Source organism: Corvus moneduloides, chromosome 20, assembly GCF_009650955.1.
Source record: "Corvus moneduloides isolate bCorMon1 chromosome 20, bCorMon1.pri, whole genome shotgun sequence".
Lineage (NCBI taxonomy): Eukaryota > Metazoa > Chordata > Aves > Passeriformes > Corvidae > Corvus > Corvus moneduloides.
Window position 1 is genome coordinate 3,499,197 of NC_045495.1, and position 887,542 is coordinate 4,386,738.

Below are 887,542 nucleotides of genomic sequence, written 5' to 3' on the forward strand. Positions count from 1 at the left end.
AGAAGAGGAACATTAAGGGGCTGGAGCGTGTCCAGAGAAGGGAGCAGAGCTGGGGAAGGGGCTGGAGCACCTGGAGCACCAGGCAGGGCTGAGCCTGGAGAAAACGGAGCTCAGGGGGGACCTTGTCCCTCTCTACAACTCCCCGACAGGAGGTTGTGGCGAGCTGGGATCAGTCCCTTCCCCAGGTAGCAATGAAGGATGGACGAAACGGCTTCAAGCTGCGCCAGGGGAGGTTTAGGTTGGATATCAGGGAAAGATTTCTTCACAGCCTGTTCCCTGCAGTGTCCCCCCGGCCCCTCCCGTGTCCCGTGTCCCGTGTCCCGTGTCCCGTGTCCCGTGTCCCGTGTCCCGTGTCCCGTCCCGCCGCTGCCGCCGTTCCGCCCCCGGGCCGTGCGCGTCGCGGGGGCGCCCCCCGGCGGCGGCGGAGGCGCGCATGAGGCGCGGCGCGGCGGGCGGCGCGCGGCGCTCCCGGCGGGGCAGCGCGGCCGCGGGCGGGACGCGCCGGGCCCGGGGCAGGAATGCGGGGGGAGCCCCGGCCGGGGCCAAGGCGGGGTCCCCCGGGCCCGGCGCCATCGATCTGGGGGCGCAGAGCGGGCGCTGGGCCGCCTTCCAGGAGCGGCACCGGCTGAGCTGCGAGGAGGCGGCGCGGCTGCTGCTGGACGCGTAGTGAGTAACGGGGCCGGGGCGGCTGCTCCGCGCTCCTGCCCGAGGCCCGCTGATGGCATCGTTCTCTGGGCGGCATCTGCACCGCGGGTCCCGGGAGCTGCCGAGAAGGGGGGCCGGCGGTGGGATGGGGAGGGGAGGACGCACGCACCACGGAAAAAAGTGGGTTTCTGTGCTAAGGCTGCCCGTGTTTTAAGGCTATCCCATCAAAAATGCCCTTGGGGAGCTCCGCGAGGCGCAGCTTCTAAATCTCCACCCATTTCCTGTGCTCGCTCTGTGCAGAGCACGGCACATTAGAACTGTCCGTGGGAGGCAAAATCTGGAAGGAAAATGTTTTTCCTTTGCATTTTGCGATTGACCCGCACGGTGACTGCCCAGCTGCTGTGGGGGAGGCTTGGGGAGAGGGAGCAGCACAGGCTCAGAAATTCCTTGGTCAAAGTTCCTCTGCAATTACAACTCGAAATAAAAGACATTTCAAATATTATGTAGAATCCACTTATCTCTGCTTTCTCCAGCTTTTAAATGGAGGAATATTAGTGGTGTTGGAGGAACTATGGGGAAAATTGTGGGGAAATTCAGTTCTCAGTTCCAAGCAATTTGTTTTGAGGTGATAGCCCTGGCTTCTGTGTAGGGTTGTGTACGGACGCAGCTGTAGGGTCAGTACTTTGACCCGGACTGCGGTGGGGAGCTGTGTTGTACAGCGCGAAGTGTCCTCACACTGGTGCTCTTCTTTCCTTTTCACCATTTTAATTAAACCCCAAAAGTAATTGCTGCAGAGGACAAAAGCCAACCTCTACGTCATTCCGACACGTTATTAAATACATTTGAGTGGATACATTTCTTGGTGTTCTGCAACAGCTCAAGACAGAACCGAATAATGTCATATATAGCCTTCCTGTTCTCTTGGCCAAAAAACGAGAGAGGATGATCCCAAAAGCTCTGTTGTCTCTCTCTCCAGTGAATACAGGGGCTTGGTGAAGCACACAGGAGGCTGTCACTGTGGAGCTGTCCGCTTTGAGGTCTGGGCTTCTGCAGATCTGCACGTGTTTAACTGCAAGTGAGTTGGTTTGTTCCCTGTTCCCAGAGATGAATGTCAGCTCTCTGCTTTTCCAGCCTTAGAGCTAAAGATGAGACTGCTGCAGAACACCCTCTGAGCTGTTTCCATACGGTTTACTCCTAATTATTTCCTGATCTGCTGTGAGATCAGTGTTGGTGATTTCAGGTGCTGCTTTGGGCAGGACTTCATGTCTCACAGCCAGGCTCACACAGAAAAGTGTCAGGAGAGATCTAATGAGTCCAGGTGCTCAGCCATCTGCTTTCTGTTTCCTCTGATGCAGTGGGCTCAAAGCACATTGGTCTTTTTTTAACTTGTTCTTCTCAAGTGACATTACAGCTCTGACCACATGCCTCAAGCTAAGATACTCTCTGGTTTCAGTAGTGATCCCTCTTTGCCTGCAACTCATTTGCTTCTAGCTCAAGGGTGAACTTCTGAACTTTACTTTGTTTGCAAGGTAATGAATGTTGGCAAAATTGGCCAAGCGTGCTCTGAGCGATTAAGTGGATTTCTCAGGGCTAGAGTTTGTCCTCAAGAGTTGTGTGTGAGAATATCTTATTGGGGTACCTGTGTAGGGTCAGTCTGTTCCATGGGTGTGCTCAGCCAAACACTACTGACACCACAAATCCACTTTTTCCGCTTACCTCTGAGCCATTCTAGCTGTCAGTGGAATTTCTGTTGTCAAGAGGTCCAATTGCTGCACTACAACCTGTCCACTTCTTCTAGAAAGGTCTGCCTTTTCTTTTACAGTTGCAGCATTTGCACAAAGAAACAGAACAGACACTTCATTGTGCCAGCGTCGCGTTTCAAGCTGCTGAAGGTAGAGTAAGAACACAGTAAGAGCATGGCCATGAACACGAGCAGTGTTATCCTCAAAGAGCCAAGAACAACCAGTTTTCTGCCCTAAGTTTGGCTGGTTGGGGGAAATGGCTGCATTTAAAGCTGTCTGGTTGGATGTGTTAGTGCATCTGGTTTAGAGCTCTTGCAGTTCCCAGGCCCGACTGTTACGGACACGTGTGCATACAAAGCACAGGGGTTCAGAAAAGGAGCAGGAATGCACAGCTCTGCACCTCAAGTAAAGACAGGAAGGTGGCATTTTAAATTGTTCATTTCTTAGCTACAGGCCCAAAGCAATTAATCCATCTATTTCCATGGAAAACTTACACTGCTTTTCCTCTGCTTAGGGTGCTGACAATTTGACAACATACACCTTCAACACACACCGTGCCCAGCACACGTTCTGCAAGACCTGTGGTGTTCAGAGCTTTTATACTCCTCGTTCTAACCCTGATGGTTATGGTAGGTACAAAGTAAGCTGTGCTAACCAGTTAACCACCAGGCAAACCTTGGATAAAGACTCCACTGGATGCTGATATGACAGCAGTGAGCAGCATCTGTCCTAAGAGTTTGTTCCTAAAGTGTTAATAAACATATGGAACTGCAGGCTGAACCTGTAGCTCCTCCATAAGAAAGAGTCTTACCTATAATGTCTGGGCTTCTTCCTATGAAAGATTCTCATCCCGGCTCCTCAGCCTTACAGCAATAGCATTTACAATTCCCTGAGATGCCCCATCCATGGAATGGAGCAGGCATCTCCCACATTTTATGAAAAGCAGGTTTCTGTGTACTGTTTTTCTTCAGGAATAGCTCCCCACTGTCTGGATGATGGCACCGTGCAGACCATTATCACAGAGGATATCAATGGCAAGGAATGGGAGAAAGCAGTGAGGGAACACAAGACCATCAGAGACATGTCAAAACCCTGACACATCCTTCCAGCAGCCCTTGGAGCACTGCCATGGAACTGCAGTCTGGGGTTTCCTGGGTGATGGTTGGTGAAATCAATCTTTACATTACTGTTACCTGTTCTCTGTTTCTTAAATAAATCTTTCTATGCTGATTGTCTCATTCCTTTGTGATGTTCAGTTTTCCAACTGCCTCTGCTCTGTAAACCACTCCAGGGTTGCTAGTTTGGCACTTTGCCTTTAGCTGTGCTAAAGTTTAAATCACAATACAAAAGACCTCATTACAGTCACTTGCACCTCATTCCTGTGTCCTGCTGACACTCTTGTGAGTTGATCTTGAGCCCTGTGTTCTGAGCAAGAGGAAATGCTTATATTTCATGAGGGACACTGTGAAGGTGGAGCCTGCAACACAGTGTGTATAAAAGAAGCAGCAGCAAAGATCAGTGCGATTAGAAAAAATTGCATGATTTCTGATGTTTTATTCAAAAGCTTTGGCTTTTTAAAGTTCTCAATAACAAAGGTGCTGTGGTTGTGGTATCTGTGGAGATAGCATGATCTTTGAAAAGTTACTCCTGATACCTGGATATTACAAAGGCACCGAGAGATAGTTGCCAAGCAGTCCTTGCAGCTGTATCTTCTTGGGGAAAGAGTTTGTGCCGTATCTTCTCCAATGCAGAATCCTCCTGGGCTTGACTCCCAATTAAAGTTAATCCGAATTTCTCACTTTATTTAAGCTTCTATGGTGAGAAAATAGAGTAGCTGTTAACCTTGTTCTCAATGTATCAGGCAACAAGGTATTCGGGAGGAAGTTCACCCAGCCTCGGCTTTGTAGTGTGAAGAATGCCACACAAAGAGTACCCTGTCCTCTTGAGCACCTAACATAGGAGTTTTCTGGAGTCCTGGGCCTGGCACAGTCTTTTTTTGCTCATTCTTTTACTCCTGGAGCTGTGAGTGATGTCCTGTCAGAGCAGGCGCAGTGAATTGACCACCAGGTAACGAGAGAAGAGCAGGTAGAGCTGGCGGAACCAGAGGAGTTGGCTGCGATGGCACCGCATGGCTCTCTAGGAGGAAAAACAGTGCAGAGAGCATTAAAAGAACCTTCCAGAGCTGATGTGAGGGCAGTTTTCCTGCTCCTGCTGTGAGCGTCAGTGCCCATTCATAGGACAGCCTGTTTTCAGTGAGCAGGGAGAAGCAGAGGAGGTGGAAGGCTGCCTAAGCTCTGGGCCAGGAGGGCAGGAGAGGCCTGTCTGCCCCCAAGTCTGGTGGTGTGCTGCCTGATGTTCAGAGGGTCCTGCTAGAAAGGAGACTTTATATGTCACTTCTAACTCCTCCTCCCCAAGTGATCCCTGGCCTCAGTGTTCACATGCTGGGAAGCAGGACCCCGATAGGTGTCTCTGGGAACACCTCTGCTCCTTCTGACCACACACTGCCAGCTGCAACTGAGTCTATTTATAGTGCACCAGCCTAGAAAGGTCAGATTTCAGGAACAAAAATACATGGGGATAATGAACACCACCTTTATCCAAGCTTTTCTGTAAGTAAATCTATCTTTTAGCAGCCTCAGAAGCAGGAAAAGTCTTAATTTGTGAATTAGCAGCACTGTTTGCTGGGTAAATATTTTCATGCTATGGAAGGCAAGCTAATCAGACTCTGATATAGGGAACTGTGGAGTAAATGTGTGAGAATCCTATGCAGCAAAATAGCTTAAAAATGTACAGTAAAGGAAACTTGTGAAGAGCTTTGGACCACAAGTTCACCGGCTGTCTCCATCTTTAGTTAGAGCTGTGATCCAAGGATGCTCTTCCTGCCATGCAGTCATGCCAGTCTTTAACAGGCCACTCACACGTTCAGAGTATTATGTTGGATCCAGTTTCCTTTGAAATGCATCCTTGGAAATGCACCCTACATCCTGGAGACAGTATAAAACTCAGTGCCCTGTGGCTCCTGGAGATCTCTGAGCTGCAGATCTGCTCAGCCCCATCCTGTCACGCAGCACATGAGGTAACCTGGCTTGTCCCTGTTTTAAAAATCACTGCAGACATTCCTTAGTGACATTTATAACTCATGGATACAACTATTTCTGGCATTCCCTGGGAATGTGACACTTGTGACTAAAGTGCTCACAATGATGATGAGCCACTCAAACAGGTCAAGCAGGTGCCACACATCTCACCTTGGCTTGTTCAGTCTCCTCCTCTGTGAGGATGAAGAGTGCATCCCTGGGCAGGAGGCAGGAAATGAGGACATCCAGGAAGGAAATGTACTTCCTGAAGAGATTCACTGATTCCAGCACGAGCACACGGCACCCTACACAGAGAAAGAGGAGAAATATTTCAAAACAGCAGCATTCTTGTAAGGTGCCCTTTTCTCCAGGCTCAGCAGGTCTTTGCAGCTTCCCTGTGCTGCTGGCCTTGGGAATCTTTTTTGTGTCAAAGGGGAGCAACTTCTGATGCTTTCATCAGGATTTCTGTGTGCCCAGTGCACATCTATGACCATTTGTATTGGCTCTTATTCTGTATATGACCCTTTGTACTGGTTCTTGTTCTGTAATAGCCTGTGGAAAGCAAAGCTAGCTTTGAATACCCCAAAAACTGTGTGGTTTTTTTGCTTATAATTTAAATTATTCCTACATAATTAAGCTCAAAGAAAAAGGTGCAGATGATTCTCTGAATGCTGGCACTGTATCATGTAATGGAATTTTAAAACAGTAGTTTCTGGTTCAGCTACCAAAATGAAATTTCATCTTTCTACTCCAATTCTTAGCTACAGAATAAATATTTACAAGCCTCAGGAATCAAATATTAACTCAGGCAGGCAGTTACACTTTAACAGAGCTCCTGAATTCATTGTTCAGATATTTGTGATGAAGCAGACGAAAGTAACATGTTTAAAGATTCTGCTGATGTTGTAGGGGTTTTTTTCGGTTTTAAAGATCCCTTTGAACTCAAAAGTTAATTGCTGCTTTTTTTACCATGGCTAAATTGTCTTCACTGATGAGTTCAGAGCTACTGATGGTCCCCTTAAGAGCCTGTAGATCTCAAGGGAGCTGCTTTGGGATTTCCTTGGCTTGGAAGCTGCTGTGATTATGTTCCACACTTCCCACATTGTATTAAAGTTTGACAGAAGAGGCCAAAGTCACAGTTTACACAGGTGGTCAGAGATGCAATTCGATTTGCAATGAGATTTCCTTCAGTGAGCCCTGAAACAGTGAAATTACACAGAAGAGACAGAACAAAGCTCTCATGGACTCCCTCTGGCACATCTCCAGGATCTTTCAATTCCTTTCTTTCTTGTCTTTTCTCCAAGGGTGTTGTTCCAACTTTTTAATAGCCTCTCCCACTCTCCAAAGCAAGACTGGTTAACTCTTCATTTTAGTATCACAGAGGGCTCCAGGGCCATGCTTCCCTTCCATTGAAGGGGACACGGGATACTGGGACCTGACTCCCCAGCAGGTCGCACAGAGCATTCACAGGAGAGATTTTCTCCTCCTGTGAGCAACAATGGGCAGGGGCAGAGCCCTTAAGGGCAGTCACCGGCGCTTCCATGCGGACAGGCGCTGACGAGCCCGTGCTGTGCCGGGCAGCGGCGGAAAATCCCCGCTGGAAGCGGCGGGCGGTGCTCGGGAGCGGCCGGGAGGTGGCGGCGTCCGCCGGCCGCGGGACGGGAGCCGGGACAGCGGGGCCCGCATCCCTTCGGCACCGCTGCCAGCAGCACCTCCTGTCCCACCCGTGCCACCGCCGTGTCCCCACCGCCGTCCTGCCGCAGCCCCGGCCCCGGCCCCGCAAGGTCACGGCGCGTCCCGGAGCGGCAGCTGGGCAATGCCGAGCGCCCGGCAGGGCCCCGGGACGTGCGGGAATGCGGGGGCTGTGGGACCAGCACGGCCGGGACACTTCCTGACCCCGAACCTGAGCCCCTCTCCCGCTCACAGCCCGCAGGGACAAGGGACAGGCAGAGCTGTTCGGCTGCCATCCGCTCCAGTTGCTCTCCCAAGGGATGCTCTGCAGGCACAAGTGCTGCAGTTGCTTACAGAGTGCCCTGACACTTCTTTCACTCCCACTGGAGACGTTTCTTGTTTCCAAATAGCAAACTTGTGATGTGCCGTGAGTGGGGGAACCACTCTTCCCCTTTCTCCGTAGAGATCCTCTGGGCTGCTGCTGTGGTAGTTTCAGAGGAGTGAATTAGTACAGTGCTGCTCCTGTCAGCATTCCCACTGGCACCTGTTTGCTTTTCAAACACGGGACAATGGGTCTTTCCTTCCCTGGATGGTTTTAATGGACTCTGGCAATGCCACATCAATTCCTACTCACAGTGATGAGAAGAGAGGCCTGGCACAGGGTTTTACCCAGCATCAATCTCTGAAGGAGGCTGCTCTGTTAACCAAATGTGCTCTCCCTTTCCTCAATCTCTTTCCCTGAGAAATATTAATTCATGGAACAATTACACCCTTTTGTTCCCCAAAGCTAAGCAATAAGGGCTCAAAACCATGGCAAGTGATTTTAGTGTGGATGGGTCAACCTGCTGGGCCCTCCTCGGTCAGATCAGGCTAAGTGGTGGAATTCGGCTCCCCAAAAAGAAGGGCAGTGTAAGAGCCCTCTGTGTCAGTGATCTGACCAGGATTTCCATGTGCTGACAGCAAAGCCTGCTCTGCATGGCAATGTGAGATGACATGAAGCAGGGAAGGAATGTACAGTCCACGGAGAGATGGAAAAGTGTTCAGAGAAACATGCGCGGGGTGAGAGCAGTGCTGCCATTGAGGAATCTGCTCCTGTGACACCAGCAGGTGAAGCTTGTCAGAGCCTGCTGTGCCTGTGACCTGGGCAGGATGGGATTAGCAGTGTAATGCAACCTCTCCAGGTTGGCAGAAAGGGCAGGATCAATATAGCTCATGGATTAGGCCGAGAATAGAAGTGTGTGAAGCCTGCAGCCTGCTCAGCTTGGCTTTCTGCTTCCAAATCACTCAGGCAGCAAGGATGCCTAGAATGAGGAGTGCCTGAGTGAGCACTGTGTATGCTGCAGGCCTGCACTGCTCCTGAAGGAAGGAGGCACAGGTTCTTCTGGAAGAGCACTGGTTATAGCTGGAAGGGGTCAGTGGCAGGGGTGGGAGCACATCCAGCAGTTGTCTTGGCTTCTTGAAACAAGTGCTTGTGCCTGGGCTGGAGAACTTCATTACAGATTATAAAAAGCCTGTTGTGTTTGTGCTGGCGAAAGGCATTAGAAAGCAAAGCAGGATATTTAGGGTGCTCGTTTGCATATCACTGAGGCAATGCAAGGCTTAGCTGGCTTTTGCATTTGCAGGGAGATTTTCTGTGGATTCCCTGATCACATGGGCTTACACAGGCTCACCCACAAACAGTTCCCTCTTACCAAGAGCAGCGCAGCACTTTTCCATGGCCTGAACATGCCTTTCTGTTCCATCCAGCCAGCCTCAATCCCAGCATCACTCGTTTCATTAAGCCCCTCTGATGCACAGCCCTGCACGCCTGCCAGATCAAATTATAAATACTGGGAATTTCAATGAGACTGGAACTATATTTGGAAAGGCTTAGCGTAAGCAGCAGCATGGGAGCTCCCCGTTCCTTTGGTGTTTGTAGGTCATGTCAGATGTGATGTAATCAGAACAGCAAGGCTTGCACAGAGCTCCAGCAGTCTCTTGATGCTGCTGGAGAAATGGAAATGTTCTCTATATGTGGGTCTGTTTCAAACCTGAATGGATTTGAGGCACAGCCCATATTCAGGACCAGAGTGAATCTCACAAACCTGCATGAGCAGCACATGAAAGTGGCTCGGTGTAGATGGGGCCTGACAGCCAGCAGTGACATCAACCACTGCAGGTCCTTGTCCTTTGTGCTGCACACAGCACACAGAGCTCTGCTGCATCCCAAGGCTGAACAAAGAAAAGGTCCTAGGAAAGAAGCTGGCACTAATACTCCTCTTTCATAAACTGGGGAACTGAAGGGACCAGAGTCAGAGCTCAGCTTAAGGGCATTCTGCCATCTTGGCTCATGCTGTCTCATTAGGCCTGCAACTTCCTGCTAGCAGAGAATTAAAACTGATTTGCTGTGACTCATTCAAATCCTACAATGATTTGGGAATTAGCATTAAAGGAACACAGCCTGGATGGCTGCTGAGGGAGCAGGAGGTTCACTGGGTGGGCCTGGCTGAGCCACCTTCCTATGCTCTGTCCAAACAGCTGAGTGGCAGCTTTGTGCTTAAACGAGGTCCATACATTTGTCCCTGGGCAGGCACTGTTTGCTAGAGATAAGGGCTGCAGCTCTACTCTACCAAAGGGCTCAGTAACAACCTCCTTCTGTACTTTGTTTCTTTCCTTTCCCTACTGGTACAGAGAATTTCTCAGAGATTCTTGCTCACAGGTGGAAGAAGCCACTACAGTTTGTTGTGCCACTGCAGATTTCAGATTCCTTTCCTGAGCACATTTTGGTGGAGGCTTAACTTGCTACATGCAAACATTTTTGGCTAAGGTGGTAATTGTTTCTGAGGCTTTTGTCATAAAAAGGAAAAAGGCTTGTAAGCAAGACGTGACCAAAACCTCTGTAACTAAGCTGAGAGACCTGGAAAGAGCACTCAAATTCACCCAAGAGGCACAGGCCAGACACTGCATCACACCACTGAGGCAGGACAACCCCAAGGGACTGAAAAGTGACTGTAGAGAAGCCTGAGCTGGTAAAAAATTGCAGGCAGATAAATGTTCAGCTGTGGGTTTCATTTGCAGTGCAGGGGTGAGTTGGGCAGCTGGAACCCTGGACACAACAGTGATGTAAAGGACTGCAGGGTGGGGATGTGAGGTTGGGATGGGAGGTGATGGACTCCTACCTTCAGGTAACTTCCCCTCTGAATGCAGGTACCTGTGAAAGAAGAGATACAAGGTGGTCAACACTCAGTGGAGTTACTCAAACCCTGATTTTACAGGTATAAACTCTGCACACTAAACCAACCCTTGTCATTTAACACACACACACACAGACAATGGCCAGTCTTGTGAGAAGCTTCAGGAGCCCATACTGGATGCACCTCAGGCAAGGATAAGCCTCATTCCCCACACTATTCTGCCATTCCTTTCCTCATTCTGGCTGCTGGGACACGTCACAAATAAGCTCCATAAATCAAATTCACTCTCAGACTTCTCAAGGGAAACGCAAGAGGCTACCAAAGGCTGTTCACCCCTGAGAGCACCTCTGGCTGTTTAAAGCCCAGGCTCTGCTGGCCAGGGGCATTGTCTCAGTGGCTGCTCCTCTTGGGGCACCAGCTCTTTTTTTCCTAACCCAGGCTGGCACTGGGACATCTGAGAAGATGCTCTGGCTTTTTGCTCACCAAGACTTTGATCCCTTCATGACTTTGTCCTGGGGAGTCTCTGTAGCAAAACAGAACGACAGGAGCACTATGGGGGATGGGAATGGCGCTGGCACTTCCATCAAGAAGCGTAAGCAAATGACCCTGAGAGGGTGAGGAAATCAGAGAGTGTTAACTTCCATTCCTTTTTAATTCTCTTGTTTTTTCTGCTCATGACTTCGGAGCACTTGTGCTGACATTCCCGTATGCATTGCCTGGATTTGGCCCACGGCAGGGCTGGGAAGCAGCAGGTCTCCAGCAGATGGCACTCAGGTCTGTCCCACACCCAGTCCTGCTCTTCCAGGAGAAAAAGAAATCCAAACAATGGAACATTTGCCAAAAGGAGAAAGGAAATAATAATAAAAAAAAGTTATTTAACCCTGTGTAATATTTAAAGAGATTGTTATCACGTTACAGTGGTGTATTTAACAAAGGACAATGTCCCAGTTCATGTGTAAATCAGCCAGGATAAAACATGCATTATATGTAAACTGCTGTGTTTCTCCAGTCACTTTCAAACTAGGATTATCTCTGGCTATTGGTTAAGTTCAAGGAAAAGGATTAGCTACACAGGCCTAGACAAAATAGGAAGCACGGAGTGATGAATACCCAGTGCAATACAAAGCAAAAGTCAAGCCAGAAATGCAGGTCATGACAGAACTCAAACAGCAATCAGAAAACATATTTAAACAGACTCTCCTGCCAGTGGTGTCCTCTGCTCCAGAGCCAGAGCAATGCCATCTCCTACTAAACAATGGCCTTGGAATACTGACTTGACCACCTTCTACCCCACCACTCAAGTCTTACTGCTCTTTAAAGATTGTTAAATGTTGCCTTGTAATTTAAATATCTCCATTAATATCTGCTCTGCTCTTCTGCCAGAGGTTTCTTCCCCCACAAGTGGAATCTGGCCACCCAAAGAAATGATTCAGCACTTGGTACAGTTAGCAGGGTGGGAATCTTTTAGAATAAGCTTGGAGATAAAGCAGTGAGTGGTTGTGAAATTTGGCAAGCTCTCTAAAGGGCCAGTGTCTGTTCTGGGTGTGCTGCTCCGCCATGAAGGCACCGTCAAAGCACTGAGCTGCTCCAAGAGGGAACTAATAATAACCATTCCTGTCACTAGAAACAGGAGTGAGAGATCCAGCTCATAGGGAAATGTTTCAGCAGGAGCAGGGAGCATCTTCAGCAGGGAAGAAGAGCTTGATTCAGCAGCAAATTAAGGAGTTTGTGCTTGTGTAAAGGTTCAGGGAGACACAAACTGTGTTTGGTTACTGAAAGGTCCTCAAAGCTGCTACCAGCAGACCTGTCACTCATCTGGAAGACAGGCATGAAGAAACTGCATCTCTCCTCATCCTTTTTGTCCCAATCCAAATGCTTCAGTTCTCAGCAAGGCTCAGTGCAGAGCCCTGGGAACGGGCTCCACCCAGCTCTATGTGCAGAGGAATTGCAGCCTTGCTCATTTATATTTCTCTGTGGTTGCAGAGAGAGAGAGAAACACGAAGCTCTACCTCCGGCACACGTTCACAAAATGAGCCAATCCTCTCCCAAATCCATCTTCTCGCTCCCATCTCCACCCTGCTGGAGCGTCTCCGTGGGACACTTCCAAGTAGGGGAGAGGTTGCAGCTCTCAGTTGTTGCCATTTTGGGAATGTTGTTTTACAGATTGGACTTGCTGTGGTTTGGGCGAAATGAAAGAGTTTGGCATAAAAAAATCTCAAAAAGTAAAACACAAACAGGCTCTTTTTCAGGAGATTTTTCCATATGGGTGTTTTCTTTTTTTTCCCCAGAGAGACTTTTTATAATCCTTTTTAAACATGAAGTGACCTAAGGTGGCTTGTTCCCACCCACTGCCCAAGTGCCAGAGGCTGGTGATTACAGGACACCTCTCCCTGCACCCTCTCTGTTATGCCTGTGGTAGGTTCAGATCCACATGTGAGACCCTCTGCAGTGAAGAAGTTGCAAAGGCTGTGAGACATCCAAAGGCTCCAACTATTTCTGCCCTGCAAGAACTCAGCCCCAGCTCCTCCCTCAAGGCCCAGCTGCTTTGAAGGCTGTTGCTGCCTGCAGCCATCAGCTCCATCTGCTCAACAGAAACACTGAAATGCAAACTGCAGGACGGAGCTCGCTCCCAAATTCCCTGTCTTCACTCAGGCATCCTCAAGGAAAGGTGTGAGTGGGTCAGCTCCTATGTGGCACTGACCAGTGAAACCTCCCAACCTGTTCCAAGGGGAACAAGTCAAGATGGAGCTGAAACCTCGGTCCTGGGGAGCACAGAACTCCTCTGGGGCTCATGCCCACGTGGGTGTGTTAAGGTTTGGGTGATGTTCTGTTTGATGAGAAGTTGTTCATTTAATTCAACGACTTCACTCTCCAGTTTCCCAAGCCAGAGGCAAAACCCTTCACTGAACTGACTGCTGGCTGCTGTGGAGCACTGGGGAAATACAGTTTTGAAGAGCATGGCAAAGAATGGATGTCTTAAAGCTGCGTTGGGGCTCCATTTAGGATTCCAGCCTCTAATCTGCCCGATTAATCTGATGAAACAGATGTGAAGGAGGAAGAACAGGCATTCTCCTAGGAATCACAGAGACATTAGAAGGATATACTTGCCAGATGTTGGATGTTTGCTCTCTGGAATGCCTCCTCCCTCCCTAACTGGACTTTCTGGCTCCATTTCCATGCACCCTGAACTACACCATGGAGCAACAGTTTGTACAACTCTGTACTCACACATGGGACAGGGGCAAAAGATGGTTCTGCCAGTGGCAATTCAGAGATCTTCCAGCTGACAGAGCTGTCCCTGGCTCTGTGCTTTGGGCCCCTGCACTGTCTGGGAGAAGAATGTGCAGTGTCACTGCTCCACTTGCTGCTAGCAGCCCAGTGATACTGGGAAGGACACCCCAGCTTTAATCTTAATGGCTCTTGACAATGCCATGGAAGGGCACTGGGATGGATGAACCTGGCTAAATTAAGGAATGAGGGAAAGGAATAAAGGAATGAGATAAAATGTAGAAAACTATGGGATGTATGCCAGTGCAGAGAGCTTTGAGGGGAAGTCTCAAGGATAGACAGCAGAGGACAATTCTGTCTCAGCCTTATGGGGACAGTCTGGCTGCAACCACAGCCATCACTCACATAAGCTCCCCCAGGACATTGAAGATCAGTAAAACAAGTGAGAAATGCATGGGCTGCAGCTGCTGAAAGGAGGGAGAGATCTTCCAGCAACACACTGTAAGAAGGCACCAAATAAAAATGGTAAATGGGATATTATCCACCATTATCAAGCTAATCATCCAAACCCGGCTTCCTCTCTGTCCTTTAAGACCTGGCCTTGGAAACTCAACACAAGAATTGTGCTTTGTTGGGGTGGGATGCACTTGGTAGCCTCTGAGAATGGCTCCCACCAAGTGGCATTGGCTGCACACTGCTCTGCTCATTGTTTCCACACACGGATTTGCAGCTGGCATTTAACCAACCCTCCTCTTCCAGGGAGCCTCAGTGCAGCCCTTCTGCACAATGTCCAAGGCATTCAGGGATGGGGCATTCAGTGACCAGGCTGGGACATGGAAGTGCAACAAGGCATTGGTGGCACTCAGGCTGCATCCTAATCAACTGCTGAGTGATAAAGCTCCCAAATATTGTCTCTGCACAGCCTCATTTACAACCTGCCACAGAGCTGGTGAATGTTAAAAAGCATCCTGAAGGACTGAGAGGTGTTTTTCCAAATGGAATTGACGAGAATAGGCTCAGCTAATGATTCCTTGATGTAGCTTTTTATATGGCATCATTGATAGAAGTTTTATGGATGCAGTTGCTATAACAACATAATGCACAGTGGTTAAATATAGCAGCTCCTATTTTCCACTCAGTTTGCTCTGCCCTAAGCAGACAAGACTATTCTTTTCTGTTCTAGCTAGGATGAAATGGATTTAATAGCTCACTAAAGAAAACAAGTGGTACAGTCCTTCCTCCTCCTCACAAAGATGATTCCTCTCCATCCTAAGCAAGCAAACAACAAACCAAACAGCCCCCATTTGCCAGGCTCCTGGGCAAGAGGGCTTGTTTAAAATCAAAATGCACAGTGACTCATGCAAAACTAAACCACCTTGATATTACATGTGATCTCAGTGCAGGCACTGTCATTTCAGAGTGCAGGAAAGAGAGGCTCTCCAATATTCCTGTCACACAGTATTTACCAAGCTCATTACCACAGTGCCTAGTGACTGGCCAAATGCTGAGGGGGGATAAAGTGACCTGGTTGTCACTCAAAACCTGCTCTTCCTTGTGGATGAGCGTAACGGATCCAACCTCCCATGGCCACAGGAAAAGCTCCTGTTTTGAGGGATAAGAGAGAATCATGTTGCCAAATCAAGCTACAGGAGATTGCTTCCAGTTCTTCCTGCTTTGCTGCAGTGGGTTTTTCTTGGGTTTGGGCTGGTTTTTTTTCCGTCTGGGAGCCAGAACTGAAATACTCCCAGGAGAGACTGAAATCAAATAGCAATTTGTGTTCCTCTCCCACCCTGTTTTTTCTTATTTTTCCCTTGCAGAAGAACAAATCCACCCTTGAACCTTGGTGTTTCCCAGTTCCTCCCAGATCTGAAGGCCAGGCAGGCACACAGCAGCAGCTGGACTCCTGCAAGCTGTCAGGAGGAAGGTTGCTGCAAGGGAAAGAACTCATTTCTTCTGAGTAGTTCCTGCTCCTTTGAACATAAGTTCTGTTCCAGACACTGGAAAGAATATTTATGCTCTTAGCAGACAATACTGAGCATCTGCTCAGCTACGACCATTTCCTGAACTGTTTTATTCCTTGAAGCTGTTCAGTAATTTGCACCTCCTGAAGCGAAGAGCTGTGAGAGGAGTCAGCCTGTTATACCCCTGTTCTTGCAGAAAGTAATGTCATGGAAGTGAGCACCAGCCTGTCTCCCAGAGACTGGGAGCATCCAGAAGAGCTGAGGATCACTGCACCAGCCCTCTGCTGCATCCTTTCCTCCACTTTTCACAGTGGAGGCAGAACCCTGCAGGACTTGTTTAGAGATGGTTAATAAATACATTGCAGTTGATACCTAGAGGGGAGAGGTCGTTTGCCTTTCTCTTGCCATGTAGCACTGGGGCCCCAGGGGCAGCCACTGCTGCTCTGCAGAGCTCTGCTGGCACAGGGGGACAGGAGAAGCCTCAGTTTATGCTCCCAGTGCTGCCTGTACTGGCCAACATGTGAGAACTCATCAGGGCACCGAGAGTCAGGAGTGATACAGTCACGCTCTACTTCCTCCATAACACAAACTGAAAAATAATGAGGGCAAGCAAGCCACTAAAAATAAACTTAACCTTTCAGCAGCCACAGTGTCACTCCTGCCACATGCAGATGATGGGGCTACCATGATTAATTCTGCTGATTCAGGACTGGAAGGGAGACAAGACATAAACCAGCCCTTAGTTAATGAGAACTGCTCATGCTCTGGTGTCCCTATCAGCACAGATCTCATCAGCTCAGACAATGTTCTGCTCTAGCTGAGGACCAATGCAAAGCTCTGAGTTCAAGGGAATTGTAGACAATGAGCATTTCCTGGTAACATGCTCTGAGACAAGTAGAGGGTTAAATCCCCACTGCACACACAGGAAACCTAAAGCATGAAGGTGGGAAAGTGATTTCTGCACAGCCACAAAGTAAGACATGGGTAGAACTGGGATCAAAATCAAGAGTTTTCCTTAAATTTCTCATATATAACTCAGCTGCTAGCTTGTTTTCCCATGATCTCTTCAGGGTGGAGGACACCTAACAGCCTGCCCTCCATTCCTCTTTGTAGGTCATACAGCAGTTGACTGAGCAAACAGGCAGCTGGAAGCTCTTTAGTCCCTCTGTGCCAATGGTGTGAACATTGGTCATCAACCTCTGCTCCTCAGTCATCAACCTCTGCTCAACCTCTGCCCCTCGGTCATCAGCCTCTGCTCAACCTCTGCTCACTCCTCAAACAACTGTGCCTGAAACCATCTCCACATTCAGCCCAAACAAAGACACTGTTTGCTTTAACTCCACCCCCTCTCCTCTGTTAGGCTATTTCAGAAGTTGCTGGGAAAAGCCATGATCCCCCTCTAACACTTGAGTTCCAGCCATCAAAGCTCTCAGCATCTTCCCAGAGGAGCTGAAGGTCCCAGTATGGGTTCTGTGGCACTGCAGCTTTCTCTAGGCAAGTGAGAAAGGCAAATCACTGTGATGTTGTCAGCAAGGAGAGCCAGAAGAATTTGTTTACTTGAATTGCACAGATGATTCAGAAAACAAATGGGTGCTATAAATACAAGCTATACTTGCAAAGAGTTCTTCTCATGCCTGGGAAAGGCAGGGGCAGCTCTGGAGGAGATCTCTCTAGGACACAGTAAGGTCTGAATGAGCAGAGGGTTAAAGTAAAATACAGTGGCTGTCTTGCCAGCAAAATTTGAGTGATTTTAAAACAGGGATTTTTGTCTGTCAACCTCACCACATCACACATCACCACGGCACGGAGACAGAGGGTCCCATAATGTAAGGAATAAAATGGTGAAGGAACTAATGGACCAATGGACTCTTCCTAAAAGTGGTAAATAGGGACAGCTCCAGCGAAAGAGCAATGTCCTTGGGTCAGAGAGGGAAATTCAGGTACCTGGGCAAGACGGCAACATCCTCTGGAACAGTGGTGCGGAACTTTCCAAAACCCAAGTGCCACCAGCTCAGGCATCAGCTATTCACATACTCTCCTCAAAGCAGAAGGGCAAAGTGATCTGTGGCATATTTTAGTGGGATCAAGGACAGGAAGAGCAAAGAGGGCCCAGTGAAAGTGAGACTGGCAAGGTCCCAGCTGATGGAACACTGGAAGATGCTGTAGGTTATTCCCAGAGCTGTGGCAGTTTCTCCAGACAGTGTTGTGTCCCACAGCCTGGCACTCAGTTGGAGCAGTGAAGTCAACACTGCCTTTGGTTCTGCTTCCACACCAGCACCACGTTGACCCTGCAGCCCGCAGGGAGGCACCCAGAGAAGTGTGCAGACACTGTACCTCACAGCAGTGTGAAGAGAGATGTGGTTGGCATGGCCACTCACTCCTCCCGCATCAAATGTCACCACCTGCAATAAAACCACAGAACAAGAAGCATTTAGGAGTGAGAGGAGGAGCCTGTGCAGCTCCCAAATTTGATATCCAACACAGCCCTGTCCCAGCCCGTTGTGTCTAACGAGTTGTTTATGTGTTGCACAATGAGGCCTTGTGTGTGAACTCCTCATGCCACAGAAACACAACTAAACAAACAAGCCACTCTGGAGCTAGATGACTACACAGCCTAACAGCTTGAACAACAGAAAGATGACAAAGACCGTGTCCCCATTGGCAGGATGCACTTGTTACTTATTACCAGGGCAAAAGGTCACTTTCAAAGTGATCTGTTGCAAATGTGTTCCTGACCCGAAAGGTCCAGCGCTATGAATCACTCTCTCCTGGATGTGAGAACATCCTCCAGTGCCTGTGGATGACAGGGTGAAGCTGCAGTTTGCTGTGCTGTGAATCAGGACATTGCTGCAACAAGAGCCACATAAGCGTGTCTGACTGGCCTGGTTCTAACGAGGCTTCACCAGAGAATTAAACAGTGATAAAATAATCCGATAGGAGAAGAAGCCTTTTTAAACCATCTGACTGCACTTTTGTACAAAAATTGATTCTCTGCAGGGAGAAATGGGAACTCCAAAATGCTGAAGTGTGTGAGCACAGCAGTGACCAGTCACTGTCCAGAGCCACTGGGGACTCACTCCCTCTGTGGGGCTGTGCACTGGGTACTTAAAGGCTCCAATGCCCAACCAAGAAGCCAGACTGGCAGCACAGAGTGTAGAGCAGACAGGGAATGTGTGCCCATCCTCTTTCCAGGGGGTGAAAGTGACAGTCCCTGGACAGTGCAAAGCTCAGTGCTTGCTCTGGGAGAAGCCCAGCAGCAGAGCTCTCCACAGCTCCCTTCTCTGGGACCAGGAAGAATTCATCAACTCCCACATTTCAGGCAATGTTTGCTTCCTTGCAAGCTTGTTCTCTCTTCAGGGAAGGAAATGCTACAGCCTTGCTCACTCACTGCACCTCCCTTCTCAAAATCTATTTTATATGCAGGGCCTGGAGCACTGGGTTAGAGATCAAGGGAAGATCAAAAGCCACCGTGCCCATCCTGCAACTTGCTCCTCCACCCTCCAGCAGGAGAGGCCCTCTCAGACATGGGATATTGAGTCAAGAGGGAGAGGAAACACAAAGGCAGTGATAAATACTTCAAAACCCACAAACTTCAGACAAGCCTGCTTATAAACCCACCCACCCAGGACAAGCTCACAGTTAGACTTTCCACTTTGCCCAGTGGCTGCCAGCAAGCACCAGGTTGCTCTTTGCTGGCAGGAACTGGTAGGACCAAAATTGGTTTCATTCAAGAAGCATTTTCTGGTTAACCCCTATTTTATAAAGAGAAAAAGGATGTGTTTAACCTTGGCTGCTGCACATCAGCACTGCCAGAGAGCTCTGCAGGGCCTGCCATGGTGCTGAGCCCTCCCTACGGATATCAGCTTTTGGAGGAGCTCATCAGGGAAAGACATGAAATTCAGCACAGCTCAGGGAATGAACGCAGCACCCTGTACTTTGCAGATAAGAAAAAAACACACTCTGAAGTCACTCCTACCTAGAGTGGCACTTTCCTAAGATGACAACATACCCCACTCAATGCAGGCAGAATAAATTCCTGTTCAGGTGAGTAACAGTGTTAGTCTGATATGGGCTGGACTTGCACTAAACCCTTTTAGTCAACGGAGACAGAGAGAGGGTTTGTCTCTTCTGCCTGGTCCCTGATTTTCATGTAACCTGTACAAACAGAACGTTTTTAAGAGTAGTACCCTTCTGTCAAAAGTGGCTGAAATTAGCCAATGGGCTCTAAAGTCTTCTGAAACATGCATGTGCACATACATATAAATACAATTGCATTATTTCTGCTTCCTTAGGAAATCAAGCTAAAAACCCCAGGCAAGCCAAAACACACACTTTTCCTTCTGCGGAGGTTACAAGAGAACAAACCAGAAGACTGAGATAAGAGACTACAGTGAGCAGACTAAATAAACTAATCATTGTTTTTACAAAACTGGCTCGGGCCAACTGTGGGAGCACAAGGCTGGGTTAGGAAATATTCTTGACATGGGAATTATCTGTTCAGAAACACCTTTGGAGGCTTTTCTTCTTCACATCTGTTTTGAAATGGAAGCTACTGAGCTTATGTAACATCTGAACCAGCTGAAGAGACTACACAGAGCTCATTTTCAATTACTGTTGTCCAATTTACTGTTAGGACATTTACACTTGAATTGCCTGTCTCTTCCAATAAACGAATTTTTAAGTACAATTCCCAAGGTATCTGCACAGTGACTTGGCCACGGTGGCATTCCCTTTGTCTGATCCCTCTCAGCACACACCTGGCTCTGGGACAGCAGGGATGTCCCACCCTAAGTATATATCATCTGAATATCTATATATGTCATCTAACAGGGCTCTGATTCCACAGCACCACTGTACTGTTCATGACTTAAAGCAGGCAGTAATCACATGTAAATCAACCCCTCTGGCTTCAGGGATTCATTTCATTGATAAGGAATTTGAATTTCTTTCTCACATGCTGAAGATATTTTCACACGGGAGCATTTGCTCCTTCCACACAGCGCAGCTCCTGCTGCGCTGGCTTTTAACTCCTAACCTGAACCAGGCTGATGATGAAATCAAGCAAACAATCAGGACAGGATGAGAAAACCTGAACATCTTGAAAGTGTCTGGGTTAAAAACAGGCTTAGCCAGTTCTGGGAGCGAAAGGCTGGGACAATAAATATACTTCATGTGGAAATTATTGCTCAATGAAATCTTTAGGGCAAGAGGGAGCTCCCTCCCCACACCTGTTCTGAAATGGGAGCTGCTGCTGTTGCTAGTTTTTCTTCTGGGTGACCTTGGTATTCAGGAAATGGAGCTTTCACTAGTGGAAGCCAGAGCAGCAGCCAAGACAAACAGGTCCAGAAATCCCTTCCGGAGAGGGGAGAGCACAGAGGAAATTACTCAATTACCAGCAGAAGAGAAAACTCCTGAGAGGTCTGGAGTCCATGATCCCTCCCCACACCTCAAAGCTGAGGGTCTCCCTCCTCTCTCTGGTGTCATGCAGTGCTCCAAACACAGCACACATCTGCTGTGGGCACACAAAGGTCTCTGCTTTTTAGCAAGGGCCATCCCTTAAAATGCCACAGCAAGCAACTCCATTTCTCATGGCCTTCCCCCAAGCATCACTCCTTACACTCAGAAGCCATTGAGTCTGAGTTTGGAGATGTCTTTTGAGTCTGATTTAGGAGCAACAAGAGCCTGCCTGGAGCTCACACAATACTATGTAACTTCTTTTTTTACACACCAAACACTTTCTAATCTGGATCAAGACAGTGTAGCCTTGGCTGCCTCTCCCTGCAACACTGGCTTTTGCTTGTAAATCCAGCAGGCAGGAAATAATTTCCAAAGTCTATAAATTAGTTTTGGCTTTGAGTACACCAACCATTAATTTCTGTGTCTGCACTATTTAATGTAGAGCTTGGATGAAATATGTCCCAAAAAGATTGAGCTACTCCTGGATTTGAGCAAATGAGTAACCATGTAATGGAAGGAAACTACACAGAATATGGTGGGACTCCTTGCCTTGCAATCTTCCTTTCAGACATGCTGGAATTGCAGCCCCTGCTCCACTGCCAGATGGCACACAACACGTTCTGTAAATAAAGATACCACTGTCGATGCTGTGACTACTGGGAGAACTGGGGAAAGTTTTCCCACTGGGATAGCTACAACAATACACATCTTCCAGTCATGTTGACTCCACTGAGTTGGTCTGAAACTGTTAGTTTTTGTTTTTTTCAAGGCTCTTTTAACATGTTCGGCCAATTCTATCAATTTCAACATTAGTGAAAAATGGACTCAGTTTACCTTTCAAGGCACAGCTGTTGGTTTAGGACAGCAGAGACATCACAGATAGCAAACTCTGAAGTCTTAAATTGCAGGATGTTTAACAAAAGTAATTAGGTGCTTCTCTTGCTGTTGTCGGCAAATTGAGTCTGCTCCTAAATGAATGGTATTACAGCAAACACCTGAGACCTGTGTGATTGCTTGGGACACTTCAAATAATGAACATTTCCGGAGCAGTTCATTACCAGCAGCCCTGAGAAGCTGCTCCAGCTGCCCTTGGTGCTGCTGATGTGTCCTGCTGCAGTGATTTGTCCTCGGTGCTGCTCAGGGAAGAGCTGATGGGAATGCAGGGGGCAGGGACAGCCCAGCAGGGCCAGCACCATGCCCGGGAATGTTTCCTGCTCTGCAAACCCCACATTTCCCTGCTCAGCTCTGCTCTGGTAGTGGCAGACTCCAGCCTCCCCCAGCACAGCTAGAGTTTAATTTTCCCCGAGGCAAAGATGTAATCCTTCCTAACCATCCAGAGGAGTTCTGGTGTTTTCAGAATTTCTTCTGGGGTTTTGGTGCACTTGTCCCTGTGCCCCTGAGAGTCACAAACATGCAATACAAATCCTCCTGTGTTTGGAGCTTTCAGATTAGATTAAAACCTATCTATTCAGGGGGCCAAATGGCACAAAAGGAGTCCAGGAAAACTGCATTTGTCTCCGTGCACAGCAATGAATTTCATGGAAAATTAGCCTCAGAATCAATACAAAGTTGGATGCATGATGCTGGTTTTGTGCTCATGGGGCTTTCATGCTACAGGAGATGTGGTTTCTTGTTTTGTGAAGTGCTGAAAGGCTTTGAGAGTTTCGTGATTTTGCTGCTAATCAGTGTGTGACAGTGCCATGCCTGATCAAAGCAGGGTTCAACAGAGAGGAACACAACACAACCCTTTCCATGCTTAGGCCCTTATTCCTGTTCTGTGGGAAAAAGCCCCCAAACTATACCAGTGCCAGGAAATCTCCCCAGTTTAATATTCTTCAATCCTGACCTATAACCCTGCTAATCAAGCTCTCTAACACACATCTGCCAATGGGCTTCAAATCTAAGCCTAAATCTAAGTCTAAACCCCAGATGGGCTCTCTCCATCACAACATGGTTACTTTAAAACACAGAAACCGTTTGAAGAGTTAGAAAAGAGAAATTCCTCCACTGTTCATTTCTCACTGGGAAGCAAAGAAAGCTCTCCCGAGAGAGAAGATACATCCTAACCTTAGAGGCTCCACAGAAAGCTTCCAGAGGGAAAAGGAAAGCCCAGAACACTCAGAAGTAATGTGGCAATGTGCTGCAGAAAGTGTCACATTACCAGGTTGATGTTCTTGGCTGCTATGTGCTTCAGGACAAGGGTGGCGAGGAGCTGTGTGTCCCACTCCACAGCAGGACTATCCGGAAGATCCCTGAAAATGAGAAGGACAATCAGTCACTTCACTGCTGAGAACTTTGTAAGGACCACACTGGACAAGAGAGATCCTCTTAAGCACAGAATTAAATCAAGATAAATTTATTTACCATATAAAACCACTGAACCTTACTTAAAAGCCTTACAGGCTGGGATACTAGAGGGTTGGAAGGGAAAGAGCAGTTCCTACACCCTCCTCATGGATCTGCCAAGGTCTCCCTTTCCTCTTACCATTAAGGCAGACTTTGTGACTGCTTTACTTCAAGCAACATCTATTTTGTAAATTCTTTTTCTTGATTTATCCCAGTCAAATTTAAAACCCCTTTAAAAACACATTTTTCTGAAAGACTTCCCAATCTTAATCTACTGGTGAATTACATTGGGAAAGCACCAAGCAAACTCCTGCTCTCATTTATTCAGGAATAACCCATTAACCACAACCAGAGGACAGCAGAGTTATAATTATATGGCTTGGATTTGATAGTAGTTGTTCATGTGTTTATTTTGTGCTTTGCATACCCAGCTGGTATGCAGAGCATACTGTGACTGAACTCCCTGCCTGGGTATTTTGTACTGCAGGATTCGAGGGGCAGGGAGCATGAGCCAAATGCAAAATAGCACCAGACAGCCAAGAGAACATTCCATATTTACACAACTGAGAACTGAATGTGACCCCCCAGTCATTATGCTTGAATGATGCCAAGAAAACATTGCTCACAACGTTGCAAAGGTTATTAGTAACAATAGGATAACACACAGCTGCTAAAGCCCAATAATGACACGTTAAACTGGTCTTTTTCTCAGACCTTTTCCCTCCTCTGGAAGTCTGATAATCGCTGTGAGGTGGTTCAGCAGCAAAATGACTACACAGCATTCTCCCACAGACACAGGGGCCTGGAACTGAACTGATCCAGTTGTTTGCAGCAGAGAGCAGGAGCTACATCCCAACACTGCTCAGGCCTTGCTCACTCCCCAGACTGCAGGGACGGCAACATCTGCAACAGAACAACAGGGAAATGTCTCCTTGGCACATTCCAAAATAAAGCTCAGCCTGAGTCTTCAGGAGAGGTCTTCTGGCCACAGATCTTCCCACTGCTGTTAACAGTAGTTGGAGTGGAAGGAAGAGCTTTATGTCCAAACTGACCATTAGATTTTCCCTGTTGTGTTACGTGTTCCTGTTCAGCTCCGGCCCAAATAATGTGAATTAGAAACCCCAGCACAAGAGGAGGAGTTCCTACACCAGGCTACACATTCCAGCTCTGGTCCCTGTAGCAGTACTACAGCAACAGAAAAGTTTTGTGTTGTTGGCAATTCCCTCTGGCACAGACAGCATATCTGCCTGATGTACACCAGACACCTGAATTTCACCACTGGAAAGATGCCCTGCAACATCTGGTGGCTGTCTCATCAGCTTAACAAACCTGCACCTCATCTGCTCACACACAAACTTTCCCATCTCTTGTTTGAGGAGGAAGTGGCCCTGGTGACCCCGAAGGTATGACAAGTCCCAGCATGTCACAAGCCTTAAACTTGCACATTTAAAAATATGGTTCACCTAAAATATCACCAAGAAACAACCACACTGAGCAGAGTCCAAGTGCAAGTCTGACAGTGCTTCAGTTGTTTGAATGATACCTCTGAGGTCTGTCAAGGCTTTAATCTGATAATATTAAAGCAGCAAATCAGTGTAACAGGGATTCTTACACTGATCACTTACAGTGCAAATATCATGCCCCTTTTTGGACAGGGGTTAAATGGAGGAAGTGAAGAGTCCCATTAAAACAGGAAGGGTGCTCCAACAGTGAGAGGTCAGGAAAAAAAAAGTAGGGCTTGGAATTTATGATGTCCAGGAGGCTTTGGTGTCATAGCCACCGCACTCAGCTTTATTGGGCTGTCTCCAAAAAGGCTGCTGGGTAGTGGAGCAGGTTTTAACTAGTTTAGACAGATAAAGATCATCCTCGTCAATGGAAATGAACAGCTGGAGGCAACGGTTTAGAATCCCTGGAAACAAAACAATCTGAAGGCATGAGCAAATTAACTCCATCAACACTGAACTGATTAAGCAGGAATATTCCACCCAAAATTCTGCTTCTACCCAATTACTGCTGGTCAGAGAGAGACCACTTACTCCCAGTAAGGAAGTCTTTTTCTTGCATCGTATTTATCAGGTACAGAAGAGAAGCTGATCTTGCCAAACAAGAGACACACGCACAGAAGCACATTCCTAACTCATTAATAGCCACGATGGCCCATGGAAGTACTCCCAGCTCATTCTGCAAACACAAAAACTTACACACAGCTAAATGACAAACCCAGAGTCACCCAGAGAAGTCAGCAGCAGAACTGGCAATAAATACATTCATCGAGACTGCTCCAGGAAGTGACTTTTATAGTAAGAGTTTGTATAATACTTTATAAAGTTGGAAATGTGTTACCGTGATAGTAAGGGCTCACATGAGAGCAGTACTTTTCTGCCTGTGCTCTGGATATCAGTAACTGGGTATAATAAGGATGCAAAGGTGATGAAGAAAAGCGAGTTCATACACAGCGTGCAGCCATGCACACAGGATGGGCTTACAGGAGGTCTCCACATGCCCAGGGAATTCTGTAGGGACATCAAACTTTGAAAACTGCTCACAGAACCATATATAAAAAAATATTTTTCTTAATATCGTAAATAGGTTCTCACCAAACCTGAACAGTCCCCTGATGTGCTGCACTACTGAAATGAGCTGCATTCATTGCTTTCACCTACAGGATTTTGTATGAGAAACATCCAGCATTTCAGTGGTTAACTGCACGCTGCCTTTCTGGCTAAGGCTGATAATGCCTCTGAGCTCAAGGTTGAAGGGCTGAGATAAAGGACTATAAAGGAGTGAAAATTAGCACATTCCCTGGAGCAGACTGGAGCTCGTCCCAGGAGACACCGTTCCCCACCCACCCTCCCTGTCCCCTGCCCCAGAGAGCTCCTTGTTGCTGCTGTCAGTCACTGCCACAAGTCAAGACATAAATCCTGCACCAGAGGCCTCCCAGGTCATGCTGCTGGAGGGGGCTGTGGGAAGGGCAGAGGGGTTTGGGCACTTGGCCATATTTCCATCAAACTATTTTGGTCTGGAAGGGATGTTTATGGGATTCCACGTGTCTGATACTGAATGCAGGTGGCTGCTTGGATGCAGGGAAAAAATGGGGAGATGCATAGGAGAAAAAAAAAATTGGAATAAGGCTCCAGAAGAGTTGTCTTCCCAAGAATTTTCAGTGAAAGCCATGCTGTGCACTGTACAGGGAATTTACAGCTGTGCCAGGGGATCTGCAGCCTCAAGAGGGAAATAGAGAATTATGGTGCTGCAGTTGCTACAGTGTGGAGAAGGGTCTGTCTCTGCTCACTGATTTCAGCAGTCACAGGAAACATCATGTTCAGAAAGCAAAATCCTGCACCTGCCTATGCATCCATCCACTGGCAGCAAGAACCAGACAGGACCCCTGGTTTTCTCCATCTCACTCCTTTGCTTTTCTCCCTGCCAAGCTGAGCAGAGCACACACCGGCATCTGCAGTTCCTCTTCCCAAGGTTTGCCCAGGAAGGATGCAGCAGATGTCCTGGATCTTCTGGTCCTTGTGGAGAGCTACAAGGGCTCACAGCAAATCACATCAGCACAGTAAGGCACCACTCCACCTTGTGCAGGTTTTGCCCAGCAGCCTTACAGCTGAGAATGAGAGATGTCAAAAATCACTGCCTGGTGCCAGTTCCTTTCCAGGCCTCCTCCTCTGCCTGCCCTGGGCTGGAGCTCCTCTCCCACCTCAGCCTGGCCATTAGAACATGGTCCACTTTGCCAGCAGCACAGTTTTGTAGGGTCGTCTTTCTAGGAACATTTGGGCTCAAGATGACCAGATTCCTGTCATTTGGGAGGTCACTTTTGGCCAAGGTAGAGATTTAAAAACCTTCACAGATATGTACTGCCAAGTTATACCCTTCTCACATGATACACTTCTCAATCCCTGTCCAATTTTCCACTGCTCATCTCCCCCATCTTTCAGCAGCAGCCAGTGCATTCAGATGGACAATCCTCTCTCGAAGCCTTCCGTGTAATTTATTCTGCTCATGAACTAAGCTCTCATGACTGCTCTCAAGGTTAAGTTAAACCCAACAGCTGGTCTGTGTGATGTCCACGTGGCTCCACAAACAGCAAATGGGCTATGGGATAACCTTGAGATCCGACCCTCTGGAAATCTGTGAGCTGGGAAATCCCCAGGCCCTGGGGGCCTCTGGTTACCTGAGAGTCACCCCATGGGGACCAGCAGGGACCTCTCTGCCCTGACATGAAACCTTTGTGGGAGAGGGCAATAGAGTGACTTCTTGGAGGTGTTTAGGTGTCCATTTACACATTCCAAGGCACCAGTGCAAAACTTCCAAGGCGCCCATGTGATTTTCCATCCCACTACACACCAAAAGGGTCAGGATGAAAGAGCTTTCCCATTTCTTATTGCCTTTTTATCCTGCAGCACAACCTTAATTAGTCCAAGGCTAGGGACCAGGAAACATTTTGGCATAACTTCTCCTCCTTATCCCCAGTGACTGATTTTACATTAAATCAGCCCAAAGGTCGGTGGCTTGATGGTGGAAGCAGGTGAGCTGCTGTGCACGAGGTTCCCAGCTGGGAACAACGAGCACAATGTGTTTGTTGGAACAGAGGATGCCCTTTGTATAAAGTTATAACTGTATGAAATGAACATGTGGGCAATGAAACTGGATCAAGAAGCAAAAGATCCCACAGAACAAAATGACGTGAGTGCACAATTAGTGAAAAAGCCATGTGATGACTAGAGGCAATCAGTGACCTTTATATCACAGCATCAAAGTAATTGAAAAAACTGTGTAAACAGAAATTATTTCATGCTCTCCAAAGTAGAGCAGAGAATTTTTATTTTTGAGATGATGCTAAGATAAGCTAAGACTGGCTAGCCCTAGCTCTTGAAGCACAGCCTCTAAATCCTGACTTTTATAACTATTTATAAATTTCTCTTCCTATAATGGGCAATTACAGACAGGAGGGAATTATTGCTGTTAGGCTGCATGTACATCTCTGATTCAATTGAAAATAGCCCACTCAGACAAATGATCAGCATCTTGCAACATCATGTTCTACAGAGAACAGATGCTGTGTGCTTATTGGAATGTAACAACCCACAATTTGGGAGAGAAATGGACTCGAGCAGGATGCCAACTGTCAAATGAAAAGCCACCTACGACAGGGAAGCTCAAGAAATTTTTACGCCAGCAGCATCCTCCCTCTCCTCATAGTAAAGAAACACAAATTATTCTGAGAGTTGTATTTTAAGATTGGAAATAATCATCTTAGGGTTTGGTGTAGGTAGAGGGTAAAGGAAGTGGGGAAGATGTTAATGACTGGAATATTAACAGTAAAATACTTTGGAAGAGCTCTGCATGTTCCCCACTGAGCCATGGACAAACCAGCACAACTCTGACGGGTGACACTCCAGCTTCCTCCATACCTCCCCAAAGAGAAATGGTAATTAGGCCGTGAGGGAACACATCTTTTTGACTTGGGCATGATCAGGTGTTTCTCTTCAAGAAACAAGCATCCTTTGGGTTTAAATTCATAGCAATTATGACAGAACACAGGACTGGTTGTTTGCAAAGACCTATCCAAATGGCCCTGTACTCATTTATTTTTTAAAATGAATAATTGATGATTTCTCAGCAGAGACTGATGTCTATTCACAGAGATGACACAATTGCTTATCATAATTTGAAATCTGGTATTCATTTGACGTCTGTGCCTCAGCGCCCTGTTGATAAATTACAGCACAAAGCTCTGTAGGAACAAGTTCATATTCAATGTCTTCAAACAAAAACAATTGATGGTTCCTTTCAAGACCAGAAATACATAGAAGCTATCATGGCTAAAGCTAATTTTAAAAAGTAACTTTAAAAAACTAGTTTGGAGAGGGTATCAGGCCCTGCTGTGTAAGACAGGAAACAAAATTCCACTCAATTATTTCTAAATTGATATTTAGTCACAGCATTCGAATCTTCTGCTATTCATGCCTGTGAAATGGAAATAATTGTATGTTTACCCCTATGTAAAGAAGTTTGGGATCCTTTTAAGAAAAGTGTTCTGTCTGTTCTCTGATTTCTGGATGGAAATCGATGTGTCTCAGCAATCCTGGGTACTGGGAACCCCACAAACCTATCCTTTATTCCTTGTACTGTCTTCCCATGGGGTATTGAATCAAGTTCAACATCTTGGTACTAATTTGAAGGTCTAGCCCAAAATATACAAAATACTGCATAAAACTCCAAAATTATGAGTATGGTGCACAGTTCTGTCCATTTGGAGCTGAGGAACTCTGCAACAAGGGTAACATCTCAAGCAGTCAGGACTTCCTTAGAGGCTGGTGCCAAACACTGAATGGGTTCCCAAATCAAGTAATCACAAACTGCTTTGATTTCTACTGCAAATGCCAAGAATACTCCTTGGAACCTGTCCTTTTCAGCAAAAAACAGCAATATTTAGTTTAAAATTCCCCAGGCTCTCCAGAGCACATAAGAAAGCTGAGACATCTGGGCCAAATGTCATCCCAACAATGGAGACCCCATTTGCCAAAGCATGTGACAGGGGCTGGGTGTGTCACCTACGGGGCACCTTGTTTTGGTCACGTAGGTGTCACCACTCGGTGCTGCAGCTGAGGAACATGATTTCCAGGAGGGACACACCACTGGAGAACAATATTCCTGGCAGATGTCTACAACTCCTTATCCAACCCTCAGTCTCACAGCAAACCACACTCAAGGCTGACAAGCCTTTGGGAAGCAGCACTGCTTTTTGCACAGACACTACACCCCAAGCCAGGCCAGTGACAGCCCTGTCTCCCTGACAGCCATTCTGGGACCAGACTGTATTTTGTGCCTGTTGACTGAGTGGGGCCCACAGATCCCACGTCAGTGACACATTTCCAGCCACCATGCAGCCTGTTCCTAGCACAGCCAGCACTTTTCAGCCCTAAGGGACTGCCAGCAGTGATCTGCCTAGTGCTGGGCAAGAGGCCTCCCTTTCATTCTATAGCAGCTGGATTTGTGTGTGATCTGTTGGGGCCATTTGCAGAGGTCACTGAAAGCACCAGTCAGAGCCCAAACAGCATTTTCAGGAGATTTGGGGCTGCCATGAATTATGGGCCAGCAGTTCCTCCTCTGGCCCACTGCAATGTGGTTTGGGCAGCAGACAACAGGGCAGTGTGACATGAAGACAATTCCTCTCCCACCTTGGACAGGTAGCCAGGAAAGGAGAGCACTGAAGTCCCTACCTAGTTCAGCAAAACAAGAATACACCAACATTTGTCTGAGGACCTGTTGACAAAGTGCATTTCTGGTACTTGCTGAAATGTAACAGATCTATTGGCAACAGCTGGCAATTTCATCTGTAGATCTCTAATAAGAGAAACATCTTCAAACATGCAGCTGTCTGGGACCAAGGAGCACAGTTGCTGGGCAAAGGGATACATGCAGCAGCTTTTCAGTTCAGCACCTTCCTAAGGCCAGGAAGGTGAATGGAAACGCTCAGTGGAAAGCTTGAACAGCAAACATGGACCACAGCAGCTGGTGGCCTTTGGGAATTTTGGACCACGCTCCTAGAACCATCTGCTCTTGTCTGTGTCAGCTCCCACGGGAGGGACAGACTGACCTGATCCCAAAAAAAGGTGGACTGATCTCTACTAACACCCTGGGCTCCATTAGGTACCACTTTGGGATGCCTCTGGCCACTCTGATATTTTGCACAGTAACAGGGGAAGAACACAGCCCATATTTCTCCCAAAGCACCATCTGCACTGTAAGGAATGAGATCACTAGGCCCATATTAAGTGATCAGGCAGATCCCAGAATAGCTCCCAGCCATGTTCACTTCCTCATTATTATTGTTGGCTTTGCCATAGTGCCTTGGAATTCATCTGGGCCCTGACAGTCTAAGTTGTCCTGACTGAGAACAAAAAGCCCAGCAATCCCACAGTCACAACTGATGTTTTAAAACTGAAATACAAATCACCAGCAAAACCAGGACTCTCTGAGGAGCAGACCACAGGACTTCACTCTTCCCTTACTTAATTTTGTTTTGTAAAATGCTTTGAAGAAAAGAAGAGCTCAGCAGGACAGGGCTTGGGACAGGGTGTGTTAAGCCATTCACCAAGAAGCCATGTCCAGCTCACACAAGTCCTGGCACCACTGGCTCAAGGACAGACTTCCAGTTTCAAACTGGGGCAGGAGGTCTCACTCTCCTGGAAGAAGAGCTGTAAGAGCACAGGTAGAAGGCAATATCCTGTTGTTCTTAGCTAGGTTTGCACTGCAGTTCTGCCACACAAAAGGTCACACACATGCATCCTAACATGCCCAGGACCTCACAGTGGAAAGGGTACAAACCCAAGGGGAAGGAACAAAAAGTCTCTCACAGCAGCCAGCAAAATCTTTCAGAGCCAAATGACTGAAATACCACAACCTTCATATGCCAAATAAACCTGGTGACCCTTCATCACAAGCTTAATATTAAATCTGTTTGCTCTCGTAACGATAAATACACCACACTGTATAGGCAAAACTGCAGTTCTGGTTCTGGCCCAGGAAAGTCAAACAGGACTTTGCCACTGACTCAATGGCCAGACCCTTAAAAAGCAGGAGAGCCAAAAGCATAATCACTCCAGCCAAAGAGATAGACCTTGGTCTATTCCACATAACAAAAATACTACAGTCAGAAACCTCAGGAGACAGCTTGTAGCCAAATCAATCCCTCAGCCACTTTAATTAATCATCTAGAAAGGGAAAGCACAGAATAGTCACTTCATGGACATGGGTTTTGCAGGCCAAAACTTATGCAAATGCAGATGCAACTTCAGCAGAGATCTCCAGAGGATGATGGCCTGATTCCAAATGCAGCTTCCCATGCTGCAGCGTTCCAGCTTTCCTCTACCAATTCCATCCAAAAAGTTTCCTGACTTCTCAGCCTCCCACAAACTCCCATCTTCTGCAATCCATTTGATCTATGCAATGATATGGGAGCATTAATTCTTGCAGTCATGCTGTACCCACATAATGCTGATGTTCTGATGCCCTGAGCTCTCTAGCAGGGTGCAAATTTAGTACTACATCAAATCACTTCCTTTTAGAAGACAATGTATCAGGAAGTTAAACATCTATCTTACTCCCACAAACTTTACCGGCATGCAAAGTTTCTGCTCATGCAAACAACCCTCCTGCAGGCACTGCCTTGCAAAGCGAAAGCCCCAGTTACAGGGTTCCATGAGCAAGCTCCTCTCTCCCTGCTCCCAGTGCAACCTCCCACAGCAGCCCAGCCAGGAACTACGCCTGGAACGCCATTTGCGACAGCAAAGTGGGCCTCGGCAACAATGAACAAACCGAGCAGAAGGAACGCGGGGCCCTTCGTGGCCGGGGCCGCTGCCAGCGTTATGCAATGCTCGCTATGGCAACCCCGCGGCGCTCGGCAGTAACCCCGCCGCAGCCACTGAACTCTGCCCCACTGGCGAGCGCCGAGCCGCCCACTCGCCCGGCCGGGCTGTTTACACTGCTCACATGACAGCCCGAGGGAGGCTCCTGGCAGCCGCTCCAGCAGCCAGCCGGATTTCTAGGACCGGCCAGCATTGCCAAAGGCTGGCAGCGATTAACTCTTGCGAGCGGGGGCCGCCCGCAGCGCCCCGGAGATGGGAAGGGCACCGGAGCTGCGAGCGGGGCTTCGTCCTCCCGACATCAACCCATTAAGGCATCCAGCGAGGGGACAGGGAAATCAGGAAGCTTTAAAGAAGGGAACTGTATTGTTGAAAAATGTGGAATATGTAAAACTTCCTTTGTTTGCTAAAATGTATGCTAAAAAGTCCTGATGGTTGATATGTGGAATTCCACCTGGCACGCAGCCTTGGCAACTCTCAAATAAATAATCAATGTCTGTCTCGAGTGTGCCATTATTGGCTTGTTGCACACCGGGTAACACATCCGATTTTTGCAGACAACAGTATCTTTTTTTCCCCTTAATGAGTGGCAGATGAGTGAAGATAATGAACTGGAGCTGGGCACATAACACTCGTCAAGAGCTGCGTGCTATGAGCTGCACGTACCTGGGTTACACGAGGTTGCACAGAGCTCCCAGAGTGGCACAGAACTGTCCCAGCCAGGGGCTCGGGAGCACTTTTAAGTACCAGGGCACAGAGGGGGATTTGGAGACAGGGATGCTGTGCCCCACAGGTGCCTTGCTAAAATGGTGATTTAGTCTTACAGCACAATCTCGTAGGAAAAAGCTGCAGATTCCCAAGCCGCTGTGCGAGCGCTGCTACTGCTCTGGCACTCTCACAGCATTTATTTCCACACATTAACAGATGTTCATTAACTCACACCCCTGTGAGGCTGGTATGGGGAAGTGAGCAAGTAATAACCTCCACATTTTCTAATGAGAGAATTAAGAGCTCAGGTAACTCTCCCTAGAGAGCCCGAGGCACCAGAGCTGAGTCAGGGGCAGAGCCTAGAACGGAGCCCTGAGCTCCCGGCTCAGCGCTGCAGCACCCACACACACACTCCAGGAATATGTTTCACTGCCTGGGGCAAACAACAATCCAATTTTCTACAGGCCTCTTACTGGTGCTCTGCAGAGCCTCCTGTATTCCTGGGCATTTGGACTGTGCAGAAAACACATTTACAGTTGCAAATGATCCACCACTACCACCACCATCAAAGGAACTGCTTAAACGTACCCCCCAAAACTTGCCAGGGGCCAAAGTGTGACGTTGGCATCACCTGATTGTGCTCTGCTATGACACAGTCCTGGATGACTCTTTGTGTCAATACTCTTGTCTGCTCTTCCTTTCGAGAAAAAATCATGTCTTGCCCTAAAATATTGTACTCTCCAGTAAAACCTTGTTATTCTCAGTAAGAGGTTGTGTGGATTTCTCTTCTTTGCCATGATGACAAGTTCATTGGCACAAGAATGGACACTGCAGATACAGCAGGGAAAAGCAGTGCCCTGACATCAGAACCGCCTTCCACATGTTCATCCAGTTATCCCTACATCCAAACATAAAAGTTGCATTAAAAAAAGTAGAAAGGAAACTTGTTAGGTCTGGTTAAAAATCTTAACACAAATTTCAGTCTAAATCAGTGGCTCAGTCTCATTTCTGCAGGAACAGGCTCACTGCAGTTCTCTGACCCTCACTGGTGAGAGCAGCTGTGGGAGCTCTTCAAGCCTCAGTCTCTTGGCACCAATCCTGCAAACCCCTCACCTCTCTCCCCCACGGGTCAAACCTCTGCCTGCAAATGTTTTATCCTGAAATATTATAAAATGCCTTTCCCAAGGCAAATGATAAACCAGCCTTGGCAGCCCATCGTGTGGCTACTTACAACAAGAGGAGAAATGCTGAGTATTTGGCTTATGAAACAGAAATACAGGAAGAAAATATTTATAACAATGCTACTGTTTAAATAAGGGAGACCATAATTTATTACAGATGTGACCCTTCTTCAAAATGAAGGGTTTATATCTTGCTGATGCAATTTAATGACAAGAAGTAGAATGGACTTAATGAAGAATTCAACCAACTTCAATTCTGAATTGCCCCCTTCTATCGCCTGCCATTTTGTACCCCAAAATAGGAACAAAATTTGCTTCTTTCAAGCACTGTTTGTCAGACTTTTCAATGCTCAGATTAAAAACTGATTGATAGGAAAACATCCATCCTTCATCCTAAGAGAGACTGAGCACTTCTACATTTAACAAAATTTGGTTAATTATTAACAGTTAAAGAAGAGAAAATAGCATGAAACGTAGACAAGATTGGTTATGCTTCAGTCACATAAAAAGAACGTAGAATGTATGTGCAGGGAGGGGAGGCTATGCAATGAATTATTTCAGTGCAAATGGCAATTGCAGAGAAACAGACTGCAACACTGAAATGAAAAACCCTGAAATTACTGTACAAGGAGTCGGCAGGTACAATGAGACAGAGTTAATACGTGACTGGTTAGAAGAGGGGGCATGACTTGGCATGGAACTGTAATCAAATGTTTTCATTTAATGCTTCACTTGGCACAGAAGGATCAGATAACAAAATATTCACCCCAAATCCTACTTCAGTTTCTAAAAAGGTATTTCAGTTTCCTGCACTGCAGTAAAAATACTGTTTTTCATTTTAACCAAAGTGGATTGAAGAACGTACAAGAGGCAAAAGATGCTCAATGATGTCCAGCAAAGAGTTCATTTTCCTTCTTCCTGATGCAATAAAACTGAAATTATAAAACAGCACCCACATTTGCTGAACTAGTGCACATTAGGAGAAAGGTGAATATGTGACAAATTAAAACATTCACTTCCTATTTGCTTCATCAAGTTCTCTTTTCTCCTTTTTCAAAAGCTGGTGTTGCATCATCTGAACAGCATTTCCTTCAGAACAAATTATCTAAAGTCCTCAAAATTGGCTTCAGTATCTTCACCAAGAGCAACAGTAAAACTCCATGAGCAAACTAGTAAAATTGATCCGACTTCTTGGAGATACTGAGCATCTTTTACACTGTTTTACTCCTGATATGAAAATACCTAAATATGTGTTTAACAATTTGCCAGCATCACTTACCTGCATACAGAACATCTAGTTCTATTCACAGTTGCTGTATGTTGGGAACTCTGCATTGCGGGCACTCTTTGTTGGTGGGCTGGGTTCTCTTAAACAAAATTCCTGCTTGGTAGTGGGGTTATATTAAATGTACTCCCAACCTAGCAAGTGTCCTTTAAGGAATTGATTCTTTTTCATAGTTAGCTCTAATCTGAAGTACCACACCCACCATCTTCTAATTCAAGTTTACACTGGAACAAAAAACTTTGTAATTTCATGTACACTGATTGAACTAGGGCCAAGGGGAATAAAACCATTAAGGTTTCACGTGAACTCAGAGAAGAAAGACTTCTTTGGTAATATAATTACAGAGCACAGATCTCGTAAGAGGAAATGAACTACAGGGATTTATTTGATTAGACTTTTTTTCCTTTTCCTTTTTAATGATAGCAAGGGCTCTCCTTCCCCCAGCGCTTCCAGTCTAACAGTAGATATTAACCAAATTCTTAGCAGGCAGGAACTGGGACTGTTACAGAGATGTTTCAATGGACACTGTTATGGGATGGAGTGTGTCCAGTTCAGTTTTGAGTACCTTGTCCATCTTGGTTGTTGCTGCTGAGGAGCCCTGAACAACACTCCAGCTGTATGAAGAGTTTGTTTGTACAAGCAGCCGAGGTTGTGTCCCACCACATCACCTTTCCAGCATCAGGACAAAGCTGGAGCAGGGATCTGTGAGCCACTTCACGGGCTGTGCAACACTCAAGGGCAGTGACCAGTTTACTTCGTTGTCTTGGTAACATTGTGGCTGACCTGGGCTGACCAGATCAGTGTGACTTAATCATCCTAAGAAGGAAACAACTGCAATAAGTGGCAGAGCTAATTACTGTAGGTTCCCTCCCAGAATGGACTTCCTCAAGCTCGTGTCTCACGTTCACAACCTTTGGCCTGCCTAAGCATTCAAACAATTCTGATTGTGCACCTCCCTGGGACAACCAAGTCACCTACGGCACTCACTGTGCACTCTGAACCGTGGATCTGTACATATTCAGTACCCACACACTCCCTGGGATCTCAGGAAGCGGCAGGTTATAAACTCCTATTTACACTGTGTCAATATCGAGGATTTTACTGACAGTCTGTTAGTTACAATGTAAAGTGCACGTTTTAACCTACGCAGTGTGTTTAAACCCTGTTTTTCTCTCTCTGTACAGTAATGCAGCTGTGAGATCATCTGAGAGACTAAAACAAATGGTGCCCTGATATAATCATAACAGAGCTGGAGGAAAGGCAATTTCAGCAAAAATCTTGACAGCAGAATCTGCTTCTGTTTAAGTCTGACCTGCTCTCCTTGCAGAAGCAGCATGACAGAATGTTTTGCAAAAGATTTGTATTTATATGCTTGGCTGTCAGCTCTAGATGTTGCTCCTTGTCTGTATAATAATTACATGGAAAGCTCAGTGGAGATGTTCTCTAAATTGAAATAAACAGAATCAATACAGACTTGAGTTAACTGCCCTGTCATAACCACATGAATAAAACACGCTGATGGATTCTCCTGGCCAGTGTTCAACAGGGATTTGGTCATTGCTATTGCTATGCAAAGTGCATTTTAAATGGTGTGCCAGCAGTTGAAAATGCCATTTCTGTCTAACTTCTACCTACTATTGTTACAGTAACTCCTAGGATTCCTCAAATAGAAAGAGTTGCATATTTATCTCTGTCACACAGCACAAAGGAAGAAAAAGAAACATTTCAGAAAAGAGCTATGTGCAATGGATAACAGTGGGTAGGGATCTAGGGGACAGATATTATATAAAAAGTGACTCAACATAATTTTACAAGTTAACTTCAAATCCTCTGCCTTTCTTGTATGTATTTCTCCAACATCAAACCATCCTTTTTTTCATGCTGCCTGATGAACTGCTACAGTAAAACTGACTCCTGAACCTTCACTTGGTTTTGCAGTTTATGTGTCCTTTAGAGGGTCTCACAAAACGACTGCCAAGCCCCTGAACATGGTCACTTCCTTCATCATCCCAACCAGACAAAGGTTGTTTCAGTTCACTGGAAGGCGCTGAAGCATGTACAGGTCTCATCTAATTACGGAGAGCCTATAATGCCCCGAGGCCACTGAGACTGTCAACACAGCTGTCCCTGTGTGCTGAGACAAATGTCCTGCTGGGCAATCCCTGAGTCAAAATGGAAACACAGCTTCTGAAATGGATTAGGGTTAAGGACAAGGACTGTAAATAGACCAGGAAACCAGGGAAGTTTATTAGATATTACTAAAGGACATTCTAGTGAGATGTTAGAAAGTACCTTGACTCTGGTGCTATTCTGCAAATCTGAGTATTCTGAAGTATTTTACTTCTCTGGTCACCTGTTGCTAACATAACATGTAAATGAACATTTTTTGAGCATGTCTCAGACACACAAAACCACACAGAATATGCATAAAGCTCACAAAGAAAGGAGGTGCAGAGATCTGCACTCTAATGGCATAATTAGCTCTTGTGAGAAAAGCAGTCTTGCTGCATCAGCACTGAGCAGCTCCCACCCTCATCCATCCCACGCCCTCATCCATCCCACACCTTCACCCATCCCACACCTCATCGTCCCCACACCCTCAGGAAAATCCTGGCAGAGCTGCAGTCAATGGCAGAAATTCTGTTTCCTGACACAAACTCTGCAGCAGAAGCAAACTGGAGCAATCCAGTCACTGAAACCACTGAACAATCTCCTGAATGTACATCCTGGGGGTTAAACACCCCCAAATAAATTACTGTTAATGCAGATCACTTTATGGGCAAATGAGTTTGGGCAACATTGTTTAAACATTAAGTTCTGCATGTTTATTTTTCTAATATATCTTCATATTCTTTCTTTTTAATTAATTTTCTGGTCATCTGTGGCTTAGAAAATGATTGATTCAGTAGGTACCTGCTCCCACATCTGGGCTTTCTTTAAACAAAGTCACAAAAATAATGAATCTTCTCCTACATAATACTTTATTGCTTTCTACGTTCATGCTTTTGGTGTTTTAATCATAACTAGAGGCTCACAGACTCCCATCTCAGCAAGTACAGTATGCTGGGTAAGCCAAAAAACCATTTTCAGTTGAAGGCTTGCCGAGATATTTGATATCTTATCATAAAAATCTGAAATTTTCTTTTGCTCTGAGTCACTGATAAAAAATTTACTTCATGGAACATTTCAAACAGGAAAAAAATAAAGGAAAACAGCCCTGTAAAACAGAACTCAAAGCACTGGCAGGAGCATTCCCAACCTTGGGCCTTGTCCCTCTCAGTTCAGCTGCTCCAAGGGCCAGAGGATGTTTGTGACACCACAAAAGTGATGGTGCCACACAGAAAACTCAAACCAGGCTGTGGTGAGGGCCAAGCCAGCAAAATTCCTACCTACCTCTTTCTGCAGCCCAGGACAGGTGGTTTTCAACCCATTCATTTTAAATAAGTGATTTAGTTCTTTCTAAAACAACCCTCTATCTAAGGATAAAATTTAATTTCCCCAGTTTGTTGTATTAACAGGCATGGAGTGATGCATTTCTCCTCACTAAATGAACTTTTAGTCATGGTTTGTGCAATTTTGAGTTGAGATGGAAGCTGGAGCTCCAAGTCATAACAGTGTTTTATAATTGTTTCCTAACAACTGGGTAAATTATATCAGAATTTCTAGAAGTAATGGAAAAGCTTATCAAAACACAGTATTAAAAACTAACACATGCAGTAAACAAAGATAATATTAACTTTAGTTAAGGAGATAAAACAGTTGGTTTTGGATCACACATGCTGTTCAGGCATCTAAAAAATTAGTAGAACAGACTTTCACATCTATTTTTATTCACAGACCACAAGATGAAAAAGGATTTCCTCCTTCAGTCTTGAATGAGCTTCTCAACTCTGAATTACTGGGTGTATGATAAGACAACTCAAAAGAAGCCTCTCACTCTAAATAGTCTAGTGCTAAGTGAGAGGACTCCATCCATTCTATCGTTTTACTTTCTCTTAAACAGTGGAAGGAAAAAGCACAGTGCCTGCCTCTTTAATTTCATGTAAGTTATCGTGTTAAGACTATATGGAGTTTAGTTCTTAGTACAGATGGTCATAAATGCATATTAAATCACAATGGTTTATTTTAAACCATTTAATTTAACATAATAAAATATTAATAATTGCAATAAATTTTGATCCATGCTGCTCCAGTGCCTTTTGGTTTTACAGGGAAAAATCAGGCTTGTCTGATCAGCTAATTAATTCTTGTGACTGACTGTAGTTATTATCAGTGTCACAGACTTTTACAGCCAGCAGGACCACTGTGTTCATTATTCTCATACAAAATGTGTGTAACACTTCAACAAACCCCACCCATCAAATCTCTTCCCCGTGTTGGTCCCCCTGTGTGACCATCAAGTCATCTCATGGATAAAGCAAATAGCTCAAGCATTTTTCACATCCACTACTAGGCCTGTTTTCCACTTCTTTCATCATTCTGGTAGCAGTTTCCCAAGTATTTTACACCAAGATATTGAACTAGAAAAAGAGACTCCTAAACAACACCTGAAGGGGCAGTAACAGCTCCTTACTCCTGTCTGACACTCAAAAACTGGGAAATACATACGTATGGATGAAGAGATTTGGTCCAAGTGACACAGTGCACCATTCCTTGAGCTGGGCTTGGCTTAAAACAAAGGAATCTTGGCTCTCATTTGCACGTTCAGATTCCTGAATACACTGCCTCAAGCAAATGAGTTTGTGATAATTCTGTGTAAGGATCGCTTCAAGCCATTCATCTGTTCACAGGCAGAGGGAGAAGAGGAAAGGGCACAAAGGTGCAGCATCAGCAAACTGGGCTGGTCCTACTGCTGGTCATTTAATGGTACAGTAAAGAACTGAGACCCCTGTGCTTGTCCCCAGGTTCTGCTGAGAGGGCAAAAAGAGCCTCGGGTCATCTACTTCCCACGCCTGAGCTGAGCACAGGGACTCACTCGTACGGGTTCAGTGTTTGCCCTTGAACTGGTGTGGGCTGCATTTGGCACTCTGCTTTTAGATCAATATATAACCCAGGAGTAATCTTATCTGGCAGGAACAGGGGTATTGGGGGGAGGAACACAGCCTCAGAGGTGAGGAGAGCAACTCTTCTAAATGTTAATGGGTTAAGAATAGAAAGGTCAAATGCCTGCCTTATCAGAAGGCCCCATGTGCAAACAGGCACCAAGCTCAGCAATCAGAGCACCAGCTGGGTATAAATGTCAGAAGTTAGTTACTGTAGCTGTAAACACCAAAAGCAGGATGGTGCAACTGGGAAACCTCCCAAGACACTTCTGGTTTATACAGATCACTGGGAAAGTCCAACTGCCAAGCCTGGCTGGAAATTACTTCAGTCTTAGAGCTGCCATGGAAGCAGACAGCACCTGTGAGCTGTGTGGTGGCCCCAGAGTGAGCCACTGTAAGAGGGGGTGTTGAGCATGTCCTGGATCAAACATCCTGTGTTGGCTCCAGATTGCTCTTGCCAGAACTCAACACATTCTCCTGGAATGAGGATGGACGAGGATGGAGACAAAAAGTCTTTCCTTACCTCCCTGTAGGTACAGAGGGCACTAAACAGCAGAAGCTGCATGAGGACTCTGAGCACAACATGTAATGGATTGGGGTGGAATAAGAGATGAGGCAGCACAGTAAAAATATATCTCCCTTAAATACGAATACATTTTTAGCCCTGTTCTAATTAATCTTCTTATTGGCATCCAAGGAAAGAGGCCAGAAGTTGTATTACACTGGGCAGTAATCTTCTTACAGATACAAGCAATCAGCTTGCAGGAATGATGAAGAGCACAAACACGCACTGGTGTGAGAGTTACTGAGAGGGGCCTGTGCCAGTCACCACTGCTTCCAGCCTGGCACCTTTTGCCTGCAATAAGTTGTCAATAAAATTAATCAGCTGATTCCCATTCTCTGCAAAAGACTGGCAGTGAGCAGCCATGTTAAGAATACTGCTGTTCCCTGTCTCCTGGTACTGGGATTGCCCCAGGAGAAGGTTAGCCGAGTTTGGGAAACAGATACAGGATACCTGGCACAGCTCCCTGCTTTCTGCAGAACAAAGAGCACCATTCTTGTCAGCCTGTTCCCAGCTGTAAACAACTATCAAAGGAGAGGGTTAATTACCACGTAAAACACGAAGAAGGAATAATAACTACAAATCCAGCAAAGGCTAAATATATTTTATCCCACAAAAGGGATAAACAGGATCTGTGCTCATAGCTCAGAGATCATATTCTAACCATTGCATAGTTACTTTAATTGGTAAAGATAGGGTTACACTGGAAAACAAAAAAGGAATGCACTCATATGAAGCCACTGCTCTCTGAAAGATGATTTTTTGATGTTTGTACCACAAAGTGACACTCTGCAGTTAACTGGCCAGGCCTCCAGTCCCAGCCATAGGGGAGAACATCATAACCTACTTAAATCTGCAGGCTGCATCCTCTCTGCAGCAGAGCTCCCAAACAGGCACAAATGGCTCATTCCGTGCACCAGCCTTACTCGGCATCTGTTTATCCCCCGGTCTCCTGCCAGCATCTGCTCCTTTGCTGACACACACGAGCTGCTCCTCTGCATTACCACCCTCGTTTGCAGTCTGGGAACTCGAGTTCATCCATTTGAAAGAGCACAAATATTCAGCAGCACACGTTTCACACACATGGCACCACTGAGCTCTATTAACAGTTCTGTTCAACCCTGAAGCTACTGGATTTTCAGTGACAGCTCCAGCATGTTAACGACTTGGGATGTTTTCTGAATTCATGTAGAGAAGAAAAAGCTCTTATAAAAATACAAGATTTTACCTTTTTCTATTCACAGCAAGAATGACCAAACTTATTTATCCTATGAGTCACATCCTGAAAGCTCCGCATGGCTGACAGCCTCAAGAGATATAATATACATTCTGGAGAGCCACTGCAGGAGAGAGAGAGTCTTTTCATCTCTCATTTCTTGAGCTGAGAGCTCAACTGAACTTAATTCAATTTAGGAATAGGAAACACAACCCAAGTCTTCCAGCAGCACAATGACATTTCCCGAGTTGCTGCGAATTTGAATGAAATAATTTGCCAACTCTGAATGAAGCTGTGGAGATTCTGCCACAATTCCTCTGTTTCATTATGCAGGAGGCAATTTTGAGAATGCTGCCTCAGCTCTGCTGTTTATTGTGTGGACGTGTCTGCCTGCCTCAAGTCCTGTCACTGCCTCTCATTCTGACACACGCTGGCGTTTTCTTGGCTCTCAGTCACAGCAGGGGAAGAGCGCAAGGATATTGCAGAAACACCTCCTTTCTTCATCCCTCTTTAACATGTTCACATTTCATAAGATCACTCTGTGAGCACATTTCTTGCAGCTGAAACTGTTTTATAGAGATTCAGAACTGGACAATTAAAATGTATAGCTGACCACAGCATTAAATGCAATCCAGGAGAGACCACATGCAATTTTCTGACCTGTGTTATTTCTGTGCTGTCATCATTCTGAGGCATTTGATATGCTGCTCTTTGGTTTAAACCCAAGAATGGCATTTGAATTTTTACCATAATAAACTTTCTCAACAGACTTTGCATTCTCATTATTGTATCCATGCAAGCCACAAGGATTTTTTTCCTCCTTAAATGTCCAATCTGCAGGCAATGGTTGTGAAACTCCATTATTTCCAGGAACTGCTGGCAACCTACTGCTGTCTGCTCTTCTCAGTACTGCCTGTATTTTCCTTGTTCAGCCTTAAAAGCCAAACTTGGTTTGCAAAAATGTCTGGGTTTCTTGATGCCAGAACTGAATAAAGAGTAGAACGGGACAGAATTAGATGGTTTTATTATACTGAAAAACCATTAACTCACATTAAAGTCTGTAAAACAACAAGAGCATAAAACTAGAAATAGATGCTCAGCCTTAAATCCCATTACTCAGAAATTTTCCTAGGCATTACCAATCTTTTTGGTAATGTCTTTTTAAGATCCACCTTAAATCTTTTTAAGCTCCACCACCCTCATCTGATCCTTACAATCAAAACAATGTAGGATATTTGTTAAAGTTATAACTACTTGGATTTTCATCATTCAGTAAAATCAAAATAATCTGTAAAGGAAAGCAGCCTGAATTGTCCAATATAGATGATATCTGCCACAATTTTATCTTCAACAGGCAGAGGTAGAACAGGCAGGCATTCTCAGTTGCCTGGGAAGAGAATACACAACAGGAAATACAGCCAAGGAAGCTGGAAGATGTGACAAGGATTCTGGATTATTCAAATCTTTCATCAGTCAGGATGATCTAAAAGTTGTAATGGAAAACTCCCCACCTAAAGGTTATCTGCAGGACCACACAGTGATCTCAGCCACCCACAGCAGCATCTTCACAGAAAGAAAGGGAATTATTCCAAATTTACATTGGCAGGACCAAGATCAGAATCTGACCAGATCCAAACAAAAACCAAACAATGCCACAGGCTGTAAGAACAATCATCAGTCCATGGGGTGTAAAAGCAATGGAGACCGCTGAAATTCCGATGCACTTCAGTGACTGAAAATATTCCAGCCCTATTGTTCTTCCTCTCCAAAACATCTTGGACCTCATTCTGTGTTCCTGAGCCCTCCTGACTGACAGCTCTAGAAAGATAACTGACAAACTCACGATGGCCTGAGCTTCTTCAGCTGAGTATTCCCTTGCATTCCATTTGGGAAAGCCAAAATGTATGGAGCGCTGTCTGAGGCTGCGTCCTGGGAAGGGGAAACCGACCATCCACGATGTCAGCCGAGTTCATTCCTAAATGCAAACCACATTGGGCTGTCGAGCACAATAATAAAAACCTGCTGACCTAGTTTCCTGCAGAACAAAATCCTCTGTCTTCCCTCCTCCTGTGCCAAATCTAAATCAGATCTCAAAATTAACCCTTTGACTACCAAGGAAAACTCTAGTAACGATCCTCAACACTCATACAGCGTCTCAAACCATGAGAATAGCACGAAAACAGCAACTGGTCCATCCCCACAGCTCTGCAAAAAGGGAGGGTTATTGCAGAATGAAAGTAAGACACAGAGAAAGTCAGAGACCTTAGCAGAGTTCAGCAGAGAACTTAAAATTTCTCTTCCTTCCAAAGGATTTTGAAGCTCTGGGCTCCAACTGCTTTGCTTGGTAACATTTCTCCTATGCAAATATAAAACCTTCATTCATGATGTGGCAAAAAAACAACAGCACAGCTTGGCTTTTTTAAAAACTGCATCAAACCACTCAAGAAAGGATCATTGTTCTTCCCAAATTTTCCAATGTCAACTTGCAAGTCCATTTCTGGAAGATGAGAGCTGATTGTGTTTGCTCCAAGTGTCTGGCGAAAGTGTTCACTTGTAATGGCTTCACTTCCTCAGTGATGCAATGTTTCATTTGAAGGGATGCCTGGGGGAGCTTCAGAATGGACCCAGAATGCAAAAATAACAGGGCATGTCACAACAAACTCAGCCAAGAAAATACAAATGGGAATTCTTTGGCTGTAGGATGCTTCCAAAGGCAGCTCTGGATCATGCTTCTGCTGCAGAGCAGAACCCACTGCAATCAGGTAGGAGCACTTGGGGAGCCTCAGATTTCAGACTGCTGAGAGCACCTTTGCTGGCTCACACTGACACTGTCAATTGGAGAAGTTTTCAGTCATGTGTCAAAGAGGGTTTTATTAACAGAAGAGTGGAGATTAACAACTGCTATAGAGCTTTACAAATGGGTTTTTTAGAATGAGGCAACCGATGTGCAACCTGCAAGTGGAATTGCTGACTGCAGCCAGAACTTGCAGTTGCTGTAAGAAAGACCCTGCACTGAATAATTTAATCACTTGTTGCTCCTGTATGAACTGAGAGAGCTTTGCCTACATCCAGACAGTACCCAGGACCTGGAATGACTCCAGAGTTTCCTACAACAGCGTTTGAGAAAAGAAGGAAACAGGAAAGTGACAACTACAAGGCATGTCAGCAATGCCACTTCACCTGAGAAGACGTTCCTGTCTGTGTCACTTTGTCAGTCTGCAGGGAAGCAAGCTGTTAAGGCTTACAGAGCAAAGACAGCACTTAATACACTGTACCCTCCAGGGAGTTTGAAGTGAAGAACAAAAAACCTGGATGAGGGAACACTGCAAAGGTTGTTGTAACTATATCTGTTCTCTGGATGCTGCACCTTCACAGGTAAAACTCCACAAAAGCTTCTGCTCCACCTTGGAAATGAGGAAGACAAAAGTTTGAGTTCCCATAGACTTACCACTAACATTGGTCAGGCTTAGAAACGTGATGATGGAAAAAGAACATCTTATTCATCATATCTGGTCCCTGAGGGGTTAGGAGTTGTATATGCTTTTTTTATTGACACAAACAAGCTTTAACTTCTATTGTCTTGAAGAGGAAGAGAAGGCTGAACTCAGTTCTGGCTCACACATCATCTGCAATTCCAGCCAAATCCCAGCCACACAACTTTTATTACTGGGAGGATGTCAGAGGCAAAAGACACAGCTGGATACTCAGATCCCAGACTGAACGTTACTGGCAGGGAGACAAACCAGCTTTTGATTTGTATGTAAACAGAGCCAATCTGAACTGGAAGGTCATTAAGAGAAAACACATTTTACACAACACCCATTGTACAGTTCCCTTTCCAACTTTCCCCATACCAACTTTTTTTTTTTTAAACAAGACTTTGTCTTCTCCTGTTGACTGTTTCAGTGATGATTCCTGGGTGTGCTGAAGTCAATGGCCAACCCCCACTGGAACTGATGTAACTGAAATTCTTTAGATTGGATCCCAAAGAGGAGTTTGCCAAACAGAGAATGCAAATCCCCTCCTCTGCTTTCCAGTAGAGTAATTACCTGCAAAAAATGCAAGTCCACTGCAGATGCAAAGGGTGATGCTTCCAAAGCATGTCACAGCCTCAGATCTCACAGCTTTACTTTAACTGAGGCACTCACATTTTCTACTGTAGCTACAATTAAAATAAGATCATGAGAATCCACAAAGAAACCACACAGTTATGATCAAGGCGTTAACGCCCGATCCATTATTGTGAGAAGGCTATTAAGAGCATTCTCAGCAGAAATAGGAATATATTCTCCCTGAGTAAGCTTGGAGGAATGCAGAGATTCAAAAGCTTAAGCAGAATTCCTGCTAGATTTTTTTCTGTTTGTTCCTCCTTTTTGATTAACTTGCTGTGATTATTTGATATAATTGTTACTCTTTAAGGGTAAGAGCGAAGCATTTCTCTGAAAGAAGACTTGGGTCTGCCTATAATTAACAGCTGCAGGTTCAAATGAGGGACTAACAGAGATGTTGCTGGGCTATCAAAGCAGGGAACCCTCAGGAGCAAAGGGAAAACGCCTGTCATTCTCCATTAGTTCCTCAGGGTCAGCGATGGCAAAATACACTGAATTGTTCCATGTGTAACCACCAAAATAAAGAGGTTGTTGTAGTTTGCTGTGTTTAAAAGGGTACTCCTGGGTATAACTGCTGAAAATAGCTTTAATCTAAAAACTGTATCTTTCTATAGCTTCCTGAAACCATGAAGAAAGTCCACTCAAAATGTTTTAACAGGAAACCAGCAAACCCAAAGACACTTCCTTCTGCTTGGACACAAGTGTACTAGTGACAGAATGGCTCCCAGCCAGGAAATCTCTGTCCCCAGGAGACAGCAAGCTGGGACAAGAACCATCTGCAAATCCAGGATGGCTCCTTGGAGCTTTCTTTGCTCTGAAGACGATGCCTGTCTTTAATGTAGATGGAGGACTTTCAAAAATCATTCATGAAAGAATAGTAAAAGGCAGTTCTGAATGAACTAAGAAAGAACAAAAGAAAAAAAATACTTGTAATGGATTTTCCTGTTCTCCTGCATGCCCCTATCTTCAGCCCCAGACTCCTGAAATGCAGCCACTATGCACAGCTTTATTTCTTTTCTTACCATAAGCTTAGCAATGTTGATGGTTTTTAAGTCAAATCAAACTTTCATCAGCTTCAGGGGATGGCTGGAATCCCTATTCTCATCTTTCATGTTTTGAGATCAGTATTTCATAGTTTTTATCCTGCTAAAATCATCTTGAGCATTAAAAGTATAAATCTCAATGCAGAGTATTTTGAGTTGATTTCCATAAACCATTTTTTCCTCTAGCTGTACTCCTTCATTTCCCCCTGCATTTATTCTGAGCCCTTGGCTTCTATGGCCAGGCTCTTTCCCTCAATCAGTGCCTGCTGTGACTTCACAGATGTGCTGTGAGAGGTCTCTGTTGACATCTGAGGGAGAATCCTTGAGTGTTTTCAAAGGTACCACTGCTCATTGCCCTGCAGCAGGAATCCAGGGGACGTGGCCCTCTGGCACTGAAAGATCTTTTTCCCTTTCACCACAGACCCTTCCCCTTGGTGGACAGCAAGGAAGTTCATTTTGCTGGAAAGCTGAGGAAGGACCTGGCTCATGGCAGCCCCAGGGAAGCAAAAGGGCAGATTTCCTTACTGACAAAAATATCTAACTTAGGACAAAATAGCTAAACCTAACTTAGTGCAATACAAGGCTTTGTTTCAGAAAGCAGCTTTCCTGGAGGGCTGTGAGACAGCTCAAACCCCAGAAGAATTTCCTCTTAAATTATTGCATAGAGCAACACTTATAAAAGCAGATGCCTGAAGGCAGACTTTGATATAATCCTTTTTATAAAATGTTTGAGGTCCTAAAATGTCAGCAGGAGCTGCCATGTGGGAAAGCATTTTGAAAAAGTTATCTATTTAGAAATGTAAATAAAAATAGGTGGCCAAATATTTTATTGTCTTCTCAGAAGGAAAACAATTTACATTTCCAGAATTATACTAAACAGAAATGAAATTTGGCTACAGATTGATAAATATCAAGATCCCCACCTGACTGACAAAGTGCCTTCTTGTCATGGTGCAGCTTGTTAGTGTTCAGGATGATTTTGAGTGTGTTTGGCTGATTCAAGGGATGTAGGTTTGATTTCCCTGCAATACACACTGAGCATGTGATCAATTTACATGTAAGATTTCTGGTCCCACAAATGTTGTTCTTAATTAAAGAAAATTCTGCAAAAAAATAAAGGCCTTTACAGCATTGCTGGGATAAGGAAGATTAAGAAAATACCATCACTCACTCCTGAAATATGCAGCTCTTCCAGAATAAAGCATGGCAGCAATTTTAATCAGCACATAGATCAGCTTTTTAGAATTAGCAATAAAATAAAATGTCAAACTGTGATACCACAGGAAACTTAGGAAGACAAAATGTAACTCATTACCACAATTACTTCAGCAGAATTAAAACTATTAAATACTGATCCCAAAATATGAAATATGAGAACAGGAAAGAAGAAATATTAGGGAATAATATCACCTTTGTAATAGAAACACATAATAAGTAAGATAAATATGTTTTTTAAGAATCCCACAGCTCTGTGCACTCAGCACCCACATTCCCATCAATAAACCCAAGGACAGCAAATCCAAACTGGATCAATGGGATGTACTTAATGACTGTGTTTCTGAATTCTAATAAAAAGGCTCAGACTTCCAGTGATATATTTCATTCTCTGAAGGGCCTGAGTGTTTTTGTATCTTTGTGATCATCACAACCAGACAAACACACTATTTACTTAAGGATATATATTTCCCATGACCTTACAGACTCATTTCTCTGCCATGGAGAGGTCATGGAAGGAAGTTTGTTAGAAGTTAAATATGAGGAAGTACAATAAAGCCTATTTATCTTATAGGAGGAAAAAAGGAGTCAAACAGCACAGAATTATTACATAAAAGTGTAAAAAAAAAAAAGGTTTTGAGCCTCTCTGCAGCCTCATAAAAATAGCCTGTGATTGTGCATGGGCAGATGTCCTCTCTCCTGTGCAGTGTGTGATCAGAGCCCTTTTGGACTACAGTGAAATAATAATAACAAAAAAGCAAAGGGAGTGCAATTTCCATGGAAACTTGGAAAGAGATGTAACATTGTTTGCCGTAAGCGTCGGACTGTGAATGGAAAATTTTCCAGTTTACACAGATCTCAGCTATTATTTTCTTTGCAGTGCAAACTTGGGCCAAATATTTTCTGTCATATTAAAGATGCAAATAGTCAGTTTTACTTTCTGTCCAGAACAACTGTGCACAAAAGCTTCAGAATCTGCAGTAAAACATCTGATATTTATCTTTCCATGAACCCAAAACACACATTAGAAAAAAAGAATAATTTGGGCTTTCTTTTATCTGCTTCTCCTCAGAAAGTGAAAGCAGCTCAGAAATCATCTCCTGTTTATGTGCAATGTTTCAGAATAATAGATAGCCAGAGCATTGGCAGATGTGCCCACTGTAAATGGGAGCTTAACTTACAAGAAAATCTACTGTTGAAGCACATAAATGATAAAAATATACCAAAAGTCCAGAGTTTACATTAACATTTATATAACTAATGAAGTGACTTCTATCTTACAGGAGTTTCAGAACTCGCTCTCTTGCTACTCCTCCTTTACCCAGCAGCAGGAATAATTGTGACAGGCCAGAAACTAACTTTGAACAATACAAGCCCAAGTTCTGAGCTGGGCTGCTCCGAGTGTTAAGCCTTGTGTGGGAATGGTAACAAACGTGGATTGTGAAACTTTTCTCCCCTAAAACCCAGCTGGTTGGTGTAGTGTGGGAGCTATGGTAATGACACGGCAGCTCAGGGGACACCTCTGCAAATCTGGTGCCTGATCTGTACTAGTCACAAGTTGGAAGAGTCCAGAGCTCAAATCTAAACTACTCTGGAACACGTCTGCATGCCCAGACATTCCTGCCCTTCCCACTCCTGGACATGTCCCATACAGCAAAGAACTTTTCTGCAGAGATTTGTGGGCACATCAGATCTCTAGGGCTGAAGTGTGGGTACAGTTTGGGGCCATATTTGTGCACATTTGAGTTGTCTTTAACTGAGATAATAAACAAAATGGCAACATCAAACACAGCTCCTGAAGGATCAGGGCAAAGCAGTTGTGTGATAGAGACTGAACTGGTCTTGCTGGGAATCCTGGATATACTTGAGAGAGTCATTGTTTAAGGCAAGGCACTGCTTAATAAGCCTTTGGTGTTTAGCTCAGATTTCATCATAGGCTGACTGAAGCTTTCTCTTCACAAGTTCACACACAATTCCAAATGTCATGTTGATTTTATACCTGCCTGCCCAGTGAGATGACAGAGCAAGTCAATCACCTGGATTTGCAAATCTATTTCCCCTTTTACATCTTGAAAATACTACTCACTCACTTGTAGATCACACAAAGAAAGAGGAAGCAGCATGACTCAGCTCCACACTACAATGGCTGGAGCAGATCCAGATCTTGCAATCCTTTGGGCTTTCCTTACCAAAACACAAAGCTGCAGCTTGGCTAATGTAAAGCATGTAGTGTTTGTGTAAGCAATGGTAGATGGGCAGCAGGCCAGCAGCTCTCCCAGAGCAATGTGCTCCTTCTTTACATTGATGGCAAATTATCTTCTGAAGAGTTCAGCAAGGAACTAAAGAGCCAAAGGGCTCTGATCTTAAACAGTGCCTACAGAAGACAAAATGCTAAGGAGGAACAGCCTCCTGAGCTGTATTCTGTAGGCATGAATGTACATTGAAATCTAGTGGTAAATAACGTTTCACTTTAGCAAGTTCCACATAATGCCATACCAGCAAATATTTTTGTATAATCTGTAAGTTACATAAGTCTTAAGAGACACAGGAAAACTACTGACCTTAGGGAATCCAAGAACTTTGAGTCCTATTGATTTGTTGAAACCACTGGGAAACCATATCTAAAAATTAGCTACACTAAAAATTCAGTGTGGTCTAGAAATTAATCCTGATCCTCTACCAGCTTGCTAACACCTGATCCACAGATGTCTCTCATAAAGAGCATCCCACATGGTGAGTTATGGCACAGTAAATAATGCACTGTAAACACACAACTTCGCTGTGTAAACAAGCTCAGAGCAAAATTCATCAAGAACTTCATTTACTCCCCAAATGCACAACAAAGTTGAAGGATTTGATGGTTATCTCATAGCAATCTCACTCAGTGATAAAGACCTCAAATCTAAACCTGTTTCTTGGAACAGTGATGTACATTCCAGCCCACCTCTGGGCAATGGGATGGATCTGTCATTTCAGGCACTGCCTTCACAGGGGGACATCACAGATCAGTACAGAAATGTGTGCAATAGTAATAAGGTAAGAAAGAGACATCATCCAAGAGGTTTCTCTGAAATGGCCCTCACCTTCCTACCACAGCAAACCAAAGATTTACTTGCAAAAAGCAGCTCTCTGGGCTCTGTGTGCGTGGGGTGACTGAGCAGTATCAAAACTTGTATCACTCACTAACCAACCTCACACTGCTTTAGAGGATAAAAGGCCAAGTGGCTTCTGGGCTCTGTTAACTTCAAAAGATGGTTCATTGAGCAGACTTTATGCTTCGCAAAGCTTAGCAGCTTTTTCCTTATTCCTCCCCAGAATGTTCTGGGCATTGTCATATGCTTGTACTACAAAACTTGCAGTTATCCAAAGCCAGTTCATGAGAAGTGAACGGAAACATCTCTTTTCATTCCAGAGGAAAAACAACTCCTATGCTGTTTTCCTCAGCAAGCTGAAAACTTGGAGAGAAACCTAAAGCTAAAAAAAGCAAAGAACTCAAAAAGATTCATATTCTGGACTGTGGTTTCTGTTGCCTTAGCTCAAGGGAAAATATGTTCATGGGAAAAGGGCCTGCCTGGAGCCAGATTTTTTTTTCAACTCTAACTCTTCTAGCTGGAGTGGCTTTAAATCAATATGTTGCTATTATTTCTTCATAAACAGAAATATTTTTTATGGGCTGTGTGATAGCTGTTTACAAGTGAAACAACCACTTGTATCATGTTTCCTAGCAATCAGTGTCTCATTCAGATCTTATACACAGACAGTGATTGGGCAATTTGAGAGGCCTTTACAACACTAGTTCCAAGTTTCACTGATTCAAAGTGTTAAATCACCCTCCCAGAAGAGAGTTCCTGCACAGAGAAGTGTCAGCTCTGTCACCTACCTCTGCAGCTACACACAGCTAAAGAAAACAACACCACACCTTAGAAAAACAAATCCTGCATGGCTCAGTTTTCAAGAATCTTACTGTCATGTTATTGTGGACTGCCTTTAGTACTGCAATTCACTTTTGTCTTTAGCCAGTACTAAAGCAGATTATAAATATAATAGAATTCCACACTAACCCTGCAAAGTGCAAAGACCACCTACAGACAAACTGGCCCCAGGCAATTCAGAGAATTCGTAGCTGCCTGTCTAACACTGCAACAAGTTGTTATACAATAAAATGTGATCATGGTGCCCAGACACACAGCACCAGATCCCAGTAAGTGTGGTTATTATTATTCTAAATGCTGTATGAACAGAGCTTCACCTAGGAATTGGGATCCCCATAATGCAAAACAATTGTCTTTTGCATTAATTCGATTTATGAGAAGAATTAACAAAAATATCTAATATTATTTTTCTTGATATTCCTCAAGGCTTTTTAGAACAACACAGTCGGCTCTCCTGAAAGTTAAAGTGAACTTCACCCCCATCTAAAACTGCAATGGAATTGTGTTGGAACTGAAAACCAGTTACCTGTGATCAATGACTGTGACATCAGAAGCAGGAATCCCCAGGACACAACAACTCTGTTCCAGCTCTTTCTTACGAATCTCTCCTTGATTGTAATAATTTCCTGAAAATAGCAAACACAGCAACACCATCTAACTTAGTTTGGGTTCAGATCAAGGGGTCCAAACAGTCCAGTATCCTCTTCCTCGTTCCATTCAGAGAGGAAATTCAAGCAAAACTGATATGGCAAGATTGCAAAAACTTACAGAACCAAAAGACAGAAAAGGTAATCAAGATAAAGGCAGTTGGGAAAAGTTCTAACAGAGATCAACAACTAACAGGGAAATGGATTCATTATCTTAAAACATTGCCTCCCTCTTCACTGAATTATTTTCTTCTCATCTTGCCCTGACATTCCCTTATTTTTTCTTGGCATCAGCCATGCAAAGTCCCTGCCAGAGCTGTGATGCCCCTTCCAGAATGTTGCTCTATGCAGGGCAATACTTGCAACTCAATTTTAACTTTGAAGCAATAAAATGAAAAAAATACAGTTGAGTATTAATGTGTGATTCAAGTCCGTAGTCAGCTGTCTTGAATTACACTAGAACTTTTTATTGTTGTGGGTGTGAGTCATCTAAGTCTAGAATTTCTCTGGAGCAGTGTTGCAATCTGAGCCATCACTAGCAAGCTTTGTAAAATTTTCGAAGAGGGTAAGAGTAACTAGAAAAAAAAACTCTCTTCCCACAGCCTGTGAGTGAATGACTCTGGGAGATTGACAGCGACTGACTGTGGGACGAACCTTGGATTGCATGTTCCAGCTCCAGCAGAATTAACTGAAGTGTGCACCTTGTCTGGAATGACTGAATGAGTACAAGAGGGCTCATTTCAGACTGATTTTTACACTGTGTTGTAAGGTAACAGCTTTTGCTGCAATGCAGTGTCACAGCTGACTGCAGGTGATGCTTTATCCAAACAGTACCACTGCTCTCAAAATACCAGCCTTCTGCTGAAGTCACGGGAACAGTTCCACAGCTGCAGAATTGTGTCAGGACATCAGGAATATGTAAATGCTTACAAGAAAAAATGGGCAGCTACTGAGAGCAAAACCAGCTGAATAGCTGATGCTGCTGGACCTCATCCATGAGCACTCACAATAGAGTCAGCTACTACAGAGAGCAGAGCACATTTAGACTGAGTTATTAATTCAATCTAAGATTATTCAGTGTGTCAAAGACTGATTTCTTTTTCCCAGTGCTGTAATTCTAACTCATTTCTAAGTCAAATTGATTGATAACTGAAAACTGCAAGTAGAATGGTTTTTAAGTAATGGTTTTGTCTCAGTGTTAACAATTTGCAGTGTCTTTGATCAACTCACTTGTCATCATCAATCACTCAAACAATGAGAGGATGAACCATCTGAATCACCCACAAGACTAGTAAGAGGCTTTTAAAATAAAAATCTCTTAGCTCATAAAGGTGCTCTCCCCTACATGGGCTGCTCATTTCCTTACAAGTGAGAGAGTACCTAGAAGGAAACATCAAACACACGGAATGTGTCATGTCACTGAATCAGGAGTAAAGAGAAAAGAAAATTCAACAAAATAAACAGAAACACAACACTTCTTTGGACAATTATCTACCAGCAGCAGTGTATTAGTCCCCAAAACTGAAATGTCAGAGCTGCACTTCAGTAATCTCCCCCTAGCTGTGAAAAAGCCAAAGGGGATGCACAGACCTCTCTCCCTCAGCAGAGACAATGAAAGCTCTGCACTGAATCTTGAATGGGAAGTGTGCAGAGCCATCAGTGAACCACCACACCGTGGGACTTCAGCAATAGTTTAATCCCTGTCTCCTCACCTAGATGGTCTGACAGGACAGAAAGCTTTGGAAATGACAGTGAACTGGCAGTGAACTGGCTGGAGCTGCCAAAGGCACAAAAGGCTCTTTCCCAAAGGCAAGCAACTCTCAGTGTAAGAATTCTGGTACAGCTATATGGTCTGAAAGATCAATTCAAATGAGGTTGTTTCTTATGCACAAAAAACCTGAACAATGGAATAACTGATCAGGTGTCAGATGGTTCTGTAGAACAATCTGTAGCTTTAGCAGATCATGAGAACAACACGAAAGTGTCATGTGCTGTGAGAAGTTCTTGTTCTGGGCAAACAGTGGAGCCTGTAAGAATCTTTCCACTCTATTCAGCCCGAGCAAGGCCTCAGCAGGAGTGCCGCTTCCAGTTTGTGATCACTGCCCTTCAAAAAATGACATGAACCAAAGGAAGAGTCCAAAGGAGAGTGCTGAGAATGATTAGAGGTTTAGAAAACATGATCTGTGAGGGAAGATCGCTAGCAACCAGGTTGTTTAGTCTGGAGAAGAGAAGACAGAAGAGGCAGATAACAGTCCTAAAATATGTAAGAGGCCGTTACAAAGGGATACTCTGATTTCCATGTTCCTGTCAGGCACGAAAAAAATAAACAAACAAGCTTAAATTACACCAGTGACTCAGGAAAAAGTGATTTGAGGGAGAGCTAAAGCAGCACTGACACAGACCCCACAGGCTGAGGCACCTCCCCGGACATTCTGGAGAACAAACATTCGTCTGCAGCAAATGAAGACACATCAATGCTGCCACCAGATCAACTGATGGACAGCACGGCCTCGCATTCCCTTCCGGGCTATTGTTCCATGATCGGATTGTAATGCAGCCGCTATTTTTAGATGTGTTACAGTGAATGTATCGCGACATTAAACCTGGATCATCCAAACAAGTCTTCTGCAAGACGACATTTTTACAAGGAGATGCCAAAAGGCTGTGCTAAACAGCACCTTTTACAGCCCACTGAAAACTGCCACACAGTCTGAAAGCGCCTCAGCGTTGCAACTTTCAATTTGAATACATTCATTTCTGTTCCGTCACGACATGCTCTTGTAAAGGAGAGGGGAGGCGAGGGACGGGGAAGGGCGGGCGACGGCCGCACCGTGCCTCAGTTTCCCCACAGCCGGGGACCTTCCACGCCGCGTCACAGCGCGAGGCCACACGCGCGGGGAGCCATCGCGGCGGCCTCCCCGTGCCCCGGCGGTGTGTGGGTGTGTGGGTGGTCCCCGCTCACCTGCGGAGCAGCAGAGCACGGCGGGGGCGGCCCCGGCGCTGCGCAGGCCGAGCAGGGCGGGGGCGAAGAACATCGCCTCGTCATCGGGGTGCGCCGTCACCACCAGCGCGCGCCCGCCCCGCGCGCCCACGCGGGTCCCGGCGCGCGCGCGCCCCCGGCGCAGGCGGCGCGCGCCCCCGAGCAGCAGCAGCAGCAGCAGCAGCAGCAGCGGCGGCAGCGCGAGCGCCACCGGCGTCCCCCAGCACCACGGGCCCGCTGCCATGGCGACCGCCCCGCGCCACCGCCGCGCCGGCAGGAAACGCGAGCCGCGGAAGGAAGGTTCCGGAGGACGAAAGGGTTCCCCCCCCCCCCCCCCCACGGCCCTCCCCTCCCGTCCCCGCCTCGGGGCGGGGCCGCTCGGCCGCTGCCGCGGAAACGGGGCCCGGACTGTGCCGCTCCCGGGGAGATCGGGCTATGCTGTGCCGCTCTGGGGTTCCCGGGAAACGTGTCCCGGTACTGCTGCCGCAGAGGGCCGCCCTGGCAGGGTCCCGCCCGAGAGCGGGGCCCGAGGGTGTGCATTGAACACGGGCTGTTCTCCTGGGGCGGCCGGCGGCGAAAGCCGTATCGCCCTGACCCTGCTGGTACCTCAATAATGATTAATAGTGACAAAAGTTGAGCTTTTCAGCGTGTGGTACCTTTTATCCGTGCTGCGCTGCTGTGGAGGAGCTGTTGTGGGTTAAGGGGAAGCTCAAAAGCAGGGCAGGAGGAGCTTATCTTCAGACACGTTCTGTGGGCTATCCCGAGTGTGGCTGCAAGGGGAGAAACTTTTGGATATGTTTTAGAAGTGAAGTCAGCCACTGGAGAAAACTGCAGAGGAGAAGGAGACGGGAAGTGTTACAATAAACATAAAACAGTCAATCAGATGCACGATGGCTTGGATACTCCGCTTTATCCACACAAACAGGCAATATGGAAGACAAGTGTACAGAGCAATGGTGGAGTGTGGGAGTTAGGTGGGTTACAGTGTAAATAAATGGTGAAAACAGTTTAGGAGAGTTCAGAGGAGCAGCTCAGACCTCACCAGGTGAATGCCTGACTGGTCTTCCCTGGCTCTTCTTTGGACACCTTTAACTTGCAAGTGATTCCAAGTGAGAGTCATTGGCTTGTGTTGGGATTAGAGACTGCAAACACAGGAGATGTGCTGTGTCACCTTAGCGTGGCACTTTTAACTACTGTAATAACACAACCCTTAGCACAACATGTGTTTTCTGAATGATCCTGTTTACCACAGGGTGAGCCCCAGCTTTTTTAGTCTGAACCAGTAATTGTGTGGGCACCCATTCTGCAAATGTAGGCACGACTTCTCCATTTAATGGAAATTGTGACAATGAGGTAATTTAATCTTGCCTAATGGTATATCTTTCCCATAGTAAACCTGATTAGAGATTAATCTGTGATTTTAGCAGATCCTGAATTACGCATTTGCACGCACAACGCCCTGCAGATTTCAAACTCCTGAGAATGCAGGGAGCAAGTTACACACTCCTCATTCCGTGGGAGGAATGAACAGACACTTAACGAAATTTAAACCTCTCTCACAATTTCGGAAGTCATTCGTCGCCAGGCCACGGGCCCGACCTCAGGGACAGCGCGGGAAGCACGGCGGACGGGGCGGGAAGCGCCCTGCGGGACCTGACGGGCTCCGGGCGATACTCCCGTGAGGGGCTCTCGAGGCCGCGTTCACCGGCACGACCGCAGCCCGGACCCACTATGGGTTATTATCAATTTACAGCAGTCCGGCGAGGGCCACCGAGGCGCTGTGGCTCCCCCGCGCTCTCAGCCCGCGGCCAGCCCACGGCAGCCCCAGGAGCCCCTCACGGGCCGGGCCCCGCTCGCCTCATGGCGGCCGCGCCCCCCCCCAGCCCTCAGCGGGAGGGGGAAGGAGCCCCTCCCCACCGCACCGGCCAGCGGTCCTGGAAGGGGCATAGCACCCCGCCCTCTCACCGCCAGGCTCTCCGGTGGCTTCTCTCGGGATATTGCTGCCTGTGCATCACCAGACATGGCACAGCGCGAGGAAGGGGAGAGCCACCGTGGCCGGTGAAAGGTACCGAGCCGCGGCGCCGCGGCTTGTTCGGTATCTGGCAGGACCTGGCGGGAGGGGGCGGAGCGCGCGGGGCCGGGGGAGGGGAGGCAAGATGGCGGCGGCGGCGGCGCTGAGGGTGAGGTGAGACGCCGCGCCCGCTCAGCCCCGCCGGGACCCGCCGGTACCCGCCGCCCGGGCCGCCCCCGCGCCGCGCCTCGGTAAGCGCGAGGAGCCCGGTGGGGCGGCGCGGGGGCAGCGGGTTGAGCGCCTCCGCTGTGAGGAGGAGGAGGAGGAGGGGGAGGAGGGGGAAGAGGCGGGGGCCCGGCCATCCCGTCCTCCTCCCTCCTCACGGGGACGGAGCCCTGTGGTCTCCGGGGGGAGGGCGCTGGAGCGGGGGGGGGCCCGTGGGGCAGCCGCCGGGGGCGCGGGGGGTGGGCGGATCAGGGGCGGGGGGTGCCCGGTGCCCGCGGGGCTTTCCCCCCATTGACGCTGTGGATGCGCGGGGGGATGGTGGGGCACGGAGAGGTGGCCCTCGCTGGGAAGTTTCTGCAGAAATCCCAGAGCATCTCTGTGCTGGGTGTTCATCCTTGCGCTGTGGGCAGGAGAAGTGCAAGTTTAAAAAAAAAAAAAAAAATTAAAAAAGGGTCAGTTCTTCAAAATGGTCCTCTTGGAGGCTCGGCCAGGAGCGCGGTAGTTCCTGAGGATGTGCTGCGGCCACAGCTCCGTGTCGGGGGAGCATCGCGGCCGCTGTCAGTGCCGGGGAGTTGTTGCTGATGCTGACGCTGAATTATTCATATGGGACCTGTAAACATCCCCGGCTTCTGTCATCTCCGGGCTGCTGCAGGGCACAATGGAAGTGGCTTTTGCTAGAATTATTCTGACTTGATGGTAAAGAACTTCGCGCTTGCTGATTTTTCTGTACTTAGAAAACGTGTGTTTATAAAGTCGGCTGCAGTTAGGCAAGATTCGAGGTGGATGCATGAATTGTCAGTGTTAGACAGGCTCAAGTAAGCAAGTAGATATTGTGAACAATCTGTTGTCCAAAACCTGCTTCTTCGTGTTCTGCAGATATGGTCTTAACAAGTCTGTTACCTTTTCATGACTGTAAATACTGGTGGAAACTAAGACAACTTATTACAGCGGGAATGTGTAGTCTTGAAGACTTGATTTTTGTGGCAGTATTCTTTTATTAATTTTTGGTATGGCACTATAGTTATGAACTCTTTGAGCTCAGATAGGGATTTTTATCCTAGGCACTATGATTTGAGAGATAGGAAACAGGGCAATTATAACAAAAACTGTGGTGGTAAGTGGGATGGCACAGTGTAAGTGCCTGAAGAAGTGGACACAGTTATGTCACTGCACACGAGGACCGTGCAGCTCTGTTGTAGTTTTGCACTGGAATTTTATTCCTCAAAATGTTGTTATTCCTGATTAACTAAACAACCTCGACATTTGGAAAGGAAGTCTGTAATATTTGAAGTGGATTTCTAGTTAGCTGTAATGTGGTGTCTTGTGCTGGGGGATGAAAGACCTTCGTGCTTAGCCCAGGGATTCAAAAGTTCAGGGGAAAGAAGCCAACTGCAGTGACCCTTTTTTGCGAAAGTGTGGTTAATTTTTTCTTTACGTCGCTTTTCTTTGTGATATGGTATGGGCTGCTGAGGAAAAAGAGTTCTTTTGTCATTTATGTGCAGGGTAATTTGTCTGTTTGAAATACACTGTTCGATGTTGGTCACTAAAATACCTAAACTCGTTGCTGAAATGTGGGAAAGAGCAGCATTTTGGAATCTTCTTTCTAAGAGTTGTAACGTGTGTTTTTGAACGTGTGGAGAGGATGTTACAAGTGCTTGCTTCCACAAGTTGCTTCTCTCTAGCTTGTTAATCATTGCACCCATCAATTAAAAGTAACTCTCCAGGTTGAAATTACATGCACAGAATCTGAATATATTCATTTTGCTCCATTGTACTGCTGCTGTTTTGTGTTGAATACACTTTGTCTCCTATAGCCACTCATTTTAGTTGCTCTTTTGGGGCAGACATGTTTTCCATTGTGATCTAAAAGAATCTACAAAACTCTCTTAAAAACTGTGGTAGAAATAGGGACAGACCCTAAAGTGCCTTTCTGATTCCCCCCTCAAGTCCCTTTCCACAGTTCTTGTGCTCCTCTGACTGCGTCTTCTGAGTTATTTCATTTCTCAGTTGTAGCATGAATGAAAGATGCTTGCAGGGAAGGGAAGCTGCCTCTGCTTCAGCTGGTGTTAAATGCATGAAAGCAACTGAAAAAAATCTTCTGTAGTAGAGAACAATATTTCTTATAAATAAGAAATTTATACTCTTTCAAAGCTCTCAGCCAAGGTTTTGGTGAAATGTTTTATTCCTCTATATGGCCTTTTGCCTACAAAACGATTTTAATGAAGATTTTCTTGCCCAATTGAAAATACTATTTAGAGTTCTGGTGTAGTGATTTACATGTAAGATTTTAAGAATTGTTGAAGCTGGAAGGGGTCTTTTCCTTGTGCAGGTGCAGTGTGACACAGAGCAACCTTAAGAACAGACTTGTAACCAGACAGTGGTTTCATAATGCAAGCAACGTTTCCTGGATGCCAGGCTTGAACTCTTCAAGTCATTTATGTTCTTTAGTCAAATCTGAATCAGTGTTTCAATGTTGGGCTATTAACTGAACATGGTACCTTCCCTCCCTACTGTAACTGGTCCAGGTAAAAATTCTGACCTATGCAGGACTGCTGTCTGTAAATATTTACTTTGTGATACTTCTAAATTAGCCAGGACAGTGCTGAATGTATCTTCCATTTCGGTGTCTCTCTCCTTCAGTGATTATCCAACTAGTAATGGACTTCTGTGAGGTTCCCTTTCCCTTCCTTGCTCCTTCAGTGCTCTCCCACCATCTGTTAAATCACAGCCTGGGCCTGCTGGGGCTCAGCTCTGAGTTGTGTGAGACAGAGGGCTCAGTCTTACCTTGGAGCTGTGTTTCTTCCCAGTATCCTAAGAGAGACTCCCATGTCCTTGCCCAGCTCCACATCTAAACCACTTGTAATGTTGCCCCTCCCAGACTGATTTGATAGATCTTCTTTTTTTCTTCAGGCTCAAGGAAGGTGTTCGTCTATGTGGTTTTGAAGTCAGCAACTTCACCTGCTTATGATTGCAAAAGTTATTGCAAAATTAACAGATATTCTCTTAAGATGCACGAAGATGTAAAAAGATGCATCAGCCATCTCTGAAAGATCCTATTGTTCATAACTTACAGCAGTACAAAATGATTTTTTTTTATGCAGACAAATTACCTGGACAAATTGTTGGCCGAGACTTAAAAATTCTGTGCATGTTGAGTGACTGCTCTTGGGTAAAACTGAAAATGAAAATACAGCCACAGAGATGTTGAGGAAAAGGACACCTATAAATGAAAAGGGATGATGTTAAGTGTAAAACATGCTTAAACTAACAGGGTGTTTCTTTTAGTACTCCTCTGGTGTCATGCACTTGCTTGTGCCTTGTGCTGCAGGGAAAGGGCATCTGGGTAATTCTCCTTTATGTCCTCACGATGTCAGAGGGCTCTTGTGCCGTCCGAGCTGCAAACAGCCCAGAGCATTCCCTGGCTGTGGGACACAGAGCACACACTCCACGTGAAACCTCTGCTGGTCTTCCTGGGCAGAGCCCGGGGCTGCCTGGAAAAGCAAATGCTCTCCTGAAGGGATTAAAATGTGTTCACGTTTCAGGGAACACGTCTAACAAATGTGAATATAAATCAGGTGCAAAACCGACTGATTCCTGTCCTGTTTGTCAGTGTTAGAGAGTTAACAGAGAAGTTCATGACAAGTTCAAGTGCTGTTCAGCAAACGAGGCAGGTATATGATTTCAGATCAGCTGCACTCTTCCCCGTGTTAATACTATTTTGGGGAAAAAAAGATGAATTACTTTAAATCCAAAAATTGTATTTACCCTATAGAGTTTTGTCTCACCAGGTTCATATTTTTCAACTCTTGTTCTAATTCTATCTGAAATGTTGGATTTGCAGAGGAGGGGTGTTTGAAAAGTGGGAATTCTCCCATATAATCATTGTAACTTCATGGTTTAGCTTTCTTGGAATATTATTGCCAGAACCTGTCATAATAAATGTCACTTGCCTGTTCCATTATAGCCATTATTTGTATAGGTGCTGGTGTTTCACTATGGTCTCAAAGATCAGGCTTAAACATATATAGAACCTTGAAGTTCTGGGTTGTTTGTTTTTTTTTTTTTTTTTACTCCAGATCCAAAAGATTATTTGTACCATTCATAGTCCAAGATCTCTTCCATTCTCTGCATTTTTCTGTGACTTGGAGGCTGTTTTAAGACTCCCAGTTGGAGTTACATCTTTATATATTGTTGCATTTCCTGTGAAATAGAGTACCTTAAATGTAATCATAAATGTAATAACAATAAACTTTGTTTCCAGAAGGCCCTGGTGCATTTCCTGTGGAGCATCGGTATGGACCAAGGCATTGCTGTTAGATACAGTTAAAAAAAATGTTATTTTAGGCTTTTTGTATTTTCTAGTTAAAATCTAGACTTGATTTTATCTGAACTCAGTCAGCTGAGGGGAATTATGAGGCTGATACTTGGTTTTCCTGACCCTTTCTTTATAAGTGTTTTCTCTTACAATCCATCATAGTTTGTGGGTTTAGTCAGTATGGATTAGTCAAGTTATATTTCCTTTTCCAAACCAAAGCTGTTTTTAAAAGCTGTCACTACAGATCCACTTTTGATAATCAATGATCTACAAGAAGATGCTGGAAACTTAAAACTGTGACCACATAATTTCTTGGATGTTAGGTGATGTCAAAAACCAGTTTTACCTGCAGATGGATTAACAGTGGAGGAATAAATTCATGTGCAGGAGCTGTTCTTGAACTGTGTACACTTTCAGTCCAAAAAAGGAGAAGAAAAATTGTTTTGAGAGAGTATTTTATGCATAGTGTGTGATGCATATGAAGTTTGAGGTATGGTTATTCCTAAGTCCTAGATGAAATGTGAGAAAAAAGGTGAATTGGAGCAAACCTCAGTGAATTGTTGAACTCTCATGAGTGAGGATGAGTTGCTGAGGAAGGTTTTTTGCAGTTCTTATCACTGTCGTTTGTGTAGCATCTTTTGAGTCTCTTGCCTGCTGCACACGGGTGCACTGGAGGATGCCTGGGCTGGTTTCTGTTTCACATTACAGTTTTCAGGGTGAAGTTTGAATGCTCCAGTTGATATTTCAAAACCAGTTGAATTACCCCTGTAGCAGGGGTAGGGCCCTTCAAAAGGCTGAGGGAGATGTTTGGGATTTGGGAAGTGCTGGAGTCACCTCAGAAAAAAGCTGTCTTCCCTTGGGAATGAGAGTCCTTACATGTGCAGTGTTTGGGCTTTGTAGGGTTTGCTTTGGACATTCAGTTCTGGAGATTTGGGTTCTTTGGCTCATGAAATTTTTTTTTGTGGTGTGCATTAACTGTGTGCTATTTGCCATATTGGGACAACCAGGAATCTGGTGTTCCTTGGAAAATGTCTTTAGGAAATAAGCTATCTTTGTTTCTGTGACATACTTTTAACACCAGAAAACCCTGATGTTTGTACCCTTCTCAGTTTGAAGTCATCGCTCTGTGGTATTTTTAGTCAAGGAAATGTCTACATCCTTAATTTCCATTTCTGAAGGGAGGACTTCCTCCTACCTCTTTTGGCTGATTTTGGTGTTATTGTGACCCTCCTTGGCAGAAGAGAGCTGGATAAGCTCCATGGCAGGGTGTAAGAGCTGTTCCTCTATGAAAATCCATGAGGATTTTCCTCCCTCAGAGATTCTCTGTATCCCAGGGTGTTATGTGGTAACTGGTGAGTGAATGCTGGAAATATGGACTCATTGGAAGTGGATGTGCTCAGCATCCTTCTATTTTTATTTTTTTTGTGAGGCAAGTGGGTAATTGATCAGAAGCTTCCAAAGATGTTAATGTGATCTTAGTTTTTCCCATTATGTTCCCCCATATAAGGCAGCAAAGTTGTATATGCCCTGGGTCCTGAGATCATGTATTAGCAACTTTTCTGTAAGATCATAAATTACAGGAGGGATTAAAATAGAATTTCCAGGAGAAGAGTATCTTGTCAGCTGAATTTGATCAACCCCATTTTGGTAGAGCACAAATTCTATTTGTATTTGTAGCAGGAGAGAGAGAGAGAGAAACTGTTATTTAAAGATGAAGCATAACAATGTGATCCTGAGATTTGGCAAGAGTTTGGATGTAAATGACACATGTAAGGATGCAACCAATTTTCACCTTTGGAATGGCAACAAAAATTGCTTTGAATGACTCTTTAATACTTAATATTTAGTGTTTCAAAAACTATTACTTGAAGTACCTTAAGTAGCTGGTAACCTGTGAATAGGGAATCTTTTCCTATTAAAATATGAAGTATAAAAACCTATTTTAATTTTTTGGCTCCCTTGATGGAGATGGAAAAGTATTCCTAGGATAGAGTCAATGTGACATCTTGAATTGACAGCTGTAATGCTCCTTAACTTGTGTCACGTCTGTAATTGGCTAAATTAAAGTTTGCCATGTGTCATGGAGAATATGTCAGGCACTGTACAGCATTGTGAGTTACTGCTTTGGATGTTCAGAAATAAGATTATATTGTACATTAATGGAAATTTCAGGGTGTGAAAAGGGTTGAATTCAGATGTTTGGGCTTTTCTTAGCATCTATTTTTCAAATACTCACATTTCTTGATTTATTAATTATTGTATTAATAATTAATGGAGAGAATGTTGTTCAGTATTGATAGTAATGTAACTTTTGTACTGTATTTCTAGCAAGGACAGAAATAGTGATTTTTCCATCAATAACTTTGTGAGTAAAGGGAATGCAACTGTGTGAGATTAAAGTTCTTGGGAATTTATGGTGTATTTGGGATTTTATGGTTCTGTCTGTCACAGAAGAAGAAAAGGCATCTGCACATGTGGAATTGTCATGGAAAATTCAGTAGTTAGTTGTCCTCAACTTGGAGAAAATACATTCATTGTTTCTATTCATTCCAATAGCATATGTCCGTGTGCTTTGACTACAAGTTTCTGAGTATTCTGCAGCATAAAACTGAGTGAAAAAAGAGTGAAAAGAAGATTAGAGAAAGTGTGGGAGAGGCCCTGAGCTTTGAGGGTGATGCCTGTGTCCTGCAGAAATGGGAAGCACAGTACTCTGGCACATATTTAAATGACCATTACTCAAGTTGTCTTTAATTTTAGTGTTGACCTTTTAACATTTTTTTTTTGCTTGTAGCATGCAAAGAATTTTTCATCTTTTGGAGGGGATGCCCAGCAGATTTTCATACATCTGTCTATAAGCTTGGATATTGTAGCTGGAATACATGTCCTTCAGTTTTAAAGCACAGAATTATCTTAAATCTGCTCAGGCATCAACCTTCTGGTAGGTTCTTGAATGAAAACCTTCTATCTTTTAGGATTGTCCTATATATTGATATAGTAGCTCACTTACCACCCCATCCCACAATACTTCGCAGAATTTTGTGGTCAGGCTTCAGGGTTGACACAGATCAGTTTGAACCCCAACTTCTTTTCTTCATCACTGAATTTTGCCATCTGAATAGCTGCCATATGACTGCTGATAAGTGAATGTTGAGGAGTGACTGAAGGACTAATGACTGCTCTGGAAGTGTTTGGTGCTTTTTTACTGAAGACTTTCTACACTGCTAAGTCAGTGTGAGCCTGCAGCCCTACTGTTAATGCTCTGAGCACTGGGATTTCAGGTGGGAGATGATACTCAGCCTTGTGCTGTGTCCAGTAGTTTGAATAAATAATTTTTTATATGGAAGTTGGACCCATTAAGCTATCTTTAGCAATCTGTCAGGAATGGATGTGTTAGTATTTTCTGGTGTATGGCATATCCCCAGGATGCAAAGTTGGTGTTTTTGTTTGTGTTTGAACAGGTTAATGATTATCTGGTAAAACAAAATGCTACTGGGAAGATTTGTTTTGCAAAGCTAGCAATACACTGAAGGGTTTTACTTCTGTGACTCTTGACCTGTAGTTTTGATTTGTTTTATGTGAGTTGAAGCATTGTGTCTTGAAGGGTCTGTAATTCATGAAATCTGGTCAGTGTGGTTTAATAGGTTAGTTCATAAATACAGCCTGATTTTGGTTTTTTCCATGAGGTAGTTTCATTACCTTATTATGAAGTGAAATCACAGAAATAATTATTCACAAGTATTGTTATCATGCCTTGGATAAGGCCTTTCGAACCAACTGCTGAAACACTCCCTTCACTCTTCATTTTTTTTGCCAGAGTAAACTTTGAATAAATATCCCTGAATTAATCTTGTGATTCATTGTAGAACCCCTGTGCAAGGCAGAGCCTCCCTTGCTCTGCCGTGGGTTAGTTACATCAGAGCTCAATTTACTAAAGCTGCCGATTTAAAAACAAAATCTCCCAACTCGGGTTAGACTAAAATCTCATTCTTTGCTCTCTTTATATCACACTTAGTTTGCTCAAAAACAAGATGAGGAAAATTCCCAAAAGGATGTGAAATTTAATTAGCAAATGTTGGTTAAGCACTTCAAGATGGCACAAAAATTACTCTAAATGCAGAAATGTCAGCTTGTTTTGGATAGCTGAAGGAAAACTGAGTCTACCCATGAGACTGGTCTTTTATCCCTGAAGGTAAGAGATGGAGACAGGATATTCCAGCAAGTGGCTCCATGGACATGGAGCAGGTGACTGCCCTGCCCTGGGACAGCTGTGTCAGGTCTGTGTGGCCGTGTGGTGAAGGGGTTTGGGGAACTGCTCTGCTAAAAATAGTCCCAGTTTTTAACCTACTGTGTTTTTCCAAGTGAAGAACTGCTTTACTCAGGCAGCGCCTTTAAAGTGCTGCAAGAATCGAGTCTTATTTCTGATTCAGACTTTGTCTATTTCCTGGGGAGTCTTTGATAGATTTTTTAACCTTTCTGTGACTCATTTTCCCACATGTCTGCTGAAGATAGTTTGTACTTCTGCTTCTGAAGCATTTTGAGTTCTGGAGATCAAGCTGAAATTACACCGTGATTGTTGCCATTATAATATTGATTTCCAAATTATTTCTAACTTACTCAAAATTCCCTGCATATGGTGAATGTAAGTGTGAACAGTAGCTTTTAAGAGAATACTGAATTGGATCTGATCAGTAGTTTGAGCTGGCCAAAGACAAAAATATCGTCATACCTTTAGAAATAAACATTGTTAAATCATTTCCTTGTCCGAGAAGATCAAATTAACACAAGGCCAACTATCTCTTCAGTTCCTGAATCCATTACTCTTATCATTGCTTTTTCTCCCCTGGCTATCTTCACTTAACTGCTTCTTTTTTGATTGTTTGCTCCTGTGTGTCCTGTAATTTTTATTTTTTTAATATTATCCATTTGATGCTACTTGATTTCCCCATCTGTTTTGCCATAGAGTCTGGGAATGTCAGTGAAATGGGACATTATAACACAATTTCTGGCTTCTGAATTGCAAAACAAAGAAATATTTCTTTCTGCCCCTTCTAATTGTCAGTATTTGGTGAGACAAGACAATTTGCCAGCCTGGTTGGCAGCTGTATGAAAGTATTCATGACCTAACTTTATCTTTGTGAGACACGAGGCAGAATTCCAAAGTCTGTAACAGCTCTTTTAAATGTGTATATATTTAACCTCTGCAATTTGCAGGATAATATGAAAAGGTAAAAAATGCTTGTCTGAAAAATAGAATCTTGCTGTCATTGACTGAGCAGAGTTGGAAGCTGATTTCTGGTGTTGTAGTTTATCAGGGATGCTGAAAATGAAGATGAGCAGCCTCTGTTCTGGCAGAGGAGGGGGAAGCAGTGCAAGGATCAGAGAGAGTTAATAAACAGTGAGGAACTTTACAGGAGGATTCTGGTTGGCTTTGGGTAGAGCAAGAGGAGGTTTGTCATGATTAGTGAAAGGATACAGCAGGGAGGAAAGCCCGGATGAGGTTGTTTACAGTCTGCACACACAGTTACAGTTTTATGCAAAAGGATGGCTGTATTTAAACATAATCTGGACGTATGGAAATTGGAGAGGTTACAGCAGGAAGCTGGCACTGCCCTCACTGGCCAGGAACTAGATTGATGAAGAGGAATCTGTGTCTGCTGCAAACATGTGAGCAGATGCTGAAGGGAGAGAGGCAGATGCTTTTGGCTGACAGGTCGTAAGGTTGCCTGCAGAGAAATAGGAGTTCAAGTCAAGCACTTACATCCACAATTCCAGAATTAAGGTAGTAAGACAGGGAGAGATGAGCAGAATATTGGTGGTAATTCTACTGGCAAAAATGTGGAAAAAATCTCTCCCTCCCCTTGCAGAGAGGATAAACAAGCTCATGCTGTAGGAGCCTGGGAGATAAGGGGGGGTCTGAAGGGCACGTAGAGGGGTCAAATCAGGAGAGTGTGCAGGCATGTGGATGTGTCTGTAACAGGAAAAGGAGGCTTAGAGGGAGGGACTATTGTACTTCAGTGTCATTTTACGTGTTGTACTCCAGGGTTGATTTTATCTTGAAAGAAATGAGATCCCATGCAGGATCCCCATCCTTTAGTTCCCTCCACACCTTGTAATTGCCAATATGTGACCATGTGTTCTCCTCTACTGTTACCCCCTTATCTCTGCTGCTGTTTTGCCAGTTCCCTCAGGGAGGAGGAAGAATGGTCCCCCACCACTGATAACTTCATGTTTTCTTTTTTTTCCTCTCTGTGCTTCTCACCTCTCATATTGACCATGAATAGGCTCCTTGTTGCCTTCCTCTGCTGGCAACTTTCATTTGTTTCCCTTTTAAAACAATTTCCATTATGAACATGATCACACTTGCAGCTTTCAGTAGGAAAGTCATCAGATTCAGTGTTTTCCTATCTATTATGTAAAACTTGTGGGTTATGAGGGGGTTTAGGTTGACATTTTTGGATGGATGCAGGATGTTCATTCTTGTACTCCACGCCCTCTCTCTCATCTTTCCATGTCCAGTGCAGAATCTGGAGAGATGGTCAGATGCTCTCACTGCAGTTGGTTGTGAAAGATTTCAAGATGAGCACAAACCTAACACTCTGTCCACTGCAGTTCTTGTGAATGGAGAAAATAGCTTTTATAGCATCACAGAAAGTGAGCATGGCTTGAACTTTCAGCACCTGGGTTAATGATCAACTTGTGGGTTTGACTGAATATTGAGAAAATAAGGAGCAGATGTAACTTGACAGAGAGAACGAGAAAGGACCTTGAATCATGCAGAAGTTGACCTATATTTGTGTGTGATTTTCAAGTGGTTGCTCTCCTGATCCCCTCTGCATTCCCAGATTCTTCAGATCTCTGCACATGAAGCTGCTGAGGGAGCCTAGGTTGGGGCATCAGCAATTCATCAAACTAAGATTTGTACTTTCATAACCTTTAAAGTGTTTGAGCATCTTTATACCATGGAGCCAGTTCATTTAATGATGAATGTGCACCAGCCTGTGACAGGAGTAGTTATCACATCAGTAAACATTGGATTGAGCTGACAGCTGTGTGCCATAGCTTTAATTCCTGTGAAAGTCCATGTAAGAAAGGAAAATTAGAGGTTTTCTTTTGGCTGTGGCTGGGGTTTAGGGGTACATTGGGGTGCTCAGGGGTAGCTCTCTGCTCTCACAACGTGTGCAGCTGAACTTGCTGGCTTTCTGACACTGTGCCTTGATTAAATGGAAATCATATGACTCAGACCCATTAGACCATCACATAGTAGGTAAAGCTGTACTCTAATGAATGCAGTGTGAATGATGAAGTATAATAAATGTTAATGGTGAAGCATTCTGTTAGAGCTTGTCAGTTGGGTTTGAATTATAGGTACTATAATAGATCTATAGGTACAATAAAGCACACTACCAGTGATCTGTAGTATTGCTTTGAAAGATAAACTGTTGTTTTTTCCTTTGATTTTTCATAGCTGAAAATCAGCTTTAAGAGGTAAGTGTAAATTTGCCTCATTATTCTGGGAGTCCAACACATAAAGCTTTGTTTGATGGAGAGTTAAGGAGGAAAAATCCCCTGACCAGAACAGGAATGATAAAATATGCCAGATATACTTCAAGATCTGCTGAGCTGATTTTGTCTATTGACTGATAATGGAAAATGCAGTTCAGAAGTATAACTTTATAGGTGATGTTTGTGAAAGGATGTGGATTAATGTGCTTTGAAATGTAGCCATTGAGGCAGGGATCAACAGTTACTTCATTTGAAGGTCTGATATGTCTGCTGGTCTCTGGGCAACAGGTTGAGAATGTGTTCCACATCTGATAGAATTCTGGATTTAATATGTAGGCTCCAAGGATTACATCTTTTGAGCTATCAGAGAAAACTATTTTCTGTTAAAAATCTATTTATGTCCCAATTTTTTGCTTAGAGCCATAATTCACCTGCTCAAAACACTGATGGGGAAGGAGGGTTTAATCAGTTTATTTGGATCTTCAGCAGCTGGAACCATACCCAGCCTCAGGCATGCTCAGACTTTGATAGGGAACTTGTCTGGATTTCTTCAGTATTTTAAATCTTCCCCCAGTCAGTTTGCAGTTCAGTGTTTGCTCTCCATCTGCAGCTAGAGAATGCAAAGTAGTCATTGATTGTCAACTAAGCAGGATTGTTTTAGGGCTTTGTAGTATATTCAGTTTCTGGCATCCTGTAGGAGCCAAACTATGCTGGCATTTGAAGCTGAGCTGGTTTTCTGCTTTGTGAGTGCCTTTTTTACTGACTACTTGAGTTAAGCTGCTGTTGGATGGTGATGGCATTCAGGGCCTGACTAATGCACTGGGATTTAATGAACTGTAGGTGACACTGAGTGCAGCCCTAAGACTACCTGAATCTGAAAGTCAGCAACAGTTCATGGAATCCAAAACCTTTGTAGAAGAAATGGAAGTGAACTTCATGTTGTGCTAAGAAAATTTACTGTAAATGCAGAGTCCAGCTATAGACTATTATAACCTCTTTAACATTTATTTAAAGTGACCTACTTTTCTTGTCAAATTCTCCTAACCCAACTGGTAACTGGTAAAAGGATGTATTCCAACAATATAATCCTCAAATCTTTGTGTAGACAATGCTGACACGTCTCATTTTGAGCCCATTTAAGACCCGTTAGCATGTTTCAGACTGAAGTAACCTATTAAATAAATACATCAGGAAAAAGCTTTTACTGGTAATGGTTGTTTTGCTTAGGTGACTATGGCTGTAATGTATTGTGAGTACATCTGGTACTTCAGTGCTTATCAGCGATCTTTTTCCCTTTAGGCGGTTTCCTAGAAACATGATTGCTTGCTGGTCTTGATCTCACAGCTTTGTGGAGACTCCTTCCCTGATAATGTCAAGTTCAGGCTACCCTCCGAACCAAGGAGCTTTCAGCACGGAGCAGAGCCGGTACCCGCCCCACTCTGTGCAGTACACCTTCCCCAGCACCCGCCACCAGCAGGTAAGGGGGACACCCGAGAGCCTCAGCCTTAGCCAGGCTGAAGTTCAGGTGTTTGCTGTGCCAAAAAGGGATTGTTTCTGGTTTTTGAACGAGGGTAACACCAGTCATTCGTGTTTGGAAACACATCCATGTGCCCCCGCTGGGGAGAGCTGCTGCCAGTCTGCTTAAATAAATACTTGTGGGGGGGCTTCTTCTGTTTTGTTTTGCCCTCCTTGCCCTTTATTAATATAAACGTCCTCGTTTTATCATTGGTTTCTGATGGTTTGAATAAATTCAGTAGGGGTTCTGTTCCTAAACTTCTGTTGCAGTATTGGGCTAGAATCTCTCTAAGATACTTGTCAAAATTCTGTGCAAGGTGGAGAATGTGTAAAAACTTGTGTTACACTGATTTTTTTTTTTCTGAAGCAGCCATACCAGTGCTGCCAGCTGAGTTCTGCTGGCCAGAAAGGGAGTAAAGGATTTCTAAGGGTATCGTACTTGCTCATTTCTGCCAAGCATTTATTCTGCCATCCTGTGCTCTGTGGTGTGGTGGGCTGTGGAGGACAAACTGTTGGCTTTACAACAGTTCAGGTTTCCCTCATTTTAATGAAATTCTCCTCCTGCAGCAGATACTTTGGATGTTTTCCTCTACTTCCATGTTAGCAAAAGGAAATTCAAAAATTGAAGCTTTTTGGCTTGCTCTGTGTTTATTTTTAGATAATTTATGGAAACGAAATCTCATGGGTAATGATCTATTACATGTCTTGTAGAGCTTTTCTTCGGTTTAGTGCCAGCTGCATATAATTTTTAAAAGCGAGTGGTTGATGACACAGATATACAAATAAATAGTCTTGTACCTCACTTTGATTGTAAATTGTATCAATTGGAAGATGCATCTTGTGTGACTCTTAGTCCTGATTTATAGTGTCTGATATAAAAATGTCTTGAGGTGATAACAAAAGAAATTGCCTCGAGGTTGCTCTCGTTTTACCATGTTGCAGTTGGATGTGCAAGACTGATTTTAAAGGATATTTTTGAAAGGCTATTCATCTGCTGCTGACTCATTTGTGTTTTGTTAGCAGTTGTTAATAAATTAGGTGGAATTCCTAGTATAAATATTTAGTCTCTTTCAAGTTTATTGAAATCTCGGAAGTGCCATTTGCAAACGTTATTTTTTGAGCTGGAATAAGGCTTCATTGATCCGGTGTTACTCTGTATTTAGTAGCTTTGGAAATGATTACGATCACCGAATGCTTTTGGTCCTGTCTCTACCCTTGTTCCTATTAACACAAGAAACGTTTCCCTCAGGAATTTGCTGTTCCCGACTATCGCTCGTCTCACCTGGAAGTCAGTCAGGCAACGCAGCTCCTGCAGCAGCAGCAGCAACAGCAGCAGCAGCTCCGGCGCAGGCCCTCCCTGCTCTCCGAGTTCCACCCAGGCTCTGACAGGTGAGGAGGCTGAGCTGGAGGAGTGCAAACACCGATCTTGTGCATGCAGCTGCTCTGGGGTTACCTGAGGACACGGAGAGTGGACAGCAGCAGTGAATCAGATGATGGAGTTTGCTTCCAGTTTGCCAGTGTCTTCCTTCCCAGTAAAGGGGTCACTGCATGGGGGATGTTGAGGGATGGTCAATGTGCATCGTCACTGCTGGTACAAGAAAGTTTTCACACGGTGTCAGGCGTTTATTTGAAGAACATTGAATGTTCTCTGAACATCAAATCTGGAGATTAAAATCCCACTACAGATCAGAATAATATTAACTGGATTGTAGTAAATTAGCAGGAACATGCTTCTGTTTAGGGGAGAGATTAAAATATGGTTTGTGCACTCAATTCTATAGTGTATTAGTCTGCTGGTATACAGTCATAAGCAAGTGTTAATGCCTGTAACAACCTCTTCTTTTCTTGCACTCACTGCTTGTAAAAACCCTTTTTGCCTTGGACTCTTAGTGAATATATCTGCTAGGAGCAACTTTATATGCAGGATTACTGCTGGAGGTTTATTTTGGCTATAACTGACCAATCTGGTTCTGAACAAATACCCATGATGAATGTTATGTAAATACTGGTTTGGCTTAAAATCTCATTAGGATATTCCCAGAAATAACTTGATGATAGTGAAATCTGGGGCTTCCATATTGCCTTCCTCTTGTGTCAGCAAAATGTCAGTAAGGCTCTGTTTTAATGCTGAGAATCACAGCAGCTTTTAGAGTTCTCAAAATTGAGTTTATAGCAGTAGTAAATCACACCCCTCCCCACACTGTAAATTTGTAGAAGCTTATTTGGTAGTTCTGGCAAACTGCAGGAAACTGCTGCTGTCATCTCTTCAGTAGCACTTCATAGGAAGATGTTGAAGCACATGAGGGTCTTTTATGGACATCCTGTGCACTGCAGTGTGAAGCAGCAAGTGATAACTGTTAAGCATTTTTCTGAGAAGGAGGAGTCTTTAAATGACTCATGGATTGAATCAATGACTGCTTCTGTCATAGAGTAGAATTTTAGTAGAGATCAAATTCCAAACAGACTCGTGGCTCATCTCAAGCGTTCTGTGTATATTTAAAAATTATTTGGCTACAAAATCTAAATAATGGAGCTGTTGTGGCCATCTTCAGTGGAATATAGTACTGTCTTTTTCTCATGGATTTTTGGTGTGTTTATAATTTGAATCAGAGCTTTGATTTGAACAATATCCTTGTAGCACTGCTGAATTTCTTTAAGGTTGTGTAATGATAGGAGTGCCTTTGAGATTCAAGTTCACTTTCTCTTTTCCAATGGATTTTAACTGTTGTGTTTTTAAAGATCATACTTAAACGTATTTATCTGCTTTACTGTTTAGAAGGAGCTTCACCAAATTGCATCTTCTTTAAAATTGAAAAGTGTCAAGGATTTTTCTTGTATCAAAAATGTGTATTTTAATAGTTTATCTCTTCTGTATAGGCCTCAGGAAAGGAGAACTGGATATGAACAGCAGTTTCATCCAGGTCCATCTCAGACAGATCATGATTCACTGGAATCTAAGCGACCACGTCTTGAACAAGTGTCTGATTCTCATTTCCAGCGTGTCAGTGCAGCCACTGTCTTGCCTTTAGTACATCCTCTGCAGGAAGGGCTGAGATCTGCAGATATTAAGAAGGTAAAGCCATTTTCTGTTACAGTGCTGAAGGTCTAACTTTCTATGTTGCAGTGAGCTAATCAATTTTTTTCCCTTAGGTAATTTTTTTGTTTGTTTGGGTTCTTTCTTTAATCCCAAAGATTTACTTTTACACATTATCAGAAGCTGTGATCATGAGTCAGTGTTACTCTCTTACACAGTCTGACTCAAACCCAGTAAATAGACTGGAATTCTGAGTTGCCACTACTCTCTTACATCACTGAAACCTCAGTTGTAAAATGATTATAGCATAGTGCATGAAATATTTCTGCTTTTCAATTGAAAGTTGCTGGCAAATGCATGCAAGTCCATTTTTTCCTGTAATTAACATTGGTACTGAATAGTCAAAGTACTTCCTTCCACCCCCTATTCCCTTTTAAGCATTTGAAATGAATCTGCTTATTTACATAACACTAATTATACTTGTCACTGTCCCATTTTGACTAAATCTAGGACAATCTAGTTTAGGGTGGGTATTTTCTATTGTAAATATTGAATATTAGAGCTAAATTCAAGAGAACTTGACGTTTATAACCACAGCTAACTCCTGATGTGCTTTATCAAGCCAGTCATGATTATATTTGAGAATATCCTCCTCAGTATAGGTGCAGAGTATTGAGGAGTGGCTGTCAAGTAACCCTTCCTTTAAAAATAAAAGTTACTGTTTACATTTATGAAGATGTATTTTTAAGAGGGAGGCATTTTGGTCTTACTTTGCTTTCAAGGTAAATATTGCAGTGTGGTGGTTTTTTAAAAGGTGGACTTTGAAATTACAGGATCATAAATAGGCTATCAGTTAATTCTAAAAGATTTAGAGCATTATTAAAACTTTAACTGACTTCTCAACAGAGCTATAGATAAATGGAAATTGTTTTTAATTCCTGGCTGTTTGGTTTCTGAGCACTCATTCCTGTGTTATGACTGATTTCTCTCTATCCCCCCCCTAATCTCCTGTCCCCATGGAAGGACCCAGCTTTTGGAGGAAAGCATGAGGGACCATCTTCTCCAATTTCTGGTCAGCCTTGTGGGGAGGACCAAAATGCTTCACCTTCCAAGCTGTCAAAGGAAGAATTGATCCAGAGCATGGACCGCGTAGATCGCGAAATTGCGAAAGTGGAACAGCAAATCCTGAAACTGAAGAAAAAGCAAGTAAGCATTGCAGACACTGCTCTTGTCTTCTGCCAGTGAAAGAGGTGTGGAAAAATTTCTTTTGGTGGTGGTGAATTTTTTGGTTATATGAACCAGATGAAGAAGTTAAAAAGGAAAGGTTATGTGTACGATTTTATTTTAAATAAGTTGGACATCACATAGTTTTAAGCATTTTTGAAAGTAGGAGAAAGCCACATAGGAACAGCAGCAGCAGATGGGTTTATATTTGAAACTGCTGTGAAACAAGGGCACTGTGACTGTAATTTCAGCTTCAGAGCTGCCTGCTGGCTGAGGGGAGGATCATCTTTCTTCTTTTGCAGTCTGTGCAAGGGGAGAATCCCTTGCATGCATCTCCAAAACCAGAGCTTGTACAAAAGTCCCTGGATCATCTGCTTTCCCAAGGGCAAGAGATCCTAATATCTGGAGCTAAGGTTAGCCTTGTGGGAAAGTGCAGTAGGAGGGATGTGAATAAACACAGAGAGCAGAGAAATAAAGGAGGAAATATCTTTTTTTTTTTTTTTTGTATGGTCGTGGCTATGCTTTGCATCAGAGAACTGCACTTCAGCCACTGGAAGCAAAGGAAATGTTTGCTGGCAGAAGTTGTTACTTTCCCTGTAGCTGTTGTGGCCAAGTAAACCCACCCTTCAGTTGAGGCATCTGTTAGTCATTGACAAAAACAAAGTCCTTGTTTCCTTTTCCTTTTCTGACTTTCAAAGATCCAGATAGAAAAAGTGCCAACTTTACTTTTTTTTAGTTTAAACTCTGGAGGAAATGAGAGTTACACTGTAGGATTTGTTAACTTGTAAGTCCAGGATAACAAACGGACAACTCTCAGGAGCTGTGTGTTTTTATGGTCTGGAAACATTTAATTACGTCTGAATTTTAATGACCTGTAAAGTGACCTCCAGCAGAAAACCAAAAGAGGATGTCACTGAGTACCTGTTTGTGTGTTAATGATGCTTATCTCTCTGTGCACCTTTCCACAAAATCAGCAAGTACTGTGCATCTCATCTATGAAGGGTCATTTGTGCACATTTGTGTGTGATTTGACTTAAAAAAACCTACAAAGTTGCTCTTGAAATAACTGAGCTCATGTCTTAGGGTATTCTGCTAAAATTTTAGGGAATTCTTGCACAGCAATGTAGCACATTCTAGCCAGGACTGCAAGGCAGGATGGATCCCTGGTGTCACAAGTTCTTTGCTGTATGTTTGTGGCAGGCATGGGTGAAGGATATTTGAAAAATGAAGATGTCACTGAACCAGATTTATTTGATGTGAAAGTAAATCACAGCAGTGTAGTAGCTAGGAAAGGATTACAGGGTGGGTTTTTTTTGGTTTTGGTATTTTCTTTTTTTTGCCTGTTTGGTATTGTAACAGTCTTGGAACTTTAATGCATGTGGAGTGGTTTATTTTTGCTGTGAAGTACCTTTAGAATGATGTTCTCTGTGGAGTGCTGGAAGGACTTTTGTACCTTTTGAAACCATAAGGCAGCAGTAATGGTGACACTTGAACATCTACAGTACAGGAAGGCAGCTCTGGTTTATTTCCACTGTGAGAAGGCAGCTCTGATGTAACTGTTCTCCTAAGTTGATACTTTTGTTTAAAGTTAAATAATGATAAATTACAAAGTGACCGTGGCTCTGTCAAACTGAAATAAGTCTGATTCAAGGCAGGTGAGTCTTGTAAACAGGTAATTTGGATTACCAGTAGTACAAAAAATAGTCTTGTTATTGTTCCTGTGGGCACTAAAACCATTTCATTCATTCCTTGTCAGTGCAAAGCGAAATAAGAGGCAGTGCTGACTGATCAGCTGCGTATTTTATCTCTGGTGACTAATTACTGGTGGGGGGAACATGGATGGCTGATTTTCTTTCTTTGGTCTCTTAGCAACAACTTGAAGAAGAAGCTGCTAAGCCTCCCGAGCCTGAGAGGCCTGTGTCCCCTCCTCCCGTGGAGCAGAAGCACCGCAGCATTGTCCAGATCATTTACGATGAGAATCGGGTGAGTGTCCTCTGCACCTCACCGGGGGGGCTCTCACTGACCCACAGTGCTGACATTCTTTAGGTCTTCGTTTACTTCCATGGGGCAAATTTTACTTCTGTTTTACTGATTTGCCCACCCCTCTTTTACTGTTTGTTTGCTTCTCTAAATGAAAGACATTTTTATGACCTTTTTATTCTCGATCACAGGAATCTTCCTTGTATCTTGTAAGCAGTCTGAGCTGTGGGTCTTATCCTTAGAGCCTTGTGCTGAGATACATGAATTATATATAAACACACACATACATATCCTTTCAAGTGTGTGATATGAAAAATGCCTCAGAAGTTCATCTTGAGTTCCCTATTCCTCACATGAGCTGACAAACTTGGCTGAAGACTCTACTTTTAAATGAGCTGAAGGGAAAAAAAACTGCGTATGTTGTAGAATTTTGTGCCTTCTTTATAAACTCTGACTTCTGGCACTTAAGATTTGGATAAATGAACAGATATTAAGAAGTAATATATTGGTAAATTATGAGCTTGTGTTGTTTAAGTGGTGAGAAAAGTCCAGGAGCTCAGTGATATTGCCAACAGTAATAGCAAAAATGCTTCCTGCCTTTTTTTCCCCATGGTAGTTTGAGATAAGGGAGTCAGATATCTGGGGATTTTGAAAGTATTGTGATCTTCTGTGAGAGTGGTATGTGTTTGTTTAATTTCCCAATTTTATTCTGTAGTTTAGAGGAACAGCTAATTTCTATGACAACAGACTATTTTTTTTTTTAATTTGAGGAGGTAAAACCCCCCTGGAAAACAATACTAGATTTTGTACAGCAGAGCTGCGTCCCAAGCATTCCATGGAAGGAAGGGCCAGGATTATTTTGTGGTCTTCACTTAGTGTGAATGAAGGACCTTTGACAGACTTTGTGTGTTTATGTACACATGGATTCGCACTCCCAGATTTGGCAATTGGAAAATTTTAGTTCCTTTATTCCATTCTTCAAAGCTAATTATACTTCATTTTATTGGACACCTTTCTTCCTCCTTGTAATTATTTGCAGTATTACTTATTACATTTTGGTTTTGAACTGCAGAGGTCAGTTTCTGCTTTTATGCTCTATCAGCTTCCAGACTTGGAGATCAGAGTCGTAACTGCACAATTCAAGTACAGGTTTCTTTATTTGCTGAGGCAACATTGCAGAAGTAGGTTAAGAAGGATCTCACATGGTCAGGCAGGGGTTTAGCAGAGAACACAGAGTTCAGATTTGACATGAACTTCAGAGGATTTATTCAGACTATATGAAAAAAAATCTTATTTGCAGAAAAAAGCAGAAGAAGCTCACAAGATTTTTGAAGGTCTTGGTCCTAAAGTTGAATTGGTAAGTTGTGGAATTCTGCTTTTTTTCTTTTGTTCTATTTCCTGTGTTGCCAGTTGCTCTAATTCTGTTGTGCTGATCAGCTGCAGTTCTGTGATGATGTATAGAAGAAATGTGTGTTTAAATGCACTGGTGAGTTGGGGCTTGATTGAGTTCATTGGCCACATAAAGTGTGATTTTTGAAAAGATTTGAATCTGTTTGAGAGAACAGGTTGGAGTATGAAGAAATGAAGTACTGTTATATACATAAGTAGTTACAATCTAATTTTAAGTAGTGAAATCTATGCTTTGTGCAGAATATCTTCTAGTCCCTTCAGCTCTGCTGCATCTCAGATTAAGTGCACTGTTGCCAGAATACTAAAATATTGTTAAATGTGTTGCATACACTTTTAGAGTTCCATGCATTGCAAAGTGCTAAGTGTTCCTTTCTCATCCAAAATTGCAGCCACTTTACAACCAACCATCAGACACCAAGGTCTACCATGAAAACATCAAAACGTGAGTGCTTTAATACCCTGTCATTGTCCCATTCAGGGCATCTGGATTTAAACATTCCCTCACATTTTTCATTGCTGTTATTTCCAAGTAGGATGTGTGAGTTCTAACCATAATTAAAAGCTTCCTGTCCATGTAACTTTCTGATTTCTTTGTTGTAAAATAGCTCTGCAAGATGTGCATTATATGTGCTGAAGGCAGAGGGAAGCCCTGGCTTTCCATCTTCATTTAAAGATAAAAATAAATAATAAAACTTAAGCTGGCTGTCCTTTAAAAGCTTCTCTTAAAAAAAGTAATTCTTGCTCCACTCCATCAAATAGATTCATATAGAAGTTCCAAAGTACTTATTTCTTGAACAATATATTGGAAAACTTAACTTTAGGGCTGAATTGCCAAGACTTTTCCCCCCTAAAAGCATAATAGCTTAAACCAAATGTTCTCATTTTAGCATATTATCCCTCCTGTGGTAATGGAGAGCACCTGCCTTGAAATGGGAACCTTTTGTGTCTCAATTGCTTATTTCAGCCAGCTTCAAGAATCTCCTCTCTGAAAAAATACAATATTAGGTGATTTAGCTATCTGGACTTCATTGGGAATTTACCCTATTTTTTATCCTGAAACTGTTACTCATAATGAAACTCTGGCCTCTAGGATTGAGATGAGTTTTGAGTAGTTTTGAAGCGCCTGATTCTTATATAGTTCACTTTTTTCCCCTAATTCTGTTTCCCAGAAACCAGGTGATGAGGAAAAAGCTGATCCTATTCTTTAAAAGAAGGAACCATGCAAGAAAACAACGGGTAAGAGCACCATGATTTTCTAAAAGCAGCATGTGGCTGGTTTCCTGTCTGGACCCTTGTCTTGCATTCCCAAATGTAGTGATTAGAAAAATAAGACCTCAGGCTAACACAAGTGTGGTACTAGAAGGTGGGATAGTTCTAGAAAGCAGTAATGACAATTACCAAATACCACTGGGATGTGTAAAGCAAAAAAATAGTGTATAATATTCAAAATCTACATTTTTATATCCACTTCCTCACTTCCTCTGTGCTGAAAATTTGGTATAAGTTATCTTCATAATGGAAGGGACTAGAGCAGGAAAAATCTGTGCATTCCAGGAGTCTGCCCATGTGACATGTTCTGATCACTTGGTGTATTTTGCTTAGTTCAAGGTTTGCTTTTGGAATTTAACAGGAACAGAAAATCTGTCAACGTTATGATCAGCTGATGGAGGCATGGGAGAAGAAAGTAGACAGGATAGAAAATAATCCACGCAGGAAAGCCAAGGAGAGCAAAACACGGGAGTACTATGAGAAACAATTCCCAGAAATCCGGAAGCAGAGAGAACAGCAGGAAAGATTCCAAAGGTATTACTGGAGATTTGAAATATTCCTGCAAAATATCTCTTCAGTTTTAAGTTTTAAAATTATTTATTATAAAATTGGTTAATTTTAGTGATTAAGTTTTATGCTCATCACCTTCTTGCTTTAAAAAGAATTTTACTGTGTCATGAAGTGAAATGTTCTTCCATTTGTTCTCTGTGTTTCCATGGCACTGAGCTCATGTTTCACTTCCCATCCTAAGGATCTCCATGACTTTATCTATCCATTGTCATATGTCCCCTTTCCTGTCCCTCCCCTCCAGCTGTGCCAGTCTCATCCCTTGGTGTCCTCTCAGGCCGCTGTGGTGATGTCCCCGTGGTTCCTTTCCTATCTCCCTTTTCAGATCTGCCATCAAACCCCATATTTCCCAAAAGGAACACAGGAAAAGGGCCAATTAGCAAAGGCTGCTTAGGTTGTGGTGTCAGTGAGCCAAGGAGAGTTAAGTTGCTCAGTAAGGTGTTTGTGGAGTTCTGAAGACAATTGGAGCATCAGCTTCACATGAGCCTGTTCATTTTGGGCACACACTCTAATTTATTCTGGTATTTTTCTGTCACTGGGTGTCTGTGTTACTCCTGTGTTTCATGATCCCTGTATTCATTAGCCCCCACACTCCAAAACCATTTGTCTTCTTAATTAACAATTTGACTGATCTTTTGTTGTACTTGCCAGGTAATTTTATTCCAGACATTTTTGCATTTTAAAATATTCAAGGTGCAACAATTAAGGCCCTATTATTTAATCTATCAGACATTTGTTAGATGGAAACTACAAGGAGTCTTAAAAGGAATGAAGTGCAATTCATTTAAGAGTTCACCTTGCAGTACTGTAGGTAGATAGATAAGATTCAAATTAGAATTAGGTCAAGTTTGATTTAGTGTTGAAATCTGTTTATCTGATGTTCAAAATAATTTCAATACACCTTTGAGAGTTCAAGCCCCATAAAGATTTAATCTCATCTCTTATAACCATCTGCCTACATCACCTTTCTTCATAAAACATGGGGAAAGCAGAGAGTTTGCAATACATTGTGAAGGCTGCAAGATTTTGTGGAATCAGGAAAAGAAGAAAGTAAACTGTTAGAAGGAGAACAGCACTCACACATAAGAAGCTTTCCCTTGAAGAATCTATCATATCTTTGTAATTGCAAACTGCTGGGGACAGGGTCATCTATGTTATATTTACATTCTCTAATGTAATGGCCTCTTTGTCTATAGCTGTGCTGTAATACTATTGCTATGTAAATACTAAAGGTTTTTTCCTCAGATTTTGTGCAAATGGATTAATTCAGTAAAATCTTTGAGGTATTTTGTCTCTCCATTTAGTAGTGATTTTTACCTCTGAAATGCTTTTTGACCCACATGCTGTGGTATATTGTTATGATGTTCCTGAGGGTGAAGATCACAAGCTGAAAAATTCTTCCAAATTACAGCTCTCCCAATCAATTCAAAAGTGGAAAAATTTCTTTTGTAAAAGTTTCAGTGCTGTATTAGTAACTTGACCAAATTGATAAAAGGCAAATTTAGTGTGGTTTTCTTAAAAAAATAAAAGGCTCTTTCAAGGTGTATCAGTTGTACTAATTAAGGTGATAATTTCTGTGCCACTGATGAACATTTCTCATGCTCAGCAGAAGCAAATTCATTTATCTGAAGCACCTACTTTGCAGTGGAATTGGTGGTAACACCTTTTTCTGTGCCCTTTCTGCTGAGCTTTGCAAATTCACTGTAAAACCAAGCAGGACATGACAAAGTTTGTGCTCTGACTCTCCTTAAGAACGACTGGTCCTAACTGATTTGAGAGACTGGCAACAACATTGTAAGGAATTTTGAAGGTTGTTGTGGTGTGCAAAACCTGCAGATAGAGCTAATTCCCACTTTATCCATTTTCCCCTCTGTGTTCTCCTCATCCCAGAGTTGGCCAAAGAGGGGCTGGCCTTTCAGCAACGATTGCTAGAAGTGAACATGAGATTTCAGAAATCATCGATGGACTCTCTGAGCAGGAGGTGAGGCTGGTGCCTGTACTTCACTGTAGAAGCACAGCCAATAAATATCCTTTCATTGGCAGTGAAAGGTCTCTTGCAGAGGGTTTGTTTCTGTGATAAGAGAAAGCTCTTCTCTCTTGGAAAGAATCTGTGTGAAGTGTGGCTTGAAGCAAGTCTTACCAAATACTTTTCTTTTGAGGGTTTTGCTTTCTAATTGTATCTGCCCTAGATTTTTCTCATGTGGCTATTCATTGCAGGCTTGCTGCAACCTAGTTTTTTACAGCTGTAACAAACATGTGAAAACTCTCCTTTTCTCAAGCCCTCCATCATTTTGGTTTTTCAGCAGTTGTGGCGCTGTTTCCTTTAGCTGACTGTAAATGTTCACTGGGATAGTGACAACTTCTGCAAGAGTTAAGACATGTACAAAAACAAGTCCCAAGCTGACTGTGAATGTGGAGCTTTAAGAGTTGTGTAATTCAAGAGCTGTTAACATCAGCAGCAACACTTTGTGTGTTCTTTACTTTTCCTTTTGTTGTGTAGAATAACGAGAAGCAAATGCGGCAGCTCTCTGTCATCCCTCCCATGATGTTCGATGCAGAACAGAGACGGGTGAAGTTCATTAACATGAACGGGCTGATGGAGGATCCCATGAAAGTTTATAAAGACAGGCAGTTCATGAACGTCTGGACAGACCACGAGAAAGAGATTTTTAAGGAGAAGTAATGGCCTTTCTTTTCTTTTAATTACATTGAAATGACAGTTAATTTCCCAATCATGTAAAGCTAAATCAGGAATGCTGAAGCTTTTGCGCAGTAATGTTTGATAATGTTCTTAGTTGGCTGTAATAAATATTGCAAAAGTTTTAGACTTATTTTTCAACTGAGTATGCTCACATGCATTTAGTCCTTAAATACAAAGTTCTCACAGAAGTACCTTAGTTCCTTTAGTTACTTCAGTATAATGAGAAAAGTAGAGATATGATCTCATTTTATCAGATCATAAATTTATCAGTTAATTTTGAGTGCTTAGTTCTAAATTTGCACAGTGTGAAAACTGGGCTTTTTAGACTAATTTCACTCGTGTAAATGAAGGGCTTGCTGATGGAACAGATTGTGTGCAGGATTATTTTGCTTGTTTGATCATGGATAATGTTGTTAAACTGAAATAATTTCTGATTTGTGAAAGGTTTGTCCAGCATCCCAAGAACTTTGGTCTAATTGCTTCCTACTTGGAACGAAAGGTAAGACATTTTTTAATGTAAATAGAGCCTAGGGTGGGATCCCTAACTTTCCAAATGTAAGTCACTTGCCCCAGCATCATTTTGTCTTCCTGAAAAAAAAAAAATCAAGTCCAAAAAAGTAATCACTGTAACAGAATTTTATAATACTTGATCAGTAACACAATCAGTGTGTGCCAACAGAAATTATTGCAATGACACAATTGGTAAGGATTAAAGACAATGGCACCTCATTTAGTTTGAATGTTTGCTTGTTGAAGCAGGTAAGCTTTAACTATAATAACTATAACCATAGATAAGAACAGCCTTGGCTCTGCTGAGCTGCTGTGCTGACCCAGAGAAACCTTCCAAGTCAGGGAGAGCCTACTGCCAGCTCAGTCTTTGGGATTAATTTTAGTCTTTAGAATTTGATTTGGCAGAATTGATGTAAGAATTAATGGAGAATTAGGATTTGTTAAGACACACAACAGAACCTTGAATGTGTACACTTACTGTAATAAATGGAAGCTTTTTTATTTTAGTCTGGGGGGCTTGAATCGTTTTAAGTGTTCAGAGAAATTAAAAACTCAAATCTTATATTTTCAATAGGAGTAAAGCCTACTTTTTCCTGCTTTTTTCACTTTAGAATGTTCCTGACTGTGTATTATATTATTATTTGACCAAGAAAAATGAAAATTATAAAGCCCTTGTGCGAAGGAATTATGGTAAACGTAGAGGAAGAAACCAGGTATGTTGAATTTATTCATCACTTGGGTACTGTTATTTTGTTGCTTCATGCTTACAACTGTTTCATCATCTGAGATAGCAACATGTTACAGGCATAAAGGGGAAAGAATTATTTTTCCTTTGTTGCATACTTGCCCTTTTAAAATTTAAGTGATCTGATCTCAAGGGTGTTGTTGGTTAGTTTGGTTTTAATTCTGTGTAATATCTTCTCCCTTTGCACATTTATTACTTGTTTTAATATGACAATTCTTTTTTTTTGAGGACCCACCACAGACATTGAGACTGAATCCATCATTAAATCCTATGTTGGAGCCAAGAGAAATTAGGTTTAGCATGTGACTTGCAGTGGAAAATGTATAATCTGTTCATAATGTCAGTGTTTGTCAAAAAGCAGAAATTAATAGTGGTCTTTATTTGGTGGTCAGGCTCGAAGTCAAACTGGAACTTCAGAGCGAGAAGAAAGAGACCAATTTAATGCATGTGAATAGAAAATTCTGCTGATTCAGGAAGTGTTCCTTTGGAAGTCTTTGGAAAGGAAAAGAACAGCATTTTATGTACCAAAAGCTTATAAATACATGTGCTGGGCTACCAGGATTAATGTGGGTATTGGAAAACAAAATAACCCTGGAACTTTGGGGCTGCACAAATCTGCTCTGCAAAACAGTAAATGCAGTAAATATAAATAAATGCACTGAAATACACAAATACTGAAAGTTTTCTAGGAGACCCAGTAAGTGTATTTTTTTAATATAAAATTGCTGCAAATGGATTCAACTGTTGAGTGGATCCTGTTCAGTAGAAACAGACATCAGGTTGTGCTTCCGTGGTGCTGTTGTACTTAAACCTTTTGAATTATGGGCTGGTGTTCTACAAGAAGAGTCCTGTCATGGGAGGGTACCTTGTCTGTACCCCACAAATGATGGATTGCTTAGGATAAGGTCATTGTCACTGTGCACAGGATTTCATAGAACTTCTGCTCTGATGGGAGAAATTACTGGAAATAACCTGTATTTTGCCAGGATTTCTGTTAGAATTTCTAAGCCTAATAATGCTTCTTAATAGGAAAGGTTATTGTTGTTGGAGTAGTGATTGGGGAAGGATTGCAATTGAAGTCTGGATGTGTGACAAATGAAAAGAAGGTGGAAATAAACAGGATTGTCCAAATGTGGACAATCACTGTGGACACTGAACAGAGGTAGTGCTGCCATTTGGAGTGACTCTGTTTCTTGTGCCATTATAAAATGAGGTTGGTGTGATCACAGGAAGTGTCCCATGTTGAGGGGTATCTTTGCTAGGTGCTGTTCTAAGGGGTGAGGAGACAGAACTGGCTTAGCTGTAGTGCAGTGGAACTGGAGATTCTAAGATACTTAGGAAGTCATTACTGTATATTTAAATGTCTTTTCCACGTTGTTAAACTTTGGAATATTGGAAGTGGTAGAATTCAAAACTTGGATGGACTTTTCTGTCCATAAATGGTCGCTTTCCTTGGATAATGTATATAGACCAGAAAGGTTTTCATTCCAGCCTTAGACACACAGGGGCATGGATTTGCTTGGTGAATTCAGCTCAAGGTGCTCTGCCTGACTTTGTGACTGCTCCTGTGAGTGCTGATTTATATGTGAGTAACTGAATACATCAGTTGGAACACTGAAGGTTTGTCCAGCTCAGATTACTTGCTCTTGGAATTGTAGCAGAGTTTTGTACTTCGTAATTGCTGGTTCTTGATCCACATGAAGTGCTACAGCAGATCCCTAAACTTTGGGCAACTGCTGTCCAGGCTTAATGTGTGCTCTGTTAAGGATGCAAGTAAGTGCCAGGTTTTACGCTCTGGAGAGGGTTGAGCTGGACTTGCCAGCTCAAGGAAATACTCTCAGCACTCTGAAAGGGAAATTTTACCACTTCTGGAAGTTTAAATTCAGAAGTATTGCAGTTAGCATGTTAATAGTAAGGAACTATATGGTGCCAAAAATCATATTTGTATTTATAATTTTATTCATGATTAATTAGCAACATCTATAACAGCTAGTAAAAAAAGAACTTGAAAGGGTTGAACTGCCTGGCTTGCCAGAGCTTTTATCTTACAGTTGCAGAAAGCAGCTCACCCCTTCCCCCTCCTGTACCCCAGCTTTGTTTGAAGCTGATATTTTTCATATCTCTCAGTAGCAACTTGAAACTTTCTTGCTGATTGGCAAACACGAGTCATGTAAGATTTATGAGGTGCTCCAGGATGGGCTTAGGCCAATAACAGGTGCTTCAGCTTAAACTCTTAATAGTTCATATATTTTTGTAAATTAGAAGGCAAGCAAGTGGAATATTGCAGCAGAGGAGATATTAATCATGGTAACGACGTTGAAGTCCTTCAGAGAATGCAGTGAGCACAACTTGGCTCATGTTTCAGTGTGGGGGCTTTCACTTGAGAGAAGCTGAGTGCTGGATCAAGGATGTGAAGCGGAGAGATGCAAGGCTAATAAAATTCTGATATGTGTTTGTCCTCAAAAAGGTCTAGAAAGAGCTTTTTATAAAATGCTGCCTAAACTGTTCCAGACTGTCCAGACAGAGGCAACTGAACAAGTGTGTCTTAAACCAAAGCTTGTCAAATGTAGAGCAAGTTTTTAACATAGAATTGAGAGAAAGCCATGGCTGTACGATGCTTTCACTTCCCTATCCCTGGAAAGTGTTCAGGACAGGGCTTGGAGCAACCTGTCTGGTGGGAGGTGTCCCTGCCCATGGCAGGGGATTTGGAATTAGATGATCTTTAAGGTCCCTTCAAACCCAAACCATCCTGTGATTCTATGATTCCAGAGAATTCCTTAAATAACTCGTTGACAGAAGGTTTCTTTAAGCAAGGCTTTAAATGAATTTGGTAGCCAGGCAGTGGTGGGTGCTGGCTGTGTCCCTGCAGTGTGTGTGGCTGGCTGGAGCCTGTGGCCGGGCAGCAGGTGGGAGGCCAGTGATGTGAGCAGACAGAAATTCGCCGCGTGTGTGTGACGGGGATCACCTCTGGTGACTCTGGGGAGATTAGAAGGTGCTGTGTGAGAGGGGCAGCACTGCTGCAGGCAGCTTAAGTGGCAGAATGACACCATTTCCTGGAATAAACACGTTGCTGGGTCAGGCAGCCTCTGCTAAAGAGTTGTGTGATGTCGCTGCTGGGGTGGGTTTTGTCCTTTTGAGCCGTGCCCTGAGCTCAAGCCCATCCCCTTGTGTGGACAGTAAAAGTTTTAATCAGCACATGAATGTGCAGGAACGTCGCTGACCGAGGCTTCGACTCCTTTAAGGTTTGTGTTTATGCATTGATTATGCAGCTTAAACAGAGAACCAAGTGATGTTGAGTTGGCCAGGTAAGAACAGGATTTTCAACAACTGTTTTCTAAATAGATTAGATATAAAATAATTTTCTTTAAATTATGGGGGTTTTAAAATGCAGTTTTAACTCCTTGCTTTTCAGGTCAATCTATCTAGCAAGGTGGAAATAAATTATATTAGCATGTCTGTGACATCTTGCTTGAAGGAAGTCTGCATAATCAATAATCAGCACTTTAATTGCTAATAATTTGCAGTCAGATGATAGTGGTTAGTGTTTAGGGTTTCTGCTCCAGTTTACAGTATTAAAATGTCAAAACCAAGTCAGTTTGGTGACTATCTCCAGCCTCAGTTTTGTTAGTGAAACAGTGACACCTGCTGCTGCACTCATAGGGAGGTTCCTTCCTCTGTGAAGAAGAAAAGCCTGTTTTTGAGGAATTTTTCAGTAGATTGTAAAATCCGAGTTCATGAAGTGCTAGAACAGCAATCTTATCATTCTCTGTCTTTGTCTTGTAGTTCTCTGTCCTTGTGTTTCCATGAATTGCCAAGTGTACTCTGGGTATCTGTTTGAGACAAGCACAGTGTTTACTGTGCTTGTAAAACTGTCATTTCAGTAGAGAAAAGAGTTGGTTTTTTAATAATTCTTTCTGTAAACCCACTGGAAATTCCAAACCAAATTTTTTTAAGTTATATTTCTTAAATACTAATGGAAGTTTTGAGAAAGTGACTTGGAGTTGGTTGTAACTTTCATGCTACAAGACCTTCTGCTCCCCAGTTGTAAGATCATGTTTCACTATAAAATGCACAAAGTTAAAAAATAGAATTTGAGAGGAGCAACACCCTCGCTACGCAGGGCAGGTCTCGCTCAGCACTTTTAAAACATAGCTGCTCATTTTTAGTGGGGCACACAGCAGCCAATGTGGGATTGTACACAATCCACGCTCATGCTGCAGAAACCTCCTATACTTCCATGGAATTTATAAGGCAGAGATATTCTGTTCTTATGCTGACCACTGTGCAGTGCCTGTAACTTAAAATGTTATCAAGTGGGAAGTAAGGCAGCATCAGTTTTTGTGCTGCTCTGAGGACAAGATGCTGCACCTTTGTGTGATCAAGTTATCATCTAAATCCCATTTCATTTCAGCAACAAATTGCTCGTCCTTCTCAAGAAGAAAAGGTAGAAGAAAAGGTAGAAGAGGAAAAATCAGACAAATCAGAGAAAAAAGAGGAGGAAAAGAAAGATGAGGAGGAGAAGGATGAGAAGGAGGAATCTAAGTAAGTGTATACATACTGAAATGCATTAATTCACCCTAGATTGCAGGTTTTGGCAAAGATCAGAACAGGATTTGCATTAGCCTGCCAGTGAAATCTGGACTGAAAACTATTTCTTTTGTGTATTAAACAATTGTTTTGGACATACAAATTTCTCTGTCTTGCTGAGCTAATCAGACCAGTGGAAAAAGCAGTGGGGTTATTTTTTACACATGTAATGATTTCCATATCTTGTTAGTTTGGGCTTTTCTCATATGTTCTAGCACAGTATTCATATTTTCTTTGAAGTTGACAATATCATGTATCTGTGTTACTCTCTAGCAACTGGAAGTTGTGGGCAATAAGTGAATTCTGTTTCACTAAAGGCATCTTTTGGGTTCATGGAGTTTTGTTTGTGGGGCTTAGGGTTAGGTTGTACATTGATTTTTCAGGGGTATCTGCTCACAATGGCTCTCTGAATGTGACTGAATTACATTTTACCTACTCCCAGAGAGAATACCAAAGAAAAGGACAAAACTGAAGTTGCACCAGAAGAAACAGAGGAAAGGGAGCAGGCGGCTCCTCGGGGCCGAAAAACCGCCAACAGCCAAGGTCGGCGTAAGGGCAGAATCACAAGATCAATGACAAATGAAGCTGCTCAAGCAAATGCTGCTGCAGCTGCAGCCACTGAAGAACCACCACCGCCTCTGCCACCCCCACCAGAACCTTGTGAGTAGCATTTACAGGACTCCCAGGGCCCCAGCTGCTCGTAGGCTCCTCACTGACACGGAGCCGTTGCCGGGCATGCAGTGCACTTCTGTTTTCCTGTTTAATATTCCAGCTTTATTGTTTATAATTTTGTGACAGTGTGGAACTGTTAAACTTCACAAGTGTAACTTCATGAATAGTGCACGTGCAATCAGCTGACTGTTAGAATGATGTGAGGGGAGAAAAGGCAGTTCAGCCCTTCTGTGATAACACCTTGTCTCCCTGACCTCTCTGCAGGGTCTGCAGAGATCCAGATGCCTGTGACACAGATTGACTTACAGGCTGCAGCTCACGAAGGATGTTGTTAAATAATTGGCCTGGTATTTGAGTACTTCAGGGAGCTTCATAAGCTGAAATAGATCTTAGCAAGTTGTTGTTGTTTCTGCATTAGATGGCAAGAGGCATTTTTAAAATAAAATGTTACTTTCTTGGCTGGTTTGGTTAAAAAAGACGATGCAGTCTCTGAGTGTATTTTGGAAAAGGCTGACCTAATTTGTGGTGGTGCAGAAATACCAGAATATCTTGTGGCTGGTAAATAATTATCCAGGATGGCAGGGCAGGTTGTTTTTTTTCTTGCAGTGCTCTGCTGTGGCAAAATTTGTTGCTGCTTGTGCTTCAGCTGGGTAGTTACAGGCAGCTGCTATTCTAGAACTTGTTACAACTCTTTTGTTACTCAGATGTTCTGACTATAAAGGACAGAGTAAGTGGGAACATCAGTTCTTGTGTAACTTAAAACAGCAGAGATTCTGAGAAGCATTCTTGCTCCATTGATACCGTGGGGTTTTTTAAGCAGTTGGTTTTTTAAGGCTGAAGCAATAGTGGGTTCTGCTTTTGTTTTCTTGCGTTTTATTTTTAAACCATTTTTGCAGGGTTTTCTAGAAAATCCGAAATAGCTTTTCAGTGGATCAGATACTTTATAGTGTCCTACTTTTATGGTTTGTTAATGGAAGCTGTTGCAGGGTCTTTGTTACATGCTGTGTGTAATGGCAGATTTTATGGAAAGGAAATGGAGGCTGGTGCAGCTCAGCGCTGTTCAGAAATTTAAACAGGATGATACAAAATCCAGAGGAGTGAATGAAAAGCACTTTGCACTGAATCATACTTAGTTTCCTGCTTGCTTTCACTTACTGGGTTTTTTTTGTTTTCTTTTCTTTTTGTCCATTTATCCAGTTGGAGACTCAGTTAATGCAGGAACAGTAGATTTCTTGACACCACTAACAGCACTGAACTAGCTTATCACATGTTGGATTGCTGCTTTTAGTAGCTGATGGTAATTACTGACATTTAAAATAAAATTTTAGTGATTAATAAACCAAACTTACTTACAAATGTTCCTTGACAGACAGTTAATCACAGTTTTGTAGGCAGAATAGTTTTGAACAGTTTTCTCTACTGAGATTGTGGTGGTTCCTTCTTTATCTCTGACTTGGTTTAATGGAGATTGACTGCTTCCCTCTGACAAGAGAGCTTTCCCCAGTGACCTGAGCCAGCCAAAATGTAAATAGATTTCTTGACTATGGGATGCATAATTGGTGCCATGATAATGAGTCCTGGTCTTTCCTCTGCTCAGTGTCTTTGTTTCTCTTGCAGCTTCTACCGAGCCTGTGGAGACATCCCGCTGGACAGAAGAAGAAATGGAAGTTGCTAAGAAAGGTAAACCTTGTAAAGCCTTTGACTTCCTTCTGGATACTTGCATTTACAAAACTTCAAGGATTTACTGAATCACTGAATACATTTGCTGTGACTTTCACCAACACTATGCTGAATAATTTGCAAATTGCTGTTGGTTTTTTAATGAAAAAAGAGAAAAAGCAAACATCTTTAAGAGACAAAATGATTTTTGAGACTCATGTTGACTCTTTTCCTATGGGTTACTTAGAACTGTTTGGACAGCAGTACTTCCTATCTTACCCTCCCATAGGCATTGTTGTTCCATTTGCTGGGGTTTGGATAGCTGAGTTACTCTTCCTAGTAAATACTGGTTCTTTTATGTTTGACCAGGTCTAGTGGAACATGGGCGAAACTGGGCAGCAATTGCCAAAATGGTTGGGACAAAAAGTGAAGCTCAGTGTAAGAACTTCTACTTCAACTACAAGAGGAGGCACAACCTGGACAGTCTCCTCCAACAGCACAAACAGAAGGTGAGTGCTGTGGACATTGAATATTTTGCAGGGGAAAACTCGTATCTTTCTGAAGTCATCCATCACACTTCACTAAGGCTGTTTTGCAATCTCCACTTGTTTCCTTTTCTACCTGTTTTTTTGTTGTGACATAAATCTCCTAGAAAGGGTGGCTGGTACTCACTGACCTGTGACAGTAGCCACTCCTTGCTTTGAAATGCAACAGAAAGCTTTGTACCAGGTAAAACACTCGAGCCTGAAGAGTTCTTCAGCGCTCTGAAAGCCACGTTCCTCACCAGTGCATGAGCAGCTGTAGATGTACAGCAGCTCCTTGAAACACAGCAAGCACTGACCTTACCAAACAGAGCAGGAGAGGTGGTGGAAGTCCTGGAAGTGAAGGTTTGGGGGCATTTAAAGTAGAACTCTGTGTGTTGAAATCCTCTAAGCTGCAGTGCTATCCTGGTCTTTTTGCTGCAGTTGTTCTGTAGTCCCCCAAACATGCCGTGGTTTGTTCCCAAACTTGTTTTTGGTCAGGAGCAGCAAAAGTTGGCCTGAAGTTGAAAGAGTGTCCCCTTGTTGACTGTGCTAAACAGAGATTCTCTGTCCTTCATTTCAACCTCAGACTGGTAAATGGGAATGCAGTAAAAGGCAGTAACAGCTGTGAATTCTCACTACATTGTCAATGCTGTGTCTCTCAGTCTTCACGAAGGCCCCGAGAGGAGCGAGATGTGTCACAGTGTGAGAGTGTTGCTTCAACTGTGTCAGCTCAGGAGGATGAAGATATTGAAGCATCCAATGAAGAAGAGAACCCAGAAGACAGTGAAGGTAACTTTTCTGGGAAGGAAACTTGTGTGTGCACAGAAAGGAGTCTATGTTTGTGCTAGTTGTCTGCTCAGAAAGCTGTGTTCCACTTCATGATGTTGTTGTTCAAATGCTCTTTCAGTTGGATTTCAGCAATTTGAACTCACTTGAGGGGATGAAGCATTTTTAGAATTTAGCAGCCTAAAGATGTTGCTGCTTAATACTTTGAGATGCTTTGATTATGCTGTCATCTGGAGTGTTGAAACAAGTTGAGTCAAATACGTGTAACCTTTGGTAGCTGATAGTCTCAGAAAAGCTTCAGACAAGCAAATTCAAGTGGTGTTTTTTTTGTTGTTTCTTTTATATATATTTGTTGGTTGCAACTGCTAATTTATAGACACTCAATGTCAGTCAGTCTTGGCTGGCCTTTTGTGGAGCAAAAGGCAATAGAATTCACGAATGATGAATGAGAGAAGATGACTAAGTGTTGGGTTTTCAGTAGTTGGTATTTTTTAGTTGCAGTGTTTGTGTAATTCAGCCAATTGTTCATTTCTATAAGTCAAAATTAATTGTTTTGCAGATGGGTTGGTTCAAGTTGATGGATCCTTTTTGCACCCAATTTGTCAGATTTCATTAATGTTAAACCTTAATAACAAAATATTTTTTCCCCAGGTGCTGAAAATAGTTCTGATACAGAAAGTGCTCCATCTCCAACTCCAGCAGAACCTGCTAAACCAACTGAAGAAACTCCATCTGAGACTGCTGCTCCAAAAGTAACCACTGAGGCCCCAGCAGAGCAGGAATCTGCCATTAAACCTGCAACCAGCACATCTCCCTCCTTAACAGCTCAAAGTGTATCAACAGCTGAAACTCAGAACCCCGAGCCACAGGTCAAGGAAGAAATAAACACTGAGGCGGAAGAGCCTATGGAGGTGGACAGTAGAAGCCATCCAGCTGAAGCTAAACCTGTGATTACTCTTCCAGTTCATACCAAAGTAGAACCTGTAGAGACTGAAATGAGGCTACCAGAGAATATTCAAGTGAAAATAGAGAGTGATACCAAAGAGAGAGAGATGGACAAGCCCAAGGAAAAGTCAGAACCGGAGGAAATGGACTATAGCCTGTCCCAGCAAGTTACTACAGCCAGACAAGAATCCCATTCAGATAATGATTCCAGTGCCACCTGTAGTGCTGATGAGGAAGTTGATGGAGAACCTGACAGACAGGGGTGAGTAGGGCTTTGAAAGGACAACCTTTGGAGCTTTTTCTCTTTTGGGAATGGCTGACACCACTGAGGGTATTTGAAATCTTTTCAGCATTGTGTTGGTGCAGTTCCTGTGTCACCCCAGCATGGCACTGGAGCCAATGCCCCCCTCCCTCTCAGTGGTTTAATATACACACAGTGCCAGGGATAGATGTTTAAATGTCAAAAGTATCCAGTGTCATGGAGTGCATGTGGGCTTTGGAAGAGTGCAGGTGGTGGTGTTTCTGCACTCTCTTGCCTCTTCAAACATCATCTTTCCACAAATGTCTTAGCCCTCCATGTGAAATTGTTCTGTTGTAGACTCTGTTTATTTTCTGTGGACTAAATACACGTAATCCTTCCTACCCACTGTGCTTTTCCAAAGCACTCTCTGTAAAGAAGGTTGCATTGTTGGAGTACTGCATACATAAATTTCTGATGTGGGAGATTCTGAGCTCATATTTTGGTATTTCTGTGCGTTATGAAAATGTAGCAGCATCTGTTGCCTCTTCTACTACATGTGCTGTGGGACAAAACACAACGTGGTTCTGACTCTTTAACTCTTTGTCCAATCTGATAAATGTGTTGGTTTTTTGAATTTAAGAGTTTTGCCTGTAAATTTTTAAAGATGTGTAATGTTGGTCCTTTTGGTGATATTTTTCCCTTCTGTCTCTTTTTCCAGTATCTTCAGCAGAGAGTCAAAGCCCTCACTGTTAAATCCCACTGGGTCAATACTGGTATCATCCACGATAAAGCAAGGGCAGATGGACCTGCAACAGCTTCACCACCGAGCTGCTGTCATCCCACCTATGGTATGGGGGATTTTCAGTGCTGTTTCAAGGAGTGTTTGTTACCCTTAGACCTAGTCACAACACTAAAGCAGGAAAAAATCATTAAACAAATGAAGAAAAATATGATTTATTTATTATCATATTTTTCAGGGGGAAAGGAGGTTAAGTACAACCAAGTATAAACCCAGTAGCTTAAAACCAGGTGTGGACCTTTTGAAACACCCAGACTGCAGGGGGAAGTTGAACTCCAGAGTTGCTCCAGGAAGTGCCTGTGAGGGTGTCCCTGACATTGTCCCCTCGCTGTCCCCAGGTTTCCTGCAGCCCCTGCTCTGTCCCCATGGGCACCCCTGTGAGTGGTTACGCACTCTACCAGCGGCACATCAAGGCCATGCACGAGTCAGCCCTGATGGAGGAGCAGCGCCAGCGCCAGGAGCAGCTGGACATGGAATATCGGAGCGCTGTGAGCCCCTGTGGCACCTCCAAGAGCCCCAGCGTGGAGTGGGAAGGTTGGTGTTCCCACACCTGGGCTGGGATAAGCCCGTGGTTTGTGTCAGTGTGTTACACTGCTGCCTCATGGGAGAGCGACAGTTTAGTGTGATAAGGAACTGATAACGAACTGCTCCTTGCTGGAAGGAACCTGCCCACTCTGCTGCACTTACTGTTGAAGGGCTACCTTGTAGCCCCTTTATATAAAGGCAGAAAACTGGTTCCATTTGGGTCAAGCCCAAAAATGAGTTGTTCCTACAGAGGAAGATGCAATGTGTGGGTAAGAGGAGCAGATGATTCTGGTCTAGGGGAGCCCTTTCAGAAGCTTAAGGTGAAGGTGGGAGTATGAGCAGAGTTAAAAGGAATATTTTACTGCATGGAGTGCATGCATGGACACTGAGCACTGAAATAGGGCACAAAAGGTTGGTGGAACACAAGTTTAATTTTAATTAAACTTTAAGTTTAATTAAAAAGTTTAATACTTCTTTTTAATTGCACCGTTTGTACCTGATGGGTGTGTCTGGCATTGGAATAGGCCCTTTGTTAAAACTGTGCTGTAAGTTGGACCTTTTGAGTCCAATTTCTAACTCATGATTCTTCTCTTTCTGATACCGTCAACCTTCCCAGGAAAACCAGTGGCCTATATGCCTTATGCTGAGGTCAAGAGAATAGAACAGGAAGCACAAGTGCAAAATCCAGCCACAAGGTCAGCATCACCCTACAGGTTATCACCAAGAGAAGTCAATAAAGCCTCTCCCCAGCCTGAGATGAATGCAGCTCGCTACAGTGTCCCTCCAGGTAAAGATTTGGAGGATCAAATTATTCTCTAAACAATTTGTGAATTAATAGAAGAATAATAATTTTCTCTGTGTGTGTGTGAAGAGGTGCTCAGTGTTTTTCTAGCCCAGTGAGGCTGTTTTTGTTCTTCATTGTTGCATCCACTGCATAACATGTATTTTAATAAGCAAATAGAATGGTCTGAAAAGTATCAGAACAGCAAAGAGGCAGTCATCAAGAGATTTTCATTTTCATACAAGCACTGTCCTATTCATGGGTGGCCTTTCTTATGAAGGGAGCAGTTGAGGAAAAGGGAAAGCAGCTGCTATCCCTGGCATTAGTTTCTGACTGTAATCACTCTGTATTAAAGTCTGAATGTCTTATAAAACAGTGAAGTAACTGACAAATCTTACTTCTGAAACTTGGATTGAAGCTTTTCCCTTCAGATTATAATGTCATGCTAAGACAAGACTAATCAGGGAAACTTAGATTATGCTTGACTCAGTTGCATTCCATGTAGAGAATAAGAACTTTTTAAAAACAGGAAAATAACTAAATATTGGACATAGTGAATTGCAGAGCTGTAAATACAGCTAAAGTAGCTTTTGGATATTGTGAAGCAATTCCCATTAGAAGTTGTCAGCTGAACTGTGCTATTTCTGTTCACACTGCAATGTTTACTGTACAATTTTTCCCCTCAAGTTCTCCAGCCAGCCCCTCACCAGGTGATAACCAATATTCCCGAAGGAGTTCGCCTGCCCACAACCAGACCCACGAGACCACCACCACCACTCATTCCATCCTCCAAAACCAGTGTGCCATCAGAAAAACCTTCCTTCATCATGGGAGGCTCAATCTCACAAGTAAGAGAATTATTATTTGAAAATCTGTTTTACATCTTTTCTTTTTTCCCCCCTTTCTCCGATCTTCAACTTCTTGTACTCAGTTATGGAGTCACAGCATTAACCCTTAAGAACTACCTGTACATGTCATTCTAAAAGTCTGGGAATTACAGGAGCTTTAGAAATGGAACATTTACTCACATTTAAGGGCATGGATATCCAGTTTAGGTGACCTGCATCTCCAAACTACCAGTGATACTCCACTCCTGCTGCTCTGTGCTTTGGGACATGGCAGTGGGGTACTGTAGCATTTCCAGATGCGATCATAGTAGTTTTAGCATTCTCCTGTAAAGAGAGATGTGAATCTTCATTCCAGAAACAAGAATTAACATCTATTTGTTGTTTCAGGGAACACCTGGCACTTACTTAACATCCCATAGTCAAGCTTCCTATGCCCAAGAAACTGCAAAGCCATCAGTGGGTTCTATATCTTTGGGGCTGCCAAGGCAGCAAGAGTCAGCTAAATCTGGTAAGGAAAGGAAAGCTGACATGTTTTATACAGACTATTTAATGATCCACAATTAAAGAAAATTTAAAAACCTCAAACTTTTTCTTTTTCTTCTCCTCAATAGCTTCCCTGCCCTATATCAAACAAGAAGAATTCTCACCCAGAAGCCAGAATTCCCAACCTGAGGGACTCCTGGTCAGGGCACAACATGAAAGTGTGGTGCGAGGTAAAGAAAGTCACACAGATTAAGAAACTCTTGTCAGAGCCTGAGAAAACCAAGAGAATTAGCTGCTGAAGTGTTATTTCAAAGTATTCTATGATTATATAAGTATCATAAGATTATAGGGTTAATCTCTTCTCTGTTTTCCAAGGCATGTGTATTTGTAGCTGGCTCCTTCTGTCTGCAGGGCTCACTTAAAAATATTTATTACGAGACATGCCATTTTGAAAATAAAGTTGCTCACTAGAGCAAATACATCAAAAGAAAATAACTGCCATGAATTAATGCTGTAAAATACTTAAAGTCTGTAAAAGACTATATTAAAAAGGAAATAGCCTAACTGCCTCAAATGCCTACTGTTAAATTGAAATTTCCCCTGTATTTTAATGTAAATGAACAGTTCTCACTAGAATTTTTAATTATTTCAAATGGAGTGGATTTTTTTTCATTCTCTTATTTATCAGGATGTCTTATTATTTCAAATCAGGTACCACAACGATACAGGAGGGAAGTATAACACGAGGAACTCCAACCAATAAAGTTTCAGTTGAGACCATTCCTTCTTTGAGAGGCTCCATAACTCAGGTATTTTACCTTTTGCTGGGAAGGCTGTGGCAAAACAGCGTCTTCAGACTATCACTGTGAATGTGTTTGCATGTCTGAAAAAGTAAATTAATATCATGGGGTAGGAACTGCCTTGAAACAAGAACTTTCAATCCAATCAGATGTTCAAACCCCACTATTGCTGAAGTCAGCATTACCACAATTTCATCTTCATATATATGAGTTTTCAAACCTTCTCAATACTACCAGAGCTTTTGGTAAACCTGAGGGCAACTTTCATGAAAATTGCATTATACCTGAGTTTAAATATTCAAACCAAGTGTAACCAGTCTTGTGCAGATGCTATTTGAATCCAAGAAGGGAAATTCAGGCCTTTTGTCATTTTAAATGCTGCTGTTCTGGTTGGTTTGGGGTCCCAGAATACAGAAAGCAATTGCCTCAATTCTGCTTGAGATGAGAAGGGGAGCTTTCATTGCTTTGGACAGAAATAAAACCTAATGGCACCATTAAGTATGTGGTATATGTTATCTTCCCTGCAAATGGTATTTATAGGGTAAATGTTCCAGGCTGTGAAATGCACTGGTAACCTTGTCCTTCCCATTCTTCTCTCTGTTATATGTGTTATGTTAATATTTTTTAACAACGTAGCAGAAATAACCTTACTCATTAGGTTAAGTGTCCATAATAGAGGCAGAAGTTTAAGCCATACTTGATAAATTAGTTGGTTTTATAGACCTAAAAAGTTTCTTTGGTTTTGTTGCATTTTCCCTTCACTGCTGCCTATTCTCTATTGACTCAGACCATGTGAATTTATTGATGTGCTGGGTTTGAACACAGGGTACCCCAGCTCTGTCCCAGTCTGGCATCGCCGCCGACGCGCTGCTGAAGGGAACCATCACCCGGCTGGCTACGGAGGACAGCAGCCCAGAGAAGTGCAGAGAGGAGGCTTCAGCCAAGGGCCATGTCATTTATGAAGGCAAAAGTGGGCATATTCTATCTTATGATGGTGAGTATTTGTATATTCTGCTTGATCCAAGTCAGGTTCTGTTTTGGTAATCCATAGCTGAAGTGTTTCTGCTTCCAAGTGGATGCATGTGTTTAAAATACAGTTAAACTAATCCTTTGCCATTTATTTCCTATTTGTCATGGAATGTTTTTTTTGTGAAAGGTTAAATAACCAGGCTTAAAATGACCTGTATTAAAATTAAAATAAGTGTATCATGTAACTTTAAACTTCAGTTGAAATACTGATGAGTAACTGAACAAGTAACTTTTTGACAAACTATAAAGGATCTTTTTAAGATTGATATTTAATGTTACAATATTATATTGAAGTTGTGTTAAGTATTAATGACCTGTGGTCTCATTAATGTGATATTCATGTGTCTTTTTTTTATTGTCCACATTTCCTGACCACACTCTTGTACATTTTGCCAGCTATTAAAAATGTCCGTGAAGGAACAAGGAGTCCGAGAACTGCTCATGAAATTGGTTTAAAGAGAACATATGATACAATGGAAGGAAATATAAAGCAAGGGATGTCACTGAGGGAATCTCCAGGGTCTGCACCACTGGAAGGTAAAAACAGCCACTTCCAAGATGTTTTATCTTTTGTCCATCGATGTAAGAGTATTTAGAGTTATCTTAGGGTGCAGACTAACAGAGAAGTTAGATTTAAATCACCTTACTGACCATATCCATGCAACAACACTGCAGTTAAGAGTGTGCTGGAAAAAGGACTGAAGTAGATCCCAGTTTTCTTTTCTGTTTTACCACAACTGCAGCTTCTTCAGGTGGCACTTCCTGCTCTCAGCACATCTGACACATGTCCCTGGCTCTCCACAGTCCCAGTGGTGCTGTGGAGCTCAAACGCTGGGTCACACCAGCACAGCCTCTGCCGCACCCTTTAGTTAAATATTGGTACCACACTGCCCTGACCTTTTGCATTCCTGCAAGAAACCTCTTTGAACTGCAGGATCCTGCTGCAGGGCATCCCTAGTGCTGTTGTGTTTTAATAAACTGTAATCAAACAAAGCCTGCAGAGGCCAAGGCAGGTCATTATATAACTTTTCTGATTGCTATGTAAAAATACAAATGCAAGAAAATGTTTTCTGCTTCAACCATGGAGTCTTGCTCCTTAAAAGCATTTTGTCCCATCTTCAGGTAGCCCTTAGAGGCTGTTTTGGGGACATGTTCATCAGGTGGCACGATGTGAGTGTGAGGTTTGTAGGCTGTACACAGAAATTCAGCATTATCTCTAAGTTGCTGATGCATTTGGCTCATCTTTGGGCTCTTTTGGCATCTGAGAAGCTGCTCTGGTACTTTTATGCTGTGTCTCATCACTGACACATTTTCTGGCCTCAAACTGTAAAATTATGAGTGTTTTGAGGGCTTGGTTTAGATTCTTACTATAGGCACAGTAAATTCATCTCTTCTCCAATGATTCACTCTGAACTTTGATAATTTGGAGGATGCTGAGGTATATTTTGGAGTGTTTTTTTCTTTTTGTTTCACTTCCCACCATGAACACCTTTCTTTCTAGGCAAGGAAAGTGGAGTGTGAGAAAAGCAGTGACTGCTTTTGAAACAAAGGTTAAGCTTAATTATAAAAAACACCTCCTGTTTTCTAAATATGTTAAAACTTGCAACTGTGCAATAGCACAAATACTTGAACTGTTTTATAACATGTTGCTGCAATGCCTGGCATACTGAGGCTTGGCCCTCTGGGCACTGCCAGGATACAGATACCATCTCTAATGTGTGAGAAGGAGGGGGTTTGTTGGTTTGGAGGTTGGGGGTTTTTAACACTTGTTCAATTCTCTAAATTACCTTCATTTTAATTTTAGGTTTAATCTGCCGAGCGCTGCCTCGGGGTAGCCCACATGCTGAACTAAAGGAGAGAACAGTCTTGTCTGGCTCTATAATGCAAGGTGAGGTATTGCAGGTCTAGAAAGGGGAGCATTAATTAATCCTCAAAAGTCTGGATTTCTGAACCTTAAACTGTGGGAGCTGTGTTAAAGGTGGAGCTTATTTTATGAAATGTTTTCAGAGCATAAATCAGCAGCTTTCTGATATGCTGTGTTCAAAGCTAGTCTGTAAACACAGATTTTATTTCTTGTTGGAAAATAAACCTTTTAATGTGAATACTTGGTAATTAGCACTTTTTTTTTAATGAACACTAACAACTCTGCAGATGCGTTTATTTCTTTTATTTCAGCATCTGAAATAACATGGGAGGTTTTCAGTAATATACTGAGTATTTGTTCAGTATTATTTTTGTGATGATTTTTTTAGACTTCAGAGCATCTTAGCATAGACTACAGCAAACCAAAGTTCCACTGTTACGATATGTAGTTGTCACTCTGCTTATGAAAACAGAGACTTAGCAGTTATTAATACCATTCTTTCTGTAAAAGGCACCCCAAGAGCAACAGCTGAAAGTTTTGAAGAAGGTTTGAAGTACCCCAAACAGATCAAGAGAGAGTCACCTCCCATCAGGACGTTTGAAGGAGCCATCACCAAGGGGAAACCATATGATGGGGTCACCACCATAAAGGAAATGGGTCGGTCCATCCATGAGATCCCAAGGCAGGACCTGTTAAGCCAAGAGAGTCGCAAGACTCCTGAAATGGTGCAGACAACCAGGCCAATCATAGAAGGCTCCATATCTCAGGTAAATCCAGAAAGGACTGTTACACTCACACAGATTCAGGAGTGAATCAGGTCAGGCTGTGGGAGCTTTTTACCACAACGTGACCTTAACCTGAACTTTTTCTCTTCTTCAGGGCACACCCATAAAATATGAAAGCAACTCTGGCCAGTCTGCCATCAAACACAATGTAAAATCTTTAATCACTGGACCAAGCAAGCTGCCCCGGGGAATGCCTCAGCTGGAAATGGTGCCAGAAAACGTGAAGGTGGTGGAGCGAGGAAAATACGAAGATGTGAAGACCGGGGATGCCGTGCGGTCCCGTCACACGTCCGTAGTCAGCTCTGGTCCCTCTGTTCTCAGGTCAACTCTTCATGAAACTCCCAAATCACAGCTGAGCCCTGGGATTTATGATGATACAAATGCTCGGAGGACACCTGTGAACTATCAGAGTCCAATGTCCAGGAGTTCACCAATGATGAATAGAGTTAGTGAGGGTATGTCATTCCTATCCACAGTAAGACAAAAAGTTTTATTATTTTAATTTTTATGTACTCCATTCTTCTTTATTTTATTCTAGTGGCTTTTCTCGATTTGGAAGTTGACTAGAATGAATTTTAGAAGGCTGTAAGGTGTTAATTCAAATAAGAAAATGAAAATCTGCCATAATAGAAGGGGAGAGTGGGAAGGCAGTTCAGTCTCAATTTGCATTTGATTATGGATCACACTGAAAGTGGTACTTACAAGGATAACATTTTAAGAGCAGAAGCTATTCCTGAGTTAGAGGTGTCTAGATGAGGAAGATGATATAGTGAAGTATAAGCAATCTTAGTTTTAAAGTACAGTTCTTTCAGCAGAAGTGTTTTGTGATATAAAATGTTCTCTGCTTTGTTGTATCAGGTTGCAGTCATCAAGAATGTTCCTTGGGAACCAGTGTATTTTTACAGTTAAATTTTCAATAGAAAAATAGGCATTTTGTTAATTTGGGGTTTTCATTGCTTTTAGCTGGAATATCTTCTGGGAAGCCAGCAAATCATGAAAGGAAGAACACACTCACTCCAACACAGAGGGAGAGTGTGCCAGCAAAATCTCCAGTCCCAGGGGTTGACCCTGTAGTGGCTCACAGTCCTTTTGACCCTCACCACAGAGGAGCAACTCCTGAAGTCTACAGGGGTCACCTCCCTCCTCATTTAGATCCTGCTATGCCATTTCACAGAGCTCTGGATCCTGGTAAATACATTTGTGTTGGCTTTTTTTAGTTTTAGAAATACTGTGAGCTTTGTTGCACAGAAAGGATACCTATATAAGGCAATTATCAATGGCCAAATATAATGTATAAGGTTATAAATATTTATTGTTGTGGTTTGATTTCAGTTTAGTGGGAGTTTAATATTGAAGCAGGAAACTTAGTAAAATAGTATTGTATAATGCTGTAACTTCCCTTCAGAGCTGCCAGCTTGCTTCTGTTTTGTTAAAAAGTTCAGACAGTATTTTTAGATAAGTATTTGTGGAATGTATTAAAAGCTTTCAGGAAAGCTATGCAAAGAAGGATGTGGAAGAGGCTAGAGAGTTAAAGTATAATTCTATATAATTATATATAGACTTATGTATTCTTTATAAGTCTTCTGTTCAGGACTGTGATTATTCTCACTGAGGGATTATCAGGTTATCCCTGGTGATACTAAATACAGTAGACTGTATATTTAATAATCCTTTTAACCCTCTGTTTACTTCTGTGAGGTATTTTCTACCTTCTTTAGATATTTCAGCCTTTTACATTTTCAGAATTTCAGGATTTATGTTTTTATTAAAGTATCTCTCCAATCTGGTTTGTTTAGCACTCTCAGTGTGCATGCAGTGCAGAAATTCAATAAAACATCAGTATTAAAATGCTATTTTCACTCATTTGGCACTGGCTAGAGAGACTTGATAGCGCCTCTCATTGAAGCTTTACAAACACATGGAAGTTTGATTTGATCCAGAATCATCCTGCTTCCTAAATGCATCCTTTTGCCTTCTCTCACCCTCAGCTGCTGCTGCTTACCTGTTCCAAAGGCAGCTGTCCCCCACGCCAGGGTACCCCAGCCAGTACCAGTTGTACGCCATGGAGAACACGCGCCAGACCATCCTCAACGACTACATCACCTCCCAGCAGATGCAAGTGAACCTCCGGCCTGATGTCACCAGGGGACTGTCCCCCAGGGAGCAAACTTTAGCTCTCCCTTATGCAGGAGCACGAGGTGGGCCTGGCTCTCTTTCTGTAATGCTCTTAAAAGTGTGTTTTGGCAGTGCCAGCTGTTGTTTGAATGCACACATACATAGCTGTGTTGATCCTCTAGTGATCACGGATGTCTGACAACTCACTTGCAAACTGCCTTTTGTGGAAAGGAAAACCACCTCTATAATCAATATTTTTAAGGAGAAGGCTCTGAGAGTTACTAGTGTTCGAGAGCCAGGTTGTTTTCTGCTTGTTTAAACTGATGGTCAGAACCACGTTTAGCTCATCGTCAAATTTCAGAAAAGAGAATTATATTGAAATGATAACTTCTTCAAAAAGAATATAAAAGCAACGTCTAAAAGCATAATGTTGGTGAAAACCATGCTGATTGTTTTATTTTTTTGGGTAATACCCCAAATTGCTAAAAGATGGGATTATTGAGTAGAGGTGAAGTGCATTTTTCCAAAGGGCAATTAAAGGGAGTGATACAAATGCAAATTCTATCTTAGTATGTTCCTAAATTGCTGATTGCCAGATCTAAGAGACTAGAACCAGCTGGAATATAATTCTACACTTGCTTTATTCTTATATTTCCACTAAACATTCGTTGCTGACTGTTACCAGTGAACAGAACATAAAATGTGTAGACCATGTCCTGGAGTGGCCATTCTCACGTGTGTCATTCCTGACAGGAATTATTGACCTGAACAATATGGCTCCCACTATCTTAGTGCCTCATCCTGGAGGAACGAGCACCCCACCCATGGAGAGAATCACATATATCCCTGGCACCCAGCTTACCTTCCCTCCCAGGCCTTACAATCCTGCTTCTCTGTCACCAGGTAAGAGCTCTCATGGCTTGGTGACATTTCTAATTGTCTGACATGCTGAGATAATTGACCATCTTTATTCAGCTTTCATTAATACCATGTTTTGATGTTTTCTCAGGAGATGCTTTCTGCATGCATCTCGCACTTGGATAGCAAAGGGTTTTTGATGATATCCTGTGTAGTTACAGTAGAAGTGCTGTCAAATTCTGAATTTGCCTCATTCTGTTCACTAACCCCAGTTTACATGTGTTGAAGGGTGGAATTGGGGTCTATAAGCTGTGTAGTTTCTAACTGTATAGAAACCAGTTCAGTAAAAGGCTTTTGAGCCTTCCACTGTCACTGTATGTTAAACTTTTGTCTTCCTAGATAAGTGGAATTAAAATGTATTTGGGAGATTTTGCTGTAAGTCTATGGCAAAATATATTGGCAAGTGTTTACATCATCATGCTTCACTTAAGTATCTCTTTTTTTGCTCCTTCATTTTACCTTGTGGACCTTCCAGGACATCCCACACACCTGGCAGCCTCTGCAGCTGCAAATGCTGAAAGGGAACGGGAAAGGGAAAGGGAGAAGGAACGGGAAAGGGAGAGGGAACGTGAACGAGAGCGGGAAAGAGAACGAGAACGGGAGAGGGAGAGAATCACCTCAGTCCCTGCTGAACTTTATCTCCGACCAGGTGAGGGCACATGGACACACTTGGATCAGTTGTATTGTAGACTGTAACTGTTCATTTTATGCAGTCACTGTTAGCAAATACCATTTACAGTTTGCATTTACTCTGCACTTCAGGCAGGTTCCTGTTGCCGAGCAGTTCTGGTCATAATTTCAACATCTGCAACTTCTCGAACTTTCTCTCAAAGCAATGCAGCACCTAAAGGGGAGTGAATCCCAACTGTCACTGGCACAGCTTGCATGTCATTTAGAGCATTGTAAATACATTTAAATCTTTATACCTACCATCACATCCAGAGTGGTGGAGACAACTGGGAAGGGATGTGGAGGAGACAGCATTGATTTACAGTGCTGCACTGTTGTAAGAATAATCATTTATTTTGTTTGTTCCCCTCCACTCTGTGTCCTGCAGGTGCAGAGCAGCCTGGCAGACCCGGCAGTCACGGATATGTCCGGTCTCCATCCCCCTCTGTCAGAAGCCAGGAAAACATTCTGCAGCAAAGGCCAAGTATTTTCCAAGGAACCAATGGGACAAGTGTAATCACACCTTTGGATCCTGCTGCTCAGCTACGTATCATGTATGTTTTAGAAGTTACTGGTGTAGGGATATCTGTTCTAATATGTGAGCTTATTAAAAGGTGCATTTAGGGTTAAGGATATTTCACTATATGAGTGCTCTTGGATTTATCAGAGCATTTTCACCAGTGCATTTTGGATAGAAATCAATGTCAGAAAAGCTTTGCCTTTTTGTCTGTGTGGCTGTAGTTCTTTTTCCATGTGATGTAATTGAGGCTATTCAATGTTTGCCCACAGGCAGCTCACCCCCGGAGCTCCCTCTATCACTCAAGGCTTGCCAGCTTCCCGTTACAACACTGCTGCTGATGCCCTGGCAGCACTCGTGGATGCTGCAGCCTCTGCTCCTCAGATGGAAGTTGCCAAAGCAAAGGAGAACAAGCACGAAGGAGCCAGGATAGAAGAGAACATGGGACGCCGGTCAGCTGTGGTGACTGACCAGCAGCAGATGGAGCAGAAGACGCTGGAGGTAGAAAAGAGGCCTGTGCAGTGCCCCTATACATCTGCAAATTACTCTGGTGGCAAGTCCCAGGGACAGACTTCATCAGTAGTCTATTCAGAGGCTGGTAAAGAGAAAGGACCTCCTCCTAAATCCAGGTACGAGGAAGAGCTGAGAACTCGAGGAAAGACCACAATTACTGCTGCTAACTTCATAGATGTGATCATCACTCGCCAGATTGCTTCAGACAAGGATGCTCGAGATAGGGGCTCTCAAAGTTCAGATTCTTCCAGTAGTTGTACGTATCTTAGTAACTCTCTACTTCTTTGCTGTCTGTCTTAGCCTTTTAGGGAAATGATAAGATGTGAAATGATTCAGATGTTTAATGATAAAATATTCAGCTCTGCACAGCAGAAACACTTGATAGACAAATACAGTTTTTGCATATAGTGACTCTTGAAAAATCAGAGCTGCTTGCTTTATTCAGATGCCATGCTACAGCATGAAATGCAGGATTGTAAGAGTAATCTTATCAGAAGTCAGGAAACTGAAAATTACTTGGTTTATGTTGGAACAGTGTTTCATGGACATATTTGTATCACCATGGTTATCATGAGAAGGCAGCAGTGTTTTGACTTTCATTCACTGGTGCCATTTTAATGGAAGCACCCGTGTTGCTAAGTATAGGCAACAAAACTTTTCTGTCATATTTATGTCTTATTCCACAACCTTTGCTTGATATTCAGTGTCCTCACACCGGTATGAAGCTCCTGGAGATGCCATTGAGGTGATCAGCCCTGCAAATTCACCTGTACCTGCTCAAGAAAAGCTACAGCCCTATCAACAAGAGACCCCCAAACCAAGCCAGGCAGAGAGTAAGTTTATCTCCATATGCAACATATTCTCACTGTCATCTTTTTTAAATTTGTAAGCACAGAAATTTCAAACCTTGAAGCTTAACAGAGTGACCTTTTCTTTTTCAACCAGCTGACCCCAACAGGCCGTACGAGGGCCCCATTCACCGCTACAGGACACAACAGGAGCCCCCCTCACCCCAACCACCTCCACCTCCCTCTTCCCAGGCAGAGGGGATGGCACATGTGCCCAGGACCCATCGGCTCATCACCCTTGCTGATCACATCTGTGTAGGTTTTATAATTATGGGTTTTATTTGAGAGTATTATAAAATATTGTATCTGAATTTATAATCTCATTTGTTGCCATCAGTCTCGTCCAGTTCACAAATACCTACACTGTGGCCAATGTCTAACCAAGATCTCTTTTCTACTTTTTTTTGGTCACATCCAGCAAATTATCACACAAGACTTTGCTAGAAACCAAGCAGCTTCTCAGGCCTCTTTGCAGCCTCCCACCACTACATTCCAGAATTCCACCCCTGCTCCAACGCCTGTTTCTGGCCGGGCAAAGACCTCGAACCGCTACAGCCCCGAGTCGCAGTCGCAGCCTGTGCACCACCAGCGCCCAGGGGCCAGAGTGTCCCCTGAGAACCTCTCTGACAAGGCCAGGGGAAGGTAATGCATGGATTCAGTCTAACTGCAAGTTTAACTGATGCCCAGATATGATATTGATATAAAATAGTGCAGTAATCTTGGTGCAGATTGGAAGTAAAGGCACCTTTTGGTCTTATTTTTAGGCAGAGTCTGTCTCCTATTGTTTTGCCAATTGCTTGGCTCCATAACATAACTGCTTTCCCTTTGCTACTTCTGATTATTTCCAGTCTTTAGAGGGCTGAAGACGTTTAATTACTTAAAACCTAGCAGAGTTGTTATGGATAATTCAGAGTCATCTTTTTAAGATTACCAGGCTTACTAAAGCATGTAACATATAACTACACATAAGCAGTTATGTAATTCTCCAGTTGCTACATGAGTTAACTACTGCTATACATGCATTGAGAGTAATTATCTGTCTCTGAATTGTGGATGTAGGCCTGGAAAATCTCCAGAGAGGAGTCATGTCCCTTCAGAGCCCTACGAGCCAATCTCACCACCTCAGGTCCCGGTTGTACATGAGAAACAGGAAAATGTTCTTTTGCTTTCCCAAAGAACTGAGCCTAGTGAACAGAGGTAGGTGTAAAACTGACTTGGGCTAGGATACCTAGATTGTTTTTTACTTTATTTTTAGATTATTTTTTAATTTATGTATGAGTTGTTTGGTTTTTTAATTCAAGCTTATTTGTCAGAGTGCTGCTGCTTAAGCAAACTCAGTTATTATGGAGCCCCACGGTGTTCATATGACTGTTGTGGTTTCTGCCTGACTGCTTTTGGGAAGATTTAAATGTGCACCTTACAAGTTCTGTCTCTTTGACACGTGTTGGTCTTGGCAGGACTGACTCTCGCTCTCCAGGCAGTATCAGTTACCTGCCTTCGTTTTTCACCAAACTTGAGAACACTTCACCAATGGTAAAATCCAAGAAACAGGAGATATTTCGAAAGCTGAACTCATCTGGTGGAGGTGACTCTGACATGGGTATGCAGGTCTTGCCTTTTCACTCAATTTTTTCAGCTTAAGCTTTATGTGACTTCCACCTGCAGATATCCTGACCTAAATATGTTCAAATAATACAAATTAATATAAATCTATGACTATAAAACACATATAATAATTTATGGCCACAGAACTGGAAGATTGTTAGATTTTTTTTTTTAATGCTGTTTTATGTAGGACTGTCACATTTAATCTTTTTAACAATTTGAGAAATGAAAACCACATAATTAATGAGAGAGTTGTTAAAACCTGACATTATTCTAACTAACTGTGTGTTTGTAGTTTGCTTTGTATCAACTTTAAGTAATGCACATTTTCCTTTTTGGAAAGATGTGTTGAAACTAAATGGTTTGTGTTTTTTTAGACCTTATGATTGTCTGTTAAATGACATTTTAATATAGTTCCAGTAATGAACACTGACATGGTGGAATATGATACTAGAACTATATTTTTGCTTTTTTCTTGTGCAGTAGGGCTACTGGTGCTCACTTAGTGATCATCAGTACTGAAAAACTCAGTGAAATGTTGTGTTTTATTTGCAGCAACTGCTCAGCCAGGGACTGAAATATTCAATTTGCCAGCAGTCACTACCTCAGGTAAGTTCTTCAATAAAAGAAACAACATGTGTTTCAGAAAAATGTAGTATCTTTAAATATCTTAAGTTTTTATTCTCTGGGGAGTCCAGTAAAAGAGGAAAATGGTGAAAATTTAAACACTAATATCCTACAAGAAAACTTGTTTGCTGCACCATAAGGAAAAGCAAAATGACCAAATCTTTCCCCACACCCCTTTTTAATTTCTCTGAGATGCGTTTTTTGCCTCCCTTCCCACCTTTCCCTGTGTTTTCTCTTCTCTCCCAGGTGCAGTCAGTTCTAGGGGTCACTCCTTTGCAGATCCTGCCAGTAATCTGGGTCTGGAAGACATTATTAGGAAAGCACTGATGGGAAACTTTGATGACAAGAGTGAGGAGCACGGGGTCGTAATGTCCCAACCCCTTGCAGTGGCTCCGGGCAGCTCCAGCGCCGCGGTACCAGCGAGTAACGAGACACGGAGGGAAGAAGCCAATCCATCTCCAAATTCAGGTATTGCAACTCCCAAACATCCCAGGGCCTTAAAGAAAATAAATAAATCAAGGGTTTGAATAACCTGGTGTCACTGAAAATCACTTTTTTTCCTCTGGAAGTGATAGAGGTGGTGTTTGCGTTATCATCCTGGATTTTCCAGGATCCTGTGACAGCACTGATGGAACAGGAAAAGGAGAACCAGGTGTATTGGATACCTGAAGCTTCTCAGTGCTGCCTGATAATTTATAGAAACAAACAAAGGCTAAAATGTGGTTGGTGAAATCTGTCCCTTCTGTTGCCAGGTGGGGCAGTCAGCAAGCAGAAACTCATTGGCAAGTCAAACAGTAGGAAGTCAAAGTCTCCAATTCCTGGGCAGGGATATTTGGGAACTGAAAGACCTTCTTCTGTCTCATCTGTACATTCAGAAGGGGACTACCACAGACAGACTCCAGTGTGGGCCTGGGAAGACAGGCCTTCATCAACAGGTGAGGAATGGGCTTCTTTCAGAGAGCTCAGATGTTGTACTGTAACGCTGGATAATTGGCCAGATGTTTCCAACATGTGGGGGTTTTCTCAAATGGATTTTCTGCTAATTGTCACAACCCAAGCCAACACAGATCTCTCAGAACAGCTCGTGTTTTTGCCTTTTGGTGCAGGTTCCACCCAGTTTCCGTACAACCCTCTGACCATGAGGATGCTGAGCAGCACCCCCCCAACCTCCATCGCCTGTGCCCCCCCGTCCATGAGCCAAGCAACCACTCACCCACAGAACAGGATCTGGGAGCGAGAGCCTGCACCACTGCTTTCAGCACAATATGAGACTCTGTCTGACAGTGATGACTGAACTATGCAGATTATTATTTTTTTTTTAATTTGCGGGTCAAAAAAAGAAATCTATTTTTGACTTGTGCCCACAGAGACTTTCCGAGAGAGCAAGGGCCACACAATGAAGAATTGATGGAGAGTCCGTGAAATGCCTTCTGCACAGGCTGTGTGTTGGAGGATTGTGGTCGAGAAGGTTGACTTACTAAAGATAAATATGTAAAGAGTTTTTAAAAATGTGGACTATTCCTGCTCTACATCTATTTGTAAAGAAAACCATAATGTCTTTTAAATCATTCTTCTGTAAATAGAGAGTACTTTTTGCAGTGTTTTTTTCCCTTGCTATAGTATCTGGTGTACTTATGTTCAAATCATTGCCTAAACTTTGGGGGTCATTTTGTAATTTTTTTTAAGCATTTTCTCCAGTGTAGAATACTCTTCATAACCCTAGCCTCCCTCTCAGCCTAGCCTAACCAGAACCCCAGCCTCCCAACCATCATTGCCCATTTAATGCCGTGCCACTTCCTGCAGGCATTGTGCTTTTATATAATTTTTTTTTCCCTAGACACACTTTCTCAGTGGTGTTCAAGCTCTTGTGAAAATGTTGATTTTTAAGACTGACCCCTTAGTGACTTCTGTACATTAACATACTCCGGTTCGCTGGAATAAGATGATATATTTCTTTGGAATTTTAAATTCTGCCACATTGTAAATTTTTGGTGCAGTTGGTTTTATTTAGCAACACTGCAGAAATATTATTGCATGGGTATGTTATGGTTCATTTTTAAAAGGTTAAAGAAACAAAAAAAGAACAGCTTCTGGAGGCATACCTCACTGTTATGCACACTGGGAATTTTAACTGTGCCCTAAAGCCTATTCTTAGTGTTCTCTGTTTCTGCATTGTATGCAGTCAAAACAGGCTACTAAATTTTACTGTCATATTTAACCACAGCAAATGGCTTTTCTGAACAGAGGCTCTGGGTGGGTTGATAAATCCTTTAAGAAGAAAAACCTCCACATCCCAAGTTTAAATAAAACAAAGTGCTTTTATAGAATAATTGAGCAACACACGAGTCAACTACGTGGCTTCTGTTACAACCAGTTCGAAATAGGTACTGTGATTTTTTTGCCTTCCTCCAATCTGATTTTAAAATCTTTATGTAATAATTATTTTGAAGTCTGCGTCCCGGTCCCTGTCCCTCTAAGCAAGCTTTTGGTGGAAGTCCTTACAAATGCTTGGCTTAACTCCTGAAGTGTGCAATACTTGTTAGGGTGATTTTTATTTTTAGATTGTATATGGTACTAGGAGAGTCTCCTTAATCATTCATCTATCAATGCTTGCTATGGTATGCTTGTAGCTCATGTACACATCCGTCTGGGTAACGATGTCACAGGGTGTCCTGACATCCATCTCCAAAAGCATCTTCATTTTATGCTGCACTGACCTCAGGAAGTGAATTCAAATCTTCCAGGGTAGAAGGACTGATTCACAGATAGCACTGAGAGGGGGGGTGGCGTGGTCTGTCAGATTCCAAACTGCTTTTGCATCTCATTGATCAACAGGGTCTTTGCCTTCGAGTTATTTTCCGTGAAAAGTATTTTGGGGTTTGCCGCTGTATTTGTGATGCGTTGTATGGAAGGTGTAACGCAGTGTGTAACCTTGAGTCGTGTGGCTCTGCATCCCTTCAGGGACTGTGGTGATCCACTTACAAACAGGAAGAAGCACAGAACTATTTATCAATAGCAAATTTATTTTCAGTCCTTTATGGAAAGCCTTTTTGCCCCAAGTGTGGGAAGCAAAATTCCAAAGGAACTCATTTGGAAACTTGACACTGTTGAAAATACAGAACTATTTTGCTACTTTTTTTAAAACACTGCATCAGAGTAGACCCGTTGGCAGTCTTAAATCTTCTTGCAGTCTTTCTCTGAGAAAGATTTCTCTCATCCTCCCATCCTTTACCCTTCTGGCTTGAAGCAGTGAAGTTTTCATCCTGTTTGTAGACCTGTGCTCTTATTTTAACTTTCTTTTTGTTCCCAACAGCAACATATACTGGAAAACGAGTTGATCTGCCCTTTTTGTAGATTTATATTTGGAGTGGAAAGTTAAGTTCCATTCTTAAACTCACTCGTTCTCACTTTCTTAGTGTAACAAATACAATGTGAAAGAGGCATGTACAGACAAATGTCTTTGCTACCTGTACAGTAAGTATAGCATGTTCATTGCAAAGCTTCATGTTACTGCTGCAGCAGCAGCAAGATATCCAAAGTAGGATAGTCACTATCTCCTAAGATACAGCTTGAGTGGCATTTGCACATAAAATGTTGCTGCTTTTTTTGTTTGTTATCCAAGTTTTAACTTCTCCAGTGTAAAAACCTCTCCAGAGCCTAAGTTAGGGTTTACCACAATTCCAGTAATCTTCAAGTATGGAATTACATCTGCCCTGTTTCAAACAGGAAGGTGTTTGTAAGTCATGTTTACAAAGTGTAGTTTACTACAAATTTTTACCTGATTTCTGATCAGCGCTTTCACAATGCTTTCATCTTGATATGGTTCGTGATTCTGATATGAAATCATTTAAGACTTGAAAAACCCATGCATCATAATTTCCACACAATGTCTTCACTAGACAGTGACTTCTGGATTCAGACCAATCAATAAAGGGGATCAGTTCTCCACTTGCTTTTCCTGTGTCTCCCTCTTGTTTTGCAGCATCAGGCAAGACCCTGCTCCCAGGGGTGCTGCAGGGTTCCCAGGTAACACTGCTGTCCTCCAGGCTCTGCCACTTCAAACCCCAAACCCAGCACTCTAGGGAGGGTTGGCTCTAATGTGCCAGAGCCTTTCTCTCAGTACAGCCATATTTTTACTTCCTAGCTTGCTGAGAACAAAGCTGTGTATGTGACTGAAGTTCTCCAGCTTCAATGAACTTCTGCTCTAGAAAACCTGTGTGCCTCCTCCTCTTAGCTCAAAGTTCAGCAGAGATGAACCTGCTACTGTAAGTAAATTAACAGTGATGTAATTACACTGAGGGTTGTACCAACTAGCTGCAGTTCTGACAACTGAGAGGTTAAACTTGTGCATGGTTAGTGACAAAATTAGTTCTACTATCATAAGTATGGATTTGCTAATTTCTGGTTTAATTCTCTTTCTTTAACATCAGGCTTCCTGGCAGGGCAGAACTGAGAAATTCTGTTGTCTAAAGCAGCTGCTCATACTTGATTCCCATGAAGGCACGTAGCTGACAAAGCTGGGTTTGTACACACCATCTTTTCCAACAGGAAGCCTCAGCATTCTAGCACTGACCTATCCAAGAGAGGAGGACAGCTTTGGCACTCTGTGTGCTCTCCACTGGAGCCAAGAGTTTTATTTCTGACAACAGCTCTGCATGGTAACAGTCTCAGCCCTCCTCTGAGAGGACAAGTTCTATCTTTGGATGCTAAATGAAGAAATACACTTGATCTTCAGGTAACCTGTTGGACCAGGACAGGGAGCTACAGCTCTGTTGCAGTGCAGGTACAGCCTGGGAAATGCTCTGCTGAAGTTCAAACACACTGAACTGCAGCACTGATAAAAGTGTAGCCCCTGTTGTGCTGTTCAACGTGTAAAGAATGAGACAATTCCTGCCTGTTCCTCTTCAAGACTTGCTCTAGGACAGCTATGTTTTGAACCTGAGCATTTCTGTGAGCAGGCAGGAGTAGCAAACTGCTACTCCTTGATTTTAACACAGGTTTTAATACCAGGCCAGACTTGCACTTAGGCAGCCAAAATTAAATCACTTAGCACAGTAGGTCAGTCAAACCACAAACTACACCACACATTCACACCCTTAAGATTTCACACCTTTATTTTGGGCTGTTAGGCAGTGGCAGCCCCTCCTCTTAAGCAGTCCTGAAACTCCTCATTGCTGTTTCTCTGGAGAATTGCACCGAGCTGGTCCCAGGCTGCCTGTGCTGACCAACCCTTGCTGCCTTCACTCACCTCAAGGTTGGACTCTGTGGCCAAACTTACTTGGAGCCCTTTCTCCTCTTGGCCAGCTCAGCTAGTTCCTCCTGGATATGCTGGACAGAAGCAGCATCTCCCTTCTGCTTTGCCTGCTTGAGAGCTTCTTTGTACACTTGTTTTGCTTGCAGGAAATCTTCTGTAGCAAGAGGGAAAAGAGGCCTGGCTACCCAGTTCCATCACCCATTATCACGGCCCCCTCCTGAAGCTGATCACATGCAAAGGACAAGGACTACCTGGAACACATCAAGACCTAGGGAGGTTCAGAAAACATCCTGACAGGTTGCCAACTCTGAGAGCTGGAGAGCAGCAGTGATGATGGGACATGGTGCTGCTTCAGCATTAAAATCTTGTAGAAACAAATGTCATGCATGCCTTGTGTCCTTTTGGAAAAGTTACTGAATGCATGGGAAACAAGATCTCCTGGCAACCTTTTGGGTCAGGCTAAATTCAGTTTGTGAAAGCAATTCAAAGTCTGACCTACTGCTTAAACTAAAACTAATAACCCCAAACCAGCACTATAGCTCAGCCCTACAATACAGATCCAGATCTCTGCAGTCAGCACAAGCTCAGTGACAGGCTGGGCATTCATTCACTGACCTTTGTGCATCAGGATTGCTGCCAGGTTATTGAGCACCATGTGCTCCTCGGGGTGCTGAGTGTCCCTTGCCAGCTCTGCTGCCCTCCTGACGTAGGTGAGCGCCTCCTCGTAGTGTCCCTGAGCATCCAGCACCGTGGCCAGGTCATTCATCAGCACCACACTCTGCACCAGGAGGGAAAAGGGAAGCTTGTGGAGCAGTCTGGGGCAGCAGAAGCACCACATTCATTCCCTGTCCCACTAGGAAAAGCAGCATTTGCCAGAGAAGCTTTCAGTAAGAAAGTGTGCTGTATTTCTGTATTTGCATGCTCGTCCTTCCTGGCAGGAAACCAGCCTCAGGTAGTGCTGGCCATGTCTGAGGTCACCAGAGCTGCTCCAGGGCTACCTCATTCCCTACAGATCAGCCTTTCCTTCCGTAGTGTCCAGCTACTGCTGTACAAATCACCTGTGGGTGAGTCTCTCCCTGAACATCATTTGATATCTGCAGAGCCTTCTCATACATTTTTTGTGCTGCTGGGAGCTCACTGATGTTCAGGAGGTAGCGGGCATAGGAGTCCAGGCTCATCCCAAGCAGGAGCCGTGTGTTGGCCTTTTCTTCAGCTGCAAACAGAGAGGAGTGAAGTGATCACTGCCACAGGATCCAGCATGAGCCTCTATCCTACCACAGCAAGAAACTCAGGCAGTGTGAAGACAATGGATTGACATGAGGATGGTGCTTAGGCAATACAGAAACAACATCAAGGACAGGCAAATGGAGAAAAGATGAGAAGCCTTTGGCAGGCCAGGCTGCCCACCTGATAAGACATCCTCAGGCAAGTCCTTTTCCTTGGCAATCTTCTCCTCTAGTGTCAGGATGCAGAACTGGTAGCCAGCTACAGCTAATTTGTGCCTGCAAAGTGCAAAGCAAAGCTCCTTCCATCCCTGAAGGATCCCTCATTAAAGAGCCTCTGCTTGGCCACCCCACCACCACTGCAAAGCTGAGATGAAAGCAGGTTCTTGCTGGGAACTCACTGGTTTTGAGCAGCGTAGATACTGGCCAGCTTGAGGGACATCTCAAGGATGGCGTTGTCATCCTGCCAGGAGGACATGCAATGCAACTGTTAACACTTCTTGTATTTCCCCAAAAGAAACACCATTTTCTCAGAGAGTTTAGACCCTAAAAATCCCCATCTTTTTGACTCCAGAGCTGCCATCCATTACAGTATTGCCAATCTCCAGTAAGAGGCATTGCAGCACAAGAAATAAGGTAAAGAGTAGGGCACCACTGGCAGCCTCTCAGAAGAACATACCTCCTTTGTGTCCCCTGCAAGCATATAGCTCATAGTTGCTTTGTAGAGCTTTTCTGCCTGAAATGAGAATTTTGAAGAGCATTTTAAAACAAAGCAGAAGCAGACTACGGGGAGGGGCATTTTTTTTGTGGCATTGACACTACATCAAGACCAGAAGGGCTGACCAAAGCCCAGTGGTACTGAACCAGTGGGTTCTTTCAGTTTCTTCTTGAGCACTGCTGCAGCAGCCAGACTTTTACCCTGTCTGTGTGAGCTCCTTGGAGCAGCCATCTCCCTGCTCAGCTGCAGCATTTCACAGTAAGAAGTACTCCTTCCCTTGCACACCGTGTTGGAGCTCAAACCTTAACCGTGAGAGCATCTTTCTTAACGTGATGTGCTCATGGGACTGCAGTCCTGAGGGGGATCATTCTGCTTTGCACTGGGTGATCTCTGCTCTCAGTCTGCAGCTTGTGCCAGCACCCCACACCTTCGAGACCACGCACAAGATGTCAACCTCTAAAAATCCAGAGGGAAAAACCAGAGTTACTCACATTGTCCAGCTGTCCCTGCATATAGGCCACGTTCCCCATCTGGAAGAGACAGACACTGCTGAAGCTCCACCAAGGCAATGGCGACGAGCCTCAGCCGCTTCTCCTTCTCCCTCCAGCTGCACCCCGAGCTGGGCCCAAGCCCCGCTGCTCACCATGCTGTAGGTGTAGATGACGGCCTGCCTGTTCTCCTCCTGCTGCGCCCGCCGCAGGGCCTGGTGCAGGAGCTGCTCGGCCTGGGCCAGCTCCCCCTTCACGGCGCTGAGCTGCGGGGGGACGAGCGCCGGTCAGCGCCGGGCCCCGCGCAGGGACCGCCCGCGGGCCCCGCACCTCACCTTGGCTCTCTTCAGCAGCAGGATGATGGCGTCCTCGCCGTCCTCCTCTTCGTGCCGCGGGAAGAGGGAGAACCCTGCGGGGACAGGGTGCTGGGTGCCCGGTGCTGGGTGCCCGGTGCTGGGTGCGCGCTGCCCGGTGGCCGCCGCCCCTCTCACCTCCCAGGAAGGCCAGCGCAGCGCCGGCCGGCCGTGCCCAGCGCGGCCGCGCCAGCCCCGCGGTGCCGGTGTCCCCGCGGTGTCCCCGGTGTCCCCCTGTCCAGACGGGCCGGGGCAGCGGGGCGGGGCAGCGCCGGGGGCACAGCCGGGACAGGGCCCGCGGCAGCGCTGCCGCCGCCGCCATTCCGAGCGGGCCCTTTAAGGGCGCGCGCGCGCCGTGCGTGACGTCACCGCGGGCACGGGGCGCTGCCGTGACGTCACGGCCGGAGCGGTACCGGGAGCGGGAGCTGCTCCCGTCGGGAAGAGCACCGGGAGCGGGGCAGGGAGCGGGGCCCGCCCCTCTGCCCGGCCTGGTGAGGAGCGGCCTGTCCTCTGCCGGGCTCCTCAGCACGCGAGGGACGCGGAGCGGGGCGGACAAAGATGAGCGAGGGGCTGGAGCATCACCCAGGAAAGGCTGAGGGAGCAGGGGCTGCAGAAAGGGGATCATGTGTGTAAATCCCTAAAGAGGGGTGACAGGAGGCTGGACCAAGCTCTGCTTGTCCGGCAGTGGCACCAGAGAAACGGGCAGAAGTGATGCCCAGGAGGTGCCACCTGGACATGAGGCGGAACATCTTCTTCCCTGGGCAGCGACCGGTCCCTTGCACCGGACCTGTGTTTATGTGGGGGCATCTCAGAGACACCCGTGTGTTTGTGGGGAACCGTGTAAAAAACACGTTTTAAAAGTTGCCGAGGGTGCCGTTCCTTGGCCTGGTTGCTGGGTTGGGATAGAGTGCCCAGATAAACCCTCCCGATGCGCAGTGGCCGTGGTGACCCCAATGATTTCCCACTGTCTCCTGTCTCGTTCCCAGGGATGAGTCCGGCGCCAGTGGGATGGACAGTAGTACCTTGCCAGCAGTAGCAGAAGAGCTCTTGAGAGAGATCAAAAAGGCTTTTCAGGAGAGCTCACACGGTACGTGAAGGATCTCTGCAGGCAGTGGCCAGGAACGGGGCCTCTCACACCCCCACGGAGTGATCGGGCCATTGGCCTCCCCTTTCTTACCAGACCCTCTTGTCTCAGGGGTGGCCTTTCTGTCCCTGTTTGTGACAACAGACAGGTGTGAAGCACAGATAATGAGGAGCAGCCCCTTCTCGAAGTCAAATTCAAAAACCACACCAGTTTGCACACTTTTTTTTTTGAATGTGAGACATAGGGGTAATTCTGCTTCTTAGAGCTCCTGGTGCACGTGGTCACACTTGAGGGATGATAAATTAGTGCCTGTGGCAGGAATTTTGCTGTGCCCTCTGCACTGCTGGTTCTATAGACTTCACCAATCCCAAAACTTAAGAGTTGGGAAGGGAAATTTCCGAAACCCGTTGCCTGTCTGACCGGCAGAGGGGGTGTGCTGGTGATCCCAGGGCAAGGAACAACTTCCCAGTGCTTCAATGAAACGAGCACAAGCCAGCAGTGACATCCTGGCCAATTCCAGCAGCTAGTTAAGAACAATTACCTTCACTGCTCTGTGACCTGTGCTAAGAGAATATTAATGTTTGTGTTTACTGGATGAGTTGCACAGAATGGCTCTTCCTAAGGAAAGTGTCTGCTGAAGGAATATTTTTAACTGCACAAAACCCATACAAATAAGAATTCAGATAAATCTGTCTGAGCACTACATGGGAGTGAGGGATGGGCAGAAACTTCATGTCTCAACTGTCAGAGTGACAGCTTTTTGGCAGCCTTGCACTGTGGCTCCTGTCAATTTAGAGTAGATCCAAAATCTACATGTGACTTTTAAAAGAGCTTTATAAATCCTGTTCTGAAGTATGCAAAAAAAAAAAAAAAAAGTGGTACTAAAGCAGAGTGGTACTAAAGCACACTGAGACAGAGCTGTGGAGACAAAATGATCGATCCCTTTGCAGAATTAAATTCAAATAAAGCTGGAAAATTCAAACCGACAGTGCAAGTCATAGAGAGTATTTTGAATTGTTGGAAGAAAAAGATTTTAAAGTCAAAAATCCAGATCTTCCAGTGGGATATGGAGACAGAATACACTGTGTCCCCTGGGTGATAACAGAAAGATCAGACTGGACAAGCAGAGCCTGAGCTGTCAGCTACAACAAACACACTGCTTTGCTTGAGTGTAACTTTCCATCTTAACGAGAAGTTCCAATAAACGAAGACACAGCGTTTCAGTGGGCTGTATTAAAGGCCATAAACCAGTGGCGCCCTGCAGGACTCTGCTGGGAAAAGAACAACATTTTTAAAGTTGTGATGCCAGAGCTCTCAATTCATGCCAAGAGAGTTTCAGGGAAAATAATATATAAATGTATTTTTAACCAGATTCTTAAAGTGACAGAGTAAGACGCTGAGGCCTCCTGCCTTTTATTGTGTGCTTTTAAAAAGTAGGATGTCATAAAAGAAAGTACATTTGGGCTTCTGCATTTCTTCTTAAAACGAATCTCTGCAGTTGTGATTGCTGTACTTGATAAGTGCCTTAGCACTGCCATCATGGATCATTTTGCTGCTCCTTGTTGCTTTTTTGGTGGCTAGAGAGGATGGTGAGAGCCCTGCAGTTCTGTGTGTCCTCTGGGGATACCCTGGGGGGACAATGATCCTCCTGTGATGTGAAATTCTGCAAAATCACGTTTCCTTTTCTTTCTGTTGCAGTCCCTGATGACCTGCTGCTGGGGTGAGTGTCTTCTGCTTCAGTTCCTGCCCCAAGGCCCTGCTGAAGGGCACTTGGTGGTCAGCTCTCATCTTGGGGCTGCTGGTTTTCTCCTGTGTTTGACCAAGTGCTGCTGAAACACAAAAATGCTGCATGGTTTTGGTGGTGGTGCAAATGAAGGTTCTGAAGGGTTTTTTTCCAGAGATTCATGAAATTAAGTCTGTATCACTGAATTTCCTGTGATGACTTGCTCTAATTTAAACCTGAGCTCTGAGTCCACTCTCAGATCTGGAAGGAGTTAGCTGTGAGAGTGGACTGTTCCAGGGTGATTCATCCCTCTGCCTTCCTATCACTGTGAGCACCCTGAGGTCACTCCTGCTGTTTGAGTCATGGGCATGTGTGATAGAGAGGCAGAAGTGTTCTTATCATCACCCTGCACCAGGGAATTGTTAACGTGGAGATTGAGAGTTTTCTTCTGTTGAGGAGCAGTCTCAGGTCAGGTTTGTCACCCTTGTGAATACTTCAGTCATTCCCCATCGGTGATCCAAGTTTCACAACTTCAGCCCTCACCAGTTGGTGTTGAAGGCAGAGAACAGGCATTGTCACAGTGAAAGAGACTTTTCAGATTCATCTTTAACCTTGTGCTCCTGCCTGCCAGGGGATGAGATCACCGGGAACCCTCCAGGCCTTAATGCCTTTGCCTTAAAGTTATCTGACACTTGTGAAAGGTGTGCTGCCTCCCTCTCCTGGGACCACAGTGGCCTTTGAAAGGTGGGATTAGATTTGACCAGCCTCGTGAAAGCTTTTGTTTCCTTCTCCTCAGAAGAGAAAAGAGAAAAGAAATTCCTTTGTTAAGTTTAATAATGGTTGGGTGGTAACTCTTGGCAGCCAAATTTCCATCAATTCCCTGCAACCGGTAGCTCAGAAGTATTCTGATTTAATTTCCCAAACTCTTCCAAATCTCCAAAGTCCTTGAATTTTCTGTGGGCATTTCCTGTTGAACTGATATACGCAAGAAAAGAATTCCCTAAATTTGAAAAGAGTTCCTGAAACTCACTGAGCTCAGCCCCCTTCTAGTCCCAAACCTAATCATCAAGGAATGTCTTATGTGGAGCATTCCCCCACCCACCTCCCCGCAGCCCTCAGAGGGAGCCAGCCGTTTTTGCCTTGAGTTTGTGCAAGTTTTGGTCTTCCTGGAATCTGTCTGTCTGCTTGGCTGCTTATCAATGAGCTTGACTCAGCCGTGCTGGGGCTCTGCCTTGCTGTGTCCTCCCTGGACTTGGAAACTTTCCCCTTTCTCTTGGTCTCCTGCTCGTGTTTGGTGCTATCTTTTCATCACTGCTGATTTCCTTGTTGTTTACCCTTGGAACCAATCTAGACTACACAGAGTTTTCTCAGCAGATGAAAGGTCTGTAAAGTTAACTGAGTTGCCCCTGAGCTCTTTGGAAACACTCAGAGCAGCTGGATTTATTGGTCTAAAATAACTTTGAAGCCTGTGAGCTGCCTGGACAATAGGCTGAAGGTGCAATGTCCATATTTAACACACACCTTATCATATACCCCTGCACAGCACCAGCAGGAGATAAAATCCCCCTTGCAGGGATGTGCAGTGGTGCCCATCCCAGGCACTCCTTCATCCATAAATGCTGTGCATCCCTGCACGTGTCCTGCCTGAAAGGGAAAGGGTTTTTAGGGAGAGTGGAGGGACATAAGGCACGTGCTGCCCCTGGGTGTTTATCTGGAATAGCTTGGCTGTCCCGAGCCCTGCTCGTAGCTGGGTCACAAATGCAAAACTGATGCTAACTGGTGTCTCCATGTGCAGTGGAGTGTCTTAAGTAATTCCCTGATGCTCTCCAGCTTCCTCCTGATGCAGTTTGGTGGGTAGGGAAAGGATAATTTATCCCTCAGTTGTGACTGTGATGGAGGAGATGTGATCACTACAAAATGACTCACTTGTTCCCCAGGGTTTGAACTGATTTCCAAGAGATGAGGAAGGAGCCCTAGTTCCTATTGCTCCAGGAACTATGGATCATCCTTGCTCTCTCCTTTCTCCAAGGAGATACGTGGTCCATGCCTGGAGCTGGGATTTAAGACCACCTGATCAATCCTCTGATCCAGGGCAGCGCATTCAGGACAGCCTGGAATTGCAGTTAAGGTGTCCCAGAGCACGAGCCCCTTTTCCCCTGAGCACTGCCAAGTCTGGCTCCATGTGATCCCCTAAAATCCCTGTTTGTGCCTTTTGTGCCCATGGGACATTTTCACAGTTACTGCAACAAGGAAAAATGTCTTTCTTTTTGCAATGGGCACCTTCTGGGCTCCACTGTGCACTGGGGCTGAGCCAGGTGGTCTCCTTTGTGCTGTGACCTAACTAGAGACACATTCTCTTCCAGGTTGAAGTTCATTTTTGGCCCATCTGCAGTCCCAGCTCTGGACTTGGTGGATCAGCGTTCTGTCACCCGAGTCATTGCCCCCAGTGGAAGGACTCTGTACCAGGTACATGCTCCTCTTTGCTCTTGCTTTCTGGTGGTTTCCAGCTGGCATTTGAGCCAGTGTTTTCCTGACTTGCAGAGCATGGATAAACACAGAGAGAACACCAATGTTTTACAAGCTCCTGAAGTGACACTGGAGAGCAGCAGCCACAGGCTAGAATTAAAGCAGCACGGTTCAGTACCATTTTCTTTGTGACTCCCAGCCAGCCAGAGACAATTTATGTGTTTGTGGGCATCACAGTCAGGAGGAAGTTTTCCAGGGACTGCTAATTTTGCTTTATTACCCTCATCCTACCCAGCAAAGGAAGCTCTTCCTCTTGACCAGCTGTACACAGCTCAGTGTTATCTGCCATCACTGCATTTCTTTCCCCTCTTGACCTCTGCTTGGCAGGGCATCTTTGCTGCCTGGGAGGAAGCAATGCAGGCCAAACCCGTGGGTTTCATTCTGGTTCAGTGTAGCCAAGTCTGTGAATCACAGAAACATCTCCATGAAATGGCATTTTGGGGAGAAGAGCTCACCTCAGCCCTAAGATCAATTACAGCACAGGAGTGAGGAACAAGTAGAACATTTCCAAGTATCCCTTCTGCAAAGGACCTTCTCTCCTCCCCTGGAGGTGCTCTGGGGTCGTGTAGGGTGAGAGCAGAGCTGTGAAGTCAGGCCTGGCTAAGGGCACAAACCCTTCTCACGTGTTCAGAGCTTGCACATGGAGCCTTTATCACTTCTGGGGCCATGGAGAGGACATGGGCCCCTCCAGAGCGACATGAATCATAACCAGGGCTTGAGAACACAGCCTTGGATTCCAGTTGAGGGCTTGCCTGTGGATGTTTGGTAAAGCCTAGGAAGCTTCCAGCACTCTTAGACAGCAGCTGCCTTGCTGATTAATTGAATGCTCAAAGGCTTTCCCTTTTTTACTGTTGCTTGTCTGAAAATGCCACTGGGCAGAGAATGGTCACACTCTCCTTGCAGAGCTTTGTCAGGCCCTGCAGGCTGAGGCAGAGCTTTACTGGGCATCAATTAATATCTACTGATGTTAATAATGGGCTCCACTGGTGCACACTGAAAAGGAACAAGTGTCAGAACTGCTCTCCTGCCTCTGCAGAGAAAGGGAGCCTCTGGTTTCCATGTGGAAAAAGAACCCCTGGACAGGAGGGTCAGGGAGTTGATGCAGGACAAACCTAGAGGAAGCAGGTTCCTGTGTGCCTCCAGCTGCATTCCTCTTCAGTGGAGCTTGATTGCTGATTAAGGCCACGCTGATGAGTTCATTAACAGAGGAATCTGAAGAGATATTTTATCCGGGGGTGTGAGGTTGGTGCCATTGTGAAATTCTTCCTCATCACAGCTGTCTCAGATGCAGAAACAAAGAGCAGAATCTCCCCTGAGGCTGCTGGCTGGAGCAGTGACAGGAACACGATCTGGGCTCCTAGAAGCCGAACCCCTGGGTGGGACACTGCACTGGAGTCCTGGCTCTTCATTCCTGTGTGGTGTAGGAATGTGTGGAGATGTCCCCCAGCTGAGTGCTCCTGGGGAGAGGGGCATCCATGGCTGCCTGGACACTGCAGAATCATCCCTGTTAATTATCCCCCACAAAGTCAGCCCTGCCATTTGCACCCAGATGTGGTTGAGCTGGAATGTGAGGTGGTGCTTCCACTTGCAGCTGGGTCTGGAGAACTCTTTGAGGCCGTGAGGTTGGTTCTGTTGTGAAACTCCTTTGGGTCATTACAGCCAAATCTGAGCTGTTGATAATTCCCTATCACCCAGCACATCTTAGGTCCTGCTCCAGGGGAGGAAGGCTCTGCTCAGACAGGCCCTGTAGTGTAGGCAGCTCTTGCCCTCAGGAGCTGAAATGGGAGAAGAAAGCCCTCAGCAGTCAAATGAAAGCTGTGATTTGTCTCTTAATGCCTGGGCATTAATGCCCTTGCTGTTTAACAGAGGAGCAGCACGGATGGAGTGTCCAAGGGCTGGATGCCTCAGAGCTGAAATCATCCCAAGAGAGCTTGGACAATACCTGCCTTGCTGAGGTCAGGGATGCTACCTGCTGCAGGGACAGTGCAGGGATGGTGGATCTGGCTGATGGGGGAGCTGTGCTGCATGTGGCAGAAGGATTTGGGGCACCCTTTAGTTGTGCCCAAGTGGCAGAACTGCTGAGCTGTGGGAGTGAAGCAGGGCAGAGGCAGTGCTTTAGCCCTGCCAGCTGGCACTGCTCACATCCTGCACTTTTACTGGGATCTTCTTTTTTATTATGTCTTTTTTCATTCATTTCCTAGAACTGTGTGGCAGATGCCCCACGGTGAAAGGTTTGAGCAGCAGGCCCTGGCACAGGCTGTGGTGCTGCCTGCCTGTCTGTCTGTCCATGTGCTGGTGCCTCAGCTGACCCTCCTGTGCTCCCATACCCTGGCAGGGACACCTCCAGGGGGATTTCTCCTCACTGAGCAGCCAGCAAGTGCCCAGGGATGAGGACAGCAGAAGGAAATCTCACCTCAGGGCCAGGAGAGCACCCCAGTGCCTGGCTGGGCTGCAGCTGGCCAGGAACAGAGGCACCTTTTTCTTTCACTCTTTGGATTTTAGATTTTGCCTTATTAGGCAGAGGCTGTGTTCTTGCCATCTGGGTCAGGATAGGGGAACGCTGAGCTCAGCCCAAATCTGGCAGTGTCTGTCTGTGGCTTCCCCCCCTCCTCAAAGGAAAACACTTCTGAAGGAAAGGCACCATCGGAATACTTCATCTTGGAAAAAACAATCAAAGGGGCTAGAGGAAAACAAACTTATCACAAGTGAAACAAACTCAGCCTGCAGTGAAAAGAGGACCCAGGGGAAAGGCCAGACTGAAAAAAAAGTGGTTTACCCTGAAATGGGAATGTGAGGTTTGTGTCCTGGATCTGCTGAGAGTGAGGGGGACTTTGAGGCATTGGCACTTCTGTGGGAGAGCCTGAACTTCTGGATGTTCCCTGTTGGGCAAAAGGTGCAGGGAGAGCTACAGGGGACAGGGGAGGGCTCCCCTTGGAAGTGCAGCTCTGGACCATGAGGGACAATGTTCCTCTGGAGGGGTTTGGAATGCCAGGGATGTCCTGGAGGGGAGCAGCATTCTGCAGAGCTCCACTTCCTTTTCACTTCCTGTGTTTATCTTTGGATTTAGGTGTGTGTGTGCCACAAACCCAGCCAGAGTCTAAAGCCTGGGGTGGGAGAGGGCTGTGATGTGCCCTCAGAGCCCTGGGGCCTGGGCAAGTGTTCTGCTCCTGCAGACCCTTCCCTTGCCGTGGATTGGGATCTTAAAGGAGTTTCCCAAAAGCTGTTTTCCAGTCTTGAAGAAACCAAAAGAGAAATAACAATCCATAGGTTGGCTTTCCTGTATCCTGCAGTCAGCTCCAGCAGTGCACAGATTGCCCCACGCTGGAAACAAAAGCTTCCCTCACCTGTTTGCAGCCCCCCACACCCCTGGTGCAGCCTCAGCACCAGCCTTGCAGGGAGCAGCATGTGGGAAAAGCAGGCAGTGCTGTTCCCAAAGCAGAGATGGAGCAGGGAGGCTTCTCTGGAGACTTCAGCTTTGTTTATTCAGGCAGATCTGGATTCCAGTAGCTGCAGCTGGTTTTGGGAGCAGAACAGCCTTCAGTGGTTGGGAAAGGAGAGGCCTCCCTGCAAGTGCTCAGGGAGACCTGAGGAGCTTCGAGTTTAGGTGGGTCACTGCAGTGTTTGGGGACACTTCTGTACTGTGACACCTCCCCCTCACTGCTGGGTCAGTGCAGACCCAGCCTGAGTCAGAGAAATTAAAGTGAATCCTGCCTCTTGACTCCTCATCTGCCTCTGTTTCAGGTCCTTGGGAGCTCAGGGAAACTCTACACCTGCTACAGCTCCTGCCACTTCTGCACGTGCCCTGCCTTTGGGTTTTCTGTGTTGCAGAAGAGCGAGAGCCTCCTGGTGAGTTCTCTGCCTCATCCCCTGGGGCAGGGATGGGGAGAGGGGACAAAGCTCTGCCCTGCTCCCTGAACCTGAAATTTCCAAATAAACACAACGTGTGGAGTTGGCCATGCAGGCTGAGCACGACCCACTGTGCCACTGGCCTCAGAGCCCCAAGTTTTGGATGCAGCCAGGGCTGGGGAGGGCTTTTGGGGGTCTGCAGTGGTGGGGAGGGTGTCAGGAGCCAGGATCTGTGTGCCAGATCTCTGGATTGCATTGTCCTGGTGGCAGAACTGGGGACACTGAGCACCACCTGTGCCAGGGCTTGGCGTGCCAGGAGGGAACCCCGTCCCTGGGAGGGCTGAGCACTTCATTAAACACATTTTGGGCTGGATGGATTCCTGGTCCAGACAGAGCCTGACATTCCTGTGTTGCTCCTGCTGTTAACTTTGCAGTGCAAACACATCCTGGCTGTCTACCTGAGCCAGGCCATGGGAGCCTGCCAGGAACTGTCTGTGTCTGAGGAGCAGCTCACAAACATCCTCCTGGCTGAGGAAGAGGATGAAGGATGAAGGATTTGGATCACTCTGGGCTGTGTAGCTGGCATTTTTACTATCTACAAGGCTGTCAAATGCTCGTTGTGGCTGGTAGGTTTCTTCCTGTGCTGCAGCCAAGCGTGACATTAATTAGCAGCCTGGCACTGATAAATTAATTAATTAAGCCTGTGTTGACTTCAGTTTCATTTATTTATTCTGTTCTTGGGATTTCTGAAGATGTTTGAACTGATCTGTAATAATTGTGATGTGGAGATGCAGACAGTCCTGCAGTGATCCAGAGATTAAAGAGCTGCTGTGGCTCTTTGCAGGTGGCAGCTCAGAGCAATTCCTGATCCATCAGTGTCAGCACCCTGAGGTGCTGGCAGCTCTGTGCTTCCACTGGAACAGGATCTTTGGAAGCATCATCCTGGTTGCTGTGCTTTAAATTGACCATTTTCAGGCACACTGACCACCTCAAGGCTGCTTCCCTGTCCACACAGCAGCCCTGAGCTGGGAACCAGCTCCTTCCAGCTGGGATTCCCTGTTCTCCCTAAATGCAGTGTGGTCTCTCATGCTGCACCATGGGAACACATAACCACGAGAAATAACGGGGCACAGGCTGAGCCAGGTGGTGTGGGGGTAAATGAAGCATTCTGTATGTAAATAGCAGTTACTGCAAACACAAAATCTGAGCAACACCAGGAGAACCCATCCACCCATGTCCATCAGAGCAGTGAGCAGTGACAGCTGAATGGCCACAGCTGCACTCACTGCACAAAGTTCCTCTGCCCTTTTTGCTTCACATTTTTATAGAAACCTTCAGAGCTTTTCATTGAGGGGGGCAAGGGAGGTGTCCTGGTTTTATTTTGCCTTGAAATGTCTTTGGCTCAGATCCACAAAGGCACTTCCTTGCCAGTGACTGGGACCTGGGCCAGAGTTAGTGCCTGACATCCCCATGGCACGGCTGGACTGAGGATGCACCACATCCATCTGCAGGAATTCTGGCTCATGAAAGGTGTGGGAAGGGAGCAGTGGTGGGTGCTGAGCTGCACTGGAAGCTCTCACATGTGGACAAGTGTTCTGGGACCTTCTCTCTTGGTGTTAGAGCACTGAGAGTTTCCCTCTATTGCTGCTGTGAGAGTTTGGGTCGTTTTCAGCCAGCCAAAGGGAGAGATTACATCCTTTGTTGTGAAGATAAATGTGGCTTGCGACCACTTGGCAACACTGCCAGAGCTGCAGGTGAAACCCTGCTCGTTTCCAGCCGTGATTAACAGGAGGAACACGGCCAAAGATAACACAGAAGGGACGGAATGAACGGAGGAGAGAGTCAGGCCCTGCCCCAATGGCAGGAGGTGGCTCCCTGTGTCAGCTGGAGCCCGACCAAGGCAGATGCAGCAAAGCTGAATGAGGCTGTTAAAGGAGAAGCACTTGGGACAGTGACTGGAACTGCTCAGACTCGTGCTGGAAATGCCCATCTCTGAGCCACTGAGCTGTAGCTAAATTTGGACATTGCATAAACATGTACAAACCCATTCAGAGCTCACTGGTGATTCCACCCAGGTCTGGGGCTGAGTGCTACAATGAAATCCAGCACTCCCAGGGAACCATTCCCTGTGCATGGTGGGCCCAGAGTCATTCCTGCAGCTCTTGCCAGCTGGCAGAGGAGATGCTGCAGGAACAAGATATCTTCAGCTTCTCAACTGATTTTACACCGTATTTGTCATTATATATGCCAGAGAAATGAAACTCTTGGGGTCTTGTATTCCCCCCCTTGTAGTGCAACACAGTTTAAAAAAATATAAAGTTGATTTCTGTGTGATTCAAGTACAATTTTTCAGGGATAAAAATATAAAAACTACTATTAGGGGGAAAAAAAAGCGCATTCACAGCTTCTGGGAGTTACAGGGCTGCAGGGGAGCCCCAGCCAGACCAAGCTTTAGGAATCAGGTGAGCTGCAGCATCCAGGTCTCACAGCTAAAACCTGCACTTCTGGAAGCTCTGCAAGGCTGGCAGCAGAAACCTGGGAGCAAAAACCTAATTGTAGAGCTCGTGTCGCCAAGGCAGAGTGACACTGGCCTCGGTGGCTCTGGTTCAGACGAGCCAAGACCACTGGGGCACCTCTGCCTCCTGCATGTGGATAGCTGGGAACAGATCTGGAAGCAAACCTGAAGCACTGGACTGCACAATCCTGTGGACTAAAGTGATTGAAAGGCAGTAAAACCTCTGCTCTAAACCTTGGTCAAGTCTTTTCTCAAATCTTGCAGTGAATGGGGTTCCCATGCTGGGCTGGCCAGTTCTGACCTGGTTTTCCCATCCACACAGTCCCTCCCCTCAGTGCCTGGAACACAGATTCAGTTTCACACCAGCAACTGGGCTAAGTAAGACTTTTTCCCATCGGAGAATACAAGCTGCATCAAACAATTGATGGAATAATTAGGGTATTACCAAAGTGCTGTCAAGTATGGATTTAGAGAGCAACTCAAAAATCCGACACAAAATTATTACTCCTAAATGAATCAAAATATTAAAAAAAAATAATAATAATTAAAATAAAGATCCTATGACTTGACATGAGCAGCACAATAGGGGAAACACCCCCCCAGCAGGTGAGTCTTCCCCAGTCAGTGTCCAACCTGGAAAGGAAACACCTGGAAAGGAAACACGACAGGATCCCAGCTCTCACACCCCCTGGGGCAACGGAGGAGGGCGAGCTGCACTCAGTGTCCCCGCTCAGGTCACTCCTCTACGGAGGCACGACGTTAATTACAAAAATAAAAATAAAAACACAGCTGCACAACTGCAGAGTGGTCATCTCTGAGCGCTCCTGGGAGCTCGCTGGGACTGCTCACAGGGGGAAGGGCAGCGCCAGGGACGGGCTGGACATCCAGGGGCAGGAGGGGCAGGGTCATACGGTCACCGAGGCCGCGGGGGAGCTGATGTTGATGGCAGTCAGGTGCTGGTTGTTGTCAGAGGGACACTTGGGGAAGTCGTCGGCCTTGCAGAGGATCTTGGAGAGGATCTTGCGGAAGGTGTAGCGGAAATCCCGGATCCTGTAGGCGTAGATGATGGGGTTGATGACAGAGTTGGCGTGGGAGAGGATGATGGCCATGTACATCACCCACTCGGGCTTGGATCTGGAGAAGTCCTCGTGGAAGTGCGTGATGCAGTTCAAGATGTGCAGGGGCAGCCAGCAGAAGGCAAAAAGCCCCACGATGATGGCCAGAGACTTGGCTGCGTGGACCTCCTTCTGCAGGGTGGTCCTGGAGTTGCCCATCAGCTCGATCTGGTGCAGCTGCTTGCAGGCCACCATGAATATCTTGATGTAGATCCCCAGCATGATGACGAGTGGGAGCAGCACGCAGCCGAAGAAGTTGAAGTAGACCATGTAGCTCATGGTGACCACGTTCTCAAAGAGGCACGAGATGAAGCAGCCGTCGTGCTCTGTCCCAGGCTCGGTCCCTGTCTCGTTGGTGCCGTTGGGACAGCCACTCATGGCTTTATTCCAGCCCATCAGTGGGGTCAGTCCAATCGCAAAGGACAGGAGCCACAGCACAGCAATGAGGCCCCTCGCCCGCTTGCCGGTCACCAGGCTGTTGTACCTGCAGTCCCCGGGACAAAAGCACAATAAATGTTATATAAATGAGCACTGCTGACTTCCCTGCAGTTAAAGCCATCAGTGTTTTGGTGGTTAAGGAGACAAAAGCCACACCCACACCCACGCGGGGGCCTCACCTCTGTGATCACCCGAGGGGGAAAACTCTCACCTGTGCTCTCCACCCACACAACGTGATTTGGGGAGGTGACTCATTTACTGTTCCAGAGAGGCGCCAGGCACTGCCCCAGCCCGCAAACCCCCTGCAAGGGGAGGGAAAGGACTTGGAGGCTTAAAAAAAGCTCCATCATTGCGTGATCCTAAACCACCAACTGCTGGGAGGGCACGGACAGGGAGGCTCCCTCTGACTGATGCTCTCTGGCTCTGAGCAGCCACTGCTGGGCACGCTGGGGCAGCTGCTGGGCCAGTTCCTGGGCTGACCCCGTCCAGCTGGGGCAATGCTGGTGCTCAGTTCTACGTTGCAGTCCCACATGGGTTATGAAGAAGCTCTGCTGTGGCCCAGGGACAAGTTGGTGCAGTGCTGAGCCTGGTGCTGCCCCACACCTTCCTCACCCTGTGGACTGAGTCCCTTCATGTCCCCTCCAGCCCTCAGATGCTCAGAGACACAACCAGAGCTGGAACCTAAAGCAGCAAAAGTCAGAAGTCTGGTTTGGGTGCAACTCAAATCAAAGCATCAGTCGGATCCCTGTCTGGAGATAGGAAGAACCAGCGAGTGCCAGAAGACAACATGAGAAACCCATTCCTGTCCTCTGCACAGCCAGTCAGAGTCTGCTGGCTGACACACGTCCCCTCCTTCCCACACCCTCTCTCCGTGCTTGTTTACTCTGGCTTGGCTGCCCTGCTCCTCCTGTCCTAAGAACGTTTGTTCTGATTTTCTTCCGGCCCGTGAGGCAGGGGAGGGTTTTATTCCCACAGAACTGCAGCTGTGCCTGTGAATCACTGCGTGAGCTGAGCCTCCTGCTCCTCCTGCAAGGACAGGAGGGGACAGTGGGGGTCTGCCAGCACCAACTGGGGGCTGGGGGAGCCCTCGGCTCCTTCTTCAGGCATGAGCTGGGCTGGCTGGGAGGCTGCAGGAGCAGCAGCCACATTTAGGCACTGCTGAACTTTGGGCACAGTCCATGGGTTGGTGTCTGAAGGGTAGATCCAGCCACTGAAGGGCTCCTCCTGCATTTTTCTCTCATTACTGCTAAGTTTCAATACTTCAGAAGATGAGAAGTTCTCAAACAGGGCATCAGTGAGGCCAAGCCTGTTGGGTTTGAGACCCTGCATTAAGTTTTCAGTAGCTGGAGCTGGTCTGGGGTTGTGGGACCTGAAATCATTGAGATTTGAGCAAGTAGACAGAAATCCAATCTCTTGGCAAAGTCTGAGTCTTGAGCTACAGCACTGGCCAAGCTCAGTCAGTGCTGCAGAGGCACCAGGAGCTGCTGCTGCCCCTCAGCTCTGCACGTGGAAAGGGAAAACTGTAGCTCCGTGGCTCCTGCTTGCCCTGCTTAGAGAATCTCTCCAGGTGCTCCATCCCAAAAAGTACCATGGTGAGACTGGAAAATGCCAAAGAGCCCATTGTTCAGAAACAGAAACTGAAAGAGTGGAGGGTTCTGTGTGCTCAGGAGCAGGAGGAGCTGCTGTGGCCATGCTGAGGTCCCAGGCTGGTGACATTCAGTGCTGCCTCTTGCTGAAAACATTTGACCCTGAATGTCTTCTTCCATCTGCTCTTCTCCTGAACTCTTCTGCAAAGATAAGGCTTGGCTTGAAGGTTTATAAGACCAGTCAAGAAGCCACTCCTAATGTTCCAGTGGCTGTACTGGTGGCCTGTTTATTTTAGAGCTGCTCGCTCTTCCCAGCGCTCCCAGTGGAGCTGCAGCTGGGATCGTGGCACGTGCGTTTTTACAGCGTCTGAGAGAAGATGTAAAAACATTCTGGGCTCTCAGTCTGCAAGAGCCAGAGCTGAGCCATGGGGAGGGCTGGAGAGGGTTGTTCACCAAGTGCCCTGCTCAGATCAGCTCTTTATTTCCCCAGGATTTGCATTGCAAATCCCTCCCACCCTCTCTTCATTCAGCTGGTGGCCGATGCTGATGGATGGTCATTGCTGTGGCCAGCCAGAAGAGCCCAGGGTGAAATTTGGAATAGCCTGATGTCCTAGAAGTGTTCATTAATTACCTTGTTATTACCTTAAAACACTTATTTGGTGGGACTGTCTGTATTGCCCTTAAGTGAACACAGGTTAAGCACATGCTTAAAAAAAGAAATGAATGACAGTGACCAGATCCAGGTATGAAAGTCTCACAAGCTCTTCCCTAAGCTCTGTAAAACAGGGTCAGACAGTGAGGAACCGGCAGATTTTCACAGCTCAGAATTCTGCAGCAAAACCCTCCTTCATTCTCTTTTAGGTTTAATATTATTAGGCAAAAAAAAAACCCTATTAAAGTAAATTTACTCACCTAAGTCTGCTCAACTAATGTATAACAAATATTGAATCACCTCTACGCTTCTGCCCGGAGGCATCAAATGTTGCTTTAATGTAAATAACGGCTGACTATTTTAAAATTATTTATTTGGATTAAATAACCTGGCGATGCATTAGTTCCTCTTACACCACCGGTCAAGGTCTCTTTACTGGTGCAATCACCATGAAGGCTTTAATTACCCCAGCTCCCACCCTGTGGACACATGGGAGCCCCGATGCCACCACGGGGCGAGTCAGGTTCCTGTCCTGATGGATGGAGCTGTGCCTTGGCCACCGATGTCATGGGCACTGCAGGAGGACAGGGGCTTTAAGGAGCTCTTGCAGCGTCACCATGGGCAGCTGGGGCTGTCCCTGCTGTGCCCTCACCCAAACGGGCCACAAAGGCTCCAGCCAGGGCTCCACTGGGGCTGGACCAGGTGTCCCCTGTTCCTGGTGGCCTTCCCACAGCAGGCATCCCCCTCCAAACCCCAGTGTTGTCCTGGGAGAGCATCCCAGCAAACACCAGAAGAGCGAGCTCTGTTGGGGAGGCTCGCTGTGCTCTCCAGGAGCTGGCAGGAGGGCACTTGGGGTTTGGGCTTTCTGCATTTCTGCTGCCATTTCCTGGGGCTGGGAAGCAGCCAAGTGGCCCAGGCTGGTGCTGAGCACAGCTGGCACAGAGCAGAGCCCGGCCTCTCCCGGGCAGGAGTTTGGCTCCCAAAGGCAGGAACTGAGTCATGTCCTGCATGTCCCTGGCATCTGCCACCAGCCCCTGCTGGACCCCGGGGAGGCCACCCCAGCCCTGCTGCCCCTGAGCTCTGGAGAACAAGGAAAGCACAGCAGGAGAAATTCAGCGTTTGGGGTGATGGACTTGGGGCAGAAACAGCAGCAGCCTGGAGGAAACACTCTGGAATGGGGCTGTTATTCCCACATTATTTATTTCAGAGAGCAGGGATGGAGGAGAATCCTGCTTGTCCCCAGGCAGCCCTGAAAGATGGGCAGATCAAAGCCATGAGGTGCCACACAGCCCCTCGCCTGTCCATCATGTCCCTGTGCCACAGCAGAGGCTGCCCAAGGACTTTGGGTTCTCCCACTGCCTCCAGAGCAGGATCAGTCTCTGATGAAAAATTTCGGAGCTTAAACTCCAAATTCACACATGGCTTGTGCTGAGGGAGCCGGGAACCAGTGCTCCCCAGCTCCCTCCCCACTCTGCCCCGTGCCCAGGCTGCTGGATGCAGGGAGAGGAGCAGATGGAGTTTGCAGAACTCAGATCAGGCAGATGCTCTGCTACAAACAAGCAGTGACATTTTATGTATTTCTATTTTAAGTGTGAAGGGAAATACACAGACACCTCCATTCACAAGGGGTGAGAGCAGCTCTGCTGCCAAGCATTGTGTTCTTGACACCTCCTCACAGCTGTACTTTGCATCTTGCTCTTTTTTTAAAATGTTTTTTTTAGCTATAACAAAATAAAGCACCGTTGCTGCCTCTGAGCTCCGTGCACAGCCACGGAATGGAGATCACACACCAGCTGAAATATCCTGGCAGGACATTTTAAATGAATCATAAATTGCACCTTAGGGAGGAGTGGGGAAAAAAAAAAAAAAAGAAATAAAAAGAAAAAGCTGCACTGTTTAACCAGGAAGGAGTTGGCGGCCGGAGATCTGATCAGTGGTAACGCTATCAGCTGGGGAAGGGGACATCTGCGAGTGTCCCTGTCCCGGGCAGACAAATCACTTCCTCCCGCATCTGTCCCTATTGTGCAGGGGACAGCGGCAGCGCTCCCGGCCTTCCGCTGGGCGGGCACTGTCCCTCTGTCCCTCTGTCACCCCGCCAGCCCCGGCTCAGGTGAGCTCACGGGTCAGGAGGCAGGAAAAACACACAAAACCCGCCTGGGCTTCACGCCCAGCCCTGGGGATGCCTCTCGGGTGGAGGGGAGCGTCCCCACCCCTGGGACCCCGTGTCCCCAGCCACGCCAGGTCCACAAGCCGGGACTAGTTTAAAACCGTGTCTGAGATGTTCTCACCCATGTGCTGACCCCTGCTGTGAGCCCTCCTTCCCCGGGATGGGGACAGAGCCGGGACAGGGGCAGCCCCCGGCTCCTGCCTCAGCCCGGTTCATCCCCGCAGCCCCCGCACAGGCGGCCCCTCTGCCCTGCCCCTGCCCTGCCCTGCCCCTGCCCCTGCTGTCCCCACACCGTCTGCGGACAGGGGACAGCCACGGGCCATCGGGTGTGTGGGAAGGAGGAACACAGGGGAGGTATAAAACCTACAAATGGCACACGGCTGGGTAATCTGGGGGATTAATAGGGGGACCTGCAGCTGAGGATGCTGCGAGGGGCTCGCAGCCCTGGTGTTGGTGAACGCTGACAGGGCTGGCGAGGTGTGGGTGCCTCTCTCACGCCTCTCACAGCAGCCCCGAGGGATTTGCGTTTGAGATCTCGGTGTCTGTCGGCGTTCGCTCGCTCGGCAGGGTGAGAAAAAGTGGCTGAAAGCTGAGCTCAGACACCGGGGGCGTGAGCGGGGCGGGCTGGGCCACCCCGGGCTGGGGCAAACAGAGGCCAACAGAGCCCCGGAGCACAGGAAGGAAATGAGCTCAGCCCCCTCTCCCTGCACGCTGCTCTCACACTCCAGCATCCCCTGACATCCTAACAGCAGCAGCTGCCCCAAGACGTCCCTGTGTCGGCAGGAGGATGCGATACTGGTGTGATACTGGTGTGGAATCAGTGTGATACTGGTGCTTTGTGCTCCACGATGTGTTTCTGAGTCCTAGAACTCAACCCCCCAGATCTCCACTCTCTAAGACCTGAGCCCCTCCTCAGCAGCCTCCCCCGGGGCTCTGCAGCCCCGCGTTATCAGCCTGCTGGGGCCTGGGGCTGGGAATTTTTGCCATTCCGAACCTCCCCGAGGGTCAGGCCTCGCTGAGTTAAAGGTGCCTGGCAGAGGTGAGATAGGGACTGGGATTCAGAGCCAGCTGTGCGGGTGTGATCCCAAACAGTGCTGACCGCTGCCCCTCCCAGTGCCCTGCTCACTCCGATAACAGATAAGGGCGGGAGATGGCAGATCTCTGCTGGATCCCTCTTTCTGCAATGAAAGGGGTGCTAAATCCCTTCCCAAAGCTTCCAGACCGCTGCCTTCCCACCCCCCAGCCCCACCCAGCTGCTGCTCACCTGCCCTCACTGCAGAGCCCTGACCAACCTCCCCAGGGGCTGGGCGATCTGCCAGGGTCAGCACCGAGCCCATCGGAGCCTCATCCCAGCCTATTCCAGCAGCTCCAGGAGCCCATCCCGTCCTCTCCTCCCTGCCTGGGCACTGCCAGGCTGCATGGAGCTCCCAGGCCTGTGCCAGCTGTGCCACTGCAGCACAAGGGGCACATCCATGGAAGGTTTGAGCAGTGGGAAGGGGGGATGTGGCCAAGAGCTGCTCCTGCAGGGACTGTGCTCTGTCCCTTGTCCCCAGTGGGTCCAGCAGCTCTGGTCACAGTGACACCAGTGCCCACATGGCCCTGAAGGGACACACACACAGGGACACATCCCCACTGATGCCCTCCCAGGTTATTTGTGGCTCATACCCAGACCTGATGTCATCCATTGGATTAGGAGTTAATCCTCCCTTTGGATTGCACAGATTCCCTAAACCCTGTCCCTTCTCCAAGCCTGAGAGCTAGTGGGGCGGGGACAGGACTGACACATCTGTAGGCACAGCTGGAGTCACTAATTCCTGGCATCTTGCAGATCAAGTACAGTAAGAGGAGTCCCCAAACCCCCACGTGGTCACTGCCTGGGGCAGCCCAGGGCCGGGGCAGAACACTCCTCAAAGACTCAGTTTTGTGGTCTGGTCTCACTGTTCTGACAAACAGCAAATTCATAAAAATCCCAAGCAGCAGCTCGATAATTAACAAAGCAAAAACTTGCAACTTTAAAACAGTTCCTGCCAAAACATTTCGGTTTCGTGTATTTTTTGCTGGGAGAGGTCAAAAGATCTTCTGGAGCAAAATCCTGCTGGATTTCAAAAGCTGCTTTTTTTTTTTTTTTTTTTACATCTTAAAATTAACCTGTACTTTTACAGATTGAGCTGGCCAAAATGGAAAAAACCTCCTAAATCCGATCTAGGTCTGGGTTCTGGCTCAGCCTGGAGAACAGTGCCCTCAGCCAACAGCCTGGAACCAACCCTGACATCCCTGATGCTCTCTGGCATCTCTGCTGCCCCCCAGCTCTGCAGGAGGGCAGAGCTCCCAAAGACAATTCCTTTTCCTGTCAGGACTTTGGTTTTTTTGGGAGGGAAGTGGCCTTGGGGGTGCAGGAAAGATGTAACAATCTGGGACATGCATTTTAAGGAAACCAGGCTGCTCACAGCTAAAAGTAGCTGCGATTTCCCCTCTCTACTTTATTGCCACGAGGGCACAAGTGATTATTCCCGATTTTGTTGTTGTGTTTTGGCTGCATCCGAAGGCTGGAGCGAGTGGCAGCCCTGAGAGATCCTCCCACGTCCCCTGAGCCCAGCTTGGCTGACACAAACTTCCCTAAAGATGTGACAGCTCCATTGCTCAAGCCAACACCCCGGCCCTCCTGCCCTTGCTGGGTTTCTGACATTTTAAGTTAATAACTCAGTGATAACCAAGGCCAGGCACAGCCTCCTGAGGGATGGAGAGGCTCTGGAAGCAGGAATCAGGAATCAGGATGCCTCCTGTGCTGCTCAGGGAGTGGGCACAGCACGAGAGCCACACGGGAGCAGCAGAACACGCCCGGGCAGTGCAAGGACTAAAGGAAATGAGGCAAGGGCAGGGGAGGAAGAGCAGCTGCTGGTGGCACACACAGAGTGCCAGGTGAACACCAAGAGGATTTGTCCTGCTCCCCAGTGGCTCCAGCCCTCCCACTTGGCATCAAACCCCACCAGTTTGCTTTGCTGAATGACAAGCTGGGAGCTGAAAGGGATCTGGGAACAAATCTGTGCTGGGGCACACAGAGGGAGCCCCTCCTCTGCCGCAGAGGGCAGGCAGAGCCTCAGCATCAGCCAAGCCACCTCTGGAAAGGACGAGGGAAAAGCAGCAACAACCCAAATTTAATCTGTCCCACGAGGACTGCAGGAAGGAGCTGCACTGTTGCCTTCCTCATGTCCCAGCTAAGGGGGGCAGCAGCAGCTCCTGTGGGAGCCTGGCAGGAGCAGAGGCAGATTAGGGCAGCACCATTAACAGATCCCGATCCCATTAACTGGCTGTGAATCCATACGAGGATCCTCTGGCTGCAGGAGGGGCAGCAAGGGCTCGAAGATGTGCAAAAAGGGAGGGGATGTGGCTGGTACTCTGCTCCAGTTCATGGCAAAGCTTCCCTGGAACATCAGTCCTGCACTTCTGCTCGGGGTAAAGTTGAAGATGGGGGAGAACTAAACCCAAGGCAAGCAGCAGATCAGCTCAACTCCCAGGGAACTGGGGATGATTTTCCCTCGGCAAGTGCCAGCTGGGATGTTTGCCAGGCAGCAGCAGCACATTCACTGTCCTGCAGGAGCTACCAGTGGACAGGGGCACACACAGCGTGGGGTTACTCCGTGTTTCACTCTCCCTTTGCTCTCTAAATCCCGATCCTCTTCTCCCTCCCTAATCCCTGACACGTTTGTTCCAGGCATCCATCCGTACCTACAATTTTTCACCATGCCAAAGGATTTGGGTTAATGCAAATAAAAGGAAACTGTTTTATTCCACCTACAAATCTTATTTGGCTCCCAGTTACAGGACTGTGAGGTGAAATCCAGCCCCGGAGGAAGCCAGAGAGCAAAAACCTCTGTGCCAAGTGCTCTCTGCAGGATGGATTTGCTGCTGCTGCTGCTGAGAGATGCTTGATTCTCTGGCTTGGATATTCTGCTTAGAGAAAGTGCTGTGGGGGTTCAGGCTGGCAGAGGAGAGCTGGGATGGAGCTGTGTCCCTGGGCACAGGGATGGGCACACTGGGGTGGCAGTGTCCAGGAGGGCGTGGGAAACGCGGCAGGGATGGAGTGTCCGAGGACAAAGAGCTGCATCCTGGTGGGGGCCAAGGGAGAAGGGACCCAGGGAAGGGCTCAGAGCTGCAGCTGCACAGAATGGGCAGCGTGGGTGGGGGCTTCTCCACAAACAGTAAATTCATCAAAAGCAAACAAGAAAAAATACGAGTTTTGAGGGACAGAAAGAATTCATGGCTTAGGGTCAAATTCAGCAAATATTTTTAGCCAGAAGAGGAAGGGTTCGAAACCACCATTTTTAAAATGAGATTTTTGTTCTGCAATTCTCCAGATGAGAAGTTGTCAGTTCCTTCCCCAGCAAGGAGGTCTTGGCCTCCAAGAGCAGCACAGCCACATCGGAAGGGTTGGGCAACTCAACCCAAAATCTGCCAGGTTGGTCAGGATCACTTTGCTTCACTGAAACCTCCCAACATCGCTGTTCCAGTTTCACTAAAACAATTTTCCCCATGGGATTTTTCAGTTCAGCCACAGTGCTGAAAAATCCATTATTAGCCTGGCTGTAATGCAAAGTTCTGCTGTGCACCCCAGCCCACAGGCCTGCCCAGCCTCTCAAACAGCTCTGAAAGGGTATGAAATAATGTGGCACAGCCAGTCCTTAATGTCCCTGCTGAGCTTTCCTCAGGGAGCTGATGGAGCACTGGATGTGACAGGGACACTCATCTGCTCTGCAACAACCTCGTTATTTCTTGTAATTGCTGGACAGGGCTGGGCACAAATCATTTTCTTAAACATCTAATACTCCATGGTTTGGTATCAGCCTCTGCATTGGCCTCCAGAATAAGTGTTTAAATGAGGAAAGCATTTCCTACAGTCTCCATTCCTAGAAACTGATGACCTGCTTCCAGAAACGGCACGTGCTCCTGCCCAGACAGGGTGGTGGGAGAAGTTTCTCTCCTTTCCCTGCCAGCAGCACTGTGGAGCCCAGGAATAATGATGCTGATGAGAAAACTCTCCCCAAGCCTTGCTGGGAAAACCCCGGTGCAGCAGAGAAGTGTTTTACCCGTGTACATTTATAATCTCCTCTACCCCCTCTTCATCTTGGCTGTACAACTAAAAAAAGCCTTTCAGTGTCAGTCCCTAAACCTCCTGTCACCGGGGCAGTGGCCTGTCCATTGTCCTGCTCTCCTCACAGGGGCAACCCCCTCCTTTGAAAGGAGTTTTTTACTTGCTGGTCCCTTCTTGAGAGCAGTGGAATGGGCCTCAATGCCAAGATGGAGTTTAATCCAAATTTCGCACTTCAGCCGGCCTAGGATGGGACTCCTTGGTCTCCATTTGTGTCCAGCTTGAAAGCACTCATAGGAATAAAGACGTTTGTGCAAATGGAATAAAAGCTTTGGCGTGAGATGGGGTGAGGAAAGCGACGCTGGGAAAGAATCCCAAAGCAAGGCAAAACTGCCCTGGGATGAACTGCCCTGACAGAGAGTCGAGCAAACCTGCTCAAGACCAGGATTGGGCAAAAAAAGAATGGAGGAAATACTGGCTGTTTTGTCAGTTGGCAAAGCCACTTCCCTTCTGCAAGCACAGGAACGATCCCTCGGAGCATTTCTGATCCTCTGCTTCCCCCCAGATCTCAGCAGAGCAGAAACCCCTCACAACAGTTTCCTCAGCTGCAGAAAGTGTTTGTGGTACAGAAATAGAGTTATTGCCTGACAGCTTGTGGCCAGGGGTGTGATTAAACTGAAACTTATAAATCTGACCTGCTTCTGTAGCTGCTGCTGTGCCGCTTCCCCATCCCGAGAAAGCTGCAAGTGAAAGGATGGAAGAGGCATCAAAGCATTTTCCAGAGCCAGGGTGGCTCTGTGAGCCCGGCTGGGTGGCTGGGAGGGTCAGAAACAAGGTCAGGGATGCTGGAAACCACCTATCCCTGCCCCTATCCCTGCCCATGCCCCTGTTCCTGCCCCGCTCTGCTGCAGGTCTGCTCCCGCTTGCGCGACGTCCCCCGGAATTTCCACGCGCCGAGCTCCGGTGACACACAGCCACGCTTTTCCACCTCTGCCCCATGACTAACTCATATTTGCTCAACCTATGGGAGGCCCCCGATGCAAGGTGCCAGAACAGAGTGAAAGGGGTTTTTTTTTTAAGTCATTTTAGGGTGACTTCATTGCTCGTGCAATGAAGGGAGATGCCGGGGACGAGCAGAACCCAGGAAAGCTGCGGCTTTCCGGAGTTCAGCTGAGGTCCCTGCGTCGCATCTGCCCTGCTTCCCCACAGCCTCTGCTCCTGGCAGTCCCTGGAGCTGTCCCAGACTCCTGAGAGGGCTCCATCAGTGTCTTATTCTCAGGGAAGGACAACTGAGATACAGAGGAGACTGAGATGAACAAACTCAGGTCGTTCATAATGCAAAGCCGGGGTTTGGTGCACTCCAGCTTAAGGAAGCTGCTGCACCAGCTCATTAGTGATGAGCCTGTATCTTACACCCATACAGTTTTCCCCTTTTTAATTCAACTCCCATGAATTAGAAGGAAATCAATTCATGTCTTGGATGCTGCACTTGGATGAGACTCTGAGCTGTACATCTCTAAAATCTGACGTGAAGTTTTTCTGCTTCCCTCTTCTCCTTTTGCAGGAGGAATTAGGAAAGAGTGGCTGCTCCTGTATTTAACTACCTGGGAGATGCCTGGACACCACAATAAAGGGGCTGTATAAATACCTACACAGATGAGCCACAACCATCCCAAACACAGCATTACATCACGGCACGGCCCCCCCGAGAAGCCACTGACCCTCCCAAGGCAAACATCCTCAAGAAAGTGCAAGAGGTGGGATACTGACCCCAGTCCTGCAGGGAGTGAATGCAAAACCTCTGTTATTTCCATCACCTGTGAGCAGCAAAACTTTTGGGGCAGCGCAAGAGATTAGAAGAAGTTCCTGCACGCTAAGAGCAGGAAGATCAGAGCCCGGGCTGTCAGGGAATGTGGATGCTCATTCCCACTCCAATCTCTTACCTCAGTGGGATCTTAATAGCCAGGTACCTGTCGATGGCCACCGCCAGCAAGCTGAAAATGGAGCTTTGTGTCAGCACCAGCACGAAGCAGGCGAAGAAGAGGCAGCTGTGAAAATCCACCTGGAACCCGATGCTGATGGTGATGGCGAAAGGAATGGCCAACAACCCCACGGCGATATCCGCCACGGCCAGCGACACCAGGAAATAGTTGGTGGCGTTCTTCAAGGTGCTGTTGATGGCCACAGCCCAGCAGACCAGCACGTTGCCAGCGATGGAGAGCACGGCGATGATGAGCTCCAGCACGATGTAGGTGGTTTTCATAGTGTCCATGGCGAGAGCCCAGCGCCAGGAGCAGGCGCTGCTCATGGGAAGAAGGGACTTTCCACCGGGCGCCCTCCCGCAGGTACCAACACGCCACGGGTCAGCCGAACGCCCATGTCCGGGCTCCCCGCGGCCCTGGGGGGCCGGAGGGGCGCGGCGAGCCCCGGGTCGCGGCCCCCCGCTGCCCGCACCGCCCGGCCCCGGCCCGGCATCCGCGGGTCCCGCTCAGCGCCCGCCCGCCGCCGCCGCCGCCGCCCGCGGGGCCATCGGGGCCGGCCCGGCCCGGGGCTGCTCCGCCCGGGATGCTCCGCCCGGAATGCTCCGCCCGGGGATGCTCCGCCGCTGCCGCCCGCTCCCCGCGGAAAAGCCGCTGCCGCTGCCGGCGGGGCTATTTCTGCACATGGGGCGAGCGGGGCGGGGAGTGCGCGGCGCGGAGCCATTGGCCGGGACCCGGCGGCACCGGCACCGCGCCCCCGCAGCGCCCGGCCCCGCTCCCGCACCCCCGGCCCCGCTCCCGCACCCCCGGCCCCGCTCCCGCACCCCCGGCCCGGCGTGTGCGGCTCCCCGGAGGTTTTGGGCACCGCTTTGCTCAATTCTGAGTAAAAAGCTGCCCTCGCTGTCGCCAAACTCGAGGGCTCCGGATGCTGCCGCTGCTGCTGCTCTGGGACACCGGAGTTGCCGCACCAAAAAAAAAAAAAAAAAAATACGCCACCAGCAGAGTGCTGACCCAAAGGAAGAGATTTCACAAAATCCTGGCAGCGCTCCGTCTGTGGATGGTTATGGCACAGCGGGGCATTTCCTGATGTAAGAAATGGCAAAATACCACGGATTAGCAAATGCTGTTACTCACAGGGCTGAAGTGGTTGAGTTTCGGTCTAAGGAGCTTAAAAAAAAATTGTACCTGATGCAATCACCGAAGAAAGGGGTTGTCTGCTCTGGTGGATCTTAAACCAGCAGGTTAAAGAATGTGAAGGAATGTGAAGATAAATATAATTTAATAACTGGTTACCTTTATCATCGCAGGTTTCATGCTTTATATCGTGTTCACCATCAAAACACAGAGCAGAGATTGAACTTCACACCGCTGCTGAAGCATCCAGCAGCACTGAAAAATCCAGGGTAGAAAGTGGGAAAAATTCCAAACAGTTAAAGAAAGTAAACCTTCCTGCAGCAAACAGAAAGTAAAAGAAATTGCCATTGATTTACTTTTTCTTTTCAAACCAAGATGGAAACTAAATCCTGTGAAAGAGAATGCTTTCTAAGGATCCAGAGTTAAATCGGAGCAAAAAATACATGGCAAAAATATGATTGAAATTATTCCTGTGGGTGTAGTGCAAATGGAAACACTCCTGTTCATCAGCAATGCTTTGGGTCAGACAGATACAAAGGGGGACTCTTACTCTGTATTGAACAAAGTCATTTTTATCAAGTTGGACATCTCAGGAGCAGGATGCTTAAGGCTGACCAGGATGCTGAAGGAAAGCTATGGAAATTCGATGGGGACAGAGAAAGAGCTGCACGTAGGAGCATCGCTGCCCTTTGCACTTTGGATTCCAGGCACTCTGCAGTCACAGGGAAGGACCAATTCCACGATGGCATTAACTGGGAAACCCATAACTCCCGTGATTCAAGCCTCAGTGTTTGCCTGGAAGTGCCCTGAAAGGAGCAGCAGAGTTTGAGGTGAGCTCAAGGCTCACAGCCCCAGGTCTGGCTGCTCCATCAGCCCTGGCTGGATCCTGAACTTGCCCACACTGGTTTGGTTTATTTATTGTTTTGGGATGAGTGCAGCTTCCCCCGTGCAGAGCCTGTTACAATCATGTAAACTATCACAGAAAAGCACTTCTTCCCCCAAAGCAATGGATTTACATCAGGGTTTTTGTTTTTACACACACTGTTCTCCTAGTGCAGGAACATGTGCCAACAGCCACTTTCTGCTGCTTTACAGCACCTCAGCAAAACCAGAATTAACTTTCTGCAGTGGATACATTTTATTACAGAAAGATCTGCTTTTGTGATCATGGAAGCACTTATTACAGGCTGAGCCCAAGGAAATTGTGGTTTATCACGCCAGACACAGACAGAGAAACCATTATTTCAGGTTCTGATGGGTAGGTTGCTTGGACTAGGTCTCTGTGAGACAGGTTGTGAGGCACTGAATATTGTGGATTTCGCATTACACGGAGATTCATGGCTCTCCAAAGCAGCAGAACCTGTGCCAAGGTCCAGTGGTTTATTCTGGCAGTAACTGGTGCAACTGAACTTACTCCCAACACAACTGCTGCAAGGGGAGCCACGGACAAGTGTGCTCAGCTCTGTTGTACCAAACATGGTTAAATCCTGCTGGCAGGAAGAACAGGATGAGCCCATTCCCAGATCCTGCCCTCCAGCTGTGCTCTTTGAGCCCTCTTAAAATATCTGGCATCACACGCCCTACCATAAAACAGCAGCTGAATGTGCTGCCTTGTGGAGCAACGACCTGAGCACTGTGAAACCCTGCAGCTCCCGGGGCTCAGGGGATCCACAGGTAAGAGGGTGCGAATTTATGTTCTGGAATCCATAGAGGAGCAAGGAAATCATAGAACCATCGAGGTAAGCACAGCCCAGAGCCGGCAGCCCGATGGATGATGAAGAATTCAAGAACTGGAGTGCAACAGTACCATGGCAGCACCAGAGCACTGCTGGATGCTCAGGTGTCAGAGGCACATGAATCACCACTACTATTATTTTCCTGGATTCCACTTCCCTCCAGGGATTCGCCTCCCAGCACTCACGTAGGGAACAGCAGCAGCAGCCCCAATCTGCTGCTTTCAAGTGCAAGAACTGCCCCGGCTCCTTTGTTCCGAGGGAAACCGATTGAAACGGATCCCGCGTTGCGAACGGCGCTGCTGCGCTGGGAGACGGGAGCGGCACCCTGGAGCGGCCACAGCCGCTGTCCCCGCGGCTTGGCAGGAGCCCTCCGGCCTCGTACGTGCTGTTCCTTCTGTCGCTGCCGTCCCGGGGGAGCGGAGGGGCCGCCTCGGAGGCCGAGCTCTTCCTGCAGCCCCTGTGATCTCTCCTGAGCGCGGCCACCGCGCAGGCTCCGGCCGCACCGAGGACTTCCCGAGCAACCTCTGCCTTCACACCTCCAGTGCTCCTGGCCCGGCCACAAAGAGCTGGAGAGGAGCCCCACTAACACATCCCTGCACACACACCCAGCGAGGGGCCCGGCCGGCCCACGGGGGCAAGGCTCTGAGCACAAAGAAAAGCTCCCGAGCCACTGAGAGCTGGGATGTTCTCGCTGGTCCCACAGCCAAATTTGCCAGCTCAGACACTCCTCGGCAACCCCAACAACAATTTTTCCTCTCTAAGCCCACAGAGTTAAAGAACAAGCACTGAAGTGGGAGAGCCTCTGCTGCAAAGGAACACAGACATCTTCTGGCTATCAAAAATAAAGGTGGATGCCACACAAAAAGTTCACCTGTCTTGCTGCTCCAGGCACATTTCGTGTGAGTGTCACACACGTGAGCGCTGCAGAAGTGGGCAGAAGTGGCTCAGCCCAGCACCGGTGGCTTTGCAAGCAGAGCAGCTGCCATCCATCCCTTCTCCCTCTCTCCCCAAAACTGCCCACGACACGGGAGGATAGAAAATCAGGAGACAGAGGCCCTGCCACCAGCCTGGCAGAGCTGGCACTGCCTCCTGAGCCCCATCCCTGTTCCCACTCAAGTCTCCACTGGTACTTCTGAGCTGTTTTGCAGGACAAGACAGAGCCTGTCCTGAGCCTGACTCCAAGAAAGGATTCCCAAGACACAACACAACCCCTAAACCACACAGCAGGTACAAAAACCACCTTCAAAATGGTGCTGCCAGCGACAGGCTGAACTGCTCGCTCTGCCCAAGCCAGGTGGAAGGAATGGATGGCTTTGGATAACTTGGTTATGCAGGCAGTGACACCTCTGCTTGTTTATTGCCCACATTGTGCTGAGCATTAGCACGTCAAAGGCTCCTGAGGAGCTCTGAATTAAATGATGAGGAGAGGAATGGCCCAAGGTGAGGTTTGTAGCTGTAGGGCTGCAGGCGTTTTGCTGGAAGAGATGGAAAGTAAAGAGTGAAATTCCAGGGAAAGCTATTTCCATGCCGGAGATTTCAATCATTCGGTAAAACCCTTGGAAAATCAAACAGAAAAACGACGTTAAGATCATAAACTGCGGATGAACAAACTTGAATTTTCCTAGTCCCCAGGGTCATTGCCAGATAATTTTTGTGTATTATCCTGGAATCTCAAACCGGTGCTTTAAATTATCTCCAAGAACTCATCTCGCAACAGTGCAGGTGTGTGAATTCTTTAGAAGTTGTTTCATTAGAAAACAAAGAAGTCACCACAAGACTGAAAACAAATAAACCATAAACGGCTCCACCAAAGCGGTTGAATTAAAAAGGACAGATTTTGGCTGAGCAGAGGCCAAGGTATGAGAACATCATTTTGAAGAAACTTTTCACTTTTCTCTATGTTTGGTTTTGTGTACTAACCAGCTTCTGGGGTGGAAAGCCAAGTGCCTCTTCCAGCAGGACTTGTGAAGCAAAGCTGCTGCTCAAGCCCCACAGCGCTGAGCCCTGCACGGGGCTCCCAGTGGGTACTGGGCCTGGCGTCTCCTTTATGCTGGTGGAGCTGGTACAGCCAATTTCCCCGAGAAATCGGGAAGCGTTGTGTTTCCAGGCCAACATCAGCCCCGGTGTGGCTGGACGGGCACTGATGCCCTTTGCAATTCAAACAACCTGTGATTGCTTCATTCAAAGCTGAGCTGCTTCCTGAGCTTGCTGAGTGTTCTCTTCACTCCCAATCAACACTTCACGGCAAAAGGAGAAGTGGTTCTGCTCCCTGCCAAGCCCTGACATCAGGGAAATGAGTCCTCACCCCGAGCCTTCAAAGCTATTCAGGTTCATGTACAGATGTGACATTTGGAGCTCCAAATGAATGCAGTGAAAGGACTTGAATGGGTGCAACACAACTGCTCTGAATGTGGAGTTATGCTCAAATACAAGAGAAAAGCAAGATTTAATTCAAATCCCTCAGCCGGGTTTCTCTGTGCAAGATGAGCTCATGATTTATAAACATCTGTTATTACTATTATTGTCTGTGGCTGTCAGAGGACTTAGAAACCTGTGGTGTTCTAGGTCCCAGCCAGAGCTCTGAAAACCACTTGTGATCCCCGAAAATCAGGCTCCTTTCACAGGCAGGGCCAGGCAGGTCACTCAGGGGTTGAAGAGCAGCTTAGCTGTGGTGAAGGGAAACTGCAGAATACACACAAAAATTCAAATGAGCAAATGCAGAGGCAGGACCAACCTTCCTGTGCACAGGCAGCTGCCAGCAGATACTGAATGTGCACTCCAAACCTGTCTGAACCCCAGCATCGTTATTACACAGCCCCTGTTGGATTGCTCCACCAGAGATGAGGATTTTGTTTTGTCCAGGCTCCATAACCGCTGGCAAAAGGAAATCCAGGGCTGTTAAAGCCCAAGAACTTGGATGGTATGGTTTCCATCCTTGCAAAACAGAAACCCTCTGAAAGCAATGTCTAATCACAGCTGAAGGGAAGAACTGGCCTGCACTATCCCCTGGCATATTATTTATTATTAGTATTATTAACCCCTCTGCAAGCCTCAGACAGAACTCTCCCTTCCCAGAAGTGCTCTCCAGGGCCTTGGCAGTGCAATTGCTCTCCAGGACTGAGCTGTGCAGAGATTATTATTTATTAATAAATTATTTTTATTCAGACATATTCGGGTTGCCTGGACCGAACACTCTCACTCATGGTTTGCACTGGACCTGCCCTGGCTGTAGTTTAAATTTGGGTAAGGAAAATGACAAATGTTTTATAACTGAAAAACCCCAAGCAAAGCCATAGTTGCAGCCTCACTTCCCAGGAGTTTGAGCCTGTTGGGAGAATGTTGGGAATGTCCTGACGAATCGCTCACCTGGGGAGTTCCTTTGTCTCCATGATTAGAGCCAGGGAGTGGCTTCCTGTGAGAGAAAGGATGAGCTGCCCGAGGAGCCAAAAGTTACAGCACATCAAGGTGGAACAAGGGTTTGAACTGCTATAAAGTCTTTTTTTTTAAACCGATAGAAGTGACAACACGGAGTTTTGCACAGCAGGTGTGCAGCTGTCTGCGTGGAGCAGGTTAAGAAAGGCATTTACTCCCACGCTAATTCTCTCAATCCTGTTACTTTCTCTTTAACCAGCTTAAACTCTTGCTGAGGGGGTGAGGATGAAGCCTCGGTCATTGCTGTGTACTTAAGAGGGGACAGCAGTTCAGTTTCTGGAGATGTGAATGATGTTTACCCACGCTGGCATTTTACGGCTTCATTTTCTTCCTGTTATGCTCAATAAAACCAGTGACTGCCCCATCATCTGCCCCTCCTGGGTGACATTTACTCCAGGGTCCCACTCCATTCCAGTATCAAACTCTGAATAATTCTGTGAGGCTTCAGCCACCTGGTTCTGACCTTTGCAGCCCATCTGGAAGACTCTTTTATTTTACTCACATTGCTTATGCTCCTCTTCCATCTGTTCTGGCTTCCATCTTTCACCAGTCAGGAAGGGAATTACTCTTTCCACGCCAATCCATGTTCTCCAAGCATCAGGAGTCACAAAAGCACACTGAGCCACAAAGCAGCCCTGATCTTGTAATCTCACCCCACCTACAACCACCCACGAATCACCCTGGGAAAATACTGGCCTCGGCTTTTGTGTTCAGTCTCTCTTGCTGAACCAAACCTATCCATGGATATCACTCACAGATAATCTCCACAGACAATCCATCTTTCCCAACAAATGAATCAAAGCACCAGGAGCGTATTCTGAAAAGAGACAGCAGAGCCTGGGAGCATCATTTAATGCCCAGCACTAAAAAATCTCACCTTCCACTAGACCAGATTGCTCAGGGCCCCATCCAAACTGGCCTTGAACACTTCCAGGGATAGGAGATACCTACATACAATACAAAATCCAAAGTAACAGAAACATTTCAACAAACCTCAGAAACAGAAAAAGATTTATTAGAAATATTACACAGATTTTTGCATCATACATTTTAATAATGTTAATATTTAAATATTAGCATGTCCAAATCTGCAATGCTTAGTATGTACATTCTAATGTGCTCTTTGTATAAATTAGGTTACGATGTAACATCTGTACCCAACAGGGAAAGCTAAAACTGTCAGAGGTGATCATCCCATATGACAAACTCAAGCCTGGACCAACAGTCAATAAAAACATTGTGTCCAGCACTGACCAATGGGACTTGGCACACGTGCAAGTCAAAAATGGAGAGATCATCAGCTGAGAAAAAAAAGTTACTTGCAGTTCAGTGAGAAGCTGGTTCTGCACCGTGTCGGTGAGCGAGCGTCGATGGCACTGGGGTTGGTACAAACCAACACAGCTGAGCATAGTAAAACTTATTGCTGGGTTTAAAAATGTCTTAATGCTCCATGCCCTGAGTCTTTTTAGGCAAAAGCCCTCTTGTGACAGGAAAATGCATAATCTCATCCCATACAGACCCTGCCTGTGATCAGATGCACAAGGCTCAGCTTTGCCAAGAGCTGGCCTAGTCAGATCCTTGCTGCTGGTACCCCCAGCACAGCAGGACGAGGGAGGTACGGACAAACCAACAAGCCCAGGCTTGTGTGGTCATTGCCAAGGAAGGGGGAACGTCAGGGAAGCAAAAAGGTGGATTTTTGAAGAGTTCCAGGTCAGGAATCAAACTGGGAAGAACCAGTCATTCTGCCTGCATGTGCTTGGTTCAGACAGAAAGCTTGCACAGAACTCACTGCACGTACAAAACAAGAGAGAAAACCTGAAAAAACCGACTTCGAATAACAAAAAGAAAACTGCCAAAACTCAAAGGGACCCTGCATAAGCCCAAAATCCCTCTGCTCAGCATGGCTGCCTTGCTGCAGTGCAGGAAGAACCAGGAAGTCTTTGTCCCCTTTGCACTGCCACAGCTGCCACTGGCACAGGAAGGGGAGCCTGGCAAAGGCAGCAAACTCCGTGCTGTGTCCCCTCCTCAGCTTCTGAGACCCCCCCCAGGCTGCACTCGTAGGAGGAATGCCCCTCAAGCTGACAATCCACAAGGACTCTCTGATGTCCTTTGTCTGTCCCCTGTCCCTCTCCTCACACACTGGGCTCTCCCTCAGTCTCACCAGGAACTTTCTGAAACAGCTCCTCAGCCCTTCTAGAAAACCTTCCCACAGGGCTGACTCCGGGCTTGCTCCTCACACCTCTGTACCTTCCCAAGCCATGAAACCATTTGTACCTTCTCTGTCTCACCTGAAATTCCAGGAGCCAGATTGTACCTCCCACACTTGAATTTCCTTTCCTCTCTGACACTACAGTACAACAGTCACACGCTGCCATATCCCTCCATGGAATGTCACTGAAACCCCCTTCCTAACCATTCTTCTCACGTGCTCATCCCAAATCAGCTGTTTGGTTCCCACAGACTCCCCAGGTACACCCAGAGGCAGGTGCAGGTGGTGCCTAGGAGTGACAATTCAGGGAGCAAGGGAAGAGATTTATCTGCCTGCACACCAGGGAAAGATCCATTAATCCTAAGAGGCAAAGTCAGAAAGGATTTAGGCAGTTTAGGCAAACCTACTGCTCAACACCATCCTTGTCATATCATCACATCCAGGACATTTCCAGAGAATTCTCAGAACTTCTATAAAGACTATCCATACACCTTCTTGCTTAACTTAATTGAATTCCCTAGCTTTAAAGGCAGCTTGAACTTTAATTTTGCAGCTCCTATCTGAGATGTTTTACAAGGGCCTGTAGAGTCTCTGAAAACCAGGCCAGTCTGCAGCATTGAGTAGGATAAATTTAAATTCATTTTGAAATTTTAAGGCAGCATGAAAAAAACAATAATGACCTGTGAAAATCCAGGTCTAGAAATGTAACTGTGCAAGGTTTAAAAGGAAGAACCCCCCCCCCCCAATATTGTAACAGTTAAATGAACAAATAAACAATATCCTTAATTTAAAAAAATAATCTGGAAAACCATCTCTCAAAGTATCAGCTTTTTAAAAATGATACATTTTGCAGGTTTGAGGACTGAAAACTAACATTGAAGAAAAGGTAAAACCAAGTATCTTCTTCCCTACTACACCTCTGTGTTCTAACTCCTAGCTAAGTAAAAAATTTAGGAATACACCACTAGAATTGGATAGAATTAGTGTTTGGTCTATGCTTCTGGGGGGCATGGGAGAGCAAGCTGCAAAGAGATGACAGAAACATTGCTTTGCACAAATCATTTGGAAAAAACCCCAACTGCTGGAGCCCACAGAGCAGAGGATGCTGACCCAGGAAGTAACACACAGCCAGTGGACACTGAGCCACACTGGACACCCTTCCAGTGACCACAGGGTTAAGATTCCCTTGTTTTACATCATTCACTCTGACTTTGAGGTGTTTACCAGACCCTGGGAATTAAAAGTGTTTTTCTCATCCCTGCAAGTGCCCGATTCAAAGCTCACTGAGGAATATGGAATTTTCTGTGCTGACTTCACTACAGCTTTGAACTACAGCTCGTTGGGGAGAACTGGGATCCCTGCCAAGGGACACCTCCAGGGAAAAAGAGCTGCTGCATCCATGAGGCAGTGGAGCTCTGCAGTGTAAGTGCCTCAAGGAACTCTGCTCAGCAGAATTCTCCTCTTCCATCTTATCCAGTATTTGAGAACATGGAGAGCAACTCATTCTGGGTTCTCTATGGAGAGCAGAGTGTGCTGAGAAATCCTGGAGAGTGAATCCCATCTAGAAAGGACTCCCCTGCCTGTGGCAGCATTCACAGCTGCTTTCTCACAGTACAGGATGATACCCAGTGTGCAGGGGCACTGTCAGTGCACTCCCCTGTCCATTTTTATCACACAGCCTCTCCAAAGATTGGAACTGGACTTTCCCAGAGGCAATGGAATAGAATATACTTCAGATTAAAACCAAGAGCAAGTGATGATTTTGTCCTCCTCCAGAACAGGCACACACTGCCTTCCTCCAGCATCCTCTCTGTTCAGTGCACTCGCTGGCCGTGGGCTCTACCATCTATTCCTGAATCCTGTATTTTGCTGTGAGAAAGCCAAAGTCTGAAATATGTTGTTTATTAATGAAAGAGCATTACAAAGTAAAATCAAATCAAACAACAAAGCACTATGGGGCGGACAGAGCCTGAATCAGCCACCTGCAAAGCCCCTGAAAGCCTGAAACCAATCTTGTTCTGTGAAAATCTCTTGTTTCCATTTCATGAACCTTTTTCCAGGAGGTAGGAGCAGTGAGCACTAGTATTTTCTGTAAGAGAGAAATGATCCCTAGCTCCCTAGGCCTAATGTCCACAAAGCATCAGGGTTAAACACAGTAACTAAATAGCAACCTTCTTCTACCAGCATGCCCCAAAGAAGCCAGGCAGCCTTTACACGCTCTCCCAGCCCTGCTCCTAGAACAAATCCAGCAGCCTGTTGGATCCTGCCATCCTTGGAGACAAACACAAAAATTAACTTCATCAGGTGAAATAAGAGAAACAGATAATGGACATTTAGCAGTGTCTATCAGACATTTTCCTAAGAGTATTACTGAGGTGGGAAGCCACTCTCTGGCGCCTGATTACAGAGACACAGAGACGGGTTCCAGTTATGCTGTTTGTAATTTGTGGAGTGAAGTTGCAACTTCCATTGGTACTGATATATGACTGTGTTTCTCTGCAGGATAACATCATTTCCAAGCATGTAGCAGTGCCCTACGGATTGTATTTCATGGCCCAGGGCACAGGCTGTCTCTGGATTCCTGCCTCTAGGCACCAATGACATAGCTGTGCTGACTAGACAGGAGCAATACAGAAGGAAGAAGTTACTCCACTCACTCCACAAAAAATATGAGATGTCACTGTACTGCTCACCTGATTACTGGCACCTTCCAAACTAAAGCTATTAAATTGCATTTGCAATGTTCCTGTGATAACTGTGCCTGCACAGTCAGCCGGGAAACTGAGCTCTAGCTTCCCAGAGTAATCAAGTAATGAAGTTGGAGTAATAAACCTATTTTTCCTCATAGAGATTACTTCTGTTTGAGCTGAAATGAAGTCCCAGCACCTAACAGGATCTTTCAGAGTTATTTCACTAACTAGTGATGAACAGAGGGTGGTTTCTGAGTTACAAATGATCCTGTTACCATCCTGCTGGTTATGCTACGAGTAAATTAGTGCAGTTATTGGGTGAGATGTGTGAGAATAACTCAGGCTAAGGTTCTACAACTTAAGTGCATCTGTCAAGGTGTTTTATAAAATATATGGAGGCAAGAAAACAACATGTACTTGGGATGAGTTAAGCATGTTTTGGCAAGAAGAGCATTTTTGTGAACATTTGTATTAATATGAATCTCCCAGCCTCCCTTGAGTGCCAGCATAGTCCACATTGACTTAGAACTTCATTGTGTTGTAGGTCTCCTGTCGAGGCAAACGTTGTTAGCCCAAGGGATCCTCTTCAGAAATATCCCATGTGTGCTTGAAAACGCTTTGCAATTTCCATGTGGGAGTAAACTTACCAATGGATTTGGTTTGCAAAGATGGACAACAGGGAGTTATTTGGTTGCAGTCCCAGATGGAATCAAAACTACGGAAGAGCTTCCTTTCACACTAAGAGCTTGGGCTGGTTGTGGAAGAGGAGCAAGCGGGTTTTTAAAGTGATCGAGTGCATCTGTAGCATTCTTTGTTCTCTTCCCCACTTCTGTCCAGCTCTTGCTCTGCAGCTCAGGTCTCGAAGTACTTGTAAATCTGGGCCACGTACTGCATCACGCTCTGCCAGTCGGGCCGGTCCGTGTACATCATCTCGCTGAGCTCCTGCACAGACACAGCACCACGCTCAGGCAACCCCATCACGGCTCCTCTGAGAGCAGCTGAGCCCACTGAACTCTTCTGTTTCTACTCCAGAGCCCTCTAAAGCCATGTACTTAAAGGGCCATTGGAATGATCCACTGGTCAAGTGCAATTCTGGAATTTGTTAATGCATTCTACAATCTAAAAGACTTCTGCCCTCTGCAAAGATCACTTCTCTATGTAACTTCATTTAAGTTGCTGCTTCTTTGCTTTTGTATCTAGCTCATGAACCCCATAAGAGTTTTCCCTTCATATTAAACTTCTCTCTCCCTTGTCATACAGTTAATTTTGGAAAAGGTTTTTTTGAACAGTTCAACAAACAAATTATCTTTCTGTTTCTTAAAGCACTAAAACAAGAGAAGGACATAATCCATATCCTCATTTTAATACTGGATGACCTTCAGCAGTTCCTTCCAATTATATTAATTCCGTGATTCTACAAACTCTTTCTGGAAGTTCTCCTAACACTGTGAACTTTCTGATGGTGGTGCAGCCTTCCCCAGCACTGTGTGACACTTTGAGGGTAAGGTCACTGATTGGCCACATGGCAGCAAGGAAAGGTGTGGGAATGGTGCATGCAGTAAATGCTCCCTTGCTAAAAGGTTACTCACCAGACTGGGTTTGATGCCCACACTTTCAGCAGCTTGAAATGCCAACAGCAGATTTCTCTTCTGTAGAAATAAAAGTCCAAAAGGATTAATATCAAAGCACTATTCCTGAATCTTTCCTTGCATCTGGTTAATCAGTAAGTTTAAATGAGCAGGGATATTTGAAAACTAAACTACTGGATTCCATACTTGCACACAGACTCTTTTTTGGATTAGTCAGGCACACTCACAAGTTCTTTGTCTTTGAATAGCTCATCTTCTTCTGCCTGGATGACACCCTCTGTTTGTCTTTGACAAAGAGGTTGTTGTGAATCTGATTACAACTGGGAAAAAAACCCACTGAAGTTCTGTCTTTACTATGAGCAAAAGGTTTCTGCAGAGGTGTTAACTAATACAAGGCATTCCTGTACATCATATAATTCTTAATGTAACAGATACTGTCTTTGTGTTTATCTGCAGCAGTCGCTGGACTCAGGCAACTTGTCACTGACTTTTCACCCTGCATTTCTCTCTGGGAGTTCACTGTTGGTTTCCTTCCCCTTTCCATCCACCCTGTTCACTGTGAACTCTGCAAGTGTACAACACAACTCACTTTGTCCTGGCTGTTGAGCTCCTGGTAAGGAATATGTGCAGGCAAATACGTGTGCAGGAGAGCACAGAAGGCCAGCCCGTCACTCCAGCTGCTGCTGAAGTTGGTAATATCAATATTCTGTAAGAGAAAACATGAGCCACCCTTGAACAGCGCTACACAACAAAAAAAAAAATTCTCCAAACAATAGTTTTTATGCAGCCATGGAAAAAAACCCCCGAGCTGAGCTAGAAACATCTGTGGTGACCACCACTGCCAGCTCCAAAAGGAAGGAGGTGAAGAAGAAAAATTTGGAAAGAAATAGTCTGTTAGAGTTGGGAGTTTATATGGACAAAAAATACATTCCTCCCCTTCTTTCTAGACACTTGGATTGTTCTTTGCCAGTCACATCTCTTACTACAAAGCTGCACTCAGGTGCACAGAGCAAGCCCAGTTTCCCTGCCCGTGACAGCTGAGGTCCAGAACCATGGGGGTTACAGTGACTACAGAAACAGAAAACGCTATTTTAAAGTCAGCCCATCTGCAGAGAACTCCTTTAAAACACAAGATATTTCTGGGGGTACAGACTGCACTCGGGGTTCTTCCCTGGGATGCTCTCATGGGGCACAGCTGCAGTTAAAACAGGCCCGTGGCCCAGTCCTGCTCCTGTGAACAAGGTGACCTTTCTGATGCTCCTGTTTGCCCTGACTGGCCACACCAGCACACTAAGGAATTCCCATGGCCCAGTCTCACTGCTGGAGTAGCAGCTTTAGTTCCAAATGCCAGCTAAAAATGAAACAGTGAACTGACACAGCTCAGAAGAGCAAGAGCTGCTGGAGCAGGGAGGCTCCGGGACACGATGGAGCTGCACCATCTCCCACACTACAGCAGGTGTGCAGTCACCTCCAACCCTTCTCAGCAGCCACATCCTCCTGTCTGCTCAGCTTCCGTTCACACCCCCTGCCCCTCCATTTTCTTTATGTAGCTATTTCCTGGTTTCTTTCAAGACTCCTCCAAAGACAAGGCTTTTACTGCATCTCCCATACAACAGCTGATGCAGACACACTGAAGCCCAGACAGGAATTATTTCAGCATGTGCTCCTCGCTTCTAATGCCTCCCTGATTAATTGTCCAACCTGGACTTGATCCAGTCAGACAGGATTTCAAATTAGTAATAAATGTCCAAAACCAAACATGACTCAAATTGAAGCAGTACAGAATATTTCAGGTTACAATACTCTGGCTGTAATAAACGTACAACTCTAATGGGCTCAGAAAGCTGCTGACATCCCCACACTGCACCAGCCACCATGCTGTACTGGGCTCTGTTAACATCTGTCAGTGGAGATAATACAAAAATGAGGCACTGGCTTGAACACCATCACAAGAAAAAAAAAAAATTTGCTCTGAAGCTGCTTTGGCACTGCCTGTTCCATAAAGCTGCACCATGGAAGCCCATCTTTGTTGTGTATGGAATTGGCTGAAGCTGGATTATTCTGCTTTCTTGAAGTTTCAGACAAACAAGTTCCTTTCTATTTATCAATCTGCAGTTAGTGGGAAAGGATTGACTGCCAAGTTACAGAAGTGTTTTTACTGAGGCCAGTATGTTTTATCAGCAAATAGCCTATCATCAAATGCCAGTATTCTCATTTTATATTGTAGGATAGAAATGGAAAATGGAGGTTGTTCCTCCCCTCTGCCAAAGGCCATGGAAACAGGAACAAACAGAGACTTAGTTAAGCAACAGGACTAGACAAAAAGGCAAGGCTTGTTTGTGCGGGAACGTTTTATCTATCCTCATTTTCACGATGCTATTAGGGGACATGTGAGATACAAAACTGCTCCTTCACACAGCGTTTCACTATCCCAGCATCAGTTTAATAATTTTACTTACCTTTGTAATTTTAAATCCACCTGAAACTCTTCTCCTCTTCCCAAATCACAGTATCTACAAAGTGTTAATGTCTACGAAAGTCAGAACTAGGTCCAAAAATCCTCACCTCCCCAACAGCATTGTACAGACAGTCATCCTCAGAAACTTTTGTAGCTAAGTCTTACAAACAAGCAAAAGTTCAAGGATGGAGTTCTGCAGACCATATCTGAACCACAGATGAAATCTGCTGCAAAGTGGTTTGCCATAATCAACAGCCAAAACGAACTCAAATCTGAATTTTTGTCCTAAATGCAAACCCAAAACAAACGTTCAAAGGTTCAGCTCAACTGTTCAGTTCACAGTACAACAAAAAATACCTAGGCATACTCAAGCCCTCTTAGTTCCATTTTTACATCTAGCAAGAATCAATGAATTTTGTTTTTTGGGTTTTTTTTTCTCTAAACAAAGGCATTTTCATTTCATACACAGTATAAACCCCTCTCCCTGGCACTTCACCTTGGCTTCTTAGATACTTTTTGGTTTGGGATATAAGGACATGGTAAATGCAAAGTGATCTGCGTTTTGCTACACTGCAGCTTTATTTGTAATACCTCCCCACTCCACCACACCAAGAGGAATTAAGTCAAAATAGAGCCAACTCTGATTTCTCGGAAGATCTCTGGCTCCCCTGAAGCCATTAAAAAAAAAAAGGAAAACAATTTAGGGAATGAACACCTCGGAAACTATTCCCTTCTCTTGATTACTTTGGCAGTGGAACTCGTCTCAGTCCTGCTGCCACACCTCTCTCCCTATTCCTCAACACAGTCCCAGAATATATGGGAGCTATTTGTGTCCACGCTGGTTGTTAATGCACAAGCCCAAGCTGCAGGAGGGTGATTTCTGTGTCCCAGTGTGCTCACAGCAGAACCCCTACTCCAAGCTCTGAAAAACGACACGTGGCTTCCCATGAGACACCCAGAAAGGATGGCACCACTCAGGAGGAAGATGCACCATCAGAACGAGTGCAGGGAGAAATGGGAAAATGGAGTAGGGATTCAGATCAAACTGAGTTGCAGCATTCACCAGGAAGGGGAGAAAAATTTGCTGTCATATGGCTACAGTACATCCTGTGGTCACTGGTACCCCAGGGTCTGTCCTCAGCACACCTGCAGTGTCACCAATCAGTGAAAACACTTGATTCTCTTCAAGCTCACAAGTGAACTCCTCTACATGCACTGGGAATGTTCAGAGACTGGAATCTGGAAGCACGGCTCCAAAGTGCCCAGTACGGTTTGTTTCTAGGAACATAAACTAAATTTAAAAAAGAATATCCAGGCAATGTTGTTTAGACAACAAATGTACAATCTAGGATATTAGTGTCAGGTCAAGCCTAAAAGACACAAAACACCTGGAAGTGATTGACCTTAGCCCCCCATCCCGGGAACAGGACCTTTGCCTGCAGATAACAGAGCCCTCAGAGAGCCATGGTAAAGATACCCAGGGAAATCTGTGTGACCTGTTCTCATTAAAAACAATTCCTTGTTTGTCTGAGAAAAAAAACCACCACCCCATTAGATTTCACTCGATCTTTGACTCCAAGCAAAAAGCAACAGTGACATCATGCACTCCTCATTACAGTCTGAGTACGTTACAATCCTGACACAAGATATTCCCACTATGCACATGTTACTGTGCCCACAGCAATGGCTCTCTGAGTCATAATTTTCTCCCTGAGACTCAAAATTATCAATTACAGACATGAATCAGCTTGAAGCTGGCCTGGAACTCTGTGGAAGAAAGCCTCCAATAAATATGACTTGAGCATCATTATTCCCACCCTCCCCTCAGCATCCACCATCCCCTCCTGCCTCTCCCAAGTCACTGGTATGGAATAGCACACCAGGAACCCGCCAGGGTGGCTGATCATGGACGTTCAGCCCATGCAGAATATAAACTTAAATACTTTAAAATAAGTATGTTGAATAAATAAAAGGGCATTGCCTTGTTTTTAATAGCAGCTCTCCCTCAAGTGGCTCAGCTTCCTGCTGTCCCTCCAGCTCATCAAAACCCAGACCCCACAACTCCTCTTGAACAGCTCAGTATTTTTAAGTGGATATATTTAAACACGTCTGAACAGGAGCCACAGCTCTGCACATCTGACCTCTCTAATGCAAAATGGATCAAGGTACCTTGAAAGGCAACTTCCAAAGAGGACCCAAACCTACCCATCTTTAACAACAGCTGCACGAAACTGCAGATCTGATTTATTACACCCTAACTGGCTGGGGCCATGTTAATAGGGCTCAGCCAAAGAGGTTCTATTCATAGGAATCTTCAGGCTCTGAGTAGAAAAGTTCTCAACACTTCCTGAGAAACAACATGAGGGAAGGATGGCTCCTTTTAGCATGACCGAGCCTTCTGAACAAACAAAACACTCTTGTTCATCAGAAATGCTTCAGCAAAGATACGAAACATCTGGGCAATCTACTGGAAATATGGGTGAATGAGAAGTGTGGTCAGGTCTGGTTAACAGGGAGGAAAGGCATGAATGCCTGAAATTAAAGGCTGCCTGGATTCTTGTGTAATTGCAGGCTGCACCCAGATGACAATTGCACACAGCTCTTCTCAATGGGGAGCTGCAAGTCTGAAGTGATTTGCATATCACACTGAGTCCATCTAATGCCAGGAACCTTTCTGAATTCTCTTACCAATCTTTTTCTTTGAAATGGAATACAGGATAAAGTAATGCCTTTTGATTAAAAGAAATCAAAACAGCAGTGCTGTGTTTTGTATGGAGATTAAGTGGGTAGCCAAGACTGGGAAGGAAGCCAGGTGACCTCCTATCCTCCAGCCTGTATTAATATCCCTGGCTCAAATGGTTCAGGCAACTGCAGTCTCCATAAGAATTGCTCTAAATTTCTTTGAAACTTTGTGTTTCTATCCCATAATCCATATTTCTAATGCTTCTCCCAGCATGTCAGTAAGCCATGCATCTTATTGCTGATTACATAGGCATGGAACAACCGAGCTCAGATCACAAAATGCTCTCTGAAAATGCAGTTAAATCACATAATAACAGTACTATGAACTGAAAAGGAACTGATGCCAGCTCTTTAAAAGTCATGCCATTTACTACATTTCTTTTTATAAAGAATCCCTGCTTCCCATCACATTCTAGGCTCTGTTTGCTCCTTCCTCCACTGCTGCCACAGGTGCTGCTTTGGGTTTACCACTCATCATTTGCTTCAGTAAGAGTGAATTAATGAGCCCTTTAGCAAAGACAAGATATTAGAGGATTTATGGCTGTATTTTTTTTTTTTTTTTTTGCAAAAGCATCAAACATCCATTTGCTACAGAATTCACATAGAGCAGAGACACTTAAATAGAGGAAATTTTAAAAGGATATTATGCATCCTACACAAATATGTTTCAGCTCCCAACTATTTCAGTCTCAAAAGCCAGAGAAGATACCAAAAAAGTCAGGCAGATCCAATTTTCTTACATCAACTTTCCTACTTGAGGCAGACTGGCAAGAATAGGTGGAATGATGCTCTCTAAAATTCTGTGTTTAGAACGAGGTTATCTGGACAGGAATTGTCCTACAGACACGATTCAGAGTGAATTGTAAAATGATCTGTGCACTCTTCAAACTCAACTCCTTCTTCCTGTGGTTCAGGACCTCTCCAAGGCAGCTTAGTTCTGGTTATTGTGGTTACAAAAGAGAGGTGGTGCTGAAATAGCTGAAATTTTCATGAGAATAAAAAGTGAAAGTAGTAGCAAACGGGAGACAGTTAAGGTAATAGTGATAAAGTAATTCTGGAACCTCCCATTTCCTTTGCTTGCAAGGCAAGATCCTGCTGACACTGAAACCATCCCTGCAACCATGCAGTGAATAACCAAACAGCTCTATTTGTGCCTTCAGGTCTATTGCTCCTTTTTATTTGCATTTTTATATATAAAGACTGACTTTTTATAATGAAAACAAGTTCTAGTGAACAAGGACTGAGAGTAGCTGCTGGCACAGCATATAACACACAGTGGGTGAATTTGGACCTTTCCTAGCAAATAATGTGAGTTGTTTTGAATGTAAATAACCCCGTGACAACATCCTCATTACTAGAAGACACCTACTTCAAAGGTCTCACTAAAGGTTAGTAAAGTTACAGGGGTTTGTACATATTCCTCAGTTTGGGTCTCAATTTATTGCTTTGCACAAGAGAGAGAGAGAAAAAACGTATAAAACTGATTTACAGGGAGCTGGTTGGTTGTTGCACAAACATACAGGACCAAATGAGAGCTGGTCTAAGCAGAAGCGATTTTATGGATGTGTCTGGGTCATTTCAGAGATGAGGTAATGGTGACAAAAGATATTTATCAAGTGTGACTGGTATTTCTGTAATTTCCACCACTCACATTCCGTGAAAAGGCAGAGCAAGAGTCAGTTCTGTCTGGAGAGGCAGAGGTGGATTACACAGCAAGACCAGGGGCTAAAGAGCTCTCCCTCTTGCAATAATCCCATTAGATATTGATGAGCTCTAGGTTTTGCTCTGCGTGTCTCTCGTGCTCTTCAGCCTAAATGACCCTTGTGATGCTGAAAGGCAACTCCCTGCTTGCCACACAACTGCCACTTCCATCAGTTTTCTCACCAGCTCCTATAAATGACACCGCTGCTGAATGCCACGGAGAAGAAACAGGCTGGGCTGAGCCCCTTCATTCCCAAGGCTGCAGCAGTGAAGATGCAGCAGCACAGCTCCAAGGACCACACAGATACTCTGGGGAGGAGGGGAGGGAGGAATTAGCTCCACTCTGTGTCCAAGACAGCAACACAGCTACTTCCTGCCTGGAGCCCTGGTGCAGAATTGCTAATGACCACACTGGCTGCTCCCACAGCCCTTTCTAATTATCTGTATTGAGAATTCCGAGATTAGGCATGTCCTGGAATTCCTGGGCCAAGGGGCAGGCTGCAGACTGTAGCAGGCTGAGGGTAGAGGATGGAAACAAGGTGGGGAGAGGTCCCACCAGCAAAGGTTACTGGTGGACCAGCAGCAGGGCCCAGCTGTCTGCCAGCTGAATTCCCAGTTTGGAGCTGTTCCAGCTGGTGACCAATCAGTTCAGTGTTTTCACTGATTGTCCGTGCATCCAGGCAACACAAGGGAAGAGTCTTGGACTTTGGGATGGACAGAATGTAAATGCTATTTTTAAAATCACCCAGCAGGACAGAAAGTTATGCATGAGAGAGCTGCATTTATTTTATCCCTCCAATCAAGAGCCTTCATTTACAGGATAAAGCCCTCTGTGTGAAAAAAAGTAGAGCTTGGCTCAAGTTATTTGGCTACCCTAGGGAAGCACGTTTGTGCACTGGCATCACTGAGAAGGGGGTTTGCACATTGGTCATCAGCCTGGTTATTCCCAACATGCCAAGATTTGGCTGCTGCATTTTAATTCCAGACACCAACCCTGGGTCCAGCTGGGACATACAGATAAACTGCATGTACACATCCAGCCATAAGTATTTTTATTTAGGAAAAGAACACTTTTTTTTGCTTGCTCAGCAGGCTCTGGCCAGCAGCCTCTGATTCTGGAAAAAAAATGGGACTATCTTGATATTTTCAGCCTGTATTTTCATGAATTAAAATCTTTCAAGATTGCCCTCTCTATCAGAGAGCATCTTTCCAAATATTACTGCAGTTTACATCCAGTTATACGGTTCTATGACCTATATTTTAACTGCTAGGAAGATCAAGGCAATGCTATAATATAAGAATACCAAGGTCACAAAGATGGTCCATAGGAGACTTGGGAGCAGAATTCCTCACCAATGTATTGTCAATTTTTATTTAAACACAGGAAAATCTCTCCTATCTCAAGAGCTATTAGCAAAACTCCTTTCAACTTTTGTACGGATAGGAAAAGTCAACATCCTCCTCTTCATCAAAGATCAGAGAAACACAGAGAGAGCCAGAAACTTCATCCACTTCTCAGAAGCTCCCAGAATATACTAGTAACTTCCTGGGAAAAACCCATTGCTCGCATATCCTGCTTCTAAATGTTAAAATGTGACAAGTGCTGTGGACAAGTGCTGTGGACACAGAGCTCTGGAAGCTTGTGCAGCCTCTCAGAACAGAAGGGCTGGCACTGGGACTTTAGGGGACGTGTCACTGTGCACCAAACAAGGCTGTGTCACTGGTGTGACTCAATGCTTTTTCCTGCTGGCTCAGCAGGCTCTAATCTCAGGCACACAGGTTGGTGTGGTACAAGGGGAATCTCTCCAGCCCTGCCCAGAACAGAGACTCTGCCATGAACTGAATGAATGAATGGATGGCTGCCATGCCAGTCTGGAGGGGGGTTCTGTGCAGGTGCTTTTCTTCACCCACATCACACAGCCCAGGAGTTATTTGTTTTGCTGTTAATCTTCACAAGACCACAGTACTGTGGGAATTCCAGCCTTTCCAGGCTGCACATAAACTGTGCAGAACAGCAGATGGGATTTAGCTCCTTGCTTAGAAAAGTGAACCTGTTCATGTGTTCCTCAGTGTTGCTGCTAAATTTAGATAGAAACCTGTTTAGTTTAGACAGAAACCTGAGAGAGAGGTTGATACAATTTGGAAATGCACTGAAACAGTTTTAGGCTACTTGTTGACAGGAATACAAAATGTAATGCAGAACGTGCACGTCTGGTGATTAAGAAACCACTGAGTTCTCTTCTATATTTCCTTAGGACAGGGCACAGCTGTGCTGGGATTCTCAAGGCTTTAAAACTAAGCTCCATTATACTGGTGTCAAAGGAAGTGTTTGTGCGAGCCAAGTCCCAGGAATTACATTCTGACCAGGTTCAGAGGGTTGATCCTGGGTTTTGTCTCACTCAGCTCTAATTCTGGTGAAGAATCAACTCTGCTGGAACCACCAGCCTGATCACCAACCCTGAGCATTGTGGTAGCATTTATATATATTTTTATATATACACACATATATATATATATTTACATTATTTACACAGCTCTGTTCACTCTCTGCAGCCCAAGATGATGCCTGTGAGGCAGAATGCTCAGCTGACAGTTAGGAAAGATTAATGCCCAAGTACACAGAGAATGTCAACTCCTCACACTAATGACGTACAAAGAAGTAACAGACTTCTTGTTTCTAAACATAACCCTTATTTTCCAGAATAAAGAAGAAATCTTCAAACATGGATGTGTTGAAGTACAACTGGCCATGAAGGAGGATCTTTTGAGATCAGCTGGGATCGCCTATAAAGCAGGTCCTCACAAAGTGCAGCCCCAGGAATGCACCTGCAGTCCAAAAATTCCCATCCTGGCTGTGTGACCCAGCAGAGTCCATCTCCCAAAGGAGAATGGTCCCATGACCACCTGACCAGAGGGAATATGTTATGTCCATCTTTGTGCATCTTTGGGTCACACTTAATCCGTGCTGGATCTCATCCAGGCAGCAAACAAGGAAAAAAAGCATCAGAAAAAGCAGGGGCTAACAACATGGAATAGGGCTTGAGAACAAGGAGGCTTTGGAGGAAATACTGCCTAGCATAAAAAGAAAAGGAATGTGAATTCCTGTGAGAAAAAGCAAGCCACAAATTCGTAAACAAAAAGCTGGTATTAGTCTTAGTTTAAACCGAACACAAAAGGATAAAGAGCTTTATATTACACCCACTGCCAAACCACCAGTCGAGCAGTCTCTTGCTATAGTTGCTTGACAAACAGCAAATACTGCAACAGCTTTATTTTCCTTCCTAAGCTTTTGTATCTCTGCTCCATGAAGAGCTGCCTTGATCCACAGCTGGGGCACTGACACTGCCATAGGGAGGTGATACAGTGCAATGGCTTGAAAGCACAGCTCAAGAATACATGAAACACAAACACCTTCAGAGCTACAGTTGGCACTTCCCTTTATCAGTTCTAGGACATTCCTTGTCTGCTCCTATTTATCATTCTTCTACCTGAAACAACCACAGAGCTTTACTGCAAGAGATGGCGGATCTTCAACCAGTGGTGGATCCCAACTAGGTCCTGTTAAACCAAACGTAACTTGGAACAAAAGAATAACCACGAAAATGCATGGGAGGGAAGAGCCAGTCTCAGATCCTCTTTTCCTCTGTGCCACAGGAAGGGTGTGTAGTGGTCGGAAAGAGCATGAAAATAGTTCTTTTAAGCAAACCATATTCATTAACATGGTAGCAATTCCTTCCCCTCTGGAGAGAGTGTGTGTGGCAGAAACAATAATCCTCAATTCTAATGATCACGGGTTAAGTGCCTCTTAAAGTTCTGTGTTTTCGCAATACATCTGTGAATAGCAATAGACTTTAATCTAGAGAGGTTTGGCCCCTTGACAGATGGTCTCCACAGAGAGAATCAGGGCACTTAAATGACACCACAGTCACTAATGACATGATTATGGAAGGTGATAATGCAACAAGAATGACTCTCAGCAGCTTCCAGGAGTTCCAGCTCACAGGAACTGAGCCTGTTAGAAAAGAGGCACCCAATTCCTACCTCACACTGCTGCTGGGATGTATCATCTTTTTAAACAGATGGAAAAAAACCCACAAGACAACAGAGAAAAAGCTATTTTAACACAAATAGCATACTCTCAGCAGGCTTTGTGGTTTAAAGGACTTGTGGTAAATGACTTTCAGAGCCACAAAAGCATTTCTCAAGCTTGGTCACCTCATGACCCTACATTACACACCATGATGTCAACAAACTCAGAGAGGCAGAAGGAACAGCCTGTGTATGGCTGGCAAAAGAGAGCCTGTGCCAGCGCACAATTCTTATAGGGAACCATAGGTTAGATTAGTTCCTTAAGGTGGAGATTTTCCACCAGAAGTTTTGCACAAAGACACTGAGCCCAAAGCCTGATTTCACCACAATTCTTGCTACTACTGAGACTTTTTTAGCACCTCCCCCGCATAGTTACTCAGAATCAGTGGCCAAAATGCCAGATAATATTCATCTGGGCACCAAAACATGACAATTGAAACAACATGATGGATCATACCCCAGTTTATGCAATCCCACTTTCATATTCTTTTCTCCCAGTCATTAAATTGAATTTCCACTTTATTTTCACTCTAGTGATTCTGTTTTCATTTTTCCAATACTCTTTCTCCTTAGTATGCATACATTTTTGATATCAAATCCCTGTTTAAACAGGGATCTTAGAATTGACATAGCCAGTTACAGAAACATAGATGCTTTCAATGTTTCCCTTCAGTTACTGTAAACTCATGCAATTTCTTTTTTTTAAAAAGCAAACAAAACCCTCCAGGCCACTGCTAATTTGTGTTGCACTTCTCCCAACTCACCCCAGTGTCCCTGGTTTGTTTTACAAGATTGCCTCCTGGGGAACACGCTGAAGTTCAAAGCCAGGGAATGTTCCCACTGTAGTCCATGCAAGGACACTTTATGGCTGGACTCAATCTTAAACTACATTAAACTAAATGATTCTATGTTTGCCAGGAGCAGGATGACAATTTCTATCTACAGCATAAGTTTTGTGTGAATTAAAGCGTTTAAAAAGTGTGCTGGTCCCTAGGTCTCATCCCCAGATACCTTCCTAGGTCCCTAATTCAGCTTTCCTCAGGGAATCTGGGACATGGGGAATGAGAGTATCAGTTATTCTAATCCATTTTGCTCATACTGCTTAATGAAATCGTAATTTAAACAGAAAGGAATCCCCCCTCTTCCCCCTCAGCTCAGATGAGGAACTGCTATCACACATTTTGCCACTGAAAACAGAAGTTAGGCAGCCAAGCAGAAAGCTTTTTATGCTCTCATTCTACTGTGCCACAGGGATGAATAGAGTTTGCATCCAAACTTCTCCCTGGTTCTGGGCTTCATGTGAGGAATTACATGACAGATTATCCTGGAATTTGCACAGATGATGCCTCACAGACAGGGGTGTTATCTCTGGGAAAGAAGTCATGCACGTCATCGGGGTTCTGCTCTGTGCAGCTCATTACCTCATTCCACCCTTGCAGTGGCTGAGGCAGGAAGGAGGATGACGTTCTTTACTCCACTTCTTGTACACAAGGATGATAAAAACTCCCTGTGGAGCTTAACATCAGCCTTATCATGGGAGGGCAAGGGTCTGGGAAAAGCAAGTTCATGACAAGTTAGTGAATGCACAGCAAGGAGTGCAATGGCAATGAGAAGCTGAGGAAGAATGTCCAAGAGAGAATCCCTCTAAACAAAGCAGTGAAGGTAGAGAGGCAAAATTCTCACCATAAATCAATACTGTGATTGGGCCTTGGTTCTTCTGACTTTAATATCTACCCTGAGATGTCACATGGGCCTCTATATTTGCAAAGCCACATCATTATTTCTAAAGTCAATTATTTCTAATTGACTAAATTCATTTAGTCGAACTTGGGTGTAAAGCAGAGAAAGAAACCTACAGGCTGATGCTCAGAGAACATTTCTAACAGCGAACTCATCAGAGTTAGATTGTTTTAAGAGAGTGGAAGCAGCTCACCACGGGTGCCATTTCAAACAAAAAAGGGCAACACTGCCAGGAGAAAGTGTTATTTGAGAGAAGGGTTTGCTGGCTTAAGAGAAATTAGACTTGGAAAAGTTGTATTTCATTAATTGTTTTCTGAGGACTGCATGGGAATGTTCCCACATACTTTCAAATCCAAGCCCAGGAGAATTTTAGTAGAGGAGACAGAAAATAAATCATCACAGCGTAGAACACTCAATCAGCACTGCAGCCTTTGAGGCAGTATCACAGAACTGGAGGCTAAACTCTCACCCTGGCCTTATTCTTTCCAAGCTGGGTCTAAAGTCAAGAGCTTTCTCCAGTACCTGTCCTTCTGGGGAACTGCTGCAAGCCAGATGAACCCACCAGTGCTAAGAAACAACTGAAAGGAAAGCTACTGTCTTCTCTTCCAAACTCCTGCACCCTGCAGCTAATGCCTCACAAAGAGCTGGCTGGGAAGAAAAAAAATATTTTATTATTGACTTTAAAAGATGGAGTCTGCTTTTATTAGAGACTTGCTCCAGGGTGCACATCATGTGGTGATAACTGCTTTTGCCTTCTGCTCCAAGTAACAAACAATATTATTCTTCAGGAAAAAACCTCCCAACATTATACCAAACCAAGACTTCCCTGCACACCCAGCACCTACCACAGGATGGAATATTGTCTGTAATTGCCTTCCTTGCAGAACCAAAGGCTTAACTCAACTGCACACCAACACGAGCCAGGCAAGCACAGCAATGGCCACGCAAGACCTGGACAAACCATTATTGCTGCTGAACAGTGAAAATCACTCTGCAAAGAAATGAGACAGCCTCAGGCAGTCTTCGTAAAATCAAGGTGCAAACTTCATTTGGTCAAGGCCACACAATGAAATATTTCTTTGGCTTTGCAGACAGGACTAAAGAACAAACTCACACAATAATGTATTGCCCACAGAAACCTATAGAAAAAATATATAAGGATGTACTTTCAAAAACTGATGCCAAATTGAGGCTGCTGCACATACACACTCTGCTTCTCACCATCAGCAACCTTTGGTGCAGTAAATATTTTGGTGGCTGTACACAAATTACTTATGACAAGGCAGTTTTGGGGACTGCAGTGTTAAAGAAATCTGAAGGAAGAGGATGGAAACACCCCATGGAACTAAACATGCAAAAACCAACACACAGTAATATTCATATTTCTTTGAAGTGACATTGCTTACTGCACACCTGTAGGAAAGTGATTTAAGTAGAAAGGTACCTATTCCCTTACCTGGTAACCTTCAGTCTTCTTTTGGCACCATTTCAACAAAGCATTCCTCTTGGAACCCCCATACTCCCGAGCCAGGGCTGCCAAAGGGTCCTTCCTCTCCACACTAAACCAGGGAAGAAGGGAGAAAACAATAAATACATTTGAAATCTCTTAATTTTTACCAGTGAGTAAATAATATCTGTATGACAAAGCAGAATGGCAGCACAGAACATGAACATAAACCAGACTGAATTAGCTTTTGGAGCTTGCATTTAGTATTTTCCTTTACACAAGGCAAATTCAGGTGATGTCACTGCACACAAAGAGCTGAAAAAACAGAACCTGTGGATATCCAGTGGTGTGTGTTAACCAAACATTTCTGCTCTTATTTTCATCAGCTTTACTTATACAATTTTCAAGTAATCTCTTTATTTTATATATTGAAAACTAGGATTTAGGGTGTAAAATTGAAAGAAACTGCCTAAAGAATCTGTAACAGCAAGGTCACACCCAATAGAGCTGCTGCAGAACAAGTTCTTGAAGAAAATGAAAAATGTGAAAGCTGAGGACAGTTGAAGGCCAACAATCAAAACACCCACAATTGTCTCCACTCTACAGCTTCTACTGGTGGAAATAATGGTGGAGATCACGAGGAAAATGTATGTTTTTTCTCAGGAGAGACGAAAATTATGTGTCCAATTTCCTCCAGCCCTCAGGGCCTTTGGATTTTAGCTCACCACAACATGAAAAATGACAGTAAGATAATGAGGGCTGACCACACGTACACGATGGAATTCCTGTGTACAACTCAGTAGCTCCTGAAAGCTTGCTATCCTCATTTCCTCATTTCTCATCTTACAGATAACTGTGATCATTACAATCTGAATTTTGCTATCTGGATCTGACAGAACCTGGTAATTCCCAAAAACCAGCCAGCAGAGTCTGCTCTGGAGACAGGATCCTCCAGATTAAAATATTTATCTTGGTGACAAGGTAATGCTGTTGGTCTTTGCTGTTTTTCCCAGGAAACTGGGCTGGTACCTGAGTTTGCTTTGGGGTTTCAAGCAGCTGGGGGTAGAGGAAAGCATCCTGCTGCTGAAGGCCATCGGGGGTTTGCTCAGGGATTCCAGGGAGGGGCTTTTGCGGAGGTAATGGTCTGGTTTCAGCTCTTCATTTCTCCCCTTCAGAAGGTCTGTGGGAATTAAAAAAAAAAGCTGTCAGTTTGCAGCCTGAGGAATTTGATTAATCACTGTGCTGCCACCCCAGCACACAGTATGTAGTCTGTTGTTTTGATTCTAAACAAATGTACTCATTTGTTCATTAAACACACATGGGGCTAGGAAACCTTGAGCAGATTAGAGGTGACCACAACAAGGAATGGCTTTGATGACTTCAACAGTACAGGCTGCCTGGTTTCCTGTGATTGATACTCCTGCTGGGGGGTAGGGGCCTCAGGTGAATGAAGGGAAATACCAAAATCTACAGTCCTCAAGGTTCAAAAGCTGAGCACCAGATATCTTCACCAGATGACTGAACAGCCCTAGCACAATGATTTCTTTTCTGCCATTAGCAGACTTGTAACAAGAAAGCCTCTTGTCTCCTGAATACAACCCAGGGAAAGGCACTTATTCCACATGGTGTCTGGCATCCACTCTGACAAAACTTTGGGAAGGCTCAATATATTCCCAGCAGATGCATCTGTATTTTTCTTACACACATTATGTATATTTACAGAAAGTAGTTATGATATATATTGTAATACAGTCAAAAGGAAATCATTGCCCATCAATACATGAGGTGATGTAAGAAGCCAGGACTGCACATCATGTTGTCAGAAATTAACTGAATATGGGACACCACTTCTTCTTCTCTTTTTCAGTCACCTCCCTATAATAATTATCAATTAATGCCATATCACCAAGGTGTGAATTCCCTCTTAGCTTCAGCTCCCTTTGACTTCTGGGTGCTAGAAATTCCAGATGGAGCCAGTAAACCTCTGACTCTCAAAGATCACAGCCAAAGACCAGCTCTGGGTGAAGTAATCCATGCTCCTCTCCAACTATGTAACATTTGGGTCATATTAGGGACATCACAGAACCCTGCTGTGACACTGGTCAGATGGAATCAGCCAGAAGATTTTTATTATGGAGACTACTTCACTCTGAATTTCCTTGGGGATAATTTTTGATTCAGTGTTGTTTGCATAGGGCTTGGATCAACTGCCTTCTATGATTATTTAGATTGGAACCAGAGCTATTATAGCTTTACAGTGAGTAAGCCTTTGCTATGGATTATTGGAACTAAATTAAATCCAGGTAGAAAGAGAAGCTGTAAATACAGGAACTTGTTAGATAAGCAACCATAAGTTTTTACCATACAATGGCTTATAAAATATATGTTGATTTTAACAGATTTTCACAGAACAACTGTCTATGGGTAATAACAGAAATTATCCATGGCCCAGAGTGGGATATTTATTGTCAAGGACTGGCATTATATTACACAGCTGATAAATTATTTCACTCTACAGTAAACTGGTAGAGATTAAAAAGGTCTTATGTTGTGTTTGGGATCTATACACTCATGCAAGACTTCCTGGAAACCAACTGATACAAGTAAATAAACCCTGTCCATTCCCCTAGACAGAAGCAGACACTTCTGCTTGCTTAGCATTTGCTCCTGCAGGAGAAGCCAGTAACACATACAAGATGTTACTTGTTTATGCTGCCATCTACCCTATAATCTGTTTTGCTGTTCTCCATCTCTGAGTGATGGAAGTGGAGCCTTGGCAGAACATCTGAAGAGTCTAAAAATGAAGCCAGGTTCTAATTTCTCCCCTGTATTAGCAAACAATTGCAGAAAATCCGGGCTACCAATCAAGAAGTTGTGACTGATTTTTTTTTTTGTCCATCCCTGCAGTTTCACGACAGGAATATAATATTTCATCTGTCCTTAAAAGTTCAAGAACCTGGTGTTGCTAGCTTTGATTCCAATGCAACAACTACATTCAGGACCAGATAATCAAAATAAAGGGCCCTGGAGAAAATGGGAAACAAACACTGGTAGAAAAGAATATTAAATGACAAGAGAACAAAAGCAAAGTGTGAAATGAAAACAAACTCATCTCTTGAGAACTCTTAAAACAAATTATTTCCAGCCCAAATATGACTGCTCCTAAAAGACTCACATCGGTATCTGAAATGTTTGATGTATTTCAAATGAAGCTCAATTTAAAAACAAATAAACCCTCAGAAGACAGTGCTTTGGGCTTGTTCCAGAGACATACATGTTGAACAAAATCCAACCCTCTCCAGTTCCACAGTGTGGATTAGAGAGGTGCCGTGGATACTTTGGAAGAAAGAACGCGAGTTTGTGTTGGCAAACCACAATAAATCAGCTATTTTTTAGTTATGATCAAGATGGGAACAGAAGCACAACAAAATTAATAAGGTCTGTAAAACAAAGACACTTTCCAGGTTTCCTTTGACCATGTAAGAAGAGGAAAAATGGCTCAGGCAGAGGCCAACAGTTAATAACAAGTTTAATTAACAAAAAGAGGCAGTATCTGTATATTTATCACAACTTACCTGCCAGAGGGAGGTCTGACAGATCTGCGTGTCTGGCAATGCCCTTGCTGGCTGGCTTGGCATTGCTATAGACAGAATGTCTCTGTGAAACAAAGGTACAAAAGGTAATTAAAGAAGTACTGGCCATCATGCTGAAATAGGTGAGCAGAAAGAAGTTTCTGCTATCTCAAGATCACGAAGCACGTGGAGAGACATGAAAACCTTTCAGCAGGGTATCAGCTAGACCTAGAGCTGGGTAAATAATCGTGAAAAGTAAAAGGACAAAGGGACAATATTTTACCTGGTACTACATTTGCTCCTGAACCATTTCACACTTCTATTTGTATGATTTTTTCTCTTGTCAAACACAATTTAGTGTCACAAACCAAAAGTAAGGATGCCTGTGCTCAACCCTGACTCTGTTCCCTACACCTTGAGTTGTATGTCAGGAGGATTCTTGTCTCTGCGGCCCCAGCACCAGTTTTCACATTAATGTCCCATCATCAGGCATTAATACAAAGTTCCCAGATCTTACTGGATAATTGGGAACACACATCTTGGAACTTCAATCCCATGTCTCCCAACTCACATGCCAGCTCCTTTCTTCACTGTGACATTTCTCAAATCTCACTCCCAATAACTGAAACCTCTTTTCTGGTCCATGGTGATAAAAGGTCAGAACTGTATTCCACAGAGTTCACATCCATCCACTGAGACCTCTAAGCTGAAGTCAGGACAAACTCACTTTGATCCTCTTTGTTAGGACCACAGCATTTGATGTTCCACAGCAAACAAACAGATGAGTTTCCCCTTCCCCCTGTCAGCAGATGCTGGAGACAGCACTGTGTCCACCTCTTTTGATTCGACAAGGACAGAAAGAGCTCCTTGTACCTGCATTGGGGAAACAGCAGCTGCTGGGGCTGTCCTCACTGGAATTCCACTGAGAGGGCTCCTGGGCACCTTGTGAACAGGGATATTTTGTCCACTGCTACCTGCAAAGAAATAACATGGAAACATCTGGATTTCAGACCAAACTCTTGTCAGAACAGGGAACCACTGTGTAGTGATACTCCACAGGTATTTATGTACCAAGCACTGACAGAAAACACCCATTCAGAAGCAACAAGCAGAGCCTGCTCGCTGCTAGAAAACTTTTTATGACAAACTACAATGTTCAAATACCTGAGCATCCCAAGTCAAATGACTTTATCAGTGACTTCACAGTGGCTGCAGATTCTGGGGGCGTGGGGGATGCTCTGCTGAGGCAGACCCCTTGCCAGCGGTTGGCTGTGTCTGACTCCAGAGAATCCACCTCTTCAGCTGCCAGCCTGCAAAGCACAAACCACAGCAAAGTCAGGGCCAACAGGAAGTGCAAGCAGAGATTAAATGTCTTCACAGGTAGTGAGGCAAATCCAACAATGTGCAGGTTTTTCTGCAATGCCCAAAACAGGGACCACTCACTCTTAGAATATTCAGGTTCTTTTCTTGCAGTGCCTGGCAAACACTAAATCACCAAGTCTAACAAACTTTTCTGCACTGTTAAACATTTCATCCCCATTCCCAATCCTCACACAGGAAGGAGGATTTTCATAGGGAAAAAAAAGCAAAGCAGTTTACTGATGATTACTCAAAAGTCTCATCAATCACCTGAAGATGGGCTTTCCATACAGCACAGGTGCCAAGAGGCTACTGTGGCTCTCAGTTTATATTGAAGAAAGCAACCAAAAAGCAAATACACTTCAGAGTAAAAACTCAACACTTACACCTTATCAACAGAGACATCTGCTGAATAAATGAACCCTCAATCACAATCCATAAGGCCTTACAAGGGAATTAAACTGTTATGTGCTTCACCATAGCAGACACAAGAATGCCAAAATCCAATGGCTGGAAGGAAGACAGACAAACCAAACAGAAAGGGTTTCATATTTTAACAGGACAGATAATTAAGTTACTCCTTTGAAAAGAAATTCTGAAGTCAAGGTCAGGTGCTGGACTTACAGGAAAGCCCAGAGCTGTGTTAAACATCAATACAATCATACAGTTATGTACATACTGTTACTTCTGGTCAAGTATTTGATATTTTTTAGACACTTATCTGTATTTCTCAGGTAGATCTGGAGTGCAACTACCTAGCTTTACTTTAGGAAAGCTGCAAGCAAATAAACTCTAGTCATGTAAAAAGAGATTATTTGTACCTCTCCCACCTGCTCAGAACCTGCACAGGAGCTGCTGATATTTACAATGTCTGATACACACCAAGAGTTACATGAACACAAAACCAGAAATTATTTCATAAGGTGGCTGAAGGACTCCATCCAGAAAGTGCCTATGGGGTTGAACAACTTCTGTGAGCTAAAAATAGAAGTCAGAGCCTTTTCCTTTCCCTTCAGCCATTAGAAAATGAAAGAGGCTAAAGCGTGTCAGTGAGTGAGAGAATAAGAGTGACTCAAGTTTCTATTTCTGGCAGAGCTTAAGGAGGTGCTTTCTTTAAGCAGACTTTTGCTATTTCTTTGCTAATTCATGGAAGCTCCATGTGTGCCAGGGGAGCCAGAGGCAGATGGCTGGAGAAAAAGCCATTTCAGTTCCGTTCTTATTTAATCCAATAAGGACGAAAGGCAGATTGGATAAGATTCACTGAGCTCTGAGCAAGCCAGTGTTTTGCTAGCTTTAAGTTCCAGCCTTGACTTTTCGTTCTGTGGTTCATAAACAACAAAGGATTAGGTGACAGCATCTGCACCTGAGTTACACAAACCACAAAAGCTAAAGGAGTCCTGCTTCTAGCAAAGTACAGAGGAAGGATAAATTTCTACCTCAAGATCCCAAACCACCCAGTGCAAACTATTACACTTTCAGTCTAGCCTTTGACTGCAAAAGGATGCAAACATGTTAAACAGAGTAACTAGACCAGTCCCTGTGCCACAGAAGAGTCCACTGAGAATCAGGTGCCATTATTCTGTCTTTATGGAGATTCAAGTGCTGGAGCTACAACCAGTTTCAATTTTTTTTAGGATGCTTCCTGTAATCTTCCATCTGTATGTTTGTAACAGGCAGCCTGAAACAACCTCCTTGATTAAAGACAATCCCAACAGAAAACCGAGGCCTCCCATGCTGCAAACCTTGGCATAAAAGGGAAGAATAATAGTCCAGAGAGCCACCTGCTTCAACTAAAACAACGTGTGCCAGCCAACAAGCAATGGAGAGATGAAACTGGTGAGCACTTTCCAACCTTAAAAAGAACAATCTGTATGATAGAGGGATGCACATGTGTGTACAGAGATGGGCTTCTTAACAGAGAAGCAGAAGAGCAAGAGCTTAACTTGCAGTAGCTAATTCAGGAGGAAAGTACAGAGCACAAATTAGAAAGATTAATGACAAGCCATAACTCCAAACCCAAAATGACTCCTCCTTATGCACAGAATTTCTTCAGCTCAGCGCAGCTTAGGCCATCCAAGAGACTACACAAGCTCTGCTACAAAAATGAGGGATTTGAACAAAATGTCACCAACTGCTGTATGCTTTCCTGGAAACAAGAATGAATGGTTCACACAGATAAATGCTGCACGTGCAGCTGGGCTGAAGTGGAGCAGCTCCAGGAGGAAGCAGAGCACTGGAGCCACAAAGGAATTAAATTGTGCAGTCCCTTTCACAAAACCACCAAGTTTCATTCATGCACTGGTGAGAGAAGTAGATGCAGTGAGCTCTTCTCTAAGAGCAAGAGTGAGTCTTCTTGTTTTCTAGGTTTGAAATATGTGGACAACTGACTGACAACAGGGTGCACGTCTTCCTGTGCCTAATGTTTAGATTTTTGGCAAACTCAGCCTTCTCATGCTTGTAACATTTCTAAACTGCTCTGATGACTGTTACAGGAGGCCTAAGGCCACAGGACCACATTTTCAGAAATAATGACTCCCCAGTCTCGTTTCTCCCAGTTCCTGTCATTGTGACTCCTCCTGAACTCCGAGGCACACAAAGTAGAAACACACAGCTACAAATGCACAGAACAGAAGAGAGGCCAAGGGCAGGCAGCAGACAATTCCAAACACTTAAACATTTATTTGGCACTTCAATGTATATTTCTTAAACATAAAAAACAACATTCAGCAGCTGTCAGCACAGCAAAGAAAGGCAACACAAGTGTGCATATAGGCAAACACTCCAGTAGCACGGCACAAAGGTGGGGGCCATGCCAAAGCCAGGACATCCTGTGGAATTCTCCACTAGCTCAGCCTGCTCCCACACCAGGCCCTTGCTAGGTCTTCACATCCCGAAGAAAAGCACAGAAATCCCACAGCCAAAACACAGAATTCCAGTCCTGGACCAGATGGTGGGAATCTCCTGGTAGAGATGGTGATCTCTGAGTTTTTCCTCAGCATCCATGGAAAGCTCTCTCCAGGCGTCTCCGGCTGCAGAGCTGAACTTCAAGTTCTCCCTGATCATCATATACTTCACCTGAGTTAAAGGCATGAGAACGACTCCTTTCTGAGAGGGGGTTTACTAAGGGCTTGATATGTTCGTTTCTTTTCCTTCTGTTCTCTCCATCTGCAGTTCTTACAGGAGGAGAAACCTCGCAGGGAACTTTCTCCGGGAAGGTCACAGCAGGACACGCTCCGTGGTTGTCCCTTCCCAACACCACCGGGTCGGCCGTGCCACCCAGTGGCGAGCGCCTCGTCAGTGCAGGAGTGAAAATCTGAAACCAGCAGGGCAGCTGAGAATGAGGCAGGAAATCCGTGTTTCTACTCAGTTTTGCTGGTGGATTTCAGTGACCTATCACCAAGTTCGTGTGTCTGTACAAACCATCTGTTCTCTTACACGTATTTAGACACACAGAGATAGATCATAAAATATAATACTGTACGGAGAATTCATGTATATGCCATTAAATTTTACAAATCAGACATACACACTCAGTTTTGTTCTTGTTTAAGCTTAAAGTAGCATGTTTGAATGGTTGTTTTGAGGCAAATAGCCCCATCCCTCAAAAAAAGAAAAAAGCTCTCAGTTATTTCAGATCCCCAAATCTCTGATTACTTCTTATGGCTTAGCTGGCTTTAGAATAATTCAGAACTTCTTCTGCCTCCTGGTGTCTTCTGAAGAGAAAAGCCTTCTGAAACAAAGAGAGAAGCTCTTGCCCATGGGGAAGAGGTGGACCTGAGCATTCACACTTTGCAATACACTTGAATTTTGCAGGATAATAAAAAAACCCGAGATGCTTTCTTGAATTGAAACTTCCCTTTTTCAGCTGGGAGTTGAAGGCAAGTCCTGCAGTGTCTCACAGGCCTGGCTGTGCCTCCTTTCAGGGCTGTGTTAGCTGGCAGAGATCAGGCACCTGTGGAGAGACAGACAGCAGTCGGGGAGGTTATGAAAAGCCACACAATGCCCACCCTGAGGTACAGCTCTCTCTTTTACATCAACCCATCATCTCTAAATTAAGGGGAAAATGCCAGTGGTGTGGCTAGAACAGTTAAAGGAGTGCCTTAACACTCCACTAATTTGGTTTTGAGACGTGATGAGCAACAACAGTACAAAATACAAAATTAAAAAAAAAAAAAAATCTATGTTGCTCAGATCGGAAGAAAGTAATTATTTAAAGCCAGGGAATCAATGTAGGGGACAGGGATGGTAGTATTCCTGCTTTCCTCTCCTCTGGTCATTTCAGACTATTCATTCCAAAGGAGTACATAAACCCATCCAGGCAGCTGAGTTGCTCTACCTCAGCCAGAGTTTCAGGGTCCTTGCACTAAAGGGGATGGAATAACCTCACCCAGTGTAAAAAAAAACCCACCAAAAACTCCCTAACAAACCCAAACCCCCACACCAAACAACTCTGAGGAGCAAACTGAGCCAACAAACCCTGCTTTGAGGGCCCTGCTCTGCCATCTTCCTTTGCTTGCTGTGAGAGCAGGGTGAACTATGAAACCTCTGTGCGACAGAACAGCTGCAAACACAGGCACAAATGAGCAGCACATCAGCACATACAGACTGACAGCGGGGTTGAATACACAGAGTACAAGCTCATTTCCAGGAGAAAAGCATGTGACACTGCCATGCCGTGGCATTTGAGACTTTAGGAGGAAGAACAGAAGCAAATTAGTGGAATGCATCACAATGTTCAGTTTAGGCTTCCGTTTGAAGAGCTGGTTAATTTTTTTATTATTCTAAGAAGTCGCTCATTTAATTACAGGTTTAATTTCTCTGAGTACTACTCCTGGCCCAACTGTCTTCCCTCCATGTTCTTGGTCCAAGGCACATAATGTTTTAGTGCCAAAATAATTTTGAAAATTTGAAGCCAAAGAGTCAAAGCAAGACCTTGAAACTTTTACTCAGGATCTTATCCTGTCTGGTCTTGAAAACCTCCAAGGATGGAGACTATTTAACTTCAACTTCCACTACCTGTGAGGATACAGTTGGACTGTAAGCTTCTGCATTTTACTGCAGAGAAATAACATTAATTAGGATGTAAAATACCATAGAAGACTGCCTGAAGCATGGGTTAATCAATTTGTAGCTTCAACCAGTCCTAACTTGGGACAAGTTAACTCCTTTTTCCCTTACTCCATTTGGTTGATGCTTGTCTAACCTCCTCCCCAACATTCTTAGTCATAGAACTAGACATTTAATCCGTGTTAAAGATGCCTTTGGGAGGCTCTTACCTTCATTCAGTTGAACTCTGATGACCTCATCAGGATTTTTTCTGCAAGTTCTTTGGCTGTTCCTAAACCAAAAATGACTTTTTGTCTGATTAGAAGAACGTAACGGTGAAATCAAACTTGGATGCAGGAACTCAGGCAGCCACAGGCAAACATTAAAATGGCAGGATGTTGCAGGAGATAAATTGGCTTCAAGATGAATTTATGAGGTGGAGCCTAATGACCCTCAAGAGATGGCTGAGATTTTGCCAAAAACCTTTGAGTAGCAAGCTCTTTGGAAGGTACATTTTCCAATAAGAGCTTAAAAATCAGACAGGAAGCTTTCACTAGGGACTGTCAGACATTCAGCTGAGCATGCAGCTGCTCAGCATTAGCGAACATGAGGAATACTTTATAGATTCTGCTAAGGTATCATGCTACAGACTGCTTCCACCGGTGCTGAGCACACATCAAAATCACCACAGGTACCAGAACCTACTGCTGATTCTGAGCAGTGGCAGTTGTGAAAGCTGACAAAGTGACAATGAGAATACCCCCAGCATTTCCTGGGTGAAAGAAGCTGAGGTGGTGGGGAAGACAGAGACCTCAGGAATGCAAAAATATCTGGGAGTGTAGAACTGCCTCTCAGCAGGAGCTTTGGCGACTTCAGGAATTTGTTTCATAGGTCAGCAGAGTTTTAGAATTCCAGTGTTTAGCTGCTGATCACTGGTTTGTTTAGACAGTGACTTCAACAAGCTTCATTATGTTCCCCATACCACTCAGTACAGACATTTTGCACACTCTGAGAGTCAAATTAATTATCCTGACAGATGCAAAATTTGGTTTCATTACCTGCCTTTGAAAGAGAATCAATATTGCCCACTGCAGACAGCGTATCTGGCTCCATGACCAAGGCAATACTCAAAGCAAGCCACACAGAGAGTCAACGTGACAGAGACAGACAAATCCGTGTGTGTGTGTGACAGAGGGAGACACAAATGCCAAAACTGACTTCATTAAACACACATCTGAACACCTCGTCCTGGAACTACAGCTGTATGGATTCTGGGGTTCCAATTTAAAAAGGACTATTTGCAGCTCAGGCTTCTTATAGCAGAGAGCTGATAACGCTCCTTCTAGATGGAAGATAAATATTCCTGTTTGCAAATTAGCAGGTCATCTTCTATTCAAGTACTATCAAACATATCTTAAAAGCCAAAATAATACAGAGGGGAAACTATAAGAATATGATTCCCCACCCTCATATAGGAACCCTGCTTTCAACAAGAGAAATTTCATTAAGAACAAATTAGGAATGGAAACAGAGCCCAGAACTTAAATACTGTCTGGTAATCATTTTGTCTGAGTACATAGTCTGTAATAGCTTTTCTGTGCGTCCACTTGGGACTCTTCTAAGGAAACTACAGCCTAAAAACATTCCTTTATTTTCTCAAGTTTTTCTGTTTGCTCAATCCAGGAATTCTGATCCATGCACCTCCACAAAAAAGCTCTCCCATGTTTTTAGTCCCATCTACTGTACAGCTGCTGTGGAAACTCCTCAATGGAAAACAGTGAGCAAATAAGTGCAATGTAGAGCCAGACTGCTACTTCACCTGAAAGAAATGACAGGATTCACGCTTTTCCTGTGGCCATTCTGCCAATGGCCATGGATTTACCAGGAGAGAGATTAAATGGCAAAATCCAAGGGAGCAAAATTAATTTGACATGCATTTCTGATGAAAAGATGACTGCTTGTGTTACTTTGGCTTTCTTCGTTGACTCTCCTCAGAAGTTCTCTTCTGGATGTCCCATGGAATACCTGTACCCAACCAACCTGTCCACAGATGGTTTAATACAGCTGCACAGAGTTATGAAGGCATCACCATATTGAGAGCAAAGCTATCAGAGGATATTGGCAATTGTTACTACTTAATATTTGCTGATTAAAACCTTCATGGCTTAGTTGACAGAACTAGATTGCCAAAAAGAAAAAGAACAGAAACCTCTCAGAATAAGAGACAACAAAATCTGCCAGAAGAGTTACAAACAGACAAGATGCACATCCAAGGCAGTGAACAGTTACTGACAAAGCACTGTTTGCATGCGTGTTAGCAGGCACACAGATCGACTCCTGGCCTTGGTAAATGATGAACAACCAACCTGTTGCTGCCCTTCACTTCATCCAGCTCCTTCTGCAGTCTGGCACTCTTCTCTTCCTCCTCCTGCAGCTTCCTCTTCACCACACGGAGCTCCTGCTGAGCTTCACACTTAATGTCATTGGCCACAACCACTGCAGTCTGCAGGTCAGCCTGGAAACGCCTCCACTCCTCTGTGTCCTCCTGGAAGGGAGCAATTACAACCCCAAACAGCTGTAAAAATGCACCCACTCGAGCTGAGCACTTAGTTATTGGTCTCTATTGCAGAAATCACAAGCAACCAAGATTTCCCCACAATTTTAAGGTGGTGCTGGGGTCAAACTAAACACTTGCCTCTTTATAGTACCAAAAACACTGCCAAAGAAACTTATGCTAAGCTTTCCACTCCAGTACTGCCAAGAAGTCCAAAGTGAAGAGAATGAAGACTTAAGGGGTGCAGAAAGAATTTCCACATTTGTTCTAGGAAAACACAATGCCTCTCTCAAACCCAGTATTGCAATAAAAGATCAGCTTAGCTTTGTCTTGGACCTTAAACCTTACCTTCATCTGCTTAGTCAGAGCCTTCAGCTGCCTCTCTGTATCTTGTTTTTGTTCTTCCAGCTTCATTGCTTTACCTAGGAATGATAAAAAATGTGAAAAGACTATTAAACACATGAGGGCGACAGTGAAAGTGAAAATGGGAGGGCAGAGCAGCTGATTTGGTTTTGCTTCTGGTAACGCCACTAAAACAGACTAAACAGAAATTTAGCAAAGCCATTAATATAGACTAAACTGAATGATCAGGAATGGAACCAACAGCAGAACTCAAACATCTCCAAAATACATCCTGTTATTTTCAGGTATTAAACCAGACTGAAATTTAGAGAATCCCACGTGGATTCACTTACTCAGCACACACATCCCGAGGGATCACTGATGTGCAGAACAGCCACTGGTTCCACCAGGTGGCAGCTCCCCATCCACAGCAACCTCGGCTTCACTGCTCTTCCCAGTGCTTTGCCCTAAAAGCTCTTTAAAAAAAGAGCAATGATTCCAGTTTCTAGAACGGGCAATACTTCCTTCACTGAAGAATGAGGCTTGGAGACTGGCTCCAATATTCCATCTCTAGCACTATCTGTGTAAGTAGCACTTCTGTGCATGAACAGAAGGGAATATCCCAAACTGGAATATTTGTAAAGGGCAGGCCTCCTCCCTGTTGCAGCCATACTGAGCCCTCCAAATAAGTTCACTAAAATCCCTTTTTCCAGCTCCACCTACTTTCTAGGTCACTGATGAGCTGGTTATTGTGGAGTTTTATAGCACGATGTTGTTCCACCTGGTCTTCCAACTCGAAAATGGTCTCTTTCAGGTTTTTGATATCTGCTTCATTCTCTGATGTTTTCTCCTGCAGCTTCTGGCTGGTTCTGCTCAGTTGCTCGGCCTGTCGGTCACACACCTCCTTCAGCTGACCATACTCGTTCTCAGCCTGGGAGGGAGGAAAGAAAGCTGCAAGTTTGTCCTTATTTCTTAGGAGATCTCACTCATTAGAGGTTTCACTGGGCACCTCATGGATTTAAGAGCTGAACCTGTGTTCTAAGCATTGTGTACACCCAGTTTCAATGCCAATGAGAGTCTCAGGAAGCAGAGATGAGCTATGAATGTCAGTTTTCTTTCCTGGCAATAAAGATAATACATGATGCTGCAAAGGAAATGAAATTTTCTATATGATGACCACAATTCCAAACCAATCTCTGCAGTTAATGAAGGGAGAAGAATTATATACCCAGAAAGCTCCACATCTATTTCTGATTCACATTATGAAAGTGATATCACTGCCTTAGGGCCAGGATGATGATCAGCTCATCCACATTAACATTTTGCTGCTTTTACCATGTGCATTTTCAATGGACTGTGAAAACACACACAACAGAGCCAGCTACTGCAGATAAGTGTATTTCTGGATATGGGACATCTGGAATTACTGAAGGGGGAATCTGCTGCACTTCAGTTTGTTGGCTCAGCCCACTGATCAATGCTTCCAGGTTTGGGGGGAGCTCTCTGAGTATGAACAAGTTATGGAAAAGGTGCAGGCTGCCAACTCAGTGAGCAGCACTGGCACAGCCTCACCAAAGGGCAGCCTTACAGAAGCCTGTGGTCTTGTTTGGGTGTCACAAATAGCCAGTGATTCAAAACAGCTTAATTCAAGGGAAGGGAAGAGTAAAAAGACGGAAATCTGTGGTTTCCAAACCAAGCAATAAAAAGTTTGGTTCAGAGTCAGCAGTTTTTCATTTATTCTTCATGAACTGCAGCTCCAGAAAGCACTTGGGAGCTTCCCCTACTAACTCCATTTGCTGTGGTCACCTATTTTAGCTGAAAGGACATCTGGATTTTCTAAATCACTCAAACCATGGAGGTGCTTTTTGGCAATGCTCTCTTCCTCTGCAGCCAATTTTATCATTCTTCTCATGCTCCCTTCCCCATACAGGAAAGGCTGCACACTCTCACTCCTTCTGCAGCCCTGGGACATTATCACTGCTTGTGCTTTATTAACACTTGTTGCATGATGCCTCACACTGCAGTTCCTCTGAATATCCAGGATCACACAGAAAATAGGGACAGTAACTTGCTTAAGCTTGTTGGGAGCAAAGCTATGAACTCAAAAATGAGGTAAATTGTTCTAAAACATTTTTTTTCCCATTACTTTACCTATCCTAAAACAGAGTATTTCTCTTTTTTGTAAAAGTATTTGTTTTATGAGAATTATCTCATCTGAAGCTTGACCGTTCATCATTAGCCATGTTGCTGGCAACTATCAGCTTCTCTGAGCATTAACTCATGTCCTTGTGGTCTCAGGACCAATGACACCTATAATTCACTGCTAATTAATTCTGATTAATTATTCAGAATTTAATATTCACAGCTAACTATTCATGCCCTTCTCTCCATCTGATTAGCAAGTGATTTACACTATTTGTTCACGTAATATCAAAGTAATTTTTTATTGATCTGCTCTTTGCTCCAATTGATAGATACAACTCTATTGATTAAAAGAGTAATTTTCTACAGAAGGTATTGGGACAAAATAGTTATGAATTTATAAACACAGCTATGCTAATAGTTATTTCTGAGAAAATACGGATATAGCAGCAGAAACTGAGACAATATAACCATATAACCCCAGCTTCTATTCAAACCTAATCATACAACTTAAATCCTGAAACTTATAATCAATGGCTCAACAACAATGTAAAGACCAACCTATTTATGGAAGGACAGAAACAACCACTTTATTTTAGAGCTGTTACTGCTTTACCTTAGAGAGCAGCCCCTGAATGTGCTTCAGTTCACTGTTTGCCTTCAGCAGCTCTTGTTTCAGCTCAGTGCAAGAGGCTTCTAACTGAGCCTTTTCTGCATGGGCTACTTTGAGCATCTCCTGCACCTCAGAGTTGTCAGAGGTGCAGCCCATCACGTTGATTTCTGCAGCCTTTTGTTTCTCATTCTCCAGCTGAGTTTTGAGAGAGCCATTCTCGATTTTCAGACCTTCCAAGGCAATTTTACAGTCCTCCAGACTTTTTGTCGCTGTGCTGTTGCTCTGCTGTTCCACTTCTAGAAGTTTAAGCAGCTTCTCATTTTCTTCTCTCAGGCTTTTAATCACCTGCTGGGCATCCTGATGCTCCCTTTCTAAGCTTCGCAGGCTGCTGGTTAACTGTTGTTGAATGTTGAGCAGTTTCTCTCTTTCAAATTGTGCTTTTTCAAGAACTTCTGCACATTTCTGTTCCAGCTCGAGGACCTTCCCCTCTTGAACTTCATTCTTGGATCTCTCTTGGAGGAGAGTCATGAGCTTCTCATTTTCCTGGCTCAGATGCTCAGCTCTATCTCTGTGCTGACGGAAGGAAGTCTCCAGGAGAGCTTTCTCTTCCACCAGCTTCTCATTTTCTGTTGTCAGCTCCTGCACCATTTGCTGCTGATCCGACAGCTCCTGCAAAGTGGCCTGCAGCTCTTCTGCCGTGCTGTGGTGATTCTCCTCCATCTTTTGTATTCTTTCTGTAAGAGATGCAACAGAGAGGTCGCTGATGTTGTTTGGAGAGCTTCCTGCAGTGGAGCACTTGGAGCCTTTGAAGTGGTTGCTGCTGGCAGATGTTGGCCTGGAAGGTACATCTGCTATGTGTTCAAAGTCGGATGCATCGGGGGACAGGGAGGCTTTGGTGACATCGCTGCTGGAAGAACCGGAATTGCGCAGGGCACCCCCGTTCACGTGCTGCCTGTGCTCCTCCACTTCACCCCTCGACACATTCTTGGATGGGCTTCCAAAACTGGACTCTTGGGTAGTTGGGGTTGGGAGGCTGCTGTCGCCCCCGCTGCTTGTGGTTGTGTCTGAGAGAGGAGAGTTCTCCAGATAAAGCAATTTCTCTTTCAAAGCACGGTTTTCTTCTCCCAGGCTAGCAAGCTCTTTTTGGAAAGTCCTGTTTTTTTCCTGAAGGGTCCTTATTAACGGATCTATGTCAGCAGGTGATACTGATTCTAAATTTTGGTTGGAAGCACCCATTCCTTCAGCATTCAGTGACCCTTTCTCTTTGCATTTCTTCAACTCACAACGAAGTTTGGTAATTTCCGAATCTTTCGTCTTTGCTTCTGCCAGGAGTTCTTTAACCTGAGATTCCAGAACAGCCTTGTCACCAGTTTCATTCTCTTGCTTGGACTTGCTGGTGGGGCGCACGTGTTTGGTAGGAGTTGGTGCACCAGAAGAGGTGGGGCTGGGCTGTGTTTTCCTGGTGTTGGCTTGACCACGCAGCACAGCTCTCTCCCTGGACACGGAGGAGGACAATTCCCGGGGTGCTGGGATCCCTGTGCGCTTCGCAGCCGAAACTGTTCCTTCAAAAACGAGGGATGAAGTGAATTTGAGTTAGTGCATGAAGAAAACTAGTCTCACAACAACAATGCTGGAGCCTAGAGCAGTCCTGGAAAAAAACACCTGAGTGTTTGAATAGGTTTAGTCATGACTGAGTGTGTGGATTCATGTTTCAAAGGCTTGTATTATTCTGCATTTCTTCCTTTCCCACCCCCTGCAAAGGAACACAGCCTGGTGAACTTTTTCCCAGTGTAATAATGTAATACGTAAATGCTGCAATACATGAACTGCAACCCCCTATTAATTAAATTGATGTAAAGATATAAGGTTATTAATTATTTGAAAGTAAAAGTTCCTCACACTACTTTGTGAAATACTGGATCTAATTCTAATGATTTCTGGGGGAAAGTTCAGTAACTTAAGAAAAGACACTGTCTTTGAAAAAAATGTATTTTTATCACACACAAAACTATTTGCATTATTCTCTATTTAGGCAGACCATCACAAAAGGAGGACTGAAACATTTATGCTGAGCACAGATTCAGTGAAATATAAAACTCTTCTGGCACTTCCAACACTAAGACAATTGTGTTGCTGCAGCTTCTTGCAGAGATGGATGAGAGATTTTCCATGTTATAAATTCCCATCCTCTTACGGAAGGAGAGCAAAAAGAGCTTAGAGAGTTGATGCTGTTCTGTTTGGTCATTGGTTGGGTTTTTTCCCCACCAAACAACAATGCAAAGCATTATGTGATTACAAGGGAAATGAAGTTTATGAGTTGCTGATTTTCATCTTTCAAAGTTCTCTTGAAATACAGGACCCCAGGCATTGAAGAAACAATAAGAGACATCTGAACCATGGAAGCTGTAACAAGCTGGTTAAAGAGAAGAAGCTGGTTCAAAAGGAAGGTATGACATGCCACTGCAAGTGACAACACTGTGAATTTAAGAAAATCCTGCTTTCAGGACCTTATTCAAAAGGAAAAGCCCTGAAGTACAGGAATAAAGTGTGGGGATATGGCACAATGAGGAGATGTTGTCCAATGTAGCCACATAAACAGGATGCAAGAACGAGTTATGCAAACAGAAAGGGCTTGTGAGCCAGTGTTTGCAATAAAAACAAGTTCCAGAAGGACTCTGGGGGGAAATCCTAGAATGAATTCCATCTCCCCACATTCGGGAGGCTCTTTGCCAACACACATGTGCAGTGCTCACGGAAAATCAAACGGCATTAAGAGCAAAGGGGGAGCAGACCCCCCACCTTACACAGCAACCTCATCACCCTCCCACAGCCTTCTCCGCGACGCAGGGCACGGAAGGGTTAACGTTAACACCACCCCGTTTGCTCAGCATCTCTTTTGAAGAATGCACTGGGTTTATAAAGCCCACACAAACAGGAGCCCCTCCTCCTCCCCCCCAAACACACACTCTCTGCAGCAGCACAATAAACACCCCGAGACAAAGAGCAGCTGAAGAAAAGCCCCCTGAACCCAGCGCAGCGCTGGCAGGAGAGCACAGAGAGCCTCTGTCACGGCAGGGGCACGGTGAGGCCAGAGACAAAGGCTCCAGTGTTTTTGGGAAGAGCTACAGGGACAGCCAGGCCCACGCAGCTTCATTCAGTCACCTACAGCTGGAGGGGACAGCACAGCTCCGGGATCTCCGGTGGAAAGCACCACGCGAGCGGAGATGGGAATTCTCCCGCTTGTCAGAGCCGGAGGCCCCAGCTCATGGATCATCCCCTTCCCAAGCCAGGATCTGGCACCCGTAAAAGGTACTCAGAGTGAGCTCAGCACACAAGCAAAACTCCTGGTGCTCATGCAGCCAACGCTGTGAGATGAAGGACATGCAGAACACTGAAAGGACCACGATGTGATGTGACTTCCAGCAGAGAAATCCCAGCTCAGGCACAGGCAGGTGTCCAGGTGGGAGAGCACTTGAATGCATCTTGACCATGGAGTAGGATGAGTGTCCAGTGTACAGAAGCAGTTTTCACACAAGCTGTAACCCTACTACAGTTTTAAGATGTAAAATCCACATTACAAATGGTCAGAGATGCTCTTCAATGGAGTCTAAGGGGTGATTTAAAGCCTTCTCTATGTCCTGGGCTTTTATTTGATCTGAGAGGCTTTTCTACCCTTCACACAAAATTTTATGACAAACGAAGTGCTCTAAAAACTTTTTTAATGCCCAAGCCAGTTCAATAACATGACTGTGAACTGGTCAGTACATGACTACGCAGTATTCTATATACAGTGGGTGGTATTCTGTACATTACAAGAAACAGTGAGGCAATCACACATTAGTACAAATTGCTTGGCACGAAGGAAGCCACCTTTTCCTAGGAGATATGCAGCACTTGTAGAGATGTCAGCGTGTTTCTAATCATCACCAGATGACAACTGCAACATGATCCTGAGCAATGGAAGGCATATACATAAGGATAACAATTAATGATATTTAACTGGGATTATCTGTACTCCACCAGTTTGCCAACCACTGCAGGCTTTGCGCTTACTCAATGTGCCTCGTGTTTTGCAAGACTCCATGCTCTGCTGACTTGCTCTGTCATAAATCACAGAGCCTCTGCTATCCACCAATAACCATTAACCAACCTGGTTTTTTCATGATGTAGAAAGACTTACACATTTTCCTCACTCCACTCTCCACAAGCACCACACAGTACTAAAAAGCCACAAGGAGCCCAGAAAAAACCCCAGTTCTAAGTGCGTATGTTGATCACAAAACACCAAATCAAGTACAAACACTACTTTAAAGTCTATTTTATGGGCAACCCCCCCTCTGAATGACCGTGGAATTGAGCAGTGTAGCAGTTGCCAATGACTGCCAACCCCACAGCCCGAGGCTCCATAGGCACGAACTGCATTTAGGGCGGTGCAAGTCCCCCTGGTGACCTGATTAACTGGCCCCCAGTCTGGTGATGGGCTGTGGGAGACTCCAGACGGACTCGTGCCCCCCAGGCCGCTGAATCCAATACAGCCCTGCTTTATGCTGCTGCTTTAGGTGGCTGGAATCATGCAGAACTTCACTGCTGCTTTTGAGCAGGGCAGAGAAAAACAACCAGCCCTGAATCTCAGTGGAGGTCACCTCATCACCATGTTCCTCACCTGGGTGCCCAGTAAGAGCTTCTCCATTTTCAGCTGTACTTTTCAGGTGTGAGGCATTAAACCATAACAATAGATAGAGCTTATAATTTTCCAAGTGCTTTAAAATTAACAGCTATTTAACTCAAATCCTCTGAAACACATAATTAAGTTTAGGTTGCGGGACAGGGAAGCAGAGAGAAATGAAACACCTCACCCAAGGGCACACTAAATCAGGATTAGGACCAGGGCTCATGCCCTGCTGTGCAGCTTTCCATGCATCACTTGCTGCCAGGGAGTACTCCTGACTTCCCACTGGCGTCAAAAGCCAAAGTATCACTTTAATGAGATAAAAGTTGACCCCTAGAGATGATCTTTCGACATTTTAATCCCATTTTCAACACAACTACGATGGTTCTCACAGAAAGATCAGGATTACTCTTCAGTTTTTACACATTATGATGTATTTTTGATCTGAGCTCTTAGCTGCTTCCATATGGACATCCATAACCAGGAGAAAATGGACTGTGGAATAGAGGGAAACATTTCCCAATCCTCCAAGGTGAAACACACAGGATTCTTGACCAGAAGTAACATCCAGGCAGTAGAGCCAATGTAATTACAGTGATAGCAGGGTAAGGGGGAGTAGGAGGCAAACATTTTACCAGTCACAGGGGGACACGTGTGACACCTTGGAATGAAGATTCAATTAATTCGTCTGCCTTTACATTCCATGTGCTCTGAGATAGCACATATCATTGCAGTAAAGCACCAGCCTTGAATTTACATTTATTTTACTTGACCCTTAATTATACTAACAGCTCAAACACCTGCTTCCTCAGTCCCAGAGCAGAGGAAGAATCTCACTTGGGAAGTGACAACATTTGACTACATAAACATCTTTGAAAATGTTCTAATTTCTGCCTTGAATCTATTTTTTAGAACTGGAGTCAATACAAAATTATTTGCCTCTGGCCTTTGTCCCATTTGTATCCCACAACCTGCCCTTTTCTTAATCCTTCCCTCCATCAACATATTAATAACCCAAAGGTTAATGCCATGGCCTTCTGCTGTTCCACAGTGGAGTTAACAGGGAATGTTCCATTTAGTACCTTATTCCTCAACTTTAATCCTGTCATCTCTTAAGCAAACAACAATAAAAACACATTTTTTCCTTCAACATGATCAAAATTCCACGTCAGTAATTCATTGTTCCATAGTTTAAGCAGGTACTAAGCCTCCTGCATGCAGAGCCCATCTAGGTAATTTAAGCACTGATCACGGAGTCATCTCACAAAGCATTTCAGTCATGTAAGACTAAAGCATGGAGACAGATGCAGCTGTGGTGTGATGTTTTTAAACAATGGATACCTTATTTGAATTGCAAGGGCAGGACAACTAACAAGAAATAAAAGAAAGCTATTCATAGCACTCTGCAATGTTCATACATTTCAGAAAGGCAAACTGTTGCCGGCAGACAAGTTTGGCCTCTCATGAGGGATGTTACAGCTTTGTCATTCCAGCTCCTGCTCTTGTAACAGATCAGCAATTTCACTGTCCCGTGTCTGTCATCCCTAAATCCACCTCAGAAAAGACAGTGCAGCAAGAGATTGCAACAAGAAATTAAGGACTAACTCACAGCCTCCCTGGCAACAGAAGACTGGGGTGGCTCTGTCATTCTGGAATTCTCTTCTCACACGCCACGATGTTTTAATAAAATTTCCCATCTGAACAGAACTCCTGAGCCTCAGATAGAGAAGGGGTTCCTTGAGGAAAAGGTCAGTCTGAATCAAGTGGGCTGGAAGCACTTAGCATCATGGCTAAGTAAATGGAATATTAACAGCCCACGCTTGTACAGCAAATAAAAAGAATTATTTAACCACCCCACACACTTTTACTGTGCTCTAGCACTTGTGGTTTAGCTGAAATATGTCCTTCTTATCAATTCTGGTTTTCAGCTCATCCTCTGGCTGTGACTCCAGTAGATCCTGGACTCGGCATGAGAGCACTTCCTCAGGCTTTGCCAGGATGTGCTGAGAATCCAGAGCAGCACCAGGAACACACAGCGACAGCCCTGCAAGGCAGGCGGGTACCCTGTGCTCAGCTTTGCCTGGGAAAGGTCCTGTCACTGCTTTTAGTTTCTCAGTAAAACAAACCAGAGTCACAGGAGCATCTTAATTCCACCTGGTTTATGACACTTGGTCTAGGACACCAAAATACAGCTGTCTAGTGCCATTTCAGATGACCTTTAGGTATATTTAAAATACTTTCACTGCACTGAAAGATTTGACGGCACCTGAGGGAGATCTGTCCCCTGCTCCAGAGGCAGACAGAGCAACTGGGATGTCTGAAGATACCTTAGGTGCCACCAGACATCGAACTGAACACTCAGACTTTCACAACAGATTTACAAACTGGTGTTAGAAGGCAGACAACAGCAGCTTTTTTTGTGCTATATTCAGAATTCCTCCAGTACCCAAGTACTCTTTAGCTGATTTCCAGCCACACAAGGAACCATTTAACACAATGGATTAATATGGGATTCATGACATCATCGATCTGAATGGAGTCACAGCCAAGTCACAAAAGCTGGCATTAGTCTGGAGTCACCACACTCTCTGTTGACTCCCTATGATAAAGCAGCACATGTTACAGGGAGCCTGGACATGTTTTCTGACTTCTTTTGTCAACTCAGAGTAAAGTTTTCAAGAACCTAATTAACTTGGTGTTTAAAATCCATTTTTCAAAAGCGGATAAGCCACTAAGACCTCGAAGCTTAACTGAAAGCCCAGGGGACTTGGCAGATCCCTTTCACTCTGCTCCAGCATTGATCCTGAGATTGACACTGAGACTGATTAAGAGTCAGCTAGGGATGTCCTTTGGGAAATGGTGACTGTAAAGCACAGAGGAAGGATTGTTGTACACTGGACTTCTTTAAAGTACTTTTTCATTAAAAGGTTTCAGCACACATCTCTTTCATTGCAACACCCTATTATCTACTGCCTTTTTTAAAACTTTGTTTAAAGCAAATGAAACAGTTAAAAAACAACTTCCCTGCTGACCAGAGATGACACATTTCACGGTGGCATGAGGAAAAGCAAACATTGAGAAGTAGGGCAGATATAACAGCAGCCCTTACCTGCAGTGCTGGGCTACTTCATAGCAAACCTACAGAGACAAAATCCCTGCACACATTCTGCCACCCTGCTTAATGCTCCTATCCTTAAACCTCTGGGAATGGTAAGACAGCTTGGTAACAAACACTTCAGGGATGCACACAACTAAACCAAGCCATGAGGAAGCTCTGAATCAGTCCTGAGAGCTTCCTGGGGGCTGAAATGTGAGTGGGACTGGATGCAAAAGGCTGGATTTGCAAAGAGACACCAACCAGCACCTACTAATATTTTCAAAACTGCTTAAGCTGTTTAGAACTTCATATTCGAGAGTGAAATGGCTGAAACTTCTGCTCCACCATCGGCTCAGGCAAAGGCAGGATAAAGAATGACACTATTGTACTGTGGCAAACTATCACGGCTTGATCTGCTTGAAACACAAAGGGAACGAGCTGAACGGGATCGATGTCAGCATTCTTCCACAACAACAGCACTGGATACTCCTTCAGATAAACCTCAAAAACTCAGAAGAGCACACCGTTTTCCATCTCTTTTAGGGCTGTCCTACAGAAAGACAGTGCTCTCTGCAGCAAACAAAGCAAACCAAGGCTTGGCCAGTCATGGTGGTTCCGAACTAATCAGTGTTTGCAGAATGTTAGTCACAGAGGCAACACCTTCACAGGTCAGCAACTCCTTGGGAAGGTTCACTTGTACTCCACCTAGCTTTAAAAAAAGACAAGGAGATGGCTCCAGAACAACAAATGTGGTTTTGATAATCCAGCACTAATTATATATAGAAGCTTCTGCTCAAATAGGGCCTTTTACTCACTTAGCAACACAGACTAAGAGTAATTAAAACATTAACTTTTTTTCTGGATTATTTTAATGGCTTGTTGGACTGTCTGGCCTCCCTGATTGCACTGTCTGTGGAACAGGCACAATATGCAACAGGAGGAAAGAGCTAAAAGGCTTAATGCAAAGATTTTGATCTATGTAATCATTGTGGAGAGTGTAGGAAAGCAATTCAGGTACTGAGATTTGAGATGGAGGAAAAGAATAAGAGACTGAAACGAAATAAAAATTATATTACAAAGTATTAGGGAACAACAGATGACTGTACTGAAAAAGCTACACTAGCAAAGAAAAAGAAAAAGCAGCAATGAGCATCTTGATTTGAGTAATTCCTAATTTAAGACTTACAGAGACCCCTGACATTTGAGCTGAACACTTGGTAAAGGTTGGATGATTTTTTTAGTTAGAAATATGAGTCTAGAAATCTGGAGTGCAAAAAACACACAAGAAAAGGCACTTTTGGTAACTTAAAGACTAAGTCATGATCAAACTACTTGTCAATGGTTTAAATCTGCAGATGAACTATTGGTAGGACATTCTTTTCAAGGGTGGCCACCACAAGAGACTCTCCCATGGCAGGAATGTAACCCAATAGTAGAGATGACCTTATAGTTGAAGCATCTTCATTTAGTTCAAATTTTAGCATCTAAACAAGTACTCAAGAATCCAGAAAAGCCCCCAGGAAGTTTCATATTGGTTTTAGAAGAGAAAAATGTCTGCTCACAATTAAGGAATGATCACACATGTTTTATTTTCAGCTTGTTGGATTCACCTGATCAATAACTCTGTCATCTTATCCTTGCACAGAAAGTCACATTTAACTCTTCCAGAAAAGTGTTAAAATGAAAATAGAAAGAGGCCAGCTCTACTCAGTATCTGGTAGTTCCAAGCTCAGCACAGCCACAACAACTGAATTTCAAGTTCACTTTACCACAGCTCAATTCTGTTACAGTGGAAACAAGGTCGCATTCAGAAGGTAAATGAGACGAGATCTGATCAAAACCCTGTTCACAAAGTCTCATTGTGAATTTCAGCTGACTTTCTCTGCTCTTTATGGGCCTGTTCACATACAATTCTTCTCTGAATAACAGCACGAGTAGTTAAAATCTCTTTACCCTGAGAGACTTGCCAGTGTCCACACAAAAGAGTCCCTCTGACCATTTCTGATGCTATTTACTTGAGTTTCCTGCAAGTTTTTAAAGTCTCAAATGAAAACTCAAGCCTGGATATCTCTGCTTGGAATAAAACTTTAAACCCAGAAGTACAAAAGCAGTGCAGGCTCTACTGTAAAAGAGGGAACTTTAGCTCCCAAATCCAAAGATACATCTGGAAAGTGCATTGGCTGAGCTAAGAGACAAGAACTGCTCAGTGCATGCCCAACCTTTGCTCTCCCAAGTACAAACCTCCCTTTCCAATCTGCTCAAGAGTCAAGGAGCATCCAAGGAGCTCCAGGGCTCCACAAGGCTCTGGCACCAAGGGAATCATGAGGGTGCTGCTGTGTTCACCCCCAAAGTGAGGGATACAAACCCACATTGCCAACACGGGCGCAGGTCCCAAGTGGGATGGAATCTACCCCTGAGCTGCTTTGGATTTCTGGAGTACCCAGCAACCTGGCATAACAAACACTGAGCCACCCAAAGCAAATGTTCAGGGAAACTCTATATCCCACACTTGCTGGAATATCCCTATGGTAAACTCAACACTACTTTTTTTGGAACTGTTAATACCACTGGGCCTGCCAAAAACTTTAGTCATCTACAAGTTATACCCCTTGTCTACCCCCACAAAAGAATGACTGAAACTTTCAATATGTAGCATTATCTCCAAATTTATCTGGTGAAAGTTACAGAAATAGAGAATTTTCCCTTTTTAAAATGAAGTACTCTTACTTGCTGGTTTTAATGCAAATTTGTAATTTCCACAACCATCATAGCTCATTATTTAAAAAATACATAATTTTTATATTCCTTAGGGGGCCTTGACTCTATATACTTGTGACATTAGCACACCAAAATTATTGGGATTTCTGTGTACTATGACACTTCCTGATTTTGTTTGTTCTGGAACATTTCCTGCCTATGCACCTGTAAAAACAAGATAGAATCAGGTAGAATCATCTCATACCTACAGCAAAATCAATTTTAAGCCAGACTCTATTCTGGTGGTTTTTTAGACAACAATTGTTTAAAAATCTTGAGAAAAATATTGACAAATGTGAACTTTTCTGTGAAGAGGGACAAAATCACTGCTGTTTCACTGCAATGAGGGATTTTCTGTTTGATCTGGTTGGTTAGTTTGGCGTTTCCTTTGTTTTCCTACCTGTTAGCTCTGAGGCTTCAGCTGTCCAGAAGGTGTTTAGCAACGACTGCGGGGAACATCCTTGGAGTTACTAACAGAACGTGCTGTTCAGAAAAAGCAGGGATTTGCTCCAAGATAAAGCAGAGAACTAATTTGTCAACTCTTATGGCTGTACTAGGAATATTTCTGAGATAAATGACCACTAGCTAGAGTAAGAATCCCAGGATTTTCCTTGATTCTAGCTTGCAGACAAGGAGCTAATTCTCCTCAGTGCACACAGCAGCTTCCCAGCTAATCTAGCCCAGAAGTTCTTCATTCAGCCATTGCTGGGTTAACAGTGGTGATAAAACATCTGCACTTCCATTTCTGGAAAATACAACTATAAGGGATAAAATACTAGTGTTGAGTATTTCGAGAAGTACAGGAAATTAAAAAGCAAACAAAACTAACCAGTCCTAAATCTAACCTTACCAACTCACTTGACAGTGGCCATCAGTAGATGTGTTTCTCCATGTACAGTGGTTTTTACAGTGGTTCAAGTGGTTCAAGTTAATGAAGGAGTTGCCTAAAACCTCCCACTCCAAGAATCCAAATGGAAGGAACAATGAGAACCCTGCTCCTTCCAGACAAGCCAGGTGCTGTGGATCACTCCTCTAACCATCAAAATACACCTGACAACTCTCCACAAGCACAAAGGATAACCAAAAGTAGATTTTAATAGGGGAAATGCTTAATATCAGTACTTTCACAATTAGAAGGGTCATTTACTCAACCTTTAACTGTTCAGGAGCCCATGCTATGGACTGAATCACAGAACTGATAGAAATACCTGCATGGGGCTTTATCACCCTTTTGCTTACTTTGTTAAAGGTGGATCCTGCTCTAATTCATTGTCCTTCCCACTGAGGGAGCAGAGCCATCAGTGAGGAAAAGAAGCTGAAAATGCCTCTCCAAGCACTGCTGTGGAATGCTTTGTGTCAGGAATCCATGATCCCAACCTTCAGTTCGGGAATGCTGCCCCACACTCGGCCAAAAGGCCAGCGCTGACCGAGCCAAAATAACTTCTTTCCTCATGAATTCCCAAACCCTGCTAATCCAGAAAGACTGGAGGGGAAAGGGATCAAAAATGGAAACATGAAAAGAGGTTCCTCCTCCTTCCCTAAAAGGGCAGAACTTAAAAGCTACAAACTTTTTCTTTTTAAATTGTTTGCTTAATGCTTAATAACCAGTTTGCATTGCCTCGGTGTTACAACTGCCTTTTGTTTACTGAAATGTGATGACCACATCATAAACCCAGTTTTATTGTCACTTCCAGCCTGCTTCTGTGAGGGGGTGGGGAGAGGACTCTGATTTAGTCTCCACAGCTCATCCAGAGCTTCAGCTCAGCCCAGCACAGCGCCAAGGGAGCTGGAACAGCCAATACTGGGAACTGGGCTGAAATCATTAGAACTATCAACACAGGATGAGACACATCAGGAAAAGAAATGAGACAGAAGGGGAGAGGAGAAAGCTCATAACATAATGAGATGTTTATCTATAAAACATTGCCCACTTCAAAGCAGGAAGAGCTTCAACTCCTTGGTTAAAAAAAAAAGAGCTTTTAATTAAAAGATCAGTCAAAGATTTTCCACAGTCAAGCAGCCTCGAAGAAACTATGTGTGGAGGAGGCTGAGAGTCATTTTTAACACGATTAGTCCATTCTTCAAACTCAACAAGGTTTTATAAAAGCATTTCTCAAGATCTAGAAGATAAGGATTGTGGAAATATCCCCAGCCCCTCAAAAAGGGGCTCTTCCCCTCTGACACCTCCATCTTCATCAGCTTTCACACTGGAAAAGCCTGGAAATAAACTATGAGAGCTCTTTGCCTCCCACCTCGTGGCAAGATAGATTGTAATCCTAGGACCCATGGCTTTGGGTTAAGCAAAGTTATTGCCATGGACTTCAGCAGGCCTGGAAACTTGACTTGAAATATTTCTGAACAACGTAACTTGAAATATTTCTGTACACTGCTCTAGTCAGCTGAAAACAGGCTGTACTGAGCACACAGCCTTCCACTAGACAAAGGCTGAAAAGCCTTTGAAGGTTTAAATGAATTGCACCACTTTTCTGGAACACTCTTTCCATTCAAGGAATGTTTCCAGACAGGGATGGACATGACACCACCACCTTATCCCCTCCCAGCATTACTGCTGGGCACTACATGCTCTGGGGAACAAGACTGTGAACCACTTCCCTTTGGTCACAGAATTTTTTAATGTTTTTTCTTTTCTGAAAAAAAAAAAATCTCCAGGATTTAGAAAAAATCCAGGATTTAGCCTTAAATAAGTAAAATGCAACATGTTCTCTACAGGCTGCACTTTAGCAACTATTTCACTTTACTGCAGATAGACAACACCAGGGCTACTGCGCTCTGGAGAAGCTTTCCAAGCAGAGAATACCAGTCCCTGGAATGACTCCTATTCATGGAAACTCAGTCATCCTCACTTACCAGCTGTTAATTATGACTAATGAACCTTCTGCTGAGTTGGTTCTGCTCTGCACGAGCACAGGGAATTACCTCTGTTTTATTTCAAGAATCACAACCATTTTTGTCTATGAGAGTAAGTATTCAGTGATACTTTCAAAGGACTTTCCCGTATTGCAGAGAACTCAGTTCCTGCCAACAAATGTATCATTATCCACACCTTTGTGGAAACAACCCCTATAAAAGTGATTATATGAGCATAATTATTTGCTATCACAAGGATTTCTACATCTCTGCAATGGCAAAATGAAGAAGACCTTTGGGATGTGAAAAATACAAAAGAATATCCTCCAGATGCAGGGAAGAAGCCACCTTTGTATTCTACATTGTTCAGACTAATTAAAACAGCTTTCTATCCTTAGTACAGGATGGGATTCCTTAATTCAGTTGGGGAAGAAAGAAAAGTCATCCAACGTAAGTAAAATGTGTCAAAGGATTAACTGCACCCCGTCCCTAGAGCCATTTTCATCCCATACATTAATAAATATGATTCCATTGGAGTTACTGGTAAAATTCTTCCTTGCCGGAGTAGCAATGATTTTTAACACTTAGCACCAAAGCATCCATCAGGACAGGAATGTGAGAGGAACGTAACTCTGCTCATGGGATATGGACACGTTTGCCTTGCTCCTCATAGCTTTCCTAAGCAACTGAACAAATTCCAGTCAAGATACAAAACCTACAGAGCTGGTAACAAATGGAAAATATACATCCCTGTTTCAGCCAACACATCCCCTACACATGCTCAGAACTGAACCCTGCAAACTCCTGTTAGCCCTGTGCTTTCCCAAGAGTGCATTTTTCCAGTGATGAATACCAAATTTGCCTGTAAGAACTTCAAATGTAAATTTTGCTGTTGAGAAAAACATAGAGCTTGTTAGCTGTGTGCTACAGAGCCTGATGAAAAGGGCAGAAAGCTGCAGCTCTGATGTAATTTATAGCCTGAGAGAATCGACCGATGATCACACAGCACACGAGGACAGAGTGCTCTGCCCCAGAACATGCAATCCATATCTATTGATGCTTGTGGAAAAACATTGCATGAAATATAATAGATGGAACATTCCAAAGAGACCTGTGAACACACGCCTACTTTGGATTACAGGAAGAAAAAAGTTGATGCATGGAAAATCTAACAGTGTCTATTACCATCATCAGAGATAGTAGTTTTAGATCACCTTCAATCACCATGCTCAAACTGTTTGGAGATACAGAATGGGAAAGTATCAGAAAATAATGAAAATATCAAGTATTTGTCAATCTTCTAGTGTCAGTCTGCGACAATCGCAGAAAAGTTAAATTAAGTTCTCCTCAAGCAGTGCAGTACAAATGAAAACAGAGAAGTACTCTGCCTCAGTTGTACAGCCTCATGGTGTGCTGAAAACTACACTCCCTGTGGAAATCAGATTTTATGAAGAGTAAATTAGTAAAATTGGGGAAGAATTGAAAAGAGAAAAAAATAAGATCGATTACTTTGCTGAAATACTGGTAGAAGGTCCAGAACACAGGACTGCTTCTGAATAAACTCCTCAGTACCTCCAGAGCTCTGGCAGGTTTCAGCAGGAAGACCAAGGGACAATACTTGCTCAAATTTCTTTGGCCAGCTCTACAACTGTAAGATCTTGAGGAGCCAAATACAGCCCAAATAAAAAGAAGCAAGCTTCTCTTTTTCTCCAAAAAGCATTATTCCCTTCTCCTTTCACCCTTTCCCCTCTTTCAAGTAATTTAATACTGTGTCAGAACCAACACAATCACAACTATCCCCTGGCTGTTTCCTTGTCACTCTGCAGCTGTCAAGCACATTAACTAAACTAATGAAACAATCATCAAGAAAATTAGCTTTTACATTTACTATCATGTTAGATCTACCACTGGTAGGTCCTAAAACACCATCAGCACTGGGGCAAAAGCACAGTCCACAGCTCTGGACTCACAGGACAAGTTCTTGCTGACCAGCTCATTCAGCAGAATTCCCAGAATCTCTCTGCCTTCATCCAAAAATGGCCCTGTTTTGCTGATGGAAATTAATCTCTCACAAAATGCATAAACCACATCCTGCTGCCTGCCATGCCCTAAAAGTTCTTCTTGTAAAAGCTGTTGTCCTGCCCATGGAGAAAGTACTCCCACTCAGCACATCCTCCCAGCCAATGCAGAAAACTGCTGGGAAGGCCCTGTAGCATAGCAGAACTTATTGATTATCTTTTCCATTAATTTAGCATTCATTAGCCTTTCAACTTGGAATCAGGGGACCTCAGATTATCACTTAACGCTGCCTCAGATAATTTCAGAGGTAAATTATTCACACTCATGACTAAATTCTTCTAAGAGGCCAGTCCAGACTGTGACAGTGTCTGGCTGTTCCTGTTTCGCTGGCCTGGGAGCAGAGGAGACTCTGCCCCTGACTGAGGTGTTTGTCAGTCCTTCTGAAATTATTTAATCATGTCAGTCCTGTCAAGTCACCTCACAAGACCAATCAACAGAGCCAGCCCTCACTGGCCTTGGAAAAAAAGCTTAAGTCAAGTAAAAATTACCCTCCAGGGGAAAATAAACTTCTTCAATACCAGTTTAATCAGCAGTGTATTACTACTCTGAAAAATGAGAGCATCTGTAAACCCCCCCATGCAAGAATGACTTGTGGGAGGAAGAGGTGACTAAGGAATTAAACTATCCAGTGGAGAGCAAATTGTGGTTTGCTGGCTCCACTGGGAACAAAAGGTCTATGGCTCACTGCCCGAGCTCCAAGAGGACATGACTTGCTGTCGGTATTTCCATGAAAGCTGTTACGTGATTCATTAGCTTTGCTGGCCCCTCTCTCCTCCCTCCCTTCCCCCCAACACCATCATTAAACTCATCTGGTCTCTCGAGCTCTTGCTTGGCAGAAATGGTGTTCTGACATCCAACAGAGTTAAAATGAACGGCTCCCATGTTTGAGAGAAAGGGAGGGAGGCAGATGAGGGAGACTAAAGAGAGCACCCAGAAAAGATCTGACTACACACCCTGAAAACAAGGAACAGAAAGGACAAGAACATGTATTTCTACAATAGCATTTATCTTGAAATTCTTCTATGTTCTACACTGAAAAATCCCTTCCTCAAACGAAGCCACCCCTGGGCCAGGACGAAACAGACATAAGAAAACAGATCAATACTGACTCAGTGCATGCACTGACACTTGATATTCTCATCCAAGCCATGTAAGCATGTTTTACAAATAAACACAATTCCAAAAAAAGCCTAACCCTTGGATAACCCCACCCATCACCTTGTTCCAACAAGAGAAGTTAACATTTCCCATTCAAACGATTCTTTCACCCAAGTTTTTGTGGGTATTGAGTCATTTTTTTTCCACCTCTTCCCAAAGATATTAATCATCCATCACCTGCAGATGTTTAGAGGATAAACACCCCCCATCACCGTGTCAACCAGTGTCAAAGAATGTCAGTGCTCCTGTTCAGAAATAACAGGAGGCCTCCCTGTTTCCAAGGCAAACTATGTTTGAAAGGCTTTCTCCCAATAAATACAGTGCACTGGATAATGCTGGATTCTTCCGTACAGCTCCCAGGAACTGTTCCAGCTATTCCACAGGTGCTCTGGCCTGTGTTTGTATACACTAATACTTCCTCTAGCTTGGGCAGCCAGCTTCAAAAGCAGAAAACTAATTCTGCTGACAAACTGCTGCAATATTCACTCTTGTTTCACGTCATTTTCTACGCTACTTTATAAGTGTTTTCATTCTAAAACCTCCACTGGTTTTAAAAATAAGAATATTCAGAGCACTGGGGTATAGCAGGAACACCAATCACTTGCAAGAAGCAGAGTTTTGGCAAACAAGTGATGCAAACTTGGGTCACACCCCACAAAGTTCTCACAAATGATTGTAAGAGCTGTTTAAAATAAGTTTTAAATTAGAAGCCAGGAAAAGCCTATAGAATATAATATTATTACAAGCAATTGTCTCAAATCCTTGTTAGACACTCTTTCACTCTTAGGAAGACAGAGATTAATTTGAGATGATACTGGGCTGTTAGAGTCTTGTCTTCTGTTCAAAACATTCCCATCGGACACCAGCAGTGGATTTCTTTCCTCTGTCTTCCCTTTTCCACAGTCCCTTGTCCAGGCAGTCCCATTTCTTTGTATTAATGTGTTACTTTCAACTGCTCAGTTTGGAGGCAACAACTTCCTTCCTGTTCCTGGACAGCACTGACCAGCCCACCCAGAATTTACACTTAATAGGAAAACCCATTAAAGTACATAATACTCTCATAAATAAGTGAAAGTAAGTATTTTACTTTAAATTATAACCTGTATCGTAACAGGATCAGATTTTTAAAGACTTCCGTGCCCACTGACACCAAGAGGAGGAACAAAGCTGTCACCAGTACCCCAAGATGGTAAGTTTGGGGTAAAAGAGAGGAGCCATAAGATGTCCATAAAGTTTCCTAAGAGGGCAGATAAACAAGATGAATATCGAGCTCAGGGAAACAGGTCAATTTGGTTGTCTGTCGCTAAAGCTGGCTCATGAGCTAGATCAACAAAGCAACCCATTCCTGGGGTTTAGCCTTGTTATTCCAAAACACGAGCTTAGGAGTACCACAGTTGTTCAAAATGTTGGTGCTCCTGAATGAGAGCTGAATTAAGTTCACTCAAGCAGAAACAAAACTCAGAGATACTACGACGTATCACATTCTGGTGTGAGAAGCAGGTTTTCGTATCCTAGCTGTCAAAAACCAACACAAACTCTGAGTTCCAAAGCCAGAGCTCTCACACACAATAAGGAATATGTTGTCAGAATTTTTTTTTGTCAGCAGCAAAGTTCCTGACACTTTTTCATGGTTAAACATCAGAGTTTTGAACATGTAGTTCAATACAAAACACTGCTCTTCAGTCGTGTTCATATCTTGTGAACATTGAGGATGTTAACACAGGACTTAGTGCAGCCTACACTTAAAAACAGAATAGTTTAAAAACTGCTTAGGTGCAGCAGAAGTATAACTCTTTCCTCTTCAATAAAAAAATAAATCAAGAAAAAACAAAGGATGAAAGAGATTTTTCAAACCCACAGGGGGTCTGCACACTCATTTATCATCCGTGTTAACAGCAATAAGCTGACCAAATGGCCCTGTGAAATCAGAGGCTGTTTGCTCCAACTGATCAGAAGTTAGCAGTGTATCTCCCGGGCTATTTATCCAGCTCTCCCTTAGTTTATTATCAGTACTACCCCTCCTAAATGACATTAACACGTTTAGCTCCAGCAAAACTTCGCTAGCTGGCAGTGGCCAGCGGATTTCGGGGGCTGGGGATGTAGGCAGCCATACTTTCCAGCCTAAAGTTTAACTTTCCCTTAGGGCAGCATTTCTTCTGGTGACTGGATACTGGCAGCTTTTGTGTTCTTCATTAGTGCGGTGATTAACATAGTGCTAGAGAGTTCTCACTACACCTCACTGCTGTTCCAGCACTTGCTGGCAGATCTATTGTGAGAGATCCCTGAGCAGCAATGCAGCCCTAGCTAACAATACCAGAGATCAGGTACATTTGTATTTACTCTTAATACCTACATATCTACCCGAAGTCATAGAAACCCCTGACCAAGCAATAACAACTTTAATGGGATTTTGTGAATGAAATTCCCATGGCAACAGCAAGAAACAGAGTGCCAGGAAATACAACCGATTGCGGTTTTATGTGTGTTAGAGGGTTCTAAATTCGGAAAGAAACTAAGAAATAAGCAGCAGAAATCAGTGGACCCACGGGGTTTCCCCTCTCATTCAGCATTTGAGAAACAAGCAAAATAAACCAGAAGGCAACCAAAGCAGCACTACGGCATCAGGAACAAATTAGCAGCCGTGCTGGGGTACGAAGCAGACATTTGGCACACGGGGAATGCGATCTACCTGATACCAGCTCTCAGCTTTCTATGAAATCTGCTCCTGATTAACATGCAGAACACTACACTTCTGAAAGGACAATGGTGGGAGACCTTCCACAAAGCCATCATTTTAAATTCTAAGGCCTGGAAAATTTCAGGCCTCAGGCCACGAACAATGGTGAAGGCTAACACAGCCAAGCTGCAGATCCTGACAAGTTCTGTGTATATCACTACATCGGCTTTGGACTTTTTAGCTGCATCGTGCAGACTATGCAAAAAAAAATCTGACAGCGAACAGGGTCCCTCCCTTGCAGGCGTTCTGTTCCAAAGGACTCCTTTCAGAAAAGCTTCCCTACGGACGGTGCTGTGATCTCAGGTACGGAACGGCAATAAAGCGCATTTACAAGGCAAACAGCAGCAGGGTCCCCAGCAGGCTGGAAGCCACCAGCGTTCGCTGTGACAACAGCCCTGTGCCGGCTCAGCGGGCGTCGGGCTCAGCCCCCGAGAACAAAACGCCATCCCCGCGGCTGCCGCCGCCCCCCGCCGCTCGCACACACCTTGCTCGTGCTCCTCCGCTCTGCCCGGCTGGTTGCCCATCTCCGGTGGCCGCCGGGCTCCTCCCGAGCTCCTTCAGGCCCCCGGCGCCCCGCTCATGCCCGGTACCAGCGCGGACCTGCCTTCTCCCTCTGCCCCTGCTCCAGCCAACTCCAGCGGGGCGCGGCAGGCAGCGCCTCGCTAGGAGCTGGCGGCAGAGCCGCGCTGCGGCCCCCGCCGAGGCAGCTGCGCCTCCGCCTCCTCCCTCATTCCAACCTCGCGCTCGGCGGGCCGGGCTGGGCAGGGAGCGGGCGGAGCGGGGCAGCGCCGGCCGACACCCAGCGGCCGCCGCGGGAACTGCAGCGCTCCGGCCGGGGCGCGGGGGTCGCGCAGCGCCGCTGCAGCCGCGGTCCCCGGGCTCCGAGCCGGGAGCGACGCTCCGGCACCGGATTGAGCGGAGCTTGCCTGCCCTGGAGCAGCCGTGGCGGACGGGGGGGGATCGCACAGAGCCCGTTCCGGGCGATACAGAAGGATATTTCTAAGCAAAACGCTGAAATGCGGCTGGGAGTGAAGGAGGGCAGAGGGACCCTCGGCAGAGACCTGAGCGGCCAAATGCCTCCAAAGCAAAACCAACATTAATTTTCCACAATTCCACCACCCGAAGCATGCTTACGATGGAGCAAACAGACCCTGCCCACAGATCTAACTACACTGCTGAGCACAGCACTGACATGTCTGGGCAAGGGCAGCTCTTAACCGTCACAAAAATGAGGGGACCCAGTTTCAGAAATGCTCAGCATCTTGTGAAAACATAGGTACCCAAAGGATGCTGAAATGAAGACTGGACTCCTCTGAAAACCTGACCGTGATTGCGAGCATGAGCCCTTTCTGACAAGTCCCATCTATCAGATCTGCTCTGGTATCCTCTGGGGCTATGCCTGGGTCAGCCCAGCACTCTCAGCTGCTCTCAGCCTCCACTGGTGCTGAGAACAGCACAGCAGGTTCACATCTCTATTATATTAAACAATATACAGGATACACTGGATACTACTAAACCCTATTGCTCTTCATTGAAGTAATTTCCGAATTTCCCTTCATACTAGTAAGCAAGCACTTCTTGCTTACTTGCTTCATACAAGCACTAATAAAACAACAATCAAACCTGACAGCCACTACTACATCTAGACCTGCAGCCACAAGAGGAGCAGATTTCATATCATATCTCTATCATCAATATTTTTGCCTATGACTGGCACTGCAAGAGCAGCTGCACAGGACAAGCCCACCCAGAGCCTGGACAACAGCCCATCTTTCAAAAAAATCAGGGTGCTCCACACTCATGGAGCCCTGATGTACATGGGGAACAAGGATACTGAATGACTCTAGTGATCAGTTTCCACTATGTGGATAATTAACAGAAACATCTTGAGGCTTGTTGAAAAACAAGAGGGTTAAAAACAAATTCAGAAGTAATAAACTAATGTGTCTCCCAGACTCAAAACATCCTGAAAATAAAACATGGAGAATTAATCTAGTTGTGAATCCATCACTTCAAATAAAATATCTGGGGACCTTTCAATATGATAGAAGCAGAATTTTGCTAATATTTCAGTGCAATAGGATGAGCTCATTGTCAGTCTTAAGCTTTCCATTGTTCTTCTTCTGACACTTTACGGATGAAGTGAAAAGTTTTCATACAGCTGTCTATATTTGGATGACATTAAACAATTCCTGTCTGCTGCTGTCTTATGACATGTCAAACACAAAATGCTTTGTTTAATGAATAAGCCATCAAAGTTCTAGGAAAAGGAAACAGTGATACTTCATTCTTTCTCTAAAAGTCGTCTTATGATCTCCTAAGTCTTATATCTTACTGTGGTGGGTACTGAGTCTGCCCTTTCCAAGGTACAGATGCAAACATCCTCCAACTGCTGTTGAAAGTATCTCCCACAGAGATTTTCTTCCATTATAGACTTCTGCTTTTCTTCAACAGGACTCACCTGAGAGGCTGCATTAGCTGAGAGAGTCTGTTGGGCTGATAAATCCTGAAGCTGAGCATTTATTACTTCATCACCTGCTTTCTATTTCTGTAATCACAAAAGGGAATAGTCTAACAAGGTCCCCGTGCAGCACTGGTGCAAGCCTGGAGTAATTATAAAATGTAATCACTGAGTCAGAGCAAACACACCTGAAATCTGAGCACTGTAGAAGAGTCAGGACTGCAAGAACCAATCTGTTACTTTTGACAGTGGCACGAAACGTAAGTCAGAACATTCTAACATCATGATAGGGAGAATGATGTCAGGCCAAAGACTTCTAGCCCAGGTCCATAATGAAAGGTAAAGCACAAATTTTTAAATACAGGTACAGCATGAGCAGAAGGCATGGATAAGAGATTACTGCTTAGGGAACTTGCAGCTCAAGCTGAGGAAAAAGAAAAAGGAGGAACAGCAAGCATGGCATGGGGACTAGGTAATCAATTACAAGAGATGCATGGCTAAATCTTTAGGCAACTATTTGTTACCTGAACATTTTTCATTACTTTCCCTTCCTCTTCAGTAATAAAGGTATAAAAATGAATGAATGAATGAATTTCATCCCTATAATGCAGATTAGCTGGTCTCTTCCTAGGCGTGAAGCTTGACTCATCCCTTTGCACTTTGTTGAACTGCCAATAAAACTTCACGAACACTCCTTTCCTATATAGTGAGAATAGGAATGAATTACTGAAGGTGTGACATACATAATTCTTTCATCTCTCTAGTCAAATGACAGGACTTACTTACCAGGCATAACCTCTCTTTGCATCCTACTCACAACACAGCAAATGAATGAGTGTAACTTCTGTTCAAACTGTAATCCATGCTCACAAGAACAAGTGTGAATATGCCACCAAATCTCAGATTTGGAGTGGCCAGGTAGCTGACAGTCTCTCCAGAAGGCTGAGGTCTAAACAAGTTACAGATAATGATGCTGGAGTAAACAGAATGGGCCCTAAGCATGGGCATCATGAACACCAAAGTTCACACTATCACACTCTCCTTCTTCCACTGATGCTAAAGATTTTACGAGCACCAAGTACTTAAGTAGCAGGGAAAATAAATCTACAGAATTTGTGTATCATTCCCAGTAGTGGACCCCAAAAGATTAGGAATATAACATCTAGAGCTGAATCCCAGATGAGCAATAGCTTTTTTTAACCATGCTAGAAACAAATTTTTTGTAGTGAAGATATTTGGTGAGGTCACAGTTCATGGCACAGACCAACAGCCTTCTAGAAACCCATCTGAGATGGAGCTGTCAATCCCTCTCCTCTTGCTTTACAGTATTAAAATCTAATGTAAGCCAAAAGCTGCTGAAAAGAAAACAGTGGGAAAAAAAAAAATACTACAAGGAATGCCAAGCCCTCCCCAATCTGCATACTTGTCAGACCAGGCCAGCTTTGCACTCCTTTCCTTCTCTCTCCCATTCTTTAAGTGCAAACACAATGGCTCTCTGCCAAGGCATTCTGGCTGCAATACATTCAGGCCCAGAGAATTTGTGTTAAGGATCATTTCTCTTCAAACCAGCTGAAGGAAAGCTGATAATTAACCTAGGGCAGGTAGTCAGAGCAAGGTTGTGTTGACTTTGCTGAACAACTTCAGTAAGAAGCCTGAAAAGAAATGAAAACAAGCTGAGAGAGCCTGGATTTGTGCTATTCCTGGAGCATCCAGGCATGCTCCCCTCTCTGTTTAGGTGTCCCTAACAAGGCTTTTGGGATCACCACAGTTCCCTTACAGCTGTAATGGATCCTCCCTATACATGTTGGCTTGAGCCAATTAACTGTCAACAATTTAATGACTTAAGTCATTACAGCCTTCAAGATTTAGCATTTCAGTATCCCTACCACACACTGAATCCTCTTAACTGGCTCAGGTCCCAGAGGGGCCCACGTGTGCCAACAAAGTCATTCTCAGGGGAATACACAGAGGAAAGTGTCTCTGTCACAGGTGGTTTTAACAAGAAGCTGACTGCAGAATCTTGGAATGTGTTAATAAAGATTCAGCACAGGAAATGTAAATTCTGCAGTAGATTAGGACAGCAAGAAAACTGAAAAAGGTACATTCTGCAGACAGTGTTGTCAGCAGAAGTTAATTCCTACTTGTTTAATAATGCAAGATGACTGCAGCCAGGCTGTGAATGCCTCTCAAAAAGCCTGTTATCCATAACAGGATCAGGTATCAGAAATCCTACCAGACAGCCTCTAAAATGCACTGGTCTCACTACATTCCCAGTTATCAAAGAGGAAAAAGATGCCTGAAGAACAGTCATGTGAAACAGCCCCACTCCCAGCCATTCTGGGATGCAGAACTATCCATGGCTTAGGGAAGGAAAGAGCAAAGCTTCAAAGAACATGAAAAACAAAAACATACAGGAACATTTTCAGCAAAGGCATCAGCAATCAACAACTGTATTTGCAGGCTATGGCAAGAAAAAAAATCCTTGTGAGAAGAACTAAGAGAAACTTGACAAGTAGCAGCCATAACCTAAATCTGGAATGCCAAATTTGATATACCTCAAATCTTGAGCTTTCCCTTTGGAGGATAGTGAGTGAAATTTTCTAAACTGGTGCTGAAACTCAGTCTGACTACTTGACACCTGGGGAATCACACAGAGAGGAAACATTTTGCTAAGGAATGTCAGGGAGGTTCAGGTTCATGTTTGTAGCAATATGCTAAACATCCTTGCAGATATTGAGAGGTGTGTGTAGATGTCAATATGCATATCCAGCTGCATGTACAGCTGTGGATGTAAATGCAGACACATTTCCATTGCTTTGCCTGTTCAATTCCTGAAGCACTTCTTGCCAATTTGAATGCCAGCCTGACAAAGCAATATTTTGAGTCTTCCTTTCCTTTTTATACAACTTTTGGAGCTAGAATCTCTTTGTAAGAAAGAATAATTATGCAAGATCTGTGTCTTGTACCTGGAAGGGGGGGCAAAATGCAAATGGCTTTCCAGATGAGGTTTTGAAGCATATTTACAGCTCCTGGGAAAGCCCAGATGAGCTCAGCCATTTGGTTGCAGTGAAGCCTGGTGGAACAGAACATACCGATCTCATTAACGTCCCTCACACTTGGCACTATCGTTCACAAGAAAAATGAGACAGTAACGAGCCTCAATGCAAAGTGCAGCAACCTCTCCCAAACCTATAGCAGTGCTTTGATGTGACAGATCACAAAAAGCAGGCGCTGTCAAAAGCTGATGTATGGCAGAGTAAAAAGGCCCCAAGGTCAGAGAGCTGTCCTTCAAAAGCAATCACTTTCCTTTTTCCTGTCCTAATTGGGGTGCATTAGCATCTTAGGAACTACTAAATTGTGAGTTAGATTTTTTTTCCTCGGATTTTTTTTTTTTTTTTTAAAGAAAGCTTTTATTTAAAAGATAATTTCTTGCATTTTCTGGCTGCAGAGGGACAGCTTCTGGTCTGGATTAGCTTCAAATTAATCTGAATTTTTACCCTACATCAGAAAGTGGCACACACTCACCAAGCAGGGAAGTTAGCTGAAAGAAGACAGTAAATGTGATGAAGTCCATATATTACTATCAAATAGCAAGCTGAAAATGACAATTCTATGAACGTGCATGAAGCTCTGAAACCTGCAGTGAGCCACATTTTCAATTTTGCTGGGAAAGAAGCATATCTAATGAGCTGTGTGCAATAAAACATACACCAGTCTCCCCTCTGGAATCAGCCACAGGTGAACAAGTCTCACCAGTGATATTCAAGCTTTCCCAGCACTGACAGCAGTGCTGGCAGGGGCCAGTTGGCCTCATTTAGTTAAAGCCTTTCTTTTCTGAATATCAGCACTATCTACACAGAAAAGCTGCAAGCAGCTGTTTTAGAGGGAAATCAAGACTTTTCACATAAACTACATGAAAAGCAAACAATGATGGACAAATGGAGTCATGGTATGTGCTCTACTAGCACTAGGAAGGAATTGAAAATACACAGGTATCACATTTAGTCACTGGGACATTAACTCTGATTCTTGGGCAGGAATGTGGATGACAAATCACAGAAAAACTCATCAAAACTGAGCCCCTCCTTATTGCAGCTGAAGATTGTTCAACCCAATATAACCTTCAGGCCCTTCTATAGCTTTCACTGATTATGCCACATTTCTCGATACTTTTGTTTCCCTGTTTAATTTGATGGGTTTATTACAAGAGCCTGTGTTGCACAGCAGCTTCATTTCCAATGCTGGCAATGTTCCTTTCTGGGATTAGCAGCTTTTGTCCAGGTAACCTGCAGGGTTCAGAGCCTTGACATGAGATGCTGAGGAGATAATTGAAACTCTCAATATCTTTGAGCTCCCCTCCCCTCTATGCTCCTGGATTGGCACCATCTCCAGCCTTGGATGTGGATCAACTCAGCAGGAACACACAGAAAGCAACAGGCTTTTGTTATTTTGGCTGAAAACTCAGGCCAAGTATTGATTTTTCCCATTTTATGCATTAAAATAAATGGTAATTTCTGATGAAGCAGAGGGTGACACAGCAGGCCACCCCTCACAGTCCTGCTGGCATCTTTGCTTCTCCCAGCCTCCAAAGATGTAACACATCCCACTGTCACTGTGGGAAGGTGTGGCACCTGTCTCCTGGTCTGGGCTTTAGAGAGAACCTGAGCTTGTCAGCAAAACAACCAGAATTTCTGAAAACACTGAGGTAGGTGATAATAGCATTGTTATTGACAGTTTCCTATTGTTTCTGAGGCAAAAATCAAGCTGTCTATAGAGATTTAGCCTTTATTTAGCTTTAAAAAATAAGCTGATGAAGCAGCCTGAGAAAACAAAGTACAGCTATCTCTTAATTACATTTCAAGGATAACTGATACCTCATATTGGAGCTGGCAGCACTTGATATAAAAATCAATATATTTCTGAGAAATGAGAATGGCTGAAATATTCTCAATGCTTTTTGATGATGTGTGACTGGACTGTGTCATGCCCATATCCTGGCTCTCTCTCTTTTCTGATGTCCAGCATAAGACTCCTTTTGGTTCCTGTCCAACCTGACAGATAATAGCAGCTGTCACTGAAATCACATCAAAGCAGCACAGGAACATGATTAAACCAGACAGCCTCCAGGGAAGTTTTCAGAAAGTGCTTGAACTGGGAGTTTGTAGGGACTGAATGACAGAGCAAGGATTTGGAATGACTTCCAGGCTCCATTGAGAAAGTAATTTCACCTGCCTGAACCTCAAATTTTCCATTTGCATACCAGTCCTGCCATGCAGTGCTCTTCCTGAGAGGTATATGATCACATAAGAAGCTTTGAAATTCTCTGTGAAATTGCATTTTTTAAGGTTATTTGGCTTGCAGACCTCAAAGGAGCAGAATCTGAAGTCATTGATTTCCTACAACCCTGAACCTTAGGAGAAGAGAGTCTGAGTTTCTCATGAAAATACAAACTTCTCTATTTATACATTTCACAATCATTTCTTTACTATACAGCTTCATAGCCTGGATGGCTTTACAAGTGCATGCATTAAAATCAATATTCTCCAAGATCAGTGAACTCTTCCTCCTGTTTCATAATTTTCACAGCTCTTTTTCATCTACTGAGACACTAAAAACAATGCCAGAGCTCTGTAAGCTTGGTTTTAACAAACCCAAATGGCTACTTCAGGACAGCACATGGGAAGACATTACACTGAGGATAAGGAAGCTGAATACAAGACATTTATTTCTCCCTGTGTGTCATTTCCCACTGCCTGGGATTTCAAAACTGCCAAGGAGTTACAAAACCAAACATCACAGCACAGAACTTCCAGCCAGAATCAGTCTCCAGCTCCATTTGCTCAACTCCACTCACCAAGGATGGATACGTGGGCTTGGCCTCATCCCCCTTTAAGTTGTTTATGATTTACTGTGTTACCTCCCAACAGGACAGACAGGGGTAATTCCATCAATAAAAGGCTGGAATAAATAACTAAAACTCCACCAAGGGCAGCGTAGAAACAGCTCTATTTAAACAACCACTCTTGAGGTCAATTATTTATTATCTGCAGCATTTGGCACATGTGTTATTGCTCAAGGTCAACACAGAAATGGTGGACAGCCACAGCTAAAGAAGAAAGAAACCTAAGCTTTTTTATTTCCATACCTTTTTCCCTTTAATTTCTCTCACACAAGACTATAATACCAATTGAGTACCACCAGAGTATCAGTATTCTATTCGTTCCAGAGTGGCTGGAACGAACAGAATATCATTTCAGCAAAATAATCAATTCACTCACTTGAGTAACAGACAAAGAGAGCCCAACCTAAAGCACAAACAAGGGGGAGAAATAATGCCTGCAGCCAGGACATGAAATGAAAACACAGAACAGATGAAGGCCATCAAAGAAACCAAAGAAAGTGGTTTCAGAATAAATTTCTAGATTTACACATTTGGCTACATACACAAACATCTGCATTTCCCAGCTACTGGAACATTCTCACTTGGATTAGCTCTACAGTCAGCATTGCATCTTGATCACAATCAGACTATTTGGGATGCCATTGCAATAAAATATAGCAGCTGAAAATGTTCTCTCCTTTCCTCCTTCTGTTCCCTGGAACACGCTGTGCCCTCTGTCATACTCACTGTTAGTTCTCTTAGCAACAATACACCATTTTAGTGGGACTATTGGTATTTTTTTCAGTGTGACAAAGTATTTAGCTTGTAACCTTGCTTACTAAGATCAAGCACCTTCCAGTGGCCCTGACAGTGACATGTTCTCAGAATACAGCTGGATTTCCAAGCACTCTTTTAAACTATGGAACCACTGTAAAAACAGACATGTAAGGCACCGTACACCCACTTATAATAATCCCCATAAGAGCTGGGACAGTTCTAAGTTAAAAAAAATTTTAGAGGGGTAGCACATACATTCTTAAGTGTTTATCTACACACTTGTACTCTTTTCATTCTGCATTAATATTCCCATTCATACTTCTAGAAATGCTGATGCCAAGCAATAGATGATGTTATATCCAATGATGCAATTTAAAGTGGCAAAGCAATACCCAGATGTAACTTGACCTCCATAAACCATTTCAGGCTTTGTATTTAAAGTAGTCGTCATCATAAATCTCCCTCCTCCAATCCCAGTTATTATAGCTGCATGCAGAAGAGGGCTCTCTATTCCAGTGCTTGTGTTTTGGTATCTGACATACATATTCCATTCTGGAATCCCTGCAGTGCTGTTTCCCTGGCTGCATTCCCAGGATCCTGTGCTGCATCATCTGTACAGGTTTCCTTCTCCCTGCGTGGCTCCTCCCAAGCATCATGCCTCTTTATTGGCTTGTGAATCCCAAATTCCTTTGGATACAGCTAGTCTTTAAACTGGAGGATTTACACACTGATCAACAGCAGAATGGGGTCTGTCCTTGGGTTATTATGAAACATTTGTGCTGTTACAAGACACATCATTTTCTTCCAGGGGTATATAAAGGTTTTTCTACTTTCTTTTCTTAAAGAAATCTCTGAGAGTAACATTGTTCTGTCACACAGCCAAAACCTGCAGAGGCTGTGACAAATAGGGAGGTCATGGTCAAATTTAATAAGAGCTCACATTCCCTTGGAAATGCCACCAGGGAGCAGACAAAAGCAAGCATTTGCTGAGCTCCTGGGGGACAGCAGAGCGTTTGCACTGAAGCCCTTGGTATGCAGATGGTGTCACTGCCTCTCGAAACAGGCTTAGGTCTGAAACCTATGGGAATTAGCTGATGAGGCTGAGGCTGCTGGGGAGAGCGTGCCCCGGGGTAGCTCGGGCTGCACATGAGGATGCCCAGGGCTGGCTCTTTGCTCTCACGCCGTGTCCCAGGAGCAGCGAGCGGGGAACCAGCTCTGCTCACTCAGTAGAGGGAGAAGAGAGAATGCTGTTGATAAATGGGGAAAACTTCAGAGAGCAAGCTCTCCTCCATTGCACTACTGCTCTGGAGACAGGGGGCTGGGCTGGGTCCACCCCGCCCCGGCCAGCCCGGACCCACAGCCGGGACGAGCGCGGGCCACCGGCGCCACCGCCTGGCTACTGGGGCTGCCCAGACTCCTAAAACCATCCAGCGCCTCCCTTTGAAGCTCATTTCGCTGGCTCGTGGGGTGTAGGGTGCAAGGCACAGCGTCCTGTGGCTGCGACAGAGGGAAAGGCACGGCTGTGCTGCACAGGGGATAGGGAACACTGCAGGGACCTCGGCACACCAAGTGACACTCAGAGCACGGGTCTGTCCTCCAGAGCCTTTGTGCCTACCTGGGCTGGGCTTCAGCCGACTCTCAGCAAGCTCAGAAATGGCTCCAGTTGTGATGGTCTTCTTCAGCCTGGAGACTCCCGAAGCTGCTGCTGCCCCAGGTTTTGTGAGCGTGTCCTCACTGCTCGCCCGCTTCAGCTGCAACACAGAGGGTGGAACAGGTCAGGACCCTGAATAGTCCCATTAGTTAGTTCAAAATGCAAGATTCCTTGGAAAAAAATTAACATTTCCATAACGTAACCCCATGGGAATATTGCCTTGATAACTGGACTACATAATTTTTGTATTTGCTTTGCATTCCAGGTTTTTGTGAAGTGGGTTAAGAGATAAAACACTGTTCCAACGATGAAGAATGAAAATAGGAAAGACTGTTCAAAAATGCAAATAATTAGAAAGCAAGGAGAAAATAGTTTACAGGAGTAGTCTACTGGCAACTGGCAACTTTTTGGGAAGGAATCTCTGGTGACACAAGTCTGCTCTAAGTGCCTACTCAGGAAACTCATGGAACACAAGTACAAGGTAAGATTCAAGGAGAAACACTGAAATTATCTTGCTTCAGCAAGCAGAAGTTGTAGTTTATCTCAGAACTTTGGTCAGCTGATTTCCCATTTGTGTGCCTCTAGTAACAGCCTCTAATTAATTTCAGGAAAAATACTTAAAGTATTTTAAAACCAAAGCTTTGTAGAGTATCCCTAGAGCAGTAGTTTTTCTATACCTTTGAGTTTGTGGACACCTGAAGTGTTTTCTCAAATGAAAATTCACTTTCTTTGAAGCTGTCCAGTGACACCCGGGGGTCCCTGAACCACAGGCTGAAAACCACTGCTGGGTTAAGAGAAAAGAGAGCACACAACAAGCACTGTTCCTATTTAGTGGTTCCTGAATGTGAAACATTTAAGCAAAATGAAATCTTTCAACTCTAATTCCTTCTCCTTTTCATCTCCTCCTCTGACTCAGAGTCTGTGGTTTCCTGGACCCTGTGAGCCCATAAGTTTCAATAGCTGAAGTGTTGATGTGCTCCAGGATACCAAACAATGAACGTTTTGCCTTCTGGCAGAGGTTTTGTCAGCTCACTCTGAGGAGGAGAATGGAACAACCTGACTTTCTGACCTTTAGAGAATTCTGCAGTCTCTCTGAAGTAATTTCTTCAATGTGTTCTTTCCTATAGCAGCAACTATGGTGTCTTTTCTACTCCCTTTCTTCAAGGAAGCCACTTTGATGATTTTGAATTTGCAGCTGGACGACAATTTGAAGGTATTAGCTGTCATTAGGAAGAAATCTCTCCACAATTAACACTAAATTTAACAAATCAATCGTATCAGATTTCCTGATTAGTCTCCTCAGCAGCATTCCTTCAGAAATGCTGCCTCAACCACACTGCACAACCTGCCTGGAGCACCAGATTGAAACCCCCTATTAATGAGTGCATCTGGGAGTCTACACAGCAAGTTAAATAAATTCATCCTTTCCTTGAAAAACTGTGACAATTAATGAAGATTTAATCAAGAGGAGATCTAAGTGCTGTACCCTGCTATGTGCTGTTCACTAAACTTTGTTACTAGGAACGGTTACAACCTTGGTCTGGATTTGGATGACCAGGTTATTTCTGTTTGCTGGCTGCAAGGGTGCAGATGCAGCAGCACTTCAGGTGTATTACTCCATTTCCTTAAAAACATTACTTGGACAGAAGTTTCTGCTATTTTTAAAATATATCTGTATAGAAAAATAGGATTCATAAAATGCATTTGTTACATTGCAATATCTGCTGTTAATATGTTTTTTACCTTGAAGGGAGAGGCACAGGTTTTTAGGAATGCTGGAAATTCATTAATAAATCTCTTTGAATTTCTTTACATGTGTAACTATCAGCTGAACTAAGAATTTGCCATTTGTTTTTCTCCATCTTCAAAGTGTAGGCAGTTCCCTCCCCCGCAGAGTGTACAGAAGCAGTGTCTCCCCCAGTACATGCAAAACACTTTCAGAAATGTGTATTAATCTAACATATAACAAAATTTAGGTCTCTCTACACTTAATACAGTGGATGTAGTAGTCTGAGGACTAAACCAAATCTTTGACCTGCAACAAGACTGGAATGCTTGAACAGTCTCCATGGATTAGTACCTTGCTGAGCCGGGATTCAAAGGCAAGGGAAGTGGAGGACTTGGATGTCTTCATTCCTGTGGAGGTGGTGGAAAGAGGTTTTACTCTGTCAACCCCATGGCTCCCTTGCTTTGCTATTGTGCTCCAAGGCCTGGCACTACTCTTCATTTTCTTCTCAAGTAACTCCGTCTACAGACTCTAAAAAAAAAAAAAAAAAAAAAAATTATATGTATTTATACACTCTCACAAAAATATAAGTTGTCTTTATGTGACCTGAAAGGGCAACAGAGATATCTGGCACAAGTTTGAAGGGCTGAAAAGGCTGTGCTAAACTTGATTCCCCCTCTCAGACACATTAGAACTCAGCCCAGAGAAACCTTCAGAGCAGGCTACAGCCACTTTTATTTTTCGTACCAACAGAACACCACCGAAGGAACATTAACTTTTTTCTTTTTTGGGGACTGTTTAAGTCCAAAAACCTCTCTCAGGCACAGCAGAACACCTGTGAATGCTGAAGCACAATGAAAGAGGAACTGAGAACACTGAAGTCCACAGCAATTTCAAGCAACCTTGGGATAAAGAGAAAATTACTTATTTTACTGTTAGATCCAGCACCTTCAACCAAAATAACACTCACTTTTAGAAAGTCACATGAGAAGCAAGTTTCCTCAGATGGATGGAAAATATATCTTTAACTTATCAGAGTCTTCTAGAGGAGCAGCAGTTGATGTTGCCACAGTGATAAAAAGATGTTTCACAACACCGAGATTCACAAAACCTAGAAAAAAAATATCAACTTCCTTGCAAACAAAGATCCAGATCCACTATTCCTCAGAGATAAGCTTATGCAAGAGAGAAATCCTGCCAGGAATCAGCAAATAGACGTGATTTCCTTTTTTTGGACGTAGCTGAACACATTTCAGCTGCCAGCAGGAACAACTAGCCTGTTTCTCTCAGTAGGCTGACAGCTGCCAATTAAACAACTCCCTCAACTCCTGGAGATTTAAACCCATTTATTTTCACCAGCCATTGCCCAATCCAAACCATGAGCAGAATAAAGGAATTATTTGGATATTTTTTCAAAGTCTCATCAGCCTGCTGGGCTGGGAATGTGAGGGAGGGGAGGTGGCCTGATATCTCCTGTCCTCCTCCACTTCGTATGAGCAACACTTTTCTTCACTTTCCAAAATAGACACAGGATGTAGCTGTGGCTCAGCCTTGTGCAGGCAGAGGGTAACTTGCTCCTTGTCTGTTAAACAGGTAACCAGAATATCCACAGGGATCAGCCCAGTGCCTCAGCAATGTGCTCACAGAGGAAGAGTGAACTTGGACAACATCACTTTGACAGAGACACCGAAGCAATTTATTCCTGGCTGAGTCAGGAGTGGCTCTGGTCACATTTTACATCTCATAATTTGCTTTGTACCTGATTTCACATTCATAAGTAAGAACATTCACTGAACTCCCAGGACACAGATCTGTCTGGGGCCAAGGTGGATTTGACAGTGACAGCAGCCTCCAGGTGCCACCACGGTCTGTTCAGGGAATGTTTCTGCACAGAGGCAAAGGCGATGTCAAGTGCTCTGCTGCTGTTCTGGAGAGAACAAAGCCAGCGAGTGACATTGCCTCTGTTCGTCCTTGGTGCCTCTTGCAGGGAGGGCTGTTTACTCTCTCCACAGCAGCAACCTAGCAGCTCCTAAATAAAGGAATAAAAAAGTTACTAGTTGTTGCTAAGTATAGTCGTTACTCCATTAAAATTCTTAACGCATCCAGTGAGGAGCCATCCACTGATCTCATTAAGAATCTTTGGTGATGATTATGCTGATCACTGTTTTAAAGCCCTGACAGATATGTAAACTATATTACAAGAGATAATATTATTTAGCATTCCCACAGCTCATGATCCACCTTAGCAAGCTTTGGTGCTTTACAGTATTTAAAAACCTATTTTTTAACAGGCTCTTAATCCCTTTAACAGGCTTTTGACAATCACTGTATTTATATGGGTGAACAGGCAACTACACATGCAAACTCTCTTGCTGATTAGATCTCCAAATTATGCAGATTTTGGTTTTTTGCAGATCCAGTGGTTGCACATACATTGCCTTATTATACCCTCCGGTTTTCTTCGTAACTGTACCTCATTTTCCTGCCTTAAGCTGTACAGATGCTGTCTTGATATCCAAAGGAATTTAATTTTGAGTCATCCATGACATTTTAAAGTTGCAGTGGAGTGATAGGCTCATTAGAACATGATGTTAGGGGTAAAAGGAAGAGGTACTTTAAAAAAAAACAAACCCAAACCACAGCTCAAGAAATCCAGCCAGTAGCCTGAGGCAAACTGGCTTTTTCATGTAAAGAGAGCTGAATTATTCGCCATGCGGATTCAATAACATTTTACTGCACCAAGCAGATGAAACTAAAATTGAGAAGAAATACCTGGATTTATTAGTGTTTATTATTAGTTTTCCATGTATTTATAGGAGAACTGGCATTTGTAAAAGATGGAGTTAAGACTTCTCAGGTATTTGGCTAACCTGAATTTGCCTTGTAGATAAAGATTTCTATCTCTGAAGTGGGATTCCAAGACTTTCCACAAGCCTTATATGGACTTCAAAGGATCAAGCCAGGTTGCACACATCCTAAGCTGCTTTCATTCCTAAGTAGGTGACACATATTTGAGTTATTAGAAGTACTGCTTCAGGAATAGTGCAAAATAAAACTATTTTAAAAAAAGAAAAAAAGAAGAAAAAAGTGAAATAAAAAAGTCCTGCTGTTCTTTGATGAGAGCAGAAAATCCATTCTCAGAGTCAACATCAGCTTTCCCCCTTCCCCAAATGCAATTTATTGCATTACAGTGAAACAAACAAAACAAAAAACGCTCCATGGAAGTGGTGAGCAGTGGGGACAACAGAAAACTCTGCAGTTCAGCATCATAAAATTGCTCATGGAAGGAGCTCATGGCAGCAGGAAACAAAAACTATTAACTTAGCTATCCCAAATGTCCGCAGCAATCAGGACAGCAAACACTGGCAAGGAGGTTTCTCTAATGCTGGTGTAGAAACAGCACATTTATAAAAAACATCAGATCCAGCTCTTATCTACTTGTCTTAGAAGTAACTCTACTGTATTTTCAGTAAGTATCAGCCTTTCCTTCCACAAGGACCCCAGAGAGATTGATTTGATCTCTAGGCTACCCACACAAGGAGACTTGAAAGAGAAGCAGCTTTCCACAAGAGACACAACCAAGCTGTTTCTGCACACACAGTGACACAAATCACTTGTTTTACACCCATTCTGTTTCAGCAGTTTCAGATGAGAGCTGCTTCTGTCCACTCTCATGGGAAAATGACTCGCTTTAAGCAATGCCTGGAGCTCTGTGGTTTTATTTTTCATTTTTTCACATCTCACAGGGAATTTTCCTTCAGAAGCAAACAGAATTAGTGCCATCCTGAGATTCAAAGTCTTTCTTTGGCATCAGGCAGAGCAGGGCACTCAGCTGGACAAACTAAATCCCTGTAGCATGCCCTGCTTGGAGCTGTACTCTGAAAACATGAGGAAGCAACCCCATGCTGAAATAAATGAGGACTCAGCAAGATGGAACATCAGAGCAGCAAAAGTGGTTCTATTGCCAGGCACTTCCAGACTGCAGGGGTTTGGGGTTGGTTTTTAAAAAACCTTTTACACCCAAAAGTGGTGTCTGAATACACCTCTACCCTGAAACAGGTGCTGCAAATGATAACCAGAAAGTTTACCAAAAATGTAAAGCTGGTCCTGACAGAGCTTTTTCTCTCAGTAATCCTCAGAATTCCCTGCAGGCATCAGCCTTTAAAAATTCAGGCCATGCTATATAGTTCATCCTTTCTTACTGGTATTTTTAAAGGGTATTTGGAATATTTTGATGAGGACTATTTTGGCAGTTGGCAGAAGTTCTGCAGACCATTTTACTTGAAATTTTACTGTTTTATTAAAGGCTGAGAATCCAGACATTTCTTTATTAGTCAGTCCACATGCATTTATTAATAAAAGTCTTTAGAACCAGCCTAGAATGATTCCCATTTTACAGCTAGAAAAACTGGATTAAGAATTTATCCTAACTCACAGGCAGTCAGCATCAGCAGAAACAACACCAGGGCTCCGGGATCTTCAGACTTGGCTGTGGATCAAAGGAGGAATTCACCAGTTCTCTGGAATAAACTTCTAGGATACAAATTCTGCTGACTATTAAAGGCTATTTTATTCTGAATAACTAAAAATAATAGATAGGTTGGTTTGAGTGATGATGAGCAATATTATTTCACACTCAAGAAACCTAGGAGTTATACTGTTAAATAAATAAAAATTATCAGCATATCTGCAGAAATGAAATTACACAGGAAAATCCCTGATGGGGGATGGAAATGATCTGTGCCCCACATACTTTACACGATGTAGGTTTTGGTGCCCCTGTCTGTGTGTCAGGACTAAGCAGGAGACTCAAACTAAAGCAGAGTCATGCAACAAAGATGCTTTGGGAAAAGGAGTGAAATAAAGAATTATGAAAACTCATTACTGAATCTGGGCAGGAATGTGCCAGATGGTAGCTTCATCAGGACTTGGGAATGCCCAGCAGTTCTGAAGAATGAGGCCAAAGTCCCAACTCTGCAGCTTAAGGCTCTCAAAAGGACACAAGTGGGACTTTGGTGGGTTAAACCGCACAGTCCCCAGTGCCATTTCCCTGTAATTCAGTTACTTTTCATTACATCCAAAGGTCAGACTATTCCAGAAGCTTTATTACACACACTCATGAATTCAAAGCACTAATTTCTTTTATTTTTTTTTAAATTTTTTTTGGTTAAATCTGCATCATGCTTCTACTATTTTCCTTCTAATCAGCTTCTGCTATTTTCAGACAAACTATCAACTGGAACACAGAAATATCTAACAAGTTCAGTAAACTGTAAAGCATTTTCTAGTGGCACGTAGGAAGCTCTATGGCAGGATAGACAGCTGGGCTGAAATAGAATTCTTTTCTGCCTTTCACATCAATTAACTTTAAACAACAATTTTTAGGCTTGACAGATGCTTCCATATGACTCATCTTGATTTCTTAACTGATATTAGGAATCAAACCAGGGAAGCTGATAGTCCAAATACAGGAATTGGTAACTTGGAGATAGATAGCATGAACAAAAATCCATTTGGAAATAAGATCAGGCTAACAAATAAAAACAAACTCCTTACTCTTTTGGTCACCTCTAGCAGCTTTCCTCAGGCATCTGCTCCTTTTCTCTCAGTAGTATTTCTGTGACTATTCATTCTCTCTTTGCTTTAATTTCTATTACCTTGGTTTTGGTGTATTTGAGGCTCTCAGTGCAACCTTCCTCCATCACTCCTCCAAGCAGACACTTGCTGGATTCTTGCTAGTACAAAGCTCATCTTTAATTAGAATTGGATGAAAAAGCCCACAAAAAACCCCCGAGCCAGAACACCCGCTTCCACCCTAACACAACTCAGACAAAAAAACCACCCATTTCCCAAAACCTCATCTCTAAGGCTCCTCTTGCTTTTGCTGCCCAAAAAGAATCCATTATAAACCTGACCCCAGACACTTCACTGTTTCCTCTGGTCTACCTCAGCAGACTCACTTTCCAGTCTCATTTGCAGCTGAATTTTCGCGGTTTGCTGGTAGAGGACCCGGAGACAAGACATCACTTGGAAATTTTCATGTCCAGACAGCAGGGCAGATTCTGCTGGTTTTATTCATGACTCAAGCAAAGGTGGTTTTAGTGTTACTATTATTTTTCAGCTTTCAAGAGTGAAGAAAAATGTACTACAATAAAACAGCTAGGCAGCTGTAGGATACAAGTGATTTTGCAAGAAGTTAAAAATGCTGTTAAGCTTTAGATACAGAACTACACAGAAATTAAGACACAGACATTCCCAAGGTCATTCATCCAGTCACTCTTTCGTGTTGTAGTTTGCTTTGCATTTTGTTTTAATGATTCTTCTGTAGAACTCCTAAACATCGAAAGAGCACTTCCACTGTGGCATCAGATGAGAATTTTCTTTCCAGGGGATATGGCTCTACCTCTCCTCTATAATCAATTATTGCAGAGTCAGTTCCTTTCCTTCCCCCCATGGTGTCAGATGGAAACAGATAATGGAAACTCCCTTGAACTTCCCATAGACAAAGTTTATCTGTGGTTACAGTGGTAAGTGATCAGCTCACATTTTTGTGTTAAGGCTTTTCTTGCTTATTTCCTTAGTGTGTTTTCAATAATTCTCTACAATTGGTATTTATTAAGTAGTACATAAATGTACTAAAAGGTTCCAAGGATGTCTAAAGTACATCAGACATGGCCTAGGCAAGGACAGGTCCAGGCAGCCACACGTGACAGCCATCAACTCAGCCTCCAAAACCATCCCAACAAGGCTGCCAGAGGCCAGCTCAGCAACTGCAAAACTCCATGTCTCAACATCATTCAAAATAAAATCCTCTTCCCACAGCAACCATTAGAGTCATTGATGACTTTTCCAGGCGTGGAGAGCACTGCAAAAACCTTCTGCCCACCCTCCTCCACAGAAGCTCTCCGTGGAGTTTTGGATTTGTCAGTCTTTCACTCATCGTTAGATCACATGAGAAAAATGCAGAAATCACAACAAAATCCTCATGTGTGCACATGGACAAGGAATTCGTTGGGCTGCATTTCCCTTGTCCTTGTTCCATGCTACTGGCCATTAATGAGGCAGGAAAATACAGATATCTTTACTGTCATCCAGCACAGTGACTGATGCTGGAAAACCGAGCCAAAGCTGTACTTGGAGATGTCTGGGAACATGCTCATCCCGTAGTTTGAATTACACTGTTTGTACACGGATTCTCCATCTCCTCCTCCTCCTCCTTCCTCACATTGATTATCTAACCAGTCACCATCACACAGCTCAGAAGAGAAACTCTGCTACCTCCTTATGACCCCTGATCTTATAAACGTGAGGATAAAGAAACAAAAATCCCAACCCAGCTGTAATTTTCTACCCATTAGCAATGATGTGGCAATTCTGAATCACAAACATCATGTTACTGAAGGATGCACAGGAAGATTCGGGAAGGCTAAAAATGATGCATTGATTCCAAACTCCCTTTTTGAAGTTACAACCATGTTATAATCATGAAGAATTAGGTCACCCTGGCCTTTACCCAATATGACTCTGTCCCAAATAGATGGGTTTAATTCATGTTCAGTATATTGCAGGTGGAGAACAAAAACATTTTAGAGCCATTTCAAGGCAGCTATTGCTCATTAATCCAGGTTCTTTGAACTACTGTCCCAGTGAATACAGCACAAAGCAAGTGACACATACGGTCACTTCATGTTTTGCCAACCCACAAGAAGGAAGAAAAGGAGGCTTCATTTCAGATACAGAAAGAGCTATATAATTGCTGAAGAAATTAAGAGTAATTACAAGTGGTTTGCCTGATAATTACCTGTCATTATGTTTTTCTGTAGCATAGAGGGTAGATACAACTACAAGAAGGAAAAGGAATGATGATGTTTTTTGGAAAAGCAGAGATGCACTGCATGTGGATACAGGGTGGTCCTGTCTAGTGCAGAGACTGGCAGCTTCCCTGTCCCCTCAGAGCATGGAGGGATGATACCACAGGCAACACATTCCATGGAATTCCACCTGATTCCATCCTCAGCTTCAGCACAGAGTCATCACACCCCCTCAGCCATGCAATCTTCCTATGCCTTAGTTTTTCCATTTGTAAAAATGGGATAATAATTGCTTGCTAAATAGATATTTATGAAGATGGACTCATTCGTTTGCCTTGCACAGGAACCCCACAGAAAAGAAAGCAAAAATTAGATAAATCAACATCTGTCACGCAGCACGCAAGCGAGCAGCCTCACAGATTGCCACATGCTGGGATGTTTCCCTGACTCCCGTTTTCCATCCATCACAGTGCAGAGAAATAATTGAGATTTGGAAGCTATCCCTTAAGGAGATATTTATCTCCCATTAAAGTGCAGAATAGCTCACTTGAAGTTAATAAACTGGGAACTTCTGAGCGTTTATGAGTGACAGTGTGAACTTCTGACAGAAAGGGCTCTTTGCAAAGATGAGGCCATAACTCCAAAGCTGCAGGAGAAACCAGAGGACTTCTGCATTTTAAAAATATTCATAACGAACAGGAACAGAACAGATCTAAGCAACAGTGCCAACAGTTTGCAGTTGTGACTTTGGGGGCCACTGATGGACTGAATGACCCACCTTGGTGGGCTACATAATGAAATTAAATTGGTTTAGAACTGCACAAGAAAGGGAAGGGGTAGCACATACCCACGTGCACGTTAGGATGAGGAATTTCTGTGGTAGTTACCTGTCAAATTGTGCAAACAACACTGTTTCAGCAAATCAAGTATCCTCTCTGCTACTGAGGTTACAGGGGCTAAGAACACTTCAATTTAGAATGAAATATGCAAACCAGAAAGGATTAGTAGGGGATATCTAGAACTGTACACAAGAGAAAAGGTAGAGAATCCCTGTTTTCAAACCAGTTCTACCACTAATCCTTTACTGCTACACACACAGGGCTTAATTAACATCTCTACAACTTTGCCATATTACCCACTCCATAAATGCTGGTATTATTACAATTGTTATTATGACCAATCTTCATCCACAATACAACTTTAAGGACAACAGTCGAGGTGCTATAATGAAAGGGTCCTGCTGAGAACCTGACCAGCTCTGTGCTGTGGGGCTGTAAGAGGTACCTGCTCGAGTGCCCCAACGCTTTCCCTGATTCCCACAGACAGGAGCTGCCAAAGCTCTTGGCTTAGCAGCCCATTCCCTTCTGCCCTTCCTTGACTGGACTGTGCACATGCAGTAGCAGAGGAAACTCTGCTTGTGCTCCTGCTTCGTTTCACTGTCGGGGAACAACCGTAAATTGCCAGAGGAGAAAGCAGGAACAGAAACAGCTTCACCCCTTCTGTCACTAAATGTATGTAGCTGAGCAGAAAATACAGTAGCCAGCTCTCCCGGGGGGGGGGGGGATTTCTTTCTGTGGTTGCAATGGCTTTTAGACCACCCCCAGCCCATTTTCAGCTAACACAGACCTGTTTACACTATACTTTTTATTAATTCAATTTAGTTTTACATTGAGATACTATGAAAAAAGTGTTGCTGAGCAAAGCAGGTTCATTCGTTTAGTGAATACACTACTGACCCAAGAATCCTTCTAGAGATAACACAGTTCCCACATTAAAAAAAAATAAATAAAATAATAAAATACTTACAGTAAAAGCTTGTTCTCTTTTCTGCGTTAAAAAGAAAAGTGTCTCCCACTAGCTTCTGACAGCATGCGCAAGCCAGACTGAAAATTCAGGGCTTGAGTGCTTCCCTGAGAGGAAAACCACATTGCAGAGAGACACAGAGCTGCTTGAGAAATGATTCACACACGGAAGCGAGCTGGCTCCACCGGCGCCTCGGCATTCAGCACACACACAGGCACTCGCTTACTCAGGGGAATGACAAATATTATATTTTCATCAAAGCAAGGAGGATTTATGCAAGAAAGCAATTTGTAGCCTACGTCCAAAACACTGAGATGCTTCAATCCTTAAAGCAGAGGAAGAGCTTCTTTCAGGGTCCCATCATCCCCAAGAGCAGAACTGGACACTGGGCAGAGCAAAAAACCCCAGATTGGTCTGGGTGATCCAATCAAGCAAAAACATGCAGCACAGACCATGGAGAAAGGGCAAGGAGGTGGCATAGAAAAAAGGCATTTTCAGAGGAAAACACAGAAGCAGCTTTCAGAAGCTTTTATATTCCACAATAACACATCCCCCAGAGTGCCAGCAATCACAGCCAGGACACCTTATGACATTTCTCTTGCCTCCATCATTGCTTCAACAAAGTGGAAAAGTGGGTGTAGGGAAGGAATATGCACTAAGACAGAAGCTTTTACAAAACACCAGAATCAGTCCTGAGTGACTCGAGCTGCCCAAGAAGGGTCAATCTGTTCTTTATTTAGAAGAGAGCAAATAAAGGACAAGAGTGAACAAATGCTTGAGAACATCCCTCTTTAAGATTTTTGAAAAGAATTTCGTGTTTGAAAACAGGAAGAAAAAGGCCAGAGGTCTTAACAGAGTTAAAGCAAGCAAAGATAGTATCAAGTTGAGGGAGACAGAGGGGATGCAAAGACATGAAATCCAAATTTCAAACAGAAAACGAACATGTTTAAAACAGGGGGTTTTGTCCAATTCTGTCTAGAAAGGGTCTGATCACCTCTGGTGTCTTTGACCAAAGACATTCAGACTGTGACTACAGATCAGGAATTCTCCCTCCCAACAGCAGAAACCTGATATATAAGTCATGTTGATACTACAGGAGAAGTTTCTAGTAGAGAAATAGGGAAGATTTTTAATATTTGAAATGTGTTGCTGGATCTGAATAGTCCAACATTATTGCACCCTCCTTACTCCAGGTGCCAAAGGGGCCTGAAGGAAGCTGATGTTATGCCAAGAGTAAATTTATGTTTCAGTTCAGTGTTGGCACCACTACTGTTATCATAAGAGTAACCAAACCTTAAAAACAGATTGCGTGCAAGCCAAATTGCCTCTGAAGATTATAGATTTGGGATCCAACTTTATGATATTCTTGAGAGTAACAAACTCTTGCCTTATCTTAAAATGCCAGAACAAGACAAAAGAGCACACCATGACTTATTTAGCACATGACAAAGCTCTGTGTTTGGCAGGTCTCAAGCAGACATTATTGAAGTCCCTAAACCTTCAGTCAGGTGCAATTCCAACTTTGCCAGCATCCACAATGTACCAATCCTTCTGTCCAGCCCACTTTGACAGTTTCTTCAATACCCAAGGACAGGCTGTGTGCCCACTGGTAGAACTCACCCATTCTGTATTTTTCCACATTTAGAGTTCTTGAGATTATTCACAGCTCAGATAAGGAGGAAGTTCCTGTAGATACTTGATCTGAATGCAGTGTTCCTCCTCCCTGAGGAAATGACCCCACACATGATGCATGCATAGGCAATAAAGTCACTTAGGTAGCCAGGGGAAGGACTGCAACTCACTCCTTCTGCTCTGAGTATGGACCATCTTCAAAACCAAACAGACGCAGCACAAAAATACCAGCTCAGGGCAAACAGCTGCAGGTTCCTGGACCCTGAGCTCACAAATGAAGGGGACATGAGGTGCAGACACCTTGCTGAGAAAGCTTCTTTGTCTGAAGAAACCAAACCCTTTTTGGACTGCAGCGTGCTGCCCCTCTGCCATTGCTGGTGAGTTTGTTTGGGCTCAGAGGGACAGCAGTGTTGGCAGCTTGATAGGTTTTCCTGTCCTTCAGCCAAGAGAAATAAAGAACTGAAATGAGGGAGTAGGGAGGCAAGATGAGCTACTGTATTGCACTCTCAAATATCCTTGGGATACGTTTGATAAATATAACTTGACCGAAGCCTAAAAATGAAATGCTTGGCTGTAAGGAGACAGTCACAACATTTACATACTTCAGCTTGGGTAGACAGCCTGGAATAGTGGTGGAGAACTTCCCCAAACCCAAAAAGACCAGACAGTATATTTGTTTATTTAGAGGTTTTCTGGTAGCACTTATGGCTATAATTATCTGATCTCTTTAGTTAGACCAAAGAATTATTCAGCATAAAACCTTCTGAATTGATAAATTGCCTTTCTGTTTAATGAAAAAACAGCTCAGAAACAAACAGCTAAAATGAGTTGGCCAGGCTCAAAGAAAGCCAGGGCCTTAACCATAATTACTTTCACACAGCCAGGGTGAGAAAACAATTCCAAGTAGCAATATAAACTTTTTTCGAGTATCTGCCAGGTTCTCACCCAGCTGGTAAAATTGGTTGACAGACAAAATAACAGTGAACATATTGCCTGCATTCTGCTCCATGCACTTGCTCCCACAACTTCCCAACAAGGTATGAGAGAATAAGATCAAACCTCACCATTAATACACCTTCAAAATACTGCATTTGAGGAATTTAAAGGCTTTATGTTGCAAACTGCATTAATGGTACAATTCCACAAGAACAAATATGGATGAGAACTTAATGAAATGGGCAAAGGGCAGAATTTTGAGTGGCACAGCTCGTTTGAGAAGCAAATGCATAATGTGGAAAAAAGGCTCACACAAGGAACAAGGCTTAAAATATCTTTGCATTTACAGATATTTATGCCATATTTAACTGCTTTTGTGCATGAAACAATCTTAATTACAAAGGAGAGAAATTCCATAAACAAGGCTATTATGTCAATAACAATGTCTTTTTAAAGCAAGTCTCTAACTGAGCTATAAGGCTTGGAACATTGCTGTCTGGAGTTATAAAACCAAAAGTAATTACAAAGGCAAGCCTGCATCAGACAGTGGGTATTAGTGGAGTCACGCCATGGCTTTGGGACAGCATTTACTCTGTGCTGTCTTCCCTTTTGGACATAACTGGTACAAACTTCTTTATTTTCTCAGTTGCAGTGCAGATGTCAGGAAGTTCACTCCGCTGGTGGACGTTTGCAGAGTGAATCACGGGGCACCACTTTCCATTTTGACAAAAACAACTGCTGCTCAAGTCAACGAGCTGCTACTGATCGAATGGGTGGATGGAACTCCTGCAACTGCTGCCAAAAAGCCTCCACCAGCACAAGCAAGCTGTGTGTGCTGGCTTGGAGAACTGGGATTTATTTTTTCTTCCCTGTTCTTAAGAGAATACTCACGGTTTCATGTTCTTACTCAACACCTGAGGGGCTCAGCCTGTGGCTACCAGCTTTGACCTGCAACTGGAGAAAATGCTTGTTGCTGGAAGAGACTAGAATAATTAAACTGGGGGGAGAAGGGGGAAGACAGATAATGTTCTATGGAACATGGAGTGCTATAGGAGACAAGAAAAACAGCTTCCTCTGGTGCCTATTGCCAAAATTTCAGAAGACCAGACAACAACTTGAGAATTTCCAAGGGAACAGCCACTGAGTCAGTCAAAAATAGAATTAGGAAACTGACTGTTTCAAAAGTAAGAGTCTGTCAGATGTGCCAGCATTTTTCAGTATTTCTGTCATTTCCGAGAAGAACACTCAAGAGTTAACACACATTTATCTACCAAAAATAAAAGCCAACCCACAGAAAAAGGCAAAATGAGAAAGGAAATCTATGTACCAAAGGAACACTCATCATATTTCATACACTTAAATGAAAATCACTGATCACTTTTGCACACATTTATGTGAAGTTTATTATTCTTTGCAGTTTTCAAATGTCTCTACTTCCTTAGGCATCATCAACAAACCAAGGACAGCTTTCCTGCAGTCACTCTGCTATTCAAAATGTGGATAAATCGAAACGTGCAAGAAAGGCAATACTCAGTGCTCTTCTCTGAAAGAGGAAGATAACACACTGTTCTTTTTTACTAACTGATTTTTTTTTATTTCACTGATTAAAAGAAAGAAAGACTTAAGGGAAAGGGAGCAACTTTCTATTTTATTATTCCTCGCTGTTAGTTTTCTGATATATAGGTTATAATGTGGCACTCATTAACAATTCATAGAGAATTACCATATTCAAGTAGCACAGCAAGTTTTTACTACCTACCCAGGCAAAATACTGCACAACCCTACTTGCTCCCTTTACTTATTGTCCCAGAGGGATCTCATGCTGGAAAAGCTGGCATTTTATCACCTAACGGGAAAGGAATCCCAAAAGGTTCGACACTCCAAGGAACCCTGAACAGAAAAACATTCCATGAAATCACTGACAATGCAGAGCTGCACACCAAAATTAAGCACTGGAGAGGATGTGTGCTGGAGGCTGCCTTGGAATTAAAAACCCCAACGGGATTCTGGAGCAATGTCCCACTGCTTTGAACTTCTTGGTGCGTTTCAGGGGGATGCAAACGAGAGACCTGAGGTATCGGCTTTGTTTCCGAGGGATTCACGCTGGAAGTGCCGACAGCCGGAGCGGGAGAGGAGCTGTGGGATCTGCCCAGACCCACACGGAGCATCACGGGGAGCCCAGCAGCAACCAAACCAGGACAAATTCACAGGGGGCACTCAGGAAGCACGAGGAGTTCAAGTCCCAGGAGAGGAACAAGCCCTCTAACGCAGATCAGGATTTAAAAAAGAAGGCTCTTGGCAAGGTTTGATTCCCCACACACCGATGCCTTGGAGTTCCCATCTCGTGTTTCCTCTCGGCGTCTTTTACAGACACTTGATCATTGCAGTGGCTTAATAACTCATCTATTTTACAGGTCAGCAAATGAAAACACCTAAATTACTGACCAAATATCACAAATTAGCAAGGGTCTACAGTGCCCATTGATTTTAACTCCCATATAAATCAGCAGTTTTGACAGACATGCACATTGTGATACAGAGGCACCCAGAAACTCAGCATAGAAATTTGGCTTTGATGATGTAATCAAATCCAGAAAAAAGGGAGAATCTAAATTAAAGTTCAACAATTCCTTTCTTCTAGACAGCTTGTATGAACAAACATGTCTGCTACCCCTTAAACTTTTAAATCAGCTTAGCAGACCTGAGAAATTGAACCATGCAGCTGAAATTTGAAGTGCCCAAACACGGAGATCCTCCCAGCGTTAACCACAATGCTACAGAAGAACCATTAAGAAACAAGTAGTGGTATAATGCAGGCAAATTCCATTCTGAGACCCAGGTTCTGCTTTCAAGACTTCTTAGGAAATTATTTCCTTGGATCTCTTGGTTGGTTAGCCTAATCACTTCAGATTTTAAACCCTCAGTGCAAATCTGGCATTCAATAAACCTTATAACTAAAATGAACTATAAGCATCTTTAAGCTCAGCAAAATAAATCCTGGTATGTGGCTCACATTGCCTACGAGGCAGGTAAGGACAAATATCAACACCACCAGCATGAGCTCATCCTGCAGGCACAATCTTCCCATCAAACGTGCTCAGTGCCACTCGTGCTGGCTCTGCTGTGCCAGTTGTCCCCACACACACAGAAAGTGGATGCAAATTGCTCCTCTCCTCAAGGTCTCACTTCCTCGTGCAGCACAGCCACACCAAACAGCTCATTACCAGAGCAGAAGCCCTCCCTCGCCAAAAGGCCTAAATGCCAGAAGCAGGAGGCACAGGCAATGAAGTGGGAAAGCAGCAGGAATAGGTGCTCAGCTTTCCATGTTTCTATAAAAGCAAGCGATAATTTAAAATCTCCAGCAGATATTGAAGTAGGAGGGCAATGAAGCAAGAGAACAGATTGCATGAAAAGGAAGAAGTGCCCTATGGAGTTTATGACCTGTTTACCATAAGTAAATAAATAAATGAAAGCAAAACAACCCCCTGAGGTGACAGAGTTTACATGAGGGACATCAATGACTCTGTCACGTGGAAGCCGATAAAACAACTGTCATTGCAGAGCAAAGGATTGATTGGCCACACAACAGGAACTTGGGAAAGAAAGCAGATGTGAAAGAAGGGAAGAGGAAGATTTGGAAATCAGGACAGCAGGGAAGTCACTCTGAATATCTAACACCACTGCCCTGGTACACAGCAGCTGAAGGCCGAGAGGAAAAAGAAGGAGCAGTTTGAGAAAACCAAGAAAGAAGAAAACACACAAGTCAGTTCAGTTCTTTCTACTTCACATTGAATCACTCAGCAACTCTGCTGGCAGGTGGAATATCACAATTTTGCATCCTTCATTAGGCTTAATTAGTTCTCTTGGTGACAGTATTGAAAGAAAGGCCAAGTGTTGGCTCAGTCAGAGGGAGTGACATCTTCCCACTCCTGCAGGAGCCTGCTGTCCAAGGAAAGCCTGGGCTGTCCCTGCCTGTGTAACTGTCCTCTATTCCCTGGTCTGAGGACAGGCTCCAAACCAATCTTATTCCTTTCAGTTCCACTAATATGCACTGCTATTAAAATCAGAAATATGTTATTTTGTCCTCTTTGATCTCATCCAAACCGTGAAAACAACAGCCTAAGCATTTTGCCCTGCTGTATCTTGGGGAGCTGGAAACCTTTTACCAGCAAGAAACTCTTACAGCAGTTACCATGGTGACACTGGTAATAGATATTTAAAGGCAACTCACTCATAATCACATCTATTAGATATCAGGAGGCTTTAGTAAGAGAGGCACAAAAAGCTTGAAACCAGGGAGCCAACCAGGCTTGGTGATGGTATAAGAAATTTATGGGGAGGGATCTGCTTATCCCATCATTTAGCTGGACACAAAGGGCTGCTGTTCAAATCTGGAATGGCACTAAAGCTTGCAGAATAAACTATTTTTAGTTGGTCATTTAAGAAATGGTTCTGAAAGCCTCATTTCAATAGTGGTACTTCAATAAATCCTTTCAGAGTGGTCATTGCCAGAAATATAATAAATAGCTGTACCACAGTTCCATCCCCTATTAGAACCAGGCTGCTGGGAATCTCCTGGTCTGCCATCACTCGATGGAAACTCGAATCTGGATAAAGCTCTCTGAGTTGAAGAGGTATGTTTGGTCATATAAATGTTAATTTCTTTAGGTTCTAGTCCACAGCTTTCCAATCCACTGGAGCACAACTAAGAGAATCTGCAGAATCAGATCTCCAGATAGGGAGCCACTTCACCAGGTTGCCTAAGCCTGTGTAAGAGTCATCAAATCAAGATCTCCTTCCTCTTTTTACTGCATATTTCCATGACAACTTTCCTGCAGTATCAACTTCTTTATACTGGAAAGGTCTCTCAAAGAGAATTTAGGCTTCTATAGCAACAGCAGAAAGCCCTGGGAGATGATGATGCCTGAAACTTTACCCGGATCTTTTTTTAGACCACACAAGTGTGTTTCAAATTCTATAGGTGAAAACAAAAGTATGTGTAATATTGGGCAAACTGTGAAGAGGAGAAGGAGTACCTTGCTGAAGTGGAACAAACACAACGAAACCACCTTACTTTCAAAAGGGGTGCAGACTTTGAGATCTAAAACATTAAGGAGAGCAGACAGGATCAAACACTCATCTTGAAAAGCCACATCCTGTTCCTTTTCTCTGAGTTACAGAGCACAGTCACAAGGAACAAGTCTGCTGATCCTAACAGGGGATTTTAGCCAAAGATCTCTCTCTGCAATCTATTTTATATTGGCCTAAAGCAGAAAAAACCCCCAAAAAAACCATGAGAAATCAGTGAGTCAGGATGTCTTTTGAGTTTTAACTCCAATATACCTGCCACCTACCTATGATCGAACCTTTTTTTTTAGTACTTTAGCTGTTTGCCATGGTAGTGACAGTATTCTCCAACACTGAAAGCTACCTTAGAAGAAAAAAAACCCAACTGCACTCTCAAACAAATAAGTTTGTTAAACTCAAAAGCCAAGAAAAGTATAGAAGCTGAAGCAGCTTTCCTTCACCGATTTTAGATCTATTTCACAAAGCACTTCTCCAGTGTGCTTTCAAACCTAAAGTCTTTAAAGAAAAAAAGACAAAGCACTACATTCACAAGCTCAGAGTGAAGTAGGAAAGGATCACATTTAATGTATAGATGAAAATACCATAGGGTGGAAACAAAGCTCAGCAGGTCCCAGCACCTTTCCTTTTGCAGCCACTGGAAACCTCTTTGTACACAACAGGTGAGATCAGCAGGGTGACCACCTGCAAAGCAGCCACACGTTCTTCTGCTTGCGGTAATTGAAAGCTTTTCCTTTTGTCATTAAAATATCCACTAATTTATCTCCTCTTCTTCTCATTCACCCCTACATTATGACAGTTCTGATAAGGAAAAAAAGGTGGGAATGAGTGAAAAAGAATGGACTCTATTTAATTCTTGTTGACTTCCACCTTCAGCCACTTCCTGCCTTTCAGAAAAGACTCTGGAACTGGCAGTTTGACAAAATAAAGTTAAGGACTGTGAAAACTTATTTTTTTAATAGCACTGCTAGAGTGTCTTCAAAACCTGGGAACTCTAAAACTGAGACAATATGCAAAACCAGGATTTCTGACAAACCCCGCATTATTTCCAAGATTTACCCTGTCTGGAGAATACTGAAGTGTGGGAGTCACTGAGTCACTGTAAAGGTCAAGTGAAACGCAATTATTCAGTGTCGCCATGTGCTGCCCTCTGCTGAAAACAGACACCGAGCTCCTTGGAGCAGCACAAAAGCTCGGGATCATCTGCACCCCCTGCTGCCGTCACACTCAGCCGAATTCAAAATGTTTCATTTCATGGGGCTAGGCAGGGTTAAAAATAACCTAAGCTCTTGCACTGGACTGAACAGCTCCAGGAGAAAAAAGAGCGGCTTCAGGGACAGCAGCCAGGGACTGGAGAAGGAAGAGGATCGGACGCATGGGCTGCACACTCTGCGGTCATGAAGGTTCACAGGCTTGTGAAAAAGAAACAGCTGAAAGTTTCCTTTGAACAACTTGTTTATCAAAGATGTGTTGAACTCTCATATTTCCTCTCAAATCCTTAATCCTCCATCTGATTTCACCCACACGAAAAATCTGTTCAGGCAGATGAGATTGTTCAAATACTCAGGCACAAGAATTTGTTCGTATGTAGAACACGGAACAGCGTGAATGGGAAAAGGAGGAAACTATTAAATATCTAAGGGGGGGGGAATAACACATAATTCCATACTAACATCTATAAATAAGTATATTTTATATAATCATATTTACAAAATATTTATTAAAATATTTTATTTACAAACAAATAGTAACCCAGTATTTTCTCCAAAACTCAGGAAAAAGGGAAAGAAAGTCAAAGCAATATTTCAACTATACATATAAACTCTCACTGCTGAAATTGCCAATCCAGCATATATGGTTTTTTCCCCTTAGGCCTTCGGAAATTAGGCTTTGCTGTGTGACTTCGAGATCAGCCCAGCAAGGTTATTTTGGATCAAGGAGAAGATTGAAATCTTAAGTTCAGGGTTCCTTAGGGAGATCATCCTGCCAGCAACCTCCCCTACCTTGTAAAGATCCTGCGGTAGTAGATTTAAATGAAGTGCTTTTTCACGGGTTTTGACCTTAAAAAAAAAAAAAAAAGTGTGTGTGGGGGAGGAACACCCCTAAACAATCAATTTAAAAAACCCCAAGGACATAAAAAAAGAGGGAATAGCAGCGGGCAGGTGGGCCCTGCTGGTGCAGCCAGTAGAGGGCAGTGGGATTTAGAGGAAAGTTGTTGAACTTCGTCTAGTGAAGTATTTGAAGTGATAAAACCATCCATTTAAATCTTTACTTGAACCTACCTACACTAAGACATAAGCAGGACAGAGAGCAAAGGACAAGAGTAAGAAAGAAAATGTATTACTTTGGGATCTCTAAAAAGCTGTGTTTCAGGATATCAGGAAAATTTCGTACCAACGCATCACGTATTCAAATTTTTAAGCAATTTTCAATTATTGAAATACAACAATTCCACGCATCCTATTGAAACCAACACGGCTGTTTCTCACGGGTTTAAAAACCTATGGGAACTTAAAAATAAAATAGAAAAACATCAAATAAGAAGAGAGGTATTTTTAAGGCAGACCTATCGTCACTTGTGAAGATGAAAACTGGTTCTAGTCCACAAGAACAAGAAAGTAAAGCAGGTGAAGAAAAAAGCAACACAAGCAAGGAATGTAGATTTTTAATGCGCACTGTGCCTTGGTTACCAAAGGGAAAAGCAACATTTCTCACCTTATCACCAAACACTACAAGCTTTCCAGAGCCAAGGCTCCTGCACGATTTGACACGAGCCAAGTTTGCCTTTTGCGACGGAAAACCCGATTGTGGATATTGTCAGAGCCCTTTTGAGCTACGCACGTCCTGAAGGAACACCGCTGCTCTACGCCAGAGGAGAGCGAGCTCTCCCCAGGGAGGCAGCCGGGGATGAGCCGCTGCTCCGCTGTGTCCGCCCGGCCCGTGGCACAGCGGGGACACCTGCGCCAGCCTCGGGTGCCCTGGGCTGTCCGGAGCTGCGGGCACGACCCGCCCGTCCTCCCGCTGCCCTCAGAGCCCCGCGGGGGCTGCGCCTGCCGGGCTCGGCTCCGGCGGGACACTGCGGGCACAGGCAGCGCCCGTGCGGGACCTGTTGCCCTCAGACACCGGCGCGGGGCCGGAGTCAGCCGTGGGGAGGCTGCGGGGACACGGCGGCGACACCGCGACACATCAGAGCTTCCCGCTCCCTCCTCGCACCTCAGCCAGGGCACAGGGACTCGGTCCCGCACTGCGGCACCTCGGCGCTCCCCCAGCACGGGGCTGGCCCGCGCGAGGCTGCCGGTTCTCCCCAGCCCAGCCGGTCCCCCCGCGCTGCCCCTCGCCTCCCGGCGCTCACCTGCAGCCGCCGCTGCCGCCGCGCTCGGGGATGCTGCGCAGCCGGAGCTCTCACCTCACCTGCACCGGCCGCACCGGCCGCCAGGGGGCTGGCGCACGGCACGCCGGGCAATGTAGTCCCCGGGCAGCTCGGGATGGCCAATCCACGCTACCCGCCGCGGAGCATGCCGGGAGCGGTAGTTCTCCCCGACGCCGCCGCCGCGAGGCATTCTAGGAGATGTAGTCACAGCGCGGCGGTGCGCGGCCGGCGCCTCGCCGCCGCGGAACTACAACTCCCGTGCCCTCCCGCCGCGGCACCTGGAGCGGGCCCGGACGCGGCGCCGAGCGGCTGTGGGTGTGCGAGCCCGGCATGGCGGCCCCACCGCCTTCAGCCCCGGGAGAGCCGGCGCCGCCGCCGCCGCCGCTGCAGTACAGCCTCCTGCTGCAGCACCTCGTGGGCGACAAGCGGCAGCCCCGCGTCTGGGACTCCGCCGCCCTCGGCGGCATCCCCTGCCCGCCCAAGAGCGAGGAGCAGAAGATGGTGGAGCGGGTCATGGAGAGTTGCCCCTTCAAGGCGGCGCTGGCTTGCGTGGGAGGTGCGGCGGCTGGAAGGACGGGGCAGGCAGCTGTGGGGTGGTTCGGGGGTCCCTCTGGAGTCGGGAAAGGGGCGGATGGAGGAGAGGCTGCAGCCCCCGTGTTTGATTTTCCTTCTAAGCCTCGTCCGGTGCCTGTGACGTGTCCCAGGGAGCGATCTCTGTCTGCCTTCCTTGGAGAGGCACAGGTGCTCATGGCCTTTCCTCAGCACAGCACAGGCTGTCACAAGTGTCCATAGTACCAAGCGATTCCTGCCCCTGTCACGGTGCAGCGCTCACAGGCAGCGGGACAGGAGCAGAGCCGCTTCATTGCCTTCGGGGAATGTGCTGCTCCAATCCAGCCATGTTCATTTCATATTGTTTATCTTTTGCAGGATTTGTTCTGGGAGGTGCATTTGGTATCTTCACAGCTGGTATTGACACCAACGTGGGGTTTGATCCCAAGGATCCCTATCGCACTCCCACGGCTAAAGAGGTGCTCAAGGACATGGGGCAGCGAGGCATCTCCTACGCCAAGAACTTTGCCATCGTGGGTGCCATGTTCTCCTGCACAGAATGCGTGGTAGAGTCGGTGAGTGGAAACCTCTCAACCATTAAGAAATGTTTTCTTGTATGTACTCTTTAAAAATCTTTTACTAGATGCAAGTAAGTACGTATATCCCCTTTGCAATAGGGCAGTGGAATAGGCTACTTTGTTCTTTTTTGGCCAGCAAAGCTTTTCAGCTTTGGGATCTGTCTTCAGAGCTGCTGTTCTCTGACAGAATGAAGATCTCTTTTGCAATAGCAAAGTCCTTTTCACTTTAAGTCCTGAATGTACTGGCAAGCAGAGGCATTACTTTTTAAAACCCTAGCTACAAGTGCTTGTGTAAAACGTCAAACTGTGAGTTGCAACATGGCAAAAGTTCCACATGCAGAAAGGGATCGTTTGATGAAAGTTCTTGAGTAACAGGCCAGTTTTCATCTGTCCCCTACAGCCAGAAATGACCTTGTGCAGCTCAGTGGTAAATCTATCATCTGCTTTTTTAAAATAGGAAAATTACGCTGTTATGAATTTGAGTCCTGCCTTTTAATTGAAAGTCACAATTACTTCTTAACTCATCTAGAAGAAAAGTGCATCTGCTTGCACAATGGAGCAGAACAAAGAGATCTCTGCACTGGTGAAAATCCAGTGTGTCCTGGCTATGGAAATAGTCCATCTTTGTCAGCAGGTGCTGTGACTCTCACCTGGGCCAAGGACCAGCTGCATGGCCGGGCTCAGGGCTGCTCTCATGTAGTTATTGCCCTTTTAAACTCAGGGCTGTGTTCTGGGGGCTGTGCTGGCTCACCTGAGGATCCTTCCCACAGCACTGCATTGCACCATATGGTTTTGTCTTACCTCTCCCACTTACCTGCTCCTTCCTCTCCTCCTGGCCCTGCAAGTTTGGGAGTGCAGGGCCATCTGCTGAGAGCAGAGGGAAGAACATCCTCAGCTGAGAAGGGGATAGAAGGTCGTTGCTGTTAGCACAGATACTGAGTGGTTATTCCGTGTTTACTTGTTGACTCTGATTTCCAATTCCACAGTATCGTGGGAAGTCAGACTGGAAGAACAGCGTTATCAGTGGCTGCATCACGGGAGGAGCCATCGGCTTCAGAGGTTGGTGGTGCCTGCTGGGAACTGTTTCTGTGGTAACTGTGACAAACCTTGAATTTGGTTATGCAGCACACAATGTTCTTAGAGGAACACACACTGCAAACCTCTTTGCATGGGGTTGTGGTGAATGTGAGAGCCCGCTTCAGACTGGCAGAACTGCACCCTCGCTTTCCTGTCAGCTCCAAGGATGAGTGTGGATAAGGAAGGGTTGGTCATACAAGACAGTGAGATTGGAGGAAAATCAGCAAAATTCACTTGAAAGAAAAATCAGATGGTGGTGGCTGTCCAGACTCTTCTGTGGTGTCATGGGAGAGAGCCAAAAATACAGAGCAACTGAGAAGCTCTTGTGTTAGCAGAGGTCTACTTAGCTCTACCGTTTCACTGTCTCTGCTACTCTCCTTTGAAATTAGGACTAAAGAACTCTACTTTCTTCTTTTGTACCATGTGTAAAATGCTTTTCTCCTTTCTCATGTATCAGTTCAAACAGACAATTCTACTTACATGTGAAAGAGAAGGAGCACGGGGGTTTTGGTCCAGCAGCACTAGTGGGGACTTTCCTTTAGTGATAACAGCATCTGGGAAAATCCCCAAGTAGGAGAGAGCTGCTCTGCTCATCAGAAATATCAAATTTCTCTCACCTCTCCTTAAGAAAAAACCTTGTCCATGGAGCATAAAAGAAAAGAAAGCTCTTGCAAGTGCATCTAATTGAGCTTGTTAAGTTGTGTCTGTCCTCGACCTAATCCTCTTAGAGTTGTCAGAGCAGTGGCTGCTCTTCCTATCCCTCCCTAGTCCCACCAAGCCACTTGTAGGGCTCAGATCAGAGCACACTGAAATCAGCAGTGGCCACTGGAGGGTTCTCTTCTGTCCCGTGGGTGAGGCTGAGGACACAGCACCCAGAGAGCAAATCCTGCCGGCCCTGCCGAGGGTTGTACATCAGGCAGTGGCAGTGCCAGAGTTCCCTGGGAGGGCACTGCCAGGTTCCTGCTGGTGTGAGCTCTTTGAGCCAGCACAAGTTAGTGGGAAAAAGAATTAATTTCCTACTTTGTCTCATTGTTTCCCACCCTTGCCTTGCAGCTGGGTTGAAGGCCGGGGTGATCGGCTGCGGAGGGTTCGCCGCTTTCTCCGCTGCGGTCGATTACTACCTCCGGTAACAGCCGGATCCCTCGGGAGCAACATTCCCTGCTGCTGCTGAGAGCCTGCATCACGGCACAACCATCAGGCTTACCTTTCCACTGCCTCTGGAGTCCTGGTCAGTGCGAGCGGAGCGGCGCTGGCCGCTTTCTGAATGACTAACAGCAATCTGGCTCCGAGCCCTGGCAAGCTGCTCCAGGCAGGCTTGTGGGAGCACGGGAGGATGGAGCCAGGCACAGAGCAGCATCTCCAGGACGGATCAGCTGACTGTCAGTTTCCAGGAAACACGCCTGGACTCTGAGCTCTTTCGATCCTTTGGGGCTGATTTTGATTAAGTCTGTTGCTGGCATCAAAAGAAGGCAGGAGGACAATCTTCAAAGAGAAATGCACCGATTTAGGTTACCACATATTTGAAGGTGCTGCAAGTGTTCTAACAGTCACCAGTTTGCAGCTTGCTACTTTGTTGGGGAGAGGTAAGATCCTGTGGAGAAATAAGTTTGTTCCAGGCTTTTCTTAAAATACCATCTGAAGACAAACCACCATCTGTACAACTTGTCTTATTTCAAGTACAGAGATGAGCGCCAGATTTCTTTACCATGTTTTAAAGGGAAAAGCAGAAAGGAATCCTTAGCCTTAGAGCTGTGTGGTTACTGGCAGATGAACAAAACAGTTTTAAGGGAGAAAGAGGTTGTTGCTGAAGTATAATTCTCTGTAGCCACTTGGCTAGCCTGATGTAACCTCACTGTGGGAGTACAAAAAATCTTGCTACTGCTTTAACTGCCCCAGGCTCACCCCATTAGTTCCAGCAGTTTGATATGAGACTTAGAAAGCAGAGTTGTGAAAATAAACCAGTGTTTGACAGATAACTGGGCATTCACTCAGCACACAGCCTGCTTCCCATCATGTCCCTGTGCCACCACAGTGCCCCAGCGTTACACAGGGGCAAGTGAAGTGTTATTTCTGCACTACATTGGTGCTGAAATCAACACATCTGTTTGTTAGCTCAAGGAGCTGCTGCATCTTCGATCGCTGTTCCTATCTGCCCTCCTGCTCTTCTAACCAAGCTCTGTTCTCAGACCTCAGAGGCTCATTTTTAACCTTCATTGAACCATTCTATAAAGGCAAGCACTCCCTCTCATCTCTTTGAGGCAGTGGGATTTCAGATGCAGTGCACACACCCAATAGGGGTTCTCCCACCCACCTCCCCTCCTTTGCGTTCCCAGTTTGACATCCCAGAACAGTGACAGCCCTTGTTTACCTGGAAGAGCAGTACTAGCAGTGTGTTTTGGCTGATAGGGTGGTCAGTGGTCAGTTTGGAGGCACGCTGGCTCCCATTCCCACGTGGAAAAAAGTGGGGAGACAGCACCATGTGATCTATCAGATGAGGTTTCCAGATCTCCTGATGTCCCTTGCTGTGCCTGTTCAGTATCCTCAGGCCAGAAGCTGTGCAAGTCAGCTGAATTTTAAGCTTGAGTAATTCTAGGCTGATTAAACAGGCTGGCTCCAGACAGTCCAGGTTTTTTTCCTCCAAAATGCAAGGATGTAGCCCAAACCATAAGAAGTCTTTTCAAAGATTGCCTGGCACAACGCCTGTGCTTATACCACTGGCTTGAAGTGCAACTAGCAAGAATTCCACGACAGAAAGAGAGGAAGCTGTTCTGCCAAGGTGATCAGTTAGTGCAAACAGCAACACCACAGGGCTTCTTTTGTGCAAATATCGGGGCTTTGCATTTTTATTAACATTTTTTTTTCTCCTCACGAGGTTTTACAGCCATTTAAAGTTTATAATCTACAGAAATTGAAACAGAACACAAACAAAAATATATCCTTAACAACTTTTGAAAGTCAAATATTAATTAACAGTTCTATTCTACCTGTAGCTGCAAGAGTCCACCCCCCTCTTTTCCTTCCTGTAGGGACAAGCAGAAGCCAGTCATGGGGTCAGCCACAGCCTGTTGTGCTGGGCTGTGGGGACCGGGCCTCCAGCCACCGTCGTGGGGGGAGATTTGGCTGTACAGAGTCTCCATCTGGAATGACAGTGTCGTGGACAGAGACTTGGACACATGTAACAAATCAGACACACACAGGGGTCTGTTGTGCAGTCAGATCTAAAGCTCGGCCTCCTTACTGGGTCCAGGGCCAAGACAGACGCCTGGTTATTTCTGCAATGCTGTTTCCCTTCTGTTTAGCTGGTAGTCAAGAGGAGCAGGGTCTGGAGTGTGAGCCCTTTGGAGGGGGACTGAGACCGCCCCTCCTTGGTTGCTTTGCTGGTGCAGGGCTGGCAGGTGCTGCCTTCCCCAGGGAGGTGGCTGAGGACATACCTGGTGCATCGGTGGCCGGGCTCTACCTGGAACAGTCCATAGTTGGGAAGGTAAAGGCAACGCTGCTGTGAGGGACACACTTGGTCACTTCTCATCCATCTCTGTTTGGCACAGGAGAGTGCAGGGCCAACGCAGTTCGGGAGGTGGGGGGCTGTTCCCACAAGAACACGGACTCCGCTCACAGAGCGAAAGGTTTCGTGTCCCAACAGGTACCAACACCTACGTGGGAGTGTGGGGGATGCCTGGGGAACCGGGGACTCGGGCAGCCTGTCCTGCCTTGGGACATGGCGTGGTAACTCCAGCCATCAGCTTGGGAGGGGTCAAGGACTGGAGCCACTAAGAAACAGACCTGAGCTGGCCGGGCACGGCTAATCCAGCAGCAACCGCTTTGGGAGAAAGACAGAACGAAGCATTTCTGCCTTCAATCATGAGGGCCATGAAGGCTTTCCTCCTCCCATCCTTCTGTGCTGGTTCCCAGGCTGGGTGACCATCCAGCTGCTGCAGAGCACTTGCCTCTGGCAGACAGGCTGCCACCGAGGCAGGGCCATGTGCTGCTATGTGCCCAGTGCAGCAGAGAAGGCCAAGGAGGGACAAAACCCCTCCTTGTCCCCATGGCCATGGCAGGAATGCTGGTGCCCTGGCAGGCTCTGCCACGGGGTGCATGGCAGTGCTGGGCTGGCAGGGGTGTGAGTACCTCACCATGGCAGAGAGAACTGTACAGCAGGGACCTCCCCACCAAATTTCCAAACCGGGGAAATTTGGGACCCCATCAGTGCCAGAGTAGATGTGGGGTCAGCCCATGGTGATGGAAGCAGACCTGCCTGGCTGGCTATCCCTTCAGCCTGCTGTGGATCAGGACCAGCACAGCACCTCTGGGTCCAGCCTTGTGTGAGGGGTTACCCCAAAACGCTACTCGGAGGCGAAATCCAGCAAGGGGAGGAACCGCCATGCCACACACACACAGGCAAAGCACAGGGCTGGGGCTGGAGAGGGGACTGGCCTGAAAACACCCAGAAGAGCCGTAGCAGGGAGGAAGCAGCTCCTCTGCTCTCGTGGACGTGGGTTTGCTCGGGCCAGAGCAGGATCCAGGCACAGGGTCCAATGTTTGCACAGGCAGCGAAGCCAAAGCAGAGCTGGTCGTCACCGTCACCGGGGAGGGAAGCCCACGAGCTGCCGGCCTTGGAGCGAGCCGGTGCTGCACATGCAGGCGTGGGCAGGGGAGCTGGGCAGCAAACAGGCACTCATGGGGCACTGCAGGCTTCAGGCGAGGGGTGCCTGGTAGGAGTGAGTGGGTGGAAAGGAGTCCAGGAGAAAACTAGCCAAGGGGGAAGCCTGTGTCCACAGCCCTTGTCAGTCACTACCTCTTCCGTTGAGCAAATATACATAAAAACAATTCTTGAACACAAGAAGGGACATAAGACACGACTACTTTACAGAGAGGGCCTGGCACCTGGTGGGACCGGGCCACTGGAACGCGATTGTACAGGAGCTGCAGGCGGTACCGTCCTGGGTCTGGGCTGGTCTCCCTGGGGGGCTGTGATCCAGTCCGTGTCCCCCAGCAGGGAGCTGGAGTGTTTGCAGCTGGTGCCTTCTGCCTGCAGGCTACACGTCCGTGGAGAAGTAAAGTGTGTTGCGTTTCAGCTCGGTGAAGGAGATGGGAGGATGCTGCAGGTAGTAGAGAAGGACCTGGACCTGTAGAAGGGAAATGGGGGGTGTTACTCCAGAAAGGGAAAGAAAGAGCTTTCCCTTTCTGGAGTAACAGCTTGTAAAGCCACCTCCCAGCTTGTCCCATCCAGCAAAGAGTAACAAATCTACCCAGACAGACAGGTGAACCCCTCCATTACCCAGCTCTTACCTGAGCCATCACATCGTGGGACCAGATGTCAGAGGCCAAGGTGAGGTGTGCCTTGCTCTCCCCCTCTGAGGGTCTCAGCAGTGTTGGCCCAAAGACCGTGGCCAGATTGTGGAGAGACATTTTGTTGATAGGCTCCTTTTCAGCCACCCTGTGGGGTACAGGGAGAAAGGCAGTGTCAGCCCCTAACGCTGTTCAGGAGCGGGGCAGCAATGGGGTGAAGTGGGGGGCAAGGGCTGCTCTCCCTTCTCCCAGCAGCAGCACGGCACCTCCAGCTTTCCACTGCCCTTTGCAGCCCTCAGAAAACCCAGGTGCAGGGCAGGGAGCTCTGCCCCCTTCACGGCCTCCGCTGGAGCCGCCGGGCCTGGCCGGGAGCCCTGGGTGTGATGTGGCAGCAACCAAGCCCTCGCTCACTTCTGAGCTGCAGGGCCTCCACCCTTCCCGAGCCTGCAGGGTACGGGGAGCTCTGCACCAGCCCGTGCCCCCTGCACCCACTCCCCTCGAGGCTCCCTGCCCCGACAACCCTGTGGGAGCCCTGCCAGCACCGAGGGAACCAGGACCACAACATTGCCATGTTAGGAGGCAGCTGTGCTCCCCAGCACAGGCTGCTCGCTTGAGCCCCGGCCAGGGGAGCAGATGTGGGAACTGGCTGTGCCCAGTTCTCAGGATGGAAATGGATTTTTCCTTCTCCATCCCCCAGCATCAATCACTTTTTCTGTTTGGTTTTAGCCAAACCAGAGGAACAAAAAAAAAAGTTTCATGATGCAAGTAACATGAGCTGTGAGCCCCAGTCCCAAGCTCTGGCCAGGCTCTGTGTGCTGCTCTGCTGCCCTCCCACAGCCCTGTGCCTTCCACGGGTTTTGGGCCCCCCAGAGAGCCCCAGTCCATGAGTCCCCAGGTTCAGATGTGCCTCATGTGGGCCAAGACAAAGCCTGTCAAACCACACACTGCTGCACTCACTCTGGGACAGGTGACACGGGGTGTCACCTGCAGCTCTGGGACACGTCCACAGAGCTGACTATCCTTGGTTCTTGGCCACCCGCTGCTGACAAGTGACAGGCATTGTTGCACCTTGTTTTGCAAGGGCTACTGCTGGACTGGTGGGGAGGGACACAGAGCTGTTTTCCTGCTAAGGGGGACACTGCACAGCTCCCAGTTGATTCCCATCCTGTGCCGAGGCCAGCTGCTCCCTGCAGAGCTCATCCAACCAGCTGCACGCAGGCTGCAGCAGCCAAGAGTTCCATGTTTCCAGAGGTCGTGTGCTCCCTGCAGAGCTGACCCGGATCACTGGCCAGGCACGGCACAGACCCTCCTGGTACCATGGCCAGTGGTCCTGGGACACCAGGGGCTACTCTGGAAGGGCAGAATGGCTCCAGGATCCCCCCAGCATCCCACAGGGCCCAAGGAGAGGAGATGTGGAAAGCCAATATCAACATCAGTTGAAGGGTCTGAACAAGCTGCAGCCTGGCAGGACCCTGGGGAATGTGCCAGAGCCCAGGGAGACAGGGCAAGTGGGACACACCTGGAGCTGTACCCTCTTGGAATGCCTGGGAAAGGACCCCTCTGTGCTGCCCAACACCGAGCTGCTGTTGCTGGCCCTGGCTGCTGCCCACAGCCCTGCTCTGCACCAGCACAGCACCATCTGCCTCCAGTCTGGGATCAGCCTGCAGCTGTGCAGGCACCACAGGAATCAAACAGCAGCTCTAACTCCATTCATGTCCCATCCCCACAGCAAAGCAGTGAGACAGACCCATCCTGCACCTCCCAACCACCCCAGGCAGCCCCTGAGCCATTACCTTTTCAAGTGCTCCAGCAGGAAGAGGAAGGTGATGAGGTTGGGGTCAGGCAGCGAGCGGAGAAGGTGCATCATGCAGTTCTCCTTGGCAGCAGGATCCGAGAGGGCTGGAGGCAAGGAGAGAGAGGGCTCAGGGCAGGATCTGGTGCAGCAGCAGGACCCACCATGGCCAGATATCTCCTGGCAGCCAGTGTGTGAGCACTGGGGAGCAGCACCATGAGCTCTGAGCTGGCCTGGAGCTGGCAAGAACAGCCAGGACCGAGTGGGCTGAGCTGGGAAGGACCCTTGGGAGTCTCCCATCCCAGAGCAGGCGATGCCAAACAAAGTTTGTGCATCAACGCCTTCCCCATCCCCAAGTCCTTACCTATTCCCTCCATGAAGGCGGGGTAGAGTCTGTCAGTGAGGAGGGGCTCGGGCAGCTCACGGAAGTACAGCTTCAACGTGCCAGCGATGGCATTGATGTCCATGTCACTCAGCATCACCAGGATGTCCTTGTTATCTGTCCAGAGAGCACCCACATGTGAAGCCTCCTGCCCTCCTTCCCCTCTGGGTCTCTACCCTCTGTGTCACTGCAGCTATCCAGACAGGCTGCCAGCTGGAGGGCAGGGACAGCACTGCTGGGATCACAGCCCCATTAGCCAGGCTGAGGCTGGGAAAAGCCGAGTGGTTCCCGCCTGGCTGGGCAACAGGATGTGGAACGATTTGCAAATGCATTTGCAACGTTTCCCTGACTCAGTGTCTCCCAGGAGCCAGCCAGGAGCGGCGGCAGCTCAGAGGCATCGAGGCACAAACAGGGCTGGGATCTCTGGGTGTTTCTGTCCCTCCTCACCCCCAGCCCCTCCCTGGACACAGCAGCTCATCTGTGCAGTGCAATAACCAAACCCTGGCCTTGCAGAGGGCTGGGGGGTCTCGGTGCCTGTGAACCCTCCCATGGGAACATCAAGCTCCCCCAGGACACTCACTCGCATCAAAGACAGCTTTCAACGCCTGGATGTCAGTGGCGACTCCAGAGATCCTGTAGATGCCGACCTCCTCGATGCCCCTCTTCTCCACCTCCTCAATGCACTGCCGCACGATGTAAGGCACCTTGGAGCGCTCGCGCCTGGCTCGGGGAGAGGAGCCCTCAGCAAAGATTCCCAGGGGAACCCGCGGCAGCCAGCCCAGCCCTGCAAACCCCGGGCCAGCAGCAGGATGGGCATGCAGGTGGGAAGGATGGGGATGGTGAAGGGAACGGGCAGGTCCCCAGCAAAGGCCAAGCTCCCCGGTGTTGGCGGGAGCAAGGGGACTCAGTGCAACCCCACACCCACAGAGCACATCAGCCCCCACAGCCCTGCGCTTACTTTGTCACAATGCTGATCTTGACCCCGAAGACACCAGTCTGCTTTTTGGATGGGGTCCTCTTCAGGCTCATGTCCCTGCTTGTGAACTTCATGGAGAACTCCACCTTGATCTGTGGGAGACAGGGGGTGAGTCCTGGCTGGCCTGAAGGCAAGAAGGGGCTGCCTTCACAGCGAGGGGCTGTGGGGTCCCCCGGCCCTGCTTACCCCATTCATCTCAATCACGTCCATGTGCCAGTTTTTTGTCTGCACGGCCTGTGGGTCCAGCTGTGGGGAGAGATGGTCTGTGATTTCTGTGGGGACACAGCCCCATGCCAGCCCCGCTGTCATCCCAACCTGGTGGCCCCCAAAGCCCCTGATCTGCAGATGGTGTAGGGCACAGGACATGCTTTTCCTGGGCAATGTGCTGCTCATGACCCGAGGATGGAGAGGTTCGTTCCCCTTTGGGGTCTGGGGTCACTCTGGCTGTGCCCTGAAGCCAGATGGGCTCAGCCTCCCTGTCCTGCCCTCTCCCCAGAGCCCCTGCAAGGCAGTGCTTTAACCCACACCCGAGAAGCAAGAAACTTCCAAGAAATTAGGACTATTTCTGGCAGCAGATTGATGAAACAGAACTAGGGCAGCGTTTTCCATGCAGAAAAACAACATCTCCCCATAGCCAAGGCTATTTATAACCCCTGGGAATGACAGGCTCTGCTATTTCTGGCTTTGGGGCTAGCGGGGGACTCGGTGACGCTGCCCCGGCGCCCGGGTGCCGCGGTGAGGTGCTGGCATTCCCAAGGCCCCGGCACGTGCCGTGGTGGGTTCCGGGCTCCAGGGCTGGGCAGAGGCGGGTGCAGTTGCCTTTTGGGGCTTTTTGGTCCCCAGCTGGTGGTATCGATCCGGCCCCATTGATCCGTGTAATGCACGGGGCGGGCAGCCAGGCACTAATGTCCCCTTGGGGAAGGGGAGGGGATATGGGAGCTGGTGGGGGCTCCCAGGGCTGGGGACATGCAGCTGCCAGGCCACACTTGCGCCAGGCACGCGGGGTCACTCCGCAAGGACACGGGAGTTTCCTGCAGCTGCTGGGTCAGGAGATGCTCTGGGCGAGTGTAAAGATGTCCAGAGCTGCTGCTCCAGCCACGGAGCTGCTGTTCCCCTGCCCATAAAGTCACTGCATGTCATGATGGGGGGCACTCTGGGGTCCCTCATGTCCCTTCTTGCACACCAAGACCCCACAGTCCCACGGACAGGCTCGAGCTGCCCTGGCTCTTGGCACAGACCCAGCACGGTGGCATTGCCACATGCCCAGCCCTGTGTCACAGTGAGCCCGAGCAGCTCCTCAGCCATGGGAAAATTGTAGTCCCCAGCAAGACAGAAATGCTGCTGTCTCCAGCACAGCGCAGGAATGGCTCCTGACATGGAGCCCTCCCTGATGCTCCAGCCCAGCCCATGCAAGAGCCCGGAGAGTGCCACGCTGCTTCCTCCGTGCCAGCCCTGCGGCTGCTGGAGAGCAGGAAAAGGAAGGCTGCAGCTGCCCTGGGCTCCCATGGGACCGTGCAGCAGGTCTGGACACTGAGATCACAAGACTGCAGCCAGACCACAGCCAACCCTGGTCCTGCTGCTCCAGCTCCTCTGTGTTCCCCCCCAGCACCGCATCCCCCACGGTGCTGCCATGCAGCCACCACGGCCAATGCCACCTGTCCCAGGGACTTTCATCCATCCCTGTCCCACTCACTGCAGTGAAGCCCCTGTGTCCCCCAGCCAGCTCAGGAGCCTCCCTGCTCCGCAATGCGATTTAAACTGCAGCCACCACATCCTTCCCTTTTCCCATCCCCATCCCTTGGGTCCCTCCAGCTCTGATGGCCCTGGCAGCTCACATCTGGAAGGGCTTTAGCAGAGCTCTGAAGAAAGCTTTAATGAAAGCCAGGTTGGCTGCCGCCAGTGCCGCAGACCTTACCCTGAGCACGTCACTTCCCCACAGCCCCTTCCCCCTGCATGGGCAGAACCATCCCACAGCAGCCAGCAGGGCCCGAATTTGGGCTAGTTCTGCTGGCACCATGGGCCTGAGCCCCCTTGCAGCTGGGGCAGGTCCCTGTGCCCCTCTGGGGCACTGACTGTGGCCTGGCCCTGGTGTTCTCTAACCCTCCTGGCCAGCACCCCGTGCAGCAGCAGCAGCAGCACACAACGCTGCCACTCCCCAGTTTAAGCAAAGCCGCGTCTCCAGGTGTGGGAGGATGGATGGGAGCATCCACCCACAGAGCCAGAGGCAGCTCCTGCCCACACAGTGCTGGCAAACACCCTGTCCCAGCTCCCAGCACCATCTCCTTCTCCTCCGAAGGGAGCTGCCTTGCTCCAGCAGGACGCAGGGACATCCCAGGTCAACGGGGAACTCCTGGGCTGGGAGCCCTGGGGAACAGCCCCCGAGGCAGCACTGTGCAGGATGAGCTGTCAGCTCCTCTTTGGAAGGTCAGATGGCTTCAAACACCAGCCTGTGCCTGGGGAAACATCTCAGCCAGGTCACGCCTCCAGGCTGCTCCCTCCTGTGTCTCAGCCATGGTGGTATCCATGCCCGCTGCGGTGCCACGCTCATTCATGGCGAGGTGAAACACCCTCTGTTTGTTGCCACAGGGAAGTGCCATCATCCTGGTTTCCCAAATTATCTTAAGGTGTTTACTTGTAGGACAAGGCCCTGGGATGTGGAGGAACAGACGATGAACATCCTGGCAGTCCTGCAGCACTTTGTGTGTCTTGGGGAGATCCGGCTGGTGCTGACCCCCTCTCCTACTGCTTGTCTTGTCCACGGGACAGCTCCGGACTTAAGGTGATGAGGCCATATCCTGGAATTTTGTCCTCAAGACACCTCCAGGTCTTGGCACTGTGACAGACCCAGGCAGAGGTCCAAGGTGAGGAGCTGAAAGGGCTCGAAATCTTTATGGTGGCTCCCCAGGGCCCCAAACACTGGGATGCTGTGGTGGGGCAGGGGCTGCCAGGCTGGGCACATCCCTTCCTCATATCTCAGACCCATGAGGTCAGCCAACCATCAGCCTGGGTGAAGCCATCAGGAGCACACTGGTGACTCAATCAGCGAGGTCATCTCTGCCAGGGCCCTGGGGAGCGGGATCCCGGAGGAGCTGCTACAGCCAGCATTGCTTCCCATCAGTGTGGCACCCACAGACTCCCCAGCCTGGCCTCCCGTGGCTGCCCAGGCAAGCAGATCCCTCACCAGACCTCCATGCCAGCAGCTCCCTCCCCAGGGAACAGCCAGTCCCCGAGCCCCTGGCGCCATGGGACAGAGCAGCCCCCACACCACCAAATGCTGCCAGTAGCAAAGCACAGCCCCCCAAAAAAGCAGTAATTCACAGACCCGACTGAGAGCGACCCGAGGAGCAGCAGCAGCACCCACAGCCCACCAGGACCCCGCACAGACCAGCCGAGGCCACATCCTGCCCTGCAGCCCCAGGGCTCCCGGGCAGCAGTGGGCAGGGAAGCCAGCGGCCACAATGGGCACGGGAGATGAAACCCCTTCATGTTTTGACCCAGCAACAGCCGCCGGGCAGCCTCCCCACAGAGGCCTGGCTGCCCCTTAATCCCCTGTGCGGAGCGGTGGCACAGAATCGAGGTTAATGCCACTGCGTCACACGCGGCCCCGCCGCTGCCAAACCGAACCCCCACGGGCCCAGGCAGCTCCTGCCCGCGGCCACAGCTGAGCCCCGAGCCAGCAGCTCCCTGCGCAGGGGGACGCCACCGAGGGAAACCCCCAGAGTCCCCCATAGGGCTTTTGGGACAGCCTGCAAGGGCGCTGTCCCCCTCCTTTGTCACCTCTGTCACACATCCCTGCACTCTGTGCTCCCACGGAGACGGGCAGCACTGGCTGATGTGGCTGCGACATAGCTGTGGGCTGGGGAAAGCCTGGATCGACCCGGGTTGCAGGAGGAGGGACACAGGCACTGGGTGCTCTGGCACCGCAGGAACCTGGCCCCAGCCAGCCCAGAAGCATCACTGCCCCCTGGGCAAGCTCCAGGGCTGGGCAGGGGCTTCCCTGCCCTGCCTGTGCAGGACCCGCCGGTGCAAACAGCTCAGCCTCCCCGATCCTGTCTGCACACAGAGGGAGAGGGAAGGAGGAAAACGAACACCTCACAGGCTGCCAACTGCATCGAAGAGCTCCTGAAGCACCCAAACAGCCTCCCTGCTCCGTGCACAGACCCCAGAGCACTCACTCTCCACACAAACAACACAGCCGCCCCTATCAGAGCCCCCCCACCAAAAAGCCACGGCCAGCACAGCAGAGCCCGGCGGAGCCATCCCAGAGCCCAGCACCGTCCCCTGCAGCCACCCCCCGTACCCGGAGCACCTTCTGCCGGAGCAGTTTGCTGCGCACCCTGCCCCAGAGCCGGGCGCCCGTGTTCGGGGGCCGCTTCCCCTCGGGCTCCTCCACGCCGCGCTCCGGCTGCTGCTCGCCCCCGGGGCCGGGGCTGCCCTCCGGCTGCACCAACACCTCCGTCATCGCCACGATCGCTTCGGCTCCGGGCAGGCGACACGAGGCTGGCCGGGAGCGTCCCCGCGGCTGGGTCAGCACAGCACCCGCATCCCTTCTGCCGGCGGGGAGAGGTCAGCGGGGGCCGGCCAGGGGAGCCCTGCTGGGGCGGCGGGGCGGCGAGCGGGCAGGGCTCATCTTCAGGGTGTGAGCCAGGCTGGCGAGGCGGCGAGGCAGCCCCAAAAACCTCCCTCCCCCTGCGAGGAAGTGACTCAAAGGCAGCCCCCCCCCGCCGGCGGCCCCCACGCGTTTAACTCTCGCCCTGCCGCCCGCCGCCGCTCGGGAGCGCTGGGGGGGTGCCCGGGCTCCCCGCCGCCGTTATCCGCCGCTATCCGCCGCTATCCCTCTGCCGTTATCCGCCGCTATCCGCCGCTATCCCTCTGCCGTTATCCGCCGTTATCCGCCGCTATCCCTCTGCCCTTATCCGCCTCGCCGCGCCAGCGGCAGCCGCGGCCCCGAGGCACCGCCGCTGGCGGCTGCAGCGTTCCTGGCTCGGCGCAGGAGCCAGGCTGGCTCTCCTGCTCTCAGCAAGGGGCACGGGGATGAGGCTTTTGGGGTCTGTTGTCATGCCTAGGGACAGCTGGGGACCCCCATGTCCCCTCTGTGCACCCTGGCCCTTGTCAGCCCCGCTGCCAGGGGGTGATGTGGGCAGGGAAGCCCTGGAAGGGTCCCCGCCTGCTGCTTCTCCTGACAGGCAGGGACATGGTGAGGCGCAGGCTTGGGGGGACTTGCACTGCCCCCCAGTCCATCCCTCAGCAGCCCCTGGAGTCCACATGGGTCACTATGACTCCCTGCAGCTCTGGGGTGCCCCAACATGACAAATCCCCCCATCCAGAGTCTCTGCCAGCCCAGGGAAGCGGACAGACAGACAGGCAGCTATTACCTGAGGGTACAGCAGGCACCATGCCCATGACAACACAGGCTCTGCTCCAACAGCCACAGCCCTCCTGTGCATCAATGAGCTGAGGAAGGGGCTCCTGAGACCCCCTTCATGCACCCACTGCCTGTCTTCTCACATGCCCCAGGGCATGGGGGCCAGATCCATCCTCTGTCCTCTGCAATGTGGGCACAAGCACTCACAGCCTGCTTTGCCCACCACAACATCTGCCTGCCGTCCTGGCACAGCACCACGCACCCCTGCCAGCACCCAGCAGACATGGCCCAGCTGCTGGGAGCAACTGGGACAGCTCAGAGCTGAGCCCTGCAGCGCAGGGGACACAAGACCCTCATGGGGACACAAGCCAAACGTGGCAGCCCTGTCCACAGCATGTTCCAGCTTTAAAAACTGCAGACAAAATGGGGTTAACAACAACAAAGCAGGGTTAATGCCAACCAGGAGTCACACCTTTCCACTGAGAAGCCAGTGCTGCTATGTGGAACCAGCAGCAGCTCATGATGAGCCCAGAGACCAGCTGGGGTGAGGAACATCCAAGGCAGCATCTCTGCCTAAACAGATCAGGGACAAGAAAGGGGGCAGCTCTGGGGCTTGACTACAATCCACTGCCCATCCTGTCCTGCCCTGTCACCCAGCCCACCCCTGGGGCAAAGGCCAAGCTGTGGCTCTGGGCAACAGCAGGACAGCCCCAACTCTGACACTCTTCCATCCATCCAGATCCTCCTTGGGATAAGCAGCCCCAGGGCCCTCTCCTCTCCCTTTCTTCCCCCACAACTTTTGCACAGCGGGTACGAGCTGTGCTGTCCCTGTCCCGACCCCTGCATCTCCCAGCATGACTCATGTTTGTTGATCCAGGCTATTTCCGAGAGTGCAGCTGGACTGATCCCCGCGGGACACCGAGCCCCTTCCCTGCCCTGGCCTTCCCACTTGGCTCAATGCCACCCCCACGCCACTGTTTCCTGGGGGAGACAGCAACAGACGGGTGATTCCAGGTATGAACAAGCCACTGGTGAAGCTGAGCCCCCACCTCCCTCCCTGTGCCCCCCTCCAGTGCTGTTTCCCCACAGCATCCCCTTCCCAGCAGCATTTCCATGCTGCTCTCTGCTCCCCTGGGACCTGCCCTCAGTTGCTTTCCCACGGAGCAGGCAGCCATGATGGGCCCTTTGAAGTGGCCCTGGGTCGAGGGCTGTGTCCCAGGCATGCCCCATCCCCAGTAGTGCCAGGAGGGCAGCCAGGCTGTGGTGCCCACCAGGAAAACACAGGGACACCCCCATCCCGAACTGCGTCCCCCTGCCCTAGGCTTCCCTGCAGCCTGGCCAAGGTGGGTGCAGAGGGACTGTGGGGTCTGGGGGCTGCCTGCCCCCTGCTCCATCCTCCTGGTCCTGCTCACCTGAGAGCATCTCAGGGCAGCCCAGGCCTCCATCCTCCCTGCCTGGCAACCGCCAATCAGAGGCGGCTCAGCTGTTGCCCTGGAAACCCCTGTTGCCATAACAGCAGCGGATGGAGGCACAGGGAAGGCAGATGGTGGCAGAGGGGGACACAGGAGGGACGGGGGGCTGCACATGCAGAGCCCTCCCTGGGGCAGCTGCCAACCCCTCCCTGCAGCCCCCTGGGGCCACGGCACGGAGAGCAGCGGAACGGAAACACTTCCAGCCCAGCTGGGGCTGGATGCACCTCTGCGGGGTAGGTCTGGCTCTGCCATCTCCACAAGGCCCCTCTCACTTTGTCCCACCTTCTCCTGCAGCCACTGGACCCCAGGACCATCCTCCCCATGCCTGATGCCCACCCACCTCACTGCCTTCAACCCCACAATTGCTGTACCCCGCTCCCAAAACCAGAGCTCTCTATCCCAGGCATCACTCCAGGAAAACCCTCCCAGCCCAGCTGCCAGGCCCTAAGGGGTCCACCTTCAGGTGAGAAGATGCCCAAAAGTCCCAGTGCATACCTGGATCTGCCCCTTGCCCATGATCTTGTCCACAATTTCATTGTTGTCCTTGTTGAGTTTGGTCTTGTCGTAGCACTTCTCGTAGCAAAGGATGCGCAGGGACTGGGAGCCCTCCAGCTCGATCTCAAACTCCTGGGGTGTGGAGGGAGGGTGTCTCAACCCCAGCACCCCAGAGCAGCTCCAGAACAAGGGTTGAAGGGAAATGGGGAGCACAGCCCCCTCCCCGCATCCCACCTTCCCTCACCTCATTCCACTGCGGCTCCGTGGTGTCCCGGAACACCCTGGTCTTGGCTTTGCTGACGAAGTAGCCAAAGGAGTCCACCTCCAGCGTGCAGTAGAGGTCTGGGGGAGCAGACATTGCTCAGCACCCCAGGAACATCCCCACCATCTCCCAGGGGATCACTGTGGCCAGAGTGGGGTCACGTGCTGGACCCCAACTCTTCTGAGCCCACTCCAAGCAGGGTGGGCACCCACACTTACTGGCTGACTGCTTGAAGCCCTTGGCAGAGTGGACGATGACGTGCAGGAACCCATAAAGCCCTGGGGACTCGTCATCTGTGGCAGGAGAGCAGAGGCTGTGTCAGGGCCTGGGGCTGGCCACCCCCGAGGCCACCTTTGCCACAGCAAGCACGGTGCCTGCAGTGGTACCCAAATGCCCCCAACCCCCTGGAGGGACATCCCTAAATTCTGTATCCCCCACTGACAGATATCCCAAGCTCTCCTGCTGCTGGACAGTCCTGGGGGAGGTTCCCAGTGGGGCTGGCTGGGTCTCACCCTGGGGACACTGGTCCTGCCCAGCCCATGGGGGTGCCAGAGAGAGCCCAAAAGCAGCCCCGTGCTGCAGCCGGGATTGTGCTGTCTGGGAGCCCGACGCTGCTCCAGCAGTGCCACCTGGTGGGAAGCTGTCCCCTGCACAGCAGGGTCCCCGCTCCAGCCCAGGGACCCCACAGCTCCTGCCCAGCATCATCCTGAGCAAAGCAGGACCCACCAGCCCAGTGGTCACTCACCGTCCTTGTTGCTGGTGACCGGGATGTTGTGGACAGTGCGTAGCTTGAAGCAGGACCCCGTGAGCACCTGCAGCTCCACTGAGCTCAGGACAAAGGCCTGGAGGTCTGGGAGAGGACAGAAACTTCAGAGGAACACAGCCAGTGCTGGTCATGGAGACTGGAGAGCACCAGGCTGGGATCCTACAGGACCTCCCTGTGGCCTCTGGGAGGGCCAGGAGCCCCAAGGGGGCCTCGGCAGCCCCAAACTCACCCTTTTTCTGCAGTCTCTGGATGGCCTCCCTCCACTCAGACCGCTCGTAGTCGGAGGAGAGCAGGAAGAGGTAGCTCTGTAAGAGAGAGGGGGATGTGGCAGGCTGTGTGCAGGCAGGGCTGAGCCCAGCCCCAGCCCACCCTCCTCACCTTCCCGTTGCGGTTGTGGATGCGGAAGGGAATGGCAGGTGAGTTGAGGAGCAGCCAGAATTCGTTCTCAAACATCTTCTTCTTGAGGCGCTCGATGGCCCGGCTCTGCCCCTTGTTGGCTTTCTGCAGACGGGGAGCAGAGAGGACCTTCCACAGGTGCCCCTGTCCCCCATGTCCCATCCCTGATCCCAAGCAAGGCACCCACCCCGACAGCAAGTCCCACACCCTTCTCTCACCTCCTTCTGCACCTCGCTCTTGATGGCTGAGATCTTCATCTTCATGTCCTCCAGCTCATGGTCAGGGATGACGTGGACCTGCGGGCAGTGCTCCGACTCCTCCGGCGAGGGGAACACCAGGTCGGCCAGGGGCACGTACCACTTGCAGTCGTACTGCTGGTGCTTCCTGCAGGCAGGGCACGGATGCTGACTGATGCCTGACACCCTCCCTGGCACAGCCCCTGGCCCACTGAGGGCCCAGCACCCTCCTTACCCCACCGCTGTCTTTTTCAGCTTGGCACAGAGCAGCACGTCGGTGAAGAGGAAGACGTGCCGCAGCTTCCGTGAGCCCTCCGACAGCTCCACCAGGAAGCCATCCTTGACAAGCTGCCGGGTCTGTGAGGCAGAGGGGCTGCTGTGAGAGCAGGCAGGGAGCAAAGGCCAGCAATCCATGGGGAAAGGCCAACAATCCTGTCCCTGTCTGTGGCTCAGCCACCAGGAGCATGGAAAGGTCCATGTCCTCTATGCTTAATAAGGTACCAGCAAGCAGCAAGGACTGGGTAGAGCCCTAATCTTGTACCTAGAACTGTATCTGGAGGAACCCCTCCAAGTCCTACCCAGGCACCATGGAGCTCTTCAGGATGGAGACACCAGCCAGGGGCTGGCAGAGAGCTCAGCCCTCACCCTGTGCCCAGCCACTGCCCACCCTGCGGGCTCACCTCGCCCTTGGGGGTGGTGACCGCTGTCCTCCGGGGATCAATGTCCTCATTGATGCTGGAGAGGAAGTTCTGGGAGATGCGGAGGGCATCCTGGAGCAGCGGGTAGTCAGGGTGGTCAGCTGGGGTGTGCTTGAGGAGGTCCTGGAAGGAGACAGGCACAGGTGAGCAGCTCGAAAGCACCCACCCTAGAGACCCCCTCATCAACTGCAGATCCCCAGGAGCAACAGAGACAGAGCTCACCACCATCCCCCAAGGACTGGCATCACACTCACATGCAGGACGAGGGTGCTCCGTGTCACCCGGTCGATGGGTTTGTACAGCAGCGCTGAGGGGAGAGAGAAGGTGTCAGCAGCCACCTGTGGCTGGAGCCCTGGTCCCTCTCCCACCTGTCACAGGCAGCACAGGGGCAAGGAGGGGAGCCCAGATGCCCAGAGAGCCCCCCTGGTCTGCACAGAGCCCTGGGCGAGCATCTGGGATCAACAGTCATGGTAGTGCCAGGAGCAGTGGGGAGCCACCAGTGCCAGAGCCCCGTGTCCTGCTGTGCTGGAGGCACGAGGAACCACAGCCAGGCTGGTGTGTGGTTGTGGGTGGTGAGCACCACTGGCACTGCAGGAGGAGGGCCGGGCCTCTGTGGGAGGGGTGAACCCACGCTTGCTGTGCGGTGGTTGAGGAGCGGAAGAGCCTCTCATCACCCTCAGCAGCTTTTTCAGTTTCCCTTTTGGCTCAGCGCTGGGTCCTGTCCCTCACCGTGCTCTGCCACCCCACGGGACACCTTGTACCCACCTCTGTGCACCACCCCAGCCAGCCTTGGGTGCAAAGGGGAGCCAGGCTGCTCCAGCAGCAGCAAAACTCCCACCTACAGAAAACACGGGGGCCAAGGCATCATCCCAACACCGTGTCCCTCCCCACAGCCCCCCATGACTGCACATGAGGCCCCACTCTGGCCAGGGGAGCAGAGTTGCCTCACACACAGGGTACAGACAAGCCCTTTCTCCTGCCATGCACCTTCCCAGCAGGAAACAGCCCCAGAGGCTCTTCAGAGGCACATTTCAGTGGAAGCAGACAGACCCTTCTCCTCCTCCCCAGCTCTTTGGGCAGGAAAAGGCACGGAGCCCACTCACAGTGCTGCTCCCTGTGCCTGGCCACATTCATGTCTTCCCAGGCTGCTTCCAGCCAGGCTGATACCTCTGTGTTTTCCCTTCACTTTGGAGCACTTCCCCAAACTGCCAGGGCCGAGAGGAGCCAGGTTTCAGACCATGGGAGAGAAGGGAAACATGCTGCTACCTCCTCATCCTGGGCTGAGTCGTGGGGAGCTCCCATCCCCTTTATCCCAGAGGGTGCTGCCTCACAGCACCCGGTTCTGAGACAGGGTGAGCAAGGGGTCTCTGCCAGGAGGTGAGGATGCCAGCCTGAACCCTAACCAGAGGCTGCACCCCCACAACTCCATGCCAGAGGGTAAAACAAGAGCCCTGCTCCCTGTGACAGCCAGCAAGAACCCTGCTCTGGGATAAAGCGGGGCAGCCAGGGTATCCCCCCCTTTTCCACCACCCTAGACCCACAGGAAGGATGGACTCTCCTGCTGCCAACACCACAGGCACACACAAAGCTCCGGGGAGCCCCGGGAGGGGTTGTCCCAGCACAAGCGAGGAGCAACGGGCTCCTTGTGCACACAGTCGCACCAGCCTGGGACCCACGGGCAGCAGCAGGCAGGGATGTCTGCTGCCTCTCCTCCCAGCCATGGAGAGATGGACATTCCAGCCCCCACGATGCTGGGGCAAATAGGGACCCCTCCCCATCACCACCCACACGGCACAGCGCGGGCAGAGGGGGTCCCCCAGCCCAGGATCCCCCTGCCCACCCCAGCTCCTTCTGTCCCATCGCCGGCACGAGCCCCTGCCCGGCGGGGACGGCAGGCGCGTGGCTGCGTGTGCCGGAGCCAAGATGATTCAATCGAGCCTGGAACAAAGACGCTCCCAACTTCAGCCTGCAGAGCACGACGCAGCCTCCACCCCCCCGGCAAAGACCCCGCGGCATCACTCCCCACCGGCACCCCAAAGCGGAGCCGCCCCCCTCGCCTCACCATAGGTGCAGTTACAGCAGAGCCGGACAATGACGAGGATTTCCATGGCAGCCCCGTGTCCGCGCAGCCATCGCTGCCGCCCCGCAGCAGCTCAGCCCGGCTGCGGCACAGCTCCGGCCCCTCCGCACGGCTCCCGGCACGGCCGCGGGCGGGGAGGAGCGGTGGGCAGGGGCTGGGGGGCTGCCGCACGCCCCCAGCATCCTAAAGAGCCGCGACCCTCCCTCCCCGCCGGCTCCGGGCACAAAAAGGGCTCAGCAATTCACCCACGCCGATGCCGTGCACACAAAAGGCTGCGTCCCCTTCCCCACGCCCGCCGTACCCTCCATGGTGACGGACGTGTGGCTCTCCTTCGAGTCCTTGGGGCCCTTCACCTTCAGCTCCTAGGAAGGGAAAGGGCCATCAGCGCAGCCCGCAGGGGGCTGGGGAGGGGGGGAAGGTCATGGCTCAAGGTCATGGGGTCCCCCCCAGCCTTCCTGCACCCTGCTATCTCCCCCCGGGCCCAGCCTGGCCGTGCTGGAGGCCACACACGGGTGCTGGGTGGAGGAGTGGGGGATGCTGCCTGGCTGGGAGCAGCTCTGGCTGTGCCCAGCAGCTGGGGCATGGTGGTGATGCCACCAAGCTGAACAGGACAAGGGGGGGCAGGTTGTAGCCACGGAGGTCCCCATTTCTGTAGGGGATCCAGGCATGGAGATGCAGGCAGCAGGAGATGAGCCACAGGTGCCCAGCACCCACCAACACTGGATGGGGTGGTGACAGCACGGGACGAGCCCAACCTGAGCTTGCACAAGGTGGGGACAAACTTGTGCAATGCCCAAAGACCATGGCCCTCCAGCAGAGCCCCCTGTGGCCCAGCCCTTGGGGACAGTCCCTGCGAGTCCCCAGGGCAAGGAGAGCATCTCTGCGGGGCAGACGTGGTCAGCTCAGCCACGAGGACAGTGTTCTCTGCTCTGTGTGGCACAGCCCAGGCACAGCCCTGTCCCACTGGCACAGCCACATCCCAGCTTACCTCCGAGATCTTCTGGAACTGGTAGTTGCTCTGGCTGCACTTCTCTGCAGTCTCCAGGGCGATTTTGTAGTTATCCACAAAGGCCTTGTAGACCCCCAGCTGGCTGGCCTGTGGGGAGTGGGGGGTTAGCTGGGCACCAGCAGGGTGCTGAAGCCCCCCACTGCACCCAAGGGCTCAGGCAGCCCTCGAGGTGACACTGCCCAGAGCTGTCCACTCCTGGCAGGACACTCAGCCAGCTGGGGGTCACATGCTTGGCTCCTGCTCAGGGCAGGATGGTGGAGCTCCTGCCCAGCCCTGTGCCTCCATAAACCTCCGAAATCCAGCAGAGAGATAACAAGTGCCTGGACAGCAGAAGCTGAAGCTACAGCACTTCAACCTGGTCTCTCCTTCTCCTCTCCCCAGCATGGCATGGCATCCATGGGCACAGCCCCTGCTGGCACTGCAACTCCAAACTCATCACAACTCCAGCCCTTCTCCTCTTCCAAGTGGAGCAAGACCTGGGGAAGGTGCGTACCAGCTTCTGGAAGAGGTGGCCCATGGTGACGTTGCTGTCCCACTGCTGCACCTTCGGGCACAGGCTGTCGTAGAACTCCTTGTGGATCTCATAGATATCCTGGATCTTGTAGAAAATCGTCTCGATCTGCTGGAGGGTGAGGACAGGCTGCGACGTGGTGGCCGTGGCCTTCAGTGGCTTCATGGGCTGCCAAAGAAGGGAGAGTTTGAGATGAAGGCTAAGAGAGGAAGGCTGGGGATGAGGAGGATCTGAGGCTGGGACAGATGGACCAAGGGGCACTCCGGGCTCGTGCATCCCCAGACTTCCCCGCGGCGGTGGTGACCCTGTGTTGTGCAACAGCGTCTCGCCATGAAGGTCAACTAGTCCACAAGAGGAAGCAGGGCTATAAATATGTCCCCAGCAGGGACAGGGACATGGGCAGCAGGGGAGGTGAGATGGGGGTAGCCAGGACAGAGCAAAGCTGGCTGTGCTGTGGCTTCTGGAGCTTTGCTCCCACCCAGGCTGATGTGGCTGGGAGAAGCTGTCCGGGAAGAAATTACTCCATCCATCCATCCATCCATCCATCCATCCATCCATCCATCCCTGCTGGGGGTGTCCAGTCTAGGGGCTGTGCTCACCAATAAGAGGGCCTCCAGCTGGTTGATGTAGATCTCTTCACTGGCCAGGAAACCAGAGAGCACCAACTTCCTCATCTCCAGGCCTTTGCCAGCATCCCGCTCGCCCTGTGGAACACAGCAAGGAGCCTGGCTGAGCCAGCAAATGGCACAGGAGGAGACCCCTCATCCCACCAACCCGTTCCTGGCATCCCCACATGGCCACATCTCCCTGCCAGTGCCAGGGAAGCTCCATGGCATGTGCCCGATGGGCAGCAGAGCCCATCAGGAGCCAGCTGGGAAAGCAACGAGCTGCGCTGGCTTCTCTCCCCTCCCTGCTCCAGGCTGGCCACGAGCCCGGCGCTGCTGGCAGCGCTCCAGGATGGCGCACGGCATGGCAGGACTCTCCCAGGGCAGAGTCCAGAGACGCCCAGTGAAATCATGCTTGGCGCTGGATGGTGCTGCCACGTGATGCAGCGCCACCCTTTCCCTCGGCTGAGGTTTCCCTTGGAAAGTGCCACCCCAGTGGCACCGGGGCAGGTCCCAGTGCCCAGGTCTGCTGCAGCGCTGGTGCTCCGGCGGCATGACCCTCATGGCAGGGGGATGGCTGGGCTGGGGGGCTCTGGGACCCGCGGCGAGGATCTGCCAGTGCCCAGGCACGGACACCCCAGCCCCTGGACCATCCTTGGTCACGCCTTGGCCCCTCCCCTTAAAAATCACACTTGAGGACCAGGCTTTGCCACCCAGACAGGGACCAAGCAGAGCCATGAGAGCACCACTCTGGGCCATTCAGGATGGTTTAGGGGGGGACATTGGTCCTGTCTCACCTCTGCCCATGATAGCCCCGGCTGTTGTGCCAGGGGAGGTGGCAGCTGCAAACACCTGGGGGGGCACAGCCCCAGAGTGGGCATGGCTGAGGATCAGCATCTCCCCACCCCACTCTAGTGTCCATCAGCCGGCCCTGGGCACTGCTGTGACAACCAGGGTGTCCACGCTGCCGCGCTGCCCCATTAAGGCTGGGCCATGGTGACCAGCGCAGCAGGAGGGTGCGCGGGGGGGCCACTTTTATTCACTGGGAGCTCGTGGGCTCTTTGCCACAGATTAGTCACGGGCTCTTCCTGCTTCCCCCAGCCTGGGCCCTGTACAGGGGCTCAGAAGATAAGGGGCCCACCCACGCCCGGGGCCCGCACACCCCACGGGGACGATGTCAACTGGACCCCCGTGACCCAGAGCAGTGACTCTTACTCAGGGCTCTGTGTCTGCCCCGTGCAGGAGACCCCAGGAAGAGCAGGGCCGGAGCCCTTTTCCAGCACCGTGGCAGGGTAGGCATGAGAAGGATGCTGAGCTACACCTGGCAGCACAGGGGTCTCTCCAGGTCCACTCCCCAGCTCTGTTTTGGGACTGTTGAGGAGTTTCTGGTGGCCGAGCAGTGGGGCAGAGTGTGAAACCAGCCCCTTCCTGAGCATCCGGTGCCAGCTCTGCTGAGCCACGCAGCCCCCACCAGCAGCACGTGTGGCCCTACTCCCCCCTGGGAGGACAGCTGGGTGGTCACCCCACTCCGAACCCTTCACACCTGGAGCCTGGAACAGCCCTGCCCTGTGCCCCTGGCCACACTCCTGGGGGAGTGGTGGGGCCGCAGTGATGCTCCCGTTGCCCCCAGCTCTGCCCCTCGCCAGCACCCACCGCATCGCCCCAGGAGCTGCCCCAACACCTGGGCATCACCTGCACCAGCAGGATGCCCCTTGTCCCACTGCCCAGCACGGGAGCAGGGTCCCCCCGCTGCCCACCTTCTCGCCGGCCGAAAACGGAGACACGGGGCTGGTGGGAGTTCCTGGCTCAGAGTCATCTTCGTCCTCCAGCACTTTATCCAGGTACCCTATGGCCTCCTCTTCCTCCTCCATGGCCGGCCGGGCAGCGGGGCGCAGAGGGGACCCCACAAGGCTCCAGGCAAGGGGCTCACGCGGCTGAGCTGTCCCAGCCTGACTCAGCTCTGGACGCCGGCCACCAGCGCGGGATGAAAGGAGCCATTATGGGATCCCCGGTGCTCCAGCCTGACCCAGCTCCGGCCTCCCAGTCCCCGGCGGCCCGGGCGCTCCCGGCGCGGCTGCGGGGCCGCCTGCGAGCGGCGGCGGCGGCGGCTCCGGGCTCGGCAGCGCCGCAAGCACGGGGCCAGCCCCGCTCCCGGCCGGCTCCGCTCGGCCCCGGGGCCGCGGGCGGTGCAGGGGCCGCTGCCCGCGCCCTGCGCCCCAGCCGGCCCCGCCGCTCCGCCCTGCGCGCTGCTACAGGAAATGCTCCTCGGCGATGGAGGTGGGGCTGCTCCGCCGCCGCAGCCCGGCTGTGGTCAAGGCTGGGGCGAGCGGCAGCCGCCTTCCCCAGCCGGCTTTCCCGACGTGTGTCCAGCAAGAGCCGCGGGGAGGGGTCCCCTGCCAGGCCCCCCGCGCTCTCACCCGGCACTGGGAGAGCATCCCGTCTGTTGTAGCCCTCTGGAGCCCCGTGTCCCGAGGGAAGGCGGAGTCAGACCATGGGGATTGCCACCAGCGAGAAGTGACCTTGGAGGGCAGCAGCATCACCAGGTCCCACATGGGGACCTGGCTCTGCACCCCCAGAAGGTATCAGACCTCTCCCCGCCCCAGAGGGGACTTGGGGCAGTGTCACACAGCTGAGCCGTGTGTGTTCACGCATATCTGCCGCACATCCACCGCTGCCCCAGCCTGACCAAACCCGGGGCAGCCAGGACATGGGGACACCAGCAGTGGGCATGGGGACACTGTGGGCCTTGGCAAACGGGGCAAGAGCAGGCTGGAGGAGGGGACACCAACGCAAGAGCTGTTTCAGCAGTTTCCCCCAGGCTCCTCAGAAGCAAAAAGGGAACCAGCAGCTGCATGTGCTCTGCCCACAGGAGCCATCTCTTCTCCCTGCACCCATCTGAGCCTGCAACAAACTCCTGCTGTGAGATGTGGGCAGGGAGACAGACACAGGGACTTTCCAGAGCCCGTGTCCAGCCATGTGTCCATGTCACAGCTCAGCTTTTTCCCTGCCAGGGCACCACAACCCTGCCCAACCCCAGAGTGGGGAATGGTCCCTGTCCAGGGGAACGCTACCCACAGTGCCAAACCCAGCAGCACCCAAGCAGGGGCTGGGACACCATTCCACAGCATGACCCACGTTTCCCAAGTGGGAGAGGGAGGGTTAAGATGTGTCTGCACCCAGCAGTCACAGGCCCCAGACATGGTTCCAGCTGCCCCAGGAGCTTGCAAGATGAGATGCCCCACCAGAAACTTCCTCCAGCCCTCTCAAAGGCAGTGACACCAGTCCTGCCTCACTGGAGGAGAGCAGTGGGGTGAACCTGGCACCCTGTGCCACCAGCCACACAAGCACAAGCCTGTGCCCCTCGCAGGGCTTGACACACAGTGCTTGTATCCGAGGCGGCTCTGCCAAGCCCCAGCACAAGCAGCTCCAGATAAAGAGATGGAAGCAGAGCTGGCACTGGGCTCCAACACTTCCCAATCCTGTCAGCGACAACCAAGCCAACGTCCCTGCCTGTGCCCAGATCCAGCGGGCCCCACCACCCCTCAGGGCCACCCCTCTGCCAGCATCTCTCCCCAGCCCTGCTCCTCAGAGCCACCCTCTGCTGTCCCTGCTGGCCTCGGGGTCAGAGCCCAGCGCCCACAGCCCCGGCACCGGAGTGTCAGGGCTGGGGCTCGAAGGGCTGGGCTGGGGCACAAGGAGCCCTGGGCCCGAGTGGTTTAGAGCCAGCTCCGGGAGAGCAGCATCCTCCTCGCCCTCCCCAGGGGCGCTGGGTGCCGGGACGACGATGCTGCGCAGGGCGACCCTGGGGAGGAAGCCACACCTCTCCCTCTTCTGCCTCAGCATCCGGGTCAGGAGCTTAACTCTTTCCACGACAAAAATAAAACTTCACTTTCCCCAGCCCGGGCAGCGGCAGCGCCAGGGGATCCCCCAGCTCGGGGCTGTGCGGCTGCTCCCCGCACCAACCCCAAGGGGCCGAGGTGCCTGCCTGGACCCCACCGCTCCCGGGCTTTATTTCATTCCGGAGAAAAAACCACTTTTTTCCCTTTGGATCCCGCCCCGCAGCTCTCCGGGCACCCCTCCTGCTTTGGAAAACCGAAGGGCTTCCCAAGGATGCGCTGGGAACAGCAGGGGTTACATCTAACTTGTCCAGAGCGAGGGGGGCACCGCGTGTCCCCACCCCTGCTGGTGACCGGTCCCCGAGTGCCACTAGATGGAGCCGGCAGCCCGGCGGAGCCGCTGCGCCCTGTCCCCAAGGGCTCCCGGAGCTGGGGACCCGGCAACTCCCCGCTTCCAGCACGCCCGGCCGTGCTCCCAACCCGGGACCCCGCTCTCCGGCCAGCCCATCCCCTGCGGGCTCTGCATGGCACGGCGGGGCAGGGGCACGGCGGGGCAGGGGCACGGCGGGACAGGGACACGGCGTGTCCCACGGGCATGGCACGCCCCGAACTGCTGCTCCCCGGCGCCCAGAGTGCCACGGCCAGGGGAAATTGAGCTGCCGGACACAGTGCCCCAGGTCAGAGCAGCACCAGAGCATCACAAACACCGCTGACACCCGAGCTGAACACCCAGAGCCCCGAAGCCCCCCGCCCCCGGTGCAGAGCCCCGCGCCGCCAGCACCTACCCCTGTGCCGAGGCCATCGGTGGGCGTGGGCGAGACCCCGTCCCCGCTCTCCTGGCCGCGGGCGCTGAGCTGGGGGGACATGGTGGGCGACTCATCGATGTAGGGCATGGTTTCCGAGCCCTCCGGCAGCGCCTTGGGCTCCTCGTTGCCCTCGGCGTCGTACTCGTCCGCACCATAGTTGAAGTCTGCCGGGGTAAGAGAGGGTGGCCGTGAGCATCCGGGCACGGCTCAAGGTCACCGTGTGGCACCACGGCCACCCAGCCCAGCCTGTGGTTACCCGAGGGCAGCTGACCCCACGTCCCAGGGCCACTCACGGCCACACGTGCCCGCACAGCCCAGCCCAGCCTCGCTGCCTGCTCAGCCAAGCAGGCAAGAAGACATCAGACAGCACACCGAGCATCCCCGGCCCCGCAGGCACCCTCTGCTCGACACACTTCCCTATATTTGAATAATTAACGGAACCGAGAGGCCGCCGGCCTCGTCTGCGCAGGGACAGCTGCTCTGCCAGACGCTCCAGCCCCATGCAAGTGGCTGTGCCCTGCCTGCCCGCCGGCCACCATCCCTGTGCCATCCCCGCGGAGAGATGAGCTGGGCTGGCAGCCACAGCCGCCGTCCTCCCCGCTTGCCCATGCCCACACACTCCTTGGAGAGTGGGAATGAGCGCCAGGCCGCCTGGATCCACAGCACGGAGGGCAGTGCCACCCCCCTGGCACAAGGGCTCCGTTGCCTCCCTGATGGGGGTCAGAAGGGGGCTGCATTCCCAGCGCAGGATGAGGCTCCCGCCCCCCCAGAACAGCACCTATTTTTGGGTGCCTCATGCTGACCCACAACCCCCCATCACCCATGGCCCAGGGGAAGCCATTTCAGGGAGCCAGAGCCCCAAGTGGGAGGGGAGGGGGGGGCTCCAGGGTCTGCAGTGGGTCCCTGGGACGCAGCGGGGGACGGGGGTACATCCTAACCTGTTACCATGGGAACGGCAGCGGCTCGGTGGCGGCGGGAAGAGGTGGCTGCAGCAGCCCCGAGATGCTGACAAAGGGGAGGGGGAAGGGAGCCCGGCTGCGGCAGGGGCGGCCGTGGGGTGCAGCCAGCACCCCCCCACCATGCCTGCGGCCAGGGCCCCCTCGGCAGCTCCCAAAGAGGCGGGGGGCCCACCCAACACGGCCCCGATCCCACGCCAGCCCCTCGCTCCCCTCCCATCCGACAGCCCCGTGGATCCCTGGAAGCCACATCCCCACAGGCTTCCTGGGCACAGACACTGGGGAGACCCCAGCTAAGACCCCAGCTGATAACCTGGCCAAAACGGGGTGCACTGGGGTCGGAGCAGCCATCCCAGACCAAACCCCACACCGCTGCCACTTCATGTCCCCACGGCCCTGCCATCCTGGACAAGGACTCCCCTGGCTCCCACCGACACCGCTCAGCACATTAATATTACATCCTGCTTCCTAGGGAAAGTGGATAAATCTTTAAATCAAAGAGCGCTGCAAAGCAGGCTCAGGCCAGGAGCCCTGCCAGTGCTAGTGGGGACGGATGGGGTGCTCCCTCCTGCAGCTGAGGGGGGTTGGAGGAGAGCTGTGACATGGGCCAGATGCACCACATCTCTGCCAGGACACTACAGCCCCTCTCAGGCCTTACTTCTTTAGCAATTAGCTAGTAACAATCCCTCAGAGGCTGTGAGGACACCCTCAGTGGTCCATCACAGCCCACCTTCAATCCAGGAGCTGACTGGATGGGCAGAGAAGGGGGTGCCCATAAGACCCCCTGGTCCTCAGGAAAACAGGATCCCTGGCTTTAACCTGTCCTGCCTCCTCACGGTGGGATGTCCATCACCTCTCCTGTCTTGGACGGGTCCCAGCTGTGATGCTTCCAGCACCCTCCAGGAGCATGGCAGCATAAGGCTCAATAGCACTGCTGTCCCCCATGATGGCCACTCCTCAGGACACCCACCCCACACAGCTCCCCCGAGCCCCCTCAACCAGGGACTGTCCCCAGGCTGGGAATTCCCCAGAGCAACCCAAACCCAAGCACCTTTCCCCATCAGGTGGGGTCTAAGGGGGAGCCAAGGCAGCAGAGAGAGGCCAAAGCTGATGGTCCCCACCAGCTTGGAGGCCACCAGGTGCCTTCCCTCCACCATGGCAAGGTCTGCAGCTCCAGGCTGAACCACAGGGACACCCAGAGTGGCACTACCACTGTGGCAGTCCTGGCAACCCAGGTGGGGTGGCTCAGCAGCCAGGAAACGAGGAACACAGCGTTAATGAGGCACCTGGGGACCCTGGGAGGTGACACCTGCAGCAGTGCAGGGAAGAAGGTGGCATGGAGAGGGAAGGGACTGGCCTTCAGGGGTGCAGGAATGACCTGGCTCCTGTTGCTACCAGTTGGAGCAGATCCACATCCCAGTCCCAGACCAGAGCTGGGGATGAGATCTACAGGCAGTGCCCCAACAGGCACCCAAGGAGAGGGACCCTGCGCTGCCCACGGGAGGAAGGACAGAGCCATGTCCCCATGGCTCCAGCTGTGCCACCCATGGCTGTGCAGCATTTGAGGGGCCTCACCTGGGGAGGCAGAGGAACCTCCCCAGCACGCCCAGAAGCTGCTACAGGAAGGGAACCGAGCACCACCAAGCAGCCAGGAAGGGCAAGGGAGCCACTGATGGGTGAGGGGACACAGAAAGGTTGTCCCCTGCATCTCCCTGCCTGTGGGGTGTTAGTGCCACCCAGGCAGCCCAAACCCAGTGCCTCCCTCCCTCCTCCCCCACAGCTGCATTGCCCCTGCAGCCTGTTCTGTGCCTGTGCCAAAACCCAGTGCTATTTTTGCTCCTGATTTTTAGCAGCAGTGGAAATCCTCCTGCTGCACCCCAGGCATGGAGACCGAGGGGAGGGAGGAAGCCTGGCCCAGGGGAGCCACTCTGGGGGGCAAGGACACCCCGACCTGAAACAGCCTTGTGGCCCAAACCCCACACACAGCCCCGGGGCCCTGAGCTGGATCCAAGCCCACACTGCACTGAGGGATGCTGACACCCATGAGATGCTGACACTCATCAAGACAGAGGCCCTGTGGGCCGCCACATGGACCCAGCAGGGTGACAGAGCCAGGAACACATCCCCGTGAGGGATTATTTTCCCCAGGAAAATGTTTCTGCTTTGCCACATCTTCCCAGGCAGACCCAGGCTCATGCCAGCACGATGGTCCCCACGAGGGAGCTCCGCCAAGGGCAGCAGCTGGCTCCTGCCCAGCCTGGACACAGGCAGCACAGTCACAGCAGCTCAGGGTGGCATTTCCAGCTGGACACGTGCTATTCCCCGACACCCTGTCAGTGTGTTGGCACACCCCAATGCTCAGCCATTCTATCCCACTTCCAAGAAAAGCCCAACATTCACACAGAGCCTGTGAGATTTTGGGGAAACGCCATGGTTTCCCTGTGCCTGGGTGAAAATTCACCATGACAACACAGATGTGTGAGCTGGCCTCGGACCTGCCTCCGTGGGCCTCTGCTGAAGGGTGGCTCAACATGAACGGCATCTCCTCCACACCATCACTGCCTTGCCCAGTGTGATGAGGGCTGGACTCTGCCCTGCATCCCCCCAAACACAGGCATGCCAAGCAGCCTCCCCCCATCCCTCAGGGAGGGCAGCTGGAGCAGGATTTGGGATGGCAGAGCCATGGCTTTGCAGAGATGCCGTGGCCGGGAAGGAGGGTGCAGAGGCTGGGGCTGGATGTGGCCCCTGGGCTTCAGCCCAAACGCCTGCACAGCCACCCCAGACCCCGGGACTGCCACTGCTGGATGCGGCCTCTGCCTGTGGACGTCAGAGGCTTCAGGCTGGAAAACTTGGGGAGGGGGCTCAGCCCTACACAACGTGCCCCTTGGCAGCCCCTGCTCCCTCTAGGGCATGACAGATGCCAGATCCACGCATGGAGCATGCTCTGGAGCATCCCACCTTCCTACGCACCCGTGCCAAACCTCGCTGCCCCACCAGCACCAGGCTCCGAGCTCATCAATGCACCCCAAACCCCACCCGGGGTGCCCACGCAGCTCGACGCTCCCCCAGAATAACAACGGGGACCCTGTGACCGAGCCCCCTCATCCCCCGGCCACATCCCTGGTGCCGTAGCCGCCGCTGAGACAGCTGCCATGGGAGCAGGGCCGGGCTCCGGGCTTCACTCCTCCCTGCTGCCCGTCCGTGGGATCGGGAGGATTCGCACCCCCAGGATGCTGCAGGACGCCCCCGGCCCCGCCGGCTGCCAGCCCCCGGTACCGACACCGCGTCGACACAGCACCCTCGGCCCAGCGCCGGGAGCTCGCTGAGAAAATCACGGCTGAGGGAGGGAGGGAGAGGCGCCTTCCCACCGCCACGCGGGGACGGGAGTGGGACCCGGCGCAAAAAAGCATCCCCATGCCCAAAGCGCCCTGCGGGCAGTGCCAGCTGCTCCAGCCTCAGCGAGCCCTGCCGCGCTGGGGCCACCGCCACTGTCACCCATCCTGCTCATGCAGCGGGTCCCCAGAGCCTGGGGGATGCCGGACCGATTCCGGCCGGCGCCGTCCTGCCAGCGGGGCATGCGGGATGCCCACAGAGGGGAGCACAACCCCCTGCCAGCATCGCCAGCCCCCTGCCCGGGCTCGGCTCCGCCTGGACCCCCAGCCCAGGCTCCCCGGCGCAGCATCCCTGCCCAGCGCGACGCAGCGTTACACAACAGGTAGGGGGGACCCGGCCCCTCGTCCCTCTCGCCCGCCCGCCAGCCCAGGGCACGTACTGCTGTAGAGGGTGTCGATCCAGGAGAGGCGAGGCAGGCCGCGGTGGCTCAGCGGCTCCATGCTCGGAGGGCTGTGCCGGCGCTCAGCCCGCTCTCATCTCACAACAAAGGCGGCGGGCGCGGGCGGGAGGCGGGGGCCGCGGGCCCAGGCGGGGGCTGGATGGCAGAGCCGGACACAGCCGCCTGCCCGGGCGCACGGCCGCGCTTCTGCCAAGGGTGCCCAGGGAAGGAGGTGCCGCCTGGCAATGGCAGCGCGTCCCGCCTCCCGCCCCTGCCTCGCCGGGGGGAGCCGAGCTCAGCGTCCCCCCGCACGCAGCCACGCCGACCCTCCGCAGGGGTCTGGGGACCGGCGAGGAGGAGGAGGAGGACAAGGAGGCGATGGTGGTGGCACAGCAGCATGTGCGGCTGCCCCCCCAGGCCACCCCAAGGAGAGCGGCGGGAAAGGCCCCATCACCTCTTCCACCACAGTCTTATCTCCTTGCTGTGACCTGGGGATGCTGTGCCCACTCCACAGCAAAACCTCTGCAGCCCCTCAAGCCGCTGCGGCTGAAGGACACAGGCTCTTCCCGGCCCTGCTCACCCTGGTTTTGGGAACCAGGGCCTCCAGGAGCCGGGAGCAGCCCTGCCCCACACAACTGGGGCTGGCAGAGCGGGACGCGGGCAGGCAGGGGTTAAACCGCCCTCCCCAGCTGCATGTAGCCAAAGGAAATACGAAGTGCCAGAGTCATCAACCCCAATATGTCAGGGCGCCAGCCAAGCGTTCAAGTGCAGAGACTGCCCTGGTTCAGCCTGTGCCGGCACCGCTGCCCCGTCCGGGCAGTGCGGGCAGCATTCCCTGCCAGCGCCCCCGGCCGCATCCTGCCCGCGGGGCCAGGGTGCGGGGAAGGACCTGGACCGGGCACCGGGGCCAGATGGGAGCCGGGCAGGAGGGATAATGCTCTAGCGGGCACACGGGGAAGGTAGAGCCATTGGAGCGTGAAGTGCCAGGACACGGGTGGGAGACCTGAGGGGACCCTGCCGGGGCACTGCCACCACCTGATTCCCGCTCCCAGGGATGTCCATGAGAGGCTCGGACGCAGCATTTTGGAGGAGCCCAGCAATGCCAAAGCTGTGGTTCAGCATGGCTGGAGCACAGGGAGCCGTTGGCACTTGGCATCCAGGATGAGGAGCCACCGCTGCCCCCGGCTCAGCCCTGCCTGCCTGGGGGCTGTATCCAGCCCCGGTGTGGCAAGGACACCCAGAGCTCCCTGCACCCACGGGCTGTGAGTCACCCGTGCTGAGCCAGGGGCACAGGGTGCAGCCCTACAGCTGCCATTGCCCACCCTCCCCCTGCCCTGCTCCCAGCTGCTTCGGGGAGCCAACACTCCCCTTGTCCCCAAGACATCGGCACAGGCAGCGCCAGCCCAGCCCACGGGTGGCCACAATGTCTTTGCTGCTGTCCATCCCGCACCAACTCCCCCATTCACTCCTGCTTTGGCTCAAGCTGAGCACGTCCTCGCTTTGTCCCTTAAAGGTTCTGATGGAGAGTTTCCTCCATACTCCACAGCAAACCCTGCACCCCCCAGCCCCTCAGAGCCCGAGGCCCTGCCAGGAAGGTGACAGAGGTTTAGCTGAGAGCATCAGCCTTGATCATGGCAGGAAACCACACTCCGTTCATGCCTTGGGGAGCCCTGCAGCAGCACCAGCACCAGCACAAGATGCAGCTGCTCCCCCTCGGCGCCGCGGCTGCAGAGCCACGGGGGCAGCAGGCAGCTGGTTTTCCATGCACAGCTCCCTGCATACAGGCAGGGGCTTTTTCCACATGCTTCCCCCAGCCGGATACACTTCCTGGCCACTCCCACCCACGGCACCAGCTTCTCCATGCCCCCATGCCCCCCTCTGCACATCTGCCTCTTTATCCAACACAGGGCATGAGCTGAGCACTTGCGTGAGCTGCCAGACCCCCTGGAGCCCTCCCCAGGCTGGTCACCCCCAGCCTGGCACCACACAGCAGGTCCTGGCAGTGCCATGGCCAGGAGGACCAGGCGGACAAGTGCCCCACAGCTGGGTGAGTGTCCTGGGAAGGCCAAATCAGGACCACCTTGTGCTGCACAACCAACCCAGGCAGAGGCCCATGCACAGCCCACACCAAACAGCCCCACCAAACCGCTGGGCTGTATTTTTAGTTTGGTTTTCGTGTTCTTTTCACCTTTGCTAAAACAACAACAACAAAACCTCAAAACCTGCCGAGCAGCTGAACCTTCCTCCTCTCCCCCATGGCTGGGGGGAGCACCCACCCACACCCTGGCACCCATCAGCCCTCGGTGACAGAGACCAGTCCTGTGTGAGGAGATGCTGCCAACCATGTTCTCAACCCCCGCCAACCACCCCCAGCTCCAGCTGGGAGCGTCCCTGCGGCAAGAACCGAGAGCTGAGCTCCATGGTTCCTCCCCACCACCAGCCAGCCCTGCACAGCCTGCCTGGTGTCTGGCTGTCTGCCTGGCATCTGCCCAGCCCCTGCCCGCCAGCCCACGCATCGCTATTTCTGGGCTCTTGTGCAAGAGTCCTCCAGTCGCAGCCACAGGAGCTGCAGGAGCCCCAGTGCTCGCCCAGGGCTGGGCAGGAGCTGGTGGTGGGCACCCAGGGCTGGTGGTGGGCACCCAGGGCTGGCAGCAACCAGAGAGCAGCTCCAGAGCCACCTGCACCTCCCAACACTGGGGGTGTTTTCCCACAGGGAGAGAGGAATTGGGAGAGTGAGGTTGGGGAGCATTATGCAAGTGGCTAAAGAAGCTAAGGACTAAAAGAGCAGCCAGAGCGCTTTGGTTTGGCAGAGGGGAAGCCTCTGTGTCCTGGAGCCATGGCAGGAACACAACCAGGGCTGCAGAGTCTGGGGCTGAGGTGGGAGATGCCAGAGGAGAGCCTGGCTTCCCCAGCTCCTCCAGTGCCTTCCCCAGCCTCCTCCAGGGCTCTCAGGAGGTCCAGGCTCTCCCTTGCTGGTGCAGAGCAGCAGCTCTCCCCTTGCCAGAGGTGGCAGAGAGGGAGGAGAGGAATAAATGAAAATGTTTCCAGCCTCCCTGCCAAGGACCACAGAAGGTCCTTCCTGCTGGGTGTCCTAAACATGCTGCTCCTCAGTCCAGCACTAAACTTCCAGTATCACTTCCCTGTGGAATTGAAACCCTGAGGTCTGTGCTGCATCGGCCCCAAGCTGCACTCGCTGGGGCACAGCTGAGAGGTGCCTGGAGCACAGGGCGGTCACTTGGAGCATCCTGCTGTGACAGGCAGGATGCCAGAGCCCAGCAAGTGTGGGGAGGAGGGCAGAGACCCAACCACAGCAGCACTGCCCCCGGCCTCTCTAAATACCAGATGGAGAAGGAATGAAAGGTGGTGGCTGGTCAGAAAAAGCTTTTAACTTCAGCTGAAGGCCTGGGCCAGCTATTGCATCGTGGTTCTCTTCTGAGAGGGAGGCAGCCGTGCCTGTATCTGCCACAGCCCCCAGCTGCTCCTCTCCCCCCAGCCCTGGTGCTGAGGCTGGGCCAGGTTTGCTTCCCAGCACAGGAGCTGCAGAGTAGGAGGAGGAGGTGTTGGTTCGAAGCCTCCGAACAAAAACCGCCCACGGAACAAAACCCCTCCATGGCAGAAAGCCCCGTCCCAGCACAAAGCTCTCCCTATCTGCCAGATCTTCAAACAATCCCTGAACTTTACAGCTGGGACTTATCTGGAGGCAGATCTGCAGGAGTCCTCTGGGATTCTGCTTAGGCTGGCCAGGCTCCGCTCTGGCTGCAGCCAAGGGAGCCAAGAAGTGCTGCTGCTACTGATCTACACATGCCAATTATCCTGCTTAGCAAACACTGATAAAGTAATTTCGGGTGGGAAAGCCAAGCCTGCTCAAAGATGTCTCTTGGGGATGGGGTGAGTTCTGCGTGTTCCCTCGGGCTGGCTCCCGGCCCCTGCTCCAGGTGACCTCAGTGGGAGGAAAACCCCAGCAATGCCATGAACCAAGGGGGCATAGGTGCCACTTTTCTGGGGTGGAGGGACACTTGGTGAGCTGCCCTGGCTAACCCAGGCTCTCCTCTCTAACCAAAGGGAATATGAATTCCCTGCCAGCACAGAGGAAAGCTTCTCCCTGTGATCACTGCTGCAGGGTTGGCCACAGCAGACAGCATCCAGCAGAAGACAGAGCAGAGCCATCCACTGGGATCCCAACTGGCAGCACGGCTGGGCAGGAGGGGAGGAGGAACCCGAGGAACAAAGAGCCCCTCTGCACAGAAGTGTCTTTCCAGGGAAATAGAAAGAAAACAAACCCCAACCCGATTTCAATAGACTTACAATGCAAATGAATTCAGGCCCCGCAGGGCACTTCTGGCTCTATCCAGACACCTAATGAGGGTTTCTTGCCTGCCCTGCTGCTGCCGTTGCTTCTACCTGAGGCTACTGATCACCCACAACCAGCCTGGGGGCCACCTCCGTGCTGAAGTGCTCGCCCCCATGGTGGGCACAGCCCGTGGCACTGCTGACACCGAAAGGCAAACTCCATCCCCTCCTTCCCTTCCGAAGGGAAGGTGCAGCCCAGCACCACCACCCAGCCCTGAACGCTGCTGAGCTGGGGGAGCTCAGCATCGGCTCTGCCCCAAACTCTGGGGGCCAAAACCCAGCCAGTGGGACCGTGCCCAGCTGACAGAACACAGGGGTGCACAGGGATGCTGCATCCAGACCCACCTCCTCCAGGAGGGATGTTGGCATGTCTGTGCCAACGAGAGCAGGCACTGCTGCCGTGCCAGGGGAGTGCCCCTGCCCAGTGAGACAGACAGACATCCCCAGCCCTCTGTGCACCCATCCAGCCCTTTGGAAGGGCTGTTCCCCCACCCAGGAGATGCAGCTGCTGCCATGGTGGTGCCTGCAGGCAGAGCTGGTCACAGGTTTCCCCTTTGCTCTTGCAGCTCCTTTACAAGCCAAATCACAGGGCAAACTCCAGCAAGCAGCACTTACTGCTCTCACCTAAAGCTTTAAACATCAACTCTTCTACTCAAAGGCTTTTCAGCCTCATAAACTTCGCATTTATTTATGATCTTCTTCAGTGACAACCTGTCCCAGAGTTAACCCTGGAGTCCCCATCTCAGGCAACACCACTCTCCAAGGAAGCAGCCTCTCGTCACTCAGAGGCTGCTGTCACAATGCCATCGGGGGGTTTGTGGAGAGACATCACCTCCCCAAATGCTGTCGGGCCCCAGAGCAGATGGAGACAGTTCAAAGGTCCCCAGCAGGCGCACGCACACACACACGCTGCGGTTTTGTCCTTGCCTGAGCAGTTAAAATTAAACACTGACACTCTGCCTGGCCTGGCCTGGCCAGAGGAGGAACTTCCAGCCTCCTCAGAGCCAAACAAGCACTTTCTAACAATAGGGAAATACGACCAAGTAAAAATTTAAAAACGAAATATGAGGACACAGAGGTGGTAGAGGGGCTCTTGGGGAGACACAACTGCCCCCACTGCACCTCCCTGCTTTGGCACCAAGATCCCATCCTCACGCTAAAGGAGGGGACATGGATGCACAGACCATGTAACATTTCACCTTCCTGGGGCTGTGGAATCACCAATTTTTACCTCCTGCCCATCGTGATCTACCACAGGTGGAAAGAGATGTACCAGGACAAACTCTGGACTTTGCTCACTATTTTCCATTCTCCTTCTGCTGAGGTTTTAGGGAATATCCCAAGAAAGGGACGAGGAACCAGCAGGGTTTAAACATGGCTTGAGACAGCAGGACAGAGCTGCCCCATCACCTCCATAGCTGCAGGGAGTTTTTCTGGGACAGACAGAGGTGCCATTTTTGCAGCAGCAGCAGCACAAGCTGAAAGCAGGGATGGAGTAGCAATTTGCCTTTACACAAATCATGTCAGGAGCCCGCAGCATGGCACCCATGCCAATCCAGCCCCCACCTGGGCATGCAGGGATGAGGTGGCCAATGCCCCAGGAACTCCAGATGCCCCAGGGCCCCTTCCCCATCTCAGCGCTCTGCTGCACACCCTGACACTGCTGCCTTTCCGTGCTCGCCGCCCTCCATGGCAGGATCCCACTGCTGCCGGCAGCTCCCTTCCCATTTCCCAAGGTACCAGGGAAGGCAGTGCAGCGGAGCGAGGAGAAGAGCCCACGTGACTCCAGAATCTTTCCTTGAGAGAAACTGTAATTCCAGCTAAACAGAGGGCTTGGAATTCACTTACAGCACATCTCACAGCCGCAGCATCCTGCCGTAACCAGATCCACCAGCCCACGCCACCACGGACTATTCCAGCTATGCCAGCGCTCCCCACCCCACAGCTCACATTTCTGGGGTGTAGGGTGCTGCACAGGGCAGGTCAGGCACTCCCAAACCCCACAGCCTTCCAGAGGAGCTTCAGCTCCATGGCAAAGCCAGCTTCTTTCTCCACTTCCCAAGGACAAAGCGAGGAAACCCAGCACCGAGTTGGTTCCACCTCCGCGCTACCTGGCTGCCGGGCACAAAGCATCTCCGCCGAGCATCACCGCGTCCTCCTCTCGGCCACCAGCACCATCTCCTGCTCAGCTCACCCTCTCCTGGCTGGCACCAACCCACAGCCCTTCATCCCTTCCGTGGCAAACGGGAGGAGATGGAAGCAGCATCCAGCCCCGGCACAGCCCGGCACCGCGCATACTCAGCTGCGAGGCCAGCTGCGTGTTTAACCACAGGGACAGGTGACGGCCAAGATGAGGGGAATTTCAGTCCTTTCCACGCTTTGTTTTTAGCCATCTGCTTGCTGACGCTCAGATTTTGTTGGTCCCGGGTGAGCTGGCACAGGCGTTATCTCAGATGCCAGGATCGTGTATCTGGCTGTCACACGCGCCGCTCTCATGCGATAGCCGCAGACAGGGGCATCTTGCAGATTTCCTCGCTTTAAATCAGATTAATCGCAAGCTACTTAAAGGAAAACACTGTATTTCCCTGGTAATTCCCATAAAGATGATATTCAACACTCCTTCACTTACTGTCCAGAGGGTGCTTCCACAGGCTGATACAGCTGGGGACTGGCTGCGCTCAGCCACAGCCACAGCACCACTAAGCTCCAAAATTCACATTTAAATTCTGAGGGACCCAGGCAGAGCAGTACTAACCAGGTCACACACCGCCAGAGTGCTGGCAGGAAAAGCAAACAGCACCACAATCAGGAATTTTCAATTACATCTGAAACATAGAGAAGTGAGAAGAAAACAACAGGAGCACCAGGTTAACCAACTGTCCTTGAAAGGGGGATCCAGGCAATGACCGCACACCTCTTACTGCACTCTCAAACTCTGCTCTTAAATGTCAGCGCAGTCAGTGCACACAGGGGCCCTTATAACACCCAACAAAGAAAATGCTGATGCCTGGGAAAGGCTCAGGACAGGCTCGGGGCAAGGCTGGGGAGGGCAGAGCCCAGCCATGTCACAGGGCAAGGAGACAGGCAGAGGGGACGCTTCCTCCTCTGATGAGTGCTGGAGCTGCTGACCCTGAGGAAGATCCATTTAGGGGAGGAGAAAAAGGAGGAGGAGGAAGAGGCCACATTTAACCACAGCAGATGCAAACTTGGACTTCAAAGTCTTGCCAAAAGACTTACCCCCACCAGCTGCAAAGGTCTCAAAGGGTGGTGCAGGGCTGGACCTCTCCACATTACAAAGCCAGGACCCTCAGGGGTTTATGCTGTGCCTCAGGGAAGCCCCTTTAACAACACTCACCAGCCTGAGAGCAACCTTGCACCATCCTGGGTTTGGAAACATCCAGGAGCATAATACAGATATAAACAAAACACAGGTCCGAGTGTAAATCAGAAGGATTTGTGCTTGGTCGCTCTGATGCACTCGAGCCACTTCAGCCACGGAGCAGCTCTCCAAGAACCACAGCCCGTGCTTGTGATGGGAGCTGGAGAGGGGCTTGGAGCAGGCCTTTGAAGGCAGCATTCCCAATGTCCTTGGTCCTGGCTGCAGGGCTGGGCACAGGCTCCCACAGTCAACTGGGGAGCGGGACAAACACTCACACGTGCAGCCCAGCACAGCACGGTGACAACACTGAGAGCAGCCACGTAGTTCGGACATTTCACCTCCAGGCAGCCCAGAAAGGTGAAGTGGAAACTTCCTCCAGCACTGCAGACTAATGCAATAAATATAAATGAACTATATATTAAGCATAATTTGACATCAGAGTACTTGCTCTCCAGGCAATCTTAAACCAGCACGATACAGCCTTGGGGGAAAACCATCACCCCCAAACAATCGAACAAGAACAAAATTAACTCAAGTCAGCTGCAGAATTAGCAGCATTAAAAGTGACATTCCCTAGCTGCCAGGACTGTTTGAGCCGGGTTTAATGCTGATGCAATAACAACTTCCAGGCCGCTGGAAGTAGGACAGTGTGACGGCTGACAGTGCTAGCTGGCTGTGCCTTCAGTGCCACCACACAGCCAGGCACTTGTGAAATAACATTGTCCTCAATCCACCTAGAAAAACGCCCCGGGACATGTCACCACCCCGGCATGCTTCTGACTTCCCCACAGGAGGTCACAGGGTGTCACCTGAGCAGAGGTGTTCCCATGAGCCAGGTCACGCCGGGAGGAAGTGACTCCTCTGCAGCGTCCCAGCCCCAGAGGTGGCTCGTGGGCACTGGCACATCACCAAGAGCCAGCCACCCTCCCTCCTCGCACACTCAAGGATAGGGCCTTGGCATGGGATGTCCTTGGGAGTGGGACAGGGAGCAGACAGGGGCTTGGGGTGACTTTAGTGGTGGCACAGAGACAGCACAAGGGCTGGTACGGCATTAGCTGCTTGACGGGGATGGCAAAAGGAGTTGGGGCATCCTTTACTATGTGACAACATGGGGTGCTCCTGGCTGCGTGACGGGGACACCTGGGGGTTCCCTGCCGAGTCACAGCAGGGGCTGCACCAACTGTGTAGCAGGGATGGCACAGGGGCTCGGGATTGCCTTTACCCGTGGCACGGCACGGGGCCGTGGGCACGGCGCGCCACGGGCACGGCAGCGCAGGACAGGCAGCGCCAGGGCTGGGGATGCCCTCGGCCGTGCGGCGGCACATTCGCCCTTGACCGTGCGGCGGGGACGGCGCAGGGGCTGGGGACACCCTCGTCCCCTGGGGCGCGGGGTGGGGACGGCTCCCCCTCACCCACCTGCCGAGGAAGCGTCCTCCGCGTCGGAGCTGCCGGCGCTGCCGCCCTCCGGGGAGCTGCCGGCGGGGCGGGGGGCGGCGGGCGGCGGCGGCGGCGGGGGGGCCCGGGCCAGCGCCGCCTCCAGGTAGCCCACCTTGAAGCGCTCCTCGGCCAGCGCCCGCTGCAGGCGGCGCAGGTGGCGACGGCAGCGCTCCAGCTCCCGCTCCATGGCCCGCACCGAGCCCAGCTCCATGCGGGGCGCCGGCTCCCCCGGGAACTGCTCCTGCCAGTGCCGCGCGAAGTCCGCCCGGGCCGCCTCGCCCGCCGCCATCCCCCGCCCCAAAGCCGAGCTTCCCCCCACCCCCCGGCACCGGCACCGCCGCCTTCCGCCCCCCGCCGCCGCCGCGGGGCCTGACGTCGGTACCCGCCCCCGGCCCGCCCCGCCTCGGCTCGGCACGGCACGGCACGGCCCCGCCGGGGCGGGGGCAGCGCTGCCACCGCCCCCCGGCTCGGCCCCGGCTGCGGCCCGCGGCGGGAGCGGGCGGGGACCGGCGGAGGGAGCTGCCGGGGGCGCCGGCAGATGTGGGATGGGATGAGATGGGGACACCAGCGGGGCGCGGGTGCTGCGCTCCTGCAGCTCAGACCTTCGGTCCCACCGCCCCTCTCCGGGTCTCCCCGAGGAGCTGCGGGCCGGGGGATGCGGCGAGGGAGCGCCTGGTGCTGGCAGCTCGGGGAAGTAAAAACATGATAACTCATGCCCGAATCCATTCCGCGCGCTGCGGGAGATCCCCGAGCCAGGAACAACGGAGCCTTGAAGGCTCCTGTACCATGGGGTGGCTCCTGTGCCTTCCCCAGCTGCCATGTGCCCTGGCCTTCACTGCGGAGCTCTGTCTGTCCCATCCTCATCCTCTGGCCTATGAAACTCTGCCAGCCCTGTTGGTCTCAGGATGGGTGAGCCATTCCTGGCAGATGGAGCAGCAGGCACAGGCTCCTGTGGAGGGAAATGAAGGCCTACAAGTCCCTGAAAGGACCGTGTAACCCGGTGGGGGGTTTGTCTCTGCTCCCAAGGAACAAGGGCCAGGATAAGAGGAAATGGCCTCAAAGCTTAAACTGAATTTTAGGCAAAATGTTTTCAGTGAAAGGGTGGTCAGATATTGGAACTGGCTACCCAGGAAAGTGATGGAAATGTTAAAAAAAACGTGTGGATGTGGCACTCGGTGGTTTAGTGGTAACAAGGCAGTGCTGGGTTAACACTGGGATTCTGTTAGAGGGCTTTTCCAACCGGGACGACTTTGCGGTTCTGTGAAGGCCCAGGTAAGCCTTTTGCCCACTCCCTGCCACACGTGCCGTGTTTAAGCATGTGCCCATGGCTCACTCTCACTCCACAGGATGTGGCTTTTCCGACCTGTGCCCTGAGCAGGGCTGTTCCCTTGTGTTGTGCAAGGTGCTGGAGCACGGGACCTCCTCACCCGCAGGCGCCTGCAGGCAGCACGGCCTCCCAGTGCCCTTCCCTGCCTCCTCCCGTGCCCTGCGGGATGGCTGCCTGGGGATGGATGACTCACCACCCCGTGTCCCTCGTGCCACCTGGTCGTGCCCCAGCAGGAACAAAGCGCCCTATTTATTTACCCGCGGGGCCCCGGCAGTGTCGCAACAGCCGCCTCCTCCTTCCCTTCGTCGCCAGGAATGGGCATCTCCCCGCATGCCAGTTCCCGGCTCTCATCCTTCCCTGCCGCAGGCTTCCTTGCTTTGCTCTGGCACATCCATGCCTTCCCAAGGAGGATGGGTGGTGCTTCGACACTGCCAGGCGCTGGGCAGCCCCCCAGGCTGTGTCATCTGCCTCTTCACTCCATCACGGTTCCACCTCCAGTGAGGGCCGTGCTCCCAGATGGCTCCAGCAGATCTCACCTGGAAGCATCGGCAGCTTGGGGGTGCTAGATGGATGTGGCAGCCAGTCCAAGGCTGAGGCTCAGCAGCAGTGTTACACACCCAAAACACAGCTTTGGGCTATGGGACCCCTGAGAGCTGTGGCAGTGCTGTCCAGCAAGGGCAGGTACCCAGCACTCAGCAGTGCTCCAGTCCAGAGTGACACGGGCTGGGAGGTGGGGAGTCCCTGAGGGCCAAACCCCATCTTGGAGGCTGGGGAGTGCCATGAATGGCCTGATATATGTGTGGCGACAGATAATTACGGCTCTTTCATCATCTGTCAGGCCCAGCAGAGCCTCACAACACGTTTCTGGTTCCCCATCTCAGCCCATAAATCTCTCCAGCACACGGTGATAAATCAGCAGGGACCGGGGGAGCAGGGCCTGGGTGGGCGTTCCTGCTGACCTCCCAACCTGTAATGGGCACCTAGGTCGGAAGCGCCCAGGACGAGGTGGGGGTGGCCCAGTGGGATGTGCTAATTACAGGTGGCAGGTGGCATCAGATGCCCCATGATTTATGGTCTGGCCTTGCCCGCTTCCGAGAGCTGGGGCTGGATCCCTGCAGCCAGGGCTGCCCAGAGCTGAGGTGCTGAGAACCCCGGCAATGCTTCCCAAGGAGCTCCTGGGGGCTGTGGGTGGGATGGGAGCAGCTTTGGGACTGCTGCCGCTGCCCAGGCCCCACCCAGCTGGGACTGGCTTTGTGCCCAGCTCAGTCACCTCCGTGTCTGCTCTGGACTGCACCTCCTGACCTCCAACACCAGCAAAAACATCCCCGTGGCAGGGATCTGTCCTGCCTAGCTGGGTTTTAGACAGGCACATCTCTAAGTGGGTCTGACATCTGCCGGCATTCAAGCATTCCAAAGATCCCCTGGCTCCCGAGCTGAGCTCGCTGGGTAAGTCAGTGGTCGGGGAGGCTCCATTCCCAGCAGAGCAGGACTGGGAGGTGAGAAGGATGCTGGGGAGAACAAGAGGGTCATAGTGAGCACAGGTGAGTGCTCAAAAATATTTGCAAGCTTCACCTCCCTTTGAAGTCCTGCTGCCTTGTTCTCCCATGTCCCCGAGGCCCTGGCTCCTGATTTATTGGGTTCCTGGAGCAGAGGCACCTAAATTAGCTGCAGCTTCAAAGAGCCAGGAGAGGAGAAGGGCAATAGACAAATAACCCCCCACTAATTGTGGCTATTGATCTGGGATGATCAGATAGGAAGGGATGGATCAAGGGGGGGCACATTCTCCCAGGGCTCTGCTTTTGCACCAGACACCCCAACAATTTGTCAGACCCACTCCTGGGCCATTTTTCAAAGCGTTACCCCTCGCACAGGAAGTCATTTAGCACCTGCTCGCTAATGAGATGATGGGCAAACACACGTGGCTGTCCCCCACTGCTCAGAGGTTGGGGACCTGGCCCTGCCCATGGCCTCCGGACCTGCTGCACCTGGCAAGTCCCTCATCCCACCAGCTCGGGGATGCAGGAAACAAGGAGCTGCTTTCAGCATCGTCTTCCCCAAGTTAAGTGCCGGGCAGGCCCGGGAGCGCCAGCCCAGACAGCTCTGCCCCCAGGCTGCTGGGAAGGGACAGGAAGGCTCTGGAGGCAGGTAGCACTTTAGCTCTTTTATCACCTGCCCCAATCCCCCCCCACATTCCTGCTTCCTGCTCCGCAGGGCAGAGGCCTGCCAAGCCCTGCACATTCCTGCACCGACTCCCGGGGTCTGCCCCTGCTCAGGCACCCACCCACCCCTGTGCCCAGGGATGCTCCCAGCTCACTGGGACAGGAGTAACTGTGTCTTCTGTACCCAAGCACAAGACTTGCTGCTTTTCTCAGCAATGGCATAATTCTGTGCCTCAGTTTCCCTTAGCTGAGAAATAACAGAGGCGCTTCAGGACCCATGAGCAGGGGGAAGGGAGAGCCAGGGTGGTGATGCCCCATAGGGCTCTGCCTCATGGCACCATATAAAACCCAGGGATGACCTGTCCCAGGCTGAGCCACCAGCCTGCCCAGCAGAGGAGAGGGCAGAGCAGCACAGGGGAACTCCTGCAGTGCCCAAATTCTTAGCAGACACTAAAGCAACCACTGAAACGTGTGCTTGGTGGAGGTGCTTCCCCCGGGGGCCTGCAAGCATCCCACCACGAGCTCTGGGCACCCCCCAGCACTGGTCCCTCACGCTCAGAGCAGGGATCAGGCAGGGCTCTCCCTGTGCCTCACCTGCGGCAGGTGAGGAGGGTCAGGGCAGCCACGTGACGAGCCCTGCTGAAGGTTTTTAGAGGCGGCTGCCTGTCCCTGGAGGAGTGTCACCCACACCTCCCAGGAGGCAGGATCGCAGCAGCTCCTCTCCCGCTCCCCCTCGCCGCTGCCATGCCCGGAGCAGCCACGGGGAAAGGCACGGGGCCAGAGCCCGACAGCTCGGAGGAGGACTTGGAAGCGGGGGACGCGCCCCAGGCCTGCTACAGGCAGGGTTTGTGGGTCTCCCAGGGCAGGGAAGCAGACGCCAGCCCGGGGGACACGGAAGGGATGAAGGTGAGGAAGAGGAGCAGGCCGGTGCGCTCCAAGGCCAGGAGAATGGCTGCCAACGTCAGAGAGCGTAAGAGGATTCTAGACTACAACCAAGCCTTCAACGCCCTGCGGCTGGCCCTCAAGCACGACCTCGGTGGCAAAAGGCTTTCTAAAATCGCAACCCTCCGGCGAGCCATCCACAGGATCACGGCTCTGTCGCTGTCCCTGCACGGCGCCGGATGCTGCTGGCCCTGTGCCCACTCAGAGTGCCGCGCCCAGGCCGGGGTCCCTGCGCAGGAGCCGGGGGTGAAGGGCAGCCGCCCACAGCTGCCCTGGGAGCCCGGTTCTGCAGGTACACGGTGCCCTCCGTCCCCTCTGTGCGCTGGGTTTTCCCCTCAGAGGCAGCTCCATCACTACGAGAGCCCGAAGGAGACTCGCTCCGTGCCCAGCCCCGCCTGTTGCTCCAGCGCGATCCCGCTCCGCGGCGCCGGCCAGCAGCGATTCACGGGCAGCCTGCAAGAACCGCTGGCCGGGGCCGTCCCCTGGCAGCTGGGCTATTGCCAGGGCTGGGGACACCAGCAGTGCCTCCCCATCCACTGACCTGCAGGGCTGGGGTGGCAGCACGGTGACGGGAAGGTGACGGATCCGTGGGACAAATGGGGGGAGCGGGAAGGGACTGTTGGGTGAGGGAGAGAAGCGCTGCAGGATGTAGAGCTCAGCTGCGATGCTGGCGAGCTCAGTGAGCCCCCGACACGCTGTACAGGACCCTGCTGCGGGTCTCCCCTCCGCGGGAAAACTGCAGGAGGTGGGAAGTCCTCTGGAAGTCCCGGCTCTGTGTTTCTCGTCGCGAGGGCTCACTGCTGCTGATCGCCGCTGTCATTTATTCTCTCTTGCTTGCTCTGCGAGAAAACACGACTTCCAAACCCAGCAGCAGGGCACTGGCTGTTAATATGTGTGAGATGGACAGATGGGCCTTGGGGATCACGCTAAAGCCCCTGGCTGGCGGGTGGCTCTGGCTCCCGCCGGTGAAGGAGGGGAACAGGAGCAGGCAAAGGTTACTGCCCTGGGACTTTTGACACTAAGCTCATTGGTACAGACGTTTGTGCCTGGCAGATTTGCGAGGCCGGGAGGGGAGACAGATGTCAGCTTTCATAAAGCCCACCCATCCGATTGCGGTTTCCTTCTGATCCCAGTGAAGTGGCTCTGTTGGGACAGGCCAACAGCACGCTCCCGGCCAACTCCTGTGGAGGGGAGAAAGGGGGAATTTTACTGGAAAGGTCCCTTTTGTCCCTTCCCTCTGGCTTAGAGAGCTTGGACCAGCTGTGAGGGCTCTGTCTTGCCCAAGGCTCAGCAAACTGGAATTGCTGCAGGAATCAGGCAGGGATTTACAGCCACACACACCACAGCTGGCAGATTTTTGGACAGGACAAATTGCACTGTGTGATTCCCGCAGTGCTGAGCTCTGCAGAGCTCCTCCAGCCCTGCTGCTCCCACCCCAGTGCTATCAACATACCAGGGGCGGTCTGAGTTCTCTCCCTGCCAGGGGGCACGTGCTGGAACAACCATCCCAACCTTCTGCTGTTCTGGACTGGAATCTCCTCCGCCTTCCTTAAACCCTGGTGGGACAAGAGAGCTGGGATGGGAGCAGAGGAAAACTGGTGGCAGCCAGGAGAGAGAGCTCTTTGCTTGGTGTTGTGCTGGTCCTGGCTTCAGCCTCTGACATGTGTTCCCCCCACGAGAAGGCCTGCAGCCACATCCACTGAAGGAATCCTGCTTCTCCCTACAGCATCCCTACTCTGGGTGGCTCTCCCTGGAGCAGTGCATGGCCCTGCTCTGCCCTGTCAGCAGCCATCACACGGGGAGTGAGAGCCCAGCAACACCAGTACTGAAAGAAGGTTTAAGCGACACCCTAATTCAGGCAGGAACCCTCCCTCCTCCCAAATTTTCCTCTCCATGTTTTTCCCACACCAGCTTTGGTGGTCAGCCAAAGTGAGCCAGATGGAAACAGATGGTCACAGAGGCAGGAATGGAAGGGAGGCAAAACCCCCTGAGACTCCCCCGAGCAGGGTCACCCCACTGCTCTCAGATCCACATTCACAAAACGCGGGTCCTAATTCTGTCTGGAGGCTGCAGGACGGGATGAGGCTCCAGGCAGGGCTGGGCAGCAGGTCCTGGCTGGCAGAAGGCTCTTCGGGCACCTCTCAGGGAGGCAGAAGGTGCTGGGTATGCCCCGTAGATGGCACTCACTGCCAGGGAAACCCCTGGCAAATTTGGAACTGAAGCATAATACAGAAGGGGTGGAAAACATCCATCTTTTCCAGGCATCAGAGGGTTTTTTTAGCCTTCCCTCCTGCCCCTCACAGCATCCCTGCTCCCAAGGATGGAGAGGATGTAACTCACGCTGCACCAGCACCCTTTCTGCTTTGCAGGTCCTATGTAGGGATGCAGTATGACACTGATCTGGTGTCCCTGTCCCCAGCTGTGGTGTCGCCACGGTCACCCACGCGCAGCGAGGGCAGGGTGAGAGCCCGGCACAGGGTGCCCAGAGCCCCCCCCCCCCCCCCCCCCCCCCCAGCCCCGTGCCCCGGGGACGACGCTTTCCCAGAGCGGCTGGAGCCAAGGTGCCACCGGGCACCCACACAATTGCCCAGACCCCGTCACCCTCCGGGCAGCCCTGCCCAGACCCAGGGCACCTCCAGCCCCTCTCCGCAGCAATGAGGGGCTCGTGGGTCTGCTCCGTGTCGCATGTCCCCCACCCGCCTGGGGACAGGCTGCCAGCCAGCGGGGACAGCAGGGCTGTGTGTGCCCCGCACGGCGCTACCCTCGGCATCCCCCGCACCTCCGGGGCTGGAGGCGGCCCCGAGCCCCGTCGGCACGGGCGGAGCCCGGTTGGGCTGGGCTCTCACGTACCGCTGCAGCGGAGCGGAGCCCGTGGGAGCCCCGGCAAGAGCGGGGGGTCGGTGGGGCGGGACAGAGCCTTGGGCTGGGCCGGGCTGAAGGAGGCGAGGACTCCCCGGCTCTCCCACCGCTCCGCTCCGCCCCGCCGCATCCCCGCCAGCATCCCCGGGGGCCGCGGCGCCGCACGCACCGGGTCGGGCGGAGGCCGAGCGCGGTAAGGGGGTGAGGAAAGGGGGACCGGGGACACCCCGGGGGCGGTCCGCGGCCCCGATCCTGCCCCGGGGGCCGAGCCGGGCTGGCCCCTCCTCCGGCTCGGCCTCCCGCGGGGCGGCGGGCCCCGAGCGCAGAGCGGCGGCGGCGGGGCGCTGCCGGAGCCCGCTCCGCCGGGCCATGGCCAGCACCGGCTCCGCGCCCGGGGGCGCGGGCCCGGGCTCGGGCACGGCGCTGCCCACCCGCTTCCAGGAGACAGAGAAGCTGCTGTCGGCGACAGAGGGCCGGGAGGAGAAGGGCCTCCGCGGCTCCAAATCCTTCACGGCAGCCTTGCCCGGCGAGACGGAGCGCAACGGGCACGGGCTCGGCTACAAGTCGGTGTCGGTCGGGCACCTGGAGGCGCCGCCGCTGTCGCCGTCCCGGCTGAGCCTGGGCAGAGCCTCCTCCACGGCCACCAGCACGGCGGCACCGGAGCAGGGCCGCCCGCGGGACTACCTGGTGCTCGCCATCTTCTCCTGCTTCTGCCCCGTCTGGCCCCTCAACATCGTGGCCCTCGTCTTCTCCATCATGGTGAGTGCGGGACCTGCCGGCCGCACGGACCCGCCCGGTTCGCCCCCGGCTCCCCCTCCCGCCGCCGCCGCCCCGACGGCCGCCCCGGAGCTGTCCGCGGTGCTGCACCGCCGGCACCGGCACCGGGGCGCGGCGGGGCGGGAGGAGCCCGCTCGGCTCCCGCAGCGCTCGGCCGGGCTGTGCCGCCCTGCTCGGCTCCCGCGGCGCGCTCCGGTGCGGGTCCGGGGAGCGCGGGCGGGCGGAGGCGGGCGGGGAGCGGCGCCGAGCCCGGGGCAGCGAGCGGGGAGGCGGCGAGATGGAGATGGAGATGGAAAAGGAGGCGGCGGGATGGAGATGGAGATACGGGGATGGGGTTCCAGGGCAAGGCTCCGGGAAGCCCGGTGGCTCCGGGAAGCGCGGTGGCTCCGGGAAGCGCGGTCCCTGCCGCCAGGCAGCGGTCCAGAACGACTCGCCGGGCTTCCCCGGGAAGGAGCTGCGAGGTGAAGCACTGACAAGGGATCTCCCTCCGCCCCTCCTCGCCCAGCCCTGCAACACCGGGGAGACCCTGGCTGGAGGCTGGTGCCTGGCCTCAGGCACTTCAAAGGGACCGGCTGCACCTGCAGCTCTTTAGTTGCCCCGGAGAAGCAATTTTTCTCCATTAAACATCCCCCCCACCTCAGCAAATACACCGAGAGCCGAGCAGGGGAGAATGAAGCCAGCCGGCCTCCCACCCATCTCGGGTACAGGTGGCTCAGTCAGCACAGCCCTACAAGCAATGCCACCCCCTTTTCCATCACACGCTGCTCTCTTGTACACACCCAGCACCTTCAATGCCTTTGATTTGCAACACAGGCAAATCTTTTCTTTGAAAATCAGCTCAGTTACCTGCTTACCACACAGAAATACACTGAGGGGCACCTGCAGCCAGCACTTCCCCCCAAAACCACCAACGACTTGAAGGCAGGCACGGGCGCTTGCCACAAAAAGCCCTCTAGAGAGACCAATTTCCATTTTGAGGAGGAATCATCGTTTCTGCCAGTGCCAGCTGTCATCTGCGTAGTACAGTTGTGTGGCAGAGCCTGTTTAGGCAGCACACAGGGAAGGCAGCCAGCCTTGTTTGGCTTTGCACTGCAAGGAGAGGGAAAGCAGCTGGGTATTGCATATCCATGGTAATAAACAAGGTCTCTCATGGGGATTTTCCAGCCACATTAGCCTTCATGCAAAATAGATCCTCACACTGTCCCTTGCGGGCATCAGAGTCTCCAGGGTGGTGGGGATGTGCCTTGGGCCACACGAGCCCTGTGGAGGAGAAGAGTGGAAAAAGAGCAGGAGTTGGTTAATCCTGCCAGGCAGAGAGGGACCGGGGTGCGGTGACTGTCACACCCAAGGGGAGGCAGGACCAGCAAGGCAGTAAGATTATTTGTTTGCCCTCTGCTTCCAAGGCCACTGGCAGCACTGACCAGGGCACATCCAGAGCTGGGGAAGGCGAGGCAGAAGGTGCATTCAGCTGGGCTTGTTCTCCAGGACAAGGTTTACGGCACATTAATAGCCAGTGCCCATCCTCTGGCCCCTGCACAGTCACCCCTGCACTCCCTGTCCTGTGGTTTAATTAATTTATTACAGCCCTTTCTAGTCCCAGCCCTGCCTGCACCATCACCCCCTCCACACACCCACCTGCCAGCCAGGGACCTCCACACAGCACCAGCAGAGCAGGATGAGGAGTGATCCATACTTCCTCGCTCCCTGGGGAACCAGGAAACATCTGGCTGGGCCCTCCTGCCACCAGGAACAGCTCTCAGGGCATGGGTTGATGTTTCTCCTGCTTACAGCAGGGAGGAATTGAGCTCCGGGTGACCCCCAAGGCCCCCCCAGGCTTAGATCTTCTCACAGAGTAAGGCCCAAGTGTGCCTGATTGTGCACAAATCTGAGCAGGAACCAGGTTTTTGTGATTCCCATCACCTGGGGAAAGAGGAGGACCTTTCCACAATGTGCTGACATTCCTTTAGCTCTGCAATTGTGCTTTTCTTTCCTGAGTCAAAGCTTTTGCACATGAAAGCTTTTTTTTTTTTCTTTTCTTTTTCTGGGTAATAAGCAGTGTCCAGAGAGGAAAGTAAATGAATGCTTTTGAGCTTAGTGTCTCATAAATCATTTTTCAAAAGCTGCTCTCAGATCTCAGCAGGGCCTATGGCCAGAGGTGGAAAAAAACCCTGCTCTACCCCCCCCAGCCTGTTCCTGCTAATGATGGTTCCATGGAAATGAGTTACCTGGAGGCTTCTCCATGGACTCTTGGATGTGTTTTCCTCACCGAGTGATGATCTGGCTGCTCTAAGGGGTTCAGGTCACTCCCCAAGACAGAGAGTGGGACTGGTGGACACAAGGATGGTGGGTCCATCCTGTGGGATCCATCTCACAGTGCAGGGCAGGGCTGGGTACCACGCACCCCGCTGCATTCCAGCTGTGAATCCTTTCCCCTTCCCACCAAAGTGCAGCCACACTGGGGGAGGAAGCAGAGGAGCCACGTACCAGGGTACAAAACTCCAAACAAATGCAGGGAAGTGAAAAAAATCTAGCCAGAACCACCACATAGTAACATCAAGGGCAGTTCTGCACAGCACTTGGTATCCAAAATAAGTTCTGTCATTCCCAAAATATGCAGGAGAAGTCAGGTTATCCTCACCCATTTTAAGTGCCACAGTCATCTGGCTCACTCTGGAGTTGACTTATACTTCTCTTGGAATGTTTCCTTCAACACAAACACCAAGTGTCGAGGATTAATGATTTATTCTGAGTAACTGGTGGAAGGCAGCAGAGAGCATCCAAAGCCAGTTCATAAATCGGGAAAGATTGCAGGACAGAGGATGTGATGATTTGTCTTCTCCATCCCTGGGACTAGCCCAGGAAAGTAATTGCCTTCATTTGCAACAAGGCCACTTAGGGAAAAAGCCCATTTTGAGCAGTAAGTGGAACAGATAGCAGTGGGAAACAGGTAAGATTAATAACTCCTGAGTCACCCAGACTTACCTGGCCCACGGGTGCTGCAGAACAGCACCCACTCCCCAGGTCCTGCAGATTTTCCAGCTCGGGGCTGTACCAGGGAGTCCCTTGGCACTCACACAGTGACTCACTCCCCGTCAAGCCTTTCGGAGATGTTCTGCCTTGGTGAGCCTCGATTAATAAACAAGATGTTAATGTTTTTATGTGGAAAGCAAAACACGGGATTAGTGATACCAGAGAGCTATAATCAACCCGTTCCACACCGATGAATAATATATGTACAGTACCAAAGGCTTGCTAAACACCCCATGCCAGCGCTGATATGCTTCTCATAATTGTTCAGGAAAAATGAGCAATAAACACTTCCAGAAGCTGGAGTGATAAATATACTGGATCCCTTAGCCTATATATTTTTCCTATTTCACTGCAATCTAACCCACACCCTGCCAAAATATTACACTGGTTACAAAAAGCAGAGGCTGAAAAACCATCTCCCCAGAGCTGGAGCTGTCAGCGAGCAGGGCCGGGATCCTGTCGATCCCTGGGCTCCTGCATCCTCTCCATCTCTCACCACCAACCCATGAGGCTTCATTTTGTCACCTCCTGTTCTGGGATGAAAATAGCTCTTGGCTGCATCCCATCGCTTTCAGAGCGGGTCTGGCAAACCTGCTGGTGAGACCAGGAGGAACAAGGTCCTGAGCTCTGCTGGTGTCACTGGTGGGGACAGCGATGCCCAGGGTGGTTCGTGAGCAGAGCAGGACATTGGCAGGGGTGCAGTGGGAGCAGCCACCCGCCCTTTTGGGGCTCTGCTGTGTTATTTACGTGGTGACACAAACTAAAACGAGTACATGGGAACCTCCAAAGCTGTGTTTTTCCTATGGAGCAGCTGCCCATGCCCAGCCTAGGCTGGGGATGTTTTGGTCACGGTGCTGCCAAGAGGCAGTGGAATTAAAGCAGGACGAATGGGAAATGGGGCAGTAACATCAAGTATTTGTTCAGATTTTCAGCGATGTTTCATGGTTAATGCTGGAGCTGGATGAAGTCTCCCTGCTCTTAATTTTTAAATTTTTTTTTTCAACATGTGGCAGGGGATCCTTTCCAGCACAGCTATTTCTGAGATACACATTTTTTGAAAGGAAACTGGGATTGCTTTAATCCTCTCCCACCTTTAACTGTTTTTAACTAGTACGCTTGGGTTTTTTTAACTGAGAATTTCCCCAGTTTTAGCAGGGAGGAGCTGCCACACAGCACAGGGCTCTGGGAGCTGCTGGCCCCACAGCCTACCCCACATCCCTCTCTTCTCCTCCAAGGCAGCATGGCTGGAGATGGATAGGGCAGGGCAAGAAGCCCTTAACCCATATTAAAGTGTTAAATACTTCAAAGCAGCCCTAAAGGAGGAATATCTGCTTCAAAGCAGTTAAATCATCAATAAAACCCCATTCCCAGTGAAGTTTAGGGGAGCTTTGCCTGACTTCTCCACTGGATCAAGGCTGCTGGTCTCCCTTCTCCCCCTATCCTACCTTGCTTCTCTTGTCCCTCACTCCAAGCCTTCCCAACCAGGTGAAAACGTCACCAATGGGCCTTAAAACCCCTTACCCACTTTCCCTCCCTCCAAACCCGCTTCCCAATGGGTTTTGTGGGTGGCAGAAGGGCGCTGCACGAATCTGGGGAGGCTTTTTGGTCCGGAGAGCCGGGCTGGTGGCACTTGTGCCGCACAGGCAGCAAATGCTGATGCACGGTGAGTAATTCCGCCACAACTCCTCGCACAGCTGCCCTTCTGCTAAGTGCTGGGTGCTCCCTCAGCCAAGGGCAGGATGCCCAGTGCTCCCTTCCCAGCAGGATCAGGAGGCCCTGCTCTCAGCAGTGGTGCTTCTCCCTCACCAGGAATCCTTCCTTCCAGTATTTTCCGCTCGGGAACGAAGTGATTGCCAACTGGAGGAGCAGGAAAGAAAACGGGTCTCAGTTTGGGGCTCCACAGCCAGGGAGTCACCCCAGAGGTGCTGTCACTCTCAAGGGGCTCTTTCTGTGTCTCTCCAGTCGAGGAACAGTGGCCAGCAAGGGGACACGGACGGAGCCCGGCGGCTCGGACGCATGGCCAGGCTGCTCAGCATCGTCTCCATCGTGCTGGGGACCATCATCATCGTGCTCTACATTTCACTCAGCGTCAGAGGTAACGCTTCCTTCTCCTTCCCCCAGCCCAGCTCCAGCAGGAACCTCAGCTGGCTGCCAGCTCCAGCCCAGGGGATAGGATAGACCTGCCCCCAATCCACCCCCACCCCATTCCCAGCCTAAGTGCTGCAGGAGGGCACTGACTCCAGGCCGGTTTGGCCATCACCAGCTGCACACACACAGAAAAAACACCTCAGAGAACGGGCTCCTTCCAGTAGAAACACACATTGCCCAAGTGACTGGCATGGAAAGCCCTCCCTGTGCTGTCCAAAGTGCCCTGGTGACCGTACAAGGTCTCCCTGGTGAAAGGTCCTGCCCTGGCAAAGCCCGTGGTGGGTTTAGAAGAGTGAAGTGCTGTAAAAACAGGAGGGTTTCAGGACACAAATCAGCCTGCCCAGAAACACAATCCCAAAATGTCTTGCACAGCTCAGGCAAACAGGGACCTCAGAAACACCCAAAGGGCCAGCCAGGAGCATAAGGGGAGCGTCTGCTGACTGCTGGAAGCTGCCCTGAGCCTCTCTTTCTTTTACAGGTTCCTAGAAGACGTTTCAGCATGCAAATACCTTGAAGAGGAGGAAGACAACTTTCCTTTTGGGGTTTTTACTTTCAGCCTTGCAACAAAACAAAAAATTGTCACAGTGTAGGTGGGCAGCCCTAGCCAGCCTGCTCCAGAGCGCCGTCGGAAGGAACGCATGCTTCAGTTCACCGCCTCTTGGGAATGAGCCTGTACAAGGGATGGGATAAAAATCACCCTGAGAAGGAATGGGAGAGGCCACGTGGAGAGGAGAAGGGGGAAATCCACTACCTCATTCCCCTCCAGCAGAACTCATGGAGTGGGGAGACAACTAAAGTGCAAGAGGAGGAGAGAGTCTCCAGAATGAAGCTGGATTTGGAAGAAAAATACAAGGCGAGAACGGGACGTTTTGAGGAGACCTCCTGAGAATTTTGGCACAAGTCACTGGATTTTTGGGGGGGTTGTTGGTTTTTAAATCGTCAAATTCTCTGTCTCTACAAAAAAAAAAAACCAGACAAGCAACAAAACAAAACAAAGCTCAAACTGCCATCAGGAGCTGAGAGCTGTTCCACGGAGGAGGAGGGAGAGCAGAGCTGCAGCAGGACCACGGCTCTGCTCCGAACGAAACGCAGCCGCCAGAGCTGGAGGATGTGGTGGGTGCTTTTGTATTTTTGATGAAAAAAAAAAAAAGAGACAATGACCATTTGCATGCCTTTGGGAATGTTCTCCATGTCTGTTCCTACGAGCTCTTTTATCACTTAGGGCAGATCTCAGAGCTGGCAGAGCGGGATGTTGCTGCATGAGAACCCCAGGCTCCTCTTCACTCCCATCCCATGGTGGGCTTTTTAATGGAAGGCAAAATAAGGCATTCCCTGTGAACCCACACATCTCTCTGTGCACCCCAAGGGAGGTGAACACCCCTGGCACCGAGACAAGAGCCTGGTTAGTGCCCAGCAGCAGCACCAAGGCACGGAGAGCCCGTTCCACCCACTCCCACCCCGATGTCACGGCACGTCCATCACGCAGAGGCTTCAGCGTGATCCGGCCCCCACCACTGCCAGTGCTCATCTCCCCAGCCTTCTGGGGCTTCAGCTTAGGGCCCTCCAGGAGGTTTGCAGGGGCATGGAGGAGTTTTAGACCCCTGCTCCTCTCCTTGCACCCCTCACACAGCTCTCCTGCAGCTCTGAAAATCTCCGGCGTCCCCGGAGCTGCCTGGGGTCAGTTCAGAGTTGTTGTGTTATTTTTTAATGTTTTGTATTTAACAGGAAAACAGACTTTGCTCCCCCCACTCTGTCTGTAGGTAGCATGGGCCCTGTCACGTCTTCCACACCACCCGGCTCCCTCGGCCCATTCCCGTGGGATCCAATCCCCACACGCTCCCTCGAGGCTCCATCCAGCCCCAGCCCTTCTCCTCCCTGCTCACCCCATCCTTGCTGTGGGGAGTTCCTGGGGTCAGCCCTCTACCCACCCACCCAGACTATGCAAAGCTCCATTGCCTGTTGTTTTAGTCAGGCTTGGTGACTTCTGGCCATGTCCACTGGCTCCCTGTTTCCTGAATCCCTCTGATCCAAACTTTGGGGACACGCAACCAAGAGCTGCACTCCCCAGCCTTTCTGTTGTCTCCCACTGACAACCTGCGACCTAAAACCACGGACTGACTGAGAAATGTGGTCCTTCAGGGCACTTCTGCTCCCTAACACCAATCTCCTGTAAAACACCCCAAATTTAGACCAAATTCAATGCTTCCCAGGGCTTGTCTACATGGAGAATCCACCACACACCTTAAGAAACTTCACAGCATGGTAACTGCTTGGCACTGACTCCTTCCCTGGGCTCTGAGTGGGCACATGGGGTTAGCACAGGGTAGGGGTGAAGTGCAAATGCACGCTGTAGTTGATCTGTAGTAACTCATGTGCAAAACCACAGGCATGGCTGTGAAAATTCTCCTGTCACCTTTTCGATTGCTCCTCTTTCAAGTGTTTCTTTCCTCTAGATGTTATTTGAATGCAGGGGGTGAGGAAGCCAAATCCCCCAGACACGCTGTCAACATTTTTCTCTCCACCAAAAGGGATTCCAGGGACTCACAGCAATAGCACATCACTACAGCACTTTTTCAGGCTCCATTCCCATCCACCCCTTTGCCAGCACTCCATCACAAACTACTGGCATCTCAAATGGACCAAATCTGCAATTTTTCTTTTGCAATTTATCTTTTGTGAGTTCAGCAAACAGGGACTGCTGAATGCTGCTGGGTGGGAGCTCCCTCCTCCCTCCTCTGTCCAGGCACTGCATCTTTTCCTCCTGAGCCCTTCAGAAACCCTCCCTTGGATGTCCAAACTTTCATCTTATGGCTGTTGAAATCCCATCAAATTCCCCAAACGTTTCCTTCTTTAACTCTTGGACCCAAAAGCTGCTTGCTGGGGAACACGTGGGGGTTTTTTTTTTGGAACTACATAAGGGCAGTGCTGCCTGTCCCTGCATCTCCTGCTCCTTGCCCATGGAGCTGCTGGAATTTGGCTGATGGGAAGAGCCCAGGAAGCTCCTCCTCTGGCAGGAAGAGACGTTTTTCAGGGAAAAGTGCTGGAGGGAGTTATAGGACTTGAGAGAGCCAAGCGTTTATTAAGTAAGAATTTAAATGCTCTTTTATCATTGTACAAAGCCTTTCATCTAAAGTGCTTCCCTGCATCCAAAGGATCAAACCCTGCCACCCCCCACGAGGTGGGTTCACATTACTGCTCTAATTGCAGGGATGGCAAATGCTCAGGCACCAAGCAGCTCCCAAATCAACCCCTTTTCCTCCTCCTCCTTAACAGAACCATGTATGAGCACAGATTTCCTTGGAATCTGTTTTTTATTCAGTGGGATCTAGACAAATTATACCCTGTGGTTCCAAATGGGATCCCTGCAGCTGGAGGAAGGAGGGTGCTCTGTGAAGCAGCTGCAGTGGTCCTTGCCAGGGGCAGTCCCAGGCCAGGGCAGCTCAGGGCAGTGGAGGTACCAGGATTCCTCTGGAGCTGGGAGAAGGCAGAAGATTTCCCCCAAAACCCCATGGTGATGATTTGTTTGTGCCTCCTGTCTCACTGGACAGCTCAGGTGATGCTTCTCACCTCACCAGTAAGTGTAACAAAAAAGAAGAACTGAGGCACTTAAATCCCTTTCATTCTAAAATCTTCCTGAATAGATACCACTGTACTGCACCCTTGAACTCAGCTTTTTTCCTTATCCTGCATTTAAATCCAGAGGAAGGCCTCGGCAGTTATCCCTGACAAAGGATTTGCTCTGCTTGTAACCTGCCTCTCCAGTGCTGGAGGAATAAAATCTCGAGGGACATCCAGAAAGCCCCTTCTCCCTGCTCCCCCATCAACTTCTCCACACATTTTGCTAAGTTTTTGCCACTTTGCTCTCCCCATCCCCCACGGTTTTATCCCAGCTCAGCTGCCTCTTTGGCCCTTTTTGGATGGGATTTGCTCATATTTGTGAAGGAGGAGGTTGCAGAGCCCCCAGCCCTCGGCACACACCTCACCTGTGCTGTGTTACAGGGAGGTTGATGATGGCTGAGCTTCACCCTGAGGCCACCAGGCTCAGTCACTCCTTTGACTGCATCCACCAGGGAACTCTCCTTAACTCAGCTTGTAGCACACAGGGGGGCAATCACAAAAACTGGGTCGTGAGACCTTTCCTCTCCATCCCCACCAAGCAGCCCTGTTTCTTATCCCCCAGCTCTTTGCCAACTGCTGCAGCCTCCTCTGAGCACACACGTCAGAGTTCTCCGTGTTTGCCACTAAAACAGTCCCGAAATCCTCGGGGTCTGGCCAACTTCTCCCCCCTGGTGAAGGAAAGGTGAGGGCACAGTGACAATCCAGCCCTACCTGCCAGGGAAGATGAGCTGGTAGGAGGAGAGCTCGCTGAAGGGATGGAGAAGGTGGGAAATGTCTCTAAATGTAAGCTGGAGTAGGAGTTACGATCGACAAGTGCGAGGTCCTGGTGGGATATAAATACATGGGAAGGAGCCTCTGAGCAGAGCACAGGGCTGGTGGCACCTCTCTGCCACTGCTGTCCCTGGGCTGCTTTCCCAGGATTTGGGGCAGAGCTGAGCTCTGTGGGGTGGCACAGAAGGGCTGCTGGCTGCATCAAGGCTGGATTGAAGCTTTAAGCTGCACCAGCAACAAACTTGGCTTGGTTTTGTACCAGCTCCTGGTAGGATGCAGTGAGCAAGGGTCAGGAAAGGTGTGGCACGAGTCACTGGGTCACTGCTCCACGCTGGGGCCACCTGCAGAGACCAAAGGGATCTGAGCACAGCCAGAGGAGAGAAAGCCACCCAAGGGTTTCAAAGCTTGCCGTGTTAAGGATGGGTTTGCTATTTCTGGTTGGCATTTCACCCCGTTCCAGTTTACCCCTCTCTCCCTGCTCTTCGCCAGTTTTGCCATGCTGTCCCCTCAGCATTCCTCCCCCCGGAACATTCCTGAGTCCCACGGCTCGTTCCTCCCACCCTCTGCCTCTCCTTCAACCCAGACAGGTCTTGCTGCAATGAGATCTCATCTCTGGGCTCTGTTGGAAGGGGTTAGAGAGGGCAGGGAACCTCTGCCCCGGCTCCCTGCAGGCTCCAGCACGCGGTACCCGACCTTCCCCTCACAGATTTCTCCATGTAGACAAGGGGAGCAGATCCTGCCTTTTATATAAAATGAAATCTCCATTTCCATTCATCCTGAGCCCAGGGAGAGGCTGCAGAAAGGCACCCACTGGGCTGGCCCCACCCTTGCCCTGTCGCCTTGGTATTTGTCACAGAACCACGGCCAGGGTTGCACTGTCAAGCTGAAATAATTCAGATTTAAGCTCGTTTTTCTTTCAGTATACAGCCTTTAATTTTGGCAAAAACCAGTTAGGTTTGGACTGAAAAACTCCCCTGCTTGGGCACAAGCCAAGGGGGTGTGGGGAGGGGGGAAAGCAGCCTTTTCAAAGTGGGAATATTTGTAAAGCATTTGCTGACACCAGTAGGTAGCAAAATTCCAACCTATAAATACCCATCCAGGATAAGAAACATCAGAAAGGGAACGTGTGCAGGATTCACCAAGGCAACCCTGAGACCAGCTGGGAGCCCAGGTTGGAAGGTGCCAGGACTTGATCCTTGGCATGGCAGTGCAGGGTCCATCCCCCCACTGGGAGAGCCACAGCTCACACACAGCATGCACACACCAGGAATTGCAGCTGGGTGCTTCTCTTTGCTGACAAATGTTTCTTTTTCTGCAGGATGGTATGGTATATCTTATATACTTTCTTTGTATTTCTTGGCATGAGAAAAAAAAAAATTAAAATGTAACATGCATGGTCAAAGCTGAGCTGGTTTCTTCTGTCTAAATGAGGGGGAAAAAAATTATCCAAGCTACTCATTCAGCGATTGCTTCACACTCTGAGAGCAACTGGTTGGTATTTTGGGTGCAGTGGGTTGCAAATAATATGTACAGGCAAAGAGTAAAGGAAACAGCGCAAGTCAGAGCAGGGAGAGGTGCAGACAGAGCAGCCTCGTGCTGGTTTTTACCCAAAACACTGGCTGTAGCCTTCCCAGGAGTTTTTCCAACCAGACTGGCAGGCTGCTGACCCTGTCACACCCACCAGGGTTTATCTGTGTGTGGTTGATCAGTCAAGGCTACTGATCCTCACTGAAGCTGAGGTGCACAACCACTTCGTTCAGCTGAATCCTCTCACTGCCCATCCCTGGCATCCTCTGGGAATGAGTGGCAGCACAGCTGCCAACCCAGCCCAGCCTGGAGAGAAGACCTGCCAAGCCTGCAGGATGAATTGGTTGTCCCACACAGCAAACTCTGAGTCTGGCCAGGCTCCAGTGCAGGGTAGGACTTGCAGGAGGTGGCACAGTCCCACAGCTTCCCCAGGACAGCTCCTTCCCTCTCCCAGCAAAGGAGGCAGTGCCACCACCACCAGCAAGGCTCAAAACTGAGCCTTCCAGGCCCCTGGTATCAGACACAGCACTTCCATCCCCGTGTGTGATGGAAGAAGACAGAGGTAAATTCTGCAGTGTCATTCAGCAACAAATGGACTTCATGGCCCTGCCTGGAGCACATCCTGCTGGGATTCCCTCCCAGGCAGGGCCAGGTCCTTCCCACCAGAGCAGCCACAGGGACCTTGGAGGGCTGAGCCACCAGCACGAGGGGTCTGGACTCTCCTCCCTGACAGAAACACCAAATAACTCATCAGCAAACGCTGCAGTGGAGCAGATCCAGCTGCTGGCCTTGCTGTGGGCACTTTTAGGAAGCGGTCACAGGCAGAGGGTGAGCAGCCCCACCCCTGGGATCCAACCCCAAGCTCCTCTGCTGGGACCATCTTTGGCCTGCCTGTTATTTTCACTCTGACAAACGCCTCTTGCCCTTTCTTAAGGATGCAAGCTGTAGGGTTTTAGGGCATTGAAAATTGAATAATCAGCAAAAGCCTCACAGGTACTCAAAGCCAGAGAGGATGGAGATTAAATGTTTGTGAGCTCAGGAAAAACAGAATTGTTATCCTCACAAGCATCTCAGAAACTGATCAAAGGACCAGGAATTAGTTCTTCTAGATCAGCTGCTGCCTACAACACAAAGACCAGCTCTTAAAAGCCAGGCTCAACATTGGATCTGTCCCTCAGGCTTCCTGTGGATCAGGCACCAACCATTCCCCAGGGAGACAGAGCTGCTCCACAGCCTCCCACACACCAGCATCGTGCTCAGCCTTCCTGTTCACCCCACAGCCCTTCTCTGGCACTGCATTATTCCCCTTCCCAGCTCTGCAGCTCACTCGGGCATTTTTAACAAATTAAGCCCATTTCATTGGTGCATCCATTCCCCGTTGCTTTGAGAATTGCAAGTCTAATTAGATCTGCTGGTTCTTCCTCCTAAACACCCTCCCCTTGTAATGCCACCTAAATCAGTGCTCTTGATGTTCAGCTTCACATCCCAGGGCTCAGAAAGCAGCTGCTCAAACCTCTATGAGCCATCAGCCAGGGTTAATTACTCACAGCAATGCAGGTCCAAGCTGACACCACACTACAGCTACTCCCATTTTACACCAAGGCTGGGGTCACACAAAGCCTCTGCTGCTCAGCCACAGCATCTCCCCACTGCCTCTGCTCACCCAGCAGAGTCAGAGGCATCACTGTCTGCACTTTTGGCAGCACAGCTGGGATTACAGGGCGGGTCTGAAGAGCTGCATTTATTTGTCCTGATGGGAGACACAAAATGCAGGTGTTTAGAAGGTCCAGTGTAACTCACTCCCCATGATTCAGCACAGCAAAGAGGGTTGGGGCTGGTGGTACCTGTGTGCAACAAAAAGCATGGAGGCATCTTGGAGGGGAGAACTTGGAAGGAACAGATGCCATTTGCATCCCAGCACAGGATGTCTGAGGCTGCTTTAAACCATCTTCAGCCTTCTTCCTGCATTGCCTAAAGAATTCAGCAAGCCAGAAGACTGAGCCGAAAAAAAAGCAACGGCTTTGTCCTGGAGGCAAAGGAGGAGGAGGAGGAGGAGGATTTGAATCACATAAAAACCCCCACGCCGTGGAGAGATTCCCCTTCATGGCGAGATTCCCCCTGGAGCATCCTGACCATGTCACCCTGCAGCCGGGCAGATGCAATCCCAGGCTTCAAAGGCCGCCGCCGCCAGCCCGGGCTCTGATGTTTCACTGAAGGCGAGGCAGTGCCAAGTGCTTCAGCTCCTGTTTTATTAATACCCTGCTCTGATGGGCTCATGTATAATAGATTCACACAGGAACAGCAAGAGGTTTACATCCAATTTCCACATTGCATACGTTCCCTGCTCAGCGTTATGGGCTCTCCCTTCATCTCCCAGTGTTTGTCTTCACCGATGAATTTGCATGAGTTTGGGGTTCAGGCAAAGGATAAAAAGTTGGCCACCAGTTCCTCTACTGGTTTCCATGACTTTGCTCCAGTCAGGAGCTAGGAATTAAAAGCGCAGGGAGAACGTTTCCATTTTCTCTCTGGCTCCTAATGCTGGCTGCTGTTGAGAGTGAGCAGCTCAGGGATTCCTTGGTCTCTCTCAAAGCCTCTCAGGAAGTCATTTGGGAGGTGATGGAGCTGGAGCCCTGGGCTCAGCAGCCACAGCAGGAGAGCTCAGGGCTGCAGAGGTGCAGAGAGACCTTGTGATGAGCAGCACATGAACATCCTGGCTCTGGTGTGCAGAGTTGCAGCCCCCAGCATTAGGCCAAAAAAGAACAGATTGCACCCCAAATTCTCCCTGCTCACAGAACGGGGATCTGTGGGTTGGCAATGCACAAATTCTTAGCTGCAGAGATTCAAAAAAGGTGAAATTTGGGTGCATCGTGGACATCTTCAAAATCTGAAGCAGCTCACCAAACACACTCCTGGTACACAACAGTAAAACAGCAGAGAAAAAATGAATTTGTCTTTGTGAGGGTGCTGAAAGGCTCCATCTTCCTATTTTCCTACCCAGATCCAGCCTCCCCTCTTTGCAGACAGGAGCTGTTCTGCAGCTCTGCACCTTGCATCCAGCTCAAAGCTGTCGCTGCTCCCCTGCAAACGCAGCAGGAGTGACACGGCCACGGCTCCCACATCCCCACAGAGACCTTGGATCAGGAGTACAGCTCATCATGGAATCAGCGAGGCTGGAAAATGCCCCCAAGATCATCCAAGCCAGCACTGCCATGCTCACCGCTAAAGCATGCCCCCAGGTGCCACATCCATGTGCCTTTGAATGCTCCCAGGGATGGGGATTCCACATGATCCCACATGGTGGATGTTTCTATCACGTCTCAAGAGTGATTTTTCAGTCAGGCAAGACATGTTTGATAGACTTGGCACAAGCTTGGGTTAGGTGGTGAGGATTTAGGATTTATGTGTTGGAGGAGAGCCTGGTGTGCCCAGGTAAGTGGGAATTGCACCAGCAGATCTGCTTTAAATGAGGACTTTTGCTTTATGGTGGTTATTGGTGGGTTCTTCAGAAGATGAAACATCTTAGAACACCTGAAATAGAGAAATGGGGATTTCTCCATGAGCTCAGCTACCTCGTTTACGGGCTAAAAAAACCCAACCAACTGACGACTGCTGGCCCTCATTGTTTCCAGCTTAGCTGTGATGTGAGATGCTATTCTTGGTCAAGAGCTGCCAATGCTTCTGAAGCTTGTGAAGTTGTTTGCTTTAATAGCACACAGCGTGAAACAAAGCAAAGGCTTCCCAGCAAAATGCCTCCTTCTGCTGAGCTCTCTGCACCTCGCTGCCTCCTGGAAATGTTTAATTACAGGCTGCAGATTCCAAAGCGTTTTCTTCCAATTATTTGATCTCAGGTATAATTTCATAAAACCCATGTTTTAGCCTCCTTCCCAGCAAGGATCAATGCAGATGGATCATTTCATCAGCTCCAGATGGGGAGAAAAACAACCCAGTCCCTCACACCCTGCAGTGTCATTCCTCACTGGTCTGAAGCAGCCGGCGCAGGTACACAGCAAACGGCGATCAAACAAAAGGAGCTCCTGCCTTTAAAGCAATGCTCTGCTTTTACCTTGATGTTTGACTGCAAAACAGAGTGGGTATAAGCTGAATTGTCCCAAAAAATGAGTTAACAGTTCTTCCTCCCCTGCCCAGAACCCCCAGACCACGGTGACCCCAGCCCTCACCTCCCAGAGGCACCACAACTGCAGAAGGAACTTGGCTGCGGAGTTGAGGAACAGCATTTCCCGAGGAAGAGTGGGAGAGGCTCGTTCCCCTGGGATGTGGTTGTGGTTAGAGTGGAGGATGCTGGTGGCAGTGCAGGATGGCCAACACGTGCCTGCCTGCCATGGCAAAGCTGACTCCAGGAACTCAGGTTTTCCAAGACCAAACAGACACAAGCACCAGAGTGAATGAAAAGGATCCGAATACCAAAACCCCCACGGTAGAATCCCTCCTCTCCCTCATTTGCTCTCCCAGAGTGGCACAACTCAATCTGAAGTCACCCTGAACTATTACAAGAATTGATCACTCCCCATTATTTGTTGGTTTTTATTTTAAAACATTTTTGTCTAAGCCACAGTGTAGGCTTGGAAATTATTTACATTTCCTGAAATGTTTGGAAACACAGGAAGAGCTGGCCAGCAGATCCTGCTCTAAGGAACACACAACCTGAAGGTGCAATTGTTGCCCAGTACAAAGACCTATTTATGTAGAGAGGGCAGACACACACCAGGAATGGTCCCTGCTGGAGCCCGAGCCCCCTCCTGCCTCTTTCCAAACTTATTTCTTTACATAAGCAGTGCATGCTTTTATAGACCTGAGTCACAAACCTCCCCACCTCAGTAATATTTTGAAGTAAATTTAGCACTGGTGATACATGCCTGACCTAGAGGGAACTGCATTTATAGCACAGCAGGGAAATATCCACATATTCCCCCCTCCTGCACTTGGGTGTTGTCCCACATCAAGGCTGAGCAAGCCTCAGGATGATTCCAGCCTCCCCTGACACTGAAAGTGGGGGACACTCACAGGACCCCACCAGGTTCCCACCAGTCTCCAGTGGGGACAAGGTCCTTGCACGGTCCAGTTGCTTTTTAATGTAATAAATTGTGGTTTGTGTGTTAAAGCTGGGCCTGACAGCACCACCTGATCAGCACTTTCCCAGCTACTCACGATTTCCTTTTACACCTGCAACGTTCCTGAGCGTCCTGCAGAGTCTTTAGAAAAGGCTCCCTTAAAAATCTGACGTTTCAGCAGCATTTCACCCTGGAAGAAGCCAGCTCAGCACAGGTCTGGAGCCGGAGGGCTCTGTAGCAGATGACATGCCCAGGCACAGGTAGCAGCAAACATCTTGGGGAAGTTTCCACTGTACAGCTGGCAGCTCAATGGGGCTCTGCAACCTGCAGAGAGGAGCTTCTATTTTCAGTGCAGCTTTAGAAAGGCAAAAGATGAAGAATACTGTCCCCACTTCCAAGAACTCTGCATCAGACGGATGGGTATGGGCAAGGGAGATAAGAAAAGAAACAAACCATCGAAACCCTCCCTGTTTACAGCATTTGTGGGAGAGCCCCACACTGTGCTCGTGCACCTGAAAGGTTATCAGTGAATTTCCTTCAGGTTTGGCTTTGATTGACAAGCTTCAAGTCACCCTGGACAACCCTTCTGGACTTCAAAGGATGGATTTTTTAAAAACAAACGAAAATTATGAAAGCAAAAATAAATTCACGTGTCTGAAATGTGTACGTGAAGCCAAACACCCAGGAAGGAAGGGAGGAGAATTGGATGGGCAGTGCAGTGAGCAGACAAAGCAACACAAGATGTAAGATCTGAACAGCCACGATTGCAGGAGACCTCTCAAAATCACACCACTGGCTGGCAGAGGGACCACAGGGTGCCAAAATCAAGACAAGCAGAGAACAACCCACAATGAGAGAATGGCAAATGCTGTTCCAGGGGTGCAGAGGCTCTGATTTACAGCCAGGCTCCTCCTGCCTTACTCGCAGTGCTCTGGAATCTGGGTTAGCAAAGCCTGCGGGTCCCATTAGGAACAAAGAACACGGGAAGGGCTGCGACAGGCGAGGATGGAGAGAGGGAAGAGCTGCAGCACACGCTCCAGCGGCCCCAGCAGCTTGGGAAGAAGAAGGTGACAGCAGGCTCCGAGTGCTTAATGAGCACAGCCCAGCTGCCAAGGCACGGGCGCTGGCAGCACAGCTTTTCTACCTGGAGACGGTGGCTAAAAGGCTGGCATTCAGGAAACGGGAATAATACCAACTGTAAACATTGAGGTTTTCTATTAAAACACTCAAAAATCAAGTTCACGGCGCTGTACACCGCCCACGTTCAGCGAAAGGGAGGAAACAAAGACACTCCTGTCTCTCTGTGTGAATTTCTAATGGAGAGCTCAGCTCCCTTTCAGCAGGAAATCTGCTCGTGGAATGGCACCGGGGCTGAGGGAGCAGAGCACGGCTCATCCATAATGCAGGAACACCCACTGCGCCGGAGCCTGTCAGGAAGGACAGCACTTCTCAATATGAACAACAGTACTCTGGGAGGCGGATGGTTAAAAATATATACCCTATGCCTGTGCCACTATAAATTATTGACTGTACAGGGAGCTGGAAAAAAGGATTCAGTGCCATTAATAATTTATTTTCTAATCCAAACGAAGATGGAATTTTATGCACCACTTATTACCAGTGCCACAACTGGAAAAACTCACTGCACTTCCCACTATCTGAAACCAGAACTGCCTTTCCATTTTCAAAAGTTTTTTTGAAGTTTCTCCTTTAGCTTGGGATATACAGTCAAAGCCTTCCCTTGAGAGAGCATCTGGTCACTCCTGAATATTTAGTAGGCATTAAGGATACAGAGATGTATCTCTGCTTTAAAGCAGAGTTTCCAGGCACAGCACGACAGCTCTGTGAGGAGGAATCCCTCTCTTCCCTCCCAGCCTCATGCACACAGACATGTATCACACTGCCAGGCAGCTCTGCCGGTTTGAGAATACAAATTTGGAGTGGCATTGAAAGATTTAGCATCAACTGCAAAGTACCAGGTACAGGTGGATCCTTCAGGCACGACACTGCCTGGCTGGAACACCTGAGGGAGGTGGACCAGACCACAGTGGTGCTGGAAAGCTACAGGGTAACAGAGCCCTGTCTGTCCTGAAGACAGAAATTCAGAGAAAGATTCTCCTTTTTAACACTTACCTCTAAAGAAAACCAGCCTTGTTCCACCTGGTGAAGAACAGCAGGAAAAAAAAGACCACAATTTAATCAGCCCCCTCCCAGACAGGAGATGAGTCCAGGACTGCACACACAGGCAGGAGGAACACATTCCATCAAACCATTTTAGGTCAGGAAATGCTCCATCACACCTGATATTTGATATAAAATGAGAATACACTGATCTGTGTGTTCAGGGACAATTCCAAAGTGATGAAATGAATCCTCTCTGCATATTCCCTGAAGTTTAGGTAAGCAATGATTGTCAAGGGGAGAAAGAACCAAGCACCTTGCTTAGAATTCTAATTTATTATTAAATTACATATCAAAGCCTTTTTATTTTTTAATACATACAGAGAATGCACAATAGGTGAGAACAAAAATAATTACAGTTACAATAGAAGTTTCAAGAATGTATATGAAAAGAAAAAAAAAATCAGAAAGTGCAATCAGAAACTCATTTACAAGGTCTGGGATGTTTTGTGAGAAAGGGCTTTGTTTTGGGTGTAGCGTGTTTATTTAACTGCTTTCCTCACTCAGCTGCTTCTGTACTCAGAACTAAAACATCACCACTGGTTCAAATGTGCAGTGACAGGAGAGGTGCAGGGCACAGAGGGGACTCACAGATATCACCTAGGACATGGCTCAGTTTGTATCTCAGTGCAGTTTCCTGTCCTGCACATTTCATAATCCAATTTTGTTATAAGGAGTTTCAGAATCACTTCCTCCTTCAGCACTGACAGCTGTTACCTCTCCTTCCTGTCTCAAATGAAAGCTTTGGGACAAAACCAGTAAAAATAGGAAAAGGTTGTGCCTCAAGTGATCTTGGGAAACAAGCTGCTACATTTAGAGAGTTAAAACTCTCATTTAGTCATGACTAAATGAGCTGCACCATCAGGAGTGGTGGAGCAGCCTCGGCTCTCTGTGCAGCAGTTTTGGGAAAGCAGCACCTCAGGGGACACAGCCCTGGAGAACAAGCTGTGAACAATTCATCTGACACTTTCATATCTCCTAAAAATCTACTTTTGCTCTTTCATTTTCAACATCCAGCAAGGAACTGACTCTTTGCACACTAACCTTAACTCAACGAAAGGACTTCTAAAGTACAAATGAAAATTCTAGTTGATTACTCAGTATCATGAATCCAGCAGGAATTTATACCTCACTTTGATATGCAAAACTCCTGATATCAATACTGGTTAAGAAAAAAATGTTGCCCAGGAAGGGCAAACTCATCTTTCCAGCAGCAGAACAGTGCCTGGTCAAGGTCCTGGCACTGTCCTCGGGAGAAGCCACAGCTGTGGACACAGTTCTGGGTGTTGCCCACATGCCATTGCTCTGCTGCAGCAACCAGAGAATGAAGATCAGATAAACAGGTAAAAAATAGTCTAAAGAACAGGGATAAAAATATTCCCACCCGTGTGAAGTGTGGCATCAACGTTACCAACAGGATCCTTTGTGTTCCAGTGCCTGGCCAGGTTTGAAGAAGCTGCTTATCTGGTAGGAAGAATGAAGCAGAAGTTTGAAAAGTGTCTTTGTGTGTGTGTGAAATGTGCCCTGCAGAAGTATCATGGGTTTTCCCCCTTCATTTCAGTGCTCAGCAATGATTTTCTTAGCACAGTTCTGTTTGGCTGAGTTAGGAAACTGCCACTTTGGCAGGAATTGCAGGAATGAGAATTCTTTAACCACATCTTTTTTCCTCAGTGCAGGAAGAACCACACAGAATGAAAAACTCAGAGAACACATTTAGCAACAGGAGACACACAAACCTGTATTTTGGGATTTGAGGCAGAATACTACAATCCATTGTGTTCATTTTCCAGTCCATTGTTCTGACCACAGCTCCAGGTTGTTGGAGATGAGTTATGAGGCCAATTCTCCTGATTTTGGAAGCCTTTCCCTGGGCCAGATGCAAGCACACCCCTCCAGGGAGCACAGCACAACACTCACCCTGCCAAATGATGATGAAGGGAAAACTACAAAGATTATTAACTGTATTTTTCAACACAAAACTGACTCAAAACCAGCACAAACAAAAACCATGGAGGGGCTGCCAACACCGAAACCATTTCCAGTAAAGCTTTATCAGAGATAATTCAGCATATTTCCATTATTTTATACTAAAATAGATCAGTTCCTCCATAACATTTTCATAACATGAAAAATCAATTATGTTTACATATTTATTATAATCTATATTTTTTCCATAGCAGCTTTTTCACAATAAGATTAAATATATGCACCAAATAATCAGTTAAGTCCAATAAAAAGACTTGTTATAAGATTAAATAAATGAATTTATTTATGGTACTGTAGATCTTATATTGCCAACTATAGAGCAACCAAATCCTACAAATCCTAAACAGATGCACAAGTGCTGATCAGGGTCCCTTAGGGTGGAGGAGGAATCAAAGAAAAGGCAACAGGGAGAAGAAGTTTGATCTCCCAACACACAGATCCATTAATAACCCTCCTTTATCCATCAAGCTTTTTCATAAGCCCCCTTAATAAACACTTCATCTCCAAATGGGAACGTTCCCAAATCAACCAAATAATCACCCTTTATTTAAAATACAAGCCCCACAGTTTTACATGTATTAATTCCAAATGCTTCCAAATCCCAATGGCAGGATGGCTGATTAGAAGCCTTTGTCGACTTTTTAACACAGGGTTATTAAGTCTGCATTCTTGCCTTTAAATCCAGACATTTGGGTGTAACAGTGTGGGTTTGCACACTACACAGGCACAAGTCTCTACTCCCTCCAACTCATAGACACTATAAAATGAAGTAAAAACTTGTGCCCGTCCCACTGGACTCTGTTCCAGAGGAGAACCTGGGGACTGTGTGACCTTTGTGGGTGATGGAATACATGGAATCTGTTAGGAGCACTGAAAGGGGATTGTGAAAAGAGTTAATCAAGTTCTTAGAAAGGTATTTCAGTGCCAAGGCTTGAATTTATTGGGTTATGATATGACAGATGGAAAAGTGCTGTTGAAAGAGCAGAAAATCCGTAATCTGGGAAGCTGCAGTATCAAAGCCACTGCAGATGTCAGCTTTATTTAGAGACAAACATAACAGTGTTCTTTTTGCTTGTCTGGACCAAAAAAAGGTGTTTTTTTCCCCCCAGATAATGGTAAATAATACTTGTTTCACTATTCATACATTCAGCTCTTTGCTAGGAGGAGTTATGTCCAAAACCTTTGCTCACAGACACCTTTGCCTCAGCTATAACCATCATCATTTTCATTTCTAATGGACAGTTTAGATCATATCCTTCTTACTGCACTATCAGAATAACTTTACCTAAACTACAGTATAGACTCTGTAAACTGCTTATCGTGTCTTTATAAAGATCTTTATGATGCCAGGCAAAATCAAAGTATTTGCACCCAAAAGATTCCTTTAGGTGAACTCATGTTTGGTCACTTTTCAGACGACTGAACACTTGAGTAAACAGCTGCTGGGACACCGTGCTCCCTTTTTACACAGAGGGACTTTTGTCAGTCCCTTTAAAGCCACAAGAAATCTTATGATCTCCCTCAGAGGGTACTTTATTCATATTCTGTGCAAAAAGTGAACAGAAAACCCCCCCCTTTTTTTTTTTCTGTTAACTTCGAGGACTTTGTGTGAAGCACGGTTTTCACAGCACAAATTATGCAGAAATAACTAGAATCTCAACCAGGAGTTAAAAAGAATTACAGAACATGTATTTAGTAGTAAAGCAACCTGAAGGCTTAAAGCTGCAATATTCATCTCTCAGGGTGAAACTCAGTACTGGGCTGGGATTAGAGGGAAAAGCCTTCCTACTGAGCTTCCACCCAAGCCAAACTTAATCCTTTCCCACTCCCCAGCACTCCTGAGCACTGGAACTGTTCCCCCAGTTCTGGTTAAACATCCCATGGGCACTCACCTTGCAGTGAGAAAGGGAATTAAAGACAAACAAATCCCACCAAATTTAACCCAAAGGAAGGTGAACGGCAGGGGAGGAGAAACACTGCAGCTTCAGCCCAAGCCCAGTGCCACAGTCTACCATCAGAAGCTCCAGACATCATGCTGACAGCCCCAGCCACGAGCAGGCTGTGGAAGTCTGACGCTTCCCCCACTCACTTTTCCTTGGCTGGGAGGAGGGAAGGTGGTGATGAGTTTTAGCAGAGTCCAGGGGGGGAAACATCCATCAATGGAAAGCGTACAGCAGCAGTAGGATGGTGCAGACGCCAATCACGCCGCCCAGAATGAGGGAATCCCGTCGTTTCCGGAGGTTGATCCTTTGGATCAGGCTGTTCACTGCTGGAAAACGGTCTTGGAGGGGTCTGAGTCAAGGTCATAGCAGCAAACAGGAATTCACTAAGCAGCCCCAAAGCCTGGATGGGGAAATGCCAACACTGCAACTACTCCCAAGCTGGGGAAGGCAGGAGCAGTAAAACCTGATGGATAGGGAGCAGGATTACAACTGCACTTCACTGCTTACAGACCAGCAGAGAAAAGGGAACAGCCCAGAGCTCACATTTACACAGAATTCACCACCTGATCACCCCAATTACCAGCATTTTAATCTCCAGTATGTGAGGCTTAGTTACTTTTACTAATTGTGTTTAAATGAGAATGAAAAAAAAATAAAAATGGGGCGGTTATATAAAACATCTGTGGAATTTCTTCAGTGGGATCCTGTTCCTGGTGAAGGAAAATGCCAACCAAAGGCATTTGAGTGAGAAAATCCTGCAGGTTGCATGACCCACACGCTGTGCAAGCTCTGTAAAATCATGACGGTGTAAATCTATCTTTTAATGTACAAAATACAACTGCCAACAAGACCATCCGCTTCAGAGCTTCATGTCTTTGGAATCAGGAATCTTTTCAAGGCCAAAGCTTATTGAATTTTTTTGGTTGCTCTTGCCAATTGGTAAGAACTGTAATGAAATTTCTGGGTTACCAAGATGCATCTTTCCAGATGTCACGTGTCTGATCAAACAGTGCTGACGTTGTCCATTGACAGAAGGGAAGGAATAAGTGGGAAAACCACAAACCTGCCTGACTTGACAACGTGGCACAATCTTTAGCCCTGAGACAGAAAATGCACGGCAACCAACTAGCCAAAATCTTAATTAACATCTACAAGAGGACAAACAAGAGGACACTCAGGCCCTGAATACTCTTAGCTGCAAACCACAGCAAGCACTGATGAACACCAAGCTTCAGCTTTTTTGAGAGCAAAAAGCAGGACCTGAAATGAAATTATACTCTACAAACACATACAGCAGGGAAGGCCATAAAATGCTGCTGCAGATCTCTACCTGAAAATCAAATTCCGTTCATTTTTATGCAGTGCCCAAATTTGACCAAAACCAGCTTATTCCCCATATTTCCCATTAAGATGCTTCAGTCAGCTTACCAGGTGAGACTGATAAAAACCTGGCCTGTTTGTCACTGATGACAGGACAGGTTCTACAGCCACTGACACTGCTGATCTCCCAAATGAGAGAGTGAAAAATTGTACCATAACTCTTCTTCTGCACCAGCAGCACCAATTTTTAGGAAAAAGGATACTTGCCAAGGTATTCATCTTGCTATGTATTGACTTCAACATCCCTCTCTGCGAAGTCATATTTTCTTTCGTTGCCATGGCAATGCTGGGGAAAGAAAGAGGATCAAGTTGTTGGTGCTAAGAATAATCCACAGCTCACACAAGAGGAGAACAAGCAGGCAACGCTTCTTCAGAGGACAATGAATGGGGTGAAGCAACATGAATGAAACCACAATTTTTCCATTAATCTCTATCCTTCGCAGTTAAACGATTTCAGTTTTATGTAAGCTGTTAACAGTGGGAAACGCTGAGATTTCTTGAAACAGGCAGGGTTTGACTTTGCTCCTCCAGCCCCAATGAAAACTGGTATCACCCTATAAGCAACATAAGAATTATGCTCTTGTGGCTTAAGCTTTAAATTTAGAAGTTTGTTTCATCCCAAATGATGCTTCCATCACAGCACAGATAAAATCAGTTTCTGAGACCTGGTCCTAATTAAGAATATCCCCCATGGTATATAAGTTTTCATTTTCTTTGTTTCTTTGGACTAATGCATGTCCAAGCTGTATTTTTTTATACAAATATAAAGAATACAATACAGGCGAACATAAAACAGAATTTCCCACTTCAAATTCAGTATGTTTTGGAGGTCAGGAAAAAAGCAACTCTGCTCTTGAAAACAAAATATTAAATGGAGATTACAAAGAATTGCTCAGTTGACAAGTTTGGGCTCTGAAGACACAGTGCCTGAGAAAGAAAAGTATGGCAAATGCTGCTCTCCTTGCTGGCATGTGTTTCAAAAACACATAAAGCAGGACATAAATACAACAAGGCTGCATAATAACTCAGAAAAGTCACCTCTGCTGCTGTTGACTTCATCTACAGGAATAACAATGATTAAAACAAGTTCTTGGACAAGTTTGTGAGCCTTAAATATGGAGGGGAAATGTTCTGGAGGAGTAAAAGTTAAGTGGAACCATACAACAGATAAATACAAGAAAAGGAAACTAAAGCTGTCATTTCAGAGATAGGATAATGTGAAATGCTGCTTTTAAGTGATACAAACATACAATTTTTCAATACAGGTATTTTAATCCTCTAAAGTAAAAGGCAACAAACTCACAAAACCACTACAAGTTTGCTGTTAAGAAGAGAACTCAGGGAATTTTGAATTACTAAGAATCAAGTTAGAAAAAAAAAATTATTTTCTATCTGCACACAGAAAGGTTCAGTAACCTGCAGATTCCAATCTCCCTCCCCCACACTGACTTATGTCCAGATGAGGTTTTAATAGAGTGTCTCTCAAAGCACTCCTGAATTAAGCCCCATACTTCTATAAGATGCATCCAATGACTCATTAAAACATCCATTCATTTACAGAAGTGAAAACACAAGATGAGTGCCAATATATAAAGTGCTCCTGAGCCACCTCCAAAATGCCTCTAGAAATAATTATTCACAGAACACAAGGTTCCTGCTTTAACATCTGGGGAGTGAAACTGCCCATTTCATATAAAAAGGCAGGATGTAAAGGGTTAAGAGATTGAAACCACCTTCATTTCCTTTATCCAGTATTTTCAAGAATTTAGCTTGAAGGGCTGGGTTTTACTGGAGAACTCTGAAGGAAAAAAACTGGGTTAATTACCATTTTTAATATGATACGGTCTAGTAATGAAATGTAATTGTGATATTCATGAACAAGAGTTTAACTGGATTCCAGCTACTATTAAAAAATCAAAATTCAAGCAAAAAGCAATGTTGTTCATGTATAATTTGATTATTCAAACCTTGAGCTGGTTTAGATCTGTAAAGGAGATTATTAAATTTAAGAAGCAGAAGAAAACAGAGTTCCTGGGGACCAGTCCAGCACTTGATCTTGTATCTTGAGCACTGCAGCTTCCTCATATCCTTCATCAGATGGTTTTGGTTTCATTCCCATCCCTGACATATGTTCATTGACTTGCTGTTGCCATTGCCTCACTGACAAATGCATATTTTAAAAAATTAATCACATTCTTCCCATTCACAATATTGGCCCCATTTAGTCACTCCCCACCACAACCTCCCCACATCACCACGACCTGGTTCTGATGTCCTGGAACTCGTGCATGACGTTTACGATAAAAAGATGAAACGTTTCTTACTGGAATCGAGATGACCCCGATTTAACATTTCACTTGGAAACCAGCAGGAACTATGCTCAGTGCTGCACTGGCTGGAACTACCAGAGCTGGGTGTAAACCAAGTTTCTAAAACCAGATGGTATCTGGCCTGCTCTCTATATTTAATATTAAAGCCCTGCTCAAGTACAACGCTCAGCATTGCTGCACTACTGGAGAGATCTCTCCTAGCTAAGTCCAAGGTCACAGCCATAAAACACCCACGTATCTCTTCCCCAGATCAGCAGGAGTATCTCAAACTCCTGTGCTTGGAGTCGTATTTCCCTCAAAATTTCTCCCACATTCCAAGTTTGCCCTTGATTGTTCAGCAGTGCCGTGGGTATGGGAGCGGCCAAATTTCCCTCCAAAGCAAACCTAACTGCTATTTGTACTTAGTTTGCTGTTTTCACTGGCATAAAAACCTCAGGGTAATAAATACTTCCAGGCATTATCCCAGTTGGACAAGTCTAACAGCAGAGATACGCTTTTGAATGCTGCCTGACTTGGAAGCAAAGAGTTTTGACTGAAATGAATGTTTAAGCTGTTGCTATTTCACCCCGCACTGCAGCCACATCCATCCAATGTCACCGAGGGAAATGTACCAAAAAATCAGCTCCTGGCTTCACCCATTGAGACACATCAGTCAAATCTACACTGCTGGAGAACTAAAACAAAACTCTAAAGAAAGAAATTGTTTTATTAAAAATCAAATAATTCACGTATTAGTGGAACTTCTGCTTCATTTTGCATGCCATGAATCATACTTGCTCATTGAAATTCATTACAAGGTCTATGATTAAGGGAATGGACTCTGTGACTGTGCATAGAAATGAAAGCTCTAGGTTTAAATTGGTAAAAATTCTGATTACATCACTCATTCTTTGTTTGGAGATACACTTCTATATTTGTATCTCTAAATATACACATATGTGCGTGTACCAATGTATACCTACACACAGAACCCTGCAAATTACTTTAAAGAGTATTGTTTCTTTTGATAAAGCCTTGGATGAAAACAGAAGAAACATTTCCCCAGAACTGCAAGTGATTTTGCCTGGACACTCTGGCAGGGTGTTGTGAAATGAGAGAACTCTCAAAACGTAGCTCATGCCTTTCCATTCTGAAAAATCAACATTTAATGCAGCTGAGTTTTTCCCTTTTATTAAATCCTAATTGCTACCTAAAGAAATAGCCCGAATACATAAGGAGATGATTTTTTAAAAATTAAATCTATGGCTTTGGTCTGGCTTCAGTCCAATCTGTCAATACACAAACACTGACAGATCAGGCCTCAGAAACAGAGCTACAATAAAATCCTAAGAAACTTGTCACACAGTACAGGCAAAACTATAAAAAATATTCCAACTGAGCCAACATAAAAACACACGTTGTTGGAAAACAAGAAATAAATGGTTTGCTATTTTGGAGAAGTGATAATGTCTGAAAATGAAAACCTGAGAACTCCAAACATATTAAGCAAAATCTCTGCTTATATTTAAATCTGGCCAAGAGAAGTGAACGCTGTTCCAAAAGAACTGCAGTACAAAGTATCACATCCCACTCGCTTCTGGAGAGAAATATGCTGCAGTAAGAGCCCATGGCACGTAATTCATTTAAAAATTGATTAAAAGTTTAGTAATAACGACACATCTGGAGTGACAGCCCTGCTCACTGCTTTAGTTACTTAATCATTTCAGCTTAGGTGCCCATTTATTCCCTGGCACGGATGTTTGCTCCGTGGAGGACCATGCAGAGGAAGAGTCAGACTCCTCAGTTCTCTTCCTGACAGAAAATCAGAGCAAGGGGCTCACAATTAGTGGCTGTAGCTCGTTAACAAAAGCCTCTGCATGCACAAAAATATGCTTTCCAGTGTTTAGAATCATTACAAAGTAACAACCCCTAAGGAAATAAAAGTGTGAAGTGTGAAGGAAATAAAACGTGATTTCCTGACTTGCTTAATTAAAAAATGAGTAATGAACTGCAGCAGATGTAAACCTGGAAGACAGAGCAGTAGCCAGAATAAGCTAATTACATCTCAAGGAATCTGTCCTCAAACAGCTTCTCCTGCACAATTCCCTCTTTCATTTGGGTTACAATAGATAAAGCAATTGATCAGCTGGGTACACTTCCATCTGGTAAGTTCACTTTGAAGGCAGCAGGATTTACCATCAATTAATGTCACACCCAAACACTCACCATTACCGGGGACCACAAGAAAAAAGAGTTCAAGAAAAAATTCATCCTGGTTTCAACTGAGGCAGAATTTGACTCAGATAAAGATGGAATTATATTTCATACTCCATGTAGTTACTAAACCAGCCCTTTTTGTACCAAAAAACAGTAGAACATTTTTGGCAACAACTCAAGCAAGAATTTACTACAGATAACAAATGGTGCAAGGTTTGAGCTCTGAGCTCCTCTGATGACACAGAATCAAGAAGGCAGGCCAATGACATAATTACAAGTAATTACAAGTAATTTTGCAGGATATTAAGAGTAATAAATCACCATATGCTGTTTAATGCTCTCCTTACTTGGAATGGCAGCCAAGAAGAAATTTACCAAACACTGAGCATTTCTGAGATGGAAAAATAGGGCTACAAGCATGTAGGCAATAAAGGAGAGGTTTTCAGTGAGGAAAGGACTAGAACCCCTGGGCTAAGTCTGACAAATATTTCTGCTGTGGTGAAACTGTAGCCACATTTTCAGGTATTATTGCACTGACCACTTCTGGTTCATCACTGCACATTGATGTGGTTTAACATATTCTTGCTCCATGTTAATTATCCTGAGCCCACTTGTGTGTACTTAAGCCAGCCAGCACTAATGGACACAGCCTTGCTGCAACTCTAATTACCCTTCGTGCACTGTCTGAAAGCATATCTTGCTTTCTTTCTTTCTTCCTTTTTGTTTTAGTTTAGTTTTGTTTTAAAGCAATAATCTAAAATTTAAAACCATTAAATCAGGCATTATTATAATTTGAGTTACTGGTTTGCAAAAGGTTGGCTTGGGAAGGGCACAGATAATAAAAGTAATTTATGATGCTGTGGTTCTAAAATGCCTAAATTAGTAAGAGAAGGTACCACTCAAGTATTCAAACAATATAAAAACCCCAAAAGATAAATAAATATACAACAGCAATAACCTCTCAAGCAGTTGTGGTAAAAGCCCTTAGCTATATCAGCTGCACACTGGGTGCTGAATATTCTGAATACATTGAAAGATCATAGAAAATCAGGTTTTAGATGAGTGTCACTGTGAGAAGAAACATCTTGACTAGTGGAATAGCCCTCAACAGCTCAGCCTGAGATTCACCCTGCTCCAAAGGTGATTCATCTTTGAAGAGAAACCCAAATTTTTTAAGCTAGGGTGAATATAATATTTAAACAACATTTTATGTCAATATTGAACAGAAAAAAACCAAATCAAACCCACCAGCAATTCACAGTACTACTGCCAAGGAGCTGGAAACAATACAGTTATTGTATAAATATAGTGACTGATAGATTTAGACACAATTTAATGGAAAGGCTGATTGTGTGGAAAATAATGAAAATTTTTACATTCATCCCTACCTTATTGTTTCTTCTATCAGTCGATCTGAGCTGAAAGCCAAAAGAAAAAAAACCAAGTTAAAAACAGTAACAAGCACTAAGTACTACTTTAGATCACTAATCAATGATCCCCATCATCATATTAATAAATTTGCCCTTAGAATGGTTTATTTCTGGATGTTGTCACATTTTGCTACTACATAGGTTTGGTTTATATAGACTTTGGAGAAGATGCACTGGAGTATCCTCTGGAGCAGCATTTCCTAAGTGTAGCAGCTGCTCAGGAGAACACATAAAGCACTGAGAAGACAGAAAAGGGGAATTGGCACTGTGATTTATGGAGGACTGTTTGGAAAGGAGTATTGGAGAAAGGAGTACCTAATTTTACTGCTTTTTAATCCTGCCCACCCCTTCAAAAAAGTCATTAATGATTAAAAAGCTGAGACTTGGGTCCACCTCAGAACCATGCTCAGGGTTAGCTCCCCAAACCATGGTTTATGCTGGCAAATTCCTTCTGTGGCAACACCAGCTGGATGAGAACTGAACTTAGGAGAACACAACACACACCACGTGTCAGAGAAAGCCCTGGCTGACATGTGCCCCCTGCCCTCCCTGCCACACATCGATCCAGTTTCTGTGCAGCATCCCTGGGAAAAGGGCAGCCTAAAGCACAGCACCGGAGAGGACATTTCATTTAAAAACCGGACACGCACCATTAAGGGGAGTAACAAGATCCTCACAATACTGCAGCTACTTCTCCTTTTCTGTACTCAACTTTCACACAGGGTTTTAATCACTGCTTTGCAGCCAGCTGTGAAATGCCAGGAAAACATCTCTTGTTACAGCAATCAATATCTCCAACGTAACCCTGACATGGAACAGGTCACTTCAGCATTCCCACTTCCCATAGTGCGGCTGCATCCCTACAACTGCTCTGTTCACCCCCACAGATTCATACAAATTCTTGGAGAATAACTGCAAAAAAATGGAGTTTGCAGTTTGAGGAGGAAATCAACCTGACAGAAGAGTAGTTTTATGTTGTACTGGCTACTGCTTCCAGTATTAAATCAGAATTTATTGCTTCCACCGAACGGGCACGGCCATCTCCATCTTCCGCCCTCCTCATTCCAAGTGTTTTTGCCACTTGGGAAGGGAAGGTACCACCAGCCCCCGGCGCAGCACAGCTCTGCCTCTGACTCAGCCAGAGCTGCCTGATTTGGAACTTTTCTTCTTCCCACAGGAATTCTGGAGATCCCCCCACACCTCCAGCGGGAGGTGTGGCGAAGGAGCGCGCTGGGCAGCGAGCGCACGCGTGCGTAACCTGCTTGGGGAGGGGGAGAGGCAAACAGAATGACTTTATTTGCCTGTGAAGAGGAGTGAAAACACGAAGGTTGCTATTTCCTGGCTTGAAATATAGACACAGAACAGAGCACTAAAAATATTATGCTCAATTTTAAGCTGCCAGGGACTCAAGTGGGGCAGCAAACGGAGATACGCTCTTCAAGATTCACATCAGTTGTGAGCACCTTGGTTTAAGCAAATAGAACCAGTTTTATTCACTGTGTGGTGTTTATTACACTGGCACAGAAGAGGAAAACACCGTAGCTGTGTACACTGAATGATGTGAGCAGTCTCACAGCATCTCCCAATGTCCCCAAGGCAGGCAGAACAGAAAAGCAATGCATTGAAGATTTCTGTAATCACTGAGTCTCCAAGATACACAATCCAGCTGAGAATGTGCCTTTCATAGATAGTCTCTAACAGACAAGTGTGTTATGTGGGCAGGGCATAATAAGAATAAACTGCAAAACCATTAGAAAACAGCCTGAAAAGCAAGAGCAGTGCACAAGAATGAATCATTTTAGAAAAGGTTCAATTTTTTTTTTAAATTTGTATCAATGAAAAAGTATTAAAAACCCTGCTGGAAACAGGTTACACTTCAAAAAATTCTGTGGAAGGAAGCATTACTGGAACAGCCCTATTGAAAAACCTACCTTAAAAAAATCATTACCAGCTCTTTGTCCATTTAACTGATGAAATTATAGAATTTTTATGTTGATGAACTGAAGATGACAGAGAAGCTGAACACTTTTACAGACCTCAAATGAACTAGGATGTCCTCCAAGGCTTTTAGAGCACCAAAATTAGGCTTGCCAGTTTGCAGCAGAGATACTCACTGCTTTTTATGTTAGAGAAAGCTGTAGTTGGGCAGTTTTATTACTTAGTCATAAACACGAAAAGTTATTTAAAATCTTCAGATTACATTACACTGCATTATTTTTATATGTGTATGTATGTTTATACACACACAAAAATAAACTCTGGAGATGTGGCCACCTGTACAATGATGACAGAAGGTAATAAAAATATATAAACCAGTAATAACCAGTTCTGAGCACCAACACACACAGGCATGAGCTGCAAATGCCAACACAAGGCATCGATGTTTCTCAACTTATGTGGAGTCACCCCAAATATTTAAAAGGACGAGATGCAGGGGAATTTTCTTCAGAATGAAGATGTGTAGGTAAGGGCAGACTAAAGGAAGCACAGATTTATTAACACAACTTCCAGTGTGTTCTTCCCACCCCAAGAAGAACCAGCTCTTGAGAGGATTTGCAAACTCATCTCTCCTTGCAAGGTGAACAAACTCCACAGGAAAGGCCCATGACTTTCATTCCCTGACATTCTGATCAAGGCAGTCGGTGTGAGCAGGAACATTTCAGCGATTCTGATGTGCAGATTTGGATTGCTTGGCAAATACAGATTGTGAAGTTCACTCACAGTGACACCCAAACAGAAGCATCTGTTTCATTCATTTTACAGCTCATAATCATAAAAATAAGTCAGATTTAAGGAAGATCAAGAACACAAAGTACAACAGGGCCCAGAGACGCAAGGGAAGTTTGCAGATCTCTGACTATTAATAACCTGTTCTCCACAAATAGAAGCTGTTCTCACAATTAAAAATAATGTTCGTTTCAATCGTTTGCCAGAATAAAAAAGTAACATTGAACGAGGCAATTGTGCTTAACTTACACATTCAGAACACTACAAAAAGAGGCTCTTAAATCAAAATCTATTGACTTTGTTCTTCTGCTGTCCAAGCACAGACAACAGATCCAGTGGACATTTCCTCATGAATATCCAAGCAAAAGATGGTTCTGGGCATTATTAATCTGACTTGCCATCTGTTTCAATAAGCTCTGCATTTTCACCTGTCCAGACAGACAAAACCATTTAAAAATACTACAGGAAAGAAAGGCTGGAAGATGCTGAGGCAATCACCTCCTGCAAGGAATGGCACAAACCCAACAGCAGCAGCAGCCATGCATATGAAATAACCAGGCCCCCGTGCAACTGCTGTCTGCAGAAGATGCCACAGCTTGTCTTTTAAATATGCAGACAGGTAAATTAATCTGAAGGAGAAATTAAGTGAAATATGCCTCTAAGATAGAAAAGAGTCCTGCCCATCACATAAGGCTTTCACAACTAAAAGAAAGCGTTTTATGTTGTTTTTAAGGTAAATCTCTGTGTCTGTATTTAAACAAAATTCATTAATATAGATGAATACTTGGCTGAGGACTGGGTTTCTCCCATATCCACAGATTTTGCTGCTGATACCCAAACCAAGCACTCATCAGAGGAACAAGGCAGAACAGTAAAACTCATCTGCACACAACTCATCTCACAACACGCTTTAAAGCCTTCAGATGAAATTAAGGGCAATATTATCACCTAGAATAATTTAAAAGGAATAGGGACAGCCCTGTAGAATAAACTAATATAGCACCTGATATATTTTCTTCCTTTCGTAAAGAATAACTACAGAAATAATAATTTTTACTTTGTTCTTTCTCTAACTGCAAGATAAATCACTAAGTCTCTGCTCTCTCAAACTGCCTCCAATAAATCTTTCATATTTTCACAGTCTTGGATCACCAATGTGGTGATTGAAGCTCAGTGTGGAGCTTCCAGGAATGCAAATCCTGCAAAATATACTCTAATACAAATATACAGGTTATGATGAGGCAAATCTGACTTACACACTCAGTTATTTCCATCATTGTAATAACAGAATAATAATGAAAAAACCACTGTGCACAAAAAAACGCAGCTCCAACTCATTTTTTCTGCTTGCCATCAACATTCCTTATAATATTAAAAATTCATAAGATCATTAAGCTCTTTAAAAACTTAAGTAGAAGAATTTAAAGCAGAACACTTTTTCTTTTTGCCCTGTGATAACAACATATTCCAGATTTTATAAGGCTTGTCCCAAGTTTGATTCAATTTAGTTCCAAAGTGGCTAAAAAAGACAAAAACTGGTGTAGAAGTCTGTTCATTGACTAAGACCAATATATTTGACTATGAAGCACACATCTTCCACTTCCAGCATGAGAAAAGCTGGCTGGCCAAAAACAAAGACATGAGGCAGAATAGGCATTTTCAGGGATGAACAGTTTCCCCACAGAAACCACTCTGAAGGCAAAGAAAGGCTCAAATGCTGACCCAAACTGCTGCTCTCTTTTGTGGGTTTTCTTTGAGTGTTAATTCAAGCACAAATCTGGATGCTAAGGAAATGCAATTTTGTCACACTGTCTGTTGCAGAAGGCACCAATCAAACACAAAACCCAGCACAAACATGAGCATTCATCAATGTATACATTTGCTCAACATCATCACACCTACAAACTCTGAACACCTAAGTAAGCTTATTTCTGCAGATTACTGTATAGGGGAGTCTGATCTCAGAAACCACTTTCAATAAGAATGAGGAATAGTTGCAAAATTGGAGAAGAAAAAAGCACAATACCATGTTGCTTTTAATCAATGCAAGCAAGTTGTTAAATCTAGAATGAAAGGCAGTGGAACAGAATCCATTGCTCTAGGCAAGAGTAAACCAACACTGTCTGGTGCTGAATTTCTTTCCAGATGGAAAGAAACCGTACATGAGGAAAAGAAAATACACAGAAGGCATCCCTTTCACTGCAGGGAAGAATCTACCAAAGGATTTCCAGTAAAATAATCTGGTGAAACCTACTCCCTCCAACTGCAATCCTGGAACAAAATTCAGCTATAAATTCGACCTCTAGCTACATCATTAAGTAATACCTCAACAGCTCATCAATTCCAGCAACTTGGATTTTAGATACACTAAGAAAAGCACTTTGTTTGCAGCCAACACCTGTAAACACAACTACATGTGCAACATAACCAATAAAAAGATTAGTAGTTCTAACTCAGTTTAAAGGAGACAAACAAGTACCAAGGGATTTTCTCCCTTTGCAGGGAGATCTCTGAGAGCAGGGATCCACCTTCACAGGTCTGAGAACACCAACAGCTGTTTCTCCTGGATTTCCAAAGGGTATAGCCTGCACCTCCACTGAACTGCACAGAGTTGTCTGGGAATTATCAACAGAGTGGAAGAGGAGCTGGCCAAGAAAGCTCTTTGGCATGCAGACGACTGGGAAAGTGCCTGAGAGCCCCAGGAGGGTGAGCAGCAGCAATACTTCTTCCTTTAAAGCAAATCTATAAGGGAATAAGAGCCTTCTCAATAAGCTGCAGCATTCAGTTTACCCAAAGAACGAAGGTAAAAACTTAAAAAATGAGAACAGCTCCTACTGTCTACATGAAGTGCAGCAGCTGGTTGAGCACAAACCCAGTGCCAGGATGGCACCACATAATGAGGCCTCGATTAATGCTTGGGAAAGTTCCTGGAGAGATTGACCCTCCCATATAATTGCTCCATCTCACCCATAGGAACGAAGTGAAATGAACTGAGGAGGGCAGGCCTTACTGTAAGTCATTATCAGCAACCACAACTGTCAGAACAATTCCAGTAACTTCCTAATGGACTCTATCGGCATTTCCTCAAATTTTACATCTGCACGCACTGCCAGCAGTCAGTGGCACGGCTGCCTGAGTTATTCCCACTGGTTTAAAACGTGGAATTTAGGTGGGACCTTTTCCTAAAGGGAAAAACCCTCAAAACCAAGCAGCACAAGGCTCTGGTATCTGACACTGACCTGACTAAAACCGAGCTCTCCCAGGATAACCTGTCACGGCTGATTTGTTGGGCGCGCACAGACGTGAGATGCTCAGCTTACAACAAACACAAGCTGTTTGTAATCTGTGCTGTAACAAAATAGATTGTATCACTTTTCTAGCTCAGTGTTTTTTGACTACAGCTGGCAAAGCTAAAGAACTATTTCACTACTCACACACTCCTAAGTAACCGGGAGAACACAAGGGGGAATGTTTTCTAGAAGAGCCTGATAACATAAACAACTTCATAATTAATATCTTTTTAATTTCCAGTCGAGCTAACACAGAAATGAAGTGAGAAGCATCCCTAGGATGACAACCCCACTTTAATATAGTATGAAAACCTAAAACCCACACTGACAGACACGTGCTCTGCTCCCTAACTGCATTTTCACCTGCTGTGGTTTTGAGGGTTTTTTGGGAGAAGCTCTGTGGCTTTCATCAAGGATTTGGCCGAGGTACTTGATTTACAACTCTCTACCTGCCTGTTAATTAAGTTTCAGAAAATTATTCTTAAAGCTCCATAGTTAACTCTGCAACATAACAAACACTTGTGGTTCAAAATGTAAAGTGCACACTACATTTAAACCATGCACAAGCCAAATTCAGGATGCAATTCATTAATGGGTAAAGATCGCAGCATTCTTCTTCTGACCCAATTTCCCAGCGTTCTTAGGGCTTTTTATCTGGGACTGAACAAGATGCATTCTTCCAGAAGTGCAACCATACTTGATGTAAACAACTCTCTCAAGTGAGAGGAAAACACTCTGCATCCTTCAAATCACAACAGAACTAAGGTCCTTGAAAAGTTCTAAACAGAACTCTATTATTAGGCTAAAATAAGGATGCTTTAAGGGGAATTTGGATCTAGTTCTGCTTAGGATCGTGGATTTGATAGAACACGAAGATATCTGCACAGCAACCATTCAGCAGCCAAGAATGAGGAGAACCTAATTCTGATGCATTAGGAGAGGCAGAAATTAAATAAAACTCAAGAATGACATTTATGCAGTAGTGTGGTAACTTTCCAGAGATACACTCTGTATATGAGAAAATGGAAATAATCACTATTTAACATACCCATGCACATCAAATTGAGTTCAACAGCTTGTTTTTACTGGAGGATCCAATAGCAAATAATGAGCAAGCACTTCTGGCCCTAAAGAATAATGAAGTGCACAGCCACACTGACAAAAAAACGACATACTGCATTAGAATAATAAAAGTGATCCTCAGATTGCACAAAAGGAATTCTATAAAACTCCACAATTGTTGACTCTGTTGAAAAGCTGCACCTGCTTTTCAAAACCAACCCATGCAGGATGGATTTCAGCACTCATGAAAGCCCTAATTTCAATACAGACCTTGGAGGGGGGAAGCTGTCCTAGTTAAGAAACAGTGTTGAAAGGAAAGCTAAAAACAAATAAAACATGCATCACCGACTTGTTTATTTCTGAAAGGAGCAAGAAACTTCAGAAGAAACCACAGAGCCCTGAAGTTTGAAGTGTGGCTTTATATCCTTCCCGTCCCCCAATAAGAACAAAGTGCTGTTTCTAAGGGGAAGCCCAGAATCGAGAACCAGAGCAGACTTATTTCCCATGATACATTCAGGTAATCTTTCACTCTGTGAGGGTTTGCTCTTCAGCTTCTGCAGACATTCATAAAGACCTACAAGAGTTTCCATAGACACTTTCCCTGGGGTACATGGAATTCCATCCATAAACCTTCACTTTTTATAAAGGTGAAAAGCAAACAATGAGCTTGAAGCTCTTAATGCTCAATGTGTGGCTGCATCCTTTGTCACCCAGATAATTCAGTTTTGTACTGGAAGTTACAAAGGAAATTCCCAAATTAAGTTTTGTGCTGTCTGTGGTGGGTTTGATGCTTTTTTTTTCATTTGGTGTCCCCATCACTTTAGACATATTGAGGTATAAAAATGTCACAACAGTCATCAGTGTCAGGCAAATTATTGATTACAGTAGTGTTAAAGCAATCCAACTATCAGCAAAGCATGCAAATAAATAATATAATAAATAAAATTGAAACATAGAATCTTTGGTTTAGTGGTTTGGGGTAGGGTTTTTTTAAGTCCTAAACAGGAAGATTAAAAGAAATAGTTGATTTTACCTTAATGAAACTCCAGCTATTTTTAGAGGAAAAAACCTCTTAAATCCTGAATTGCTTGGCTGATTTTCATGATCTTTTATTAAGTTATTTATAAATAATAATAATAATAATACCCAAGAGAGCATCTTCCCTCATTGCCTGGAAGCTTTGAACCTCCCCAAATTCTCATTAAACTACTTCAATAACTTGCTCATACAGTCATATAATTATACACAGTGAAGCTCCTCCTTTTCCAGGAGACAGGAACGGTCTCCCTCTCTGAACAGTATTTACTATTAAAATAAGAAAACAGCAAATTATTCTCAGCCTGGTGCTGCAGTTGAGTATATGATGTGCCCAAGTGTCATATTCAGTCTGGGACTGTTACAGGAGAAGCTGATCCAGCCACTTCCAGAGTGGCCTTGCATCCCTCTGCCACGAGTCTTCAGGAGACAGAGGTTCTGCCAGCAGCCTTGGCAACCCCAGGCAGAGATAAGGCTAAAGGAAAGAATCACTGATGCAATCAAAAAAATTCTGCAGCAATAGGAGACAGAGCAGAAAGACAGACTAGAATTGTATTTTGAAACAGGATTACAGGAGAAGCTGTTGTGCATCCTTAAGTGAGCCTTTGCAACACCAAAAATCCTCCTTTGCTCAAATCCCTTCTTTGAAAACCATTTTCTTTGTGCTGCTGCTCAGACAGAGCACACAGCCCTGCCCCAGAAGTCTGAGTTGCTCAGTGGTTAAGGCAGTAAGGTGATTACCACAGCCACCTTGGCACTGGCACACACTTTTAATGCAGCATTTCTCAAACTTCCTTATTCCAGAAACAAAGAAAACAAGCCAGTGGTGTTTGGGAAAACAGTGGCACACCGTTGCCAGAGCTCTTGCAATTAATGGCCAGCAGAGAGACCCAGATTCCCCAATCCCTCCTCGCACTGTAACTTCCACTTCAATGGGCTAAGTGCTGCAGCCCTTCGCCAGCACTGCACAGAAGGTCTGCACCCAAAGAGCACCAGAACCAGTGCAAACCCTCCAAACCAGGCCCATGGAGGGCTCCTCTGTCCTCCCAGGGCAGAGCTGTTTGGGTTTTTTTCATAACTGCTACAGAGCAAAGAAGATTATTCATTCCCAAGTGCTGCTTCAGTTAAAATCTGCATTCAAATTAAGAGAATGGAACCACAAGAACGCCGCATTCTGCTCTGACGTGAACAAAAAATAAGTTTAATTAAGAGGTAAGTTTGGTAATTAAAAAAATTTAAAAAAAAAAAAGCCCTTACGGGGCCTGACTAAAGTGGAGCTCAGCAGTTCTGAAGCTGCAGAGCAGGCAGGCCAGCAGGAACCCAGGGAAGAGGCTCATCACATTCCTCCCTCTCTGCTGCTTCCCCAGCCACCTTGGGATGGAAAAAGGAATTGGTGAATTAGCTGTTTTTTCCTGCATCCTCTGTTTCCAAGAGAAGATGAAGAAGATGTAGTGGTGAATTGTGTGTCAGCTGGAGCAGTTGCTGCCCAGGCATCTGTGGGTCCTCCCCTGCAACTGGAGGTGATGGGAAGGGAGGCAACAACAGTTCTCTGGTCTTAATCCAACACTGAAGTTCCACTGAAATCCACAGGAACCTGAGCAGCAACAGCACAGTGAGTGGAAATCAGGGCATGCAGAATAGAGAACAGGAACAACAAAAGAAAAAAGAAGTTCTATTAAGGTAGAAAACTGGCAGCTTTTTCCCAAAAGATCAAGTCACCTATAATCAAAAACCCTGCAAGGCGTCTCTGCATATTGTTGAGCTGATTTCTCTCTGCAAATCAGTGCTGAAGTGAAAATTTGTAAGGAAAGACAAAATTTAGAGGAAAACCAGTCCGTAAGTCACTCCCTCTGTTAAGATCTTCCCCATATCACCAACAAAGTTTGGAAGCAGTTTTCCTGGCGATTATTCTCGACTGAATGTGCCCCTTTCTGCCCAAACAACAGCAGGAAATCTGAAATAGTTCTGCTGATAACAAAATGCCATAACGAAAGTAATGAAAGTATTTAGTACTCCAGAGTACTTCACATACGTGAAGTACTGCACAAACATTAGTTTCTCCTCATCATCTCAGGTATGTATTATTAATTAGCACCATTACACAACTGCTGCAGGTTCCCATTATTTCTTTTGCTCACTTCTCTGATTCCTCTTTTCTCTTTCCCATGCAGCACACGTCCCTCTGATTTGTTTGCTCTCCTCTTTTTCCTCCTTCCAAAAAAGTTTCTTACCCACCTACTCTGGCACCCTGACCCTCTCTGTGCCAGTTTGAAACACTTTAAGACACACAGGGGTGTCTGAACACCTGCAGCAGGTTCATCTCATCTACCTGCATCACTCACACACGAGACTTCAACTAAGAGGACCTTTTTTTTTTTAAATTTTTACTGGATAGATTCACAGGCTGCATAGCAACACTCAGCAGAAACATGCAGTCACCTGACAATTAAAAACACAGCTAATGATATCTGCACCATACAGGCACCTGCTTCACCACCAGCCACTTCTTTTAGAAAGGGAAAAATGACTAATTTTTGAGTGCTGGAACTGAGTAATAAAGTAATAATCACAATGACAGAATTGGTGTGTTTTCACCTAGTTTTACAAGGAATTCATCATAAGTAATAACATCTTTCACTGCAATCTAAACTTCTGAAGACTTCACCAATTTTTACACGAACTCATCAGTATCACCTGGTATCACTCACCTACAACACAAGGGAAATTTTTACTCACATGCACACACAATATTGCAAATTTAATCAAGCACATTAGTTCCTTCTTTGCTGACTTAGACTATAACTCATCAATAACTGCAGAATTTCTCAGGGCAGACTCTAAGTTGACAGAATCGTTTCCTCTGAGGCAGCACTTTTCAGAGCAGTTTTTAAAATGCTAGGCTAGATCTATTCATCAAAATTGTTTTCTTTAGATGGAAAACAGCATTAGAAGAAAAAGGATGACTTGTCTGGACCCCTGGCCAAAAGCACACAGAGAAGATGAAATACCTTTAGGGAATGGCACAGACCCAAGAAAACAAGATTTCAAAAATGAACAGCAAACATGACCACTCTAGATTCGGTGTTTCTATCTGCATCTGACATGCCAAAAAATCTGAGGTATTAGGTAAAAATATTAACAGGCCATCAGTAATCAACAAGATCAACCCGCCAACCTTATTTTAATTAACAGGGGTTAATATTTTCTTTAAAAAAATTTATTTCTCCAGCGGTTGGTAAAGCTGTTTTTGAATTCCCTGGGTAGAACTTCAACAGGAAACTGAGTGACTTGGAAACTTCTATCCACAGCCAGAAGAACTTCTAGACAAATCTCCTTTCCCAACAATGAGCTGATTTATAAAATGGACTGAGCAGCAGTGAAGCTTTCAAAGGTAGAAGAACACGACGTGTTTTGTCTCACCCTCCCCGGTGTGGGCTGCGGCGGCGCGGGGCCCCCTGTGCCCCCTGTGCCCCCTGCCCAAAGGCTGCCCCGGCTCCATCGGGATCCCAAGGTGGAAATCCCTGCTCCTGCCAGCAGCACTGACACAGCAGCCAGCCCCACCCTGGGAAAGAGAGGCCAAATGGATCCAGGATCCTCATGGCTTAATGGAAAGCCAGGCATAGCCAGGGTTTGCACAGCGCTTTTCGTCATTCGCTGCGTGCCTAATGTGTGTTGGAACCTTTTATTCATCAGCATCTTGTACTCACAGATTTTTCATTTCTTCTCCTCTTTTAGGATTACCTACATATATAACATTAAGAGGATCTTCTCTGTGGTGTTCACAATGTGACACAAAAATGAAAGAGGCAGATTTAGGCAAAAAAGCAGAGGAGCTTCCTGTCTCTCCTCTTCCTCCCCAGTGAGATACCCCACAAACAATCCGACCCTGCAGTTTTTTGAAGGGCATTCATGGGAAACACAGCCCAGAGAAAACCCCAGGTTGTGTTTATCCTGTCTCACGTGGCTGTGCATAAAGGAAAAGGCTGACAGAAGAGCCTGGCACTCTGCAGTGGGGCAGCAGTTCACACATTCTGTTATCAGATCATGCAATAAATATGTAATAGGTCAGAGTACTTAATATCAGAAATTAAACAGGGTCAAGACCAAGTGAATGCTCCAATATCAGGTATGAATACATAATTCCTGTGGTGTTATTACACTGCTTTGTAGAACGTAATAATACACTGTAAACTTTATGTTCCTGTGCCTGTTTTTCAAGCTCTCTTCATAGACTTCACTCCACTGAAAACATTTGGATTTTTACTCCCGTGTCTTTGTGTAAATATATTCATCATCTACTTCTGTCAATTAGTCTGGCACCAGGATTTATTGCACAACAAATATTCAGCATCATGACTCACACAAAGCTTGTCAGTTTATCCTAGGAGCATGTTTGGTGTAATTTGCCAGCTCCTGGTGATTTCTTGGGACCTTTTCTTAGCTTTTACGGCTTTTTGGCATGAATAGCTCATTAACTGCTTTCTCTGAAGACAAATATGTTGAAACTCTCTAATAATTTCCCTTGCCAGTATCTTTTTCTGAGCTTACTGATCCTCAATTCAAGAGTTTTGCAAGCTTTGATTTCTTGCCAATGTTGTCTTCTCCTTTACACTGGATTTCTTCACAGTCCTTACAGTTATCTCCACCTTGCAGAGCAGTCTATGATTGGTTTTGGCCCTGTTTACTAAAGATCCCCAACTCACACTTATTTATTGTTTTCCTCAGTGTTGCGGTGGGTTTATTTCAAGTCTTAGCAGTTTCAAATAATCACTCAGATGGTTTTAAACTATTTCTAAAACTGCCTTACTTTTATTTTTCATGCATTTTAATCCTATAAATATACTGCAGACTTTAGCATATTTAGAAGACCAAATAATCAATGCCTCAGTAAAGGTTGGGCTCAAATTCTGAAGACATCTGCCAGACAATGTTTACAAAATGCTGTAAGTTTTCCACTCTTAATTTCTGCAAACGTTTCAAAATAATGCACTCAGGGTAATATCAGTTTCTTAGAAGGGTATTTTACAATTCCAGAAACATTTGACCATTTTATTTTGAGATTATGCTTAACAGCAGTCATAATTAAAGCTTTAAATCAGCTAATTTCTAAGTTGTAAGATATTAAAGAAAACTGAGGATGAAGCAGTAGTAAGCCACACCTGAAAAAAAAAGAAGTTTTAATGTCCTGTAAAAGCTTTTTGTGCAGTTCTGGGTATAAGTTTAAATATAAGAAAGCCACAGGTAATTTTTTATTTGCTTGTTTTTTTAAATGCAAGCCTGCCCTCTCGTGTGAGCCTGAGGTTTAGCACAATTACAGGCACAGAGAGAGGCAGGAAGATCAGAGCTGCCTCCTGACTCTCTAAAAACCACAAACCCTTCAGATCTTTGCCCTCACCTGCGCTGTTTTTGCAGAACAAGGGCACACAAAGCAGCTACTCACAACTTAATGCCCTCTCTGCGACAGGAATAAGAACAAGGTGCCTTCTATTTTGCTTGTTATCTGGTAAACTAGAGTCAACTTGTAAATATTTAACTGCATAGGTAATTGTGGAATTAATCTCTTCCATTGCCTTTTGTCCACATTCAGTAGAGACAAAAGGAAAAAAGATTTTTCTTTGTCTGACTGGCAAAACAAAAAAGGAGAGGGAAACCCAGCCAAATCATGGGCGTTTCTGTTTCATTTCTTAAACTTTATCCCAGTCAGTGTGAAAGGCATCTATCTACTCCCTTGGGAAGAGGAGGAGGTCTGAGTCACAAGTGACTTGCAAAAGCTCCTGAAGACAACACAGAACTGTCACTGACAAGATCCTAAAGCCCAAATCATTGACACCACCATGACTATTATCTACCCCACACAGTTTGTGCTCAGCACAAGCCATAAATGTTTATCCAGCTGTATGAAATCCAGAATGTTTCACCTCCCAGAAAAGTCAGGCACCTCCAACACAAGTAAATAGGAAACAACACCTACTTCCGAAGGTGTTCGTGCTCCTTCAGGAACAGTTCTGTTCTTCTGTTGTTCACACCAGACCCGCTTTTATATGATCTAAAATCCAACAGAACAGAACCTTAATGAGAATTGTGAATCCAAGGAACTTCTTTTGCTTTATTCAGAGCACAGACACGTGAGCTATGCCAAGCATTCTCTCCCTCTGAGGACAGTCCCACACCTTTGCTGGGGCAAACACAACTTACTCGATATCTTTCCGTACTGATCCCAACAGATTCTCCCTTTCTCGTATTGCCAAGAAGTTTGCTTTGGTTTTGTGGAATTCATGTGTGTAATCCTGTAATAATAAACAGGTATCCCAAAATTAGGGTACTGAGGTTAACTGAACAACGTAATACACCCACAGGAGATGCAGCCACCTTTAAAATTGACAACTGCTCTCTAATACAAAGTGCAAGCTTACAAATTTAACAGCAAAAATGCTGGAAGTTAATGCAAAATATTCTTAAAACTCACTGCTCTTAGGGCATTTGCTAAATCTGATGGTTGCAGCTACAGCTGTAGAGGGAAATCCACTGTATTTCTTTCTTCCAGTTTCAGATATCCTCACCTTTCTGATGAATTAGTTTGTGTTGGAATTTCCCATCAGAAGCCCTAACAAAACCTACTTCTTTGGTGTGGTGAAGATGTTCTTGAGTTTATTCTGTTGTTACACCAGATTAAAATAAAGTCTTTTCTGAGCAGCGAAGATGACTTTTAAGTTGCAATTTTAAATTTTAAACCATTTCAGGCAACTGGTATTTCTCAAAACTCAATTTAATTGGCAGCTGGCATGCACCAAAACCATTGTAACCATTCATACAAATGCTATTGCTTTTCACACTGTGTATTGATTGCACAGATACCAGTCAGAAATCAGACTGTACATGACCAGCCAAACAAAATATGCATTTTAACATCACCATGTTATGACACGTAAACATCACCAGTCTGAAACATGGTTAATTTATAGCACTGACTGGTAGCTTTAACCATCACATTTCCTTCATCTCCCCTGAGAAGCTTAGAAGGTTTTACAATCGTGTTTTCTGAAGTGTGATGCTCCCTTGCATGTTGTTACGTGACAAACCACACAGATAAGGTAATTCATTACAGCCCTTTCCCCTCTTGCTATCTAAAATCCACCCACATAAGGCAGCACCCTTTCCTGTTCTTTCTTAGCTAAATTCTAGTCACCAATAAAACATAAAAAGCACAACTCAGAGTTCAGTGGGTGCCTGGAGAGAAGGAAAGCAAGATGGAATCAGTGGCATTCACACCTCCTGGTGAGACACTCCAGCAAGCTGTGATATCAGCATAGATAATAATAATTATTTTAACCAAAGAAAGAACATAAAGGCAGGGGGGAGGCCCGTTTGTTACCTGCAGGATGTCCCTGTGGCGCTGCAGCGTGTGCATCAGCGCCGCGTTCAGCGACGGCACGCCCGCACTGTTGGTGTACTCTGCCATCTTGTCATTTATCCCAGTCAGCTACAGCAAGGAAAAACACCCCAGAAAACGTGAAATGGCTTCTTCTTGCAAGAAAATGACAATGCACAAGCTAAAGGAGCCAGCTAGACATGCACACCTTGTCTAACACCCACACTCAGATTTCCTAATATCCATCACAGAAACCCGGACTGTGACATTGCCTAAATGCTGAAATAAACCCAAAGTAACTCGAGTTACCCTTCCCAGAAGTTGCTCAATCTCCACAGCCATGGTCTCAAACATTCTGTCCTGGCTTGATCCATTTAGTAGAGGAGTTGTGTCAGAGCTAAGGAGAAGAAGAGGAGCAGTCACTGAAAAGTTGCATCATTTCATGAATGCCAGAAATGAGGAAGCACCAATGACAGGGGTTGGAAAGCTCCACTATACCCAGGTTTGCTAGAGATGAAAAAAGCGCTGAAAAATTACATTTTCTTATTCTGTGTGCCTTTAACTCTTATCTAAATGCATGACACAGTATCACCTGCAGGAAATACAACCTTCTCCTTGGAAGAAATGCCTGCCACCACACACGTCTGGTACCAGCATCCTCCTCCCCCCAACTTTTAAGCTTGATTTATTTATTTACTGGCAGGAGGGAGCACTGCACTGTTAGCATGTTACTCCAGCAACATAATTACACCTCAGTAACACCGTGTTAGGACAACCCCCATGCCTATTAAGCAATCAGTGTCCCACAGAGCAACACAAACCACACCATTTACCACAATTAGTTTCACACACCTTCCCTATTTGCTAGTAAAGATAAACTGAAACCACAAGGAAAAGTCACATCTCAGACCAGCCTGCAGAACTGTGGCAGCTAACAGCCCTCAGAGACTACTCATGGCTCTGGTAATCTGCCTTGAGTAAGAGAAGTAAGTTTGGCACAGGACAGCAAAAATAACGAAAACAATTCGATTACATGGCAACTAGCAGCACAGAGGCAGACACAAAAGTGAAACTAGAGCTCTGATTCAAGTTCTGCTGAGGTGCTCTCAGGCTTCCAGAACTAGAGATTGAGGGAGGGGTTCAAAATTCAGTCATTAAATTAAATAAAAAAGAAAAGTATCAACACACATACCTACAGCAGCAACATTCACAACTGATACAGTTAACAAGCAAAGAAAAAGGTTGCAAATGGACAAAGAGTTTGGTAATTCCTGCTGTGGAACTGCAGGGAAGAGCTCACCTCTGGCTCACAAGATAGACTTGAAGAGTTTTAGCACATTAATTCTTCAGTCAAACATAAATGTGACCAAAGCAAACAGAAACTACCCATGTATATACACACAGACCATGTATATATACACACATCTAACAACACATGTGCAGCTCTCATTATTCTCATTGACATCGTCCCTGTCCATGGCCGAGGGATTGGAACGAGAAGATCTTTAAGGTCCCTTCCAACCCAAACCATTCTATGGTTCTGTGATTATTACTCACCTCAGGAGAAAGACAGGAAGAAAGAGCCACTCGTTTTGAAGAGGGCTTGTTCCTTGCACAGCTGCTCAGTGCTCCAGTTCCCTTAAAACTGGGATTACAAATAGCACACCAGCCCACCTGGGAGCTGTAACGCTAAATTCCCCTAATACCAAGTACCTGAAAACCTCCTGTTAGTTTAATAGAAGAAAAACTGGGAATTAAGCCCATGTAACGAGCATTAAAAAGCTCACTGATCCCACACAGAATGAAGTTTAAATCCAGTTTTCCCCAGTGACCTGTCACCCACAGCCCTCCGTGACTCACACACCAACATCACATCAAGAGCAACACCAGCAGCTGCAAGGAGCTTCCCAAGAAGCCAAGCGTTAAGAGCCACAGGTGGGACCAGCATTCAGCAAACGATAAAACCGCACCAAGCACCACAGGCAGCGTTTAAAACATAAAAGAAACGGGTTAGTACCTATACCTGTCGCGCCTTCCGTCTCGGGTGCTGCTGTAGCTGGTGCAGAGTTTGCTGAAGGAGACCAGCTTCAGGTCCAGCTCGTTCTCCAGCTGCCTCGCCTGCTTCCTGAGATCTGCACGGGGCAGGGGACAGTCACGGACCCGCACGGGGACCCCGCGCCTCCGGGGGTCCCGTTCTCACAGGAAGACAAACCCACAGGGAGGGGGGACCCTCACGGCTGGGGGAGCGCCCCACGCCCACAGGAGGGCGCGGCTGGACACCCGCAGCCCCGGGAGGGTCCGGCGGGGCCGCCCCGCCGCGGAGCTCAGCAGGCACCGGCGCCTCATGGCTGACGGGCCGGCACCACCCGCGCCCGCGGCCCCTCGGGAGAGAGCAGAGGAGCCCCAGCGGCGGTCCCGCCCTGCCGTGCCCGGGCCGTGCCCCGGGGGGACCCCGCGCCCGCCGCCCCCCGCCCCACTCGCCTTCCCAGTAGTTGCTGCTCCCCGCCGCCATCTTTGTTGTCCAACGTCAGCGCGGGCCGGGCGGGGCGGAGCGGCCGCGGGGAGCGGGGCAGGCCGGGACGGGCGGGCCTCCCGCGCCAGCGCCGCGCAGCGGCCGGGCGGGGAAGCGCCGGTGCCAGCCCCGAGCCCGGTCCCCATCCCAATCCCAATCCCGCTCCTCCAGCCCCGACCCCCATCCCCATCCCAATCCCGCTCCTCCAGCCCCGACCCCCATCCCAATCCCAATCCCGCTCCTCCAGCCCCGAGCCCCATCCCCATCCCAATCCCGCTCCTCCAGCCCCGAGCCCCATCCCCATCCCGCTCCCGCTCCTCCAGCCCCGACCCCCATCCCCATCCCAATCCCGCTCCTCCAGCGCCGATCCCCATCCCCATCCCGCTCCTCCAGCCCCGACCTCCATCCCCATCCTGCTCCCGCTCCTCCAGCCCCGATCCCCATCCCGCTCCCGCTCCTCCAGCCCCGACCCCCATCCCCATCCTGCTCCCGCTCCTCCAACCCCGACCCCCATCCCCATCCCCATCCCGCTCCTCCAGCCCCGACCCCCATCCCCATCCCCATCCCGCTCCTCCAGCCCCGACCCCCATCCCGCTCCTCCAGCCCCGACCCCCATCCCCATCCCGCTCCTCCAACCCCGACCCCCATCCCCATCCCGCTCCCGCTCCTCCAGCCCCGACCTCCATCCCGCTCCCGCTCCTCCAGCCCCGACCCCCATCCCCATCCCGCTCCTCCAACCCCGACCCCCATCCCCATCCCGCTCCCGCTCCTCCAGCCCCGACCCCCATCCCCATCCCCATCCCGCTCTTCCAGCCCCGACCCCCATCCCCATCCCGCTCTTCCAACCCCGACCCCCATCCCCATCCCCATCCCGCTCCCGCTCCTCCAGCCCCGACCCCCATCCCCATCCCAATCCCGCTCCTCCAGCCCCGACCCCCATCCCCATCCCGACCCCGGCTCTGACTCCGCTAATCCGTGTCCCGCTCCCCCCATCCTGCCCGCCCAGGGCCCTCGAGCTTCCCCCGCCCCGTTGTAAGGAAGAACGAGAGGACGCACGTGGACGTCAAAATAGTTTTATACAGATATTTGATCTCGGTATACAGGTAAAAAACAGGCGGCGGCGGCTGAGGGCAGAGCCCGGCCCAGCCCCGCGCCGCCCCCTCCCCTCCCGCTGCCAGGAAAGGGCGATTCAAGTCCCTTTGAAAATGTACATTTGAAGGCACAAGTGCACGGAGCGACAGCGACAGGGACGGGGCCCGCGGGGACCGGCTCCTCGGCCCGGGGCGCGGATGGACGGACAGACGGACGCACCGAGGGCACGGGGAGCCGCTCCTGCCTTCCCGAAGTGCCCAGGAACAGCCCCAGCGCTGGCGGAGCTCCGAGCACGGATCTGGAGCCAGAGCCAGGCACCGCCCTTGGTCCTGCTGTGTAGAAAAGTCTCACACGTTTGCAAAACATCTCAAATCCACGCACCTTAAATATACACACCTACTCCCGGCTAATTCCGAAATGCGCTCTGGGGAAAAGGGCCAGTTCCTAACAGGACTTATTGCTACAGGGACAAAGCAGGGCCAGCTCTGTCCATTACCTGCTGCCAGAGCAAGCAAAGCCCAAACAGAGCCCTAAGAGCCATTTGCAAACTCGACTTTAAATAAAACCTACTGTGTCTGTTGTTAAAGGAGGAACAGTTCAGAGATGAGGCAGGATTAATGCTACTTTGTGCTGGTGTCCTACAGCCTGTTACACGTGGAAAAGGGACAAAAAGGGACCAAACCCCATCCCCTGCTCAGCACAATGAGCTGGGAACAGGCACAGAGATGTTCATGGCTCCTGCACAAGGCAACCAGAGCAGTTCTTTCCCAGCAGATGTGGGACAGGAGCTTAGGGAATGCCCAGGCTCCTCTCCCTGTTCCCAGCACACCTCCCCAGCCACACCTTGTGTTTCTTGCAATAGAACGTCCTGTGGAACAGGGAAGGAGGTACACTGGTGTCTGAGGGTTCTCTCTGTCCCTGCACAGAACCAGCTGAGATGATGACCATGGCACCACAGCCACAGGCACGTGGTTCTGGAAGGGCATTTCCACAGGTAGAGGTGAAGAACAGCTTCTTCCCCAGGTGACATGGCCCAAGAGCCTTCAGTGGGGCTGTTCCCCCAGAGGAGACCAGGTCAGAGCCCTGCAGAGCAGACCCCGTAAGATTTTTGGGCGCAACCCACCCCCCCCCCCACCATAGATACCACATGCAGATTTCACCAGTGAACATCCCCAGGCCTCTGGAGGACAGAGCAGCTCAGGGCAAACTCGAGGCCTAAGGCTTCTGCAGCCCAGAAATCAGGTCAGTGGGGCAAGAATTAGAAAATGAGCAGCAAGAAAATAAGTGCCTATTCTAATCCCAGCCTTCTGCTTCTGCAGAAAGCACAGAACATCAGAGTTACATAAAGGCTTTGGAAATCAAGCGTTTCAACCATTCTTTCCTTCTGGACATCCCTTCTATTCCCCACAAATCCCATGTGCCTTGGGGATGTGTGCTGCAGCTCCTCTTTCCAACCTCCTGCCAAGCGCTACCACAACAGAATTTGGCTGCTTTTCCCTTCTCCCTCAGCACAGTTCAGCCCTCCCTCACTCCTTGCATCACAGCTGCAGCCACACATACAGGTGGAGCTCCTGCTCCACACTCCAGGGATGCTGCAGGAGCAGAACAGAGCCAAGCCAGCAGGAAATTTGCTGCCTGCCATCACCAGAGCTCAGTGATTAAATGGTACTAAGTGGACAGTGGCAAATGGTGCAAGTTTTCTTCAGAATTTAGCACCAAAGTTGGGCCATGGATACTCCCATGACCTCTCCCTGCTGCTCCATTAAGCTTAAATATAAAGCAGTGGTCAGATTCCACTGTTTCCTCCTGAACAGTGGTGGATTTGAGCAAAACTGATAAAAGTTTTCTACAGATTAGTGAATCCATTTGCTTAGAACAACCTTCCAGCTGCTCTTTCAGACACTGAACTATTGGAACATGAACATGAGACCCCAAAGCCAAGCCTATGACACAAACAAAATACAACCAGGGTGATGGGGATAAAGTTTCTTTGCTCCCCAGAAGTCAGGAGCAGCAGCATGGCAGAGCTGGCAGGCACTGGAGCTCTGTCAGAGTTCACTGAAGCTCTGACTTTCTCCAGCTCACATCAACAGTGATGTCATCTCCCCCAGCCTTCAGGATGCCAAGTCATTCCCTGAAACTAGTGACACGTTAGAGGTGCTCCACAACCATGAGAGGTGCAGATCACAGCAGGCCAAAGCAACCCACGGTGGGAAAAGCTCCAAGGGAACAGCTGAGAATCAAAGGGGGTTTTTTGGGGGTTTTTTTGGGGCTTTTTCTGAGGGCTGCTCTGCAGAATGTGGAGCCACTTGAAGGATTTGGCTTCCCCCAAGCATGTAGTGGAAAACATGAAATCAAAACAGGTTTCTCACCCTTTTCTGGAGTGTTGTGACCACGACTCCATGCAGGTCCTGGAGCACTTCCCCACCATCTGCTCCCTGTGCTGAGATGCTGGGGAAATGCTAAGAGCTCTGCTGGCCACCCTGTTAAAGCTGCCTTTCAAACCACATCATATAAACCTCCAGATCTTGACCCAAAAATGTAACAAACCATGTCCTTATCTCAGAAACAGCCTCCAGCACCCACTAAGTGCCTGTACACAGGAACAGAGCAAACAGAGGGAAGTTGGGAGCTGCCACCCACCCCTCTGGAGGACACATCCTGAAGCTAACATTTCAAAACTGAACCACAGGGATCGCCCCCCACCACCAGGTCTGGTCCATGGGAACCTCCTTTCCTGCCCTGGAGGTGTCAGTGTTTGCTGGAGTACAGTGTTTCTTCCTCAGTGTCTGTTTCATCCTGGAATTCGTGGCTCAGGAGGGATTTCTTGGAGCCAGTGGACATCATGCGGATTTCGTCCTCGTAGTCGTCGTGGTGCTGCCGGAGGCGGTGGAAGCCATCCTTGTGTCTGTTGGACTTGATGGAACACACACACCAGATGATACAGGCAGTGAGCACCAGGGCAGACATGCTTGCACCTGCCAGAGAGAGGACACCAAAGGTAATGCCATGTTCCCCCATGCCAGAGGTTCCCAGGCTTGCCAGCATCCCTCCTCCCTCCTACAGTCACAACCACTTCCTTCACTTCATTGTGATCCTGCTCCTTTCTCCTAGGCCATGGAGGAAAGGAGAACTGCTCCCAGAACAGGACACACTCCATTTTCTGTGCCTGAAATCTAGGAGATTATCACTAAGCTGCACTACAGACCACTGGGTCTAAACTCCCACACGCCCCTCCTCAGCAGCTGCCACCTTGACAAAATAAAATAATCTCTTTATGCTTACCTGGTGTCACACCACCCAAAAAAGCCTTGAAGAAGCAAGATCTAGCTCCCAGCTATGCACACAAGCTTTCCCCATTCCAAACATCTCAAAGTACATTTTGGGCCCTCCAAATCCCTGCAAAACACTCTGCTTCCTCCCTTCCTCCTACCAAGCAGAACCAAGGGCTGTTGGACCAGTTTGCAAGGACAAGAGTGTGTTCAGAAGGGAAAGCAGGAGATGGCTTAAGCCTGCAGGCTGCTTTCCCAGTTCAGTGGAGCATCTCTGTCAGCATGAACTGGTACAGAAAGCAAAGCTCAAAGCTTTGATAAAAAGCATCACTGTACCTGCAACAGTTATAACCAGCTCCCTTGGCAGTCCAAAAATCCTGTTTTCTGTGTCAAATATTATGAACACAGAGCTGGGTGCATCATCACGTACAAAGACCTGCAGAAAGACACGAGAGGTTAGATCATCTCAGAGCTTGGGGATCCAGACAAGAGAGACACTTGTCATCTGCCTGGTCCTGCCCTGGTCGAAGAAAAGTGCCATGGAAAGAAAAGGTACTCTGAAAACAACCCTGCTGTGCTGGGAAGTTGTTCTCCATCCATTCTGTCAAGGCAGAAAACAGCTCCTGATGGCACATAATCAGCAGCTAAACACAGGCACAACCAGGCAGAGCCCAAACAGGGAAGTTTTTATGTGACAGGGAAAGGGGGAATAACTCCAACACGGGCATTCACGTACCTTGACATGTTTCTGCTGGTACCCACTGGCTATTGCATCAATGCTGTGAAAACCTGGAGCCAGGAGCACGTGGAAATAGCCACCTTCTTTAGTGTAGACCCTCAAGCCTTCATTTAGAACAATGGCAGCTTTAGAAATTGCCCTGCCACTCTTGTCTTGGACAATGCCGTGCACTCCCTTATGGACCTGAAATAAAGCATTTCAAGCACTTTACGTTCAGATCCAAGCTTATGGTGCCTCTGTAACTAAAATGGGACCTATTTTCCCTCTAAAACACAGCTCACTCTCCATCCCTGACCCTCACAATAAATAACAGAGCAAGGCAACACAGCACAGATGTTTAACTCTTGTGTCAACACTTGCCGTGGTCACTTGCTGCCTCTGCTCAATCCATTCCTCATACAGCCTAAATCATGAACATCTGTAATTACACAGCACCAACAAAACCACAAAGACTCTCCATGCTGTTTCTCTTCCTCTCCCCCTCCCCACCACTTTATTCCCCGCCAGAATTTCCTCCCTCAGACTGCAGCTCACCTCCACAAGCATGCTAAGGAGAGATTTCCTGTGGTCTGCCCACAGGCCAGGAAGCTGTCCAGCACTGGGGAAGTAGCAGCAGCCTGTATAAACAGTGATCTCAGGACAATGACCAAATGTCACGCTGAAATCCTGCAAAGAACAAAACCACAGTTACAAGAAAAGCGGTATTAAAGAAATCTTTGCAAAGTGCAGCTGGAGGTGGGGAAGTTTTGCTCAGACATCAGGACAAATACGCTTTTTATTGGTTGTTTAGCAGAGATGAAAAGCCCTGTGCCATGCAGCAGTACCTTCATACTTCCCAGGTGAGTGTGCCATTCTGAGCCACGGATCACTCCACCAGGAATATTCTCATCTGTGAGAGCAAAAACACAGCTGTCAGCCAGAGCTGGCCCAGCAGAGTCTGCCACGAGCTGACAGAGGGTTAAAGGATTCAACCCAACATACCTGACTTATTTGGACAGCCTGGCTGGCCCAAATGCATCACTGGGTGGTTGTTTGCATACAGAGATGCCAAATGCTTTAGTGTTTCTTTGTTCTCCACTGCAATGAGAAAAGTGAGACTTTGAGCATGCAACTCTCATTCCCTGCAGGGGCAGATTCCCATTTTAACCCCATGATCCTGTACTAAATGGTGACTCACATTGTTTCAGGAGCATTCCTATTTCCTCTAACAATGAGGGGCAGTATCAAAAGCAGACTTTATACTGGCTCTGGCAGAGGAAAGGTTGAAATACTGTTGTAGGCATAGAAATGGTATATGTTCTGATCCCTAGCTGAACCCTGTGAGGTTTTATAGCTTTACTTACAGACTGTCAACTCCACACACAAAGGGCTGAACACAAAGGAGGCTACAGAACACCATGAGCACAAAAAGCTCTTACAGCACGTGGTCACATGAACCTCTGCAGAGACAGCCCAAGGGGAACCAGGCAATTGGTCACACCTGACTGTGTTGGCTTGTCATAGGGGTAAGTGACAAGCAGAGATCCTCCATCCAGAGCAACAGAGAGGCTGAAATCCTGCTTCAGTATCAAGTTCTCCATGATGGCTTTGGTCTCAGGTTCTCGTGCTGCTGAGTACCGGGTGTAATTGCCTATAAATCAGAACAACAAACAGAAAAGGGAACTAAGAATAGTTTAAGAGGTGTTTGAGAGGTCAGATGTACATCCTTTATGTCTGAAATTAGGTCTGCTGTATGTATTAAAAGGCATCTGTTTCATCTCAGCAGATGCACCTGACTGATAAGTAAAGCATAAAGCACCCAGTCCAGACTATCTATGGGGGGAATTCACCTGCAAAGCTAAATGCAGCTTCCCCAAGCTATTTCCTTTTGTGTTCCAGAGGCTATTTTGTGTGTTTGCTCACAACAATGTCACAGAATTGACATTTTCTTAAGGAAGGAGTTGGGATGATCCCAGCCAAACTTGGGCAGAGAACATTTCCTTCTCAGGAAGGGTGGGCTGATACAGTGCTATGGATACAGTTACATGGAAACCAGAAAAGCATGAAAAAAGGAGACTGTTTCTGGGGAGCATGAACAGAGGGCATTTTTTCCAGAGATGAAAGAAATCCATTAAGAGTAAAAACACGTCAGGTATTATCTGACCTCTCCGATTCCTAAATAACTCTGCTTTGTTTCTTGCACATAAGAGACTGCAAATTGCTGTCTGTAAAGAGGATCCAAGCTTTGGAAGCTTCCCAGCAGCTGTGCTGCCTGGAGCAGTGCCTTCTTTACAGGCAGACCCTGCAACCCAACGACTCCACCCAACCATGGGGCAGCTGCTTTACTTGTGAAATCTGTGTCCAGATCTCTGCCATGAGCATTGGTCTGGCCTATCATCGAGGTGCAGCCTCTCTCCTGCGCGATCTCGCGTCCGTCTGGGTTCAGGGAAGGCACAATCACAATCCGTGTCCGGTCTATCAGCTGAGCAAAAGGAGAAACAGCACAAAGTGCAATTAGTAGGGTTCATTTGCCTGGATCTGAACCTAAGAACTGCAGTTCGAGGTTCCCACTCGTCCCATGGATCACACACAGAATTACACATTCCATTACACGGAATCACCGCAAGCCCCCAAGGCAGTTTTGGCAAAAGGAGTCTCTCCCAGTGAGCACTGTCGTCTCAGGATACAGCTGGAAGGCTCCAAGGAGGTCTTTTGATTGGCCTCTCACCTTTGTAACAGCAGCATTCTTCTTGTAGTTCATGCAAAGGAATTCTGCCAGTGTCAGGAGCAGCTCTGTCCCAACAGGAGCATTTCCATGAATACCGGCAACAAAGCGGATCTTGGGCTCCTCAGGCTCGGACTCGTTGGGCTTGTTGGAGATTTCAAGGGACCAGATCTGACGGAACTCAACGCTCTGACCCAAACTGCCAAGAGATGGGAAATGGGAGTGTCAGCTCAGCAACAGAGCTGCAACTCCAGCCTGACCTCCTGGAGAAATCCCGGTGTGGAAAGGAACTGCTGCCAGCCTCCAGCGGAAGGCTGCAAAGGCAAGAGAAACACAACCACATCAGGGGGGTAGATTTGCAGCAGCACTGAACAGAATCCACTCTGAACATCAGTTTGAACACCAGCATCGGGGTAAGGGTGTGTCCAGGTCCAGATGCACAGAATATCCAATATTCCATACATCTCCATACAGCCTATGAGATGACAATAAGTGTGGAACTGCTGGATCCTCTGTGCTGCCAGTGGTGGGTTTTGTTTTTTCCTTCAGAGCAGGATACATCTGGACATCAAACTAATTTATAGAGCAGGACAAAAGAGGCCTGTTACCAGTAATGCAGGAGCTGTTGCTACAGCCATGCTGTTAAGTTGGCAAACTGAGTGCAGGGAAAGCAGGGAACAGGCTCAGGGCTGATGCAACTGCAGGGACAATAGAGGCTACAGATCAGCAAAGCAGCCTTGGCACCAGCAGGGACAGCACATGAGCACATTGTGCCTGGTTACAACAAGCAAATGAGGCCCTGGGACAAAGGGATTTGTGCTTTCTAAAGCTGACAGAGGGTAAGTGCTACAGGTCACAAAGGAGAGCAGAGGACGGCAGCAGCTGGTCTTCTGCAGCAGGGCACAGACCTTGGCCGAGGGCAAGCTCACACAAAAGTGTCTTGGCCCTACCGAAATAAAATCTGGAGGCAGACAGTGAAAAAAGGCCATCTGAGATGTGTAAGTCAAATCTGGTCATTTTTGCTGGGGACTCTTCAGTAGGGTGTCAGAAAGGATTTAAAAAGTAGACAACACAGTATGGAGCAGAGAGATGTGCAGAAGTCTGGGATATCAGTGCTGGGAATACTGCCAGTCCCAAGCATCCCAAGGGAACTAAGTCAGGAAAAAGCACATGGATGCATGTGTGAGGCCCTGCAGCCATTGCCGTGCCATCATGTCCTTACACGTGGTGCTCCCTCCATCTCAGGGAGCACAGGGAAGGGAGGGATGAGCTCCCCATCTCTGCACTGTGTTCATGGCTAACAACTTCACAACATCCCTAGCCCAGGCTGCTGCTTTGTTTTCACCTGGTGAGATTTGTGATGTGTGGGTAGTTCAGGTAGAGGCCTCGGAGGAACTCGGAGAGGTCCTTGTAGGGCCGGTATCTGTACGGAGCCACATCCCTGGAGGAGGTGAGCAGGAGCCGCTCCAGACCATTCTCAGCAGAGAGATCTTTAATCAGGGTCTCAAACTCCTTCTCGTTGGGGTTGCTGGTGTCTGGGGTGTTCAAGACCAGCACCTTCCCCTCCTCCACTTTGCTGTCTGTCCGTGAAAGAGTGAAGTTGACCTGCACCCCACCTTTGCTGTCAACTTCCACCACCTTAGTGACTGGATCATACCTGCCCAGGGAAAAGAAGGTACAAGAAAACATCAGGCATGTGAAACCTTGGACAACAAGCCAGCCCTGTTCCTGACTACACACCCACATGGGAGTGCTACTGCTCCCCTGCCCACAGTGAGAAGCACAGAAATGAGGAGCAACAACAGCTCAAAAGGACATGGGAATGGCAGGAGGACAGGGAACAGCTCAGGGCCCAACATGGCGTTGAGCTCCTTTTGGCTCAGGTGTTGCAGGGCATGACTGGCAACACAAGAGGTCAGGCTGCTTTAACGCAGAATTTTGGCAGTATTGAAGTGATCAAGTCACTTCTGTGGGCAGCTGCCTGGAAAAGAATTTCCCCTAGAGACACCAAGTTATCCACTCCTAACAGGGGAAGACTGGGATTGTACACCAGTGCCAGGGGAGCAGTCTGACACCACAGTAGCCTCCCGCTGCTATCTCTGCACAGGCCAGACGGCAGGAGAAACGCCCATGCCTACGTGTGCTGTGGGCAGGCAGAGGTGATGGAATATTCCTGAGTGGGAAGTCAGTCATGCAGCTGTTTGCTCCTCGTGCTGGGGCTTGCTCACCCTCGGGCAGACGCTGTGATTTTGTACATCCCTGGGACCAGGAGGCGCCAGAAGTCTCCATCCTTGTAGGTGGTCACTGGGTGGTTGATGTCGGCCACGCTGATGGTGGCATTGAGGATGCCCCTCTTGTCCACAGCATCCAGCACAAAGCCCCAGACACCCTGGTGAACCTGCACAAAGGAGCTCTGCTGAGTGCCAGCCCTCACTCTGCCTCCCACCCCTCACATTTTCAGCATTCCCAGAGGAGCAAGATGATCCAAAAGGGTTCAGGTTAGACTGGCCAGCAGCTGGCGTGGACAAAGATCACCTGATGAGTACAATGAGCAATTGTTTGGCTCAGGGTGTCAGCATGGCGCTCTCTGCTCCACACCTTTGTTTGCACGCCCCAGGTGTGCAGCACCAGCCCCACTCAGACAGAACAGAATATAAAAGACATTCCAGCCTCAGGAAACCCAAGGTAGTGGTACATAAAAAGCCCCCACCTGCATCCTCTGGATGCTATTTCCATATAGATTTTTGGTATATTCAGAAGAGAGAGTAGTTGAGACAGGTTCTGATAGGGGTGATTTCTGTAGAGCAGGTACCCAGTTTGGCCAGGAAGCAGCATTTGCAGATCACCCTGTTCATTCTGGTTTGTCTAAAGCAAACCCCAGAAGGAGCTGAGGTCAGAGCACCTCACCTGTTTCATGAACTGCAGCAGTGACCGCCGGTTCTGTGCCCAGTACTTGGGCAGCTCCTCAGCTTTTGGGTATTTCACACAGCCCAGCTCAATGGTCACTTCAAAGCAGTTTGTATGTAAGTAATTCCAGTCTTGCATCCCACCTAAAACAAGAATGTAAAACAAGTTTTGACTTCTGAAGTACCATGGCTCAAAAAAAAAAAAAAAAAAAAAATCAGATAGTAGAGAAAGATGAAGTACAAACTTGAAGGGAAAAGCTTTTACACAGGGCAGGATTCAAGCTTCAAAGGGATGCCAAAGGGGCAGACAAGTAACCTTCCTTCTTGTAAATACCTTTCATGCTAATAAAGTGCTGTAAAATTCTATGAAACAGTTTTACTAATAGCCAGAGAAACTACACTATAAATTCCTTCCCCCAGGAATAACTTCATCAGGGTACATTATTTAAGAGGTTATAAAAGAAACCTGAGTCCCATTAATCTGAGCTGACCGATGCAGAGTTCCTGACTGATCAGACTAAATCATTTAAGCTGCACATGCATTAACTTGAAGACAAACAGCACAGGAGATTTAAGGTGTCCTTTACCTGGAACGTTGTACCACTGAGCCCCGTTAGTGATGCCATGTGGGAAGTACTCAGTGGGGTACATATCCTTACAAGGGCTTCCCTGATACATCTTTGCATTTTCCTGTAAAACAAGATGCAACATATGAAGGTGAGCCTGCACTCCACAGCCACAGGCACTCTTGTTCTCCCCTTAGTCACACATTCAGGGCTACCAACCACAGACGTGTGTCTGTATCGCTGCAGCACCGACTGCTCCCACACCCAACCCCAGTCCAGAGATATCCTTGCTCTCCTCCCAGCCCATGAACAGCATTTTCCACCACCCTTAAAAGTGCCTGCACAGAGCCCTCCCCCCTCACTGCCTGCAGACAGAGCATGCTGGGCATCACTCATGGAATGGGACCCTCCAGTAGGACCCTTCTGCTGCCCCTGCAACAGCAGGGGCTCACCCACAGAGCCTGCAACCACCTCTACCAGCTGCTCAGGAGGTTCCCTGGAAGCTGAAGAGGAGTTTCCCAGGAGTCAACCCAGCAGGATGTACCCATTTTTCTGTTAGAGCTTTACCTTGGAGTAGGCAAGTGCCAGCTTCTGGAACACAGCATCATCTGGGGATTTACTGTATATGGCTATTCCTTGTTCATCGTCATCGAAGGGGTAATTAACCACCAGAGAACCTGCAGGCAAAATAAGCTGTGGCTCATACTTGTGTGCTTTCCCAGTCATCCCTCAGCATAACAGGGGAAATTTTTCCCCAGCAAGTGCCAAGTCTTCTGTTTCTCAAGACTTGGCATTAAACAAAGCATTAAGCTCAGTGGATAGCAGACACAGAAGCACAGGAAGAGATAACACCACACCTCGTTGGGAAGGAGAACCAAAGCCACAACAACATCAAAGCTTTGGCTCTTACATGAAGGAGGGCTGAGCACAACCTCATAATAATTGCTTTCACAGAGAAGAGGAAGCAAGGGGAGGAATTTCCTAGAATATGCATGGTGCTTTTGACACAAATGATGCAGTCTTTCAGCCTTCTGGAGTTTACTGCTGAAGGTTTCCCCAAGGAAGCTGTACTAATAGCACCGTGAAACCCCAGACACCACTGCAGCTGGAGACCTGCCAGCCCCCTCACACCCACACACCAGACTTCTGCACTACAAACCAAACATGCTGGCAACAAAGCATCCACCTGCAAGTTACCACAGCTACAAGCCAGCAGACAAACTGTCTAGGGAGTAAGCTGTAATACACAGAGACTTAATTTAGAACACTCCAAAAGGAGAATTAAATTACTGCAAATTTCTTAGTTCTGCCATGCCACTCAAGGCAGGGAACCCTCAGGATTGCATTCACTCTATAAATGCTGTGAAGCCTTTAACAGCCACAGCTCTGTATCCCATTCCCAGACCATCTGCTGACAAGGGAGTCCATCCCCATCTCCCAGATGCTCCCCTTCAGAGAACTGGTTGGGATCTTCCCAGCAGCCGCCTCAACTCCCTACAAACACATTTGGGGACACGGTTTTCACCCTCTGTTTCCAGTTTCTGCTCCATCTTGCAGCACGAGAGCTCCTCAGTGCACACCTAGGACACTGTGGAGACATCCCTGCAAACTCCCATCTCACAAAGCCCAGCACAGAGGAAGGAGCTTGGTTTGGATGTGGTACCTCCGTGCAGGTTTGCTGAGAGCACAAACGGGTAAGACTTTAGCCAGGCCATGACAGCACGAGTTTCTGGCTGTGGAGGGTCTGTTACATGGACAAACTGATCTGGGAAGTTCCTGTTCAGGTCATAGTTGTTGCTGTTGTTTCTGCCAACAGTACCTCCTTCGTCTCCTGAAAATGAAACACAAGTTCAAGCTCACGCCCTGTGAAGAGGTTTCAACCTTTTATTACAGAGTTTACAAAAGTATCAGTTAGTGAAGAGAGCAGAGAGCACAGCAGTGCTGGTTCCCTGCACCCAGAAAGGGGCACCCAGGCCCTCCCCCGAGAGTGGCCTGCTCTGTGCAGCAGTGCCTGGGGGCCCGTCCCGTGGGTGCTTGCTCAGGCTCTCAGGGCAGTCAGATGAGCAAAGGCACTGAACCATGAACAATCTCTGCAGCCGGATGTCACGACCACAGAAACCTCAGAGCTCACCTTCTCAAACCAGCCAGACAAGTTCTTTGTTAAACCCAAGCAGAGCTCTGCTTCCAGAAAGGGATTCTGGACAGTCTCTGTTCTGCCAATCTGCAAGAGCCACGTAGTTCTAAGACTTCCCTGAAGGATGTTTTTGCCAGTTTTAACCTCATGATAAAAGTCTATGTTATCCTTGGACAAGTGCTCTGCAGACAGCCTGGCTCCCACACTGCACTTACTGACAGAGTGGACCAAAGCACAGCAAGCAAGAGCTGTGTCAAATACATGTCTTTTTTTAAAATAAGCCCTGGATTAGCCACAGACCATAAGGGGACCCAAACAGGGGCAGCTCACAGCACTGCTGAAGTATAAGAGCTCTCCCCAACAGCTTCCAGCATCCACCAATCAAGGTCCACCCACTCATCCCACAGCACACACCAAGTCCCTTCCCAGCCTCCCTGTGTGGAGAGCACTCCTGCTCCCACAAGGCTTCCAGATTTCCCAGGGATTCCATGAACCCAAAGGCTTGTCCTGAGAGCTAGAAACCCCACAGATATTGGCACAAACAGCAGTACCTTCCTGGGATTTCTCATAGCCATCAGGGTTCATAGATGGCATAATGTGGATCCGTGTGCTCTGGACCAAGTCAGTCACTTCAGGATCTGTGCCGAAGTTCTTGCAGAGGTACTCTATGAGGTTCAGGAGAAGCTCTCGCCCCACAACTTCATTCCCGTGCATGTTACCGATGTACTTGAACTCTGGCTCGCCTGCAGACACAGGGTCACACCACAGAGACAAATTATAACCACTATGTTACAGCCTGGAGACACCTCACCACCCCCTGAGCATTGCCCTTCCAGGCTTTGCTGGAGGGCATTTACCTAAAACTCACACTTCTGCTCCCACAACTCCAAAAACAACAATGTCTCAAAGAACTTTCTTGGCCCTTCTTCCCTAGAGCTCCATGACCAGCACAGATGTCCCCAGCAATGCTCTTTAACACAGTGCCACCCACTGCACTTGCACTTTCTATAAAAGATACAAGGAGCAGCTCAGTCTCTCAAGAGAGGAGCAAGCTCTACACTCCTTTTTGCTCTGCCTCTCCCAGTGTAAAGGGTCTGTCAGCTGCATTTGTGCCTCACTAAAATGGATTTCCCACATCACCTGCTTCGTGGACACCAGGGTTGTCAGAGATCTCCATGACGTAGAGCTCCCGCAGCTCCACAGACTTGCCCACGGAGTAGAGGCGGGTGATGTTGGGATACTCGTTAGCGTAGCGCCGCAGGAAGATCTCCATGTCCGAGAAGTGGTGGTGGCGGAAGTCCATGGGTTGGATGGGTTGATGGACAGAGGTTGGATTTGGGGCCTCAGCCTGCACAGAGGTGGGGGTGATGGCAGTGACAGGGGAAGGCGCTGCCGTGAGCTGTGTGACATTAGGAGTTGGTGGCATCACAGTCGGCTGCAAGGAGAAGTTCACTTCTGTTGCATCTCCCTCCTTCACCTCGATGTTCTCCTTGGTCACTGGTGTGTAACTATGGAAAAAACAACTGGCTTCAGCAAGAAGGCTCTGCAGAACAGAAGACAAAATTCCCTGCAGTCCCTCCATCACTCCAGACTACTCCCCCCAGCCCGAACGCACTGGGACATTAATGACTGAGATTCACAGGGACCGAGCTGATGGGACTCATCCCACTGCCACCAAACCCAGCTCCACTGCTGTCCTTGCATGGCTCAGCAGGGAAGAAGCCTCAGGTGTATCACAGAACTGGCCATGGGGTAAGTCACACATTCACACGCAGGCTTGGGACAACACAAACTCCTGTTGGGGTGACCCTATTCCACTTCCTTCCTTTGCACAAAGGATGCAATTTGATACAAGCAGTCAAACAGCAGTTGACAGAAATTCTGTGCACTCAACAGCACCCTGAGGGGTGCAAATACAGCTGCAGCTCTGACTGGAACCATTTACTGCTGCAGCTTCTAGCCAAGCCCCTTAAATACACAAGGTGTTTTCAACGGGGGGGAATCAAGAGAAGGAACAGGAGCAGTTGGCAGTGTGAGCACAAGCTGCCACAGAGACATTACCCCATCACAAAAGCTGTCACGTTGTAGGTCCCAGGCACCAGCAGCCGGTGGAAATCACCAAATTTCCCTGCTGTGATGTTATGAGCGATACCAGCAACGGCAATGGTCGCATTGTCCAGGCCAGCTCCTGTGATTGCATCCCTCACAAAGCCCTTCACGCCAATGTGGACCTGAGGGAAAAAAAGCAAGGGCCTGGCTGAAGGCAGGCAACATCAGGGGAACTGTATCCTCAGGCAGCAATGTCTCTGCATGACTTAGGCAGATCTGCACCAATCAGTCCCTCTAACACTGCACCCCACAAGGCTCCTCTCAGCAGAGCTCTGTCACGGGGCATGTGGGAGCTGTGGCAGAACCACAGAGAAACACAGCAGCTTTGTAGCCACCCACCTCCAAACAGCAGCTGCAGCATCTGTGTTACCTTACACAGCAAACAAAGCCAGGAGGGCACCTGAACACGGTGCTCCCAGCCCACCATGGACACACATAGGTTTCACAGCTGCCACACCCACACCCAGCCCAGCCCTCACTACCTTCTCAATGAAAGCCAGGAGAGATTCCCGGTTGTTCTCCCACTCCTTTGGAAGCTCAGAAGTTGGTGGGTATTTACAGCAGGACAGCTCCAATGTGATCTCAAAGCAGTTGGCCCACACGTAGTTGTAATCCTGCATCCCACCTGAGAAAAGGAGGCAAAGACGTTCCAAGAGCAATGCACACACATCCCACCACGGGATGCTATTTCTCCTTGTCCTTCAGCCCCACATGGCATCTCCCCAGGATGCTGCCCCAGCTCCAGAGTGAGCAGCCTAAGGAGAAAAGTCAGGTCAGATTATGATGACAGCCTATGCTGTAATTGGAACATTGGGCCATTCAGATCAGTCACAGCCAGCTCAAAGTAACAGTCCCTTTGTCTCACAGCTCCATCAGCTGAACTCTCTCAGCACAGCTCTTGGGAATTCATACAGGTTCATTTTACATTGCAGACACAACAAACCCAGTGTGCCAGGGCAGGTACACCAGACTCTGAACATTCCAGCAGCCAACTCCTTCCCTGTGCATTCCGAGCTACCTCAGATTTGTGAGGTCTGCCTGCAAGAGAGGTTACTTCACTCAAAATGACTTTGCGGCCTTTGATCCAAAAGAACACCAGACTATCAACTTGGGAGTTGGCAGCTCAAATCTGCACACCGGAATCAGTTTCAAGGAACACACAATTGTTCTCCCAAAAGCCTCTTAGCAAAACTCTGGACAGGATGAGAACAATGCTTCCCCTTCTCTACTTCCTCAGCTGCTCTTTTCTTCCAACTCCTTATCCAAAGGTCTATACCTGAGAAAGGTCCACCTGGGAAAGTCTGAGAAACTTGTTCTTGGCCAAGTCACCAGCCTCCTCCCATGCTTCCTCTGTAAGGCAGCAGTTTCAAATCAATTTAAGGATGTTGCAACACCTGGAGAGTTTGTTAGCTTAGTGCTAAACCAGCCCAACCTCGGTGAGCACCAGGAAACAGGAGTGCACAGAGCTGTTTCCCAGTATTAAGTTCATTTTACTGTTTTTGCCCTTCAGAGAAACCACAGGCACTGCTATGAATCAAAAAGGTCCCCTTGTCCCAGCAAGTGTCCTGACCCCATTCACTGAAGTTTATATCCAACGCTCAGCAAGCAAAGCTGTTCCTCAAACAGGACTGAATCCTGCAGGACTTGATTACTGCAGGTATCAACACTCATGATCTGGAGCCCAGACTTGAGCGTGCTGACGAAGACTGCAAATGCTCAGCCCTCTAAACACTACTGGGAACTTTCAAGAGTAAAAAGGACATTCCAAAACACCCACGTCTGTGAAAGAGGTTTCAGAATCACCCTGCTAAACCCCACATGACAATAGCCAGATGACCACATGAAAGGATTGCTCCCACCACCCAATCAGGCAGTTGTGTCAGTAATGAAGACACACCACGCTATGTTTTTTGTGTGCTGACAATGTCTTCTGGCTCCCACAACCTTATTTAGTTATAACACAGGCAGACTTGTGTGTCACAGCCTTGGCCACCACTTCCTAGACAGCTCCATCCCAACCTGTACAGCAGCGCCTGCAACAAGAGCCCTGAGACCTCCACACCAACAGAACGACTCCCACCAGGGTCACCTGGATGCAGGGGCCCAGAATTTCCTCTGGATGAGCTGAGGGAGTTGAACTGACTCTCAGAAGTCCATCTCTCAGAGAACAGCAATGCATTTTCTCCACAGGAGGCAGATGCCAAGTCCAAGACAAGAAAAGCAGAGAGCTGTGGCAGATATCACGGCACCAGACTGCAAAGCCCCAGCAAAACGGTCTGTAAGAAATGCAAATTTTGTGCACCCATCCTTTGCTTGGCCCACTGAAGTGCTGCATTAGTGCTGTGCCAATAGAGCTCATTTAACTTGAGCGGTTTCCTAATCATTCACAAGCCCCTTGAAGTCAGGGACCCTCTGTGGCAGTGGCCAATTAACCAGCCAGAATGGATCAATACCCTGATGCAAACGCACTCCCTGGCATTGGCAGGGGCTGTGTTAATGCATGGTCAGCAACAGGGGGAAAACAGCAGCACTTGACTAAGCAGAGGAGGCTTCTAACAGAGGTGGTGGCCCAAAAGGTCAGGGACCACTGCCCTGAATTCAACAGCCCCACTGCAGCTGGGTAAAGCAGGGATGGACTGACAGCATAAAGTAGGATTTAGAACTGGCCCCTGGGAAGATGTGAGGGATGGTATCACAACAAAGATGTCCCAGTTCCTCTCAGGTCTCCTGGGAGTGTGCTGCTAAGGGAACACGGAGCTTCCACTGAAACAAATCAAATGTCACTTGCAGCCAGAAGGAGAGCACTGCAGCCTGTGCACAGGCTGACATCAAAACAGGAAAGAGACTTTTCTGTCCAGCAAAAGGGGGCCACAAAGTGTTGGAGGACTTTCCAACTCTCAAACTCCGTTCAGGGGGTTAGAGAAACAAGGCCTGTGAGTCTGATCCACCCCCAGCTTCATTCAGCTCCTGTTACCAGGCTCAGAACAGGCATGCACAGCAGGCTGCTCTCTCGCCAGTAAACACCACGCCGAGCGAAACGATCTGCCAGCCCATAACCATCTGCTCCTAGCAGGACATTAATGCATTTGAAAACATCCATACGTAAACCAGGGCCATTATGAAACATATTTAGTGCTTCATCTGCCATTCAAGCAAATTTAGGACAGATGCTCACCCATAATAGAGCAGCAACAGACTAAATTAGAGCTTGCTACACCAATTCTGGTAAAACTGTCTCTTGGAGAAAGTAGTCCACTGCATTCTTGAAAATTTGGATTGTATCCACTGCACATATTTGGCCTTCACATGGCTCTTTTGCAGAGCAGGACAGTTATTTTTACAGCCTGTGGAGCTACATATTTTCCCACATACCATCTGCACAGCCTCCCGTGGCTGTGCAGAGACCCAGAGGGTAAAGAGAGACCTGTACTCAGCCTGCCATTAGCAGGGCGCTACAGTCATGGAGCAGAGGAGAAAATACATACCTGAGGTAGAAAACTGCCAGACTACAGTGCTTCCACTCTGTTTGGGTAATATCTGGGATAACCTGTTGGATTTACTTCAGCATTTTAATCATGGGGTGTCGTTAGCCTGCACTGTGAAAAGCTTCAGCCCCCCCATGAGGCACCATTCCCCTTTTTGTCAGTGAGCAGCTTAGTGTCACTGCAAGTCAGCCCCTGACTGGCAGTAGGTCACAAAAGTGCTCAGAACAAACCTCTCTCCTGCTCTGACCCCACTCCCTGAGCATCAGGACTGCACTTCAGGCAGGGATACCAGACCTCCTGCAGCACAAACACTGCAGAGCTCACACTGACAGAGGGGCCTCTGCTCCCTGCCAAGCTCAAACCAGGAGAATGCAGCTCTCCAGAGTCAAGCCTGAGGATCCAGATACCATAAATACTCCACGTGCCAGGAGAAGCCTGCCAGGCCAGCCAAGAAGGACTCTATTTTCAAACTGCACTATGCAGCAAACTAATTCCAGCTCTCACTGGAGCAGACATCAGCAGATAAGGAACCTGCAGCTAAGTTAAAGCAGAAAAACGGTCACGTCTGCTCTGCAGAGGGAGCAGATGGCACCAAGCAAGCTGGAGACATGACTCAATACACAGCTCAAGTTGCTGACTCTGCTCAGAACTGATTGTCTCATAGCACGGGACTGAGTGAGCACCAGCAGCAGCACCAAGCAAGCAGAGGAATGTTCTGGTCCATTAGTCTGAAACCATTAAACTCAGAGGAGGTGAGGTTTGGGCCTCCAACTGTAGCAGCTGCATGGCCCAGAGTAGCCCAGCCTTCTCTTCAAAGAGAAGGGCAGAGCCCTCCCAAAGGCTGCACCAGCACAGCACTGCCAAGCAGTTCATGATAGATGTGAAAAGAGGCCTTAGACACTCAAACCACCAAGCCAATACTGCTCTCAAGAAGAAAAAGAACTGCAGCAAGACTTTTATGAAAATACAAGCACATAAGTGCAGCAAATTGTGCATATCCCCAGAAAGACATGGCTGAGAGCTTCTACGAGAGCTCACTCTGTGGAAGTGCCTTCTGCCATGCCCAGGAAAGAAGCCACCACAGTGATGCCACACTGTTCTCAGCACTCATTTTAACTGCTCTGAGCTGGATGCCACTAAGAGCTGGTTGGAAGCTCAGTGTGGCTGGTAACCACAGCCAAAACAACCCAGTAAGCACAAAGGTAACCTAAATCCACTTTCAACCTGAGAAGTGCCTCCCAGTAGACACCAGAAACATCTCAAACACTTGGACATCAGAGAGTCAAGCTAGCAAGAAAATAACTTTTAGGAAGGGACTGCATGTAAAACAAATTTTCCAAGGCTGCCCACAAAACATGCTCATGCTGAATTTAGTTTTTGATCTAGAGGATCTTAACAACACAAAGTCAAAGCACATCCTGCCCACAGATAAGACGAGAGCGGTTTCTCAACTGCTCTCTGTACCCCAGCCCAGCTTTGCATGTACTCCCTTGATCTGAACCAGCCACTTGGTAGTTAAAACCCCCAAAGGCTAAAAAGGAAGAGAAAGAGCATGCACACCAGAGATAGCCTCTAAAAAGCATCCCAGTCACCAACATGCTTATCTACAGCAGCTGGAATGCAGGAGCCAAATTCAGCTGTCTGGCAGAGATCCATCTTTGTGCACACTTGACCTTAGCAATTACTCTCATGGTTTGTACTTGCCACCTCAATCTGACACATGTAAGAGGCTGTTTGCAAACTCAAATGGAAGCTAATGGAGTCTGGCACCAGCATAAAATTGAACTGGTAACTCCAGGACAACGAATCCCGTGGCAGTTTGCTCTCCAGCATGTTTGATTTCACATGATAAAATGTGGCAGGAAAATTTCCACCTGTTGAAACACTATGTTCTCATTTCTTTGTTTTTACTGGCTTTAGTTCACTTGGAGCCTGCGGGAGTCTCTGCTGGCACAGCCTGATCTGGAGGCCTCGAGCACGTGCCCCGCACCGCTCACAGAACCGTGAGCTCTGGTTATCTACCTCTAGAGCTCAGCTCAGGGACTGGGATTTCCCCAGCCTCATTTCACCACACATTTCAATTCTGCAATCACTGGGAAAGGCCTCCTGATCCAAGCACGAGCCTCCGCAGTCCCTGGCACAGAGCTGAGCAACTCGGATGACTCAAAACAGCCTCTCCGATGGTTTTGCTGCTTCTGTCACACCACTTACAACTGACTCCCCTCTGCCTGCTGTTCATCCACTACTAAAAATAAATGTTAAAAGCTGCAACCCCGAAGGGGTGAATCAACACAACATCAAACTACACGTGTGGTACTGGTCAGTTCACCTGTGATCATTTTACACAAATTCCCTGGCTCTGGGGGAGCTGCTCCAAAGGCTGCCGTCACCCTCAGCAATGCTCCACTCTAGGAGTCCACATCAGTGCATCCTCCCTGCAATCTCTGCCCCTGAGTTGCCTACAGCCATCCGTGCTGAGCCCGAGATTGTGGCCTGTCACAGAGAAAGGGTTCATTTCTGCAGAGACTGGGTGCTGGAGGCTATTGGATAAACACAAACCACAGTGATGGCAGCACAGAGCAATCTGGTCTGCAGTTCACACCTTTTATTTCCTCTGAAAGGAAAATGCTGCCATTTCTTTGTCCTGCTGGTAGAGCAAAGGCAGCCTGGAAGGTTCACACACCAGTGCCACAGCCACCAACCAGGAGGATGAAAAAGTCATCCCTGCAGTGTAAAATGCTGCTCTCTGGGGTCAGGAGAGCACAGACCCAAAGCTCTGGAATAACTTTCCCCTCAGATCACACCCAACCCACTTCATTACAAGGACAGAAGACCTTAGAGCTGCAGTTAAACCTCCCAACTGAAGTGTTGGCCGATAACAACAGCCACCACAACAAGGCAGCACAGATCATCCAGGATATCCTGTTCCCTCACAAGCCAAGTCACCAGATTACACAAACTTTCCTCCTGCAGGACATCTCACAGCAGCAGAATGAACCTTGAGCCAGCAAACACGAGGGCTGGTGTGCTCAGCAACAGCTGGTAGAGAAAGAGATCAAACCGCATCTTATTTGAGCACAACACCTTATTTGCCCAGTGAAATCCAGGGGAATGATTCAGACACAGCTAAAAACCCAGCCTTCCTCTTCCAGCTCAGAGATGATGTGTTCAGGCCCTATAATGGACCCCTCTCCAGCCTTCCCAAGCAAGCTGGATGCAGGATTAACACAGGACTCTGCTGCAAAGCCCACGTTGCAGAAAGACACTGTCTTACTAGAAATTGTTAAGCTGTAAGCTCTGAAGGATAAACAACATTGGCTGTCACTGCTTGCTCAGCACTTCTGCCATCATCCCTCAGCCACAGCGCAAGGGAAGGCAGAGCAGCGAAGCAACACAACTTCTTGAGACCATTTCTGCAACTTTTTTGTTGTGTTCTCACCACAGAAGTTCCTGCCCTGTCTGGTGAGGCCGTGGCCGTACAACATCTGCCAAGGGGGCACAGCAATGGGATAACTTGGGAGCTCTCTTTTCCATGAGAGCTTCTCATCACATAAATTATTATTTAAATTTTCAACCAAACCAACACACACAGAGCAACCCACTGAGTGGCTGAGCCAGGCTAGTAACCTCCACCTGCACAGGTAGAGTGGTGGCACCAGGAGGTAATCTGCTCCTTTTCAGCTCACTTCTATATGCAGCTGCCTAATGGAGGGGTCAGGAGCTGTCCTAGAGGCTCCAGCAGGCCAAAATTCAGATGCCTTCTAGATCTCCCACACTGGTGGATGAGAACAGGTCATGCAGGCTGTCACCCTCCACACAGGTCTAAGAGTAGAGTAGTCCATGGAAAAGCTGCCAACCCCACTTCCAGCAAGAACTCCTTGGTTAGCTCAGACCACGTATCTAAATTTCACATACTTTTACAGCAGGCTATTCTATAATCACAAAACTACAAATTCAGAGGTTAAAAGACTTCTCACAGAACACTGGCATTGGTTTAATACCTTTAACAATAATTTCCTCTTTCCTGTATCAAAATTTAGCCACCATCAAGAGACCTACAAGAGTTCATTTGGCAAATGAAGCCTCCCACGTGCAGGACAATTCTCCACCACGTAAGGGGGTCAGGAAGAATCCTCCATTTTGCTGGGATCTCTTCCCTACAAACATCTCCCAAGCTGTTACTCATCAGCTGGTGTTCCCATGATGTTCTCTCTTCATTTCAAGCTGCTAGAAGACATTCAAAGCTAAAAATATCACTTAACCCACAGCCCTTTCCTCTATGACAAACACCACCAGTCTCAGGTGAGCACAGCTTACCTTCTACATCGTACCACTGGGCACCATTCGTGATGCCATCTGGGAAGGTCTCTCCCTCCTCTCCAGGGCAGTTGGGTTTGCCAGTTCTCATGATGGGGTGATGTGACGCATAAGCTTTTGCCAAATATCTGAAGACCTCATCATCAGCTGATTTACTGTAGACTCCTGTGGGCCTGTGCGTGGGAGAGTCATCGTAGGGGTAGCTTGCCACCACGGAGCCACCATGGAGATTGCCAGAGAGCAGAAACCTGGGGTTGGGAAGGAAAGGGAGAAAAAGTCATACTGGAAACATTTCAACAGGAAGTTTGCTACAGCAACCCAACCAGTTATTCTGCTGCTTTCCCACCCAAACCACGCTCTCAGGAGCCTCCAAACTCTATTTGGGATTAATGAGGCAAAATGCACACACTGGACGTGGAATCAACTGGACCCTGCTCCATCAGCCCTGTGCAGGGAGCACACCTGGAGCTGCAGCTACACCAAGGCTAAGTTAACAGACACACACCTGTCTGACACTGAGTCAGCTACTGCTGGACATGAAACCCTATCGTGGGAGATGTGTTCCAGCCTCCAACACAGCCAGCAGCATTGTCACAGGGACTGAACAGCGTCCAAGTGGGAGCACAGTGGGGAAATCTGCAGATTTTTGCAATAACCCAACTCTCAGTGCTGGCTGAGTAGCTCCCCAAACTGACATCTGGCATTTCTGGAGATGGAACAAGTTTTTTGCTGCAGTCTAAGAGCAACCCCCAAACCTAGTGACACACAAGCAGTGCACAGCTCTTCATCGAGATGAGTACACCTGGCACGTGCAACAGAATCAACTCACAAATAAAATCTGGATGTGAGACAGAGCTGTTAAAATCCCAAGGCAGAAAATACAGCAGGGCATGCCCCATATCCCCTTTCAGTTTGATCACAGGCAGCACAAGCACTTAAACGAATCCCAAAGGTAATTGTCTCTGTTCTTCCTCTTCCCACCAAACACAGCACTGAGGGGGGAAAAGAGCTCTCCTGTGCATTTGCTCAAATGGGATTTGGTTTCCAAGCAGAGGTAATGTGACCAATACCTTTACCTTGCTTAAAATAGCGCACGTAAATTGCATTACACCCACTATCTCCCTTTTTAATCAAACAGTTCTGTTTACCCATTCATTTTTCTATCAGCAGTTATGTTAGTCTAACAATTACACCAGTATTAACTGGTGCTGCCAGGCAGAGGGACGCACAAAGCACCACGTTCTTCCTGTTTCACCCTGGCTGATAGCAAATCCCACCTCAGGTACTAAGAGAAAAAGATAAAATAAAAAGCTCAAGGTGTTTTCAAAATTATATAAAGAAAGCACATGAGTTTCCCTCGTAACTAATTTTGAGCTGAACCAACTCTGGAGGGATTTTAGTGCAAAGTGCTGCACCAGAGCTGTCCTAAAGGATTGTTAAGACAAGCAGTTACTGGTGAAGTTCCTGAAATTCCTCTGGAGCACCATCCCCATGGGCACTGCCATCCACCAAGTTTTAATAACGATCATTTGCTCATGTAAATTTTGTTTCCTAAACATGAGCAAACATTATACGATGCTGAAGGTTGTGTGCATTGGTTGGAGTCAACCAACAGGCCTGGAGTGCACTGTGGCCATCAGTAACCTCCTCTCCATCTCTTCCTATCCCTGTTCTGGGAAGAGGGCCACAGTTTGCTGCAGTGCATTGCTGCTTTCTCTGCAGTTTCCCACGGTTGGTTGCACTGACCTTTGTGGTCTGGACCTTACACAGTTCTCTGAAGAACACGTGGTAAATGAAGAATCAATGCCGAGCCTGGCCACTGCACTTTCTGGGGCTGCCCCTGACCCCCACATCAGAGCTGGGCTTTGAAGGCACCATCTCCCCTCCCGGACTTCCCCCACTCCAGGCACAGCAGCTTCCCACTGTGCTACCGCTTAGGATGGGGAGAGCCCGACAGGTCAGCATGGATGCTCGAGGCTCAGTCCCACGTGCTTCAACTGATCAGACGGGAAAGGTGGCTGTAGAAACAGGGCCTGTCTTTGGAAATGCTGCTGCATAGAGCATTATTTCTAAATCCAGGGAATTTTCCATGGAACAAAAAGATGAGGGGAAGGCCTATCCAACACAGTTTTATTCACGTGGTCGTACACAGACCAGCTGCATACTTAACCCCAAATATTTCCAGCATCCCACAGCTTGTGGAGAAAGCATTACTGGCCCTAAGAGCAAGACCCACGGACAAGTTCACAGTGAAGCAGGAGAGAAGTTTCCAGCCACAAGCTCGGGGAGATGGGACACATGCAGACGGCCATGGAGGCCAGAACATGTGGGCGTGTACAGGGCACAAGCTGTGCCCTGCGGGGCTAGTGCAGCTCCTCGGCAGGTGCACAAAACCTGCGGCCGCCGAATGCTCTCCCCAGCGCAGGATGGTCCCGGCTGCGATGAAGGGCCGACGCAGGGAGGCAGGCTGGGGATAAACAGGTGGGGAAATTACTTCTCCTTTCCCCCAGGCCCTGCCGGGAAACACCGGGAAGGGTTGGAAGCTGGCTGACACCCCCGGGGAGAGAAGCCAAGGGTCTCCGCTCCCCGGAGCGGCGCGCCGGGCAGGGGGGACCGGGCAGTACTCACCTGTTGCGGCGCATCCAGTCGATGAGCGCTTGCACCTCGGGCACGGGCTCCAGGTTGGGCTCGGCGTCTCCGAACTGGTCGGGAAAGCTGCGGTTGAGGTCGCGGCCGTGGCTGTTCTCCCGGCCGCCCTCGGCGCCGCCGCCGCAGTTGCCTTCTTGGGCGCGCTCGAAGCCGTCGGGGTTGAGGCTGGGCAGCAGGTACAGGTCGGTGGTGTTGAGCAGGCGGACGATGCGCTCGTCGCCGCCGGCCCAGCCCCGCACCAGCTCCCAGGCCAGGCGGAGCAGCAGCGGCCGTGCCAGCGGCTCGTCCCCGTGCATGTTCCCCACCAGCTTCACCTGCGGCCGCCCGGGCAGGGCAGCGCCGCCGGGAGGCTCGTCGGGGCGCTCGGGGCCCAGCCCGGCCGTGAGCCGCAGCACCCACAGCGGCCGATTCTCCACTGACTGCCCGATGCTGAAGAGCCGCACCAGGCCCGGGGGGGCCGCGGCCGCCAGCGCCCGCAGCGCCTCACCCAGCTCGGCCGAGTGCAGGTACCGCAGCGCCTCGCCGGGCGCCGCCGCCGCCGCCTCCGCTTTCTTGATGTGGGGGCTGCGGGCCGGGCTCTGCAGCGAGGGCAGCGGCGGCAGCAGCAGCGCGCAGAGGAGCGGCAGCAGTCCCGGCATCAGCCGGAGCCCCCGAGCCGCGCTCGCCATAGCCCCACGCACGCCCCGGTCCCGCCGCGCCGCGCCGGGTCCCGGCGGAGGGGGCGGTGGCGCTGCCCCGGGGGGCGGGACCTGCCCCGCACCCGCCAATCAGCGGCGGCCGCAGGGGAGGAGCCGTCCGGGCGGGGCGGTGAGAGACCAATGAGAGGCGGCGGGGGCGTTACGTCACCAGGGGTGAGTGTCACCGTGCGCCGCGGCGCCCCCTGCCGGCCCCGGCGCTGCTCCGGGCCCGGCTCCGCCGTGCGGCTCAGCGGGAGCGGAGCGGAGCCGCTCGCGTTCCCCGCGGAGGGGGCTCCGAGGGCACGGGGGCTTCCGTCCTCCCTCGGGACAACGCGGCCTTTGGCTCTCCGCACTCGCTGTTTGCCCTCACGAACGCCTCCGCGTGAGCTGTTCCACGGCGCGCACCGCTGCGCGAGAGGTGAATAACCCAACAGGGATTACTTGCGCACAGGGGGACAAACAGCAGCACCGGGCGATGCGCCGGTACCTCGGAGGGGTCACGACAGATCCCTCGTCTCTAAGGAGGTCTTCCAAGCCGGAACACCAACCAGGACCTGGGGAGGAAGGACGGAGTGGCCTTTGCCTGGGCACGGTGACAAGCGGTGGGTCACGGGACACGAGGTATTGCTCCTGGTGCCTCCGTCTTCCTGGCGGGAAGCGCATGTGGCCAGCCCTGAGCGAGCTGCCTGCTCAGGTCAGACCTCTGGGGATTAAAGTAATTCTAACAGCGTGATGTTGCATTGCATGTGGCTGTGACTGCAGAGCCATGAGCCTCAGAAGAGATATAAACAGTACTTTGGGGTTTCCTCCATCTAATTCTCTTTGTGAGGCAGGTGAGATGATAAGGACTAAAGGCAAGACACCTTACTCTGCAAAAATCACCTTGCAATCCATAAAACAATGAAAGTCTCCATTTCCGACAGCAGATTCCTGTCAATTGTGTTTAACTTTTCGGTAGTATCTCATGTACACATCTGCTTCCCAGCTCTGGCATTTCCTGTTGGAGACACAAGCCCCACGTCTAGCACATAAGACTGATTTTCAGGGGAACCATCTGAAAGTATGACTCCTTCATCTCACGGCGTGGCGTTCCGGGATCCTTTGCGCAAGAGATCAGATGATGCAAACTCGTGTGTGAGCCAAGCATGGTACAGCATCAGAAGAGCCCCGAGGAAAGGGAGAGAAAATTGGCTTCTCTTTATTGGGGCTCATCTGTGCTGCACAATCTTTAGGAGAGGAAGAAGCAGGAAACAGGGGTTATGCATCAAAAGGATGCCCCAGATCAAATGAAACTGGAAAAGCCAAAAGACCTCAGTCATCAGGATGTTCTTAAACCAAAAGGGAGAAGGAATGTCATGAGGGAATTTAGCTATCTTGGAAGTGATCATCACTATATAGCTTTAAGTCCTCAGTCTGCAAATGAATTGCTCTGGATTTACCCAGAGTAACTGAGCTCATTTCCCTTTTTAGCCGATAAAAGCCCAGTTGTCTGGAACTCCAACGGGCCAATTGTAAAAGCAGCATGTGGCAAAGGCTGATGAGTCACCAGCTCATTTGCTCAGCAGCCAGTAACAACAAACCCTTCACATTTCCTTACGCCAGCCGAGGAGAGCTCTGACTTCCCCATCCCTGGGAGAGCAAATACGCAGGTTGGGGACTGATCTGCCTCCTCCTTCTCTTCCTCCTCCCTTTCCTCTTCCTCTCCCACCTCCTCATCTCTGCTTTGTGCCAGTGCTGCGGCACTCCAAAAGGTGGTTACTCAGGAGCTGGGGCTTTTGCCTCACCACACTCCACAGTGCTTCCAACCATGGAGCAGGACTGTGATTTGCTCCTGAAGACCGGCAGCAAATGGTTCCCCATGAACTGGAAAGATGGAGTAGCTCAGTCTTTGCAGATTCCTCGCAGAGGGAGCGAGGGGTGACCCCACAGCAGGGAAGTTAAAACTGCTAATGCTGTTTGGCAGCACTTCACAAGATCAAATCAGCACTTGGTTTTACAGCAGAGCACTTCCAAGAAATCCCACTGGTGATGAAAGTTTCAAGGTAGACAAAAATATCTGTGGCTGTAGAGCAGCCACAGCAGAATAGAGTCTTGAAAGAGAAGCAGCTCTGGGAATTCTGCTGGGGAATGTCCTGTACTGGCCACCAGCATCAAACAGGCACCAAGTTTAGCATCCTCCCCAGTCATGAGTGTGGCTTCAGCCTTCTACAGGATTTACTGCCTCTGAGCTTCTGCCAAGGTGATCACAGCGATCTCATCCGGATTCCAGCGCTCCCAAGTGACTTTGCTCCCCGCCAGCTTCCGTGGGTGGGTACCCAGCAGGTGGCATCCATGTCCAACACTTGTGCTGGAGCCTCACCTTCCTGAAGGCTTCTTCGCTTTTATGATCCCAGAATCTGTTTCTTCATTAATGTCTATTTTTCATTTGAATTTATTTTAAAATTTCAAAATATTCCCTGGTTTAGTGCTTCTTTAACTATTCCTTTTCCTTCCCAGGGATAAAGTTCACTCATCATCCCTCTGTGTTCAGTGGCAGAGCATGTGACCTTTATATAAGGATCATCAGAAAATAGATTTGTTAACAAATTTACAAAAAAATACTTGAGATCTCTCCATCTCACCAGTGAGAAATATGTTGGGTCTAGGCTGGGAGAAATCAGGGCACATCACATCTCCATAATCTTCATACTTGGGAAAAATAGGTTTTGTGGGAGGGAACAGGAGTGCTGAGTAAGTTCAAGCAGCATTCCCTGACAGCCTCGCTTTCCAGCCCAGTTATTTGGCAAGGAGAGGCACTGGATTTGGGTGTTACAGTCATCCTCCAACAATGGAAGTGTTGCAAAATATGTAGCACCACATATTAAGAAGGGATTAGAAGTGGGGAACCACAAGGAGTAGGAAAAGAGGAGCAGCCTTAGAGCAGAGCCTCAGGCACTATTGCAGAAACATGTTTTCTGGAGCAGGATTACAGCCGTGTTACAGCCTTTGTTTGCTTGACAAAACCATAGATACAATCCCGGGTTTCCACACGTCTGTGCAGATCCTGCCATGTCCCTGACTCCAGGAGCAACCATCAGCCCTCACAACTCTGCTGAGTATAAATCAAGATCTCATCTGCCAGTGAGAGTGTGGGGGATTAGGAATTGCTCTCCTTGCTCCCAGAGGCACTGAGGAGATCCACGCAGAACCCAAACTGCTGGGAAGTTTTGAGCTGGAGGTTAAGAAACCCAGTGGAAAAGAAAAACTTCTGCTCAATCTCTATCACGTTTTAAATCTTCTCTTCTCAAGTTTCTAAGGCTTGGATTACACCCAGGAATAGACTGCTGCTTATTAATTAATTCCTTTGAGGCTGTTCAGAGTCATATTTAACAGTAGTCTTATTCTGGGTTTGTTGGTCCAGTGTTGCCATAAGGATGACAAGCAGGAACCGGTGTGGTGGATTACTGACTCTAGCCCATGGTCTGTCTAATCCAGCCTTGGCAGTGCAGATCCAAGTACCTCAAATGTGAGGGTTGGATCCTTTGCTCTGGAGAGTTACGGAGTACTTGCCTCCCTGAAGAGGTTCCTCCCAGTCTGAGTCATTAGTGGCTGCTTTACATTCTGGAACATGAGGTTTACGTCCCTCCAAAACGTAATGGAAAGGTGGAGAACACAACCCACAGAACTCTAGACCTCAGTAATTAGACACCCACCAGATTAATTACACCCTGTATAAAAAGAAAAGTGTAAAAAGCCGTTACGAAAGTAATTCTTCCCAGGTCTAAACAACTGCCTTTCAGTGTCTCTGGCCAGGTGACACCTTGATTTTCTAGTCCCTCTTCCTTCAGCAGATCCCGAAGCCCACTGCAAAACAGGACACTGCCATTGCTCCAGAAGAACCCCAGCTCACCTCACTGCTTGCCATGGACCAGTTGATGCTGGGCATCACATCATAACAAACCCCCCACAGAACAGCTGTTGTCTGACAATCTTTTCCCTTACTCTCATTTCTACATTAAAAGAAATACTCCCAAACTCCACTCTTTCCTTCTTTACATCCTCACTTACTCCCAACACCTCCTTCTTCTCCAGAGTGTCAGTCGGTGCAGTGCAGTGACCAGAGGGAGCACGGACTTCCCTGCACTCTCCTGCCTTTGGCTCACATTGTGGAGGGAGCACATGAGCCATTTCCCAGCCCATTCCTTTGAAACCCTCTCTGTTTCAACTCAGCTTAATTCCAAACCACAAAGATCACTTTACTCCTAGGAAGAGCATTTGGATTGAAGTTTGTACTGAACCATAAACCAACATTTAGTTGAATACTACAAGGACAGGACAGTTTTTAGAAGGGAGAGTGAGAACTCTCTCTTTAAGGGACTTTTGTACACATATACTTTTTTAACTGAGAGTGATTCCCTGTTGGTTTTAAGGGTAAACTCATATACACAGAGTTATATTAACACTCAAAGGTGACCCTTGTTTGCAACAGCCCCACAAATAACCAGTGCTCTGTGCTCCTGTGCTGTGTGTGCAGGCAGCAGCCCCAGAGCAGGAGCCCTCCCTGCCCACCTCTGTGCCACTGAGTTGGGACATGGCGTCCACAGATAAAGAAAACACCAAGGACACATCCCAGGCTCCTCCTGCTCATGAAATGTACTTTATGGCTCTGCTGAGCCCATTCCTGATGACCGATGTGCCTGCAGGGACACTGGCAGCAGTGACAGCACGTTTGAAGGCTGCGAGGACCCCGTGCTTTGTGACCACGTCACCATCACCCTGTCGAGGTACAAGCAGCACTTCCAGACAGATTTCCACATAGCCAAGTGCTTCAGTTCTGCTCTGGGCACACACAGCCCAGGCACAGCTGTCCCAGCAGAGGGAACAGCGGGGACAGATCCCCTGGCTCTATGCTGGGAGGTGCCCAGGGCTGAGCTAAGCACAGGAGCAGCCTGGGGGTACACGCTGGTGAGCAGGACAGTGTCTGCTCTCTCCTCTGCCAACATGCAGTTCAAAGTCTGAATCAGTGAATTTTCTCATTTTCCACTCAAAAGAGGACATGGCAACAGAGCTTTGGGAAGAAAGGGACAAATCGGAGTCTACTCCTGCTCTAGGATAATCTAGGATAAAATCCCTGCGGCTTAAAACAGTGCTGTGAATACCCAGAAAGCTGGGGAAAAAAGGTATTATTTTTGGCTGAAAGTCTTTATGGCTGATGCAGGAACTCTCTCATTAGTTACTCATTGCCTCAGCAAGTCTCATAAAACAGCCAGCAGAGCCCAGCAAATACTTTTCTTCAGTGTTCAAGGAGCTCAGAAATACAGGAATTGAACGAGGCCTTGAACCCATTTTATGGACTCACTTCTTACGAACTACCATAAAATATTAAAATTCAGACCCTATAAATAAGGAGGGGAAAGAACTGTGCATTTCCCAGCAGAAGCAGCCTCTCCAGAGAGTCTTCTCAAGGTAAGTCCAGTGCTACCCGATCCAGAGACAGGTTCTCCCGGCTGACGGGTGATTGGAGACAACAAACTCATGTAATGGAGATTAGAGACATAAAACCCCACTTGGAATCTGCTCTGAACTGGAAAATGCCCTGCAACAATCGACTCAGTTTATTCCCTGGTGACCCTGTCCCTGCTGTGAGGGCTCTCCCCAGGGTGTCTGATGGCAGCAGGGATTAACCCCTGCAAGCCCTGACGGAGGCAGCAGTGCTGTGACCCTCTCTCCAACAGAGCCAGCTGGGCCCCTCTGAGATGGTGCAGAAACGCAGCCTCGCCGTCCCCTATGGAGTGCCCGTCCTTGCCATTTCCTTCTTGGCATGTGTGGCCACAGGTAAGGAATGGAAAAAAACCCATCCTGGCTTTGTCCAAGCCCCATCACACCAACTATTGAAACTGCCCAGGGCTGGGTGATGTGCCACAGCAGCATCCCAGCTTTTGAGTGTTCTGGAGGTGATCCCCAGAGGACTGCCTGAAAACTGGCCTCTGATTTGAGAATAGCAGAGAATGGAATGGGGAAACTTCAGTGTTTTCTGACATTATTGCAGCAGGGATGATGAGGCCACAGTTTCCAAACCTGCTCTAAGCAGTGAGAAGTGTGATAGCTTTGGCCACGTGGGAACACCTTCAGACAGGGACCTTCAGACTTCTTTATATTCACAGGGCTTTAGTACCTTTCTATTCTGAGCTATATTTTTTATTCATTATTCTATGGCCCAGGCTGCAGTAGCGAGTTTCATCCCATTACAGTAATTTATTTCCCATACTGGTTGTTCATTTAGTATGTCCTGAGGTTTGTACCTTTGACAAACTGCAGCTCTGCAAGAGCCAGGATACAGCTGATTAACTAATTTATACTCCCAAGGGCATCCAGCTTCAACTGAAAAACAGAATATCAAACAGTGAGCACAGTGGTGCTGCAGCACTGATGGGCAGCAGGAGGGTGATGGGATGGGAATGACCTTTTGCTGGGTGTCACATGGTCATTCCTGGTTTCAGACATTTTGTTGTCACAGCTCAGGCCTTGGTGTTCTGCAAAAGCCTGATTTTTATTTTAAATAACTGTGGAGCTTTGAGATGAAGACAGCTTCTTGTCTCAAAAACTAACATTCCACCTGAAAACAGCAAACCTGGTAGATTGAAACCTGAAAGTCTCATCCCTCCTCCAAGGTCAAGGCCTGGAGAAGTGAGCAGGGCAGCTTTTGTGGGAAGAATATGGCTTAGGATACTTAAATGTCCTTGTCCTTCTTCTTCTGCAGGTTTGGAACTGTCTGTAAATAACCATGCTGCTGACTTCACCCTGTCTACAGAGCTTGGCCCTCCCATCTCCCTCTCGTGCCTTGTACACAACAGCAGCCAGGCTGAGGAGCTGCTCTGGTACCGGGGAGATGGGCAGGTGGGTCTGAAAGATGGGAATAAAGTGAACATCAGTAACATCTGCATATCCCCGGTCAACGAGTCTGACAACGGAGTCACCTTCACGTGCAAGCTGGCGCGGGACAAGTCTGTGCAGGTGTCTGTGATCCTGGATGTGCACTGTGAGTCGCCGTGGTGGATTTCCGTGGGGAATGGCTGGGGTGGGATGGAGTCATGGGCCGAGCAGCTCTGTCTGGGCGGTGTTTTGCCTCCTTGTATGCTGTCTTCACCAGGAAAAAATGCGTTTAGGAGGAGATAACTCACATGCTAAGACACTCCCTTCCCACAGTGGTGCTTATGGCCTGATCTAAGGCCTCTTTTATAGGAGCGGGTGGGCCCTTAAAGAAAGATATTCTATGTCCCTGCCTCCACCTAGATTATTTCCCAAGGATACAAGTCAGGGCAGAGGAAATACTGGAGTGACAGTCTCTGCCACTGATTGCTCTCCTCATTCCCGGGGATCAGGAAAGGCTGCACTACTGTGATGTGTTAGACCACTGGACAAGGGATGTGTGAAGGGAACTTACTTTGTGTTAAATGGTAGGCATTCTACAAGCTCCTGAAAGGAGGTTGGAGCAAGGTGGGGTCAGTTTCTTCTCCCAAGTAACAAGTGATAAGAGGAAATAGCCTCAAGTTGTGCCAGAGGAGGCTTAGATTGGGTATTAGGGAAAATTCCTTTACTGAAAGGATCATTGAGTCCTGGCACAGGCTGCCCAGGGCAGTGGTGGAGCCACCATCCCTGCAGGGATTTAAAAGATGTGTAGATGTGGCACACGGGGACATGGTTTCGTGGTGGCCCTGGCAGTGCTGGGTTAATGGGCAATTTGAGAAGGCTTTTCCAACCTAAATGGGCCTGTGATTCTATGGGCAGCATTATTAATGACCCGTTGAATTGCATTTCTGTGAACAGTTCCTCCCCGGCTGAGTGGAGAGGAGACCCTCCATGTGGAAGAAGGCAAAGATGTTACTCTGACCTGCAACTCCAAGTCCAACCCTCAAGCCCAAACCACTTGGTACAAGGACAACCACAGCCTGACCCTGCAGCAAAATCATCATGAGCTGCACCAGACCAGTGAGGTCTTTCAGCTCTCCATCAAGAAAGTGCAGAAGTCTGACAATGGGACCTACACCTGCGTGGTGGAATCACCCTTGGGAAATGGGACAAGGGATTTCCACCTCATAGTTGAAGGTAACAAGGCTGCTGCCAAACATTAAGCTTTACAAATAACTCTCTGTTGTCTTTTATAATGACAGCAATCCATTTATATTAAGAAGCATAAGTGGAGTGTGGTAAATTCCCTGCATGGACTTCTGAGGGCACAGCAACAGCCAAGGAGCTCTCCCTGCACCTGTGCCTGGGACCACAGCACCAGGAAGGGCCTCTCCTGCTCTGCCTGTTATTCAAAAGCATTTGGCAAGTGTGACCCGGGGAGGGCTCATCCCACTGTTGCTCTTCCTACACTGACAGTGTGGTTTAAAGCACCTCAGGTCTTACTTGAAGCATCTTACTCTGACCACAGTATTCTGTCATGCCCAAAGAGCTCCTTAAGGCAAGAGAAGTTGTGCTCCAGAAGTGACTACAGGGGCTGGGTGTTCAGGGCTCAGACAGGTGACTCTAAACGAGATGACCCACCAGGCACTTATGTCCCACCTCTGCCCAGATTCCATTCATTTCTACCCTCCTGGCACAGCGAGGGAAGCAACGTTACCTGTGGCAGTGGTACCTCTGGACAGCCTTATTTCTGAGCATAACAGTGCCTGGGGGATCTTCTTCAGTTCACTAAGATACAGGCTCAGCCCCCTTCTTTCCAGGGGACTAACACACAGAGTCAGTCTGCAGACAGCAGAGAGAGCAACAGTTAACTCAGCGGTGACAGCTGTGGGAAGAGAAATATGTCTTTCCACAGTCCTGTGAGATGTTCTGGGTTATGTGGCTGCACTAATCTCTCACATATCCAACCTCTTCTTTCCTGACAGATAAAAAACCTGTTTTTCCCAAGGAGGCCGTTATTGCTGCTGTCGTGGTGGTTACAATCACAATATTTTTTGGAATTGTGGCTCGAAAAGACATAATTTTTAAGGTATGGAAAGCTCTAGTCTCATAGGAAAAAAATATTATTTGCTGCAGTGCCCTGGTTTTTTCTACCTTTTCTGTTCTATGTCATAATGTTTCTTTTCACTGTTAGAAAACTGCTACAAACTACCTTCTGCTTTAGAATTACCAGTAGATAAATCAAGTATTAGATATTTCATGTGGAAGGCATTATGTACTTGCAATATTTGTAACAATATCCCCATGGCCAGGAAACGTGAAAGATAACAGGACCGTTTCTTTCTTTTCAGTGCTTCAAGAAACCAAAAGAAACAACTCTGTAAGTATTTGACTGCTTGTTCACACTTATTCGAGATTAATTCCTTCTTAAAAATTGGCAAAAGCTGGAGAAGTGCACTCAGCATGATAACCTGACCCAGTTCTTACTCTGGCTGGTGAACATCAACCCCTCCTGTCCCAGCAGAGAGGGGTCCCTGGGAACATGACAGGGGACACACAAATCCTGCCCTTCCCTGGCCATCCCAGGGCTCTGGCTATCCCTGTGTATAAGGGAAAAAACCCTGATGTCATATCCTCAGCCTGCTGACAGCTTTCTGGAGCTGAACACAGCCCAGATGAATTCAACTTACTTGTGGTTCTTTTTTTTCTAGGAGGTGATTTTTCGTTTCTTCTGTTCATTTTGCTGCAGGTAAAGAACACCCAGAAAACATCATTTCTAGTGGTCAACCAAAGGCATTGTGTGAGAGGATGAGATAAAGCACTGAAACAAGTTTTTTTTGGGTCAAGTTTATATGTTTTTTCAAAATATAAGTGGTTCTTTGCATCTGTTGATTCTAACCTGCTGCTTAGAGTGTCAGAATTGTTAGAACTGGTCACTGGGAACCTTTCCTTAGAGCACCATTGAGGTGGGTGGGCTGCATGAGATGGTGCCAGCTCTTGCTCTCCATGCTTATTCCAACAAGGAATGCATGTGCAGTCAGGCACGTGGGTTGTGGATTCCTACAGAGGAATCTCTGCTGGACTGTGATGCTGATGCACACAAATGAAGTGAGGTGTTGGGCTGACAGCTGCTTTCTCTCCTGCAGTGCCATTGCACAGGGTGCTGGGGTGGTGGCCACCCAACTTCCTGCCCCTTCCCAATGATCCTATGGGCACATCAGCTTCTCTTGTCAGGGCAAAAGCTGCCTGGCACTCAGCACTGCTGCTGCACCTCCTGTCTCTGTGGCTGAGACAGACCCCAGGGCTTGGGGCAGCCCCAAGTGAAGTTCCAGTGTGATTGCTCCAGCGCCACAATGGGTGGAAAACCTCTCCATGCGTCCCTTCCCTCAACAAATGTGCCACTCAAGCACTTTTCTCAAGGTCCTGGCAAGCTGTTGAAGCCTCATCATGCCTTGGAACAGTCCATTACTAACACTGTCAATAAACACTGCGTGCTGTAAATCAATTTGAGACTCTGATGTACCAGCGCTCTTCTCAGCGGAGCAGGGCAGTTCCTCAAGAGGAAGATTCCGCAGCCTCATCTGGAGTGAGATCTAGAGCGTGTCCTTGACTCACCAGTGCTCAGGGAGGTCCCTCAAGGTGCCATAGCGGTGCCACCTCATGCTCCTGGGTACTCGGCCTAAATAACACCACCAGCTGTGGAGACGTGTCCCAAACCCTCCCGTTAATCCGTGACACCGTGCGGATAGAGCCGGGGACAGCGGCACGGCGGTGCTCCGGATGGGTGACACCAGCCCTGAAGGGCCGAGCCTGTACCACACACAGCCCCTGACAGGCACTGACACCAGCTTGTGCCACCAACAGCCCCAAGCACTGGCGCTCCTCGGGGCGGGGAGGCACGCACTCCAGGCAGTGTGGAATGTTTTGGATCCGGGGTTGTGTGGGTGTGAGGGGCCGGTGTGACCGATCTGTGTGAGGGGTCCATGTGAGGGGTCGCTGTGAGAGGGGTCCGTGAGAGGGCTTTGTGTGAGGGGCCGGTATGACCGACTGTGTGAGGGGCCCGTGTGAGGGGCCGGTGAGAGGGGTGGGTGAGAGGGCTTTGTGTGAGGGGCCAGTGGGAGGGGTCTCTGTGAGGGGCCGCCCCACCGGCTCCCCCTCACTAAACGTGTCCCTCGCCTCTCGCCGTCCGCCCTCCCCTCGCCGTTCGCCCCCCCTCGCCCCCGGCCGCGGCCCCGGGCCCCTCTTCCGGCTTCCGGTGCCGGCGCTATAAGAGCCGCTTCCGCCTCAGGCCCGCGCCGGGATCGTGCTGCCGGTGCCGCCATGAACGCCCGCGGTGAGGGGGGGGCTGGGGGGCGCCTGTCCGTGAGGGGTGGAGAGGGGCACAGCGGTACTTCAGCGATGGGGGGCGGTGTACCGGGGAACGGAGATCGGGAGGGGGGGGATGTTGTCGATGGAGGTGGGGGGGGGGGGGGTGTCATCGTTACCTCAGCAGTGGGTCGGGGGAAGGAAATTACCGGGGTAGGGAGGGAGTTACCGGCCTTCACCGGGGCTACGGGTGGGATATGTAGTCTGGGGGTGGGAGACTCATGGTTACCTCAGCAACGGGTCGGGCGGGGAGGGAATTACCGGGGGGAGCGGGGCGTTACCGGGACCTTACCGGAGCTACGGACAGGGATAAGGTGCCCATTGTACGGAGGGGGCGGGAGCCTCACCATTACCTCGGCGGTGGATGGGAGGGGGTGTGTGTGTTGCCGGGGGTGCGGGGCCGGTGGTGACCCTGTCCCGGTGTCCCTGTCCCGGTGTCCCGCAGGGCTGAGCACGGAGAAGGCCGTCGCCTTCAGCCGGCGGCTGCGGGCCGAGCCGCAGTTCCTGCTGGCCCAGAACGTGGCCACATGCAACGACCCGCTGGAGGTGTGCCTGCAGCGGCAGGTGGTGCAGGACACCGTGCAGGTGTTCCAGCACGCCGTGCCCGCCGAGGGCAAGCCCGTCACCAACCAAAAGAACTCCGGTAAGGGCGGCCGGGGCCGGCGTTTGGGGGCTGCCTCGTAACATTGATTGGTGTCCTGGGAGCGGCCGCTGCTCCGGAGCCCTTTGTCCGGGCTTTGGAGCAAGGTCGAATTCCTGCAGCATCTTCCTAAGTTAATAACACACTTGAGACTTGCAGCGTTTGCCTCTTTTCCCTTCTGCATAGCGTAATGGAGATTTGTGCTTGCAGTGAAAGATTTCAGAACTCCTTCAGAGCTTTTTGGTGTTGTAGAAGCCCAGCCAAAGGCTCGAGGCAGAACTGTGTCATGAATCTCGTGGTAAAAGAAATTGTTGTGCAGCTCTTGAGCACAGGCATTCCAGTTTAATTCGTGTTCCTTTGATCTCTCAGGGAGATGCTGGATTTTTTCCTGCCTCAACGCAATGCGTCTTCCTTTCATGAAGAAATACAACATTGAAGAGTTTGAGTTCAGCCAGTCCTATCTCTTTTTCTGGGATAAGGTACAGTCGTACAGGTTGTTGTAGGATTGCTTATGCAATCAGGTGTTAGTGTTGGGACAGAACTTCTTTTAGGCTGGATTGTTTTAACATGTATGAGAAGAAATTTCAAAAGTTCTTTAGAAACGTGTTCTAAATGCAGGTGGTTGAGCAAAGGGGGACTTTCAGCTTGAGAAGAAAGTTGCCAAGATGTTGATGTTTTGGAATAGTAAAAGTCTTTTTTCTTTTTTTTTAAGAGTTCTGTATATTTCAGAAGTTACTTGTTGGAGGTTCAGGGGAAACATGACTGTAGCTGTGAGGTTTCAGTTGTGCTTGTGAACTGATGGGTGAGCTGTGCCTGCTTTTCCCCATAAGGGAAATCAAGCAAATCTAGTACTAGTTTGGGCCAGGCTTCATTGCATAACTTCTCTTTCACATTTCCTGTTCCCCTACCCTCAAGCTGTGTGCTAACTCACTCCTAAGTATTTGGTCTGTAACAAAGAATTTTATAGGGTAGCCCGTGGAATGCTAGAGGGGAAAATGAGGACTTCACTGGATAAGCAGAAAAGTGGCCTCATCTATTCTGTACTTGCAAAGAACTCAATACTCAGCAATTCATTAATGCATCAGACTTAAAAGGGTTTTTTTTAATCTGTGTGTTTCAGGTTGAGCGTTGTTACTACTTTTTAAATGCCTTTGTGGAAACAGCTCAGAAAAAGGAGCCAGTGGAAGGAAGACTGGTGCAGTTCCTGCTCTCCAACCCCACGAATGATGGTGGACAGTGGGATATGTTGGTTAACATTATTGGTGAGAGAACTCGTCATGAGGAACCCTTCTTAAAATTGCAGCCTGGTTTGAGAAATAGGGAATGGAATAGAATAAGAAATGGAGTTTGACACCTGGGATTTGGCTAAGGCACATGATGCCATTAACCCCCGTATTTTTTTTTAAATCAAAGACTTTTTTTTGGGCCATATTATAAATATTGGGCCTAAATCTTGTCAGGTATCACTTTTTCATATTCCTGCTGATGATAAAAGCTCAGAAGATCAACAAATAATTAGATACCCTGATTTCCCATTTAATAAAAGGGTTCAATCCCCTTTTTCTCCAGTCATCAACTCAATCTCATTTATTTATATCCATGTACACCATCTTTAGGGTGCATGGTAAGGAAAAAGCCACTGCTTGACCTGGGTGTGTCTGCAAAGCTGAAGCAAAACTACTTGGAACTGCAGCCTGAAGTTGGTATAAAGATCAGTGAGAGGGAATTGATGTGGAATGTGGCAGTGCTGGTCTTACAAAGCTCCAGCAGAAACGGGATCCTACAGCTGCTGGAGATACTTAATTACACCAGCACCTGCTTTCATTTGTGTTGTGAAACAATGTGACACCTTTGTAAATCAACAAGGCAATAATACAAATTTAGAATCACAAAAGGAGTTTGTTTCTTTGAAGCCTGGAGGTTCCTTTTTTCCTTATCCTATTGCTATAAATACTTAATCAGGGCAGAGATTCTGGCTGCTGCTGTTACATCCAGAGCCTTGCATGGTGAGATCTGTGAGTGGTACTGTAATGTAGGAAACCACTGAGCTGCTGCTGGTGTTTTATAAATGTTGAGGAGGAAAGGAGACTGGGAAGTCAGTTTTAACCTTAGATAAACTACATGGAATGATTCATAGGAGGCCCAGTTCTTCAGAATGTATTTCAGGAGATTAATTTTATAGTAATCAAGTTTTTTTTTCCTGGTGAACAGGACTTCCTGAAGCGCTAATTAATTCAGAACTTTTAAGTGTTGTGTTAAATGATACTGAGCAGTTCAGGGATTCCACGTTCTGGGATCCCTGTGGAATGCAGATCAGAGGTCAAGATTCAGTCACAAATTAAAATGTAAACTTTGGGTACTTGTAACCTTTAAATAAGAGCTTTTCCCATATAATATCTGCACAAACTCAAACTCTTTATCTTTCACATGGATATGAGCAGAAGTAGAAGTATCTATTTTGTGAAAAAGCCAATTGTTAACCTTTAGTTTTATTTATTTTAGAGAAGTATGGTGTTGTCCCCAAGAAATATTTCCCAGAGTCTCATACCACAGAGGCTACTAGAAGGATGAACGAGATCTTGAATCATAAGGTAAAATTCATTTAGATGATACAACTTAGGGGAGGGGATGGGAATGAAACTGCTCCAAATGTTCCTAACCACCTTATCCTTATTGACCAAAGTGTTAAGTGCATCTCAGCAACTGAAATTTATTTACAAGCAGCCTAAAGTCTCAGCAAAGCCTGATGTTAATCTTGAAACGTGGAGCAGGAAGGTGAGATCATAGACGATGTCCATTGTCAGGCTTCAGTAGCTTGAAAGTTCCTCTTGTGGTTTTAGTAGCAGTCATTCCTAATCCTCAGATTTCCAAGGAAGTTAATTCTTGACATGTGGCTGCTTAAATCTGTTTCTGCAAAACCAGCACATGGTGTCTAGGTGTCTTTTTCCACCCTTTCAGTATCTCATCTCCCTGTGTGCCAAGGTTTTTAGAGATGACTGCCAAATTTGGTGAAAAAGATGGAGGAAAAAGAAGTATTTTAAAAACACTGCAAGTTAAAAATCAGCTTTCAGTATAGAAGTGCACAGCTTTGTCTGAAGGAAGGTGTTAACTCACTGCCTGAACTGCAGAAGTGAATTAGCCTGGGGAGGTGCTGCTGTAGGTAGCGAGATGAAAAAGGCAATTAAAACATTTTTTACCATTTGCTATATTTTTTCCAGTTCATATGCTGCATGCTCAGGAAAAACTGCCTGCTGAAATCCACATAAAAAATGCAAAATATGTGGTGGAATGAGCTTGGACATATTAAATATTGTTAATGTTGTTCTAATCCTGAGCATGGCAAAGCAGCTGGTCCTGAGGGAGCCCCATCACCGTTCCTGGCCTTATGGATGGTGACACTAATGGGAAGCTGTGCATACAGTGGGGAAATGCCCCTTTCTTTTCATCAGCCAAGAGATCAATTATGCATTAGAATTGCAAAATGAATGTGACAGGATGAAGAAAGTGTGTTCTGTGAAAGTCAGAGGTGCTGGTATGTGTGGATGTTGTGGCGTCACTTATGGGACTGAGAGAAATCAAACCTTAAGAGCTTAATGGCTGCAAGCCTCACATCAGTGGTTGAAAATGGTAATTGAATTGTGACTATTTGTTAATTTTTTGTGATATTTTACTTTAGCAGCATTGAATTATCTTGTTATTTTTTAATGAATCAATCTTTAATGAAGCTTCTGAAAGGTATTTTTATTTTGAAAACATGGTATGAAGAGTTAAACAGGTGTTTGAAACAACCAGATAGGAAGTCCTGAAACTGATCAGGTGACACCTTTCATACCCTTTATAACAAAGTGACTTTCTCTTTAAACAGATGAGAGAATACTGTTTGAGGCTAAGAAATATGGTGGAAAGTGGAGGAAGCAAGGGAGAACTTTGTGCTGCCATGGACATGATGATAGAAGAGGTAAGTAAACTGGTGTGACTTGAATCTTGGAACACAGGGCTGGAGTGGATGAGATTTTTTTATTTTTGTTCTGTAGTACTGGATCAGCCAAAACAAGTGTCTCTTGTTGCTTAAGAAAGTGTGCTTGGAGCTGTTCAAGTGGATTTGTTTTGCAGTGGTTTGTTGCTTACATCATTCTGAGTTTTTCTAATCCTTCCAGACAAATATTTTGCATCCATAGATTTTGGAATGATGATATTTTACAGACATCTGCCCCTTGCTCTAGGAAAAGCAGCATTTTGTCTCTTGAGAGATCAAAACAGTGGCCTGTCAGGCTCTTACAAAAAACAGGAAAGGTTGAAATTTGCATCCTGATGGCTTTGAAGGCAAATCTTGCAGCACAAGTGTTGTGCAAGGATTCCCCACAAGAGAGCAGAAAAGAACCACAAAAGGGAGGTGTCTGCACAAGGCTGAGTCCAGCTGAGGTGTGATCCTGGAGGGCAGCAGAGGAATGAATTGCAGCATGGTTTGGGCTGTGAATTGACTCCCTCACTGTCAGTGTGTCTGTACTGCCTGAACCTTCTCCTGCTCACACAGACCCACATCATTTTTCTCATTCAGTGCTGCTCATACTTGATTCTTAAACTGCCAAAAATAACTTAACCTTGAGGCTGTTTTAGTGTGACCAAGTGCATGCACTTTAAACAAAAATGTATTTAATTTATTTCTCAAACATACAATGCCAAGTGACCCAGTGGCTAAATGTATGTTTTTAGGTGAGTCAAGAAATCAAATGTTTTGCTGGTGTGTGTTAGTTTTTTTTGCAATACAGTGGACATCACTGTTAGGCAGAACCTACCTTGGGCTATCTCTGTAAAGTTTTAGGCAGTTCCATATTGATTAGTGTGTTGGTTTTGGAAATTCATCTTTGCACTTCCTGTAAAATTCTGTAGCTTCTTTTTGTCTAATTTTAAGGTTAAGTTAAAAGAAGAAAACTGATTTGTGTTCCTTGGGTTTCATCAAAACTGTTGTGAAATTTCATGCCTTAAGAATGCTGTGCTTTGATTTGAGCCTACCCCAGAAAGTTGCCAATCAGCACTTAGTTCAAAGGTGAATTAGTGTAACTTAACATGCAGTGTGTGTCCAAAAGCCCTTGGGGGATTCTACAGCAGACATCAAAAGCTTCCTAGAGATGGTCATTCTTAGGGCAGTGACACACAGTTCACTGCTAAATGTTTCTTCATTTATGTAGATAGAGCCTCTTGCCCTCTGACAAAGAGATCCTGGAACTGACATGAAAGGTTCTTAACTGATTGCAGTTTGTTCTGTAAAAGGTTGTGCTTAACTCTCTGATGTTAACACAGCATTTTCTCCTGCAGCAGTGAAGGTGGTTTGCATGGGTTCAGATATGTACAAGTGGTCTTGCCTCTGTGTTTTTGTGGCAAAGCAGAGCTTGGTTTTGTTCTGGGAGGTTCTATTTGCATAGCAAATCTTGGTTTGCTCCTGCTGGGAGCAGCACTCGAGCTGAAACGGGGTGGTTGTCTTGGAACACAGGATTAAATATTCACTCCAGAACTGCATAAACATTCTTATCAAACCAGTGCACAGCAGGTCAGAAGTTGCAATCAGTGCAGTTCATGCAATAGAATTTTTCTTCCTTTGCTGTTCTCCTTTGTGGACTCTTCCTTATCAGGAGTGTCCTCCTTTTCCCCTCCTCATTCATTTTGGGGTTTATTACAAGCCACTATATCTTTGCTTTATCTTGGTTCTAGCTGTTTCTAGGGCAATGTAAGTCACCTTTTAGTTTAAATATGCTTATTTTATTTATTGATAGAGGAAGCTTGTGAGATATGAAGAGGGTGCCTATGTTGGGTGTGGTAGCAAAACAATTGAGGGAGGCCATTCTAGGCTCCAGTGCCTCTGTTCACTGGAGACTTCTGTCTCCATCATTTTCCTTCCTCTGGCTGGAGCCCATTTGGTTGCTGCTCTCCTTTTAGGCATTTTTCTTGCTTATTTTGTGTTCTTGGCCTCATCTCTCAGCGCTTGCAGTTATCTGAGGTAATGTGGGTGTAGCCACAGCAAATGGTACCTTTTGTGCAGTCTGTGCAAAATTAAATATTTATAGTAGTTCAGGGGTTTACATTTGCTCTTTACCATATTTATTGAGAAATATGAGTTTCTGCAGTAGAAGCCTTATGCCCACACCCTTGTTTCAACCTGTAATTAATCTTTTCAATTGTTTTCTTAAATTGCTTGGAGCAAGAACACCTTTATTTAGCAAGAGCATTGCACTCCTTTTGCTGTCAGCACAAAGAGCACATTAACATAAAGCCAGCTCTTATGGAACCTTAGGGTCAGCTCCACAGAAAGAGTTAAATCAGCTTTGGGAGAGGTATTGTGTCTACTCTGCTATGTAAGTGTGAAGACTGCCAGGCTGGGAAAGCTGGCACAGCCCACAGGAGCTGGATCCCAGTGCAGAAGGTGCAGCTGAGATTTGACTCCTTCTCCTCTTATTTTCAATAACCTGATAGTTCCTTGCAAGGAAGAGACTCGTCTTGTGCTCAGGACATGGACAGAGCTGAAGATCAGTGTCAGCTGAAATAAAACAGATTCAAACCTGTTTGACTGTGATTAAATTCCCTGTCCCCAGAGTACCTGTGGCAGGTCCTGCTCAGTATCTCTAAAGACACTCATCTGGTTACACTGCCAGTGTTGGCACATTTTCTCATAAGCCCTGTGAGAAAGTACAGTAGTGGTTCTGAAGTGCAGTTTTATATTCTGATTTACAGGGAGGATGATGACTTGAAATCTGGTCAACTTTTTGTGCTAAAAATCCAAAGATAGCTGCCAGCTGCAAAAGATGTCACAGGCAGCAGGCAGGGAGCTGGAATTAAATTGTGTAACCTGCCAGCTCAGCCCTAAACAGAGATACTGTTAAATGCATTAAAACAGATGAGGAGATTATTCTGGGCTTTTGAAAAGAAGCAAAGGCCCATCTTTGAAATCCAAATGAACATTACAGTAAAAAATGAATTAGTACAGGGGAAACACCGGGATAAAATGCCCATGTTAAAAGGTCTGGTTTGTCTCTGCATGGGGCAAACCACCTGGTGGAACAGGTGATGCTGAATGCTTTTGAGAATCACTTTGATAAAGTTTCTCTTGCAGTGTTGGAGGAGCTTCAGAATTACTTATGAAATGTTGTAATGAGGCTGGGAAGTTTCCTGGTTTTTGCTTTGGGCTGCTGCATTCTTAGGATAACCTGGAATTTGTAAGCTTCTCTTTTGCCTGGCAGTTTACCTGAGAACATGGAGTGTGAAAGTGGGGAGGGAAGCTCTGTTGATTTTCCTGAGGCCTTTCAGACTGGTTTTGAACTGCTGAAACACCCAGATTTCAAGAGCTGAATGCAGATAATTGCTGTGTGTGTTGATTCGTGTGTTCAAAGGTGCCCGTTAAGGTCCCGTTTCTCCAGCTGATTCTCACGTGGAGAAATCCATTGTCCAGTGGCATTGCTGTGGTAGGAGAGGCACACCTGCATGTTCCAGCAGGCTCACAGCTGTTTGCTTCTCCGGGCAGGTATTCAGAATAGTGAGCACTTGCCTGGGCAGCCCTCCAGAGACTTTCTGTTGGGAGTTCCGGGATAAGGAGAAGAACTACCACAAATACGGCCCCATGACCCCGGTGCAGTTCTACAACGAGCATGTGAAGCCTTACTTCAACATGGAGGACAAGGTTGGGGATGCTGAAAGCTTTCCAAGGCCTTTTTTTTGCTGCTAAACCACTTATTTTCCACCGTTGTCAGTGTCTGTCCCCCCTGTAGCTGCAGCACATGGGATGGGCACTGCTTGCCCAAGTCAGAGATGGCACTGTGTTTATTCTCCCTGTTGTGCTGTTTGTGCTCTACCCTTCAGTTATCTGGGATCTTGTGTTGCAGTCCCCAAAGGTTTTGTAATGATAAAATTTGCAATGATCTAATCAGTTGTAATATGTCATAAGGCAGACATTTGAGAAGGAATAACATGCAGAGCTGCTCTGCCACAGTTACGAGGTGAACTTGTGAAACAAAACAAAAAAACCCCAACAAACACAACCTTAAAAAACCTCTTAATTCAGCCAAGTAGCTTGTTGGCTAATGGGGCAGACAGCTGGCTGGGACAAAATCCATTCCCTGAAATCCTTCTAGATTCACTCCTCAAAAATTTCCATTATGTTGCACCTTACTCTATGGCATCTTGGTTTTTGGCAGATTTGTCTAGTGAATGATCCTCGACCCCAGAATCCCTACAACAGGCTCTACACAGTGGAGTACCTGGGCAACATGGCTGGAGGGAGGAAAACTCTCTACAACAACCAGCCTGTGGAGGTCTTGAAGAAATTGGCTGCAGCATCTATTAAGGATGGCGAGGTGGGTTTGGCTTCTCTTTGTGGATGGCACAGTGCAGCTCATGCCGTGTGAAATTCCTGGGATTTGGCCCAGACATGACCCTTCCTTCTCTTTGCAGGCTGTGTGGTTTGGCTGTGATGTGGCAAAGCACTTCTATGGCAAGTTGGGAATCAATGACCTGAATATGTGAGTAGAGAATCAAACCAGAATGTCATTTGGTATGCTCAGTGAGGACATGAACAGTCCTTTAGCTGCTCAAGGAACTGATTTGTACATACTTTGGATTATATACCCCAAAAGAGTATATTTAAGTAATTCAGCAGCAGCAGAATTTCTATTTTGCTTGTTAGTTTAACGTGAATCCTTTAAAGATGCACTATGAGTAGTTGTTAAATATTCTTCCTTATTTAAATGTCTAATATATGGTGAGAGAAACTCCTAAAGGGATCAGTTTTTGCATTTATTCTGACATTAAAATTGGCTGAACTCGTATGCCAGTGCACTGTCCTGGCACAGGGCAGTCTCCTGATTCCCTGACTTAGTCAGAACTCCCCCTGCATCCTTTCTCATGTGGCTCATTTGTCTTTCTGCTAGATTTAATCATGAGCTGGTGTTTGGTGTCTCCATCAAGAACATGAACAAAGCAGAACGATTGATCTTTGGAGAATCCCTGATGACCCATGCCATGGTCCTGACAGCTGTCACTGAGAAGGTAGAGTCTCCCTCCTGGAGTTCTTATGCTGGCAGGGATGTGTTGGAATATCCTGGCAGCTTCTTTGTGTCCTGGGTTCACTCACACTTTGCCCCAACCCCCTGGTGCACAAGGCCTGGTTGTTTATTCCCTTTGTGTTGTTTGTGTCTGAGTGTTCAGAACTATAAATACTTAACAAGGAGGGAAGACTTTTAGATGTGTCAAAGGACTTCTTTCCTTTTACCCACAAACTTTTATTGGACAACCACTGCATGGTTAGTCCAGTCTGGTTTAGAGCCTGCAGCTCCTGTTGAAATGCTGGTAGGAGGCACTTTGCAGCAGGGTTAACCTCCTGCAGCTCCCTGGCACGTGATCTCTCTGACCTCTAATTAGGGAAGGGAAATGGTGTCCAACATAGCTCTGTGGCAAACAGCAGGCTGAGATGAATCCACAGCTAGATCTGCTCCTGGCACCATAACAAAGCACATAATAAAGTAAAATGAACCATGTTAAAACTTACAACTCGGGGTTATCTGCAAAGCTGATGTTTCCATTTCTTTCCAGAAGTCGTCAATATTAAAGTTTCTTTGAAGTGATCTCTTCCTGTCCAGCTTGACCTTGGCTTGAGAAATAACAGCTTGCACAGCACTGAGCGAGTTTGCTTGAGCTATGGTGTTTTGAGTCTTGAGATGAAACTGCTGGGTCATAAGAATGTTCCAAGTTACTTTTTACAACTCAATATAATTTTTTCCTGTTTTCTGCATTCTGAGCTCTTAACACCTCCATTGTGTATCAGATGGCACAAACACTTCTCTAAATATCTCACTGCAAAAACAAGGAAAACTTCGTAGTTGGTACTTCTTAAAAACCTTAATCTGAAGGGGCTTTGAGAAACTGAGTTGCAAAATGTAATATTTTGGATTTACTTACTTTTTTATAAAAAGGCTTTGAAGATTTAAAAAAATCCTATTACAATTTTACAGCATCCTATTACAAATTTACAGAAATTGATGTGGATTAAATGCACCTTTTGGTTAAAAAGTTATTGTACATGAATGTGTTCTTCCCAATTTCTCTCTGAGAGCATCCAGAGTTCACATCTTTGGTCTGAGAGTTCTCAAGTGTCTCATCATAAAGACTGTTCTCTCTTTTCAAGGGAGAATAGAAGCATTACAATATTCCATTGAATATTAAAAATAGATTTATGGGGTGTTTTTCAGGTTAGTTTTTTGTATTAAAATATTTTAATTGCACAGCACCAGATGTGGAGCTGTGGCCTTTAGCTAGATTCTTCAAGAGTTTGCACTTGCTCTTACTAATGCTGTTCTGAATTCTGAGAGCTCCTTGTTCCTTTCCTCTTATTTTCAGTTCAGGCAAGTTGTGCATCCTGTATTTAATTTCCCCTGTGCCCTGATGGGGGATAGGGACAGCAGCTTAAATTCTGTGAGTCAGTTAAGTCCAAACTAGAATTTAACTAAATTTCAGTTTCCTGATAAAATAAATCTTGATTGCAGGCTCTCTTCTTGACCACATTTCCTCATATTTTATCTAAGTAAGTAGATGAGTATTTTAGAAAATGGCCTTTCTCCAGCCATTAACAAGAAACCATTGGGATTCTCAGGAGTGGAGCTCTGTGTTTTCCTGGTGCTGGATTTGGGTGTGGAAGGGGTTGGCTGCTCAGGTGTGGCCTCTCCTTCAGTGCTGAATGTCATGGGCTTGTTTTGTAACAGGATGGGCAAGAAGATGCATTTGAAAAATGGAGAGTGGAAAACTCGTGGGGTGAAGACCGTGGCAATAAAGGTAATTTATAGTCATGGGAACAGAAAGCTGAATGTTTGGAAATAAGGATGTGGAAGGGACAATCCAATACCCAGACTGGTTTGACTACAGAAGGCATGGGAAGATACCAACAGACTTTATCAAAAGCTCGTATTTTATCAAAGTTTAATTCCTTCATTATCAATTTTTGTTAAGGTTGTTCAGTTTATTACAGGGAAGTTGCTGATACTCTTAAGCCTTGATATCAGTTTGCTGTTGATCCCAAGTAAATTCCCAGCCATTATCCCTGCCAAAAACCCCAGCAGCTGCAGGAGTTTGCAGCTGCTGTGACAGGCAGGGACACAAAATCCAGTCCTTACTGTGCTTCTGCTTGTGCTGGGGCTTCTCCATGAACTTGTTTTCCTGTAGCTGCTGCCCTGTTGGGACACTTTGGGAAGGCTCTGGGGGCTGTGCCAGGGCCCTGTGCCAGCCTGGTGTGGCACCTGGCAGGAGTGGGACACAACCCTGAGTCACAGCTCAGAGCTGGTTTAGGAAATTGCTTCCTGTTGCTTCCCTGCTCATGGAAACTGGGAATGACCACAGGGTGTTTCTCTGCTGGTCTGAGGGGCAGCTCTGAGCTCCCCAGCCCTTGGTGAGTGGGGCTGGTGGTGTCAGAGCATCCCTGCTTTGCCCTGCCAAGGTCAGGCAGCTTTTCCTACATGGAGTGGAGGGGAACTCCAGGATTTTTGTCATCTCCTGAGTGAGACAGGCAGGATGTGGGCTCAGCTGTGGCACACCCTCAGTGGTGAGTGTGCCAGTTCAGACTCTGTGTCCCAGGGAATAACAGTCATTGCTGGCCACATTTTTCTGCTGCACATTAATCCCAAATGTTGTGCTTGTAAGATTTGGTGTGGCAGAACTTTCCCAGGATGTCTTGGTTTTCTTCTGGGAATAGACTATTTTTGGAGAACTCTGTTTTAGGATGTGGTCTTATTTAAAAGCTGTTTGATAGCATGAACAACTCAGAGGAAAACAGAATATTCTTGGAAAAGTGTCTTAATTTATGTTGCGGCCTCTTGGTCATGCAGTAGTTTCTGTTCTGAGTTAACTGTATCCATTTGCAGCAAAGTATTCCAATAAAAATCTTCAGTCTTGACAAAACAATGAAACTGTTGATGCTCAGCCTTCGGCTCAGCAATATGACAGTAGTAAAATGTTCTTTGGACTGTTGGATTAAGTAAAGAAGCCAAATCAATGCTGAGGTAACATCAAAAGCACAGGGCAGCAGCTGAACCCTGACACTGCTGCAAGTGATGCTTGTTGGGCTGGGACTGAGCTGTGGCACTTCTGTGCTGCAGCACCCACATGCACACTCACTTTTCAAGAATGAGTTCTAGAGCCATGTGAGAGGAGCTGGTTGTTCCTTTGAAAAATAAAGGGACCCCAGAGTGACTTGAATAACCCTGCCCTACCTTGTCCCCATGCCATCTGTGTGGACTTTGCAGGGTGAGTCACTGTCCCTTATCTGCTTTGTACCAGGGGACATCACACTCTCTGGGAACTCTTGCTCCCTGACTATACTTGTTTTGCTCAGGGAGTTCCCTGGAAAAGTGCCTTGACAGAAAATCCCATCAGAAGTAGGAAGCTTGACTCTATTTCAGACTGCTATTTTTTTAGGGAGGTGAATCCCTGAATGATTTTCTTGTGTATGACCAAACAAGCTGCTCTGGAGCAAAAGGCAAATTGGACATGTCCTCCAGAGCTCCTTCCAACCACTAGAAGAGGTAGCTGAGAGTCACAGAATCATTTAGGTTGGAAAAGCCCTTTTAAGGTCCCAAAGAGTCCAGCTGTTCACCCAGCACTGCCAAGTCCCCACTGAACCATGTCCCCAAATGTCACATCTACACATCATTTAAATCTCTTCAGGGACTGTGACTCAGCTTGATGGGGTTTCTTCTCCTTCCTGCCCTGATTTTTCACTCTTCAGTAGTAGCTGGTGTAGGAGGGTGAGGACTCAGTTTGTGTGAGCTGTCTTGCTGTGCCAATGAGGCTGTGTCTCACTGTGATAAGAGTTAAGCTTTTTATCTTATCTGCCTTGTTAAGGAATTGAGAAGCTGTGCTTGGGCAAGTCCAGCACAAGAAACCAGAGTCCACATCAGTGAGGAGTCAGCCAAGAATGATGCTAAACTTGGCACATCCCAGCTGAGGCCCAGTTGGGTGTGGAGGATACGAATAAGCCCCAACTCCCAGGATTTCTTGGACAGGGTGATCAAGGGTCCAGCCTGCAACAAAACACCAGGGACTGGTCTTGAGTCTTCAAAAAATGAGCAAACAAGTGACTTTTTTGGGGTGGAAAGAACTGAGTGTTTTCATGTGGGGTTCCCTGTTGTTCCAAGTACAGTCCAAGGTGCCAGGTGCCACCTGTTTCCCCTGACTGGAATGGTGCAAGACTGGAAAGACTGGCACTCCTGGTGTGGGAATTATGGGCTGGAATCAGTTATATGTTCACACTGCAGAGTAGGCTGAACTGAAATCTTGTGGTAGTGCTTGTCCTGGAGAAAGGGAACCCCTATGAACCAGCCCAGCTTTGTCTCGCCTAAATATTTAGTAATTACTTTTATATCTGTTGTATGAATGTTTCTGGAACCCACCCTGTGTGTTTTTGCTTGAGGAATGAACACAGCTGCTGACAAACATTGCTTGTTTTCTGAGGTAAAAAAGTTACTTCCTAGTCAAATATTTCCTTTCTGTTTTATTGGCACTTTTTCAGCCCCACAGGCAAGTTTAATTATTCTGAGTACTCTTTTGTTCTGGAAACACACAGGACATTACTACCTAACTTTGAACCCAGCTTATCCCATCAGGTATCTTTTTTTAAAAGCAAGGAAGAGGGAAATACTAAATCACACTGTGGAGAGGGGTCCATCTGCTTGTTTTGGCATGAAAAGAGCTTTTTTAGGATACATCTCCAGCTAGAAGTCAGCTCCCTTTGGGCTTTTCATCTCTTGTATTGGCTGTTCCTGTCCTGCAGGAAGGCATTTCAAGGATTTAACTGTAGGCACCCAGAGTCTGTGTGTGCATCTCTCATCCCAAAAGTGCCCTGTGACAGAGGCACTGTTCATTTGCTCTCCCCAGGAGTTACAGCACAAGCACAGTGTGCCTTCTCCAAGGCCCTTTGGGGACGTTCAGGGGCGTCTCAGGTGTCTGTAGGATGTGTTTGTGTGGGTCTGCACTGCCCAGGCCTCCCCAAAGAGTGACCTGAGCTATTTGCATGTTCTGGAGTCGTGCTCGGAGCTTCCTCCTCGCTCAGACGCTGCGATCCCAATCGGCTCCGAGGGACAGGATGTCAGAGGCAGAGTTCATTAATCCTCTCAGGGTGCAATTACTTGTTGGCTCTTGGGACTGGGAGGTTTTTGTGTGTCCCAAGAACTCATATCCTGAAGAGAGGATAATCAAGGCAGCTCCCTTTGGCAGCGTTTCCAACATGGCTTCTAGCTCAGGTTACAGTTGATAGGGGTTTTAATTTATGGGATTATCTGATCTCTTGCTTTAGAAACAAGATGGTGGAGATAGATGCATTTATTGTCCATACTCTGGACATTTTCTTGTTTCATTTGATTGTGTGATGATACTGTATAAGGAAGGACACGAGGAACTTTATTACATTAAGGCTTCTCATCTGTCTGCTAAATGCTTCCTTTCTCCCAGCGACTCTTCTTCCCAGTTCACCTGGAATAGCTTGCTTCCAATGGCAGCTCTCTGCTAAAACCTCTAAAGTGATTTCCCTCACTCCCAGTTCAAAGGGTGTTCGCTGTCATTTTCATATTCAGAGAGAAAATTAAGATTTGATTCAGCCAAAGTGTGATTTAAATGGCTTTGAGGAAAGCAGTGGCTGCCTCTTACTGCAAAAACTAAACCAAGAAAGTTTTCTTAGAACAGGTTGATATTCACCTGGAAAATTCTAAAGCCTCAAATAGATTCAAATAATTTTACATTCTGCCTTAGAAGCCTGGAAGGCTTTGTAATTCCCTTGAGTATTGTCAGTGCCCATTTTAACAGAGCAAACATAAATTATGATATTGTTTTTCCTGGTGGGCTTCTTGCTTGACCTTTCACTGCACACAAAGTACATCCTGTATGTCAACTTCCTCCAGATATTTTTTGTGTGTTTTGAGAGATAACCAGCATGACCAGGCCCTGTTTAATGCATCATTCATAGGTGAGACTTGTCTGTGGCTGTTTCCCTGCAGTGGCTCAGTGCTGTGATGCTCTGTGTCCCCCCAGGTTACCTGATCATGACGGATGACTGGTTCTCCGAGTACGTGTACGAGGTGGTGGTGGACAAGAAGCACGTGCCCGAGGAGATCCTGGCCGTGATGCAGCAGGAGCCGATTGTTCTGCCAGCCTGGGACCCCATGGGGGCTTTGGCCAAGTGAAGCACAGAGCATTTGCCTCCTCGTGGCCATCAGAAGTAGCTGCAATAGAGAATTCCAGTGGTCGGAAGCCATAGCCAAACGATAACGTGACCGAGCCCTCGGCCTGGTCCCTATTCCTGAAATGTAAGTTAAGGATCCTTGGGAAATAGCGCTGTACTGATCCAAGCTCCCAGACAGGCTGCTCCAAAACTCAAAAGGGAAAAGGAGAAAAAAAAAACCTCAGAATGAAAGCAGATGATAAGTGCTGTCAATGGCAGTTTGATTTTACCTTAAATTTTTAATGCGAATCAGCGTAGTAATGTAGTAAAATTATTTTGAACAGTGTTTTCCCTAGAAAAAAATGGGCATTAAAGGCCCTTTAGAATTAATAGCTAGGTGATTGTTAGAGTAAACATATTGAGATAATTAACCAATTATGGTCTGACTTGTCCTATAAAAGAACTCCCCAAAAATACTTTATATATTCACATTTTTAGTTTTGCTGAAATTTGGAGGGGACATATTAATTGAAACTCCTAAAAATTACTTTTAGAAAATTTTAACTTCCAGCAGAATTGGGGAAGGGGAACTGTTTCCCTGAGGTATCCAGTTTCACTTGGTTTTATTCTTCCATTATTGAGCTGGGACTGGATAACCCCGCCAAGAGCCAGTGCTATGTCTGTGTGCACAGGAGCGCTATTTTTCAGTTATTTTAGCAAGAACAACCATAAATATGTTCACAGGTGGAGTTAGTGTCATGCTCAACAGAAAAACCAACGTTTTAATTGCTGCATTTTATTTGGTTGTTTTAAAAAACAAGATGGTGCTATGAAGCTTTTGAATAAACACTTTCTAAAGTGACTGGGACAGTTCTGGTTTCCTTTTCTAAAGAGGTGCATGGAGCTGACGGGATGGGAAGATGTTGGTGACCTGCAATGAGGGTGCACAGACCTTTAACAACAAGTTACAGAAATGTCAGAAAGGGCTCTGCTGGAGCTGATCCTCCTTTGGGCAGGGGGATGGACCAGCTCATCCTTCAGGGACCCTTTTGAGGTCTCATGCACAGTCTCCACTTCATGCTGTCACTTGAATGAAGGCAAGCAAACAGTTCTTGTACTCCCTGGTGGCTCTGACATGGAGCCAGATCTCTTGGAAAGTTGTGCTATGCACAATATTTTCTTTATGACTAATGCATGTGTTGTTTGGGGGCTTTTTCCTCTTCCAAAAGGTCAGTAGTTTTAGTCCTTCAGGATCTTTCTACTTAAAACTTCAACATCAGGTCTTCTGTTTCCTCTGTGCTATCTATGAATGTGATAGCAGCCAAGGAGAATTGACTTTTTCTCTTGAGTTTTTTTGACATTTTTCTTGCTGGTGGTGGTGCTGATGAGGATTGAGTTTGATAAAACTGATTCCAAGCCAGTTTTTGTTAGTTTCAGTATGTTAAAGCATTGTCCAGTCCGTGCTTATCTCCCCAGTTCTTGCCCAGATATTCCCCTGTGCACTTTTATACAACAGTACTGTGTTTTTTCCTTTCCTTCAAATAAGCACAGAAAATCCATGTGGCTGAAACACATTATGGGGAATGAAGCCAATCTGGCAGCAACACTTCTGCCTTTATGCCCTGCAATTTTATAAGTTCTTTCCAAGGTGGAATTGGGAAGGGGAGGTGGAATGCAGATTTCAAGGTGGGAGCTGTGGTTTTTCCACTGTGAGGACTCTGGGGGCAGTTGAACAAAGTGTTCTGAGGTTTGTGCTGGTGCCATGAAGTTGAGGATATTCCTCTGCCTGTGGGAGAACAGCCATGGAAACATTGGTAAGGATTGGTTGTTATCCATAAACCAGACCCTCACATCTTCCAGGTAGGTGGGGTTGTTTTTAACCTGCACTTTGAAATGTGGGTAAAATCGGTGGATAAAAGGATTCCCCATGAACAGCTCCTGCTGATGTGACTTTTACTGGGTCACTCTGCCCTTTTGTCCTGAGGGAAAACTCACTGATGAGATCAGCAGCCCTCAAATAAGGCTGGAGACAGCTGAGGGATGATTGAGCTGCCATGTGCTTCCTCCAGAGCCTGAGGAAGTTCTCAGGGTCCTGTGCAGCACAAGAAGATCCAAGAAGAGCCTCAGTCTCTTCCCAGGTGTGTGGGAGACGCTTAACAGCCAGGGATTGTTCCCAATGAATTGTTCCAGCACTTCTGCACAGTGTGTGATGGAGGAACAGGCCACTTAACCCCTGTCAGTGTGCAGGAAATGGTTCAGAGATGATAAAAAAACTCTTTCCAAGGGATGGAGTGGAAATAATGTGGGAATAAGCCTGGCTTGCTGCAGGTTGTCACTCAGCAAAGAAAGCTCCATGTCTTATGAACTGTAAATCCAGACTGTAAAATCATTAACATACAACTGCTAAAAAGATGCTTTGGTTAGAATAAAAAACCAATTCGTGCCCACTGTATTTCAATGTTGCTTTCTCCCTTACTTTATATCTATATCTATATATATAGATATATATCCTTTGCAAAGCCTTAACCTTTAGATTGCTGAGGAACCAGCTGACTCATAGTTTCCTTTTCCAGTTTGTCAACAAAACTGTAGCTTTCATGTGAGAATTCAAAGCCAGTTCCCCTGACAGGTGCTAAATATTGACAGATAATGTTAGGAAAGTCAACTCTCTCCGATTCAATCAAATGGCAGAAAATAAAAACAATTCCTAGTGAAGAAACTGAGGAGAGGTTACGTGTACTGGTGGTTTGTGGGTTCTAGGAATCAGATTTCTCCACTGGAATGTGCTCTTAAAACAGTTGTAGTGGAAATAACAAAACCTCTCCAAAACTCATCGAACTTCCAGATGTGCATCCCAGCACTGTGGGTGTGGAAAATAGCAGGGAATGGCAATCAGAAATTCTTTTATCCCAAAACCAAATGTAATAGCTTCTAAATGCAGTCTGATTGCTAACTAAGATGAGAACAAACAAATACTGCAGGATTTGTTTGGTTTGTGTTACTTAGAAAATTGTTCCAGTTCTTTTATTGGCAGTGAATCAGAGATGCTTGCAGAGCTGTTACTGATCTCACAGTACAGTTGGTACTACTGTTATGAGGTCATTTGAGTGATGATTCCCATCCTTGTGTTGGAATCTGCAGCTGCTTTATCTGTGTGTCTTGTGTAAAGTCCATTTTCTTTCTCTTTTTCTCATACTTTCCTTAAATCATCAGAATTTTGCCCACCAATGCCTAGAAGATGTCATGAGATTCTGGAGCTGGCTCAGTACAGCCCCCGAAAGTTTTTCACTTATGAGATAAATAAAGTGTCATAAAGTTGAGGGTTTTGCCTGAAATCTCCAGTCTGTTATTTCTATTATGCCCCAAAGGTTCCAGGCTGTTTGGCAAGAAATTAAACCCAAAAAAACCCAACAAAACAAACCCAACAACTGCTGCAGAAGAAAAAATGCATTAATGAAAAAACACCTGAACAAAAAGACCAGGATAAGAAACTAAAGAACCTCCTCTAAGCAGAGACTGAGATGGAGAAAAACTTCAAAGGTCACGATCCCTCTAAAATTTTTTAAAACCCGAGATATAATTATGTAAAGAGCAGAGGGGCTCTCAGTAGAGAGAGTTTCTTTCTTGTAAGAGCGTAGAAAAAGTGAGTTTAGAAAATCCCTGCCACTTTCCCAGCAGTAGTGAGCTGGAAATCTCTATGGAAAGGGGGAAGGTGCAGATTCCTTGTGCCATCCATCCTCCCAGGAAAGAAAAAAATCCTGCTCTCCAGAGCCCAGGGTCTGACCCACAGCTGGATATTTACACACTAAAACACTGTGCTTTGACCTCCAGAAAGGTTTTGTGAGTGAGGCATGGCAGAACCTGTCCCTGCAAACCTTCTGGAATAGGATGAAACAGAGGGAAGGTTGTGGAGGAATATTACATGCAAGGACACAAACTGGTGGGGGTTTTCCTGTCGGCAGTGAAGTGGAGGTTGGCATAGCCAATCCTGATTATTTTGGAAAGCAGGACACAGGAGGGAAATCCAGCACTGCAGACAGGAGGCAGATATTGCTATTTGCACTAAAAGATCCATGGATTCCTAAAGCAAGTGAAGGAAAAAGCTCCGTTTGACAAAACAGCCTTAACGCCGTGCCCAGGGGAGTTAATGGCAAACAAACCTGATTTTCGTACGTGTCCCTCGCGTGTGTAACTGCAATGCCTGAGCTCTCCTTGAGATGGTGCAGGTGCCTCGCCCTGCCCAGCTGTGGCTCTGTCAGGGACCAGGGACAGCAAAGGAAAGTGCAAATTACGGCTCTTCGGTTTTCAGTTTATTTTCTTTGCAATTATTTGGAAGAAGTCTCTGTAAACTGGCAACTGCTTCCAGCAAAGCTGCTGCTGCTCGAACAATCAGCTACTCTTACTTGCCCCTATTCTGCTTTTCCATCTTTTTTCCCCCTAAATCTGCCACCTAAACTACAGCATTGACCTGTGATTTATGACTTTTTATAAAATCGTGAAGTGCAGGAATGAAGAAACCCTGGATGAAAAACACTGGAGAAAAAAACGTGTCAGAAGTGGAGTGAGGTATTTGGAGTAGTGGTAGGAAGAAAGGAAATTACTTGTTGAGCTTATTGAGGAAGCAAAACACTTGTAAAGAATTTGTGCTTCAAGCTTTAAAACAAAACTAAACCTTATTTCTTTATTAAAATAATGCAACTATTCAACATTATTGAAAAGAAATCACTGTTTTCAAGCCCTTTTATTGTGATAATATCCCAGTCCTTCCTATCCTCCTGTAATCTGCAGACCTATAAATGTGTAATTCACTGACTCCCTCAAAACTTTGTTGTGTCCATCCTCATCCCCATCCTGTTATTTAGAGCTGTAACAACACCCAGCAAAGCTGTCCCTTACCAGGAAAGCTTCCCTTCCTCCTGCCTCTGCCTTCATTGGATCCTGCTCGCCCGATCAGAGCAGGCAAATGTAGCCACCCACCTCTAGGAGGAAAACTGAGCTGCAGCCCTGGTGAAACATAAAGTTTATTTGACTAAAGTGACGCAAAAATTCTTAAAGAGCTCTTTGGCAGCAGATTATCTGGAAATCAGACCATGTGAGGGGGACTGGTGTACAAAAACCTCCCCAGGATGCTGAGTTGCCCACAGGCTGAGCTGCCCAGGCTGAAGTAAATGTGGGTGAAGGGGACTCGAGCTTGGATCTCTCCAAGGGCAGCGCTTCGGACCGACCCCAAACACAGGTACTTTATAATTTTGTCCTTACACAGCGATGTCTGAAGTACTTCTATGAAATTCAGACAGACTCAGAGACAGCTGCTCCTCAGAGCTGACCCCCTGCAGCAGCAGACACTGGAGTTTCATTAACTTTCCCTCCTCGTTGTCTCTTTCCACTTCGGTTATAAAATCTGAAATACTAATGACAGGCTAAAATCTGTACTCTAGGTTTTGTTTGTTTTTAAATCAGCTTTAAGGTCTTTGACAATTTTTAAAACATTGTGCATCTAACAACTTTGGGGGCAAAGAAGATACCCTGATTTTAGTTTTAGTTTTCCTTGGGTTTTTAAAACTTTTAGTGTCTTTTATTTCTTTTCTGTTGCTACATGCTCTACTCTGTCATGGCACTTGTCCAGCAGTTATGAATGTTGGGAGTCAAATGCCTGTAGCAGAACATGTTCTGACAATCCAAACTTAAGAGTTTTGGCAGTCCACATAACTGCATTACCGATGTAAAGTTATCTGAAGCTTACAAAAAAGCATTAAACTACAAGGCAAAATGAAGGAAAGCAGCAGAATCCAAAGGAAAAAAGAAGAAAAAATAGGCAATTTAAGCTGTTATTTATTTTGAAAGGGTGTAGTGAGCTTTATTAACCATATTAATTTATATTTTAAAAGGTAAATGGTTCCAGCACAGTAAATTATTGAACTCAATGGGACAGATTTATTGCAAGTAATAAATCTGAAGAGCATGTCCTATGTATTTATAGTCAATCACGTTTACTGAAACCAACCGGTTTGCTGGGTTAGTTTGCTAAGAAATATGGAGTTTAATTAAGGAATGCAATGCAACTAAATATATAAATAGGCAAGGAAAACATGTTTTGATATGTTAAGAAAGCCTGGGGGAAAAGGGATCAGGCATTTAATGGATTTGGATTCTTGAAAATGTTGTGGTATTTTTTTAATGTGGGTTGTCAGACATTTACCAGGGAAGGGCTCAAACACTTGGGCTGCATCTTCTGGTGATTTTGATGGTGAATTAACCATAATTTTTTGGGATAATACTTTGCAAACTTCTCACATAGCAAGTGACTGTTGTGACCATTTTCTAATTGGACAGAGTGTGATGAATTTCAGATGGTTAAATTAAGAAAAACTGTCCCCAAACTGGAATTTAATAACCCCCCTAATTTATTCCCACGCATGGAAATGTGCACTGTGTTTAAGTTCTTTCCTGCTTTCCTCCATGGAAATACAAACTGATGACTTTTCATTAGTAGCAAAGCCTAAAGAAATATTAATTCTGCGTCCTGATCTCCTTCCTGATGCTCATGTTTGAACTCTTTTCCCAACCTGTGTGTTTGCAGCTCTGTATCTTATAGAACTGAGAGAACCCAATGAACCCTGCCTGTGGGATAAATGTTTCGTAAAGAATTTGAGTAGAACTTGGAGCCCAAATTAAGAGCTGTAATTTGGAGATAGCCATTAACGAATCTCCTTCAGAGAAACATCATCTGTTACTAAGGGATGGATTTATTTAGTGATGTTTGCTGTGTTATGACTCTTCCTTCAAGTTTATGTAAATAATTTGAGGAAGAATACAAAAGCAGTATCATTCCCTCCAAGCTTATCTGTTTCCTTGCACTACACACAGACACTCTCGAGCCAAAAAAATGCAGTTCCCCTCCTCCCTGTTCTTTAAATGACTGACACCAGTTTGGCAGCATTCCCACTACAGTACAGTGTCTGTCTTCTCAACAGAATTTTAAAGGTAAGACTCTCTCTTTCCTGAGGACTTTTTAATTTCAGACTGAAACAGGGACAAGATTGTGACATAAAACTCCCAGTGCAGGTTTGTATTTCCCCAAATCTGCTGCTGTCAGAAGCACTCTGTTCCCATCTTACCTACGTTTAGCCTTATCTGGGAATACAGGAGTTAACCTCTCCTTGTGCCACTCTTTGGGAAGCAGCTCTTTACTCTCCCAGGGCCATTGTCTCACCAGCACAACTTGCTGAGTTCACTCTGCTTTAGCAGGAATGTGAGGGAGCCCTTGGAGCCCTGCAGATATTCTCATAAAGGGTCCATTTTGTCACCTTCATGCTGCAAGTTTCCTCTAAAATACTCCCAGGTTACAGCACTGTGCCAAAGTACCCAACTGAGTAACATCTAAAATCACTGGCACTGGGATCAAACCTGTTACAATTCACTGGACCATTAATTTCAGTGGGTTTTGTTCACTCTTTATCAAAATTCAATTTTGATTCTCTTCAACTAGAAAAGAATTTCTAAAAAAATTCCCCAAATAAATCAATTTTATGTTGTGGAGGGATGGTCTGGATATCAGCTTAGATCTGCTTTACACCTAATGCCCCAATTCTGTGGCTCCCAAGTATTTATGAATATCAGGTTTTGAAATCTGAAATACAAACTGTCACACTTGCTAATGAGCTAATAGGAAAGGACATCCTAGGTAATCATTTTTTAATGAAATCAATAAAAGTGAACACATTCAACATCAAAAAGCACTATTTTTTTTTGCATTAGGAAACTAAATATGACTCGTGTATGACACACAGCAGGTAAAATTCATCATAATTGAGAGCAATGCAATTTAATTGGCTGAAAAGTTTATTTTTTAACAAGATCTCACAGTATGGGGACATCTATTCTGTAATACTTTGATTTAAGTGTTGCTCCTGAACTGTGCAAACTCAGGAAAAACACGAAGCCTCTCTGGCTCATTTGTGGCTCAGAGGTGAGAACAGGTCCAAGCAAACAGCACAGCCCTCTCCTGCCTGGGGTGAATGATTCCTATCTTGTCATACAAGCTTCTTGCTTGATATTTGAGATAAAAGTAACATCCTTGGACTCCTTCCATTTACGCACAACTGCCTGTGTGAGCTGCAGGGTGTCATGTGAGTCAGGCAGCTGTAACCTTAACCATCTTAAATTCTTTGTGATAAACGTGAGATTTAGGTCAAGTTAACAGGAATCATCCCAGTGTTTGGTTCTGTTTGCCAACACCCTGGGCTGACTCTTTGTCTTGAGGTTCAAAGTGTTTCAATTCCCTGTGAGTGTCTGCATGTGAAGGGACGGAAGCAGGAGGATGGAGGAATAGTGGGAGGGAAGGTGGGACCTGAGTTTTCCTGCAGGAATGCAGCTGCGGCCCAGCGAGTGCTGCTTCTCCGCTTTCATAAAATTAGCACGAGAAATAAGAACACCATTTGTGTGAAGTGAAATATATAGAAATTAACAACATTTGCGACTGAGAGAGTTAAAATGGGAGGCACAGGGGGTGGGCGAGTGTTGGGGAAGGCACCGCGGCCCCACCTCAAACACAGCAACCTCCCGGTGACTCGAGATTTGCCTCGCTTGAAGCATCTGCTCTTTGCTGCACCTCAACCCGATTGCTTTACTCTCCCAGACACATTAAAAGTCAATTCTTCCTTTTAAAAGTGCCGAGAGCAGGAAAATCACTTTGTTGAGGTGCTGGAAAGACTTGTTTGCTCTGTGGCAGAGCATGAAAGGGGAGGGATTCCCGCACTGCCACGAGAGGTCACTGCGAGCCTCCAGAAATAAACTGGGGATGCTCCCTCAGCTGAGCAGGAGGAACAGGGCCCAAGGCCAGGGATGCTCCTCGAGGATTGCTCCTGTAGACGTGAAAGAGCCGGATTTATGCATCAAGGAATATGCAGGGATTTTACATCCACAGTGTTGGTTCAAGTTCAGCTCAGTGTGGGAGATAAATAAATATAATTTAATTAATGTTTGGCCGATGTGAACTGCGTTGGTGGCTGCAGCCCAGCGTGTGGAAACACATGTCCTCAATTATGCATCCCAGTGTTTCCAACAAAGCTGGAATAGCTGTGGAGGACATGCTGCGTGCCCCAGGGTCACTCCTCTTTAGTCACCCTTTGCACAGGGAGGGTGACATTCCCAGGGCTGGCACCTTCCACGTGCTCCTGGACGGAGCTGCCCTGCAGAACAACCTCTGCCCGGGGCTGCTGCAGAGGCACCAGGGCCTCCCAGGGGAGCAAAGTCACGTCTACCAAACACAGATCAAAAGGAAACGAAAGCACAGAGCTCTGTCTTCTTCCCTTTTCTATCTCCTCTTTTTTTCCTGCAGCTAATTAGGGGGTGATAAGGAGCCAAGGTGCAGTTATGTAACAGCAACCTTTGTGGCAGCTCAGATTGAAAACAGGTAATAAACTCTTATTTCTGGAATCATTGCTGTCATCATTCAAGCACCTGAATTAGGGATCTGTGCAGAGAAGAAGGGGAAGCTGAGGTGGGCAAAATCTTTCACTCTTGGGGTCATTATCCCCTGGATGTCTTCCCTGGTGTCTGAGCATATTTCCCAACCCCAAGAGCTCTCTCTGCAGCTCTTTACACTCTTTGTAGTGGTCACAGTGCCTTCAAGTATTTTTTTTTCTCCTTGATTTGTAGCAAAGCAAAGAAAAAAGTACATTCTCCCACAATTTTTTACAGTGTAATGAGATTATCTGAAACTGTTCTGTTTTCATGTGCCAACTATGCCCCTGTGAACTCCACTGGGTAGCCGTGAACTCCATCACTCCAGAGATTTCCCAGGACAGCTGATGAGCTGTAATTCCTTTTTCAGAAAGAAATTGTTCAACTTTCAGCTGAAGCCCCTGAAAATTCACATGTAATTTTGCATATATGAGGCTTGAACTACTGAAAATTCTACAGAAGTAGTTCAAATAACGTGGTATTTTTTTTCCCTGTAGTCTCCAGGAGAAGGAGCTTAGGTCTGGATGGACAACAATCCTGGTTGTCACAGATCTTGGAAATTAACAAAAATCGTTGACCTCCCCTCAGTAAAGAAAGCACTGAAAAATGTGCAGAATTAAAGTGTTTTACAAACACAGTGAGAGTTTAAGCCTCAGGTATGGAAAAGTCAGTCCCATGAGATAATGCAGTTAAATCAACATCCTTTACTGTGTTCCCATTTATGAGTGAGAGGAGTAAAGTCCAGAAGGGCTCAGGTTACTTTTCCATACTCCCACCTGGTATTTACCATACAAGGGGAGGATTGGCTGTGGCCTTTCCTTGGATTTCTATGTGGCCACCAGGGCTGTTTCCATCTCCATAACCTCCTTTGGGACATTTGGAAGGTTTTGGACTCCAAAGACGTTCAGATTTTATAGTCCTGCAGGTAAAACAGAACCTCCTGTTCTTTGCCCTGGTGTTTTTCTCTGGAGCTCTGAAGATGTTTCAGTCTTTGTGGATTAATTAACGGCAGCAAAGCACCTGCTCTTGTAAGAATTCACATTAAGGATGCACTGCTTGCTGTATGATGGAAAGGAGATTCTTTGGGTAGAGACAGAATGTAAGCCTGGAGAACTAAAGGTTTCTGAAGGTTATAAATAACATCTTCGAGTGACTTTTATCTCAAGACCATCCTCCTGTTCACTCTGCAGCTAAATAATTTTCCTTCTCTTTCTGCTTGCACTGAGAAATGTTAAGAGGAGGTTTAACAAACTATCCTTGCAAAAGGTGGAAAGCTGGGAAAAACTTGAGTTTTAATAGCTCTGATAATCAGCAAATTCTAGAAATAAACAAATAATCTTCCTTCCCTGCTTTAGTTTTTCCTGCAGTTAAAAGTGAAATAATGCTTATTTTTTCTGCTAGGATGTGACAATGACAGTTATACTGTGATAAAATGTTTTGAAAAGGAAAAATTAGATGTAATTGAAATAATTTAATCTGTGGTGGCACGGTGTAGATTGTGTGACTCTTTGCTAGCAATAAAGCAGGGTTACTGCCCTGGGGAATTTATAGCACAGGGGATCAGCTCCTGTTCCAAGGTTTTGTTGGGTAAAGGCAGCTGGGTGTTTACATTATGTGAACAAATCAGCAGAAATCAAAACATAACCTGCTCACAGAATCACAACTCTCTCTCTTTGTTCTGCAGGAAAAGTTAATTGTGTTATACTTTATTTCAGGATGGTTTATTCCCTTGGATTCTGTTTTTAGCACACATGAAGAGGGCAGAGAAGCCAGGGATCCTCCCAGTGCCTGGTTTTTTTGCTGGCAGTGGGTAGGAGCACAAGAGTAGTGCCCACCACCCTTCCCAGGGCTGGAACCACAGTGTCAGCAGATCCAAACAGAATGGAAGATGCTTTTATTTGCCCAGGGAGTCAGACGAGTTTTGTCCTCTAGACTCACATATTAGCTCTTAATCAAAAGAATCAAACTGAACTTTATGATCTCTTCTTCTTGTTATTAGTGTTGACTGAGCCTCAACAGTTAGCTGATGCAAAACCACTGAGATTTAAATACTTTTCTGAAGTTTCATTTAAGCCTTCTACATCTGCTGCTAAACAGAGCAGACACTGTGAGATTTCTGAAGAAAGGTGGTCATGAAATGTAATTTTTACACCCATGGTTGTCTCCTATTTGTTTAATGAATTCTTTTCCCTTCATACCGGGTCAATCTAGAAATTGCCACACGATGAGTGGATGAGTCACAGGATGAACTTAGGAAAATGAAAATAAAAGTCACACTAAACTCTGCTTCAGTTTGCAAACTGGGAGTCCAACAGTGTTCAGAGGGAGAAGGTGACACCAGAAGACAGCAGGACTGTGACTGTGTGTGAGGTGTCCAGCAATGCACAAAGCCCAGCAGATCCTCCTGAGACGATGTAATCAAGGTACACCAGGTTCTGCTGTCAAAGAGGATGATTTCTTCCTGCCTTTCTCTGGACAAAATCCCAGATTATCTGCTCCATGATTCACATTGCATGCTGTGATGGTTAATTACCTCTGTATTTTAATCTCAGAATCTGCTGACTGTAACTTGAAAGTTACCAGCACCAGTAAAGTCTGTAATGGATTTTCAACTCTTTTTCATTTCTTAGATGGTGCTTGTGCCTTCAATCTGATGGATTTAAGTATGGAAGAGGAATTCTAAAAGTGCTGGGAATAGAGGTGTGGGAAGACAAACCACGAGGGGACCCTGTGGTGCTGCCTGTCTGCAAGTGACCAGAACAAATCTCAGCAAAAATGGAAAAAAAGGCCACAAGGAATGAGACAGAGCCCCTGACTTCCAAGAAAGATTTCTCAGACTGTAGCAAAGGAGATGATTGTAAAGAGAATGGACTTGTGGTCAGGAACCCTAAATCTGCCCTACGGCTGGTGGAGGATGGCAACAAAGTCCACCCCAGCCAGGGGGATAAGGGGGAGGCAGCTCAGATCTCAAATGGTTATTCAGGGGTTCAGAGCTCCGTTCCCTGCAATGGAGAGATGGAGGATGCCCAGGGCACGGCCCCAGCAGCCACCACCACCACCACAACCACCACATCCACCACCTGCGGGGCCGAAGCTCAGCAGCAGCTGATGGAGCTGGAGGACAGAGAGACCTGGAGTAAAAAAATTGACTTTCTTCTCTCTGTCATTGGATATGCAGTGGATCTGGGAAATGTGTGGAGATTTCCTTATATCTGTTATCAAAATGGAGGAGGTCAGTGCTCAGTCCTGTTCATTGTTCCTTAATGCTGAATTTCTTGGTTTATAAATGGATGATTTAGTGGCTTTTAAAATATCATGTATAACACATGACCAGGGAGAAATTATTTACTGAAAAACCTAAATATTGGGATAAGATAATGACAGAAAAGTTATTTAGGAAGATTTAAAAATCTCAGCACAACCAGAAGCAGAGAGCCAAGTAGGTGCAGACCCACACTCCAACACAAACGACTCAATCCCTTTCTCAAGGAGTGTTTTAAAATCTGATAAACCAACATGTCTAAACTGACTTCTGAGGAAGGCTAGCCCTTTGACTTACTGACATAAGGGCCAAAGTATAAATCTAAAATCTAATCAAGGAGATCTTGGAAAGGACTTTTGTCTCTCTGATGTAACAAAGGCATTTTACTGGAGAAATTAATTATTTTACCTGTAGCCCATCTCACAGCTGTACCTACTGCAGCCAGTGGAGTCTTGGTGAATCCTGTGTCACAGAAATGTGAGAAGTTTGGCCTGAGTGTTGCTTCTTGTTCTCACTGATAAGTAGTTACTCTTATGAGAAATCCCACAATAATTCAGTGGTTTGTTGGCTAGGGAGGGGATATGCATTTTCCCTGTGGGATAGAAGGAACTCTTGTTTATGGACTGCTGTTGGAAGCGAAGTCTATGAAGAGTTACAATCATCTGCTTTCTCTCTTGCAGGAGCATTCCTCATTCCTTACACAATCATGGCCATCTTTGGAGGGATTCCTCTCTTCTATATGGAATTAGCACTAGGACAGTACCACAGGAATGGGTGTATTTCCATTTGGAGAAAAATATGTCCTATATTCAAAGGTAACAAAGGGAAATGGAATTTTCTGAATAACTGGAAAATATTCCTATAAAGGTGACATTTCGTGGGGAAAAAAGAAAATCTCATAAAGCCAAGTAAGGCTTGTTCTACACAAGATTTTGGCTTTATGAAGAAAGCTTTCCTAAAACTCCATCTACACCTGCACGTGTGTGTGTACTCTTGTATACACATACAGGATGCAACTCAAATGGATTAGATAGAAGCTGACCAAGTCTAAAAACAAAGAATAAAAGGAACTGTTCTATATCCCAGTGTTGTACAAGTATCTCTTGTTCCCAGTGTTATAGCTCTGGTCTTGTGTTTTTATTTACTGAGACTGCAAGGTGACTATTTCTAGATGGCAGAAATTTAGGAACACAGGGAAAAGCCCCCTTTATAACCATGTTACGTTTTGATTAAGGATGCTTTGCTGGAATCAGAGTATTTCTGAAGCCACAAGAAATGCCAGTGTTGTAAACACTTGGGAGGGTGTGCGTTCCTCCTGCAGAGCTGCCTTAGACAGTTACTAATGGTACTTGATGTGATAACCAATTCCTTTTGTTTTTTGGCCTAAAACTTACACTGTCTGAATGCAATTATTTCCTGCCTCTCCAGGAATTGGCTTTGCCATCTGTATCATAGATCTTTACGTAGCGTCCTACTACAACACCATCATGGCTTGGGCTTTTTACTACCTCATCTCCTCCTTCACGGTGGAGCTGCCCTGGACCAGCTGCACAAATCCCTGGAACACAGGAAACTGCACCAACTACTTCAGCAAGGACAACGTCAGCTGGTCCCTGCACTCCATCTCTCCTGCAGAAGAATTTTATACGTAAGTGCATGTAAGTGAGGATGATGGTGTTAGCCAGACTGCTGGAACACCAGCAAGCTTTTCTTCAGAGGGCAGCAGGGCTGATTGTTGATGGTACCCTCTTCAAATCACTGAGTTCTTGTAGGGGGTATGAGCTTAGTGTGTATGGGGGCTGCTCTGCATTTTGGGAGCTTTCCAGTCACTGTCTGCTGTCACTTACCATCACTGGTATGCTGTTAATATCAAACTTTTAATTAAAATAGAATGAATCCAAAATGTCATGACTTTGAAGGCTGCTGATCAAGGCCTCAGGATTCCTTGTAATGCTCAGACCACAGTATGGGACAGTTAAATGCACATTTAATGTAAGCATTTGTTAAAAAATTCTCTCTACTGCGTTCTTCTTTCCTCTTGCAGCCGCCAGGTTCTGCAGGTGCACAGGTCTGATGGACTGGATGACCTGGGGGGCATTAGCTGGCAACTGACCCTCTGCTTGCTGTTAATCTTCACCATTGTGTACTTCAGCATCTGGAAAGGGGTCAAAACATCAGGCAAGGTGATGTAAAAGCAAGACACATCATCTTGGTACAGTGCAGTCTAGAGGCAGTTCTACCTGAGCCAATTAAATGTCAGGGGATTATCTCAGGTTGTTTTCATGACAGGGATTATGGGCTGATGTATTTGTTGTACAGTGATTGCTACTCTTATCCAAGCAATAAAAGACAAAAATAAGTGACACCACTGTTCTCTGGGCAGGAGCAACCCTGCCAAGGAAAAGGGACAAATATGCAAACTGCCTGTTCAGAGACCTGCAGAGAAGCTCACGTGAAGATGCTATAAATGCTAAGAGATATAATATGATTAACTAATTCTTATTATCCTTGTTAACTTTCTACCCACGGTAAATGCTCTCTCACCATGTTCCCTCACAGGTGGTTTGGGTGACTGCCACGTTCCCTTACATCATCCTCTTCATCCTGCTAGTGAGAGGTGCAACTTTGCCTGGGGCTTGGAGAGGTGTCCTCTACTACTTGAAACCTGACTGGCAGAAACTCCTGGCCACTGAGGTAAAAAACTTTATAGAAGAGTAGAGATTTGCTTTCAGCCTATCCATGTGTGTATCTGCACAGGTACATAGAGCATGACTGAACAGATGTCTTAGCATGGACTTAAAAGCCTGACTCCATGCTCTTTCCATGATTATAAAGAATTTTAAAGATTAGAGTCCACCCTCAATTTAGCTTGAACTAAAGGCAGACTTCCCATTCAGTGGTTGAACAGAATGAGTGATATGATTAGAAGAAAACAAGCAACCAAACACTCTTCCACCAGGAAAACGGTGACCAGGCTGGCACTGAGTGAGAAGCTTTGAGCGCTCCTACACTGCAATGAAGTGAGTCACACTGAGCAAACTGAATTTATTAAACCCTAACAAGTAGTGGAGCTGCAGTTTTTTGCCTTAAGGGAACCAGTACAGACCTACAGTGTCCACAGCTGCCCCTATTTAAATAGTGCAGGTTACTGGAGCAGAAACTTCTATCTCCATCCTGTAACAAGCTTTGGCAGATGAGACCATGGACACCAACTAAACCCTGACTCAGTAACTCATGTAAGTGCCTGTGGAGGAGGAATAAATCAGTCAGGCCTGCATACACCACCAAAATTTGAAAGGAAAGGAGGAATGAGGACAAACTGACCTAACCAACAAACCCTAGGCCCTCCAGTATCTGATCCAGCCTTGAACTCTCTGGGTGACAAGCAATCCATCAGGCTCAAGGCTGTGCTCACTTCAGTGCCTGTGAAAGTGTCTGGTGAGGAGGGTGATGGAAAAACCCCAAAGCAATAAATACTACAAACACAAAGATTAAAAAATTCCAATGTTTGCAAGTCTGCTGCTGCCCAGCTGATATGGAGAGTTTTGAATGAAGAGGAAATGAAAAGACACCAGTCTGATAAAGCAGCATCTCCAATAAGGAACCACATCTTCTGCAAAAGCAATAAAGGGCATTGATATTGTATTGGATGTATCTGGAGTGAGGACAGCAGATTGCAATCTGTGTGCTGGGTGATGACAGAGCTCTGTCTGGATGATACAGGATGGCCTCACACGATGGGAGAGAATATTAGAAATGAGTTGTAATGAACTCCATGTTTCAATCAGAAGAGAAAAAATGAATGAGGACTTTCACCTTCAGAAAGAGAGCTGATATTGTACTTTAGAACATTACTCATTAGGGCTGTGCCACTTTTCAAGTACAACACGCTTTTCATAACAAGATCATCACACTTGCATCTGTCACAGCTACAACAAAGCTGAATTGAGCCCCAAGAACCAGAACTGCATCCACACTGTCAAATGTATTTCCATAAATCTAGAAAAAGTCGACACAGCCTGGAGGACACATTGCCAAACACAGGACTATTCCACAGCACACAGAGTTTGGAAGAAGACTTGGAAGGCTGTAAAATCATGGATAGAAAGTTCTCTATACACTGCAAAACTTGTGTTGAACTGATTACAGGCAATTCACTGACTTAATCTAAGATGCTGTCAGAAGTGCAACAGCCACAACAGATCTACAATAAACATTCATATTTCAACATCTCTCTTAACAGAGTGTCTGTTAGAGCAGGACTGGGACATAGGCAGAGCAGTGAAACACCCCTTTGTAAACCTAAGTGATATTCTGAATATGCCAAACTCATTCAATCAGTTTCACGTCATTTTTTCTTGGCCTTCAATATTTTTCAGGTTTGGGTGGATGCAGCAGCTCAGATTTTTTTCTCCCTGGGACCAGGTTTTGGGGTCCTGTTGGCTTATGCCAGCTACAACAAATTCCACAACAACTGCTACCAGTGAGTTCTACCTTATTCTATAAGTAAAATCGAGTTGAAAAATGCAACTGTGGGTATTTATGAAAAAGAAACAGGGTACTGTACTGATGAAGGGCACTGAATTATCAAACCTGTGTACATAGAAATCAGACAGAAGTGTAACAGAACAGAAATCCTTGCTGCAAGAACCTGCAATCTAAAGCATTTCTCCTTGGTTCCCTACCTTAAAGTAAGGTAATTTTTACCAAGTATAGCAAGAGGTCTAAGGTGTAGAAACCTGCTAAAACAAAATGGACTAAATCCCTGCCAAACCATCACATTGTAATTCTTTAATCTCAGTAGTCACTTGGGAAATGATTTCATAGTCTTGAGCAGAAAGGCAATTTATAGTTGCTTCCTTGTTACCTTAAAAAAATTACATTTCTAACTTGTAAATGAAATTCTCAATTCTTTAATATTCATGTAGTAATTCCTATTCTTTTAAAACACCAGGATACAGCCAGCATTCAATCCAGTGTCAGACTGATGTTACAGCATCTGTATGGATTTGTGAAGAAAAAGTAGTCACGGGTTGTTGGGTTTTTCCCTCTTTCTTTCAAATCTGCTGCTTGTTTTTTTCCTGTATTCTCCTAGTTTTTCTAGGAGTCTGTCCAGACTGTAGACCAAGAGGCTGTAAATCCTCTCTAGCAGATGTAGATTCCCTGATGTGAGTTAGGTCTTCTGTTGCAGAGATGCTTTGGTCACCAGCACTGTGAACTGCTTGACCAGCTTTGTGTCTGGATTTGTGATCTTCACCGTGCTGGGATACATGGCTGAGATGAGGAACGAGGATGTGTCAGAGGTTGCCAAAGACACTGGTAGGTTAACGTTTTATGCACATCTCAAACTGCTTCTAAGGTAGAATATATTTGTATATTAACTTCTAGATTGAGAGCAGCTCAAATTATGAGACATATTTAGTATATTATTCAGGATACTGACTTTATAAGGGCACTGTTATACAGTACAACTAAAAAATCAGTGCATAAATACCATGTACAAAAGTCAGATTGCAGCTTCACAAATGTGGTGGTAACTGCTCATGGCAAAACAGCCTGGGGGAAGAAGTTTTCCCCTGGGAGACACCGTGCACCAGCCTGTCCTTCCCTCAGCAGTACTGGCTAACAATGACCCCAACTCTCTGATGCAGGACCCAGCCTGCTCTTCATCACGTATGCAGAGGCCATTGCAAACATGCCTGCTTCCACCTTCTTTGCCATCATCTTCTTCCTGATGCTGCTCACGCTGGGGTTAGACAGCACGGTGAGTAGCCAGCATGGGGGATCCTCAGGGTACAGCCTGAACCCCTCAGACACCACAGAAACAGAATTACAAACACTGCACTGGCACTGAGGGGTTTGCAGCAGCTCCAGGTGCCTTCTGTAAGACAGCAACTGTTGCTCCAAGTTTTATCTAAACAGGTTTAAATACAATCAAATGATTTGTCACTGTCATACTGTGACAATAAGACCCTGAAATACAAGCAAAGCACTTGATTCACACACTCCTGGTTGAATGCAGCCTTCCAGGCTCCTTTCTTGCTTGTAAACTTATAAAGCAATTATGAAAATCTGGAGTTTTTTCACACAAATTGGATTTAAAAGGTGGGAACTGGAGATATACTAAAATACTGCCATGTGAGTCTGATTTTACAGGTGGAGAATCAGCTCCTTCCATCAGGGCTGAACTCAGCTGATTCCACAGTCTTAGTCCTACTGAACCTCCTCCCATTTCTCCACATTCTGGTGCCTGTAGCACAGGACTCTCTTTGGATGACAGTGCATTCCCACAAATACTTGAACACTAAATGCCTAAAGGGTTTTAAAAAGTTATGAGGAAAGACTTGTCTAAAAAACCCCACACCAAACTCTACAGCAGAACAAAGCACCAGTGTTTCAATGCTGTAATGCTGAAACATAATTTTAAGCAGGTAACCTCTATTTGCCAGTGATTTTTCCACGCTTTTCAGTTTGCAGGACTAGAGGGAGTGATTACTGGAGTCCTGGATGAATTTCCGCATGTCTGGGGCAAACGCAGGGAATTGTTTGTCCTTGGTCTGACCATCGTTTGCTTTTTGGGGTCACTGGCAACCCTGACATTTGTGAGTATTTCACCCACCCTCAGCCTCCCTCACTGGCAGTTTCCTGCCAATGACACCTTGGAGGGCAGAAATTTTTGAAGAGAGTTTCAAGAAACCAGACTGAATCTCCAGCCTGTTTTCTTTATGTATTAGATACCTATTACTTGGAATAAATGTGAAGAGTATCTTACTAGGAAACATGCTGCAAAATGATCCTACTGCAACTCATGATGTGCTACACATCACAAATGATGCTGCTCATCAGTCAGCAGACAACCAGCCACATTTCTTATGTGATTTACTTCTTGTTCCAAAAAGCTCCATGTTTAAAAATAACATGGATAATTATTATAATCTTCACAATGTTTAAAATGTTTTTGAATTTAAAAAAAAAAATTCTAGTAATGGATTTCCTGGATCTTCCTCATTGTTTCAAGGCAGAAATCATCATTAGTCACACCAAATAGTTCCTGTGGGGCTGGTGGATTTCATTCTCATGACAAACAATTTTTGAATCAGTGTTCATAATGGAAAAGGAAAGAAATATTTGGCTTTCCTGCCATGTTTTGCTCCACTTGTTCATTTATGTGTAATTTCCTTCTCATGTGAAGTGTTTGCTGTACAAGGATGCTGAGTTCCTCTGCAAGAGGTCTCCTCCTTCATGGTTCTAGATCCCAAATAGAAAGAAAGCAAAGTAACACTTTATTTCCTGTTCGGTAGCTATGATTCCTGTTGAAGAAAGAAGAGGGCATGCAAAAAGCCATCATGTAAAATCCCATTTGTTCACTAAAATCCAGCCAGAAGTGCCAGCAGATTTTAGCTTCTCTGCATGGCAGCTCCCCAGGTGAGCGATGTCCACACAGAGTGAGCAGCTCACCAGGATTTCCCTGGCAGAAACAGAGTGACAGAACTGGGTGAATTTCCCACTTGTGAATGCTCTGCTCCAGCCAAAGGCAGTACCAACCAGCAGAAGGGCAGGATTCCCATCACTGGATCCTTGGGACACTTGACAGTTTGATCTCTTTTCCAGGGAGGAGCGTATGTGGTGAAGCTGTTTGAAGAATACGCCACTGGTCCAGCTGTCCTGACCGTCGTGTTCCTGGAGGCAGTGGCTGTGTCCTGGTTCTATGGTACATCCAAACACCCCTGACCCAAACTCCTGAGCTCCTGCAGCTCTGCACTGCCTCAGTTTCTGCAGACAAGATCACCCATGTCTCCAGAAAAAAGTTTACAAAAGCTTTTTACAAATTCACTGATAACTAAACCAGTGAGATTTAGTATTAATTGCTCTCTGATAGAAGTACACAGACATCTAAAAGTAACAGGAGGTACAATTCAGAATAATTAAGGATTTAATAAAATTAAGAGTTACAGGAACAAAATGGTCTTCTGTGATAGATTCTGAATTTACTTGCTCTAGTGTTGAGCATCTACTTAAGAAAAACTTAGATCTGCTGTCATCCCTCTCCTCCCACTTGTCTCCACAGGCATCACCCAGTTTTGCAATGATGTGAAAGAAATGCTGGGCTCTGCCCCAGGCTGGTACTGGCGAGTTTGCTGGGTTGCAATTAGTCCCCTCTTCCTTCTGGTGAGTTTTCTTTAGAGCTTTTTCTTTCCAGCACAAGAAAATAACCACTGAACAATGCAGCTCCTTAGACTTCTAAAAGCTTAATTCCAGAATTCCCTTGTGAAGTACTTTAGCAACAATTTTTGTTAAACCAAAAAGGCTCAATTAGTGAAAAACCCAATACAATGCTGCAAGATCTTGTTACTAAATCACAGTTTTAAGAATTTTTGTAGAGTTAGCCGAATAAGTCTGGGTTCTGAATAACTCTCCCCCACCCTCTGCTAAACAAATTTACTTTGTTTTGTTGCTTTATGTTTACCTCAGCAAAATGAAGCAATAAAAGCTGATGAAACGTACTGTCAGAGGAGGAAAACCAAGATAAGGAAATATACTGCCTCAGCAACTGCTGACAGACAATTTTAGAATATTCTACTTAAAATTTACAGCAGTTAATTACAACCATTATAAATCTATAATTCAGATTTGGAAATATGTCCCAATGTTTGGCTTAGCAGTGTTATTAATACCATTTGAACATAAAGTGTTCATTTCCTGATTCAAAACGAGTTCACGCTACCTTTTATTCTGATTGGCCTTAGTGGGAGCAGAGCAGGTCAAGATGGAGTTTATGAAGCACAGAATGTAGATTTAAGACCTACAGAGTGAATTCAAAGCACTTGTAACGATCAAGGCATAATCAACAGACTTTCATTTTATTACCTTAGAAAGAGAAGCCTATAAATAAAAATGTCACAGCACAGTAATTTTTATACTTCTGTCCTCTTTGTGATCCTAAACCAGCAAAATAAACAGAGAGGCACACAGCTCTGGGGATGTGGTTACCAGGCAGAGCTATTTGTATTCCCTGTGAAAACTAACCTAAAATAAGGGAAGCTCAGGATGTAGGATGTCATTTCTGTACGGAACTTTTGCTGGTAATCCTGAGCTTCTGACGATACTCTGGAAAAAAGTCAGAAATCCTTCCAAGGACAGTCACAAATATTTTTCCTGTAATATTCAACTGAAAGTATTTGTTGCTTCCTAAGAAATTTCTCAGCCATGAATGATATGCTCAGGAAAATGATCCAACAGCAGTAACCAAGATGACATTTTTTCCTTTTCCTGTTCTGACAGAGAGCAGTGCAGTGTGCAGAATATCGAAGCATCCTTTTGGTCTTTGTTTTCTGATTTGTTGTTGATTTTTTGTTTTAAAGCTACGCTAATGTAATTTGGGATTTTTTCAGTGTCAACATATTTTTAATCTTGAGTCCTACTCGTTTTCTACTTATTTCAATGCTACACTGGAAAACAGAGCTCCCCAAAGTGTGTGCCATCAAAATCCATGTATTCACACTTTCCCCTTTTTCTCTTTCAGTTCGTCACGTGCAGCTTTCTGTCCAACCCTCCTGAGCTGAGGCTTTTTGATTATGATTATCCCTACTGGACCACAGTCGTGGGTTACTGCATAGGAACCTCCTCCATCATCTTCATTCCCATCTACATGGTCTATCGGTTGGTCATCACCCCAGGGACACTTAAGGAGGTATCCTTGATGCTCTGTTGCTTCTGTTTGACTGTTAGGAAGGAGGTGATTCCTAAAAATATTATGAGTAGATTTTTTTCCTGGGACTTGGCTGTTCTGGCTTGCTGAATTGTCTTCTACCCATTCTCACAAATCTCCCCAGTTCTTACTGAGGCCGCTGACAAATTCTTATAAAATGTTATATCAAGTAATTTTTTAAGCTCTGCTGAACTTGAGAGTCTTCCTAAAATTCACCCCAGACACTCAAAATCCCCCAGTCAAGCAAACGAGGCAGTGGAAGGCTGGTTTCCTGGGGTGTATCTGTAAGAAAAGCTTGTTTTTCTCTCCCACATTTAATAAGATTTCTCTGCCATAAATCTGTAACGACAATACTGGGATTTCTTTTAAGTTCAAATAAATACCAGTTCATAAATAATACGTTTAGTTGGCTTAGGGTATCCAAGTAAACTGCAAAGTCCTAAAGCATTAATATGACATCTGCCAAGCTTTGATTCCAATTATGCTACAAATAATTTTTAAAAACCTCCTGTGTACTTCTATAGCACTTCACATCTTCATAGTGCTAACACAGGCCTGAAACATTCTTAAGTAGTTCAAGAGGTGCAAGTCAAAGTCAAGTCATATTTTATTATAAATCTCTTTCTAAATGGCTGTCATGTTATGTACTACCTCTAAAATGAATCAATTTCTAATAATTATTTCTTTCCAACAGCGTATTCTGAAAAGCATTACTCCAGAAACAGCTACAGAAATTCCCTTTGGAGATATCCGCATGAACACAGTATAAGCTAACCTGTTCTGGGGGGAGGGAAGAGGAGCACAAAATGCCACTCTCCCCACCCTCTCCCCGCAAAGAATCACCTTCCCAGCTGAGACAACAAACGGAGTTTTCCACAGAGGCTGCACCACTGACAACACTCAGAAAGGTGATGCCTCCAAGCAATTTATTCAAGCAATTCAATGAAATCTACTGTGCACTTCCAAGCAGGTTGAACTGAGCACTCACTCTGGAACACGAGGGAACATCCCTGCTCCAGGAGTGGCACCGAGTGCCTGCAGCAGCCCCTCCAGGACGAGCAAGGCACGGCAGGATTAGGTGTAGACCCCCAGTGTGTGGCAGTGCTCCCGTATCTCCCTCCGTGTGATCGTTCGTACCGGGCAATGTCGTATTCGCTTCTAAGGTTCTCTAATTGCTTCAACTACATGGGAAAATGCACAAATATTTCTGATAGCCATACCTTACTCGAGTAACGCAGGGGTTTATAAACTAGGAAAACAAAAGTAGAAAGTTCCCTAGGTTTGTGGTGGAGTAGACAGAGGGAGAGGAAAAATGCTAAGCAGCACAGCTCTGCACACACCAGCACACACAGCTGGTAGCATTGGCCCTCTTTTCATTTCCTCTGTTTTGTAAGTGGTAACAATTTCTACTGTTTGTTGCATTAAAAATACTGCAAAAGCATTTTTTGTGATGTTTTAGGCTTCACTTTCCTTTAGATCCACTCGAGCCACAAAAACTCATCATGAGTTAACTTGACAAGCACTCAAGTTGCCAGCACTTACTGAACTGTTTCCATAACCAATCATTGTCCTGGCAGACCTAAAGAAACTACAGACCAACAACGAATCTTTTTGAGTTCTCATGCCAAAAAGTGGAATCTTAAAGTTCTGTTTCTCTGCTTCACTTCACTTTTTTTTTTTTACAGTTAATTTCACACCTAAAATTTGCTGGAGCCTGTGGGTTTTTCCTCCTCATATTATAATGTGACTGCATTGGGTTTTCAAGCTGAAGAAGAAAAGGAGAGGAATTTTTTTTCTTAGGAAGAAGTTGAGCAGAATTCAGCAGGACTGATTCTCATCAGAACAATTTATATTAAATTTCAAGGCACTGGCACACCAATTAACTCCATACTAAGCTCTTCACACGTGCTCCCCAAATGCAGCTGCCCTTCAGCCTGGCTGCACCTGCCCTGTCCCTTGGAGGACACAAGTTCTGCTGCACTGGAAGTGCAGATAAACCCAAGCAGGCATCATTCATGCACAAACCTGCGTTGTATTTTTATTCCGACACACAGATTATGATGAAAGTAAAATAAAATAGAGGATAAAAGTCTCTTTTGTATCCCTTTGCTAAACTTGCCAAGGTTCCCTGTGCACCCAAAGCAGGGGGCATTAAGGAACCCATTGGAGTTTACCTGGGTATGAAGAACTTGCCAGGTGAGAGGAGAGCAGGGATGCTGTGTTTGCCTTCTGAAAATATTTTCATCACCTCTGCCAAAGTTTTCCCCTTATGTGTACCTGGAGAAAGGTCTCTTCCACTTCCTCTTCCACTCTGGCTAATGACTTTTGAGTTTAAGTTTCAAGCCCAACTTCCAGTAAGGAAATAACTTAAGAGGGACAAGGAGTGTTCTTTGAGAACTACAGACTCCTGAACTATATTTAGAAAGGGAATATGTTCTTTAATTGCCACTAGAAAAACATAATAAACCTGTCTTACTGGACGGTTCCTCATGAGAAATAGTTTTGTAGCTCATGCCTCAAGTGTATTTGAAAACTACTTCTAAAAATTAAATGTTCTGAGTTCATTAACTGAAAAAATACACATGAAATGTCAATGTAAGATAAATGAGGTATTTGCTGTTTCCAACAGCGAAGTGTGGGAAATAAAGGAGAAAACCCTACCCAATTTCTTCCCTCTTCAGACAGGTGTTCAGCTAACAAAAAAAATTTGTCATTTTTAAGACACTGACACAGGACAGATATTGCCTCTCTGGGAGGTTTCAGAGAGACTTCTCAAGAAATGTCACATTTTCTAGTGAATTAAATCAGCCAGGAAGCCCTGATACAAACAAGCCCTGCAATAGCTGGAACATGATGACAACATGCTTTGAATCTCAAGATACTGAGAGAGGATGAAAATTCTTAGAATTATTTGCAGATACAAAAAGCAATGTAGATTTAAAAGGCTTTTCTTTTCCTGAATAACACAAAGATAAAATACATCCATGTTTTCATTCTGTAAGTGCTGAACTTTAAAGGCAGTTTAGTCCTCATTACATTTTTGTTACATGGTGTACTGGTTTGAGTATCTTATTATGCTACACTCATTTTTTAGTATTTCTATTTAGCTGAGTGGTTGAAATAGTGAGAAACTGACTTAATTTATTTATACAATTATTTTTTTTTTCCTTTTACATACCCATGTGAAAACATGTAAAGTAACCAATATTTATCAGGTAGCTCAGCAAGTAGCCATACTTTAAACACTGGTTTTGTATAAAAACTACTTATATTGATACCAAATGAGCTGCACTGCAGTTACAAAGTGTTTTGAGGCAAAAAAATTCCTTCCATTCACCTCACCTTTCACTCATCTATCACAAGGATCTCCTACCCTCTGTTCTGCACAGTGAAAAGGAAGTAATGAAACTGGTAAATTAGGACCATCTTTGCCTTTTAAAGAGAATTAAACTGGAGTTTTAGCTGTACAGAACAAAGCATTCCCTCCAACTTGTACATGATGCACCCGTATTAATTTATGCAGCTGTTTAGTTACAAGTGTTGCAAGCTGATTGTAAGTCATCAGTATGTGCCTTGTACTGTAAACTGTTATTGTAATAAATTTAATATTCATAAACCATATGCAGATGTCTCTTGTGCCTCTCTCTTCTGGGAAGAGCAAAGATCAAAATCTCAATTCTAAGGAAAAGCAGAATATCTAGTCCAGTTTATGATGTCAACAAGGCCTCTGACAAAAAGCAGAGGATTTCCTTCAGTGTTTGAACCCTGGCCCACTGCTAAACACTCACTCATTCCATTCCAACAGAAGAACCAGAGCTCATTACACTTGTTTACACAGAACAGCAAAACCAAACTGCTCCACACTGAAGTATGTGCTTAACTACTTGATTAGCTGACATATAAAACTCATTCCAAGCCTTTGTAAAGTGGCAGCATTTGCATTTAATTTTACTCACATTTTGTAAGTCTGCTGAACAAATAATTAGGGAAACACCAATCTCAAAACATTTTTTTTTGATATGTAAGTTCACCTTACTCTAGCATAAAAGTGATAAACTTAACACAAAACAAAGTCAAAGAAACAATTTTAAAAGTGCTGAAAATGTATTCTAAAAGCTATGACCACTGTCAGACATCCTACTTACCTAGTTTGAAGGTAATTTTTATTCTTGAATATGAACCTTTGAACAGAAGACTGACAAATCTAAAATATCACTTAACAAGCAGATACAACTGTGATACATGTAAACACTCATCTGCCTTATTCCATGCAAAAAAGATGCAGTAAAATAACCTACACATTAAAAATGACCCACACATTAGATCCAATATGTATCTTACACTTTATTAACTGTTTCTGTACATTTCCCAGACCAAAACCCACACATAATACAAAATTTGTATCTCAACATGCATATAGCTTACAAAACTCCACACTACATACAGAAATCTCCCAAATCATTATTCAGGCTGTTTTTCTTGCTTTTTCACCCACTTTTACAGGTTTGATTCCCATTTTTGAGAGCAGCAGTGGGTAGCAATGACTTCTCCTAAGAGCTGAGAACACCTGTTTCAGCAGAGCTCACTGTTTTGGCTCCCCCTCCTCAGGGGATGTATTCTCACCCTAAATTGTTTAACACCCCCAGGTCTGTCCAAAATCTTCAAATACCAAGGACATGGTACTGAAGGGCGGGGTGGACAGTCAGCCACATTTAATATTTCAACTGTACAAACACACTAAGGGTGTGTGTCAAGAGACCTCTTAATCCATTCCGAAAGTTGTTCTCTTAAGGGACACACAACTTCTCAAAGGAAAGCCAGGAATAAATAGCTAGGATAACCTTTTCTGTCCAAGAATCTGCACAGCAGTGGCCTTTCCTCTTGGTTGACAGCCCAGGGACATCAATCCTCCTCCTTCTCGATGTAAGGCTTGGTGCTGACTCGGGCCATCTGCCGGGCCAGGTACCGGTCCCGTGCTGACATCACTGTCTCCTCATTGCTCCTTTTGGCAAATTTGCTCATGCTCTCAGGTGCTTTCTGTGCTTGTTCTTTCTCCTCTTTCTCCCCTTCTTCTCCAGCTTTACGTTTCTGCTCAGAAAAAATTCCAGAGCTGGAGCTTCCCTTCTCATCCACCTCTCTGTCTTTTCCCTTTCTCTCTTTTCCCAGATCAGTCTCTCCATCTTTTTCTAAAGATGTAGGAGTACTTCCCCTCCTCTCTCTGTACTTCTTTTCATCACTGCCGTATTTCTCTCTTCTCTCCTTTGCATGATCTTCCCTTTCTCTGTATTTCTCTCCTCTCTCCTTCTCTCTGTCATTGTATCTGTCTTTATCATTTCTTGTTCTTTCTTTCTCTCGTTCCTTCTCTGAGCCCTTCTCCTCTCTCTCCTTTGCCCTCCTCCATTCTCTGCCATGTCCCTCCCTCTCTTTTCTTTCCTTCCCCCTCTGTTTATCATCTTGATCTTCCCTTCTTTCCTTCCCCCTCTGTTTATCATCTTGATCTTCCCTCCTTCTGTAGTGATCTCTATTAGTGTGATCCCCGTGCCTGTGTCGCTCTTCCCTTTCCCTCTGGTAATCCTTTTCATGGGTCCTACTTCTCTCATAATCCTTCTCCCTGTACTGTTCATCATTTCCCCTTCTGCCTGGCCTGCTCTCTCCCCTCTGATGACTTGTTTGGGCTTTGGTGCGTGGCTCTTCCTCCACACTGGATGAGCTTGGTGACCTGGAATGCCTCTGGCTTTTGTGATGTTTAACCTCCTCTTCACTGCTCACAGAGCTCTCCCGCCTTTTCTTCTTCTTCAAATTTACTTTACTATGTTTGTGTCTCTTGTCATCATCACTACTATCAGTTCCTAAGTCGGTATCAGCATCTGGATTGTTCTCTTTCTTAGAGGGCTTCACTCTCTGTCTTTCCGATGGGCATTTGTTCCTTTCACTGGGTTCATCCTGACTGTCAGGTTTTTCTTCCTTTGTCCTACATTTTTTACGTTAGAAAAGAAAAACAACATTAAAAAGCCTGAAATCTTGGACGTTTCTACAAAGTGACTTCTGGTCAGGACTTAGGCAAAAGATGCTGCTTTTTGAAAAGTCTAAGAAAGCAAATCTGTCTGTGGCTCAGGTTCCAGGAATCCAGCACAAAGTATCCATTTCTGGTTCTCTGATGAACATGAGCTGAGGAATTTATCTAAAAGAGTGAGGTTAAGTATGTGCAGCCTCCATCTAAGGAAAACAACATTGATTTGTGTTCCTGTGTAAGCCTGCTGGCAGGTTATAAGTTTTCTTATGTATTTAGTCCTCTATTCACATCAAATAATTATCCAGAGAAGAAGCAGGTTGTGTGTTTTGTTGACAGAGGCAGGAACATGGTTTTTTTGATCTCACATGTGTTCAGACAAAAATTAGTAACTTTCAACAGCTCAAATATTCTTAAATGCAAAATGCTGACCCATGGAGGGGGTCACGCTTTGTCATTCTCTTCTGGCTGATGAGGAAATACATGTTCAGTTGCATGAGCCACACCTCTTCCACTTAATCACACAGCTCCAGTAACAGCCTGTGGGACACTCTCATGAGTCAGCACACCACCAGTTACATTCTATGTCTGCTGAATGCTTGAAGGCACGGACAGCCTATAAACAATGGCTAAAAATTGCACGGAAAAGTTTCGTAATTTACTTAGTAATCCAATTAATTAAAACAACAAAGGTGGATCACTTTAGGGACAATTCTGAGATCTAAACATGAAGCTGTTTTCTCTCTGTATCCTGTTGTACCGCCACGAGAAAGAATAAAATTAAAATATACACCTGAGTTTATTTGAAAGCCTTGCTGGGAACACCATCTACAGGATTATTTGTTTCCCCTGAACTAATTTTATGTGCTAAAGGAAATTCCCTTAATTTGCAAGATTAAAAAAACATCATTTCAAATGGTCTCTACACAGTACAAAATCACATCATCCTGAACACTTCATGGAGAACTCCCCTGTTTCAGATAGCTGAGTAACTTCAGTGATCACTTTCTTCATTTAGGCTAAGAATTTACTTTCTAACAATCCAATCTCAGATCTGGAAGATCTCTTGATGAAAGCTGCATTTTCTTTGGGATGGCAAGCACTTAGCTAGTGACATCCATGCTCAAAACCTCTATCAAATGAGGTTTAACCTGAGTTAATTGTCTCAATGATCAACTACTGCACACAAGAAACATCCCCTTCATCACATTTATCCACAGGGCAGAATGTTACCATTTTAAATAGCTAAATAATTCAGTCTCATCTCAATACTTTGTTTTGGAATGTTCACGTATTAAGATTTCAAAATATTCCCACTGGATTTCCTACATATATCATTCATTTCCTTTTACCACAGCATCAACACTCAATTTAGTTTTTATGCAACTAAATGTGGAGTAAGCACAAAGTTAAGAGACTCACATTCTTTACAGGAAATTCATAGTATATTCATTTCCTATGACTTACTGCTATGCTCATTATTTTACCTCTTGTCTTCCTCATGATTCAAAATGTGTAACTTAATACAGATTGCTAAATATTATATAAACCAAAGAAAATGTAGGTTAGAATAATACCAAGCAGGATTACAAGCATAACTGTCCTCTTGATACCTTTTAGACAGCATCCCTGTCCTGCTTGTTTCATTTGTGTCACTAATGATCATTAGTTATTTACCAAATTATTCAATTAATCAGCTGTTTGAAATTACCAGTTTACGTTACCACTGTTTTGGTGCTCTCTGTCTAATCCTCCAGTGAGTATGGAATCACAGCCAGATGCTGGTTTTTATACCTGAAACCCTTTTGGAATCACATCCTACCTGGCTTCACGGAAGCTGCATTTAGGCATCTCTTCTTCCCCCACTCTCTGGTTTAAAAGATGTCTGTAAAACCCACTGAGATCCCTCTGTTTGGTCACATCCAGGTATGCTGAGAGAAAGAAAAGACAGTTGGATTTACTGTGCCACAAATACTCACCACACACAACTCACAACTGGTAGACACCACCACAACTGCAATCTCCATCTGGGAAGTTTTCAAACCCAAAGAGATAAAAGCTCAGTTACCTGACCTGACCTCACAGCAGACCATGCTTGGAGTAGAAGGCTGGAACAGGTGACCTTCAGAGGTCCACTCCAACCCAATTAATCTTATGATCCTACATCCTGTGCTTTACATCTACTCCTGATACTGATCAGAATGTCTGAGGTGAGAACTGGAAACATCACTGTACCCCAGGCTTAGGAGTCTTCCTTCAACAACTGACCCTCCCTGAAAAATTTAAGTACCAACCCAAACAGTACTGACGCACAAACAGAGGAGCTTCCTCTGTTCCATTTGTAAGACGTGCAAAGGAAAATAGCAGACCAAGGTGGATCTGATTCAGGATCTGTGAACCTGGTCCCCTTTGACTTTAATTATCTTAAGCCTCACAGAGAGACCACCAGATGAATATGTTGTAAATCATGTACAAGGCCCTACTTCTTTTTCAGGACTATTATTTCACTGTGAATCTCACCCTCAAGAGCTGATTCTCTTCTTTCTCTCTCCTCCTCCTCAGCTCTTTCTTGCAGCTTCTTCTTATAGGCTGAAGTCACAAAAGCCTCTTTGTGTGCAAACTCTCCTCCTTCCATTTCACGCTCTTTCTGAATTTTTCTTTCCATTCGTCTTTCCTGTTCCTTCTTTCTAATCTCAGCTGCTTTGAGGATATTGTGGATGTACTTGGGCTGAGGTAGAAGGGAAAAAAGTTACCATGCTGAGAGATAATTGAGGTGGCTGAGAGAACACAAATTGGGATTGATGGAGATGTTGAATTAAGTTGGTAATGGAAGAAAATTGTCAGGAGTTACTCTAATGTGTTCTTCCCCTGATCGATAGCTATCCAAAATAAACTGCCACTCCCTTTCACATCCCTAACATGGCACATTTTCCAGTACCAAGAGAGGTTGCTGTATTCAATCAAAACAGTCATCCCATCTTTGACTAGGAGGATTTTTACTCTAAATGAAAAGAAATGGTTTTTTTGATTTTTTCATCCCTCTGTCTTCCATAACTGTAACAGCCTTGCCCTTCTTTTAAGGAGTGGGAGGCTTCCTTTCATACAGAGAACCTGACAAGAGCCTTCAAATTAAATAGAATAAATAACAATGAAATTATCATTTGTCACTATAATTCAGCAATGCTTTGAAGTCTACAAGTTAACCAGTCATGACTACCCCAAGCAGAGAGAGTTGGACAGACAGGATACATTCTCATGTATTGACCTTTTTGTCATCGTTTCCAGCTAACAGTTTGGCACTGCTTTCTTTCTTCTTCTGCTGCATTTCATCGTAAATACTGTCATATTCATACACCGTAGCATCTTCTTCTAAAGCCTTCTGAATCTCCAGTTTAGTCTAAAACAAAAAAAGGGAGAAGAGATCCAAATAACAACAATGAAATCTTTACTATTTCCAAATATTTCATTCCTATATTGGAATTTAAGCAGATTTATAGTATAAACTGACCCATCAGAACATTGAGAGCAAATTAAAAATAGTCCCTTACCTGTTTCATTGCTTGCTTTTTCAATGCTTCTTTTTGAAGACTTTCCCCAACAGTTGGCTGAAGGAAGCATTGCAGAAACAAAATTAATTACATTGATAATAGTCTTTTTCTACCATTCTAACAAACAACTATATAGTAGTCCAATTACAGGCAGGTGTGATTCAGAAAATACTGGAAGTTTTCCTGCATGTCCATCAGAGATGCAGCAGTCACAAGCAGAGATACTGACAATCACATGAAAAAAGAAAAACTATTCATAGTTAAATACAAAAGTCTGAAAGGATTTGGTGTTTACTTCAAGTCTGATCTGTATCATTAATTGTGTATTTTCAGAAATAAGAACAAACCTAAACAGCATGTACTTCAAATGTTACTGTTTAATTTCTCAGGATTAACATGCTAGCAAGTAACAATACTGATCTTTCCTAAGAAGAAACAGATCCCTATTTAAAATACGTTTTCTAATCATACTTTTACAAAAAAGCTTTGCATTTTATTTACTTTTTTCTTTTAATTAGTTTTGACCTAAACTACATATCTATCTTTTCTCAACCAGTAGGTAATAGTGTTAATTAAACAGATCCACTATAATGGCAGGACTTGTATCCTTGTTTAGGCAATTAAACATCTCAATCCTAAAAAGCAGAAATAGGAAGGGAAAATCCTTTTGCATTTTGGCAGCTTTCCAAGTTTTGCAACTTTGACTAATACATGCTCTGCGTCACATTTTAAAAAGGCAAAGATATTCTGTAATTTGTTCGTAATAAAATTAAAAAATGAAAACCAAGTAGCAGGGAGCTTGGCAGCAGGGACTAAGATCTTCTGAAATCAAACAGAATTAGCACCATCTAAATTCAAACAGATCCCTTGAACACGAAGGCTTTTAAATTCATTTGATGTTTAAAATAAAATAATAACATGTCGTGACCCCTCTTTCTTATCCTATTAAAACTTTAACAGATGTGTCAACAAGGGAAAACACCAAGTGCTTTTCCACAATTTTCTCCAGGACAGACTGTAAACAGTGCAAATCTTTTTTTTTCACTGGTTAATTTCACAAACAGGGAACGAGCTGTGCAGGGATGGAGTTTCATTATACGTGACTCTGTGCACTCTGTCTCTCCCCTCTCCCCTCCCCAGAGGTGCCTGCTTGACTTGGCAAGAGGGCAGTGCTGTGTGAGCAGACACTGGCCCTGTGCTGAGTACCCAGTTCCTCCTCGGCACTGGGAAAGACTAAAATCACAAGTTCTCATCCATTTCTGTCCCTTTACCCAGCTGGCATTTTCACAAAGACCACAGGAACACCTGATATCTTTGGGGGCTCTGTCACCCACCCAGGATGGGAGTAATGAACAGGTACAGACAGTGTTAACCTCTAAAGGACTTTTTTTCTGCTACGGAAACCATAAATAATAAAAGTACTTGCAAACTTCTCTGTGGCTTTTATTTTTTTTAAATGCCAGAAAGATAGTATCTCAGAGGAGTACCAAGTAATTCTAGACTCAGCAAGAGAAGGTGCTACGGTAACACTGTCATTATTTGGAGAAGTACATTTGGTATCATACAACAGAATCACCTGATCTAGAGATATTCTAGACCTTTGCTCACCTCCCACAAACACATGACCTTCATAAATAATACTACAATCAAAACCCCCTGAAACACAGAACATTGAAAATATTCCTTCCTAGCTCCCTCAAAGCAAAGGACTCACAGACAAGGAAAAAGGGGAACTCAAAAGGGCACATATTTCCACTTTTTCTGGTGCTATAATTGGTAAACTTAGATTAAATCCATCTCTGCTTTCCAAATGTTAAACCTTGTGGCTAACAAAGGGAAAATGCGATGTGCACTTTATGGAAGAAAAACCCTGCACTGATTCTGTGCTCATCACTGGAGAGCAGATGCTTGCTATTACCCAGGTGCAGACAACCAGGTAAGGAAGCAGCCCAGGCTTCGGGCTTTAGGAAGCTGAGCTTGGCAGACATGAGCAACGCACAGAGCTGACTGTGGTATCGGGGGCTACACCCTGTCTGCTGCAGCTTGCTGATTATTTGGACTAGAATTGGATATAGTCTTTAATTTATTTATGTAGCTGGTTGGTTGGCTGGTTGACTGGGGGAAGCAGATAGCAGATTATTTAGTTTAAAACCTACAAGAACCCTGGCTTCATTCATCTCATGTTTACCTCTGCTTTCAGTACTGAAACTTAAGTTCTGAAGAATTTATGTTCATTAGTAGTTTACGACCCTGTACTTAATTTTATGACATATACCCTCTTTTGAAAAGGCTATAAATGAGTCAGTATAAACCATAAACAGCCATTTAAAATTACCATAGAACACACATCAGCATTACACAGAAGACCTCAATTTCCTCCTGGTTCTTGGGAAAGAAGATGGTCCTTTGTTTGATGTATTGAGGGTCATCACTGAAGGTTTCCTCTATGGGAAACTCTTACACTGGTTTAACAGAAAGGTACTTCAACAGTGAAGAACCTCCCCTGCACTGTTCCAGAAAGCAGGAGCTCAGTGAAAGACAAAACAGATTGTGCAGTTACAATTACAGAATAAGCTTTATTCCACCAAAATATTTGAAACACTGCTTAGAATGTTTTCCTTGTCTGCCTACATGGAATAAACGCATTTATCTGCAAAGATTATGTAAACACTAAAGTAATACATAATCCTTATTATTGGACATATGATGGTAAAGAAGTCCATCTGCCATTTCTCCAGAGTGGCAGTAAGTTTACAGAAAACAAACACCTTCCCCAATGGTTTATGGCTGACAATTTCCTGTTGTGTTGTGAGCTCTGACAGATGAGAACTTCCTGTCCTTTTGTATTGTTTTACTTATCAACTTCCCATTTATTAAAGGCCCTATAAGCTCAGCAATCTGTCTCATACTTTTTCCCTCCCTCTAGTCAAGCTATTCTTCTGAAGCACAAAGCTTATAGTTCAATATTTTCTGGAAGGAGAAAACATTTTAACCGTATACTGTGAAAGGACACAGAATCCATGCAAATCAAGGAACTCTTGAGAAATGAGACTCTCCAGTCTACCACTGCTACCAGACCATGGAAGAGAGTTTGTACACAACTGAAAAGGTTATTAAAAAAAAAAAAAAAAGCAATAAATTACCCCAATCTGTTAACATTTCTCATGGTTCTCTCAATTTCTTACCTCCTTCTCACTTTAAAATGAGCTACTTACACCCCCATGTACATGGATTTAGAAGTGAATCCTTAAGGCCTGCCCTCATAGAGACCTGTACAATCCAACTACAACCTGCACATGAGACTCCAGTCTTCATGGAAAAGAAAAATAAAAATCACATCAGGCAGAAGATTCCTCTCAATTCACATATGATATGAGTCATGGCTACTAGCAGAAGATCAAGAGAATGAACATGAAAAACAAGTCATGTACACAGAATCAGCTTTCCTCGGCACTCCATCCTAGTTTCCAGAAACCAGATCAAGGACTTCCTGAACTGGAGGATGCACCTGAACCATTGTTTGACATCAAGAGCATCCCTTAATTTGACGAATGCATTTCTGAATCTGTTTATATTTTTCACCATGCCACAGTATCCTGTGGCAAGGAGTTCCACACCTTAACTAAACAACTTCCTTTTGTTTAGACTAAACCAGTTACTTGGTAATTCCATAATATAACTTGCTGCTCATATTATGAGAAATGGCAACATCTCCTTACTTCCTGAATTATTCTTGATCTTACACACATCCTCGAGTTACTCCTTTCCACTTCTCAGAAAACTCTTTTCTAGGAGCCCCTTTACTCTACTTAGTCTTACTTTGCATGGAAACTGTTGCAAAAACTCTGGTCAGCACCAACATCAGTTACTCAGCAAATACTTTTTATTCAGGCTCTTCCTTTGCAAAGTTGTAAATGGTAATGAGTGTTTCGGACCAAACCACTACAAAGGATCTGTAAGTAAAAACCAAAACTCTGAGCCTATGACAGGATATAGTTTTCTGCTTATTTTCAGCTTCTTCCTGCTTAAACATTCCATTTATCTTTAGGTGGTCACTAAAAAACCCACCAAATCCAGCTGATACATTCACAGAAAGTATCACACTGGCTCCACAATCTCTCTCCTGAATTGAGCACCTACTGAGGTCTATGTACAGTTATTTTTTTCATCCTGTCTTAACAAATCAGTTTTGAAAGACTGGTACAGTACAGGAACATATACTGGGTAATTCTGGTGCAATCAAGAAACAGAAATTTTATCTGCTGTACGACAGAGATAATTTCAACTAAACTCCAAAGGTAAAACAGAACAATGAACAGCACACAGGGAATACTGACAAGGCACCTTTTCCCAGTCAACACTGTATTTCAAGAAAATTTCCATCCCAGATGCTCTGTTTCTTATGAACTAACACAAAGACCATCTTCAGCAACTAACATCCATTAATGTACTTAACCACAGCGGAAAAAAATAATCTAAATTCCTTCAGCAAGGACAGCGGCAGAATCTGAGTGAAAAATGCATAGTAATGTTAAAAAAAAGAAGGGAGCAGAAGTTTGGTATCTAATATATAATCACAGACCAAGTCAGGTGTGCAGATTTCCCAGCACAAACTTTATTAGAGTTCAGTTAAAAATACATAATCTCCAGACATTTGAGATGTAGTTCTGACTGATAAAGTAGCAGACAGGAAATGAAACCCCTCCCAAATGCTGCTCCTTATCTTGAAAAGCTCTGAAATTATTACTGAACTAATAAAGTAATTCTGATTTTTAAAAAAAACCAATCTTCTCCGATAAAGGCAGTTATGAGATTATTACTTTTTGCTGGGTATGTACCATACTGATGAGCACAACAACTTCTAAGAGCTTTTATAACAGACTCTGACAGTGAATCTGTCAGCTTTTCTGAAAGGGAGGACACTTGAGCTGTTAAGCTAAAAGTTGGCAGACAGCATCATATATTATTTTTACTAGAATTATTAGCATTCATTCTTTCATTTCAATGTTTCGCTATTAAGAGAAAATGAAGAAGGGAAAAAATACAAGACAGCCCCCAGGAAGGTTCGCAGACCTACCACATGATGTTTAACAACAACAGATTAAATGAGGTTTATTCCTGGGATCTGGAAAATGTGGGGTCAGATCCTTAATGCAGAGAAAGACACCAAATCCCATCTAACAGGGAAAGTGCTCCATTACCATCTCCAGGAGCTGTATCTAAAGGAAAGCCTCTCTCCATAGCCACAGTGGAGGTAAGCATCTCTGAGGACCACAGCTTAGTGAGGAAAAAGATGGGATTTAAAACATTCCTGTCCTGTTTCCTGTAAGCTGCACTGAGATGTTTCATGTTGAGTGGATAACACTAGGAAGGTCCTCAGCCCTTTCACGCCCTGTAAAACGGGAGCTCAGACACCTTCAACAGCAACACTCTGGATTCTGCAATGGAACCAGGTACACAGGGGCTGTGAATTGCTAAATTCAGGCTTTCTGTGACATAAAATTAACAACTGTTAGTTCATTAAAATAAAAATAGATTTTAAATATAAATATTTCAGTGAGTCAGAAACTGACCAAAATTATTTGATGCTTTATTAGCATTGTTTTTCTCAACCACACAAAAGAACAAGCATGGAGAGAAGCTCCAGGGAAGAAAGAACATTTTTGTAGCACAGGTTTCTGTAAGGGCCCCAGCCCAGCCCATATCCCAGCCTGTTCCTGGATACTTCCCGTGCTTCCAGCAGCACATCCAGGTGGGATTTACACAGCGCACAGTGCCCTCTACTGGGGCAGGTACAGAACGAGTAGAGTATTTTGAATGTAATACTTTAAAAGAAATTAAAAATTGAAGAGTACAGAAAAGAACACTGTCACGCAAATTTCATGCATCTTCTTTTGCTTTAGAACTTTTGGGTTGTACAACTTTGCTTTTGTTCACAATATGGACACCATAAAATCAATTACATCAAATTTGGGTGGAATGAACTAAAGGATTAAACACACTTATCCACCACACTTTAAAGTTAGCATCTGAGTGAGATCTGTTGATTACTACTGGGCTTTCTATTTGCAGTCATTCACCAGTGACAGTCAACAAATCTCTTTACAAGCTACAGTTAACTCTAGCAAACAGGTTGTCACATGTGCTGAACTTCTGGAAGAGTTGACAGAAAGTAACAAGAAAATCATCACTTTCATGTAATGTGTACTAAAGAAAATACAGATCATATTTCACACCCAAATCCAAAATGATGACACATATCCTAATGACATTGCCAAAATCTCAAAATCTGATGCAGCCATTAAGGGTTGGACACAAAGAAATTTGCAGAATATGGGGCAAATTACAGAAGAAAATTGTTGAACTGACCTCTTCATCTGACTCATCTGCGAACACTGACAGCTTCTTTGAAACAAGATTTTTCTGTGGCAACTTTTTGGGCATAATAAGCCCATATCTAGAGGAAAAAAAATTAAAAGTCACCTTTAGAATCACTTACAACACAGCACGCTCCAAAACAAAACATCTACAATTTACATTTACAATTTGAAAAGTAAAAGATCAGCATCAACATAATGTATCAAAGTTATATGTGAGCAGCCTTTGCAGCAGAGCACACCTGCCAGCTTCTCCCAGAGCTCCTGCAGTCTTTTGCCATGCAAAGTTTCTGGATGCAATGATTGTCCTAAATCAAGACACAAATCCCTCTTGTCCAGAGCTCTCCAAATTATTTACTTTTCTCTCTCAGAGAAGTAAGAAATTATTGTTTAATCTGAAGGGATTTAGCCTTTGTGTACACCAGGCACTATTCCATGGCTACATTTGCAGTGCAGTAATTTCATGTTTTGCTGGTGATGTAAACCACAGCTACAGCTATGGCAAAGGACAAGATTTACAGTCAGATTATATCGCGCTGAGATTGATTAACCACACACAAACAACTCTTCTACTGACAAAGTCCATCTCTGTGCTAAACCCACTTCCCTTTGGTGCTGAGCAACCTCTAAATCGGAGATTTCTTGCCCACCTGCCTTTCCCTGAATCCATCACTGAGCCAATATTTCGCCACAGCGTGTATGGCTGAACTGACTGGAACACCCCATCATTCTGGGGGTATCACACCATCCCTGTGACCGCTGTTCGCTTCCGTGAGCCCTGAACCCGCCCCTCAGCTCCGTCTGACCCGGCTGCGGAGGCCGAGCGGGAGCCGCTGGCCCGGCCGCTGCCGGTGCTCGAGGGTGGGAGGTATGAGGGAACACTGAGGAGATTCTCCTCCCTAAGAGTGAAAAATAACGCCGGGCAATACCGCCACACCCTCAAGGGCCCGCCCGCTGTTTTGAGTTTTGTTTGTTTTTAATAAACACAGTTTTAAAGTCAGGCCAACACAGCGAGGCCGAGCGGCGGACACCTGGGATAAGCGAGTCCCTGGGCAAGGGTCTTCCAGCGCCCGCCCTCAGCGCCAGCCCCAAATCCCCCCCCCGACCGCTGCCCCGCGGCCCCAGCGGGGCCCGGCCGCCCTGGCCCTGCCGGCACTCACTGCTTGCCCAGCGCCGCCATCTTGTCCGGCCGCCTCCCCCGCGCTGCCGCTGCTGTTCCGCGGCCGCAGATTCCTCGCGGCCGAGTCCTCCCCACGCACTTTCCCCGCCCGCCCCGGAGCCCCCCACGGCACCGCGCCGCAGTCCCGCTCCGGGAGGGAAGCGGAGAGCGGGAGGAGCGGGCTAGAGGCGGCGGGGGATTTTTTTTTTTTAACCGCTCGGTGTCGAGGGGAGAAAGTGCTGATAGGGGAAGGGCGATGGCGGGCGCTTCTGAGGGGAGCGGCGGGGGAAGGCGAGCGCGCCTCAGGGCAGTGGCGGGAACGGTCCCTGAGGAGGGGAAAGCCCCTGAGGGGGAACGGCCCCGAGACGCTCCCGGGGCCACCGGTGGTCGTCGGTCCCCGGGCCGGGGCTGAGGAGCCGCATTGTCGTCGTCGTCCCCCCCCATCCATCACCGACTTGTCACTTGTTTCCCGCTAAAGGCTGAAAGAGGAGTTTAATTTCCCAAAATGTTATTAAAAAAGTGATTCTGCCAAAAGGGACGTTATTGGAAAGATGAAATCTCGCTGCAGACAGTGCAGTTGCTGTAATCTCAAGCTTTATCCCAATAAGAAAGCTTTTTGTGTTATAATAATAGTGCTGGGCTTTTCTGCAACGTGTTCAGAAGAACGTTACAAAATGCTGATTAACAACCTTTATTTAAAATTATTCCTAAAAAGTCATTTAAGGAGACCGAGCCTTGAAAATTTTTGCTGTATCATTTATGAGCATCGTAACTTGGGAACCATAAAGATGTCCCTTCCTCTCTTTTTCCCATCAGAATCAATTAAAAAAACCCCTAAAACTTTGATTAAGCCTTTAAAATTTAGTAGCTATACTGGCAAAATTTTTTTCTTTAATGTTTCTATTGCTTTTTCTTCATAATCCTTAACAGACTCCCTCTCATCTTGACTAATAATCCCTAATAGACTTCAGCCATTCTTACAACAAATACTAGTGGCTGTGCATAAAAATCAACAGTTAATTTAATAAAAGATGTGAAACACCAGAATCACGAGGGTTAGATTAGAAATTAAGAAATTTAATTGGAGGCACACAAGAACTGGTTGCCAAAAGGGGCTGAGGTTGGTTTTTTTCGGTGTGTTAGCTCTTTGTGATCTCCGCGAGCGCCCGGCAGGTGTGAAGCCACTGGTACAGGTACTCGGCTGGAGCAAAGCCCTGCTGCCACATTGCTTCTTGAGGGACACCTGGGACAAAAAACCAGCTGTAAATACAACAGGGAAAGTCAAAACTGTGAGCAGTGTTGCCACAAGAACAGAAGATCTTTCCCTCAGCAGAGTTTACCCTGAGTCCAGTAATGCCAGGAATGGTGATGCTTTGAAAAGCACACAGCTGTATTGTGACAGTGACCTGTCAAGTACTGGCTTTCTACTATAATTTATCTGGTTTTGTGGTGGGTGCCCTGTTGTACAAAGTGCTCTGCTATATTTTAATGCTAAACCAGCACATATATATGGAACATATGGACATTACCTGATGTTCATTTTAAAGGATTTCCCATAATTATGACTTATACCTGCATTCACACCCCTGATCTGACACTGCTCTCTCAGAATAGGTTCCATCCTGGGAAACCAACCTTTCCTAGCACACCAGCAGTTTCCAAAGCTACATTCTCTAAGCTAATTAAACCTACATCCCTAACTGTAGGAAAACTGGATGCTCTAGGCCTGTTTTGTTCTTTCCAGCGAATTAGTTTAATATATATAAGGAGAACACATGAAAAGAAGCTGTGACTGCCACAAGTGTTTACTCTTTATCAGCAGGCAGGGTACTGTTGATAAATATCCCCAGCTAAAGTAATAACTCTTGTCCACGTTTGGGTTTTAACAGACCTCTCAGACTGGTATTAGATCATGAAGAGAGAGGTCTCAATGAGAACAAGTAATTTCTCTTGCAGAGATATTGCAAATAATAGTAACAGCCTCTTGACTGTTCTGGCACCAAAAAAAGCTCACGTTTATTAAAGGAGAGAACGACAGACTGAAAAGCAGCTCCTGTCTATGGCCCGTGAGTACATTAAGCACTTGGCAGATGGTGTTTATGAGGAGGACAGCTCACACTGTGTGTTCCTGTTTGGAGTTGGGTCAGTCCCTAGGGCAGGGCATGGAGGTCTGAAGCAGATTTGCTTGCCAAAAGAACCATCATTCTTCATGTCTTTACATATTATTTGCCAAAAGAACCCTCATTCTTCATACTTATCGGGAGGTTTACAATGAGATCACTTGTTCTGGAAGGTTTCAAAGCTAATCTGCTCTCCTTTCCTGAAGGCAGTGAATTTTGAGTCTAAATTTAACAGGTTGATTTCTATTGACCAAAAACATTGCAGATATTTAGGGCCCTTTATCTGTTGTTCAATCTATTGTGAAATCAAAGTTAATTTCTGAAGTAAGGCCCTTAAAAGCACTCAGCCGAACGTTGCCATTGACACGGTTTCATTGTTGAACCGTGCCTGGTAACCTCACACTGAGTTTATGATATTTACCAGTGATGAGGTCCAGCAGCAGCTCTGCTTGAACTTGCACAGATGAAGCAGTTGGATCAAAGCAATAAATCTCCTGAATCAAATTGTCATCGAGTTTCTGCAATGCAGAGAACAAAAAGATTAGGGTGTTTGTGAAAAGCTTTGTGAAAGACAGAATGAAAGGTAGATGAGAAACATATAGGAAATCTATAGGTAATGAATTATTTCACTGCCATTTCCCCCTTGGCAAATTCCACTGTATCTTCTTGGAGGAGGAAGAATAAATAACAAACACTCAACAATTTGAATTCTCACCAGTTTACACTGATTCCAGCTCTCAGTCTCCTCTGAGCCCTTCCAGTCTGAATGCAAAAGCAACAGCACAGCCTTAACTACATCATGTACCAGAGCTGGGGGTTCTGCACAGCTCTTTATTCCAGCAAAGCTCTCAGCATCAAGTTTCCGGACACACTCACGCAGCTCCTGCAGCATGAACCGGTGGAACAGAATCCCCGCATGCCTCACGTTTGCCACACGTTCTGCCTCTGCAATCAAAAACAAACCTCTCAAGAAGCTGCTCAGAAACATCTGCTACTCAAGACATACATTATAGAGACAGTCTACGTGCTAGATCCCTGAGGGCAACAATGCCTGCTTCACACCTTTCATTTCAGGACAAGTACCCTGTGAGCCAGAGTTAAAATCTGCCCATTCTGTTTAACTCTACTCTGCTAAGCACCAAGACTTGCTCAGGAGTAGTTTATCTATACCAAGGATTTGTATTTGTCTTTCCATACTTGTAGGAATGATACTTTTAATACAGTTTTGCTGAGATTCCTAATTTCACCCCAAAAAACTATCTCACATCTGTATGCACAATACCCAGCACGTGTGTTGGTTCTGCTTCCTCTAGACACCTCTGCAGGATCTCCGAGCAGGCAGCTTGGGCCATCTTTAGCATTTTCTGCAGGTCTTTCTGTTCCTCAGGTGGTAATTTCTTGTGCTGTCCGATGCTGATATCGAATATGCCGAGAGTTTGTCTTGATAGGTCATGGAGAGGTACTGCAATGTGGTATTCTCCATGGATAGAAGTGAGAGTGACCTCTGAACTTTCTGTGCTCTTGAACAGGTAATCTCTGAAATGAAATGTGCTAGGCTTTACCATACTGGTTTGTTTTGGTGATTTACTTAGCATATTTAAGTAAGATGCCATTCATCTCTTGTTGTTAAAATAAAGGTATTACATTACTAAATCATAGTTTGTTTCCTTGAACTGAAATTTGCACAGCTCTAAGTATCATTCAAGGCATATACACAAAGGAAAAATAGCATTGGGAACACAATGTTGCTTAGCCAAGGTGATTGCTGAAAATCACGAGACTTTAACTAATGTTGCTTTAAAAGCAGTTTGCTGTTTCTAACTGCACTGACGTTTGTTCTACAGAGTTTTATAAAAAGTAAAAACAGCTGCTGGAACAGCAAATGGCTGTTCAAGCAACTTTGACAACAAGGATGATATGCTTAAAAGACAAGTCTGTGAGGATTTTGGCAGTGGAAGGAAACAGAGAATTGAAGGAAATGAGACTAATATGTCCAGGAAAAAATACAGATTATTCTAAAGAGCAAAATGGTTCTGTGCAGGCTGTAACCCTGCAAACCTTGGCAGCTCAGCTGGTAAGCATTAAGTCAGAAGTTAAGTTTTTGCAGCCTAAAGTCAAAGAGAAAATACTCCTCAGCCCTTCACAGTTCAGTGCCATGTGCGTACGCACCAGCAGCCTTGATAGTGAGAGAGCTGCAGCCAGACACTCTCTCAGGGCTGCACTGCCAGGGGCTTCATGCAATGTAGGTCAGCCTGATGCAGACTGAGTCAAGGAGCAAAGGGGACCAGTCCCATTGCAGGTGCTGCAGCCTACCTGAGGAGGTTTTCCTCTCTGAGGAGAACAACAGGAGAGCTATGGATTTCCTTTTGTCCTGTGTTATCTGTAGTGATCATCTTGCACAGAGCATAGTTCTGATAAAGAGAAAAGAGAGGTTTAGCTGCATCCAAGAAAGCAACAGATATTTTGAAGCTTGGAGAGGGACGAAATGGTTTCTTTCTCACAGGAAACTCCTATGTCCATTCAAGAGCAATGGGATGGTTTAGAGACATCTCCCAACAATGCTTAGTTTTATTCCCAGACATACATGAAGAATGTGCCCTGGACCTCCCTCAGCCAGACTATTTAATCCACCCCAGGCTCCACACTGAGGAACACCCACAGGCCTAGAGATCTCCATTCTTTTTCCCATCCTCTTGCAGTCCTTTCTCATGTCATGTTTGTGTCAGTGTGGTTGACACATGAAAAGCACAGAGGGGAGCGAGTGACCTGGCTATCAGGCAGCTAACAAGGGAACAGTGCCTAGCCTGGAATGACAACAGAATGCTGCCAACATAAACCATGCTTATCAGAGGAAGCAGCTGAATTATGGCTGCAGCAGATGTCATACAGACTTTAGGATGACACGGGATCAGTCCTAAATATTGCATAAACTTTTCATCTTCTTAACTCACTGGTACATGAAGCGACAAACTTCCCAGGGCCCAAGTGCCTGCTGTAGAACTGGAATCTGACCTGCACGGAGCGGGGCTGCCTTTACAAGCTGGCTAATTGGGAACCAGTCACTTCCTGAGCTGTATTTATGTCTTGGCTGCTGACATAAGTTCAGAACAAAGAGCTAATACATTAGCTGGAACATTCTCTTGTCCCTATAAAATACCGTAATTTTGACATGCAGAGAATCTCCAAAGAGAAGCATTTCCCTTTGTGGAAGTCCCAGACAGCAAAGCTGTGGATGGATGGATGGGTGGGTGGGGGGTTCTGCTCTATTGGTTGCTATGCAGCAGTTAGCACTGAAGTAGGAGAATATTCCCCTTTCCTATGGAGAAAGGGTTATACTAGCAGTGCTCTTGAATTCTTTTACATGGGTGGATGAAAAGAATGAAGAGGGATCTCCCTTACAGAGGGAATCTTCCCTCTCTACCTTTGTAGACCTTTTGTTGCACAGGCAGGCACAAGAATCTTGTGCAGACTTCAGCTTTAATGATAAAACCACTGGGAAAACACAGGCAGCTGGAGATGGCACGTCCTCTCTAAAGCAGCCTTTCAGCCCCTGATGATTACAGACCTTTTCTCTGCAGTACCTTGTCTTTGCCAGGTGCCACCAGATAGGTTGTGACAGTGTGGATGCTGGGTGTCCTGGGATACAACCAGTCCAGAGCAGTGACAGCCACTTGTAGGACATTTTCCCTCATGCAGATGTGGTGGTAGGCTTTGCTGAATGCATGGCAAACTCCCTGTGAAAGCAGAATTCCACCAAGTGAGCCAGACAATTCCGCATGATTTGGGGAGAAAAAAGCTGAGGAAATGTTCACGTTGTAACAAATTGCTTTAATCAGAATTTGTAAAGCGGAAAAGTGGCTGTGAAATGTCCCTTATCAAATAATGCTCTGAAGTACTGAGTACCCGGTCACGGCCAAGTCCTTCACAAGACAGAGCTGATTTTCAGTGGAAATAGCCAAATGGACTGGTAAGGTTGGCTTGCTGCGCTCCCTGCTGCCCAGATGATGCAACCACAGTAAGGCTGATCCCAAAGACCATCCGGACGGCTGTCGCTTACAATTATTCCACCACGTAAAAAGTAAGGTTTCATATCATTTTATAGAAATAAACACAAATATGAGATTGAGAGCTTGAGGAAATAAAAGCTGCTATCTTTGGACTTTGCACAAAAGGTCAACTAACTTCCTAGTCAGGAGAAGATTAAATAAATTATTGATGAAGTGATACCTCAATAAATTTCAGATCAGATGCTAATCAGCAGGATACTGCTAAGGTGCTCTTCTAACACCACTTTCACCATATACTGCAGAACAAACGTAAAATTCACAAGTTTTTTGCAGGTTGGAGTAACAAACTGCTTTCTGATGGTGCCCACCTCGTAGAAGGTGATCTCATGGGTCAGGAAGATGGATTTCTCACACTGGTCCTGAAGAGTGTCAAGTCCTAGAATGCCAAAAACTCTCCAATGAGCATCGTGCAGGGGCAGCACCAGGAGTGAACCTTTCCTCTCCTCCACAGGGCGGTCAGAGTTCCAGAAGTGAACATTTCCATGAAGCTGAACTCTTGGAACATAGACTGGCTGTCCCTGGTCAATGGCTGCAAAGCTGAAATATAAGTTTATGAGGAGGTTTGTCAGGAGGAGCAGAAAACCTTTAGTGAACCAGTAAGTACTGCAGCTTTGATCTCTCCCTGTTTTTTGGCATCAGAGAAGGAAGGTGTGAGCTCCATACCCTGACCACACTCAGCAATACCACATTTACCACTTGCATCCCAAAGGCAGTGGTAATAAATAGGCACATTTCATCCTTAGGACATTTTAAAAACATCAGTTAATAAATGGAATGAAGAGGAATACAGAAGCAAGCAGCAGTTACATTTAATAGGTTAGAGGCAGCAATGTTTGAAGAGACAAATATGTCTGGCTTTTGGAAATGACAAGTGAAGAAGCATGAAAGCTGTTTATACCATAAACCCTAGGGAAGGAAAGGCATTGTTCTCAAAAATATCCTGTGGATATAAACTGGCGTAAGGGAATTAATTTTTAAAGAAGAAAATGTAGGCCCAGTGCCACAAACATTTGCTAAAGGATGAGATTTATTAGACTGTGAGCTAATCTCCCCAAGGAAAGGAGTGAAATCCCAGACAGAGCAGTTCTAAGCAGACCATGCGGAGTATAGGATAGGAGTATAGTGTATAGGATATTGGCTCATTCCACAACGGTCTCTTGGGGAGATTTCCTCTCTGGAGTACTCCATCAACCTCAGTTTCCAGTGCATCCCAGACACTGCCCTGTACCTTCCGAACAGTTTTGAGGAAAAGGAGCAGTTATTTGCAGTTTTTCTTACCTTACTCCTTTCATGTCTCTGTGCAGTACCTGGTTTAGGACGTAGGGAGCATCGTCTGCGGTACAGGCCACATAATGCAGGAGAACCTGTCCCTGCTCTGGGGAGAGCTGGTTCTCCTCCAGAAGGGCAATATATGCACTGATCCTCTTGTTATCCCCGTGGGCTTCCATGTCCTAGCAACCAAACATTTCCCATTACAGTCTGTACATTAGCCACTGACACTTATTACATGGACTTAGCACTTGTTTAATTTTTGCTGTGATGCTGCTCTGGGTCACTGAGTTTGTGTCACCACCCCCATGACGTGGCTGTGTCTCTGCTGTGGCCGTGTCTGCCCAGTGCACTCAGTGACAAGCACAAACACTCAGTATTTTGATTGGCAAGGAAAACTGATTTCCTTTTCCCTGTTGCTAATGGGGAGGAGTAAATAGAAAAATAATGCCTAACTATAACCTGTGCCTGAGCAAAATCCTATGGATTTCTCCTCCAATAGGAGATTCCTTTAAGAATAAAACAAGTGACATAATTGCCACATTTACAAACCTAGACAATACTGCAAAAACACTTCAGCTACTGAGAGAAGTTTGGCTGTAAGGAGGGCTTTAATGGCAAGGACAAACAGCTAAAATTGCAGCTGTAAATTAAAAATGAAACTATTTCCACTACAAATTAACCATCTTTGTCCCAAACTGACTCTGGTGTGTTTCATTTTAGAAGCTCCAAAACTACAGCTGTGGATTTCCAGGTCTGATCTGAGTCAGCTCTTCTGTAAGTGAGGCAAAATTGTTCATGAGATTCCCTCTGTACTGGCAGAGCAAGGATGCCTACCTGGGACAGGGCTTTAAACACTGCTTTGTACACTGGTTCCATGCTTGTTCCGCTGGTCTCAGCCGCTTGCTGGATATCTTGCAGCCATTTCCTCCTGGTTGAGCTTTGCAAGCTCTTGGTGTGACTTTTCCCCACCCTCGTGGTCAGGAATCTCACCAAGTGATCAATAGTTTCATCCTCATTGCCGGTGAACTCGGAAGCAATTAACTCAAGGAAAGTCTGGAATGCCTTTGGGGATAGCTTCCCCACTCTGCTGAGCTGTGGGTATCGGGAGCAAAGCTGCTCCTTTGCTAGTAGCAAAAAACCAGAAAATAAGATAGGGAAAATCTAATTGATTAATCAGTTTTGCAAAATACGAATCAAGACTTAAATTGGCTTTGGGTGGAGTCCATCCAGTCCATCATTCTAGGTTTCTTTCAGCTATCTCCTACATGGAAGTGGTCCCAATGGCAGGTAACCTCCAGTTTCCAGACTGGACACAGCCTTTTCTCTAGATGCCTGCTTTTCCTCCTGAAAAGAAGGGAAGAACCCCGCACAGCCCTGGTTTCTCTCCAGGGGCTGGTTAACTCCTCAGGCAGTCTGTCAGAGCTGTCCCAGCGCGGCGCGGGCTCTGCCCAGCCCCGGCTCTGGGCTCACGGGGGTGCTCTTGCACAGCCGGAGAAACGAGCAGGCGCTGCCTGGCTCCAAGAGCCCGGGGGTCTCTGTGACTGATGCTTCCATCATCTCTTCTGCATCCTGATTTCAAATCCTGTTGGACCCGAATATGTCCCTGCTCATGGCAGGGTGTTGGACTAGATGATCTTTATAGGTGCCTTCCAATCCAAACCATTTTATCATCATTAGCACTGATTTTAGCTGTAGAAGTAGCAAGTACTTGGCTCCAGTCATGGTGGAGCTGACTGTTAATGCTGCCTTATCCAGCCCATCATCTACGGAACATTCAGTATTCTAATTTAATTTCTGGTTTTCTGACAGAACTAGGATGGAGAATTTTTTGATCATATAAAATGTTTGGATTTTCACTTCCACTTTCTCCTCACTTTGAAGAAAGGGATGAAGAAAGAGAATACGCATGAAGTTGAATGTGCTATGATCACTTCCTTCACTACTGAGCCATAGCATAATGAATTATTTTCCCCATTATATCTAATGCTACACTTTAGGACAATCAAGTAATTCTACTCACTTTTTACTCTGTGTTTCCATCCAGGAGAAGTGAAATGTCTGTGAACCCTTCCCCCAAACCTGCTTGTTCCACATCCTTGAGAGATTAGGTTGAGGCTGCTAGAAATAGTTTATGTTGCTGGTAGGTGGTATTGATTTTGCTATGCTCCCTTTCTATTTATTTGTCCTTTATTTTATGAGCTCTTCATGGAAGGGACTGTGTCCTTCCATATTTCTGTGGTATGTTCTGGCATGCTTTGAATACAAGGGAGCAGTAAACTGCCAGTTTCTCCCGGCTGGACAGCCTGGAGATGATTAACTGTGACATGCTGGTGTGCTCCCCACCCCACCAGCTGCCTCCAGTGAGCTAAAGGATAAAGAGATTTTGGTGGTTGCCAAAGTGAGCCATTTTTAGTGATTTGCAGCAGAACAAGCAGCATGAAGATGAGCATGGAGATGAAAAAAACAGTCCTCTCCATCCAAGCACACATGCAGACATGTTCACAATTGCTATTACAGTGTTTCAGAGCACCTTATGCCCACATGTTAATATGCATGAGGCTGCCAGACCGGTTCAGGCGAACCTGCAGCATTTCTGCTGGACCCAAGTCTTTTCTATCAAGGACCAAATTTGCTAAGTTTATGCAGTGAAATAAACCAACAGAGAAATGAGACTCGAAGCTGCTCTGTAATTCATGAGAGCTGTGTGACAGTGTGGATAACTACGGGCTATTTGAGACCCATAAGGAAAGCTGTTCTCTGCTGTAAGGTACATTCCTGCAGGAAGCACAGTAAAATGTATCTATCAAAAATAGCTGGATAACACAGATGGACTGGACTAAAAGTGCAAACATGTCCTCAGGCTTTATGTGTGTTTTTTCACTGCCGTATCACATGTATACACATTGCATGTTACAGCTGAAATAATTTTTCAACACATCCCACTGTCATGAAAACATCGGGCTACTCTGCCTGGGAATCTTGCACAGGAGGAGGGGATGGAGCAATGCATTAACAAATAGGTCTAGGTAACTGTTACTTTCCATTTTACACCTCATACTGTGTATGCTTATGACTGCTTACAAAACCAAAGTGGTGCTTGCAACAATGTCATTAGCCCTGTCACTGAATGGTTGAAGGCCTCCTGTGTTCTCACAGAGCAGAGATTTTCCTTACCCTTTATCAAGGCCACTTTTCCCATGCCTCCCTCGAATCTGCTCAGAACAGCAACCACCTCTTTCAGGTCCAGAGACCCACATGCATTGCTGTCCCACTTTTCAAAAAGTGCCTCCAAAAGCTGCTTCCTTTGGGCCATGTGAGACATGTGGTGAACCTGCAACAGAGGAACAGTTTGGTAACTCCTGGACACTGATGCTGCTTTGGTAACTCCTGGACAATGATGCTGGACACCACACAAGTGTGGACACTCTGCCAATCACATCATTCCTATGGGCCAGGCTGAATCTGTACACACACGGCTCAGACCTAGAGCTGAATCATCAAACCTGGGAGATACTTAGAAACACTAAACACAGGTGACAGTTCAGTTTACCAGGCAGAACTAGCACTGCAGAGTTATTTCACAGTGAACAAATGAAGCCTGTGCTGGATTTAAGGTGAGGTCAGCTCAGGTAAGTGCAAGTCTCCCAGAACACAAATGTCTTCCCAGCAAGAACTAACAACAGCCTTGTCAGTGACACCCCAAGATGTGACAGTTCATCTTTCTGTACACTGTTATTTTGCTGGTGCTGCCCTGAAGTGTGTGGGCTCCAAGCAAATATATGTTACCATTTGTCCTCTAAACCCAGCATAGAGGGATAACTGGCTGCAGTGGAATTCTCTCAAAGGCCAAAATACTGGCAGTGTGTGCTGTGTTCAGTGAGGACTATGGAGCCGTCAGATCCAATATCTCATCCAAATTAGGTCAGCAGCACAGAGGGAAACCAGAAAGAGATCTGAGGAAAACACAGCTAGAGAAATGCACCACAAAACAGACCTGAAGTAATATGAGGTACCCTGATGCTGGGCATGAGGAAGGGGAATTTTTTTTTTCAACACATGGCAAGAGCACCTTGTAACTTAAAGAAGCCTGTGCACACATCCAGCCATGCACATAGCAAACCCAAACACACTTGTTTTAAAATCCTCCCCAAATATCCACAATCTTCTGTGTACATGCCAGTGCAGTAGGTCAGAGATCAGGTTCTTGGCTATTATAAAGGTGAATAAACAGAATGGAATGTTTTGGGCTCTTTCACAATTAACTATCAACTGTTGTCTCACTGAGTCCAACTCTAGGACAGACAGAAAACCTTTTACAGGATGAGTCTGTCATCACTTCCAGAGCTGAGGGCTAGGGAGGGAGCATCTATATGGAAACAAAGGGGTAAAAGGTCTCCTGAAGAAACAGAGGATGCAAGGCTGCAAATGGAGAGCTCTGCCAGCATGAGATTAACAGTTGACTTTGCTAAGTGTCTGTAGGCATTTGCTTGGTTTTTGTTTGGACATGGGATCAGCAAAACTTATCAATATTTACTTTTTCTAGTTGTTTCATTTTTTCCTCTTTTGTCTGTTTGTATTCTCCTTTGATAAATGCAGTAAGCCTCTTCACAGTAGGCAGAGAAACGTCTTCACCAACAAAATTGTCCATGAGTTGTACAAACTGTGGCAGGGTGAGGCAGCTTGCAGCAAAGGAACTCTCAGTACAAGAATCCTGATGGTTCTGAATCTCTGCCACGCTGGGACCTGAGTCTGAAAGGCAGAAAACACCGTGTGTCACAGGAAGCCAAATGCTGCCCTAAAGCCAACCACTTGGCAGCTATCAACACAGTCCTCAATCCTGCACTTCCTATCCAGGGAAATTACAGCTGAATACAGACTGATTCCATGCTGAGTAAAGGCCTTAATCTGCTTATCCTGTTCTAATAGTAGCTCTGCAGATCCAGTCTGGCATGGATGCCATTGCACAGCCAGGTCAAACCCTGACTACAGGTGAGCTGGAATTGCTGTTACTCAGCAGGGGGCTGTCTGAGACAAAGACCTCATTGAAGGACTGCGTGTCCCAAACAAACAGGATGCACATCCAGGGACTGACTGAATAACAGGGTAGTGCTGTGCACTGGAAGTTACCACAGAAAGCTGTAGGTACCAGGGGGCTGTACCATCAGCTTTACAACCCTTTGCATAATGAATCTGTCACTGGATTGCTCAGACAATGTAGACCCAGTTCTTGCAGTGCTCTAAACTGTGAGACACAAGAGTGTTCACAGAGTGCTAGCAAGGAGGTTGGCCCTTCTAGGATGTTTAAGAAAATACCTCTTTGAAACACGCAGTTGTCTGATCACAGCCTTCCTAGAACAAGGGCCTTTGTAGACAATGAAGTATGATCATTCTTTGGAAACACAGTGAGAGATTAAAATAAAAGGTTCCTGCTAGATGATCTCATAGCACATCTCCCTACAGGTAGTCACAGTCTAAAAATTATTTAAGTAATTTCTAGATTTAATGTGCTCAGGTTCCTGTCCTGCTATAGTAAAATTACAGAGTGAAACAGAACATAAAGTTTCTCCTTATTATAAAAATGCTGCTGCTTCACAAAGTCCCTACTTGAATTAAAATGTCTGCTCAGCACCTTGAATACAGATCACCAGCAAAGTGACTCACCTGCCATCCTGTGAGGGTAAAAAGCTCTGAAACCTTGGCAGAAAACACCATGCTGAGAAGATAGCAAAGCTTATGATCTTCTCTACTCAGAAATCACTCTTGGGGTTTTGAAATGGATTTAAAACACCCTATAGCTAAACCAGTCCAAATACAGACATTAAAAATGGTTGAGGTGTGTCAGAAAAAAGGAAAACACTTTACCCAGGTCATGCAGAAGGTCCTCATCCTGCAGTCTTGTCTCTGAGCTTGTCTGTTGGTCAGACTGGTTCTTGCTGCTTGCAGGGGTTTCTTCCACAGCCTCTGCAGCCGGAAAATCCTGTTGGGAATCAGTGACATCCGTGTCTGTCACAGCTCTGTCTCCTGAGGCCGTGGTTGGAGCTTCAGGTGTTGTCTCTGCAGTTCCATTGTCCTCTTGGCTAACTTGCCCTTCTGATCCAGGTTCTCTGTCTGAGGTATGATCTCCTTCCATTTTTGTTTCTGTCTCAGGCTCTCTACCCAGGCTGGATTCCTCTTCTTCCTCTGGTTTTCCAGATCCAGGTTCTCCATCTGTACTGAGACTGTTTGCATCAGAGGCTGATCCTGGCAGAGCTTCATCCTGTCTGTCTGCAGTTCCAGGCTCAGCTTCCCTCTCACTTTTGGTGTCTTCAAGGGAGCTGGATTTCTCACTGTGTATGGTATCTCCATCCAAATCAGTAGCTTCAAGGCCAGTGCTTTCCACTGCTGACACAGCATCCTCATCTCCGTTGCTCAGCTCAGCACCACTTGGCTCTTCTGCTTCACTTTCCTCCTTGGAAATACCTCCAGTCTCAGCTTCACTCATGCCCATTTCTTCATCAACTCCTTCTGTAACACTGGTGCTCATTCTGTCAGTCCCTTGCCCATCATCATCTACAGTTTCATTTCCTAAAATCTCTCTCTCAGAAATTTCTGTTTGAGACAAGAACAAATTTTCACTGAGTTCCTCACAAACTTCCTGGTCACCAAGGCCTCCCCAGAAATCCATAAGATCAATATCTTGCAGCTTAATTATTGGCCCTAAAATAGAAAAAATATGGGTGAGCTGATAGTTTGCATTGGTTTTATGTTCTCTAGTATTGCATAAGAAAATTTAAAGAAAAAAGGTATTGCCAAGTAAATACAAACTACCAGAAAGTATCTTCTGCAAGGACACATCTCAGGAACACAAAGCTTCAGAATAATGTCTTTGCCTGCAGAGATCTGCACTTCTGGCTATGTATTACACCACTTTTCTTTTGAAAGAAATGTTTCCTCATTCTCTACACTAAGAAGGAGGGATGTAATTCATCTTGCATTTGATCTGAGCAATTAATGAATGTCCAATATCTTTAAAATATTTTACTTTCATGCAGATGATTCCCTGCATTTTTTCTTTATCTTTCTGTGTGCCTGGAGGTGTTTTAGTGCAAACACAAAATTAACTTCTAATATTGCCCAGTAAGAAAGAAAAACTGTTTCAGAAAGAGTCTTTCTTTAATTCTATTTCCCAAAAAGAACTTCAGAATTGTGTAGCAAGGAAAACTTTTGGATGCTGAAGCATTTCTGAACATTGCATCACAGTTTACAAAACGTGTTTGCAAATTCTGGTGTCTAGATCACAGCACTCCTTTGAGTCCTTTTTTGGGCTCTGTTCATTTCTGATAACACTTATAAAATATATCTGAACTATCCAACCTTGTGTGGGCTCACAGTGTTTTACCCACAACTGAAACATCCCACGTGCTCACACTGTCTGGGGTTCCAGAATTCCCACTTGTCAGCCATGGGGCTTCTGTCATAGAAGTGTCTCAGCAGGGCCAGTATTTTTTGTCTATCCAAGACACCAACCTAGGCAAAAAGATTGCAATTATTGGGTTTTTCCTGTGATTCTGGCGACTTACATCAACATTTGCAGCACTACAAAAGCACCATTAGCCAAGAATTACCTGTGACTGATAATTATCCATTACCAGAACATCACTACCAATTTCAAAGAAGTTAATTTATTTCACAGAGGCAAAAATTTCTTCTGGGCTGAGCTGGAAGTCCCCACACATATTACTTTGCAGGCTCTTCCTCTTCCATGTCCTTGACAAATTACAGTGAGATAATTGTAACTGCTCTGCCAAAGGAGTTCTTCGTGTAAAGATCAAAGCTTCAACATTTCATACTCTCGGGACCGATATTGATTGCCTGACAGTACCATGGAAGAATTTTCGTGTATTATGGGCTGTGCTGTATTACCTTAGTGACTGCACATTGTAGTTTGGGTTTGTGCCCCATCACCTCCTTTGAAGTGTGATGTATTAGCCTGGAAACATAATTAGTCCAAAAATCTGAGCTGTTATGACAACCTCCCTAATTTCCTTTTAAAATTCATAGATGTTTGACCACAGAGGTGAGAGAGGTATCAGCAGTTCCAGTGCAGAGGAAGGTGCAGAGTTTATTAAATCCTTGTTGCTCAGGGTGAGTGTACACAGATGACAAACCCAGGAAAAGGCAATGAAATGGGTCATTTCCAATCAGGAAATTGTGGGGTTTAAAAAGTAAAGCAAACCTAAATGATTGCAAGTTTTCCATTTTATGATGTGTTCCTGTTGTCATTATTTAAGTCCTGCCACCTTTGTAATCTCCCTCCCATTAGTGAAATAAAGTAGTTAATTAGGAAACAGATTTACTTAAGTTCATTATTTGTAGCGAGTAGCTTTCCATCTGAATTATTGATTTCCTTTTCACATTTTGTTCTTAGATTAAAAACTGCAAAATGTAAAATTCACCAGGCTTTTAAATCCTTGTGAACTTTTCCTGTCCTTAGACTAAAGAAATAAAGGAAGAACTTTGCTGTTCTTTTCTGGAAATTATTTCAAAATGACGGCATTGTTTATAACCTGAAACTGTAATTAATGGCACCAATAGTTAGAGGATTTGGAAACAGCTCAGAGATACACATTGCACCTACTGGTGAAGTTAATGCTGGAACTAAGTGAACGCATCACATTTGCTGGTACTGCAGCACCTTCCTCTACAGGGAACTGAAAGTTCCTGAAGAAAGGACCAGAACTAAAATGTAAGAAGCCATCTGGTCCAATTTTAGTGTTTCAGACTCTGGTAATTTAATTCCTGCTGGTAAAAAAATGCTGAAAATCAGGGTTGAATTTCAGCCACGGGTGGGTTTGGAACAACAAATATAATCACAGAATTCTGCCCCTAAACTTACAACATGTAGGTCCTGATTCCCAGTATCTTCTGACATTAACATAACCTTGCACACCCCTTTGCAAACATTTCTTCTTGCCTGTTTGTCTTTCAGTTGAATATATCAGATCGGGTGCTGATCCGTTTAGGAGATGCACAAACACTCAACGTTTTTGAAGACGTTACCAGATCACTGTGGAATATTTGGATTCTCCATTCAGCATTTCCATTACACACACCTAATTTTTCATTCAAATTTCCTCAGCTGTTACTTGTCACAATCATCTGCTGGTTGCCCTGAACTTTGCAGTACTAATGCATAATCTTACTTTATTAAAAAGGGAATAGATGAATAAAGTATTATTCAAAAGAAAATAAGGATGTTATTTTGGGATTTAGTTGCCTTTTTGGCATACTAAAATAATATAACTGGAGGATTTAGATGACTCAAATTCTTGAAGAGTTTTTTGTTATTTGGATCCAATAATTTTATTTTTATATAAAATATATAAATATATAAAAATAGATAAAATAGCTGAAATTGTCAAATATTAATAGGGGTTTATTTACTTATTTAAACATTTCCAATTTACACAGACTTGCCATTTTAGCAGGGCTCCCTGTTATTTCAGGACACTTTTCCTTACAACTTGCTCTGGGAAGAACATGTCACAGTACAGCCCTCTATAGAAGAGAGGAGCACTACAACAAGAAACCATTTCCAACTCCTCTCCCCAGCTGTGCTATTTTCCCCAGTTCCTAAATTTAGTAGAAAAGGCGACTTTTCCTTGCACTTGGTGTGTGACTAAGGAGGCTGATGACAGATTCCTGCCCACCTGCCCTTCATGCTGCACCTTGCGAGCAGGACAGGTACAACCTCCCCTCTCCACAACAGAAAACCATCTGTGTTTGTACAGCCGCCCAAAACTCGGGGCAGCTTTAGTGCCCACGGAGTTGAAATACATTGACCTATTTTTTTTTGTCACCTAGATATTGGCAGGTGATGATTCTCAGCTGTTTTCACCAACGTTCTGTGACCTATGAGTAATTCCTTTGGCAACACAGACTAAACCAGACTTGCCATTTAATCAGGGAGAGGTCAGTGTTTAACCACTTGATTGTTTTTCTGGAAATGTGATGTGCGTATCCTGAACCCTACAATGAGCTTGTTAGTGAGCAAGAAAGAAGAACGGGCACTCAGAAAAGGTCATGAGAAAGCAGACTTCGTTGTTGCTGTACTTCAAGAAAGATAGTCAGGAGTGTCTCAAACTTCAGTAGCTTGAAAACTAATCTCTGACTAAATTCAATTTCATTTAAAAATCCCGGGTTTAAAACATCTCTGGAAATTAATGCATAGTTATAAAAGAAAGCGATAGAAGTGAGCACAGAGACAACAAGCTTAAAATTCACAGATCCATTGCCTTTTGGGGTATTATAGCAGTGTTCCAACTGTGTTCTGGGATTGTCTTGGGAAGTTGCTGCTGCAGTGTATGGTCCAGGCTGTCCTTGCTGAGCTGCCATCCTTCTGGATGCATGCATTCGAAATCATGATAATGATCATGTGGATACCTTCTAATTTGACTGTCATTTAAACACTGCTTTCTCAGCTCCCTGGCCCTAATTGCAGCTCATTGAGGCAGCCAGCCACACTCACCATGCAGACTGGAATAACTGCCTGCCACCAAACAAATGGAAATTAGGAACTGAAACAACTGCTTTGCTGTGCTTTGCAGAATGGGCTCTACAGGTAATGGATCGCATTCAAGTGGTAGAAGTCCTTGGGTTACTTTGCATTTTTATCTCCCCTGTGGGTACAGTAGAACTTCACAAAAGAAACCAGGTCAGGTTTAAAAGAGCTGCGTGGCCCACACGACACTTCAGTGAACTCAATTTGCAGGGCAGGGCTACCTCGGAGCCTGGAAACCACAACTCTGTGCTCTGATCAGTTTTTTTTCGGCGGCAGTGGCGTCATTGCTGATAGCTGCTCACTCCTGTTGTGTTAGTATTTTTGGCTCTTTGCCTCTGAGATTCCACTGGGATTAGTAGCATGGAGATGGTGATCACTGCCACAGAAATAATAGGAAGAAAGTCACTTTAAAACATAAAAGGAAAGAAGGGATCTTTTGGAAATCTTTGGCAAAGACAGGACTCAGGTTTATACATCCCTGTAGCCAGGAGGATCCATCATAGCCCTTCTTGACAGAGTTGTAGGAAAGTGAAATGTCTCCTAGCTGGGAAGCAGACACATTTCTTCCCTCATCCCTGAAAACAGCAGCTTGCCTGCCATTCTCTAAAACACATTATTGGTGTTGAAACGAGCCCTGTAATTCCTTTCTTTTGGCGGTAATGACATTATTAGCATGACATTGTAGAGCACAGTTCACTCTGGGTAGGCGCTGCAAGCATCACTGGAGGAGTGCTGGGTGGAATATATAATTTATGTAGGAGAGAGAACTAAGGTTAGGGCAACTGCTTGCTCTGTAGTAGCCAGCAACTGGCAAACTGAGGCTACTCATAACGAGTACCACACTTTTTGGATGAAGCCCAAATTTTTGGCAATAATTTATGCCATTGATTCTTCAGTTCCCACTCTTTACTGATTTTCTAATAAGTCTAGCACTTTTTTTGTTTGCTTTTTAATGGGGATGCAGGTGTACTGAGAGGATGATAGATAGAGCTTAGAGCTGCTGAAAACCAAATTATGGCTTTTGAGTTTCATTTCCAGCTCTGTAACTGACTTACTGTATTTTAATTTCCTGTCCATAAACTGAAGTTCACAGTACTGTTCTCAGAGAGGCTGTAAAGGTGGATTATTTTGCATTTTAAATTTTAACTATGAGATTTATCGATAGAAGCCCTTAAGATCTATAAAGTAATGCAACATAATTAATGCAATATATGTAATTATTGAAGTAATGTGCACATTTGTTAAAGTCAATCTACATCAGATTATCTTTGCTGAAATGTGGCTGAATAGATAAACGAGCACTCAAATATTCTGAATGTGCTGTGGAAGCAGGTAATTTTTACAATTAAAGGCCATGGTTAATTTCTTCTCCAGAATCATCAAACTTCAGTCCCAAGTCATCAGTTTAGGTAATTCAGTTTCTAATTAGCCATCAGTTAATAGGCTATTGGATGTTTCTGTGTGTAAGAACTATGAATTTGACAACAGTGCGGCAGCTATTGTTCCCTAAAATACTGCTGAGTCAGCACAAAGAGAGGATCTAGAGTTGAGACAAAGAAAAAGCAAGCAGTGACCCAGAGAAACACCAAACTGGGAGCATGGCCATGTTGAAATTAGGCTGAGAGCTGCTTTGCCTACCTTTCCATAATCACAATATTGGAAGAGCGCAACAAAAATTTGCCTCTGCGTATCATGTTTTGTTGCTTCTTGGAAGTCCTCAGCACACTTATGGAGATATTCCATGATTTCTTGGAACTCATCATTTGAAACCTGTTCAGTGTAGGAAAGGACAAGCTATGGAGAGAAAGCAGCAGTGGACATGGTTAGCTTTCTTCAAGCATTTTCACCTTTATTTGAACTCCTAAAAATCTACTGCATGCAATGAAATATTTAGGAAATCGTAATTTAATCTGCCAACATAACAGACTTGGTGCCTGCTTGGTTCTCCCTTCAGAAGAAACAATATTCTCCAAGCAAGCCCGGGACACTGCAGAAATGTACCCTGAACAGTTCCTTTCCTGGTCCAGAGGTCACTTATCAAGCTCAGTGGTTCAGAGATGTTGGATCAGATCTGTCCTATGAAATGTTGTGGCTTAAGCTCAATTTTCTTGTGGAGGATTTAAGTTCTCCATGGTTTTCTGCAGCATTTAGTATTCCTGACTTTATTCCCAAGGAGGCATTTTGAGCCATTACATTGTGCAGAGCTGACAGTCACTCAACTCTCAAATGCCACAAAATGAGCATTGCCTACAATTTCAATGTTTAGAGGACCAGTTGGATACAATAAAAAAAAATGAAAGATCCTTTTGAAAATGAGCCTGCTGTCACCCAAGTCCTCTGACACTGGGAATACTACTGACTTCAAATTGATTTTACATTCCAGCCTTGGAGACACTTTAATGCTTTGGATTTATAGCCATGTGGCTTTTATGAGCAAAAGCAATATGGTTCTAAAAATGTGGTGTGCATGACATAAATAATAATGGCCATCAGAATAAACCACAATCCCAGAGCCTGGGCTGAATTATTACAGCAGGTTTCTGGAGCCAGCTACACTAACAGGGAGCCCATACAGTTAAAAGGAGGAATTTCTAAAGCACGGAACATTTCCCATTATCCCATTTTGAGAGTATGAATACCTGACATAAGTGCTAAAACATCTCGGACTTGTTGAAATGCCACACAGGCATTAACCAGCTGAAATATTAATATATGTTATTATTATTCATGTCTATATTGCATAATTTCCAAATATATGGGACAAGTGTAAAAGAGAGGAAGAGCAGGAAAAAAGCAATGGCCTGAGGGGTGGCTGGTAGGAAAGCAGAGCTCCTAATGCAATGTGGGTTTTTTCTTCATTTCAGTATAAAAAGAGGATGTAGGTTGGAGAGAAGGTGGCACATCTGGGGCTACGAGTATCCACCAGCTCCTTGGGGTTATTAGATCCCACCCTGTGACAGAGGAACCTTAAAGGAGAGGCTGTTGGGATAAAGCAGGTTGGACAAGCAGCTTGTTATTTTGGATGTCACCTTGATGACACGTCCAAAGGCTCCTTCACTAATACTCTGTCTAACAGCTTCACAGGACACTGTTTTCAAGCACCATGTGGGCAGGAGGCACCATCAGAGTCTTAAGCTTTTCTTAGCTGATGTGTCAATTACTGTACACATAATTAACATACATTTATTTGTTATTAACTGAGAGATTTTGACACCTCTCCAAAGAAAGTTGGCACACCTCTTCTTGCTACCCAGAGACCCTGGTGTAGTTTGTGAATACATTATCATCAAAAACAATGGATCTGTTCTTCTTGTCCCTACTGATCTCACTAGAAATCAAGAAAGCCGCATGCAATCATGGAAAATAATCTCACCTTTAGAGCCTGATTCTGACCCTACAAAGGCAATGTGAGCATTTCCCTTGGTGCTAATAGCTTTGTGCCAGACTGCTGGGGGTTCTGTGTGTTAGAGCACAAAGCCTGTGAAATAAACTGTTAAGGTCTGGTCTCTGGGATTTAAATATAAAAGACCCCACGAGGTTGTTACGAAGGATGTAAAAATACAACAGCCACTGTTCTGCATTTCTGAAAAAAAAAAAAAAACCAAACCCCAAAAACAATGATGTGTGAGGTCTCTCTACTGAGTTTCTAAGAGCCTTTAAGTAACTCAAAGCTGCACTGAATTCAAAGAAGAAAAAAAAGTGCTATTTAATTTTAAGGTCCATTAAAAGCAATGCTTTCCACATGGGAGAGGGCCGTGAGCAGCATGGAGGAAGATTATTCCTTTTTGGGTTTGGTGGATGATGGAAAGGGGTGAACAAAGGTAAATTGCAGCTGAGGATTAGAAGCAGCCCTGTCCTGATGATGGAACAGTTCCCAAGGGAGGTGATGAAAGCATCATCATTTGATTCAATTAAAACCACACTGGAAGAAGAATCAGAGAATATGTTCTGAGAGAACATTCCTGGCAAATCAGACTGCCTGACAATCCATGTCTTTTGTGCTTCTGGTCTCTGTTGTCATATCTTTAATTGAGTTAAAATACAGAGTACACAAAGTATATTTTAAACAGTTTTTTAATGCTAATGGAGCATGAATTCATTCAGTGATTATATATATGTACCATAGGGGTTATGGACTGATGCTTCATTGCAGTGACAAAAGCAATTCTCTGGGCTCTCATTATCCACAATAGTCTTCTTAATTAGACGCAATAATTCTGGGGTTAAATTCAAAAATATCTCATTTCATGCTCAAAAAAACCTTCAACAAGTTACCATAAAAATGCATCTCTGTGCAAAATACCAAACATGTGAGTCTCCTGAGAGGGAAGAAGGCACAAAAAATCACACATGGTTGCTTGGAATTAGTCTCTGCACAGCTGCTTTATACTCTGGTTTTAATTATTATAACAGCACCCACTAGAACTGCTGCAACGAGGGTCTGCCATTATTCCTATTCTAAACACCCCTTTTCACAGGTTTAATTACCCAGCCATAAAATCCTGCTCTGTCACAGGTAGAAATTGCTGGCAAAGCCTTGGCCTGGACAGCCTTCAATAAATATAGTTTGAACCAATTTGGTTGTTTTCAGCTTGAGGAACAGCAGAGTAATGGGGTGAAACTTCCAACTACATTTATGATTTTGATGAGTTAAATCCACACTTCTGAGGTTTCCCAATGACAGCTTTTGAGTTTAAAACTACTTGGTTGTGCTTCATGAATATTTATGAGACTTGTTGCAGTTTGTTTATGGTTCAGACCAGTGATAGTTCAGGATGAAAGTTTCTCATCCCAGGTCCTCATGGTTTGGTTCTTCTCTGGTTAATGGAACTTAGTCAGAAATAACAATACTGTGAGGATGTTACTAATTACCTCAGGCTAATGGTTGCAGGGGGACACCAAACCTCCTGTGAGCAGCCAAGCAAAGTCTAAATTCACAAGTGATTCAGGGCTTTGACATTCTAGAAAGGGACGGGGAGGGGTGTCCTGAAAACCTCTGGTCCCAGAGTAACTTCCCAAAGAGCAGCACAGGCTGCAGCTCTGAGGAAAGCAACACACTTCTCTCCTGCTGGCCTGAATGGAAGTGTTGAGAGAGAAGAGGATGGAGATGCAATGTGGAATGTCCAGATACAACCAGTGACCTGGGGTGCTGGAGAAAGGAAGCCCTTCCCTACTCCCCAGGGAAACGCTGATACTTTGTGACAAACACCACATTCTGAACCAGATGCTCTTATTTCATTTCTCACCTTTGTGTACTCTTCTAGGATTACTGTTTTTTCCAACGTGTTTAACATTTTCAGCTTCCTGTCATGGGTTGCTGGTAAAAAAAATGAAGGGATATTGGTTTAGAAAGCAACAGTTGTGATTGTGCATATTGCACACATATTTCTGCACATTGTGCTGTTACATTAACTTTCTTCTCATGTTGGATGACATTTATTTGAGGTTATCCAACAGTAGCTGAAGCATCTGACTGTACAGAGACCATCTAAATCTGCTTGCCTTTCTCTTGCTGAGAATCTGCATTTAGCTATTCAGAATTCTAGAGTCATATTTATTCTTGACAGAAGTTGGTGCAAATTGCGATGATTTTAACAGTACTTACAACTAATTATGTGAGGGAGGAAATGATTTTTGGTTTAACAAACAGATAAAACTGCCTTACAACTCTAGAGACATGGATTCTGCTTTGCAAGAGTGGAATCTGAAAATCATAGTAATTTTCTCAAGAATATGGGAATATTTTTACTGATGATGATATTCAAAAGTATGTTTTGGTCAGCTTCTGGGCTGCTATAATGGAACTGAGAAGAGACATCAAACATCTACATAGGTTTCTGAATGAGTTCTTTGAGCACAGACATGCTATTTCTGTTGGCATTATTTTTCTGGGTTTTTTTCTAAATATATCAGGAGTAATGAGAAAATTCGTCATAGAATGCATTTATCTCTTGTTGGTTAAGATGTTCCTAAACTGTACATTATCTTTATTAAACTACAAAACACAGTGTAATGTTCTGTTAATGTATATTGAATGCTATTAAATGAAATAAATTAAGAAATGGAGCCCACTGGTGAAACAGTACGAAGAGCACCCCCAGCATCTGGAGAGCAAATATCTGGGCAGGAAATTCCTTCACAACCTCATGTCCCAGGGTCTGTTTGCACTGAGGAGCCACAGCTCCACAGCAGGAACACAGGGACTGTGTTTGGCAGTCACACCATGTCCTACCAGTATTGGATGATTACTCAGAGGAACAATTCTGTAATACACAAAAGGGCTGAGCAAGGGTGAGCTCCAGGCAGAGGTGACTCCAGTAGCAACAGGAGCACTCTCTGGAGTGCTCTGTTTATCATCCCAAATCAGCAAAGGCACATTTGTTATCACTGATGATCATTACAGGCTCTCCATGTAAAGGGCTGGTAGCAGGCTTGTGTTGCCACTTCAGTGTTCCTGGCTCTATTCAATTATCATCATCTGGGGAGGTCAAGTGTGAGCTATATAAAGGGGACAGGAATTATGGAAATCTTTCAGAGCTGAGTGCTCTGGTAGAGAGGCTCTGGGCTGTGTGTCACTGCATGCCTGGGACTGGGCAAGGGAATGGCTTGATGAGGTGGGCTATTGGGAGTGGAGCATTAGGTAAACCTCAGCATTTCCCCTGAAACCATTAAAGGTTACAACACTGTCAGACTTTAATTTTGTTGATCCCACCTTTGTTCCACACTTGGAAACATGCCAGCGTTTCCAAGACCTCCCATGAGACAAACACTGTCTGATAGGGCACGTGAAAGAGAAGGCTGGCACAGTGATTCTTAAAAACAGCAGTCAGAACACGGCAATGTCTGGCTAATAAGAGATAAGTGGAAAGGGCCGAAATCTGGTCCTTCTATCTCTCTGAAAGATTTTTTAAGCTTTTTTCTATACTTTTTATGATCATATTGATGTTACATGGTGGTTCAGTCTCTTTCCAATCTATCTGAAGATTTGTGGTGTAACTACCCTTAGAGATTCTTCCTCTGTTATCAAATCCATTCGCTATTTGCTCACAGGTCACATCAGAATTCAGTTCACAGCAGCAAAGCTAAGGAAGACACATTGAAAACTTGCCTTTTCTCATATCTTCAGGAATAGAACCAGTGACATCTGGAAAAGACCTCAGAGCACTCTGAACCTAAAAATCAAGGTCATAGTCAGAGGCTTGTGTCGTGCAGACAACAGTAGACAATTACAAAAATAAATCACCTGGAATAATCAGACATATGGGCCATACACAAAGGTAAGATTTGTGGACAACACCCTGTCCCCTGATCCTGTGGTGGCAGAGCCATCGCCCATCCTTGTGCCCCACGCTGCCATGACAGGGCACATGCCACCAGCACAAATGCCCTTTTCCTCCTGTCTGGAACAACCACAGAAGGATCTCCCCTAGTTACCAGTGCTGCTGGGATTCTGTGACTGCCATCCACTGTCCACTCCTTGAACAGAGCTGCCAGTGCCTCCTTTCTCCTCGCTGTCTCCTCAGCCTTCTTTCTTTCCATCTCCTCCCTTGCCTCACGTTTGTTCTTTACCTCAGCCTTCATCTTGACCAGCCTGTAGGACATGGGAACATGGATTACAAAGATTCCATCATAAGCATACTTAAGATTGATTAAGCCTACCCTAAAGAACAAAACAAAAGGAAGTAACTTTTTGCTGAAATTCCTGTCTATGTGGAAGACATTTAATGGAAAAGCATCTGTGCAGCTCTCCTAGTTTTGTGCAATTTCAACAGTGGTACATTTTACCTTCACATTTATAATGACATTCATCATTTATTGTGTAGATGTCCTTCAATTTCCTTTCAATTCTAGCAGGGAGACAGGTGCATAATTTTGCTACAGTTGATTTACCAACAAAATTGCATCAGTCTTCATTGTCTCCAAACCCAAGTACCTTTTCACATAAGCACTTCACTGCCAAAGAACAATGTTCAATGAAATTTCTGAAGCAGCCTCGCACAATAGAGCCCTCAATGTCTTAGGACAGGGATAATACCTCAGCCTCTCCCTCATTTTGAACACATAGAGTTTGCAGGTTTGGACTGTAGCTCCCTTTCTTCCTCCTTTTGTTTTCTTTGCTCCTCTAATCACCCAGCCATGTTTTTCCCAATCCTCCATTTCACACAACAAAAGAACTGAATAAAATTGATCCCGAACTCATCTGCTTTGATTTTTGACTTTGTTAATTTATGAAACGGGGAAAAAAAACCTTTTGGAAGGTCAAAATGCTTAAAGCCAAACGAACAGTTCATATGGAGACAACAGCTCCTATTCATGGAGGCTGCTAGAATCTTTCTGCACTGAGGTAGCTGCTCATCTTCGTGGCCTTCACACCCTCTGTAGCTACTCAGAGAAAGGGGAATTGCTCCTCTTTTGTACCTGAGAACTCCAAAAACTGTATTTTAACTAACGTTTCCTGCTTCCCTTCTTCCCCCTGTGTTTCACATGCTGTGAAATGGGTTGATCCCACCCCTGCTCTCTTTTGTTCTTCTGGGGTCATCCTACAAATTATAACCCATCAATATTTTCTTTAATGAACAGAAAGACCTGTTTTACATGTCACAGCAATACACTTTGATCACAGTCAGTTTTATCACAAGGTCCTTGTTCTTCATAGCCATTTGTCACAGAGGTTCCTTAATGAATCATTTGGTTCCTTAATCAATGATGGGCATTGCACAAGTGCTGCTGAGACAGCTCAGCCTCAGGCACTTTGATAGCAGGGGAAGGGTAAAATATTTTCCCATCTTCTGACTCCTTCCCAGAGCCAGAGGAGAGAAGGAATGCAGCAGGTACCAACCTAAGTGGACAAACAGATTTTTCTCCAATATATGATGCAGGCAGAAAGAGAAAACCAGACCATTTGTAGAGGTAGCTCCTCCTCTGGAGCTGTTTGCAAGCTGGGAGCAGAGCCTGGGCTGTGCTGGAGCTGCCAAGGTGCTTTGGTGATTAATTTGGGCAGTGTCCAGCACAAGTTACATTCTGTGCTGCACCTGCACTGAGCTGCAGTTTTGCAGTCATTTCTAGGGTCCTAAAACTGGGCAGCTGCATCTTCTGCCTGGTGTCCCTGGGGTGGGACAAAACTTTTCCCCCTCAGACAATAAGGGCAAAACAAGGATAACAGCACCAGGTACTCATTGCAAAGTGAGCTCGTTTCTGATCAGACTTTCCCAGAGAAGATGAGATGGCAGCGAGGTGACTTCTCCCTGCAGAACCAAACATGTTTCCTCAGGAAGAGAGCTGCCTGCCTCCCACACAGGGATGGGTGACTCAGCCTGAAGGACTCCCATCCCTGGACAAAGGCTCAGTTTCAGGTGTCAGTCCATGCGCATAAGGAGTTTCTCCCATCTGTTCTCCTTCCTGCCTTGACTCCCAGTCAGGTGGCAGTTAAGGAGAAACTGGAGGAAGTCCAAGAGAACTCCCTGAGGATGGGTAAGTGTTAGATGGGGACCTGTGGTGAATCCTGCCTTTCCTGAAGGTACTGTCAAGGCTTCCAGGACCTTCATTTGGGCCCAAGTTTCATTCCTCACCTTTCTGGTGCTTATGTGAGAGATGTTGAGCACAGACAGGCATTGCTCTTGTAGCACTTCTTTCCTGCTTGAAATCCAGTGATTCACATGAGTCTTTCTGCTGTGTGGTGCTGGTAAAATCCTGTGTTACTGTGATTTAAGAACCCCATGCAAATCCCACAATACAGCCATCACAAATATGTAAATCCTAAGCTGCTGTGAATGCAAATCCCATGATACCACTGGATATGCAAAACCTGCTACAGCCCTGGTTACAGAAACCCCCTGGCAATGCTGTCTATGGAGACATTTATTTCTGTAAGTCTTGATAAGTCACTTCCTTTCCATCAGCTCTGAGAGCTACAAATTGAGAACCTGTCTCCAAACATAAAGATGGGCTTATAGCCAAGGTCAAGATAACAGGTCATGGGTAGCCAACACTTTGCATCCAACAGGAAAATCTGTCCTGTCCAGAAATAAGGTCTGATTCACAATGAAACCCAAGAGTATTTTAGGAGGGGAAAATAAACCCATAAAACAGAACCAAACAAAAGCCCAATCAAAAACCCCAGGAATTTTTATGTATTTCAATTCAATTTCTTTTTCAAAACAAAACTGAGATATGGTCCTGTGTCCAGGTGTCTCTCTGTGAAGCAACATGAATGGCAAAACCGTTCCCAAAGCAAAGGTGTGGCAAGGCTGATATCCTAACCATCCCCCTCAAACAGCCTGTGCTTGAGTAAAAACTCACTGAAAGACATATTTCCCCAGCTCATTTGTTTCAGTGGACCAACATTTAAAAAACAGAAAATAAAACTGAAATTCTTTTACCCGTGACTGTATGAAATTCACTTCACACACTGCTTTGTTGTATTCACACCAGGCATGTTCCTACAAACTGCAGCAGTATATTTAATGAAAATGTGGAGACAGAAGCTCAGATAGAGAGATTTAACATATCCTTTTAAGCATTATAATACTGGGAACTTCAATTATCTTCATTTAGGGTTTATGCATAAGACATGTCAACATTTTACTTCCCTAATTCCTGACAGACACTGAAACCAATTTTCAAGCTGTATGCACTATTTATGTAAATAAAGAGACAGTCATTCAAACAGAAGTCATTATTCTACAGACAGAGATACAGCGTAAAGTGCCTTAGTTGTGAATGAGTAATTTTGAAATCAATCACAATCACCTCTGGATCATCTATGAACTGAAAATTCACATCTGTATTTTCCTGAATAATGAAAATAAAGCATTATTGTTCACCTAATGCTGTCATATTCTAACCTTAGCATTTTGTAAGGTTCCATGGCACCCCCTTCCAATATTTGTTAAGTATTATACTAAAGCAAACAGCCTAGAAGTAAGCAACAGAACAAAATACAAACCAGTTTCTATTTTAAAAGGAAAATAGAATATAAAAGGAAAGCCTAAATAAAAAATCCCAGGAGAGGGAGTTTCTACAATGTGCCAGGACAATGTTGTTGGCTTGGTCAAGAGAAATCATCCTGAAGGAGGAAAAAAGGTTATATTTTTATTAAGTTTAGAAGACTAGAGAAGAAATGATCTGAAGAATCTCTAGACCGTTGATACTAACACCTGTCCCAAAGAGCTGCTGTCACTAAGCTAGACCGGTTTGGAAGCAGTTTACATTGCACATGTGTAATTAAGATAGACTCTAAGGAGGAATTACATCCTTGTGAAGGGCAGAATATTGCCTTAAACAGGAATAACTAGTGTTTCATTTTGTGTGACATGTTCTGGCATTTGTCCTGCTTCTCAAGTTTTTACTAGACAAATACCATCCCTGGCACTGCCCTCTACAAGGTGTGTTTTGCTCAAGATTCTGCCAGCCAGGCTGCAGTGACCCCATTCCTTTTGTGAAACAGAGACCAAGACACCAGCTCTGGCCTTGTGACCAGCCACACTGTCAGTGCTCTCACCTCTGTGATGTTGTACCTTGCCTCAAAGATTTGAGCTCCTCCGAGACCACCTTCATTTCTCTCAGGTACAGGCCTGGTTTTGTAGGAACATTATACTGAGGGTTATGTCTCATCAGGTATTCTCCAAGATAATTAATGGGGTTAAATCTGGTTGGTTCTTGGTCTGATACAAGCACATGCTTCCTTTCCACTTCCATTATCAGATTTTCTACTCCTGGGACTAATGTAGGGAGGAGATTGTCAAGCAAATAGATGCGAGTGTCTTGTGTCTCCTTCTCCTCATTGCACCACTCTCTGGCCAGCCAGTCCCCGGGTTCTCTCCTCCTCACCTGTGCTTCTTCTGCTTTTTGTGCTTGAACCATCCTCACCTTTGTCTCCTGCAGACTCAGACACCTTTGTTGTACCTTCTCATGAAAACACTCTTTCCACGAAGTGTAATTACTAAGACATGGCAGTTCATCATCCCCCTGATTGTTTTCCATCTCTGTTGCAGCCCTATCCTTATGTCCAAGTTCAGGATCTTGTAGATTTGCAGATTGGGCTGATCCTGTTGGCTGAGCAGTCAATCACTGTGACATAGAAAAAAAAGCTGCTGTTATATAATGCCAAAAGATGCAGCACTGCCCTAACAGGTGACACAGGAATAGAATCTATTGTTAGGCATTAACTAATATTTTTCTATATTCCTTTTTTATTCTGTTATTGCTGCTTTGTACTCTTAAGTAAATACAGACACTTTACTTCAAAGGTCAGTAAATTATTTATAAAGATTAATTATGTATCACAACAGCCCTTGGAGACAAAACAACTAAATTAGTGTGTTCCTTTCTTAGGGCAGAAGAAACTGAGACACAAAAGGGGAATGATTAATTCCAGGTCACTTAGAGACTCAAAAATCAAGTGGTGAACAGTGCTTGGAACTTGTCCCCCAGTTCCAACCAGTGAAATCCTCTTACCCCCAGTACATTATTTCTGTTTAAGTCCATTCCCTGCCTCCAGGAAATCCAGTGGATATGAGACAAAGGAAGCAAGTAATGGAAAATGCCAGATACCCAGGAGCAAGATTCCTCTACATGCTTCCTCTGCTTCAGCTTTTCTGAGGCTGTGAAGAACAGTGAGGAAGCTTGTCCCACAAACTACTTAACTTCAACTTTGGCAGCTGTTTTTTCCTCTGGACATTTTGTCAAGGTAACAAGGACACAGGTGCATGGGTCAGCAGAGCTTCTATAGAAAGGGGAAATCTATACCATGAACTCTGTAATAAGTTTTTCACAAGCACTTTATATTGTAGGTTATTCTATAAAAGAATAATCCCCTTACAATTTCAAGAACTTCACTGCTGAAAATGCTCATTCTGGGAAATATCAGGAGAAGCTGAGCTGCTCACAAGGCACAATTTGAAAAATGTTCCTGTATGTCTCCATGCATAACTGTCTGTACCTGGAATGGGATTTACACATGCAGAATGGAACAGAAGACTGGCTACTACTTGATTCAAAGCACAAAAAATCACCAGCACACCACAAATCCCCCAGCTCAGTGTTAAACAACAGCAAGGGAAGAGTGATATTAAAAAATAATCTAACACCTTTCCAAATTAGAGACAAAACTCCACTCTGAACTTGTTGCCACACTACCCTTTTCAAGTTTTTATTTAAAAGTGTTTTTCACTGAGGCCTTTCAGTATCCATAGCAATAGCACTGCTTTTGATATGTATTGCTCTTCCTGTTTAAGCATTTGTAGCTGTTCTGAAGCGAGTTCAGCCTCCAGGAAATGCATAAATGTGATCTACAGCCCTCCTGGCACAGAAATGTAATTATGAATATGTTGACCTTCTGGTTCATTACCACTGTTGGAGTACAAATACTGCCTGGGTAGGTGGGATGCTTCACAGCATTAAATTTGTAGGTTTGTTTTCTCAATGGGCTTGTTGGTATCTTCTAGTAATTTTTTTCCAAAGGTGATTGCCTGCTGGGAATGGGATGGATTTCTGGCTCAAGCTGCCTACCTGACCCACACAGAGGCTTTTAGGTTGGTAGTTGGTTTTGCCACCAAAGGATATGACCTGGAAAGGAGTCTGGATTTATAATGGTAGAAAGGGAAAACTGTCCACCCTGTCGAATTGTTCCTTGCTTAGGTGAGTTCCTTTCAATAAGCTGTAAAACCAGAATCCTTGGTTCAAAGCAGCGTGTTAACCATGCTCTGGTCACATTCCAAATCAGCTGTTTTTGTTGTGCCAAAATAAACTGTTCTTGTAGTTTCAAATACTTATATTATTTTTAAAACATCCTTCATGAATCCCTCTGCAGTTGCTGTGCAATGTTGAAGTGACAACTGCGCTCTGCTTTATGAGGTGGCTGATTCTGAAAGATGATGAATATATTTTCTACACTGCTCTCAACCTTTTATTAGGATGGTTTTGAGGATTAGTAAATGTTTATAAAGGATCTCGGAACAAAACAAAACATTAAACAACCAGCATGACTGTTCAGTCTCAATTCCATGGCATCCACATAACTCCAGGAATGGAAGCAGAGCATGGAGAACAGTGCTTTAATGCAGTACAGATGATGAAGACTAAGAGGGCATGGAAGAACATACAAAAAAATAAACAACAAAGGAATGCTAAAATCAGGACATGAAACTTGGAATTTGTTGAGGATTACAGAGACACAGCTTCAGTTCGGATAAGACCCTGTTGGCTCAGAACCTTCATTGCTGATTTACATTAGTTGAGAATTTGGCCCATAAGGAAGAATTTCTCCACTGAAAGGGTGGTCAGGCATTGGAAGGGGTGGAGTCACCGTCCCTGGAAATGTTCAGGAAACAACTGGACGTGACACTCAGTGCTCTGGTCAGGTTGACAATGGGGTGTTTGGTCAAAGGATGGACTCGATGATCTTGGAGGTCTTTTCCAAACTTAATGATTCTATGAGTCTGTGATTTTACAATAATATAGAGAGCCCTCAGGGCCTATGGCATTCCCAAATGGAGCCCAAATAACAGTAAGCATGGAGCACAGAGGCAAGCTCTAGAAACACCCAGGAAATTTGAAGTGTGATATAAAGTTTCCTGTAAGCCTTTGTTCAAGCTGAAGACAAGATAAGCTTTCCATTATTTAGTAGGATGCCACTTCCCTGGCTCCTTTTCTGTGAGAAAAATATTCTTGCTGGAATCCCTGCAGGTACATAAATATTCTCTCTGTGTTTTCTGTACAAAACCCAAATCTGCTCATAAATAATATTCTTATGGTTTCATTGTTATTCTGTTAAGAGAATTTTAATAGGTGGGATAAAGTCAGGAAGGACTAAAGTTTGTTTAGATAAATATTTTGGAGATGTTGCCTTATAAAAGTTCTTTCAAAAAACAAAGTCCATTCTCTTTGACATTCCATTGCTCAGAAATAATTTTGCCTTTCCCTAACACGTTTCATAGAGCATATTTATCTCATCAATCACAAAGAGACCAATACCCTCTTCATACATGATCTTTTCAATACAATTTAAATTTTAAAACATTTTCCCCTTTGCTTTCTGAAGCTTTGAAGAACTGTTTTTCTTACCTTTGGAGCAGGTATCAAAATAGATATTATTCCTCCTGCATTCAAAGTGGCTTTGCAAATCAACAGGGGTTTAATATATGCCCATCTGTTCTCAACCATTAAAAATCTTGAAGTGAATTAGGGATTTCTCAGACCTGCTGTGGAGCTGGGCTGTGAGTTTTACTCCTCTGTGTGTTTGCAGTTGCTAAGCAATAATCCCAAAGGTTGCTATGTCTTTCCACGATCAGAATTGCTGTAGGTTGTCTTTTGGCTTTGGCACAGCCCAACAGACTCTTCTGTACTGAACTTAGAACACTGCATCACATGACTGAAAATAAAATAAAACCAAAAAAGGACTATGAATAGCAACAGAGAACATTAAGGGCACAAATAGAGAGAGAATCCACAGGTGCCAGTGACAGGTTACCTTCAGATTCAAGGTTCACAAAGTCCAGAACTGTCTCAAGTCCATTACCAGCTGAAGAGAGGACTATGTTAACCAGATGTGAGGATCTGAGCCATAAAAAGAAATTAATTACAAACTCAATTTAAACATTTTCAGGCTTTCTTTCTTGTGTTGCTTCGAAGCAGCCTTGCAGGAAAGGCACACAAAGCACTAACGAGGGGGGAGTGCACACTGCCATTTTGTCAGACTGCTTTTAAACCTGAATCTAAAGGAATTTGATGAATCCCCTTTCATAATTTCTCCTATATTCTTTGAAGAATAATATGATGGGGGAAGGAGAAGGCAAAAGACCAACACATCTACAACAGACATTCTGCACTCATTTACACAAATGTAAATCAGGTGCCTGTTCAGCGATTCCCTAAGGTTAGGCAGGACTTCCAGCTGAGAAACTTATGGCAAATTCTGCCAGGAAATGAGGTTTATCTAATGCTGTTTCTTTCTTTGTGTTTTGTACTGGAAGTGGCATAGTCTTTGGATTGCCTACCTGCAGGAAAACTGAACTGTGACTTTATCTATGGTATTTGTCACTGGAACAGCTGCAAGGTACCCTGCCCTCTATTAGTCTCCATTTCATGGGACAGCCTGTAAGAAACCTTGAAATAGAGGGGTCAGCTTTCATGTGAAAAATACACTGTAATAAATTATCATTTCTTTGCTGTTTATTTGGAGAAACATATCAGAAGGAAATATGCTCAATGCTGTGCATTTCTAAGATGTGTTGAAGTCTAGCATCAATTATGTTAACAAAATGAAGCAGAAAATTAGTGCACAGGAGTAATTTAAAATGAGGCTTTAAACTGGATTGTGCACTTTTTCCTCAAAGCAGTTTGCACATGATTAATTCCTGTTATCTCTTCTCCCAGGTGGGCTTGGTTTTTCCCCTTTGCAATGCAGAATTCTGTTGCCATTATGATTAACTTACAAAACTTTCTGAGAATGAAACATAAATTTAAAAAAAAAAGTGATTTTTTTTTCGACCCCCAAACAAGAACATACAACTAGAACTTAGAAGGAGGGATCAAAACAGCTCTATTTTTATTTTTCTGGAAGTGGAATCCCGTGGGTTAAGCAAACCTTTAATTGTACCCTATCTATCTTGGCTGTTACCCCTTAATGTTTTTGCTAAGCAAAGTGTATCCTTTTATTATGCCACCAAATACTTGCACTGTTGACAAAATAATGGGCTGAATATATCATCACAGATGTTTTGCTGGAATTGCCTCTCCTATCTTTTTTTTTTGTTCCATTTTTTCTGTGTAAGATACATTTTGGGAGCACTCTGTTGTCTTTTGCAGATGATGCCAAGATTATGCAATAAAAGCCCTAACATGTAGTAATAATAAGTTGTGTTAGCCAGGGAAATGTTTGCAGTGTATTAAATAGTCAGTTTTGGAAACGCGTACAAAACCAGCTCATGTACAGCTCCATTTCTTTTAAATGCTACTCTGGGCTGAAGCAGCAGGTGCTGACCACAGTGCTGCCAGCACAGGAAAGAATAAGGCCACAGGCTTCCAGTCTGTTTTTTGTACCAACCCTGATGCTGTGACCACAGCCTGCCCTCTAATTGCTCTTTTCAATCCCAATACATCTGCCTTATAGCTTCCTCCTCTACATTTAAATACTGCTGCTAAAAAAACACTGCACATGCAAATTGCACCTTTCTAGAGGCTGGAGAACTATCACAATCTGTGGTTGTTGTAGCTAATAACTGATATGTCGGACTTTTAGTGAACTGTAGATAGCAACTCCATTGTTTACTTGCAGTAAATGTTTTTAAAAAGTGTTTGCTGTTCAAATACCTAGAAGACCTACAGGGTATATAAAAATTACACAAAAGTCTACTTTGGAACTTGGTTTAAATAATCACTTCTTGATAGTAATCCCTGCATGACTTGATCAAAATCCAGAATGAAACACCAGTCTCAGGTGAGGGAACTGCTACAACACTTTGGGAGCTTTAGCCTTCTATCAATCCTCTCTATCAATGCAGGCATATCTGAACATGAGCTAGGAGCCTTGAAGCAGCCCTATATTTGCATGTTCAGGACCCTGGCTTGCTGTGCAGCCCACTCTGTAAACTCGGTTTAGTCCAGTTTAGGGAGCTTGTCCTCCATCCCTGTCCTCCATCCTCGCCTGTCCACCAGGAGGCGAAATGTCCCATTCGAGAGCCTGACTTCTCCATTGCAGCCAAGCCCAGCTACAGGAACCTCCCTGATCATTATTTTAACTGGAGAATAACCTAAAGAGCGACCATGTGGCTTCTCCAGTGCTTAAATTTAAAGGGATAAAGTGCTGCCTGCCTGAGGAGCAGATCACAGCAGTATCAGCCATGTGCTTCAATGGAATCGATGGGTTGACACACACTCCTGACAAAGAGTTTGCTCTGTTTAACATTTAGAACAGCTTCTGGTTATCATATGTAATGTTGTCATTCGATACCCAAGACAATTCTTGATCCCAGTTACCTTCTTCCCACGAATTTTGTAGATTCTTGATCCAAATTACCTCCTTCCCATGAATTTGGTACCATCAGGCTGAAACTGCAAAGCAAACGAAGTTTAATAGCACTTGACCCTTTGTTTCAGACCCTCAAACACTTCTGCATCTGGGAATGTTTGAATGCTTAAGATGCACTCATTAGACTCGGTTTTTGGTGTTTGGGCATGTGCGTTCACGTATGAAGAGGTGTTATATGCTGCTTTCATTATGGAGTTACTATTGCTGCCGAATCCAAGGAAAAGCTGTGTTATGTGACCATTAATGCCAACTTTCACCAGGGGTTGCCATACCCACTGTCACAGCTCCCAGCGGGATGGGATTCCACAAACCATCACCAGCCAAGAGGCACCCTGAGGGTGCCCTGCTGACATCCACTAATAAAAGCCACCTACGAGGCTGAGGGACATGGGGGCGATGCCGAAACCCCTTCAGTGATCGGGGGGAAAATGCCAGGGCACCCCAGACCCCTCAGGGGCCGGGGTGAAGATATCGGGACCCTCCTGCCCATCGCGGCCCCCTCAGGGAGCGGGACTGGGGGTGCGGGGACCCCTCAAGAGCCGCCGGCGCCGCGGGGGTTAACGCGGGGCGGCCGCCAGGGGGCGGCGCCGCGCGCGCGCTGACAGCCGGCGCGTGCGCGCTGGCGCCTCATTGTGCCCGGCCGGCCCGGCCCCGCCGCGCCTCAGTCGGCGAGAGGCCGCGGGCGCGCGCGGAGCTGCAGCCGCTGCCGCCCCGTGCGGCCGCCGCCGCGCCACCTCCGCTCCGCTCCCCTGTCCCCGCCATGGAGTGAGGCCCCCGCCGGACGGCCGGACGGGGGGGCCCCGCCGCGCCTCGATGGCTCTGGTCACGGTGCAGCGCTCGCCTACCCCCAGCGCCACCTCCAGCCCCTGCGCCTCGGTGAGTCCCGGCGGGCGCTGGGGGCAGCGCGGTGCTCGGCGGCCGTTGGGGTCCGGCGCGCGGCGCTGCGCATGCGCCGCACCCCTCCGCTTCACCCCCCCCTCGGTGCCGCCGGTGTCCGGGCCCCGGGCCGGGGGCGATGCGGGCCCGCGGTGCCCGGGAACGGGACTCACACACCCCTGTGCTATGGCCTGGTGACAAGCGAGGGGACGGGCAGGGGTCCCGGTGCCCCTCAGCAGGCCCGGGCTGGGGCTGGGCAGCTCCCTCCCGGCCCCGAGAGTATCGCAGGGTCCCAGTCATACCCAGCCCCTCTGTGAAGGATGGGGCGGCGCGGGGCTGTCTCCATAAATCCGCCCGGTTTATTCTGTGTTCATTGTATGTGGTGGGAGATGTGGGAAGCGTGTGTGCAAGCGATCTGACATGGTTGGGGCTCCGGCCGTGCTCAGCTGATCTCATCTGACAGCACCCTCTGGGTATCTCCAGTGCCGGGCTCTGCCTTTGCGCACAGCTAAGGTGGTTTTCTCCCCCTTTTTTTTCGAACGGTGCACATAATCTTCACAGCGCTGTGTCAAGCCCAGGAGAGACACAGAACGGCCAGATTCCAAATGCCCGAGTGAGATGTGCAGCAGGACAGATGTTCCCATCGCTGCCTGGGTTGGGCAGGCGGCTCTGAAGGCTTCTGCCTTTCTATGCTCTTCAAACTTGGGACAGGCTGTTGTTTTGTTTGTACTTCTTTATTATAAACCCCTGCATGTTAACTCCTTAAGCTGCTACCTACCCTCATGTGCTGTTTCCAAGGATGAGAATGAAAATAGCATAGCTTTGCTTTCATTTCTGTACGCTTAGTTCTAAGTTAGCATTTATCCTTAAAAAACCTCATGCATTATCATACTGCTGCTATGCCTGGTTTGCCAATGTTTGGAGGAAGAGAATAGTTGAAATCCCAGTTGCTTCCATTCTCAGTAGGGGGGGGAGAGAAAAAGCTAACTACTCTGAAAATACTTCTTGTTGTGTTAGGTAACCTCTTCTGAAACTAGATCAGCTACTTGACAGGTCCTGCCTGCCCTGACAGCATTTTAGCTGTCAGAACACTTACCTCTTTTTTTTTTCCCCCCTCTTTCATTCCCATGTCTCTCCTAAAGTATGTTTACTTAGCAACACAGATTAATTTCACCTATACTTACCTGCTATAAATATTAATGTGCTGCATTATTTCAGAGATTTCTTCTCCCTCTGATTTCTTTACCCTTTCCACTATTCCTTTTCCCATATATTTGCAGCAGTGAATACATCTAGTGAGAATAGATAGGTCTCTCTTGGCATCTTCCTTCTTTCTCCCATTGGGATGCATCTTCCTTCTTTCTCCCACTTGGATGCACAGACCCTCCTTTTGTTAAATATTTTATATATATATGAACAATTAGTTGTGTTCTCTAAAGCTTTTCCATCTGGAACAGCCAGGCTGTTTCCCAACCAATTAAATTAAATTGAAATCGTGCTGATATTTGGATACTACTTATTTTTTAAATATAAAAATAACTCCCTGTGGAACCTGATAGGATGCAGCCTTAGGTTTATGTATCTATATTCTCTTTCTCCCATGCCATGATATGGAGGTGTACTCTGTACCAGTGGTGGTTTTACAGCCTTGGTGCCCTACTCAGAAATAAGTGTGTGACAAATTCCTGGCCTGGTTTTGGTCTTCATAATTACTTCCACTTTCTCAGACTTCTCTTGCAGTATAAAGTGAACTTGATTTTCATCACAATCTTAACTGCTATTTTGAACACTTCTGCATTTCCTGTTGCAACTTCCTAGCCACACTTCAGGATCTGGCTGCCCTTTTAGCCTTTTAGATATCTGGGGTGGGTCGTTTCTCCCTCCTTCCATTAGAGCTCGTGTGTGTTCCTCCTCTGCCACAAACTTCTTGTTTCTTAATCAAAACTTTGGTATCATTTCAGATGATTCTCCCTCCTCGGCTGCTGAGGGTTTGTGAGCAGGGCAGACGCATTTTTAGTCCTTAGGAAGGCTTCGGTCCTGTGAGCCTGCCACGCTTGCCATTCTCGTGGACCCCTGTCAACTGCAGCAGGAGGACTTGATTCTTTTAAGTCCAATTGTGTCAACCAATCTGTTGTAAACTGACGGTAACTTCCTTCTGTACAGACTGGTGACTATCTCCAAGTTACCTCTTTACATGACAGCTCATCTCTCTGAATAATTTTATGAGTAGAATAAGGGTGTCCTTGCTGTTTCTGAGCAAAGATTATCTGGTAACTGCTGGAACTTTGCTGCTTCAACTTGTGGGCAAGGGAGAAGCGTGTCAGTGTGCAAGCATATGGCTAAGTCTAATTCTGTTTCCAGGGCACTAAGAATTTTGAGGACAGAAATGGATTCTCTTTTTAAATTGCTGCATGTCTTTTTGCTTCAGAGATAAACTTATCAGACAAGGAGAAAGGGTGAAATTGGTGTCCTCAAACTGGATTTTTCACATTAAGTGTGCCCTATAAACTGTTATAATTGGCTCTTACGGATTCAGGGGAATAGCTGATCTGAATCACTGAAATTGGATGGCTTTTATTTATAGGTTTTTATCTTGTTCTCATTGCCACAGAGCATCTCATGAGCATTCATTTCAGGGTAGTTCATGCAAAGTGTTGATTATACATTTACAGCCCTCTGGTTGCTTGATGACTTGTAAAATTCCTTTAATTGTCTGTCCAGACTTTTGCTGTTTGTTTTGGCCTTTGGTTATGCAGTCACTCTTGAGAAATAAGACTGCAGTCTTCAATTCTTACAGCAGAACAGTTGTCTTCTGATGTGCCATGTTCACAGAAAGTGGTGGCAGACAGGACCATGCTACAGTAAAATACAAAGATGCCATGAGCTCCTTGGTGCTAATGCTGATGTGTTGTTGTTCAAGGCAGTTCTTGGCTGATAATTACCTGCATTGGGAAATAATCTATTGAAACTTGGCCTTTTAAAGTATTTTTATGCTGTTACCAAAATTGTATCTAATTTCTGGAAAGTGTTGTTTTCCTTTTGTTTATTATATCTCTTTCCTGAGAAGTGAAGAAGCTGGGCAGGCAATCTGGCCCTGGCTGCTCTCACAGTTCACTTATCTTCCCCACCCTCAGGGAGACAATATGCTTTTATTGGAAGGGACCGACTGACCCAAAAAGAGAGGATATGCTGTTTATATATTGTTCTAAAATGCGCAGTTTGGGAAAAAAAATATGCTAAAGCAAGTTAAAACTTAAACCATTGGACTTCCCCTCCTTAATCCTAGGAGAACAGCTTGAGCAGGAAGTAGAGTCCTGGAAATGTGTTTGGGAGTGTCTGTGATGTTGTGCTTGGAAGCTCCTTGCTGGTAGAACATACAGGAAATATTTTCCCCACTTCTTTATGGGGAAGCTAAATACAACATTTCTCTACCTCTAGTCCTGTAATTGCTGTTAAACAATGTGGTAATTTTTAGTTTACTTCATCATTGATAAGTCCAGTCTATCTCACGTAGAACTTGGTTTTCTATTTTCCTTTTTTTTTTTTTTTTAAATAAATTAAGGTCTTGAGTGCTGCTGCATGGATAAGGTTATGGAGAGTTGATTTTTAGAGGCAACTACAATGTAGCTGGGAGATCAGAAGCTTCTTATGAAATACTTAGGGTTGCCTAATATTTAAAGATGCTCTGATCATTAATGATCGTCTGTTGTTTTTTGGTTTTCTTCAGCTGATGTCTTTCAGGTATAGCCAGAGTTCATTCTGAAAACTGAAGTTTTTGGAGGCAGTGGCACAGAAGATTGAGCTGATTCCTGCTTTAGGCAAATCTTGCAGTGCCCTACAGGTACCTGTTTCCTCTGGTGCCAGCTGTCACCATTTGGGAGATAAAACTGTTTCAGTGAGGTGATCTGTAACTTCCTGTCTTTCAAACTTCTTCTGCTGAAAGTCCTGTGAGGGAACCAGAAGGCCTCCATCTCTTGCTGGGTGTGATGCTGTGTTGTTAAAAGATGATTTCTCTCCAGCTGGACAAGACCAGGCTGTTGGAGCACAGATAATTTTTGTGTGTGTAAATGCATTCATGTGTGACAAGACTCTCCTGTTCCTAAAGCAGTTTGATGGTTAAACTGTGACAGAAGACTTGTCCTTCTCTGGAATATCTGCTGCCTGTTGTATACACACTTACCAGGTTTCCTCTAGGATGTGCATGAAATGCAATGTCCCCTTAGAGGTGAGGACAGTATTTGCAGCTGAGAAGAAGGATGATGACAGTGGAATTGGAGCCTCGCTGAGAACCATAGAGAAACATTCTTAAAACTTGCAGAGTGCATGAAAATATTTTTTTTTAAGGGATCTAACTTCTTTTGTAGCATATCTCAATGATAGCTTGATTTCAGTTTTCACCTCTTGAGTTCCAGTGGCACATAAATTCTTGTGTTTTGAAAAGGAGCTTGTAATTTGAAAATGAAAATAGCTTGTGATGCTGTAGTGAGTCATTATCTGACCAGTATTGATTCTTGCTGTTTAAGAAATGAAAATTAAGTTGAAAAGGACGGGGTACAGTAGCATCTACAGCCATTCTGGGAGCCAGTGGCATGTTTATTTTAGTGGAAAATGCTATTTTGAGTGGACACTGCCATCCACAAAGCAGTCTGCTGGAAATATTTTACTGTAAGAGAGCTGCCTTTATGCAGGGGTAATGCCTGAGGATTTCCAGTTACTGGAAAAAATCCTGAAAGATCTAAAGCTGTAACTCTTCTGTCTTGGGAAATGAAAAAAAAAAAGGAAAATAGCCTTTGGGCAGCTTAGCTCAGTGTAGCTGCTCCCTGATCACAGCCTGCAGCTCAAGGTTTCATTCTTCAGTCACAACAAACCACATCCTCCCGGGAGCAGCTGAAGCGAGGGGGCTGTTGAAGGCTTTGCAGTCTTCGCGTCTGACTCTTGCTGATGCCAGTAGCAAGAAGTACAAATGGACCTGCTGGTTTGTGACTAGTGCTGCCTTCATATGAACTGGCCCTGCCACTCAAGAGCACTTAGGCTGGTCAGCTGCCTGCTCCAGGTGTTCCAGTTGTTTAGTTCAGCCACTGAATTAAAGATATCTCCTCTCTGTGCCATTGATTTGCCTGAGTGTCCTTTTAATTTGATTATTAGGTAGCGACAATGAAGCTCATATCTTTTGCATAGAAGGGGAATCTTGGAAGTAGGAGAAAAAAGAAGTGATACCTATTGGAAGTAGCCAGTGATTTAAACAAGGCAGGCACTTTTTCTTACTTTTGGGCTGGAAGCTGTTCCCAGAGCACTTTGTTTAAAGGGATAAAAAATTGTCGAGGCTGAAAACCATTTTTGGGCCATATAAATTGATTAAATTACTGTCAACCCAACCATCTGCAAAATGTCTTATCACAATACTAAAATATTGCAGCGTGTGTTCACGTGTTTTAGTCAGCATTTGGGCAGGTTTCTGTATATACGGGTTTGAATGTGTCAGTAGCTTTTTGCCCAAATATAATTCTTCTGAATATGCATCTTATCAGCGTTGCTCATTGCAGGCTGCTCTCCTCTCGGAAGGCAGAAAACGTTGCTGTGAGATGAGTCACACAGTTTAACAGCTTGTTGCTTCCATGGTGAGACGCACCCTTGCTGTGCATGCCAGCGATCATGAAACTCCTGGCAAATGCCCTGTGACGTGAACTCCTTATGGCCCCGGTAAATGGAACGCCCGTGGCACTCCACTCGCTGAAATGCCTTGTGCTTGTGGCGACTCGCTTCTCTTGGGTGCACTGCTCCTCCTCTTCCTCCCAAGGGACTCCTAAACTGAGGCTTCATGGAAATAATGAAGTTACTGTATTGGTGGGGGCTGTTTCAGGGTGAAATTACCGGGGAACTTAAGGCCACAGTGTAAATTCCTTGTATTGAAGTAATCAAAGACATTAGAATATTTCATCTGACCTGTTTTGAAAGAGGTGTTTTATCGCAGATCATACTGTCTCTGTTCTGAGCTCATACCACAGCCCAGGAGGTGGCTTTGGTGCTTGAGCTTTCCACTGCTCTGCAAATGGAGAAGCACAGGGGATCTTGGAGAAGTAAATTCCGGAGATGTTGTCTCAGGAGTTGGTCTGCAACTTGTAACTTAATTAAATATCCAAAGAGTGAATTTTGATGTGGAAAGCCAGTCCTGTACCAGGGAACTGTGGCTGTCCTATTCTCACTGGCTGCTACCATGTCCCTTGTGTTTTGATGTACAGAGCTATCATATTTTAAATTGCAGCAAGAACTTTTAAGACTTGTTCAACTGGCTTGGTTTAGCTTCAACAGCTGACATCTGAGAAATGTGTACATTAGGATTCTTCAGAAAAAAACCCTCTGAAACAAAGTATGTCAGGCTTTTCATCTCTACCCTTTTTACACGATGATGAGAGGGAGGGATAGGGCATGTGCCTTGCATGCTTTGCTTTCCAAAGGAGAGCTGGTTGGTAGTTAGAGGTAGTCTGACTCTTCAGAATGGTGCAGGACCAACCCTTTCACTCAATCCATCTAAAAATGGAGTTTCCCACAGGTCTCTGAAGCTCCTGAACGGACTGCAGAGTCAGCTGATGTCTCTGAGCTTCTTGTACAGTAGCAGGTATCCTTTGGAGCCTGCTGTTCCCTTGCAGTAGTTCTGAGTCCTGGAGCATCTTCAATAGGAAACAGGGTGTCACACTGAAAATTTAGCTCATGAGTAGCTGTGGGGCAGGCAGGGAAGTGACTCAGCTCTCTGACCTACGGACAGGAGCTAAACGTAGGTACAAGAGGAAATGCTAGGTGACGAGATAAAGGTGTTTCTGGAATAAGGATTGATTCTTTTTTTGTTCTTTGTTTCTGTTGTTTTCTGCTTTTGTTTTGCTTTCCGAAGTCCTCCTCAACAGTTTTAAATAGTTTAAAGACAAACAGCTCTGGGCATGTTTTTCAGAGATGCTGTAACCACTGTATTTAAATACAGTGCTTCAAGATGTGGTAGGAAACAACTACCTAGGTGCTATATTGTCTTCCTGAGTGAAGTGCAAAGGTTGAAATGACAGCCCTCCCCTTTGCCCTTTCACACTGCAGAATGGTTGACAACGATTTAATTCACTCTCTGAACAAATATTTTTCTTTTGGAACATCTAGTGAGTTTCGTTACTGGGAGTTTGCTCTGTTGTTTTTTTCAGCTGAGTTGTTTCAGCTTACATGGGGGAGCAAGCTTGTGACTTCAAAAAGTGAAGTGAAACAGGACAACTTAGAACTTTTTGTTCTTTGTGGTGTTTCTTCCTCCTTGGTAGTATTTTGGTTCTGCAGCAGTTAATAGAGTGTGTAAGCCTGAATTCCACCTCTTAATGAATCTTGAGACAGCAGCTACCTCTGTAGTGTGGGTCAAGTTTAATATTGCATAAAGTTGTCAGTACAGTTGCACATGGGAATCAAATACTAATATATTATCTCTTGCTTTTAGTATTTGCCTGCCACTGCATCCCCCAGCACTTCTCTGTGTGGCTGTCTTGGTGCTGGGAGGGAATTGTCCTTCTGTGCAGCTTCTGCTCTGCTCCTGAATCTCAAATAAGAAATTATAAGTGAAAACCAATATGTGCAGAGCATATTTTCAACCCCCTTCCCAAAAGTTGGGCATAGCTGTAGGATACTTTAAGGCAAGGGAAGGTACTACTAGTTAACGTTTATAGTATGACTGGAATAGAGTTTGCATAGTCTCAGTGGGTGAAATGAATATTTTTCACGTACACTTTACAGATCCCTGGTTTCAACTTGTGCTTCATGCTGCAAAGATAACAACTGTGCCACATGCTTCTGCAACCCACACTTCTGGTCCTTGAAGTGGAATTTTTTCTCCTTTACACATAAACCAGAAACTGCTCTGTTGGGGAGGAAGCTCTGTTTAACTTAGATATGTTCATCTTGACCGTACATGGCTGAGATGGTTATTTTGGGGCAGTTTCTATCTGGTTCTCGTATGACTGAGGAATTTCAAACTCGACTTTGCCTTGAGGAGAAGGGAAAAGTTGGAGAACCTTTTTTTAATATTTGAGGAGAAGATGGCATGAGCCAAAATAAATTTTTTAAGCTTGAGCACTTGCTTACATCTTGGTCCTGAATTTGAGAAGTGCCCCATTTTAAAAAGTAAAGTAGTAAAAAACCCCAAAAGAACCAAAACTAAAGAGCCCCCTTGCTACAAAACAGCCCCACAAAACCCAACCCAAAATTACTCATCTTGTTTAAAGTTTAAACTTGCAAGTTTGATTTGAGGACAGATGAGCACGGAATGCCTTGAGCCAAAGTGAGTACGTGGCAAAAACAGCTTGAGGTGAGAAGCGATCTGTGCGTGTCAGAATTTCATTTGCTCACTGTGAAGTGGGACATCCTGGACATACTTCACTTCTTAAACTTCACTTTGGTGGTGAACATTCTTTGCACATGCTGTGGGAGATGCTGAAGAATCCTGAAGGATGAGAGATACCAGTGGGGCTTTAGTGCAGACTCTTTCCTTGGGGCAGATGGGGAGTGATTTCCTGGCTGAGTGCTGGTAGTTTGTCTAATGTGGAGCGTTGCTCTTCATGGCTTGGCACGGGTTCAGTGCTCTGTGTGGTGTGGAAGCACGCTGTGTAAAACGTGAGAACTTCCTGCTGTGATAAGGAACCAACAGTTCTTCCAACAGGTGCAGTCCTGAAGATGTAACAGAAATGTTTGCTGTCATGGGCCTTCAATATTGTCAATCTCAAACTGAGTCTGGGCTGAACAGTTCAGAAGGCAGAGCTTTGCTTCTGCCTTGCATTGCTATGATAAGAGAATTAGGAGGGGAAGCTGTGTTCAAGAATCTCTAATCCATGGTGGTGGCTGTGACTGAAATGAATAATCTTATTTTAAAGGGTGCTCTAAACCACTAAAGCTTTATAAATATTAATTTTGTTCATTTGTTTCCTAATAAAAGGCTTTTATTCATGAAATCGCTATTTATTTATTAACCTGACAAACTAATAGCAAGCTCTCTTCTTTCACTGTATGCATGTGCCATATCACAATTCTGCTTGTCACCGTAATAAGAACTTCATTCATCTGCCTTAAAATGTCATTGATAACAACCTGGCAGTGGCCCAGCTTGGAGCAAGTTAACTACAAAAGGCTGCATTGTAAAGCTTTCTGAGAGTACATGCTACATTAAGTCTAAAATTTAAAAAATAAAGGAGAGAGAGAGAAATGTGCAGGCTGGTCCGAGCTTCATACAACTGCCAAATAGCTTCAAACCTCTGAAAAAAAAAAAAGGAATTCTGTGTGGAGGAATTCTGGCTGCAGATGGGATAGTCTGGAATGAAGGATGCATTCTGCTCACTTTAAAATCTTTGAGGTACACTAAATTTATAAGCCTCATCTTAAAATGAGAGGGAATGCCTTGCTGAACCACAAGCAGCTAAATAAGAGCTTGGACATGTAAGGATCTTGTTATTTCCTTTAGTCTTTTCTTTCTTCAGCTGGGATAAAAGCTACTATCTGAAAATAGTCACACGCCTCTGGAGTTAACTGCTAGGAGTACTGTGAGTTTGTCTTGGTTATAGAAGCCTTCCCTGACCCCATCTGCGGCCTGTGCACCAAACCCATTTATCCACCTGTAAGTTCACAGAGTGCAAGGAGGGTCTGTTACACGCTGAAGTTCAAATACCTGGTCTCTGCCAGTTCCTCTGGAGGGATCTGAGCAGCTCCTTGCTCTGCAATCCTGTGTGTGGGGCTTCATGTTCATGGAGGTTTAGGGCTTCGTGCCTTTGACTCTCCTGTTCTTCAAACTATTACAAATTAAATTAGTAGCCTGGGTGGGGGTGAACCGAACTGTCCATGAAACAGATGCACAGTTTGTGAACTTTATGGAGAGAAGCCCCCAGGGATCTGTAAAATGGGCCGTGTCCTGTGCTGTATGTGCAGTCTCTGTGTTTGGTACAGCCCCTGACTAACGTAGGCAGCCTCACTGAACAATTTAACAGCTGAGTTGCCCATGAAACTTAAAGGCATCTTCATCTAAGGTCTTCTGGGAGCACTCTAAACATGCATTAAACACCATGGTTCTCATCCTACACTCCAGACATGGCAAAGGCTCAGGCAGTATGGGGAAGGGCTTGCTCACAACTGATGGGTTTCTTAACTGGAACAGGGACTGCAAGAGTCTTTAAAAAGTAAAAACCCAAACCCTGCAATTTCATGCTGCTTCACTTCTGTGGTTTTTGTTTTGTCTCTTTCTTAAGTATAGTGTATGGACAGCGCCATGGGTTAGGGAACACTTCAGCTTCATCTTCAGAGACTTTTCGTATGTAGCCTCCTGCTGAAGTCAATGGGTGTGGAGGTAAGCGGTGCTGAGCGCTTTCTGACAACATCACTGCCACCCACTCTGCAGCCTGATGCACACAGCACTCCTTGTATTTGAGCATTGTTTTTCTCCAAAAAAGTCGCATGCGGTTGCACAATAAAGACACTGCTTATTTGTGTAATGCAAATCTGTTCCTGCTTGTTGGTACAAAGTGCAAGCAGCGAGCATCAAAGTGCGGAGACTTCACAGATCCTGCATGAACACTTGCCACTGAACTTCAGTGACATCCTGCATTATGTCAGAATAAAAGATGACATCACAGTTGGTCTGTGAGTGAAAGGGATTTGAACTCAGGGTTGAATGTTGTTGCTTGGAGCGTTTGTGCTACTGATGCTCAACACCCTTTGCTCTGCTACTGTTTGTTTGTTTATGTATTTTTACAGCTGCTGAGTTTAGTTTCTCAAAGGTTAATTATTTTATCAGGAGCAAGTCAGAATCAGAGTTTCCTGTTTCTTGTCTTTTTGTTAATTTCCTTTTCTGTTGAAACACAACTTTCTCTGTTGAAAGAACTCAATTGCTGCGCTCTTCGGTTTCCGTCTAGTGTCTGAAATGGCCTGATATTCTCACAGAGATACTGAGAGTGGGGTCTGGTGACTAAACTGTTGTGATAAAACAAAAATTCATTAGTTGATGCTGTTGAAATCCGCTGACTTTTCTGTGCTCCTAATAGAAGGCTTTAAAATATCCAGCTGCAGACTGATCCTCTCCAAGCATGTGACACTGACATCAGTCCTAGAAGTGAGGCATTGAACTGCCTCCAAAAATGAGCTCATCGGATAATATTCAATGCACTGATTTAACAAAATATTAATTAATTTGATTACATGGTCACCTGTACATACTGTTTGAAAGATGGGAATTCGTTCCCATTTTAGTTGCTACCATTCCAGATACCAGTGTTATAAAGATCCTGTTGATACGATGCTGTGCTCCCACTGTATGCTGGGAGCTGGGCTTGGCAGAGCCTATCTCTAATTGCCACTAATTTGCTCTAAGACTTGCCAGTTTCTTCACTTTTCTTCTCCCTACACCACTCCCAGTAAACTGTAGGGAATAAGACAAGATTCTGTTGTCAAACCATCTGTCTAAAGCCACTCATAAAACTTGCTTAATTTTCTTGTGGCTCCCTTGATTTTTTTAAATGGCTGTGTAAAACCAGAGCCCTGTGCTTTCCCAGGAGTTTGGGTAGTAGTCCATCTTCATCTCAACCTGCCTGACTCCAAAGCTGAGGGACCATAATGAGATTAAACCCTGGCAGAACGGCCCTGGAAGCTTCCTCCCCTCCTGTAGCTTGAGGTCAGCAGTTAACTGCAGACTTCCTCTTAAAACCCACACAAAGAGCATGGACTGATGGTGACCTCAAACACTTGCCTATTATATTGTAAACTTGGAGAAATTTTGTATTTACCTTTAATTACAGTAGTAGCACCTTCTAGATGCAGCTGTCCGAGCACCTCAACATGTGTGTGATTATTTGTTTATTTGAAACATGGGCATAAGCGAAACGGTTTGTTAGAAGGGTTTGTGTGCATATGTGCATAAACAGTTTTGTCTTCCTCCTCCCCGCCCAGTATTTTCTGCCTGTTACTGCACATTGCAGGATTGTTAGCTTTGGATTCTGTTTCCTTCTGAATACAAGTCTTTATGGAGCTGCCCATAATGTTGCTCTTTTCTTTCAAGAAACACTGCTGCTAACTTAAGACAGAGGAAGATGCTGTCTGTTACAGGGCTGTAACGATGCCTGAATTGCAAACTGTTGTGCAACTAAAGAATGATATTGTGCAAAACAGAATGGAAAAACGGCTGCTGATGAGCCCAGAGAGTTGAGGCAACGAGGAGCCCTACTTATAGAGCAAGAGGAGAAGCTGAGTTTGAAGAGCAAGCAGTAGAGAACAAGATAGGAAGGCTCTGTTCCTGCAAGAGTAAATGATCCTGTAGAGCAGCCAAGGAGGCTGGTTGATGTGAACTCTATGCAAAGTTCAGTGGGGAGTGTGCTCCAGTGTACCGGGTGATGCTGCTTCTTCCTCCTCCTTGTTTACAAGAAGCTGGCATGATTTCAGAATAAACTTCTGAAACATCCTTGGTGGGAGAAGAATTGGGATAACAAAATACTTCTTTGCATCTAGAAAGTTATTGCTACAGCAGTAACTGTTGAAGCTGGCTGAGTGGCTGCTGCCTGGCTTTGGTTAATGTCAGGAATTGTCCTGGTGGGAAGTGAGTTGTGGGGTGGGACTGTGCAGTCCCCGTTGTGCCTCAGCACAGCTCTGAGCATGCTTCAGATGCTGCCTCTGCAAAACCATGAAATAAACTTCCGCTTTTCCCAGCAAAATGCCTGTGGTATACACATCATGGAGTTGTTTTAGTCCATCTTTATTTAACAATAACAAGGGTTGTGCAGAAAACATGCAGGGCATGGAAATGGAGAGCTGAGCCCCATCTATCCTCTGCTGCTGAAGGGTGGGAGGAGGTAGGGAAGCATGGAAAAGAGGAAAACAGCTTTGCCTGTGCCTGTTTTGATACTGAAGAGCTCTTCCCAGTGATTTGAGAAGGGGGTGGGGAGAGAACCAGATGCTCTTAGGAAGTTCATACCATTGTTAATAATGTAATTCACAGATGGTGGTGAAGGCCTTGAAGAGGCTTTCATGCAGTACTTACGCTCTGTAACAGATCATCACATAAGGGCTCACAAATAGAGATGACTTAATCCCAAGGATGAGTCTACAGTGATCTGTTTGATGATGGCCCTGCAGATCACTGCAACCTTTTTAAACAGTTAAGAGCTTTCAGGATCCCTGAATGTTTAGCACTAGAATTGGACCAATCCCTAATTAAATTGTCAGGATAAAATGTTAGTATAGCTTTGAGACTTTTCCAATGAAAATGGCTCTTATGAAATGAAAAAACAAAATCTTTTGTCCTGGTACAGAAATCAATACAGGTAAAGCATGAACATCAGTTTGTACAATGACATCTTGTTAAGAGGCAGTTTGGCTTTTATTTCCATTTGTCTGCTTGGAGCTGGAAGCAGAGCTTGTGTGTGTTCTGAACAGCTGTCAATATTTTGTGACAGCTAAGGAGGATTGTGCCTTGCACGTCTTCTTCTTGAAAAAAAAGTCACTTGTACCTATAAGCTTTATAGCAGATGAACAGGCTGCTGGTTTTCAGACGTGGAATCAGAAAAGATTTAGCTCAAGTACTTGCAATAAAATTCAGTATTTGTATGTTTGTGAGAGGCTTATTGATAAGGTCTTCACTTATTGATAAGCTGCTGGTCAGCTTTTTTATTTGCTGTAAGCTGTGTAACTACAAGTATTTATCTGGGACTTGTAAGCAATACTGGCTTGCATGTGTAGCACTAGAAATCAAAAGTTTCAAATAACATGAGAGCTGATCTTGGCTTTGTTGTTTGTTGCTCTCTTTTCAAGTGCAGCTTCTCCCTTTTTTAAAAGACATTCCCATTGTGGTTTTTTTTATTATTATTAACTTCTTCAAGTTTAAATTGAGTTTAGTAAATTGACTTCTTGTGATGTTTGTCATGCGATGGTTTGTGAGCTCTGAAGAATGTGCTGCTGTGACTTTAGCCATATATTTATTTGCCGTACCAATGCAGGCTGTATCATGTGTTCTTGTTGGTCTTGCATTTTAAGCTAAGTAGTGGAGGGGGTTGGGAGAAAAAAAAAAATGGTGGGGGAGCTAATTCAGGGCTAAGCTACCAGAAATTCTCAGACTGCTTAATTTGTGACCTTGTTCCCTAGTTAAATGCAACCCAGGATTTTCTGCCTCTTCCATAGTTTCACAGAAGTGTTTTCTGCATTAGAAGCTGAGTTTTTCTCTTACTATCCTTGTTAAAAACCAGGAAAACCCAATGCTTTGGTAAAAGAAATATCTTGGCATCTTGGGGGAAGAGATTTTTTTAATCCTTGGTGGGTGGGTGTGCTTTAACTGAGAAAGTTAGAAACTGTCTTTCTGATCCACATTTTTTGCGTGTATCAACTGTGGCATCTGTAAAGCAGTATCTTTATTACTGCAGTAAAATGAACAAAGTTGAAATGACTGCATCTGTGCCAAGAACTTTTGGTTTCTTCACAATGGCCAAAGTTTTGGAGCACTAAAAGTGCTGTCAGTGAGTCTCCAGCTCCTTGTCCCACTGCCTGCCTGTGATGTCTGTGTCCAGGGGAAGCAGAGCCCTCCCAGGACTGAGGACTCAAGGTCAGAATTCATATTAGGTTTGTTTTAAGCAGCATTTTCCAGCATTTGGACATCCTTCTATTTATTTTCCTGACACGATGTAATGCTGTTTTTCACATATATATATATAGATATACACGCATACACACATATGTGTGTATGTGCTGCCACTGCTGTTCAGTCCTCTGCATTTCCCCCTCTGCATTTTTGTAAATCATGTTTCAGCAGAGCTGTACTCTATAGAGTTCCCATACTATCAGGGTTTTTTTGTAGTTGTTATGTCTGCGTGGGCTAAGAATTTCTTTAGATTTGAATCCAACATCAAAGTAACATTGGTTTAATACAATGTTTTTATATCACCTTTTTTCCTCCAAGTTGGATTTTATTTTCAGCTCTGACTCTTATTTTTGCTGCATAATTTGAGACATTTTGCTTTCTCTTCACATTGTTTTAAAAAAAAACCAACCCACACACAAAACTCTGTTTTCCTTAGCTCATACAGTATTTCCACTTGGCTCAGAAGATGTGGATTTGTGAGCTGAGGGAATCCTCGTTTGGCTGGTCACCCAAGCTTTCTGCAAGAGCATTAGAAGGATCTACAGCTTAAGTTCATCAGAGGGCTGACCTGCTCTGCTTTTAATGAGATTTATTATACCTGTACCTGTTGGATTCTGTGGTTTTGATCTTCAAAATGATCTGAATAAACCTGTTAGTGAAAGCAAAACATTTGACAGAAAACTGACTCTACTCAATCTGCCCTGTGTTAAGATTATTGATTTTTGGATTTAAAATAATATCCATTGTGGCATTGGCATGGAACTTCTGTGTGGTGTTTGGCAAAATGTTTGCATCCATGCTTGCCTTCTTAACTCCTCCAATTCCCCTCTCAGAAAACCACACTGATCAAACACTGATATCGCAGTCCAGGCTTGGAGAGGGTGGAAGAAACAAATCTGAATGTAGGAGTTGATGGATGATTGTGTGTGAATGTTACGGATATAGCTGCATTCCTAGCACATGCAGGAGAGATTGGGAGGGGTTGGTCTTGGCCAAATGTAAATGTGTATTTTCCCTAAAACTGCCTTTGTTTTTCATGAAAGCTCAACAGCATTTAGTGATTTGAGTTCTGTTAGCTTAAAAAACCTGAGAGTTCTCGATTTTCTCCCAAATGAATTCCTGTGAACTTTCAGCTTGTCAAATATCTGTGGTCCTTCAGGGCCTAGAATGGGATCCAGAGGCTAGAGGGTATAGATGTGCACAGGTTATGGTTGGGTGAAGGCAGCGCTGGGGAGCAACATGAGCAGGGAAAGTGGTGTCTGGAGTGAAAGTATCTGGGTCAGCCTCCTCTGGAGCAGCAGGGCACATGAGATGCTGCTCCAGGCTGGTTTAACTTCTTTCAGTTTGGTGACTTCCACAGAGGTTTCTAGAAGATGCAGGTTGACAGGCCTGCAGCAAAGGTGGCCAGTGAACCCAGAGATTTGACTTGTTCTGTCAAGATTTGGCAAGCCTGGGTGATCTCTGGAGTTGTGAAGAAGAATGTGGCCTGTCAGTAACAGAACTCATCAACTTCCCTGTGCTGGCGCTGGGACTTTGGACGTGCAACACTCAAGTCTGAGACAAATGCATCGCTGGGTGTAACGCCTTTCCTTTTTTTTATTTGTACCTATTAATGGAAGCAGAGAGTATAATGTAATCTTAGAATAGCTCGTCCGTGAATGCAGAAACATTCCACTTCTGACTAATCGGCCATTCAGAATGAGCATTTAAATATGCACCAGAGACCGAGCGGCGGCTTTCCGTATCTGCGTGAATGGAGTTCGAAACGTGCTGCACTGCAGAGCTGTGCAGGCTCCTTGCTTTGTCCTCCTACCCCACACTCCTCACCTCAGTGGGACTGCTTTACCCTGGGAGGGCAGCATGCATGTCCTGCTTGCTGTCTCTTTGGTTAGGCAGCCAGCTGAGGGGGCTGTTCATTTTCTCTGCTCTCGAGACTGAGGATCTTGGAAGCATTAGGCTGATAAACAGCCCTCAAAACCAGATTTCTCTTTCTCTTGGTTGTGAATGACCAGGAACACAAAGAGCTTATGGTCCGAGTCCTGGCTCCAGTGCATGGCTTGGAGAGCTTGGCAAGCACCAGGGAGCCCGTGTGTAGTGTTTTGAGTCTGGCAGGCAGTGCCTGCTGCCCCGGAGTGTCTGGCCCAGCTTCACAATAGGAATGAGACACGCAGATACACGTGGGGGCTGCAGGGGCAGGATCCGTGTGGTCGGTTGTGTTGCTGACCTAAAAACTGTCCTAGCTTAAGGTTTTCTCTTGCACCCACTCACCGCCTGCCCAGGAGATGGTGCTGCATTGTGCAGGGCTCTCACCCCGGGAACGAGTGGCACTGGAAGTGGGTAGGGTCTCACCTGTCAGAAAGGACACACTTTCACTCACTCACTTGTCCTGGCTTTCTCTGCACTGTAGGAGTCAAATTCCTCTTTCACTGGCTGTGTTTTGTTTTTCTACTCAGCAAATACACATCATTGCTGGGTCAGACTGTTGATGTTTTGTGCGTAGTGAGACCATCCGCGTGGTCTGCATGTGCTGGACTGTGTATGGCACTGGCCTCTCCTGGCAGGCTGAGGGTCAGGGCTGGCTCCCTGTCCTAGTGCTGCTTTCACTCTCCTGCCTACGGGCTCAGTGCCAAGGGAGCTGCCTGGGCCAGACCAGCCAGGCAGAGTCTACAGAGGTGATTTTCTTTCACTGATCCGTGTTGCTTTTCCAAATCCCACATGGCCTATATGGCTATAATTGTAGCTCATTTAGAGCTGACCTCAAAGGCAAGTTCTCCTTTCCTCCCAAAAAAAGGAGGTTTTCGCATAAGGGCTTACTCGGGTTTAAGGCTGCTTTATCTTAGTATAGCATAAACCTGTTTCTAGTTATCTTAAGGCAGAAAGCAACTGTGGGATTTGGATTGGACTGAATGATTGATTCCTGCTGATTTAAGCAATCCATAAGGAGTGCCTTTTGCCCTTACCTAGCTAATCTTGATTTCCTTTTCTGGCATAGGCAGCAGCAAGAACTTTACGCTGTCTCTTGCAGTGGGACAGAGTTCTGGGAAGTGCCATACTCCGAGCATTGGCTTCTGCAGCTCTGCTCTTCAGGTGGTTATTTATGCAAGGCACTAGCCAAAGGGAAAGGAGAGTTTTAACTGGATTAACCTCAAGAAGAGAGTGTGGGGATTTAAGGATTAAGGAACCAAAACCAGCCAGCAATCAGTGACTTAAAATCTGCAGTAAGAGAGCCAGTCTCTGTAGACTGAGAATACAGTCCTTCCTTACCTGCACAGCGTTGAGATTGACAGTGTTTTTACCTTTGAGGTCTTGGAGAAGATGGTCTTAAGGCTGCAGGCTTCATGTAGGGTGTTTTCTCTGAGGATATGTGTATTGATGGAAAATTGTTCACAATTGGCAACTCTTTAACAAAAAAACTAGTGAAGGACTGACTGCTCAGATGCTTTGATGTGCTCTCAAACCTGACACTTCGAAGGTATGTTGGTGGCTTGCTCCAATATAACGAGAACATCTGGTTTCCATCGACTTGTAACTCTTGTAGCTTCATGCACTCCCCTTTTACACCTTCTACCCTTGCCTTAAAGTGTTTCTGTCGTCCCATATATTTTTTTTTTTCTGCTGATGCTGTTATGTATCCCCTGCAGGGAAAATCCTGCTAGATTACTGGATTGATAGAAAGATTTGGAGGCGTGGGAGAGATCAACAAAAACCTGTTACTAAGGAGACACGAGTTTTAGCATTGAGTCTCTAATGGCCAGTCTGCCGAAGGGGAAACAGATGGCACAAAGGAGGTTGGGATTATACAGACAAGTACCACAGGGCTGCAAATCTGATACAACCATTGAACTTCCTGGGGTCAGGCAAATCCAGGCTTGTGCCAAGACTGATGTGGTTCCTTTGCCTTTAGCACTGTGTTTCTGTCCTGTTAAAGGCTGTTCTGGACAATGAGCTTCTGCCTCAACCATTCCTGCCCCAGGGAACAGCCAGGTTTGGCACAGAGTGAGGGCAGGTGGCTGTACGTGTGTCCCTTTGACAGGTCAAGCTGTAACCTCTGCCAGTGGTGCTCCCTTCCTGAGAGGGGGAAATAACCAAACATAACCCCACATTCTGCTTGAGTACAGCTTTTCTCCTGTTACTGATGCATTCGTGTAGAAAAGTGACTTCTATCCTGGGAGAACGGGAGGATGGATGGTGGCCACAGTCACTCCTGGCTTTTGACACAGCCTGGCCTTTATTGCAATATAATGTTTTGCAGAGGCTTAAGTTTCAGCAGTGATGCTCCCAGCTGTGTGCTGCTCGCTGGGCGCCTGCTTCCCCGGCTCCTTCCTGTTCCAGAGAGACGTGACACAACTCTGCTGGTCTGGACTGAGCAGTGGGTAAATAAGCAAAGGCAGAATTCATCCTGGCTGAGGAGAAACAGTGCTGGAGTCACTTTTGCAAGGGACTAATTAACATCTGGTTTTGTATTTAACTTTCAGGCTGGCTCTAGAGAGTGTTGCAGTAAACAGGGCACTGATTCGCTAATAGTGGGAGAGTGCTAAATGACTACAGTGCTAGAATTAATAGCTCGACAGCATATCCTCTTCTCCTTTTCTCTCCTCCCACAGCAATTTGGACTGATACCCAAATAAACAATAACAAATAAATTTTTGGAGGAGCTGGCTAGGAGAAATAACAAAAGTCAAGGGGCACTCGTTATGCAACATTGTTCTGCTAGAATTTGACTCATCCAGAAAACCCTGTTCTGCTCCCTAGCTTCATTTTCCTTTTTTCTTTTTTTTCTTCAGCCTCTGTTGAGGAGGTGTTATATTTTCTGCCTTGCTTTTGGTCCCTCAGAAACTCCCTATACCCTTGGATCTCCAGTTGCTGTAGGCATGGAGTGCAGTAAGAGTGTAGGCAGAGCTCTACTGTAGAGAAATAACGTATGAGAGCCTATAAACCAGCTTGTGTCAGGCAAGAAAATGGCTCTGGCTTTAATTCCAACCACATGAGACTAATACCTGGGTGTATTTTGTGAAGAAGTGAGTGATTCTGTGTAGTTTATAATAACCATTATGTCCCAGTTTTAGCAGCAGTGGTCCCCTGCCAGAAGTGGGGCAGCTGGGAGGCTGTTGTGCATCCCAGGGACCGCGGATGTGAACAAGGAGTACGCTCTGTACCTTGTGATTCTCTCTGCAGTGTCTTGCCAGGGAATATCTTCAGGCGTTCCTTTCCCTCTGCTCTCCACAGACTCTGCTTTGTGTCCTGCATGCACAGAAAGCTGTCCCAGCAATTCCTTTTGAAGTTTTGCCTGAAACACTTGGGGGTTTTTCCTTACCCAAACGGAGGCTAGAGGTGAAGGGACTTTGCTGCCAATTCCTCTTCTGATCTAGAGTCTAAACTCCTGCTGTTAAAGCCCTACCAGCCACTTCTGTTCTAGATATGTCACTGCAATAGAGCAGAGCCTCCCCGGCTGTGCTCCTGCTTGAATCCAGGGTTACGCAATAGCAGCCTGCAAGTGCCAACGCAGATGCTGCTGCATCCAGACATGCTGTACAATGTAGTTGCTTGGATACCCCCTTTTTTTTGTTGTTATTTTTCTCACAAATGCTAGGTAATAATTTGCAACTCGTAATTATACCGTTGAACACAGATTCAGGTTAAGCAATGTAAAGAATTTGATATATTAATGATTTCCTCTCTGCTTTTTAAAGGTTGAGCATTGTGGAATTTGCAAAGACTGAGTGTTGCTCTGTTCTCTTTTCAGAGTCTTTATTTCATCTTTCTAAGTGTTAAATAACTTCCCCCTTTGAGAATATCTTTCATCCAGAAAATCATCTCTTAATTATTGATGCAATATGCCAAGATCCCTGAGTGGCCTGGCTGCTGGTGCTTTTATTTCGGGTAGGTCACGAAGATTCCTGCACCGCTCCTAATTCTCTGTGTTGTGTGTTCCTTACGTCAAGAGGAGATTTGACAGGGACTTGCAGAGATTGGATCTCAGAGGAGCTGAGTGGGTGAGAGTCTCCTGTAGCATTCTGGCAGGGAGAAGGATACCTTTGTGTTACAGGCAGCCCCTGGACTCTACGAGCTGGTGTGGGGTGAAGGTGCAGCTGAAATGTGTCTCAGGGATGGCTGTGTGTGCTTCCATCTGTGGAATTTGAGGCAAGCTGTCAAAATGAAAAATCTGTGCCTGGTTAAGCTGCTGCTGACCAGGAATTAGACTTCTAACAAGAGGGATGTGCTGGCACAGCTTCATTTTATGGACACAGCTATGACGTAACTAGGAGTGGTATCCAAATAACTCTATTCTTTTTCCATTGTGGGAATAATATATTTCATGTATGTTACAGGTGGATCAGCATTGTTTTAGTGACCCTACTATACATTCTGGAAAAGTCAAAGCTCTGGAGTTACAACTTGATCAGAGCCCTAGAATAACTCCCTAATTTTTAATGGAGATAACTCCTGCAGGGATACAAATGAGCGTGCACCAAGATAAACTAGGTGCTAACAGGAAGATGGCTGATTGCAAGACAAAGACCCTTCCCTTTGCCGTGTACCTCCCTTCCTTCCACCCTCCTCCTCCTAAAATAGCCTTTCAGCATGAGTGAAAACCAAATATTTTCCTCTTTTAAAAACACTTTAAAATGTTTGTTCATGTCAATGGGAAAGTAATTTAACCCAGAAGCTGGTGTTGTGCATCTACTGTCTCTGAACTACGTCCTTATTCCTTGTAATGCTTTCCTATTGCTCATGGATGGTAAAAGATTATCAGTTGCAGTTCCAGGTCTCTAACTTCCCTGCATATGGCTCATTAGCCAGTTTGCCTTTCAGGCTCCTTCAATCTTGTTTAATTCTAGCTGCCACTTTTTTAATGCAGCAGTTGAGGAGAGTCTCTCTCTCTCCAGCTGGAAACGGGCCCAGCTTCTGAGGTGAAGATGTCAGCCCTGTGGGTGAGGAGGTGCATGGCCAGCGCTGCTCTGGAAGCTCTGGAGGGCATTGGAGGTTGAGTAAGGTCTGTGTTTTAACAAGCAGTGACTGGAGAGAGTCTGAGGTGTGAATGTCCATCCTGCATAATTGCGGAGGGACAATTTCATGCATGTAAATGTGTCAACCTGCATGAGTGCATAATGAACGGCTGCTCGTTGTGGTAACCTGTGGAGCTGGGATTTCATTTAATCACAGACTGTTGGTTGTGTAGAAGCCCTGCCCTGAGATTCACTAGTGTACACATGCATATCTTTGACTTGGTCTTAGCCAAACTATACCCTTGACGTCAGCAACAGTTCCCAGTATGAAAACTGGAGTTCCAGTGCCTGTGTTTATACAGCCAGTGAGTCTTCTCACACTTGGCTCGTCACCATAAGCATTTGTTATTGTTCTAGGGTAACAAATGCTCCTAGATTCCAAGATTTCCAGTGGACAGTGTCATTAGCTTCACCTAAAAGGAGATTAAGCGGGTACCTTTAGGGTTCTGGCAGGCATTAAACCCAGCAAAGAATCATAATTACGTTAAATACCTGTCTTTTCTCTCATGCTTGCACAGTGCTGAAAGGCCTTCTGAAAGCCAGGGGGAAGGTCTATTCAGGGACACAATAGTTCTGCTGGGTTTTTTTCCTTAGTAACTGTAAGTGGCTAGAGATGATGTGCTACTACACAGTTTTAGAGATAGAAGTTATATTAATACATATTTGGTGTAGGGATATTTAATGTGAATATATATCTACAATGTATGGGTTTGGTTCTTTTTCCCCTTGGGTGGGTATCTGATTAAGGCAGAAGCTGTTGTACTCCCTATCAGGCAGGCTGATTTCACTGCAGAAATTCAGTTGACAGTAATCTGCTTTTTAATCTGTTCTTGTGGTGTAGTGTAACAGGCTGTGTCACACTGTATTTCTCATCCTAACTCTTGTACCAGTTGAAGGCTTGTAATTTTTGTCTTGAAGTGTCTGAGTTTTAGTTCTGCAGTTTTTAGTGAGTGCTAATCTAAACAAGGTTTTCATAAAGCTGTTTGCTCCAGTGGGAAGATGAAAGCTTTGATAAGAACTTGTTTTTTTCTCTCTCCCGAGCAGGAGCACAATGTCTTTGACCTAAATATACCAATTACTGACATAGCAAAGTGATACAGAAAACAATCCGGAAGGAATGCCAACCTCTGAATGAGCACTTGGCTGCAGAAAGCTACTGCTTATGTGGAACCTCAAATCCAGAAGAAATGTGAGGAGGAAAACAGCGTTCATTCAAAACATTTCATGCAAATAGTGAGGGGTGAGAGAGCAAAGGCTGGAGAAATGCTTGTTTATCCCTTATCCCTATGGCTCTGGAGAGGTAAAAGCACTATGCAAAACACAGTGCAGTTCTCCCCTTTCCTGTTTGTGGCCTGGTTTGCTCAGCTTTTTGAAGAACTTTTATGTCAAACTTAAAGGCTTCCTGGTAGCAGCTTCTACTTTAAAATGCGTTTGGTGGCAGATACAAGTATTTCAAAAAGTAGCAGTGAGCTTCCTCTCTAGAGCATGCTAGGTGACTTCATTAATTAGTTTCATAATTTTTATTCATGGTTAAGGTTAACCATCTCTGGAGACCGAGGGACTCTGAAGTGAACTCGTTTTCAGTTCAGCTTTGAGACCTACCCTCTGTTATTGAGTACTTGCACACTGCTACCACACTAATGGTTTCCAAAATACACTGAGTAAATTGGTTCACACAAACTGCTGCAGATTTCTGGTTCTCCATTTTGCAGCTGTGGAACTTGCAGACTCTGGATGCCCATTTTTTTGGTGGCCAGATCACCCTTTTTAGTACCAAACCGCTGATAGACATGGTCAGACTGGAAGTGGTACCTGTTAACAGTTCTGCATCTCCCCATAACCCCCAGTGAATTTGTGTGTAGTCTTGGGCTTCTTGCAAGAAAAAAGGGAACCTTCTATCAACCTAGGTTTTGGAGTCAGCCCTTGTTTCATTTTCCCAGGCAGTGTTGTTGCTGGCACTTCAGCCATACTGCAAATGCAGCATGTGTGGGCTTTTTGCTCACACAGTTTATTTAAGAGATTGATACAACTCAAACTACTGCAGGAAAGTCCCTCTGCTACAGAAATGTGTAATAGATATTTGGCAGTGCGACTCAAACATTTGTCTTGCTTTGTTCCAGCAGATGATTGGAGATTATTGATAGGACCGGCTCTGTGCAGGGTCTGCTGTTGAACAGGAATCTGTCAAATACTTCATCTTGGAAGGTGATGAACTTCAGTTCTGTGTGATGTCCATGCACAGACCCTGATACCTGGAATTTCATAAGCCTCCACTGAGTTGCTTCTTTGGGCATCCGATGCCAGTTCTGTGCAGATGCTGAGTACCACAGGCCATCTCCACTGTCACCACGTGTCTGTGTCAGGAGTTGAGTTGAGCCCTAAGGAATCTCATCATAGAGTGGATGCTCTTATCTCAGTGTGCCTTGTGTTTCATTGGAGGAGAGGCTGTGTGGCTGCAGCAGTGGCAACCTCTGCAAGACTTGACCGGACTGGGTTATCCATGCATTGGGAAATAGTTGTGGGAGGGTGGCTTTTGTACTGACTTGCTTAATACTTGCTGGCACACGAGGAGAGCTCTCGTATGGAGAAGCGTGCAGTGCTCTGTGTGGCTGTAGCCCAAACAAAGGGACACTGGGACACTGGTGGATGCTGTGAAAGGAGCAGGAGCATTTGCATGGTTTAACAACTGGATCAGTGCCTGGATGCACAGCCTCTGATTTGACTGAAGCAGCTGCCTTCTTCCCAGGAAAGGTCATGTTTGGCTCAGAGGCACTTAGTGTGTGTCTGAACAACTGGACGGGATGTAGCCAGGGAAAGAGAGCAGGGAGCAGGGAGACTGCTCATTTAATTAAAGTCCTTTGCTCTGTGGCTCCTCCTTTGAGACTGAGTCCAAAGCTGTCCACATGGCGGATGTTTGACCGTGTTAAGCGAAAAGCCCCTCTGATGGCATGGATACATCTGAATGTTGCTGTGGGTTTGGGGGGATCTATATTAACTAATTTTCTGTGATTACACAATTACAGAAGTGTCCGAAGTGTTCACCTCCGAGCTACAAACAAAATGTTGACTTAGGGGGTGAAAACTCTCTAAATTGTTGGTGCTCTTTTGATATTGCTGGCTGTGACCACTTACTCCTGATAAAAACACTTCCCAGGCATTGTCTACACAGTCAGGTATGTTGGCATAAAATCATACATAGCCAGCAGTTATTAAATGGGAATCCTTTTCAGGTTTGAAAGCTGTATTTTTAGGGTGTAGTCTGTGTGAAATGTTCCTTGGTTAATAGAAATGTAGTGATTATTAGGCGCATGACTTAGGCTAATAATCATATCTTACAGTAAAAGAACTTGCTGTGATGTTCCTGATGTTAAATCCAGGCAGACAGCTCCAGTCCCTGTACGTAAGAGTGGAGATTGAATCTTGTTTATCATTACATCAATCTGCCAAAAAGAGATTTATAAGAGCAGAATTGTTTGCGTGACATGGAGTGACTCCCATTGTATAGAACAGAAGAGCACTCCAAAATTTCTCTCCTTTCCCTTGCCCTTTTGATGACAGATAGTTGGCAGTGGATCAAAGCACAAACAGGATTAATGTTTTGCATATTCTGTCCTACATGGCCTGAAAGGAGCAGAGATGGAATTTTTCATCTTTCACTTTAAACTGCATTTAATATCGTGGCCTAGTTTAGAGCTATGCGACTCATTCCTTCCATTTCCCCTGAGGCCTCTGTTTCTGGTCAAGGAAAGCAGGGCATGACTCCCTCTGGAGCTCATCAGTGCTGCTCAGCTTCCTCCTCCGTGCAGGCTGGTGGAGCGGGCTGGTTTGAGGCTGGAGCAACCCAGCATCAGGAATCTCCCAAGGAGCGTTTGTGGAAGCTGCCGTCTCTTGGTTCTGTCGCTGTGGTCACATCACGGGTGCTGCAGGGCACGGGGAACCCGGGGCTGGGGCAGCATCCAAAGTTTTTGCCACCTCCTGTGCAAAGACAGCTGTGAAAGCTGGAGTGGTGTCACAGGTCACACCTCCAAATGGCTGGGTTCACTATCCAAGGATGCTGTCCGAGCACGTTCCTTCTCAAAGATGTCCTCGGAAAGGAATGTTTGATCCGTGTCTTGGCTGGTGAATTGTACTGGCAGCAATACTTCTTCGCCTTTGGAAATACGCTGAAAGTGGCGAGAAAGCGTGAAGAAAGCGCGAAGGCGCTGGTTTTTAGGAGTCGTGTCAATGCCGGAGCCGTGTCCCCTTGGAGCCGGTTCCTCCCTGGAGCGGCACCTGAGCGGGCACATCCCTGTCCTGCCCTTCCCTCTAGCGGGAAGAAGCTTTACTGCAGCCGCTTGGGCTCCAGACGGGGATTTGGGGGATGTTTTGGGGCTGCAGGATTTTACAGTGACTACAGCACAGCGGGAATGGCAGCAGGGACTTGGGGTGGGATATTTGAAATAGGGGAGCATTGGCTGTATCATCTTTCTCGCCCTCTGTCCACATTCTCGTGGATGCATTTGTAGAGGGAACAGTGGATGGGGTGAAGATGGTTCAGATACCTGAATCTGACCACTCTGTAAATCCAGGACAAAACACGAAGTCCAGGGAAGGAGTTGGCTGCAGGCTGGTCAGAGTTGCTGATGAGAAGAGGAGGAGGCTCCTGAAGGTTAATTTTGTTCCAGGCAGCACCCCAGGTACTGGCAATGGGTCTCTTGCTCAAATCACACTTGTCCACAGTTATTTTTGTAGTCAGTTATATTCTGAGTGAATGTGCTCCTCACACAAACCTGCTACATCTATGTCTGATATCAAAGAGATGTAAGAGCTTCAGCAGAGACAGATGGTGATTAATTGGGCCATGTCTGGCCTCCTCCACACTGCGCTCTTGAGGGTTGAATTTTGAGGGGAGCTAAGATCATGATCTACATATTTCAGGATCTTCTCCTGTCGTTTGTGGGACTTTTGGCTATGGCACACCAGGCTTGCCAATTGCTGTGACAAGGATTTTTCTTGGCAGGTAGAAACAGCCATTCATTATAATACTAAAAATGTTTGCATAGCTTGAGTTCCTGAGCAGCACAAACGAGACTTCAAGGGCTCTTTCAGTTGTTTTGCCTAACTGTGGAGTTTGAGGAACTTGTTCTCTAGCTAAATACACACTTTTTATTCAAAAACCCCATCATGTCTTTAGCAATTCTACGTGTAATGAAGCTTCTTGCACCCCCCCCCCCCAAAAAAAAAAAATCAATTTCTTGTAAACCCACAGAGAACTCAGTTGGAGCTTATGTTCTGGCACAATTGCCTGCACTTTTTGGTGCTGGGGTGAGAAATGAAGATACTCTATCCTGGGAAATGCTGGTAATTAGGATTACAAATCTTCAAGGACTTGGCTCCCTGGTCTTAAAAAGCTGCTTCTGCTGCTGCTGCTGCTCCCGTGGCTGCTCTTCATCTGCACCTTCTGAATGATGCAACAGCTCCTTTGCTGTTGACGGTGGAGTTCATTGGTGTTTTCATCTTGAAGGGGTCAGGAATGCTACCTCCTTACCGAGTTGCTGAGCCAATTCTCAGGTATGATGTATTCCTGCCAGCTCTTGTTTGTTGTAGATGGTCTGCAGGTTTTAGCTTGACTTTGTGGTTGCAGGTGGCTCCATGTGAATGACTTGGTGGTGCAGTGGTGCTCTAGTCCTGTTCTTAGAAATAGAAGACCAGTAGCAAGCAGCATTTTCTAGTTATTCTCATGTATCACAGATTCATATTATTGAAATAAGAGAGAAGGAATATCCAGCAGAAGCATCTGCATTTTACTCTGATTACAAAGTGAACTAAACTGGACCTTTGCATCCAATAAGCACAGAGAGTGTAGTTCAAAAGAATTCAGAAGAGCTGTACAGTCTCCCCAGGGGTTGTTCATGGGAGAACATCACTGGAGCCTGTTCAGAGGAGTCTGGGCCAGGGGCAGTGCTGGGAAGGAGAGCACTGTCACTGTGTCACTGCACATCCGGCGTCACCCTTGTGTGAAACTCTCTCAGTGGCACAGGTCTCTTGCAACTACCTTGCTGGCTGTGGCTTGAAAATTCACCACTCAAAATGAGACCTGCAGGAGGGAAGCTCAGAGCAACCAGGAACAAAATTATCTTTTTCCTTCCTCTGTCTCAACTCTGGTTTTCATGGGATGCCCCTGCCCTGACAAAACCCTCAGTATGTTTTAAAATGCTTTTTCTCTGCAGACCTGCACGAACACAGTAAGTTCTCACTAATAAAACAGATCCTGTACCCCATCTCCAGTGCCTGGCAGGGCGTATGTAAATGTACTGTGAAGCAGAATTAATTGCTGAGATCTCTCTGCTGAGGTATTGCTTTGGGCTGTAGTAGGTAGGCCTAGTAAAATTCCACAGCACATTAGAGATTGTGCATATTAATATCTCATCTAAAGCAGCGTAATATGTCAAATTTCTCCTTTCTGGTCAGATTTGTGCTCACCCAGTCCTATTTGTCAGGTTTATTACATGCTGGTTTTGTGGATTTTTACACTTGATTGCTGACACTGGACTATGAATTAATATGATCTCCATAAAGGTAATAAAAACCCAGAGATTTTTGCCCAGAAGTGAACTATGTTTTTGGCTCTCGGCCTGCCGTGTTTGGCAGGGGTCACTGGAAGTCTGTGCAAAAGCATGCAAAATCCTGCAGGGGCAAAAATTCCTGTAATGCTGAGTTTTTAAAAGGCTTTTGAGAGAACATGAAGTGACAGCTGAGCAGAAAGTGAGTTCCTCTCTAGTGACAGCTGCATGCAGGAGCAGGGAGAGTTCCCTTGCCTTACACAATCAAACCAGTGAAATGCAAGCCTTTGCTTTCTGCATATATTAAAAGATATTAATGTTTTTCTCCTTTCCTTATGTATGCAGGAGGCAGACAGTGGGGAAGAGGAATGCCGGTCCCAGCCCAGAAGGTAAGATTGTCACTCAAAGCTCACAAGAGTCCTCGAGGATGCCTTGCTGTGTGGAATGTTCCACGGGGCTTTAGTTGTTCCTCTGGCATGTACTGCAAACATGCATCACTTTCTGCCTGTTGTTGATGTTGCACAACTGTCTCATGCAGCCTTACTGAAAAATGGATTTAACGGTGGCCTCAGTGATGCTCCCAATAATGGGGTTGCTGCAGCAGGAAATGGGAAAAGTCGGATTGCACACTAAAAAATATATATGGGGAACAGCTGGCAAAGATGTCAGTGAATATATTCTCCAAACTGCTGTTTCTGTAGCTCCCTCCAGTGTCTTGTGTTGCTTCTCAGGATTTAGTCCACCATCAGAGTATTCAGAGTATTCTAACCAGAATAATAAACTCCTGTTCTCTGGTTAAATAGTCCCTGTTGCCATCAAGGGTGATCTGATCCATACAGGCACCTGCTGATTAAATAGCACATTCAGTGGATGTGTGGGTATTTGCTGCTGATGCAAGTAGTCAAACTTACACTCCAGAGTTAGGAGACACTGAGAATTTGCAGGGATTTTTTTGTTTAACTGGGATTGTGTTGCAGGGAGGTGTTCACCTCTTGTAAATGCTGATTTCAGTTGCTCCAGGAAGACCTGATTTTTTGGTAAATCTTATTTGCTAAAAAATAAACATTGAAACAGTTGATTGAACACTGACAAGAATAAATGGTGATTTTTATAATGTAGGTATAGTCTGAAGGGTAAGACTTTTGGGGGTCTTGTAAGCTTTGTCCCCTTTCCTCTAAGCCATCAAAAGAACTATTTCAGCTGAACTTAATAAAAGCAGAAATTGTATATATCAGGTGACTTCTCCAATGGCAGGAGCACTTTCTTGGCTTAAAATGTTGCAGTCAGATTTTGTGAAAGGCTTAAGATTCCCTCCAGAGGGAGTAAAGGGGAAGTGAAGGTGAATTGGTTCTCCCTTTATGAGCTCTCTGACTGTTACAGTTCTTTGCTTAATGTTGTTTGTGTGAGTAGGTAGCAACAGAAGCCATAATATGTAGTATTTAAAATGCTTGAATGAGATCAGGACTTTGTGTTTTGGGGCCAACTTGGATGAATCTGCAAAAGAAAAAGTTGTCCTGGTTGCACATTCCCATGATTTCCGTGTAGTTCTGTGATTCTATGGCTCAGGGAAGGTGACTGCCCTGTTTACTTCAGTCTTCTAGCCCTAAATGATGATTTAAGAATTGCTGTTTCTTCATTTTACAGCTTTCATGAGTGAGAGGAAAGCTGGAAAGCACAATTCCCGAAGGCTCAGATTGAACTCGGCTAAACTCCGATTTTTCATTTCACTCTTGGCCTTCCAGCAGTCACAAGATCAACTCATGACTTGATCTCAGTATACATAATGTATTGGAAGGGATGGGAGGTATTTAATTGTTGTGGGCGCTTAGCAACCATTGTAGGTTAGGTCTGAAACGAGCATTTTTTTAATATATTTGAAATAACTTCCGGGGGTAGGAAGTGACAACCTGCCGCTGATGTGGTGATCCAAGCTCTGTGACTCCTGTTACTGGGGTCACAAAGCTAACTAAAACCAAGCTCCTTCTGGGGGAAAACAGGGGGATGGGTGTTAAATGTGTTTGATTACAGCAGGATAAAAATAATAGAGTCAAATGGAGTAAGTAGTGAACCTGGAGTCTGCTGCAGAGGAGCAGCAGATGTCCATAAACAGCTCCTGAGTATATCTAATCCCCAGTTTTCACAAGAACATAGCAAGTAGCAGCTATTAAAAATCCAGACAGTAAAAAGGCTACAGATTGAGTTTGGCTTAAAAGGAAAGGTGTGTTTCCAGCTACAGTGTCACTCAGGTAGTGCTCTGCAGCAGCCTGACATTCCTCACTGCCTGCCTGGGCAGGGCCCAGTTCTCCTGAGGCTTCACTCAGGTGACCTGGCTGCAGCTACAGTCAATGGTCAGTGTTTGGGGTGGGATTTTTTTTTTTTCTGTTTGTAAAATTCTTCTGGCAAGGAGACCTTTTGTCTCCTGCAGTCATGGAAAATGTGTTCACATTCTACCTCAGCGTGTCAGGCATCAGGCATGTCCAAACTCATCCTGTTAACTGGACACTGAAGCCAGGAGTACTGCTGTGGTAGGACTAAAAGTGTGTTTACATTAATAAAATAACTTTTCAAATGTTATTAAATAGGATCTTAGTGCACAAAGGTGTTAATGCTTGCAGGGGAATTAGTGAAGACCTAAGCATAAGCACATGGACTTGTTTGGTGTCAGAAGATTTTTGCAGTGGTCACTCTTGACAATCATTGGTAGAACCTTCATTTCCATTCCTGTGTCCCCATGTCTCTGCACAGCCTGTGATTGCCTGGACTGGGTCTCACAGACAGGGGAGAACTTTGTGAAAACGTTGTATAAACTTAAACCTGCTCTACAGAGCATTCAGATGACCTGACAAGTCTGCACTTGCCAGCACCATCTTGGAGCGAGGAGCTTTCTGCTTTGGGAATTAATGGATGGAAATTCATTAGATGGAAAGAGCTATCAGAGTGCAGAAAGAGTTCCTGTGTGCTCTGCAACCATCCTTAGAAGGTGCTTGCAATGGCATTTCCTGTCGAACTCTTTTGTGTTGATGCAAAGAGGAATGGTTTGTTTTCCTGTTGAGGAAAGTACTTGGGTATAGTGAACACAGACCTGATTTCTATAAATATTTCTATCCATTATTGAAAACCCCAGCAAGTTAATGCTATGAATAAGCTGAACAAATAGGTGAAACCAGCTTGGCTTCTGGAATATTTTTTCTCATATCCAGGCCCTGCTCTGGGGGAAGCCCAGGGGATGTCTCTGTGTCCAGCTGTAGCTGTGACCATTCGTGCAGTTTACAGGTGAGATCCCCAAAGCCCTGACACAGGTTCTTGCTCTGGAGCCCCTGATCAAGCCAGTCCTTGTCACGCTTGGCTAATGGAACCAAGACAGTGCTGCATAAGCAGATGTCCTGAACAATCTATTTATTACATTTATTACCTTCATAGCTATGTTCTGACATTTTTATTAGGCTGTCTGGAGGCTGTGGAGCTAAACTGGCCTGCACATCTCTCCTGTCCCCAGACATGCTGCTGCCACACTGAATACACTCTTAATGGAGCATCTGTGTTAACGAGCTCTTTGCAGCATCCCGAGGTTGTTAAAATTTACCTAAAACTCACGTGTATTGAGCTGTGAGTTGTGTTTACACCCGCTGAGGTATTGACATTCAGGTTTTGTGTGCTCTGTGCCAAGGTTGCAAGGATTCAGCATCTTTGTTTTGCTGACCAACAACATCTCCGGGGCCAGCGAAGCAGCAGTGCTGCAGCTGCGTTGGATTTGCTGTCAGGATCTGCTGCTTGCTTTTTGGGTTTTATGTTTTAAATGGTGCCTCTATTTCCACACTACCATGGTTTTACCACTTCTGTGTGCCTTGAAACCACTCTGGTTGCTGAAATGCAGCATTTGAGGCTGCTCAGTAACTCTTGCATATAAAACTGGGTGAACTGTATTGCCTAGTGAGGCTGCCAGGGACTTCAGAGGGATTCTTTGAACTTTTATGGTCTGGCAGTGGGTCAGACTAAAGTCAGTTTGCTCAGGTAAAGCTGAGGAGCCTGTCGTTCCCTTCAGGTGCCACAGAAGGTGATTACATCCTGCTTGAAATCTGGGGCTTGTTACCTGAAAATGTTCTCAGAAAGTGCTTGTCCTTCCCTCTTCAAGTGGAGGCAAGAGTGTGGTGTTAAATTATAATTTAAAAAGAAAAAAACCCCACACCTTTTGCAGCACAAGTATGGTTACCTTCTGGTTTGCTTTTTTTTTTAGTCAAAATAGTTCCTTCCAGGAGTGAACTGGGAAGGAAAGCAAATCAGATTATTGCCATGATAACAGTTGGATGTGCCAAGATGCCTCAAGGTCTCAAGCTGTGAGTAAATACTTTTGTTTTAGGAGCGGAAGACCACAGTCTGATGCAGGAGCTGATGGTTTATAGAAGTATAGACGTTGTTTTTCAAATAGTAAGTGAAATAGGTGCATGTGCTTCCTTCTACAGGACAGCAGCTCAAGAAACTGTAAGCCAACCTGTTTGATTTTTAAACTGAAACCCGCTGTAAAATGTGTGTTAGTCCCTGTGAGAAGTGGGAGGGTGATCGTGTGATACTGAATTGACTGCACTTCCGAAGGCTCATTCACACTCCACACTGAGATGTGTGGATCTGCAGCATCCTGTGACAGCTGTGACTTTTGGAGATGTGTATCATCAGCATTTGGTGCTCCTGTGGCAGGCTCCTGGCACTCCTGGTTATCCTTAAAACTTATCTGGTGTTACAAGAGACACTTCCAAAAGCCGTGCGTTGGGAGTTCTGGCAACTAAACCTTCCTTGTGCTGCCTTTGCTTGCTGCTGCAGCTGCCAAACATTTACTCTGTTGGTACTTGAACCAACCAGCTGGGTCTTTAATGGGTGTGCAAGACAGTTTGTTAACTCCAGATCTTGAGTAAGAAGGGACTGTGTGTGGTGTACAGGAAAACGTGTGTTTATCCGTGCTGGAGATTACTAAGCTCTTGTAGTATGAACCTTATCTTTAGAATGTGTTTCCTGAATTCATCTTTCTGTCTTTCCTTTCAGTGACAGCTCAGCCTCTCTCTGGCATTTACTACAGCTGCTTGGGGAAGAGTGTAATACCGAGATAAAGAACAGTTCTGGTCATCTGCTAGCTCTGCTGACCACCAGAAAAAGTTCTGTGGGCCACGATTCATTACAGTGGCCTTTATTTTTGAATACCAGCTCTTTTATCACTAAACTGTGAGCAAAGGTATTGAACTGGCAGTAAAATTTGGGTTTATTAGATTAGTAACAGGTATCTTCAGGGCTAGTTCACTGCAAGGTCTGTGTTTGTGGTTGCAACATGTCCAGTCCGATGACATACTTGTGGATCACAATAATGTGTAAGATGATTTCAGGTGTGATCTTCAGGCTGAAGTATCAAGCAGAGTAATATCATTGCATTGCCAAATTACCGGGTAAACACAGGGAACTCGCTCAAAATCTGAATGCTTATGAAAAGTGGTTTTGCATTTGTCATTCTAAGCGTGTGAACAGAGGAGAATGAGGAACAGGGCAAGGACAAATGGGGAAGTAAAAGGAATGAAGGTGGGTCAGATCCTTCAGCTACCAAAAGGGTCTAGAGTCCAGAACAGCTGCTCCCATGCACTTGTGCTCCTTCAGAGGTTCACAGAGGAGGGGCTGACCAGGAGGTGCCTTAAGGATTCCATACGTGCTTCTGTCTCCTGCTGAGCATGAACCAGGTGCTCTAAGCTAGAGGAATAGAAAGGGAAACTCTGAAATTCCCTTTCCTGGTGGGACACCTTCACAAGACTTCAAAGTTAAACATGAATCCTCAAGAGTTTTCAGCACTTCATGGATTTCAGACACTTAAATGTATTTTGATAATCTGAGCCAGGGTTTCTGGACTCATTGCCATTCAGCTCTTTGGTGTCTTTGCATCAAAATCATTCCTTTATAAAACTGGGGGAGTGGATGGTTTGACGGTTGGGAGGATTTAGATCTTTCTTTCCCACAGGTCACTGAAATAATATGTTACCTACACTGGTGTTGCTTGTTGAGAGCAGACATTGCTGCTTGTGTCCCTTTTCCTGCTCGGGTCCCTTCAGTCATCTTTGCTTCAGCTCTGTAAAAAAGGTGTAATTGAGCATTGACCTCTCTGTGTCAGACTCTCGAAGATTTAATGATAAGTAAACTATACAGTGATTGGATGTGGGGCTGGTGAGGGAAGGTTTTAATGAACTGATAATATTGCAAAATAGGTGTTGAATTCTCAACTAGGCAGCCTAATCATCGATCATGATGGGCAGCTGACCAAAGGGCTTTAAAAGCAGGGATTTGTTCTTTCAGTGATGCTTATCTCCCTACTCCTGTACTCGTCTGATTTCTTTGCTCAAGAACTGGAAACAGAAATACTCTTTGACAGCTTAAATAACCAAATTTAGAATGTGGCTTCCTGTTCTGACTGGTTCTTCAGGATTAAAGTACAGTTTTGCGTGCTTTCCCTGTTCCTGTCTCCTCCTGCCTTTTTTTGGTTTTTTTTTTTTTTTTTTGTTTTGTTTTGTTTTGTTTTAACTAGATACGGGCTCCTTTATAATTACTTGGTTAAGTTTCCCTGGCCGTGTGTAATACAGCTGGTGTGTGTAAGCTGTGCCTTGGTGGGTGGTATGTCTGTTAATCACTGGGAAAGCTTTGTGTCTGTGCTGTACTCTATCTCGTTCTGCCCTGCGTGCATTGGCTTGTTTATGATCGCTGCTACTGAAATTGCTTCATGTTTTCCTGATAAATTGGGCTGCAGAATGCAGAAGGCTTCGTCTCCCATGCTAAAAACATCCAGAAGGCTTCTGACAGATCAACTTCTCCTCTGAGGTGCGGAGGTAGCAGCAGGAGATGACTGCAGGAGGTGCTGCTTTCAGCCACTCAGTCTCTACCTGTTTACAGGTTTGCTGCACTAATTTAAGGCTCTTCCCAAATAAATCATCTATTTGGACCCTTAATCCGCTCAGACTCATCTGTCAACTCTGTTCAGTGCTTAAAGCCACATGTCCTCACAGCAAAAGGATTACTTAAGTGACTTCCCACCAAAAAAGCAGGGTCATCAGGTCCTTTGACCCTCAAAGAGCTCACTGTGGCACCAGAGTTTTCAAGGCTACCCCTTAGGACCCTTTTCCCATCAGAGCTGATGTGGCGACAGCTGCTTTTGTGGGCAAAGATTGAGTGTAGCTGCCGGTGAGAAAAACAAAGGACTTGGCCCCACCTCTGCACACGGAAATGAACTTGCTACCTCTGCTCCCCGGCGGTGCCTGTGCAAGACTCCCATGCTCGGCTGTGGGCAGGGACGTGTTGTTTTCAAAATTCTGTGACTTTTCATAAATATCACCGGAAACAGCTGTTGAACAGTAAAGAACAAACTTTCCACATGTGCAGTAAAGGTGGCTGAGCAGGCACGGCTGTGGCACATTGCTCGGCAGGGAGAGGATGTGCTTGGGGGTGAGGGGGAGGTTTGTTTGTCTAACACAGCCGCTTAACGAGTTTTTTTCATAATCCCCTGAAAACATGGGTCTGAGTTCTGCATTGCCTTATCTGTGATGCTGGTAATAATGATTGAGGGCAGAATTCCTATGTGTGACAGCCTCCCACTGTCCCCTTTACCTTGAACATGACTGATGTTACAGCTATAGTACTTTCTATATTTGTAGGGAGAGAACATTACTTGCTTTTGTAGAGAGTTCCTGGACTTCAGTCCAAACAGACTTAATACCCAACCCTTCACGCCCACCGGAGTTAGAGACTATGACAGTATATTGTGTTCATTAGGGCTCTCAAAAAGAGAGAACTGAGGGGACCAGAGGAAATCTTGCTTGTAGGTGTACTCTAAAATGAAAAGAGATCATCATGTCCCCCTTAGTGTAGACTAAAAATTGAAGATGCCTAATAAGACAATCATGCTCCAGATTTAATCATCTTAACATGTGAGCAGACACTCAGCAAGCCCCTGTGGGATAGGAGTGGGTGGAACATGATGACACCCACACCTTTTGTGGTCTGACAAGAAGCAGCAGTTCAGCCTGAAGCTGTTGATCTTGGATGGAAACAGAAGCTTGATGAATGCCCTGTTTGCATGTGGACTATGTGCACTGACAGGACTGGGTGTCCAGCTCTGAGCATGCCTCCTGCAAGTGTCAAATGTGGGCATGCCAGTGCCAAGCCTGACTGGAGCACTTTGTGTTGACCTGTGCACCGAGGCCTGGGCTGGCCAAGGAAAAGCCCATTAGCAAGTGCAGGACACAGAATTACATCACTGCAAGATCAGAAACTGCTAAAATGCAGCAGGAAAGCGAGACAGCTGAAGGTACTGGTGCGAGCTGCTGTGATGGTGTAGTTTTGCAATGCGGACACCGGTGAAAATGATGACTGTATGAATAAACAATATGTTGTCAGCCTTGTCTCCCAGACCGAACACTACAAGTCAATATGAGAGATTCGTGCATGCACGTTCCCCTTCCACCCCTCAAACTTCTCTTCAGAGGCAGCTCTGGTGGCATTGCCTGTGCTCCGCCCTCCTGAATTGCCTGCTCAGACATCTCTCATGTTCTTTTAGGTTTTTTTTCCATTGTGCTTCCATAACTGGTTCTAGCTGCTGCCTTAGTGTAGCAAAGGTTTTGGGATGGGTGTTTTTACAGTGTATCTCACGTGCTGTATATAACTCCACTTTATTAGTTTGTGTGGTGTTCAAAGGTTAAATGGATCCTGCTGTCCCATAGGCTCGTGGTGTTGCAGTCCCGTGCAGAGTTTGCTGCCTGCTCCGCTCGACCCCGCTGATCCCATGGCCTCCTGGGGAGTGCGAAATGCCGAGGAGAACTCGGACAAGCAGTGCCCTTTTCCCTGCAGCAAAGTGTCATTTGGTGCACTGAGCTGGGCAGCACTGGAGACCCCAGACGGGCATATTTACATCATGTCATGCAGTGATTAATGGCTCTGCTCACATGCTCTGTTGCGGCACGGTGGTGATTTAGGCTGCTACCTGTCATCACTGCAATCTCGTGCACTTTAAATTCTTTGTGAATTTGTCCCAGCAGAGTGCACCTGCTTCCAGCCAGGAGCAGTTTCTTGGCTGTCTTGTGACCTGCTGCCTAAACTCCCATCTCGTGCATCCCCTTCTTTCTGCGTGCTCCTTGCTCTTGCACGCTGAGAGATCGAGTTACTGGGTCTAAACTTTTACTTATGTCTAAACATAGGAGCAACTTTAATAAAGACATTTGAGTTGTTCCTTAAGTCTGATTTTAAAAAGCAAAATATGAAAATAACACAGCACTTAGTGCTGTTGTCTAGTTGACAAGGTGGTGATGGGTCAAAGATTTGACTTGATCTTGGAGGTCTTTTCCAGCCTGAATGATTCTCTGAGTCTACACAAATGGACAGTGGGAACAGAAATGCTAATCTCACTAATGTGTACCTGGAGGCAGTGCCAGTCTCAGGCTGGGGTTTCAGTCTTTTTGGCAACAAACCCAGGTTCAAATAGCTTTTATTAGTGCAGATTACAAGATATGAACTTATTTGAGGATTTCCTATTTCTGTTCTCTAAAGGTTCAAAAAGAAAACAAATGGGATATTTCTGTCATCACTTGGTTCCCTGGCATATGGAGATGCAGAGCATGATTGTATTAATCCAGGACTAATTCATTTACAAATCTATTATCCATATGTTATGAGTAGCTGCTTGTAGTTAATCAGTGCACTTGTTTTCAGCAGGTTTTAAGGGCTTGCCTTGTAATGGTTGTTGCGTGTAAGAAATCTGACGTGTCTGGACAGTATCTAAGTACATTTAGTCTTCTACAATGCTTGAATAAAGCCCTTAAGTTATTAATTAGAATAGAACAGAAGTTCTGGGCTTGTTTCTCAGTCTGTGAATGTGTGGTATGTGTTACTACTGAATATGAGGTTCTTGCCAGTCTCTTGACCTCTGGAAGGATTGAGTTACCCTCCATTTCTTAATGTCCCGATTTTTCCATTGCTTCTTGCAGCCGACTTCATTCTTGCCTAACAAAATGATTTTTTTTTGGCATTGCAGCAAGCTGGCACTGCATTTTCTTTACAGCTGTGAGGCACCATTACCAGAGCTGTGCTCTTGGCTATATAGGATGACATTGCTTAAATTAATGCAACCAAACAATATCCTAGCAAAACTTGCAGAATCACAAATTGCACTGCTTTGCCCTTTTCTCTGCCCATCCCTGAAGTGGGGATGGTCAAGACCTTTCAGACAAGTGTTTTCTTGCTCCTGTCAAGTCTCCTATCAAGACCTGAAGCAGCTGCCATCACAGTGTTGGTTTTTTCAACCTCTCTCTGCTTCTCTGAAACTTTTAGTTAATAACTGGAAATAAAGCTGATGAAGCTTTTGGCTTCCAGCTCTCCTCCCAGATCACAGGAAGCTCTGCAGTGATGCCTTGGTACTTTTTTTATTCTTGAGTAGATGTCATTAACAAGTAGATGTGTTTAAACTCACATCTTCCCCTGGCAGCTCATTTGTGCCTCCTTGCTGGGCATGTGCCACCCACAGCAGATGACTTAAGGCTGGTATATCGTGTTCCTCTGTGCTGGGATGTCATGCATTCCTATGGGAAACACAAAACTGAGCTTGCTTCCAAGGCTCCTCGGTTGTTCGCCCGCGCTGCTTGCTGAATGTAAGGGCTGGAGAATGCCGATCTGGGATGGGCAGTGCAGGGTGGGATCGAGCTGCCCCCGCCTCTCCCCAGTGGAAAACTGTGTTAAGTTTCCCTCGCACTGTAATATCTGAATTCCCAGCAGCCAGAGGACCAGACTTTTGTTCTAAATAACTTCCTTTCTTCCTTTTCTCGAGGGGCGATGGAGCTAAAGATTAAACAGCACTGAAAGGCAGCTGCTTCTCTTCTCCTTTGGCAGAAAGCAAGTTGTCGCGTCTCTGCATATGAAAGTTACTGCCAAGAACTCTCCCCCCCGTCTCCTGCAGGAGAGAAATTAAGGTCGTTTCCTAAGCACCCGAGTTGTCGCTGCCTGCCTTTTGCAAAATATCGTTTGATGTGCTGCATCAAACCCGGATGCAGGGCGTGCAGCCTCGCTAGCCTACATCTGAGGGGGGAAAGGAGGGGAAGAAAGGGAGGGGAAAACGAAAAGGGAAGGGAAAAGGAAAAACCGAGCGCACCCGCGCCCGGCGCTGTGCCCCGTCCCTCGCTGCCGCCCGCTGGGGGAACCGGCAGCTGAACTCCGGCCCGTGAGCGGGGCGGACCGCCCGCGTGTCCCCGTCCCGCGTGTCCCCTCCCGGTCCCCGTCCCGCGTGTCCCGGTCCCGCGTGTCCCCTCCCGGTCCCCGTCCCGCGTGTCCCGGTCCCGCCTGTCCCGGTCCCCCGTGTCCCCTCGCTGTCCCCGCAGCCCCGCGCCGCCACGTGCGGTGTGGGCGGGGCAGAGGGGGCGGAGCCTGCCCTGGCCCCGCCCCTCAGGCCGCGCCTGCGCGGCGGGGGCGGCGCGGCGGGCGCGGGGCAGAGCGGCGGTGCCGATGCCGCGGGGCAGGGCGGCCGCCGCGGCGGGGAGCGATGATCCCCTACTTCTCCGATAACGCCGTCATCTCCCAGGGCGCCATCGCCCAGCTGTGAGTACCGGTACACACCGTCGAGACTCCCCGAGACTCCCCTTCCCGGTGCCGCTCCGCCCGCCCCGGTTCCCGGCGGCTCCCCCTGCCCGGGCGTGCGCTGCTCTCACTCCGCTGTTCCCTCTCTCCTCGCCCTCCCCGTTCCCCGTAGTTCGCTCCGCCGCCGGTTGCCTCCGGGCAAACTTTCCCCTGGCCGGCACCGCAGTGTTGGAAGTGCTGATAAGCACCGGCAGCGCCCGGCTGCTGCTGCTCCCTCACCGCTCACTTCCCTGATTATTTTTTTTTTCGCTACCAGTACTCCGAGTCCCATCCGAGCGCTTCTCTCACGGTTACACGGGAGCTGCCCGGGCAGCTCAGGGCTGCGCTTCCTCCCGCCGGAGCCGCTGGTTTCTCGTGTGGTGCCGGTGCGGGGCCCCCGCGGCCCCCCAGCCGGGCTTGGCGCTGACAGCGGGGTACAGATCCCCTGCCCGCATACTTAGGCCGTCTTTTGGGCTCAAAGCAGAGATTAGCCCCTTTATCTGATCTCTCGGCTTATCGCAGAGCGGCAGAGAGGGGCTGCGGGGCTGGGGTGTCCCAGGTCGGAGCCATAGGAGCAGGACCGAGACCTTACATTCAGCACCTGCGGGTGACAAGGCAGGGACGTGAGCTGCTGCCAGTTGTTAAGTAGTGTCAGTCTTGGGCAGCCCCAAAATGCAGTGTCTCCGTGTCCCAAGCTAAGCCGCATGGAAAATCAGGCTCTCCAGCTGCACACCCGCCTTTGATGTGCAGATATGAATAATCATTTAATTTATAAACAATTAACAGCCACTGCCTGAGTCGTGGGGTTTGGCTGGAGGGATTAAGGAGGGAAGTGGCAGCTATGGGGTGGTAGATAAGGAGTACAGAGAGATAGTCACTGTGGTCTAGCCACGCTTGATACTTCTTTAAAGAAGCCAACGGATTGCTTTATCTCTTGGAAACATCATGAAAGGCTTCCAGATAGTGGGATAAAGTGCTGGGTCCCACCTGGAACTGTGTTCTTGTCACAAGAAGCTTCTGCTAGAACTGCAGCTGCCGTGCACTTACGAGGTCTTTAGTAGATATCTCTGCTTATGCTTCATATGGAAATGAGTCCCCAGCTCCTGTGCCTTCTTTTGTGAGCGCTAGCAATCACTGCTGCAGTTGGTAATCAGTTTAGTTAAGTGTCTCTGAGCCTTTCATACTCAACCCAAAATGTTTGTAGTTAGTAATTTTTTTCCGCTCGCAGTGTTGCCTGTAAACATCAGGGCTTTCCCTGCGGTTGCTGATAATGTAGGTTTAACAGAGATGTACCTAAACTATTCTTCCAAAGCAGTGATGCAAACAGGATATGCCCTGGGCTTCGGGAAGTTGCAGTAATTCTGGAATTGTGGCGAAAACCCCAACATACTGTAGGCTGAAACATTTCCTTGGAACTCCGGATGATTTACCGAGCTAGAGTAGGTAGCCAGGTAACAGTTTAAGTGCTTTTAAGGTGTTTGTTTTATCCACCGCTCAAACACTTAACCCGCACTTGGAGACTGTACGGAAAGGGATCAAAAGAGAGGGGAAATGCTGTTCGTCTCTGCTCCCTCCGTCACATGTCACACGGATCCCTGCAGCAAAGTGCCTCGTGGTAGTTTAAATGGACACTTGGTTGGAAGGACCACCCTTTCCTTTTCTGGGGAGAGAGATAACAGAGTTATCAGAGTGGAGCTTACACTGTCATTTGCCTCCTGCAAGGGAAGATTAATAAGCATGAGAATGACAGAGCTTTTGGCCCACGCAGAAGTGTTCTCACAGGGCTGAGTGCTGGATTAATATTTTGCTAGTGTTCTCAATCAGGATGGTGCTGCAGCTCTCGGGCTGGCGTAATAAAGGCCAGTGTTTAAAGTTTGTGCTCCTAATTACAAGTTCACAAAGGCTGATTAATGTTGGATGTCCTTATTTCATCATGGACAAGACCTAAAAATCCAGATTTAGTTGTTTGCTATGCTAAAAATGTGTTCTCTGTGGAGTGGGAAGGGCAGTGGTGACCCAAACATTATCAGAAACTTCTGTTTCAGTGTATTCTTTAGTAGATGTATTTGGCTGATCAGCTCTGACTTTCCGAGATCAGCAGAAATTACTCTTGTGTTGACGCTTTTAGTCAGTAATGTAGTCAGCTGGTCTGAGTCTAATTCATTTCAGGTTCACAAGGATTCAAATAATGTCCGGGAGACTTGTGTTTATCAAAATGCTCAGAATTTATAGTTGTAACTTGTTCCAGAAAGTCTTGCTACTCTCACTGAACCTAGGCGGAATTCTGCTGATTAACTGGTTTGTTTGTGTGTAGGATTCAAAATTTACTTTGGTCTACTAAAACTCTAAGGCAGCTGATGGAAAAGATAGAAGGAAAAAAGCAAAGCTTCAGATAGTCTGCAAATATCAAAGAATTTTTAATGAGAAACTTGGAGGAATTGCCATGGATCAGTTCTTCCTGCCTGTAGTCGCTTCCTCTGCCTCTGGCCAAGTTTTAGTTATTTAATCCATTGCTGGTGTCCCTGAAGTGGCTTTTCCAAGTTCCTCTGATAATGCCAGATTCCTCTGTCACCCAGTTTTCCTCTTTATCTCAGTGACAAAGCAGGATGACCCAGTGATCAGGGCACTCACTTGGGGTTTGAGAAAACCCAGCTCTTGCTTTCACTGTGCCACATCCTTCCTGTGTGAGTCTCACTGGGCCGTGCTCAGTCAGGGAGTGGGGCCAGAAGGTGCAGAGGAATGCTCAGCCTTTGTTCTGAACCTGAGGATTGACCACCTCACTTGGGTACTCACGTCCACCTGGCATTCTGGGGCATATTTTGTTGTGTTTAAATACTTTTGACTCTGCCTTGACTTCCTTTCTGCCAGGCTGCAGTGGGAGTCCTCCCTGGGCACACATCGAGCACATGTTGAAGCACCCCTGTCCTGTTTACTCCTTCATCCTCCAACACTCGGGAGCCAGATGGATCTAAAAGCACAGATACACTCACTGCTTTCCATGGTTCTCCTGCTTGCCTTGTACCAGTCTGTTTTCTATTATAAGATGTTAACTCACAGTTTTTATATGTATTTTAAACTTTGAGGGGGGAAAAAAGGAGCAGGAGTAGACACTTTCTTGACAGCATTGTAAGTTTATGGCAGAGCTCTTAGGGGAAAAAAATAAACCAAGAAGTTAAACTGAATTATTTTCAGCAATAAGTAGACACAAAATAACCTTTCAGACCCGGCTTAGCAGCCTGTTGCTCTCTCCCGTAATCAGTTTTCTTCTAAGTGACAACCCTTGCGCAGAGTGTGAAGAAACAACTCTTCACAAGAAGAGGAAGTTCTGAGGCTGTGCAGGTAATTACAGACTGTACAGTAAATTACAACACTGGGTAATTCAGGCTCATTGTGTTGCCACCTCCGTGCTGTAACCTGTCTGTGTGCCCGGTCTTCTTGGCCCTTGTCCTCCCCCACCCCTTTCATTTTCCTCTGTCAAGGGGCTGTGGCCTTTATGGTGGGAAATTTCATGACCACCTAATCTTGACTTGTGCCAAGTGCCAAGTCAGGAACTTAGATAGGTGTGTGGCTGCTGTTGCCATTCTTTGGAGAGCTGCTTATTTATTTATTTCTTGTATGGGAGGCCTTACAACCTTTTTATCTCCTCACAATGTTGTTGCTGCCAAAACCCTTGACCGTTCAGCAATTAGACTGCAAGCCTCTGAGCAGCGTGTTATTGGAAATCTTTAATTGCTTCTGTGCCATTGTAAAGCACTGTAGCTTTGTGAGTATTTTACCTTTGTGCTGAGAGTCGATGATATTCAAGAGCTGAGGAGGAGATGCTTGGAAACTGCTGCAAAAAGACTGGAAGATCAGAAGAGTGATTCCAGTTGCCACTGTCAGCTCTAAACTGAAGTTGCCTTGTGAGCTGAGGGTCGCTCTGGTTGGAGGTGCTTGAAATGCAGAAAGCACTTGTTTAGCCCTTCATCTCTTGTAGAGGCTGGTGGGATCAGGGCAGACTGCAGCAGTTGTTTTCTCCCTTTAAGTGTGCATTGTGTGCTCAGGGTTTGTATGAGGCTGCAGAAGACAGCCTCATACTCCATCAGGGATGTGATGGGAATGTGCAGGCAGGGGAACCTGACCCCTTACCCTTCCTGCCCACCCCTCCACGCAGCTGAGCTCACCCTGCACAGTGGATGGGCTTCCTGTTGACAGAGCAGAGTTGTCGGGGATTTCTCATCTTTTTTATTTCTTTGCTGCTTGTGATGAAACAAATGCGATGCTTAAGAGGCCTCTTACTACCCACTGATTACTAAAAACTACTCAAATAGGTTGTGGTATTTGGGTAAAAGTAGTATGGTCTGTGCAGAGTTGATCATTAACTAAGCCAGGGCTGTATTGTTCATAACTACTTTTCCTGTTTGGCTTTTCCTTTTATTCCCCTGGAAGCTGTGGGTATTTGTCCCGCCGATCCTTCCTGGTAAGGGCTGGAAGAGAGACAGAGATGGTTATCGGACATCAGATCAAAACCTGAGCCACAAACCAGTGTTTCAAGGACAAACCCCCCACACACCACCCTTTTTAAGCAATATGTTTTAGTTAGGAAGCCCATGCTGTTGGGCTGCCAAATTAATGTTTTAAAAGGATTTAAATGGTAGAGTTGACTCTGAGATGGTGTTGTCTTGAAACATCTGCAGATGTTCCTGTCTCTGGAAATGCTTGGGATTTTTCTAAAGACCACAAAGCAGAAGGACCCCAGTGAAATTATCAGCAGAAAAAGAAAGACCTTTTGGGGCCAGTTAATAGCTGGCTGGGATTTTTTTTTGCAGGACTCTATGTCCTTGCACCTTTATCACAGAGCCCCTGGTTAAAATATTGCTTCATTGTTTTTCAAACAACTTCAGGCTAACTTTCTTGACAGTTGCTTCTTACTAGTGTTTGTGGGGTCAGAGAAAGTTTAAAATTCTGTGTCCCATTTTGCAGTAGGCTCTGAAGAGCTGCTGTCTCCCCTGCATTGGTCTGACAAACAGCATTTAAATTATCAGCCTGTATGGGCCTAAAACTAGTTCAGCAAATATTTTTCTCCAGTGTAATGGATGTAATGTGTACAGAGCAAATCTGCAACTTGAGTTTCCAGCCATGGTGTTTCATAGCAGCTGGTTGGAGACTCAACTTTTCACAAACACACGGAGCAAAACTCACTCCTGTCCTTAATACTGAACACTTTTGCTGAAGTATCCCAAAGCCACCCCTTTGGTTTGTGCGTGCATTTGAGCCAGAGCTTGGATTCAGCATCTTGGGAAGGAATTGGAGACTGGCAATAGCTGTTCTGCAGCCACCTATTGCTGGGTTGTGTGGGATTAACCAAGTGTTTTGTGACAGAAGCTTTCTGGTTCAAGGACATCAGCTGGTGGACGAGGGAGGGTGAGGAGAAGAAAAGCCTGTAAAGGTAAACTTGAGACAAGTCCCAGAGTTGCTGAAGGCTGGGAGTGACACAGGAATCCAAACTGGAAGATCTCCATGTAGGGTTGGCATTTCTTGGCATTGGCAGCTTTATAAATTTGGGCGCTTCTAAGTATATTGAGGCTACAGACTCCTTGTTCAGTGCATATCCCTGTTTATCCAGTACTTACCTGCCCCTCACCAACATCATGTTCAGCCCTTTGGGCTCTCTGGTTTACTTGCAATAAGCCATTTAAGCAGAATGCTTTTCCTCAAAACACCTTTGTTACAAGTAGGCTAAATCCAGACTGCTGAACCAGAAATTATTGAGTCCTTTCTTTTAAACAAATGATCTTTGTCACTTATTAGCAAACTCCTTCATTTGTTCACACACTTCTCACAATGGCTTAATGAGCTCCATGCTGTCCCACTGGCCAGGGCTGGCTCCTGCCCGGGAACTCCGCAGGTCAGGGTCTGAGTTGCAGTGTTAAACCTCCAGCTTTTCCCTGGAAGAGCACAGATCTGTGACATCTGACTGTTGCAGTGTGGCTTTAGTGGAGGCACTGAGGTGGATCAGAGTAAGTTCATCCCAAGGTCCAGAGCTGTCTGGAGTGCCCAGGATGGATTGGGACCCCTGTTGAGTTGAGCTTGGAATTGTCTGCACAGTGGTATTACCGTGTATAATGTGCTGGATTTCCTCACTCTCTGTGATTTGTTTGCCAGCATGAAGAGAATGAATTTGCTTCTCTGAGCCTCTTGTTGCCCTGCAGCCTCTTTTCTTACAGTATCCCAATGGGATACTTTGGAGCGGGCGGGTACCTGTGGCTTGGCTCAGTCACCTCTAGCTGACAGACAGGCACGGACAGCCCTGTTCTGGGTGTATTGCTGATGTTTTGTGACACTCCAAATGGCAAGTGGGACTGGTGTAGGGTCGTTTTGATTGGCAAATGATAAATTTACCTTGGTCAGATTATAATGTAAGGGGGAATCTCATTGGCACAAAGGTGTAAAAAGCTATAATTTGTTTTATCTTTGTCCTTCTGTTAGTTTGCTGCTTGCTTTCTGCAACCCGATGCTGAATTAAAATGAACCCAAATTGTGGGAGGAGTTGCACTGGGGTTTTTGTTTGTTTAGTTTGTTTGGGTTTTTTTGAGGGCTCATTGCATGGTGGTGTGTGAAGAGCTTGTCACTGGCTTTGTTGTTGTTATTGTTAGGGTTGGTTTGTTTTTTTTTTTCCTTTATTTGCTTTGTAAAAGAGATGAAGAAATCAAAAAACAAATGCAAAGTAGAACAGCCGCATTCCTCTGTGGCGAAAAGACCGAAAGCCAGTTAGTCTAAATAAAAACAAACAGTTTGTCAGCACCATTCCTGGCCCTCCTGTTGGTTTGCCATGATGAGAAAATTACAAGAAAACAAAAGAGGAATATCCATGTGCCTCGATAGCAAATGAGAGTGACACAAACATGCGCCCCAGAGGTGGGTGATGCTGTGTCCAGAGTGTGTGAACATGACTGGTGTGTGGGGGTGTCTGAGCCGGCCCAGGAGCCACTTTTCAGAGAGCACGGTCAGGAGATGGGCCAGGACATCACCCAGATTCCCAGCACAGTCCCCAGCAAAACCTTGACACTGCTGTAATCTTCCTGTCTCTTTTGTCCTTAGTTCCTTCAAGTACATCATGAAATGTTCTATGAGAGGCTCTCTAGCTTGAAATTAAGCAAATATCTATTCTGGAGCCTTTTAAAAAGCTGTTTAAGAGCCTTTTCCCTAAAGTACACTGTGTTCTTGTTAGAGACTTCTCTGGGTCTGTGGTACATAGCAGTGTTTAGTATTCTGATGGTCTTTCTACTTTAATGTGTGGTTTTTAAAGGGGTTTCTATGCTTTTAGGAAATAGGAAGACCTGAGTTAACCACAGAAAATTGGCTGCCAAACTGCTTAAAGTGCTAATTCTGCTGAAATTTAGCACCTGACTTTTGCAGGGATAAACACATCTGGAATCTCTAGTCTTCTGAGTTCAAACTTCAGTAAAATAAAACTTTATTTAATGTGTTTCCAGTCTGAGTCTTAGTCAGCAAAACTTTGCAGAGTTTTTATGTTGGGTTAAAAACTCCTTTATATGCATTTTGAAGTAAAGCATTGACATCCCCTTTAACTGAAAGTCGCATGAAGGTGCTAAAAGAGTTGGTTAATTTGCAGCTGTGCTGAGAAATCACAAATGCTAAACTGCAGGGTGATGCTTCAGAATGAAGCACGTTACTGTTTTTCCTTTAATTCACTTTTTTTGTGAGCAGATACCATGAAGAGCAGATGGTTCATGGTACTGCTTCCCTGCTTGTATTTAAAGTAGCTGTATAAAACCATTTCAATTCTTAGGAACACCTTGAAGAAGTTTTCTTGTCTCCTATTTAGAAGTCTCCTTTTGCCTGTTGGGGTGCCCTTCGTTTCAGCTTTTATTTAAGTCGGGAGATGCTGTGCTGGTGTTAGACATCCCACAGTCTGTCAGCTTCTGTTTAAAGTGGTGTATGATGAGTGATTAATGGAAATTATTTCGGGAATAAAGGACTCCTGGTAAGCTGATCCCTATTCAGAGCACCAAAAGAAAAAGCAGAGTCACAAGGGATGTTGTCTCCAGGAAGAACTTGTAACATCCGCAGGGGGAAGAGTTGGATTGGAAAGTGATGCTGAGCTTGCATTTTGAAATGGATCATAATTACATCTCGTGGTCTGATTTGGAGAGCTTTTCCTGATGGCTCCGGAGGCTGATTGTCACTTACACCAGCAGGATGTTGGAGTGTTTTCCGTGGCTGCTATCAGGGTAGGTGTGCTGTCCTGGATGTGTGTGCTCTGAGCTCCTGGGGACAGGCAGCCTTGCCTCTACAGGTTGTTACCCCATTCCCTCAGTGCTGGGTCGCTTAACCCAAAGTGAAGCTATGTTTCTTCTTTGGTTTGCAGCTTTAAATCGAATCTGAAGCTTGTATTGACCTTCCTTGTGCAAAGAACTGTCCTTCTAAGGACTTCTAAGTGTTGCCCTTAGAATCCATTAAACAGAATCCATTAAACTATTCAGCTATAAAATGCTTCTGATCATTTGTCTTTGATGATTCCTCACTTCTAGCTGATTAAAATTTCAAGTTATTAGTTGCAGCCACATTTAAGTTTGTATTCCCTTAATTGTGGCTTCCCTGTTCCCTTGAATGAAGTCTCTGGTGTATTTGCAAGGGGGAGCAGATCAATGGCCCGATTGCAGGCTGTATCAGCACAACAGGTAAAGCTCCCTGTGACTTCCAGTTTCAAATCAAAACCTATTGAAAGAAACCTGGCACGTGGCAGTTCTCTCTGAAACAGCCCACAAACCATCTCACATCACTGGCTGCTGCTGACTGTCCTTTTTGCTAATCTAAAGGGACAGTCATTCCTAAACCGATTTTACTGTTCTGCTGGAAACTGTCATTCAGGGATCAAATACCATTGCAGGGGAGGATGCAATAAGAATGAGAGAAAATTGAAAGTGCTGAGTGCTGCAGAAGTTAAAATACTGAACAAATAACTTCCTTCTATATTTTTATGAGTCAAATCCAACAGCCTCTTGATGATTTTTGATGCTTTTGGTAAATAAGCATCTGCTTCTTCTTAGCAAGAGGAAAAGGCTTATTATTCAGCATTGATTTCTTTGTGTAGAGACAGAGTGGTCCTTGTTTTGGTGCTCTATTTACAGGGGTCTGTTAATGTATTTACTGAGGGCAGCCAACAAGGCTGTGATCAGAGCCAGGCAGCTTCCCCAGCGTAATTCCTCCATCCCATGCCCTGGTTGGGGTGGTTGCAGAGCTGAGTCCTGGCGCAGTTCCCTTTCTCAAGGCAGCAGGAGCTCTGCTCCTTGGCTGACCACAGCCATGCTCGGTGCTGGCCACATCCACCGTGACCAAAAAAAGATGGAGCAGCGTCCTTCTTGACCACTTACATCCTGGGCCTGTGCCTGGGGAAGCTGTGGCTGCCGAGGAGGGGGTGGGGGGCACAGGGTACCCCTCCTTGAGTGGGTGCTGGGGACTTGTCAGCTCCCGGTCACACCCATCTCAGGGAGATGGCCAGCCTGGCCGTGGTTCAAGCAAGTCAGTGATCTCCTTCCATCTGTAAAGTGCTGGACATGCTTTGTCTAAATATAGGGGACCCTGGACTTGGCTGTGGCGGGGCGGGACAGTATGTTGACCTCAGTGTGTCTCCTGTGACACTTGTGTTACAGTTGTATTTAGAGCAGATGGGTCCTTCTTGTGCGACGCTGCCAGTCAGGCCAAACATGGTCAGGTCTGGGACAGTGACATGCAGGGAGATTAGCATAAAAATTTGTTGTAAAATATCCTGTCTTAAATGCATTTAAAGGTAGTGGGGGGAGACTTGGTTGTTAATCAACTGCTCCGGGGTCTGTCAGCTGTCATTTAAAGTTTTAAAAGAAAGGTGCTGTGTATGAAGGCAATGCTTTCAAACTCTGGTGGCAGAGGAGATTACTGTGTTGTTTAAAGATAATCGACATGGACTGTGTTAATTAAGAGAGAAAAAAGATAAGTATGTGTCAATCAGAGGGGTGCTGTACCTGAGGATTAACTAATCAAAAAGCCGGTGGTTATTTTTCTCTGTTCCTTGATGCAATAGATTCTCCTTATGAAGTTTTCTCATGTTGATTGAAGTGTTCTTAAGAATGTATTTGTGAAAGCATTTTGTTGGTACCACAGCAGCTGGCTCACTTTGGGCAGGCTGAGCTGGTAGGAGCACGGCACATGGTGCTAAAACACTGTGGAGTGTTCTCCTGGGTATTGCTGTCTTGCTCCGTGAACCTGGTGGTATGCATTAAAAATGCCCAAGGATGTTTAAACAGTATATAGCACAAGAAGAATGTCATGTAGAGTTTTCATCTGGGAATGTCTTGACTTGGAGACCTGGAAGCCTTTGGGGGACTATCATGTAAAACAAATTCCTTTCATGGTCTCACTTCCGGTCTGAGTCTCTTGCTTTAAAAAGTGCAGAGAATCAAATTTCTTCTGTAAACACCAAGTACCCGGATTTCTTAATCAGCATCCTAATTGTGTTAGCTACCCCCTTTCTAGTCTGTGAACCGCCGGGCTCGGACTGCAGGAAGAATGATTTTGTGCATATCTTCAGTCTTGAATTCCAGGGACATCAGAACTTTGTTTGCACAACTTGTTTTGCGGTTGCTTTTTGGAATCTTTTTCTTTCTCTCTGGGTGGATTCCCTGAAGCTGCCTTGGAGGCTGAACATGGGCCACCAACACGTGCTTTGCTGGGACTCCCTCAGTGTTGCATAGCCAGGGAGATGGGCAGTAAAGCATTTTGCTATTCATGCTGCGTGGAAAATGGGTCGTTTTCAGTCTGTGATAACTTAAATCCATCCCTGTTTAACTCCCTTCTTCATTGCCATGGTGATCCTACAGCCTGCGCCCAGGTTTGTATTCCTTGAAATAAGTCATTACCTGACAATCTGGCATCAGCAGGGTGTCCCCCCAGCCTGTGCTGCTTCATGGCAGTGACAACAGCCACAACTCAACACATCTCCCCTTCCCCAGCCTCAGCACCAGGACATTCCCTCCCTTCCAAGGCTGCTGAGCGCTGGCAGAAGCGATGGGGACAAGCTCAGCAGCGAGGTGACACAGGGAGGGCTGTGTGAGGCTTACTGTAGGAGCACGCGCTCAGCAGCAGCCCAGTGAAACCCAATCTGGAGCTGCCGGCAGCAGGCTGGGCACAGGGCTGGGTGGTGAGGATGCAGCTGGTGCCCGTGCCAGGGCTCTGCCTGCATTGCCTCTGCTTTAGGGGTTCGTTGAGCTGGTTCATCCATAGGCCAGGAGTATGAGGGGAACAGGAAACCCACATGGACTTTCACTTCCATCATACACTCTAAAATGTTGTCCACCTTAAAACAAGACCTAATCTGCTTTCCTTTGCCTGTAATGAATAAATCCCAGCCCTGCCTGTGAGGGAATACATTGGATGTGAGTATGAAACTCAGTCCTGCAGAGCGAGCCTCAGGGCATCGGGAGGCAGAGGAATGCTGCAGGTGGTTGGGGTTGTCTCGGCACAGTGCAGCCCCGTTGCAGCTGCGTGGGTTGAAAACTTGGGCTGCAAACAGCAGCTGTTGTTGCTCTCTTTGCCGGCAGCGAGGCAGGGATGAGTTTCTGGCAGGGATAAGTTTCTCAGCCCAGAGCTGTTGTCTTCTGTGCAGTCTCCAAAGGTCACCACTGCTCTCTCTCCAGCGTACCCAGGCTGCCCAAGCTCTGAAGTTTGCAAAGTTATTTCTGGAGCTCAATTCAAATGCTGTGGTGGCAAAGGAGCTCTAATGGCATGTCATGGTTGGTTCCAGCAGTGGATGTGGCTTGCAGACTGGTAACTCACTCAGGTGTTAAGTGGGTATCAAAGCTCCCCACAGCCTGGTGGGATGACCTGAGGCTGGTTTGATCCTGTCTCTGAAACTGTGTCTGAGCGTGCTTGTTTCATGCACCTGAAGCAGTTGTTCTTCACTTAACACACAGCTGTGGTCATCAGGGTTCCCTTTGGCAAGTTGTATCCTCTCTGAATTCAGCAGAAATTCTCTCCTTGTTTGGAGCAAGGAAAAGGAATTAGTCTTTTGGAATTCAGATTCACACCCATCCATCCTCACCTTTGACTGTCTTCTGGCAAACTGTGAGTTTTTCCTGTTGTCTTAGTTTGGCTTCAGAAGTTGTCCATATTGCAGCCCAAAGCAAGGGAAAGGTGACTTGGTGCTGGTGAGAAGGGATCAGTAGGTAAGTTCATGTGGACGAGTAACAGTTGGCATTGCAGATCTTTCTGTGATGATGCCTGTCTGTGTCATGGAAGCTGAGTTCTCTCTCCAGGGAGCCCCACCTTGGAGAAGAGGAAGTGCCTGTAGACAGTTCCTTTTTTTAATAAAAGAAAAAGGCACAAATGCAGATGTTGCTAAAAATGCAGTTTGCGTCAAACCCCTGAACCCAAGTAGGTTCCCACGCTTGGTTTGTTTTTCTCTTTGGGCTGTTTCTTAACTTGCAAAAGTGCTGAGTGGTGAGAGGTGGCCTTTGGTGGAGAACCACTTCCCTTTTCTCTCCCTGCTGACAGTGTGACTGACCCCTTTTCGGTAAGCTGTGGTCCTTGTTTTGCTCGGCACTGAGTTTGTTTCTGTTTTGGGTATCAGAGAAGCCTGCACTTGTCTGTGTTTGCTGCCAGCTGACCCTGTTAATACAAATGTCAGTGCAGGGCAATCCTGAATTACCCTTAGCGTTTAATTTTCCCTGTAGGGTTTTGGTGGGTTTTCTTTATTAGTACGTGGTATTGTGCTTTACAGAGCCCCGAGATCTGGCCTCTGTGTGAAGAGAATCAAGCATCTTCATCCCTTGCCTAGGAGCAAAGGCTTAAACTGGAAGCCAAACATTGCTTGCCTCTATTTAATTCGTTAATACTGTAGGCAGTTATTAAACCAGGTGCTTTAAAAAGTAAACAAGGGAAGTAGGGATGTTGTTTATTGAAAAACAAACTACAGTGAAGGTGAAAGAGACACTTCCCTGGGGAGGGATGCTGGAGGAATGCGATGTTTTATCTGGTGTTTGATGGAGAAGTGCCCTGGGCTGTCAGGCTGCACATAATCCAGCTGTGCACCGAGCTGCTGGTGCACCCTTGGCTGTGGGACTGATGCTTTATTAACCAGGACTTTTCTTGTGGGCAGGTGCAGGGAGGGGAGGATGGCAGTGAGAGCTGCCCCCGGAGCAGGTGTGATTCCAGGCCCTAGGCCTGCCTGCAGAGGAAGGGAAACAGCCAGTTTGGGGAGCAGGAAGAGGGAGGGAAGTAGCTTGAGGTGCTGAAAACACCAGCAGGCTGCTGTGCCTGCCCTCCTGTGACTTCTCCCATGCCAGGCCCAGCGAGCTGTGGGGGAATTGCTGCTCTTGCAGGGTGAGTCCTGACTGCTCAGAGCTCGCCCGCATGTCCCCAGCTGCCCTCTCTCCCTCCTTCCACGCCTCGGGAATGAGCTAAGTATTGACGCCTGCTCTGCCACTCCTGCCAGCCTTGGAATTTTGCTGTTTTCTTGGGTTTGTGTTTTGCAGTGGCTGGATTAAGGGAGGATGGTAGAGCTGAGCTGGCAGCTGAGGTGTGCAAGGCAGTATTGGCTGCTCATGTTAGAGCAAAGTCTGGGGGGCTCTTGAGGGACTGCAGAACTCTCTGGTCATGGGGAGCTACAGCTGGAGCCAGGCTTGGCATTGAAATCCCGTTGTAGCCTCTCAGCTCTGTTAGGATGCTGCTTCTGAGCTCTTTTCTGCAGGGCTCTGGTTAATAAATACCCGCTAAGAGAAATTGTATTTCTGTAAATCATACAAGTAGTGGACTTTTATTCAAACGCAAAGTACCTTGAAATCTTCATTTCCCCTACCATCGCTTATCAATGTCCCATTTCTGCTAAGGATAAGGGTGAACAGGGTGGGAGGATGTGACCTCTCTGCAGTGCCCATGTGTCTTGGGCATGGCTGTGAGGAGGTGACAGCACAAGGAGGTTTTGGCCCTTGCCACGCTGACCTGTTCCTGTGTGTTTTGTGGGAGGATGTGGATGGAAGGACTTCTCCTGCTGAGCCTGTCAGGGAATGGTGCCAACTCTCTGGTTGTGCTACTTGGCAAGTGCCTGAGCAAGGGCTGGGCTGGACAGGACAGAGCCTGCTGCAAAGGAGCTGCTCTGATGAGTAAGGAGAGACGACTTTTGGAAAGTCATCCCCAGGCTCGCAATAACTTAATTGTTTATGAGGATAAAACATTGCCAGAAGCTGTTCAGGTGCCTCCTTGCCTTATTCACAAAAAGGTTTTCTCTCCTTTCTCTGTGAAGCAGTTTCAAAAGAAAACTGCAAGGTTTCTTTCTGAGTTTTACACTGAGGACGGAGAGTTTCTCATTGAAGCTGGTAGGTGGTACAGATTCACCTGTCTCCTGGCTGGGAGGCACAAGGCATCATCCAGGAGGTCGTGACAATGCATCCAGTGATCTGTGTTATCACATCTCTTTGGCACAGTCCCTAAACTAGTAACACTTTCTCTTTTGTGTCCTCAAACCAGTGTATTTGGTGTTTGTGCTTGCAGTTTATGAACAGAGCTGTGCAGTATAACATCTGGGAAGGCATTTATTATTTGTTTGCCATCTGTAAGTTCTGTGTGGATCTCATTTTGTAGCGTAATGATAATTTAGTTTGAACTGTGCAGTGATTTCCTTGTGCAGGAGGAGCTCAGCCCTGGGCAGCACGTCAGGGAGCACAGGAATCACTCCTGTTTCCTGCTGTTACTGCTGGTTAGAAACAGAGCCTTCTGAGGGCAGTGTCTGTGCTTTTTGTGCAAAAGGCTTTAAATAGTTCTGATGTGACTTGTACAATTTCTACAAAACCTTTTCTGCGTGGGAGAAAAATTGGTACAAGTCGCAATTTCCGTAGGAGTTGCTTAAGTTCTTCTGCTTGCGTTGGTTCTCTTCCCAGCGAGCAGGGAATTACAAATAGCACATCACTGGTGGCCTTGAGGTTGCTGCTTCACTGCAGAGGTGAACATGGAGCAGAAGGGGGTTTTTCCCCCAGCTGTAATACTGAGGATTGTGAACTCTTTCATAGGTATGTCCTGAGTAAGTCTTCTCCTGAAAAAACCTGCTGTGCAGTACAGAGGACTGATGACGAGCCTGGGGTGCTGATAAAACACAGCTCAGCTCTGTTACCTTTGCCAAGTTGGCTCCTTGTCTTCTGCTGTCCTGGACTCAACTTCTCCCCTAACCACGCTGAGTGTCTTTTAACACCAGTCTGTTCCAGGAGATTGCTTCAAAGAGCACTGAAGCTCCCGTAGGCTCTGGAAAGCCAGGTTTTGTGAAGTATTTCAAAGCCCACATTAGGCTTGGGAGCCATCGAGCTGTCAGCAGGGTGACATCAGTAGTGGATGGCAACACTTGTTCTAAGCCCTAATTGCCCTTTTTACAGACATCTTTTCTGCCTTTTGTGTTTCTGAAGTGTCTCAGACTGGGGCCTGCTGTTAGTGTCCCACCTGAGGAATCCTTTCTCCTTATATATCAGGGGCAGTGTGCAAAGGTGATCTTGCCCTGAAAGATGATGCTTTAGGTGAAGACTGTGGCAGGGACTGTCCAAGCAGGATGGACCCAAGTGGAGCAGCCATCTGAGTGTGGCACAGAGGATATCAGGCCAGTGATTGCTTTTTTTGTCCCTGTAGTGCATTACAGGCACTAAAGTCAGCATCTGCTGAATTTGTTATTAGAGTTACTTGGACTTTCCTAAAAATTTGGTGCCTTTCCTCCAAGGATTTTCTTTACTGCTTGAATCTCAGAGCTAGGGCTTTGTTGTGTGTGTGTATCATGGGTTTCTTTTCTGGATACTGATGCATCTGGAGTTAGGATTGGGGGCAGGTGATGCCAGGAGTGCCAGTAGCGTGTCTTGGCTGCACAGTGAGTGTCCCCACAGCTGGATTTGGCACAAGGCTCTTGTCTCCATGGATCTGCAGTTCTCCCAGCAGTGCTGATGGCCATCTCCTGCCCTCGCTCCTGCCCTGCGGGAGGTGCTGCCCTCCCTGCCTGACCTCCTTGTTCCACAAGAATGATCTGCTTTGCCACATTCTTCAGCCGTTCCAGCCCTTTGTATGGGAAATTACTTTCCCTAGTCCTACCAAGTTACACTTACAGCCTGTGGTTAATGGCCCAAAACAAGGCTCCCCTGGCCTTAGGAGAGAAGGTGGCCTGCTGGAAGGATGCACCTGATGGGAATCTGTTTAGTTCTGCTGCTCTTTCCTCTGCAGGCAGGTGGCTGAGAGCTGGTGATAAGGGAAAGTGATGGAATTGAGAAGATTTTTAACCTCTCAGCCCTCTTAGCTACACACTGCATTATCCACTAAAAATAGTTGCTAATTCCACCTTCTGGGGGAACCTCAAGCACAGGCTAAAGGATTGCTAATATTAGTGGTTGGCTTCACTGATAAAGTTAACTGTGTGAAAGCTGTCTGTGAGTGCTGAATTCTTTCTCCTCCTCTGCAGCCTAACATCTTTTAACAATTGTCTTCTGTGTTGAGATTAGAATGGGAGGAGGAGAATTTATTTTTATCATTAATAATACTACTATTATTTTTTTAAGTGTCCTTAAGATAACTCAGTGTTTCTCTAGTTCAGGTTGTAAGAAACTGTGTAGCTTGAGAACCTTCAGAGGATTTATTTGTCAACAAGAGCTAGAAATGCTCAGTAAAATCTTTTTATGTGAGAATGGTTTGAGGAAACATGTTCAGTGTGCCCAATGAATTTATTGGTTTTTTGGCTTTAACTTTAGTATGGGTAGAGAACTCTGATCCATTTTAATTTAGGATCCTTTTCAAAATTCTGGTTTTTTTGAAACATCCAGAGCATGTTTGACATCTGGTTCAATTTCAGGGAAAAAGTTCTGAGAGAAACTTTGTCACTCAGGAGTGATGAGGGTATGACAGCACGGTCTAAATATTGGGATATGCTGCAGCCTTGGGAAAAGTCTTTCTGACTCCGTGCATCTGCTTTTCTGGAGCTTGGAAAACCTCATTTTTTACATCCCTGGCAGCAAAATGGAGAGGTGCCCAGAAATGTGCTTGAGCTTAGGGGGAAATCCAACTTTAACACAAGCTTTTGTAATTCTTGTACTTCTAAAAATGCAGTCAGAAAAGCCTTTGCTAAAGCAGTCAACCCCAAATAATGAAAATACATGGCAGGGCTTTGTACTCTATTAATTTCCCAGTCCTCATCCCTTAGAGGAAGAGAATAACTAACTAGGTTTGATATTTGTTTAAGTGGAGAAAGGAATAAAAAGTTCCTAGGCTCTTGCTCAGTTGAAGGACAAGCCAACATCTTTCTCAAAGCATGGAGCTGCTGGGATGCACGATGCCAGGGACTCTCCCATCCTGTCTTATCATATTCATCAACCATCCTGTTGACTAGAGAATTGTTTCTGGCTTTCTTCAAAGCCTCTAGGACTGTCTTATCAATTCTGAGAAAAGCAGGAACCCTCGAGTATGCAACAGGATGGCTGAATTGCAGAATCTGGAGTGTGTCTTGCTTTTTCCACGAACCACAGCGTCTCCAAGAAAACAACTGGTAGATGTCCTTAAAATACCAGTTGTTCTTCAGTACTTGAGAATTCTTTATTGTCCCTTTTTACAAACTTCTCTCCTCATGTGACTTCAGAAAGGGCAAAATCAAGGCATAAAGTGATGTCTGATTTCAACAGCATTACAGTTTCTTGCTTTGTGATTTGTAAGTCTTTGAGAGTTAACCATCATGCAACTCACAGAGAGTAGTTTTATGATTTCTTAATCTGTTTTGTACACTAATTTTCTTTTGGCTAACTGCTGAAGGGAGACATTTGTTTCTGCAGGGCATCAGCTGTGTCTGAACCACAAAGCTCGGGGTTAACGGAGTCCATAATTACCCAGATGCGTGGGCTTGTTCTATTCATCACCATTTAGAAATGTGGATCTGTCATCTTGACTTTCAAATCGAAAATGTAGCCATAGGTTAATCCCCTCTGCCTGCTCAGGTTGCACCTCTGCAGGCAGAGTGGCACCAGCACATGTTCTGCTTTTCAGTGTTTCTCTGTTTGTGTTGTTCCCAGTTATGCTTTGAATGTTTGCAGTACTTACATGGAAGGGGGGAAAGTTCTTAACCAACAGAATAATTTGGTCTAAATCACTTCCTTGCAAAAGAACAGAGAATGCATTCAGTGCTTTGAACCTCTCTTGTTCGTTGCTTTTTTCCTTTTTAAAGACAAGACAGTTTTCCTCACTCCCTGTTTCTCTCCCCTTACAGCATCAGCGAAAGCTTCCTCACTGTGAAAGGTGCAGCTCTCTTCCTGCCACGAGGAAATGGGTCATCCACTCCCAGGATCAGTCACAGGCGCAACAAACATGCAGGTAAATTGTGGTATCGATGGCTGGGGCTTGTCTGCTCCCTCTTGTTTCAGAGTCCACCTTCCTTGAGCTCATTCTCACCTGATGATACACGTTTGTCTGGTCCATGTGTGTATTATAGCCTGACCTGCCAGTCTCAACGCTGATAGGAAGGAAAAGTTTCAGAGGTCTCCTGTTCAAACAGGATCATCAAACAAATGAGTGACATCAGGGCAGCAGTCATGACATGGTGGAGACTTGAGAGTAACTGCCCCCCAAAATATCATCCTGTAATTGTAGTCTGAGAGAGGGAGGGGAGGGTTGCCTTCAAAGCCTTCATGCACTGCACTAGCACACCTGAGGTTGTGATACGGGGTGAGTAATGGTCCTTCCTAATCTGAGAGTAACCAGTTATGATGGAGGAAAGGGAGGAGACTTACCAGACTCACACCTCTGTGTGGGGTGAGGAAACCTCTGAGCAAAGTCAGTGTGACTTCTCAGAGCTGTGAGCAGAGTGAGTAATACAGAGTCAGTTACAATTCCGCCTCCTTTATCTGCTGGAAGTTTGATTTGTGGTTTTGCTTTGACTCTCTTTGAAAAGTCGCTCTGAATATTGTAACTCAAACATTTCAGGGTAGGGTATTTTTCATTGGCTATATGGTGCTTAATCACTGATGGAGTTTTACAGGCATCAGATAGTGTGGGGATTTTTCCCTTCCATAAAGCAATCAACAGGAAACAAAAATAAATTGAGACCTTCAGACTTGCAAATGAGACAGAGGTAGAAACAGAGACAGGAGTCAACGTGTTTTGCCAGAAAGTGACCAGGAAAAACGTGATTTGGTTTGGTTCCAGGTGTAGATCCCTTTGTACTTTGACACCATCAAACTCTCATCCACCTCTGCATCTGTCAGAGTTACGTATGTGATGACTGGCCACCTCAAAATCTGTTTGCAAACATATTTATAGAAAAAGTTTAAGTCAGAAGGCATTTAATTATATACTTCCACTCAAACATAGCACAAGTGGTACCCAAATTGCTTTGGTGAGATGCATTAATTACCAGTTGTCAAAAGAAAATGTTCTGATACTTAATTTAAAGCTGGCCTTTCTGGTCGAGAGTGAAGTGAAATGTCCTTTAGCATGAAAGTGGAGTCACCAGACTTTAAGAAGTTTCTCTTGGCCCATCTTGCTTTTTAATCTCTCCAAAGTCCATTGCTGAAGCCCTGGCACTGCTGCCTTGGCTTTGCCTTACTGAGGAGACCCACAGGGGAGTTCTCCTGGTGAACACCTGCAAGGCAGCACAGACAGCTGTTGAGTCTCTCTCCTTGCTGCTTCTGCTTGCTCCAGCTGATTTGCATGAGGTCTGGAGACCTTGGTGGAAAATAATTGCTTGTCTAATCAGCTCAGAGCTCTTGGAAGCCAGATTGCCAAGGAAGCAAATCCGGTGTGTTGTAATTGCTTACAGCGAGATGTTTGGTATTGCCGAGGCTGGCTTGCCTAAGGGGTGGGATTTTTGTTCTTAGAAGACCTATTTTATTCCTGTTTCTTCAGTTTACAGGGTGAGATTTAATGAGACGTCGGTACTTGTCCTTTCCTCAGCTTCCCTGCCTGTCAAGTGATGGGAATGCTCTAGTGACTTTTTTTATGGTGCTTGGAGTTTTCACTGAAGAGAGTCCCTTGTCTGAGTGTGCACCAGATTTCTGTGAATTTTTCTAATATCAGCAGACCAAGACACCAGAGGATCAGTGTGTCACCTTCCTGAGCAAAACATCTGCGCCACCAGAATTAATCAGTGATGTGGAGAGCGTGGCTGGCAGAGTGTGTGCAGCTGCCTCCTTTCTGGGACACTGATAATCCATGCTCAGCTTCCATCCCCATGTGTGACTTATCTCTGGCACACAAAATTAGAAGGGGGTAGAGAGCGGGCATAACTTTCCAGTATGGAATTGCTGCCTATGGATGCAATAGTATTTCAAGTGGCTCCAAGAGCATTTTCTAGGAAGGCTGACTGACCTTCCTGACCTGCCTTTTTAATTCATCAGAGGTGCTAGAATCCGGTGTGAAGAGTGAATGGGTAACAGGAAATCATTAATGCTCACACCCATTTCTCTAATCACATCTCCATAATAGGAATCATTGGCAGATTGACTAGATATGGTACCAGCTGTCCATGCTCCCCTCCCTGGGTGGTCCTGTGCCACCTGGCAAACTTCTGTGGGATGGTGGGCTTGCTTTTCCACAACAAACAACGTTGGAGGAGGCCAGAAAGGGATGTAACTTCCCTGGCGCTTTTGCCATCTCTGGAATACTGTGAATCACTTTTCAGATCCCACCCTCGCCCATGCTTTGCACCTTGCCTGCCAGCTCAAGGAAACAAAAGCATCTGCTCAGCGCAGGACAATGTGATAGGAAGCAGCAGCCCTGACATGAATGCCAGCAAAGCCAGCTCTTCACAGGCCAGGATGTGATATCTTTGTGCTGATTCTGGCATGTTAAAGCCTTTCCTTTGGTTTTTCTTAATCCAGGAAGTTTACAAAATGCCTTGTGTGTTTGGGACTGAAAACGCTGCAAATTGATTAAAGCTGGCCAAGGAAGCAATCCTTTACTTTCCAGCTCTGGAGATCCCAAGGCTGGCACGGGAACAGGGAGGAGTGTGGTAAACTTTCTGAGGATGAAGGATAATGGAGCTCCTTGACTGAGCCTTGCAGAAGGGGTTGTCGTAGAAACTTCCTCTCTTCAAGTATTGAGATAATCCACTAGTCCAGGTGATTTTATTTTTTAAACTCCAGAAACTTTGTCTCTTAAGATGGTCCCTAAATTACTGGCAGCAAGAAGTAGGAACTGCTACATTTTGGAGAGGGGAAAAAGCTGAGGTGAAGCATCTTTGATTTCAGACTAAGACATGTGGATGCTTCATGAGTCAAATACTTGCTGAGCTCTTCCAGGCTGTGGGCAGGAGGTGCAGAGAGACCTTCACTTGTTGACTGACAGTTCTCGACGATTCCCACTGTGGTAATAGCTGCAGCTTGCTGGAACTGAGCAGTGCCATCAGGATTTTGCACTGCTGTTGACGTGGGGAGATCCTGTCATGGCACTCCCGGCAGAACAAGCATCTGATGGATGACTTTGCCTTCCTGAGTACCCTATCTCCATAAATAATTGCTATTTCGGGAGGCTCATGCCAGCCACTCCCAGTGCTGGGAACAATGTCCATGGGCAGGAAGCAGCTTCAGGTGCTTGTCGCCGGTGATACTTTGTGATTTCCCAGGCACTGCTGAGTGCCTCAGTGTTCCCACCCCCAGTTAAAAACGCATTCCCAGATCGCTGACTCATATTCCATATGCTGAAATGTGTTTCAAGGAGGAAGGAAGAAGAGAGCAGGGAATGCAGTGTCCTGTGTAACCCACTCCACGCTATGGGTCTCTATCCCATCCAGAGAGGGGCTGCACAGCCCTTCAGCCTTGCTCTTCCACCAGCTATAAAAATCATTTGGAAACCAGGTACTCTCACTGGGCAGCCTTTTCTTTCTTCCCCTTCCTTTTTTTTGGTATTTCTGGATGCTTCTCCATGTCCAAGGTTTTCCTTATTTCTGAGAATCTGAAATAACATGGGTTCTAGCACCACTGGTGAATCAGAAAGGGAGGTCGGGGAGATTAACCAGCCTTCCTAGCAAAGGTTCTTGTAGCTGATCCTGCTGAATATTTGCTCCCTGCAGTGTTGCCTAAACTCAGCTTCTTTGCTGTGGGGGAGTGGGAGAAGGTAGAAGAGTAAAAGCTCCTCTTCTTGCTGATCTGCGCCACCCACCTGGCAGCCCTGCACTCTCCTTTCTGGGAATGCTGATTAATTTGCCATGTAATGATTGAAAAAGCAGCCCCTTGCAGGAGGTGTTGCTGCTGGCTGGTACTCAGGGGGTGATGTTGGCTCTCTACATACCAGGAGTAGTGCTGAGAAGTCAGTGCAGCAGTGCTGACAGAAAAGCATCTCACTTGTCTTTGAAATGCTCGATGTTTTAGGAACCTGGGACACTTGTCTCTTCTTAATAAGACTTAAAATCACAGTCATGCAGTAAATTTAATTTTCTTTTATTTTTCCTCAGCTTTACCAGGAAAGGTGTTGCAAGCGTTTTCTAGGAAAAAATTATAAAAGTTTGATTTTTTCAGGTGGCAGTTCTTAGCTGCTTTTGGGCAGGGTTGGTACACAACTGTAGGTGGGCATGTGCTGCTCTAAGGTGGGACTAAATCTCACTCCGAAGAGAGGATACTTTTGCCTGGGTAGTAGTTCTGCACTGAGCTGGTGTAAAAGAAATGGCAGATTTCTGTTTTGGAGCATGCGGTAGAATGAGATGTTGAACCATGGGGTGGGGTCCATTTCGACCTAGTTTGACTTGTCTGTCAGAGGAGCTCTGAGTACCGAAACACTGTTCATTTCTGTTCAAAAGGGTAACAGAATTTAGCAGGAGAGAACACGGTAACACAGGAACAGGTGAGCACACAGAGCAAAGAGCAGCTGACTAAGAGATGACAAAACCCCCATCTCTGAGTAGGTGGGAGTGACAGTGACGACACTCCTGGTGACGTGTCAGGTTTCTCGGTGGACATTTGCTCTGGCTGGACAGCCAGGAGCTTGCATGTGATTTAAACTATTTTTGTGCATTCACCTTGCCCTCTTGCCCACAGGGGATCTCCAGCAGCACCTGCAGGCCATGTTCATCCTGCTCCGCCCAGAAGACAACATCAGACTGGTAGGTTGGCTTTCTGCTTATCTCCTGTGAACCAACGCAAAGGTTAAGCACCACTTGACAAATACACCTGTGTAACTCGGGAGCAGTGGTGTGTGTGTGTGTTGGAGTGGTTTCGTCAGCAGGTTTGGGGAGGCTTTGCAACCACAAAGGTAGAAAAGCAGCTAATTGTGAAAGGCCTGCTTTGGTTGTTCGGTGAGACAAATTGTATGGCTAGAAGGTTGTCTTTGAGCCCAGTACTGAGTGTGCTCTCATAAAGTATTGTAACAGTTGCCAGAGAGGATGGGTAAATTATCTTGGTGTCCTGTTTAAATCAAGAGTAGGTGACTTACGTCTGACCAGTGTGAGCATCTGCCCTTCTATCAGAGTTCAGTTGTGTTCCTCACTCTGCTCTCCTGACTTGTGGCATGCCAAAAGGCCATAGCTGAACAGGTGGGAGCACATAGGATCCCCATGTGACCATGCACCTACGCTGAACCTTGGCCTTCTGCTTTCCTGGGCTGTTGCCTCCTGTAATGATGCAACAAAAACGAGGCATTGCTGTTCATAGCATTGGTGCACAGTCCTGAAGACCTCCAGAAGCCAAATGTGAGCAGTGAGGAATTTGCCTGGGACATGTTGAAGTGCTCTACAAGGCCAGGCATGACTGCAGTATGTCTGCAGCTCTCATCACTCAGTAGCCTGAAGTTTCTTTCCTGTGTTTTCTTGGTGCATCTTAGCAACGTCTGCCCAAAGAAGGACTGCCAGCATCACAAGTGTTGTTCTGGCACCTCTGGTTTGCTGACTCCTCCTGAGCTGTGCTGGAGATGGACTGATTGTATGAGTATAGCTAGGAAACCGCCAAGGTTACTATGGAATGCTTTAGCTTCCCAAGTGACCACCAAAAATAATAGCCAAAGGACCCACTCCCCTAAACTTTGCCAGGCACACCTTGCTGTCACTAAAATTTCAGCGAAAGTGATGGGAATGAGGGTTCTCAATGCTTTTCAGAATTTGAGCCAGGGTTAGAACATTGGAAGCTATTGAACAAGGCATTGTTCAGCAGTATCACTGGCTACATTGTGTGATTTGGGACAAATTAGCCTTAACAGCTGAATAAGGACTTTGTGGGCTGAGACATAAACCCTTTTGTCCAGAGCTACATTTGGAATGCTGAAATCTTGCATGAGGTTAAGTTCGATAGTCTACTTGAATTTAATTGATTCTTGATGAACGAAGGGTGTGCAGGGCTGCAATGGACTCTCTCATAAAACAGCAGATACAAATGAGATTTGAAATATAAACAGTACTGAGAGAAATGCATTCTCTTCATTTTGTTGGCCGCTGTCACTCAGAGGGCAGGCTTCACAGCTCAGGGGGCAGCAGAGGAATCTAATCCTCTAAAAACCTACACTTAAAATTTGGAACAACTCTTGTTTCTGTTGGAGCTGTTGGCAGAGGTTTTTAGCCTTCCATGAAAGCAGGATTAGAGCCATAGTACCAGTGTAAGATCAGTAGGAAGGAGGAAAAGCAGTTAAGAATGCAAAGTGATTGAACATGTTCCTGTAGCTTAGCAGAGCTGGGAACTTGAAAGTTGGACGTGCTTTTTTTGTCTTCAAATCAATTATCTCCACGAGAAATGTGTTTTTGTATGAAACACCTACTATCGTGGAGCATGAAAGGTCAGTATGAACTTCTCAGAATGTGCTGTTCTTAAGGGCTGGTGAAATATCACATCATACTTCTAATGATACAAGAATGTAGCAGAAGATAAAGTTGGCTTGTGTTCAGGTGAGCCTAAAACTTAAGAGTATGGCTGGCCCTGAAAGGACTACAGGGGATGACTTGTTTTGACCAGACTACAGATAACCTTCCCAAACTGAGGAGAAAACCAGCTCTGTGTAGATGAGCTGGTTGAGAAAGAACTTTCCACCTCATCACAGTTGCTGAAGCCAGGCCATCCTCCCTAGAGTGACTGGGATTTCAAATATCCTCATTTAAAAGGCATCAGAGCACTTGGTGTGCTCCTGCTGGCAGGTGAGCATGTGAACTAGCACTTCTTGGAAAGGTTAGAGATTCATTTGTGATTTGGTAGGCATGTTTGGGCTCTAATAGTAACTTTCAAAGTTGGCTGGTTTACAGTGTCCAATCTGCTGTTTTCTCCAGTAAATTTAGCAAAACAAGTTATCTGCCCCAGTCACGGTTCTTTACTTTGTGCTAAGGGTGTAAGTGTTGAACCAGATATCCACACTAAGCTATGCCCTGTTTCTCTTAACTGGCCTCTGAAAATCCCACCCCACCAGCGTGTAGCTACGTGACCTTTGCTCACTGTTTGTCTCGCCCTGTTCTAAAGGGTCTTGCATCAAGACTTCCCATTACTCCTGGCCAAATGGGTTTAGCAAAGTATGTTAGATTTTGTTAATCCTCTTGCTGCTGGACTGTCCTCAAGAGAAGCAGAACAGAAACTCCTGTGTGGATGCCCCAGACATGGGGCAGCTGCATCCGTCTGCTCCCGTTTTAGGCAAGTCTGTGCTGCTTGTTGAGGTTTGGTTTTAACCACCAAGACCTTGGTAGTTACTTGCTCTTCTAGGTTGAAGAGCACCTTTCTGTTTTCCCACAAGTGGTTAGTTCTAGAAACAACCATCTTGGGGAGGATTCGCACCTTGAAGGACTGACCAGTTTGATCCTCCATGTTTCCAAAGGAATCCCAGTGACTCAAGAAGCAAGAAGGAAAATAAGGCTGGTTTTAGCATGACTTATCCTAAGGAGATGGGGTGGGGCATAGTCTCTGGCTGTACAGAGCACGGCTGTCTGCTGGCATCAGCATTTGGGTAGTTTCTGTTGGTCTTTGGTCCCACTGGGCAAGTCTGGAAGACTCTATCAACACCATCTCCTGCCTGCACTTGCTATTCTGCCCCATCACCAGAGCTGCTGCTCCCTGCAATGCCACTGGGAAGCTTTCCCTGCCGCGTTCAGCATTCCCTGCCACAGAGCACTCCGCGGGGATGGCGAGCTCTGTTCAGCTGCCAGGCACTGGTTTAACCTTTGCTGTAGACTCCACCACATCTTGTGGTCAAGATTTCCCAGCTGGTGGACAGGAGAGCTCTGAGGAGATCAGAGGGGGCTTCCTCTCAGCTGAGAGGTGCTGTTCTGACCTCAAGACTGAGTTGTAAACAACTAAAGGAGCATATTGGGAAAGGCAGCCTGCTCCTGAGAGATCTCACACAGTAGGTAATTTTGGAGCTTTTTTAAGGATGACTGTTTAAACTGGGGTCTCTGAGCCATGACCTGCTGTGAAGGCCACCAAGAGGTGTCTACACAAGCAGTGGCTCAGGAGGGCTTCTGGTGCTTGAGGAATTTGGGTTCAGTTTGTGGAGGATGTCAAACACCACTTCAAACTTCAACCACTGGGTTGCAAGGAATTCAGGAACTGGGTCCCGTTGCAGCAGGCAGGGATGTATCCACAGCACGGTGCAAGGCTGGGCTGGGACGGCTCCTTCTCGCCTGTGTTTGCTCTCTGCAGGCCCTGCTCAAAGTTCAAGCAGCAGTTTAACAGTGTGGTAAAAACACTGAGGCCAGACAGAGTCTTGGGGTTGGATTGGGCCATCCAAAGTTAAGGTTTAGTATACAGAATTAAGACACTTCCTTTCTAGGGATGTCCTAGTTTCTCTGGTTGGGATCCTGTGACTAAAATAGCTGCAGACAGCTTGGAACAGAGTCCAAGAAGTGTTGCAAGTAAAGGCTGCCTGCTGCATGTGTTGATAAGCAAAACTTTAAGTGCTGGGCTCCCTTCCCCAGGCTCCTCATTAACCAGCAGTCTGTCTGCAAAATTTCCTGGAGTCCCTTCAGTTCTCACTCCTTGTGGCTTCTGGAGGAGCAGCTCACCTCAGTGCAGCCTTCCAGGAGCTTCAGCATTGATCTGACACTCACAATTTAAGTTCCACTGCTCTCTGAATGCTCTCAGTAGTATTTGATTTGGAGGATTTTGGGCTGAACACCAGTCCTCCTAGAGCTCTTTTGGCACTGGGGTGCAAGTGAACATGGCAGGAGCAACGAGGCACGATGACTTTCACCTTTCCTGGGCGATCTGAATCCAGTGAAGAATACAGCTTAATCATAGGAATATCTTTTCCTGCCAGGTGTACGGCAGCACGGTTGCTTCTGCACCGGGGAACTTGCCAGAAGAATTCAAAGGGCCAACAGGAAACCACATTTGAATTAGATCCTGGTTTTCTGTCCAGCTGCCTGGGCAGCTGGTTGAAAGAGACTCATTGGAGCTGTTGTTGCACACAGCAGTTTAAAGGAAAGCTCTGGTTCTTGGGGCAAAACCAAAAGTTGAAGGTTCAACACCCGCTGTCTCACTGATGGTCCATGAAGCTCACTGGGCTGGGACCAGTCAGAGGGCTGAAGGTTGTTCAAAATCAGTCTTGGTGGGACAGAGCAGGGCCTGCAACCAGGTGTGCAGAGTGCACCAGGAGCATCCCAGCTGTTGAGGAAGGCACTGTGTGGGGGTAAAGCACTTCTTACCCAGCTGAGGAGCGTGGGACATCCGTATGAGTCCAGACTGCATCACTGCTTCTGCGCCTGTCACTCAGCATGAAAAAGTGGTCTATAAAGGTAATAATGTGTGTTTTGCTGACTGCACTGCTGATCTCTTCCCCTTCTTTTCTTCAGGCTGTAAGACTGGAAAGTACCTACCAGAACCGCACTAGATACATGGTGGTGGTGTCCACCAATGGCAGACAAGACACGGAGGAGAGCATCGTGCTAGGAATGGATTTCTCTTCCAATGACAGGTACTCAGAGTGTCCAGGTGGGGAAGTCCTTGTGCTCACCCCCACATCAAGTTCAGTGTAGAAATCACTGTTTGGTGTCTTGTGTTTCCTGGGGATACGCTGCTTTAGCTTTTCTAGCCTAACATTTTTCTTGAGATCCAGAATTGCCTTTTTATTTCTTCAAAGGACATGGTATATGTGAACACAGCAGTGCAGGTCAGCATTTCCTCATTCCTCCAAGCCTCAGGCTTCTGTGAGGATGTTCAGTGCCTCTGAATGGTCAGGTCCCCAAGCCCTGCCATCTGCACACCAGAGACAGGGACAATTTGCATGCAAAGAAAGAAAAAGCTGCAATTAGAGAAGCTGGACCTCAGGGTTCAGGAGAGCAGGTAACAAGAAAGTGACTGTCAGGCAGCCCCTTGCCAAGGTCGTGGCACAAAGGCCTGATGGCAGTGTCAGGGTTGGTGATGGCAGATCTTGCACACCGTGTGCTGTCCCCAGGCAGCAGTGTGTCCTCGGGGTTTAGTGCTTCTGCTTCATTCGTTTAAATTCCTGCTGACCTTTCCACAAGGCTCTGGAGTGTGGCTGGGAAGCAGCTTTTGCTGCTGGAGGGGCTGTAAGCCAGGAAACAACAACCCAGCAGCTTCAAGGGCAGAACCTTCATATTTAGAAGGGGACAGTGGGCACTTTGGAGAGGGCATGGGGGCACATGACTCTCTTACAAAGAGCTTTAAGTCTTGGTCTCTACTGCAAGACAATCAACTGGATATTCAACCAGTTTTGGAGGCTTCATACTTGTGCTTACTTCCAGCACAACTGCTACAGGTATAAGTCTTGCTTTTGACACTAGTTGGAATAAATTACTTCCAGGTAGTTAGTAGGATCACTAGAAAATATTTTTGAACTATTTGGCTCAGAAATTGCCTTCCAAACATTGCCTGCTGGTCACAGCAGCCACCATGCTTGGTTTGGATGCTTAGCTTGGGTGATGCCTGTTAAAATGGGGGACCAGCTTGATGCCACCCCTGGCTCCTGTCTCTGCACATGTGTGCACAGCTGTGGCTCAGAGATGCTCTTGCCTTGGGGCAAGAATAACTTGTCCTTGCACAGGTTGCTGTGAGCTTGGAACTCGTTGCTGGCTGTGATGTACCAGCACAGCCACCTTTGATAACTGAGAGCTCGCTGGTATTCAGTCTCTAATAACATAGCAGGGTCGTTTTAGCTTTCTGCTGGAGTTCCTGGGGTTCTGGATGGTCACTGTGATCTGCCCTCCCCGAGCCCACTCGGTATTTATAACTCCATGTAGACTTGTTGCTATGGTCTCTGATAAGCGCTCGCTGAACAGTATCACTAAAAATACCCCGGCCACCTTGGGAAGCCTTTTAAAAACACATCTTTCCATGAGCTCATCTCATGTTGTCAACAGAAATAGCTGCGTGCTGCAGTGTCTCCTGGTGCTGGGCACCAGGCATGTACATTTCCAGGGCTCCCTGTCTGACCCTCCAAAGCCTGGTCTCACCCTCTTCCCGCTCTTCTCGTGAGCTGGAGACTGGCAGGGGTGCTGGAAGTGGTGGAAATCTGGGAGCACCTGGTGCAAAGCATAAGAGCAGGAGGCAATTGAATTCTGTTCTTCAAGATGCTGCTTTGATTATGGAGCAGTTTTGCAGCTTTATGACATTCAGCTCTTTCAGTTTGACAACCTGGAGCAGGTTGTGTTGGGTTCCCCCGCCCCTGCCTTTTTTCCATCGCTTGGTTTCTGCTCTTAACTTGGCTTTTTGCTCAGCCTTACAGAAAACTGGTGGGACTGTGAGGGCAAAGAGAGCAAAGCAGCTGAGAAAAAGGAGTGGGATTGCCAGGGAGGTGTCTGTATGGGATGGCTGTTGTGCTCATTCTTGAGGTGTGGGAGGGTGAAGAAGGGTCAGGAGTCAACCACAGGTGATACAGGCTGTGATTGCCAACCTGCCGTGCTGCCAGTCACCCTGCTATTGCACTGCTCTGCTCCCAGTCCCCAGCAGCTGTGGCTGAGGGACAAACAAGAAAATAAAGCTGTGGATTGCAAAATCAGAGCTAGAACCAAACCTCTTGAGCCTGAGAGGGATTAATCTGTAAAGAAAGCCTTGAAGACTGTGAGCCCCCTCTGACCTTCTGAACAAAGTTCAGTGTTTTGGGATCCTGTTTGCTCTTCTCCTGGGTGTGTTAACCCTTTAAGCTTGCTTGAAAGGATATTGCTGTACCCTGAATCCGGTTGGTGTTCCTTGCCAAGCCCCTGTAGAACAACATTGGCACCATTTGTCACTGAAGCAACAGTGGGATTTTTCATTTTCTTTTTTTTTTTTTAATGAATACAAAAATGTGCAACTATTGCCATGAAATCAGAATAATAACATGGAGCTGTAGTAGATAGACTGACTTTCTCTTTCTCACTGCAGTAGCACTTGTACGATGGGCTTGGTGCTGCCGCTCTGGAGTGACACCTTGATCCACCTGGATGGCGATGGGTGAGTGCTTCTGTGTGTTCTGTGCTAATACAACTTAGAACCAGGTGTATGGGGAAGGATTCCAGTGCTTGCAGAGCCCTTGCAGGTCCAGCAGCCCTCCTCTGTTGACCTGTATTGGGTTAGTAGGCTCAAAGGCCCTCAATCGCAGTGGTTGTGGCAGGGAACGCCAATAATTGACTTATCTGTGAATAAACACGCACTGAGACAGTGGCTTATGTGTGTGTTTAAGCTGGAGTAAAGGAGCTTTTACTGGTGAGTGGGTGTGTAGTGAAAGCTCCTTAAAGGGATCCTATTATGTGTTCCTCCATCACGCTTGCAGCAGGCAGCACTCAGCCCAACATAAAGCAAGAATGATGTTTCTCTGCCAAATAGACACCTGATTTGCAGACTCCCGTTTGTGCCAGTTACTCAGGCTGTCCAGTGCAGTGCGTGGAATGACTTTTCTTTCCTTGGTAGCTGCCCCAGGATCTCTTTAGCTGGATTCTGTTGCTCCCAGCTGTGGCACTGAATTTGTGTTGCCAAGGTAAACAGCACAGCCCAGCACTGTCCCACTGTCTTAGTTTCGTTCCCAAACAGCAGCTGCTTAAAAAAGTTATCTTAGAGCTTTTAGTGTGCTATTTTGATCTGTTTGCTAGCTGAACTCAGCAGTGTATGCATAGGGCTAGACCTTTGCTGTTCTAATGTGCTACAGACTATCAGTTATTAACTAAAAAGTGACTTTTGGGACACGTTTTTACTGTGCCTTTTTTCTTCTCACCAGAGGGTTCAGCGTATCAACAGATAACAGGGTGCACATATTCAAGCCCGTGTCTGTACAGGCAATGTGGTAAGTACTTACTACAAGCTATCCCAATGATCCTTTTTCCAGGTATTTTGGCTGCTTAAGCTCTTAAAAAGCAGGTGCTGCTTTACATTACTGGTACCTTGAGACCTACTTGAGCAGCCAAAAGTTTCCTTCAGAGACAGGGAAGGAAGTTTGATACCAAGGGAAAAAAGCCATGTAAGTGCTGGTGTACAGCAGCTTTGTCTCAGCTGAGGGCAAGGAAGGAATAGGGTAATTCTCCTTGCAAAGGGCTGCTGCTTTGAGCCCAAAGTCACATTGCTTTGAGTATATGTTTGAAATATTTTGAGACATGTTCATTGTGGAACATGAGGAAAGAGAAGCTGCATGCATTTTTCTTTCCTTTTAGGGTGGTTCATGTAGTGATCATGAAAGTATTTCTGGCTTGAGCTTCTTTGCATTGCAAAAATACATCGCCTGTCAGCGATGCTGCTGTCACCCCAATGATTTTGACTTGGATCCTTCTGATCCCAGTCAAAGATTTAAAATAAGCTAAAAATAGGAGAGGGGGATTTGTTTCTCAGCAGCAGCTGAAGAAACTTCTGATACCCTCGTGCAGTGAGAGAGGGCAGACACCTAAACATCTCAGTACAGTCCTGAACCCTTGGTTGTGCATGTCTGATTCCTGGGTGTCCCTGCCCTGCATGCAGGGCAGCTGATGGCACAGTAGGAGCTGTCAGCACCCTGTCTTGGACACAAACTCTGTGCATCTTATTTAGAGCTTGGGTATTTGTAGCAGATTTTGGAACCAGAGACACGGGTGCCTCTGCCCTCTGAATTGTGGGCACCTTCACTGCTGTCCATGCTTGTTTTGGCATGCTCCAATTAAGACATACAAGCTCTGGCAGCGCTAGGAATCCACAGCCTTGCAGGACAGCCTCCTGCACAGTGCCAGGGGTTTGTACCAACTGATGGGACATGAGCAGCATCCTGGATTTGGCTGCTGTGTAGTGCTTGATACCAGCCTGAGGGAGAAATGATAAACCTAGAAATATCATTCCCTTGCTAGGTCTGCTCTGCAGAGTTTGCATAAGGCTTGTGAAGTGGCACGGAGCAACAATTACTATCCAGGGAGCCTCTTCCTCACGTGGGTCAGTTACTATGAGAGCCATATCAACTCCGACCAGTCGTCAGTCAACGAGTGGAATGCCATGCAAGATGTCCAGTCCCACCGCCCTGACTCGCCTGCCCTCTTCACAGATGTGTAAGTTGGGCTGGCTCTGCTGAGCCAGTATGTGACTGTCCCCAAATGAGGAGAGAGTTTCCACAAGAGATTGCTCTTAATTAGGTGTTAATAAGGAGAGGCTTCCTGTTCCATGTAATAAGTGGACTCTTGGTTAGGTAAACACCAGCACTGGAAGTTTAGCCCTCCTGGGGCTCCCTTGCATCTCCTGCAGCCTCTGTTTTCAGTTTAGTTGTTTACCTTGGGCTTTAGGCTTGCAGACCTTTGCTTCTGCAAGGTAAGTCCCGTGTTACTGGTGAGAGAGGTGTGGTGTACCTAAGCATTGTCCCTGCCGGTTTTGTCCTCTGGTTCCAGGCCTGGAAGGAACAGGTTTCTCTGGACTTTGTTCTTACACTGGCACGTGGCTTTGCACATGTTTAGATTAACGTGGTCTTTTTATCCTTACTCAGTTCATTTTGCTGTAAAGTGTTTATGTATGGACTTCAGAGCACGTGAGCTCCGAAACATCCTCATCTCATCCACCTGAAACACCTTAGAATGAGGGCAAAGAGCAGTGCAGGTTTTTGTCATTCTGAGGAGCTCAGCAAGTGTGGAATGGGACAGTGTGTAGGTCCCACAATGCCTCCAGCTAAATGCTTGGGTATCAGGTGATAGATGGTCCAAAGCAGTGGCTGAGGTAAATGGGTAGATAATTTGGAAAGGCAGAATTTATAGGCTGTATCAACATACAAGGTTTACCACCCCTGTCATTAGTAACTGCTGATGGTGCTGATACCATATAACATGAAAGTAGTGTGTGACCAGATGTGGTGCCAAGTGTGAGGGTTTTCAGTTGCCCATTTTGTAATTACTTCACTGGCCCCAGCTGCTTTCCTGGGATAATAGTGCCTTTGGTTGATTAATGCTCCCAGATATTTCCTGTTGCTGGAGTCCAGTGAGTGAATAATGATGCTAAGCAGTTGTTCAGCTGTGAACAAGTCTTCACACTTGATTGTTTTTTAATGTACAAGGCGGGTGGCTGGAAAGTTTTGGCAAGCTGACAGATTAATATTTTCTTGTAGCTTTTCATATATAAATTTTATCTAACCCACCCTTTCCCTGGTGGCAACTTGAAATGTAATGATTTCCTGGGGACACTTAAACAGCATTCTCTTAATGGAGTCCTGAAATAGTGCATGAGGTTAAAAGAACCAGGAACTTCCATGATTTTTATTTGTGAACCACCAGTTGAACACTTGCAACGCCCGTGCCCTTGCCAACCTGGCAGCCTTCCAGGGAAAGGTGGTGGGAGATGTCACTGCTGGGTCCCTTCTAAAGATGCTGGGTGAGCCAGCCCTGTGCTGCTGCTCTGCTGCAGCTTCTCCTGGTGTTACTCAGGCTATTTTTGCAGCTGGTGATAAGGCCCCTGGCAGCAGAGGCGGGAGGAATGCAGAGGCTTAGCTGCCCTCGTCTCTCCATGTAAGGAGTTTTGGAGCTGTTACCTTTCCAAGAAAGGTAGGGAGAGGCTTAGATATTGCTCCAGAGGGTATAATGCAGCCATCCCAATTTAAATTTTACCAAATACCAGAGGTTCTCTGGATGACTACAATGGATTAGGAGCATTCAGTTGGTGTCTTTCATATACGACTGTGAATCTAAACTGGGCTTTACTGTCACCTGAATTCCCTCCAGCTGAGGACATGCCTGGGGGAAGTAGTGTGAGAGTCTGAGACCCTGTAGAGTATGCAGTCTGTACCTATTTTAAAAGTGTCATGAATCCAGTTTGTCTCCCCTCCCAGTGACTCTGTTGCTTTCCTCTGACAGCCCAACTGAGCGGGAACGCACGGAACGGCTGATTAAGACCAAATTAAGGGAGATCATGATGCAGAAAGATTTGGAGAACATCACCTCAAAAGAGGTAAGTGGTGAGGGGAGCAGCCCTGGAAGTGCTGTTGTGCAAACTGAAGAGCTCTGTGCTTCATGCCATGAAGAAAGTCCAGAACAAAAGCTTCACGTGACTTCCTTGTGTCCCTCCTCCCCATGCAGATACGCACGGAGCTGGAGATGCAGATGGTGTGTAACCTGCGGGAGTTCAAAGAGTTCATTGACAATGAAATGATAGTGATCCTTGGGCAGATGGACAGCCCCACACAGATATTTGATCATGTCTTTTTGGTGAGTCTTAACAGTGAAGACAAGAACACTCCTAATACTTCCATGAGTTGGTTGACACAGGGGCCTCTGGAGGAAGTTAAAGGAATTCTAAAGGAGAGATTGGTCGATCTGGGGTCACATGCTCTTAAGCGAGACAGTAGTGAGCAAGAGCAGCCTGGCTTTTTGGCTATGCTAAGCTTTGCCTTGTAGCACCAAGCTGTAGACCCTGTCCCTAGAGGATGAAAGGAAAAAAGTCTTAATTCTAACAGTTTTTCGGGGCTGTTTCCATTGATGTAAGACCAAGTTTTGTGGCTTTAACTGTCCAGGGTACCCACATGCCAAGTTCTTGTGTTTGGGAAAGGCATAACTACAGCAGAGAGGGAGGGAAGCTGTGTGACATCCAGGTGGAATGACGCTCTTGTAACACGGAAAGCTCTGAGCTCGTGTGATCCAGGAGGACCAGAGTAACATAACAAAGAATCCTGGAGATAAGTCACTTAAGGAAACATAAACATTTTGCTGTTTAATGTTTTGCTTGCTTAGTTGCTGCTGGGGCCTGTCTTAATTACTGCAGCTCCTTCTGATGAGTCAGCGTTCCGCTGGATTTCCCAGCCCCGGAGCCATGGACACAGGTTTGGTTGGGCTGTCTAGCCTGTGAGGTTGGCTCCACTTTAAACAAAGCCATTCCTCTTGGACCAGCTGGTCTTTCCAAATGGAGAGAGCCTCTCCCAGTCTCCGGCTCAGAAGGGATGGTCTCTATTAATGTGAGCACTCCCAGGATATCACGTTGGGGTAGAGCCAGGAAACTTGGAAGTACCTACGATGTAATGGATTTTTTTTTGCAGACTATGTGTTACAAGGGGAGAGAGAGACCTGTTACAGGCTTATGGTACTGGCCAAAAGCTGCACAGGCAGCTGGATCTACTGCAGGGCTTGGAGTCTTGGCTCCGAGCGCATTTAATAGGGAGAAAATCTTTCAAAAAAGGCTTGCAGGCAGCACCAAGGAGAAGTGCTGTGGTTAGTGTGTGGAATAAAAGTATTTGCAGAGCAGCTGCTGTGGTGAGGAGCAGTGCTGCTGGGGCTGGGCACCAGCTTTGCTCAGGAGCATGTGTGCTGCAAGGCAGGGTTGTGTTGTGAGGGCTCCGAAAGGCAAGGAGCTGTTTCCTTCCAGGTCGAGGCAAGAACCCTGTGGGATCCCACTTAGGGAGTGCTAAAACAACTAAGCAGGAAATAAGAGACCTAATGATGTTGGTAATTATGGATCAAAGGACAGGAGAAAAGGCTTTCACCCCTGCAGCATTGTTCTCTGTACCTGTGGAAACTGATGGTTCCCAGGCCTGAATTAAATTGTTCTTCCTTGACTAGGAAGAGACAACATTAAACTGAGTCTGGGCCTTGGTAAATACAATCATTTTCATCTGGATCATCTTTCCATTTGGGAGCCTTTTTAGGGCCGGGAAGCAGAGAACTTGTACACCTTAAATTTTGAAGGCAGCCTTTGAGTGGTTTTGTCCTCAGTCAGGTTTGTGTTTGAGCAGAAAGCAAGCAGCTTGGAGGCCCTGTGTGTGCTGCAGAGGACAGGGTTACCTAGCCAGGGTTAGTTAAATGTGTTCATTTCTCTGCTCACACAGGCTTTGAACGTGGGGAGAAGAGGTGTAACCCAAGTGAGCTTAGGTGTTGCTGCCTTTGATGTCGAGATGGGTGTTTCGTGTATAAGGAGCACCTGGATGGTTTTTAAATGCAGGCAGTTTCTCCTCTGTGAGGCAGAGCTGGCAGCAGCCTCCAGGGAAAGGGTGGAGTGGTCCTGTCTTGCTGAGGTTGATTTGTCAGCGGTTTGCAGGAAGTGCCAACACACAGTGCTGGGCTCTTGTTGGCAGAGCTGCTTCTTGTTTCAGAAGGGATCTGGTTAATAGGGTGAGAGAAGGTGCTGAACATCAGTCCTGGTTACCAGTTGTGTACCCCTATGCTCAAAGGACCCCCAGCTCTTCAACCTTTTGCTGGTCAGCTTCCTCCTCTGGTTCACTGGTGACCATCCCTCCCTCCACCAGTTGTCTGGCCATGCCTTCCTTCTGCCTGATGTGTCCCCTTTGCATGTTTTCCCTGCAGGGCTCAGAATGGAATGCCTCCAATTTGGAAGATTTGCAGAACAGAGGGTGAGTAGCTTCAGGCCATCAGTTTAAAAGCAAGAGCCTGGCTTTAACCAACAAACTCTATTCCATACCTGCTGTGTAACCTGAGTCTTACTAAAGGGTTTGCAGATCCAAACAAGCTCTTGCTTCCTCCAAACTCCTTGTCCCACGAACAGGCACCCTAAAGTAAAAGAATCTTCCTCCGACCTTGACTAATGTCCCCAAGGCAAACAAAGGAAGGCAGCAAGCTCATAGCTATAAGTAGTAAAAAGCTGCAATTACTGAACTGGATGCTGCATAGTTGGCTCCGTGCCCTCGGCCCCAGCCCGTTGTTCTGGACTGATTACAGAGGCACTTCGGACCTCCAGGCTGTGGCAGGAAGGAAAATGTGGAGAAGAGCATTTGGTGCTCTGAGTGGGGCCCAGTAGGAAGTAAAGTCCTGCAGCTCTCAGGCCGAGCACTGATGGGGTCCTCTGGTTCCTGCCATTCCTACTTTTCAAGCTTAGAGTGTCCTTTCTCCAGACCAGGTGGATATAAGCATCGGGATTGTGCAATTAAATAATTATTCATGGGTTTGGCTTATTTGTGCCAATCCAGTGGAAAAAACTAATCATGCTGCTGAATTGATAGTGTAATTCTATACCTCAGAAATTCAGCCTGGCAAAATTGACTCTTCTTGTTGAGCTCAGGCTTTGCTGTGGTTTCCTTGAGTCTGACAGGTCCTACTTGATTGCCAGTGATCTCATACCTGCTTGGGAAAAGGGGTGTCACTCCCTTGCAGCGCCCTTGTTCTGCCTGATATCCCAGCACGAGTGCATTTCATAAGCATCTTACAAGTAACCCTCAGGGCTAAAAATACTGAGTGCAGTGTACATAAATACCACACGCTTTCTCTAGCAGTTTCCTTTCCAGAAAATTTAGGGATAACAAATAAATCCTCCCCAGAGGCTCATTGTCTGTTACATCTCTCTAGTTATTTTATGCATTTGTTTATCTTTGGTGTTACTTGGGGGCTTAGTGTTCATCTTCCCGTGGTTTTGGTACAGCAGGAGGAGAGATTCACAAAGGGGCTTGGAGAAAAGTGTGCAAACACTAATTGCAGGAGCTCTTGTGGCATAAGTGTTGCTGACACATAGCATAGAGGTGGTGGGCAGTGTGACCTGACATAGTGCAGAGGAAGTTTATATCCATGGATCCCTGTTATCAGGCTCTACACTGCCCAGCAAAACCTATTGTCTGTGTTAGCTGCTGCTTCCTTGCATTAAGTCCTGGCTTCCCAGGAATTTTGTTCAAGAGTGCACTTCCAAATGCCCTTAGCAAAGCAAGGCAAGGCTGCAGTGTAGCAGTGGGACATCTCTCTGAACTGGCTGTGTTTCTCTCTGTGTTCCCATGCAGGGTGCGGTATATTTTGAATGTGACTCGAGAAATAGATAATTTCTTCCCTGGGCTCTTCGAATACCACAATATTCGGGTTTATGATGAAGAAGCTACAGATCTTCTGGCTTACTGGAATGATACCTACAAATTCATCTCCAAGGCAAAGTAAGTCTTTTCAGAAAACACAACACACACGTTTAGAAGATATATACTAAGCATTTTGTTTTCCTGCTGATTTTCCTAACTGCTTTTCCTCCTTGCCTACCTAGCATCAGAGCATTTTCATTTTGTGGTTTGCAGTAGAACAACATCTCCGTGCTAGAGGCTGCCCTGAACTGCTCAGTATCTCTTTGGGATGTGTTTCTAAGTTGTGACACCACGTTTGTGGTACAGGTTCTCTTTTTACTTGGAATACTGCTTGATGCCAGTGGGCCATTTGGGCTGAGCTCAAGGGTGCTACATTAGTCTTCAAGGGTTTTCCTGTATCTCTGTGTTTATCCACTTTGCAATAACAACTTCAGAAGAGCTGTTGTAACAAAATCTGTTGCAAATATTAATTAGACCTTGTTCTTCAGTTTCTTTGTGTGTCTTGCTCCAGTTTGTAAATTGGATTATCAGATCACATCCCAGACTCCAGCTGCGGCCACAGTGTTGAAAATACATTTGATAATACTCTGGTAAAGAAGTTGCTGCTTTCTTAAGCTTGTCATATGTTTTCTGTTTAATGATCCTCTTTTGTTCTTTCTCTCACTTCAGGAAAAATGGTTCTAAATGCCTGGTGCACTGCAAGATGGGAGTGAGCCGCTCAGCATCCACGGTGATTGCCTATGCCATGAAGGAATATGGCTGGAACCTGGACAGGGCTTACGACTACGTGAAGGAACGGCGCACCGTCACCAAGCCCAACCCCAGCTTCATGCGGCAGCTGGAGGAGTACCAAGGGATCCTGCTGGCCAGGTGAGTGGAAGGAATGATCCTGATTGTCCATGTTAAGGCATGACACTTCAATGGTTGACTCTGTTCTTATAGTCAGAGCTTGTATCACTGCGTTGTGCAAGCTCGGGATCTTAGGAAGGGTAGCACTCTGTTCTCAGGGTTATCTCAGCTGAGCCTGGGAAGATGGGTGTAACAAGGAGCTTTCAGGAGGCTGCTTGACTTCTAGGATGTTTGGTTTTTGGAAAGTAGCATCCCATAAAGTGTTATCTGAGTGCAACATTCAAGAGCTATGCAGGCTCCAACATAGATAAATGATATCCCTGTTGCTTGTAACATCACTTGGCAGGGAACTTGCTTTGTCTCCTCACAGTTCCCTGTTGAGCATGCCCCTCCTCAGCAGCTGGTCTGGTTTTATTTAGATCCCCTTTGGTAAGTGTTGGTGTGAGGGGAGGGGACAGGATGTTCTGTGCATTGCAGCAGTGGTGTTTATTCCTGCCTGGAGTCCTGAGGCCGGTCTGGAGCTGGGCCTGGGTATGGGCAAGTGTGTTGTAATCCCAAGCCTATCACCTGACTAGCAAAAAGAGATAAATATTGCATGTTTCTAAGCTGTGTTAAGCAATGTCTTCACGTGATCAGCAGGAAGGAGGTAGTGATACTCTGTTTTGCCAGATTATGGTATTTTGTTTGGGATCCTGGTGTGCTTTGCCTGGGAGCAGATCTGCAGCAAACAGAGTTACTCAATCTGAGCCTTCTGCCACAGGGGGTAGCTCTTAGCAGGTTTGGACCAAAGTAAACAGTAAATTTCAAAGCTGCTCAGTGCTATTGGGAGATGCCTGCTTATTGTGGAATCAATTTAGGTTGGAAAATAGCTTTAAGGTCGAGTCCAGCCATTGTTTTATACGCTGTTATTTACAGCAGCTCAGTCACTCATGTGCTCGCTTTAGGGCACACTTCTTACCTCTGTCCCCTGCTTGATTTTGTCCTTTCATGTCAGTTCTATCCACTTGCAAAGACCTCCCTTCCCTTTCATTCTAGTAACTTATCCTTCCTTCTTTGCTCTCTACGTGTTCCCAGCAGCCTGACTGTGTGTGTTGCTGGGCCAGGCCTGGATTCCCAATTTTTACACCAAACCCTTGGTGAAAGCTCCCCTGTCACTGTAGTGTGCTTCCTCTTTCCCTCTCTGCACAGGTAAACAACCTCGGGGCTCCTCCCAACTTATTCCCTGGCCAGCTGCACCCACAGGATCTTCATCCTCCACCTCTTGCTTTGCCTGCTTTCCTCTCTCCTGCTCCCCAAACCCTGCCTGCCATAATGACCCTCTTTCTCTCTAAAAAAGCAGCCAAGTGGTATCGAGTCTCAGGACAGATCACATGGAATAGATAATTTTAAAAAACAGTGCCCTGCTGGACTGAAACCCTTTGGGACAGACACCACACCTGCCTTGGGTGCCTCATGTGACACCAAACATGCTGCTGGCACCAGTTAGTAAAGGTCAGTGCTTAACTCTGGGCCAGAGATGACCTGACCAGTGTGGTTTGCAATGACCACACTGGGAACTTAGATCTCATTGGGGTAGATTGGATGGAGAAAAAGAAGCTTTTTAGGTGTGAAAAATGCACCAACAGGTTAGTGAACACCTGTGAGGAGCCCTGGTGTGGGACCAGCTGGTCTCTCACATCTTTAAGCCCTCAGGCTAGCAGTTGGTTTGGGTAATCTGCCAATCTGGTGGTTGGTGACATGCCTGCAAAGCCACCCTGTACAAACATTTTGGTTAAGGATTATTTTTCCCTTTTAGTAATTTCTTTTTTGGAGGTATATCTTTCTTGCTGCCACCATTTATAGGCATGTGGCTTCCCTTCCACTGAAGCACAGCCCTGCTCCTGACCTACTCTTCAAGTCCCTGTACAATGGCACAAACAGGATTATTTGTGAGGCTTTAAAAAATGCAAGAGCAGTGCGTTACATCTGTGGAGGACGAAAAAGCCTGCAGTAAATGAAGCTTCACTGAAGCAAGGAATGGCCCCTCCATGCTGCAGAAACTGTCCCTCTTTATCCACTTCCTCTCTCAGCTCCAAACTGCTTTTTTTCCCTCTTTCTTTGTGTTATTCAGCTTTGCCCTCTGGCCGCCTTGTTTATTGCTGCAGTATTCCAGGACAGGTAAAAAAAACAAAAACATAAAAACCAACAGATTGACACTCATGTGACTGCTCCAATTTCAGGGGGAAGGTATGTGAGGGCAGCCATGTGCTCACACTATCCAGTTACGGTTTTGTGCTGGGGTTATGGCAACTGGGATATGTTTTCCAGCTGTAAAATGAAAACCCCCTGCCTGCTTTTAGTCACAACAACAAGTGTGTTTTGCTCTTTGGGACTGTCATGCTTCCTGGGGTTAGTTAAACTGTCCCCTCCCTCTGTTGATAAACACAGCAAGGCTGAGCCAGGCCTGTTTCTGTTATTAGTTATAGATAAGTTACAGGAAACTGGTGTATGGGATCTCCTGTGCCTTGTGCAGCTTGTGAATCAGCAGCAGTTTTATACCCAAGCCTGGAGAGCTGGTGGGAGGTGTGGGGGACTCCTGGTCCAAAGCTGGTGTGGGCACAAGCACTGGGAATGTTGCCCAGGAAGGTCAAGGGGTGGCTGTGGGCTGTGACAAGGGACGTGGGCTCCTGTTCTCTGACTCTGCATCAAGCACCTCATGCAGGTTGTCAGACTGGGGAAGTGTGAGATTGGAAGATAGCACAGCACACCTCTGCCAGTGGTGCTTGACACCTGATTTGGTCCTCAGATCTGTGCCAGTTGCTCACACAGGAGGGTAATTTTCACTTTAAAAATCCGATGTGCAGCAGAGGGCTGGATTTGAGCACTGAAGTGCCCTCAGAAAACACCAGCAGCTCCCCAGGCTGTATGAGCAGAGATGGCAGATGACAATCCCATACAGAGCCCAGGCAAGAACCTGCCTTAAGGGCAAGCCTGGTTCTGCTGCCAGTGTCAAACTGCTCCAAAAACCATTGGAGACAGAGCATGTGCACTTCAGGACAGTGTCCTTGGCCTTTGATCTTGACCCTCCTCTCCTGAGAAAGGACCTGTGTCGCACGTGAAGGTTGTCACTGATTATAGGGTTGGAAAGCTAAATCTGCAATGGATTATTTTCCTTAGCTGTTCGGCACCCACAGGTGAGCTGGCACACGGTAATTAGCTCAGTACCATCTGTTAATTAACTTCCTGTGGTCACTGGATGTGTCTGGGAGCGCCTGCTCATAACAGCAAGGTACTGGAGGGGTTTTGCAAGATCTCCTGCAGCTCCAAGGAGGTTTCTGTGGTTTCTGTGTTCCTCCTAGGGGCAATGGGTGGAAACACATCCCTGTGGCCGTGGCCACTCAGCAAACCCTGGCAGCCTGGGCTAGCTCTGGGATTTCATGGCAAGAAGTTGCCTCCAGTGCTCTCTGTAAGCCCAGGTGCATGGGTTGGAGATTTTGGCAGGTGGAGATAAGGAAGGTGATGCAATGCCACTGGCAGTTGCTTGGCCTTTTGATGGTTCAGACTTTCCTAAAGGGGCTTTCCAGGAGCTGGAGGAGTTCTGAGCTTCCTTCCTATGGAAGGTGGGTGGTAATTTGGGCTGTTTGTTTACCATTGAGGATATCTTATGTATTTTTGCACACACCCACCTCTACTCATCCCACCCTATCCTTTGGTTACAAGAGCCAGTTATTGATGACTGAAGCTACTCAGAGAAGGAACCGTGAGGGAAACTGGACTTTATTCAGTGCCTACCACCTGCTTGTGTCCAGCACAAGGGGTTCTCTCTCATCTGGTCACTGCTCACCTGCTAGCAAATGGCAAAGTGCTGGCTGAGAAGGGACCAAATTCTGCAGTCAATTAAACATTGCATTTGTTGAGTGGACAGATCCAATGCCACAGGGGAATAGCGAGGGGTGTGTGGAGCAGAATGGTGCCATGGGATTCAGCTCCTGGAAAGTGGCTCTTTACTGAATCAACTTTTCCAGCAGCAGGTTTGGCCCTGAACTGCTCAGGTGAAGCTGCAGTTGTGGCCAGTGACTCCTCCAGCATTTGGCACAGTTTTTGTTGTAGGTTGTGTCCTCTTACAACCTCTTACAAGGCAGATCTGGCTCTGGTATGTGGAAATTACTCACTGTTTTCCTTTGCTCTCCTTGCCCGCAGCAAACAGCGGCACAACAAACTGTGGCGCTCACACTCGGACAGCGACCTCTCGGATCACCACGAGCCCATCTGCAAGGCTGGGCTGGAGCTGAACAAAAAGGAGATCACCACCTCAGCCGACCAGATCTCAGAGGCCAAGACCAACGACAACCAGCAGCCCATGTCTCCCATCTACTCAGCTGAGCTGGACAGAGAGCAGCAGCTCCCAGAGGACACAAACATGATCGAGGACGTGTGTGTGAAGGAGAGAAGGATCCACTTAGAGTTTACTTGCAGAGACTTCCACGCTGAGCAGATGGAGGACAAGCTGAACCTGAACAATATCAATGGCTGTACGGCAGGGTGCTGTGTAGACTCTGTCCCCCCTGACAACTGCCATGCTTCTGAGGCCTTAATGCAGCTCCAGCACCCCTTGGAAATAACGGAGTTTCCTGATCTGACAGTGGACGATCTAGAAAAAGATGCCCTTAAGCCTGATATGAACGTGCACTTGGTTCCCATGGAAGAATTCACTTCATGCTTAAAAGACTTCCCCCAATCCCCAAACCAAAATTCCCCAGGTCTCCAACAGAACCCTCAGCCCGAAGTGACAGACCTCAGCACAGACAGGATTGATTTCTTCAGCGCTTTGGAGAAATTCGTGGAGCTCTCCCAGGAGAGCCGGTCACGCACCTGCTCCCATTCCAGGCCGGAGGAGCAAGGGATTGGGAGGAATGGGGTCTCCAGGGTGCCCATGCTGGAAGTGCCACCTGCTGCAGATGGGAGTGCAGATGCTCGAAGGCACAGCCCTGGAAACTCTCCTCAGGCATCAGATGACTCTTCCACAGATGAAGAGCAACAAAAGGTTAAAATAACTTGCTCAGTTTTTTTAGGAACTGCTGCTCGATGCTGTCCGTGGGGTGGCTGTGGATGGGATTTTCTAGCCCTGCTTTCACTGGACAGAGTGTTTGGGGAGGGATTGCTAGATGCTTCTCCCTTCCTTCGCTTTTAGATACTTGCCCTTTTCTGCACTTTTTCCTTAAACATCAGTTTGCTGGCATTGGCAGGGCCATGAGCTGACCTTGACCTGACCTGCTGTGCTGTTCTCATGAGAAACTTATTTTTGAGTTTTGCATCAGGACAGCAGAAAGGTGGGACTTGACCCACTAATTTAGCCAGACCCTGAGCCCAGCCAGCATCCCAAATCTGCACAGATACTTATCTGACTTGAGAAATCCACCAAAGAATGGGGCAAAACTGGCCCTTTTCCCTGGTTGGGAAGTACCAGCATTGGGGCAGTAAATCAAGGCAGGTGTAGAGCTTCCATTGCTGGAGGAAGAAATTAACCTGTCCAGGTCTGGAGTGATGGGATTGGGCACGTCATGGCTCACTTCTCCTGGGTAGAGAGATGGTCTTGACAAAATTTAGTAACCTCTAAATTTAGGTACCTTTTTCTAGTAATTGCTTTTCAGCCTCCAGGACTCTCACAGGGATTGATGATGTCCTGGGCCATCATTTTCTGGGAGCTTCTCTTATTTAAATTCCACACTGAATTGCTTGAATCTTTTCCATCTCCATGTGAGGCAGTAAGGCTCTTCCAAATATAATAGGCCAGTGCCCTCTCCTGTGATTTGGCAGAGAGTGTCTGTGGGGATTGGGATCCTCCCTGGCCATTTTCCTCTGGGAAACCAGAGTGTTTCAATGCTTGGTCATTCTTTTTGCTGTACTTCTGTTTGCTCCATACGTGAGCAGAATTTGTCATGTTTTCAGTTCAAAATGGCACTTTTAGCAGTATTAGGATTCTTTCTGTTGGACTTTTCTTCACTTAAAAAAAAAAAAAAGCTACCTTTTCCTTGGGGTTTGTGGCAATTAAAGTTCTTAGATCTCAGTCTAAGTGAAGATCCAGCCTGGAATATGTTAAATTCAGTCCCAGAGACAGTAAAAAAATCTACGTTAGTGATCAGTGCTGTGGTGATCTCTCTCCACACACTGCCACATGCTTTTTTGTTCCTTTGGGGATGTGCACCCCTGTTTTCTCTACCCTGCTGCTGTTTGCCCTGTGTCAGCACAGCTGATGCACTCCATAATTCTCCTGTCTGTGTGTTGCAGGAGGTCCCTGAGCTGCCTGGTGCAGGTCATCTCACGAGATCCCACTCGGAAAATGCCATTTCTGTGAAGGAAATTATCACAGAGATCGAGTCAATCAACCAGGGAGTAGGACCTGCCCAGCAAAAAGAGGGTTCAGCCAACCTCAGCCAGACACCAAAGAGGAACATGGTGCATGACCTGCCAGTGGAGGTGATTTGGGCATCAGAAAAACTGGAACAGAGTGAAGGAGCCTGTGCTGGACACCAGGAAAAGGAGAAGGACCCTCTGCCAGCTGAGCAGGAAGAAGCCCCATCTCTGCAGCTGTCTTCTGGTAAATCAGACCTGGAGGAAAGCAGCTCTGGTGGGGAGCAGCAGGAGCCTCGTGGCTCTATCAACCCTGAGCCCAAGTGGTGCCCCGGCTCCGTCCGGCGCGCCACGCTGGAGTTCGAGGAGCGCTTGAGGCAGGAGCAGGAGCACCAGCACACAGCCCCAGCCTGCACTTTACTGACCCGCAAGAACTCCAGGAACGACTCCCCTGCTGCCGAGCTCCTGCCACGGGGGAAGAGCGAGGAGCCACCCCTGGAGCTGGCTCTGGAGGGTGACAAGGTTCAGGGTCCAGGTGCTGAGGAACCACTGCTGCCTCCTGGGGCAGAGCAGCCTGTGGGCAGACACCTGCCTGCACCCCTCGGGCCCCCTGCCCAGGAGTCCCTGCCCGCAGAGCCCAGCCCGGGGCAGGAGGGAGCGGCACAAGAGCGCAGGACAGTGGTCTCGTTTGACGGGACGGAGGAGCCATCCCTGCCCTCCCTCCTGCCAAAGAGAATCGAAATCATCGAATACACCCTCACGGTGAGGCCTGCAGAGCAGCGCCCCGACACAAGCTGTGAGCAGGGCGGGCTGGCCACGGCCACCCCGTCTTTAGATGAAAACTTGAACCCCTCGGTGTGCTTGGAGAAGGCTCCGGTGGATCCCTCGCCGCCGGAGCACACGGTACGCAAGCAGGCCGCCTTCACCGTGGGCAGCCGCAGCGAGGAAGGCGGTGGGATATCTGCTCACCTCGGCGTTGCTTCTCCCTCTGCCCAGGTGACTTGTCCACCTCCAGGCAGCCTCGAGCCCTCTCCTTACCCCTACATCATTCACCTGGAAGGTGTCACCGAGCAGAGCACGAGTACAGACGATGAGCCGGTCACGCCGTGTGGCACCGAGGGAGATGCAACTCTCCCGTTCAGGGATGGTCCCAAACCTCTCTGCGGGGGCAGTGCTGGCATCTCGAGGCAGCTGAGCAGTGAGGACTTCAGCAGGCAGCATGCTGAAAACATGGACTTTCTGGACATCTCGTTCCTGTGTTACAGCCTCCCGCACAGCTCCAGCAGCCGCAGCGTGAAGGAGCGCTCCAGCAGCCCCGGGCTGGTCAAGCAGCGGGCCAAGGAGATAGAGGCTCGGATCCGGCACGCAGGGCTCACCACGCCCTCCCACATGAAGCGCTCGGCATCCCTGGCCAAACTGGACTGCCTGGACCTCTCCAAGGATGACTTACGCGAGAGGGAGTCAGCCTCTTCCGATGCCAACCCGGTGCTTCTCACCTGCGTTGCCCTCGGTCGTGGCTTTTGTGGGGGGAGTTTCGAGAAGGGCTCAGAGAGTCCATGTGGGAAGCATCTCCTCTCCTCCCCAGAGCCCACTAAGCATTTTGTGGAACAGCTCAGAACAGCCGAGTGCATTGCCCAGAGCAAGCCGGTGGAGAGGCCGCTGGCTCAGTACGCCAAAGAGTGCAGCTCCAGCCAGCAGAGTTTGTGTTCCAGTGCAGATCCGACGTGGACTAGCTCCGGGGAGAGCCCTCCACTGCTCCAAGTGCAGGTCCTGGACTCCTTGTCTCCATCTCAAGCTCTGGCTGTCGCCCCACGGCAGCAGCACGGGAGAACTCACCCTCTGAGGAGGCTCAAAAAGACCAATGACAAAAAGCGGACAACCAATCCCCTCTACAACACGATGTGATCCTGGGCCCTTGGCTGTGATTTCTTACCCAGAACCCGTGGTGTTGCTTTCACGCAAGGGGCAGGTGTAATATAAGGAACATGCACTTTATTGGTTAATTTTATATATATTGTCATTTTACTGTTCCTGGCGCATGTAGGTGTGGGTTGGTTCTTCTGTGTGTGACTCTGACTGCAGGACTGTTTGGGTTTTTTTAAGTTTAACTCAGATAACCTCAAATGTTCTTTTTTTGTTGTTGTTGTTGGTTTGTTTTAAAAGAACACCTTTACCATGAGAAAATTGATGTTGGCTTGCTTCGGCAAGGTGGAGTTTTGCTTACAACCAGATCCTAGTTCCTAACTTGAATTTTCCCCATGCCTTGAAATGGTGCTGGGCAGTTGGTGGGGTGAGAGCCCCTGTAAATGTGAAGGTTGTGCCAAGGTCCCTTTGTTTGGCCTTTCTTTTATTCTGTAAACTGGAACTCCACGATGCTGGCAGAACCCTCACAAAGCTGCTTCAGGACAAACCCCCTGGGCTCGCTTCAGCTGGTGCTTCCCCAAAAGGAGCACACAGGGGTAAGTCCTCCCGAGGGATGGGCTCTAATAACCCTAGGCAGCACCTAGACCAGCTTTCCTGTCTGCCATGGGGCACACAGAGCTCTCTGCTCTGTGCTGAGGTGGGGCAGAGCTCCTCCAAGAGCTGCCACATTCACCTCTACCCCCAAAGCCAGTGTTCTTTTAAAACAAACGCCTCATTAGGGTTTTAACCCTCCCATTACTTGAATACTGCTGTGGGCCTTCCAAGTTCATGGCCATATCATCTGTCCTCCGCCCTCCTCCTACTGCCTGCCCTCTGCCCCAAAGCTGTTCTTGTGCTGCCTGAGTTTCCCTCTCCTCTCTGCCACGCTCACGGGTGTTTCTGGCCGCTCCCCAACCTTGAGCTGTTTTTGTTACATGACATACTGCCCTTAATGCAAAGCTTTGTCCTCTCTGCTGTCACTTCTAACTCTGGACCCAGAGAGAAAATCTTTTCGTGAAGATTTTTCTTTTTCTTTTTCTTTTTTTTCTTTTTTTTTTGGGGGGGGGGGGGCTAAATTGTATATATGATATTTATATTAATTTTTTTTTTGGTCTTTTCTATGTTTTTTTTTTAAAAAAAAAGAAGGGCAAGACTGTGTTCTGTAAACTGGAAAACAAACCCACCTGACTCAAACTCAGTTCTGTTCTTTGTGATCTGCACAGACACGGGAGTGGATTTGACATTTTAAGCTGTCTTCCCTTTCCAAAAGTGAGCCTTGATGCCAAATGTGTCCCTTCTCCTCCAGTCCTGCGTGAACCCCTGTTACCCCACGGTGGGAGGGGCACTGTGTGTCTGCCCATCTCCTTCCTGCTTGAAGCTGGGCTCCAGGAGTGCCAGTTGGACGTGGAAAGCTTTTGGCTGCTCCCAGCCATTCTGCAGGTTCTTGCTTCCCCAGAGAAACCGTGTGTGAAGGCTCTGCTCCAAGTTTCAGCAAATTATTTTGTGGTTTCTGAGCAGTTTGGCTAATCAAAGCTCCTCATTTCTAGCTGTGTGCATCAGCAAGTTGTCCCTGTGCTGTAGGAGCAGAGGGAAAGGCCAAGAGGAGCTCTGGGTCCTGTCCACAGTCCTGTGGCAGGTCCTGAGCTGGTGCTCGGCTGGGGCCCAGACCTGCCCTCTGGGGAGGAGCAAAGCAAAGAGAAGATGCAGAATGGCTCAGGCTGCTGAAGCCCAGCACGGAGAGGACGTGGTGTGGGAGGAGCAGCAGCCAAGGCCATGCCTAGAAAGCAGCCCTAAAGCTGCAGAGCCTTGCAGGCTCTGATGGGACAAACTCTTGAGCTGGAAAGGAGTGCACGGCACCGGAGTGCTCTGGAGTATTGGGAAGCAGCATGTGCCTGCCCTGGGGAAGGGGTGTCAGCGATCCCCAGCCTGCCCACAGCTGGTGGCAGAGGATAGCCGAGCAGCTGGCAAGGTAATGCCACCTTGCTGCGCTCCATTAGCTCCCAGGGGTCCTCCTGTGCTGCCTTGCAGCCTGGGCAAGGTCTGTGAGTCCGCCTGTGCTCCAGCAGCCACGAGCACTATCCCTCCCTTTCCTGAACTCTGGCAGGGGGTTGTCACCCATGCTGGAGCACAGCCCTGTCCTGGGTCAAACAGCACGTCACCCCAGGCCATTTCAGTCCCTAGAAGTCACCCAAGCCCCTGGCCCAGGAGGCCAGATACTTCTTTGGGACACTGAGAGACATGTGGCTTCTCCTAGCCCGCTCCAGCTGGCTCCGGAGCCAGGCAGACCCTGTGGAAAGGCCAAGTGGCTCACGTCATCTTGAGAAGGGCAGGTTCAGTCCTTACCTCCCCCACAAACTTGCACCAGGCCCTACTGCCCACCATCCTGACCCCAAGGACATGCCTGCCTGCCCCTCCACAGGTGGAAGGGACTGGGTGCCACCAGCCTGCCTTGCATTGGAGGGTGCATGCTTGGCTGGCAGCATGTCCTGGTGACGAGGATCTGCTGGGGAGGGAAAAGCCTTGTGTAGAGTTTTTTCCCTTGAGAAGGCAGGAGGAGGAGGAAAAGGATCGGGTTTCTTTGCCCGGCTTGATCTCAGGAGAAATGCCCTCTGGGAAGGGTCTTCGATGCAGACCAGAAATGCTGCTTCCTTCCAATACTCAGCTGCTCTCCAGGTGCTTCAGCTGGGGAGAGCAGCAAAGGGGCAGAGGCCCCTGCAGGGAGGTGCTTCGCTGTCCCCTTGTCCTTGGCTCTGGCCCAGCACAACTGGTTTTTCTCTGAGAAGGCTGTGGGCAGGCAGAGGGAGTCAGGAAAAGTGGTTCTCTTGCAGAGTGATGAAGGCCTTGGAGGTCTGGAGGCTCTGAGCGGGATGGCAGGAAGGGGACAGACTGGAGGGACCTGGACCTCCTTTCCCAGTGTCTGGGCAATGAAGCCACCAAGCCCCTGGCATCAGAGGTGTCTGCTGGGGACGATTGTCCCTTCTCCATGCTCTTGGCTCGTGGGAGGTTCCTGGAGCCACTCCACGAGAGCTTCTTGTGACCCGCTGAGCACCACAGGGAGCAGCAGCACCTCCGGGGTGCTCAGCATCTGACAAGCCTCGCGGGTAGAGGGGGTTTGGGAGAAACGTGTTGTTTTAAGGGCATTTTTGTACAAAGCAACTGTTCTTTGGTCTCTGGCGAAGCCTCTCGGAGGACGCTTTATTGTTTACATTGACTCCTGTACAATATCCCAGCCATCGCTGCCCCGTCCCGGCCGTACTGTAACGTGTGAGCCTTGCACAAACGGACTGCGTGTGCGTGAAACTGGTTCTACACTGCGTTCTGTTGCACTCGGTGGTGTGTGTGGGTGTGTGTGTGAGTGTGTGTCCGGTCTGCTTGAGAAGTTGTGACGTGTACAAATCTCTCCCCTCTCGGCCCTTTCCTGGGGGCACGGTCCCAGCGGGTGGCAGGAGGTGACGGGTGGCAGGAGGTGACGCCGCTTCTGGGTCACTTGGATGTTTAAACGGAGCAGGGATTAGTTCCATGTCTCTCTGCCAGCAAAGGCCTGGTGGAAGGGATCCCGCCCCACCTCCGGCTGCTCCAGGGACCTCCTGGGAGGAGCGAGCTGGGAATCCATGGCCACAGGGGCACTGCACCTGCCGGGGGCTCCAGGAGCCTCGCAGCCCTCTGGCAGGAGGAAGCCATACCCACCGCAGGTCCCTGCTCCCCACACGGTGCGTCCTGCCTTAATCCGGTCCTGGCTCCACACAAACCCCACTACTTCTCCCCAAGGGAGGGACCCCCGAGCCCTTGGTGTGGGGCAGAGGCAGGTGCTGGCCTGGCGCAGGAGGGTCCGGGCTGGCGCAGGGCTCGGTGCCTGTCCAGTGGTGCTGCCAGAGGAGCTAACAGCCCGCCCGCGCTGCAGACATCTCTGTTGGCACGAGAGAAGGTGCCAGTGCCTTTTATTTTCCTTTATGGAGATGTGACGTCCGTGCGCTGGTTTGTAGGGATTGTCCGGGGCCGAGCAGCTGGCGGTGGGGTTGCAAACCAGGGAGGGGAGCACTTCTGTTTGCCCCTCCTGGATCTTCCTTGGTGGCTGGGATCGTCCCCTTTCCCCCTAAAGACTTTATGACCGATGTGCTCAGCTGTTTTTAAATGTGAACTTGTGCACTGATGTGCAGATTCAATGTTCTTGTTACCGAATAAATAAAAGTTTTATTTTGAAGATGACAAAGATGTGTGGCTTCCTGTTTGGGATCAGGGCTGGGGGTGAGGAGTGATCTGTGCTGCTCTCTGAGCATGGGGTGGTAGTGGGGATCTCAGAAGCCAGAGTGGGGTTGTTCCTCATACATCCTACCAGAAGGGTGGACAGCCCCATCCTCTCCCAAGTGATGGAGCAGTGCGTCCAAACAAGATGAACTTCAGACCACGCTGCAGTTGGAGGGAAGATGCCGGGGGTTAGGTATTTAAAACTGTTGGGATGCTGCAGGTGCCCTCCTGGCACTGCTGCAGACACAGGAGCTGTGAGGAGGGGTTTAAACTCCCAAGGGGGATGTGAGGTTTTAGCTGGACACTGGACAACCTGTCTCAGGCTTTGGGTTTGCTCCATTGTGTCAAAAAAGGCAGTGCAAGGGTTTCTGTGGCCTTGCTGTGAGCAAGGGGCTATGGAGAAAGCCAAATTCCCTAGGCTCAGCCTCGCCATCCGTGGAGTTTCCCACCAGGCCAGAACAGTGTGGGCACCAGGGTGTGGGGCCAGGGCTGCAGGGCTGTCACTGTGGGTCGGGAGCAGTCTCTGCCCGATCCCCTCCTGCTCCCCCCAGCACCAGCTGGGGAAAGGCTTCCCAGGGCCTTTTCTTCACTTGCTGGGGATGCGTCTTGGAGTTGGCACAGGACATGGCACTCCATCCCCAAGCACAGAGGGCCAGGACAGCACGTCCCAGGGCCGTGGTGGGACGGGGCGAGTAAGGGGTGTCTCTGCAGCCCCCTCCCTCCCTGCCACCCCTTTGGCCGGGCAAACAAGGATGTCACCTCTTCCCTGCCTTTTTGCCAGCTGCCCCCTCCTGCCCGCTCAGCCAATGCTCGTCCAGCTCCACACGGTGCCCTTGTAGGGTCCAGAGCTTTGCTGCCTTTCCAGGAACCACCGCTCCCCTCCCTCTGGTCCCTGAGCCCTACAATCCCTTAATCCCCTTGGACCAGGGCATCCCTGCAGGGCTGGGCTTCACTAAATCCCAAATCTGATTTCTGGATGTGCCTGTAACCATCCTGCTGGGCTGCGGCTGAGGTGGGCTTGCAGACCCCTTTTTCCTGGGGGAGGTGGGGACCCCGCGGGGTGCTGTGAGTGTTGGGAGCCTCAGGGGCAGCCCATGGCCATGGCCCCTGTGGGGCTGGGCTGGCACCGGGCTGTGGGATGACCCATCGCAGGGTCACAGCCCTGTGCAGAAGTGACCCCCGGGGTGATGCCGCTCCCCTTGGTTTCCCCCAACACTTCAGAAAGGCTCAGGGGGCTTCTCCTGCCCCCCATCTCCCAGCCCGATGGGCTGCGGGCACCCTTGGGCCCCCCCGCGTTTGGGGCGGGCGCGGGGGGTGGCCGTGCCGGGGCTGCCCCCGACCCCGCGGGCAGAGCGGGGGGCCGGGCAGGGTGCGGGGGCAGGCGGGGCCGGGCCAGGCCCCCCCTCCCCTCCCCTCCGGTGCCCGCCGCGGGGGGGCTGTGCCGGCCCCGGCGCCCGGCTCGGCTCAGCTGTTCTCTGCGGCAGCGGCACCGCGCGGGGCCGAGCCGAGCCCAGCCGAGCGGAGCGGAGCCGAGCGGGGCCGGGCCGGGCCGGGCCGGGGGGAGCGCAGCGGGGCTGAGCGCGGCCGGAGCGGGCGGAGCGGAGCCGAGCGGGGCGCAGCGCGGAGCCGGGCGCGCCCGGGCGCGGAGGAGCCGCCGAGCGCAGGTGGGAGCCGGGCGCGGGGCGGGGGCGGCGGGAGCGCGGTGGGGAGGGACGGGGGGACGCGGGGAGCGCGGCTGAGCCCCCCGGGCCCCGGCCCCTCGCCGCCCGCCGGCGGAGATGGCTATATTTGGACAGTGACCTCTGGTCGTTCCCGAGCAGTCGCTGCGGATTCAATTGTGGCAACGTAATGGCACGGCCGGGGAGCGGGGAGCGGGGCTGTCCTGCCTGTATCCTGCCTGCACCCCGCCTGTATCCCGCCTGCACCCCGCCTGTATCCCGCCTGCACCCCACCGCTCTCTGCCAGCACCCCATCCGACCCCACCTGCGCCCTGCCTGCACCCCACCCATCTCTCATGCCTGCACCCCACACCTGCACCTCATTCAGCCCTGCCTGCACCTTGCCAGCACCCCACCGGCTCCTCCCCAGCCCAGCCTGCACCCTACACGCTGCCTGCACCCTGCTAAACTCTGCCTGCATCACATCTGCCCCCCACCTGCACCCCACACGCTGCCCACACCCTGCCCTGCCAGCCAGGCCGTCCCTTCCTTCCCTGCGTGCTGACACCCCAGACTCTGCTCCCACTGGCAATGGTTGAGGTGCTGGGAGAGCGTCCCCACGGAGCCCACTCGCCCCTCCCCAGGGCTGGGGACTGTGCTCGAGACGAGGGGGGTGACACCAGCGGTGCCGTTGTCCAGCCCCGCTTGGTAGCCGGGCTCTGGGCCCCTTAGCGCCCAGCTCCAACCCGTTCAGCCAGGCCAGGGATGATGCTGAAGTGCCGTGAGGGCTCCGGGGACACTCAGGGACTGGGCAGATGTGGTTTGGCAGGGCACTGCGTGTGCTCTGTCCAAAATGCACCGGCTGGGACATGGAGGAGCAGATGTGCTCCTGCCTCTGCCCACACCGGCTCTGTGGGCTGAGGACAGCAGTGCCTGGCCCTCTGGCCGTGGTTTGGTGGCTGAATGTGGCTCCTGACAATGGCTGTGTACCCAGAAGAGCAGAGGGGAGTCCCCGGGGTAGCCAGTGGCTTATGGGTGCGGTAGAGCCCCAGCTCCAAGGGTTTTGTGGTCCTGAGTGTCTCAGCTCCCCCTGGGGCAGGTCCCAGGAGCAGCACAGGCTGGGGGGAGAGATGGGTGACTGTGGGCATCGTGCCCAGCTGTGGCTGAGGTCTGGACACCCCTCTGGGGCCATGGGAAGGGCTCCTCCACACCCCAGTGTGCCTGTGGAGCTGTGTGTCTGTGCCAGGTCCAGCCCTTACCCAGGTGGGGGTGCAGAGTGCGTGGCAGGGATCCGTGCCACCAGACAGGGATCCACGGAGGGAGGCATGAGCCACCAGCAGGCAGCTCTGGAGGCACAGCCCTCCTCCCGGGTGCCGGGTCGAGCCAGGCAACCTCAGGCCAGTGATGCAGGATAGGATACAAGGGGACAAGCTGTGATCTGGTGTGCAGCACCTTTATGTCCACCCCAAAGTCCCCTCTGCCCTGCTACTCTGCTCCAGCAACTTATGTGCCAACTCCAGTGCCAGCCACGGGGCATGGTACAGCTGTGGGGCACAACACAGCTGTGGGACAGGGCACAGCAATGGGGCATGGTACAGCTGTGGGGCATGGTACAGCTGTGGGGCATGGCACAGCTATGGGGAATGGTACAGCTGTGGGGCATGGCACAGCTGTGGGACAGGGCACAGCTGTGGGGCATAGCACAGCTGTGCATTATGACATGACATGGCCATGTCCCTGCCCAGTGCCAAGTGGCTCTGGCCACCACCTGACAGTCCCCAGCACCTGCAGCACCCCCACATCCCTGCACAGGGATCACTCCTGCTCCCTGAGGCAGGGTCAGGGCCACATCAGGCACCATCCCGTATCCTCAAACCCTGGCACCTCAGTGTTCCCAGGCTTCCCGCTGTGCCCAGAGTAGGAGGAATCTCTCAGAGCACTGAGGGGACCAGAACCCCTCCAAGCTGTGCCAGGGTGGGGAAGTGGTGGCCTGACCCTGTCCCCCCAGCCATGAGCCGCCGCGTGGTGCGCCAGAGCAAGTTCCGGCACGTGTTCGGGCAGCCGGTGAAGGCAGACCAGATGTACGAGGACATCCGTGTCTCCAAGGTGACATGTGACAGCTCCTTCTGCGCCGTCAACCCCAAGTTTGTGGCCATCATTGTGGAGTCTGGTGGTGGTGGGGCCTTCATTGTCCTGCCCCTTGCCAAGGTGAGTGGGGAGGATGCTGGGGTTTGGCCACGCCACTGGGTGGGGGCAATATGCTGATGGGTTTTGATTTTGGGGAGCTGCTGTGGCCCCAGAGCCCCCCAGCTTTGCCCCAATACCCTCTCCTCATGTGGGGGCTCAGGGCAGGAACAGCCTGGGTCATCATCGACACCTGCCAAGGGTGACATCCCTGGGGCAACCGAGGTGATGTGGGAAACCCCCAGCTTCCTTCCTCCCAACCCTAATTCCCTGGGAGCACAGCATGCCCAGGGAGCAGCACCCAGTGGAGTGGGGGTCTGCCCTGCCAACCCTGACAGAGAGACTGGGAGGGGGTCCCCAAGCCCTCCTCGCCATCAGAGCAGACACAAAACAGCCTCGCATAGGTCACATCCTTCCCCTCTGAGTCCCTATGAGGCCTTGTGCCAGGTGAGCCCCATTTGCCCCATGTGCCTCGGTTTCCCCCTTCGAGCCAGGTGCAAACCTCTGGCCACTGCCGGGATCCCCTGCATGTCCCCATTTGTGCCACAACCCCACAGGGTGGCCGGGCTGGGCTTTGGGGGGCACCTGGCAGTGTCTCTCCCAGGGAGACTCATCCCAGCCCCTCACCATTGCAGACAGGACGGGTGGACAAGAACCACCCGCTGGTGACAGGACACACAGCACCCGTGCTGGACATCGACTGGTGTCCCCACAACGACAACGTCATCGCCAGCGCCTCGGAGGACACCACCGTCATGGTGAGGGGCTGGTCCCCGCGCGGGAGGGGGGTGGCGGCCGCTGGGGGAGCGATGCAGAGCATCCCCCCCCCACCCTTGCCGCCTGTGAAGTGTCACTGGCCTATTTTTAGCCCCGGTGCCATGCGTTCGCGCTGGCGGCGGCTGCTCTCTCCATGATGCAGCAGTTTGTGCTAAATATACCCTCCCAGGCAACTCAGCACGCAGGAATAGCTGTGGGGGGGCTGGGGGCTGCACCCCAGCCATGCCCCCCTCCCTGTGCCCACCAGCACCCTGAATGCTGGGGATGCACCCCAGGATGGAGGCGCTTCTGGCATCCCCTCACCACCCTCCCCGCAGGCTGAGCTGGGATTAATGATGTGGTTAATTGGCTCCGAGGCCCTCATCCGCTTAGTGCTCACACACGGGGTGATCCCCAACGCCCTGCTCTCCGTCCCCTCCCCCAGGTGTGGCAGATCCCTGACTATGTCCCCGTGCGCAACATCACGGAGCCCGTGGTGACACTGGAGGGACACTCCAAGCGGGTGAGCATCATCTCCTGGCACCCCACCGCCCGCAACGTCCTGCTCAGCGCAGGTAAGGGGGTCCCGGGTCACCCTCCCCGGGGTCGCAGGAGATCCACGCGGTGACAGCATCTGCTCCCTGGGTCCTCTGCAGGCTGTGACAACCTGGTGATCCTCTGGAACGTGGGGACGGGGGAGATGCTGCTGGCGCTGGATGACATGCACACCGACCTCATCTACAACGTGGGCTGGAACCGCAATGGCAGCCTCCTCGTCACCACCTGCAAGGACAAGAAGGTCCGTGTCATCGACCCCCGCAAGCAGCAGATCATAGCGGTGAGTGCCCCTGCCGTGCCCCCCCTCATCCCACCGCGGGGTCCCCCCCAGTGCCTGCCTGACCCTACTAACCCCACACCGCGCGTCTCTGTGTTTGATTTAACCCGCTAACGCCGGCGCAGGAGAAAACCAAACCGCACGACGGCACCCGCCCCATCCGCGCCATCTTCGTGGCCGATGGCAAGATCTTCACCACGGGCTTCAGCAGGATGAGCGAGCGGCAGCTGGGCCTCTGGGACCTGGTACGAGACGGCGGCTCCAGCCTGGCCAGCGCCAATCCCACCGATCTCAGCCCAGCCCGGAGCGCTCTGGGTGCCGGGGATACTCTCTGGCAATGCGTGCGCTCAGGGAGCACCATGGAATAGGAGTCAACGGCTGTTTTGGGGGACAGATCCGGACCCCCTCCATATTCCCCCCTTCCCGTGCCCCGTGCTGACTGTCTCCCCCTCCCCCCAGGAGAGGTTTGCCCCCCACGAAGGGCTGAGGCCCGTGCGGGCCATCTTCACGCGGGAAGGACACATCTTTACCACGGGCTTTACCAGAATGAGCCAGCGGGAGCTGGGCTTGTGGGACCCGGTAACGAGGCCGCATGGAGTGCTGCCCTGGGAACTTGGCCCCCCAGGCCCCCTGCCAACCCACCCTGCCCCCGGACGGGGTGTCTGCTGCATCCCCCTCCCAAAAGATGCCAAGTTCCCAAGTGTGCCGTGCTGTGTTGTGGGGGGGAGGGGGCTGGGAGGCAGGGAGTGCTGTGGAAGGGGGGTATATCTGGGCTGGGGGGTTACCCAGCCATGCAGGTAAACAGGAGTGGGGCAGGGGGCTGCGGGGGGGCATGCCAAGCTGCCTGCCCAGGGGGTTATGTACCCCAGAGGGAACAAGCCCTGTCCCCCAGTGTGCCGTGGCTAACGTGTGTGACTAACCAGGGTGGGGGTTTTGGGGTCACTGCTCACACCCCTCTATCACTGCTCTGGCCCCGCAGAATAACTTTGAGGAGCCCATTGCCCTGCAAGAGATGGACACGAGCAATGGGGTCCTGCTGCCCTTCTATGACGCCGATTCCAGCATCGTCTACCTCTGCGGGAAGGTAACCCACCCTCCCCGCGGTGCACCCCCCGTGCCACCCTGTCCCTGAGGGTGCCAGGGCTGGCTGACAGCTGTCCCCACCCCTGCAGGGTGACAGCAGCATCCGGTACTTCGAGATCACGGACGAGGCGCCCTACGTGCACTACCTGAACACCTACAGCAGCAAGGAGCCCCAGCGGGGCATGGGCTTCATGCCCAAGCGTGGGCTGGATGTCAGCAAGTGCGAGATCGCCAGGTGAGAGCCAAGGGGTCTGGGGGGAGCCAGAAGGGTCAGGGCAATCAGCTGGACCCTGACTGCCTGTGGCCACGCAGGTTCTTCAAGCTGCACGAGCGCAAGTGCGAGCCCATCGTCATGACAGTGCCACGCAAGGTGAGCCTGGGGGGTCCCAGGGGAGATGGGGGCCTGGGGGGGACACCCCACATCTCACCATGGTCTCTCTCCCTCCCGCAGTCAGACCTCTTCCAGGATGACCTGTACCCCGACACGCCAGGCCCCGAGCCAGCCCTGGAGGCGGATGAGTGGCTGTCAGGGAAGGACGCAGAGCCCATCCTCATCTCTCTGCGGGATGGGTACGTCCCCATCAAGAACCGGGAGCTGAAGGTGGTCAAGAAGAACATCCTGGACAGCAAACCCCCGCCAGGCCCCCGACGGAGCCACTCCAGCTGCAACTCCGACTACTTCTCTGTGAGTGTCCTGGGGATAGGGACAGCAGGGCTGTACCCCTGCCCTGCGGTGGGGTGGGAGGGGCCAGACTGGTCGGTGACCCTGTGTCCCCCCTCCCTGCAGCAGCCAGCCTTGGAGGAGGTGCTGGAGGAGATCCGTGCCCTGAAGGAGACGGTCCAAGCGCAGGAGAAGCGCATCTCCGACCTGGAGAACAAACTCTGCCAGTTCACCAACGGCACGGACTAGTGAGGTGGCCACGGCCAAGACCACGGGCACGGCCAGGACTGCCCCGGCCTCCCGGGGATTAAAGCCGAGTCCCCACCTTGGGCAGGAGCCCGGAGCCGTGTTCTTTCCCCAGGAGCCGAGGGGGCAGGGAGGGGGTCGGACTCTGACCCCCTTCTGTGGGCATCAGTCGCATCCTTCTCCCAGGGTGCCCTGGCACATGGGCACCCCATGCAGCACCCGAGGGGGTCCTGCTTCAGTGCCCGCAGGCTGGGGCTGCCGAGCATCCCTCCACGGGGACCTGCACGCTGGGCACCAGCATCCTCCCAGGACAGGGAGCTGCCGGGCCCCCCCGGCCAGGATGTGCTTGTGTACGGTGCTACACCCCCACCCCATCACCCCCTCACCCCCCTCTGCCCCATCGGCCCCTCGGCGGGTGCCCCCAACTGGCTCTTTGCTCCTGGACCCCTTTAATAAAGGGCTCAGCCACCCTTGGCCGTGTGGCAGGTACCAGGGACAAGGGACCATCGTGCCAGGGGTGCTGCCTGCACCCCACTGCCAGCACCTGCTGCCTGCGGACCCCCGGCCCAGGCAGAGGGAGGCCGAGAGAGACAAACATTAAAGAGCATTTATTGGTGTTGGCCGCGGTCGGAGCTGCTCGGGCTCCCCCGGCCCTGGCCCAGATGTTGCTGTGGGGTGCACGGGTGGGTGGAGGGAGGGGCACCAGCTATGAAAAGTCCCAGGGGAGCGAGCCCAGCCCCCCTCACCCCGCAGCCCCCGGCCCCCCATGTGCAAAGGGGGAGCAGCCGGGGCAGGGGGCCGGGGTTAGCACCATTTGACGTAAGGTTTCTCTTGGGGTCAGTGCCCGGGACGAGGGGGTGCAGCGCTGCCAAGGGGGGGCATCCGAGCAGGGTGGAGAGGTGCGAGCAGGGGTAAGGGGGGGTGACACCGGGCGGCCCTTCACAGGCACCCCTTCAGCTGCCCCAGCAGTCCCCGTGCCGTGGGGGGGCGGCTGTGCAGCCCCTCGCTGGCTGTGGGGTACAATAGGGCAGAGCCCCCCACCCCTGTTGGCAGGCAGAGCAGCTCCCGGGTAAGTGCACTTGGTAGCGCCTGGGCAGGGGGGGAAGAGGGAGCCGGGCAGAGCCCCCTGGCTCTGGGGGAACCCCGGGACCCCACGCAACTGGCAGCCCACCCATCTGGGGCAGAATGTGCCCCCCACCGCCTTCCTGGGGTGAGGGGCTGAGCAGCACCCCGTCGGGCGGCTGGGGGGGCAGGGCTGTCCTGGAGAGGGGGTACAGTCTGTGGAGTTGCCCTCCCTGGTCCCTGCCACCCCAGGTGCAGGGTTAACACCCACCCCCACCCTGGGCTGCTGCGGGGCGCCCCCACCTCACCCCAACACCGCCCCAGCTCTGGGGACGTTCTCCCAGGGCCAAATCCTGCTCTCCCCTTCCCCACTTGCCCTCCGCAGTTCCTGGACTGGTTCCCCCCCACACCGCTCCCTCTCTGTGCCCCCAGACACGGCCCCGGCCGCGTCCCCATCCCCACTGGAGGGGGGGGGTGTGAGGGGCTCAGTGGGGCTGCGGGGTCACTTCTCCGTCAGCGAGAGCTGCAGGATCCGCTGCAGATCCTCTTCCTCCTGGCGCGTCCGGCGCTCCGCTTCCTCCTGCTCCCGCGCCGACAGCGCCATGGCCAGGCGCAGCTGCTCCGCGTAGCTGGGGAACAGGGCGCTGGGCCCCCTGCCACCCCCCGGCGACGGGGCCACGGGGGGACGCGGGGACGCCGTGTGCTGGGGAGTCCTGGCGGGCAGCAGGGGCTCAGTGGGGGCCCCGTGGGTCCGGCTCCCACACCCACTCCCCCCTGCGGGGCTGGCCGGACCTTACCAACCTGTCTCCCCGGCGGCCCTCGTGCGACATGGGGTGGGTGCCCGGCTTGCTGTTGGTCAGTGCTTCCCAAATGGTCACCTGTGGTCGGTGACAGAGGGGTGTTGGAGGGTGGCACCCCAAAACCCAGTCCTCCCGGCATGAACTCTGACCCGCCACCATGGGATGCAGGGATGAGTGGAGGTAGGGTGAGTGAGAATCGCGGGTGGCACTGGGATGGGGAAGAAGGTGGCAGTGCCCACCTGGTCGTACTCGCTGCCCGCTTCCAGCAAGCTCTGCTGGATGGCGAACTGCAGCAGGTCATCCTCGTCCTCCCGCAGGGCGTCCTGGTGGGTGCCCACCACGCTGTACCCCCGCGGCACCTCGAACAGCGCCGGGTCCATCTCGCACGCTCGGCACGAGGCTGTGGGGAGATCAGAGCTGGCCTGGCTGGGCATCCTGTCCTACTCCACTCTGCCAGTCCTGTGTCCCTTACCCTGCTGTGACCCACTCCCACCGCACCAGCTGTACCCCCAGACCCCACTGGGATCCCTTCCCATCCCACCTCACCATGTCCCCCCCACATACTGAGGGAGCTGGAGCTGCTGACACTGGAGGAGTCGCTGCTGGGTGAGGGTGCCTCGCTGCTGGGGCTGTGCCGCAGGGAGCTGACAGGCTCGTCACACCCATTGAGGTTGCCGAAGGTTATTCGGGCATTGAGGATATGGAAGATGGGGATTTCTGCAGGAAAAGGGAAAAAAAGCGAGGAGGGAAGCTGCCTGTGCCAGCCAGGTCAGCAGCAGAGCTCAGTCCATACCAATCTTGACAGGGAAGCCGGGTGGGAGGCGCAGGGTGATGAAGTCCCGCAGTTTGGCGAAGAGAGCGTTGCTTATTGCCATGAGGTCGATGATGGGGGCAACCTGCTCGCAGAGGGACAGCGGGTGGTCCTCACACAGCCACAGCTTCGCCTTGAACCTGCCGGGGACAGGCGTTGGGCTGGGGACCCCCACCTGTCCCCCCCTCGCTCTGCAGCAGTGTGGGTGGGGACACAGGGAGCCCCTGTCTGCTCTTCCCCCTCTCACTTCTGTGTCTTGGTGGTGAGCTCCATGGGCCGTCCCATGTCCCGGTTGCCCAGCTCGAAGTTGGGGTTGAAGTACTCCTCAGGGGTGATGGCAGTGGGGTTGGCGTGGCTCAGTGTCTGCGTGATCAGTGTCTGCATGGGGGGACAGCCCGGTGGGGTGAGAGGGGGAGGTCAGACTGCAGGGCCACCCCCTCCAACCCCTGATGCACTCACCCCATTGTTGGGTCCCACGTGCTGCTCAGCGATGCCCAGGAAGGACTGCAGGGGGGTCTTACAGCCTGCGGGAGAGGAGGGGGTGAGGGCAGAGCCAGGGGTGCCCTGCCCGCCCAGCCCGTGCTGGCTCCACCTTTGCTCTTGCCCTTGTGCTGGTCCGAGAGGTGCTCGGTCCGTGTCCGTGTGATCAGCTCCACGTTGGAAGCACCATAGACCTGGCCAAGGAGGGGGAATGGCAGAGGTGGGTACCCCACAGCTGCCACCCGCTGTATCCCCCTGGGCAGCTCAACTCCCTGCCCCTCACCTTGGCCTCGTACCCATTCACCATTTCCGTCTTCTCGCTCCTCCAGCCCAGGATCCCAGACTTATTCCTGGCGTGACACAGCACCATGAGTTTGCTTGGACAGCCCGGGGTGCCAGCACTCCCGGGGGTGGGCTCAGTACCACCCCAGCCCACCTCTCGAAGGCGATGTTCTTGGTGTCGAGCTGGGTGGTGACAACGGGGGCCGTCAGCCGCCCCATCACCTGCTCCTCGGTGGGCTGCACAGCAGCCAGCAGCACCTCCTGGTCGTGGCCGGCCAGGGCCAGCGTCTCTGAGTAGACCACCCGCCTGTCATGGTCAATCTCCATCACCACTGCACTGCTGTCTGCAGGGAATGGGGTCAGGACAACCATGGTCCCCACCGCGTCACCTGGCTGGCGCTGCCAGCACTCCCCAGTGAGGGGGACATCCCGGTGTCACCTCACCTTGTCCCCGAAAGACGAAGCTGCGGTTGCCCCGCTGCCAGGTCATATGGTCGAAGCCCAGCAGTGTGGTGTCCACCCGCAGGTTCTGGCCACTCTTCCACACCTTGTAGGTGTCACTGGGGCAGATCTTGGACACCAGGGGCACTGGGGAGAGATGCCAATAGCCCAGCCGGGGATGGGGCCATCTGCACCCCTGAGGGGGCTGCCAGCGCTGAGATAGGTGGGGGACACACCTGGGGGACATGGTGCCTTGGAGGAATGGGGGGGGTCTGCAAGCTTGGGGTGTCAGAAGGCAAGGGGGCAGGTGACCCCCAGCATGGGGATGGGGATGGATGCTGGGGCTGGGGGACTCTGCTGGGAAATTCCCGCTCCCCTCACAGCCACGCTGTGCCCCGAGCTCACCCCAGCTGGTGAATTCCCACTTCATTTCCACGTAGAAGTCCTGGGCCTGTGGAGAGCACCAAGGGGTCAGGGGATCCCCGTGGCTGCAGCCCCCCGCAGCCCCCACCAAGGGCGGTACCTTGCGCAGCTTCTCCAGCAGGACGGGGATCCCGGCCAGGCGCTTGATGGCTCTCTGGTAGTCGCGGTAGCGCAGGACCAGCTGCACCAGCTCCAGGTCACGGGTGCTCACAGCCTCCTGCAGGACTGTGGGGCAAAGGGGCAGTGCCCAGGGCCATGGCACAGCATGGCAACCTGGCACTGCAGAGCTGGGCACTGCACAGGAGCCACAGGCACGCAGCACCAGAGTGAGCATGACCATGCCTGCACCCGTGTCCATGTCCACATCCATGTTGATGCTCGTGCCCACACCCATCTCCATGCCCATCTCCATGCCCGTATCTGTGTCAGGGCAGCTTGCAGGAGGCTGGAGGGAAGCAGCAACCCTCTCACCTGTCCATCCACTGCGGTTCTCCTTGCCCACGTCAGCACCATGCTTCAGCAGCACCCTGGCACACTCGAGGTGGCCCAGCGTGGTGGCCAGGTGCAGGGGAGTGCGTCCTCGGGGGTCCAGCTGCTCGATGTCGGCCTGTCAGGAGGGAATGAGACTCCGGGATCACTGGGGTGGCCAGACCTTGCCCTCCAGTGCTCTCCCACAGACATGCAGCTCCCAGACACAGAAAGCAGCCAACATTTGACAGTATCTGGGAGAGCGTCCCCACCCCTGAGCTCCCCCAAGTGAGGCACCTCAAAAGCCTCTCCCCGGCTGCCACTGCCAGACCCACGAAGAGGGCATGGAGAGCACAGTGGCGGCTGCCAGCACCCAGCACACCTCGGCACAGTCAGGCTGGGCTGCACCCACCAGGCGGGCACGGAGCAGGAGCACGGCATGGCAGCGGGGTGGGGGGGCACAGATGCCCCTGGCGCAGCGCACAGAGCTCTGCACATCTCCATGCAGCTGCAAGCTCCAGAAAAGCCCCCACGTCGGGGATCTGGGGGGGGCTGTGCCCAGTTGCCAGGCAGCAGCTGCCGGCAGCCCCCCTCCGCCAGGGCCGGGAGCGCGGCGGGCGCCGTGGGCTGCGGCGGGCGCACGTGTTCCCCTGCCTGAGCCGGGGGCGGGCGGCTGCGGGAGCGGAGCGGCTGCTCGGAGGATCCCCGGGGCCCTGGGGAGCCGTCGCTGGGGCTGCCGTTGTTTGTGCCAAACCCGGAGCCTGGCACCCGGCCAGCCCTGAGGAATCCCTCGCGCGCTGGCGGGTGGGCACCCCCGGCACCCACGGGCCCCGCTCCCCGTGTGGGAAGCGGCGTCACACCCATGCCCAGTGCTGGGGACGTGGCTCGGGGAAGGGGGGGACACTCTCTGTGCCCCCCAGCACCCAGCTGGAGTAGAAGCCTTGTGCCCGGAGAGGGGCACTCAGATGCTGCCAGGGCAGGAGGCAATGGGGCAGTCCCCAAATAATGGGTTTTGGGGAGGCCGCTCTCAGGAGAACGAACCTGGGGTGCAAGACCCAAAGGTGCCAGCTGGGACCGGGCAGCCAGAGGTGTTTGGGCGTGGGCAGAGGTGGAGCGTGGGCTCCCTGGTGCCCAGGGTCTCACCGGCAGCATGTCCCTGCCTCGCTCTGGGCATGTCCTGCAGTCCTGCTGCCCCAGGGATGTTCCCATCCCTGCCTGGGCTGTGGGTATTCCCATGGCTCTCATCCCCAAAGACTCACAGGTAGGGGGACACCCCCCATCTACCCACACCACCAGAGTAAAACAGCCCCCCAGTTCCCTGGTAGTCAATGTGCTGCTCCAATGCTCTCCAGGCTGCTTCTTAATTGCACTAATGAAACGACTCTAATTAAGGCAATCGCCCCCCAGCTGTGGGCGGGAGTTGCAGGCTCAGTGGGGTTCCCCAGCTGCAGCTCTGCCCCAGCGCTGGGCAGGATGAGGGTCCCCAGTCTGGGGACATGGCGCTGGAGCCACCCCAGGGGACACAGTGTGACCCAGATTTTGCCAGCAAGAGCTCAGTCCTGGACTCTGGTGCTGGGCTGGCTCCAGCTTGGGGACCACAGCACAGACCTCAAGGTGCTGCCTGTCCTGAGGCCGTGACACCCACTGGGGATGGTGACAGGGATGGGGGCGGCTTTGGGGTGGCAGCGGTGCAGTGCAGAACCGCAGCTCAGTCGCTCCTCCTGTGCCAGCCGGGCACGTGGCACAGCACGTCCCTCCACTGGGGTTGTCCTTGGCTTGGAGCACCCCAGCTCCTGCTCCTGGGTAGCAACGGGGCACATGGGCCAGCACGGGAAGATGGTGCCAGGCAGTGCTGTCCCTGTGCAGCCCCGGGTCCCTGTCACGCCCCAGGGGGCAGGCTGCCGTGAGGGGTGTCCTGGCACAACAGGCTCTGTGTCACTGCCTGCCACATCCTCGTGATGTCCGTGCCAAGGGGACCCACTGACCCTGGCTCCCTTGTGGAGGCAAGTGTGGATGGGAGCTCATGGTGACAATTTGGGGGTGGCAGACACAGAGCCCTTATGGGGACACGGAGAGGAGCAATGCTCTCAGCTGCCCCAGTGCTTCCCAACCCCAAACACCTGCACTCGGGAGGAGCAGCACGTGCAGCCACTGCCCTGTGGGGGTCACCAAGGTGGCGGGAGGGCAGAGTCCTGGGTAGGGGGACACCCGGCCCCCAGAATCTCACACAGCACCAGCCCCAACTCCTTATCTGGGGGATGCTCTGGCAGGGATAAGGGCTGAGCCGTGTCCCTGGATGCCCTGGACAGAGCAGGGGGCCTGGGCTGGCCCCCACCTTCTTCCCCCAATCCTCCACCTGCTCCAGAGTCTGGCCTGCAGCACCCATGGCCCCCCTCGTGCATCCCTGGGGTGCACACACGGCTGGCTTTGCTCTCACCCTGAAAATGCCAGTGGGGGCCAGGGCAGAGCCCCTCTGCTTCCCGGGCAGGGAGGCTGGAGCTTCTCTGCAGGCAAGAGGGTCGGAGCCCCCCTCGTAGCCCCTCCACCTCCCCGCGTCTGCCGAGCCCAGCTTTGATCTCCGCCGCGCCGGGCTCCTGGGAAAACTGACCCCAATTTACCACGGAAATAAAAACACTGGCCATGGGGTGGGAGACCGGGGCGATGCTGGCGCAGCCTCTGGCTGGACCCCACAATGGAGACGGGTGTGGCGGGAGCCATCGCCTGCATCCCGGCGGGAGCTTCGCGGCACAATGACCCCCGTTTCATGCATCACCAGGGTCCATCCAGCACGGCCCTCAGTGCCTTGGGGTTTGAGGACCTGGGCCGAGGGACTGGGGATGCTCAGCACAGCCTCCCCATCAGCCTCCCTCCAGCGCCTGCGGTTTCCTGCGTCTTCGGGGTTGGGTTTTAATTACCTGAATTGCAACGCCACAGGGGAGAAGGAGGCTGGGAACCCGCTGGGGAAGCACCCACACCCCGCTCCATCACCGGGCGGTTGGGAGGTTCCCGGACTGAGGGAGAAAGTGGGTCCCCTCGCCCTGAGAAGGACCCTTGTGAGGCTGGGGGGCTGCGCCCCGGCAACATCAGGGCCCGTGTCCCCCCCCCCTAGAGAGGCTCAGCCTGAGAGTGGGGAGCTGAAGGCTGCACCCCCAGAGGGGTGGCAATACCCTGAGAAGCGGGGTGCGGGCCGGGGGTCTGCAGAGGCCTAGCAGAGAGCTGGGGACACGTGCGGAGAGATGCTCGGGGCTGCGTGTGCTGGAGGATGCAGGGGAGCCGCGGGTGGTACCCACCGCTCCGCGGCAGCCCCGGGGGCAGCAGGCACAGTCCCGGCGTGCAGGTGGGGACACACACCGCACCCCCAGAGCCCCGCCAGCGCAGACAGCGACCCCATCCCTGTCACCCCCCTCATCTCCATCCTCATCCTCACCCCGGCTCCGAGCATTGCATCAGCCCGAGCCGAGCGGAGCCGGGCCAGGCCGGGCCGTGCCGTGCCGGGAGTGTCCCCGCGCCGCCCCACCTGCTTGGCGCTGAGCTCCCGGTCCAGGTCACGGGCGCGGTTGTGCCAGACGAGGTAGTGCAGCGGGTACCTGCCCTCCGGCCCCTTCCTGCCCGAGCAAGACGCGAGCATCCTCCGTGCATGCTGGAACGGCGCGGCGGGCGCGGCGCGGGGCGGCGCGGGGCGGGGGGGGCGCGGGGCGGGGCGGGCCGCCACCTCCCGCCCGGTGCTTCCCCGGCCCCCCCCGCACCGCCCGGCCTCATGGGACTTGTAGTTGCCCTGCCCGGCATCGCCCCCTTCTTCCTCATCTTCATCCTCCTCTTTCCTCGTCTCCCTCCCGCACCGCTGAGCCCATCACCGCGGCCTCCGATCCCGCGAGGGGGCCTGCAAAGCGGCACCCCATTGGCAATCAGCATCCTCCCCAAATTCCCCCCTTTCCTGGGCTGATCTTCCCCCTCCCAGCTGGCCTCCGCTCCCCCCGTGGGGCAGCGGGCCCGAGCATATGGCGGGGCAGGGGTGAAGACGGCAGGTGGGGACCAGGTGGGGGCCGTGGGGGAACCCCGATTCCCGCCCCCGCTGCACCAGGCACGGGCCCCCAGCCCCGTTTCCTTTTCCGCCTGCGTCTCTCCCGGGCAGGCGTCGCGTTTTCCGGCTGCCGCCCGAGAACAATGCAAGGCTGGGCCTCTGCGGCCGCCCCGGCCTCCACCGGCGCCACGCTCCTGGCCCCCCACCCGGCTGCTCCCCACCCTCCCATGGGGGGCACCCCCCCGGCATTATTCTGTGCTCAGCCGCGGCGGTGGCGGTGGTCGCATCCCCCCGCCCCTGTCCCCGCACAGCATCCCCCATCCCCCTGCCAGCCCCGCTGCCCCATGACGTCATGAGCCACCTCCTCGGTAGCCCGCGGTGAGGTCACCCCGCCTGCCCCGTGGTGCTGGGGGGCACGATGCGGCCCCACTGCCCTGGCTCCCGCTGGGCTCTGACCCCCCTCAGCTGTCTGTGGGGCCTCCATGGGGTGTCCCCTCTGGTCCAAGTGCTTAAAGGGTCACAGTAGGGAACAGACCGCAAATAGTCCCCAATCCCCACACCCACCCCCAAAATCCCCTGTGGAGGGGGTGTGTGGCCCAACCCAGCGTCCTGGGGAAGGGGTGTGCCCGGGAGTGGGGTGCACAGTGTCAGAGGTGGCACTGGGAAGAGGGCTGGGGGTGGCCAGGACTGCGGCTGGATCTAGGACAAGTGTCCAGAGCAGGACTGAAGCAATTTGGGGGTACCCTGGGCTGAGACTGGGTTACACAGGACCCGGAATAGGAATGGGACCAGTGCCATCCCTCCGGGATAAACAGGACAGGGGCTGGGAGCAGGACCAGGACAGTGCCCTGGGCTGAAAATGGGACCGGGATTGCACCGAGGACGGGGACTGGGGTCAGGACTAGGGGATGCCCGGGACCAGGAGCAGAGCAACGGCAGGGCTAATGCCCAGCAGCAGGTGAGGTGCCCGGGCCCGGGCTGTCCGGGGGGGCGTATGCAGGTGCGGGTGCGGAGCGGGGGCGGTGCCGGTGCGAATGCGGAGCGGTGCCGGTGCCCGTGCGAATCCGTGTGCGGGTCCGGGTCCGTGTGCGGAGCGGGGGCGGTGCCGGTGCCGGTGCGTGTCCCGGTGCGGGGCGGTGCCGGTGCGGGTTCGGGTGCGGCTGCGAGTGCGGGGCGGTGCCGGTGCCGGTGCGGGGCGGCCGCGGCAGCGCTGCCGGTGGCGGGGCGGGGGCGGTGCGGCCCCTCCTCCGCCGGGGCCGGGCCTGCGCCGCTTCCTGCGGAGCCGCCGGGCGCTGGGAGCAGCCGGCAGCCCCCGGCCCCGCCGCCCCGGGCCCCGCCGCCCCCGCCCCGCCGCCCGGCCCCCCCCCCCCCTTCCCCGCCGCCGCTCCCCCGGCGGGCCCGGGGGGCGCCGCCGCCGCCCCACGCTGGCGCAGAGGCCCGGGCCCGGGCCCGCCTCGCCGCTGAGGATGTCCCGGAAGGCGCCGCGGGCAGAGGTGTGCGCCGACTGCAGCGCCCCAGGTAAGGGTCCCCCCGCACCGGCACCGGCACGGCCCCGCCGGCCCCCCCCGCGCCTCCCGCTGCCCCCCGGAGCCTGCCCTGCCCGCCCCTCGCGCCACCGAGAGCCCCCTCTGCGCCCCATGGCACCCCCCGGTGCGTCCCCCGCACCCCCGTCAGCCCTATCTGTACCCCGAGGTGTTTGCCCCCGGACTGCTCCCCATGACCTCTTTTGCATCTCCCTCTACGTCCCAAATCGAGACCCCTTTTCACCCCCTCTGGGTGGCCCCAGGATCGCCCTGGTTATTCCTTTCTGCGCTCCACTCTGCACACCCAAGGCACCCCCACCGAGTCCCCTGTCTGCCCCCCAGGAACCCTCTGATGTGCCCCCAGTGAAACGCCTTGATGAAACCCATGACCCCCTTGCTGCACCCCCTTTTAGCCCACTGGAATACCCCAATACACCCCAGACATAGCCCCGATACCCCGGCATGCCGTCCTCCGTGCCGCTCCGGTCCACCCCGCGTGTCCCCACCGCCCCCCTGCACCACCCACAGCCTTCGCACCCCAGCGCGGGGGCTGCTGGCACAGGCTGGGGACGCACCGGTCGGTGCCAGCAGCGCTGGTGGCCCTGTAAAGGGTAGGATGATGGGGGACACCCTCCTGCATCCCACAGCACCCCACAGCCAGCACCCACCCCAGGCGGATCCGGGCTTGGCGGTGCCGGCTGGGTGAGCCGGGTGGCCGCCGCGCTGCAAGCCGGAGCCGAGCCTGGGCAAGACCATTCCCATCCCCGGCGGTGCCGGTGCCCGCAGCCCCCACGCTGGGCACGCGCCCGTGGGCGTCACGGTGGGTTTGGCCCCCCAAACCCTGCCCACCGTAGGGCCGGACCCCAAACCTGCCCGTGGCCAGTGCAGGTGGCCCCACGGCAATGAATGAACGGGTTTCCGAGCCGGCCCCGGAAAGCTGCCCGCGGGCCAAGGCTGTGCCGAAATTATTCCGGCCACGTGCCAATGGCCGGATCCTGCCAGGAGAGCTGTCGGCACGCGTGGGCGAAAGGCTGCCCTGCCTCCAGGCATCCCCCGTGCCGGCGGGCAAGCGGGGGGCCAGGGGTTCCCGGGGCGGTGCCGGGGCTCCCTGCTACGGCCAGGGGAAATGGAAACCAGTTTCTTCCAATCTCTTATCGCCTGGCAGCCATGGGAGGAAATGAGTTATAAAGTCCAGAGGCCGTTTCCTACCGCGCTGGGAGCACAGGCTGTCGCTGCCGGGGATGCACTGCCTGGCCCTGCATGGGGGTTGCCTGTGGGGTGCTCTGATCCCTCTGCCCGGGCTCCCTTGGCCCCATGGATGCTGGCTGGCCCCAGCCCTGCCATCACCAGTGCGGGACCGAGTGCTGGGGGTCCCGGTATCAGTCCATATCCCGGTGTAGGGATTGATGTGCTGGGAGCTCTCTTGGACTCCAGGATCCTCCCACGATTTGGGGTGTCCCAGTGCCTGCGCTCCCCGAGCTGCTGCAATGCCCACCCGCATCCCACCGCATCCCAGCTGTCTTAGGGCGGGAGGGGGTGTTGCCCCGGGGACACTCTGGATCTGCCCGGTTGGGGGGCCGCGGGCCGGCTCCCCCCGCACGGAGCGTCCTGTTCCCGGCGGTGGCCGTGGGCAGCGGGCGCGAAGGCACAGATGCCGCCGCACCGGCTGCCAAGGCGCTGCCATCTGCGTGCGCGGGGCTGCCAGGCTGGGGGGGGGGCCACCACTCCCCGCGGCCACCCCACCCCGGCCCCGGGGCACTGCAGCATGGCAGGATGCCGTGCCCCCCCCCAAAACAGTGTCCTCAGGGCTCTGGGGGGATGCGTGGGGAGGGGTCCGGGACCCTGCAGAGAGGAAGGAAGTGGGGGAGGCTTGGCTGGCTGGCTGCCTGCCTTCCTCCCTCTCTCTGTGAGGTCGTGGGGCCACTGTCCCCCCTCAGGCCATCGGGCAGGTCAGTGCGGCCACCCCCCCAGGCCCTGTATCCCCGAGCTGCCCCTTCTTGTGGGACAGTGTGGTGTTTATGTAGGACCTACAGAAACAAGGGGAGGGGGTGGGGCTGGGCAGAGGGTGGCAGGACTCCCTCATTGTGCCCGGCAGAGGGGACACCTGGGAACGATTCAGCATCGGCACCCCGTGCCTGGCTGCTTTCCCGGGAGGAGGGGGGCTGTGACCCAGCGGGGGTCCTCAAATCCTGTCCTCATGCTGCTGCGAACAGCTGCAGCCCAACGGCTGCACCACGGGGCCAGATCCCCTCGTCCCCAGGACCCGTTTTTGGGGTGCAGGCGTGGCGAGCTGCTGCCTGGCCGGGAGCAGTGCCCCCGCGGGTGCTGGGGCTGGTGCCAGCACGGGGCCAGCGCGGCTGCTCAAACGATCCTTTGTTCCCGGCTGGGACACAAAGGGCTCCAGTCCGGCCGGCCGGGGCCAGCGGCGGGGCTGGAGGGGCACGGCAGCGTGGGGGGCCATGGCACCTGCCCCAGAGCTGGGGTGTCCTGGGGGTTGGCTGCGCCGGGGTGCTGAGGCTGCAGAGCTGGTGACCACCCTACGTCGGAGCCCATGGACTGGGGGTGCCCACCCATTGCAGGGCGCACTGCCACCATCCAGGACCCCCCAAACACTCAGCCAGGGGCTCTGGGGGTAAGCGACCTCGCAGCAAGCCAGGGTGTCCCTGCTCAGGGTGTGCTGGCATCATTCCTGCCACCAGCTGTCCTCCTGATGGTGGGGGGCCAAACTCTGCCCCCCTTTTGGCTGGTGGTTGCTATGGGAAACCCGTGGGTTTCCCCTGGTGATGAGCTGAGCCCCTCTCCATCTCTCGGGAAATGGTTGCTGTGGCAACGCATCCCCCCTGCTGGATGGATGCATGGGGAGGGGACCACATGGGGAGGGGACACCCGCTGACACCCCCATGCCACCCCCAGACCCTGGCTGGGCATCGATCAACCGCGGGGTGCTCATCTGCGACGAGTGCTGCAGCGTGCACCGCAGCCTGGGCCGCCACATCTCCATCGTCAAACACCTGCGCCACAGCCCCTGGCCCGCCACCCTGCTCCAGGTGGGTGCTGGGGACACTGGAATGTGGGGAGATGCACACCGGGACCCCTCGTGCCCACTGGGCCCTGCCTGTCCCCTGCAGATGGTGCACACCTTGGCGAGCAATGGGGCCAACTCTATCTGGGAGCACTCGCTGCTGGATCCGGCACAGGTGCAGAGCGGTCGCCGGAAGGCAAACCCCCAGGACAAAGTGCAGTAAGTGCCCCCTGTGCTGTGGGGAGAAGGTCGGTGCTGGCTGGGAGCCCCCTCCTCACCCCAGAATCCACTGCCCACCCACAGCCCCACCAAGTCGGAGTTCATCCGTGCCAAGTACCAGATGCTGGCCTTCGTCCACAAGCTGCCCTGCCGGGATGATGACGGCGTCACTGCCAAGGACCTCAGCAAGGTGGGGTGGGGGCTCAGGGATCCCCCTTTGGCAGTGGGGACAGATTCCCCCCGTTACCAGCTCTGTCCTCCGCAGCAATTGCACTCGAGCGTGCGGACGGGCAACCTGGAGACCTGCCTGCGCCTGCTCTCGCTGGGCGCCCAGGCCAACTTCTTCCACCCGGTGAGCACTGGTGGGGCTCGGGGACCCGAGAGGTGGTGTGGGGCCCAGGGGGTCCTGCAGCCCCATCCCACGTGCAGGCTGCGGGGCTGAGGCTGCCATGCCCACAGGAGAAGGGCACCACGCCACTGCACGTGGCCGCCAAGGCCGGGCAGATCCTGCAGGCAGAGCTGCTGGTGGTCTACGGTGCTGACCCTGGGGCGCCCGATGTGAACGGCCGGACCCCCATTGACTATGCCAGGTGAGGGCAGGAAAGGGGGTCACCCCTGCCTGCACCCCCACCTAGGGTGGGCATCACCCCTGCTGGCCCTCCCACAGGCAGGCAGCGCAGCACGAGCTGGCAGAGCGGCTGGTGGAGTGCCAGTACGAGCTGACCGACCGGCTGGCCTTCTACCTCTGCGGCAGGAAGCCGGGTGAGTGAGGGGGTCCTGGGGTGAGGGGGTTACCCTGGAGGGACCACAGGGCCCTGCTCACCACCCCTCTCTTTGCGCAGACCACAAGAACGGGCACTACATCATCCCGCAGATGGCTGACAGGTGAGTGCCTGGTGCCCGTGGCCCCGCTGCCCTGTCCCATGTCCCCCCAGCATCCCCGCTGGGCTGAGGGGGGGACCCCGGTCACTGGAGCATCCCTGGGGGGCGGGGGGTCGGCGTGCCCGCGCGTTTAACGTCCGCCTTTATCCTGTTCTTCCCTCCGCTGCCTTCTCCGGAGCGCAGGGTGCGCCCAAAGTGCATGGCACAGAGGTATTGTCCGCTCGGCTCTTGGCTCTGGGGGCCCCCCATGCTGCTGGCATGGGCCCCCCCTGCAGCCCTGGCCGCTCGGCCCAGCCCGGCACCTGGGGGGCACTCGGGGAGGGGGGGTCCTGCTTGCCCCCTGCCACCTCATCCCCCTGTGCCTGCCCACCAGCCCTGCTTGGTGAAGCCCCCAATGCCTGAGGGGGGGGGTCCCTGTCCTGGTGGGGTGCAGCTGGGGACTGTTTTGGTGGGAACAGGCCAGGAATGACCCCCACTTTTTGTTTCCCCCCTCCCCGTACCCCCCAGCCTGGACCTCTCTGAACTGGCCAAGGCAGCCAAGAAGAAGCTGCAGGCGGTGAGTGGGGGCCGCTGCAGGGCTGGGGGTGTCCTGCCTGCTCCCCTCATCCTGCCTGACACTGTCCCCTGTCCTGCAGCTCAGCAACCGCCTCTTCGAGGAGCTGGCCATGGACGTGTATGACGAGGTGGACCGTCGGGAGAACGACGCGGGTGAGCGGGGGGTGCGGGGTGCAGCTCCCCGGGGCCGGGGCGGGCGTCACGGCGCGGGGAGGAGCAGCCGGCGGGGCCGCGGCCGAGCCCCGCGCTCCCCCCGATCTGGATGAGTCCGCCGGGACCGCAGGCCCCTCCTTCTTCATTCCTCCGGCCGGGAAGGTTTGCTCAGAGCGAGGGGCCGCCGCTGGGTGCCAGGGCTGGGGTGCTGCTCGAGGTGGGTGCCGGGATCCCCCAGGGATGGGGGCTCAGCCTGCAGTGGTGCCCCTGATCTGGGGGGTTGGTGGGGTGGGGGCTATCCTGTTTCCGTGGCGGGGCGGGTGCCAGCAGACGTGTCCAACCCTCTTCCCACCAGCTGGGGGGTGCTGAGATGGTGCCTGAAAGGGTGAAGAGCGGGGGGGGGGTCCTGCTAGGGAGTGCAGGGGGGACCCCAGCCCTGCTGGGTGGCTGGGGGAGGTGATTCCCGTCAGCCTGGCCAGGCTCCGCTCCCAACCCCAGCAGGCTGGCCCTGCGCCCGCGCCTGCGTCCTGCTGGCTCCGGGCCCTGCAGCCTGCTTGTCCGGGGGGGTCCAGCCCCTGTGTCCCCCAGGGTCTGACACCAGGTGCCTTCCTGCAGTCTGGCTGACGACGCAGAACCACAGCACGCTGGTGACAGAGCGCAGCGCCGTCCCCTTCCTCCCTGTCAACCCCGAGTACTCAGCCACGCGCAACCAGGTGAGGCCCTCTCTAGCACACGACCGCCCTGTGCACCCGGATGCCTGCTCACCCCCTTTTTCCCCCTCCTGCCCCCAGGGCCGGCAGAAGCTGGCCAGGTTCAACGCCAGGGAGTTCGCCACCTTGCTCATCGACATCCTTGGGGAAGCCAAGCGCCGGCAGCAAGGGAAGAGTCTGCTCAGCCCCACAGGTGAGGCATGGAGGGCAGCGAGGTGGGGCTGAGCACTGCCCCCTGCCCTGTGCTCAGCACCCCCCTGCCCTTCCCCAGACGCCCTCGACTACTCGCTGCGGAGCCAGAGTGACCTGGACGACCAGCACGACTACGACAGCGTCGCCTCCGACGAGGACACAGACCAGGAGCTGCTGCGCAACGCCTCCCGCAACAACCGCGCCAGGGTGAGCCCGGGCCCCGGCCTGGACCCCCACCCAGACCCCTGGCTCTGGAATCCTAACGCTGAGCTCCTCTCCCTGCAGAGCATGGACTCCTCCGACCTGTCAGATGGCCCCATCACGCTGCAGGAGTACCTGGAGGTGAAGAAGGCTCTGGCTGCCTCTGAGGCCAAGGTGCAGCAACTGATGAAGGTGAACAACAGCCTGAGTGATGAGCTGCGCCGGCTGCAGCGCGAGGTGGGTGTGGGGCCGGCAGGACCCCCCTCGTCAGTGTTACCCCCCGTCCTCGCTGATGCCTTCCCCCTTCTCCCTGCTGCAGATCCACAAGCTGCAGGCAGAGAACACACAGATCCGGCAGCAGACTGGTCCTGCACATCCAACCCCAGCCCCCAGCGAGCGGCCAGAGCATGGGCACCCCCCAGGCACGGCCCCCCCACACCGCCGGGACCGCCAGGCCTTCTCCATGTACGAGCCGGGCTCGGCGCTGAAACCCTTCGGGCAGCCAGTGGAGGAGCTGGTGACACGGCTCCAGCCCTTCAGCCCTGGCGTGAGTGTGCTAGGGAGGGTGGGAGGGTTTTGGGGTGCAGCAGTCCCGCTAGCCCCACAGGTGCTGGGTCCCATCTCCGCGGGGCCGTAACCTTTCGTGTGTCGCCAGGAGGTGGAGGACGAGGCTCTGTACTCCATGCACATCCCGGCCAGCGTGTACCGGGTAAGGGGGCCGCAGCGGGGGCGGCTCCTGCATGGACATGGTGGCTGTTGCCTGCCCAGGATGTGGCCTTTGGGATGTCCTGTCCCCCCACTGCCCTGCACCCCCTTGGGTCAGGCCGAGACCTTCCCAAGGGATGGCAGCTGCGGGATGTTCCTGCATGCAGGGTGGCGGTGTCCCCTGTGTTCGTCCTCCCCTGCACGTCACCAGGGTTGGCTCCAGACCCTTCTGCACCCTGTTCAGCATGGGCTTCCCCTCTTTTCCCCCTCCAGATCCGGAAAGGTCCATCTGCCTCCTCGGTGCCCTTCCCTCCATCCTCCCCGCTGCTCTCCTGCCCGTCTGATGGTGCCCGACACATGGTGACGTATTGGGGAGGGGGAGCAATTCTTGGGGTGAGGAGACTCCTGACCCTGTGTGGGGATGGGGCTGGGCAGGGCTTGACACTGCTCTTCTGCCCTCCAGAGCAAGCTGGACCGGCACGGCAGCGGCACCGACAGCGACTACGACAACACGCAGGCGGGTGAGGTTCTGATCAGGTGAGTGGTGGGGCTGGGGGCTGCACCAGGGTACGTGGGGACACAGGGGCTGACACTGACCCAGGGTGGTTGGTTGGTTGGTCCCTGCAGCATGGAGGGGAAGCGGTTTGTAGAGCTGAGCAAGGATGAGGACTTCCCCCACGAGCTGGACCCGCTGGACGGGGAGCTGGACCCCGGGCTGCCCAGCACGGAGGATGTCATCCTCAAAACTGAGCAGGTCACCAAGAATATCCAGGAGCTGCTGCGGGCAGCACAAGAGTCCAAGCATGACAGGTAGGACTGGGGCACGGACTCAGGGTCCCTCTGGACACCCAGACCAAGGGTGGGGGGGGCCATGCCTTGCCACCCTCCATGGTCAGAGTCGCTGTTCTCCACGGTGCGGTGCTCACCCTTTCTCCTTGCCCCCAGCTTCGTGCCCTGCTCAGAGAAGATCCACTTGGCTGTGACGGAGATGGCATCACTTTTCCCTAAGGTACAAGGAGCTGTGTGTCCCTGGGGTGAGGGTGGTCCCCACCAGACACTGCCAGCCCCGTCAGCATGGGTTCTGACACTGGTCCTGTGCTCTGCCACAGAAACCAGCACTGGAGACGGTGCGGAGCTCCCTGCGGCTGCTCAATGCCAGCGCCTACCGGCTGCAGAGCGAGTGCCGCAAGACCGTGCCCCCCGAGCCTGGCGCCACCGTGGACTACCAGCTCCTGACCCAGCAGGTCATCCAGTGTGCCTACGACATCGCCAAGGCCGCCAAGCAGCTGGTCACCATCACCACTCGCGAGAAGAAGCAGTGAGCGCCAGCCCGTGTCCCCCTGTGTCCCCAGGCCCCCGCGCTCTCCGTGTCTCCCTTCCCTCCAGCAGCAGCTGGCACCTGGGGTGAGCGTGGCTGCAAGTGGCCTTTTTGGGGAGCCGGGGTGCAGGGTTCCTCGTGCCCCCCACGCCGTCAAGGAGCTGGTGCTCAACCTGCGGGGTAGGTGCCTGCATCCTCCTGTACAGCCCCCTGCCCGCCCCGCGGCACGCGCCTAACTTATCCTGTACATAGCCTCTGTAGCTGTCCGTGGCGGTGGTGGCCTTGTACCCCCACCTCCCACAAAGCCCCTCTCTGGGTGGCCGGTACCCCCGAGGCCACCCACAGCATTACACTGGACTGGGGCGCCCGCGGGCCCCCCCTCCCCGGGCGTTCTGAACCCCTCCCCGGGCGTCCTGCCCCGTGCCGGGGCCACGCTCCCCACTGTAAGATGTGTCCTTGTACATTTGTATCAATAAAGGTGTGAGCATTGCACGGGCGCCCGGCTCCTGTGCCCATGGAAGGTCCGTGGCTGCAGGGGGTTCAACTCCCCCGGCGCCAGGCAGGGCTTGGCCACGTGTCTCTCCCGTTTCACCCAGTCCCCTTGGCCCTGCTGGCGGCCGCTCACGCCATCCCCGGCACAGCCCTGCTGTTTGCCCAGCCCCGGGGCTGGGCTTTCCCAGCACGGCCCCGCCATCGCTCTGCGAACCCGCCGACCATCGGGGCTGGCGGCTGGGGCTCCTGCCGCCTCCATGCTGTCCCCGGAGGGTTTGGTGGCCGCAGCTGCGGTGCTCATGGGGCTGGCCCTCCTAGCTTGGTGCCTTTGGGCAGGGAGGCTGGAGGTGCCTGGAGACGTGGGAGAGGAGGAGGAGGAGGAGGAGGAGGAGGAGGAGGGGATCCTCTTCATGGCCGAGGAGGGCTCGGGGCACTGCCGGCTGCTGTGCAAGCCCTCGGCTCTGGCCCAGCACCTGGTGCGGAGCTTGGGGAGGTCAGCGGCGCTGCGGGAGGGTCGCTGGCCGTGGCCGCGCTGGCCAAAGCTCCAGATGCTCTGGCAGCTCCTGCAGCCACCTGAGCCGGAGCCGGTGGTGGCCCGTGAGCTCCTGCAGCTGCCCGACGCTGGGGTGGTGGCCCTGGACTGGCTCGTGGGGCCGTGGGGGGCTGCGGGTGGCGGTGGGGGGGTCTCCAGCCCAGTGCTGCTGCTCATCCCCAACGCTGCCGGGAAGGTGACGGGGGGGCTGCTGCAGCTGGGGCTGCGGGCGCTGGAGCGGGGCTTCGTCCCTGTCATTTTCAACCGCCGGGGCCACAACGGCTGCCCCCTCACCACCGCCCGGCTCCAGCCCTTCGGGGACCCCGGGGACTTGCGGGAGACTGTGACCTACCTGCGGTGCCGGCACCCCTCTGCCTCGCTGCTGGCCGTCAGCGAGGGCTCGGGCTCGGGGCTGCTGCTCGCCTACCTGGGGGAGAGCGGCTCCTCCAGCCGCCTGGCCGCCGCCGCCTGCCTCTCCCCCATCTTCCGTGGCCGGGACTGGTTTGAGGCCGGGATGCCCTGGCTTTACGAGTGGCCGCTGCTCCTCCACCTCAAGCAGGGATTGAGCAGGTCAGTGGAGTCCCTTGGGCTTGGGGAGGTGGAGGAGGGACCCCGGGAACCCCTCAGTCATCCCTGGGGGTGTGCATGCGGTGGGTGCTGCTGCCGGCACCGGGAGCCTCAGTGCAGGGGCAGAGGTGCTGAGGGCAGCAAAATGTGCTGGTTAATGAACACCAGCCTGGAGCTGGCTGCCATGGGGCCAGCTGGGCCACCACATGTGTCCTCAGCCTGGCTGGGGCTGCGGCAGCATCTTGGGGTTCCTGAGCTGGGAGATCTGTCACCCCTGGGAGGGATCGGTGAAGCCCCTGTGTGGTGTTGGACCCCTAGGGGTGAGTGGGGCCGGCCCCTTGCCCTGCACTGCCCCTTGTCCCCAGCACCCGACCCTCCTGCTGGCCCTGGGGGGGACTCTGATGTCAACCCATAGCTGGACAGGGGGCTGTGACTGCTGCGTTCCCTTCCCAAGGGGTCTGGGTTCCCTCTTGCCTAACACAGCCAGGCTGGAGTGGGCCAAGCACCGGCTGGGACAGGAGACCTGTCTGCCAAGGCCTTGAGCAAGGGGCACTTCCCCGGGTGGTGCTGAGAGCTTGTGGGGGCAAAGGGATCCTGCAGGTGGGGGCAGATGGGGGCCAAAAAAATGCAGGTAAACCCAAAAACATAGGGGCAAACAGGTGACGGGTGCAGCCGTGCAGCAAGGTACAGTGCTTACTGCAGGGATGGGGTATTGGGGGGTGGGCAGCAGAGGGTCTCCCCCCTCCCTATTTCCCGATACCCACTGCAAATGCTGCTGTCACGGCAACGGAATGGGAGTGCCGGCTGTCTCCCGTTGTCATGGCATCCGGGCTGCGCTGTGGGGACCCTCCAGGATCCCTGGCAAGGGGCTGGGATGGTCCTCCCGAGCCCTTCTGGGGCTGGGACAGTCGAGGTCACCCCTATTCCCTGCATGAAGGGCAGGACTGTCGAGCAGCCCATGGGCAGACGAGCTGGTGGCACCCACGCTGCAGCATCCCTGTAGCCCCCAGCTCCAAGTGCCATCCCTATGACCCCCCACCCCTCTGGCAGCACGCTCCAGCCCCTGCCAACATTCCCTGTGGTCCCCATGCCATACAGTATCCCCATGTCCCTCCGTCCATAGCAACATCCCTGAAGTCCCCAGCACATCCATATGGGGACATCCAGTGTCCCCATAGCTCGCAGCATTCCCCAGCCCCCCGGCGGCATCCCTGCACCTCCAAGCCCACGGCGGCCGCCCCATTCCCGCAGGTACGCGGGGGCCCTGGCCGAGGTGGTGGACATGGACATGCTCCTGGGCAGCCGCTCGCTGCGGGAGCTGGAAGAAACCCTCTTTTGCCGGACCCGGAGCCGCCCCACCAGCTGGGAGTGCTACTGGGAGCGCAACGAGCCCCTGCGCGACGCGGACGAGGCGGCGGTGCCGGTGCTGTGCCTCTGCAGCGCCGACGACCCCGTGCGCGGCCCCCCGGCCCAGAGCCTGCCCACGGAGCTCTTCCGCAGCAGCCCCTACTTCTTCCTGCTGCTGACCCCGCACGGGGGGCACTGCGGCTTCCCCCGGCGGCGGCCGGGGCGCTGCTGGGCCCACGAGGCCGTGCTGGAATATTTCAGGGCCATGGCCGAGTTCCTGCGGACGGAGGAGCGGAGGAAGGGGCTGCCGCGGCCCCGCAGGTGGGGGGGTCCCTCCGTCGAGCCCCCCGTGTTCACCTGGCAGAGGTCCTACACGCGGTAGCCCCCCCCCCCCCACCCAGGGCAGGGTTTCACAAAGGCAGGCAGACACTCCGTGTACTAAAATTACTTTATTACAGTTGATTTTTTTTTTAACATTTCCTTTGCTATGATACAAAGGATACTTACAAACAAAATATTACATATGACCTTATTTTTTTTTTCTCTTCTCTTATTTTCTGACAACTTGGTAACAGCTTTAAATGCACAATCTATACAATTAATACAGGTTATATATGAGCTATAATGTATGTTGAACCAGAAGAATACCAGAATACTGACAATATACTGTACATTAAGCCTTACCAGTTAGTGCTCGTGGCATTTTCTACAAGAAGGAAAACGCACACCTGTAGATTCACTCATACCAGCTGGTGCTACCAGACACGGAAGCAGGAAGGAGTTTAATTCCCCTGGTTAAATCCTTCGTGGCCCATCACCGTGGTGCTGAGCCTGGAAACCTCAGACCAGTGTTCATAGTAAAACAGCAGATATGTGTGTGTTTTTTTCTATCTAATGCTCTGTGGCACAGCACGGCGCCATCCAGGCTTGGCCATACGTGGATGATGCCCCAGAGCAAATGGCCACGGCCCTGGGGCCGGGCGCTGGGCGAGCTCTTGTTGGGGAGCTGGACCTCGTTGGGGAGGGGGAGAGGAGGAAGAGGAGGAGGAGAGGAAAAGCAGCAACAGCTTTGCTGTCATCAGCAGGCAGCTCCTGGGTTTGTGCACATGAACAGGCGGGTGCCAAGGGGGGAAGAGCAAGCCCAAGGCACGGCGCTCCCGGCACGGCTCCGAGCCCGGCCGCACACGGAGCTCGTGCACGGCAAACCCTCCACGGGGTCGGGCAGCAGCTGCCCTGTGGTCACCTCCTCACCAGGAAAGGTTTGCTTTTGTTTTGCAGCCAAAGCCAGAGGTGTGTGGCTACAGGTGTGCACTTCCCCTCCTCCTGCCGGGGTCTACATCACACTGATAAGGTTACATTTTTGTTTTTTATTTAATTTTTTTTTTTCCTTTTTAAAGCAACCAGCAAGTGAAGCATTTTTTAGTTGACTGGCAAAAAGACCTGGCATTTGCACAAAAGCTGCAAATGGAAAAGAGCCATCCCCTCCTCCCACCCGCTGCATCCCAGCCCAGAAAAATCCCAAACTGTTGGCGGAAGAAAGAAAAAAAAACCACAACAGGGGTGGAGGAGAGGAAGGGGAGGGGGAACAGGTTGGAAAATACCAGGTTTGAGTTAACATTTCCTTGACTTCACACAATGCTTGTGCAAAAAGAAACATCCCCCCCCCCCCCCCAACAAACAAAAAACCCAAACCCAGAAACATGCTGGAAATAATGAAAACAAATGGAAAGTAATATATAAAATTAAAAATATAAATAGGATGTCTGGCTGACTGGTAGAAGAATAGGTCATTTAGGTTACAAAAAGGAATATACATTCAAGAGGCTCTGAACCCAGTGGGGTAACTGATGTTAAACTTGTGTTAATAGTTAGGCTAGAATTCTCAAGTTTGTCTTTAAAATCTTCACAACACAAGCAAGCTATTTTTAAAAAATATACACTATACACACCTCACACAGCTTCTCCTATCCGTATTACACACGTTACGCTACCCTCCCATCCACTACACCGAGGGGGGGGTCCCACGGCCAAGGGGCCCGGGGTGTCCCCCCATCCCGTCCCGACCCCCCGGCCCCGCGGTGGCGGTGGGGCAGCGATGGCTGCGGGGCCGGGCAGGTCGCTTGGCCCCTCCACGTCTTACCACAACCTTCTCAAAGCATTTACAAGTCACCAAAGGGCTGTAGCCTTTTATGTTATACACACTTCACTTTGCAACGTTAATTATTTACATCAGGGCTGCCCCCCCATCTTTTAGCTGTTTCTAGGCAGGTAAAAAAAAATGTTCTTTTTCCAAGCAAGCAGGGGGAAGAGCTGCGGGGGGTTAGGAGGGAAGAAAAGCTGAAGAAAGGAAGCGGGTGGTTTGCTTGCCAGAAGCCAAACCCGTACACGCACGTCTGCCTCTCCTTCTCTGATCCTTGAATCCTTACAAGCTCCCATTCCCTACAACCTCCAGGACAACCAGACCCGGAGAGCACAGCCTCACCGGCGCTCAAACTCCTCTGCTCGCAGCTTCCCGGGATGCTCAGCCCAGCTACTGACTCACAGGCCTGCCTCTGCCACAGGACACGGAGCACAAATCCTGACCATTCCTAGGAGCCCATGCCTCACTCAGCAGCAGGTCTTGCAGGGCAAGCCAGCTGCAGTAGGGCAGGGACACCGGGACCCCCACAAGACATCACACTGCACCCCCAAACTTGCTCTTGGCAGCTGCCACCAGCCACAGTTGGGCTCTGCCGGAGCCGTGCAGAGGCAGCGGCCGCTGACTTCAGCTCGTCAACAACCCTGCACTGATTTCTGCACTCTGCTGAGCTCAGAGTTGCCATAGAAATGTGTGATCCTGGCACTAAAAGCAGGCAACGGTCTCAAATCAAAGTCTTTTTTTGTTTCGATTTTTTTCCTCCAGTAGATTTAGATGAACTCGGGTTTAAGACAAAAGCAGTTGGAAGGGGAAAAACAGATCATTTCTAGAGAGACTGAAAACATAGTCACAAGCCGGTATTAAACTGCAGCAAAGAACCTGAACTTGGTTCCCGTTGAGTTCAGCTCCAGAGCAAGCTCGAAGCCACCGCTCTGTCCCTCGCACTGCCCTCCGTGCGGCACACGACGCTCACGGGAAGGAGATTCCACACAGCCATCAGGGAAAACCCAGCCGGAGGCTGGAAGCCGAAAGCCCCGGGCGAGCGGCTGTTGGCCTCCCCAGCTCGCAACAGTTAAGCACAAATTCCTTACAGCATCACTGGACAAGTCTCAGGGATTAGGTGCATGCTGAACTACGACTGGCAATTACAGTAGCTTTTTGCTAGCTGGCACATACTGTATCTATAAATTTTAGTACAAAAACTTAAAAAATACAGAAACTAGGTCAATTTGTTAACTACATATTTACAGATAATTACAATTCTTTTCGCTGACAATAATTAAACTAATTGTCAGTGAAAATTCAAACTGTGCATGTTCTGAGGTACCCGTACTCAAGGGTGGGGAGCGGGGCAGGGGGCCGGAGGGGCGAGGTGGGGGGAAGTTTCCCCCCGGGTTTGTTCACATCCATGGGGGCAATGCTCGGCCCTCCTGGTTCCTGGTCTCACTGTGTGCACTCAGAGAAAGCAAGGAGAGCGGGAGCTGATATTGGGGTCTATTTTCCCTAGGACATGGCTTTAGGATGTTTTGAGGATGCCAGGCAGGTGCAGAGCCAATGGCCATGTACCAAACTGCCTTCTCCCCCCCAGGGAGCCTTCAGGTGAAGTGCAAGTATCGAGACCCACAGCTCAGTGGTTAAGGTGCTTGTTTGCCGGCAAATCCGATTTACTAAGTCCCTCTCTAGCTGACAAAGGGCTCTCCTTCCCCCGGAGAAGGGGGCAGGGATGCAGCAGGCAGCATCACGGCCCCAGCTGGCTGAAGCTCATTGCGCAACAGGAACCCGGGTTATCTGCCGCCACCGCTCCCTGGTGGGGTGATGTTTACTAAAACCACTAGATCTATCAGATTTTCTTATTTTCTGGCTGTAAACAGCAACCCCCAACCCTCCAAAGCGCCTCACATGGATTTCTCAAAAGACTCCGGCTCAATTCATTTGTAAAAGTGCAAACTCAAACAACCACAGCAGAAGGACAGTGACCAGCATCCCTGCCTGGCTATCTACTGCTCCTCTGTCCTTGGCACATGGCTCTGGGCTCACTGTGGGCCAGCACTGGGGTGGGAACATCCCACAGGCAGGAGCACAGCCAAAGACAACACTACTCCTTGGGAAAGGGTAAGAATGACCCAACCAAATCTGAGTCTCTCCTGAAAGACTTGCAAGAGACCTTCCAAAAGGGACAGAGGGAAAATTGCCTCCTAATTCTCCAGTAGCACAAAGAGAGCCCAGGGTTGGCATTCTGCTGAGCTGGCAGGTGTCCTTGGGGAAAATGCGTGACCTGACACAGGCGAGAACTGCTTATCCCCTGAACTGACAGATGCCTCCCTAAGATGGGGTCTGTAGAGGACAAAGGAGGAGGTGGGAAGGGTCTTCACAGCTTGAGGAGCTGGTGGTGTCCAGCATGGCACTCGCCCCTCTACTATGAGAAAAACCAGGGCAAGATTTACTAGAACTGCAGAGCAAGCACCCAGGAGAGGAATGAGGCCATCCGCTGCTGGCTGGACTTGAGTGACGAAGCACACAGGCCTAAGAAGAATAAAGAATGGACCAAGAGCATCTCTGTGTGTATATATGTATGTATAGACCGTACACACACGTGTACTTTAAATCTTCCAATTTGGCTTCTCTTTTGCCCCTCCACACAACCTAAGAACCTCCAGGTATCAGACACACGCCAAGGCCATCAGTGTTCAGAGCTAGAGGCGGCTCCACCTCAGGAATGCCAAAAGCCAGTGCCGGTGCAGCGAGCCAAGACCGTGCCGGGCTTGTGATCTTTCGTGGCGAGACGCAGCTGGGGACTCTGAGCTCAGCCTGCTGAGCACTTCACCGGCCCACTCGCCGCCTCCCCAGCAGATCCCTACATTGCCTCCACTGCTTGCCTATCGCTAAACCGTCTTGTTTTCTTCTCTGCTGCCTTCTGACTTTCTGGTACCCTCAGGGAGCTCCTTCCTCTCCTTTACAGCACACCCACAGCAGCTACCTACCCTCTCACGCCCCAGAAAAAGCAAGCTGCAATTAGCAGGGCTGCACTTCAGCGAGGGTTCAGCCCTAGCACAGCCTGTGCCACGTCAGTGCCCTCGCCCTGAGAGCCCTGCTGAGGGGTTGCTTTTGCTCCCAAACAGGAGTGCTAAAGAACAGCAGAACTGAAGTGCCCTGACAGAAATGCACAGCATGAGGTGTGTGTGCACCTATACCCACACACACGTACATACAGAGTATATAAATATATACAAATGAGATACCATATATATATCCAGAGAGATGTGCGTATTCAACAGAGTAATGGTAGACAGTGGTACGATAGGATTTATTGCCTCTCAAGAAATGGCACGTAAGCAGGGTCGAGGGGCTGGGAGCCTGGAGGCGAAGGGTCCTGGGGGGTTAAACAACAGCATGGCCCCAGGACCACCCCAGCTGCACCCCCGTGCAGGTCACAGCGAGTGTGCAGCGCACGTTCTTCCAGCATGGGAGGGCTGGGTGGGACACAGAACGATGCCAGGCAAGTAATGGCTGCAGGGAATTTTTCTGTGGAAAGTTTGGTATCACACCACGTATTTAGTTGTTCAGCCTCTTTGAAGCTCACAGGCTTGGAGGGAATGCAGGTGAAACAGAGCTGTGGCCTCCATTTCAGCGCTGCCTCCGAGGAAGAAAGCACGAAACGTTCAACATGGACAGGAGAGGTGGCTGCTGGCTCCCTGGGACCATGGAGAACAAGGAAAATGTGGTCCCTTTCACTGATTTTAAATAAAATCAAAGGAAATTCGAATCAGAGGTAAAAATGCTGGCTACTCTGTTTTTTCCATCTCTGGGCTAAGCTACACCAGAACTTCAGGTCTTTGCAGAGGGGAGAGAAAAATAACCACAGAAAAAGAGATTTCAGGGGTCAAGCTGGTGATTTGAAAATACTGCAATAAAGTTTGCAAAGTAGTCCACACAGAAGAGTTCCCCAGTGTTAAATATGAATGTAAGAGATGCAAGAGAACATCTTTGCTGAGGTACTGGAGTAGTTTCCACAATTTACAGATTACAGTAATTTTAAAACCAAAGTTAGGGCATGACTGCAATGAGCACAACATGGAGCAATTGGCCTCACTTTTTAAAACACTTTACTTTCAAAAATAAGAGTTTGCAAACTGATTCAGAGAGTGTTTGCATCTCTCTAGTGCACAGTTGTTCATGTATCTCAGAAATAAACCTGAGATACATTAAAATTCTCAACACCAAGGGCCTCCTCAAATACCTCCAAGGCACAGCCTGACCCTGAGTTCCTCTGGCTACAGCTGTATAATGAGGTACTTCCTCTCGAGATCAGGCAGTTTTGGGACAGCTTTTCTTCCCCCACGTACACACAGGGACACACACATTTAGACCAGTTGATCTGAATCAGTTTTTGCAAACTATTTTAATTAAAATATTAACTTGTTGGAATAGTCCAGGTCTGCACATGATATACATGTAAAAATGGTTACTACACAATTCTTTTTGAATACAAAAAAGCCAATATGGGATAGCCATCATCTGGATTCAGCATTCAGTCATGCTTGACATTACACAAAGAGATGTGTTGAGAGTATTCTGTTGAAGTAGCTCAATTTAAGCCAGAGACTTTGACCAAATTCCAACCATAACAGAAGCAGAAGAATGAACCCACTGAACTTGCAGGTATAGCCTGTCCCCACTGTAGCTGCTGCTGTTTGGGATAGAGGAGCTGAACTCAAAATGCTGTGTTAGCACCATGCTTTGGGCACACCCTCCACACTCACATGGTAAACCCAATACAATTTTGGCCTTTCATTTGGTTTTATCTCTCTCCAAACCTAGGAAAACACAGGTACCTTTCCTAAATGAGTTTCGCTGCATTTCAACAACACTGCAGTGCAAAAGAATGACCCCAAAACATTCAATTCCACATAAAAACATAGCAGAGGAAAGGACAGGACAATTCACAATCACCACCTGCCCCTGGGAGCATCCAGAGGCACCTCCATGGGACCCACGCCTCATCCCAGGCTTCTGTCAACTGTTAGTACTACAGAACTCCTGACTAAGGGGCTGCTCAAACATATTTTGGTGGAGTTTCCATCTTCAATTAGAGTGATACACTACGTCAAGATGTTAGAAATCCCAGCTGGATTCACCAGACTCTGGCAGAGAGTTAAGGATTGGGAGTGGATGTTAATTTAGCTAACGAAAGAACGCCGCCCTGTTGAGTACTGAACAGCAGCGAGACACTATTTACTATATAAATATGTCACGTGGACAAACACATTCGGAAAACCTCGCTTTTGAGCCCTATAAACATATTAAAGGCAAATCCTAGAGTTAGCAGCTAGTGTTTTCTTCAAGATGATTAGTGTGCAAGGAAAAACATTTACAAAGAACCCTGGCTGGTCAGTCCCCAAGACGGAAATCTTTGCCTCAAACCAAACTTCATCTACCTGTTCTTCCCACAGTCCTGGCTGACCCAGACCGTCCTGGCACTGGCACGAGAGCATGGGGGCATCTCTGGTTCCCAGCACTAAGGGATGACGTGATGCCACAAAGTCGTTCAGTTATGAGACTCCCTTATCACTGTATGGATTTCACAACCTCCTTTGCTTCCTTTCAGTAGTACAGCAGCTCCACTGAGCCCTCTGGAAGTAGTGCCTTCTCACATGGTGTGATACGCTGCCAAAATATCACAGCATCTCACGGGACTGTAAAAGTTGTGAAGTATTGCAGCAATGAAAATAATAAAAAAGGAGCCTCACATGCAGCAAGATCTACAGTGGTGATGTGGGTTAGTCATCAGCTGGGAAAGAGTCATTGGCTCAGCTCCTCCTGGTACACCATGGCAACTAAACATTTCAACAGTTGGCTACATGCTACATGTAAACAGGAAATTGCAACAAGCCAAAAAGGTAATAAATTGGTGGATGTAGTGTGTAATAATGAAAAACCCGATCAATGGCATTTTGTGACTATGGCATCCCTCAAAACACCTCTGGCATTTGAGACTGATTGGCTGAAAGTCTAAACATTTCTGAATGGAGCAAAAAGGACTACGCTGGGCTCCAAGAATTATTCTGATGCTTAGCTAAAATGAGATGTCACAGTATTAGCTGTACAAGTGCATTTACTTACGCTCCTCTGCCCAACCTCATCTGAGCTACCAGCAGCACAGTCGGGGAGTGCCAAAGCAGACAGACAATTTCAAACATTCCTAGCCTGTTCTCTCCAGACAGGTTTACCTACAGAGTTCTCGGGCAGCTGACCAGTGCCTTCTGAGAGAATGTCACTTCTTACACGACACGGAGCGGGCACTTGGGTAGAAGGGCCCTGTTAAGCCCTGGTGTCTCTTGGCCTCTCTTCTCACCTTCTTCCTCACCTACAACTCTTTGAAAATGGCTCTTGGCAGAGGCAATACCCTAGAAATTTATCCAATGTAATGACAAATAAAAATGGAACAGAAGATCCAGCTGTTCCTCCCCTGGATGTTGGTTTAAAGGCAGCTTGCCTGGTTTTTGCAGGGTGGCAGATCGAAATTTATGGACATGGGAGGAGGTCTCCATTCTCCCTCAGACTTCCTACATGGATGGCATGATGAGGGCAGTCTGAGGCCCTTCTGTCCTGTCAGTGTGATGACCACCAGCCAACTCTTCTGACTAATTGCATATATTTCTCAGACGCCCTCCCAAGACCCCTCCAAAAAGTAAAAAAAAAAAAAAAAAAAAAAAACCAACAACAAAACAAAAAACCAAAAACCACCCCCCCAAACCCTGCAGCCAAATACTATGACATCCCAGTTAGTAAACACAAAACATAATGCTTTACAAAATGAATACAATATTCCATGTGCACCCAGCTTCCACACGTCAGCACCGCACTGAGGAGGCTGCTGGGCTGGTGTCTGTAGGCAGTTTCTGTTGGCAGACAGCTCCAGTGGAATTGCCACCCTCAGTTATTGTTTAAGTTATGTATAAGACATGTGTGAACCATTGGATATTTGTGAAGTAACACTTGTGCTCCTGCTCATGCCCTGCTCCGTCCGTCCCCCAGAAGCTGTCCGCCTCAGAGCCTGGGGGCTGTTGCGGACCCCTATAGCACTACTTCGAGGTACCCCCTGCATGGGCCCCGAGGGGTGACCCCATGGCTGGGGTCCACCTTGCATTGGATGGCCCCAAGCTTGCGGTGGGCCACCCATGGGATGACCCCAGTGAGGTCCTGCACCCCCAGTAGGATTGTGGGACCAGCCAGAAGCTCCCGGGTAGCTGTGGCTGAACGCCTCGGGGGAGAGATTAGAAAGAACCATATTACTAAAACCTAGCCTCATGCTTTCTGAGTCAAAGGCTTCGATCTCGCGAGCTTGACGCTCCAGCAGGCTTCGTATCCGCTCGGTGCGCTCATTCTGCAACGCCAGCATCTCCTCCTCAATCTAGGAAGGAAAAAAAGAGACAGTCTGTAGCAGCAGGACAGGCACAGCCTCTGGAGGACCTGTAACAGCTACTGAGGGACCTTCTCCCTGTGTTTGTGCAGGAAACTGGCTCTAGATCAGATGTCCATGGACATGCAGTCTGTTCTGAAGACAAAAGGGTGAATTTTTTAAGGGTTAAGTCCCGCAGACCTGCACAGGCCAAAGCATGGTGAACACCAATTGGAGGGTGTTGGTCCCTGTTCCCTGGTGAATACACGAATTTGAGGGACGCAAATCCAAAGTGTGCACTGATATCAACAGCTTGACATAGATTAATCTTTTAAGATGCAGCAAAGTCTACAGCCTCCATAGAAGCCTACTGGGAAAGCACCTTCAGGTGCAGCCTGCCAATACAGCTCATGGTGACCTTCACTGTTTGTAGCTGAATCTGATGATGATTAAGATGATGACTGCTTTTTTCTCCAGGATTCAATGAACAAGCCCACATTCAGCTTCCTCCCTAATGTTCACTGGCCAGATTTTCTTAGCTCATGTATTTATCACCTCCTTTCCTAATTTGGTTTTCTCATATTTCACTGCCCTGACACTTTCTCCAGGGTGTGTGGCTGAAGGACATAGGCAGTGCTGTTTGAGTTGTGTGGCAGATTATTAGCTAGATGATATGCAAGCTGGCAACACCAATTTCTCCCCCATAATGGTGTTCCAAATTGGTTTCCAAGATTACTTTGGTAGGGGCACTGGGATCAGCGCTCTAAGTACTGAAAACACAGGACTATGGCCTCCTGACACCCATCAGACAGTGATGAAAGCCTTTCTTATTGAAATCTTTGCAGTCAGGTGGAGAACCAAAACCCATTATCTTCTTGCCAGAACTGAAAAAGCTACTTTTGGCCTCAGTGAAAAAGACCAAATGGGGAAAAAGCAGCAGCCAAGACTTCTAGCATAGCTCAGTGGCATCTCCCTGCTGTCAGCAGCAACACGGCCAAGAGGTGTTATCTCGGTCTGTGCTGAAGGCACTGGGCAGAACCTTGTACTTGTAAGCACTCTCTTGCCTGAGTCAGGGAATATGCAAAGCAATTTCATCTGGAATTTAGGAAACAATCTGCTCCAGCATGAGTCATCTCCTGAGCCATTTGGGGCTTTCAGAAACTCATTTTCCACTTGCCTGTTACTCTAGGTGAGTGACAGACTCTGCACTGAGCAGCCCTGCTCACTATTCCTGCTGAAAGCCACGAAGGCAGCAGAGGAAGAAGGTTCCTTCTCTAACATTAGCTCTTTAAAATGCTCTGCTTGTTTTTTCCTGTCCTGCTATCTATGCAGAATCCTCCTTTTTCAATGTCTTCAGCATGTCATCGTTTTCAGTCTCAGTGACAGGTCTTGGTGCAACTGAACTTCACTGAAAGGCCTGACACTGTGTTAAAGTGACATCACTCAAACCACTCTGAAAATGAAGTGTCTGAGACATGTGGGAAGGAAACGACTAAATCTGAACTCTTTTAAAGACACTCTTGGGACATGCTCATTGCTGGTGCAATACAAACAACATTTCACATCAATGGGGCTTGGCTAGTCCCTCCTTACTCCAGGGTTGGACACGACACGCATGCTCTGGTGAGTTATGGTGATGGGCACCACCAAAAATAAAGAGCAGCCTGCTGAAAAGGAAGCAGATTTCTATGCATACGCTAACTTCCGGAATCTGGTTTATTATTGAACACCAGGGACTGACTTTGCCACAGGCTACACGTTTATCTGTGCATATAAATGCAGACATTCATCTCGTGCACATACCTGCCCTTTCTCTGGCTGCCAGCTTCAGTTAGCACATGCCAGCAAACACCAGGTGACATTGCTGAGGGACCCACACCAGAACACTCGCAACTCTTAGTTCTTACAAAAACAGAACATCACCTCTCCTCCCAAAAAATACCCCTGCAAAAGAATGATGTGTCTGCCTCTGGACCCACATGTTTGCCCTTGAGTCGCTGCCAAGTGGCTGGAACCCCACCAAGGTCTCATTGCTGGTGCATGACTTGTGATTTTCATGTGCCAAGACTGAACGTATTACTACAGGAACCCATGAAAGCTGAAGCACCATCAATTTCTTTGCTATTCTAAGGCAATATAGGGACACAAACATAGAAAATTATGCTAAGTGATATTTTTACCAGTTTTTCCTCTCTGTGAAGTAGTCTTGCTACGCTTCCTATCCCCATTACTGATGCCAAATCCTCCACAGGGGTTTTCCATGCACAGAGACTTCAATCCCGGTACACAATGAAAGACTTCTACAACATTATTATTGGTTGATGTGCATTTCTTTGAGTTGCTGGCCTCACCGCAGCTTCTAACACTATCTGCAATATGTGCTGCTCCCACAGAGCAGGGAGCACTGGCTCACTGTGGCACTTCCTCCCCGAGCAGCTCATGCCACCAGAGGGCAATGCACCTCCAGAAAAATCCATATTCGTGCCAGGCTGTGATGGGAGCTGGGACCAAAATAACCAGCAGTGGTGTCTAAAGGCAGCTATTGCACACGGGTGACACACAGGAACTCTGCCTTCCCAAATTCGCCTATTTCCTGACAACAGCTGCCTCCCCGCAGAAGACCAAAGCCCGACAGGACTGTGCCGCCTCCCTGAGGGTGCTCCCTCAGCTGGCCGCGAGGTGGGGCAGTGCTCTGTGGACTATCCCAGCATCCATCCATTAGCCCCTGGAAGAACTGCAGTGTAAAGAACTTCGAGGCCACAGAGTAATCGCCCCTACAAAGTTGGGAACTGTTGTGTGAATGGCAATGGCTGACACCTACAGGGTAAGTCCAAGGGGAAAACAACTGCAGGAGGAAGGCTGACAGTGTATTTCCTTCCACCAGTTTTTGGTGCATTTCCCTTCCCTTGGTCTGTGTAGGCCACTCATATTTCTACACACACAGGTCTGGCACAGCACAGAAAAGCAAACTTCAACAAGGAGCACCCGAATACACAGAGCCAACTACAAGCTGAGATCTGGGGAGCATGGGGAGCCATGCCTGTGGCTTTGGCTACTTCAGTTTGCTAGTAAGACACAATTTCATAGGGAAACTGCAGCTCCCAGCTTTAGGTTGTTACTGTGTGCTCCCTGATGGGCCAGGGAAGCCAATCTCCAGCTCACATGCAGAGAGAACAGCTCTCTATCCCTTCTGCCCAGAGAGGCCAGTTCCCTCTGGCAAACTTCAGGCAGCTCTATCCCAGCCAGAAGCTGCTCACACAGGAGGGCTGAGCTGGCAGAAAGTTTAGTCTATGCGCCGCTGAGCTTTCAACCCTAGAGAGACAAACACCCAAATGATCTGTGTTACTATATACAGCAAAGTAAGAGCAGCTTCTCTCTCACTGGTAAGTGGAATTTAAGATCTGAAATACGGAGTATGCTAAGGATCCTCACATGCCCATTTTACCTTCTGCTCCAGGAGGGCCCGGCGGAGGGACACCCTCTGCTCAAGATCACGCAGCTCCCGATCATGCTGGGCTTCTGCCTGCATCTTGATTTTACTCTGATATGCGTTCAGCAGCTCCAATTCTTGCTGCAGCTGCATCTTCAAAACCTGGCACTCTGCTTCCTGTGCCTCATCCAAACGCAGCTGGGAAAGACAGACAATAGAGACGTTTCACCATGGGGTAACCACTGCTGACACTCCAGGGGAGGACCGCGGGGAGAGGGAGAATGGGTTGGGACATTGTTTTCTTAGCAATACAATTGGTCTCTATTGTACTTCACTTTGCTGAACAGAGGACCTATAGTGACAAAGACTGGTGACAGTGAGCCCACAGCACTGATGCAAGTGATGCTGATGAGCAGTGGCGCCTCAGGAACCACGATCCACACTGCAGAGACCAGACTGCTGGAGGTGCAAACATCCTCAGCTCTCCTTTTGCTAGAGGCAAGAGAAGCTCTCTTGCTCTGTTCAACTGGATTAACCAATTACCTCTACCCAGGAGACTTAAGTCCATAGCCCTGCCAATGCAGGACTTTGGGCACAAGGATATAATGAAATAAACCTAAAAGCAGTATGATACTGAACTTTTAATCTTCCCATCACAAATGAAGCCAGCTACCCTGCCTCACAGCGTTAAATTTGTGTACCAAGTGATGTGAGCAGGATGAAATATGCAAGAATTGCAAAGAAAAGTGCACATTTAGCTGTAGCAAGGACTCGAAGCATTGCTCATGTGGTCATTCCTTAAAGAAGGAATCCCTTAAAGGAGGAATCACAGAACTTTCTCAACACTTTGACCTCAGATTTACAGTCAAAACTGTGGACTCCTCCATGACTCAATGAGCATCTTCCACCAGTGGCACATGCTTTGGTTGGTATCATCAACAAATCAAAACCTAAATGAGTTAAGACAGCCAGTTGCACACTATTTAATGATGCTCTAACAGGGATGTTTATATTGCCATATTTCATGCAAAAGCAGTCCTCTGGCCACACAGATGCATCACTTTGCATCTCTGCAACAGCAGCTTCAGCTTCAGCCTGCCTGGAGGGGGTGGTAGGTCTTTCCTCTGCATTTGAACTCAGCTTTCTAAACACAGAGGAAGGACTGTGCAGGGAATGGCGTGTGCAGCAAGGAAGCAGAAAGCCTGCTGTCAGGATACAGAGCGGTTAAAATGCAAACATCCCTCTTTGGCTGAGGAACCCTGGGTCCCTCAGAGGCGACTCACAGCTTGTGTAGAGAGCATTTCATTAATGCTGTGATCATACTGCTCAGCCAGGATAGCCAGCTTCCGGGTCTGCTCCTCCTTGAGCCGTTTGAGGACAGCTTTATGTTCACTCTTTGGCGTGGTCTCCAGCAGATGGTTTCTCAGTGCTTTGTACTGTCTGGTTTGGATCTTGCATGTATCCTGAAACTGCTTCTTTATCTGTAGTTCTTTTGACTGGAAAGATGGAGGGGACACAAAGAAAAAACCAGCATGTTTCAAATGAGTGAAATATCCATTCAAATGGATATTTAGGATTACATTAAGGATATGAGTTCAAGAATCCACAAATGTATATTAACATCTACAGTGCAAGGAGGGAAGCAAAATACACAAGAGGCAATGACTATTGCTGCAGCTGCTTTGACACTGCTACTGTGCAAAACAATTACAATACAGACACTTTTATAACAAAGCTCCAGCCTAAATACAGCTGTCTCTGCACAAAGAGTCTCACATTTGTCACTGGACTGGATCCAGTCCTGGGTGTTGCTTTTCAAGAAAAGTTCTTGAGGGACAGGACTAATATTTACTAGCACCAAAAGCCATACTTACACTACTGTGCTTGTATGGCACACATATATATGAACAGCACTTAATGTTATGAAAAGAAGCAGATCTGCTGCATGGGAAAGGACAGGAAAAAAGAGCAATGCTTTTTCCATTGAGGGTTTGATGAATATAAGATGTACTCTAACCCTTGATATTATGAGCCTGGTTTTCACAGAGAAACCCAAAAAATACTAGATGCTTTAAAATGTACACCACAAAACAGTACTATTGTGCTGGTCTAGCAAACAAAACAATTCCCCAGTCCCACTGGAGGCTTACTGGAGACGGAGTTTTCCTCACTTTGCACTTGCTAGCATCTCTGTATTGTTTTAGAGACACAGCTGTGCTTGCACAAAGGGCTGGGAAACACCAACCCTAGAAAAGGTATTGGGATCCACTTTTGCTGTATGACCTTGAAGGAACTGATTTTCCTTTTCTTTTACCTGCCTTCAGAGCAGCTTGTGAAGTTTAACAGCTAGTAAGTGTTTCAAGATCCTGAAAAGGAGGGTGTTCTGGAGTTCTCTGTATCTTTCTATGGGGTGGCTGGCAGGGATACTTCTAACAAAGCAAAACCCAGAAGTGATGAGTGATGATGGTTAACTGACAGATGATCAAGTTCACCATGGCATGAATAAATAAATAAATAAACACAAATCACTAAAATCAGACATGAGGGCCTTCCCACTGTTAGGCACCATGCCAAATACTGAAGCACTAGAGGCACAAACAGCACAGGACCAGATTTTTGTTCGAGTAAGCTGGAAGAGCTCTGGGATCTGAACCAGTGGGGCAGATATCTGTGCGTGGCCACATCAGCCCCTCCACTGCCTGCTCCTGGCACTAACTCAGGGCTCAGCAGGGCAGGTGATAAGCACAGCACTTGCAGCCACCTCGAAAGCTGCAGTGGGATCAAACAACACACCCAGCCCAAGCACATTTTCCTGCACAAAACAACAGAAACAGTTCGCTAACCTGATGCAGAGAACAGGACAAAGATGGGTTTCATTCAAATCAAAACATGTATCATGAAGAGGAATGCATCACTTTTAACCTTTCTGAATTTCACAGAAAGTTATTTCCTTCCAGGAAACCTTTAAGGTTGTTTCTCACTGCCCTTAAGGGAAGTGTCAGCAGGTTACACATTCCCATCAGGGACCTGGTCACAGCAAAACACTATCAACCTATTTTGTCCTCATTTTCTATGAAGTCTTGCTTGGACACCAGACTCTGTTTACAGGCTTCCAATCCAAAGGCTTTAACAACAGGAAACAGAAGGGAGGGGTAAGATTTCCAGTCAGACTTCTGACAAGATCATTTTGACCTAGTATTGTGAAATACCAGCAAGAGGATATTTGCATCACAATTAACACACTCAAAATAATAACAGCTGTTTTCACTGAAGGGTGAATTCTAGTTATGGGTCCTTCTGGTGCTGTCATAGAACAGACACTGACCGTTAAAAACCTGCTTCCAGGACAAAGAGCCTCACTAAACAACAAAGGGAAAGCCTGAAATGTGCCCTTGAGGGAAAACGTTGCTGGAGAGAGAAACTGAACAAATGGTCAAATTATCTATTCAATTAAGAATACTTGCCTGCATTAATCAGAAGCAGGAGAAGGAGTTAATGCTAGAGAACAGCCTTGATAAAGAGGGGATTGTGCTACAAACCCAACGGTTGTCCACGGACTGTGTTGTTAGCACTGCATGTACAGAAAGGTGCAGGATTGACAGCTCAAGCCTGAAATCCTTCACTAATCACAGAACAGCCATGCAAAGCAAAGTGCAAGCTTTCCATGCTCCCTGCAAAACGCTCCAGCCCTGTCCTCCCTGGAAAAGGGAAGGGGTTGGAGAATCTGCAGAGGTGAGAGGGCAGCAAAGCCCCTGCAGCACAGAGGTACCACAGATCCTGCTGTCCCGACTGCAGCCAGGGAAGGAGAATGGACATGCTGTCCACTCGTGTTTGCACCACATCACCTTGGGGAGGCAGAACTCATTCATGCTAATCTCAGAAGGATCAACCTAATACAGCTGCTTCAGTTTTACTCAGCTCAGAGTGCAGCACAGCTTCCCTGTGAAGTCATCAGCTATTTATACACTATATCCTTGGAGATTCTCAACAGTGATCAGATGGTCCCTTGTTCTCACAAGCCAGGTTTTCACTACTTAATATTATTCTAATATTAACAAATCAGGTACAATTTTTTCTTTTCTGAAGTTCTGTTTTCAAGTTGATTATTTTCTCTGTAAGAAGATAACTTGCAGGTGGTAAACACTAAGTCAGATGGAAAATACCACGAAGAGGAAAGATGCAGAACAACAAAGAAACCCCATGCTCAGTATGCCATACACTCATTTTGCTACTGGCACAGCTGAACACTGGGTGGAGAGAAGTCTGCCCCCTCAAAGGAAATGTACCAGGCAGCTTTGTGAAAGGCCTTATACTCTCTTCTCAGACACTTCAGAATAAACCACTGGACTTCTTTGGATGAAGTGAAGGTTTAAATGAAAATACTAAAAGCCTTAATTACAGAGGCCCCATAGTTCTGGTCAGCCACCACAGCGAGAAGGGCAGTATGAGAAACCCAGGAGAGACACATAGCAAAGGTCAGCGCCAGGAGCTTCCTGAGGACACTGCACTTGGCCAGTGTCTCTCTCTTTCCCCCTCCCCACTTGCCACCATGCCAGCTTTAATATAAAAACACTAACCAGGTGAGTTAGCCAAGACAACGGTGCAGTTCATTTTGATGCACACAGCAACACAAAGCTTTTGGGTTTTGTTTTTAAATGACACTGCTTCATTACAGAAATACAGGTTTTATTTTTGTATATGGGGGAGAGAAGGATCAGAAAATGGTGTAGGAGGGGGAAAAAAAAAGCATACTGCAAACATTAAATGCATTTTAAACTACCCCAAAAAGGAAGGGACATTGCTGAGAAGAGCTTTTCAAAGAAAAGGAGGGACTAAAGCTGCCGTGGCCTGCCTGCAATACCCTGCAACCCTGATCACCACTATGGTACTCCTCAAGTTCATGAGCTTCAAATCACTTTGGCCCTGCCTGCACTGCGAACAGGTTGTAATGGACCACTTTTCCATGGACTCCAGCTCTCACCTGGAGTTTCTACATCACTTAGTACCTTCAGAGTTCCTACACCACTTAGTACCTTCAAGCTCTTGGGCTGCTGTCGGACCTCCATGACGTGCTTGCGCCGCAGCTCCCGCTCCCGGCGCTTGTTGTATTCCAGCTGGTTGGTGAGCTCAGTCTGGTGCTGGAGCCGGATCAGCTCGCAGCGCATCTTCTGGATGGTGCTGAGATGGCGGAACTCCAGCTCCTGCATGGACTCGTGCTGGCGCAGCAGCATGGCGTGCTCCAGGTCCTTCTGTGTCTGCCTTTTGTTTAGTTCCTAACAGGAGGACAGAGGGAATTATTAGGTTCTTTGTACTTACTTGGATTTCCGTTCACAAAGTGACATTTCACTTTGTTTGCAAGGGCATTTCTCTCTTTCCAAGGCATCTGAGGACAGACCACAGAGTTTCTTGGTCTTATCAGCAGCAGACAGCAATGCCACCGGTAATTTTTCCTTCCTCATTTCACTTTTCTTCTTCCTGTTCTAGATGCTCAAGAGGATTCACAGTAAGCATCTTCTGTTAACTGCTGTGTCTGATGACTTTTTGGACCTAACAATTCTCCTGCAAGAGGGCATTAATCTGTACACTGGATGCCACAGGAATTACCAGATGGCACTGCAAAGCATCAAACCACTGTTCTACCCAAACACTTTGGATGTGATAATGAACACTTCTGTTTGAGTTGGATTGCAGGTGGTCCAGTGAGATGCACTTCCCACAGGTGCATCCAGGTCTCATCTCTGCCTGTTCCCTTACCTCCCGAACCAGGTCCTGCTCCAGGTTATGGCGGCCCAGCAGCATCCGTCTCTTGAAGCGGCGACACTCCAGCTCCAAGTACTGCCTCTGACGCCTCAGTAAGTTGGCCTCTTCCTCTGCCTGGAAATGCTGGATGTTCTCCTTCTGCTTGGAAAGCCACTCCTGCTTCTCCTTCTTTGGAGTGCTCTGGTTTTCATTCAGCTCCTGATAATCGCAAGGTAATTAATTGTGGAATAGTTACATTAAGTTCCTTGGCTAATAAACTGACTAATAAACTACTGAATTATGTTCTACCCTCTCTTCTCAAGGTTGGTGCCATCTCAGCCTCTTCAAAATGCATCACATCACATAAGGTACACTAAGGAAATACCAGGAGATAAATCGCAGTGGAGCCACTTTACCACTTTTTCTTTGCACTGACCAAAATACTGGTTTATGTCCACAGTTTCCAGACCTACATATTAGCTGAAAATGTCAAAATGATGGGCTGCCACTGAAAATGCTTGGAGGTACTGCCATACTGCCTGGCAAACATTTTTACAGGCTCCCAAAGGACTGAGAGAAGGAAAGCATTGATGTCCTGTTGTTCAAACAGAATCAGAAAATTTTTTGTGTCTTGCTTGATCAGAGCATGTACTCATTTTACAGTAACTCATCAAGGCAGAGCTGCTCACTGAGATGCCATAACTCACAAAAATAATGTAAAGAAGTTCACAGGTAAAACTTAAAGAGTTTCCACATTTGTACTACATTCAATGCATCGCTTAAAGTATCTTTGGCAAAAGACTCTGCTTGCTTGGATTACACACTAGAGATGCCCATGCAGTAATTAAGACTTGTTGTGATACATTTCAACTGAAGTATGAGACAGAACTCCTCTGTATTTCATCAGTGTTTCTTGGTGCTCTGTGATCTACTGCCCACTTAGAAAAAGATTCCATATTATTATAAAGAGCCCACGCTACTGTAGTTTCTGTTAGATCTTTCTTGGCTCTGCTGCTCTTTAGCCTTTTTTTTCTCCTGGGAAATGCCTACGTTTGGGAATATTCCCCTTTGGAGCAAGTTCTAAAGTTGTGTCACACAAGCGGATGCTTGAGCATTAAATGGTTCTTTCAAAAAAATTATTTATAGTGCTTATGGTTTCAATCACTCCAGAAAAAGAATCAGGAAGTTTCATTCTACAGTTTCTCTGCATTTCACAGGGATCTAAATTTTTACTAAAAAGCAATGATTATTAAATAATTACACAGCTTTTTCCATTAAAATTAATAGTGCTTTACAGGTATTTTCCTTACAAAAAATGCAGATCATCTTTATTGCTCTGTTCTCTTGCTCCTGTACAGAAATATCATTAAGTGATAAGAAACTTCACTTAACTGCTGCAGTGAATGGCCACTACCTGCAACAACAATGTATAACAAAAATCTTCATGACCTTTCATAAACTACCTTTTCTCATTCCTTAGGATTGCCAAATTCCCATGTTTCTGGCTAAAAAGCAGTATTAAACAATGGAGAGGTTTGTACTTTCACAAGTACAAAACATACAGGTATCAATAACTAACTAAATTCTCTTACTCAAAGGTCAAAGATATGGAACAAATATAGTACACAGAGGACTCTGCTCACAAACTGCAGAACTCACTGCAGTCCTATGGAAGATCTCTGGTGCACAGCGTCACTTTTATTTCTGAATGTTCACCACTCACATTATATCACCTATTTTTCATTACAGGTGAGTTACCTCTTTCAGCTGCTCTTTACGGAGTTTATATTCTCTCTTCTGGGACTCCAGGAAACTGTTCAATTCTTTTTTCTGTTGGGCCTGAATATGCTGTTGAAATTTCTTCTCTTCATTGGCCATCACTTTAGCCTACAGCAAATCCAGCAGCAAGTCAGTCTGAGTCCCAATGGATTACAGCTCGTGTCCCATTTCAGCTCCAAGACCCAGAACTCATGGTAGCCACCAAAATACTCATCACACCTCTGCACAAGTCCAAGTCAGAGGAGGTTGTTCTCACTCTCTCCTCATTCCCCATCCCATCAAGGCACCCAGCAGAGCCCTTCTCCAGTGCCACATTCCCTCAGCTAATCTTGCCTAACAAAATCAACATCTTATGATAAACTGTATCCTCAGCCCTCCACTGAGAGATCAGAGATGAACAAAAATCGATAATAATTGCTGTAGGGAGCACCACTTCATTATCAATTATTTAAAAGCATAGCCCCCCCCATCCATACACAACTAGACAGTGAACATTTAAGTGTAGCTGGCACATTTCTCCGCAGGCTAATCTGCCTCCACAACACTCAACGGCAGGCAATTATTGACAGCACAGACATGGCAAGAGAGAGGAAAACCCTCACAATGTTTTTTCTGGGGTCAGGATTCTAACATTCAGTGTAACGCAGTGCTGTGAAGGACGTACCTTTCCTCTAGTTACACAGCCCCTTAGTGTAAGGAGGTGATTATTAACCATTTTCTAATTAGCAATTTGCTTGCCTCCTGAAAACAAGACATCTAAGAGCCCACACTGTCATCTCTAGATCAGTCAGGGGAAGTGGACAATTCCATGTAATTAACCAACATGGGTTGGTCTGATAAACCATAACCTCCTACCTCTTTTTCCATGGCTGCTTGGTGCTTTTTAATTAGCTTTTCCATTTCGGCAGCAAAATTGTTACGCTGTGTTTCAAGATCTTTGTCCAACCTGAGGCGGTGCTCGTCCATCTCTGCCTTCAGTTTATTCTCTAATGCCATCAGTTGCTTCTGGTGCTGCCGTCTCATACGTTTATAGCCAGACATCTGCTCTCGGAGCTCTGAGTCTTGTTCATGTTCCTGCATTTGCCTTGTCACCTAGGAAGATAACCACATCAGGCCAGAGGAAGTTAATGCTGCTTAATCTACTTTTCAGCAGTCTTCAAACCACAAAAGAAAACGATTCAGTTAAGAAGTATGATTTTGTTGTAAAGAAAAGCACACATCCTAATGGCAGCATTAAAAACTCAATTCTGCTGTAGCAGATAAACTCACGTGGGCTTCAGCAGAAAAACAGTACAATTGTTATAAAGCTGGCACTAAATAATGGCCTTTTAGCCTAATACAATGAGGGTGGATACATATACACACATACAAATATTAATAGCATGCATATGAAAATAAAAACCAGCTTATTATTATAAATGGTTTCCTATATTCTGCTGGGTACATTGGGTTTGAGACTATTTAATATACACAAATTACATTTGCCCAGGTGTCGCACTGAAGCTTTTATTAATTGACACTAAATTATTTCAATGATAGCATCTCAGTCAACGAAGACAGCCCATATGCTGGTGGTATTCTGGAAGCTCTGAGAAGCTGCACAGAGCAGTGTTCAAAGCATCCCCTCCTGCAGAACTCCCCCAAAACCAACCCTCCACGTACCAGCGACGCTGTGCGTATGGTAGCAAAGTGCTCTCGGTTGCGATAATGAGACTTGTGGCGAGATACTTGAGGAGGAGACTGGGGTTCTGATGCCCTTGTCCGAGGATCCGACTCCTCTCTGTAGTTTTCTTCCTCCTTATCAGCAAATATTAATGTCAGAGAATAAAGAGAAACTGTGTTACTAAAGATTTTTAATTTCGATCTCTTTATTTAAAAGGAAGAAAAAACCATTTTAGCATTCATCAGCCCTGAAAGATCCTCCTGCCAATGAAGGTACGTACTGCAAAAGGAGTTCTGATCTAGGACCTTTGCTTCAGAAATTTCATCATGAATTTTTATTACTAAGAGGAAGATTACTAATTAAAGCTGAAAATGAGAAAAAAAAAATGGAAAACTGAAAGCTGAGTTAAACAGTTTACTTCAACAAAACATGAAAGCTATGAAGTAGATTTTATCAAGTCTGAAAGACAAAAACAACATCTTTGTACCTCTGAAAGACAGAGGAAGATTTTCATTACACCCACTGCAGAAATACCTCAAAGCAAATTTAAAAATTTGTCATGGTGTATTCCACATTCTTATTTTGAGTTTGTCATTCATCACAGAGAGATTACTAGTTAGATATGATACACTAATTAACTCCCTGAGGAAATACCTGTGTCTTTGTTGCATATCTGGGCAAAGAACAAGACATTCTAGCCACACCTATCATTAGCCATGGAAACGGTAGTGCTTTGAGCAAACTGATAACCCCTCCATGGCAGGAGCAGCCCAGCTCAGAGGACACTCCCCAGCCCACCCTTTATCTGGCAGAGGGAAGTGGTTTCTGCTGCATTTCTTTTTCCCACATCTTTATTCATTAACCAAATATTCAAATCAAGTGCTGGGAAGCTGGGTGCTGCAGAACAGATTTCGGCTTCTGCTGTAGGTCCTGACCTTAGGAATTCTCTAACGAGGAAGTAAAAAGGGGAACTCTCACATCCAGTTGTCCAACAAGGCAGTGCTGTGCAAATTAAGGGCATCCACCAAATAAACCTATTTACAACCTGCCATTCCAACTCCTCCTGATAAAGCAAACTGCTTTTGAAACAACTGAATTACTAAAATAATTCTTAGTGAATTAACAAAAATAAATGATTTTCATAGCCACTTTCCCAAGTCTCCAGTGCACATTCATATACTTGGGGCACAGTAATACAAACTGCAAATAATGACTTGGGAATGGGAGCAACTGACTTCACACCAACCAAATTCTCTCCCACTTTACACCTTCAAAGTTCTCCAGTAAGAATCCAGTGCTTACCGGCTTTAAATGAATGACAGAGCTATTTGACATCACTGTGTGGTCCCCCTCCATCATATCCAGCTCGCTCTTATCATCCGAGGCATCTGGAAGACTGTTAACACTACTGCTTTGGCTACTGGCACTGATAGACATACTAGGAATGGACTGATTACTTCCAACACTGTTCACTGTTCCTGTCCTGCCCACACCATGATCTTGTTCCTAGGAGAAAGGAATCAGAAAGAAAATTCAAACCCATCCCAGTGGTACCTGCGGACATTACCAAATGGAACATTCATTCCATTTTTCTCTAAAGGCATCCACCTGACACATCATGGCACTTTCCACCCTCCAGGCATTGCCATGAAACATTTTTCACGTGGGATGCTGGGGAGAGAAGGAGTCAGCCTTGTGAAGATTAACTGGCTGATGTCAGATTCTTTTCAACAGAGAGCCTGTTAACAAGCTGAACTCGATCATGTATCAGCCACAGCGTGTCACCAGAAACTGCTGTGACACCAGCATCACCTGAGTGCTCAGCTGGGACCCTGCACCATGCAGGTTCCTTTGTGTACACAAGAACTGGAATTCAGAGTCTCTAGCTCTGCATGGTGACTGCAGCACTCAACCCAAAAAAGATAAATCAATTTCCTTGATGACCTGTTTTTCTTCATCCTGTTTTTGTTTAATAAATCAAGTACAAATCTCTATGCCTTAGACTTAGAACAACATCCTCAGTACATATGGTCAAAACAGAGGCTAACTGCAGTTGCTAAAGAGTCCTCATGAAGCCTCATAAACAGGCAAAAAAAGCGAGGGTTTACAGGACTGGAAGCTGACTGTTCAAGCATGAACACATGGCACAGCTTCTTGCCAGCACCAGGCATGTACCCTGTTTGTCCTTGTTTGTGCCTTGAGGTAGCTTTATTCCAAGCACAAAGAGGGAGACAGTGTTTACAGCCAGGTGTGTAAACAGCCTTCCTTCGTTTCAGCAATATCTGAATTGTGGTTATTTAAATGACAGTCTCATTTTTTCTGGTTCAGTGATGAAATCCAGTATTTCTCTTACCTCCTCCTCCTCCTGTGTTTCCACTGCAGGACCATTGTGGGCCTCCTGGAAGAGGAGCTTCTTCATTTTACGATACTGCAGGTTGTCCAGTTCTCTCACCGCATCCTTTGTTCTCTGAATCAGGTCTATTAACACTGTTTCAGGCCGCTCTCGAAGAACAAACATGTGCTGCAGAACACACAAACAGGTGAGTGGCCTCTCATGCCTCCAATGCACATGCTTTGAGGACACAGTGATGAGCTCTAGTTGGGTTTATTAGTCCTCTTCCCTGCACAGGAGGAGAACACCTTCACAGCTTACACCACCATTATTTTTAGACTTCGCAATCCAGGTAGAGTTCAGAATGATTGCTTTCTGATGGCAGACTTCCACCAAAAAAATAAAGGTGTAAAAACCCAGAAATGGCGTCTTACATGCCATGAAAACTTGCTCAGTATAAACCTGGACTTCAGAGACATTATCTACTTGTGGTTTAGTGAGGGAAGAGCAACAAATACCAGATAAAAGCTAAAGGTGCTAGACTGGCTAGCATCCTTAACCAAATGTTAATTAACTCATCAGCTAACTCTCAGTATAAAACCCTTTTCCTTGTTTAGAAAAGCTTGGGAATCAAATATTCATCATACAGCTCTGAGTCATAAAATAGGCTGTGAACCTTAAGAGCCTGGTCCTGGAACAGTTCCCCATGTTTTGCTTTTCTCCTGGAGATATTCAACACATCTGTCTGCAAAGGTGGCTACATTTTGCCAATAGGTAAAGCAAGAACTGTCTGTGTATGTCAGAAGCAGCTTTTGCTTCTCCAGATGCAATGTGCTGTGCAAGCATGAGTCATTATTAACACCACCACTACTTTCATTTTGTTCCTTTGGAGAACTGCACTGCTGTTTCCAACATGGCACATTCCCTACCTGTCCTTATAAAGTGGCATGCAGCTGTTTCAGACTATAGTTATGGAAGGAATATGTTCCCAAATGTTTCATTTCCATCAATGTTCTCTTTAATTGCAGCACATTGCTCAAAATAAAACCAATCCGTAGAATTCTGAAATGGCAGGACTATACACCCACACCGAAACCTTTCCCGGATAATTGCATTTCTTTCTGAATAGACAGTTTTCAAAGAGGCACAAGTCCTCAGAGCCATTTTTAGGTAAAAACATGCAAAAAGGTGCTGATAAAACCTTCATAAATAGCATCCATTTCCCTGCAATGCAAAAAATTTGGAAAAACACTGTTTAGCAGAAACAGGGCCAGGATAAAAAGAAACCCAAAATGTCACAAGCACTGTAAAGAGAATGACAAGTTAGCAAAATTCTGAATGCCACCTGATGCCACAAAGGAAATCCATCAAAGTCACACAAAAAAGCAGCCCTAACACCCATCTTCTATGTGAGTTCTGCTCACATGTCAGCCTTTTGCAACAATCTACCCCACTGGCTTTGTCTCCAGACCAGAGTGAGCAAAGCCAAGTACCGGCAGCATCCAGGAACACAAATGAAGAATTAAAAAAGAAGCTAAGAAATAAAACAAGCCTGCAGACTGCTGAGGCTTTTTCATGCCACGGAAAAATATGGGGAGGAAAAACTGCTTTCTTTTGCCCCCTTTCCCCCAAGGATACCATTAGAACAGTGAATTTCAGGTCTGTGTAAAGCACATTGGAGTGTATACAGCATAGAACACAGAGGGAAGTAACAAAAGGTATTAGTTAGCTAATGCACGGCAGCTCTGTCAGGATTAATTATAATCACTGGAATGACTGAGTTTACAAACTAAAACTCTTGACAAGTTGATGGTCATCCAGTGTCACTTGGTGGAGTGACCTTTTATGATGAGAACTCCAAGGCTGGCTTGGAAAGTCACCTGGGGAACACTCTGAGACACTGCAGACAGGCAGTAAAGCCAGGGCTGCCAGCTCAGTACACCCCACAGCACTCTCAGCTCAAAGGTGTTTGAGCATCGCTAACCATAACCTTGTACAGTAGGTGAGACAGATCATCATCACAGGGCACAGCCCCTTTTAATACCACATGGAAAACAGAAAGGACAGGCAAACCAACCTTCAGAAGCTCCTCTGATGTAGGCCTGTCTTGAGGAATTTTCTGGAGGCAAGAATCTACGAAGTTTCGAAAATAATCAGACCTGTGTCAAGGAAAGAAAAAAAAAAAAAAATCCACCTAAGTTAGCAACCCAGTTTAATTCATTAAGGAGTCAAGATCCTCACATCTGGATGCTTGTAGCTCCTAGGCCAAGGACTATGGTGCCATAAACCATAATTAGGAAGTTTTTAACTTTTGAAATTAGTTTACTGTATTTGTTGTTTTCAAAAGACAGTTGTTGAGGCTAGGAGGCATAAAATGTTACTACTGTGCTTTATTCTTCTGAAGTTTATGCAACAGACACTTGCCACACACAAGCTGTGTCTTCATCTTGCAAAGCAATACTTCAACAAAACAAGATTTAGAAATTGACTGTGCAGTTTGTGATAAAAAAACACTAAAACCCACAGTTTTGGCTAGCTTGGGAGCTTCCAAAGTTTACTGACCCATGAACGGAATTTTTTACAGGATTTCAAGTTCTTCCAGCAGCCTGTCCTGTTCCTACTACACTGAAGAGTCTCAAATGTATATTTAGTAATTGGTCAATTTTGTATATGAAATGTATAATGAATCTAATGAGAACCTTCCAGCTCACATCCTCCCAACAGGACTCCAGCCATTTCAAGAACTCAGCATGACAAAGCACTCCATTTACAGTGATCCTCTACAACATTCCTCCCTCAGCAATACTCACCATTCATTAGACTGTAGTGTAGGGGATTCATTCTGCGCTATGTGATATAAGGCACTCATTGCGTTCATGTTAAACAAAGGAGGCTTCCTTTCCGCTGCACACAAGAGAAAAGAAGTTTTTATATAGGGAGATAGTCTCATGTTGTTGCTCTTTTTTTTTTTTTCAGTTTACATCCCTTTAAAAAGAAAACCACATCAGCAAAATCCCTACTGCCTGAACATGGAACCCCAAACCAACCCTACCCTGCAATCAGACAGATATGTTGGCATACGTCCTGTGCCATTGCAGAAGATGAAAGCCCTTTGAAGATCAAATGCCTTGTCCTCTCAAGCTTTTAAATTACGTGGTTTATCATAGTTGAGTTCTCTGACTCATTGTAATGTACTAAAATAGGAGTAAGTTAACAGTAAGCTCTATACTGGGTGTTTAGCCACTAAGCATTCTTGGTTTCATACACCCCCCATTTGTTTTTTTTTTAATCTACAGTTGCTAAAAAGCTAAGAAATATTTATTTCTAGCAGGACAGCAGTGATGAAGAAAAAGCTGGTTACAAGAACCATCAAATCACACTTAACTGACTAAGCACATGGGCAGGAAGTCAGCAACAGGCCAACTCTTTATACTATTTTGAGAGTTGCCTTCTCTTTGGCTCTTCTCTCTTTCAAGCTTGTGTTACTCTTATAGACTGACACAGCATGAAAGCTTAATGAGGAAGGAGATGATCTCACTGTAACAACAAAATTGAAGCTTCATCAGAATGTTTATGGGGCAAACTTTATAAAGCTTGGCCTCGCCATAAACATTCCAGAGAAGCTGGTCAGGCCACGAGGACATTCCTACACTACTGAAAATGCAACAGAAAACTTTCCTTCCCCAAAAAAACCAACAACAAACAAGGAAAAAATAATGCTAGTTTTCTTATTGTGCTCCTCAGATTTGAGTCAAATAGTAGCACTGAACTATAGATCAGAGATCATGGTTCACTCATGGCTATGGCAGGATGGACTAAGCCCTACAAGTTCCTCAGAATGGGTAAATTGAGGACTTAAGTCTTTCTGCAAATGCAGAACTTTACTTCCTCTAATCTGTAAGATAACTAGTTGCTGCTATCAAGGATCAGACTGATTATTCATTAAACTATTTTAACGGAATGTTCTCTCTAGCTTTTTTTTCTTAGCTCACCTGAATAAAACAGAAATCTTCCAGAAACCCTGAAACTGAGCCCTCAATAAGACCATTTCTAAGAGTAAGTGATAATTTGAGAAGACTACCAGACATCTCATTTTCCTCCTGTCTTCCCATGCTTACTCAAAGCAACACAAATGAGCCAGGCACACAGACCCAGCCTACACTGCTCTGCTGTCCTGACCTAGTCTCACCTCCCACCACGCCAGCAGCCGTAGACGAAGCCCAACACGCTTCATCCTGCAAGAACGCGGCGTGCAGGACTCCCGGGGGTGTGGTGGCCATGAGCTCACTGCATTCCTGGAGCCCTGCAGGCAGCCAAGTCTCCTTACTCCACTCGGAGCAGGATTCTGTCATGACAGTCACACCCCTTCAACTTGCTTTATATTGGCAACCAAAAAAAAAAACCAAACTCAACAAGATAATCTCTGCTCTGAAGAAAGAATCTATTTCGCATCCTGGAAGAAAATGAAGTTGACAGTTTGGAATGCCAGACAGCATTTTTAGCTAAACTGTGCGGTTCACATGGATTAGTGTGTTCCTGAGAGCTCTCACTGCCTGGCTGGGCTGCTCCTCCATGGAGGTTGGGCTGGAGCATGAGCAATCAGATCTGACAAGGATGGGAGGACAGCCTCAGGTGCATGGGAGCAGTGGCGTGCATGGTGTGCTTCAGTGAGGGCATTTTTGTTCCAAGAAAATGCAACGTGTTAAATTTAAACAGAATGCCATACCAACAGTGCCCCTTTAAACTGACATCCTGCTTTAAAGGGTCTGTTCTAATGGCAATGCCATCATTTCTTTAGGCTTTCAGTTTCAGGTTACTACTTCAAAATTTGATTATTTCATACCTTTTCCTTTAAGGAAAAAAAAATCTATTCAGCACTGACAACACACACTGAATACAGCTTTAAAGTTGTCCACTTTTCTAGAACTTCATCACTGCAGATTTTGTTAATGTATCTTAAATTTTCATGGAAACAATATCAACTTATAGCAAAAATGTATCTCCACACTGGTACCTTCAATAGTTCACTTCTAAAGCTGTTCAGCAATAGACTTTTTCAGTTCAGAAGTTAACTGCCTCTCCCACAGAATGTGAACACCCTTAGTGATATCACTTGGCCACTCTCTTTGTCTACATAACTCTATTTCTTCAGGTAATGCAAATACCAGTTCAATAAACATCACACTGGAGACTTGGTCTTGAATTCTAGAGTACATTTAGCTCTTTTCTCTAAAACTCAGGTCCCAGAGAAGCCAGGACAAGAAAGGGAGCACAAATCTTCTGCACTGTGATTCAGCTGAAGAAGTTTTAGGTATTAAATAACTACATTTAAATTTTTTTCAAAGAAAGTAACTTACCTAACTCAATACAGGTAATTCCAAGAGACCAAACATCTACTTTGCCATCATACTGCCCTTCATCCATGGCTAAAATCACTTCTGGGGCCATCCTAAGAAAGGAAATCGGTGCTCAAAATAGGCAATGCAACAAACACATTCTCTTCATCCGTACAAAATAGGCTGTTTCCCTGATTTCAGCTACCATAAACAAATCATTCCCCAAGCTATCAGGCATGACCATGGGATACTGGGAACAAAGACCAGGCACCCACACTAGTGCAGGCCTGCAGAGGCTGCTTGATGTTCTCCTGTGCCTTGCCCAGCTCCCCATCTGTGAGTATCATCACCTTCTCACCCTCTCACATTTCCAATCGTTTAGCTGGCTGACCAACTCTGGTGAAATAATTATAACATGCAGTTGTGTAAACACCACACATTAGGTGTAAGAGATCAAAAGCATACAAGGGATCTGCAAAGGGGTTGGTTCAGTGAACCTGGCCTTTCCTATGAAAGAAAAAACACTTCAGTTATTTCAACAACCAGACGTGGTGAGAATACACGAATTGTTTAAACCACTGGGGGGAGTGATTAAAATATATTACAGATGATTCAATCCCACCTCTACCACTTTAGGTCAGTCTAAGTAGAACAGCTAAATATTTTTACTACTTTTTGTGAACTACAAATACAGAGATACTCAGTTTCTTGGAACTCAGAGCCTGCTTACTATCTGAACTTTTTTTCTAAGAAAGTACATTTCATCACCACCTCAACTGGAAGATTACAAAGCTAGCTCCAGTAAGACCAAGTATATTAAATAGCCAATACATGATCCTTTCACTTCACAAAGCCAGAAATAAGTAAAACTCTTGGCTTACCAATATGGCGTCCCCACAAATGAGTTGGCAGGAGATGCTATGGAAGCAGACCCAAAGTCAGCAAGTTTCACCTGTCCTGGCTCTGTCAGCAGGATGTTCCCTGCCTTGATATCTCTGGTGATAGAATACAAGTGTCAGTACTACTCCTCTCCAAAGAAGAAAACTCTGTTGGACAGACTACAAAACACACCAATATTCACACGTTCAAGCTGCAAAATATTCCCATTTCCTCCAAACACAAAGTCTTTAACCATTAGGTTAATTGCGTAAAGTGGCCCTTGATTTTGGAATCTTTTGTCTTAAATGTTAGTCTTAATGTTTGTCTTAAAAATGAACTTTAAATGGTGTAACAGGATAAGCTTCACATACAGTTCAGCAAAAGCTTCCGAACCAAGTGTGTCCTTTTTCAATGTTTTTTAAAAGGACTTCATAATGTAACTATTTGAATTCTTCATCCTACTGAAATGCAGCAGCTACTTTAAACACAAAGAACATTTGCACCCCAAACTTACTGTGTGCTTCTCAACGTGTGTGTTTGTGTAAAACTAATTTTTCAAGAATTAGGGCTCTCCCTGCCCCAGCATTCTTGGCCTCACAGCTCCTACAAACTGTGTGGGTGCACTTGCTATTCACTGCTTCAGGGACAATCAGCACTGGATCAAGGACTGAAAAGCTTAGCAGATTCAAAGGAATTCTGCAGAAATTATGAACACCAGCTGTAAGAGAGTGCATGTGCAGATACAGAGCTTGCTAGTGTTTAGACTACTAGAAATCACCTGTTTGGGAGCATATGGATACTGTGGAAAGAAAATCTCTGCTTACAATGTTGAATTGGGGATGGAGGGGATACAATCAACAAAACAAATTACCTGTAAGTGTGTATGAGACAGCAAAAGTATAACCACTTACCTATGGATCATATTGTGAGAATGCAAGTATGCTAATCCCTGGAGAGCACCATGGGTAATTGCTGCTATTTCCACTTCTTGCAATGGCTTTTTATGAACTTAAGGAAAGAATTTATGTGAAATTCAATATTACAGAAAACAATACAGTTTGCAGCATGCAAGTGAGTACTGTTAACAATACAATCAGAAATACTAAAAGTTCATTTTCACTAGGTTCAGTATGAGAAGCAAATGTAAAAATAGTTCACAGAGTACATTCTATAATCAGATGTAATCTTCTAACTGCAAACCAGCAGCTATTTACTACCAAAGAGACCATTCTCCAACCCTAAACTACATTCCTGTCAGTTCTGTGACCATTCTCCCAAGTAACTACTTGAGACTCAACACCCACTTTTCCATTAATGAAGCAAAATCCCAAACCCCAGAACTTTACAGCAATTCACACGCAAATAAATTGTAGCAACACAGGTGAGATTCTGGCAGTTCAGCTTTTGGTCCTGAAATGCTTCTGGCAAGGAAAGGAACAACTTACTGGCCAGACATATATCTTCAAAGAAAGTTCACTATAAGAAGTCTGATAGAAAAATGACCACTTAACAGAAGACCTCATCAAGCAAAACCCTAATACTGCTGTAGTGCTATTTTAGTCAACAGGCCTACAGTTGTTAGTAAGCATTAGGATCAACAGCAAGGGTTTTCAGAAGTAAATCTTGAACTGTCATGGCAGGAGAACCTAAAACTCAGAAGCAAACAAATAGCTGACAACTTTAAAATAATATGAACCAAGGAGAAACTAAGCACCTGGGAAAGCCAATATTCTACAGAAAAACCATTACAGCTATGCAAGAATCTGACAAATTTGACTGTGCCTGATCATACACACTCTGGCCCCAAATAAAACTATATACTCAAAGACAATTCTGTGATGCTGTAACCTCCTAGTTCAGTAGGTTCCTGACTTTCCACCAAATAAACACGTGTGACTTACCTTCTAATAAGTCTGATGCTGATCCTAAACAATATTCCATAACAAGCTGTTATAGGAAGAAATCAAGTAGTTAGAAAATCTGTAACAGTAAATGTATGTTTTCTAGACTTGTATGGAGAAATCTAGAACTAATTCCTGGAGCACACAGTGCAGGCTGCCATAACAAAACAAGTGTTCCTTGTACCATAAACTCCATCCCAGCACTGTCACCTCACACAAGGTGAGTGCCACAGCACTGACCCCTCCCACAAGTACAGCTCTAACTGGAATTAGGCATAACCCTCCTGTGTAAGACACCAAGCAACACCACTTGTAAGGAAGGCAAAAGCGCATTCATAACCAGTTAGGTATTGTATTACATATTGTATTTTATATGCACATACTTAACAGGAATGTTAAATTGCACTTAACAAGCTTATCAGAGTATTAAAGGGCTATTTAGGGATTTACTTAAGATTCTGTCCCAGTCAGATTTCAAAAAGAGAAACTAAAACTTTGCCCTACATATTTATTGAAGCTAATTCAAAAAACAGTACTTAAAACTTAAACTATTAGTTCAGTAATATGATTTCTTTAGTACATTGCACTACAAAACTTTATTAGTGATGGGTGTATGTTATTTCAAACACTCAGTTCATCAAGCTAAATACATCAGAACAGCAACACTTAATCTAAGCGAAAGAGAAGATTTCCGTAACTCTTGGTCCCAGAAAGTACATTCAGTTCTGCTGAGCACCTGTAAGGCCCTGGGCTACGCTCATCTCAGTCTGTGCAACACCAGTGCTCAGGTGCCTCCCAAAATCCAGCTGGAGAGATTTCAAAGCACCTTTAACCAAGGCAAGAGAAGTGCAGAGCAGCAGATGCTTACCCATGCTGTATGCTCCCGCAGATAGCAGCCTTTGTATTCTATACTGTTAGGGTGTTTTATTCTTTGGAGGAACTTGACTTCCTTAATAATATCCTGCCATTTCTGTAGGGAATAAAAGGAATAGAAAGACTTTATAGAACTGTTACCTTTTTTTTTGGTTGTTGTTATTATGTCATTTAATTATGTTAAGAGGCAAAACTATCTCAAGGTTCAAATCAAAGAAGTTTGTATCAACACCATGATGTTCACTGCTTAACTCCTCAGCAGACCTACAAAATAAGTTGCTGATCAATTTGGCTGTATGCAAGGATCTCTTATCAATGTAATGCTTTGTATTTGTATGCGTGTATAGGATATACTGGTAAACACTTAATATCTGAGCAAGTCCTCAAAAAAGAAGTGGTCCTCTATTAAAGGACACCATTTCTGTTGTCAAATCAAACACACACCCCAACCTGAAAGAGATGTGGGTGATTAAGTGTCCTTCAGCAGGATCAGCTGCCTCTCTCAACTCTTGTTACTATAAAGACCTATCCCTACTAGTCACTATATAACACTGGATGAGGCTCCCTTTATCAGCTGCCAACTATCTGACTACATTCTTGATAATGTTTCTCTATTACTAGTTTAATCTTTACAAGGGCCAATTTAAAATGAGTTACCTACTAGATAAGGGAATGGTTCTCCTGCAGAAAAAATATAAATAGATAAAACAAAGCCAGGTTTATAATAAGGGGAACTCTGCCAGTGCAACTTTAAGGTACAGAAGAAAGTACAGAAGAAGTACAAAATGTCAAGTTCCAATGTGTGCCTAAACACTGACATTGCTCCCCTCAGAGACCTCCAAGTCCCCCCATATGCTGCACACCCACATCTCCTCAGGCAAGAAAGGCAAAGTCTGAGATTGCAACAGCAAAACTACAACTACCAGAAAGTGCCTTCAAAACCAAATGCAGTAGCTGAAACCATTTGAGTATGCAGCTGTCAACGTAAGAATGTTGACACTGCAAATGTTTTTGAGCAAGAGTATCAGTTCTGAAGTTAATCAGAGGTAGAGAAACCTCACCCAACACCAAAAGGCTCAAAAGCTGTTTTCCAGGTCCTGTTAATCTCTCAGCACATTCCTCCTCAGGTGTTGGTATGTGGGTAGCATTCACAGAGGGACAGAGGGCCCATCTACCCTAAGGCTTTGGAAAACATGTGCAAAAACCCCAATAAAAATTTTAGGGTTAGAGAAACACACGAAACCAGGGAACACGGAAGTCGAGGCAGCTGATGGACTAAGTTAAGCACTTCTCAACACCAGAAATGCTAGAGAATGACACAGTGCAGCTACACCATAAACTCTCTTACTGACACTGGAGTGACTTAGTTGCCTTTTACCTTCAGCCTCCAAGGCCTTGAGGTACTAAGCAATACAAGCCAAACCAAGAAAGCACCATGCTAAACTTCTACACTGGGAAGAGAGAAGTGATGTATTAGTCAAGAAGTAATCATGATTTCCTGCATAAAAAAAAGCTCCAAGATCACATTAAGAGCACAGTACTACATTTTTCAAAGGTTTTGAACTTATTTTTAGTATAAAATATGGCCTTATTTGAGAAAATAATTGTTCCCACCAATGATAAAATCTTACTATGAAACCGAAGTAAATACAAACAATACCAGAATGCCCTCAATCAATTTTCTTTACATACACTAAATCATAACTCTAGTGAACTTCTGAACAAAACAAATAAATATGGATGTAACATAGAAAGTGTTTTAATCCTGGTCTTAACTTTCTTCAAAATAAAGAAACATACGCATTGAAGACAAACAAAAACTATTTCTGAAGCATGCACAGTTTGTTTCATTCATGTGAATAGAGTATTTATAGCTCACAGTAATTAAAACAGTAGGACAAGTAGCAAGTACAAATTATTCTTTCATCAGTACACAGTTAAACAAGTCACCGCAGTGACAAAACAGAAACAGCCATAGCAAATTTAACTCTGAAGCTAGAATTCAGGACTGCTGGAGACACACTGCTACCTCTACCTCCTACACAGACATACACACACACACAGAGGAAGGAATAGTTCAGCTCCTTGGAGTGCAGATGATCAATACATAAAAGGCAGGCACAGAAAGCAATGAGCTGTTAGTCGAACTCATCGGAGCAAGACTGGAATACAGAGAATGGAAGGAGGGAACCATTAATGCCTTGGACAACATGCTTACAATAAATACTTCTGTTGAAAAATCATGCCATGATTTGGTAGACATTATTTACCAGAAATAATATCAAATCAGCTGCTCGTGTCATCTTGGGATTTTCAAGAATCTGTATTAGCACTTAAACATTTCAAGTATAAAATCAACTATCTCTGCTAAGCATCCTAGGGAAAAGGAGACACATCTGGGGTGGCCATGAAAACACTTAATGTCTAAATCTCAGAGGCCTACTTGTACAGACCTCTCTGCAAAGACTGCCTTAATCCCTGGCTCTGGCAATTCTTCTGGAATTATGCTGCTGTTCAGATTTTCACACTCATTCATTCACCACTGTTTTGCCTTTGTTTCACCTGCTCATGAGCACAGTCATTCCAGGGAGGGATGTGTTCTGCCTCACTACTTTGTACAGGCAAGGCTCCCTCTGAAGCTCTCACTACTGCATCCATTCCTGTCATTCCTTTGTCCAGGAAAAAACATGGGTTTTTTAGAAAGGCATTTCAAATGGAACATTTAAGGGCAATAAGACACCAACATACCAACCCATCATTTTTAATTTTCTTTTTTTTCCTGTCTACATCTTTATGTGGTCCCAAAAAGAGCCCTTTGTGTCTCAAAGAAGAGAGTTCTACCCATCCTTTTCAGGAGCAGATTACACAGAAATACACTGTGAACAATAAACTAATTTGTTTTGTTTACACAGTACCCTTATTTACCTTTACACTTACAGAAAATAATTCTCCTGCAGGAATCCAAGCTAACTAAAATCATCCCATACAGTAATTATTTGCAATGATCAAGGTTTAATATACAACATGTTCTACATACCTCATTGGACTGCTTCCCACTATATGACATTTTCTTGATGGCCACCACTTCATTGGTGCGCACATCACGTGCCTGTAACAGGAAAACACAATCCATCAGATTCTTCAGGCCCCAACTTTCCATAACATGCAAACCACACACAATCATAAAATAATCTTTATTTCTTAGTTAACTTTTGCAGAGCATTAAACTAAAATATCTTCCAAGGGGTGTGATGCTGCAAGAATTGGAAATTTCTTTCCGAAGTGAAAGATCACCCTCCTGCCTGGGAGATACTACAAGGTGTGGCATTTTCCATGCTCAGCATCTACCAAGTGTCTGCAGGAGTCAAGCATTGTGACTTAAACTAAAAATCACAGCTAATAAAAGCAGCTCTGGTTCAAGTAGAAGGGATTTTCCCTAAATCAACTTCTCTCCCTGCCGAGGTCCATTCCATATGAAACAGAAGCAAGGCTCAGTCACCCAGTTCCATTCAAACCATATGGGAAGATGTCACACGATGCACTGGAGATACCTGCTCCAGACACTGGTGGCTTTCTCCCCAGTGCTCCCAAAAATTAACTTTTGTGGCTTAAAGGAAGGCAGATGATACAGAGAGAGATGGCAGCAATCCAAGTGACCCATCTTCAGATGAGACTTCTCAGTTTCATAGTATTGTTATTTACAGTGCACCATAAATGTACTATAGTTTTTCACACTTCAAAGGCAAACTTCCTGACTTCATACAGCAACAATGCAAGGCAAGAACTAGACAAGAAGCTGTGTTTAATTCAGTACCAAAGCAAGGGTTCATTCCCCATGGCAGAAGAGGCAGCACCTTGCAGGAAGGACGGCTCCAGACAAGACCCCAGATTTCCTGTTAAATATTTCAACAGCACAGGAGGGTGGTAGAGGAAAAGGCCTCTCAGTCTCTCTAACAATAATAATCAACTTGGACATGAAGCCAAATGATATAAATCAGAATAATGTGCACTACAGCATTCACTGATGACTGATGAAAACACTGATTTTTAATATATTTGTACTATCAAGCACAGCCTACCAGAACATGGATTAATGAAGTACTAGGGCTCTGCCTTTTGTAAAAAGGTTTTTCAGTCATGTTTTAATTCTGCTGTTCATTAAAGAGATTCCCAGAATTCCCTGTTAGTCTTTATTTCAACTGGTTATGATAAGCCTGAACCAATACTATTTTTACTTTCCTTTCTGTTTGAGGGGATCCTCTCACTGATAGTACCTGTAAGGTTGAGTGGGGGGATGACTATTTTTGTTGTTTGAGATAAAAAAGGTAGAACAAAATTCTGACTCCTAGATCTTTACTGATTAGAGACAATCTCTGAAACATTCAACTGAGTGAGGAACTGTCAATAAAACAGGGAAGCAAAATACTACAGTAAAGCAGAAGGAACCCAGCTCTAACAAAAGAGAGTGGGTTATTCTTCTGCTCCATCTGCAGTGTTCCAGTGTAGTAGGTTTCCTGTGTCAAGCAAAAGCTATTATTACACTGCAGAACAGGGAGTAGGGTAAGGATAATACCAAAAATGATTCAGAGGTGCCAGACTTGCAGTTTCTAAGAAACTAAAACCATGAGGTGAACCAGCAAAATTCATATCAATTATGAAAGAAAAAAAAAAAGAAACTTTCTGCCATTGAAGGATGCAACAGAAACAAAGAGACAGGAGCAAGATCAAACCCATTGTTGGGATCACTGCTAAAGCGGAAGGAAGATGGGTACAACTAACAGTGAAACACTAAACTCTATTTTAAATAAGGTAGGGGAGATTTAAGGGTTATATGAATTTTCTATTGGATAATTACCCCCACATCTATTTACCAACCACATTTTTTTGTGCAGGCTGTATGCCATGAAAGCAGCCTGGGGAGAGGATGCTTTGCATCAGAAAATCCAAGCAAACACCACCTGACAGAGTTTGGTGAACACCTACAGTCCTACAGAGGGAGAACTGTCCTGGCTGACACCCCAGAAATATTAAAATCACGGAGTTTCATTTGCTTTTTTTAGTTTCCCTGTGATCTTGGATAATTGAAATAACAGTTCCTCGACAAAAGCCAGGAGGATGTGCAAGGCTAGCTCCCTTAAACCATCCAAATGAACAAGGCTTGTTTGACGGCAGACATATATCCTGCTTTCCTCCAAAAACTCCACACAAAGGATCAACATCTGGTGACCAGAGTAGCTTCAGCATTGATACAGGCAAAGTATGCACAAAGAAAAAGTAGAGTATGTCACTGGCTTCAGTAATATCACTTAAAGCAGTTATTAACTATAATCCAATATTGTATTAATTAGAGAAAGTTTCATTTGTTTGCAATAGCTGAATCAAAATCTTGTTAAAGAAACTCAAGAAGTTTTATTTCTAGCTTTACAGAGGAATAAAGTACCCAAGAGATAGACTCTCCTATGTTTTAGTTCTTCGTGCTTATTTAATTCACATTAAATTTCCCTCTCCATGTTGGCTCTCTCATCTTTTGGGCTTCTGTTTGAAGAATGGGGTACATTGCACAGAATAGTTTCAGAATCAAGATCTCAGAACCATTAGTAGTAAAAAAGATACAACACAGCTTACAGGTTTAAACTTCCTAACACAGAAACAACAATAGAGTATCTTTATCAGAAACCCTCTCTTGACAAAAATGAAGTCCCCAGACGGGTTGGAGTTGTGTGATGCACTGCTTACACTTGTCTTTATGCAAGTGCCAAATCAGAGGTACTTTCTGACAAAGAAGCACAATCCAAATGCCAGCAAGTAATTGCACTCTGTAGTGAGTAAATACCGATCTATAATGAACTGGTGATTTAAAATGGTGGGGAGGAAAAAGAGAAAGAAAGGGCTAGAAATTAATGGCCTCTGAGTTGTAATCGGTTTGGAAAAGGAGCTGGTAATGGGCCATCAGCCCTTACCACAACGACAAAGTTCAGGCAGGCTACAAATACCCCATGGCAGCTTCCTGCAGCTGTTTGGGAATGCTGTTTGCATCCAGCTCACAGGCTACCTGCAGCTGCATTATGGGTTTCCATACCTGTGTGGTCCATGCATGCCTCTGAAAGATACAGTGCTCCCAAAAAACTTCTGCAATATTTCTTCAGTACTATTTCCACACAGCAGGAAGACAGATTTGTCAGTTGCCTCCCTTTATATTCACTCTTTAACCAAAGTGAGTAAATGAGGTGAATTTAAGGCCACAGGTGAGTATTGTTTCGTTAGGAAACACTTCCTCCCCCAGATCCGTTCCCAGACAGTGGTGGCTCATAGTTTTAAGCAGGGAACAAAATTAAGAAGCTTTTCCTAATTAGTTCATCTGTGCTGCATTAAATTTGTGCTGGAAGGTTCCCAACATGGTCTGCTGCAATTAGTAACACTGAATAGGCATCTCATAAAATAGTGACACAAATGGCTTTCTGAAGGAAAATTGGCAGGTTTGGCCACACCTCCTATAATTATAAACGTGAAAAGGTTTTCTGAGAAAAGTGTTTTTTAATGAAGGCCCCACAGTATTTGGTTAACACACAGCAACCTGCACTGAGGTTACCATGAGGATCCCACTGCCAGTTAAGCTATACAAGCAGCCTGAGAAAAATTCTGCTGTCCAGACGTTCATGTCAAGTTAAGTTTTATGCAGATGGATACTGGGATTCTTGCCTCCAGTAGGAATGGATGTGACAGGACAAATGACAACAAAAGCACCAACACTCAGGTGTCAAACACAAAGAATGGCTTTAAGGGAGCCTCGGGGTATGCACAAAGGGGGAGAGAACTCAATTTCTCTCAAGGAACAGAGATGATAAGGAGATGATCGGACCAAGAGAACTGCACTGTCAGTCAGAATTGATTGAGCACAAGTCCGTGTTTTAACTTGCACATAAATCCCTGCTTGCAACATAATGAGGCACCTAAAAGCACGGGGCAAGGACCAAGTTTCCAGAGCTTTTTTGTATGCAAACACCTTGCAGAGACTGCAAGTTTGTGAAAGGATTGAGACCATACAGACACACACGATAACATCTCTGCCCCAACCACCACACAAAGAAAATCACAGCAGGTTTTTTTTTTTCCTTATTATGTTCAAAAAAGTCTAAACCCACAGTTGAAAAACAAACACAGCTAAAATTCACAAGTCATGGAGCTACTTACAAAATAAACTGCTCCGAAGCTTCCATGGCCAATCTCTCGGAGATCTGTGAAGAGCTTTTCTGGATCTTCTTTGAAGAAGAGCTCTGCAATTTCGGGGTCCTTCAGGCTGCCCGCTCGGCTGGTTGATGGCATCCTGCTGGGCAGTCAGCCGACTGACTATCTGGGTTTAAAGTGCTGCTTCAACCCTTGGCTCATCTGTATGAATGGAGCCTCTTCAGCATGGATTACTGCAAGAAAAAGATTGCAACCCTTCACTGATTATCCTCCGCTCAAAGAGCCTGAAACAAGCCACAGCAAAGCAGCTTCCACTTCCTCCAGAGCAAGCAGCCCTGATGCATGAAGCAACACACCCTGTGTGCTGGGATAATGTCACAGCCCCACTGTGACACCAGTCAAGCATTTCTCCACGACAGAAACCAAAATCAAAACACAAAATGAAGCACATCCCATGTTCCAGCATCTGCTCGATCACCTGCAGAGCAGTCAGAGAATCTCTAACCTACAGTGACAACCAGTTCATCACCAATGAGCCCATATTGCCATGACACCTTCCCTCTGAAAAGTTACACCCACTGTGTCCTAAAGAATTGTTTGGATTTTGTGATGTCTATCACAAAGTGCCTGTTCTTCAGAGATTTACTTGCAACCCCTTTCTTCAGAGAAACAGCATCCAGAACAGGAGATACCCGATTCCACACCCAATGCTCCTCCTTCTGCTCTGCTTCAGCAGAGGCAAACACACATTTAAATTGTGATTGGCACATGAGACAATGGACAATAGGCCATTGGCAAACACTTTCTTCAGAGGAACTTGCAACTTCAGACACAACTGGGAACGTATAAAATTCTTTCTGTCTGCACCATGAGTTTGCTTTCATTTACTACAAGCTCTGTGTCTTGGAATCTATCCAGAATAAAAGTATACTGTTAAGTTGTGCTAAAATCTTAGTGTATCTTTACAACAGGTGATGCCAAACAACCACTACAAACAAAAAGCCTTTTTGTTTTCCCATTAAAGGAAGCTATTGGGAATTCCTACCAAATCCCTGTAAATTATCACCGATAAAAACAATTCTGTCACTGGCAAACAGTTAATCACACATCTCGCTTCTTTCCAAAAAAATCTCTGTCTGGCCAAGACTTGTGCTTTTTAAATTTCTATTCTGTATCTCAAATCTGTTTTTTAAAAAAGCTGGGGTTTTATTTCCACTATGAAGATGTGAAAGACAACAAACCTGAGCTTAACCAACACATCAGAAGGCCCTGTCCATTTCTCCTCCCTTTCTGGACACTATGAACTCCACCTTTCTCCAAGCCTCTAGACCATCAATGAATCATTTGTTTTCCACTCCCTGCAGAGCAATTCCTGCAAGGATGGAAAAAGACATATTCCTGCATGTTTGTACTCAGTGGTTCTCTTCTCTGGAGAGTTGCAGCATGTGGAAGTGCCACAGCCTGCCTGCTCCTTGTTAAGAGACCTCCCAGCACTGCTGCAGAGCCCGGCTGTGAAACACAGGCGAGACGTAGCTGGTTGTAAACTCCACAAGAGTCTCCAGTTTTTCTGAGGAAGACAGGCATGGGAGAGAGAATACAGAGAAGGGAAGCAAAATCCAGCATTTTCCTCCAAGCAGTCAGCATTCAAAGAGATTTATAATGCAACCCAGAATGTGTTTCCGTGATAGCCCGCTCTCAGGGGATAAGGAAAAGCCGACACTGAAATCCCAGTGGTGGACCAAGTAGAAGAACATATACACACACATACAGAAAATATGCAGCTGCTCACAACTCTGCCACACTGCAGAGCTGAGCACACACACGTTTCCTATCGACGCAGGATCACTGCAGGAGCCTCAGAACAACCAGCATCTGCACACAGCTGCCAGTGAGGCCGAGTGGGATGCACAGGAATGGGACTGTGATATCCCCACCTTCCCTTGCATAACACAGTAACTAATACCGTGTGGGAAGGGAAATAATTAGCTCCAGCTCAGCCCATACCTGAAGCACACTACATTTATGAAAGCTGGAGGAAAAGTGGGGTTTCTGTTATTTTTCTTTCTTTCTTATAAATCAACAATATTCCACTTGATTCCAGCTCTAGCAAGCACATAACACTGAAAGACAACTGTTTCACATTTACAGGCCCCAACAAAACAATAGACAAAAAGCATGTCAGAAAAGCAAGAGAAAGGAGCTGGGGGAAGGGAGCTGATAACCAGAGCACACTCAGTATTATTGAAGGAATGTTTCTTGGATCGACGGTAATGATGTCATGTTCCATCTTTTAAGAAGCATCAGATTCTTACAAAAAGGACATTGTTGTTCAAAAGCAACTGCTGCAATCCCAGAATGCCCTTTTCCCTACATCTGTTAGTCAGAGGGGCTAGGCTTGGATAAACCTGCTAATATGGCCAAAAGTCACATGTCCCCGCGAGCGAGCGTGCGTGTGAGAGCCAGCGCGAGAGGAAAACCCTGCGCTCGCAGCTGAGATGGATTACAGCCTTCTCCCCCTCCCCACCGACCCCCCATGCCAAACCAGCCACCAGACTCATTCTTGGCGTCCTTTCTGAGCATGCCTCTGAAATGTCATCAATAGGAATATTTCCTCCTGCAGCTACAACTCCTACCAGGCCCACTGACAACACACACAGGCGTGGGACGGGACAGAGCAGAACTCCTCACCTACTGTGATACACCTTAAAATACACTTTTTCCCCCCTTAGTCCTGAGAGCATCAAGACAAATTCCATTATCTTTATTCTTCGAAATAATTGCTGCTTTGAAATGCATGAGAAAAAAACCATTAAGTATTAAAATCTATTTAACAGAATAGTCACAAATGTGTACATGACACTGTGCTTATCGTTTCATCTCCTTAGATGGAACAATAAAATGCATTAATGTAAATTCTATCCATAAGAAAGCTCTACACAGTCTCGCTCAATAAAGTGCTCCCACTTTCATGGATGCTACAATATTAAATTCCCTCAGTCCTCTTTTTACCTGGACAACAGGCACTGCCAACCGAAGCCCAGCAGTGCCAGCAGCAGAGCTCTGCCTACTGCCTTGCAGTAATGACACCTGAATGCTTTGGGGAAATGGAAGGGAAGGCAGGAGAAGCAGCATGCAAAGCAGTTACTGCATTATTTTAAGTGTATTAAAAATACAGGTGAGACTTAAGATTAAAACAAAAAAAATCAACCCTACAAACACACTGCACTGAAAATTAAATCACACACCAGCAGGCAGCTGGTTTTCTAAAGTACAGTCAAGCTGCACTTGGGTATTTTACATTCTTCCACCAGTGCAGTCTCTTCACTACTGGTTTTTTGGATAGGCGCAGCTATACTGTGAAACACAATTGTTCCCAGTGGATGGGACTGATCATATCACTTAAGTTCAGATTAGGTGGCTTGATCCTGGCTCTGGCCAAGAAACTGGCACTGCAAACAGGATACGGCACCCTCCGACCCTGCGTGACTACCTACAAGCCACCTTGCAGGCTGCTAAAATTAGAAAAAATAAATTCACGTTTTTTCCTAGGTGTCACTCATACAAAAAGAGAATATTGCACTGCATAAACACAACTGTCAGGACTTAGATCAATTCCACTCTTAACCAAGAAGGTGGTGTAGGAACACGAGAAAGATTCAAAGCAAACCAGGGAATGCCAAGGCACAGGACTGGCCCAGCTCTATTTCCACACAGTAGTCTGAACTCACTACACTTAGTGGCTATCATTACTGGTGTAAATGACACTGACTACAGGACAAAATGTTTTATCAAATTACTTTCATCTGAACAACTATCAGTTAGCAGAAACCGCACGCACACATCCATAAAAGTCTATGAATTGATAAGATGTTATATCCCTGTAATTATGGCTATATTAAAGGTACACACACCCCTTGAACCTCTGACACAAGAAAGCTGAAGATGAGGACGGGATAAGACCTGTTCTCTGGAGTTTTCTGCCTCCTGCCATGTCATCTCCAGCTGAAGTTAAGACCCACCCCTGTGACTAACATCCCCTGGGATGCTGCAGAGCAGAACAAGCAAAGCTCGAAATGGTCAGTTGCCATATTTAAAGTGCATATTTCAGTCTTATGCTACAGAGATCTCAGAGAAATTAAAATCTGTCCACACTACACTAAACTCTCTCACAGCTGTCACTGTCACAGATAACCATTTTCAGGGAATAAACCAATGTACTAAGAGAATGTGCTTGGCCTTCCCTGCAGAAGAGAAGGGACTCACCCACTGAGATTATCACCTGTCCATTTTATTTCTCAAGTTCCCATCCAGACCAACTCAGTGAGTGACAGTGACTAGAAGGTACTTGGTTACACTAACCATGAGATACAGCAAAGCATTTGTAGTTCCTTAAGATGGTTCAAAAGTTTGCAGAAACCAAATTACACTACAGACTTGCTCGTAGATGATTAGCACTGAAAGCAGCTTTGTCCCTACAAATGACATTTCAAGGAATTTAACATATACAACAAGAACATCAGAACCAGAGCTAAAAAAATACCATGTGAGCACAAAATGGAAACAACAAACAGATTTCTGCATCCATCATCCCATGTCTCCCCATTTCACTGGGAACAAGAGCCACACAGACTTCCACAATGGCTAAGGAGGCCAACAGGAAAGCTGTCCTCTATTACTGAACTATAAACAAAGTTATTTACAATTTGAGACATAAATCTTGTTTTATGTTATAGTCATCTGGTATCCCATACACTTAGCACAGTAACGTCTATAAAAACTTCTCTTTGGTGTCAAACATAGCTACAACTGTGTGTTTTTCCCTGACAGAATATATATGACACTTTAAAAACAAACAAACCAAGCAGGAGACCAGTTACAGCCCCTATGATCTTCACAGCTTACACTCTAACAGCAAAGACTGTTGTGAAAAAAGAAAGTGAATATTCAACACAAAAAACTACTGGCTCTTTGCAGATCTTCTTACTCAAAGTAATAAAACAACCAACAAAAAAATCCCTCACACCACCAAAAAACAACTTCCCACCACAACATAATTTTATTTAGAAACTGATATTTAGATCTTTTTTTTTAAGAATCTTCATTGCATGTAGTGCAAACAGTTGCTAAATTTTAGTGTAATTTTCTCTGGCACGATCTAATGCAAAAGCATCAAATAAGATGAGGAATGAGTGTCATCATACAACTGTCAAAAACGGGAAAAGGGATTTTCTCTTACTTGCATACGGGTCAGATCCAGGGAGTGTATGAAGCTGAGATTAAATTATCCTCTCAACACACTATTAAAAATTTCCTGAATGGCTTCCAGCTGACACTGAAAATTTCCACAACTATCATAAATATGATAAACTGAAACTATTGAAAGAACTGACTTTTAATTTTTTTTCTTTTACTTGCAATTATGCCTCAAGTAATAGCTAGATGGTAAGAATGCTTAAAGAATGATTAGATTATAAGAATGCTTAAAACAAAGAATTTTAAAAGTTTCTGTGTGGTATTGAATATTTGACCTGAAAGCATGAATTTTTTTGGAAGTAGCAGACAAATCATTCCCCATTTCTATAAACTCTGAATAAAAGCTTGCAAGGTAAAAAAGATGAAAGCACTCTAAGAAAAGCAAGAACCTAACCCGGAATAGGAAGTGGAAGGGCTGTACAGTTCATGGGAACACAGCAGGAAAGATGATGAAGGTCCAGCATTGGAAGAAATGGAACACTCATCACACCGAGCAGTGCTGATATATGTGACTTTAGGAATGATGCTACTTAACCTTGACTTAATTTTGTGATCTGCATTTAAATCAGCCTTTAAAATTATAGGCTGAATTCTATGCATGGAGTTACCTTATCCAGAAAGAAAAAGGGCAGGGATTACTCACTACAGGTCCTATCACTTTATTTTCTGTTCCCAAAAGCCAGGTGCCAGCCAGTGGTGGGGCCTTTCCACAAGGGCACAGACAGGAGTTCTGTTGGCTTCTCTGAAATTCAGGGAACCTGCAGCCAGTGTGATACTGTCAGATTCAAGATTGACTTGCATCCATCCTTCTGCAGAGCTCAGCAAACACAGAGGGACACACATTCATCAGGTCCTTCATGGTTCCTGGAAAAGTACATTCCTGATCACAGCACCACATTTCTCCTTCCAGCAAGCTTGTCAAAACGATATATACTGCTTTTTATTGCTTTGCATTTCTTCAAACCTCTTTTAACCCAGGCTCTGCTCCACCCAGTCAGCTCTTTTTTTCCTGTTCTGACAAAAGCAGAGCAATTCTCAAGGGCCTTAAGATGCTCTGAACACATGGAAGAAGAGTTACTCTGCTCACAGCAGAAGGTGGCTGTTTCCTTGAATAGCTAAAAACCAGCTTCCTGTCCACCCTCAGTGACCCCAGGCAGATGGCACCAAGACAGTTGTGTTCCAGTGACTGTCACAATGCAAGGTCCATCAGCACCTCAAACCTCCCAGAACAGACAGGAATTGTAGTCCCTTGATTCATGTGAAACCCCGTATCACAGACTCCTTGTGCACTTGGCTAAGCCTCTCTCACCAAGCTAACATGTTATTTTTTCTCCTCCTAGTTCTGCAATTTGGAATTCTTCCTAGAGTGGCAATTAAGGAAAAAAACCCACAAAATCCAAAACCCAGAAATGAAACAAGAAAAGGCTGGAGATGCAGCAAAAGGCATTTTACTTCTCCCATGCCCTGCAAAGGGGACAAAGGGCACTCAGGAACATCTCCCTTGGGATCCTGCTAACTTACTTTTACCACTTAGTCGTGAGCTGCAGCTCAGACAAAAAAATGCTGACGAAGTAATGAACTTGCCTTTCTCTTAATGATCTTAAAATCATTCTTTTCAGTACATTTGTTCTCCACACTGGATCCACCACGGCTGTCAGTCATTAAGGAAAAGGGAGGTGCAGATGAATGACATTCTACAAGAAACTGTTAGAAAAATGTTAAATACTCAGAAAATATCCAAAAAGCTGTCACCAAACTGATCATCCTAAAATGATGCCAACTACAAGCAGAATAAAACCACCTGGAATGGGATGAGCAAACTGGATTGTGGAAGGTACCTGCGGAGCACGGGAAGCCCCACTGAGATTCCTTCCCACGCTGCTTTTCACTCCAAGCTCATGTACATGAGATGCTCCTTTGCTTTCTGTCAGGCCCCAGGAGGAGGGTAAAGACAGAATCATTTCATCTCCAAGTGAGGAGACCCTCCTGCTGCCAAAGCCTGAAGCAGGTGAGATCTTAGAGCCGTGCTGGACACTTCCATCACTTGCCTTACAGCAGCAAGGGCACTTCACATGGTCTCTAACCCCAGGTACACCTCTGTAACAAAGTTCTGCTTCCTGCACAGGAACTTCTCCATAGTTCACAGCAAAGAACAGGGATGAAATGCTGTCCCCTCTATCTTTCACATTCCCTCACCTAGATATTTCTAGAAGGGTAAGATGAATCTGCACCTGGATATTACAGTGAATTCTTGTAATTTTTTGTCTGTGTGAGCGTCTATGTTCAAACAAGCTTTTCTTCCCAACTCAGTACTTCTTTCTTCCTCTGACAAGGAACAAGCCTACCATTCCTATAAGATTCCTTTTTCAATTTCTTTTTGAAAGATTTTTGAGGAATGGTTCTATCCTGAAGAAACCTCTTTGCAGATTTTTTTTCCCTTTCTCTCTCTGCTTTTCTACCTCTGTTTTTTTCTTTTATTATACTTTTTCACGGAATAGCCTCAGGAAGACACTTTTATGTTCCAGCACTGCTTGCATTTCTCTTATGCGTGTACTTGTAGACTCTGTGCCTGACTTTGATTTCCTCTCAAGATTCTGACACTAAAATGTCCATCATCAACTCCTTGAATTACTTACCCCAGCACACTTTCTGATCCTACTGAGCTGTTCTGCTTGGGTGTTTACTTTCCAGGAATGTCACTAACAAAAGGGTCAGAGAGTTGTGTTTCCCAAACCTTCACTGACAAGCCCAGGATCTCGTGTTTCTGGGCTGGGCGTAAATATTTATTTTCAATTATTTCTACAATCTTTCAAGTTTTCTAAGTAGTGCAAAAGATAACTAACGGGGTAAGTGTGCTCTTGTGTTAAAGAAAAGCTATTCTACACAAACTAAATATCTTTTGACAGGTTTCGTATGTCAGTCATAAGCAAACACAAACATATTTAACACACCTAACACTACTAGTACTCCTGAAAACGCTAGTTTTGTTAACTGGCAATTTTTACAATGTCACTAACACCAAACCTACCACTGACCCTACCACTTAAACAACGTACACAAAAGACAATCCTGACACAGTTAAGAAAAATTAATGCAAAAAAGCATCTTGCATTTTTCTTCCTACTATTTAAAATAGAATATCCCACAAGATCAAAAATTAGACCTATAGAACAGCTGAAGAATAGCCAGCACTCATTTCTCAAAGACCAATGCCATGAAAGTTCAAGAAGTGCTCACCATTCCCTGACATATTCAACACTAACATCTCCTGGATGTCTTTGCTTGTGATAGCTCTGGTACATTTATTAAGAAGGTCAGCTCTAAATTTAGTGATTCCTTAGGCTAGCAAAGCTATGAGGAAGGCAACTGGAAAAAATGAAATCTTCTGTCCCCCTTCTTTTGCAATTCATTAAGTTCACAGTCATTGCCCACTCTTTTCCTTTCCTAACGTAAAGCATCACATTAATAAACATTCTGTGAGTGCATCAGCTACAGCCAACTCTCCATGCCCACATCTCTCCAACCAAGGAGCACATGTTATAATGGATCCAGTGTGGAGATGCTGTGCTGGCAGCACACTGGCCAGGAAGAGGTTAGCAAGGGGCCAGTTGATGAGAGTCAATTAAGTCTAGAAGCAAAAATACTGGGAAACTCTAGCTGCCCGTAAAAAAATTAGCCAGATATCCTAATGGGACTGGAGTTTAAAGAAACCTTTGCTTGACCCCTAAGCAATTCTGTCTCAGAACAATAAATAGAGTAAACGTAAGCAAATCAGCTATTTTGAATTCAGCATAAATTACTTAGAAATAAGCTACTAAAGCTCACAACATAGATAATTACCCTTGAGAAAAGAAGTAATTAAAAAAAGGCAGTATCACCATAGTTCTAGAAAAGAGGCCTGAAAGGAAGCAATTCGAAGTCTTTCTGGTCAATCAGTAAAAATCAATCCAACAATGGCTGCAGCCAAACTGAACAGAAGAATTAACGGAACTATTAATTAGTGGGAGCAACATGGTAATCACTTGGTGGTTGTGCTACACTAAGAACCAGAAAACGAACTATTTATGCACTAGACTATATGCCATTAAAAGAACAGAACAACTCAAAAGGATATTCAAAAAGAAGCAGGAAAAGTACGCAAAATTATTGTGAGAATTAGTCATAGATGGAGAACAGAATCATCGCCTTGGAACTGATACAAAACTAAAAAAGGCAAGAGGTCAGATAATAATTACATTTTGAACAAGAGAAAAGGCTCTTGCAACCAGAGTGACCACAGCTAATGTGTAGATCCAGCATTAATACCTGCACTTAAGGAATGGGAGGGAAAGGTACGTGATGACATTTTATTTAGGGCAACTGACAGCATCAGAAAGTACATAGGAACCTTAAAAAAGTGTATGGATAAGCAACAAGACAGGAGATGAAAGGTCAAAAAAGTAAAGAACAATAAAGCACACATCTACTCTTAAACTAAACATAACTCAGGAGCTGAGCCTGCTGCAGACAACTCAGCAAAAATAATTGCACAATTATGCCAAAGATAATGTCAGACTGTTTTTTTTTTAAAAAGCAAGATGAAGAATCAATCAGAAAAGTAATACAGAATTTCTGACAGTTCTTTAAGTAAGAAGTCTCTGCCATGGCCTGTTCCTGGAGATTATTCTTCACCCACATATAGTAAAATGGAAGCACAGTAAGATGGCCTTAGAAATGGGAAGTTGTAAATGCCTAAAAAGACAAACTAGGCTTCAGGAGAAAAGGTGTAAGAATTAAAAATCATAAATAAGAAGGCCATGATAAGTGCTCAGACTTCAAAAACAAAGGGAGAAACCATAAACTATAAGAGCAGCATGTTTCTAACAGAGTGAAGGAATCCCACCAATCAAGGTATAAACAGCAAAATTAACCTGCAGAAATTAACTGTGAGACATTGAGCCCAAGAGACAGAAACACTGCTTTTTAAACCAGACATTTACATGAGTAAGAACATCCACAGCCAGGTCAGGTAAGGTATTCCTGGATGCTCCTGGCACCGCTTCTGAAGCACCCAGGTTGTCACCACTGCCAGGGACAGCAGATAGGACCAGACAGGCGAGGTATCAGAACCTGGATGACAATTTTTATGTTGCTATTCTTCTAGGGTCAAACAAGCACCATCAAAACACACGTTGTTATGAAAAGGTCAAATTCTTTTAACACAGGATTTTATAAAATACAGGATTACTATCATAAATAGAAAAAAGGTTTATTGAAAGGCTGCAGGGAAATAAGGAGAGGTTCTAGGAAGGTGCATGTATGTGATGGCCCCTCAGCACTGGGCACAGGCAGAGAAGCCCTGTCAGAAGCGATGACCAGTGAAAGATTATTCTGTTCTTTAGGAGTGGCCAACCCATTGGAGCACACAGACACTGGCAGTGCAGCAAGGATTTATAGAATTTAAAAACTTGCCTAAGTTTTTAACTTAAAGCATGTTCGAAAAGGGGCTCGAACATATTTCAGCTTCAAAAGAGTTTAAAACCTTTTATAGCTGTTAAATCTGTGCTACCAGATTATCTGTGGCCATAAATGGGGTAGCTTTAATGAGCAATTATGTCACACGTTTCTAGAGCCCGTGAGCACCTCCTTTCCTGCTGGAATTCCCCAAAGTCATGGCAATTTGACCAGTTTTACTCTAGCTCAGGTTATTTTTTTTCCAGTCTTCACATGACTGAGCAGAACCATTTCCTACACAGCACACAACAATGGGAAGAGGCAAACAACCAAAACAAATTTTAAAAATCCCCCTTTTTTTACTATTTTACCTACTTGAAGAAATGCCTCTCCAGTGGTTTCTGCAAGGTCTGAATCCCTTCTCTTTGTGCTTTTCACTTAAAACTAAAATAGTTTTCAGTATGTATTAAGATAACAAGCATAACCTTTTAATTTGATGAGTTTTATCTGCTTTCATGGGGAAAATGCTCCTTTCAACTAATACACAAAACAACTTGTGGCTCAGATATACAGAATATGTCTCAATTAGACTGTTAAGATCACAGGACTGAAGGTCCAATTAAGTCCTGTTCCTGCTATTTTAAGCAACTTTATAATAGAATCCAATCATCAAATAATAACCAACTCCTGAGAACTTCTTGAAGCCACTACTCTGATTACAAGGCTGCTCCAGAACCCCACTCCTATTTTGATTAGGAACCAATTTAAGATTAAGAACTGATTAAGACTGATTTACAGATTTATTATTGTAAGTTTACACTGCTTTACTCTTTTTCCCACACCGGCCTTAGTGTTTAAACAGTTTTCTTCCCTTTTCAATACTGACGGATAAATACAAGGAGAGAGAGAGAGAGAGAGAGAATACTGTTCCCTTAAGCCTGTTAGCTGAAAAAAGCCAGTTTTGTCTCTCTTTGTGACGCAGGAGAGAGAACTGACTTCCCAGACCATTCTAAAAGCCCTTCCTCACATCTGTCCCAAATGAAGCTTTAAAAAAAAAAAAATCCTCCACCAGCATTCTCCACATCTGCTTATTCCCTAGATATACAGCACTAAAGTTTAAAAAACCACCATGGTATCAAGGGATATATTCAAGTCTTTTACATCTTTCCATTTCTAACTGATAAACCCTATTTTTATATTTCAAATCTTTACATGCAACAATGTATCTTTATATATTCTATATCCTATTATATACTTGCTACTGCACGACCATTCACTTTGCAGAATTCTGTTCAGGTCTCCATACTGCAAATCCTCCAAGTCACTCAGTCCTGTCAGCTACTCCAGTCCTCCTCTGGACTGACAATGTCCCCCAGCTTTGCACCAGCAAATTCCATTATCACGGTCCTTTCATGCGTACATCAAGACCAAAATACCACTTAAAACTGTCTGAAGACTGGACCTTGAAAACTTTTCAGCAGCTTCCCTGCAGCCCACATTTCTTCACTAGCACTAATTCATCCTTACACCATTATATCACACTTGGCTTTAGGAAATTTCCAACACTCTGCTGTGCTCTGTGCTGTCCTGACCCTCACCTATGTGGGATGGACTGTACTTGCAGTACTTCTCCAGCCTGGACACTGCTTGCTGCATCCAGCAACCCTGTCCTGTTGAGGATAATCCTCATAATCCATCTTGTCTCCAACCACGGGAAACATTGCAGAAATGGTTTTTCAACCAGAAGGTGTGGGCATGGAAAACACATCCTTGCTGCAGATGGATGAAGGGATCAGAGGTGTGCAAGAACCATCATCCTTTCCACTCCTGCGCCAACAGCTGGCCCACATTCCTGCCCGACACTCCCCAGGATGCTCTTGCTCCCCATCATCTTCCCCAACTGCTACAGCTGGGAAAGACCTCACCATCACCAAACTGCTGTAACAAACACAACAGCATCTGGCACACAGACTTTACCAGGTACCAGCTGCACTGCCCCAAATTCACCTAGACAAGGAGGAGAAAACTGGTTGTGTGATGCTGGGAATGAGTCACACACCCCTGGCTCAGCCAGCCCTGGCCTTTGAGCAAGGAGGGAAGCAGGTGCCAGAGCAGAGGGCAGCAGCAGCCTGCTCCCATCCCGCACGCTCGCGGTCCATCCAGCCAGCATCTGTCCTGCACTTCCAGCAGCTGGGTGGGAACAGAGACCTCCCCATCCTGGCACAGAAGAGAGGTACATGGTCTGTTTACCCAGAATTTTTGGGCATGTCTGCTGAAATTCCAAAGCCCCAAAAGATTTATTGTAGAAGCTCTGACGTCACTTTCACACAGGAACACACATCCTGGCAGTGAGAAATGACACTGAAGCAGGAGAAGTTTGTAAGGGCCTGCTTCCCAAATTCCGGCAGTCACAGGTTTGTGTGCTATGTTACAGCTGTTCTGATTGCTGACATCTCATCTCTTATGTACTTATATACCCATTACCATAGTAACCAAATTCCTCAGAACATATAATGCAATTTTTGTATCTGGTGTATTAGAACAAAATTATTAAGGTTACAAAGGCAAGCATTCCAAAATTAGAAAGTGTCAGAATTCAGACTGCCATCTCCCTTGCCAACCCATCTTCTCTTGCTGCCTCCCTCCCCATCTCCCAGGCTCCCAAGTCACCTCTCCTGCAAACCTCCATCTCCAGTTCTCCATCAGCTCCAGCTCCATCCTCTCTGACCCCTCTGCAGTCCCAGTTTCACTGTACTTCTGTCCTAACATATTCTTATCTCTCCCCTCTCATCTGACTTTTATACCTCCTGCATTCACACCAGGCATTTTCCTCCTCCACACTGCCTGAGTGCTCTCCAGGAATGATTCACTGAACACAGGACAGATTCCTGACAGTCTAGGAAATGGAAACAAGAGGAGCCTCTCTTGCAGGGTAAAGTCCTTCCGATCTCCCATAGTCCAGGGCTGGAGCATCTTCTGCTGCTCTCCAGGGATAACTGCCTGCTCAGCACCAGGAGCTGCAAAATGCCTCAGCAACACCCAGTGCTGGTTCACCCTCTTATTGCCATTGCACTGCAAGGATGGGTCCCACTAGGGAATAAGCCCCCATTTCAGGAGGTGCTCTGCAAATACAGAGTCTCCATCTTGATGGAACTTAACATAAACAAATTAACTGTTATACTTTACCTGCCTATAGCACTATTTTATACACATAAATATATCACTAGGAGGAAGACACATGCATGGAATGCTTAAGTGCTGTGTTTTCCCTGAACACCAGCACCTGCAAGCACTGTGGAATCAAGAGTTGAATCCACTGCAGTGCAATACACCCAGCACACTCAGCACATTCCTCCTTACAGGTTTCCTAAAAAGTCCATCAAACCAGGACTTGGACATCCTTGTGCTTGACTGCCTCTCCACTAGAGAGAAATGTTGAGTTGATACATCATTCTGCACACACAGAAAGTAAATTACTAGATCTTTTCTTCAAGAACCTGCTTTAAAAAGTTATCTGTCTCTTTTCTGGTTTGGCAGTATTACTACTACTACTAATAATAATATTAAAATAATAATAATTACTAATATTACTAATTGTCCTGAACACAAGGGATGAAAGAGGTAGGTCAACATCTGCACCTGAAGCAAATACTTGGAACAACAATTCATAAACACGGCCCATACAGCAGGTTTAATGCCCAAGCTTTGTTCTACCTGGGTTAACTCTTACTATGAGTATTTTAAAAAATTCTTCTCTGGTACACCAACTCTTCAGCTCTCAAGTAAGAAATGCAGCACTTTTTTCTGGTCTGAAGAGAGGAGGAAAGAGTTTAAGTCACTTGAATGTATCTACTCAGTGTTACAGCATTTTGAGGACAGAAGGGTAATTTCAGCTCATGTAGAAACACATCCATCCTAAATTTGACAGAAAACTGTAATCAGAAATTGGTCTATTTCAACAGCACAAATCCAAACACTTCTATATTTCACAGGTTCTTTCTGTGCTCACACATAAAGCCACTTAATCCAGCTGTTCTCAGCAATCATTCACAAAAGCAAATGAATGAAAAAGAAATAATCAGCAACCATTTCCACTCCTACCCTTTAACTGAGGGGAACAATAATTTGACTGCTTCAGTCAATGGACAAACTATTTCCTGTGCATTTAAGCAGAAGGTTAATTGAGATATGGTGGAACATGCTCTCACACTTGGACTTTCTGAAAACAAGGTTGTCCTGCCTGCTTCAAGGACTTTGGCCTCAGCTTTTTCATTAAGTGAGGCAGGGAGCTGCCAACAGGTGACTTTTCCAAGACTGAACTGATCTTCAGGAGACATAAAGGAATAGCATTGCAAAGAAAAAGCCAATTAAATTGATTCTATTTTTCTCCTTAAGCATTCCTGCTGGCAGGGAGTGGGCTGGAAGGCTGTGTCCTGGCCTGGGCTGTGCTGGATGGCAGCACTGGCTGCTCCCAGGAGCTGTTGATCTGAAGGCAATCAGTGATTTGGTTGGTCCGAGCTCAACCACGCTGCTCAGAGCCACACCATCATGCCATCTAATGAAGGATGAGAGCTGGAGATGATTAAAGCTACTACCCAAAGCAATAACCACAAGCACAGCTGGAGCAGGACTGAGCTCTATGGTCTGAAGGGCCTCCTTAAAATGGTCTGCAAATATGCGACAGAGGGGCCTGGCTCTAGCAAGACATGAAGAAGCAAAGCATCAGGGAACAAGGACAGTCACAAGAACAGTCCCAAGAGAGCGCTGGCACAAGGGATCTTGCCAGAGAGGTGTTAGAAAATTTCAAAAATCAATCACCTACTGGTTTGTTTTGGTGTTGGCTTTGTGTTCTTTGGGGTTTTTGTTTGGTTTCCCCCCCCCCAAGAAACAGGGCTTGATATTCTTTCTCAATTTTCATTTTGGAAAATGGATGACTCACACAGAACACTACACTTCTCTTACATGACACACCTCCTAGAGACCCTCCCATACCCCTGGAGAATTTATCAAACATTTTAGACAAACCAGGAGAAGTTGGCTGCATCAGAGTTTCAATACTGGAGTGGTAAATCTTTGCAGAAGAACAGCTAAGTCAGTGAATAACAGAATCACGACCATTAACATCTTCTGCCTCGAGACTCTCAGCCCTCCTCCAGTCAGAGAACGTGGGGGCTGAAGGCTATCTCTGCTCCAGCAGCTGTTTAGAGGTAGATGTTATCAAATTCCTTCCACATCTGTTTAGATTTCAAGAGACAAGCACCCACATCACACACAAAAAAACCACCCTCACATCCTTTTGTCAGCCAGCTCTTTGAAGGGGCGCAGAGAAAGGAGGAGCTCCTCGCCCCAAGAGGCTTCCTGTGAAGGGCACAGGTAAGGTGTAACAGCAGAGTAATACAGGAAATTTTTGCACTACTGCAGTCAGCACTGCACCTTCTCTAGGGATAAATAAAATTCCGATCTCCACAATCTCCATGGCTGTCAATCTGACACCTTTTGTGAATACTAAATTCACACATACAAAGAACTTTCTCCTTTGTAGGTTTTGAAACATCTCACATGCCGTTTCCTACTGGTAACGGAACAAGCAGCATAATTTTATACCTGGCAATCTGAAGCCTCTTTCAGCAGTTTGGAATAATGGATTATGCCTTTTGTTTGTCAGTAGGAACAGGCAAATAAGAGGGGCAAAAAACAACTGCAAAGTTTCAAGCAGCAATTCCTGTATTAGAAGAAGAGCTATTTTCTGACTGCTCCTGTTGGCTAATAAACAAAGGGAATGTCAGGTGTCCATTTTATAAATTCTAAAGATCTCGGATTTTTGAACTGGGAAAGTAGGGCAACCTCCTGATACCTTGGGCAGATATATCCCTAACAACCAACCAGCAAAAAGCAAGAACTGCTCCCTCATCATGCATGCAGCTCACCCGAGCAGCCCAGCTGGACAGGGAGCTACTGAGAGCTCAACAGGCCATGCCAGGAAACACTATTTACTTTTTGGACACAAGCTATAAAGAGCAACCAAGAAGTAATTAAGGTTCTTGAACACAACGGGGCAAAGAACATCCACTCCAGTGTTGCTCACTGCCCAGAAGTTCTTATTACATCTGGACAGCTTCTCAGAGACCACCAGCCCATCCTCTCACTATCAATATTCAGTTTAGAGCCTCCAAAAGACTCAAAATGCCTCTCTGCAGATTATTTTGCAAAGTCATTCTGAATGAGGGAATATCTAAAGCTCTAGCCTGAAAAAGAATAAACCTATCCATGTTTACAGGAACTGTATTGCTCAGTATAGCTAACAAGCTGCATGAGAGCCAACCGCTGCCAGGCCACAAAAGGGCTCCCAGAAAGAAGGAAAAATTCCAATACATTTTTATATTAATATAATCCCAAAGGCTTGAATAAAAATCATCCTGGTTATATCAGCCCAGCAGTTGGTTTTGGCTGCTCCCCTGACCCTGGCTAGGGCCCAAAGGTAATCTTGGTGGGAAGCTGCTGCTAGTACTACCTTGATATCTATACAAACACCTGAAGTGTATGGGACAGTTCTCTGGTAGAAACCCACACCAGCATGGCAAGAAGACACTGTGTAGTGCTCATTTAAATATCTCCAAAATAACCAAAACCAGAGAAAGCTTATATTAAAAGATAAAAGATATATGAAACAAGGAATACTTGGATATTCATAAAGTGCCCCTATATTTGTATCTGGCACAAAACATACATCCCATCCTCCAGTAAGGCAGGAAGGAGTTATTTTTGAGAACTTGATAGTAAAAACTGAAAAGAAATAAGTCTGCTTCTCTTGCTCTCCTTTTCTATTAAGCTAATTCCTGTTGTATAAAGTCAGCTTGAAAGCTCCTTTCAAAGAAAAAGGGGGAGGGAGGAGAGGAAGAATCAGATCTGCTTGTTTTTGCATTTGACATTCAAGTCTCGTCGCCCTGTTTTGTTTTCCTGGAGGACGCAGCGGCGCAGACCTCGCAGAATGATGACATCACACCTACAAAAAAAGCCAAACCCAAACAGGAGGGAAGGAGCTCTCCCTCAAACTAGCTCAGAACAGCAGCTCTGCTTCTGGCTGCTACCTTTTGGACAACTCAAAACTCAGTGGGTCTGGGGGTAACCAAATATTCCCTTCAGACCCCTGGCCCATGTGAGCAGCCCACGAAAATGGGGAAGGTGACAGTCCTGCTCCTTTCCAGGCCAGGCAAAATCAAGTTAAGAGGTGTTTAGCTACTGTTCCCCTCTAGAGATACCTTGAATACTACATTGTTTTATGCCTGTTTATACATGTTTTATTGTTGGTTAGGAGTTACACAGGCAAGTGGCTTTTACCATGATGAAACAAAGCAAAGTACAGCATGTTTAAGTCGCTCAGTAAACTGGAAGCTGCTCTGTCTGCAATGCTTTATAAAGTTATTCTTCCATATGAAGTAAGAATTCTGAGCAGCATCTTTCCTGCAGAGCAAGGAGCCATGCTGCACCAGGGACGCAGGAACTGCTAGGCGTGCACACATGCAGAGTGCAGCACCTGCACAGGATAAAAACACTCCTCTTGTGGTGAAGAAGTGTTCATACCCTGTATTTACTAAAACTCCAGAAAGGCCCTTGCCAGAACATGTGCACTCACAGCTCCACGTCACAAGGAGATTTACCTTTCACGTAATATCTGAACTCAACACATTGACATGATTGGCAAGCTGAGAAATAACAGGCTTTAAGTGAGAAATACCTGCCAAATCTTGGAAACAAATCTCCATTTAAGACACCAAACTAGATAGCACACAACCACTCTCCTTGCTTCTAACAATTTATGACTTAATTTTCACAACAACAAAAAAAATCAGGAAAGAAACACAGAGAATTACAGAAGTGGAAGTCACTAAATATCCAGCGGTCATATGGTTCCACTTATAGCAACTGAACAGCACAATGGTGGCAAAGCATTCGACTGCTTTTGCTGTGATTTTTTGGTAACTGAACATGAAACTACGAAGACTGCCATATCTACCTTATGTACATCTCTTGTACGTAAGTACAAGCTCAATTCAGACAGAACACTAATAATTCCTCAAAGCAGCAAAACAAACCTAGCCTTGCTATTAACTTAGGGACAGTGCTCCAACAGGAACATCAGCTAACCAGGGTTTATTCTCAGATTTTGTCCAGAAAAATATTTTTTAAATATGCCCTCATAGAGGACTCTCATGCCTCCCCTGAATTCAAAAGTCTTGTTATTACTATTCATTAAATACTAGGAAAAAGGTTCTTCATCCAGAGGGTGTTCGGGCACTGGAACAAGCTCCCCTGGGAAGCAGTCACAGGCTGAGTGCTCAAGAAGCATTCAGACAATGATGTCAGGCACATGGTGGGATTCTTGGGGCCACAGGAGTCGGACTTTGATGATCCTTGTGGGTCTCTTTCAACTCAGAATATTCTGTGATCATCTACCTTGAGAAATCCTCTCATAACAATGGCTGATTTCAGATCAAATGCAAGTACAGATTTCTGTAAAGCAACTGATCTTTTCTATAGAATCTGACTTTCAACAGTAAAACAGTAAGAGCATTCCAGTGTCTATCTAAAGATCTCAATCTCCTGCCCCAGTGATTAAAAGGAAGGAAAATGAGACAAGCAACTGCCAGTAAGGAAGCATCAAAAGCAGGTGGTTACTCCAATCCAAGAAGGAATTCTGCTTCTAAGTTTGAAGTCTGAGCTCTGTTGTCTTGGATGGGCCCAACGGAGCGTGCCGAGTCCTGCTGCGTTGACTCTGGAGACCAGTCAGGACAGTCGGACAATGACCATCTCTGTAATTTTCTGTTTACATATTTACAGAACGTATTTAAGTGGTGAGACCGTATGTGTCATGTCCTTAGAAATGCTAATCACAGGCATGAAATCACATACAGAAAACCCCTAAATCAGCAGGTGCTTGGTGCCTCCAAACCAGAAAATAAGCAGACAAGTAGAATCACAACTCGCACCATCCTCTCCTTCCACTCATGCTCCTCCGTATCATCCTTGTTTCCCCAACACCTATGTAAATAGGTAGGTAGATTTTGCAACAGGCATGATAAACAGGTACGAACTACTTCAAACCAGCACAGGTAACATTCACTTCAAAGCTGAAAGCCCCTTTTGGAGAAAGCTTGCTAAATTTCACATTCCATGTCTGTGGCAACATGAAAAAAAATCCCTCAGAAAAAAAGAAGGTCCCAAAATATCGAGCACTTTCACACAGGTACTCAAATTTCAAGGTTTTAGTGCTTTTTGGGGGTTATTCTAGTTTAAAAGAATGACTGAAGCAACAAAAGTCTTAGTTTTACTATTTTCAGGTAAGCCTCAGCTATTTTTCTGCATAGATACGCCTTAAATTAATCCCCACACTGCACACCTCTCTGCAGAGACAGGTACAGTAGAATCTAGAACAGATTAAAGTTACTGGTGATGAGCTGAGCAGTGGCTCACTCTGCAATGCTTGTGGGTTCCGACAGGCACAGGGGCTGGAAGCTCCTCTTCCTTCCCAGGGCATCAGGTGAGAACCCTTTCAGCTTTTTACAGCAGTGTGCATTTGCATTACACAATAACTAGATCCTGAAGAAAAGGTGAGATTCAGCTGTGGCAGAAGACCGCACAAACAGGGTGAAAAGATACACTCTGCCTCCACAGATCTCCATAAAAATGTCCAGACAATACCCAAGTCTTGCAATTTTATGTGCACATGAATATTTTTTACTTAGATGGGCAGTCCCCAGTTATCCCTGTGCGTGCTGACTCCAAAAATGAAAAAGCTTCGTTTGTTTTTCATCAAGTTCAGGGACTGATTTACAATGCATTAAAAGCCATTTTCAGATTTATGTAAAGATAAAAATCAGCAAAAAGTCACATTATAGTAACAAAGAATATTAAGAATTCCAAGATCTAGGCAGCTCATTCATGACCAGCATTAAACTGCCATTACGGTAAGAAAAATCTACATAGTGCTCCTATGATGAAACAAGAAACCCCATCCCCTGCATTTTCAGCAGGTCAAGCAGACTTTCAGAGGGAGATCTGTGACAGTGGTGCTGCTGAACTTTGAGGTCTGTGTTGCTCCACTACACCCCACAGGCAAAGCAGCATCCCCTACACTTCTGCTTCCACCTTACAACCTGGGAGGGACTGATGCTAACTGAGGACCCCATCACCAGCCATGCTCAGTAAATCACTCACTTCTCCACCTGTATTTCAGTATCCCCACCTTATAAATGTGGAAAATAAACACGCATTTATCATCCACTTGAAATACCTTGAGATTTGTGGATGAAATTCAGAGTGGGGAATTACTACTATTATCCTGCCAATTCAAAGAAAAGTATAAAACCATCACACATATAATATTTCTTTGTTATAGCTTAAATTTCTATTTGTGTATTAATATTTCATTTCTCATATTAATATTAATTATAACTATTTCTGTTTAAACATAAAGTATTTGTAAATCTACAAAAAAAATTGTTATTATATCAATTTGCAGTCTCTAGAGTAATTCATTTTCAGTATCAGAGATTCCCACAGCAATGGGAAGACTATTCAGATGAGGATCACACACCCTGGTGCTGGACCAGCCACTGTGGGAAAACTCCAGAGCCCTACATGACGGCCCACCTGCACAGTGGCCCACAATTACCAACTCCTGTAACAAGGGATAACATAAGAGACTTAAAATAATGTGCTAATTAGTATTTTCAAGAGATAAGGGCCATTCAAGAAAAAGCACTAAAATACGTGGGAAGATTTAGGAGGCTTTTCCAAAATATTTTTTAAAACTGGGCATCAAAAATTCACTGTCAAATTTTTTATTCAATAAACTAGCAAATAATTCTTTAAGTGTTCTTTATGTCTTTGTGACTAATTATGAGCTAGTGAAGGTAAATCATGTACTTTATAAGTAAACTATTTTCATGTTAGTCTAGTATTCAAAGCACTCTGCTTGTTGTCGTCAAATCAGGAACAAATCTTTTGCCCAGTCTTGTTTTTGCAAATAAATTTACATCATCAGTATTGCAGTGAAATTAAAGCAATGGTGAGGATGAAGACTTCCTTCTTCCAAAACATTTTATTTTGGATAAAAAAAACCATGTATACAGACCTCTTCTTAAGTACAGATAATCTTAATATTTTGGTCCCTGTGCTCTGTCCTCCCAGTCAGCAACAGAAATGTTGAATTCTCTGGTCAGTTCAGGACATCTGTGTAGGTTGATCTGGTAAGAATGTGGTCAACTACTGAGCTAGCAGCTGACAGCAACATCTTCTGAGAGCTGGAGAAGGAAATATCTCCAGTGATTGTCATGCAATCACCTAAATTCAGCCCAAGCATTCTCACTGAGCCCTCTTCTCCCACCTCCATGGGCACTCCAGCTTGTACAAATCTGGCCACTTGAGGTGGCTTTTGGAATGGAGATGCTCTAGGATTTCTTTGCCCATATATTGTGCCAAATGAAGGGAAAAATAACCTTCCATCACTCACAAAAGACAGATGATCAGCATTCAGATGGGTTCGCCTGCATTCTTGCTGCAAAACGGGCAGGTCCCAGCAAGAATTAACAGGAGGTTCTACCACACACCTCCAGCCAGAAACTAACCTAGTTTTAAACACTTCAAAGCATGTGTTAGAGGGGGGTTTGTGTGGAAAGGGAAGAAGGAAAATTAAGCCAAAAACACAGGTAAGAGTTCAAGGTTTGCCTATACGGCAATTAACCCATAATAAAAATGGAGCTTGGCATTCTTTGCAAGGCACTGCCTCTGAAATGTATCATTATTTCCTTCCCCACTCTGACATGCACTTCTAGGAGACAGCAGGATTTTTTGTCAAGGCCAAGGTTACCCTCTTTTTTAACTATGGTTGCAAGCCTTCATAAAAACCCCAATCTAAGAGCGTGGCTGCATACTCAGATGTACCAAGCAAGTAAAAAGTGGGGTTCATACCAGTTCAGCTGATGCCAGGGAAAATCATATCACTGCTCCTTAGTCTTTATGGGTGGCAAAACCATATTACTGCAGTTAGTCCAGTACGTAACTCTCAAGACAAGACTTCAATATGCAAACACTAATATAAAAAGCCCAAGGAGATATGAAGGTGGTAGATTTAGAGGCAGAAGATCATGTGCTGTGCACAGACCCTGTGTTCTGTTTGACCCTCAAAGAGGGAGGCATCTTACCTAGGGGTACAGGGCCAAATCATACCAAAATAGATTTGAAACCCAGGGTTTAACTAGTTTGCTATCTAGGCCAGGAAACAGTTCTGGAACACATTTAACACAGTTTAATCGCATCAAATCACGGCTGGCCCAGAACTGATTTTAACAACTGTCAACTGCTCCTTGGAACAGGCAAAGCCAAAAGAAGATCACAGCACACAGTTTACAAAGAGCACGGAGACAACCCAAACATCCAGAGCAGCAGCAGCAAAGCAAGGCACAGTCAAATCCCATGATCTTTATTCAGATTGGGTTACAAGGAAGTGGGAACTGGGAGGAGTTAACGTTAGTGACAACTGCAAGCCAGAATTAAGGGAGAAACATGTTGCACTGCCACCAGGACACAGCTTGAGAAATCCTAATAACTGATGGAGAAAGTTACTGCACTACTTACTGGATACCCGTGGCCTATTTGAGAAACAGCACTATCAAAAATAACCTCTCCTCTCATCTCGGCTGGGGAGGGAGGGACAGTCACCAATTAAAAGGGGACTGAGATGGGAAATGAGAACTGCATATTAAGAATGGTGAAGGAGGAAAAAATAACAAACATGTGCAGTAGCACATGAGATTCTTTCCAAGAAATCTCAGTACAACACTTCTCTGGGCATGGGCTCATGGGTCTGTTATTGCCCTTGAGCAGTGGAATGTCAGGGAAGATTGCTGGGCGCTTGGAAAACAGACTGAACACATGGATGAGGAGCAAGCCAGAAGTGTTACAAGAAATGGTCCCTACCCTTTCAATATACTTGTACTTGCATATTCCACTTCCCCATGCTCCCTGATCCCAAAGCTTTCCAGAGGTTAGAAATCAGCCAGACCACAGTGAGCTGAAGTTGAACCAGCAACACAAAGGGAAGACCTGATCCTAAGGACCTAACCCCTCAAAATCTGTGTCTAGTGGTGCTCAACAAATGGCTGAAGGCTAAAGGGAAGAAAAAGAAGTTTTAAAGTTTAGATGAACTAAGTGAAAGGCTGAAAGTAACTTTATTCACATTTTAAGAATTCAAGTGTAATACATATTGGCTTTTGGTCTAAAGCTACAAGCAAAAATCCCTGAGATTAACAGTAAACATCAAAATTTTCAAATATGGGTTGACAAAGCTGACATGCAATAAAAGCTTCCAACGAAACTCACAGGCACTGCTCCCCCACATTCTGATAAGAGGCTGCCCTGTAAACACGCTGCACTCAATAAGCATAAGAGAAAACTGTTTTTATAAAACTACATCTCACTCTAAAGAAAATATTTGCATGGCTGTAGCCAGGAGTGTAATAAGGGTCACTGGAAGATCACAGGCACAGAAAACTGAAGATCCTGCCAGTTTTAGAGTTTTGTGACTTTTACTTTTTTCCCTCAAGATCCAACTTTTCCCCCAAACAAAACATTTCCAGCCTTTTCCATCCTAAGGACAATACTCAATATGTAAATCTCATGCTGTCACCCCATCCTGACCTCTAAAGAAAAATCAAAACTGCTTCTAGCCAAGCAATACAGCAGGCAAAACTTCGAGCTACTGTCCAGTTGTATTAAGAAGCCATTATCACTCTAACTCATGTTGGACTGTCCTCACCTATCCCTAAGAGAAAGAAAACTTCACCTCCAAGCTATAGGTGTGTAACTAATGCTGCAGATCTGTCCTCGGCAAGCTCTGATTAAACTGGAGAAACTTCTCTGTTTAGACAAAACTTATTGCTGCTTTGGCAATTTCATGCTGTGTTTACAGTGGCTACCTTGCCTTTTCTTCTGGCAAAGAAACAAAGATTTAGGAGAATGTGAAAAAAAAAAAAAAAAAGTCAAGAATAATAATGCACTGATTTCTGACCAAGTATTAGAAGTTCCTAATAGTTTCCCTTTCACTGTCATTTCAGTCATCACCACATATTTGTTCAAAAATTGCTTTAAAAACCATGTTTGGAGCCCCCACTGTGCTGGCTAATATCCATTGTGTTTCTAAGGGCCTTCAGAAAGTATTCCCTCCTCCATGTTCTGTACTGTAAATGAGCTCAGATCACCAAGCTGACACTTAGACAAGGAGGAAGGAGTAGTGTATAAAAGCCAACTCTGCTTTTAAACAGCTCTCTATCTTTTCCTACTATTTTCTGCACACTTCTTCCCCTCAGACACTTTGCATTTCACCTCTGATTTAATATTTTTATATTTTTTCACAGGAAGGACTCTTCCTCTGGAACTTCACATGAGGGGATTAGTGATTTTCTGACCCTTTGTCCATTGAATTTTTTTCAGTCTCTTCTCCACAGAGAAATCAATGTATGATCAGCAATGCCTCAGCATGTTAAAGGACAATAAAAACAAAGAATCCTGAAACCTAACCACTACAAATTTGGCAAAAACTGCCACCAGCCACCTCTGTCTCTAAACCTCATCACTGGCTGTGATGGTGCATCCCAGTCCCTAACCTCACCTCACTATGCACTGAACCATTTCAGATCACCAAGCTGGCACAAAATTGTATTTTTCCTTAGGTTAGCTTTCTGCTGGTGCAGGATCAAAGACCAGAGCCACTGGAATGACACACATGGAGAAGCAGGTGGAGGACAGAACTGCACACCTCAGTCAACTTCCAGCGTCAAGGGAAATCACCAGAGAGCACCAGGCTGCACCGGGGCTTCATCCTGCACCTCATCCATCCAGGACGAGCACTTTGTGCAGAAGAGTAGGACACATTCACTATTATAAAAGAAAGGACAGATGTGGGTCTCAGAAGGTATTAAATCATCCTGCTCTGTGCTGTTACAGGCAAGCTTGTCCCAAGCGTGGTTAAACAGAGGAGGACATGTGTCAGCCATAACTGAAACCCTGCTGTCAGACCCAGGAAACTTTCCAATTCAGACATGATTCTATCCCAGGGTTGAAGTTCAGCTCTTCCCTTTGTCCAGGTTCACAAGAGGAAATAAAAGTAAAATCCTTGACACTACACAGCATAACTGAACAGGAAAAATGTAATGGTCACCCAGCACCACTGCCATTCAGAAGGCAAGAGCCCGGCTCACCCCTGGTAACACCAAAGATTTTTATAATTTCTAGTATGCACTTCAACCTAACAGTATGTTGTTTACATGATTTAGATGTGAACAGGAACACAACAGAAAATGCTTCTAAGAAAGGATCTTACTGATTATGAGAGTGTTCTCCAAAATACACTGAGAATGAAATAAGACAAGTGGTATTTACCATTGCTTCCTTACCACTTCTGGATCACAAAGAGAGCCAGAGTAACCCTAATTATTTCCTTACTTGACGAAATACCTATACCGTCAAAAAACTTCTATGAGGCTTATTTTGCAAATGACCTTACTCCCTAGTAAGTTAGATCAGAAGCATATCCTTGCAGAAGTGACAGACATGAGAGACAACAGCAGCAGTACATCTAGTCTGTCTTTGCTAGAAAGAGAATTGCACCTGAAAACCAAGTACCTGGAAACCACCTAATGTTCAGTTGAGTATGCAAGGGTCATCTCAAAGTGGCACTCACTACTGCAGAGTCAGCTACCTACAACATCTTTAAAACAAATCTCTGAAATTGCTGCCATATCTATTGTTCTCTACAAAACATCCTCATTACAGGAAATCCACTACTAGGATACATCTGAAGATGTAATTATTAGTGTGATATTTGCTTCTCTTCTAATGAATGTCACCAAGCATAAAACCTAAGACTGTCTTACAACTCATTAAAACCTTGTTATTCTGGAGAAAAAAGCTGGTGAATAGAGCTAGAGATGAAAACTGCAGAATCGGAAATGTTATTTAGCTGGAAGTAAACATTTAAAGTTCTTCAGTTTAGTTTACTCTGGAATTTAACAGCAGGACATAGATAACTTTTTCAAGTAGTCTAACTTGAGGCCTAAGCCACCTTATCTGTACATAATTTTAATGCCAACATCTGGTCCTGTACAGGCAACACTTAATTCAGTCTAGTTAAAAAGAAAAGTAACATCAAACTATCCAAAGAGTTTTTACTTCAGGCAGTTATGTTTCAGCAGGATTAAACTTAAAATTAAGCTGTTCTACCACAATCACCTTCTCTTCAGTTAACAGAGGAGAAAAACATCCTCTCAAGTTCAAAGGACAAATTAAGGTTCAAGTTTATCAATGTATTTCAGTCTACAGATAAAAGGAAGAAGAGTCCTAAAAATGGCAAACATACCAGTCAGAACTAGGCCAATGCTGTGGAGAATCTAATATGAAGGCTCAAACCAATCGTTGATTAGGTTTGCCCTTGGACATAAGTAGCAAAAACTATGACACACTAACTATGAGGAGGCACAAAGGCAAGGAAAATGTAGGCTCAAAGTAGGCTCAAGAAAAACATACCCAAAAGGGTATTTATTGCAACAGAAGTTGTTATTCTGTAATCCTGAAAGATGAAAACAAACCTTCCCTAGTGTCAAAATGTATCAGTTCTCCACGGTTCTCACTATTATATGCTATCTACTAAAGCTTCTTTTCAGACACTGAAGATCTGAACTATATTGTTCAATTTTATATACATATATATATGGGGTGGTATTTTTGAAACGTTTCATCTGAAGCATTCCAAGCTGATAACCTTTATCCAAACACATAAAACAAGAGCCATGTCAAACACACTATAAATAGCATTAATAGTAAGGAATCAATAACATCCAAACCTTTAGGTAACATCTTATTAATCCGCCCTTGGCATGCATGGGCACACTGCTGTAAGGGCTCTCAAAAAGCAATAGTCAAAGGTGAAGGACACAATTTCTTCAACTAGTTAATGCAACTGCTATTTAACCAACACAGCCACTAAAATGCCACCTAATGAAATACTCCCTACCATGATAACCAGCAGAGACAAGCACGATAAACATGAAACGTTTCTCTAAGAAAATATATTAAAAGTCCTCAGGGCTGTTACCGATCTGTCATAATTTTTTCCGAAGGCATGTAAAGATCTACATTTGACAACAACCATTTTAATCTCTGGTTCTCCCCCCTCCCCCCCCATTTCTTGTACCGCGCCCAACACAATGGTACAACTGCATCTCCCAGGTATCGCCTTGATATTTATTTCTGCTTTCACAGTGACAAAGGTGAACTCTGATGCTCCAAAGATGCTTGCAGCAAAGCGGGGTGAGAGATATTTCTAACGACATACCCACACGCGGGTTACAGAAATCCAGCCTCCATGAGATGTTTTAATCTGACAAATTAAAATGGTTGGGAAACGCTATTTGGGTAACGGAATCGGCCGCCACATGCATTGCTGAGGGGGGAGCAATAAAAGGTCTTTAAAATAGGTCACTTTCAGCCAAATCCCACACCAGCACCGAACAAAATGGTATATACACTGAAAACTCACTGCTTGGGGAGGAGCGACGGGCAGGGAGGAAAAAGAAAATAAAAGGGTGAAAAAAATAAAAGGGCAGAAATCCCAGCGGGTCTCCGAGGGACCCCCGACCTCCCCGGGGGTCGGGGCTCGGCCGGCGAAGCCCCCGGGGGAGCCGCAGACAAAAAGGGCCGCGGCGCTGGGCACGCCTGGCCGCGGGGCCGGCCCCGGCCCCAGCCCTGGGCCTCCGGCGGCCCCTGACAGCGGGGAACACCCCTCCGCCCGCGGCCGCCCCTCCGCGGGAAGCGCCATTTCGCCGCCCGCTCCCCCGCCGGTGCTCGGCGGCGGCGGCCCCGACCCTGCGGCACTGCCGCAGAGCGCGGCGGGGGAGGCGCCGGCCCCACCGGGCCGCCCCCCCCACCCACCTCCTCCCTCACCCTCCCGGGGCCGCCCCGGCCGAGCCCCCCGCCGCGCTGCCCGCCTTACCCTCCGCCGCAGCCGGGCTGGGAGCGCCGGTCGGCCCCCCGCGGAGGAGGAGGAGGAGGAGGAGGAGGAGGAGAAGGAGGAGGAGGAGGAGGAGCGGGGCAAGGGGCGGCGGCCCCGCGGGGGGAGGCGCCCCCGGAGGGGCGTCGGGCCCGGCCCCCGCGGGTGCCCGGGCGCGGCGGGCACAAAGGCGGCGGGGCACGGCACCTAAGATGGCAGGGCGGGCGCGGCGGAGCGCTCAGCCGCCGCCGCCACCGCCGCCGCCACCACCACCACCACCGCCGCCGCTGCCTGGGCCCCGCTCGCCGAGCCTTGGCCAGGCCGCGCCGCGGAGGCACGGCGTGCGGGAGGGCGGGCGGCGCCGGCCGTGCCGCCGCGGCGGAGCGGGTCCGTGTGCCGGGCCGCGATCGCTGCCGCCGCCCCGCCGCCGCCTCCCCTCAGCGCCGCCCGAGCTCCGGCTGCGCCGCCGCCGCCGCTCCGCGCTGCCCGCAGCCAGCGGCCCCCGCCCGCCCCTCTCGCGAGACTTCGCCGCCCTCTCCCTCCCCCCCCCACCACCGCGGCCGGCGGGAGGGGCTGGGGGCGGCGGGGGGAGCAGGGGCGGGGCCGCGAGGGGGCGGTGGAGGGGCAGTTGTGGCGCGGGCGGGGCTGCGTGGGGAGGGGTCGTGGGTGTGAGGGGCGCTCTGAGGAGGGAGTGCTGGTGTGAGGGGCTCTGTGGGGAGAGGTCGTTGGTCCGGGGGGGGGCTTTTGTGAGGAGGGGGCGGCCGGCTGTGAGGGGTTGTGTGAGGGGGAGCCCCTGGTGTGAGGGGCTCTTGGGAAGGGCTCATTGGTGTGAGGAAAGAGTGACCATCTGTAAAGGGTTGTGTGGGGAGGGGTTTTGGTGTGAGAGGCAGGTTGAGGGGACAGGTGAGGGGTAATTAGGGTGAGGGGTTGGTGAGGGATAGGAGAATAGGAGAGAGGTGGCACGTGGGGATGCTGAGGGGAGTTTGGGAAGGAAGGTTTGTGGAAGCCTTGTGTGGGGACACTGAGGGAGGAGAGGGGCCTGAGAGAGAAGATGGTGGGAGGCTGCTGAGGCTATTTGAGCTCAGCCAGGGTTGTGGGGGGCAGCACTCCTGAGGGGGAATGAGAAAACTTGAGTAGAGATGTGGGGGAGCAAAGAGACGGGGGGCTAAGTAATGGGGTACGCATGGGGCCTGGACATGGATAGGGAGATGAGGTGTAGGGGAGAGGCCTGGCACGGGTGGGAAATTTTGGGGGGCAGTGTGGCAGAGGACAGTGGGTTTGGGGCAGGCTGGCTGGGGTGAGGATATGGAGCCAAGTGGAGCTGCCTCTCTGGCCAGGAGCAGCTGAGCTGCAGGTGGTGGCAATCCCAGGAGGTGGTAGGTGACTGCTCTAGTGCAAATGCCCTCACCAAATGGGTGCATTTCAGCCTGCCCTTGGCCAAGCTGTATCTGGGTTGCGGCCAGAAGAGGAAAAAAAAACATTTGATGGACTGAGCACGTGGTCTCCTAAACTGTACTCTTGGCTTTCAGTGGTGGGTGTTGAACTTGGTAGGTTATTGAGCCTTTGTGTGCTTTGGTATCTCCATCTACAAAGCAGAGATAACAGTTGGCTTCATGCAGGGATTAATTATCGCATCTTGTAGTCACGTATTTGTTTATTTGTTTTTACTATAGATTACAGCTGGAGGAATTCTAAACAGTCCACTTCTCCTTGTCATGGTGTTTGAGCGCATTGTCCTCCTGTCTGAACAGAGGAAATCACTGAGGTCAGTCTCCCTTGTGTTTATAGTTGCTTTCCCTTTCAGAAGTATGGGGGCAAGGAATCATCAAAATAACAATTTGTACTGACATCCTGGTAATAAATGAATAGAAGCAGTTACATAAGACACAGTTTGTCAAAGGTGTGTTTGTAGGGATGGCTTCCGCTTTGGGCTTCAGAATTACGTTGAAGGGACAGCGTGCTTTGTTATAAAGTACCCTGCAAATATTCAATTTTGAGATGTCCCCAGCATGAAATAATACAATTCTGTAAATCCAGTATTAGTGCTACTGCTGAAATAAAACAGGAGAAACAAACTTCCTTCCTATTTTCCACATAATCTGAGATACTTTGTATCATAAGAAAGCTTTGTATCCAGCAGGTGTTGAGGTGATGCTGGATATGATTTAGGTAAATTTTGCGTTTACCTTTAGACAAGCGGAGCTACTGGGGACTGTTTAACCTGGGATGGGGGGGGACACCTGAGAAAAGTTGTTGGCCATAACAATTGTGGACCACATCTAGAGTTTTGTGAAATTGTCACAAAGTGGTTTGATACTTTGCCTTTTCAAATCCCAATAGGAAAAATGAGACAAATGTGGATCACTTCAAACATATGTTGTTGTGGGTATTGGGAGAGGCAAACTAAAGGTTTATCTGATTATCTCAACCTTGAAGTTGGCAGCTATGACAGGAATGGTTTCATTCATCTGCCAAAGATATTTGTAGTGTATCATTTGACAAGTTAAAAGGCATTTTTGTAATGACACAAAAATAAAACCATCCGCTTTCTGAAACTACAGTTTTTGTCTTCTGAAATAATATGGGAGACATGCTTCTGGGGAAATTAAGGGCGTGCTCGAAAGGTAAACATTTGTATTTTCAAATGTTAGAAGAATGGTGTTTAATGTGAATCTGCTCAGCGTGGCCTATTGATATTAATTTGGTTTCATACTTGTTTCGTCGAATTGTGTATCATTTGCTTTTGGAGATGGGAGAACAAAACGGAGCAGTAAGAGAGAGTGATCTGCCCACGGGGTCAAAAGGTAGAGTTGAGAATCAGGTTCTTCTGAATCTTGATCTTGTACTTCTTCCTGCAGACAAATTGCCTGTAAAGCTCATGAATTATGAGAGTTAGCGAGGTCCATGGAGCTAACCCAGCAAATGCCAGTGGAGAGTCTGGGCCTCAGCTCTTTGTGTTACACACATGCAAGATAATGAGAGCTCTAGGTAAAAATCCTTAGAGTCTCTAACAGTGGCTGCAGAGAAATGTGAATAATGCTTTACCATTAACTACCAAGTATTTTACTTGAAATGCTAGATCTGCGTTTGATATGTATTCAGTGACTGCTTCAAAAATATACAGTATAGTCTGTGAACAGACTGTTTAGAAAAAGTCCACTGAAATTCTGAAGGAGCAGCCAGTATGAAAATTATGTTTATTGTTGCCAGCTGAACTAAACAGCACATTTAGCTTTCCTAGTTCATCGCATTAGGCATGTTCTTGCTGCCTTCTCAAAAACCATAGACGGCATCTAGAAAGTTAGTTCAGCTTCATTTGCTAATTTCCTGATGCAAATTTAGTCCATTTAAAGAAGAACTAAACAGGTTTATGTACATCTGCATCTGGGATTTGCACCAGTCTATCTGTCAGATAGCTATACCCATAGTTAATTCCGTCTGAAGGAGGTGCCAGAACATCAATAAATAAATATTACAAATTGCCTAGCGGTTCAGCTGACAGGCAGAACTGGTTTCAACACATTGCTCCCAATGTGCTGCTGCGGAGTTGGTCCTGGAGTAGACCCATATGACATTCCAGCATGGACAGGACCTTTAAGAGCACGCACCAGCACTCCATGATATTGTAGGAGAGGAAGTAGAGAACAATACTATGTCCAACGGAAACTGTGGCAAGAATTTATTCAAGGCACGTTGTAATTACTCAAGCTGGGAGTTTGGCCAGGACATTGGGGTTAACACCCCTACTCCTTTAGAGGTGTCATAGTTTATTTTTTTTAATGACTTTAAGTGACGAGAGGCTTGGCTTTCTGTCTCAGCAGAATGACACCAGTTCAAGCAGCGTAAACTTCTTACGGCAACATGAAGGTGCTGGTTCTGAAGTAACTCGGAGCAGTGACGGGGCCTAGTACAGTAATCATTGCTTTATAAACACTTGGAGTAGATAAGAAAGATAAGAGTGTGATTAGGGCACAGTTTCAGCTGCTGTAATTACAGCCGTGCCTTCCTCAGCCTTCAGTCCACATGCTGCTTGAATCTGGCCATTTTTAAGAAAACAGTTGTAAATTTTAGGAGAAATCATAGAACTTGAAGCAGAGAAATTGGTTATTAATTATATAGTAGTTGTCGACAGCAGTTATCAGTGTTTTTTCTTAGGAAATTTGTCATCGTACAAGCAGGGTATAATTTAGCCAAGTTAATTCTTTCATGCCATTGAGATTTTTTAGAAAGTGTTCTTTGTATGTATGATGTACCAATTTAGAAACTAACTTTCTGCTTGCAGAGAAGATAAGCACTTGTGTGTTTTAGTGAGTGACCAGTTGTGCAATGCACAAGTGAGGAGTTGTTTTGATTTTACTAGCACACGAAACCTGCCATCATTCCTATAGTGCAGTTTGGGCCATTATTATGGGTTATGAGGTTATACAGGAAAAACATGTTCTAGAGAGAGGCTGGTCAAAATAAACGAGGTAGAGTCTTCCAGATTACAACAATCTGGTTTTGTATCAGTGATGTAAATGCTTGGGTACATCCACTGGGATGAAAATGCCGTGTCAGACAGTGTCCCTCTGACAGTTCATGTTGTAAGGACAAAAATGAAGCAATATTGACATTATTACGTAACTGCTTTTGTATTCTATGACAACAGTAATAATACTTCACTCTTCTCTTACCTTTTATTAGATGCTCCTTGCTGTGCACTTATGATTGTCCCATGAGTTGAGTGGTTTTAGCTATTAAGAAATGGTGAAATGGTGGCACAAGAAGAAGTACTTGTCGGGGTCATATGGGAAATCAGTGTCAGAATCTCAGCCTTCTGACTGTCCCACTCTGCCCTCTGGGAAACCAGACAAAAGTGGAAAAGTGGCTTGCAGTGTGACTCAACTGCTTTTCCTTCCTCCGCCACTGCCATGCTGGGCAATTACAAATAAATGCCAGTAGGTCATTTCCACCTGAGTCAAACAGGTTTCCAAGGGACTCTAGGTAGCATGTCTTCTGCTAGTGAAGGCTCTTCAATGGGTCTTGGTAGTAATTTTGCTTTGAAATCTTTTCAGAATTTCAGAACTAACTGGTTTTTTAGGCCATGACAGCTGAGTATAAGGAGAGTCTGTTCAGGTATCTCAGATTTTTTCCCAACAGCAGTGCTGAAGGGGGTTTTACTCTGGCATTGGCTCAGAATACCTGCAATGGGTACAAGGATCAGTATTATGGAGGCCTTGGTCTTGAAGACTGACTGATGGAAAGAAGCAGCGCAGGAAAGGCCTTGGCTCTGCTCCTTGGATGGATGGGTAAGAAGAGGCCTTTGGCAGAGAAGGGAGAAAGGTGACTAATAATGTGAAACTGGGAGGAAACTCATTTAAGTTATGCAATCTGCTGGCTTGCTTTCTCTGAGGGAAGACACCTTTTGTTAGTTGTTCCACTGGCACTTGCTGCTCATGCTGTCTTCTGAATAGAAATCTAAACCAATTATTTCTCTGCTTCACTTAGGAAGCTTAATTTAGCTTCGCGGCAATGAAAATACAACAGCATTTAATTTCTTTGTTCTCTGTCTGCAGGATTTCTTTTAGATTTAGTTTGTCTCTTCCCTTTATTATTGGTTCTTTTTCCTGGCTGTCCAGTAGTTTAACCAAGATGAAGAAACTTTTTTTCTGCTGTCATGCATTCATTCCCCATATCTCACTTGTTCCATGGTTTTCTGTGTCCTTTTTGCCACATTTCCAAAGCTTCCATGGAGAATTTTGCTGTGGCGGTTCAAGAAGTTGCTGTTGTCTGATCTAATCCTTCTCCACAGGTTTTCCCTTATAGCTGAGTCAGCAGAAGACAGTTTGTTCTGTGCCTGACCCTGCTGGGTTAGGGCTGGCTGTCTTAGCTCAGACCCGAGCCTGACAGTGCTGTGATTACCCGGGGCTTTGTCCTAGACTGGCTGGTGTAGGGATGTGTATTTATACCAGGTGACCGTGGTACAGGGAAGTAGCCTCTGGAAGAGCAGTTTGCTGGAGATGATGACTGGAACTGCTGGAGCAAGAGTTGATGGAACTCTTCTGAGAACTACATTCCATTTTAGCATGGTGGCTTTTCCAGTGATCTGCAGTGAACAGCTCTGCTGTTGACCCCATCTGGATCTTGATCTCCTGTTTTATAGAGTTTACGGGTAAAACAACATTTTACGTTGCTGTAAATGTGCTTCCAGGCACTGATTCTTATAATCCGTAAAATAGTTGTGAAATTGTGGCCTTGCTCTTCAGCAGTTCTGCAGTCACCTATCTCTGAGACATTATATTTCACCTTTGAATAAGATTCTAGACCAGAAAAAGAGATAGACTGCATACAGATTAACAAATGTGTTGCTAGTATCTCTGGCTACTGCAGCATGACTCACCCATCAGTGCTTGTCAGAGTCTGGCGTGACCTCATTGAAAGCTTCAACATCTCATATGTGAAGGCAGGTTGTAATCCAGTGTGGGAATCCTAAATAGGTGGGGAATGAAGTTCTGAGATTGTGATAATGCATACATCATAAACATCTCCCTGGAAATCAATTATGCCCTCACCAGGAATAATCTTACTGATTTCTGAAGATCTCTTGATGCTAAGCCTGCCTTTCCCTGCTTTTATTAGAAAAACCCACCTGTAGCTATTCAAGACAGCAACAGAAATCAGTGCTGGTGGGAAAATTTAAGAGTGGATAGGACATGTCAGGGAGGAGATACTCTGTTATTTGCAAGGACAAGAAAGAGCTGATGGTTCCTTTTTATTTATCACAGCTTCTACAGGCTTTTGTTCTTTATTTTTTTTTCCCTATGTCAGTAATGGGGCTTTTGGTATGCTGGTTGAGGGAGACAGGTGAGCAAACAGCAACAGGGACTATAGATGAGTGAATTAGCTTGTTGTACCTTATATGTGTGGCTTAGGTATGTAGTGTGATGGTGAGACAAAAAGTAGGAGGCAACAGAAGTTTAGGAATTGTATGGTTCTCTTCAACTGGTGCTGAGTAAACATGAAGCTTGTGCTCAGAGCCTCTACCTCCTTCCCATGGGCTGTCACACACTAACAAATGGAGCAATGCTGCTCACTCTAAACTGAGATAGCTGCTGGCAGTTTAACTGCAGAACCCACATCTAGAGACAGCCAAGCAGAAGCTCTCATCCTCTCACCTGCTAGTGAGGGAACTCTCAGTCTCTGAAAGCACAAGACTGGCATTGTCCTACAGGTATCTGCTGCTACTTGAAATCCCTGGCTCTTGGTCTGGTTGCTGTCTTTAGGACATGTGAATGTCTGTTCCTGTTTTGCTCTAGGTAATTTCTGTATGTGGCAAAGTTGTCTGTGCCAGCCTGGCAGCTTTGTCCATAAGCAGTAACAGTTACTGTCTCTTGGTTTCTCAAAGCTGCAGCTTCTCACTGGTTCCACAGACCTGCTTTGTCACAGAGTGTCAGTAACTTTGCAGAAGTTATTGCATCGTCTGCTGTGCTTGGGATCCACTCTGGCACATGTCTGAATGTAGGCATGTCCATCCTGCAGATCTGCTTTTCCTATCCAGACTCTTAACTGGTGAGTTTGTTCTCTTATCCTTTACCTTAGGTAGTAGTATGACTTTGCATTTCTTAATATTTTTTTATCTTGAGTCTGGGAACATGGATCAGTATTGTTTTAGGGTGGGGGAAGAGGGCAAAAATCCTGTTCTGAGTAGATATATTTTACATTCTGGTCCTTCTTTAAGGAAGGTGTAACAGGTCACAGAATCAAGGTATGCATGTCATTTGTAAGGACAAAAGAGACAACCTTAGGCCTTTTTATCCATGATTCCTTACCACAGAGATCAGACAGGTACTATCTGCTTAGCTGTTTTGTGAATCCATGATAAAAGAAGTTGATGGCTCTGCCCAGTTTCTAGTACTGAGCACTGTGCACGTGCACACAACATACATCTAGTTCTAAAAGATGATGTCTCTGATGTTCTTTGCGCAGAGACCAAGGCCTGGATGATGTTTTGAGACTAGGCATACCTTTGCTGGATGATCTGATGGATGCACATGGGTGTAAGAGATGGAAGCCCCATAGAAGTGTTGTCCATGCTGCATTCAGCTGTAGGGGTGTTGGCTTAAACGATTGATCCGGTATTTGAAGTCCTATTGCTTGATGTACATCTTGATTTTTAGCATCTTGGCAGACCTTCCTTTCACTTAGTAAAGCATACCTCGGGTTCTAGTAGAATTCTGCTCTTACATCGAGCTCAAACCTCATTGCTGCTCCCTGCCTTCAGCTGGAAACGGACAGGCACCATTTGTGACTGAATATCCTGAGTCACCGATTCCCAGCTGGCATGTGCGCTGCAGTTCCATCTCTTCCTTTCCGACTGCACTCCCTAGAGGAGATTGGGAACAACTGCAGTCGTCAGCTCCAGCGCGGTGTGTACGCTTGCCGGGATCCACACAATTGGTGGACAACCCCTGTCTACGTCTATGGGGTGAGCTGCCTGTGATTTGCTACTGTATTCCTGGTGTTTCCACACCGGAAAATAGAACAGGTGTAGGAATGTTTGAAAAAAAAAAAAAAAAGATCAGTTTCTTGATATTTACTAGAAAAATATCTGCATTGTGGAGATGGTGATAGGATATCTTCATTAAATAATCAGTGGAGACAAGAGATGATGCCAGTAATGCTCTCACAATAAGATTGTGTGGTAATGGATGAAAACTAAGAATCTAGAGAAATGATTAAGGTGAAGTAGTTACTTCCTACACTGGCAAAGTTCTGCTACCAGGAGCATGGGTCCACCATGCAGGAACTGCCAGATTATCTGTTCTGTTAGACTCTTGTGCTGTTTTTGTTATCCTGCTTGTGCAGTGTCCCAAAGAAAGGCTACTTAAGCTCAGCAGGGAAATAATGCAACATGTTGCTATGTTATTTCATCAGATCAAAACGTTTTCACTATGTAATGCTTGCTGCTAGTCTTGTGCATAGCTCTGGGGGAAGCTGATACACAAAACACTTCATTGAGCTTTTTGATCCAACAGGTCTTGACATTTTGCTGCTGGACATGTCTCGGTGTCTGATCTGAACTGCAACAATTCCATTCTGTCCTGCTAAAATAACAGCATATTAAACAATACTATTCTGTCCATGCCATTTCCACCTATTGACTAAAAAGTTAAATTCTTATTAAGCTAGTTTTAATTTACATGTCATAAGATATTAGTTAATGGTTAGCTGATTTTCCTGGCATGAAGATTGCAAAGTATATAACACAGATTAATGCTTGTCTGGGACCAAATGAGTTAAACCAGCTCCTTCTGCTGAAATGCCCAGTGAAATACAATGCATATCAAATCTGTTTGCAACAGGTCACCAGTGTTTGCCTGGGACACTTCATCCTGTTAGCAGGCACTGATCCGGCTACGGAGGAGATATGCGGGTTGTGCTGACTCATGAAAGCAGGTGCAAGTTGCATCAGTGAAGTAAGGAGTGGCTCACCTTAGAAGCAGGATGTAGGTTTTAGTGTAAGAACTGCTAACAGACCAGCTTTAGAAGAAAGTTGGGGGAAAAAATACATGAGAGAGACTTTGAAATCTGACTTGATGAAATTCTGATTCTTCTTGCTGCATCAGGGGCTTGTTCCAAATGGGATAGGTGCGGAATTATTAACACCGCTGAAGTGTCTTGGGAAAACATGCACCATAGCTGCAGGCAGCAGTAGTCGTAAGGCAAGTTTTCTGGGGTGGGTTGGATGACAGCTGTTCAAAAACTTTCATACAGTTCCTTCTTTAATAGATCTGACTCATCTGTCCTAAACAGCAGTTTCAGTATTTTTTTTTCTCATTTACCTCATATCTCATATCCTTCAAGATTCCTTTTGTATCTCTGGGCTTAATTCTATTAAATCCAGTTCCTTTGACTTCTACTTTCCTTGTGCTTTGCACCTGCTACAGAGCCCCAGCAACCTTGGCAGCCAACCCTTGGGCACTCCAGAGAAAACAACTGTCTAGACCAGGCACCTTCTGCCTGATGCCCTGGACATACCCCAGAGCTCCCAGGCATTACTCTGTATTCAGGACAACATGTTGCTATGCAAATGATTCCTTTCTGTTCTTCCTTTTACCTCCACAGAGTTACATGCACCCGACTTCTCAGCAGGCACTAGCCTAATGTTTATTGATCTTTTACAGAGGTCTGATGCAAAGGAAGATTGATAAAATCTTGTCCGGTGTTTTTGTGAACTCATAATTGCACCTGCCTCCTCCTAGGGAATGAGGCAAATGGGAGTGAGGGAGCCCACAGAATAAATAGTACCTTCTGCAGACCTGGAGATAGTGCAAGCTGGAGGCCATCACTGCAAAGACTTTCAGAGCCCCTGGTATCCAGCAGAATTCAGGAAGGTGTGTTATTCTTTCCTAAAAGGAAGGGAAATCAAATCTTGGTCTAAAGAGTCCTATGGCATGGGAAGGGCAGAGAAGCCTTAATGCAAAGTCACAAGCTGTGCCCGTTCCCAGTTAAAGCCCCTGTTGCCCTAGGCAATCATTGAGCCTGTCAGCATCCTGCAGCTTTCATACAGAGATGTGACCAAAATAGCTCCACAACTTTACGACGTGGCTAAAAATAGCTTGCAGGTCAGCTTTTTTCTCAAAGGTAGTGGTGACATCGGTGGAGAGCACTCTTGCTCCTGTTCCGTGCAGGTAGAACTGGGTAAACAAAGCAGGGACAGCAGCAGTTTAGCTGAACAGCCTTGAAGAAAGAGAGGTAGTGAGGGATGGGAGAGGACTGAGGAGAGATGGGCTGAAGTGTCGAAGGCGTGGGTGGACCTGCTGCCACTCGCCAAGTTAGCGTGCTTATACCCAGACAACTTCTCCCTGGGGTTTTGTTTCCATGATGTTTGAGAGTTATCAGTGTGTTCCTGTTTCCTTGTGGCCCATGTCAGGATGTGTCACTGGATGGGCTGGCCAGCCAATGCAGCGTTTCTTGCTCCTCATTTCCAGACAGTGAACACAGCCCATGACATCACCTCTGGCCAGCGGCGGATCAGAGGCTAGGCCATGGCAATGTCAAGTGTGTTTTGCTGTAGCCATTCAACCAGAGAGCTGCTCTTTTACAGTGCAATTTGCATGTGGAGAAATCTGGATGGCCCTTAGTTCTAGGGGGATTTCAGTATTTGTTCTTGGGCCAAAACTAGGCTGTTTTTATGAGGTTGAACTGTCTGTTTTTGTAGAGCATTACATTTTACCAAAGGAGCAAAGCTGCACACCATGATCCTCAGAGTTTTAGTCTCTGTTGTGTATACTAAGTCTGGCTATGGATATGAGTCTCAGCCAAGTCTGGAAGTTAAGTGCCTGGTTTGGAACGTTATGGGAATCTAATGTAGGTTATGTGAGGTTTGCCATGCCTGCAGCTCCTGTGCTGCTGAGGTAAGTGTACTGCAGCAGGCTGTGCTAGCGAGAATTTCCTTTGTGCTGCAGGTTTCATGCCTAGTGCTTTTATAGTGCTGGAAGAGAGGAAGGAGACTACAGAAATGTGAAAAATCGAGGCCAGGTCATTACTGTCAGACGAGGACAGAGTTCTGTAGCCAGTCAGATGTGACAGAATGCACTTGCTGATGCTGCTACCAGGAAGCTTGAGAGAAATGTGACTGAATGATAGCAGTGCGCATGTGCCTTTGGAGGAAGGAGGCTATGTGTGAGCTCTTGCAATGCTTTTCTCTGCCCAGCAACATCGTTGCTTCTTTTCCTGGTGTTCTGCTTAAGCAGCTGTTCTGCATTTATGATCCAATCTATTCTTCATACAGGGCCATCTTCACACTGAGCCACCTTCGCTGTCACTATCAGAAGGACTGATAGGACCTCAGGTTTGCTTTGAGTAAGCACTATAAATAGGGCAAAAGCACTATAGTTACTGTTCTCTTAAACTAGTGGGAGTCTTGTAGGACCAGCCCCTGTCCCCACCTATTTAAAATGGCTCCTGTTGCCTCATAAGAGGGAGACTTCAGCCAAATGCATCTCCATATTGACAAGTATAGAGAGAAATATGCGCATGATCAGCTTGCTAAGAATTTCATTTGATGTGCAGCTGGAAGTCAGCTGCCAATAGAAAAGGGAACTCTGCATCCCTACTTGTGTGCTTCTAGTGCATTTAGAAGCTATATGCCATGTTAATTACAGACTGCAGTTAGAACAGGTTGTAGGTAAAATCAACTCAGTACCATCACCGTGACCATTTAATACAGTAATTTCTGAGCACTGCAATTTCTCACCACAGCCTGCTCCTTCCCTTCAGTGAGAGCTGTTCCCTGGTCTGCCCTGCCCAGCTTGTAAATGTAGCTCATCAGTCTCTGCTTCTTTGCAAATGAGCTGTGTAGGTAATGGGAGGAGGAGTAGGAGGCAGCAGCACTGCAACCTTGCCCATCCCCAGCCGGTCATAAAGGCTCCATGCTCCTTAGGCTTTCTGAAGTTATTTGCCACGTGAATCGTGTGGGTATAAAACTTTGTTGTTTCCTTAAATGCTCTGCCTTTTGCAACAGGTCATTCCCCAGTGGGGAAAATACGCTGTTGATGTGGTAGGCACTCAGCTTGTCTTTTGGATAAGATCCAGAGCCGATTAGTTTGGGCGCAGCAGTGTGCTAACACAGGCAGAATGCACCCAGACTGGCTCCTGTCGAGATAGCCCCGATCTCCCCATTCTCCCCACCTCTGTCCGCAGCCCCCGGCTCAGCGTGAGCACCGGTCCCTGTCCCTGTCCCTGCCTGCGCTGGCACGCCCGCAGGGAAACAGAATTTGCACCCAGTGCTGCTTGCCCATGTCTTGATCAGTACCAACCCTCCCAAAGCAAATAGTGATTTGCCTGTCTGCACTGACTCAGCTGTGCTGAAGGCAGGAATCAGTAATAAATCCGGTTCAGTAAAGTCCATAGGTAAGGAACAGCCTTCTGTAGCAGATACTGAGGCATTTTAAAGGAACTTGACTCTGTCCCAGGAAATGCACTGAAGTGAGCAATGCTGCATTGGGCAAAAAAGCCTACCCAGGAGCCATTAATCTCTCAACAACTGTAGCCCTGCGGTTGTGTGCACTGGGGGTTGTCTTCCCCTGCCTGCAGTTACTAGCTAACAACTGGGAATTCAAAGGAATCTGGGCTATCTTTAGGAAGCAAGTACCTACTCTTTGCCTCCTCTCAGGAAGCAAGGTCCTTCATTACAGCCTGTCATGGCAAGGGGCTTGCAGATAAGGAGGAAGGGCAGGAAACCTGCTGGGCTTTGCTTCTTTAGCAACTCTAAATATTTTCCATAGTCTTAGCACTGTGAGTCAGCATTTCTAGAGCCTTGACTTGTTTACAGCAGCAATCAGTGAGATGGTACAAGGTAGGTGGGGTGTGGAGGTATGTTTGTGTCTAAAATGAGAAACCCTTTGCCCAGGCACAAGTGGGGAAGTTACCAACTGTATTTTCCATTTTTGACTAATGGGAATCAAAGGACTGGGTACCCTAAACAGTGACTGCAGTGGAGCTATTTCCAGGATAAGGAGTTTCCTAGTGTGAGTAAGGGAATTGGAACTTTACAAAGCTGTAAATACTGTGTTGTCATAGTTCACTTGATATAAAAAAAATAAGACTGCAAATATTTATCAGTATAGTGGGATAAAGGTAGCGCTTCCCATCTGAAGTGGTATGGATTCATTCTGCAACCAGATGGCTGTGGGGCAGAAAGACCCCCAAAAGTGTACAGGTAACAAATCAATCACTGAAGTTTCCATTCAGAGCTGGTACCTGCCCTGGAATAAGGAACGTCAGCCATGGGATATCTTCTGTCACCTCATGCAAGCTTTTTCCCTATGCCTGACTGGTCAGCCTGGCTGTATCTCGTGGTAAAGGGAGGTAACATCAAAACCAAGATATTTTAGACCTGCAACCTCAGTTCTGCAAAGGTATTTATTTTGAAAATTCTAGTTTCCATAGTGATGTAGTGCTGTTCTCTCTCATCTCTCTCCCATTGCCCCAATCTTAGCAGCCATTAGATAAATTACCAGTGAGGCAAACCTTAGTGTTTTTTAATCTTAAGTGATTTTATATGTGTTGGTTCCTTAGTGAATCAGAGGCATTTAGTCAAGGATTGACTCATATCCTTTCCTGGGGCTGACATGAGGTCTATTGCAGTGAAAAGATGATAATGAAGAGTGAATATTATTAATTGGACTTGATGAATGAATTCATAGGCTACTATAGAGTAGGGGGTCTTAGTGGGGGTCTAGAATTCTGGTTCAGTTATGTCTTTAGATTTTACTTGTGTTCCACCACAGCTTCATTAGGACACCATATTTTTGTTTCATACATGTAGTAAATAAATCCTTTTGTAAGGGTTGCTGTGTACTGCTGTTCTGCTGCTTTTTTCCACCCCAGAGGTGACTTTTGGACACAGTTCTCCTTCCAGTTGTTAACAGAGCCAGTGCTCGTGGCTCATTCCTTCATTCTTCTTTTCAATATCTACAAAAAAGAAACAGTTAAGAAAATAAGGCAAGATCTTTTTTATTGGTGTGTTTTGTTTGGTTGGTTGTTGTTTTGTTTTGTTTCCTGGTGCATCTAGCCTTTCCTGATTGAGGAGCTACTAGTTTTGCCAGAATAGTTATGCAGGTTGGAATGTAAAAATCCCAGACTTAACCCTGCAGCAATGATGGCATGCAAAAAGCAAAGATGTGGAGATGATTTATTCTGATGGTGTAGTTTGCCTTTTAAGGACATGATTTAGTGAGTTCTTTTGCCTATATGAACTGTATCTCCACCTGGGGAGCCATGCCAGAATAGCTGTTCCACAAACCCTTTGTTGCGAACAACAGCCTTTGTCCTGGAATTCAGTCCTCATGAGTAGGTAAGCAGTGGAGTACAGAAACTGTGTGGGAGAACGAGAGTGGCACCGTGGACCAGATTCCAAGATAAGGAAGTAGGGCTAAATACAGGCGAGGGTTAGCCTTTGACTCCTGCAGCGCCCTCACTTAGTAACAAAAATACCTGAATTGTATAAAATGGAGCACAGATCCAGGCAGTTGAGGATGCAGGAACTCCTCTGTGGAATCTGGATGTTAACAAGCATCTGCTGCACAGTGCCCATTGCTTGCCCTGCCAGTCAGTCTGTTTTCCTCCCCAACTAGAGCCATCAGCTGTCTCATTTGTATTCAGTCCATGAGTTCTTCAGAGGAGATGGGTTTTTAAAAGTAAGTTCTTCACGCTGCTTCTATTTGAGCTCCCCAGGCCCTGGATACCTGGCAGAAATAGCCTCTTAAATCCCAAGAGGCAGAAGCTCATTTGTGCTCCAAAGAATAGTAATCCTTACAAAACCTCTATTTTAGATGTCAAATATTTACTTTTAGCTGAATTATGCCCATTCGTTGAGAAAACTAATAATACTTTGCTCTTCACAATGTAGCTTATCAGTGAATCCCGTATATATTTTATGCAAAACATTAAAAGGTGGTTGCTTATCTTTTCATTTACTTTTTTTTTTTTTTTCCTTCATATTCCTGCATTCCTATGTTTTGAGATAAGGTGAACAAAAGTTCTCCAGCTGCTATCTCTAAGCTATGCATTCTGCAATACCTTCACTGTGTTCTTTCTGATTCACTCCCTCCAAGGTGAATGGTCCCAGTCTTTTTAAATTTCCTTCAGACAAGGGCTCTTCCCAATCCCTAATCTTGTAGTCAACCGTCATTGCCCTGTGTCACATAATGAAGCAGCAGTCACAGCAATAACTCAGATAATAACCCCTCCAGATCTGGTGTTCTGTGAGTGCTGGGCCTTGTTAGGTTGGAGACCCTGAGTGCAAACACAAGCAGTGGAGTCCTCATGTGCCAAATGCAGACATACCCAACACACATTTAAAAACTAATAATTACAAAAAAAAATATCCCTGTTTCAAAGTAACTGCTTGGTATCCAAATGAAATGAGAATGAAATGTGACTAGCAGCCTTGTGACTGTTGTGTTGTATAACAAGATAAAAAGTGCTTGGGATTTGTGGATTGAGCTTTTTTTCATTTGTCTTCCAGAGGTCAAAGTCTACTGCAAGCAGTGACTGATACAATTTCCTGTGTAAGTCAGGCTGGACTGCCTGTGCCTCAGGTCCTAACAGCAGGGGTGTTTGTGCAAGAACACCTTGGTAGGTGTTTGTGGGGGTTTCTCTGTGCTCCCTGTGACGATCCTAGGAAGCAGGAGGAGATCCAGAATTATCTGAAAGCCAGGATTCTTTGAAATCCCAGAGAAGTAAGGATGAGAGATGTGGCTGAGGCCAATCTGCTAGCCTGCCTCCCATGCTGCTTCTTGTATGTGTCCAAGAAGCTGCCTCCAGTTTACACAATTGCACTCTAGTAAACAAATTTGCATGCAGATATGGGCAGCAGATGTTACTCATGCTTGTGTGAACACTTCAGTGTCTTTACAACAGGGATGATCCTCAGATTGAGTCCTGTGAAACAATGGATGTACCCACCAGAAGTCCCACTGGTTACAGCCATTCTGTTACAGCTTGCTCAAAACACTTTGAAGGATGGTCACGCCATCTTCCTTTGGGCACTTGAGGGAATTGACTCACAAATATGAGCAAAATAAAATTAGATGGCTTAAGTGGCTGCAACCCCAGCTGTGCCCCCACTGCCCAATTCCCAGAAGGTCATCCCTGCAGCCAGGCTGGCTGTGGAAAGGCAACTCCTGAGCTGCTGTAGTGACAGCCCATTCTTCAGGGTGTTAATATTTGTCTGTTTCCTCTGTGAAACAGTTCAGGGAGCTTAACCAGAATAAAAATGTGCACTTTTCCATCTGAAGATCTGTTTTTTAGTTTAATTTCTCAAATGGGCTCTGAGAAGCAGCAGCATTGCTGTGAGGGCAGGGCAGAGAGAGATGACCTTCCCTTTTGGGAGCAGCCGTTACGTCAGTTTTGCTGCCTCACAAAACTATGCCTCATGGTTATTTTTGGTGCTGGACTGCTTTAATTTTCTGGAGAGTGAATGAAGAATTAACATAGTGTGCTTATGGCATTTGGAAACTAAGTTTTTAGAAAAAAAAATCATAATTCAGCATGTGCTGAGGTGGAAATGCTGAAATTGCTAGGGATGGGAAAGATGAGTGTCCGTTGTATCCATTTCTACAATTCAGCTAGGGGTTAAATCCTTTTTTAATTTTTTGGGGTTTGCTGCTTTTTAAGACCTCTAACCTAATGCCTACTATCCAGCTGCTTCTAGAGAGAGAAGTCTTTAAAGAGACCAGCTTTGTACCTATAAATAATGTACACAGCAGAGTACAAAAATGGAGTCAAGGAGAAGCTCTTCCTTACCTGAACGTAACTGCAGCAGCTCTGTGAGAATAGCTGTGGTCAAGCTGTGAGCAGTGCTCGTACCCTGTCATCCATCTTGACTAAACTGCTTCTGAGAATTAATTCTGAGATTCCAGCACTTGCATATCAACTGGTAAATCACAACTGCCTTGTACTGAAACACATTAGATCCCAGCGGCCAAACGTGGCAAGGTTTTGAACAGTGTGGTTATAATCCTGCTTGGAACTGAAGGTCTGCTGGAGTGCTTTGTTAAGTTGGATGTGTTGGAATATGGAGAATGTCGCAAGTCTGAACCCCTGCTATAAATGAAAACACTGTAGTGAAAAAATGTAAATAAATGCCACACATACTTTGTATAACAGCTCTTCCCAATATCTATAAATATGGTAATTTTTGTGTTTCCCAATTTTGAGTTTTAAACAGGAGACAGACACATGAAATATTACAAAGCAAGCATTTTATTTTTTTCATGGATTAATTTTATAGTTTCACTTTTAACTTACCTGAAAACAGTTAATGGAAACTAAATGTAGTGTCTTAGAGAGGATTGCCTTTGAAAGGAAATAATTTGTTCTTAAAAAATCACTTCAATAGCTTCTCAGTTTAACTGCATTTTAATATGAACACAAAACTCATCCTGGGTCAGACTCTCCAGGAAAACTTTCTCATGATTCCTGTAGCAGTTGATTCATTCCTTGCTGCCTTAATTTTGCAGCTTTAAATGGCAGGTTCTCTGCAAAGCCATCCACTTCAAAGCTTCATAAAACAGACCTTTGAATAAATTACTGAGTTAGAAATTATACTGGCTGTGCCCAGCTTTCTGCCTGGATGTGGGAATACTTGGCACTGGGTGTGGAATTCCAAGGAAAATTGCCTCTTTGCTAGCTTGCCAAAGTGCAGTAAGAAGGAAAACTGCTGCAGATGAGCAGATGTGGAAATCTCTAGTTTCCCTTTTCCAGAGAACACATTCTGAAGAACTGTTGAATATTAATGCACAGTATAACTGTTGCAACACTGGGCAAACACTGGGATCAACAGAAACTACAGTTTCTGAAGGGGATGTGTTCCAGTGTGGCAGGGGGAGACACCAGGCCACGGCGCCTGCTGGAACTACTCTTAACTTCAAAATGCATCCCTGCGGACGCAATGTGGAATCGGTGGGAAGTGGGGAAGGCCCACTGTGGACATGCCATGTTGTGAGGTGGGATGCCCATGCTTCATGTGCCAGGTGTGCTATTGAAGGTGATGAGCCCCGGGCCGTATTATTTTAGATCTTTTTTTATCTCTTTTGCAAGCTTTAGATAATACAATACTGATTGCTTGACACTTCTAAGCAGTGACATAGTTGCTTTGTCTTTCACAAAGAGACAGCCCACCTCCCTCTCTATTCAGATTTTTGGTATGTGTATGTGGAGCTGACTTGTCTATAATTGTTTGCTTTCTTCAGAGTCTTTTGAAGTTTAAATCTTCAAGCCAGCTCCCTATATTAAAAATAAATTCTTCCAAGCCACCAATAAAATGTCAGCTGTGATTAAAGCCCGACTCTTCATTTTAAGACTTGTCTCCTAAGCACTGTGAGGTCACTCAATGAGTCAGCGTTTGAAAGGACCAGGACCGTTATTGTTTGGGTAAAGCCCGAAGTTCATCATTGCTTGCTTAAATGGTTTCATCACGTTTTAAATTGCTTTGCATTGTGCTGAAAGAAATCTAAACTGCAGGAATGATTTGGCAGAGAACTTGTGATATTTCAGGCACCTCAAATCTTGAAAAAACCCTCTGTATTAATGTCGAAGTTGGTATTTCTGGTAAGAAAAAGCTTTACCTCCTGTGTAGTAAAGAGGAGGGTGAAGTGGGAAGCTGTGTTTGAGGCATAAACTTTCAACTGTGTTCTCTTAAAATAAAGCTTGGGAACTGTAAAATCTCCAGACAAGGGCTCTGTCCTTCATACAGTGCCAAAGTCTGATAGGGCTTTCTAGACACGTGAACTTTATTAATTTTATTTACTTTATTAAAATAGTCAAAAAATAGAACAGAACATTAAGCTGCAAGGAAAGGCCTTGAGGAGCGAGTCAATACTATTTTGAAGACTATTTGTGGAGCCTGCTTATATTTTTGTGCACATTAATTGTAACGGTCTTTAATTACATGAATACATTTTATTTTGTCACTTTTCCTCTCTGCTTGCTGCAGTGCACACTGTTGGGAGTATTTGGAGGCAATTAATCACACCAGAGCAGCAAATAACTTGGAGCAGGATTCTGCCTCTGTCTCCAGCCTGTGTCAGTCGTGGATCTCCCCGTTCTCTCTGCCCTTTTCCTACATTCCTAATTAACTCCTGCCTCAGTTCCTCACTCCTCCATGCAACCCAAAACCCTTTGTCTCAGTGCTGTCTGGAGAATTGGGCCTTGGTGTTGAGGAGGGATCCAGGAGCAGCAGTTGAATGTCTTGCCCTCCTGCAGTGGAGGCTGGTCGGAGCAGAGGCGGGAGTTCAGGTCATTTAGCTGCCACCATCCCCCCCCGGAACGTGCTCAAGTGGGGATAATCAGAAATTGAAACGGTATGAAATCTGTTGTAAATTCTGACAAGTTTCAAGAGTTCTCCTCCTTACACTCTCGGGCTTCCCTAACAACCTTTGATCTTTTGTTAAGTATCAGTCAAAGCTCCGGTGCTTCTCTCGGAGGTGGACAGGTGCATTTAGTGAGCCCACCTTTCCCGGACCGGGTGGGTGCTGAGCACGCCCGGTGGCGAGTCCGTGCGGGGAGCGGCGGGTCCGCCCGGGCGGCTGCGGGTGGAGCCCTGGAGCCGCGGGAGCTCCGGCTGCCGCGGGAGCGCTGCAGCTCGGCCCGGCAGCGATTCGGGGCGCTGCTGCTGCTCCGCGCTCTCCGTGGCTGCTGCTGGGAACCCGGCCGCTCACGGTGATCACATTCCTGCCCAGATCCCCTCCGCGTGCTGCTGGCTGGGGCTGTTCCAACCCTCTCCGCCTGCTGCGGGGCGCGGTTCACCCGCTCCATGACGGTAAAACGCGGCTTTGGAGCATCCTGGGCCTCCCTCCTCCCGGTGACCCTGCGGTGAAACCCCCCCCGGGGCCGCACGCCGCTCCCCGCCGGTTATGGAACACCCCAACGGCGAGGGCCGGGGACGGAGGCGGCTCCGCCGTGGACGCTCATTCCGGCTCTACCGCGCTCGCACAGGGAGGCGGCGAAGCGCGCCCGCCCCGAAACAGCCCCGTCCCTGGCAGCCTCACCTGCCGCTGGCCCGGGGAGGGGGCGGCCGGGCGGGTCCGCGCTGGCCGTGCCGGCTCTCTCCCGGCCGCGGCGCGGCGGGGCGGGGCGGGGGGCGGGCGCGGCAGCGCCGCTCGCTGATTGCAGGGCGGGCGCTGCCAGTCCGCCGCCTCCCCCGCGCCAGCCGCGTCCCCGCGCCGGAGCCGCACGGCCCAGCAGCGAGCGCCCAGCCCGGCCCGGCCCCGCCAGCCGCCCCCCATGGAGGAGCAGCCCCACCACCACCATCACCACCACCACTATTACTACTACGGCCACCACCACCACCACGCGCAGAGCGCCTACCTGCCGCCGCCCGACGGCCGAGCCCAGCCCAAGCCGCCGCTCCGCCACGAGCACAAGCACGGCGGCCCGCAGCACACGGAGGCGCCGAAGCGGAGACCAGGTTGGGGCGGGCAGCGGGACGGGGCCTGTGACCTTCGCGGGGCGGCGGCGGCTCCCCCCCCTTCCTCCTCCTCCTCCTCCTCCGCCGCCGCCTCCCCCGGCCCGGCTCGAAGCTTCTCCGCCGCGCTGGGGCCGCTTCCTGTCCGCCATGTTGGGGCTGCGGGAGCCGCGGGCCCGCCGGCACCGCCGCCCGCCGGCACGTGGGGCCGGGCCGCGCTGCCGCCGCCGGCCGGGTCCCGGGGGCGCGGGGGGGCGCGGGGGGCGGCCGGGCGATTGATGAGCGCCAGGATCAATGAGTCAGAGCAGACGGAGGGGCCCGGCGCGGCCCCGCCGGCGGCGGGAGGCGGCGCGGCCCGGCCCGGCCCAGGGCGCTCGGCCGCCTCCTCCCCGCCGGGGCCGGGGCTGCGGCCCCCGGGCCGTGCCGAGCCGCCGCTGGCCGGGCGGCAGAGCCGCAGAGGCGGTGGCCGGGCAGCGGCGCGGGGGGAGCCGATCCCGGGCAGGGCCGGAGCCCTCGCCGCGCTCCTGGGGGGTTCCCCGGCTCCAGCAACCCCTTCTGGGGGGGCTTGTGCGGGGTCAAAGCGAGTGCGTGGCCACCAGCCGGCTGGAGTGCCGCGTACATTTTTTTTTTTTTTCTTCCCTTGAATTTTCCTTTTACATAACGAGGTGGGAGGGGGCCTGGCAGCAGCAGAGCGGGGTCGGCAGTGCCCCATGTGCAGCCTGGGCTGGCAGGGAGGGACCTGATCCGGTACACGCTAAAATAAGTTACCGAGCAAAAATAAGTTGAGTAGTCATTTCACTGTTTGCAGCGTGCCCAGGGTTTTAATATGTGCCTAGGCTGGCACCCCTCCCTTTCCAGCTCTGAAACGGTTTGTGAGCTTGCCAGATCCTCTTCACCTGTTCTTCTTACCATCGTGGTTTTTTCTCTCTCCCCTAAATTTTGGTTCCTGCACCTCCATGTCCAGGCCAAGGCCAGCTGTGCCAAATGTTGATTTGGAGAAAACTCAGGCAGCTGAGCTGTGAATACTTGAGAATTGGAACTAGAAACTGCTGACACACTGACTTACTGAAATGGATTTTGTTCTTCATTTTATTCTTTCACTCCTCATCTGCAATGGTCTTATGACCACTCTTATTGTTTTGTTTCGTTAACAAGTGGTGTCAGAAGTCTTGAGTCATACAAGGTCAGCTGTAACACGCTGCTCTTGAGAGGGCTTCCTCTTCACGCTATTCTGAAATACTTAATTTTAGAGGATCCCACTGTACTAGTTCTCTCTGGGGTGAAGTATTTATGGTTAATTTCTTAACAACATATTTGAAAGCTATAGTGGAAGTTGTGGTGGTTACAGATACTTGCATGTAGTAAAATCCTTTTTGATCCCCCTCGGCAAACTCAGTTGTGGAATTTCTGTAAAGGTTCCTACAAGGATTCTTGTGTTCCCGACTTGCACAGAACTTGAGCTGTTACATCTGCCAGACATCTGAGGCTCCAGGATGTGAGGGTAACAATGATTTTTAGTTACAGCAGTTAATTTCAACAACATCAGCAACAACAAAAACATTCTTTTTCAAGCTGGAGTTTTGCCCGCTCCAGTTGTTGAGGGACTCCCTTTCTGTGCTGACTCCGTGCCACCGTGGCTGCAGATGGAGCCTTAGGTGGGTCAGTGGTTGTGGGGGATGTAAGGCTTTCCAGCCTCGGAAGGAGGACGGATGAGTCAGAGGAGCAGCAGTAGGAGGGATCCCTCTGCTCCGTCCGCAGCTGGAGTGCATTTGTTAAGCAGGGCACAGTGTGCTCTCCCTGTCTCCCAGTGGGGCTCCAGGGCTTCTCTTGGGGCACTGTAGCCAGGGTCCTCGAAAGCAGCCGGCCTCTGGCCAGATATATTTAAAAGGGAAAAAACAAAGAGGAAGTTAAGTTGGTTCAGTGTGGACTGTCTGGGCTTCCAGTTCTGCTTGAACTGCACTCCCAATATTTCCTTCAGAGCCATAAGGCCTAGAAGTGAACTTCAGAAGGAAAAATGAAAGCTGAGTGTACAGCACAATCTCATGGTTTTGTGAGTTGGAGCCCTCAGCAGGTACTTGATTTCTCGGGTCTCCAGCTCATACCAGCTCTCTTGGGGACTCTGAAATACTAGTTTTTCAGTGGGCAAGAGATCAGTTCCTGGTGGCAGCAGAAGGGTGCTTACAGGGATGCATTTCTTCTCAGTTTTGTCACCTTTTCAGTGCAAAAGAGCACGTGTAGGGAGGTGCTGGTTCACTATCTTGAAATGTGGTGAGGAGATGCGGTCACATTTTCTTCCCTCCATCTTCCAACTGGACTTGCACATGTCCTTTTGGAAATCCTGCCTTTTTCTTTTTTTTTCTCCCCACCCCTTTACTGAGATGGCATTTGGGAGGAGGGTGGGAAGGAGGACTGCTGGTGTTGCAGGCCCAGGAGCTGATGGAAATGGTAGTTGTCCCTTGTTCACAGTGTGTATTCTGAACCTCCACAGATCTTGTCACAAAGGCAGCGGATCCCGCTGTCTTGAAGCATCCTGGGAATTAATTTTTTCCTCTCTGTGACCTGGAAATAGTAGCTGATGAAATAGCTCCCCAGCTTGCCAGAGATCTTCAGTACAGTATATTTTCCTGACATAGTATCAGTATTTTGTTTTGCTTTGTTATGTTATCTGTGTGTCACTCAGTTATGTGAGAGTCAGTCATGGCTGGTCCTTTCTGCTTAACCCTTCTTGCTGTGGGTTCCAGCAAATAAATTTATGCTGCTTTACCTCAGAGACTAGATATTTTCCTATTTTAAAATGTCTGCATGAGGAAACTGGGTATGTTTGGGGCTGACTGCAGCTTTCTGCAATGACAAGTCTTAACATTTCACATTCTAATTCTTGCCTTTTGCTGTTTTTGGCTTCCCTCTAGGCTACGGAGAGCTAAATGGTAACGCAGGAGAACGAGAAGTGTCACTAAAGGGCCTGTGCTCTGATGAAGCCACCACCCCAGGATCCAGGGTACCCAATGGCAGCCAGCAGCTCGTAGATTCTAATGTCACCCCAAAGCAGACTGTGAAGGCCAGTGCTTTGGGGAAAGCTGGAATCAAAACCAAGAACTTCATCCAGAAAAATAGCATGGACAAAAAGAATGAGAAGTCCTACGAAAACAAACACAGAGAAAACCAGTCCTCAGACAAGCCAGAGGGAGTGGCTATTCCAAACGGTGTGGTGACCAATAATTCCAGCTACATCACAAATGGCTACGTAGGCAAAGGGGCCGACAACGATGGTAGTGGCTCCGAGAGTGGATATACTACGCCTAAAAAAAGGAAAGGCAGGCGCAACAGTGCCAAGGGTTGCGAGAACTTGAATCTAGTACAGGACAAAATAATGCAGCAGGAGGTCAGCGCACCAACCTTGAAACAGGAACTTGAGAGTTTCAAGCCTGATTATAGTGAACAAAAGGGGAACCGAATTGAAAATACTAAGCCTGTTTGGAAATACGAGGCTGGGGCTGGTGGAGCAGGCCGGGGAAAGCCTGGGCTTGGGGACGTACCGCGGAAAAACTCTGATGCCAAACCTGGGATTAGCGGCAAGAAGTTTGATGACCGGCCCAAAGGGAAGCACGCATCGTCGGCTACGTCTAAAGAGGACTCATGGACCTTATTTAAACCACCCCCAGTTTTTCCAGTGGACAATAGCAGTGCTAAAATTGTTCCCAAAATTAGTTATGCAAGTAAAGTTAAAGAAAACCTCAACAAAGCAGCTCAAACCCCATCCACATCATCCTCATCATCTTCGTCATCTGCTGGGGAAACTCAGGCCCAAACATCAAGTCGACTGTCCCAAGTCCCCATGTCTGCTATGAAATCTGTCACTTCTGCCAGCTTCTCCAACGGGCCGATCCTCGCAGGGACCGATGGAAGTGTGTATTCCCCAGGGGCCCAGCCACTGCTCTCAACTGCTGCTAGTACTGTACCATCGACTTCCTCCGAGTCAGTACCCCAGGACATGAGTACAACTTCGACAGCCCTCGAACAAAAGAAATCTGGCCTTTTTATCTACCCTTCAAATATGCAAACTGTGCTCCTGGGGACAGCGCAAGTCGATTTCCCTTCGCAGACGAATCAGCAGAACCTGGGGGATATCTTCCAGAATCAGTGGGGCTTGTCTTTCATAAACGAGCCCAGTGCTGGACCTGAAACCGTTGTGGGGAAATCTGCGGATAATCAGTTAATGGAAGTGACATTTCAAGGGGAATATCCTGCCACTTTGGTTTCACAGTGTGCTGAAATCATTCCCTCAGGAACTGAACAACCTGTGTTTCCTAAGGCTTATGAGCTGGATAAACGGACTAGCCCTCAAATTCTTAGTGCTATTCTTAAGCCTGGGACTGCTGTTGAGGGTGGTGTCTTAGCTTTGGAGTCGCATCACACAGGTGACCTACAAAAGGCAGACACCGGTAGCCAAGGTGCTTTAGTGTTTCTTTCAAAAGACTATGAAGTAGAGAATCCTCTGGCCTCTCCTACGAACAATTTGCTAGCCTCCGCCAAAGAACAGAGGTACCAGAGAGGCCTAGAAAGGAAAGATAGCTGGGGTTCTTTTGACCTGAGGGCTGCTATTCTATATCACACTAAAGGTAATGGCTTAACTTGCTGCCTAAGGGCGTTCTCTTATTTTTTTTCTTTTTTTTTTCTTTTATTTTTATTAGTGCAATATTCTAACATGATAAGTTCCTTCCAGAAATTCTAATTGTTTTAACAACGACCTTTTCTTTGCTTGCCGATCTCTCGTGGCAATAATGGTTTGGGGAAGTTACTCAAAGGGTTGTTTAATTAATGTTAAGAGGTATTTGTTTCTCTGTTCCCGTGGACAGGCATGAGTGATGTTGATAGGGATGATACTTAGCAGGTCCTCCTAAGCATTAGAAGGAGTTAAATGTGTAGGTTCAGCTGCTCTGTTCCAGATGTACCAGGTGATATTCTGTCCCTGTGAAGGCTTCATAGTCTGTACTCACACCTCTGCCACCAAAGTGTTGCAGCTTCTCCCCTGGGCAGATCAGACCATGAAATCATGGCTTTGAAGGAAGAAAAAATTATTCCTACAGCTGTAGGTGTGATTTATTTTTTAAAGTGTGCCCCACACACACTTTTTCCCTGCCCTTGAGTATTACAGCAACAGCAAGACCAATCTTTTCTTATCAGCTCCTCTGTAAGCTGCAGATTGAATTCTCTCCTTGTCTTTGTAGACCACATCTTTCAGATGATTTTATTGCTTTCATGGAGTCCTTTGTAGTCCAGCTCCCTTTTTCTCCTGTTTTTTTGAGATTGAAATGACTCAAACACGATACAGACACTTTAAAATGGGAACGAAGAGAGGGAAGCCTGTGGGATGGTTTGCTTTCTGCTTTAGCCTCAGCCCCAGAAGCTCTGAGGTCTTGGGGCAGTTCTTGGCTTTTGGTGGTGGCTCAGTGCTAACAGGAGCCTGGTTGTGTGTTCCCTTTTGTCACAGTGTTATTTACACACTCTTGACCAACACAGGGGCAGTCCCTTTTTTTTTGACCCCCTTCCCTCTCCCTGCACCCCTCTACCCTGAAGGGAACAAGGTGATCATCCTTTTTTTGTTTAGTATTCCACATGCATACAGGGATAATGTCTTGCTCCCCTCTGCAGAGGGTTGGTACTTGGTTGGCTTTGGCAAATTTGCTGTTTAGACCCACTGCAAAGTTCTTGAATTACTACTTCACAAACTCTGTATAGCATAAACTCAGATGCCTTCCTATAGTTATGACAAGCCCAATCATTTAAAAATAATAACTCCAAATATTTTTTCCAGGTCATCTCCCTCTCAAGATGTTTACATTTCAAGCTCTAGTATTCTTGAGAGCAGTGTTCATCAACTGATTTTATCTGGGTCCTCTCCCTTCTACTCAGTTTATTCCAGCATTAAAGCAGGCTTTCTGTTCTCATTTTTTGTGTCTGCTTGCGGCCTAAATGCCAGCTTCCCATCAGAAAATAGGAGTATCAGAAAAGATAAGAGAAAAGAAAATCCTCGGTGATATTTTTCTTAATTTTGCAAATATTCCCTAGATTTCTGTTAGCCTCTCTCTTTTTGTCAGCCTGAACTTGTGGAAAAGCAATTGTGCTGCCAGCAAGGCTCATCAGCTCTCCCATTCTCACTTGCTGTGAAAGGCAGAAACAATAGGAACAACAGGAAAATAAGGAACACTCCCATCCCATGTCCTCTCAAGGAGGTGTTAACTTCAAAGCCTGGCTGCGTTGAGCTCTTCTAGACACGGGAGTTAATTACATTTGTTGGCAAGAATGGCCACTTAAAGCACCCGATAAAATACTGTTCTCTGCTCTTCTTCTGCATGTGAATGGTCTTGCTTTGAGCATCCAGAGCAAACATCCTTACGATGGCCTGAGGATACCCGATCCTGCCCCAGCACTCATCTCTGCTAATTTCTTTTTCAGGTTACGTGTGTACCATTTTCAAGGTGTTATTTAGAGGTAAAAGATGATGGATGTTTCTAATCAGCATTGTCATTAATGCAGTGATGGGGTGCTCCAAACAGCTTGGGCTTGTCTTTCCTCCTATTTAGAGTTCAAAAGCTGCTTTACAAAGCAAGAGATCAGTCCCGGTCTTAGTACTTCTGTGATGATGAGTGTTGCATTTCACCCTTGGGGTGAGTTGGGTTAAGGAATATTTGGAGGAACGGTGCTTCCTGTCCTCTCTCCGTGGCCGTGGTCCTGCAGCCAGAGCCCACCGTGTACTGTAAAATGCCTCAAAACCGGAGCTTTGGGGTGCGTTAGCAAGACGGCAGTGCGGGGGTTAATTCCCACACTGTTCTCTCCGTTTATCTTGGGCTGTTTTCCTGAGGTCCAACTCCAAGCCAGCCAGTTCCTCTGAGTAGGAAAAGAACGATTTCACTCAGTTCCTTTTTCACAAGCTGCCTTTTCCTCCTTGCTTGGGAGAGCTCGTGGGTTTGCCTGGGTCGGTGTTAGGGCATTCCGGGCAGTCGGGTCCTCAGACTGTTTGGTTTTGATTTTGAGAGTCGGGTGAACTTCTCCCTCTCAGATTGATCTGTTTGCTTTTGAGCAAAGTCTCGGTAGTTTGATCTTTGCATCTGCCCTGTCCTTGGGGTTATGAACACAAAGAGAAACGATCACAGGACAAGGGCAGGGGTGAGTATGGAGCACTGTGGGGTCCTGCTGTGTTCCCTACTCTGAGCTCCGTGTGCAGTAGTTCAGTGCAAGGATGAAACTCTGGGTGTTGCAGTCAAGAATGAGCTGTAGTGTGAGTGGTTGGGGTGCTTTGAATGTCACAACTGTGCACCCTTTTATGCACTGTGCCTGTAACTGTGGCCAGGTTCTGTGGATCCTCATTCTGGGCTGTAAATTTCTCTGGGAAAGCCTCCAGCTTACTCAGTAGCTTTGTTCCAGCAAACCAGGCTTTCCTATGCTTGGTTTGCCCAGCAACTGCACAGGACATTATAAACTATAATTGCTTCACAGCTTCCCCGTGGAAAGATGGATGGAGGAGGTGGCACCCAGAAAAGACTGGCTCTGGTACGGTGCTCCTGTAACTCACCACAGTATCCCTGAGTGCTGGCAAGGCTGTGCTGTGCTGGGGTGTGAGGCTGGGTGGCTGCAGAGCACAGTGCGGTCCTGGTGGATTCCTGTGTTCTTTTGCCTGTACCCAGAGTGCTTTTTCCCCAGAAGTCAGAGCACTGGGAACATTTAGGCAAGGATGATGATGATGCACCCTCTTGTTCATCTCTTGGAAGCTTTTCCTGTTGGTTTCCTTGTACCCCTGCTTCATGCCTTGCTTCTTCTTTATTTTTTCCTCTGTTTAAAGGGCAGAAAGACTTCCTTGATCATCTGATCTGCTTGAGTGTAAAACACGATCCTTCAATGTGGCTGCCTTCATTGACAGCCCGTGCTGCTCGGTGTTTGTGACAGTGCCTTGAAACACTCACGGGTGACAGATCTCATTTACCAAGGGAGATCTGATTTAGCTCGGTGCTGGTGGGCCTGCTCTGGATGTGCTTGGAGACAGGGATGGGCTTCACATGGGAGACTGGAAGGCCCAAGAAGAAGTGGTGCTCTTGCTTCGAGTCATTGTCCCCTATCTAGGTTAGAGTTGAACTTCTGCCTTTGTGTGACATTGCCAAAATCCTTATCTTTTTGAGGTAAAACTGATTCTTGCAGATATTTTGGTCCTTCAGATAAGGAGGTTGAGTATATGTCAGCTTTACTTGCATTGAAACCAGCATCTTCTTACTGCTTTAGTCCTCCTTTTAATGACAGCTGGATGAAACATTTCATATCAGAATAATTGTCAATGCTCTGGAGAATTTTGTCATGTTCAGGCAGTTGCAGTCTTCCAGGTCAGGCTGTCACTAACACTGAGCTCTAAATGGCAAGCTTTGTGGTGGGAAGCTCAATAATTTGCTTGTCCTGAGCTAAAAATCAAATAATTGAGGCCTCCAGCTCAGCTGCACAGCAGCAAAGACCCACATGGGTGGAGGAGAGGGAGCTGCAGGGTTTCCCTTGTTCTCTTGCCCCTGAGTTTCTGCCTGTGCTGCGCCGCTTTGTTCCTTCTCAGCATCTCGATGGCAGCAGCATCTCTGCTCGCGTGAAGAAGCAGGAGAGCAGCATGGAAAATAGAGCAAGGCAGTGTGGGCCAGCCAGGAGTGGCGTTCGCCAGAATGGTGAACTGGGTCAGAAGAAATAGCAGAGCTGTGAATTCAGCAATTTTCATCCTTTACATCAGGAGAGGGGGGGAAAAAAAAGCCTTGGTGTCCCATCCCCCCTTGGTGGGAAGGGGTTAGAGCTCGCTCTGTTGGTTATGGCCTTGTGGGGCCTGAGCTGTGGGGCAAAAGCTGATTTAATTCTCCTTCGGGTCCCTGCTCTTTCCAGTTGTCAGGATGAGTACAGTGTATGCTGTGCAGCCATGAGTCTCCACAGCATGGAATACTTACTCTTTGCTTTGTTTCCAGGGCAATCCCCATACTTAATCATTGTCCTGCAGATACAAACAGAAAAAAATCAGATGAGAATGGTCCCTTCTTGTTATTTCTTTAGTGTTGTATTTTAGGGAGAATTTTGGGATTTATAAAGACAGTGAAATAGTAGCGTGGCATTGTGCAGACACTTCTGTTAGCAGGGACTGCCTCTCTAGCAAGGAAAATGTGTGTAAAAGTGCCTGTCTTAGCAAGTTATTACAGAAACACTTCTTTCCTCTCCAAGGTTGTGTACCAGTCCTGCTGTAAAGTTTATTGACCTATGAGGAATCCCAGCACTATTCACCGGAGTGTGCCTTAGTCTGTTCCTGACATCAAAGCTTTCCTCCAGTGACCCTTTGTTTCAGTGATAGTCCCCAGAAAAATGCTTTAGGTGGATGTGGCTGGGACTGTCTGCCCCAGGCAGTTCCTCAGTAAACCACGAGCCTGAGGGCTGTAGAGAGGTGAGCTAATTGTACAAAATCCTGGAAATGAGAAGTTGGAAGGGGTACAGGAGGTGACCTTGTTCTGCCCCTGGCTTGGAGCAGGGCTGGGTTGTGCAAGGATTTGTTGATGGCATTTTCTCCAGCTGGGTTGGAGTCCACTTGAGAAGAAGGTTTGCTGTTTCCTCAGCCACATGTCTGGTTTTGGGAATGGTGGCTCCTGTTGGGAAGGTCTTTGGAAAGCAGCAGTACTGGGTTTTGGGGGCAGTATCTGAGAGACAGGACTTGGGCTGATGGTGAGGGTACCCCTTTTCTTATGCAGGATAAGCAGCTGTAGGAGTCCTTTGCTTAAACTCACTCTAGAAGCTTTACCCAGGGAAGAGAGGCTCAAGAAAAGAGCTCTTTGAGCCCAAGGAAGGAGGGCTGAAAGCTCGCTTGGGGCCTCTTGCATGCCCAGTGCTTGGGGGCTGTCTTTCCTTCTGCATGGCTGGAGCCAAGCACTGGGCAGCAGTGTCTCTGCTGAGCTGCCTGCTCACCAGGTCAGTCACCAAGTCACCCTGTCACAGTGGCCTTGGCGTTTGTCACAGCGCCTTTTGTCAGTCATAGGTGACCACAATCTGGAACTGACAGGAAAACTCTACTGTATTACCAAATAAAGCAGAATAAATCATATAATTCAATTTTAAGATTGAAGAAATCCCTTTTTTTCCCCTAGTTTTGTGTGGCAGTTAGCCTCGGACATTATTTTTTCTCTTGTGAAGTTGTTTCAGTTGGTCAGTGTGCTTAACCTGTGCTGTCCCCTGGCCCTGTGCTGCCAGCTGGAGGGGAGGACCTTGCTCTGCTGATGGCAGGTGATATTTAGTAAGAGCTATTATTGCATTTGTTTGCTGATGGTCTTTGGTTTTGTAGCTTGCTCAGGCTGAGCATCTGCCAGCCAGTGTGTCCAGGTGTCTGTGATTTCCAGGACACTTTACACCACCCTCCCTTTCTGAAGGAGGAGAAGGGAAATTGAAGTCTGAAAAGGTTGTAAGTTTGTTAAATTTTTTTTTTAAACAGAGCTTTGTCAACTTAGTAGTTTTCTTGTTGTGTTCTTAACAGTATCTCTGTTTGTATATCTGTTTATCTGTTGGTCTTATTGTCAGATATTCTTAATACGAGGAGTTCACATTGTGTCCAGAGTTAAGGCCAAATGAAGTGCACAGGACAGCGTGGTCTCTGCATGGGGGTATAGTGGTGGATGGTGCTTCAGCTCCTCCTTGTATTTGATGCTCAAATGTTGCTCTAATGTGCAGGAGCCAACAACTCGAGAGTAGTTTTCTGTCCCCTGCCTTTGGGGAAAGCTGTTAAAACGGGAGATGTTCTTTAGCTGTTAGGAAATGATGCATCAAACTGCGCTGAATGGAAAACTCGCTCCACGGGAGGTAATTTTAGTAGCTGGTTCATTTTACTTCAGGGGAATCTGCATCTGGCAGATGAGGGAGGCAGTCCCTCGCCAGCCTGCTTCTATCCCTGGGGTGTTAGAGGCTGGCTACTATTCCCAAAGCACTTAGGGCTCCCCAATAGAAGTGCAAAGTGTTGCTGTTACTATCCTGACGCAAAAATAACAGACCTCGTAAAATTTTGTCAGGGCCTTCCTTACAAAAGGCTTAATTGTGCGGGGAGGGCTGGCAATATTTATTTGCATGCAATTTCCTGCCCCAGGGAGCTGGAGATTGTAGCGGACAAAGGACAGATGAAGGGTTGGAGAAGGGAGGTGACTGATGGAGGTGACACTTGGCACACATCGTGCTGAGGCCATGGGTTTTGTAGGGCTTTTTCTTCTTCCTTTCCCATGCTGGTTAGTTTACTTACTGCCTTGTTTTGTGCTTTACTGCACATCCCATGTAGCCTGATAATCCCTTTCCATCTCCTTTTCCTAGCCCCTACCAAGGTCCTGTCACCCTTTCTGGCAGAAAAGAGACTTGAAAAGTGGCACTTGCAGGTTGCGTTCTGACTAAATACTCATTTTCTGTAATTTTGTCTATTGAACTTGGACACAGGGTACAGTCAGTGTCTTCATAAATATTCTAGCTCACAAAATTCCAACTTGATAGCAGCTCAAAGTAGTTGTTTTGAACAGTTATGTAAAGATGCGACTTGTGAGGGGGGATATTTTAAAGGGAAGAGCCTTCTGTTTCTGTGTGAATGAAAAGAGCATTTAACTTTGTTGTTATTTCTTGGGTAAACAGAAGCACATGCTTGTCCAGGGAGAACTGGGAAGGGTTTGTCTTCAGCCTACAAATGTGTTGTAGAGGTAAATTGGGGGAACAAGTGCAAGCCAGGTGTGTGGAGCATCACACCTTGCTCCTGGACAGTGTGTTGGCAGCAGCTCTGCAGAGATGTTCACACGGCAGCCCTTGCCTGGTGCCTCAGCACACGCACGCTGTGAACCATGTGCAGCTCGCTGTGTCCAGCAGTTCTCATTTCACACACACTAAGTATCAACTTGTAGAAATCATCTCTCCAGGCTCCTTGTTGAGGCTGTAATGTGCAAAGCAGCGTTGGATTCAGAGTAGTAAAGCCTGAAGTTAGACTGTGATATGTAGGACTGGTGAATGGTGATGACATTTCTGATGCTCAGCTTGGCTCTCTGACCCTTAAGACCATGTTACAGCCATCCCTTTGCCTTTTACTGCTGGATTATTCATGTCAAATTTCTGTAGTCCTGTGGGCTGGCGCTGTGCTGCTGGGTTGGGATGGGTTTGGCTCTGTTTGAAAGCCTCAGCACAACTGCCACACTTGGAAAATTAAAGTGTGTTTGCAGTGGTCTCTAATGGCAGCATCAATCTGCATAATAACAATGGTCTCCTTTTGCCTCCACAGAAATGGAAGCGGTTTGGAATTTGCAGAAGCAAGGTAAGGACATTGGAAAGAATAAATGAACTAAATTGCTCTGTCTGTTGGGATGGGGGATGAGTGAGAGTGGCTTGTCTCTGTCTGGAGATGCCCAGGTTCAGTTCTTCAGCGCCTGCGGTTTGTAGTCTGGATTTATCTCCCTTTCAGATTGCTGAAAGTCAGGACAATAAGCTTTGCTATAATGGTGAGCTGCTGGGAGAGAAGCAGAGTCTCTAAAAGAGCAATAAACCTAGTGTCAAATTAGATTTAATGACTCTTCCCTATGTGTATACAAAATTGCTTTCTGTTTCTGGTGTTGGGTGTCACATCCAATAATAAGTTTTAAATTCTGGTGTATCTCCACGAGTCACCTGAGAAGAGGTTTTGTGTGGGAAGAGCCGTACCTGGAGACCTGTGTGCTGCTGTGGGGAGCAGGCTCTGCTCTGTGGGAGCCCACCTGGCTTTGGGCTTGGCAGGTGGGGGCATCCAAAGGAAAACTCTGTTAACAGCCAGCTACCTTGTGTTTATTTTCAGCCACAGGGCCTGAAAGTAGCTTGTCCAAAATTTAGAATTCTGCTCTCTTTCCAGATCCCAAAAGGATAATCACTTATGATGAAGCCATGGATCGCCCGGATCAATGAAGGTAGCAAGACAAGACTGCCTGTTATAACCTTTCTGCAGCATTTGTGCTGTTCCTGGGGGACAAAAAGGCTTTTATGCTCCTTCTAAATCTTCAGTGCAGCAGAGGAACCATAACTAGAATCACAGGATAATATATACAAATATATATATAGTTATTTAAAAATGGCAACTGAAAGTAATTAGACTTCTTAAGGAATCTGAAAATTTATTTCAACGAGACTACACATGTGATTATTTAATCTCCGGTACTGAATAGATTTTTTTTTTTTCATTTTTGTTTTGTTTTGTTTTTGTTTAAAGAGTGAATGCAAGTGATTAAGGAATACAGACTCAGTTACAAGCCCGGTTTCAAAGTTCCTGCTGTCGTCTACAAGGGCAACAGCAACCCACTGGAGAGGCATTTCCACTTGACAAGGTTTCTGTTTCTTGTTCTGTGACTGTAGTGACACACTAATCACAGGGAAATCAGGATGATTCACCATCCTTCATCTCCCCTTTCCCTTCCACCTCCCCTGTTTGGTTTCTTTTTTTTTTCTGATTTGTTTTCCATTGAATGCTGGAGAAACGCCTTGAAGTTTGCAGAGTTTCTTTTTTTTTCCAGAGAATTATAATCCGCATGTTTTGCCAGGAGTAAAGCAGCAATCCTATGCTGGTGATACTGTCTTAAAAGGATCATTCTGCTGAGGGAAAGATGGTAATACTGCAGTTCTAGGATGCATGGTGAAGTCACACAGTTGACCTGGCTCCTGTTACACGTTGGACTATTGCAACTGAAGAGTTATTTCATTTTAAAAGACAACATGGAAAAATAAGCAATCTGTTTAGGCATTTAATATGGAAAAAAACCAACAAAAAAACCCATTGTTCCCACAGTTTAATGTCATTGTATTACTGGGAGCAAGAAAAAAAAAAAAAAGACAAAAAAAAGTATCTTCTGCTTTCAACTGTAGGTGCTTCATATTTGCTCTGTCTGTCTCCTAACACTAAATGTGCTGGATTTTTTTCCCATTTTCATTGGAAAACTGAAGAGGAATTGAGTTCTGCTAACTTTTCACCCTTCTTGAATTATTTTTTCTCTTAAAAAAAAATTTCAAAATAACAAAAAAAGGAAAAAAGTTAAAAAAAAAAAAAAAAAAAAGGGAATTTGAATCCTTTTCAATTTGTCCATAGAATGCCAATGGCTGGGCTTCCTGCCCCTTGGAAATGCTCTTTTATATTTTAATGCAGTCTGTGTATTTCTGGGCTCTGCTTCTAATTATCTCTTAATAAAAATATATTTTATTACAAAAAAAATGGAGGACTTAGGAATGAAAATAATAATTTAAAAAAATAATAAAAAAAAAGTAATCCCAGGGAAAGGAAAGCTTCCTAGCAGTGGTAGGGAAGGCTGAGCAGAGTGCAGGCTCCAGCTGTGTAACCCCTCTGTCCCGTTGCAGCTTGTGTAACATGTCCAAATCATCTGGGGGTCGGGTAGTTTTTCTGGGTTTTTTTTTAAAGGTGGAAAGTTCACAGGGTCCAGTGCAAGAGTGGGAAATGAATAAAGCAGAAATAGGTTTGTTGACCAGCCCGAGCTCACCCTGGGTGTCTGTGGCCTAATCCTGGCTCCTGGGTATCCAGGTCAGCAGCAGCTGGTGTCTCCTAAAATGAGACTGGACCCTCTGGGGCATTACAAGGAGTAGATAAGCCCAAAACTTTGGGATCCCTTTGTGCTTAGATCTGTCCATCCAGCCACGGGGCCAGTGTCCGGTCCCCAGAGAGTTCCACAGGGCTCCGTCCTCGGCCCTGTTCTCTCCAACATCTCATTAACAACCTGGATACCAGACTCAAAGAGATCATAAGTTTGCTGACACACTGAACTGGGAGGAACTGGCAACTCCCTCGAGGGCAGAGGGGCCTCAACAAAGTAGAGATGGGCAATCACCAACTATTTAACAAGGGTGAGTGTTGGATTCTGCACCTGGGATGGGCAGCCCTGGATAGACTGGGGAATGAGAGGTTGGAGAGCAGTGCCATGGAAAGGGAGCTGGGGGTCCTGGTCCATGGCCATCTGGATCTGAGTCAGCAGTGCCCTGGCAGCCATGAGGGCCAACAACGTCCTGGGGGGCACCGGGTCCAGCATCACCTGTCCCGCTCTGCTCTGCACCGGTGTGGCCTCACCTCGAGTCCTGGGGGCAGTTTTGGGCACCACAAAGTGAAAAAGACCCCTACTTAGAGAGCATCCAAAGGAGACCATGAGGATGGGGAAGGGTCTGGAGGGGAAGCCTTATGAGATCACTTAGTTTGTTCAGCTGGAGAAGAGCACACTGAGAGGAGATCTCATTGTGGTCTTCAACATCCTCCCAAGGCGCAGCAGAGGGGCAGGTACCAATCTCTTCACTCTCATGACCAGTGGCAGGGAATGGCCTGAAGCTGAGTCAGGGGAGGGTTAGGTTGGATAGCAGGAAGAGGTTCTTCACCAAGAGAGTGGTTGAGCACTGGAATGGCCTCCCCAGGGAAGTGGTCACAGCACCAATCTTGTCTGAGTTCAAGAAGGGTTTGGACAATGCTTTCAGGCACAGGGTGGGATTCTTGGGGTGTCCTGCGCAGGGCCAGCAGTTGGACTCGACGATCCTGATGGGTCTCTTCCAACTCAGAATATTCTATAATTCTATTGCTTTCTTTTTTTTCCTCTTTTTTTTAATTAATTAGGAGTATGTAGCATGTGGCTTTTTTAATTGTTTTTATACTTTTAATAAGATTGTTCCTGAATGAGACGCTTATGAGTTCATGGTGGGACAATGAAACTGAATTCTGTACCTTGTGTAAGACGCTCGCTTTCTGCCACGCTTAAACATTTGACTATGGATTGCCTACTCCATTTGATGTATCCAAAGCTATATAGTATAATACTGAGTGTGATACTATATAGTCATCATGTATTGTATCAGTCCAGGTTCAGAAATGTGTGGTTGGCCAGTCGCAAATAGTTCTGTTTCACCTATAAACTGTACCACCTCGACAGGTGTGTGTAACTTTGAGATGTATAACATGTTTACAGATGTGCCCGACATCTAGTCCTCCGACGTTCCTATTTTTAATTCTGTTGAGTCTCCCAACTGCTTGCCAAAAGTCGGAATCACCTCCAGCTCTGCTGCTGAAGAGCTGGGGCATTCCTGAGCTTTAAAGTGTTGAACAAACTGGATGGTGGGGCTGGGAAAATGAAGGTGGAAGAAATGTTCTTTTTTTCTTTTTTATTATTATTATTTTCAAAAAGTTGAAGTCTAATAGCAAAGTTTCCAGTTTGTTTTACTGGCTTTAAGGCTCTGCTGTGTATTTATTTGCCTTGTGTAGTCACTTGTCGCCTTAAGGGCTGGGTTCCATTAAAAAAAAGAAAAAAAAAAAAAAGAAAAATAGAAAAAAGACAAAAACACCCTGTTTTGCTTCCCTGGGGTCTGTGCTGTCCTGTCCCCCTGCCCCAGGTCCACACTCGGGGCAATGGAGGAGTTGAGCAGCACTAACCCTGCGTCTCTAGAAAGGTCTGAGTCTTGCTGAATATTTGAGGACTCTGATCTTGGCCTAGTCCAGTCTGTCACCTAAATAGCAAAAGAAATGCTGAGGGAACCACAGTTCGAGCAGTGGGATGGGCTGGATCTCCCCCGATGCTCATCCCTGTGGCTTTGCCTCGCCAGCGGGACCCATCCAGAAACACCCTCGGCAGCACCTTCTCTGCTGTATTTGTGACCATCCTCTGTTCAGATGTCTGTCTGTCTGTCTCCATGAGCTCCACGGCGTGTGCTCAGCGCTAAGCAGTTAGGAATTCCTCTCTCTGAGCTCCTGTAGCTCCGGCTCCCCGGTATTTCTGGGATAGACTTGCCTAGAGCCAGGCAGGGCCATGGAAGGAGCTTCCTTGTGCTGTCGTGTAACTCGCCCTGTCGCTGTCTGCAGTCCTCCCCAAGTCCTCACACAATTCTTAACTGAGCACTTATTAAAAATATCTTAAGATTTAATCTGTTTTCTGATTATTTTTGTGTATACTTATAAAAAAAACAAAAAAAAAAAGGAAAAAAAAAAAACCAAACTGAAATTGAGCTGTGACTAATTTAGCACATTGAAATAACGATAAGGTGTTACTGATAAGTCTCACATTTTGTTTTGTTTTTTTGTTTGACTCAGAGTATTAGTACTGTAGCATAAACCAAATACAGCCCGGGAAGGGGAGCAGCAGCCTCCTGTCCCGGGTCTGCACCCGAGGGTGTCTGTGGGGGCGAGGGGCCGGCGGTGCGTGTGCGAGCATCTGACTTGTGAGGAGAGCGAGCGTGTATTTATTTGTGCCATTGTTTTCATTACACTGAGTAAAGAAAGTTTTAAAACCCCTTAAGTACGTGTAGTATTGGAAAGCGGCACTAAGGGTGAGATCATGACCTATTTTTTTATTAGCTATGAAGATACTAATTCAGGTTAAGGCTTCTCTCTCGTTTTCCCGTTGTGAGTCCCTTTCCTCTGGTTCCCTTTCCAAGCTGCCTGTTCACTGAAGTGAGGATTCCTGTACAGGCAGGGGCTGTCTCCTTTCTCCTCTGGTCATTCCCCACCTCTCCTTTTCTGCCAGCAGGTTCTTCCGAGTGTCTCTTGTACAGGGTCTTGTGTAATAGCGACGGGAGTGTGTGGTGCCAGCCAGATCCGGCTTGGGATCTGCGTGCTCTTTGGTGGACCATGGAGTGTTCCTTTTGCTCCAAGAGGTGATTTAACAACTGCTCCATGACAGTGGTTTGGGGCCTTCAGTGTCTGCTCTCTCCCACTCCACCCATCTGGTGGGTTGGCAAAGCAATGGCTTTCAAGCTTTGCTTGGAGTTTGGTTTTGGTTTAAACCCACCTCGATCCTCTGTGAAACCTGTTAGAAATCTCCTATGTCTGACCAGTGGGTAGGTCCAGGGCGTGGATTCTGTCACTAACCCGCTTCAAACCTTTCTGAGCTAGTAAATCCCACTTTTTGCCTTTCATAGCTGCTGTGAACTTCTTTGAAATGTGGAAAGAAACCCAATTCTCACTAGGTTGTGAGGCTGGCAGCTGGGAGCAGGTGATGGGTGAACCAGCCAGCTAAATGGAAAGGAAAATTGCTTCCTGCTAGGAAAAAAAGAAGAGCTGGAAGTTGTCCTCCCAGTTGTGTGTGTAATTAGTGCTTTCACCTTCAAGAGAGCATTATGGTAGCACCATAGTGTCCTTTCCCAAGTGGCCAGTGGGTGATGTCAGGGACATGTGGGAGCGATGGCATTCACAGCCAGAACTGCTGGTAGTTTTCCTTTGTGTCCAGTTTTGATTCAGTAAGTTGCTGTGGTGTCCCAAGCTTTCAGGAGTCTCACCCTCTCATCCCTACAAGACTTTTCTGTCCATCCATCTGTCGTGATTTGTTTTCCTTCCAGAGGCTGTTTACAAGGGAGCTGGTTGAGGTCAGGAGGGGAGAGAACAAGGATTCACCCACTTTAAAGCTGCTGCACGTTTTCACACCGGGGTGTAAGGCAGGAGAAGGGCTGGTGTGGTGGAGTAGCCAAGAAAGCCAGAGTAATTCTGGCTTTGGCCACCGCCAGAGCGTTTTTCCATGTGGGAAAACCCTAGTGCACACAGCTGGGAAGCAGGAACCTGGCCTGGTGGGAAGGAGATCTCCATGTGCTGCCTTCCAGGGATTACAGAGCTTTAGAGGTTTGCCCAGTACATGTTACACCCCAGGGTCAGGCTGGCTCCTCTGTCCTGCCTGAGATCTTCTAAAGTGGCATTGCTCAGCAACAGCAGAGTGGAGCTGTGGATGTCGGGGGAGGTGAAAGACCCCTGTGGTGGCCTCGTGTCCTGGGCATGAGCCCACTCCCTGTGCTGGGACTGGAGCAAGAGTCCTGCCTGTGCCCTGATCAGGGGATGCTGCTGACCTGGATTTATCTTGACTGTTAATCAGAAGGCTTCGTACAAAGTGTCCAGAGCTCTAAAGCCATTTTGTAGGATAGCAGTGTCCCTTTTCTACAGCCTTATTAATGACTAGAGTATCTTGAAAAAGAAGGAAACAACAAAAAAAAAGAATTGCTCATTTCTTTCTGTGGTATGAAACTTGTGTACTGCAAACTTCTGAACATTTAGCAAAACACAACTTACAGTTTTCTAAAAAAACAAACAAAAAGCAACAAAAAAAACCCCCCAACCTGTCTGCTTTCCATATGGTCTTTCCTCAGGTGCTAAATAAGGGTTCCAGAAATGGATACTGCTTTAGGAGTTTCTGCTTTATTCTTAAAATACATATTTTTTTGCTTAGGTGTTGTAAAGATATTTTAACAAGAATGTTTTTTTTTAATGTAAATAAGATGGTGTCTTTAATTTTTGTTTTATCTCCTTTTTGTCCATATTGAATAGTCTAATTTTCATTTTTATCCTTTTGAGAAGGACCCTCTTATGCCCTTCCCCGAAGACATTTCATTAAGTGTTGCTGCATTTAAGAACGAATCTACAACTGTTCATTGTCTTGGATTAATGCTGATGCTGCTGCTATAAGTAACCCTGAAAATCAAGAATGTGTGATGCACTTTTGTTTTTCGTTTTTGTTGTTTTGTTTTTTAACATGACCATGTAGTTCCTCTGCGGATAGTTGAACCCTCCTGTAACACAGCCACTAACTGGGAGAGTGTAGGAACTGGGGGAGCTGGGGTGTAGGACAGGGGTGGACCTGATTTTGGTGCTGACCTATGGGAATTTCTATGCAAACGCAAGCAAAGGAGAACTCTTTAACTTGAGAGAACACTGTGCTTTTTTTTTTTTTTTTTTCTTCTTTTCCTCTCCTTCCTTTTCTCAAGCTGCTATTGGAAGGGTAGTGCAAATCCCTGAGGTTTTCAGCTTCTCCTTCCTCCATGGCCGGTGGTGCGGGAAAGGTGCCTGGGTAACTTGTAAGGTAGAAAAACCTCAGTCAGCTCTTGTCTCGTCTCCGGTTTTAATATATTTGTTTTCTATTTGAATTTACCTATAGAAGGAAATTGCTCATCTCTACAAAAAGATCTTTTGAATGCTTTATCTCAATGTGAAGTTAACCAGCAGTATTAAGGATTGCGTGGCCTCCGTCCTGCCCTTACCCCAGTGCTGGGGACCCACCGGCTCCTTCTCCACCTGGGGAGCGCTTGGTGCCCGGGGTCAGATGTTTTCCAAGAAAAAAGCAAGGCGAAGCCATCCAGCCAGCCAAAACCTGCCAGTGAAAGGCTTAGGGAGCAGTGGAGGGAGGTCTCACTGCATCAAGGTGCTGCCATGAGGCACAGGCAGGTCCGGAACCTCTTCTCTTTATGGGTCACGCCTGCATCGTGGTGGGGGATGTGTACCCTGGAGGAGGAGTTTACTGGAGGGAAGAAAGGGAATTTACTTGACTATTTATAGAAGATCCTTTAGGAATATAAAGTACCTCTCTGCAAAGTGAGGGAAGAGTAAGGAAGGTCTAAAGTCACGTAGGAAAAACACTTGGGGATTACAACTGCCTGGAAAATAGTCTGCAAATACATAGGCCAGAGCTCTCTACCTGTTTAGTTAGTTTATTCAGCATCAATTTATTTCTTTTTTGGCCAGCGTTTGCTCTTTTACACACCCAGGTGTGTGTGTACATCTGACTCAATGTGCCTTGCATGTGTGCTCAGTCTTTCTGGAGAGAGGTGATGGGGTGTGAGCTGGGGACGTGGCTGGGAGGGCCACTCCCCATCCACAGTCGAGGGTTCCTTGGTGTCCTGGTGACCCTTTGGGTCGAAATGAGACCTGGACTCCAGCCTGTGTAGTGGCTGTCTTAGTTTGGGGATGAAGTCCTGTGCAGTGGCACCTGTGACTTCGGAGGGGAATGGGAGGGAGAGAAAGAAAAGCTGCTTTGCTCTTCTGCGGACAAAAAATCAGCATTGCCATGGTGTTCCTGCAGAGCCAAAACAAGCTAAGCTCTGGAACTAGCTTTGCTGGAGTTCAGGCTCCCTGTGGCACCATGATCACATTATCCAGGGGATTTATTCCCTGCCAGGTTGTGGTTCTTGTTTCTGTGGGGGTTTATGAGTATTTTTTTGTAAAGGAGAAGTCAACATGCCTTGCTTGAAGTTAGCGAAATCCAAACGCTTGTGTTTGCAGTCAGTGACTCAGAACTCCAAGCTGTGCAATTCTGGGTTCTCCATCTCCCGCCCCAGTGTGTGATGATTCTGTCCGAGTCTTTCTGTACTTCTGCCACAGTAAATGTGAAAGCTTGCTTGCATTATTTTTTAGAAATGCATTTTGCACACTCGGGTTTCACTGAAGCTCCGTGAAAAGGTTAGTTTGAAGCAGATGAATAAAGCTATGCACATGTTTTGAAAGTTTAATTTGTGTCTCATTACCAGAAGTGACTTATCTGCCCTCTTTTGCATTCCTGTGCTGTCATTGCCTCCATTCTCTTCACCATCTCAGAGGGTATGATGTAAGGTGACAGTTCTTTGCTGACAGCTGTAGCAGAAAACTGGCGCTTCTTGATTTTTTTAGTAGCCTTTCTCTCTCCTTTGCTTTCTCTGTATCTCTCTGTATAGCTATATAAATATATATATTATTTTTTTATTTTAAAGAGCCTACTTTAGTAATTGAATCAGAGGGAGTGGGGTGTGCTGGCTTGTGTTTCGGATACACTTTGTACTGTCAGATAAACCAGTGCCCTTTTTGGGGAGAGCGTGGTGACGGCACCCGCCAGTGTCCCCATGGGGACGGGGAGCCCCCACGCAAAGCAGCTTTGGGGAGGGGATGGAGACCAGTCCACTGCGCTGCAGGCCGGTGGTGTGGGCAAACTCGAGGCTTCTAATGACAAAATGAACCAAGAGGAATCCTACCGCTGTGTATTCCCACTGTGAGGCAGGAGGGACAGGGTTCCTCACTATCCCACTGCGGGGCTGGAGTGGAGACAGGGTTCCCTCCAGCCTTGGGGGTGAGAGCTTTATTTTGTTTTTGTTTTCATGCGTTGGGTGCGTTGGGTTGCAGGTACCACCTTTGGAAGCATGTTGCTTAGCCCAGAGCCTGTGTGCGGGAGAGTTGGGATTTTGTGACAGGAGAAGGACCCTGACAGCTTTCTCCTCCTGTTCCCTTCGCCATGGCAGAAATTTGTACTAACTTGACAGCTTTTTTTCATACAGAACAGGGCTGCTTTTCTATCTACCATCACACGTGTACTTACACACCTTCAGAGGCTTCCGAGCCTCTGAAGGTCCTCAACTTGTTTACTGGGGGGACTGATGCCCCTCTCTCTCCCTTCCCTGAATATTTCAGTGTTAAGGGCGGTGCAAAACACAACCACGCGCTTCGACTGCGACTGCGAGCTGGGGCCGGAGAGATCCCTGCAGGCAGAGCCGGGCGGGGTCTGTCTCCTCTCCTGCCCCCCTTCCCCTTCAATAAGTTCTCATTTTGTTCCTGGTTTGTATTCAAATCGCTGCGAGGGGTTGTGCTCTACCTGCTCAGGAGCTGAATTACCTCTGACCTGCAGAGAGGGGCAGCCCCTCTTTGGTGTCGATGTTGTAGTGTGCGACCACACGGGTCGGTAAAGGTAGTCTGTGTTTCCTTCTCCCCTCCCCGGTATTTTCCAATTAGGTGAATGCACTCTGTGTGCCCAGCTGGAAAAGCGTAGGCATTTTCCTGGTGGTGAGAGGGTGGCTAGAGGAGTTTAGTGTAAAACCTGCTGTAGCTGTGTCTGGCGCAGCCCCTTGCGCTGGTGTGGGTGATGTCACGGACTGTAAGGATAGGTAATGTCCATGAGCTGTAATGGCATGATGTATCTTTACCAATGATGTCATACTTCACACTATATGTTTTGAAAAAAGAAAAAAAAAGAAAAAAAAAAAAACCAACCTTACCTGAAATTTTGTTTATTCTGCACCAACAGGTCTTCAAAATTTATCCAAATTTTATTATTTTATCAGGAAAAAAAAAAGAAATTTGTGTAGATCGAATACGTTAAGACAGACAATAAGTGATGTAAATTGTTGAATAAAAATTTTAAAGTTTGTGGGTGTCAGTGTGACTTTCTTTTTTGCGTTTTCGGGGAGCAGCCTGGGTTTAGATCCCAGAGGCCTGGCTGTGCTGGCCACAGAGCCCACAAGCTGTGTGTACGTGGATGGTATGGCTCAGTGGGGCAGAGTCCAGGTGTCCTTTACCTTGTCAGGGGAAGGAGAGAGCAGGCAGGGAAAAAACCAAGTGTTTCTGTGCAACAGTGGAGGTCTGAATCTCCCTCAGTGTGAGCCCTGCCACGCTTCAGCCCAGCTTAAAGTAAGCAGGAAAGAGTCTGGTCCCCGCTCCTGGGATGAGGGTGTGCAACCTCAGTCCCAAACACACAACAGCAAACACACACCAAGCTGTCTTATCTTTTTCTTTCAGTCACATTTATTGGCAATTGTGGCGATTGGTACCGTTTTGGGAGTGTTGTTCCATAAGCAGTGGCAGTACAAGAGGGGGTGGTTATTTCGGGAGGGGAGTATTAGCACCAAGAGGGAGCCGGTGAGCTTTCGAAACCTTGCAGAGATGTACTGGGAAGTTGGGGAGCTACTGCTGGACACGCCTGATGGATTGGATCTGGGAGGTCTGGGCGTGCGAACCCCACTCTCTCCAGTGCTTGTAGTCTCCACCGTGGTGGTCAAACTCCAGGACGTACTGGTAGCCGCGGTACCCGGGATACTGGTAGCACACCCAGCTGGAAGAAAAGGACAGAGGTAAGCAGGGGGGTTACAGGGTGTCCCCCTCCCACCGTGGTGGCACAGCGATGGCAGTGGATTGTCCTGCTGCTCCTGGTCCTTGGCCCGTCACTTACGCGCCGCACTGGATCTTCATGGAGCCCACTTCGTTGTTGGCCCAGCCCATGGCCTGCAGCGAGGGGTAGTCATCAGCAATCTCCCACTGGCGGCCGATGAAGTTGTCTTTCTCGAAAATGGTGATCTTGGATTCCTTGTGATTCTGAGGGGGAGAGCAGGGGCTGAGGGGGAGGTGGTGCTCCCGCCCCAGCGTGGGTGGGAATGGCAGGGCTGTCACTCCCTACAGCATTACCCAGAGGGTTTCCTGGAGAGGGAGGTGTTCAGACCCTGGCTGCTTGGAGTTTTCTGGGTGGCTGGGAGGTGTCAGCTATGCCACAGCTACTGTCTCAGACTGGCTGTCCCCTAGCTCTGGTCATGTAAGGCTTGCCCAGAAATTCCCTCAAAAACTTTAAAATAAACAGGACAGAAGGAGCAAATCCTGCTGGGACTGGGGGGAAACACTGAGCCTGCCCCTGGCATAGCTGTATTTTCCCTTCCTAACCTCACTGCCATGGCCTGGGACATTTTAACGGAACCAGAGGCCCGTGGGACACTCACAGCGGAGCAGACGGGGCGGAAGGACATCAGGCGCTCGATGTGGTAGGCGTTGCTGCCGCTCCAGGCGTCCCAGCGCGGGTACTCTCCCCTCTCCAGGATGAACTGCTGCCCACAGAAGCCGGTGTGCTCATAACCGACCCAGCTGCAAAAACAGAGCGAGGGCTGCCAGGGCTTCCTGCGGCAGCTCAGGGGCTCCTGCTTGGAGCTAGCACAGGGGCAGGATGTAGGTGCAAGGAGGAGGTTGGGGTCTCGCCTCTGCCCACAGGTTGGGAGGAGGGGAAGCGGTGCTGGATGTGGGCAGAGAACCCAGGGAGTGTGAAACTGCATCTGGTGCTGGGGAGGCACCCCCACGGCATGCCCGGCTGCAGTGGGAGATGGGGAGATCCTGGGGCCCATCCTGCACAGGTGGTTCTCCCCCTGGCTGCTCTGTCGTTATTTATGCAGACCAGCATCGCTTCAGGATGCCCCAGCTGCCCTTCTCTCCCAAAGGCCTCATTTCTTACTTGTTTCCCAATTACAACCTGACACTGCTGAAAAGACCTGAATTCCTGATGTCCAAAGCAGGCAGAGCCCATCTGGCTCTGAGCAGAGAGCAGGGACCTATGGCCTTTCCCCTTTCTGCCTTCGCTGAAAGCAAACAAGGAGAGGTGAGTGGGATGCCTCCACCCTGCAGAACACATTTTGCAAGCCCTGGTGCTGCCCACACAGCACCTGCCTGTCTCCAGGGTGGGGATGTCCCCTTAAGGAGACTGGGGACAGAGCCTGGGCTGGGGGTTGGAAGGCGGGTGGCACGGGCTGTTCAGTGCATGGATCCCTTGCTGATGGGGTACAAAGGGTGCAGAGGGCCTGAGCTGGGGTGTCGAAGGTTTCTTGCCACTGAGCCCCAGTGCCATGTCCTGCAGCCAGCCTGCCCTGTGCAAGGTGAGCAGCCTGATTAGGAACATGTCAACTGGAGCAGGGAGCTGATTACGGCGTGAGCACGCATGCTGCTGTAATCCCATTAGCATTACACGTCCTAAAGATAGCAGCACAAATCTAGCTCATCTGCTCCCCGCCCCGGAGGGATGTGCACCGCGGGGACCGCTCCCGACACACGGCCTCCCTGAGCTGCTCGGGAGGTGCCTTGCCTGTGCCAGGGAAGATTCCCGTGTGCAGGGAGAAGCCCGGCTCTGCTCTCTACCCCTCTCAGGACTGGAGAAGCTGCGGGAGGGTTCTGCCCTGGCCCTGGGAGCTGTGCAGTGCAGGGAAAGCCTAGGGCAAAGGAGGGCAGGGCCCTGGGGTGAGAGGTGGTTCTCTAGGGCTGGTGCTTCGTGGGGTTACACAGACAGGATGGGGACCAGGCTAAGCTCAAGAGCCACTCACTGAGCACTGACCCTTGCTGCATCCTCGGGCAGCTCCAAACCTGACTATTCCAACACTGTGGGAGGCAGTTTTGGATGATGCCAAAGGTGTTGCCACTGTCCTCTGGCCCTCTCCCTCTATCAGTGCTTCCCGGAGCTGGCTGCTCTGCCCTGGCAGGGTGGGATCCCCCCATGCCTGGCTTCCCTTGGCTGTGGTGCTTGGCTCCAGCCAAGCAGAGCGGGGACAGCTGGTCCCACTCCACACTTGGCACCCCTCTCCCAGCCAGCCCGCCTGGGAAAGCACCCCCTCCATGGCAGCTGGGTACTCACGCGCCACATTCCACCTTCAGGGAGCGGATGTTGTCGAAGCCACATTCCATGATGTTTGGACAGGCCGAAGTGAACTCCATCCTCTTGCCCTGGAAGTTTTCTTGGTCGTACACGGTGATCTGGAACGGAGAGCGAGCTGCCGAGTTGGAAACTGCCCGGCAGTGGCCCCAGGCAATTCAGCGCCTCTTGGAGACGGAGGGTGGCTCCGTCAGGGAGAGAGCCAGCGAAGGCTGCATTGGGCACCCCTCTGGGCTGGGACACAGCCCCGCACGCCTCCACGTCCCTGCACTGCTGGCCCCGCGACGCCCTGCCTTGGTGTCGGGGGAGCCGCAGGCTGGCCCCCGCTCCGCTCTCCTGCTCACCCCTGCGGAGATCAGTTCCCGGGGCAGCGGTGCCGTCCGGAGAGAGGAGCGGAGCCGTTCTGGGACGGGTGGGTGGCAGGGCTGTGGCTGGCGGTTCTCCCGGCTTCGGCTCCGAACGCTCTAGGGCAAAGAGGATTAACGGGGGAAAGGGCGAGGGGCACCTCCCCGGGGGGCTGCGGCTGGCGCTCTCCTCTCCCGCGACAGCTCCAGGCTTCGACGGGATGCTTCTCACTTGTGCACGTGTTTCTCCTCTCCCTCTCGACTCCTTCCTCGACCTATGGCCCTGGGGCTTTTGCCAGACCCCTCGGGGCTGCTCCCCACCTTGCTCCACAGTGCCCACTGCTCACCCTGTCTGCATGGACAGGGGAGGGTGAACAACAGCCGGTGGCTTTTGGGGACTCTGTAACTGCCTGTCACCGGATGCCTGGTAAGAGCAGGGCACAGCTGGCCCGGGATGCTGTGAAGACCCTTATGAAAAACACCCGGGAGGTATTTGAGCAGGCAGGAGGCACATTCCCATGGGCAGAGAACAGGGGTGCCTGTTTCCTGTGCTTGTCCCTGCCTCACTGCCCGCTGTGCAACTTTCCTGGCCCTGGAGGATGGGCTTTGCCCTTCTCCCTGTTCCCTACCTGCACACAGGGAAAGGCAAAATACAGGGGATGCAAGGACGTACCTTCCACGGGCCCATGGGAACAGGCAGAGGGTTTGTCTGAGCCATCTTTGCTGCTGGATCGGTGTCTGGAGAAAGAAGGAAAAGCCATTTTTTACTGCAGCATGTTCCTGTGCACCCCTGCTGCCCGCTCGCGAGGCTGGGGGACGGCCCTGTGCCCACTACCCACAGCGCCTGTTCAAGGACAGCTGCCCCACTGCTGGGGACAAGCCACACCAGTCTCAGCGACACCCTCTTGCCAGCCCAAGGATGGGGAAGGGGGCACAGTAGGGGGCTGTGGGACACATCCAAAGCAGGGTGCTCCCTTGTCACTGCTGCGGTGCCCCTTCCCTCCTCCCGGCCATGGCACGGAGCCTGCGTGCCCACCAGGGCACAGTGCCCGATCCCCCGTTCTCCTTCCCCGAGGCCAGACCACCGCTAGGAAAAGCACCCCTGAGCCAGAGCAGGGAGCTGCGGCGGGCACGGGCTGCCCTGTGCCTGGCAGTGTCCAACAGACCCGCCTGCTCCCCTCTCCCTGCCCAGTGTCCCTTGGGAGGCACAGTGGGCTCCCATGGACAGCCCTGGCTAATGGTGGGAGATGCCAACCAGCGTGCCATGCCGGTGGGTGCCAGGAGTGGGGTGCCCTCTTGTAGAGGGGCTCTCACCCCCCCCCCTCCGGCTGCCAGCGGGGACGTGTGAGCCTGTCTTATGCCATGGGAAACAGCGATGGTCCCTCTGGGTGTCTTTTGCCACCAGGCAGGAGGAAGGGTGTCTGCCCAGCCAGCTGGCAGCAGAGGGGTGAGGTGGGAGAGGTGCGCATCGGTCCAGGACTCACCTAGCTCAGGCGGTTACTGCTGCTTCGCCCATGTAATGTTTGCCTACTTCAGCGGCTCAGCTTTTATAGGGTACTGCTGGCCGGGAACCGGTGCCAGCGTTTGCAGAGCCGTCAGCACAATGCTTGCTCTGGCATTGTCCTGCTGATCCCCAGAGATTTCAGCTGCTCATCCCCATGGTCTGAGCCACATTCTTAGGGAAAAAGAAAAAAAATTTGATAATAAAAAAAAAAAATAATCGGGGCGGCTGTTTGCACAGATAATCTTGGGCACAAATGACTCAACGATTTGACCGCGCTGGCATTTTCCAGGGGCAATGCACCGCGCCGTCACGGGGTGAGCCTGGGGGCTGGCCTGGCCCTGGCGCCAGTTGGCACCGTGGGGACACCTCCCCATGAGACCCCGCGGGCGGTGGGCTCACGGGGGAGTGTCTACCAGGCACTGTCCCTGTGCCCCACCAGCCAAGGTGTGTTCCCCATCACCGCGTTGGTGTGAACACCCTCCTCCCATCACCGGCGAGGGAGGCTGGAGGTGAGAACTGGCGTGGCCCTGGCAGACACGTCCCCACAGCCACGCCGAGCCCCAGCGCTCCACACAGCGCTGCCACAACCACAACCCCACACCCAGGACGCCTGCCATGACCTTGGGGAGGCCTCGGCCCTGCGGTGACCACCGCCACCAGCCCCACAGCCCCCTTCTCATGCGGGGCTCCCGTGGGGCGGGCACCGCAGGCCCTGGGGCACCATGGCGGGCACAGCCCGGGCCGTCGGGGGTCACGAGGCGGGCGTGGCGGCGCGGGCTGCTGCCTCAGCGCATGGCTGCCGGCACAATGCTCGCCCGCGTCTGACTGCCCCTTTTGTCTCCCCGCTGGGCAGCCGCGGCCGCACAAAACAAAGCGCCCCGTCAGCGCTGCCTGCGGCATGGCCTGGCGCCCGGCCCGGGGGACCTTGCGGGGACGCGCGGCGGGGTGGCACCCGACCAGACGGGCCTCGTGGGGCTCAGCGGGGTTCTGGGGGACCCCTGCTGCGGGCAGGGCACTGCCCTGACGGGGGAAGCTGGGCTTTGCGCGGGTCCTTCCCCTCGCTGGCTGCTGCGGGATGGGGATAGGGGTGGGATCGGTGTCACTGGGGGGATCACCGTGACACAGAGCCGTGGGGCTGCACCCCCAAGGCCTGGCACGCCAGGTGACTGTGCCACCACATCCCAGCAAATTTGGGTCAGGGAATGGGAAGGGCAGGACCACCTGCCCTCTGCAATGATGCCAAAATGGAGGGCTGGTGGTGGGATGCTCCTGCGAAGCGTTCCCAGCACCCTCCCTGTGCACCTGCTGTGGGCATCCTGGCTGAGGGGAGAGGTCAGCTTCCAGCTCGCCCTCCAGCTCACTCCAGCCCCTCGGACATGCCCTGGTCACGGCTCCGGCCACCCCAGAGTGTGGAGGCTTTGGCAGGAGCCTGGTGCCACTAGAGGGAGAGCTCAGCCCGAGCAGGATGGGACACCATCGGCGCATGCGGGTGTACCGCGGGTGGGTGGCACTGCACACCCCTCTGCACCCCACACAGGGACCTGCCTCCCCCTGCAACAGGAAAACTGTTTCTGGCTGAAAACCACCCCAGAGCAAAGCCTGGAGCTGGCAGGCACCCCAAGCCAGGGGCAAGGTGGGGGGAAAGCATGCCATGCACAGCCCACACCGGGCATGGCCAGGGATGGGTCACTCTCAGCAGAGAACAGGACCCCGATATGGCTCAGGCTGCTGTGAGCCCCCCCAGCTCCTGGCCCTGCTCACAGTGCTGCTGGGGCAGGTGTCCAAGGACCTGGGGGCACAGTGGCGAGTGCCTGAGGAGCTGATGATGCTGGCGGGTCTGCAGGTTGTCCGGAACAACTGGTTTTTCTAGATCCAAGAGACTATAAAAATGCAGTGACCTATTTAGGGAACCCCGAGGTGCTGCAAAACAGATGCTTCCCCTCCCAGCCCGGCTCCAGGCCCTTGCCCTGGCCAGCCATCCACGCCTGCCAGGGGCACGCAAAATGCCACTGGCACCGGAGCTCTGTCCCGCTTGTCCATAGAAAACCCTGGGCAACACAGAGACTTTCCTTGGATGTGGGATTTGCTGGTGCCTGGGGAACCCCCTGCCAGGGAGAGCTGCTCAGGGCAACCCAACCTGTTTCTGGCAAAGCCAGATGGGATCATGTAGACAGGAACAGCTGGCCAGCTTACTGGAAAACACGGGGTGTTTTAGCCCTGGATATGTGGCAGGAGAGTGGCCCCAGTGGGTGGCTGCTGGTGGCAGGGCTGTGTGACACTGGGGACCCCGTGCTGTCCCACAGCTCAGCAGTTCCAACCAGCACCAGCCCATCACCACCTGCCCAGCGTGATAAGGAAGCAGGAGTTGCCACAGGCTGTAACTGGCTGTTCACCCACCTGTGCCAGCGAGCAGGGCAGAGGTACAGCCACACAATGTGTGCCCTCGCCACCGCAGCTGGAAAACCCTCCTGAAAGTTCAGACGGGCTCTGCCGCCATTCCAGATCACTCGACCCCATCCCTGCTCTCCGGATGGCTGCGATTCCCTGCGCTTGGTGCCACGTGCCTGGGACAAAGGACAGTGTGACAAAAGCAGGCGGCTGCGCTCACTGCCGCCGTCCTCCGCCCCTGCAAGGGCTGCATCTCCTCCACTCCACTCCTCCCTGGGGCCAGGGCCCAGCACAGGGCTCCTTGCTCAGCTGCCAGCTTGCTCTGCCATGCCCCATGTGTCCTGCTCTGCTGCTGCTCTGGGACCATGTCCTGGGCACAGGCTGTGGGCTGGAAATCACAGCCAGCTTTATCACTGCAAGGGAGCAGGGCTTATGACACCCAGAAAGGTGTGTCCCAAGAGTGGCTCACAGGCTGATGGTAGGAGAGCCAGGACCACAGGACTCAGCCAGCGATGGCAGGATGGCAGCACGGGTTTGGAGTGAGTCCCCTGGGGTACCTTGGGACAGGGCACTGTCCCTGTCGTCTCTCTATCCATCCTGATCTTCCCATCAGAGATTGAGCACTGCCTGAAAAGTGCTTTTGGAAAGAGCTTGTGGATGCTTCTCTCTGGGGCCCCTGTTCCCAAAGACCCACTCCAGCTTTCCTGGGCCCAGTTGCTTCCACACCTGATAGGAAGGGAGGTTGTCCCAGCACTGATATGGCAGGGCTTATCCTGAAACCATCTGTCCCAGGATTCTCGCTGTGTGTGACCAACCCCAGAGTGACGTCCCAAAGCTGGACACCAGTGGAAGGGGTGTAACAAAGACTATGCTGCTCTCGCTGCTGGGTGTGCTGGGAGATGCTCATTGTTAACCACGGGCAGTCTCCTGGACAGAGCAGCAGGGCACTCTCGCACTGTCCTCACAGTCAGTCCCTGCAGGCTGACAGCCCTCGCTGGGGACAGGTGCTGCGGGAGAAGCTGCAGAATGGCTCCGCAGGCAGCTCTGCCATGGCCGGCTTTGTATTCCCCACACTGGGGCCAGTGGGCACTGGTCACCCTGCTCTGGCCAGCAGCCTCCAGCCTTCCCTGTCTGGATCCAGTCCTGTTCCTAATGGGATTCTTCCAAAAAGGAGAACCCCAGGAGTGCGTGTGTGCATTGTGCGATGCACGGGGCTGCGTGTGCACCAGTGCGAGAGCACAACACGTGAGTGTGCGTGAGGATCGGGCTGTGTGTGCGTGCGGGAACCGCCAGATGGACGGTGTGTCACCGTGTCCCACCGGGGGTGCGCACACACCGTGTGCGGGGGGGTGCGGGGTCACCCCGGTTCGTGGCTGTGGGGCGGGGGGGGGGGTTGCACCGATCCGGGCTGCGCGCCGGGCTGCGGGCGCCGGGCCGTCCGGGGGTTGTAGCCGGGTTGCGGGGCGCAGCGGCGCTCCCGGGTGGGCAGGGCCCCGCTCCGTTCCGTGCCGACCGGAGCCGCGCCCGGCGCGGCGGGCGGCGCGCGCAGAGCCGGCAGTGCCCGCCCCGGTGCGGGGCCGCCCCGCCCCGCCCCGCCCCGCGCCGCCGCCGGGGCCCGGCACCGCCGCCGCCACCACCGGGCCCCGCTCCGCCGCCGCCGCTGGGTGAGTACCCGCCGCCATCCCACCGGGACCGGCCACCGGCCACCCGCACCGCGGCCGGGGCACCGGCACGCACCGCCCGGCGCGGGGCAGGCCGCGGCTGCATCGCCCCCCCGGCGGGCCGGGCCGGGCCGAGCCGAGCCGAGCCGAGCTGAGCTGAGCTCAGCCGTGCCCGTGCCCCCGCGGCGTTGCACAACGGCTGTAGATGGGTGGGTGGGTGCCGGCCCCCCCGGTGCCGCCCCCCGGTTGCGGGGTGTGGGTGTGGGCATGGCCCGCTCTTGTCTTGCAGCGCCTGTGCAGCCCCCGGTGTCAGGCGTGTGCGGGTTTGCATGTGTGTGTCACCTTGTGCGGGGTGTGTTTCTGTGTGCCGTGTCCCTGTGTGTCCCCCCTGCAGGGTGCCCCATATCAGGTGCTCCGTGTTGGGTACCCCGGTACCGGCTGCAGGGCTCCCCAGGGCCAGCCCTGCTTCCAGGGAGAACCCGCTGGCCTGGGCCTTTCCCACACCACCAGGGAATTGCATCCAAAGCCATTAGCCTGGCTCGCCACTAACCACATCGCTGCTGGGGCCGGTGCCACTGGCACCTGAGGCACTTTTTTTGGAGTGACAGAGGTGGTGGCCCTCAGCAAGCTGCTGTGCTGGGGGTGGTGGGGGCTCACAGGGCTGTGGCTACCCCAGCGCCTGTTAATTTTCCCAGAGGGGAATATTTGGAGCATCGGGCAAGGGCTGGGATGCGCATCCCTAAATCGTGTGGTTTCCAGCCGGCCTGTGAGATGCAAATTTTCTGGTCAGCCAGTGCCAGAGCTAAACTTAGGGCAATTACAGGAAAGTGTGGGCACATGGCAGTGTGTTCCTACACCCCAAGGCTGGCCCTGGCACTCCTGAATTAGGGGACCCCTGCCCACTGTCCCATCCCATTCGGGAGCTGAGCATTCCCACCACACCTGCATCAGCCCTGGACTTTGCCCACCGACGAGCTGGGGCTCAGCCCTTCACCTTTGCCATGGGCTGGGCCATGCAGGGTGTCAGGCTGTGAATTTGGGGCTGGAAAAGGGTAATGAGGGAGGCCTGTGCCCTGTGCTGAGGGGGCTGTAACCCACCTGTCCTCCCTCAGCTGGTCATGGAACCATCTCCCACCTGGCAGCCCAGCTGAGATCCTGCCCCACTCCCTCTGGGTTTACCCTGTAAGACCTCTCAAGCTGTGTCATTTCCTGGCTTTGGGGCGAGACAGATGCTTGCACCCCCTGCACCCTCCTGGCCCAGGGTGACCCCTCACAACCAGTCTGGGTCCCCTTTGCTGTTGGACATGGGGTTCCTGCAGCAGGAGGGCCTGAAATCCTGCTCTGGGGACAGCCTGTTGGCACATCTCATCTGTGACTCAGGTAGATCCGGGATTGTTTTCCTCTTGACACATTCCAGCATTGTCTGTAAGGGAAGGCACTGCAGAGGGATTTGGAAACCCCCTAAATTTCCTTGTTTCATGGAAAACTTGTGTCCAGCAAAGAGCCATCACGCAGGTCAGCTCCCATTTGCCCTGCGTGGGAGCTGGCCTGGCCGCTCAGAATCGCTGCCAGCAGCTCCCGCTCCCTGGCACAGCATCATCCCTTCCTGGCTGGGCGCAGCCAGGGCATGGGGTACCCCAACATGGTGTGCCCAAGCAGAGGACAGCCACCAGCTCCTGTGCCAAAGTGGTGTGGGAGCACAGCCCTACTGCTGGCATCAGGGAGCAGAGCAGGGAGGGCAGGTGACCGTGAAACTTGCTGTGCAGGTCCCTGCACGGGAGCGTGTCAGACGAGATTGCGTCTCGAGGAGGGAAGGAGTGGCTGGGAGTTTCAGTGAACGCCTTCCTCCCTGCCTGGAACTCCCTGACGCCCTGGCAGGGACACGGGGGCTCATGGCTGTGGTGGGGGGGGGACATGGAGGAAGGTGCATCTGGCTCCTGCTTGAGTGTCTCAGGGAGGACTTTTGGCTTGGGGAGCATTGAGGTGCATCTCTCTTTCTGCCATCTGGCCCTTCCACGGTGACATCCTCATCTTTTGCCAGCCCAGTGTCACACAGCAGCATCTTCGCGTGCGATCCCAGAGCGCAGCCAGCGCCGGCGGGCGCCTCTCCCTTCCCTGTCACGGCTCATGCACGCTGCTGCCCCAAACATGCCTGGCCAAGGGGAGTCCCGGAGCGAGCCCGGGCTGAGTCAGGGAAGGCGCGTTGGGGCTGAATCAGGAGCAAGGAGAAGCTCGGCAGCCGCCTCCTGCTCACGGCATTGGGCTGCACCCATCTGTGGCAGGAGCTTTCTTGGGGAAAAGGGAACAAACCACAATTTCCACACGGGCTGGGGACACCAACGCAGGGGGAATGCTGCAGTCCTTTCCCCAGCCCACAGAAGTCCTGTCTCCCTGCCCCACTGCTGCCTATTGTGGCCCTGAGTGGGGCACACGTGGCTGCGGCAGTGGCCGCCAGTGCTGCCTGATTAGCGATGCGGCTGGGAACGCTGTTCCCCCTTTTTGTTGGGCATACAAAGGCTGCGAGGCAGCCTGTGTGCCGGGAGAGAAACCGCCGAGGACAAAGAGCGCGCTGGCTGCCTGTCTTCTGGCGCTGAGGCTCTAACCAGCACCTGCCTGATGAGTGGCTCTGCTCCCAAGGGATCCCCGGGAAGGGTCCCAGCAGCCATGGGGTGAGCACTGGGTGCTCCCAGGGGTGCAGCCCTTTCTACAGCTTCAGGGATGCCCAGGCTACTGTGGTACCAGTGGTACGTGTCACACAGAGGGGACAGGAACAGGTGCAGGTGGTTTCCTCCCTGCCATTGTCTGTGCTGAGGCCCTGGCACCCCCAGGATGGTATGGCCATGGGGCCCTTTGTGACAGCACCTGCTGTGCTGTCCCATGGCTTGGGTCAGCGATCACCCCACAGCCAGCAGTTCTGGGAGAGGAGAAAGGAACTGGGTTGTTTTCATGTGTTTTGGGGTCCTGCCCTGCCCAGGTCCTGCTGTGGGTCTGGGTAAAGCCCCAGGTGCTGTGAAGAAGGCAGAGCAGCCAGAACCCCGGGGCTGGATGATGCGGACAGAACTGTGGCAGCGCCTCTGGCCATGGCCAGGAGCCTTGCAGCTGCAAGCCTGACCTTGTCCCTCGGGCTGCTTCCCCTCACTGCCTCGGAGGTATCACACACCCAGGGCCAACAGTGTGCCATGGCTTGCAGAGCTCTGTCCTCACCTGCCCTGTGGCCAGGCCTCTCCTGTGCACGTGTGCTTCTGCCTTGGCCCCGAGGGGCAGCAAGGTTCAGGGAGTTCCCTGCCATCCCTGTATGGCTTTGCCTAGGGGAAAACAGGTTTCCCTTGTCCCACTGAGTGTGTTCAAGGGCAGTGGAGACCATGTGCCCTTGCAGGGAGATGGTCCAGGCAGTGATGGTGATGCAGTACTGATGCTGTGCTGGAGCCAAGGTGCAGCTTGGCACAGAACATCCCCGCACCCCAGGTAGAGCCCGCACTGCCACCGTGGGCAGCGCTACCCATCCCAAACCTTGTCCCCACACCCGTCAGAGAGCTCTAAAGCAGATGCTTCAAACGTGGGGAGCTTTCCTGTTGTCCTTTGTGCTGAGGTTAAGTTCCTGTGCAGTTTCCTGCCCTGTTATATATAGCTGTCAGCCCATCCCACGGGCGCTGCCAGCCGCCTGCTCCACTTTGGAATTGTTTACCGGCAGCCCAAGCGCTCGATGGAGGTTGGGGGGGGCTACCAATTACCCCAGGGGCAGAGGAGTCCCATAGCACCCCATGCAGGGTGAGACTGTGGATGCTCCCAGGCACTGGGTGTCCCCAGACACTGGGTGCACATGGGGTTTTCCAGGAGGGAGCTGGGTTTTCTGCCCAGCCGTGTTTTTCCCACTGGAAGCTGGGTGCTCCCCCCGCTCTGCGCGGGATGCCCGAATGAAAGAGCGACTGTTCCTGGAGGTTGCTGGCAGCGTCACGAGCCTCTACGTCGCCCTGGCTAAAATTAGACACTTATCAGTGTTGGGAGGGATGTGATTTTACAGGTTCCTGTTTATTAGAGCAACCTTTGCTCCAGGCCGTGTTTCCAGCTCCTCCCTGGTGGGGACACTGCCCACGGCAGTCCCTGTGGTTTGCGGTGGCCGGAACCAGGATGAGCAGCAGAAAGGCCTCTGTTTCCTCGACAAGGGGCTTTTGAACAGCAGGCAGGACGCTGGTGGCTGGATGGGATGGGGGTTTTACCCTGGGGATTGTCGTGCCGGCAGTAACTGCTGCAAAAGCCACCAGGATATTTTCTTCCCTGCCCACCCGTGCTGCTCCAAAACAGCTCCTGAGCTGCTGAGGGCCTTGCCTGCAGTCAGCCCCAGTGCCAGGCACTGCCAGGCTTCTGGGCTTCTTTTGTGGTGTCTCTGGGGGTACAGGAACATCCCTGTTGCATCCCTGGGGCTTGGTGCCCAGCCAGGGTGAGGACACATTGACTGGGGCAGTCTCAGCCCTGTGGTGCTGCGGTCCCCAAGGAGGGTGGGAATACTGGGACATGGCCCAGGGGTTGGGGGTGGCAGCTGGGATGACCAGTGGGGTGGATGGAGGGTGGTGGGTGGGTGTTGGCCGTCCTGCTCTCTGATGGCACCCTTCCTGTCTGTCCTGCACAGGCGGCCGTGCCGTGACCAGCACCCCAACCCAGTGCCGTGCCGTGGGGGCAAGAGCACCCCAAGCCCCCCATCACCATGTTCAACCTGATGAAGAAGGACAAAGAGAAGGATGGGGCCCGGAAGGAGAAGAAGAAGGAGAAAAAGGAGCGAATGTCAGCAGCTGAGCTCAAGAGCCTGGAGGAGATGAGCATGCGCCGGGGCTTCTTCAACCTCAACCGTGCCTCCAAGCGGGACTCCAAGACCCGTCTGGAGATCTCCAACCCCATCCCCATTAAAGTGGCCAGTGGCTCTGAGCTGCACCTCACAGATATTGACTCTGACAGCAATCGGGGCAGCGTCATCTTGGACTCGGGCCACCTGAGCACGGCCAGCTCCAGCGACGATCTCAAGGCGGAGGATACCAACTTCAAGGGCTCGGTGCTGCAGCGGGCAGCCAAGTTCGGCTCCCTGGCCAAGCAGAACTCCCAGGTGATTGTCAAACGCTTCTCCTTCTCCCAGAAAAGCCGGGATGAGAGCACCTCAGAGACCTCCACGCCCTCCGAGCACTCGGCAGCCCCGTCCCCCCAGGTGGAGGTGCGCACGCTGGAGACCCCACTCGACAAGCAGGGGGTTCCCCCCGGACAGCCCTGCGCCCCTCTCACCACCTCCCTGCGTGCCAGGGTGCCGGAGCTCGTCGGGAAGAGGTTCCCTGCCGAGCTGCGGCTGCCCGCCCTGGTGCCCCCCCAGCCCCCCACCCCACGGCAGCTGGAGCTGCAGAGGCGCAACACCGGCGATTTCGGCTTCTCCCTGCGCCGCACCACCATGCTAGACCGCGGCACCGACGGGCAGGTGTACCGGCGCATCGTGCACTTCGCCGAGCCCGGAGCCGGCACCAAAGACTTGGCCTTGGGCTTGGTGCCGGGCGACCGGCTGGTGGAGATCAACGGGCGGAACGTGGAGAACAAATCCCGGGATGAGATCGTGGAGATGATCCGGCAGTCGGGGGAGACGGTGCAGCTGAAGGTGCAGCCCATCCTGGAGCTGAGCGAGCTGAGCCGCTGCTGGCTGCGGGGCGGCCAGGGGACACGCCGTGCTGCCTGGGATGTGAGTAACGCCGGCCCCGGCACGGGCCCTGCCGGGCCTGCGTTCTGCCAGTGCCAGTGTCTTCGCGGGGGTGTTTAGGTTGGCAGGGGCTGTGGGAAAGAGCGGGTGCTGGGGCTGCTCCGGCCAGGAGTGATGCACAGGGAGGAGTAGGAGGCTGTGGCTGGGATGCAGCAGTGATACATCTGGTCTTGCAAATCGTCACTGGCGGGTTTTGCCCCCCAAGATGCTCAGGGTGCTGTTGGGTTGGGTCTTCCTCCTGCCAGAGGGGCTGCAGGAGAGCCCAGCTCTGCATTGCCTGCGGGAAGTCTGTCCCCATCTCTTTGCTAACGGAGCACGGTCCAGCTGAGAAGGGAGCTTTGCTCCTCACTGCCCGGAAATTCCAAAGGCTACTTTGCAGAAGGACACTGCCTGCTCCACTGCCCACGCTGGCGTCCCCCACTGGGATCCTCCCCGGGGACTGGGGCAGGCACACAGCGTGCCAGGGGCCGGGAGCTGCTGCCGGCGTGCGCAGCCCTGCGTACGCGGCTGCTGCTGCTGTATAAATAGAAACTTAATGGCTGGGTGACCCACATCCCTCACGCCTGCTGCCCGCCACTGCTGACCCTGCCACAAGCTAACCAGCGTCCTGACCAGCCAGCAGCAGAGCCCCCTCAAGTGCCAGCAGCCTGCAGGGCTGGACCCCCTCCATGGTGGCACGGGATGCAGCAGCGTGGCGTTGTTTAGCATAAAACTGGACTTGTTTAGTGTATTTTTAAGCCTTTCTTAGGGATGGAGGATGCCTCTGTCTGCAGAGCAGGTTGCCTGCACTGGCGAGAACCACACTGAGCATGGCGAGGCCCTGTGCCTGCGGGATGGTGGCCAGGATGGCGTGAGGGTGACTACGGGGCTCCATGTGCTCCTCGAGCAGATGCCGGCACCGCGGGGTGGAGTCTGCGCCAAGCCACAGCGGTGGCTTCCCCGCAGCTCCTCCCCGGAGCCCTGCAGGCGTCACCGGGCAGTGCTGCCTGGATAACCCCGTGTGGACACGGGGCGCGGCTGTGACCCTGGCACGGAGGCAGGTGTGCGTTGGATGTTGGCACACGGGGCCAGCGAGGCGCTTGTGCCTTCCAGGAGCGCGGGGCTGGGCTGGGAAGGGAGAGAGGAGACGCCGGTGCCGTTGGGGCTGCATGGGAGAGGCTGCAGCCTTGTGCCGGAACGTGGTGGTGTGGTTTGACGGCATCAGCCGGTGGGAGCTGGCCAGAGGGCTGGCACTGACCGTGTCGTGGGGTTTCCACCGCAGCACAGGCACCCGGCACAGGATGCCTCCTCCTCCTGCGTGGTGCACCAGAGTGACACGCTGTGGCTTTGCCGGTACTAGGGAGCCCAGACTGGGGAGCTGGGTGCACTTGGGGGTCTCTCACACAAGGTGCTGGCACACAGGGAGGCCTGGTTCTCCCCCAGGCCCCACTAAGCTCCCTGGAATGTTTCTGGTCCTAATTTAAATAAAAATGATCCTTTTTGAAACAGGAAATTATAGACATATTTTGGGCTGTTGCTCTGGAAGCCCCTCCCCAGCTGGAGCAGGACGGTGCCAGGCTCTCTGTGCACCATGGGGGGGTTTAACCCCCTCACCAGGTCTGTGTTGAGTCACCCTTGTCCCTGTGGACCCGGCTGGGCAGGGGCAGCACCCGCCGCATCTCGTGGGGTTGTCAGTGCTGTGGGGTGACAGGGGGCCAGCCAGTGGGACAGCATGGCCGGGTATTGGGGATGGGGTGAAACCCCCTCTGTGTCCCAGGCTTGCTCCCAGTGTGGCGCAGCTGGGCTGGCTCAGCTCCACACTCGTATTTATTTATTTACCAGCGAAATTCCTCAGGCAGGGCCCAGGCGTGCGCCGGCCCAGCAGAAATATTCCAGAAACGCCTCTGACCGCTCCAGGGCTGCAGCAGGACCACAGGCATCTGGCGGGGGCACTGGCCGACCTTGCATGCCACTGTCCACGGGCACCCAGCTCCCTGCAGGTCGCTGTCCCCAGGGTGCAAGGCCACTGTGCCATGGCGTGGCTGGGTTCCCTGTGTCCCACCAGGGTGGGATGTGGGACTCTCATTGTGTTGGAGGCACTTTTATCATTTTTCCGTGCTTGGGAGGTTCTTGGTTTGGCTCTTTTTCTGCTCTCACTGAGGGGTTGGTGCTGCTGTGGTGTCCCAGTGTGGGGGAGTCCCAAGGGGTCCTGGGAGGGGGCTTGTGTCCAGTGGGCTCAGCCATGGGCCAGCATGTGTCTGCCAAATTTCCTGGCAAAGGAATGAGAGAAATAATGTTGGCCAGGCAGAAATGCTGCTGTCACCAAACAGCTGGGCTGGGCATCCCAGTGGAGGTGGCTCCAATGCTGAGCTCTCTGGGGACACCCATGTCACCACAGGCACTCTCTGCTGTGTTATGCCAGCCCTGCCAAGGGTGTTTGATGTGGCCTGTCCCTTGTGCAGTGGGGTGTGCCAGGCTGGAACCCCCTGCTTCCCATGGGAATGGTCTTTTGCTCAGGACACATCTGTCTCCTTTAGATCGGGCAGGGACCTGCTCAGCTGCCAGCTGGGGTCCCAGTGTGCCATGCCTGTGTCACTGCTGCTCCTCCATGCCACCAGTGTGCCTGGCTCCCTGCCACCAGCTCCTTCCAGCAGCCCCCTCACAGGGAGGCCCCCGACCCCCAGCCCCTTGCCTGCTGCCCCACTCCTGCTGTTTCCAGGGAGACCTTGGTCTTCCAGGGGCAGCTTTGCCATGAAAATGTCTTTACCATGGGCTGCTGGGGTGCTATCCATCCCCAGGAGCATTTTGGGGGGGACTTGTGTTCATGGGAAAGCTGGAGGAGGAACAAGAAGTGTCAGGGTTGCACCGCCTGGCACGACACCAGGAACCCAGCTCTGACACCAGGCACCCCAGGGTACAGGAGTGTGCAACCCCATATCTTGAGGCACAGAGCCCTCCCTGGCTCCCCCAGCTCCACAGCTGCACTTGGCTTGGGGGTGTCTTTCTCTCTCTCTCCGTGTGGACGGAGGCCGGGCAGTTCCCCCCGCGGCGGAGCCCACATCACTTCCTCTGGCAGTGGCGGCGGTGACGGTGGTGGTGGCGAGGCCCCACTGCCCGCGTGTCCCCCCCCAGCTCTCCCTCCGGCTGCTGCTGCACCGGCGGGGCCCTTGCATTCCTCGGCTATTTTTAGGGTGGCCCTATCAGCCCAGCTGTCCCCGCTGCCGGCTGCCGCCCCACTAGTGCCTCTCCCGTGCGGTGCCGCGCTCGCCCCGGTGGAAACCCCGCTCCTGGCTCCCTCTGGTAAGGTGGGGACCCCCAGCGTGGCCAGCACGGCTTGGGGAGCACGAGGGGGGCATGTGGGAGACAGTCCTGGCACTGGGAGTGGGGACTGTGAGGCTGAACCCACCCCTGGGGTGCTTTGGTGGCTGGGGGTTGTTTGTTGTGGAGACCTCATGGCCAGTGCTCTCTGGAGACCTTTGTGGCAGTGCCAGGCTGCTTGGAGGTGGGAGTGCTGTGGGCAGGGGGTTTGGGGGTTCTGACCCACAGGTGGGTTCATCTCCAGACCCTAGTGCTCAGCCTGTGCTCCCGGCGCTGGCATTTCACAGCGTGGTGATGGTTGGGGGGTACAGGGGAGCCCTCAAGGATGTACTCCCAGACTGCTGGGTTGGTTTGGTGGCTCCCCTGTGCCACACCTGGCCGTGGGAGGGGGCTTCTCCCCAGTGGCCCCAGGCACAACCTGGGGTTGGAGAGCGGGTGCCATCCAGGGCAGGAGGTCCCACCAGAGCTGCCCGGCTGCTGGCACAGGGTCAGGCTCAGAATAAACCCTGGCTGTCAGGGCAAGCAGGGAGCTGGGGCAGAAAATATCCCTTCCCTCACCCTGGCATTTGCTTACCGCAGCGGGCTGGCCCGCTCGGGGGAGTGGGGCCACGGTCCTGCAGCCTGACTAAAGGGGCTTTTTTTGCACGGTGAGCTTTGCTAGGTCTCAGACTGGTCACCTGCCTGTCCCCAGAGCCCCTCCTGTGGGCACTGTTTGTATGCTGAGCAGGGCCAGGTGGGCTCAGACCCCCGCTCCTGAGGATCCCAGGTGGGGAAGGGCACCATGCCTGTACCCTGGGCCGTGGTTTGGCGTTCTGTGTGCTGTCCCCAGTCCGTCTCACCTCTCCCTCTCTCCCCAGCCAGGGCTGCGGCTCCATGAGACATCACCATGGCGTTCTCATCCCGTTTTGCATTCTGGGAGCAGAAGGGAAGTCTCTCTCGCATGTTTGCCTGCACCCCACATTTGGGTCACGCTGCTGACCGGCTCCCCCAGTTTGCCCAGTGCTGGCACCATGTTTGGAGCAGCACTCCCAGCCTCACTGTGCTGCCATGACAGGGGCTGTGCCAGGCAAACAGGAGCTTGGCCAGGGCTGGGGTCACCAACACAGCCATGCATGTGATCACTAACACCATCACTAACGGCTTTGCCAGTGGCTGGTGCAGCCCCTAACTCAGTGTGAGCCACCTCAGTGCCACCTCCCAGCCAGGAGCTGCTGTGTGATGGCGAGTCGGAGTGTGCTGGCCACAGGATGCACCACACGCTGCCACTACAGTGTCACAGCCAAGTCCTGGCACTCAGAGACATGGCTCAGGGCAGAGTTTGGCCGCCCACCCCCCCCCAGAGGCCCCTGGTTTCCCCGGGTCAGCAGGGATCTGGCATGTCCCACTTGCGGCTGCTGCAGAGATTAGCTGGTGACACTTAAAACGTGCTGTGACACCGGGGGGGATGACGTGCAGAATGACAGAGCCCTTCAGGAGCGGTGATGGGACTCTGAACCAGCTCCCTCACTGGCTGCACATGATGAGAGGGCCCAGGCCACCTCTCCCACCTTTGGGGTTTGCCATAACCAGGGTGCATCTCTGTGCTTCACCCCTGTTTTTTTCAGCTGATGGGAAGCCTGGAAGGACACACGTCCTTGTCCCTGCAGTGGGCTGCAAATTGGGGCTGGCATGGAGCAATGGTCCTGGTGGGTTTTCTGGCAGCGAGGCCCCACAGTGGGCTGAAACGTGCTCCTCTTGTTTGTCTGACCCTCAGGTCAAGGACGAGGACAAATCTTTAGCTGTGAAAAGACCCGTGAAGGAGGACGGGGCTGTAAGTGTCACAGGGCATGGGCAGGGTGGAGCTTTTGGGGATGGGGCTTGTCCTTGGTGGGAGCAGCCCCTGTGACAGGGCTTGGGGACACCATGCAGGGTCATGGGCTTAGTGATGCCCTGAGCACTGAGTTTTACCCCCGTGCTGGCAGCCTGAGGGTCAATGGGTCACTGTGTGTGGGGCAGGGAGGTCACCACTGCTCCTTGCCCTGGGATCCATTGTGGGGCTGTAGGTTGGTGGGGAAGGGTGCTGTGTCCCAGTGCTGGGGTCTGGCTGGGAGCTGTGCTCCGTGGCAGGGCAGAGCCCTGGGCACCACCACGTCCCAAAGAGCAGTGGAGGCTGGACCTCCACTCACACTGGTGTCATTGTGGCTGCAGTCAGAGAGCCTGAAGGATGCAGCATCTGCACCCCTGAAAGCTGAGCCCCCAAAACCTGAGCCTGGGAAGAGCTCTGAACCCACTAAGAGCCCTGAGCCTGTGAAGAGCCCCGAGCCACCTCCTGGGAGAGGAAAGAGCCCAGAGCCGGTGCTGAATGGGGCAGCTGTGAATGGGCTGGAGGGCCCAGCCACTGAGGAACAGGGAGACGATGGCCAGGGGCTGTCCCGCCGCAAGGTGGTCCGGGTGGTGCGCAAGGTGGTCCGCAAAGTCCTGCCAGGGGAGGACACTGGCAGTGCCAAGGAGCCGGGACGAGATGCCAAATCTCCTGAGCCAGTGCCACCCCCAAGGAAGGAGGAAATAGGCCGTACCAGTGTCCCGGCTCCCCCAGCCCCGCCACCTCCCCCCACCGTGGTGCCTTCAGCTCCTGCCAAGCCAGAACCCAAGGATGAGATCTCAGAGGGGCTCAAAACCCTCATGGCAAAGGGCAAAACCAAGGAGCACCGGCCACGGCTCCGGCCGGGGGACAGGCAGGAGAAGTCTCGTGAGCCGGCTGGAGGGGACGCAAAGCTGTCCCCGGGCACCGAAGCCAAGCCACAGCCACCAGTGCAGCCTTCAGGAGGGAAAGCAGAGCCAGCAAAGGTGCCTGCTCTGAAACCCACAGCCCTGGAGAGGCACAAGGTACCGGTGTGTGCACGGTGGGGGATGCTCTAAGTGTCCCCAGTGCAGCATAGTGTGATCTCACCTGCATGGTTTGCAGTGGTTTTGGGATGTGTGGTGTGGGTGGGAGTCACTTTTTTGGGGCAGTCGTGTGTGCTGTGGCCACTCCATCATACTGCCCCTTGTCTCCCCTCCATTTCATGTGGAGAAGAAGCTGCAGACCAGCGAGAAGCAGCCGACCCCTGTGAAAACTGCCCCGGCTGCCCCCCAGCAGGTGTGTAGGAGTGGGGACCCAGGTCCCTGGACACTGTGGGTACGTGCTGGTACCCAGCTGTGCCTTCACCCTGGGACCTGCCCCAAGCACTGATGGGCTGCAGGGCTGGGAAAGCCCTTGCAATGACCCCACTGGAGCCCGTGTGCCAGGGCTGTGAGGATTGTGGGGCAGCTGGCCTGGAGCTAATGGTGCTCTGCCTCCAGGCTGCCCCTGACCCTGCTTCCCCTGGCCCCACATCCCTGCTGAGCCCATCCGAGGAGGCGCAGCTGCGGCTGGAGAGGATCTTCACCACTTCTGTAATTCCAGAGGTGTTGGTGCTTGCGTGTCGCCTTCCCAGGGACGGGGAGACGTGGGCACTGTGTGGCTGTCCCGGACATGCTGTGTGCTCTGCACACAGTGACTGTACCCCTGTATCTGGCTGCCAACCCCATGGTCCATCTCTGGGTGACACTGGCAGCAGGGAATGGATGACCAGGGCTGTTGGTGGGTTTGGGGATCATTGCCCAGCCCAGTGTGTTGGGAATGGGGAACTGCTGGCATCCCCGCGGGGGCCCCAGGCACGCTGTGGTGGCTGGGATGGATGATGTCCTGGTGGTGCTGTGTGAATCATGGCCATGCCAGGGCCCTGTGGCTTGTCAGGGTGCTGCTTCTGCTCTCTGCCTCTCACCCCCTCTCTTCTTTCTCTCCTCCTTCCTTGCTGCCATTAGCTGGACCCCGCCGCCTCCGGTTCGGCACCCAGCCAGGTACTGTACCCCCGTCCTCAGGAGCCCTCTGCCTCCACCAGCGACCCCCTGCCATCCTCTGTCTGCCGGTGGGCTGGCATCTGCGCCCGTGCCTCGTGCTGGAGCGTAAGGCTTTCCCCATCCCACCCTGCTCCGTGGGCTGCCACGGGGCCGGCAGGTGCCAGGGCAGCCAGGGCTGGGTGCCTCTCCCCTCCCCAGCGAGGCTGTGCCGGGAAGCCAGATGTTCCAGGAGGGTGCCCTCAGTGGAGCTGGCACAACTGGGGCGGGCAGGGGTGTGGAGCAGGGTGTGAAGGGGCAGAGTGCTGGCATTGGCAGGATGCATGGCTCATGCCAAAGCAGCTGTGGCGGAGCTCAGAGCAGGGTCAGTGAAGTGACCCCCAGCCACAGGGCTTTGGCAGCACAGCCTCATGGCCAGCGTCCTTCCCAGCTCTGTGTATGTCCAGCACTGCACTGGACTTGCCACCCCGCTGTCCACAGTGGTGGCCGTGGCATGAGGAGCAGGGTTTGGCACAGCGGTGCTTTGCCCCCGCTTGCTCCTCCCCGCCTCTTTCTGTGCTGTGTGCGGGGCAGGGCTGAGCCCTTCTCACCTTCGCCGTCTCTCGGCCTCGCCAGGGTCCAGCGGACGATGCGCCGGCAGCTCCTCTTGGCCCCGTCCCTGCTGCAGCTCAGGTTTGGCTTTGGGGCTCATCCTGCTCTCCGTGTGCCAGGCACATCCCCACTGTGCCGGCCACACCAGCCTGGCATTTCCCGTGTCACAGTCCTGTGCCATGTCCTTTGTGCCTCCATTATGTGCCTCAGTGTGTCCTGTGTCCCTGCAGCATGTCCCTGCAGCATGTCCCATGTCCCCATAGCATGTCTGGTGTCCCTGCATCCTGGCACGTGGCTGGCATGGGTGCCTGCTCTCAGGGCTGTGGTTTGGGAGCTTGGCCCCTCCAGGCTCGCCCGAGGTGGCCGTAGTGAATGTGCCTGTGGGTCACTGTGTCTTTATGTCTGTCCCAAGCTGTGGCAGGGCCTTGGTGGTCTCTGCAGCCCTGAGCCCACTGGGGTCCCCCCAGTGGGCAAACTGGGGACATGCTGGAAGGGCTTGTGGCTTGTGAAGGTAGCCTGGATGGCCAGCACATGGCCCTGTGACCAGTCAGCCCTGCTCCCTCCAGTCCCAGAGATGTGGGCAGGGGGTGAGACAGGGCAGGGGGCAGGTGACTACAACCTCTCCACATCTGCTGTCCCTCAGGCCAAGACGGAGGAGCAGATAGCAGCCGAGGAGGCCTGGTACGAGACTGAGAAGGTGTGGCTGGTGCACAGGGATGGCTTCTCCTTGGGTGAGCCAGGGGCACTGCTGGGACACAGCACCCCATCCTTCCTGTGGCACAGCGAGCCCCCCGACCCTCCTGCGGTGTCCCTGGGGGCTGCCAGCACAGCCCCTCTGAGTGCCCTATGCCCCTTGCAGGCAGCCAGCTGCGGCCGGAGGCGGGCAGTCCCCTGCCCGAGGGCAAGGTGAAGGTGAAACTGGACCACGATGGAGCCGTCCTGGAGGTGGAAGAGGACGACGTGGAGAAGGTAGGGCTGCGGGGCGGGGGGCCAATGGGGCAGAGCCCCGTTCCCTGCCTGACCCGCCCCACCCCAACCTCGCTGCCAGGCAAACCCCCCGTCCTGCGACCGTGTGGAGGACCTCGCCAGCCTCCTCTACCTCAACGAGTCCAGCACGCTGCACACGCTGCGCCAGCGCTACGGCGGCAACCTCCTGCACACCTACGCCGGGCCCACCATGGTCATCATCAACCCACTGAGCTCCCCCTCCATGTACTCTGAGAAGGTGACGCTGCAGCGGGGTGACACCGCAGGGGACAAGCAGCTGGCGCCGTGCAGAGGGGACAGAGGGGTGGCAGGGTGCTGACCATCACCCGCTTCCCCTCCCCGTCCCCTCCAGGTGATGCACATGTTCAAGGGGTGCCGCAGGGAGGACACGTCCCCGCACATCTACGCGGTGGCGCAGGCCGCGTACCGCAGCATGCTGATGAGCCGCCAGGACCAGGCCATCGTCCTGCTGGGCGCCAGCGGCAGCGGCAAAACCACCAACTGCCAGCACCTGGTCCAGTACCTCGCCACCATCGCCGGCAGCACCGGCAAGGTCTTCTCTGGTGAGTCCCCGGCGGGGCACGGAGTCCCCTTGTCCTGCCTGCACACGCCCCTCGCTTTGCAGTCACAGCCCCACGCACGTGGCAGCGGCTGGACACGCGCCGGAGGGGCTGTCACTGTGTCACGCCGGTGCCTTTGCCGCGCTCCTGGGGGCTGCTGCGGCGCAGAGCATGGCACGGGAGCAGCAGCACCTGCCTGGCTGGCTCTGGCCCCCTGCCACTGCACAGCCCCTGCACCGCCCTACTTCTCTTCCCGCAGTGGAGAAGTGGCAGGCTCTCTACACCATCCTGGAGGCTTTTGGCAATAGCAGCACCGGCATGAACGGCAACGCCACCCGCTTCTCCCAGATCATCTCTCTGGACTTCGACCAGGCTGGGCAGGTGGCGTCTGCCTCTGTACAGGTGAGGGGGCCGGGGTGGCCCCCCCCAGCACGGGAGCTGGTCCATCCTTGTCAGCGTGGCTCCCCTTGGTGTGGGAGCGAGTCCATCCTCACTGGAGTGTTGCCCAGAGAAGCTCTAACTGCCCCATCCCTGGAAGCATTCAAGGCCAGGTTGGACAGGACTTGGAGCAGGCTGATCTGGGGGAAAGTGTCCTTGCCCATGGCAGGGGTTTGGAACTCGGCGATCTTTAAGGTCCCTTCCAATCCAAACCATTCCATGATTCCGCGATTCTCCCGGTGTTTTCTACACTGCAAGCTCTGCCATAGACCCCCAGCCCCATGCTCGCAGCACTCAGCAGCCTGGCATCCTGCTCTCGTCCTTGCTCACACCCAGATCAGATGGGCTGCCTATCCTTGCTGAGTTAGTCCCAAAATCAGGGGACGTGTCTTCCAGCCACCTCCCTGCTGTAGTAACAGCAGAGCCCTTAAAATCCAGGAGAGCCGCTCCGTGCTCTTGTGGTAGCATTCACTGAAGAGAGATGCTCATGGGCTGCTTGGGTGATGTTTGCATTCACATGGTGCCCTGCAGTGGGAGGGACACCCTCACAACTCTGTGGGGACCCTGGGCTGGCAGCAAGGACGAGCCTGGGGTGGGCTGGGTGGTCTCAGTGGGAGCGGGGCACTTGGGGGCAGCTCCCGACTCTCCCACCTCCGCCAGACACTGCTGCTGGAGAAGCTGCGCGTGGCCCGGCGCCCGGCCAACGAGGCCACCTTCAATGTCTTCTACTACCTGCTGGCCTGCTCTGACAGCACCCTGCGGTGAGCTGGGGGGGAGGGCACAGCCCCCATCGTGAGGGGGGGTCTCTGGGACCTCCCCCATGGGGCCAACCGTTGTGTTTATCCCTGCAGGACTGAGCTTCACTTCAACCACCTGGCAGAGAACAATGTCTTCGGCATTGTGCCCCCCTCCAAGGTTGTTGCCATGGGGAGCTGTGGGGGAAGATGGGGGTCTCTGGCCCATTTGAGTGCAGGGGGAGGCAGAGCTGGACTCCCAGACCAATGGCTCCTATTGTTTTCCACAGCCGGAGGAAAAGCAGAAGGCAACCCAGCAGTTCAGCAAGCTCCTGGCAGCCATGAAGGTGATGGGCATTTCAGGAGATGAGCAGAAAGCCTTCTGGCTCATCCTGGGAGCCATTTACCATCTAGGAGCTGCCGGGGCAACCAAAGGTAGTAAGCTGGGAGCCATTAATGAGGGGAGATTTGGGACTGATGGATGTGAGGGGTTCCAGAGCCAGAGTCTCCTGCAGTGCAGCCAAGCCCTGGGGGAGGGGGTGGGGGCTGTATCAGCTGAGGGACAGTGCCCTGCCACCCTGGGTGCTTTGGGACACCCAGTTTGGTTCCCATGGTCGGGGTGGTCTCGTTAACTGGTGGGAATTGAACACACCCAGACCCTGGGCTGGCCCCTGACAACTTGGGGGAGTGGGGGCCTGGGTGGGGCCTGAAGGAGTTGGGGGGGGGGGTGTCCCCCCATTCCCAGTGTAACACCTTTCCCTCCATCCTCCTCGCAGAGCCACTGGCAGATGGAGCTGGTAATGGGAGTGGGGAGGGCTCTGCTTTCGGGGGTGCCACGCGATGCTGGTTTGGGGGCTGCAATGGGGGCTTGGGATGCTGCTGGTGTGCTTGGACCAACCCTGACCCTGGCTGTGTCCTGGCAGCCCCAAATTTGCCTGCTGCTCGTGAGGACTCCCAACCCCGTCCTGTCAGCACCATTGGTGGTGTGGGGCAGGGCTGCCTTGGCACACAGAGCTCACCATGGGTGTGAGTCTCCCACAGCACCAGCTTTGCTCTCATTTCTGGGGATGGCAAATTTGGCTTTGGGGGCTGCCCTTCTCCCCCTGTGGCTTTCTCTTTCTGCCTTTTGTACTGGAAGCCCCTGTGATGCTGCACACTGGTGGGAGAGCTGGGCATGTCACCCCCAAAATGGGCACCTGGAGCTGGTGGCTGCACCCAGGGAATCTGCAGCCCTGGGGGAAAAAATGAGCTGGGGATGAGAAGGGAGAGACCGGAGGGGTCTGGATGCACGTTGGGGTGCAGTGCTGGCCCATGGGGTGCTCTCGGGGCACTAGAGGGCAGCAGGGTCCCACTGCAGCCACCACAGCGGGATGCTCAGGCAGCTCCGGAGCCTCTCCATGGGAGCCTGCTGTGTGGGGGAACCCCAGATCCTGCTGGGGGGGAGCATTGCTGCATCGGGGCGAGCATCCCACTCCCAAGTCTGTGCTGCTGCTGCTGCTGAAGCCTCCCCTGCACCTCGTGGACACTGGGGGTGCTCAGAGGCAGCTGAGTTGCAACAGCCCCACAATTTCCTTGACCCTGGGCTGGATCCAAAAGGGGCTCCCCATGCGCCGGGGCAGAGCTGAGCTGCTCCCCAGCAGTGCCCGTGGTGCGGGGGGCTCACAGGGGAGGGACCCCTATGCCAGGTCACAGTTTGTCACTGCAGCGATGGCTGGCGAGGGGGCAGGCATGGCATGTGCGGTGGCATGGTGGCAGGAGGGCGTCCCCGTGCCGTCGCGTGTCGTTGTTTCTAACCCCTGTCTCTGTTCGCATGGTGCATGCTGCCCTTTGCAATGCAGACGCCGACGAAGGTAAAGTCCCGTTCTCCGCTCGTGTCTCTGGCTTCCCCCTCCCCCCGTGCCACCGTCATCCTGCTTCCGTGTCCCTGTGTGTTCACCATTAACCTGCTCCCACCGCCCCCAGCGTCCGTGTCTCTGTGTCTGTCCGGCTGCCCTGCGGCTGTGTCACCAGGCAGGGACATGTCCCCTTGTGGGGTGGCTCAGAGCCTCAGAGGTCCCTGGGTAGTGGTGGCAAGGGGTCCGTGCTTCACACCCGTGTGGCTCCAGGCTCAGCCCTGCAGCAGCACAAAGCCATTCACCCCTGTCTCCTCTAGACCCCAAACATCTCCGTCTCCTCAAACCCCAGAACGTGTGCTCCCACTGTACCCATCATCCCCAGCCTACTCTGTGGGTCCCTAAGATCATCTCAGGCCTGTTTGGAAACACTCCCCATTTTTGGGGGTGCCCTGCTAGGCTCTGAGCCCTCTTCTCCACCCTTCAGCTGGGAGGAAACAGTTTGCACGGCACGAGTGGGCTCAGAAAGCCGCGTACCTGCTGGGCTGCAGCCTGGAGGAAATCTCCTCTGCCATCTTCAAGCACCAGCCCAAGGGCACCCTGCAGCGCTCCACCTCCTTCCGGCAGGGCCCCGATGAGTCTCCCCTGGGGGACAGTGGCACAGGTAGGGTGAGGTATGGGGGGGACAGCAGATGGCCCGGAGAGGGATGCTGGGCTGGAGACACTCAGCTTTGCTTTGGCCAGGTCCCAAGCTGACGGCGCTGGAGTGCCTGGAGGGCATGGCAGCTGGCTTGTACTCCGAGCTCTTCACGCTCCTCATCTCCCTCCTCAACAGGTACATGCTGGGGGGGCCGGCAGGAGAGCTGGGGGGTGCCTGGCAGCAGCCACTGACCCCACTGTGTCCCTTTGTGCTCCCCCCAGGGCGCTGAAGTCGAGCCAGCACTCGGTGTGCTCAGTGACGGTGGTGGACACCCCCGGGGCGCAGAACCCTGAGCTGGCAGGGCAGAGCCGGGGGGCCACCTTTGAGGAGCTCTGCCACAACTACGCCCAGGAGCGCCTGCAGCAACTCTTCCACCAGCGCACCTTTGCCCGCGAGCTGGAGCGGTACAAGGAGGTACCAGAGACACCCAGGGCTGCCATCACCTCCTTCACTTCTGCCCTCCTACACCCACGTGAACATCTCCTACGTGGCCCTCCTGGTTTCTTACCCAGTGGTCACTCTGGACCAGTCCAACCAAAGCAGCTCTGACACGATGCTCGGTGCTCAGGGCTTTCCTCAGGGCTCCTGTGCTGGCTGTGGAGCACAGCAAAGGCAGGCCGGGCTGGGATGTGTTGGAGTAGCTGTGGGTGATGGTGATGGTGGTCACTGCTGCTGCTCCATCTCACCGCTGACAGCCCACAGGGACCCTTCCATGTGTCCTGGTCCCCTCTTAGCATGTGGCATCACCCTAAACCCCGTCGACATCCACACCCTGATGGGCTCACGATCCCTATCACTGCTATTCTGCGGAGTGGACACTCACCTGCCTCTGTTTCCCCTCACCAGGAGAACATAGAGCTCGCCCTGGCTGATGCTGAGCCCAGCTCCTCTGGCTCCATAGCTGCTGTAGACCAGTCCTCACACCAGGCACTGGTAAGCACCTTCCACTCTTCCTTCCATCCACATCACAGCAGCAGATGGGCAGCTTTTTGGCACTTCAGTGGTGGAGGGGAAGGAAAGGGGCTATCCTGAATGCTTGGCCATGAGAGCATGGGTACAAGTGTGTGTGCAGCCCACATACCTGGTGCATCCCCCAGCATGGTTTTCCCCTCCTGTCCTGGGAGCTGCTTGTGCTGTGGGCAGGGGGCCTGGAAACTTTGTGTGATCTCTGGGGTTCTCCAGTCCTCAAAGTACTCTGGTCCCCAGGATACTCTGGTCCCCAAGGTGCTCAGGTCCCCAGTGTCCATGGGTCCCCAAGGTTCTCCAGTCCCTACTGGAGGAGGCTGCAGAGACCAGGGGTGCTGCTGGCACCATCCCTGTGCTGGGTTTCAGCCCAGCGCTGCATTTCCCACCTCAGTGGGATGCGCTGCCAGAGTGTCCCATATGGACTCTTTCCCTGCTGGGGAGCAGGATTCAGGAGCCCTCTCACACAGTGGGAGGTTGCATGATTCCTGGGTGGCCTGGGTGCCCTGTGTCACCCCATGTCCCTGCCCTGGGGGACACTGGTGTGCCAGACCAGCTGCCAGCATGGTGACCCTGCAGGTCCGGTCTCTGGCCCGCACGGACGAGGCGCGGGGGCTGCTGTGGCTTCTGGAGGAGGAGGCGCTGCAGCCAGGCGGCAACGAGGACACCTTGCTGGAACGGCTCTTCTCCTACTATGGCCCCCAGGAAGGAGGCAAAAAAGGTATGGAGGGGGGCCTGGGACCGTGGGGATGTGTCCACTAGACCAGAAACAACTTCTGTAATGGAAGGTGTCCCTGCCCATGGCAGGGGGGTGGAATGAGATAATCTTTAGGGTGCCTTCCAACCCAAACTATTCTGGGATTCTGTGACATGCCCCATGGTCCCTGGGGCTGTGCTCACTGGTGCTGTTTCCCCACAGGGCACAACCCGCTGCTCCCCAGTGACAAGCCCCGACACTTCCTCCTGGGCCACAGCTCGGGGACCGACTGGGTGGAGTACGATGCTACAGGATGGCTCAACTACGTCAAGCACAACCCGGCCTCCCAAAACGCCTCTGTCCTGCTGCAGGAGTCCCAAAAGTGAGCAGGGTCCTGGGGTGGGAGCATGGCAGGGGGGAGAGGTGACGCTGGGGGGTGACACGGCCTCTGTGCCCTGCAGGAAGGTGATCAGCAGCCTGTTTGCCGGGCGCGGCGGCTCGGCGCTGGTGCTGTCGGGCTCGGTGGCGGGGCTGGAGGGGGGCTCCCAGCTGGCCCTGCGCCGGGCCACCAGCATGCGCAAGACCTTCACCACCGGCGTGGCTGCGGTCAAGAAGAAATCCTTGTGCATCCAGATCAAGCTGCAAGTGGTGAGTGAGGGCGTGTTGGGGGGGTCCCCGCACCTGGCTGGGGCACCTCTGCGCGTCACCGCTCACCCTGCTCTGCCACACCTGCAGGACGCCCTCATCGACAGCATCAAGAAGTCCAAGCTCCACTTCGTGCACTGCTTCCTGCCCAAGGCGGGGGGCGGCGGGGACCCCCAGGCTGTGCTGTGCCGGCGGGTGAGCGGCAGCGAGCTGGAGCTGCCCACGGAGCACTGCGAGGCCGGGCTGATGCAGCTGGACGTGCCCCTCCTGCGCGCCCAGCTCCGCGGCTCCCGCCTGCTCGACGCCCTCCGCATGTACCGCCAAGGTGAGCCCTGGCACCAGGGGTGGACAGCACGGAGGTCCTGCCTGCATCTCCTTGCTGGAGAGCCAAAGACCCCCAGGAAGCCCTTCAGCACATACCCTCGCTCTGAACTCTGGAGTCTCTCCCCAGGGTGGTCCTGTCCCTGTCCCCCCTCCCCTGCAGGGCTGTTATCTGCGCTGGGGACAGGCATGGCCTTAATTGGATGTCTCCCCTGGTGCCGTTGGTTCAGGGCAGCAATCCCATTGACATCCAGCCCCTGTTCCACTGGAACGAGGGCCTCTGGATTGTGCTCAGCAAAGCATTTATTGATACATTGGCTGGCCAGCCACCTGGCTGAGGGTTTATTCCTTGGAGGCCAGACCCTTCCTGCTGTGATTGGAAATCGATGCCACCTGCACACCTCCTGGATCGATGGCCGTAGCCAGCCGGCCGTGCTGGGGTCAATGTCTCCATCAATACCTCATCGTTAATTAAGATATGGAGGCTCAGTGCTGGAGCCTGATGCAGGAGCTGGCTGTGGCTCAGAGTGGAGCCCGAGCAGGACTTGCACAGGCAACACGTGTCCCTGCTCTCCCCCCGAGGAGAGATTTGGCTACTTTCTCCTCAGATCCCGGCCAAAATTGCTGGAGGACGCAGCCAAGGAAAACCTCCCAGGGAGGCTGGGGGCATTCCAGCAATGCCTGACCCTATGGGGAACTTGTGTCACGTGGGGTGACCCCATCAGCTCTCCCAAAACATGAGCCTCAGCATGTCAGGGCACGTGGGACTGTCCCTGGCCATCCCCCAGGTGTGCTGGCTGCCCACACAGCCCCACTCTCCCTTGCTTCCCCAGGTTACCCCGACCACATGGTGTTTGCGGAGTTCAGGCGGCGCTTTGATGTCCTGGCCCCACACCTGACCAAAAAGCATGGGCGCAACTACATCGTGGTGGATGAGAAGCGGGTACGTGCCCCATGTCAGAGTCACTGCTGTGGCCCAGGGTCCCCTACACCCTGGAGTGCCTGGCCCTGACACCTTTCCCTCCCTGCAGGCAGTGGAGGAGCTCCTGGAGTCACTGGACCTGGAGAAGAGCAGCTACCACATGGGCTTGAGCCGGGTACGGTGCCCGACACCACCGGGTGTGGGTGTGGGCAGGGCTGTGCGTCATGGCATGGTGGGACAGCAAAAGGGCAGCACTGTTCGCTCCCACCCATGGCATTCCTCGTGCCTGGGGAATAAAACCCCACTGTGGGACAGGACCAGTGGCTGCGGAGGGGAGAGACACATCCCCACCAGCGGGAGGGTGGCACGGCGTGGCCGGAGGGATGCCGGCACCCATCGCCGTCCTGCTCCCCTCCTGCAGGTGTTTTTCCGGGCTGGATCATTGGCCAGGCTGGAGGAGCAGCGGGACACGCAGACCAGCAGGAACATCACCCTTTTCCAGGCGGCGTGCAGGGGCTTCCTGGCACGGCAGCACTTCAAGAAGAGAAAGGTTCGTCCCAGCGACTCTCCCCTCCCCGCTCTGCTGCACAATTTCGCCTAAAATGGGCAGCGCAGCCTTTCTGCGCCTCCTGGGCCAGCACCTCCTCCTCCCGCCTCCCCCGGAGCCGTGGGGGGCCAGGGGGAACCGGGGGGCCAGGGGGAACCGGCAGGGAGGCTGCTGGGCATCGCCGCAGAAGGATGAAGCTACACTTTAGCTCCTACTTTTATCATTAGAGAAGGTGTAAAATAGGCATCTCACAGTGCCTTGCTTTCCCAGGATTAGCATTTACAGGGGCTGGAGAGGATCAAACAGCAGATTTGCTGGTGCAATTAGCCTAAATGCTAATGAAGGGAAGCATGCTGGGGTGCTGGCAGGAGTGCTGAGCACCCACACGCTCCGTTTTGCCCTGCTGGTGGCCCCGTACTGATCCCATGCCCCGTGCCCTGCACAGATCCAGGATTTGGCCATCCGGTGCGTGCAGAAGAACATCAAGAAGAACAAAGGGGTGAAGGATTGGCCCTGGTGGAAGCTCTTCACCACGGTGCGGCCCCTCATCCAAGTGCAGCTCACCGAGGACCAGATCCGCGGCAAAGACGTGGGTATCCATGCCAGGGGACGCTGGATGGAGCAGGGAGGGCTTGGGGGAGTGTTGGTCGTGGGCAGGGCCCCATAGAGGGGTGGGATGCAGGATCCTGTGGTGGATTGGGATACAGGACCCCACAGTGGGTTGGGATGCAGGAGCCCATGATGGGGTGAGATGCACTACGACCACAACTGCCTGCATCCCGCCAGCGCCAGGCTCGAATTGCTCCCTAATTTGCGAATCAGCATGTCATTAGCATCCCAAGAGCCGGCTGTTGCTTGAGCCCAATTACAAGCGTGGAGAATGGAAGTGAAACCGTGTGCCAGAGGCAAATGCGGGGGCTCCGCTCGCACTGGCAACCAGACACCGGTGCACTCACCGAGCATGGAGCTGCTGCCTGGCTCAGCTTTCACCCTGACCTGCTGGGGACAGCACCTGGGTGGGGGCACCTGGGCGGGGGCACCTGGGCCCCCTGCTGCCCCCCAGCCTGTGCTGGAACCAGAGGAAGAGAGAGGATGATGTTAACAGACAAACATGCTTCCTCAGCACTGGCTGGTGGTCCCTGGTTCCACAACATCCTGGTGGGCCCCCTCCCTCCCCACCTGGGCCGGGTGCACCCAAGCCCTTCAGCAAGCTGCTGATGGGTGGATTTGCTCCCACCCCCTCTCCCAAGGGATGTGGGTACCCCTTTGCAGCTTTTCTGGGACTGCCTGGTATTTCAACACCATTTATGGGGTTGGAGTCGGCAGACAGCGGAGTGGGTTGGGGAAAGTCCCTGTCCAGCCCTTGGCAGGGGAGAGCAGCCCTGGGGAGCCCCCACCCTGCCCATCCTGCGCTGGGGGGGTGCTGGGGAGGGGCAGAGAGCTGCCAGCCTCCTACCCGCCAGCCTCTTCCCTGCGCCTGCCCCCTCCCTCACCGCCCTCTCTGTTGCAGGAAGAGATCCAGCAGCTGAAGAGCAAACTCGAGAAGGTGGAGAAGGAGCGTAACGAGCTGCGGCTCAACAGCGACCGCCTGGAGAGCAGGGTAGGTCCTTGCCGGTGCCGGGATGGGGTACGGTGCTGTGCCAGCCTGCCCCAGCCAATGGCCCCATTCCCCCTGCTGCCCCCAGATCACAGAGCTGACGTCGGAGCTGACGGACGAGCGGAACACCGGCGAGTCGGCCTCCCAGCTGCTGGACGCTGAGACGGCCGAGAGGCTGCGGGCTGAGAAGGAGATGAAGGACCTGCAGGTAAATGTGCCCCTCCCTGGCCTCGCAGTGTCTCCTGTCCCCTGCAAATGCTCACCACAGCCATGTCCCCTCCCAGGCCAAGTATGATGCCCTAAAGAAGCAGATGGAGTCAATGGAGATGGAGGTGATGGAGGCTCGGCTCATCCGGGCGGCCGAGCTCAATGGGGAGCTCGACGATGATGATTCAGGTACTGTCCTGCCTCCAGCGCTGGCTGCTGGCACACCCTGCAGTGTCCCCCTCTCCCTGTGCCACCCCCACAGCCCCTTGGTGACGGCGTTTCCCCACACAGGTGGCGAATGGCGGCTGAAATACGAGCGGGCGGTGCGGGAGATCGACTTCACCAAGAAACGGCTGCAGCAGGAGCTGGAGGACAAGCTGGAGGTGGAGCAGCAGGGCAAGAGGCAGCTGGAGCGCAAGGTGAGTGGGGCTCAGCCCTGGGGACTCCCTGGTCTCCTCAGCATGGCTAGGACTGCAGAGACATGGTGGCATCCCGGAGCCCTCACTGCTCTGCTCACCTCTGCCTGCAGCTGGCGGACCTGCAGGCGGACAGCGAGGAGAGCCAGCGGGCGCTGCAGCAGCTGAAGAAGAAGTGCCAGCGCCTGGCTGCCGAGCTGCAGGACACCAAGCTGCACCTCGAGGGACAGCAGGGACGCAACCACGACCTGGAGAAGAAGCAGCGGAGGTGGGGACCATGTGCTGGCAGCGGGGGGGACACGGGGGACGCGCCTCTGGCGAAGTGGCATTACCATTTTAGCAGGGATTTGGGCACCTCACCAGCTCCTACTTGGCTGAGGTGTCTCTAGTGGGATGGGGCTGCCCAAGCTGGATGTGTTTGTTGTGGGGAGGATCCCCATGCCCTTTTGGGGGGGCCCAGAGCTGAGTGATCCCCCCTGTGTGGGGTCATGTCCCATGGTGGAGGCTGCTAGTACCCTGCTTCTGCGCTCAGCACGCGCTGCCATCCCGTCCCCTCTCCCAGCCCCAAAGTTTGCTAACGTTATTAAGCAGCAGGGACGCTTTCATCTCATTATGGTAATGATCGCACACACAAATACAGCGAGAGAATCCAATCTAATTAATTTCAATTTCCGCGGATTGGAGTCTGTGCTAATGCAGCTGTTTATTACCCAGCGCGAGGAAAAATGGGGATTAGCCGCCGAGGTGTTTAACGCAGGTCACAAACTCAAGCGCAGGGTTGTTTTCCAAGCCCCAAAGGCAGTGATTTCAGAGTAAACCCGGCTGATCCCATCCCAGGGGCGCTGGGAGAAACTGCCACGGCACTGCCTGGCTACAGGCTGTGCTGAGCACTCCTCCACCAGGGCCTTGTGTCCCCTCCGGGGGGTCGCATGTCCCCTTCAGGGATGGGACCAGTGCCATGTCACATGGAGCCCCGGCACTGGGATGCAGCTGTGGGAGCCAAGCTGCTGCAAGAACCCATCTCTCCCAGAGAACTCTCCATATCCTGCTTGGAGGGTTTGGTGTCCCCAGCTGCCTTGGAGTAGCCAAGTCCCTGCCATTGGCAGCCACAGTCCCACGGCCACGTGCTGGCCCTGGAGAACAGCTGAGGTGCTGCTGGGGTCAGTGCTGCAGGTGCTGCACTCCCCATTAGCACGGAGCAAAGGCATCAGGAGGAGTGTCTGAGTGACTTGGTGCCACCGTGCTGGCAATTAAAGACTCATCAACAGTGTGTTTCAAACAAGCTCTCGGCAGCACACCGCCCTTCCCAGTGCCTGCTGCTGAGGGAAGGGGATGCTCTGTGCAGTGCCCCTGGCACAGGGCTGAGGGTCAGTCCACAGGCTGCTGAGCTCTCACCCCACTCTCCCCACACAGGTTTGACAGCGAGCTCTCGCAGGCGCATGAGGAGGCGCAGCGGGAACGGCTGCAGCGGGAGAAGCTGAGCCGAGAGAAGGATGTGCTGGTGGCTGAGGTCTTTGGCCTCAAGCAGCTGCTGGAGGTGAGTGGCCCCCGGCCCCCTCCCCAGCCTCCCAACCACCGGGTGCCCCGGGCTGACAGTGACCCTGTCTCTCACAGGACAAGGACTCGGACATCGCAGGGCTGACGCAGAAGGCGGAAGCGCTGGAGGCAGAGCTGCAGGACATCTCCTCCCAGGAGTCAAAGGACGAAGCCTCCCTGGCCAAGGTGAAGAAACAGCTGAGGGACCTGGAGGCGAAGGTCAAAGACCAGGAGGAGGAACTGGATGAGCAGGCTGGGACCATCCAGATGCTGGAGCAGGTACGATGGGGAGGGGCTAGGTTTCTGGGTGGGGTGGTTTCATGCAGGGCTGTTATTACCTGGGCCGGGCTTGCCTGGGAAGAGGAGGCGGTCGCCCTGAGCCCGGCGTCAGGCCAGGCATCGCCGTGGCCAACACGGCTCCCGGCCCTCCGTGCCATGGCCCGGCAGGTCACCATGGGGCGAGCAGCCCAGCTGGCCTCAGACCGGGGGGTTTTCAGGGTGAGTGGTGCCTGGACAGTGGCATTCAGGGGTCCACACGTCCCCTTCACTCTGACCACATCCCCACCATTTTCAGGCGAAGCTGCGGCTGGAGATGGAGATGGAGCGGCTGCGGCAGACCCACGCCAAGGAGGTGGAGAGCCGTGATGAGGAGGTGGAGGAGATCCGGCAGTCATGTCAAAAGAAGGTAGGGCTCTGCTGCGGCCCCTCTGCCCAGGAGGGCCTGGGATGCATCCCCATGCCGGGGCCGGGTGCTGGGAGCTGCCAGCTGGGCACCGTCATGCAGCACCCGGCTCCCACGCAGCCGACCACAGCCCGGCTCCACCGGCCCGGCGGGTCCGACCAGTCCTTCTGCTGCCCCGGCCAGCTCACACTGGGCTTTGTGCCTCTGGTTGCGCAAACACCTGGCCGGTGGGGTCACCTGGTGTCCCTAGTGTGTGGGGACACGTGAGGAGGGGGGTCATGACCCCTCCCCACCGCCCTGACCGGCTGCCTCCTGGCTGTCCCCCAGTTGAAGCAGATGGAGGTGCAGCTGGAGGAGGAGTACGAGGACAAGCAAAAGGTGCTGAGAGAGAAGCGGGAGCTGGAGAGCAAGTTATCTGCTGTCAGCGAGCAGGTGGGGTGATGGGCAGCTGGGCACCTGCGTTGCTTTGGGGACCCTGAGGTGGCCATGGTGGGGTGGACACCCCTCAGGCATGGAACCATGGGAAGGTTTCCCCTGCCACAGGCCAACCAGCGGGACTTCGAGACGGAGAAGCGCCTGCGCCGGGATCTGAAGAGAACGAAGGCGCTGCTGGCTGATGCTCAGATCATGCTGGACCACCTGAAAAACAACGCACCCAGCAAGAGGGAGATCACCCAGCTCAAGAACCAGGTGTGCATCCAGACCCTCCCCAGACTGCAGGCTTTGAGGGACAGGGAGTGTCCGTGTTCCCTGGCCAGGCACTGAGCTATATCTCTGCAGCTGGAAGAGTCGGAGTTCACGTGCGCGGCCGCCGTCAAGGCCCGCAAATCCATGGAGGTGGAGATCGAGGACCTCCACCTGCAGATCGATGACCTTGCCAAGGCCAAGGCAGCGGTGAGTGGGTTTGGGGTGCCGTGAACTATGGTGGGGCCATGCCCCATTTGCACCCAGGGTGGCCCCACTCTGTTTGGAGTGGGTTTCGGGGGTGAGTGCTCAATTCCAGGGATGCTGCAAGAGACACGTGTGTCTCCCTGCAGCTGGAAGAGCAGCTGAGCCGGCTGCAGCGGGAAAAGAATGAGGTGCAGAGCCGGCTGGAGGAGGACCAGGAGGACATGAATGAGCTGATGAAGAAGCACAAGGCAGCTGTGGCCCAGGTGAAGGGGGAGCAGCAGCTGCACCCACCCCACCCCCTCAAGGTGTCCCTTTTGGAGCCGGCCCAGTGGGATCCCCACTGATGGCCCTGGTGTGACCTGCAGGCATCCCGGGACCTGGCACAGATGAATGACCTCCAGGCACAGCTGGAGGAGGTCAGCAAGGAGAAGCAGGAGCTGCAGGAGAAGGTGGGGATGCACCCTGAGTGAAGCCAGGGTGATGGGGGGCACCCAGAGACCCGCTGCCCACATCATGCAGGGCCCCCTGCACCGTGGGGATGCAGAGCAGTCCCATGGGAAGCTCTCCATCCAGATGGGAGCAGCATGTCCAGCAGCTCTCCTCCAGGACGGCGTGGCAGGGGGGGCAGGGTGATTGTGGTCGAGGCTGAGGCTGTGCCCTCTCCCGCAGCTGCAAGGTCTGCAGAGCCAGCTGGAGTTCCTGGAGCAGTCCATGGTGGACAAGTCACTGGTGAGCCGGCAAGAGGCCAAGATCCGTGAGCTGGAGACCAGGCTGGAGTTCGAGAGGACTCAAGTCAAGCGCCTGGAGGTAGTCACGGAGCTCCCCCTCTGTTCCAGCTGGGACAGGGGTGCAACAGGACCATAACGAACCTGCCTGAGGGTCTGCTGAGTGCCTCCCCTCCCCAGGACCCCCCACGCTGCAGCCGTCTCCCTCTGGCAGCCCATCCCCATCTCCACAGGGAGGACTCCCTGCAAGCACTGATAACAGTAATCCACCTCCCAGCCCGGCAAAGTGCTGCTCTTTCCCTGCATCGACTTAGGGAAATTATAGACTCCCCAGTCCCGCGAACGCAGCCTGTTTTATATTCTGCCTCCGCAGCTCTGCCGGGGAGCGCGGCAGCTTAGCTCTCCTCTTCATATTTTCCAAGCTATTATTTCCTTCCCCACTCTCTCTGCCGAGGCCATAAATATGCAGCGGCTGGCTCAGTGGCTGGGGGAGAACGGGAGCTATTTTTTCCCTATGTTACATGTTTTAATTACTTCACACACAGTTAAATCTATTTTTCCAATTCAACAAAGCCCGTGCTGTTGTTCTGCCCCTTCCCTGGCCCTGGGAGGGGATGGTTTCTCCTCCATCTCCTTGTGTAATTTTATGGGAGTGAGATCCATCCTCGCATCATCTCCTGGTGGGTGTTGGGGTGAGGGTGGACCTGCAGGATGAGAGGTCTGTGGGGGGATTTGGGGTGACCCCGCTGCTCCGCAGAGCCTGGCCACGCGGCTGAAGGAGAACATGGAGAAGCTGACGGAGGAGCGGGATCAGCGCGCAGCCGCCGAGAACCGGGAGAAGGAGCAGAACAAGCGGCTGCAGCGGCAGCTCCGTGATGTCAAGGAGGAGATGGGCGAGCTGGCCAAGAAGGAGGCAGAAGCCAGCCGCAAGAAGCACGAGCTGGTGAGGCACCCATGATAGGGCCAGGCAAGGCACACGGGGGTGTTCTCTAAAGGAACCCAGCTCATCCCGTTCTCTCACTGCAGGAGATGGACCTGGAGAGCCTGGAAGCTGCCAACCAGAGCCTGCAGTCAGACCTGAAGCTGGCCTTCAAGCGCATCGGGGACCTGCAGGCAGCCATCGAGGATGAGATGGAGAGCGACAGCAATGAGGATCTCATCAACAGGTGAGAGCACCGGAGCCCGGCTCTCGCGCGTCCCTGGGGCTCACCGCTTCCCCTCGCCACTTCAGAAATGCCACAGGGATCCCTCGGCTCTGCCTGGCCCTGGCAGGATGCTGTCTGTGCATCCATCCATGCGTCGTGCACTCATGCATCTGTCCATGCACCCGTGTCTGTCCATCCGTGCATCGGGCACCTGTGCACACAGGCATCAGTCCATGCACCTGTGCATCCATCCCTCCATCCACCCGCAGCCCCCATGAGCTTCAGCCACTTGTGGAGGTGCCTGAAGTGCATCCAGGATCCTGCCAGCTGGCTGGAAACAGCCCAGGGAGCCCCAGGAGCCAGGGCAGCACAAGCTGGCAGGAGGTTTGGGATGCTGGGATGCAGCCCAGCCCGGGATAGAATCATAGAATCATACAATTGTTTACGTTGGGAAGGACCTTCTGAGATCATCGACTCCAGCCATTAACTCAGCACTGCCATGTTAGCACTAAATCATGTCCCCAAGTGCCAATCCACACATTTTTTTAATGTTTCCAGGGAATGACTCCACCACTTCCCTGGACAGCCTGTTCCAATGCCTGACCACCCTTTTGGTGAAGAAATTTTCCCTAATATCCAAGGCACAATCTGAGGCCATGTCCTTTTGTCTTATTGCTTGTTCCTTGGGAGCAGAGCCTGACCCCCCTGGCTACAACCTCCTTTCAGGAAGTTGTAGAGGGTGAAAGTGCCCCCTGAGCCTCCTTTTCTCCAGGCTGAGTCCCCCAGCTCCCTCAACTGCTCCTCATCAAACTTGTGCTCCAGATCCTTCCCCAGCTCTGTTGCCTTTCTTTGGATATGCTCCAGCACCCAACCTGGGATGCTGGGATCCAGCTGGGTGCAACCCCACTCCAGGGGCACAGAGCAGCCTCACTTCCCTCCCCTGTCCCGTCCCCACCATTTAATTTGCCCACATCTATTCCCCACCCATTTGGTCTTATTTTTTTTTTATAATTTTCCTTTCATTTGATTTCTTTTCTGTTGTGTTTCTCCCCCCTCCGACCCCCCCCGCCCCTCCAACCCCTCCCAGTTTGCAGGACATGGTGGCAAAGTATCAGAAAAGAAAGAGTAAACTGTGAGGAGCATCTCTTTCCTTCCTCCCCTCCCCTAACCTCCACCTCACCCCCAGGGGCCGGGGTCCCGCATGCCACTGGCCCAACTCTGCATGCCCTAACAGCACCCACGGCACAGCACGGCACAGCACATAACCACATCCCACGCATGGGGACAGGGCAAGCCCCTGGGATGGGCTGGGGGGGGGATGCTCTGCCGTGGCTGATGACAAATCTGTCAGAGTGGGGTGGCAATGGAGCCCTGCTGCCACTAATTAATACCCCCATCCATGGTCGCTCCCACGACCCAGATCCTGCTTAACTAACGGCACGTTTGCCTGGACATAAACTGTGTTTGATGTGGAACTTAATTTCGTTGGTCAGAAAACCTTAGCTGCCCTCAGAGCTTGTTTTTGGGGCTTGCTGGGGTTTTTTTTGGTGTCGTTCTGTGTCTTTTTGTTGGTTTTTTTTTTCCCCAAGCCCAGCGTTGCCTGGATGTATTGCAGGGGAGGGAGATGCGCAGGATGGAGTGCGGCTCGTTGCTCTGAATTTATAAAGAGAAGGATTCATATACAGGGTCTATTCCAGCCTGTCCCTTGTGCTGTTTGCTGTCATTCCCAGGCAGGGAATAAGCCCAAAACCAGGAGGATAAAAGGCTGTTTAAGATCCCTTCCTTGGAGTGGCCTGGTGGGAGCGGGGTGGCAAGAGGGGGACCACACTGCTTCAATTTCCATATAGATCCCACTGGTGCTGCCATAACCCTAATGAAAGCAGTAAGCGGTGAGGTATTAAGAGAGATTTATTCAGGGATGCTTTTAACGTGGAGGAATGGATTTTGCAATGCAGACAGCACCTTCTTTCTAAAGGCAATCAATATGGTTACAAACGGCCATTATAAATTAGACGGTTTAAGCCAGATAGGACTTTTTTTACGCCGGGACGTAAATCAGGGGCTCTCGGGCACGGCAGGGCTGTAAATCTGCCCGCTGTGCTCCCACGCCCGCTGTGCCAGAGTCGTTTCTGTTCCGCCTGCTAAACTCCTGTTTACCCGGGGCCATCAGCATTGCTCTTCCTCGCTGTAATTCTGCACGCGACGGCAGCCTGTAAAATGAACCCACTTATTTCCTTCCCGGTCCTGGAGTTGGAAATCTCCTGTGTTTCTGGAGCTGTGCCCTGCCTGATGCCCCAAAGCCAGGCCCTGCTGTCTCCAGCTCCAGAGCTGTGCAGTGATAGGGAGAGATGTTGGATAGAGGGTGCAAGAGCCCCTTGGGCAGGCGCAGGGGTGGTTTGGGGGTGCTTCAGGGAGCCCCTGCCTTGCAGGTCGAACTATGTGCATGCAGATTATGTCCCAGAGATGGAGCAGAACCATAGGATGGGGTTTCACCCATGCCAGGGTACACAGGCAGTGGGTACTGGAGGAGTTCAGTGCCCTCCAGTGCACTTTCATCTCTCCAGCACCCAAAACATCACTGCCCCACGCTGACCTCTTGCTTTCTCCCACCCTGACCCGCTCCTCCGGCAGTGATGGTGACTCAGATGTGGACTCAGAGCTGGAGGAGCGCGTGGATGGGGTGAAGTCTTGGCTCTCCAAGAACAAAGGCTCCTCCAAAGCACTCTCGGATGACGGCAGCCTGAAGGGCAGCAGGTGGGTGCAGGGCTGGGCACGGGGCTGGTGGGCAGAGGACAGGCTGAGCTGTGCTGGGACATGGACAGGGTGGGTGCCCACGGGATGTGGGATTTGGTACCGTGTTCCCATCTGGTGTTTGTTGGCCAGGGAAGGGTTAATGCTGGTGAGCAGCTCAGTCTCCATTGGGGACACACGTCCCCCCACCCAATGGGACCTCCCTGGTCCCCCTTCCCTCATCCCACCCTGGAGGCATATGGGCATCCACAGCCCCCACCCCATCTGCCTCCTCAGGTCTTTCGATACTGCGCTTTAGCTCTGTGCAACATTCCATCACTCCAGGACTGATTCCCTGCTCCATCCTGCCCTCCTCTTCAGCCCCACCCCATCCCTCTCCACACCTCTCAGAAAATGTTGGCAGAGGTGGGGAGCATGCCCAGGTGCACCCACGGCATGGGGCTGGGGCACACTACCCTTCTCCATGGAAAATGCTTGCCTGCTGAGCACAGATTGCTTTGCTTTTATCCAAACCCAATTTCCTAGCAGGGCTCCAGGAGTCCCAGGGGACTTCCTCCCTCTGCCGAGCAGGGGGGAAAGATCTGAGCTGGTTTCTGTTAATTGGTTTAATTTATTCAGCGGTGCAGATGTAAAACATTTTGTTATTGGAGATAATTCCACCTTTTCTGAAGTCGGGAATCAAACACAGCGGCTCCCGGTAGCCGACAATGAAATAAATTGAAGGCAACACTTTAAAGGGGAATCAAAGTGCTGGGCTAGAACAATTCCCACATTTACATGACATTTTTCCACGATGCCATTTCCCGCTGACGCAAATTGCCGAGGCCGCCTCGCAGCCCCCCCCTTTGCCCGCTCATCTCCGTGTCTCTCTTGTCTCCCCGGTGCGTGCGGGGCCGCGGTGCCGCGGCACAGGTCAGCCCCGCCGGACGGCCCCGAGCCCGAGGAGCGGCCGGTGTCGGTGTTGAGCTCCCTCAGCTACAGGAAGCGGCCGGGCCTCAAGGATTCCATAGGCGGCCGCGGGGATGAGCAGACGCTGTTCAGCGCCCTGGGCGAGCGGCCGCCTTCCCCCGAGCGCCCTCCGCGCCGGGCGGCCCGCGGCGGCGAGCCCCAGGACCGGGCGGCCGTCATCGCCCGCGCCTTCGCCGACGCCAGCGGCCGGGCTCGCCAAGGGCTGGACAAGCGGTGGTCCCTCTCGGCCACCGACGTAGAGAAAGCCTCCGTCGCCTCCGCCCCAGTGAGCCGCGTCTCCTCCGCCTCCTGGCGCGGGCTGGAGGACGGCGATGATGGGGACGAGGGGTGCTCGATGCTTAGCTTCGCCCTCTCCAGCCCCGGCAGCTTGCGGAGCCGGCGCGGGGGGCCCGAGGGCCGCCCTGAGTCGCGGCTCTCCCTGGCCCGCAGCCGCCTGGATGAGGCGGACGAGGGGTCCCGCGGACAGCCCCTCTTGGGGCGCAGCTTCTCTGTGCCCCCACGGCCCCGCAGCGCAGCCTCCGAGGAGGAGGGTCCTGGAGACGCCCGTCCCGTGCGGCACCGCTCCTACCTCGATCCCGACCTGGAAGCCGCCATCCAGGAGGTGCTGAGCTACCGTCCGCTGCTGGCCAGGGGCTGCTCCAGCCCCGAGGCCGACTCGGGGGACGACGGCCGGAGTGTCCGGAGTGTCAGGAGTGTCCGGAGTGCGGCCCCCCTGGGCGCCGCTGACCGCCCCTCCGGCAGCCTGCGCCGCTCCGCATCCGCCCTCGACTTCTCCCGGCACACCTGCCGGTGCCGCAGCAGCTCGGGCTCCTCTGAGGAGGAGGAGGAGCGGAAGAAGAAGAGCTCCAAGAAGCGTGCCAAGAAAAGCAAGAAGAAATCCAAGAAGAAGAAGAAGAAGCAGCAGTCATCATCCGAGTCCAGTTCCTCCTCCGAGTCCTCCTCCGGCTCCACCAGCTCCTACCGCAGCACCTCCAGTGTCAAGAAGGGCCCGCGGGTGGCGGCGGGCGAGGAGCCGACACGTCCTGCCCGGGGCAAGAAAGAGGAGAAGCAGCGGAAGAAGCAGGTGGACAGCCTGATGATGAAGTACCTGTACCGTCCCGAGAGCGACTGAGGCAGGAGGTGGGAGCGGTGTGTGCCGTGCAGCATGAACCTCCCCGTGTGCCACTAACCGCTCGCCCTAACCCTCTCCTGACTCTGGAGTTCTCCTCCGCCGGCATGGGGCACCCCGGGATGGGGCAGCCCTCTGTTCCTGCAGCAGCCCTGCTTTTGGGATGCTGCAGGGCATCCCGAACGCATCTCCATCTGTGGGGAGATCCCCAGCATGGCCGCAGCGGGACCGGCAGCTGCCCGTGCTGCCAGGATGCAGCGTGTTCAGGATTAGCAGCTGCGGGGCACCAGGAAGTGCTAATCCCTTCCTGGCTCCCCAGCCATCGACCGGGACACATCTGGATTTATTCCTTCAGGAAATTTTTAAGGGTTTGATGGGCAGCACAGCCCCCAGGAGCAGCGGGGAGTGGGATGGGTACTAACACGCACCGACTGCAGTGTGTGAGCATGGATGGAGGCAGCACCCGCGGTGGGGGACCCAGAGTGGGCAGCTGGAGCTCAGAGTTGCCCTGTGCCCTGTTGGGCGCCTATGATGGGAATTCGGGGTGTGAATGGCCTCAACCTGCAGGACTTTGGGGTTCTGCATGCTGTTTGATGCAGAGAGGAGGGTTTGCTGGGGCTCGCCAGCAGCGATTCCAGAGCAGGCTCATTCCTTTCTGATGGCTTGAATAGGAGAGCTGCTGGAGGAAGGGAAAGAAGCCTTTTGGAAATGTTGTTGCCGTTGGGCTGCCAGTCCCAGGGGCAGGGAAGGCATCATGGGGTACCGGGGGAGCAACACCCCCAGCACCCAGCCCTGGGCTCGGGTACAACCGGGACCCTCAGTCAGGGTGTCTGGGAGCGCTGGTGTTGGCATCCAGGGCCACGAGCTTTTTCCTGGGCAGGCTCAGCTCAGCCCCACTGCAGAGCAGGGGCTCAGCTCAGCGCAGCGAGGAGTTGTTTGCAGTGAGGCATGTCCCAAATATCTCGGAAAGAATAAAAAAGGAGGCAATCAAGGCTCCATCCAGCTGGCTGCCAGCGTGCTGGCTCACCGCAGCTCCCGCTGCAGCCGGAGGGGAGCTGTGCTCTGCAGCCAAGCCATGCTGGGGACATGGAGCCCCCCGTGACCCCCTCTAACCCTGCTCTCTCCCACAGCCCCACGAGCTCCCGGCACACCTTCACCTATGACAGATGGGACGATGAGCACGACGCCGAGGACAGCACACGTCGCTCCTCCCGCAGCTCCCCCAGTGCCAGCGAGGCGGAGAGCCGGGCTGCCGAGACCCCCGCCTAGCCCCCCACCGCCACTTCCCACCGCCCCGGGAACGCTCAGCTCCGGGGGCCGCCCCGGGCAGCCGGTATTTGGAGCCCCCGGCTCCAGCCATGGGAGGAGCAGCCCGGCCGGCTCGCTGGCTGCACCCCCCACCCTCCCACCTCCTGTCTGTCCTTGGCGGCGGAGCCGGCTGCTCCGGCACCCGGGATTTATTCCTCAGTGCCTGCTGGCTCCTTGTTTTATAACTTAAACTCCCCCCTTCGGCACCCTGCCGTCCTCTTACACCCCTTTTAGTTGAGCCAAAGACGTCTCTCGCTGGCCGGGCCCTGGGGAGCAGCCGCCCGGCAGCCGGGAAGGGGACATGGGGACAGGGTCCCACGTGCCCACCTGGGTTTTTTGTCACCCCCCAGCCCCCCACCTCTGCCTGGCTGTTTTGCACTAGCCCAGCTGTGCATTCTCCCCCCACCCCCTTTACTTTCATTATGAAAATAAACGTCATTTCTGGCTGGTGATACCGGCTGCTGCCTGTTCCATGTGCCTGGGGGGGTCTCCCCGTTTTTGGGGGGGTGTTTGCATGGTGAAGAGGTCTGACGGAATGGATCCAGCTCCAGCAAGGATGCAGAGCTGCATGCAAAGGCCAAGTCTGGCTTCTTCCCTGAGCCTGCTGCACCCATGGGTGCTGCGGAGGGGGTGGGGAGGGGGGGGAAGCCCTCGTGGGTGCCAGTGCTGAATCATTTATCAATCTTCATAAATATGCAGATGAGCAGCGGGACAGAGCCTCTGCCTGCCGGCATTAAATAATTAACGCAGAGGAGATGATGATGTGCATTGCTGGCTGCCTGCACGGCTCAGCCTCGGCCCTGGCCGTGTGCTGTCCCCGTGCCATGTGCTGTGCCCTGCACCTGGCCCCGGGGACACCCCGCACCCTGGGGACTCCCCTCACTCCTTGGCAGGTTGTTTCCCTTTCCCCACCACCTCCTGGAAGCACACAGGCCAAGCTCGGTGCTCTGTGCCATAAAGCCACGCTGCGCTAATGCGCTTTCATTAAGTGGGAGCGATCTAATGATAATAAAATGGCACATTTAACATTAAAACATTTAACTTGACTCCTAAGCGAGTGTGTCTCTCCGCGCTGCTCCAGCTCCATCTTCATGAGGCTGACAAAGCTTCTTAATTTGTTCCCCAGGAGTGGGTGCTTGGTAGAGATTGCTTCGCACCGCATGGCATGGGGGATGCTGGGATGTGGGGAGGCAGGGTACCAAGATACAGGGATGTGGGGAAGCAAGGATGCAGCCGTGCTGGGATGGTGGAATATGGAGATGTGGGGATGCTGGATATCTGGGGTGCGGGCTGGAGGAGTGCAGCGTGTTGGGACTCCCCAAGGTGCAGGGAGGTGGAGATACATGGGGATGGAGGTGCACTGGGTGTGAGGATACTGGGATGCAGGAACACAGCTGCAGGCAAGTGCAATGCCATGGGGGCACGTCTGGAGCCCCACATCTACTGTGCAGCCGCAAGCACGCCGGGGAAGCGGGTGATGGCGAAGTGGGCCATGTTGTGGGATGGCTCCTCGCCCAGGCTCAGCTCACACAGCAACTTTCCCACCACTGGTGCCAGCTTGAACCCATGGCCTGTGGGAAGGAGAGGGAAGGTGGGGACACAACCATCCCCATGGCCCTGGACAGCTCTGGGGTGCTGGGCTGGGGGCGCAGCTGCCCTCGCTTACCTGAGAAGCCGGCGCCGATGACGATGTTGCTGAACTTGGGGTGCCGGTCCAGGATGAAATCTTCATCTGGAGTGTTCTGGGAAGCCAGGGTGTGAAGGTGAAGGGACAGGGTGGGGTCCACCTTCAGCTGGGGGAGGGCTCAGGATGCCTGGGTCTGTGCCCTGGGGCGGGTCTCACCGTGTAGAGGCAGGTCTCCATCACTGCCGGCTGGGTCTCCAGCCCAGGCAGATAGCTGCTGATGAAGCTGCTCAGGACGGCAACGTCAGGGTGGGGGGCACTCGAGGGGGCCTGATCCCGCTTCTCTGGGTCTGTGGGGCTGCCATGGTGGTGGCACACCTGGAGGACAACTGGTCAGGGCAGGCTGGTTAAGGAATCCCCCACCTTGAGCTGCACCCCGCTCACCTTCATCAGACCTGGGTACTCAATGGAGGGCAGCCCGTAGATGCCATGGGGGGCTTGGCTCAGCCCCAGGGTCAAGAAGCAGGGACTGACACTGCCCGAGCTGGCGCTCCCAGGTTGCTTCTCCCTCCAGTAGCAGACGTTGATTCGCAGGGGCTGGAATCACTCCATTAGCTCTGGCCATGATTGTGCCACCCCCTTGTGCCACCAACCCTCACCTGCAGTGGCAGGTGGAGACCCAGTTGTTCCACGAGGGCACCGGTCCAGGCTCCAGCCGTGATGATGAGCCGGGGGGCTTTGTACACCCCAGCAGTGGTGGTGACAGTGACCGTGGCCCCAGGTTCGATGTGCAGCACCTTCTCCCCGTCCTGCAGGGTGCCCCCATGTCGGCGAAAGACCTCCTGGGGTAGGGGAGGGTGACGGGAGGTGGCTGCGAGGATAGAGCCAGGGGACCTCCATCCCATCCCAAATCATCCCATCCCCTCAGGAGCACCTACCTGCACCGCCCGCAGTGCCCGGTCAGCGAAGAGCACCCCGGCAGTGCTGTCCAACACGGCCACCTGGCCAGCTTGGAGCCGGAAGCCAGGGAAGCGCTGGGCCAGCGCCGCGGCGTCGAGGACCTCGTCAACACCCAGGCTCCTCCTGCAGGCCTCCAGCTCCGGCTCTCCCGGCAGCCCCAGCACCACCAGTCCCGTCTGCCTGCATCTCACCAGTCACGTCAGCTCGCCCTGCTCCCCCTCCCTGCGCGGACCCCCCGCTTGCTTTGCTCCTGGGGGAAACTGAGGCACGGTGACACCAGTGATACTTGGGATGTGCTACACCCTGGTGCTGGCGCACCCCACACTGGGATGCAGGTGATAAGGGCACAGCGCTTAGGGTGAGATGCATGGGGAGGGTCCGGACACTGACATCACACTCTCCCCCCTAAGTACAGCAGGAGCCATCAGCCCTGACCCCGGCACCGGAGGATCATTTAGATGCTCATTTCCTTAATGACATTTCCTTCATGGAGCCCCATAAATTACCAGGAACTGGCAGCTGCCTGCCAAGGAAGCCGCATCCCACCCAAAGTCACCGCCCCCAGTCCCTCGGGGAGGGGACGGTGCCCGGCGGTGGCTGCGTCCCTGTCCCCATCACCTGTAGAGGGTGGTGCCGGTCTCGGCCTCCAGCTGCTGCCAGAGGCGGAAGCTGTCGGGCATCATGCGGGAGTAGTACTCCTGGGGGTAGGCGCTGCGGATGATGCGGCTCTGCCCATGCGAGCTGCCCCGAGAGTGGGGCAGGAGGAACTGTGGGGCAGAGAGGACATGGGGGTGACCACAGACACTGCCACCCTCAACCGCACCAGCCCCGTGTGCATCAGCACCGTGCCGCACAAGGCACCTTGGGACACAGCCTGTCCTGTCAACCATGGCACAGGGAAAAAGCAGGAAACGGGGGTCTTGGCGCTGGGGACATGAGGGTGCTGGCGCTGGGGACATGAGGGTCTTGGCGCTGGGGACATGAGGGTGCTGGTGCTGGGGACATGAGGGTGCTGGTGCTGGGGACATGAGGGTCTTGGCTCTGGGGACATGAGGGTGCTGGTGCTGGAGACATGAGGGTGCTGGTGCTGGGGACATGAGGGTCTTGGCGCTGGGGACATGAGGGTGCTGGTGCTGGGGACATGAGGGTCTTGGCGCTGGGGACATGAGGGTGCTGGCGCTGGGGACATGAGGGTGCTGGTGCTGGGGACATGAGGGTGCTGGCACTGGGAACTGCAGTGCCAGCAGCGGCTCTGCTCTGTGCCATGGTGGAGGGCAGCCAGGTCTGCGGGCACCCGCCCCAGCCTGTTGGGAATGGAGTCGTGGCAGAATGGGGTCACCATACCTGCTCCAGCAGCAGAGTGTCCTTGTGGCGCTGGGCCAGGTGGTAGGCAGTGAAAGAGCCCTGGATGCCGGCCCCGATGACAATGACATCGTAGGTGGACTTCTGGGGCTGGCTTGGGGCAGCCATGCCTGTCCTCGTCCTCGTCCCTGCTGCTGTCCCTGTGGCTGCTGGGAGGTGAGCCAAGGGGAGGAACGGGGCAGAGTCCAGCCAAGCCGAGCGGGTGGTGGAGCCTTGGCCACCTTCCAGCTCTCTGGGGACACAGGGGCCACATTCTTGCTACCCCTTGGGGCTGGCCAGGCAGGAACATTCTCATTCCCCCACCAACACCAGCTCCTGGTCCCAGGGCAGGCAGTTCAGCTGATCAGAGTGAACGGGTAGGATAGACATGAAGGAAAACTGCTTCCAATAAATCCCCCTTTCCACTGGTCACTGCTGGCTCCAGCTGTGGTGGGACACAGGGCTTCCATTCGTGAGGCAATGGGAAACTCCCCCCTTGCTTCCAGGCAAACAGGGTTTTTTTTCCCCTCCAGCACAATTTATTACAGCCATAAACCATTTTGTTGCCATCTTTTGTTGTTATTTTTTTAACGGGAGATAGGGGTGATTTAGGGCTCACCAGAGCTGCCAAGATGTGGCACGGAGCCCCATGGTGGATTTTGCAAATCTGTAAAATTTTGGGGTGTGATTGGGGTTTGGGAACAATGCCTTAGAGTGGAGGATAACACAGGCAGGGGCTGCCAGTTTTGCCCACTGCCACCACTGCCCCATGCTGCCTGACAGCTAATTAGGGGAATTAATTCACTCTGGCTTCTGCGGTGTAAAAGGCATTATTTACTGGTTAATTGTCGTTATTACAAAATGTTAAATATCATTATTTATTTTGCCACTTGCCTCTGGTGATGAATGAAGCATTGGGGAGCACTCGAGGCTCCCACCAGGTCACAGGGACACCCCAACATGGTGCAAAGGCAGAAACAGGCAGCTCGCATCGATGGGGAGGTGAGAGGAGGAGGATGGGCAGCACGGGCAGAGGTTGGGGTACCCCCCACACCCCTCATCCACCCCCCTGCCCATGACCACTACTGCAATGAGTGCATCCCAGTCTCAGCATCGCCACGATGCCCAGGGCTCTGCACCGCACAGGGCCCCGTTAAATCAGCACATCCTCGCTCGCCTTTGATGTTACAAATAATTCAGCAATTTCCCTGGGTTTCAGATGACTTTTTTTTTTTGCTTTGAATAGCCCCTCTACTTGCTCTTCCTTTTTTTGCTGGAACGATGAAGAATAATTAATTATCTGTGAAACGTTAAATGGTAAAAATGAACTCCTCTCCCGTTAGCGGTGTGGTAATGGAAGGGATGGGAAAGCCTCGCTTGTGAGGTTACAGAGATGGTGAGACCTTTGGTGGGATGCAAATCACCATCCTCAGGGCTCTGTGGGAACCCTCAAGCCATTTCTTTTGTTCTGCAGGTGACCCCAACCAGGTCTGATCCCAAGCATCAGGGAGGTCTGCACCCCCAGAGCCCAAAAAGCAGCTGCAGGGCCTCAACTTGCCTTAGGGTGAATTTTTGGGGAGTCCCTCAGCCCTGTGCCAGGGTCTCCATCATTCCTGCCATGTCCTTTTCACCTGGGTTTATACTGACCGGAGGCAATGCTTGTGGCAGCAAGAAATCCATTTCCCTAAGCAGCCGGCGTGGGTCAGGAGAGTTCAGTAAAAATGAAATATTCCATGCGGGCTGGGTGGATGGATGGGAAAACTCGGGGCTGGGAATGGCATGGGGAGGAGGAAATGGGGGCTTGGAGAACCGCCTGGCACAGGCTGTGGGAGCTGCCCCAGCTCAGATCCATGTTGTGCTGGGGAAATGGGGAATGAGGAACTTTGGCCAAGGCTGGACAAGGATCAGATGCAGCTTGATGGGTGCTGGACTCTGGACCCACTGCACCCTTTTTGCCCACTCTACACTGGGACAGAAGTTTCCCAAAATCCCATCATCCATCTGTGCTGGCCTCATTTTTCACCAAGCACAAACCAAGACTTAAAAAAGAACTAGGGAGCAATGCTGTTCCCCAGGGAGCCGAGGGGAGCACAGCATCCTTCTCTCCCAGCCGCAACATGCTGGCTCCACGCACGCTCGCCCCCATTTTCCTCCCCAGACCTCTCCATTCCCAACCCTTTGATGGCACCTGCAAAGGATTGTTTGTTTTCTGTCAAAACCAACAGCAGCTGAAGGCAGCCCCTCATTAGCAGTCCAGGTACGTGCCTGGGGAAGCATCAGGCAGATTAAAATTATTTGAATATCATAATATTAGAAACTTCAATTTGGCCTCAAAATGCTCATCTTCCGAGCCCTACCAGGGCTTTGCTGCATTAAACATTGATGGCATTACCGGTGGATCAAAGTTTTGGGTTTAGAGCTGAAAGTGCTTTGCGGGAGAGCCGGCAGCACCCCCGGGATAAGAAGCATCCCGGCATCGCTTCCAGCCCCGCTCCCACCGCAGCCGTGGGGCTGGTGGCACAGACACAGTGCCGCGGCGTTGGTGGCACAGAGCCCATGCCATGGGACTGGCTGCTGCTCTGCTCTTGGCTCGCCGTGCCAAGCCATGCCGTTCTCCATGGCAGGAATGATGCATGTCGGCAAAGCAGGACCTGGGATTAAAATTAAACCTCCACCGGAGCTGGCTGCGTGGGCCGTGTGTGCAGCGGGGCTGGCCGGGCTGCGGGGGATCCGGCGAGGCGAAGCCATCTGGGCTTTTGCAGGGATGGGGAGGGGGTTATTAAACAAAGAGCTGGGTTTTTTCATACTTTTAACACCCGCAAGAGCCGTCCATCAGCCAAGATGGAGCTGCTCGGTGCCGGTGCCAACACCATCTGCCCGCTGCAGGGCTGGCTGCCCACCGGGACCCCGAGGCAGGGGGCTGGGGAGGGGCTGTTGGACCCCCACCATAACGAATGCCAGCCCTCTTCTGTGCTGTTCCGGGTCTAGGTGTCTCTGCTTGGGGGACGACGAACCCAGCCCTAATTTGGGCTATTTAGGGATAAGGAAGGGCAGCCTGGGGGGGTTGTGGTGAGAGTTCTGGTGGGTGGGGCGGCAGGATCTGGTGAGGTGGGTACCGAGCACCTTTGCCACAGCCCTCGGTGTCTCCCACCCCGAAGGGTTGTCGGGATTCGGAGAGGAAGGGGGGCTTAGGCGATCCCCCTCCCCCAGCCTTCCTCTCCAGCTTTAGCAGGCGCCGCACTCGAAGAGTTACGGCGTGGGGGTGGGGTAGCAGGGAGGAGCCCCCCCCTCCCAGCCTGCGGGATTGGAGGGCGCCGTGCTCGGAGACTTACGGCCACGGGTGGGTGGGGGGAGGCCCCCCCGCTTCATCCCTGGAATCAGCGAGCGCCTCACTTGGAGCATTACGGCAGTCCCCCCGCCCTGTCCTCGGGATTGGCGAGCGCCGCGCTCGGAGCATTACGGCGGCGGGATTTGAGGGGAAGGCGGGCAGAGCCCCCCCCCCACACCCACCTCCCCCCCATCCCCGGCGCTGGGTGTGCGCCGCGCTCGGAGCATTACGGCGGGGGGGGGCTGAGGGGGAGGCGGGCAGAGCCCCCCCCGATCCTTGGATTGGTGTGCGCCGCGCTCGGAGCATTACGGCCCCCCCCCCTCCGCCGTCCCCGGTATCGGCGGGCGCCGCTCGGGGCGCCGCCGCCGCCGCCGCGCCCGCAGCGGAGCTGTCCGCGGTGCTGACCGCCGCCGGCCATGGGCCCGCCGCCCGCGCTGCTCCTGCCGCTCCTCGCCGCGCTGCTCCGCGCTCCGGTACACGGTAAGCGCCGGCCGACACCCCGGGTCACCCCCGCCGCGCACACCGACCACCTTTTCGGTACCGGGTGGTCTCAACCCGTCTCCGTCGCCGCTAAACTTTGCCAACTCGTGCTCGCCCCTCGGTGCGGAGGGGAGGCTCCCCGTTTCCCCCCGTTGAACCGAGAACTCCCCTCCCCGTTATCCGCCCCACCGCCACCCCCTCCGGGGACGCGCACAGCGCTTTGCAGCCGGGCTGGTGCAACGCCGCCCGCGGCAGGCTCCGGCGGCAGCCCCTCTGCCGGTGTTACCGGCGGGAGTGGGGCGAGCATCGCTGCACCGGGGGCTGGGCAGGCACGGCGGGACCCGCTCCCGCGGTCACCGAGCCCTTCGAGCCACCCTCGAGCTGGCTATGCCGTGACCCGGTCCCTCCGTGCGGTCCCCACGGCCGGGTGGGGGGCACTGGGGGCATTTGGCTCTTTCCCCCTCTCCTCCCGCTTGGGGTGACCCCTCCAGCTCTGCGGGGGACACGGGGGACGCAGGGGTGGCGGGTGTTGGCTCTTGCCAAGGAGAGCAGCCAACACCCAGCTCGGCTCCTTGGCTCTGGCACCCATAGGGCACCGGAAGCCTCGATGCTTCGCGGCTCTGCTGCCCCAAAAATAGGATTGGGGACCCTCCAAGGCTTGGGGAGACCTGTCAGGGATTGGGGTGCCCTGGAGCACTGTGGCCATGCACGGGGCGATGGGCGGGTCGTGGTCCAGCCCTGCTGGCCCCGGTGGGATGCGGGATGTGGGCACCGGCTGCAGGCAGCAGCCGTGCAGGGAGTTACATAAACTCCCCATCTGGCAGCGGAGCCCAGCCGGGGAAGGGCGCCGTGGCCCTGCGCCCGCTGCTATTCCCAGCTCGCTCTGCCGCCTGGGGCTGCTGCCACAGCCTTCTTCCTTGGGAAAGGGAGGGGATGGGGACAGCAAGTGGGGCAATGCCATGGCATCCCCATCTCCTGCCCTGCCGGGGGGCAGCAAAGCTGGAATGGGAAGTCCATGTCGCTGGCTCTGTCCTGGGAGCAGGGCCCTGGGCAGGGCAGGTTTCCCCCAAGGGAGGCTGGTGCTTACTGTGTCAGTTCAATAATTTCTAATGAGCAATTACGTCTAGTCAGTCCCCTAATTTCTGAATATCAATAAAGTTAATTAAACACTGCATGTGCATTTCCCAGAGTCTTAAAAGTAGGGATGCCCTGGGAGGTGCTGAGCTTTTCCCAGGCCTGGAACCCATGGGGTCCTGTCCACCCTGTATCCCTCCACCATGTGCTGGGAGCTGCCTGTGTGGCTCATGCCCCAAGCTCCCAATCCTCCATCAGGCAGGGCTCCCTGGGAGCACCGCGGGTTCCATGCAGCACTGCCACGCTCAGTGTCACTGTGGCCTTGACTTGGCATCGATGGGCTGGTGCTTGATGGGTATGAAGCCATGGGTTTGAGGGACATGGGGACAGGGAGTCTTAGACCCCTCATCCAGGATGGGGAGCTTGGTGATGTGCTCCGAGTGGTGGCAATACAGGGTATGATCCTATCTGTCTCTTGCCCCAACTGTGGGTCACCACCAGCCCCTGGTGTCCACAGGGGTTTGCCCCAGCAGAAAGAGGGGTCTGGACCCCATGGCACTGATGCAGCTGAGGAGTATGGTGCCAGGCACAGTTCCATCAGCCCCAGCCCACTGCAGCCCCTCTCCCCAGCTGTCCAAATCCATGGAAGGCCAGGCTTTTTTTGTGGGTGTCATCTTAGCCACACTGGAAGGAGCTCCTTGTAATTTGGGCTCCTGGCAGCCTGGGGTAAAGGGAAGCAGCACAGGCTGTGGTAAGGGGTACAGGGCCTGGCCGTGCCCCCATGAGCTGTGCCACGGCATCCAGCATCAGCCAGAAGCACTGTGCCCACAGGGGTGATGTATTTGGGGGACACGGTGCCCTGGGCATGTGGGTGCTGGCTGGGGTCTCAGTGTGAGGGGGGGAGCTGGGGAAGGAGGCAGGCGCCTGCTCCGGTAATTAACGGCGCGTGTGCTTGTGCCCTGCGTGCCTCGGAGGAGTTCGTCACCGCCACGCTGCCGTGCCGCCAGGCCAGGATTATCTGGATAATACTCTTAAGCCAGGGAGTGGGAGGGCACGGTCGTCCCGCGGGGATGTGGGGCGCGGGCTGAGCCAACCACCCCCACCATTGCCTGGGAGCCCGATTGCCGCAGGCATCGTCTGTGGGTTTGCAGTGGCAGGGATGAAATTGGCTCAGGGTGCTGTGCCAAGCAGGGCTGCCAGGCAGAGCCAGAGCAGTGGGAATGTGGGGGAAAATGGGGTGCAAAGAAGCTTGGGCAAGGACACAACAAGGGCACCCCCAGGCCTGGTTTGGAGCAGCAGAGAACCCCCCACTTCTATGGTGCTGGTGGGACCCCCAGGTTGGCACTGGGCTCCTGGGGCTGTCACTCTCTCTGTGCAGCCCCTGCCGGAGTAGGGACTGTGGCTGACCCTGGCTGTGGGGTCCTCTGGGAGCACCAACAGCCCCCAGGGGAGGTGGATGAAGTTGTGTCTCCAGCAGCTCTGACGGGAGAGGATAATTTCGCCTCCAATCAATTCTTTAAATGCACACAATTGAAAGATTGCCTCTGAAAGCTGCCTATAAGCAGGGAGGTAATGGATTCCCTCCAGTTGCAGGCAAGAGCTCGGGAGTGGCAGCACCCCTTCCTCCTGCTGCTGGGGAGATGGGGACAACCGGAGGACCAGCATGCTCCCACCATGAGCATCCTCGGGTGGGTGAAGGGGCTGCCTGGAGCCCTCAGAGGCAGCTGGGGATGCCTCTATCTGCCTGGCTGACTGCCAGCCTGCACTGTGCTGAGACCTGGCACTGCTCATCACATCCTCCGAGGTGCCAGGGGGTCCCGTTGGCCAAGGCTGGGGATCTGCTCGGCCCCCAGCCTGCAGGAGAAGTGGCAGCGGCCAGCCCGCACGCTTGCTGTGCCAGTAGGAATTATTACATATATAATTTAAATGCAGTAACGAGCTGTGCTGAAGGGATCAAATATTAATCAGCTGCAAGAGCGCTGCTCTGACCCTGTGAAAATGGAGAGAGGTGTTTGAAACGCCAAATCAGCCGGTGCTTGGCGATGAGCGGTGCTGGGCGATGAGCGAGGTGATGCTTGGGCAGGGCAGGCTCTGGTAGTCCCCAGATGCCCTGGGGAGTGGCAGCAAGGGAAAATGTTGGCTGTAAAATCAGCCCTCAGCGGCTTCCAGAACTGGATGGTTCATCCTCTAGGAAAAGCAGTGCTGGAGCAGGGTGTGGGGCTGGCTGGGAGGGACATAGTGCTGGGGACAGCTGAGATGCTGGCTCTGGCAGGAGCAGGCGGCGATGGGAGGGAATGGTGTCTGCAGGAAGTATGACATGGCTGAGCAGCCCAACGCGGAGCCCGACAAGCAGCTCTCGCTCGCCTCCCGCAACCGATTCCAATTGCTGTCTCTGGCAGTGGGCGGAGGGAAGGGGAGACGGGAGCTGGGTGGGCAGCGTGGCCCTGCTCGCCCTGCCTGACTCCCGCCCACTCTGGGCAGGCATCCCCAGCACCCAGGGGTGCCCCGAGGGCTGAATGCCCCCCTGCCACCCAGAGGGGTGAGCTGTGCTGGGTCCCGGGGAGACCAGAGCTTGCACAGAGCCCCATGGGGGCCTGGCACCTACATCATGTGGCGTGGTACCGAGCGGGTACTGCCCAGCAGTGGGGTATCCATCACAGGAAAGCCTGGGGGAGAGGCTGATTTGGGTGCTGTCAGCCCAGGGAGGGGGGACATGGCACAGCACAGTGCTTGGGTCTGAAATAGCAGCAGACATACAATTTATCACCGCTGCTGCCACGCAGAGAAATTGCTGTAGAAACCCATTAGCTCCGCAGGGAGAATGGGGAAGGGGGATTACATGTGCTGTGGGTGGCGAGGAGGGGACAAGGGCCCCATTGGCATCCACCAGGTGGGGAGGGAAGAAAGCCCCGGGGATGGGCACCCAGCTGGCCGCTGGGTTCTGCCCTCATGCCCACCCCGTGCCGGTGGTGCTCGGGGCGCTCAGTGTGTCAGCCGGCACTCGGCCGCCGCGATGCTCCAGGGAACCGGTTGCGGTGATGTGACATGTGTCAGCGGGTAAATGACTGTTCAATTCAAGGAGAATTGCAAAACATACAAGGTCAAACGCTTCCCCGCCAGCGCTGCCATGAATATTAAAGCCGAGCTCCTCCGATAGCTGCCAGGGCTGGCGGCCGCACTCGCCAGCGGTGTCCCCAGGCACCAGGGCAGCCCCTTGGGTCCCTGCTCTAGCTGCTCTAACAGGCTCAGCTTGGCCGTGGGCATCTGGGGTCACTGGCAGTGCCAGGGTGGAGGTAGCCATGTAGCAGGATGTGGATGCCAGTATAGCTGCCAGCTGGCCACGCTGGGTGCCAGTGGTTTGTCTGCGTGGCAGCGGTGACAGCTGGGTGGCAGGGGAGCTGGCTGCACAGTCCTGCCTGTGCCCACCCGCCCCTGCCTGCACCCTCACACCATCTGTGCGCTCCTGCCTGCATCTGCCCACCCACGCCTGCCTGCATCCCGACAATGCCTGCATTCCCACGCTGCCTACACCTGCCCACCCACCACCTGCACCCACCTGTATTCTCTGCCTGCTCCTGCCCACGCTGCCTTCACACCTGGAAGCAAGCCCTGTTCCCTGCCTGGGGTCCCCAGGGCCACCAGGGCAGGGGACAGGTAGGGATCTGGCATCAATAGGGTGTGCTCCCTCTCCTGTTCCTGTTGTGGAGGCTGGGGGTGGTCCAGGGGGCTGGGGGCTGTGGGACAGGAAGGCTGTGGGTGGGGGAGCATGGTGTCAGCTGCCTGACAGCTCATTCATCACAGCTGCCGGCCCTGGCCATAGGGGCAAAGCCAGATTAGATTTTAAATTGGAAAATAAACCTAGAGTCTGGTGAGGCCCAGCCCCTGTCCTCACCCCGTGCCAGGCACATGGCTACCTGCACCTCCCCCTTTCCTCCATCCTACAGATGGGGAAACTGAGGCACGGAACACCACTGTGCGCTGTGATGCTCCTGGGGCCACCAAGGGCCCTGCCCTGTCCCCTCCCTGAGCTGGGCACTCTGTTATTGCTTTCTTGGCGGGCAGCATCGATCGGTGCTCCCTGGGCGGCTGCGTGCCGCCTTATTTATTTATTTGTGACAGCAGGCGGCATCGATTCCCGCCGGGGGGGCCTCCGCCTGCCACAGCCGGATTAGTCTCTGGCATCTCCCAGCTGCTGTTAATAAACTCCCACCCGACAAAGCCAATGGGAGGGATTAGGACCCCCTCTCCACTGTGGCCGTGGGCACGTGGCCAGCTTGCCGAGGGACCCCGACAGGCACATGGCTACTGGGGACTTGACAGCCCCTTTGCCCACCCTGAGTTCGGCGGGGTGGCTGCTGGGTGCCAGGGCCCAGAGGGGTGTGTGCTGGGTAGCCAGCCCCATGTCAGCAGTCCCTGGTCACCTTGGGGACATGGGAGGGACATAGCTGTGGCACTGGAGATAAGCTGCTTAGAGACATCTATGGAGGCGGAGGCTCTAATCCCGTGGTGTTCATGGGTCATGGGTGGCAGCAGCTGGGCACCTGCTGCCTTCCCACGGTGTCCTGAGCATCCTGTATCCCCAGCCCCAAGCATCCCCCGGTGCCAAGAGCATCCTGTGGTACCCAGAGCACCACACAGAGCCCAGGGCAGTGCCTGGTGCCAACCCTGCCCAGCCCAGGGTGCAGAGTATCGAGACGGGACCTGTTGTAGGATCCTTGCTGTAAGGCCTGGCCTTAGCCAGTCGCCTCCATGGGGACCACTGTGCTCCCTAGTACCCCGGGCAGGTGAGATGCCCATGGAGAGGAGTGTCCAGGGGACTGGGTGGGCATCTCTAGCCCAGCCTTCACCGCATGGGGCAGTGGTGACAGCGCAGGGCCCAGCCCCGAGCACTAATCTGCTATTAAAGCCTAACGGAGATTTTGGCGCCCTTCAGTATAAACTCATTAACTTTTATGTTCTAATAAATGGATCCTATTAAAATATAATTCTGGCCTTGCTGGGGGGCAAGTGAACCTTTCGGAGCTGGTGTGGGCAGGTGTCCCTGCTGTGCCTCTGTGCCCAGGGCATTATTGTCCCAGCACGATGGCAGGGGGTCGGTGGGGACACGGGGTGGGTAGCAGGGGTGTGAGGATGCCTGCCAGCACCCAGCAGCTCCCCACTACGCTGCACACCCAAGATAATGTGTCTTAATAGTCCCTTAAAAGCAGCAGTCGCAGAGTAATTAATCTTCGCGGGGCCCTGCCCTGCTACCGATAGGGATAATTACCCGGTAATTGGCAGTATCGTGTCATCAGTGCCTGTGCACGGCGGCAAGACGTGCCCACGCACTCCCGTGGCCTCGTGCCTCACACCGGGGCCTCAGAGGGATGCTGGTGTCACCATGGTATCCCCTCTGCCGTGGCACGGCAGGGCTGGGGGACACCGAGATGTGCCCAGCAGGAGAGGGGATGGTGCTGTGCCAGATCCGGGAGCAGGAGATGCTGGATGACTCATTAGGGCTGATTAAATTCTCTTTTATTTTTGGTCTGAAGGCTGTAAGTGGCTGGGCTGGGCATGCTGGGGATTTGCTCAGGAACTAATGTCTGGGAGGGACACGGGGCTGTGACAGGGGAATCCCTGTGGTTGTGGGTGGGAGGGGGGGGAGCATCGATGGGGTAGGGGGTTCCCTACAGACTCACACTGCTCAGGGACAGCCTGGCTGGAAAGAAGGTGAGCTCTCTGGTAGCCTGGAGGAGGGTCCAAGTGTCCAGGCTCCGGTGACATTCCTGGTGCAGCCATGGCAGTCAGGGTAATCACCTGCGTGCCTGCCCTCTGGGAATGTGCAGTCCCGGGGAAACCTCGGCACGGGATGGCCACCTCTGTGGTGAAGGATAATCAGTGATCAGGGACACCCAATCCCGGGGCTGTCTCCATCAGGGCTGGCTCAGAGGAGTGGGCACCCCTTCACATGGTACAAGCTGCAGATGTGCATTAATTAGCCAGAGCTTAATTTCCAGGGCTGCCCCAGTGAAGGGTATGCTGGGGAGAGGGTGTCACAATCCCGCTGCATGTGGCTTGTTTGCCATCCTGGTTTTGGGGGAATATTGGTGTGCAGGAAAGCGTTAGTCCTTGGAGCGGCACTCGCCCACGGTGCAGGCCTGGTCCATGGGGAAGTGTTGGTCTGCAGGGGTCTGTGGCACTGCACAAGCACCACTCCCCAGAGCTGCATCCACACCTGATACAGCATCAGCCCTTGTCCAAGCACTGGTCCCAGGTGCCACTGAGGGCACAGTGTTGGTCTGTGATGAAGCATCACTCCCTGGTGCACCACCAGTCCCCCGTTCCCTGTCAGTCCCCAACAGAGCATCACTCCACACGTCCTCAGCATCCCATGTTCTTTCCTCCCTCCAGGCTCCAACGGGCTGGCAAGGAAGACCGGGGAGAGTGCTGAGGTGGAGCCGACGGCGCTGCCCACGCCGGCAGAGCGGGAGGCAGAGGCTCACTTTGTGAGCACGGCGCCCACACTCAAGATCCTCAACCATCACCCGCTGCTGGAGGACCTGCTGCACGAAGCCTTCCTGAAGAAGGACTACCTGGCCCAGGCACCATTCCTGCCTGCTGGTGCTGGCCCCTTCCTCCCTGCTGGTGCCCTCCAGCCGGCCCCCGGCCCCCCAGAACCCAAGCCCTCACCCCGCACCCCTGCCCTGCCCCGGCCTGCCTTCCCCACTGACCCGCTGACCACGCCAGCAGGGCGTCCCGGGCCATGGGGGGAGGCGTGGGGGGCTGTGCCGGGTGCAGACCCCTCGTGGTCCCCCTCTGGGGTGCCAGAGTCAAACACTGCATCCCCCAGCCAGGCACCCACCACGGCTGGCACATCCCTGGCACCTCGCACCGGGGCCGCTGTGGTGCCTGGGGATGAGGAAGGGACCACCACCACCTCCACCATCACCACCACCACTGTCACCACACTGCAGGGGCCAGGTGAGCGCCAGGGAGGGAGTCAGGTGGAGCTGGGGTGAAGTGGGGCTGAGCTGGGGTCTCTTCTGTCACCAGCTCCCTGCAACCGGACGCTGGCGGGTCCCGAGGGCTGGCTGGTGTCCCCAGAGCCAACCGGTGGCCCCTATGATGGCAGCCTGGACTGCACCTACACCATCTCTGTCTACCCTGGCTATGGTGTGGAGCTCAAGGTGAGCTGAGGACTGAGGGCGGGACAGGGTGCCAAGAGCCTGCAGACAAGTGTGGCATGTCCCCTACTCTGTGCCATGGCTGTGTGTCTGTGCAGGGTGCAGCCAACACATGGTCTTCTCCCTGTCCTTGTCCCCATTCCTGTGTCCTTAAGCCAAGAGAGCTGGCTCAGGGCATTGCCTACCCTCAGGGCCCAGCACAGGGATGTGGGTACATGAGCTGGTGGGATGGATGCCCCAGGATGCTCTGTGCCCACCAGCTGCTGTGGCTGGCACCCATCACAAAGAAGTGCTGCGAGATTTAATTAACAAAGCCCTGATGGAGAAGGTGTGAGCAGTGCCAGCAGGTGCCATGCTGTGCTGCAGGGCCAGGAACACCCAGCGCCCATCTGCCAGGAGCAGAGGCTGACAGCAAATCCTGCTGTGCTGAGGCCATGTGCTGCTCCCATCAGTGGCACGTGGCCATGTGCCCCCATCTCTGCTGAAGCCACCACAGGGCAGTGCCGTGGCTTGTCGAAAGCCAGCAGTGAGCCAGAGGCAGCATTTCCACCATCAGCCCTCCTCCACACCACACTCACCCGTGCTGCTGCTCCTCACCATGCAGCATAGCTTAATTAACATCATTAATAGCAAATTGCTCCAGAGGGCGAGGCTGGCTGTCTGCAAGGCTGCCAGCGTGGGCCTGGCTGTGCCGTGGTGCTCTGGCAGAGCACCGGCTGGGCCCTGCTGCTCGTGGCATGGGGGATGATTTATGGCACTGCTAACCGTGTTTGAAAGGCACTGCCCCGCACAGACAAGCTCCAGTGGGCTATTGACCACAGAGAAGCCACTCAAGGACCAGCTCCGAGCCAGGCAATGCTGTGGTGGTGACACTTGTGTCCCCTGCAGGTAGAGAACATCAGCCTGGCAGAAGGGGAGACGCTGACGGTGGAGAGCACGGGAGGCCTGGAGCCCAACCTCCTGGCCAACGAGTCCTTCCTGCTGCGGGGCCAGGTCATCCGCAGCCCAGCCAACCTCCTCACCTTGCGCTTCCAGAGCCCCCGGCCCCCCAGCCCTGGCTCCTACCACTTTCACTACCAAGGTATGGGGCTCAGACCCCTCTCTACCCTCTGGGAGCTTCCTTGCCAATGTGGTGCTAATTTGGGTCGTGGCGATACACCAGCAGTTCATCTGTGTTGCTGGTGCGTTATAAGTGAGCACTGACCAGGTAATCTCTCCATGAGAGTTAATTTGCCTTAGCAATTATGGGTTCATTTAGCATCATTCTCGGCAGCCACAGACACTGTGTCACTCAGCCCTGCCACACCCAGGCATTTCTGGGGGTCTGGGGAGGCAGTTTCTGGCTTCTGAGGGACCCATTGCCGCTCACCCCTGGTAACACTGCCACCTGCCTCCAGCCTACCTGCTGAGCTGCCCCTTCCCAGCACGGCCGGCTTTTGGGGAGGTCTCCGTCAGCAGCCTGCACCCCGGTGGGGACGCCCGTTTCCGCTGCTCCACGGGATACCAACTGCAGGGCGCCCGCCGGCTCCTCTGCCGCAACGCCACCCGCCCCTTCTGGAGCGCCCGCGAGCCCCTCTGTCTCGGTAAGCACCGGGGCACCGTGGGGACACGGGACAGCTGGCACGGCACAGTCACCCACTGATGGTCCCTCTCCCACAGCGGCGTGCGGCGGGGTGGTCCGGAATGCCACAGTGGGACGCATTGTCTCGCCCGGCTTTCCCGGGAACTACAGCAACAACCTGACGTGCCACTGGCTGCTGGAGGCACCAGATGGCCACCGCCTGCACCTCCACTTCGAGAAGGTGTCACTGGCAGAGGATGATGACAGGTTTGGCTCTGGACCAGACTGAGGGGGTTGGGGGTGTGGGGTCACCCTGAGGCACAGGGCCACGTTCAAGGATGAGTGCTCTTGGCTATATCCAAGGATGGGTACCACTGGCCATATCCAAGGATGGGATCTGTCGTGGATGGGTGCCATTAGTCATATTTAAGGATGGGTGTTGCTCGCCATGGCCAAGTGTGGCTACTGTTGGCCACAGGCCATGGTCAAGGACAGGTGCTGTTGGCCATATTCAAGGAAGATAACCTCCAACCATGCCCAAGGATGGTGCTGTTGGCCATGGCCAGCACTGCACCCTGCCCTTGTCGTGCCTTGGCAGGCTCATCATCCGCAACGGCAACAACGTGGAGGCACCGCCGGTGTATGACTCCTACGAGGTGGAGTACCTGCCCATCGAGGGGCTGGTCAGCACCGGGCGCCACTTCTTCGTAGAGCTCACCACCGACAGCAGCGGGGCCGCTGCGGGCATGGCACTGCGCTATGAGGGTATGGGCCTGGGGCGTAGCGGGGAACCCAAACAGCCCCGTGCCCACCCGGCCCCTGTAGACCTTTGCCCCTGTGCCCGCAGCCTTCGAGCAGGGGCATTGCTATGAGCCCTTCGTCAAGTACGGGAACTTCACGGCCAGTGACCCCCGGTACCCTGTGGGTACCACAGTGGAGTTCAGCTGCGACCCTGGCTACACGCTGGAGCAGGGCTCCACCATCATCGAGTGCGTGGACCCCAGTGACCCTCAGTGGAACGAGACAGAACCAGCGTGCCGTGGTAGGTGCTGGTGCTGGGGGTTGCTGTGGATGGGGCACGAGGGATACTGCTGTTGTGTGTGATGGAGCTGAGGGACATGGTGTGAGTTGAAGCCAACAGGGATGGTGGGTGATGGAGCTGGGATGCTGGAGTGCGTACTGGAGCCAGGCATGGGCCACGATGGGTGCTGGAGTCACTGTGCCACAGTGTGTGCTTGAGCCGTAGTCACGGGGGATGGTGGGTGCCAGATCTGGGATGCTGGAGTGGGTCTTGTGGCGGGTGCCCCGTGGCAGTGCCAAGCCTGGTGTGTGCCCACAGCGGTGTGCAGCGGGGAGCTGACGGACACGGCCGGAGTGGTGCTGTCACCCAACTGGCCGGAGGCGTACGGGAAGGGCCAGGACTGCATCTGGGGGCTGCACGTGGAGGAGGACAAGCGCATCATGCTGGATGTCCGCGTGTGAGTGTTGGGATGGCCCAGGATGGGGACAGTGGCGTGGGGGGTCTGTGCACTTCCTGCCCTCACTGCCCCCCTGCCCCAGGCTGCGGCTGGGCTCGGGGGACATGCTGACCTTCTATGATGGGGATGACCTGACGGCGCGGATCCTGGGCCAGTACACGGGTGCCCGTGGCCGCTTCAAGCTCTACGCATCCACTGCCGATGTCACCGTCCAGTTCCAGTCTGACCCTGGTGCCGGTGCCTTTGCCTATCGGCAGGGCTTTGTCATCCACTTCTCTGGTGAGCCCCGCAGTGGGACAGTGTCACTGGTGTCTGCAGTGTCCCCACTGCCCTGCTCATCCCTCCATGCCCACAGAGGTCCCCCGTAATGACACCTGCCCTGAGCTGCCAGACATCGCCAATGGCTGGAAGACGTCCTCACAGCCGGAGCTTCTCCATGGGACTGTGGTCACCTTCCACTGCTACCCCGGCTTCCAGCTGACCGGCACTGACCTCCTGATGTGTCACTGGGACCTGACGTGGAGTGGTGACCTGCCCTCCTGTGAGCGGGGTGAGTGATGCCCACCAGTGACCCCCTGCTCTGCGGCGCATCCCCAGCCACCATCACTATCGGTCCACTCCCACCTGCAGTGACAACCTGCCGGGACCCTGGGGATGCTGAGCACAGCCGCAGGGTGGTCTCCAATCCTAAATTCCCGGTGGGAGCCACCGTGCAGTACGTCTGTGACAAGGGCTATGTCCTGGCGGGCACTGGGACCCTCACCTGCCATGACCGTGCTGCGGGGGGACCCAAGTGGAGTGACCGTCTCCCCAAGTGCATCCGTGAGTTGGACACCCCCTCCCCCGGGCATATCCCCCAAGTCGATGGCGAGCAGTGACCCCACCATACCCCTGCCCCGCAGCGGAGACGTATGAGCCCTGCCACAACCCCGGCGTGCCGGCGGGCGGGCGGCAGAACCCGGAGCGGCGGCTGTACCCGGCGGGAGCCACCCTACACTTCTCCTGCACCGCCGGCCGGGCGCTGCTGGGCGAGGGCAGCCTGCGCTGCCTGCCCGGGCACCCCTCACGCTGGAGCGGCTCCCCTCCCATCTGCAAGGCGGGTGAGAGGACCACCCCCCACCCCCGCACCCCGCCGGCACCGCTCGGCACCCCACTTCTCACCCCCGGTGTTGGTTTCTTTCTTCCCCCTCCTCCAGCCTCCTACGATGAGTTTTACAGCAACCGCAACCTGGATGGTAAGGGCAAGGGTGTGCTGGGGTGCCGGGGCATGGATGGGCACCCAGGGTGTGGCCAATGTGGGGTGTCCCCTCGGTGAGTCCCCAAATCTCCTGGACAGCTGTGGCCAAGGCCGTGCCCTCGGGGACAACGCTGGAGGGCACCAACGTTGCCATCGCTGTCTTCCTGCCCGTGCTGGTGGTGGCCCTGCTCATCGGGGGCATTTATCTCTACTTCTCCAAGTGAGTGGCCCACTGGCCCCTGTCACCCTGTGATGCCCTCCTGCTGCCCACTCCAGCTGCCCTTTCCCCACAGGCTCCAGGGGAAGCCGGTCCTGCAGCTGCCCCTTGCCGGCTCCCACCCCTATGACCACATCACCGTGGAGTCGGCTTTTGACAATCCCACCTATGAGACAGGAGTAAGTACTGGCCCCCACACCCCCCATCTGGGGCTGGGCACCCCAGGGACCCTGCATCGCATAGGCCACCTGTGCCAGGGACAGGCGTGGGATGGGGTCATGTGTTCCCGGAACCATGCATTAGATAGGACATCCACCCAGGAACCAGACAGGGGATGGGACATGCACGCAGAGACCACCCATGGGATGATATGTCTATCCAGGGACCATTCACTGGATGGACATCCGGTTAGGGACCACACATGGGATGGAGCATCGATCCAGGGACCACATGTGGGGTGGGATATCCATCTAGGCACCACACTTTAGTTCAGACAACCATCAGGGACCACACACACTATCTGGGATATCCATCCAGGGACCATGGACAGGATGGACACTAATCCAGGACCCACGTTTGGGATGGGACACGCATCCCCAGGGCTGTCTATAGTCTGGGATGGGAGTCTGTCCTTATGGGATGGGAGATGCCCTATCCCTGTCCCAGGCACCCCGTTGCACTGCCGAGTGTCCAACTCCTTGCAGTCTGTTTTCTTTGCAGGACACGAGGGAATATGAGGTGTCCATCTAGGTGTGGGCAGCATGGAGCTTGGTGCTGCAGCCACCCCTCCCGGACCCCCCCGTGCCCACCGGCCCCCGGCACGGGCTGGGAACACCTCTCCCAAGGAGACTCAAGCCGAGCGCTTGGCAGGACCCACCTGGGCACCATCCACCCCCCTGCCACCCCCAATCCATCCGGACCCCCGTGGGGTCTGCCCGAGCCCCACTGTCACCCAGCCCCCCGCACTGGGCTCATGAGAAGCTGAGCCAGTGGGGGTCCCTGGACCCCATCCTGCCCCCCCCCCCCCCCGGCCCCTGAGCCAGCGAGGGCCCCTGGACTTTATCCTGTCCTTTGGGCTCCATCCTTCCCTCCAGCCCCCCGCAGGGGGAAAACAGCACCCCCCACACAGTCCCCGCGACGGAGGAGTGACACAGGCAGGGGGAGCAGCGCTGTGGGGACCCCCAGGTAAGGACAGGGCTCCCCGGGGCTGCAGCGGGGAGGGGACGAAGCCCCGGGGGTTGGGCGAGGGGCTTGGGTGGCCATGTGTGTGCTCCCCCCGCTCTCGCCCCCCACCCAGCACAGTGCTGGCTCCCCCGCACCCCCCGTGTCTCCCACCGCCGCCACGCAGGGACGTGTCCCCCCCGTGCCCCCAGCATGCTGCGTGTCCCCCCGGCCCCGCTTGCTTCGCCCTCCCCGGGGGGGTCCCTTCCGCCACCAGCGTGTCCCCCCCGCGCGTCCCGGCACCCCAGCGCGGCCAGACCCGGAGTGACGGGGTGGGCAGGGGCACCGGGCATGGCTGTGCCCCCCCCACCGCCGCGTCCCGCCCGGGCTAGTGACCCCGGCCCACGCCGCCCTCTCGATCTGGAGGGGGCACCGCCCCCCTCCCCATCTTTTGGTTGTTTCATTAATAAAAACTGGTGTTTTAGAAGAAGCGATGACGTCTTCCTCAGCGGGGCCGGGCAGCTCGGAAGTGGGATACACCCACACCCCACAGCGTGGACTTTGAGCCCACTTCCCAGACACCCCCATGACATCTCGAACCCCCGCACCCTCCCCTCCCGTGCTCTCTGGTGGAGGGGGGGGGGGTGTGTGTGTGTGTGTCTGTGGGAACACTGCCGCTTTAAGAGGCGTGGCCTCTGTCTGCGTGACGTCACAATCAGGAACCACGCCCCTGCCACCCCTGCGCGCCGCGCGCCCCCTGCCGACGCGCGCGTGCCCCGCCGCCCCGCCCCGCGCCGTTACGTCACTGACGTCCCCGCTACCGCGCCTCCTCCCTGGAACGTGACGGCCGCCGTGCGCCTGCGCGAGGGGAGGGCGGGGAAAGGGCGGAGCCAACAGGAGCCGGGGCGGGGTGGAGCCGCGCGGGGCCGTGCTTCGCGCACGCGCAGTGACTCCGCGTGCGTCCCGCCGCCCCCCCGCCGCCGCCGCCGCCGCCGCCGCCGCGCCAGGTCCGCGCGCGGGAGGCGGCACGGAGCGCGCATGCGCGCGGGGCGGGCGGGGCGGGGGCGCGGAGTGCGCGTGCGCGCGGGGCCCGGAGCGTCGGCGCCGCCTGTGCGCGGGGCGTGCGCGGTGCGTGAGCGGCCGCGGCGGGCGCGGGGCCGCCGCCCCCTCCCTTCCTCACCCACCCACCCCCTGCGCGGCAATGGCAGCGGGCGTCGGGCCCCCCGCGGCCGCCCCCGGGCACGGCTGGAGGAGGAGGAGGACGACGCGCAAGCCGCAGCGGCCCGTGGGATAGGCCCCGCCGCCCGCCCGCCCCCGCCGCGCCGCGCCCCCCCCCCGCCGCCTCGACGCGGAGCCGCCGCTGAGGGGCCGCCGCACGTCCCCGCCTCGCTCCCTCTCGCCGGGGGGGGCTCTCGGGGCCGCTCCCGGGCTGGATGAATGTGGGAGAAGATGGAGACCAAGACGATCGTCTACGACCTGGACACCTCCGGGGGGCTGATGGAGGTGAGGCCCGGGACGCGGCGGCGGCGGGGGGGCCGGACCGGGGAGGCAGTGGGGCTGCAAGATGGCGAGGGACCCCCCCCCCACCCCGGAGCCCCGTGGCCTTACAAGGAAGTGCGGAGGGACGGAGGCAGCTCGCCCGGCCCCCGGAGAGGCCCTGCCGGACACGGGGCGGGCGGGGCGGGCTCGGCCGGGGCTCTGTCCCCCCACCGATCCCTTCCCGGAGGGCCCGGGGCCGCTGTCCCCCCGGCGGGCACGGGGAGAAGGGCGCTGGGTCAGGGTCCGTGCAGCCCCTCAGAGCCCGCTCTGTCTGTGTGTGCATGTGCAGCAAATCCAGGCCCTCCTGGCTCCCCCCAAGAGCGAAGATGGGGAGAAGAAGAGCAGGAGGCCCGAGAAGGAGCCCAGGCGAAGTGGCAGGGCCACTAACCACGATAGCTGCGATAGCTGCAAGGAAGGAGGGGATCTGCTGTGCTGCGATCACTGCCCCGCCGCTTTCCACCTCCAGTGCTGGTAAGGCTTGGCGCTCTCTCCCTCCGGATCTGCCCAGAGCACCTTCCCTCCGGTCACTCCCGCTTCCCGTTAGGTCCCGGGGAGGGGAGGACGTGGGGCCGGCTGGAGCAGACAGGAACAAAAAGGAGATGCAAACCCTACTCGGGTCTATCCGTGCTGAGACTAATCCACAGCGGCCGAGGTGAACCCTCCCCTGGTTGCTTTCTGGAGGGTTGGGGGTCCACCCTCCTCCTTTCTTTTTGTGCTGAGCAGCAGGCGAGAGGCCTGGAGGAGGAGCGAGGCCGCTGGCTGCGCGGCCTGGCTGCCTTGGTGCTGCCCCTGCCCGGCCTTCCTCCCCTCCCCCCAGCGGGAAACTTCCCCTCCTCACCGCTCTCCAAGGGTGCCTGGCTTGAGGGGGACCCTCCGGAGGGCCCTGGCTGGAGAGGGGGAAGCCCTGGTGGCGGCTCCGCACCAGGCCTGACGTTCCCAGTGCTTCCGTGCTGCTGCAGCTGCTGGGAATAATGGAGGTTGCTGTCTCTGTGTCTCCCTGCCTCACTGTTTACAATATGGCGACCTTCCTTTAAATTATATTTTTATTCTCAGCGCCATTTTGGCTGCATATATGACTTCCAAACCCTTGCAGCGCTCCCCACAGTATCTCAAACGTGAAAATACCTTCCCCATGGAAATCCAGGCCTCCAGACTTTAACGTTGGCCGGGTTTATTCCTTTCCCTCCTTTTTTCCCGTCCTCCTTGCTCTTCCGACCTGCTTGTCTCATCCGTGGGGGTGTCTGCCGTGAACTGGGGGGCTGTCGGGTGCTCTTGCTGGGAGCTCTGTGGCTTCGTTGATGAAGGCAGAGCTTTCTGCATGCAAATCTGGCTGCCGGCTGGGAGTCGAAGTGCGTGTGGAAGCGGTGGCAGAGCTCGAGGTGCTGGAGGCTGCAGCAGGATGGGCTCTTGCTGCCTTCCCTCGCAGCTTCCCAAGCTCTCCCGGCACAAAGCGACACCACGCCAAAAGCGCTTCAACTTTCCGCCCCAAAGTTTTTCCTTTTCTGCACCCAGAGCTTGGATGCATCCGAGGCCGCTTTGCCGAAATCCCCCCTTTCAACAGTTGACACAGGCGGGCGGTTTGTGTTAAATTAGCACAGCCAGAGTGGATAATGGAGTGGAGGAGGGAGCGGGGCAAGTCAAACAGCTGGAGCTTGGGAGTACAGAGTATTCTTCCTTAGGGGAGATTTTTAACCACATTCCTTTCTCTCTTTCATGCTTTAGAGCTTTGTTTGCCACCCTGTTACAGCTGTCTCCTCTGCGCTTTTTTTTTTCCTCTTCTGTTGTTTTTTTTCTTTTTTTTTTTTTCTTTTTTCTGATTTTCATTTGCTTGCTGGCTATTCTGCATTTCTATGGTGATTGAGGGTCTCTGAACACTTACTAAACTGGTTGCTGATAGCAGGAAAGCTGAGTGTTCGGTCACACTTGTGTAGGGAGTGTCCCGTTAGCAGCAGCGTGTAGCCAGGCAAACCCGACAATGCTGTAGCATGCAGCCATGACATCATCCCTCCTACCCTGAGGAAGTGCTACTGGTGGTAGTGCAGATCCTCTAATATTTACTAGGAGGATAGTAATTATCGTTATTTTTCATCCAGTGTCCTTGATGAGCTTTAATTTAAGGGTGGTTTTTTCCTTCTGCCGGGCGTAGTTGCTTTCGGATGCCGCTGAACACATCCTGAGCCTCCTCTTAGCGAGGCTGGAGCAATGGCTAAAACTTCTCATTTTGGGAGGGAAGAGCTGTCACTAAGGCTGTAGAGTGTCCTGGTTGACTCTGAATCCTATTTAAACCTGACCATAAATGAGACCACTACGTGCATGCCTAAATTTCATGGCTTAATTTGGTGAGTTTTTTGTAGTTAGCGAGTGAGAAACAATCAGGTAAATCAGATACCTGGAAAGCTTTCACTGTACCTGAGTTAGTTGCATTATAGTTATGTAAAAATTTTATATAAAAATATTATATAAAAAATATGTATCTTTGGTTAACTAGTCACTGTTTAGAACAGAAATGAAAGGGGCAATTCTAAATACTCTCTTTCACTCTGTTTGTTGCCTCTTCTGGGGTTTCTCAAGCGATCCCTTTGACAGTAGCCCAGATCCTGCTGTGGGAGGTGGCACAGTGTGGAAAAGCTTTGTCTGAAGGCCTCCAGCTTGGGCCTGGTTCTGCCTCCTTCTTCTAGGACCTTTGCTGGACTCTTGGCCATGGCCTTCAGGTGACTCAGGTTGTCTCAAAGGGATGCTCAGGTTTTGTTTTCATGTGTCTTCCCTTTACCTCCTACATCTTGCTTAAAGTAAACTTCCGTTCTGGATATAAACTTAGGCATAAAGACAGCGCTTGCAACTTCCTTTCTGCCTCCTTTTTTTATTTAAAGAATAGCAGCTGTAATGCAAGGCTTGGTTTAAGTCATTTGAATAGCACTGCTGGGGCACTCTAAGTGATTTGTGGTGACAGCTTACCTGTTCTCTGAATATTTATTGTAAGCTTTAGTACCAGGTCGAATTTATTATCAATTTAGCATAACAGAAATTAAAAAGTAGCTTTTAATTGGTCTAGGGTTTGTGGTCAGTTGATTACAGCTATATAGAAGAGGCCATATTACAAAAGAAAGGGATTTTCAGAGGTATGATTGGCACAAGTCATGCAGTTAGCTGGAGGCAAACCCAGCTCAGCTTCCTGGGAACTCGTGTTGCTCCTTCCTGTGTAGAGAAGGCTCTTCTCTATCATGTTGCTTAAGCCTATAGTGAGAAAGTTGGCTTTGCTAGGTAAGTGTGTGACCCTCAAATTTCAGCAGTTTGCCTTAACTTCAGTTTAGCACTTACACCCGTTGTCCTCTGCGGGAAACAGAAAGCACTTGGCCAAAACTTCCAAAACTTTCCAAGTCTGATAGTATTACACATCCGAGGTGGTAAATAACAAGTTTTGTTGTTACACCATGGAACAACTGCTCTCCTGAATTAATGTGGGTGGAAGTGACTTCCCAATTCATCTGTCGGGATGTCAGCTCTTCCCACAACTCCGTTTTGGAATCACTAGTTCAGTGTAAAGCTGCTATAGGTGCTGTGAGAGTCCATGGGTCCAGAGGATTCCAGCCTGGCTGCAGATAAACTGGCCTGGTGGGAGGGGTACAGGAAAGTGTGAAATCCCTGCCAGATACTTCGTTTCAACATATTTGGATGAATATCACAGTCAGGTGACTCTCTTCAGGTTCGAATTTACAGATTGAGGATTTTCGGGTCCCTAGTAATTCTTGAAAACAGAGCATGGAATTTTTAGCTCTGAAGTTTGTGTTTGGTTCTGCTGTTTGCCCATAATCTGCTGCTTTGGGTAACAGTGCAGAATGCATTTCCATCCTGATGTTCTGCCTTAGCCCAGGCCCCCAGGGATGGTGCACGCTCCTTCTTTACATGATTGAAAACCAATTTTCCAGTGCTACTTCTATTCTTTCCCATTTATATCCTCCTCCTGGCAATGTGATTGTTAGAATTCCCTGTGTTTTCTTGAGCTTGTAGTAAACTTGATTCACATTGAAGCGGGTTTGCAAAGTGACTGATGTTGCAAATTCATTACCAAGGATTAGAAAGATCCCCGGGAGAGGAAAAGTTTAGTTAACAAGCTGGGGGAGGGGAGCGACAACAGGAGGGAGAACCAACACAGAACAGTTTTGTGTTTGTTTTTTTTTTCTCTCTCCTTTTATTTTTTTAAAAGTCTCCCTGCCCGAGTTTCTGGTTGGAGGAGCCCAAAAGCACAAACCTCGCTGAATGCTGCGGTTCACGTCCCTCTTGTAAAATCTCACGCCGCTGGCTGTGCAGCTCTGCTGGCATGGCAGAGTGACCTCAGTCTCCTAAAGCTGACCAGTTACGTAAACAGACAGTACCAGTTTTGTGGCACTGCCCAGCAAAAACGTTCCTCCTAGCTGGGGGTTCCTCACTGCCGTGCTGGAAGAAATGCACTGTGTCCATACCGGGGCCTGCTACCTCCATCAGACTTTTTGCAACACCTCCTTGTGTTTATATTTGCAGTGTTTGGCTCATTTCCCCTCCGATTTGGCAGTCTTCACCCAAGTGCTGGTGTCGAAGAATAGGAGTAACAGAGCTGCAAAGTGCAGCAGAGAAGGTTAAACCAGAGTTATGGGTATTTTCTATGAGTCGAATTGTTTTAGTGCTTCGAATGGAAAAAAGTTGTGTTTGGCTGGTAGGACATCAATAACTCTTTCCCCACCTTATTCGGTCTAAAATGCCCTGCTTTATCTTTGGCATTTGTTCTAGCTTTGGGTTTTTACATGAATATGCAGTCTGTGAGCGGGGCAAAACAATGGCCAGTCTATTGTCTGTTAATCCTTCCTTTAGTGGTTATCTTGGGCTGCCTCGGGTGGTTCAGGTGAATCTTAGAATGGTTTTAGGCATCTTGTGCTGCAAGGAGTAGCAGGATATCCAGGAAGGTGCTGGAGAGGCAAACTTCCTACCTAATAGTGGCTAGGAGCAGGGTTTCAGTACATCGAATTACATCACAGCTTCAAAAAAGCTTGTAGTTTTAAGTGCAGAAAGTTTTTGAGGCTTTCTGTTTGTTTGGGTTTTTTTAACAGTAAATGACCGGCAAACCCCTACTTTAATGTTTATGCAATTGCATATTGAAGGTCAGAGTAAGCTGTTCTGTTCCCAACATTTAAATGTATCTATCTTAACTGATACTGTGTTAAAACAATACTGGTTTAAGTATGTGCTTTTAAAAAAACCCCAACTTTCGTTTTTATGTATCTCTGGTTCTGATATTTTGGGAGCCTTGGGGCTAGCCTAGCCTGGATCCTGAGGCAGGAGGAAGTGATTGCCGTGGCTGGGTTTCTGGGAGGGGAGGGTCACTGCGTGTGCGCCTGCAGATGTGGTAACATGATCAGTCTTGGCAGCTCTGCTCAGCCAAGTTGTACCAATGAGATTTTTCACTCTCCTTATTTTGTCCTAAATCTCTCTGTGCAAAGGCAGATAAGGTCAGCCTAAATCTATGGACTTCACCTGAGGGCTTCAGCAAATCATTCACAGTAAGAATTTGATGAACTCGTGATTGGGTGACTTTGAAACCACCATTCTCACCTGTGCGTGTGGATGTTAAACTGAGCGTGAGCAGATTTTGCAGTGTGGGCAAGAACTGGGGATTTGGATTGAGCTGTGGGTCTCTGCTGCAGTTCCCAACGTCAGTGTGGAGTGGTAGAAGCATGGCTTTGGGATTCTAAAGTCAAGGATTCGAAGTCGAGGAGGGGGATGTTTAACTGCTTAACTTAGGCTTTGCCTTCAGACATGGCTGCTGCGTGGACTGGTGTTACATCAAACACCCGCATTGTTCCAAAGCTGTTTAAAATGGCACAGCGGGAGACTGTGAACAAGGAAAATTCTCTGTGGTTTAGTACCTTGGTTTAGGAAAGTGCCAGTTTTCTGCTGACCACGACTTGCGGAACCAAGAAGTCTTTTTTTCGGTGCTGCTGTGGGATCCATTTTTGACTTGACTCCTCAGGATCAGGAGGCTGCAGCGGTTTGCTTCGAGGTGGGGTTCACTGCTTTGTTCCTGCTGCTCCAGAGCTGGTCTTTCCTGGTATGTCAGCCTGCAGGCATGACTCACGGGAGCCTTTCACAACATGGAAAGGTCTTCCCGGAGGAATTCCAGCTCCTCCAGGCATTTGCAAAGGAAATTCTTAATTGGATTAGATTCATAATACTAATCTGCTAATGACTGTTTGTTATGGAGATCTTGGCACTATCTTGTAAATATATTCACCTTCTTTTAGCTCGACTTGTCTTTTTATCACATACAAGCTCAGTGTTGTTAAGATTGTACTGCCGCCAGCAGATCTGATAGTTGGGAATGGAGGACTACTGTGTTTATTACACAAGATCTTATAAAGCTCATAATTCTTCCCTCTCTCTCTTTCCATTTCTCAGTGTTGTTTTAGGTGGGGTAGTAAAAGAGAAGCAGTGGTAATTGGCATGCCTGACATCCGGCTGTACTTCTCTTACCACGGGTGTGAAGGACACCCCGGGGTGGGGAGTGCCTCTGTGCAGTTGTCAGTGACAGAACCGTGTATTTTTAGTAAGAATCAGGACCAAACATGCATTACTCCCCCCCCTCCCAAAAAGGGCCTTTTTTGGGTTGTAGGTTCTGTTGTGGTGGTGTGAGGAACACCTGCAGGAGAGCAGGGCTCCTGTTTCCCTGTGTAAGACAGAGTCAATTTGAAATTTCAGTTGTAGCATCGATACTGAAACAGTTTTTCAAGACTAACAAAAATTCTTCCGTTTATTGACCCACACCAGTGGATGTTAAACTGCTTTTGTTGCTAGACTGACTCACTGGCAGGTATCAGGTTCTTGAGTTTTTCCTGTGCTCTGCAGCCTTTCTTAATCCTTGAGTCAGTAACAAATAGCAGGAATCTGCTGCGCGGAAAGGGAGCAGTTACTTCCAGAGTAGGAAAGAGGTGTATCTCCCTGAAAGCAAGTGTGACAGGCTGAATATTTAGGAAGTGCTGTCTGTTGGAATATAAATCATGTGAGAAGGATGTACCCGTTTTGTTTTTTTTAAACCAGTCAGGAAGTTCTCTTGGACTTGTGAAAATGCAAATGTATCTGGGGATATAACATGGCTTTGTTACTGGGGTATGAAAGAAGTGAGTGTAAGCAAAAAGCATCTTGCCACGTCAGGTTACTGGCTAGACCTGTGATTTTTGTGACACAGATTGTCAGAGCTGGCTTTTCCTTCTTATAGTAATCGATTTGTGCTGTCTCCAGCTCCACTGCTCGCTAGATGTCTGCCCAGCTTCCTCGAAGGAACACTGCAGTATCCAGTAACTCTGTAAGCTGAGTAAAAATAGTGTTGTAGCTTCTCTTTAATAAAGGGGTTGACAGATACCAGTTGTAATGCAATCACATACCTTTCCAGGGTATGGAGTAAATGCTCCCTATAGCCAAAAATGAAAGGGGGAGAAAAAAAGAAGTTGTATAAATCATTCTTCCTGTTAGTGTATCAGATCATGAGCACAAAAGGCAAAGACCATCTCAGCCAGCTGGGGGGAATCGAGTGCCTGAACCCAACTCTAACCCATTTCTGCTGACGTCTGCTCTGCACGATCACTGGAAGCAAACTAGATGGAGCTGGAGATTACCGACTTTGAACCCTGCAGAAAGCACTGGCCTGAGGATACAATTTAGCAGGCTGAAAACCCCATGCTGAATTTCTGGCAAGCACTAGTGATTGGTGTGAAACACCTGCCTGTACAGCCTCTGACTTTGGGCACGGCATCATGTGAACTTCCCAGTGATCTCTGTCTAGAATAGCAACAGGAGCAAGATATGAAGGTGATCTGGAAAAGGCAGAAAAGAATGTATGCCCTGCTCTAACAGTGGTTTTTTTTTTTTTTTTGGTGGATATTTCTGTCTCTGCTCTTTTTTCTCTCTTCCCCAGCATTCTTGGGAAAGCCTAGTCCACATGTAGATGTCAGAATTACAGTTCACTTGTGCCTGTGTGAAGACAAATTCATGCTTTTGCTTTTATGGGTCTGCCCTTCATCCTCTTGTGATGTGCTGCTTTCCTTTTTTCCACCTTATTGCCGCTGTCCTTTCACCCCTGTCTCCTTTGAACGTGTTCAGTATGGCTGGGGCTGAATGTGTTCACTTCTCAGAAACCTCTCAGACCTGTATTTTGATTTTTTTTTTTCCCCATCAGAGATGTCTCTTCATTTATTGTTCTTTAAAGACAGAATTGGATGAAGTGATTCTCACCAGGGCTGTGTTGTTCCTCAGCCTCCTTTCTTTTCCCTGATGCTGCCCTATGTGTCATCCTGCTTTGAGAAGATAACTTCTAATCTGTTAAGAAGATGGTGCTATAAAGACCCGAACACTTAATAATGAACCTGGGCATTGAATTCAGGCTATTGTTACTATTGTCTGCAGCACAGGCATGAGTGATGCCTGGGAAAGAAACAGGAGTCAGGATGTGCAGAATGTCTGAATTTCTGTGTCTGACCCACATTTTTCAAAGTCAACAATTCTTCCTATCGACTTCCATGGTTTCTGCTTGTAAATCCAAAGTTGGATGGTTCCCTAGACAAATATGTCTCAAATATCAGAGTTCATAACCAGTCAAACTAATTAAAAAATAATAATCAAAAAACTTCACTGCGGTACTAATGGTATTATACACTTTTTATTGCATATTTATTTTTATAGATGTATACGTTTACATATGTGTGGAAATTTGATATCTTAAAAAACAATACTTCCTTTAATTTTTTTGTCAGCTGGACATTAATGAAGGTAATAACTAACAGGTTGTCTAGGGAATGGTCTCTGTGGGCCAGGTTCTTTCTATAAATAGAAGTAACTAATTACATCAGGTGATCACATGTTTACATGCAGCTTATCTAGTTTATTGGACCCTCCTGCTTGTCAGGTTGGAGGCAGAAAAGTTCTACTTCATGCCTTGGAGGGAACTTTCCTGATTCCCCATGAACCTCAGGATGGCCTGTGCACGAGGGCACGGGGAAGAGGCAGGACCCCCAGTGAAGGCAGGAAGGGAGCTGAGGTAAGGTAGATAAACACCTGCTTCCATGAGATTCTCTTCCCAGGACGAGAGTAGCAGGAGTGGTTTCATGAAGGATTCACATAAATAAGTTCATTGGTGTTGAAATTCACAGAATACTCACAAAATCTATGATACACTCCTGAAATGGTACCTGGTTCTTAGGAGCACGGTGGTGCTGCTGCCAGAGACTGGGACTGCTGGCCAAACCCTTGAAGTGTTGAACACTGGCAGGTCTAGATAGTAAAAATAAGCACACAGTGAAGGAAATTTTGGGATCTGGCATACCCAGCAATGCTGCTACTTAAACCTTTAAGAGCTGAACTCTTCCTCCACTCTTGTAGCATCATGTAGACAGTGTAGTGTACCTTTATTTTTTCCTTGGATACATCTTGTTCCTCGCTGTCGCCCATATAATGGTGTTTTAATCCTGCTTCTGTTTACTGTCTCTTGCTGAACCCTTATTTCCAGCTCTGGCCATGCTGTTGGAAAGATGCATGCTAAGCAGATGCAGCGTTCCAGATGATGGGATAATTGGTGACCTGTGAAACGGTCATTTTGGTTCCCTTCCATGCATAGTGGCAGCCAAAATAATCATGTCCTGACCTGTTTGGTGGTGTCCAGGAGTGCTTGCTGGATGTTACTAATTTAGAACTTCTTATGTGCATGCTCAAGACTTTCACTTCAGTGTAAACAAAGCCGTGGTGGCTGCTATCAAGCTTTCTTCACAGGTTCCCTCAGGAGCTGTTGCACCACAGGTAGAAGTATAGTGGGTGATGCTCTGTAGTTAATGTAAATTGTGCTGCTGACTTAAAATAGGTATCACTTATAAACAATGTGAGCCTAATGGAGGCCAGAAAGTTGCTGAAACTGTTAGTTTTAATGTGGTCGGGTCATGCTTAGAGGGCCATAAAGAACAAAAAATTATCCTGGGCTTATCTGAAGTTTGGTGGTCTCTGCATTGGTGCTTGAGAAATCTTTGGCTTTTTCGGGAAGATTGTTCCTTGTACAGCTGAATGTCACAATTTATCCATGTTAATGAGCAGAACTTGGAGACTTAACTGAATAATTTGAGGAATAACGGTGGAGGAGAGGAGGGAGCTGATAGTATTCCAAATAACCACCTCTAAGGTAATTGGAGTCTGACTTTTGGAGTCTGACTTTTGTCTTCAGAAGCTCTGTGTTGATGCAAGAGTACTAGAGGAAGGTAAGGGAGTTGCAGTGGAGGGGAACTCACCGCAGGCTGCAGCTGTGAGCTTGTTTGGTGTGGTTTTATTCTGTCTAAGGTAGAGGCTCAGAGTTCCAGGTATCCTCCTCCAGCCGGGTTTGGGAGCAGCTGTGAGCAGAAGTGTGTAACTTGGGCGCAGTAAAAATGTTCCAAAAAGCTGAATTTGTAAATGATGCAACTTTCCCTGTTTCTCAATGGGGCTCTTGTAATGCCCTGACAGTGAGGTTGGTTTCCTGGTTTGTTTTAGCTGCCATTGAGGCCCTGCTGTAGGAAGCCAGGGAGCCTTGTTCTTTATGAAGCTGGTAGAACAGCTGTAGCTCTATCCATCATAGGGATAAATAGGAGTCCATAGAAGAGCCGAAAGCCTTCTTCCCTTAACTGGCAAACATATCTAGCATCCTTCATTATCAGCCTGTCATTGAGGCTTGGTCAGTTAATTAAGTTTCCTGAGAAGGAAAAATGTGTTTGCCTGCATTTTTTCATGGTGTTACTATTTTCCCCCTGCACAGAAAAAAATATTTAAGTCCGGTTGTTGAAAACAACTGACGTGAAAGACAAGTTATTGAAGAAAGCTTCACCAGGCACTGGTTTGTTTTCCTGCCACCATTATCCCAGCTGGTAGCTGGCTGTATCCTGGTGGGTCCAAAAGTAGTGTCAACGTGCCTTTGACGCAAGATGGCCAGGAATGCAGTGTGTAAATAACCTCAGGTCTGCTTATAACTGGATCCGTTGAGAGCTACGGCCCAGTTTGTATTGGAGAGGGTGCCATTCCTTGGAGCGCTTGTTTACCTATTTATTGAGGTCAGCAAAGTGAGGAGTAATTATGGGATTTAGGCTTGACAACAGGCATCTGATGTATGAGAGCCCCAGAGTGTGAAATTGAAAAGCTAAGCGCCTTCATGCTATTGTTTGCTTGATAAAAACTCCTAATATGCTCTTGAAGATTTTTTTATTTTGTCATAGCCATTTAAGTTTTATTTAAGGGATAGAGCATTGCGTTCTGACCATGGCAGAGCAATGCTTGACAATGCATCTGATAGGAATGTCAGGAGATACTAAACTTTTTCAGAAAAAGGCATGAGACAGATATTATAATACAGCAAGTGACTTTGTAGTCAGTGTAGTGGTTTTTGACTAGGCAGTCTCCTTTAATTTTCAGAGGCTTTGTATGACTTAGTCTTCCAGGTGTTTTTGAGTCAGCCTGTGTTTTTCAGACCTGTCTTTGTCTTAAATGCAGAAACATGTTCTGCTGAGCAGGTTTGATTTGGGTCACACCAAACCCCCAGGTAAACAGCGGTGGCCGCCACTCTTGTCTTTGATGACAGAAGGGGAAACTTTCTGAAATGAAGGGTTAGTGAAATTGTACTGAAAAGCGCAACTGACTGGTGTGTAGTTGAAAGGAGATGTGTTGTAACCGAAGATAAAGTGGGAGCTGTACAATTCCAGGTCCTGTTGGCAGCAAACACTGGTGGCTGGAGCTGTGCATGCTAATGAACCCATGAAAGATAGGGAGAAAAGGGCCGTGGTGCTCCTGCCAAAGTGCTAATTCTTACCTTGCTTATGAAGATCAAGTATCTTGCTCAGATTTAAAAATCAGTTTCTTTTATGCTTACAGTAAAAGGTTGAAGAATGTGGTCATACCTAGTCAATTAAAACAGCATTCTTTAGCGCTTCCCCAGCTTTCTGCTGAGACCCAGGCAATGCTCTCTGCTTGCTGCGAGGCCAGCAGTGCAGGAGCAGCCTTCATCAGTCTTTGTTAGCATGGTGAGCTGCCTTGATGAACAGTTCATTAACCAGGAGAGGCAGAATCAGTCTTTTAATACACTTGCTATCGCAGCTAGGCCCTGACAGTGAGCAGAAAACCTCAGGAGGCTTGTCTGAGTGCTAAAACCTCGCTACTGTTCTGAAATGAATCTTTCCCCTCCTTCCACAGGCCTTTGGGTAGCAGCATTCATTAAAATGCTTCTTCAATAGTACAGTATATGTAGGATTTCATGGTTCAAACACAGCAAATGGGACAATAACATACACACTTGAAGAAGAAACCTGTTCTGACTCTTCCAGGCGTCTCTCAAGGTTCACTGTGGTATTAATTGTTTCATTGTAAAATGCATAAGATTGAGGTAACAGTTAAAACAAATAACCAGAGGCATCTGGCAGCGCGTGGATCCCTGGCACGCCGCACGTCGGAATGGGGCAGACGTGTTCCCAGCAGTTCAGGCACGCTCGTCGGGAGCTTCAGAGGGTGAAATTTCACTAGGAACAAATCAAAGTCTGTGTTTTTTTTCCCCTGGGGTGTTGGGAGGGGAAAGGGGAATGGGCCAGATGAATCCGTACTTACTGTAGCTGCAGATCTAAGAGCTCGTTTTCTAGCAGAGGTAAAACCTGAGCTATTGCAGGATGCACCTTAGGATTCAGCATGGATTTATGCTGCAGCAAGCACAAGGGGATCATTTGTTACTCTCCTCCTTCCACCCCCCTTCCCTGCTTCTGTTAGCAAAAGATTAGTTTGGGGCAGGGAGTTACTGCTTCATCCAAGCATTTGAGGTGAAGCAGCCAGTAGTGGAGGCTTTGGTGCTCTCATCTAGAGCCTGATCTCTTGTTCATCCAAGCCCTCCAGGAAATGAGAAACATAAGCTGCAGGTATGTCAGTGCATATATGCAGAGCGCTGCGTTTCTGGAGCGCCTGGAACACGGAGGCCTCTGAAACCCTGCACTCCTCCTCAAAATGGCTGCCAGATGTGTTGGCTCTACTGAATTCCCCGGAGCCTGACACCAGAAATGCTGAGGTTATTACCAGCTTGGTTCTTGCTGTGTTCTTCCTTCAGTCTTCCAGGCACAGTGTTGCAAGAGCGAGTGTGACCCCGGATGGCTGCAGTACCTGCGGAGGCTGTCACTGGCACGCGGGCGAGCTTGGGGCAAGGCTCGCCGGGACTCTGTTTAAACAAAGGAAGTGTGTTTGTTTTTACAGTTCAGGCTTGGGAGTCTGGGCTGGGATCCTGTGCCATTTCCCTGTGCTAGGAGCAAGATTCCAGAGGAAGACAGCCTCTGCCTTTGCTGCAAAGCACAGCTCTTCCTGGCCAGCAAGTATGCTCCTATCCTTTCTGGCTTGTCAGGGCTGGAGACTGGAAAGCTTAACTCGGATTTGATTTGATATTTGTAGGTGCAATAAACAGTATAGAGACTCCTGCCATGAACCACGGTTTAGCTTCCCATGTGTGGCTTTCTTGGGCCAGTCTTACAAGCTACTGTACTTCTTGATCCCCTTGTAACCCAGTCAGTCCCAGTGGATCCTTGAAATCTGTTTCCCAGTCAGTAGGAAATGGAGCTTCCAGATCCTGCGATAGTGCATCTGTGTGTTCAGCACAAGAGAGTAGACTTGCTAAGTAGCTGCCTCTAGCAAAAGTCAGGAGAACTTTTAGAAGTATTATCTTAAGCCACACTGCCTGGTAAATGGCTGGTTTTTGCCAGCAGGTACATTTTCCCTGCCACAGTCAGCAGTTTGCTCAAATAACAAATCTTAATGATAAAGAGGTGTTGGAAAGTACTTTAGTTAGTAGTAGGATCTGTAAGGAAAGTGTATCATCTAGCATATGCTGCTCTGCCTTTTGCTGAGGAAAAGTGTTTCTCAAAATAGTCCTTCTTACTCCTTCGTCTAATTTGCTTTGGTTTATTTCTAGCATCAAAATGAGAATGTCATTTCACTGTGATACAGCTTTTATAGTAAGTGCAGATCCATGTGAGTAGGATGTATCCTGTGCTTCGTAGCCAAGGCAAGCTGTGTATGGTGACACTTTTAAGAGTATTTGGGTTGTCTTAAGATAGAAGGTGGTTTCCACCATTAAGTAGGTGTGCCCAGGGATGGAGTACATGGGAGGTGGTGGGTAGACTTCATGGCAGCTTGTTCAGTCGGACTCACTGCAAATCCAGGGGATGGAAACGCCTGGATGTATGACTGTGCTTGCTGCACGGGAATCCGTGTGGTCTCACATGGAGTAATCAAGTTATTTAAGGAGGTGTGGTGTTGGGAGGGAGGTATGTGTGTGGCACACCAGTGAATCTTCCATTTATCTTTGCTGTTCAAGTCTGAGAGTGCTCCTAAACCGTGGAGCTGAGGTGGGTGTCATGGAAGACTGGCTTCTTGGAGGTGTCTGGCTAAGTGGATGTATGGGGGAGCGAATCCAGGGAGCTTCACCATAAATAAAAGGAAGTGCCTGGGAGCGGAACTGCAGAGCTGCCCTGACTCGGGCTGTGTGTACGTGAGAAGAGTTCCAGAAATGACAGTAAATAACAGTAAAGCTTTGCTTTGTGTTTCTCTTGTAGCAACCCTCCGCTCAGCGAGGAGATGCTGCCTCCGGGGGAGTGGATGTGCCACCGCTGCACCGTGCGCCGCAAGGTAAAGCCTCTCAAAACAGACACAGTCCCTGCCCTTCCAAGTGGCCATTTGAAACCTGAATCCTGTGCTTTATACCTACCTCTCCCTTCGTGTGTACTTAGACAACCAGAGCTGCTCTTTGTGCTCGCATTTGCAAAGGGCTTTGTTAGGAAAGGGCTTAAAGAAACCTAAGAGGTCTTGGTGAGACCCTCACGATATTTTAACCTCACTACTAGGAGCTAAAACTGAAGTGCTTGATACCTTCTTGTCAATCTGTGCCTTTTAAACTGTTTTCCTGCCCCGCCATTTCTGGAAAGGAGGGAGAGCTGAGGCACAGGGGAAATGGGAATGGCTCCTGTGCTCAAGGAGGTGAGCTGTCTACAGGCAGAACAAGAGTCACGTTAATGCAGCTTTGCCATCAGGGCTGTGATTCTAGTTAATATGTGTTTTTTGGAAGTGTGACTTCACAGCAGTTGTACATCAGCAGAGGGTGAAATCACAGTGAGTTATGATTTCCTGGGCTGTTGAACAGGATGGGGAGGAGATGATTGGGCAAGATCGTAGCTTGTCTTTTTTTTGCCTTGATGTTCTTTCTCCAGGAAGCTGTCTTGCACAATGTAAACATCTTATTGCTGTGACCACGTAAGGCTGTGTAGCAGAGGGTTTAGAAACTGCACCAAGCTATCTAGCAACTGTTCCCTTGAAGTGACACCCAAAACAGATTGGAAGAAAACTGTGTGCTCAGCCTTTTGTTCCTGAAGTGATTGCCTTGTTATGTTTCCAGGGTACTGTTCAGCCATCTGCCAACAACAGAAATGAAGGTCACAAATCGAAAAACAAATAATAAAGTAAAAAGAGAGAGAAAAGGAGAAAATCCCCAACTTTTCTATATTAAAAATTGCCTGAAAACACTTTTCTTCCTTTGCAGACCATGTTAGTGATGGAGTAGATTGGTTCCTCCATACGAGTGATGCTGTCAAGCACTGGAGCAGTGCACAGTTGCCCATCCTAGGCCATGCAGCATCTCCTCCTGTTGCAAAATGGATCTTGTGGTGATGGCAATGTATAGTTCTTCTCTGCTGCACCTTGTTCAAGATTCCTGTCATCAGGAGATAGCAGAGTGTTGTTTGTATACTGTGCTTGTATTCTCAAACTGACCACCTCAGCCCATCATGGGTTTCTATGCAGTGCCAGGGTTAGTAGACTGCATCAACAGTGAACAGTCTGCTGTGGAGTCTCTCAGTGTTGGTAGCAAACAGTTGTCTGATCTGTCAAGTGTTTAGGACTAGATGCTGTGAAATGTTGTCCTGATCTGGACTCAAGCATAGCTACCCTGAAAGGAGAAACACATGGTAATGTTCTTCCCCATGCTTGGTTCTCCTCAGCTGTTCTGTCACCTGTACTTTAGCTGCCATCAGACTGGTCTTGATCGAGACTCTAATGACTTCAAGGGGGAAGTTGTAGTGAGTGGCTCGAGCATTTTCAGATGCTGTTTGTCTTCAGTCACATATTTGTCAAGGTTGATGTGCTTTGTTTGTGGCCTCCATGATAAGCCTGCCTATTCATGTCGTGCAGAAGCGAGAACAGAAGAAAGAGCTGGGGCAGGTAAATGGATTGGTGGACAAATCTGGGAAAAGGACCACCTCCCCCACCAGTGACGCAGACCTGTTGGACAGGTCTAGCAGCAGCATCAGGGCTAATGCGCATGCCAGGATCTTGGAAAGGAGAGCAAGCCGGCCTGGCACTCCCACATCCAATGCCAGCACCGAGACCCCCAACTCAGAACAGAATGATGTCGATGAGGACATAATTGACGTGGATGATGACTCTGCCATTGCAGAAATGGACTGTGGGCAGCCCCAGCTGAAGCGACCCTTTGAGCTTCTTATTGCTGCTGCCATGGAAAGGAACCCAACGCAGTTCCAGCTGCCGAATGAACTGACCTGCACCACAGCACTTCCAGGTGAGCGGTGGCTTGTCTGGTGTTGGTGAAGATGTCTGCAGTTGCATCCTGCTGCCATCTTTCCTCTTTTTCCCCTTGACTCCATGGTAGTTGTGGCTCCAGTGGTGCTCGCTAGTGAAAGCAGAGGGTACCCCTGGCTCTCCTCCAGCTGCCCAACAGCAGGCGCCTCTCAAATCTGAGCTGTGGGGACACTGCAACTACACACCATATCCATCAGGACTTGTGACAGATGCTTGTTGTTCTCACCTTGGTCTTGATCATCAATACTAAAAAAAAAAATCAATTGTCAAAATACTTGAGTTTTGATTTATGATGCAATAATATAGTAACAGTAGTGAGTAAATATATAGGATGTCACTGAAATTACTAAGTGTGAAATATATCTGCCTTTAAAGACGTCTCTGTCACGTAAGGCTAGATTTAGTGGTTGATAGAGGTTCCTTAAGCAGCAATCTTTGACTTTTCTGTCTGTCTCTGTCTGAGACGATTATGTGTATCTATCAGAAAGCAAATCTCTGCTACGTGGATAACCCAAAGCTTTTTAAAATTACCTTTTCAGGTACTAGTAAGAGGAGGAGAAAGGAAGAAACCACAGGAAAGAATGTCAAGAAAGCACAACATGAGTTAGACCACAATGGTTTGGTTCCCTTGCCAGTGAAGGTCTGCTTCACGTGCAACAGGTACTTGTTCTTCCAGGGAAGCTGTTCAGTGTCGCTGCAGCTTTCACAGGAGCAAAGTTCTTGCTGAAAAAAGTAGATTACCTGTTCCCTTTTCCCTTCTCCTTCATTACTTACAATCCTCTAAACAAATGGGAGAATATTCAGCTTTGATAAATAACAGGTGTTTAACCACAGCATGTGTAGGTCTGGCTGTAAAGGGTTCTAAAATGTAGCCTGAAGATTGACAAGATTGAGCCATCTTGTCTTCAGTGTTTTTATGCAAAGAAATATTCTTAAGTGATGGTGGTTTAGTAAATGGAGACGTTTGTTTATGGTTTGTGAAGAAAGTGTGCAAGGAGGTGACCTTTAGGAAATAGAAATCTACTGAGAGATTTATAAGCCCAAGGCAAATAGGAATATTGTGCTGAAATCGTAAATCTGAAAACCAGTACAAAATACTGATGGGTTTTGTCGCTGCATAAAAAAATGCATAGATCAATCCCAATTCAAAATGTCAGTGAAAATTAAACCTTTATTTCAGGAACCCAGCCAGAGTGAGTTTCTGGAAATGGGATGGAGATTCAGGTGGGCTTTTGTGGAGAACAAGTGATGACTTTGTTATAGAGCAAAGACTTCTTTTAAGCCTGGGGATTCAGATGTAGTTGTTTTTCTGGGGTTTGAGACTTGTTCTGAGAACATCTTGTTGATGTACACGTCCCAACGTCACACATTATTCCTCTAACGAAACTTGTAATTACCTAAATCTGAGATTTCCTTTTGATATCTGAACTTTGCTTCAAATAAAGGCTTTTGCCTTGAGTGGGTCTTGAAGAAGATCCATAACAGATCAAGTTACAAATCAGAAATCCTGCTTTTTGGTGCAAACAACAGTATAGAGGATAAACTGAAGTGGTCAGCCAAGCTTGTCTGAATGTTCTATTTATACTGTGTACAGGGAATAAGATTTGGCTCTCTCTTTGCAGGAGTTGCAGAGTGGCACCTCTAATCCAGTGTGATTATTGCCCACTCCTGTTCCACATGGATTGTCTGGAGCCACCGCTTACTGCCATGCCTCTGGGTAGATGGATGTGCCCAAATCACATAGAACACGTGGTGGTAAGCAGGACTATGATTGCAGTATGGTAACCGGATGCTGGAGTGGAACCTGGCAGGTCCATTAAAGGACAAAGCACAACAAATGTAAAACAGCTTCTGAGCTCTTATTGCTCCCTGTAACGCTTGTAAAGCTCCTGCTGCAAGCAACGCACTCTCCAAAGGAATATGATGCTGCTCTCTGCAATAAGATATAAAGATGGGGGAACTCCTTCCTGTAACTGAAGCTGACAGCTCAGATTGTGGCTCACTGACAGCTTGTCTAGTTTTTGACTGGACTCTTTAAGATCTAGATGAGCTTCCAGAACTGGGATACAAAGCAGCACAGTGCTACAAATAGGGGAAGTAATTCTTTGCATGCTTAACCCAAAAAACTTTCATTCCAAGAGGGAGTTTTCATTTTTGGAAAAGCAGTGTACTTGAGACTTAAATACTCAGGAAACAGGGGGCTGAAACAAAGAGCTTTTTCCCAGACAAACTGCTTCTGAGAGCATTGATGCTGCTTAGTCGGCCTCTAAATGCTTTTGTATTCATCTCCAGCAATGTGCCCTTTAACAGAAACGGTTAGCGCTGCAGGAAACAAATAGTCTAAAGCTGAGCTGATGCTGTACTGCCAGTGCTACGAGGCATTATGAAAGTCTTAGGGTACCTTAGAGTGACCTGCAGATCCCTAACTCCTGTGGCATTATCTGATCACCCAGCTGAACCAGAAGAACTTGACCCTGAGTAATCGGTGCCGAGTATTTGACCGGTTCCAGGACACCATATCTCAGCACGTTGTCAAAGTGGATTTCTTAAACCGAATCCATAAGAAACACCCTCCAAATCGCAGAGTTCTTCAGTCAGTGAAGAGGAAAGGTCTGAAGGTATGTGTAAATAAACAGTGGTGGGTGGAAACCCCTGTGTATGTATTTTAGTTTGGAAGGGAAACCAGCATACTCCTTGGGGCAGGAGGAAGAAGACAGAGTCTGAATGATTGTGTTGGTGAGAGATCTGGGAGTCAGCAGTCGCTACCTGTAGGATTTAAGAAGATCTCTTTCCTTCAACCATAACGCTCAATTATTACAAGTAAGCACTTAAATCTAGCACAAGCATAGAAGGTACAACACAGAACTTCCTGATGGTGGCCCTACAGTCAGATTTGAGGCTGTTTTTGCTTCCAGGATGCCTAAAAACTGCCGTACAGACTTCCCTTGGCCATTTTTTCATGATTTCTCTTCCTCTGTAGCCACCATGTTGTACCAAAGTCATGCCCGACCTAAGGGAATGAAACCTATTAATTTCAGCATGGCTACATCAATTTAAAGTACTCAGTCCTTGATACTTCTGATGTTGTATCTGCAGGGTTCCTTTGGGTGAGAAAGCAGCAAATGCAAAGTTTAGTGCTGATCAGGCACTTGTTTAACAAGTCATTCCTGAGTAATTGTTCTCATGTGTGATCTTCTTTCTCCACAATGTAGGTTCCTGATGCTATAAAGTCCCAATACCGGCTTCCACCCCCGTTACTCGCGCCTGCAGCAATTAGAGATGGCGAGCTGATCTGTAACGGGATCCCTGAGGAACCCTTGCAGAAGCACCTTTTGAACACTGAGCACTTAGCCAGCCAGACAGAACAACAGGAGGTAAATGAAGTCAAATGCTTGGACTCTGTGTGTGTAGTTGCTTTGGTACAAAGATCCCCTTCCACTTCAGTCATGATGGAGCAGTTGTCTAGGAAACCAATCTCCAGCTCGTGTGTGAAGGTGATAGCTTGTCTTATCTCTGACACCCTTGCCCATTAAAACTTCACTTTGACTTTCCAGGTGAGATGTAAAATTCCTCATTTGACACTTCAGGGAAGTGGTGCAATAGTCCTCTGGCCTTAAGAGTGGAGTTGAGGGCCTTCTGTCTAGACGTCATCTTTATTTCGTGGCTGAGGGGAAATACTTTGCACTTTGATTATGTAAGGCTGCTCTCTGGCACGTTTATTTATAAGTTAACGTCCCATTTCTGGGTTGCTTTTTATTGCGGATGGAATTGGACATGTAAATCAAGGTCAAATGAGTGTTTAAATCTTGTGTGAAACTCCTGGCCAGATTCCACAGTGTGAAGGCATTGCAAACAGTCTAAATTAAGTCCTTCTGTTAGCTCAGACAGGACTCTCCTATGTGGCACATCCACCAACAAGCTTAAAACTTAGAATAAATCTTTTGGTCTTCCTCCACTTTGTGTTAAAGGAAAGCGCTCTCCACCTCAGCTTTCTACTCCCTATACCTGAGATAGAGCAGCATTTCCTTCCAACATGCTATAGAGTAAGTTGGAGGATTGTGTTTGGCTAGAAGCCCAAATTAGTGAAAGGTGTGTTTGTAACTGGCTGAAGAGTTGCAGCACTTAACAAGTGAAGAGAAGGAGGAGTTTGGGAGTGAGGAAATGCTGCCTTCTCCCTCCTTTAATCTCAGCCCCTCTCTGTCCTATCCCCAGCATGGAGATAAACAGTACATAATTTTGGTTGCACTTTTGTACCTCTGGACAAAATGTTCTTCTAATTGTAGATGAGCTCCAGAGCAGATTCTGTAGTTCCAGACTGCATCTGAGCAGTCAGCAGCTGGATTTCCTCGAGTTGGGTGAACAGTGGAGTAACTGTAGAGGTTTGGAGCACTGCTGCCTCCAGAACTAACCCGCACTTTTCTTCTTCCTTCCAGTGGCTCTGTAGTGTTGTTGCGCTCCAGTGCAGCATATTGAAACATTTATCTGCTAAGCAGATGACTTCGCTTTGGGACTCTGAACAAACAGAGAAGGCTGATATTAAGCCTGTTATTGTGGCAGACGGCTCACTCGCCAACCCTTACCAGGCAGCTGACAAGGCACCCACACCTTCCCTCTATTCCATGTCATCCTGCACCTCAGGGATTACCACCCAGAATTCCTTGAGCTCCTCGCAATCCCAGCAGACTTTGTCACAGGAAGATGTTAACTGCAGCTCTTGTATAGATAAATCCAAGAAGGCGTCTTCTTGCGGGACTTCGAATGGGCCGACAGCCTCTGACATTAAAGTGAACGGGCCTCATTTCTATGGTGTTTCATCCGAATCCTCAGCACAGTTGACTGACTCCCAGAGGCTCATGGGGTCTGGGAACACAATACCTGTTTTGTCTCATCGGCAAACGTGGCCTCGGCCCCTCACGCCCCCAGCAAGTTGTGGACTTCTGAATCACACCATTGGAACCATTGTCAAAACAGAGAACGTAGCAGGACCCGTTTCTTGTGCACAAAGGGGTTCTGCGCCGGTCACGAGTTTGCCTACGTCCATATCGAGCTCCTGTGCCAGCCTGGAGACCACCAGCACTTTGCAAAGGAAGAATGTGCAGACGCAGATCGGGCCGCCGCTGACGGCAGAGCTGCGGGCCGGGGGATCCCCGCTCAGTGCCACCCGGGCTCTCACCCCTCCCCAGGCTGCAGGAGATGGGATCTCGGCTGTTGGGTCCACAAACAGATTCTGTTCACCAGCACCACCTTCAGGTATGTGCTGAGCCGCTGACCTTGGCCCCAGGGCTGAGAAAAGCTCCGGCTAAACCTCGTTCAGAACCTCAAGGCAGTAGCCCTGTGCCCTCATTGGACTGGGAATCGGGCTTTCTGTGGAGAGTTTCTCAGGTCTTCTCTGTCTTAAGCCCCTTTATGGGAGCCATGGGATGTATTTTTGCTGGCTGCCTATACTTGAGAGGGAAACTCTGTCCTGACAAGCAGGATAGTAGGTCAGTTGAATTCTGGAAAGCAACAGTAGCTTTATATCACTTGGCTGCTGCCTTGCTGTTTCAACAACTGCTGCTTTAAAACCCCAGCGCTGCTGTAAAACCACTGGTTTGTTTCAAATGGCCATTTGGATTGCAAGGTAGTCAGTCCTTCTCACAAGAGCAGCTCTCTGGGATGGAATCCAGAGTAACTGTTCAGGCAGTGATTGTGTCCCCTACTGCAGGTGTTGTTGGAGTCTTCAGCTGCACAGCCTTGATGTTGGAGAAATGTGGGCTTGGGAAGCTGTAGTCTGCTTAGGATCTGTTGGTCTGATACAAGGTTATGGACTTGGATATGCCAGGGATCCTGAGCTGTACCCATAAAACTTGCTAAATAATAGCAAGATATATAATAAAGTGTATATAACCATTTTTAGCATAGAGACATAAAGTAAGATGTTGATAGATGTTGGAGTAACTGCCCACAGCTCAAATTTTGCTAGAATAAACTTTCACATATGGCATTCTCTTCCTTTTCCCTCTCTCCACACCAGCTCAACACTCAAACCAGCAAACCCTTTGTGCAGGTTGGGTGGGGGCAGTCACTGAAAAGCACATGACAGAGCTGTGTGTCACTTCTCACGAAGTTCCAACCTGCTCAGTGTCAGGCTGCTGTGGAGTGGCTCAGGTCTGGTGGTTATAAAGCAACAGGGCAACATCTTTTTATAATCCTTTCTAAAATTCCTCAGTGAGTAACTTCTGAGCTTTGCCTCGCCTTTGGAAGCAGTCCCTGGGGTACTTGGCCTCCTCCTGAATAAACTTGGTTACTCTGAGGCTGCTGATTTGACCATGCCCTGCTTAGAAATGCAAGGCTGGGAGAAGTTCGGGTAGAGGAAATGAGACCGTATTATAGAAAACTTCTTGCTTGTGGTTTGAAGAGCACTGCAAACCCTACATAATTTTGCAGTTACTTAAGATGTTAAATAATTGCCTCTGGTGCAAAGCTTGTGTTCTACAAAATCATTACTTGCTGCAGTGTCTCTTGGGAAAGGTGTAAACATTTAAATTTTCCATCTAACACAATGGATATATATATTTATAACAAAAATTGTGTTGTGCAAATTTTGCTGCCAAGTACAAAAATGCAAATTGCTCATGGCTTTTTTTGCCATAAATTTCAGTAGTTATAAGCAAACCAACTCGAGAAGATCTGGTGTTGACAACACATTACAGGGATTTTGTTTCCTGGCATTTGCCACTGCCTCTTTCAGCTGCATGGCCACTGCAAAGCAGGAGGATTTTATTTTGTAAATAATAAAATCTGCTTATGACTGTCACATTCCTTCTGGACAATGATGTGCACCCCAGACTTTATAACAGTGTAGAAATAAAACCAGGGCAGTTGTACTTTTTACGCATGTTGAGACCTAGACAAGCTACTTGGCAAATGTCTCTTAGGTTTAACAAATTCTTCAAGCTCCTGGGGAGTTGGTGCTCATCTTTCCAGTGTCACCACAGGGAGCAGGAAATTAAATGTATAGGTCGAGAATTCCTCCAGCAGCTGGAGATGAGGCAGAAGCCACGTTTGGCTCTGTGTTGGAGGCACACACAAGCCTTTCTGTGAGCAGAAGAAAGCTCCTGGCCTCTAGTTCAGGCCTTTTTCGAAGCATGACTCTGAGCAAAATGAGTCATTTGGAGCAGCTTGGCAGCTGAGGGCAGCCCGAGGGCTGGGTGCATGTCTGGTGGACGTCACAGTGACATCTCTTCTCTCCACCATCTCTCTCTGTAGATGGTAAGGTCAGTCCCAGCACCTTATCCATAGGAAGCGCTTTAACTCTACCCTCATCACTCACTTCAAACTCTGCAGCTATGTTGGACTTCACCAGTTCCCTGAAAGCGTTTATGGACGGGGGTGAGTATTTAATTCATCATCAGTCTCTGCTAGCCCTGTGTGTTTGCATCCCTAAAGCATTCCATCTCTGCTTGAGGAAAAGTTCCAGAGATAAAGAAGGGTTGCAGTCAGGTGAGGGAGGGGCTGCGTGTACATTACCTTAAATATGTCACATGCTTCCCTGCTCCTAGGGTTGCCAAGGCAGCAAGGCCAATGAAGTGTTTCTGCCTGAAGCTTTTCTGGGGAAGAATCACAACTGGGCTGCTTTCCAGGTGGAATTCGCATGCAGAAACCTGCAGCCCTGCCGTGTTGTGGTGTGAGCTGCAATCCAGAGCTGCTCCTGGCGGATGTAAAGTCCAGCAGCAATAGATCTTGTAGGAGAGCAGTCACCTGAGTGGTGGTGCTCCAGTGGGTCCGTTAATTTTATAATTTATTTCTGCTTCTGTCAGTCTCCTAGACAGGCCTGGTTTTTATTTGCTTTCGTTGCACTTGGGAAGAGATGCCAAACATTAGCAGAGTGCCTTCAGGAGGAGATTGCTGAGCAGCAATCATCAGTAGCACAGCCAGGCTGTTGCCAGAGATGACTCCTACATCTGAAATCTGAAGAACAGCCTTTCTGGCATTGCCAGTGTGACCCTCTTTTCTTGGGTGAACCCCAGCTGCCCAGCCCACCCTCTCTGCTATTGGGAAAGGCTCTTACAGCTCTTCCTCTTCTTTCCATTTTAACTCTCATTCATGTGGAGAAAGCTCTTGGAAGAAGAGGTTACCCAGCCTCCTTGCTGCAAGAAAGCAGACCTCTGTAAGGCTTTACAAATATAAACAGAGTTATCAGAAGATCTGCTCTAAAGCTCATTAATAATATTGTCTGAATTGCCCTGTTTGTTTAATTAACCCTGCTATGGGCGCAGGACTCGAGCGTGAGCCTGCAGCAGCTTCAGAGGTGCTTACAGTTCTCCTCTGTGATGCAGGGCTGGAATTTCTAACTAGGTGACAGAGCTTCAGAGGAAGGACACAACATGCTGCCCAAAGGGATACAATGGCCACCTCTGCTGACTTGTTGATTCTGAGCCAAAACAGCAGATTTTCAGCTTTTATCAACCCTAGTTCCCCCAAACTTCTGCTTGCTGCCTCAGCTGTAGCTCTCCAGCTGTGGCTGCAGTCTCCTCACACTCTGCTGATATGAGGTGATGTGAAGTAATAGCTCGCCTATGTGTAAGAGTCTTGATATTGCAGAATTGGTCGAGTCTGCTGTTGAAGCAACCAGCAGGTTTGAAAGTGGGACAGTTAAATCCACTGCAGCTCAGATTGCACCCTTTCCCTGAATAACCTACTAATTGCTTTTTGTTTATTAACAGAGATTGAGATAAATATGCTGGATGAGCAGCTGATCAAGTTTCTGGCCTTGCAGAGAATACATCAGCTCTTTCCTCCCAAAGCTCAGTCTCTAGCGAGCAGTGTCAATTCCCATCAGCAATCTCCTGTGGGAAACCACATTGAAGGTAAGAGCAGCCCTAGAATAGCTGGGTTATGTTGAGCCATAGATTTTGGGACTGCCTTGTCTATTCCTTGGAGGAGATTTCCCTCTTCTTCTGGGATCTGATGCTGCCTTTCATTTTCTTTTCTTCCCATCCCCCTGCTCTGGATATCCACTGACCAGAAACTCTTGTCACGTTCCTCTACTTAATGATTTACAAATTTGAGCAATGCTAATACTTTTAGTAGCTTCAGATTTTCTGCTGGAAATGTTTAGTGAAGTTGTGTTTTATTCGTCTTAGAATTAGCAAGAGATGGGAAAGTTCCTCTCAGGTGCTTGGTGGCTTTTCTTTGCCCTTACCTTTGAGATGGGCAAGAGAAATCTGGAATTCTTGCTCTCTCTTTCTGGAGGAGTTGCTTGTGATACAAGCACAAGAACAGGAGGAACTGGGGCACAGAATATATGCATGACATTGTCATTGCCTGTTCAGAATGTCACTGTTAAGCTGAAACCACTAAATGTGACTAATGCCAGTAATGGAAAACAACATGTGTTCCTCCTGGAAATCTCCAGATTCCTGAGTTTGGCTTTGTTTATGATCACTGGTATCACCTAAAGCTGCAGGGTGAACATGGCTTCATGTTCCTCTGCATGCAGCCAGTCAGTTCAATCTGCTTTCAAGCACCAACTGGACAGCCTTGCTGTGGAAGCACTTCTCTGCTCCCCCTCTGCTGGGCCTGGGGGTAAATATCCCAGATAAGATCTTTGGAAGTCAGTCAGTAATCTTTTTCTGAAGCTCTGTGCTTGCCTGCTTTAGCATCACAGCATTCCCTAAATGCTTTGTCAGTCTTCTTGTGATGGCTGCTGCAGGACACAGCAGCAGGCTGTGGTATGAGCTGCTTTCCTGGTCTGGAATTCTTCAGCAGTCTGCGTCTCTCAAGGCAGATTGGTGCTGTCTTAACCCATCACCCTTTTTGGGCAGGAATGATGCATCCAAGTGGCTGCTTTAGCATTGCTGATGAAATGTTAGATCCAAAGGCTTTAGTGAGCCCTGCAGAGCCAGGCAGCTGAAAGGACTCGTGCAGGGCAGCCAGGCAGAGGTGGGACCTGTGATGCCACTTGGTGTGGCCACTATTCTTGATGTAGGTGCCTCTGCAGTCTTTCATAATCCTCCTGTTCTGTTCTTTGATTTCACCCTCTTGGTGTAACGCTGTCCTGCAGATGTGGTATCAGGAGAGGCTCAAACTCAGTGTATAAGGGGTTTTCTTCCAAAAGACAGTGCTGAAATCCTGGCTAGGCCTGTGTGGCCCCATGGAGTTCAATATCTGTTCCACAGAAGATTTTTCTGTCCAGTTAACATGGGCACGTGAGTGTGTGATTTGAACTTGGAGCTGCTCTGGAGGCTCAGCCCTGGACCAGCCATTGTCAAGTGTGCCATAGGGACTGACCCGAGGGTAAAAGAATCCACTTAGTAAATCATCTTGTCTTGGGAGCTGGGTTTGTCCCTGACAAGCCCCGTTCAGCCCAGCTATTTTTCCTGCAGCTTCACTAGAAATGAAATCGTGGCTGTTAAGTTGGTGAATTCACCAATACCAATTCTTTTTAAGTGGCACTTTGAGAGCAAAAACTGAGTTCTTTGATTATCCAGAGGAGAAGAGATTAAGAAAGAAACCAGTGGTAGAAGGCTTCTGTGTTTCTCAGCGTGGCTCCATTGTGCACACTCGGTGTTAATGCTCCCCCATTTGCATGGCTTGTGTGGGTTATGGAGAAAGCAATTTTCTCTGGCAAAAAGAGGTTTAATGCACAAACATTCCTAGAGGGCTGGGAACTGGTGTTTAAACCAAACTGACTGCATCCTTCTTAGGATCTGTGCTTTCTGAGCTGGGGACACTGGGGTCAAGCAGCTTTCCCAGCTGATAACATTGTTCAAGTAAATTCTTTTTATCTTGCAGCGCAAAGAAAGGAAGTGCAAGCCCGGGCGGTGTTCTATCCTCTGATGGGCCTGGGGGGTGCAGTCAATATGTGCTATCGAACCCTCTACATTGGGACAGGTGAGTAGTTTTTTCCTGCCCTGACCTTTCAGAATCAGGGTGGTTCTCCCTGACCCTCCCTAAGGTGTTTGCCAAATGGGTGTCAAAGGAAACAGACTCATTATTATGGCCACTTGTACAGGGATTCTGCACTACCAAGAAGTGTGGAAATCCCCCATCTGCCTGAATCTGTGTGGGTGGCAGCTCTGTCACCTGGTGTCATAACTAGAACAGCTGTCGTGGAGTTTTAATGCCTGACTGATGGAGATGAGAGTTATGGTTTGCTTGCAGGTTTTGTTTCTTGTTGCTTAGATTCTTCTGGTGCTGTGGGTAGACCCAGGAGCACTGAAATGCTCTTCAATCTTTGTGGAGCTGCTGGCTCCCTTCCCCCACTGAAACTTTTTTGGTGGCTTATGGAAGCATTATTCATGCAGTCCTGGGAGCAGGACAAAAGCAGTTGCTCCCCTGTTGTTTTGCTAATTGAAGTTTAATTCTGTCTGTTGTTCTCTGCTGCCTGACAGTTTTTTTTTTTTTTTCCCAATACGAACTGAGCCTGTTTTGTCCTCCCCCATGACAGGAGCTGATATGGATGTGTGCCTTACAAGCTATGGTCACTGTAACTATGTGTCTGGCAAACACGCCTGTATATTCTATGATGAGGTGAGTGCCTGAGTGATTTTTTTTTCCATTATTATTATTATTATTACTATTTTTTGGTGTGCATGGCAGTGGGAGCTGGAGATGCAGGCAGCAGGTTGTCTTTGTGTGGTGCTCTTTTTGTGGACTACAAAGTAAGAGCCAGGGCTGTGAATGGTTTTACTCCAGTGGAGGCTGTGTCAGCGTTTTCTGTCAAACCCTTTTCTGAAGCACAGAGCTCTGCCAGCACGATTTCTCTGAGCTAACTGCCTGTGGGCAAGGACTGGCCACAAGTCAGCACTGTCACTGCTGGTGTCTGGGGAAAGAAAAGGACACAGACATGGTCTGATACTTTTTGATCTGGAAGTGTTGTTAATAAAAGCTAAACTTTAGGTGTCAACATCGAACCTCAGCTGGAACAAACCAAGGAGCTGCTCTGAATCCCGTGTTTTCAGGTGTGATGGGGGAACAAAGCTTTCATAGTGTCTGCAGTTCTCTATAAATTACTTATTTAGCTAAAACTTCAGCTAAGCTCACAGCATAAACAGAAACCTACAGTTTCTACTTAGCTACAGCCCAGAGATTAGTTTGTTCTTGAAGTAAACAGACCAGCGGGCCTGCCAGTAACAGCACTGCTGGAGATGTCTCCTAGCATGGAAACGGTCTTTGAAGCAAGATCGAGCCTTTTATATCACCATTTGTCAACCAGCTCCAGAGCAGGATCCAGGATTAACCCACAGCCAGCTTTAGCCATTCCTCCAGTGCCCTGCAAGCTACCAAACACACTCACTAATGGGATGCTGACCTTAGATCTGTGTGGAAGCATCTCCTCACAGTGGTCCATCATAAATCAGGCTCCAGGCACTGACCTTTGACCCTGCAGGTCTTGTATGGCTGTGGTCACTCTGGAGAGGGAAAATTCCCCTTCCTAGAGCTCTCTCTGCAGGTTCTCCTTCTGCAGCGTAGCAGGTTACTTCAAAACCTACTCCCTTGTGCATGTGGAGTTTTTGTAACTTGATTAAAGCCTTGTAGTCCCTGAGGGACAAGGTCTTGAGCTCTCGGATGATTTCTGTGAGCTAACCTGAAATCTCCTCCACTCTGTCAACATCCTGCACAAAGCTCAGCTGAGCGTGACGCCGCTTGTGTAACGCTGCGTGTCACGGTAATGTCTGCTGGCATTTCAGCGTCTGCACAAGGCCTGTGAATCCCAGACTGCCTCTGTCCTGAGGCTGCTGCACCACGTGGCAGCCCGCTTGCCATCTTGTGCTTGCTTTCCAAAGCTCATCTCTTCCTGCTAGGCACAGGTCTTGGGCCAAGTTTGCATCAGGTGTGCCTGTAAAATGCTCGCTTTTGTGAGCATCAGCTTGAATATCCCATTTCCAAAAGATGTGTTGGTTCAAGTGCAGTAGGTAAAACTCACTTCCCTTTGGCCCTCCTTCTCTGCCAGGAAGCAGCTCCTGCAGGAAGGCTGGCTGTTCTGTGAGCAGGGGGATTGGGTTGGTGGCCTCTGAAGCTGGAGGATATTTACCAGCTGTTATTTGACCACCATTGGCAGCAGGGAGAAGGGGTTGTGTTTCAGTGCTCCAGAGAGGTGTGTATGGGCAGAATCCATTCATTCTGACTGTCAGAGGGTGGGCTTAGATAGGGTATTAGGAAGGAATGCTTCCCTGTGAGGGTGGAGAGGCCCTGGCACATGGTGCCCAGAGAAGCTGTGGCTGCCCCATGCCTGGCAGTGTTCAAGGCCAGGTTGGATGGGGCTTGAAACAATCTGGGATAGTGGAAGGTGTCCCTGCCCATGGCAGGGGCTGAAACCAAGATACTCTTTAAGGTCCCTTCCAACCCAAACCGTTCTATGTCTTTATTCCCTCCTGTTCCCTTTCTTTTCAGAATACGAAGCATTACGAGCTGTTGAACTACAGTGAGCATGGGACGACCGTGGACAATGTTCTGTATTCGTGTGACTTCTCGGAGAAGATGACACCCACTCCTCCCAGCAGTATTGTTGCCAAAGTGCAGAGTGTGATAAGTGAGTGTTGAGGCAGCACCAGCCCCATGTGCCCCCACTTAACAGGGAGTTAATTGAGAGAGGGGCAGGAGCAGGTGGTGCCCCTTGTTCTGCACAGGCTGGTGCACCCCTTGCAAAAAGGGGAGCCTTGCCACAGCCCTCAGCTGGGGTTATGCAAGACCTTCCTCTGCAGCCTGGAGAGCTCTGTGCTCTGACCTAAACCCCACTCCAGCCTCCAGTGCTGGAGTTACCAAGCTCCAGGACTCAATGAGCAGCCAGTTTGGAGCAGGCCTGAGACGTTTCCCCCTGCATGTCCTCTGTTCCCAGGCTGTGAGCAGATCTGGGCTGTACTGCAGGCATTCTGTCCCTGCATGGCTCACTCCTGCTCTCCACCTGATCAGCTTCCTCTTTTTGGGCTGCCAAAATAGATGTGTAAATGCCTCAGCCTCTACAAAGCTGTGAGCAGATTCCCATTTCCTTTTGATCAGCTCCTCACTGCAGACTGAAATCCCCCATGGCTGGAGGATCTTACCCATGAAGCACCTCAGTAGTAACCCTTGTCGATGAAAACAAGCTGCTGCTGACCTGCCCAAACCTTACCATTTTACTTCTTCTTTCCCAGAACGACATAAAAGCAGAAAACAGGAAGAGGAGGCGCATGAAGAAGCTGCTGTGATGAATGCACAGGCACAAGGGCAGCATCGGAAACCCTGTAACTGCAAAGCCAGCAGCTCCAGTTTGATCGGGGGCAGCGGGGCTGGCTGGGAGGGCACAGCCCTGCTCCACCACGGCAGTTACATCAAGCTGGGCTGCCTGCAGTTCGTTTTCAGCATCACCGAATTTGCGACCAAACAGCCCAAGGGGGACACTGCCTTAGTACAAGATATGGACTTGGAGGAGAAGCTTTCTCTGAAACCCCACCAGGTGCCCGTGCTGCGGTCCAACTCAGTTCCCTAGGAATTTTTAGGAAGAGAGCTTTTTGGAGTAAGGAAAACGCCCTCAGACTCTTTACAATGCAAAAATGTACAAACCGAGGTGGGATTTTTCTTGTGTCGGCCCAGAGACTGTTCACACGCCGTTTGCATGAAATGAAGAACGTTTAACTTTTTTTAATTTTTCTTTTTTGCTCAAGTTTTAGGGGCATTTGCACATATATTTGTACTATACATTTCATTTTAAAAGGAAAACTGCAGTGAGAGCAGGACGTGTCAGAGCGAGGGGTGACCGCTGTCTGACTCGAGGACTCTCTCTGACAGATAGTTCCCATGCAGTTGTAAAATAATCAGAAACTTGTTCTATTTTGTGCCAGTGACAATAGTTTTATATTAAAAGAGAAATACAGTTTTCATACAGCAAATCTATACAATATCATTGTTTTATTTAATGTAAAGAAGCGCTCTTCTTCCCACAGTTATTTTTCCCATCCCTCCCTGCTATGGTTGCACTACAAGTAGCTACTGTGTATTATGGGCAGTGAGAAATGAGTTCTTTTCCTGGTGTCCATCCTATTTTTTATTTCAAATAAGGAAAAGTGTTGGATTCTGTGTAAATACATCAGTGATGGCATTTTTCAATGTTTTAAAGCTGTGTACAGTGCTACATGTGGTATGACGTTCCTCAAATTGTCTATTGTAGCAGATCGTTTGTCGTAACCTGTCTGTCTCTTTTGTTTCTCTGCCACCTCCCCGCAGCAGAACAGCTAGTTCCACTGTACATAGTAATTGTAACGTTTTAGACTTTACAGAAACTTTCCTGTATTCTGTATATAAAAAAAAAATACTTCACATTCTGTTTTCTCGATTGTCTGTCTTCACTCGTGTCACCACAACCTGGAGCTTCCCCAGAGTGTCTGACTGCAGAGGAGCCTGAGCTGGGGGACAAGGCTGGGGTGGGATGGGATGGGATGGAGGGACCCTGGTGTCCTGCCTGGGATGTGGGAGGATGCTGATAGGGAAGGGGGTGAGGACCGGAAGGTGATTGAATCATGGAATTGGTTGAGGTGGGAGGGACTCTTGAAGGTCATCAAGTCCAACCCCTGCAATGAGCTGGGACATCTTCAACTCATCTTCAACCTCACTTCAAATGTTTCCAGGGATGGGGCACATCCAGTTCTGGGCTACTCAGGGTAGGAGAGACAGCTTGAAAGTGTCCTGGAAGATCAGAGGACTGGAGCACCTCATTTATGAGGAAAAGCTGAGGGAGCTGGGCCTGTTTAGCCCGGAGAAGAGCAGACTGAGGAGATCTTACTCTCAACTACATGGATCTGAAGGGGGCGTGTTAGAGGATGGATGGAGCCAGGCTCTCTCAGGGGTCCTGAGCAATAGAACAAGAGGCAAGGGCAGAAACAGGAGCAAGGGAAGTTACACCTGAACATGAGGAAGAACTTCTTTACCATGCAAGTGCCTAAGCACTGGAACAGGCTGCCCCAAAAGGTGGCGGATTGCCTATCCCTGGAGCTACTCAGTCATCCAGGCACAGCTCTCAGTGCTCCAGGGAACGCTGCTCGAGCAGGGGGGCTGGACTAGATGACCTCCGATGGTCCCTTTCCACCGGAACCACCCCCAGATTCTGTGATCTCCCACCCCCCGGGGCAGGACCGGTCTCCCGGCGTATTTATCAGGGGGGCAGCGCTGGCCCGCACTCACCCTCTGTCTGTCTCTGCTTCCACCGGCGCCACGACTCCACCTCTCCGGTCGCCTGGAGCCGCGCGGACTTTGCCCCGTCCGCCCGTGGCTCCGTCCCGGCGGGGCGGGGATGCGGGAGCGGGGCGGGGCGGCCCCAGCGCTGCGGGGCGGGCCCGGGCCGGGCCGGAGCTGCCCGGAACGGCGACGACGACGGGATGGGGTGGGCGCTGCTGGGCACGGGGCTGCTGCTGGCACTGTACACGCTGCTCCGGCACGGGCTGCGCAGCGCCCCGCGGCCCCGCGCCCGCCCCGAGCTGCGCGGCCGCACCGCCATCGTCACCGGTGAGCGCCGGCAGCGACCGGCAGGGACCCGCGACGGGCCCCGGTGCGGCCCTTGGCCCCGCTCACCCCCGCGCTCCGCTCCGCAGGGGGAAGCAGCGGCATCGGCGCGGCCACGGCGCTGGAGCTCGCCCGGTGCGGGGCCCGCGTTATCCTGGCGACCCGCAGCGCCCGGCGGGGAGAGGCCGCCGCCAGCCGCATCCGCAGGGTGAGCGCCGACACCGGCACCCCCGGGGAACCCCCGGCATTCCTACCCACGGGACATTCCCAAACATCCCTAGGGCACCCTCAGGGCAGCCCTGGCACCCCATGAGCAACTCCAGGACACTCCCAGGATACCCCCGTGGCACACACATGCAGCCCAGCAACCAAGGGACAGCTCCAGGACACTCCTGGGATACCCCTGGGCACCCCCAGGACACCATCCAAGACACCCAACAGGACATCTCTGAGCATCACATGAGTAAACCCCAAAACACCTCCATGGGTACATCCAGGAAACCCCCAGGCACTCCCAGGAGACCTCCATGGCATACCCCGGGAACAACCCCTCAGACACCCCCACAGGGCATCACCAGGCACCCCGAGATACTCCAAGAGAGGGGCACACTGTACCCCGGGAATGGCTGCAGCTTCCCATGCTGGGGGTCCCAGCACATTGCAGCCCTTGGGCCAGATCCGGTTCCCAGAACATCCCCCTGCCCCTGGCTGTCTCCAGCCCCCACCCAGGGCAGAGCACCCCCCCCCGGGCTGTCCCCCTGGCCCTGCCCCAGGCCCTGCTGTGCCCACAGGAGACAGGGAACAACGAGGTGCTGTTCATGCATCTGGACCTGGCCAGCCTGCGCTCGGTGAGAGCCTTTGCCAGCACCTTCCTGCGGCAGGAGCCCCACCTGCACCTCCTCATCAACAACGCAGGTGAGTGCTGGGACTCCAAATCCCCTCTGCACCCCCAGGACACCACCATGAGCTGCCACTGCCTCCTCATTCCACAGGGGTGAGCATCGGGGGCACGACAGAGGATGGCTTCAGCCTCCCCTTCCAGGTGAACCACCTGGGCCATTTCCTGCTGACCCAGCTGCTGCTGGAGCGGCTGCGGAGCTGCGCTCCCAGCCGGGTGGTCATCGTGGCCTCCAGCGCTCACTGCGCCGGCCGCCTGCACCCTGAATCCCTGGGCTGGCCGCCCTCGGGGCTGTTCTCCACCTTCCAGGACTACTGTGACAGCAAATTGGCCAACGTGCTGCACGCCCGTGAGCTGGCCACGCGTGAGCAGGGCACACAGGTCACCTGCTACGCCGTGCACCCAGGTAGGACCCAGCTCGCCTTTGGTGTCTGTCTGTGATCTGCACACCTCTGTGTCCCGTTGTGTCCCTCTGTGGGGGTGGCCTTGTGCTTTGCTGCTGTATCACAGGGAATTCCTGCACGGGGAGCATCTTCCTGTTGTGCTGTGCGGCCCTTTGCGTGTGTCCCTGTGCACAGCGTCTCCTTTCATGGTGTGTCCCTTATCTTGGCATGTCCCTTTGCACCTTGTCACCTTGCACTGTGCTCCTTTATACAGTGTGTTCCTTTTACAGTGTCCCTTTGCACAACATATCCCTTTATACAGTGTGTCCCTTCTCATATGTGTCCCTTTGCATGGCATCTCCCTTTGCACGTGTCCTCACATGGGGCACACCCACACACCCCCTCCCCGGCCTTGCACGGCCAGGACAAGCGTGGCAGTGCCTGGGGACAATCACAGCCGTGCTGCCCATGCCAAGGCCACCTTGGCCATCTCCCTTAGGTGCCCATCCACTGGGGCACACAGGGGGACGCTCCATGGGGGACAGTCCATGGGGGACGCTCCATATGTGCCAATCTCCCACAGGGTTCGTCAACACTTCTCTGTTCCGGCACGCGCCGCTGTGGCTGAAGCCGCTGCTGCTGCCGCTGGCCTGGCTGCTGTTCCTGGACCCGTCCGAGGGGGCACAGGTGGTGCTGGACTGCGCCACACAGGAGGGCCTCGAGCCCCTCAGTGGCCGCTACTTCACTGACTGTGGCCCCCGGCTGCCATGGCCGGCAGGCCGTGATGACCGCCTGGCACGGGCACTCTGGGAGGGCAGCGAGCGGCTGGTGGGGCTGGGGGTGGCAGGGGGACAGTGGGAGGGACATCAGGAGGGACATCGGGAGGGCCCTGCTGCTCCCACGGCACAATAAAGGGGATGGTGGTGATGAGGGAGCCCAGGGGGTCCTGTGTGGGTGTGGAAGAGGAGTGTGCGAGGGGCGCCAGCCCTTGAACATGGACACACACCGTGCCCTGCACGTGCAGCAGAGCTGGGGGGTGACAGTGAGTGAGTGTGCAAGGGGATGTGTGTGGGTGCGCAGAGCAGCACGCCCAGGCCTGCACACACACTGCAGGACACGCACCCTGCCTTGCACACCCATGCAGTGTCACACATCCCTTGCACACTCATGCAGTGTCACACACACACCCTGCCTTGCACACCCATGCAGTGTCACACACACCCTGCCATGCTGTCATACACCCCCTGCCTTGCACACCCATGCAGTGTCACACACATCCCTTGCACACCCATGCAGTGTCACACACACCCTGCCTTGCACACCCATGCAGTGTCACACACATCCCTTGCACACCCATGCAGTGTCACACACACCCCATGCCTTGCACACCCATGCAGTGTCACACATCCCTTGCACACCCATGCAGTGTCACACACACCCTGCCATGCTGTCATACACCCCCTGCCTTGCACACCCATGCAGTGTCACACACATCCCTTGCACACCCATGCAGTGTCACACACACACCCTGCCTTGCACACCCATGCAGTGTCACACACATCCCTTGCACACCCATGCAGTGTCACACACACCCCATGCCTTGCACACCCATGCAGTGTCACACATCCCTTGCACACCCATGCAGTGTCACACACACCCTGCCATGCTGTCATACACCCCCTGCCTTGCACACCCATGCAGTGTCACACACACACCCTGCCTTGCACACCCATGCAGTGTCACACACATCCCTTGCACACCCATGCAGTGTCACACACACCCCATGCCTTGCACACCCATGCAGTGTCACACATCCCTTGCACACCCATGCAGTGTCACACACACCCCATGCCTTGCACACCCATGCAGTGTCACACATCCCTTGCACACCCATGCAGTGTCACACACACATCCCTTGCACACTCGCGTCCCTCCCTTGCACACCCGCGCACACCGCGCATGCGCGCACCCCCATGTTACCCGCGCACGCGGCGCCCAACATGGCGGCGCCCACGGCCCCGGCCCCGCCCCCGGGTGTGGCACCGACCTCCCCAAGATGGCGGCGCCCGCGGGCCGCGCCCCCGCCGTGCGAGGCGCGGGGGGTTGTGGGGGCGGGCGGCGGCGGGGCCGCCATGGGGAACTGCCACACGGTGGGGCCCAATGAGGCGCTGGTGGTGTCAGGTACGGTCGGGACAGAGGGGCTGTGGGGTGACACGGAGGGGACCCTGAGGAAGTTGGGGGTCTTGGCTGTGGGGGAGCGTCAGGAGTTTGAGGGGTCTCTATTATGGGGGGACCGTGAGGGATTGGGGCGGGTCTCTAATGGGGTGTGCTAAGAGGCGGGGTTTGGAGTTTCCTCTCAGGCATTTGAGGGGTCTCGATCACTGGGGGCCCTGAGGGAATTGCGAGGAGGGGGATGTCTCTGGGATGGAGCCTCATGGGAGCGGGAAATCGGAGGGTCCTGGCTGTGAGGGGACTCTCAGGGGTTTGAGGGGTCCCTATCGGGGGGACACTGTCATGGAGAGAACCTGTGGGAGTTGGGGGTGTCTCTGTGATGGGGTGTGCAAGGAGGGAGGAACTGGGGGGGAGTCCTGGCTGTGAGGACACTCCGAGGGATTCTAGGGGTCCCTGTCCTGGGAGGGCCCCGAGTGATTTGGGAATAGACAGGGAGATGGGAGATGCTGCAATGGAACTGAGGCTCCGGGGTGGGGTCCCTGCATGAACCCCGGGGCTCTGGGGTGGGGTCCGGTGTCAGCAGCAGCACTTCCGATGCTGCTGATTTCGGGTGATATCAGGCAGTGGCACCAGCAAAGCTCTGGGCCCCCGTTAACAGGCTTAGGCTTGGATTGCCAGGAAGCTGTCCTGTTCCCCGGGACAGGTTGGATTTCCCAGGGAAGGGGAGCTGGGTGTGAGCATCCCCCTGGAGCAGAGCGCTGCAGGTTTATCCCTGCAGTGCCCGTCTTCATCCATCACATCCTGCTGCTGCTTCCTCACCAGCACATCGCCTGGACTCTCAGTGGTGCTGGCACTGGATGCAGGTGATGCCCATTGGACATGTGGAATGTCACCAGCAACTGACTGAGGTGACTGAGAGTGGGGTTAAACAAGCCAGCAGTGAAATCCCCCATGTCTGATTTACCCTGTAGCTGCTTCAATGCTGCTGAAGCTCCAGGCTGCACTGTGGCATGGACCAGGCTTTGTGCGGACAGGATTATTATTAATTAATTATTGTTAGATGAATTCATTATTGTTAGGTGATGTGAGGGCTGGGAGCTTTACTCTGTGGCAGACTGAGGCCAACTGCAAGGTAGTGAGCACCCAGTAGAAAATGCACGTGAATGTCAGGGCTGTGCCTCAGTCACAGCTCTGCCACGCTTGCAGCTATGTTATTGTGGTTTTGGAGCCAAAGCCTCCAGCAAGCTGTGGCTGATCTGTTATCAGTTCATCTCTCTTGGATGACAGACCTCTTACAGGAATTCCTAAGGAGATGCCAGGAGCAGGCTGCAGTTCTGGCAACAAGTATGCCCACTCTGGTGATGGCTTCTGAGGAGTTACAAGCTGCACCCAGCAGCTGCCCAGAGCAGCAGTATTCCTTGCAGTTTTCCTGGTCTGCAGTTCCCAGTGGGATCCAGAGCTGATGCTGTGCTTCCCTCCAAAGAGCCCCCTGTCAAAATTGGCACTGCTCAGTGAAATGCCACATTCACGGGAAGATTGGGAAGCTGTGCTCCAGGTGTGCCAGGATGCCCTTTAGTCTCAAAGCTTGGGTTTGCTTCTGTTCAGCTCTGGAGTTTACAAAACGCAGCTTCCAGGATGAGCCAGCAGGAATTTGTGGCATCTGCTTGCAGTTCCAGGCTTGGTGCTTTTCCACAGCCCGGAGCAGCGAGCCCAGGACACTCCTCTAAGTGCAGCTGCGTTTTGGGAAGGGAGCAGAGATCACGCCGGGTTCTGCCAGTTGGGATGGGATTTGGAGCTGCCACCAGACTGGTTTTTCTCAGCTGCTCCCCAACATAGTCTGCAGATACTTGCTGAATCCTGAGGGCACCAACTGGGAGCTCTGCAGGGCCCTGCAGCTCCTCTGTGCCCGTGTGCAGAGCGGCTGCCAGGGCATTAGTGAGAGGGTGTAGCTACAAGCCGTTGAAATTCCAGGAACTTGAGCCATGTTCCTCTGGGGAAGAGCAGGAAGGACCTTGTGGGCCAGCATTAATTTGTGTGATACTAAGTTGGATTTGGGGAGAGAGGGGAAGGGAATGAGAAACCAATAATAATTACTAATAAGCCAAAATAATATTAAATACATTTTAGTTAATTTAATTTAAATAAACCAAATATTATTAGAGGCAGGCCTTTGGCTTGCAGTGTCGAATTGTCATGTGGTAGTTATTTGAAAGACTTCACTTTTTGGGAGGGTTTTCTTTACTTTCTTTATTCAGCCTGTGCCCCTTGGCCTTTAGTCCCGGGCTTCCCCTGGCACATGGGTTTTTCTGAGGAGGGTTGTTCCTTCTTTTCACTTTCTTGTGAGACACTCGAGTTCCTCCAGTGCTCAAGGAGCAGCCAGCTGTGCTTTGGGATCATGGAGCTTTGTAGCCTTATTTGGGAAGCTGCTTCCCAGGCACGGCTCAGCACTTCATTGGCGCTGCCATCCTTCCCCTGCTGAGCAACATCGATCTCCTTCTAAGAAACTGCACTGCTGATTGATCCATTGGTGAATAGTGGAGCCCAGGATTTGTAGGAATGCCCCACAGAGCCTTGAGTCTCCCCACATTGTGAGTCTGACTTTTCTGGGAGACTCCCTTGGCACAAGGTCTGAGGAGGCTTTGGCAGGAGCAGTGAGCCTGCTCTGAGCAAAACTGGTGCTGGTCAGGTTTTCAGGGAAATGCACAAAGTACCTGTTCACCCTGATATCTGAATGTTCCCACCAGGGAACCAAATAGGCTGTGAAATCCTGGGTTTGGGTTACAATCTGGTTAAATGCAGCTTTTGTGGCTAAGGGTCGATCTGCTGATTTTGAAATACAGTGCTGTAATATTTCCACAGAGTGTCATAATAAGGAAATATGTATTTATAGTGACCGTGTTAATCTAACAGTTACCAAACAGCATTGCCCAAATCTCTACAGCTGAAGCATTTTCCTTCTGGGTGGCAAAGGCTGCAGCAGAGGAGCTCTGAGGGGAACACCTGGACATACATGAAGGGGGAAAGTGAGCACAGCCCTCCCTGTTCCTGCATTAGGGAGTGAAAGGAGGAAAAAAAACAGGGGTTTGCAACCCATCCAACCCAAGTTTATTTCCTAGGAGGCTACTGAAACAAATATATTGCTTGTAACACCTTGAAGAGCACAAGTAGAGGTATTTTCCACATCCAGCTAATCTGATTCCCTCTCAGGTGAGCAGAAGTCAGCTTGAGAAATATGCTTCAGCCCAGTTTCTCAAGTTTTACTTTAGTGCAACACCCTTTGAGGCTTCTTGATGTCTGTCAAAGTAAAAGAAGAGCTGGCAGCTAATTCTACTTTTGTGGGGGAATTTCCTGCTGTATGCCAGCAGTCAGGTGTATGTAACCCTTCCAGGGCTGCTCTAGGCTCTTCCATCTTCTTACTGCATCCCTTTTACTCCTCAAGAACTGTTCATGTCTTTGAGACTGTGCTGTTTTCATGTTACTTTTCTAAGTTGAAGGCCTTAAATAAGAATTTCTTGAGGCTCTTGAAGCCCTTCCTGCAAGAGACCTACAGTCCACAGTGCAAGGAGGAACTGGTTTCTCAGATATTATGAAATAAATATGAAACTGCCTGGAAAACCATTGCCAAGGAACTTGACAGTAGCTCACTGTTCAGCTGAAAGAATTTATCAAGTAAGTTCCTTGTTTTGGCTTGAATAATGGAATCAAGAATGTGCTTATTGAATTTGCAGACTGAGCTGGGAATGGATTCGAGAGCTTTGAAGAGCTGGATCAGGATCAAAACAAACTCTGGAGACTGACCCAATGGGCTGAACAAAATCTGATGCAGTTCAGGAAGGAGGAATGTAGAAATTACACTTAGGTGAGAACAGTCTATTGCATGAAAATGGAACGGGAAGGTCCAGGCCATGTCCCATGGAAAGACGTGGTGAGCAGCAAGAGCCACCTGAACCCTAAAGCTGGTGGTGCAATTCCAGTTCTTCAGCCTCAAAAGAAACAGGAGTTTGTGGGAAGGAGCAGGCAGCTTCAGCTGGGTCTCATGTGAGGTTTTGCCCTGTGTTCATACAGTTCATTCAGTTCAAACTGTTCCCCAGGGTTGTGGTTGGGATGTCCCACCTCTCATACCAAGCAAGCTGTGCAGGAAACTTGCAGTGCCACTGATGGTCATCTGCCAGGTTTAACTGAGTGCTCCTGCAGATTTAGGTTTGTCATTTTGGCAAGCCAAAAATCTTTCCCCATGGTTGGTTTCTCACTGCTTGTGATGCTCAGGGGTTGCTGAGAGTGCAGCATTGCATCTGGTCTCAAGTCATGAGTGCTCAAAAGGGCTCTTACGCAGCTCATTTGGGATCTTTCCTTCTCAGGAGATGCTTCTTCACCTTTTTACAGGTGGTGGGGCTCAAGGATTCCCTTGTCATGTGCTTGTTAAATCTCCAGAGCTTGCAAACTACTCTTTGGAAAGCCTGTTAGGTGCAGGTGGACAATAGTCTCAGGCTTTTACTTTTGGTTTCCAAAAGGAATTCTGGGGTAGTATCTCTGATTTTGTTGTGTAGCTTCATTGTTGTTTCTCTTCTCTGAGTTACTGTTTACAAGATGAGTTACTAAATGTATTTTTAAACTCAGTCTGTAGCATTGTTACTCATTAAGTCATTTTCATGTAGATGACATCCAGAATAAGATAGCCAGTGCAGTCTGCTTTCATCTGCTGCAGTGACCATCAGAAGCTTTTATGGATTCAACTCAGAACCCTGCATCTTTTAAAATTAATTTTTGTTAACCTTATACCATTCCTGCATGTGAACAAAGCCTAATTTATATGCACAGCAGGGTCTAAGAACCAGACACTGACTTTAGTCTGGGCCCTGCTTTAGGATGTGATTTTCTTTATGTATGCTTTTGCATTCCTCTATCTCTGCATTATCTTCTGCCAGTAACTGTTTTCAATTACCAACTTTTTCCTGGTCTGCCCGCATTCAGCAGCCTGTTTACCATGACCTGATTTTGGAACGCTCACCACTTCCTGCCACAGAGGTAACTCAGTACCTGAGTTACCTGGGAGAGCAAACAACACAGAGCTTGTTCAGATCATCCCAGCTTTGATGTTTTGAGCCCTGTGTCCCCAAAACTGTTGAGGCTCACGTTCTTCCTTGCTCGCTTCCTGCATCTGCTGAGAGCTCCTTTTATCTATCAACTCCCAAGCGATTAATCTTATTTCATAATAAAAAAACCCCAAACAAACAGACAACGTACTTTCCCCTGGCTCTGGGAATTCTTGCTTGAACATGGGACCCCTTTACTGGGAAGAGGCCAAGCTGGCTGGCAGCTCCCTGGCTATGAATCCTCCATTTGTGGCCCCGCACACTGCCCCGGAAGAGGCACGGTGGATGTTTGTGGAAGTGATGGCCAAGCAACTGTGAGACCCAGTCTGCTGGAACAGTGGGCGTATTATAGCTGGAAAAGGCAATTTCTCTGCCAAATCTCATTGTGCAAGAGGGTTTATTCTTCAGCCTTGCAAAGATTTCGCTTTGTTGGTTCCTTTTTCACTTGCTGCCTGAGAATTGAGAAAGAGACGGCAGGACTGCCATGGAAAATGAGCCCTCAGCTCCTCAGCCTTACCAGGACGGAGCTCTGCTGCGCTCAGACGTCCAGCGTGCGTGAAAGCAACTGGCTGGCATCCCACTCCTCCTTAATGTGTTCGTTTTCCCTGGTTTTTTAGGCTTTGAACAGTTTTTGACATATAATCTAGCTCAGTAGACCGTGCCCTGCAGCTGCGTTGTGTAGCATCAGGAAGCAAATGTAGAGCTTGTTTTGGGTGTGATACTAAATAAGGTATTTTCGTGCATTTCCTACAGAAGAAGAGGAACATCTGTGTGGAGAGGCACTTTCCTGTAACAATGGTGGGTTTAGGGTGCAGAGCTTTCTCAGGATATTATTAAGAAACAATTAACAGAGGTTTGGTAAAGACCACATAGACCCTGTGAAATAAAATACCTTTCCATGTGGTGCTGCTTTTCCCGAGTGCCAGGAACACCTCCCTTCCTGTTCTTGGAAAACAAGGGCCTGGCTGAGAGGCTGAGCTAACCAGGCTGACGCCCTCCAAGAAATGTTAAAGGCATTGTGGTTACTGCAGGATGTTGTATCATCAGCTTCTGTAACGCTTGCCTGGCTGAAATAGCCTTCCAGCTATGGGAAGAAGCCAAAGGCTGGCTCTGAGCTCTAGGCTGTGCAGCACAGGAGATCTGAAAAAGTGTGTAAAGCCTTTTCCCGTTTGTGTTTAATTCTTACTGAAGTGCAAGGGTGAAGAATTGTAGATGGGGCTCATCTGCTGGTTTGTCAACCATTGCATGGAAGCCAGCAAAGCAGGCAGTATGTGGCCAGTGTTTGGGAGCAGGCAGAAGATAGCTAAATGCTGGGGGACTGGGAGGAAGAGGAGGAGGACAGGGAGGACAGAGTCCCCTCCTGCAGTCGGAGAGCCCTGCAGGCATACTGGCCTGGATGTGTGCTGCTTCTTCTTCTTCATTTTGATCTCTTGCAGGAAACAATAATGGTCATTTCGCTTGAAAGGCCTGCTGGCTGCTGGCTTCATCCTTCTCCCTTTCCCCTCCCACAACCCAAAGCTCCCACAGCCACGCTGTGTTCCGCGTTCCTGCTCTTCCTGTGCGCCGGCTCTGTCTTGCCTGTAGAGATCCATCCCGCAGGGCTGGAACTGTCTGTTGCTCTGTTTGTACAGCACTCATCTTGCTGAGGGCCTCAGGCACTGCTGTAGTAAGAGTGATTATGGAGAGCAGACAAGAGAGGTAATTCTGGCTTGATCTGCCTGAGAGTCAGCAGCTCCCAGCCCTGGTCTGAGCTGGGGAGCTGCAGAGCTCCTCTCTTCCCAGCCATGAAAACCCGGGGCTGATCACTGGCAGGGTGCTCTCTTGAAAGGCAGCAGGTGTCTTGTTCCTTAAATCAAAGATACAAAAATCCAGACAGCATCTTCTGGCTTCACTGGGATCAAATCTTAAATGTGTCAGAGGAGTTCTGGAGGCTGCCTGAATCTTGGGCACATGCAATTCTGAGATGGGCCATCAAAGCATCAGACACTGTGCTACTTACACAAGCCAGAACTAGGAGGTATTTTTTGGGAGCTCAAGGGTTCTTCCCTCCTCCAATGCTGACTTGAGAGGTCCTCTGGGAATTTAAGGGTGGTGTGAAGGAAAGGAGGTGGGTTTGTTACATGGCTTTCCCTAACAGTTAACATCACAGTTGAAGATACTTACATTGATTCTGGCTGCTAAAAGTGCTTAACAAAACTAAAATAAAGCCCTGATTTGAGATACAGTCACTTTCTGTGTGTTACTGTTGGTCATAGTGAATTATACAAATACTATTTTCCAACTTTATAAGACAATTCCAAAAAAAGTTGCCTTGGGAAAACTGCTGTGTGAAGCCCATGGAGAGGAGGAAGAGCATGAACTTCTCTGCTTGTAAGTTATTCCCTGTCCAAGAGCACGTGCATGTGTGTGATCCTGATGTCTCTGTGCTCTCTGCTGTGCTGCAGGTGGCTGCTGTGGCTCTGATGAGAAGCAATATGTGTATGGAGGCTGGGCCTGGGCATGGTGGTGCATTACTGACACCCAAAGGTAAGGAGACCCCTGTTGTTTGTGGGCTTTTGGAGAAGGAATTTGGCAAAATCATCCCAGTGGGGCTGTCAGCAGTGTCTTTAGGAACACTGGACCAGGCACTGCATATGAAACCAGGGGTGAGCATCAGGAGTTCTTTGCTGGCTGTTGGCATGGGGACAGCTGGATGCCACAGTGCAAAAGACACACAAAAAAAGAAATCACATGCTTTCAGCTGAAGTACTTTTCAAATGGCCTCTATGTCCACAAGAGGAGCCAAGTCCTGCCCAGTATGGCTCAACCCCTTAGCCAGTAACAAACCAGTTTGTGACCTGCAGTGCACCAGTGCCGCCCTCTGCTCCTCAAGTCTCTCTTTGTAAAGACTGCTGACTGCTCTCACCTTGGGAGCAGACTGTTCCGATTTAAAACCACGGGATTTCCTTGCTCTCCCTTTCCTCAGCTGTAGATTTTGCTTGCTGCTGCTTACAGTCTGGGCTCTGAGCTGACATGCTGTGGTAGTGCTGCTGTCCTGCTAATACGGCTCTTTGTCTCTAGGATCTGTAGGAATGCTCCCTCCCAATACATCCCTCATGCCCACTGATGCAGGTTTCCTCCATCTGTGTAAAAAAATAACAGGGAAAAGGATAAAGACGTGACTTTTGGGTTCTACACTGAATGATGGCCAGAGGTTGTAGTTAACCCTTACAGCCTCTTCCAACTTCTTTTCCCTGTACCTGTGTTGCCACCAGCAGACAAAGTGAGCATGTGGCTGCCCTCACTCTGCACGTGATGGAAGGTGGGAGGGGAAGGAAAAGCCCAGCTTGTGGGTTTAGTGTTTAAGGGCTGTGTTTGATCCAGACAAGCTTCATTCCCAGGTTTTTGTAAGACATCTTGTTGGGAGAACTGTTAATTGAACAAATGGTTCTTCCTTCTCTTCTTTTGTGAGAAGTGCAGAGAACGGTGCAGGACCTTGACCTGCCCAGTACAGGAGATCAGATACATTTGGGAGGCTGGTTTTTTAAGTTAAGGATAGGCTGAATCCAGGGCCAAGAACTGGATTGCCAGGAATGAGCTGTTACATGATAGAGGTCTGCGCATTATTTAGCAAATGGGGCTCTTGACAGGAATTCCAGCATCCAAACAAATCTACTGTAAAATCCATACCATTCAAACAGTTCATGCCATGGGATGTGGGGCTTAATTCTCCTTTCTCAAATGCCATAAGCTGTGCCCCAGATGGAGCCCACTGCATTAACATGAAGAGTGAGACAGATTTCCTTCTCTGAAATTAGGACATTTTTTCTGGAACTTCCAGTGCTGCAAGCAAGAGAGACAGGAGCAATTGTGTTGCTGTCAGCGGCATCCCGCCAGGTAGCATTAACCTGGGAACAAAAGGAACAGTTAGAGCTGGCAGGGTGCTGGGCACTTACCCTGCTCCAACCTTGAGCACTGGGGAAAAACAAGGGGAAAAAATGCTGTCCCTGTTTAGGGGTCAGAAATAAAAGCAGTGAGAGAGACAGCATGGTCTAATATGCCTCTGGGGGAGCCAAATGGTGTTAATTCAGCTTCTCAGGACAGCACTTGGAAGCAACTTCTCTCCTCAATGCCTTAGCCAGGGGTGGGTAGCCAGGTCCCTGGCATTTTCATTTTTCTGGCCTCTCTTAAATATTGACACAGAAGCATCTAAATTATTACCAAAAGGAATTTTTCCTGGTGTCAACAGGGGATTCCAGCTGACACCAGGATGGCGTAGATGGTTCAGTTTTATGTGCAGGGTGGGCATGAGCCCCCAGCCTATCTATCCTCATTAAAAGAAGCTGCTGTATGCTGCAAACTCTCCCCCCCAGCGACCAGGGGAGCCGATTATGGAGCCCTGGGAGCAGGCAGTGGGAAAAAGGCAAACTGAACAGGGAAAAGCTGAAACCTCAAAGTCTCGTCTGTCCTTTGCAACGAGTGTCTTACTCTCTGGTAACTGCTCTGTGTATTTGCTGTCCTACCCTTACTCCTCCCTGCTCAGAGTGTCTTTGGAGGTTTTGACCATCCTCTGTCGCTGCGAGAATGTTGAGACGTCGGAGGGGGTCCCACTGTACGTAACAGGGGTTGCACAGGTAATAATCCACCAGCTTCCTAACACCCTGTCTAACTGTTTATCCCTCTGTTTTGAGCAGCAGCAGCAGCAGCAGCAGCAGGATAACAAAAACTAATGATTTTCTAATGGGACAGCTGAAATCTCCATACCCTCCTCTCCTTCCCCTTCTCCTTCTCCAGCACTTGCCCTGTGGCACTCCACAGTTAACAGATAATGCAGACAGGTACATCCCTGGCAAATTCCAAATTCAGCATTTCTGTACCTAATGTTTGCTCCTGCTGTAACCCTTTCCTTGCCAGCACGGTCTCCATTGTGGGCATGGGGGAGAGCAGAAGGGCATCTGCTTTTGTGTGGAGGCACAGGCAAGCCAGGTTGGATTCTGTACAGGATTTGGGACAGGTGGGAAGGCAGGCTTTGTGTCATTTCAAAACTGCAGCTCTGCCTGGCTCTGCAGTGTTGGCTATGGATTCCCACTCAGCCCTTCTTCCTCCATATGGAGACACTGCCCATTTTGGATGTTGTCACCTCTGAAAGTACAGCACAGAGACCTTGGATGAGTTGCAGCACACAGGACTGACATTATGAACCATTAATGACCAAACATCCCTGTGAACAGAACTAAGAAGCAGCACAGTTTGGGAATTAAATTCCAAGTCTAGATTAGGCCTTCAGAAGGCTGAAATCCTACAGTATCTGATTAAAGCCGTGAACACATGGCAAAAAATGCCTGTGCATGTCCTGGACAGTGGGATGTGTTTTATCAGCTCCCAGTTTGCATGCCAGTTTAATTAGGACAGTGGCCAAGGCAGGCATGAATTTGCAGGGATAGGTTTCAGCACTTCCAGCCAATTCTGGAGCAACTCAACGTGCACGCAGCAGCCCAGGGCAGCCCCTTCATGGTTCAGATGTTTGACCTAATGTTCACTGACACAAACTCTCTGCCCCGTGGCTCCCTGTCCTGACTCCCGACGCCTTTCCGGCTCATTATGGCTGACGTGGGAGCCAGGCTTGGCTTCCTGGAACAGAACCTGCCACAGCCAAGGTTCTGTCCCTTGTCTTACGAAATTATGACCTGCAGATTGCTGGGACTGACCAAAGTACCTCAGGCCCACCTGGGGTGACTGAGAAAGCTCTGGAGCTGCAAGATCTTTTCCTGGGTGCCTGATACTCTACAGGCGTGGCCATAAAGAGCTGGAGACTCATTTCCATCTGCCTTTGGGTCACAGGACACTGGAAAAATAGAGAGAGAGGTGAACCAGGTCAGGGGGTAGGTCTGTGTAGGGCTAACCCAGGGCTGCTTCTTCAGCATCAGTGCCAGGTTCTGCCAAGCACCAGTGCTCATGTGAGGTGGGTGGGAGCATCCCAGTTCTGTGCTGTGCTTCTGAACCAGTGACACCATCCTGTGCTGCCCCAGCATTGGGCAGCATGGCACAATGAGCCTCTGACAGAGGGCCCTTTGTGGTCCCAAAACTGCAGCTTCTGGCCCCTCACTAACCCAGCAGGAGGGAAAGGGTCACAGGATCATTTCCAGTCTGGATTCCAGCCTTTGCTGATAAATTGCCTTTAAGCATTATCTGAAAATCTATTTCTTGGCCGCAGTGCCCAGTCTGTCTCCAGTCACAGATGTGGTCCCTTGGCTGCATTCTGTGCCTGTCTTGCATTACCTGTGATGAGTGCGGCAGGTAGCTTGGGGCAGGAGATGCAAAGGGAAGAGCTGTGTGTGTGTAACCTGGAAACGTGCAAATATTTTACGTTTTTTGGCAGGATTTCCCTAGAGATAATGACGTTACAGCCCAGGTGTGAGGACGTAGAGACGGCGGAGGGGGTAGCTATAACTGTCACAGGTGTGGCACAGGTACAGTAACTCCAAAACATCATTTCAGGAATGCATGTCTCTAACTTACATCTGGTTTTCCCCCTTAAGAGGTGGCTGTTGTCCAGGGAGAGAAGCCAACTATGAAATAAATCCGTGTACCAAACCACGCTGTCCTTGTTGGTACAAACACACTCCAGTATGTTCCATGTGGTGAAGGGGGTTGTGACCTCTCCTCCTCTCCCTAAAATAATTTTTTCTGGTGTCTCATTTGTCCACGTGGCAAATGAGGTGTGTGGGGGTGACTTGCTGTGTTTGTGGAGTGCTGATGTTCTGTGGTGGCCTTGGAGCTGTGTGTGACCCCACAGGACTGACCCATAACCTCCTGAGATGGTATCGAGCTTTATATTCCTTTGGATTGTTATTGTTAGCACATGGACCTTGTACTTCTTCATGGTGAGTTAAAGCTTAAAAAAAAGAACTTAGTCCCTCCAGGCGCTAAAACTGGCGTGTAAATTTTTTGGCTGGAATTGAATTTTGATTCTCTCCAGCTTTCTTCAAATGTAAGAACCTGCTTTTGCTGCTTGTGGCAGCACACCAAAACCCTGCACTTCTTGGAGTCTGAGGTCTGCTGTCCTGGTACAGGCTGTCCTTGGGGCCAAGTCCTGCCCTGGGGAGGATGCTGGGAGGGAAATGTTAGTTTTTGAGGGAATTGGGTTCCTCAATTAGGCAGCTGGATGCTGTGATTGAAAATTGTTCCTGACAGCTCATTCTGGATGTACAAACCAAGAGCGGCTCTCAGTGCACACAGGGCTGTGGTCACTGTGTGTCCAAGGCATGTCCAGGTGAGTTGTCACAGGATAAGTGGCTGCCACATTCCCTGTGGGGAGCTCTGGAGCCAAGGGGAGCTGCTGAGTGATGCAGTGATGTGACCAAAATCCCTCATGGAGCCAGCACCCTTGGTTTCAATTTTTCAGTACTTTATATCCGTCTTTCAGTTCTTTTCCAGTTCTTTATATCCGTCTTTCAGTTCTTTTCCAGTTCTTTATATCCATTTAGCTGCTAAGGCGTCACAAAACCCCAGTGGTCTTTGCATGGTTGGCAAAATGTGTGCACCCATGTCTCCCTTCACACTCTTTTCCTAAATCTGTAGGCTTTTCCTTCTGTATTTGGTGTTTCTCTGAAGCCAGCATTCCCTTTTGTCCTAGTTTTGGGAAATCCCTCCATTGCCTGCAAAATGGTCTGGTAGCAGAGGGCTGGATCACCAGGTGCCTTGATTTAAAAATGCAGACCCCAGTTCATCTCATTTGTGTTACTCTCTCCTCTCACTGTTCATTTTTTCCACTGACAGTTAATTTTAAAGCTGGGATCCAAAAAATTGCCACGCAGAAAGCAGCCTCAAGGCTGTTGGGGATGTGCATGGCAGAAGTTACCTTAACTTTGCAGAAGTACTTTTGAGACAAAGATTTTTCTTTTAAGGGCTTGAGCAAAAAAAAAGAAAGGGAAAAAAGCAAACAACTTATTCCTGGAGAAAGAGCTTTTAAAGTGTTTGCTGTAATGATAGAAATTCTTAATGTGCACAAGGATGCTGTTCTTTTTCTTGAGGAGGGATTTAATGAGTGCTCACCAGTAGTCTCCTCCCTGCGTTGGCTGGGTGCTGGGATGTGCTGGGATGCTGCTGCCTTGGGCCATGCTGGGCTCTGTATCCTTCTGTACCATTTTCCTGAGCCTCCAGCTAATTGGATTCTCTGTGCTCACCCCTCGCTGCGAGTGCAGCTGGCCGGAGCAGGGTGCGGCGGCATCGATCCTGCACACAGGATTGCTGGATGGAGGCTCTCTGATTCCCTGCCAGCCGAAGGCTCTCCCTCTGATGGGAGTGACATTTGAGAAGCACTGAGTGTCGCAGTGCCCTGCCTGAAACCCTGCAGAACACACTGAGCACGAATTGCTCAACTCTGGTTTCTTTTGTGCAGCCTTTGCTTTGGAGGTTGGGATCTGTATTCCGTGCAGGGCCAGGCTCCCATGGGCTGTCCAGGGCTCACCAGTGGAGGCTGGCTGGCTTTATCCAGAGGCTGAATCATTCCTTGCTCCTAAGCACCGCAGGGATTCTCCTAATGAACATCCTGCCCTGTGCTCTGTCCTCCCCACAGCTCCCGAGGGTGGGGATTGTTTGGAGAGGTGGAATTGCTGGCAGATGCTCACCATAAATGTTGCTGCTGAGTCTAATTGCTTTTAATACTTGCAAAAACCTCCCGTTCGCTGTGGCAGGGCCTTGTGCAGGGCTCACGCTCCTGGGTGCAGCTCCAGAGCAGCTCTCCCAACTCCCCCTTGTGTGGGAAGAGCACACTGCTGGCCTGGGGTGTAGGGACAAGAAGCCACTGTGGAATTGGCTCCGAAAGGATCCCGAGAGGCTTTGGGGACAATGAGGAAGAGGATTGCCACACTTGCCTGAGGTTGTTTGACATTTTTGACTGGGAGAACCAGTCTGGGAAGCAGCAGTAGGAAATAGGCTCAGCCTGAGTTGGCCTTTCTTCACATTACAAGGGGCAGGGTTGTGGCAGGTGAGTTTTGGCCAGCTCACTGTGTCTAACACAGTCCACCTCCTGTCCCTTTAGAAGATGACAGTCAGTCCCAGTTGTCCTGCTCTCTGGCAGGGCTGGGGCCAGGTGCTGCAGTTTGGCTCCAGAGGGATCATTTTGGATGGATCTCAAGAAAGAGTTGTGTTGCTTTTGCAGCTGGAAGTGCTCTAGAAGGTATTGGGATGAGGTCTGTAGGCTGTGAATCCCTCAGTAGTGTGTGCTGGGACCCTCAGAGGGTCCTTGTGCAGCATCTGTGGCTTTGGAAGTCTCTGAACCAGGTCCAACCAATGCCCTTGGGGCAGGACTCCGGGTGCCACCAGCTCCTTGTAGGACAGGAGGCGCTGCCCAGCACAGCTGTGTCCATGAGAGGGTGCTGTAGGATCCAGAAAGCTGCGTGGCTGCTATGGACCTGCTCCTTCTCTGGTGCTGCCAGGCACAGAATGTCCCTGTGCCCAGCCTTTGCCTGAGCCCTCAGACTGGGCAGGGCCACCAGGAGCTGACATCTTGGTGGGTTGCAGCTCCTCATAGCTGGGTGCTGTAGGGCACAGATCTCCACTGCCTGACACACTCCACGGGGATTTGTAATTCACTTTGCCTTTAAAAAGCAGCCCTGTGACCAGCAGGACCATCCTAAGACCCTGGCTTGGCTGGAATGGGGGTGCTTTTACACCTGGCTCTGGCTGTGGGAGGTGAAAATATTGCTGTGTCCCACTTCTGGGGATCATCACCAGACTGACAGTATGGAGCAGAACAGCCAAGTTCTGACCATGACACATTGGAGTCTGGCAGCTCCCAGCTACAGGCAGGACAAACCAGTGTGCTGTGGTCTTACTGTCTCATCTCTCCTTCCAGGGAACACTGAATAGAGCCCCTGTTCCCAAGCTGCTCCTTGGGTTTGTCAGACTCTTTCTTGTTTTCTGCCTTTCCTTGGTCAGAAAAAAATTAATTCTAGTGAAAGAGGAGGAAGAGAAAGGTAACAAAATGGCTTTTGGCCAGGGATGGTAACAGCCAGCTTTCTTCTGACTCTGGTGTTGGTGCAATGGCTGAACTGGTATTTCAGGGCTTTTTGTAGGATTTCTGTGAGTTGGGACTGGTAGGGCCGGGCTCTGTCCCCACTGCTGTGGGACAGATGGCTGCAGGGAGCACCTCCATGCTGAGCTGCTGTAGGGGTTTGGACAGCAGCACACAGAGCAGGGCCTCGCTGGCTGGTCCACTGGCCTGGCTCAGTCTGGTGACAGCTCAGTGCTGTCCCTTGGAGCATCAGTAGCATGGGGGCCTGGCAGCCTGGTGGTGGTACTGCTGCTTCTGCTGCTGCTGCTGCTGTTGGGTGCCTGCACCTCCTGGACAGGCACCTTCAGTCCCTTTGGTTCTGTCTCCTGTCTCTAGGTGAAGATAATGACCGAGAAGGAGCTCCTGGCTGTGGCCTGTGAGCAGTTCTTGGGGAAGAACGTGCAGGATGTGAAGAACGTGGTCCTGCAGACACTGGAGGGACACCTGCGCTCCATCCTGGGTATGGAGGGGCTCATCCCCTGGAGGCATCTCGAGTGGCTTTGTCCCTTCTCAGCTGGCTGGTCCCAGCAGTATCGCTGTCACCACGCAGCCACACGGGACCTTCCTCTGCTGCCTGCAGAGGTGGCATCTCCCTTCCAGCAGCTCCCTCTGTGTGGCTGGGCGTTGTGATAAATAAGTTTTCAGTGCCTGCAGCAAGAGATGTCTGAGTCCCCAAGGGCCACAGGTAGCACATGTGGGTGATGGTTGCACTTGTGAGACTGAGATGTTGGTGCCACTGCAGGGGCAGAGGATTATGCCCTTATGCCCAGGCCTGAAGAGATTAGGGACAACGAGGATGTTGCTGAGCTTAGACCCACGTCGTTGCGTGTTACCTGTTCCAAATAAAGTGCTTCACCTTCCTCCACTCTGCAGGTACCCTGACAGTGGAGCAGATCTACCAGGACAGGGACCAGTTTGCCAAGCTGGTGCGGGAGGTGGCAGCTCCCGACGTGGGTCGCATGGGGATCGAGATCCTGAGTTTCACCATCAAGGTACGCCCAGATGTTGGGCGCTGCACTCTGGGCAGAGCTGTGGGAGCAGCAGGAGAGAGCCTGGCCCTGACTCCCCTGCTGACAGCCTGTCCCAGCCCTCCGGGAGTTTCCATGACAGCCGCCGCAGCATGTCCTGTATCCAGGCAGCTGGGCCAAGAGCAGCTGGGTAGCTGCCTCTGTAAACAGGCTCGTGGAGAGAGCTGGCTGATAACCCAGCCCCCTGGGAGTGAGGGAAGATGTCGGGATGGCCTTTTTCTCCCTGCCCTCCCCTGTTTGTTTGGAGCGGCTGACATGGCGTGTTCTGACCCTGGGTTGACCGCACTGAGCTTCAGTAGGAAGGGAGCAGGATGGAGTCACTTGTTTGAAGTGCTTATGACTTATCTCCCCTCCCCAGGATGTCTATGATAAAGTGGATTACCTGAGCTCCCTGGGGAAGACTCAGATTGCAGCTGTCCAAAGGGATGCAGACATTGGAGTGGCAGAAGCCGAGCGGGATGCTGGCATTCGGGTGAGTCCAGAGATGTGCTGGGCTTCCCTGGAGCAGCCTCTTCTGCTCCAACTGCACGCTCTGAAGCTCTGCTCTCTGTTCCCTCTCTGCAGGAGGCAGAGTGCAAGAGAGAAATGCTGGATGTCAAGTTCATGGCAGATACCAAAATAGCAGATTCCAAACGGGCTTTTGAGTTGCAGAAAGCTGCCTTCACTGAGGAGGTCAACATTAAGGTGACAGCATCCCACAGCCCACTGCTGTTTCCTGGAGGGTCTGTGATGGTATTGGTGGCTCTGGGACTTGTCAGCTTCCTCCTCCTGCATCTGTTAGGAGAACTAGAGGTGGAGAACCCAGGTCTGTGTGTCACTGTGAGCTCCTTGCAGCAGATGCCTCTCCTGTTTGCAGATATTCGGTGGGACTTGGAGGAGAGGAAAGGGTGGGGAGGGTTGAACCTGGAGCTGGTTGGGCTCAAGTGCTGTGGGAAGAGCAGCACTGAGGATTGGGATGTCACCCCTGGGAAGAGGTTCAGTAGCAGGAGTCGTGTCTGGTTTTGGAGTCCTTGTATCTGCACACAGGAGTTTGTGGCCCAGACCCCTCTTCTCCTCTTCCCCGTGTGCAGACTGCAGAAGCCCAGCTGGCCTACGAGCTCCAGAGCGCCCGGGAGCAGCAGAAGATCCGCCAGGAGGAGATCGAAATCGAGGTGGTGGAGCGCAAGAAGCAGATCGAGGTGGAACAGAAGGAGGTGGTCCGGATGGAGAAGGAGCTGATGGCCACCGTGAAGCAGCCGGCCGAGGCCGAAGCCTATCGCATCCAGCAGATCGCCGAGGGCGAGAAGTGAGTGAGCCCCTGCCCTGGGCTGGGGAGGTGGGAGCACAGTGCTGCCCTGAGCCCCTGCTCCTGGGCTCTCTGAGGGATCCAGGTTGCTGCAGGGCTGTGTTTCCCTTTCCAGGGTGAAGCAAATCCTCCTTGCTCAGGCGGAGGCGGAAAAGATCCGCAAGATTGGAGAGGCTGAGGCTTTTGTGATCGAGGCCGTCGGGATGGCAGAGGCTGAGGGGTTGAAGCTGAAAGCACAAGCGCTCCAGAAGTATGGAGAAGCTGCCCAGCTGGCTCTAGTGCTGGATGCACTGCCCGAGGTGAGGAGGGAGCAGCTTTCCCCTGCTTCAGGTGGACCAGGGGAGTTCCCACACTGGGCCAGGTCTCCTGGGGGCACAGCAAGGCCCTGTAGGGACCTTTGCCAGTGACCTGCTGAGCAATTCCTTGACTCTCTGCTCATCCCTGCTTCCCCAGATCGCTGCCCAAGTGTCTGCTCCCCTCTCCAAAGTGAATGAGATCGTTATTCTCAGCGGAGAGAAAGGCAGCACCATGTCCGATGTGAACCGTCTCCTGGCTGAGGTCCCCGCCTCCGTGCGTGCCATCACTGGTGTGGATCTCACAAAGGTGAGCTGGGCGCTGGCAGCTGGCAATGCCAGCTGCTCCTAGGGCACGGGGACCTGCCTGGAAGCTTTCAGTCTCCCAGGGAACCTCTCTTTCCCCAACCCTGTCCACCGCAGAGTGCAGGCAGCTCCCTGCCTTCCCTTCCTGCAGCCCTAACAGCTTCTCTCTTCCCCTCCTGCAGCTTCCCCTGTTCCAGAAAGCCACCGAGGCCAAGGAATGAGGTTGGCCAACCCAAAACTAGTGAAGATCACTCCCTGTTATGCACTCAGACATCAACTGCCTTCGACACATGGGAATTCCTTTTATATCAAAGACAATCCGAGTTTCATTTGTAACTGGTGCCTTATTTTGTAGGGCCAGAAAGATGCATGTCCTGTCTGCTGCTCTTTTTATTCCAAGGCTGGGAGAGGATTTATTTTCTAATTAACCTTGTGTTGTCTCAGGCCAATCCCATCCCCGGTTATGACTGGCAGCTTCTCTGGCGTTGCAGTCCCAGTGCCTTGCTGTTCTCTGCCCTGGGGTGAACACCTGGAGCTGGGAGCAGAGGCTTGGGATGTGGAGCTTTAGGAAAAGAACCAGGACCCCCTCCCCTGGTCTCCTTGCCCTCTCTCAGTGACTCTCCTGGGCACTGTCCCAGCCCTGCCTCTGCCCACAGCTGTCCCTGTGGCTGGCTCTCCCTGTGTCTCACCCCCAGGGCCCCCACAGTGCCAGCAGCCCTGCCCAGGCTGGGTGGGTGGCAGCCAACCCCCCAGGAGGGTGACAATCCAGCACTAGCAGTGGGTGCTACCCTCTCCCATGCTGGCTCCCCTTGGGGAATTTTCCTCATAGGATCTGGAGCAGGGAGCTCTCCACAGGGCAGAGGGAGCCCAGCTCAGCCCTGGTGAGGTCCCACCACCAGAAATACCAAAAAGGAGCGCTGTGCCAAAGCCACCCATCCCCTGAGAGGGCAGTGTCCCCAGATGCTGTGGCACTTCCTGACCCCACAACTCAAGCAGAATGGTGGTCAGAGGTGGGTTGGGGGACCAGCAGGACACTGAGGTGGGGACAGGCTCCTCCAGCACAGCCTGTACAGCTGCCCCTGCCTCCCTCCCTCCCCCTGCCTCTTATGGCCAGTGGCTTTGCTGTCTTGTGACAATGTGAAAGAGGTTGTCGTGTGTGCCCATCCTCCCCACAGTGCCACAGAGCCCTCTCTGCCCCTTCCCTGCCTGTCTCGATGCCTGTGCTCCATGTGGCTGGCACAGCCAGACCCTGTGTGAAGTCAGCCTGGCACTGCTGGGGGGCTGGTGGCATTTGGGGGTCCTGTGCCCACAGCTCAGTGCCCCCACCCCGTGCCATAGGGCGGGGGCAGGTCCCTCCCGGTGCTGTCCTTTGCCAGGAGTGACCCAGGGCTGGGGGGGCGCGGCTGCTGCGGGGCCCCCCCGTGCCCTCCCAGCGGCGTTATCGCTCCCCGGCCTGCGCTGGCCCGTGGGCGGCGGGCAGGCGTGCCGGGCCGGGCCGGGCCCTATCTGCATGTGCCTGCGCCCGCCACCCCGCTGCTGAGAGATAATAAACCCTTGTCACCTCCTGCCTGGGCTCTGTTTCGTCTGTCACGCCCGTCCGTCCCGCCCCAGCACCCCCGGGTGCGTTGCCAGCCGTGGCCTGGGCTGGCTGGGGGCTGCTGGCCCCGGAGTGTTCCCGCTGGGATGGGGGAACAAGGGGTGCGTGGAGGTGAGACCCCGGCTCACGCTGCTCCTGGAAAGCTCCTGGGAGCTGGTGGCTTCCCCACGGTCACCGTGTCCCCACGGGCTCTGTGTCGCAGCCCTCCGTGGGGGTAGAGCCCCACGGGGATGAGTGTGGAGCCAGGAGGCACCGGGTGAGCTCCACTGCACGGCCCGTGTTACCCCAGGGGCTGGCCACTGCACGGGCACCCCAAAGAGTGGCACTCTGGGCTCTGGAGCCGGGCTGAAGGTGCTCTGTCCCAGCAGCCAGGCTGTGGCAGCAGCTCGTGTACCCCCGCCCTGCCACCGGAGTCCTGTCCCAGCCCCACGCACCCTTCCCTGCGCTGGGGGACAGCAGGGCGGCTCTGGGGGTACCTGTCCTGCTCGGGGTCACCCTGCCAGCAGGACCAGTGACAGCCAGCACGGGGCTGGCATGGGGGGCTTTGCTACACTGCCCTCAGTGGGGAAAACAGTTTCTTTGTGCCCTCCAGACCCTCCATGTCCCCCCAAACACAGGGCAGGACAACAGGCCCTGTCCTATGTGTCCTGCAGGGTGGCCCTGCAGATAGACAGGGTGGGGACAGCTCTGCAGCTCCCAGGGCCTCCTTATCTGGAGTCAGACACGCTGCCCTGGGGCAGCATTGCTGCTGGGAGGGCTGTGGCACACGGGGGTCTCCTGTGACACCTGGGGGTCCCCACACTGGCTCTGTGGTACCAGCCTGGGGGACACTCAGGCCCCCTCTAACTCTGTGGGGTACAAGGTCACAGGGCAAGGGCTGCCCTTGAACACTGAGCAGGCACCAGGGCTGGCAGGCAATCCCATGGGGATAATCCCGTGGGACTCACCTGGAGCTAGCAGGGCTTGAGGGACTCAGGGACGCTTTGCCTATGTCACTGCTCTACATCCTGGAGTGCCTGTGCCACAGTTTGGGGAACACTACAGGCTCTGGGTCACAGCAGGGACCAAAACCAGAATGGGATGGTCCCTTGCAGCTCCCAAGTCCCCACAACCTCGTGCCCTGGGACAGGCTCAGACCAGGGCTTGACCCTGTACCCCCTCTTGCCAGGGTCTGCCCAGGCCAGGGGGAGTGTGGGCAATGCTGCCCCTCCTCCTGTCACCCAGAGGTGGCAGTGGGTCCAGGGATACCTTGTGTGGCAGGGCAGGGTCCCTGATAGCTGGAGGCTGCTGCTTATCGGGACCCCACGCACGCGGTCTGGTCCCAGCAGGGGATTATCACCTCCCCACAGCCGATTTCCAGGAATGCCAGCCTGTCCTGGCACAAACAACCCGGCACAATGGCACAGCACTGGCTGCAGGATGTGGCCCTGTGGGAACAGACAGGGCTGGGGGACACAAATGACCAGGGTCATGCGCAGGCAGGTGGCACTGGTGGTCAGGGGGTGCAGCCACGACATGCGTGGTCAGGGGACAAGTATGACCAGGGTCCTGTGCAATGAGGGGACACAGCCCTCTTGGGGACACACATGGTCAGGAGGGGCATGCCTTTGGGGGGACACAGCTGGGGGATACATCCCTCCAGGGGATACATATGGCCAGGGGAGCGTGTCCATTGGGGATCCCTAACTGGAGGATACATTCCCTCAAAGGGTCACATCCCCCTGGGAGGGGAGATGTATTTCCAGGGTGTCCCTAAAGGCAGGAGGGAAAATCTTTTTTTGGGGGGACACACTGCTAGGGGTCATGTCCCTCAGGGGAGCATATATGGCCAGGGGCACCCGCCCCAGGGGGACACAGGCTCCCTAAACCCATGTGTACCCTGTACCTCGCCTGGGGGTGTCTGTACAGGGTCACCCCCCACTCCCAGATGTCCCTCCTGGGCCCCATCCCCAGGGGCTGCCCCCCTGCCCTGTCCAACACCACTGTCCAGCAACTGGGAACCAGTTTGCAGTGGGGAGCTCCCAGTACAGGGTCCCCACAACTATGGGAAGGGATAATCCTGGTGACCACAGGAGGATGGGGAATTTGTGGGGTAAGCTGAAGTGGAAGACACAGGGGGTGACCCCCTGCAAACCCCATATCCCCACATACCTCCATGGGCAATGCCAGGCTAGGTGGGGGGAGCTGCTTGGGGTGGTGCCCCCCCGGGCATGAAGGGGTTAAGGGCCCCGTCCAGCTGTGCAGTGCAGATGTGATATGCAGATGAGGCAGAGCAGGTTTTATAAGGCGGGTGCAGATCCAGCACCCCACAAAGCCCCAGTGCCACCCCCATAGGTAGGTGCCACCACCTGGGGAGCTGCTGTTCTGCTCAGGCAGCGTGGACTGGGGGGAAACAAAGGGGGGATTTTGGGAACTTCTGTCCTGCTCTGAGATGGTGGGATTTGGGATACAGGGGGATGGTGTGGTGGGGAGGCAATTGGGAGCCTTTCTCCCACACTGGGGCAGTGGGATTGGAGGGCAAAGATGGGGTAGGGGGGTGTTGGGGTGAGGGGGTGATGGGAACCTCTGCTCTTCTCCAGGGTGGTGGAAATGGGGTGACAAGGAGGGATTAGGGGGATACCTGGGTGAGGATGCCACTGAGAACCTCTATCCTGCTCTGGGGTGGTGGAATTGGGAGGGATAAAGAGCAGGTAGGGAGGTGCTGGAGTGGGGAGGCCTCCAGGAGGCAACAGGACCAGGGGGACAGGGATGGGGTGAGGGGGATATCGGGGTGGGAACAGGCTGTACTCCCTAACCACGCTCTCCCCTGCAGGCTCTGCTCCCCTCTCCATGCCGTCCCGGGCGGGATATCATCGTATACTGTAAGTTGGCTATGAGACACTACAGTATAGATGATGTACTCCCCGGGCTGCACCGACCACCTCCCACCAGGACCAGCGCGGGACCACGGCCTGGAGCACCGGGCATGTGGGACACGGGCTGGGGGGGGTGTGTGGGATGGGGCATCCCGGGGTGTGGGAAGATCTGGACACAGCCAGGGACCCACCACGGCCGGCGGGGAAACCGTTACCATTACTGAGTTTAGTAATGGTAACGGTTCTGCCGACGGCTGGGCATGCGGCACGGAATGGCACGGAATGGCACGGAATGGCACGGCACAGACACGGTGATGGGGCCCTGGGGACGGGCACAGGACAATAAAGAACGTTACAGAACCGTGGCTCCATCTCTGCTTCCTCCCCACGTCCCCTGGGGGTTCCGGGCCTGGTGGAAATGAGCAGCTGGGGTGGACTGGGGTGGAGCTCGGGGCTCAAGGGTGCGCTGGGGTGCAGGGTGGGATGGGGAATTTTGGGTGCATTTGGGCATCGAGGGGCACTGGGGTACCTTGGGGCAGGGCTTTGTGGTGCAGGGGACACGCGAGTGCACTGTGGGGTGTTGCAGGGAGCACTGGGGAGAACTGGGAGGCACTGGGGTGTGTTGGGAAGGCTGGAAGACTTGAGGAGCACTGGGATGTAGTGTAGGGGGAGCACTGAGATGCACAGGGTTGGATAGAACAGGGGAACTGGGAGCACTGGGTCCCGCTGGGGAGTACAGGGGAGCAGTCAGATGCATGGGATGTGTTGTGAGGGGCACTGGGGTGCACTGGGATGGACTGGAGAGGGTTGTAGGGAGCACTGGGACAAACTGGGCTGTGCGTTGTAGAGGGCACTGGTGACACCGGGAGCCCTGGGGGGGCACTGGGGGAGCACTGGGGAGCACTGGGGGAGCACTGGTGACACCGGGAGCACTGGGGGGGCACTGGGGAGCACTGGGGTCGGCACTGGGGGGGCACTGGGGAGCACTGGGGCGGCACTGGGGGGGCACTGGTGACACCGGGAGCACCGGGGACCGCGCGGCGGCGCCGGCAGGGGGCGCTCCCGCCTCCCCGCCGTGCTCCGCCGGCCCCTCGTCCGTCTCCATCCCACAATCCCCCGCGGCACAGCGGCGCTCTGGCCCCGCCCTCCCGCGTTCTCTGTCCCCGCGCCGCGCGGCAATGGGGGCGGGCACTGTTCGCCTTCCCGGCGTGCCCCGCGGCGGGCCAACATGGCGGCTCCCATGGCCACGGCCGCCGCTCGCGCCGCGTTCTGGGCCGCCGGTGCCGCTGCGGTGGGGCCGCTCCGGCTGGGAGCAGGTGCGGTGGGGCCGCGGGCGTGCTTTGGGGCGGCTGCGTGGGGGAGGTGGCGAGCGGGAGGCCGGGGCGGAGCGGGGCCGGCGCAGAGGCCTTGTGGCAGCGGGTTGAGCGCTGCGTGGGGACGAAAGCATCAACGCGATTTTGGGGTGTTTTCGGTACGTTCTTGGTATATTCGCTGTTTGCCGGTGGTGTCCTTCCAGCTCGCCTCCCGGGGAGCCGCTGGGGCGGGCGCAGCTCGGCGCTGGGCAGGATCCTGGGCGTTCCTGGCCGCTGGGGCGGGAGCAGCTCGGCGCTGGGCAGCCTCCTGGGCATCCCCACCGAGGCACCGCCCGCCGCTCTGGGCCAGCACCCGCCGCCCGTGGCTACCGACAAAGGTGAGTGGTGCCGGCTACCGCCCCGCCCCGCCCCAGGACGATCCTGACCCGCAGAGGGGTTTGGCAGCATCCAAGCCCCTCCTTTATCTGGCAGAGGAGCAGAGGCGCCTCTTGGAGAATCGGCCCGACCAGCCCCAGAACCCCAAGGTGCTGAGAATTGCCATCATTGGCGCTCCCAACGCTGGGAAATCCACGCTCTCCAACCGGCTCCTGGGCAGGAAGGTGAAGCTGGGGTGGAGTTCAGGCTGTTACCTTGGTTTTTTTGGCATGTCCTGGCTGTGTAATGTGTTTAATTAATTTCCTGCAGGTTTTCCCAGTCTCCAAGAAGGTCCACACCACCCGGTGCAAGGCCTGGGGTGTCATCACACACGAGAACACACAGCTGGTGAGTCCCAGAGCCAAAGGGCAGGGTTTGCTCATCTGTATCCTGTTGGATCACTTCTCATTACACAAAGATAGGATTTTACCCTGACCTGTGACTGCTGGCAAACTTGAAACATTGCTTTTTCCTTTTCCTAGATCATTCTGGACACACCAGGCCTCACTAATCCCTTAAAAGCCAAAAGGTATCACCACTGGTGTGGGGAGGGGGGTGTGTGCTGCCTATCAAGGGTTGATAAGACAGGAATGTGATTTTCACTGTGCAAAGGTTGTAAAATAGGAGTGAAAGAATGTGTATTTTTAGCCTTATTTTGGTCTCCAAGTGTTTTTTTTTATTGCAATTTCAGTAGCACACAGAGCCTGTGACATCCCTTGAGCCCTTTTGTGTTTGGTTCTGTGTATCTGCACATGATAAGGGATGTCACAGCCCCTAAATCAGCTTTGTGGCAGCTGGAATGAGGGAAAACACTGGTTTTCCTCTACTTTGAGAGGGAGGAATACAGTTATAATAAAGTGTGTCTGCTTTACTCATTTGTATGTGTCTTTCAGGCATAATTTAGATGAAGCCATGCTGACAGACCCATGGGACAGCATGAAACATGCAGATTTAGGTGGGTTTTCAACTCCTTTTGGGTCAAACCAAATCCTTTTCTGCCACAGTTCCCAGCTGTGGTATCTGGGTGTTTGCTGGCAGCCCTGGGAGCGTGAACAAGGAAGGAAGGGCAGAGAAAAGATTTGGAATATTGACCTGAGAAGGGGATAAGAACTGCCTGGTGCCAAGGGGAGGCACTTGGGGTTAATGACTGGGTTTGGATGTTGAGGTTTAGCATGTGTGATGTCATTAGGGTGACAGGGTAAGCTGCATTCTAGTGTTTTGTCAATTAAAACTCTTCTTTTTGTCCCCTCCTGATGGGGGGAGTAACCATAGACCCTAAAGCTGCAAGTGAACATTCTGGAAAATGTGGATTCATCCTGTTTCCCCCCCTCTTTCCTGGCAGTCCTGGTTTTGGTGGATGTGTCAGATCACTGGACACGGAACTCTCTGAGCAAGGAGGTGCTGAAGTGCCTGTCTCAGTTCCCCCACACCCCCAGTGTCCTGGTCCTGAACAAGGTAAATCCTGTTTGTTCTTCCTGCTTTCTTCAGGCACCAGCTGGCATCAGCAGTGATGGGGTTTGGGGTCTCTGGTGTGTTAAAGGACATAGGTTTCTCCCTCTGCTCCAGAATATTGAGGGGGGTGTGGGTACCTGTTGCATGCACAAGCACCCCTGAAGTTGTACTGCTGTCTGGGGTTTAAATCCACCTGGGAAGAGGAGCCAGGTTGGCCAGGGAGAATCTCAGCAGAGCTGGCAGGTTCTCAGTGTTTGGGCAAACTGTGCTGGCACTGCTGCCACACTCTGGTTTGGCCTCTGGTCACAAAACTGTCCTATCCTGCAGCAGCTGCTTCCCTGGGTGGTTTCCTCTGGCTTCTTCAGATCCAGGGCCCAGCTGCCCACCTCATTTAGGACAAATCCAGACACCTCTCTCTCTCTTTTTCTCTCTCTCTGAGTTCAGGTGGATATACTAAAGAAGAAGTTTCTCCTGCTGGAAATAGTAGCTGACCTGACAGAGGGAGTTGTAAATGGAAAGAAACTGGAAGTGAAATCTGCATTTAAACAGGATTCCAGTTCTTCAGCAAAGTCTCCTCTTCAAATCACTCAGCCTTCTCCACCTCAAGGCAAGGTCCCACGATCTCCCTGTGGGCAGGAAAAGAATCAGGCCCAGGAAGGCTCTGCTTTGGACAGGAGCAGTGTTGTTGGGGGTGCTGGCACAGGGGAAGCCCAAGGGCCAAAGTACTATGGACCCGAGGATCTAAAAGACATGAAAGGCTGGCCACACTTCCAGGAGATCTTCATGCTGGCAGCTCTCCATGGGGAGGAGGTGGATACACTCAAGGTAACTCCAGTCTGAACTTGTGTCACACCTGGAGACTGGTGTGGGACCCCAGCACTTGACACAGAGCCTCAGCTCCTGTTCCTGGCCTGGGATGGGGGGAAAGTGTCAGGTGTCAACATGGGGTGTGTCCTTACTGCATCTCCAGGACTTTCTGTACAAAACTCTTGCCTGGGGGTCTCCAAGCAGCAGCTTGTTCACCACAATGAATCCACCCACTGCTCTCTTCTCAGCTCCAGGGGTTCTGTGGGCTTTTGTAACTGATACACACGGCCCTAGGGAGGGGTTCAGAGCTTCCCTTTCTCTTTCCCCTGCCCAAAATACCAAACTGCTGCCCTGATGCCAGGCCAGCAGCAGTGCCCTCTCTGCACAGGGATGTTGGCACTGTGTGGGCGACACGTGGCAGCTGATGGGGGGTGTTGTGCCCACAGAGGTACCTCCTGATGCAAGCCAAGCCAGGCCCTTGGGAATTCCACAGCGATGTCCTGACCAACCAGTCACCTCAAGAGATCTGTGATAATATCATCAGGGAGAAGGTCCTGGAGTACCTGCCCCTGGAAGTGCCTTATGGAGTGACTCAGGTGGGAAGTGTGCCCAGGCAGATTTGGCCACGAGCTGTTTTATTGGGAATTTTGAGCTGTGCGATGAGAATCCCTTTGTTTGGATCTGTGGGATCTGCCAGGCCCTGTGGAGTGACTCAGTACTTGCACCCCAGGTGTGCTCTAAGACCCTTTCTGTGTGCGTGAGGGGGCCACCCTCATGTGCTGGTGTCTCCAGGGGAGTGGTGTTTGGGGGTCCTGAGGATTTTCCAGGATTGCTGAGTGCTCGCTTGCTGTCGCAGGTGACGGACATCTGGGAGGAAGGAGAATGTGGGGAGCTCCTCATCGTGCAGAGCCTCCTGGTCCCAAGGGAGTCTCATAAGGTGAGTGAGGGAAGACATGGAATGCTGGGGAGGGTGAAGGGAGGTTCCCCAAGTCCTACACATGTACATCCTTGCTGTGATCCCTTCTCCCTCTCTTTTGGGAAAAGCCGTGTACCCAATACAGGCTGTCAGTAGCAACTCACACCTTCCTGAAGTTGCCTCATGGTTTGATGTTGGAATTTTCCTCATTGCTTCTGTGGCTGCACTGTTCTCCTGGGCAGTGGAAGGGTGAGTTTGATGATGTTCTCTCTGGGTTTTGACACAGAGGATGTTGATTGGAAGAGGAGGAAAGGTCATCAGCAGGATTGCTCAGGAGGCTGGCCAGGACCTGATGAACGCTTTCCTGTGTGACGTCCGCCTGAAGCTCAAGGTGGAGGTGAAGGGTTGAGCCCTTTGTGTGTTTTAACAGCTCTTGAGCTCTGATTGTGTGGAGAAACCAGTCCTGGGGCTATCTTGGCACCTTTGTTCAATCCAGACACAGAGGACGATGGAATCACTACAGTGGGCTGAAGTGGAATATGTTATCTTTGGGGGAACAGCCCAAACTGAAATAAAATCTCCAGACTTCTATGGCATCTGAATGGGGGACAGACACTGGAGAATCAGCTGCACCCATGATTCTGGTACTGCATTTCCAGAGCTGCCACCCACTTCTTTTGGGCTGTGTCTCACATCCTTGCTCCCGGGTGTCTGTACATGGAAGCTCAGGAGCATCTCCTGCCTTGTAGCAAACGAAGGGTTGCAGTGGAGGATTATCAGCACGTTTGTAATCTCTTCTGAAGGCTGAATCATGGTCACATAGGGGGACGAGGCCACCCCAGCCCACCTGATGGTCTCATAGGGGCTTTTCTCCCTGCCCTGTTGAAGTTGGTGGGTGTAGGGAGTTGGTTTTAGGGGTTTCCTGGCAGCTGGAACATCTGTAATGCCTGACTGGCTTGTCTGTCATGCAAAACCAGTGTGGACCCACTTTTTAGGAATTGGAATAGTTTATTGCATCGGAGTTGCTTCCAAGTCCTCACTCTTTGCACCAGGTTCACAGGTACAAACACAGAAGCTGTTGCAGCTAAAGAAAACCCTGAAGTGGGAAGAGCAGCAGGTTCTGTATAGCTCAGGTGTAACAGATGGTTGGGGATGGAGAGCACCTGGCACAGGTGAGGCTGGAGGAGCAGGGCTGGCTCTGCAGAGCCCTTGGCATGGTGGAGCCTGGCACCACATACGTGCACCTGGATCTGGTGTTTGGGGCTTGTTTTGTCTCTTCACATGGCTGTGCTCAGGTGTTTGAGGCACTGGGTGCCTTCCTGCCAGAAACCCAGGTAAAGCTCTGTGTGCTGTTATAAATTAACATCCCTGAGGGAAGAAAACCCCAGTAGTGAAGAGATTGGGAAGGGTCTGGGACCCAAACCTGCTGAGCCCCTTGTCCCTCTCTGGTGCAGTGTGAAAGAGATGTTTTACCCTTCTGCTGGAGGATTCTATCTGGAATGTGAGATCGACTGAAAACTGGGTTGGGAAACCTCCACGGACTGTCCTTCCATGCTTCCCAGGAGCAGGGGGTGCTGTGGTCCCTTGAATGCTGCTGTCCAACTTTTGTATTTCTCTTGCAATAAAATGAGGTCCCAGCACAAGTGATTGTTCTCTCCTTTCTTCCTCCCTGGCAGCCTGACTTCACGGCCACTGCCTTCCTTCTGTTTTATTCCAGCTCAAACCAGGGCACTTTCATGTTATTCCTCCTCTCAGCTGAGCTTAGATCCCATTTCCTGAGCTGTGGCTTCTGAAGGTTGCACCTTGTGGGGGGAAAAGCTGGGTAAGCAGGGTTAGAGGGGTCTCGTGGGTACGAAGGGAGGCTGTCCCCTTTGTGTGGCCATGTCATGGGAGGGGTCAGGGTCACCCTGTGCTGGCCCCGAGCTTCATCCCAGGCTGCTTCCAGGGATGGAGCCGAGTGCCCCGGGCAACAGCCACTCCTGGGGGCAGCGGGAATGCTCCTGGCATGGGAAGAGGTGAAGTCTCTCACCTTCCTGACCTGCAGCTCCTTAACGAGCTTTGAGAATTAGGTTAATTATTCCCACTGCAAGCCCACCGCAGGGGTGCAAATTGTCACTTCCCTGTGGAAAAACACCCAGGACTGACCCCAGGTGGGCAGGGGATGTCTGTTGGGACCTCGGTGTGGGCAGCACCGGAGCTGTGGTAGAGCCCCCTCTGTGTCCCCTTCATGTTCCCCCTGTGCCCTCTTCCTGGCCCACCTACGTCTCCTTCTCAACCCCTATGTTCCTTTCATGTCCTCCTTGTACCCTGCCATGACCCCAGGTCCTCCCTGCGTGTCCCTCCTTGTTCCCATGTCCCCTTCACGTCCTCCCTGTGTCCCTCCCTTCATGTCCCCCGTGTCCCTCAGTGCGTACCCCCCGTGTCCCCCCATCCCCGCTGTTCTCTGCACTACCCCCCGTTACCGGCAGGGGGCGGCGCGGCGCTGCCCCCCCCCCCCCCGCCCCCTCCCCTCCCTCTCGCCCTCTCGCCCTCTCTGGCGGGGCCGCGCGTGCGCGGGGCGGGGCGGGCGGCGCGCGGGCCGCGCGTGCGCGGGGGCGGCTGCGCAGCCAGCACGGCCGGGGCGGGCGGCGGCGGCGGCGGCGGGGCCGGGCGGGCACAGCGGCGGCGGCGCCATGAGGCCCGGGCAGGGGCACCGAGAGTAAGTGCGGCACGCGGCGGGAGCGGCGGCGCGGCCCCGCCGCCACCTCCTCCTCCTCTTCATCATCATCCTCCTCCTGCTCCCCCTCGCAGCGCGGCGGGACCGCCGCGGTTCATACCCCCCCCCCCCCCCCCCCCCCACCATTGTCCTTCCCGGGTGTCCCCTCCCCCCGCCCGCTGAGGCATCACCGGTGTGGCGACCACCCTCCTGTCGCGACACCCGGCGCCTGTCGCGACACTCGCTCGCAGCCCGCCTCCCCCGGGGTCTCCCGCGCTCATCACGGAGCTCCCAGGCCCCCCGGTAGCCCCGGCGCCCTCATTACCTGTCCCTGGGTACCGCGCACACGGCCCGGGATCGCGATAGTGCGTCAGCCCTCGCGACAGAAGTGCCGTCAGGGGGAAGGGGGGATTGCGGTCGCAGTGCGAGCACATCCTTTGTGTGATTCTTTCCCAAGAAAAGTGTCTTTTTGCAAGAGAATCGCAGGCTGCTTTGGGCTGGAAGGGACCTTAGAGCCCATCTCGTCCCAGCCCCCTGCCGTGGGCAGGAAGCACAGGTATCGTCAATAAATCATCCGTCGTTTTTATTCCCTACCAACCAATTTTCAAGAGTCTCAAGAAGAAGAAGAAGAAAACTATAGAGCTGGACTCCGGTTCTCAGTCCACTCGTACAGCAAAGTGGTTTTGGTTCTGCAGCGTGTGAACCTCCCCGAGCAACACCTGCGAGGGCTCACAGACGTCTCTCACCCTCCCTTGGTATCACTAGGTACAAGTTTAGGATAAATCACAGATGCAGGTTGGTTAGTTCAAACCAGAATTTGTTGTGCTCACTTCTTACTACAGTCCTCAATTCTTCTGTAGTCACATTCTCAAGAAAATATAAGTTTATCTGGAAAACTTTTTGCAGCAATACTTTTTTCCTCGTTATTGCACAAACCCGGTTCTTTGTTGCTCCGGTTGCTGCGAGAGAGGAGGGAGCTGGGAGCTCTCAGGAGATGAGGTTGGGTTCCTAAGTGATGTCATTTGTGCTGGAGCAACGGTGGTGACTTTGTGATGGAATAAATCCTCCTGGACGTGTCGGGGCTTTGTGATTGTGTGTGTGTGCACTGTGGAAACTTCGTCTGATTCAGCAGTCAGCTGAGAAAATTCCGTGCTTGGTGCTCCATAGGCAGTGAGGGAATAGAGTGATGAGAGTTGCATTTTCCTTTCAGCCTGTTTATTCTGATCAGGGCTTTTTTCAGCTTAAGAATTTGAACTTGTTGGAGTCTGGTAGTTTAAGTGGGTGCATAAAGCAGTGGGGAAAGATGATGTTCAAGGGTCTTTGGTATTAGAGGTGGAGAGAGCAGAGTTTTGCAGCCAGCAGCAGAGTGAAGGATTCGGGGAGAGCATTCAGGTGGGTCTGAGGTCCTGTGAAGGCAGTCCAGAGGGTCTGGAAACTTGGAGGGGAAAAGCAGTGATAACAGAAAGCAAACTTAAAAGCAAATGCACACAGTATTAATTTTCAGCAGTGGAAGATTTGGATCAAAAGCGAGTAAGAGTCAGAGGGTAAGGTTTGCAATTAACACAGAATCTAAGCTTTCATGGAGAAATGCTTCCATAAAATAAAGGCTATTTATTTTCCAAATGATATTTACACTGGGTAGAATTTCTGAGGTGAAGAAATGAAAATTGCCCCTTGTCTGGGGGAGCACAGGTCGAGCAGGAGCTGGAAGAGGAGTTGATGAATTGGCTGTAATTCACAGGCATCGCTTCAAATATTTTCAATATTTCTCAACTATTTTAAGAAGCTGTATTGAATTCCAGCCCAACCAGCCTGATAGTCTGGAGAGAGGAAGGATGCGTATTGCTGGAGCAAGAATTAAGCAAAAATAGATAAATCTGACATAATGGATGACAAGAGAAAGCTGATTGCTGAAAGATGCTGGCATGCTCTGTTTTTGCATGCTTGGCATATATTCTGTTGTGTTACATGGCTTTTGAAGTGTAAAAAAAAGAAAGAAATCTCATTTTGTGCTGAGATAAAAGAAAAGGCAGGTGCTTAAATTCTGTTAAGGATCAGCTTTGATACTGACATGAAGGAGTGACCTCGCTTGCATTTACCCCCCTGTCATTTTGTGAACTTCTCAATTGAATAAATAATTCACTTAGCACCAAATAAATGCCATTTAATAAGATGGTATTTTTGATCCCCCTTTCACTTCACGTTGCAGTTTCACACTTTTTCAGCTTGAGCACAGCCTGGGGTGCTATTTCTGTTAATAACATTAAAAATATGTTGGAGAATGTCCACATCGTATTGTTTTTTTCTCCAAATGTGAAATTAAGGAACCGTTGTGTTCTCTGCAGCTTGGATATTTGCCTTCATTTAAGCCTTATTTGTATTTGTTTCAAGTTGTCCTCTGATAGATAAGCTTTTATATCTATGTTTGCTTCTGGGAACTGTTACCAGATCAAGAGGAGAAGTAAGGATTTTTGTCAAGGACTGAAGTATCTCTATTTCCCAGAAGCTCAGACAATGTGCAGGAGCCTCGGCTTGTGTCCTCTGCTGTACTTGCTGAAATGCCTGGATGTGGGATAGAAACTTCTATCAGTGTTTCCAGTGCAATATTTTAGTTTTTCACATTGGTTTGTCCATTCATTTTTATTCCTCTTCATTTTTGACCATGACTTGTTACTGGCTGGCATAAGGAGATGGGGAGATGAGGAAGTAGAAGGTGTTGGCCTGGCTGCCCCCACACCAAAAACCTCCATCATCAAAGCATTTTATATCCTGTATATTCCTGGCTCACTCATCTTCAGTGAGCGGAGTCACAGATTTATGAAGTGAGAGATAAAGTAACGTCCATTCTGTATTTCTCTAAAGCTAGGTAAAACTTGCAGGATTCTGGGATGTGTGGAATTGCTAAATACACCACCAAGAACATAGCCACAGCCTGATTTGTTTAACAGATGATCAGCACTTCTAAATAATTGGCTTAAGAACATGTAGTTCACTGAAATGCAACGCCCAGCAGGTGAGTAACAGGTCACTGTTGTGTAGTACACTGTATCCAGGCCCTGCTGACTCTTCAGAGGCTTTTTTTGGGGTAAGATGCCCCTGAGGATGAGTAAAGGTTTCACAATTTTCTGCGTCTGTAATGAGTGTATCACCCCACCCTTTCCAATTTTCAGCACTTGAGACGTTTAAACAATTTTAAACATTCTCAAACTAGGAAATGAAGTGAGTAATTGAATTTTTTATTCCTTGTGTGGTATGCCACATTCCCATTTTCCCATTGTGCTTTTTGACTCGTGTTAAAATCTTCACCACACAGATCTTGGAGCAATTTTTTCTTTTAATTGCAGATTGTTACTTTTGACTGTGAATGCTAAAATGAGTTTGTCACACTATTCATCTTTCTTTGAAAAAAAAAAAAAAGCTTTCCAAATACTGATTGAGGACCAGGGCTCCTGAACAGGCATTCTGCTGGCTGACGCCCAGAAAAGTTGTTCTGAACTTTACCCAAAGATATTTTTCTGAGGGGTTGTATTCTTTCAAAAGCTGATTTTACTGTCCAAGTAGGGCATAGCTTGGCCTACAGCTGGAGCTGACAGAGACCTCTGTGTTCATCTGCTGCTGGTTGCTATATTTTTAGTAATTTGATTTAAATGGACACTTTAAAAACCAGCAGCTGTAGCTCATGGCTGACCCAACTTCACAGATCCTATAGGTCCCTTTTCCTTATTTCAGCACATTCTGTCTGGGTGTCCCTCCATGCCTCCCCACTCATTTAGTATTTGTTCTGTTGTTGCTATAATTATTCTCCCATTGTGTTTAGGAATTATGTTTCGTTTATATATTCCCACTGCTTAACTTGTTTATGCTGTGTGTGAAGATTAGTCCAAGTTTCCAGGGTTTGTGAGGAAAATGGTGATATTTCATTCTTGGAATAATTTCTCAGGAATGTAGTTTGGCTGCAGCATGGATTTGGTAGGGAACAGTGGGGGTCTAGCACTTGGGGATGAAAACTGGGAAAGATTTTTCATGTGAATTCCCAAGTCCCGTGCAGGGATTCTGGAGTGCTTGGAATGCGTGGAGCACTGGCTTGTTGATGTATTTAGAGATAACTGAACTGCTCCAGGCTTTTAAATAGATGCATTGATGGGTGTACTAGAGGGAAATGTGTTAGAAAACAGGTTCTCTGTAGATGCAACATATCTGAGACAAACCTTTAAGTACAGTTCTGCTGAATTAGGTGACAGATCTGTGGGTTCTGTAGGATCTTCGGTGGGCAACGCGTGTGAACGTTTAATTTCTTATGATGTCTGTGGTAAAGGTGATGTAGAAAAGGTGAACCATGAAAGCACAGCTATTTTTAGTATTAAAGAAAAAAAAAAGCCGTCAAAAAATGATCTACTAAGTGATACATTGCTGACGTCTGTAGTGCAGCCAACCCAATTAAGGTGCCATATATTGTTTCCAGCAGGATTCTGATTGTTTCTAATTTGGGAACCACGCGAGAGCAAGTGGAAATAAGTGAAACACCATGCTCTGCTCTTCACAGTGGATCTAGCAGTTGTTCTCCATAATTTCCCTCCTCATACTGGGACAATCTCCCTGGCCTGGCTAAGGTGGGAGCCACACTTGCAAAAAAAAAAAAAAAAACCAAAAAAAGCCTGTGTGTTTTTGTTGGTAAAATCTCACATAAGTCAGTGTTGAGAGCTGTGGATTATTTTCTCATTTCCTGGCCCCAGCATATCCTTTGCTGTATCCTGCTGTCCCTCTCCTTGCCTTCATGTTAAACTTGGACTGTGCATGTTGGAGGATGTGTCTCACAGTCCTGCCCTTTCCTGTCCCTGTTCCTTGCCACTCATTTTGTTTCTCTCTGTAGGCAGTTGAAAACACTTCGAAAAATATTATAGGGTGACTTTCTTGAGCCCATACCACAGATATATGTGTATATATGTATAGATATAGTTTAAATTCTGTTGGAAGGAAATAGCATTGTATGAACCTTTTTCAAAAAATTATGCAGATGCTCCCACTCTCCAAAGTAAACTTCCTCCTCTGCTTATCTTTTTTTAAACCTGGAATGAAAAACGGCATGTCTTCTTAACATCTGGAAAGGGGAGCCCTTCATGCCTACTTTATATTCTTTTATCTAGCATTGTTCTTCGTTCATCCTTCTGTTCTGGCACTGCTTTTCTTAATTTTTTGTCTTCTAAGCTGGAGGAATGTCATGTGCTTTGGCTTTGTTGTGGACAGGGAAAATTAGGGATTTGCTCACCCTCCTCTTCCAGCTCATCAGTGTGTTCTGATTCTGGGTTGGTTTTTATTTTCTTCAGCTACAGCAAAGCCCTCAGCTTTTGCCTCGAATGGGTGGTGTGTTCCTGGAGCTGGTGATTCGTGCATCCCTTGACTTTAAATTGTTCACAGCTCTGCTGAGCATTTGTGAATGAGCGTGGAGGAAAATCAATATGTGAAAAAGCCAGAGTAGGGGAGGGAAAACAGCTCTTCCAGCACCTTTTCCTGGTCACACCATTGCCTGATTTAGTTTTTGTGTCTGTGAACTCTTTAGTGTTTAAATTTAGAAATGGATTGTTTTGGAACAAGTCACTTTTAAGATCGTTTCCAGGAGATTTGTGTGTAATTTAATCCCATTCAGGTTTGCTGCTCTCTGATCTGCTTGTTCTGCAAGACTTCAGGTTCTCTATATCCCTATCCTCTCCCACTATTTTCTACAAATCTGTTGGGGTTTTTTTTTCCAGTCAGAACTGCTGCAGCATTTATGAATCCTTTTATACTTTTTCTATTCCCTGTTTCTATTCATTGACAAGGTGGTGTTTGTTATAATAACCTGGAGGTTTAAAAATTGTAACTTCAGTGTCTCTGAAGGATCTCATTAGTGATTATTATTCAAATATTCTAGAAATTGAATGTGTGTACTTTAAAAATTAGCCTGAATAATACATTCAGTATTTCTGCTGTATATTCTCTTATATTTACTATTAATTTCCAACACTGCTTAGTTTAATATTTTAGGGCGTCTTTATGCTAAGAGCTTACCAATGACTGAAGTTGCTGATGAAGAACCAAAAAAAATTCTTCTTAGAATCTGACAGTCCAACATAACATCTCAACCACTTGAGTTTAAGTTGAGACAGGAAAGAATTAAGATTTTTCCACACTTCCATCTAGTGTGCATGAGGGAAATTGCATCCACTGCTAAAATCCCAGCCATTCTCGTAGCAGTTCCAGTTGGGCAAGGATCATCTCATCCACTGGTCTTTGTTAAGCAGTTACTGCTGATGAACTGACAGGTTTGAGATCCAAGTATTTATGTGGTGGTACCTTTGTGATGTCCATAAAATGGTGACATGTGAAGTTTGAGAAAAATCACCTTTCACCATGTGGTGTTCGTGCTCTCCTTCACTGTGTTCTGCTCTATTTACTTGTCACTCCGTGCTAGGATTTCAGCTGCTTGATTTATGAATTATTGCTATTGAAATAAAATTAAAGTGGCTGTTCAGTTATTTAAGAGCCAATTAAATCTGATTTTATTCTGATGTAACATTTCCAGTGAAAGGGCATAAAACACAGTCTGTGGGGGAAAGTTACATCTAAAAATGGTTAGTGTTTATTTTTTATAATCTGTCCTTTCGACAGCTTGACTTGGCAAATAAAATCCTTTGCAATCTCACAGCACTGACTGCAGATGTTAGAAGCTGCTCTGTATAAGAAAATAAAACAGGTTTGGTGCTTTCAGTGATCCTGTATAAACCTTGAGCTGTGGCTGCTGGTTGGAAAATGTATCCAGCCAGGAGAAAGGAATTGCAGAGCTTTTGGAGAATATAATTTATTTACCAGCCTTTGGTGACTTTGAAAGGTAGAAACAAAGGGTCTTTTGGGATGAACATTTCTCAAATCATGGGCTGTGCTGTCCTGAGGGATCAGTGTTAGAATTAGTTGAGTTTCCAGTATCAGATTGTGCTAATTACTGTGAGGTCCCAGCTCACAGGGGACGCTCAGGACGAGATGCTTTGAGAAGTGCAGCCCAAGAACCTCGTTCATGCACAGACAGAGGTGGGTCATTTGTGTGGTATTGGAGAGCCAAATTCACTCTTAAAAATCTGATGGGGCATGGACACTCCAAAAAACTAAAGTCACCAGAAAATATCCTGCCAAGACTTGTAGTCCTGAACTTAAATAGCAATAACTACAGCAAGTGGAGAATGAGCAGGTACTTTCCATTACGTGTGGCAATTAAAATGTGTCTCTTGATAGTGGTATTTCTTATTAGGGGAAATGGCAGTGCCAATCCCAGTTTTGTTCTGACAATTTCACACCGTACATGATGTCTCCTGTGTGCATGAAGGGTGCTGGCTGAGCCTGTTTTGAGATGAAGAGCCTGGTTTGCCTTATTTTTTTATTAAAAATAAATCATATTGATGCGGATGTAATTTTATTTGTGACTAGACAAGCCTGCACTAGCCAGCTCTCAGGTTTGTGGCGTCTGTCTCCAACAAGATCATAGATACAGAGAAAATGATTTATTTTAGTATCCAGTGCTTAGATAAAACTCTGGTTTTGTGCAGATGGCACTGAAAGGATAACACATAGCTCGGACAAATTTGTATAAAGCACCACATATTTCTACCAGAATCCAAATCTTCAGTATATCAGTAATATTGAGGTTTATATTTTTGTACTAACCTGGGGTTTTTTGGTGTATAGAATTAATTGCTGAGTGTAGAGGTTGGTGGGGATGCTGTACTCTGGTCTGGCTGCTCTGTGCATCTTGGAGGGTCCTTCCAACTGCCCAGCCCGGCACTCTGAAGAGCTGTTGGGAATTGTCTGGTTGATATTGGAGAATATTGACCAATATCTTTGGGGTTTTGGGATGGAAAACATTCAGGAGCATGAGGGTGCTCAGCTTTTTGGAGAGGGTTGGAGATGGCACAGGTGTTTGGGAGGGACCCGCTCCTCCCTCAGAGGCTTTTATAGAACACTTTAGTAGAGCACAATCAAAATCTGGTAGCGGCACTAATTCTAAATAAGTGTTTGCTAAACAACATTAATGGATTTAAAATGTTTTTAGGAATAGTTATTAGTCCTTCAGTCTCGTATGGTGAAGGGAGTTTTGTCTCGATGGGGGGCTGCCATTTTAATGCTTCCTGGCAGGAGGCCTATTTTGATCGTGCAAATTAGGTTGAAAAAAGTAGGCTAAGCCATTAAAAAGTAGGAGAGATCAGGAAATTCTAAATTTTTAAGGTGACTGTTCTTCTAATTATTAACATTTTTGTTATCATCGTTCACGTATGTCACTTCGTTTCCCTTAATTCTCGTGTCCTCATCCCTTAACTCTGACAGCCTCAGTGCTCGTTGTTCTTGCATCCACTACTCCAAATGGAAGCCTTAGTCCATTGGCTATTTTATTCTCAGCAAGGTGCTTGGAAATACTGCCACGTGGTGTGTTTTGCTGTATAATTAGAAATGCAGATACAGGCTGCTTTTCTTGCACCATGGTTAATTTTTTCCTATTCCGTTAACATTAATAGGGACTGAAGGTTAAACTTACGTAAACTCCGGATATTTGCAGGGTTCTTGCTGGCAAGGGAATTAATTCTAGAAAGTGGGAAAGGGGCACATGGGTGAGGATTGGAGGCAGTGTCCAGAGAAGACTGGATCTCAGGTGGGAAGACACCGGGGTTTTCACCAGGATCTCTTCAGGGTTTCATCTTTCCCACCAGTTTCTGGGCAGGACAGCGGAGTGACACAGCACTGATGGAACACAGGGACCCTCTGGGGGTGTGGGGAAGAGCCCCCTGTTCCCCCCATGAGCCACGTGGATCCTGCATCCTGCGGGAATACTGCAACCCATCCCTCACATCCCGCTCCTCCGGGCAATGGGTGCGTTGGCAAAATAACTGCCTTGGTGCCCATAGGCTTGCAGGCTTAAATTTAATCCTGTTAATTTTTAATAGAAATTAATATTAAGCCAGCATACTTTGAACATGGCTTTGCCTGTGCCCAGAAAGACCCTCAGCTTGTGTTTGCTTTGGAGTGTTGGATCCTCCAGGAGCAAGACCCTCCTGGAGCAATATGGGGCTTAGAGCTGAGGGATATTGTCACCTTCAGCAAGTCCAGTAGCAGTGCCCTCTTCCACCTCAGTGATTACAAATGTTGGTTGGATTTCAAATGTCTGTCTCCAGAAGGGGTGCTGAGTGTGCCATGCATGGATAAAGGGAGAGGAACTGGGGATTTCCGGCTAAAAATTCGCAACAAATGTATTTGTGTCAATTATCAGTGCACTGACCCAACCAGAGTCTGATGGAAAATGTTATTAATTTTACAAGGAGTTCAGTAAATACTAATTTATGCAATTTAGGGGTGATGTTGTGCCAAAAACCCCCATATTTTTAATCGCCCTTTTCAGCTTTGCTACAGTTCATATTCTGCAGCCTCCAGAACAGTAAACTCGAAACAGGAAGGTCGACTCTTCGAGCTGATGGTATCTTTGTCCTTAAGAGAGATTCTGGGAAAGTAAGCTGCATTCCTTAGCTCTTGCAACCCTTTTTAATTGTTTTTTCTCACAACCTTAGCCTGATCTTATCACCTAAGTAATTGTTGCATCATATTTGCGTTATTCTCCCTACTGGGAAGTCAGATAATTGCTTTATACCTTCTAATGGAAAGTGTTTGGGAAGCCTGCTACCTCCGGGACATGGATGAGCAGTGCAGCAACTATTGCAACAGTTGCATTTATCCCATTTTTCTGAAGCTGGATGGGAATCCAGCAGGCGAAGGCTTGGATGGCTGGCACCTTCTCTAGAATTGAGTAGCAGCCATAAAGTTACTTGGTGTTTTAAACCCCATCATAAAAGTAAAGCTGCCAGCTCTGCTGTGCCTCGTGTTTGGGTATATCTCATCTGCGGGAATATTCAGCCAGACTTCTCCTTATGAAGTAGTATTGTAGGGTATTAATTATTCATAGTCAGTTTAATTCTTCTTTCTTGCATATTTAATTGTAATAGCATGCTGTATGTCACAGTGATTTCCCAGAAGAACTGTACACCAAAGGCAAACCATTCAGGTATATATTCTTAAATATGTCCATGCTAATCTTTGTTGTTTAATTTTGGAGCAGAATGGGATATTATCAGATGTTTCTTGCAGGGAAACAATTATGCAAAATCATGATTTCCCTTAATCTTTTCAGAAATTTTCGAGCTGAAATAGCTCGTTTGATTTCCACTGATGACGTTTACGTTGTCTTGCTTATTTTATGAGGAAAAAATGCTTAATGGGAGGGAGGACGTGACTTCTGTTTTCTTCTCTGAAGCGGGGGAGCCTTTATCAAAGACTTTGGAAGTGTCAATCGATTCCTTGCAGAAGATGAAGGAAGGGAATGAGATTTTTATTGAGTTTTTTCCAGTGATCAGAATAGCAATGCCAAATGCTTGTGTGATTAAGATTTTTTTAAACATTTTTTTTAAACGACTGGGATGGGCTCTTAGTGCTTGATGTGAGAAAATATTGGAGGCACAGGAACTGCAAATGCATTCACAATTTGATTTGCATTACCCTCCTTCCAGAGCTGTTTCACGCTTGTAAGACACTTGGTGAAGCCGAATCCCTCGTGTTCGGAGAGCGGGATTGTTCTCGGAGATTTACCGTAGGAGTTTAAACTTCTGAAAAATCTGTTTACAATGTGTCTGAACTGGAGGATAGAGGACACAGTAGAGACTGTTATCTGTTTACTGCTCAGATAAGGAGGTGGAATAGATTGCTGGCCTGTTTCTGAACTCTGCTTAATGAATGGTTGCTAGGCAAATTGCATCTCAATCAGCTTAATCCTCAAGATGTCATTTACAGGTCTGCTCTTTGTGAGGGCCAGAACTGTGCGCTTTCAAACTGCACAGGCCAGGAATTGCTAGCAAAGCAGCTTAGAATAGCTTGTTCAAAAATTCAGTGTACATGTGCTGCTGAGCTGCCCAATTTAAAGTGCCTGTTGTCGCAGGGCCGTCACTGCCTGGCCATGCGCGAGATGAGGCGTGCAGTGATAGACAGGAGGCAGCAGCATCCTTAGCACCGTTTCTGGATCAGCACAGCCCACACCACCACGTTTTGGCACTGGATTAATGTGAAAGAAAGCGTTTCTAAATGGGGACCGCACTGCTGACGCGATGAAAGGTATTTCTGCTTTGGCTGAGTTCGCTCAGAGCTGGGTGTGATATTGGGGTGCGTACGTGGGACATGGTTAACAGGTGGAAATGGGCGGTGGTGTCACCTGGTGTGGGACAGGGAGCTGGGGCTGGGCTTGGTGAGAGAGCTGTAGTCAGGAGAGGGCACAGGCTGGTTGTGTGAAAGCTCCATTCTGCCTCTGGAACGTTGGACTTTCTCCCGCGGCATCAGGCGAGAGCCAATTAATCGCATATGCTGGCATGTGGGATGCCCACATACATTAGGCTCATGGTTTAGTCCAAAGGAAAAAGTTTCCTAATATAGTTAAGCTTTAACAGTCTCTTTGTAAAGAAAGATAACAAGATACTTGTTTTTATTGGTTTCCCATGACAGCGATTAATCTTGTTGTGGGCAGAGCGTTGTTCTTTGCATGGCTACACCTTCCTTTCCTTTGAAATACATCCTCTGAGTGCTGTGTGTGTCATGACACCAAGCGCTCTAAAGGCAAACTGGAAAAGGCTGGACTTGTTGAATACAAAAGACATTTTAGAACTGTTCATGATCACTGTGTGCTGATATGAAATGTCCTTCATGTGACACGGTTATTAAAAATCCAGGTGTGAGCGGAGTGAGTGAACTTCGCAGTGCTTGCATAGTTGGGATGTGTGCAGCTTTTGTGTTGTTCAAAAATACTGGTTTTTTAGGAAAAGATGGCATTAAAACATTGAGAGCCTCTCCAAATAAAACATAAATAAAATATTCCACCTCAGTCACAGGCAAAATGACAGTGGTGCTTGCATCTCTATGCCGTGGATGGGAAGAGGGCTGTCGAACAGAAGACTTTGTGATCAGAGAGTGCTTTTCATGCAAATGAAGATTTTATTACATGCTGCTGAATCAGGGGCTTGTGTAGCGAGAACAGCACAGAAGTGATAAGATCACTTTGTCATAGCTTGAAATTTTGCCCAGCGTGTCTTTCAGATTGCTGAAACGGGCAAGAAACACTCTTGTTAAGGGCACAGCAGTAACTGATACAATATTTGGGGGGGCAGGGCTGTTGTTTTGTGGTAGGGTCTGTCTGCAGGGTTCTGCCACATGTCCACAGCCCTGACTGCAAAGCAAGGAGGAACTGAAACCTGTAGGTCACCGTATGTAGCAGCAAAGTCCTAAAAGCTCCTGTTCCTGATGGGATCCCTGTTCTGCTGTTGGTGAATGGGTACAGAATCCCCTCTCTGCTGCAAGCCAGGAGCTGTTGGCATTGATCAGAGCAGAGTTGTCCATCCTTTTGGCTGAGATCACCTGTGTTGCCCACTCCCAGGTCATGCAGGGGCTCTCTCTACATGCCATGGGGCTGTATTTTGCTGCAGAAGGCACCCACCCAGGACTGCCTCTGTTGGGTTTTCATTTTGCAGTTGTTAGCTAATATCATCTTCCCAATGTCCTTTCTTTCGTGGTTAGAACCGGTTTGGTTTAATGAGGGCTGTTGTTGCCAACAGGGGAGTGGATATGTGTGGTGGAACAGGCATCTAAATCTTCCCCTGCAGATGGGGAGCGTTCAGCATCCTGACATGACCTTGGTGAAAGTTCTCTGGTGTGTTACTTTCCCTCTTTATTTATCTCCTTTGCTGTGTAGCAGCTTTGCTTCCAGGGAAGTGTCTGAACTATTGGAAATCTGTCCTCTCTTCTCTTCCACTCTCCAGAGACATTGTCAGCGTAACACCCAAACTACTTAGATTGACGCCTGAATATTCTGCTTTTGCACAATCAGGAGGCATTCAGTGAAAGTAGCAAGAGGAGAAGAAGTTTAAGATTTAGGACTGACATTTTTAGACACTTTTCAATCCATAATTTTGCACTGTCTTGGTGAGGAAGGTCAGAGACTTCCTTCACATGGGATGCCCCTGTGTATATGTGTTGAGCATCTGAGTGTACAGCACAGGGGAAAAAAATTCTTACCAGCCATCAGATTGCAGTGTGGGGCTGTTCACGTTTCAGATTCTTATCTGAAGAATCTGGGAACAAAATCCAACCCTGCGTGTTCCTGGAGAGTTTCAGAGCAGTAGGATGGAACCTTTTGCCTGTTTTTCTCATGCAAATTATGGTAAGGATTATTCAGTGTTTAAAATCTGGTTTATACTGGCTTCTGAATTTCATTTAAAATAAACATCTGGAGAGCTTTTTGATCTCCTGTGCAAAACTGTTGTCTGCCTGCCTCGTTAAAATAACTTCTGCTTAATTTTTAGTGAAAGGCAAAGACCTAGATGGTTTCAGCCCAGAGGCAATCTAAATGGTTCCCCTTCTGCAGCTAGAAATTTCCATGAGCAGGTACTTAAAATCTGTTCTCTTAGGGAATGTGGCAGCAATAGGTATCCGTTTTTTCCATGCTGCAATTTGGGATCTGCAAAGCTGCTACCTGTAGTGCCATTTGTACTTCTGCAGAGTCTCGTTCTCCTGGTGCCAAGCCACATGCTGGAGCAGATGCTTCCTTCAAGAATTTCGGTCTTGTCCCTTTGCAGCTTGCAGTCCAAAGCCCTCCTTGGGAAGATGGCCACGGTGTGCTGCTATCCCACAGTCACAGCACTGGAACAGGGAGTAATCAGTGATTTATTCAAGTAGCTGTTACATTTGGAGTCTGTTTTCTGTGATTTGACAGGAGCTCACTCCTCTGCTCTTCACTGGAGACTGGAAACCTGTGCCCGTGGCGAGGGCTGGGTATGTGCTTCCGGTGGCTTTCTGGCTTTGAAACAGGTTCCTGTTGCTCTTTGCAGAGCCTGAAGCAGTGATCTGTGCAGGCAGTGTCTGCAGAGCTGGAGTGACTTTACCTCTTTGTTTTTTCTCCAAATTCATATCTGTATGGGATCAGCTGGTCCCACATCGTGTGTGAAGTAGTTAAATGCTACCCTGCATCTATAAGATGTGATTTTTTTTTTTCCCTCTTCCTTTCTAGTCTCTTTGATCAAATCAAATAAAAACGCAGCGCTTTCATTTCTAGTTTTATAGTTTCAAAGACAATCTCTTGACGTGCTCGAGCAGTCTGGACCCGAGTCCCTTTTTTCCTTAGTCCAAAGGCTCGCTGTGTCTTGCGCCTTTCTCTGTATCGCAGTTGCAATCTACATTAGCTTTTATCTGCATCAAAAGACAAATGGAAGAGAGCAGGACCCTGCAGGAATGGGAAACAGACTTACATGTGCAATGGAAATATGTAATCCTTACGTTCAGTCTGCCACATGGAGTACAGGCCAGTTTCTATACTGGAAATCTCTAGCCTATACTCTCAGAAATGGGAGTTCAGATTTTAGGCTTTGAAGGTTGGTTAATCCCCTCCAGTGGTTAATACCAACGTAAAATATTCTGTGATGTCAAACTTTTCCTCCTAAATGCTTCTTTTTCCCCTCTTTTTTTTTTCTGCATATGTCAACTATACAAAGCAACGCTCAATTTGAGAAATTAGCATTCAAACACTCTGTAAGCACTTTATTTTTGTCTGCTTTGTGAGCAGCTGAACACATGTCCAGGCTGAAATACTCGGAGCTGCTGCTGCTGCTGCTTCCCGGCGCGCGCGTGCCAGGCATGGGAGAATTTGGAACTTTGTCCCGTGTTCTGAAGAGGCACTCCCGACCCCCCATCCTGCAAAAACACATCTGCACAAATCTCCTGCTCGACTGCATCCCAGGAGGAAAGGATCCCAGTTAAGCCAGCCGGAATCATACCCAGGGAGATGAGCGCTCTGGTCGTTGTCATCCCGATCAAAATCCCAGCTGAGTCTGATGGCATTCGGAATGTTGCCGTGCGCGTTCCTTTCTCAGAGTAGTGGTGCTTAAAGCAAAGTGTGTTACTTCTCTGCATTAAGGAGACAGATTCAGCTGTTCAAAGCAAGTTGATAAATTGCTTTTCATTAAGTATCTGAGCGCCAAGGGGTTCGGTGTGTGTTCCAAGGAAAAAATACATTAATTACGGCTTCTGGAGAGCATTTATCAATCACGTAGTTATAAACACTACTAATGCAGTTAATTGAAGGTAGAAGAATTTACCTTTTTGAATTTGTTGACTGTAGCAATTCCGTGGCTGGAAAGACAAATTGGAAATTAAAACCAGGGGATACTTTTAGTGGAAGCTGCACAGTGGAGGGTCAGGGCTGTTGGAGATGGGTTACCAGGAGCTCGTGCAGGCAGCTTTGTGCTCTGTCTGCTGTTGAGGTACAGGCTGCAGCAACAGTGTTTGTTCTCTTCTCCCACACAGCCACGTTGAGTTTGCCAAGCAAAGGGATCTCGCTGCCTGTGGTACAGTTTCAGCTCCCTCTGGGTCCTGCCCGTACGATTTATTTATTGCTCTCTGTGTGTTGGGGTTTTTTTTAAAAGAAAAAGGCAAGTGCAGAGGAGGAAAGATGCACAAAAGCAAACAAAAACATCCTGCTCACCTGTAGTCAGTAAAACTTTCTGTGAAAAAAGAAATCTTTCATGAATATATAAACTTTGGGTAAAGGTGGTGTGTTGGCAGCTGCTGAAGGAGTCAGGTGAGATCGTGCTGAAATGTTTCATTATATCTTCGGACAAAAACTTCTGGTGCTTGTGGTGTGCAGAGGCTTTGAAGGCACCTTGCACACTTGTGTTGCTTTCCCTGTGGCTGTTTTGAACTGCCAGCTGTGCAAGTGGCTGTTTTTCATGCTTCTCAGGAAAGCACTGAGAATAGCAGACTTTTTACAGTAGCTCACAACTAATGTATTTCTTGTCCTTTCTTCTATTGAGTTGTTACGAGGTGGCTTTTGAGTTTCCTGGGAGATTGATAAGGACATTAGGTCTGTGTCAGGACAGTCCCAGCAGGACACCAGCACCTCATTGTGAAGGTTGACAGGAAAACACCATCCCAAGTGTCTGGTCCAGCTCTTTGGTATTCACCTGATGGCTTCTATTTTCTGCTGGTGAGTGTTTTGTACGTGTGTTGCAGCTTCTGTTTGAGGTTCTTAAAATGCTTTTCATCTTTGCAGCTGGCTGCATGGTATCTCCAGCTACAGGAGGAGGTCTTATCTTGCCCTTACAAATGATAAAATGTGTATCCAAGAGCTGATGTGGTCATGGTCCAGCAGGAAGCTCTGTTGCTATGCACAATCAGACAGAGATCTCCAGTTTTGGATCTTAAAAATGTATTTTTCACTGCTGGCTTTGTAAATGGGCTGTTAAAATTTCACCACATGTGGGACCATAATTCAGTGTCCAGAGAGATAAATACTAAACCAAACTGTCAATGTGATTGTACAGGTCAAAAGGGTTCACGTGCATGATCAATGCAAACCAAAATCCATCCTCCCTGTGAGTCTGTGTTCACACCTGGTCCAAAAGTGAGTCACTTCCTACTTTTATTCCTTTATATACAAGTTAGATTTTTGTTTTGTATGAAGTATAATGCATTCTGCCTCATCTTATTTGCAAATATTTCTCATTTTCAAGTGAATCTATTTTTAAAACAGGACTCAAAACATATTTTTCAATAGCTAACAAATGTCTGCTCTGTTGTTTGTCTGTTGAATAGAGGTAAAATTTGTTCAAAGTTAGCTCTGAATTTTTTTTTTTTTTTAATAATCAGCTTGTAATAAACGGGGGAAGATAGCTGCTTTCCTACCCAGGAACTGTCATAATCCGTAACTTCTAACGATATTTTAGAAGGGAAAACTGTCTTCCTTCTGTCATGTGCAGCCACAAGGATTTCTGTAAGTCATGATTAAGACTTTAATTCAGGGCTTTTACAGAGTAAGTGTGGAGGAGATAATGGTGATCTTTGTGAAGCAGCCACAGGAGAGGGAACTCGTTCATGTTTCCTTTCCCCTTTGCCTAGGCAGCTGTTTGCTGTACCTAAGAAAAACTTCCTTTTCAGATCTGGGAAAGCAAGAAAGCTGAGAGGGGGGAATTCTGCCCACGAGTGGCATGAGGAAGCTCACAATTCTTGCATGTCCTGTGTGGTAAAGTAAAGCCCAGAATTACGACCTCGTGCTTCTCCCACACATGGAACACATAGGAAAGCTGCACATAACCCTGTTCCTGCTGAGGATGTTGAGGTTATAACTGCAGGCTGTCCCCTATGGGAAAGGGGTCAGTGTGTATTTTGGTTTCTTATCACTTGAAGGCAGAAGGAAGTTGCATAAAGGATGGAGAATGTCTGTTGGTGGGAATGCATGGTACATCCACTGGGGTATGTGTGAGCAGCATCCTGTAGTTTGGTAGAGGCTGGGCTGTTCTGGGTTTCCTTTGGATGGAAGTCATCTCAACTAACCGTAATTTTCCCTCATGTTCACATGAGAACAGGCACACTCGTGTCTGTAAGTCTTGTTCCATATTTTAGAGCTGCTGTGATGTTAAGAGATGCTGCTGCTCGAGCATCTAGGAAGAAGTTGGGTTTAGTTTGCCCCGAGGATAATGGGTGCTTTGGAGGAAGGAATGTTTGTTTGTGCCTGACAGTATCTTGTTGAGGAAAATGGGATCTTTTGTGAATGTTACAGTGGTGGGTAGGGAGTCTTATTTTGCATTTTGAAAATAAAAATGTAAGCCTGTTATCCTGGGCAGGTTATTTTATGACAGTGCTGTGTTTACCTGGCCTGTGCCCTTAGCTGCTGTGGTTCAACTGCAGCATCGTTTGCTCTCTCCTCAAATATCCATGGAGCCATATGCACCCTGGAACACAGCTAAGATACATGCCAGGCTGTGTCTTCATCCCTGTTTCCCACCAGTACAGCATGAAAAATTTGAAGTTAGAAGTTACCATATAAAAGGAGAGAGAAAATTAATTAAAAGTCAGAGTGCTTTAGTGTAGGGAAAATAGAGAGGAGGCAGATACAAAGTTATTCAAATTGCTTTTGACTTCAGGCAGGTCGATTTTCCTATTTCTTGCATATGTTCCCATGGTAAAAGTAGTATCTCATCTGTCTCACAACTGACCACTAGTATTTGTGTTTCAAGCACAGCCAGAAATCCTCCTTTGAAGCTTTGGCCAGGCCCTACAATCGTCCTGACTTGTCTTTTCTACATCTTTCCTTCACCTTAGGAGTGGCCTGCAACATCTGGCAAGACCTACTTTACGCCTGTGTTGTCTGTCAGCTCCTGCCACGTTGCAGAATACAGAGTTAAATCTAAAAATACTCTTAAAAAGAGGTGAGGGCTTTGAGCAAAGTAAAGTAAGCCACTGATTTGGGTCATGAAAGGGAATTGATGTCACTGGTTCTTCGTTGCAGCTTTCTTGAGCTAAGAAGTTCTGTTCTGAGCTGTGAAGATGCAGAGGAGCAGGGGTGAGCAAGTGGTGCTCAGGACAGGGAAAGGGGATCTGTGTCCATTTGTCCCCAGGAGACTGCCCAGACCATGACCTTGTAAGCTGGATGTGAGAAGTCAAGGTGGTGTTAAATGCTCTGCAGTTTCATTTGTCTTCACAGTCTTCAGTGGTAGAAAACTGTCACCCACTGCTGTCCTTTAAACAAAGTGACCGTGGCATCAGGTGATTAAATGCTTCATCCAAAATTATGTCAGGAACCTGTGGTGAGCCAGATACTTCCCTCCATCTCTCCTGTCATAGACTAGTCCATCATCAGGAGACCACTGTTCTAACATAAATATGGTCGAAAAACCCAAAGCCGACTGTAGAAGGAGTCGTGTGCAATTTTTGCCTGTGTCAGAGTGGTTATGTGGCTTCAGTAATGTTTGTTAAGTGCTTTGATATGCTTTGGTGAAGTACAGAGTGTTAATAATTAAAATTGTTAAGAAGTTCTGAAGTAGCATGGGGTTTGACGACCGCTTTCTGGTCTGTTAGTTAACAAAAATGCAAAATATAAATGGACGAATCAGCAGGAATTGAGTTGAACGCTCCCTTCCCCCAGCCACCTGCATGGGCTGAGCACAGAAAGCAGCTAATTGTCTGCTCTGCTGCAGAGATGAAAGAAGCTGGTCCTGCAACAGGAAAGGCTATTGAACTGCATGAAGGTGGTAAATTATCAGCAGTGAAAACCTTTTGAGTCGGTATCTTTACGTGCTCAAAAAGTACATTATTTGTACTGGTATTGACAGCGTTCGGGGGCTGATAAAACCGGCGTCTGGTGACGTGAATCTTACGGTTCAGTGCCTGTAATTAAGAGGTCAATAAAGCTGAAACTTGTTTTTTGAAACTCTGCGCCATGGCCCTGTTTGGGTGTAGTTGAAGGGTGTGTTTGGTGAGGACGGGCCCTCATAATGGCTTTATCTTGGCCCAGCTAACGAGCTGTTTGCAGAACTGCTCTGATTTCCAGTGGGCAGACTGTAAAGCAGCCTCGTGTTTGTCCATTTTCCTGCTAGCAGTTCCATTTGCAGAGTGCAGGCAGGAGCAGGCTTCTTGCCAGCAACAGCTTCATTCAGATTAGGGCTTTAGTTCAATTATGTCCAATTAACTTTTATTGCAGATAGCAGTGATAATTACTTGCAAGTCAATTTTTTGGCTGTGGTTATCCCAGGGCTAAAGTCTGAGCTTGATGGATTTTAATAACTGAAGTGACGTATGGCTTTTCCTCTTTTTTCTTCTTCTTCAGGCCTCAATTAGATGAAAGGTCAGAAGCTATGTAAAAATCCATCTTACAATTAAAGCCAACTGTTCTACTCCTCAGCAGATGCGTAGTACTGTGTTTTAAAATAATCTCTTGGGACAGACCTAAAAAAAGGCTTTTTAAACTCTTAAGATCATAACCTTGAGCTGGCTGCTGCTTTATCTGAGGAGTGAATTTGATGGAGCTGATGTCACACGTGGCAATACCTGAAGCTGAGAGCTGCCTCCTTGGCTTTTTTTAGTGCACTGCATCCTGTTCCAAATTGCTCACCTAAAAGCCTTCAATGGTAGCCCTTGGGCATGAGGAGTGTGATATGAACAATATTCCATTTAAGTGCTGTTATCCCAAAGCTGCTTCCTTTTCTTCCCTATTGGGCGTGTCCATGCCAGCTCAGAGAGGGGAGCAGAGCTGTGCTATGGCAGCATTTAAATTCTCTCTCCCTTCCCCACCAAACTAATTTTGTTGCCTGAGTAACATTATAAATGGAGGTCAGCCTAAAAGGTGACGTGGTTTACAAGCAAAATCATACTTAATTAAATGGCAAGAAGCAAAAATTGATTTGGATTGAAACTGTTGCAGGGCTCCACAAAAGGTCCACCTGAATGCAGGAAGCCAAAGGTCCTGTGCTGGCAGGTGCTGACAGTGCACTCCCTGTGCTACAAAAGGCACCTTTCTATTGTTCAATTTCCTATTTATTTATCCCCAAGTACACTCGATGCTGTTGTGATTTATTGCCATTTCAGAGGGCAACTTCTCTGCCCACTGTTTTGCAGTTTTCCATTTATAAGGCATTAAGAGGATGTGATACCAGCCGGTGATGAATAATACTGTGCTAGTTTGGTCATTTTCTTCCAGGAAACGCTAAGATTTATCTCTGGCTCTTCAGCAGTCCTGGGAAAGGGCCATTCTGGTAAGTGCCCAAGAATAAAGGGGAGTTTGAGAGCTGGAAAAAGGCAGGAAGCCTGCAGGATGGGTCTAGACACTGTCAAGCAAAGCATGACTGCCTGGAAGGCGTTGTATTGAATGCTGAGGTTGGCAGGAGGGTTCAATGTCTGCCATTGACATGAACAAGTCTTTGAAACCCCTACATTTTAGGTTACTTTGGGAGAGGGAAAAGGAATTATTCTCCTTGGTGTGGAGCAGCCTGCCAGGAGGTAAATGAGACACTGAGTTTCCCTCGGAGCATGAAAATTGGCCTGGATTCAATTATGTTTCCTGGCAAGCTCTTGCAGACATTCGTACCAAAGAAACTTCACAACCCCAGTTAGTTTTTGTTGTTGCCTGCAGCATTTACGCGTTCTGAACTTGTCATGTGCCGCGTGCGCTCGGGGGGTTGCTGCAAATCCCGCCGGTGGCTCTGGTGGAGCTTCACGGTGGATGTGGAACTTCATGGAGCTACCTTGTGACTAAAGAGCAGAGGAGAAGCAAAGCATAGCAGCCACAAGCCTTTAACATCCCTCACACAGAGGCTCACGGGACCCCAGGGTGCTGGAAACTTGGAATAGTTTGGAGCTTTTGTGTGTGGGTGGATGCTCCCGCTTCCTCCTGGCCTCGGGGTTTGTGAATGAGCGCGCAGTTAATCGTGGAATTTCAAACATGCGTGTTTACTTTCAGGAACCTAACTTTAGACTTCACCAGCTTGCTTTCTTCTAAACCAGCTCAGTTTCCCATGTTTCACTGGCCAGGGGTGGTTTGTGGGGAGTTGTTTCCTTTGTGTTCTCACCCTGTAAGGCCTCTCGGGAGCTTCAGAGGATGATGTATCTAAAAACTTGGCAATAACTGTATATGTGGTCCATTTATGTGATGATAAAGCTGTGTTAGAGTGTTAGAAATTCCCCAGTAGTTGCTTTACACCTAGGTTTTACTCTAGGTTGTGAAAGTACCCCCTGGTCTGAGAAGCACAGAGGCAATAAATATTAAATGTTGAATATAATTCAGAAAATCATACATTTTTAAGTCAAGAAAGGCAGTATTGTGCTAAGTGCTACTGGAACTGATTCCTAGCTCTCCAGAGGTGTCCCTGGGCAGTGGGTGGATGCGAGTTCTTCCATCCTGGTGAGCCTTGTGGTGATAGGGGACACTCTGCTGCCTGGACCAAAAAACATCCTGATGTGCAGGTAAGGCTGAACGTAATAGTCGTGAGGATGTGCCAATAAGCCCCCAAATCCCAAGCACTGCAAATCCCTCTTAAGCTTAACATGCTTTGATTTAATTATTAATAAATCTTAGGAGAGAAAGAAATCTGTTCACATGTCTAAACCTGCTATTTCCTGGAGCATCCTGCAGTACGTGTGCTGTTAAGATTATATCCCGCAGCCAGATTAGATTAAAATCACTTCAAAGAGGAGTATTTATTTATTTATTCCAATCTAATGATTGTTTTCCTCTAGAAAAATGCTTTATCTTTTTTTGTATGTATTTTTTCAAGACAGAGTTCGTTGTGCTGCGTTTGGCAGTGTACAGAATCTGTTTAAAATGCAATTTAAAAACTCGGGTTTCCACGGTTCACAGCCCTCCATGGCTGGGTGCCACAGCCTACTGGTCAGATCACTCTCCAGTTTGCAGCTGACTGGTTTAGATGACAGTGTTACTGACCCTGGTACAGTACAAAAGCCTCTCCATTCCAGTTCCTCCAGTAGCACACCATCCATCCTTGGAGGGGCTGGAGCTTTGCAGGTGCTGGTGCCCACACCAGTTGCCAGCGTAGAGCCAAAACTGCTGGTGAGAAGTCCTGATGTGCCAAGTTCAGTTTATCTCCTGCTCTGGACTAATTAGAAGGAATAGACCCGAGCAGGAGGGGCTGATGGGCCCAGCTGCCACTCCTGACACAGCCAGTAGTGCTCACCTCAAAGTCAGTTAATTTTAGCTGGTGATGAGTTGGAGTTGTCCATGCCAGCTCATGCTGAGGAGGAGTCAGGTCAGAAAGTGGTAGTCAGATGCTGAGTATCTCAAAGGGAATAAATATTAATTAATTTCTAACTAGAAAAAATGAATGGGGTGTTTGTCAAGGTATTTCAAATGCTCTTGTTTTCAAATACTGAGATCTCGATTTTGAAAACCTGTATTGATTTCATAGAGAATAAAAACTGAAGCAGGATTTTAATTATAATAAAAAATTCAGCAATGGAGTTATGGTCAGCACTTCTATACAAGTCTGAATTTCTTTTTCTAGTGCTCAGCAGTGACCTAGATGTCATCAATTTGGTTACTGTAAATCAAGCTAAAAGAGTGATTTTAGGCTTCCACTTCAAATTATTTTTGTAAGTCCAGTATTTCTTTTAAAATTATTGTTGCCACCCCAGTCTTTTATGAACCTTTGGCATTACCTAAAACAATTATCTGCCTGCGGGAACAACTTGCCTTTATAGCTCTCTCTGAAACATTGCTCTCCATATTGGAGCTAAAGCTTCTGTAAATACATGTTTTGACCTTCAAGGAAGCACTGCTGTCATGTAGCAGGAGCCTGGCTATTCCGAGGTGAATGCTGTGACCACTCCTAATCACTTGTTCTCTCTCCTAATGTGCCATTATCCTGTTTATTGCTGTGTGCACCTCGCTGGGGCACTTCAGCAAGAGGCTTTCTGAGAGCGTCACAGTTCAGGCTCTAATGAGCGTTAATGATGGAGCAGGTGAGCAAACCCTCCCAGCGTCTTGCTGCCAGAAATGCTGCTCCCTCAGTCAGAGCACAGCTGTGCTCTTTCAGGGCTGCACACAAACTTGCCATCAATTAAATACTGTTTTAGACACCGACCTCCTTCGGGCCTGCAGGGACGGGAAGTGAATCCTGGGCTGGCGTCAAACGTTATTGGAGTAAAAGGTGGATGCTCAGGTGAATATGGGAATAGCGTGATCTGTTTTTCTGTCTACAGTGAAGGCTCTTAATTTTGTTTGTCTGCTTTTCACTGAGAAATAGGTCTTGTTTGTGCCAGCCTTCTGAAGTTGATGAAATGAGGAAAAAAAGGAAAATACAATTATTATTTTTTTCTTGCTGACTGTGTGTGTTTCTGTTGCTTACTCAGGTAAAGCTCTGACAACTCACAATGTTTTTTTTCTTCTGATTAAAAGGAGCTGGATTCTTGTTTTGTCTTTTTGGTCTTGCTGGGCATGATTTAGGACAAGGAACTGCTGCCCACGGGCTGTTTGCAAAGTTTCACTGAATGCTGTGTACCCACAGTCACGACTGAATCTCATCTATAAAGGTCAAGCAACTTTTTAGTTCCTCAGGCAATTCCTTGATGTTGTGGATGTGACAGGTCTTCAGTCATCATTTCTCAAAGACTCTGAGAGTTCCATCTCCTTCAGAGAATGAGAAGAGAATCCAGGTTTAGGTTTATTTTACAAGTTTTTACATATCTTGGACTTCTAGCAATGCTGATTGCTGCTGTCTCCTAGGAATGAAATGGAGAATGATACAAACGTGCTCTGTTGGTGGTTGTGCTGTCAGGCCTGCACCTTGGTGAGGTGCTCTGTGTGTTTCTCACGGCACCAGATCCGTGTTACTCTGCGTGGGAGGGGTGAATGGGCAACAGCCTGCAGTTGTCAGGCTGACATTCAATGCCCAAAACTATTTTTGTTAGTCACAGTGGCACGCAGCAGGCTCACTCAGCCACACTCGGTCAGCTTTGGAGAGCACTCGCTCAGTGAAGATGCGGAAGCTCTCATAAATTAATATTTGTATGAGATTTCTTGGCCGTTGGTTTAATCAACCTTTGCGTGTTGAGCTGAGGAGATGCATAAACATGGAGCTAATGAACTGTACACAGTGAGTAATTGCTGTGCTGCAGGAAAGCTTCGAGTCCACGCTGTTCACTCCGTTGGTGCCAGTGTTCTCTGGGCAGTCTGACCCGTGCTGGTGGTCTGAGGTGAGGTTTCACATTCAAGTCTTCCAAAGGTCTCTGCAGAAATCTGCTGTTGGAGGTTTCTGGAGCATGAAGGTGGCGGTGCTGACGGTGTCACATCGCTGTCATCGCATTGTTTGTGCCGTCTCAGCAGTGAGATTCTTTTCAGAAGTGGCCTCTGAGAGGCTTTGGCGGATGTGGCTTCTCATGTCTGGGCTCGAGCTTTCTCCTTCCCACCCTTTTGATCTTTGAATGCCTCCCCACTTGTTTTAATTGGGGTTTGTGAAACAATGACTGAAACTAAATCAGCTTACAAGTCTTGAATCCTTCAATTCTTCCCATGTTTTGGAGGTCATAAACAAGTCCCAAAGCCTTTCTAGCTGCTTCCTAGGTGTTTTGCTCTGTATAGCAGCACTGATGCTTGTGGACATCTGGACAAGGAGAAAAAATCGACTGATTTCTCCAGCTTGGTTCTGTCACCTTGTTTCCCAGAACTTTCTAAAGTGCTGCAGCTAGGAGGATTCGAGCAGGGGCTTGGACCAGATGGCCTCTAGAGATCTTGTTCCAACTTAAATCTCTATAGTTCTAGTAACACTGGACACTTTGAGCCCCAGTTAGCCTTGTTGCTGGGATCCCTCTTTGCACAGCAGTGGTGTGGGATTTGAGGGGAGTTGTGTAGTGTTGAAATACAAAGAGCTTTAGTGCTCCATTTCAAGATTTGATTTCCAAAATGCTGGACCAAACAGAAGAGGATGGTGGCACCTCTGCAGCCCCTTTGTGCACATCTTGCTGTTGTCTGCCCCAGAGCAGCTCGGGTTAGTGAGTCTCTGCTGAAATTAAGGAAGTTGTAGCCATTCATCTTTCAGCCTAATGGACCACAGAAATTACAAGCTGTAGCATGCAGCTTAATCTTGCCACAAGGCAGAGTGCTGCATACTTTGCCTTCAATTTATGCATGCCATGCCTTTCTGTTAAATGCAAAAGAGCAGTTGACAGGGTTTCTCCAGAGAAGTTGCCTTGGCGGATACCAGTGCGTTTCAACCTAGTGAAATGAGTGATGGTGGTTTCTTTACCATTCGTGACAACCACCTTTGAAATGTGAGGACAGAGTTACAGATTATTCTCTGTGTGTGAAGCAGCAGAGAAGAGCGAGGCAGCTATTTTGGTTTTAACCCTGCAGATGACCCAGTTCTTGAAGTATTTCCGTTGCCGTTAGGAGATGCAGTCAGGACTGGAGCAGCGGTTGTGCATCTGTGCTTGGTCAGGCCTTCACCCAGGGATGGCTCTTTGCCGCTTTCTTTTCTCTGTTCCTCCTTGTATTATAACTTTGAATTGTCTCTCTGTTGTTGCAGTGTGCAGAGGAGTGAATGCCCCATGTTGTGTTAGTGCCTGTCTGCCATGCTGGCCTGTCTGCCAGGACCAGGCGACCTCTCCTTTCAGCTTCTTTCTTACACGCAGATGAACACTGGACTTCAGAAATGTGAGTGATGTTTTGTCTGCAGGATGTGGTTAACTGTTAAATCTGGCTCTGGTACCGCTGTGACATAAACATTCAGGATACAGTGGGAAAACTGTTTAATGTAGAGTCTTTCTTTTGTTACGCCTTCAAGGCATCTGTCAGTAATGGCTCTAAGAAATGGCTGTGGAGGTTCACGTGTGTGCAGCAAGCTCTCCTCTGTTCCTGGCTCTGCAAAGGTTAATTTTAACCACAGCAGGATGCAGCAAGTGAGGTTCCTGTGAGATTCGTGTCTCTCTGCTGAAAAAGTTTTGTACTAAAAGTGTGCCAGCTGATTTGATTCTCAGCACAACTTTTTCCTCAGTCTTTTTCACTTCCCTTCCTGCAATTACTCGTAGACACCAGTAAAACTTGGATCAGTCTAATGCAAACCTTTTGAGGTCAGCAGCTCTTGCTCTATATACCTGGGGCTTATACTGCAAATATTAGTGAGCTAGCCCAAATTACTAAAGTTCAAAGTTTCCGTCTTCTTTCTGATGTCTCTTTGGTGCCTCTGAAAATATGTCTGCAGAGTGCTCTGATAATTCTTTTTTGATAACTTCAGTCATTTTTTTTGCACTGGTATTTTTAAGAACAACTTGTGCTTGGGAATGTAAGTTTACTGACTAGAGATTTTTTTAACTCTTACTCTGTCTCTCCTCTTTATCACTGAAGTAGCACATTGATTGTTCAGCTGAAATTTCAGAAATGCCAAGGTGTCTGTGTACTTGGTTCTTAGGGCTGTGACCTGTCCCTTGTGTTTGAAATGTGCACTGGGAGATCTCAGTTTGCTGGTGCACTCGTTGCTTTTTAAACCCAAGTGATTTACAGTCCACTTGTAGCTAAATTGTTCATATAGTGAGGCTTGTGATGCTACAGAAAATAAATAGGGAAGGTACTTTTGCAGTTAAAGGTGACGTGCTCAGGGTCCTGGTCCTGCCAGAAGTGACTGGCACAGTTCACATACACACCTGAGCTCCCCCACAGCATTTCTGCTGACTCCATGGGCTTGGTTAATTGTAATGACACTCAGCAACAATAAAAATCTTCACTCACCAAAGGACTGGTGATGGCATCAAACTGGGCATCCCCTCCTTTCTCTTTCCCATTTCCAGTGTGAGCACTGCTGACAGCCTGTGGGGTGAGGACGTGCCCAGGTCCCTGCATTGCGTGAGGTTTCTTTGGCAGAGCTTAGTTCTGAAAGCAAAATGTTGAGGTTCATGTGAGGGCAGCTGTGCATAAATCAGGTATTTGCTAATTACAGCTTTGCAAGGTAACATGCTGGTATGTTGGGCAGTTTTCCTCACCTGATGGTACCTGATGCTGTTTCTTGGAGATCTGCTGATCCATGTGCTGAAAGCATTGCTGTGTCCTGCTCCGTGAAGAGCTTTGGGAACTGCATTTCAAAGAATTTAGGACATAAAGTAGCTGGCAGGCACGGGCTGGCAGTGGTAATGCTCAACTGTTGGGTTTGTTCTGATTTATATGGAAGATGAGGCTGCTGGTACAGACCTCGCTCAGCCCCACTGCAGATGTGGGCATGATTAATTGGTGCATTTCTCTCGTGCTGGAGATGCATGAGTAGCCCAGCCCCTGGCCAGGGCAGAGCTGAGTTAATGAGCATTTCTTAATGAACAGTGACTTGTGACTTTCGATGGGGGGTGGAAGCAGGCTGTAATAATAGTGCTGTTGCTTTTCTAAAAGGCACAGAACTCCACAGGATTGCCTTTCTTCAGATTTAGAGTGTTTGTATTAATAATTTTTAAGTGTAGTTTTCTGGATCAGACTTGTTATCAGTGCTTAAAAATCCCCATTGGCTCAATTAGCTTTTTTTTCCTATATTCACTCTCTAATAAGGGGCTTGTTCTTACAAGTGGTCTGTACAGTAGGAGTTTGGTAGATTAATATGCACATATTTTTTCCTTTAGAAACTGATGACTACAGGACTTCCAATTTCAGTATTTTTTGCTGGATTCCAGCCTGAGTTCAGACTAACCCTGTAATTCATCCTTTTCCAAACAGGGGATTTCTCACTGACTCCGATGTTCTCTCCTTCCTCCCAGTGACTCCAGTATAAACCTGACTGGTCAATTGGCATATTTGAGGCAAGATTGTTCAGGCTGTGTCTGCAGCTGCAGTAGTGCCAGACCTTCTGGAGGAAAAAAGGGTCATTTTTTTGTGACAATGGTGCAAAATCAAGTGAAAGGTGCTTCTTAGGAAGTATTTTGTTGCAGGGGGGACATCAGAGAAGAGGAGATTGGACTGAACAGGGGTTCATCAGCTAAACTGAGTCTTTGTGGGAGGGCTCTATCTGTAAAGCCTTTAGAGAAACTGTTGAAATGGTGGTTTTTATGCAGAAGATGGACACAGCTGGTTCTGGCTTGTCCCAGTGCAGGAGCTCTTATTAGGGTGGCACTCCTGAAGGCCTGTTTGTGTTTTGTTTAATGATAATGAAAATTTAACCATAGGCAGCTTTTAAAAGCAGTGGGTTTTAAAGTCTTAATGTGAAATGCATTTAAAAGATGTTCCATTAGTGCTGAGGTGAGGCAGGGAAATCTGTCTCATTCCATGACAAAAATAGCTCCAGTGGTGAGACCAGGAGTGTGACCAGAGGACTCAGTTGCCACGGGATTAGCAGGAGTTGTGAACTTGCAGCTCACCAATTTATTGGGGTGATTGCTCATATGCCCAGCTTTGCTTTATAATCAACATGAAATAATTACTTTTCAATAAAAGTATTCTGCCTTGCGTTCACCATTAGGGAGCTTCCTGGAGCTCATCTCATTGTTTTCTTAATGAAGCTTCTTCCTTTGCCATTGCCTCATCGTTTTATTATGGCCTGATCTGGAATTCTTGCTCTTGCACACAGATGATGATATTCCAATACCAGCATTTTCTTTCAGACTGTTCTAGCAGGTTTTCCATTCACTTAGTTACCAGAACTAATTGTTCTTTGTTGGTTTGTAGGATATTTGTATGGGATATTCAGACTCTCGCTCACCCCGTAACGCCTTTCTGCTATTATTTTACTGCCTTAATTATTACAGTCATGGAGTCTTGCCTATGGAATTACTAGCAAAGCACATTGGGGCACTCAGAAATCATCACCTTCAAGCCTGAGTAACGTGGCTGAGTTAGCCTGTAGTAAAAGGAACATCATCTCACCTGTACATAAATCAGGTGCTGTTTGGAATGGTGGTTGAGTTCAGAAGATCCCATCCACGTGGTTTAAAAGATGGTTTGCCTTCAATAGGATGCCAAACTTGATGCTGGGGTGTTACTAAAGTTTAGCTGAGGGGTTATTTTTTCTCATTAGAGGAAAGAGTTCTTCCAGGTTTGGGATTAGAGGCGTGTCTGATGGTTGCAGCCTGTTCAAACATCCATCTTTTAGCTGCTTCCTGAAAATTCTGTGTAACAGAAGATCAGATGATTGGAAAAGAGAATATTCAGTGTATTTGTTTAGTGTTTGTATTTACCACCTAATTCTCTGATTTGCCTATAGAAATGTAAACCAGGCTGGGAGACTTTCATGGCAAAGGTGTCTTAAAGTATCTACTTACTTTTTCATCTGAAAATAGAATGTGACAGTGTCTGCAAGCATAACATAAACCATAACACAGACAGGTATGGGCTCCTTTGTCCTTTGGTTCTTCTCTGGTTCATGGGGGGTTGCCAGGGTCATGTCTTGGGGAAGAAACAGACCTTAATGAGCATGGGCAATGCTAAAAATAAAGGTTGGGAGTTCATGAAGGCCTTGGCTTTTGAGGCAGAGTAACACTGGCAAATGCCATTCGGAGGCTCTCCTCTCTGTTAGGAGCACAGTAGCTCGCTCAAAAGGGCAGCTATAAACCACCTGCCTGCAGAGACAGGTACAGAGATGTGCACAGAGAGGATGTTTGGGTTAATATTTCCTTTGATTAAGAGAAAGGGATGATATGTGCCAGTGTCTGGACAGCACAGGGAGTACAAATATAACCGGCGCCATGGTACGAGCTGTGCTGGACATGTAAGACAAACTGCTCGTAAAGCTTCTTATTTCACAAAAGATATTTTTGATACTTCTGTAATTAACCTTTCTTTTTAGTATCCATCCTGTTTTCCATTTTCTGACCCTTCCTTTCTGAAAGTGAGAGCTCTTAGAGCAGAGCTGCTCTTCCTCACCTGTGACAACGGGAAGCTGCAGGATGCAAAGAGAGAAGTGGCTGGTACTCATCTTTTGGAGGCAATTTGCTTAAAAGAATCAGAGGTGGCTTTTCAAGAGGAAGGGCTGTTTGCCTGGGAGCAGCGAGCTCTTCGCTGGAGCATTAAATTTCCTTGGGTCAGAGGGCCAGATATGAGGCTGGGTGTTCTTGGGTGGCTCAGCAGCAGATAGCACAGGGATGCTGAAAATTTTAGGAAAAAGGATGGGCATTTTTTTCCAGTGAACTGTTTGCAAGGTGAGGCGGGGGGAGGAAATCAAGCAAAAGCTAAATTGGATTGTCAAAGCTGCTAGCCATTATTTGAAGATTATAAAATCAGCAGGAATCCCATAGGAGTTCGGCAGCAGAGCTGTGGTGGGAAACAACCCAACTCTCTGCTTGGAATATGGTTATGGCAAGAGACACATAAGCATTTCGCTAGATTTCTGGAGTTCTTTGCAGAAGCAGTCAGAGCTTGTGAGCCAGGTAGGTATCTGGTAAATCAGAGGAAGTGAAACCACACCTCTGTCTGCAGAAACCTTTTGCCTATATCTGGGGAGTAGCATGTTTTTAATCTTGTGAGAGAATCACATCGTTTTGCCACGTGATGTGGGGATGGTGTCCTTAGCAAGATGGCCACCCTGAAAAGTCAGCTGAAGAAATAATTGCAGGCCATAAAATAATCAGCCTCCTTCCATTTGCTGAGCTTGGGCCGACAAGAGCTTCCTAATGGACAGAAAGACACTCCAAGTGCTTTCAGATGTCAGCAGCTAGGAAAGGAGTGGGGTGTAAATGGAGGCTTGAGCTGAAGCTTTGATGTATATTGGTTTTGCAGGGCAAGGGTTTGGTAGGGGGGGCATGCAGAAGCTGCTTAGAAACTTCCCCCATGTCTGATGGAGCCAGTGCCAGCTGGCCCCAGGATGGACACGCTGCTGGAATAACAGATTTAAGAAGGGGGGAAAACCTGCACAGCTGCAGCTGGAGAGAGGAGTGAGAATATGTGAGAGGAGCAGCTCTGCACAGCCCCTCAGGGCACTGCTGAGGAGGGGGAGAAGGTGCTGCAGGCACCAGAGCAGGGATTCCCATGCAGCCCATGGGGAAGACCATGGGGAGGCAGCTGTGTCCATCTCCCTGTGCTGTGGAGGGGGAGAAAGTCAGGAGTGAAGCTGAGCCCGGGAAGAAGGGAGGGGTGGAAGGAAGGGGTTTTAAGATTTGGTTTTATTTCTTATTACCCTACTCCGATTGGGTTGGTAATAAATTAAACTTAATTTCCCCAAGTCTGTTTTGCCCATGAGAGCAGTTGGTGAGTGGTATCTTCCCTTCCTTATTCTGACCCTGTGTTTCTTCTTCCCTGCTCAGCTGAGGAAGGGAGTGACAGAGCAGCTTTGGGGGCACCTGGTGCCCAGCTAGGGTCAGCCCACCACAGTGTGGTTCCCACTTCAGGATTACAGGGGCTTCATGTTTAATTCATAACTTTCCAATTTTGAGTTCCATGGTAAAAATACCAAGAGTGGCTTGAAGAGCTATGGCTTGAGGCAGCTTAAATTAAGAGAATAAAAACCAGCCCACCACTGCAGGCTGGGAGGAATATTTCAGCTGGAGACAATCTGATGATTATAACACCTTCCCTATTTTTGTCCAACTGCAAACATACTGTGATGAGAACGTGGTTTTGTTCACGTCTTGCCTTAAGTTGATCTGGGGCTTGTGTTGGTCACCAGGTAATAAAGGGAATGAGGTACCTGCCACGTGACCCGCTGGTCTGGCAGGATGAAGTTTTCTTGCCTCTTGATTCCTTGGAGGTTTTCTGCCCTTGTTGTGTGACTGTCTTGCCCTGGGGTTGATCCCTTGCTTACCAGAACTGACGAAATTTCCTTTCTCCGCAGGGGACACTACACAGAAAATGAGATCTGCACAGTATCCTACCCCAGCAGAATTGGATGCTTATGCTAAGAAGGTCGCCAACAATCCACTGACTATAAAAATCTTTCCAAACAGCGTCAAGGTTCCCCAGAGGAAACACATACGCCGTACTGTGAACGGACTCGATACTTCGGGCCAGAGGTACAGCCCCTACCCATCTCAGGCCACCACGAAAACGGGCCTGCTGGCCATAGTCAAATCCCCAGCGAAAGGAATCATCAAGGACTTTGACGGGACGCGGGCGCGCCTGCTGCCGGAGGCGATGATGAACCCCCCCTCCACGCCGTACGTTGCACCAAGCACTTTATCCCACCCCCAGGCGCTCGCTCGCCAGCAGGCTCTCCAGCATGCACAGACTTTGCCGCACCCCCAGAGCATCCCGCAGCACCCTCAGGGTATTCCACAGCCACCCAGCTTACCGCACCCTCAGGGGATCCCGCAGGCGCTGCCGCACCCGCAGAACATGCAGCAGCCGCAGGGCTTGCAGCACCCTCAGACCATGGCACACCAGACCCTGCAGCACCCCCCGAACCCGCTGCTGCAGCCGGGTTTACATGGAGGCAGAAAGATGCCGGATGCAGACGCGCCGCCGAATGTGACCGTGTCTACCTCAACCATTCCCCTCTCTATGGCTGCCACCCTGCAGCAGAACCAGCCACCGGACCTGAGCAGCATTGTGCACCAGATTAACCAGTTCTGCCAGGCCAGAGCTGGCATTAGCACTACCTCAGTGTGTGAGGGACAGATTGCAAACCCCAGCCCTATAAGTCGCAACCTGCTTATCAATGCAAGTACCAGGGTATCTACTCACAATGTCCCTACACCCATGCCTTCCTGTGTAGTAAACCCTGTCGACCATGCTGCTGCTGCTATTCCTCCTGCCTCTGTTAATGTGCCCATGGTCAATATTAACAGGGTGCCACCCGCCTACCAGAACGAAATCAAATCGGTTGCGTGGAACCAGCACCAGCTTGCACATCTGCAGCAAATGTGTGGGGATGCTGCTGGGCCTGCTGGACTCGCAGGGAAGCACCCTCAGAGAGAGATTGCAGGGCAGAGTTTCCCTGGCAAAACTTCCAACTACCCTCAAGAACTGTGCATGGGCCAGTCCTTCAGCTTGAAGCCCCCCATCGAGAAGCCTACACCTTCTCCGCCTGTGAACGGGTTGCAGGGACCTTTGCCATATACCAATGGGCACTATTTCCAGCCCCTCTGGAATAACATTCTGCCCACGCCCAACAGTGACAGCTCTGGGTCCCAGGACCTCGCCATGCCTTTCCACGGGGGACAGCCAGCGGGAGCGCCGCTGGATTGTGCAGGAGGAACTCATTTCAGAGCTGGAGCTGGCCCATCCAGCCAGAATAATGTGATGCAGACCATGGATTACCTAAGTGGGGACTTCCAGCAGTCCTGCTTCCGAGACCAGAGCATGGCCGTGCTGGGAAAAGTCCATCGGCCTCCCATGAACCGAGCACCTGAACCAACCGATAGTCGAAATCTTCATATTCAACACCCAGGGTATAGATAGGCTGCAGTCACTTTCACAGACAAAAAAATTATAGGTTTTAGTCTTAATTTTAATTAATAAGCAAGGCGTTTTTAACTTGCAAACTTGTGTGATCATTATAGTACCCATTGGAAGAAGACATACTGTATATTTAAAGAGCTTTGCTTACATGTTATCTCTCTCCTTTATGCATCAAATATTTAACATGCCTTTTGTGTCAAAGAATTTCATTACACTACTTCACGCCACAGCTGTTTCCTCACTGCAGAGTTCCCCTTTGTGCAGCTTTTCTTTGCCTTCTGCTGAGCAGCTCCTCGCTGGACTGAGGTTGAGTTGCTGCAGGGTTTCGCAACCGCATTTGTTCTCCAGCTCCGGCGAGAGCGAGGTAGCGTAGCTGCTTCCATTTCCATCTCAATTTCCTCACAAGATTAAGAGCAACAGAATTTTGTCAGGGAGTAGGGCTTATTTTCAACTCGAAAGCCCATTTCATTAATGCATTAAACATTGACCATTTGCACTGTCTAGAGGCCTGTGTAATTGAAAAAGAGCCTACGTTTGAAAAGAGCCAGCTAGGGGTATGTATTTAGGCTTTAATGGAGGGAGAAGCTTTTCAGCTGTTTCTTGCCCACGTTTATCATTTAGACTTTGTCCAAAGTCAAAAGTCTCTGGCAGGTTTTTCTGACGCTTTCTGTTTTCTGGACAGGGTATGGAGGAGGGGAACGGCAGGTTTGGGACGAAGGCAGCCACAGGGAGCTGCCTTTCATCGTGTTCCCCCTCCCCACTGCCCTTCCACCAGCCTCAAAGCTCACGTTGTCTGAACCCCTCGCTGCTAGGAGTCTGGCCAGCCTCATGTGAAGGGAATCCAGACCCACTGACAACTCCAAAAAGGGTTCAGCCACTTCTCTGGTAGCTGGAATTACTGTCAGGGTGAGGAGGTGTAGCTCAGCCCATCCCCGGTGCAGCGAGCGTGGTCCCGCTGTGGGATGGGAGGTGGTTGGTCTGAATCAAAGCTCCTCTCACAAGCCACTGTGGGATTGACAGTCCCCTGTTCCTCTCCATCAAAACCCCCCAGCGGATTTAATGGAGCAATTCTTCTCCCTGGGAATTAGCAAAGCTATTTACAACATCCCTTTTTCCCAGGGTCTCGGTGCCTAACTCCTTCTGTTCCTTCCCCACGTCACTTCCAGCAGTTGAGTCAGTGACTGTAGGACACTAACTACTGGCTAACCTCAGCATCGTGTTCTCCTCAGTGTACCAAAACATCCCTTTCCTTTCTAACAGCCGAATCTGTTGTAAGTAGAAAATTCCTCATCTCTGTTAACGAGACTAATACTTGAACATAATGATCACAATCAAGTTTGGAAATTAAAAAAAGAAAAAAAACCTAAAAAAAAAAGAAGAAGAAGAAGAAAAAATTTAAAAAAATAAATGCATTGATTCTTTCTATGTACACTGGCTAAAAAATATTGCTCTACACTGTAACTTTTAAGTGTAATATTTCTGTATGAATGTCGCCTGGTAGTGTGGGTTTGAGTAGCATTGTGTATGGGTGAACCCACTGGCCTCTGCCATCCACTGGCCTCCCTCACAGCCCTTGGAAAAACAAAGCCTTAAGTATTTGCTCCTTGAACTTTCCTTAATGAGCATGGTTTAAAAATCTTAAAAGACATCATACAAAATTTAAAAAAAAAAAAAAAGTTAAAAAAAAACAAGTTTTGAAGTGACGTCATAGTTGGCTAGAGATTCTTAAACGTTTTTCGTAAATGGGAAAATTAGAAAACATTTATTTGTATTTTTTTAATTTAGAACGTGTAGTCCTGGGCTGTAACAAATATTTAGGTTTCAAAGCTTAGCAGAGTACGTTTCTGACTCCTTGCGTAAGTTAGTACACTTATATCATGTCATTATTTAAATTCTTTTAAGTGTACTATAACCCGTTCTTTAGTGGTAACTCCTTAGCAAAGTTAAGCAATTTGACTAAAGACGGATTAAATTATGTGTTGGCTTGTGTTGCCTTATATTTAAAAAAGGAAAAATTGCCTGATTGTGTTATGCCAAATGATAGCAACATGAAGTCCTAATTTATTGTTTATAATCGTATTCCTGCAGTCTTTGTGAAAACTGGTAAATATACATCTATGAAAGAACGAAAATCCTGAGGCTTTTCATGCAATATTTTTCTGAATCCATTCTCTTGGAGCCAGAGTTCGAGTCTGAAGCTGCTTCTCCTACAGTCACCCCGTCGTCCTCCACGTCCCAAACCCAACCCCAGCGAGGGCTGTGCTCTGACCTCACCCCTCCCTGCCCAGTCAGTCACTGTAAGGTGTTCTGCCACCTGAGTCCGTACCTTTTTACTAAATAAAACCTTGGCCTCTCCTCTGTTCCGTAGCCTGCTCTAAATCTTAACCCAGACTGTTATTAAAAGCTGATTTTTAACTCCTGCTCTTCTCCCGAGAGCCTGAGCAGAGTCCTGTGCCGTGGTGGTGGTTGCCTGGGAGGTGTTTTGGTGGTGTTGGCAGCACGCTGTGAGTTTTTGGGAACTGTTCTGCACAGGTACAGCCACGACCTCCGAGGCTTTGCCCCGGTACAGCAGGACCGGGAAGCAAAAATCCTGCTGAGACTCATCCAGGTGGGACATTGCTTGAAAAAATAAGAATCATTTTACTATTAAAATATACTGAAACCTTTCCTTTTGGTCTGGGAGTGAGATTTTTCTTTGAACCGACCCTTTTCACCTCTGCAGCAGCCCTGTTGTGATGGGATCTCCATCCTTCCCTGCTCATCCCTAAAGAGAAACGCTGTCCTGCCTCATTCCCAGGTGGAATGTTGGGAGCAAAGGTTGGATATGTGGTGTAGGTGCGCAGGGTGGGGGTCTGGCCGTGGCACTGTCACCAGAGTGAGGAAGGGAGGAGCAGAGGCTCTGTGTGGTAGGAACTGTGCCCTGCTCTCCTGGAAACATGGAAAAAAACCCCGTGGTTTTTCTCTCTTTGCCCTGTGCAGAATTAAGAGGAACCAAAAGGCTGGGGATGCTCCCTCCCCCTGGGGCCTCCCAGTAGCCCCTCGTGGGTGGTCACTGACCTTTGGGGCTCACACGGCTGCTCCTCTTGCCTTTCTGTCCATCTGTCCATCCGTGGGTCAGTGCCTTCCCCACCTCTGGCTCCAGCACAAGCCTCTGCTCCCTGCTGGATCCTGGGTGCTTGCTCTGCTCCTTGAGGAATGAGTAAAGCTCAGGTGTTTCCTGAGCTCCTCACCTTCCCTCCCCATTCCCATTCCCACACCACTTCAGGATCTCGAGGTGGACATTAGGAAGATCCTGGGAAGGATAAACACAAACATGGTGTGAACCCTTCCACAGGGAATCTGTGTCCCGTGTTTGGAGCAGAAGCTTTGAAGCTGTTCAGCCACAAGCCCAGTTTGTTACAGCCCAAAGTGAACATTTTATAAAAGACACTTGTGAATTTTCTTTAAGCTTTCCATGTCAGATGTCTCCGGGGGCCTTGGCCTCTCCTGTGGAAACCGAACAGAGCTGTTTGCTGGGGATCACTGGGGAGAGAACTGGGAATTGCTGCTGTGTTTCATTAAACCCCAAGACTGATGATAAAGGCTGCTGCTTCTGTGCCAATTAGAATTTTTTTATTATTTTGTCCACAGGAAAAATAAAAGCCAGAGACCTGCCCTTCTGCTGGTTTTATGCAGTGTGATTGTGTAGGGCTTGTGTGGCCATGGAGCCACAGAGTGGGTGCTTGTCTCAAAGGGAATCTGGGGAAGGGTCTCCATGGGTTTCTGGGGTAGGAATGTATCAGGCAGAGCCTGGCTGCCTGCTCCAGTAAGAGCATTAGGAAGGTCTGGGGGGGAAAAAAAAAGAATTTCAGACAGAAAGGTGCTGAAACAATGATAAAAAGGGGGAAGAGGAGGAGGAGTGGAGAGGGGGTTTGAGTCCTGCCAAAATTTTAAAGGGAATTTGTAACATTTGCAGTCACCTGGAAGATGGGACCTGGCAGGGTTTCCTCCCCTCTCCCAGGATCGTGCATCTCATTAATCTTTGCTTCCATCTCTCAGAACAACTTGAGACACAACCAAACCCCATCTCCTGCGCTCGCTGCAAACCTGAGCATCAAAATCCCTCTTCCCTATTGTTCCCAGTGTTCCCCAAATACTCTGGACATTTGGTTCCCACATGGTTTTCCTGGAATTCGGGCGAAACCAGGCAGGTTAGCCTGGCTGAGCTTAGGCAGGAAGAGCTGTTTGCCCACAGGCACTGCTGCATCCCTCTCCAGCATCCGGAAATACCGAGAGCGGCGCTCCATCCAGCAGAGCTTCAGGATCCCCCTCTCCTTTGACTCGAAGCTTCTTTGGTATCTGGTTTCTTCATCCATCCCCCCCACAGGAAGAATCTCTTCTGCAAGGAGTTTTCAGGAGACTTTCTCATCATCTTTGCAGCTGGACCTGCAGAGAGGATCTGGTGGATAACAATCCAGCAGGGACTTGGTGTGAGCAGCTGCTGCCTCCTCCATAGAGGGATCACCTGCAGCCACAGCTAAACTGAGGGCTTTGAGTAAAATCCAACCTTTTAAAACTTCTCCTTTAGGGCCAAACAGGTTTTTCTTCCAAAGATTTTAACCCAAGGTAGGCAACACCCAGATGTTCTCCAACAGCTCCGTCATCTCGTGATGTTCAGAGAGGAGCAGCGCTGGGGATGCTGCAAAAACTCAGAGCTGAAAAAGGTCCTGCTCCATGTGGGGTTTGGGGGGTCCAGAGGGTGGAGGAGCCAAAGGAAAGGGGCAGATTTTGGTCAGCTCCTGGAGGAGCACACATTGGACACCCTCCAGCAACAGGTGCCTTTTGGATGCTCTTTAATGTTCAGCAGAGACAAATTGCAATAAAATTACTGGAGTGTTTTATCTGCTTAGTTTAAGTTAATTTCAAAGCAATTTGGTACAGGCTGTTGATTCTGCTGGGGTGGCTGCACGCCTGAGAGATGCACTGACAGTGGAGTGAAATTGCACCAAAAAACTGCTGTGAAACCTTGGCAGCTTTCACTGCCCTCCAACCCCAGTCTGGGGGCAAAAGGGGAGGGAAGGAGCCCAGCTGGGTCTTTAATAAAAGATGTGCAGAGCAAATTTTTCTCACATTTTTCTCCCTGTACAACTACCAGTGTCTGGTTTCATTGTCTTGGAGAAGAAGCATCAAGAATCAGCACAAATCAGGGCTCTGTGACATGGTTTTGCCAAAAATCCTCCCTGTCTACAATCCCGAAGAGGTTAAAAAGGTTTGAGGGTTATTTAGGGCATCTCCACTGTGGTGGGGGTCTTACACAGGCAAAGGGCCCTCCAGGTGGGGTCTCCCTGGATTTTTGGGGTGTTTAATAAGGTTTTCCTCTCTGATTTGAGCATCTTCTGGAGTTCCTTCCAGTGTCCCAGTGATGTTGGGACAGCGGAGCAGGGAGTGAGCTGGCAGAACAGACCTTTAGAAGAAACCCTCAAACCAACAAGTTTCCAGGAAGTTTATTTTTAAATTTGATATTTGAGGCTAAATTTAGTAGCAAAAAATCGATTGGTCTCCCTCTCCTCCCTGAGCATTAAGAGCATCTCCTGCTGCTGCTGCTGCTCTGCAGCCCAGGCCTTGCCAGGGAATGCTGAAGGTTAAGAGGTGCTCCAAGATCCGGCTGACATTTCCAGACGTGCCCAGGTAAATGGAGCCGGAGCGCGGTGCCAGCGCCGCTGGAGAGCGGCACCCAACAGCACATCCCGCAGAAATGGCTGGAAAGGGGCAGGAAAAGGGGAAAAATCAACCCAAGTGGGGAAAGCAGAGCTGGGAGTTGGTCCCTGAGGTGGGGGCAGGGACAACTCCAAGCTCCCAAGGTTGTTTTTGCCCCTCCTTGGCTTCCCTGGGCTCATCCAGGAGATGCTTCCTCCAGCACCACTTCCCACTTTAGTTCATAAATTATATATGGATTTTGGTTTGGTTTGATTTGATTTGATTTGATTTGATTTCTTTTAAGGCAACTGCTTGCAACAAGGGGCTGCCAACCCCCTGTGTGTGGCCTGGTCAGAGGGACAGGGCTGTCCCTGTACCGTGTGTGTGTGTATGGGGGGGTATGTAGATATATATACAGACAAATAAAAATACATAAATAAAATATACACAATAAATATAAAAATATAAAAGATAAGAATTAAAAATTTGAAATTTATGAACAGCTACTAAATTTAAATTAAATGTATAATATGAAAGATGAAATATATGTAAATATCTAGATAAAATTTCTATAATGTAAAATTTATGTAATATAAAATACTAAAATATTATATAAAGCAATTACATTATATTGATGTATTCCATTTTCATATAATAATACAAATATAATATATAAAATTTTAAAATATTTTTAAAGTATTATATATTAAAAAAATATTAACGATAAAATAAAAAGCATAACATAAGTAAGAATAAAATGTATATTTAATAGAAATGATAATACTTTTAAAATGCAATAATTCTATACGATAATTATTGTAATTATCATTCATTAATTTAAATTATAAGGCTGTAAATGTCTATTAACACCTTGTCTGCCCGATGTCCCCGCTTCCCCTCCCCTCGGTCCCCGCGCGGCGGCGCCACCGAGCCGAGCACCGGGCGGGGGACACGGGACACCGCGACCGGCTGGAACCGGGCACAGGGATGGGCTGGAACTGGGCACCAGAATGGGCCAGCGCGGGTCACCAGTATGGGTTGGCACTGGACATTAACACAGGGGTGGTACTGGGTACCAGTACAGGCTGAAACTGGGCACCACAGTGGGCTGATAACTGGGCACCAGTATGGGCTGGCAATAGTCGCCACTTTGGGCTGGCACTGGGCACCAGTACAGGCTGATCCTGGGCACACTGGGCGCCAGTATGGGCAAGAACTGTCCATCGTTAGGGGCTGGCATCAGAAATCAGTGTAAGGCTGGCACTTGGCACGAGTGTGGGGTGACACTGGGTGCCAGTGTGGACACCAGTACAGGCTGACGCTGGACACCGGAATGGGCTGGCATCAGACACCGGTTTGGTGGCCCAGTATGCCACTGAACACCAATACAGGCTAGAACTGGGCACCAGTACAGGCTGGTACTGGGCAGTGGTGTGGGCTTATATTGGGCACCAGTACGGGCAGGAACTGGGCACCAGTAGAGGCTGGTACTGGGCAGTGGTGTGGGCTTGTATTGGGCACCAGTAAGGGCAGAAACTGGGCACCAGTACAGGCTGGTACTGGGCAGTGGTGTGGGCTTATATTGGGCACCAATACAGGCAGGAACTGGGCACCAGTACGGGCTGGTACTGGGCAGTGGTGTGGGCTTGTATTGGACACCAATACAGGCAGAAACTGGGCACCAGTACAGGCTGGTACTGGGCAGTGGTGTGGGCTCGTATTGGGCACCAGTATGGGCAGGAACTGGGCACCAGTACGGGCTGGTACTGGGCAGTGGTGTGGGCTCGTATTGGGCACCAGTATGGGCAGGAACTGGGCACCAGTACGGGCTGGTACTGGGCAGTGGTGTGGGCTCGTATTGGGCACCAGTACAGGCTAGAACTGGGCACCAGTACAGGCTGGTACTGGGCAGTGGTGTGGGCTCGTACTGGGCACCAGTACGGGCAGGAACTGGGCACCAGTACAGGCTGGTACTGGGCAGTGGTGTGGGCTCGTACTGGGCACCAGTACGGGCAGGAACTGGGCACCAGTACGGGCTGGTACTGGGCAGTGGTGTGGGCTTGTACTGGGCACCAGTACGGGCAGGAACTGGGCACCAGTACAGGCTGGTACTGGTACCGGCACGGGCAGGAGTACTGCCCAGTTGCCCAGGGCCCCGTGCTGCCACACCGGGCTGGGACCTGCCCAGGGGGACATTCCTGGCGGGGAGGGAAACGAGGTCTGGGGACACCCCCGGGAGTGATGCCCCCCCAGCCCAGCCAGGGCCGCAGGGTGCAGCTAATTAGGGGCTAATTGCATTAGGCCGGAACAGCACTAATGCAATTGTGGGATTATCCTGCAGCAACAGCGACCCCCCCCCATTGCTGCCGGGGTGACTGGGGGGGGGGGTCAGACACATGGACCTGGGGCCTGATCCAGCCCGACCCCCCCAGTCTGCCCTGCTGCCCCCCACCATTGCCCATCCCCTGTCTGCTCGGGATCCCAGCTTCCCCTGGGGCGTTAATTACCCCGGCGCTAACGAGGGGCTGATGGGGCGGAGGGGGGGCCTGCAGGGAAAGAGCCCCCCGGGGGTGGCGACCCCCCCCCAGCCCGGCACATCCCCGCTGCTGCCGGTGATTACCGAATTAACCGGCGCCATCTGAGCCCGTCTGCTGCCGGGATGTGGGTCAGGGATTACCCCTCTCCGTGCACCCCAGCCCAGTCCCGGCTCACCCTGTCCCCAGCACCCACGGCTGCACCCAGGAGCATCCCCCAGTCCTGCCATCCCGATTCCCGGCAGGCAGAGGAAGGAGGTTCAGGCTGAGGAAGGAGGTGCAGGCGGCCGTAATAAATACAAGAAAAGTTTATTGAAAAGAAAAAGATGTGGGGAGGGGGCAGCAGCCCCAGCCCGGGGTAATAAATAACAACCTGGGGAGCACCAGTTTACAAAATATGGCTCTGGGCAGTGGGGTCCTGCAGGGTCCCCAGCGAGGCTGGTGAGGGCTGCTGGGCACCTCGGGGAGGGGCTTAGGGGGCCCAGCCCCCCGGCACCCCCGGGCACCTGAGAAGGGGCTGGGGCTACCGGACAGTCCCGGCCCCAGGCCCCATCCCTGCCTATCCTGAGAGCCACCGCGGTGCCTCGGCAGCGTCCCCAAGCCGGGGGCGCCAGCTGCGGGCAGGGGCTCAGCACCACCTGGGGCCACCCTGGGCGGGCGCCCCGGTCACATCCTGTCCCCCTCCGGGGCTCAGGCCAGGATCTTCTGGGGGATCTCCACCGAGGCTTTGATGAAGATGGCGTTATCTCGCACGTAGTTCCGTTTCCTGATGTCCTCGTGGGAGATGAACTTGGGGTAGCCAAAGCCCAGGGTGCTCTCGTCCAGGGAGCTGCGCGAGGCTCCCGGCTTCTGGAAGTTTTTCCAGTTGGGGTCGGGGTGGAAGGTCTCGGTGATGTGCTGGGGCTTGGAGAGCGAGGGGTCGCTCTGGTCCAGCAAGGAGAAGGTGACGCGGTAGGAGAAGGGCCACTCCAGCAGGTTGTCGTACTCGCCGGGCAGCACGCGGATGTAGACGGAGAGGTGGCTGCTCTCCCCGCTGCCGTTGCCGTTGAGGAAAGCCGACACCTGGAGCTTATAGCCGTACTTGTGGGTGTAGAACGGGGGGCTGAAGAACTCGTAGTTGCTGCGGGCTTTGGCCTCCTGTAGCTTGCGGGCATAGTCGGCGATTTTCCAGATGAGGGTCCCGTCGCTGCTCACCGACAGCTCCTCCACGTCCCGGCGCAGCTCCAGGATCTCCTGCCGCTGCCGGCTCACCAGGGCACACACCATGCCCAGGTGGGCCTTGGTGCTTTCCTCTAGGTGCCGGCCCATGGCCAGCTTGGGGCACTGCGGGGACAGAGGGACCGTCAGCAGGAGGGTGCCAGGAACAGTGTGGGGACACAGGACAGGAGAGGAGGTGCCATGGGGATATCATGGAGATGTCATTGGAGCATGGGGGTACTGGAGCAGGATGGCACAGGGATGTCATGGGGACACAGAGACACCTGATTGGGGTCGCAGGGGGACATGTGGGTGGCAAACACAGGGGTGAGGAGCCACATGGATGGGACTGAGCACAAGGGATGGGACAGATGTCAGGGCAAGAGTGGTGTGGGGATGTTGTGGGGCTCAGGGTAGGGATGGCACCCCATGTCCAAGGATGGCAGGGCAGGGTGGTCACAGGGACAACACTCACCCGGTGCTTGCAGCCAGCCTCCTTGAAGGGGCACAGCAGCATGGCAGTGTTGCAGCTCTCCTTGAGGTGGGTGGGCACGTCCTCCCGGGCGATGCTGGGTGTCCCACACTGGTTGGGGCACGGCACGGGGTATCGGGGACACTGGTACTGGTGGTTCTAGGGAGGAAGAGAGGCTGTCAGCCAGGGCTGGGAGCCAGCAAGGTGAGGGTCCCCATGGGCTCCATCTCACCTGGATGGTGTCGAAGACAAACTCCTTGGCGCAGTAGGTGCAGGGCTGGGTGCGCTTGGGGCACTCGGCCAGGGCGTGCTGGGACAGCAGGCGCCGCATCATGCGGGCCCCACACTTGTTCTCGCAGTACACACTCTCCTGGGGACACGTGCCCTGGTGGCCCTGGGGACCATGACAGCATCATCACCCTCTGGCTGCCCTCAGCAGCCAGCCCTGACAGGGATGGGGACACACAGTGCCCCCACAGCCAGAGGGCACAATGACCAGGAGCCCACATGACCACGTCACTCCCCAAGGCTGTCCTCCCCATAATGAGTCTCCCACAGTGTCCCCACCCAGCCTCTGTCCCCACACCCAGCCTGTGTCCCCTGCAGCCCACTGGGGATGCCCACACACCCCGGCTACACCCCCACAATACCCCCAGCACAGCCATGCCCACCATGGCACCCTGGCCAGCTGTGTCCCCCACAGTGTCCCCCCCACTGCCCACCTCGAAGGCCTCCCCAGTGAAGTCGTTGGCACAGAACTCGCACTTGACCCTGCGCTTGGGGCAGCCGTGCTGGACATGCTCGGGGAGGTCACGGCGGCTCAGCTTGGCGCTGCAGCGGTTGGGGCAGGGGATCACGTTGAAGCCACAGGTACCGAGATGGGCCTGGGGGGGCACAGGGATGGTGATGGGAAAGCCACGGGGTAGAACTCTGCCCCCCCTCCTCCTCCCAGGCCCTACCTGGAGGTGCTTGATGAGCCCGCTCCAGCGGCAGCCCTCCTCGCTGTGGATGCAGCGGATGGCCAGGCTCAGCACCTGCGCCTCCAGCTCAGGGTCGGGGTAGATCTGCAGGGGCAGCAGTGGGGTATCAGCATCCTGCACCGGGCTGTGGGGGCACACAGCCCCCAGCACAGCCTGGCTGGCAGCCGTGGGCACGCTGCCCGGGGCCGGATCCCACCCTGGGCACGCCAACAAGCTCCCTTTGTCGGGAGCGGGTTTCCGCTCCCCGGCCCCGCGGCACAAAGGGCTCTTGCTTCCGCCTGGGCGCCCGTGCCAGGCCGGCGCAGCTGTGCCAGGCGCTGTGAGGAGCCTGGGGACGGCCCCTTGGCGGGGATGTCCCCTTGGAGCAGGGTACCCATCCGTGTGCCAGGCTCACCTTGGCGTAGTCCAGGGGCAGCTGGTCCTCCGGGCACTTGAAGACGCCTTCGCTGCAAGACACAGAGGGCTCGGGATCACTTGGGGCTGGCGAGCGGCACGACACCAGTGACACAGCCACTGTGTCCCACCGGGTCCCCGCCATCCCACCCCAGGACATTGGCGCTGTCCCTGCACTGCTGAGCGCTCGCCCCGTGCCAAATCCAGCCGCCACCCTGGGGGAGCCACGGCTCTAATCCTGCTCCATCTGTCTGAGCTGGGAAATGCCCCAGCCAGACACCCCCCCCCAGGCAGCCCCCCACCCCCCCAGCCGGGCACGACGGCCCCGGTCCCCAGGGGCCTGGGCCAGCCGCCGAGAGCGTGGCACCATCTGGAGCCCCGGCAGCCCCTGGTCCTGTCCCCTGGGATTAAGGAGGGTGCCTTCGGCTGGCCAGGAGGGGGCCGGCAGGGGCCGGGGCGTCCACAGCCCCAGGTGCCGGGGCCCAGGGGAGGTGGGGGAGGGCAACAGCTGTGCTCCAGATGTGCAGCCCTGATGAGTGGCCCTGGGGCTCCTGCTCCACAGGAAATGGCCCCAGCAGCCACTAAGGTGAGTCAGGACAGGGGACAGGCAGCCACCCTGGAGGGGTCCCCATCCTGCTGGGCCCCCAGGATGGGGTGGTCCTTCTAAGAGCTGTCCCTGAGGTGGAAGGGCCCTGCTCAGCCCTGACCTGCAGAGGAGCAGCATGAAGTGGAGGCAGGGACACAGCCAAAGAGGCAGCCTGGCCTGTGATAAGGCCGGCCAGGAGTCACCATCACCTCTGGTCCCCACACCGCTGTGCCCAGGGGCAGGTGAGGATGTCCACATGCCATCCCCGATGGACACTGGGGTGGGAGACCACAGGTGCTGCCTAAAGGGCCATGCAGCAGGGACACACAGGGACCCTGTGGCTCCGGTGTCTTTGCAGTTACACCGGACGAGCCTGTCCTGCCTGCACAGCCCCTGTGCCCATCTAATCACTGCAGGCCCTTAGCAGGCACTGGTGTGGCCTCAACCAGAGCTGCCAAGTGGATGTGAGACGCCGGGATGGAGCCAGTAGTGCCGCCTGGCACACGCTGGCCTGGGCTGCCCGGCCGTGGCACGGTCATGTCCCCTGTGGCCACCATCCCCGTGCTGGGGGTGCAAGTGAGCCCCAGGAACCACAGGCCTGTGGGGTGTGGGGTGTGATGCACATGGGGCACGGCTGCAAACAGCTCTGCCACGTGCCCACTCTGTTTGTTGCAGGTGGTTTTGTGGGAGTCATCAGAGATAAGGAGCTCGCAGACAGGGCCGGGCACCCGGCCCTTCCCGGGGAGCCCATGGCACTGCCTCGTGGCTGGCATTGCCTCGTGGCTGGGATCATGCTGCTGCCTTTCCAGGGCTGCCAGCTGTGCCCGAACCCCGTGCACGGTGTTGGGGTGCTGGGGCTGGTGGAGAAGTGGGACGATGACCCGAAGCCAGCGCCTAATCCCCGACAAAGCCTCCCCATTCCTCACGCTTGGCCGGGCAGGGAATGTGCTGAGGCAGCACCCGGGGGGACCGTCCTTGCCTCTGACCTTCACGGCGTGCTGGGGCACAGAGAGGTGATGGGGCGGGGAACCCCCGCATCCCCCGGCATCCCCCGGCACCCCCTTCCCAGCACCGCGGTGGGGCTGGATGGCTCAGCCCATGGGATCCCCAAACTGATCCGGGGCAAACGGGGTGTGCTCAGTGGGGGGACCCCCGAGTCCATTCTCCCCGGCGGAGCGGAGGTGCCGGCGGGAAGGGTGCGGGGAGGGGGGGGGGACAGATGCGCTCTGACACGTGCCCCGGGGAACGCCCGGTTTCACAGAAACCGGCCCCGGTGACGGTGGTGCCCGGGAGCCGTCCCCGGGCGAAGGTCGCACCGGCGGGGAAAGGCCCAGGGTGACGCTTGTCACCGCGTGGGGAGAGCACGGGCACCCCGCCGCCGTGCCCCGCGGGACCCCCGGCACCGCGCCGAGTGCGGCAGCCGGGAACCGGGAAAGCACCGGCCCCACACGTGCCCCCGGGTTACCGGTACCGGGGGGCCCAAGCCGCAGGGGTGGGAAGAGGCCCCCGCTCCTCGCTCCCGACCAGAGCACACGGCCGGGTCGCGCTCACCCGTGGGCGCGAGGGCACCGGGATGGCCGTACACCCCTCCCCAAAAACACCCCCGGCCACTTCCTCCGGCGGGGCAGGGGCAGGAAGGGGTTAAACTCGAATCTCGAAACTCGCCACTCCGGGCTTCACCCGGCCCTCCTCTTCCTCCTCCTCCTCCTCCTCACCGAAAGGGGCCACGGGCCGCTGCACCCGCGGGGCGGCTGTCACGGGCTGGGCGCGCCCCGCACCCCCTCCCTGCCCCGGGGCACCACCGGGCACCCCGCACCTTTCCCCGGCCTGAGGCATCCCCGGGCGCCCCGCGCCTTTCCCGGGGCACTCCGCGCCTTATCCCGGGCCATTCCGCAGCCGTTCCCCGGCCCGGAGCACCCCCGGGCACCCCGCATCTTTCCCCAGGGCATCCGCACCCCCAGGCACCCCGCGCCCCTCCCCGGGATATCCCGCATTCCCTCCCGGGCCCGGCGCATCCGAACTCCCGTGCACCCCGCACTCCGACACCGGCCCAGGGCACCCCGCACCCCTCTCCGGGGCACCCCCGGACACCGCAGCCCCGGGGCCGGCGGTGGATGGGGGGGTGGCGGGGAGCGGGGTGCGGAACCCCGGATCGGGCGGCGCGGGGGTGCGTGACCGGAGTACCCCAGGGGGAAGGGGTGCGCGGAGTAACGTCAGCTCGGGTCGCCCGTGAGCTGATGCGGGGTCTCACCTGAGGAACTCCTGCAGGCAGGTGTCGCAGAAGCGGTGGCCGCAGGTGGAGACGCGGACGGGCTCCCGCATGGGCTTCCCGCAGAGCGGGCACAACACCCGCCGCCGCGGCCGCTCCAGCAGCTTGTAGTCGTAGCCCGGCATCCCGCCACCGCCCCGCACTCGCACTCGCCGCCGCCGCCGCCGCCGCCCCGCGCCCGCTCGGCTCCGCGCTCCTCGTCCGGCTCCGCCCGGGGGCCGGACGGGGCGGTGGGACCGGCCTGAGCCCGCCCCGCGACGGGGGGACGGCATCGCCATCGCCACCGCCCCCCGCCCGGACCCCGCCTCCCCGCCCCGCCGCCGCCGCACGGCGCGGGTGGAGCGGTCCCGGCACCCCGGGGGCTCGGGGAGCATCACACCGGGGACAGCCCCCTCCGAGGGGTTTGGGGAGCACCCCACCGGGCACAGCCCTCTGGGGGTGTTTGGTACCCACCGCACTGGGAACAATCATCTCAAGCGCCTGTGACCCTCTGCACAGGGAACAGCCACCCCAGGAGTTTGGGGAGCATCGAGATCACATCACCCACGGCCCCCCCACCCACTGCAGCATCCCCTGGCCCAGGGCTGGGCTCTGAGGGCATACACCGTACTGTCCTCGCTGACCCTACATGCCCTCCTTGATTCAGAGGTGTCCCAGGGGTGCCGCATGCCTGCAGGCAGCCCGGGGCCACAGTTGAGCTTCTCAGCGAGGCTGGAGGTGGGATACAGCTCCCAGACCTGCTCCTACCAACAGCAACTCGTGTCCCAGCCATCACCCACAGCAGGACATGGAGGGGCTGCCCTGAGCCCCCCACGCCACAGGCACGGGGGGGGACACACGCTCTTGTGGCTTTGTCTTGCCGGGAGCTCACGCCCCAGGCTGCAGCCAACAGCCTCCTTCCAGCCACGGTTTGCAACTGAGCAAGAGCCCGGAGGAGGGAGAATAAAAGCAAATCTGTCTGGCTCCAGCCCCCTCGTCACTCTTTCAGAAATCAGAGCAGCATATGGGAGTATTTGCCCCTTTCCCCAGAGATGGAGCCGAGCAGATGACAGGCTGTGAGCATGTGTTAGTCCCACCAACGCTCACTCCAGCCAGCTTCCCATTAAGGGTGGCAGTTGCTCCAGACCCAAATGTTAGCAGTTTTCAATTAGCAAATGGCAGAGGAGCGGGATTCCTGGGGGACACGCTGAGCAAGTCGAGCTCTATCACTTGTCACTCAAGGAGCTCACGTTACCCTTCTCCCCGAGAGGCTCTGCTTAAAATAAAACCCTGCAGCAGCCCGGGGGGAGGCAGCCTGCTCGCTGCCAGAGCCGCCACGGAGGGGATGGGTGGCTCATTTCTGGGGTTACTCTGAGAGATGTGTTAGGAAAATCCACAAACGCCAGAGGTTTATGTCCAAAAAGGAGACAGAGGAGTCCTTCAACTTTATTCGAATACAGGGAGAAAGGCCACTGGAGCATGCGCCTGCGGGGTTTTCTCTCTCTCGGGGTTTCGGAGGGCACAGCCTCCCTTTTATCCCAGCTCCCGGCCGCACGTTGCCCTCTTCCTTTCCCTATCGGCTGAGGTACCAGGAAGGTACAGCCTTCCCGAACTGCCTACCCCATATCCCCCCTTGAACCTACTGTTTTACCCCAAAGTTCAGAAGTTCAGCCTTGTGCAGACCCTTACCTGTTTCCGGAGCCAAGCTGTCTGGGCCCGGTAAAGAACCTGCTGCCCGAAGTTAGTAGGGGCATTAAGACCCATTTCAAAGACGTTAACACCCATCAAACTGTTTGTAAAGACATTAGCACACATCTTTCCCCTCAGACGGCAGGTCGTTCTGACCTGCACTGCGGCTCCCAAATACCAGGGAACCTTGTACTGGGGTGCACTGGGCATGAGCTGCCATCAGCAAGGGATTTTCTAAGAGAACGTGAGTCGCTGTTCGGATGATGGAGAGCGCTGAGCTAAAGTTTAACCAGCTCCCAGTGATACTGGAAACCCGACAGGTAAAAACAAGTGACAGTGGGCAACTGTACAGGGAGCAGTGGGGAGCCAAAGGCACCTTGAGCCGGGGATGAGGCGCTCCTCGACTGGGTTTGCTCAGGGCTGTGACCCCCCCAGGGCAGAATCTACCAGCAGCCTCATGGTCCAGCTGGTTCTGCCACTCTGTGCCAGCACAGCCCACAGCCAGGCTGTCTCCAACAAGAGGTAGGCACTACCCAGACACTGTCCCTGACATGCTGTGACCTGGCCCCGGCTAAAAACTGTCCCCGGACACCACTATGGGACAAGGTTCAGGCCAAAAGGACAGGTCCTTGGTATCCTGGGGGGTGATGGGACTCCAAAGACAGGACACATCAGTCCTGTAAACACAGGCAGCCTGTGACTCCGATGACAGCCACGAAACAGCCGACTTTTATCATTATTTACTGCTTCTCTTTGATGTTTTTAAAATTATTCTTCCCTAACCTCACTGAAGAGCATCTCTGCTAATTAGCCAAGAGCTGACAAAGCCATCAGAAGGTGCTGGCTGTGCCGGCAGGGCGGCTGGGAGGTGTCAGACCCTGCAAACAAAGATCCCTCCTTTTCCCCTCTCCCTAAGCAAAGCCCTCCCCGCACTCAACATCACAGCCAGGCATTTGTCTCACACAAAGGCGACACTCAGGGCAATTCCCTTTGTGGAGGTGATATGTTCCCTGTCCCCCATGATGGGTCACTTCTTGAACCCATCTGGGCTCGGAGAGGCTTCTTCTCCTCTTCCCCAGCCTCTCCCTGCTGCTCCATCCCTCCGCCTTGTATTTAACTTAAACTGGAGGGACAGAAAACCGACGCTCCGGCTTCTAAAGAAGTTAAGGTGGAGCCTTTCGCCCCGGGGAAAGGAGTGGGGAGAGTCCTCTCCCGGCTTCTGGGGCCTCGTGCCCAGGGAGGGCAGGGGTAAGGGATCGAGGCAGACGGACAGAGGGACAGCAGCCGCCCCTCCTGCCGAAAGCCTCGTGGGAATGAGGATACGACCTCGGCAGAGGTGCCGGAATCAAGTCAGCTCCGGGATCAGCAGGCGGTTTGGGCTGTTTCCTGCTACAGTAATGGCCCCAAGTCAGCAGGATCTTATTTGGAACAGGGACAGCCTTTCCCTGGGTGACAATGGCCAGAGGCGACTCGCACCAGGATGCGCAAGCGGGGACCAGGCAGCCTCATCCCACATCACCTCCCCTTCCCACTCCCCTCCGGCCCTGCCTTTCCTTAGCAGGAAGAGCCGCGGGGACACTGATCCACCACCAGCTCCACAGAACACAGGAACAAAACAAGGATAAAGGGAGAAGCCCTGAGACCTGCAGATTTCACCGGGAGCTTCTGCAGGGAAACAAAGCAGCAGACGTGAGGAATGCAAGAGGCTCTCTGCCTCCGGCAGCGCGGACATGCCTCGGCTTGTCGTTCCAGGAGCTTTTGTTGCTCGGGGCTGGGGGCCTCTTTGTTTCCTTTACCCTTTCGCCAGGCTTGGTCACAGCCCGGTATTAAATTATTCAAATGATCTCGCTGGGCTTCACAGCTGAACTCCTGTGCGGAGAGCCCAGGCTGCAAAATCCCAAGGGCTCCAGCCCTCGCTGGAGCCCCCGGCCCAGGACAAAGCACACTGGTTCACACTGGTTTCCCCAGTCTGGAGCAAAGGATCCCAATATTCAAGCTGGTGACACCTCCAGCCCCGGCACGGCAGTGCAAAGGTGTCATAAAGCCATAAAACCATCCACCTAACACCAGCACACCGATAAGAACGGCGGGGCGAGGTCCGCACCCCTGGATTTGGCAGCCCAGCTGGAGCAGGAAGAGCCTGGCTCCTGACGCAGTGGCATTTTGGTGCCACCGCTGACAAGACAAAGGGTGTCAGACCTCTGTCCTGCCTGCTGCTGTCCCAGCCAGCCCTCAGCCCTGGTAAGGCTGCAGGAGGAACACCAGCCCCTTCCTATGGGATGTGTATAAATGTGGTGTGGGGCGAGGGGACCCCTGAGAGCTCTGCACAACAGAGGCAAGAGAAATCTGATGCTGGAAGGAGCTGGAGCTGCTGCCAGCTCCACACAGGGAGGAGAGGCAGTGGCCCAGAGGGGCTTTGAGGCAATTGAACCCAGCCCTGCAATCACCCTGGTGCCCAGGCTGGTCTGGGAGGGGAAAGCACCTTCCCCAACACCGGGCTGAGCCGTCCCCTTAACCTGCAGCGCAGGAAAGTGCCAAAGGACTGGCAGAACCTTTGAATTCCAGTCGGCTTCCTGGGATAGCAGGGTGTAATCACTTGAAAAGGCAGCTCCACAAGAAACAAAAAAGGCAGGGAAAAACCCATGCACCCAC

General features: G+C 48.7%; 35 protein-coding genes and 3 long non-coding RNA genes across 109 annotated transcripts; 23 read left to right on the top strand and 15 right to left on the bottom strand.

Annotated features, from left to right (window-relative positions):
- The first annotated feature begins 433 nt into the window (after positions 1-433).
- CENPV (centromere protein V) lies at positions 434-3,625 on the top strand. The gene is made up of 5 exons (XM_032130272.1): positions 434-666; positions 1,622-1,720; positions 2,468-2,537; positions 2,902-3,016; positions 3,359-3,625. The coding sequence occupies exons 1-5, from the start codon at positions 434-436 to the stop codon at positions 3,481-3,483; spliced, it is 642 nt and encodes a 213-aa protein (XP_031986163.1). The 3' UTR covers positions 3,484-3,625.
- Positions 3,626-3,906: 281 nt separating this feature from the next.
- On the bottom strand, positions 3,907-58,425 carry PIGL (phosphatidylinositol glycan anchor biosynthesis class L). Of its 2 annotated transcripts, XM_032130271.1 has the most exons (8): positions 58,155-58,425; positions 57,251-57,422; positions 53,494-53,593; positions 23,116-23,206; positions 17,832-17,899; positions 10,294-10,325; positions 5,636-5,769; positions 3,907-4,523 (listed from the first exon to the last, which is right to left on the bottom strand). In XM_032130271.1, the coding sequence occupies exons 1-8, from the start codon at positions 58,167-58,169 to the stop codon at positions 4,425-4,427; spliced, it is 711 nt and encodes a 236-aa protein (XP_031986162.1). In that variant the 5' UTR covers positions 58,170-58,425; the 3' UTR covers positions 3,907-4,424. The 2 variants fall into 2 exon arrangements, with proteins under 2 accessions (XP_031986162.1, XP_031986161.1); XM_032130270.1 differs by lacking the exons at positions 57,251-57,422; positions 58,155-58,425 and adding an exon at positions 56,577-56,853.
- A 335-nt stretch (positions 58,426-58,760) lies between these two features.
- Positions 58,761-114,691, top strand: NCOR1 (nuclear receptor corepressor 1). Of its 2 annotated transcripts, none has more exons than XM_032130293.1 (47): positions 58,761-58,779; positions 71,948-72,125; positions 73,413-73,552; positions 75,041-75,236; positions 76,221-76,403; positions 78,291-78,404; positions 79,702-79,758; positions 80,201-80,253; positions 80,981-81,047; positions 81,442-81,614; positions 83,538-83,628; positions 84,148-84,326; positions 84,793-84,847; positions 85,470-85,571; positions 90,015-90,145; positions 90,633-90,850; positions 92,480-92,542; positions 92,891-93,030; positions 93,708-93,834; positions 94,483-95,038; positions 95,736-95,865; positions 96,155-96,350; positions 96,958-97,128; positions 97,810-97,970; positions 98,358-98,478; positions 98,582-98,683; positions 99,165-99,262; positions 100,079-100,247; positions 100,679-100,819; positions 102,087-102,170; positions 102,657-102,913; positions 103,026-103,386; positions 103,895-104,119; positions 104,920-105,129; positions 105,800-105,949; positions 106,440-106,613; positions 107,022-107,187; positions 107,423-107,919; positions 108,368-108,496; positions 108,609-108,766; positions 108,930-109,153; positions 109,571-109,708; positions 109,969-110,111; positions 110,672-110,725; positions 110,990-111,211; positions 111,496-111,678; positions 111,850-112,037. In XM_032130293.1, the coding sequence occupies exons 2-47, from the start codon at positions 72,018-72,020 to the stop codon at positions 112,035-112,037; spliced, it is 7,605 nt and encodes a 2,534-aa protein (XP_031986184.1). In that variant the 5' UTR covers positions 58,761-58,779; positions 71,948-72,017. The 2 variants fall into 2 exon arrangements, with proteins under 2 accessions (XP_031986184.1, XP_031986183.1); XM_032130292.1 differs by lacking the exon at positions 58,761-58,779 and adding an exon at positions 58,797-58,856 and having other exon boundaries at positions 111,850-114,691.
- Positions 114,692-115,839: 1,148 nt separating this feature from the next.
- On the bottom strand, positions 115,840-119,116 carry TTC19 (tetratricopeptide repeat domain 19). Its single transcript, XM_032130294.1, has 10 exons — positions 118,918-119,116; positions 118,762-118,835; positions 118,582-118,692; positions 118,430-118,468; positions 117,900-117,956; positions 117,622-117,683; positions 117,405-117,499; positions 117,056-117,210; positions 116,613-116,775; positions 115,840-116,151 (listed from the first exon to the last, which is right to left on the bottom strand). Exons 1-10 carry the CDS (start codon positions 119,099-119,101, stop codon positions 116,018-116,020), a joined length of 1,074 nt encoding a protein of 357 aa, XP_031986185.1. The 5' UTR covers positions 119,102-119,116; the 3' UTR covers positions 115,840-116,017.
- A 61-nt stretch (positions 119,117-119,177) lies between these two features.
- Positions 119,178-128,662, top strand: ZSWIM7 (zinc finger SWIM-type containing 7). 3 transcript variants are annotated; one of them, XM_032130297.1, is made up of 6 exons: positions 119,178-119,270; positions 119,766-119,866; positions 121,562-121,583; positions 123,950-124,052; positions 127,854-127,958; positions 128,393-128,662. In XM_032130297.1, the coding sequence occupies exons 2-6, from the start codon at positions 119,788-119,790 to the stop codon at positions 128,507-128,509; spliced, it is 426 nt and encodes a 141-aa protein (XP_031986188.1). In that variant the 5' UTR covers positions 119,178-119,270; positions 119,766-119,787; the 3' UTR covers positions 128,510-128,662. The 3 variants fall into 3 exon arrangements, with proteins under 3 accessions (XP_031986188.1, XP_031986190.1, XP_031986189.1); XM_032130299.1 differs by having other exon boundaries at positions 119,187-119,265; positions 119,765-119,866; XM_032130298.1 differs by having other exon boundaries at positions 119,195-119,365.
- Positions 128,663-129,107: 445 nt separating this feature from the next.
- On the bottom strand, positions 129,108-144,088 carry ADORA2B (adenosine A2b receptor). The gene is made up of 2 exons (XM_032130296.1): positions 143,461-144,088; positions 129,108-132,072 (listed from the first exon to the last, which is right to left on the bottom strand). Exons 1-2 carry the CDS (start codon positions 143,823-143,825, stop codon positions 131,379-131,381), a joined length of 1,059 nt encoding a protein of 352 aa, XP_031986187.1. The 5' UTR covers positions 143,826-144,088; the 3' UTR covers positions 129,108-131,378.
- A 6,704-nt stretch (positions 144,089-150,792) lies between these two features.
- Positions 150,793-238,673, bottom strand: SPECC1 (sperm antigen with calponin homology and coiled-coil domains 1). Of its 6 annotated transcripts, XM_032130006.1 has the most exons (16): positions 227,570-228,039; positions 218,923-219,063; positions 218,307-218,483; positions 216,191-216,326; positions 186,095-187,653; positions 184,060-184,267; positions 183,343-183,416; positions 182,807-182,985; positions 175,200-175,345; positions 174,909-175,009; positions 174,039-174,120; positions 171,493-171,643; positions 170,473-170,575; positions 156,876-156,992; positions 156,287-156,346; positions 150,793-155,639 (listed from the first exon to the last, which is right to left on the bottom strand). In XM_032130006.1, exons 3-16 carry the CDS (start codon positions 218,451-218,453, stop codon positions 155,550-155,552), a joined length of 3,153 nt encoding a protein of 1,050 aa, XP_031985897.1. In that variant the 5' UTR covers positions 218,454-218,483; positions 218,923-219,063; positions 227,570-228,039; the 3' UTR covers positions 150,793-155,549. The 6 variants fall into 6 exon arrangements, with proteins under 6 accessions (XP_031985897.1, XP_031985900.1, XP_031985899.1 ...); XM_032130009.1 differs by lacking the exons at positions 218,923-219,063; positions 227,570-228,039 and adding an exon at positions 238,572-238,673; XM_032130008.1 differs by lacking the exon at positions 218,923-219,063.
- Positions 229,203-234,211, top strand: LOC116453978. Its single transcript, XR_004243979.1, has 2 exons — positions 229,203-229,575; positions 230,781-234,211. It is a non-coding gene; the product is annotated as an uncharacterized LOC116453978 (long non-coding RNA).
- A 192-nt stretch (positions 238,674-238,865) lies between the features above and the next one.
- On the top strand, positions 238,866-242,769 carry TIMM22 (translocase of inner mitochondrial membrane 22). The gene is made up of 4 exons (XM_032130017.1): positions 238,866-239,145; positions 239,517-239,713; positions 240,703-240,775; positions 241,847-242,769. The coding sequence occupies exons 1-4, from the start codon at positions 238,920-238,922 to the stop codon at positions 241,921-241,923; spliced, it is 573 nt and encodes a 190-aa protein (XP_031985908.1). The 5' UTR covers positions 238,866-238,919; the 3' UTR covers positions 241,924-242,769.
- Positions 242,770-243,604: 835 nt separating this feature from the next.
- Positions 243,605-281,662, bottom strand: ABR (ABR activator of RhoGEF and GTPase). 4 transcript variants are annotated; one of them, XM_032130013.1, is made up of 23 exons: positions 281,640-281,662; positions 267,746-267,930; positions 263,119-263,223; positions 262,502-262,687; positions 261,988-262,095; positions 261,301-261,361; positions 259,174-259,226; positions 258,902-259,042; positions 258,457-258,578; positions 258,204-258,369; positions 257,968-258,090; positions 257,819-257,894; positions 257,569-257,673; positions 257,042-257,116; positions 256,806-256,903; positions 256,562-256,693; positions 249,416-249,475; positions 249,212-249,321; positions 248,834-248,973; positions 248,236-248,370; positions 247,873-247,978; positions 246,080-246,227; positions 243,605-245,916 (listed from the first exon to the last, which is right to left on the bottom strand). In XM_032130013.1, the coding sequence occupies exons 2-23, from the start codon at positions 267,851-267,853 to the stop codon at positions 245,827-245,829; spliced, it is 2,448 nt and encodes an 815-aa protein (XP_031985904.1). In that variant the 5' UTR covers positions 267,854-267,930; positions 281,640-281,662; the 3' UTR covers positions 243,605-245,826. The 4 variants fall into 4 exon arrangements, with proteins under 4 accessions (XP_031985904.1, XP_031985905.1, XP_031985906.1 ...); XM_032130014.1 differs by lacking the exon at positions 281,640-281,662 and adding an exon at positions 272,495-272,697; XM_032130015.1 differs by lacking the exons at positions 267,746-267,930; positions 281,640-281,662 and adding an exon at positions 264,882-265,206.
- A 3,811-nt stretch (positions 281,663-285,473) lies between these two features.
- BHLHA9 (basic helix-loop-helix family member a9) lies at positions 285,474-287,047 on the top strand. The gene has a single exon (XM_032130085.1). It carries the CDS (start codon positions 285,891-285,893, stop codon positions 286,626-286,628), a length of 738 nt encoding a protein of 245 aa, XP_031985976.1. The 5' UTR covers positions 285,474-285,890; the 3' UTR covers positions 286,629-287,047.
- Positions 287,048-289,238: 2,191 nt separating this feature from the next.
- Positions 289,239-300,698, top strand: TRARG1 (trafficking regulator of GLUT4 (SLC2A4) 1). Its single transcript, XM_032130086.1, has 3 exons — positions 289,239-289,706; positions 294,717-294,849; positions 295,381-300,698. The coding sequence occupies exons 1-3, from the start codon at positions 289,317-289,319 to the stop codon at positions 295,386-295,388; spliced, it is 531 nt and encodes a 176-aa protein (XP_031985977.1). The 5' UTR covers positions 289,239-289,316; the 3' UTR covers positions 295,389-300,698.
- Positions 300,699-309,780: 9,082 nt separating this feature from the next.
- Positions 309,781-337,360, bottom strand: GOSR1 (golgi SNAP receptor complex member 1). Of its 2 annotated transcripts, none has more exons than XM_032129906.1 (9): positions 337,298-337,360; positions 336,840-336,948; positions 335,126-335,213; positions 334,820-334,927; positions 333,643-333,734; positions 333,419-333,493; positions 319,292-319,321; positions 313,581-313,663; positions 309,781-312,335 (listed from the first exon to the last, which is right to left on the bottom strand). In XM_032129906.1, exons 1-9 carry the CDS (start codon positions 337,326-337,328, stop codon positions 312,211-312,213), a joined length of 741 nt encoding a protein of 246 aa, XP_031985797.1. In that variant the 5' UTR covers positions 337,329-337,360; the 3' UTR covers positions 309,781-312,210. The 2 variants fall into 2 exon arrangements, with proteins under 2 accessions (XP_031985797.1, XP_031985796.1); XM_032129905.1 differs by having other exon boundaries at positions 336,834-336,948.
- A 1,025-nt stretch (positions 337,361-338,385) lies between these two features.
- On the bottom strand, positions 338,386-364,011 carry CPD (carboxypeptidase D). Its single transcript, XM_032130358.1, has 21 exons — positions 363,281-364,011; positions 360,653-360,900; positions 353,333-353,475; positions 352,803-352,972; positions 351,882-352,249; positions 351,293-351,484; positions 350,271-350,438; positions 349,175-349,284; positions 348,629-348,731; positions 348,043-348,185; positions 347,364-347,533; positions 346,481-346,792; positions 345,139-345,334; positions 344,757-344,892; positions 343,912-344,061; positions 343,413-343,508; positions 343,256-343,320; positions 342,966-343,097; positions 342,429-342,614; positions 342,029-342,128; positions 338,386-341,398 (listed from the first exon to the last, which is right to left on the bottom strand). The coding sequence occupies exons 1-21, from the start codon at positions 363,967-363,969 to the stop codon at positions 341,172-341,174; spliced, it is 4,104 nt and encodes a 1,367-aa protein (XP_031986249.1). The 5' UTR covers positions 363,970-364,011; the 3' UTR covers positions 338,386-341,171.
- Positions 364,012-364,097: 86 nt separating this feature from the next.
- On the top strand, positions 364,098-374,371 carry TMIGD1 (transmembrane and immunoglobulin domain containing 1). Of its 4 annotated transcripts, XM_032130361.1 has the most exons (7): positions 364,098-369,423; positions 369,693-369,792; positions 370,718-370,996; positions 371,785-372,063; positions 372,852-372,955; positions 373,218-373,246; positions 373,578-374,371. In XM_032130361.1, exons 2-7 carry the CDS (start codon positions 369,714-369,716, stop codon positions 373,582-373,584), a joined length of 777 nt encoding a protein of 258 aa, XP_031986252.1. In that variant the 5' UTR covers positions 364,098-369,423; positions 369,693-369,713; the 3' UTR covers positions 373,585-374,371. The 4 variants fall into 4 exon arrangements, with proteins under 4 accessions (XP_031986252.1, XP_031986251.1, XP_031986253.1 ...); XM_032130360.1 differs by having other exon boundaries at positions 364,098-369,792; XM_032130362.1 differs by having other exon boundaries at positions 364,098-369,792; positions 373,616-374,371.
- Positions 374,372-375,095: 724 nt separating this feature from the next.
- On the top strand, positions 375,096-391,918 carry BLMH (bleomycin hydrolase). Its single transcript, XM_032130359.1, has 12 exons — positions 375,096-375,199; positions 375,677-375,874; positions 376,241-376,350; positions 376,992-377,133; positions 378,374-378,462; positions 379,737-379,829; positions 383,385-383,540; positions 384,055-384,213; positions 384,311-384,378; positions 384,787-384,904; positions 386,614-386,683; positions 390,926-391,918. The coding sequence occupies exons 1-12, from the start codon at positions 375,187-375,189 to the stop codon at positions 391,075-391,077; spliced, it is 1,368 nt and encodes a 455-aa protein (XP_031986250.1). The 5' UTR covers positions 375,096-375,186; the 3' UTR covers positions 391,078-391,918.
- A 4,019-nt stretch (positions 391,919-395,937) lies between these two features.
- SLC6A4 (solute carrier family 6 member 4) lies at positions 395,938-417,112 on the top strand. 2 transcript variants are annotated; one of them, XM_032129903.1, is made up of 15 exons: positions 395,938-396,291; positions 402,732-402,943; positions 403,151-403,752; positions 404,463-404,597; positions 405,211-405,430; positions 405,827-405,965; positions 406,342-406,476; positions 408,162-408,265; positions 408,974-409,101; positions 409,434-409,546; positions 410,253-410,384; positions 411,394-411,493; positions 411,851-411,951; positions 413,306-413,473; positions 414,186-417,112. In XM_032129903.1, the coding sequence occupies exons 3-15, from the start codon at positions 403,296-403,298 to the stop codon at positions 414,258-414,260; spliced, it is 2,007 nt and encodes a 668-aa protein (XP_031985794.1). In that variant the 5' UTR covers positions 395,938-396,291; positions 402,732-402,943; positions 403,151-403,295; the 3' UTR covers positions 414,261-417,112. The 2 variants fall into 2 exon arrangements, with proteins under 2 accessions (XP_031985794.1, XP_031985793.1); XM_032129902.1 differs by lacking the exon at positions 402,732-402,943.
- Positions 417,113-417,815: 703 nt separating this feature from the next.
- NSRP1 (nuclear speckle splicing regulatory protein 1) lies at positions 417,816-430,665 on the bottom strand. Its single transcript, XM_032129904.1, has 7 exons — positions 430,587-430,665; positions 429,419-429,506; positions 423,050-423,106; positions 422,767-422,898; positions 422,022-422,229; positions 421,324-421,432; positions 417,816-419,462 (listed from the first exon to the last, which is right to left on the bottom strand). Exons 1-7 carry the CDS (start codon positions 430,604-430,606, stop codon positions 418,394-418,396), a joined length of 1,683 nt encoding a protein of 560 aa, XP_031985795.1. The 5' UTR covers positions 430,607-430,665; the 3' UTR covers positions 417,816-418,393.
- A 967-nt stretch (positions 430,666-431,632) lies between these two features.
- EFCAB5 (EF-hand calcium binding domain 5) lies at positions 431,633-460,650 on the bottom strand (the record flags this gene model as incomplete). The annotated part of the gene is made up of 18 exons (XM_032130344.1): positions 431,633-431,828; positions 433,127-433,223; positions 433,421-433,650; positions 433,988-434,241; positions 435,019-435,116; positions 436,287-436,439; positions 437,081-437,309; positions 438,051-438,223; positions 438,879-439,168; positions 441,219-441,375; positions 442,579-442,795; positions 443,903-444,740; positions 445,451-445,550; positions 450,223-450,378; positions 453,831-453,901; positions 455,693-455,756; positions 456,019-456,175; positions 460,085-460,650. Coding segments are annotated over 18 exons (3,954 nt in total), but the record flags the coding sequence as incomplete, so codon positions are not given.
- Positions 460,651-467,287: 6,637 nt separating this feature from the next.
- Positions 467,288-555,514, top strand: SSH2 (slingshot protein phosphatase 2). 3 transcript variants are annotated; one of them, XM_032129634.1, is made up of 16 exons: positions 467,469-467,488; positions 477,739-477,836; positions 496,000-496,043; positions 525,515-525,618; positions 530,274-530,338; positions 534,989-535,110; positions 537,519-537,587; positions 538,348-538,413; positions 539,438-539,632; positions 541,415-541,508; positions 541,637-541,765; positions 543,851-543,897; positions 545,269-545,415; positions 546,007-546,207; positions 550,366-551,209; positions 552,454-555,514. In XM_032129634.1, exons 2-16 carry the CDS (start codon positions 477,825-477,827, stop codon positions 554,419-554,421), a joined length of 4,107 nt encoding a protein of 1,368 aa, XP_031985525.1. In that variant the 5' UTR covers positions 467,469-467,488; positions 477,739-477,824; the 3' UTR covers positions 554,422-555,514. The 3 variants fall into 3 exon arrangements, with proteins under 3 accessions (XP_031985524.1, XP_031985525.1, XP_031985526.1); XM_032129633.1 differs by lacking the exon at positions 477,739-477,836 and having other exon boundaries at positions 467,288-467,488; XM_032129635.1 differs by lacking the exons at positions 467,469-467,488; positions 477,739-477,836; positions 496,000-496,043 and adding an exon at positions 507,140-507,249.
- Positions 496,050-502,622, top strand: LOC116453814. The gene is made up of 2 exons (XR_004243943.1): positions 496,050-499,988; positions 500,689-502,622. It is a non-coding gene; the product is annotated as an uncharacterized LOC116453814 (long non-coding RNA).
- Positions 555,515-560,272: 4,758 nt separating the features above from the next.
- Positions 560,273-566,560, top strand: CORO6 (coronin 6). 6 transcript variants are annotated; one of them, XM_032129652.1, is made up of 12 exons: positions 560,273-560,327; positions 562,330-562,529; positions 563,141-563,263; positions 563,707-563,836; positions 563,918-564,099; positions 564,222-564,341; positions 564,556-564,675; positions 565,076-565,180; positions 565,269-565,414; positions 565,492-565,549; positions 565,631-565,864; positions 565,967-566,560. In XM_032129652.1, exons 2-12 carry the CDS (start codon positions 562,332-562,334, stop codon positions 566,087-566,089), a joined length of 1,539 nt encoding a protein of 512 aa, XP_031985543.1. In that variant the 5' UTR covers positions 560,273-560,327; positions 562,330-562,331; the 3' UTR covers positions 566,090-566,560. The 6 variants fall into 6 exon arrangements, with proteins under 6 accessions (XP_031985543.1, XP_031985537.1, XP_031985540.1 ...); XM_032129646.1 differs by lacking the exon at positions 564,556-564,675; XM_032129649.1 differs by lacking the exon at positions 564,556-564,675 and having other exon boundaries at positions 565,970-566,560.
- Positions 566,561-566,679: 119 nt separating this feature from the next.
- On the bottom strand, positions 566,680-574,538 carry ANKRD13B (ankyrin repeat domain 13B). 3 transcript variants are annotated; one of them, XM_032129644.1, is made up of 15 exons: positions 574,371-574,538; positions 570,857-570,992; positions 570,486-570,610; positions 570,368-570,413; positions 569,966-570,109; positions 569,676-569,865; positions 569,523-569,589; positions 569,352-569,433; positions 569,219-569,283; positions 569,007-569,137; positions 568,742-568,899; positions 568,513-568,665; positions 568,188-568,348; positions 567,950-568,026; positions 566,680-567,861 (listed from the first exon to the last, which is right to left on the bottom strand). In XM_032129644.1, the coding sequence occupies exons 1-15, from the start codon at positions 574,479-574,481 to the stop codon at positions 567,651-567,653; spliced, it is 1,857 nt and encodes a 618-aa protein (XP_031985535.1). In that variant the 5' UTR covers positions 574,482-574,538; the 3' UTR covers positions 566,680-567,650. The 3 variants fall into 3 exon arrangements, with proteins under 3 accessions (XP_031985535.1, XP_031985534.1, XP_031985536.1); XM_032129643.1 differs by having other exon boundaries at positions 567,946-568,026; XM_032129645.1 differs by lacking the exon at positions 574,371-574,538 and adding an exon at positions 574,281-574,358 and having other exon boundaries at positions 567,946-568,026.
- A 1,738-nt stretch (positions 574,539-576,276) lies between these two features.
- Positions 576,277-584,851, top strand: GIT1 (GIT ArfGAP 1). 4 transcript variants are annotated; one of them, XM_032129639.1, is made up of 22 exons: positions 576,277-576,392; positions 579,311-579,444; positions 579,526-579,638; positions 579,723-579,828; positions 579,904-579,990; positions 580,098-580,228; positions 580,306-580,400; positions 580,481-580,523; positions 580,704-580,730; positions 581,028-581,076; positions 581,156-581,228; positions 581,844-581,941; positions 582,020-582,131; positions 582,210-582,337; positions 582,416-582,568; positions 582,651-582,878; positions 582,987-583,040; positions 583,310-583,396; positions 583,500-583,573; positions 583,664-583,846; positions 583,982-584,045; positions 584,146-584,851. In XM_032129639.1, exons 1-22 carry the CDS (start codon positions 576,341-576,343, stop codon positions 584,356-584,358), a joined length of 2,304 nt encoding a protein of 767 aa, XP_031985530.1. In that variant the 5' UTR covers positions 576,277-576,340; the 3' UTR covers positions 584,359-584,851. The 4 variants fall into 4 exon arrangements, with proteins under 4 accessions (XP_031985530.1, XP_031985532.1, XP_031985531.1 ...); XM_032129641.1 differs by lacking the exon at positions 582,987-583,040 and having other exon boundaries at positions 576,278-576,392; XM_032129640.1 differs by lacking the exon at positions 580,704-580,730 and having other exon boundaries at positions 576,278-576,392.
- A 97-nt stretch (positions 584,852-584,948) lies between these two features.
- Positions 584,949-588,968, top strand: ABHD15 (abhydrolase domain containing 15). Its single transcript, XM_032129653.1, has 2 exons — positions 584,949-585,948; positions 587,197-588,968. The coding sequence occupies exons 1-2, from the start codon at positions 585,104-585,106 to the stop codon at positions 587,672-587,674; spliced, it is 1,323 nt and encodes a 440-aa protein (XP_031985544.1). The 5' UTR covers positions 584,949-585,103; the 3' UTR covers positions 587,675-588,968.
- Positions 587,727-656,778, bottom strand: TAOK1 (TAO kinase 1). Of its 2 annotated transcripts, XM_032129636.1 has the most exons (20): positions 656,678-656,778; positions 627,952-628,178; positions 623,798-623,869; positions 620,756-620,857; positions 619,888-619,933; positions 618,898-618,994; positions 617,989-618,102; positions 617,129-617,220; positions 614,582-614,675; positions 613,849-613,930; positions 611,793-611,960; positions 610,742-610,945; positions 609,439-609,573; positions 608,632-608,868; positions 607,756-607,884; positions 606,013-606,216; positions 605,292-605,531; positions 601,542-601,754; positions 600,274-600,456; positions 587,727-596,840 (listed from the first exon to the last, which is right to left on the bottom strand). In XM_032129636.1, exons 2-20 carry the CDS (start codon positions 628,081-628,083, stop codon positions 596,379-596,381), a joined length of 3,006 nt encoding a protein of 1,001 aa, XP_031985527.1. In that variant the 5' UTR covers positions 628,084-628,178; positions 656,678-656,778; the 3' UTR covers positions 587,727-596,378. The 2 variants fall into 2 exon arrangements, with proteins under 2 accessions (XP_031985527.1, XP_031985529.1); XM_032129638.1 differs by lacking the exon at positions 601,542-601,754.
- A 1,155-nt stretch (positions 656,779-657,933) lies between these two features.
- NUFIP2 (nuclear FMR1 interacting protein 2) lies at positions 657,934-692,116 on the top strand. Of its 3 annotated transcripts, none has more exons than XM_032130387.1 (5): positions 657,934-658,221; positions 658,348-658,439; positions 680,537-682,246; positions 689,920-689,952; positions 690,520-692,116. In XM_032130387.1, exons 3-5 carry the CDS (start codon positions 680,743-680,745, stop codon positions 690,570-690,572), a joined length of 1,590 nt encoding a protein of 529 aa, XP_031986278.1. In that variant the 5' UTR covers positions 657,934-658,221; positions 658,348-658,439; positions 680,537-680,742; the 3' UTR covers positions 690,573-692,116. The 3 variants fall into 3 exon arrangements, with proteins under 3 accessions (XP_031986278.1, XP_031986277.1, XP_031986276.1); XM_032130386.1 differs by lacking the exons at positions 657,934-658,221; positions 658,348-658,439 and adding an exon at positions 677,407-677,630 and having other exon boundaries at positions 690,520-690,574; positions 690,874-692,116; XM_032130385.1 differs by lacking the exons at positions 657,934-658,221; positions 658,348-658,439 and adding an exon at positions 677,408-677,630.
- On the bottom strand, positions 670,908-674,262 carry LOC116454166. Its single transcript, XR_004244021.1, has 2 exons — positions 673,967-674,262; positions 670,908-671,131 (listed from the first exon to the last, which is right to left on the bottom strand). It is a non-coding gene; the product is annotated as an uncharacterized LOC116454166 (long non-coding RNA).
- An 8,793-nt stretch (positions 692,117-700,909) lies between the features above and the next one.
- CRYBA1 (crystallin beta A1) lies at positions 700,910-705,515 on the bottom strand. The gene is made up of 7 exons (XM_032130315.1): positions 705,411-705,515; positions 704,600-704,664; positions 703,927-704,046; positions 703,565-703,683; positions 701,895-702,036; positions 701,357-701,499; positions 700,910-701,239 (listed from the first exon to the last, which is right to left on the bottom strand). The coding sequence occupies exons 2-7, from the start codon at positions 704,642-704,644 to the stop codon at positions 701,092-701,094; spliced, it is 717 nt and encodes a 238-aa protein (XP_031986206.1). The 5' UTR covers positions 704,645-704,664; positions 705,411-705,515; the 3' UTR covers positions 700,910-701,091.
- Positions 705,516-709,437: 3,922 nt separating this feature from the next.
- MYO18A (myosin XVIIIA) lies at positions 709,438-746,086 on the top strand. Of its 33 annotated transcripts, none has more exons than XM_032129659.1 (50): positions 709,438-709,482; positions 714,107-715,189; positions 720,258-720,314; positions 720,692-721,369; positions 721,560-721,622; positions 721,826-721,930; positions 722,330-722,365; positions 722,978-723,034; positions 723,597-723,684; positions 723,813-723,922; positions 724,002-724,178; positions 724,293-724,503; positions 724,760-724,902; positions 725,599-725,699; positions 725,790-725,853; positions 725,963-726,107; positions 726,449-726,469; positions 727,511-727,522; positions 727,992-728,168; positions 728,249-728,339; positions 728,426-728,618; positions 729,051-729,137; positions 729,747-729,888; positions 730,087-730,246; positions 730,326-730,512; positions 730,600-730,834; positions 731,664-731,773; positions 731,862-731,927; positions 732,174-732,302; positions 732,745-732,888; positions 733,810-733,899; positions 733,985-734,104; positions 734,181-734,292; positions 734,395-734,522; positions 734,633-734,787; positions 735,933-736,056; positions 736,134-736,334; positions 736,630-736,740; positions 737,065-737,169; positions 737,281-737,427; positions 737,518-737,631; positions 737,775-737,891; positions 737,994-738,077; positions 738,298-738,435; positions 739,111-739,296; positions 739,380-739,519; positions 740,586-740,630; positions 742,130-742,252; positions 743,162-744,337; positions 745,457-745,543. In XM_032129659.1, exons 2-49 carry the CDS (start codon positions 714,182-714,184, stop codon positions 744,327-744,329), a joined length of 8,205 nt encoding a protein of 2,734 aa, XP_031985550.1. In that variant the 5' UTR covers positions 709,438-709,482; positions 714,107-714,181; the 3' UTR covers positions 744,330-744,337; positions 745,457-745,543. The 33 variants fall into 33 exon arrangements, with proteins under 33 accessions (XP_031985550.1, XP_031985551.1, XP_031985581.1 ...); XM_032129660.1 differs by having other exon boundaries at positions 721,826-721,918; XM_032129690.1 differs by lacking the exon at positions 743,162-744,337 and having other exon boundaries at positions 745,457-746,086.
- A 278-nt stretch (positions 746,087-746,364) lies between these two features.
- On the bottom strand, positions 746,365-749,740 carry PIPOX (pipecolic acid and sarcosine oxidase). The gene is made up of 8 exons (XM_032129696.1): positions 749,563-749,740; positions 748,837-748,985; positions 748,197-748,398; positions 747,918-748,100; positions 747,703-747,855; positions 747,478-747,636; positions 747,301-747,376; positions 746,365-747,205 (listed from the first exon to the last, which is right to left on the bottom strand). The coding sequence occupies exons 1-8, from the start codon at positions 749,686-749,688 to the stop codon at positions 747,075-747,077; spliced, it is 1,179 nt and encodes a 392-aa protein (XP_031985587.1). The 5' UTR covers positions 749,689-749,740; the 3' UTR covers positions 746,365-747,074.
- A 3,512-nt stretch (positions 749,741-753,252) lies between these two features.
- On the top strand, positions 753,253-767,748 carry SEZ6 (seizure related 6 homolog). 2 transcript variants are annotated; one of them, XM_032130245.1, is made up of 17 exons: positions 753,253-753,367; positions 760,832-761,401; positions 761,474-761,607; positions 762,493-762,685; positions 763,002-763,187; positions 763,264-763,432; positions 763,764-763,930; positions 764,013-764,207; positions 764,505-764,643; positions 764,726-764,922; positions 764,999-765,193; positions 765,274-765,465; positions 765,546-765,743; positions 765,840-765,878; positions 765,980-766,100; positions 766,174-766,276; positions 766,802-767,748. In XM_032130245.1, the coding sequence occupies exons 1-17, from the start codon at positions 753,304-753,306 to the stop codon at positions 766,832-766,834; spliced, it is 2,895 nt and encodes a 964-aa protein (XP_031986136.1). In that variant the 5' UTR covers positions 753,253-753,303; the 3' UTR covers positions 766,835-767,748. The 2 variants fall into 2 exon arrangements, with proteins under 2 accessions (XP_031986136.1, XP_031986137.1); XM_032130246.1 differs by having other exon boundaries at positions 753,254-753,367; positions 766,818-767,748.
- Positions 767,749-768,585: 837 nt separating this feature from the next.
- Positions 768,586-800,728, top strand: PHF12 (PHD finger protein 12). Its single transcript, XM_032129523.1, has 15 exons — positions 768,586-768,761; positions 769,087-769,268; positions 783,404-783,476; positions 785,031-785,418; positions 785,978-786,098; positions 787,061-787,193; positions 787,892-788,056; positions 788,651-788,812; positions 789,872-790,688; positions 792,687-792,809; positions 794,144-794,287; positions 796,215-796,313; positions 796,870-796,952; positions 798,816-798,954; positions 799,556-800,728. The coding sequence occupies exons 1-15, from the start codon at positions 768,696-768,698 to the stop codon at positions 799,888-799,890; spliced, it is 3,030 nt and encodes a 1,009-aa protein (XP_031985414.1). The 5' UTR covers positions 768,586-768,695; the 3' UTR covers positions 799,891-800,728.
- Positions 800,729-801,562: 834 nt separating this feature from the next.
- DHRS13 (dehydrogenase/reductase 13) lies at positions 801,563-804,428 on the top strand. The gene is made up of 5 exons (XM_032129529.1): positions 801,563-801,899; positions 801,986-802,104; positions 802,688-802,811; positions 802,889-803,200; positions 803,761-804,428. The coding sequence occupies exons 1-5, from the start codon at positions 801,773-801,775 to the stop codon at positions 804,087-804,089; spliced, it is 1,011 nt and encodes a 336-aa protein (XP_031985420.1). The 5' UTR covers positions 801,563-801,772; the 3' UTR covers positions 804,090-804,428.
- An 822-nt stretch (positions 804,429-805,250) lies between these two features.
- FLOT2 (flotillin 2) lies at positions 805,251-824,956 on the top strand. 5 transcript variants are annotated; one of them, XM_032129525.1, is made up of 11 exons: positions 805,251-805,358; positions 812,887-812,968; positions 814,965-815,055; positions 820,815-820,938; positions 821,352-821,470; positions 821,865-821,978; positions 822,071-822,190; positions 822,577-822,791; positions 822,907-823,090; positions 823,245-823,394; positions 823,573-824,956. In XM_032129525.1, the coding sequence occupies exons 1-11, from the start codon at positions 805,310-805,312 to the stop codon at positions 823,609-823,611; spliced, it is 1,287 nt and encodes a 428-aa protein (XP_031985416.1). In that variant the 5' UTR covers positions 805,251-805,309; the 3' UTR covers positions 823,612-824,956. The 5 variants fall into 5 exon arrangements, with proteins under 5 accessions (XP_031985416.1, XP_031985415.1, XP_031985419.1 ...); XM_032129524.1 differs by lacking the exon at positions 814,965-815,055 and adding an exon at positions 816,801-816,891; XM_032129526.1 differs by lacking the exons at positions 805,251-805,358; positions 814,965-815,055 and adding exons at positions 809,081-809,208; positions 816,801-816,891.
- Positions 824,957-829,051: 4,095 nt separating this feature from the next.
- Positions 829,052-834,387, top strand: ERAL1 (Era like 12S mitochondrial rRNA chaperone 1). The gene is made up of 11 exons (XM_032130225.1): positions 829,052-829,158; positions 829,359-829,532; positions 829,627-829,754; positions 829,840-829,917; positions 830,052-830,098; positions 830,463-830,524; positions 830,912-831,024; positions 831,466-831,846; positions 832,275-832,424; positions 832,685-832,765; positions 833,031-834,387. The coding sequence occupies exons 1-11, from the start codon at positions 829,071-829,073 to the stop codon at positions 833,151-833,153; spliced, it is 1,425 nt and encodes a 474-aa protein (XP_031986116.1). The 5' UTR covers positions 829,052-829,070; the 3' UTR covers positions 833,154-834,387.
- A 985-nt stretch (positions 834,388-835,372) lies between these two features.
- FAM222B (family with sequence similarity 222 member B) lies at positions 835,373-871,783 on the top strand. 3 transcript variants are annotated; one of them, XM_032129933.1, is made up of 3 exons: positions 835,388-835,442; positions 861,344-861,471; positions 867,551-871,783. In XM_032129933.1, the coding sequence occupies exons 2-3, from the start codon at positions 861,390-861,392 to the stop codon at positions 869,113-869,115; spliced, it is 1,647 nt and encodes a 548-aa protein (XP_031985824.1). In that variant the 5' UTR covers positions 835,388-835,442; positions 861,344-861,389; the 3' UTR covers positions 869,116-871,783. The 3 variants fall into 3 exon arrangements, with proteins under 3 accessions (XP_031985826.1, XP_031985824.1, XP_031985825.1); XM_032129934.1 differs by lacking the exon at positions 835,388-835,442 and adding an exon at positions 846,595-846,611; XM_032129935.1 differs by lacking the exon at positions 861,344-861,471 and having other exon boundaries at positions 835,373-835,442.
- A 5,832-nt stretch (positions 871,784-877,615) lies between these two features.
- On the bottom strand, positions 877,616-883,378 carry TRAF4 (TNF receptor associated factor 4). The gene is made up of 7 exons (XM_032130265.1): positions 883,205-883,378; positions 880,369-880,420; positions 879,954-880,058; positions 879,717-879,878; positions 879,227-879,388; positions 878,998-879,153; positions 877,616-878,648 (listed from the first exon to the last, which is right to left on the bottom strand). The coding sequence occupies exons 1-7, from the start codon at positions 883,345-883,347 to the stop codon at positions 878,016-878,018; spliced, it is 1,413 nt and encodes a 470-aa protein (XP_031986156.1). The 5' UTR covers positions 883,348-883,378; the 3' UTR covers positions 877,616-878,015.
- Positions 883,379-887,542: the final 4,164 nt, after the last annotated feature.

What these genes read in the sequence shown, in the direction of transcription:
- FAM222B (XM_032129933.1), top strand. Translation starts at nt 861,390, where the DNA reads ATGCTGGCCTGTCTGCCAGGACCAGGCGACCTCTCCTTTCAGCTTCTT. An exon ending in GAACACTGGACTTCAGAAAT is followed by an intron (nt 861,472 to 867,550) that starts GTGAGTGATGTT and finishes CTTTCTCCGCAG; the next exon opens with GGGACACTACACAGAAAATG.
- ERAL1 (XM_032130225.1), top strand. Translation starts at nt 829,071, where the DNA reads ATGGCGGCTCCCATGGCCACGGCCGCCGCTCGCGCCGCGTTCTGGGCC. An exon ending in CATGAAACATGCAGATTTAG is followed by an intron (nt 830,525 to 830,911) that starts GTGGGTTTTCAA and finishes CTTTCCTGGCAG; the next exon opens with TCCTGGTTTTGGTGGATGTG. An exon ending in GTGTCCTGGTCCTGAACAAG is followed by an intron (nt 831,025 to 831,465) that starts GTAAATCCTGTT and finishes CTCTGAGTTCAG; the next exon opens with GTGGATATACTAAAGAAGAA.
- NSRP1 (XM_032129904.1), bottom strand. Translation starts at nt 430,606, where the DNA reads ATGGCGGCGCTGGGCAAGCA. An exon ending in CAGATGAGTCAGATGAAGAG is followed by an intron (nt 423,107 to 429,418) that starts GTCAGTTCAACA and finishes TGCTTCCTTCAG; the next exon opens with CCAACTGTTGGGGAAAGTCT. An exon ending in AAAAGCAAGCAATGAAACAG is followed by an intron (nt 422,899 to 423,049) that starts GTAAGGGACTAT and finishes TTTTTGTTTTAG; the next exon opens with ACTAAACTGGAGATTCAGAA.
- BLMH (XM_032130359.1), top strand. An exon ending in TGACAGCTGTCACTGAGAAG is followed by an intron (nt 384,905 to 386,613) that starts GTAGAGTCTCCC and finishes GTTTTGTAACAG; the next exon opens with GATGGGCAAGAAGATGCATT. An exon ending in TGAAGACCGTGGCAATAAAG is followed by an intron (nt 386,684 to 390,925) that starts GTAATTTATAGT and finishes GTGTCCCCCCAG; the next exon opens with GTTACCTGATCATGACGGAT.
- MYO18A (XM_032129659.1), top strand. Translation starts at nt 714,182, where the DNA reads ATGTTCAACCTGATGAAGAAGGACAAAGAGAAGGATGGGGCCCGGAAG. An exon ending in CCACTTCTGTAATTCCAGAG is followed by an intron (nt 721,931 to 722,329) that starts GTGTTGGTGCTT and finishes TGCTGCCATTAG; the next exon opens with CTGGACCCCGCCGCCTCCGG. An exon ending in ACCACATGGGCTTGAGCCGG is followed by an intron (nt 731,928 to 732,173) that starts GTACGGTGCCCG and finishes CCCCTCCTGCAG; the next exon opens with GTGTTTTTCCGGGCTGGATC.
- ABR (XM_032130014.1), bottom strand. Translation starts at nt 272,555, where the DNA reads ATGGAGCCGCTGAGCCACCGCGGCCTGCCTCGCCTCTCCTGGATCGAC. An exon ending in CACGTCCGTCACCATGGAGG is followed by an intron (nt 259,227 to 261,300) that starts GTACGGCGGGCG and finishes CTCTCCCCTCAG; the next exon opens with CGCTGCTGTACAAACCCATC. An exon ending in CGGAGCCGCAGTGGAATGAG is followed by an intron (nt 256,694 to 256,805) that starts GTGAGGGAAGGT and finishes TCCACACCCCAG; the next exon opens with GAGTTTGAGATCGAGCTGGA.
- PHF12 (XM_032129523.1), top strand. Translation starts at nt 768,696, where the DNA reads ATGTGGGAGAAGATGGAGACCAAGACGATCGTCTACGACCTGGACACC. An exon ending in GTCTGCTTCACGTGCAACAG is followed by an intron (nt 786,099 to 787,060) that starts GTACTTGTTCTT and finishes CTCTCTTTGCAG; the next exon opens with GAGTTGCAGAGTGGCACCTC. An exon ending in TGTGGGAAACCACATTGAAG is followed by an intron (nt 794,288 to 796,214) that starts GTAAGAGCAGCC and finishes TTTATCTTGCAG; the next exon opens with CGCAAAGAAAGGAAGTGCAA.
- NCOR1 (XM_032130293.1), top strand. Translation starts at nt 72,018, where the DNA reads ATGTCAAGTTCAGGCTACCCTCCGAACCAAGGAGCTTTCAGCACGGAG. An exon ending in GTCTGGCTCTATAATGCAAG is followed by an intron (nt 102,171 to 102,656) that starts GTGAGGTATTGC and finishes TTTCTGTAAAAG; the next exon opens with GCACCCCAAGAGCAACAGCT. An exon ending in CCCTTATGCAGGAGCACGAG is followed by an intron (nt 105,130 to 105,799) that starts GTGGGCCTGGCT and finishes CATTCCTGACAG; the next exon opens with GAATTATTGACCTGAACAAT.
- CPD (XM_032130358.1), bottom strand. Translation starts at nt 363,969, where the DNA reads ATGGCGAGCGCGGCTCGGGGGCTCCGGCTGATGCCGGGACTGCTGCCG. An exon ending in GTGACAGCTTTTGTGATGGG is followed by an intron (nt 352,250 to 352,802) that starts GTAATGTCTCTG and finishes TTTTTTCCATAG; the next exon opens with TTACACACCAGTGACCAAGG. An exon ending in TGGCACTTGCCTACTCCAAG is followed by an intron (nt 348,732 to 349,174) that starts GTAAAGCTCTAA and finishes CTTGTTTTACAG; the next exon opens with GAAAATGCAAAGATGTATCA.
- TRARG1 (XM_032130086.1), top strand. Translation starts at nt 289,317, where the DNA reads ATGGCCAGCACCGGCTCCGCGCCCGGGGGCGCGGGCCCGGGCTCGGGC. An exon ending in CCCTCGTCTTCTCCATCATG is followed by an intron (nt 289,707 to 294,716) that starts GTGAGTGCGGGA and finishes GTGTCTCTCCAG; the next exon opens with TCGAGGAACAGTGGCCAGCA.
- BHLHA9 (XM_032130085.1), top strand. Translation starts at nt 285,891, where the DNA reads ATGCCCGGAGCAGCCACGGGGAAAGGCACGGGGCCAGAGCCCGACAGC.
- SPECC1 (XM_032130009.1), bottom strand. Translation starts at nt 218,453, where the DNA reads ATGAAGAGTAGTGCCAGGCCTTGGAGCACAATAGCAAAGCAAGGGAGC. An exon ending in CTCTGACTAAGCAGATGAAG is followed by an intron (nt 182,986 to 183,342) that starts GTAAGGTTTAAG and finishes GCTCCCTTCCAG; the next exon opens with GAGGACACAGAGGAGTGGAG. An exon ending in GAAGTGAAGGGCAGCAACAG is followed by an intron (nt 175,346 to 182,806) that starts GTTGGTTGTTCA and finishes TGTGCTTTGCAG; the next exon opens with GCTGGCAGCTGAAGAGGTGG.
- TMIGD1 (XM_032130360.1), top strand. Translation starts at nt 369,714, where the DNA reads ATGGTGCAGAAACGCAGCCTCGCCGTCCCCTATGGAGTGCCCGTCCTT. An exon ending in CTTGGCATGTGTGGCCACAG is followed by an intron (nt 369,793 to 370,717) that starts GTAAGGAATGGA and finishes CTTCTTCTGCAG; the next exon opens with GTTTGGAACTGTCTGTAAAT. An exon ending in GAAAAGACATAATTTTTAAG is followed by an intron (nt 372,956 to 373,217) that starts GTATGGAAAGCT and finishes CTTTCTTTTCAG; the next exon opens with TGCTTCAAGAAACCAAAAGA.
- ZSWIM7 (XM_032130297.1), top strand. Translation starts at nt 119,788, where the DNA reads ATGGACAGTAGTACCTTGCCAGCAGTAGCAGAAGAGCTCTTGAGAGAG. An exon ending in TTTTCAGGAGAGCTCACACG is followed by an intron (nt 119,867 to 121,561) that starts GTACGTGAAGGA and finishes TTTCTGTTGCAG; the next exon opens with TCCCTGATGACCTGCTGCTG. An exon ending in CCTGATGACCTGCTGCTGGG is followed by an intron (nt 121,584 to 123,949) that starts GTGAGTGTCTTC and finishes ATTCTCTTCCAG; the next exon opens with GTTGAAGTTCATTTTTGGCC.
- TTC19 (XM_032130294.1), bottom strand. Translation starts at nt 119,101, where the DNA reads ATGGCGGCGGCGGCAGCGCTGCCGCGGGCCCTGTCCCGGCTGTGCCCC. An exon ending in TGCTGCTGAAGAGAGCCAAG is followed by an intron (nt 118,693 to 118,761) that starts GTGAGGTGCGGG and finishes GTCCCCCCGCAG; the next exon opens with CTCAGCGCCGTGAAGGGGGA. An exon ending in TCATCTACACCTACAGCATG is followed by an intron (nt 118,469 to 118,581) that starts GTGAGCAGCGGG and finishes TGTCTCTTCCAG; the next exon opens with ATGGGGAACGTGGCCTATAT.
- ADORA2B (XM_032130296.1), bottom strand. Translation starts at nt 143,825, where the DNA reads ATGAGCAGCGCCTGCTCCTGGCGCTGGGCTCTCGCCATGGACACTATG. An exon ending in GCTATTAAGATCCCACTGAG is followed by an intron (nt 132,073 to 143,460) that starts GTAAGAGATTGG and finishes CGGGGACTGCAG; the next exon opens with GTACAACAGCCTGGTGACCG.
- GOSR1 (XM_032129905.1), bottom strand. Translation starts at nt 337,328, where the DNA reads ATGGCGGCGGGGAGCAGCAACTACTGGGAAG. An exon ending in GAGCAGCAACTACTGGGAAG is followed by an intron (nt 336,949 to 337,297) that starts GCGAGTGGGGCG and finishes TGCCCCGTGCAG; the next exon opens with ATCTCAGGAAGCAGGCGAGG. An exon ending in GGAAGGCGCGACAGGTATAG is followed by an intron (nt 335,214 to 336,833) that starts GTACTAACCCGT and finishes TCTTCTCCTTAG; the next exon opens with CTCTGACACAACTCCTCTAC.
- SEZ6 (XM_032130245.1), top strand. Translation starts at nt 753,304, where the DNA reads ATGGGCCCGCCGCCCGCGCTGCTCCTGCCGCTCCTCGCCGCGCTGCTC. An exon ending in CACCACACTGCAGGGGCCAG is followed by an intron (nt 761,402 to 761,473) that starts GTGAGCGCCAGG and finishes TTCTGTCACCAG; the next exon opens with CTCCCTGCAACCGGACGCTG. An exon ending in CTGGCAGAGGATGATGACAG is followed by an intron (nt 763,433 to 763,763) that starts GTTTGGCTCTGG and finishes GTGCCTTGGCAG; the next exon opens with GCTCATCATCCGCAACGGCA.
- FLOT2 (XM_032129525.1), top strand. Translation starts at nt 805,310, where the DNA reads ATGGGGAACTGCCACACGGTGGGGCCCAATGAGGCGCTGGTGGTGTCA. An exon ending in TGAGGCGCTGGTGGTGTCAG is followed by an intron (nt 805,359 to 812,886) that starts GTACGGTCGGGA and finishes GCTGTGCTGCAG; the next exon opens with GTGGCTGCTGTGGCTCTGAT. An exon ending in CAGATCGCCGAGGGCGAGAA is followed by an intron (nt 822,792 to 822,906) that starts GTGAGTGAGCCC and finishes TTCCCTTTCCAG; the next exon opens with GGTGAAGCAAATCCTCCTTG.
- ANKRD13B (XM_032129643.1), bottom strand. Translation starts at nt 574,481, where the DNA reads ATGCTCGCGTCTTGCTCGGGCAGGAAGGGGCCGGAGGGCAGGTACCCG. An exon ending in GCACAAGGGCAAGAGCAAAG is followed by an intron (nt 569,284 to 569,351) that starts GTGGAGCCAGCA and finishes CCTCTCCCGCAG; the next exon opens with GCTGTAAGACCCCCCTGCAG. An exon ending in CGGCTTCCCTGTCAAGATTG is followed by an intron (nt 568,666 to 568,741) that starts GTATGGACTGAG and finishes CTTTTCCTGCAG; the next exon opens with AAATCCCCATCTTCCATATC.
- ABHD15 (XM_032129653.1), top strand. Translation starts at nt 585,104, where the DNA reads ATGCTGTCCCCGGAGGGTTTGGTGGCCGCAGCTGCGGTGCTCATGGGG. An exon ending in CTCAAGCAGGGATTGAGCAG is followed by an intron (nt 585,949 to 587,196) that starts GTCAGTGGAGTC and finishes CCATTCCCGCAG; the next exon opens with GTACGCGGGGGCCCTGGCCG.
- CENPV (XM_032130272.1), top strand. Translation starts at nt 434, where the DNA reads ATGAGGCGCGGCGCGGCGGGCGGCGCGCGGCGCTCCCGGCGGGGCAGC. An exon ending in CGGCTGCTGCTGGACGCGTA is followed by an intron (nt 667 to 1,621) that starts GTGAGTAACGGG and finishes CTCTCTCTCCAG; the next exon opens with TGAATACAGGGGCTTGGTGA. An exon ending in CTGCACGTGTTTAACTGCAA is followed by an intron (nt 1,721 to 2,467) that starts GTGAGTTGGTTT and finishes TTTCTTTTACAG; the next exon opens with TTGCAGCATTTGCACAAAGA.
- TIMM22 (XM_032130017.1), top strand. Translation starts at nt 238,920, where the DNA reads ATGGCGGCCCCACCGCCTTCAGCCCCGGGAGAGCCGGCGCCGCCGCCG. An exon ending in GGCGCTGGCTTGCGTGGGAG is followed by an intron (nt 239,146 to 239,516) that starts GTGCGGCGGCTG and finishes TATCTTTTGCAG; the next exon opens with GATTTGTTCTGGGAGGTGCA. An exon ending in AGGAGCCATCGGCTTCAGAG is followed by an intron (nt 240,776 to 241,846) that starts GTTGGTGGTGCC and finishes CTTGCCTTGCAG; the next exon opens with CTGGGTTGAAGGCCGGGGTG.
- TRAF4 (XM_032130265.1), bottom strand. Translation starts at nt 883,347, where the DNA reads ATGCCGGGCTACGACTACAAGCTGCTGGAGCGGCCGCGGCGGCGGGTG. An exon ending in TGCCTGCAGGAGTTCCTCAG is followed by an intron (nt 880,421 to 883,204) that starts GTGAGACCCCGC and finishes TGTGTCTTGCAG; the next exon opens with CGAAGGCGTCTTCAAGTGCC. An exon ending in GGCTCATCAAGCACCTCCAG is followed by an intron (nt 879,879 to 879,953) that starts GTAGGGCCTGGG and finishes GTGCCCCCCCAG; the next exon opens with GCCCATCTCGGTACCTGTGG.
- SLC6A4 (XM_032129903.1), top strand. Translation starts at nt 403,296, where the DNA reads ATGGAAAAAAAGGCCACAAGGAATGAGACAGAGCCCCTGACTTCCAAG. An exon ending in AATATGTCCTATATTCAAAG is followed by an intron (nt 404,598 to 405,210) that starts GTAACAAAGGGA and finishes CTGCCTCTCCAG; the next exon opens with GAATTGGCTTTGCCATCTGT. An exon ending in CACTGGCAACCCTGACATTT is followed by an intron (nt 410,385 to 411,393) that starts GTGAGTATTTCA and finishes TCTCTTTTCCAG; the next exon opens with GGAGGAGCGTATGTGGTGAA.
- PIGL (XM_032130270.1), bottom strand. Translation starts at nt 56,838, where the DNA reads ATGGCAGCGGGCCCGTGGTGCTGGGGGACGCCGGTGGCGCTCGCGCTG. An exon ending in CGTGCTCTGCTGCTCCGCAG is followed by an intron (nt 53,594 to 56,576) that starts GTGAGCGGGGAC and finishes TGCTATTTTCAG; the next exon opens with GAAATTATTACAATCAAGGA. An exon ending in AGAGGGGAAGTTACCTGAAG is followed by an intron (nt 5,770 to 10,293) that starts GTAGGAGTCCAT and finishes TTCTCTGTGTAG; the next exon opens with GGTGCCGTGTGCTCGTGCTG.
- SSH2 (XM_032129633.1), top strand. Translation starts at nt 467,426, where the DNA reads ATGGCTCTGGTCACGGTGCAGCGCTCGCCTACCCCCAGCGCCACCTCC. An exon ending in CCTCCAGCCCCTGCGCCTCG is followed by an intron (nt 467,489 to 495,999) that starts GTGAGTCCCGGC and finishes TTATGTATGCAG; the next exon opens with GAGGCAGACAGTGGGGAAGA. An exon ending in GATTTCTCTTCCAATGACAG is followed by an intron (nt 535,111 to 537,518) that starts GTACTCAGAGTG and finishes TTCTCACTGCAG; the next exon opens with TAGCACTTGTACGATGGGCT.
- TAOK1 (XM_032129636.1), bottom strand. Translation starts at nt 628,083, where the DNA reads ATGCCATCAACCAGCCGAGCGGGCAGCCTGAAGGACCCCGAAATTGCA. An exon ending in AGCAGGACCTGGTTCGGGAG is followed by an intron (nt 605,532 to 606,012) that starts GTAAGGGAACAG and finishes TCCTCCTGTTAG; the next exon opens with GAACTAAACAAAAGGCAGAC. An exon ending in AGCAGCCCAAGAGCTTGAAG is followed by an intron (nt 601,755 to 605,291) that starts GTACTAAGTGGT and finishes CCATCTTTCCAG; the next exon opens with TCAAAAGAACTACAGATAAA.
- DHRS13 (XM_032129529.1), top strand. Translation starts at nt 801,773, where the DNA reads ATGGGGTGGGCGCTGCTGGGCACGGGGCTGCTGCTGGCACTGTACACG. An exon ending in CCTCCTCATCAACAACGCAG is followed by an intron (nt 802,812 to 802,888) that starts GTGAGTGCTGGG and finishes CTCATTCCACAG; the next exon opens with GGGTGAGCATCGGGGGCACG. An exon ending in CTGCTACGCCGTGCACCCAG is followed by an intron (nt 803,201 to 803,760) that starts GTAGGACCCAGC and finishes AATCTCCCACAG; the next exon opens with GGTTCGTCAACACTTCTCTG.
- CORO6 (XM_032129652.1), top strand. Translation starts at nt 562,332, where the DNA reads ATGAGCCGCCGCGTGGTGCGCCAGAGCAAGTTCCGGCACGTGTTCGGG. An exon ending in TTGTCCTGCCCCTTGCCAAG is followed by an intron (nt 562,530 to 563,140) that starts GTGAGTGGGGAG and finishes TCACCATTGCAG; the next exon opens with ACAGGACGGGTGGACAAGAA. An exon ending in GCAACTCCGACTACTTCTCT is followed by an intron (nt 565,865 to 565,966) that starts GTGAGTGTCCTG and finishes CCCTCCCTGCAG; the next exon opens with CAGCCAGCCTTGGAGGAGGT.
- PIPOX (XM_032129696.1), bottom strand. Translation starts at nt 749,688, where the DNA reads ATGGCTGCCCCAAGCCAGCCCCAGAAGTCCACCTACGATGTCATTGTC. An exon ending in ACACTCTGCTGCTGGAGCAG is followed by an intron (nt 748,986 to 749,562) that starts GTATGGTGACCC and finishes TCTGCCCCACAG; the next exon opens with TTCCTCCTGCCCCACTCTCG. An exon ending in AGTACCCAGGTCTGATGAAG is followed by an intron (nt 747,637 to 747,702) that starts GTGAGCGGGGTG and finishes GTTGTCCTCCAG; the next exon opens with GTGTGCCACCACCATGGCAG.
- GIT1 (XM_032129639.1), top strand. Translation starts at nt 576,341, where the DNA reads ATGTCCCGGAAGGCGCCGCGGGCAGAGGTGTGCGCCGACTGCAGCGCC. An exon ending in AACCCCCAGGACAAAGTGCA is followed by an intron (nt 579,639 to 579,722) that starts GTAAGTGCCCCC and finishes GCCCACCCACAG; the next exon opens with CCCCACCAAGTCGGAGTTCA. An exon ending in CTGATGGTGCCCGACACATG is followed by an intron (nt 583,397 to 583,499) that starts GTGACGTATTGG and finishes TCTGCCCTCCAG; the next exon opens with AGCAAGCTGGACCGGCACGG.
- CRYBA1 (XM_032130315.1), bottom strand. Translation starts at nt 704,644, where the DNA reads ATGGCTCAGACAAACCCTCTGCCTGTTCCCATGGGCCCGTGGAAG. An exon ending in CTGAAGGTGGAATGTGGCGC is followed by an intron (nt 702,037 to 703,564) that starts GTGAGTACCCAG and finishes CTGTTTTTGCAG; the next exon opens with CTGGGTCGGTTATGAGCACA. An exon ending in TCCGCCCCGTCTGCTCCGCT is followed by an intron (nt 701,500 to 701,894) that starts GTGAGTGTCCCA and finishes TCTCCCCCTCAG; the next exon opens with AATCACAAGGAATCCAAGAT.
- NUFIP2 (XM_032130386.1), top strand. Translation starts at nt 677,447, where the DNA reads ATGGAGGAGCAGCCCCACCACCACCATCACCACCACCACTATTACTAC. An exon ending in GGCGCCGAAGCGGAGACCAG is followed by an intron (nt 677,631 to 680,536) that starts GTTGGGGCGGGC and finishes GCTTCCCTCTAG; the next exon opens with GCTACGGAGAGCTAAATGGT. An exon ending in TATTCTATATCACACTAAAG is followed by an intron (nt 682,247 to 689,919) that starts GTAATGGCTTAA and finishes TTGCCTCCACAG; the next exon opens with AAATGGAAGCGGTTTGGAAT.